This window comes from Homo sapiens, chromosome 15, assembly GCF_000001405.40.
Source record: "Homo sapiens chromosome 15, GRCh38.p14 Primary Assembly".
Classification (NCBI taxonomy): domain Eukaryota; kingdom Metazoa; phylum Chordata; class Mammalia; order Primates; family Hominidae; genus Homo; species Homo sapiens.
The window spans coordinates 64999203-65895085 of NC_000015.10; the positions used below are offsets into that span (position 1 = coordinate 64999203).

Consider the following 895883-nt stretch of genomic DNA (forward strand, 5'->3'; position numbering starts at 1 on the left):
TTTTGCTCCTGTTGCCCAGGCTGGAGTGCAATGGTGCGATCTTGGCTCACCACAACCTCCACCTCCCGATTCAAGTGATTCTCCTGCCTCAGCCTGTCAAGTAGCTGGGATTACAGGCATGCGCCACCACATCTGGCTAATTTTGTATTTTTAGTAGAGACGGGGTTTCTCCATGTTGGTCAGGCTGGTCTCGAACTCCCGACCTCAGGTGATCTGCCTGCCTTGGCCTCCTACAGTGCTGGGATTACAGACGTGAGCCACCATGCCTGGCCTAAAATCCCCATTTCTTTAAAGTGTTTCAAGTCTATTATTTGCAACCAAGAGCCTAACTTCACACACACAGATTACTGATTTCATCAATTGTGAAGGTTTAAGGGATCTCCTTTGCGATTCCTTCAACTATTCAAGATTCCCCTTGTCGAGGTTGTTACCCTGTTTGAGGGGATGGAAGGGGCAGAATATTGCTTAGGTGTTGCAAGAGGAATCCAACCTTTCCTGGGTCACAACTCTGACGGGAAGCTGTGCCCTCAGTAAGGTTTCCCCAGTCCTGGTGGCAGTGTCTGAGTGGGCACTTCCTTAGATCCCCTGCAGAAATCGTACTCATGAGCTCCTAGACGACACTGATTTCCGTTCTCTCCCAATTCCCTAACATGAGCAGAGTGCCTGGAGGGGATTAAGTGTTCAATACATACAATTGGAAAAACAAGGCACTTTCACAGTCTCTTGTTGATTCTCAAAATTATTTTGGTAGTGTTTTGTTTTCATCATCAGCCTAATTTCACACTTGAGGAAATAAAGTTCAGTGATACTGACTTGTCAGAGATCAAAGAGCTCATCAGTGGTGGAGCTAAAACTCTCCATAAGGATATAATACCCAATAACTCAAATTCCCTCACCCACAAAAATCTTTTCAGTCATCTCCCCTTTATCCTAACCACTGACGTAACTCAGATCTTCACATTCCTTTTCTCTTTTATCCTCAACTTTTAAATTCAGGGTACATGTGTAGGATGTGCAGGTTTTTTACACAGGTAAATGTGTGCCGTGGTGGTTTGCTGCACAGATCATCCCATTACCTAGGTACTAAGCCCAGCATCCCTTATTCTTCCTGATGCTCTCCCTCCCCCCATCCCCATCCCCACTCCCAAGATGCTCCTGTGTGTTGTTCCCCCGCCATGTGTCCATGTGTTCTCATTGTTCAGCACCCACTTATAAGTAAGAACATGCAGTGTTTGATTTTCTGTCCCTGGATTAGTTTGCTGAAGATAATGGCTTCCAGCTCCATCCATGTCCCTGAAGATCACATTTCTAACCTTCCAACGGATCTTCCTGCCCAGGTTTTACCCCCAACCTATCTTCCACACCACCACCAAAGTTAAATTTCCAAAATCTAACTCTGATCACGCCACTCTACTCACAGGCTACTGCATATGAGACAAAGGCCCTAACTCTCATGGTTTTCAAAGTCCTCCATGATCAGGCCTCAGCTTGCTTTTGCAGTCTCATTTCTATCACCAGATTCCACTCATCAATTCTTTTCATCAAAACGCTGGGCTTTCCCCCGGTATTCAACATGCCATTTGTTTCTCTTCCATAATCCATTGTTAGCTTTTTCCCAGCCAGCTCTATAACTAGCTCATACATACAAGGGAATGTATGACAAATTTATGGCTTAAAGAATAATAAAAGAACAATCATGCTCCCACCTAAACATTACCAAACACCCTATAGTGTTCTTTTAAGTCTCTGTGCCTCTGCACATGCTAGAATGTCCTTCCAGGCCTTAGTCTGCATAGTAAACTCATCCTTTGGAAGCTAATTCCATTGACTTCCTCTGGGAAGCCTCCATTGACACCCGTGAGGGACACAATGCTTCCCTTATGCCTCTACTATGGCATTTATAACTATTATATTCGCTTACACATTTGTCTCCCTGGTAGGTTGAAGATGTCAAATATTTGATCTCTGAATCTCTGGTAACCAGTTTGAAGTTCTAGTTACACAGTAAGTGCTCAATACATCAGATGACCACACAACCCAGTTTGCCTGGGAGAGTCCTGGTTTATGTCTGTTGCCCTGGAGTAATTATAAGTGCTTCTTTCACTCATAAAAGCATCCTAACTTAGATGACCAAATCACCCTATCCATAAATGTTGAATTAACAAATGACTTAAAGAATAGAGAAAGACTTTCACTGTCAGAATCTAGGCAGGAAAAGCCAATGTGTGGATTCTGCGGCCACTGTGCCTCCTTCTCCTCCTCCTTCTGACTCTCCTGGAGACAGAGAAGATGAGTTTGCACACACCAGATGCTCAATAACCTTTATTGCACAAGTAAGTTGAAAAATGTTAGCACGTTCCTACTTCAAGAAAACCTGGGCCGGGTGCAGTGGTTCATGCTTGTAATCCCAGCACTTTGAGAGGCCAAGGCAGGAGGATTGCTTGGGCCCAGGAGTTCAAGACCAGCCTAAGCAACATAGTGAGACCCCTATCTCTACAAAATTTTTTTTAAAAACTAAGAAAGAAAATTAGCCAGGCGTGGTGGCCCCACTTTGGGAGGCTGAGGCTGGAGGATCACTTAAGCCCAGGAGGTTGAAGATGCAGTAAGCAGTGTTTCACGCCACTGGACTCCAGACTGTGTGAGAGAGCAAGACCCCATCTCTAAAAAAATTAATAAAAAAAAATAAAATCTGGATGTAAAATGTTAATTTATAGTACAGATCAATGTGGCAGAGATTATTAAATATTACCTACGTTTACTACTTGGTTAAATCTAGCTGGTAGTGAAATGTAAAGAGCTGGATTTACTACTTATAGGAAATAAAAAATGCAGATTCAATACTCCTAAAATGTCAGTGGTGACACGATTTTTAAAAAATTAAATAGATGCACTGTTTTTAAAAAAACCTCTTCTCGGCCAGGCACGGTGGCTCACAGCTGTAATCCCAGCACTTTGGGAGGCCAAGGCGGGTGGATCACGAGGTCAGGAGATCAAGACCATCCTGGCTAACACAGTGAAACCCCATCTCTACTAAAAATACAAAAAAAAAAATTAGCCAGGCATGGTGGCGGACGCCTGTAGTCCCAGCTACTTGGGAGGCTGAGGCAGGAGAATGGTGTGAACCCGGGAGGTGGAGCTTGCAGTGAGCTGACATCACGCCACTGCACTCCAGCCTGGGCCACAGAACAAGACTCCGTCTCAAAAAAATAAAAATAAAAACAAAAAACCTCTTCTCAGTATGTATGTAGGTACATACATACACCAGTTAGGGTTGCCCTTGTTCTTAAGGAAAGATAATCTCCTTGAGTTTCGTATCATAAATACAAGTTTTATTTAAACTTTTTTGTAATTCAAGTAAAAAAAAAGCTGTTTTTTAACTACTGTTACATAAAAAGTGGAAAGTGAGGCAATCCATCTTTTCGGCAATAATCTTCTCTTCTTATAATAATGCCATCTTCTTTGAAAGTCCAGATAATTCCAGGCCAGGCACGGTGGCTCACGTCTGTAATCATAGCACTTTGGGAGGCTGAGGTGGGCAGATCACAAGGTCAGGAGTTCGAGACCAGCCTGACCAACATGGTGAAACCCCATCTCTACTAAAAATACAAAAATTAGCTGCGTGTGGTGGCGTGTGCCTGTAATCCCAGCTACTCAGGAGGCTGAGGCAGGAGAATTGCTTGAACCTGGGAGGCGGAGGTTGCAGTGAGCTGAGATAGTGCCACTGGATTCCAGCCTGGGTGACAGAGTGAGACTCTGTCTCAAAAAAAAAAAAAAAAAAAAAAGTCCAGATAATTCCTTGTAAATAAGGTTTTTAATAAATTACAAATATGTAATAGGTTTTTATCCATCTTCTTCCTAACTACTCAATGCATTGTTGCATAGCAACAGTTTTTTTCTGCTTCTTCTTTGTTGGAAGTCTGAGAGTCTGAAATCTGCATTGGCTTGGTTGAGCTTGGGAATTTTTCTGGTACCAGGGGTGCAAATATCCATTGTAGAAGTCAGTAGCTGTTAGTGATTTCTTGAGCATCACTGATCGAACACCAATCCAACCATCCTAAAGGGCAAAATACAAATAGTGAATAGGCAGGGGTGGCAAAACTAAAAAGCCAAGTAAATATTAGTTTATAAAATTTTTATCATGGAAACAAACAAACCAACAAATCTTTACTAAATGCCTAGCTGCAAACAGCACTACACTAAGTAACATGTAGAATTCCTTGACTCTATTAGGTTGGTGCAAAAGTCATTGCGGTTTTTGACACTGAAATTAAAAGCTTATTACCAAGGAGCGATAACAAATGTATAGATCTGTATAAATATTTAAATACAAAGGGAGCAGAATAAAAGGTATGTAACATGAAATACACATATAGGCCAGGCGTGGTGGCTCACGCCTGTAATCCCAGCACTTTGGGAGGCCGAGGCGGGTGGATCACCTGAGGTCAGGAATTCGTGACCAGCCTGACCAACATGGCGAAACCCCGTCCTTACAAAAATACAAAAATTAGCCAGGCGTGGTGGCGGGTGCCTGTAATCCCAGCTACTTGGAAGACGGAGGCAGGAGAATCGCTTGAACCCAGGAGGTGGAGGTTGCAGTGAGCTGAGATCACACCACTACACTCCAGCCTGGGCAACTCCATCTCAAAAAAAAAAAAAAAAAAAAAGGGAAATACATATATATAGACCCAGAAAAGGACAGCAAGACATATGCATCCAACACTGTTCCAGAATAAGCTGGCGAGAGACAAAGAGAGGTTGATGGAGTTTTGTATTCACAGTCTGTAGGTCAGATCAATCTATCACACATTTTAAACATTTTCTTTTTTTTTTTGAGATGGAGTTTCGCTCTTATTGCCCAGGCTGGAGTGTGATGGCACGATCTCGGCTCACCACAACCTCCGCTTCCCGGGCTCAAGCGATTCTCCTGCCTAAGCCTCCCAAGTAGCTGGGATTACAGGCGTCTGCCACCACGCTCGACTAATTTTTGTACTGTTAGTAAAGACGGGGTTTCTCTATGTTGGTCAGTCTGGTCTCGAATTCCCGACCTCAGGTGATCCACCCGCCTCAGCCTCCCAAAGTGCTGGGATAACATGTGTGAGCCACCTTGCCCGGCTAAACACTCTTAAGTATGAAATATCTCACATGAACACCATATGATGCAAAATACCTAGGAAATGGAAGGAATGTAGAACACTTCTCAGAACACACCATGATCTTATAAAACAATAATGATTCCAAAGTTATTTTAAAAAGTTCAGAAATCTCCTCTTTACTACTGTTAAGCAGTAAAAGCAAGTAGGATATGTGTGTCCTGTAGTAGTTCAGTCAGATATTTTGATATGACTATCTTTTATGTTACCAAGCACAAGAGCTGTTAATTAAATTGGGCTACTGAAAATACACGTGTTCTTTTAAGAAAGCACTCAAGTTACTGAATCTTCTTTCTTTGAGTAATAATAATGCCTTGGCAAAACTTCATCACTTTCAAAAAATTATGCTAGAGACTTCACTATTTCTTAAGAAAATTAAATGATCTCCTGACCCAATCTATGGACAGGCAGTTAAGTGAAGTTCCAACTAAAAATAATAAATGATACAGACTATAACATAGTAAAACAACTATGATAACTTGAAACTAATGAAAAACATACCTTGCAATAAACCAATAGTATTTGTGACTGTTTGTGGTATATTACTGATCCTGGAATAAGAGCCTGTCCCGTTAATTTTGGATCTGAAGAATGGAAAAAAGAAAAGATATACAAGAGAAAAAAGCAATTATGCAACTTCATAGTACTTCTTAAAAATCAAAAAACATCTTGGGAGGCAGTACTGATACCGGAGAGAACACATTTGCTGATGTTGACTTTGTAAACCAAAACTTACAAGGAAACCACAGTGCTCTCTGTACATCAGAAACCCAAAGGAAAGCTTCCCATGCACATACAAAGCTATAATTCCTTTACCCAGTGACCACCTAAAATGCTGAATCTACAAGTTTTGTGTTAGCGCTTTGGTGAAATAACTAGCCAACAGGGGGAAATACATAGGATGTTTAGGATTTAGGCTGGCCCTTTCATCCCTGCCCAAACAAATCCTAATTCCTAGGTTCCTGGGGAACTCCAACTACCTCTAAATTAAACCAGCTTCCTCTGTGGCTCACATTCCTTCTGTCCACCGTATTGGCAGGATGCTGATGGGCCTCAGAATGGACTTGTGGCATGAAGTATGAATACACTCTGGCCTAGATTTTCACTGATTTGCCCAGATATTTTCATTATAATATTCACCAGAATGAAACTAATCGAGTCATTCTGCACTCTCTGAAAACCTTAAGGCAGGAAATCACAGAGCTTAAAATGGGATAGGAACACTGCTTTGCCTACTCCCCAGGGTCCTGTAATGATTTTTTTTTTTTTTTTTTTGAAATGGAGTTTCACTCATTGCCCAGGCTGGAGTGCAGCGGCGCAATCTTGGCTCACTGAAACCTCTGCCTCCCAGGTTCAAGTGACTCTCCTGCCTCAGCCTCCCAAGTAGCTGGGATTACAGGCATGTGCCACCATGCCCAGCTAAATTTTTGTATTTAGTAGAGACGGGGCTTCACCATGTCAGTCAGGCTAGTCTCGAACTCCTGACCTCAGCTGATCCACCCACCTTGGCCTCCCAAAGTGCTGGAATTACAGGCGTGAGCCACCGCGCCTGGCCTGTTCTTGTAATGATTAAATGAGAAAATATATGAGAATGAGTGTTGCAAAGAATAAGACAATAAGTGAATGTAAAGTATTATAATTACTGAACTGAAACAAACTAAAAGTTATTTTTAGTAATTGTGACATATGATAAAACAGACGTATTTCCAGATACACTACAGTGAAAACAGCTTCCATGTTAGCTATTCAAAAGTTAGTACCAGCAAGGACTGAACTGTTAACTTCTACCAAATCCAGAAGTTTAATGGTATTCGCCATCCAGAGCGTCTGCAACGGAATCTGCAAGTAAAATTAAAGAAGGTATGATAAAGGAATACACTCAACTCCCAAACCCTTTTCAACTACTATTTTGTGTTAATCTGGACTTTTCTTTCAATTAGAGGAATTGGGAACTCAGTCACTAAGTTTGATGGAACAGACCGTAAACATGACTCTCTACATCAGTGTTTCCAGGATTTATAAGATCTTTTTTTTTTTTTTTTTGAGACGGAGTCTCGTTGTGTCACCAGGCTGGAGTGCAGTGGCGCGATCTTGGCTCACTGCAAGCTCCGCCTCCCGGGTTCACGCCATTCTCCTGCTTCAGCCTCCCGAGTAGCTGGGACTACAGGCGCCTGCAACCATGCCCGGCTAATTTTTTGTATTTTAAGTAGAGACGGGGTTTCACCATGTTAGCCACGATGGTCTCTATCTCCTGACCTCATGATCCGCCCGCCTTAGCCTCCCAAAGTGCTGGGATTACAGGCGTGAGCCACCGCGCCCGGCCGATTTATAAGATCTTAAATGTTACTTTAAAATCAATGTTTATATCTAATATACTAATATTTCCAATTAAAAATTTATTATCCTTATAAAAAATGCAAGCATTACATTATGTTAAAAAATTTTAGAAAGTGATATTCTGTATTTATTCCCATCCCTATAGGTAACGACTGTTAAGTTTGATGTGCATTTCCCTGTATTTTTTTCTACAAATATTATTATAAAAATCTAGAACACAGTGATAGAGACAGGAGACAGCCAAATGCCACCCAGGTCATTATGCACAGTGGGCTTGACTCAACATGTCCATGGTGAAAAGTTCTGTCCCTTAACACATGCACAGTAAAGGAAATAAATCAAGGTGGCGTGGCTCAGACTAAGGGCCCGCATGAGCACTGGAAGAATGGGGGTGGAGCCACCAGGAATTTCTGCCTTATGCAGGGGAAGAGCCTGGCCTCTTCAGCTCCTGTGTGGTGGCCTGGTATTCAATCTGTGAGGTGGGAGCCTGTTGGCAGGACCCCCTCTTTTTTTGCTGAGAGCTTTCTTTTAATAAATTCCACTCTCCTCACCTTTCAATGTGTCCACGTGCCTAATTTTTCCTGGTTGTGAGACAAGAACCCAGATTTTAGCTGAGTTAAGGAGCAAAAAGTCCTGCATCAATACTGTTTTACAAGGACTTTTGTTATGTGACCATAAAGCATTGATGTTTCATCAGTACATACTTATCAATTTCACTCTATCTGCTGCACAGTAACCCATTTTATGAATATGTAATTTATGCAACTACCTTTATGATAGATATTTGTTATTTTCAATTTATTGCTATTTATAACACTATAAACTAGGGTAATAACCTTGTCGATATATCTTTGAGGGCTTACACATTTCTGGATAATAGTTTTGGGGTTTTTTGTTTTTAAAGTGGAATGCGTGGGTTAAACAGCATCAACATTTTATTGCTAAACTGCCTGGATAAGTGAGAAAAAAATATGATAATCTCTTGCTGTTTATTATTAGCGAAGCTGAGAAGCTGTCCATATATTTATGTGCACTTTTAATTTATTTATCTGTAACCTGCCTATTTATGCCCTTTGGTTATATTTTTTAAAACTGGGATGGTTATCTCATTAATTTGCAAAAATATTTTCTATATTTAGGAAATTAGCCTTTTAACTCTTACATGTGTTGTGAATATTTTCCTCAGTTTGTTGACTTTTAATCTTGGGGACAGCCATTTTTTCCATGCATAAGTTTTTTATTTTCATAATTATATTTCTAAGTCTTTTCTCTCATTACTTTGGTGGTTCGTATCATACTTAAAAAGGCCTACCCCACACTTTAAGATTATTAAATATTGTCAAATTATTCAGTTGTGCTTTTTTATAGTCCTTGTGATTTTACTTTTTATATTTAAATCCTTGATCCATCTATATTTTGATTTTTTTATTATGGTAAAAAACACATAAGAAAAATGTGCTCAATTAACAAATTGTAAGTATACCATACAGTATTGTTAACTACATATGCATTGTTATAATATAGCACTTACTATGATTTTAAAAGATAGGATTTGAGGGCTTCCCCCACCAATGGTTGGCCAGTTATCCCAATACTATTTACTAGATAATCCATCTTACCCTTCCCTCCAGTATGAAATACCACCTTTATCATGTAACACATTTCCAACATACCTGAGATCCTACAGCCTGATTTAAATGTTAATAAAATTTAACACACACCAGGAAATAAGTTCTCTAAAATTTCTGAATTGAATGCATTTATTTCCAGACTGTAGTTCAATCCTCTATTTCATACATGAAGAGAGTGAGGCTCAGAGAAATGCAGCTATTTTCCCAAGGTTGGACCCAGCTAGTTAGTAGCAAAGCCAGGACTGGCTTCTGTTTTCTGATTCTCAGTGCAGTGCTCTTTTTATGACACCCCTTAAAGAGGGTATTTAACTTTCAGAAGAGTTAGGTTGTTGTAATAATTTGAACATTAAATCAAATAAGTAAATGAATTTGAAGAACAAGTTCATAACTGTATCTATGTCATAGCCTCTTCTATAACTTGCTAGCTCACTTTTCTTTTGCCCGCTTCAATAAAAGTTCTGAAACGATTTTCATATGTGCAATTTTTTTCTTTTAAATAACTCAAAATATTTTTGAAACATGCTTACTGACTAAAAAAGATTTCTATTTACTGAGAGTAATAAACATGCTAGGTACATACTCAGAATATAGTCTTGTTCTTCGGGAGGTAAAGCTCACCTTATCATCAGAGCATTGTAGAAAGGAAAGGGATGGTAAGAATATAATCATTTTGGTGTCTGCCATCATTACTGCCAAAATAGTATGTTTGCATGAATTTACATTCACCTAGTTCATTTCCTTTGATCTTGCCAGTTGTGTACATGGTCATTAATCCCACTTTAGAGGTAAAAAAAGCAGAAGCTCAAAGACAAGGGCCTTCCTCTCATTAGTAAAGGGCAACTCTAGGAACCAAACCCCACCTTCTGGCTCAGTCTTTTATAGCACAAAGCTTTTCTCCATGTACAGGGAAGATAAACCGCAGAGGGTAAGAATCATCATGTAGTAAGTTATAGGTGCCAAGAGATTTCAAGCTACTGGCCTAAATTGCATCTCAGGAAGTTGTCTACTTGATATCTCCATATGAACGTCTTCTAACTTAATATATGTCAAACTTAACATGGCCAAAACTATTGATTTCTCTTCCCAAATGTTCCTCCCCAGACATCCTCATCTCAATTAAATGGTTCCACTATTCACCCAGTTTCTCAAGCCAAAAATCTATGAATGATCCTAATTTATCTATCTCTAATTTCCCAGATTCCATCAGCAAATTCCGCTGACTCTATCTCCAAGCATAGTCTGGATGTCCACTTCTTTTTATCCACCATTATCATTGTTCCAAACTGCCATCATCTGTCATCTGGCTACAGTCGCAGCAGCTTCTTTTTATTTTTTTAATTTTTTTTTTTAAAGACCGGATCTTGCTCTGTCATCCAGGCTGGAAGTGCAGTGGTGGAATCACAGCTCACTGCAGCCTCAACCTCCCAGGGTCAAGTGATCCTCCTACCTCAGCCTCCCGAGTAGCTGGGACTACAGGTGCATCCCACAATACCTAGCTAATTTTTGTATATTTTGTAGAGACAGGGTTTCACCATGTTGCCCAGACTGGTCTGGAACTCCAGGGCTCAAGCGATTCACTCTTCTTGGCCTCCCAAAGTGCTGGTATTACAGGTGTGAGCCACCACACCCAACCAATTCCCTAACTGACCTCCACTCCACTCTCTAGCAGCAGCCAGGGCAACCTTTTAAGAATGTACATACCTAATCCCATTACTCCCCTGCCGTGGCCCTCTGATGTCAATCCTACTCAATCTTGCTTCTCCCCTCACCTTAGCTACTCTCCATCTTGCCAGCTATGCTCCAGCCACACCAGCCTCATTTCTGTCCCTCAAACATGTCCAACTCTTTTCCATCTTGGGTTGTTTTTTTGTTTTGTTTTGTTTTTTGACAGCTTTATTGAGATGTAATTCACATACCAGAAAATTCACCCTTTTGAAGCTTCCAAGTCAGTGGTTTTTAGTAGACTCAGGGTCATTCAACCAATGTCACTCGTTTTTTTCTTGCCTAATTTTTAGAACATTTTCATTACCTCTCTCTCCCAGAAAAAACGCCATCCATTATCAGAAAATTCCCATTATCCTCTCTCCTCCAGCCTATGGATTTGCCTATTTTGGACATTTCATATAAATGGAATAATAACATATGTAGTCTGTTGTGACAGGGTTTTTTCACTTAGCATATTTTTCAGGTTCATCCATGTCATAAGCATGTGATTATGGTTATGGCTGAGTATTAATAATATTCCACCGTATGGCTATATACCACATTTTTTTAACGCATCCCTCAGTTGGATATTTGGGTTGTTTTCACTTTTTGGCCATTCTGAATAATGCTGCTATGAAGATTCGGGTACACATTTTTGTGTGAGCACAATGTTTCCAATTCTCTTGAGTATAAACCTAGGAAAGGAAATGCTGGGTCATAAGATACTTCTGTGTTTCACTTTTTGAGGAACTGCCAAACTGTTTTCCACACAGGTTGCACCATTTTTAAGAGGTAAACATGGTACCATGAATGTATGAAGTTTCCAAATTTCTCCACATCCTTGCCAACACTAGTTTTTGTCTGTTTTTTGAATTATAGCCATCCTAATGGGTGTGAAGTGGTATCTCATTGTGGTTCTGATTTGCATATCCCTAAAGACAGATGAAGTTGCTGATCTTTTATATGCTTACTGGCCATTCATATTATGTATCTGCTTGAAACAAATGTCTACTCAGGGCCAGGGCAGTGGCTCATGCCTGTAATCCCAGCACTTAGGGAGGCTGAGGCAGGTGGATCACCTGAGGATAGGAGTTCGAGACCAGCCAGGTCAACATGGTGAAACCCCGTCTCTACTAAAAGTACAAAAATTAGCCGGGCGTGGTGGCGCTTGCCTATAATCCCAGCTACTAGGGAGGCTGAGGCAGGAGAATCGCTTGAATCCAGGAGGCAGAGGTTGCAATGAGCCAAGGTCGCACCATTGCACTCCAGCCTGGGCAACAAGAGCAAGACTCCATCTCAAAAACAAACAAAAAAGAAATGTTTACTCAGAATTTTTGGCCATTTTTAATTGGGTTATTTGTCGTTTTACTGCTGAGTCATTGTAAGAATTCTTTACTCTGGATATTAGGCCCTTATCAGTTATATGATTTGCAAATATTCCCTCCCATTCTGTAAGCTGTCTTTTTTTTTTTTTTTTTTTTTTTTTTTTGAGACAGGGTCTCACTTTGTCACCCAGGATGAAACACAGTAGTGCAATCACAGCTCACTGCAGCCTCGACCTCCCTGGCTCAAGTGCATCCTCCCATTCCAGCCTCCCAAGTAGCTAGGACCACAGGTGTGCACCATGATGCCCAGCTAATTTTTTACTTTTTGTAATGATGGGGACTCACTACATTGCCCAGTCTGGTCTCAAATTCTTGGGTTCAAGCAGTCCTCCTGTCTCAGCCTCCCAAAGTGCTGGGATTATAGGCATGAGCCACCATGCCTGGCCTACCTGTCTTTTTTACTTTGTTGATAGTGTCCTTTGAAGCACAACTATTTTTAATTTTGATGAAGTCCAATTTCTCTATTTTTAGTCTGATTGCTTATGCTTCATGGCATCATAGCTAAGAAACCACTGCCTAATTCAATGTCATGAATATTTACACCTATATTTTCTTCTAAGAGTTTTCTAGTTTTAGCTATTCATTTAGCTTCTTTAACTTTTACATATGATGTGACATAGGGTCCAAATTCATTCTTTTGATTGTGGACATCCAGTTATCCCAGCTCCATTTATTGAGAATACTATTCTTTCTCCATTGGATTGTCTTGGCACTCTTGTCAAAAAAAAAAAAAAAAAAAAAAAAAAAAAAGGTGGGTGGGAGGGGAGAGGGATAGCATTAGGAGATATACCTCATGTAAATGATGAGTTAATGGGTACAGCACACCAACATGGCACATGTATACATATGTAACAAACCTGCACATTGTGCACATGTACCCTAGAACTTAAAGTATAATAATAATAATAATAATAAAAAGAACTATCTTTTGGGAACTACCTTTAGAAAAAAAAATCAATTGACCATAAATGTATGGGTTTATTTCTAGACTTTTAAAAAAATTTGAGACAGAGTCTCACTCTGTCACCCAGGCTGGAGTGCAGTGGTGTGATCTCAGGTCACTGCAACCTCCACCTCCCAGGTTCAAGTGATTCTCGTGCCTTAGCCTCCTGAGTAGCTGGGACTACAAGCGTGCACCACCATATCTGGCTAATTTTTGTAAATATTTTTAGTAGAGATGAGGTTTCACCATGTTGGCCAGGCTGGTCTCAAACTCCTGACCTCAAGTGATCCACCTGCCTCAGCCTCCCAAAGTGCTGGGACTACAGGCATAAGCCATCATGCCTGGCTTATTTCTAGACCCTTAATTCGATTCTAATGAGCTATAGCCAGTACCACACTATCTTGGTTACTGTAGTTTTACAGCAAGTTTTGAAACTGAAAACTATGAGTCCTCCAATTTTGTTAGTTTTGGCTATTCTGGGCCCCTTGCAATTCTGTATACATTTTAGGAGCAGCTTGTCAATTTGTACAAAGAAGCCAATTGGGATTTTTTTTTTAGGAATTGTGTTGAATCTGTACATCAACTTGGGGAGTAGAGACATCTTAACAATACTAAGTTTATCCAATCAATGAATACTGGGGTCTTTCCATTTACTTGGGTCTTCTTTACTGTTTATTAGCTCTAATAGTTTTTTTTGGAACTTCTTCATGATTTTCTATATGCTAGATCATATCATCCACAAATAGAGACAGCTTTACTTCTTCCTTTCCAAACTTTTGTTTGGTTGCCTTTTGTTTCTTTTTTCTTGTCTAACTGCCCCAACAGAACAAAGTTGAATAGAAGACATTTAACTTTGAGAGCGCAGACATCTTTATCTTCTTTGTGATCTTAAGGGAAAGGCTTTGTCTTTCTTTTATTTTCTTTCTTTCTTCTTCTTTTTTTTTTAAGAGACAAAGTCTGGCTATATTGTCCAGGCTGGTCTCGAACTCCTGGCCTCAAGCAATCCTCCCGCTCAGCCTCCAAAATACCTGGGACTACAAGTGTCCACCACTGCACTTGGCTTCTTTCATTAAGTATGATGTTAGTTACAGGGTCTTCATAGATGTCCTTTATCAAGTTGAGGAAATGCTCTTCTATTTCTAGTTTATTGAGGTTTTTTTACATGTGTTGGATTTTGTCAAATGCTTTTTCTGCATCTATTGAGACAGTGATGTAGCTTTTGTCCTTTATTCTACTAATATGATATGTTACATTGACTGATTTTCATATGTTGAACCAACCTTGCATTCCTGGGATAAATCCCACTTGGGGCAGGGTGTGATGGCTCACACCTGTAATGCCAGCATGTTGGGAGGCTGAGGTGGGCGGATCACTCAAGTTCAGGAGTTTGAGATCAGCCTGGCCAACATGGTGAAACCCCATCTCTACTAAAAATACAAAAAAATGAGCTGAGCATGGTGCTGCATGCCTGTAATCCCAGCTACTCAGGAGGCTGAGGTAGAATTGCTAGAGCCCAGAAGGCGGAGGTTGCAGTGAGCTGAAACTGCACAGTTGCGCTCCAGCCTAGGCGACAGGGCGAGACACCATCTCAAAAAAAAAAAACAAAAAACAAAAAACAAAACCCAAAAAACAATCCCACTTAGTCATCATGTATAATCCTTTTTTATATGTTGCTGGATTCAGTTTGCTAACTCTGTGGAGGACTTGTGCATCTATATTCAGGGATATCAGTCTGGAGTTTCCTTTTCTTGTGATTCTTTGGGTTAGCCCACCTTGGGTTTTGTACTAGCTGTTCCTCTGCCTGGAATGCTCTTCTCTGTTCTAGGCATGGCTGGCTCCTTATTGTCTTTCAGATTTCAGCTTAAGTGTCAGAAAGAGGCTTTCCCCATCACCGATCTAAAATAACCTCCAGTTATTCTATCACATGATCCTATTTTTATTTTCATCAAGGAATTTATCACACTATTTGATTTTTTTTTTTTTTTTTTTGAGATGGAGTTTCGCTCTTGTTGCCCAGGCTGGTGTGCAATGTGCAATCTCGGCTCATCATAACCTCCACCTCCTGGGTTCAAGCAATTCTCCTGCCTCAGCCTCCCAAGTAGCTAGGATTACAGGCATGCGCCACTAGGTCTGGCTAATTTTTTTGTATTTTTAGTAGAGACGGGGTTTCTCCATGTTGGTCAGGCTGGTCTCGAACTCCTGACCTCAGGTGATCCGCCCGCCTCGGCCTCCCAAAGTGCTGAGATAACAGGCGTGAGCCACCATGCCCGGTCTTTTTTTTTTTTTTTCTTTTGAGACAGAGTCTTGCTCTGTCGCCCAGGCTGGAGTGCAGTGGTGTGATCTTGGCTCACTGCAACCTCTGTCTCCTAGGTTCAAGCAATTTTCTTGCCTCAGCCTTTCTAGTAGCTGGGATTACAGGCGCATGCCACCACGCCCAGCTAATTTTTTTGTGTGTTTTTAGTAGAGACAGGGTTTCACTATGTTGGCCAGGCTGGTCTCAAACTCCTGACCTCAGGTGATGCATCTGCCTCAGCCTCCCAAAGTGCTGGGATTACACGTGTGAGCCACCATGCCTGGCCTGATTTTTTTTTTTTTTTTTTGCTTACTTGTTGTCTGTCCTCCCACAACACCTGTTTCTATAGTACCTAGTACACTGCTTGACACATAATAGGCCTTCAATAAATATTTTGTTTAATGAATGAATGAATAATAGCAGCTATCATTTAATGAGTACCTATTCTGTGCCAGATACTGTACAAGATGCTGTAAATATATTATACCAGCCCTGATATTCCAAGGAACAAACTAAAGCTCGGAGGTTAAATAACTTTCCTGAGTCTACGACGTTAGGAAGTAGCAGAGTCAAGATGGAACCCAGCACTGTCTGGCCCTATGGTCCTTGTTTCCTGATGCCATTCTGTGGCAGCAGGAAAATAATAGGATTTGAAGTAAGATAGATCTCGTTCAAAACCTGACTCTGACTTTCATTAACTAGCAACACGACATCGAGTAACACTTAATAACAATTCATTATCTACTTTAAGCCTCAATTTCTTCAACTTTAAAGTGGGATGATAATAACTATAACATGAGTCTGTGATCCTCCTTACTGAAGAATTTAGCATGCTATAGATATCCAATGGTGGTTCCCCATTTTACCCAACATTAATAACAGAGATGGTCCATTAAAAACCACACACTTGGCCAGGCACAGTGGCTCGTGCCTGTAATCCCAGCACTTTGGGAGGCTGAGAAGAGCGGATCACTTGAGCTCAGCAGTTCAAGACCAGCCTGGGCAACATGGCAAAACCTCGTCTCTACAAAAAAATACAAAAATTAGCCAGGTGTGGTGGTGTGTGCCTGTGGTTGCAGCTACTCAGGGGCTGTCACAGGAGGCTCACTTGAGCCTGGGAGGCAGAGGTTGCAGTGAGCCAAGGTTTCTCCACTGTACTCCAGGCCTGGGTGACAGAGCTAGACCCCGTCTCAAAAAATAAAACAACACACACACACAAACACACATACGGTAAGCTCAGTGTTCAAATAACACAAGTAGCTATTGAAATGAAAGGAAAAAACCCCACAAATTTATCAATGAACTGAGAATTTAACTCAGACATTTTAACAAACTGTTATATTACTACACTTGGTGTACCATATGTAGAAATCAATGATTTAACAATTTGATTGTAAAAAATTGGCTAAAGGCAGAAAGACATACTGGAAGAAGCACAGGATTAGGAGTGAGAAGATTTAAGTTCATTATTTAGTGACTGGACATTCCTGTTAGTCATCTCATTTCTTTCCCCTCACCTATGAAGTAGGATAGTAAAACTTGGTTATGTGAAACTGCAATATACATATATTTAAAAGTGCTTTGTGAATTCTAAGGTCTCTATAAACACTTTAAACAGCTTAAAGAATTTTTAAGAATAAATTTCAGGTTTTCTAGGTTTTGTTCCTAAGATCAACCTTTTATTTGGGATATTTTTATTTGGGATTATTCCTAAATAAAAATATTTAGAAAGCAAATTACACACATAGAAAACCAACTAGGTAGAACTGCAACCTGACTTCCCAACTTACTATATTTCCAATGGCACGGTAAAGTCTGAATATTTGTTCTGAAGTTTGTTCCTCCCATTTTATACAACTGGTACCAGCAGAAATCTTAGGGGCTACAAGATAAAACCAAGAGCAAAAATGAACATCAGGGTCAGTGTCCATGAATTGACAGCTATTGATACTGAATAAGAGATACCAGAGAATTCATTCTAACCTCTCAACTTTTCTTTATGTTCAAAATTTTCCATATATCAAGTAAAAATAATAAATAAATAATCATATAAATATTAAAATAAAACATGGGTGAACTTCTTTACATCCTGGGAGTAGAAAATGCCCTTCTAACTATGAAATGAGACTATTCAAACTTTTTTTTTTTTTTTTGAGATAGGGTCTTGCCCTGTCACCCAGGCTGGAGTGCAGTGGCGTGATCTCAGCTCACTGCAACCTCCACCTCCCAGGCTCAAGAGATTCTTGTGCCTCAGCCTCCCGAGTAGCTGGGACTACAAGCGTGCACTACCATGCCTGGCTAATTTTTTGTATTTTTAGTAGAGACAGGGTTTTGCCATGTTTGCCAGGCTGGTCTCGAACTCCTAACCTTAAGTGATCCACCCGCCTCATCCTCCCAAAGTGCTAGGATTAGATGCATGAGCTACCATGCCTAGGCAAAATAAATTAAAAAAAAAAAAAAAGACAAAAAGAAATGCCATAAGTTAAATCAAAAAACAAATGACAAACTGAATTTGCAAGTTATCTCAGAGAGGACTAATTTCTCTATTATGAAATATAAGTACTCAAAAAACTGAGAAGAAAAAGACCAAAATGTTGATAGGAACATGGGCAAAAGATATACTACCACCCAGAAAAAAGAAATGCAAATAGTTCTTAAATATATGAAAAGATCTTCAACATTACTGACAGGAATAAGGTACATTAAAACTACTCCAAGTAGTTTTACTATACTATTCTGAATAACCATGTGCCTGTTATCTTCCTAATCTTACTATTATTTGAAATAGCAAAAGATTGGAAACAACCCAAATGCCCATCAATAAGACATCTGTTGGGTTAATTATGATATATTCACATAGCTGAGAACTATGCCACCATAAAAAACAAAAAGAAGGCCAGGCATGCCTTTGGGAGGCCAAGGCAGGAGGACGGCTTGAGTCTAGGAGTTCAAGACCAACCTGAGCAACATAGTTAGAACTTGTCTCTACAACAAATTAAAAAATTAGCCAGGCATGGTGGAATGTACCTGTAGTCCCAGCTACTTGGGAGGCTGAGGTGGGAGGACTGCTTGAGCCTGGGAGGTTGAGACTGCAGTAAGCCATGATCACACTATTGCACTTCAGCCTGGGTAACAGAGACCCTATCTTAAAAAAAAAAGAAAGAAGGAGGAAAATCTCTTCTTACTAATAGGAAGTAGTCTCCATGATACACTATTAAGTGAAAAAACAAAGGCACAGAAAAATATGTATTTTATGCCACCTTTTGTGAAGGAAAAATAAAAAATAACACTATGTAGGTGTTTGCTTATTTTGGCAAAAGGAAACACTGGAAGACTAAATCAGAAACTAATAAAAATGTTACCTATAGAGGGAGGAATACGGGTTAGATAAGATAGAGATGGAAGTAGGACTTCTATGAGTGTACCTTTTTAAGCTGTTTTAACTTTTGAACCATGTAAATATTTTATGCATTCAAAAAATAAAATTTAATCATAAAAGAAAATAAAGCAATCCCTAAAATAAAAAAAAAAACAACTGAAACTTAACTATGTATGAAACTAGGTAACAAAACCACATGGAAAAAATAATCATTACCAGGAAGTTTTGAAGGCAGTAATCTGACTGTATATCCTTAGGATATATTCTAAGGATCAAAAAGGAAAACTGTAAAGAAATCTTAAATCTTACTTAGTATTTTTACTCTTAGTAGTAATATTGGTATTGTAATGCTGAAATGATGTTATGAATAGCAAATAAATAGGTTAATATTTAAAAAAAGATAGTGTGAGAAAATATAAGGAAAACCCTTTAATGATAAATTTGAATCATAAACAATATGAGCTTGAATATTTTTTAAAAATATAACTTCTAGTTTAGTCCACTGATACCTTATCTTGCCATACATTGTTGTACCAGATGATCTCTAATTATCAACCCCACTAAAATGAACAAAAGCTCCCTGGAAATCACACTGGTTGATTTCAGTGTGAGCCAGAGGACACATAGGCGAGCCTGGGACATACTGTGGTGGAAGCAAGGAAGCACTCCAAACTAGTGGGAAGTGAAGAGTGTTAACAGAATGTAGGAGCCAAATTTAAGGGGCTCCCACTGGGCAAATATAAAGAATTATGACTGTAAAACACAATCAATGAAAATCTACGCGTCAAATGATACTAAAAAGAACGCATCTGACACCAAAATTGAAGGCAATTAATGGCATCAACTTCTTATTCTAATTAAAGAGAAAGAATTAAGCCCCTGTCCCCATTTTAGGATGAACTAAAATTCACCTCCAATTAATGAGGAAAAACTCTTCTTTCCAGAACAATACCAGCTATTAAATGTAAAAGGAATTAGAAAATTGCCATTTTGTAATCCATAGTGAAATAATTCATTTGGGCAAGGAATATCAATCTGTACTAAAACCATCATGTGAAAGGTTGTTAGGGAACAGGATATCTGCACAGTGCCAGAGTATTAATTACCCCACAGATTACCTGCTAATTGCAAAAGGGAAAACACATCTTAACACTGGAAAGATCTGGTGGTCACCATCTCAACCAAGTGATCAAACTTAGCTTCACTTGCTTTAGTACAGTCTGATATCTTGGCTTACTCAAGTGGTACCTTAAGACTGTAGGGGACAAAAGTGAGACTTCTCTAGGTATATTAACTTTTGAATCAGCTATATGTTTTACATATTCAAAAAATAACATTTAATCATAAAGAAAAATAAAAAGTAATCCCTAAAATTAAAAACAAACTGAAACAAATGTTTATACTCCTAACTCTACTAAAAAAAACAAAAAAGAAGAAAACAAATGTCACTGAAACACACTCTTTCCAAAAACTTTAAGCCTGAATCCAGCCAAACCTTTAGAACTAATTATAGGAAATATAAGAGATAGGGAACAAGTTAAACAACACTGGAAGAAAACAAATCAAACAACTGGCCTGGTCTCTTCAAAAAGTCAATGACATAGAGAGAGGAAAAAAAGAGGAATTTTTTTTAGAGACTAAAGAGACATAACAACTAATTACAATTAAATCCTAGTTTGAAAAATAAAACTATAAAATAAATTTTTAGACAATTAGGAACACTTAAATATGAACTGAACATTGGATGCTATCAGGAAATTGTTCATTTTTCTTAGGAAAGGCATACTAAACTACTTAGAGATGAAAGATCATGATTCATACTTCCAAATGAATAAGCAGAATTTAAAATACACGTAATAAATACATAAAGAGAAAGAAAATATGGACAAACATTAATAATTGTTGACTCTGGGGTAAACTGGTGTTTATTATACCAGTCTTTCTATTTAATATTTTCAAAATCAAGAAGTTGGAAAAAAATGCTCAATCCTTCATGAGGCTATATGCTAAGAGGGAGAAAGAATGCTTTCTACCATTCTTTGGAAAAGCACACAAAAGTGGGCACTCAATCAAAATTAAGGGAAAAGTACAGCTAAGAAGTCAGAATGTTCAGATGCTATCGTGACAAGCAGAACCTTTAGAAAGATGAGAGTCTCTGCAGCCTTCACTCACCGTAAGTCGCCCCCTCCATTGGCTGCTGCCTTCCATTGCTCAGACTTTCAGGCAAATTTTTCAAAACTGAAATGAGCTACAAAAAAAAAAAAAAGAGTGTGATATATTCAAAATGAAGGGAAGAACAAAAGCAGAAACACATTACAATTCAGCACCATGAAATAACCTATAACTTTTTTTCTTTTTCTTTTTTCAAATTAAAAAAAAAATCTTTACTATTGGCTCTTCAAGGCTGAACCTATAACTTTAAAAGATCTATGTGGCAGGGTAAGGTAGTACATTGGCTTAAGCTGTGAGGATAGGTGTCTACTTGGGGAAACCTCAGTAGAGATTCTGCTTTCTGTAGAGTACAGGTCATTGATTCACTTCTAGAGAATGCTGTGGAAGCTTTGGCATCAGGATAGCCCGGGCTTGGCTATACACACTCTCACCCCATGGGGGCCAAGGCAGTGAAACCTCACAGGACAATGTACTATGGAGTCACCCAGCTCTGGGTTCAAGTCCTAGTTCTACCACCTACCAGCTGTCTCATTGTGGAAAAGTTATTTAGCTTGTCTCTGGCCTTCAATGTCATCATCTGTGAAACAATCAACAGCAACAACTACCTCAAAGTTGAGAGGGTAAAAAGAAAAAGTCCATACAGTATCTAGAACAGTTGTAGAACACAAGCCAATGTTCAATAAACGGCAGTCACTATTATAAGATCATTTGTGAGGTAAGTGCCTAGAATAGGAAATACCATCTCTACAGGTGGGAAAAAAATATTCCTCTGTATAAAATTAACCCGTTCATATGGAAAACATAAGTTTAGTCATTAAACATTTACCCAGACTCTACTCATGCAGTTTCAATGAATTATATATACAAAGCCACAGAAAAAAGAAGGATCATCTATAGGTAGAATGGTCAGCAGAATTCTAGTGCAAATGACTGAAGCCAGGCAAAGAAATGGAAGGAAAGCTAAGAGTCGCTTAGAAAATTGCTGTTAGTTCATTCTGACAGGGATGCAAGGTATACATACCAGAGTGCGGAGAGTGAAATTGAGAAGAATAGTCTAAGACCTCACTATGGCATGTAGTAGGTCATGTAAGATCACCTGTTTCACTTGAAAGCCTTTATTCAGTACTTACTCTTTGTAAATTCTCAAAGATTTACATGAGATCACAAATGCCAGGCTAATTTTTAGGAAGCCAAAGATAGAAATTACTCTTTTTTGTTTTTAAGAAAATTAGAAGTCACAAAATTGTTCTTCTTTTTATAACCACTTAGGAAACCCACTAAATGAGTAAAAAGCAGTAGGATATTGGGGAATTATACCATGTTGGCACCCAGTCTTGACAACACTGCTTCCAATTCCTTTGCAGTGCTCTTGGGTGGCACAGGAACAGTTTCTTGTTTGAGAATTGGGCCTACATCAAACCTAGCAAAAAATCAAAAGCAAATAATGACAATGATTACCATTTCCTGAATCAATGTTTGTCTACACACAAAAAGATACAAGCTGGGTACAGTGGTCTGCATGCCTATAGTCCTAGTTGCTCAGGAGGCTGAGGCAGCAGGATTGCTTGATCCCTGGAGTTTGAGACCAGCCTGGGCAACACAGCTAGCCCCTATCTCTTAAAAAAAATAAATAAAGATAGTTTATCACTGGCTATTAATTTGGCTGTTAGACATTAGCAAGGAAGATATGTCAGTTTGAAAGACGGGAGAACAAAATATGGCCTGTGTTTAGAGTCTAAATTTATTTTTCCCTAAAGCAAAGAAACGATACAGTTGCATATCAGGAATTTAATTACAATTACAGAAAAATTATATCATTAGTAATAGCATGAAAAAATCTCTATTTGTATATGAAAAGCATAAGGCAAAGAATTTATTTTCCATGGAAGTACAGTTAGGAAGTTCATAATTATTTATTTCTATAGTCCCTTCCTCAAAGGATAAGAGTTTTGCCTAGATTATCACCATAGGTGATTATAAGTAGGGCCAGGCGTAGTGGCTCATGCCTGTAATCACAGCACTTTGGGAGGCCAAGGTGGGTGGATCACGAGGTCAAGAGATCCTGGCCAACATGGTGAAACCCTATCTCTACTAAAAATACAAAAAATTAGCCGGGCATGGTAGCGTGTGCCTGTAGTCCTAGCTATTCGGGAGGCTGCAGCAGGAGAATCGCTTGAACCTGGGAAGCAGAGGTTGCAGTGAGCTGAGATCACCCCACTACATTCCAGCCGGGGTGACAGAGTGAGACCCCGTCTCAAGAAAAAAAAAAAAAAGTAAATGCAAGTATATTTGCATTCCCACAAGTCTGACATTTTATATCAAGCTCTGTAAACACTGGTCATAGGTTTTCATGAGCAATATGCTTTATTTAATTTTTTTTTGCTTTTTGTTTTTGTTAATTCTATTTCTAACCTAGGAGCTTTAGTAAAATGTTTATTGTGAAAAATTGCAAACATTCACAAAAACGGAGTGAACAGTCTAATGAATCATCATATACACATCATTCAGATTTTTTTTTTTTTTTTTTTGAGACAGGTTCTTGCTCCGTCGCCCAGGCTGGAATGCAGTGGTGCGATCTTGCCTCACTGCCGCCTCAACCTCCTAGGCTGAAGAGATCCTCTCACCTCAGCCTCCTGAGTAGCTGGGACTACAGGTGTGTATCACCACACCTGGCTAATTTTTTTATTTTTTATATGTTGCCCAGGCTGGTCTTGAACTCCCAGACTCAAGTGATCCTCCCACCTCGGCCTCCCAAAGTTTAGGATTACAGGCGTGAGCCACCATGCCTGGCTCAGATTTTAGAACTACCAAAGTTTTGCCACTCTTGTCTCATCTACTCTCTCTCTTGTTTTCTGAAGTAAGTTAAAGCAAATCCCAGATACCACGTTGTTCTTGCGAACTTGTGAATTATTCTTTTCTAAGGGGAAATTAGGTGGTAACAGGCAGAGACTGAATAAACTCCTCAAGTAATTCTAAATAATTGTTTCTAAAAAATTGTTCTAAATTGTTTCTAAATTGTTCTAAACTATAGGTATGACAGGAAAAAATGAATGTTTTAGGACAATTATATTGCATATTGATATACAATATATTCTTATTTCAGGTTCCAAAAATTTTTTGGCCATAGTTTAGAAACCAAGGCCAGCAAAACCAAGATTCAAAACAATTAACATACAAAAATCCATCTCTCATTTATACAATGTATTTTATAGAAATCCGAGTATTAATAATATAACCTATTTCAATTAACAAATTAAAATTCACATATGGACTTTAAAGAGACCCCGCATAAATACCAAAAGACATATGGTTTATGTTAGAAACCAGGAGAAAACAGAAAGGATATAAAAGCAGAAGAAGCACTCTGGAGTCACAGAAATTAGTGAGCACCACCCATTCATCCACTGCCCCCCAAACAGGCTGACATCAACATTTAAAAATCACAAAAATCTCAAGAAAGGAAAATATGTGCTACCTTTTAGGTCTAATTTGCATAATTGTTACTCCAGTAACTGTGTCTCCGTGAAGCACTGTATGGATTACAGGGGCTGGGCCACGCCATCTCGGGAGGCAACTGGGATGAACATTCAATATGCCACTGAGTTAGAAAATGTAGAAATTAGTATGTCAGTGGGCTTTACCACTTCGTTACCACTACCTAAGCTATTATGCTACTTTTCATTAGGAAACTTTCCCAGAAATTTGGAAAAACTGACAGTTAAATCTAAGTCTCGTATCACCTGAAAGGAAAAAAGTTACATGTAAATTCACTCTCTTACCATAAGAAACCAATGACATTTAATTAAAAACAGAGCTAGGACAACTATTTGCTGTTCTAAAGATGTTCTGTCTGGGTGTGGTGGCTCATGCCTGTAATCCCAGCACTTTGAGAGGCCGAGGCGGGCGGATCACTTGAGATCGGGAGTTTGAGACCAGCCGGACCAACATGGAGAAACCCCATCTCTACTAAAAAGACAAAATTAGCCAGGTGTGGTGGCGCATGCCTGTAATCCCAGCTACTCGGAAGGCTGAGACAGGAGAATCGCTTGAACCTGGGAGGCAGAGGTGCAGTGAACCGAGATCACGCCATTGCACTCCAGCCTGGGCAACAAGAGCGAAACTCCGTCGCAAAATCTACAACAGCCCATGATGTCTGGGAGTTTTTAAATAAAATTTTAAAATGCATTTATGACTATAAGAGAACCACTCAAACCCTATTATGCATCTCATGAACAATTCTAATTTTATAGTTTAGTCACATAACTATCCTCACTTCACTTGGTTTACATACAGACTGCCTAAAATAAGCTTTTTCTTTTTTTTTTTAATTTTTTTTTGAGACAGGGTCTCGCTCTGTTGCCCAGGCTGGATGGCTCACTGCAGCCTCAACCTCCCAAGCTCAGGAGATCCTCAGCCCAATCCAACATTCACTGAGCGCACTCCATGTGCAGACACTGTTCTAAGTGTTAGGCATACAAGCAGCAGTGAACCAGACAGAAAAAAAAAATCCTGCCCTCAGAGAGTTTATGTACAAAAAGTGGGAGATAAGCAAGAAAAAACAAAATATGTACAAGGTTTGCCAGATGATGCTGAGGGCTATGGAGAAAATAAAGCAGAGAGGACTATGAGGGGGACATATTACAATTTTAGTAGTGATCAGAGAAAGCTTTACCAACAAGAAAACACTTGAACAAGAACATGAAGAAGGAAATAACTACGCATATATATGGGAGAAAAGCATTCCAGGCAGAGGGAACATTAAGTACAAAGATCTTGAAGAAGGTAAATGCTCGGCAAATTCAAGGCACAGCTGGGAGGCCAGTTAGGCCTGGCCTTTTATTGAGTAAGACAGAAAATTACCAGAGGATTTTGAGCAGAGTGACATGATCTGACTTGTTTTAAAAGGATCACTTTGAGGCAGGGTACAGTGGCTCATGCCTGTAATCCCAAAACTTTGGGAGGCCAAGGCAGGAAGATCACATGCAGCCAGGAGTTTGGGACCAGGTTGGGCCACATAGCGAGATCCCTGTCTCTAAAAAAAAAAAAAAAAAAAAAAGAGTTAGCTGGGTGTGTTGGCACATTCCTATAGTCTCAGCTACTCAGAAGGCTGAGGCAGGAAGATCCCTTGAGTCTGGGGCTGCAGTGAGTTATGATAGCAACACTGTACTCCAGCCTGGGTGACAGCAAGACTGTCTCTAAATTAAACAATAAAATAGAAATAAATAAATAAATAAATAAATACATTTTGGCTGCTGGATTGGTAAAAGACTGAGAGGGCCAAGGACAGAAGTAGGGACCAGTTAGGAGGCTTCTGTAGTAATGTAGGCGAGAGTGGCAGCAGCGGAAGTGATGAGATACAGACAGATTCTACACAGATTTTGAAGGCAGAGCCAATAGGATTTACTGATGGATTGGATATGGGACGTAAGAAATCAAGCATGACTCCAGGATTTTGGTGCAAGCAGCTAGAATGATGGAGTAGCCATTTATTGAGATAAAGATTTTAGGAGATGCTTTGGGTATCTTGAATGTAAAGTGGCTATCAGACATCCAGGAAGAGCTGTGGAGGCAGTAGGTATTAGGGGACTAGAGTTTGGGGACCGAGCTGAGCTAGAGGGACCAATTTGGGCGTTGTCAGCATATATATGGAATTTAAATGAAGGTGGATGAAAGCCTATAGAGGGTGATAAGGAGTTAAATACATTTTGACAACTCATGCCACAAATAAAATGTTCTTTAGTACTTGAAAAGAAAATATCAGGCCGAGTCATGTGTCAGCCAAATATGGCTGTGCCCAGGCGAGTTGAGCAAAGGCTTCAGTGAGCCCGGGCATGGCTGAAGACGACCTGGGGAGGCACCAACCAGCTGCTGGGAGAAGAGCATAAGGCTCAAGATGGAAAATCATAAATCTAATACTATCAAGGAAAACTTAACAATCTTTGATATCATAACCAGAAAAATTAACCAGCTTCCACAAGCAGAAAGGAATCTACCTGAAGAGGGATCAGCATATGTTGGATTTAATGCTCTCTGTGGCCTCATAGCAAATGGTCTTTTTCAATGCGTCTTGAACATGACACAGGCTCTTACAGCTGCTGGCTTACCAATGGCAGTGATCCCTTTTCTTACAACAAACACAGCTTACAAAAGTTTTGTAAATTTTCCTTCGAATACAGGTGATTTGAATTGTGAAACGTGTACCATAACACAGAGTGGATTGGTCTTGCTTTTGGTGGTCTATACCCTCTTTTCTTGTCTATACCTGTGACTGGAGGCCTAGCAGCCTGGTATGAATCAACTCTGTTACCAGAGAAAGGGAACATCTTAAGTTACTGGATTCAAATTTATAAGCCTGTCTTTAGAAAGATGTTATTTCCTATTGTGTTCCAGACTGTGTTTGCAGCATTCCTTGGGTTTAAACAATATAAACTACTTCTAAAGGCCCTTCAGTTACCTGAACCTGGCAGAGAAATTCATTGACTTTAAGCAAACATGTACAGAAAAATAAAATGGTAAAAATAAAAAAAGAAAATATTACAGAAAGCATAGAGTTCAAATTATCACATTTTATATACAAGGTCCATTTATAAAGACCAAGGTTTCTATACTGTATTTCCTTACAAATAAAACTTACTAGGGAAATTTAAGAATAAGAGCCTCATTCAAAAGTCGGCCAAACGAAGCCACTACTCCAACATCATATTCTCCAGATCCCACATCCGGCCACTCATATACGGGAAGCTGAGACTGCACAGCATATTGCTTCACTGGCAGTCCTTTTGGTGATGGGGAAGGCATTGTGACCACCTCCAGTTTGTCGATTAACTCTTCTTCTTTGTTTTCCCTAAATTAGATAGGAAGAAAAATGTGACAGTGTTAAGGCAATGACTCAAAGCTAAAACTACTTCACATATCGCTAAGTATGTTTATGATTAATCTCATGAAGCATTTAGGGCTAAATGATTAAAACTAGTGTGAGAGACTGAGTTTTCATTTTTTCTTTTTCTTTTTTTTTTTTTGAGCTGGAGTCTCACTCTGTCACCCAGGCTGGAGTGCAGTGGAGCGATCTCAGCTCACTGCAACCTCTGCCCCCTAGGTTCAAGCGATTATCCTGCCTCAGTCTCCCGAATAGCTGGGATTACAGGCATGCACCACCACACCCAGCTAATTTTTGTGTTTTTTAGTGGAGGCAGGGTTTCCCCATGTTGGCCAGGCTGGTCTCCAACTCCTGACCTCAAGTGATCCGTCCGCCTCCACCTCCCAAAGTGCTGGGATTACAGGCGTGAACACCGTGCCCAGCCTCAGTTTTCATTTTTTATTTAATTTTAATTATTTAAAATGTAAAGAGTGACACGTGGCTAGTGGCTACTGTTTGAACAGTATCATTCTAGGGATTTCCTGTGCATACAGAAACATATACAGTATGGATACTTTACACAACTGGGATATTACATACTGCTTTGCATTTTTTTTCCTTTTAACAATGCTATATATGCTATTATGTGTCTTTTTGAAAAATGGGTTAAATATACGTATATTTGTATATTCACTGAACATTTCTAGAAGGAACTGAAAACAGTGGCTGTCTCTGGATAAAGGAACTGGGAACTGCTAAACAGAGGTGGAAGGAAGTAACTTTTCACTGTATATCCTTTGAATCCATGGAACTTTTTTACCATAACCATGATGCCATTCAAACACTACTTTTTAAAAAACAAACAAAAATACATAACATGGCTATCATTCCATGGCAGTACCTGTAGCACTACCTCATCCTTTCTACCTGCTGCATAGCATTCTAGTACCCAGGGGGGTACATTTATTAAACAGGTATTGTATGTACACGTTGAGGAGTTATGAGGAGTATGTCCTGGGGCACTATAAAGAAAGCACAGGAGTAATGGAGCTGCCAAGTGAAGCATCATCAGAAGTATCAGGATAGGCCAGGAATGATGGCTCAGGCCTGTAATCTCAGCACTTTGGGAGGCCAAGGTGAGAGGATCACTTGATCCCAGGAGTTTGAGATAAGCCTGGGCAACATGGTGAAAACCCGCCTCTACAAAAAATTTAAAAATCAGGCGTGGTGGTGCACGCCCGTAGTCCTAGCTACTCTGGAAGCTGAGATGGGATGATTGCTTGATCTTTGAGGTCGAGGCTGCAGTGAGCTATGAGCCGGCCACTGCACTCCAGCCTGGGGGACAGCGCGAGACCTCGCCTCAGAAACAAACAAAAAAAGTGTTGGTATAAATGTATAAATGCAGTGAGAGACGCATGTGACAACAGCAGCCCATGAAGGGTGTGCAAAGGGAACATGGGGTTTCCTTCCGGGTGTGTGCACAGAGGGGTGTGTGGAGGAAGGAAAACCACACAGGGGATTGACGAAGGATTCAATACATGAGGGGCTGCTGTGAAGTATCTGTAGGGAAAAGGAGATGGAGATGACCAAAAAAAGTGGAAGGAGGACTGCGTCAGAAAAAAACAGAATGGGGAAATAAAAAACATTAATTGGGAAAAAGAGGCAGAGAAGTATATACGGTATTGCCACCACATACCATGGACTCTCAGGACTGGTTGGATTTCAAATAATTTTCTTTCCCAGTAAACAAAACTTGTTAAATATTATGAATACTAAATGTATACCTAACAGTTCTGATTTATAAATTTATTCTTTTGAAAACAGGTCGTTTTTGGACTATGTCCTTGTATACAAGGAGCACAGGGGGAGCAAAAGAGCGAGACACGGGTGTGCCGAAGGATGGGGGTCAGGAGGAACTGCAAAGCAGGGAACTTTGAAGTGGGACCTGGTTTTAGTCCGAACCACCTCGGCTGATGACCTTGGGCAATCGCATAACCTCTCTGAGCCACGGATTCCCCACACTCAAAACGGGCAGGGAGGCCGTGGGACTGGCCCGGGGGATGCAGGCAGAGCGCCCAGCCCCAGCTCGGCACAGCGTGGGTGGCAGGGCGCCTGGAGAACCCACAGAGGCGGCGGGGAGTGAGGGGCGCAGACCGCAGGTACTAGGCGCCCAAAGGCTGACCGGCGGGAATGGCGCACCTTCTGGGAGCCAGAAGACGCCGAGATCTGGGCCCACACCGCTCTGCCGCCCATGCTTTCCGCAACCAGAAGTCCAAAACCCTCGGGGCCGGCCGCCCGGGCGCGGCCTGGAGGCCTTCAGCGGCCGGGTCCCCGGATCCCTGGCCCGGGTACCTGGCGGCGTGCAGCGCCCGCAGCGCCTCGCGGGCGAACTGGTCCGTGCCGAAGAAGAGCACCCGCCAGGGAGGCTTCTCGCGGACTCTGGAGTCCCGGCAGTCCTCCCAGCCGAGTCGGGCCAGTGCTCGCCACTGGGGACTCGGCCTCCCACGCCTGGCGCCATGAGCCAGCGGAGGACCCCAACAGCGCCGCACCAACACCCTCATCGCCTCGGCCGCCGGCGGCCGGCCCTGCGCAGGCGCATCGGGGCGGGGACAAGGGTGCAGCCTGGGGAGGGCGGGGCTTGCCTGCTTGGAGGCGGGGTCTGGTTGGAGTTGGTGAACGAATTTGCCCGCTACAGCGGCCCTAGATTTTTGTTCTGTTTATTTGCACTATGTAGCCAATCCTCCAGAATAAGTCTTTCTTTTCTTTTTAAAATCGCTTTATTTATTTATTTATTTATTTATTTATTTATTTCAGAAAGGGTCTTGCTCTGTCGCGCAGGCTGGAGTGCTGTGGCGCGATCTCTGCTTACTGCAACCTCACTGCTCCTGGGCTCAAGGGATCCTCCCACCTCAGCCTCCGGAGTAGCTGGGGTACAGGCACACATCACCATGCTGGGCTGATTTTTTGTAGAGAGAGTATCTCACTATGTTGCCCAGGTCTCAAGCAATCCTCCTGCCTTGGCCTCCCCAAGTGCTGGGGTTACAGGCGTGAGCCACTGCGCCGGCCCAGGATAAGTCTTTTGGTAACAAATCGTGCATGTTTTCAGACAATGAAACCTCATGTATATAGTGCATGTCATTTCCTCAACCATTATAACCAATATTTGCTGAGTACTTCACTCCGTGCCACGTTTTTGCTAAGCATTTTATATTCATTATTCTGGTTAATCATCAGATCAACCTTAGGAGGTAGATACTATTACAAATATGTTACTGAAGAGAAACTGAAGCTCCGTGAAATTAAGGACTTACCAGTGTATAAGGTCCACACAGCTAGTAAAGGACAGAGCAGAGGTGGGACTCTTGTAATTCCAACGCTTGTAATCCTAGCCGTTGGGCCTTCTCAGCGATCCTATGTATTAGGCAAGTCAATTACCCACATTTTGCACCTGAGGAAACTGAGCCTTAGTTACTTGTCTGCAGTTACTTTCTTGAATCGAAGGCTCCATCTTTACTCCTCCCCTGTGGGTTCCTTTGCACACAGAAGGATACCATAGAGGTGATTCCTAGGGAAATGGACAGGGAACCTTATCCCCAGAAGACCTCCGAGGACCGTTAGTGCTTAGATTCTGTATCCCCAAAGCCTCCTTGAGTGGAGTCAGACATCCATGAAACAGGATCTGAGCAGAGACTGAAACCGAATTTTGTTCTAATCTTATTCTCACCACCATTTTTTTTTTTTTTTTTTTTTTTTTTGAGATGGAGTCTCGCTCTGTTTTTCAGGCTGGAGGGCAGTGGCGGGCGATCTTGGCTCACTGCAACCGCTGCTTCCCAGGTTCAGGCGATTCTCCTGCCTCAGCCTCCCAAGTAGCTGGGACATGCGCCACTACACCTAGCTAATTTTTGTATTTTTAGTAGAGATGGGATTCACTATGTTGACCAGGCTGGTCTTGAACTCCTGACCTCAGGTGATCTGCCTGCCTTGGCCCCCCAAAGTGCTAGGATTACAGGCATGAGCCACTGCGCCCTGCCGTCTCACCACCTTTTCCCATCACACAGTCTTAAACCCAGTGACCCTGGACCAGTCCTTTTTCCTAAATTATGAGCTCTGCACATCCCTGCTCCTGTGCCTTTGCTCATGCTCCCTTCCTAGACTGCCTTCCCACATCTCTTCATCTCTAAATGGTATCCATTCTTCAACACGAAGTTCAGACATTCGCCCTGAAGCTTCAAGCTCTTGCCTCCTTAGATTTCTTGTCTTTCTCCATGTGCCCCTGTTTTTTTTTGTTGTTGCTGTTGTTTTTGTTTTTGTTTTTGAGACAGAGTCTCACTCTGTCACCCAGGCTGGAGTGCAGTGGTGTGATCTTGGCTCACTGCACCCTCCACCTCCCCTGTGCAAGCGATTCTGCTGCCTCAGCCTCCTGAGTAGCTGTGATTACAGGCGCCTGCCACCACGTCTGGCTAATTTTTTGTATTTTTAGTAGAGATGGGGTTTTGCCGTGTTGGGCAGGCTGGTCTCGAACTCCTGACCTCAGGTGATCCACCTGCTTTGGCCTCCCAAAGTGCTGGGATTACAGGCATGAGCCACCGTGCTTAGCCCATGTGCCCCCTTAATACTCTGTAGGGACCCCCATTTCTCATGTAGTTTGGTATTACTGAGGAAGGTTGTCTAATGTATGCATAGACATTGAGAAATTCACATGTGTTTTGAACAGAAAAGAGAAGCAAAGAGGAAGATATTCCAGTAATTTTGCTTATCTGATCACATATGAGAAGGAGAGTGAGATGGGACCCCAAACCCTCTATTCCCTTGATCAAGTTCTGTTCCAGTATCCTCTCTTAGGGTGAGCAGAATGTGATTCTAATATTCGAAGACTGGTCTTTTCCCATACAACATGACCTAGAAATACAATGCAAATAGTCAACTGGTTTTCACCTTAGAATTTGGCTGCTGCCTAAAGTGTAAACCTTGGTACCTGTGTTTATGCCATTTCTTCCCTAGTGGGTTTTAAGCTCTTGAGTTAGAGAGCCTGCTTTATGCTACCTTTAATTTTCAGCAGCCCGAGTTCTCCCAGATAACCCTGCCCCCTAGGGTTGTTTTGCACCATTCCCAGAGTCCTTTGATGACTACAGAGCGACTGCTCAGGTTGAGGGGCTAATTCCAATCGTTTTCTTTCCTCCACAGATCCGCCTCCTATCACTGGCATCTAAATTTCTAGTTAACAAACACAAACTTCTTTTTAAAATTGATTTGCAGCAAACTTCTTTTTTTTTTTTTAAAGGAACATGGTGTTACTGTAATGGCTGAGGTTTTCCCAGGATGTAAAAATGAAAATATTTCTGAAACTCTTGGTAGTGAGTTAAGAGTATGTTGTAGAGGACGAGGGGTGTCTACTTTCAAGACCAGATAAATCCACCACTGGAACTATCATAAAGCACACAGAGAAGATGAGGACTCCAGCCCCGAATGGCAAGGAGTTTTACATAATAAATTAAGACACCCAGAAAGCACATACAAGGGGATTGGAACCCAGATAATGCTAATTCAGTTGGTGCTCCTGTTTTCAGAAATTTATCTTTCTTGATGAATAGAGTGTGTGCGGATGCTGAATCAATGAAATTACTCCAGGTTCTGAGTCTGGGTGACAAGACAATAGCAGTGTCATTGACGTAGGGAAATAACCCACTTGGTGGTCAACATGACATTTCACCCTTGAATGCTTTGAAACTGAAGTGATGAGACAAGCAAATGGAGACGTTTAGTAGAAAACTGGAATGCAGGAGTGGCCTCCATGACTAGGGGCTGGGAGAGCTGATCTGGGAATGGGAAGAGGCAACAAGCATTTCCACTTCCTGTTCCCGTCATCTCACCCCACTCCATGACTATATGGGTATTTCTGCAGGGTGAGGATAACTACCACAGAACAGAACTCCAGTTAGTAAGGTGGCCAACGCCTAAGTCCACAAGAACCCCTGCTTGTGGCCTAGGAGGCAATGCCACATTTGACCAGGGGAAGGACTGCCACACATAGGTGTCAGCCCAGTGCCAGGGGCAGGAACTGACCTCAGGGGCACAGTCCAGTGAAGCCTTTTGAGATGCAGTTCCTAGCGAGCCACTCCATGTACTGCCATCGCCTGCCTGTGGTTGTATCAGATGCCCGCAAGGAGGTGCTGCCCACCAGCCTGTCCCGTCACTGAGCGTGACGGATAGTCCGTTTGCTCCAGTACCTCTGACAGAATCTGCCCTCTGTGTTGTTACTGCCCTGTGTGGTCCAGTAGATGTCACTCCCTAACCTGTCCAGCCTCTCTGTAAATCAGGGCCGGGGATGAAAGGCCACACACAGCAGTGTGGGTCCACAGGACTCTCCTTGATAAGGAGAGAGACTGGAGAGGTTAAGGGACATCTAAGGGGTATCAGGAACCCCAGGAAGCGAAGCCAGATATACCACAGGTAGGAGAAGCAGCCTAACAATATGGACGTTTCCTCATTGCTGCTGAGGGGCATCCTAGAAAACCAAGAGAATATTTCAAAGTACACTTAAAGAGATCAAATATTAAAAACTTTAGTTCCCAGCCCTTTACCCCCAGCAAAAATGCTAGACAGTGTTAACAAAGCTGTATGTTGTTAACAGGAGGAAAGACTAGTTAGTAAAATAGCTACAGCTGTGGCCAGTTCTTGTTCTTGGACACCTATGTTTATATCGGAAAACACTTTTTGATGCTGTTCTCTGAAATCAGGCTCCACATATGGAGTGATAAAACAGAAATCCTTTTTTAAACAAAACCGCCTTTGCTACTTCCTAGACAGCCACTAGATAGCACCACAGCCTTGCTTCCTCACCCTTTACCCTCACGTGGGACTCAAAGAAGAGCGATTGCATGCAATTGATTAGCTCCATAGTTTCTAATCAGCTGCTCACTAGCATGCTTCCTTTATTTACCAGGTTCAGAATATGGGAAAGAGAGGCTGAAGCTACCCCAAGGAAGTTTTGTATAGATTGTTATTGTGAATATATATCATGTATCCTGTGTGGGGTGGTAGCATATTTCTGTTTGTATGTAAGGGCTATCAATAAATACACTTCTAAGAAAATTTTTCCTAGAAGTGTAATAATTTGGTTGGTTGGAGATGCTTGTGGTATCCTCTTTACATTTTACAATATAGATTATCATTCTCTGGAGATTTGCCAAAACCTTCAGGTCTATAATACATCCCTCTGTGGGGGATAATGATCATCTCAGTCCTTATGTAACAGTTATAGAAAGGCTCATTTGCTTATATCCTGCTCTCCTGTGGGAATCCTACTTGCCTCCAATCTGATGTAGCTGACTCTGTAATAAATTAAACCAGAGCTACCCAGTCTTATCATTAACAGGTGCTTTCTGCTTGCTCCTCACACTTGGCCTAAAGGCCCTTGTATATAAGTCAGAGATCTTGGCTTCTGGAAGAAATATCAAAATAAAATTTACAGCCTTGGGGGTAGGGGCTGAAGGGGCTGTACCAGGCACTTTTTTTTTTTTTTTTTTTTTTTTTGAGACAGAGTCTTGCTCTGTCACCCAGGGTAAAGTGCCGGGACGTGATCTCGGTTCACTGCAGCCTCGACCTCCCAGGCTCAGGTGATCCGCCCGCCTCAGCCTTCCAACTATAGGCACGCGCCACCATGCCCAGCTAATTTTTTTTTGTAGAGACAGGGTTTTGCCATGTTGCCGAGGCTGGTCTCGAGCTCCTGGGCTCAAGCAATCCTCCTGCTTTGGCCTCCCAAAATGCTGGGATTACAGGCTGCACCACTGCGCCCGGCCAAAATGCACATCCTCTTTACAGGGGAAATTCCCTACTGTAGATAGCTTTGCTTGAATGAGCTCAACTACAGTGCGAATGCTGGGGCTTATTGTGTTGACTGTACGGTCACCACGGTTGCCGCATCCCGAGGACATGGTCACTTCCTTGACTACCTATCTTGCCTCAAGTTGAACATTTGAATTGTTCCCACTTGTTGGCTATGATGAATAATGCTACCGTGAACATTCATGTGCAAGCTTTTGTGTGGAAATATGTTTCCACCCGCTGGGCACGGTGGCTCACACCTGTAATCCCAAAACTTTGGGAGGCCGAGGCGGGCGATCACTTGAGGTCAGGAGTTCAAGACCAGCCTGGCCTACATGGTGAAACCCCATCTCTACTAAAAACACAAAAATTAATCGGGAGTGGTGGTGCATGCCTGTAGTACCAGCTACTCAGGAGGCCGAGGCAGGAGAATTGCTTGCACCCGGGAGGCAGAGGTTGCAGTGAGCCAAGATCAAGCCACTGCACTTCAGCCTGGGCAACCAAGTAAGACTCTGTCTCAAAAAAAAAAAAGAAATATGTTTCCAATTCTCTTGGGTATATACCTAAAAGTAGAATTGCTGAGTCCCACTCTATGTTTTATTTTTTATTTATTTATTTTTTATTTTTTTGAGACTGAGTCTTGCTCTGTCACCCAGGCCAGACTGCAGTGGCGCGATCTTGGCTCACTGCAAGCTCCGCCTCCCGGGTTCATGCCATTCTCCTGCCTCAGCCTCCCGAGTAGCTGGGACTACAGGTGCCCGCCACCACACCCGGCTAATTTTTTTCTATTTTTAGTAGAGACGGGGTTTCACCATGTTAGCTAGGATGGTCTCGATCTCCTGACCTCGTGATCTGCCTGCCTTGGCCTCCCAAAGTGCTGGGATTACAGGCGTGAACCACTGCGCCCGGCCTCTATGTTTTAATTCTTAGAAGTGACAAGCTGTTTTCCAAAGTGGCTACACCGTTTTACATTCCCACCAGCAGTGAGTGACAGTGTACCATCATATAACTACTGATACTGCAGGGAGTAAACTCAGGAGTTCAGGCCTCTTTGTGTGAACTGATTTTGCCGCTGCACATGGATACCTGGCACATTGTACCAGAGCGCTTACATCTCAGGATTGCCGGGGTGCCTTTGTCTAGAAGCAGATAATTCTGCAAATGTGGACTGCTGACCCAGGATCCACCTATGGAGAATTCATTATGTAGAACTGAATGAAACCAATGATGAAACTCAGATTGTGTTTTGAAATGTTGTCGGTATTTTTTTTTATGTTCTATGTTCTGCTAGGCATATGAAAAACATCTCTTTAGTCCTTTATGTTCCATCTCTAACTCTCAATTTAGCGGGCTTTAAATGTTCAAACTGAAAGGCACTTTCACCACACATAGTTAAAGGAACTACCCTAAATCTCCCTGATTATTAGCTTTGTGAGTCTTACCTTGGTTGCTATATTATTTCAGAGGACCCCTCAAAATTCATGAAATGAATAATATTGTATACTTTAGATCATCCAGTTTTCAGAAATGAGAGACTAAATGCCTCAGAATACCTACCCACATTGCCAAACCCCCTTAGAATCCAAGATGTATTAAATGTTCTGTCTAGGAGGTCAAGACTGTAGAAAATCTTTTTTTTTTTTTTTTTTTTTTTTTTTTTTTTTTTTTTTTTTTGAGACGGAGTGTCTTAACTCTGTCGTCCAGGCTGGAGTGCAGTGGCACGATCTTGCCTCACCGCAACCTCCGCCTCCCGGGTTCAAGCAAGCAATTCTCCCACCTCAGCCTCCTGGGTAGCTAGGATTACAGGCACCCACCACCATGCCCGGCTAATTTTTGTATTTTTAGTAGAGACAGGGTTTCTCCATGTTGGCCAGGCTGGTCTCAAACTCCTGACCTCAGGTGATCCACCTGCCTTGGCTTCTCAAAGTGCTGGGATTATAGGCATAAGCCACCGCACCTGGCCAGAAAACCTTAAATGGAAAATTTAATCCAAATGGATAAATTAATATACAGGTAAATTTAAGGATGATGCCTCCAAAAAGTGCAATTTGTTGTAAAATGGGTTATGCTTAGCAAAACAAAAATTTCCTTAAATTTTTGTTTTCTTATTATAACTATAGTATGCCTGCAAATAATCAAGCCAGGCATGGTGGCTCACACCTATAATCCCAACACTTTGGGAGGTCAAGACAGAAGATAACTGGACGCCAGGAGTTTGACAGCAGCCTGGGCAAGACCCTATCTCTACAAAATTTTAAAAATTAGCCAAGTGTAGTGGTGCACGCCTATGGTCCTAGCTACTCGGGAGGCTGAGGTGGGAGAATCGCTTGAGCCCAGGAGATTGAGGCTGCCATGAGCCATGATCATGCCACTCCAACCTAGGCAACAGAGTCAGATCTTGTCTTAAAAAAAAAATTAAAAAAAAAAAAAAGAGTGCTTACTTGCCTGTGAATGGGAGGGACAAAACTGAGACAAATTAACACACAATTCTTACTTACCAAGTTGTTTGACATTCCTCAAACACATTGTTGAACAATATGTCTGTAAAATGAAACTGTTCATAGTGCTGTGTCTGAGAATGATTAAACTTTAAGCACCTCCTATAGATAGACTTTGATTTTATTCTACTCTTGGACTCTGGTTTAGTAGGGGACTGAAGAAAATTTTTGGTTATACTATAACCAGGAGCAAGAGGTCAAAGACATAGAAATAATTAAGGATTATGAATAAGGGTCAGCAACATAGATAGTCTCAAATGCTATCGATAAGATGAAAGGGATTAAGGTGGTGGCTGCAGAATATCTTTCCTTGGAGAAAGTACATATTGTACTTGTTTTTACTGTTTCACACCAGTTTTTGCCAAACTTCCTATACTTTGCAAATATTCTTGAAATGCTTCCAACAAAACATGTGTCTGATGAAAAAGACTTTGATCATGGACATCCTTTTACTTTGGTATAAAGATGACTTCCCTTTGAACACCTGTCACTCCTCTCAACCATCCTATTACAGATGAAGGCCTCAAGTCAGTGCTTCACTGGAAATAATTTTGGACTTACTTCCCCTACCTTTTGCAAAAATATCCCTCACTAATTCCACTATTTGTTTTTTTTTCCTCTTCTGGGTTTAACATAAAAATTAGCCCCTAGAAGAAATATGTGGTTCCGTTGGTACCATAATTTAACCACTCCTCTGATCCTCGATATTTGTATTTTTGTTTCAAAAAAAATTTGTATTTTTTTTTGTTGTTGTTGTTTTTCTGAGACAGAGTCTCACTCTGTCGCCCAGGCTGGAGTGCAATGGCACGATCTTGGCTCACTGCAACCTCTGCCTCTCAGGTTCAAGTGATTCTCCCGCCTCAGCCTCCTGAGTAGCTGGGATTATAGGCACCCACCATCATGCCCGGCTAATTTCTTTTGTATTTTCGTAGAGATGGGGTTTCACCATGTTGGCCAGGCTGGTCTTGAACTCCTGACCTCAGGTGATCTGCCCACCTCGGCTTCCCAAAGTGCTGGGATTACAGGCGTGAGCCTCTGTGCCCGACCAACAACAAGAATAAATTTTGAGACAGCATCTCACTCTGTCGCCCAGGCTGGAGTACAGTGGTGGATCATGCCTCATTGCAGCCTCAACCTCCTGGGCTCAAGCAATCCTCCTGTCTTAACCTCCCAAATAGCTGGGACCACAGATGCATGCCACCATGCCTGGCTAATATTTTTTTAGAGATGGGGTCTCACTTTGTTGCCCAGGTTGGTCTCGGACTCTGGGTTCAAGTGATCCTCCTGCCTCAGCCTCTAAAAGTGCTGGGATTACAGACAGAAGCCACCATGCCCACTCTTTTTTTTGCTATTTTAAATAATGTTGCAGTGAACATTCTTGAACATACATCTCTGCTCCCATGTGTCATCATTTCCTTACATCGCCACTTTCAGATTTCATTTTATTTTCCATGAAGTTTACTGAGAAGATAACGTGCTGTCATCAGGGACTTGGAAGAACTATTGTTCAAACTGAATTGTTAAACTGGCTTCCACATGTAAGTGATGCTTGTGAAAATGAGGGTGAGAACAAACAGCTAGCCAAGGGCCTGTCCACCCCTCCTGGCGCCAGCTGATGATAGATGGCCCACCCCAAGGAGCAGAACAGCCTGCCCTGGAAATGCAGATCAGTTTCCACCACTTTGAAACCTTTACTGGCTGTCAGCCTAGCAGGCGTCACATCTTCCGCATGGGGAGACAGCAGGCTGAGACGCAGGAGGATGCTTAGCCTTAGGCCCTGAAGGTCAGGGCAAGACTCTGCCTCCTGGAACTTAACCCTGAGCTGAGGTTAAAGCATCCTCTGCAATCCAGCTGAGGGGTCAGGTTTCTGGACAGCTCAGCCAGTATTCCCTACCCTCTAGCATCCATCACAATTTAGGGAAAAAGTTCTCCTTCATACTGGTGTTTTACCTTATTTAGCAGAAAAGCCAACTGGTTGACCCCAGGTGGAAATCTCCCATGTTTAAAGGGCCTGGACTTTGTCATTACACAATTGGCTCCTTCTGATAGTAGTTGCTAAAATCCTTTGCTTTTTCACTCCTTGTAGAACCTTAATGCGTTTTGATAAAAACTTGAGGTCCCAGTGACTAGCTCAAGATCACACAGCTGGTCAGTAGCAAAGATGGACAGGACTAGAAGTTAGTTCTGCTGCCATGTTATTTACTTATCCAATAAACCATTTTTAAACATGCAGAATGTATGTATTAGTTACAGTACAGAGTAAGTTTCTGTAACAGGGAGATCCCCAAACTTTTCCTGTACATAACACTTTCAGAAGCTGATAGGTGGTCCAGGGCAGGTAGGCTGCTCAGCTACCTGAGGTTAATCAGGAGCTCAAATTCCTTCTATCTTGTTGCCTGGGTTGTCTTTTTTTTTTTTGAGATGGGGTCTCATTCTATTGCCCAGGCTGGAGTACAGTGGTGTGATCTTGGCTCACCGCAACCTCCACCTCCCAGGTTCAAGTCATCCTCCTGCCTCAGCCTCCCAAGTAGCTGGGACTACAGGCATGCGCCAACAGCCTGGCTAATTTTGTATTTTTAGTAGAGACAGGGTTTCACCATGTTGCCCAGGGTGGTCTCGAACTCCTGAACTCAGGTGATCCACCTGCCTCAGCCTACTAAAGTGCTGGGATTACAGGCGTGAGTCACTGCACCCAGCTGGCACTTTTTTTGTTTGGTAAATGAGGACCAAATGGCAAATATTTTAGGCTTTGTGGGCCAATCGTCACAACTGCTCCATTCTGCTAATGTAATGCCAAAGCAACCCTAGACAATATGTAAACAAATGAGCATGGCGTGTCCCAGTAAGAATTATTATTATTATTATTATTTTTTTTTTTTTTTACAAAACCAGGCTGCAGGTCAGATTTGGCCCATAGGCCAGGTGCGGTGGCTCACGCCTGTAATCCCAGCATTTTGGGAGGCCAAGGCGGGCGGATCATGAGGTCAAGAGATTGAGAACATCCTGACCAACATGGTGAAACCCCATCTCTACTAAAAATACAAAAATTAGCTGGGCGTGGTGGTACGTGCCTGTAGTCCCAACCACTTGGGAGGCTGAGGAAGGAGACTCGATTGAACCCGGGAGGCAGAGATTGCAGTGAGCCAAGATCTCCCCACTGCACTCCAGCCTGGCAACAGAGCGACACTCCATCTCAAAAAAAGAGAAAGATCTGGCCCATAGGTTAACAACCCCTGTCCTGACATGTCCTTTCCACCATCATATCTGTGTTCCAGAAAGAGGAATGAGGAAGTGGAGGGGTTGAATTTTCTCACAAAAACATGATCCACAGGTAGAAATAGTGCAGCATAGTCACACAATAGAATACTACGCTACAACAAGAATGAATGAACCACAACTACACACAACGCGGATGAATCTCACAAGTATAATGTAGAGCAAAAGAAGCTGACACAAAAGATTGCATATTGATTGATTACATTTATATAAAGTATAAAAACAGACAAAATTAATCTATGGTATTAAAAGTCAGGTTGCCTTTGTAAGGGATAGTGACAAGAGAAGACTTCTGAGATCTGGAAATGTTCTATTTCTTTTTCTTTTTTTCTTTTAGAGACAGGGTCTTACTCTGTTGCTTAGGCTGGAGTACAGGATGCAATGGTGCAATTGTTTTATTTGTTGATCTGGATGGCATATGTTCCCATGCATGAGTGTGTCCACATGTGAAAATTCACTAAGCTTACCATTTGTGTACTTTCCTATATGTATACTCCAACAAAAAAAAGTTTGTATAAATTTCAAAAAAAAAAAAATAGTGATTCTGAAGTTGCAATCACTTCTCAGGTCTCTTTCGGCCAAAACTTAGAGGACCACTTATGACTGCAGGGAATCTGGGAAATGCAGGTTCATTAATTTTTTTAATTAATTAATTTATTTATTTATTTTAAGATGGAGTCTTGCTCTGTCACCCAGGCTGGAGTACAATGGCGTGATCTCAGCTCACGCCACCTCCCAGGTTCAAGCGATTCTCCTGCCTCAGCCTCCTGAGTAGCTGGGATTACAGGTGCACGCCACCATGCCTGGCTAATTTGTATTTTTAGGAGAGATGGGGTATCACCATGTTGGCCAGGCTGGTCTTGAACTCCTGACCTCGTGATCCGACCACCTCGGCCTCCCAAAGTGCTGGGATTATAGGCATGAACCACCACGCCTGGCCTGGGAACTGCAGTTTCCAGTTGGGTGGCCATATGCCTCTAAAATTTAGAGGATTCTCTTATTAAAAGGAAGAAGGGAAGAATGTAATCTAGGGGGAAATTAGCAGGCTGTGCTACAGTCCACACAGCAGCACAGGCCCATGACAGTTATCAAATCCTGCTGGGCATGAGCTGTGAAGACCTCCACCCTGGCAGTAGAGTAAGTTCTTTGGTTAGCCCACCTGGCTGCCCTTGCTACTGTTTTCTGGGAATAACTCCCTTGACCTTAGTTCTCTGTATTATCTGAGTTTACTCTCAGATAGGTTATTCGTTTACTATAGAGCATGGTCACACCTTTTTGTCCTTCTTCCCTTTTGCTTTTTTTTCTGCTTGGAACTTGGATATAATGGCAGGAGCTGCATCAGCCATCTAGGGGCCATGAGGGAGTCTTAGAAACCTCAGCCCTGATTTCCTTGGTCTTACGACATTAATAACTGGCTACTTCTGACATTCTTCTATGAGAAAATAAACTCTTATGGTTTAAACCACTGACATTGGGTCTTTGTTACCCAGAGCCAAACACAATTCTCAACTGATATGGAAGGCCTCCCTAAGAAGATGACATTTAAGCTGAGGCTTGAAGGGTTAGCAGGTGGCAGATACCAGAATAGCAGAGGAAAACCAAAAGCCCTTTCCACTCCACTACACTGCTGACTGTCTATCATCCTCTAGGTAGGGAGATAAGAGACTGGAGAAGTCAGGAGAGGAGATTTCAAGGTGGGATTGATTGGCCAGGAATGATAGTGATGCTGTGAGGAAAGGAGGGCTTGGTGATGTGCTCTCATCTCCATGTGTACGTTTCCTTCATGGCACTTGTCACACAGAAGTTGTGATGACATGATGAACACCCGTCTGTCTGTTCTGCTAGACTGGAGTCTCCATGAGGGCAGGGACAATCCTTTCGACTGTTTATCACTGGCATAATGCCTGGCACATGGCAACCATGGAACAAGTTATTGGATAGGCCGTAGTAGAAAGAGCTAGGGTAAGAGGAGGGAGAGAAAAGACACAGAAGCAGAAGAGTGGAAAACCTGGGATTGTGCAGGCTCCTTGTTAAGGGGACACCATCCCATTAGAGCACCACAACACTCCTCAGAGGCAGACAAGGGGGATTGAGGTCAAATGGTTCCTTCAGGCACCCACATGGCATGGGCTGTCCAGCTCACAGCCTGTCTCTCCTGGCTACCCAACAGGCATGATGAGCTCTGAGTTGGCTATCAGTGGTACCCCCCTCCCTAGCCATAACAATTGATCCAAGACATAGGTACATGACTCAGGCTGGACAATTAGAGTCCTTTCCAAGAATTTTTAAACAAGAGCTAAGAAAAGTAGCTACTTCCTCTGCAGCTATGAGAGCATGAGCCTGGGTTTCCTATCATCTGGTCAAGCTTCCCGGAGGTGGCCAGCCTGGGGTAATGAGCCTGGCACCCAGAGAAAAGCAGGGAAAGAGCCACAGAAACAAAGCACTACGGGTCGTCAAATCCCTGGTTCCCGTATGCCTCAGGTCAGCTCCACCCTGCCCTTCCTAGTTTATGAGCCAATAAATTCCTTTTGTGTTTAAGAGAGTTAGTGTTGAGCTTCTCTCTTGAAATCTATCAACTACCTTTCTCTCCAAAATGCACCCTGAATCTGACCACTTCTCATCATCTCCACTGCCACCAGCCTGGTCCAAACTACTAATATGTTTTGCCTGGATGAATATAACAGCCTCCCAATGGTCTCCCTGTTCCTCTCTTGCTCTCCTACAATCCATTTTCCACCCAGCAGGCCAAGTGATCTTAGACAAATGTCAATTAGATTATGTCACTTTCCTGCCTAAACCCTCCAGTGGCTTCTCATCACTTTTAGGGTAAAATACAAACTCCTTACCCTGTTTTACAAGGCCCACCATGAGGAGTGGATACTCCTGTCTGTCCTCTGACTTTATTCCATGCCACTTCCCCCTCATCACTATGATTCAGCTATATTGGCCACCTTTTTGTTCCAGACACATTAAGCTCATTATTTCTTCAGTGTCTTTGTACCTGCTTGCTTTCTTTTCTTTTCTTTTTTTTTCTGAGATGAAGTCTTGCTCTGTTGCCCAGGCTGGAGTGCAGTGGTGCGATCTCAGCTCACTGCAACCTCCGCCTCCCGGGTTCAAGCAGTTCTCCTGTCTCAGCCTCCTGAGTAGCTGGGACTACAGGCGCCTGCCACCACACCTGGCTAATTTTTTTATTTTTAGTAGAGACGGAGTTTCACCTTGTTGGTCAGGCTGGTCTCGAACTCCTGACCTCAGGTGATACACCTGCCTTGGCCTCCCAAAGTGCTGGGATTACAGGCATGAGCCACCACGCCTGGCCTTTGTACCTGCTTTTTCAGGTCTTTGCATGGTTAACCCCTCATCATTCAGTTTTTAGTGTAGTAATATAGTAATCATGTCTCCCCCACCTCATCCCTTTCTATCTTATTATGTTGTTTAAGATATTCACAGAAATGATCACTGCTATAATTATCTTTTAATTATGCTTTTGCTTACTTTTTTGTTGGCTATCTCCCCTGGAGTTTGAGCTCCAATGGAGCAGGGCCCTCACCTGTCTTATTTACCATGTATCTACACAGTAGATGCTCAAGTAACATTTATTCAATGAATAAATGAATGCATTACAAAATGAGGAGGAGCTGGAGTTCCAGGCAGCCCCTAGATTCCCTGTTGGGTCTTCTTTCCTCTGCCCCATGCACACACAGTACACACTGTTGACTAATGTTTAACTCATAGAGGAGTTTGGGCTTGACATGTGACCTCACTCAGCCTCTGTTTCATTTGTGAAGTAAGAAATAAGAGTGGGCGGCTGGGCGTGGTGGCTCATGCCTGTAATCCCAGCACTTTGGGAGTCTGAGGTGGGCAGATCACGAGGTCAGGAGATCAAGACTATCCTGGCTAACACGGTGAAACACCATCTCTACTAAAAATAGAAAAAATTAGCCGGGCATGATGGCACATACTTGTAGTCCCAGCTACTCAGGAGGCTGAGGCAGGAGAATTGCTTGAACCGGGGAGGTGGAGGTTGCAGTGAGCCAAGATTGTGCCACTGCTCTCCAGCCTGGGTGACACAGCGAGACTCCATCTCAAAAAAAAAAAAAAAAAAAAAAAAGGAGTGGGCTTATTTCACATAAGCCCACTCCTTGCTAAACCAACAATGATTGCCTAAGATGCACGGAGCCAGTTGGTGGAAAAGTCCATAGACTATCAGAGTTGAATGGTGCTGGTCAGGTGGGAGGAGCACCTCATTCCTGCTTCCCCATCAAGTTACTTGCCTTGGCCTGCTTCCTACTCTCTGGGTCACTGGTGCTCACACAGCCTTTCCCAACCCCCACCTCCAAAGGTCATATTTTACAGCTCCTTGTGAGGAATTCACATCATGCCATGACCTTCACTATGAGAAAGCACAGGCTGTAAAAGGCCAGCCTGGCTCCCTGCTCCGTGGTTAAATATTGATGATATTGGGCAATAGAGACCTGGAGTGGGCACACTACATATCCCCCTGCAGTGATGGAACCCACAGACCGCAGGTCCTCTGCAGTCCATTCTCCTGCCTGTCCAGAGGATCCGGATGTTTTCTCTTTACTTGAGGCCAACACATAACAATGAAAGCACTGGGCTACTGGTGCTTTCGGATTGTGAAAGTCAGGTGGAGCCTGTTTGCACTCTGAGTGCACTCATTCAAGAGGTCAGTCACCCTGGAGTGATACAGAAGGCTCCAGGCCTGGGCGTGTGCTAAGGCCAGAGCTACCAGATGGGTCCAGCTGCCGCAGGCTCTCCAGGCACTGTCCCCTAAGTGACAGCTGTTACTGCCTGGGAGAGCTCAAGTGCAAAGACTATCCTGTTCTCCCATAAAGAGGAGGAAAAGGAAGATACAGAAATCGGTGCTGCTCCCAACAGCAGATCAAGGCAGTCGTCAGGAACTCAGGATCCGGGGTGAGTGTCCTCATCTTGCCTTGGGGATGGGTGGCCCAGGTCTTTGGCAGAAGTCACAGTCCAATGGCACGATGGTTAAGCCCTGTTTAAAATGCAGAGATCTCCCAGAGGGGCTTAAGGAGACAAGACAACTAAATGCAGTATGACATCCTAAATGGGATCCTGGAACAAGAAAAGAACATTAAAGGCAAAACTAACAAAATGCAAATAAGGCATAAAGTTTAATTTAATCATGCAAATGACAATATGATGCTCACTTTAGAAGCAAACTGGATACGTGCTTTGATAGAAATATGTCTTTGGCCGGGCGCAGTGGCTCACGCCTGTAATTCCAGCACTTTTGGAGGCCGAGGCAGGCCGATCACCTGAGGTCAGGAGTTCGAGACCACCCCGGCTAACGTGGTGAAACCCCATCTCTACTAAAAATACAAAATTGGCCGGGTGCGGTGGCTCATGCCTGTAATCCCAGCACTTTGGGAGGCCGAGGCAGATGGATCACCTCAGGTCAGGAGTTCCGAGACCAGCCTGGCCAATGTGGTGAAATGCTGTCTCTACTAATAATACAAAAATTAGCTGGATGTGGTGGCGGGCACCTATAATCCCAGCTACTCAGGAAGCTGAGGCAGGAGGATCACTTGAACTCGGGAGGCGGAGGTTGCAGTGAGCTGAGATGGTGCCACTACACTCCAGCCTGGGCAACAAGAGTGAAACTCTGTCTCTAAATAAATAAATACAAAATTAGCTGGGCATGGTGGTGGATGCCTATAATCACAGCTACTTGGGAGGCTGAGGCAGGAGAATCACTTGAACCTGGGAGGTGGAGGTTGCAGTGAGCTGAGATCATGCCATTGCACTCCAGCCTGGGCAAAAAGAGTGAAACTCTGTCTCAAAAAAAAGAAAGAAATATGTCGCTTGTTTCTGTGGCATCTAACATAGCTGAGGAGGGCTGACTCTCGGTTCTGGATTTGTATCCAATTTGTCATTTTGGTTTTTTGTTGGTTGGTATGTGTTTACTGTAACAATATTAAACATATTTTAAACATATTTTGGCCAGGCGCGGTGGCTCATGCCTGTAATCCCAGCATTTTGGGAGGACAAGGTGGGCAGGTCGCTTGAACTCAGAAGTTCAAGGCTGGCCTGGGCAAGATGATGAAACCCCATCGCTACAAAAAATACAAAAATTAGCCGGGCGTGGTGGCACATGCCTGTTGTACCAGCTGCTCAGGAGGCTGAGGTGAGAGGATCGCCTGTGCCCGGGAGATGGAGGTTGCAGTGAGCCAAGATGGTGCCATTGCACTCCAGCCTGGGTGACAGAGCCAGACTCTGTCTCAAAAAACAAAAAACAAAAAAACACCACTCCACTGTGGACAATAGCTTACCTGCGTCTTTGTACACTGATCTGATTAGTTCCATTAATTAAATATCAAAAATTGGAATTGTTGTCTCAAAAGGTATAAGTACAATAATACCTACATTTAAAAATGCATACAAAGGCTGGGTGCAGTGGCTCACACCTGTAATCCCAGCACTTTGGGAGGCTGAGGTAGGCGGATCACCAACCTGGCAAACATGGTGAAATCCCATCTCTACTAAAAATACAAAAATTAGCCAGGTGTGGTGGCACATGCCTGTAGTCCCAGCTACTCAGGAGGCTGAGGCAAGAGAATTTCTTGAACCTGGGAGGCGGTGGTTGCAGTGAGCCGAGATCACACCATTGCACTCCAGCCTGGGCAGCAAAAACAAAACTCCATCTCAAAAAAAAAAAAACATACATACAAATAGACAAAATATACATAGAAATATATACACACATTAAAAATGGAATTACATGTATTGTTCTCATGAAAGCAGTGTATACGCATAAGAAACCACACAATACAGGAGTGGTCAACATGAATATCCCATGTGTCTAAATCTCATCCCACACCCTAGAAGAAGACTGTGTTTGGTTTCTCAACTTCAATACTTTTCTTTGTGAGTTCAGGGGTTTGCATATGGCACAGGGGCCTGTGGCTGATGTTACTAATCAATCCAGGCACTCTTACATCTGAGACTGGATGGAATGTCACAATCCTTCTTGGACAGTGCTCTGGACAGTCAGTTGGAGCTAGAACACAAGATCACATCTGTTGGCCATTCTTGTAACTTTGTCTTTCCATGATTTTAGATGGGTAGGTAGGCAGATAGATAGATAGACAGATAGATCGATAGATGATAGATAGATAGATAGATAGATAGATAGATAGATAGATAGAATCTCCCTCAAATGAGTAAGTAGGCAGTGTGCATGTGAGTCCTTGAAAGTCTAAGAAAGGGCCAGGCACGGTGGCTCAGGCCTGTATTCCTAGCATTTTGGGAGGCCGAGGCGAGTGGATTACCTGATGTCACGAGTTCAAGACCAGCCTGGGAAACATGAGGAAACCCCATCATTACTAAAAATACAAAAATTAGCCTGGCGTGGTGGCATGCCCTGTAGTCCCACTACTTGGGAGGCAGAGGCACAAACGAGAACCGCTTGGACCCAGGAGGCATAGGTTGCAGTGAGCTGAGATCACGTCACTGCACTCCAGCCTGGGCGACAGAGCAAGACTCCGTCTCAAAAGAAAAAAAAAGAAAAAAAAAAAAGTCTAAGAAAGGTCTTTTTTTCTCCCTGACTTCCATCTCCACCTTGGCATATGAATGATCATTCACATATGAAAAGCTTAAGTCAGTATTGTATTTGTGTCAAAATATTTTCCCTTGCAATTTGTAGATATGCCTTTTTAGTTTTCTCAGAGCATTTAGTGCTAGAGGAAACTCTGATGTAAAGCTAGTCCTTTTGTTGATACTCCAATTTTCTGTCTGGCTGTTTGCCATCTAGCTGTTTTTGAATGCCCCTGGCTAAGTGTCCAAAGGCTATTTGGGGCTGAGATTGTTGAGCACCTAAGGCAGTGACAGAGTGTGAGGGGACCTGAGAATGCTTCGATCCTCCCTGTACACTTTTTTTCTTGGTGCCCTATGGCATGTTTTATAATTGATCTGTTCAAAACACTTCTCTTGTTTTATTTTAGTTACGTTTATCTCCATTCCTACTCCCTTCCTCCTCCTCCCCAAGACACAGCTTAATGTGTTTAATGCGTGTCCTTTTAAAAAAATGTGTTATTGGGTCAGGCGCGGTGGCTCACTCCTGTAATCCCAGTACTTTGGGAGGCCAAGGCGGGTGGATCACCTGAGGTCAAGAGTTCGAGACCAGCCTGGCCAACATGGTGAAACCCCATCTCTACTAAAAATACAAAAATTAGTGGGGCGGTAGTGACATGCGCCTGTAATTCCAGCTACTTAGGAGGCTGAGACAGGAGAATCGCTTGAACCTGGGAGGCGGAGGTTGCAGTGAGCAGAGATCGTGCCACTGCACTCCAGCCTGGGCGACAGAGTGAGACTCCGTCTCAAAAAAAAAAAAAAAAAAGCGAAATAACTTAACAATTTTAATATTGGCCTGAATAATATATGTTGTCAAAATTAATTTTACCTATTTCTTTTTGTTTTGTAAAGTATGGATGCTAGAAAATTTTATATTAAGTAGTAATAATGCAGTTAGTACAAGAAGACGTCAAAATGTCTGACTGTTTTGAGATTGACTGAGGTTCAGTTTATTATTAATAGTTGGGATGGAAATAGGCCTACACGAAGTAAGGGATTTATCCAGAGAGCATGGATTCAAGTTCTTCCCTTGCAAATAACAGAAACCAATTCTGCTAACTTGTCCAAAAAAAAAAGAAAAAGAAAAAAAAAGCTCTCGGGGTCGGGGCAGGGGGTGCCCTCTCAGCATCAGGAGCCGGCAGCTGCCTTTCCCTCCGGCACTTTTCCCTTTTCTCCTCTCTGTGTCGTAGGCGTGCCAATCCCCAGGAGAGAGGCGTGATAGGCCCAGCCTTTGACATGTGGGGAAACACAGGCCTGTGATTGGCTACCGCATGACACCCAAGGGACAAGTTGCTATGGCAACGCGTGGGCGCGCTGTGGGCTCGTAGAAGCCAGGTGCGGACGCTGAACAGGCAGGCGAAGACCCGAGATGTCCTTTGCAAGGGTCCCAGAACTCGCCAGTGGCTCAGTCCTCCTCACTCCCAGAACAGTGCTCCTCCACACATGCGATGGCTTTTAATAAATATTTGAGTCACTCCCACTTCCAGTCTCTGCCCCTCCAGGCTCCACGTGCTCCTGGGTTCGTTCGGGTCGTTTTTGTCCCATAACTTTGGGCCAGAGGAGATCTGGATTTGGGCACAGAGGGAGATCAAACTCGGGTGGGATATCCAGTCATGCTGTCTGCTTTGTTTCCAGGGGTCTTCACGGCTTCTCTGCCCAGGGGCCAGAACCGAGGAGGCCAGGAGGGCTGCTGGGGCTAAGGGGTCTAAGGACCTCGTTGCACACGCTACCAGGAGCAGGGGCATGGAGCACAGTGAGGGGGCTCCCGGAGACCCAGCCGGTACTGTGGTACCCCAGGAGCTGCTGGAAGAGATGCTTTGGTTTTTTCGTGTGGAAGATGGTAAGTGGTGAGAGATTGACGGCAGGGGTGGGGGTGTGCCCCTCAACACAGAGCAGAGTTTGGCTGAAGGTCCTGACACTGTCGTCCCCTCCAGGTCAGGCGGTACATTTCCTCCAAGACAGGGAATCAGTCGGGGTGTCTCAGTACCCAGAGGGGTCTGGCTGGACCGCCCCTTCCTTTTCTCAGGGTGTGGTCGCTTATTTATGCAGCCCTCCAATCATCACATTTATTAAGCTCCTACTCTGTACCAGACACTGTTCTCAGCACTGGGGCGACAATAGTGAATAAAACACAAAAATCTCTGCCTTCATGGAATGTACATTCTAGTGGGGATTAAAAATAAACAACTAAAACGCATAGTGCGTTGGTGATGAGTAATAAAAAGAAAAATTAAACAGAGAAAGAGAATAGGAAGTATGCAGCAAGGGCAGTAATGTGGTCAAGGAAGGCCTCACTAAAAAGGTGACATTTTTATCATCAGGAAGGTGACTTGCAGGAAACTAAGGAAATAATTAGGTATGCAAATTATTTGGGGGAGGAACATTCCTGGAGGGAGGACAGCAAATGCAAGAGCTCTGAGGCTGGACCCTGCTTCATTTGGGTACAGCATGGACAAATCTTGAGTAGCCACATTCAGTTTAGTCACTTCATGTATTATCTGTGGGCAGTTGCCATTCCTTCCACCCTTCTCCCTGCCTTCTTTCTTTCCTTTTTTTTTCTTTCTTCTTCTTCTTCTTTTTTTTTTTTTTTTTGCCTTTTTTTTGAGGCAGGGTCACTCTGTTGCCCAGGCTGGAGTGCAGTGGTGCAATCTTGGCTCACTGCAAGCTCTGCCTCCTGGATTCAAGTGATTCTCATGCCTCAGTCTCCTGAGTAGCTGGGATTACAGTGTATGCCACCACACCCAGCTAATTTTTGTATTTTTAGTAGAGACAGCATTTCACCATGTTGGCCAGGCTGGTCTTGAACTCCCGACCTCAGGTGATCCACCTGACTCGGCTTCCCAAAGTGCTGGGATTATAGGCGTGAGCCACTGAGCCCAGCCTTCTTTCTTTTCCTTGTGCTCCGCAGGTCCAGCCCAGGCTGGCAAAACTGAAGATTGTGAAGTTTATCTTGGCCCACCTGTCTCCTGCCCTCCGTAGGCCTCTGCCCTTCACCCCTGTTGCCCCACTATTATTTAACTGCAGTACTGTCTCCTCCATTAGATTAGGGCTTCTCCAGAGTAGAGACTGTCTTCCACCCTCCCACCTGTTAGACTGGGAGTGCCCCAGGGCAAGGGGCCCATCTTTGATTAGGGTCTCCACGCAAAGGACAGTTGATGCTGTAAGCTGGGTCTGAGCCCAGGCCCCAGCTGTTAGCGGGCTTGAGAGGTGCCTGGCCATTCCTCAGGGCTCTGTCCTGTGTGTCCTTCCCCAGCATCTCCCTGGAATCATTCCATCCTTGCCCTGGCAGCTGTGGTGGTCATTATAAGCATGGTCCTCCTGGGAAGAAGCATCCAGGCAAGCAGGTGAGGAGCTGGTCCTGGGGGGATGGGGTGGTCTCTGTGGGGTAGAGGCCCTGCCTTCCCAGAGGGAAATCTAGAGAGGGGTCACTTAGGGGTCATTGCTGTCCACCCTTTGGGACAGCAAAATTCAGCCTTCAGTGTCCTTCGAGAACCCCAAGCTGTTAAAAACAAACAAACAAACAAACAAAAAACAGCAACAGTCCCTGATTACCACCCCCTGGCCCTGGACAGGAAGCAGGCATGACCTGGAGGAGTGTAGCCATTCAGAAGGCGAGCTTGCCCCTCTCACCCTATCAGCACACATGCACCTCAGCAAAGTCAACTCAGAGATGAGTGGCTGTCCATGGGTACAGCAGACCTGTTCCCCCTACGACCCAGTCAGAATCTCTAGGCAGACAGCTTACCACCGCTGGGTCCCTCCACTATGGCCAGGAAGTCTAGGGGTACCTTGAATAAAACCAATCTGGAGAGAGGACAGACACATGGGAGTTATTAAGGAAGTGGGCAGTGGGAGCCAATGAAGGTGGTTGGGGGAGGGGAGTGATGTGTACACGATGGGGTTTTAGAAACATGACTGGTGTTGTGCCTAGGCTGGTTTGGAGAAGGAAACACCTAGAGGCAGAGAGATTAGTTAGAAATTTCCTGCAGTAGTGTGAGGGATGAGGTGTGTGGTGACAAGGACCTACGCTAAGTAGGATGACAGTCCAAGGTCAGAGACAGTGTGGTTAGGTGAAAAGAACACAGGATTCAAGAGTCAGGAGGCTTAAGTGCACACACTAGCTATGTGCATCCTTGGCTTTTTTTTTTTTTTTTTTTTTTTGAGACAGTCTCTCTATTGCCCAGGATGGAGTGCAGTGGCACAATCTCGGCTCACTGCAACCTCTGCCTCCCAGGTTCAAGTGATTCTCCTGCTTCAGCCTCCCAAATAGCTGCAATTACAGGCACAACCACACCCAGCTAATTTTTGTATTTTTAGTAGAGATGGGGTTTTGCCATGTTGGCCAGACTGGTCTCAAACACCTGGCCTCAAGTGATCCACCCGCCTCAGCCTCCCAAAGTGCTGGGATTACAGGTGTGAGCCACTGCACCTGGTCTCCTTGAAGCACATTTCCTCACTTGGAAGGTGCGGGGGTGGCAATGATACTTGAGCTCACAGGTGACAGTAAGGATTCCTTGAGATGACACACACTCAAGGGTAAGCCATTTCTCTGTTGAAGGAATATCCAACCATTGCCGCTTCTCCTCTAGTAGCTCCCAAACTGCATAGAGAATTTTCCCCTTAGACTCTTTAAGCCATTTGGGCGACCCAGTCCTGCCCCAACCACTCAGCCCCCCTCATTAACACTGTTCCCTGTCCCCCCAGAAAAGAAAAGATGCAGCCACCAGAAAAAGAAACTCCAGAAGTCCTGCATTTGGATGAGGCCAAGGATCACAACAGCCTAAACAACCTAAGAGAAACTTTGCTCTCAGAAAAGCCAAACTTGGCCCAGGTGGAACTTGAGTTAAAAGAGAGAGATGTGCTGTCAGTTTTCCTTCCGGATGTACCAGAAACTGAGAGCTAGTGAGGGTTCAGAGAAGCCCCATCCTAAGCCAGACACATGATGTGGGCTCAGCTCAGTGGCCTGAAACCTCTCAGGTTTTAGAGTCTCTCCCAAGAAGCCGCTTTTTTCTTTTTCTTTCTTTCTTTTTTTTTTTCTTAGCAGATACAATGAATGAACTGCAAGCAAACTAAAATTCTGTTATTAAAAAAAATCTTTTATTAAAATGCTCCTGGAAGGGAGCAGGTGGTATTGCATAGTTTGTTCAGATGGCAGTGGTACACACACACATACACACACAAGTGGCCTGGAGCAAAAGTGCAAAATCCGTAGCTGGCCTGTGGGTCGGGAAGCCTGTAGGACTGCAAGCATGTGGTCTTGAGTAGTTCACAGCCCCCCTCTGACCTCAGCTCCTCCATTTACAGAATGAGTCCGAAGACTGGGTCAGAGATGCTGTTTGCAATCCAACAGTAGTCCTGAGACGGCTGAGAGGGGAAGGAGCAGGCTTCCAGGCCCAGAATCCCCTTCCCAATCCTTCCACCCACCAGGACCCTCTCTTTTCCCTGCTTGTCTGCTAAGAGTCTGTGCAAGACTTCCCTGGGACCTGGCGTGTGGTAAACAAAATCAGACAACTACCACACTGCCTGCCTTGGACAGCCTTTTCTTGCTAACAGTGGGATCTCAAAGGTGTGTCCTGATCCCATGTCTGAGCCATGGTGTCTTGGTATAAGCTGCGGTGACACCACCAAATAACATAAGCAAAATTTTGCTTTATTAACCCAAAATGCTTTAGGTTCTAAAGTGGGCTTTGAACACTCAGACTCATTGCTGAGGGTCCTGGGTCCTGCCAAACCAGATGACAAACGGGTATACTGTGTTTCTACCTGCAGGGGGGCAGGCCCTGTAGCCCCTGGATGGGTCTGATGCTGCTGTGGGCTCCCTGGAGCCCTGGGTAACTCACTGGAGTGACAACTTTCTTCTGCAGCCTGGATCATTAAGCTTGAGGGAGCTGATGCTGAGGTTCTTTGGACAGAGTCCTTAACAGTGGGAAAACACATGGAGAATCTGTCTGCTGGTGAAAGAACTCTGGGGCTCCTTATGCTGGACAACCTACAGTCCCTCCCTTTTATCCTCATTGAGACGCCAAGTGTTGGAAATACCCCTTCCTGGGGCTTCTGTCCATTGGATTATTTTAACTAGATTTTCCTTGGATAAACTGTGGGGTTTGTAGCCTGGGCCTTCTGTGAAGTCAGCAGATGACAGGAGGGCCAGGCTCTGGCCTCTGAAACTGCAGCCGCCCTGCCTTTCCCGTCCACCAGGTGGCACAAGGACCCCAGGCTGTCATTCCGCAGGCTGTTCTCGGGCCTGACATTGACAGAGCCATCCACCCAGACCATCCACTAAGGCCACAGCTGGCCCAACTGTAGCTGGAGCAGGAAGGGCTGATGGCAGCAGGATAGACACTGCAATTTCTTCCTACTTAAGGCTGACCCCAGGTCTCTGGGTTGTCACAGTGGCTGTTTCCCTCTACGGCCACAGACGCGGTGGTTACCATGAAGACCAAGGCCTGGAGGGAACAGAAGCAGCATCCCTGCCTGCCACTCCAGCTCACACAGTGAATTGAGTGTAGGGACACTGCTTGGTGCTGGAGGCGGGGTCTGCTGTCCATCAGACGGAAAGGCTGGTGGTGAGAAGCCAGTCCCTGTCCTGCTGCAGTCCTGTCCAGCCACCGAGCCTAGGCTTCCTGGGGAGGGGGCCTCAGAAGATCTTGAAGCCCTTCAGGAGAGTCAGGGTAGGCGCCTTGCGCTTGCTCTGGGCCCGGGATGACTTCACGGTGACCAGCTTGGCCTGGGCCACAGTGGGCATCTCCTTCAGGTTGATGGTGGAGAGCGTGTTGAAGGTGCAGCTGGCCAGCCCATGCCGCGCGGTGAGCGGGGCCTGGTGGGGCAGGGCCCTCTCCTCGGAGATGAAGAGGGGCCGGGTCAGGGGGCTCTTCTCCAGCTCCCGCCGTGCCTCTCGCACTGCCTCGTGGAAGACATGCTGCACGTGCTCAAAGTCCAGACAGGCAGAGACCTCGAAAAACAGGCACCCAAACCTGCCTGCCAAAGCCACACCCTCTGCCTTGGTGACTTGCCTGGTGAGGAAGCAGTGTGAGGCAGGGAGTTAGGAGCAGGCTGTGCCAAGTCAGGCAGACCAGCTCCTACACCCAGCGCCCCATGGACTAGCTGGGTGGCCTGGGGTCATCTTCACCTCTCTGAGTCTCAGCGTTCTTATCAGTACAGTGGGTTACTGCCCTCTGCCTCTCAGGGTTGTTAGGATTACGAAAGACAATTTGTTTCAAGTGCTTAGCACAGTACCTGGCACAGAGTCAGTGCTCAATAAATGGTAGCTGATGTCACCCAGGCCAGAATTTTGGGATGAGGGTAAGGGTAAGAAGCTACTCCAAATCCCCTATGCTAGACCCTGCCTGTGGCTGGAGGAAGCAGGCCATTCCCAGCCCCATCTCTTCTCTACCCCATCGTGGGTCCCTGGGGCAGGAAACAGGCCACCCACAGCTCTGGCTTGTGGGATCAGCTCTAGAGAGAAGCAGTCGTTTGGACTGAAGGGTTAGACCACAGAGGTGACTCCAGAAGCCTGTGGTTGGCAGAGTTCTCAGGGCTCCTGGGGTTTGTGTTTGTGAAAATTCATTATTCAAGCCCTCACAATGACAAAGTTGCAGATTCAAGCTCATCATAAAAGCAAATAATAAAACCAGGGCAGAGGCAGGAGAGGGCAGGGGGGACAACATTTCATGGTGAGGAGGGCAAAAGGAGAGAGGGGGCAACACCTATTCTGCCTTGGTCCTACACCACCTCCCGTGAAGGGAGGATAGAATATCCGGAACTTGGGAAGGTCCTGGAGGCTTCTGACCTGAAAGCCATGGGAATCGAGGCGGGAAGAAAAAGAAGACTGGCCTTGCATAGGTCGGATGTCTACAAGAGGGAAGAGATGGGGGGGTCCCTGAGATCTTGGGGCCAAGACTCCACTGGCTGGATCTTCCTGACCTACTGCTGAGCTGTCCCGCTGCCCATTCCCGAGGATAATGGCACAGCCACTAGATGAGAGGAGGCACTCGAGTGGGCCATGGTGGGAAAAGTTTCTGAGCCCAAGGCTGACCTGGCAGGAGCAGGGGCTGAGAGTGGGCTAGCTTCCCAGAGTGCCACTCCATGGTGAGGCACGCGGTCTCAGAGAGAGTGAGTAACTGGGACAAAAAAGAGTCAGAGGCATCGGATCTATTCCCCACCCAGGGCTGGGTGCCGTGGTGCCAGTAAGCTCACCGCTTCCTGAGGAACCCTTTTGGAAAGAACACTTGCTATTATTTGCTTTTATGATGAGCTTGAATCTGCAACTTTGTCATTGTGGGGGCTTGAATAATGAATTTTCACAAACACAAACCCCATGTGTGCGTGCATGTGTGTGAGTGGGTGACAGAGGCACAGAACATTGTCCTTTTTCTTATTTTGTTGCATCCTAGGGAAAATTTTATCAGTGGCTTGGGAAGCATCAACCTAACCGACATTTTACCCTTTTAACAGTGAGACAGTCGTGGGAGACAATGGCCAATGCTCAGCTAAAAGTTAGACTTCCTGTGCTTCCCAGAATCCTAATCTACTAAACTTGGGACTTGATCGAAGAATGAAATAGGAATACATTGTCCTGAGTTGTTTTTAGGGAACGGGTGGGATCAGCTTCATTTGAGCATGTATGCTTTGTTATTTGCTCCCAAACCATTTTAGACAATCCCTTTGGCAAAGATTGGGGTCAAAAGAGTGATCTGTGCTTTTTTCCCTGTACTGAAAACTGGCCTACTCACAATCCAGTCTTCTGACCCCTAAGAGGGTCTGCAATTCCTCAAAGACTACCTTCAGCAGCTTTCAGGTCACATGACTTCCCTCATTCTCTGAGACACAATTTGCCTAGGTCTGAGGGCTTGGCCACCTTTGAAGGCCTCTCACCATAGTCCCCTTTCACGGTCCCACACCTCTCTTTTTCCCACGGCCCATCTGACCCGTTCTAAACAAAGGGTCCCTTCCTTGCTAACACCAGTCAATGTGCCCTTGGGGCCTAGGGCAGCAGGACTGACCAACCGTGAACAGGGAGGGATGAGTGGCTGGTGGAAGGGGCTATCCCTTGCAGGTAGACTGGCCACAGAGGACAAAGGTCAGTGCTGGAGAAATCCAGTGGCATTACTCATCAAGTTCAGGCATCACAGTGTCAAATGCTTCAGGGCCAGGCGGGCAACTTGAATGTGTGGAAAGGGTGGAGGTAAACCACGGGGAGTGGTGAGGCCTGGGGTCGGCTGGAGAGAGCGTGCCCCACCTCAAAGCATTCCAATTCTAGGTCTTTTAAGACACTATGCCAGCCAAGCAAAATATGGCTGCAGTATTCTTCAGTAATGCATCCTCTGGCCCAGTCTCTGACCTCCGATTCGAGTCCAACCCTTTCTAAGAGAACCTGCCCTCAGCCCAGCCAACTGTGGGAGTGAGAGTGGGAGGCTGCGTCTGGGTGAGGTGAGAGCCGATTGGACCAGAGCAGACACCTGACCAAGGAGCCCATCAGAGCCTCTCTCCTTAGAATTGGAATTGGGCACTAGACCAGTCAGCTGCTGGGAGTGAGATCGGAAGGTCAGATAGATTCATGCAAGAAGGGTGAGTCCAAGAGAATCCACAGAGACCCAAGAGCGCGGAAGGAGTGGCCACTCTTCTGACTTTCAGGGTGCAGTTGCTGTGTGACCCAGAAGCGTTTCCCTTCAAGTCCTTGGCTGCCTGGAAGACCAACATCTACCATACCCTTACAACATAATCCCTGTGGTCGGGCACGGTGGCTCACGCCTGTAATCCCACACTTTGGGAGGCTGAGGCAGGCGGATCATGAGTTCAGGAGTTCAAGACCAGCCTGGCCAAAAAGGCGAAACCCCATCTCTACTAAAAACACAAAAATTAGCCTGGCATGGTGGCAGGAACCTGTAATCCCAGCTACTGGGGAGGCTGAGGCAGGAGAATCACTTGAACCCAGGAGGTGGAGGTTGCAGTGAGCCGAGATGGTGCCATTGCACTCCAGCCTGGGTGACACAGTGAGACTCTGTCTCAGAAAACAAACACACACACAAACAAACATATAATCCCTTCTACCACAATTCAAGGGGATGACTGTTCTTAGCAGCCCACTAATCCCTCAAGATGCCACCTGACCTTACAAGTGAAGAAAGCGAGCTCTGGAGATAACGGCCAAGCAGGCTGTGCTCACCTGTACTGAGCCATGTCCAGCTTGTTGCCCAGCAGCAGGGCAGGGATGCTGCGCTGTGTCTCCTTCGCGTGCAAGGCAAGCAGCTCCAGGTAGCTGCTGCTGCTATCAAAGCTCTGGCGGCTGTCGACGCTGTACACCACCAGGAAGGCATGGGCCCAGTTCAGGTAGCGCTCGCAGTTCCTGGGGGTGTCCTGGGGTGAAGGTGAGAAGCCCCGCCGGGGGGCAGAGGAGGTTGGGGTAAAGGCCTTCACCTGAGCCGCCCAATCCCACCTCCCCACTCCCCGGTCTTTGTATATTGTTTCTCAGCAGAGCCCTTTCAAAGGGGCACTTGAGTGTGGATTTGGCTTGGTGTGAAAGGAGACATTGTCTCATGAACCTCCCTCCCACCACCCAGCCAGAGACTTGGAGACCTTGGCCCCTTGGGCCCAGAGCCAAAGACTCTGGCATGGTCCCTACAGAGACCTGGCTGTCCCTGGGCACCACTGGTTTTGGGTTGAGTTCATGCTGCCCCTTTGGCTTCTGAGAGTAACTGGCATCCAGCCTTGGCAGGGGGTGGTGAGGACATGGGGGGAGACTTGTGTGTGGGAGAGACCTGGGCCGAGGGGCTCTCACCAGGAGCATCTGTGTAAACAGGTGTGCACCTGTCTCCTCGTGTGCACAGGCACAGAGCCCCACAGCACAGGATCTCAGAGCAGATGCCAGCAACCATCATGTCTCTCCAGGCCCTGTCCCATCCTTCTCATTTGGCAAAGGAAGGATTCAGACCCAGAGAGGTCAAGTGCCTCATTCAGGGTTACACAGCAAAGTTGAGCTTAAAAGGCATCTAAATGCCTATCTGAGGTCCCGCACTCTGGGCCAGGACTTCTCAGGAGGCTATACTGACTCACAGCAGTGCATAGGTAATGGAGGTAATGTTACCAGGTCTGCAGTGTCCATGACCCTCAGGTGGACAGGCTGGTGGTCCACAGTCTCCTCGGAGCTGTAGGTGTCCTCTACAACACAGATGGTTAGCCAGGTCAGACACAGTGCCTTGGGTGTAAGTTTGAGCTTCCCTCTGTGCTAGACCCCTGTGTGGCCTGGGGGGACCTTAGCAGCTGCTCTGGGGCTGGGACCACTGGAAAGTCCTTGGTTCTCACCCACATGGAGGCTACAGGCAGAACCTCCCACCAAGGAGATGCTGCTCCACCTGCAGGGCTCAGCATCAGTGGTCACTCACAGACCACACCTCGGGGGTGGGTCTGTGTTCTGGATCCACACACAAAACCAGCAGGATAGAGTCGAGTGTGTGGCCCCTAGACCCTGTTAGCAGCACAGGCTGGCTCAGGAGCAACACTGCTAGCCCCTCTATCCCAGAACCCCAGGCTTTCCCACTCTCTTCCCCCTCAACCAACCTCCTGTCCCCAGTGGGAGAAGAGACAAGGGAAAAGAGAAGTACACAATACAATGGAAGGAATGGCAGTCAGACCCCTTTTAGAAGTTCCGAGAAGGTTTTACAAATAATCCTTGTCAACATGACAGCAGGGGAGTCTAGTGTAGTCAGAAGTTTTCAGTTGGAGAATGTGGTATTAAACCCAATGTCAGCTGCTTTTTAGCTTTGTGACTTGGCCAAATCACTTCAGCTCTCTGAGGCTGTTTCCTCATTTTAAAATGGGAACACTGTGATAACATTGCTAACAGTTTCCAAGCCTTTCCTTTGTCCCAGGCGCTGTGCTAAGTGCTTGACATTAGCTCATTTAACGGTCCCATCTCCCAGGGCTCTGTAAGAACTGGATGGGCCCCCCAGGCATGGGGCCTGGCTCACCATACATGCCTGGTGAGGGCAGTGGGAATGATGGTGTTCCAAAGTTAATAGGGCAGGATCACATTCCCAGGTGATTTTTTTTTTAACTTTTGAAATAACTTTAGACTGACATAGAAGTTGTAAAATAGTAGAGTTCCTGTGTACTCTTCACCCAGCTTCCCCCAGTGTCATCACCTTACATAACCATAGCCCAATGAGCAAAAAGAAATTTACATTGATACCATACTATGAACCAAACTAGTGACCTTATTTGAATTTCTCGAGTTGTTACTTTTTTTATATATATGGTTCTCATGATCTCAAATCTGAGAAAGCAACAAGTGGCCAGGCATGCAGAGGACCTTGCGGCCATGTTGGCAGTCATTCTCTGCACCCCCAATCTGTGCCTGTGTCATTGGCCCACATGTGTGAGTGCACTTGGTTATCACCTTTCCCTAGGTGTCCCCTGCCCCTAGTGACCCTAAAGAAGTCACCTTTTGGCAGAACTGGGGTGGTCTCTGCCTTCCTGGCAGCATCCACTGTGAGAGGGCACGCCCCCAACCCTGGCTGAATTTATAGTCAAACACTTCTTTCTGAGGGCCACTGGCAGCCAAGCTGGCCTGGACACACTCCAGGTCCACTAGCATCCAGCATGAATCACAGACAGCTTCTTGTCCCCAGCCTGCTTTGGGGACTTGGATAAATAGCTGCTCTTATGCAAAGACAAAAAAAATCTAATGGAAACTATGTTCCAAATGTTTAACTATATTTGGTCCAAGAAGAGCTGCCCCTAGATGCTTACATCGCTTTCAGATCTGTCTTTATTTTCCAGTCAAAGATGTCAGATGCACCCCTTTTAGGAGTTCCCCTCAATGGGCGCAGTGTCCTGCCCAGCCCAGTGAAAGGCGCTAGCTCAACCTTGGTCTCCTGCCCACAGCATGACAGCCTTTCAAGGTTGCTGTTAGCTCCATTGTAGAGAGATGGCAAGGTGAGGCCCAGAGAAGGGATCTCACCCAAGGCCACACAGCACCTAATCAGCAGAAGGAACTTGAACTCAGGGCTTCCAGGCTGGGCTGTGTTCACAATGGGACCCCCTCACCCCGTGACTGCTCAGTGAATCAGCCCACCCTCCAGCTCTGTCTGGGCAGAGTACAAGGGAAGACCAGAATCGCCCAGTCTGGTGGGGATGTGGAACATGCCTGCATGAGCTGGAAGAAGCCTTGGAGCTCGTACTGTCCAGCCTCCCTTTATAGAAGAAGTGACAGGCCTCAGGGGCTGGGGCAGGAGTGAGGGGCTCCTTTCCCAGTCACAGTAATGTCCAGACTTCCTATCATCAAGTCCCTGCCTCAGAGTACTCTGGTGTCCTTAAATATATGGGTTTCCTAACACCTGGTTGTAATTAATATCCTGTGGACTTTTGGGTAGAGAGAAGAGTCATTTCCCAAAGTTTTGAATTTGCCGATGTTTTCCTCTCATTTATAGTAATAATTTTTAAATGGCACCACAGAAGCTCACGTCAGAGTGTATACAGGGTGCTGCCTCAGAAATGGTGCCTATGTTGGGCCGGGCGTGGTGGCTCACACCTGTAATCCCAGCACTTTGGGAGGCCAAGGTGGGCGGATCACAAGGTCAGGAGTTCTAGACCATCCTGCTGAACACGGTGAAACCCTGTCTCTACTAAAAATACAAAAAAATTAGCCGGGCATGGTGGCAGGCACCTGTAGTACCAGCTACTCGGGTGGCAGGCACCTGTAGTCCCAGCTACTCGGGAGGCTGAGGCAGGAGAATGGTGTGAACCCGGGAGGTGGAGCTTGCAGTGAGCCGAGATTGCGCCACTGCACTCCAGCCTGGGTGACCAAAAAAAAAAAAAAAAAGAAATGGTGCCTATGTCCTCGCTGGAGGAGGAGGAGAGCAAGAGGAGTGAGAAGCTGACATTCTTCCCTGGCTGAGCCAGATGAGGCACCCTCAGCCCTTCTGGGAGAGGAGAATATTCTCCTGGAGACGCCTGCCCACTCCTGCGGGTCTCAGCACAGGCAAAGCCCTTCCACAGACACTGAATCTCTCAGCTACTACCAGCTCTAACAGCCACACCCCAGAAAACGGTGCAACTCTTACACAGCCAGAGCACAGGCTATTGGTCCCATCTTCCAGATGGGGAAACCACAGCTCAGAGGGCCCCATGCCACACAGACCTCTGACTCCAGGCCCTCTATGACATGAGGCTGCTCCTAGCGGAGAGCAACTGGAGCCATGCCTCGTCTTCCTTTGTGCCTGAGGGTCTCCATAATCTTAAGGCAAATCACTGAGCCCTCTCTTCCTCCATTTCTCCACCTATAAAATGAGGATCGTGATAGGAGCTCTTCTTTAAAGGGTAATCCTAAAACCAAAATTTACCACCCCCCCAGTTAAACCCTCATCTACACTGAAGCTAGTACTGTGCTACCTGCTGGAAATGGGAATGAATCTCCACCCTCAAGGCTCACCAAATGAGCTCAGGCTCTCAGAAGACCTAGGAAGGGCTTAGAGAGTTGTTTTACCAGCATTGCTGATGGCTAGCTCCCCAATGGAATGTGGAGACCTTTATCCACAGAAGGAAAGGTTCTCATCTGTCTCTGCTGCTGCTGGAACCAACAATGGGACAGTGGCCGGAATGTTTAGGCCCCTCCTAGCAGAACCTTCGAGGAGTGGCACTGGCCTCCCAGAGAGTCTGAGGGGAGAATGTCTGGTTGGCTCTCTGACTCGTGGGCTGTCAGTGTAGTGTGAGAGACCACAGACCAAGGGGACTGACCATTGTGGGGCTGCCCACTTCCCAGACAGTCTGCCCACGCATTCCACTACCAGGTCAGAACTCCAAAATTATTCAATCAGGAGGCTCAAACCACCACCCTAATAGGCTCATCCGGTGGCACCCTGTGACAGTATCGATTGGAAGGCAGGGAGGAAGACAGACTGGAGGTGAGATGCCAGGAAAAATACAAGATGCCCAGTTAAATCTGAATCTCAAAAAAAAAAAAGGAATAATTTTTGGTATAAGCATGACCCATGCAATATTTGAATTAGGCCGAATATGTCTTTTGAGTCCCTGCCCTTGGGAATTCCCCTTGTCCTTTCCCAGACACTGTGTCTGCTTGTGTGCCTTTCCTTCCTGTCCTCCCACCTCACCTCTGTCCTCAGTTTCTCCACCCCATCTCTATTCCATGCTCTGGCCTCTTCCAACACCTCGCCGGCCAGTGCACCATTGCATCCTGTGTCCTCCTCTCTCTGGAGCTGACCTCTGCTAATCAAAGGGCCTCCTCTGGGTGACCTTGGCCCAGAGTCTTCAGCTCCTTGGGCCTGTTTCCTCCACTGTAGCACTGAAGGGCTGTGCCAAGGCACCGGGGGTCAAGCAGAGCTTCGAGGAACAAATCTCTTAGGGACTGTCACCATGTCACCTGCCCTGCATCCCTGACTTACCCATGGGAACCCCTTTGCTCTCTCTGTTTGACACCCTGGGGTTCTGTTTAAAATCTGGAAGAAGGGATTCTGCTACCTAAGGAAAAGCTTTTTTAAACAAGGGGACTAAATAGCCCTGATGTCTCTGCCTGCTGCAACACTGGTGCTGGACTCCAGCCTGAACTAAGGGGCTGGGCACCACTAGGGTAAGGAGCTCTCCCCTCCAGGTGCGGCAGGAGCGCTGGATCAGGGGCCTGCTGCAGGGAGCGCAGGGGGTTTCCACTGTGTCACAAAGCCTTGGGCTTCTTTGGAGGGCTCTCAGGGGTCCCATGAATGCTTTAATTGATTTTTATGAATGGGGAAAATAATCCAAGACTGCAACACCCATTTTCTAAAGGCTAAGATCATCCAGACACCTTATGGCTCTCAGTGAACAGTTTACAATAGACAAATGTTATACATGTGAGCTTTAAGCAACATTTATACTAATAAAATCCTGCTTTGATTTGTTTTAGAAGGGAATCTAAGCTATTGTGTATGGGAATCCATTTGAGGAGGAAGGAAAAGCAAAAATGCATTGAGTGCCTACTGTGGGTCAAGTACTAGGCTGGATCTTTTACATGTGCTATTTCTTTAATCCTCACAGCAATTCTCTAACTATTTTTTAATGCCCATTTTACAGATGAGGAAACAGTAGCTCAGAGAGGTTAGCTGACTGGCTCAAGGTTGCCAATAAGGAGCAGAGCCAGGTAGGATTCAAACCCAGCTCTGACTGACACCGAAACGTTCCTTTTTCCAATATACCATGATGCAGCGATGAAAACAACAGTTGTTTTCTCATACGGTTAAAAAACTGGTTCAGAAGCCAGCACCACTAGAGAATTTCTCGAATGTCCTGCCCAGGTTTTCTGGAAGAGAACACTGAGTGACCATCTTGAAGAATAATACCTATTTGTTTTTGAGTTTTTTTTTTTTTTAGACAGAGTTTCCCTCTGTCGCCCAGGCTGGAGTGCAGTGGCACGACCTTGGCTCACTGCAATCTCCGCCTCCCGGGTTCAAGCAGTTCTCCTGCCTCAGCCTCCCTAGAAGCTGGGATTACAGGCACACACCACTATGCCCAGCTAATTTTTGTATTTTTAGAGACGGAGTTTCACCATGTTGGCCAGGCTGGTCATTAACTCCTGACCTCAGGTGATCCACCCACCTCAGCCTCCCAAAGTGCTGAGATTACAGGCATTAGCCACCGCACCCGGCCCAAGAATAATACCTGTTTGGATGTGGATGTCTTGCTATGTTTATTTTTATTTTTTAAAGTTTTTTCACACCTCATATTTTAGGGTAAATCAGCCTCTCTTAGTTCTGTGAATTAGGCCAACCCCCCAGTTGTCTGGGGTGGGCTGTGGAAGGGGTATTTCTGACACTTAAAACATTTTCCCCCATGGGCTGGGTCATCCTGGCGGCTTCTCCCTTCTGTCCCCAGACATGCAGTCCTGGTCAGTGCCCACCCACGGGGTGGGTCCCAGGAGAGCACTCCAGATGGGGCACAGGCAGCAGAAGGTACGGGGAGTAGTTTCTTACCCAAGTTGGGGTCATATTCACTGATAAACCTCTTGGTCAGAAACTTCACGGTCAGGGCTGCAAGAAGCAGAAAGAGGTTGGCTCCATCTCCGCGGCCATGTCTAGCTGCTGGCCCCTCGTTTAAGGGAGGCCTTATCTAACCTCTGTGATCCCCGGCTGACACCAAGCTCAGCTCTCCCAGAGAATGAAGCTAGGGAACTGAGGAATTGGTTTGAAAGGCTCAGAAGGAAACCAGAACTACGGGGAGCCAAGTGCCTCTAATTGCACCGTGGGAATTTTTTTTAATGGCAAGGAAAGCAATGAGTGGCAAGCCTAAGGGGTGTTTGGAAGGTATGAACTCAGGGGTCAGGACCCATGCAACCATTACCCTAGAGTCAGCCTGGTGAAACCTCAACTGAAGGGAGGTGTCGCCCACCCCGGACAAGTCACAGAGATTCTGAAGTGTGGGGCTATTTACTCCAGGCTTTAGCTACAAGCCAAAAACACAGGAAGAGCAGAGTTGATTGCAGTGGTTGATCTTTGGGAAGGGTATAAATCCCCAAGTGCCTGGGCTTTCCAGGTAAGGTCCAGGTGAGGTCTGTGTCCCGAAGAAACACACTCTGGTCCTGGTCTCCCACATCGCAAGTCTTGGCTTTCTCTGGGGCCTCTACACTCATCATGGATATCTCAGCAGAATGTAAAACTCAAGAATTAAGCTCTCTTTGGTTCAGAGTGTAGCCATATAAAGCAAAGACCAGCCAACTACTATACTGGACCCTCAAAAAGTAATGTTCGCTACTGCTTGTTTGGAAAGAAAGAAAAGAAAAGAGAAGAGAAGAGAAGAGTAGAGAAGAGAAGAGAAGAGAAGAGTAGAGAAGAGAGAGAATAAAAGAAAGAGAAGGAAAGAGAAAGAAAGAAGAAAGAGAGAGAAAGAAGAAAGAAAAAAAAGAAAGAAGAAGAGAGGGATGAAGGGAAGGAGGGAGGGAGGGAAAAGAGAAAGAGAAAAAGGAAGGAAGAAAAGAGAAAGAAACAAAGACAGAAAGATAGAAAGAAAGAAAGAAAAAGAAAAAAGAAAGAAAGAAAAGTAATGGGATGCCTGTAATTCCAGTGCTTTGGGATTGAGACCAGCCTGGGCAATGCAGTGACACTGTTATCTCTAAAAAAATTGAAAAATTAACCAGGCATGGTGGTATGCCTGTAGTCCTAGCTACTCAGGAGGCTGAGAGGGAAGATCACTTGAGCTCAGGAGTTTGAGGCTATAGTGAGTCATGATCGCGCCATTGTACTCCAGCCTGAGTGACAGAGACACTGTCTTAAAAAAAAAAAAGTGACATTGTGAATAAAATCCTTAAAATTCTTTCCTAGGATTCCTAACGGTGTCAGTTTGCAAACTAATACCCAGGGAATACATATTTTAAAATTTAAATTCTTTCTTTTATGTAGTCACTGGCTAAACGGTACCGGTTACAGAGCTACGGATAACAATCTGATTTTCAAAGGGCAAATCTTTCAAAGGAAGAGGGTAATCCCTTCTGTAGGAAAACCAGATTCAGAGTCCCCTCTCTGGGGGTGGGGCTGGCTTCAAAATCAGAGAGTAGGCCCCCAGTGAGTCTTACAGAACACTCTGGGGAGGAAACCCACAGCCAGCTGAGCTTGGGTTGGCCATCACTAACGGCTAAAACTGGAAAAACAGCCAGTGGAGGACCCCTTCTGCCCTCCCTCCTTCAGCCAGCCAGGAGTGGCATAGTTCAGTGTTGACACAAATTATCTCAATGGAAGCCCAAGATCTTGGCTCATCAAGGACAATCCCATGCACCTGGAACCATAACCCAATGTGTTTCCAGAAAGTTGAGAGGGGTCTGGCTTGAAACGAACACATTTGATAAGAATGCACAACTTGTCCCAGAATCCCAGGGAATGGGGGTGGGAGTGGGGGAGTGGACCTTCCCTGAGAAATCTCAACAGCTAGTGACTTCACCAGCTCCCTTCTACGGGGAGGGGGTGTGGAGGGGGAGGGGTTGGACGGGAAGTCTTCCCCCAAGCCTAATCAGGGAGTAGCAAGGCTGCGACTAAGCTCAAAGAGGCGCCTTGGGTAGGGGGATCAGTGCCCAACAGGTCCCTTTGAAGCCAGTCGCCAGGACTGACTGCTGGCCCCAGGGTAGGTCATAGGGGTGGGGGTTGGAAGGTTGGTGGCAGGGGAGACCGACCAGTAAAGGACTCCGAGACACACAAGAGAGAGGGGAGAGACAGCAGGGGTCACTGATACGGAGGACAGAGACAGTGGGAAGACACAAAGGGAAGAGGCAGGCAGGGAACAGAAGACAGAGATGGTGGAGCTGAGCACAAAGCCGAGAGAAGAGAAAGCCCGGCAACAGGGAAACTGAGGCAAAGAAAATCACGGTGTCTTGTGCGACCCTCCTGGGTGAAGGAAGCTCCCCAAGCCAGTGGAAGAACCTGCCCCCAAGAGCACAGCCCACTGTCCCCCCACCCACGCCCAGCTCCGCACTTGGCGGCTCAGGCTCCCCGGCGCCACTCACCAGACTTGCCAGCCCCGCGGCGCCCCAGGATGGCCAGGTTGACCTCGAGGGGCGCGCTCTGAGGCCCGCTGCCCGCGCGGGGTTTTCCAAACACCGAGGACATGGCGACGCCCTGGACGGCCACGCAGGTCTGCGGCCGGTGGGCCCCGCGCAGTGCGCCCGCCCGTCGGGGCCCAGGGGAGCGGGATGCAGGCTTCCCTGGAGCGCGCGGCCCCGGACCCGTCGGCGTCCGCGCCCTCGGCCCCGCGTCCAGCGGGCTGCCACCCCGCGGGGAGGAGGGGCCGGTGGAGCCTGGCGGGCGGGGCCACCCCAAGCGCCACCAAATTCCTTGTAAGGGCTGCGGAGCCCCCCGCGGGGCGCGCTCAGCCGGCTCCTGGAGCAGGGAGGGAGCTCCTGCCGGCCGCGCCCCCACCGCCGGGCTGGGCCTCGAGGACCCTGCCGTCACCCTCCCGAGCGCCCCCAAACCCGGCCGGGAAGGAGCAGAGAAGGAGCCCCAGGGCTAGGGGGAGAGAGGGGAAGGATGTTTGCACTCTTCCCTGAACCTCCCACTCAATCTCTTTTCACCAGCAAGAAAATCCACCCCTCCCTTTGTTCTACCAAGCCAGCCCCGCCTCCTCCTCCAGGAAGCTTCCTGGGTTCAATTCCAAGCCTTGCCCTTTCTTTAGCTCAGCCTTGGCACTCTATATCCCCAATCACATTATTCTGCCCTTTGCTGTGGAGACTCTAGAGGCCTCACTGCAGAACCCATTCGGAACCCAGGCTTCTGGGAGAGGGGGCGGGGCGGAGAGAACCCCTCACTAAGATTTCAGGGCCAATATGGGTTCAGCTTCAAGAAACCTAATCCATTCTGAATTACTGTCTCTCCCTAATGGGAGCTAATGAGTTGCATGTGTTTGTGGCCTGTTGTGTAAATGGGGTGTTTGTTCTAAAACCTGGCACTGCCTCTTGCCTACAGCAATTCTGGGATTGGTGGTGAGCCTGGCAGGGGTCCCCTGGTCATTCCCCTTGGGACTCAGGGTAAATCTGGTCATACCAAAGACAGGGCAAAGGGCCCACACCACGAACCTGGACACTTAGGATCTAGTGCTAGCTCCTGCCCTAGAGTAATCTTGGGCAAGTCACCTTGCTTCTTTGGGCTTCGGTGTCCCCATATATAAATACTGAAGGAAGGGGAAAATGAAGCAAAATAGAGAGTGACAGAATCAGCCCTGGGCTCCAGGCCTGCGTACATTCTAGAACCCTGTGAGGCATCTCTTCTGGAGTACGCTCCAGGTTAGAGCAGGGAAAGGCATGGGAGCCTCAGAGACCTCTCACGGCAGCCCTTCTCCTTCCCCTTCCCGCAGATGGTTAACTCATCTACCCACCCACCCACAGAGGAACCATGGAAAACCAGGTGTGCAGGCAGGGCCCAGGGTCAGAGCTGGATGGTAATAACGACTCTTCAAAGAAGAACAATTATTTTCCTGGCCAGGACATGAATATTGACTCAGCCTAGTTGTGTTTTGGGGAAATCATGGTAAACCAGCTGTGTTATTAAGGTAGTGGGTGGAATTTGTTTAGATTACACTCTCAGGCCAGAATTAGTCACACAGCTAATGGCCAAGGGTTTTCCTTTGAGTTGTAGGAGTTGAGAAAGTGGGAGCCAAGTTCCAGTCACATCCCTGGGCTGGCCCCATTCTGTGAAGACAGACTGGTTCCAGATGGGGCCTTTGGGGATAGAACCAATCTCAATGGACAACTGCTGGAGGCAGGGCTAACTGTGGGCCTGCACGGGCCCAACTGCATGTAAACTTAAGCTCTGCTACTTCTCAGCTTGTGTGATGCTGGGATGTTACTTGACCTCTATGTGGTCTGTTTCCTCATCTTTAAAACTTGACCAACCAGGAGATGGGAGCTGCAAGATTCTAGCTCAGTCTGAGGGTGAACTCTGTAACCATCTGACTGTCCATAGTTAGAAGGGACTGTCTTTGGTGGAACTCAACCCCTCTCCCCTGACACTGGCAGCAACCAAGGGAGTGACCACGTCAAGGAAGTGTTAGAGAAGAGACGCCTTCATGACTCGAATGTTGCAGTAAGATGACCCTTAATTCTCTTCCAGTTCAGAGATTATTTGAGCTGGTGGCCACCTGGTTACTGGGGCCCTCAACTGTGACAGCTCATTGCTCAAAGTCTGCCCCTTCTCTGAGGCTTGGGAGGAAAACAGTGCCCACCTCATGGCTGCGACCTATCCTTTTCTCCATCCCCAGTTTCCTCACCCAGGGGCTGCTACTGTCAGACCCTGGAATAAACTACTTTGCCCTTCTGGGTCTCTGTTCCTCATCTTCAAAATAGGGACAAACCTGGGCAACATGGTGAAACCCTGTCTCTACAGACGCATATAAAAAAATTAGCTGGGTATGTTGGCATGCAACTATAGTCCCAGCTACATGGGAGGCCAAGGTGGGAAGATAGCTTCAGCCCAGGAGATGGAGGCTGCAATAAGCTGTATTTGTGCCACTGCACTCCTGCCTGGGTGACAGAGTGAGACCTTGTCTCAAAATAAAATAAAACAGGGACAATATCAATAAGTATATTAGATAACATGTGTCCTATCCAGAGCTTGGCCCATGGCCCAAGGAAGTGGAGGTTAGTTCTGTCTACTCCTCTGGATATAAATAGCACACATTTCTCATCCACCTACAAAGAAGTCATAACCGTTTAGTGACCAGAAGTTTGTACACTTCAGATCAAGAGAGAGGTTATTCTGCTAGGGCAGGTAACCCAACTCTCCTTACCCTCTACCCCCAACCCTCATCAAGGGTCTCATAGGAGGCCCCCAGGCACTCAAAATCTAGAGGATGTGGCACCAGGCCCAGCAGTGGGCATGCAGCAGGTGCTCAATAGATACCTCTGGAGTGAACGACTGGAGCAAATATAGGTCTAGACACGTAGGGCCTGTGAGGTTTTCCTGACGGCAGGACCTACCCTTGCCACCCAACCCCCAGGAGCCCTTTCATATAAAGCTAAGCTTTTGGTACCCTTTCGCGATGTGGTTGCCTCTTCTGGAGGCACAACATGACAACCACTTCTGTGGTTGTCGAATGATAAATTCACATGTCAAAGGGGAACAGAACCTTAGAAGGCAGATTCAAATTCCACTTTACAGATGAAGCACTGTAGCCTGAAGAGTTTGGGTAGCTTTTGTAAGTCAGTGGTGGCACCAGCATCAGAGCCCAGGCAGGAGTCCTGACTCCCAGTCCAGTGCTCTTCCTCCTCTAGGTCCAGGCAGTACAAGCCACTCACTACCCTATGTGCAGAAACATCTATGTGCATAAGTGGCAAGGGCCAGGGCGTTCCCATCAGACTTCAGAGAGTGGGGGTGTCTCCCAGGGGCAAGGGTTATATCTTCTCTATCAGACTGGAGACTCCCACAGGTTAGCGCCCCAGAGAGTCTACTTAACAGACGCCTACTGTATGCCCATCGTTGTGAATACAGGGATAAACAACACTGGGTCTGTGCTCTAGAAAGGCTCAGAGTCTGAGGCAGGCTCCTTTCTCCTTTCTTTGCCCCCATCCCCAACCTCACACAGTGTAGGGGATGCGGAGTAGAGAGGGAGGTTGGTGTGGGGTCGAGCAGGGCCTGGGAACTCTGTGGGCTGCCCACAGCCAGGATAGTTCCTTGTCCTCTCCAAATCCCAGAGGGACACTCAGTGTCCAGGAGGAGGAAACTCTCCCCAGCTGTAGGCAACACCCCACCGGGGCCTTGGGGGCGGGACCAAAGGGCTGATCCTCAGCCCAGCCTCAGGAAAACATGACCCCCCACCTTGGATGACCGTCTCCCCACTGTCTGGCTGCTGGAGGTAGAAACTGGGTGGGTGCCCGAGCCCCAGCCCACTCAAGGCAGGGCTGGACTTGGAAAAAATCAAGCCAAGAGCAAACTTCAGCCAGGAGGGGTTTGCACTCCCTCCTTCTCCTGCTCTCAGGAGAGGGCCTGGCAATGGTTCCATCTGGTTGTGTCTGCCAGTTACTAGGTGTCTGGAACAGGCCATTTGGGAGGGAACTGTAGTCCCGGGACTATGCAGCAGCCCTGGCCCCCTGGGAGTCAGCCCTTCTCCAGCCCTGCCCCCAGCAGAAGGCAACTGTTTCCCTGCCCTGAGACAAGGCTAGTGCAGGTGAGGAGTGGCAGCTAGGGTCAGTGGGCAGGGTTCGATTGAGCCTCACATCCCCATTCATAACCAAGGAAAAGCCCAAATCATTTCTAAGCCTTTGTTTCCTCGTCTGTGAAATGGGAATAGTCAGACACTCTTTCCCTACCACTAAGGCCACCAGCAAGGACACAGTCAAGACCCAGCACTGAGAGCCCACTGGTCCCCAAGATTGGGACTGTCATGCCTGCTGCCTGGACATCCCAGACCATTCAGCCAATATCTGGCCTTGGGGAAAGAAAGAAACTGGCAGAGGGCCTGGGATAGTATTCATGGGGACTTCTGCCCACCCATCCCCCCATCTCCTCCTCCTCTTCCTGTCTGGTCCCTGGGGCAGAGTCAGAGATATTTCTGGCTGCCTCCTCCAGGCCTCTGGCTTCCCAGGCTCACACAAGTGGTCCCCACATCCCATCACTGCTTTGATGGAGTGAACTGGATGGGAGTTCCCTAGCAGGGGAGGCACATTTGTGTTGGCTCTGCAGATTCATACGTGAGGATCTATGCATATGTATCCTAAGGGGGAGAGAAGTTCCCCTGCCTCTTCCCACCTTCTACTTGGTCATTGTGAGCCACTCATTCTCCCTAAGAAGGCCTGCAGGTAAGGATGGGGAGCTAAACATCTGAATGGCAGATACCATTTTACACGTCTGGGCCTCAGTTTCCTCACCTTAGAATAGGTGGCAAGAGGAGATAATTATTAAGCTCCATTCCATCCCAAGCTCCACTTTTGGACCCATAGTTTTAGCTGGTCACCTAGAAAAGTTCTGTGTAGTGGGAAAAGTGCCATGGAGTGGGCAGCAGGAGGCCTGAGGCTGTCTGCTTCAAGCTACAAGACCCTGAGCACTTCCCTCCACTGTGAGAGGATTGAACCATATGAGCCTGAGGTGCCTTTCAGCTATGCCCTCCTGACACAAGGTGACTGCCCAGCATTTGTAGCACAGAGAGGCATCGGAGCACAGTGGTATGGCCCAGCACTTTGGGAGGCCGAGGTGAGAGGATCACTTGAGGTCAAGAGTTCAAGACCAGCCTGGCCAACAAGGTGAAACCCCGTCTCTACTGAAAATACAAAAATTAACCAGGTGTGGGTTACTCTGTCACTCTGGGTGACAGAGTGAGACTCCGTCTCAAAAAAAGAAACAAACAAACAAAAAAACCCCAAACCAACGAACCAAACAAACAAACAAAAACCGACAACAAAAAACACAGTGGTATGGGCATGCCCTCTAGCAGTCCCCAACCTTTTTGGCACCAGGGATTGGTTTTGTAAAAGACAGTTTTTCCACAGACAGCGGAGGGGAGATGGTTTCGGAATTATTCAAGCGTATTACATTTATTGTGCATTTTATTTCTATTATTATTATAACATATAATGAAATACTTACACAACTTGCCATAATGTAGAATCCATGGGTGTCCTGAGCTTGTTCTCCTGCAACTAAACAGTCCCATCTGGAGGTGATGGGAGACAGTGACAGATCATCAGGCATTAGATTGTCATAAGGAGCAGGCAACCTAGATACCTCCCACATGCAGTTCACAATAGGGTTCGCCCTCCAATGAGAATCAAATGCTGCTGCCACTGATCTGACAGAAGGCAGCACTCAGGCAGTAATGAGGATGGGGAGCGGCTGTAAATATAGATGAAGCTTTGCTTGCTCACTGCTCACCTCTGGCTGCGCGGCCTGGTTCCTAAGGTCCATGGCCCCAGGGTTGGGGACCCCTGCTTTAGAATCAGGCTGGCTGCATTCCAGGCCTAGGTCTGCCACTCTCTGGCTATGTGACTAAACCTCTTGGTGCTTCAGTCTCTTCATATATGAAATAAGGCCATTAATAATTTCTAATTCATAGTGTTGCTATAAGCAATAAATGGATAATATCCATGGGGGGAGAAATAATAGTATCTACTCCTGGGATTGTTGTAAGGACTTAGTATAAAGTGCTTACAACAGTGCCTGACACATAATGCAATTAAAGTGTTAGCTATTATTATTTCAGGAAGCCCTTCTTCCCATCCACAAGCATATGATCCCCTAGGCAGCCCCAATTCCTTTTCCCAGGATCTGGAGCCTCGCAGCAAGTGTGGAATTCCCATCCCCATCCCAAGTCAGGGGCTTTATGGGATGCTCATCTGCAAAGCAGGGTTGCTACCTTTCCCATTTTTCAGGAAGAAAATTGAGACTCAAAAAGAGATTGGACTGGCTCAGAGTCAGAGTCAGAAGCCCAAGCCAAATTAAAACCCTGGTCCTGTACCCCAGCCTGGCCCAATGTACTTGCTCCATTTCTGCCTTGTTCTCCAACCTGCCTGTCCCACTCCTCTGAGCTGAAGGGGTGAGGTGGGTATTCATTCTGCCCCAGCTTCTTCCTAGCTGAATGACCCTGGACAAGTTACCTAAAGTCTTTCAGCCTCAACCGGGATATTTCGGATACTGTCCCATGACTGTGAAATAGGTGTTATTATTGGCCCCATTTTATTTTTTAATTAATTTTTTTTTTTTGAGACAGATCCTCACTCTGTTGCCTAGGCTGGAGTGCAATGGCACGAGCTCGGCTCACTGCAACTTCAGCCTCCCGAGTTCAAGCTGTTCTCGTGCCTCAGCCTCATAAAGTAGCTGGTATTACAGGCACGTGCCACCACGCCCGGCTAATTTTTTTGTATTTTTAATAGAGACGGGGTTTCCCCATGTCGGCCAGGCTGGTCTCAAACTCCTGACCTCAGGTGATCAACCATTCTCGGCCCCCAAAAGAGCTGGGATTACAGGAATGAGCCACCGTTCCTGGCCTACTGGTCCCATTTGGAACATGAGGAACGGTTAGGACATTCGCACGAGGGCACACAGCTGGAAAGATGCAGGTGAAATGGGTATCTCCCTAGCAGCCCTCAGTGCGCCCGCACGCTGCAGGTGCACGGTATATGGTCACTATTATTGAGAGGTGACAGCATGCTGGCAGTCCTCAGAGCCCTCGCTTGCTCTCGGCACCTCCTCTGCCTGGGCTCCCACTTTGGCGGCACTTGTGGAGCCCTTCAGCCCACCACTGCACTGTGGGAGCCCCTTTCTGGGCTGGCCAAGGCTGGAGCCCACTCCCTCAGCTTGCAGGGAGGTGTGGAGGGAGAGGCGCGAGCGGGAACCGGGGCTGCGTGTGGCGCTTGCGGGCCAGCTGGAGTTCCAGGTGGGCGTGGGCTTGGCGGGCCCCGCACTCGGAGCAGTCAGCCAGCCCTGCTGGCCCCGGGCAATGAGGGACTTTGCACCCGGGCCAGTGGCTGCGGAGGGTGTACTGGGTCCCCCAGCAATGCCAGCCCACCGGCGCTGTGCTTGATTTCTCACCGGGCCTTAGCTGCCTTCCCGCAGGGCAGGGCTCAGGACCTGCAGCCCGCCATGCCTGAGCCTCCCATCCACTCCATGGGCTCCTGTGCGGCCCGAGCCTCCCCGACGAGCACTACCCCCTGCTCCACGGTGCCCAGTCCCATCAACCACCCAAGGGCTGAGGAATGCGAGCGCATGGTGCAGGACTGGCAGGCAACTCCACCTGCAGCCCTGGTGCAGGATCCACTAGGTGAAGCCAGCTGGGCTCCTGAGTCTGGTGGGGACGTGGAGAGTCTTTATGTCTAGCTCAGGGATTGTGAATACACCAATCGGCACTCTGTATCTAGCTCAAGGTTTGTAAACACACTAATCAGCACCCTGTGTCTAGCTCAGGGTTTGTGAGTGCACCAATTGACACTCTGTATCTAGCTGCTCTGGTGGGGCCCTGGAGAACCTTTATGTCTAGCTCAGGGATTGTAAATACACCAATTGGCACTCTGTATCTAGCTCAAGGTTTGTAAACACACCAATCAGCACCCTGTGTCTAGCTCAGGGTTTGTGAGTGCACCAATCAACACTCTGTATCTAGCTGCTCTGGTGGGGCCTTGGAAAACCTTTATGTCTAGCTCAGGGATTGTAAATACACCAATCGGCACTCTGTATCTAGCTCAAGGTTTGTAAACACACCAATCAGCACCCTGAGTTTAGTTCAAGGTTTGTGAGTGCACCAGTCGACACTCTGTATCTAGCTGCTCTGGTGGGGCCTTGGAGAACCTGTATGTGGAAACTCTGTATCTAACTAATCTGATGGGGACGTGGAGAACTTTTGTATCTAGCTCAGGGATTGTAAACCCACCAATCAGCGCCCTGTCAAAACAGGCCACTTGGCTCTACCAATCAGCAGGATGTGAGTGGGGCCAGATAAGAGAATAAACGCAGGCTACCCGAGCCAGCAGTGGCAACCCGCTCATATCCCCTTCCACACTGTGGACGCTTTATTCTTTTCCTCTTTGCAATAAATCTTGCTGCTGCTCACTCTTTTGGGTCCACACTGCTTTTATGAGCTGTAACACTCACCGTGAAAGTCTGCAGCTTCACTCCTGAGGCCAGCGAGACCACAAGCCCACTGGGAGGAACGAACAACTCCAGACACGCTGCCTTAAGAGCTGTAACACTCACAGCGAAGGTCTGCAGCTTCACTCCTGAGCCAGCGAGACCATGAACCCACCAGAAGGAAGAAACTCCAAACACATCTGAACATCAGAAAGGACAGACTCCAGACACGCTACCTTAAGAGCTGTAACACTCACCTCGAGGGTCCGCGGCTTCATTCTTGAAGTCAGACCAAGAACCCACCAATTCTGGACCCATTATTACCATTTCTTCTAAGGATATGAGTGATCACACAGGTCTCCAGATGCCCTCCGGGCCTGCAGCCATACAGCCTGCGGGCCACCACATCACATGAGCCATACTATCTTTAGCCAGGGAGAGATATTTATAGCCCCCAGGGAAGTTTTTTGCTCCAGGGGAGCCCCAGAGTTGGTGGCTGGCTAACCCAAGGCCCCAGCGGCAGCCTCCGCCCGGCCAGCTCGCCATGGCACGGGGTCCACAGACCCTGGTGCAGGTGTGGGTGGGCGGCCAGCTCTTCCAAGCCGACCGCGCCCTGCTGGTGGAGCACTGTGGCTTCTTCCGAGGCCTCTTCCGCTCCGGCATGCGGGAGACCCGCGCAGCAGAGGTGCGCCTGGGCGTTCTGAGCGCGGGAGGTTTCCGCGCCACGCTGCAGGTGCTGCGCGGCGACCGGCCGGCGCTGGCGGCGGAGGACGAGCTGCTGCAGGCCGTGGAGTGCGCCGCCTTCCTCCAGGCGCCGGCGCTGGCTCGCTTTCTGGAGCACAACCTCACGTCGGACAACTGCGCATTGCTGTGCGACGCGGCCGCCGCCTTCGGCCTGCGCGACGTGTTCCACAGTGCCGCGCTCTTCATCTGCGACGGCGAGCGCGAGCTGGCGGCCGAACTGGCGCTGCCTGAGGCCCGCGCCTACGTGGCGGCCCTGCGGCCCAGCAGCTACGCGGCCGTGAGCACGCACACGCCCGCGCCCGGCTTCCTGGAGGACGCCTCGCGCACGCTGTGTTACCTGGACGAGGAAGAGGACGCGTGGCGCACGCTGGCTGCGCTGCCCCTGGAGGCCAGCACGTTGCTGGCCGGGGTGGCCACGCTGGGCAACAAGCTTTACATCGTGGGGGGCGTGCGCGGCGCCAGCAAGGAGGTGGTAGAGCTGGGCTTCTGCTACGACCCCGACGGCGGCACGTGGCACGAGTTCCCCAGCCCGCACCAGCCGCGCTATGACACAGCGCTGGCCGGCTTCGACGGCCGCCTCTACGCCATCGGCGGCGAATTCCAGAGGACGCCCATCAGCTCCGTGGAGCGCTACGACCCAGCCGCGGGCTGCTGGAGTTTCGTGGCCGACCTGCCGCAGCCGGCCGCCGGCGTGCCCTGCGCCCAGGCTTGTGGCCGTCTCTTCGTGTGCCTGTGGCGGCCGGCCGACACCACCGCCGTGGTGGAGTACGCAGTGCGGACCGACGCGTGGCTGCCAGTGGCCGAGCTGCGGCGTCCGCAGAGCTATGGCCACTGCATGGTGGCCCACCGCGACAGCCTCTATGTGGTGCGCAACGGACCTTCCGACGACTTCCTGCACTGCGCCATCGACTGTCTCAACCTGGCCACGGGCCAGTGGACGGCGCTGCCCGGCCAGTTCGTCAACAGCAAGGGAGCGCTCTTCACGGCCGTGGTGCGCGGTGACACCGTCTATACGGTCAACCGCATGTTCACGCTGCTCTACGCCATCGAGGGCGGCACCTGGCGGCTGCTCAGGGAGAAAGCCGGCTTCCCGCGGCCCGGCTCCTTGCAGACCTTTCTCCTAAGGCTGCCTCCTGGCGCTCCTGGGCCTGTGACTTCGACAACGGCAGAACTGTGACCTCTGGGCTGGCTTTAGGAGGGAGGAGACGCCGCGACTCCTCCCTGAGCTATGGCTGAGTGTGTGAGGCCGGCCTTAGAAGTAGCTGGCAACTTCCCTCTTTCTACTGAGACACCCAGGTTTGGTGCCTTCTGGTGGTGTGGACATGTTCAAGAAGCTCAGGGAGCAGTGATGATGCCCTCAAATTACTTGGGCTCTGCTGAGAGCTGGTGGGTCACAATGTCAGTGAACAGGGTAGGGGGAGTTGGGATTTGAATAATCCGGGCTTATATGTAATGGGCTAGTGATTGAGCATCGCTGGGAGCGACTTAAATGATGTTAATCAAACTGCAAGTAGTAGGCAAGAATTAGGCACCTACTGTATGCCCAATACAGTGTTATGCGTAATGAGAGCCGTAGTTGCCACACAGGGATCCAGGAAGCTTAAAGGATAACCCAGAAAACAATCTTAACAGTTACAGGACAACAAAAAGGTTTACACACAACTTGATCCACAGAGTTGAAGGCAACATGCAAAAAAATTTAAAACCGCATACAATATAATAAAATAAAGTGCTGAAGAAATCAGGGCAAAGGGAAAATAGGAAGAGAAAAAATATATAACTCCAGAAAAGAAGAGAGTGTGCAAACTCTATGGAGGAGATGAGCAGGATACCATTAGCTGCTGAAAGGGGAGGCTTAGACCATGGAGGCTGAGAGCTCAGAAGAGAAGCAGGGTTGGGGAAGGCTGGAGCAGATGGGGAGGGTCTCTGCAAGTCCAGCCATACCAGCAGAGCAGCAGTAGTTGGGGCATCTAGAGAGGGGATGAGACTGGGCCAGCTTGCAGCAGATAATGACTGAGCTGAGCCTGGAGTGAGACCTGTGGGGGCGAGAGGATTCTTCACGTTCCTTTTTGGAACCCTTAGGGGAGCACCCAGGTGTAAGCCCTTGCCCACCCTGTTTTTGCCATCACCACGGGGCAGTGGACTGTTAACCCACATGACTTCAGGTCAGTTGAGGTATGAGCCAAATCCTGCCTCATCTTCCTCAGTTGTAGCCCCTCCTCCACATTCTACAGGTTTGTTCTCTTCCTGTCCTATTCTGCCCTTTGCAATTCCCTGGGCTGGAATGCCTAGTCTCCTCCTCTCTCCCTGTCAGTGCTCTACCATCCTCTGTGCAGCATTGGCTCACCCAGCTCTTCGTTTTCCTGACCTGGGCTGCCTGCATTGCTCATTGGACCCCTGGCTGTAACATCATTGTGTGTGCACAACCACGTGTGTGGATTGTAAGGGCAGAGATCCTGTTAAGTGAGCTGGGGGACTTCCCTGTCCCAGATTAAAATGATGATGCCTTGAAAGAACCCAGGCTACAGAGGCCACTAGTTAGGAACCTAGTGCTGACCTCTGTTGTTGGATGAGGACTCTCGTTCCTTCATCAAAATCCCCAGCTCTGGCTTCTGGGCAGATGCCTGTCCCAGCCCTTTCCAGCCTCTCCATGGCCTTGGGAAGACTTCTCTGGGTGGTTCTCATTGGTCTCCATCCCCCAGGACCTGAGGCCCATGGGGAATCTTGGCCTCGTCAGAAGTGGAGAATGCAGTGTCAGCATGACACCTCCGGGGCATGGAGGCTCGCGCCAGGGCTGCACCTAGCTGCCTCTTCTCCTGGCCTATGTCCCAACCCTGGAGAATGCTGCCCTCAGAAGCCTGGGACCTTCCAGCCCTGGAGTAGCCTAGTCTGATAAGTCTCAACAATAAACCCTGACTTTTGCATCTTGTGAATTATGTGCAAGGTACTTTCACATCTGACTTCCCCCTCCCGACCTACCTTGGGCCTGGGAGTTGGGTACCCTCTTCTTGTGGCAGAAACTGACCCACTGGCCCAAAGCCACACAGCATAGCAACAAGAGTTCCTCACTTGTAGTTCTATCAAAGTGTAATTCATTCATTCTTTTTTTTTTTTCTTTTTGACACAGGGTCTTGCTTTGTCAGTCTGGAGTACAGTGGTAAAATCATGGCTTACTGCAGCCTTAACCTCCTGGGCTCAGGTGATCCTCCTACCTTAGCCTCCCCAGTAGCTGGGACTACAGGTGCACACCACCACACCTAGCTAATTTTTATAATTTTTTTTTTGAGACAGAGTTTTGCTGTAGTTGCCCAGGCTGGGGTGCAATGGTGTGATCTCAGCTCACCCCAACCTCCACCTCCCAGGTTCAAGTGATTCTCCTGCCTCAGCCTTCCCAAGTAGCTGGGATTATAGGCATGCGCCACCAAGCCTGGCTAATTTTGTATTTTTAGTAGAGATGGGGTTTCTCCATGTGGGTCAGGGTGGTCTTGAACTCCTGACCTCAGGTGATCCGCCCACCTCGGCCTCCCAAAGTGCTGGGATTACAGGTGTGAGCCACCACGCCCGGCCAATTTTTATACAATTTTTTTGTAGAGGTGGAGTCTCACTGTGTTGCCCAGGTTGGCCTTGAACTCCTGGGCTCAAGCAATCCTCCTGCTTGGCTTCCGAAAGTTCTGGGATTACAGGCATGAGCCACTGTACCTGGCCTCAAAGTGTAATTCATATCACACATCAAAGATTTATTTAACTCACCTGTAAGAGAACCAAAAAGAATGGCAAAGCTGATTGAAAAGAGCATTTGAGAGACAGATTTGTATATTTAGTTGGAAGAGACATACTAAAATAAGTTTGCTAAGTTAGAGACAAAACTGGCATATGCCTTACAGGACAAAAGCATAATTTTTTTGGTTCTCTACTGAACAAAAATCCTTTGCATCTTTACATACATGCATGTACATATTTGTGCATATGCCTACAAGTTAGCATGTAACTTCACAAAGTCTGGGCTCTAATCTATAGTAAATTGTAAGGCAAAGGTACATTCCCCTTGAAAATTAAATAACTCTTCTCTGTTCAAAGTGTCCCAAAGTGACATTGAAAGGAAATAATCCTTCTTTTGCCTTACTTCCAAGTTACAGATAACTTTCATAACAGTACAGAGCATTTTCCTCCTTCCTCCTGACCAGTGCTGAACACCTGAGACTTGCCACATGATAATCCATCAGCTCCTAGTCTCTCTTATCCCACAGCATTGTCTGCACTTGGGGCTGCTTAGCCCCAGCCTGCTGGCTCCTGGCATTTGGTTGTTCCTCCCTTCATCCAGGGCAGCCCTTTCTGAGATGCCTTTTGTGCGTAATAATAACACAGTGTTCACAGAGAGCTTTCCCACAGTTGACTTACTTGAGCTTTTGAGAATTTTAAGTGGCAGATAGTTTGGCAACACCCCTACTCCCGCAGCTTAATGGAGGGAAAAAAGCTCAACGGTCATGTGATTAGAAGAGGCTCGTTAGGTAGTGGCAGAACCTGGCTGTGAACCCAGGGCCACAGGCTTGTCTTCTGTGCTACATGCCTGCTTGGCCGACATCCTGAGATGGACAGGGTGTTTCCAATGGTCTCCTTAACACTCCCTCCGTTTTGCCTTTCTCTATGTATCCCCACCTCTTTTGGGGGTTCGTTTGTTCCCTTGGACTCAGCCCTTTCTCTTCCCTCTTCCATAGGAAAGTTAACTAGTTCTCTTCCCTTAGGATAGACCTGGGAGACCAGTAGCCCCGTTCAGCCCAGGTAATGACTGGTTTAGGCCCTGGGGGATATTTGCACGTTCACTGATACTTCCCTCGTCTCAGGAAGTGTGGGGAAGCTTTGTAACCCAGCCCACCTTCTCTGTCTAAGGGTTCTCACAGTTAAGGCTTTGTTCCACCCACAGTCAGCATGTGTCACCACTGCCCACCACCCTCAGCAGGGATGGTGACTGTGCCTGGGGTGCCTGTGAGGAAACCAGCAGAAAGCCAGAATGGCTGGCTCACCCAGAGTCACACAGGCAGTTAAGTGGAAGAGCAGGGACTTGAACTCAGGACTTGGGATTCTCAGCCTCTCATTCCCCGGCATCTCGGCTTGACTATTGCATGAAGGTGTGGGGGGCACAAACCAGGTGCAGCTGGGCAAATTACAGAAACACTTAGGAGTTACTGAGCTCAGAGGGCTGGATTTGAAATCTCTCTGTCCCAGCCCAGAGGTTTACTCTGAGAAGTCCGTCCTTTCTGAGAGGCCTACACTCACACAGCTTAAAGCTGCAGGGATCATTTTCCTGAACCTGGTGGCAGCCCTGCAGCCCAACTCTCTGGAGTTCTCTCCAGTCTTCCACAAACGTTCTCCTTGCCCCTGACTCCAGATGTCCTGCACCCCAAGCCTTCCTCTCCCTGAAATCATCCTATGTGGTTTATATAGCCCGCCTGGCAGAGGCAGAGAAGCTGCCCCACCCCTGTCCACCAAGGACCTGCTTCCTTGCTGGCTTCCCTTCAGTGTGCTCACAGGGCAGCCAGAGCCATCCTAGTTCAACAAAATGCCAGTCAGAGCCTGGTGCGCCCCCTCTGAAAGGCAAAGTCCTTTCAGACTCTCCCACCCTGTTTCCTCCCTGACTTCATCTCCTCCCACTCCTCTCTGGCCTCATTGCTCCTCAGACGCACCAGGCACACTCCGGGCTCAGGGTGTGTGGCTGGTGTCCCTCTGCCTGCGCACTGCCTCAGCCCCACCCCACTTCCTGCAGGTCTTGGCTCAGATGTCACTTCGATCCTACAGACTCTCCTAACCTCCCTACTTAAAATCTACCTCCCCCTTCTCTACATGTTCTCCTCCCTTTTCCTGTTTTATTTTTCTGCATAGCTTTTAGCATCATCTTCCATGCTATCTTTTCACTTGTTTGCTGTTGGTTTTCTCCTACTAAAATTTGAGCTCCACGAAGGCAGAGGGTTTTTTCTGTTTTGTTCACTGCTCTCTCATCAGGACCCAGAAAAATGACTAGAACGTAGTAGGCAGCTTAAGAGATGATTTATTTAGTAGGGACTTAAGAAATATTTGTTGAATGAATGAATGGCACTCAACGGATGTTTGTTGAAAGAATGCATTAATGAATTGATCAGTCAATCAAGGAAACTCCATAGGAAAGGTACAGAGAAAGGCTCTCAGATTTCAGAGGACAGGAGTATCATTTCTGGCAGGGCTGTGGCAGGTGGCCAGGGAAGACTTTTCTGTGGAGGTGACGAGCTGTCAAGTTTGCAGTCCACCTTGGGAAGAGTGGGATCTGAAAAGAGCAGCCGCTCACCGGTCACTTTTCTTTCAAGGGAAGGGAGGAAGCTGGGATTAGAAATGCTAATCATCCCTTGAAGAATGGCTCCTCTTGGCGGCGGAATACACACAGGGCTGCTCTGTTTATTTTCCTTTGGCCTCAAGGAGCTGGGGCCTCTTTTTCATCCTAATTGCTTTGCTTCAAGTTGCTGTCACATCCCAGGAACGGCAGCAAATTAACTGTGCTGGTGGGAGACACAGCTGTCAGAAGACAGGCTGGCCCCAGCAGGCCAGTAATAGGCATGGGATACAGGACCCCCCTAGAGGAGGTCTTGTCCCAGCAGCGTCCTCTGCAGCCCTCATGATTCTGCCCCAGCTGGACTGGGGAAGCATGAAAAGAGGGAGCCCTTCTCTCTGGCATTCGAGTAACTAACAAAGGGAAAATGGGCCTTTTGTTGGGCTGCAGGGTCTTGGAGCAGGGTATAAGCCTCTAGTTCCACCCCTCTCTTCACAGGGAAGGAAAGCCAGGTCGCAGGTTAGGGGAAAGCAACTTTCCTGGAGACAAAGCAATGCAAGTGGACCACCCAACCTAAAGCCTGCTTCTCTGGAATCCTCCTCCCATCCTAACATGTTATTTCCTGTGCTGCCTTCCAGGGCACTCATGAAAGAGCTTCCCCATGGTGACCCATCATCAGGCTGCCCTCCCTGATTCCAGGCTTCCATCCTTATTTTTTCTAGGAAAGTTCCTCTACACACACACCCCATTCAGCACGCAGATTCAGCAGATGGAGACAAAGGAGTTAGTCTCTAATGGTATTTGGGCACCTGGGCCCTTCAGATCACACACTCATGCGTACACACACACAATTTTGCCAACTCTATAGGAGGTCAGAAACCATTCGCCCAACATGCTTCTCTTTCCAGGTAACATATTTTCATTCTAACAGGAGTCTTACAAAAATACGCCTAACTGCAAAGTCCTGATTAGCAAAGGTAATTTCAGGTGCTCAGAGAGGGAGCTAGCACTGGGTTGCGGTGGAAACGAGGGACTGAGGACTTTGTAGGTGCCACTCTGCAGAGGGACAGTGCTGCCTGCCTGCCAGCTGATTTTGCAGTCAAATGCTGGCTCTGACAGGGACTTCTGTTTGACCATGGGTAAATTCCTTAAAGTTGCTGAAATGAATGAAGGTGTCTCAACTCTAACCGGAGATGATAATTCCAGGAGGGTTGTCCTGAGAGTGAAATAAGAGCTTCTAGACCAGCATACGCAATCCTCACCTTCCAAGTTCCTTGCCCTGGTTCCTCTTCACACTTTCCCCTCCACCCATTATTGACACCCTTACTGTTTGGAAGGCACAGTTTTGGTGAATGGACTGTGTTCCAGCAGTCTGTGCTTATCGCTCATGACACAGCAGGATGGCATCCAGGGGACCTGGGTCCATATTCCAGCTCCACTTGCCAGCTGTGTGATGTTGGGCAAATGGAGATGATGATGAGAGACTGTTATAGAGTCTCTGTGCAGATTATGTGAAGTGCCTGTAGTGGGGCCAGAGAAATAGGCTGGAGTCTGAGTGTGAAGAGCCTTGAATGCCAGGCTGGAGAACTTGGGCTTTATTCTGTAGGAAGTGGGGAACCACAGTAAGTTTTTGAGGCAGTAAGTGTGACCGACAGAGCTGCTTTTTGTATTCAGATAGCAAGCCCCTCATCCAGCCCTGGGCTGACGGCTCCTTGTCCCTGCAGATCAGCTTGTCCCTCCAGATCAGCTCCTTTCTCCTGCTCCGCACCCCGAGAGGTGGTCCTGTCTGGGTGATATCACTGGACTCCCTTGACTGGCTCCCAGTACAGAGCAGCAGCAAAAGGTGGGAAGTGGGGAGGCGTATGGAGTCAGGGAACTTAGTTCCTGGCTCCCTCCCTGTGGGGTGATCTTGCACTGACCTTTTTCCTTCACTGACTCAAGTCCCCGCCACTGTCAGCTGGTCTTTTCCTTACAGCCGTCTGTCTCCAGGCTGAGGTGGCTGCCCCCTTCCCTCCTGCGCAGACGCAGGAGTGGTGAAGCCCCAAGCTCACTAGCCTGGTGCTATCCCTTAGGGGCCCTCCACCCTTTGTGAACAGCCTCTTTCCTCAACCCTCCTCTAGTGACCTGATTTGAGTGTGCCATCTCTTTCCTGTCAAGACCCTGCTGGACATGTGCCCTGTCCCCTCTGACCCTCAGCTCTCTGGGCTGTGTTACCAAGTGGCTTGGCTGGGGCACAGTGTACTGGAAAATGCCCATCTCAGTGCCTCTGCCTGATCACACAGTTATGGGAACCAGAGGAATGTCTTACAGGCAGAGGTGGCGCCTCCGTGACCGGAAGCCAGGGCCTTGCCTCCCAAGGCACTTGAATTTGAGGGGGAAAAGATTGACCTTTAGAAGCTCTCCGAGGAGTGGCTGGGAATGGAAACAGAACCAGATGGCATGAGCTCCAGAGTGCACAGCTTCTGTCACCCCCTCCCAAGTGAGGGGCCAGGCAGGCCTGCAGCCCCGGCCTCCACCACCCTGGCTGGACCGGACCATTACAAGATTTATCCAAGGGGTCCTGCAAGGTACATAGAGGGAGCCCTGGGGATCCTTGCTTCAGGCCCAGCCCTGCCACCTGTTTGCTGGGTGACATGGGGCTGGTTGCATCACCTTTCTGAGCCCCAGTTTGTATCTGTGGTTGAGATGTGTCTGGTGCATACATTTGCTGTGGGGTCAGGTGGGGGAACGTGTGTGCCGGCTCACTGTGAAGGGAGCCAGTGTAGTGGCAGGGAGGCTCCAGCTGCGGCTCAGACTTCCTGGATTCTAATCCAGTTCTAATACTTTCTGACTGTGTGATCTTGAGCAGTTGCTTAACCTCTCTGAGCCTCAGGTGGGCATCTGTCAGGACAGCAGAACCTAAACTGAAAGGGCTGTTGGGAGAGTAAATGAGAGAGAGCGCAGACAGGGCGTAGAGCAGAGCCTGGCTGTCAGTGTCAGTGAACCAGAAACCTCCCTGCCCTCAGGCATGGGCAGTGGAGTATCTTGGCGATAGCAGTCAGTCTGACTTCAGATGGAGAAGGCAATTAATGACTGCCTGGTGTAGTTGGGAGCCCCAAAGAGTTTTGGCCTTGAAAGGATCTCTCATCATTCCTCCTGATTAGGGCATTGTCTGCAGAATATGACTCTAGGGACAAAGGCTGGTGCCCCCTCTGGTGGAGGGAGGACAGTGCTTTGCTGGACAGGCAAGTGTGTGAGTCCTCTCACCTGTGCAGGCAGCCTCCCCAGCCCTGGGTCTGACTGAAGATCCAGATGCTAAGAACTTGGCATCCCTGTGACCCATGGGCCCCAGCTCTGTAACTGAGGTCCCTGCACTCCTGGGGAGCTAAAGACGCTTCTCTTAGGTTCAGTCTCCTACCTTGAACCCCCAAAACAGCTCTGGACTGCCTCTAGGCGGTCTCATGGGCCACCTGCCCCCACCAGGCCTGGGGTTGATATGACAAATCAAAGCTCCTCATCACAGGCACGGGGTGGTGGCTTCCTTGCCCAGCAGCACCCACTGCTCTCCTCAGAGTTCAATCTGCTCCACTGCCGAGTGTGGCCACTGCTGCTGGCCTGCTCAAGGACAGCAACGCACACTTGTCTCTGCTTGCCTTGCTGCCATACAAAAGGTGCCATGTGGTTTCCAAAGGAGCACAGCACAGGGGGTGTGAACCAGCTGGAACCTCACTCCCTTCCATGGGCACCAGGGGGCCTGTGCAGATCAACACCAGGACCCTCCCAGCAACGACAGGGATCCCTTCTTCAGCCCCAGCCCTGCAGTCCTTCCAGGCTCTGAAGTCTGGGTGCTGAGGAACGGGGGTGGCTGCCTTGTTTCTCGGAAATCACCTCACTAGTAGTCATCCCAAGTACTAGACCTTCCTTGAATCCCTTCTGGCGGGTCTTTCAGCTGGAGTTCAGTGACAACCCTTTGGAAGGCAGCTCGCTTTCAGCATGGGCCACTCCTCAGGTGACTCTCCTGGGCCCCCCTCTCCCCCCACTCTTTTTCTTATTCTTCTTTCAGCAAACACTCTGTGCACATCCTCTAACCAGAAGCTGTGCCAGGCGCAGGGGCAGAGAGACAAGCCAGGTTCAGCCCCTGCCCCCAGGGCCTCACAGTAGAGCGAAGGAGGCAGCCAGCTCCTGCAGCAGTTAGGACCACAAGGTGAGCTCCCTGATGGAGATAGCGTCCCTCCTGGTGGCAGCCTCAGCCCAGGGTTCCCTCATCCAGCTTAACATAACTTCCTGTAAGTTCACAGGGAGACAGCACACACTCTCTGCCCCACTTGACTGCCACTGCCTTTACTTATGTTCTCTTGCACTCAGCAGGGTGCTTTGGTTGTCAGCCAGGGAAACCTTTGGCTAAGTTCAGGAGAACAGGATCTTACTGGAAGGACTTTGGGTAGCTCAGTGCTCCCTGGGAAGGCCAGCACACCTGGCTGGAAATGGACAGTCCACAGCATCGGGAGCTGCACACAGTCCCACTGAGGCTGCCCCAGAACGTGTATACTCAAGATTCCAGCGCTCCAGCCCGGTGTTGGACTGGCCTTGTGTGGGCACCATGCGCTCACCCCCTAGACAGAGGACCACAGGGCACTCTAACAACACAAGAAGATGGCCCACAGCTGGGGGAGGGTCACCTCCCCCAACTTCAGTGGGTGTCACTTAAGGGGAAATGGCCCGCACAGGGCCTGCTGGAGTTCTTAGAATCGTTCAGCTGCTGGAGTATTTGGGATATGTGGCTAAGTCACACCCTGGGGCTGTCAGTCCTGGGTCCCTGGCTCCCAAGCACCCTGGCATTCATCCTTCTGCCCTCATCTGGCACCCAGTTAATGTCTCTGCTCAACCTGGAAACATTTTCTTAACGACAAAAAAATAAAATCATAAGTTAAAAATCTCGAGCAGTAAAACAGCAGATGACGTTGTGTGGGCAGCTGCCCAGAGGACACAGAACGCACGTCTCCTGAGCGGGTGGCCTTATAAGGACAGGTTCAGGAGGAGAATGGGCAGGAGGGAGGGCCACCCACCAGGAGAGTAGGAGGCTGGGGTAGTGGTGGGTGCCCCACCACTGGGCTGAGTGTGGAGCCAGCAGGGTGCCTGGCCAGGACCTGACTCCACAGAGGGACTTGGCTGCGTGCAAGAGCCAGAGGCCCTTGTGGGCCAAAGCCTGCCCGTCCCTCCGCCTTCACTGTGTCACTGCCAGCACAGGCACTGACCTGCTCTCAGCCAGCTGCCACGCAAACCCACCTGGCAGCCTCACCCTGGGAACCCCCTCCCTCCAGGGCAGGGGCCATTTCCTATCCTTCATCCCACCTTCCCCCACTCCTGGGCCCAGCAGGCCTAGCACCAGCTGGCATGACGTGCAGTAAAGGTTTGTGGGGTGACAGAATTAGGAAATGAAGGGTTCTCTGGTAGAAGTTTTGGCTCATCACCTGGGCTATAGCACCTGGAACTCAGGGCAGCGTCTTCTCTCCTCAGACGGCCCAACGTGGGGCTGAGGAGGTGGGTAGGGCTGGGCAGTCAGTTTTTGCCCTGCCCAGGATCACCTTTGTCCCCATTGTGAAGACACACATACCATCAACGTCCTCCTGATAGGGTGGAAGAGTTTCACTCCCCCGAGGTCAAAGTGTGTGTGTGTGACAGAATATGTGTGTTTCTGGGAGAGTCCTGATTGTCTCTGCACTTTTCTGACCCCAGCATCACTAGGATTAAAGACCTGGCCCTTGGGATCTGAGGGTGAGCAGAGGAGCGCCCCAGGAGGTCCTATACTGAGGGAAGGACTCTGGAAGCCTCCCCAAACCCTCATTTGGAAAGATCCTTCCCTGAGCTTCCTAAAGCCCCACGTTCCTCTCGGGGTGAGTCCTGCATAGACACAGAATGGATGGTCATTTGAAGAGAGCTGAGAAGGTCACGCCTTCCCTTTGACAGCTTGCACTGTACCTAAAACCCCATCATTTATGAGCCATTATCCTTAAATAAGCATTGCCTTGTCCCATAAGTTCTCTCTTAAAAGGCAAAGAGTGTTCCCTGCAGAGGTCAACAAAGGAATTCTTTAATCTCCAGATAAGACAGGAGGACAGAGCAGCTAGAGGCAGCCTAGGCAGCCTGGGCAGCATGGGGGATGGAGAGTGGAAGGAAAGGGCTGAGAGGGCAGGAGGGTCCCAGAAGAGGGAAGTGGCTCCTTACCTCAGTTGATCCTTGGAGGCCAACAGTGACCTGAGAGTGTGTTCCCTCCCCCCAGAGTGGAAGGGTCAGGGCTGATAGGAGGTGCTGGCAGCCCCTCAGCTGGCGCTGCTCCCATGCCAGAAGAATGTCATCAGCTGCGGAAGGTTGACTTGAGATGAAGCAAGAGAGCAGAGGTGAGAGAGGATCGGCGGCAGCTGTGTGTGCTGGAGCCTGCCTGGAGGCCCAGCCTTGTATAATACAAATACAAGACACAAGGAAACCCCCTGATACAATTGTCTGAAATGCCACCATTACACATATATTATTTTGGGTTAAGCAGTGCCTCTCTGTGGTAGGCTGAATAATGGCCCCCCAAAGACATCCACGTCCTAATTCCTAGAACCTGTGAATCTGTTACTTGGACTTTGTAGGTGTGATTAAGGATTTTTTTTTTTTTTTTGAGGTGAAGTCTCACTCTGTCACCCAGGTTGGAGTGCAGTGCTACAATCTCAGCTCACTGCAACCTCCACAATTCTCCTGCCTCAGCCTCCCAAGTAGCTGGGATTACAGGCACGCGCCACGACGCCCAGCTAATCTTTGTATTTTTAGTAGAGACAGAGTTTCACCATGTTGGCCAGGCTGGTCTCGAACTCCTGACCTCAAGTGATCCACCTGCCTCGGCCTCCCAAAGTGCTGGGATTACAGGTGTGAGCCACTGCACCCGGCCGTGATTAAGGATCTTGAGGTGGGAGATTGTTCTGGATTATCTGGGTGGGCCCAGTGGAATCACGAGGGTCCTTCTAAGAAGGAGGCAGAAAGTCAACCAGATAGAGGGCACTGTGCACATTTCCCCAGAAAGGGAACACCTAAAGGCCTTGAGATCTCAGCCCGAATGGGTTAGGAGACATCCCTCCTGTCAGAGTCAAAAGGCTGCCTTCAGCCTGCTCCACTGGGCCTCTGCGGGAACATGGTGGGGACCCAGAAGAGGAGACAAAGCATAAGGGGACAGGAGGGAGAGCAAGAACCAGGGCAGAACTCGCTTCATTCTCCTTACATGGGCCAGGCCTTGGCTTGCTCCTGGAACCTGGACCCTGCCATCCTCCTGACCTCCTCTCTGAGGGTCCTCTTGTCCAGACCATGCTTGAGTGTGTCAACTGCTGCTGTTTCAAGGACGCACCAAGGCAGCCACCTGATCCTTAGTATTAACTGTAAAGATTGTCCTTCTCCCAGGTGGCACTCCCAGAATCCTCTGCTCCAGCCAGATACCTTCGTTAACCCTGCTGACCTGAGAGGCAGCGAGTGGTTCTCCCAGGGTTTCTGAGTTTGATGATAAATGCTGGAGGTTTGTTAACCATAAAAGTGATGAGGAGGATGATCATAGTAAAGGTAATGATGATGGAATGAGGCAGGGTATAAATATGTATAAATAAGTGGCTACTGGATACCATGGCACAATCTTCCTGCACACTATCCTGCTCAATCATCACAACTGGAAAGTTTCAGTATCTGTATTTTATGGATAAGACACTGAGGCACAGAGAGGCTATGTGATGTTCAAAAGGTCACACGGCTGGTTAGTGCTAAGGCTGTAGTTTCAGCCCACATCTGACTTCAGAGTTCGTGCCCCTAACTACCACACTATTGTACCTCCTAAAAAATATTTTAAATGAACAATTTGCCCACTGATGTCTCTCTTTTTTTTCTGGAGACAGACTCTCACTATGGAGTGCAGTGGCACTGTGGTAGCTCACTATATCCTCAAACTCAAGCAACCTTCCTGTCTCTAATGTCTGATTTTTTTTTTTTGAGACGGAGTCTTGTTCTGTCGCCAGGCTGGTGTGCAATGGCTCAATCTTGGCTCACTGCAACCTCCGCCTCCCGGGTTCAAGCGATTCTCCTGCCTCAGCCTCCCGAGTAGCTGGGATTACAGGCATGCACCACCACACCTGGCCAATCTTTGTATTTTTAGTAGAGACGGGGTTTTGCCATGTTGGCCAGGCTGGTCTCAAACTCCTGGTCTCAAATGATCCGCCCGCCTCGGCCTCCCAAAGTGCTGGGATTACATGGGTGAGTCACCACACCTGGCCAGATGTCACATTTTTAATCAAGCAACAGTTTGCTAGGGATGGGCAGATTTGAGGCATGTGGGAGAAAGATAGGAATTATGGATGGGCCTGTCAACTGGTCGCCTCTAATCAAGGGGACTTAGTAAAGTGGTGGACCAAGGCCAGGTTACCTTAATCAGAACATAAATAGCTTTGGACCTAACATTGCATCTTAGAAATTGAACTTTAATTTTACTGTCTCTTTCAAGTGTAGTTTTACTTTTGGCAACAGACAGACATATGTCCAACTTTACAACATCTTGCCCATTTTCTCTAATAGTTTTGTGCTGCCTGCAAGTTATTCAAGGCAAGTTTTAAGGCCAAAGAATATTTTTATTGTGATTTCAAGTTGGCAGGCATTGAGACTTAGTAGAAAGCACCGAGGGGCTATTGGGCCTCCGGAGACCTGGTTCTAGTTCCAAGCTTGTTGTGTGTAGGCCTGCAGAAGTCCCCATTACACATTCAGATGAGGTATCTGGGGTTGAAGCCCTGAGAAACGTGGAAGTTGTTCGTTTTTTTTACTGGCCTCATTTCCAGGTCCAGCCCTGTTTGCAGGGTGGAGGGGGCTGAGATGTTTTGATTCTGCGGTAATTGTTGCAGGTCTGCGCAGGGCTGGCTGGGGAGAGCAGAGGCACTAGAGTCTTGGCCCCTGGCCTCTGCTTGCTTGAGTTATGGGCTGGTCCCCTCAATCCTTGGGGACTTCTGAACGATAGGCCTTGGGTGACTGGAGACAACTCTGGTCACAACCTCCCCACCCCGCAAATGAGGAAAGACTGTCATACGATCACAGATAGAGCAGAAGGGGCCCCAGACTGGCTGAAAGTCACACACACTGGCCATAGGCCTGTTATGTAGTAAAGAATCCCCAGAGATCTTCTTACATAAAACAAAACAGATTCCTGGGGGCTGCCAAGCTGGGCTTTCTGAATCAGAATATACGAGGGTGGGGTCTGGGACTCTTGAATAAACACCCTGAGGATTCTTATGGATAGCCGCCAGGGCTGGAAGCTTTTGACCTGGTCAAATCTCTCTACGTTTCCTAGGGAAACTGAGGCCCAACAAGGCCTTGACCCAGACATCAGCAGACCTAAAATCAGAAATGAGGTCTTCTGACCTACAGTTTGATGTTCTTTCCACACCAAGACCAGGTGCCTGCAGGACTCAGAAGAACTGCCCATTATTTATTTGTTTTAATTTTCTTAAAATCAAGGTTACTAATGCACACAGTGTAAAGAGTCAAATCAGGTGGTTTCACAGGCATGCATGAAGAACATAGCTCCCCGTCCGGCTCTCCCATCTGCCCCTCTGCAGAGGCAACTATTTCAACTCTTTCAGCAGATTCTGCTGCTGTTAACTGTCACCCTTGGTATTATTTGTGTTTTTACAATAAGTATGCATCACTTTGTTACTCTTACTTGGTTTTAATAATACAGTTAGGATGGGTTGCCAGGTCTGGCATTGGGCCTAGATGCCCAGGCATCGTGGAGTGCCTCCGTGGTCACTGGGCACAGGCCACCAGCTCCTCCAGGGCTTGCTCTCGGCGGTTGCCATGGACCAGCAGCACCTCCTTGATCCGGTCCTGCTGGAAGCCCATGTCACTGAACTGCTCCCAGAGGCGCAGGAACTCCCCTGCCTGAGGAAGAGGAGACAGGGAGGGTGCTGGGGGCTCTGCTGGGCCTGGCCTCAGCCATGGGGAGCCCCAGCTCCAGTGCCTACTGCACCTAGTCCCAAAAAGCTGTGGCTACCCCCAGGCCACGTGAGCCTGATCCTGGGCCACACCTGCCACTTTTCTGTACCTGTAGGGTGATGTAGGTTCCGACCTCCCTTCCTCTGCCAAGGAAAGAAGGCCCCAGCCTGGCCATGGGCTCTGTCCTGACTCTCCTCCCACTCCTCCCACTCACTGTCAACTTTCTGCTGGGGCAGGAGGGGGGCAGACCGTACACCTGCACCTGGAGCACAAACAGCCCAAGGTCCCTGCCCGTGCCCTGAACACTGTGGAGGTATCACAGCGCAGCCTGCACTTTCCTTCCCCTCCGACCCCAGGGCTTGAAACTTCCCCACCTCTGCTCACTCTCTCCTTCTCGAGGCCTCACCCAACCCTCCGTCCCCTTCAGCCTCTGTGAAGAGCTGCTCTGCCATGGGGCACTTAGAAGTGACTACTGGGGCCGGGTGCGGTGGCTCACGCCTGTAATCCCAGCACTTTGGGAGGCCGAGGCGGGCGGATCACTTGAGATCAGGCATTCGAGACCAGCCTGGTCAACATGGTGAAACTCCGTCTCTACTGAAAATACAAAAAAAATTAGCAGGGTGTGGTGGCAGGCGCCTGTAATCCCAGCTACTTGGGAGACCGAGGCGGGAGAATTGCTTGAACCTCGGGGGCAGAGGTTGCAGTGAGCCAAGATCGTGCCATTGCACTCCAGCCTGGGCAATAGAGTGAGACTCAGTCTCAGAAAACAAGATGTGACTATTGGGCCTACAGCTGCATGCACTTGGGGTAGGCGGCACGCTCCCCAAGTAGAAAGGTCATGCATCTTTGTGCTGCCCATGGCTCCTATCTGAGTGTCCGACAAAGAGTGGCCATTCAGTCACAGAGGCTGTGTTGATTAAGTCTAATAAAGCAAAACCCCTGCTGCTCTCTGCCTCCTGTCCCCGTCCCACCTCTTCCTGATCTCCCTCTGTGCCTCTCACCTTTGTCCCTGCTGTAGCTCCCTGGGCCATCTCCTCCTCAGAGCTGAGGAGTCAGGCAATCTCCCGACAGACCCACAGGCTGGACCCACAGACTGGCTCTGAGGACTGGTGTGGCCCTGCACACCGGGCTCCTGGGTACACCCCCATCCCTTCCATCCCCTGGGGCCCTGGCAGGAAGCCCTGCTGACCTGGCTCTCGGAGAACTGGAACATCTCCATGGCCTCATCCACCAGGCCTTCCTCATATCCCTGACGTAACAGGCGGTCACAGGCACTGAGGTAGCTGAGAAACTGGGCCGGAAGCGGGCAGAGAGGGAGGGAGGGTAAGAGGAGCAGCCGGGGCAGCAGACAGGGCAGAGAGGCACTCCAAGGGCCTGAGCTGAGGGCCAGGCAACAGGGCAAGCCACCACCTGCAGCGTGGCCCCAGAGAGCCCGTGAACCCACAGAAGGGGGATAGAGGCTTTCTCTGAGTGCCTGGCGATAGGCAGACAATGGGTCTTCACCAACTATGCCAAGCTGGGGGCTGGACTCCAGGAAAAGGGCTGTCAGGGTGGGCTAGGGTGTTCATAGAACCTAGGTGGGGAGCAGGACAGGCTTCAAACACAGACATCCCACCTACCACCCAACGCAATTCAACATTCATGCACCACCCACCCCTGTCTGGGAGCACCCATTCGTGTGAAGGTGCCTCCTCATCCGTCCACACCTGTGCACCCCTACTGTGCCCCCAGATGCATCTCTCTCATCCAGGACTCCTGAGCCACTACTATGCAACTCCTGCACCAGTGCTGGAGAAGGGGTGTGGGGTAGGCAAAGAGGAGGATTCCACAGGCAGGAAAAACTGTTCAGGTCACCCCACGGTTACGTCATCAGGGGCCCAGGATAAAATGCTGGCTCCTTACCAGGCAGGGCTCAAAGGCCTGCTCCCTGTCTATGGCCTTGGCCCCTCCCTCACCCTCCAGGTCTCTGCAGATGCAGCTCCCTCAGCCAAGGCTGGCCTCCTTCCCTGTCCCTGGGAAGCTTCCTGCCCCCTCTATCTTCCTGGGTGCCGTCCCTTGTGCCCCCATAGCACCCTATGCTTCCCTGTTACAGCACATATAACTTTGTAATTGCTTCACTCAATCTTTCTCATCCACGAAGTTTTTGCTCCATGAGGGAGGGGCTGTGTCAGTCTCATTCACCACAGTGTCCCCATCATCCAGCATGGTGGCAGAAGGAGCTCAATAAATGTGTGCTGTGTTTATAAAATGAATGAAGACCTGCCTTCAAGGAACTCACAGCTTAGTGGGGGAGATAAACCAGATACAGGACCACATCAGTGCCAGGCAAATCAAAGCAGGATTTATGGGGTGTAGGTGCCAAATGAAGGCTCCAGACTACAGGAATTATGAGTATATGTGGAGAAGGGAGAGTGGGGTTTCCGTAGACCTTCAGAGCTGGGATGAAAGTGCACATCATCTAGACTAACAGTTGTCAAATTGTTTTTGGCTCCTGAAGTGTTTGTCTTAGCACAAGGAGGCTTCAGCAATAACAGGCTAAGATTAGAGCTGCTCTGGGAGAACCAGGGCCAGGGGCATGGGGGCCCGGAGTCCAGTGCTCCTGGCCGAGGTACTGCCCAGTACAGCTAGACCTGCTCTGAGCACGTTTTGAAAACCAGGCACCCATGCCCTCCTTCCACAGTTGAGGAAACTGAGGTTCAGGCAAGGCAGGTGCCTTGTCCGGGGTCCCAGGACTAGGTCCCCGATTATGTAACCTGTCATTTAATGCCTTGTCCATCAGAGGGATCAGCTGCTAGAGGACGGGCTTTTAGCTGTCTTGGTGGATGACAGGGTTTCCAAAGGTGAAAGCTTCACCTTCAGAAGGAGGGCGGGCAAGGATGGATGGTGGACGCTGCCTCCACCTTTTGGCTCATCCATAGCAATGGTTCTCAGTCTCAGTGCTTATTGCAACCACCTGAGGAACTTTAAACATTACTGCTGTCTGGGCCTCACCTTCAGAGGTTACGATATAATTGGTCTGGGGTGTAGCCTGAGCATTGGAATTTTTCCCTATAGCCCTCCAGGTGATTCTAATGTGCACCCAAGACTAAGAATCAGTGAATGGGGACAGCTGACCTTGATCTATACTATGCCACAGTGAATATCAGACCCATCTGCAAATTTTCTAAAATTAAAGGCCCCTGGGTCCACCCCAGATCCACTGACTGGGGCCCTGCAGGATAAGCCCTGAGAGTCTGCATTTGCAAAGGTTCTGCTGCTTGGTTAGCTTTTGGGCCTGCAGGACTGTAGAAGCTATCAGGCTTGCCTCAGGCCCCCAGGTGGGTGAGGATGTCACCTTAAGGCCACCGGAGGGGGCCCCCGGAAGTCACTGGTTCCAAACACGTATTCCTCCTCCACCCTGTGAACTGGGAAACTGAGGCTAAAAGAGGGGGCCTGGCCTGTGGACCCTCACACATGGCACCCATGCCTGTCCTGCAGGGAGGCAGTGTGGGCACATCAAGCCTTGTGGAAGGAAAGGAGTGCTGCACAATTTCTTTTGTATCTTCTTCTCTCCCTGACTCTTCTAGCTGCTCTGTCTCTATCACCTGATGCCCTTCCTCCTGGGCCATCTGTCATTTATCTTGGCCAAAAAGGATTTACTGCAATATGCGGCTTTCAGTGGGAGAAGGAATCTGAACCCAAAGGGCTTGTTCAGTTACCAGGACTTCACAGAACAGACAGAAATACTAACTTGGTGGGGGAGGATAGATGAAGTCATCCAAAGGCCCCTCAGACCCACCCCGTGGGGCCTGGCTCCTGACTGCCCACCAGGGAAGGCCACCCAGAGATCCAGGGGGCCAGGCAGGTGGCCAGTCTATATCTGGAAACACAATGTTCCCAATGCAGTGAAATCCTTCCTGCTCACCCACTGGGAGGCCAGGGCCCCAGGCTGGCTCTGACTCATCTTCAGACCCCCAGAGTGATGGCCTGAGACCTCAGCCTTACCACAGGGCCTGAAGGGACTGGGGAGGCATGTCAGAGCCCCACTGTGCACCTGGCCCCTCACAGCCCTCCTGACCAGCTTTTTGGCCAGGACTCTGGCTTTTCAGTATCATCCGAAGGTAGGCGTGACTTTAGATCTGCTCTTAAATCTCAGATCAGCCTGTGGTGCTGTCCTGGGAGGTTCTCACACAGAAAATGAGATAAAAGACATCGTGCGACCAAGATGCAGAGTCAGACCAGCTGGCCTCAACCCCAGTGCTGCCATTGACTGGCTGTATGAACTTCCCTGGCCTCAGTTTCCTCATCTGCAAAGTGGTCATAATGTAATAGCAACCTTGCAGAATTGAGACCTAACTGAATACCCTCAGAGAGAGAGATTCATGCAAGAAAATGTTCAATAAATGTTAGCACCCCTCCCTGCCATTTTAGCCACATGGGGGTCACTATGTTGGAAATTCTCCTCCAGGACAGGGCATGAACTGATGAACCCAGAGTAGAGTAGAAGCAGGAGTGGGTGGGCAAGGGGACCAGGTGCATTTGCCCAGCCCCACCCCGGCTCCTGTTTGAAAGTCACTTCCCTTCTGCCATTCCCTCTGGCAGAAGCAGGCAGCTCTGGACCGCAGGGACCCAACATTCAGTACTCATCAGTGATGATGGAGGTGTCCAAGCCTTCTGATGGTGGTGGGGCAGGAACGGGAGAAAAATGAAAAGTGCCAACTACCCTGGGGCCAGCCATCAAACCATGAAGAGTCCCGATGTTTAGAAAACCACGCAACGAAGGATGTTACTTTCAGGTGGGGACATGGGGGTGTAGGCAATGGCATTCAATGTTACCTCCTGACCCTACTTACAATCCTTCCGTGCCTCCTTTTGCCTATTGGGTCATTTATCAAATTCTCAGGCCAGCCTTCAAGACCCCTAAATCTACCCCCAATTCTCTTTTTCTCATCTCCTACCAGCCTGCCTCATGCACCCTCTCCTCAACAAGACTGGTCAGATCAGGGCCTCCCAAACACTTCCTTCCCACCTCCACTCCTTTATTCACACTGTCCTTCCCTCCTGGAATATCACCCCTTCTCCTTCCTTCAGCATCAGATCTTATCCATCCTTGAAGTCCTGCTCAATGCTTGGTATCTCCATGAAGCCTTTCTTGATCACTGGAACCTTCTTGTGGTAGACTGAGAATGATCATAAAATTTTTTGCACCCTCTCCCACCAAGAGGTGGAATCTGTTTTTCCCCTGTGTAAGCCTGGAGGGGTCAACAACATGCTTTGACCAATAGAATGAGGTGGAAGTGACTATGTACAATTTCAGCCAAGGCCTCAAGAGGCCTCAAGAGGCCTTACTCTTGGAACCAAGTAGGGTGGCTTGCTGGAGATATGTGGCCCAGCTGACAAGTATCACCACCCACTGTACAGTGAATGAGGCCATCTTAGATCATTCAGCCCCAAGTAAGTCACCAAACTGTAGCCACATGAGACTGCAGGTGAGATGAGCAGAAGAACCCCCTAGCTGAGTCCACCTTAAAACTGCCAATCCAGAGAATCATAAGCAAATAAATGGTTGTCTCATGCCACTAAGTTTCGGGGTAGTTTGTTACACAGAAAGAGATGACAGAAACACCCCTATAACACTCATACCACTTCTTCTCCCAGGTATCTTGCCACTAGCACCTCTTTTTGGGCACTTTGGGGGCCCTCACTCCTCTGCAGGTGCTCTTACATTCTTGGCTTGTATCAGGGGTCAAGACCTGCTTCCAAATAGTAGCGTGGCTCAGAGTGCTGTCCTTGGAGTGTCATCATGAGTCTCCGCCATACTTCCAATAGAGTGAACTCTATTAGAAGAATAGAATGTGGGTGAGTAGAACCTGCGTGTGGTAGACTCTGTGATGTTCCATCCACACACCCTTTCACTGCAGGACTTACTGCCCCAGATGCTGGGAGAGCTGGGAGACACTCTTCAGTTGTCTGCCCCTTCAGGGATTACCTTAACTGCAGAGATCCACTTACCTCAGGTCACCCCCTTCCCACATGCAATGACTGATTGAGGCAGGGGTATAAAGGCCTGACCATCTCAGCCCCACTTAGGACAACCCTGAGGGGCCATAGATGCTCCAGAGCTGTGGGGTTGGCTGATGCTGTTGTTGGGCCTATGTCACAGCTCAAAAGGTGAAAATCATGTGGCCACTCACCTGGCTCCAGCATCACAGCTCATCAGCTCTGGGTCCCCCAACTCACCTGGCTCAGGCTCTGCCTCCCTGTCTTCTGCAGAGCTATGATGGCCCTTCGCAGGGGATATCCCAGGGCGACCACTGGCCCAATGAGGTCTTGCTCCTCCTGGCTCAGGGCGGACAGCAGGTCAGCCGCAGTATCAGGGTGTGACTTGTGGGGGTTGAGAGGTTGGGGTGCCCCCCCAAGAGGTGGCAGACAGGTGTACGGGCTGAGGGACTGAAATACAGACAGACTGGACATGTCAGTTACTACAGGAAGTGACACTCAGTTGGGCTGGACATTTTTAAAAATGCCTTTATGTACCACCTTCTGTACAGAGTGTAGGGGCTAATATTATGGAGGGCTTAGAGTCCTGCAGACCCCAGCTCTCTAATGCTTACTCAGTATACTCATATGAAAAATGAGGGCAATCCCTAAGCTACTTCACGGGACTATCAGGAGACTTAAATAAGACAATGTGAGGGACTGGGCGCGGTGGCTCATGGCTGTAATCCCAACACTTTGGGAGGCCAAGGCAGGTGGATCACCTGAGGTAAGGAGTTCGAGACCAGCCCAACCAACGTGGTGAAACCCTGCCTCTATTAAAAAATACAAAATTAGCCGGACGTGGTGGCACATGCCTGTAATCCCAGCTATTTGGGAGGCTGAGGCAGGAGAATCGCTTGAACCCGGGAGGCAGAGGTTGCAGTGAGCAGAGATCGCACCATTGCACTCCAGCCTGGGCAATAACAGCCAAACTCTGTCTCAAAAAAAAAAACAAAACAAAAAACAATGTCAGGAAAGTGACTAGTGAAAGAAATATGAGGTCCATTCTACTATCCCATTTTACAGACATTGAAATCAAGGTTCAGAAACGTTAATGACCTGATTAAGCAACACACGCTTGGTACCTCAACCCTACTTAGGTTTTATGCCCCACACCTTGGTGACAGATGAGCAGGGGTAGGTCTTCCCAACCAGGCCCTCCTTCTTGAATTTGGTTGGGCTGGGGTTTGGCAGGGCATGGAGCAGGGGAGGAACTGGGCACACCAGTTGAAACACACCCTGGATTAAGGAGGGTGACTTGAAGGCATTTCCATTGGTTTGGCCGGCATCGCCCCGAACCTTCTCCCATGAGGAAGTACCTCTCTGCCAGCCCTGAACGTTTCATCCTGTCCCCTCCTCCCAAGGAAAACACAGCTGCCGCCTGGCTCTTGGGGTGGAGTGTATATGTAACACACATGAATCCCCACCCATACGCATCTTCTCAGGGCTCTCCCTGCCACGACCTCACCCTAGGGTCTACCCTTTATTACCTCCAGGGTGGAGAACATCAAAGTTTAGGAGCTGAGTCTACTCTTGTGTCCTTGAAAAAGATTCTTTGCCACTCTGTGCCTCATTTCCATCATCTACAGAATACTGTCCCACCCCCACAGGGTTGTTATGAGAGTTAAATTCATCTTGGCCAGGGAAGAGCCATCCTGGCATCAACATCTGGTCTTGGATGTGGGCATGGCACATCACGCTTACAGAGCCTCTTCTCTACTATGTATGCTCTAAACAACCGTGTGAAGGGTTGTTGGCTCACAGTGCAGGTAGAGAAGGGGTGGTTCAGTGACTTGCCTAAGGTCACAAGCCGGTGCATGTAAGAAACCAGACCTCAGGTCTCTGTCTTGCAGATTGAATTCTACCTTGGCCTTATTCTGCAGCATCTCCTGGCCTGACTGTGGGGCTGCTGGGGGGCAGAAAGCTGTGCCCCGCTGCCACCTTCTGCTGCCAATCCTGACCCACCCCATGTTTTGTGGAGTCTGATACTTACATAATTTGGAAGGCACCTCACAGAAAAAGAACACACAATTATGAATACAAAATTGGGCACAAGGCCTTGGAAGAGACAAAGGGAGGAGCCTGAGGCTTAAGCTTCTGTGGTTTCACTGTAGGGTCACTTCTCCCTGCTCTTCAGGGTTCACTTCCTCCGTCCTGAAGCCTTCTCAGCCTATTGCAGCCCTGACGCTCCCTCAACACCTGATCCCGCTGTACAGTTCAGGGCCTGGTCCCACAACCCTCTTGGCCAACTCTTCATGTCCTGTGGTTTTGACACTCCCAAACCCAGTGTCTGGCAGGAAGTAACTGTGCATTGAATATTCCTTGATTGAGCCTCCAGCTCCCCTAGCTTATAGCAAACCTCAGCCAGTGGGAAGCCCTAGATTTGCGTTGCGTTCATCAATTCAACAGACATCCACTGAGCGCCCCCTATGGGTCAAGTCGGCAGCTGGGTGCTCTGGAAACAAAAATCAGTGCGATCCAGTCCCTGCCCTAAAAGAGCTCAACCTCGTTTAGAAGAGACAGGTCCTGGATAATTAAAACCACTGTGACCTGCTCCCTAAAAAAAAGCAAGGCAGGCACAGTGGGAAACGCGGGGAATGGGGGCTTCTGAGCAGGGACTACTCTACTCTAGTCAAAGGGCCGCAGGAGGACAACACGGTACAGGCCCAGGTGGGAGCAGGTCAAGGGAGGATGCAGGAGCGCGTGGAGTAGGGGACCGAGGCTGCGGGCTGGGCTGGACACCCAGATTATGGGGCCTGGGCTGCTGATTGGCGGCCTTGGAGGGGCGGGCAGAATCCTTACCGCGACCGTAGGCTTGTGGCTCCGCAGCGGGGGGATGGCGCCTGCCGTGGAGGGCCGCGGGGGCGACGCGGGGGCGGCGGGGTGCTGGGGCGCGGGCCCCGGGGGTGATGCAGACCTGGGGGACTGCGCAGGGCTCGGGCACAGGCTCAGCGCGCGGTGGCCGCGGAGGCCATGCAGGAGGGCGCGGGGCCGGGAGACCAGCTTCCCCTCGGAGAGCCGCCGCCGCGCCCCTGCCAGCTCCAACCGCACGCCGCGTAGCACGTCCAGCGAGCACAGGCGACGGCCGGGGCCGGGGCTCGCCGGGGAGCCCGGTTGGAGGCTGCTGGGGGCCGGCTCTTCCTCGCTGCCAGAGGAGGCTTCTGCCTCGTCCTCACCCTCCTCCTCCGGCCTCTCCTGGTGTCCGGCCTCCGGGTCTCTGATTGTGGTGGGCGCAGGCGCCAGCCCATGTTCGGGGCTGACTAGCAAGAGCCAGGCTGGAGGGGCTGACGCTGTCCCCGGGTCACCGCACTGGTACGGGCTGGGTCCCTGGCCGGCGGCCTCCACCCAGAAGAGTGCCGTCCTCTCCAGGCTGAAGTCGTGCTGCGGAAAGAAGGCGACGTAAAGCCCAGGGCAAACCAGGACCCCGGGGGCACAACACTAACCCCTGGCCTGGGGGACCCTGTTCAGCCAGAGACTCTCTAAGCCTGGACAGCGTCAGATTCTGAGCCCCGGGCTTCCATCACAGCCCACTCTACCCTGGGTTTTAGCTAACACTGTGGTCGATGGATACCAATAACAGTTTAATGGCAAACTGGCATAAATGACAAAGTGATGAATTCGTCAGTCGAATGAAATGTAATGAAACCCAACATCTAAATCCCTTTGCCATTCAGTATGTAGTTGAGCAAAAACTACTTAAAAATTTTCTCCAATAAAGCTTATTCTTAGCAAAGAAGCTTTCACCTGAGCCCAGCAGTTTGCCAATGAGTAGTCTGCCTTGGAGGCCCGCCCAGGCAGACAAACCTCCCTATGGAGTGATTCCTGTCCCCAGCCCCTTTGCTGCCACCAAGGTTACTTTGGGGTCCTGGAAATGTCATAACCACTAATCTTTGTGGAACTCTACTTAGTATGGTCTAGTGTCATTCCTATTTCCATATTATGAAAATGGAGCTCAGAACATTGAGTTTGCTAGAAGTTAGATTGGCAGTGAGTGGCTGAGCTGGTTTTCCTGTCGGTGGACCTGATTGTAGTGCTTTCTCCACTTCGTATCAGACCACCTAAAAAAGCAATCTGGAGTCCACATAAATAATCTAACTCTAGAGTTTATAAAATGAGGCAAAAATGACATATTCCTGTTCCCTACCTTTAAAATTAAGAACAGCAAACATAAGACTCCATCAAAAATATGTAAAAGTTTTAAAGGCAATTTGTTCTACCATGGCCAGTTAAGGAAGAAAGAGGCTAGGGGTTGGGGAGTGAGGCAGAAAGACAGGCACAGACACTCAGACACTTAGATCACAGGCACAGCTCCCTCTCACCCATGACCCTACCTTGGGGAGAGGAGCATAAGTTAGCTGCTCCAGTGTGACTCCCTGAGTTCCTCTCTGTATCTTCAGGGCCCAGGGCAGGCCTGGCCCAGAGTGGACATTTGTAAGTATGTGCAGAATAAATGGTTAGAGAAAGAGATTGGAGCAAAATAGATGGGTTGTGAAGGACAGAGAAGGCAAAAAGACTTCAGAACTAATGAGGCATACTTGGAGAGAAAGAAGCTAAGAAATAGCCAGCAGCACTCAGAGGGATTAAAAAAATACCAAGACCCAATAAAATGCCAACACTTGATTTTGGAACTATGCAAGATGATTCTAAACTTCATATAAAAACAAATAAGGGCTGGGCTCGGTGGCTCATGCCTGCGATCCCAGCACTTTGGGAGGCTGAGGCAGGTGGATCACCTGAGGTCAGTTCAAGACCAGCCTGGCCAACATGGCGAAACCCCACCTCTACTAAAACTATAAAAATTAACTGGGCATGGTGGCACATGACTGTAATCCCAGCTACTTGGGAGGCTGAGGCAGGAGAATCGCTTGAACCTGGGAGGTGGAGGTTGCAATGTGCCAAGATTGCACCACTGCACACTCCAGCCTGGGCGACAAAGCGAGACTCTGTCGAAAGGAAGGGAAGGGGAAGGGAAAAAAGAAAAGAAAAGAGAGAGAGAGCGAGACAGAGAGAGAGAGAGAAAGAGAAGAGAAGAGAAGAAAAGAAAAGAAAAGAAAAAGAAAAAGAAAAGCCAGAAACTCTGGAGACAAAAACATAAATAAGGAGAACTGGCCCTACCATCTATTAAAATATAGAAGTTCAATAATTAAAACTATGGTACTGGCACAGACAGATTAAAGGTACATAATAGAAAATCCAGAAATAGGCCTTAATATATTATAGGGATTTAGTAACTAATACGGGTGGCATCTCAAGCAATAGGAGAACGATAAAGTTCTGGTCAATAAATAGTGTTAGGCTGGGCACAGTGGCTCATCTGTAATGCCAGCACTGGGAGGCCGAGGCCGGAGGATTGCTTGAGCCCAGGAATTCAAGTCCACCTGGGCAACATAGTGAGACTGTCTCTACAAAAAATTTTGAAAATGGCCAGGTGCGGTGGCTCACGCCTGTAATCCCAGCATTTTGGGAGGCTGAGGCGGGTGGATCACGAGGTCATGAGATCAAGACCATCCTGGCCAACATAGTGAAACCCCATCTCTACTAAAAATACAAAAAATTAGCTGGCTTTGGTGGTGCATGCCTGTAATCCCAGCTACTCGGGAGACCATGGCACGAGAATCACTTGAACCGAGGAGTCGGAGGTTGCAGTGAGCCGAGATTGCGCCACTGCACTCCAGCCTGGTGACAGAGCGAGACTCTGTCTCAAATGAAAAAAAAAAAAAAAAAAGAAAATTAGTCATGGTGGCACTTTTCTGCAGTCTGAGCTACTTGGGATGCTGAGGTGGGAGGGCTCCTTGAGCCCAGGAGGTTGAGGCTGCAGTGAGCCATGTTCATGCCGCTGCACTCCAGCCTGGGCGACAGAGTGAGGCCCTGTCTCAAAAAACAAAAGCAGGTCGAGCACAGTGGCTCATGCTTGTAATTGCAGCACTTAGGGTGGCCAAGGTGGGAGGATCACTAGAGCCCAGGAGTTCAAGACCAGCCCGGGCAACATGGTGTGAAATCTCATCTCTACAAAGAAATATAAAAAATTAGCCAAGCATAGTGGCATGTGCCTATAGTCCTAGCTACTTGGGAGGCTGAGGTGGGAGGATCGCTTGAGCCCTAGAAGAGGAGGTTGCAATGAGCTGACATTGTACCACTGCACTCCATCTAGTCTGGGTGACAGAGCGAGACTCTGTCTGAAAAAAACAAAAACAGCTCTTTCCCTAAGTGGCCTGAGGTAATCTGTGAAAATGGTTCACCATTCATTTGACCTGGAGAACCCCATAAAATCATGCAAATCAAGAGGTTCAAATTTTCGTGTTCACTTTAAGAACACTCGTGAAACTGTCCAGGCCATCAAGGGTATGCATATATGAAAAGCCATTAAGTATCTGAAAGATGTCACTTTACAGAAATAGTGTGTACCATTCTGACGTTACAATGGTGGAGTTGGTAGGTGTGCCCAGGTCAAGTAGTGGGGCTGGATAGAAGGTCGGTGGCCCAAAAAGAGTGCTGAATTTGTTTTTGAGACGAAGTCTCACTCTGTCGCCAGGCTGAAATGCAGTGGCACAATCTTGGTTCACTGCAACCTCCACCTCCTGGATTCAAACAATTCTCATGCCTCCACCTTCCGAGTAGCTGGGATTACAGGCACGCGTCACCACACCCAGCTAATTTTTTGTATTGTTAGTAGATACGGGGTTTCACCATGTTGGCCAGGGCTAGCTGTCCTTTAAATTCAAGGAACAAGGCCCCATGGACTCAGCCCCAGACCCACAGACCCAGAAGACAGAAACACAGAGACACACTTACCATAGAACCCAGCAGAACTTCCCCGCAGGCCGGGACGCTGAGTTCTGGCCCAGGGAGAGGCTCTGTGCCTATCACAAAGCCCTTGGGCAACTTGAAAGGAACACCATCGAGGGCATTCATTCTGTCAGGAGTGTGGAGATGGCTGGCAGGGCTGGGGCAGGCTGCTTGATGGCAGGGAGAGAGAGTCGAGTCCTGAGGACCAGGCTCAGGCCTCAAATGGCCTCACTGCTCTCCTGTGTGGTCACTTAGCTGAGCCCCAAACAGCTGGAAAGGAAAAGGTGAGGGGGCCAGTGCTGCATAAAGGAAGGAAATGAATAAAAACAAGAGCATTCACACGGACAGAAATTCACTATTTCATATTTCAGTCATGCTCTAGACCACTGTTTTCCAAAACATGGTCCACAAAACTAGTTCTCATGCATTTCATCAAAATAATTGTCACCCAAATGTTTAAGAAACAAACAGCATTAATTTACATAAACTCTTCCAGGGAAGAAGAAAATAAGAAATACTTTCTAACTCATTTTGATTTTAGCATAACCTTTTTTTTTTTTTTTTTTTCTGGGACGAAGTCTCGCTCTGTCACCCAGGCTGGAGTGCAGTAGCCTGATCTTGCCTCACTGCAACCTCCAGCTCCTGGGTTCAAGTGATTCTCCTACCTCAGCCTCCCAAGTAGCTGGAATTACAGGCTTGTGCCACCACACCCAGCTAATTTTTGTATTTTTAGTAGAGACGGGGTTTCACCACGTTGGCCAGGCTGGTCTCAAACTCCCGGCCTTAGGTGATCCGGCCACCTCAGCCTCCCAAAATGCTGGGATTACAGGCGTGAGCCACTGCACCCAGCTGATTTTTAGCATAACCTTGATACCAAACTTGATAAGAAAATTAGAAACCAATCTCTCATGAACACAGATGCAAAAAAAATCTTAAAAATAATTATGGGTAGAATAATATAACACTGTCAAGTTAAGTTTATTTCAGGAAAGACAGATTGACTTAACATCCCCAAATCAATAAATGGGAATAAAGATAAATATCAATAAAGATGAAAAATTATATAATTATATAGCTTCATAGATGCAGAAAAAAACATGACAAAATCAATACCCATACCCTTTCAGCAACTTAGGAAGAGAAGGGAATTTTCTTAACTAATAAAGAGTATCTCTAACACATCACACAGTGGCCGAGATCATGCTGCTGCACTCCAGCCTGACAACGGAGCAAGATGCTGTCTCAAAAAAAAAAAGAAGAAAGAAAAAGGAAAAAAAAAAGGAATTACATCTCTCTATATAAATAGTAAATCATGTAAATGGACTCTTCTAAAAATTTTATTAGAAATGGAACATTTTAGGCCAGGTGCAGTGGCTCACACCTGTAATCCCAAATCCCAGCACTTGGGGAAGTCGAGGTGGGAGGATTATCTTGAGGTCAGGAGTTGGAGACCAGTCTGGCCAACATGGTGAAACCCCGTCTCTACTAAAAATACAAAAATTAGCTGGGCATGGTGGTGGGTGCCTGAAATCCCAGCTACTTGGGAGACTGAGGCAGGAGAATCGCTTGAATCTGGGAGGCAGAGGTTGCAGTGAGCCAAGATCACACAATTGCACTCCAGCCTGGGCAACAAGAAGGAAACGCTGTCTCAAAAAAAAAAAAAAAAAAAAAGGAAAATTTAAAAAGTTACCATTTATATTAGTATAGTTCTCTAGGACTAAATCTAACACAAGATGTATGAGACCGCTACACGGAAAACTATAAAACATTTGGTTAAATGGAGGAACATACCACGTTCAAGGATTGTAAAACTGAATCTTGTAAAGATAGCAGTTCTCCTCCAATTAATTTATTCATCCCATGTATCAAAATTCCATCACTTTTTTTTTTGGTAGAAATTGGCAAGCTAATTCTAAAATTAAATGAAATGCAAAGGACCAGGAAAAGCCAAGAGACTCTTGGAGAAGCAACACAGTGGAAGACTTTCACTATCAGATAGCAAGACCTTCAAGTTATGAGAATGAAGAGAGTGACTTAAAGACTTACAAAGAGACCAACAGGACAAAAAAGAAAGTCCAGAAACATATCCACACATGAATCTTTGACTTATGACAAAATTGGCTCTGTAGAGTAGCTGGAAAGGGAAAGTCTTTTAAATAAATTGTTCTGGATTAATTTGATATCCATCTGGGGAAAAAAAAAAACAAAAACAATATTGACCTCTACCTCATGTCATACCTAAAAATCAATTCCAGGTGGACTGTAGATTTAAATGTAAAAGGTAAAATAATAAAACTCAAAGATAAAAATGAAAGACTATATTCATGGCCTTGTAATAGTCAAAACATTTCTTAAGTTACAAAAGGGCTAACGGGCCAGGCACGTTGGCTCATGCCTATAATCCCAGCACTTTGAGAGGCCCAGGCAGGAGGATCAGTTGAGGCCAGGAGATTGAGATGAGCATGGGCAACAAAGCAAGACCCCTATCTCTACAAAAAATACAAAACTAGCCAGGTATGGTGGCATACACCTACAGCCCCAGCTACTCGGGAGGCTGAAGTAGGAGGATTGCTTAAGCCTGGGAGGATGAGGCTGCAGTAAGATGAGTGAGCTGTGAGCCCAGGTTGCACTCCAGCCTGGGCAACAAAATGAGACACTGTCTCAAATAAATAAATAAATAAATAAATAAATTAAATTTAAAAAAACACAACAACAACAACTCCAAAAGAGACTAACCATGAAGGAAAATTCTGATAAACTGGATTACATTAAAGTTAAGAACTTCCGCCAGGTGCAGTGGCTCACACCTGTAATCCCAGCACTTTGGGAGGCTAAGGCAGGCAGATCGCTTGAGGTTGGGAGATCGAGACCATCCTGGCCAACATGGTGAAACCCTGTTTCTACTAAACATACAAAAATTAGCCAGGCGTGGTGGCACACATCTGTAATCTCAGCTACTAGGGAGGCTGAGGCAGGAGAATCGCTTGAACCTGGGAGACGGAGGTTGCAGTGAGCCAAGATCACACCACTCTACTCCAGCCTAGGTGACAGAGCGAGACTCTGTCTCAAAAAAAAAAAAAAAAGAAAGAAAAAAAAGTTAAGAACTTCCATTTGGCCGGGCGTGGTGGCTCACACCTGTAATCCCAGCACTTTGGAGGCCGAGGTGGGCGGATCACAAGGTCAGGAGATCGAGACCATTCTGGCTAACATGGTGAAACCCCGTCTCTACTAAAAATACAAAAAATTAGCTGGGCATAGTGGTGGGCGCCTGTAGTCCCAGCTACTCAGGAGGCTGAGGCAGGAGAATGGCATGAACCCAGGAGGCGGAGCTTGCAGTGAGCCGAGATCACGCCACTGCACTCCAGCCTGGGTGACAGAGCGAGAATCTGTCTCAAAAAAAAAAAAAAAAAAAAAAACTTCCATTCATCAGAATATACCATTAAGAGAGTTAAAACAAAAACAAAAACAAATCACAGAGTGGGAGAAGATATTTGCAACAAATCTATATGACAAAGGACTCATATCCAGTATATACAAAGAACTTCTATAAACAATAAGAAATGGGCAAGAGACTTTTAATATGCACTTTACAAAAGAGGATATCCAAATAGCCAATATGATAAGTTGTTTAACTTCATTAGTCATCAGGGGAATGCAAAATAAAACAATGAGATACCACTACACAAACATACAACCATTAATTTAAGGTTAAAATTAAAAAGCTTCACAATATCAAGCGATGATGAGGATGTGGAACATCTATAACTCTCATTCACTGTTGGTCAGAAAGTCACTTAGTCAACAGTATCTACTAAACCTGAAAGCCAAGAATTAAGAACTCATTCACACATCACTTCTTGGCTTTTTGGGTTAGATCAAGACTAGTATCTGTCCTTCGTTTAGCAATACAACAGCCAGGAATTTAATTTTTGATATATTTTAAACTACATTAAATATTGAGTCTGTTGCCTTTAAAAAAGAACAAAATCGGCCGGGCGCGGTGGCTCACGCCTGTAATCCCAGCACTTTGGGAGGCTGAGGCGGGCAGATCACAAGGTCAAGAGATTGAGACCATCCTGGCCAACATGGTGAAACCCCGTCCCTACTAAAAACACAAAAATTAGCTGGGCGTGGTGGTGCGTGCCTGTAGTCCCAGCTACTCAGGAAGCTGAGGCAGGAGAATCGCTTGAACCAGGGAGGCGGAGATTGCAGTGAGCTGAAATCGCGCGACTGCACTCCAGCCTGGTGACAGAGTGAGACTCTGTCTCCAAAAAACAAAACAAAACAAAACAAACAAAAAAAACTTGGCCGGGCGTGGTGGCTAATACCTCTAATCCCAGCACTCTGGGAGGCCGAGGTGGGTGGATCACCTGAGGTCAGGAGTTCAAGACCAGCCTGGCCAACATGGTGAAACCCCGTCTCAACTAAAAATACAAAAAAAAAAACATAGCTGGGCATGGTGGCACGCGCCTGTAGTCCCAGGTACGTGGGAGGCTGAGGCAGGAGAATTGCTTGAACCCAGGAGGCGGAGGTTGAGGTGAGCCGAGATGGCACCACTGCACTCCAGCCTGGGCGACAGAGTGAGACTCTGTCTCAAAAAAAAAAAAAAAAAAGAAAAGAAAAGAAAAAGAACAAACTCATTCACACAGAATTTAAGCTCACGACTGCCTATAATAATACACTTGAATCTAGACTTCTTGACCGCAGTCTGCCTTTTTGCAAACAATCAGGGATTATCAGGGAGTCTGCAGCAGGAAGTGCCTCTGGCTCAACACAATCTGTCATCCCTGCCAGGATGACGCAAAGCTCTGCCCTGCTAGGGGTCACTACAGTCATCCCCTTCCCATGAGAGCATCATGTGGAGAGGTAGGGTGGATAATCTGAGTGCAGAGAGGTCAAATGAAGGCAGGTAGGCAAATCCCTTAATTCCCTCATCTCCTGCCCCATTTGTCAACTCTTGTTAGTGTCTTGCTGTATATAAGACTCAAAAGGTTTCTCCACTCCATGCCTAGAGCTGGTCTCCCTGCACAGCAGGAGGTAGCTCTCTGTGCTACCTTCCATACAGAATCAGGAAGGTCCCACTGTAACCAGTAAATTATCTGCCCCATCAGCCAGTTCTTACAGGGGACCTTTGAGGTACAAGGGTGTTATAGGAGACACAGGAAAGTTCAGCAAGTTTTGGCATTCTCAGATTTATTATTCACATTTTCAGGTATCATCTGAATTTTGAGCTATCTCCAAGGAAGGGACACAGTTCTATTGAGACTATCTGTCCACTTAGCAGGTATAGGGCACCCTTCTCTCCATCTTCCGCCCAGCATCTGCATCCTAATAGGTATTTTCTACTCAGCCCTACACTTGCTTCTAGGATACTGAGGATTTGGGGAACATATCTATTTTTTTCTTTTTTGAGACGGACTCTCGCTCTGTCTCCCAGGCTGGAGTGCAGTAGTGCAATCTTCTAGGCTCACGGCAACGTCTGCCTCCCAGGTTCAAGCGATTCTCCTGTCTCAGCCTCCTGAGTAGCTGGGATTACAGGCACCCACCACCACGCCTGGCTAATTTTTGTATCTGTAGTAGAGGTGGGGTTTCGCCATACTGGTCAGGCTGGTCTCGAACTCCTGATCTCAGGTGATCCACCCGACTTGACTTCCCAAAGTGCTGAGATTGCAGGTGTGAGCCACCATGCCCAGCCTATATCTCTTTTTTTTTTCTTTTTTAGGCAGAGTCTTGCTCTGTCACCCAGGTTGGAGTGCAGTGGCGTGATCTGGGCTCACTGCAAGCTCCGTCCCCCGGGTTCAAGCGGTTCTCCTGCCTCAGCCTCCTGAGTAGCTGGGACTACAGGCGCCTGCCACCACGCCTGGCCCTATATCTCTTAAGAATGGCAAGGGCTACAGTAAAGATATCGATATTGCCTAGTTAGAAAGTATTCTAAAATGAGGGTCACCTCACTAGGTACAACATGAGAGGTACAGATCATTATGTAATAATATTCTCCAAAGGAAGGGGAGTGGTCTAGTCCTTATGGGCATTGGAGAAGCTTCAGGAAGTAGATGGGACTTGGCCTTGACCCTGGAAGGTGAAAGAACAGCCTGTGAGCAAGAGAGCAGAGGAATCTGCAGGGTGGAGAGAAGTGACAAGTTGCTGGACTTAAGCAGATGGTCTGTGCTGGGAAGCAGTACGAAGTAAAATTGAAAGGGTAGACTGGGGTAGAGCTGGGGAGAACTATGAACTTCAGGCTGAGTGCTGACTCCATTCAGCAGGTAGTGGGCAAAGTGTGGAAGAGGCCTGAGGTGGTGGAATGGAGTAGGGATGTGGGAATGTTAGGAAAGCCAGGCTGTGCATGCTTGGACAAACTGTAAGCCAGGACCTCTCAAACACTAGCCCATGAGGTGGTGCCCATGTGCTTGGATCTGGGCATGGGGATGGGGAGTGGGATGGGTGAAGGTGGCACTGATTGATTTAAGTGGGGCCCAGGCAATGACATTAGTATTGTTTCCAAAGGTCTTCACTATACTCTCTAAATGACTTTATTCTTGCCCAGAGCTTCAATTACCTGCCAATGATTCACAAATTAAATTCTCCAGTTCTCTTCTGAGATCAAACTCATAAACACAACTGCCTACACAGTGTCTCAAGACTTCTCAAACTCAACGTATCAAAGTGAACTGATTTTTCCCTTCCCCAAACTGCTCCTCGCCCCCAGGGTTCCTTGTCTCAAGGAATGGTAACATTGAGCCAGGTGCACGAGTACTCATCTCTGATACTTTCCTCTCCTTTACCACCACCATCTCAAATTTCCTGTGAATTTTTATCTCCTAAATCTCTGGAATCCAGCCATTTCAGGCTAACTCCACTGCTTCCATGGGAATCCAAGCCCCCATTATCTCTCACCTGGACCACTCATCTCCATGTATCCTCACATGCTTTATTATTATAATTCTGTTCCACACACTGAGGCAAGAATGACCATTTCAAAACCAAAACTAAGCCACTCCTGGCTGGGCACGGTGGCTCATGCCTGTAATCCCAACACTTTGGGAGGCAGAGGTGGGAGGATTGCTGGAGCCCGTGAGTTAAAGACCAGCCTGGGTAACATAGCAAGACCCCTTCTTTAGAAAACAAAACGAAACAAAACTAAGGCACTCTCCTACTTAAAACTCTTCAATGGTTCCTGGCTGTTTTCAAAATAAAAATTAAACTTCTGAAGGCTTGCAGTGTCTGGCCCGTTTCCTCTCCTCCCATCTTACTCCAGTCATGCTAGCCTTCAACTGCCATGGTCTCTCAGTCCCCACAGAACCTTTGCATATCCTGTTCTGGATACTTGCTAAGTTCTTCCCTGTTGCTTCCCCACAATTAATTAAAAGCTGCTCAAATGCCAGGCACAATGGCTCACATCTGTAATCCCAGCACTTTGGGAGGCCAAGGTGGGCAAATCACTTGAGGTCAGGAGTTCGAGACCTGCCTGGCCAACATGGCAAAACCCCCTCTTTACTAAAAATACAAAAATTAGCCTGGTGTAGTGGCACACGCCTGTACTCACAGCTACTCAGGAGACTGAGACGAGAGAACTGCTTGAACCTGGGAGGCGAAGGTTGCAGTGAACCAAGATCACGCCACTGCACTCCAGCCTGGGCGACAAAGCGAGAGTCTGTCTCAAGAATAAAAAGAAAAGAAAAGAAAAGAAAAAGCTGTTCATTCTTCAGAGCTCAGCTGAAACATCACTTCCTCAAAAAAGCTTGCCCTGACTCTCAAACTTGGTCAGGTCTACCTAGCACAGTGGCCTTTACAAAGTTTTTTATTTTTTACTTTTTTGAGATGAAGTCTTGCTCTGTTGCCCAGGCTAGAGTGCAGTGGCTCGATCTCAGCTCACTGCAATCTCTGCCTCCCAGGTTCAATAGATTCTCCTGCCTCAGCCTCCCGAGTAGCTGGGATTACAAGCACCTGCCACCACGCCCGCTAATTTTTGTATTTTTAATAGAGATAGGGTTTCACCATCTTGGCCAGGCTGGTCTTGAACTCGTGACCTTGTGATCCACCTGCCTTGGGCTCGCAAAGTGCTGGGATTACAGGCATGAGCCACCGCGCCCAGCCTTTTTTTTTTTTTTTTAACTATGACCCATAGTATACTTTTATTTCCTAGCATACACATATGTAAACTGAATAATGATTCTTACCCTTACTATATGATACATATTTCCTATTATTTCAACTAAATGTGTCACAGAACGCTTTTGAAGAAAAATCCTAATTCATAATCTCAGAACCATGTCTTTCTTTCAAAGCACTCAGCATATTTTTTATGATTATTGGGTTAATATCTACCTTCCTCATTGCCTGTATTCTGTATGAGGTTAGGGAGTATTTGGCATTTTGCTTAGCTTTAATAGGCACTTAAACATTTGGAATGAAATATATAAATTGGCTGATAAGTACTTTTCCTTGTAGCACTTATCACAATTGTCTCTAATGACTCTGTTATAATCATTAAGCTTCTTCACTCTAAACTCCAGGAGGTCAGGAATCCTGTCTGTTCACCCCTTCTTACATCCCTAGCACCTAACCACAGTACCTGGAAAATGGTAAATAAAAAATCATTTCCCATAGAACATAATTCAAATTCTGGTATCCAGACTGTGGCCAGCATGAATTAACAAAGCTGAGGAAAGTGTCCACTGTTCTACACAGTTATGCACTCTAACACCACTTGCCTCAGAGACCTTAATCTTTGCTTTGGAGGCTATGAAAAACCAAATTTATTCCAAAAGGCAAATGAACTCTGCAATGGAAACATACTCTTCATGTGTGGCCAGATACAGGAAGCCAGGAACTACTATGTGGATTCACAAAAAGGTAAAGAGCTCATCATATGGAAATAGCTTATAGGTTCTAAGCATTACAAAAAATCTGGGACAAACAGGTGGCAAAAAACAAATTTAGTTGATAATGTCTCATTTAATCACTATTCCATAAATCACTACTATTTCAGAATGTTCACATTCCTTTCATATATTGCATATTATACTTATTTAAATGGAATAAGATATACTTTGTACTTACCTTGTAATTACCAGGAGAACTTCCCTGCAGACAAAGCGTGTATAAATGAATAGCTACAACAGATGGCATAAGCCTAAGCTTCTTGTTACAAATGTCACATGGGCATAGGAGCATGAATGGTTTTATAGAGTGATTAAGTTGGTTGGCTTGTAGCAGCAAATTCTTTGACATCATAAACTCAGCCACTTGGGCTAAATACCCTTAGTATTTAAGAACTAATCTCTTTCTCTCATAGCTTTCTAATCTCTGTATTTACCGAATTTATTAAAAACAAATGCTTTTGTACAGTTTTTCTTTTTAAAAGTATTCCAGTTAATAATTGAAGAATGACAGAATTAAACTATCACTATTTTTGAGTCCCCTCCCCATCAATGAATGAATCTGGGTCTTATCAGTGGCCGCTAACATCACAAAAAAAGCCAAGACATCAGTGCCTCCTGACTGGAAGTACACATTATGTCTGTGAAGTATTCCTGCCAGAAAATTCCAATCTGAATGTGATCAAGCCTCTAGATCAGCACTATCCAATTGAAACGTGATCCACATATGTAATTGCACATCTCAACTCAAATAGATCACATTTCAAGTGCTCAACAGCTGAATGTGGCTACTATATTGGACAGTACAGCTCTGTTTAACTACTAAATTATAGGACATACGAGAACAGAGGGACATGGCATCACAAGGATGCAAACAACAGTGTATGGAGTCTATTCAGATCCTAATTTGAACAAAACGTAAAACATTTACGAGAGGGCAATTTGAACAATGATTGGATATTTGTGATATTCAGGAGTTGTTACTCCTTTATTTAGATGTGATAATGGCCCTGTAGTTAGATTTTTTTTTTAATCACTTAAAGCTACATAATGAAATATTTACAGATGAAGTAATTTGATGCCTGAGATTTGCTTCAAAATAATCCAGGGTGAGTGGAGGATGTATAGATGAAACAAGATTGGCCATAAGCTGATAATGATTTGAAGCTGGATGATGGGTACATGGAAAAAAATCATTGTACTATTCTCTTTACTTTTGAATGTATTTGAAATTTTCCCCAAGTTAAAAAAAGAAAAAAAAAGACTGTGGGATAACATTACAATAACACTGCTCATATTCTTGAAAGTACAATTCATTAAAGATACTACCATGAGTCTCTCTAAACCTGAAAGAACCAGTGGCTACTGCCACCACCACTACACACAGGTAATAAACCAGGAAAATCTTACAAATAAAAACCGAACAAGAGTAATGCTCATGTTTTGTTTTGTTTTTTAATTTTCTTTGTTTTGAGACAGAGTCTCGCTCTATTGCCCAGGCTGGAGTGCAATGGTGTGATCTCAGCTCACTGCAACCTCCGCCTCCTGGCTTCAAGTGATTCTCCTGCCTCAGCCTCCCAAGTAGCTGGGATTACAGGCGCCTGCCACCATGCCTGACTAATTTTTGTATTTTTAGTATAGATGGGGTTTCACCATGTTGGCCAGGCAGGTCTTGAACTCCTGACCTCAAGTGATCCATCTACCTTGGTCTCCCAAAGTGCTGGGATTACAGGCGTGAGCCACCACACCCAGCCTGATCACTTTATTAAAACCTTGCAAGGGCCAAAGGAAAAAGGGATTTTTTTTTTCTCCATCTGTGGCTAAATGCCACCTTCTTGGGTTCTGCTGTCCGAGTTTTCCTGAGTCCCTGCAGCACATTCCCTGCCCTCACAGCAGATATCTTAGTGGCAAGGCTGTCCAGACACCAAACACACATCGTACAATTCACCTTATTTCTACTCTTCCTGCATCTCATCAGAGAGCAAATGGTGGAGATATCTAACAAAAAGGCACACAGGATTGTGGAGCTCTATGAGGGTAATCATATCAGATTTTAAGATTTATAAGCGTAGACATACATTTTGGAGACATGTGGCCCTCATTCCCTATCTGTTGACTCTATATAATGTATAAATTAATGCAAATTAAACAACAGAAAAGGGACAAAGCCATTAGTATCTTGCACCCAAAAGCTTCCAACTACAGTACGTAACATTATTTCCAAAATTGATGGTATCCTTACCAATCCAGACTTGGATTTTGCAGATAAAGTTTAGCATTTAAGATTCAAATTCCTGTAACAAATGCCTGCTTAATAAATTTGAATTTTTGAATGAAAATATGTTTCATCAATGTGAAAGTGTGTGTTAAGTGATTTGGAAGGCAACAAATTGGCAGCAAAGGCACAAACTAAAAAATAAAAATGATTTTTATTTAGTTTTTTGGAAATATAACAAAATAATTGGCAAAAACCAAACCAAAACAGAACCAAAAAAATGACATGTTATATGAGTGATCATCTCCAAGCACAACAGCATTTATTAATGAATATAAAAAATAAATTTTACTTTTTTTTTTTTTGAGACGGAGTCTTGCTCTGTCTCCCAGGCTGGAGTGCCGTGGCGCGATCTCGGCTCACTGCAAGCTCTGCCTCCTGGGTTTTACACCATTCTCCTGCCTCAGCCTCCCCAGTAGCTGGGACTACAGGTGTGCACCACCTACGCCCAGCTAATATTTTTTTGTATTTTTAGTAGAGACAGGGTTTCACCGTGTTAGCCAGGATGGCCTTGATCTCCTGACCTCGTGATCGGCCCGCCTCGGCCTCCCAAAGTGTTGGGATTACAGGCGTGAGCCACTGTGCCCGGCCAAATTTTACTATTTTTATTTGCTTTTTCCCCTAGATTTGACTACATGGATAGTTTTAGAAGCTTGAGTTCCTAAGATAATTCCATAGCTACACTGGCTCCTACAATGTGACTGAGTGAGGTTAGGGAAATATCCTTGGGGATTCTGAACAACTAGACCCTTAGAAACTTAAAAATAACAGGTGCTTTCATTAGGATCCTTCTAACATGGAAAAAATACAGCCATTGTCCATTAAAATACAATCCAATTTGGGTACTCTTCAGGTTTTCTAAGTTCTCCATCTGAATAATAAGACTAGGCCACCATCTTTTCTGGCAACCCAGCCTACAGCCACTGCCATCTTCCTAACTAGCAGCCTCCTAAGCTGCACTAAAACTGGGATTAACACAACTGAAGATAACATTTTTGACCTTTCTTCCTAGAAGTCAAAGGGCTCTTCAGGTAGGAAAGGTCAGGAGGTTTTGCATCAAGCTTGCCTTCACACTCACTATTAGTAGAAGGGCTGTGAAATCTACCCATCACACACCTGTATTCAGTGTTTGAGTGTACTTACCCATCAACACACAAGGAAGTTAGAGTAAATTAACAAGTCACTCTGGACCAAGCCCCTCAAAACAGAGGCAAATTTGGTGAACCAAGGTCATTCACTGCCTGTGGTAAAAACCTCAGTTCACCTAAGTCCTTTCCTGAAAAACCACATTAATCTGATTCAAGAGGCACCTCTGGCCAGCACAGAGCACAGAAGGAAAGCATAACTTCAGGGTAGGGGAATGCCACATGGAATTTAGAAGTTGCAGTTTAGTCTACAGCAAAAGATGGCACCATCGCTAATATTTACAGCTGGAAAGAGCGCTGGCTGGACCACACTCCTGGAGCATCTTTACTAATGCAGCTTAACAGCAGTTGCCCAGATGTCGTTGCTGGGGAGCGGGGGAAGGACCCATCCTTGGGGAACGAAGTTGCCTTTGGGATGATCGGATGGCACCAGGTACTGATCCCAATCATGCCTTAATAAGAACATTATAGAACAACTATTTATTTCTGTTTTATTCCAAATAAGATGTTCAGCAACTACATATTCTAAGACTTAGCTTTCAAATGACTGATATACTAATCTATTACAGAACTTGATTTCTAGGAATCAAGAAAATGACTATATTTCTTAAATGTACATATAAAAAGAGGAAAAACTCTGAAGAACTTAAACCTTATGGATAACCAAATAACAAATAAAGTCAATCCTCATTATTTACAGATTCTGTATTTGCATATGTGCCTACTAACACAGGGCAAGTCACAACCTGAGTTTTTTTCTTCACCTATAAAAATAGGGACATCAACTTCTCAAGGACTAATGAGGACTAAACAAGATGTATGCAGCATCCTTGAAACATGGAAACATTATAAACCCATAGTTTTTTTTAAGTTCCTTATGGAACTTAAAAAAAAAAAGACAGTAATAGACCTAAACAATGTAAGCACTTCTTCAAGTGCTTCCTGCTACCTAAGAGAAAGACAACATGGAGAGCCAGCCCCTCTGACCTGATCTGGATGAGCGCTGGCAGGGAGTGCTCGGCTTGGAGATAATACTGTCGGAAAGGCTCCAAGAGGTGAGCAAGTGGGAACTCATCTGAAAGAGAAAAGCACAATACCACGTTATCATGCTTGATATCCACAGTGTATTTCTCAAGGCAAGGTGACTGAGCCTATGATTACGACAGAATGAGAAAATGTGTTCTATCTGTATCCATGAGTTCTATGACACAGAATTGCATCTGGAAGGTGTCATTTGTTGCCTACCACCTCTTAGCTTGAGATCACCCGTGATGAGAAGAGCGTCAATCTAGTATTTTCATTTTCTCCACTGGTTATAGAGCAACATACCTGGATCCCCAAACAACTTGGACTCAATTTCACGTTTCTGAAGTAAAATTTTCTCTTTTTCTTTTCTTTGTTTCTTTTCTAATTCTCTTTTCCTCTCTTCCTCTTGTTCTCCTTCTAGCATAACTCTGAGGGCTCTCTCTTCAGCTTCATACAGTTCAGAGCGCTTTTTAATGAGTTTTCTCAGTCGCTGAAGATGATGCGTAAAAGTCTCATCTGCTGAGGCTGGAGGACAGACCCCTGGGCAGACAGGACAAAATGGCATTTTATTTATTTTTTTTTTTGAGACAAGGCCTCGCTCTAACACCCAGGCTGGAGTACAGTGGTGTGATCATAGCTCACTGCAACTTCAAACTCCTGGGCTCAACCCATCCTCCCACCTTGGCTTCCCAAGTAGCTACAAGTACAAGTGTGCACCACCATGCCTGGCTTTTTTTTATTTTTTATTTTTTATTTTCAGATAGGGTCTCACTCTGTTGTGCAGGCTGGAGTGCGGCAGCATGACCACGACTCACTGCAGCCTCGACCTCCTGGGCCCGAGATCCTCCCACCTCAGCCTCCCAAGTAGCTGGGACCACAGGCACGTGCCACCACATCTAGCCAATTTTTTTTTTATTTTTGTAGAGACAGGGTATCCCTGTGTTTCTCAAGCTGGTCTTAAACTCCTGGTCAAGCAATCCCCCTGCCTTGGCCTCCCTAAGTGCTGGGATTACAGGCATGAGCCACTGTGCCTGGCCCTACCTACTAATTTGTAAATTTTTTGTATGAGGTCTCACGAGGTCAGGAGATTGAGAACATCCTGGCTAACACGGTGAAACCCCGTCTCTACTAAAAATACAAAAAATTAGCCAGGCATGGTGGCAGGTACCTGTAGTCCCAGCTACTCGGGAGGCTGAGACAGGAGAATGGCGTGAACCTGGGAGGTGGAGCTTGCAGTGAGCGGAGATCACACCACTGCACTCCAGCCTGGGCAACAGAGTGAGACTCCGTCTCCAAAAAAAAAGACCAAAACTTTTTTGTATGAGGTCTTGCTATGTTGCCCAGGCTAATCTCTAACTCCTGGCCTCAAGCAATCCTACCAGCTTGGCTTCCCAAAGTGAGCCACTGCATCCAGCCCAAATGGCCTTTTACACACGTTTTCTTATCCCAAAATTTGTGTTATAATGAGGAAGTTTAAAAGTCCTAGCTATAGTATGTATCGGTTAAAATTTAGAAATTTTACCCAATCTTTTAAGGCTCAATTTGATGTTTCTGAGTATTCAATTACTCTGACCCTACCCTGACTTTCTCAACTCCTCCCTCTGGATCATCCACACCACTTAACCTCTGACTTTCTTTCTTTTTTTTTTTTTTTTTTTGAGATGGAGTTTCATTCTTGTTGCCCAGGCTGGAGGGCAATGGTGCGATCTCAGCTCACTGCAAACTCCACGCATCCCGGGTTCAAGCGATTCTCCTGACTCAGCCTCCTGAGTAGCTGGGATTACAGGCATGCACCAACACACCCGGCTAATTTTTGTATTTTTAGTAGATGTTTCTCCATGTTGGTCAGGCTGGTCTCGAACTCCTGACCTCAGGTGATCCACCCACCTTGGCCTCCCAAAGTGCTGGGATTACAGGCGTGAACCACCATACCTGGCTTCGACTTTGTTTATTTCTAATGGTCTTGATCCTCCACTTGAAACAGTGAGCTCACTAAAGGGAGGAACTTGTCTTAACTTCATTGTTTGTGAAATTCCCTTAGCATCAACTCCCAGATCTAATTAATAAACAATTCTTCCTCTGACTGAGTGTGAATTTTGGGAGTGCACACTTGGATGGTGAGGAAGATACACTTAAAACAACCACACTGACCTTGCAGTCTGCTGCTGACAGTAGGCTGACCAACTGTTTTGGTTTGCCTGCATGTAGCACTGAAAGCCCCAAGTCCCAGTAAAACTGGGATGGTTATTATCCTGATTTAACTATGAGGTCAGCTAACAGTATAGCCAACATATCTAAAGCCACAGTGGAGAAAATAGTCAGGTTATTAGGTGATATCAAAGAATTACTGCTAATTTTTTTGGTGTGACAATGGTATCATAGTTGATGATGAGTGTTTATGTATTCTATTTTTGTGCATGTGTGAAATGTTTCATAAAGTTTCATAAGAAAAAAAGATTTTAACTTAATGAATATTTGAGTGGACTGCAATTGTGCACTCACTACCATAATGGCCCTGTAATACAAAAGCTTCCAGGTGAATCAATGTAGAGTGATGTGGATGTGATCTATCCTGTCAGTCCTTGAAGATTTTAAAGGAAAATATGTTACCCAAGCATTTTAGCAATACCAGATACAGGGCCAAGCGTGGTGGCTCACACCTGTAAACCTAGCACTTTGGGAGACTGAGGCAGGCAGGTTGCCTGAGCTCAGGAGTTCAAGACCAGCCTGGCCAACATGGTGAAACCCCATATCCACTAAAAATACAAAAAATTAGCCGAGCATGGTGGCGTGCGCCTGTAGTTCCAACTACTCAGGAGGCTAAGCCAGGAGAATCGCTTGAACCCAGGAGGTGGAGGCTGCAGTGAGCCAAGATCATGCCACTGCACTCTGGCTTGGGTGACAGAGCAAGACTCTTATCTCCAAAAAAATAAATTTAAAAAAAAAGAATACCAGATACAAGAAAGAAAAAAAAAATCCTAATCCCATTACCATAATCAACCATTTTATACTTTCTCACATTCTCTTCAGGTCTTTTTGTCCATGTATTAGCAACTTCATATAGTTCAACGTTACATGTATGTAATTTCCACTTCTCCCTGTTGATTCTGTACGTTCTTCTCCAATCTTCATAATTATTTAATGGCTGTATCCTATTTCATCAAATCAATACACTAGAATATACTTATCAAGTTCCCTACTCCTGGACACCTAAGCTATTCCAAATGTCCTGTTATTATATTGTGATACAATGAATATTCTTGGGCATGTTACTTTTTTCCTTCCTAGGGATTTCTATCAGAAAAATTCTTGGCCGGGCAGGGTGGCTCCTGTAATTCCAACACTTTGGGAGGCTGAGACGGGTGGATCACGAGGTCAGGAGTTTGAGACCAGCCTGGCCAACATGGTGAAACCCTGTCTCTACTAAAAATACAAAAATTAGCCGGGCGTGGTGGCAGGTGCCTGTAATCCCAGCTACTCAGGAGGCTGAGGCAGGAGAATCGCTTGAAACCAGAAAGCGGGGCTTACAGTGAGCCGAGATCGCACCACGGCACTCCAGCCTGGGCAACAAGAGTGAAACTCTGTCTCAAAAAAAAAAAAAGAAAGAAAAATTCTCAAAAATGGAAATGTTTGTGAATACTTTCAAGACTAACAAACTGTGTTCTAAACTGCTTCCTAAAAAAGCTATATATTTGCTCAGTTACCAAACACTTGACACAGAGAAGGTAATTAATAGATACTTCTTCAATGAATGAATGATTTTCAACAAGGTTTTTTTGTTTGTTTTGTTTTGAGACGGAGTCTCGCTCTGTCACCAGGCTGGAGTACAGTGGCGCGATCTCACCTCACTGTAACCTCTGATTCCTGGGTTCAAGCGATTCTCCTGCCTCAGCCTCCCGAGTAGCTGGGATTACAGGCATGTGCCACCATTCCCAGCTAATTTCTGTATTTTTAGTAGAGACAGTGTTTCACCATGTTGGCCAGGATAATCTTGATCTCCTGACCTCATGATCCTCCCACCTCGGCCTCCCAAAGTGCTGGGATTACAGGCATGAGCCACCATGCCCGGCCCTTCAACAGGGTTTTAACAATTTATGCTGCAACTTGTGTTATACAATAGTGCCAGCTTTGAGCACTAAATTTTCAGTTTGGGCTGATAAATGGCATAAATAATGGTTTCTCAAGGTTAGTAGTTCTGTTTCTTGTAAAGTTGTAATTTGGAGGTAGGATTCTTTCCTCCTTCAACCACTACAGCTAAGTGGTTGTGGAACTCACTCTCAAGGCTAACATTTCTCTAGATGATTTTCTCCTAACTGCTTTGCTTCTACAGGTTTCCATTCACTCATTCTCAACTACAGAAACACTACAACTCAAATTTATCTTCTACTAAGTTGCCAGGCCAGTGTTTTTCAAGTATACACAAAATTCTTATACACTGACAAATTTAAGCTGTCACTCTGTTTTATAATAATCTAACGGTTTTGTTTCATTTCTTTACCTTTACAGGTAAATATTTTAGATTTTGTAAGCCATACAGTCTCTGTTGCAACTACTAAAATCTGTCTATGGCGAAATACACAGATACTCCATCATCCTATGTTAGCCTAAAGACCCCATGAAGAGATGTAGGCTGCTGAGCCTGGGCCACCAACCCACATCTCTCTCGGCCCCTCACTGATCACTCCCTGGTCAATGTAACATATTCCCTCAGAAATGGCACTCCTGGGGCGGGAGTGGTGGCTCACACCTGTAATCCCAACACTTTGGGAGGCTGAGGCGGGTAGATTACCTGAGGTCAGGAGTTTGAGACCAGCCTGACCAACGTGGTGAAACCCCATCTCTACTAAAAAAAATACAAAAATTAGCTGGGTGTGGTGGTGCATGCCTGTAATCTCAGCTACTCTGGAGGCTGAGGCAGGAGAATCGCTTGAACCTGGGAGGTGGAGGTTGCAGTGAGCCGAGATTGCACCACTGCACTCCAACAGGGGCAACAAGAGTGAAACTCCGTCTCAAAAAAAAAAAAGAAAGAAAGAAAGAAAAAGAAAAAGAAACAGCACTTCTCACACAGTCTTCCTCCTGGCACCATCTAGGTTCCCTCCACTTCTACCACTCACTGTCCACCTAGTCCTGCAGCTCCTAGACACCAATGCCTTTGCCTCTATTCCCCTTTAGCCACATGCCTGCAGTCCTGTTCAGTCTGTGGACCTTGGCATTATCAGAAAAAACTTTCTGCCTCTTAAATCTTAAACTTGATTATTCTCTTATCCAACTACAACTTTCTCCCTTATAGTACTTTTACTTCCTTCTCCCCAGAGACCCATTTGGCAGCTTCATCAAAACCTCCGGACCTGATGTATCAGATTCTATCCTTCTGCTACTCCTTCGCCACAAAACTAATGGTCACCCCACAAAGCAAAACCCCAACAGCCCCGTGCTCTGTGCTCACCTGTCAGCTACAGTACTACTGGAAGAGGTCATTTGATTGTGTCATCCATTGCCAATATATGTCAGCTGGACCCATAGCACCCCCTGCAACCATCTTCCACAAGTCTCTGTTGGCTCTCACCCATTCTTCACAGCAATTAAATCAAACCTTCACTGCTCTCCTAAAGCCCCACTTGTCTACTGGCGCTCAGCAAACCATTTACCCTGTTTCCCAGAGAAAACAGGCCAGCAGACAGGAAATCCCTCAAATATCTGTCCCCATTTACACACTCATGTGCATCACTACCTATCTTCATCTCCTTCATTTTCATGCTTGTGTAAGATGGGTCCTTCTTCACTTAAGTTAATCCCTCCACCTGGGATCTGAATCATCCTACCTTCCATGGGACCTTGAGCCATCAACTATTCTTCCTGCTTCTCTTTGACCCTTCCCCTTCTACTCACTCCTCTCAGCAATTTTAACCATGCTTAAGTTTTCCCCATGACCCAAAGACACACAACACCCCTCACCATCACCACTACCACACACCTTGCCAGATACTGATGTTGCTCTTTCCTTTTCTTCACAGGCAATCTTTTAATAAGTTGAATTATCTGTTTGCTTTTCTTGTATCATATTCATTCTCTAACCAACTGTAGTCTGGCTTCTACCCCCACCACTCCACTGAAATGCCCCTAGCATAGGTCACTAATGACCGGTTGGATACTAATTCCCATGGATGTTCCTTATTTCTTGATAATAAAAAGAATAATAATATGAAACATGTATATAGCATTTACTATGTGCCAGGACTGTTTTAAGTACTTTACACATATTTATTAATTTAATCCTCACGACACCCCATGGGTAGGTACTATCATTACTCCCTTTTTGCAGATGAGGAAACAAAGGTTCAGAGAAGCTCAAGTAACCTGTCCAAGTGTATTAATCTATTCTCACGCTGCCAATAAAGATATACCTGAAATTGGGTAATTTATAAAAGAGGTTTAATTGACTCACAGTTCTACATGGCTGGGGAGGCTTCACAATCATGGCGGAAGGTGAAGGAGGAGCAAAGTTATATCTTACATGGTGACAGGTAAAGAGGGCGTGTGCAAGGAAACTCTCCTTTATAAATCCATCAGATCTCATGAGACTTATGATCACAAGAACAGCATGTGAAAGACCTGTCCCCATGATTCAATTACCTCCCACCAAGTCCCTCCGACGACATGTGGGAATTATGGGAGCTACAATTCAAGATGAGATTTGGGTGGGGACACAGCCAAACCATATCACCAAGACTACACAATCTCTCTCTAAGCACTTGCCACTTTCCAGAAGGAAGCAGGGAGTCTATCTTTTCCTCCCATCTCTCTGACCTCTCTTGGTCTCTTTTTTGCTCTCTTCATCTTCTACCTTGATTTTGACATTCCCTATGATTTTGTCTTTTTGGCCCTCATCTCATGCTGTACAATCTCCTTAAGGTCATTCTGACTCATGGCTACATGCTAATGAACTCTTATCCAGGATGTACCACACACACCTCAAACTCGACAGGTCCCCAACTGAACTTGTCAACCCTAAACCTGTTCCTCCTCCCTTGTTTTCCTTCTTAATTAGAATGGTATCGGCCAGGCACAGTGGCTCACACCCTTAATCCTAGAACTTTGGGAGGCCAAGATGGGAGAATCGCTTGAGCCCAGGAGTTCGAGACCAGCTTGGGCAACATGGCGAAACTCTATCTCTACAAAAAATTTAAAAATTAGCCAGGTGTGGTGGTGTGCACCTGTAGTCTCTACTACTCAGGAGGCTGAGGTGGGAGGATCGCTCCTGCCTGGGAGTATAAGGCTGCAGTGAATTATGATTGCACCACTGCACTTCGGCTTGGGCGACAGTGCAAGACCCTGTCTTTTAAAAAAAAAAAAAGCAAAAAAAAAAAGCTATCTTCACTTATTCAGTAGATGAGGCTAGAATCTGGAAGACATTTCATTGTTTTTCCCTTTAGTTCCTGTACTCTGAGTTCCTTAAATTATTTATTTATATGTACATGGGTATATACACATATACCTTTATTCATTATCTCTCAATTCTTTGACTTGAGAATTATTCACTAATAATTCTGAATTACTCAATTATTCACTATCACTTGAATTACTCATTACCTCTCAATTCTCCTACACACTGACGTCACTCAGCTTATGCTTCCATACTACCCGTGCCCAATAGCCTTACCCATCTCTCTGCCCTTCTCTCTCTCTCCTGGATGCTCCAAAACTTTCTCTGCTCTACTGGCACTGATCTTTGCCATCATTTCACTTAAAAACTTTCAGCGGGGCCAGGCGTGGTGGCTCACGCCTGTAATCCCAGCACTTTGGGAGGCCGAGGCAGGTGGATCATGAGGTCAGGAGATCGAGACCATCCTGGCTAACAAGGTGAAACCCCGTCTCTACTAAAAATACAAAAAATTAGCCGGGCGCGGTGGTGGGCGCCTGTAGTCCCAGCTACTCGGGAGGCTGAGGCAGGAGAATGGCGTGAACCCGGGAAGCGGAGCTTGCAGTGAGCCGAGATTGCGCCACTGCAGTCCGCAGTCCGGCCTGGGCGACAGAGCGAGACTCCGTCTCAAAAAAAAAAAAAAAAAAAAACTTTCAGCGGTTCCCCAAAGCTTTAAGTATAAGTGAGAACTCTAGCATAGCCCATAAGACAATTTGCAACGTGGTCCTGCTTAAACATCCAGCCTCATCATTCAGCACTTAGTTGGAGGTGCACACATCTTGAAGAGAGAAGTTAGCTGCTCATTTTAAATATGCATGCAACCAGCTGCTACTTACCAAATCATTTTACATTCAAGTCACTTAATGCCACAAAGTCTGTTTATTTCTATAGATAATGATTTTCCTAAAATTTCCTCCTCCTTTTGGACCAAAGTGAGGAAGATTAATATTGGGAAATGCTGGTAAATTCACTTGGCAGAAGTTTACTGAGCACTCACCTCATAGAGGATGTGAGGTGTGGGAATATTAAATAGCTCTCAGGTTTTGCCTTCTAGTGAAAAAGAGATGGGTAGACAAAGCAGATGCTAACTTCCCTCTGATTTACAAATGCCCTGAGAGTACCACAATGGAGGCATCTGTTTCTGAGGTCTGGATGTGAATTAGCCGCTCTGAAGGCTAGTATGCAAAAGCCAATCACTTAGCTAGCAAACGAGCCTGGGTGAATACAAAATGGTCATATTCCAACACAACTTTCTTAAGGGTCTAAAAGAATCCCAGTTTTCATTTACATTTTAAACAACACATGGGAAATCATTTGTTAGAGTGGCATTTGCTAATTTGTACACTCTCAAATATCTCTGGTGAATACCAAAGGCCTACAATCTACTAAATAAATCAGCATGTGGTCCAAAGCAGGTGCAAGTGAGAAGCAACAGGAGGTTACCTCAGCCCAGATCAGGGAAGGATGAAGGATGCTGCATGTGTATTTGGTTTTGAATAGTGAGATCTTAAAATGGCAAAGATGGGACTGAGGGCCCTCCAGATGAACAGAATGACAACAGCTAAGATCCAGACAGGCAAATGGAAAGCACAATTGGGTAACTTCTAGAAAGCCAGCATGGTTGAAACAAACTTCGGTGGAGAAGCTTGAACTGCCTGGCTATAGTGTCTGGTGCTTCCTCCAGAGGCAAGAAGAGACCAGTGACATGAAGGGAAGGTGGGGAAATCCACACAGTCTGCAATCCCTGCCCTGTCCAACCATTCATACCTCTTCAAATAGAAATAATTCAGGTTTGAAATGTATCTGAAGAAGCATGCCAAGTTTTCAACACTTTCTGGAGCAACAAGTAAGGGTGAAAAGCTTTCACTCTGGCACAAGGCAAAGGTGACTAGCCATGACAAGCCCACTCAGAAGAGTGTGGCCAGAAATGCCCAGGGTAGGAATGATAAGTCAAGGGGAAGACAGTGCAGTGGGTTCCCACACTTGCCTCTCTTTTCAATCTGGGCTACCACAGGCTAAACATCTTCTGAGGCTTCCTGCTTCAGAAGTTCTGACCTACTTGCTGACAAGCCCAGTTACCCGACAAGGTGAAAATCATGAAGTTTCAAGTATTTTTCCCTCAATAATATTTGGGGTGGGAGGAGCTAGAGTAAAGAAGGGGAAGGGAACAAGGAAAGAAATGCAAAGCCACAGTTACCTTTCCTCGCTGCAGCCTCTTTCCTCAGTTTCCTCAATTTCTCCAAAGCCCGTAGAATGTCCACCATTCTTTTGGTATCTGCTTGTTTTTTCCTCACTTCAGATAGTACGCCATCAGCGGCTGCTTTGAGTTCCTGCTCCTGGAAGAGAAACAAAGCCCATGAGACCTCGTATTAGGAACAAACTTACAGCAGAGAATAGCTGCCCAGTGGTTAGATTTTAAAGGATCAGACAGTCTCCAGGTTAAGAGAGACTCTATTGAATCTCCATCCCAATTTCTTAGGCCTTGCACAACTCCCCTCTAGCTAAGAGGTTATCCCCCTCCACTGATGGTACAACCTTCATCTTAAAGGAGAACCTCTCCTCTCTGTATCTTCCACATAGCACTGGTTTTGTTTCTTCCTCAGTGTTTCTCAAAGTGTAGTGCAGAGATCAGGTGTCCAACTTACCTTGTTAAGCTGAGACTTGTTAAAAATGCAGATTCCCTAGACCTGAAGATTCAGATTCCCAGGAAGGATAAGGAATGTGGCTGGAAAGGCTGAGACCTCTACAAAGGTCTCTTAGTGACAACCTATGTTTGTGTTCCACTGCTCTAAAGTCCCAAGGATCTCTTCCACATGACAGCCTTTCAAATACCAAAGATTGCTGTCCTACTCTTGACTTAGTTCACATATAGACTAAATAACCCCAGTTCCTCAAGCCACTCCTCATAAGACTCTGTCACCAATATCCTCACCATGGAAGCTGGGCATAATGGCATGTGTCCCTAGCTATTCCTACTCAGGAGGCTAAGGCGAGAGGATCACTTTAAGACCAGGAGTTCAAACCTACAGGCTATGACAAACCCGCTGCACTCCAGCCTGGGCAACAGAGTGAAACTTTGTATTTTTTTTTTTTTTTTTTTTTTTTTTGAGACAGGGTCTCATTCTGTTGCCCAGGCTGGAGTGTAGTGGTGTGATCACAGCATCACCATGCCCAGTTAATTGTGTTTTTTGTAGAGACGAGGTTTCTCCATGTTGCCCAGGCTGGTCTGGAACTCCTGGGCTCAAGTAATCTGCCTGCCTCAGCCTCCCAAAATGCTGGGATTACAGGAGTGAGCCACTTCGCACCCGCCCCCAACCCTCTTTTTTTTTTTTTTTTTTTTTTTGAGATGGAGTCTCGCTGTTGTCCAGGCTGGAGGGCAATGGCGCGATCTCGGCTTACTGCAACCTCCGCCTCCTGGGTTCAAGCGATTCCCTGCTTCAGCCTCCCAATTAGCTGGGTTTACAGGCTCCTGCCACCATGCCCAGCTAATTTTTTGTATTTTTAGTAGGGACAGGGTTTCACCACGTTGGCCAGGCTGGTCCCGAACTCCTGACCTCAGGTGATCCGCCCGCCTTGGCCTCTCAAAGTGTTGGGATTACAGGCATGACCACGGCGCCCAGCCCCAACCCTGTCTCCTTAAAACAATAAAATAAATAAAATAAAAAGTTCACCATGGGTGGTGGAGAGAATCCTCTTGCCTAAAGTGCTCTCCCCCATCTGTCAAATAAGTGCCTGTAATTCCACCACTACAGCTACAGCCAACACCAAGCTGTTTCACTTCTCCATTTGGATTACTCTGTTTCCCTGGAACTGCACCTATTACCTTCACCTGGGTGACTTTTCCTTTAAGACTCAGCTTATAGCCAGGAGTGGTGGTGTGCACCTGTAATCCCAGCTACTCTGGAGGCTAAGGCAGGAGAATCGCTTGAACCTGGGAGGCAGAGGTTGCAGCGAGCCAAGACGGCATCACTGCACTTCAGTCCGGGCAACAGTGCGAGACTCTGTCTCAGAAAAAAAAAAAAAGACTCAGCTTACGTGTCATTGTATCATTTGGGAAGCATTCCCTCAGTAAATCAGATGTTCCTTCTTTGGGCTTTTACAGCACCTATAGTTGAATTCCTAACACACACCACGCTATACTGACATGATCTCCCACAGATCTCTAAGCCAGGGGTCAACAAACCCCAGGCCACGGATGGTAACCAGTCCATGGCCTGTTAGGAACCAGATCACACAGCAAAAGATGAGGCAGGCGAGCAAGTGAAGCTTCATCTCCATTTACAGCCACTCCCCCATTGCTTGCATTACCACCTGAGCTCCGCCTCCTGTCAGATCAGCAACAGCAGCATTACATTCTCATAGGAGCACAAAGAAGTGAACTGCGCATGGAAGGGATCTAGGTTGTGGGCTCCTTATGAGAATCTAAAGCCTGATGATTTGTCACTGTCTCCTATCACCCCCAGATGGGACTGTCTAGTTGCAGGAAAACAATCTCAGGGCTCTCACTGTTTCCACATTATGGTGAGTTGTATAATTATTTCATTATGTATTATAATGTAATAATAATAGAAATAATGAGGAAGAGGAAAGGGAACCCCAGAGGCAATCAAAGGTAATGAAAATGCCTTAGACGGCCAGGTGCAGTGGCTCACGCCTGTAATCCCAGCACTTTGGCAGGCTGAGGCGGGTGGATCACCTGAGGTCAGGAGTTCGAGACCAGTCTGACCAACATGGAGAAACCCTGTCTCTACTAAAAATACAAAATTAGCTGGGGTGTAGTGGTGCATGCCTGTAATCCCTGCTACTCGGGAGGCTGAGGCAGGAGAATCGCTTGAACCCGGGAGGTGGAGGTTGTGGTGAACCAAGATCATGCCATTGCACTCCAGCCTGGGCAACAAGAGCGAAACTCCATCTCAAAAAAAGAAAGAAAGAAAATGCCTTAGAAAACCATCTGAACAATTTCCAGTTTTACCCTGGCCCTGCTTAAAGAGTCTGAGATCAATACGCTTTGGAATTAGACAACTTGGGATCAAATATGGGAAACTGCCACAAACTCGTTGTGTGACTGTTGGCAAGTTAACCTCTCTATGCAACTTCCTAACCTGTAAAATTAGCATAATACTTCCTACTTCTCAAGGCTGTTATAAAGATTCAAAATCTGGTATATGTAATGACCTTAGCACACCTCTCTCTATATATACACAGATACATACATATATATACACACATACACATACATACATATATATACACATACATATATGTATGTGTATATATATGTATGTATGTGTATATATATATATATATATAGTAAATGCTCCGAAACACCATTGCTGAACCTGGGGATACATGGTTTAAAACTTGTAAACAAAAGAATCCTAGGGAAATCACTATTGCCCCATCAGCTAATTAGAGTATATATATTCCTTGAGGTAGGGTCCCCAAGTTCTCTATTTTTTTTTTTTTTGAGACGGAGTCTTGCTCTGTCGCCCAGGCTGGAATGCAGTGGTGCGATCTCGGCTCACTGCAACCTCCGCCTCCAGAGTAGCTGGGATTACAGGCGCCCGCCACCACGCATGGCTAATTTTTGTATTTTTAGTAGAGACGGGGTTTCACCATCTTGGCCAGGCTGGTCTTGAACTCCTGACCTCGTGATCCACCCGCCTCCGCCTCCCAAAGTGCTGGGATTACAGGCGTGGGCCACCGCGCCCGGCCTGTATTTTGTATTCTTAAAACCACCTAGGGCAGTACAAGACACAAGGAACTAGACACTTACTGGTTTTGAGAGTAAGTGGACAATGTTGGAGCAGGATAGGGGAGACCTGTCATTCGTGCAGTGCCACCGTGTAATCCTATACTTTGTGTTTACAGGATTTTACAGTGCACCTGGAACTTTTGTGTACCACACATCATTAACACAAAATTAACATGGTGGTATGAGCTGGGAAGGTTAGCTATCGCTTCATTTTGCGCGTAAAACAGAGGCTTAGCCCTGGGAAATGGAAGTTTAAAGCCTCCTGCTGCTCCAGGTTCCAACCACCACCACTCCTACCCCCATGAGCGGCCGCTGCTCTCACCCGCTTCTTCTCCTCCACCTCCTGCACACACTTCACCCTCCAGCGGTCAATCTCCTGCTCGCGTTCCACTGCCCGCGCGGCCTCTGCCTCCCGCTCGGCCTCGCGTTCCCGGGCCCTCTCGCGAAGCCGCAGCCGGCGGCGCCGGACCCTCTCCAGCCTCCTCCGCGCCTCGCCCACATAGGCAGCCTGGGTCAACGGCTGTAGCCGCTCGGCCAGTTCCGCGCGCAGCGGCGCGGTCTGGGAGTACAGCAGGACCCAGGCCGCGCCGTCGGCTTCGGCCTCGCGCAGGGCCTGGCTCAGGCCGCGCAGCCGCCGCACCAGGCGCAGAGCCCGGAGCAATCGCGCGCGCACTTCGCCAAGGCTGGGCCCGGCATGCGTGCGCTGGGGCACCGGACAGCCTGCCCGCCGCGGGGTCCCGAACACCGCCTCCAGCCACTGCCGGTCGCGCAGGCGTTGGAGGGCCGCATCCCCGAGCACGTCGGCCGGCGGCGGCGGCGCCTCAGGCCACCGCGGGCTCCAGGGCGGCCCCGGGCCGGGAGGCGGTGGCCGCGGCCGCTCGCCGGCGTCGGTCCCCGGGAAGGGCCGACACTGGGGCGGCGGAGGAGGCAGCGGCGGTGGTGGCACCGGGTAGAAGGCGCCAGCGCCGCCTCCGCCGCGGGAGGCCTCCGCGGAGGCTCGGGGCTGCAGAGCCAGCGGAGGCTGAAGGAAGGGGGCGGAGGCCCCCGGAAAAGGGCCGGGCCGCTGGGGGAGAGGCGGCGGGAAAGCCGGGGAGGGCAGCGGCGGTGGCGGACAGCCGAAAGGAGCAGGAGGCGGCGGCTGCGGGGGCGGTGGGCCTGGGCGACCCTGGCCGAAGAATGGTGGCAGGGCCATGTTCACGACGGAGATGCTTTGAGAAGTGACAGGAATCTGAGTGGCTCCTCATGAGAACCTTCCGACGGAAGTGACGTCGTTACGACGCGCGACCCCTGTAGACTCGTCCCTCCGGAAGGCTCAGTGCATAAGTGGGCAGTCGTTCAACCTTCTGTCGTTCAGTTCATAAATACCGTTCTTATTGAGCATCCTAGGTGCAGAGCTACCCACTCCGCATACAGTGAGACTGAGAGATACAGAGCTTCTCTTCGTGGAACTATCTGCCTAGTATAACACACTAATCAATTAATCATGGTGAGTATCTTCGAGAAGTTGGAGAAGGTTATCCTAAGAAACTGCGGCTGCAGCTGAGATCTGGAAGATAAATAGTTAAATAGAAAAAGAGAGGGAAGCACAGTGCAGATGAGAACATGTGCAAAGGCCCTAGTAAATAGGAGTGTGACCAACTACCCATTTTCTTAGAAAAATGAATTATTTTTACTTTTCTCCTTTCACCCCACCTCCTATTTAGCTCTTTAGGAATGCAATTATAGGGTGGGTGCTGTGGCTCACGTCTGTAATCCCAGCACTTTGGGAGGCCGAGGCAGGCGAGATCGGCCTGTAGTCCCAGCCATTGGGGAGGCTGAGGTGGGAGGATCACCTGAGCCCTGGGAGGTAAAGACTGCAATGAGCCACGATAACGCCACTGCACTCCACCCTGGGCGACAGAATGACACCTGTCAAAAAAAAAAATCCAATTAACCTTTACCTTCTCTCCACCAGACACTCTCTACACTGTAAGCTTATCTAATTATGTGTTCGCTTATTAGTTCCAAGGACCGAAGCTTAAACCAGGGACCTCTGGAACTTTCCCATACCAGGGGATTGCCTGGGGACAACTGTCAATTTACAACCTAGCTCCCCGCTACCCCCCACCCCCCCTCCGCCTTCGCCCCAGCCTCCATGGCGCCAACCAGATCACTGATGGATACATAGGAGCAAGTCCCATAGACCCAGCACCTCCTTGGTCCCTCCCCACCCCTTGCATGCCATCCAGGTCAACCAAGTCCCGTGCACCCCCCACTTTTTTTGAGACAGAGTCCCTCTGTCACCCAGGCTGGAGTGCAATGACGCACTCTCCACTCACTGCAACCACTGCATCCCAGGTTCCAGTTATTCTTGGTGCCTCAGCCTCCCTAGTCAGTTGCTGGGATTATAGACCCCTGCTGCCACGCCTGGCTAATTTTTGTGTTTTTAGTAGAGAGGGGGTTTCACAATGCTGGCTAGGCTGGTCGTAAACTCCTTACATCAGGTGATCCGTCCACCTTGGCCTCCCAAAGTGCTGGGGTTACAGGTGTGAGCCACCACACCTGGCCACTTTCTTTCTTTTTTTTTTTTTATGAGACAGAGTCTCCCTGTGTCGCCCAGGCTGGAGTGCAGTGGCGTGATCTTGGCTCATTGTAAGCTCTGCCTCCTGGGTTCATGCCATTCTTCTGCCTCAGCCTCCCGAGTAGCTGGGATTACAGGTGCCCACCACCATGCCTGGCTAATTTTTTTGTATTTTTAGTGGAGATGGGGTTTCACCATGTTAGCCAGGATGGTCTCGATCTCCTGACCTCATGATCCGCCTGCCTTGGATCATGTTGGGATTACAGGCGTGAGCCACCGTGCCCGTGGCAGTCACTTTCTTTTTACCATTCTCTTACTTGTTATTTGAATTTGCAAGCTGCAGGGAACTGGACCTGCCTTAGGTTACAGGACTATGTCTAGTGGGAAGCCTGATAGAATGCCAGTTTTGGCCTGTAATCCCAGCACTTTGGGAGGCCGAGGCGGGTGGATTGCCTGAGCTCAGGAGTTCAAGGCCAGCCTGGGCAATATGGTGAATTCCTGTCTCTACTAAAACACAAAAATTAGCCAGGTGTGGTGGTGCGTGCCCGTAATCCCAGCTACTGGGGAGGCTGAGGCAGGAGAATTGCTTTAACCCAGGACGTGGAGGTTGCAGTGAGCCGAGATCACACCACTGAACTCCAGTCTGGGAGACAGAGCGAGACCTTGTCTCCAAAAAAAAAAAAGAATGCGAGTTATGGATGGAGCTCTGAGAGGAGTCTGGTGATCCTGGTGAAGTGAAGTCCTAATGTCTGGGGTCTCATATCTTATGAACAATGGGAAACTATTTTGTTGTTGTTGTTGTTGTTTTGAGACCAAGTCTCACTCTTGTTGCCCAGGCTGGAGTGCAATGGCGCGATCTCGGCTAACCACAACCGCCACCTCCCAGGTTCAAGCAATTCTCCTGCCTCAGACTCCTGAGTAGCTGGGATTACAGGCACACACCACCATGCCCGACTAATTTTGTATTTTTAATAGAGACGTGGTTTCTCCCTGTTGAGGTTGGTCTCGAACTCCTGATCTCAGGTGATCTGCCTGCCTCAGCCTCCCAAAGTGCTGGGATTACAGGCGTGAGCCACTGTGACCAGTGGGAAACTATTGGTTTTAAACAAGAGGTAAAGAGAAGCCTGTGCCACCTGATTAGATTTTTAAAATTAAACTATTTTGAGACAATTGTAGATTCATATGGAATATGAGAAGTAGTAATACAGGGAGATTCTGTGTACCCTTTACCCAGTTTCCCCTAAGGGTAACATCTTGTAAAACTGTAGTACAGTATTGTCAGAGGCATTTGAACCAGAGTGACTCCATCTTGAGTGAGGGCTAGGAAAAGTGAAGCTGGGACTTGCTTGGCTGCATTCCCAGGAAGTTAGGTATTCCTAGCCTCTAGATGTTTATGGTTAAGGGAACAGACTAATAACATTTACTAAACAGACCCGTACTTAGGAGTGTCCTGAGATCCCGATATTTTGAGAATAGAAGCATTCCTAATTTTGCTTTAAAGATAATAATGTTGATTCTTGTAAAATATAGTAATTTAAAAAATTAATCCTTTATCACAAACCCTTGTGGCAGAGCACATCTCCCCATGATCTTTTTTTATCCTATATATAAGCAAGCATTCTACCTAGGGTGGACACGTTTCTCCTCTTACTTTCAGGAACGCCCTACTGTCTATGGAGTAGATATTCTTTCACCACTTTACTTTCTTAATAAACTTGCTTTTGCTTTGCACTGTGGACTTGCCCTGAAATCTTTCTTGCACAAGATCCAAGGACCCTCTGTATTAGTCTGTTTTCATGCTGCTAATAAAGACATACCTGAGACTGGGTAATTTATACAGGAAAAAGGTTTAATGGATTTACAGTTCCACATGGCTAGGGAGGCCTCACAATCATTTGGAATGCTGGGATTACAGGCGTGAGCCAGTGCACCCGGCCCCAGACCTCAATTCTTGACTTTTGCGCACCCGCAGGCTCAACACCATGTGGAAGCTGTGAAGGCTTGGGGCTTGCACCCTCTGAAGCCACAGCCCAAGCTGTACCTTGGCCCCTTTTAGTCACGACTGGAGTGGCTGGGACACAGGGCACCAAGTCCCTAGACTGCACACAGCAGCGGGACCCTGGGCCTGGGTCATGAAACCATTTTTTCCTCCTAGGCCTCTGGGCCTGTGTTGGGAGGGGCTGCCGCAAAGATCTCTGACATGCCCTGGAGACATTTTCCCTATTGTCTTGGAGATTAACATTCAACTCCTCGTTACTTATGCAAATTTCTGCAGCTGGCTTGAATTTCTCCTCCGAAAATGGGATTTTCTTTTCTATGGCATTGTCAGGCTGCACATTTTTTGAACTTTTATGTTCTATTTCCCTTTTAAAACTTGATGCCTTTAACAGCACCCAAGTCACTTATTGAATGCTTTGCTGCTTAAAAATTTCTTCTGCCAGATACCCTAAGTCATCTCTCCTAAGTTCAAAGTTCCACAAATCTCTAAGGCAGAAGCAAAATGCTGCCAGTCTCTTTGCTAAAACATAACAAGAGTCCCCCTTGCACCAGTTCCTAATGAGTTTCTCATCTCCATCTGAGACCACCTCAGCCTGGATTTCATTGTCCATATCATTATCAGCATTTTGGTCAAAGCCGTTCAACAAGTCTCTAGGGAGTTCCAAACTTTCCCACATTTTCCTGTCTTCTGAGCCCTCTAAACTGTTAACCTCTGCCTGTTACCCAGTTTCAAAGTTGCTTCTACATTTTTGGGTATCTTTTAAACAGTGCCCCACTCTACGGGTACCAATTTACTGTATTAGTCTGTTTCCACGCTGCTGATAAAGACATATTCAAGACTGGGCAATTTACAAAAGAAAGTGGTTTAATGGACTTACAGTTCCACATGGCTGAGGAGGCCTCACAATCATGGCGGAAGGCAAGGAGGAGCAAGTCACATCTTACATGGATGGCAGCAGGCAGAAAGAGAGCTTGTGGAGGGAAACTCCTCTTTATAAAACTATCATATCTCATAAGACTTATTCACTACCATGAGAACAGTATGGGGGGAACCACCCCCATGATTCAGTTATTTCCCATTGGGTCCCTCCCACAACACATGGGAATTACGGGAGTACAATTCAAGATGAGATTTGGGTGGGGACACAGAGCCAAATCATATCACCCTCTCTTGGGATCTGGATTGGGACCCCTTTCCAGTAACAATATTGAAACTGTAAACCCCCCAAATTTGAGACAGGTCTCAGTTAATTTAGAAAGTTTATTTTGCTGGCCAGGTGTGGTGGCTGTAATCCCAGCACTTTGGGAGGCTGAAGCAGGTGGATCATGAGGTCAGGAGTTTGAGACCACCCTGGCCAACATGGTGAAACCTCATCTCTACTAAAAAAAAAAAAAAAAAAAAAATACAAAAATTAGCCGGCTGTGGTTGCATACACCTGCAATCCCAGCTACTCAGGAGGCTGAGGCAGGAAAATTGCTTGAACCCGGGAGGTGGATGTTGTAGTGAGCCAAGATCACACCACTGCACTCCAGCCTGGGCAACAGAGCAAGACTCCTCTCAGGGAGGGAAAAAAAAAAAAAAGGTTGAGGACGCACCTGTGACACAGCCTCAGGAAGTCCTGATGACGTGTCCAAGGCGGTCAGGGCACAGCTTGCTTTTATACATTTAGGGAGACATGAGACATCAGTTAGTATTTGTAAGTACATTGGTTCAGTCTGGAAAGGTGGGACAACTTGAAGCAAAGGCAGGAAGACTTGAAGCGGGGAGGGCGCTTCCAGGTCACAGGTGATACACAAATGGTTACATTCTGTTGAATTTCTGATTAGCCTTTCCAAAGGAGGCAAATCAGATGTGCATCTATCTCAGTGAGCAGATAATTGACTTTGAATAGAATGGAGGCAGGTTTGCCCTAAGCAGTTTCCAGCCTGAGTTTTCCTTAGTGATCTTAGGGGCCCAAGATATTTTCCTGTCATAAAACCATCCCTAAAAAAACTTTTTGTGGAGTTTAGGGAAAAGGAGTGGGGCTGGCAGGACTGAGGGAGAGCAAAAAGGAAAGGCAGATAAGCTACAAGTCTGCCTTTCTTCATGGTTCAGGACACATAGCCCTCCTGCGCTCATATCTCACAATCTTCCTGTGCCCAGCTATCACCAGACCCTTGGCTTATAGAAAAATGCAAGTTAGCTAACTGCAACCTTGGTTGCAGTAATCAGTACTGCACAAAGCCCTCTTCAGCACACAGCACAAGCACCATTCTATAAAATCCCCAGCAAGCCTTTGTCTCCTCACAGTTAGCTCCTCTCTTGCTAACCAGCCCCTTGCACTCTTGCAATGTATTTTCATACTTTCTTTCATAAATCTGCCTTTCTTTACCTACAACTGTCTTGGTAAATTCTTCTTACTGCCCACACTGATACTGGCCTCAGATAGTCACTGCTCACCTGCAACGGTTTATAAAATCAATAGGAGGCAAAATAAAATCTAAGTAGGCTTATAGCACAATCAACAACAATCATTAAGTCGGCTTGCCTTCTGTCCCAGTTCCTTGTAGTTGGTCACTACTCTTACTACCCAAGGATAACTAGCTCTTGTCCTCACAAAAGTCTTTTTTATTTTCCTGTTCTATAGATAAAATCTAAGACATTGTTAGATATATTTTTCCATTGAGCATCTCCTTTAGATTCTATATACCAACAAAATTACCATGCCAGCTAGTCCGAAGGACCCAGCAAAAAGCTGACTAATGAAAGAAAAATTTCCACATCCTGATTTTAACCCCTGTATTAGTTCATTTTCTTTTTTCTTTTTTTTTTTTTGAGATGGAATTTCACTCTCGTTGCCCAGGCTGGAGTGCAATGGTGTAGTCTTGGCTCACTGCAACTTCTGCCTCCCAGGTTCAAGCAATTCTCCTGCCTCAGCCTCCCAAGTAGCTGGGATTACATGCGCCCGCCAACCATGTGCGACTAATTTTTCTATTTTTAGTAAAGATGGGGTTTCACCATGTTGGCCAGGCTGGTTGCAAACTCCTGACCTCAGGTGATCACCCACCTCGGCCTCCCAAAGTGCTGGGATTACAGGCACGAACCACTGCCCCTGGCCTATTAGTTCATTTTCACACTGCTATAAAGAACTACTGGAGACTGGGTAACTTATAAAGAGGTTTAATTGACTCACAGTTCTGCATGACTGGGGAGGCCTCAGGAAACTTATAATCATGGCAGAAGGCAAAAGAGAAGCAAGCACCTTCTTCACAAGGTGGCAGGAGAGAGGGTGAGCAAGGAGGGGAACTGCCAAACACTTTTAAACCACCAAATCTCGTGAGAATTCACTCTCAGAACAGCATGCAGGAAACTGCCCCCATGATCCAATCACCTCTTACCAGGTTCCTCTCTTGACATGTGGGGTCTTATAATTCAAGATGAGATTTGGATGGAGACAGAGCAAAACCATATCATCCACTTTACCCAACCAATCGATGACCCCAAATTTTCTAGTCCCTCACCCTCCACAACCCCCTTAAAAATCCTTGCCCAGAACCCTATGAGGAAACAGATTTCAAGCTTGAGAATTCCTCCTGCTTCCTTGTTTGGCATCTTGAGATTATTAAACTCTTCACTACATGAGCAAAGTTGTGTGTTGCAAATTATTTTTAATTTTTAAAAAAGGAAAAAAATTAAACTCTCCAGTACAAACCCAGTTGTCAGTGTATGTCAGATGTCTATTGCTGTGTAGCTGGCATACAAACCTGGCAGTCCTATTACATTATCAAAGTCAGGATATTGACATTGATACAAAACATGTCCATCACTACCAGTATTCCTCATTTGCCCTTTTATAGCCACATTCAGTTCTCTTCCTTAACCCATCTTCTCCTTAGCCATGAATCTATCCTCTACTTTTATAATTTTTATTATTTTATTTTATTTTATTTTATTTTATTTTTGGAGACGGAGCCTTGCTTTGTCACCCAGGTTGGAGTACAGTGGTGTGATCTTGGCTCACTGCAAACTCTGCCTCCTGGGTTCATGCGATTCTCCTGTCTCAGCCTCCTGAGTAGCTGGGATTACAGGCATGCGCCACCACGCCAGGCTAATTTTGTATTTTTAGTAGAGATGGGGTTTTACCGTGTTGATCAGGCTGGTCTCCAAATACTGACCTCAGGTGATCCCCCTGCCTTGGCCTCACAAAATGCTGGGATTACAGGTGTGAGCCACTGCGCCCGGCCCCCGCCTTAGCTTCTAGGGTAGGTAGGACTGCAGGCAGACACCACCATACCCTGCTAATTTTTAAAAATTTTGGTAGAGATGGGGGTCTTGCCCAGGCTGATCTCAAACTCCTGGCCTCAAGCTATTCTCCCACCTTTCCCTCCCAAAGGCCAGGAATATAGGCATGAGCTACTGCACCTGGCCAGGGTTTTTCTTTTGGCATAGCAAAAGTTCTTAATTTTGATGAAGTCCAATTTATCAGTTTTCCCTTTCTGGATTGTGCTTTTGGTGTCAAGTCCAAGAACTCGATGCTTATCCTTAGATCCTGAAGATTTTCTCCTGTGTTTTTTTCTAAGTTTTGTAGGTCTACTTTTTTTTTCTTTTTTGAGACAGTCTTGCTGTGTCTCCCAGGCTGGAGTGCAGTGGTGCGATCTTGACTCACTGCAACCTTCACCTCCCAGGTTCAAGCGATTCTCCTGCCTCAGCCTCCTGAGTAGCTGGGACTTCAGGCACCTGCCACCACACCTGCCTAATTTTTTTTTTTTTTTTTTTTTTTTTTTGAGACAGAGTCTTGCTCTGTCTCCCAGGCTGGAGTGCAGTGGCACAATCTTGGCTCACTGCAACCTCCGCCTCCTGGGTTCAAGCAATTCTCCTGTCTCAGCCTCCTGAGTAGCTGGGACTACAGGCGCCCTCCACCACGCCCGGCTAATTTTTGTATTTTTAGTAGAGACGGGGTTTCACCATATCGGTCAGGCTGGTCTCGAACTCCTGACCACAGGTGATCCGCCCGCCTCGGCCTCCCAAAGTGCTGGGATTAGGCATGAGCCACCACGCCTGGCCTCTAATTTTTGTATTTTTAGTAGAGGTGGGGTTTCACCATGTTGGCCAGGCTGGTCTGCAACTCCTGACCTCAAATGACCCACCCACCTCGGCCTCCCAAAGTGCTGGGATTACACGTATGAGCCACCGCGCCCGGCCACTTTTGTTTTGAGACAGTTTCGCTCTTGTTGTCCAGGCTGGAGTGCAATGGAGCGATCTCTGCTCACTGCAACCTCTGCCTCCCGGGTTCAAGCGATTCTGTCTCAGCCTCCCGAGTAGCTGGGATTACAGGCACATGCCACCATGCCCGGCTAATTTTTGTATTTTTAGTAGAGATGGGGTTTCATCATATTGGTCAGGCTGGTCTCGAGCTCCCGACCTCAGGTGATCCGCCTGCCTCGGCCTCCCAAAGTGCTGGGATTACAGGCATGAACCACCATGCCCGGCCTTTTTAAGACTGGGTCTGGCTCTGTCGCCCAGGCGCCATCTTGGCTTACTGCAGCCTCTGCCTCCCTGACTCAAGAGATTCTCAGGCCTCAGCCTCCCGAGTAGAGTAACTGGGATTACAGGCGTGCACCATCACACCTGGCTAATTTTTGTATTTTTTAGTAGAGACGGGGTTTCACCATGTTGGTCAGGCAGGTCTCGAACTCCTGGCCTCAAGTGATCCACCTGCCTCGGCCTCCCAATGTGCTAGGATTACAGGCACATGCCACCGCACCAGGCCATTTGTAGGTTTACATTGAAGTCTGTCATCCTTTTTTTTTTTTTTTTTTTTTTTTTAAATAAGAGGCCAGGTCTCACTATGTTGCCCAGGCTGGACTTGAATTCCTGGGCTCAAGGGACCTTCTTGCTTCAGCCTCTGAAGCAGGCAGGACTACAGGCATTTGACACCATGCCTGGCTTACGATCCATCTTCAGTTAGGCTCTTTTTTCTTATGGATGTCTAATTGCTGCAACATCACACTTAGATCTTCACTTTTCTGAGCACTGTTACTCTGAGCAAAGTAATTAGATGATGGACATGCCCCATTTCATATTTTTGTCATTTATTAAGCACTTTCTATGACAAGGAGCTGAAGACGGCAAGGTGAGTTGTTTCCTTATCTTCAAGGAGGATGACCTCTTGGGTCATACCAAGAAGAACCAGAGAGCCTGGCCCCACTCCCCAAGGGACCGATCAAACTTCTCAGAAACTTACTGTGATTCTACGTAATATTTATTTATTTATTTATTTACTTATTTATTTTTTTGAGACAGAGTTTCACTCTTGTTGCCCAGGCTGGAATGCAATGGCACAATCTTGGCTTACCGCAGCCTCTGCCTCCTGGGTTCAAGCGATTCTCCTGCCTCAGCCTCCTGAGTAGCTGGGATTACAGGCATGCGCCACCATGCCTGGATAATTTTGTATTTTTAGTAGAGACGGGGTTTCTCCATGTTGGTCAGGCTGGTCTGGAATTCCCGACCTCAAGTGATGCGCCCACCTAGGCCTCCCAAAGTGCTGGGATTACAGGCGTGAGCCGCCACGCCTGGCTCTACATAATATTTAAAGGCTTTTTGTTTGTTTGTGTTTTGTTGAGACGGAGTCTCGCTCTGTTGCCCAGGCTGGAGTGTAATGGTGCGATCTCGGCTCACTGCAACCTCCGCCTCCCGGGTTCCAGCCATTCTTCTGCCTCCGCGCCGCCACGCCCGGCTAATTTTTTTTGTATTTTTAGTAGAGATGGGGTTTCACTATGTTGGCCAGGATGGTCTTGATCTCCTGACCTTGTGATCCACCCGCCTTGGCCTCCCAAAGTGCTGGGATTACAGGCGTGAGCCACCGTGCCCAGCCAAAGGCTTTAATTTTTATCTTAAAAAAATTTTTTTTTTAAGACAGAGTCTTGGCTTATCGCCCAGGCTGGAGTGCAGTGCTGTGATCTAGGCTCACTGCAACCTTCACCTCCCGGGTTCAAGCAATTCTCCTGCCTCAGGAGAATATATAGGGTCTCACTCTGTCACCCAGGCTGGAGTGCAGTGGCACGATCACGACCTCCCTGCGCTCAGGTGATTCTGTCACCTCAGCTTTCCGTGTAGCTGGGAATACAGGTGTGAGCGAGCCACCACACCTGGCTAATTTTTATTTTTTATAGAGATGGTGTTTTGCCATATTGCCCAGGCTGAACTGGAACTCGTGGGCTCAATCAATCCACCTGCCTCAGCCTCCCAAAGTGCTGGGGTTACAGGCATGAGCCACTGCACCTGGCCCATTCTTTTCTATTTGTCCATTGATGCACTGGTACAAACTTAAATTTTTAAAGCTCTAAAAATACACACACACGGCCGGACGCGATGGCTCATGCCTGTAATCCCAGCCCTTTGGGAGGCTGAGGCGGGTGGATCACCTGAGGTCAGGAGTTCGAAACCAGTCTGACCAACATGGAGAAACCCCGTCTCTACTAAAAAAAATTAGCTGAGTGTGCCCACGCCTGTAATCCCAGCTACTCGGAAGGCTGAGGCAGGAGAATCACTTGAACCCGGGAGGCGGAGGTTGCAGTGAGCTGAGATCGGGTCATTGCACTCCAGCCTGGGCAACAAGAGCGAAACTCCGTCTCAAACAACAACAACAACAACAACAAAAACAAAAACACACACACATTTTGAGACAGGGTCTAGCCCTGTTGCCCAAGCTGGAGTGCAGTGGTATGATCCAGCTCACTGTGGCCTTCTGGGCTCAAGGGGTCCTCCCACCTCAGCCTCCCAAGTAGCTGGGACTACAGGTGCATGCCACCATGCCCAGCTAATTTTTTAAATTTTTTGTAGAGACAGGATCTCACCATGTTGCCCAGGCTGGTCTCAAACTCTTGGGCTCAAGCAGTCCTCCTGCCTCGGCCTCCCAAATTGCTGGGATTACAGGCGCGAGTCACCACACCTAGTTATAAAGCTTTGTATTTTAAATATAGCTAGTAGAGGAGGCAACGAGAGGGATAGCATTAGGACAAATACCTAATGCATGCAGGGCTTAAAACCTAGATGATGGGTGCAGCAAACCACCATGGCACATGTATACCTATGTAACCTCCACGTTCTGCATATGTATCCCGGTATAAATAAAATAAAATAAAATAAATTTAAAAAAAAGGTAGTAGAGGCAGTCCCTCCTCTTTCTTGTTACATGTAGGATTCTGGAACCGGTCTACCTGGGGTTAAATCCTGGCTCTGTTACTTTGTGTGAGCTTGGGGAAGCTACTTAACCCCTCTGGGCTTCAGTTTCTTTATGAGAAGACTTGATTGTAGTATCCACCTCGGAGTTGTTACATTAAGCACTATGTAAGTGTACTTTTTCACTTTGCTTGTTCACCATTCTTCCATATGAACTTGAGAATCAGCTTGCCTGACTTCAATGTAAAATTTTGGCGTCTTATATATATTATTTATAAAATAATTTATAATTTTATTATTTGTAATTTATAAAAAGTATATATTACTTGCCGGGCATGGTGGCTCACGCCTGTAATCCCAACACTTTGGGAGGCCGAGGCGGGTGGATCACAAGGTCAGGAGATCGAGACCATCCTGGCTAACACGGTGAAACCCGGTCTCTACTAAAAATACAAAAAAAAAAAAAAAATTATACGGGCGTGGTGGCGGGCGTCTGTAGTCCCAGCTACTCAGGAGGCTGAGGCAGGAGAATGGCGTGAACCTGGGAGGTGGAGCTTGCAGTGAGCTGAGATCGCGCCACTGCACTCCAGCCTGGGCAACAGAGCAAGACTCCGTCTCAAAAAAAAAAAAAATATATAAATATATATATAAAATATATATATAAATATATATATAAATATATATATAAATATATATATAAATATATATATAAATATATATATAAATATATATATAAATATATATATAAATATATATATAAATATATATATAAATATATATATAAATATATATATAAATATATATATAAATATATATATAAAACATAAAATATTGGCATTTTATTGGACTATTAAATTTATAAATTTAAGGATAATAGACATTTTTATAATAACGAGTTTCCCCACTGAACACAGGATAACACTTTTAATCAGATTTGCAAAAATACCTACCCATTCACTTCTTCCACTTCCACTACTTTAGCCCAAGCCATCATCTTTTCCTTGTCCTCTTAGTCTGTTCTCTCACACTGTAACCAAGTATCACTTCTTTGTGCAAAACCTCCTGACAGCTTCTCATTTATGAGTCAAAGCCTGGAGCCAGGTACGGTGGCTCATGCCTGTAATCCCAACACTTTGGGAGGCCAATGTGGGAGGATGGCTTGAGCCCAGGAGTTCAAGGATGTTGTGATCCATGATAGTGCCAACTGCACTCCAGCCTGGGCGAGTGAGACCGCACCCTCCCCGCTCCCATCTCTTAAAAAGAAGAGTCAAATCTCAGAAGGGAATTGGAAAAATGCAAGACCAACTTTTAGTTGTGCTGCAGAAGAGAAGCAGCTGGGCAACAGGTGGAGAGGATTTGGGTTCAAGGAAGTTGTTTTGTTTGTATGCTGATGAGAACTAACCTCAAAAAGTGGAGGAAATTGTTGAACTAGGAGATAGAAGGGCAAGTGCTGAAGAAATGTTTTTAAGTAGGCCTCCAGTCACGTTTCCTTCCATTCATTTTCCTGAGCCTGCCCCCAACAATTTAAAAGGGACATCTGATCATGTTCAACTCCCCTGCTAAAACTTTCAATAACCCCCCACTACCTTCTGTAAAAACTTACAATTTAACCTGGCATACAAGACATTCCATTCTTTTTTGTTTTTTTGAAACAGAGTCTCGCTCTTGTCACCCAGGCTGGAGTGCAGTGGCGTGATCTCAACTCACTGCAACCTCCACCTCCCAGACTCAAGTGATCCTCTGTCCTCAGCCTCCTGAGTAGCTAGGATTACAGGTGCCCCCCACCATGCCCGGCTAATTTTTGTACTTTTAGTAGAGATGGGGTTTCATCACGTTTGGCCAGGCTGGTCTCGAACTCCTGACCTCAGGTGATCCACCCGCCTCATCCTCCCAAAGTGCTGGGATTACAGGCATGAGCCACCATGCCTGGCCATTCCATTATTTCTTTAAAAATGTATGGGGTACCAGATGTATGTAGCACTATGGTAGGTGCTGGTTATAGTTAACAAAACAGGCTGGGTCACCATCTTTGTGGAACTTATGGTGTAGTTGGAAAGATACGTAAATAAGCTTGGGAGATTTGCTATAGGACAGGAAATACTAAGCAGTGTTTGGATGCCACTGGGAATAATTCAGAAGGAAGGACACAGATACTATAGTAGAGACATGATCAAAAGAATTAAAGGCCTTGAGAAATGAGAGGGGATGATGAGACCCAGAGCATGTGGGGAGTGACTGAGTTTTGTAGGAGGGATACTTCAGTTGTAACTAGAGAGAAAGGTTGAGTGATGGAGTAGATAGATTTATAGATGGTGGGATGATGAATTCCATCAATGGTTTTTCAATGAAATGTGAAGCAAGATCCTTAGCTAGATGGAGAGGAGAATATTAAATGGTCATTTCAGAGTATTAACAAGAAGTTACAGTTGTTGCTTATTTCTTACCTCCTACAGCTTCCTAGTTGTTGTTTTACACTTCTGAGATTTTGATTTAGTTCTCATTATTCTTTTCTGGCAAATTTCTACTTGTTCTTCCAGACTTATCTAGGCCATCACTTTCTATGTCACCACACCTGGTACCTATCTCACTTCCACTATTAAAATACACTTTAGTTTGTATTTGTTTCCCCTACAAGACTAGTAAGATTCCTGAAAAACTTGGCCTGTGTCCCTAGTGTCAAGCGGGACATTTAAGTAAGGATTTTTGATAAATGTTTAACAGACATTGTCTGTGGAATCTACAGCTAGAATTTATCTGATATGGAAGTGCCAAGGATTAATCAATCCCTAGAATGAAGCAGCTCATATGACATCTGTGCCCTTTTAAAAATGGCACTGTTTGGCTGTGCTTGTTGTTGTCAATGCAGAGTGCTCCTGCACCATTGCTGTATGGACACACCACCACGTTGGCTTTCATTTAGTCTTTTTGTTTTATTCAAATGTCAAAATGTAAGTTCCAAGATACAAATTATGTTTGATTTAAAAACATCGACTATGCTTTGTTAACAACTTCCAAAGCCAAATGTAAGTTGTTGTGACTAAAATGCCTCCCCAGTACATTTCTGGAGGATTAACCTTAATATGTTTAGCAGCTAGTCTGATTTCCACTCTACAAAAAGGAAAATGATGCTATAAGGGAAAGATAATGAACAAAGTTATAATATGTAAGACTTCCTGGGAAGAACTTGAACCATTACTAGGGAGACCAAGGAGAGGTGTTTCTGTTCCATACTATAGCAACCAGCCTTAACACTCTGTAATACAAAGTGCATTTCTGGTCCTACCCAGCCATAAATACCATACATCCCTTTTATTAATTATATCAAAGAAAGCCCAACTCTTCATCAACAAGATTTAGAATTTCCTAATAGCTTTAGTTTTTCCCTAAAAAAAACTGTGTAAAAGGAAAGCTCGAGTCTATAAACCAAAAAAAAAAACCCACAAATATTTACATGTACTCTGATTTAAACAATTTCAAATGAGATTAAACTGAATGAATATAGAACTTGTACCACCATTATAGAAGGAAAGAAAAAAAGCTTAAAAGGTACCCAAATATTTTAATATTTATGGAATTAAATGATACAATTTTCATTAAGACCCCAAATATCCCACCACTTTTTAGCTTTGCTGTATAATGAAGGTTAGTAACTTATATGTTAGTGTGAACACATTTACTTTGGCTGATAGCAAAACATAGATTTTTTAAAATGTTCTAAGAAGCCAAAGAATTAGACCAAAATGTTCAGCACCAAAAAACAAAACAAAAAAACTAGCTCAATACTTCAGGTTAAATACACAATATCAAGAAATTTTATTTAGGTCAGCACATGGCTGTTACTATGACTGATACTGCATGCTATTTCTAGAATTAGATATGTATCTTTCTGGCTGGATGCGGTGGCTCATGCCCGTAATTCTAGCACTTTCAGAGGCCAAGGTGGCCGATTGCCTGAGCTCAGGAGAGACCAGCCTGGGCAACATGGCGAAACCCCGTCTCTACTAAAAATACAAAAAATTAGCCAGGTGTGGTGGTGCACGCCTGTAGTCCCAGCTACTCAGGAGGCTGAGGCATGAGTATCGCTTGAACCTGGGACTCAGAGGTTGCAGTGAGCCAAGATTGTGGCACTGTACTCCAGCCTGGGTGACACAGCGAGACTCTGTCTCAAAAAAATAAAATAAAATAGATATATAACTTTCTGAAGATTTAAGCCAGACTTCAATTCCATGTACTCACCCATAGTACTAAAATGGATTAAAGATGGTAAATAAGGCCGGGTGTGGTGGCTTACGCCTGCAATCCCAGCACTTTGGGAGGCTGAGGCCAGCAGATCACAAGGTCAGGAGTTACAGACTAGCCTGGCCAACAGGGTGAAACCCTGTCTCTACTAAAAATACAAAAATTAGCCAGGTGTGGTGGTGCGTGCCTATAATCCCAGCTACTTGGAAGGCTGAGGCAGGAAAATTGCTTGAACCTGGGAGGCGGAGGTTGCAGTGAGCCAAGATCGCACCACTGCACTTCAGCTTGGGACAGCGTGAGACTCCGCTCAATTAAAAAAAAAAAAAAAAAAAAGATGGTAAATAAATCAGACAACTTGGTAAGAAAATGGCCTTTTTTACAGAACCAATTGGGAAGTTAGTGTCATGCATTAGCAGATAAGACTAGGAATACAGCTAAACCAATTATCAAAATATAGTTCTTCAGGGTATTTTTCAATGAAATGTTTAACTACTTGAAAACTACCTGGTCCAATTTTTTGTTTTCGCCCTGAGACGGAGTCTCACTTTGTCGCCCAGGCTGGAGTGCAGTGGCACAACCTCAGCTCACTGTAAACTCTGCCCTCCGAGTTCAAGCGATTCTCCTGCCTCAGCCTCCCGAGTAGCTGGGATTACAGGCACCTGCCACGGCACCCAGCTAATTTTTCATATTTTTAGTAGAGATGGGGTTTCACCATCTTGGCCAGGCTGGTCTTGAACTCCTGACCTCGTGATCCACCCGCCTTGGCCTCCCAAAGTGCTGGGATTACAGGCGTGAGCCACCACGCCCGGCCTACCTGGTCCAATTTTTAAGATGAATAAAATTCCAATATTTTCAGAAACACATGTGGGTAAAAAAGGTAACACTAAAGAATGGTATCTCAATATTCAATTTTAAAGAATTTATTTTCCCATTTGTAGAGTAACATTATTGTAAAATCTACAGTTATCGCAATACCTGCATTGCTTAAAAGAATTCCTAAGAATTTTGTTAAAGCATATTTTTTTTAAAAAACTGAACCAAAATAATGTACATTTTATCTCTAAACATTGTGTCATTAAAGTCCATATAACATCTTCCGTAAAATCAATGTGATGTTACAATTATATACATGATCTGATTCTTCTCCTAAAGGCTTCTCTGACCATGTATGATATCCAAGATAGATCCAATGCCTTTAATATCAGACTGTAGAGACAATTATGATCCTAAACAAAAGAAGGAAAAGCTGTATATACAAGACAGCAATATGACAGTTTAGCTGTTTGCAGCATCTGCTTGGCGGGGCCATCCTTCTTCTTCAACTCCAGAGTCATACTCCTCTTCAGAGGATTCTTTTGTTGGAGCCCTACAATGAAAAGCCATGTTTGTTTTTTTAAAATAAAAAATGGAGGTAAACATGATCTTTAAAATCAAAACAGCAAAGTAACCTCTCCTAGCTAAGAAAGCCACGATAATAGAAAATATTAGGAGCACTTTTAATATTAAGACGGCTTAGGCCGGACACAGTGGCTCACATCTGTAATCCCAGCATTTTGGAAGGCCGAGGAGGGCTGATCACTTGAGGTCAGGAGTTCGAGACCTGCCTGGCCAACATGTTGAAACCCCATCTCTACTAAAAATACAAAAATTAGCCGGGTGTGGTGGCACACACCTGTAGTCCCAGCTACTCAGGAGGCTGAGGCAAGGGAATCGCTTGAACCCAGGAAGTGGAGGTTGCAGTAAGCCGAAATCATACCACTGCACTCCAGTCTGGGCGACAGAGCAAGACTGAGTCTCAAAAAAAAAAAAAAAAAAAAAAGATTGCTTAGTAATATGGGAAACAGACTATACAACCAAGAGTTGCAAATAAACTTCCCAGCATTTTCCCTGACAAATTTATTACTGGGAGAAAAAAAAAAAAAAAAAAAAAAAAGGACAATATGGCTTCAATTGTGAAGGCTTAAAAAATCCTCTTCTCCAAGAAAGTATCATCTGTTATTTCAACTCAAATGCTGGAACTTAGCATATGTATATGGTAAAGAAGCTATTTCTGATCACATCCGTCTTGTCTCGAACTAGTAAAAATGATAATTCAGGTCACCACAATTCCTTTAAAAGCCATACGTCAATGTCATTAAACAATAAAAATAAAAGATTATATCTCTCTGGATAACTAAGGTTGTTCAAAACACATCAACTGCCTCTAAAGTTATCTTGGAACACAAGCAAACATAAAACATAACATACCTTATGATTTGAGTTAAACAGAAACCTAGCTTTTGTGTAGGTAACATTAATGTCAAGCATTGCATAGTAAACATTTATTGAATAAATCAGGGGTTAGGAAACTGTAGCTTGCTAGCCAAATCCAGCCCCATTGCCTTTTTTTATATATTTTTTGAGACTGAGTCTCACTTTGTCGCCCAGGCTGGAGTGCAGTGGTGCGATCTTGGCTCATTGCAACCTCCGCCTCCTAGGTTCAAGTGATTCTCCTGCCTCAGCCTCCCGAGTAGCTGGGACTACAGACGCACACCACCACGCCCAGCTAATTTTTGTATTTTTAGTAGAGACAGAGTTTCACCATGTTGGCCAGGATGGTCTCTATCTCTTGACCTCGTGATCCGCCCACCTCGGCCTCCTGAAGTGCTGGGATTACAGGTGTGAGCCACCACACCCGGCCTGATGATCAACTTTCAAAGACTCACAAAATACTATTATTTTATAATACCCAAATTAGATTTTTCTACAGAAAACTTGAGATTATTGCTTCCCTTAGAAATATAATAATTTTTATGTAATTTTAAAATGACAAACCAATAAACATAGCAATGAGGAGCTCATCTTAAATTTTGTATCTGTTCTGGCTTGAAAATACACTTTACCGGATGTATCCTGGTTCCTTTTTTCCTTCTACTACTTCTTTGTCAACCTCCACACATACGATATCAGAATTAGGGACTTCAAACATTGGTTCTAGTAACAGCTTTTCCTAAAGAAATAAAAAGTAATGAATCACATTGAAAACAGATTACATACAAGTGCTTTTATTCTATAAATCACAAATTGGAATCCATTCACTCAAGGAAAAAGAAACAAACAAAACAAATATATATATATATATAAACATATATATGGGATTATATATATAAACATATATATATATATATTTGGGATTATAGCTGTGATTACAGGCGTAAGCCACCAAATCTGGCCAATTTTTTGTATTTTTAGTAGAGATGGGGTTTCGCCATGTTGTCCAGGCTGGTCTTGAACTCCTGAGCTCAGGCAATCCGCCTGCCTCAGCCTCCCAAAGTGCTAGGATTATGGGCATGAGCCACCATGCCCAGCCTCTTTTTTTTTGTTTGTTTGTTTGTTTGTTTGTTTTGAGAGATGAGGGTGTATGTTGCCCAGGCTGGTCTCAAACTCCTGGGCTCAAGCAATCCTCCTGCCTTGGCCTTCCAAAGTGTTGGGATTTATAGGTGTGAGTTACCAGGCCCGATCCCGATTTTCTGTGTCATTAATCATATTATGTCTATGTCCTTTGTTGCAAACACCTTGAAGTTCCTTTTTGAGAAAAAGCAAAATATAATCTACTGTGACTAAAAAAAAAAAAAAATTCAGGCCAGGCGTGGTGGCTCACGCCTGTAATCCCAGCACTTTGGGAGGCTGAGGCAGGCAGATCACCTGAGGTTAGGAGTTTGAGACCAGACTGGCCAACATGGTGAAACCCCATCTCCACTAAAAATACAAAAATTAGCCAGGTGTGGTGGTTCTTGCCTATAGTTCCAGCTACTTGGGAGGCTAAGGTGGGAAGACTGCTTGAGCCTCAGCCTGGGAGGTGGAGATTGCAGTGAGCCAAGATCGCACCACTGCACTCCTTTATTTGAGACTCTGTCTCAAAATATATATACATATTTTCCAAAAGAAAAACAGGGAAGCTTAATATACTCAAAACTCAGACCAAGAAATAATTGTTTTTATAGAATAATGCCAACTCACCATTATGGACCGAAGGCCTCGTGCACCTGTTTTTCGTTCTAGTGCCAATCTGGCTATAGCTTTCAAAGCATCCTCAGTAACATTCAGTTCACACTACAAATACATTAAAAATAAATTATAACTTTTATTGTTAATTTGTACCACCAGAAAATGTACCATTAAGTGAGGGCACAATTTCTCATGGTGTTTTGGAACCCTGCCTTCAAGAAGCACTTGTTTCTATCAATCCATGACAGTATCAGTATTATGAATTCCAAGTTTGTTCTGAAGCTTGAAGATGTTTTCTAGATTAACACGGACTCCCTAGGATTTTTTTCAACATTTACTAAACCTCTGTGTGTTACATACTAGGGATTTAATGATGAATAGACATCATCTTTGCCAAGCAACTTACAGTCTATTGTGTGATGACAGATGACAGATTAGCAAACTAGCATTTATAGTCCAGTGTATGTACATGGAGCTAAGGGAGCAGCAAAGGGGGAGACATCTAAATAAGACTAGGGAACCACCGGAGGATTTTAAGCAAGGGAGTAAAAACATTAGCCTTATCTTTAATCATTCAATAAATATTTAAGAACTTAATATCTATTTGTTGGGCACTGTTCTCAATGATCCATTCCAGAAGTAAAGAGGAAGATAATGATATTTTGGTGATAGTCACAGACAGACATGAGACAGGCAGACCAATTAAGAACTAAATGCATGGGTCAAGGTGAATAATATCAAAGGGGCTTGACTTGAGGCAGTGGCAACGGAGAAGAAGAGACTGATATTTAGAGACACAAAGTTCACAAAACCCAAACCATTTGTTATCCAATTGGGTATGTGGGCTAGGTGTTTGGCTACAGAGAAGTATATGTGGGATTAATAAAACTCTATTTTGGCAAAATAATATAAAAATATACACAGTATGTCACAACAAAAGCATTTAGAATACCAAGACTGAAAGGACAATCCTGTATGTCTGGCTTGGAGGTGTTGAGGTAAGCTAATGGCATTATTTTTCTTGGGCTTTAGGCTATAATGATGGTTTTAATTCAGAAAAAATAAAGACAACTCCTAAATTCTAACATAATACAATATGCCTTCCTTGATTCCTAGATCCATATTTAGTAAGGAATAGGCTGGTATTCTAGATGAGCAGAATTTGTTTTTGTTGTTAGGTTAATTTATGTAGAATTTCAATAGCAAGAAAATAAAAAATAACTAAGTACAAAAAATAAAAATCTAACCTTATCCATGCTGAATAAGGCCTGGTACTGAGGAATAACAGCATTTCGTGGCTCAGTTAATATTTGTACAAGTGTTTTCTCATCTAGGCTATGCAATGGAACCACCACAGGCAACCGTCCCACAAACTCAGGAATCATGCCAAACTCAATCAGATCTCTGGCTTCCACATGACGCAATAACCGATCTTTTTCTTCAATGTCTTGGTGAGTATTCGATTCCCCACTTCGATTAGCAAGGTCTGCAGCAGCTGCAGCCCTTCTGCCTTTTCCCAGATTAGATGGTGTTCCAAATCCAAGATACTGCCAAAGAAATGATGCATATTTATAATTAGTAGAATCAAATGATAGTGTATTAAGTACTTTTCCTACATATTTCATATGATCTTTGTAACAACTCTATGAAGAAGGTTTTATTATCATTTACATTTTACAAAGGAAAAAAACAGGCTTAGAGAGTTTAATATCTTGACCAAAATCTTATTGCTGTAAGTGGCAAAGCCAGAATTTGAACTCAGGTCTGTCTGCCTTAGAGTTCTTGGCTCACTGCAACCTCCGCCTCCTGGGTTCAAGGGATTCTCCTGCCTCAGCCTCCCGAGTAGCTGGGATTACAGGCACCCACCACTACTCCTGGCTAATTTTTTGTATTTTTAGTAGAGACAGGGTTTCATGTTGGCCAGGCTGGTCTTGAACTCCTGAGCTCAGGCAATCTGCCCACCTTGGCCTCCCAAAGAACTGGGATTATAGGCATTGAGTCACCGCACCCTTCCCTGTATATTTCTGATATGCTCTAAGAAAACCCAACTCTTATAATTAAAACTATGACTGGTAGCCCGCAGATATGAGAATGGAAACTGAGTGTACATCCTTTAAATGCTCTCTATCCTTCTAGTAACCCCTCAGAAAAACTTACCTTTTCATTTTTCCTCCTGCTGATGATTCTGTCTAAACCATTGAAAGCACCAGATGCCACAAACAGGATGTTTGTTGTATCAACTTGAACTGTTTCTCCACGGAGCTTTCGGGAATTCTTTTCTGGAACATTGACTATTGTGCCTTCTAGTAGTTTTAATAAGCCCTAAATAAAGAACAAATGATTTATAGCATCACCATATAAGCACATTATTTATTATACTTTAGACAATAGGATTAAATGGGGAAAACAATATGTGATTATAGTCAATGCACATACCTAATGAAACTCCCACATTCCTATAACTAACAAGAAAATCTAATGCATTTATCACATTAATAATTAATACATTTATTTGAAATGGTTACAGAACTTGATGCATTGTAATTCAGGAAAACAGTCAACCTGAGAGGTTGTTTTTGATAGTAAAGACATAATTCTGACATAAACACAGAATTATGACTGTATAAAATGGTGTTCAAGCACGGTGGGAACATTCAAAATTAGAAAATAGTTGAAGATATGTCTTTCACATAAATTAAAATTCTATTCCACTTACAGTATTAAACTTTGAGACTACCTATATTTGGAGATGCTTTTATAAAAAAAAATTTCCAGCACGTAAGTGTGATTATACCTATGTCTCTGTCAAAAAGTGAAACAATTTTCCTCACCCTTTAATAGTTTATGTCATAATTAGTTATCATTAAAAGGTCAAGTTGGCCAATAGATCATTGTGACTTCAATTATGGCTCTGCAAGGAATTAAACATTATTTTATACCTATCTTCTAAATAAGTGGAAGGAATAAGAAGCATGTACATAGTTCATTCATGTCTAGTTAGAATCATAACTTTCTTCAAAAGTCTTCTAGAAATGTTTAACTGGGCCTTTGAGGAATAAAAAAAAAAGATTAAATTTCATTTTTTCTGTTCTTCAAAATATTTTAAATTTCCTAACAAGGTAATTTGTTATTTCAAATTGTCAACAACTTTCTTTTAGGATCTAAACTACTTCAAAATGATATGTGGAGTTTGGGGGCGGAAGAAATAAAACAGAATCTAATTGAATGTGAAACCAAACGTACAATATTTGGGAGGTTGATGTATTCCCTTCCTTTTAGTGGGCTTGAACAAAATACTCAACTGCTTACTTGCTGAACGCCTTCTCCACCTACATCCCGTAATTGATGAATGCCTGGCACACTGCCAATCTTATCTACTTCATCCAGAAAGACAATTCCTATAATTTAAGGAGGATTCTATTTATAATACGAAAAAGATATACACAAGATAGCCTCAGCTTTAAAATACTTAGGTAGCTAGAGAACAAAGTTATTTGATCTTTCATACTTAACATATCCAATAGCTTGACATTATAAAAATGCACTTTTATTTCTTCCATCCATCATTTTGTACAACTGCTTTGTAATCTGCTCTACGGAGTAACATTTACGTATGGTAACAAAATCTCCTTGACAACAGTGATTTGCCCCACTAATGTATATGAATTCTTTATAGTATGGAAGCAGGAGGTATCTGCAGTGCTAGTATTAACAAAACTTTAGCTTACTCTTTCCCGCCTACATTCTTGTCTTAAAGAAATTTGAACAGGAAGCTGTCATGCTCTTCACGTGAACAAGAACAGATGATAAATGAAGGAGCAACGCAGCATCCATGACATCCTGTAGGTCAACAGGCTAAACTGTTTCTAGAGTCATCTGGTACCCTCCTCCCTTGCCCCTGCCCTGTCCTGTCTTAATCTAAGCATTAGAAGTCTTGAGGGGAGTTAAAACAAGAAAAGCAATGATAGTATTAAGGATCTAATAGGACAGTAATTTGGCTTGTTTTGAATCCTACCAGCCAGCTTAGTGACAATAAGGCAAAGCAAACTATGTGGCCCTTAATCAGTATGCTAGAAATTATGTAACAAAGGTACTTTTATATAATTACAGAATTTTAGTCCTTGACTCAAAACAAGAATTATATTGTCTCTTAATATTAGACTGATTCCCCAATATTCTAAATCTGGGGACAGACCATGCTGAAAACATACCTTGTTGTGCTTTTTCCACATTATAATTGGCATCTTGGAGTAGTTTTGCAATCACAGATTCAATATCTTCGCCTACATATCCAGCCTGAGTCAAAGTTGTACAGTCACAGATAGCAAAAGGGACATCAAGGCATTTAGCTAGGGTTTGTGCCAGCAGAGTTTTACCTACAAATAGAAACAGTCACTAAAAGTTTACTGAAAATATATTGGCACACAATTTTTCAATAAAAATGCAAAATAAATTTTAGTAGTATATAATAAAAAGTTGTCAATTGCTACATCCTTCCTCTGCTATTATTTTTTTTAGAGACAGGTTCTTGCTCTGTCACCCAGGCTGGAGTGCAGCCTGTGATCATGGCTCACTCCAGCCTCAATCTCCTGGGCTTAAGTGATCCTCCTGCCTCAGCCTCAGGACTACAGGCATGTGCTACCACGCCCAACTAATACTTTATTTTTTATAGAGATAGAGTCTTGCTCTGTTGCCTAGGCTGGTCTCAAACTCTTGGCCTCAAGTGATCCTCCCACCTTTGTCTCCCAAAATGCTGGGATTACAGGTGTGAGCCACTACATCCGATCTATTATTATTTAGATATAGCTGTTTTTTATTTTATTATTCCTGTGAAGATGTTAGGGATTGGCCTGAAGGGCAACACCAATGCCTCAAATCCAGTTTGTATTCTATGCAGGAATACTGATAGTGTATCTAGATGACTGGCCTTAGATTTTCTTCTCAAGAGCCGTAATACTTCAATCGCAAGATACAGGTTATAGAATCATTTATATTCTGATTTTTAAAATGAGTAGTAAATTTTCTCAGCAAGTTATTTACCTGACCCAGTTGGTCCAAGCAGCAAAATATTACTTTTTTCAAGTTTTATGTCATCATGAGAAGAATCCAATACTTCACCTCCTCGTTTTTCCTGAGGTATTTGTTGATTTACCTGTTGCTGCATTGATGCTCCTAAAGCATTACCATGTGGGCTAATTCCAGCAATCTGAAGCAATTCTGAAAAAAATGCCAAAGGAATTACTTGAGCTTCATTTGAATTTACTTGAAGAAAATGTCCCATAAAAACTTTTATCTAAAACTAAATATCGACATAGAAAAATTTAAGTATTTTGACATTCTGTCTTACCTACAAAGGAGAAAAATCTCAAATTATCTAGTGACAAACATATAGCACACAATGATTATATAAAGAACCTCAAGCAAAGGAAATTGATTTTTTTTACTGTCCTTATTTATATAAATATGTAAGAATACTCCTTTACCCAAGGGAAGGCAATACAACAGAAGAGCAGAGCCAGGAGTTAGAAAGCTTTAGCTCTGGACCTTCCTTTGTCTCTAAGTAGAAGCTACATGATCTAGGGCAAGTCATATAAACTTTATGTTCCTGTTTCCTAATCAATAAAATCTACTAGAGAAACCAAATATGATACACCTTACTATCTCTGGCCCTATCTAAATCTCTAATTTTATTGGACCTGTACTGGATCTTTCTATTTCCTTTATTAGAGACATAACACTTAACTAGATGTGACTGACATTGCTAATGACTAGATGGGACTGACATTGCTAGTGAGGTTATCAGTTTATCAGCCAGATTCCTACAAAAATAAATCTTTAGGCTAGGCATGGTGGCTCACCTGAGGTCAGGAGTTTGAGAACAGCCTGGCCAACACGGTGAAACCCCATCTCTACTAAAAATAAAAAATTAGCCAGATGTGATGGCACGCGCCTATAGTCCCAGCTACTTGGGAGGCCGAGGCAGGAGAATTGCTTGAACCCGGGAGGCGGGGGTTGCAGTGAGCCAAGATCACGCCACTGCACTCCAGCCTGGGCAACAGAGTAAGACTCTGTCTCAAAAAAATAAAATTAAAATAAAATAAAACAAAACAAAATAAAAATGAAATAAATAAATCTTTATTCTCACTTTCTCTTGGCTGAAGGAAAGATTATCCAGATTTGTAAATATTCAGATTGTTCTTGGTTCTTAGCATTTGAGTACCTGTTATCACAACATACTTGTTTATATTTCCTGAATTTATTTTTACATTTTCTTTTCTTTTTTTTTTTTTTATTTTGAGACAGAGTCTCTCTCTGTTGTCCAGGCTGGAGTGCAGTGGTGCAATCTCAGCTCACTGCAACCTCCGCCTCCTGGGTTCAAGTGATTCTCCTGCCTCAGCATCCCGAGTAGTTGGGATTACAGGCACACGCCACCACACCTGGCTAATTTTTGTATTATTAGTAGAGACGGGGTTTTGCCATGTTGCCCAGGCTGGTCTTGAACTGCTGACTTCAGGTGATCCACCCGCCTCAGCCTCCCCAAGTACTGGGATTACAGGCATGAGACACCGCGCCTGGCCTAAATTTTATTTTCTAAGAAATTGATTCAGAAAATCAGACTTTCCAATGATTATTTTAATTAAACTGATAGAATAATAGTTTGGCAGACATATCTATTATCATAGTCCTATTCCATCTGGCTGTCACTTTCAAACTATCTTCATACTTAAGGTAAAGGGTTATTCTATTCATCAAAAACAATAAGCATTCCATAAACATCTGGATTAAATTGTGCTACCTTTGAGGGTTAATAATTAGTGAATAATTCACAATGTTGTGCCTCATTATAATCCACATCAGCCAAGAAAACTCAGTCTGCTGTATGAGGATAGTTAAATTGTCACTAGCAAAGTACTTTTTAAAATTTCAGCAAAATCTGGTTAGGGATTGTGATAACATAGGAAGGGGCTTGGGTTAAGTTTAGCTCTGCCCAAAGGGAAAAAATGATTTAGATGTAGCTTCAGATCAGCAAGGCCAGCAGGTGCTTGTCATTCACTCATTCTCTCTCTCTCTCTCTCTCTCTCTCTCTCTCACACACACACACACACACACACACACACACACACGATTTAGATGAATAAATGAACAAAATTGCAAGGGGCATATTAATTACAGTGGAACCACATAATCTATGTATTTAACTTATTTAATGATTTAAGTTTAAAAAAGAAATAATTTAAATGATACAGATGATATCCATCATCCCATTTTATGAGTATATGCCTTAGAACAAACTTGAGACAACTCTCCGATTCTTTCAGTTAGTCCCTGTTTGTGCATCTCTCACTGTGTAAGCACAGCTCTCTAAAATGAGGACCATGAGCAAGCAGGCTAGTGTAGTAGTTAGCTGCACAGAGCTCACCAGCTGTGTGGCCACGGACAAATTACTTAAAATTTCTGTGTTTCAGTTTTCTTACTTCTAAAATGGAGATAAAAATAATAGTTTCTGTCTCATGGGTTTAGGGGAGATTAAATGAATATATGCAAAACACTTAGAACAATACCTGGCAGATAGTTTTATAAGTGTTACAGAAGAATCTGGTATTATTATTACCATTTCCCTAGTGTTTAATTATTCACACAACACAGCCCTTAAACGCAAACAAAGTATTTCATCTGGTGCTCAACTTAAAAAACAACATTATATTCCAAAGATGGAGAAAAAAAGCCAATTGTGTCAGTCCTCCTAAAAGCTGTATGTTGGTCTCTAAAATTTGACTTCCAAAGGGACTTATAAGAATTAATCTTATTGTACATGATTTTGGTCTAAAACCCTAGACCAGTGTTAGGGTCTAACACCCCCAGCCAGTGTTAGTTAACAACCTAACTTTAGAACTTAAAATCCCATGTAAAACACAACAAAACTGCACATGACAATAAATTTAAGCTTTTGAAATATTTGTTTCTAAGTCAATCTTTTACATAAGTTCTTAAATACTGTTACTTGTTAACATTTAAATAACATTAAATCACTACATATATTACATGACATGTCTTTCAAAATATGCACTACAGACTTTCTTTACTAATTTAGTATAGGTTAACTAGCTGTCAACACAATTTATGAGTATGGTATTGACTGCATATCTGAATATATTTTTTTATTATGAAATAAATTACATATATACCTAAAGGTTATTATTTAGATTTTACATTCTTATATACAATCTAATTCTATTGCACTTACTGTATTTCTTAATTTTACCACGCATGGTATAATCAGTATTTCTATAAATTTAAAAATAACTGGGGATAATGTAATTTTATTACATGTGATAAATGTCATGCCCAAGTTGGTACACAAGTTATATTCTCATGGCTCATCCTATATATAGTACACTTCAAATAGTGGATATATAATACTACTTGGTTCAAAGGCAAATGTAAAAACATCAAACTTAGCTAATTTTCTTTATTTCAATTACTAAAACAAAAGGCCATGTGAATCTTTCTATGACACCCCTGGAACCTCCACCCTCAATGCAGCAACTAACTATATCCACCTCCAAAGGAATAGGTGGAACACAACAGAAAGGCCACTCTCCTTGGTCTATCAAGTCCTTCCACACCCTCCATCGGACCATCTGATGCTTGTAGGGGCAATCTGGGGCTGGAAACAGTGAATTAAGACTTACTCATAATTTGTAAGACTGTAAGTTTCATAAATACAAAAAAAACCAAAAAACAGTGTGCTTTCTGGCAAAGAGTAGCTAGAAAATAATCTGCCTCCCCCAAATTCCTGTGACCCACAAGAAGCAGGCCAACTCTAATTGTAGTTTGATAGAAAAAATAAAAAATAACCCAACATATGGAAACGACACAAATTAGCTATGAAAAACTATTCCAAAGTTATATATACCATGTAGGATAAACACATTTAGATAATACGTATCTTTCTTGGTAATACACAAGCAAATACATACATGTCTATCACTGTTACTGCTGAAACACTTCACTGAAATAAATGTCAAAAGGAAGAATGATTACAGAGGAGGACCTGAAGTCACTTACTTGTAAATCTGTACTCATCCTCCCGTCTTCTTATTTCTAACTCTAAGAAAGAGGATGAAAATATTACATATTTGTTTACCTTGGGGGAACAAACAATGAGTATCCCACCTCCTGTCCTCTTTCAAATATATTTAAAGGATTTGTTCATTAACATTTTTCAGCTTTTCATATATGCTATATCTTTTCTATATTAAAACAAAACCATGCATAAAGACCGCTGTCCAGTTGCTAATATTCACATTTGTCAAATATATAATTGATATCTATTGTAAGGGTATAATAACATAAGTCTTTAATAAGAGTTTAAGCCCCTCATGCTATAAATATTATAACCATTTGCTCCTCCAGCACTTAGAATAGCTTAAATATCTATTTATTACCGAGGAAAACAAAAAAGTTTTGCTCCATAACTATCAGTGCTATTTGGACCTTATAAAAATGAAGATTTCAGGCCAGGCGCAAGAGTTCACGCCTATTAATCCCAGCACTTTGGGAGGCTGAGGCAGATGGATTGCTTGGGAGACTGAGGTGGGAGGATCACTGGAGCCTGGGAAGTTGAGGCTGCAGTGAGTCGCAATCCAGCCTGGGTGACAGAGAGAGACCTTGTCTTGAAAAAAAGAAAAAGGTTCCAAGTCATCCGTTAGTTATGACTTATACTTTCTAAAAATAACTGATACCATCACATACCTATTTTGCAGTTATGTGATGTAAGTTCAGCAAGTGAACAAGTGTCTTCATTGAAATAAATTATACATTTAGTTGCTACTAAAGGCAATCAAAGATAATGTAGACTTATAAATTTAAGTACTTAGCAGAACTCCTTCACACTGTACAGTGATAACTAAAAGAATCTAAAATGATGGAATATAGGCCTAAATCAGAAATTGGGGCTGTCTGGCCAACAAAACAAAAAATTAAATATTCATATTTACTCTATGCATAATTGTTTTTAATAAATCATTCTATTAATATACATTATTGTCCATAGTAAATTGAGATTATACAGTATACTGTATAATGACTACAGCCATGTGCCACCCCACCTGGCTAATTTTTGTATTTTTAGTAGAGACGGAGTTTCCCATGCTGGCCAGGCAGGTCTCGAACTCCTGACCTCAAGTGATCCCCCCGCCTCGGCCTCCAAACGTGCTGGGATTACCGGCATAAGCCACCATGCCAGGCCTAAGAAATAATATTTACCTTAACTGTAAGTTAATGTATTCTGTTATTTTCTATTCATATCTATCAAATTTTTAAAAAATGCTGTTGGCAAATGATTTCATAACACACTAATGGGGAATAACCTGCACTTTGAAAAATGCCACACTATATAAAAAACATTTTAAGAAGAAAGTGAGGAGTTACAAATAAAGATTACTTTTAAGCATAGCAATCTCTATTTAGGTCAATTATCAAAAACGCTACCTCTTGGTGTTAATGATGTCTGCTTCTCAACCTCTGCTTGCTGTCTCAGATTAGCTGGGATATTATTATATATTCTCTTATAATGATTGTACACAGCAACTGAAAGCACCTTCTTAGCAAATGACTGGCCAACAACATACTTGTCGAGGTAGTTATAAATCTGAAAAATGATTAGGTATGAATAATTTAATATGAGCTATTATAAGAGCACACACATTAAAAAGTTATTTACTAAGCATATTTGCTTACAGTTTTAAATCTGAACAAAGACTCTCATTAAAAACAAAATGACAATACATTATATAGCAATGATTCAGAGGCCCTGAACACTAAATGAACAAAAACACAATTCATTTGTTCTCTAGCTTAACAAAGTATCACTGTACTCTACTAGTGTTGTGCTAATTTCTATTCTATAAACAATGCTATCAATCTTTATTTTTTGATAACAAATTAAATTTAAAGTAACTTAGAATACATACACATGCCACCATGGTCTAAAAGTATCAACATTAATGTAAATCATTAAAATAAATCCATACCTGTCAATCAAATGAATAACATTCTTCACAAAGATAACATTATAAAACTACTCTTTTCAGAAACAGGCATTACATAATCAAAAGCCATTATACTATCAGTATCTATGTGTTTTAGTAAATTTAATTTTTTCTCAGACATTAACTTTAAAGCTACTCATTTATCTGAGACTCTAAAAACTGTATTCTTATTTTTTTTTATTTTCTAAAAATATATTTTTTTCTTTTTTTGATACAGGGTCTCACTGTGTCGCCAAGGCTGGTCTTGAACTCCTGGGGCTCAAGCAATCTTCCTGCCTTGGCTTCCCAAAGTGCTGGGATTACAGGCATGAGCCACCAAGCTCAGCCCTAAAAACTTTATTCTTAATAGTAGCTAAAGCTCTATTCTACAGTTGGTTATTGCCAACAGCTTGGAACCTGGGGTAAATTTTTTAAGTTTTTAGTGAATAGAAATGAAATGGTTGGTGAATTAATATTAACCAACTCCTGCCGGGCTTGGTGGCTCACGGCTGTAATCCCTGCACTTTGGGAGGCTGAGGCGGATGGATCACTTGAGCCCAGGAGGTGCAGACCAGCCTGGACAACATGGCAAAACCCTGTCTCTACAGAAATTAGCTGGGCATAGTGGTAGACACCTGCAGTCCCAGCTACTGTGGAGGCTGAAGTGGGAGGATCACTTGAGCCCAGGGAGGTTAAGGCTGCAGTGAACCATGAGTGTGCCACTGCACTCCAGCCTGGGCAACAGAGTGAAACCCTGATTAAAAAATAAATAATTCAAAAACTCCTGAAATTAGTTAAACTGCCTGGATTTTTTTTTTTTTTTTTTTTTTTTTTGAGACGGAGTCTCGCTCTTTCACCCAGGCTGGAGTGCAGTGGCGTGATCTTGGCTCACTGCAAGCTCCGCCTCCCGGGTTCACGCCATTCTCCTGCCTCAGCCTCCCGAGTAGCCAGGACTAAAGGCACCCGCCACCACGCCGGGCTAATTTTTTGTATTTTTTTAGTAGAGACGGGGTTTCACCATGTTAGCCAGGATGGTCTCGATCTCCTGACCTCATGATCCGCCCGCCTCGGCCTCCCAAAGTGCTGGGATTACAGGAGTGAACCAAACCACCGCACCCGGCCAAACTGCCTGGAATTTTAACTCACATGTCTAAAGTCTACACAAATTCGTATAGAATATAAAGCCCAATATATTTTCCATTTTTAATGACAAATTCTTTAGTTGTTGACCATATACATTTTATTATAGTTTTAAACATCTTTATTCCTTACAAATTATACCAATGACATTAAATCTGTCACAGCACATTTGGAAGTAGAGACAAATGCACTGATATCTAAACACAGTAGAAGAAAGATACACTGAGGCAGTGAGAAATAATCTAAGTGTGCAAACATCTGAGACACAGCCAGAACAGAAGGCACATAGCCAGGGTACAAGGGTTCCCAGTTCTCAAAAAGCACACACCAAATACCCAATGGAGCTGGTGGTACATTCTGTTACATCTCACAGGACCAAATCATACTCTGCCTGAGACTTCTAAAGAGTCCACACTACCAAAGCCACAGTGCTATACGGAGCAGCCCGGCACACTGGCTATGAAAAAACTACTTACTTACATTATTAGACTGAAGGCTGTTTTACCATAAAATAGACCAATTTAAGGGAGATAATTGCAGGCTTTTTTTTTTAAGGCTAGTCAAGTGGACCAGCCTAGGCTGGTGTTATTTAAGGGTCCATATGAACAAAAATAAATCAGAAGTTGCTTGCTCTATTGTAGATATTATTTCAGATTAACTTGGTATTAACAAGTTAACATTTTAATAATTATCTAGCTATATTTCACTGCCACTGAATACAGTAATCATAACATGGGAAAAAGCAACAGACCCCATATTTAAATTCCAAAAGGCAATAACAATTTAGCCACATATGGTCCATATTATGAACCTATAATACTTGTTTATATACTAGTATTAGGATTCAGTGTAAACTTGGGAGAGGGAAGCAATGGAATGTTTTCAAGATAAAATACTTGTAAGACTGAGCTTAAGACTTATACCTTCTTAGGGGGAGGTGGTGGTTTCTGTTGGAATGCCAATTTTACAGCTTCTGCTGCTGATTCAGGTTCTTTAATTATGCTTTTCTTTGAGTCTGCTTCAGATAGCACAACAAAAAAATGATGACACTTTTCACACTTGACAAAACGGGTGGATGCTGTAAAAGAAAACAGACATAAGTAGAGGGAAATAAAAAATAATTCCAATAGTGTTTAACCTTAAAGACTCCACTGTAAATGAAAGCTACGCACCTGACAAAAAGTAGACTTGCTGTTCAATCTACTTGCCACACAAACAGCCTCATTTATATAGCAAGTATACTACAAAGATAGATCAGTCAACTACCTTTTGCTCATTTCTATTAGGTCCTTTCATTTTGTGATATACTTCTTTAAAAGAAAAGATTGCGTGAAATTTTTCCAACTTTCCATTCACTAAAAAAGATTTTTTTTTTTCTTTGGGAGACGGAGTCTCGCTCTGTTGCCAGGCTGGAGTGCAGTGGTGTGATCTCGGCTCACTGCAACCTCTGCCTCCTGGGTTCAAGCAATTCTCCTGCCTCAGTCTCCTGAGTAGCTGGGATTACAGGGGTGCACCACCATGCCCAGCTAATTTTTGTATTTTTAGAAGAGACAGGATTTCACTATATTGGGCAGGATGGTCTTGATCTCTTCACCTTGTTATCTGCCCGTCTCCGCCTCCCAAAGTGCTGGGATTTACAGGCGTGAGCCACCGCACCCGGCCCACTAAAAAAGATTTAAAACCTCTTTGAGAATATGGAGTAATCATCTATTTTATTGAAATACTTGAATGAACAAACTAAAAAAGTAAAATACAAGATTCATATATTTTTCCAATATTATAAAAAATGTCAAACATATACAAAAGTTGAAAGAGATAAATCTATTTTAATTCCTAAAAATGTAAAAAATGTATATTCTTTACATTCTCTTAAACCCATGAGCATTTTTCGGGCGTGTTGGCTCATGCCTGTAATCCCAGCACTTTGGGAGACTGAGGCAGGTGGATCACCTGAGGTCAGGAGTTAGAAACCAGCCTGGCCAACATGATGAAACCCCGTCTCTACTAAAAAAAAAAAAAAAAATACAAAAATTAGCTGGGCGTGGTGGCAGACACCTGTAATCCCAGCTACTCGGGAGGCTGAGGCAGGAGAATCGCTTGAACCCAGGAGGTGGAGGTTGCAGTGAGCTGAGATTGCGCCATTGCACTCCAGCCTGGGAGATAGAGCAAGACTCCATCTCAGAAAAAAATATATATATAATTATTTCATATCTTTCTTATTTTATCTTTACTCCACTAGTTCCTATTTCTCTGATCAAAAAACCACTAAGAAACTAACAAAATACTGCTTTCTCAGTCATACTGATTGGATTTAAAGATAATCATGCAGACTTTGAAAGCAATACAAAGGTAGTTTAAAGTGAGGATAAAAAGAGTCTCTTTTTTCTTTTAAAAATTTTTGGCCAGGCATGGTGGCTCAGGCCTGTAATCCCAGCACTTTGGGAGGCCGAGGGGGACAGATCACGAGGTCAGGAGATCGAGACCTGGCTAACACGGTAAAACCCTGTCTCTACTAAAAATAGAAAAATTAGCTGGGTGTGGTGGTGGGCGCCTGTAGTCCCAGCTGCTCGGGAGGCTGAGGCAGGAGAATGGTATGAACCCGGGAGGTGGAGCTTGCAGTGAGATGAGATTGCACCACTGCACTCCAGCCTGGGCGACAAAGTGAGACTCTGTCTCAAAAAAAAAAAAAAAAAAAAAAAAAAATTTGTGGATACACAGTGATGAGTTCATGTCCTTTGTAGGGACATGGATGAAGCTAGAAACCATCATTCTGAGCAAACTATCGCAAGGACAGAAAACCAAACACCGCATGTTCTCACTCATAGATGGGAACTGAACAATGAGAACACTTGGACACAGGGTGGGGAACATCACACACCGGGGCCTGTCATGGGGTGGGGGGAGGGGGGAGGGATAGCATTAGGAGATATACCTAATGTAAATGATGAGTTAACGGGTGCAGCACACCAACATGGCACATGTATACCTATGTAACAAACCTGCACGTTGTACATGTGTACCCTAGAACTTAAAGTATAATTAAAAAAAAAACTTTGCGGATACACAGTGGATGAATACATTTATAAGGATTTCTCAATTCCAATGGATCAGCTACAGTATATCCTATGTTAAAGGTGATTTATTTTTCTTTTCTCTTTTTTTTTTTTGAGACAGGGTATCGCTCTGTTGCCCAGGCTGAAGTGCAGTGGCGTGATCACTACTCACTGCAGTCTTGACCTCCTAAGCTCAAGCAATCCTCCCACCTCAGCCTCCCTGAGTATCCAGGACTACAGGCACACGCCACCACGCCTGCCTACTTTTTTTTTTTTTTTTTGAGATGGAGTCTTGCTCTGTCGCCCAGGCTGGAGTGCAGTGGTACAATCTCGCCTCACTGCAAGCTCCACCTCCCAGGTTCACGCCATTCTCCTGCCTTAGCCTCCCGAGTAGCTGGGACTACAGGCGCCTCTCGATCTCCTGACCTCGTGATCTGCCCGCCTCGGCCTCCCAAAGTGCTGGGATTACAGGCATGAGCCACTGCGCCCGGCCGATGCCTGCCTACTTTTAAAAATCTTCTGTAGAGACAGGGTCTCATGATGTTGCCCAGGCGGGTCTCAAACTCCTGGACTCGAGTAACCCTCCCACCTTGGCCTCCGAAAGTGCTTGGGATTACAGGCGTGACCCACTGAGGCCAGCCTACTCTTTCTTTTCAAAACATGGTTATAGGATGTTGGCGGGGCACAGTGGCTCACACCTGTAAACCCAGCACTTTGGAAGGCCAAGACGGGTGGATCACTTGAGCTTAGGAGTTCAAGACCAGCCTGGCCAACATGGTGAAACCCTGTCTCTACTAAAAATACAAAAACTAGCCGGGCATGGTAACTACCTGTAAACCCAGCTACTCAGCAGGCTGAGGCAGGAGAACTGCTTGAACCTGGGAGGCAGAGGTTGCAGTGAGCCGAGATGGTGCCCATCGTGCCCTCTTATTATAAACAAAACAAATAAACATAAAACAACACATGGTTATAGGATGTAGATATATGGATATATTTACTTTTTTTTTTTTTTGAGACAGAGTTTCGCTCTTGTTGCCCAGACTAGTGTGCAATGGTGCAATCTCGGCTTACTGCAACCTTCGCCTCGCCTCCAGGGTTCAAGCAATTCTCTTGCCTCAGCCTCCGAAGTAGCTGGGATTACAGGCATGTGTCACCACGCCCGGCTAATTTTGTATTTTTTAGTAGAGATGGGGTTTGACCATGTTGGTCAGGCTGGTCTCAAATTCCTGACCTCAGGTGATCCGCCTGCCTCAGCCTCCCAAAGTGCTGGGATTACAGGCATGAGCCACCGCACCCAGCGACTTTTTTTTTAAGAGCTGCTGTCTTGCTATGTTGTCCAGGCTAGCCTCAAATTTCTGTTCTCAAGGGATCCTCCCACCTCCCAAGTAGCTGGGTTTGGACATACATGCTTAACTCAGCCTAACCCTACTAATGGTAACCGGGGACCTCAGAAAGCAATTTGGTAGAGAATCTCTTATAGGTACAGGTGGCAAATACAAAGCTAGTATGTCTAAGTAATACATTTTTGTGTAACCCAACTAGAAAGAGAGAACTGCAGAGAAAAAAAAAAATTCATGGAATTTTTTTTCCTTTGGGAAAATTTTAAATATAAATATCTATCCACAGATTATAGGGAACACTGCACTAGCAAGCACACCTACGTCTTTACAAACTAATCTAAATGAAAAAAGTAGACAATTCCATATTAAAAAAACAACTTTAGGCTGAGCGGGGTGGCTCAGGCCTGTAATCCCAGCACTTTGGGAGGCCGAGGCGGGTGGATCACCTGAGGTCAGGAGTTTGAGACCACCCTGGCCAACATGGCGAAACCCTGTCTTTACTAAAAATACAAAAATTAGCCAGGTGTGGTGGCGGGTGCCTGTAATCCCAGCTACCTGAGAGGCTGAGGCAGGAGAATCCCTTGATGGTTACCTGGGAGGCGGAGGTTGCAGTGAGCCAAGACCACGTCACTATACTCCAGCCTAGGCAACAGAACTCTGTCTCAAAAACAAACAAAACCACTTCATTATCAATTCAATCAATTCTTGTGTTTCTGTTCTTCTTTTTTTTTTTTTTTTTTGAGACGGAGTCTCATTCTGTCACCCAGACTGGAGTGCAGTGGCACGATCTGGGCTCACTGCAACCTCCGCCTCCTGGGTCCAAGCAATTCTCCTGCCTCAGCCTCTGGAGTAGCTGGGACTACAGGTGCATGCCACCACACCCAGCTCATTTTTGTACTTTTAGTAGAGATGGGGTTTCACCATGTTGGCCAGGATGGTCTCGATCTTCTGACCTCATGAAACACCCACCTCAGCCTCCCAAAGTGCTGGGATTACAGGCATGAGCCACTGCGCCCAGCCATGTTTCTGTTCTTAAACACAAGACTAATTAAAAACACATTCTGGGCCGGCCAAGGTGGCTAACGCCTGTAATCCTAGCACTCTGGGAGGCTGAGGCAGGTGGATCACTTAAGGTCAGGAGTTCAAGACCAGCCTAGCCAACATAGTGAAACCCTGTCATTACTAAAAATATACAAATTATCCGGGCGTGTTGTCTTGTGCCTGTAATCCTAGCAACTGGGGAGGCTGAGGCACGAGAATTGCTTGAACCTGGAAAGCAGAGGTTGTAGTGAGCTGGGATCACACCACTGCACTTCAGCCTGGGCAATAGAGCGAGACTCAGTCTCAAAAAAAAAAAAAACATTTCGGATAAATTCTATTAGCAAATTTTAAGGAATAAGCGGTTTCATCCATGTTTCCTATTTGCTGATCACGTATAAATGCTTAAAGAAAAAGATCAAGCTATTTGAAGCATCTGTGACTAACACAAGCCTAAGTAAATAATCACCACTTCCCATCAATGGGAAAGATAGTTACTGCCTTTATAATGATGAGGCACTAGTTTACAATTGTTACTGATGGTAAACAGGGCAAGGATTAAAGGGCAGAGAAGCCGCTGATCTAGTTCAGGCAGTGTGACAGGAAAATCTGGCCTGAGAGCACAAGTACAAAATATTTCTCTAAGGAAATTAGATCAAAAGGAAAATGATTAAACACCAACAAATCACATCCCTCTTTGCTTATTGTTGAAAGGTTGCTTAAATTTGACTTGAATATTTGCAACACAATTTTACACTGACATATTTTCAACATATCCCTAAATTCAAGGATTCAATGTTATTTATCAAAATGCTATTTTGGGAAAAAAAAATACAAGCATTGCAATGCACTTTTTTGTTTTGTTTTGTTTTTTGAGACAGAGTTTCACTCTTGTTGCCCAGGCTGGAGTGCAATGGCGCGATCTCAGCTCACCGCAACCTCCGCCTCCCGAGTAGCTGGGATTACAAGCATGCGCCACCACACCCAGCTAATTTTGTATTTTTAGTAGAGATGGGGTTTCTCCATGTTGGTCAGGCTGGTCTCAAACTCCCAACCTCAGGTGATCCACCCGCCTTGGCCTTCCAAACGGCTGGCATTACAGGCATGAACCACCATGCCTGGCCAATGCATTTTTACTCCAAAAACAAGGGGCAAAAATCTAATTTTGTTAAGTTACCAGGAGATAAATTCTTTCCTTTAAACAGCTACTACAAGTATCCTATATTTCTTTACATAAAATGTTGTTGGTTTGGGAGGCTGAGGTGGGCGGATCACAAGGTCAGGAGTTCAAGACCAGCTTGGCCAAGATGGTGAAACCCCCATCTCTACTAAAAATACAAAAAAATTAGCCGGGCATGTTGGCAGGCGCCTGTAATCCCAGCTACTCAGGAGCCTGAGGCTGAGAACTGCTTGAATCCGAGAGGTGGAGGTTGCAGTGAGCCTCGATCACACCACTGCACTCCAGTCTGGGCAATAAGAGCGAAACTCCGTCTGGGGGGAAAGAAAAAGAAAGACAAAGGATTTAAATTGACACTTCTCCAAAGAAGACAGACAAATGGCCAATAAACCTAAGAAAAGATTAACATCATTAGTCATTAGGGAAATGCAAATCAAAACCACAGTGAGTCCCAGGAGGTAGCACAAAAATCCCAGCACTTTGGGAAGCCAAGGCAGGAGGATCACTTGAGCCCAAGAGTTCGGGACCAGCCTGGGCAACATAAATGAGACCCTGTCTCTAGGGTGGCATTTGCCTGTAGTCTCAGCTATTCAGGATGCTGAGGTGGGAGGACAACTTGAACCCAGGAAGGTGAGGCTACTGTCAGCTATGATTGCGCCACTGCATCGTAGCCTGGGCGACAGAGCAAGACCCTGTTTCTAAAAACAAAATAAAACCAAAAGAAGCCCATGATGAGATACCACTTCATATCCACTATGAATAAAGAAAGACAGGCTGGGCGCAGTGGCTCATGCCTGTAATCCCAGCATTCTGGGAGCCCGAGGCAGGAGGATCACCTGAGGTCAGGAGTTCGAGATCAGCCTGACCAACATAGTGAAATCTTGTCTCTACTAAAAATACAAAAATCAGCTGGGTGTGGTGGTGGGCACCTATAATCCCAGCTACTTGGGAGGCTGAGACAGAATTGCTTGAATCTGGGAGGTGGAGGTTGCAGTGAGCCGAGATAGTGCCACCGCACTCCAACCTGGTGACAGAGTGAGACTCTGTCTCAAAAAAAAAAAAAAAAAAAAAAGAAGACAGACAGACAAGTGGTAAAAAGGATGTGGAGAAACTGGAACCCTCATATTGCTGGTCAGATTGTAAAATGGTACAGCTGCTATGGAAAACAGTTTAGCAATTCTGTAGAAACTAAACAGAGTTACCACATGACCCAGCAATTCCACTCCTAAACATATACCCAAGAGAGTTAGAAACATATGTCCACACAAAAACTTGTACACAGATGTTCACGGGAGCATTATTCAGAACAGCCAACAAGTAGAAACAATGTAAATGTCCACCACCTGATGAATGTCTAAACAATGAAATATTATTCAGCCATAAAAAGCAATGAAATACTGATATATGCTGCAAACTGGATAAACTTTAAAAACATGCTAAAGAAAATAAGGCTGGTATGAAATGCCACATATCGTATAATTCCATTGTATGAGATACCCAGAATAGACAAACCCATTGATAGAGAAAGTAGTTAATAGTTAACAGGGCTAGGAGGGGAGGAGGGTGGAGAGTGACTAAGGGCTATGGAGTTTCTTTCTGGGGTGATGAAAAATGTTCTGGAATTAGATAGTGGAGATGATCATTCAACTTGGTAAATATCTTTTTTTTCTTTTGAGATGAGACAAAGTCTCGCTCTGTCGCCCAGGCTGGAGTGCAGTGGTGCGATCTGGCTCACTGTAGCCTCTGCCTCCTGGGTTCAAGAGATTCTCCTGCTTCAGCCTCCTGAGTAGTTGGGACTACAGGCGTGCCCCACCACACAGGCGAATTTTTTGTATTTTTATTAGAGACGGGGTTTCACCGTGTTAGCCAGGATGGTCTCGATCTCCTGACCTCGTGATCCACCCACCTTGGCCTCCCAAAGTGCTGGGATTACAGGCGTGAGCCACCATGCCTGGCCTCTTTTTTTTGAGATGGAGTCTCGCTCTGTCACCCAGGCTGGAGTGCAGTGGTGTGATCTCGGCTCACTGCAACCTCCGCCTCCCGGGTTCAAGCAATTCTCCTGTCTCAGCCTCCCAAGTAGCTGGGATTACAGGTACGTGCCACCAAGCCTGGCTAATTTTTGTGTTTTTAGTAGAGATGGGGTTTCACCATGTTGGTCAGGCTGGTCTCAAACTCCTGACCTCATGATCTGCCCACCTCGGCCTCCCAAAGTGCTGGGATTACAGGCATAAGCCACCATGCCGGGCCACAACTTGGTAAATATTTTAAAACCACTGAAGATGAATTGCATGGTATATGAATGATGATATCTCAAATAAATTTTTAAAAGGAAAGGATTAGGCCCACATGTACAGCTGTCCCTTGGCACACATAGGAGACTAGTTCTAGGACCACCCACATATAACCAAATCCATGCATACTCAAGTCCTGCAGTCGGCCCTGTGGAGACCACACATATGAAAAGTTAGCTCCTCATATATGCTGGCCATTATGTGTTTGGTTGAATAAAAGCTAGGTATAAGTAGGCCTGAGCAATTCAAACCCACTGTTCGGGAGTCAACTGCATTAACATACACAGCTCTCAAAACGCTGCGTACTGAAAACAAGCAATTTGCAAAAATATGAATATGCTATTTATACTTTAAAAAAAATCACACGTTCAATGAAGATATGTTATAGAACTTTATAGCTTCATCTATCAGGGTCTATTCTTTTCTCATAAAGGAGGATCTACATATGCATTCTTCAAGTAATTAAAAATAATTAAAATTACAAAAAAGTAGACAATTACTTAAACAGGCCATTCACAAAAGAATTACAACTGACCAAAAAGCATATAAAAAGATGTTTACAAACTAGTATCCAAATAAATGCAGACTTAAAATGCAGGCCAGGCATGGTGGCTCACACCTGTAATGCCAGCACTTTGGGAGGCCAAGGCAGGTGAATCACCTGAGGTCAGGAATTCGAGACCAGCCTGGCCAACAAGGTGAAACCCCGTCTCTACTAAAAATACAAAAATTAGCCTGGCATGGTGGTGGGCACCTGTAATCCCAGCTACTTGGGAGGCTGCGGCTGAGGCACCTGAGGCTGGCACTTGAATCCAGGTGGCAGAAGTTGCAGTGAGCCAAGATCGCGCCACTGCACTCCAGCCTGGGTGAGAACAGTGAAACTCTGCCTCAGAAAAACAATAGAAACAAAAAACAAACAAAAAAACAGGCTGAGTTATCCCTTAACCAAAATGCACGGGACCAGAAGTGTTTCAGAGTTCAAATGTTTTCACGTTTTGGAATATTCACAGAAATACACTGGTTAAGCACCCCTACATGAAATCTGAAATCTGAAATGCTCCAATGGAGCATTTCCTTTAAGCGTCATGACGCACTCAAAAGGATTTCAGAGCATTTTGAATTCCAGATTTTCAGACTACGGATGCTCAACCTGTTAGTAACCTGAGATCAAATAAAACTCTCTTTAGGACTATGAAGACCCAACTTTTAATGATCAGACACAGAAGGATTCAAAAGGATGCATTCTGAAAAGACTTTTATTATGGGTACACAAAACTAAGGGAGGAGGGGCTCACTGCACTGCTAGGGCCTACAAATAGTTAGAGGACAGGGACAGTGTCATGATCATCTGCATATTTTCTGAGCCTAGTGATGTCTGAATCAACACATTTGCTATTAATTTTGCACATAAGTGTGTGCTCTTTTTTTCATTCTTTCCTTCTACATTTTCTACTCCCATATCACCACCCACAATTAGAATTCTCAAAGCAAACAGGCCTCAGCCTTGAATTGATTACACTAAAGTAGTGTTTCCACACTTGGTCTAACTAATAATATACATATACTACTAACATACAAATTCTAGGACTCCATCCCACATCTACAGAATCTTAATCTCTAGGGAAGGAGTTTGGGAATCTCTAAGTTTAACAGTCACCTTCAGTGACTAATACAACCTGGCAAGTTTTGGAAAGAATGCATAGAAGGAAAATAAATTTAATCCCAAGAGGAGCTAGTTTACTCCTAAAGTATCTCCAGATGGTAGAAATGTATGATATAGGAATTTCTGAATAGCAAATCTTCACTGCTATGTGACCTTGAATGAGTTACTTAAACTTGCTAAATCTCAGTTTATTTATAAAAAGGAGAATACTCTTTGTTCTGGCAAAATTAAGGGTGCAAGAATAAAACTATATATGTTGGCATTTATTAAATATTAGTTTCTTTCCTTTTCTACTCTAAGAAATTATTCTTTTTTCTTTTTTTTCTTTCTTTTTTTTTTTTTGGAGACGGAGTTTCACTCTTGTTTCCCAGGCTAGAGTGCAGTGGTGTGATCTCGGCTCACTGCAGCCTCCGCTTCCTAGGTTCAAGCAATTCTCCTGCCTCGGCTTCCTGAGTAGTTGGGATTACAGGTGCCCGCCACCACGCCCAGCTAATTTTGTATTTTTAGTAGAGACGGGGTTTCACCACGTTGGCCAGGCTGGTCTTGAACGCCTCACCTCTGGTGATCTGCCTACCTCAGCCTCCCATAGTGCTGGGATTACAGGTGTAAGCCACCGCGCCTGGCAACAAATTATTCTTTAGGTCTATAAAGGTTGAAATGTTTCTTTGAAGAAAAAAAAAGGAGGAAAATTTCTTGATTAAAATATAAGACACTGACCTTATAAATTGAACAATTTTCAGCCTCTGTATAATTTTATTATATCACATCAAATTTGTTTAGAAGGTTTTATCATCCAGTTCTACCTTTTTTTTTTGAGATGGAGTTTCACTCTGTCGCCCAGGCTGGAGAAGTGCAGTGGTGTGATTTTGGCTCACCATGACCTCCACCTCCCAGGTTCAAGAGATTCTCCTGTCTCAGCCTCCCGAACAGCTGGGACTTCAGATGCACGCCACCACGCCCGGCTAATTTTTGTATTTTTAGTAGAGATGGGGTTTCACCATATTGAGCAGGCTGGTCTCAAGCTCCTGACCTCAAGTGATCAGCCCGCCTCGGCCTCCCAAAGTCCTGTGATTACTGGTGTGAGCCACAGCGCCTGGCCCACTTTCATTTTATGTTGTGATCCAAATTAAATTTTGTTCAGAACCCCTAATATTCCAGCTATGGGATGGAGCTACTTTAAGTCTTTCCAGTACATAAAAACACACTACATCTAGTACCTTTTCATATGGTGGCCAATTATGGTTAATGGTAAGTGTGAAATTGTAACCAAAGTCTCAATATTAGGGTTAGGAGATAGAGAATACTCTCTAGCCAACCATCAGACACTGAAGTCTTACAATCTTGAAGCTTTCTTCAATTGGATTGTATAGGAAGGCTGACATGGTGGTACAATTCATTACCATTAACTCTAAATTATGTTAAGTAATGAGTTTTTTGATTATTTGATTCATTAATGAAAATATCTGTAGTAGAATCTTTGCATTTCAGAGAGTTACTGACACTAACAGCAAAAGTAGGATACATGATTTTTTTCCTTCTTTTTTTCTTTTTTTGAGACAGGTTCTTGCTTTGTCGCCGAGGCTGGAATTCAATGGCTGGCTCGCTGCTGCCTCACCTCCCAGGCTCAAGCGATCCTCCTACCTCAGCCCCTAAGTAGCTGGAACTATAGCCATGCACCACCATGCCTAGCTAATTTTATTTTTTTATACATATGGGGTTTTGCCATGTTGCTCAGGCTGGTTTTGAACTTCTGGGCTCAAGCACTCTGCCTACCTCAGCCTCTGAAAGTGCTGGGATTACAGGTGTGAGTCACTGTGCCCAGCCCTGATTTCTTCCTTCTCTGAGTGTCTGAATCATTAATAATTATCAGATGCTTCCCGGAATTGAGGGCTTACCTCCTTTGGTAAGTACTAAGGGAAATTACCTTAATATATGAATGACTGGCCTTCCCAGCCATGTGAGATATTCAATATGTATTTGAAGAAAGTAGTAATAAATACAGAATAAATAAGTCTTGGTTCTCCTATAGCCTAATGATCACATCCAGAAATTCACAAAATCTAATTTGAAATAAACACAAGTAAGCAAAATAAAGAAGCAAATGTTTTTCTTAAATTATCTCTTACACAACAGTGCAAAGTATTACCAGTCCTGAAGATTTTCTAGTATATAGTGAACATAAGAGAGAATCAGGTAAGCTCATACAATTTACATATAATTTATATAACATACAAAGTCACATACATTTATCTATTTCATATAATCCATATTTCTACACATTTAATACAATTTATATATATATATTTCTTTTTTTTGAGACAGGGTCTCTGTCACCCAGGATGGGGTACAGTGGCATGACCATGGCTCACTGCAGCCTCAACCTTCTTAAAAGAAGTAGCTAAGACCACAGGTATGCACCACCATACCTGGCTTTTTTTTTTTTTTTGGAAAGACAGGTGTCTCAACATGTTGCCCAGGCAGGTCTTGAACTCCTAGGCTCAAGGGATTCTCCCATCTCCTCCTTCCAAAGTGCTAGGATTATAGGCATAAGCCGTTTGCACCTGGCCTATATTTATACATTTTACATAATTTACATATTTTTATACACTTAGTAATTTACAGAAAATGTAGGGAAAAAAGAACAGTAGAAGATGTAATACTTACATACAAAGGTCTCTACATGTGTGCACAAGTCGCCACATTTAGGACAGCGCAGCTGGTTTCCACCTTTCCCAGAATTCCCAGAGCCTGATTTCTTACTACTTCCCTCACTTGCTGATTTCTAACGTTTATGAAGGAGAAAAAAGGAAGAGTGTCAATTATTAGTTTCAGGCAACCAACTTAAATGTAAACAATACTGTTTGTAATTAATTTTATAATCTTCTATATTTCTAGGATGAAATTATTAGTATATTTTATAATTCTATTACTGGTGTCAGAAGATCTATTTACTTCAAAAATCAAATCAGTTCTAGTAAATACATATATATCTGCAGTCCTCCTTTGTATAACATGTGCCAACATATATAATAAACAGCTTTCATTCAATGACTCAGGCACTAGAAAATTTACTAAGGGTAAAAAACTACATTTCAATGAAATTGAATCAGGAGTTATTATCATGGTAGGTAGTGACTCTGACTATTCTTAGATCTAACTTTTCTCATCTCTAAAATGGGAATAATTTTACTCACATCAGAGTCACTGTTAAGTATGGATATGTAAGTGTCTCACATTTTGTCTAACATATAAAATTAACTCAAGTGTTAGTCAAATTCACGTAATGAAAAAAACTGTTAAGTCACTGACTCAATACAACTACCAACATAAGTTATACTAGCTACAACATAAAGTTATACCAGAAATATGAAATTTTTAGGCTACCAGAGTAGCCCAACATTAAGTTATACCACAAATCTGAAATTTTTAGGTAGAGGATAAAGTGAGGTTTATACTGCCATGGGTTATAAGAGTTATATGAAAGCAGGAAATGATGGCTATTCCTAATTCAATCCTACTGACTGTCATTTAATGACACTTCTTTACTACTTTGGGGTGTAAGAAATTTTAATTACTGCTTACTATGTGCAATGCTTATAAAAGTATTTTAAGGTTCAAAATGAAACATCTAATTACATAAAATTATTCAGATCATTTTAGCTATCTCATATTTCCTACAGAAAACATATAAGCCAGTAAGAGACAGTACTGTTATATTTTTTTAAAGGAGGGAACTCACAATGTGTACAGATGCCAATAAGATAAAATAATTACCTTATTTCCATCTCCAGAACCATCTTTACTTATCCCATCTTTTGAGGCAAAGTATGCTGGTGTTTCTGTAAAGGATCTAAGAGGAGCTCTTTGCAGAATCTGAGTTTCAAATGTCCCAAGCCTTCCTAAAACTGACATATGAATGCGACCACCAGAAATACCTGAAAATAAAAGGAAATCTACATCAAATATAGACATGCCTCAATAAATCCCCTGGAAACAAAAATTCCTTGAGCATAAAGGAGGTTGAAAAAAAGCTATCATTTTCACAGTAGTATAAACTGAGAGAAAAAAAATGACACCAACGGAGGCAAAGTCCTTTCAAAAACAGGCCAGCAGGTCTGGGCCTCTGAAAGATTCTAAATAAATAAAGGTGTTTCTTTCTGTATGTGTCCTTTGGAAATAAGGCAAGATCACCCACGTCATAACTTTTTCAAAGTTTGAATGGACTTCAACATCTGCCTCACCTGTAAGATTTTGAAAAAGGCCATTTATGCCCTATATTCTTATTATTTCTACCAATGAGAATAAACATCTGACAGCAACTCATCTGTTATTATATAAGAATACTATCTGGGCCGGGTGTGGTGGCTCACCCCTGTAATCCTAGCATTTTGGGAGGCCTAGGCGGGTGGATCACTAGAGGTCAGGAGTTCAAAACCAGCCTGGCCAACATGGTGAAACCCCGTCTCTACTAAAAATAAAAAAAAATTGGCCACGCATGGTGGTGGGCGCCTTTAATCCCAGCTACTCGGGAGGCTGAGGCAGGAAAATCGCTTGAACCCGGGAGGCGAAGTTTGCAGCGAACTGAAGTCGTGCCACCGCACTCCAGCCTGGGTGACATAGCGAGACTCCATCTCAAAAAAAAAAAAAAAAATCTGTAACAATGGAAACAAACTTCAAATGTTCTTTAAGGTCAGGCGCGGTGGCTCATGCCTGTAATCCCAGGGTTCGAGACCAGCCTGGCCAACGTGGTGAAACCCTGTCTCTACTAAAAATACAAAAATTAGCTGGGTGTGCTAGCAGGCGTCTGTAATCCCAGCTACTCAGGAGGCTGAGGCAGGCGAATTGCTTGAACCCAGGAGGCAGAGGTTGCAGTGAGCCAAGATCATGCCACTGCACTCCAGCCTGGGCAACAGAGGGAGACTCTGTCTCAAAAAAAAAAAAAGTTCTTTAAAAAATTGTGTTATTCCACTTACACGTGGTACTTAGAAGGCAAAATCATAGAGTCAGTGAGTAGAATGGCGGTTCCTGGGGGTTGGGGAAAATGGAGAGTTATTGTTGTAATGGGTACAGAGCTTCAGTTTCACAAGATGATGGCAATGGTTGCACAGTATCAATGTACTTAATACTACCGAACTATACACTAAAAATAGTTAAGTCTTGTAAATTTTATATGTATCTTACCACAATAAAAAAATTGAAGGAGCCAGGTGTGATGGCTCACGCCTGTAATCCCAGCACTTTGGGAGGTTGAGGTGGGTGGATCACTTGAGGTTAGGAGTTTAAGACCAGCCTGGCCAACATGGTGAAACCCTGTCTCTACTAAAGATACAAAAAGTAGCCAGGCGTGGTGACAGGTGCCTGTAATCCCAGCTACTTGGGAAGCTGAGGCAGGGGAATCACTTGAACGAGGCAGAGGTTGCAGTGAGCCGAGATTGCGCCACTGTACTCCAGCCTGTGCAACGGAGCGAGGCTCTGTCGCAAAATAAATAAATAAATAAATAAATAAATAAATAAATAAATAAATAAAGATAGTATCAATCCCAAAAGTAGGCTTAGAAAAAGTAATTGAGGGGGCCAGGTGCAGTGACTCATGCCAGTAATCCCAGCACTTTGGGAGGCCCAGGGGGGCAGATCATAAGGTCAGGAGATCGAGACCATCCTGGCTAATACGGTGCAACCCCATCTCTACTAAAAATACAAAAAATTAGCTGGGCATGGTGACACGCGCCTGTAGTCTCAGCTACCCGGGATGCTGAGGCAGAAGAATCGCTTGAACCCAGGAAGCAGAGGTTGCAGTGAACCGAGATGGCACCACTGCACTCCAGCTTAAGCAACAGAGTCTCCGTCTCAAAAAAAAAAAAAAAGAAAGAAAGAAAGAAAAAGAAAAAGTAATTGAGGGAGAGTGACAGATGCAATCAATCAAAATGACCATTCACCAATCATAAAATCCTCATAAAAATGATAAAGCTCTGTAGCAAAGTAATTGGGATTTCTAACACTTTTTGTGCCATGAACCCCTTAAGCAGTCTGGTGAAGCCTCTGAATAGATCTTCTCAGAATAATATTTTTAAATGTATAAAATAAAATACATAACAAAGGAAACAAATTATAATGAAGTAGTTATCAAAAAATTTTTAAAATATGCCTCTTTATTAACAAGCAAAATTAAATAAGATCTAACAGCTTTTTAAATAATTACTATGATTTCAAAGTAGCAAAAAGTATGGACAATATTCTGAAATATCAGCAACTATAATGTGATATGAAAATATTTCTGATTTTGATTGATGACAAATCCACAGACACTTCTAAGACTACTGTGGATGTGTTGCCCACATTCATAGGCCAAGGAAACGTTGTGTTTCAGTTAGAGCTTAGTGAAAATAAAGTTCACAGAATCTCTGAATTCTATTCAAGGACCCTTTGGAGGCCTGTAAACCCCAGGTGAAGCTCTGAAAGCCAAAAAAGAGAAGTGTTTCTGTAAAGTATATTTCACCAGATTACCTGGCAGCAACCAGAAAAGACAATTTAAGTTTCACTATTTACAGAACTTTATCATACAGACAAAGCTTTCTAAATTTCAGAACAACTGTTTTTAAAAAGAAATACTAGTCCGGGTGCGGTGGCTCAAGCCTGTAATCCTAGCACTTTGGGAGGCCAAGGCGGGTGATCTCCTGGGGTCCAGGAGTTGGAGTCCAGCCTGACGAACATGGCAAAATCCCGTCTCTACTAAAAATATAAAAATTAGTGGGGCGTGGTGGCGCGCGCCTGTAACCCCAGCTTACTCAGGAGGCTGAGGCAGAAGAATTGCTTGAACCCAGGAGACGGAGGTTGCAGTGAGCCGAGATCGCGCTACTGCACTCCAGCCCGGGCAACTTAGCAGATTCCATCAAGACAGACACACAAAAAGAGGCCAGGCGCGGTGGCTCACGCCTGTAATCCCAGCACTTTGGGAGGCCGAGGCGGACGGATCACAAGATCAGGAGATCGAGACCATCCTGGCTAACACGGTGAAACCCCGTCTCTACTAAAAATACAAAAATTAGCCAGGCGTGGTGGCGGGCGCCTGCAGTCCCAGCTACTCGGGAGGCTGAGGCAGGAGAATGGCGTGAACCCAGGAGGCGGAGTTTGCAGTAAACTGAGATCTGGCCACTGCACTCCAGCCTGAGCGACAGAGCGAGACTCTGTCTCAAAAAAAAAAAAAAAAAAAAAAGAAAGAAAATAAGACAGACAGAAAGACAGATAGTAGATGGAAAGAAAGACAGAAAGGAAAGAAAGACAGGAAGGAAGGAAAGGAAGGAAGGAAGGAAGGAGAAAAGAAAAGAAAAAGAAAGAAAACAGTCGTTTTGAAAAGAAAAAAAAATAACTGCCTATCTCCTATGATTCAAAAATGTTCACGGACTCTTGGCTACAAGAGATCAGTAACACTTTCAAAGAAGCCGTCCCTGACCAAAGGGAACACACACATACTTCATCCACCCACTGGAAACTGTATTATTCTTTGTCTACTCCACTAGATTTAAACATGAGGGTGAGGACTTATTCACCACTCTACCTCCAGCACTAAAAGAAGGCCTGACACACAGTGGACCCTTGACAAATATTAATATATATCAGATAAATGGATTAAAATATGTCACTTTAAAGTGTTTGCAAATCGAATTCCTGGAATCGGGACATCTACTGGTTGAGGCTTAACATCGATTTAGGATTAAATTTACTCCCTTACATTTATATATCATTTTACAAAATGCTTCTGCCCACGTTACCTCATTCAATCCTTCCTTCTGTAGTAAAGAAACTGGAAGATATATTTAGTAAACAATAAGGATTTTATAATTGGCTTAGAAGTTAGATAAAAGGGGCCTTTTTAAAAATCCATCCAAGGGTCATAAACCGATAAGCCAAAATAAAACGAATTTGTCTAGAAGTCAGTCATTATAACAGGATCTAGCCTCGTGGTCTGACTTCCACAGATTTGAGGAAGAGAAAAAAAGTTTATTTTCCAGACTCTCTTGGCTGGGGCGCCATTCTTTCACAGCTTCAGATAAACAGAAAGAAAAGGTAAACAACATGCGCCACTCTTAGGAAACTACCTCCCGGTCAAGTTGGGAAAGCCAGCAAAGGACTGCTGAAACACCCAAGTACTTCCGAACCAACTCCTGCGGGACTTCTCCCCATCTCTCCCGCCGCTGTCCTGCGGGCCCCGGGGCTTGCCTGACGCCGGGAAGTATTGTGAACCTTGTTTATGTCCCAGTGTCAGGGCCGCACAGTGATAGTAACATCTCGGGTATCGCGCGGCTTGCGTCCGGGACGGCCAGCTGGGTGCCCCGAGTCCTGGGGGACCCTAGTAGGGACAGATCCTCAGCCGAGCCCCTCCTGGAGCCCCCAACGGGCCCGAGGGGGATCCCGGCCAGGCTGCGGAAGAAGAGCCGCAGCCATGGCAGGCGGCGGTCCCCGGCAGGGCTGAGTGGGATCTGGAGACATTTTTTAATAACAGGAGCATTTTGTGCCTTTCAGGGTTTCTACAAAGTGGCCGCATTCCGGCCCCAAAGTCAGCAGGCCTGAAAGCGTGCAGGCAGGCGCGTGGGAAGGAGTTTACTTCCAATTTGAGCAACGGCTGCTCCAGAGGTTGGCAGAGCCCCATTCCACGGGGAAAGTGGTGGGTGCCGGGCGAAGCGCCGCGCATTCCCTCACACTCCCCGGGTGCAGCAGGCCTCGTGCCCTCCCCGGGGCCCCCAACCATTGGCCAGTCCACCCCCCCCCCGACAGGCTGAGGGCTCAGGAGTGGCACTATTTCGTTACCTCTCTGCGCGGAGGCGAGTGAGGAGGTGATGAGCCGGACGGCCGCCGCGCCGCAAGTACAAGCACCGCAGCTGGGCATCTCCGCGAGGCCTAGGCCGGGGCTTCGCCCCCTGAGGACCTCCGGGTCACAGCGGCGTGAATCCTGCCCGCAAGGCGCGCTGACTCGGTTCCGAACCCTTTCGCGGGCCCTAGACCCCGTGGAGAGTTCACCTGCCCGGCAGCCAGGCCTTCACGCTTCTCTGCCCCACAGCCGTCTATTCACCAGAGTAGACACCCAACCCCCCCCTCCCTTCCCCTCCTTCTCCTTCTACCCCCACCCCCAGCCTACTGGGCCCGGGGAGCTTGCGCGCGCCTGCGCCCTAGGCCCGGGGAGGGGGCGGAGGGCGTGGGCACGCGCCGTGTTTGCGAGCTGGTGAAGCTACGTGAGGCGAAGGCGAGGGGGTGGTGCCCTGGGCGCCAATGAGTTCCCTACGGCAAGCGTCTAGCCCCAACTGGGGCGACTACAGGTCCCGACGCTCAAGGTTGCCAAAAGCCCTTTTATCCTAAAGTTGAAAGGTTTTGCGATAGACGCGGAGAGATGCATGCCGGGACTTGTAGTCCCGAGTCGTCATAGTCGAGCTCTTCCGGTCACTTTTAGTGGGCGGCAGGGAAGGTCAAGGTGAGGCTGGTGGCTTAACCCTCCAGGGGGAAGTCTCTAAAGTGCCTTGGTAGGCGCTGGATGCTTCAGATTCACTAAATTTCTTCCCCCGGAATTCCACATCCTGTGTTCCTTATCTTCTCATTCTCCTTAGTTTCATCACTTGTAACATGGAGTTGGTATTGTCAGTTAGTTCCCTGAGCAGCAATTGTTAGTTGGTAACAGCTCCGTCTCCTTGTTCTTTCAGGCCTCGTGGTGATAAAGCTTCTAGCTGTTGCTAGTCCGTGGGTGCTTTAAAGTCTTGAGGGTTTTCTTTTCTTTCTTTCTTTTTTTTAATTTAGTAAAGATGAGGTCTCCCTATGTTGCCCAGGCTGGTCTCAAACTCCTGGGCTCAAGTGATCCTCTCGCCTCGCCCTCCCAAAGTGCTGGGATTACAGGCGTGAGCCACCGCACCCGGCCGTGATTAAGGATGGCACTGCATAGATAACCTCTGGTCAGGTTCCTATCAGGCCATCCTCTCAAGTTATGAATTCAAAAGCACAGAGCCGGCTGGGCGTGGTGGCTCACACCTGTAATCCCAGCACTTTGGGAGGCCGAGGCAGGTGGATCACGAGGTCAGGAGTTTGCGACCAGCCTGACCCACATGGTGAAACCCCATCTCTACTAAAAATACAAAAATTAGGTAGGTGTGGTGGCGTACTCCTGTAATCCCAGCTACTCAGGAGGCTGAGGTGGGAGAATTGCTTGAACCCAGGAGGCGAAGGTTGCAGTGAGCCGATATCGTGCCATTGCACTCCAGCCTGGGCGACAGAGCGAGACTCCGTCTCAAAAAAAAAAAAAAAAAACCCAGAGCCATCTGAGATTATCCCTGTGAGAAAATGGATCCTTCACCAGGAAAGTGATGGCAAATACTTGTGGTCACATCAGCCCTTCCACATCACACCTACTTTCAGCTGTTTTCTGACAGATTAATGACGCTTTAAAAAGAAAGTCAAGTGCAGTTTTCCAGCTCAAATAGTTTACACTGGAGGAGTTAACTCCTTGAGTTATTTACTTTTTGCGAACTACATAGCTGAAGGCACATAACTTTTTTTTTGAGACAGAGTCTCCATCTGTCACCCAGGCTGAAGTGCAGTGGCACCATCTCAGCTCACTGCAACCTCTGCCTCCTGGGTTCAAGTGATTCTCCTGCCTCAGCCTCCTGAGTAGCTGGGATTACAGGCATGCGTCACCATGCCCGGTTAATTTTTGTATTTTTAGTAGAGGCAGAGTTTCACTATGTTGGCCGTGTTAGTTTCAAACCCCTGACCTCAAGTGATCCGCCTGCCTCAGCCTCCCAAAGTGCTGGGATTACAGGCATGAGCCATTGCACCCAGTCAGGCACATAACTTTTTATGTCTTCATTTTATGTAAAACTTTTTCTTTTGTCTTTTTTTTTTTTTTTTTTTTGAGATGGAGTCTCACTCTGTGGCCAGGCTGGAGCGCAGTGGTGCGATCCTGGCTCACTGTAACCTCTGGCTCCTCGGTTCAAGCGATTCTCCTACCTCAGCCTCCTGAGTAGCTGGGACTACAGGCGCACACCACCACGCCCAGCTAGTTTTTGTATTTTTAGTAGAGACGGGGTTTCACCATGTTGGCCAGGATGGTTTTGATCTATTGACCTCATGATCCGCCTGCCTTGGCCTCCCAAAGTGTTGGGATTACAGGTGTGAGCCACCATGCAGGCCCTCTTTTTCTTTTATACTTGATTTTACCTCCCAGCATTATGAGTTGCTATAAGAAATATTTTAATAAATTAGAGTCCATGAGTCTTAACTCACTCAATATTAACCCTGATTTTTTTAGATGAGGAAACAGGCCTATTGAAAAGGCAGATACTTGACCAGGGTCACATAACAAGTGAAAAACAGAGAATAGAGCTGGAGTCTTCTGGCTTTAAAACTGTATTTCTCAAGCTTTTCTTTTTTAACCCAAGACTCTTTTCGATAAACATAAAAATCTCACTTCTCGGCCAGGCGCAGTTTCTCACGCCTGTAATCCCAGCACTTTGGGAGGCCAAGGCAGGTGGATCACCTGAGGTCAGGAGTTCCAGACTGGCCTGGCCAACATGGTGAAACCCCGTCTCTACTAAAAATACAAAAATTAGCCGGGTGTGGTGGCGCACGCCTGTGATCCCAGCTACTCGGGAGGCTAAGGCAGGAGAATCGCTTGAACCTGGGAGGCAGAGGTTGCAGTGAGCTGAGATCGTGACAATGCACTCCAGCCTGGGTGACAAAGCAAGTCTCCATCTCAACAACAACAACAAAAAATCTCGCTTCTCCTCTCCTCCACCAGAAATTCTGGCACATCTTCTCAGAGAGTCATCATTCTTTTGGGAATCTTTGTATCCTCTGAATAAAGACTTTTTTTTTCATGGCCAAACCCTGCTCCTTCATATCAGCAGACATTGATTATCCCTGGAAGGATATAAATATAAATATTGAGGAACTCAGTATTTTAAAAGATAAGGACCTGCATCTGTAGGTGGTGCGAACTCAAGATAATATTAACACATCGTATTGAACTTTATAACTTACAAAGGGTTTTCACATCCACTTTCTCATTTGATTATTACAACAACCAAATGATATATTGTTATTATCAGCATTCCAGTTTTGAAGCTGAGAAAATCAAGACACAGAGAGTTTAAGTGACTTGCCCAAGGTCACAGCAGAACCCAGACTTAAATCCAAATCACCATATGGGTTTCCATTACTTCTCTATATCTTATTCCAAAAGCTGATGAGATTTTAGGGGTCTGCAGAATCTCTACCCCCTACCCAGGAACATCTCACATCAAGGAATAAAAATCTGCCCTCCTATTAAGGAAGTGACCCACCATCTTTCCTTTACTTAAGAATTACTTTGGTTGTAGCCGGGCGCGGTGGCTCAGGCCTGTAGTCCCAGCACTTTGGAGGCTGAGGCTGGCGGATCACGAGGTCAGGAGTTCAAGACCAGCCTGGCCAACCTGGTGAACCCCGTCTCTAAAAATACAAAAATTAGCTGGGCACAGTGATGTGTGCCTGTAGTCCCAGCTACTCAGGAAGCTGAGGCAGGAAAATCGCTTGAACCTGGGAAGCGGAGGTTGCAGTGAGCCGAGATCATGCCACTGCACTCCAGCCTGGGCAGCAAAGTGAGACTCTGGCTCAAAAAAAAAAAAAAAAAAAGAATTACTTTGGTTGTTTGTTAAAATACATTAGGCCCCTCTCCTAAAGATTTTGACAAAATAGTCTGGAGGAGGGCTCAGGAATCTGTTTTTATTGCTGGATGCTAGAATCAGGAGATGCTAAGATTTATTTGCAGAAATGATATGTTTCCACTGTGCTGATAGAAGTCTGGACCTTTTTTTCTCAAGGTCTCTTTTAGGCTCCTTCCAACTGCTACTACTTTCTTCCTCAGGGAGTCACTGCCCAACCTTGGTATTGTAGGGTGACCAAGAGGACTACAGCGAGGCGCTCATCATTTTCCTGGGCCTGCCCTTGGGGGCTGGAGGTAACCTTAGATAGCATGAGATCCCCCTTGTCCTCAATTAGACTGCCTCTTGTTCCTCATCCTGATGTTCAGGGAGATGGTCAGCAGATGGTGCTAACTTACCACCCTTCCCTCTGAATCCTTTGGGGGCATTCTTAAAATTAATCCAGTGGAACTTTCAGTGTATCAAATCTTGAAGACAGTGCTAGGGAATTCTTGTTTGTATTTACTAAAGGGCACAGACGTCAGGAGTAGAAGGACTGGTGTGTGAATCCCAGCTGAGTTCCTTAACAGCCATGTGACCTCTGGTAAGTAAGTTAATTCCATAAGCCTGTTTTCCACTATAAATTGGGGTGCTCTTGACCTCCTAGAATTAATGTGAGGAATAAATGATCCCTTGGCACTTGCTATAGTGAGTAGGTGCTTACTAAGTAATAAAGATATTTTCCTGTGCAATGTTGTGAATTATGGATTTCCCTTTATGCCTTTAAAAATTCCTTTAAATAAAAAAATCAAAAAATATAAACAATGAGTTGCATACAAAATAAATAAAAAAATAAAAATAAAAAATTACTTTTTCGGTCATGCTTCTTAGCCAGCTAGTTGAGGATCTTACCCTATTCACAGTACTTTAGCATTGTGAGGAACTTGCTTGATTTCAAATGAAACACTTAAAAAGAGATGAAAGAGAGAATATGAACTCTTGGCTTATAAGTCCTTTCCAATTTCCAATTTCCAATTCATGTGCATTAACCATAATATTAGATAATAAAAGTGATTAACAATTATAATCACCCACTGGCTAGGGCCGGGCACAGTGGCTCATGCCTGTAATCCCAGCATTTTGGGAGGCCGAGGCGGGTGGATCACAAGGTCAGGAGATCGAGACCATCCTGGCTAACACGGTGAAACCCGTCTCTACTAAAAATACAAAAAATTAGCCAGTCATGGTGTCGGGCGCCTGTAGTCCCAGCCACTCTGGAGGCTGAGGCAGGAGAATGGCATGAACCTGGGAGGCGGAGCTTGCAGTGAGCCGAGATTGTACCACTGCACTCCAGCCTGGGTGACAGAGCAAGACTCCGTCTCAAAAACAAACAACCAAACAAAAAAAAAAAACAACCAATTATAATCATGTATTACCTGTAAGCAATTGTTAAATATACAGAAGCATCCACTGGCTATGTATGTAAAGTAGTACTCATGGGTAAATTAATCAATAACAAGGTTATGAAGAGAAAAGGCTTCTGAGCCATCAAAGTAGATATTACAAAGTTGGCATATCAAAGTTCATGTACTTTACTCATACCTAGGCTTTCAGAATTTCATTCTGTAAGTCTCTTTGCTCATTTTAAATACTAATTTGGTCATATGGATCCCCATTGCATGAGTCAGTAAATTAGAAAGGGGGAATAGGTGCTAGAACCACAGCCAAAGTGTTGTCTAATAGCCTGACAAAAAAGGAAACACAAAAACAGATGTGTGAACTCAACAAGAAGGGTATATAGTCTGGCATCATTTGGGATTAGATAAAATTTTTTATATATCATATCAGCCCTGGTTGCTATTTTATTAGTATTATACTTCCACAATAATGGTATTCATAATACATCAAGAAAAGATTGAATTATGTTATTTCTGTTTTTATAAAAGTAGACTAAATACTTTTATATTTCTACCCCAAAACAATCAAAAGTTTAAAAGTTTTGGAGGCCTGGTGCAGTAGCTCATTTTTGTAATCCCAGCACTTTGAGAGGCCAGGGCAGAAGGATCGCTTGAATCCAGGAGTTTGAAAACAGCCTGGGCAAAACAGTGAGACTCAGTCTCTACAAAAAATAAAATTTAGCCTGGTGTGGTGGCTCATGCCTGTAGTCCTAGCTCCTTGGGAGGCCAAGGTGGGAGGATTGCTTGAACCTGGGAGATCAAGGCTGCAGTGAGCTGTGATAGTGCTATTGCACTCCAGCCTGGGGAACAAAAACGCTGTCTCAAAAAAAAAAAAAAGTCTTAAATAAAGAGGAAAAGTTTGAATTTTCTGGAAAACTGCTTCTGTAAAACAACTCAATTTCCTATTGTGCTACAGAAATGAAACATCACCTTGTTAAATCTACAAAATTTTCAATCTCTTCCATTTCTAGCAGTGTGGGATACAGCAAATTCTTTTTTTTTGATGAGGGGACAGGGTCTCACTCTGTTGCCCAGACTGGAATACAGTAGCATAATCACAGCTCACTGCAGCCTCTACCTCCCAGGCTCAAGCGCTCCTCCCATCTCAGCCTCCCGAGTAGCTGGGACTACAGGTGTGTGCCACCATGCCTGGCTAATTTTTGTATTTTTTAAGAGATAGGGTTTCACCATGTTGCCCAGGATGGTCTGGAACTCCTGGGCTCAAGTGATCTACCTGCCTCAGCCTCCTAAAGTGCTAGGATTACAGGCATGAACCGCCACACCCAGCCAGCAAAGCCTTTTTTTTTTTTTTTTTTTTGAGACGGAGTCTTGCTCTGTCGCCCAGGCTGGAGTGCAGTGGCACAATCTTGCCTCACTGCAACCTCCGCCTCCTGGGTTCACGCCATTCTCCTGTCTCAGCCTCCTGAGTAGCTGGGACTACAGGCGTCCGCCACCACGCCTGGCTAATTTTTTGTATTTTTAATAGAGACGGGGTTTCACCATGTTAGCCAGGATGGTCTCGATCTCCTGACCTGGTGATCCACCCTCCTCGGCCCCCCAAAGTGCTGGGATTACAGGCGTGAGCCACAGGCGCCTGGCCAATTTTTGTATTTTTAGCCATGTTGGCCAGGCTGGTCTTGAACTCCTGACCTCAGGTGATCTGCTAGCCTCCGCCTCCCAAAGTGCTGGAATTGTAGGTGAGAGCGACCGCCCAAGGCCTTAGGACTGCCCTTTATATGCCACACCCCCACCATGGACACAGTTGACTGGACTAGAGGCAAACTGCAGCTGGGCCAACCAGATTGTCTCTCCAGGGAATTTGATTGGATAGCAGGATTGCCCTGTATTTCCCACCCCTGCCATGGCCACGGTTGATTGGACTAGAGGTGGAGCCCCAATTCAAACTGGGCCAATCAAATTCGGTCTTCAAGACAGGGCTATTCATTGACTTGAGATATAAATAGGGTGGCCACCTTCTTCTGTGAGCCCAGAGGAACAGAGAAAGCATATCTGCAAGCAGAACCAAGGGTTCCTGCAGAGAGGAAAGACCACACAGTGAGAGGGAGAGACTGCAACAGAGACAGGGGCTAAGAAGAGAGAGAAATTGGCCGGGTGCGGTGGCTCACGCCTGTAATCCCAGCACTTTGGGAGGCCGAGGCGGACGGATCACGAGGTCAGGAGATAGAGACCATTCTGGCTAACACGGTGAAACCCTGTCTCTACTAAAAATACAAAAAATTAGCCAGGCGTGGTGGCACCCGCCTGTAATCCCAGCTACTCGGGAGGGTGAGGCAGGAGAATCGGTTGAACGTGGGAGGTGGAGGATGCAGTGAGCCGAGATCGCACGACTGCACTCCAGCCTGGGCAACAGAGAGAGACTCCGTATCAAAAAACAAAAAACAAAACAAAACAAAACAAAAATAGCCTGGCATGGTGGCGGGCGCCTTTAATCTCGGCTACTCAGGAGGCTGAGGCAGGAGAATTGCTTGAACCCGGGGGGCGGAGGTTGCAGTGAGCCGAGATCGCGCCATTGCACTCCAGTCTGGGCAACAAGAGCACAGCTCCGTCTCAAAAAACAAAAACAAACAAACAAAAAAAAATAGAAATAAAGTCAGAGAGACAGTCTGAAAAACAGAGCATTGTAGGCCAGACGCGGTGGCTTACGCCTGTAATCCCAGCACTTTGGGAGGCCGCGGCGGGTGGATCACGAGGTCAGGACATCGAGACCATCCTGGCTAACACGGTGAAACTCTGCCTCTACTAAAAATACACACAAAAAAAGTTAGCCGGGCGTGGTGGCGGGCGCCTGTAGTCCCAGCTACTCGGGAGGTTGAGGCAGGAGAATGGCGTGGACCCGGGAGGCGGAGCTTGCAGTGAGCCGAGATGGCGCCACTGCATTCCAGCCTGGACAACAAAGCGAGACTCTGTCTCAAAAAAAAAAAAAGAAAAAAGAAAAGAAAAGAAAAAGAAAAACAGAGCATGTAACCCAAGATTGAATTAGAAATTGAGAGAACCAAAGCCACCGAGCATGAGAGAAGACAAGTTAATTGAAACCAGAAAGAGTGATTACCTGGATTCTGATGGCTCTGCAATTCTTGGTTCCAGTCCTTCCTGAGGTTACCTGGCACCCCTGTTACTTGTAATCAAAAGACTGCCAGTGCACAGTCCCACCTCTATTCTTTGGCTCTAGCCAACACCTTTACCTGAAACCCCATCTACCTCTAATTTTGCTTAAGTCCTCTCAATCCTTCCAGACTCTGTTCTTGTCCCAACATCTTGGTGACATTTTTCTCTTATCACGTCAGCTGCTAGAACTCTTTGAACTTGAGAGAACATTGTTTGAAAACTCCCTTGTTTGTAAGCAGAAGCAACCTGATCTGCCCATCTACCTGCCTGTTCCCCTCCTCCATGCCATATGGTACCGACCTTCACAGAATTCGCACTCAGTAACTGGGTGATCAGAAGGCTGAGACTGAAACGCTAGGGCTTTCCTGAGATGAGCATTTTGTCCATCCAGTGTGCAGTCTCCACAGGGGAACAACCGACAAATCAGCAGTGGTTTAATGAACTGAAAGCATCCTGGGAATGGTGCTATTAGCCTCACTGAAAATCATGAAAAGGGCTTTAGAAATCCTTCATTTATAGGTGAGTAAATTGAGGTCCAGGGGAAAGTTATGCAGCTAGCAAGGAGCACATTTGATTTTGGAGGCAAGACTCTTAGGAATTAAGTATCATGAGTTCAACTCAAGAATGCTGGCTAGGCCTGGCGGCAGTTCACACCTGTAATCCCAGCGCTTTGGGAGGCTGAGGTGGGTGGATCACCTGAGGTCAGGGGTTCAAGACCAGCCTGGCCAACATGGTGAAACCCTGTCTCTACTAAAAATACAAAAATTAGCTGGGCATGGAGGTGCACACCTGTAATCCCAGCTACTCGGGAGGCTGAGGCAGGAGAATCGCTGGAACCCCGGGGGCAGAGGTTGCAGTGAGCCAAGATCGCACCACTGCACTCCAGCCTAGGCGAAAGAGCAAAACTGCGTCTCAAAAAAAAAAAAAAAAGTGTTTCCTTGTCTGAAAGAGAGGTATCTGCCTGCAAGCCCCACCCAGCCTGCAGTCCCTGGTTTTGCACATCTGTTTCTGCTTGTGCCTCTCGTTCCTGACAGCCATACCATTAGCAGGCCACCTCCTAGCTATCATTCAGACCTCAAATTAGATGTCACCTTTTCTAAGAAGACTTCTTTGACCACTACTTCCTCAAAGTCTGATGCCATGACATGTAGTATGTTTTGTACTATCTCATAAAAGCTTGTCTACTTGCATACATGGTTTGGCACTCAATAAATGTTTGGCGAGTGAAGGAAAAAGTCAGGCATCAGATGCTGTGTGCTGGAGTCCATTTATTCAGGCCCTCAATTGAGAACAGCAAGGAAAGTGCCCTAGAGTGGGGAACCAGTCAGCCCACCTTCCCCAGCAACCCACCCCCCCCCGACCCTCCCCCTCCCCCCGTGAGTTTGAAGTGAACTGGTGGTCAGGTTGAAGCAGCAGGCACTCTGGCTCCTGAAGTGGCTGGGGCGATGGTGCTGCAGATAGCTGTGCACTCACAACAGGGGCAGTCAAGCCTCCCCAAGCAGTCAGTGAGAGCTGCTTCCTGGGAGCAGTGGGACAGATGTGGAGTCTGGAAGTGGGTCAAGTTGCAATCACAAGACCACTAGTCCTCACTCCTGCAGATGCTTGCTTTTTCTATGGTTATTGTGATGTGCTCAGCTAGAGAAATTTCTAATTGCTTACAAACCAAATTCCCAGGAGCCGGGCAGATGGTGATCCAAGAGTACAAATCCAGCCCAGGCCAGAGATGGGTAAAGGAGCTGCACTAGGCTGGCCAGGGCATCAGGGAAAGCTTTTTGTCCTGATTGTAAACAGTGTCCTCTCTTCTCCCAAACCCTTTGGACTCTTGCCTGACAGATTCTGGAGGGGTTGGGATAGGGGCAGTGAGTGCATCCTATCCAACCCCACACCCCACTACCCTGACTGTAATGCCGCTGAGATCGCTCTGGCACCACCTATGGGCCTCTGATTTACTATTTTAAACCAAATACCTTTTCCAAAACCAAAACTCTGCCCGTTTGGACCAATTGTTTTGCTCCAGGGACAGGGTCTGTAACACACAACAGAGATCTGGTGTCTGGAAAAGTTGAACATCTTTAGAAGAGCATAAAGAAAAAAGTAAAAGCCCATTTCTGAGTGAGGCCGGCCAGCCCAGCTGGAGAAGGCAACAGGCTGTTGGGAGAGCCAAAGGACCACTTGGCCAGCTTGTCAGACCCTGGGCCAAGCCATTGTATAAGCTCCAAAGTATTGGAAAGAAGGAAAGAAAAAAATCGGGACGTGTTTTTAGTCTTGCTCAGGAGCCCAGAACATGCTCACAACTCCAGGAATCTGCTCTTTTCTGCAAACGGAAAATGTGATCCATGAGAACAAATTTGACTGCTGGAGTGTGTGCCTATGTTGCCCTGCCCTGTAACTTAGGGGGCGAGGACTTACACCACCTGTGACTGCTTTCCAGAGTCCCCTGTACTCCTCTGAGAAGCTGGCTCACTTTAATAGTTAAGACAGGACAGTGGCCTCAGAATCGAAATACAGAGTATGCATTTATTGACATCTGCCCTGGGCTACACTGGGTTTCTAGCAAGAACAGAAGCGAATGCAAAGGGAAATGTACAAATACAGTTAGCAACCTGGTGTAATTGTGGATACCAGGAGATGTTCTTTCCAGACTTGGTAGAGGAACTATGATCACCCTATATTTAATAGCTTAACTTTGAATGTGCACTAGAATTCCAAATTTAGCAAAGAAATAAATAAGTTATTTACATTTCAAGTAAAAGTATTGTGTTTTATTTCTTTATTTCACCACCATTTATATGTATGAACTATGATCAAGGCTTGCCTATGTCCTGTGGAGCAAGGCCAAGAAATATGCTTTATATTGGTTATTTGATCTTCAGCATCAGATTATCACTATTGCAGAGGTGGGCAAAACCATGCAAAAAGAAGAGGAAGTATATTTGCATTAATGGCATTAAATGAAGTACAGTTGAAGCTGCAGAGTTTTACCAGTGGCCAATTTCTTGTGTTTCATTTAAAGAACAGTTTCACAAAGGGGCTTTATTGTGCCATTGTGGGGGCCACGTGCCAATCAGTAGCATGGGACAAAGTAAGTAAAGGCATGAAGAAACAAACAAGCAAATTCACGAAAACAGAAGTGCTTAAATTAACCAAGTGACAGTTTGTGCATCAGTCTCACAATGGCTGTCACATGAAATGAGGGCAGAAGAGGGTGAAGTACCACAAAACTTAGTTGATCAGGGGCTGTTGAGCAACTCTAGGAAATCTCAGAGAGGCCACCACTCCACCCTGGCGCTGGCCACCCCTGCTCGCTCGCTGCTGCCTCCTCGAGGGCACTCTTCCTTGGACAGTGCCTGCAGCAGGGGACTGGGCTGGGGTGCTTTGGAGGTACTGGAAGGCACTCTGGCGGCCTACTTGCCTCTCTACACAGTTGAAGGTGAGGGCTACTCCCACATTGCTCTTCATGATTCTGGAGGAGCCATCGGATGTGCCATCAAAGCACCGGCCGAGCGCGATCTCCTTGGCCGTGCGAGGGTCCTGGTCAGTGACAGTGTAGATGCCATAGTTGTGGCCCAGTGGGTCCAAGGGTGCCAGCATGGTGTACTCACTGGTGTCGTTGTTGACTGCAAGTGGCAAGTGGTTGACCAGGTACTCATGCAGCATGGGGTTCACACTGGCTCGACGGCAGCTGCCCTGGGGGATGACCTTCACCAGGGTGCGGTCCACACGGTCCTGATCATAGAGCATCCCACTGCACTTGAACTCCAGACAGGCAGCTGAGACATTGGGCTGGTCCCTGTCCCGAGTGCTCCTCACATCTCGGATTCCATACAGCTTCCCCACTGTCTGCCGATGAGTGCCCCCCATGTTGCGGGATCGCACATTCACTTCCAGTGGCCCCACAATCTTCACCTTGATATAGCAGGCCCTGAATTCCATCGGCTTTGGCCACCATGCCAGATAGTCTTCAGTCCAGCTCATAGGGTCATCTTCGTTGAAGGGGACTGTGTTGTAGTCATATCGATCCCCCTCAATCTGGTAGAACCGGAAGTGGGCTGCACTGGGTGGTGCCTCTTCACATGCCCGGAGGTTCTCAAAGGCATAGATGGGCCCATTGCTCTCCTCAGCTGAGTTGGGCCTTGGCTTGGCCATGCTAATCTGGAAAGCTGTCTTTTTAACCCGTGGATCCTCATGGTCCGTCCGACGGTAGTTGAGCTTGTTGAGATAGGGCTGAGGGACGCCAATTGCATTTGGGTTGAATTTAGGAGAAGACTCCACTGCTTGCAGTTCCTCCCCAGCCAGGCTTGCCAAGACATAGGCAGAGTAGGCATCAGGGGACTGGTCATCACAGAAGGCAGGCACACAGGCCCCGTTGGGGCCTGTGATGACACTGTCAAAGCGGCCCCAGGCCCTAGGGTTGGACAAGAAGCCAGTTCTAGGCTCCAGGTTAATCACGGAGATCACAACCCCCTGGATCTGCTCACTAGGCAAGAACCTCTCACTCCGGTAGGCCCTCACCTTAACAAAGCACCGCCTGCTTTCAGGAACATCCAGGTTAAAGAGCCTCCTCTCACGAATCTCCAGGTTGCCCACCAGGAAGGTTCTGTCTTCTCTTTTGTTCCTCCTTTGATTTTCAAATTTGAAATCACCTTCCTCCTCCCACAGCCCTGTGTCTGGATTGAGTGACCAGAGTTTCACTGTGGATATGTGCTCTGGCATCTTGACCTGGGTCGAGTCAAGGTGGACCTTCACTTTGCCAGCATTAAGTGGCTCTGAGGTGACCTCATCTCTGAAGTCCACAGAGAACATGCCATACGTCCGAAGGGGGAAAGTGTCTCCTTCGTCATTGATGAAGTTCAGGTCAGTCTGGGCAGCTGTGGCTGTGGAAATATTCCGGGGATCCAGGAAGGTCACACTGGCCTTCACTTTTCCTATGTAGGGCTCCCCATTCTGCCTGTAGAAACTCCTGGATGGAATCTCCAGTTCAGCCATGGGGTCTTCACCAACCACTTCCCCCAGGGGGATGATGTTGGTCTCCATGGCTTCCAAAGTGATGGGCTTTTTCCGACGAAGCATCTTGATTTCATGGAACACGGCACTCCCCTTCTTGTTGAAAGGTAGCACTTTGGTGGTGTTGACAAACTTCTGCAGCCTGTCCACAAATGTGAGCACCAGCCTCTCAGTGTCCTGGGGGACATGGAGGGTGAAAGTGCCCTTGTAGCCAGTCATGCTTACACGGCTGTTCCCCATGTACACATGGCCAAAGCGCATGGGCTCCCCATTGTCAGCAGCACTGACACGGCCCCGCACGATGCTCCGAGTTTCCGTACACCGCTGGCAGCTGCACTCCTTGGCCACCTTGGTGGGTAGCGTGTAGCCACTGCACTGGATCTCCCTTTCCTCTGTCTTGGAGATGCCACAGCAGTTCTGCACAGCATCACGGCACCTGATCCCATTATCCTGCTGCCCTGCACAAGTCTTAACAGGGCAGCGTCCCACGTCATAGTAGAAGGAGTTGGTGGCATTCTGAAAGCAATCATGGGGCAGCCGGATAAGATAGCTCTCAGGAACTGGGTTGCAAGGAGTCTCATCAGATGCTGTGTAGGGAAATGGTGTGGAAATTAAGATGTAAGTTTACATCCTACACAAAGAGTACCTCAACCTCACCTCTCTACAGTATTCTATGGTTTTCAAAGGACTTGTATATCCATGATTCTCATTCTCACAGAACTCTCTGAGAGGATAGAACAGCTATTACTGATCCCATTTTATATACCGGGAAACAGAGTTGGTTGATGGGACCACTACAGTGGCGGTTTGTCTCAATGGAGGGGTCTTGAAAATTTATGAAGGTGTTTTGGGTTATCTCCAAAATTGGGGATGCTACTGGCATATTGTGGGTAGGGGCCATTGATGTTCTATGTCCTGCAATGCCTGGCACTGTTCTGCATAAAGAATCTCTGTGTTCTGAACAACTTTCACATATCCCACCACTCATTCATGTAGGTAGAAAACCTGTTTAAAGTGATCAGAGCTTTGGCCGGATGCAGTGGCTCACACCTGTTATCCCAACAATTTGGGAGGCCAAGGTGGGTGGGTTGCTTGAGCCTAGGAGTTCGAGACCAGCCAGGGCAACATGATGAAACCCTGTCTCTACAAAAAATACAAAAATCAGCTGGGCATGGTGGCACACGCCTGTAGTCCCAGCTACTCAGGAGGCTGAGGTGGGAGGATTGCTTGAGCCTGGAAAGTCAATGCTGCAGTTAGCCGTGAGTGTGCCACTACCCTCCAGCCTGGGCGACAGAGCAAGACCCTGTCTAAAACAAATTAAAAGATCAGAGCCTAGTATCTTTTACATGGCTTTAACCATATACTGAATTTTTCAAGAATGCAACTACCATATAAATTGAGCTAAGATTATACTTTGTTTAGCTCAGAACAATACCAAGAATTGTTCCTCGTCTCAGGAAAATCACGTTTCTACAACACCATTACCCAAGGACTGTGAATGCCAGAATGATACCTCTGTATCCATCAGCACTTGTAGCGGTCATGTTTATGGTGACCCTGGATTTAAATGCAAGTAGTTAACTTCTTGGTTTGTCTTCTCGTGTCAATGTGCCAAAGCATTTAGATATGGGAATACACACTATTTTGTATTAAAATTTAAAAAATTTATCCTTTGTTTTATAGTTAGGACCATGCACATATACATTTGGAAATTATAGGTAGTTATCTATAAATGTAACTTCAGAATAATAAAGTAGTATTAAAAATTCCTGTAGCAAAGAGGGAGCCTTGGTGTGATGGGTTGGGACCACTGCTGAGGGCTCCATATCTCTGCCAATGTCCAGAGTACTGTGTGTCTTGTCTGCCCTGAGGTCTGTTGCTCAACTTTTTAAGAGTCTAAAGTAGTCCAGGATCCTTCCAATACATTCTGTCCTTCTCTGCGTTTTGTTTTGTTTAGGCCAATTACCAAGCTATCTTCCTTCCTACTCATTTTCCAAAGACAGGCCCCTGATTGGTCTTTGGCCTCTAATCTCTCCCCATCCAGTTCTGTTCTTGAAGCCAGCTCTAGATCACCCTTTCTTGTAAAGCCCCCTCAGTTCCCACTTCTATATCTTTACCCATGCTGGCCCCTCAATCTGGAACACCCTCACCTCCACATACACAATCCCTGCCCATTCTTTAAGACCAGGGGTTCTAACCTTGGTTGCAAATTGGAATCACATGGGGAGGTTTTAAACTATGCATGCCCAGGCCACATCTCAGACCAATTAAGTCAGACTCTCTGGAGGTAAGACTGAGGCATCAGTATTTTTTCAAACCCAGTCAGGTCATACCAATGGGCAGCCAAAGCTGAGAACCATTACTTAAGCCCCAGCTGGAAAGCTGCTCCCTCAAGTAGCCATCCATGGTCACTCCCACCTGGGAGGTATCTACCATCTATTAGAGTCCACAGCCCCTTGTCTCCTATTTTAGCTGCATTTTTCTTTTCTTCTTCTTCTTTTTTTTTTGAGACAGAGTCTTGCTCTGTTTCCCAGGCTGGAGTGCAGTGGCGTGAACTCGGCTCACTGCAACCTCTGCCTCCTGAGTTCAAGCGATTCTACTACCTCAGCCTCCTGAGTAGCTGGGATTACAGGCGCACGCCACCATGCCTGGCTAATTTTTGTATTTTTAGTAGACACAGGGTTTCACCATGTTGTCCAGGCTGGTCTCGAACTCCAAACCTGAGGTGATCCATCCACCTTGGCCTCCCAAAGTGCTGGGATTACAGGTGTGAGCCGCCACACCTGGCCTTAGCTGCATTTTTCTATCTTGTTTGTCGCTTATTTACATGTCTTCACTCCTCCTCAAATGATGGCTCCATGGTGGTAGGATTCAGATCTGTACCATCGTTATGTCCTAGAGGTCCTGGCACTGTGCACAGTACAGAAAAGCCTGAGCTTGGCCAGGCACGGTGGTTCATGCATGTAATCCCAGCACTTTGGGAGGACGAAAGAGGTGGTGGGGGTCAGGAGTTCAAGACCAGCCTGGCCAACATGGCGAAACACCATCTCTACTAAAAATATAAAAATTAGCCAGATGTGGTGGTGCACGCCTGTAATCCCAGCTATTCAGGAGGCTGAGGCAGGAGAATCACTTGAACCTGGGAGGCAGAGGTTGAAGTGAGCTGAGATGGTGCCACTGCACTCCAGCCTGGGTGACACAGCGAGACTCCATCTCAAAAAAAAAAAAAAAAAAAAAAGAAAGAAAGAAAAGAAAAGAAAAAAGAAAAGCCTTAGCTATTACTGCATAGTTATGCCCACCTGGGTGCTCAGCCAACCCTGTTGCAGACCCAGGGGCCCCAGGGACCCAGACAGGCTTACCTATGACAATCAGCTGGGCAACCTTGGACTTCACAGCCCCAGCATCACTCTGGGCCTTGCAAAAGTACTCCCCAGCCTGGTGCTGCTGCAGTTTCCTCAGCACCAGCTTGCTCTCATGCTTGTAGAGGGAAGGATCCAGCAATGTGTCATTATGATACCTGCAAGGGATGGAGAGGTAGAACCTGAATGGGCAGTGGGAGGGCAGGTATTCCTAGAAAAGTGCCAGGAGCAGGCAGCCAAGGAGACAGATGATGAATGGGTTCCCACAAATGTCAATATCACCTTTGACTTGGCTCATCCAAGAGCACTAATTGGCCTGGGAAACAAGGAGCTTGGTTCTAAGTCCCAGCCCTACCACGTACCTGGCTGGGGATGCTTGGACAACCTCCCCCACCCCATCTCACCAATCTGTACTTCAGCTTTCTGGTCTATAAAATGTCAGCAATGACTTCTAGCTGACTTCACAGGACTGTTGGATGGGTCAAATAAGAAAGTGGCTATAAAATGTTTGTGAAGGATAAAGGACTCACAGCCATAAGGGATTCTGCCCTTGTTTGCATTTTTTTTTTTTCCTGAGATGGAGTCTTGCTCTGTCGCCTAGGCTAGAGTACAGTGGCATGATCTTGACTCACTGCAACCTCCGTCTCCCAGGTTCAAGCGATTCTCCTGCCTTAGCCTCTCGAGTAGCTGGGATTACAGGCATGCACCACCACGCCCAGCTAATTTTTGTATTTTTAGTAGATATGGGGTTTCACCATGTTGGCCAGACTGGTCTCGAACTCCTGACCTCAAGTGACCCACCCTCCTCGGCCTCCCAAAGTGCTGGAATTACAGGCATGAGACACCATGCCTGGCCCCTTGTTTGCTTTTATTGGGAAAAGCAGGACCTAGGAACTTTGTTCTGTGTCCTGATGATATACAAGTCTGGACCCCAAGACCAGAGATGCTCCAGGGGACCACAGCTTTTTTTTTTTTTTTTTTTGAGACAAGATCACACACTGTCACTCAGGCTGGAGTGCAGTGGTGTGATCACAGCTCACTGCAACCTCCGCCTCCTGGACTCAAGCGATCCTCCTACCTCATCCTGCCGAGTAGCTGGTACTAGAAACACAAGCCTGCAAACCTGGCTAATTTTTTGCATTTTTTATAGAGACAGGGCTTTACTATGTTGTCCAGGCTGGTCTCGAGCTCCTGGGCTCAAGCAATCCACCTGCCACAGCCTCCCGAAGTGCTGGGATTACAGGCGTGAGCTACTGTGCCCGGCCAAAGGGTTCCCCCAGCTTTGAGGGTACAATGAGAGAGCTTGCTGGTTGTCTGGCTCCCAACCCCATGGCTCCCATTTGTAAGTCCCAACATCCGGGCTCTGTACCACTGTCTTACTTGTAACTTTATTCTGTTGGTTATTGTTCTTATTAATAAGTCCAGACCCAATGCAAGAAGCTCTGGTTTCCAGGAGGAGAATTGGGCAGGGTAGCTAGCAGAATACGCACCAAAAATACTTGTCTGGCCTGGGCTTCCCTGTGGCCTTACAGCACAGAGACACGCTCTGCCCAGCTCTCCGTGCTTTTGTCTCAGGGTTCATCACCATGTATGGAGTCTCTGGGACAGAAAATGAGAAATAGCATTTTGGGTTTTTGTGTGTGTGTGTGACAGGTTCTACAGAGCCTAGCTCCCTCAGGGTCTTTGATGTTGTGAAAATTATAAGGCTTCACCCCTACCCCCAGCCCATCTCCATTGGTCCTAAGGGAATTGGTTCAGAGTGGAGTCTATCCTTCCACACCCCCAATCCTGGGACCTCTCCCATGGCCTGTCAAGCAGCATCTGGGTGGGTCAGTGGTGAAACAAGGGGACCTTGTGTCAGCCAAGATTCCAAGCACTACCTTTGGGACAGAACTGACTGTTTTAAATAGTGCAATATTCATGTTCTGCTGCCCCTGGCAGAATTTTCTGGCCATCCTGCACCATTTCTGAACTTCCCAAGCCTTTCTCTCTGTGACCTGCAAACCGCACACTATATTGTATTGACCGTTAGATAAGGTGGCCAGGGAAGACCTCATACATTTGAGGGAGCAAGCCACGCCAATATCTATGGGAAGAACATTCTAAACAGAATACATGCAGCAAGCACGAAGGCCCTGAGGCAGGAATGTGCCTGTGTGTTTGAGGAACAGATAGGAGCCCATTGCAGTTGGAGTAGAGTGATTTGGTGTAGAGCGAGTAACAGGAGAGGAGAGCAGAGAAGAAATGGAGGGCCAGATAATATAGTGCCATGTGGGCCATGGTAAGGATTCGGGGTTTTACTCCAAGTTAGCTGGGAAGCCAGCTTTTAGCACTATAATCCCTTTATTTAAAAATCTGGACCTTCTCACCAGCCCTACCCCAAAGAATTTAGTTACCTGCCCTCACAAACTCTGCCTTGATGGTGGCTGCCTTCAGGCTAGTCTTGGGCATTGTGAGTACAATGGGGGCAAACTTGACCTTTGTGATCTTCAGGATGCTTTTGCCATCAGGGCACAAGCCAGGGATTCGGAATCTCCCATCACTGTCTGTCTGGGTCAGCAGCTTCGGCGTCTTGGTCAGGAGGTAGATAGCAGCCCCTGAGGCTGGGGCACCTCCGGGAAGGGAGACAGCCCCATGAAGCATGAAGTCCTGGCACATGCAGGCATCACAGTCAGCATTCACCTGGCCCATTGGGCAGGTCAGGTCACAGGCTGTGGAACAAGGGGCCATATCAGCAGGGATTCTATGGATTCTGGCATTCCTTCAGCCACATCACAGATCACTTCCTCTCCTCCTTGGCCTTTGCTACCCTCCCTTATCAGCCTGCATGACTAACTCCCACTCATCCTTTAAAACTTATCCCAAGGCCAGGCGTGGTGGCTCACACCTGTAATCCCAGGACTTTGGGAGGCCAAGGTGGGTGTATCACCTGAGGTCAGGAGTTTGAGACCAGCCTGGCCAACATGGTGAAACCTTGTCTCTACAAAAAATACAAAAATTAGCTGGGCATGGTGACACGCACCTGTAATCCCAGCTACTAGGGAGGCTGAGATAGTAGAATCCCTTAAACCCAGGAGGCGGAGGCTGGAGTAAGCCAAGATTGCGCCATTGCACTCCAGCCTGGGCAATGGAGCAAGACTCTGTCTCAAAACAACAACAACAACAACAACTTAGCCCAAAACACCTCCTCTAGGAAGCTCTCCTGGATTCCCCCAGGCTATGATAATTGACCCTGCCCTGTGTTCCTATATTATCCTGTATATCTCTCATTAGGGCACATAGTAGATGCTCAGTTAATACGTGGTGAGTAAGTAAATGAAGGAATCCATCAGTCTCAAACTGACCCTCTAACTCCCTCCTCATTCTTCAGCCTCACCCACCACACCCTGCCCAGTGCCAGGAGGGAGGGTGGTACCTGTACAGTCCTGGCCCATGCAGTGCTGACCCTCTTCGCTGGCCTCACTGCACAGCGACACCATCTCTGCCAAGCAAATGCGTGTGCGAGTCTGGACCCCAGTCTGACCACAGGCAGCTGAGCACTTGCTCCAGGGAGACCATGGGCTCCAGATGCGCTCTGTGTCTCGGCGCAGGGATCCTGCAAAGTGAGATCAGCAGACGGTCTGATTTCCCTCTTGAGGGAACTCTGTCAGGAAATCTGACCCTGAGGCTGTTTCTTCTCTGGTAAAGACAAGGTTTCCATTTATGTCGTAGATGTCACTGATATTTATATTTACTGCAGTGATTTTTCCAACAGACAAAATTCTTGAGGAAGTGAGGTCTCTAATTTGCACAGAGGCACCATATGGGCTAGGGGTGGCCCTGAGCGGTGCTTGTTGGCCAAGCACTGGGACTTTGATATGCTGTCCTAGGATGTGCAGGGATAGCACTGTCTTTCTTCTTCACCAGTGTGGAAACGGCCACATGCTCCTATGGAAGGACTCCCTGGGAATCAGGGACCCCTGGGAAGTCGGGGCCTGCAACATGCAATGACTTGGACAAGAAGCCCATTTCTGCCCACCTTCCTCACCTCTGGCCTGAGGCCTGTGTACAAGAATGGGGTCTTCACACCTTGCTCAGATCAGCCTGAGCTCCCATCCCAGATGACCACCACTGGCGTCTGGGCCTGGGGGATCTTGTGGAACCCTAAGGGAGAAGATCCCCATCCAAGAAGGGAGCAGGCCTGCTCCCCATAACATCTGTATTATCCATGGTGGGAGGGGATATAAATGCATAGACTCTGCAAACACGGACATGGTTCAAACCCCAGCTCTGCCTTATCAGCTATGGAATCGTGAGAAGTTACCTAGCTTCTCTGAACCTCGTGTAACTTGTCAAGATGGAGATCTCTCAAAGGTCAGTTGTAAAGGTTGAATAAAGTGGATAACTAGCACAGTATCTGGCACATAGGAACAAGAATAGAAACTAACACTCAGTGAGCATTTACCTGGGTTAAGCCTCTGCATTCATATCATTTAATCCTCATTAAAAACCCCTATGAAGACTTACTATTACCCAGGTGTCACATATGAGAAACCTGAAACTAAGAGAATTTCAGAAAATTTGTCTAGGGGACACATCATATTGCGGGCTCAGAATTCAAACCCAAGCAGCCCCACTTCAGAGCCTGTGGTCTTCACCATGGTACCACTCAAACATAATAAAATAGGTTGAATAGAGAGTACCCATAAACACAAAACACTATTGGAAAAGTTCTGGCATTAATGACACTACTTGTTATTATTACAGAGTCCAAGCATATGCATGTGTGTCACTACTTGTTATTATTACAGAGTCCAAGCATACGCATGTGTGTGATGCTGAGAGTTCTGGTGGCCAGAGGCAGGTTCTCCCTCTCCCTGAGTAGAGGCCAGTGGGAAGTAGCGGGTGGGGGTGGGGGCGTTCTGGCTTACCTGGTGGGCAGAGGAAGCGTACGGTGTAATTAGAGCAGTTCTGGCCAGGCCGCTGCTCCCTGTTGAGGCACCAGAAACCCTCACGGGGACTACCATGGACCACCTGGCCAGTGCTGCCCGCAGGTGTCCAGTCAGTGGTCCGAGCCTCTAGCCGCAGGGGACGGGCACATACACGGTCCCCATAGTAGAAGCGAATGGCGTCCAGCCGCTCATAGTCGCCCTTCCCGCCTGGGTAGTCGATGTTGAACCATGTTGTCCACTCACCAGGGCCTGAGAGACATAGCCAAATTGCGGAGGAGCCGTGATCCTGGTGCGCTCCAGTTCTCCTTTCCCTCTCACCCACCCCCAGCTGGCCTCAGGCCCTATCACATTTGTCTCTCCAGTATCTCTCCAATCCCCTCTTACACCTGCCACTGCTGAGGCCTCCATTCAAGCTCTCATCAGCCTGACTGAACCATGTCAGTCACTTTCCACATCAAGGCTCCTCCTCAATGCCACTCACACCCATCCCTGACCCTGCAGTCAGGGTGAGCTTTCTTCATGTGGCTCGGGCCACATCACCTCCAGCTTTAAGATCGTCTAGCTAGGCATTCAGGGTGCTGGTGAGCTGTCCCCAGCCATCTCTCCATACTCATCTCCCCACTCCCTTCCCACCAGCCTGTGCTCTGGCCCCAGCAAGCTCCACAGCATTCCTGAAAGGTATCAGGCAGATTCCTGATTCTGAGCTGTCTTATATACTAAGTTCCTTGGCTGGACAGAGATGGAGGCCAAATGCTTGTAAAAGTGGGTTTCCATGGGACCCTGACATCATGCCCTGGCTTCAGAGATCCACTTCGGAAGCTCGTTAAAGGCTGCCCCTCCAGCCCCTCCCTGCTTCAGCCACAACTCACTCTCCAGGGTGTCGGCAGGCTTGGCAAAGATGCTGGGGTTCTTCTTCCCAGGCTGGACTCTTCTTACTGACTGGGTGAGCATCGTCTGTCTCCCTGAGGGCCAGAAGGAGAAGCTAAGTGAGAGGCCAGGACTGGAAGTTACAGCATTCCTCAAGATGCAGGGAAACAGTGTGAGGTGGTGAATGGAGCATGAGCACCAGGCATGGGTTCAAACCCCACTCTGCTACTTATTGCTGTGCAATCTCAGAAAAGCTTTACTCCTCTGAGCCTGTTTCCCCATAAAATAGGAATGCACTAATAATTGCTGCATCCTAGGGTCCTGGTGCATTATTCAGGTGATAATGAATGTAAAGAGACCTGGCTTGTAGTGCACACTCAGTGAATGGTATCTCCCTTTTCACTCTTGTTCTAGAAATGGATTATCAGATGCTCCTGAGCAGCCAGTGGCCTGGGACTCCTGCTTTGGTGTCTGCACCAAACCTTCTTGGCAAAATGGAGCTTTGTTTTCCTCATGTGTAAAATGGAGATATTTATTCCCATCTCGCAGGGTGATTCAGTTGGCATGAGGATTCCATGAGCTAGAACGTAAAAGCCTCTGAAGTATATGCAGATTGACAGTGTGGGCTCCTGAGACTCTGCCAGTTTCTAACTGTGTGACTTTGGGCAAGTTACTTAACCCAGCTGACCCCATGTTCTTTCATCATAAAATAAGGATAATGATAGTTCCTGCCTTAGAGTATTGTGGGGATTAAATAAGCTCATTCATAAAATCCACTTAGAACAACACCTAGCACATAACGCATACTGAATAAGTGCTAGCAACTTCTTTTAGCTCAACGCCAGAATAGATGGCCATTTACTTTCCCTTGGGAGTCCACTCTCCCATAAAGACTCCTATGGCCTAATTGGGGCAGCGGTCCTCAATTTTCCATACGAGGCTGGCAGGGACTGCCTGAGGATGGGTACAGGGTCCTCGGGCCACAAGCAGTTCCAGCTGTACCCTACCTGAGGCTGGGTTGGGGTCTCCAGAATGGGAAGGAGAATGCGGAGCAGAGGGCTGCAGAAGCTTTGACAGGCAATTAACGCTTACTCCAGGAGCCAAATCAGAATTCTCTATGCTGCTTAATTGGGGTGATAGGAGCTCTTTTAATCAACCTAATCTGATTTCCCCTCAGATGGTTGAATGTTAATCATCTTCACAAGCAGCAGCTGTCAGGGTGGAAAGAGCAAGGCAGGAGGCAGGCACATACAGGGGTTGGCTCCAGGCTGAGACAGCCTTTGTTCCTGCATTTGTAGCCACAAATCCTGCAAGGCATACAGCTTTAAAGGAGGGTTTTGAGCTTTTTTTTTTTTTTTTTTTTTTTTGCTTTTGCTTTACCTGAGTATGTGCTTAGAAATCAGGAGAGGAAGGGGAGGAGGTGGGAGAGAGTGTGCAGGGGAGGGCTGACGCTTAGATGCCTTGGGAAGTCTTCTGTTCCACCAGACAAATTCTTTCTACGAGTTCCTTCCAGAGCTCAGTATCACCAGAGGATGCAGTCAGAGGGCAAGGAGACCGGAAGGGGTTCTGGTGTGTCTGTGAAATTTGGCTGCAGGGTCTAAATGAAATTGAGCTTTGGGCCAAAAGAATCTTCATAAAACTAAAAACAGACCAAACCCCAAACCTGCTTCTGAGATCTCACTGATGCCCTGTGATTCCCTATTACTTTGGCTGCCAGGAAGCTCGGAGCTCAATTTGGTACTCAAGGGCTAAAAATAACCCTCTTATCTTTTTTTCCTCCCTCTGAATGACTGCTCATCCCTCTTCTCATATAAAGGTTCTGTTTTGTGAGTTTTAATAATGGGAACAATCTCAAGTTTTGGAGAAAAACAAACAGGGTATAAATTACGAATAAATCCATAAAGTGGCCTCAGGTCTTAAGGCCTTGCTGTGTCTTAAGGCAGATGCATAGTTCAGTCCCAGACCAGACACAACCTCACTGTGGCAAGTGGAAGATTTGGGAGCCAGCAGATACTTAGCCTATACCCAACACAGATGTGACTTCCAGGACCAGGAAGGAGAACACCCAGGCCTTGGTCCCCACCATCTTTCCCCCAAGCCCGTGGGAACGTGGCAAGAGGTAGATGTGGGTGCTTCACAGAGTCACTGACTCTGGAATGCGGTCCCCTGGGAAGTTTCTCAGATCCAGTGACCTGTAAAGAAACAAAGCTTGTCAGGTTTCATATTTCTGAATCACCGCTTATGGCTCAAGCAGAAATATTTCTTGACCTGTCAAGGAGGGAAAGGTGGACAGAATGATATGAAAGTGATATCTGCCTGAGTTGTGAAACCAGGTAGCTTGGGAGGTGCAGAGGCTCAGAATCTGAGTTCAAATGAGGCAGACTAGGTTCCATCCCTGGGGGTAGGCTCCAGGGCCCCACATGGAGATGAGGCACAAGGACAAGCAGGGGCGAGGAGGTTCCTTGCAATGAGGAGAGTCCAGGGCTCACCCCCAGCAGCCTCTTGGTGACTCGTCACTTCTAAAACCCAGGCCTGAGGGGCATTTGTTTTGCCATCCTTTGATGGAGTTCACACTCTCACACAGGCGGGTACATATTAAGGCCGTGAAGACTTGGCTCCGACTCCAGTGGCCTCTCATAAGGCAGGCTGGCTGGAGGGTGCAGATGCCTCGGACATACCACCTCCATGAACACATTCCCAGATGTGCACGGGCTGCAGCTGGAACACATTTCTGGCCTTTTTGTTTGGGGCCTGACTGGGAGTTACACAGCCAGGAGCCAGCTGACGGAAAGCAGAGGGGATGCATTGTGAGAGGCCAGGGCTCCCCAGTAACTGCTGAGCGTGGGTGAGGAACTGCAAGGGTCAGGAGAGGAAAGCAGGCCTGGGACAAGGGCAAGGAACTATGGGGCGTGCGTGGCCCAGGCCGCAGCTGAGCAGAACATTTTTATGTCTCCCCAGAGCTCCGGCCAACCCAGAATCTGACTCGTTTCTGGGGATTCAAAAGTGGTTCCCTTCAACATCCTAAGTCCAGGGTGTGGTAGGAAAGGGAAGAGTCCTCCTCTCTAAAAAATACACATATCTGAAAACACTGGGATATTCCAGGGGAAGAAAAAACCAGTCCCATGCTGCAGACCTTCTAGCTCTAAAACCACTGGCCCCACCACTACCTGTTTCTCGGATGAGGGAGCAGAGTCACCAGGACGTCCCAAAGGCCTCCACATTGTGTGTATCCCTCTGGGCTCCAAGCAGGGAGCTGAGCAGTCTGCTGGCCTGCACTGCATTCAGCCTGAGCCTGAGCCTGCTCCAGGGATGTCTGGAGGCTGAGGTGGCCTGAGACACCTTGTGGAAAAACCATTTCCCATCTGGCAGCCCACAGAGGTTTCTCAGCATCTCCGCCGTTTCCTCAGCATATGCCCTGATGGTTAGGCTTGCCATCCCACGCTCCTCAGAACACTTGGACAAAGCAGACTGGCTGACCGCAGGGAATAAAGCAGGGCACCCAGAGGTATGGAAACCCTAAGTGGGACCATCTGGGGGTTCCTGTCCTCAGGTGGGGGAGGGAGAGGACTTTGGGCCAATGGGGGAAAGCAGATTCCCAAAGCAGAAAGGGAGTCTTCTCTGTGGGAGATGAAGGATCAGGCAGCAAAAAGTGGGGGGAAGTGGGGAGAAGGGAATGGAGTAGTCAGGGGAGGGCAGGAGCAGTTGAGTCCAGCAGTGGGGTGCAGGGATGGGGTGAGGGGAATAGGAGTGGAGCTCACCGTGTCTTGAGCAGGACTCCTCAGCTGGGGGTCCAAGCCTTCGCCTCTCCAGCAGTCCAGTGCCGGCCTTATATAGCACAGCTGGTGGCTCAGCCTGTGGCAGCCAGCCAGAGGAAGCAGCAGCGAAACCAGATCTGAGCATGAGCCTCCCTCTCCCCTCCCCATGTCCCCTTGCAGTTCACAGAGGCCAGGATTTTATGTCCAGATCCTAAGGAGGAGATGCCGCAGGACCTGGTGATGGGCCAGGTGGGCAGTGGCCTGGGGCATCACAGTCCAGAGCAGAGAGAGGGGTCAGGAGGTGGGCTGGGCACTAGAAACAGCCCTGGGAAGGGGCCACGGGGAATTCTAGATCTGGGCAGCATTTCATGGCCCGGGGGATGGTGTGCTCTTGCCTAAGCCTAGCTTGCTGATGCCCCACATTCCCCTGGCCCTGGCTCGCCCACACAGAGAAAAGACTTTGCTGGTCTTAGCACATACTCCAAACACTCTTAGGCACACAGGCCACCTTGGCCTCTCAGCTGGGTGTGTCTGGTCTGAGTTGGGCAACTACTCAGCTTCTCTGGCTTCTGAGGGAACACTCAGGGAACCTCAGAAGGGATAAGGGACAAAAGAATTGTGGGGCATAGGTTGTCAGCTGGTGAGAACAGTTCTTCCTTTCTCCCCCCCACTTCCATCTGAGTGCCTGCTGGTACCCACTGAGACCCCAGAGCTCCAGCATGTGGACTCTTCTGAGACCCTGATGCTCATATATGTGCATGCGTGTGAGTACGTGTCTGCCTTCAGGTATAGGCATCCACCAGCATGTGAACAGCCAGTGTTACCCATAGGGGGCGTATGCAGCTGCATGTGCTCTGGGGCTTCACACCCCCACTCCCGGCCCCCTGGCCCCAGCATGAGGTTATCTGTTTGCACAGACACTGGTTCTCTAATTTTAGCATGTGTTAGAATCACCTGGAGGGCGGTTAAAGCAGATTTCTGGACCCCACACCCAGAGTTTCTGATTCAGTGGGGCCTGAGACTTTGCATTCTAACAAGTTCCCAGATGAGATTGATGCTGTTGGTTCATGGATCACATTTTGAGATTGACTGGTCACAGTGATAGAGCCCCAGTTGAAGGAAGAAGATGAAGAGCGAGTGTACTAAGGACCACAGTGGGAGCTTCCCAGGTCCTGCCCCATGTAGCAGGCTCATCTAGCCTGGGCTGGGCTTCCTGCCTCATGCCAGCAACTGGAGATGGAGGCCTGGTCCTGTGGCCATCCACGCCAGGGTCAGCTCACTCTCTCCACATACCTTTACCGAGCTCTTATTCCCAGGCTCTAGACTGGGCACTGGGAAGGCACAAGAAAAGAGATGTATCCTTGCACTCAGAGGAAAGAGCCTCACGTGGAAATGATCCCGTAGTACAACAGTGCATACCCACATGCCAGAGAGTTCTGTGTGTGTGTGTTTATGCCTTTTCCTGTGTGTATGTGTCTTTCTGTGTGTGTGTGTGTATGTGTGCGTAAGAGCTGTTTTTTCTGAGCATTGCCTTTGACAAGATATACTGGGAGGCTGGGTGGAGTGGCTCACGCCTGTAATCCCAACACTGTGGGAGACAGGGGCGGGTGGATCACTTGAGGTCAGGAGTTCAAGACCAGCCTGGTCAACATAGTGAAACCCATCTCTACTAAAAATAGAAAAACTAGCCAGGCATGGTGGAGTGTGCCTGTAATCCCAGCTACTTGGGAGACTGAGGCAGGAGAGTGGCTTGAACCCAGGAGGCAGAGGATGCAGTGAGTTGAGATCGTGCCACTGCACTCCAGCCTGGGTGACAGAGTGAGACTTGGTCTAAAAAAAAAAAAAAAAAAATCTGCTGGGGAAGAGAGTGGGGGTGGAGAAAGGATGTTGAGCAGCATGGTTCCCAAGTAGACCTGGGGCATAGATCTGATTTGCTTTATCTCCTGGAGCCCCGTCTCCCTCCTGGCCACCAGCCCTTGGTTCATAAGCCCTGTAGTTGGCCCTAGTCTGGTCCAACTTGTCAGAGCCAAGCCATGACTCAGTTTCAGCCATGGCTTTGACTGCAGACGTCTGAACTGAGTGAACCCCATGTGAAATCTGATGGCCTAAGGAATAGACAGACAGACAGGCTGAGCCACAATCCCCAGATCAAAGGACAGGAGAAAAATTGAAATTTGGAATTCAGAAGCCTAGTCCTGGCTGTTTCTGATTCTGATATGCGACCGTGAACTAGCAAGAACCCAAGTAACCCTGGGCCTCAGGTGTGCAACGGGAGATGGACTGAGTGAGTTTGCAGGCCCCTGCCAGCTCTGAGATTGCAAGGTTTGAGATATACAGATGCTCTTTGGCTTATAGTAATGTCCCAATAAACCCACTGTAAGTTGAAAATATCATAAGTAAAAAAAATACGCTTAATGCACCTAACCTACTGAACATCAGAACTTAGCCTAGCCTACCTTAAATATGTTCAGAACACTTACATTAGCCTACAGTAGCCTACAGTTGTACGAAACCATCTAACAAAAAGCCTATTTTACCATAAAGTATTGATTATCTCATGTGATACATTGAATACTGTACTGAAAGTGAAAAACACAATGGTTGTACAGGAAAGTACAGTTTCTACTGAATTTGTGTCACATTTGCACATCATAAAGTCGGAAAATTGTAACTTGAATCATCCTAAGTTGGGGACCATCTGTACTGACAGCAAACAGAGCTGGGAGGAGAGAGTGGAGGGAACGACTGCTCCTACGTGTCTGGCAGAAGTCAGAGGAGCCAGTGTGGAGTCAAGGTCAGGAGGAAGTCCAGAGAAGCAGATATGACCACCAAGGCTGGATAAGGACAGCAAGAGAGATACACAGGAAAGGAAGGTAGTGGGAGGTAAACCAGAGGGCAAGGTCAGGGTAATCAGCTGCTCTCCAAGGCCTTCATTCTGTGGAATGCCAGGGTGGGTAAGAGACGCCTCCCCAGCCTCCCAGTCACCTCCATCTCTTTCTGTAGTGGGAGGCAGGGTACCCTATGGGTGAGGATTGGGCAAAGTGGAGTGTTTTAGGCCAGGATTCCTGCCTGGGTCTCCTCATTCAGCCCAGCACTCACACTGAGGCCCTCACTTACCTAGCCCCAAGTGGCCAGTGCGTGTTAATATGGTAAGTACAGGGTTGAGGGCTGCGTTCCAATTCCACCATGCCATTTCCGTCCACCTGTCTCATATCTTGCCTCCTCCCATACTCCCATCAGAGTCCTTTCCTGTCTCCAAGTAGGAATGAGCTGTGTGAGCTGCACAGGGCTAGACTGGGGAAATCTGAGCCTGCCCTCACTCTCTCTTCCCAGGACTCCTTTGGGGGGGAAGCTATTGCTGTCCTCAACCAGGACCCCAGAATAGAGAGGGCTTTGGAGGTGGCCGTAGGTCTAGACTGTCCAAGGCCTGGCCTGGGTGGGTCAGCCTCAGCCACGAGTGGCCATCTGGGGCTTCTGCAAGCCAGGCTACTCTGCAGCCACTCCAAGCTTCTGCCTGGAACATGCTGGAAACCCATCAATCACCCCATCCCTGCCCAGGGGATGAAGGGACTTGGAACCCAGCTTAGCTAGGCCACCTGTAACCCAAGCCTATAGCCAGGGGTCCACACCCTGCACCCTGCAGTGGGGAAAGGAGCTTGGGAACACTGGGAGGGGTCTGACCTGATCCTGGTGGCTCAGGAGGAGGGTGCTCTATCTGACTCTCTGACCACCTGCCCACCACCTCTGTCGTCAACCCCTGTGGCTGGAGGAGGCCTTGGAGGCCTGTGGGGGGATAAGCAGCTGATAAACCTTGAAGAATGGAAGCCTTGGCTGTAGTTCTGAGTGACCATCAGTGGCTGCTGCCCCACTGCCTGGGAACACAGAAACCCAGAGTCCAGGGTGGTAGAGGGGGCTCACCCTCTGACCAAGTTGCTCTCCTCCCTCTCCTGGGTACCCTCTGTCATTGTTCTACCTCTGTGCCTTTATAATTTTATTCTCCAGCTTCCCATCTTGAAATACGGCCCTTCTCCCTCACCAGTGTGAATGTCCTTCTTCAAATCCCTGTCTCAGTGTCCTCCTTCCTGCCCTCTGCAACTACCCAGGCCCATCTTGAGTACTTCTTCCTCAGATCTCAGATAATAATACACAGTCACATGTAGATGACACTCTGTCATTTACAAGGCACATTAGTGGTGATCATCTCATCTTCAGTTTCACAGTCAATCTGTGAGGCAGGGATCAGCATGCCCATTTTACAGAGGATGAACTGAGGCTAAGAGGCATGAAGTCACTCAGCTATGGTAGGTCTTCAGCTCCAAGTTGCCCCTGTGAACCAGAGGTCTAATGTATACCTTGTCATAGGGTCCTCAGCTCAGAGGACCCACCATGGAAGTCACACCCCAACTGTAGGCTCCTCAGTGGGCACATGCCTAGAACAGTCTGTCCCACCTGCCTGGCATACACACCCTGCTTCCTGTATATATACTAATTCCAAAGATGTTCCCATCTAACATAATCCAGCTATCTACCACATTGTGGTGGATTAAATATGGCCACACATTCTTTGCAACTCTCCCATTATGAGGTGGAGCCTATTTATTCATTCCTTTGACCTGGACTGACTTTGTGACTTGCTTTGAATAAAGGAATAGAACAGAAGTGATGTTGCATAAGTTCTGGAGTTTAGGCCTCAAGAGAGCTTACAGTTTCCACCATCGCTCTCTTGGAACATTGTCTACCATCTAAGGAAGTCAGTCTATCCTACTGGAGGATGAGAGACCACATGGATAAGAACTGAGACCCTGAGCCAATGGCCAGACAGGTGAATGAGGCCATCTTGAACTTTCCACACATGCAGTTGCCTGAGAAAGTCCAGATGAGACCAACAGAGGAATGGTCTGGACCTTGATTCTGTACAGCCAACCCACAGAATCATGAGAAATAATAAATCATTGTTTTAAGCCACAGAGCTTTGGAGTGGTTTGTTATGCTGCAATAGATAACTGATACACTAAGAGTAAAAGCTCTTTCAGTTGCAAGTAATAAAGCACAACTCAAAATTTTTTTTTTTTTTTTTTTTTTTTTTTTGAGACAGAGTCTCACTCTGTTGCCCAGGCTGGAGTGCAGTAGCATGATCTTGGCTCACTGCAACCTCCACCTCCAGGGTTCAAGTGAGTTTCCTGCCTCAGCCTCCCAAGTAGCTGGGATTATAGGTGAGTGCCACCACGCCTGGCTAATTTTTGTATTTTTAGTAGAGACTCAGTTTCGCCATGTTGGCCAGGCTGGTCTCGAACTCCTGACCTCAGGTGATCCGTCTGCCTTGGCCTCCCAAAATGCTGGGATTACAGGCATGATTCACCACGCCCGGCCTCAAAATGGTTTAAGCAGAAAAAGAATCTGATGGTTCTGATGATGGAAATCTTGGTAAAAGTTGGATCTAGGTACTCAGACAACATCATTAGAACTTTTCTTTTTCCATATCTCAATTGCTTCCTCTGGATGGCTTTATTCTCAAGGAGGCTGTAGCAATCTGTATTTTCCAAAGATGGCTGCAATGGTATTTCCCCTTCCTTATGTTCTCATACAATGTAACTACACTAATCCACCATCAGGAGATAGAATCTAATTTTCCTCCCCTTGAATCTGAGCTGGCCTCATGACTTACTTGTAACCAATAAGATAAGGTCTACTTTTTTTTTTTTTTTTGAGATGGAGTTTCTCTCTTGTTGCCCAGGCCGGAGTGCAATGGCACAATCTCAGCTCATGACTACCTCTGCCTCCCGGGTTCAAACAATTCTCCTGCCTCAGTCTCCCGAGTAGCTGGGATTACAGGCATGCGCCACCACACCTGGCTAATTTTGTATTTTTAGTAGAGACGGGGTTTCTACATGTTGGTCAGGCTGGTCTGGAACTCCTGACCTCAGGTGATCTGCCCGCCTTGGCCTCCCAAAGTGCTGGGATTACAGGTGTGAGCCATTGCGCCCAGCCCTTTTTTTTTTTTTTTTTTTTTTTGAGACAGTCTTAATTAGCCAGTCGTGGTGGTGGGCACCTATAATCCCAGCTATTTGGGAGGCTGAAGCAGGAGAATCACTTGAACCCAGGAGGCGGAGGTTGCAGTGGGCTGAGATTGTGCCACTGCACTCCAGACTGGGTGACAGAGCCAGACTCCATCTCAAAAAAAAAAAAAAGGGTTAAGAGTCATGATATGAAAAAACCACTTTAATAGCTGTCAACCTCAGAGTTTACCCATCATTTGTTCCGTTCCAAACCCACCTATGTAACCCCTGCCATCTTGTAACCATAGCAACACACTCCAGAACAGTTGAGCAAAACCAAGCAACCATAATAACAACTCCAACTTAGGAAATAGGAGAAAAAGAAAGAAACCTTCAGCACTGCACATGCCACACTGGTTGCTGTGAATACTGCAGCGTACTGATCAGCACCTAGTCTTGTAAGCATGTGCTTACTCAGCGGCCATAGGTGGGAGAAGATTCCCAGAGAATGGGCTATGATCACAGCAGATACTCCAAAACGTGCTCAGTAGAGCTCTCCACCCTCTGCATAACACGCTCACTGTGGTCACCCCAGAATGCTTCTCAAGCTTAAAGCAGGGTCACCTCAGTGTTCCTATGATGGATTCAGCCCAGTCAGGGCCTTATGTTCACACACAGCATCTATAGCGTCCACCATGCTTATCACAGTGTGTTCACACACACCCTAGAGGCCCGTGTTTTCACCACTGACTACAGAATTCATGCAATGTCACCATGACATTCAACAAATTTACCATAGTATGTTCACAGTCCATAGCGTCTTCACCACACTTTCATAGTTTGCTCTCATTCAGTGACATTGTAGTGTTCACTGCATGAACCAGCTGAGTTCCTACTCTATATGTGCACGTCATAGTGTTCATACCACTGTATCCCCCTTGTATTTCCCATGAACATCCACATTCACAATTTTGTATAGGATTAGGGGGTGCACATTCACCCAGGTGTTATCTCAAGAGTGTTCACCCTCCCCTGGCTATTCACACTCACCATGGGTATGCCCTGGGTGTTCTAGGGCATAAGCTCACCCATGCACCCACCAGACTCTGCTGCTCTCCTTCCCATGACCCGAGGCCTCTTCATGACTCTCTTGAGAGGTCCCAGATGGCTCTGGGTGTGGTGTGGCTTCAGCTCTGGCCAAGATGCTGGCAGCCCAGAAAAGCCTGCAGCAGTGACAGGGGTGGCCTTGGTAGGGGATGAAGTGAGGTGGATGCTGGGTAGATGCCCTCTCTGGCTATATGTTCTCCGGACACGTGGGTATTTTATTGGTTAGAAAACACAGCTGTGAGAAGTTGAGTGGGAGGAGCCGCCCTCTTTCCAAGCAAAATCTTCGCCCATATAGCACCTGGGCCGTAAGGGTTTGGTCCCTGCCCAGGTCACCACCAGGACTCTAGCCCAGGGAAGGTGAAATGGAGGTTAGAAAGGCTGGGTCGCCCTTGGCAACTGGGCCTACACAGATGGCGTGGGACAGAGGGTGGGACAGAGACAGACACGTGGCCCTGCAGACCATTCTTAGTGGGTTTCCCTTTTTTCCTCAGAAGCAAGGCAGTCTTCAGTGTGGCCGAATCTGGGCAATGTTTTCTCTAGGAGAACAAGAGCTTCAAGGGCAGGATGTTGGGCAGTGACAAGGAAGACAAACAAAAGGGAGAAGGAATTTGAATCCCACCCCCAATTTTTAAAAGTTGAAATTTTTATATTGTAAAATTCAGTCTTTTGGATCTACACTTCTGTGATTTTTGACAAATATAATCATGTAACACCATCACAATTAAGATAAAAAATATTTCCAAAACCTCAGAAGTTTCCTTTGTAGTCAGCCCTTCTCCCCATCCCCAATTACTGACAACCACAAATCTTTCTTTCACTGTGGTTTTGCCTTTTTGAGAATGTCATATAAATGGAGGCATATGGTAGGAGCCTTTTGAATTTGGTTTCTTTCATTTAGTATAATCGTCCATGGTGTTGTGTGTATCAACCGTTCATTCCTTTTTACTGCTGAGTAGTATTCATTGCATGTACGTAGCACAATTTGTTTCTTCATTTCCCAGATGAAGGACATGTAGATTGTCTACAGTTCTTCAGCTTTTTGTTTTGTTTTGTTTAGTTTTTTGTTTTTTGTTTGTTTTTTTTGAGATGAGGTCTCGCTCTGTTGCCCAGGCTGGAGTGCAGTGGTGCGATCTCAGTTCACTGCCACCTCCGCCTCCGGGTTTAGGTGATTCTCCTCCCTCAGCTTCCCACGTAGCTGGGATTACAGGCTCCCACCACCACGCCTGGCTAATTTTTTTGTGTTTTTAGTAGAGACAGGGTTTCGCCATGTTGGCCAGGCTGGTCTCGAACTCCTCACCTCAGGTGATCCGTCTCCTTGGCTTCCCAAAGTGCTAGGATTACAGGTGTGAGCCACTGCATCTGGCCAGTTCTTCAGTTTTTTAAAAAAAATTTTATTCTTATTTTTTTGAGACGGAGTCTCGCTCTGTCACCTAGGTTGGAGTGCAGTGGCACAATCTTACTGCCCTGCAATCTCCCCCTCCTGGTTCAAGTGACTCTCCTGCCTCCACCTTCTGAGTAGCTGGAGACTACATGCACCACCACGCCTGGCTCATTTTTGTATTTTTTTTTTAAAGAGACAGAGTTTCACCATGTTGGCCAGGCTGGTCTTGAATTTCTGACCTCAGGTGATCCACCGGCCTTAGCCTCCCAAAGTGCTGGGATTACAAGTGTGAGCTACCGCGCCCGGCCCAGTTCTCTAGTTTTTAGCAAGTACATTTTAGCTATAATTTGTACACAGGCTTTTGTGTAAACATGTTTTTCATTTCTTTTGGGTAAATACCTACAAGTAGGCTCTATGGTAAGTGTATGTTCAACTTTATAAGAAACTGCTAAACTGTTTTCCAAAGTGATGGTACCTTTTACATTCCCACCAGCAATGTATGAGTTCTAGTTGCTCAGCATTCACATCAGCACCTGATATTGTCAAGGTTTTATGTTTGATTATTTGTTTGTTTTTAGCCATTCTAATAGGTGTACAGTGTGATCTCATTGTGATTTCAATTTGCATTTCCCTAGTGACCAATGATGTTAGGAATCTTAATTGCCATTCATATATCTTCTTTGATGAAGTATCTGTACAGATATTTTGCCCATTTTGTAATTGAGTCATTTCTTTTTTTTTTCTTTTTTGGAGACAGGGTCTCGCTCTTTTGCACAGGCTGGAGTGCAATGGCATCATGATGGCTCATTGCAACCTCCACCTCCCAGGCTCAAGAGATCTTCCTGCCTCAGCCTCCCAAGTAGCTAGGACTACAGGTGCATGCCACCACACCTTGCTAATTGGGTTTTATTTTTTGTAGAAATGGGATTTCATGTTGCCCAGGCTGGTTTCAAACTCCTGAGCTCAAGTTATCCTTCTGCTTCGGCCTTCCAAAGTGCCGTTTATTTTCTTATTATCGAGTTTAATGTGTACTTTATAGATTCTGGATACAATTCCTTTATCAGATATATGTTTTGAAAATATTTTTTCCCAGTCTATGGCTTATCTTTTCTAATTGATCAATTTTTTATTTTATGGATTGTGTTTTTGGTGTTGCATCTAAGAAATCCTTGCCAAATCCACAGTTGCAAAGGCTTTTTCTTCTATGTTTTTGTTTTTGCTTTTAGAGACAGGGTCTTGCTTTATTGTCCAGGCTGGAGTACAAGTGGTGCGATCATAGCTCACTGCTGTCTGAAATTCCTGGGCTCAAGCGATCTTCCCGCCTTGGGCTCCCAAAGTGCTAAGACTGCAGGCATGAGCCACCCCACTCAGCTCTCCTATGTTTTCTCTGGGACTTTTTTAGTTTTAGGTTCTACCTTCAGGTCTATGATTCATTTTGAACTAGTTTTCATATATGATGTGAAGTATGGGTCAAGGTCAGGTGCAATGGCTCACCCCTGTAATCCCGCTACTTTGGGAGGCCAAATTGGAAGAATCACTTGAGCTCAGGAGTTCAAGAACAGCCTGGGCAACATAGTGAGACCCCATCTTTACAAAAAATAAAAAAAATCAGCCGGGCTGGGACCACATGCCTATGATCCCAGCTACTCGGGAGGCTGAGGTGGGAAAATCGCTTGAGCCTGGGAAATCAAGGCTGCAGTAAGCCATGATCACACCAGTGTGCTCCTGCCTTGGTGACAGAGCAAGACCCTGTCTCAAAAACATAATAAATCAGTAAGTAAACAAAAATTTAGAAAGAAGTATGGGTGAGGGTTCATTTTTTTTACATGGGGGATGTCCAGTTGTTCCAGTACAATTTGTTGAAAAGACTATCCTTTCTCCTTTGACCAGCTCCTTTTTTTTTTTTTTTTTTTTTAACACTGGCTTCTCAAGGCATTGACCTCAGCACAGCACCCTATTGCTTTCTCAATGTACGAAGGTCAATAGTGAGGACAAATGCCTTTCTTACCTAACTTCAGAACAAGACTGCGTATGCTCAGATAAGACACAGACTGTTCAGTGGAACAGCTCTTTGGGCTCTTACTGACAGCCCCTCTACTCTCCCCAGGACTCATGTCTGACTCCTGAGAACAGCACCAGGAGACCATTATGATTGCCAAGGACATGTCTGGGTCTAAAAAACTGCCCCTCCCTCCAATGACTCTTCCATTTCCCAGAAGGCTCCTGAGCCAGATAGTTTTTTGTTGTTGTTTTTGTTTGTTTTGTTTTAGACGGAGTCTCGCTCTGTTGCCCAGGCTGCAGTGCAGTGGTGTGATCTCGGCCCACTGCAACCTCCACCTCCCGGGTTCAAGCGATTCCCCTGCCTCAGCCTCCTGAGTAGCTGGGACTACAGGCATGTGCCACCATGCCCAGCTAATTTTTGTATTTTTAATAGAGACAGGGTTTCGCCATGTTGGGGAGGCTGGTCTTGAACTCCTGGCCTCAAGTGATCTGCCCGCCTCAGCCTCCTAAAGTGCTGAGATTACAGGAGTGAGCCACCGTGCCAGGCCTGGGCCAGATAGGTTTTAAATCCTCTGCACTCAATTAACCAGCTTCCATCAAACAGAGGGAAAATGCCCCGAGAGTGCATCAGCTGCCTTCATCTTTCTGCTACTTCACCCATCAATGCTGTTGTTGAAACCAGGTGCAGTGGCTCACGCCTGTAATCCCAGCACTTTGGGAGGCCAAGATGAGAGGATCGTTTAAGCCCAGGAGTTTGAGACCAGCATGGGTGATATAGTGAGACCTCATCTCTATTTAAAACAAAACAAAAGCTGCTGTTGATTTTCATTTCAGCCTGAGCCTGATCATAATTAGTGGGGAAAGCACACAGTGCGAGGTATACCAGAATTCTACCAAGACCTGGGTCCTGGAGATGCTTAGGAATTTGAGTCAGCTCAAACCCAGGCCAGGTCTAATTTCCAGTCCTCTGATCTTCCTGTTTTATCACAGTGGCCTTTCATACAGGATGGTAGGGAGAGTTGGTTCCTCTCTGTATTTGGTGAACCTGGATCTTCCCTCCAGGGTGCCAGGCAGATGCAGAGGCTCCACACTCTGGGAACAAGGATGATGATTCACCCAGGCCATCCTGAGGAAAAGGGGTTTTGTTGTACAGAACTCTGAGTGTATGTATTTGTGAGTGGCTGCACGAGAACATGTAAGCCTGGTGGGGTGTGTCACAGCTCATATATGCCCACGCCCAGCTCTGATCCCCAAATGCAGTGTGACCTTAGGCATTTCACATTCCCTCTCTGGACTTCAGTTTCCTCCACAGTAAAATGAGGAGATTCGGTGGGCGGGAAAGCCCATGATAGAGTCTGCATAACATCAACTGGGAGCCTCTCTGCCCTTGAAATCCAGATGAAATTGCTTTGAACCCCACTGTCCCACGGCCAGTGGACACCAAAGCCCTCAAAGACTGTATCAATTCCAGGAAGCCTCCTCTGCTTCTCAGCCTCCTCCACTTCGGGCTTGGGCTTTCTTTTTTTTTTTTTTTTTTTTGAGACAGAGTCTCGCTCTGTTGCCCAGGCTGGAATGCAGTGGCGCGATCTCAGCTCCCTGCAAGCTCTGCCTCCCAGGTTCACGCCATTCTCTGGCCTCAACCTCCCGAGTAGCTGGGAATACAGGCGCCCTCCACCACGCTTGGCTAATTTTTTTGTATTTTTTAGTGGAGACGGGGTTTCACCATGTTAGCCAGGATGGTCTCGATCTCCTGACCTCATGATTCACCTGCCTTGGCCTCCCAAAGTGCTAGGATTACAGGAGTGAGCCAACACACCCGGCCTTTTTCCTTTTCTTGTTTTTTTTTTTTTTTTTTTTTGAGATGGACTCACTCTGTCACCCAGGTTGGAGTGCAGTGGCATGATCTTGGCTCACTGCAACCTCCGCCTCCTGGGTTCAAGCGATTCTCCTGCCTCAGCCTCCTGAGTGGCTGGGACCACAGGCCACCATGCCTGGTTATTTTTTTTGTATTTTTAGTAGAAGTGGGGTTTCACCATATTGGTCAGGCTGGTCTCGAACTCCCAACCTCAAGTGATTCACCCGCCTCAGCCTCCCAAAGTGCTGGGATTGCAGGTGTGAGCCACCTCGCCCGGCATAGGGGCTCAGGTTTCCTATCCCATTCCACAACTTCAGTATGAAGCTCACACCCTTTAGTTCCCACAACAAACAGTCATGCACAGTGAGCTTTTGTCAGTTGGTAGACTTGACCGAGGGACACTGGCTTCCTCCCTCCTTTTCCTCTCCGACCACTGCTCCTCGCACCTCTTTCCAGACCCTTCTTCCTCTTTTGAGCAGAGCAGCTTTGCCAGGCTCCAAAGCCCTGTTTCTGCAGATCCCCAACCACCAGGGGCCTCATCTTCAACCCCCAGTTCTTATTAAAGCATTTCGTTCACAAGAACAGCTCTTTCACTGAGAATTCTAGTACATTCTCCACTACTTTGCACATATGTGATATATGTATGTGTGTAATTGTTTATGACTACAGGTGTGCCTGTACCCTAGTGTGTGTGATGGGCAGTGGGAGAGGGGTAGATGGAAAATAATTCTGAGACATTATCCAATACCTTATGTTTGTACCTTACTGCATATGTGATGTGGGCAGTGGGAAAGGAAGCCCCCATGGGGGGAATTAGTCCATTTGTTTGTGTCTCCGTGTCTCTTTTTCCAAATACAGAGTTAACTCCCAAGAGCATGTACCCAATCACCAGCTTTGTGCAAATTCTAGAAATATCTATTCGTAGCAAGACTCAGCCCAGGTACCACCTACTCTGGTAACCCTTCCTCCTAGTCTTGGGCTGAACTAATTGTCCCTTTTCTGTCTTGCACAGTCCCTGTATACCCCTCCAGCAAAGCGTTTGTCACACTTTACTGACATTGTTCTTTTGCCTGCCCCATCTCTATGGTGAAGCTCCTAGAAGACAGGGACCATGGCTCACCTTCTCTCAGCATCCCAGCACCCAGAATGTTCAGAATCTGTGTATGGACTGGGCTGGCCTGGCTTCACACACTCCCAGTAAGATATTTCACTCTCAATGGCTACACACCCCTATGCCCACCACCCTCTCTGGAATGTGGGGTAAACCAACTTACACACCAAGGGGCTTTTCTCTTGGGGTCATCACCCAAGGACCTTCCTCTGGCCAGGAGAAGCTTGCTCTAACCCTGAAGATGGAGGCAGCCTGGGATACAGGGTGTGGGCAGCCCCCTGGCTGACCCCCACTGTACCCTCCACCGCAGGGACGTCCCTCCTCTTTTCCGTACTTTCTGGCCCTGGCGCGAACCTTGTTGGCGCCAATGGGCTTTTAATATTTTCCATTCCTGGCTGGGATACAACATTTCACCTCAAAAATGCTTCCTCCCCCTCACCAAAGGGCGTGTCTTTCCAGTGAGAGGAACCGGAAGCTGGATGTGGAGGTTCTGGACCCACCCGTATTCTGGGGCTTGGAGGAGCCACAGTCCAACCCTGGAGAAAGAGGTGGCAGAAATGTCTTCCCAGCCAATGAAGTGAGTTCCCAGGCCTGCCTGAGGCCTCCTGGACCCACAGGAAGCCTGGATCCTCAGTGACAAAGCAAGGGGCCACCTGCTTGCTTCCATCTGAGACTCAGCCCCTGCCCTCCACTTGCCCTCTGACCTTGGCCAAGTGGCTTCACCTCTCTGAGCCCCCATGGCCCATGTGAACAGTGGGGATAATGACAGTATCTAGCTTTCAAGGTCCTTGTGGAGTTCTAATGCTGCACATTCAGGTTATCTGAGGAGCATTAAAAAACACCCATGCCCCACTCAGAGATTCTGATTTAATTGCTCTGGGATAGGGCTTGGATGTTGGCATATTTCAAAAACCCTCCAGGTGATTTTCACTCACAGCCACAGTTGACAATTAGTCTTTGATGGGAAAGCACTTTTTTTTTTTTTTTTTTTTTTTTTTTGGAGATGGAGTCTCACTCTGTTGCCCAGGCTGGAGTACAGTGGCACAATCTTGGCTCCCTACAACTTCCACCTCCCAGGTTCAAGTGATTCTCCTGCCTCAGCCTCCCGAGTAGCTGGGTTTACAGGTATGCACCACCACGCCCAGCTAATTTTTGTATTTTTAGTAAAGACGGGGGTTTCACCATGTTGGCCCAGCTGGTCTCAAACTCCTGACCTCAGGTGATGTGCCCGCCTTGGCCTCCCAAAGAGCTGGGATTACAGGCATGAGCCACTGTGCCCGGCCTGGGAAAGCACTTTCTAAGGTGACCTGTACAGGTGCCAGCTGCTGCTTTGATGATCAAGGGTGTCACACCACTCATTTTCCCAAAAATATGACCCCAGGGATGCCTGAAATCCCACTGAAATGTGGTGGAGGGAAAGCACTTTGAAGGGAAGTAAGGGGTCCTCCAGATGAGTTCTGTGACTTCAGGATTCCCACCTGCACACAAGCAGGTGCCTTAGAGCCACCAGCCCTGTCCCAGGCCAGGACCCGACACACCTACCCTGCTGACCCCTTCTGCTGGGCAGGCTAGGTCCTCTCCAGAGAGCATCTGGGCTTGTAGCTGACCAACAGCCTGCTCTCCCCAACCACTCTCCCCAGATCCTGGAGAGTGGGTTGTGGGGTCATGTAGGGGTGGGTTGCCCCTCCACACCTGTGGGTGTTTCTCGTAAGGTGGAACGAGAGACTTAGGAAAGAAAAAGACACAGAGACAAAGTATAGAGAAAGAAATAAGGGGACCCGGGGAACCAGCGTTCAGCATATGGAGGATCCCGCCAGCCTCTGCGTTCCCTTAGTATTTATTGATCATTCGTGGGTGTTTCTCCGAGAGGGGGATGTGTCAGGGTCACAAGACAATAGTGGGGAGAGGGTCAGCAGACAAACACGTGAACAAAGGTCTTTGCATCATAGACAATGTAAAGGATTAAGTGCTGTGCTTTTAGATATGCATACACATAAACATCTCAATGCTTTACAAAGCAGTATTGCTGCCCGCAGGTCCCACCTCCAGCCCTAAGGCGGTTTTTCCCTATCTCAGTAGATGGAACATACAATTGGGTTTTATACCGAGACATTCCATTGCCCAGGGACGGGCAGGAGACAGATGCCTTCCTCTTGTCTCAACTGCAAGAGGCATTCCTTCCTCTTATACTAATCCTCCTCAGCACAGACCCTTTACGGGTGTCGGGCTGGGGGACGGCCAGGTCTTTCTCTTCCCACGAGGCCATATTTCAGACTATCACATGGGGAGAAACCTTGGACAATACCTGGCTTTCCTAGGCAGAGGTCCCTGCGGCCTTCCGCAGTTTTTGTGTCCCTGGGTACTTGAGATTAGGGAGTGGTGATGACTCTTAAGGAGCATGCTGCCTTCAAGCATCTGTTTAACAAAGCACATCTTGCACCGCCCTTAATCCATTCAACTCTGAGTTGACACAGCAAATGTTTCAGAGAGCACGGGGTTGGGGGTAAGGTTATAGATTAACAGAATCTCAAGGCAGAAGAATTTTTCTTAGTACAGAACAAAATGGAGTCTCCTATGTCTACTTCTTTCTACACAGACACAGTAACAATCTGATCTCTCTTGCTTTTCCCCACAGGGTCAAGGTCACCTTGTTCCCTTTTTATCTCCTTCACTGCACTTGGAGGTAAAGGGCAGCAGTTGCTAAAGAATTTAACATGGGCCGGGCGTGGTGGCTCATGCCTGTAATCCCAGCACTTTGGGAGGCCGAGGTGGGTGGATCACCTGAGATCAGGAGTTCGAGATCAGCCTGGCCAAAATGGTGAAACCCCATCTCTACTAAAAATACAAAAAATTAGCCAGGCATGGTGGTGGGCGCCTGCAATCCTAGCTACTTGGGAGGCTGAGGCAGGAGAATTGCTTGAACCGGGACCTGGGATGTGGAGGTTGCAGTGAGTCGAGATCGCACCACTGCACTCCAGCCTGGGCTACAGAGCGAGACTCCGTCTCAAAAAAAAAAAAAAAAAAAAGGAGTTAAATGTGGAGAGAACCAGTTGTCTGTGCTAGGGGAGGAGAGGGTGTTTGGGTGCTTCGTGGAGAGAGCCAACATCTCCTTTCCTCCTCTTGAGAAGAGAGGATCTGCAAACAATTCTACAGCCCAGAGGGAGGAAAACGGCTGAGAGCCAGGCGCCTTGGGAAAAGGCAGCAGAGAGCCCCACTGGCTGAAGATGCTCAGTCTCTCACCATGACCAGTGTGTCCACCTGCCCCGGTGCCATATCCCAGAGTTACCATGTTCTTACACAGAGGAAAGAACAGCCTCTGTCCAGGGGAGGCACAGCCCCTGTCTCGGGGAGCTTCACCCAAAGGCCAGGCCCCCAGGAGAGGGCCAGAACCCTTGGTGTCCCAGGCCCGAGGTTCTTCAATAAGGTTATTTAACAGATCTGGTGGCTAGAGACTCCCGTGGGAGACTTCAGCCCCATGAGGAAGCGCTGTTTTCCTCAGGCAAACTATGGTTGAGAAACAGGAGCTTTCTGGAGACATTATTCTTCAAAGGGTTTCTCACAGCCCTGTGTCCCAGGCTCCTGGCCAGAGGTGGAAAGGAGAGGGAGTGAGTGATGGGGAGCATGGTGTAGGGCACCACACAGAAGGCAGGAAGGAGAGGAGGGTCAGCAGTGCCACCAGACTGAGCCCCAAATGAGGGGGAGTCCAGGAGAGGAGGCTTGCACAACCCACCACCTTGGGGTAGTTACAGTGCCACCCAGGTTTATTTTTCCAACTGAGGGCACACTGAAAGGAGGGTACATTGAAAAGTATGGGCATAGGGGAACTCAAGTCCCCTGGGCTGGGCTGTGGCCTCTTTAGAAGCACCTACAGCCTCAGCAAGGCCGGGAACAGGGAACTACTGAGGCTGAAAAAAACTTCAGTCTCAATAAGTCTGCCCCCAGTCCCTGGTAACGCTCAGGCTTTGCAGCCAAATGCAGATTAAAGCTGCCTCTACCACATGTAAGCTGCATTCACTGATTCATTCTACAATTAAAAAAATCTTTTTGTTTTTGAGAAAGGGTCTGGCTCTGTCATCCAGGCGGAAGTGCAGTGGTGTGATCATGGTTCACTGCGGCCTCAACCTCCTGGGCCCAAGCAGTCCTCCCACCTTAGCCTCCAGAGTAGCTGGGACCACAAACACACCACCGTGCCTGGCTAATTTTTTATTATTATTATTTTTTGTAGAGACAGGGTCTTGCTACTTCACCTAAGCTGGTCTCAAACTCCTGGGCTCAAGCAATCCCTGGTCTCAGCCTTTCAAAGTGCTGGGATTACAAGCATGAGCCACTGCACCCAGCCCCCTACAAATTTGTTTTGTTTTGTTTTTCTTTTTCCATCATCTTCTTTGTGATAGTAAACAAATATTTTTAGCTTCTGCTATGTGCCAGGCCCTGAGCTAGGTGCTGGGGGTACAGAAAACAACAAAGTAGGCCGGGCGCGGTGGTTCATGCCTGTAATCCCAGCACTTTGGGAGGCCGAGGCGGGCGGATCACCTGAGATTGGGAGTTCAAGACCAACCTGACCAACATGGAGAAATCCCGTCTCTACTAAAAATAGAAAATTAGTCAGGTGTGGTGGTGCATGCCTGTAATCCCAGCTACTCGGGAGGCTGAGGCAGGAGAATCGCTTGAACCCGGGAGGCAGAGGCTGCGGTGAGCCGAGATCTTGCCATTGCACTCCAGCCTGGGCAACAAGAGGAAAACTCTGTCTCAAAAAAAATAAAAAATAAAAGAACAGAGTACCTTTGAGGAACTTACCCCATCGTCGGGGAGATGGAATGGTCACTATAGAACACTAAGGTAAATGTAGGTAGGGACAATAACATGCATGGGTTAGTGTGGAGCACCTGTTCTGGGCCCCCTCTGGAGCATCATTCTGAGGATGGCTCTCAGGGAAGCCTTCCTGGAAGAGGTATAATCATTTGAATTTAAAAAAACGAATGGCAGTGATCACTTCGGTAGCACATATACTAAAACTGGAATGATACAGAGAAGATTAGCATGGCCTCTGCACAAGGATGACATACAAATTTGTGAAGGATTCCATATTTTAATAAGAAAAACAGGCCAGGCATGGTGGCTCACGCCTGTAATCTCAGCACTTTGGGAGGCCAAGGCGGGCGGATCACCTGAGGTTGGGAGTTCTATACCAGCCTGGCCAACATGGCAAAAGCCCATCTCTACTAAAAATACACAAAATTAGCCGGGCATGGTGGCTCGTGCCTATAATCCCAGTTACTCAGGATGCTGAGGCAAGAGAATCACTTGAACTCAGGAGGCAGAAGTTGCAGTGAGCTGAGATCAAACCACTGCACTCCAGTCTGGGTGACAGAGTGAGACTCTGTATCAAAAAAAAAAAAAAAAAAAAAAAAGAAATGGTCCCGGGAGAAACCAGTAGGAAATAGGGGAAGCAGGATAGGGAAGAGGAACAGTACAAAGCAGCTAGATTTTGTTTTTTGGAGCGGAGTCTTGCTCTGTTGCCCAGGCTGGAGTGCAGTGGCATGACCCAGTTCACTGCAGCCTCAAAAATCCCAGGCTCAAGTGATCCTCCCACCTTAGACTCCCAAGTAGCTAATTTAAAAAATAATAAAATATATATATATATATATATCAGTAATTACTAAAAATTAGTAGTAATTATACTACTTTAATAGTGTGCTAACATCTTCCACTGTGTTGTGAATTTACCTATTTTTATTTTACTTTCCTTACCTTTTTTTTGCTTTATATATATTTAAGTTGTGTTATTAGGTGGGTATAAATGTAGGATTGTTCTTTCTGATGATTTGGACCTTTTGTCATTATGAAGTGACCCTTTTATCTCTCATAATGCTTTTGCCTTAAAGTCTATGTGGACTAAAATTAATACAGACATATCAACCTTCTTTGGTTAGTATTTGACAGATTCTTTTCATCCTCTTACTTTCAACCTTTCTGTATTCTTATGTTTTATTTAGATATGCCCTTTTTTTTTTTTTTTTTTTTTTTTTGATGGATGGAGTCTTGCTCTGTCACCTGGGCTGGAGTGCAGTGGTGCGATCTCAGCTCACTGCAACCTCCGCCTCCCAGGGTCAAGTGATTCTCCTGCCTCAGCCTCCGGAGTAACTGGAATTACAGGCACCTGCCATCATGCCTGGCTAGTTTTTACATTTTTGTAGAGATGGGGTTTCACCATGTTGGCCAGGCCAGTCTCGAACTCCTGACATCAGGTGATCTCCCTGCCTCAGCCTCCCAAACTGCTGGGATTACAGGCGTGAGCCACCATGCCCGGCCTAGATATGCCTCTTGTGAACAGCTTATAACTGGGTTCATTTGCTTTGTCTAGTCTAGCAATCTTTGTCTTTTAACTGAGGCATTGAGTCCATTTACATTTATTAATATACTGATATGTGCATGTGTGCGCACACACGTTATTTATTTACGTATATCCTATTGTTTGGTATTTTCCCCACCTTTTCTAAGGTTTCCTTTTCTATTCTTTTTGGCTTTCTTAATTATTCTTTATTTCATTTTTCTCCTTACATAGTTTGCAAATTATACCTTTTTTTTTTTTTTGAGAGTTTCGCTCTGAGTCACCCAGGCTAAAGTGCAGGGTCACGATCTTGGCTCACTGCAACTTCTGCCTCCCCAGTTCAAGAGATTCTTGTGCCTCGCCCTCCAGAGTAGCTGGGACTACAGGCGCACCACCACTCCCAGCTAATACTTGTATTTTTAGTAGAGACGGAGTTTCACCACGTTGGCCAGGCTGGTCTCAAACTCCTGACCTCAAGTGATCTGCCCATCTCGGCCTCCCAAAGTGCTGCAATTACGGGTGTGAGCCGCCATGCTTGGCCTGTGTTTTTAAGCCCATAAGACATTGTTATTAATGTTAATACAACATTTGTTTAGACTTACCCACACATGTACCATTTTCTTTGTTCCATATTCCTTCTTGTCTCTCATTTTTTCCATCTAGGATCACTTTTTATTTCTGCCTGCTGGTGGCAAATACAGTTTTTGTTTGTATCATGTCATTGTTTTTTCTTACTTTTAAGATATCTTTTCACTGATTTTATAATTCTTTTTAAAAATTTTTAGTGCCAATGAATTCTTGCTTATTGTTTGTACCTACAGTTGTGTCCTCCAGCTGCTGTGCCAGTTTAGACTACACCGTCACCTACCTCCTAAAGCACATAGCAAAAGAGGGCAAGGGGGATGGGCATGGTGGCTCAACACTGGTAATCCCAGCACTTTGGGAGTGGTATTTTTCTCTTAAGAATAGGGAAATTAAGATAGGCATTTTTCTTTTCAGTCTGTTGGGAGGTAGTGGTGTTTATATCTAGCTCACACATTCACTGAAGTCCCAATTTTAGGTTTTTTAGACTTCCCACCTTAAAGGAGCCCTGAGTTTCTCTCAGTAGTGTGTATTGGAGTTTGCTCCTATCAGCTCACAAGAACCAAATATTTTTCGTGTCAGTTCTTAGTACCACTGACGGCTTGAAATCTATGGTGGGAACATTTACCTAATGGAAATCAACAAAAACTGAAACACTAAAAAATGTGTGTACAACATTGTGCTTATAGTTAATACTGAACTGTACACAAAACAGTGCTTTGTTTTGTTGGAGAGCCAGTTACTAGCACACCACTGGTTCTCTCTAATCACTCACTCCCATGAGACCATGAAAATTCAAGTTCAAGTTTACTGAGTTAAAAATTACTCACCGGACCAGGCTCAGTGGCTCACACCTATAATCCCTACACTTAGGGAGGCAGAGGCAGAAGGTTAGCTTGAGCCCAAGAGTTCAAGAACTGCCTGGACAACATAGCAAGACCCCATTCTCCACAAAAAGAAAAAACAAATAAATAAATAAAAAATGGGCTGGGTGCAGTGGGTCACACCTGTAATTACAGCACTTTGGAAGGCTGAGGAGGGAGGATCGCGTGAGAACCACAAGTTCAAGACCACCCTAGCCAACATAGTGAGAGCCCCATCTCTACAAAAAACAAAACAAAACAAAACAAACAAAAAAAACAGTTGAGCATGGTGGTGCCACTGCACTCCAGCCTGGGCAACAGAGCAAAACCTTGTCTCAAAAAATAAAAAATTAAAAAGTTTAAAATTTTAAAAAATTAAAATGATGTCGTTTCAGTCACGCAAGATGAATAAGTTCTAGAGAGTTGCTGTACAGTATTGTGCTTATAGTTAATACTGAACTGTACACTTAAAAACCTGTTGACCAGGTGCGGTGGCTCACGCCTGTATTCCCAGCACTTTGGGAGGCCGAGGTGGGCGGATCACCAGGTCAGGAGATTGAGACCATCCTGGCTAACATGGTGAAACCCCGTCTCTACTAAAAATACAAAAAAATTAGCCGGGCGCCTGTAGTCCCAGCTGCTAGGGAGGCTGAGGCAGGAGAATGGTGTCAACCCAGGAGGCGGAGCTTGCAGTGAGCCAAGATCGCGCCACTGCTCTCCAGCCTGGGTGACAGATCGAGACTCCGTCTCAAAAAAAACAAAACCAAAACAAACAAACAAAAACAAAAAATAACTTGTTAAGAGAAGCCGGGCACGGTGGCTCATGCCTGTAATCCCAGTACTTTGGGAGGCCAGGGCAGGCAGATCACTTGAGGCCAGTTCGAGACCAACCTGGCCAACATGGAAAAAACCCATCTCTACTAAAAATACAAAAATTAGTGGGACAGGCTGGCATGCGCCTGTAGTCCCAGCTACTCAGGTGGCTGAGGCACGAGAATCCCTTGAGCCTTGGAGGTGGAGGTTGCAGTGAGCCGGGACTATGCCACTGCACTCCAGCCTGGGTGACAGAGCAAGACTATATCACAAAAATTAAAAAAAAAAAAAAAAATTTAAATTGCAAATAGGTTAGACAATAAAAAATAAAAATAAAATAAAAATGTCCAAAAGGCAAAAGTCAGTTTCGTTGCGCAACTTGCCTTTGAATTCGTGACTTTTTTGGCCTGAGTATTCCTTACTTTCTTGCCAACTCATCAGTGCAGTAAAAAAATTTTTTTTCTTTTATCCATAATTGTTTTCAGAAGTTTATTCAGGGTACTTAGTCCACTTTAGTACCATAAAATATCTTAGTATCTTAACGTAGATATTGAGATAGTTGGACTAGATCAGTAGTTCTTAACATTTTTTGGACACAGACTCGAGAATCTGATAACAGAGCTTGGATAACTTCTCCTCGGGAAAATGCACATACACACAGATAAAATGTATGTTTTTACTCCCCTGAAACTATCCATGGGCCCAAGAATAAGAATGTTGCCCAGGTTGGTCTTGAACTCCTGGCCTTAAGAGATCCTCCCATGTCTGCCTCCAAAGCACTGAGATTACCTGTAGGTGTGAGCCACTGCATCAGGCTCAGAGCTAACTTTTGACAGCCTCTCCATGTTTCCTGTCCTGAGCTGAGAGTTTCCGGGATTCTCTCCTTGGGTGAGCTTGAGTTTCTGAACTGGGGCTTCCAGAATCTCCAAGACCTCTTGGGGGAGAAGCTGAGAGTTGTCAGTTAAACCTTTCACAAAGCTGAAACACACGCAATGTTCATTCAACCAGACCTATCCACATTTATTCATTCGGTGTTTATTGGCTCCTGTTCCAGCTGTCTACTGCTGCATAACATATCATATGTAAACTTAGTGGCTTATATAGTAATAACAATCAATTACATAGTTCTCTCATGATTCTGGGAGTAACTGGGCTCAGCTAGGTAGCTCTTGCTCTGGGTCTCTCATGTGGTTGCAGTCATCCACAAGTGCTGGAATCATCTCAGCCTCTTCAGTACATGTTTGGCAGTTGATGCTGGTTGCAGGTTTGGTTTTCAGTGGGGCTTCTGGCTGTAAAACCTACATGTGGCCTCACTCTCTCTATGTGGCCTGGGTGTCCTCACAGCATGGCAGGTGGGTCCTGAAAGGGAGCATCCAAAAAGAGATTTAAAAAAATTTAAAAAGGGGCCGGGCACAGTGGCTCACGCCTGTAATCCCAGCACTTTGGGAGGCTGAGGCGGGTGGATCATGAGGTCAGGAGATCAAGACCATCCTGGCTAATATGGTGAAACCCCGTCTCTACTAAAAATACAAAAAAAAGGGGTGGGGGAGAGGGATAGCATTAAGAGATATACTTCATGTAAATGACCAGTTAATGGGTGCAGCACACCAACATGGCACATGTATACATATGTAACAAAACTGCACGTTGTGCAAACGTACCCTAGAACTTAAAGTATATTTAAAAAAAAAAATTAGCCGGGCGTAGTGGTGGGCGCCTGTAGTCCCAGCTACTTGGGAGGCTGAGGCAGGAGAATGGCATGAACCTGGGAGGCGGAGCTTGCAGTGAGCCGAGATCGCGCCACTGCACTTCAGCCTGGGCGACAGAAAGAGACTCCGTCCCCCCCAAAAAAAATTAATAAAAAATAAAATAAAATAAAAATTAAAAGAGAATGAGTCAGGAGGAAGCCACATTACCTTTTAGAACCTAGCCACGGATGTCACACAGCATTTCTGTCACATTCTGTTAATTAGATACAAGTCATTAGACCAGCCCATATTTAAAGGAAGGTCAATTAGATTCTACCTCTTGATGGAAAGGATGTCAAAAAATTTGCCGGCCAGGCATGGTGGCTCATATCTGTAATCCCAGCACTTTGGGAGGATGAGGTGGGCAGTTTGTTTGAGCCCAGGGTTCAACACCAGCCCAGGCAATATGGTAAAACCCTATCTCTACAAAAAAAAAAAAAAAAAAAATTAGCCGGGCATGGTGGTACATGCCTGTAGTCCCAGCTACTCAGGAGGCTGAGGTGGGAGGATCGCCTGAGCCTGGAGTCGAGGGGGCAGTGAGCTGTTTAATCGCTCAACTTACCTTTGATTCATAATGGCGTCACTATACTCCAGCCTGGGCGACAGAGTGAGACCCTGTCTTAAAAAAAAAAAAAAATTGCAGATATGGTTTTTTTTTTTTTTTTTTTGAGACTGAGTCTCTCTCTGTTGCCCAGGCTGGAGTGCAGTGGCACGATCTCACTGCAACCTCCGCCTCTCAGGTTCAAGCGATTCTTCTGCCTCAGCCTCCCAAGTAGCTGGGATTACAGGCATGTGCCACCATGCCCAGCTATTTTTTTGTATTTTTAGTAGAGACAGGGTTTCATCATGTTGGCCAAGCTGGTCTCAAACTCCTGACCTCAGGTGATTCACCCACCTCGGCCACCCAAAGTGCTGGGATTACAGGCGTGAGCCACTGTGCCCAGCCCTGCAGACATGTTTTAAACCCACCACATCTCCTTTCTGTTTGTCAAGCACTGGACAAGGCACTTAGAATAGAACGGTGAATACTACAAACCCTGTGGTGCTTACAGTCTAGTGGTAGAGCCAAACATTAATAAAATAACATTACAAATATGTACACAATTATGAACTTTGATGGTCCTATGGAAGATGATTCCAGGGAGCCATGAGAATTTATATGACACATTTTTATGACCTGGACCAGGGAACCAAGAGAGAATTCTCTGCAGAAGAGACATTTGGATTGAGATCTGGAACACCATTGGATGCTAACTCAATGAAGTGGGTTGAACAAGAGCCTTCCAGGCTGAGGGGATACCAGGCCAAGGCCCTAGAGTAGGAGAAACAGCAGCCTGAGAGGCAGCTAGTATGTCTTGAGACAGCTAGCAGGGACAGGAAGTATGAAACAAGACCGCAGTGGTGGGCTAGGGCCAGGCCCCTGGGCACTGTAGGCTGGGTAATGGTATTGGACTTCCGCATAAAAGTTGTGGGAAGCTGGCTGGGCACGGTGGCTTATGCCTGTAATCCCAGCACTCTGAGAGGCCGAGGTGGGCGGATCACGAGGTCAAGAGATCGAGACCATCCTGGCCAACATGGTGAAACCCCATCTCTACTAAAAATACAAAAAATTAGCTGGATGTGGTGGCGGGCACCTGTAGTCCCAGCTACTCGGGAGGCTGAGGCAGGAGAATCACTTGAACCCTGGAGGCAGAGGTTGCAGTGAGCCGAGATTGCACCACTGCACTCTAGCCTGGGCGACAGAGCAAGACTCTGTCTCAAAAAAAAAAAAAAAGAAAAAAAAAAGAAAAAAGGTGTGGAAAGCTGTTGAAGGGTCACATACTGGAGAGTGATATGAACACATTTACAACTTAAAGATCACTTTGGCTGCTGTGTAGATGGCCCCAGCCAGACGCTGAGTCAGGCCTGGGAGGGCTGGGAACCTCCTATCTGCAGTTCCTCCCCTCCCCATGAGACTCTCCCACACAGGCTGAAGCCAGCTGCAGCCTTGGCCCTATACCTCCTTGCCTGAGATTTCAGGCTGAGCACCCTACACTTAACCTACTCAGTCCCTCCTCCCAGACACAGGAAGTCCTGCCATTTTGCATCACTCGGTGAGTCACCCCTTATTTGTCAGTCAGTGGGTGTAATGGATTAAGAGGTGGTCCCAAAAGATGTGTCTACATCCTAATTCCCAGAACCTGTGAATGTAACCAAATTTGGAAAAAAGGGTCTTCATGGATGTAATTAATTAAGGATTTTGAGAAGAGGAGGACATCCTGGATTATCTGGGTGGACCCTAAATTCTATGTGTCCTTAGGGTCTTATAAGGAGTGAGGCACAGGGAGATTTGATTAGAACAGAAGAGGAGGAAGTAGTGTGACCACAGAGAGGGAGATTGGAGTGATGTGGCTATAAGTCAAGGAAGGCCAACAGCTGCCAGAGCTGGAAGAGTCAAAGAACAACATCTCCCCTAGAGCCTCCAGAGGGAGTACAGCCCTGCCAACACCTTGATTTTGGCCCAGTGGTCTGATCTTGAACTTCTGGCCTCCAGAACTGTAAGAGAATAAATCTCTGGTTGTTCTAAGCTGCCCAGTCTGTGGTAATTTGTTACAGCAGCCACAGGAAATTAATGCAGTTGGGTACTTCTCAAGCTGCTCCTTCCTGATGAGCTGTACAGGCTCCCTCTCCTTCAGGAGACCTCTAAATGTTGGGGTGCCCCGGGCTCAGTTCTCATACTACTTTTTTCTCTATTCTCTGTCCCTACATGATCTCATCCATTCACTTGGCTTTAAAATACCATTCATTTATTGGCTGGACGCAGTGGCTCACGCCTGTAATCCCAGCACTTTGGGAGGCCGAGGCAGGTGGATCACCTGAGGTCCGGAGTTTGAGACCAGCCTGGCCAACATGGTGAAACCCTGCCTCTACTAAAAATACAAAAAATTTATCAGGGCATGGTGGGGCCTGTAATCCCAGCTACTTGGGAGACTGAGGCAGGAGAATTGCTTGAACCCGGGAGGCAGAGTTTGCAGTGAGCTGAGATCATGCCACTGCGCTCTAGCCTGGGCAACAAGAGCAAAAACTCTGCCTCAAAAGAAAAAAAAACATTTATTTGCTAATATCCTCAAATTTTATCTCCATCCAGACCCTTCTCCTGGAGCCCAGGCATCCCCAGAGGTAGATGAAAAGAGAACTCTTGTTCCACGCTCACCACCACATCTGTCCCTGGCCCAGGCTGCCCCAGTCACTCCATGCTCCAGTTGGAAATGTGATAGCTATCCTGGATTTCTCCATTTCCCTCATGCAGTTTATCCAAACTGCTAGCAAGTCTTGTCTTGTTGTTTAGGTCTTATAATCTCTCTCAAATCTGTCCATTCCACTCCGCACTGCCATCACTGCAGCCGCAGCATCTCTCACTCAGGTGACTGTGCCAGCTGCCTGATGACTCCCATGTCGACTCTCATCCCCCTCCATCCCTTCTTACAGCAGCCAGGGTGATTTTTTAAGAAACAAATTAGATCAGGTTGCAGTTTTTTGAATACCTTTATTGAGGTATAGTTGACATGCAATTAATTGCACACTTCAAGCTTACAATTTGCTAAGTTTTGACATATACCCATGAAAGCATCAGTATAATAAAGATAACAACCATATCTATGTGCAGTGGCTCACACCTGTAATCCAAGCAACTCAGGAGGCAGAGGCAGGAGCACTGCTTAAGGCCATGAGTTTGAGACCAGCCTAGGCAACATAGTGAGACCCTATTTCTACAAAAAATAAAAACCAATTAGCCAGGTATGATGGCATGTGCCTGTAGTCCCAGCTACTTGGGAGGCTGAGGCAGGAGGATTCTCTGAGCCTGGGAGTTTGAGGCTGCAGTGAACTGTGATTGCACTACTGCACAGCAGCCTGGGTGACAGAGTGGGATCCCGACTCAAAGAAAAAAAGGAAGGCTGGGTGCGGTGGCTCATGCCTGTAATCCTAGCACTTTGGAAGGCTGAGGTGGGCGGATCACGAGGTCAAGAGATCGAGACCATCCTGGCCAACATGGTGAAACTGCGGTCTCTACTAAAAATACAAAAATTAGCCGGGTGTGGTGGTGTGCGCCTGTAGTCCCAGCTACTCAAGAGGCTGAGGCAGGAGATTCACTTGGACCTGGGAGGCAGAAGTTGCAGTGAGCTGAGATCCCACCACTGCACGCTAGCCTGGCAACAGAGCAAGACTTTGCCTAAAAAAAAAAAAAAAAAAAAAAAAAAAAAGAGAGAAAAGAAAAAAAAAAGAAAAGAAAGAAAAAATGAAAAAGAACTATACCTATGACCTCCAAAAGTTTTCTCGTGCTCCTTTGAAATCCAACTTCCCTTCCCCACCTCCCATTCCTAGGCAATGACTGATATGCTTTCTGCCATTACCAACTAGTTTACATCTTCTGAATTTTATGTGATAGAAAATAGTATGTAATTTTTTCTTTTTTTTTTTTTTTGAGGCAGAGTCTTGCTCTGTCGCCCAGGCTGGAGTGTAGTGGCGCGATCTCCCCTCACTGCAAGCTCCGCCTCCCAGGTTCACGCCATTCTCCTGCCTCAGCCTCCCGAGTAGCTGGGACTACAGGCACCTTCCACCACGCCTGGCTAATTTTTTGTATTTTTAGTAGAGACAGGGTTTCACTGCGTTAACTAGGATGGTCTCGATCTCCTGACTTCATGATCCGCTCACCTCGGCCTCCCAAAGTTTTCGGATTACAGGCGTGAGCCACCGCGTCTGACCTTTTTTTTTTTTTTTTTTTAAATACAGGGTCTCACTCCGTCACCCAGGCTGGCGTGCAATGGCGCGATCACGGCTCACTGCAACTGCAGCCTTGACCTCCTGGGCTCAAGCAATCCTCCCACATCTGCCTCCCAAGTAGCTGGGACTACAGGCATGAACCACGACATGCTCGGCTAATGTTTTTTTTCTTTTCTTTTTTTTGTTTTGAGACAGAGTCTCGCTCTGTCGCCCAGGCTGGAGAGCAGTGGCTCGGCTCACTGCAAGCTCCACCTCCCGGGTTCACGCCATTCTGCTGCCTCAGCCTCTCAAGTAGCTTGGCGCCCGCCACCACGCCTGGCTAGTGTGTGTGTGTGTGGTGGGGGGGGCTAGTGTGTGTGTGTGTGTGTGTGTGTGTGTGTGTGTGTGTGTTGGGATTACAGGCGTGAGCCACAACGCCCGGCCAATTTTTTTGTAGAATGGGGTTTCACCATGTTGCCCAGGCTGGTCTCAAACTCCTGAACTCAATCAATCGCCCACCTCAGCCTCTGAAAGTGCTGAAAGTACAGGCGCAAGCTGCTGTGCCTGGCCTATATACTCTTTTTTATATGGCTTAATAATTTTGAAATTCATCCATGTTCATTGTATCAGTATTTTTTTTATTGCTGAGTAATAAGTATTCCATTGTATGAATATACCACAATTTTTTACCCATTCACTTGATGATGAACATTTGGGCTGTCCAGTTTTTAGCTATTATATGCAAGGCTGCTGTAACCATTCATGTATAGGTCTTTGTATGAGCTTCTGCTGTCGTTTTTCTTGGGTAAATACCTAGGAGAGAAGTGACTGGATCATGTGGTAGGTGTATGTTTAACTTTTTGAGAAATTGCAAAACTGTTTCTATTTTTATTGTTTTGAGACAGAGTCTCACTCTGTTGCCTAGGCTGGAGTGCAGTGGTGCAATCTCGGCTCACTGCAACTTCCGCCTCCTGTGTTCAAGCAATTCTCGTGCCTCAGCCTCCCAAGTAGCTGGGACTGCAGGTGCACACCACCAAACCTGGATAATTTTTTGTATTTTTTTAGTAGAGGTGGGGTTTTGCCATGTTGGCCAGGCTGGTCTTGAACTCCTGACCTCAAGTGATCTGCCCCCCTCAGCCTCCCAAAGTATTGGGATTACAGGTATGAGCCATCATGCCTGTCCAAACTTTTTTTTTTTTTTTTGAGATGGAGTCTCACTCTGTTGCCTAGGCTGAAGTGCAGTGGTGGCATGATCTCAGCTCACTGCAACCTCTGCCTTCCAGGTTCAAGTGATTCTTCTGCCTCAGCCTCCCAAGTAGCTGGGGTTACAGGCGTGTGCCACCACACCCAGCTAATTTTTGTGTTTTTAGTAGAGACGGGGTTTCACCATGTTGGCCAGGCTGGTCTCGAACTCCTGACCTCAGGTGATCCGCCCACCTTGGCCTCCCAAAGTGCTGGGATTACAAGCATGAACCACCATGCCCGGCCAGTTTTCTAAAGTGCTTATACATTCCTACCGCTAGTGTGGAACTGGTTATAGTTGTTTCACATCCTTGCCAACACTTCATATGGTCAGTCTTTTAATTTTCGCTTTTTTAGTGGGTGTGCAGTGGTATTTCACTATGTTTTAGTTTACATTTCTTATAACCAAAGAGGATCCTTTCATGTGCTTATTTGCAATTTGTGTATCTTCTTCAGCAAAGTGTCCGTTGAAAATTTTTGTTCATTTTTTTACATTAGTTTTTTATATTGAGTGTATATATTTTTATGTATTCTAGATACAAATCATTTATTCTTCATATATTCTAAGTATATAAGGAAGTTTTTAAAAAATATATTCTAGATACAAGTCCTTTGTTGGATATATGTTTTGCAAATATTTTCTCCCACCGACAGTTGTCTTTTCGTTTTTCTAGTGGTATCATTAGAGAGCAAAAGTTTTAAATTTTAATGAAGTTTATAAACCTTTTCACTGATTATTAGTGTTTTGCCCAACCTAAGGTTATAAAGATTTTCCCCTACGTCTTCTTCTAGAAGTTGTATAGTTTTTGCTCTTGTAATTAGATTTGTGGCCCACTTGGATTAATTTTTGTGTATGGTGTGAAGTAAGGATAGAGGTTCATTTTGTTTGCCATGAGATATCCAGTTGTTCTAGCACCATTTGTTGAAAATACTATCTTTTCCCCAAAGGTACTTTGTCACCTTCATAAAAAATCAATTGATAATATGTGTATATCTCTATTTCTGGATGGCCTTTTCTTTTTCAGTGATCTATATGTTTATCTTTACATCAATACCACACTGTCTTGATTATTGTAGCTCTGTCTGTAGTCTTGAAATCAGGTAGGGCCAGTAATCTAATTGCATAATACTTTAAAAAATTGTTATGGCTATTCAAGGTCCTTTGCATTTCCACATACATTTAGAATCAGCTTGTTTACTACAAAAAAAAAAAGATTGCTGCAATTTTGACAGGAATTATTTTGAATCTATATGCCAATTTCAGAAAATTGTAATCTTGAAAACATCAGGTCTTCTGATCCATGAACACAGTATCTCTCACCACTTATTTATATCTTCTTTAATTGCTTGCACATCTTTTGTCAGATTTATCCCTGTTTTGGAGTTCTGATGGTATTATAGATTGTTTTTATAATGTCAATTTCCAAGTGTTTTTTGCTTATATAGAGAAACACAATTAGTTTTCATATATTAATCTTGTATCCTGCAACTTTGCTAACCTCAGTTATTCATTTTATTTATTTATTTATTTATTTTTTGAGATGGAGTCCTGCTCGGCTGGCCAGGCTGGAGTGCAGTGGCATGATCTTGGCTCACTGCAACCTCTGCCTCCCAGGTTCAAGCGATTCTCCTGCCTCAGCCTCCTGAGTAGCTGGGATTACAGGTGCCTGCCACCACTCCTGGCTAATTTTTGTATTTTTAGTAGAGACAGGGTTTCACCATGCTGGCCAGGCTGGTCTCGAACTCCTGACCTCAGGTGATCCGCCCACCTCAGCCTCCCAAAGTGCTGGAATTACAGGCGTGAGCCACTGCGCCTGGTCCCTCATTTACTCATTTTAGGTTTCCTAGATTACTTAAGATTTTCCATATATATGTCATTTATAAATAAAGACAGTTTTACTTTTTTCTTTCCAAACTATATGGTTTATATTTTTCTTCCTATATTGCATTGACTAGGACCCCCAGTATAATCTTGAATAGAAGTGGTAAGAACAGATATTTCTTGCCTCATTCTCAATCTTAGAGTGAAAGCATTCAATCTTTAACCATGAAGTATGATTTTGTTGTTGTTTTTAGAGAGTAGGTCTGGCTCTGTTGCCCAGGCTGGAGTGCAGTGGCGCAATCTCAGCTCTGCAACCTCCGCCTCCCCAGGCTCAAGTGGTCCTCCTGCCTCAGCCTCCCAAGTAGCTGGGACTACAGGTATGCACCACCATACCTGGCTAATTTTTGTCTTTTTTGTAGGGACAAGGTTTCACCATGTTGCCCAGGCTGGCCTTGAAATCCTGAGCTCAAGTGATCCACCCTCCTTGACCTCCCAAAGTGCTGGGATTACAGGCGTGAGTGGCCATGCCTTCTTGGAATATCTCTGTCTGGTTTTGGTATCAGGGTAAGGCTGGCCTCATAGAATAAGTTGGGAAGTATTCCCTCCTTTTCAATATTCTGGAAGATTTTATATCAAGTTGGTATTATTTCTTCCTTAAATGTTTAGTAGAGTTCACTAGTGAAGGCATCTGGGCCTGGAGGGTTTCATTTTATTTTTTTTTGTGGGAAGGTTTTTAACTATTATATAAATTCCATTACATATTTATTCTTGAATATGTGTCACACTTTTGTGTAAACCCTCAGGGCCTTCCCCTCACTCCTCCCTAAGTCCTTATTGTGACTCCCAAGGCCCTGTCTCCTGTCTGGTAGGCTCCTGCCCTCCTCTGCAGCCCTTCCACATGCTGCCTTCCCCTTAGGCAAGAACCCCCAAGAAGCTTCTTGCCCACCTCTCTGCTTAAGGGTCTTACTGCCTTCCCCTCACCATGTTCCAGTAATATGGGTCTTCTGGCTATCCCAAGAGTATGCCAAGCTCTTCCCCACCTCAAGCCCTTGGCATTGCCTTTCTCCATCTGGTAAGATCTTCCACAGGCTCTTTGCATGGTCGTTTCTCATTCTCAATCTCCAGGTCTCAGATAATGTGTCAGGAAGGTCTTCCCTGACTTTTGTTATATCCAGGGGATGGCCTGCTGGATACTATCTCCCACATAATCTCATTTACTTCCTTCATATAATATATAATATACAGATCACACTCCATCATTGTTTACTTACTATATTAGTCTGTTCTCATGCTGCTAATAAAGACATACCCAAGACTGGGTAATTTATAAAGGAAAGAGGTTTAATGGACTCACAGTTCCGCATGGCTTGGAGGCCTCACAATCATGGCGGAAGATGAAGGAAGAGCAAAGTCACATCTTACATGGCAGCAGGCAAGAGAGTGTGTGCAAGAGAACTCCCCTTTATAAAACCATCAGATCTCGTGAGACTTATTCACTGTCATGAGAGCAGCACGGGAAAGACCCGCCCCCATGACTCAATGATCTCCCACCGGGTCCCTCCCACAACACATGGGAATTATGGGAATTACAATTCAAGATGAGATTTAGGTGGGGACACAGCCAAGCCATATGGCTTACTTTCAGTGCCTTAAGAGCAAGGATCTTGTCTGTCTTGTTTATGGCTGTATCCCCTGCAGCCAGCACAAGATCTGGCACAAACTAAGTGTTCAATGACTATTTGTTGAATATGTAGACTAACAGGATGGCCTATTGGTTAATCAGGCTGTACATCACAGAAGTAGTGAGTCTCCTGTGAGCCTGTTGGTTGGTCTGAGGATTTGGTCAGCCTGGAGTAGGTCAGGCAGCTGTTGAGTGGGCCACTTACTCTGTGGGGTTGGTCTGTATGACTGACAAGCCAACTGCAAAGCCAGGCCAGGATGCTGGGGGGATACAAGAAGGAAAAGGCCCAGGCCTACCCCTAAGAAGATTCTTGCCCATCTCTATTTAGAGTCTTACTGCTCCCCATTCCCTGGCCAGGAGGTGACACAGGGATGGCCTGGGGGAGTGGGGAGGCTATAGAGCCTGTCCCAAACTGGCAGCTGCTCCTCAGTAATTCTGCTGCAGGGCTTTCAAATCCCATGAACCTCACCTCGTGGCTGCAAGGCTCAGGAAGAGCCTGTGGGGGAGGCACAGAGAGGGCTTTGTGGCTTCCTCGCCACCCCACCTCCTAACCTCCCCTGACCTGGGCTCTCTGCTCATGGAAAGTCCCCCTCTGGACCTGGCTGCCTAGCCCCAGGAGACAGGCGGTAGGACACGTTGCCACTATCTGCTCTCTGCAGGGGCAGAACATGAGCCTGTACCTCTAGGGGCCACTCCTTACAACTGAAGTTGTGCCCTTCATAGACCAGGGGAAGCCCAGCTCTCTGGCTGAGGGAAGAGGCTTTGGATAGAAGCTGGATATGGGACAGTTAATCCCAGATCTCGCCAGGAACACCGCTGCTGTGGGGTCATGGATGTGGCTAGAGTCCCATGGAGTATGTGTAGGAGGGTGTCAGAGCTGCTTGTATGGAAGCAGCTGTTTGCAATAACTAGGCCACAGCACCCAGGCCGCCAGCAATCACCGAGCTTCCATCCTGCTCACTGACAAACTCCATGACCAGGAGGCCCCACTCATGGTGACATCATCCCCTTGCACGCTGCTGAGGGAAATGAGCTCAGGACAGCCATCAGAGGCGGCCTGTTTACTTACAGGGACCCTGGCCGTCAGCAGCTATTTGACCAGACATTCCCTGTCCTGGCCAGCATGAAGCAGAAATTTCCTTAAACACATTACTTTGGCCACAACCCATTGCCTGCTCTCTTGCTTTCAATTTTTTTCAAGAGGAAAATTCCTAGTTCTGGCCCCAAGCAGAGCAGCCAGATATGGTGAGGGGCCGTCACAATGACTCCCAGAGGGCCTTTTGCAGTTTAAGTTACTCCCATCTCCAGGGTAACTCTTAGAGCTGAGAGAACATCAAACCAATTATCTGTGACCCATGTTGGGGATGGCCATTGGGGTGGCCAGCATGACCTCCAGGCAGACCCTCTCCCTGCTTCTCTCAGGGCCTCGGCCACCCTGAGCTCACTTCCAGAGAATTTCCCAACTCAGCAACCCTGGCTGCACCCTAAACCCCTCCCTCAGTCCCTCCAGGTCAGGGATATTTTGGGAGAGCATAAGAGCTGCCAGCTTTAACAGGCTCTAGGGGATTCCCGAGATAGTCACCCCCAGCAACCCTGGCTGAGAGGCACTATCTCCGGACCGCCCCCAACTCTCCTTGTACCTGCTGGAACTCAGCCATTCCAGAGGCCTTGAGGGCACAGGGGTCATGGAGGTCTCCTTGGTCTCTCAGGTGCTCTATGATTCTCAGCCACCTGAGCCAGGAGCAGAGCGATGCGCTCCCAGCAATATCAATCATGGGAGGCAGACGCCCTCCGCCTGTCTGGATGTGCCCATACTGGGGCTGGTCAGGCAGGCACAGACATGTCAGGGAGCTTGAAGACTTACCTGACCCAGCTCTGCCCTGTGGCCTGATCCTATTTAGCTCAACATCCTGCCTCACTGGGTAGGGGCTCAGGGGCAGAATCAGGTCAGAAGAGGGTGTTGAACCTGTCTTTCATAGTACTTATCTGTACACAAGACTGAGAAGATGTCAAGGATCCACATCAGAGAATGGGGTGAAGGGAGTGGCTCACACAGATCTCAGTTGGCAACTTCTTAGAAGGTACCGAAGAAAGGGCCAGATTTTCTCCCCCACTGTCCCCACCCCCAACCACCATAGGGCCAGAATTCCCTAAACATGTGGTTTACATGAATTCAATTTGTCAACGTGTCTACTGAACCCAACATTTGTAAGATATGAAAGCTGGAAAGTCTGTAGATAAGAACAGAAGCTAATATTTATTGAACATCTACTATGTGCCTGGCATCATGCTCAACAATTTTTTTTTTCCCAAGACAGGGTCTCGCTCTGTTGCCCAGGCTGGAGTGCAGTGGTGTGATCATAGCTCACTGCAGCCTCGACCTCCTGGGCTCAAGCAGTCTTCCAGCCTTAGCCTCCTGAGTAGCCAGGACTATCGGCACAGGTCATCAAGCTGGGCTAATTTTTTAAAAATTTGTTGTAGAGACAGGGGTCTGGCTATGTTGCCCAGGCTGGTCTCGAACTCCTGACCTCAAGTGATGCTCCTGACTTGGCCTCCCGAAATGCTGGGATTACAGGCATGAACCGCCACACCTGGCCCATGCTCAACACTTTACACACATTATTTTATTTAATCCTCACAACAATCCTGATGAGGTTAAATAACTCCAAAGGACACAAAATCCATATGGCAGAGCTGGGATTCAAACTGAGTTCTGTCTGAACCCAGAGCTTCTAAAATTAGGCATCTTCCAATTTGACCTCTAAAAAGTAATTAATTAACCCAGGAATCAATCACCCTCCTTCTGTAAACCACACAAGGCCTATACAATTAATGATGAGGTGATCTAACCCTTTCATTCTACAGATGAGAGGCCAGATCACAGTGAGTCTAAGCTGAGCACAGGACTAGTATCTTGGACTCTTAGGTCACTGCCCTCTCACCACCCCAGCCTGTCTACCCAGGCAAGGGAATGGATGGCTGGAGAGCTGTGAGTTCTACCCTCTAGGAAAAACACATATGAACATTCACACAGACAGACACACAGAGACATGTATACACAGGCGATAACACACACAGGCACTTAGACCAATGGATTGTTCTTTTTTTTTTTTTTTTTTTTTTTTGAGACGGAGTCTTGCTTTGTTGCCTAGGCTGGAGTGCAGTGGCGCAATCTCGGCTCACTGCAACCTCCACTTCCCGGGTTCATGCCATTTTCCTGTCTCAGCCTCCTGAGTAGCTGGGACTACAGGCGTCCGCCACCACGCCCGGCTAATTTTCTGTATTTTTAGTAGAGGTGGGGTTTCACCGTGTTAGCCAGGATGGTCTCGATCTCCTGACCTTGTGATCCGCCCGCCTCGGCCTCCCAAAGTGCTGGGATTACAGGCGTGAGCCACCGCTCCCGGCCGGATTGTTCTTACCTCTCTACTTTCCACAGTTCCTTTCCATGAGGCCCTTGTCCTGGGCCCACCCTTTAGATGGCCACACTCTGGCTTTACTCTGGCCACAGACACCTCTTCAGATTCCCAGTGCCTAGTGTGGGGACAATCACAGAACAAGTACTTTAAAAATGTCCAAGTAAATTAGTAAATCATAAATCAAGAATGAGTGAATGAATGCTTCTGCACAAATAGGCATATGTGCTTTCAGAGGCTCACTGACATATTATTTACACCAAAATAACCTCATGAGTACCCCCACAAACACACGTAGGCAGGTGGTAGACCAATTCAACTATGCAAGCAGTAGAGGCCCACACTTTCCCTCAAAGATACTCACATACATGGGCTTATACAGATGTGAATACTTACATACAGGGAAACACACAAGTACATACTTTCTACCGAGGAACAGCTGCAACCAGCAATGCAGCTGCCTACACACACAAACCCAGAAGTCACACAAACCCACCCTGATCTGCTCAGCTAGACAAAGGCAAAGCTGCAGGCCCAAAACAGACTGGGAGTGAGACATTTGTCCATAGACTCCTGGACTGCCCCTGGATCCCACACTGTCTGCCTCCTTCCCCCTCCTGTCTGCGGCCAGAGGGGGTTCCTAGAATTCCTTTTGCAGACTGGCTGAAAAAGCCGGCTCTTCCTCCTCCCCCACAGACCCAGGCCAGAGTCCTAGGTTAGGGAAGCAGATGTTATACGTTGTGGGGAGCTATGCCTTCCCAAGGACTCTGCCCTTGGTCCCCAGTTGCCTCCCAAAGCCTGACTAAGGCCAGGCTGGACGCTGGATGGTGGCAGAGCACACTCAGGTTCCACTGCCCCAGCTCTATTGCCAACTAGATGATTTAGGAGCATCTAGTGAATAGCGCTTTTCCAGAAGCCTTGCTTCCTTAGGAAACCGCTCAGCCACCAGCCTGATCTTCAAAACAGGCCTAGGGGACGAAAACACTCCTGCTTCTCTGCAAAAACATGGGCAGCTCCTCTTGCTCAGAGCCCCTAGCGTCATCCAAACCACAGCATCTCAAGGCTGTGGGAATTAAAGGCCAGTGTTCTAGTCCTGCTTCTGTCTCAACTCTGTGGACTGTGTCCACTTTTGTAAAATGAGCCATTTGAGTGTGACGACTTCAGATCTAGCTGGAATGGTGTGGGAATCTAATTCCCCAGGCAGCCCCTGGGCGGGGGTGAAGGGGCTCCCACCCCAGGGACAGTGGCCCAGTGGGGGCCTCCTCTTAAGTGACAGTCATATTACAAACACAGGACTTGTGCCTGGAGTGGCTTGAGGCTGAGGTGCCCAGTGCTGGGGCAAAATGGGGACTCAGGAGAAATGTCTCGTTCAACCTGGAGACAGACAGCTACCTTCCTTCTCCCTTGTACCCACTCACCAGATCCTCCAGGCCTCTGCTGGAGGTGGACGAAGGGCTGCAGCCCCACCCAGCCAGGCAGGACTGGAGACAGGAATGCTGCTGAGCCCAGCTGGCCAGAAAGGGGTGACTGTTTGTTCTCTGATGTGAGGAACATCTCAGGCAATCAGGGGGATTTGGCTGCCAGCAGCCCCTGGATGCAAGGTCTCAAAAATTTCAACTTAATCAGAGCAGGCTGATAGCTTGAGCAGGCAGTGGGGGTGGAAGGGAGGGGCCATCCCCTTCCTGCCCCACATTCAGTGCCATGTGTGCCTCTGGGCTCACCTCCTGGGTCTGCAATGATGGGGCTGGGAAGGTTACAGGAGATGAGCTCAGAGCTCTGATTGAGTGGGTGTTGGGGGACTTCCCATGGTTTCCACTTCTGACATTGCAGGTGCCTTCTGCTCATAAAACAGAGCAGAGCTCACAACCCCAGTCTGGAAAGGGAACTCGTTTTCTATTCACTGGGCCTGGTGTCGGCACTCTTGTCTTCCTATGCCACCAGCCTAGGTCTTCTTTGCTCAGACAGCCCCTCTAGCTGCAGCCTTGCACCTGCTTGCCTTTTTTTTTTTTTTTTTTTTTTTTTTTTGAGACAGAGTCTCTCTCTGTTATCCAGGCTGGAGTGCAATGGTGCGACCTCAGCTCACTGCAACCCCCGCCTCCCAGGTTCAAGCGATTCTCCTGTCTCAGCCTGCCCAGTAGCTGGGATTACAGGCGCGCGCCACCATGCCCAGCTGATTTTTGTGTTTTTAGTACAGACGGGGTTTCACCATGTTGGCCAGGCTGGTCTCGAACTCCTGACCTCAAGTGATCTGCCCACCTCAGCCTCCCAAAGTGCTGGGATTACAGGCGTGAGCCACTGTGCCTGGCCATGCCTGCCTTTCTTATTCCTTTAGAGTCAGCCCTGGTTCTGCCTCTTTCTGGCCTTTTAACCTTGCACAAGTCATCTCCAAACCTGTTTCTTCTGTAAAATAAACAGAATAGTATCTGCCTTGCAGGGATACTGTGAAGATTAAATGAGATAATTCTTTTAATATGCACATCATGCAGGAGGCACTTGATACACGGTAGCATCCTTTTCCTTCCTCCCTTCTCCTACTGCTGCAGACTGCATCTCTGGTCTTCCTGAGGGCCAGGCTCCTCCAGTGTAGTTTACAGCCACAGCCCTGGTCAGACCTACCCATTGCTGCTTCCGGACTTTGATGGGCCCTGAGGTTTCTGAGGCCAGAAGCCAGTCCAAGCTGACCGAAGGAGGCCCCTTGAGACTGAGGCTGCAGAAGGCCCCAAAACACAGTGGCGCGCGTGTGTGTGTTTTTCCCATCTCTTATTTATTTATTTAGAGACGGAGTCTCACTCTGCTGCCCAGGCTGGAGTGCAGTGGTGCGATCTTGGCTCACTCAACCTCCGCCTCGCTACAACCTTTGCCTCCCAGGTCCAAGCGATTCTCGTGCCTCAGCCTCCCGAGTAGCTGGGATTACAGGCGTGCACCACCATGCCCAGTTAATTTTTGTATTTTTAGTAGAGACGGGGTTTCACCATGTTGGCCAGGCTGGTCTCAAACTCCTGACTTCAAGTGATCTGCAGGCTTCAGCCTCCCAAAGTGCTGGGATTACAGGCATGAGTCACCATGCCCCTGCCTCCCATCTCTTATTTTGCACAGGTTTGAGTGCCTTGTGGGGATAGTCCAAGGGTCAGGACAGTCAAACTTCATCAATCCAGACTCACTAGTTTGGAATTCACACCTTTCTATAGTTAACAAAGGATTTACATTAAAAATAATGATGCTCCAGGATGGCAAAGGCTATCAGTTAAGATCTACCCACGTTTATTCCCCGTTAAGACCCAACTTACTCTGTTAAATAAAAAGGAATGTATTTATTGGTCACCTAAGTGAAAAGTCTGGCTTCAAGCACAACTGGATTCAGTACTCAAAACAACGTCATCAGGACAGCAGCTCTGCTTTCCACTGTGTTGGCATCAGTCTGAGACTTTGCATGGCAGCCAGATGGCAGCCTCTCACATTCAGGACCACTGAAAATGCAAGTCTCTTTCCCAGGATCCCCAGCAAAACTTATGGTTCATTTTGATGAGATACTATTATCTCATCAAAAGATATGAGATACTATTATTATATCAAAATGAGATACTATTATCTCAAAACTCGTGGCTCATTTTGATGAGATACTAGTTGGGTCACATGCCTAGGTTTTTTTTTTGTTCGTTTGTTTGCTTTTTTGAGATGGAATCTCGCTCTGTCGCCCAGGCTGGAGTGCAGTGGCATGATCTCAGCTCACTGCAAGCTCCACCTCCCGGATTCATGCCATTCTCCTGCCTCAGCCTCCCGAGTAGCTGGGACTACAGGCGCCCACCACCCCGCCCGGCTAATTTTTTGTATTTTTAGTAGAGACGGGGTTTCACCGTGTTAGCCAGGATGGTCTCGATCTCCTGACCTCGTGATCCACCCGCCTCGGCCTCCCAAAGTGCTGGGATTACAGGTGTAAGCCACTGCACCCGGCCCACATGCCTAGGTTTGAAGCAATCACTGAGGCTGGGAGAAGGCAACTCACTAATTGGCTTGGGCCTGAGTCAATGCTCTACTTGTAGAGTGTGTGAGTGGAGGGGGCAGTCAGTCAGCTTCCCAAGACCAATGAGAGTGGGAAAGGGAGTTGGTTCCCCAGAGAGGAAGTTGAGGTATGGTACCAGGAAGGTGAATGAACCCTGGGTGACAAGAACAACAGATGGACTTATCCAAAGGAAATCGATGGCCAAAGAACTAAGAGGACAAATACTTTTCTAGCCCTTTAAAAATATAATTGATGTGCTAGTTTTAAATCCCTACAGACCTCTGATAGGCAATATATTATGGGCTCATTTGGGATAGCCTGCACTTGCTCAAGAATAAAACTGCATCTTTAAAGCAGCCTGCGATCCATGCTTCCAATAAATTGAGACTGGCCTTTCTGACCCACCAGTGGACAGTTTGACTAAACTAACCAATGTCACCAGCAATGGCTAGAAAGCCTGGCAGCACCACATGCTGTTTTCACTGGGGTCCTCCTTTGGCCAAATGGGGTTAGAGCAAAGTTTGATTCCAGCGGCCCCACCCCTTGACATGGTCAAAGCTCCTCCTGCCCTTGAATCCCTAGTGATTTCTCTTTCGCCACCCTCTCCTAACTCATTACTAAAACCTGCTCTTAGGGAGGCTTTGTTATCAGTCATTTGCACATGTGTATGAATAAGCTTCAAGTCAACAGTTTAGCCTCTCTCAGGATCATCTGCACTTTAAATAAAATGCAAGGCGGCTGGGCGTGGTGGCTCACACCTGTAATCCCAGCACTTTGGGAGGTCAAGGTGGGCAGATCACCTGAGGTCAGGAGTTTGAGACCAGCCTGGCCAACATGGTGAAACCTGTCTCTACTACTAATACAAAAATATTAGCTGGACATGGTGGCACATGCCTGTAATCCCAGCTACTTGGGAGGCTGAGGTAGGAGAATCACTTGAACCTGGGAGGTGGATGTAGTAGCGGTGAGCCGAGATTGCACCACTGCACCTCAGCCTGGGAGACAAGAGTGAAACTCCGTCTCAAAAAAAAAAAAAACAAAACAAACAAAAAAAACAATGCAAGACACTGTCCTTTCCACCCCACTAACCTCAAAAGGTATTTCTGGTGACATCGCAAATGGGACTCCCTGAATTCAAGCAACAAATGTCCACAACCTTCTTTGAAACCCCCACTCATCCACAATGTCTTGTCAATGCATTTTTTTTCTCGTCTAATTTCATTCTCTTTTTTTTTTTTGAGACGGAGTCTCGCTCTGTCGCCCAGGCTGGAGTGCAGTGGCGGGATCTCGGCTCACTGCAAGCTCCGCCTCCCGGGTTCACGCCATTCTCCTGCCTCAGCCTCCCAAGTAGCTGGGACTACAGGCGCCCGCCACTACGCCCGGCTAATTTTTTGTATTTTTAGTAGAGACGGGGTTTCACTGTTTTAGCCGGGATGGTCTCGATCTCCTGACCTCGTGATCCGCCCGCCTCGGCCTCCCAAAGTGCTGGGATTACAGGCGTGAGCCACCGCGCCCGGCCTTCATTCTCTTTTTGCTAACATTCAATCATTACCCTCTACTGTGATAGGGAAGTTTCTTGTATCTTTGCACCCCTTTATTCACTCAATAAACTCTTCTCCAGCACCTACCATATCTTAGATACTTGGATATACAAAGACTGCCTAGTCCCTGTCCTCAAGGAGCTTGCAGTTGAATTTTAATGCAGGAAACCAGATTTGTTTTTTTTGAGATGGGGTCTCTCTCTGTCACCAGGCTGGAGTGCAGTGGCACGATCTCAGCTTACTGCAACCTCTGCCTCCCAGGTTCAACCGATTCTCCTGCCTCAGCCTCCTGAGTAGCTGGGACTACAGGCGCACACCACCACACCCGGCTAATTTTTGTATTTTTAGTAGAGAAGGGGTTTCACCATGTTGGCCAGGATGGTCTTGATCTCCTGACGTCAGGTGATCTGCCCGCCTCAGCCTTCCAAAAGTGCTGAGATTATAGCCGTGAACCACCGCGCCTGGCCTAATTTCCAGATTTTTAACACAAGCAAAGTCTAGCCCCGTGGCTGATATAAAGTATTCAATAAATGCTGCTTTCCCTTTTCAGGGCTGCAGTATATGGACACTACAGCAGAACGCTGGAAATTTTTGAAAAACCCTTTCCAGGTGGACAAGGGCACCAGCCAGAGTGGGTGGAGACGGTGGTTTCTATCTTTACTTGGGAATGTCATGATTTGTTTTGGATGCTCCAAATGTCAGGTTGGAGACGCATGCAAAGGAGAGGGGCTTATTCTAACCAGATCAGGCTAGAGGCAGCCCAGGACACTGTCTCCATGGTGCACAGCCCCAGACAGTTTGGAAACAAACAGAAACCCATCCAGAGGCAGGAGACTGACAAAGGCAAACACAAACAAAGGCCAAGAGATGGAAAACTCATGAGGTGGGGCACAGTAGAGAGGAGGGGAGCGGGGAGAGAGACAAGTGGGGGCTGTGGAGGGGGTTTAGAGAGGGGTGTGGTCCTGTTTTTGTGTGAGCTAAATCCAGCCCCAGGGCCTAAGAATCACCATGGCAACGGGATGAATGCTGCTGACTCCATGCCAACACAAGCCTCCTGGGCTTAGCAGAAATGGGCTCAGATGCGATGGGGCCATGTTCTCAAGAAAAATGTCTGAATTGGGCTGTTTAAATCACAAACTCTCCACCCCTCTCCTGGTTTTGTAGGCAATCAGTGTTTAATGAAATGAATTAAACAGAAATGACACAGAACAACTTCCCCTATTCTACCTCTCTCTCATACACTCGTGCACTTACTCCCATAGAGTAAAACTCTTTCCCTTTCTGGTAGAAACTGACAGCTCATGGGATGCTGTGCATTTTCAGAAGCAAGGACCTCACCTGTGAGAGGTCCCCCCTTACAATGGCATTAGTGACAGAGGACAGATGGGGTTGCTTTTCACAAGACCTTAGGCAGCTGGGGGCCCCTATGAGGTGGCTCCAACTAAACCACTTTCACTTTTCCCAGAGCTGCTTGGCCTATGGGATCTCCCTGAGATTTTGGGTCAGTGCTAAATAGAATGTTAAGTCTCGTGTAGGGCTTGTCTCCTTCCTGCCTCTCCATTCCCAGGTACCCAGAGGCCTCACACTATCCCCTAGTACACTAGTCCTGTGCTAACTCATCCATTAGACATAGTAGGCACCGTGCCTAAGGCCCACATTGCAAAAATGTTTTCTTTTAAAATTAGAAGAAAAAAACTTTTAAGAAAAATTAGAAGAAAAAATGGTTTAGTACATAAATATATTCATTTTTATATCAATGCAGTAATAAAATATAATTTTAAATACTTTTATGGAAGAAAGGGGGCCCAGAAAGGCAAAAGTGCCCAGGGCCCATGGAAGTCATAACGTGGCCCTGCCCTAGTCTTCCCTCCTGCCCACTCGAACCCTCTAGACTCCAGAGTTTTCCTTCCCCCATATCAAAACGTACCTGCTATCTCATGTCCCTCCACTAACCCTGGAGCTCCTGGAGGGCAAGACCATTCTTTATGTATCCTCTGTGCCCACAGTCATATCAGGTATTGCGTTACCATTTCTTCTTTTTGCAGGGAGGGGGGTTGGAGGTGGGATGTATGGGGTGGAGCAGAAAACTCAGAAAAAAAAAAAAAAAAAAGAAAAAAAAAAAAGACAGGGCTAGGTTTGAAACAAATGTTGCCGGAATGAGAGGCCCACTCCTCAGCCCTGCTCTGTAGCAGTGAGCTAATGTGACAGCAGAGTCAAGCCAAAGCAGGGGTTCTTCACTTGAGACATATAGCCAGGTCTCGGGGAACAGAATTCCTGGAAACTGCAAAAACTTCCCATCTATGCAGTCTGACTTTGTCCACATCTGCTATACTGAACTCCACTGAAACTGTTCCTGCTGAGTTTGCCAATATCTCCAATCCAGTAAATCCAACAGACACTTCTCAGGTATAACCGTGGTTTCTCAGCACCATTTGACACTGCTCATCTAGCCCTCCTCTTTGGCTTCCATGACACTTGGCTATCTCAGTCGCCTCCTATTTCTCTGGTCACTACTACTGTCTCCTTTGCAGGCTCTCTGCTCTGTTGGGCCCTTAAAAACAAGTAATAATAGTAGCAGCAACTGATACATATCAGTGATTTACTCTGCCCTGGGCACTACATAAGCATCAATCCTCTTAATCCTCAAAGTAATCCTAGATCCGCTCTCCAACCACCAGCTAGAGTGATTTTTCTAAAAACCGTATCTCATCATTTTCTTGCTTAGAACCTTCTAATGGCTTTCCTCTGCCCACGGCTTTTTTTTTTTTTTTTTTGAGATGGAGTCTCGCTCTGTCACCCAGGCTGGAGTGCAGTCGCACAATCTCGGTTCACTGCAAGCTCCGCCTCCTGGTTTCATGCCATTCTCCTGCCTGAGCCTCCCGAGTAGCTGGGACTACAGGCGCCCGCAACCACGCCCGGCTAATTTTTTGTATTTTTAGTAGAGACGGGGTTTCACCGTGTTAGCCAGGACGGTCTCAATCTCCTGACGTCGTGATCCTCCCGTCTCGGCCTCCCAAAGTGCTGGGATTACAGGCGTGAGCCACCGCGCCCGGCCGCCCACAGCTTTTAAAGTCTTTCAAGATCTGGTCCCTGTCTACCTCTCCAGCCTGATTTCTCATCACTGCCTCTTCCTTTATAACCTGCCTGCTTTTAGCTTCTCCAAGAACTTCAGGTCTTTGCATGTGCTGTTCCTACTGCCTGAAACACTTTTCCTCCACCTTTCAGCCTAGAACCAATTCCTCTGGGGGAAGGAGATTGGTTATGTGATTGACGCTGAAATCAGTCTGCCAGGTTCAACTCCCAGCTCTGCCACATCCTAGCAATAAAACCTTGGGCAAGCTATTAAACTCTCTGGCACTGGCTGGACATAGCGGCTCATGCCTGTAATTGGGAAGCTGAGGAAGGTGGATCACTTGCGGTCAGAATTTTGAGACCAGCCTGGCCAACATGGCAAAACCCTGTCTCTACTAAAAATACAAAAATGGCCGGGCATGGTGGCTCACACCTGTAATCCCAGTACTTTGGAAGGCCAAGGTGGGCAGATCACTTGAGGTCAGGAGTTCATGACCAGCCTGGCCAACATGGTAAAACCCCATCTCTACTAAAAACACAAAAATTAGCCAGGTGTGGTGGCATGCGCCTGTAATCCCAGCTACTCAGGAGGCTAAGACAGGAGAATTGCTTGTACCCGGGAGGCAGAGGTTGCAGTGAGCCAGAGGTTGCAATGAGCTGAGATTGCACCACTGCACTCTAGCCTAGGTGACAGAGCGAGACTCCAGCTCAAAAAAAAAATTTAAGAAAGAAATAAAATAAAAATAAAAATACAAAAATGAGCCAGGCATGGTGGTGTGTGCCTGTAATCCCAGCTACAGGGAGGCTAAGGCAGGAAAACTGCTTGAACCCGGGAGGCAGAGGCTGCAGTGAGCCGAGATTGCGTCACTGCACTCCAGCCTGAGTGACAGAGCAAGACTCTGTCTCAAAAAAAAAAAAAAAAAAAAAAAGTAGATAAGGCCTGTTGTGAAAATTAACCAGTATAGTAAGGTGCCTTGCAATGTTACATGTGTCACCTGAGTATTTTCTGACCCTAGACCATGTTAGGACTCCTTGCCAAGTATTTCCCTAAACTTTATAATACCATAAACTCCCAACCTCACTCTTGAAATGTTTGTCCATCTGCCCACCTTGCAGGCTGTCAGCTCTGTGAAAGCAGGGGCTTTCTGACTTTGATCCTGCTCGTATTCCTAGTGCCTGGCATACAGTAGGTACTCACGTTTGTTAAGTCATTAACTAGAAATCCAACACCTCCTAGATATCATATCCTGGTGATATATGCTCTCCAGCAAACAGCTAGTTTGAACAAGGAAGGATGGAAGATAAAGTTTTTAACAACAAGGCATATAGGGCAGACTCACACTAAGGCTAAAAGCACTCACAAAGGCAACTTAAATCATTAAGAAAATATCTTTATTTATTCTGAAATGTTCCAATAATCAATGTAAAAACTGTGGTAGTGGCTCTTTCACAACTTTACAAATTATAGAAAAATGATTTTTCCTCTTCTTTACAGAAATGTCACTCCCAAATCGTACCGGGCCCTATTATGGCTAAAACCCAGCAGGAAGAAGGGAGCAGAGAATACAGCAAGCAGGGCTCCGGCTCTCTGGGTGGCCAGAAGGCTTTTCCTACACATTAAAGCCCAGGCTGAGTCTCAAAGACCTGTGACCCCTCTGAAGGAGGCTCCATCCACATGGATCTGTGGCACACTGGGGCAGGCCTCTGTCTTGAAGGCCAGTAGGCCACAGAAGACCTGAAAGCATGGCACTCGTGGTTGCAGGCCACAGTCAAGGCAGCTTTGTGAGAATGAGAACAGGAGGCGAGCCTATAGCTCAAATCCCTTTCTCTAAAACACAGCCAGAAAAGAGGCTGTGGACACTGGCCAAACAGTGCACTAGGTTTAGAAATTTCCCCTTTTACTCAGCAAAGACTAATTTGTTAAACAGCTATTAAAAAAAAATCAGAAAACAAACATTTGGTTCCATTTCAGCTGTAATCAGCAGTTGGTAATTTTTGGAAAAAGAGCAGTTTTCTCATCTTGAGTTGCTCATTAAGTCTGTATTTTTTATCAGGCCCCTGACTCCTTTCTTTCTCATCCATGGTTTTTTGGGGAGGGGGGCAAGTACAGCTATAGGAGAAGGCTGTTTGTTGATTTGAGAAAACTGTTAAAATGTTTTGCACTCACATACAAAGGCTGATGGAATTCAAAAATGATCCCACTGATTTTTATGAGAAACATGACTGTTCCTCTTGGGTGTCTCAAGTCAAAACAAGGCAACCGCCTAGTGATTTATAGTTCCCACATTTTCCGCCTTCCAGAAGGCATTAGAGAAAGGGCCAACCTCTGCCAGGAGAGATTGTAAACACACCACTGACAGCTTGGACACTTTGTTTTTAAATGCAGCAGGGCTTTTTCCTTTGGCCCTGGCTGAAAAGCCAACTCCCTAGGACAGTTTAAGAAGGAGCAGATGGAAGGACTCCCCTAAAACCTAAGAGTGAGGGACTAGTAGTCCCCGTTGACTGGAGTATGGCTGGGAACATCATCAAAGGCAATGGATACATTTAGGCCATATGAAAATTGTCCTGTGGTCCCCCAACTGGCCCCTAGGCTCAACCTGGCTGGACATGAGGCATAGGAGGTACAGAACAAGTTACCATAAGGCACATAGTTGAGGTAGCCCCCACACCAGGCCCAGAAAGATTATCTTTTCGCACGATTCCAAAAGTGTTGGAAAGCAGAGGAGTTGATGACACTCACTATGAGCAGCAGCAGCAGATACAGGGATATCATGACGGTAAACCAATGGCTGGAAAACCAGGAGAGCTGGCTCGAAGCCCTGCTTAAGAGGGAAAAAAGAGTGGTGTTGGCAAAAAGAGAAAAACATTTTTTTTAAGTGTGTACAACAAGTCTGGCTCTAAGAAGACAAAATGATGAATTTCATCCTTTGCCTGAGCCATGAAATGAAGCTTCGTGCTTCCTTGCTCAAGAAACCTGGGGCTGTTTGCCCAGGCACTGACACGCCTTTCAACAGGATATTTTCTAAATGCGCAAAGACAGCTATGCAATGAGCTCATCCTGATCTTCCCTTTTGTAGCTCCTCTTTTACCATTTACAACCCATCTTGGTATCTATAACAATGACCTAGCTCAGGGTGTCTGCCCAGATGGTGGCAGGTGGCAGGTAATTTAGCTGAAGTCTTTTCACTTTTAGACACATGCAGATATAAATCCAAGCTGGGGAAATCCTCTTTGGCCCACTAGGAGATGATCTAAACCACCCAAGTGTGCACTAAAGAGATGCTCCAGGGAGAAGTGGGAAAGGAATGGAATTTTCAAGGATAAAAAGTTAGATGATTTTAAACCAAAGCATAATGTCACCTGGACCCAGGCACCCTATATACATTTCCCAAATTTGGACAGGGGTCGGGAGGAGACTTTACTGGTTTATGAAGTCTGGAAGCATGGAAACCACTGGTGTGTACAAGCAGGAGTGGGGATTATTTAAAGTGACCCCTTTTCCTGTCATATCTACTTACCTGCTGCTGGCCCCTGCAAGAAGCACCATCATGGATTCCAACAATGCAACAAAATCTCAAGAGTGGCCCCCAACGCTGGTGAGCCCCACACTTACTCCCACACTGCAGAGATGGAACTAGGCATCCACCAAAGCTGATAAGGTCTGAAGGCCCACATCTGCTATTGAGTTCAAGGCCCTCATTTTAGAGATAAAGATGAAGCATCTCAGGTCCAGAGAGGGGCAGTCAGTGGTTCAGCAGCCACTGTGGGAAGCTACTGAGCCAGCCTGTGCACAATCACAACCGGTGTCCAGTCACTGCCCTGCCTCTCAGCTTAACCTCATCGGTGGGTCTCAGACTGCAATCATGGGCCTAATGGCTAAGGGGCCACACTGTTTGCGGCAGCCAATTTGGACTCAGTCAGTCTCTCATGCTATTTGTGTTTACCAATCTTTCTCTCTTCTCACTGGAATACAGTCCTCTTAGGGTCGGGACCACATCTTCTCCAGATCCTATCTCTCACTTCTCACCGTGTCCAGCATGGTGCTTTACATACTTGACATCTAGCGGAGGTCTAAGGCTGGGGGAGGGGAGGCTGATACCTACAACAACTAAGAAAGCCAGCACTCTGAATACAGCCATTAGTTGTTCTCTTGGACCTTACCTCTTGGGTGGCTTCTGTGAATACACCAGGAGGTACTTCACTCGCAGCAGCTGGTTATTGGTGACCACGAAGTACTTGGGAGGGATGTCTCCCCCTTCACTATGTTTGATTCTCGCTCGTCTGCGATCTATCTCCTTGGAATCTGAATAAGGAGAGTAAAACACATCTTCACTGGGGGAAACAGAACTAAGGAAGCACATTATAAATAGAAATAAGTCAAGCCTCCTGGTGCTGAGGGGGAAGAAGGCCTGGCAGGCTGAGGAACAGACCTGTGTGTGCATGAAGCAGCACTGAAAAAAACGGAGAATCTGGCAGGCAAATGGGAGGAGGAAAAAAAGAGTAGGAAAATATAAGGGATACAAGGAAGAAAAAACAAAACTCAACTGAGTGGGGAGAACAGAAGGAAGAAGCAAATTGATGGCCATAGCAAAGAAATACGCTGGGACTGGAAGCTAGGAACAGGACTTGATCTGAAAACGCCTCTTAACAGGCATTTTATATATAAATTTTATATATATTTTATATATAAAATGCCTGTTAAGAGGCGTTTTATATATATACATGTTTTGTTTTTTTTTTGTTTTTTTTGAGATGGAGTCTTGCTTTTTTCGTCCAGGCTGGAGTGCAACAGCGCAGTTTTGGCTTACTACAACCTCTGCCTCCCGGGTTCAAGCAACTCTTGTGCCTCAGCCTCCCAAGTAGCTGGGATTACAGGTGCCTGCCACCATGCCCGGCTAATTTTTGTATTTTTAGTAGAAACGGGGTTTCACCATGTTGGCCAGGCTGATCTCAAACTCCGGACACCTCAGGTGATCAGCCTGCCTCAGCCTCCCAAAGTGCTGGGATTACAGGCATGAGCCACCACACCCGGCCTTAACAGGCATTTTAAATGAACCACTCTGGATTTGAGGTTCTTAGAACATTTATCTTCCACCCTTCGTACCAAGACTTGTTTTAAAACAAACAAACAAAAAACCCTTTTCTTTTAATAGCACAAAAAAGTTCTACAAAAAACTAGGAAGACGAAAGCTGCGTGACAGCAGAAGTTGGAAGGTTTTGTTTTGATGTTTAATGTCACGGTTTGCAAACTTCCTAAGAATTATAAATGCAAATATCCATGCTGTCCGGTTTGGGAGGGTGGTGTCAGACCTGGGCCTGCATCTCAGAATTCCAGTTGTTTTACATTAGAGGCCAGAACAGTCAGTTTTCTGAATTCTCTTGGAACCAACAAGCCAGATCTTTTTTCTTTCTTTTTTTTTTTTTTTTTGGATGGAGTCTCGCTCTGTTGCCCAGGCTAAAATGTAGTGGCATGATGTTGGATTACTGCAACCTCTGCCTCCTGGGATCAAGCGATTCTCATGACTCAGTCTCCCAAGTAGCTGGGACCACAGGCACACGCCACCACACCCGGCTCATTTTTTAATTTTAGTAGAGAAGAGGTTTCACCACGTTGGCCAGGTTGGTCACAAACTTCTGACCTCAGGTGATCCACCCGACTTGGCCTCCCAAAGTGCTGGGATTACAGGCGTGAGCCATACCGCACCTGGCCCCAACAAGCCAGCTCTGGAGACTGGAATGACAGTTCTATGACTGCTCTGCCTTTGAGGAGAGCCACACAATGGTGGGGGGAGACAAGGCAAATAGTCTCAGGGACACAGTAGGGGAGTGGGATGAGGTAGCCAGCTAGTCATCACTCTCTGGAGAGCTCAGGACTCCCCAGCACCTTGGCTGCCCTTCACATCCTGGAGGGATCTGGCACACGCCAGTGTAGATCGGAGGGTCTGGACCCAGCATCCTTTGCTTCATTTAGCAAATATTTATTGAATATCAAGTACATACCAAGGCTTTCTGCCGATACCCGGTGCCCAAGAATGAATGAGATCTCATTCCTACCTTCAAGGAGCCCACGCACTGGCTTCATCACTCACTTTTTAAAAAAATTCAAATCTCTCCTCCTCCCACAAAGCTTTCCCTGGCTGCTTGGACCCACCATGATTACTACTTCCTCTGAGCTGCCTCTGTGGGCCTCGTCAGCCTCCTTACCTGGCACCCCCTACCTACCCCCTTGTAGTGAATGGTCTCCATTGAGTGTTCAATCTCTAAGAAGACTGCTCGCTCCTTGGGCAGGACCCTGTCCGGCACTGCCCTGGATCCAGCCCAACCCTTGGGCATGCAATGGGTGCTCTACCCAACAGCTGGGCCAGCAAGAGCCTGTACACCCAACAGAGGCCTGTAGCCCAGGTCTGGACCAAGTGCTCACTCACCCTTCTTCTTGGTTTGGCACTTGACGTCCGGATGGTCAATGACCTCACACACGGCCACACAGCTAAGGATGGGGCCGAGGAGGCTGTGCTGCCACCCATGGCCATGGGGGCTGTATATGAGGGCCAGGCTCAAGTCACTGGTGAGGTAGGTCCCCTCTCCGAACAAGGATGTCTGCAACAGCAAGGCCAATGGAAAAGAAACACAGATGGTTGAATGTACAGTTGGCACGGCAAGACGACACAGGTCTCTCTTCAAGAGTTGTAAACACAAAATGTACAACCCCCGCTTTTTGCCCCAGCAAGACACAGGATCAAATAATCCTGTGATATCATCACAGGGTTATTACTAAACACATTCCTGCCTGACAACAGTTTAACTGATTGTGGATTTGGCCATCTGGCCTGGCAAACTAGCAGTTCCTTGTGGTCAAGGTTGAGTGAGAAAAACATAGGTATAAGCATCCAAACCAACCTCGGTTTGAATCCTCCAGCAAGTGGCAAGTTATATAAACTCTCTGTGTCTCAGTTTCTAGATCTACAAAATAATGTTACTAGTAGCTCCTTTACAAGGTTGCCAGTGAGGATTAAATGAGGCAATATACATACATAAAAGAGTGGGACATCTGGCACATCTAAATAAATGAGGGGCCAGTACTCCATTGCAGGCCTTTATGTTCTAGTATATAAAGTAATTCCTGTTACATGAATGCAGTAGGCATGGTTACTCTGATGGGCTTCAAATGCAAAGTCACACCCTTAGGTACAGGGAAGGGGTCCCACCTGAGAAGGGAGGTAATCTGAGTCATTACTTGGAAAAGAAATGAGTCTCTCACAAATAAATAAAAACATAAAAATTAAAAATAATAAATAAATTAGAAATTAGTCTCTTAGACCAGAAACTATAACAAAATGAGGGAGGCCGACATGCGGGGCAAGGTACGTTTTACTCTTTGTATTGGGGTTGACCAAGAAAACATCTAAAAATCTAGGCAGCATCTCCCTGGTGGTGCCCTCCATAAGGAAGCATGCCAGGTGAAGGACCTGTAAGTTGAGGCTACAGCAGGCATAGTGAACACATCTTTGCCCATGGTAGATGACCAATAACAAACCACAATTGCCAGCACAGTAATATCAAGCATGGCACTTATTCCTAATGATCCAGAATCCTCAACTTAACATTCCAGGTAGCTGCGACCAATGGATGGACATTGACGCTCAGGTTGAAATTCAACTGCTATCCCTGAGCCACACTATCAGTATCTCAAGATAAGTGGACTTGAATAGCTCACTGAAGAATATCTTATGCTCTGGAATTGAGAAATGTCCTTTTCAGTAGCACCAGGCTTCCAAAATCCTAAATCTGTTAAGTGAAGCTTAGGGGAAATGAAACAGACCTTTGCTTGGCCTTTGGGAAGCTCTTTGCCAAGTTAGGCAGGGTCTCCATCTCTCAAAAGCTGACACAGACCTTCTCCAATGACACTGGATGCCCTCTGATCTGACCCCACATCCATTCTCTGCTTATGCCATCATGTGTTCACCCTTCCTTAGACTTGAGAACCCCATGCAAGGCTGCCATGAGCAGTGGTGTACAAGAGTGGGAAGCTCAGTGTATCTCTGCCATGAAAACAGTATCAGTATCAACTGGCAGATGGACTCCCTCAAGCAAGCCCTTCACTGAAAACCCAGGCAGAGGGGCCATAGGAGGATTGATGTGCTTTACCAAAGGATTTTTGTAAGATGCCTCTAAGCAGCAAACTCCCTGGGGCACTAAAATGAAGGTTTAGTGTACAAGAGTATAATCTGCAGGCAACTTCTCCAGGCCAGCACCAGTGTAAAGGGGAAGCCCCCTGAATTCCAGTAGCCTGGACATAATGGTAAGCTGAGAGCCAGTGGTGGACTGAGAGCCAGTGTAAACAAGCCCGTCATCCTTAGCAAAACCCAACGACATTAACCAGATACACCAGGGAAATATCTCCAGTCTCAGGGCTGCAGCAGCCACAACTGAGCCCATGGCTCATGGAGCCAGCTCCTCACAGACAAGGCAGATACTGCCATGACTGGGGGAAAGGCCTGCAGCTCCTCCAACTACCCTAGATGCCCCTCCATCAGCATATAAAAGCAGCTACCTCTTCCTTGGTACTTAGTACACAAAGAGCCCTTTGCATACATGAACTGTTTTAATTCTCTGACATATAAGAAGGAGGGTAATGGTGTCCTTTTTTACAGATGAAGAACCTGAGGCTCAGAGAGTTTAATTTACTCAGGGCCATAGAGCTGCTAAGTAAGTCTCTGTAGCTCCAGGGTCTGTCTGTAATGCTCCTCCTATACCTGAGGGGTAAAATAAATGCCTGCAGAGAAGTGGATAGATGACTGTTTTGACTCATAAAAATGGGACAAAAGCAGCTCAAGAGGGGAGGGAAAGGACCTCTCCTCGGTGCATCTTGGCATATCCCTCAGTTTCTCCAAGGGCTGATTTCCTGGAGTGTGGTCCCCAAGGAAAGTGCTTCTCAAACTTCAATATGCATACAGATCACCTGGGGACCTTGTTAAAGTGTGGATTCCGATCAGGTGGTCTGCGCCTGAGATTCGCATTTCCAGCGAGCTACCAGGTGATGCAGACGCTGCTGGTCCAGGGAACGCACAGTGGAGCTAGGGTTGGCTACATAGTGGGATCACCTGGAGAGCTTTTAAAGCAACTGATGCCTGTGCTCCACTCGGAGATTCTCATTTAATTGGTCTGGGATGCAGCCAGGCATCTGGGATTTTTTATTATTTATTTATTTTATTTTTTAATTTTTGAGATGGAGTCTCACTCTGTCACCTAGGCTGGAGTGCAATGGCACGATCTCAGCTCACTGCCACCTCTGCCTCCCAGGTTCAAGCAATTCTCCTGCCTCAGCCTCCCGAGTAGCTGGGATTACAGGCACCCACCACCATGCCCGGCTAATTTTTGTATTTTTAGTATGGATGGGGTTTCACCACGTTGGCCAGGCTGGTCTGGAACTCCCTCAGCCTCCCAAAGTCCTGGGATTACAGGCGTGAGCCACTGCGCCAGGCCTGGCATCTGGGATTTTTAAAAGCTCCCCGAGTGATTCTAAATATGCAGCCAAGGTCGGGAACTATCTTTAAATCGACGCTTTTCAAACTATAACCAGTGCAGGAATCACCTAGAGATCTTGTTAAAATGCAGGTTCTGATTCAGAAGGTCTAGAGTGTGCCCAAGATTTTGCATTTTCTTAGGTCTCCAGGTGATGCTGCCACTGCTGGTGTGCAGACCACATTTTGAGTGAGAAGGCGTTAGTAAACCTACCCGACCCCACCTGCAAACTCCTAGGGTTCTGAATCTCCCCCTCCCCACTCTCCCACCTCCATCCCTGCTTCCCCACATCAGCAGGGTGTCCCTTAGGCCCCACCTTGTTCAGATGGCAGTGCAGGCCATTGTGGATAATGGAATGGAAGTTTTCTAGGCGGCTACCATGAAATGCATAGATTAGGTCTCGTTCTCCTTTGGTCTCATAAAATTTGGCGTTGGCTGGGTCAAAGTACTCAATTTCAAACAGGAAGTCCGGTGCAGGAACAGGCGTGTGAGGAGCCCCAGTCAGCTTTTGGATCTTTTCAAACTTGAAAACATGAAGAGCATCAAAATTTTATTTGGGGAGCTGGTAAATGTGCTGCAAAAATAGCCCCCTAAACTCTCAGGCTTAACTCCCATGGACTCTGCTCATGAGAACAACAGGTTTCATGAGGATAGAGACATAAGCAAACTCAGAGCGTATAGCACAAGACTGCTTTCTTTAATAACATTTTTCCCGGTCGGGTGTGGTGGCTCACACCTGTAATCCCAAAACTTTGGGAGGCCGAGGCAGGTGGATCATTTGAGGTCAGGAGTTCGAGACCAGCCTGACCAACATGGTGAAACCCCATCTCTACTAAAAATACAAAATTAGCCGGGTGTGGCAGTGCACACCTTTAGTCCCAGCTACTTAGGAGGCTGAGGCAGAAGAATCACTTGAACCTGGGAGGTGGAGGTTGCAGTGAGCAGAGATCACGTCACTGTACTCCAGACTGGGCAACAAGAGTGAAACTCCATTTAAAAAAATAATAATAATAAATAATAACATTTTTCCCTACAGTAGGCTGAGAAGCATGAATTGCTCCTTCTAAGTGGAGATCACAGGGCTGGGTGCGGTGGCTCACACCTGTAATCCCAGCACTTTGGGCGGCCGAGGCAGGCGGATCATGAGGTCAGGAGATCAAGACCATCCCAGCTAACACGGTGAAACCCCGTCTCTACTAAAAATACAAAAAATTAGCCGGGCGTGGTGGTGGGCGCCTGTAGTCCCAGCTACTCGGGAGGCTGAGGCAGGAGAATGGTGTGAACCCAGGAGGCAGAGCTTGCAGTGAGCCGAGATGGCGCCACTGCACTCCAGCCTGGGCGACAGAGCGAGACTCCGTCTCAAAAAATAAATAAATTAATTAATTAAATAATAATTAAAAAAATAAGTGGAGATCACTTCTAATTTTCCTAACTTTTTTTTTTTTTTTTTTTTTTTTTTTTGAGACAGTCTCGCTCTGTCGCCCAGGCTGGAGTGCAGTGACGCCATCTCAGCTCACTGCAACCTCTGCCCCTCCAGGTTTTTTAAGCAATTCTCTGCCTCAGCCTCCGGAGTAGCTGGGATTACAAGTGCGTGCCACCACCCCTGGCTAATTTTTTTTGTATTTTTAGTAGAGATGGGGTTTCACCATCTTGGCCAGGCTGGTCTTGAACTCCTGACCTCGTGATCCACCCGCCTCAGCCGCCCAAAGTGCTGGGATTACAGGCGTGAGCCACCACGCCCGGCCACTTCCTAACACTTTTACATCTATCTCCTGCATTCCATTTTTACAATCATCTCATGTTTATTGTAAAAATTCCCTCTCATCCTTGTCCATGCACCCCTCTGCAATGTGGTTTTGCAGGTGGGATTCTACCAAGATCCCATCAAAAGATGGAACCTACTTCTCCACCCTTAAGACTGTGCTTGGCCATGTGACCTGCTTTGGCCAACGGGACATTAACATATATATAGCAAACAGAGACTTGAGAAGGGCTTGTCTTTCCTTCTTTGCTGCTGAGAACCCCTCACCATTGTCCTGGCTTGTCTGCTATAGAGTATGAGCCTCACAGAGGAAGGCTTCCAGCATGGTGGCCATCCCAGCTGAAGCCCCAGAAATGTAAGTGAGGCCACCCTAGCTCATCCAGCCAAGCCCAGAACCACCCAACCAACCCACAAAATCATGAGAAGCAATTAGCATTTGTTGCTGTTGTTGTTTTTGAGACAGGATCTGGCTCTGTCGCCCAGGCTGGAGTGCAGTGGTGTGATCCTAGCTCATCGCAGCCTTGAACTCCTGGGTTCGAGCAATCCTCTATCCTCAGTTTCTTGAGTAGCTGGGACTATAGGTGCAACTACTATGTGCACCTAATTCTTAAATTTTTCATAGACAGAGGGTCTTGCTATGTTGCCCAGGCTGGTCTTGAACTCCAGCCTCAAGCAATCCTCCCACCTTGGCCTCCCAAAGTACTAGGATTACAGGCGCAAGCCACTGCCCCCTAGTCCATTTCAGTGGTTTTTTCTTTTTTTTTTGAGATGGAGTCTTAGTCTGTCTCTCAGCCTAGAGTGCAGTGGCACGATCTTGGCTCACTGCAGCCTCCACCTCCCAGGTTCAAGCGATTCTCCTACCTCAGCCTCCCGAGCAGCTGGGATTACAGGCATGTGCCACAATGCCTGGCTAATTTTTGTATTTTTATTAGAGACGAAGCTTCATCATTTTGGCCAGGCTGGTCTTGAACTCCTGGCCTCAAGTGATCCGCCTGCCTTGGCCTCCCAAAGTGCTGGAATTACAGGCGTGAGCTTGTAGAGTTTAGTATTATTTGGAATGGGGACTGTAGACCTGTGAATTTCCTCTCTATAGTGGTTACACCTATAGTCCCAGTTACCCAAGACAAGCCAGGACAATGGGTCACACCTGGCCCATTTTAGTCGGTTTTTTTCTTTCTTTCTTTCTTTCTTTCTTTCTTTTTTTTTTGAGATACAGTCTTGCACTGTTGCCCCGGCTGGAGTGCAGTGGCGGCATCTTGGCTCACTGCAACTTCCGCCTCCCGGCTTCAAGCGATTCTCCTGCCTCAGCCTCCCACGTAGCTGGGATTACAGGCTCCCGCCACCATGCCCAGCTAAGTTTTTGTATTTTTAGTAGAGACGGGGTTCCACTATGTTGGCCAGGCTGGTCTCAAACTCCTGACCTCATGATCCGCCCACCTTAGCCTTCCAAAGTGCTGGGATTACAGGCATGAGCTACCGCACCCAGCCAGTGGTTTTCAAATAGTAGGTCACAGACCAAAGCCAGTCTATGGCAAAGTTTTCTCTGGATTATGACTGAATGAGCAAAATAAGGGCTATATAACAGATATATTGATGTAAGGTTGCCATGTACCTTTCTTTGGAAGAACTGTTCTTCATTCTGAAGTCAAGGCCATCCTCCTTTCTTAGTACTATAATATCCTTTTATAAAATGATGATACATGGTAGGCTAACATACTTACTTGGGCAATACAAAAAGTTGACAATCCTGGGTCCCAATACCCCACAGTTTAAAAGAAATTTAACTGGTCCACAATCAAAAGTCTAGGAGCTATTTATTGCCTTATCTACTTTAGCACCCAACATCTAGTAGGTGCTTGATGCCCATATGAGGTAAGAATAAATGAATGAATAAATTTGAATTCAACACATAACAACAGTGAAACCCAGAGATTCACTAGGAATTAGCCACCCAGCCTGGAACTGAATACAGATCTCCTGACTCCCACCTCCAGGGCTCTTTATGGTATTTTAACATCTAACACAGAAGAATGTCCCTTAGATACCAGAATCCAAGGTACCAAATTCTACGCCACATAGGAAAGATGTGTGTCTTTGGCAGGAGCTTGTAAAATTGATTACTCTTAAATTGAAATGAATTAAGTGATGAACAGTATGGGTAAAGGAAGAGCACCAGAGCAGGAATCAAGTCCTACACCCTGGTCCTTGTTATCCAGCCTGTCCCTGGGAGACCCCAGCCAGGCAAGGTAAACCAAATTATGGAATGTCTGACTTGTGCCAGAAACTGTGCTGGGGGGGTGACACACATTTTATCAGTGCCCCACTTTGAGGTAACTATCAGCATCTCAATTTATAAATGGAAAAAAGGAGGCCCTTTTCGATAGAAATGGGATTTGAACCCAGAGCATGAGGTTTTCCACTCCTTTGAGTTCTGCCTCTCCATCTCCTGATAACTGAACTAGGTCAGAGTTTCTTAAGGTATGGTCAGGGTCACCCTAATCAGAATTACCAGCAGTGCTTGTTAAATAAAGTGAATCCCAACACATACTGAGCCCTTAGTATGTGCCCTTAGGCATTTTCAAAGTGTGAAAATTCATTCAATTCTCATAGTCAGTGCCTGATGGAAGTATACTATTATCATCCCCATTTTATAGATGAGGAAGCGGAGGGACTGAAATGCACCTGGTACCTACTCAAGGTCACACAGCTGAGATGAGACAGAATTCAGCTTTGTACAGCCAGTGGGAAAGCTCCTGGGCCTGACTCCAGACACAGAACTAGAAAGTCTAAAGGTGAGGACCAGGACTCTGCATTCTCAAGCTGCCCAGGTCACTGGTACACAGGGAAGTCTCAGAGCCACTGGATTCAGTGCTGTCCTAGAGCCCTTAGGCCCCTAAAATCTGTGATGCTACGGACCAAAGTCTCACCTCTGCCTTCCCTGCACTGTGGATTGTCAGGACCTTTGAGGATAAAATCCAGCTCACCAGGTCCCAGGCCCGTTTGTGGTTGTCTCCGGAGGACTGGAGAAGTTCTTTCAGGTTAGGTAACTTGCTGGCATCTGCAAGCTGAAGCGACGGAAGAACTTCCATTAGCAAGGATCCCGGACACAGTGATAATCAGGGGCCCTCTAGTGGGAAGGCAGGCAACGTTCACTTGTTGCACGTCTCAAGGGATCTCCTGAGAGGAAATTCACAGGTCTACAATCCCCTTTCCAAATAATACTAAACTTTACAAGCTCTAAAATCTGAAAGGTTTTTTTTTTGGTGGGTTTTTGTTTTGTTTTTGAGACAGGGTCTCACTCTGTCGCCCAGGCTGGAGAGCAGTGGCATGATCTTGGCTCACTGCAGCCTCTGCCTCCTAGGTTCAAGCAATTCTCCCACCTCAGCCTCCCGAGTAGCTGGGACTACAAGCGCACGCCACCACGCCTGGCTACTTTTCATATTTTTTGGTAGAGATGGGGTTTCACCATGTTGGCCAGCCTGGTCTCGAGCTCCTGACCTCAAGTGATCCCCCTGCCTCGGCCTTCCAAAGTGCTGGGATTACAGGCGTGAACCACCATGCCCAGCCTTGGTGGTTTGTTTTTTTTTAAACTCTTTGGGTACCAAACCTGACCTGAGCTGATGTGAGGTTTAATCTTTACCTATCCCCTTCCTGTTAGTATCAGTGCATTCTGCTGCAGGAATATTAACATGCCATGAGTATGGCATGCCACCCACTGGAGGTGTGACTGAATACATGATACATGCACATGTGGGTAAAGCGCTACATTACAAAGCCTTTTCCTTTCTGTGTGAGAATTAGTTAACTTCTGTTAAGTTGTTCCCCTGGAGACTGGATAAAGGTAGTATGACAACTACATACGTAATCAGGCAACACTGCTTAAGGTAAAAATGACCCAGCATGGTACACGGCATCTGGCCTGGGAGGAACTGTAAATGGGGAATGCATAACTTTGGGTTTCCCAGAGTGTGACAATGTTTTGTTGGAACACTGGAAGCTTTGTTGATGACATTCTCATGAGTGAGACCAGCCTCTGAGGAAAATGGAGCTTCACTTAGGCCAGAGCAGTTCCTGCACCCACCCCATGTGGATCTCATCTCTTTACTCCCAAGTTTTCACTTTTGGGGGCAAAGACTAGCTCTTGGACCTCTATGTGGACCACTGCAAGGACTTCCACAGAAACACAGTGCCTAATGCTGTGCTGCTGAAAGCTGTCATCAGTCCTAGAGCCTTTGGATTTAGGCTGATGTCCCGTGGGACCTGTGATAGGACTCAGCCTAGTTGTCATTGCAGCACATTATTTACCATTCTAAAATCAGGAAGAATCGGAATCCTGAAACATATTCAGTGCCAGGATTTCTGATAAGGGACTGGGGACTTGGACTAACAGATAGCAACAAAGTATCTGTAGCTTTTGCTCAGAAGTTATGACTGACTAGAGGTCAAACCTCTCCAGCATGGCATTTAAACACCTCTAGCCTAATCTCAACCCCTTACCATCCCCTCCCCATCACAGACTGGTTCTATTCAGGAGCATGTCTTGTTCCAAGAATACCCCTTCCCCCACCTCTACTACCCAGGCACTTCTGATCCAAGAGACCACTCTCTCCTCTAAGCCCCTAAAGCCCATTGCCCCAGTTCTCCCTTCCAAGTATGGCCAGACACCTGGAGGTCAAGAACTGTCTTGTGTTTTTCCAATTCTCCTCTTTCCTGGATGCAGAGAAACAGCATGAACTGTGGAATCAGATCTCAGTTGGAATCTCTGTTGAGCTTCTATCTCCTCTCCAACAAGGGCACCTCTCTACCTCGCCAAGGGGTTGTCAGGAAGTTTGAAGAAGGTCACAGAATCTCAGGGCTTGGTCTATATATGTCCATTTCTTTTCTTTCCATTTACATTTCTCCCCAGACAACACTGTCCTCCCAAACCCTGGCAACCTTTCCTTCTGCTTTGCAAGGGATGTAGTTGGCACTTCAAGAATACCTGTGTGGTGGCCCGGTGTGGTGGTTCACACCTGTAATCCCAGCACTTTGGGAGGCTGAGGGGGGCGGGTCACGAGGTCAAGAGATTGAGACCATCCTGACCAACATGGTGAAACCCCATCTCTACTGAAAATACAAAAATTAGTTGGGTGTGGTGGCATGTGCCTGTAGTCCCAGCTACTCGGGAGGCCAAGGTAAAAGAATCACTTGAACCCAGGAGGCGGAGGTTGCAGTGAGCCAAGATGGCGCCACTGCACTCTAGCCTGGTGACAGAGAGAGACTCTGTCTCAAAAAAAAAAAAAAAAAAGAATACCTGTGGTTCTTTTCCATTTTTCTAGAAAATTGACTATTACTGACTTTGGGAGTTTTTCTTAGCTCTGTAGTTGAAAATTAGAAACAGAGCCAGGTGTGGGGGCTCATGCCTATAATCCTAGCTACTCAGGAGGCTGGGGTGGATTTCTTAAGGCCAGGAGTTAGAGACCAGCTAGGGAAACACAGTGAGATGGCTCTAAAAATAAATAAATGAAATTAAAAACATCTTAGGGCCACTTTATTTCTATTTCCAGAGATTCAATCAATAGCCTCATATATTGTAATAAAACTATCTCAGGTTGGGTGCAGTGGCTCATGCCTGTAATCCCAGCACTTTGGGAGGCTGGGGTGGGCGGATCACCTGAGGTCGGGAGTTTGAACCAGCCTGACCAGCATGAGAAACCCCATCTCTACTAAAGATACAAAATTAGCCGGGCGTAGTGGCACATGCCTGTAATTCCAGCTACTCGGGAGGCTGAGGCAGGAAAGTCGCTTGAACCCAGGAGGTGGAGGTTGCAGTGAGCCAAGATCATGCCATTGCACTCCAGCCTGGGCAACAATAGCAAAACTCTGTTTCAAAAAAAAAAAAAACAAAAAACACCAACTATCTCTACAGGCCTCATGAGGTATCAGTGAAAATCTAATATTTATTAAAAGAAAAAATTTTTTTGGAGACAGGGTCACGCTCTGTTGCCCAGGCTGGAGTGCAGTGGCACAAACACAGCTCACTGCAGGATCCATCCCACCCCCACCCGAAGTGATTCTCCTGCATAGCTGGGACTATAGGCACATGCCGCCATGCCCAGCTAATTTTTTTTATTTTTAGTAGAGATGAGGTCTTGCTATGCTGCCCAGGCTGGTCTCAAACTCATGAACTCAAGTGATCCTCCTGCCTCAGCCTCCCAAAGTGCTGTGATTACAGGCATGAGCCACCAAGCCCAGCATACTTTTTTTTTTTTTTTTGAAAGTGGATGTGTGAGCCCGGGCATGGTGACTTATGCCTGTAATCCCAGCACTTTGGGAAGCTGAGGTGGGCGGAGCTCTTCAGTTCAGGTGCTCAACACCAGCAGGGGCAACATGGCGAAACCGCATCTCCACAAAACAAAACAAACAAACAACAAAAAAAAATTATCCAGGCGTGGTGGTGTACACCTGTAGTCCCGGCTACTTGGGCTGAGGTGGGAGGATCGCTAGAGCCTGGGAGGTAGAAGATGCAGTGAGCCATGATTGTTCTACTGCACTCCAGCCTGGGTGACAGAGTGAAACCCTGTCTCGAATAAAAAAAAAAAAAAGGATGTGTGGAGTGCAAATGCTCCATGAGTATTGGTGCTATTTCTATGCCTTGCTTACTGTTCCACGCCACCTGCTTCACCCCCAGGCTGCATGGCCTTGCATTATTCAGGGGGCATTTACTAAGCATCTACTTTGTGCCAGGCCCTGTGCTTATAGGAGGAGGCATTAGATTTAAAATGGGCCCCTTAATCAAGTGGGGAGGCAGAAAGGTAAATAATAATGACTTAAAAGTATTCATTGTCGCCAGGCGTGGTGGCTCACGCTTGTAATCCCAGCACTTTGGGAGGCCGAGGCAGGCGGATCACCTGAGCTCAGGAGTTCAAGATCAGCCTGGCCAACATGGCAAAACACCATCTCTACTAAAAATATAAAAGTTAGATGGGCGTGGTGGCAGGCACCTGAATCCCAGCTACTCTGGAGACTGAGGCAGGAGAATCCCTTGAACTCCAGAGGCAGAGGTTGCAGTGAGCCAGTGAGCCATCACTGCACTCCAGCCTGGGTGACACAGCGAGACCCTGTCTCAAAAAAAAAAAAGCAGCATTCACTGTCGTAACAAAGTTGGATACAAACTACTAAGAGGACAAGGTGGGACTCCTGTTGCGTAGGGGCTAAAGGAAAAGGGGGTGGGGTTGGGACCAGCTTCACAGAGGAGGTACTGTATGATCTGGGTTTGCTATATGAAACCACAGAAGTATAAAAGCGCAGCATGTAGCTGGGGAAGTGGGTGGTGGCATGGTTAATTGTGCAGTTCTCCCAGGCATCTGGGGCTCTATTCCTCTACTAGCTGTGTGACCTTTAGTGAGATGTTTGACTTCCTGTGTCTCAGCTTTCTCAAATACATAATTGGGATAATATCAGTAGCTACTTCATAGGGTCCCGGTGGAGATTAATCAAGTTAAACAAGTGCTCAAACCAACAGGAAAGTATTAAGTACTCTAATGTTAGTGTGACTGCCATGACTGTCATCATTAACAACAGGTAATTCTGTGTGGCTGGAACCTAGAGTGTGGGGAAGTGGCTGCCAAGAGGAAGAGTGGGAAGGTGACCTCAAGTGAGGTCATCTCAAATGATCCTGTGAAGGACCCTGTACTCCACTTGGGAACCCCAAGCTTTGTTCTGTAGGTTATACAGAGTCACTGAAGACATATCCCAAATGGTGTACCCTCAGGTAGCTTACCCATACAGGACTGCTGCCTGCACAGTCCAAAGGGCACTCATCCCCCTTCCTTCTTTTCTATTCCTTGTTATCTCAGAGCCAGAGCTGAGTCATCTTCTCTCCAAAGATTACTACTATTCCCATCACTCGTGTCCTCAAATCCCACCTGTGAGTCACAGCCCTTGTCAACAGTCCATATCTAGGCCCAGAGAGCCCCACAAAAGGACAGTCAGCTAGCCAGGTGCCTTTCAGGGACTCAGTCTGGACAAAGGGGAGAGATGCCTCCTAGCTCCAAGCTGGACCCAGGCCTCTTCCCGGCCCTCCTACTGCATCTGCCCAGACAGGGTCCCTGCTGCATCCTGCCCTCCTTGCTCCCCACCATCTGTCCACACTCTTTAATTCCTCAACTGACCTTCTTTATGTCCCATTTCACTTTGCGTGTTACTCTGAAAAATAAATCTGCTTCAACAATTTAATAGGATTCTTCCTCTTGTGACTAAAACCTGTCTGCATTTTAGCAGGGCCTTTTGGGAACCAGGCACACAAGTAGGGTTGCCATTTAAAATACGCTCTGCCCGGTTAAATTTGAATTTCAGATAAACAACAACAACAACAAAAGACCCATTTTGTTTTTTTTAAAGACGGGATGGGGTCTCACTCTGTCACCCAGGCTGGAGTGCAGTGGCAAGATCACAGCTCACAGCAGCCTTGACCTTCCAGGCTCAAGCAATCCTCCCACCTCAGCCTCCAGAGTAGCTGGGACTAAAGGTATGTGACATCATGCCCAGCTAATTTTTTGTACAGACAGGGTTCCACCATGTTGTCCAGGCTGGTCTCAAAACTCCCGGGCTCATGCAATCCACCAGCCTCAGCCTCACAAAGTGCTGGGATTACAGGCATGAGCCCCTGTGTTCAGCCAACAAATTTTTTTTAGTATAAATAACCCATGCAATATTTGGGACATATTCATACTTAAAATCCCAGCACTTTGGGAGGTTGAGGTGGGTGGATCACCTAAGGTTAGGACTTTGAGACCAGCCTGGTCAACATGGTGAAACCCTGTCTTTACTAAAAATACAAAAAATTAGCCAGGCATGGTGGCGGACACCTTTAGTCCCAGCTACTTGGGAGGCTGAGGCAGGAGAATCGCTTGAACCGGGGATGTGGATGTCGCAGTGAACCGAGATCACGCCACTGCACTCCAACCTGGGCAACAAGAGTCAAACTTCATCTAAAAAAAAAAAAAAAATTATTGGTTGCTCATCTTAAATTCAAATTTAACTAGGTGGCCTATATTTTTATTTGCTAAATCTAATAATCTTACCCTTAATAAGGCACTTAGGAATCCAGTCTGGCCTCTTTGCTTAACAGTACCTCCTGCCACTAACTCCCTCCCCACCCCCAATGCTATTCCTCATGTGACCTATGGTTTTCTTCCTCTGTGCTTCTGTGGCTGCCTACCATGACATCCCACTGAGTCTTCAAGGTCAGCAGTCACCTCCCACGTGAAGCCTTCCCTGACCACCTACAACCTCTGTACTCAATAATTGTATTCTATTGTGTTCAGCAATACAGCAGAGCCCCATGTTGGTACCTGACCCTCTGGGGCCAACTCATATCTGGTTGGGACAAACACTCCCTGAGGCCAACCACATCTTACTTACCCTGGATCCCCATGCCAGCCTGGAACCTGGCATGAAGTTAAGAACAAAAGAGTAATAGCTACTATTAATTTGAACCCTTACAGGTGCCAGCCACCAGAATAAATGCTTTGCATGAATTTATTGTTATCTCATGTTATTCTCATAACCTGTTTTGAAGATGAGGAAACTGAGGCTTGGAGATGCTCAGCACCTTGCCTAGGGGCACACAGCTATTCAGTGGCAGGGTGGGGATATGAAGCCAGGTGGCCCGACTCCAGAGTCTATTCTCCTGCCATACACTCCTACCAAATGAATGGAGAAATTTAGTGGTGGACTGAATATTTTAGCCCAAAGGAACAATTCTGGCAGAATTTTTAAGAGACTGCTTTGGGAAGCTAATCAGGTATGATATTGGAATTCCCCCCAATCCCAAAATAATACAACTGAGACAGCTACTGGCTGTGCCTAAGCCAAAGGTAGGGAGAAAGATGTATGTAATATGCAGTATAGGGGTATGTGGAAGAAATCACCATCTAGGCAAGCATTCTGAATCACACATCAGTACATGGCAGTGGAAGGCATTTGCCAACTGGATCCAGGAGAATAATTATCCAAGAGGAAGGCAGGTATTTCCAGGGATGGGGAGGGTTTCCCACTCCAGGTGGGAAAGAGCACGGCAGATGGGCAGAGAAGTGAGCAGAGTGTGTCCCAAAAAGTGCTCCTCCTGGGCTCAAATGTCCCCCAGGGCCCGAGAGGTAAAGAAAATGAGTAACGGGAGCCCGGGAAAGAGTTGTGAAGACTGTGTTGAACTGGTGACTCCGGCCTCCATTAGTCGTCTAAGGCCAACCAACCCTGAGCTCCAACTGCTTCCTGCCCTAGGGCAACCTCCACCAAAGGTGGTAAGGCCTCAGATTTTTGTTTCAAAAAGAAATCAACAAGCTGTCTTTTTAATTTCCCAGTTTCCGAAAAGCTAGAGGACAAACAAAACCCGTCAGCTCACAGGCAACACATCTGCAGCCTCTGCTGTGGGGACTAAGGAAGGATATAGCTGGAGAGATAGCTGGGGGAATCTGAATGGTGAGCAGAGCTGAGAGCCTCAGGGGTTTGGGAAGAGAAGCCTCTTAGGAAAGAGGTACTTTGGGTGAATAGGCCTCACAGAGGAAAGAGAGGACCAATGAGCTACAAGGAAGCAACTCAACCTCCTTGCTTGGAGCAGGAGCAATCACTTAGATCACAAGCTCCTGGGGAGGAGGTGGCCCAGGAATCTGTGATTACAGATGTGGGTACAAGTGATTCTTATCATCAGGAAAAGCTGGAGATACTCAGGTTTAGATCTTAGACAATGTTGTCCTAGAAAGGTGCGGCAGCAGGAAAGAACAAACATCTGAAAAACATACTTGTCTAGGAAAGTGTCAGAGGTCACAGTTACTAGATGTGGGTGGAGGTGCTGAGAAGGAAATGAACCAAAGGTCTGCCAAGGTCACCATTTTTGGGACCACAGTGACACCCAGAACAGTGGGGCAGGGGCGATGAGTGGAGCTAGAAGGCTGCTGAAATGAAGGCTGAAGAGGTGGACACCACAGGTACAATTTGCTTTGCACAAACCTACAGTATGAAAGGCCAGATTTGCCAAAACAGATTAGGGATCAGAGTCTACAAAAGAACTCTTCACAGGAGGAGCCAGCATGGGGACCCTAAAGGGTTCTCCTAGGAAGTAGGGGTTCTCCTAGGAACTTTTAAAAGTCCTAGTGCCTGGGAGCAAGAGTGGTGTGCCATCACCACGTCCAGTGATTAGCTGATGGTGATGAAGATAATACTAAAACCTACAACCCTGAGTTGTTAGGAGGATTAAATGAGCTACGTGTAGTAACAGCTCAAGACAGCGCCACACAAACAGTAAGTGCTATTAGTGTGGTACAGGTGTTGGTTGCTATATTATTATTATCAATCAAATACCCTCTCTCTGCTGCTCACCAATCTGCTGAGGAAAGGTCTGCATTTCTGGGATCGTTGGAAGGAAAGAGATGGCTGGTCCTGGAGGGATGGATCCCACCCCTTCACCCTCCATATCACCATCCCATTAGCTGATATCTTTCTAGACACATACCTACCCACTGACAGTCACATAATATTATATGTATCTATGTCTGTATCCATATATTTTCAGACCTGTGTACTTTTTCTCCTCCACTGTTCAGATGCCATCTTTGAGAGGAGCAGAGAAATAAAAAGGTAATCTGAGAGATCAAGAATCTTACCTTGAGATATCAAGTATAGACCTAATAGGCACTTTTATTATTAACAAATCTAATTGTTATCATTTCCTCACCATCCAGCAGGTATGGGTGCTCATGAAAATGATCAAATCAGTTACTAGAAAAATAGAAAAGCTACATATTATCTGTAAGGAAACAAACAAAAAATCTCAATGCCAAGGCTGCACTTTAAACCAATCAAATGAGAATCTCTGAGGATGGGGCTCAGACGTCAGGGTTTTTTTTTTTCCTTAGTTTCCCACGTGATTTCAATGACAACCAAGGTTGAGAGGCTTGTAAAGAATGATCTTTCCAAACCGGGCTCAATGACACAACTCCTGCTTGAGACCAGGAGTTTGTAGACCAGCTAGGCAACATAGCGAGACTCCTGCCTTTTTTCTTTTAATCCAATAATAATAATAATAACGATCTTCCCCAGTTAATGTCAATATTCAATTTCCAATATGGAAATAAGCATCGAAAGCCTTCCTTAGAAAGGTTAGCCATGAGCCAGGTGTGGTGGTTCACGCCTGTAATCCCAGCATTTTGGAAGGTTGAGACAGGCGGATTGCTTGACTCCAGGAGTTTGAGACCAGCCTGGGCAACATGGTGAAACCCCATCTCTACTAAAAATACAAAAATTAGCCAGGCTTAGTGGTATGTGCGTGGAGTCCCAGCTACACGGGAGGCTGACGTAGGAGGATCGCTTGAGCCCGGGAGGCAGAGGTTGCACTGAGCCAAGATCACGCCACTGCACTCCAAACTGGGCAACAGAGCAAGAACTCGTCTCAAAAAAAAAAAAAAAAAAAATTAGCCATGGACCAGCAATTTCACCTCTCAGAATGTATCCAAGAAGACAACAACAGATATAAACAATGATTAATGTAGAAGGATGTTTATCAAAGTATTATTTATAAAAGCAAAATTTTAAAATTATAAAGAAACCCAAAAGAAGGACTCCTAACTGCTAGGGAGTGGAGGCACAGAATAAGGTGGAAATTTCACGTGTATCTTAAAGGATGAGAGGGAGTTTGCTTCAACAAAGATGGAAATGGCATCAGGAGGGCTCAGGACAGAGAGGAGCTTATATGCGCTTTAACCCAGACACTGGGGAGTCATGGTGTCTAGACAGTGCAAGCCAGAAACCAGAAAGAGGGAGGAAAAAAAAGAGAAAGACTCCTTACTCCTCCAGGACCAGGAGGCCCAATTAGAGCAGTTTGGCACCCCAAATGAGAACAGGGTAAGCTTCATGCAGTGCTTTTCAGACTTCACTATGTGTACAAATTGCCCAGATTTGTTAAAATGCAGATCCTGACTGGATAGGTCTGAGGCAGGACCTGCTTTTCTAATGAGCACCCAGGTGAGGCTCATGTTGCTGGTCCTCAACCACACTAAGCAGCGAGGGCCTGGAGCTAACACAAAGAAGCCATTCCCACACACTTCCCACCCCCAGAAAGGGTCTACAGGCTAATGGAGAACCAGAACATGCTATTTCGGGAGGGAAAACAGAACAAAAAACTGTACAGCTGCGACTGTGTCAAGTGACAAACCTGAAGTTCGGAGGCCAATGGTTAAGGGGTACAGGGAATCCCAAGAATGTTACAGGTTCTCTCATCCAACCCTGGTCCCAAAAAGCAAGGTGAGAAATCCTGAGCCTGGGTATTCAGCACACGCACAATGTGATTCCTCAAACATTTGATAAGTACTTCCCAGGCCAGGCACTGGAAATACCAAGAGCTCCCAGTGTAAAATCAGAGAGCTGGCCAGGCACGGTGGCTCATGCCTGTAATCCCAGCAGTTTGGGAGGCCGAGGAGGGCGAATCACCTGAGGTCAGGAGTTCAAAACCAGCCTTGACCAACATGGTGAAACCCTATCTCTACTAAAAATACAAAAATTAGCTGGGCGTCATGGCATCTGCCTGTAATCCCAACTACTAGGGAGACTGAGGCAGGAGAATCGCTTGAACCCAGGAGGCAGAGGTTGCAGTGAGCCGAGACCGCGCCATTGCACTCCAGCCTGGGCAACAAGAGGGAAACTCCATCTCAAAAAAAAAAAAAAAATCAGAGAGCTTATCAGCACGAAAATGGTCTCAAAACAAGACACCTCAGGGATAATTTGGGACTTTGAGGACAGTGGTAAGATAAGGCTAGATCAGACCTAAAGCCAAGAGCTTGGTTCAGCAGTGGGGAGTTCTCAGGAAATCACCAATCAATAAAGTAATTTAAGGCACAGGTCTAATTTTTGGAAACTGCAACCCTTGTGTTATAGGTGTGTAATAACACCTCACAGTGTGGACAAAGATTTAAATGACTGAAAATGGTAAACTTTCACATTACTTCCTAGTGCTTTTAGCTGAACAAATGAAAGTGAGAGACTTTTTTTGAGACAGGGTCCCACTTTGTCACCCAGAATGGAGTGCAGTGGCACAATCACGGCCCACTACAGCCTTGACCTCCTGGTTCAGGTGAACCTCCGACCTCAGCCTCCCAAGTAGCTGGGACTACAGGCGTGCACCACCACACAGGCTAATTTTTTGTAATCTTTTTATAAAGACAGGGTTTCGCCATGTTGCCCAGGCTGCTTTCAAACTCCTGGACTCAAATGACCCGCCCCAGCCTCCCAGAGGGCTGGGATTACAGGTGTGAACCACCGTGCCCAGCCAAGAGACTTTTTAACAGCTCCATACTTTCCTTCTTCAGGTAACTACAAAATGATCTAGCCAGTCCATTCCAGACCTGATTCCCTTTTCTTTAAAAGTTAGACTTTGATTCAGATACAGATCCAGATGCCCAGTTCTCTGCATCATTTCAGTAACTCATGTGACGTGGCAAAACGAGGCCTAAAGTGTGTGTTTATCTAAGAATGTATGCATGTCCCCAGAAATGGTGCCAGGCCCCACCTGTGAGCAGTCTTGCTGCTGACGGCCATGCCTACAGACAGCCAAGAATCTATGTAGTCTGGGCTATTTTCCTCAACAATGGTGCCCTATAAGGAATATGGCAACAGAAATGGATGGTAAGAATGCGTGTTTCTCCAGTAGCCCTCAAGAGAAAGGGTAACTATCTGGGACTGGTACAATAAACCCCATGGGAGGGGCAGTCTGTCTCTATAGAGGAGGTGGCTTTTTGGGGCAACCTACGTTGCTGATGCTCTCTTAAGGGATTACAAGTGGGGCAAGGGAGAAGGGGGAGGATGGGCCCCAAACAGAGCAATTGATACCTTTGCAGAGGGGTGAGGGATAGAGTGAGATCTATCAGGGGCACTTTTACTTTACTGGTATCATTTGAATTTTTTATAATGAGAATATATTCAAACATTACCTGCATAATTAAAAATAAATTTTAAAAAGCATGATCAAAACAACTCCACAAGCCCCTTTGCATGTATCCCATATTCACCAAACAAACCTGATTGCATTCGCCAAGACCTTCCAGCAGAAAGAAAATAAGTTCCAGATTCTAGTCCACTTAGAGATATGTTTCTTGGTAAAAATTAAAGCTGCACTGTGGCCAAGTGCAGTGGCTCAAGCCTGTAATCCCAGCACTTTGGAAGGCTGAGGTGGGAGAATTGCTTGCGCCCAGGAGTTCAAGACCAGTCTGGACAACGTTGTGAGACCCCATCTCAATTTTTTTTTTTAAAAAAAGCTGCATTGTGAGTTTGATCCCTCTGACCCCAAACACTCCTCCCAAACAGGTCCCTCTCTCACCCTGCCACCACAGGTGTCTTTCTGGATCTCACCTCTATACCCTCCCCTGCCCAAGGATAAAAATCTCCACAACTTAGCAGGGCATGTGTAGCCTTGCATGCTCCATAGGCTGGCCTCATCTCTTCCTGTTCCCCACAACAGTCACACTAAATCACAGTCTTGTCCTTCTCTGTAAGCTCACACCTCCTGGCTGACCATCCTGCTACTCCTCCTGGAATACTCTTTCCCTCTTCTCTGCTCTTGAAGTTCTGCCTTGGGACTTGGCAAGGCATCAGCCTCCACCCCTAGATGGTGTTCCCTGAGCCTGGCCCAAAGCTGAGAGCTAGGGGGTGTCCTTGCTCTGGGCTTCCATGTTGTACGGCGCTTACCTAGTATGAGAGGTTAACACTGTTAACCTCTCCACGGGTTAATCCTGTATCCTTAGCACCTGTCCCATAGCAAACACTCCATAAGTATCTGTTGCCAAAACTGAATGAAGTTTCGTACCCAAGGTCCTGATACACCACACTCAGAAAATTGAGTATCTGAACCTGCAAGAACAAATCTCGAGGGAAGTCAGTCAATTTGCCTCTTTCTCCAACCTCCCACTTCCGGTACCCTGAAACGCCTGTGCACTGTGGTCACCACTTGAGATGCCCTCGACACATCATTAGGTGGGCTACCAGGACCAGGTTGGGCCAAGAGGCTCAGCCTTTGTCCCTCAACCTCCTAGGAATGATAGCAAAGGAGGAACCAAACACTGATGATTTCATCAGAGATAACGCTAAACACGTGTTGATTCTAAATACCTCCTTTAATCTATCAATGTGGTTCGTGCCATTAACTGATTGCCTAATATTGAACTAATTTTGCATTCCTGGGATGAACCCAACCTGGTCATAAGGAATTACCCTTTTTTATACATTGCTAGCTTTAAGATCCTAATACCTTGAAGATAATTTTTGCATTCATACTCATGACATTGGCCTATAATTTTCTTTCCTCTTTTTTTTTTTTTTTTTTTTTTTTTGAGACAGTCTTGCTCTGTTGCCCAGGCTGGAGTGCAGTGGGGCGATCTCGGCTCACTGCTACCTCTGCCTCCCAGGTCCCAGTTCAAGCAATTCTCCTGCCTCAGCCTCCTGAGTAGCTGGGATTACCAGCATGCACCACCATAATGGTGAGACAGGGTTTTACCATATTGTCCAGGCTGGTCTTGAACTCCTGACCTCGTGATCCACCCGCCTCAGCCTCCCAAAGTGCTGGGATTACAGGTGTGAGCCACCGCACTCGGCCTATAATTTTCTTTTTTTGTATCACCCTTATCAGATTTAGGGTCAAGGTTATGCTAGCCTCTTTTTTAATACTCTGTGTAAAACTGGGAATTACTTATTCCCTCAGTGATTGCTACAACTCACCAATGACACCAGCTACGTCCAGAGTTTTCTTTGAGGGAAAATCCTTGACTACTAATCCAACGTCTTTTTTTTTTTTTTTTTTTTTTTTGAGAGAGAGACTTGCTGTGTTGCCCAGGCTGGAGGGCAGTGGTGTGATTACAGCTCATTGCAGCCTCGACCTCTTGGACTCAAGCCATCCTCCCGCCTCAGCCTCCCAAGTAGCTGGGACTACAGGCGTGCATCACCACACTCAGCTAATTTAAAGAAATCTTTTTTGCCTAGGCTGGTCTCAAACGATCCTCTTGCCTTGCCTTCCCAAAGTCCTTGGGATTACAGGCATGAGCCACTCAGCCTTTTTCTTCTTTTTCTACAATAGTCTAGAAAAGTTCGCCCAATAACCTGGCACCCTCCAGGTTTTTTTTTTTTTTTTAATGGAGTTTCATTCTTGTTGCCCAGGCTGGACTGCAATGGCGCAATCTCGGCTCACCACAACGTCCGCCTCCCGGGTTCAAGCGATTCTCCTGTCTCAGCTTCCAGAGTAGCTGGGATTACAGGCATGCGCCACCACGCCCGGCTAACTTTTTGTATTTTTAATAGAGACGGGATTTCTCCATGTTGGTCAGGTTGGTCTTGAACTCCCAACCTCAGGTAATCTGCCCGCCTTGGCCTCCCAAAGTGCTGGGATTACAAGCATGAGCCACCGAGCCTGGCCCCTCCAAGTTTTTAACAGTGAAGAATGTTACTTGTGCAAGTCAGAATCTGATACCAATTAAATGGTGACAGCTTTGCTGGTAAACAAGAATATGCTCTTCCATGGCAAGGAAGGGAGACTGCCACACTTGACAGGTCCCAAAGATACATGGAGTTCAGTGTCTTTAATGAATATCAGCTATTGGCGATTTCAATTTTCTGCTTTTTATTGAATCGATTTTGGTAAGTTATATTTTTCTAGGCAATTCCAAACATTTGGATTATAAGGATAACTGATATCTTGAATGCTGACCCAGAGGTGAACTCTGCAAAAAAAGTGCCTGGTGAATCAGAGAAATAACAGCTTACATATGTACTGGATGTTACAGTTTATAAAAGTACTGCCCATAGATCACCTCATCTGAAGACCAATGTCTGGGCGGCTTTGGTGACTTTTTGGTGTCTAATTATTTGCAAAAGGATGGATAACTTTCTAGCTAAGCAAAACAGCTGATTCACATCAACCCTATTCCTGGCCAGGCTAGAAAATCTGTGGAGGACTATGCAACTATTCCTCACTTCAGTCCTCGGAGTCATTTGTCATTGACAGGAGAGAAGCAGCCACCAAGTGCCTTGGGAGTGAGCGTTGACATGAGGGTGTTAGCAGTGTTCTTAGCTCATGGAAACCTTCCCCAAGGCAAGGCAAGACCAAGCTGGGAATGGAAAGTCTGGCGGCTGTCATGTTTACTAATGCGGATGGAACTGCCTCTACCTGTGGTTCCACAGGGCACTTGGTCCAGGACGCAGTGGGCAGCGCCAGGACAAAGCACACTCACCAGGGCTTCAAAGTCCTTACAGTCGCCGCGGGCGTAGGACGCGGGGAAGGGCCGCAGCACCGAGTCGCGCTTGTAGCTCTGCAGGGCCGAGGCGAAGAGGCTGCACCGGAGGTCGGCGGCCAGCATGTCGCGGCCCGCCGCCTCCCTGGCGGCCGCCCAGCCTGAGGGCTGCATCCCAGGTCACTGCGCGTTGCCGGGGTAGACGCGCTGGTTAGGGGCAAGGGCGAGCGTGCGTTCAGCGCGGGGGCTGGGCCCGCGGACAATGGGCCGTCAGGGGCCGGGTTCCCAAGCCTGGGGTGGAGCTAGGCAGGGGGCTGAGATGACAGGGGTGAGAACGTGCCGACAAGTGTCCTCTGCCGGGGTCTGGGCCGCGGCTCGCCGCCGAAGAGAGAGACCGAGGCCTGGACCGCGGGTCGGCGGGGAGGTTGGGCCCAGGGATAAAGGAACTGGGGCTGGTGGGGGGGAGGGGTTCCCGGCCTAGGGGAAGGGCTATGACAATGGAATGACAACCGCGGGAACGTGCTGACACGTGTCCTCCGCGGAGGCCTGGGGCGGGAAGCAGCCCCCGGGGGACGGCGGGCAGAGCCCACTCTCCGCGACGGGCGAGGCTGCTGCGCCGCGCGCGCCTTCCTGCCCCGCCTCCCGCCGCGCCGCCGAAGTCCCGCCTCTCGCCAAGCTGCCCGCGGCGCCACCTGTCTTCCGCCTGCAGCTCACGTCCGCTTGCCTTGCCCGGCCTACCTCCCCTCCCGCCGCCGCGCTCCGCCCGGCCCAGCCGAGGGCCCGCCCCTTCGCGCCCCAGCCAGCTCCACCGTACGGGTTGTGCCCGCCCCTCCCAGACCCCGATCACCCGCAGCTACGAGAGTTGCCGCCGCCAGTGTGTGCCGGGCGACGTCGCCCACGCCCCTGCCAGCCATCCTCACAGCAGCAGCAGCCCTGGTAGAAATTGATGTGGGCACCCTCTCGACCCGCCCCTGTACTTGTCTTTGTCCCAGCTCTGCGGACTGAGCCTACCTCTCTTCCTTGGGGTATTAATGCTACCTATTGTCTCTCTTGAATCTTTTCCCTCCAAAACTGCACAGAAGGAGCCATTTAACACCCAGGGAAACTGAGGCTTAGAGTGCTGCAATGCTTGCCCAAGATCCCACAGCCAGATGGGTAAATCTAGGATTCACACCGAGATCTTTGGAAAACCAAAAGACTTTTCCTCTGCTTTTCAGCCTCCAGAATTCTCTGAATTGCTTAAGTCTCTGGCCTCAAATGCCCCAAGATCCTCCTTGGGAGACCTCTCTGACAGGGAGCTTGGGGGAGAGCAGAGGGGCATTGACTTAACTCTGCTGGAGGGTAAGGACTAGACTCCCATCCCCTCTCCCTACTCAGAACCTTCATTAGAGAAAACCCCAAAGTGTGACCTCATGGTCACATGCAAATCTAAACACAGACCATTGTGCTTAAACCAACACACCGCACACACTCCTACCCTGCAGGATCTTCTGAGGAAGAAACTTCTCCTTCTGCATCCAGGCTGTGCTGGGCCCTGGACTCAGAGGAGAGGTGGTCCCATGCCATTGGATTGCATCTATGACTTCGGGAGGTAGGGCGAAGACTGGTCCCCCAGACACCACAGAGCTTCCCATCTTCTTTTGCCAGGTAAAGGTTGGGGGCTGCTCCCAGGAGCCCACATCAAATCTGTTTGCTCTGAGGCCTAGAACCACAAGGCCCCTAGTGCTTCAAAAGCCATGGGGGTTCTCATAGGACCCAGGAACTCTAAGGTGGCTTCTGAAGCTCAGACCCCAGGAAGGGAGAGCTTGGAGTGGGTCAGGAGACCAGGGAACCATCTCTCATTCCACCTCTTCTTCATTGCAGGCCCTTAGACAAAAGCCACCCTCTGATACCTCCTTGGCCTCAAGAATTGTTTGTTGGGTGGATATATAAAATTTGCTTATCTGAAGATATTTGTCACATATGATATGAGAATCATAGTGATAATATTCACATCACAGGGTGGTGTGGAAGGGCCTCTGATGGCCAGCATTCTCATGACTTAGCTCATGCAGAATATTAGAATTCTTTTTAATTCTTGTCAATTCCATAGACACAAAGTTGAATTTCATTATAGTTTTAATTTGCATTTACTTGATAGTGAAACTGAATGTTCTTATGTTTACTTTATTCTTCTAGATTTTATCAGAATTTGCTAAGGTGGTCTCAGAACCACATTTCTTGTGGAGGGGTTTCAGCCCTGCTTATATAAATTTGATATAATCCACAGACCATACAATTCACCCATTTAAAGTGTACAATTTAATAGTTTTTAGTACATTCACAGATATGTGAAACTGTCACAATCAATTTTAGAATATTTTTATCACCTCAGAAAGGAACTCTCTACACCTAGTCTATCAATGCTCTACCCACCCTACCATGTCGCCCACTCCTAAGCAATCACCAACATGTTTGTTTTTTGTTTAAGAGACTGGGCCTCACTGTTACCTCGGCTAGAGCACAGTGGCTATTCACAAGCATGATCATAGCACATTGCAGCCTAGAACTTCTGGCCTCAAATGATCCTCCCGGCTCAGCCTCCAGAGTACCTCAGACTACAGGCTCACACCACCACACCTGGCTTAGAGAACACATTTTGTTTACTCCTGTCCTTTTAAATTCATTGAGGTTTGTCTATTGCCTAGCATATGGCCTATCCTGGAGAATGTTTCATGTGAATGTATATATTCTGCTGCTGTTAGGTCAAGTGTTCTATGGATGTCTGTTAGGTCTAGTTGATTTATATTGTTTTCAAATCTTAGATTTCCTTGTTGATCTTCTGTTTATTCTATTCATTATTGAAAGTGGGGACCAGGCACGTGGCTCACACCTGTAATCCCAGCACTTTGGGAGGCCGAAGTGGGCAAATCACCTGAGGTCAGGAGTTCGAGACCAGCCTGGCCACTATGGTTAAACCCTGTCTCTAATAAAGATACAAAAATTAGCCAGGCATAGTGGCACGTGCCTGTAGCCCCAGCTACTCGGGAGGTTGAAGCCCGAGAACTGTTTGAACCTGGGAGGCGGAGGTTGCAGTGAGTTGAGATCATGCCACTACACTCCAGCTTGGGTGACAGAGTAAGATTTCATCTCCCAAAAAAAAAAAAAAAAAAAAAAAAAAAATCACTGACAGGAAAGATATCCACCTGAACAGGTTTTTAATGCCGATGAACATGCCCTATTCTGAAAGAAGATGCCACAAAAGACACTTATTAGTAAGGAAGAAAATCGAGCACCAGGATTTAAGGCAGAAAGGGATAGGCTGACTATTGTTCTGTGCAAATTTGGTCAGGTTTATTATCAGAACTTCCCTTATCTGTAAAGCTGATAACCCCCAAGCCTTGAAGAGAAAAGATAAACACAAGCTGCCACTCTTGGTACAACAAGAAGGCCTGGACAAGAAGAACCCTTCCTCTGGATTGGTTGAATGCTTTGTCCTTGAAGTCAGGAAGTATTATATCTTGCCAGTAAGGAGCTGCCTTTTATTTATTGAGACGGAGTCTTGCTCTGTTGCCCAGGCTGGAGTGCAGTGGTGCGATCTTGATCTTGGCTCACTGTAACCTCCACCTCCCAGGTTCAAGCAATTATCCTGCCTCAGCCTCCCGAGTAGCTGGGATTACAGGTGTGTGCCGCCACGCTTCGCTAATTTTTATATTTTTAGTAGAGATGGGGTTTCATGATGTTGGCCAAGCTGGTCTCGAACTCCCAACCTCAAGTGATCCACCTGCCTCAACCTCCCAAAGTGTTGGGATTACAGGCGTGAGCCACCATGCCCGGCCAGCAGGAGCTTTTCAAGTTCTTTTGATATTGGACAATGTTCTTGGCCACCCGGAACCCCGAGTTCAACACTGAAGGTGCAAGTGGTCTACTTGCCTCTGAATAGGGACGATGTCTGTAATTCATCCTCTAGATCACGGGGTCATAAGAATCTTTAATGCTTATTACACCCAGTACTCTATGGAAGGGATCGTCAACACTATGGGAGAGGACCTCAACCAAGAGAACATCATGAACGTCTGGAAGGATTACACCATTGAAGATGTTGTAGAAAAACATGTGAAGGCCATCAAACCTGAAACAATAAATTCATGCTGGAGAAAAATTGTGTGCAGATGTTGTGCATGACTTCACGAGATTTATGACAGAGACTGTCAAGGAAATCAAGAAAGAGATTGTGGATATGCAAAAGAGATGTGTGTGGGGTGAAGGGTTCAAGATATGAATCTTGGAGAAATCCAAGGGCTACTAGATGTCACACTAGAGGAACGAATAGATGACTTGGTGGAGATGAGTGCCTTCGAACCAGTGCAAGACGATGAAGATGATGTAGAAGACGCAGTGCCGGAGAACAACTGACATTAGACAATCTGGCGGAAGTGTTCCTAGTATTCAAGACTGCTTTTACAACGTGGACCCTTCTATGACATGGGCACTGAAACTAAAGCGAGTATGCCTGCCTCCCTTCTACCTCCACCTCTTCCTCCTCTGCCACTCCTCAGACAGTAAAACCAACCTCTCCTCCCTGTCCTCAACATACCCAACGTGAAGACAATGAGGAAGACTTTTACGATGACCCACTTCCACTTAATGAATAGTAAATATATGTTCTTTTTGTTTATTTAGTGGGGTTTTTTAATAGTAAATATATATATATATATATATTTTGAGACAAGGTCTCACTCTGTCACCAGGCTGGAGTACAGTGGTGTGACCTCACTGCAACCTCTGCCTCCCAGGTTCAAGCAATTCTCGTGCCTCAGCCTCCTGAGTAGCTAGGACTATATAGATGCATGATGCCATCCCCAGCAATTTTTTTTTCTTTCTTCTTTTTCTTTTTCAGTAGAGACAAAATCTTGAACAGGCTGGTGTTGAACTCCTGGCCTCAAGTGGTCCTTCTGCCTTGGCCTCCCAAAGTGCTGGGTTTACAGGTGTTAGCCACCATGCCCAGCCTATTTTCTCTTCTTCTTTAATAACATTTTCCTTCCTCTACCTCATTGTAGTAAGAATACAGTATATAATACGTTTAACACACATAATATGTGTTAATCAACTGTTATCTGTAAGGCTGTCGGTCAACAGTAGACTATTTGTAGTTAAGTTTAGGGGGAGTCAAAAGTTATATGCATCAGCATGGTGGCACATGCCTGTAATCTCAGCACTTTCGGAGGCCGAGGCGGGCGGATCACTTGAGGCCAGGAGTTCTAGACCAGCCTGGCCAAAATGGCAAAACCCCGTCTTTACTAAAAATACAAGAATTAGCTGGGCGTGGTGGCACATGCCTGTAGTCCCAGCTACTCAGGAGGCTGAGGCAGGAGAATCGCTTGAGCCTAGGAGGCGGAGGTTGCAGTGAGCCGAGATCAAGCCATTGCACTCCAGCTTGGACCACGGTGAGACCCCATCTCCCCACCAAAAAAAAAAAAAAGTTACATGCAAATTTTCAACTGCGAGAGGGGTCGGCAACTCTAACCCCCCATGTTGTTCAAGGGTCAACTGTATATCTGTTGTTTTTTTCTTTTTTGAGATGGAGTCTCGCTCTGTCACCAGGCTGGAGAGTAGTGGCACGATCTTGGCTCACTGCGACCTCCGCCTCCTGGGTTCAAGCAATTCTGCCTCAGCCTCTCTAGTAGCTGGGACTACAGGTGTGTGCCACCACGCCCAGCTAATTTTTATATTAGTAGTAGAGATGCGGTTTCACTGTGTTGGTCAGGGTGGTCTCAATCTCCTGACCTCGTGATCCACACACCTCAGCCACCCAAAGTGCTGCTGGGGTTACAGGTGTGAGCCACTGCACCTGGCGCCTGCCTGCCTTTTTTTTTTTTTTTTTTGACAGAGTCTAGCTCTGTCACTCAGGCGGGAGTGCCGTGGTATGATCTCAGCTCACTGCAACCTCCACCTCCCGGGTTCAAGCGATTCTCCTGCCTCAGCTCCCGAGTAGCTGGGATTACAAGCACACACCACCATGCCCAGCTAATTTTTGTGTTTTTAGTACAGACCCGGTTTCACTGTGTTGGCCAGGCTGGTCTCAAACTCCTGACCTCGTGATCCGCCCGCCTCAGCCTCCCAAAGTACTGGGATTACAAGCGTTAGGCACTGTGCCCGGCCTTTTTTTTTTCTTTTTGAGACAGAGTCTCGCTCTGTCGCCCAGGCAGGATTGCAGTGGGGTGATCTTGGCTCACTGCAACCTCCATTTCCCAGGTTCAAGCAATTCTCATGCCTCGGCCTCCCCAGTTGCTGGGATTACTGGCGCCCTCTGCCACACCCGACTAATTTTTGTATTTTTAGTGGAGATGGGGTTTTGCCATGTTGGCCAGGCTGGTCTTGAACTCCTGACCTCAAGCAGTCTTCCCACCTTGGCCTCCCTAAGTGCTGAGATTTCAGGTGTGAGCCACCATGCCCGGCCAGTTGTTTTTCTTTATGTTTTATGCATGTCTTATATATTTTATGCTCCTTAAACAGGCACTTCACCAAAGAAGATACATGGATGACAATTAAGCACTTGGGAAGATGCTCAACATCATTAGTCATGAGGAAAATGCAAATTAAACCAGAGATACCACTACACACCCCACCCGTGGAAGTGGTTTAAATTTAAAAAATAAAACGAACAATTCTACATGTTGGAGAGGATATGGAGTAACTGAAACTCTTATACATTGATGGTGGGAATATAAACTGGTAACTACTCTGTAAAAACAGTTTTTATAAACATCCACCTACCATAAGACCTAGCAATACCCACTTCTAGGTGTTTAGAGAAGTGAAAACTCTTGCTCAGACAAAAATCTGTACAAAAATGTTTACAGCAGCTCTGTTAGCAATCACTAAAAACTGGACATGACAGGTGGATGGGTAAATAAATCATGGTACAGCCATACAGGAACAGAGAGGAATGCAACATGAGTGAATCTCAAGGCATCATGCTGAGCACAAGAAGCCAGTTCAAAGGGTATGTGCTGAATGTTTCATTTAAATGTCGGAAATGGCAAAAGTATTGTTGGAGGACAGGTCAGTGTTTGTAAAGGATTACAAGTAGAGGAAGGTGTGACCACAAAGAGCAGCATGAGGAAATTTTGGAGTGATGAAACTATTGTGTATCTTGATTGTGGTAGTGATTATGCAAATCTATGTACATGTTTAAAAAGTCATAGATGCACTCAGTATGCAATGAGGATAAAATAAAAAATAATAATTTAAAATCATAGATCTGGCCAGGTGTGGTGGATCACACCTGTAAAAAAAATACAAGTAGCAGCAGGACATGGTGGCTTGCACCTGGAATCTCAGCTACTTGGGAGGCTGAGACCTGGGCAACAGAGACCCTCTTATGGTGGCTCACGCCTGTAATCTCAGCACTTTGGAGGATGAGGTTGTGGGATTGCTTAAGACCAGGATTTCGAGACCAGCCTGGGCAACATAGGAAACCTGGTCTCTAAAAACAAAACAAGCAGTGGCTCAAGCCCGTAATCCTAGCACTTTGGAAGGCGGAGGTGGTCGGATGGCTTTGAGGCCAGGAGTTCTAGACCAGCCTGGGTAACATGGTGAAACCCTGTCTCTACTAAAAATACAAAAATTAGCCAGGCATGGTGGCCCCAACTGTAGCCCCAGCTACTCTGGAGGCTGAGGTGGGATCACTTGAGCCAAGGAGGTGGAGATTGCAGTAAGCTGAGATCGCACTTCTGCATTCCAGCCTGGGTGATAGAGTGAGATCCCCTCTCAAAAAAACAAAAAATTTTTTTAAGACAAAAAAAAAAAAAGAAATCGTAGATCTGTATACCAGAAAAATTCAATTTTACTGTTAACTTAAATATAAAAATAATTGCATGGAAGCATTATTTACAATAACCCAAGAGGTGTAAACAATACCTGTCCATCAACAAATGAATGGGTAAACAAAATGTGGTGTACCCATATAATGGCATATTATTCATCCTTAAAAAGGAATAAAATTCTGGGTGGGCGCGGTGGCTCACGCCTGTAATCCCAGCACTTTGGGAGGCCGAAGCTGGCAGATCACCTGAGGTCAGGAGTTCGAGACCAGCCTGACCAACATGGTGAAACCCCATCTCTACTAAAAATACAAAATTAGCCAGGTGTGGTGGCGCATGCCTGTAATCCCAGCTACTCAGGAGATTGAGGCAGAAGAATCACTTGAACCTGGAAGGTGGAGGTTGCAGTGAGCAGAAATCGCGCCATTGCACTCCAGCCTGGGCAACAAGAGCAAAACTGTCTCAAAAAAAAAAAAAAAAAAAAAAAAGGAATAAAATTCTGATGCATGCTACAACATGGATGAACCTTAAAGATATTATGCTAAATGAAATAAACCAGAGACAAATGAACAAATATTCCAGATTCCACTTATATGAGGCACCTAGAAAGGCAATATCATAGAGACAGAAAGTAAAATGGTGGTTGCCAGGGGCTCAGGTGAGAATGGGGAGTCATTATTTAATGGGTTTTGGGATGATGAAAAAATTCTGAAAATGGAAAGTAGTGATGGTTGCAGAACAGTGTGAATATATTTAATACCACTGAACTGTACACTTAAAAATGGTTAAAACGGTAAGTTTCATGTGTATTTTAGCACCATAACAAAACAAACTTTAAAAATTTAAATGAAGGCTAGAAAACATGTTAAAATACACTATATATAATATATAATGTATATATATGTAATATATAATTATAGATATATACTATGTAATTATATATAGTATATATTATTTATATAATATGTAATATATATATTATATATATGCAAAATCTCGTGAAGAAAGTGAAAGAAGAGCTGGCGGCTGTCTCACGCCTGTAATCCAGCAACTCCGGAAGCTGAGGCAGGAGGCTCGCTTGCGGCCAGAAGTTCGAGACCAGGCTGGGCAAGAAAGCCAGAACCCGTCTCTACGAAAAATACAAAAACTAGCCAGGTGTGGTGGCGCGTGCCTGTGGTCCCAGCTAGTTGAGAGGCTGAGGTGGGAGTATTGCTAGGAGGGAGTTTTCTAATAGTTGGGGCGGGGGGGGGGGGGGGGCATTTAAGTGCAAAGGAATGGTTAATACATATTCCAGATAGTGACTACCCATATAGCGAGTGAGGGGTATGATAGGGGAAATGGGCCAACGAAGGCTTCAAAGATGTTAACAATATACTTTTTGAACTGGATGGGAGACATCAGTGTTTTATTACTTTTGAATTATGTATGCACATAGACTATATACATTATTTACGAGATATACTTAAAAATCTTTAAGATGTTTCTATATTTTAGAGACAGGGCTTAAAAGTCCTGGGCAATTAGCTGGGCACAGTGTCGTGCGCCTGTAATCCCACCTAGTTGGGAGGCTGAGGCAGAAGAATCTCTTGAACCCGAGGTAGAGGTTGCAGTGAGCCGAGATCGCGCCACTGCACTCCAGCCTGGATGACAGAGTGAGACCCTGTCTCAAAAAAAAAAAAAAAAAAAGTCCTGGGCAGCAAGGCCTCCACTTCACCCCCTAAAGGTTGCCCCAAGAGCACCGTGTGACTGCTAAGGTATTTCCGGAGTCTAAAGACGATTATTCAGGTCTCATTTGCATACCCATAATACACTGCAAACAGTATTTTTTTCGGAAAAACATTTATATATTGCTTGACATTTTTAAGTATGAGAATTTTGCATGCAGAATTTTTTTGTATAAACTTTCTCAGGTAGTAACCCTTGGGATTAGTAGACACCATCAGTGTACTAGGAATTGCAGTTACCCGAAAATTGAGTTACAGAAGTAACTGGTATACTCTGGTTTCTCTTCAGATCGCATAAATCTTTCGCCTTTTACTAAAGATTTCCGTGGAGAGGAACAACTCTGAGTCTTAACCCAATTTTTTGAGGCCTTGCTTTGGCAAGGCTATATGTGGTAATCCAACAATAGAAATTATTTTTAAGTTTGTGTGTTCCTTTTTCTGTTCAATGGTGCTTTTGATATTGTTGTAAAGCAGTGACTAGCAGATTCTGTGTGGTAAAAGCACTGAACCCTGTTTAGTTCTTTTCTCCCTACCTTATTGGTAATTATTTCTGTGTATATATGTTCCAAAGAAATGCGGCTTGTATATTCATGCTTTTCAACTTTTTGTGATAGACAGTTGATACACAAGTAGTACCTCCTCCGGGATCTTCTTAGTCAAGACTGTTTGGTAGATGCATGTTTTTTGTTACTTGTAATGTACAGTATTCAGTTCATTTTCTTTTTGCAGCACTGTCCGGTTGAAACACAACGCGAGGATCGGGCGTGGTGGCTCACGCCTGTAATCCCAGCACTTTGGGAGGCCGAGGCAGGACAATCAAGACCAATCCTGGTCATCAAGGCAGGAGAATCAAGACCATCGAGGTCAGGAGATCAAGACCATCCTGGCTAACACAGTGAAACCCTGTCTCTACTAAAAATACAAAAAAAATTAGCCGGGCGTGGTGGCAGGCGCCTGTAGTCCCAGCTACTCGGGAGGCTGAGGCAGGAGAATGGTGTGAACCCGGGAGGGAGCTTACAGTGAGCCGAGATTGCACCACTGCACTCCAGCCTGGGCGACAGAGCAAGACACTGTCTCAAAAAAAAAAAAAAAAAACAATTCGAGGTATAGGTGGAATTTTTAATTTTAAAAGCCACATTAAACTACTTTTAAAGAATGGAAAAATCCAGTAATCCAAAATACTATCACTTGTATATGTAATAATTAGAGATGTTTTACATTATTTTTTGCCCATACTGTAGTCCTTGCTTTGGTAGATAGGGCTAATCTTATTTGAGATGGAGTTTTGCTTTTGTTGCCCAGGCTGGAGTGTAGTAGGGCGATCTCGGCTGACTGCAACTTCCGCCTCCCGGGTTCAAGCGATTCTCCTGCCTCAGCCTCCGGAGTAGCTGGAATTACAGGCGCCCACCACCATGCCCGGCAAACTTTTTGTATTTTTAGTAGAGATGGGGTTTCGCCATGTTGGCCAGGCTGGTCTCGAACTCCTGACCTCAGATGATCTACCCGCCTCGGCCTCCCAAAGTGCTGGGATTACAGCTGTGAGCCGCCGCTCCTGGCCTAATTTTTTTTTTTTTTGAGACAGTCTCGCTGAGTCGCCCAGGCTGGAGTGCAGTGGCGCGATCTCGGCTCACTGCAACCTCCGCCTCCCAGGTTCAAGCGATTCTCCTGCCTCAGCCTCCCGAGTAGCTGGGACTACAGGGGTGGTGCCACCACACCGGGCTAATTTTTATATTTTTAGTAGAGACGGGGTTTCACCATGTTGGCTAGCTAGGCTGGTCTTGAACTCCTGGCCCTCAAGTGATCCACCCGCCTCAGCCTCCCAAAGTGCTGGGATTACAGGCAGGAGCCACTGCACCCGGCCTAAATTTTTAGTGATGTAACAGTTTTTAGTGTTAATATTAAAATGCACAAGATACTCATCCTTTGCATCTCTTTAAACTTATATTGTAAGTTATCACAAGAAAGCTGTAGACATGATCTTTAAAATGTGCAAGAGGAGCATACATTTTCGAAATACTTTTCGGATTTAAGGGAAGAAGATATTTGACGCCACGACCATAACGGGTGGGCCTTGGAGTCAGAACTGAGCACTAAATGGAACTTGGGCCCTCTTGTGGCCATCGCGGAGGCTGCAGCAGAAATGAGCAAGGAGTTCGAAGAACGGAGGTAACGTAATAGGAGCTGAGACCTAGAGGCCCCCCACCAACTACCTTCCCTATAGGGAGAGTCTCTACAGAAAAATTTGTAATGATTGAATGTTGCTTCTACAAGAGAACCTGCTTCTTATAACTGGGCCCTGGCATCTGGTCACAACAAATAGAAACCAGAGAACAATCTACAAAAATGATTTAACGTTTATCTGTGTAGGCTGGCCACAAGTGGCTCACACCTGTAATACCAGCACTTTGGGAGGGCGAAGCGGGAAGATCAGTGGAGGCCAGGAGTTCAAGACCAGCCTGGCCAACACGGTGAAACCCCTTCTCTACTAAAAATACAAAAATTAGCCAGGTGTGGTGGGGCACGCCTGTCATCATCCCAGCTACTTGGGAGGCTGAGACAAGAGAATCACTTGAACCTGGGAGGCAGAGGCTGCAGTGAGCCGAGATTGTACCACTGCACTCCAGCCTGTGTGATAGTGAGCCTCCATCTAAACACACACACACACACACACACACACACACACACACACACAAAACCAAAAAAGAACCAGGAGAATCGCATGAACCCCGGAGGCGGAAGTTGTCGGCCCAGATCACGCCACTGCACTTCAGCAGTGACTGTCTCAAAAGAAAAAGAAAAAAAACAAAAGCCCCATCAATCTGTTAGTGTAGATTGATCAACACTATATGAGATTAAAGCAGAATCATTTGGTAATCCCATGAATGTACATTTATCAAATGTTTAAGTTTGACAAATTTAAACATCTATCCATTTTTATATATAGTATATACATAACTTAGTTTTATTTTACTTTTGATAGTCTCGCTCCGTTGCCCAGGCTGGAGTGCAGTGGTGCAATGTAGGTTTACTGCAACCTCGACCTCCCGGGCCCAAGTGATCCTCCCACCTCATCCTCCCAAGCGGTAGAGACTACAGACTCGCACCACCCCACCTGGCTAATTTTTGTGTTTTTTTGTAGGAACAGAGTTTCACCACGTTGGCCAGGCGCCAGCCTCGAACTCCTGGGCTCAAGCCTTCCCTACAGCCTCGGCCTCCCAAAGTGCTGGGATTACACGTATGAGCCACCAAGCCCAGCTATGTTTTTATCTTATTACAATAGAAATAGATGGGAATCTGCTTAAAGTAGAACCACCACCAAAAACATTCACACATAACAAAGTGTTGTGAACTTTCCCTTTAGAGTCTGGAAAAAGACAAAGATGACAGTATCACTGCTTCCATTCAATTTTTCACTAAGGGCCTTGCCAGGCAAGTGTAACAAGAAAAGTCAGGGGGAGGGAAAAGTATAAGGAGTGAAAAAAGAAAAAATTATTATTCTCAGTCCATATGATTATCTTCATAGAAGATCCAAAAGGATTTAGAAGTATACTGTTCAATATGGCAACCACTGGCCACATGTGGCTATTGAGCATTTGAAATGTGGCCAGTCTCAATTGAGATGTACTTAAGTATAAAATACACACTGGATTATTATATTTTTGAGACGAAAGTCTCTGCACCCAGGCTGGAGTGCAGTAGCACGATCTTCGCTCACTGCAACCTCTGCCTCCCGGGTTCAAGCGATTCTCCTGCTTCAGCCTCCAGAGTAGCTGGGACTACAGGCACATGCCACTGCGTCCCGCCAATTTTTGTATTTTTAGTAGAGAAAGGGTTTCACCATGTTGGCCAAGCTGGTCTTGAACTCCTGACCTCAGGTGATCCCCCCAACCTCAACCTCCCAAAGCGCTGGTATTACAACAGGCGTGACCCACCGCGCCCAGCCAGTTATTTCCTAAATTAAATTAGCACGAATTGTTGCTGGAAATTGAGGTGCAAGCCACATCATAAATAACGGATCAACGTGAGTCCAAGCTTCGGATTCACAAATTGTAGAAACTCCATGACCCTCTGTGGAGACTCACAGAGCTACAAACAAGTTAACTCTCCTTTCAGTTCTCTCAACAGTGAAAGCTATCCAGGACCCTTCCAGAGTGAAGCACAGTACAGGCCAACAAATAAATGTCTCCTAAAGCCCAGGAAAAGGGAAACACTCTCTCCCAAGGCTCAATACGGGGGGAGGTCAGTACTCAGAGAACCCACCCCTTAACCCCTTGCTAGGTCCTATGAGACGTAGCTATTATCATATGGTGAGAACTTTGCATCTCAATGGGTTTCTAACTTCCCCTTACATTGTGAACTACAGCAAGCATGCAAGACTATCAAAACAGACGTAACGCTGGCTGGCGCAGTGGCACACCTTTAATCCCAATGTGTCCAGAATTGGTGGGTTTTTGGTCTCACTAACTTCAAGAACGAAGCCGCAGACTCTCGTGGTGAATCTCAGGGTTCTTAAAGGCGGCGTATCCAGAGCTTGTTCCTTCTGACCTTCAGATGCATTCGGAGTTTCTTCCTTCTGGTGGGTTCGTGGTCTTGCTGGCTCAGGAATGAAACTACAGACCTTCACGGTGAGCATTACAACTCTTTAAAGCAGCACATCTGGAGTTGTTCCTTCTTCCCAGTTGGTTTCCGGCCTCACTGGCTTCAAGAGCGAAACTACACACTTTCAGGGTGAGTGTTACAGCTCATAGGCCAGACCCACGCACGGAGCAGTAGCAGCAGCAATAGCAAGTTACTGCAAACAGCAAAAGAAAAAAAGCCACCTCGGTATCAAAGAAAACACCCCACCTGCCTGCCGCAGCAGGAGCGGGCAGCCTGCTTTTATGCTCTTATCTGGCCCCACCCACATCCTGCTGATTGGTCCATTTTACAGAGAGCCGATTGGTCTGTTTTACAGAGAGCTGATTGGTCCGTTTTGACAGGGTGCTGATTGGTGTGTTTACAATCCCTGAGCTAGACACAAAAGTTTTCGTCCCCACTATATTAGCTAGATACAGAGTGTCCATTGGTGTATTTACAAACCCTGAGCTAGACACAGAGTGCTGATTGGTGCATTTACAAACCTTGAGCTAGATACAGAGTGCTGATTGGTGTATTTACAATCCCTTAGCTAGACATAAAGATTCTCCAAGTCCCCACCACACTCCGGAACCCAGCTGGCTTCGTCCAGTGGATCCTCCACTGGGGCCGCAGGTGGAGCTGCCTGCCAGTCCTGAGCCGTGTGCCGGCACTCCTCAGCCCTTGGGCGGTCCATGGGACTGGGCGCGGTGGAACAGGGGGCGGCACTTGTCCGTGGAGGCTCCGGCCGCGCAGAAGCCCATGGCGGGTGGGCAGGGTAGGCTCAGGCATTGCAGGCTGCAGGTCCCGAGCCCTGCCCTGCAGGGAGGCAGCTAAGGCCCGGCAAGAAATCCAGCACAGCGCCGGTGGGCCGGCACTGCTGGGGGACCTGGCGCATCCTCCGCAGCTGCTGGCCCAGGTGCTAAGCCCCTTACTGTCTGGGGTCGGCGGAGCCGGCCGGCCGGCCGCTCGGACTGCGGGCCGCCAAGGCCACGCCCACCCGGAACTCTAGCTGGCCCGCAAGCCCCGTGCGCAGCCCCGGTTCCTGCGGTGTCTCTCCCTCCACACCTCCCCGCAGGCTGAGGGAGCCGGCTCCGGCCTCGGCCATCCCAGGAAGGGGCTCCCACAGTGCAGCGGCGGGCTGAAGGGCTCCTCAAGCGCGGCCAGAGTGGGCGCTGAGGCCAAGGAGGCACCGAGAGCGAGCGAGGGCTACGAGGGCTGCCAGCGCGCTGTCACCTCTCACCAACACTTTCAGAGGCAGGGGTGGGAGAATCCCCTGAGCCCACGAATTCGAGACCAGCATGGGCAACATGTCTGTCAACATAGGGAGACCCCCATCTCTACAAAAAATTAAAAAATAAAATTAGCCCAATGTGGTGGCTTGCAGACTATAGTCCCAGATACTCGGGTGACTGAGGCAGGAGGTGCTTAATCCCAGCAGTTTGAGGCTGCAGTGAGCTATGATTGCAGCCCTGCACTCCAGCCTGGGTGACAGAACGTGTATCAAAACAAAAACAAATAGGAATGGCTACAGTAACCTTCCAGCAGTCAAGAAGATGACCTTCAGCCAGTACCCCTATAGCAACCTCTGCAAGGGCTTGGGGGCCTTGCTCTCAGAACAGGGCTTTCATCTTACGAACAAGTTCCTGACCTACTTCCCCGGGAGGAGCACTGAGGATGGCCGCAAGCGAGTATTTCTGCGAGATCGCCCCCCGCCCCCCCACTGACCCCTCGATGTTCCCCACGTGGCCCGTAAAGAGTGAGCAGCAGTGTGTGAAGTGGAGCACCAGCACGCCCCCACCCGACCCGCGCCCCGCCAGGGAGGCCTGGGCTACAGCCAGCTGGGTGACGACCACGTGAAGGAGACTGGCTTCCACTTCACCATCACGAACCAGGGCGCCTCGGTTGCGGGCCCGGCTTCAGCCTCAAGTTCTGGCAAGGTCAGAGCCGACTCCAAGTCATGGGGAGGATTCAGCCCGGACCACGGGGCAGCTGCTACGGCTGAGCTGCCTTGAGTCTCAGAACTCCTCATCTTTATTTTGTGTTCCACATTTTGTTTTTGTATTTTGGTTTGTAAATTTGTAGAATTAAATCACATTTTCCTTGTTGTGGGAAGGAAAAACCAAGCAAACAAACAAACAAAACCAGATGAATGTTTGCTCACCAATGAGCCACACCAAAAGAAGCCGGTACAAAAGGCCACATGTTGTATGCTTCCTTTTATATGAAATGTCTGGAATGGGCCTATCAGAGACAGAAAGTAGATTAGTAGTTGCCAGAGGCTGGGTGAATGAGCAGGTGGGAAGTAACTTCTAATGGGTACTGTTTCATTTTTCGGAGTGGCAAAAACATTCTAACTGGGCTCGGTGGCTCACCTGTAATCTCAGCACTTTGGGAGGCCAAGGCGGGGAGATCACTTGAGGTTAGGAGTTCAAGACCAGCCTGGCCAACATGGTGAATCCCTGTCTCTACTAAAAATACAAAAATTATCTGGGCATGGTGGCAGGCGCCTACAGTCCCAGCTACTTGGGAGGCTGAGGCGGGAGAATCTCTTGAACCTGGAAGACGGAGGTTGCAGTAAGCCGAGATTGCGCCACTGCACTCCAGCCTGGGGAGCAGAGCAAGACTCCGTCTCAAAAAAAAAGAAAAACAATAACAGACCCAAAACAAAAAATTCTAAAATTATATTGTGGGGATGATTCTACAACTGTGAATATACTAAAAACCATTGAATTGTATACTCTATTTATTTATTTTGAGACGGAGTCTCGCTCTGTCGCTCAGGCTGGAGTGCAGTCGCACAATCTCAGCTCACTGCAAGCTCCGCCTCCCGAGTTCACGCCATTCTCCTGCCTCAGCCTCCCAAGTAGCTGGGACTGCAGGCGCCCGCCACCACGCCCGGCTAATTGTTTTGTATTTTTAGTAGAGACGGGGTTTCACTGTGTTAGCCAGGATGGTCTCGATCTCCTGACCTGGTGATCCGCCCACCTCGGCCTCCCAAAGTGCTGGGATTACAGGAGTGAGCCACCGCGCCCGGCCGAATGGTATACTTTAAATGGATGGATCGCTTGGCTTTTAAATTATATCCAGTAAATCTATTTTTTAAATGTATTAGACAAATTTAAATTACATGCATGTCAAATATGATTGACTTGCTAGCAAAGGAGCAGCAAAGTGAAAAAAAGTGTTGGTTTAGAGAAGGTGTGAAAGTCGGGAAATGAAATGTTTACACCATCGGCTGTAAAAGTCTTAGTGCTGGCTGGGCGAGGTGGCTCAGGCCTGTAATCCCAATTCTTTGGGAGGCCGAGATGGGAGGATTGCTTGTGGCCCGTAATTCCAGACCAGCCTGCACTGCTTTCCTTTCACTGGTTGCCGAGTGAGCACATTCCTTAGAAAGGAATTCCCTGTAGGCTGGTGAGAGCCGACAGTGTAGCTCCGAGGGGGAGAGGGCAGCACTATGTTTTTAAATTATTATTTTTTGTAGAGATGGCAGGTCTGGAACTCTGGGCGTCAGGCGATCCTCCCGCCTAGAATAAGGAGACACGAGGTCTGAAACTGGAATAGCAAGATTGCATCCCCAACAGCAGATTCCGGTCGGGCAGGAAACCTGAAACAGAGCGCTCAAGTTCCAATTTTAAACAGGACATTGCCGGGAATTCTCAAATGGCATGCAAAATTCAGTATATCCCCGGAGTGCACGGTTAAAAATAACATCAGAACGCCCCTGCGCCCACCACACAGTTTAAGAAAACGGAAATTGTCAAACTTTTTAAACCCCTGTGCGCCCTTCCCCAAGTCACATCTCTCGCTCCTCACCGAAGGGAGGAACCACTATTCTGAATTCTGTGTTAATCATTGACTTGCCAATTTTTTCTCTTTCAATTTAATAGCAGTCTTTATTTAAAAGAAATCAAACTCAGACGTACAAATACACAAAACAGATAAAACCCGAGTCTCTGACCAGGAAAGCGTTATTTTCCAGCCAGCCAGTCTTCGGCTTCGCCCCCTAACGGTGACATAAGGCACTCTGTGAAATGCTCTGTTCCGGAATCAAAAGATTGATCCGATTATTTGCATACCCATAATGCACTGCTCACAGTACAAATTTAAAAAGGCAAAATCAAACATTTTTATTCTAAGCATATTCTGTGAAAGTTAGACTTTTGTTTAAACAATACTCTTAAAATTTTTTTCTAGGTATAGAACCTTGGCATTCACTAGTCACCATCACTATACTAGGAGTTTCTGTTACCCGAGAAACGAGTTATGAAATTAACAAGCATACTCTGGTTTCTCTTCAGATCGTATAAATCTTTCGCCTTTTACTAAAGATTTCCGTGGAGAGGAACAACTCTGAGTCTTAAGCTAATTTTTTGAGGCCTTGTTCCGACAAGGCTATATAAAGCTGTTAAAAAATCAGATTGACTTCATTTAGGGTGTTTCTTACAGATATCGTTTAAGTTTTCGGTTCTGCTTGTAAACGCTTCAATCGCTCATGCGTTTAAACTTTGTGTAAGTGCAAGCGTTCTTTTTCTAGTGAAGCTTCTTCCAACAAGTTAGAAGTATTTACTTCAGTGTCATTAATGTGAAAGATTCTTAAAAGTGTTCTGGCTGGGCGCGGTGGCTTATGCCGGTAATCCCACTGCATTGGGTAAACCAAGGTGAGCGGATCACTTGAGGTCAGGAGTTCGAGACCAGCCTGGGCCAACGTGGTGAAACCCACGTTGTACATTGTTTTCTTAGTCTTCTGAATCCTGTGTATATTTTGCATTTAGCGCATCTCAATTAGGACTAGCTGCATTTCAAGCGCTCAATCGGCACACATGGACAATGACTAATAATTGCCCTGTGCACCTCTGCTAGGTGTAAAACGTTTGAACAGAGCACAGTGTGTAGATCCGTTCTCCCTTCCTGTAGGTTTTGGGGTTTTGCCAGATTTTGGCCATTGGAACTCCTTGAACCTGTGCAAGGTTATATTTCCTTAAAGTGTGGAATGGAATGGCTGGCTGGGTCTTAGGGCAGGTAGGTACCTGCATAATAATTTTTTCCCAAATTATGTACTTATTTGCATTTTCACAAATGGCCTATTATATTCCCATTGCTTCTCACCCTTACTGGCCTTGAAATGCTCAGAAGTTGCCGGGCGTGATGGCTCACCCCTGTAATCCCAGCACTTTAGGAGGCCAAGGCAGGCGGATCACCTGAGGTCAGGAGTTCGAGACCAGCCTGCCCAAGATGGCAAAACCCCGTCTTTACTAAAAATATAAAAAATTAGCCGGGCGTGGTGGTGCCTATAATCCCAGCTACTCGGGAGGCTGAGGCAGAAGAATCGCTTGAACCTGGGAGGCAGAGGTTGCAATGAGCTGAGATCGTGCCACTGCACTCCAGCCCGGGCAACAAGAGTGAAGCTCCATCTCAAAAAAAAAAAAAAAAAGTAAAAAAAAAGAAATGCTCAGAAGTTAATCTTTGTCCATCTGGTAGTTATGAAATTGTAACTTTTAGTGGTTTTTAAATGTTACTTTAGTTTTTGAGACAGGGTCTGGCTTTATCACACAGGCTGGAGTGCAGCGGCATGATATCCTCTCACTGCAGCCTCAACTTCCTGATCCAAGTGATCCCACCTCAGTCTCCCAAGCAGCTGGGACTGCAGGCGTGCACCACCACACTGGCTGATTTTTAAAAATTTTTATTTTGTTTTTATGCTTTTTGTAGAGACAGGATTTCTCCATGTTGCCCAGGGTGAGCTGCTCTGGATCTTCTGAGCTCAAGTTATCCTCCCACCTCGACCTCCCAAAATGCTGGGATTGCAGGTGTGTGCCATTGTGCCTGGCTTTTTTTTTTTTTTTTTCCTTTACAAATGTCTAATCTTCCAGCATTATAGTAATTTTAATGTACATCTCCCTAATTACTAATGAGGTTGAACATCTTTTCAAAGATTTTTTGGCCATTCATAGTTTCTCCTGTAAAATGCCTGTTTGTGCCTTTTGCCCATTTTTTTCTTAGATGGCGAATCTTTTTCTTAGTGGGTATAGTAGTTTTTTGCACAGCTTCTAGACTTCAGAGACTTTAAATAGTAATTCTTTGTTGGTTATATGGTGCAATTACCTTCTCCCAGTTTACAGCTTCTCTTTTTGCTCTTATAGAGTCTCTTGGTGACTGGTTTTAATGTCAGATTGATTTGTTTTTTTTCTTCATTCTCATTTGTACTTTTGTGTGTTTTGTTTAATAAACAACTCACCACCTCAAATTATTAAATAAATTCTGTATCTTTTTAAGTGATGTCTTTCATATTAAGTCCTTGATTCCTCTGGAATTGAATTTTTATGTATAGTGTGAAGTGTGAATCTGGTGTTATTTTTCCCCTGGAAATGATTGGCAATTGTCCAGCACTGTGTATTGACTTGGTACCTCCTTTCCCTAGGGATATGCAGTGACATGTGTCCATGGGTCTGTTTGTCTAAACTTGAGCCAATATTGCACATCCTAATTACTATGAGTTTATAATAAGACTTAAAATCTGGTGGGTGTCATCTCTCTACTTTGTTTTCTTTTTAATAGTAACTTGGCTAAACTTTCTTCTTCCAAAAATGTTTAGAATTGTCTTGTCAATTTCCATGAAAATCCCTATTGCGTCTGAATTAAATCTATAGATTGATTAGGGAGAATTGAATCTTTATCTTATTAATGGACATGATTTGTCTCTCCATATGTTTAGGTCTTCATTTTTTTTTATTCTTTATTTTTTTGAGACAGTCTCACTCTGTCGCCCAGGCTGGAGTGCAGTGGTGCGATCTCGGTTCACTGCAACCTCTGCCTCCCAGGTTCAAGCGATTCTCCTGCCTCAACCTCCCAAGTAGCTGGGATTACAGGTGCCTGCCACCACGCCTAGCTAATTTTTGTATTTTTAGTAGAAACGCGGTTTCACCATGTTGGCCAGGATGGTATCGAACTCCTGACCTCGTGATTTGCCTGTCTCGGGCTCCCAAAATGCTGGGATTACAGGCGTGAGCCACCGTGCCCAGGTCTTCATTATCTTTCAGTAAAGTGTTATAATTTTTCTACTAAAAATCTCACACTTTTTATTAATTTCTAAAATAATATCTCCTAACTGTACACTGCGGTTTTATAGAAATTCAGTGAACCTGTATGGGATCTTACATCTGGCAACCTTACTTGATTTATTAACTTTAATCTATGTGTAGATTATTTTCAGTTTTCTACCTATATAATCTCATTATCTGGGGATTTTTTTCAATTTTTCCTTTCTAATATTTATAATTATTTTTATTTATTTATTTATTTTTGAGAAGGAGTCTTGCTCTGTCATCCAGGCTGCAGTGCAATGATGCAATCTTGGCTCACACAACCTCCGCCTCCCAGGTTCAAGTGATTCTCGTGCCTCAGCCTCTGGAGTAGCTGGGATTACAGGTGCACCCCATCATGACCAACTAATTTTTGTATTTAAGTAGAGCTGGGGTTTCACCATGTTGGCCAGGCTGGTCTCGAACTCCTGACCTCAAGTGATCTGCCCACTTCAGCCTCCCAAAGTGTTGGGATTACAGGCGTGAGCCACTGCGCACGGCCTCAATTCAGTTTTGGATGTAGGACTTTTCCTTTTTTTTCTTGAGACAGGGTCTCCCTCTATCAACCAGGCTGGAGTATAGTGGTATAATCATGGCTGACTGCAGCTTCTACCTATCAGGCTCAAGTGATCCTCCTACTTCAGCTTCCTGAGTAGCTGGGACTACGGGCATGCACCACCACGCCCAGCTATTTGAATTGTTTTGTAGAGACAGTCTCACCATGTTGCCCAGGTTAGTCTCAAACTCCTGGATTCAAGCGATCCCACTGACTCAGCCTCCCAAAGTGCTGGCATTACAGGCGTGAGCCATCGTGCCCCACCCGGACTTTTCTTTCACATGTGAAACTGAGCCAGGAGTGGTGGCTGTAAACCCAGCTACTTAGGGGACCAAATTGGGAGGATCACTTGAGGCTGGGAGTTCGAGACCAGCCTAGGTGAAATAGTGAGACCCTGTCTCTAAAAGAATAATTTTAAAAAATGGTAAAATTGGCCAGGTGCAATGGCTCATGCCTATAATCCCAATACTTTGGGAGGCCAAGGCACATGGATTGCTTGTGGTCAGGAGTTTGAGACCAGCCTAGCTAACATGGTGAAACCCTGTCTCTACTAAAATACAAAAATTAGCTGGGCATGATGGTGTGTGCCTGTAATCCCAGCTACTCAGGAGGCTGAGGTGGGAGAATTGCTTGAACCTGGGAGGTGGAAGTTGCAGTGAGCCAAGATTCTGCCACTCTACTCTAGCCTGAGTGACAGAGGGAGACTCTCTCTCAAAAAGAAAAAGAAAAAAGTAGTTCGAGACCAGCTTGACCAACATGGTAAAACCCCATCTCTACTAAAAATACAAAAATTAGCTGGGTGTGGTGGTGGGCGCCTGTAGTCCAAACTATTTGGGAGGCGGAGGCAGGACAATCGCTCGAACCCAGGATGCAGAGGTTGCAGTGAGCTGAGATCACACCACTGCACACCAACCTGGGTAACAGAGTGAGGCTCTGTCTCAAAAATAAGTAAGTAAGTAAATAAATAAATAAGGCCGGGCACAGTGGCTCACACCTGTAATCCCAGCGCTTTAGGAGGCCAAGGTGGGCGGATCACCTGAGGTCAGGAGTTCGAGACCAGCCTGACCAACATGGAGAAACCCCATCTCTACTAAAAATACAAAATTAGCTTGGTATGGTGGTGCATGCCTGTAATCCCAGCTATTCGGGAGGCTGAGGCAGGAGAATCGCTTGAACCTGGGAGGTGGAGGTTGCGGTGAGCAGAGATCGCGCCATTGCACTACAACCTGGGCAACAAGAGCAATACTCTGTTTCAAAAAACAAAAAAAGCCCAGGCGTGGTGGCTCATGCCTGTAATCCCAGAACTTTAGGAAGCCGAGGCGGGTGAATCATGAGGTCAGGAGATTGACACCAGCCTGGCCAACATGGTAAAACCCCATCTCTACTGAAAATACAAAAATTAGCTGGGTGTGGTGGCATATGCCTGTAGTCCCAGCTACTTGGGAAGCTGAGGCAGGAGAATTGCTTGAACCAGGGAGTCAGAGGTTGTAGTGAGCCGAGATCACGCCACTGCACTCCAGCCTGGCGACAGAGTAAGACTCTATCTGTAAATAAATAAATAAATAAAATGTAAAATTGACCACAAGGCAGACTGATTTCAGTTGAGTTACGATTTATTTGACAAATATTTATGGAGAAGCTTCTCTGCTGGGCCCTGGGCCTGGGCTTCTCTACTGGGCCTGGATATACAGGGGCAGTAAGAGCCTCACAGTGAACTCTAACAGATTGCAGCAAGCAGGAAAATGAGGCGAAGGGTTGCAGAAGGAGAGAGGAGGGAGCAACTGCTTCTGCCCAAGAGAATCATGAAGACTTCATGGAGGTGACAGGGCCCTTGACACACTGAGAAATGGTCCAGGGAGAGGCACTGGGAGAGTGCATCTCAGGCTGTGATGGACGGACTTCCTTCTGAGTTTTTGGTTGTCGTCTGTGGGGATCGAAGAGTCCCAGAGACCGTGCTCCTCCCGTGGCTAACACTAATTCACCGAGGAGCTATGCACATTCCTTCCCCTCTTCCCTCCATGCTGGGGGTGCCTCCAGGAGGCGAGAACACGCACCGGCCTTCCAGCTGAAAATCCAGGCCCCTCACCAAAATCAGGCCAGGCCAGCATCGGGAGCCTCCAGATGTAATGCACTGAAAAGGACACAGCTTGCCCTCTGAGCTGTTTACACCAAACATATCTGACTAAGTAGTCAGGAGGAAACATGAGACAAATCCACACTGTGGGTTACTCTGCAGGATAACTGGCCTTGTCCCTTTCAGAAGTGTCAGCACCATGGGAAACAAGAGCGGCTGGGGCTGCTCTGGAAAAGGGGGAGCAAAGAGATAGAGTCTCACTCTGTCACCCAGGCTGGAGTGCACTGGCGTGATCTTGGCTTACTGCAACCTCCGCCTCCTAGGTTCAAGTGATTCTCCTGTTTCAGCCTCCAGAGTAGCTGGGATCACAGGCATGTGCCACCATCCTCCCGTGGCTAACATTAATTCACCTAGGAGCTATGCACACTCCTTCCCTTCTTCCCTCCCTACTGGGGGTAATTTTTGTATTTTAGTAGAGACAGGGTTTCACCATGTTGGCCACGCTGGTTTCGAAATCCTGACCTCAAGTAATTCGCCTGCCTCGGCCTTCCAAAGTGCTGGGATTACAAGTGTGAGCCACTGCACCCAGCCTGAGGCCAACATGGTGTCACCCTGTCTCTTCTAAAAGTACAAAAATTAGCTGCGGGTGGTGGCAGGCACCTGTAACCCCAGCACTTTGGAAGGCAGATTGAGGCTGGAGGATCTCTTGAGTCCAGGAGTTCAAGACCCAGCTTGGGTAACCTGGTGAAACCAGTCTCTACAAAAAATTAGCCAGGCATGGTGGCAGGTACCTGTAATCCCAGTTACTCGGGAGGCTTAGGCTCGAGGATCGCTGGAGCCCCGGAGGTGGAGGTTGCAGTAAGCTGAGATAATGCCACTGCACTCCAGCCTAGGTGACAGAGGGAGAACTGTCTCAAAAAAAAAAAAAAAAGAAAGAAATCAGGCCAGTGCATGGCTCATGCCTATAATCCCAGCACTTTGGGAGGCTGAGGCAGGCAGATCATGAGGTCATGAGTTCAAGACCAGCCTGACCAACATGGTGAAACCCTGTCTCTACTAAAAATACAAAAATTAGCCAGGCGAGGTGGTGCCTGCCTGTAATCCCAGCTACTCAGGAGGGTGAGGCAGGAGAATCACTTGAACCCAGGAGGCGGAGGTTGCAATGAGCCGAGATCACGCCCCTGCACTCCAGCCTGGGCGACAGAGCGAGACTTCGTCTCAAAAAAAAAAAAAAAAAAAGAAAAAGAAAAAGAAAAGAAGTGGCTCACGCCTGTAATCTCAGCACTTTGGGAGCCCAAGGTGGGCAGATCACTGAGCCCAGGAGTTCGAGACTAGCCTACATGGCGAAATCCTGTCTCTACAAAAAAAAAAAAAAGTTGCCAGATGTGATGGTGCATCCCTATAGTCCCAGCTACTGAGGAGGCTGAGGTGGGAGATCACCTGAGCCCGGGGAGGTTGAGGCTGCAGTAAGCCATGATCGCACTACTGCACTCCAGCCTGGGTGATAGAGTGAGTCCCTGTCTCAAAAAAAATAAATAAATAAAAGAAGAAGAAGAAAAAAAAAAAGAAAAGAAAGTCTCGCTATGTTGCCCAGGCTGGTCTCAAACTTCTGGGCTCAAGTGATCCTTCCACCTCAGCCTCCCAAAGTGCTGGGAGGTATGAGCCACTGCATCCAACCATTTTTCTCAACAATGGAAAAAAAGTGTTTGCCATGTTGTTTCCCTAGGGTGGGAGGCTGTGGGAAAAGAAAAACCATGATTTTAAAAAGCAGAAAAAAAGCCACGGGACTTCCACCTCCTCCGTGTGACACCTGGAAGCAGTTCTGGTGCCACTCAGAGCCTATTTCATCATCAGGGAAAGCAGGGCTTGTGCTGGTGCCCATCTGGGTGGCTGTTGGGGACTGACTGAGAGAACATGCCTGGGAAGCCAGGGCCATTGGTTAACTGTCACCTCAGCAGGGAAGGAAGGCTTAGTGGGGACCTGGCTGTGGACTCTGGGGACTTCCCCTTCGTGGGAGATGCAGACCCAGGAGTCTGCACCCCTTTGTTGCCCCCTACCACCCTCACCCCATTTCCCAGTGGCTCCAGAGTAGATGCTCCCTGCAAGATTTTCCAGCCCAAGGGGGCAGCCTGGAAACATGGCTTAGATCACCTTTGTTGGTTTCCAGCAAATTAAAATTTATCTCTCAGAGAGGAAATGAGGGGCCGGGTTTTTTTTTTTTCTTCTTTTTTCCTTTCTCCTTCTTAATGGGCCCTGATGAAGGAAATGAATGCGGGGAAGGGATCAGAAATACGATCCACCACTCGCTGGCACAGAAAGGTCAGGGGGCTCCCTGCGCCCTTAGAGGGGCAGCTGGGCACAGTATGTTTTATTATATAATTAACCTTGACCCTTCTGGGTTCAAAGAGAGAGATTAGTTGGAAATAAATCAATAGTCTGGTCTGGTCACTTCAAAGGCCACAGAACACGCTGGAAAATTCCACACTGGCTCAGTGTGTAAATTGAAATAGGCTATGCAATGCTTCTTTAAAGGTGGGAGGGGGCTTTCGGTCTAAAATTGAAATTAATTGTGTATCCGCTTCCTTTAATCAGGCAATCAGGAGTCTTTATTGTGTATCTTGTGGGGGTTGCGGGGAGGCCTGGAGACAGCATTGTGACCTCCGAGTGACCGCTGGGCCAGGCTCCAGGACAACAGGCATCTCTTCAAGCCTAGGGAGCTCCTCCCTCTGGTAGCAGTGTGCAGTCATTTACTGGACATCTGGAATTCTCAGAATCACCCAACCATCACCATCGCAATACACGGCATTTATTGAGTGCTTACTTTACACCAGGCGCCAAGGATTTTCCAGTTATTTTTCTCATTTGATCCTCATAACAACCCAATTAGATAAGTACCATTATTATCTCTATTACCGATGAGGAAATTGAGCTTCAGTGTGGCTGAAGATACAGAGCCACTCTGAGGTTTTCTCTGTTTTTTGTTTTTTGTTTTTTTCTTTTTGAGACAGAGTCTCACTCTGTTGTCCAGGCTGGAGTGCAGTGGTGCCATCTTGGCTCACTGCAACCTCTGCTTCCTGGGTTCAAGTGATTCTCTTGCCTCAGTCTCCTGAGTAGCTGAGATCATAGGTGCCTGCCACCACGTCCAGCTAATTTTTGTATTTTTAGTAGAGACGGGGTTTCACCATGTTATGCAGGCTGGTCTCAAACTCCTGACCTCAAATGATCCACCCGCCTCGGTCTCCCAAAGTGCTGGGATTACAGGTGTGAGCCACCGTGCCCGGCCAACTCTGAGGTTTTCAAAGTCCATTTCAATACCGTGGCTCAAGGAAGAGCTGCACATTTCCAGAGGTCCCATCTTCATGTTCTTTTCCCTGAAGTTGTGAGAAGGTAAATGGAGCCAGGCTGGTGTCTCTTCAAGTCTCCCTTAGCTTTATTCACCTTTCATCTATTTCTGTCCTTTCCCTTCATCTTCTCTTTCTCCTTCCTTCTTTCACTCTTCCTCCTTTTTTTTTTTTTTTTTTTTAAAGACGGTTTCTTGCTCTGTGGCCAGGCTGGAGTGCAATGGTGCGATCTCAGCTTGCCACAACCTCCGCTTCCTGGTTTCAAGCAATTCTCCTGCCTCAGTCTCCCAAGTAGCTGGGACTACAGGCGCACGCCACCATGCCCAGCTAATTTTTGTATTTTTAGTAGAGAAGGGTTTCACCATATTGGCCAGGATGGTCTCGATCTCTTGACCTTGTGATCTGCCCGCCTCGGCCTCCCAAAGTGCTGGGATTACAGGTGTGAGCCACTGTGCCCGGCCTCCGTCTTCCTCTTTCCTGTCCTGATTTCGTGCTTTCTTTCCACAAATATTTGAGAATTTAGTGCTACTCCATGGCGGCACTTGTGGTTCATAAAGACATAAGAACACCACACCTGTCCTTAGAAAATGTAATCCAAGGCAGGGCTCAGAGGCTCACACCTGTAATCCCAGCACTTTGGGAGGCTGAGGCAGGAGGATCACTTGAGCTCAGGAGTTCCAGACCAGCCTGGGCAACATGGTGAAACCCTGTCTCTACAAAAAAATATAAAAATTACGGCGTGGTGGTGCACGTTAGTAATCTAGGCGACTTGGGAGACTGAGGCGGGAGGATTGTTTGAGCCCAGGAGGTTGAGGCTGTAGTGAACTGTGAACATACCACGGCACTCCAGCCTGGACAATAGAGTGAGACCCTGTCTCAAAAATAATAAGAAGAAAACGTAATCTTAGATTCTCAGAGCAGAGTGACAGTCATACATACTGGGCATAATGAGCTGCAGAAGGAAGTAGCTCTGTATGAGAGAAGTCCCACTGGAGTTGCCCAGGCTGGTTTCAAGCCATGCACCTGCCTCAGCCTCCCAAACCAAAGTGCTGGGATTACAGGTGTGAGCCAGTGCACCGGGCCAAGGATTACTTTTTTTTGAGATGGAGTCTCACTTTGTTGTCCAGCTGGAGTGCAGTGATGCGATCTCAGCTCACTGCAACCTCTGCCTCCTGGGTTCAAGCGATTTTCCTGCCTCAGCCTCCCGAGTAGCTGGGACTACAGGCGCGTGCCACCACTCCCAGCTAATTTTTGTATTTTTAGTAGAGATGGGGTTTCACCATGTTGGCCAGGATGGTCTCAATCTCTTGACCTTGTGATTCGCCCGCCTTGGACTCCCAAAGTGCTGGGATTACAGGCGTGAGCCACTGAGCCCAGCCGAGGATTACGTTTTCTTTTTCTCTTTTTTTTTTTGAGACCGAGTCTCGCTCTGTCGCCCAGGCTGGAGTGCAGTGCTGCGATTTCGGCTCACTGCAAGCTCTGCCTCCCAGGTTCATGCCATTCTGCTGCCTTAGCTTCCGGAGTAGCTGGGACTACAGGCGCCTGCCACCACGCCCGGCTAATTTTTTGTAATTTTTTTAGTAGAGACGGGGTTTCACTGTGTTAGCCAGGATGGTCTCGATCTCCTGACCTTGTGATCCACCTGCCTCGGCCTCCCAAAGTGCTGGGATTACAGGCGTGAGCCACTGCGCCCGGCCTCTTTTTTTTTTTTTTCGAGATGGAATTTCGCTCTTGTGCCCCAGGCTGGAGTGCAATGGAGCGATCTCGGATCACCGCAACCTCTGCCTCCCGGGTTCAAGTGATTCTCCTGCCTCAGTCTCCCAAGTAGCTGGGACTACAGGCATGCGCCACCACGCCCAACTAATTTTGTATTTTTAGTAGAGATGGGGGTTTCTCCATCTTGGTCAGGCTGGTCTTGAACTCCCGACCTCAGGTGATCCATGTGCCTGGGCCTCCTAAAGTGCTGGGATTACAGGTGTGAGCCACCGTGCCTGGCAAGGATTACGTTTTCTAAGGACAGGTGTGGTGTCTTTACCTCTTTATGACCCATCAGTGCCGCCGTGGAGTAGCACTAAGAGCCTGAAGTGGCTCTAGCTGGAGAGGAACAAGGAAGACATCAGGAGGAGCTGTGTTTGTCAGGATCTGGAGAGAAGGGGTAGTGGGAAGGAGTGGTTCCAGGCTGAAGTAACAGCCTGCAGAAAGGCCGGGAGGCAGCGCAGTGCATGGCGTATCTGGGAGAAGCCAGGAGCCGAGCTTGGAGGGTTGGACCTGATGATAGGAGCAAAAAATTACAGTCTGCTCTAATTAATAATAACAACAACAGCAAGCACAGGACTAAGTGCTTCATGCATCCTGACTCTCCTACTACTCACAACCTATGAGGTAGGTGCTCTCCTTATCCATAGTTTACAGAGGAGGAAACAGTGGCACCAGAGGACGCCCACTTGGTCACACAACTGAACCGTGGGGAGCAGGGATTGCAGTCCTGAGCCCACACTCTTTTTTGAGACAGAGTCTGGCTCTGTTGCCCAGGCTGGAGTGCAGAGGCGCAATCTTGGCTCACTGTGACCTCTCCCTCCTGGGTTCACGCCATTCTCCTGCCTCAGCCTCCCGAGTAGCTGGGACTACAGGTGCCTGCCACCACTCCTGGCTAATTTTTTGTATTTTTAGTAGAGATGGGGTTTCACCATGTTAGCCAGGATGGTTTCAATCTCCTGACCTCCTGATCCACCCAACTCGGCCTCCCAAAGTGCTGGGATTACAGGCGTGAGCCACCACGCCTGGCCGAGCCCATGCTTTTAACCACTGGGCTAGGCTGCCTCTTGTGAGGGGACCTTGATTGCCAGGCCAAAGGCACTGGACTCCTCTGGGAGCAGTGTGGAGCTGTGGTAGGTTACAGACCCAGCCTGCATTTTAGGATGTGCCCAACCTCCTCAACCGTCCCACTCAGGGAGGCAGGGGGGCCGACATTCCTGGGTCTCTTCTCACTCTTCAAAAAGAAAATCTCCCTTTTAGTTAATTTAGACCGCCACCCCTCCCGCCCCACCGCCCCCGACTGGGCTCCCCTGTCGTCTTTTCCTCCATACATAGATGTAAGTTAACAGCATGGGCTTCGAACAAGGAGTCTGAGGTTCAAGCCCCAGCTCCACCACCTCCCTTCTCGGAGCCTTGGTTTCCTCATCTCAGATGGGAGGATGACAGCAAGCCCAGCTCTACCCGCTGCACGGCTGTGAGAGACGCACATGAGGTGATACGGAGGTGTCTACAAAACACCCTAAGAAGCCGGGCGTGGTGGCTCACGCCTGTAATCCCAGAACATTGGGAGGCCGAGGTGGGGGTGGATCACCTGAGGTCAGGAGTTCGAGACCAGCCTGACCAATAAGGTGAAACTCTGTCTCTACTAAAAATACAAAAATTAGCTGGGCATGGTGGCATGCGCCTGTAGTCCCAGCTACCTGGGAGGCTGAGACAGGAGAATTGCTTGAACCCGGGAGGCAGAGGGTGCAGTGAGCCAAGATTGCACCATTGCACTCCAGCCTGGGCGACGGAGCAAGACTCCGTCTAAAAACAAACAAACAAACAAACAAATGCCATAAGATGTAATAACTAGCTGGGTGCCATAGCTCGTGCCTGTAATCCCAGCACTTTGGGAGGCCGAGGCAGCTGGATCACTTGAGCTCAGGGGTTGGAGACCAGCCTGGGCAACATGGTGAAACCCTGTCTCTACTAAAAGTACAAAAAAATATGGCCGGGCGTGGTGGTTCACGCCTGTAATCCCAGAACTTTGGGAGGCAGAGGCAGGCAGATCACTCGAGGCCAGTAGTTTGAGACCAGTCTGGCCAACACGGGGAAATCCCGTCTCTTCCAGAAAATACCAAAATTAGCCAGGTGTGGTGGTGGTGCACACCTGTAGTCTCAGCTACTCAGCAGGCTGAGGCAGAAGAATTACGTGAACCTGGGAGGTGGAGGTTGCAGTGAGCCGAGATTATACCACTGCACTCCAGCCTGGGTGACAGAGTGAGACCCCGTCTTAAAAAAAAAAAAAAAAATAGGACAGGCGTGGTGGCTTATGCCTGTAATCGCAGCACTTTGGGAGGCTGAGGTGGGTGGATCACCTGAGGTCAGGAGTTCGAGACCAGCCTGGCCAACATGGTGAACCCTCATCTCTACTAAAAATACAAAATTAGCCGGGTGTCTTGGCACATGCCTGTTGTTCTAGCTACTTGGGAGGCTGATACAGGAGAATCACTTGAACCCGGAAGGCAGAGGATGCAGTGAGCCGAGATCGCGCCTCTGCACTCCAGCCTGGGTGAGACAGAGCAAGACTCCATCTCATAAATAAATAAATAAATAAAAATACGATACAGGCCGGGTGCAGTGGCTCAGGCCTGTAATCCTAGCACTTTGGGAGGTCGAGGTGGGCAGATCACCTAAGGTCAGGTGTTTGAGACCAGTCTGGCCAACATGGTGAAACCCGTCTCTACTAAAAAAATACAAAAATTAGCCGAGTGTGGTGGTGGGCACCTGTAATCCCAGCTACTCGGGAGGATGAGACAGGAGTATTGCTTGAACCCACAAGGCAGAGGTTGCAGTGAGCTGAGATTGCACCACTGTACTCCAGCCTGGGTGACACAGTGAGACTCCGTCTCAAAACAAACAAAACAAAACAAAAAAACAGTACAATACAATAAAAAAAAATAGGCCGGTTGCAGTGGCTCACGTCTGTAATCCCAGCACTCTGAGACGTGGGCGAATCACTTGAGGTCAGGAGTTTGAAACCAGCCTGGCCAACATGGCGAAACCCTGTCTCTACTAAAAATACAAACATTAGCCAGGCGTGGTGGTGGGCACCTGTAATTCCAGCTACTTGGGAGGCTGAGGTAGGAGAATTGCTTGAGCCAGGGAGGCAGAGGTTTCAGTGAGCCAAGATCACGCCACTGCACTCCAGCCTGCATGACAGGATGCTACTTCTGTAATAACAGAAGTAGCATCATTATCATTGGGAGGACTCCATAGGGGCTCCTTCCCTTCCCCGAGGAAACTCTAGGCTATCTGACCCTCTCGATGACTTTCTGTCCACCTGGAAACCATGTAAGGCTTTCCTCAGACACATCGACCCCACAAAAAGCATATGCTCTAGAAATTTAGTGGTCATTCATATATTTATTGACCATCTGTTAGGTGGCAGGCCCCATGCAGCAAATGGAAGACTTGAGCCTGCTCAGTGAGTTCCCCATGCACTTGCACACCTCCCAAGCTTTGCTTATGCTGTGCCTGCAGCCTTGGATGCCCTTTCCCCTGTTTCCACTCCTTTTCAAAGCCTTCCTTAATCCAGCACTTCAGGATAATTTCCTTCCGTTTCTACAATGTGCTGCTGGTACTCACCCACATAAGTATTTGAATAGATAGCAGTTACTTGTATTCAAGCCTATAGATTGTCAGCTCACTGAGGGTCTGTCTCTCTCCTATGGGGCCCAGAGCATCTTAATTGCTGGGCTCAATTAGTCACCAGTAGGGATCAGGCCTCTGTTCCCGTGGCTGTAATCCTTGTTAATTCCACTGGGTGGCAGCAAAGTCCGCCAGTCACAGCCCTCCCAGGAGCGCAGCTTCCAGGCTGCCATGCTTGGAACCAGAGGCTCCCTGGGCTCCAGGGAGGCCAGGCCAGCTGCAGGAGGCCCTTCAAGCTCACTCTTCTATCTTTCTTCTTCTTTCTTCCTTTCTTCCTTCCTTCTTTCTTTTTCCTCTTCTTCTTCTTCTTCTTCCTCCTCCTCCTCCTCCTCCTTCTCTTCCTCCTCCTCCTTCTTTTTTTTTGAGACAGAGTTTTGCACTTGTCGCCCAGGGTGGAGTGCAGTGGCGCAATCTTGACTCACTGCAACTTCTGCCTCCTGGGTTCAAGCAATTCTCCTGCCTCAGCCTCCCAAGTAGCTGAGATTATAGGCTCCTGCCACTGCGCCCGGCTAATTTTTGTATTTTTAGTAGAGACGGGGTTTCACCATGTTCACCAGGCTGGTCTCAAACTCCTGACCTTGTGATCCACCCGCCTCAGCCTCCCAAAGTGCTGGGATTACAGGTGTGAGCCACCGCGCCTGGCTGCTTGCTTTCTTCTTTATCCTGCTCCCCTCTCCCCGGCATTCCTCTCCCCCCTCCCCCAACTTAGGGTTGCTTTGCCTTGCCTGCTCCAGTTTCTCTGCCTATTACAGTGGGATCATTTGAACACTTAAACTGTGCGCTTCACTTACATGAACTCAGTGAATCCTCTCAACCTCTTTTTTTTTTAATAACAGCTCTATCAAGGTATAATTCATGTTCCATGCAATTCGCCATTTAGGTGAACAATTCAATGGTTTTTAGTATATTCAGGACTGTGCAACTATCATTACAATTTTAGGATATTTTCATCACCCCAAAAAGAAACCCTGTATCCATTAGCTGTCATTCCCCATTTTCTCCCAACCCCTAGCCCCCATCAATCTGCTTTTGGTCCCTATAGACTTGCCAGTTCTGGACATATCCTATAAATGGAATTGTACAATATGTGGGACTTTGAGACTGGCTTCTTTCACTTAGTACCTGTGTAATGTTTTCCAGGTTCATCGATGTTGCAGCACGTACTCGTTTCATTTCAGTATTTTTTTAATCTGCTAAATAATATCTCATTGTGTGGATTGACCACACTTAGTTTCTGCATTCATCAGCTGATGGACAGTTGTTTCTGCCTTTTATCTACCGTGGCTAATGCTGCTGTGAACATCAATGTACAAATTTTTGTGCAAGCATATGTTTTCTTTTTTCTTTTTCTTTTTTTTTTTTTTTTTTGAGATGGAGTCACTCTATCACCCAGGCTGGACTGCAGTGGTGTGATCTTGGCTCACTGCAACCTCCGCCTCCCGGGTTCAAGCAATTCTCCTGCCTCAGCCTCCTGAGTAGCTGGGACTACAGGCACATACCACCACACCCGACTAATTTTTGTATTTTTAGTAGAGACGGGGTTTCACCATGTTGGCCAGGCTGGTCTTGAACTCCTGACCTCAAGTGATCTGCCCACCTCGGCCTCCCAAAGTGCTGGGATTACAGGCGTGAGCCACCATGCCCGGGCAAGCATATGTTTTCATTTCTCCTGAGTATACAGCTAGGAATGAAACTGCTGGGTCATACAGTAGCTACATATTTCGACTTTGTTGTTGTTGTTGTTGTTTTGTTGTTGTTTTAAGGTTTGTTTGTTGTTTTTTTGTTTTGTTCTGAGACAGGATCTCCCTCTGTCACCCAGGCTGGAGAGCAGTGGTGCCATCATAGCTCACTATAACCTCAAACTCCTGGGCTTAAGTAATCCTCTAGCTTCAGCCTCCTGAGTAGCTGGGACTACAAGCATGAGCCACCACACCCAGTCTGAGTTAGTTTTTTTTGTATGGTGTAAAGGGTCCAGATTCATTTCTTTGCATGTGAATATCCAGTTGTCCTAGCACCATTTTTTGAAAAGACTATTCTTTCTCTACTGAATTGTCTTGGCACCCTTGTCAAAAACCAATTGACTATAAATGTGAGAGTTTATTTCTGGATTGTTGGTGCTATTTTATTGAGATATATGTTTGCCCAGATGCCAGGAATACACTTTTTAATTATTGTAGCTTTGTAGTAAACCAAGAAAGTATGAGTCCTCCAACTTTGTTCTTTGTTTTCAAGATTGTTTTAGCTATTTGGGATCCCTTGCATTTCCGTATAAATTTTCGAATCAGCTCATCAATTTCTGCAAAGAACCCAGCTGGGTCGACAACCCTTTGAGGTAGGGGCATATTATCTCTATTTTACAGACAAGGAAACAGAGGTGTAAAGAAGTTAAATCGTTTGCTCACGGTTACACAACTAGGAAATAGCAGAGCCAGGGGTTCAAACCACATCAGTTGGACTCTAGTGTCCACAGCCTGGGCCATGGCCACCACCTTCTTAGCTCCAGAGGGTGCCATGCTTCTCACTAGAAGACAGGGAACAGTGACAGCTCGTTGCTCTCAATAGCAGGGCACTGGCTCTGAGCTCTGTACTAGCTCCCAGGTGGCAAAGGGCTGAAGGCATAGCCACCAGCTGAGTTGGAGAAGGTCCCCCATATAAGGTGACACCCCAGCTAGGCATGGAAGGAGACACCTCACTGTTCTCTGATCCTGCTGGGGCTCTGGTTCTCCTCACCCCAGCCTCAGCCCAATAACTGGGGACTTGCTGGCCACGGGAGAGATGACCTCAAGCTTCCAGGCACAAAACTCTCCAATTCTTGACCCAAGACACTACTATAGCAGCCGGGATTGAACCAAAGTATGCTTTCTTGGTAGCTTTGTGACAGTGTCCCCAGTACTCCCAGTTAGACACTCTGATTCCTTCAGTGGTTATGAAGAAAGTGCTGGCAGCACAAGTCCACATAATGGGGAGCCAGCTTTTGAGGCAATGAGACAAAATGCAGCATAGGGCATCCTGGGCCTCGGGGAAGGAAGCCCCTCCAGAGAGCGAGAGAGACATCTGCAGGAAGAGGCACCATGACGAGGAGAAGCTGTGGGGAGCAGAGCCTGGTCAGAGGGTGGCTATTCTGGAGTAATAGCCAGGGCCAACCCTGCCTTGTGGTGGTGGCACGTGGTGCACGGTGACCAAGGGGCCATCCACGTTTGTGGGAACTCAGTGTCCATCCCTCTTGAGTCCAAGGAGCCCTTCCCTTCTCTGCCAGCCAGGCTCCTCCTCGGCCTCCTCTCAGCCCCTTCTTCTCCCTGCTCCCTCTCCGTTCCAAGGTAGCTCCAGGGGGGCTCAGGGGAGCAACAAAGCCCTCAGATCAGTCCCCAAGTCCCCTCGTACCTTTTTTTTTAAGACAGGTTCTCCCTCTGTCACCCAAACTGGAGTGCAATGGCACGATCTTGGCTCACTATAGCCTCAACCTCCCAGGCTCAAGCGATCCTCACACCTCAGCCTCCTGAGTAGCTGGGATTACAGGCATGTGTCACCATGCCTGGCTAATTTTTAAATTTTGTGTGGAGACGATTTTGCCATGTCGTCCAGCTGGTCTCGAATTCCTGGCCTCAAGCTGTCTTCCTGCCTTGGCCTCCCAAAGTGCTGGGATTACACAGTGAGCCACTGTGCCCAGCCCTCTAATACCTCTTTGAGAGAGGACCATGGGTTTAGCTGTTCCCCTCCCTGACTCAAGCCTTAACCCAGAATTTAAGGCAGGCCCCCAGCCTTAGCTGCCCCCACTCACTCATTCCCTGTGTCCAGCCCCAGTGTCCCCATAGGAGTTCGGGGCACCCTCTGTCTCCTGCCGTCCCCAGCTGTGTCCCCACCAGCCTCATGCACAGTCCCAGGGCCATGGGGTAAAGCTTTCCTCCCCTCCCTGCCTCCTGGCTCATATTTGTTCCCCACCTGTCCCTCCGGAGTGGCCCTGTGGTCATTTTATTTATTTATTTATCTATTTATTTGAGATGGAGTCTCACTCTATAGTCCAAGCTGGAGTGCAGTGGCATGATCTCGGCTCACTGCTACTTTCACCTCCTGGGCTCAAGTAATTCTCCCCGGCGGGTGAGCCACTGCACCCGGCCCCTGTGGTCATTTTAAAACAGTCCATACATTCTTTGACTCTCCATTGAAAAGAAGACTTTAATTCCCCTTGAATTCCCTGAATGTGGCTTGCCTTAGCGACTTGTTCTAAAGAGCTGACTATAGCAGAAGTGATGCTGTGTCACTTGGGCCGGCGTAGAAATGATGTTGCAGTTTCCACCTGGCTCTCTCTCTCAGGACGCTTGTCTTTGGAACCCAGCCACTATGCTGTGAGGAAGCCCAGGCCACACGGAGAGGCCATGTGGAGGTGCTGGGCTCACAGCCAGCATCAGCCACCAGACGCGGGAGGGAGGGAGCCTTCAGGGGATCCCAGCCCCCAGGCTTCAAGCTGCCCACGCTGATGCAGAGTGGAGCAGAGACAGCTGCCCCTGAGCCCTGCCCAGACTGCATATTTGTAAGCCAAATAAATGTGATGTGAAACCACCAAGGTTTGACGGCACTCCAGCCTGGGCAACACAGTGAGACCCTGTCTCTTAAAAAAAAAAAAAAAAAAAAAAAAAAAAGGCCGGGCATGGTGGCTCATACCTGTAATCCCAGCACCTTGGGAGGCCGAGGCAGGTGGATCACGAGGTCAGGAGATCGAGACCATCCTGGCTAAAACAGTGAGACCCCGTCTCTACTAAAAATACAAAAAATTATCTGGGCATGGTGGTGCTTATAATCCCAGCTACTCAGAAGGCTGAGGCAGGAGAATCGCTTGAACCTGGGAGGGGGAGGTTGCAGTGAGTGGAGATCACGCCACTGCACTCCAACCTGGGTGACAGGGTGAGACTTGGTCTCAAAAAAAAAAAAAAAAAATTGCCAGGCGTGATGTCTTACGCCTGTAATCCCAGCATTTTGGAAGGCCGAGGCAGGCAGATTATCTGAGCTCAGAAGTTCCAGACCAGCCTGGGCAACATGGCAAAAGCGCATCTCTACTAAAAATACAAAAAATTAGCCTGGTGTGGTGGTGTGGGCCTGTAATCCCAGTTACTCGGGAGGCTGAGGCACAAGAATTGCTTGAACCCGGGAGGCAGAGGTTGCAATGAGCAGAAATCATGCCATTGCACTACAGCCTGGGTGACAGAGAAAGACTCCGTCTCAAAGAAAAAAAAAAGGTTTAGGGTTGTTTGTTACAGAGCCTTAGATGATTGGAACAGGTTGCAGCCTTGGTTGTGGCAGATTTCTGCCCAAAGATAGTTTGTGGGGGACAGTGAGGTTTGACGGGGTTCTTCAGCCTGAGGCCTCTGGGCTATTTGAGATCTCAGGACCTGGATTCCAGTCAGGCCACTCAGCTTTGACACCTATTTCTGCTAACCTTCCTCACTGGAACCCTGCTCTGTCATCTACCCAAGCCTGGCTGAGACTTGTGATGGTTAGGGCAGGCCCTGCCTACATTTGTTTGTGTTTTGTATACAATTTGCATATATCTGCATGATCATATTTTGGTGGATTTTTATTTTTTTTTTTGACAGAGTCTTGCTCTGTTGCCCAGGCTGAAGTGAAGTGTCGTGATCTCGGCTCACTGCAACCTCCACCTCCCAGGTTTAAGCAACTCTCCCACCTCAGCCTCCCGAGTAGCTGGGATTACAGGCAGGCACCACCATGCCTGGGTAATTTTTGTATTTTTTAATAGAGATGGGGTTTCCCCATGTTGGCCAGGCTGGTCTTGAACTCCTGACCTCAGGTGATCACCCGCCTCGGCCTCCCAAAATGCTGGGATTATACGCGTGAGCCACTGCACCCAGCCTTATTTTCGTGGGGTTTTTTGTTGTTGTTGTTTTGTTTTTTTTTGAGACAGAGTCTCGTTCTGTCACCCAGGCTGGAGTGCAGTGGCATGATCTCAGCTCACTGCAGCCTCTGCCTCCCCGATTCAAGCAGTTCTACTGCCTCAGCCTCCCGAGTAGCTGGGATTGCAGGCATGCACTACCACGCCTGGCTAATTTTTGTAGTTTTAGTAGAGACGGGGGTTTCTCCATGTTGGCCAGGCTGGTCTCGAATTCCTGACCTCAGGTGATCTGCCCACCTTGACCTCCCAAGGTGCTGGAATTATAGGCGTGAGCCACTGCGCCTGGCCCATTTTGTGGTTTCTAAACATTTCCAGACACCTCCCATCTGGGACTCTTAGAAGGGACAGGGGCACTGGATGTTACTTGTCTACTCCCCCAACCCCACAGGGTTGACTTGAACAATCACCTCCCCAGGCTGCCCTTGGATGGCTGAAGTTGTTAAAACATCTATGTGTGCAAAGTGCCGTGTAAAGAAAGAGTTTTATATCTATATTTGAGATAGTTCTTTCCTGGGATAATCAGGGAAAGTCAGCAACCTCCCTGGAGATTCAGGATAGGCGCCCTATAGGCCTCAGCGCTCTCTTGCCTGGTTCAGCATCCCTAGCACCGTCACTGGTCCTGACCTGACCTCGGGCCCAGCTATCCACAGGCCTCTTCTGGAAGTGCCTGGCCAGGTACCTTCAGATGTTCTTTTAGGATCACAATCCTGCTTTCAAGTGAAATTTCATCAAGAATCCAACATGGGCTCGGCACAGTGGCTCACGCCTGTAATCCCAGCACTTTGGGAGGCTGAGGGAGGTGGATCACCTGAGGTCAGGAGTTTGAGACCAGCCTGGCCAACAAGGCAAAACCCTGTCTCTACCAAAACTACAAAACATTAGCCAGGTATGGTGGTTGGTGCCTATAATCCCAGCTACTCGGGAGGCTGAGGCAGGAGAATTGCTTGAACTTGGGAGGCGGAGGTTGCAGTTAGCCGAGATCGCACTACTGCACTCCAGGCTGGGCGACAAAGTGAGACTCTGTCTCAAATTAAAAAAAAAAAAAAAAAAAAAAAAAGCCAACATGTAATAAGACAGAAAAAATATGGGAAAAAATATTGAGCTGGTCTGGGTGAGGGTGGGTAGGGAGAGTGAGGAGGCCCTCCAGAGAGCTCCCCCTCACCCCAGCCATAGCCAGGGAGCCCAATTTACCCACTGCTCTCCTGGTACGTTCCTCTCGAAAGGTGCCCCTGGGTTTAGAACCTGGCTTTCCAGGTCTGCTGAGCCTCCTGGGTGTGAACCCAGGCTTTCAAATTCAGCAGTAGCTGCATTATACTGCTGCCTCTTACTAAGCTTGAGGCCAGCTGAGACCTTCGGATCTTTGTCAGCATAACTGCCATTAAGCCCAGCCTCTCTCGAACCTAAGCCATAGCAGCTCCAGGCAACTGGCTTCAGGAGCCTGGACTGAGAGACAATGGCAGAACAGAGAGGCCTGGCCGGAGTCCTGGCTGAGTGCCCTGGAGGGAATCACTCAGTCACAGCCTGTTTCCTCAGCTTCAGAACCGGGAGGAAACCAGTCCTTCCTCATAGACAGTGCGTGAAAAGCACACAGCCCTGCCTGGCCAGCACCTGGAGAGCGCTTAACCTTGGCGGGCTGAGCGAGCAGCCGCCTCGCTGCTGGCCGAGGAGGGGTGGGGCGGTGGTCAGAATGCAGAGCCTGGAACCTGGCAGCCTGGCCTGGATACAGACTCGGATCCTGTGTGAGGATCAGACTGACCAACTGCCTGTGTGGGATTGTGGACATTTCCTTCACCTCTTTTTTCTTGGTTTCATCAACTATAAAATGGAGATGACCAGCCAGGCACGGTGGCTCATGCCTGTAATCTCACCGCTTTGGGAGGCTGAGATGAGCAGATTGCTTGAGATCGGAAGTTAGAGACCAGCCTGGCTAACATAGCGAAACCTTGTCTCTACCAAAAATACAAAAATTAGCTGGGTGTGGTGGCGCACTCCTGTAATCCCAGCTACTCAGGAGGCTGAGGCAGGAGAATTACTTGAACCCAGGAGGCAGAGGTTGTGGTTGAGCTGAGATTGTGCCATTGCACTCCAGCCTTGGCAACAGAGTAAAAAACTGTCTCAAAAAAATAAATAAAATGGAGATGACGGTCACTAGCATATCTTAGTCACAGGGAGGGGTGAGGACTCAGGAACTGCACCTCATGTGGCAGAGAGCTGTAGTGTATAGGGTCTGCTGTTACTATCCCAGGTTCTGGGCCTGTGAGGGCCCTGGCCCACCCAGCACCGCAGCCCCTCCCCCAGGACCTGACACAACCACCCAAAAACTCCAGGTTCACTTTGGCAACAGGACTTTTATTCAGTCAAAATGAGCAGAGTGTGACAAAACCCAAGTAAGGCCAGGTGGCCCCCCAGCCCCCTCCTGCCCCAGCCGCACCCTTCCCAAGGGAGAGGGAGGCTCCCGAGAGAAGCTGCTTTGGGAACAGAGGGGGCACTGCCTTGGAGCTTTGTGGAGCCCTGGGCATCCACACATCATTTGGGAGAAGGGAAGGGACTACCCTTCCCCAAGTCCACGCGGACACAGCTCTAGTTTTCTAGGAAAACACCACAAATTCTATCTTCTTCAGCTAATTAACTAAAGTTCAGGGTGGAGGTGTCCCTAGAGGATTGGGGGTCAGGGATATTTATGGTCTCATTCTTAAGGAATACACTTATCTTTTTTCTTTAAAAAAAGTTTTTCTTCTGCTATTTAAAAAAATGTTTCTGAGTATAACCAAAAATAGGTATTTGTTTCCTTGGTTTTCTTTTCTTCTTCTTTAACTAAGTAGTTCAAAGAACAACACAACAGAAAAGAGTAACAAAAAGTCACAAGAACATAACCCTTAACACACCTTGTATAAAAATAGCTTCCGGCCATGGCTGCTGACAGTGGATGCTCCCCTGTCGAGGGGTGGATCAGGCTGGCTGGGTGCCTGAGGCTGGGGCGCCTCTGCAGGGGACACCCACACCCCCTCACCCTCCCACACACCCATCCCACACATGGTACATTCCAGGGGCCGGGCCTGCAGGACAGGAGGCAGGCGGCCAGCTGATGCCACCCTCCCAAGCCCAGGTTCCTCATGGGCATCCCCATCAAGGATGGGCTGGCTCAAAATGGGAGTGGACAGACAAGACGGGGACAGGCGGTGTGCTGGGAGGTGGCTCGTTTGGACAATTTATACTTCAAGGAACAAATTTCCTCTCATTTTTGGCTGCTTTCACATTTTTTCTCTGCCCAATCCATTTCTATTTCTGTAGGCCACAAGAGTTCCCCTTGGTGGCCCAACCTCTGGCCTCTCCTCTGCAGGAGAGGTAGGTGGGCTGTGGGCAGGAGGGGCGGGGAGGCAGGTCCAGTGACAACACAGCCCACAGAGCCAGCGAGCCTTGAGGTAGACATTTTCTTTCACATCTGGAAATGGGGAAGTGCTTTTTTTTTTCTTTCACACCTGGAAACGGGGAAGTGCTTTTTTTTTTTTTTTTTTTTTTACTCTGGACAACAGTGTGGGAAGGGAGAGGGGGTCCCCAGCAAGGGGACTTGAGGTAGGAGTGCATTCGGGCTCTGTGGGGTAAGGGGGCTGAGGCCACCGCCCCACTGCCCCCCAGGACATTCATTCCGGCTGAGGTAGGTGCTGAGAGCCAAAACAGCAAAAATCCATCCTGAGAAAACAAAGTCGGTGGAGGGTGACAGTGTCAGGGCCCAGCTACAGCAGGGTCATCTTTTGGAGTCTAATTCACCTTCCTCTATCTCTCTCCTCTTTTTTTTTTTTTTTAAGTTTTGCTTTTTAAAGAAAAATGTTAGTTCAGTTCCAAGTCATGTGGGTACCAGGCAGAGGCAAGGGGGCGTCAGCCCAGGGAAGGAACAGGCTCCTGCAGGAACTGCTCCAACTCCTGATGGGTGTTAGGGCCGGGGGGTCCCTGTCAAGGCTGCCTTGGGTTTTGACAACCCAAGAGGCAGTCAGGATAGAAATGCTGGGGAGCCCCCAGGACCATCCAAATCCCACATGACAGTAGAAATCTTGCTTTTGACCTGAGAATGGGCCCCGCTCCGTCCACCCTCTGGAGCCTGCCAGACACTGGCTACTGTTCCGAGTGAGCTGGCTGGGTAACCCGGGCCGCTGCAGGCCTGGAAGCCTGGCCTTCACTGAGGAGGCCAGGGCCTCCATCTGGGGGTGGTGGGGCAGCCGCCAGGCCGGCGCAGGGAGCCGTGGCCTCTGTGGTCTTCGCCTCCGTCGTCTTCCCCTCCATCAGGCCGCACCCCTGAAGTGGCAGCACGGAGAGCTGGGTCTCCTCACACGGAGCGGGGGCTGCAGGATCCTGCTGGGGAAAGAGCCCGTCACACAGGCGTCAGCTTGAGGGCCAGGGCGCCAGGCTCCAACTCACCCCACTTGGGCCTTAGGGTCTCCAGGTCTCCCTGCCTGACTCAGGGACACAAAGAGAAGACCTGCAGTTTGACTAAGGCCAATGATCGAGGCCCGTGGCCAAGGTGAAGGGGGGCAGGATTGGAAGGTGGCAGTGTCAGAGCCTGAGGCGGGGGTTTGTTTAAGACATGGGCACTCACTGTGGGTCTGGGGTCCGGCTGCCCTGCTGCGCTGGCCGGGGGGAACAGCTGCTCCAGCTCCTTCATATCCACACGTTTCTCGTCTCGGCCCAGCTGGCCCCGCTGTCCCCGTCTCGCCCCATTTAGGGCTAGAATGCCAGGGTCCCTCTGGCTCCGGGGACCCTGTGGAGGGGACAGCTGGTTTTCCACATCTTTACACAGGAGGACCCTAAGGGTTAGCCAAGAGTTGGGGGGAGGGAGAGAGAAAAGAGACAGAGGCAGTGAGCCCACACTCACCTTCTCTAGGCCTAGTCCCCCACACACCAGCCCAGCCCCTCTCCCTGGCCCAGGACCCACCTGCCCCTTTGGCCGAACAGGAGGAAGAGGACACAGAAGATGATGCAAGTGACCCCGATGTGGATGCCGATGACGATGCCTGTGGTGGACGTCTGGTTGGCGGCCTCCTCCTTCCGGCAGTCACATGGTGGGCTCAAGGCTGGGGACAGGGACGGGTTGGAGGCTTTGGCTCTCCAGGTCTGAAGCACTCCCAAACACCCAGCCTCTGGGGACTCCTCTTCCTTCAGCTGCTCCCACTCCCAAGTGGGAGTGGGAACATCCTTTGACTTTGCCTACAGGACTCCAGACCAATCTTTTTGGTTCTTTTTACCAGATACTAGGAATAGCATGGACCATTTCATCCTTGCCACAGCTTTGTAAAGTAGGTACTATTATCCCTGTATTATAGAGAAAACTGGGATCAGAGAGGTTAAGTAACTTGACCAAGGTCACACAGCCAGCATGTGCATGGCCAAGCTTCAAACTGTGGTCTAAGCCTGTGTTTTCAAGCGTGGCACATGCTATCTCACCCCATTACTTTCCCGGCTTCCCACCCACTCAGCCCCGCACTCCATCCCCAGCCCTCACCTGTCCTCTCAGATGCTCCCCTCAAAGACACAAAGCGGACTGTGGCATTGCCATCTCCATGCTGGTTGTAGGCGAGCAGCTTCACCTCATACACTGCAGTGGGGTCTGGAGGAAGGCAGGGCGGATGAGCAACTGCCCCTGCCCAACCACGTGCCCTGTCCTAGCCAGGAAAGGGAGGTGACCCCTGTACGCCACCTCCTGGCCCTCAGCGCCGCACTCTGCCAAGCCCCCTAGGCTCTGGGCTGTGTCTGCCTCACCGAGCTGGCTGAGGTTGTAGGAGGAGACGGTTCCAGGCAGCAGGATGGGGCCGGTGAAGGAGGTCTTGCTTGCTGGGCGGTAAAACAGCTTGAAGCCGCCCTCGTGCTGGGCCAGCCGGGGCCAAGGCTCCCACAGCAGCTGCAAGGAGGAGCTGCCCAGGACTCGCACTGACAGTGGGGGTGGGGCAGGGGCTGCAGGTAGAGAAGGAGGCCACGATGTGAGGACCCAGTGGAAGCTCTATCTTTCTACCTTCCACCTGTGACCCCGACCCCCAAAAGCCTGACAGCCCTCTGGCCTCTGGCCAAGGGCATGTGCTTATGAAAGCAGCACCTTCCTAGGAATTAGAAAAAGAAGCCCTTTCCTCCAAGTAGACTCAGCCCTGACAGCCTCAGGGCCGGGCACCCTGCACAGCGCACAACCAGAACAAGTGTGCATGGTGGTTCTGCTCTGATACCCTGAGTGAGTGCCTGTGGTTTTGTGCTCCACACCCAGGCCTCACCTTCACCCAGGGTGCTAGCTAGGGTGGGCACAGAGGCTGAGCTGGCCCCCCTTGGTGTGTAGGCCTTGATGTAGAAACTGTAGGCTGTGGAGGGCTCCAGGTCGCTGACCAGGTGCTGAAAGGTGCTCTTGCTGACTGCCTCCTGATACTCCAGCTCCGGTGGGTCTGGAGAGGCACAGGGTGGGCAGGGGAGTGTGAAGGACTGGGGGAGTCCTGCCAGCATTGGTGAAATGAGGGCAGCCAGGGTGCCCGGGGGGACAGCGGGGAGAAGGAAAGGGAGGCATCGGGTCACGACGTGCAGGATTGGAAGGAATAAGAAATAGTGAATTAGAGGAAGGGGCAACAGAGCTGGCCACGCGCACCAGCAGCCTTCCTGATGTGCAGGACGTAGCCGATGATCTCCTTGGTGTTGGCCAGCGGCTCACTCCAGGACACACGCACCTCAGTGGAAGACACAGAGACTGCCCGCACATTGCGGGGAGGCCCGGGGAGCCCCTCAGCCCACAGTACGGTCAGCCTGGCACTGGCCTGTGATGAGCCCGCACTGTTCTCGGCCACACACTGATAAATGGCTTCATCCTCAGGACCGATTCCAGAAATGGTCAGTGTGCTGCAGGGGAGAGAGACAGCCTCAGGTTCCCTCCTCCCTGGAGGTTGACCAAATCTCCCCATTTGAAAGATGGAGAAACTGAGTCTTTCCAGGAGACAAACGACTTGTGTGAGGTCTCCCAGCAAGTTGGTGGTGGAACTGGGACTCCACCTCAATCTCCAGACTCCCAATTCTGTGCTCTTCCCTGGCAGGAGGTGTACAGCCTACTCAGGCCACTCACTCCAGGCCCCGCTTTCCCTGCTCTCCCCTGGTCCTCACCCCAGCACACACCACACACATACCTGTTGTTATTCTTGAGCCTGACGTGGCCTCCTGGCCCCAGCACCTGTCCATTTTTCAGCCACGTGACATGAGGCGGTGGCTCACCCTGGGCTTGGCAGGTGAACATGGCTGTGGTCCCAGCTGGCCTGGAGATGGACTGGGGATGCTGCACAAACTCAGCTGGGGCTGCGAGTAGAGTCAGGAGGGTGGGGGCGCAGACAGACACAGCTGTGAGTGACGGCATGAGGAAGGGAACAGGGGATGGGACTGGAGATACACAGGGTGAGAGGTGGGCTCCAAACACACATCTGCCCCCTGGAGACTCCTCCAGGTGGGGCCCAGCCTCTACTCCTGCCCAGCTCAGGAGATGGCCCACCTCCCTCTTCCCTCCTCCCCAGGCAGACCTGAGAGGACTCCTTTTTAATGACTATTTAAAAGACTGACATTTGTATCCGAAAGCAATCAAGCTGAACTCCCTGTTCAGGAAATTGTTAAATAAATAAATGTGCTAATAGGTTTGGCTGCACCTCCAGAAAGCGGTAATGATGGGGAGATGGATGAGCCTCAGTACCGGGGGCCCCCTCGCCCCCACATTCAATTCCGCTCTCCTCCAATCCCAGGCCTCAAGCCTCTATTAAAACCGGGAAATGAAATGCTCCATCACTTTCATTTGGACAGGTTAACGGCACATGGAATGCTAAACAAATGGGCATTTAAGTTCCTAATTCTCCCACTTCCCACCCTTTCCCCCGGTCTCCGGTAGGGAACAACCACAGGAAAACCCTAAAAATGTTCATCCAAGCCCAGTGCATGGGGACAGTTAAACCCCACAGCCAGAGGCCGATGGAAGGACCAGGTTAGCGGCAGGGCCCCGCCCCACGGGAGGGGAGGCAGCTCTGCCTGCGCAGTGAGGCTGCCGGCGACAGAGTGAAAATGACAAGCAGGCCCGGAGTGCACAGGCAGGCAGGTGTGAGCGTGGAGATGCCACACGTGTGAATGAAAACAGCACGTGGGAAGACACGTGTGAGCGACACAGGTGGGGACACCAGCTGAGATGAGAAAGTGGAAATGACTCCCTGGGTGGAGGGGTATTGACGGACCCGGAGGGCACGCAGAGGCCGGGGAGCATGACCAAGACCATCCACCCATTCCCAACGCAAGCATTCCTCGGGAAGAACGCACCGCCTTTGGCCTGGCCTGGGGGCCGGTGAGGGGCGAGGGGCAGGGCGAGTCCAGGAGACTGGGGTGGGACAGGGCCCTGGGGTTGGGCCTGGGCTGGGAGGAAGGGACTGTGCGGAGATCCCTGCCCTCCTCCTCAGGGTTGGCTGATCCATACCTTGCACCACCAGCCGGCCCTGTGCCGTTCTCCTCACCCGGGTGCCAGGTCTGTTGGCTGCACAGACGTAGACGCCAGAGTGCTGGACCGTCACGTCTGAGATGATGAGGTTTCCTGTGCCCAGCACCTGGATGCCCTCCACCCCGATAGGGCGACCATCTGCAGAGGAAGGGGAGGGGGGATGGGTGAGGGTCAGATAGAGATATGGAAGAAGGAAAGTAAAGGAAACTTCCAGATGGCTTGCCCTTCCTCCTGTCTTCTAGGGAGCCCCAGTCTTTGACTCTGCCCCTTCCCTCCTAGGCACCTTAACATGGAAGAGGCAGCAGAGAGCAGCACAGAACCCTCGCGCCTAGCAGCGGAGACCCTGTCCTGACCCTAGCATCACCACTGACTCACGGGCCACCTGCAAGGCCCTCCCCTTCTGTTTCACAATCTGTAAAGGAGTCTGTCTTAGATTGACGTTTCCCAGCCTGGTTTGTCTCTCTGGATCCATGGTCAAATATCCATTCTATGCCTGGATGGTAAGTCACATCACAGTGCCCCTGTGACCTGGTTGGGGGGGGAACCCGGTTAACTTTGTTTCCCAAACTTGTTAGACCAGCAGGCCATTCCTTCCGGCTTGACAGATCATGCTTTGGGAAATGTTGGACCAGATGGTCCCTGGAGTGCCTAGAGGTTCCTCCTGATGGTGCGGCCACTCTTTCCAGCCTCTCCCAGGGACCCGAGCCCTTCCCCCACCCCCACCAGGATCAGATTAGCACAGTCAGAATACAAGGAGACAGCTCCCCATTCAGGCCCTGAAGTGGTGAAATCTACTCCATTATCCTGCCTGCTGCCCCCTCCCTCCCCATCACTCAGCTGCTACAATGTGGCACAGTCTCCCTGTGAATGCGGTGCCCCACCCCACCCCCTCCAGAGTTTCCTTCCCGAGTGACCTTTCTGCTCAGACAATGTGGGCCCATCTGCACCCTTTCATTTCTCTCTTTCAGCTGCCTGGGGATTTAGGCTGGGGGACTTAGGGGGCCAGGCTAGAGATTGGGGGGGCCCAGAGTGAGGGTCTGACAACTGGCTGGGATTTTTAGGGACTTGGGACTGCACAGCTGAGGAACACGGCCAGAGTATAGAGGGCAGGAGTTAGCAGGAGGGGACAGATTCTGGGGTGCTGAGGGCTGCTGAAGGGTGCTGGGGTCCCCGAGGCCAGGGTGAGGGGAGGACTGCAGGGACTGGACAAGGTAACCCAAGGAGCTAAGCCATCCCTGCAGGGATGAGAATGGGGTGGGCAGGCGGGCCTCCCTGGTCCTTCCAGGAGAGGGAAACTTACCCTCTTCCCAGGTCACAGGGATAGAATGGACCCCCACAGAGAACAAACAGGATTCCACATTCCCCTGGAGCTGGGTGAGGAGTCTGAGACCGGCCCTCCCAGGGGGTGGGACAGGCTGGGAGGGGCAGGGGCTGTGGGGATGAGGCTCACCCAGGCGGCTCCAGGACACAATGGGGCGCGGGTTGCCCGTGGCGACACACTCAAGCACCGCGGTCTGGTGCACTGTCAGGGTGAGGTTCTCAGGCCCCACGAGGATGGCTGGCTCCTTGTAGGCCCCAGAGCCCGAGCCTGGGAGGAAGACGCCACATATCCTCACTTCAGCTGGGGACTTTCCCGCTTCCTCACCCCACCCACAGCCCAGGACACAGCGGGTGGGAAACAAACACCAGCCCAGAAACCAGGTCCTGTGGGCAGAGAGATACCAGGAGACCAGGACGTTCCAGACATCCGTCCCTCTGCTGCGGGCTCTGCAGGGCTGCCAGCAATGGGGAAGTCCTGGAGATCAGCATAGGATGGGATTCCCAGGGGGAAATGAGCCAGAGATCCAGCCTTAGATTCCTGTGCACCCTCACGCCAGGCAGCACAGAGCCCGGCACTCTGCACGCACGTGGCTGAGAAGGCTGCAGAGGCCAGCTGAAGGGGGTTGATCTAAGGGTAGGGAGGAGGAGGAGGCCAGGTGGGGAGGTTGGGGGAAAGTGCTGAAGGACCCTCACCTGACACAGTGAGCCTGGCCCCGTGGCTGATCCGGATACTGGCGATGTTTGAGGCCACACAGTGGAAGATGCCACCGTCCTCAGCTCGAAGTCCTGTGATCTGCAGGACCCCCTTGGGCAGCAATGTGTACCTGTTGAGGGGAGGGACATAGTTGGCCACCAGCACAGCCATTGACATAATCAGCCACAAAGACTCTGGGCATCCAAGATACAGCCCAGGACCTAAGCACTGCACCATCCCAACATCAGCAGACACACACTGGGACTTTCAAAGGTGGACACACCCTCAATTCCAGCCTTGACAACGATCGCACACATCCTCAGACACATCCATGAGCCTACAATCTGGGCCCAGCCAGTCATGTGGATACCCAGTCTAAACTGTGGTTGCAGAAACACCACTATCTCAGGCACCTGTGGGCACCAACTGCAGCTCCCAGAGCCGCGGGCCATCCTTCTCTACGGCCAGAGTCACTGGCCACCTCTTTGTCCTCCCTCTGTCTTTCCCACACGTGGCTCACCTCTCATTGTCCGTGTCAATTGGGACTCTGTTCTTCTCCCAAGTGATCAGGGGTTTGGGAAGCCCATGGATTTGGCACTGGAAGCGGGCCACACCACCCTCCTCACCCACGGTGGCCTGGGGATGCACGTGGAAGTCCGACATGGCTGGGGGAAGAGAAGTGTATGAGTGCAGTGCGCTGCTGAGGGCAGAAGGTAGGAGAGAATGGGCTGCAGTGGCGTCACAGGCACGGAGACCTGGAGCCCACTCCATCCAGGGGCAGGAGTTTTCCTGCAAGGGCAATAGCTTGGGGGACCCATCAGCACTTACCCCAGCCTCCAATAGCTAGGAAACATCTCCCCTGAGAGGTGGTATAGGCTGGGCTGGGATACTTTGTAAAAAGTCTGGACAAACTTCTGGATAACAAACCTCTAATAAGGAAATCCTGCACTGTTGGGACTTCTCTTGGAGGCCTTGGTCCCCAAAACTGACCCATGAAGGCCAATCAGACAAAGCCCTGCTCCCGAGCCCCACACCCCACTTTTTCAGCAGCTTTCAGATTCGTTTTTGTAAATTCTCCCTAAGGCAGGCAAGGGCTCAGATCCTCAGTGCTTCACATTTTATAGAATTGGAAGCTGAGGCTCAGAGAAGGGAAGCAATTAGTCCTTTGTTGCCCAGCAGGGACACTGGTCATCAGGCCCTGGTTACCAGGGCCCGGGAGCTTTTTTTTGGTCCCTCCTTCTCCTACTCCTCCCACCCCCAGTTCATCTGCAGTCTCTCGATGCACCCCAAGAGGGTGTTGCATCCATCCAAGGTGACAAGCCTCTCAGAAGACTGTCAGACCTACCAATCTACATTTCAATGTGTCATAAATATTCAGGGACCCCTCCCCACCTTTTGGGGATCTGAACTAACTGCTTGAACTCTGGTCTGCAGAGATCATCAGTGCAGAGGGGCTGTGGTGCACCCTCCCCTCCCAGTTACAGGCTGGTTAAGTGTTTCTGCCCACCCCCGTTTCCACCCATGCCCAAACCCCACCCTGTAATGCCTGGGGAAGGAGCCCCTCCCACTCGGGTTCCCAGCTTCAGCACCAGGGCTGCGATTTCATTAAAATCCACTTTGCTTCAAGTGCAGGAAGGCGGTACACCATCTGTCCAGGCAGGCAGCCCCTCGTCTCAGGCACTCCATCAACTGGGACAGTCGCTCCCCTCCCAGAGGAAGCCCTCCCCCACAGCAGCAGGGACACTGGAGCTCGTCCTGGCTCCTGCTCCTGGCTCCCTGGTGTGGGCAGGCCACCCTCCCCGTGGCCCCCATCCCCCATCTCAGGCCCCCTCAATCCACCAGCCTGATCTGGCCTCCAGGGCAGCCCAAAAGGCGAGCCTTTGTGCCCTTCCACCCAGAGTCTCTGGGGGCTGGCTCCTTTGTGGCGTGTTCTCCATCTCATTTGCATGTGGTTCATTAAATATAAACATGCATAAAAATCACCGCCCTGCCTCCTCGTCTTTGAGGGCCTCCTGGGAGTGTGTCTGATGGGTGTGTGCGCCTCTTTGTACATGTGTGCGGGGCTGTGTCTCCGTGTATGTGGTCTGAGTGTCTGTGTCTGGACGGGAATCCGTCCACTGCTGCGGCGGGTGTGTACCTCTGGTTCTGTGCAGGTAATCAATCACACACATCCCCACGTAGGTACAGCCCTTATAAACAGTACCTTGGGGCCCTGGGGGTGGGAGGTGGGGGCAAGTGTCCCAGCTGGTGTTCCCATCAGGCTTGGTGAGAGGATCCCCAGGGAGCACTGGGAGGTGGGCCTTCCCGGCCTCAGGCCAAAGGCTGTGTTTGGCCAAGGGAGGTAAGTAAGCCCAGGGACTTGGGGGAGGGGGCCGAGGTGCTGCTGGAGCCCCTCTACTGCCTCTAGCCCTCCACCTCCAGGAAGGCAACTGGATGCCATGAGCCCAGGGAGTGGAGAGGGCACCCAGGCTCCCGGGTCAGCTGTCTACATCCCCCAGGCCCTGCTCCTTCGAAGATGGGGAGCTGCCAGCCTCCTCTTCACTCCAGCTGGATAGGAGTTCCCAGTCCCCCAGGGACCTGGGGTGGGGACTAATGGCTCTGCTGACTACAGATGCCTCCTCATTAAGGAACAAATCCTTTTGTGCTTCTAGCCCCATCCTGGGCTCCCTGGAGGCACCCAGTGCTAGGAGCTGGCCTGAGGAAATATACAAGGGAAAGGGCTGCCTCTTATCAGGGCGCTGGGGATGGAGAAAGTCTGGCTTCCACTGCCTGACTCCCTCCTCCTCCCCTCAGCACTAAGCAGCCACAGCACAGTTGGACATGGTGCTAGAGCTGGAAGGGTCACAGGTATGGAGCCAGTCTGATATCCGTCACTGTGCATAGTGCGACTGACTCCTAAGGGTCCCCTGGATGCACTTAAGCCCACCTCCTGCTCACATTTCCCTTCCGTCAGAGCAGCACCTTGCTGTACCTCTCGATCAGCTTGACTTGGTTACAGTTCTGCTAAACATTTAATTTGAAGGGTAGCTTTGCCTTTAAGAGTAATTGAAAACCATGAATCTGAAGCTAATCTCTTTATTTTAGGAAAGGGAAACTGAGGCCAGGCTCTCTGCTGGGATGTCCCTTAGTTTTCCAGCAAGTTTCTCACTCTCCAAGGCCAGGTAACTGCAGAGTGGACTGCATGCTGGACTAGCTTCTTCTCACGGTGTGGAGGAAAGGTAATGAGCTCTAGGGAAGGCTCTTCACCCCCACCCCTGGGAGCCCAGCTGGCTGCACAGGTGTGGTCCAGGAAGGGCAGGTGCAAGAGGGAGGGTGTGGTCCTCTTCATCTGAGGCTCCTCCTTCCCTCCCTTCCTTATACCCTCTCTCAACTCTTTGGTCAGTCCTGCATATTCCTTAGGCGTCCTAGGATTTCTGTGAGACCCTGGGCAGGCAGCATCCTCTCAGCCACAAATGAAGGGAGTGGATGAGTCGCTCTTCAGGGCCCCTCCAGCCCTGCCTCCTCATCTGTCTTCATGAACAGGATCCACAATCTCTGGGCCAGCAAACTCAGCTTAGCTGGAGTCTCCTAAAATCTTCCACACACATCTGGTTCATAAGCAATAGTATTTTTTCTTTTTTTTTTCTTTTGAGACAGGATCTCACACTGTCACCCAAGCTGATGTGCAGTGGTATGATCCTAGCTCACTGCAGCCTTGACCTCTCAGGCTCAGGTGATCCTCCCGCCTCAGCCTCCTGAGGAGCTGGGACCACAAGCGCGCACCACCACGCCCAGCTAATTTTTTAATTTCTTTTTTCTTTTTCTTTTTGAGACGGAATCTTGCTCTGTCACCCAGGCTGGAGTGCAATGGCATGATCTCAGCTCACCGCAAGCTCCGCCTCCCAGGCTTAAGCAACTCTCCTGCCTCAGCCTCCCGAGTAGCTGGTACTACAGATGCACGCCACCATGCCCAGCTAATTTTTGTATTTTTAGTAGAGATGGGCTTTCACCATGTTAGTCAGGCTGGTCTCAAACTCCTGACCTCGTGATCCGCCCGCCTTGGCTTCCCAAAGTGCTGGGATTCCAGGCGTGAGCTACTGTGCCTGGCCAATTTTTGTATTTCTTATAGAGACAGGGTCTCCCTACGTTGCCCGGACTGGCACAGCATTTTTTTCTTTAGGAAGTTTGAGGAAAAGGGATGTTGAGGCCATTTCGGCCCCCTCTAGTTTCTCAGGGTGGAACATGTTTGATTCACAAGTGTGTTTATGCCCTGGCTTGTGCCAGCAGGCCACAGAGCCGGGTGGACTGTCCCTCATTATGTCTCTCTAGGGAGAGGGTCCCTGAGCAAACATGAGGAAGTGGGGCTGAGGGCCGGACTTCAGGGCACCCTGAGATCTGAACAAGTCACCCTGCAGGCCACTGTGTTGCTGATGACAGTACAGACCAGCTAGTGTATTAGCATTGAGTATTTATGTCTGGTGTTGGTGGTATTGTGTCTGTGGCTGGTGCACGTGACAGTGGTGCTGTGACTTTGGCTCTTGATGCTTTACACTCCTGCGGATATCTGTTGGTCTGGTAGGGACAGTTTTGGGTCCCTCACTTCAAGTTGGGTGATGGGAAGGGGGTGATGGGCAATGGTCTTCCAGGTGTGAGGGCCAGAGAAAGCGACAGGGAGGACAAAGTCCTGCTTGGCAGTAGGTGGGGAGAAAGGAAGAAGGCACCTTTGTCCACAGCGATCTGGGAAGGAATCTCCCAGCACCGCCCTGCCCCCACCAGAGGTGCGACCAGGCTGAGGGGAGAGACAGAGGGCAGAGAGTGAGCTTAGCAATTCACAGGGCTGGAAGGGAAAAGAAACAGGAAGGAAACAGTTCCTGGACACCTCTATAAATCACCCAAGGGGAGGGGCCTCCTGAGAGCCAGATCTAGGGCCGCTCAGGGAGGGGAGGGGAACTCTCTTCCTGGTCCAGGACCTCTGGCGAGGTCAGGCCTGGATCTGATTAGACAGGCTCCAGGGGGAGGTGGGGGGCAGCAAAGGGTCGAGGTAGAGTGCTGGGAAGGAAGCTCAGGCCCCCCACCCTTTGGCCATAGCCAGACTCCTATCCGGTCTGTGATGGTAAAAAGATCTGGGGGCATGTTTGGATGGAGAGTTCAAAACATAACCTTTGCAAAAGCGAGGGGCCCTGGGGCTCTGAGGTGCCGGCTGTCCCCACCTCATACAGCCATTCAAGAGGGGCAGCTGTGAACCACAGACTCTTCTGAAGGCCACCGAGGCCCATTCCCTCCTTGTATCTATCCCTGCCAAAGACCAGGGACACGCAGCCTTTTGGATGTCCAGCCCCTCCTCAGGCAGCTGGGATGATTATCATGTTTTTGCTTACTCCAGACACATACCTGAATCCCATACACTTCTACTCACTGTACCCAACTTTTCCCTTTAGAACCACATTTTCTTTTTCTTTCTTTTTTCTTTTGTTTTTTGAGAGAGACTCACTCTATCACCTAGGCTGCAGTGCAGTGGTGAGATCTCAGCTCACTGCAACCTCTGCCTCCTGGGTTCAAGCAATTCTCCTGCCTCAGCCTCCCAAGTAGCTGGGACTACAGGCACGCACCACCATGCCCAGCTAATTTTTGTAATTTTAGTAGAGACAGCGTTTTGCCATGTTGGCCAGGCTGGTCTCAAACTCCTGACCTCAAGTGATCCACCTGCCTCAGCCTCCCAAAGTGCCGGGATTACAGGCGTGAGCCACCATGCCCGGCCCACATTTTCCAATATAGTGGCCAGCTATTAAGCACCTGAAATGTGGCCAGTCCAAATTGAGATGGGCTGTAAGTATCAAATACACATTGGATTGTGAAGACCTAGTATTAAAAAAAGAGAGAGAGAAAAGACCCTAATCTTAGGGAAATGCGAATCAAAACTACAATGGGATGTGTACTATCAAAAATACAGAAAATAGCAACTGTTGTTGAGGATGTGGAGAAATCAAAACCCTTGTGCAATGTTGGTGGGGATGTAAAACGGTGCCGCTGCTGTGGAACACGGTATGATAACTCCTCAAAAAATTAAAAATAGAATTAGCATGTGATCCAGCAATCCCACTTCTGGGTATATACCCAAAAGAACTGAAAGCAGGGTCTCAAACAGATATTTGATAATGTCTATAGCAGCATTATTCACAATAGCTAAAAGGTGAAAGAAACTTGTGTCTATTGACAGATGAATAAACAAGATATGCTATATCCATTGAGTGGAATATTATTCGGCCTTAAAAAGGAGGAAATCCTGACACATGCTACAACAGGGATGAACCTTGAGGACACTATGCTACGTGAGATAAGCCAGTCACAAAAAGACACTGTAGAATTCTACATATATGAGGTACCTAGAGAAGTCAAATTCCTAGCCCACAGGGCCTTACATCATCAGAAGACTTTGAGTAAGTTTCAATCATCAACCATCCCATGTCTGTGCTGTCTAATGTGGTAGCTACAAGCCACATGTGGCCATTTATTTATTTTTTGAGACAGGGTCTTGCTCTGTCACCCAGGCTGGAGTGTAGTGGCATGATCTCAGCTCACCGCAACCTCCACCTCCCAGGTTCAAGCGATTCTCATGCCTCAGCCTCCCAAGTAGCTGGGGTTACAGGCACCTGCCACCACGCTTGGATAATTTTTTGTATTTTTAGTAGAGACGGAGTTTTGCCCTGTTGGCCAGGCTGGTCTTGAACTCCTGGCCTCAAGTGATCCTCCCAGCTGGGCCTCCCAAAGTGTTGGGATTAACAGGCATGAGCCACCATGCCCAGCCTCACATGTGGCCCTTTAAATTAGAATTACAGCCAGGCGCGGTGGCTCATGCCTGTAATCCCAGCATTTTGGGAGGCCGAGGCGGGTGGATCACATGAGGTCGGGAGTTCAAGACCAGCCTGACCAACATGGAGAAACCTCGTCTCTATTGAAAATACAAAATTAGCCGGGCGTGGTGGCACATGCCTGTAATCCCAGCTACTCGGGAAGCTAAGGCAGGAGAATCGCTTGAACCCGGGAGGTGGAGGTTGGGGTGAGCCGAGATCACGCCATTGCACTCCAGCCTGGGCAACAAGAGTGAAACTCCGTCTCAAAAAAAAAAAAAAATTAGAATTACATACAATTAACAAATTTAGTTCCTTTCTCTTACTAGCTTCATTTCAAGTGCTCAGCAGCCACAAGTGGTTACTGACTACACTATGGGTCAGCACCAATAGAAGAACTTCAGTCATCACAGAGAAGTCTATCGGATAGTGCTGGTCCAGACCCGAAGCAAGGTCGTGGACTCCCCTTCCTCCTCTGCTGCCTTCTCTACTGCTCATGGTCTCTCTGGCCGTCCCTCCAGAGAGCATCCCTCCTCTCCATCCTCATCACTGGCCAGCCTTGCCCTTGCCTGCACTCCCCCCTCTTGGCCACGTGGACTCAGAGACTGATGACGAGGCCCACATCAGATCCCACGCTAGGGCTGTCACGCTGCAGGGCAGGGAAGGCCTCACATGGAAAGATTTCTGTTCCCAGTGGGGAAATACTTGCTAAAACTTTGTTTGCTTTTGTGTTTGTTTGTTTTTTTTTGTTTGTTTTTGAGACAGGGTCTCGCTCTGTTGCCCGGGTTCACCTCGACCTCTTGGGCTCAGAACTGTTTGAGGTAGTGGTATAGGGAGGAGATTAATGGTAAAGGTTCTGGAATCATACAGAACTGAGTTCAAATCTCAGCACCACCATTATGGGCTGTGGGATCTTGGGCAAGTGATAGAATCTCTGGAAATCTCTATTGTCTCACTTATGAACAGGGATGATCACAGCTCAAGTCACTAGAGCCACTGCAATAGGGGGATTCAATGAGCTATGTTCGTAAACTGCTTAGCGCAGGCCTTGGCAGAGAGCAAATACTTGCTATCTGTTCTTGAGGGAAGATGGTATAATCTTGAGTTAAAAGGGAACTGAGAGATTGTGGAAGAGCAGGGCGGGGGGTCAGGAAGAAATGGTCGTGTCTCTTCTCCAAGGGGCAGCCTCTTTCCTCAGAGGGGATGAGGCTCAGGGAGTGCATGGTGGAGCTCAAGCTGTCTGGAGAAGGGAGTAAAAACTGAATTTGCAAGGCCTGAATGGTGTGGGGGGAGGACATGTGTTGCGGGGGCGAGCAGCAGGGTATAAACCAGAGCCTCTTCTACCTTACTTCTGCCTGGGGGCTTCACGGGGTCCCAATAGACAAGCTGTCAGTTGGAAGAGGCCACTGGGTAATTGAGGCCTTGATTTCTCTAGTAAAATGTTTATGAAGCCTATAAACCCAGCCCTTTATTGGCCAGGCTCATTCCGGGGGTTGGATGTGGCTCTCCGAGGTATAGTTAAAACACCTGCTGAACTCAGGCGCCCGATGGCTACTCTGGCCTCCACGCAGACCCACCGGAGCCACCAGGAAGAGTGCTAGTGGGGCACAGCTGGGGCAAGATGGCCCCTGGAGGGCAAGGAGGCCAGCCATGTCAAATGCTCTTTAAACTCCTCAAGGCACCTGCAAATGTCCCATCTCTAAAAGTCTATGAGGAGAAAGGTGGTGGAGAGAACCCTGAATCCGGGAGAGGCTGGCCACTTGCTCAGGGTCCCTGGTGGGGTAGTGGTCTTGTCATCAGGGTTCTCTGGCCCAGGCTCACCCTTCCCAACCCTCTGTCCCAGGTACCCATCATCTGGATCCCCACTTAGCCCCTGACTTTGGCTCTGCTAGGGAAGAAACCCCACACTGACTGGCTGTGATCATCTGGGGTGGGGGAAGCATGACTTACTTCCCTGGGCTTCCAAAGGAGCATCTGAGAGTTGAATGAAGGCTCTGAACCCAAAGAGTATGTTTTGAGAAGCGGGGAGGCTGTGTGGCATCTGGGTGTTGGAGTGGGTGGGAGTGAGTATGGGAAGATGGGTGTCTGGCATTTACAAATAGCCTCAGGGGACTGTGGTGGCTTCACTGGGGGTGACTGACCCATCTGGGACTTTGCCTAGTGACCCTGCTCTGAGAAGCCTCTGGATGCCTCCGTCTGCCTTCTTGGCCTCCTCAAGTCCTTCGCCGCCTGCCTTGGGCCCCTGAACCCCAGCCCCTCCCTACTCTCTCCCTCACTACCACCAGCTCACCACTCCCCCGCACCCAATTCTGACACAAAAGGCAACTTTGTCTTTCAAGTCAGCAGCCATAAATCCACATCTCTCCCCTCTCACAGCCACCTCTGACAAACAGGGGCCTGGATGGGGGAGAGGTGGGGGGCAGTGGGAGGTTGGATTCCGCTTGGGAATGTCTCAGCATCTAGCTGTTGGTCCCCTGGCTGGTGGACTGGGTGAAATGGACTGCAAGGCCAAAGGCGTGGCTGCAGGGGAGGCAAACAGGGCTCTCAGCAGCCTCTAGGCTGGACTTTTACAACCCAAGGGGAATAAAACCGCTTAAAGCCCTGCTTTTAATTACTCAGCCCCATAATTTGGAGGCTCCAGTTCTTCCTCCAGATCAAGCCATGAGCAACTCCTCCCTCAGTGGAGGGTGTGAAGTGTGCCTGGGGCTGTGTGCTGTGGGATGCAGGAAGGGCGCCTGCCTTAGACAGCACAGGGACTGGGGGGTGCCCTGCCCTGCATTTAGTGGTAGCCTCTTACATTCAGGGAGGAGGGAAAGGGAGAAAAGCATCTCCTGCTCCATGTGACCACCCCACCAACCCCACAGCCAGGTTTTCAAAAGCAGTCCCAGTTTCGAGTATTTGGCCCTGTTTTCATCCTACACATCAGGCAATGAGTCAGGACATGTCCTGGTTTTTGGTTTGGGAAATATAGTCATCTGTCCTATTTACACAGCAGACCCACTGAGTCAACTGTAAGCATTCATTCAACAGATACTTACTGAATGCTAATGTCTCAGACAGGACATTCTGACACCCCAGGAGCAAACTCCCTCCATCCCACAAATCCGTCCTTAGATGTGCACACCCAACCTCCTAAGAAATAGAAGGATGATGGCCAGGTGCAGTGATTCATGCCTGTAATCCCCAGAACTTTGGGAGGCTGAGGTGGGCAGATCGCTTGAGCCCAGGAGTTTGAGACCAGCTTGGGCAACATGGTGAAATCCCGTCTCTACAAAAAATACACAAATTAGCCGGGTATGGTGGCGTGTGCCTGTAGTCCCAGCTACTCAGGAGGCCAAGGCAGAAGAATCGCTTGAGTCCAATAGGTTGAGGCTGCAGTGAGCTGTGACTGTGCCACTACACTCTAGCCCAGGTAACAGAGTGAGACCCTGTCTCACACGCACACACACACACACACACACGCACACACACGCATGCACACACAGACACGCACAAAAATAAATAAGAAAAGAAAGAAAGCAAAGCAAAGAAAAAAGAAACATCAGAAGGATGAAAGCACCAGAGCCAGGATCTTAGGTCACTGTCACAGTAATATGGTTCTGAAAAACAAAGACCTGCAAAGGCCATCAAGGGGCAAAGGTTAGATGTTACTTCCATCTGTATAACTCTGAGAGGTAGGGATTACTAGCCCTTCTAAGGCTCAGACAGGCTAGGTAACTTGCCCATGGTCACACAGCCAGTCCGTGGTGTTAAGGCAAACATTTGGACTTACAATGGTCTGACTCAAAATCCAAGTCTCTTTACCTTCATCACAAAGCTGTCCTCAGCGGGGAAATACATATTCAAATGACCCTTAAACATGACTGATGGGGCCTAGACTCACCCAGAAAAACAGAGAGGCACACAACATGCTAGACCCTTACTGCCACCCTTCCTACTCACACTCAGAGTCACCCATGACACAGCAGGCTTCACTTCGACTCCCCCAGGGTTTGGTGGTAGGTTTTATAGGGAGTAATTAATGCAAATAAGCACCATGATAAGGTGGTGTTATCACCCCCACTAATGGGCACTGTGCCCCCACATGGCTCCTAATTTCTATTAATACAGGCAAATAAACAACCAAGATGGCTCTTCCTTGAGTACTTCCAACTCTGCCCTCCAGCAGATCTGAGCTGTGAAGCCTTGAGAGGGTGGGCCTGCAGGTCTATGCCTGTAGTCTAGCCCACTGGGTTGTATAAAATAGAGGATTGATTTATTTTCCTGTTGTGGGGGGATTGGGAGGAAGCACTGTGAAATGCTAGTGGCGTCCATGGAGTAAAAGGGTGGCCACGAGACTCAGCTCTTTTTTTTTTTGAGACGGAGTCTCGCTCTGTCGCTCAGGCTGGAGTGCAATGGCGCGATCTCGGCTCACTGCAGCCTCCACCTCCCAGGATCAAGCGATTCTCCTACCTCAGCCTCCCGAGTAGCTGGGATTACAGGTGCCCGCCATCATGCCCGGCTAATTTTTTTGTATTTTTAGTAGAGACAGGGTCTCACCATGTTGGCCAGGCTGGTCTTGAACTCCTGACCTCAGGTGATCCGCCTGCCTCGGCCTCCCAAAGTGCTGGGATTATAGGCGTGAGTCATCATGCCCGGCCGAGACTCAGCTCTTTTAACAGCTGGATATGTGATCTTGGTAAGGGCAAAGCCCCTCTTTGAGCCTCTTTTCCCTCCTCTGTAAAATAGGGAAATGCGAGTTGGACAACTCAGTGACTGGGTCTCATCCAGCTGCAACCTTTGAGGCACATCTGCTTCCAAATACCAGCCAATGGTGCAGGGTCAGGGGCTGGGAGATGACTTGGAATTCCTCTCTGCCTTGGACTTGAAAATGTCCAGACCCAGCAGAGCCCCTCTCCACAGACTGTGTGTCTCTGCCAGTGTCAGGGTCACCAATCTTCCTTATGTAAACCTGCCCAGTCCCACAATATCCCTAACTTCCGTCGTTCTGGTCAGGACACCGGATCTCCCTCACCTCCCGGAAGGGTGTCTGGTTAGGGGGGCCCAGGCTGCAGCTATTAAGTAAATTGCTTTCACATGACCACAAGGACAACTCAACAAAAACAGATACTTCCCCCGAATTTCCAGAGCCATATATTAGGATTTGTAGGAACTAATATAGTTGGGATTTAGGTAACAGAGAGGCAGGCTGAGATCAGCTCCTGGCTCTGTCACAGATTCCCTCTGGGACCTTTTGGTTCCAACCTTGGTTTTCTCATCTGTAAAATGGGAGTGGGGCAGGATAGACAAATAATCTCTAAGGTCCATACTAACATTAAGATTCTAGGATAACACTGGGTAAAGTGACCCCTCTCCATCTGTCAGTGGCCTGTGAACCAGAGAAACTCCATCTTAAACACGAGTTGGGTGAAATGAGGCTGAAATCTACTGGGCTGCATTCCCAGATGGGTAAGGCATTCTAAGTCAAAGGATGAGATTTTGTCAGCACAAAATACAGGTCATAAACACCTTGCTGATAAAACAGGTGGCAGGCCGGGAGTGGTGGCTCACGCCTGTAATCCCAGCACTTTGGGAGGCCAAGACGGGTGGATCACCTGAGGTCAGGAGTTCGAGACCAGCCTGACCAACATGGCGAAACCCTGTCCTTACTAAAAATATAAAAATTAGCCGGGCATGGTGGCGTGTGCCTGTAATCCCAGCCACTTGGGAGGCTGAGGCAAGGCAGGAGAATTGCTTGAACCTGGGAGGCAAAGGTTGCAGTGAGCCGAGGTCACGCCATTGCACTCCAGCCTGGGCAACAAGAGCGAAATTTCATCTCAAACAACAACAACAACAACAACAACAACAAAACAAACAAACAAACAAAAAACAGGTTGCAGTAAAGGAGCCGGCCCAAGCCCACTAAAACCAAAATGGACACGAGAGTGACCTCTGGTCATCCTCACTGCTACACTCCCATCAGCGCCATGACAGTTTACAAATGCCATGGCACTGTCAGGAAGTTACTCTACATGGTCTAAAAAGGGGAGGCATGCATAATCCACCCCTTGTTTAGCATATCATCAAGAAATAACCATAAAAATGAGCAACCACCAGCCCTTGGGGCCGCTCTGTCTATGCAGTAGCCATTCTTTTATTCCTTTACTTTTTTAATAAACTTGCTTTCACTTTGCACTGCAGACTCGCCCTGAATTCTTTCTTGCGTGAGATCCAAGAACCCTCTCTTGGGGTCTGAATTGGGACCTCTGTCCTGTAACATATTTCTGGCAATCACAGAAGGATTATAGTGCAGAATCGCTGACCCAACAGCTACCTTTGGGTAAGTGTTGGGGTCCTGTAACATATTTCTGGCAAACAATGGAAGGGACGATACCGAGGAGACACCCCAACCCAAAGGGAATAGACTGCAGTGCTGACTGGAAGACTTTGGGTAAGTGATGCGGTACCCAGGTAAAGAATGGGATGGGGTTAGTGGCCCAACTTCGGGGAGTTAGAGTCTCTCCAAGACAGAGTGGGTTAAAGGCCCCTCTTAATAAAAGGCAAGGATGCTTGACCGACCCCGGGTTAGAGGCCCGACTTAGGAGGGTTAGAGTCCCTTCTAAGATTTTAGGGGGTTAGAGACCCCTCTCAGTAAAGTCCCTCTTGGCTAAGAACAGGTTTGGCACTATGGAATGTTAACTGCTATCTCTTTGGATTAAGCTGCTTTGCACTCTTTGCTGATGGCTGTGGGTGACAGGATTAGGCATGTACAGGATCTTGGGACATGGGGAGCTTTTTCCTCCCTAAAACGGGAAACTCAAGAGCTGATAGGGTTGCTGGAAAAGATCCCTGCTCAACTGACAGCAGCCACCTGAACTTTTCAGTGTCACTGCAATGGGTGGGTCTTTCTCTGGCCTCCCTGATCATTTCACTTTCCCCACCCTGCCACAGGCGATGCTTTTCTTTCTCTTTCTTATCTTTTCTATTACTCAGGGCGACCATCTTGTGCTGAAACTCCTAGTTAGAGGTTGGATTAAAGATGACAGGCCCATCTGGGGGCAAATTTAAGTCTTGACAGTTTGATATTGGGTGCTAAGCAGAGTAGCTAATGTCTATGTTTTGTTATCACAAGTATTTTGCTCTGGCCAGAATGAAAAAAAAATAATTTTCCTTTATGATGTGGCTTGGCCCCTGGGGCGATGGTGGCATAAGCCGAATCAGTAGGGCCACTCAGGGAAAGGGAACCCAGAAGGCTGACATGCCGGCAAAAGGGAAATAATTCCTTACCAGTCAGATTTTGGGTTTCTCTCTCTCTGTGCAAACGGTTGAATGAATGGAAAAAAAAATCTGTATCTCCTTTGTAAAGTTTTGATTAATGCGAAAAAGAATTCTAAGGCTAGTCTTAAGCTGGTGTATTTTGTGCTATGAATTCGTTTTTCTGTGTCGAGGGGGTACTTCAGGATAAAACATGGGCTTAGAACACCTGTATGTCCGCTTTTCAAGATGACTCAGCAAGCTGGTCGGTCACAAACTTGGTTGCAGGTCCCTGAAACAAACAAAAAACTGGATGAAGTCTCCACCTTGCTTTATGTTCTTGGGAGCTTCACCTTTTAACCACGTGGCAGTACTTTCTTTTGGTCTCTGGCTTCAGGGAACAGGAATTTTAGGGTTCATGTCATAGTAACTCAAAAAATCATATTAAATAGTTAAAAGCTTTTGCAAGCTCAAAATTAACTACTCTAGATTTCTTCTGAGAAAGAAAATAGAGATGGGCCCATCCTGTAGCTCAGTAGCTAAGGTTTTTGCACTTTCACAGTGGTGGTCTGGGTTCAGTTCCCCATCTAGGAAGTAAGTCGTTTATGGTTTAAATATCTGCGTGACCTTGTCTATTCTCTTCTCTGTGGACTGTTTTAAATTTTCCTTTCTCTAAGCACATAGGAGGTTACTTTTGGTAAAGATCAGAAGCTAGAAATATTGGCCACTTGGCATGGCTAAAGTTGGGTAATAAGAGATCTGAAAGGATTATTTATTTATTTATTTAAATATTTTTTTGAGATGGAGTCTCACTCTGTTGTCCAGTCGGGAGTGCAGTGGCTTGATCTTGGCTCACTGCAACCTCCACCTCCCAGGTTCAGCTATTCTCCTGCTTCAGCCTCCTGAGTAGCTGGGACTACAGGCGCCTGCCACCATGCCTGGCTAATTTTTGTATTTGTAGTAGAGACGGGGTTTCACCATATTGGCCAGGCTGGTCTCTGAACTCCTGACCTCAGCCCGCCTCAGCCTCCCAAGAAATCCACCTGCCTCAACCTCCCAAAGTGCTGGGATTACAGGCATAAGCCACCACGTCCAGCCTGAGACTTAGCTTTTTTTTTTTTTTTTCTTGAGACAGAGTCTTGCTCTGTTGCCCAGGCTGGAGTGCAATGGCATGATCTCGGCTCACTGCAACCTCCGCCTCCCAAGTTCAAGCAATTCTCCTGCCTCAGCCTCCCGAGTAGCTGGGATTACAGGTGCGTGCCACCAGGCCCGGCTAAGTTTTGTATTTTTAGTAGAGATAGGGTTTAACTGTGTTTCCCAGGCTGGTCTCGAACTCCTGACCTCAGGTGATCTGCCCACCTCAGCCTCCCAAAATGCTGGGATTACAGGCATGAGCCATGGTACCCGACCAAGAGTCAGCTCTTATCTGCACTTCTGCCTGGTGTGTCCTGGGCGAGGCTCTATACCTAGAGCATAATCAAAATCTCGAATTTACCAAGGTTTTCACCAAAAATAAAAGTTGCTAAGAGTTAACATTATAACATGTAATTGAAACTACTAAAGAAACAATTTCACATGCAAGGTGTGCAAAGAAAGTAAAATGTGTTTTGGTGAAAGATTATAAGAAGTCATGAGAATGTGTATTTTTTTTCTGCCTAAAGTGTTAAAGGATTGTTTTAAGTAAGAAAAAAATCTAAAGTTTAAACAAGGTGTAGAAGGTTCATAAAAATTAATTGTAAGATATTCTGTGTGTGAACATATTGGCTAAAGTTAAAGTCGTATTATTCAGTTTTTCCATAAATTAAACATTGGAATAGAAGCACAACAGGTTTTTCTTAGAGCACTAATCTGCTCTTTCACAAAAAAATGTAAAGGGTTATAAAAGGTTTATAAGAATCTTACCGGCTGGGCGCAGTGGCTCACGCCTGTAATCCCAACACTTTGGGAGGCCAAGGTGGGCAGATCACAAGGTCAGGAGATCGACCATCCTGGCTAACACGGTGAAACTCCATCTCTACTAAAAATACAAAAAATTAGCTGGGTATGGTGGCGGGTGCCTGTAGTCCCAGCTACTTGGGAGGCTGAGGCAGGAGAATGGTGTGAACCCGGGAGGCAGAGCTTGCAATGAGCCGAGATTGCACCACTGCATTCCAGCCTGGGCGACAGAGTGAGACTCCGTCTCAAAAAAAAAAAAAAAAGAATCTTACCTTACGGTTAAACATTAACATTGGGTAAATATGTCTATAAAATTTTATTTAAAATTGGGTTTAACATTTATAGTACATTAATGTAAAGGTGAAATTTGGCTTATTTGGTATAAAAATCATACAGGAAGCATTGTCAAATGTGAAATGGTGTTTTGCTTTCTTTGGACTATATTTGCATAAATGTGTTATTGGTATATGGTCCAAAGTTATGGGAAACTCCTATAATTTTAATATAACTTAGTGTATGTTATTAATAATTATAATTGTTATGTAACATTTTGTGTGCCACAGAAGTGACCAAATTTCCTTATCAATTGTGGCTTTAACAGTGGCTGTCCTAAAACTTTTTATCATCCAGACAATTGTTGTCTTGTTTTAATCCTCTTTAAAAGGTGGTTTATAATCAACTATAAAACTCTAGCAGGTGTTCTTAAATGCAGATTTCTAATAACTTTGGAAATTGTAACATTAGAATAGAGGAAACAACTTGCAGAACTCTCATGAAGAGCTGGAAACTTCATGAATATCAGATAGGAGTCAACTGAATTAACTGAACCAATAGAAAACTGAAGTAATCTTTTTAATTTTGCTTAAAACGTTGCTGATCCTTTGTTTTTCAGAGTCAAGGAAATTTTTTTGAGCTATTTGCAGCTTGTAGCAATTGAGTAAAGTATACTGCTGTGAACAAAATTTGGAACATATTTGTTTCTTTCTACCTGATTTCTCCAGAATTTGGAAACTAGTTGTGAGTATTCTTAACTTATGGCAATATAATTATTTGCATATAAGAGTCTGTTTTCTTTTGTAACAGGACTCAGTTGGAGAAACTGATTATTTTACCAAGGCTTTGACTGGAATGATGTGCTTTCCTTTAAGGAATCAAACTTGACTTGTAGAGCTAATAAAAGCCCTTTGGGGAACTCATCTCGTACCTTGCCTACACGGTCCCTGTACAGGGTTTCTGACCTATAACAAGTAAAGAATGTCACTTTCTCACAGGTCCAGGAGCCCCAAGTTATCTTGGGACCTCAAAAAGAGAGGAATTTACCCAATTCATAGGTATTTGAGGGTACAAGCCCATGGCAGGGCTCAGCTTTAAAAAAGTCTCATCTAAGGTTCCTTCTATGGAAGAGAGTTCCATCAAAGCCAATTTTAAAAGATCCTATGTGAAAAATAATTATTATTGCTGCACTTTATACAAATAATCAGGCCAAGTATAATAAAGCAAATCAGTCTTACCATGATTTGTCTTTAGTAAAAATGGGAAACTGGACAGAGAAATATGTTTCAAGAACTATGGTACACTTATTGTTAAAGTCTAGTCTCATTAGTTGTTTTTAAGTTTGTTTCTGCAATTTAGGCTAACTCTGCTTATTCCTGTGAACCAACCAGTAATCTCTGTCTGCTATTCATGAGAAACAAGAGGGATGGGTAATGTAAAACTCTGGATCAGTATTCCAATTTTGGGCACATTACAATCAGCTAACAACCCCATATCAGCTTGGTTCCAATAGTTGCCCAGTTAATGGAAACCCTTCTAATTTAGTTTACTTGGAACAACTTTACTTATTTTGCTTTACTCTTGTGGAATATATTGTGGAGTATCTTTGTAGGAATACAGGACAAGCGTACTTTTTTTTTTTTTCCTTCCTTCCTTCCTTCCTTCCCCTCCCTCCCTCCCTCCTTCCTTCCTTCCTTCCGTTGTTTTTTTTATAAAGAGTCTTGCTCTGTCCCCAAGCTGGAGTGCAGTGGCACAATCTTAGCTCACTGCAACCTCTGCCTCCCGGGTTCAAGCAATTCTCCTGCCTCAGGCTCCAGTGTAGCTGGGACTACAGGCGCCTGCCATCATGCCTGGCTAATTTTTTGTATTTTTAGTAGAGACGGGGTTTCACCGTGTTAGCCAGGATGGTCTCGATCTCCTGACCTGGTGATCTGCCCGCCTCGGCCTCCCAAAGTGCTGGGATTACAGGCGTGAGCCACCGTGCCCGGCCTCAGATGGGTAAGGCATTCTAAATCACAGGATAAGATCAGATAAAAAGGTCAGCACAAAATACAGGTCATAAAGACCTTGCTAATAAAACAGGTTGCAGTAAAGGAGCCAGCCCAAACCCACCAAAACCAAAATGGCCACAGAGTGACCTCTGGTCATCCTCACTACTACACTCCCACCAGCACCATGACAGTTTACAAAGGCCATGGCAACATCAGGAAGTTACCCTATATAGCCTAAAGAGGGGAGACATGCATAATCCACCCCTTGTTTAGCATATCATCAAGAAATAACCATAAAAATGGGCAACCAGTAGCCCTCAGGGCCGCTCTATGGAGTAGCCATTCTTTTATTCCTTCACTTCTTTTTTATTTGAGACAGAGTTTCACTCTCATCACCCAGGCTGGAGTGCAGTGGCGCGATCTCAGTTCACTGCAACCTCCACCTCCCTGCTTCAAGTGATTCTCCTGTCTCAGCCTCCCAAGTAGCTGGGATTACAGGCGCATGCCACCACACCTGGCAAATTTTTGTATTTTGAGTAGAGATGGGGTTTCACCACGTTGGCCAGGCTGGTCTCGAACTCCTGACTTCAGGTGATCTGCCCACCTCGCCCTCCCAAAGTGCTGGGATTATAGCCGTGAGCCACTGTACCTGATCTTATTCCTTTATTTTCTTAATAAACTTTGCACTGCGGACTCGCCCTGAATTTTTTCTTGAGTGAGATCAAAGAACCCTCTCTTGGGGTCTGGATCAGGATCCCTGTCTTGTAACACATCCGTAAAAGGACACTCTCCTCTCATGCTATGTCACCTTGCAGACATTCACCCTTGTATTCTTTGCTTCCACTGCCCCCTCTGCCTACAACTCTGTTGCCCCTTTTTCTACCACCGCCTCCGTCTTCCATATCCGCCAAAGGAAGCAGAATTCATTCCTAACTCTAACATGTTGCCTGCACGTCTCCTACCCCTTTTCAGACTGTATTAGAGTTGGCTGTTGATGCGTCTATCTGCCTACCCATCGAAGACCTATGAGTCCCTTAAGGGCAGGGAACAGACACATTTATCTCTCTACCTCCAGCACCTAGAACAAATACTAGGTAAACACTAAGTCCTCATAAACTGTTCCCTGAATGCTGACTTAAACGGTCATATGTTCTTGGGGATCACTCCTCATCTTGTCTTCCACATAAGTCCCCAGCCTGCCACAATTCAATGGCTCTCCTCCAACAAGTTATTATAATTCCTCTACTTGAGTCTCAGCTTCTTCAGTGAAAAGGAAGAAGGTGAATTAGGCTAGGCCCCTGGCTCTCAAACTCGGCTGCAGATCATAATAACCTAGGGTGCTGCCTAACCATGCAGATTTCCGGACCCTGCTGCCAGAGCTTCGGATTCATTGGTCTGGTGTAGTGCTCAGGAATCGGTGTGTCTACTAAAGCTCTGGAAGTGACCCTAGGACTGGGACACCCTGGCCTGGCAAGTTCTTGGGAATCCGGACCAGGGCAGAAACTCAGCCAAGCCCCCCAACCCTTGCTCCCAGCCGGCTGCTCCGGGCAGCCTGACTCCAACGCCAGGAGGTGAGGGCAGAGTGGGCAGCGGAGTGGGGCGGGTGGGGGAGCCTGGGGAAGCCCGGCCCCCGCGGGGCCCCACTGCAGGCATTCAGCTGGCGGGCGGGGTCAGGCCCGAGCCTGGGGCCCCGAGAGCCGCAGTGGCTAGGCGGCAGGAGTAAGTGGGACCATCTGCTCCACTCCTCGGAGGTCAGCGCTTTGTGTCAGACTCCCATCCCCCCCGCTCTTCTCCCTCCTTCCCCGCTCTGCCCTTTGACTCCGGGCCTCAAAGGAGAAAAGCACTGGAGGTCCTGATGAAAGTGGGAGCGTGATGGGGAGCGACAACAGCCACCGGAGCCCCGGTCCAAGCGGCCCCAGGCTCCCCGGCCCAGGGCGCGGCAGGGGCGGCGGGCGAGGGCGCGAGCCCGGAGGACGCGGCGGGCCCCTTCCCGGCGGCCGGGCCCGAGGCGGGGGCCGGTTCCCACAGCCGACCGGGCCGCGCGCCGCCTTTGAAGTGGCCGCAGCTGCGCCCCGGCCCGCGGCTAATCCCCGCCGACGCGGGCGTCCCGCCCCCCCGCCCCTCCCGCATAGCAATAGTGTCCGCGCTGAATGGCGCTGGCTAATTACCTCGCTCGCACCACCGCGGGTGAATGAGAGAATCCGGCATTGTGCGCGGCGAATGGAGAAAATAAGACAGCCATTGTCCTCGCACGCCAAACGAGGGTTTGATGTCGCTGGGGCGAGCGAGGCACCATTTCCCGCCACCCCCTCCCCCAGAGCCTCGGATTCCCCAGCTGGGCCCGGCCCCGGCGCACTCGCGGCGGCGGAGGGAAACTGAGGAAGCGGTGCCTGTCTCCCCGAGGAAATAGGCCCTTCACCTTCCGTGGAAGCTGGGCGGACACGCGCGGCCCCCGGACTCGCCCTCGTCCCTCCCTCCGGGCCCCTCCCCGAGCCTTCTCCACCTGCAGATTCTCAGGGGCGCTCTAACTGAGCGCGCAGTTGTCCTTAATTCAGGAAAAACGGGCACGGCTCTGCATTCAAAGACCTAATCCCATTTCGCCGATACACACCAAACACTTGGAGAAAGAGTGGGGAATTTACATACCTTAGTGCCCAGCTGTGTGCCACCAACCTGAAAGGACTGCCGAGGTTTAGGCAATGGCTGGGAGAGATGCGGGTAGAGAAGGCAGGAGAGAAAGACTGGGAAAAGAAGAGGGAAGATGGGGCACTGTGGGGAGCCTGGACTGATGAAGGGACTAGAGGAGTCGGGAAGAGGGAAATGGTCAGAAAGGGGAGGTCTGCAAAGCAAGGCCTCAGAATTTGGATTTAATGTCCCAAGCACGGAGGCCACTGTTTTGACCGAGATGCTCCTGGAAGCCAAGGCACCATGAGAAGCCCGGTAAGGCTGAGGCACTTCTTTTTTCACAGGTGAGGACACGAGGTGGCTCAACTTAGAAATCAATCAGAACTAAAGGAAACCACGGTGCAGATGGACAAGCCGATGGTCACACTATGTATGCATTCAAGAGATACTTTGTGCTACGTCAGGCTGCTTTTTCACCATCACCACCAAACAAAGTGGGTTTTTTTTTAAAGGCGAGGGTTGGGGGGGTGGGTGGGGAGATTACACCCTTCAAGATCAGGAAGTGTCTTATCTTTCTGTGCTATCCTTCACAGAGTACTTGGCACAGAGGCAGATAGGTGCAGGATAGATACTCTTAGAGATTTGCTGATGTGAGATTTGAGAATGGACCTGCTTTTTTTTTTTTTTTTTTTGAGATGGAGTCTTGCTCTGTCTTCCAGGCTGCAGTGCAGTGGCCTGATCTCGGCTCACTGCAACTTCTGCCTCCTGGATTCAAGCGATTCCCTTGCCTCCGCCTCCGAAGTAGCTGGGATTACAGGCAGGCACCACTATGCCCAGCTAATTTTTTTGTGTTTTTAGTAGAGATGGGGTTTCACCATGTTGGCCAGGCTGGTCTCGAACTCCTGACCTTAGGCAATCCGCCCACCTCAGCCTCCCAAAGTGCTGGGATTACGGGTGTGAGCCACCACACCCGGCCTGGACCTGCTTTAATACCCCTCAATTCTGCATATTCTTTTTCTGGAAACATGGACTTCCTAATCTCTTCTGATGGGCTCTTTGACTAATTCCACCTAAAGGAAGAATGATATGCTTATGTTCCAGTGTTCTATCAGATTTATTAAATGATTAATCAATTCTTTATCTGTTAAATAATTAGTGTTGCCCAGATCAACAGAAGGCTGTTGGCTAAACCAATAGCCCTTGGTTAGCACCATTTATTTGACACATATCACAGAGCCCTTTCTGAGGCTGCAGCATTTTCTAATGTCCATGTCACCATAATTCGATTATAAGCATTTTCTAGACTGCCCATAGCCAAACCCTTGCATAGAAGTATCCATCTATCCATCCATTTATTTGAGAATAAAATAAAAGAATGGGCAACACTTATTGAGGGACCAAACGAGCAGGAGCCAAGTTGTTCCTTGCTCTGACCAACTAACTGTATTTAACACTACCAAGCACTAGTAGTGACAGTGATACATGAAAAGCTTTCCAAAATTTAAGTATAACTCATTGTTTTCCTGAATCAAGGCTTAATCTAACCTTGGTCATAACCACAGATGTGATAAAAATGTTTTTCTTTATAACTCTCCTAAATGTTCATCTTAGAGTTATACTTCTTCTACCTAAGACTCTAGGCCCTTAAGCCCTCTTGGCATCACAGCACCTGCAGCTGCCGAACTACTCCCTGTTAGACCTATCTGCCTAGTTAGTCAGTTTAGAGAACTCCAAAACAAAACAAAACAAAAAGATAAAAGCTAAGCTGCCATTGATGGGGTAGATGTAGGATGCCTGGAACCCCACTTTGACCTCCCTTTTCCCCTCCACCTTCAGGATTCTAGGGAGAGGCTTAAAGCCCCCATTTCTAGAGAGAAAAAAGATCCAAGAAAACAACAGCTAGTTAGTTAGTAGCAGATCCAAGACATATTTTTTTTTTTTTTTTTCTGAGACAGGGTCTCACTTTGTCACCCAGGCTGGAGTACGGTGGCGTGATTTCAGCTCACTGCAGCCTCAACCTCTCAGGCTCAAGCGATCCTCCCACCTCAGCTCCCTAAGTACCTGGGACTACAGGCACCCACCACCATGCCTGGCTAATTTTTTGTATTTCGGTAGAGATGGAGTTTTGCCATGTTGCCCAGGCTGGTCTCTAACTCCTGGGTTCAAGTGATCTGCCTGCCTTAGCCTTCCAAAGTGCTGGGATTAGAGACATGAGACACTGCACGGAGCCCCAAAACCATTTTAATGCTATACAGGCCACTAGCTTCATTTTGCAAGACTAAAATGGCTGTTCAAACTGTAACTACAAATACATTTGTCACTATTTATCTCTATACATATGCCTTTGTGGGTTGCCTAGATTTCAACAAGGGTGCCTGAATGGCCAATCCTCAGATAAATTATATTTTGAGAAATGGCACATTCAAAAAGCAAGAGGAGCCTCCGGGCCTAAATTAGAGACTCAATACTTTTAACTGAAAAAGTGTCTTTATGTTTTATTTTATTTTAATTTTTGAGACATGGTCTCTCTCTGTCACCCAGGCTGGAGTGCACTGGTTCACTGCAGCCTCGAACTCCTGGGCTCAACCGATCCTCCCACCTCAGCCTTTTAAGTAACTGAAAAAGTGCTTTGATTTAGTTTATCTAATTAATTAGTTTATTTTTCTTTTAGATGAAGTCTCGCTCTGTCACCCAGGCTGGAGTGGAGTGGCGCGATCTTGGCTCAGTGCAACCTCCACCTCCCTGGTTCAAACAATTCTTGTGCCTCAGCCTCCCGAGTAGCTTGTATTACAGGTGTGTACCACCATGTCTGGCTAATTTTTGTATTTTTAGTAGAGACAGGGTTTCACCATGTTGGCCAGGCTGGTCTCGAAGTCCTAACTTCAAGTGATGCACCTGCCCCAAGTGCTGGGACTACAGGTGTGAGCCACTGCACCTGGCCTGAGAAAATGCTTTTAAATGATCTCTTCCTTTCCCAAACCCAAGACCATGAGTAACTTTAAAAATAATGCTCCATGGGTGAGTATTCTGATAGGAACATAATGAGTATAATAATGAGAGTATGTGTCCTTTTTTTCCCCCATTTCCACAGCAACTTGGGTTCACAGAATGCTTTGTTGTCATTATGGTTATAACAGGAAGGCAGGCATGTCTGTGCAGGGATAGGCCTTCCATGGGGGATGCACAGGACACTGCAGGGAAGAGGCATGCTTCTTAGCATGGAGCCTGGCCTGTGAGCTCTTCTGAGGGTAAGGCTGGTGGTCTGGAATCCTACAAGTTTCTCCAGCTTTCCTGGGAGGGTGTCCCATCCTGAGATGACTGAGTACCACTAGCCACCTCTCCTGGGATGGAAGACTGAGATTTGAACTCACCAGGCCAAGCCCTTCCCACTCAGTACTTAGTAGTGGCACCTGTGACTTAGCCTTTTCTCCATCCTCTCCCAAGTGGCCAATGGTCAGACCTTGGAAGAAGGGTGTTTCAGGGAAGAGAATAGAATAGGGATATGCGGGTGCCCTTTCATACCAGAAGAGACTGAAATAGGGGATTTAGGGTATAGTTAGATGCAGAGAAATGGATGAGACCTTTTCATCTTTGAGCCAAGAGCAGTCAGACATGGTCACTCTCAGCTCCTGACAGCAGGGACTCAGAAGCCTGCTGAGAAAGGCTTAGGTAAAATGCTCCTATAGGCCTTTCAGGAGTAATATCTGATTCAGCTTCATCTGCCCTCCCCCAATCCCAGCTGCTGAGTTATTGGGGGCGAGTGACCCACAGCAGGTAGGAGGTGTTCCTATCCTCCCATATAATACCCACAGCTCCCCATTCTCTCACCCTCATCAGATACCAACTCTAGGCCAAGCCCTGAGGGTGCAGAGGAGCTAGCCTTTCCCCACAATGTTTGCAGACAAGTGGGAGGGATAAGAGATATACTTGCTATTCCAGCATGAACCCTGTCTTCTGATTCCCTCCACCCCGCAAAAAGCAAAGCTGGACATACAGCCCAATGGATCCTTTTCAAACTGATGTGATAAAAGCAATATCACTTTATTTCAGGAAAGCCTTGATCTTATTAACATCATACCAGCCTGCCTGTAATGATCCTGATTTTGTTATGGTTTGATGGGAAAATGACAGACTTGAGAAGCAAAAATCAGAAACAGAGGAGGGCACGAATATCAAACAGCCTCAAGGCTGAGGATCTTTCTATGTAATATCATTATGGATGATCTGAGATAATGGAGTCAAGAATATTCTAATCTAATCTGCAACTGGGACTAAATTAGACAGGCCTTCTCTAAGGTACAGGAGAATTGGAATACAATTTTAAGAGACCTCAGAAAATTAGGATGAAGGGAATTGTTGCAGAAAGAGGAGGACACTCCATATAAGCTGGGATATAAGAGGCAAAACAAAAATAACCCAAGTTGGGGGAGGGAAAAAGAAACCAAATCTGAAGATAGCAGAAAAAGATCTGAGAAGTGTTTGTTGCAAGCCAAATACTGGGTTTCAATTCTCTAAGGTCCTATTCAGCTCTGGCTCTGAAGCTAGAGCCCAAATCCCATTTGACCAATCAGCATGCTGGAAAGAGCATCTGGGCCCTTTCTTTCTTTTCTTTTTTTCTGAGACAGAGTCTTGCTCTGTCACCCAGGCTGGAGTACAGTGGTGCAATCTCAGCTCACTGCAACCTCTGCCTCCAAGGCTCAAGTGATTCTCCTGTCTCAGCCTCCCGAGTAGCTGGGATTACAGGCACACACCACCATGCCTGGCTAATTTTGTGTATTTTTAGTAGAAATGGGGTTTCACTATGTTGGCCAGGCTGGTCTTGAACTCCTGACTCAAATGATACACCTGCCTCAGTCTCCCAAAGTGCTGAGATTACAGGCCATGAGCCACAGTGCCTAGCCGACCTGGCCCATTTCAAGATTTGCCCATAAACTTTTGTCTAGCTCTAGCTCCTTGTCAGAAATCTCTGGCCTACCGGCACAGTGGCTCAAGCCTGTAATCCCAGTACTTTGTTTGGCCGAGTCGGGGGATTACCTGAGCCCAGGAGTTCAAGACCAGCCTGGGCAACATAGTAGGGTCTAGTTTCTACTAAAAATAATAATAATAATAAAAAAACATTAGCTGGGTGTGGTGGTGCAGGCCTGTAGTCCCAGGTACTTGGGAGGCTGAGGTGGGAGGATTGTTTGGGCCCCAGAGGTTGAGGCTGCAACAAGCCGCGATCGTGCTGCTGCACTCCAACCAGGATCAACCAGGATGACAGAGCAAGACCCTGTCGAAAAAAAAAAAAGAAAAGAAATGGAAAAGAAAAGAAATCCCTGGCCTACCCCTCAAGCCCCCCAACTCCAGCTCTCCATTGTTCCCCCTCTCAGACCCATTCCAGGCTCCCAGTTGATAGGGGCGAGTTCCCCAGTTTCCAGATGAAAATATCCCCTCCCACGCTGACCACAGCAGCCTAGAAGAGTAGTGAAAGGCCCCGCGTCCTGGATGCTGGGAGCCCGGGAAGCGAGGACACACGCACACTCGCACACTCATTCACATCCACAGACACACTCGGGCACACAGTTCGATGACTTGACAGCCGAGCAACCATGCAGCGCGGCGCTAATTGCACAGGATCCCACCGCCGTGCTGGGGTAGGGGCGCCGCTCCTCCTGCCTCGAGGACGAGGCATCATTTTCGGAGCCTGCTGCAGGGCTGCTTCCGCGGCCGCCGCACTCTGCCCATCGCGCCCCGCCCAGGGCAGAGCCAGACGTTCTGCGACCAGGGATCTGCGACCGCATCCTGAAACTTCGCAGCCTGGGCTGCTTTGGACACGTGCGCGGGCAGGAGCCAGGAGGGCGGTGACAGAGTGAGGTTAGCAAAAGGGGGAGAATGACAAGAGCGCTATTCTCAAAACTTTCATCCTGACATTAAAAAAAAAAAAGAAGTGGTACAGAGGGAGCTGGGGGGCCTGGAGGGAGGCAGAGGAGGAATTGGAGAGCCGTGTTCAGGATGAAAATGGGGTAGTGTCCGAGAACTTTACAATTGGGAAGGGATTTTAGGAATGTTTTAATCTGGTCTCCCCACACCACATTCCACCTAGGAGGAAACTAGAGGCCCACCCAGTAGGGTAAGCAGATGGGCCCAAAGTCACACAAAGGTGAGTTGAAATTTTACATATTAAAAGCAGCTTCTCCTGGAAGTGGGAGCCAGGGAGGGTGCACAGGTAGGCATCATGGTGTCAGGGTCAAGTCCAAGCTCCTCCTATGACTTTCAGTCTATAATGGTGGGGCCAGAGGAGGTATCCCCTCCAAGCCAGGCACCTCCTGTCTCCAGGACTCCCCTGGCTTCTCTGACCTGCTCACACGAAGCCTGAACAAAAGGTGCCCCCACTGGCAAGGGGTGAGGGTGGGTGGGGGGGTGCACAGAACTCCACACTCCAGAAATGCCTGGGCCTTACTCATCCTCTCCCCTTCAGAATGACTGATGACAGGGCCGTGCCCCCTCCCATTTTCCACAAAGACAAACTGAGGCTCAGCAGTGTTCAGGGAGGGAGCTTGAACCCAGAGCCGGTCGTCAGTGCAAGACTGTCTGCATCTTGCACTGGGTCCAGCAACATGAGGTGTCAGACCCACCAACGGTCCTGTCGGGGTGAGAATACATGGGGTTTTATTACCAGCGAGGTTTGGGGATTTTTTTTTTTTTTTTTTTTTTTTTTTAGACAGAGTCTCGCTCTGTCACCCAGGCTGGAGTGCAGTGGCCCCATCTCAGCTCACTGCAGCCTCCGCCTCCCGGGTTCCAGCGATTCTCCTGTCTCAGCCTCCCGAGTAGCTGGGATTACAGGTGCTTGCCAAGCCACCACACCCGGCTAATTTTTGTATTTTTAGTAGAGATGGGGTTTCACCATGTTGGCTGGTCTGGTCTGGAACTCCTGACCTCAGGTGATCTGCCCGCCTCAGCCTCCCAAAGTGCTGGGATTACAGGCGTGAGCCACCACCCCCAGCTGGTTTGGGGGTAAATTCTAGGTTGTCTTTGATTTCGCCCCACAAAAGCCCACAGGTGGAAAGGGGTTAGGTTGGGAGGGAAACATAAAAGGATGCTCATGGCAGACAGGGTCACAAACCTGGGCTCATATTCCGGGAATGATGAGCCCCCAAAACCAAGGGCCTTCAGGATGGGGATGGGAACCAGAACCCTCACCAGAAGTCAGGCTGGGGAGCGAGTGTGTAGCACTGAGCATCCAGGGCCGCCTGCTGGACCCCCAAGAGGGTGTGGTTTGGTGCTCCCTGGAAGCAGTGGTCCCCTATTCTTGGCTGTCACTCCAGAGACCCAATGCTTGCCCAGCCCCAGAGTCGGCCCCGTGGGCGTGTAATTCCACAAGGCTGTAGGCCACCTTCCCTGGGGGCTGTGGCTATTGCCCAGGCAAGGGGACAGGACAAGGACAATCAGCTGTCTCAGCTCCTCCAGGATGATTATGGCTTCTCCCTGCTGCCCACCCCCGCCACCCGCCTCCTGCCAGGACCCCTGGGGAGAAGGAGCCTTCTCAAGCCATTCCAGTTCCTCTCCTGTGATTTGTTCTGAATTTTCAAACAAAGAGTAATTATGACAGATGTGGAGCAATCAGCATCATTATGCGGAAACAAGAAAGGGAAAGGGAGCAAAGAGGAGGGGGGAATTTGTCTTTCCTCCTCAGGAAGAAGCAACTCCCACCTCTACCTCCAGCAGCCCCAGCCACCTCCCAGCTTCCTCTTCACTCAGGAACCCATTCCCAGCCAGCTCTTGCCCGCCTCACAGGTAGAGCAAGACTTGTCTACACAGAGCCTCCTGTAACTGGGATGTCCCAGCAGCAGCTGGGTCATGGAGTATGTAATCCTGCCTGGCCCACCCAGAAGTGGCTCCCACCTTGGCCAGGGTTCTAAGCTGTCCTCTGTTCTCTACACTCCCCTACTCTCACATTACATGCCTCCAGGTATCTGCTTTTATTTCTGAGGCATAAATACTGATAGGTTCTCCAGGGGTGTGAGCCCCTGCTAGAGACATTCAGGCCAGTGAATTTTTTGGGTCAGGCAGAACTGGGTTGAAATCCCAGCTTCCCCACTTACTGTGTACCCTCGGCCAATTTAATTAATCATTCTGGGATTTCGTTTACTCATCTGTAAAACAGGGCTAGTAATTCCTATTAATGGAATTGTGGGAATTAAATAAATTAGCACACAAAGGGCCTAGAACAGTGCAGCCCCATATTACTCTGACCACATTTACTGTTACTAACTAGTTCTCTACAAGAACCAGCACATAGGTAGCCCTCACACCTGCTGAGCTCAGCCTCCAGGGTGCTTTGGAAACTCAGAGACCCTCTGCAATCTGCCATGGAGGTCAGGAGCCCACATCCAAGGCTTAACAAGCCCACACCCACAGATAAACCAGAGCAGCACGAAAGAAAAACAGAGGGGCCGGGGCAGTGGCTCACACCTGTAATCCCAGCACTTTGGGAGGGTGAGGTGGGAGGATTGCTTGAGGAGTTTGAGGCCAGCCTGAAAAACGTGGTGGAACCTAATCTCTACCAAAATACAAAAATTAGCCCGGCGTGGTATTGTGTGCTTGTAGTCCCAGCTTTTTGGGAGGCTGAGATGGGAAGACTGCTTGAGCCCAGGAAGTTGAGGCTGCCCTGAGCCAAGATCGCACCACTGAACTCCAGCCTGGGTGACAGAGTGAGACCCTGTCTCAAAAAAGAAAAGAAAAAGAAAAATAGAACATGCACGCCAGTGTTTCCTAGGGGAGGACCATATAAGACTCCTCCTTTCTGAACCAGAGGGCAGTGAAGAGTGAGGCACTGGGGAAGGCCAGGGTTCAGAAGCCTGATAAACCAGAGACTCCCTTACCTGCCCAGACTGGAGGACCAGCCATGTCCTTGGGCAGGTCACTCACCTGGGGCTTCGGTTTCCAAGTCTGTAAAATGAGAAAGCTGGGCTAGATGAGCACCAAGGTTTTTCCCGAAGCTCTAATCCTACCAGGAGACCGGGAAGACCCCTAAGGACCTAAGGGGGTTGGGAATTTCAGGATTCTATTGCTGCAGCCTGCGACTCAATGAAAGGGCTAGAACTTGTGTCTCTCTCACGGTGGTCTGTCCCCTCCTCCATTCAGGTGGTCTGGTCTCCATCTTCCCACCCCAGGACCCTGTGGCCTCTTGATAGTACCCCCACCCTCACATTCCAATGGCCTTGGGGGCAGCAGCCAGACCAGAAAGTCCAGTTCCTGCCCATTATCACTGCCTGCATCTGCACTGCAACCTAACACCAGCATTCCAGAGAGCAGCCCAGGGCTGCCCCCACCACCCACTGTGGTCAGTGTCAGTGTCAGTGTCCAGGCTCAGAGACAGGCCCCAACCAGGGTTGGGCCCAGGGTTCTCAGATTCCTTTCAGGAAAGGTCTGCCCCCAGAGAGCCCCTGACTTGCTGGGGGGCTATGGACCCCATCCTTTGTTGCCCTCTTTGAACCTTATCTTCCCAGTCTCTCTCCTTAGTCTCTGCAGAGGCCCGAGCTCACCTACTTCTGCTTCTGAAACAGAAATCCCACTCTAGACAAGGCAGAAGATGGTAAACACAGGAACTCTCACAAAACTGAAGAAAGAGGCAGGCCGGGCACAGTGGTTCACACCTGTAATCCCAGCACTTTGGGAGGCCAAGGTGGGAGGATGGCTTGAGGCCAGGAATTTGGACCAGCCTTGGCAACATAGTGAGACCCTCATCTCTACAAAAAATTTTAAAAATTTGGCCGGGTGCAGTGGCTCATGCCTGTAATCCCAGCACTTTGGGAGGCTGAGACGGGTGGACCACTTGAGGTCAGGAGTTCGAGACCAGCCTGACCAACATGGTGAAACCCAGTATCCACTAAAAATACAAAAATTGGCTGGGCGTGGTGGCAGGCGCCTGTAGTCCCAGCTACTCGGGAGGCTGAGGCAGGAGACTCATTTGAACCCGGGAGGTGGAGGTTGCAGTGAGCCGAGATTGAGCCACTGCACTCCAGCCTGGGCAAAAGAGACAGACATTGTCTCAAAAAAAAAAAAAAAAAAAAAACTAGCTGGATGAGGTGACACATGCCTGTAGTCCCAGCTACTCAGGAGGCTGAGGTTGGAGGATCTCTTGAGCCCAGGATTTCAAGGCCAAGATCACTCCACTGCACTCCAGCCTGGGCAGCAGAGTGAGATCCTATCTCTAAAGAAAAAGAAAGAGGCAGGAAGAAGGATAGAACAATAAAGAAAGAGAAGGAGGGAGGAGGAGCTGGAGAAAGGAAGAAGCTTGGGAGGACAAGGCAGGAGAAACTAGGACTGAGGGATATGAAAGACCAATATATGAAATGTGGCCTCACAGGAAGGCAGAGGGGGCAGCAGGGGGTGGGGAGTGTCAAAGACCAAGGAGCATGGACATCAAGACCCAGAGAAGAGAGAGAGAAGGGCGGGTGGAGCCCCTAGGGCACCAGCCCTTTGCATCACATTTCCTTCCTGCCTGAGTCAGGTGAGCCAGTCCTGGCCCCCCACCGGCTTGCCTGCATTAAGCCCACCCCGGCCCCTGCATCTCCCTGCAGTCTGGGGGTCTGCCAGCAGCTCCCCCGGCTTGCCACTCTTCAGGCCTCTCTGCTCAGCCCCCAGCTTCCCACCTTCACTGGGTCTCAACATCTATCGTGAGTCCAGGTGCCCACAGAAAGCCCTCTCTTCTGCTCTCCTTACATCTGAGGGCAGCCACAGAGGCATTTCTTAAAAGAGGGTGAACAAAGTTGGGGGCAGGGAGAGCAAGCTCAGAAATCAGGGAGAGGTTCTTTTGTGGGGATGGTGCAGTGCAGGCCAGCAGGCTTGCCAGAGTGCAGCTAGATTTTGGGCAGCCACCCATTGAATAAGAAAACTATGGCCCAGGCCGGGTGCGGTGGCTCACGCCTGTAATCCCAGCACTTTGGGAGGCCGAGGTAGGTGGATCGCTTGAGGATAGACGTTTCAGATCAGCCTGGCCAACATGGTGAAACCCCGTCTCTACTAAAAATACAAAAAAATTAGCCAGGTGTGGTGGTGCATGCCTGTAATCTCAGCTATTAGAGAGGCTGAGGCAGGAGAATCACTTGAACCCCAGGAGGCGGAGGTTGCAGTGAGCCAAGATCACCCCACTGCACTCCAGCCTGGGAGACAGAGTGAGACTTTGTCTCAAAAAAAAAAAAAAAAAAAAGAAAAGAAAAAGGAATGGGGAGAGGGGGGAGGGATAGCTTTAGGAGATATACCTAATGCTAAATGACGAGTTAATGGGTGCAGCACACCAGCATGACACATGTATACATATGTAACTAACCTGCACATTGTGCACATGTACCCTAAAACTTAAAAGTATAATAATAATAAAATAAAATAAAATAAAAAGGAAAACTATGGCCCAGACTCCTGGAGGGGCTACGGCCACACCCAAACACCCCAAATGTAAGGCCTCCCGCCACCCGCTGGCCACTCTCCACCCAGTGTCCCAGGGCTTGCCCCACTCCTCTCTCACTTCAGCTTGGTTGGGTAAGGGTCAGTCCCTTACAGGACCTAATAAAATTATCTATCACCTCCTCTTGCCCTAGGCTGGGTCTGTCCGCTCCAGCTTTCTAGCCTGGCTACTGCTCAAGGGAAGAGGGATTCCACAGGAGAGCCCTTTGAGGAGAGATGGACCCCAACGCTAGGCCCCTCGACATCCTTCAGGCACACACCTGTATGCTCAGACCCACCTGGCAACACACACACACTCACTCACTACTGGTCTCTACATTCCTTGTTTGCAACCAGGCTATGGCCAGAGAAAATAAAGGTGTCATAGGTTAGTTACACAAGGCAGACATTTTTGGTGGAATCACTCAGTCCAGTTTAAACAAAGACAGCAGTGAGCTGTTTGGTTTTTCATCCTGGGTACTCTTCTGTTGCATTCTACGTTTATTGAAAGCTATGGAGAACAGCCTTCAAGCTACTGTGGAAAACTCTCTCTCTTTCACTCACACACACACACACACACACACACACACACACACACACCAGCCTGCAGGCACTCTGGAGAGAAGAGGGGAGAGGGAAAGGCAATACAAGAAGGCCAGGAGTGAAAAAGTCCTTTCTCCCTGGGGGTGGGGAGGGGACAGAGGGTTAAGGGGGGCTGGGGGCCTGTTTCATTTGCAGGCTGCAAATGCCTCTCCTATTCACCGGCCCACATTCCCAGCCAAGGCGCCTGGCCGCTGACAATGCCAGGAACAGGAACAGAGAAGATTTGCACATTGTGTTTAAGGGGCCAGCTGGCTGCCTGTGACAGTGGAGCCAAGGTGTGGGAACCAGAAGCGTTCGACTTCCACACTCAAGTTCTGCGGGTGGGGGTGAGTGGAGGCCCTGCACACAGAGTAAGGGGGCCCTCCCCCTACAGTTGGGGGCCAATGAGCCTGGGGACATAGGCCTTGTCTAGCTAGAGAGTAAAGCCCAAGGCAGGAGACCCAAGACCCCTGCATGGAGGGGGTACCAGGCAATTTAGTCTCTGATTCACACCCCATCTGGTGAGGAAGAGAGAATCTCAGTTCCTCTAGAGATAAACACGCGGCAGCAGCACCCCAGGATCCTGCCCCGCGTGCATTATATTCCCCTGCCCATCCTCCCCGTTCACAAGCTTCTGTTCCTTTGAGCTGTGCTATCAATTACAAGGGGGGTGGGGTGGGGAGCAAAAGAGAAGCAGAGAGAGAAACAGAGGAGAGACAGAGAGACAGCTTTGTCCCAGAAGGCCACATGTTCATTTAGTTTTTACCAGGCTCCACAGGCAGGGGACATGAGAAATACAAAAGAAAGAAGCCCTTTAGGAGCTTAAAATCTAGTTGAGGAGACAGATGGAATATCCAGCCACAAAACAGTTACTTAACAATGCAAGCAGCCATCACCAAGAGGGTTTAGCGTGAATGCCACAGACCACAAATGCTCCCTGCCTTAGGAAGGGGAGGAAGATATGACTGTAAGCAGGATGGTCTTTGGGGAGGGATCAGGTATGGGAAGAACCAGGCAGAAATAGACTTGGAGGAGGCCCAGGGGAGGCAGGCACGTCTTGAAGATGGATGGAAGGAAGCCTTCGTACCCCAGAGCAGAGGTGAGCCTCAGTCCAACCCCCTCACCTTATAATCAGAAAAGCAAGGCCCAGAGAGGGTGGGCAACTTGTCCACAGCCACACAGGATCCCTGGTGTCCAGACAAGGGCTTTTCTACCACACAACTTCTCAGCGGTGTCAGAAAGGGTCAGTTTGTGCAGTGCTGACTGGCAGGTTAAAGTGTCTGAACCCCATCCATTTGCACCTACCTATGAGCTGAGGCTGGGTACAGGTGAGGCCCTGACATGAGGGTAGGCCTAGGTATGGGCACTCACTCATCGCTGGGGACAGCAGCTTCCTGTCCTAATGGACAGGCAGATGTGTGTGTTTGAGGAGCTGCGGGGGAGACTTCCTCAGGCCTCCCTCAGTTAAGCGGGAGAAGAACTTCATTCCTTCAAGAAGGAGAGAAGAACTTGCATTCCACACACCAGGCCTGAGCAACTAACCTCCAGGTGATAGAGGCCTCCAGGGTTACCAGCCACTGTGCCAGGAACTACCTCCCTCCATGACCCACCTCCCTACACAGGGCACCCTAAATACCAGGCTGTACTCCCCAGCAGCTCCTGCCCGCAGTTCTCCTAACCCCCACTCCAACCTGGTTCCACAGACCTCCACCCAGACCCTGCCCCCAGAGCCACACACCATGAGCCTTTTTGCTGAAAAGGGACTCTAGAATAGCTGGTGAAACTGCCTTCCCTCTGACAAGTTAAAATGATTCAGACTTCAGAAGTAGGAACTGAGGGCCTGAGAGGCTAGGTGACTTATTGAGGCGGAGAGAGCAGGGGACTAGAACTGGACTTTCTCTCCTCTCCCCATGTCCCACTGCCTCTTTCTAGGAGTCTGGAGTCACCAGGGACCTTTCCGGGAATGATACCACAACTAAAGGAGCTCATAATTTAACATGTTTTCACCTCTGTTAGCTCCTCAAAATGATAATAGTTAATATTATTAGTACCTGGCTGGACACGGTGGCTCACACCTGTAATCCCAGCACTTTCGGAGGAAGTGTGTGGATCACTTGAGGTCAGGAGTTAGAGACCAGCCTGGCCAACATGATGAAACCCTGTCTCTACTAAAAATATAAAAATTAGCCTGGCATGGTGGCAGGAACCTGTAATCCCAGCTACTCAGGAGGTTGAAGAAGGAGAATTGCTTGAACCCGGGAGGCAGATGTTGCAGTGAGCTGAGATTGCACCACTGCACTGGGTGATAGAGCGAGACTTGGTCTCAAAAAAAAAATATATATATATATATATATATTTATATATATATGTGTGTGTGTATATATATATGTATGTATATATATGTATGTATATATATGTATGTGTATATATATGTATGTGTATATATATATATATATATATATATATAAAATTAGTACCTTAATAATAGTTAAGGAATGCTGCCTTTGTGCCCTGTGCTAAGCTCTTCCTGCACATTATCATAGGTAATCTTCACAATATTTCTCCTTGGTATTTTTTATTATTTTATATTATTCCTCCCCCATGTTATTTATTTATTTATTTAGTAGAGACAGGGTCTTGCTCTGTTGCCCAGGTTGCTCTCAAACTCCTGACTTCAAGCGATCCTCCTGCCTCAGCCTCTCAAAGTGCTGGGATTTACAGGCATGAGCCATCACATTCCCCCATTTTAAAGATGAAGAAGCCAAGGCTCAGAGAGGTGAAGTGACTTGGCCAAGATCTCACAGCTAGCAGGTGGTGGGGCCAAGGCCCAAGCCCACCAAGCCCAGGTCTGTTTGCCACCACAACCCACATTTAAACCACTGTTGGGCCTGCCCAGGCAAGATGGCCCCAGGCTGGGAGTGAGGGCAATCCTGGCTCTTGGAGAACCCAGCCAGGATTGAGACACCTGGGACCTCATCCTAAATTAGTGGGCAATACTGAGCACCAACAATAATACTTAGCATTTCCTACATGCCAAGCCCTGTGCCAGGTGCTTTAGACCCATCACCTCATTTACTCCTCCAATAGCCCTGACAGATGGATGGAATGGTGCACATTTTTTCAGATGAGGGTACAGACTCTCAAGAGGGCTAAGTAACTCCTGCCAAGGGCACTGATCATTGAGTGGCAGAGCTGGGGTTCAGACCCATGGAAGTCTGGCCCTGAAGCCCTTGTTCCAAAGGCTTCACTATGCTGCCTGAAAATCCCCACAGCGGAGGTTATGACATGGGTGTGGTCTCTGCTAGCCCCTTGCTACTCAGAGTACAGCCTGTGGACCAGCTGTATTGGCATTACCTGGGCTCTTGTCAGTCCTTGGCCTAGAATTATGAATTCAAAATCTCAATGTTATCAAGATTCCCAGGTGATTCACAGGCTCAGTAAGGTTTGGGAAGTCCTGCACTACATCATAGAGCTGATCACCCCAGTTCCCCAAGAGACCTGAGATCAAGAATTAAGGCTAGGAAAGAGGGGCAGGGATTGAGGGTGGCAGGGACTCGGGGTAGGTCCCCCATCCTCCTCCCTGTAGCTAGTCCATCCTTTTTGGAGTCATTCAGGCACACAGGCCTCAGGTATGAGTCAATGCACACATTCCCCTGGGTCAGCCCCTTTAGAGGGATAGCGGAGGGTCTCACAGGCCAGGCCAGCTTCAGTCCACACCCTGAGGCTTGGGAGAACCCTCAGTCCTCCCAGGAAGGGGTTAAAACAAAACAAGATGCACTCTGGCTCCAATAATTCCACTCCCTGATAGCTTTCCCTGGAGAACTCCCTAAATGAATCCCAGCGAGGGAGAAAGCAGGGGCCGGGAGCAGAATCAGGCAGTTTGCTTTTGCTGGAGATTAACCTCCATGGGCAGCCAAGATTACATTTAAAGGCCATGTCAGTGAAACCACCTTTCAATGAGGAGTGCGGTGCCGGCTCCCGTTACTCAGTGCTTCCTGCGTGCCAGGCAAAGTGTGGGGTGTGCTGGTCCTCACAGCCGCCCTACCAGGCAGGATCACATGCACGTTTCACAGGCAAGGAAACTGGGATGAGGGAGCATTAACTTGTCCAGGGTCTCGTCCTTAACAAGTCTCAATTTTCAGCCCCCAAACTACAAGCACGTGGAGCTGCAATGCAGAGTCTAGGGCTCCTGAGCATGAATACTCTTAGGAGCCTGAGCTATTCCATTCTAAAAGGGAAACGCTTGAAACTGAAGCCCCAAGGAATCAGCCCGCGGTGTAGCCACCTTGGTCAGGCTGTCTTTTGAGGACAGCATCTGAACCCCCTGATGGAAGGGCGTGCATTTCCAACCATCCGCCTCTGGCCCGGAGCTCAGATGCCCAGCAGACCCACCGACATAGACCTGAACACCCATCTGCCTCCCTGGGTTAGTCTGCTGGGTGAACTGTGAGTCTGCGAGGGGTGCTTAGCATGCCCCCTCCCCACGGGCCCCTGAGGAGCAGGCAGAAGAAGCAGGGGCCTCCAGAGGCCTCCTCACACCTTTTCAGAAAGGCACCCTCCTGTGTCACACAACATCTGCAGTGCCGGCAGGCACACGGGCAGGGAGTTATTACGAAGGAGGAAACCCAGGCAGCTAATCAGCTTTGGAGGTTTCTAGGGACATCAGCCTGTGAAGTGAGAAAAGCGGATCCAGCCGCACCGTTGCTTGGCATCTGAGCATTCTCCCATGGGACCACAGCCTTGCAGGGGAGAGAGGGCCATGTCAGACTGCCAGAGCTTGGAGGCAAACCCCCCAGCTGTCTCCAGGACCCCAAAGGATTAACCAAGCTGACCCCACCCACAGCTTAATTTCTTGTACTATATTGTTAGGAGTTTAAGGAAACCAAACATCTTGAAGGTATTACCATTTATAAAAAAAAGCACATTTACAATTAGCTATATATATATAAGCCCCTGGGGATTTATCTCCCAGGATTCTAGGCTGGTGATGCAAAGGCCTCAGCAGGGGCCATCTATATCTCAGCATTGACACAGGCCAGGGAGGGTATGGGGAGCATCTCCCTGAGGAGTCTCATCTCTCTGATCTGCAAATCTTACCGGGGTCCCCACCCTCTGTCCACGCTTCCCTTCCTCACACCCAGCCATCTGCTCAGAGGCTGCACCAGCCTTCCCCTGCACTGCCGGGAGGGCCGAGAGATGAGGGTGGCTGAGCCAGAAGTGATTTGGTCTCAAAGTCCAGGGCTGCCTCCCAGCGAACTCCATATGGGGGCCTGGATCTGCCTTCCTCAGAACAAAGGGGCATCTTAAACCCAGCGAGAGGGCTCCTGCCTCAAACTGATTCATCACTCACCAGCCGTTCAGAGCAACTGTGCAAATGCCCTCAGAGCCAGGAAGAAACTTGTCAGCGATCAGACAGGAAAGAGGCGGCGTGCCACGGGAGCTAAGTGGGAGGGTGTGGGTTCAGGCTGCCCAGATGACAGTCCTGGCTCTTCTGCTACCAGAATGCCATTGAGTCCCCCTAAGGCTCAGTTTTCTCTTCTGTAAAAGGGGGATGATAATGACCTATCTTCCATTCTCCCAGGGCTGTTGTGATGACAAAATGAAGTAATTCATGTAAAGCACTTGGACAGGGTGCCCAGCATGCAGCAAGTACTTAAAAAGTGTTAGCTAGACCTGGGTGCAGGAGCTCACGCCTGTAATCCCAGCACTTTGGGAGGCTGAGGCGGGAGGATCACTTGAGGCCAAGAGTTCGAGACCAGCCCGGCAAACATGGTGAAACCCCATCTTTACCAAAAAATTCAAAAATTAGCCGGGCGTAATTGTGCGCACCTGTAATCCCAGCTACTGGGGAAGCTGAGGCACAAGAATTGCTTGAACCCGGGAGATAGAAGTTGCAGTCAGTCGAGATCGTGCCACTGCACTCCAGCCTGGGTGACAGAACAAGACTCTGTCTCAAAAAAAGAAAAAAAATGTTAGCTAGAATTGTTACCAACAATAGTCAAAGCAGCCTCTTTAAAGGGACACCCCCCCTTCCAGAGGTCCAGAGATATGAGATGGAGAACAATTTCCACTTGCCAAAACTTCTGCCCTTTTTCAGCCATGACCCCACTGCCCACAGCTCGCCACCTCCCTGGGATACATGGAGAATTTTGGTTTATGCAACACACTCCCAGTGTGCACAGATTCAACAATAACATAATTTTTGCAGGACAGGGCAGTTAAACCACAGTCATCATTTCATCACCACAATTGACGATCAAGCAGCACAAGCAAAGCACAATTCTAGAGCTGAAACATCTTGCCTCGCCTTTTCTCTCCCATTCAAAAACACACATTAGCATGAAGGTGAGTAGGAGTGATGTCATCATTGAGATAATTCTGAAATTATCCTACCATATTTTTTTAATGCAAACTATTAACAAGCTCCAGAATTTCATTACTGGTATATAGAGGTCTTATCCTACCCAAAGGTTTACATTAGTTTAAGCACATAATTAAAAATTGCATGTAGCCGAAATTACCCTTCAAGAATTTCTTTAATCACCCTTAAAGTATGGGAATGATTTATCTTTATACACAAGAATCAAACTCAGTGCACCGGGATGCTCAAAGTATGAAAGGCATATGGAAACTAAGACATGCTGACCCAAGAACTGGGTAAAGCTTTCTCCCCGACTCCCCTATGGGTGTTTGGCTACATTCTTGTCAATTCACATTCCAGTCAGTTAAACAAGCATCTGATATAATTCCACCGCCACGAATCACTGCCAGGCACCTCAAAACCGACCCATGCTGAGAAATTAGTCCTCCAGAAGGCTGCATAAGATGGGACTGCTCCCGCTGCCCTCATGCCCTAGGCTGACCCTGGATCACCAGCTGGCTTACACAAAGGGAAAACAAGGGATATCCACTTACTTGCAGCTTGGATGCGAGCCTTCCGGCTGACCACCAGCCCAAAGCGGTTCTGGGCCACACACTCATAGTCACCTTCATCCGAAGGGCTGCCTCCCGGCTCCAGCCTGAAGTGACGGATCATCAAGGACCCATTGGCCAGCAAGGTGGAGTGGGTACTCTCTGGCAGCTCTACCCCATTCTTCCTCCAGGTGATTCGCACTGGAGGGGTCCCCTCCACCCTGCAGTCCAGCACTATAGGCTGCCCGGGGACGGCAACATCATCACTTGGCTCCACAGCAAATGCCAGTTCAGCAGAGTGGCCAAGACCTGCATTGGGGAAGGGGAGATGGAAGGAAATAGGGGTGTTAGTATGAAATGAACATCCAGGAAGAACTCCACCCACATGGTTCCAAGTTCCTTGGGTCTATGCACCCCATCCCCATGTTTCTGTAATGTTAATAGGAATTCCTATTATATATAGAACTTTATGCATTACAAAGTGCCATCCAAGGCGGTACTTTACTTAATCATCAGACCATCTCAGAGATAGATATTATTTGTACTATTTCCTCTTTCACAGGTAAGAAAACTGAAGCCCAGAGATGTCAAGTGACTTGCCCAGGGTCTCACAGTCAGTAGTTGCAAAACTGAGACCCAAAAGCAAGACTGACTCCAATACAGATGCTGCTACTTCGATGGTCACCCTGGATAAGCACTGAAGCCTCACAGACCTTCAGGGTGTGACCTTAGGTAAAGTATTCAACATGTCCTGGATTCCCATTTCTCATCTGTTTAGATCAAAGAAGAACAATGGAGCTTGGGTCATAGGGTTGTATGACATGATTAACAGACTCAAAGGCACTATGAAAAATTTAAAGTTCTAAAGAAATACAGAGGGAGATAGTAATAAATCATGCTTCTTTTTGCTGGCCAAAACCCATCAGATGCCTGGTCCAATGCCTGGCAGGGAGCAGGGTGTGTGGTCCCAGTACCCGGGGTACAGACTAGGTTGTGGCCCCATTGCCCCTCTCCTCTGGCACTCTGGGTGTTGGTCCTTTTGCCTTTGTCATAGGGAGAGATGAAGAGTAGCAAACACCAACTATGGTTTCCCAAAACCAAGGAAGAGGGTGCTCCTAGAACCTTTACTTCCAGCCAACCTCTCTGCTCCTGCAGAAGAGAAATGAGCAGGAAAAGAAGGAGGCCAAAGAATAGATGGGGTTAAGGCCAATCAGAGAATCAGAAGCCCGGCTGGAGGGACAAGCACTCCAATCCCAGGCATGATGCCAAGTCACCAACTTCTCCAGCAAACAACTTACCAGACCAGTTACAACTCCACTCGAGGAGGAATGAACCCACCTGGTCTGAAATGGCAGTCACAGACCCCTCCTCACATTTCCAGATAACTAGCGATCCTGGAGCTGGCCCCTCCCCAGCAGACTAGGGCCCTCCCTGGCTGAGGGAGATGGGGAAATGGGTGGGGAGAAAGGAGGGGCGTTGGGGTTATAGGCATTCCCCGCCCAGCGCCCCCCGCGCCCCCCTCCCCCCGTCCCCGGCCCAGGAAGATGTAATGTTTTAAGACTTTTTAGGATCGCACTTATTCAAACCCCTGCGCATCCTCCCCATGTCGTGAGTTCACCCGTCTTAGCCCCGAATCCAACCCTGGTATAGCTGTCGGGAATAAAGTTTTTCCTTGATGCGGACGCGAGCTTCTACTTCTTGGGAGAGGAGTGGAGAGAGAATAGCCCAGATGAGTGTCTGTGGGGAACTTGAGGTGGGAGGGTTAAGGGACTAGATTTGCACTCTCCTCCCGGGAGATGGGACCATTGCAGCCACTAAAGGGAACAGAGTGGTGGTGACCGAGCTCCAGGCAGCAGAGCCGAGCTCCAGGCAGCAGAACCGGCGGACCGCGAGAGCCAGGGCAAGGTCTCCGCGTGTGCACACTTCGGGGAAGGGCAGGGGCACGTGAGCATCCCCGCGGCTCGCTCGCTCTCGCTTTCGGTGGCTTCTCCTCTCCTTCTTGGCTCACGGGCTCTGTCCCGGGTCGCTCCCTAGCCACGCGCCGCCCTCCAGGAATCTCCCTCGTCTTCTCCTGTCTCTCCCGCGCACTCCTCAGCCCAGTACCAGCTCCAAATGCAGGTCGTGCCATCTCCGCCCAGTGCAGCCGTCAGAGTCCCGGTCTCCGCTCCCCAGGCTGCTGTCCCCTGTCTTGGCTGCCTCGGGCTATGTCCACGGCCGGGCACCCAGCACCCCAGCTCGTCCGCCTCGGTCAGCGCTTAGCCTTGCGGTCTCCCCTGGCTCGTTTCCCTCGGTCTCCACGCCAGCCCGCCCCGCTTGCTCCCGCTTCGCTGCACTCCTTGCTCCTCAGTCTGGGCTCCGGGTCCTGCCCCAGTCTTCCTCCGGGGGGTTCCGTCCTCAACACGCCCCTAGGGCCCCCAGCAGTCCGGCCTTGGTACCCTCTCCCCGTCCGGATCCGCAGGGTCCCCCCCGCGCGGGGTCCGCCCTCAGGTCCGCGCCGCTCTCCCCGGGTCCGCCCCTCGCGCCCGCTCCCTCCCTGCTCGCCCTTCCCCTGGCTCCGTCCGCAACCGCCCGGTCCGGGGCGCTTTCACTCACCCTCGCTCGGCGCGGGCAGCAGCAGCAACAGCAGCGGCAGCAGGAGCCGGGGCCAGAGCGGGGCGGGCGGGCGGCGCGGAGACGCGGCGCGCTGCACAGCCATGGGGCTCTCGGTCAGCTCGGCTCGGCGACGCGCGGCTCCCGGGCCTCTCGCGGCTCACAGCGTCCCGCGGGGCCGGCGCCGGGGCCGGGGCTGGGGCTCCGGCCGGGGCCGAGCCCAGGCGGTGGGGGACTGGGGCCGCATGCCTGCTCAGCAGCGCGGGGGGCGCAGGGGGAGCGCCGCTTGCGCCATCTTGCACCCACCCGGGCGATCTGTCAGCCTCGCCCGGGGTGCGCGCTCCACACTCGCACCGCTCGCGGCCGCCCCGCCCTCCTCCCCAGCCCGCCGCCCCCCTCCTCTCTGCTCCCGGTCCCCTCCCCCAGCCCCCTCTCCCCGGAGGCCCGGTCTGGGGAACAAAAGAGCCGGCGAGCGCTTTAAGCGGCCGGACATTCCCGGCTGCGCGGCGGACGCGCCCCCTGCGCTTTGAACTGTGGCTGGAGCGGCCGGCGCCGTCCCGGGCTGCAGCCGGGTATCCCCTCCCCGCGGGCCAGCCGGGGACCTGGGGGGCTGAGGAAGTGGACACCAGCGGACTGGGGAGTGGGTCCGGGCTGCGGAAAGACACACAGCTGCGGGATTTGCTCTGACCCACTCTTTCTGCTGCGCCCTCCTCCAAGTCCATATTTTAGAGATAATTCTCTAAAAAGCTGCGTAAAGTTGTCAAAGATTCAGTTTTCCATGGATTTCTGGTCCTTCCACTCAAAGGATAGATCCTGTAGCTGCAAGCTTGGCTTCTCTGGACCGAGGAGTCCTGGCGCTCCGCTGGGGAGGATTGCCTGGAGAGAGCAGACCCAGCAGCAGGACAATGAGAGCTCTAAAGGGGCCTGGCTTCCGACCTGGGTTCTGCCTGCTGCCTAGCCCAGTCACTCTCACTGAGCTCATCTGAAAGATGAAAATAATCTTATCTCTCCTGTTCATCCCTAGAGACCTTTAAACCGCAGAGGTCCTGACAAATGACCTGGTAACTGGAAAAGCACATAGAAAGTTAAAATTCCCAGTAACGTTTCTGTGCCACAAAGAAGGCCCTCAATCGTTCATGTCAGAGAACATATAAGGAGACAACAGAGGTCCCACGTGAGAATGTTACAGAAGATAAGCATGTCTTTTAGCAGAGACATACCCATACTAGCCCTCAGAGATCTTGAATCTCAGCCACTCTCTATTAAATGGTCTTCTGTTGAGTCCAGCATGATGGACTAGTCCATCAAAATTATTGAGCAGCTACTAAGTTCTAGGAGCTAGAGAATTAAAGCTGGCAGGCTAGGCTTAGTGGCTCACACCTGTAATCCCAGCACTTTGGGAGGCCGAGGTGGGCAGATCACTTGAACCCAGGAGTTCAAAACCAGCCTGGGCAACATGGTGAAAACCTGTCTCTACAAAAAATACAAACATTAGCCAAGCATGGCGGTGCATGCCTGGAGTCCCACTGTATTCCAGCCTGGGCAACACAGACCCTGTCTCAATAAATAAATAAATAATAAAAGTTGGCCTAATGTAGCTATTTGCTCCTTTGGCACTGGACTGGGATGGCAGAGGAAAAACTAAGTCTTTCTTTTGATACCAACTCTGGAACTTTGGGACCATGTACGAAACTAACGGTGGCTCACGCCTGTAATCCCAGCACTTTGGGAAGCTGAGGCGGGTGGATTACCTGATGTCAGGAGTTCGAGACCAGCCTGACCAATGTGATGAAACACCATCTCTACTAAAAATACAAAAAAATTAGCCGGGCGTGGTGGCAGGCGCCTGTAATCCCAGCTACTCGGGAGGCTGAGGCAGGAAAATAGCTTGAACCCGGGAGGCAAACGTTGCAGTGAGCTGAGATTGCACCATTGCACTCCAGCCTGGGCGACAGAGCAAGACTCCGTCTCGAAACAAACAAACAAACAAAAAACTAACTTTGATACGGATAAGTAAGGAAGTACAGGCCTCCAGAAATCAGAGTGCCTGTAGATGGACAGGTTTACTAATGATGAGGTTGGCATAGCTCAGGACTGTTCACTCTAGGGCAGCTACTGGAAGATGAGCCTGAGAAGCAGGACATGAGGCATGTGAACAGCGGGAAGCAATGGAAAAATTCTAGGTGGAGGACTCCAATGTGCCAAAGCCCTATTGGATTTCATTGTGAGAAAGGGTGGGAGTGGTGGTCTACTGGCCTTAGGAAAGGGAGGGGAAGGGCCCTCCCTGGGCCTAAAATCCTGGAACTCCCTCCTGCAGGGCTTGAATTCTCAACAACCCCTTCTTGGCTTGTCCTGGACTCTGAAGAGGTCAAATTGGTCTCTTGAATTGCTGTCATTTTAAATTCATTTTGACAAGTGTTTAATTCTTCTTTATCACAACCCTTGGTCTGAGAGTGATATGCAAATAATGGCTATTCTGCCGAGTGCAAAATGTGCAGTATCTCTCTGTCTGATCTGTCAATTAACTCTGGGTCTGGCCCACCACTTTGGGGGTGGTCCTGAGCAAAGCAGCCTCTAGCTCTTGATTCCCTCCAATAGAAAGCATGTTCCGGGCTCTGTAAAGATCTTAGCAGACAGCAGCTGCCAACTGTGATGCCAAGATGTGTGTGGGGTGTGAGTGTGGAGTTTTGTGTGTGAGACTGTGTGCACATTTGCATTAACGGACAGACACAAGGGTGTTTGTGAAGGCAAAGTATGCATGTGCGGGTCTCTGAGCTTGTACACACAGTGCACGTGTGTGTGATTGTGTGGCCATGAGTAATTTTGGTGACCAGAGTTATACAGGAGAATAGTTGTGGAGCCCAAATCTCTGGAGTTGTTCCCTCTTTCCTGCACCCAAAAAAGTTCAGAGAAATGTGTGCCCAGATGGAAAGAGATCCCCAGAGAGTCTAAGGAAGTGCCATCAAAGGACACATCTTTCCTAAGTTTACGTCTTTTTCCTAAGTGCCTGTTGAGGGAGGAAGATGGTTTAGTTCTTTCCCATGACCACCTGCTTTTTACCCTCAAAAACCACCATTTTGAGCCGGGCGCAGGGGCTTATGCCTGTAATTCCAGCACTTTGGGAGGCCAAGGCGGGCAGATTACCTGAGGTCAGGAGTTTGAGACCAGCCTGGCTAACATGGTGAAACCCCGTCTCTACTAAAAATACAAAAATTAGCCGGGTGTGGTGGTGCATGCCTGTAATCCCAGCTATTCGGGGGGCTGAGGCAGGAGAATCACTTGAACCCGGGAGGCAGAGGTTGCAGTGAGCCGAGATCATGCCACTGCACTCCAGCCTAGGCGACAAAGTGAGATTAGTCTGAAAAAACAAACAAACAAACAAACAAACAAACAAAACACTATTTTGGGCCAAGAGGCAGTGGCTCATGCTTGTAATCGAGCACTTTTCGAAGCTGGGGCAGGAGGATGGTTTTAGCCCAGGAGTTCGAGACCAGTCTGGGTAAGATAACGAGACCACATCTCTATAACAAAAATTTTTTTTAATATTAGCCAGGCATGGTGGCATGTGCCTGTAGTCCCAGCTACTAGGGAGGCTACAGTGACAAGACTGCTTGAACCCAGGAAGTTGAGTCTGCAGTGAGCTGTGATTGTGCCACTGCACTCCAGCCTGGGCGACAGAGAGATCCCATCTCAAAAACAACAACAACATCATTTCCCATCACAGTAAGAAATAAAATCCCTAGGGCACAAAGGCTGAGGAAATTCTAGTCATGGTCAATGGTTCCAAAAGAGAATTCCACATTTCTGGAAAATAGTTTATTAATTCATTATAAGGACAGATACATGAATCAATGCCTTAGCTTAACACTAAAGAGTATCATATTTGTAAGGAGAAAAAAAAAACGCTGGAAGGATAATTAAATAGTACAGCATAAACTAAATACAGACAAATAAATGAGCAAGTACTGATTACACTTGTCATGCATCAAGAAAAGGAAGATTTTTAATTGAGACTCAGAAAACTTAAGGCATCAATGGTAGGTGACAAAGGGATTAATACCCTGTAAAAGGCCAATAGATTCTTTTCTAATAAAAATACTGCTACAAAGACACAAACCTAACACTTCCAAATTACCCAGAGCCCAAATCATATATAGTGCTAGTGAGAAATGGCCACTTTCTTATCAACTGTGAGTTATAGGCAGATACCAGATTTATTACTTATTTGCTTTTGAGAAACAATTTTCCACCCAACCTAATGGGTTATAAATTGTCTCATTTGCAGCTATTTAATTTAAACCAGAACCTCAGTGCCTGTTAAACAAGAACATGAAAAATGACTATGTGGTATAATGCTAAGAGCCTACTGTTAAAACAGCCATTTAATTCAGGGCAGTTTTTTTTTCTTCTTTAAAAAAAAAAAATCAAACCAGCAAAATAAAATGAGGCTTTTGACCTTCAGAGCAATGATGAAACATACACAGTGGTGTTAGCCACAGCAGCGCTGAATGCTACAGAAATACTACAAGTGACAATTCTGTCTTTAACGAGATACAAAACCAACATTAATAATCTTTAGTGTTATCATAGGCTGGCTGAAGGAGGGGGAGGAGGTGGAAACGTAGGTGCAGACATCAACAGTGAGTGACACCCGAGTATAATAAACACAGATGCTTTCAGGGTTTGAGGAAGCCGCAACTGTGCTGAGAGACATTCCACCATTTAAAAAAAAAAAAAAAAAAAAGGAAAAATGGACTGGTTATTTCGAATTTGGCCCAGAAGGCAGAGTTAACTCTTGATGTGCCAATCAGACATCATTAGGGAGTAAAGACCCTAACATTCTATGCTCCTATGAGAGGGCTGAGGTGAAAAACCAAATAAATGACATTGTTTTCACTACACAGAAAATAGAAGTCAAGCTTGTCCCTGTGCGGCAGGTGAACAGAAAATGACTTGAGGATTCAATTTAAAGAAAAAACAAACTGAAATGAGCTACCCCTTTTCCTGTGCAAAGACCTCCTTGCCAGCACCCCAGAGGGTGAGATTCCTGTCATCCCCAATCCAGATCAAGTCAAGCCTCACAGGGTGGGAAGGGCCTCCCTGAACTCTCACTCCCCTTCTCTTCCTTTAGCTTCTTCTGGAAGAGAGGCCCAAATCATCTCCATCCAGTAAACTTGCCCCCCTGCATAGAAGGGAGGGCATCTTTTTATTCTGAGCCTCTGGATCACAGCCCCCTTCCCTGTCTCAAACATTCCCCTCTATGACTTGGATCCATCCATGGAGAACCCTTGGATCCCAATCCCAAAGGCAAGATGCAGGGAAGCCAGAAGATCTTCTCCACACCCGCACTGGGCGTGGGTGGGCTGCCTGGGGCAGGGCAAGCAGAAGCACTGAGTGAAGAGGAGGCAGGAGGATGGCAGGCGAGTGCGCGGCAGCCGCGGATACAGGAAGGGCACGGGGGCCTTGAAGCAGACATGAGGTAGTCACGTTGTTAGAGAAGGATGCAGAGTTTGAACCCAGGCAGGAGAACAAGATGACATAGTCTGGGAGAGGTGTGAGAGATAGCAGAGGAAGGAAAACAGGAGAGAGGAAAGGAAAGAGTATCTGGGAGCAGGAGAAGGGCACTGGTGCTGGGAGAGCGAGGTGACTGGGAGACAGAACACTAGAGCAGCCAGGGGCAAGGAAGGAGGGGAAGAGTGAGAGAAAGCGGATTTTCAAAACCAGGCACTTCCCAGATTACAAAATTAAATGCAGAGTTGCTCGGAGGGGAGCCAGGGCCACCCTCTCTATTTGGGCAATAAGGAGCTGGGAGGTGATGCAGCTGAAATGCCAGGCATTCAGAGCCTGCTTGCACCCAACCCAGCCAGACAGGAGAATGGGCTGGGACTGTCTTTGTCAGACAGGCATTGGAGACACTCTCAGAGTGTGTAATAAAAGGCTGGGCGATGGAGGTGGGGGCCCACAGGGCTGGGGACTGACCACTGTGGGGCACCGTTCTGACCTGGAGGACCAATCAGGCTGTAGTGACCACTGCCTGGGCCACGGTTTCCCAGCTCAACAACCAGTACGCATACATGCACTTCACACATGTGCACATCACATGTAGCTATGTCTCGTATGTCTTTCACATGTCACATGTGTATCACAAAGAGTATGGGGGGAGTGAATAATCCATGTTTTCCTCTCCCCTCAGCCAAAGCAACTTAGGAAGCTCCAAAGGGCTTGATGATGTATCTACAGGCACACATGTGGACATACACGGCCACAGGTATCGCATCCTATGTGATCCATACCTGCCTGCCCCAAACCACATCCTCTGGGAAGAGCTAGGCAGAGGAGGAGACCGGGGATCTGGGCAGGCCTGGGCTGGCTCCTAGAGGGCAGGGGGATTTGAGCTGGCAGCTATCTCCAGGGGTCTCCTCTAGCACCTCGCCTGGCTGGAGGTCCGGGTAGGAGCAGGAAGCACTGGCTGCCTCTGGCAAGCAGGTAAGTCTGTCTGGCCCGGGGGCTGCCAGCTCACACCCTCCCAACTCCCTGTCCAGCCAGGCTGCCCCCTGCCCTGGATCCCCAACACCCGAGATGAGATCAGGAGCCTCTGGAGGCAGGGGGTCCTCAGGCTCCAGGTCTTGGAGATGGAGGTCAGGGTTCCCGTTAGATGCACTAAAGTCAGAGTGGACAATGACTTCAGCCTCCACCTGGTTCCTGCAGGCTGGGGGTGACTTCTTCCTCCCATTGCCCTGATCAGAGCAGAGAACACAAAGACAAAGTGACCATTACTGAGAGTAATCATCAGAATGACCAGCGTACGTGGGGCAGAAAGTCTGACCCTCCATCAGAGTAAGTATCACATGGGAGTCGGTGAAGGATACACAGGAACTGTTCGAACCTATACAAAGGCAGGGAATGATGGAATACTTCCCATTTGCCCTCATCCAGGAGTTTCAGGAGTACCAGACTCAGTCAGGGCCTCTGGGGACAGGAGGAAGGGCTGAGCGTACTCAGGCCAGCCACACCCTCAGATCCACGGAACTGCTGTGGCCCACTTAGGTCTGGGTAGAGGAGGGGCTGTTTTCAACCCAGGTTGAAACAGGTTCCTGCAAACTGGCCTGCCCTCCACCTACTCAACCTTTGGAGGCTCCAGGGGTCTCCTGGCTAGACTTCTATCCCCAGGAAAGTTACCACCCAGGGGTCTCCAGAGAACTCATTACTTCCTCTTCACAAGCACAGAGACCCTTTCCTCCTTTCCTGCCCCTTCCTTCCAGGACGCTGACCTTTATGGCGTCGTACACCAGAGCCTGCAGCAACAGCGTCTGCCCAGTTCCAGCAGGGGGCAGCAGGGCCCGGGTCAGAGCCGGCCGGGGGCCTGCCTGGGGCAGCTCACAGCCTGCCCAGGAACCAGCCCAGCTCAGCCCGCTTGGTTGAGCCCAGGAGATCTGCACGGGGGAAAGAAGGGGACAGTAAGGGGCACGACCAGGATTGGCTGGGAGAGGGAAGCCCGGGGGAGGGAATTGGGATGGGCCGCGGGGGAGCAGGGTCCAGACTGTCACCCGCTGCTCTCTCCCTCTCCAAGGCTCTGGGGAGGAGCATCGAAAGGGCTCAGAGTCAGCGGGGTAATCTGAGGATGAGTCCTCCTGCAGAGGAGCGGAACACCAGACGCTCTGCAAAGCCCGCGGTGTCCGAGCCAGGCGGGGAGAGGGTGAGGGAGGACGGGTCGGAGTTGGGTGGGATGTGCCGCCCCTGCCAGCATGAAAGGGACCAGCCCAGCGAAGGCCTCACCTTATCCTGGTCCCAGTCCCACTTGGCCACAGCCAAGCCGACTGGCCTCTTCTCCCCACACGGGGATGTCTGGGTCTCAGAGGTCTCCCCAGCTCCAGGGATGAGGAGGGAGCTGGGTGTTCTGGCTACCCTGGGTCACCTGCTGGGAGGCCCTTTCCTTCGTGAGAACCAAGCTGACCTATTCCGCCGGGATATGGAGGCCCATGTGCTTCCCTGACAGCCAACCATTCCGTGGAGGAGGGAGAGAGGCCCTAGCGTCCGCAGCCGGCTCCGAAGAGGAGGTAGAGCCATGCTCGCATAGCCACGCGTTGTGCTCTGTCGCCCCCTGGTGTCCTATTTAGAAAAGAGCCGCAATGTGGGGCTCTGACTTACCTTTCTTTTGGAGTGACTCCGGCCTTCAGAAACACCGCCACCCATAAGGCTGTGCACTTCAGCCCTGTCCTCCACGTCTGAGGGTGGCGGGGACCAGTCCTGGGGATGGGGGTGCACAAGGGACTCCAATTCATGGGCAGCTGGGGGGCTGGGGGGGCCAAGCCGAGCTCTGGAGTACAGCGCGGGATTCCCGGGGGTGGCGGTGGAGGACAGGCCTGGGAGGGATTCCCTGGAAGGGAAGACGGAAAACAAGGCATAGCGGTCAGAGTAAGGGGTCAGGCGGGGCTGGGATCTGGTCCAGCCTATGTCTCTGGGGAGGTTCCTGCCCATCTCTGGGATTTGCTTTCCTGGTCTGTGCAATGAGTAAGAAAAACTGCTATTGTTCAAAACAGCCTGATGCTGTAAACAGGGCTCTTCTTCCCTTGGCTGCAGGCATCTGGAGATTTGGGGCCCCTCTTTCCAAGATGCTGGCAGCTACAGAGGAAGTGGGAGTGAGGCAGTTCTGTTGGCCTTGCTGAGGAGGGTAGGCTGGGGCTCCCCTAAGTCCACTCCCCATTCTCAGGAGGACATCATCCCTGATTCCTTCATCCCAGAGTCCTGACTTTAACGGGGCTCCTGGGAGTGCCAAGGGCAAGTCATGGCCACTTTCCCTGATGGCCCATTCTGCAGCCCTTCCTGGAAGTCTCCCTTCCCTGAAGTCAGACTGGCTCCCCTGCTCACCTGTGGGGGCTGCGGCGCAGGCCAGCACACATGCAGGCCAGGAGGCAGAGGAGGCCCAGGCAGACACCCACGATGATGCCCGTGACTGAGTGCATGTCCAGCGAGTCTGGTGGGGGAGAGAGAGGCACAGAGCAGGTCAGGACAGAGGAAGGGCACAGGGCATAGATCAGGACTATCCATGGCTTTCTCAGGAGACACCAGCTGGACCCTCACCCTTCAGATGCTCACAATCTTCTGATACAAGGACAGGAGGGCCCTGAGCCTCACAGAAACTACTACTACCTCTCCCTCTGACTGTCCTCCCTAAAACACACCCAGAAGTTATGGTCTCTCTGCCTCAAACTGGCCTTTGGTGAAGCACGTGTTGCCTGCTCCCAGGGCTGTTGCATGGGTGTGCAACATGTGCAGGTGCGCAGACCCCATGCTTGGATGGACCCCACGCTTGAGTTCATGCTCTGCTGTCACCACCTTAAAATTCTAATTTTTTTTCTTTTGAGACAGGGTCTTGCTCTGTCACCCAGGCCGGAGTGCAGTGGCATGAACACGGCTCGCTGTAGCATCAACCTCCTGGGCTCAAGTGATCCTCCCACCTCAGCCTCCCAAGCAGCTGTGACCACAGGCATGAGCTACCACACCCAGATAATTTTTAAATTTTTTGTGGAGACAGGGTCTCACCATGTTGTCCAGGCTGGTCTCCAACTCCTGGCCTCAAGTGATCCTCTCACCTCAGCCTTCCAAAGTGCATAAGCACTTTGGATTACAAGCACAAGCCACCATGCCCGACCTCTAGCTTTTTTTGTTTTTGTTTTTGTTTTTGAGACGGAGTCTCGCTCTGTTGCCCAGGCTGGAGTGCAGTGGCATGATCTCGGCTCACTGCAAGCTCCTCCTCCCGGGTTCACGCCATTCTCCTGCCTCAGCCTCCTGAGTAGTTGGGACTACAGGCATCCACCACCACGCCCAGCTAATTTTTTTTTGTATTTTTAGTAGAGACAGAGTTTCACCGTGTTAGCCAGGATGGTCTCGATCTCCTGACATCATGATCCGCCCGCACCTTGGCCTCCCAAAGTGCTGGGATTACAGGCATAAGCCACCGCGCCTGGCCGTCCGACCTCTAATTTTTAAAATAAGGGATAGCACCTTTTCATTCTGCACTGGGCCCTGGAAATTACGTAGCCAGTCCTGCTGTCCACCTCCACACCATAAAGCTCATCACCTCACCAAGTTAATCCTCCAATCAAAGCAATTTCCCAAAGAAACTGGTCTCTAAAGCCAGTCCCAGCTGGATGCAGTGGCTCACACCTGTAATCCCAGCACTTTGGGAGGACGAGGTGGGTGGATCACCTGAGGTAAGGAGTTTGAGACCAGCCTGGCCAATGTGGTGAAAACCCGTCTTTACTAAAAAATACAATAATTGGCTGGGCATGGTGGCTCACGCCTGTAATCCCAGCACTTTAGGGGGCCAAGGTAGGCAGATCACGAGGTCAGGAGTTTGAGACCAGCCTGGCCAACATGGTGAAATCCTGTCTCTACTAAAAATACAAAAATTAGCCGGGCATGGTGGTGTGTGCCTGTAATCCCAGCTATTTGGGAGGCTGAGGCAGCAGAATCGCTTGAACCTGGGAGGCGGAGGTTGCAGTGAGCCGAGATTGCGCCATTGCACTCTAGCCTGGGCAACAAGAGTGAAACTCCATCTCAGAAAAAAAAAAAAAAAGCCAGTCCCCCACGAACCTGGCCTCTGAATCAAGTTATCACTGAACCACACCTATTTCCCCTTCACATTTGCTCTGCCCCCACCAAACCTGGAGGACAGCTGTGCAAAACAATGAAATTGTAGTTGTGTCCACAGGCAGGGGCTTGGAAGTCAATCCAGGGAAACCTGGGCTGCCCTGTGCTCATACCTGACAGCTTCTCCTGGAGCGTGATCACATCCTGCAGGCGGGAGAAAGGCCCAGGTCCCACCTCTGTGCGCGCCCCCATCTTGAAGAAGTACCGAGTGTCGCTCTCCAGGCCATGGACCTCAGCACTGAAGATGTTTCCTGGGGGTGAGGGAGGCAGGGAGAGCAGGGATGGTGGATGGGGTGGGTGGATGCAGAGGTGGGCAGGGAGGGGACTGGGAGAGTCTGCTCTCCACTTAGGCAGCAGCTTCTGCTTGCTTCTCCCAGTAGCCCCTGGAACAAACCCCAGCACTGTTCTCACTGCTGGAAGCGGGAGAGGCTGGGAAGCTCTTGAGCAGATGCCCTGGGGCAGGAGCCCTCACCCTGCGTGGTGAGCAAGGTCCACTGGTGCTCAGGCTGCGTGTGGTTGCTGCTGTACAGGATCAGATACTCCACGATCTCCCCGTTGGGCTCTGTGGGGGGGCACCAGTGCAGCCGAACCGTGGACGGTGTCAGGGGGCTCAGTCGCAGGTCGGATGGGGGTGTGGAGGGCCCTGGGGTGCGGGAGAGGAGATGGGGAGAGATGTCAGAGCTGGGGGACAGAGCATGATGATATGACCTCCCTTCTTCCTCCTTCATGGAACAAGCCACAAAGCAAAGATGAGGTCTGGTTTCTAGTTGGGGAATTCTAGAAAACAGTATGTGTGGTTGGAGGGACTTAACATTCCTCCCCTCCCAGAAACTCTTCTGCCCCCAGCTCTGCCCAAACCTTGGGGTTCTGAAGTATGTTTCTTGCTGCTGGGGCAAGAAGGAGTTGGGCAAAAGATGGGTTGGTGGCAAGGGGCTGGGAGCCACTCACGGTCAGGCAGGGTGGAGCGCTCCACCACAGAGCCGAAAGGCCCATCCATGTCCACGCCGTGAGACTGCACTGCAAACTCGTATTTGGTGAATGGCTTCAAGCCGCCAATGAGGATGTCTTCTCCAGAACTGCTAAGGCAAGAAACGTGACTAGTGCTCTCAGGCACACTCTCCCAGCAGGGCAGACTCCTCCAAATCTACTCCCCTGCAGTCAGCCCCAGCCCCAGGCTCTACCCTGGGAAGGGAAGCTGCTCCCTGGCCTGGAGGCGACTACCACCACCCAGGGACCTACAGAGAAGTCTGGATGTATGCTGCTCCAAGTCCAATCTCGAAACCAGACCCCTTCCTCCAGGAAACCTTCCTGGATTAATCCAAGTTATTCTCCACCTATGGAATCATCTCCGATGCATCTTTTCTTTGGCTTAATTTTGCCTTCATGGCAGTTGTATATATCGGTTGCTTTTTATGCGACTTTCCTCCGCCAAACCTCAGGCTCCTCAGGCTCTGTCTCCCCATCTAACAGGGTAGAGGGAGCAGCTCTGAGGACAGGGGTGGGGTTCTCTTCACCATCAGACTGGGAGCCCTCTGAGGTTGGAGAAACAGGTCTGTCCTGTGTCACATTCTCCGGAGTTTGAGAACAAGGCTCTGTTGTGAGGGGACGGGATTGGATGGCCTCCTTGCTACCATCTGGTCAGCAGGCAAGGACGTGGACCCTGTGCAGCCCCTCTGTGTGGCCTCAGCGTAACAGGTGAGCCATGACATGTTCCTGAATCCCAGGGGCCCTTCCCTGATCACCACCTGCTGCCTTCCCACCACCACCCCCCACCTATTCTTCCTCCCTTCTTTACATTAGTAAAGGCATTAGTCCCCACCTGGTGTAATAGGTGACCAGGGAGGCATTCCTGAGCCCCCAGGGGCTGAAGCGCACAGTGTAGTTGACAATCTTGACTGTGGTGAAATCTGGCTTTTTCCACCGAAGCCAGATGGATGTGGAGCTGTTTGATTCCGCATGGACGTGGGCTGGAGGCAGGGGTGGTCCCCTCTGGATAGGCATGTCTGAAAGGTGAAAACTAGAGTGTGAGGAAGGGAGGGAGGATACTCATCCTTAAATATGTATAGTGGTTTACAGTTCCCAAGGCTGTTTCTTTGACCCACTCCTTTGATCCTGTGAGTTGAGTGGCATCATTCCTACTTCACAGATAAGGCAATTGAGGCTTCCAAGAATTTGATTTTTGACTGTGGAACACTAGTCTGTAAGAACGTAATAAAGAGAGAGGCAGCAAATCACAGCAATGAATAACCATGGAACCAGACTCTGGAACCAGGCTGCCTTGGTTCAAATTCCAGCTCTGACACTTACTAGCTGTGTGACCTTGGAGAAATTACTTACCTTCTCTGTGTCTCCATTCACTATTCTAATGATAGTACCTACCTCATGGGGTTGTTATGAGGATTAAATTATTTAATATTTTAAAAATAGATAGGAAATTGAAATATAATAAACACTATATTTATAAGTGTTTATTTTAGAAACATAAAATAAACCCCAAGAGAGCAAGAACCTTATTTGTGTTGTCCACCACTAAATTCCCAAAGCAGCTGGCACTTAGTAGACACTCAGCGAAATATTTGCTGAATGAAGAAATGAACAAACTGGAATTAGAACTCAGCTGGGTGTGGTGGCTCACACCTGTAATCCCAGCACGTTGGGAGGCCAAGATGGGTGGATCACCTGAGGTCGGGAGTTCAAGGCCAGCCTGGCCAACATGGTGAAACCCCGTCTCTACTAAAAATACAAAAATTAGCCAGGTATGGTGCACACCTGTAATCCCAGCTGCTCAAGAGGCCGAGGCACAAGAATTGCTTGAACCCAGGAGGCAGAGGTTGCAGTGAGCTGAGATCATACCATTGCACTCCAGCCTGGGCAACAGAGTGAGACTCTGTCTCAAAAGAAAAAAAAAGAACCCAAGCTTCATGGCTTCTGGTTGATTACTCCCTCTGCTAAACCATGTGGCTGGGAAGTTAGGGGTGAGGGAGTATCATGATGGGCAACTGAGGTGTCCAATGCAGGGCCACAAGGCAGTGTAGTGCAGTGGAAAGAGTTTTGCCTGGAAACCAGGAGTCCCAGTTGTAGCCTAGGCTCTGTGTGACCTTGGACAAGTTCCTTTTCCTCTCTGAGCCTCAGTTTCCCGTTAGGTCACACAGGGATACTCACTCTTCTTAGACTTGAGAGATAGTCTGATAGTGTGATGTAGACAAATGTGTTTTTAAAAAAACTTGTTTTACAGTCAAACTTGGGGTCGGGAGTTACTGATCAACCATAGGGTTTCCCTCTGTTCAAACTTTGGAAATCAGCACTATTCATGGGTAATGCAAATAAGGTGGCAGGCCTAAGACAGTGAACAAACAAGCTTCTCTCCATGACAGAGGCTCTCTGGAGCTAAAAGAGGACCCCTGATCCTAGGAGAATGGGTTTGGGCATGAGCTGAGGCTACTAAAGTACCTGCTCACCAGGCTGGCCCAAAGGAAAAGAAGAGGAAGCGGCTAGCAGAGCCCTCACCTGAGCCCTCCCCGCCTTCTTCCCCCACCGCCCTCACCTGGTGCCGGCGCCTTCTCCGTCTTGCCCTTCCACACTGCTGCATAGCCATCCTCATGTTTGTTGAAAGCCACGAGCTTCACCTCGTACAGCCGGCCAGGGACTGGGGAAGGTTACAGGGCTTAATGGCTAGGGGGACATCTGGGGTCACTCTCCCGTCCACAGAGAGCATCCCATCTCTAACTTCTTCACACAACTTGCCCAGTCCCCACTGAAGCTACATCCCTCCCTCCCCCTCCCCCCAGCCCTCCTCACCTAGCTGGGTCAGCTCATACTGCTTCACTTTCTTCTTGAGCCGGACAGGCCCCACATCCCAAGCCTGGTCTCCACGGCCCCCTGGCAGGCGATCGCCATTGGCCTCCTCCTCAGCCCCCACCTCCCGCCAATATAGTTTGTAGCCAGAGATCTGGGTGGGGTGAGGGGGTGGCTGCCATGACACGACCAGGGACTCCATCTTTGCCTGCACCTTCAACTCTGCAGGGGCAAAAGGGACTGGGGGGCAGAGGAGCAGGATGGGAAAATTAAGGAACAGAATGCAGAATGAGGAGAAGGAGGCCAGGGATAGGAGACAGGGAAGAGGCATGAGGAAGAGACAGGAAGATGGCATTCAGTGAGAGCCTTTTGCCAGCATTCTCCCAACACATCACCACTCAGCCACCACTCTAAGTGCCAGTCCTGGGCTTGGTCTAGAGGTGAACTCACTGTTCTACAAGCACAGAGTGCAGGGAATGCAGGGGTGTCCGCTGGGCATTTGCAAAGGGGTCAGCAAGGAGCACCTCTGGAGTAGGCTGATAGCACCTGGCACAGAATCGGCCTCTGTGAAGTCTTCTGAAGGATCAAACACTGGGGGCAGTGGGGGTGGTGGTTGCTGAGGCCAGGAAGGAGGGATGCCACCATTACAGTAGGGAGACCCACTTGAGAGTGAGGAGCTTACAATGTGTCAAACACTGTCCTATGCACTTTGTGTAGTTATTATAACTTTATCCTTGCAACCCTCTAAAATAGTGAAAATACTACAACCTTCGCTTTACAGATAAGAAAACTGAAGCTCAGAGAGTTAAGTAATTTACCTAGTGTCGCATAGAGAGCATGTAGACCGGTTTGGTCAGCATTTAATCACTCTTCTATTGGGCCTCTCAACAAAAACAATCATCATCACCATCATCCTCGAAGCAGCTACAATTCAATGAGTTTTTATGTACTAAGCACTTTAGTTACAATACATTATTCAACCTCATGCCATTCCTGGGCAGTAAATGAAGCCTCAGAATGGTTTGTCCAAGGTCACACAGCAAATCGAAGGGACACCAGATCCCAGCCCTTCACCTCTGCACCTAAGCCTCACTCACCCATCAAGCGGAGGGAGCCATGGAAGGTCTCTGATGGAGGGCGGGGCCAGGGGGTGGGGCGCTGGGTCCCAAGGACACACGCACACCCACACAGTCACACACACACTGTCCTGTCTCTCCTCTAACCCCGTACCATGGCTCTGGTTGTGCATACTGGGCGTCCTGTGATGCATCCACTGGGAGGGGGCCCCGAAGCCGGCTGCTGTACCAGCCGAAATCCGTACTCGATACACCTTGTTTGGCTGAAGCGAGTTCAGCATAAGCTGTGTCTCATTTCCTCGCACCTCAGTAGAGAAAATCTGATCTGCAGGGACAGAAAAGGTGGGCTGCTGGGTAGCCACCTGAGGAACAGGATCCTAAACCCCCCTACATGGCTCTTCCGCCTCACATCCCGGTTCCTCCGTGCCCGTGGGAGCCTGAGGCGTTCTCAGCACTGACCCCTCAGTGCCTGGGCAGATTCTATGGCTCCAGGGTTGACGCTTGAGCCTCCAACTCTGGCTGATGCAGGCCATCAGCCTGGGCTCAGCTGCAGGGAGAATGATGGCAGGCTTTCCCCACTTCCCCAGGAGCTGTCAATGACCATCCCCTGCCAACACACACACACACGGGATGCAGACACAAGAGGCTGACCATGAAGGCCAGCAAGAACGCCTGGCTTCCAGAGCCCTGAGGGCCACCATGGCCACTTCCTCACCCTTCCCTCCTTCCTCACCTTTCCCTCCTTCCTCACCCTTCCCCTGGTCCCTCAGCTACCTTCCTCCTCCTAACTTTTTATCCTTTTATTTTTTTCTGAGACAGAGTTTTGCTCTGTTACCCAGATGGGAGTACAATGGCACGATCACAGTTCCCTGCAGCCTTGAATTCCTGGGGTCAAGTGATCCTCCCACCTCAGCCCCCCATTTCCCAGATAAGGAAACTGAGGCAGGGACTCAGTAGAAGTACACACTGCAGCTGTAGAGGGGTTGGGGTGAGAGCCCAGGCCTCCCTCTGCCTTAAGCTAGGCCCCTCTGTCTTCCCTTTTCATTCCTGCCCAGACCCCTGTTTTTCAGGTTCACCCTTCCCCAACCCCTACTCTGCTTCCTTTCCTCCGACTCCCGTACCCTGCTCAGGTCTCCAGCAGCCCTGACAGCTCTTCACGTTGATCATTCCCATACATGCCTGCAGCCCACCCACCCCCACTCACCTTCCTTTCCCAAACCGTATTCTATCTTGTACTTCACCACCTGCCCATTGCTCAGGCTGGGGGGCAGGGGCAGCCACGCCACCCTGATGTCCGAAGGGTTGGGGCTGGACAGGGAGAGCTGGGGTGCTGCACTGGGGACTGAGACAGAAGAACATCAGCATGAGCTCTGCTCCACCGACGTGGAAGGTGAGGCTCGGGAGCGGTCAGAGACTTGCCTGGGTCACACAGCAAGTCAGAAGTAGGCCAGGACCAGGATCTGAGGGAGGAAAGGGAGCTTCTCAGGGGAGCCCCAAGCTGAAGGATGAGGGGACATCTTTCCCACCCTGAAGCTGGAAAAAGTCTTGGAGCACAATCTTCCACGTCTAATGGGTTAATGTCACTGGCCCCTACCCCAGCTGGATGGCACATAGGTGTCAGGGAGAACTGCATGACACAGGGAATCATCACAGACCTGGGCTTAAGTCCCAGCTGAACTACTGACCTGGGCAAATCATTCTCATTTTCTGGGCCTCAGTTTCCCCAACTGTGAACTGAGGAGAAGAACCCCGCCCACTCTCTTACGGGGCACAAAAGATGATATGAGCAGGTAAAAATGCCTTTACATTAGTAAAGAGAGGGTGAGCTCCCCTCCCCAGGGAATTCTCTTTACCCCAAGCTGCCCACTGCGAGTTCAGAGGCCCTACCATCATCCAGTGTGTGCACCAGTGCTGGGGTGGAGGTGCGGCTGGCTCCCAGCTGGGAGTAGGCCACCACGTAGAACTCATAATCTGTGTTGGGTTCCAGGTCCCGAACCTGTAGTTCTGTGGTGTCGTTGTTCACTGCAAACTGGTATTCCACATTGTCCATGCCTGGTGACACGGGGGACAAGGGGACTGTCATAGTGCCACCCCCCCGTGCTGGCTAGCTGGAGTCTGTATAGGAATCCTTCATATTGTCCTGGTGTCTATTTATAGCTAAATCATCCCAGATAATCTGAGCTGGAGTGTATAAACTCCCTCAGCTTCCTGTCTCAGTGTATTAATTCCTCCACTGGTTAGGGAGTGCTTTCTGGAAATGACCCCCCTCTCCAGTTAGTTAACTGGGATGGGAGGTGGCTCCAGGAACGTCCTCTCCCTCCTCTCTCAACAAACATGACTGAGGGAAGCAGTGGCCCTTCCAGCGCCAGTTGCCTAATCCATACCTACCATACTTATGCGGGTCTCTCCTATGGGCTCCTACCCCAGTCCATCCTTGCCGCAGAGGTACCCATCAGGCAACCCTTCAGTCATCCGACCTGAACCCCTTCTGGCTGCGCCCCGCCCGGGCCTGCGCTGGTGCATCCCGCCCCAGGCCGACGTACCCCGTGCCTTCTGGTAGTGGAGAGAGAAGCCGATGATCTGCTCGCTGTGCATCTCGGGCCGCTCCCAGGCCACCAACACAGCGGAGCTGCTCAGTGGCGTAGCAGTGACCCGCGTGGGGGCGCTGGGCAGCCCCTCGCGCACCACCACGGCCAGCGACGCGGCAGCGCACGCCATTCCCGCGCTGTTCTCAGCCACGCACTGGTAGTAGCCGGCGTCCTGCAGGCCGATCTGTGTGATGACCAGGCTGCCACCGCCGCCCTGGACCTTGACGCGCCCGTTGGGCCGCAGCGGCGCCCCGTTGTGCAGCCAGCGCAGCGCTGGCCGCGGCTCCCCCGACGCGCGGCACACGAAGCGCGCTGTGCTCGCCCGCGTCCGCGACAGCGCCTCGGGCGCCTGAGTGATGGCGGGAGCCGCTAGGGGCGCGAGGGGCGACGCTGAGCGCGGGATCCCGCAACTAAGGTCTCTGCCCCCCCCCCAGTACCCCAAGCCTGCCCCCCACCGCCCTCCCTCGCTCCCCTTCCAATCACTTTAACCTCTCCCTGATTCACCCTTTCCAAACTACTCCGGCTCAGCGCAGACCTACCCTTTCTTCTCCCCATTTACCCCAGCCCCACAACGACCATTCTCTTTCTCTCCCAAAACTGTCCCCAGGCCTCCTCAGCCTCCCCTAAATATTGCTCCTCCCGGATCTAACCCCACCCCTAAATTTACCCATCTCCTTCCTCCCTGCCCTCCCATATGTCCCACACCTACCAGATCTACCCTGCCCCCCAGTTTTCTTAGTACCACTCAGATCACTCCACTATCCCCACAATAACCCCAGTCACAACTCCCCGCTAATCACCCGCTCCAGGCCTTAATCACCCCTCTCGCTCCATCCCAGACTCAACGCCCCGCACTCCGTCCTCCAGTTACCAAGTCCCCATCCCTCGTCCCACCTCCGCCTTACTAGGGACTCCTCCCTGAGTTCGTCCTCCAGGAGAGCGCCTGAGTGCCCCCAGCACACCCACCCGTCCACCTCCCCCTGCTCTATTCACCCCAGCCCCAGCTAACCCGCTCCCTCCGCCCTTCGGCCCGCCTCACCCAGCACACGGAGCTCAGCGGCTGCAGTGGCGAAGTCGCGCGTGCGGGGCTTGTTGGCGCGGCAGACATAGACGCCGGAGTGCCAGGGCTGCGCGTTGGCAATTAGTAGGTTGGTGCGGCCCAGGACGATGACATCTGTGGAGATGGGCTTCCCGTCTGGGGAAGGAGAGGGAGACGCGCTGGAGGGGACGCTAGGGACTGCCCTTCCCTTCAGTCTCCGAACCTCAGGAACACTCTGCACCCGGATAAAGCAAACACAACCGTCCCTGGTCCGAATCTCATTTCCTCCTCTTGCTGGGACTCTCTGAGCCCGGCTGTCTCCATCTGTAAGGGGGAATTAGCCCTTAACTGGCAGGGTTTCCATGAGGATTGAAAGAATGTCAGAACCCCTGGCACAGTGCAGGCATATATTAATCATAGGTGCTCAGCACACTCGTCAGTTTTCATTACTGAATTCATTTCTCTCAAGAAGGACATGCTCCTTCCCTGGGGTCCCAGCCCAGTACTATGATGAAGCTAGGGCTGGTAAGGTCGGACCAAGCCAACGATTCGAATGCGCACAAAGTTTTACCTCAATGTGAAATGAAAACCATTTAAAAAGCCCTTGCCTTGTAGACATGAACAGAAAATCTAGAGAAGCAATGCAAATAGCCAAGAAACACAAAAATGTTCAACTTCATGTCATCAAAGAAAGGCACTTCAAAACAGATGTTAGGCTGGGCACGGTGGCTCATGCCTGTGCTCTTGGCACTTTGGGAGGCTGAGGTGGAAGGATCACTTGAGACCAGGAGTTCAAGACCAGCCTGGGCAACATAGTGAGACTCCGTCTCTATAAAAAAAAAAAAAAAAAGATATTAAAACACAGATGTTAATTTTCACCCATCAACTTGAGAACATTTTTAAAAATAGTAAATTGCAATGCTGGAGAAAGGGCCATAAAGGAGCTTCACCTAGGCCTTGAAGCCAAGGATTCCATTTATGTGTACCTGTCCTAGGAAGATGATCAGAAGTACAGGCAAGTATTTGTGAACAGAGCAGATCACTGCAGTGTTAACTGTAACAGCGGATAACTGGAAAGGACTTAAAAATCCAACAGCAGGAACTGGTGAATTACATTATAGCTATATTTAAAGTATGGAATATTAGTCATTACAATTTTTTGAAAAAGTTTTAAAGATAGAGAAATGCTTATGGTATACTGTTGAATGAAAATAGGACTTGGAACTATAAATGCGGCACATGTTCTCAATTTCAGGGAGAAAACTGTACATAGGCATAGAAAAACCTGAAAGAAGATATACTGGTACATAAACAATTTTTATCTCTGAGTAGTGGAGTGTTTGAGTGTTTTCTGCATCTATTTTTTTCCTAGTTTTCTACGGTGAACATGTACAACATTTGCAGTCAGAAAACAAAACAGCCGGACACAGTGGCTCACACCTGTAATCCCAGCACTTTGGGAGGCCAAGGCGGGTGGATCACTTGAGGTCAGGAGTTCGAAACCAGACTGGCTAACATGGCAAAACCCCATCTCTACTAAAAACACAAAAATTAGCCGAGTGTGGTGGTGCATGCCTGTAATCCCAGCTACTCGGGAAGCTGAGACAGGAGAATCACTTGAACCCAGGAGGCGAAGGTTGCAGTAAGCCAAGATCACACCACTGCACTCCAGCCTGGGAAACAGAGCAAAACTCCATCTCAAAAAAAAAAAAAAAAAAAAAAAGAAAGAAAAGAAAAGAGAGAGAGAGAAAGAAAACAAAACAGGCCGGGAGCGGTGGCTCCTGTCTGTAATCCCAGCACTTTGGGAGGCCAAGGTGGGCGGATCACGAGGTTGGATCACGAGGTCAGGAGATGGAGACCATCCTGGCTGACACGGTGAAACCCAGTCTCTACTAAAAATACAAACCATTAGCCAGGCGTGGTGGCGGGTGCCTGTAGTCCCAGCTACTTGGGAAGCTGAGGCAGGAGAATCGCTTGAACCGGGAGGCGGAAGTTGCAGTGAGCAGAGATCGCGCCACTGCACTCCAGCCCGGGCGACAGAGCGAGACTCTGTCTCAAAAAAACAAAACAAAACAAAATCAAAAACAAACAACCCATGCCCCTTCCCTGACTTAGTGGAGTAAGTTCCTGGAAAGAAAGCAGTACTTGGGGTCAGGAATGAAGCTCCTTTCCAGCCCTTCTCTTCCTAGGTGTCAGGATCCTCCGGGACAGCAATTCTCAAATCCGTACTGTGCACACGAATCACAGATTAGCAGGGGACCTTGTTAAGATGTAGAGGACTGAGGCAGGGCCCCAGATTCTGCATTTCTAACTAGTCATAGGTAGTAGAGCTGAAGAGCACACTTTCAGTTGGAGCACCGGGCGCAGTGACTCATGGCTGTAATCCCAGCACCTTGGGAGGCCAAAATGGGTGGGTTGTTTAAGCCCAGGAGTTTGAGACCTGCCTGCGCAACATCTAGAAACCCTGTCTCTACAAAAAAATACAGGCATAGCGGCACATGCCTGTAGTCCCAGCTACTCAGAAGGCTGAGGTAGGAGATCACCTGAGCCGGCAAAAGTTGGAGGCTGCAGTAAGCTGTGATTACACCATTGCACTCCAGCCTGGGTGACAGGCAAAAAAAAAAAAAAAAAAAAAAAAGATTCCTGGAACACGACTCTCCGGGGTGAAGAAAGGAGTCTGCAGTTTTAATAAGTCCCCTGGGTAACCCTGATGCATAATCAGGAATTAAGAAATATTGACATTAGAACTTCTAGGTGATACCACAAGTTTATCCCAGTAGTACAAGGGTCCTGCTGGCCCCCTAAGTAGGCAAGTGTCACAGGTCCAATGAGGCAGTGCAGGTCAGATAGGTGCGAAAATGCCAGCACTGTTCTATTTTATCAGCTCATTGGTGGGTACATATTAATAGTTGTTCAATTTATTTTCTTTAAACTATATATATTCGTGATATACACTTTTGAGTATGAGATATAAACTTATATTTTTAAAGATGTATAGAGTAATAGAATGAGTTGGGGAAAGGGGTAAAAAGAACTGGATTTAAAACTTACTTCTGCCATCAACTTGGGACAAGTCACTTTTTAACAACAAATGGAAATAAAAATAACCCTTGCTTTCTTTTTACAGGACTGTAGGAACTGGCATACCAAAAAGAGAACAGACTTGAAAGCTTGGGTCCCAGCTCTTCCACTGCCTCTCTGAGCCTCAGTTTCTTCATCTGCCCACTGGGAATAATAGTTCTGGCCCCTCCTCTCCCCAGAGGGCTCTTGGAGGCTGACAGGAGAACAGGTGTGAAAGTGCTTAGGAGACTGCACAGTGAAATTTGGCCCAGCACTGGCGTTACCCTGATGGCATCTCCAGTCACTCAGTGGCACTTCTCACTTGTAGCCTGATACTGTCAGACCTCTCTTCATAGATGTGTGTTTTCTCTCCCTCACTAGACGATGAGTTCAGAGGGCAGGGTCCCTGCCTCTCTGTGTTTTGTTCACTGTGCCCAGTATGATACCAGTCACACAAAGACAGCAGTATGCTGGGGTGGACCCAGAGCTTGCCTTATAGTTGCACGGACCAACAGAGGGGTCTGGTTCCACCTAACTCACTGGCTGTGTGGCACCTTCCCAGCTCTCAAGTACTCACTTGTAACACCGTTGTGAGGAACAGAAATATGTAATTATGGTGGAGAACCTAGCTCAGCACCTGGCCTCAGGAGGGCTGCAATAACCGTTCTGTAAGTGGCAGCTTGGAAGTGCTTTTGTAAAGCACATGCTACACAGAGTGACAAGGAAGTCTGTCCAGTTCCCCACGCAGCTCCGACCTTGACCACCACACCCAGCCCTGGGAAAGGAGTTCGTGCCACACCAGAAGGTTCGTGACCACTGGGTCGTCACCCATACATCCCCCTGACTTAGGGGCATGTGAGATGCCACATCCCTCCCTTCCCATGCCCTCCTTCTCCCACCCCCTCCACTCACCTTGTCGGACCCAGGACACAAAAGGGGTGGGGTCAGCTGAGGCCACACATTCCATCACCACACTCTGGCCAGACACCACTGTGGTGTTCTCTGGGGCTGCCACAATGACCACGTCCTGCCCCCTGGTGGACGCCAGGGACCCTGGCGAGAAGACAGACCAGCAGGCAGCCTTACCATTAGGCATTTGCCATGCGATACCTCACCTGAGTCTCACAGTAACCTGGTGAGGTGGTACCGGGGACAGCAGCAATGATTCCATCTGTCAGATGGGGGACGTAGCCATAAAATTCAGCAGGGCTGGGACTGGACCTCTGAGCTGTTTCTTTTAGAGCCAGAAGAATTGCCTAGGCTTCAACTCAGCACCAGAGAAATGATTAGACAGACCCACACCTACCTCCATTCTTCCCTCCCAAATGCAACCCACCATCTAGGCAGAGGACTGTCAGGGTCATGGGCAAAGCACCAGACTTGGAGTCAACAGTTATAGTTTCTAGTTCCAGCACTGCCATTAACGCACTGGGTGACCTTTGGCAAATCCCTTCTCCAAAAGGCCTTGGATTTCCCAGTGGAAAAGGCAGACAGTGGGCTTGAGTTTCTGCCTGTGCGGCAGTTCCCTAAACCCTGATTTCCTGCCAAGTTCTTTGTGTGACCCTGGCCCCCTGGGTGGAGTGGTGAATATCTGGATTGTCCAGCAGGTGGAGGCAGATACCCCTTGAACAGAAGAAAGACGACACCAGACTGGGAGCAGCCTACCAGCTAAGCCCAGAAGGAACAGGATGGGGACGGGGTGGGAGTGCAGAGAGTGGGTGGGAGGTGGGAGGGATGCATGGCAAAGGGAAGCAAGGGAGGTGCCCCTGGGGGAGGCTTGAAGTGAGATCTGTTGAGCACCTGCCAGGTGCCAGGCACTTTCCATTCTTATCTCAAGGACTCTTCGAGCCTCTCTGAGCTGGGCATTTGATAAGGAGCCCAGGGTCATGCAGATGGTGAGCAGAGAAGGCAGGATTCAAACCAGGTCTTTCCAACCCCAAAGACTGTGCCCTTCCTAATCCATCACACTGGGGCAAGAGCTTTTCAAAGAAACGAGTAAAGGATAAGAGCACTAGGCCACAGGTAGCCAGATTTGCAAGGCACAGAAAGCAGAGAGGGACGAACCCCCAGTGCCTGGACCCCTCAGTGACTATAGAAGGGCAGGAGAGAAAGGGGCAGGGAGCAGGGCTTCCGGGCACTGACACCGCCTCAGATGCCTCGCATCCCCACCTCTGTCCCCAGCCTTCGACACTGCATCCAACCAGAGGGCACACAGGCTCTGCATGAAGAGAGGAGCCCTGCCCTTGGAGTCTGGGGTCTTGTGTTCCAGCCCAGTTCTTTCTTCTCTGGTTTGCTGGGTGGCAGTACCCTCTCTGGGCTTCATCGCCTCACCAGTCAATGGGACTAACATTTATCACCTACTTGAAGGCAAGGCCTGGACCCCTTGAGGTCCCTCCCAGCTCTGAGGTGGCTGGTTCCAGAAACCCCCAGGTTTCCCCACCCAGCCAGCCCCCTTACCTCTGTGGGCCACACTGAGTAGGGCCTCCTGGCTGAAGTGCTGGCGAGCTGAGTTGGTGGCCACGCAGCGGTAGGGGCCTGCATCACTCTCCTGAACATCCAGGATCTGAAGGACGCCGTTGGGAAGCACGATGAGCCTTGGGAAGAGGGGAGCAGGCAACTGTGAGGTGGGCAGGGGGGCCACAGGGAGGGTGGCTCATGGTAAGATAAATGCAAATTAAAACTCTAAGATACCAGGCTGGGCGCAGTGGCTCACGCCTATAATCCCAGCACTTTGGGAGGCGAGGCGGGCGAATCACATGAGGTCGGGAGTTCGAGACCAGCCTGACCAACATGGAGAAACCCCGTCTCTACTAAAAATACAAAATTAGCCGGGCGTAGTGGTGCATGCCTGTAATCCCAGCTACTCCGGAGGCTGAGGCAGGAGAATCGCTTGAACCCGGGAGGCGGAGGTTGCGGTGAGCCAAGATTGCACCATTGCACTCCAGCCTGGGCGACAACAGCAAAACTCCATCTCAAACAAACAAACAAAAACTCTAAGACACCATTTTCACCTATTAGATTGGTGAAAATCAGAAGGCTTAATAACACTCCGTGTGGATGAGGGAATGGAGGAAGGCACTCCTGCCTCGATGGTGGCCCTGCCCATACACCATCTGTCCAGGGCAAGTTGGTGATATCTCAACATCAAAACTTCTAGGGCTCTATCCCACAGATACTCTCAGATGTGTGCACAAGAGCATGTGTTAAACGATATTCACTCCAGCACTGTCTGTGATAGCAAAAGGCTGGAAACAACCCAAGTGTTCATCTGCAGGGTGGGAACTGGCTAAATTTGTTTGGGTACATTCGCACAATGGAATGTTAGGCAGCTGCTAAAAAGGAGGCAGCTCTGTGTGTGCTGATAGAGGGCCATCTCCAAATGTGTTCTGGTACAAAACAATATGTTTGGGGACATGTAGGCTTCTGTGCTTGCGTATACATTCAATGTTCCTGGTAACAGTGGTTGTCTCTGGGGAGGGGACCTGGGATCCAGGGGACTGAGGGTGGGAGGGACTGACTTTTTATTATATATCCTTGTATACAGTTGGAATTTTATTTACCCCTTGCCCATACTACCTTCTCCCTCCCTTAATAAAATACTCTTTATTCACACTATCTCATGTGACCCTTAAAACAAGCCCAAGACATAGAGGAGGTCACAACCTCCATTTTACTGGTGAAAAATAGGAGGGTATTTTCCCAGGATCTCACAGGTGGAGCAGAGTGAAAACTCGAACCCAAGTCTTCTGGTGCCAAATGTCATATTTGTCCTACCTGCCTGTCTCGGCAGCCATTGGATGGCTGAGAATGCCCTTGGAGAGGACGTGGTCTCCAAGCAGACCCAGCCAACACGTATGTTACTTAGAAGGGGCATGATGGATGAGGGTGTTCCCTGCCCTCTGGGCTAAAGAAATAGAAAGGTCCAGAGACCTTACTTGAGAAACGATGTAATCTGGGATAGGGAGGTCTCCATGGGGGTTGGGGTGGTGGAGACCAGAGTGGGCTCCGACCTAAGGAGGGGGTGAATGGGTCCCTCGGAATCCTCCAACTGGGATCCCTACAGGGTCAGCTCCAGGTTGAGAATCCTAGTTTCTCAACAGAGCAAATGGTGCTGGCCTCTGGGATGTAGGCTGGGCCAAGGTCAGAGAGGGAAGGGGGCAGTTGTGCGCTTGGTGGAGATCCCTTAGCTCCTGGGGAAGTGGGGTCTAAAAAAATCTAAACATGGAACAGGAGAAGTAGTTCAAAGGCTGGGGAGGAAGAATGTTCTAAACAGGGGCCCTACAAACCTGCTGTGGCCCAAAGACTTAAAGGACTTAGAGAAAAAAAGCATAAATATGCCCTGCTCTTTCCTGCATCACACAGGCAAACCCACCTCTGCCCCCAGCCTCTCACCCTCAGCTCCAACAGCTGCCTACATAAGTGCTGGGGCAGAGCGAGAGAAAGGGACAGGGAGACAAGTGTGGCTGGAGCAAAATCCTGGGCCAGGACCCAGTCTGCTGCCAGAGAAGAACTGACAGGAAAGGACGAATTGGGGAAGGACAAGTAGGACCCACCTAGAAAACAGGCCCCACCCCCATCCATCTAACGTGCTCTTCCTCCAAGACCTTTCTTTCTCCTCTTTTCCTCCCTCGAACTAGCGAGCTGACTATGCTGCTGGGAACTGCCTACATTTCCTAACCCCAGTGTTTCTAGGTCTTTCCAGGGAATATTGTGCTCCAAGTACTCAAGAGGTAGTCTCTCCTTTGAAAAAATAACATTCCCTTAATGATGTGATTGAGTGAATGAATGAATGAATGAACAAATTAATGAATGAATGAATTCCTTTCCCCAGATATGGTGCTATTGCTGCAGCCAATAGAGGCAAGATGGAACCACTTTTAGGGTTCATCTAAAATCTTTTCTGGCCGGGCTTTTTGGGAGGCAGAGGCAGGAGGATTGCTTGAGGCCAGGAGTTGGAGACCAGCCTGGGCAACATGGCAAAACCCAGTCTCTACAAAAAATACAAAAATTAGCCAAGGCATGGTGGTGCACATCTGTAGTTCCAGCTATTCAGGAGGCTGAAGTGGGGAGATTGCTTGAGACCGGGAGGTAGAGGCTGCAGTGAGCAGTGATTGTGCCACCGCACTCCAACCTGGGTGGCAGAGTGAGTCCCTGACTCAAAAAAATCTTTTGCTTTGCTAAAATGTGTTTTTAGAAGCTCTGTCCTTGGAAAAGTGTTCAAAATATATTAGTTAGTGGGGGGGGGGGAGTAAAAAAACAGTGTTTATGAAGAAATTCTACTTTTAGAAAATAGAGAAAAGTTATATTAGGATATACATAGAAAAAGCCACAGGTGGCAAAGCTCGTGTGGTTTATGGGGGTTTTCTGTAGGAGTGAGATTACGGGGGATTCTTATTTATTGTGCCTGTTAAGTGGGTTTTTTTTTTTTGCAATTAATATGTATCAGTTAGGAAATATAAAAATTTTTAAATGTAAATTGCTAATAATCTGTGCCCTTGTACACTTTGGTTTGTAACTTGGGCTCTAACACAGAAGCACTGTGACATGCTGGAGAGAACTGGTTTCAATGTATGTGATTTTAGCAAGTGACATTCTGTATCTGGGCCACAGTTTTCTCATTTGAAAAATGGGTTAAATAATTCCTGTCCTGCCTTCTTCACAACCCTGACCCTCTTATTGTGTTTTGAGCTCACATTAGATAACGGACATAAACATATTTATGAATTGCAAGCTCTGAACACATGTTTACAATGGTGTAACCCATATACGTATTTCAAAAGACTGCAAGGAGACGCTCAAATTGGTAAAAGCTGTGTTCAGTCAGTAGGTGACTTTTTTCCCCTTTCTGTAAAGTTGGTATACTCTACCATTTTAAGAGAAATTCAAATTTCAAATAAAATAAAAGCTACTTATAAAATGAAAAACAATCTCAACTCGAAAGGAAGGGATGATTCTTTTTCCAGCCTCAAACCTGAGTCTGCTGCTCCTACCCACAAAAGGCCACTTGGGCCCCGAGGATTAAAGAACACAGAAGAAATGACGCAGCTGCTCTGAATTTCCCAAGGGCCAAGGAGCCCCCACCCTAAGCCCTTGAGATCCACCCAGGGCAAGGGGATACTGGCTGGAAGTCACATGAGATTGACAGAAATGGTAACCACTGGGAGAGGGTAGGGCCGGAGCCCATGTTATTTAAGTCCCTTAGTTCCATGTTTCTTAAAATGTGAGTGAATGGCGATAACAAAATGATTTCAAGTGGATCCAGATACATGGCTTTTTATCCTAGAAGTTACATTATTTATTTTTATGGCTATCTTCTATTTATGGCAAGTGTTGCTGGTTTTCCATTTTATTGCAGTGAGATAATGTTCCCTTTTAAAATGTGTTCAAGTTACGAAAGAGCGAGTTGATGTAAAGAAAATTATGAAGTGGTTGTGTAAATGGTATAAGTATGGTCACAATTATGAAGGTGGTTTTTGAATACCTGGGATTTGGGAAACATTGCTCTCATTGATTACTAGTTCCCATGAAAGAAAAATTATCCCCTAGATTATCCCCTATTATTAGAAAATAGTATGAGTACCGGGGATTTGCCTTGGGGTCTAGTCTTTACCATCAGTTCCAAACGAAGCACATACACCCTGACGCAGTGTGTTTATTAACTGCACATGTGCCACGTTACACCAAGGCATACGGTCTCCTTCAAACCACTGGGCTGAGTTTATGAATAGCATATTTGTGCATGCACTATATCTGGGCATGTGTAAAAATACATACCTTGGGCATAATCAAGTTGCTGTTTTAGACATTTCTTTATTCCCCCCACACAATGTGCCGGGACATGCGAGCCTAGCTTATTTATAGATGAGGATCACTTTTCAGAGGACTTGGGGGCAAACACTCCCAGAGTCCAAAAACTGGCAGCTCTGGCCTCCTGGGTTAGGTTTGTGGCTTCACGGGATGACGCCTGAGCTAGACGTTGGGGGTGGTGGGGAGGTCTGAAACCCACTGGTGTGCTGAGAAGCTTTGGGGAAGTAACTTCTCTGCTCCCAGCCACAGTTGGACTACAGATTTCTAAATCCACCATTAATTTTTTAAAAAATTAAAGTTGTAATGTGATACAAACTTCTTCAGACCTCACAGGTTCCGCACCCAGCCACCAAATGACACCTACCAGAGGCCTGTGTATCCTCCACGCAGGTCGCTGGAGTCTGACACTCTGAGTACTAAGCTGTGTGACCTGGGGCAAGTTATTTCTGCCTCTGATCCTCCAATCCCTCATTTAACAATCCAGATAAAAATACCTACCATATCCATATGTACAGACCTGGAAGGATGTTTATCAAGTGGTAAGTGAAAAAAAAATTAAAATTGCAACATAATCCCATTTTTGTTTTTGAAAAAAAAAAAAGATGATTCAACAAAAAACCTAGTATGTACAATATAATTTATTATTATTATTATTATTCTGAGACGGAGTCTTCCTCTGTCACCCAGGCTGGAGTGCAATGGTGTGATCTTGGCTTACTGCAACCTCTACCTTCTGGGTTCAAGCGATTCTCCTGCCTCAGCCTCCTGAGTAGCTGGGTTTATAGGCGCCTGCCACCATGTCCAGCTAATTTTTGTAATTTTGGTACAGACGGGGTTTCACCATGTTGGCCAGGCTGGTCTTGAACTCCTGACCTCAGATGATCCACCTACCTCAGCCCCCCAAAGTGCTGGGATTACAGGCGTGAGCCACTGCACCTGGCCTAAGTTTTGTATTTTCATTCCAGCCTGGGTGACAGGTGAAGTGGCTCAATTTTGGCTCACTGCAAGCTCCACCTCCCGGGTTCAAGTGATTCTCCTGCCTCAGCCTCCTGAGTAGCTGGGATTACAGGCATGCGTCACCACGCCTGGATAATTTTTGTATTTTTTTTTTTTTTAGTAGAGATAGGGTTTCACCATGTTGGTCAGGCTGGTCTCGAACTCCTGACCTTGTGATCCGCCCGCCTCAGCCTCCCAAAGTGCTGGGATTACAGGCGTGAGCCACCGCGCCCGGCCTAAGTTTTGTATTTTTTGAGAGATGACATTTCACCATATTGCCCAGGTTGGTCTCTAACTCCTGAGCTCAAGCGATCCGCCCGCCTTGGCTCCCAAAGTGTTGGGAGTACAGGCGTGAGTCACCGCGCCCAGCCATATTGATATGAATTTTAAAAATGCATCTGCTGGAATATCAATTAAAAGTAAATAGAGGAAAATGTGAAAATAAGAAATACCTACATTAAAGGATGATTGGAAGGGTTAAGTGAGAAAACATGTAAAAGGCTCAGCACGTGCCTGGCCCAAGGTACACTCCCATTAAGTGGTTCATGTTGTGACTTTCAACATGGGGAGATTTTGCTGCCTTCTGCTACCCTCTCTGGGGGGCATCAGGAGTAGGCTCTCGCGTGGTTCTCTCCTGCCTAGCTCATCTGTTCTGGGTTCATGGAACTCCCAGGAGGCACCCATCATCACACAGTGGTGACAGGCTCCACATTTAGAAAGGCACAGAACTTCAAATGTCAGTGTTAGAAAGGCTGGGTCAGCATTTCCCAGGGTTCACCCTCTAGAATGCTCATTCATGGGATGTTAAGGGGCTCCTGGGCAAACGAGCCTAGGAAGTGCTTCGTTAAACAAGGTCAACAGGATTCTCGATACAGCACTTCTCAGGGCCTTGCCAACTCCAGGAGGGAGATTTACAGGCAGTTTCCTGTTCTTATTTGATCATAGAATACTTCATTCAAGAAGCATTTAAAGGGACTAACATTCTATAAAGGCCACGCTTTGGGAAACCACAATCTAAATCAATTTTCATTTGTTTCCCCCTTTCATTTTATAGGTGGGAAGGAGAATAGACTGGGTGAGAAGTGACTCTCTGAGGACCAGTGGGGCTAACCCATCACCAAAGTCAACAGGATGTCTCTCTCTTTTTTTTTTTTTTTTTTTGAGACAGGGTCTCGGTGTGTCACCCAGGCTGGCTGGAATGCAGTGGCATTATTCCAGCTCACTGTAGCCTGAACCTCCAAGTGATCTCGCTCAGCCTTCCAAGTAGCGGGGACCACAGGCACCACACTGCCACACTGGGCTAATTTTTGTATTGTTTTATAGAAACTGGGTTTTGATATTTTGCATAGGCTGGTCTTGAACTCCTGGGCTCAAGTGATCCTCCTGCTTCGTCCTCCCAAAAGGTTGGGATTACAGGCATGAGTCACCACACCCAGCCAGGATCTCTTATGTATGGACCTCTCACCCTCTTCCTCCCTCACAACTGTCCTGTGGCTTTTCTACCCCGAAGTTTCTCCTACAACCCCCATCCTTACCTACACATGGGCAAAAGTCAGAGGAGCTGGGACAATGCAACACAGGCAACAGAAGGTTGGATCCAGGGGAGAAAGGGCAGTGTTTCAGAGCCCAAGGAGCCCCACCTCCACCAGGACGGGAGAAGGATCTAGCTGGTAACTACAGCTACCGAGATATAGGGAGAGGACTGCAGGGTGGCTGGGAAAGGCCTTGGAGCCACATTTCCAAAGATACGTAAGAATCCAGGGGGTGATGACTGAGTCATGAGACCAACTCAGAGACCACAGATGCAAATGAGCCTTGTGGTTTCTGGTACGCTGCATACACATCTGGACCTACCCAGGAAGCCACAAGAGGGACCAAGTCCAAGGTCTAGCCTCTGCTTCCCTTCCGCCTTGGAAACTCTTCCCTGGGATTGCTCTACCCATCCATTGCCTTTACAGGGAAAGAGGAGAGTGAAAGAGGAAAGACCTCTACAATTCACTTCTCAGAGGGCTACGCCCCACTGGATGGAATTGAGAGAGGAAGAGAAGTTATGCATCTAGAGTGGAAACTCCGGAGGAACCCTGAAAAGAGAAAACCTTCCCAGCAGCCTCGGGGAGCCCTCAACAGACAACCAACATTCTGCCAATGGCTCATGGTACGGCTTGGGATAAGCCACAGCTCCTCTCTGGCCTTCAGTCTCCACAATAAAGCAAGTGGTTGGACTAGATGTGCTGGGAAGGACTCTACTACTACACCTACCCAGGCTCCACAGCTCAATGGGTGGCTTCCTCCCAGGGAGCAAAAACTTCTTGTCCAACTTCTCTTTGGGACTAGACATGAGCCAGGAGTCAGGCGGTGGTTAACACTCAAGTCAGCTTAGGTAAATGCAGCTACCTCGACTCTAAGAATCTCAGTTCTGAGCACACCCCAGAGCCCTCTCTGCCCTGCCTACCAGGACCCGCTCCCCTACAGGGCACTCACCGAGGCTCCTCAGGCAATGTCACCTGGTCCTTCTCCCAAGTAATGATGGGAGCTGGCAGCCCTTCAATGTGGCACTCAAAGCGAGCTGTCCCGTTCTCCTCCACCGTCTGAGACTCCGGGTGCAGAGAGAAGTCTGCGAGTGCTGGGGACAGTGAGACACAGGCAGGGACGGGAAAAGAATAGGAGAGAGAAGCCACAGCAAGCACAAACAGTGAAACACATCCGCATGGAGACACAGAAACACACAGTCACAGAAACACACAGCAGAGCCAATTCAGACCGAGGGAGACACAACAAGAAGTGGTGATTAGCGGTCAGATACTGCCAGCAGAATGAATTCCAAAGCCCCCCTGCCCAACATCATCATGATGGTCAAACTATACAGTAAGATGCACACTTCTTCTGGCCTGAAAGTTACTTCATGGTGATCTGTGCCTCCTGAGAGCCCCCTAAGGGGTAAGGCTGGAGCGTGGGGTTTGGCTCCACATGTTCCACCTGCCGTGCAGGCAGGAGCTCCCTTAGGAGGCAGCTTTGTGCCTCTGACACAAAGGGGGCACTCTGGCAGGCTCCCTGGAGGACAGCACAAGCCCAGACTCTAGGACTCAAAGGGAAAGAAAAGCAGAAGGAACAGGGGAGTGGAGAAGAAGCGGGAAGATTATGGAATACCCAAGAATGAGGATAGACAATACCAGGAAGAGACCTATTGAGCAGGATGGGAGGCAGGGAAAGGGGGAGTGGGATCAAGAGAGAGGCATTTGTGCAAGTAACTAACTGCAGATCCCACTTCGCACACCCCAAGTCTGGGTTTCAGCCTCAGACCCCCGCCCGATGCAAGCACTTACTGGCAAGCTTGACGACAGCAGTCTGGCTGGCCAGCACTCCGAGGGGGCCGTGGGCTAGGCACGAATAGTTGCCTTCAATGACCCCCACAGCCTCAGGGACTGACTCGTCACTGCCATTGGGTGCTAGTGGCTGGGACAGCCACAGGGAACCATTGGGCAGCAGGTGTAAGTGGTCGTGCTCCAGCAGGGTGTCCCCATCCTTGCTCCAGGTCACCCTGGTGGGGGGTCCAGCGGCAGCAGCCCCCAGGCTACAGTTTAGCACTGCAGCCTGCTCTGGGCCCAGGATCACTTGCAGTGGCCCCACTCCACAGCTCAGCTCCACAGTCGTCTCCTGGGGCAACAGCAGCTCCCCTGCATAGAGGAGGAGCACGGGGCCATCAGTGTATGTCCCCCCACCTCCCACAGCCTCTGCTCCTGAGTCACCCATGCAGGGGCTGGGGCAAATCAAGGAGAAACACCTGCATCTGGATCCTGGCTCTCCCCTTACTAACTGTGACCTTGGACAAACTGCTGCATTCCTCTGTGCCTGTCTTCCCCTGCTGCTCAATTTCCTCATAGCAGCATTATTCATAATAGCCAATGAGTGGAAACAACCCAAAAGCCCATCACCTGATGAATGGATAGATTACTCAGCCATCAAAAAGAATGAAGGACTGATGCATGCTACAAGGTAGCAAGAAAACTTGACGCTAAGTGAAGGAAGCCAATCATAAGATGCCACATTTTGCATGATCTCATTTCTACGAAATGCCCAGAGGAGGCAAATCCATAAAGACAGAAAGTGGATTAATGATTGTCAGTGACTGGGAGGAGGAAGGACAGAGAGTGACTGCTAATGAGTACAGGGTTTCTTTTGGGGGTGATGAAAATGTTCTAGAATTAGATAGTGGCTGTGGTTGCACAACGTTGTGAATATGAATATACTAAAAACCACTGAGTTGAACACTGTAAAGGGTGAATTTTGTAGTACGTGAATTGTCTCTCAATTAAAAAAGCATACCAGCCTGGGTAACACAGAGAGACTCCGTCTCTACAGATAATTTAAAAAGTTAGCTGTACATGGTGGCACAGGCCTGTGGTCCCAGCTACTCAGGAGGCTGAAGCAAGGAGGATCGCCTGAGCCTAGAAGTTCCAGGCTACAGTGAGCCACGATCACGACACTGCACTCCAGCCTGGCTGGCAGAACGAGACTCTGTGAGAAAAGAATATAGTGGCTGGGTGCAGTGGCTCACACCTGTAATCCCAGCACTTTGGGAGGCCGAGGCAGGTGGATCATGATGTCAGGAGTTCAAGACCAGCCTGACCAACATGGTGAAACCCCGTCTCTACTAAAAATACAAAAATTAGCCAGGCGTGGTGGCACGCACCTGTAATCTCAGCTACTCAGGAGGCTGAGGCAGGAGAATCTCTTGAACACAGGAGGTGGAGATTGCAGTGAGCCGAGATCGCCCCATTGCACTCCAGCCTGGGTGACAGAATGAGATTCCATCTCAAAAAAAAAAAAAAAAAAAAAAAAAAAGCACAGTGCCTGACACAGAATGGGAGCTCAGTAATGTCATTCCCTACCCTGGAACCTAACAGATCATATTGATCATTATTACCCAATCAAAAATATGCCACTGGAGGCCAGGCATGGCAGCTCACTCCTGTAATCCCAACACTTTGTGAGGTTGAGGGCCAAGACAGCAGGATTGCTTAAGCCCAGGAGTTTGAAACCAGCCTGGGTAACACAGGGAGACCTCATCATTATAAAAAAAAATTTTTTTAATTAGCCAGCTGTGGTGGGAGGATCCCTTGAGCCCAGAAGGTCGAGGCTGAAGTGAGCTGTGATTGCACCACTGCACTCTAGCCTGGGTAACAGAGTGAGATCCTGTCTAAAATACATACATATACATATATAGATCTCTCTCTCTCTCTCTCTCTGTACACACACACACACACACACACAGGCTAGAAAAATACCATATCCAAGAAACATTTAAAATGTATTATAAGTGTGAGAAAATGTGTGTGTGTGTGTGTGTGTGTGTGTGTGTGTGTGAATACTATATATTTTGAATGAACAAAACAAAAATAAGTCCCAGCTGTTTGGGGGAGCCACCTGGATGAAGGAAAGTCAGACATTCCCCCTTCCCCAACAATGAACTAAGTGAGCAGATCCTGCTGGGAATTGTTAAGTGCCCCAGGTAGGGACTAGACTCAAGCTGGATTCAGACCCAGCATGAGAGGAGGCTCACATGGCTCATTCCAGGCCCTGGCAGCCCACAGCCTGGTCTGTACTGGTGACTGGAGAAGCTCAACACTCCCTGCAGCTAATTTCCCCAAGGCCATGCAGGAGGCCAGAGCCAGGACTCAGGTCTCCTGACTCAATCCAGGGTTCTTTTTTCTCCCAAGGCCCCAGAGGAACCTACAGACCCCAACACTGCCCTTGCCACAAAGGGAAGAGTAGGGAAACAGTAGAGGAAGGGAATGCCATCCCAGGGTCAAGGCAAAAACACACAAAAGCCAATGTTTATTATTGGAACCAATGTTCTGCAGGGCCCAGCCACCATTATTCATAGACAAATGGTTGGTTCTCCCTGTTGTGTCTTCCAGAAGGTTGACCTGCTGCCTCCTTGTCTTATAAAAGCTCAATGGCCCAAGGTCCCTTCTTAGGCTCTGGTCTGACTCCTTACTTTAAGGCAGAATGGCATGTCTGAGAGGAACCAGGGCCAGAGGTCAGGACAATGGCCCATACTCATCACAAGGCAGGTCTGGGCTGACAGAGCCACGTGGGGACGTGCACAAAACAATGGCGAGGGAATCAGGAGACCCTCGGTTCTAGATCCAGCTCCATCACAGTCTAGCCATGTGGTTTTGGCCCAGTCATTTCCCCTTCTGGGCCCCAGCTCACTGGAATGTAGCAGGTGACCTCTGAGATGCTATGATTCTATGATTATTCACGACATGGACACACCTATTCCTGAACAAACATAAAACACCATTGAGACCACACACAAATTGGTAAACATAGCTCTGCACTCCTAAACACATGCGCCTCAGTCTCTGCCACACTCATCAACACTTGGACACACAGGTCAACATTTAGAAGCCCTGTGAGTCTCCAGACTCCCTTCCCACCAGCTCCAAAGAGGAACAAGAGTGAGGGGAGAAGAGCAGTGATGGCTGCGTGAAATAAGGAGGCCAGGGCCTGGGATTGCAGTGTGAAGGGCGGACGGAGAGACAGGACCTGACCTGGGCTGCTGCCTTTCTTAATTCATCAGATGGTTTCTGCTGGACACCTCTGGCTTCACAACTAGTCTCAGCAGTACTCGCGGGCTCAGCAGGGAGAAGCAGCCCCTGCCCTCACCAAGTTTGCATTCTAGTTGGGGAAACCAATCTGGCATTCACACTACTGCGGGCCACGTGCTGTGGTGGAAACAGCTTTTGACCTTGGGGAAGAAGATCAAGGTTTCAGTCTTGCTGCTCCACCTACCAGCTCTGTGACAAGCCACTTAACTTTTCTGGGACTCAGTTTCCACATGAAGATGATACCACTAAGCGTGAAGGAATTAAACAAGACAATGTATGTCAGGGCTACAGCCCAGAGCCTAATAGACATCACTCAAGGAATGGGAGCTTATTCTTTGTTTGTTTGTTCTTGCGACAGTTGTGCTCTGTTGCCCAGGCTGGAGTACAGTGACATGATCTCAGCTCACTGCAACCTCCACCTCCTGGGTTCATATGATTCTCCAGCCTCAGCCTCCTATGTAGCTGGGATTACAGGCATGCGCCATCACACCTGACTAATTTTTGTATTCTTAGTAGAGACAGGGTTTCACCATTTTGGCCAGGCTGGTCTTGAACTGCTGACCTCAAGTGATCTGCCTGCCTTGGCTCTGGAAGATCACGCCTTGGCTCTGGAAGATCCAGTGCTCTGGAAGAGCACATCCAAAGTGCTGGAATTACAGGCATGAGCTACCATGCCCGGCGGGGAGCTTATTCTTTAAAGGCACTTTGTAACTATAAAGGGCTGTACAAGTGCTATTTGCTGTTCTTATCATCCAGTCCCTTCTATCTCTAAGGCCCTAGATGCCATGATTCAAGTACAGGGTAGGAGGAAGGCAAGCCCGGCTCTCAGTCCAGTGGCTTCCAAATGCCCATTCCAGCCACTAAGCAGTAGGTTTGGGTTTCAGGGGAGAAAACCCCCAAAGGACACAAATCCCTGAGCCCTCCGGCAGCCTCCCTGCCCCCTAAAGCATGTCCCAGGCTTGGAAAATCCCCTGCTGCGTTGAACAAACAATGTGAACAGTTGGGGCCCGAGCAGCTGCTGGGTATGTCAGCAGCCTGGGCTCTGGCAGGCAGGACGGCCGCCAGAGGGGCTGGCGGCTGGCTGGGGAGCCCAGAGGAGGCTCCGATTCCCTTCCTGAATATTCATGGATCAGCAGATGTCTGGCTTCCCCACCTCTGAGGAGCTCAGCAAGGCAGGAACAGGGAAAGCAACAGGAACGTAGACACAGAGAGAAGACGGGGTCCCCCTCAGAGAGCAGCAGTGCTGTGCCAGGAGCCCAAGACAGCCCATTTTAGTGGAAACGTCTGTGAAGCCTGAGAATCCTCATTCCACAGATGGGGAAACTGAGGCCTGGGGAGGGGTCTCATCTCTGTGGAAGACAGTCTGGGAAAACTGCCCTTCTTTGACTTTTTGGGGATGAACCAGCATTGAGGAGACAACTGCTCCTGAATAAGAGGGTTCTCTCTGCCTCTGTGCTCAACCTGATTTCTGTGCCCAGGAAGCGCATCCTTAGGGACTCACGTGCCAGCCCTTCTGTGAGGCTGCTCCTACCTTCCCCAGGTAAAGTTTTTCCTAAGTCTCACACTGAAAACCACTTGCAGGTCCCTTACTCTTGCCTAGACAGACAAGGGGGTGTGGTGGGACAAGCCTGGCCTCAGAGTCCTGGGTTCTAAGTCCAGTCATTCATTGCATGACCTTGTGTGAGCTACTTTTGTCCTTTCAGCCTCAGTTTCCCCAATTTTAAAATGAGAAGTCTCCAAACTTCTCAAACGTTTTCACCCAAATTCTCTCAACAGCAGAGGAACACATATTTACGAGGCTCGCTGACTGCCTAAAATGTTTTGACTTTTTTTTTTTTTTTTTTTTTTTTTGAGACTCGCTCTGTCACCCAGGCTGGAGTGTAGTGGCGCAATCTCGGCTCACTGCAAGCTCCGCCTCCCGGGTTCGAGACATTCTCCTGCCTCAGCCTCCCGAGTAGCTGGGACTGCAGGCGCCCGCCACCATACCCAGCTAATTTTTTGTATTTTTAGTAGAGACGGGGTTTCACCGTGTTAGCCAGGATGGTCTCAATCTCCTGACTTCGTGATCCGCCCGCCTCGGCCTTCCAAAGTGCTGGGATTACAGGCATGAGCCACCGCGCCCGGCCAAACCTCTAGCACATTTTGCATTCTGCTCCATAACACAGCAATATTTGTTTTAATATAAGTGTGGCTCCCATACCACCAAATCTTTTCATAAAAGCGATGCTCTGGGGAGGGGACCTTATTTGTCCAGGAGCTTCATGGCCAGCGCTTACTTGCCACCCCCAGCCCACTGTCATGGCTGACCCCCAACATTTTTAGCCCTCCCTCTCAGTGCCGGGGTGGACACATTGCAGGTGCCCAGTGGACACTTGCTGCCCGCTGGCTTTCTGTCTTGAGGGGGCCACCCCTCCCATAATCCCTTCTCCTCAATCTCCTCAGTGAGACCCTGTCAGAGACACAGAGCTGCTGCATTTGGGAACCCTAGGGCCACCTCTCAATCTCCTTTTTCTGACAGATTATTTTACCCACTTACAGGATAAACTGGATTTTATGAGGCCAATTAGAACCCAGACAGAAAGGAGATTCGCTGCTGAGCTCCAGGGCCAGCTCAATGCTGTTTCGTGGGATTAGTGGAGGCCTGGCGTGAGTTCCATTTTTCAGTGAATTCTTAGGGAAGGGGCGTGTAGCTGGGGGAGGGGAACAACGAGGCCAAGATGGCTCCTTTATTAAGCCAGGAACTTGCCACAAACATCACATCAGTGCCTCCTCACTTCTGAATTTCAGGGCCCAACAGATTTACTACTTGTTTGCAGCCCAGGAGAAATTCTCCACGACACCATCACCATTCTCCTTTCCCAGAGAACACAAGTCGGTTCCTTCCAGAAACCTTCCTTCCTGCCCCCAACCTTGGCCACCTCCCTTACCACATGCTGAGCCCCTCCCCCCAACAGCTGGAAGGAGAGTTGGGACAGTTGCCTGGGACACAAGGAAGGCCTCAGCTCTCCCTTCATCTGCAATCCTGAGGGGAGAGTCTCAGCCTCAGCCTATCCAACAGCAAAGCCAGGCTCAGCTTGACCTGCCTATCTCCCGCTCCCCTGAGACCCTCTACCCCTCCACACACAGCAAACCATGGCCAATTCTCTGAAAACACATCTTGTTCCACGCATTGCTGGTGCTGCTCTCACTCCCTAGAACAGCTGTGATGTCCCTGGTTGATTTAGACACCTCTCCTTTTTCTGCCCCGTAGAACGCTGGCACCCCCATCATCGCAGTTATCACTCCAGATTTTTTTTGCGGGGGGAGACGGAGTCTCACTCTGTCACCCAGGTTGGAGTGCAGTGGCATGATCTCGGCTCACTGCAACCTCTGCCACCCAGGTTCAAGTGATTCTCCTGCTTCAGCCTCTTAAGTAGCTGGGACTACAGGTGTGCGCCACCATGCCTGGCTAGTTTTTGTATTTTTTGGTAGGACGGGATTTCACCATGTTGGTCAGGGTGGTCTCGAACTCCTGACCTCAAGTGATCCGCCCACCTTGGCCTCCCAAAGTGCTGGGATTACAGGAGTGAGCCACCATGCCCAGCCTTCACTCTAGGTTTTTGACTTGCCTTTCTCCTCAACTAGGCACCAAAGTCTTGGGGTTATGTCTTAGCTTTCTAAATCCTCGGTACCTGGAACAGTGCCTAACACACAGTAGGTGCTCAATAAACATTTCTTGAATGGATGAGTGAACCCATGAAGACATCCTCAAAAAGATAAGGCATAGAGCCCCCTATGCTTTTCCAAGCATCAGTTTCCTTATCTGTAAAAACAACAGTAACTCCCTTCAGGGCAAGAAAGGATGTCAGGAAGACATGTGGAAACTGCCTAGCACACTGCGTGGCACCCAGTAGACATGACATGCTTGAAAAGCAGAGATAGAACAGCTGAAGTCCACACTGAAAGAAACCCTGTACTTAAACATGACCAGGCTGGGGAGATCACTACCTTGCCTGTTCTCTTGCTGTATGGCTCATATGGTTAAAAAATTTATTTCTCTTGTGCCCACCTGTCTCTCCCAGTACTTTCTGCTCACTGGCCAGAGCTTTGTCCTGCAAACTATCTAACAAGGTCATAAGTCCCTTATAGAACCATCCAGGAGTCTTGGGTCTGCACCTGAAGGACAGCTTATTGGTCCTTGCTTCCCTGATCCCAAGGACCCCATGGGCCCCCAAATCCAAAGGATACCTCACTCAGCCTCAGCAGTGAGGCAGTAGTAGCTGGCAGCCCAGTTGGCACAGGTAACAGGGTTTGATTTCTCTGCATGTCAGGCTCCAAAACATACTCTCTGGTTTTCCTTCCCTGGCCCCCTAGCTCCTGTCACCCACCTCTGACCAGGCTGGGGTCCTCTCCCTCAGAGCCATGCTTACTCCTCCCCCTGCCCCCAAGCCTGCCTGGTAATGACATCTGCTCTGCATCTGGAATTCCGTATCAAGTCTGGTTGCTGTACCATGGGAGAGAATAGAAAGAGGTGGGGGGGGTTAAGTGGAGGAGGGTGGATTCCAGAGCCCAGATAGACCCACTTGAGAGGGAGAGCATGAAGCTGATAACGTCTCAGAAGGTATAGAGGAGTGCAAAGAGAGTGAACTTGGGTATCCCTAGAAAGGGTGGCCCCATTTCAGTCCCTAATCATGTAACTTTGGGAAGTCACTCAGTTTTCTCATCTGTAAAAACAGGTTCATGCTAAAATTGTTTCTTCTTTTCTTTCTCTTTCTTCTTTTGAGACAGAGTCTCACTCTGTTGCCCAGGGTGGAGAACAGTGGTGCGAGCCATCATAGCTTACCACAGTCTTGAACTCCTGGGCTCAAGCAATCCTCCCACTTCGGCCTCCTGAGCAGCAAGGACAACAGGGAACACCACCATGACCGCCATGCTTTTTTTTTTTTTTTTTTTAATTTTTCGTAGAAATGAGGTCTCAATATGTTGCCCAGTCTGGTCTCAAACTCAGCTCAAGCGATCCTCCTGCCTCAGCCACACAAAGTGCTGGGATTACAGGTATGAGCCTGGCCTGAAATTATTTCTAAGTTCCTCTCAGTGCTGACATTCAATGATGCGCTAATTGTGAAATTGCTTCACTTGAAAGAGATATGTTTAGGAGAAAAGAAATGCTAATTAACATGTAAATGTGTGTTTAATTGAGTCATGAAAGCACATAGAGGATCAATGAAGGTTTAGGTATCTTCTGGATAAGATTCATTATTAAAAGAAACTCCAACTGTTTGACCTGATTCCTAACTTCCAAGATGGGGAAAGAGGCCCACCCCAAATGACTGAGATTGGCCTCTGAGCCTCTGGGCTGAGAAAGGGATGGGGGAGGTGAGGAGTTCCCAGGTGAGGAGAAAGCTCTCAAGTTCTTAGAGGCCTCCCATTACTGACCTCTAGGTTCCCTACCCTCCAAATTCTGACTTGGGAAGAAGGGAGAGCCGAGAGCCCCACCTTTGTGCGTGTGATAAGAACAGAGCTCGGCTTCTCGCCACCTGTTCACAAAGGGGTCCCAGTCCCTGACTCAAGAACAGTGTTGGGAGGAGATGGGCAGGCACAGGCATTATCCTAACCCCAATACCAGCCCTTCATTCTGCCTCATGTTTTTTTGTTGTTGTTGTGTTTGTTTTTTTGAGACAGAGTCTCACTTTGTCGCCCAGGCTGGAGTGCAGTGGCGTGATCTCAGCTCACTGCAACCTTCACCTCCCAGGTTCAAACGATTCTCGAGTCTCAGACTCCCGAGTAGCTGGGATTACAGGCATGCACCACCACACCTGGCCAACTTTTGTATTTTTAGTAGAGATGGGGTTTCACCATGTTGGCCAGGCTGGTGTTGAACTCCTGACTTCACGTGATCCGCCCGCCTTGGCCTCCCAAAGTGCTGGGATTACAGGCGTGAGCCACCGCACCCGGCCTATTTCTTACTTTCCTCTCTCTCGCCCCCTACAAATTCAATCTATCCTCAAGTTCTACTGATTCTATTTCCTGAAAATCTCTGGAATGCAGCCACTCCAGCCCAACCCCAACTGCCACTATGCTAGCTGCCACCATCCTCTCTTCTGGATTGCTACAACAGCCTCGAAGGAGCTGGAGCTTCCTGCCTCCAGCCCCACCCAATCCATCCTCCACACTGGCTGGAATGAGATGATGCAAAGCTGATTTTAAATCCTGTCAAGGGCTCATGGGGACTCTCAGGCCAGAAACCTTGGTGGGCCCTGTAAAGCCCTTTGTGAGCTGGATCTAGCTCCCCTCTTCAGCCTCCTGTCTTGATACTCCCTGACCCCTTTCCATGCTTCCCTCACCTGCCCCCCATCCACCCCTTGTCCCTAAACTCCAGCTAGATTTAGTTTAATCCAATGATCTCAACTAAATCACCTCTGAACTTTGCACATGCTGTTCTCTGGAAAACTGTCCCCATCATCATTCTCCTTCTACAGGGCTAACTCCATGTCGAGCTCTACTACTCATCACTTTCTTCAGGAAGCTTTTGCTGACCTTCCCAGATCGGTGTAGGAGCCCCTCCTTCCTGCGTCTTCCCCAGCACTTCAGGGGACTTGTCAGTTTCCCCCTCCACCAGACTGAAAGCTTTGCACCAGGGATCAGGTCTGCCTCCTTATTTACTATATTCTAGGCACTAGGCACAAGCTAGCCTATAAAAGGTGCTCCATAAATATTTGTTGAACGAATGAATGACCTCAGTACAGATCAGGGTGGCTAGTCATGACTCGACTGGAGTGTCCCCCGGCCTGCTGAGATTTGGAGGACCAGGGCAAGCTGTTGTAGCCACTCACACTGCAACCAAGAGACGCCGCAACTCGGTCCCTCGCCTGCTTTGTGCGTTCGGGAGCAGGGAGAGGCCAGGGAAGCTGGGTCCCTCGCGGCAGGTCCTAAAGGTATTGAATAATGCGCCGGTGCGGTTCCCAGCCCTGATGCCGTTTAGCTGGGTGACCCTGAGCTCGTTCCAGGAGCCCTAGGAATAGCGGAAGGTGGGGCAGGGGAACTATTCCTTAATCCCCTGAGCTCTGGGAAGACAGACCTCTCTCTGACACTTCCCCGCCCCTTTCACCTGACAAGCCAGGGCCTCCAGCTCCTCTGGCCCAGCAGCCGAGACCCAGCCTCGCGGCGGCCTCCAGCTTAATCCGCTGTTGGGGCTGGAAAGGGGCGTGTCTTTGTAGGGACAGAAGGGGTCCGAGGAGTTCCCGGCACTTTCCCACCCGCTGTTTGGTTTTCCTGGAGATGGGCCTGGGGCTGGCCAGGCGGAGGCTCCTTCCCCCCGCCTCCCTCCCACGTGGCCTGGCTGAGTCTCTCTGGAAAGCCGCAGCAGCTGGAGAGAAATCCCCCTCCCCACCCCCACCTCCAAGTCCCTCCCCGACTCTCCCCGGACACATCCTCAGCTCCCCCCTCCGCGGGGAAGGCAAGAACTAGGCGAACAAAGCGGCCAGCCCATCCCCCTCCCAGCCCTGCCACCTACACTCCCCATGAGCCGCCCCCAAACGCACACCGGACAGGAAGCGACAGAGCTGTGGGTGGAAGCCGCAGCCCTAGACACACACCCTTGGGGACTTCGCTATCCCCTCCCCAGCCCTTTCTCCAGCTTGGACAACTCTGACTTACCCCGTACCCACTCCGCACTGGGCTGCGGACTGGATGAGGCCCTGCTGACCTCGTCCACGCTTCCCTGGTCGGTCCCTGGGGGGTGGGGCCGGGGTGACACGCGTCCCATCGTGAGAACAAGCGCTGGACATGTCCACGAAAGCAAATGGTTTCCTGCCCCCTCCCCCAGTCCACTGCTGGCCACAGGTTTTGGGGAGCAACACCTCCCTCTACCCCTCTCTAACCGGCCCCAGGGACCACACCCACTGGGCAAAGTTGAGTGTTGTTTTATCACCACCACCCCCAGTCAAACGGGATCCATCGCTCTGTCCCCCACTATGGGCAAGGACACTTCCCAAATGCCAAGGCCAAATATTAGCTCAGCCCCATAAACACAATTGCACACGCACCCGACCCAAATGGAGGTGCAGACACAACCCCAGTTCCCTCCTCTTTTACACACACTCTCAACCCAAGACACGCGCAGGCAAGGCAGAGCCCGCCCCGCGAAAGCCACCGACACCGCAGCTACCCGCCCCGCCGATGCCACGCCGCGACCATGGCACGCACTGCGGACACGACAGGAGCACTCCCAACACACACACACACACACACACACACACACACACACACGACTCCAGACTCTGCGAACCAAAGGCACACACCCACTGCGGACAAGCACGCCCCACAAACGCCCCCCGGCCGCAGCTCGCAGACCCCCGCGCAGGCATCGCGGGCACCTGGACGCGCAGCCCCCGCACTTGCTCGGGACTCCGGCTTGAGCCAGCCCCGCAGCCCGATGCAGACCAGGGCGCGGGCGCACCAGCACTCCGCAGTCGCTCCTGCCTCTCCGGGCGCCCGCCCTTACCGCGCGCGGCCAACAGGCAGAAGGTCAACGCGAGGAGCCCGCGGCCGCGGCCGGCGTCCCCCCGCGCCATGGGGCTGGGCTCGGGCCGCCGCCGCCGCCGCCGCCTCCCCGTGCTTCGGCCGCCGCCGCGGGGGGAGAGCGCGCCGGGCGTCAGTGGCCCGGGGAGGCGCGGCGCCGCGGGCGGGGGCGCGGCCTCGGGGGCCCGGGCCCGAGCTGGGGCCGGCGCGGGGGCCAGGGCCGCTGCCGCCTCACCCGCCCCTCCATCGCCATCTTGGGCGAGCGGCCCGGGAGGGGGCGCCCGGCGAGTGTGGCCACCCTGGCCCCGCCGGGGACCCTGCGCCCGCGCGCCACGGCCCTGCGCCTCGCGGGGGCTCCTCTCGGCCCGGGTCTGTGTCCCGGTGCCTCGCCCTCTCCGGGTCGCCGCGGGCCCCCGTGAGGCCGCCTGTTGCTGGGTCTGTCTCTTAGTCTCCCCGTCTCTGAGTCTTCTGGTCTCTCTGCCTCAGCGTCTCTATTTCTTCTCCCTGTTGCTGCCTCGGGGTCTCCACCTCCGTTCCAGGCTCAGGGGAGGCAGATTCAGGGCCACGGTCTTTGTCCAGATGGCCCCCTTGCCACCCGAGCCCAGTCCATTCCAGCCCAGGTCCTGGCCTGAATGCTGGTTCGCTTCTCCACACGTTGCGCCAGCCCACCTGCGGAGATCTTGATAGTCCTATCTGCCATCCCAAACCAAGGGCTTCTCTTGGCCTCCTTCCCTTGCTCTGGCAGTAACTAACACAGGCAGGACACTTTTACACTACCTTCAAGCACTACCATATTCAGATGTCGCCGCATGGGGAAACTGAGGCTGGAGAAGGTGAAGTGACTTGCCCAAGGACAGGAGGCTAGGGAGCAGCAGATACAGGACCTGAACCTTGGTTTTCTGACTTCGGAAGGTCATCTCCACTCCCTCACCCTGCCTCTGCTGTCCAGCATTTACTGAAGTACCCTTTTTCTCATTCTTCAACGGTACTTTCTCTAACCTACCTAGCCAGACTGTTTGCCTCAGTATCCCGCAAATATTTCTTGTTCTACAGCCAAGGGTTCAATTGTCAGGCTAGGGTGGGGAAAAGAGTACAGATTCAATGACCTAGTTAAGGTCCTTTCCAACTCCAAGATGCCATAGTTCTTCCCTTCCCTGTGTCTCTAAGTGTTCCTGTGACTTAGAGCCATCTTGTCTCTACACCTGTCTGTTGTCAGTTAACCCTCAATAATCACTGGCGCTTTGCATATCTAACAGGCCTGGCGTTTATTCATTCATTGCCACGCCCCATCTTCACTTGCCCTATCAGCAGCATTTGACTTAGTGAATCACTCCCTCTTCCTTGAAACACTTGCTTCCCTTAGTGATCTCATCTGGTCCTCAAGGCTTTAAAGAGCATCTTTATGCTAATGATGCCCAAATGTATACTTTCAGCCTAGACCATCTTTCCTGAACCCTGGACTTCTGTATCCAGCCATCCAGGCCCCAGTTCCTTTAGCTGTCTAGTAGACAAACTCATCCTGATCTTTTCTATCAATCTTTCTCCTCCCACAGTCTTCCTCATCTCAGTTCCTTTCCTGTTGCCCAGGTCAAAAATGTAGAGGCCAGGCTTGGTGGCTTACGCCTGTAATCCCAGCACTTTGGGAGGCCGAGGTGGGAGGATCGCTTGAGGCCAGGAGTTCAAGACCAACCTGGCCAGCATAGCGAGACCCCCATTTCTATTAAAAAAAAATGTAGAGTCATCTCCTACTCTTCATGTTCAGATGCTTCACCCTCCACTTTCTCACTGTGGCCTTGGTCCAAGACCCGTCGCCTCTCACCTGGATTGTCACAGCAAACTCCTCACTGATCTTTTTCTGTCCTTGTCCTCCTTGAGTGTTTTCTCAATACAGCAGCCAGAGTGCTCCTGTTAAAATGAGATCATGCCACTTCTCTGCTAGAAACCCACCAGCGGCTCCTATGTCAGAGCAAAAGCCAAAGTCCTTATTGTGACCCACAAGGCCTATCTGATCTGTAGGCTTGCTCTACCTCTCTGACCTCCCCTTCGACACCACCCCCTGTGCTCACCACCTCTCCAGCCACACCATCCTCCTTGCTGTAACTTGATCGCGGGCAGCCTCCTCCCCTCCAGCCTCAAGACCTTTGTCCGGCCAGTGCAAGTCTAGAGATCTGTTCCCTCATACTGGATACCATAAAGGCTTTCTCACAGCCTCACCCCCTACTCTTCCTATCCTCCTTCCCTGCTGTCTATTCTTGTCTTTAACTGTCACTTTCTTTTTTATTTTATTTTCTTTCTTTTTCTCTTCTTTTTTTTTTTTTTTTGAGACAGAGTCTTACTCTGTCCCCCAGGCTGGAGGGCAGTGGCTCACTGCAACCTCCGCCTCCTGGGTTCAAGTGATTCTTGGGTCTCAGCCTCTCAAGTAGCTAGGACTACATGCCCAGCTAACTTTTTGTACTTTTAATAGAGACGGGGTTTCATCATTTGGTCAGGCTGGTCTCGAACTCCTGACCTCAAGTGATCCACCTGCCTTGGATCCCAAAGTGTTGGGATTACAGGCGTGAGCCAGCACGCCTGGCCAACACTTGTCACTTTCTTTTTTTCTTTCTTTTTTTTTTTGAGATAGAGTCTTGCTCTGTCGCCCAGGCTGGAGTGCAGTGACACGATCTCAGCGCAGTGCAACCTCCGCCTCCTGGTTTCAAGAGATTCTCCTGCCTCAGCCTCCCGAGTAGCTGTGACTACAGGTGCCTGCCACCATGCCCGACTAATTTTTTGTATTTTTAGTAGAGACGGGGTTTCACCATGTTGGCCAAGCTAGTCTTGAACTCCTGACCTCAGGTGATCCACCTGCCTCGGCCTTCCAAAGTGCTGGGATTACAGGCATGAGCCACTGCGCCCGGCCAACACTTGTAACTTACTAATATGCTCTACATTTTACTTATTTTCGATCTGTTCCCCCACCCCTCACAATCACAATGTGTGCTTCATGAGGACAGGGATTTTTGTTTGCTAGGTTCACTGCTGAATGCTAAGCACCTAAATCAGTATCTCACACTGTGTAGGTGCCAGGGGACCTGGATAAAAAATACAAGTCCCTGCCCACAAGGATAGTAGTGTCCTAAGTGGCATGGGGTGGCAGGGAGGATGGAACAAAAGGAGGAGGGATTTACCGTGTGTGGGGTGGGGGGACATGGAGGTTGAGAAGGAAGGCTTCACAGAACTATTGATTGGACAAGTGTGATACGGTCTGTGATGGGGTACAGGGAGGAGGAGCACTCGGGCCAGACCTGTGGATGTTTGACATGGGTCTGGACAATTTAAAAGGCTAGAACTGACAGGGTGGTCAAGAAACTCCCTCTGCAGAGGCCCTGGGCTGTGAGAGCACAGGGAAGTGTGCTCTTCCTGCCTGGAAATGGCATATCCAATCATTGATTCAAGGGGTACCTGTTATGGGTCAGGCCCTGCTCTGGGCACTGGGAGCAGACTGGCGAACAAGAGGAATCTTGCCTGAATGGTGCTTAGGCTACTGAGGGAGATGGACAAGTGTGATACAGTCTGTGATGGGGTACAGGGAAGAGGGGCACTCGGGCCAGACCTGGGGGAAGCAGAGAAGTCTTACAGGAAAGACAATGTAAGCAGAGTGCAGGAGGTGTGGACTGGGCAGGGGAGCAGGGGCAGGACATGAAGCCAAACAGGGAGGCCAGGGCCAGATGGACTGGCCTCATATGTTATCTAGAAAGCAATTGATTTGTCAATTGAATGAATGAACAAGGTGTTGCCATATAGAGAGACTAATTCTACCAGCCACATACAAAAATCTAATTAATTTATCTATATTCATATCTCACTACATGGGCTCTGGGTAGGGAGTAAATGTGAGAGGAGGAGGGATAGAGTTACAGGTTCAGGCCAGCCAAGCCCAGCAGGAGTAAGAACCATAGTTCTTGTCCTGCCTTGGTTACAGACTTGCTGCATGACCTTGGGCAACTTCCATCCTCTCTCTGGGCCTCAGTTTCATCACTGAGACAAAAGGGTTGGGGTATGATGCACATTTCTAACCAGTTCCAAAGAGTTCACAACATTAAAAGTGGATATAGCACCTGTTTTAATGTGTTTTTAAAAATCAATCAGGCTGGGCATGGTGGCTGGCACATGCCTGTAATCCCAGCACTTTGGAAGGCTGAGGCGAGCGGATCACCTGAGGTCAGGAGTTCGACACCAGCCTGACCAATATGATGAAACCCCGTCTCTACTAAAAATACAAAAATTAGCCAGGCGTGGTGGCACATGCCTGTAATCCCAGCTACTCGGGAGGCTGAGACAGGAGAATCGCTTGAACCCGGGAGGCAGAGGTTGCAGTGAGCCAAGATGGCACTATTGCACTCCAGCCTGGGTAACAAGAGCTAAACTCTGTCTCAAAAAAAAAAAATCAATAATAAAATATTCTATTATTTTCCTCTTTCAGCTGGTAACATGGAAAGCTTCCAAGGGTGTATGGGGTGTTCCAGGGTGGTGGTTAGTGGAGGGTCGAGGAACATGCTCAGATAAACATGGTTCACTGTCATGGTTTTTATCATTAAACAGCTTTAACTTATTTTCATACTTGGTCATTTATACACTGTTTAATTTATAGCCATGTGGGACCATAAAAAATATATGACAGGCCGGGTATGGTGGCTCACGCCTGTAATCCCAGCCCTTTGGGAGGCCAAGGCAGGCAGATCTCTTGAAATCAGGAGTTCAAGACCAGCTTGGGCAAAATGGTGAAACCCCGTCTCTACAAAAATACAAAAAAATTAGCTGGGTGTGGTGGTGTGTGCCTGTAGTCCCAGCTACTTGGGAGGCTGAGGTGGGAGGATTGCTTGAGCCTGGGAGGCAGAGGTTGCAATGAGTCAAGATTTCACTACTGCACTCCAGCCTGGGTAACAGAATGAGACCCTGTCTCAGAAAAAATAAACAAACAAATAAAACAAAACTCAGTCACTGACAGGTCAAAAACCAAATTTATTTTTCGTTAGTTTGTTTGAGACAGGGTCTTGCTCTGTTTCCCAGACTGAAGTGTAGTGGCATGATCACAGCTCACCGCAGCCTCAACCTCCTGGGCTCCAGCAATCCTCCCACCTCAGCAGCCCCCAAGCAGTGGTAGGTGCTACCACACCTGGCTAATTTTGATATTTTTTTGTAGAGGTGGGGTTTCGTCAGATTGTCCAGGCTGGTCCCAAACTCCTGAGCTCAGCAGCAGTCTGCCTGCCTCAGCCTCCCAAAGTGCTAGGATTACAGGAGTGTGCCACTGTACCTGGCCTAAAAAACGATGTTTAAAAAAAAACAAAATCTAAGGACAACTGAATCTAATTTGGCTTGTTGTTTACTGGAAAGACAAATCATCCATATCCACAATATATTTTTTTTGTGGGGAATACTTCCCAATAAATCCTAAAATCTTTTATTTCACATCTCAGAAATAAAACTCAGAAAATTTAAAATATTTAGCACAAAAGGCAACCATATTATAAAAGCAATTTTTGTCTGTTTTTGATCCTATAACACACTATTATTAATTTGTTTTTCTTTTTCTTTTCCTTTTTTTTTTTTTTTTTTTTTTGAGATGGAGTCTTGCTCTGTTGCCCAGGCTGGAGTGCACTGGAGTGATCTGGGCTCACCACAACCTCCGCCTCCCAGGTTCAAGTGATTCTCTTGCCTCAGCCTCCCAAGTAGCTTGGACTACAGGTGCATGCCATCACGCCCGGCTAATTTTTGTATTTTTAGTAGAGATGGGGTTTCACTACATTGGCCAGGCTGGTCTCGAACTCCTGACCTTGTGATTCGCCCACCTCAGCCTCCCAAAGTGCTGGGATTACAGGCGAGAGCCATGGCACCTGGCCCACACTATTATATTTCGTTGTATATTTGGTCCTCAAACCACAAATATATATATAAATTATATATATATTTATTTGTTTTTTGACAAATGATGCTTTCTTTTTCTTTTTCTTTTTCTTTTTCTTCTCTTCCTTTCTTTTTTGAGACAGGGTCTTGCTCTGTTGCCCAGGCTGGAGTGCAATGGCGCGATCTTGGTTCACTGCAGCCTCAACCTCCCAGGCTTAGGTGATCCTCCCGTCTCAGCCTCCCTAGTAGCTGGAACCACAGGCATGCACCCAGCTAACTTTTGAATTTTTTGTAGAGGCAGGGTCTCACTATGTTGCCTAAGCTTGTCTTGAACTCCTGGGCTCAAAGCGATCTGCCCGCTTTGGCCTCCCAAAGTGCTGGGATTACAGGCATGAACCACTGTGCGTGGCCCCTAATTACTTTAAAATAGGCATGCATCATTTATTAAATGAGGAACAGGGTTTTTAAAATAATCAATTTAATTTAAATATATTAAAATTACCTTGAATTAACATGTTGTTTTTTTTTTGTTTTGTTTTGTTTTTTTTTTTTTTTTTGAGACGGAGTCTCGCTCTGTCGCCCAGGCCGGACTGCGGACTGCAGTGGCGCAATCTCGGCTCACTGCAAGCTCCGCTTCCCGGGTTCACGCCATTCTCCTGCCTCAGCCTCCCGAGTAGCTGGGATTACAGGCGCCCGCCACCGCGCCCGGCTAATTTTTTGTATTTTTAGTAGAGACGGGGTTTCACCTTGTTAGCCAGGATGGTCTCGATCTCCTGACCTCATGATCCACCCGCCTCGGCCTCCCAAAGTGCTGGGATTACAGGCGTGAGCCACCGCGCCCGGCCTAACATGTTGTTTTAAAGTTATTTTTTTTCTTAACTTCCCTGAGACAGTTCTAGGACAGAAGTGACATCTTGGGAACAGGTCAATGTAGTGGTTAAGAGAATGGGACAGGGCTAGAATTCTTGTAGGTTTGACTAGGTGGATGGGATACTACTAAATGAAGGGAACATGGGGGAGGAGCAGAACCGAGGAGAGAGAAGTGAATTGGCCTTTTAAACAAGTTGAGTGTGAGGGCCCTGTATGGCATCAAGTGACAGCATTAAAGTGCTAGAAATGCTGTTTCTTTTTTGTTTTTCTCGTTTCATTTCGTTTCTTTTTTTTTTTTTTTTTTTTTTTTTTTTGAGACGGAGTCTCGTTCTGTCGCCCAGGCGGGAGTGCTGTGGCTCGATCTCCGCTCACTGCAAGCTCCGCCTTCCGGGTTCAAGCCATTCTCCTGCCTCAGCCTCCCAAGTAGCAGGGACTACAGGCGCCCGCCACTGCGCCTGGCTAATTTTTTGTATTTTTAGTAGAGACGGGGTTTCACCGTGGTCTCGATCTCGTGACCTCGTGATCCGCCCGCCTCGGCCTCCCAAAGTGCTGGGATTACAGGCGTGAGCCACCGCGCCCGGCCCGTTTATTTTCTTTTTGTTTTTTGTCTCTCTTTTTTTTTTGAGACAGAGTCTTGCTCTGTCACGCAGGCTGGAGTGCAGTGGCTCACTGCAACCTCTGCCTCCCGGGTTCAAGCGATTCTCGCTCGTGTTTCAGCCTCCCAAGTAGCTGGGACTACAAGCGCCTGCCACCATGCCTGATTAATTTTTGTATTCACCAGGCTGGAGTGCAGTGGCGCGATCTCAGCTCACTGCAACCTCTGCTTCCCGGGTTCAAGCGATTCTCCTGCCTCACCCTCACAAGTAGCTGGGAGGCTACCATACCTGGCTAATTTTTGTATTTTTAGTAGAGACGAGGTTTTACCATGTTGGCCAAGCTGGTCTCAAACTCCTGACCTCAAGTGATCCACCCCCCTCGGCCTCCCAAAGTGCTGGGATTACAGGCATGAGCCACCGTGCCTGGCCAATTTTTGTATTCTTTAGTAGAGATGGGGTTCTGCCATGTTGGCCAGGGAACTCCTGACCTCAAGGTGATCTGCCTGCCTAGGCTTTCCAAAGTGGCTGGGATTACAGGTGTGAGCCAAAGGCATGAGCCACAGCGCCTGGCCTGGAAATGCCGTTTCAATCTAAGCAGAGAGATCAGAACCAGACAAAGTATTCTGTGAGCTGGTACTTCTCCTATCAGAGCACTGAGGACACTTTATTATCATCCTTTGTTAAATTGTCTGGCTCCACTGCTAGACAGTAAGCTCATTGTGGTGGGAACCATGTGTCCTCCCATCTCCCTGGCATCTAGCACAGTGCACAGAAGATAGTAAAATCCCAGTGAATGTTTTCTGAATGAATGGTTTTTAAAAGTTAATTCTTTATTATAAACCATGCAAAAATGATGAAAATTTCATTTATTTTATTATTTGACTTTTTTGGAGAGACAGTCTCCCTTTGCTGCCCAAGCTGGGTTTAAACTCCTGGCTCCAAGTGATCTTCCCACCTCGAACGTCCCAAAATGCTAGGATTACAGGCTTGAGATGCCTGGGCCAAAAATGATGAAAGTTCTAAATCTCTAAGCAGGGGACAAGATAGCACATTATTGTGAATGGAGTTTGAGCATCAAAAAAACATTGGGAAGCACTTACCTGAGTAATCTCTAAAATGTCTGTTGGCTCTCTGACTCTAGATCAAGAATTTATGGATGACCTGCTCTGTAGACCAGCAGTGGGGGTCCATGGTACTCACATCATTCTAGACTAGATAACCGAAGCCACCACCGTGGTGGTTTTAGAGTATGTCTACAAGTTATTTGACATTCTTCCCTTTAAGAAGTAGAGGCCAGGCGTGGTGGCTGTCACCTGTAATCCCAACACTTTGGGAGGCCAAGGTGGGTGGATCACCCGAGGTCAGGAGTTTGAGACCAGCTTGGCCAACATGGTGAAACTCCATCTCTACTAAAAATACAAAAATTGGCCGGGTGTGGTGGTGTGTGCCTGTGATCCCAACTACTCAGGAGGCTGGGGCCGGAGAATTGCTTCAACCCAGGCTTCAGTGAGCCAAGATCACACTACTGCACTCCAGCCCAGACAACACAGTAAGACTCGATCTCAAAAAAAAAAACAAAAACACCAGAATGTGGCAGAGGTGATACTGCCTGGTTTCTGAGGTCTGTCACAGAAGGGGATACTACTCCTGCACTGCTTTCTCTTAGGGAACATGCACCTTTGGAGCCCAGGGCCACCATGTAAGAAGTCTAGCCACTTTGAAGCCCTCCATCATGGAGACCCCATGGAGGCAGAGGGGCTGGAGGGGCCCCAGCTGTTCTGGCCCCCAGCTGTTTGACTCCTTCCAGCCCAGTAACCACATGTGTAAGTGAGGAAGCCTTCCCAACTGCTCTAGCCCAGCCATTGACTGCAACCACATAGGAGACCCTGAGCCCAGCCAACCCCCAGGACTGTGAGAGATAGTAATACAAATGACTGTTGTTGTTTTAGAGCACTCAGCTTGGGGTGGTTTGATATATGGTAACAAACCTGATAACCAGTAGAGCTGCTGGAATCTTTACTGGGTTGAGTTCACTATTAGAACCACTCATTGCCTCCCCCATTTATCCCCTTTTAAGGAAGATACAAAAGACAGGTATGTTTCTAATATCTTCACCCTTCATATTCAAAATTATCACCCTCATTGCTCCCCTGCTTAAACCCTCTGAGTCAGCAGGATGGGTCTCATTTCACCCTGAGTTGCCTTTCCACACCTTTCTCATCAAGTCTCTAATCAATTTGTGGAATTACGGGATATTTTTATTTTCTTCTTTGTGCTTTTCTATGTTCTTTGCAAACTATCCACATTGAACACTTATTTTTGTAAGGAGAAAGAGTAAATGTAACATAGAGAGGAAAAAAATACCTATAATCTTCAGTTTGGGATGATGAAAATATTCTGGAGGTAAATAATAGTGATGGCCACACAATGATGTGAATGTACTTAATGTCACGGAACTGTACACTTAAAAATGGCTAAAATGGGCCGGGCACAAGGGCTTACACCTATAATCCCAGCATGTTGGGAGGCCAAGGAAGGCAGATCTCTTGAGCTCAGGAGTTCAAGACTAGCCTCTGTGACATGGCGGAAACTCATCTCTACAAAAAAATACAAAAGTTAGCCAGGCTTGGTGGCGCGTGCCTGTAGTCCCATCTACTTGGGAGGCTGAGTTGGGAGGATCTCTTGAGCCTGGGAAATGGAGGTTGCGGTGAGCCGAGGTCTTACCACTGCACTCCAGCCTGGGTGACAGAGCGAGACCCTGTCTTAAACAAACAAAAAAAGTAGATAAAATGGTAAATTTTATGTTATGTATATTTTATCATAATAAAAAACATAGACTCCCTTAAAACTCAACTCGAGTCCACACTGACCTGTCTGTCCCACTCAACAGGTACTAACTAGATTATTTCTCATATGGTGACTTCTTTATGTTTATATTTCTCAGATGACACTGGAAGTTACTTGAGGACAGAAACTAGCACTGTGCAGGTGGCCATGCCTACAGTACATTCACACACCAATTGCCTGGAAATCCAAACACATTTCTCTAAAGAATCAGCACAGCAAATGATAGCTTCATCTCAGACTAGCAAATCAAAACCAATTTAACTCATTAAATATTTGAAATGTTGTATATATTGCAGGGAAACACTGGAAATACTAGCAATTAAGCAAAATAGATAAATCAATGGAAAGTTTGAGGAGTTTGGGGTCTAATTAGTAATAAATATATAAGCTAAAAAATAATTATTAACTAGGTAAAACAAAAAGCTGTTCATGACTGAAAACAAATTCAAAGTTTAGCAGTGGCTCATGCCTGTAATCCCAGCACTTTGGGAGGCCGAGGCAGGTGGATCACTTGAGGTCAGGAGTTCAAGACCAGCCTGGGCAACATGGTGAAAACTCATCTCTACTAAAAATACAAAAAAGTAGCCTAGCATGTTGGCGTGCACCTGTGGTCCCAGCTACTCTGGAGGTAGAGGTGAGAGGATTGTTTGAGCCCCAGAGGTGGAGGTTGCAGTGAGCCAAGATCGTGCCAGTGCACTCCAGCCTGGGTGACAGAGTGAGACCCTGTCTCAAAAAAAGAAAATATTTGAAGTTTATTGTGTGGATTCATCTTTGAATACATTTACATAGTCTTAACGATGTAAAAACTGAATATAATCTAGTAAAATTACAATAAAACTATATTGAAGGGATGAGGGAGATAGGAACTGTGGGTATTTGGTGGAAATGGAAGGGAAAACAGCTAAATTCTAATCATTCACAATGGGACGCCACTAGATAGTACATAAAAATTGAAAAAAAATAATAATAATACAAACATATTACTTGAGACTTATTATAGAACTTGACTCCAAGCTATGTGCCTGTGTAACCCTGATACACTTAAAACTTTTAAAAATTTGTTAAAAGGTGGTGCAGGTAGACACCCTCCTGCCCTCCTGCTCTCCCTCCTCAGCTCTCTAGGCAGACACTTTTCCACCTGTCCATCCCATCAACGGCTACTTCCCACTTGGAACCACTGCTCCCAGATGCTCACCTCTGCAAGGCCACCTGCCCCAGCAAGACTGGGGTTCAGATTCAGTCTCTCGGTCCCCTTTTATAAGGCCCCTGCACATCTGGCACAATGGGCTGAGACCTGCTCTCTCCTGGGGTCTCTCTGGACGCTCTGCCTGCAGCTGGACACACTGATCGTGGCAGGATGGGAGCACTGTCTTCCGCAGAACGGAAAGGCCTGCGACACTGTCATATTGTCCATCCCTCTTTGGAAGCTCACCACCTCGGGCTGGAGACTGTGTCTTCCCACAGCTTCTAGGGGCTGGAATCCTCACCCTGAGCCTGTTCTACCCAACAGTCCTTTGCTCCGACACTTTCCCCATCAAAGCACGACTATCCCATGACCTGTCCCGTCATTTGTCTCCAGATAAGCTAGGCCGGCTGAGGTGAAGCGAGCAGCAGAGCTGGGGGCAGATGCACAATCTCCTTAGCTTCCGTCATGCATGGCCCTTCGCACTTCTTCCCTGGCACCCCCAGCTTTTTCTACCATTCTCCCCACAATCAGCGCTCCCAGTATGCCAGCCCCCACACCCCTTATCCCTTCATCCCTATTCTCCCTGCCTGGAATGACTTCCTCCCACCTGGGGAAGCTTGTTCTTTAGTGCCCAATCCAAATGCCACCTCCTTTGTGCAGCCTTCCCTGACCACCCTCTTTTCCACTGCCCAGAGAACTAATAGCTCGTGTCTGAGTGCTACATGCCAGGCACTAGGAGCTTTGCATGTGTTTTCTCATATCAAAGCCCACAGCAACTCCGTGAAGTAGAATAATCATTAGCTCCATGTAGCTGCTCAATTCATGTTGCTCGCCGATTAGCTGGTGAAACCAGGATCAGCATTCCACTTCTGCACTGTGACCTTGGGCAAGGCATATACCTCTCTGAGTTTTCATTTCTTTCTCTGACCAAAAAAAAAAAAAAAAAAGTAGGGGAATAATAATATGCCTGACATCCCAGTTTTATTGTGAGGATCAAATTGAATATAATGATGTCATAAGGAAGTACTCTAAGTGGTGGGACACTAACCATACAAACGTTAGCAGTTGGTATTCAGAGGAAAATGTGTCACCTGGCTCACAGGTAAAACATTTTATCCCTAACAAGGGCCTTACAGTTAATGATGCCTTCATTTAAAGCAATATGCAGGTCGGGCACAGTGGCTCACGTCTGTAATTCCAGTGCTTTGGGAGGCTGAGGTGGGCAGATCACTTGAGGTCAGGAGTTCAAGACTAGCATGGCCAACATGGTGAAACCCTGTCTCTACTAAAAATAAAAAAATTAGCTGGGTGTGGTGGTGCACACCTGTAATCCCAGCTACTCAAGAGGTTGAGGCAGGAGAATCGCTTGAACCCGGGAGGCAGAGGTTGCAGTGAGCCAAGATCACGCCACTGCACTCCAGGCTGGGCGACAGAGTGAGTGAGGCTCCGTCTCAAAAGAAAGAAATAAAGGAATGTGCAATACCAGAAGATCATCAGCCTTTGGGTCAGGTAAGTGGGAAGTATCTGAGGCCAGGGCAGAGTTCAGTCACCCCCACAGGAGGCTTTTGTACCCACCCTTGTTCATGGCCCAGAAGCTGCTGTCCTCCCAAGATCCCTGGGGCTGAGTCATATTCCTTTCCCCTTCCAGCATCTATCTTCTCCCCAGGGTTTGGGCCTCACAGCTCATGTCCTGGAGAGCACAGTGCGCCCTCTGGCAGGCTTGGATGGGTGGGGTTGGATCAACAGCAGGAGGGCCAACTTCACTGTCATGAATCACTTCCAAACCCCCATCCCATGCTAGTCTGTACTTGACAATTTGGCCTCACAGCAACTCTGTGATGTATTAAAACTCCACTTTAGGGTCCAGGAAACCAAGGGTAGAGAAGCAGAGGTGTTGCTCAAAATCACAACTGCTGGGTCTGAACCCAACTCTATCAGATCCCAAATTCCCTTCTCTTTTTCATGCTCTCTCTCCTTTCTCTGGGCAAGTTCAGGGAGATTCACATCCAAGATCCACCCAGCACACACTTCTTGAGCTCAGCATCAGCTCAGTCCCTGAAGGATCTCAGACTTCAGGCAAGTATCATATTTCCTTGATTCTAGGATCATTCTTCTGTGTGTGTGTGTGTGTGTGTGTGTGTGTGTGTGTGTGTGTGTGTGTGTGGGTGGGTATTTGGTTTGGTTTTTTGTTTTTTGAGACAGGGCCTGGCTCTGTCACTTAGGCTGGAGTGCAGTGGTGCAATCACAGCTCACTGCAGCCTCAACCTCCTGGGCTCAAGTGATCCTCCTGCCTCAGCCTCCCAAGAAGCTAGGACAATAGGCATGTACCACCATCCCTGGCTTTCATTTTTTTTTGAGACAGAGTCTTGCTTAGTCGCCCAGGCTGGAGTGCAGTGGCGCCATCTCAGCTCACTGCAAGCTCCGCCTCCCGGGTTCACGCCATTCTCCTGCCTCAGCCTCCTTAGTAGCTGGGACTACAGGCACCTGCCACCACGCCCGGCTAATTTTTTGTATTTTTAGTAGAGATGGGGTTTCACCATGTTAGCCAGGATGGTCTCCATCTCCTGACCTCATGATCCACCCGCCTTGGCCTCCCAAAGTGCTAGGATTACAGGCGTGAGCCATTGCGCCCGGTCCTGGCTTTCATATTTTTTGTAGAGATGGGGTCTTGCTATGCTGCCCAGGCTGGTCTTGAACTCCTGGGCTCAAGCAATCCTCCCACCTCAGCCTCCTAAATTGCTGGCATTACAGGCGTGAGCCACTGCACCTGACTCTCAGGATACAGTCTTAATTCACGTTTTGATGTTTCTAATATTAGGGTCTTACAAATGGTGACATCTTAGATTTTAGGAAATTTAGTAGGAGTTCTAGATTGAGAGCCTTAGATACTGTATTCAGGTGTCCACGTTCAGCTACCGACTAGTTTGTGCCTTTGGGGAAGTCGCTTTACCTCCTTGTACCTCAGGGAGTTAGTTGGTCTGAGTTTTGGTTCCGATTCTGCCACTGAACAGCTGTATGGCTTTGTAGTCCTCTGGGCCTCAGTTTCCTCATCTGAAAGTGAGGGGAGGGGTCACTGGTTTTCTAACTGTTCTTTTAAGCTGCGGAACGTGTTTTCCCTGATTATACATGAGTAAACAGCTAAGTTGCTGTGGGTGAAACAAGGGGTGGGGACCTCCTCTACTCCCTGTGCCTCTGCTGAGACTACCCTGGCAACAGCCTTGGCACCCTCATTTTGGCGAATTTCTCTGCTTGGGTCTGGCTTGGGAGAACATTGTTCTGGGAGGTGGAGACACAGCTAGAAGCCTTGAGCTTCAGTATGGACTCTAGGCAGCTGGTTTGGCTGCGGAGTAATCACTTCCTGGCTTCACATCAGCTTCTCGTCTGTTAAGTAAAGTGGTAAATTAGATGATTTCTAAAAATACGTTCGGCTCTAACGTTCTGTGAGTAAAATCTTCCATTGCTCTACCTCAGGGACTCTGTCACCCAGGCTGGAGTGCATTGGCACGATCTCGGCTCACTGCAACCTCCGCCTCCCAGGTTCAAGCGATTCTCCTGTCTCAGTCCCCCAAGTAGCTGGGATTACAGGTGTGTGCCATCACAGCTGGCTACTTTTTGTATTTTTAGTAGAGGTGGGGTTTAACCATGTTGACCATGCTGGTCTCGAACTCCTGACCTCAGGTGATCTGCCGTCCTCAGCCTCCCAAAGTGCTGGGAATACAGGCGTGAGTCACCAAGCCTGGCCAGAGACTCTACTCTGGTTAAACATTAGGATCACCTAGAGAACTTATTTTTAACAAATTAAAAGATGGCAGGACCTCCCCTCCCCATTTTGATGTAATGGATCCTGGGAGGGACTTATATATGAATGTTTTTAAAAGCTGCCCAGACAACTATAATAGCAACTAGGGTTGAGAAGGACAATATCTCCTGACCTGAAGCCTCAGTGGGGGATAAAGAATACAAACTACAAGGACATTTTGAAAAAGGAGTTCTAAAAGCTTAAATTTGGGAATGATTTGGTTTCTTTTGCACTTACAAACAAATTGGTAGATGGGTACTTAGGAACCTATAAGCTATCAATCAGACAACCCTAAATGGGGGACGTCAGATATTTTTATTTGAAAATTGTTTTGGTATTCAAGTATCTCATATATCTGACCCTGCAGTAGGTATTATGGGTGAGAATTAAGCAAGTGTAAAGGTACCACTTTGAGAGTCTGTGATCCAACTGGAGAAACAAAACCGGTAGCAAACAGTATGGTATGAAATTAAATGCTAGGCCGGGTGAGGTGGCTCATGCCTGTAATCCCACCACTTTGGGGGACCGAGGTGGGCGGATCACTTGAGGTCAGGTGTCGAGACCAGCCTGGCCAACATGGTAAAACACCATCTCTACTAAAAATACAAAAATTAGCCAGGCACGGTGGCGCGTGCCTGTAATCCCAGCACTTGGGGACGCTGACGCAGGAGGACTGCTTGAGCCCAGGAGTTCAAGACCAGCCTGTTTGAACAAAGTGCGACCACATCTGTACAAAAAATGAAAAAATTAGCTGGGAGTGGTGGTGCGTGCCTGAAGTCCCAGCTATTTGGGAAGGTGAGGTGGGAGGATCACCTGAGCCTGGGAGGTTGGGGCTGCAGTGGGTGTGTTCATGCCACTGCATTCCCACCTGGGCAGCAGAGGGAGACCCTGTCTCAAAGAAAAAAAAAAAAAAAAAGCTTCCTTTAAAGGAAGTGGCTTCTGGGTGGAAAGTGAAGTGGGTCCCGAGAGCCTACTGAGGGCAAGGACTGTATCCTCTTCAGTTCTGTTTTCTGATGGCCTAGTACAGACCTGGCACATGATTGTTCCTAAATATTTGCTAAATGAAAGTTGAGAAATGCTTATTTGAAGTCACTTGGAATTCTATTCTTCACCCCGAACTCAGGGTGGATAGAGAGCTGCTGTATTTACCCGGCATTGAGATCGTGAGACCTAGACTGGGGAAGGAGCAACAATGGGAAAGAGGAATGGACGGTTGAGACAGCTTAAAGCAATTAACTGGCAGGGCAACACAACAAGTACCCAACTGAACTGCAGACAGTGGTATACACATGCATGCTTAGGGATGCAACTATGACCAGGTATGCGCTCAGTAATTAAGCCAGCACAGAGAGTTCATTTTACAGAGGAGCTGTGTGGTTTCCAGAACCATCCTGGCCAGAAGACTGACCTTTCTGCAAGTAACTGTCACCTGTGAGTAGAATGTTAAGCTATGCCACATCTACAGGGTGTTTTTCCAATAAAGATGGGGGAATCCTGGAGCCGGCTAAGGACAACTATCCTGGCTAATTGCTTCCGCAAACTTCTATTTTAAGAACACAGGTTTGGAGGCCAATTTACAGAGAGCATCTTTTAGTAAGGAGTAAGGAACAAACAGCAAACTGAACAATCTGTGTCTCAGAGCTGAAATTACAATGGGAGCTCAACCTCTTCCAGGGTGATAGAGCCAGCAGATGAATCCTTAAATCCTGGTAAATCCCCAAACTACACCGAACCCCAAATAAAATTATACTCTGGTTATGAGATTCTCATACTGTGACTGTTTCACTCTGCTCCCCACAAAAGCACCAAGGGATCAATATCTGCCTCTTCATATACACTGGGTGGGGTGGGTGAGGTTAAAAGGGCCAAAGGGAAGTCAAAAGGCTTCAAGGCTGCTCCGACTCTGGGGCACTGGAGTTCTACAGCTGGAAGTCTACACCTCCATCACAGTATGCAGACAGGGTCTTGTTGCCCAGGCTGGACTGCAGTAGTATAATCATAGCACACTGCAGTGTGCTCAAGTAATCCTTTGCCTCAGTCTCCTGAGTAGCTGGGACTACAGGCGTGCACTACCATGCTCAGTTAATTTTAAAATTTTTAGTAGAGACAAGATCTTGCTATGTTGCCCAGGCTGGTCTCAAACTCCTGAGCTCATGCAGTCCTCCCGCCTTGGCCTCTCAAAGTGCTGGGATTACAGGTGTGATTCACCTCGTCTGGCCTGAGAGCTAATTAAAAAAAAAAAATTTATTTTGAGACAAGGTCTGGTTCTGTCGCCCAGGCTGGAGTGTAGTGGTGTGATCTCAGCTGACTGCAGCCCCTGCCTCCAAGCTTCAAGCGATCCTCTCACCTCAGCCTCCCGAGTAGCTGGAACTACAGGCATGCATCACCACACCCAGGCAGTTTTTGTATTTTTGTAGAGATGGGGTTTCACCATGTTGCCCAGGCTGGCCTTGAACTTGTGAGCTCAAGCAATCTGCCCACCTCAGCCTCCCAAAGTGCTAGGACTGCAGGCATGAGCCACTGTGTCAGGTGAAAGCTGGTTTTTGATTTTTGATAGGCCAAGGTAATCTATAAAATTTCCCAACCATAGTGCCATAAGTAGATCATATGTATAATGAGATACTGATTTCTTTAGAGCTGAGGTGGGCCTGGACAGTCACTTCTGGCTACAAGCAGCCTTAACAGCTTACCCCAGTGTGCCTGTTTATCCCTGTGTCATACAAGTGTCTCTTTTTGTTACAAGATGAAAAGGTTAGGAAGCACTCATCTACAGCAGTCCATTACTTTTTATTTTTTTGAGATGGAGTCTCACACTGTTGCCCAGGCTAGAGAGCAGTGGCGTGATCTTGGCTCACTGCAACCTCTGCCTCCCAAGCTCAACCGATTCTCCTGCCTCAGCCTCCCGAGTAGCTGGGATTACAGCCATGTGCCACCATGCCCTGCTAATTTTTGTATTTTTAGTATGCAAAAATTCATTCACCATGTTGGCTAGCTGGTCTTAAACTCCTGACTTCAAGTGATCTACCCGTCTCAGCCTCCCAAAGTGCCAGGATTACAGGCGTGAGCCACTGCACCCGGCCTAGCAGTCCCTTATTTTAAAATCATCTTTATTCCTAATAATTTTTGTATACAAAATAAAAGTTTAAGACCCTAATACAGCTGTGGTTCTTAACTTTTTTGGGGTCATTATCCCTTTGAGTATTTGATAAAGCCAAAGAGCCTGTCTCCAGAATAATACACTACTACTTTTCATGCAATACTTCACATACAACTTGAGGGTTACAGAATCCAGATTAAGCCTCTGTTCTGGAAGGATTATCACAGAAACCCACATTTACTTATTTCAGAGGGGTTCATCTGCTTCCCCTCTGCCCTTTCTCTAATAAAACTTCAAAAAAACAGAATATTGTCAGGCCGGACGCGGTGGCTCATGCCTGTAATCCCAGCACTTTGGGAGGCCGAGGCAGGCACATCACCTGAGGTCATTACGGACTTCGAGACCAGCCTGGCCAACATGGTGAAACCCCATCTCTACATTAGCCGGGTGTGGTGGCAGGCGCCTGTAATCCCAGCTACTTGGGAGGCTGGGGCAGGAGAATCACTTGAACCTGGGCAGGGGAGGTTGCAGTATGCCAAGATTGCACTACTACACTCCAGCCTGGGTGACAGAACAAGACTCCACCTAAAAAACAAACAAAACAACAACAACAAAAAAAAAACAACAGAAACCTCTGAAAAACATAGTACATTAAACTCCCTCAAAGTTTCCTGGGCAGTAGGGGCCGGGCGTGGTGGCTCGCGCCTGTAATCCCAGCACTTTGGGAGGCCAAGGCGGGTGGATCACGAGGTCAGAGGTCAGGAGATCGAGACCATCCTGGCTAACACGGTGCAATCCCATCTCTACTAAAACTACAAAAAATTAGCCAGGCGTTGTGGCGGGTGCCTATAGTCCCAGCTACTTGGAAGGCTGACGCAGGAGAATGGCGTGAACCCAGGAGGCGGAGCTTGCAGTGAGCCAAGATTGCGCCACTGCACTCCAGCCTGGGCGACAGTGTGAGACTGTCTCAAAAAAATTAAAAAAAAAAAAAAAATTTCCTGGGCAGCATGCAGAAGCCACTATCAACCCTAGGTGGTATTCCCACAAACCCCCAGCTGCTCGGGGGTGGAGCTTGGGGCAGGGGGATATGCTCCTCACTGGCTCTAACACCATTTACCCTTGTAGTATCAACCACTGGATGTTGGTAACCACTTGCAGATAGAAAGCAGTTCTCTGCACACCTCCCATTGGGCTTGGATGCATTTTGGTTAGTGTTTATACTAAAACACCCATGTAATCCTTCATACTACAGTTTCTCTTCTCCACTGCAAGCACATGACCTTGTTCATGTGTATTAGTCCCTCCACAGTTGTCACTAATCAAGGCAAGGTTGTACATTTCCCATGGGGAAATGGAAGAAAAAGGAACACTTAAATCAATTAATTTCAGCAGCATCTTTATTGCAACAAAGAACCTGTAATAAAATGCAAGAAAACTAATGTTTCACTTTACATGATTAAAAGCCATATACCTAAAAATGAGAAAACCCATAAGCTTACTGGAGACATGCAATTCTTTTTATACAAGTCAATGCTTAAAACAGCAGGCACTTCATGTTCTAAAATTAAACACCTGAATTCCAATTTTGCTGAATACAATATAAATTTGTTTTGGGGTTACTTAAAAACAAACATACAAACACTACTTTTTCTTTATCTGTAAAGGACTTATGAAATGATCACCTAGAGCCCAGGACCTTGCACTAACATCTCTATATTTGAGGCTGGAAGATGGCTAGGTGAGGCTGGGAAGGTGGGAATCAAAAAAGTTTCCTTTTTCCTTTATATCTGCTGGGAATAGACACACTCACCTTATATAGTTTAGAAATGGCCATGTCTCTTTTCTTACATCAAATAGCTATAAAGATGGGCTCCCAGGCTTAAGCAAGCACTCTACTCTATATTCCAATCCTCAAATCCTCCACTATACCAAGGAAGACACATTTAGTGCAATGAGTTTAATTAACTTCAGAATGTCATATACTAATCAGAAGTACTGCTTCATTAATAAACATGCTTAGCATTTACTTTGGAATGGAAAAATTAACCATTTTTATGTGGTTACCTTTAAAATGTTTTATAGGAATATATTAATAAATATTTCTTTAAAAATTTACCTTTTCTATATATCATTTAACTACCATGAGGCAGGACACCTGGCTGGAGTCCAGCACCAACTGGATACTAACTGGCTGTGTGGTCGTGGGTATATTTCCTCCTCTCTCTCTAGCATGTAGGTTGTTCTTCTAACAAATGAGAATATCAGCTTAGATTAAATCAAATATTGATTCCATCTTGAAAAATGCATGATTTAATAATGAGAAATCTTATAGGAATCATTCCACCTAAAGAGAACTATGCTATAGAAAGGCGGGCTATACTTTCTGGAAGGAATAAAACAAGTAGTAAAAAAAAAAAAGTAAGCATCGGTATCAATATCGCATTCTTTTAAAAGGTAATGCATGCATTGTGACCTAATCCTCTTGTATGAGGCTTTGGAAAAGAACCAGGAATGGCATAGAGAGAAAAACTTTCATTCCAAAATTAATCTCCAGACAAAGGGGATAGAAACAAAGTAAACAACATCTCCTGCTGCTTTCAGAGTGAGACGGGGCCAAATAGTTACCACAGATGAGCAGCTTCATGGACTACTGTTTAGGTTCTTGTGAATCAGTCCAGTGTAAAAAATCACCTATTATTAATCCAACTCCATTCTCTATAGAAGAGTTTCTTAAAGTAGTCCACAGATGACTTACTATAGGATCGCCTGGAAAGCTTGTTAGAAATGCACATTCCTGGTGTCTACCCAAATCAATGGAATACAAATTTTTATTTATTTATTTATTTTGAGGCAGAATCTCACTCTGTCGCCCAGACTGGACTACAGTGGCGCCATCTCGGCTCACTGCAACTTCCGCCTCCCAGGTTCAAGCGATTCTCCTGCCTCAGCCTCCCGAGTAGGTGGGATTATAGGCACACGCCATCATGCCCAGCTAATTTTTTTGTACTTTTAGTAGAGACGGGGTTTCACCATGTCGACCAAGCTGGTCTTGATCTCCTGACTTCAAGTGATTCACCCGCCTTGGCCTCCCAAAGTGCTAGGATTACAGGCGTGAGCCACCATGCCTAGCCTGGGAATACACATTTTTAAGAGTGAGATTCAAAACTCTACATTTCTTTTAGAAGTATCCCAGATGAATCTTAGATTTTGAGTTCCACTACTCTGTAATGCTCAAGTAACTATCCCTCTGGATGGTTGTTCAAGTGTACACATTTATCAAGTCTTTAAAAACGTAGTATGATATTTAACCTAGTGCTTTTTGGCTCCCACTAAACTGTTGCTACTTTTATATATTCTTGCCGTTTAAGCTGTTACCCATACTCAGGGGGTACAAACTTTTAGTGAGATTTCTACTGATTGCCTCAATTGACTATGATATTTTCCACACTGATTGTAAAAAGCAAATTCAGTCAAACTGTCTTTCTGTAAGAGAATTCATTCAGGTATTTTTTCCTGCTAAAGAAGCAGAATGGCATTTAAGTGACTGGGAGTGATAATAGAAGCATTCTTTGTGATAGGAGGAAAGGAGAAGGCAACATGCAAAAGGAAAACACCTGTGAACTCCAGAGTACATGAAGTTTTCTAAGTTTGTTTCGGTAAAATAAGAGATGCCACTTTGAAGAAACAGCCTTAATGGGTGAGAGGTTTCAATGGAGTAGCTGCTTAAAAGCTACTGTATACCATTTCTACTTTGCATATATTATAAGGATAGATCCTTCGAGGCCAGTTAGTCCAAACAAAACAAAACAAAACAAAACAAAACACCCTCCACAGTCAGATATATACTTAAGGGGGAAAATACTTTCTTGGGGAAGAAAGTTACCCAAATCAATTTAATTTAACATTGAAAATATATATAAACAAATCTTGGCATGGGAAAATATCAAACATGAAAAGCAATACATATACAGATAATAAGAAAAAGCGTGGTATCTATTATACAGTATAAATACAAACAGCAAAACCCAATACCTTTCCCAACGACAGAACCACCATATCATCCTGCCATTTCTGGGCTTTCCCTACCTCCCACTTGGTGTCAATGAAGTCCACCTCTTACCAATAGTCACCAACCTTACTAATGGAGGCTGTGCTCTCTATGGGGAAATCTACTCTCTCTGTAGTGATGAGAAAGAAATATAGCAAATTTTCTTGGAGTGTTGTTTAAAAGTATTGGTAATAACTTTCTAAACACTGAAGTGTGTGATAAAAAGCATCAAACTCATAGATGCCTTCCCTGCCACTGGTGTCAATGTGACCAATCTAGCACCCCAAGACTCTAACAGGGCAGATCTCAATTAGCACCTGAAAGCCTATGAGCTCTCTTCATAGCTAAATCCTAGTGCTAAACCAAGAAAAGTTCATGATCATTCAGAAAAACTGTTTACAGGCTTTAAACACCAAAAAAAAAAAGAGAGCCATGGCTTGCCAGGGATTAGTTTATGGTAAAGAGGTTATCTATAAACATTTGTATTTTAAGCTTACAATATCTAAATTATGTTCAAATAATTTTAAAAGGATAAAGTTTAAATTTGTAAGATTTCTAAACCTAAGAGGAAAAAAAAAAAGAATTATAAAAGTAACTCTAAGGAACTTTTCCTCCCCTGAATCATGTTACTCTGTAGCTGTGCTGGCAAGACAGTGATTTATTGATTCTGGTTTCCTTAATATTACAGTTGTTTAAATTTCAGTTTCCAAACATTTTCATGAGTATTTTTGTTAAAACTACTTCTGCTTAGTTTTTAATCAGGCCCTCACCACCTCTTCTCTCTGTCATTCCCCAAACCCAGGTCTCCCCACCCCACTGTGATTCCCTTCAATCTCCTTAAAATTCTAGAATATTTTAATAAGGAAATACCAAATGGAAACTGGCACCACTAAATTTTCTGAAGAATTCTAGTGAATGTGTACTTTTTCCTTTTCTTAAAGGAAAAAAAAAAACTTGCCTGCAAATATTTAAGCTCTAATCATTTGATTAAAAATTTTCTGCCTGTAATTATCAATATCATGACTAATTAAATCCATGCTACATATACAGTTACTAGCCTTTATGCAAAAGGAAAAGCCCACTCTGTTAATATCATCAAAGAAAAATGAGAATTATTTATACTAGATACAGATTAAATTGGCTAAAAACTGGTCAGTGCCAAAACAAGTGTCTTTAGGAGGCCACTAAGTTATCCTTGAAAAATTATTAATGAATGACTGGTTAAGTCAAGTTTAATAGTTATTAGTTCATAACATGCTGGATATGCCCAAGCAATGAAGCATAAGCTATTCAATTACATTTAAGTGCTATCAAATCTGTAACTAGTCAAAGATTCTGGAACTGAACCAAACCAATCACTAATATCATCATATTTTAACAAACTCAAAAGTATACTGTAAAAATACACTAATTAAGTTCATGAAGTTTATAATACTATTAAAAGTGAAAATAGGGTAGTATGAATACATGGTGCTAATGTCTTTTTTTTTTTTTTTTTTTTAGTAATTCTTATGGTATTGCTGGGTCTCTCAGGAATATGTATCATTTGATTTTGAGCATGTGGGGTTAAGGTATTAGATTACTACCACAAACCGTAGACCCCTGCATGGCACCACATTTATTTTCAGGAGTAGATGTTACATGGCAGGTATCAAAATGTGATGATCAATTCTGTGTTTTCTGTTGATTAAACCTCCTCATTTGGTTAAATAGCCAGTGTATACCAGAGAGTTCTACACAGGTCAAAATTATATCACTTTTAGAGCAGCAATACGTGATCCAAGGTTTTCTTGAAGGTAGTGCAAAAGATGCAGTTCATAATGTTCTCCCGATTCAGGAACTCTTATGCTGTGTCTCTCCTGAGGATAGATCTTACCAACAACAAAAAATAAAGATACAAAAAAAAAAAAGAATTTAGTAATACATCTTCTTCCAAAGCTTTCCAGAGATTTTTAACAGGATTAATAATACGAAGCACAGCCTCTATGCAATATTGTAGAATAAATCCTATCTAAACGCTCCTCTCTTCATCTTATGATTTCCTTATTTAACATTAGGCTTAATGATGGATTTATCTGTAGACCAATGGTTTGTTCTCTAAGTGTGGTCTGCAGACTTTCAGAGGTCTCTGAAACCTTTTCAAGGGATAGACACGGTCAAAACTACTTTTAGAACAACACAAAGACATTATTTGCCTTTACTTGTTGTGCCAGCATTTACAGTGATGATACAAAAGCAAAGGTCAGTAAAACTGCTGGTTAGCATGAATCAAGGCACTATCATTAAACTGCACTAGAAGTCACAGTATTCCTCACCACCACACACTTCCAATAAAAAAGAAAAATGGCAGTTTCAATTAAGTAGCAGTAAAAATTAGAATTTATTAAGTTACAACCTTTGAGTAGAAGTCTTTTTAATATTCTGTGTTTATGAAATGGGAATGCATAAAGCACCAGTGCTATAGGATGTCTCAAAGAAAAGTACTAGTGTGAATGAGTCACAAGCTGAACTGCTGCTTTTTAAATGGAACTCCATTTTTAACTTCAAAGAATGACTGACAACTATGGTTATTTAGGGTATCCAGTAAATATTTTCTCAAAAGTGAATGAAGTGAGCTGGTCACTTCAAGGACAACACTGACAGTATTTGTTGCCAATGATAAAATCTGGGCTTTTGAGTTAGAATTTTGGAAAACTTGCATCTACTACTATTAACTAATGAGCTTCCCAATACTTAGACACTTTTCCGATGAGCTCAGTAGTAATATTATTATATGTGATTTTAAAAATATTGTACAATAAAAGGAGTCAATATTTGAAAGACTGGCATAACACAGTGAGCCAGTATTTTCCAGAAGGCCAATGCATGGTAAAAGATCCATCTGAAGTATAAGATCCACACTTTACTGTGACAGAGTATGAAGTTTATATATATCACTTCAGATTCCACACTAAAACCTAGCTTTAAGCCAGATGCAGTAGCCCATTCCCTGTAGTCTCAGCTACTTGGGAGGCTGAGGTGGGAGGATTACTTGACCCCAGGAGTTTGAAACGAGCCCAGGAATCATAGTAAGACTCTATTTAAAAAAAATAAATAAAAAACAACAAAAAATTCCTTGGCTGAGCATGGTAGCTCACCCTGCAATCTTAGCACTTTGGGAGGCTCAGGTGGGAGGATCGCTTGAGTTCAGGAGTTTGAGATCAGCCTGGGCAACTTAGTGACACCCATCTCTATTTATTTTTAAAAATATATTTAGGCTGGGCACGGTGGCTCATGCCTGTAACCCCAGCACTTTGGGAGGCTGACACGTACAGATAACGAGGTCAGAAGATCGAGACCATCCTGGCTAACACAGTGAAACCCCGTCTGTACTAAAAATACAAAAAATTAGCCAGGCGTGGTGGCGGGCACCGGTAGTCCCAGCTACTCGGGAGGCTGGGGCAGTAGAATGGCGTGAACCCGGGAGGCGGAGCTTGCAGTAAGCCAAGATCGTGCCACCGCACTCCAGCCTGGGTGACAGAGCGAAACTCCATCTCAAAAAAAAAAAAAAAAAAAATATATATATATATAAAATGTACATATATATATAAAATATACATATATATCTAAAATATACATATATATCTGAAATATACATATATATCTAAAATATACATATATAATATATAAAATATACATATATATCTAAAGTATACATATATAATATATAAAATATACATATATATCTAAAATATATATATATATATATATATATATATATATATATATATATATATATATATATATATTTAGCCTGGGTGTAGTGGCTCACGCCTGTAATCCCAACACTTTTGGAGGCCAAGGCCTCAAATCACCTGAGGTCAGCAGTTGGAGACCAGCCTAGCCAACATGGTGAAACCCTGTCTCTACTAAAAGTACAAAAAAATTAGCTGGGCATAGTGGTATGAGCCTGTAGTCCCAGCTACTCGGGAGGCTGAGGCATGAGAACTGCTTGAACCCGGGAGGCAGAGGTTGCAGTTAGCCAAGATCACACCACTGTGCTCCAGCCTGGGTGACAGAGCAAGTCTCCATCTCAAAAAGAAAAAAAATAAAAATAAATATATATATATATATAATTTAAAAATATATATATAATAAAAAGTATATATAATATATATATTTAAAACAACAAAAACAAACAAAATCCCACAACCTTTAAGAAACTACCACTTGTCCAGTTTTGGTACAGTATCAAAGAATAGTATTTACAATTATCTGAAAAAGCTAAAATACTCCTCCCATTTCCTTTTTTTTAAGACAGAGTCCACTCTGTCACCCAGGCTGGAGTTCAGTGGCACGATCTCGGCTCACTGCAACCTCTGCCTCCCGGGTTCAAGCAATTCTCATGCCTCAGCTTCCTGAGTAGTTGGGATTACAGGCATGCACCACCACACCTAGCTAATTTTTGTATTTTTCGTAGAGATGGGGTTTTACCATGTTTGCCAGGCTGGTTGTGAACTCTTGACCTCAGGTAATCCGCCTGCCTCGGCCTCCCAAAGTGTTGGGATTACAGGCGTGAGCCACTGCGACCGGCCCCATTTCATAACTACATACTCTGTGAGGCCAAACTTTTCTTCACATACTTTAGTCGAAACAACATATCACAACAGACTGAGTACAGAAAGAGACATAAGAATGCAAGTGTCTTCTTTACTACTATGTCAGACATTAAAGGAATTTAGAAAAATGTAAAATATTGCTGTTTTTCTCAGTAAATTATTTTTTGTTTTGGAATATAGTTTCTCTCTATGAAAAACGTGATTTGTGTTAACATGTAATAGTTTATTATTATTATTATTATTTTTTTTTTGAGACGGAGTTTCACTCTTGTTGCCCAGGCTGGAGTGCAATAGCGCGATCTCAGCTGATCGCAACCTCTGCCTCCCCAGTTCAAGCAGTTCTCCTGCCTCAGCCTCCCAAGTAGCTGGGATTACAGGCATGAGCCACCATGCCTGACTAATTTTTGTATTTTTAGTAGAGACAGGGTTTCTCCATGTTGGTCAGGCTGGTCTCGAACTCCTGACCTCAAGTGATCCACCTGCCTTGGCCTCCTAAAGTGCTGGGATTACAGGTATGAGCCACTGTGCCGGGCTGATAGTTTATTATTTTAAAATATTTAAAAATTTTCTCAGTTTTCATATCTTACATGAGAAATATTGATTGATATAATTGACATAAACAAAGTTCTTTGGTAGGTAAAGGTGTCCTGAAACCAAAAAGCTTAAAAACTACTGCTATAAATATCTCATAGTTTAAACATAAATATCAACTGAAATGTTAAAAAGGAAAAAGTAATTTTTTCATTTTTTGTGTGCACATAATCTGTTTAAGGAGTAAAACACAGTTTTAAGAAAAACTGGAATAAGGAGCAATGAATAATGGAGCAATGGAGGAGAGTAACTTGCTGGTTTTTCCTCCAATGTCAATGTAAAATAAAAGAAAATCAAAAGACCATATAATCAGGCCCTAAAAATCCTTTTACAACCATGAAATCAAAATAGCACATCCTCACCCTTCAAAGTGGAAAAAGAAAAGCAAAGGATAACAGTGAATGGACTTCCTGTCATCTTTTCCATGCTTCCAAACTGAAAGCAGATACAGACACACAGTCATGTAATCTGATAGGCAGGTATGTCAGCCTGACTGCAACAGAATCTTAATTTTTATCCAACTACAGGCACTACTAAATATGCCTCTTACTTTAGTTCTCTTAAGCAGAGGGTGGACACTCTAAAAATCTGGACTTACCCCACAGCTAATAGATTTCAAAGTAATCAATCACTAATCATGACTGCATTTAACTAGAAAATGTAGAGTAACTCACCTGTAAATCATATGGCTTTCCAGCCCTCACTAAAAAACTCAGTAATATACTGGTATGTGCAAAATGGACATTCTCATCCAGGAAACCATGTAAGAGCAGTAAACGATTTGGTCTGGAGAAATGGAAATATTAGAGGATTAGGCAAAATAGTAGAGTATTTGGGAAAACCATTTCACTTATTTAATCATACTTAACCATATTAACTTCCTTATACTGTAATGTTAGAATAAGAATTCAGTATTTTCAATATTAAATTTGTAACATATTAACCAGATGCCACATGCAATGAAGGATTAAAAAAAGATCTTGTGTTCAATTTTTTATAATTAAAATATTAGAACACATCTATAATTATAGCATGTCCCTAGAAGAACTATTTGTAAAATATATTCAGGCAGACATAAAATTTTTTCCACCTTGAAAGTCGTGTACTTAACTTTTTTCAGCAAAAACAACTGCTTCAAATATAACTTGTAAAGAAACATTATATGAATTGGCCTGTAATTCAGTTTTAAGAAACAGCCATGCTATTCTAGTATAACATTTGTCTTGGTTTTTCAGTATTTGAATTTTTCATTAGGATTAAAGACAATTTTTTAAAATACAATTGAAAATTTATAATCTTCATTTTAAAGCTTGAATTAGGCTGTGCCCGGTGGCTCATGCCTGTAATCCCAGCACTTTGGGAGTCTGAGGTGGGCAGATAACTTGAGTTCAGGAGTTTGAGACCACCCTAGGCAACATGATAAAACCCTGACTCTACTAAAAATACAAAAAATTAGGCGGGCATGGTGGCACGTGCCTGTAAACCCAGCTACTCGGGGGCTGAGGTGGGAGGATCCTCTGAGCCCAGGAGTTTGACGCTGCAGGGAGCCCTGATCATGCCACTACACTCCAGCCTAAGTGACAGAGTGAGACCCTGTCTCAATTTAAAAAAAAAAAAAAAAAAGCTTGCACTTACTCAGAGGGGAACTTTTCTGCTTGCATGGCCACAGATCCTAAGTAATAGCCCTGTTCATTCTGGTCAGGGTGACCCATATAACGTTCCGTGTATCCTGTATCATAGAAGATCCACAGAGTGACTGGGGCCCCAGCAATAGCAACCTGCATAAGATGACATTGACAGTCAAGTGTGGTCTGGAAAAAGAGAGTGGCTAGCAGTGAGATCTTACAACTGCAAATTTACAGTCTAAAATTATCCTTAAGCTTTAGCCTTACTACTGGCGCATACATGTCTTAGGCAACTCAGAATACGAAGTGAAGCGCTAAGGTCAAGAATTTGATACTCTGTGAGTCAGTTTCATGTTCCATGGGCATTCTACATACCAAACCTTTAACCTGGGCTAGCTGAAATATGAAAGCCAGGCCCGTTATTAAAAGACAACTGAACTATATCCTGCTACTGAGGAAAAAACGTGTGAGAACTGTCAGTTTTATGTAAAAAAGGAGCCACCTTTTTTTTTTAAGCCTCTGTTGGCAGTATAGAATTTAAAACAATAAATGAAATATACTAAAAATTTGCCTGTCCTATACGTAGTTTTATATTTAAATACTCTATTTTCTTGACAGCTACAAACCTGGGAAAATTATGGAAGTGGTCAGAATTTATTTATGGTTATTATAAAGATTATCTAGATATATGTGCAAGAATAAAAACCTTATTGTTTTTGTTCTTAAAAATAAAAATTAATGGTCAGGTGCAATGGCTCACACCTGTAATCCCAGCACTTTGGGAGGCTGAGGCGGGCGGATCACCCAAGGTCAGGAGTCTGAGACCAGCCTGGCAAACATGGTGAAATCTCGTCTCTACTAAAAATACAAAAATTAGCTGGGAATAGTGGTGGGCGCCTTTAATCCCAGTTACTTGGGAGGCTGAAGCACGAGAATCGCTTGAACCTGAGAGGCGGAGGTTGCAGTGAGCCGAGATCGCACACTGCATTCCAGCCTGGGTGACAGCAAGACTCTGTCTCAAAAAAATAAAATAAAATAAAATTTTAAAAAATTACTTTTCACTGTAAAGTAACATCATGTTATTGAAATATTAAAAAAGAAACACTACTCATAATTCCTATTCTCAACAATTGTTATCATCCTTATGTAATTTCTTCTAGTATATTTTTCCAAGAGTTTGTTTACAGAATTGTAAGCATTTATACATTTAATAATTAATTCATTCAACACATTTATTGAGGGCCTACTATATGCCCAGCATTGTGCTTGACTGCTGAAGATACAATGGTGTACAGGGCAAACAGGTCCCTGCCCTCATAGCTTGCAGTCCAACAATTAAGTAATTACGATCCATCAGGTATGTTGTATGTGTTTTACTAATCATAACCATCTCCTACACTCTTTGGCATGTATCTATAAACAGCCAGTAACTGGTTATCCAGTTGACAGATTTAAACATTATACATGTTTAAAAGAAAAATATACACACACACACACACACATACATATATATATATCTACACACATAAAACTTGAAGGCTGGGCGCAGTGGTTCATGCCTGTAATCCCAGCACTTTGGGAGGCCAAGGCAGAGGGATCACTTCAGGTCAGGAGTTCAAGACCAGCCTAGCCAACATGGTGAAACTCCATCTCTACTAAAAGTACAAAAATTAGCTGGAAATCACTTGAACCCAGGAGGTGGAGGCTGCAGTGAGCCAAGATTGCGTCACTGCACTCCAGCCTGGGTGAAGAGCGAGACTCCGTCTCAAAACAAAACAAAACAGAACAACAACAAAAAACAAACTTGAGATATATATACATTTCACATGGCTTTTAAACATACAAACCCTAACATTCTACAATATTGCCAACTCTGGGCCAGGCGCAGTGGCTCATGCCTGTAATCCTAGCACTTTGGGAGGCCAACGCAGGTGGATCTCTTGAGGTCAGGAGTTTGAGACCAGCCTAGCCAATATGGTGAAATCCCATCTCTACTTTAAAAAAAATAAAAATAAAAATTAGCCAGGTGTGGTGGTGGGCACTTGTAATCCCAGCTACTCAGGAGGCTGAGATATGAGAACAGGAGGCTGAGACATGAGAATCACTTGAACCCAGGGGCAGAGATTGCAGTGAGCTGAGATTGCGCCACTGCACTCCAGCCCGGGTTACAGAGCAAGACTTCGTCTCAAAAAAAAAAAAAAAAAAAAATTGCCAACTCTGTAAACCTTCAGAAAATAGACATTTTCATATATCCTCCATTTACAGAAAAATCTACCCTTATTGCAAAAATGAGTATAATAGGAAGTCACATACCCTGAAGATATCTGACCTCTGCATTAATGCCATCAGGGAGAGGTATCCTCCATAGGACCAGCCGTGGATGCCCACACGATCTAAGTCAATGAAATCATATCGAGAAGCTAGATATTGGAGTCCTTCCACCTGATCGTCAATTTCTATTTGACCCTGTCAAAAAAGGGAGAACATTTCACTGATTCTGATGAATAAAAGTCTCGTAAGAGTGCTTTCAAAGATGATAAATGTTTTTACTAAAAATACCTGTAGGTGTTTTAATTTTTATTTTATTTATTTTTTGAGATGGAGTCTCACTCTGTCACCCAGGCTGGAGTGCAATGACGCAGTCTCGGCTCACTGCAACCTCCGCCTGGTGGATTCAAGTGATTCTCCTGCCTCAGCCTCCCAAGTAGCTGGGATCACAGGCATGCGCCACCATGCCCAGCTAATTTTTGTATTTTTTAGTAGAGACGGAGTTTCACTATGGCCAGGCTAGTCTCGAACTCCTGACCTCAAGTGATTCACCCGCCTCGGCCTCCCAAATTGCTGGGATTACAGGCGTGAGCCACCACACCCGGCCCCGTAGGTTTTTTTAGATTAGAGTTTATTACCAACTGAGATTCTGTTGCCCCCTCTCCCTCAAATTTTTTAAAAATCTATTTGGAGATAGGGGCCTATATCTTCTGTTGCTAGCCTGTCCTAGAGTTTAGTTACCACTTAGTCATAAAGCTCCCTCCTACTGCTACTCAAACTGTCCCTTGCTATTTGGGTATTTCCCATTTCCATTTGTTCTGTTGTCTGCTAAGAGGTCAGCATCTTCCTTGTAACAAGCCTTCCTATACCCAAAGACAAAAAATTAGCCCCTTAAGTAATTAATTTTACTTTTCCTTTTTATCTATTTTTTTGGAGACATGGTCTCACTCTGCTGTCCAGGTTGGAGTGCAGTAGTGTGACCAGGGATCACTGTAGCTCAACCTCCCGGGCTCAAGTTATCCTCCCACCTCAAGCCTCCCAAGTAGCTGGGACCACAGGCATGCGCCACCATGCCCAGCTAATTTTTTAACTCATTTGTAGAGGTGGGGTCTCATTATGTTGCCCAGGTTGGTCTTGAACTCCTGGGCTCAAGTGATCCTCCTGCCTTGGCCTCCCAAAGTGCTGGGATTACACGCGTGAGCCACTGCACCTGGCCTACTTCTCCTTTTTAATTTTTAGTGCAGTAAAGCAGAAGGAATTGCTCTTGAGGCCCTGTCTTCTTATTTCCCTATTATACTACCTCTAGGAACTGAACATACTACTTCTTTAAAGTCCTAATTCCTACCACCACCACCTTGTCTATATTACTAGGCCTGCCAGTGCACGCAATCTCACTTCACTGAGCCAAAAACAAAAATAAAAACAAAAAAACTTACATGAGAATACAACATAAGGTCAAAGAACTGGCTGTGGGAGAAAATCCCCATGTCTTACTCAGCATGTCCAATAACACTGGCAAACACAGTAACTGCCTTACTGTGCAAAAGGAACATCGGATTCTCATCATTTCCCAAAGCAGCAGAAAGGACATGGGGCATCTCTAAAAGGTAGCATTTAAAGCTTCCTGTAGAGAGAAAGAGGCTTGTCACAAGGAAGGCACTAACCAGTTGGATTCCCTCTTCACAGAGGACAGAACAAATCTCAATTATTCCTCAACTGTGTACAGGATGCTGAAAGCTAAATGGTGCTAAATTCTACCCAAGTGGACATACAAAACAGAGAGGATATTTCTATGTACAAGTGGCTCTATCTCAGTTCCCCAAAGTTACGTATAAGTAGGGTGTACATCAAGTTGCATCTTCTCTCCCACCCCCAAACTCTAACACATACACTCTCACTCACTCATTCATAGCCCCTTCCCCCAACTCTCTTTCAAGGGTTTCACACCAAACAATGGACCAGAAAATGTAAATGTCTGTAAAAGAAAAGTGTTTTATGCTCACACACCATTTTATATTTAAAGGCGCCTTCAAATTTAAGCCCTCGGTGACAGGATCCCCTGTTGTCTATCACTACAACCACATAACCTAGAGAGGCTAGGGTATTCAAGCGGAAATACTTGACTCCTTTAAACCGATTATTCACCAACTGCACCTGAGGAAGAAACACAACTTCAGTTTATCATATGGAAGCATATAAAAACCCAAGAGCGGCTGGGCATTGCAAGAAATAGAAAGCTTAATTTCACTATTATTTTACCTTTAAAATGTAATTTTTTAAGTCATTTCTTTTTAAATTAACAAGTCTGTTTATTTGCTTCTTGCTTAACTTCACACTCAAGTTCAGGGCAATTACTGAACAACCATAGGCTTTAAAATTCTAACTTAAATATTAATTACATATAAGTGAATCAACCCACCCCATATAAAAAGTTACTAAATTGATTACTTCTACCCTGAAGAACTGTGCTATTCGAATGACAGTTACAAGGACAAATAAGAAAAACTTTCCTCCCCATCAGACATCAGATATGACTGCTGCTTGGCTTCCTCCACTGCCTACCATTACCCTTCAGAATAAGTCTACATGGCCCTTGAGATCTTTGGCTACCTCTGACCTCATCTCATACCATTTCCCTCCAAGTGCACTGTACTCTAACCTTATTGTCAACACTATCAAGTTGGTTCTAGCCCCAGGAACTTGACATTTACCGTTTTCTGTGTCTGGAATGCTTTTCTCTCACATCTTTTGCATGGCTCATTCCTTCTCAATGTTTGTAACCTCAGGAGAGGTCTTGCCATCCCCTTTCCCAGCAAATCTTCATAGAACTTCCATTATAAAAAGTCATACTTTTGGGCTGAGCGTGGTGGTTCACACCTGTAATCCCAGCACTTTGGGAGGCTGAAGCGGGTGGATCACCTGAGGTCAGGAGTTCGAGACCAGCCTGGCCAACATGGCGAAACCCCGTCTCTACCAAAAACAAAAAATTAGCTGGGCATGGTGGGGAGTGCCTGTGATCCCAGTCACTCGGGAGGCAGAGGCATGAGAATTGCTTGAACCCAGAAGGCAGAGAGGTTGCAGTGAGCAAAGATCACACCACTGCACTGCAGCCTGGGCAACACAGTGAGACTCTGTCTCAAAAAACAAACAAAAAAAGTCATACTTTTTTTTTTTAAGAGATGGGGTCTCCAGGCTGGAGTGCAGTGGTACAATCATAGCTCAGTGCTGCCTCAAATTCCTGGGCTCAAGTGATCCTCCTGCCTCAGCCTTCAAGTAGCTGGGACTACAGGTGTGCACCACCATGCCTGGCTAATTTTTAAATTTTTTTGTAGAGATGGGGTCTCACCATCATATCTTTTTATGTTTGCTTATTATTTTCCCTTTATGGTCCATGAAGTGGAATATTAGTCTGACATGTTCACTGGGTATCCTCACTGCCTAGAACAGTACCTAGCACATCACAGGAACTTAATACCTGTTTGCTAAATGAATGAATGAAAAAGAGAAACAGGAGAATAATGTTTTTTTCCCATTTCTACCTTGGGAAGAGGGCGTTTGGTGAGTAAAGGCACTTGTATTTATTTATTTACTTAAGAGATGGTGTCTCACTCTGTACCCCAGGCTGGAGTGTGGTGGTACAATCATAGTTCACTACAGCCTCGAACTCCTGGGCTCAAGTAATCCTCCCACCTCAGCCTCTGAATAGCTGGGATTACATGTGTGTGCCACAGCACCTGGCTAAAGATATTTGTCTTTAAAGGGAGAGTGCTGAAAGAAGAAATACTAGGCAGAGAAGTACACGAATATGAACATTTAAAGAAAATCACCTCACTTCTTTGTCTGCTACCATGTATAGAAGATGGTCTCAATTGCTTGATATGAACACTTAAATATAATGCCTTTTGGCACTGGGAATCCAAAAGTCTCCTTCAGTATCAATTCTTCAAAACCTGTGTCCTGTTATCATCTAGCCTGATCTCTTTGGATTTTTATTTGCAGAACAGTGTCTGGCACATTCTAGGAAACATAAGTATTTGTTACACAAACTTTTTTTGTTTTTTGAAATGTAGTCTTGCTCTGTCACCCAGGCAGGAGTGCAATGGCGTGATCTCGGCCCACTGCAACTTCCGCCTCCCAGGTTCAAGCAATTCTCGTGCCTCAGCCTCCCGAGTAGCTGGGATTATAGGTGTGCACCACAATGCCTGGCTAATTTTTGTAATTTTAATAAGGTCGGGGTTTCACCATGTTAGCCAGGCTGGTCTCAAACTCCTGACCTCAAGTCATCCGCCCACCTCAGCCTCCCAAAGTGCTGGGGTTACAGACATGAGCCACCTTACCCAGCCTTGTTAAATAAATGTTTAGAAACACAGCTGTTAATAATGGAAAGTTTAAGGAACTGATCCTTGATAACTTTAGTGGGAAATATCTGCTGCTTTTCTTGTATTTCACTCTTTCCTGACCTACAGAAATTGCTGCCTTTAGTGACAAAGTAATTCGCTTCATGTTATGAATTGTGACACTGTTGCTGTTTCAACATATTTCCACTTAGACGTGAATACACACCAAGAAAGAACAGTTTTGACCACATGAACATCATACTCTTAAAAGATTTAAACAAATTTTACAATGTTATTATGTGCTATTAAAAGACCTAGTCCTACATTAGAGAGTCACTTCATAATTAACCCAAATGAAGTCATCAAGCAAGAAGATGAATGATCTTCCAAGAGGCTGAAGGGACAGGGGCACTATATCATGTGAAATCTCATGGGAAAATCTCCCTGCAAACTGAACACCAGATTCTTTATTTTTTTTTTAACCTTAAAAAAAAAAAAGGCGGGGGGGGTCTTGCTGTGTTGCCCAGGCTGGTCTCAAACTCCTGGGCTCAACTAATCCTCCCACCTCGGCCTCCCAAAGCGCTGAGATTACAAGCGTGAGCCACCACACCTGGCCAGATTCTTCTGTTTCTTCTCTTTTGACACATGGTCTCACTCTCTTGTCCAGGCTGGAGTGCAATGGCATGATCACAGCTCACTGCAACTTCAAACTCCCTGGCTCAAGCAATCCTCCTATCTCAGCCTCCCAAGTAGCTGGGACCAGAGGTGTTTGCCACCATGCCCAACTAATTTTTTTATTTTTTGTAGAGATGGGGGTCTCCCTATCTGGTCTCGAACTCCTGGGCTAAAGCGATCCTCTTGTTTAAGCCTCCCAAAGTGCTGGGATTACAGGCATGAGCCACCACACCCAGCCCAGATTCTTCTCTGGCCTCACCAAATTTGAATTTTTCCAAAGAATATTCTGAGAAAGAAATCAATAAATCATCCTAAGTCACCTATAGTTTTTCAAAAACCACATGGTGAAATTCACTCATAGCCTTTCAAATATGACTGTTCGGTAAGTGCAAAAAAGCATAGCTGTACTGCATAAAGTATTCTAAACAATTAATTTTTGTTTTGGCCAGGTGCAGTGGCTCACGCCTGTAATCCCAGCACTTTGGGAGGCCGAGGTGGGTAGATCACCTGAGGTCAGGAGTTCGAGACCATCTTGGCCAACATGGTGAAACCCCATCTCTACTAAAAATATAAAAATTAGCCAGGTATGGTGCTGCGCACCTGTAGTCCCAACTACTCAAGAGGCTGAGGCAAAAGAATTGCTTGAACCTGGGAGGTGGAGGTTGCAGTGAGCCGAGATCGTGCCACTGCGCCCCAGCCTAGGCAACACAGCGAGACTCCATCTCAAAAAAAAAAAAATTGTTTTAATTGAATTGGCTAACATTTTTTAAATTATGGTAAAATATATATAAAATTTACCATTTCAACCATTTTAAGCATACAATTCAATGACATTAAATATATTCATGCTGCTGTGTAACCATCACCACTATCCATTTCCAGAACTTTTTCATCACCCAAACAGAAATTCTGTACCCATTAATAACTTCCAGACAGGCATGGTGGGTTACGTCTGTAATACCAGCACTATGGGAGGCTGACGCGGGTGGATCATTTGAGGTCAGGAGTTCGAGACCAGCCTGGCTAACATGGTGAAACCCTGTCTCTACTAAAAATACAAAAAATTAGCCAGGCATGGTGGTGCACGCCTGTAATCCCAGCTACTAGGGACGCTGAAGCAGGAGAATCGCTTGAACCCAGGAGGTGGAGGAGGCAGTGAGCTGAGATCATGCCTCTGCATTATAGCCTGGAAGACAGAGCGAGACTGTCTCAAAAACAAAGAATCAAACAAACAAAGCACTCAAACACTCCCCATCCTCCTTCCATCCAGTCCCTGACAACTTCTATTCTACTTTCTATCCCTATGAATTTGCCTATTATAGGTACCTCATACAGGTGGAATAATATTTGTCCTTTTGTGTCTGGCAATAATTATTTCACTTAGCATAATGCCCTCTAGGTTCATCAGTGTTATACTATATGTCAGAACATCCTCCTTTTTAAGGCTGAATAAAATAATATTCCGTTGTATGTATAGACCACATTTTGTTTATCCATTCATCTGTTGATGGACACGTGCACTGCCTTTTGGCTATTGTGCATAATGCTGCTATGGCTATGGCTGTATAAGTATCTGTTCCTGTCCATATTTTCAATTCTTCTGGGTATATACCAAGAAGTGGAATTTCTGGCTCATATAGTAATTCTATGTTTGACATTTTGAGGAAATGCCATACTGTTTTCCACAGCAGCTATAACATTTTATATTCTCACCAGCAATGAACCAGGCAGGGTTCCAATTCCTCTACATCTTGTACAGCACTTAATATTTTCCTCTTTTTGATAACAGCCAATCCAATGGGTGTGAACTGGTATCTCACAGTGGCTTTGATTTGCATTTCCCTAATGACTAGTCATATTGAGCATCTTTTCATGTGGCTAAGCCTCTTTAAACTTAATTACTCATATAAGGAATCCTTTAAATCTTTTTCTTGAGACAGGATCTTGCTCTGTCACCCAGGCTGGAGTATAGCGGCATGATTATGACTCACTGCAACCTCGAACTCCTGGGCTCAGGGGATCCTCCTGCCTCAGCCTCTTGAGTAGATGGGACTGCAGGCATGAGCCACCACGCCTAGCTAACTTTATTTTTCTGTAGAGACGGGGTCTCACTTTGTTGCTCAGGCTTGTCTCCCAACTCCTAGGCTCAAGTGATCCTCCCTCCCAAATTGCTGAGATTACAGTTATGAGCCACTACACCCAGCCTAATCTTTAAAATCTAGTTTTTAGAATGTCTTTTAACAATCCTATATACTGTATCATTTCTTCACTGGGAGGGGAAAATCTTCTTATTTAGTCTTACCATCAAAATAATTTAACAAATGTATAAAGCTTGAGAGTGTCCTATGATTTTTCTCTTGAGTTGCTTTCTATTAAGCCTTTTTTTTTTTTGAGACAGAGTCTCGCTGTGTTGTCCAGGCCGGAGTGCAGTGGTACGATCTTGGCTCACTGCAACCCTCCAGCACCTGGGTTCAAACGATTCTCCTGCCTTAGCCTCCCAAGTAGCTGGGACTATAGGCACTTGCCACCACTGGCTAATGTTTGTATTTTTAGTAGACACAGGGTTCCACTATGTTGGCCAGGCTGGTCTTGAACCTCTGACCTCATGATCCGCCTGCCTTGGCCTCCCAAAGTGCTGGGATTACAGGCTTGAGCCATCGCGCACAGCCGACCGTTTTTTTTTTTTTAAAGTTTACAAATATTTGACTTCAAGCTTTAACCAGAAGTCTAAAATTTAACTTCCTTTCTTTCTTTTTTGAGACAGGGTCTTACTCTGTTGCCTGGGCTGCAGTGTAGTGGCACAATCTCAGCTCACTGCAACCTCCACCTCCCAGGTTCGAGCAATTCTCCTGCCTCAGTCTCCCTAGTAGCTGGGATTACAGGTGTCTGCCACTGCGCCCGACTAATTTTTGTATTTTTAGTAGAGACAAGGTTTCGCCATGTTGGCCAGGCTGGTCTTGAACTCCTGACCTCAGGTGATCCTGCTGCCTCAGCCTCCCAAAGTGCTGGGATTACAGGCTTGAGCCACAGCGCCCGGCTAACTCTTTCATGACTTGTGTAGATGAAAATACAAATGTCAATCATATTTTGTTTGTAAACACACTTGATGGCAAAGTGATTTAGAGATTTTATGGTTTATGTAGTTATTTTACTTTTTTTGTGTACAATTTGGTATGTAGATACATTTCCAGATACTAAATAACTGGGTATAATTATTAAAGGGTATTACTGAATCTAAGGATTGCATTATGAAAAGACTGTAATTATATTTTAATTTCTTCCAAGGCTCAGTGTAGGATATATAATCAAGAATAAACAATTTTAAAATTTAGCAATTAACCAATACACCCATCCAAAATATATATATTTTGGACAGAGTCTCGCTCTGTCACCAGGCTGGAGTACAGTGGCACTATCTCGGCTCACCGCAACCTCTGACTCCCTGGTTCAAGCGATTCTCCTGCCTCAGCCTCCCAAGTAGCTGGGATTTTAGGCACGCACTACCACGCCCAGCTAATTTTTATATTTTTAGTAGCGATAGGGTTTCATCATTGTTGGCCAGGATGGTCTCGATCTCCTGACCTTGTGATCTGCCCACCTCGGCCTCCCAAAGTGCTGGGATTACAGGCGTGAGCCACTGCGCCTGGCCAAAATATTTCACTCCAATAGTCAAAGCATTTACTTAACAGTCATTGGCTAATACTTAATCCAGAATAAGGAAAATCAAGGTATAAACTTCTTACAGTGCTAAATAGTAGTATAGCAGTTGCCTTAACTAGCTGATAAAAATATTTTAATTTGCTTGAGAGACACAGCTTTAGAATGAAGAGGGAGAATTCACTAGGCTACCAAAGCTTTCTAAAAATATCTGTTAAGACTCTTTTGATTTACCAAGACATTTAATTATTTCATTTTATTTCCCAAACAAGTTTCTCTACATAGAAAGCAACATATTTACCTACTGACATGAACACCGCACTCCTCACAGAACTATAGTCCACACTGCAAATTAAGGAACTGCCTTAGTGGCAGGGCACGGTGGCTCACGCCTGTAATCCCAACACTTTGGGAGCCTGAGGCGGGTGGGTCACTTGAGGTCAGGAGTTGGAGACCAGCCTGACCAACATGGTGAAATCCCATGTCTACTAAAAATATTTTAAAAATTAGCTGGGCATGGTGATGTATGCCTGTAATCCCAGCTACTTGGGAGGCTGAGGCAGAAGAATCACTTGAACCTGGGAGGCGGAGGTTGCAGTGAGCCGACATTGCGCCATTGTACTTCAGCCTGGGCAACAAGAGCAAAACTCCATCTCAAAAAAAAAAAAAAGACTCAGTGATTTACAAATTAAACCTCCAACAAAAACCAGTTTCCTGACCCCCTAAACTGAATAATTGGAATATAAGACGGAGTCATTAAAAGCAAATGCCCAACAATGCTCAAAATCTTAAACTGACTAGACATTTAAAAAACAAAAGATCTAAAATACATATGCATATGGGTGTATGTATATATGTATATAAATATGCCCACCTGAGGACCACCATATATGAACAGCACAGTAGGATATTTCTTTCCAGGCTGTAGATCATGAGGCTTGTAGAGCATCCCATACAATGTAAATCCAGTAGTACTTTCAAAAGAGAAAATTTCTGGAGGAGTATAGTCAGGAAGAGGACCTGTGAATAGGTAACATAACAGAGTCTACAAAAGAGTTCTTATGGGAGTGCTACAATCTGGGAACAAGAAACAAGATATTAAAAGTCAGCCCCGCCAACACAAACTGACCACCCCTCTTTCAGATGATAAGCTAGAATTTAAGCAAGAGTATATTCATCTTTAAAAACAAAACTAGGCCGGGCGCAGTGGCTCATGCCTGTAATCCCAGCACTTTGGGAGGCCGAGGCAGGTGGATCACAAGGTCAGGAGTTTGAGACCATCCTGGCTAACACGGTGAAACCCCGCCTCTACTAAAAATACAAAAAATTAGCTGGGCATGGTGGCAGGCGCCTGTAGCCCCAGCTACTCGGGAGGCTGAGGCAGGAGAAGGGTGTGAACCCGGGAGGTGGAGCTTGCAGTGAGCTGAGATCACGCCACTGCACTCCAGCCTGGGTGACAGAGCGAGACTCCATCTCAAAAAAATAAATAAATAATTTAAAAAAAACAAAACTAGGCCAGGCACGGTGGCTCACACCTACAATCCTAGCATTTTGGGAGGCTGAGGTGGGTGGATTGCTTGAGCCCAAGAGTTTGTGACCAGCCTGGGTGGCATGGCAAAACCCTGTCTCTACAAAAAAATACAAAAATTACCCAGGCATGGAGGTGTGCTCCTGTAGTCCCAGCTACTCAGGAGGCTGAGGCAGGAAGATTGACTGAGCCCAGGAGGTTGAGGCTACATTGAGCTGTGCCCTGTGACTGCGCCACTGCACTCCAGCCTGAGCGACAGAACAAGACACTGTCTCGACAACAACAAAAACCCACCAAATAAAGAACAACAACAAAACAAACATATCAAATTATTTCAGAAGCAGACACAGAGTGTTACCAATAATCCTTGGAGCCTAGGAAATGTCTATGTGCAGAACTATACAGATACTTTATGCTCAATATAACTTATTGTTGATTAAACCATATATCTGGTTAGAAACAGATAAAGCTGGGTGGGGGGGTGAGGTAAATTATTAGTCAATTTAATTTTTCAGGGTAGGTGACCAAAAACATTTGCTTCTGATCATTAGAAAATAAGCCTAACCAGAACTCAGAAAAAAGTCATCATTAGCTTTTGGTTCACCAAAGCTATACAGACCTCTCCTAAGTGTTTGTGTACAGCAGATAATTTACAGTCTAAGCAGAGATCATCACCATATTACAAGTTCTGATTCTGCTTGTGGACATTAAAACACACTTATATTTTTTGGTTCTGTACTAATTTGTTTTTTCTTTTTTTTTTTTTTTTTTGAGACAGAGTTTCACTCTGTTGCCCAGGCTGGAGTGCAGTGGTGTGATCTTGGCTTACTGCAACCTCCATCTCCCAGGTTCAAGTGATTCTCCTGCCTCAGCCTCCTGAGTAGCTGGGAGTACAGGTGCCCACCACCACGTCTGGCTAGTTTTTGTATTTTTAGTAGATGTGGGGTTTCACCATGTTGGCCAGGCTGCTCTTGAACTCCTGATCTCAAATGATCCAACCACCTCAGCCTCCCAAAGTGCTGGGATTACAGGCATGAGCCACTACGCCTGGCCTAATTTCTTAACCCCTTAGCAGAAATAGCTAGTTAGTGAAAATACTAGAAAAAAAGATTGGAGATTAAAGTGAATTAGATGATACATAAAACCAGTCCATTCTTTTTTTTTTTTTTTTGACTCCGTCGCCCAGGCTGGAGAGCAGTGGCACAATCTTGGCTCACTGCAACCTCCGCCTCCTGGGTTCAAGCGATTCTCCTGCCTCAGCCTCCTGAGTAGCTGGGACTACAGGCGTGTACCACCACACCCGGCTAATTTTTTGTATTTTTTAATAGAGACAGGGTTTCACCGTGTTAGCCAGGATGGTCTCGATCTCCTGACCTTGTCATCCACCTACCTCGGCCTCCCAAAGTGCTGGGATTACACGTGTGAGCCACCACGCCCAGCCCAGTCCATTATTTATGTTTAAGAAATCAAATATTTTAAACAAATAATTCAGTTTTTCTCTCATTCCAGAGAGAGCAAGTGTTCTTTTATTAAAATAGCTATTACAAGTGCTTCAAAAGTTTAAGAAAGCTATCAGCTGGTTATTCTCCAAAGTTGCAGCTTCCTTGCTCAAAGAGTCTTACTAGTTCAGAATACTATTCTCCTCAAGTTCATTTGTTTACCTGAGAAATCATCAAAATTTGTGAATAAATTGTTTCCTAGCTGACACCTTGACTATTTTAATCTTATTTTCTTTATTTGTTGAGACAAGGTCTTGCTTTGTCACCCAGGCTGCAGTTCAGTGGTGTGATCTTAGTTCATTGCAACCTCCGCCTCCCAGCTTCAAGTGATTCTCATGCCTCAGCCTCCTGAGTAGCTGGGACAACAGGCACACAGCACCACGCCCAGCTAATATTTGTATTTTTAGTGGAGACGGGGTTTTACTAATTGGCCAGGCTGGTCCCGAACTCCTGACCTCAAGTGATCCACCCGCCTTGGTCTCCCAAAGTGTAGGGATTACAGGTGTGAGCCACTGCACCTGGCCTTAACCTTATTTTCAAAAAGGCCTTCCAGACTTGCTGCTGCTTGGAGTGAGAAGTAACCCATCTTATTCAGTAGCTAACAGAATAGGAGAAGAGGGATCTATCAGGAGCTCAGCAGCTCAGGGACAGGCAGTGGTGAGAGATGGAAAGACTTGTCCAGGAAATGTGAAAATATGACACACGTTTAGTGTACTAATATATTAATCCTACTTAACGTCAGGATCAGGGGGAAAAAAGAATACCTGCTGAATCCAAAATGGTGGCCCAAAATTCCTTTGTTTTGCAAGTTGGGTCATCTTCAGGACTTGATAGCTTGTAAAGGGACACACAGTGTGGATTCTTCTGGTTACTATACTTACTTATAAAGAAGTCACAGTGCTAGAGAAAGGAGAAACAATTATATTTTTCGTCAGGAAGGTAGAAAAGGTTATCTGCTGTTACATCTGCACTAATGATATAGCAAGAGTATTATAAGAGACTATTTATGTACATATACAATGTTGAAATTAAGCTTTTTAAAGCTTTTCCTTAGAGAATTAGGCTTTTGCAGGCCAATTTCACATCATTCAAAAGGAGTATTACATAAGCAGAGAGTTTTAATATGACACAAAACCCTTTTTAAACAAACTTAATACCTGACTGATGCAGCAAGAATGTGAGTAGCCACGGTCAGTCAGCCTTGTCACCTCTCCAGGATTTACGTAACTGACTACGTACAGGTGATGCTCTAAAGGGGAGTCTTTGGTGCCTTCAAAATATACCAGCCTTCTGACTTCATCAACTTGGATCTGACAAGATAACAACAATAACAAAATCAGGGCTAACATGACCTTGGCAAAGCTAACCCCCAATTTTATTTACAATCACTTGAGCCACTCCTTGACTTATGCCTTCTTTTTTCTTTTTTTTGCTGCCACTATTAATAAACCTGAGTTAATTTTGCTTATTTATTTATTTTTTAAAGAGTTGAGGTCTCACCTCTGCTACCCAAGCTGTAATGCAATGATGCGATCATGGCTCACTGCAGCTTCAAAATCCAAGGCTGAAGCTATACTCTCACCCCAGCCTCCTGAGTAGCTACAAGCATACACCACCATGCCCAGCTAAGTTTCTAAATGTTTTTAAGGAGATGAGGCCTCACTATGTTGCCCAAGCTGGTCTTAAACCCATAGCTTCAAGCAATCCTCCTGCCTCAGCCTCCCGAAGTATTGGGATTACAAACATGAGCCACCATGCCTGGCTGTTTATGACTTATAGCTAAGAACAGGTCCTGCCCTGAAGGAAAAAGGACACCTGAGTTACACACTGTATAGTTTCCCATCTGGTCAGAATGTGTGTTTTTCTTAAAATACAAGAATTATTTCCTTAAAATAACAACTCTTTACAGGGGAAAAAATACTCTGCTATATTGCAGCTTAGGGCAATCATTCATACATACTTGAAAGTCTAATTTTACTATCTTGTATATTTATTAGTTAGTGTTATATTATCTTAGGCAGTACTTTTTTGGTCTTTTGTACAAATTTGCAAACGTGTTTTATCTATTGGGTTGTGGAATAACGGAACTAAATCAGTTTCAATACTGGTATAGTTTACAAATAAACATGGATAAGATCTTTTAAGTCTTCATTCAGAACTCAAAAAAACCGCAAGTAAATTCAATAGCTGAATTCACTTAATATTCTTCTCAAATTACAGCACGATTTCAAATAAATGGCTTTCTTTTATTGTTCCTATAAATCTTCTACCAGCCAACTCAAACAATGTTTAAGAAAATGGCCAGATGTAGTGACTCACATCTGTAATCCCAGTGTTTTGGGAGGCCGAAGTGAGAGGATCGTTTGAGCTTAGGAGTTTGAGACCAGTCTGGGCAAAATAGGGAGACCCCATTTCTACAAAAAATGAAAAAATTAGCTGGGCATGGTGATGCATCCCTGTAGTCCCAGCTACTTGGAAGGCTGAAGTAGAAGGATCACTTGAGCCCAGAATTTGAAGCTGCAGTGAGCCATGATCATGCCAATGCATTCCAGCCTGGGCAACAGAGCAAGACCCTTATCTCAAAAAAAAAAAAAAATTCAAATTTTTTACACAGCAATGAAAACACATATAAATTTCTAAAAGCAAGTTATTTTTAAATGCCTTTTTTCCCCCCAGGAAGCTGCCTCTTCATCACTAAACATTTTTTTAGCATGCATAAATAGAAATCAACACAGTTGGGATTAAGTAGGCCCACATGACACATACAGAAAGCATACAAATGATAGGAAACAAATATTCATGAAACTTTACAAGTACGTGTTAATCTTTGCAAAAGATCAGGACTCATTCCGTTTTGACCTAGCGGATGGGAGTCAGGCCTTTCAAGACTAAAAAAATAACCAGTCAATTCCTCACCACCATCTACAATGGTTTTCTTCTTTCCTGTAACTACTTAACATCCAAGGAAGTATCATAATTGTGTGGGGGGCTTGTTAAACAGATTACTAAGCCCCACCACCAGAGTTTGATTCAGGATGTCAGAGGTGGGCCTAAGAATGTGCATTTCTTTTTGCTTTTTGAGACCGAGTTTCGCTCTCGTTGCCCAGGCTGGAGTGCAGTGGCGCGATCTCGGCTCACTGCAACCTCCGTCTCCCAGGTTCAAGCGATTCTCCTGCCTCAGCCTCCTGAGTAGCTGGGATTACAGGCATGTACCACCACGCCTGGCTAATTTTGTATTTTGAGTAGAGACGGGGTTTCACCATGTTGGCCAGGCTGGTCTCGAACTCCTGACCTCAGATGATCCGCCTGCCTCGGCCTCCCAAAGTGCTGGGATTACAGGCATGAGCCACTGCGCCCAGCCAAGAATGTACACTTCTAACAAGTTCCCAGGTGATGCTGACACTTTGCTGTTGGTCCAGCACTTTGAGAACCACCCTTAACAATAAAAAGCTCATAGGCAGCTGGGCGCAGTGGTCCAGGCCTGTAATCCCAAAACTTTGGGAGGTGGAGGCGGCAGGTCACTTGAGGTCAAGAGTTTGAGACCAGCCTGGTCTCACGGTGAAACCCCATCTCTACTAAAAACACAAAAATTAGCTGGGCATGGTGGCATGCACCTGTAATCCCAGCTACTCAGGAGGCTGAGACAGGAGAATCGCTTGAACCTGGGAGGCAGAAGTTGCAGTGAGCCAAGATCATGCCATTGCACTCTAGCCTGGGCAACAAAAGCAAAACTCCGTCTCAAAAAAAAAAAAAAAAAAAAAAAATTACAAAAATTAGCCAAGTGTGGTAGTGGATGCCCATAATCCCAGCTACTCGGGAGGCTGAGGCATAAGAATCCCTTGAACTCAGGAGGCAGAGGTTGCAGTGGGCCGAGATCGTACCACTGCACTCCAGCCTGGGTGACAGAGCGAGACTCCATCTCAAAAAAGAAAAAGAAGCTCATAGGCTTAAAAGTCTTAAAGCTTTACCCAATTACTGCCATTAGAAATCTTTGGGTAGATGGCCAGGTGTGGTGGCTCACACCTGTAATCCCAGCACTTTGGGAGGCCAAAGCAAGAGGATTGCCTGACGTCAGGAGTTCGAGACCAGCTTGGCCAACATGGCAAAACCCCATCTCTGTTAAAAACACAAAAATTAGCTGGGCATGGTGATGGGCACCTGTAATACCAGCGACTCGAGACTTAAGCAGGAGAATCACTTGAACCTAGGAGGCGGAGGTTGCAATGAGCTGAGATCGCACTACTGCACTCCAGCCTGTGCAACAGAGTGAGACTCTTGTCTCAAAAAAAAAAAAAAAAAAAAAAAAAGAAAGAAAAAAGAAAACAACTTTGGGTGGGAACAGTCACTTGTAAAAGTAGAGAAGGAAAAAGGTAACTTAAGTCAAAAAACAAATCAAGAATAGAGGGAAAGGGCTGGGCATGGTGGCTCACGCCTGTAATCCCAGTACTTTGGGAGGCTGAGGTGGGCAGATCACGTGAGGTCAGGAGTTCTAGACCAGCCTGGCCAACATGGTGAAACCCCGTCTCTACTAAAAATACAAAAATTAGCCAGGCTTGGTGGCAGGTGCCTGTAATCCCAGCTAGTCAGGGGGCTGAGGCAGGAGAATTGCTTGAACCTGGGAGGCAGAGGTTACAGTGAGCCAACATCGCACCATTGCATTCTAGCCTAGGGGACAAGAATGAGACTTGTCTCAAAAAAAAAAAAAAAAAAGAATAGAGGAAAAGGCCAGGTGTGGTGGCTCACGCCTGAAATCCTAGCACTCTGGGAGGCCAAAGTGGGCAGATCACCTGAGGTCACGGGTTCAAGACCCTCCTGGCCAACATGGCAAAACCCTGTCTCTACTAAAAATACAAAAATTAGCTGGGCATGGTGGTGTATGCCTGTAATCCCAGCTACTTGGGAGGCTGAAACAGGAGAACTGCTTGAACCCAGGAGGCGGAAGTTGCAGTAAGCTGAGATCATGCCACTGTACTCCAACCTGGGTGACAGAGTGAGACTCTTATCTCAAAAAAAAAAAAAAAGAGGGAAAATAGAGAAGAGGGAAAGACAGACTAACGTATCACAAGTAAACATGACATGAAAGAAAACTGATAAACGTAGTGGCAAGTAGTAGATGTTTAGGTGACTCAAATAAGGATCAGATGTATGCAATTACAATTATTGGGGTTCCCTCAGCATTATGTAATGACTCATCCTTCAATCATCACATAGCACGAAATTTACATCAGTGTAGTTTTCTGTTTTCAGAACCTAGAATTCCACAATAAGATTTTTTTCTCAGGTGACAGTAATATCCAAGGTACTTCAACAGAAAAAAATATTTGGAAACAAAAATAAAACAGAAAAAAATTATTTGGATATATAACAAGAAGGCCACTTGAGGATCTCAGTGGAAATGAGACCTTAAAGGTCAGTCTTGATACCCTGAAGTTTTTGTTGTTGCTGTTGTTTTGAGGCGGGTATCATTCTGACACCCAGGCTATAGCATAGCATTGTGATCACAGCTCAATGCAGCCTCAACCTCCCGGGCTAAAGCGATCCTCCCACCTCAGCCTCCTTAGTTACTGGGACTATAGGCATGCACCACCATAACCAGCCTATTTTTTTTTTTTTTTTTTGGTAGAGATGGAGTCTCCCTATGTTACCCAGGCTGACCTCAAACTCCTGGGCTAAAGCAATCCTCTTGTCTTGGCCTCCCAAAGTGCTGCAATTACAGGTATGCCCCACCACACCTGCCTAATTTAAAATTTTTTTTGCAGAGACGGAGTCTCACTATGTTGTCCAGGCTGGTATCTAATTCCTGGGCACAAGTGATCCCTCGACACTGGCCTCCCAAAGTGTTGGGACTACAAGTTTGAGCTACCATGCCCAGCAGATACTCTAAAGTTTTTACTAACAAAAACAAACCTGGGATCTGGATCTTCATTATGTCTCCTTAATCACTTTAGAGACTACAAGTGATTTTTACAGTAGCCAGTAAACATAATCCTTCAATAAATCTTCCTGTCAATTTGAGGAAACCACATTTAGTTAGGCCTTCACTAAATCCTGGCAGCATACCTCAACTATATGTGTCACACACATACAGGATGGAGTTCCTAGAGATCTCATGAATGTGATCATCCAAGTGACAGCTGAAACAAATGCAAGGTACTTCAAAAACGCAATTTTTTTTTCTTTAAAGAATTCACTGAATTGGTACTGAGAATAAAACACAGGGTAGACTTCCTTCCTTTTCCCTATCAATCTAAGCTCTGTATAAATGCCCATCACTCTTTGCAGGTGGTGGATTAAAGTTTAAATTTGTGGGGCAAGATAAACACATGAATGAAAGACAAGTACTACTTCAGAAGAAGTAAATGCAATTTATTTATTTATTTATTTATTGGTTTTTTTTGAGCCAGAGTATCACTGTTTCAGCCAGGCTGTAGTGCAGTGATGTGATCATAATTCATTTGCAGCCTAGACTTCCTGCACTCAAGCGATTCTCCTGCCTCAGCCTTCCAACTAGCTGGGACTACAGGTGCGCATCACCATGCCCAGCTAATTTTTTTATTTTTTATTTTTGGCAGAGACAGGGTCTTATATGTTGCCCAAACTGTTACTGAACTCTTGGCCTCAAGCGATTCTCCAGCCTTCATCTCCCAAAGGGCTGGATTACAGATGTGAGCCACTGTGCCCAGCCAGTAAACGCAATTTATAATGTAGACACAAGTAGTCTATAATAGATTTTTAAGTTACTTTTCAAACCATATGCTAACTTACAACTTTTGCTAGGCTCTAAAACTATGAATATGCCCCTTTCTCATCAAGGAGCAATAATACATTTTAAAATGGTGGGCTTGGCCAGGCGTGGTGGTTCACACCTGTAACCTCAGCACTTCAGGAGGCCGAGACAGGTGGATTGCTTTAGCTCAGGAGTTTGAGACCAGCCTGGGCAACATGGCGGAATCCCGTCTACAAAAAATACAAAAATTAGCTGGGTGTGGTGGTGTGTGCCTGTAGTCTCAGCTACCTGGGAGGCTGAGGTGGGAGGAAGGCTTGAGCCCAGGAGGCAGAGGTTGTAGTGAGCCAAGATTGTGCCACTGCAATCCAGCCTAGGCGACAAAGTCAGACCCTGTCTCAAAAAAGAAAAGCAAATGGTGAGCAGGACGCAGTGGCTCACACCTGGGAGGTGGCAAGGTGGGAGGATCCTTCAAGCCTAGGAATTCAAGACCAGCATGGCCAACATGACGAAACCCTCTCTCCTAAAAATACAAAAATTAGCCGGGCATGGTGGTGTGTGCCTGTAATCCCAGCTACTCGGGAGGCTGAAGCAGGAGAATTGCTTGAACCCAGGAGGTGGAAGTTTCAGTAAGCCAAGATCATGCCACTGCACTCCAACCTGGGCGACAGAGTGAGACTCCATCTCCAAAAAAAAAAAAAAAGAAGAATAGAGGGAAAATAGAGAAGACAGACAGACTAACCTATCACAAGTAAACATGACATGAAAGAAAACTGATAAATGTAGGGGCAAGTAGTAGATAGTTAGGTGTAGTAGGTGTTTAGGTTTGAGACCAGCCCAGACAATATATATGAGACCCTGTCTCTACCAAAAATTTAAAAATTAGCTTGTCGTGGTGGCGTACACCTGTAGTCCCAGCTACTCCAGAGGCTGAAGTGGGAGGATCGTCTGAGCCTGGGAGGTTGAGACTGCAGTGAGCCATGACTGTGCCCTGCACTACAGCCAGGGTGACAGAGCAAGACATTGTCTCACAAAAAAGAAAAGAAAATAACCTTTGGTAATCAGAACACATCTATAAAAGGGCTATAAAATAAATGAGATTTATCATTTAAACTAAGATTATTTCTTTCCAACAACTTGAGTAATTTTAGGCCGTAACTTAATATTTTAAAAATACTGGGGTCGGCTGGGCGCAGTGGCTCACGCCTGTAATCCCAACACTTTGGGAGGCTGAGGAGGGCGAATCACAAGGTCAGGAGTTTGAGACCAGCCTGGCCAACATGGTGAAACCCCGTGTCTACTAAAGATACAAAAAAATTAGCCGGGCGTGGTGGCACATGCCTGTAATCCCAGCTACTTGGGAGGCAGAGGCAGGAGAACTGCTTGAACCCGGGAGGTGGAAGTTGTAGTGAGCCGAGATCACCCCATTGCACTCCAGCCCTAGGCGACAGAGCAAGACTCTGTCTCGGAAAAAAAAATACCGGGGTCATATTAAATTACATTACTCATTTTTAGCACTGCATTCACACAGTAATACTGACCAAACATATCAGTAGAATAAAATAACATACATTAGATCCATGCCGGCCAAGAACTTCCCATTCACCACTGGTAATTGCTATCTCCTCTTTGATAGGACACTTGAAATCACCTGAAGATAAATATAATTATAATTCAGTACATTATACCAGACTATAAGCAAATGAAACAATTAAGAACAGTACTCTAAGCTCTTTTTTCCAAAAAGTTATGTTTGGGGTAATAAAAATGTTTTGGAACTAGACAGAGATGATGGTTGCACAGCATTGTGAATGTACTAAATGCCACTGCATTGTTTGTTTATTTTTATTTTTCATTTTTTTGTAGACAGTCTCGCTCTGTTGCTGAGGCTGGAGTGCAGCGGCATGATCACAGCTCACTGCAGCCTTGACCACTTAGGCTCAAGCTTTCCTCCCACCTCAGCCTCCTGAGTAGCTAGAACTAGACACCACTAAACCCAGCAAATTATTATTTTGGTAGCAATGAGGTCTCACTATATTGCCCACGCTGGTCTTGAACTGCTGGCCTAAAGCCCCCTGGCCTTGGCCTCTCAAAGTGCTGGGATTACAGGCATGGGCCTGAATTGTTTATTTTTAAATGGTTAACTTAACGTTTTATGAATTTCACTTCAATAAAAAAAGTCTACAGTTAAAAAAAATCCAAGTTATGAGTCTTTACAATACTCTGGAATAATAATGGAATGATCTATTTAGGTAATGCAAAAACAGCAAAAGAGATTTTTTGGCAAAGCCAGAGGAAAACTCAAAAGCACCTGCATTCTTGAACCTTTGGTTAGACAAAGAAGTCTAATGGATTGACAAAGCATTTCTTTTCGTTGTTTTTTTTTCATAACTTGTTTCTGTTGATTTCTCTTTTTCTTTTTGTAAAACTTTCCCAAGACATTTTCAGATTTAAAAATAAATAAAGTCAGTGTTAAAGGTGTTGGTCAGCCTTCTTACTTGTACCCTTCTACCTCTGACACTGGGGTAAAGGAGGAAGTCCAGGGCAATGCAGTGATATTTCTGCCAGGATACTCCCCCTCCCCTAAACTCAGTAGTTAGTTGAGAGTATGACATTTACAGAGAGAGGCTAGAGAGACCCAAATACCTCTATTCCACCCCAGTGGTAGGTGGAAGTTGGGTCAGCTGCTGCCCCGAGCCAGCTTTATCTTCTGAGTGTGGGCTTTGGAGGAACAGGAGAACTGGCTCTTGGCCACTGTGAGGGGTACAGCTTTGCCACTCAAATATACCTTATTATGGCATTCAGGGAGCCAGGGTCCAGAGCTGCAGGGCTGGGGTCCCTGTCTCACTCCCACATAGGCCATCACATGACCTGCCATAAAGGCATTAAAACCAGCCCGGTGCAATCCATCCCCAGGCACTGAATTAGGACTGGCTTGACTCCCTGGCACTTCTGAGGTAGCCATATCAGCTATTTCAACAAGGCATTTCTTCTAGAAATGCAACAAACTACTTTAAAACTCACAAAAGAAAATGTTTAATACAATTGTTCTTCATTTGCCAAAAAATAACCCAGGTAAGTGTTTACCATAGCAAATGTCAACATGCCCCATTTGTTTTGTTTTTGTTTTTTTCCTGTTCTGCTCTGTCGCCCAGGCTACAGTGCAGCGGCACCATCACAGCTCACTGCAGCCTTTACCTCCCCAGACTCAGGTGATCCTCCCACCTCAGCCTCCCAAGTAGCTGGGACTACAGGCTCATGCCACCACACTTGGTTAATTTTTTTTTGTCTTTTTTGTAGAGATGGGGTTTTGCCATGTTGCCTAGGCTAGTCTCAACTCCTGGACTCAAACAATCTGCCTGCCTCAGCCTCCCAAAGTGTTGGGATTACAGGCGTGGGCCACCTCACCCAGCACCCATTTGTTTTTATGAGCTTCTGTCTTGATGAGGCTCTCTCAGCGGCCTAAGGAACAGCTTAAAAAGTGAAAATCATTTCTCTTTTCCTCACTGCTTATATCTATTGCTGTGGGGAGTGACAGCTGATGACAGGCCTAGGTGGTGAGGCTGTATTAGTGTCTTTCCTAGGGTTCCACGTAAGTTTAAAAAAATATTTTAAACTCGAAGAGCACAAAAAAATTAAAAAATCAATTTAGTACTTTAAATACTATAGACAGAAATTAAAATAAAATTTAATTTTTTTAAAACATAAAATTATATGTTAACATATAGATAACAAATACTAACTGTTTTACATTACAGCTCTTAAGAAAGCAAAGAGGAGGGAGAAGGAAATGAAGTAGATATGAAGGTAAAGGAGGATGACTTGGAGCAAGAAAGACTAAGAGGGCTATTATTAAAAAAGCAGAATATAACAACTATCATCCGAACGTAGACAAATTAAAACCCTGTGCACTGTTAGTGGGAATGTAAAATGGGGTAGCAGTAGCCACTACCGTTGGTGTTCCAATGGTGTAGCTCCTATGGAAAACAGTATGGTAGCCCCTCAAAAAACTGAAAATAGAATTACCATATGATCCAGAAATTCCACTTTTGAGTACATACCCAAAAGAATTGAAAGCAGGGACAGGAACAGATACTTGTACACCCACGTCCACAGCAGCATTATTCACAATAGCCAAAAGGTGGAACCAATCCCAGTGCCCATCAACAGATGAACAGATAAACAAAATGTGGTATATACATACAACGAAACCTTACTCAGCCCTAAAAAGGAAAGGAATCCTGACATGCACTACAAAATGGATGAAACTTGAGGACATTATGCTACGTAAACAAGCCAGTCAAAAAAGGACAAAAACTGTATGACTCCACTAAATAAGACATCTAGAGTAGTTACATTCACAGAGACAAAGTGGCTGCCAGAGATTGGGGGAAGGGGGTAATAGAAAGTGACTATTTAATGGATAGTTTCAGTTTTGGAAGATGAAAAAAATTCTGGAGACAGATGGTGGTGATGATTGCACAACAACATGAACATAATCAGCCGGGTGAGATGGCTCACGCTTGTAATCCCAGCATTTTGGGAGGCCAAGGCTGGTGAATCACATGAGGTCAGGAGTTCGAGACCAGCCCGGCCAAAATACAAAAATTAGCTGGGTATGGTGGTGCATGCCTATAATTCCAGCTACTCAGGAGGCTGAGGTAGGAGAATTGCTTGAACCCGGGAGGCGGAGGTTGCAGTGAGCCGAGATAGCACCACTGCATTCCAGCCTGGGTGACAAGAGCGAGACTCCGTCTCAAAAAAATAAATGAATTAATTAATTTAAAAAATGTATATATATATAAAAACATACTCAATGTCACTAAACTATACCCTTAAAAGTGGAAAAAATGGTCACAATGTTAAATCTTGTTATGTATACTTTTCCACAATTTTTTTTTTTTTTTTTTGAGACAGAGTCTCCTGCTGTTGCCCACACTGGAGTGCAGTGGCGCGATCTCGGCTCACTGCAAGCTCTGCCTCCCGGGTTCACGCCACTCTCCTGCCTCAGACTCCTGAGTAGCTGGGACTACAGGCGCCCACCACCACGCCCGGCTAATTTTTTTTTGTATTTTTAGTAGAGAGGGGGTTTCACTGTGTTAGCCAGGATGGTCTCAATCTCATGACCTTATGATCCGCCTGCCTCGGCCTCCCAAAGTGCTGGGATTACAGGCGTGAGCCACCGTGCCGGGCCTTTTTCCACAATTATTAAAAAGGACCATGCCAAATCTGTTAAGTTACAAATGGCAGTTAAGCATACAACATAACTTATCATAAAGTGCTTCCTATTCTAAAACAAACTATATTATTAAAGTTGAGAACTGTAACTCGGTTTTAGGAAAACCCAGGAAAAGTGTTCTATGTACCCATTTACTTTTCCTAGGCTTATGCATCCATTCCGTATTATATTTTCCAGAAGGAAAACCACCACTTAAGGAAAACCACTTTTTAAAGAAAAATTAACTTCAGCTGATATAACATTTAATTTTACTTTGGGCAACATAATTATATCAATCCAAAGACCTATAACTATAAATTAACTCCAGTGTAGATGCAGATAGTATAAGAAACATCTAGTGTGTAAAAATATCTAATAATTACATAACATTTAAAAAAAATAGTGTTGTCTTTTTTTCTGTTGAGACAGAGTTTTGCTCTGTTGCCAGACTGGAGTGTGGTGGCGTGATCTTGGCTCACTGCAATCTCCGCCTCCTGGGTTCAAGTGATTTTCCTGCCTCAGCTTCCCGAGTAAGCTAAGACTACAGGTGCACACCACCACGCCCGGATCATTTTTGTATTTTTAGTAGAGATGGTGTTTCACCATGTTGGCCAGGCTGGTCTCAAACTCCTGACCTCAGGTGATCCGCCTGCCTTGGCCTCCCAAAGTGCTGGGATTATAGGTGTGAGCCACTGCACCCAGCCAAAAATAGTTTTTTTTAAATGGGCTCACTTTAAACAAATTAAAAATTGCAGTCAAGGCAAAAGTAAAAAGTAAAAATCAGTAATCCTGTTATTTAAGAGATTATTCACTATTAATACTTTATAATACGTGTCAATCCATTAAGAACATTGTCCTGTGTTTTTTACACATACATGTATTTATGTTTTAGTTTAACTTACATATTAAGTTTAACAAAGCAAGTATTGATGCTTATAAAGCATGCAAAAGATACATTCCCCTGTCCCTCCCACCTTCTGCTTCCAACATTTTTTCTTTTTTTAAAATAAAATGGATTTCTTACTTGGAGCAGGCAGCCCACCACTGGATCGTTTATATTTGCTTTCCTTTAAAATAGATGTAATTTTGTATAAATGACGGAAACCTGTTTTGCATTCAGAGGCAAAAATAAACTCAATTTCCTCTTCGTGACTTTGGGGAAAAACATGAAAGATGTCATGGATCTGTAAAATGAATAGCTAAATTTACTATACATATTATGAAAATACTACATAATTCAATTAGGCTACAGGAAAAATTTCTTGATAAATATACTTTGAAATATAAATAACCATCAATGCCAAAGGAATGCTATATTTACAGTAATAAATTTTGCTTGGGGCTTTCAGATTTATTTTACTTTAGTCAAAGACTTTTTCCACTGAGAAGTAAATGTTTTCAAATGGAGTAAAAAAGAAAAATATGACCAAAAGTTTTTTCTTACTCAACATCTCTATAATCCTTGAAACATGGCACAAGGTTTGTTTAATAATATAAATCTTGTTACAGAAAGATGAGGTAATTTTTTTTATTTTTGTTTTCCAAAAAGAATTTTTCTAATAGTTCAGGGGAAAACAGGTGTTCATAGGTGAATCATATGAAGCTTATATTCAGCTAGGAAGTGAGATGGCTTTATTTATTTTGTATCTTATTTAAATTTGTCTGCTAAATTGGAAAATTCAAAATTCAATTAAGAATTGGTATATTGGCCGGGTGCGGTGGCTCACGCCTGTAATCCCAGCACTTTGGGAGGCCGAGGCGGGTGGATCATGAGGTCAGGAGATCGAGACCATCCTGGCTAACAAGGTGAAACCCCGTCTCTACTAAAAATACAAAAAATTAGCCGGGCGCGGTGGCGGGCGCCTGTAGTCCCAGCTACTCGGGAGGCTGAGGCAGGAGAATGGCGTGAACCCGGGAAGCGGAGCTTGCAGTGAGCCGAGATTGCACCACTGCAGTCCACAGTCTGGCCTGGGCGACAGAGCGAGACTCCGTCTCAAAAAAAAAAAAAAAAAAAAAAAAAGAATTGGTATATTTTGGTACAGTTTACCAACATAAAAGAGAAAGTCTTTTCTAGACCAGACTCATGAAGTCCTCTCAGGAGCACTGATGAGGCTGTATATTTAATATCTATTATCTCCAGGAACAAATCTGAAGCCAAGGAGATGTCATTTCAATGGCATCTACTTTCTATCAATACAAACCATTCCATTCTGGAACCATCACTCCAATTGGAAATGCTCATACTAAAGAAATAACATGGTCCCTTTAAACTTAAAAAAAAATGCATTTTGATAGTTTGCTATATAACTTCATTTGCTTTAGCATTCTGAGAAAATATTTAAACAAATACAGGAAAAAATGCATACATTTATCCAGATGTCTGTTGTTTCTTCATAGATAATTAGTGGCGTCACAGAATCAGGCACTGACTCAATGAGTCTCTGCCTTTCCATAACATCATCTTCTACTGGGATAAATAATTCAGGTGAGATCAACACTATCTGTAGGCGAGTCTGGGAGCGATCTAGTAGGATGGACCAAGCACTATTTAAATAAATAAAAGAGAAGAACCAGAAATAAAGCAAGCTATCAGAAAAAGATTTCCCTATTATCTCCTTTGGCACCTATCAATTATATCTGTAATCACCATGAAAGAACTGCTTTAGTGTATATTAAATTATCACTTACAAATAGTTAATTAAAAATACACTTTAAGCTTGAACAGAATTTATAAAAAGTGGCTTTCTTGAAATTTCCAAAACCATAGTTGGCCTGTGAAAGTGTTTTATCCCGGTAGGCTGGCATGATGGCTCATGCCTATAATCCCAGCACTTTGGGAGGTCAAGGTGAGAGGGCTGCTTGAGGCCAGGATTTCGAGCTTACAGTAAGCTACGATCATGCCACTGCACTACAGTCTGGGTGACACAGAGAGAGACCCTGTCTATATAAACAAAAGTTCTGCCAAGTGCAGTGGTTCACACCTGTAATCTCAGCACGTTGGGAGGCCGAGACAAGAGGATCATTTGAGCCCAGGAGTTTGAGACCAACCTGACAACACAGTGAGACCTTGTCTCTACAAAAAATAAAAAAAATTAGCTGGACATGGTGGCATGTCCCCGTAGTCCCAGCTACTCAGGAGGATAGCTTTAGCCAGGGAGGTTGAGGCTGCAGTGAGCCATGATTGCACCACTGCACTCCAGCCTAGGTGACAAAGCGAGACCATGACTCAAAAAAAAAAAAGTTTTCTCCCTTTAGTATCAATGTCAACAAATGCCAGTCTTGTGAAACTCCTGTTGTCTACATTAGACACAGAAACTATTTATTTGTAATCATCCTCATATAAAGCTCTATAATTATACAATTTAAAAAATACACATTTATGTCTGAGCCTTAAAGCCATATGATTTAATCACAAATAACACTGTGAACCATAACTGGCTGAGTATAAAGACAGAATTCAACTGCAGTGCACCTATGCCTATAGGATTACAAATGCACAAATCCACTTAATTCAAGAAAAATGCCTTGTGTAGTAATAACTGTACTGCAAATTTACATGTGAAGGCAGCTCCAACTACAAGGCAAACCTAATAGCACAAATATTCCAAAGCTCTGGATCCTAAATTAGTTATAAAGAAGTAACAATTTAACATACGCACTATTTTCCCTCAGGAGTCCATCCAGCTCTGGCAATATATTCAACTCCTTCAAATAGAATCTCAAAAGGTTGAATTAGTTCCTTATCTATGACATCTATGATCTATTAAAAAAGAAAAAAAAAGAATCTAGTTATAGAAGATTTAGATAAATAATTAGCTTGCTAGTCTACTTTAACAATTTATCCAAAAAGCAGAAAATTTTTCCAGAGTTAGGTATTAAAAAGGAACAAAGGATATAGCAAATCTAGAAGTAAATTCTGGGTTACCTATACTGGTACTTAATTTCTGTGCCTAAAAAAGTTATAAGCACTTTTAACACAGCCTAAAAATCTATTTCTTTGAGTTGATACTAACAGAACACTTGATAATAACTAGTAAAATCAAGTTTTAATCACCTTAGACTCCAGTATCCAGAAAAATAATAGTCCCTAGTTCCCCATATTTCACCTAGAAATATATATATATATATACACACACTAATTATATTTTATTTATACATATATATGTGTGTGTGTGTGTATATATATATATTTTTTGAGACAAGGTCTCATTCTGTTGTCCCAGCTGGAATGCAGTGGCTTGATCACAGCTTACTGCCTTCACAATTTCTCAGGCTCAAGTGATCCTCCTGCCTCAGCCTCCTGAGTAGCTGAGACTACAGGTAAGGTGTGTGCTTGTAATGAAATTAAATAAAATATTAATTTTTAAATTTTTTGTAGAGATGGAGTCTCCCTATGTTGCCCAGTCTAGTCTCAAACTCCTGGGCTCAAGTGATCCTTGAGACACTGGAGAGTCTTCACTCTGTCACCCAGGCTGTAGTGCAGTGGCGCCATCTCGACTAACTGCAACCTCTGCCTCCCGGGTTTAAGTGATTCTCCTGCCTCAGCCTCCCGAGTAGCTGGGATTATGGGTATATACCACCACGCCCAGCTAATTTTTGTATTTTTAGTAGAGACAGGGTTTCACCATGTTGGCCAGGCTGGTCTCGAATTCCTGACCTGAAGTGATCTGCCTGTCTGCCAAATAGTTGGGATTACAGGTGTAAGCCACCGTGCTTGGCCCATTTGTGTAATATACTAAAGAAATAGTCCTGGATAAGCAAAGTTTTTTCTTTTAAAAGTCTAGTAAACACAATTTAAAAAATAAATAATTTTTAAAAACTGCAAAGGATCTGAATAGACAGTCCTCCAAAGAAAATATATACATGGCTAATAAACACAGAAAATGATTCCCAACATCGTTAGCCATCAGAAAAATGTAAATCAAAACCACAATGAGATACCACTTAAAACACAATAGGGGCCGGGTGTGGTGGCTCACACCTGTAATCCCAGCACTTTGAGAGGCCGAGGCGGGCAAATCACAAGGTCAGGAGATCGAGACCATCCTGGCTAACACGGTGAAACCCTGTCTCTACTAAAAATATAAAAAAATTAGCCGGGCATCTTGGCGGGCACCTGTAGTACCAGCCACTCTGGAGGCCGAGGCAGGAGAATGGCGTGAACCCGGGAGGCGGAGCTTGCAGTGAGACGAGATCGCACCACTGCACTCCAGCCTGGGGGACACAGCAAGACTCCATCTCAAAAAAATAAATAAATAAAATAAAAAAACAAAAAAACACAATAGGATGGCTATAGTAAATATAATGGACAAGAAGAAGTATTGGTGATAATGTGGAGAAACTGGAAATCTAATCCACTGCTGGTGGGAATATAATAAAATAGTACATGCTGAGTGTGGTGGCTCACACCTGTAATCCCAGCACTTTGGGAGGCTGAAGTGAGAGGATCACTTGGGCCCAGGAGTGCAAGACCAGCCTGGGCAACATAGGGAAATCCTGTCGCTACGAAAAATAAAATTAGCGGGGCATGGTGGTGTGTGCCTGTGGTCCCAGCTACTTAGAAGGCGGAGGCAGGAGGATCACTTGAGCCTGAGAGGCTGAGGCTGGGTTGAGCTGTAATTGTGTCACCATACTCCAGGCTGGGTGACAAAGTGAGACCTTTCTCTTTTTTGTATTTTTAGTAGAGATGGGGTTTTACCATATTAGGCAGGCTGGAGACTTTTCTTCAAACAATAAAATAAAATAAAATAAAATAAAATAAAATAAAATAAAATAAAATAAAATAGTGCAGCCACTTTGGAAAAACACTTTAGCAGTTCCACAAAAGGTTAAAAAAATAGTCATCCAATAACTCAACAATTCTACTCCTAGGTATATACTCCAGAGAAATGAAAACATAAGCCCACACAAAAACTTGTACACACATACTCATGGCAGCATTATTCATAATAGCCATAAAATGGAAACAATCAAAATGTTCATCACCTGATAAATACAATATGGTATATCCATATAAAGGTATTATTCATCAATTAAAAATAAATGAAGTATTGACACATGGTACAACATGGATGGACCTTGAAAACAATCTAAGTCAAGGAGACCAAACTACATATTGTATGATTCCACTTATATGAAATGTCCAGAATAGGCAAATTTATAGAGATAGAAAGTAGATTAATGGTTGTCTAGGCTGGGCACGGTGGCTCATGCCTGTAATCCCAGCACTTTGGAAGGCCGAGGTGGGCAGATCATGAGGTCAGGAGCTTGAGACCAGTCTGGTCAACATAGTGAAACCCCGTCTCTACTAAAAATACAAAAAATTGGCTGGGTGTGGTGGTGCGCCTGTAATTCCAACTACTCGGGAGGCTGAGGCAGGAGAATCATGTGAACCCAGAAGGCAGAGGCTGAAGTGAGCCAAGATCACGCCACTGCACTCCAGCCCGGGTGACAGTGCAAGACTCTGTCTCAAAAAAAAAAAAAAGGTTGCCTAGTGCTGGGGGATATGAGGAGGTTGGGGGATGACGGCTCAGGAGTATAGGGTATCTTTTTGAGGTAATAACAATGTTCTAAAACTGCCTGTGGTGATGGTTGCAAAACTCTGTGAATATACCAACAGCCACTGAATTTTAAAGTTTAAATAAATAAATCGTATTACATGTGAGTTATATATCTCAGTAAAGCTGTTTTTAAAAAAGTCTAGAAGAGGAAGACTGACTCGGGAGCCTCTCTCTCTCTGCAGGAGAGAAAGCTATTCTCTTTTCTCTTTCTTTCGCCTGTTAAACCTTGGCTCTTAACTCAAAAAAAAAAAAAAAAAAGTCTAGAAGAGCAAGACTTTTTTACCTAGTCTTGTGTGCATGCAGCTTATAAGCACTTGGCTGTCGAAATGGAAAGCAGAAGTACAAATTAACTGTGGGATATTTAATGCACCACAGATATCTACCCAACACAGAAGGTAACCAGTCAATAACTACCTTTTTTTCTTTTAACATTAATCTGGAGAATAAAGGCGAACAGAAAAACTATTGGAAAGGAGTGGTTAATATGCATATCCCCATATTCCCATCTTATGAACCAGCAGGATGATTTGCAAGTAAAAAATTAGGTCAATCTAAAATCATGATCCACCGATATCTCAGCAAGTTCAGCAAGTCCAAAAATAAAAAAGTGTATCAAAGAACCCTACTGGGCTGAATAGATTAGTCAAATGACGCAGAAGGTCAACTCAGCATTTTATACTTACCCTTCCTTCAGCATCAATCATTATTTCTGACATCTTAAAAGTGACTTTAGGATTTGCTGTACCTTTAGAAAGAGACATAAATGATAGTAATGTTTATCCAAAATTACTCAAATTAATTTTGCCAGATCAATCCTCTTTACACTTTAGTTAAGAATAACGTATAGGTCGGGTGCAGTGGCTCACGCCTGTAATCCCAGCACTTTGGCAGGTTGAGGCAGGTGGATCACCTGAGGTCAGGAGTTTGAGACCACCCTGGCCAACATGGTGAAACTCCATCTCTACTAAAAATACAAAAATTAGCTGGGCGTGGTGGTGTGCGCCTGTAATCCCAGCTACTTGGGAGGCTGAGGCAGGAGAATCACTTGAACCTGGGAGGTGGAGAATGCAGTGAGCTGACATCGTGCCACTGCCCTCCAGCCTCGGTAACAAGAGCGAGACTCCATCTCAAAAAAAAAAAAAAAAAAAAGAAAAGAAAGAAAGAGACATAAATGAATAGTAATGCTTACCCAAAATTACTCAAATTAATTTTGCCAGATCAATTCTCTTTACACTTTAGTTAAGTCAAGAGTAACGTATATGCCAGGCATGCTGTCTCACGCCTGTAATCCCAGCACTTTGAGAGGCCAAGGCAGGCAGATCACTTGAGCTCAGGAATTCAAGACCAGCTTGGTCAACATGGTAAAACCCCATATCTACAAAAAATACAAAAATTAGGCAGGGTGCAGTGGCTCACGCCTGTAATCCCAGCACTTTGGGAGGCCGAGGCAGGTGGATCACCTGAGGTCAGGAGTTTGAGACCAGCCTGACCAACATGGTGAAACCCCATCTCTACTAAAAATACAAAAATTAGCCAGGTGTGGTGGCACACGCCTGTAATCCCAGCTACTCAGGGGGCTGAGGCAGGAGAATTGCTTGAACTCGGGAGGCAGAGGTTGAAGTGAGCTGAGATCGTGCCACTGCATTCCAGCCTGGGCGACACAGCGAGACTCTGTCTCAAAAAAAAAAAAACAACACAAAAAAAACGGCCGGGCGCAGTGGCTCAGGCCTGTAACCCCAGCACTTTGGGAGGCTGAGGCAGGTAGATCACGAGGTCAGGAGTTCGAGACCAGCCTGGCCAACATGGTGAAACCCTGTTTCTACTAAAAATACAAAAATTAGCCAGGTGTGGCGGCGGGCGCCTGTAATCCCAGCTACTCGGGAGGCTGAGGCAGGAGAATCACTTGAACCTGGGAGGCGGAGGTTGTAGTGAGCTGAGATTGTGCCATTGCACTCCAGCCTGGGTGACAGAGCAAAAAAAAAAACAAAAACAAAAAACAAAAATTAGCCGCACCAGGCTGGTCGAGCTACTCAGGAGGCTGAGGTGGGAAAATGGCCTGAGCCCAGGAGGTGGAGGTATAGTGAGCCAAGATCACACCACTGCATTCCAGCCTGAATGACACAGCAAGACACTGTCTTAAAAAAGTAAAATAAAAATGAGGTGCTTGCCCATCAACCAACAAGTGGATTAAAAAAATGTAGTATATATACAACATGGAATTCAACAACTATTCAACCATAAAAAGGAACAAAATAATGGCATTCACAGCAACCTAGATGGAGCTGGAGACCATTATTCTAAGTGAAGTAACTCAAGAATGGAAAACCAAGTATCATGTTCTCACTGATAAGTGGGAGCTAAGCTATGAGGACACAAAGGCATAAGAATGATATAATGGACTTTGGGGACTCCAGAGGAAGGGTGGTGGGTGTGAGGAATAAAAGACTACACATTGGGTACAGTGTACACTGCTCGGGTGACGGGTGCACCAAAATCTCAGAAATCACCACTAGAGAACTTATCCATGTAACCGAAAACCACCTGTTCCTCAAAAACTACTGAAATAAAATTTAAAATAAAAAAAAGGGGGGCTGAAAAGAGCAAGAATGAAATAAAGTGAAAAGTGAAATTATGTATTATTTTTACAATTGAAATGCTGTAAGAAGCAAAATGGAAAAAAATCACTTATTATGAAAAATATCACTTAAAAATCTGTATTTGCTAGCAAAGACACCTTCTTTTTTTTTTTCTGAGATAGAGTTTCACTCTTGTTGCCTAGGCTGGAGTGCAATGGCATGATCTCAACTCACTACAACCTCTGCCTCTTGGGTTCAAGCAATTATCCTGCGTCAGCCTCCCAAGTAGCTGGGATTACAGGCATGCACCACCATGCCTGGCTAATTTTGTATTTTTAGTAAAGATGGGGTTTCACCATGTTGGTCAGGCTGGTCTCAAACTCCTGACCTCAAGTGATCCACCCACCTCAGCTTCCCAAAGTGCTGAGATTACAGACGTGAGCTACCACGCCCGGCGCAAAGATACCTTCTAATTCATTCCTTGAGGAAACCAATTGTGTAGACATCCCTACCTTTGAAAAGAATCAAAAAGATCACCCTTTAATTCAAAATCTATTTTTGTGGTACTTAGTGAACAACCCGTCGTAAATAAGGCTGGAAATGACCAATGTTGTTGGCTACACCTTTGGATGACTACAGAAAGAATCTTATTTGGAAAGAGGAAATGAGTGAATATAAATGCCAATGGAGTACAGTACCTGTTTTAGGATAACGGAATGAATCTGCCCTCCTTGTTTCCAACATAGGGGATGTAACATGAATAATTTCCACCTCAGATTCATCATTTTCTTCATATAGAATTCTAAGAATTTTACCACCACTGGGAGCTTAAAAGAAATTTAAATATTGAAAATTTAGAAGAATTATTCCAGAGAGTAGTCATAACCAACCGTTCCTTCTAGTATCAGATTTCTTATAGTGAAGAATAACTTATGTATAAAATATGCTGCCTTTTTTGTAGGAAAATATCACTAGTCTTTGCAGTAGCAAGGTGAGTTATTGTTAAGCCACTTCTTTTGGAGGGAAAACAACTGGAGATGATATGTATACATATTTTTAAAACAGGGAAAAACATTTTTGTAGGACTTTGTTCTTGCATACCATAAAATGCATTCTTTGTTGAAAAATGAAATATTTAATTACATGTATAATATTTCCTATTAAAAAAATAAATACTACTTAAATACAGTTCAGTTGTTTTGAATAGTTTCTGTATTTATGTAAAAATCATCTTCTAACAAATACAACAAAACATTTCACATCTTAAAATAAAATGTCCAAATCCAAGACATGGCTTAAAAGTATTTTTCAGGGTCTCTTAGAGAAGCGTTCAGACTGCTAGCTCCAAACCATGAGTAGGTCATGAAATCTGTTAACGGGTCATAATCAGTATTTTTTAAAATACAACACACAAACCACACCCTGGGCAACACGGCAATACCCCATCTCTAAAAAAAAATACAAAAATTAGCTGGGTGTAGTGGCTTGTGCCTGTAGTCCCAGGTACTTGAGAGGCTGAGGTGAGAGGATTGCTTGAGCCCGGGAGGCAGACTTTGCAGTGAGCTGAGATTGCACCACTGCACTCCAGCCTGCACAACAGAGACCCTGCCTCAAAAAAAAAAAAAAAAAAAAAAAAACCCAAAAACAAAAACAAAACAGCATAACAGTATCAGGGAGCATTACACATAAGAATAAGTATTGCTTCTTGAAATTCGTTTTCAGTTTTATCTATACAGTATATGTATTAGGCCACAATATAAGTACACTTCTAACTGGATCATGGTCAAAAAGTTTGAAGGCCATGCTTTAGTGAGCTTCTTCTCAGAGAGTGAGATACTTGTGAATTTGCCACAAGAAGGGGAGGAATTTTTTCCCTTTTATCCTATCCATTCATATACTGATTTGGTCATCTGTTTAACAGACTCTCTAGTCAATCACACATTTTTATAGCAACACATTAAGGTGTGGTTTTTTGTTTGTTTGTTTTCGAGACGGAGTCTCGCTCTGTTGCCAGGCTGGAGCAGAGTGGCGCAATCTCAGCTCACTGCAATCTCCACCTCCCGGGTTCAATTGATTCTTCTGCCTCAGCCTCCCGAGTAGCTGGGACTACAGGTGCATACCACCACACCCAGCTAATTTTTTGTATTTTAGTAGAGATGGGGTTTCACCATGTTGGCCAGGATAGTCTCGATCTCCTGACCTCATGATCCGCCCGCCTTGGCCTCCCAAAGTGCTGAGATTACATGCGTGAGTCACTGCGCCCAGCCAAGGTGTGGTATTTTTTATTTTGCCACCAATGCTGCCAGCATTACCAAGACCAGCCTCTAGGAGAAAAACTGGCAAAGAGAATTGAGGGGCCAGAGGCATTAAACCACAATACAATGGTTTTTACTAGACTTCATTATGATGAAATATAATCTACTTTTTTTTTTTTTTTTTTGAGACAGAGTCTCGCTGTGTCGCCCAGGCTGGAGTGCAGTGGCGTGATCTTGGCTCATTGCAAGCTCCACCTCCCAGGTTCACGTCATTCTCCTGCCTCGGCCTCCTGAGTAGCTGGGACTACAGGCGTCCCCCACCATGCCCAGCTAATTTTTTTTTTTTTTTTTTGAGTAGAGGCAGGGTTTCACGGTGTTAGCCAGGATGGTCTCGATCTCCTGACCTCGTGATCCACCTGCCTCAGCCTTCCAAAGTGCTGGGATTACAGGCGTAAGCCACCACGCCCGGCCATAATGTACATATTTTTGAGACAAAGTTTTGCTCTCATTGCCCAAGCTGGAGTGCAATAGTGTGATCTTGGCTCACTGTAACCTCTGTCTCCTGGGTTCAGGCGATTCTCCTGCTTCAGCCTCCCGCGTAGCTGGGATTACAGGCGCGTGCTACCATGCCCGGCTAATTTTTTGTATTTTTATTAGAAACGGGGTTTCATCATGTTAGCCAGGCTGGTCTCGAACTCCTGACCTCGGGTGATCCGCCTGCCTCGGCCTCCCAAAGTGCTGGGATTACAGGTGTTAGCCACTGTGCCCAGCCTAATCTACATATTTTAAATAACTATGGGCATGAATCAATCATCATCACTTTGGAATCTATTATCCGCTTTCAAATCTATTATCCAAGATTTAGAACTGTGCACTTAAATGACAGTTGAATCTTAACAATACTTTAATTGACCCATAATATATTATTTTGAACCCCCTTACTTGTTTCAGCTTTTGGACACCACCAATAGCCAGAATATCTATCAAATTCTTCTTGGAGAACAAAGGTAGCGACTCCAGCTGATCTGGCATCTTCTTCCATGTTGGCTAGCTCTAGACAAATATAAAAGGCAAAATTATCACAGAAAGCTATCTTTTCATAGGTACAAAGCAAAATGATTCAGTTTATTTGGAAAGGTGGCTGGAATACAGTGGTAAACTCTGGAGCTGAACGGACTGAGTTCAAATCTGGGGTCCATAATGTCTGACTTTGGGCAAATCATCCAATCTCATTCCACTGCAGTATCCCATTTGTAAATGAGAAAAGGCTACCTTGTGAGGTTGATATGAAGATTAAATTAATTAATTCACATAAAGCACTTAGAACAAAGCCTGGACCACAGTACATGCTCCAAATAAATGTTATTATTTTCCCAATTAGCAGGATCATGGAAAAAAGATTACAAGAAAAGGAGCACAGTATAGGGGACATATAACTCTCTTACACAGAGAAGTATATTTTAGACCTAGAGTGAATCTTATAGGTCATATAATTCGACCATTCTTCTTTCATCTCATTCAGTTGGAGCAGCTCAGCTTTCATCTGTTTTACACTTAGGTTTCCAGCAAATAGTTTGAAGGGGACTCGTTTTAAAAGAAAACCACAAAGCCATAATTATGTAAGATTTTGAGGCCAGGCGTGGTGGCTCATGCCTGTAATCCCAGCACTTTGGGAGGCCGAGGAGGACAGATCACAAGGTCAGGAGTTTGAAACCAGCCTGGCCAATATGGTGAAACTCTGTCTCTACTAAAAATACAAAAATTAGCCAGGCATGGTGCCAGGAGCCTGTACTCTCAGCTACTCAGGAGTCTGAGGCAGGAGAATCGCTTGAACCCGGGAGGTGGAGGTTGCACTGAGCCAAGATCACAACACCACTCCCCTCCAGCCTGGGTGACAGAACAAGACTCCGTCTCAAAAAAAAAAAAAAAAAAAAAAGATTTTGTGTCATGAGGAAATGTTTACAATATACTTGAATAAAATAAATCAGATTATTGAATAGCATTTATACTGTGATTCCATTTATAAAAATGCATTTTTAAAAAGTGCTGATATAAACTGAAATATGGTTATCTCCAAGCAGTGAGATTTTGAGTAGGATTTAAAAATTGCTTTATAATTTACAAATTCTTAAATGTACTGTTTATTTTTGAAAAATACATATACTTGTATGACCACATCCCTATCGCCACTTACACTTCCAGTACTCATGCTCCTTCCCAGTCAAGGCCCAGTCCCAACACAGAAACAATCACTGATCTGATTTCTATCACCAGAGGTCAGGTTTGCATATTCTAGAAGTTCATGTAAATGAAATCATACAGTATGTATATATTTGTTTGGCTTCTTTTGAGTTTCAATATTGTTACATGTGTCAGTAGTTAGTTGCTGTTTACTGCTGAGTTGTATTCCATTGCATACCATAGTTCTTTTATCTGTTAATGGATATCTTGTCTGTTTCCAGTTTCTGGCTATTATGACTAAAGATGCTATGAACATTTTTTTTGAGACGGAGTCTCGCTCTGTTGCCCAAACTGGAGTGCAGTGGCGTGATCTCGGCTCACTGCAAGCTCCACCTCCCGGGTTCACGCCATTCTCCTGCCTCAGCCTCCCAAGTAGCTGGGACTACAGGTGCCCGCCACGATGCCCGGCTAATTTTTTCTATTTTTAGTAGAGACGGGGTTTCACTGTGTTAGCCAGAATGGTCTTGATCTCCTGACCTCGTGATCCACCCACCTCGGCCTCCCAAAGTGCTGGGATTACAGGCGTGAGCCACCACGCCCGGCCACATTATTACTGTGTAAGAATTTTTGTGGGCCAGGCGCAGTGGCTCACGCCTGTAATCCCAACACTTTGGGAGGCTGAGGAGGGCAGACTGCTTGAGCTCAGGAGTTTGAGACCAGCCTTGGCAACATAGTGAAACCCCGCCTCTACAAAAAATACAAAATTTAGCCAGGTGTGATGGCAGGTGCCTATGGTCCCAGTTACTCGGGAGGCTGAGGTAGGAGAATCACTTGAGTCTGGGAGAAGGAGGATGCAGTGAGCCGAGATCATGCCACTGCACTCCAGCCTGGGTGACAGAGTGAGACCATGTCTCAAAAAAGAAAAAAAAGGGAATTTTTGAGAACATGTGTTTTTATTTCTAAGTAAATACCTACGAGTAATATGGCTGGTTAGTGTGGTAAGTGTGTGTTTAACTTCATAAGAAAGTGCCAAACAGTTATCCAAAGTATTTCTATTATTTTATATTATTACTATCAAAGTATGAAAGTTCTTCTCCAACATTTGGTGTTCTCAATATTTCTCACTGTAGCCAGTCTAGTAGGCATTACATATCTCATAGTGACTTTAATTTTTTATTTTATTTTTGAGACAGGGTCTTGCTCTGTCACCAAGGGTAGAGCGCAGGGGTGAGATCTCGGGTCACTGCAGCCTTCATCTCCTGGGCTCAAGCAATCCTCCTGTCTCAGCCTCCCAAGTAGCTGGGACACAGGCATATGTCACTAAGCCCAGCTAATTTTTTAAAAAATTTTTGTAGAGATGAGGTCTCATTATGTTTCCCAGGCTGGTCTCAAACCCCTGAGCTCAAGTAATCCTCTCACCTTGGCCCCCCAAAGTGCTAGGATTACAGGTGTGAGCCACTGCACCTGGCCTGATTTTAATTTTACCAGCAAGTTTTATTATTTTTGCTTATTTATATTTTCTATATAGTCTGACATAATGTACAGTGCAAACCAATGATTTTTTTATCCAAAAAGTTTGAATCCAAAAAGAAATATTTGGAATTCAGAATTTGGGAGAGCTCTTTTCTTTCTTTTCTTTCCTTTTCTGTTTTCTTTCTTTCTCTCTTTTTTTTTAGACGGAGTTTTGCTCTTGTTGCCCAGGCTGGGGTGCAATAGCTCCATCTCAGCTCACCGCAACCTCCACTTCCTGGGTTCAAGCGATTCTCCTGCCTAAGCCTCCTGAGTAGCTGGGATTACAGGCGTGTGCCACCACCCCGGCTAATTTTGTATTTTTAGTAGAGACAGGGTTTCTCCATGTTGGTCAGGCTGGTCTTGAACTCCCGACCTCAGGTGATCTGCCTGCCTCGGCCTCCCAAAGTGCTGGGATTACAGGGGTGAGCCACCGTGCCCGGCCAAGATTTTTCATATATTGTACATCTACCATAATACATTATGTAATATCTCCAGCAGGGTAACCAAATACCTTGCAATCATATACACCAATATTCCTGCAGTAAACTTATGAATAGGCACACTACACAGATAAGCATATTAAGTTTATCAATATCCTCAGGTCACTTCAGGTCAGGTGTTACTGCCAAATGAATTTTAGTAACAACCTAATGAAAACTAAGCTCAGTTTTCAAAGTGTTTTGAATTCTGGAATTAATTACAGAGCCAAGACTATGAAGATAAGTAACCCCCATTTGTATCTTCCTACTGTTTATTATAGACTTCCATTATTATTTATTAAATGAATAAATAGTATCATCTCATTGTCTCAGTAAGTCATTTGAGAGCAGAAGCTAGGATTTTATTACTTTTAAATTCCTCTATCACCAGGCAAAGAATAAACACATGTACATACTGATAGACCAAATCCATCTCAAGTGGACTTTCACTTAGAAACCTATTGTGAGTAAGTGGAATAAGCTGATGACATTAACTCCCTACCTACTTTCTATCTAAGCACATACTTACACAACAGTTACTATGTTTCAGGCACTATCCTGAATACTTCATAGATATTAACTCATTAAAGCCTCCTAACAACCCTATGTTGATGTGCTATTAATTAATATCTGTTTTTACAGATGTGGAAACTAAGAGATGGTTAAATAACCTGCTCAAGGCCACACAGTTAATAAATGGTAGACTTGAAATTCAAACCGGTTCTATATCCTTTTTTTTTTTTTTAGAGACAGGGTCTCTCTCTTTCATCTGCCACCAAGGCGGGAGTGCAGTGGTGCAATTATAGCTCACTCCAAGTCTGGAGTGCAGTGGTGCAAATACAGTCACTCCAAGGCTGGAGTGCAGTGGTGCAACAGAGCCTGACTATCCATGCTCAAGTGATCCTCCTACCTCGGCTCCCAGAGTAACTGAGAAACGGGTGCATGACACCATGTCTGGGTAATTTTTATTATTTTTTATTTTTTTGTAGAGACAGGGTCTCCCTACATTGCCCAGGCTGGTCTTGAACTCCTGGGCTCAAGAGCTCTTCCCACCTTGGCCTCCCAAAGTGCTGGGAGACCTCATCTCTACAAAAAAAATTAAAAATTAGGTAGGCGTGGTGGCACACACCTGTTGTCTCAGCTATTCAGGGGTGCTGAGGTGGGAGGATTGCTGCAGCCCCGTGAAGACTGCAGTGAGCCAATAGGAGACCCTGTCTCAAAAAAATTGAAAAAAAAAAAAAAAAGGGCATGAAAAAATCGCTAGGATTTCCAAAACAGATTTACTAACTACCAACCTAATCTTTCTACTGCCATTGGTAGTAGAACAGCTGTTCTGATTTCCTGACTTCAAAGGGAGACCCATTAAACACCAAAATCTATACTTTTAACTTAAGATTTTCCTTACTCCATCCCCTTTTCTCTATCCTATGCTCTAGATTTAGGCCATATAACTTGGATAACTGCAACAGTCAAGCTTTGGTGTTCCTGTCTCTACCCATGCTTCTCAAATTTAACCTCCACAAAGTATCCAGAACAACTTATCGACAATATGATTATGATGATCACACCACTCAACTGTTAAAAACCTTTCCATGGACCCTCATATCATGATAAAGTCCATGTTCTTTTACAGAAGATATGGTCTACCCTTGTCCTGGCCCTTATCTGCCAATCTTTTGCTACTTCTTGACTCAGAACTTATGCTTCAGAACCTTCACACTGCTTCTAACTCCTCACAAACACCATGATGTCTTTTGCATCAAGACCTTTCTCACGTAGTCCCCTTGTCAGGAGTGTACTGGATAATATATAGACATTACTTAGGATCAGTTTAGGTGTCATCTTTTCTGGAAAGCCTTCCCTGACCACTGTCTCACATTGGTGCTCTTATAAAACCCTATGTCTGGCCAGGTGCTGTGGCTCTCGCCTGTTCTCAGCACTTTGGGAGGCAGAGGTGGACGGATCACTTGAGGTCAGGAGTTCAACACCAGCCTGGTCAACATGGTGAAACCCCGTCCCTACTAAAAATACAAAAATTAACCAGGTGTGGTGGTGTGCACCTGTAATCCCAGCTACTCAGGAGGCTGAGGGATGAGAATCACTTGAACGCAGGAGGCAGAGGTTACAGTGAGCTGAGATAGCCCACTGCACTCCAGCCTGGGCAATAGAGCGAGACTTTGTTACAAAAAACAAACAAACAGGCTGAGCACGGTGGCTCGTGCCTGTAATCCCAGCACTTTGGGAGGCCGAGGTGGGTGTATCACGAGGTCAGAAGATTGAGAACACCCTGGCCAACATGGTGAAACCCCGTCTCTACTAAAAATACAAAAAAATTAGCCGGTAATCCCAGCTACTCGGGAGGCTGAGGCAGGGGAATCACCTGAACCCGAGAGGCGAAGGTTGCAGTGAGCAGAGATCACACCACTGCACTCCAGCCTGGGTGACACAGTAAGACTCTGTCTCAAAAACAAACAACAACAAAAAAGAACAAAAAAACAAACTTGAGAGAATATGTATCATTTTGTTTTCCAACCTGTAACATATCTGTTAACAATGATTTTCTTTCTTTTTTCTTTTTTTTTTTAGACGGAGTGTCCCTCTGTCGCCCAGGCTGGAATGCAGTGGTGTGATCTCAGCTCACTGGAAGCTCCGCCTCCTGGGTTCACATCATTCTCCTGCCTTGGCCTCCTTAGTAGCTGGGACTACAGGCACCCGCCACCACGCCCGGCTAATTTTTTGTAGTTTTCGTAGAGACAGGGTTTCACTGTGTTAGCCAGGATGGTCTCGATCTCTTGACCTCGTGATCTGCCCGCCTCGGCCTTCCAAAGTGCTAGGATTACAGGCATGAACCGTGGCGGCTGGCCTGTAATTAATTTTAACTAATGATTGATGATGATGAGGGGATAATGATTAAGAAAGATGACAGTAAATCAGCTTTGTGAACATAAGATTAAGCAAAAGTTAGACAAAAGAATTTTCAGTCATCATCTTCATTATGGTACTTAAACTCTGGTTCACGTGTTCAAAGAAAAAGCAATACACTATTTCCCATCTTTCATTTGTATGAAACCTTTAGAGGAAACCATTCACATCTCTCTGTGCTTTGAATAGTGCTTAGTATTATCATAGCCACTTCAATAAAACTTAATTAAATATTCCCACAATATACATAGTTCTACAAAGTTCTATTTTTTCTATTATGACAATAACTAAGTAGGCTCTCCAAAACTGAAAGATAATTTTTTTTTTTGAGACAGGGTCTCACTCTGTCACCCAGGGTGCAGTGCAGTGGCGCAATCACGTTTCACTTTAGCCTCGACCTCCTAGGCTTGAGTGATCCTCCTCCCTCAGTCTCCTAAGTAGCTGGGACTACTGGCACGTGCCACCACATCCAGCTATTTTTTTTTTTTTTGGTAGAGACAATGTCTTACCATGTTGTCCAGGCTCAAGTGATCTACCCGCCTCAGTCTCAAGTAGTTTTATTTTTTTGAGACAGGGTCTTGCTCTCTTGCCCAGGCTGGAGTGCAGTGGCGCAGTCTCAGCTAACTGCAACCTCCACCTCCCAGGTTCAAGCAATTCTCCCGCCTCAACCTCCCTAGTAGCTGGGAATTACAGGTGTGCACCACCATTCCGGCTAATTTTTGTATTTTTAGTAGAGACAGGGTTTCATCACGTTGGCCAGACTAGTCTAGAACTCCTGACCTCAGGTGATCCACCTGCCTTGGCCTCCCAAAGTGCTTGGGACTACAGGCATGAGCCACCACGCCCGGCCTCAAGTAGTTTCTTAGAGTGTGTAATTGGTTTTTCTATCTGTTTCTCAAAAACAAAACTAATTTTTAAAAATGTATTTATTTATTTATTTAATTTTGAAACAGAGTCTCACTTTGTCACCCAGGTTGGAGCGCAATGGCTCACCATAGCCTTGACCTCCTGGATCAGGTGATCCTCCTACCTCAATCTCCCAGGTAGTTGGGACTACACATGCCACTACGCTCAGCTAATTTTTTGTATTTTTTTGTCAAACGAGGTGTCACCATGTTGCCCATCCTGATCTTGAACTTCTGGGCTCAAACAATCTGCCTGCCTCAGCCTCCCAGAGTGCTAGGATTACAGGCATGAGCCACCATGCCTAGCCTAAAATTTTATTTTAATAAGAACAGTTTTGGGAAAATTCTGGCAGTCTTAGCAAGCTAAAAGAACAATCATGTCAGAGGTTCTTTTGTTTCACTGTTTGAAAATGAACATTAAAACATTAAAATGAATATTATACATGTGGTACATACAAGTTATCCTCTGTACTTTTCTCCATTTTTTAAAAATTTTAAAGACTTGAATTTCAAATATAAAGATCACCCAACGTGGTAATCTAATTTCAAAATGCAAGCAGCAAATTATACTTCAAAAAATACTGTTCAGAAAAGTAAATCTGAAGAACTACGCCTTACCATTGTGCACATAAGTGAGTCTCCTTTCTTCTCTGGTTACGATGTTAGATATCCAAATATCGTTGCTATGTATAAAAGCAATCCAGTCTGGATCAGCAGGGCATAATTTTGGATCCATCCGTATGTTGGGACAACTAGTTTCCACTAGATTGGGCCTTAAAGGTTGTTGCTAGAAAAGTAAACAACATTTTAAGGTAAGTATTAGGCTGACACATACATGTTCCAGCACCCTTCCTATAAGATGAACAATATTTCTAGGTAAAATGTCAACAATGAGGCCGGGCGTGGTGACTTACGCCTGTAATCCCAGCACTTCGGGAGGCCAAGGCAGGCAGATCACCTGAAGTCAGGAGTTCGAGACCAGCCTGACCAACATAGTGAAACCCCATCTCTACCAAAAATACAAAAATTAGCTGGGCATAGTGGTGGGCACCTGTAGTCCCAACTACTTGGGAGGCTGAGGCAGGAGAATTGCTTGAACCTGGGAGGTGGATGTTGCAGTGAGCCAAGATCGTGCCACTGCACTCCAACCTGGGTGACAAAGTGAGACTCAGTATCAGGAAAAAAAAAAAAAGTCAACAATGATAATTGCTTCCCAGAAAAATATACTTTCTATTGCCTTAACTTACCAGAAAGGAATTTTTTTTAACTTCAAATGAAAAAGCTAAGGGTAACAGGAGAGGACATAAAGGACATAAAGACAATAAAACACTACTTCATAAATTTTGTTGCCCAACCTGTTTAAGAGAGTAATTACTGTTCATTAAACATTGTTATTAAACACTTATTCACTCAATATTTTATTAAATATTTTAAAATTATTTTTACCAATATAAAATAGTTTGCTCATAAAAATGTAATAGAAGCCAGGATCATCACAATTCTCAAAAGAAGAGTTCCTAAAGCTCATAATCAATTGCCTAGGATAAAACCAAACATAAGCCACTTGAGAGGCTAAGGCAAGAGGATCACTTGAGCCTAAAGTCCAAGACAAGCTGGGGCAATCTAGTGGGACCCTCACCTCTAAAAAAAATTTTTTAAATTAGTAATTGGGTGTGGTGGCACATATCTGTAGTCCCAGCTACTCAGGAGGCTGAGGTGGGAGGATTGCTTGAGCCCAGGAGTTTGAGGCTGCAGTGAGCCATGATCTTGCCACTGCACTCCAGCCTGGATGACAGCAAGACTTTGTCTCCCCCCCAAAAAAAAAGTGTGTGTGTGTGTGTGTGTGTGTGTGTGTGTGTGTATATATAAATTTATTAAGATGAATTAGCTTTCAAGGGAAACAAAAAATTGTCTTTTGATAATGATCTTCCAAAACCTCCCTCAGTGCTTACACAGGAAGTGGGAATTGATGCCCGTTACCTTTCCTTTTTTTTTTTCTCTCTCTCTTAGTCTCACTCTGTCGCCCAGGGTGGAGGACAGTAGAGCGATCTCAGCTCACTGCAACCTCCATCCAACTCCCAGATTCAAGCAATTCTCGTGCTTCAGCCTCCCGAGTAGCTAGGACTACAGGTGCGCCTGCCTAATTTTTGTGTTTTTAGTAGAGACAGGGTTTCACCATGTTGGCCAGACTGATCTCAAACTCCTGATCTCAAGTGATCTGCCCGCCTCAGCCTCCCAAAGTGCTGGGATTACAGGTGTGAGCCACCATGCATGGCCTACTCTATCTTTCTATACAGCAAGTATTTTTACCACTTTAAAATTTGTATGTTTTTTTTTAAGACAGGGACTTGCTCTGTCATCCACGCTAAAGTGCAGCAGCACAATCTCGGTGCACTACAACCTCCGCCTCCCAGGCTCAAATGATCCTCCCACCTCAGCTTCCTGAGTAGCTGGGACTACAGGCGCATGCTACCTTGCCTGGCTAATTTTTGCATTTTTTGTAGAGATGGGGTTTCGCCATGTTTCCCCACGCTGGTCTGGAACTCCTAGGCTCAAATGATCTGCCCACATGGGCCTCCCAAAGTGCTGGAATTATGGGTGTGAGCCACCACGTCTGACCTAAAAATGGTATCTTAATGTAACTAGAAAGATTATTAACTCTTTTGTTTTGAGATAAGGTTTTGGTCTGTCATCTAGGCTGGACTGCAGTGGCACAATCACAGTTCACTGCAGCTTGACCTCCAGGTTCAAGTGATCCTCCCACCTCAGACTCCTGAGTATCTGGGATTAAAGGTGTGCACCACCATGCCCAGCTAAGTTTTTTTAAATTTTTTTTTGTAGAGACAGGGTCTCTCTCTGTTGCCTGAGCTGGTAAAAAAATTATCTCCTAAGGCTGGGCGCGGTGGCTCATGTCTGTAATCCTAGCACTTTGGGAGGCCGAGATGGGCAGATAACCTGAGGTCAGGAGTTCAAGACCAGCCTGACCAACATGGAGATACCCCATCGCTACTAAAAATACAAAATTAGCCAGGGGTGGTGGCGCATGCCTGTAGTCCCAGCTACTTGGGAGGCTGAGGCAGGAGAATCACTTGAACCCAGGAGGCAGAGGTTGCGGTGAGCCAAGACGGCACCATTGCACTCCAGCCTGGGCAACAACAGTGAAATTCTGTCTCAAAAAAAAAAAAAATCGCTCTTAAAATTGGAAACCAATCTCCATGTTTCTTGTTTTCATTGCTATTAAATTTCTTTGTTGGTGGGTAAACTGAAGTTGCTGGTTTGTTTATTAATTACCTTTCTGCTTTGGGTACAAATAACCTTTTGGACCCAAACCAGATTTAATCACTAGCAACTCCAACTTACCGTAAATCCTTGTGGCCCTCCATCTTTTACGTGATAAATTCCACTACCGGCTTGAAACAGAAATGTTCCACTTCCTTGGTGATAATCGTAAGAAGCAATTCCGACTGTTCCAATGCGTTTTCTTTCTCTTAATAGTTCTTCTTCTCGAGAATACATTCCATAGTCCAGTGTTGCCTAATGTGAAAGGAAAGTCACCTATTCCAGTCTTCTGAAAAACCATCTTTTGCTTTTAGCACTGAAATCCTAGAATCTCCAACATTATTGACTCTTTTTTTTTTTTTTTTTTTTTTGAGACAGAGTTTCACTCTGTCACCCAGGCTGGAGTGCAGTGGAGCGATCTTGGCTCACTGCAAGCTCTGCCTCCCGGGTTCACACCATTCTCCTGCCTCAGCCTTCCTAGTAGCTGGGACTACAGGCGCCCGCAACCACGCCCAGCTAATTTTTTGTGTTTTTAGTAGAGACGGGGTTTCACCGTGTTAGCCAGGATGGTCTCCATCTCCTGACCTCGTGATCCGCCTGCCTCGGCCTCCCAAAGTGCTGGGATTACAGGCGTGAGACACCGCGCCTGGCGACTCTACATTTTTTTTTTCAGCCTTCTAATTCACTGAGCACAGTCTGCAGGTTAAGTGACCCCAAAATTTGCTGGCAACTTTAAGCAGATTAATTTTAGGAAGTCTGCTGAAAGATTTCCTAGTAAAGAGTCTTTAGATGATTACTGTATACATTAGAGAACAAGAATAAAGTCCAATCATGTTAGCATTCAAGACTTTCTACAACTTAACTATAATTTAGTAGCCAGCATGCAATTAAGAGCACAGACTTCTAAGTCAAGTGGTTTGAATCCAAGCTTTGACCCTTCACTAGAAGTCTAACCTTGAGAAAGTAGCTTAATTTATTCAAAAGTAATTTTCTTCATTTTCAAAATAGTAATAAATCATCTATATCAGCTTTGTGAAGATTAATTTAGATAAAATATGTACAATGTTTAGCACAATGACTGACACAGAGTAAGCTCTCAAATTTGTCAGCTGTTATTAAAACCTTTCCACTACACTAGCAATACTCCTCTTAATAAAACCTTAGAGGTCAAGCTGGTCACATCACTGATCTGAATAAAACTCAATGAGTGGTTTTCTGTCTCCTGGTCTTTGTCTGTTCTACCCCTCTTCCCTGGACTCTTGGAAGAATGTTTTTCTTTCTACCTATCCCAGTTTACTTATACCCCAAAACCTTGCTTGAATTCTCAGCTAGCAAAGTTTTCCAATTCACTATTTCACAGTGATTTCTTTCTTTCTTTCTTTGAGACAAAACTCTCACTCTGTTGCCCAGGCTGGAGTGCCGTGGCGTGATCTCAGCTCACTACAACCTCTGCCTCCTGGATTCAGGTGATTCTCATGCCTCAGCCTCCTGAGTAGGTGGGATTACACACTTGTGCCACCACGCCCAGCTAATATTTTGCATTTTTAGTAGAAATGGAGTTTCGCCATGTTGGCCAGGCTGGTCTCAAACTCCTGGCCTCAAGTGATCTGCCCACCTCCGCCTCCCAGCATTGGGATTACAGGTGTGAGCCACCAAGCCTGGCCCTCATGAAAGAAGTGATTTCTTTCATTTATGTCCTAAATTATTTATAGGAGTTACTGTCTGTTACTTATTTAACTATGGTATTGTTTTTCACTTTTTCAGGATATTTGCTAAATGGAAAAAAAAAAAAAACTTCAGAGCAGAATCTCTGTGATTTTCTTTTCCTACTTAAAACATATTTGTTATAATGTCTCTCAAAGAAAGTTTGTGGCTGGGCGTGGTGGCTCATGCCTGTAATCCCAGTACTTTAGGAGGTCAAGGCAGGTGGATCACCCGTGGTCAGGAGTTCAAATCCAGCCTGGCCAACACAGTGAAACCTCGCCTCTACTAAAAATACAAAAATTAGCCGAGCATGCTGGTGCGCATCTGTAGTCCCGGCTACTCAGAAGGCTGAGGCAGGAGAATCACTTGAACCTGGGAGGCGGAGGTTGCAGTGAGCCAAGATCACGCCACTGCATTCCAGCCTGGGCAACAGAGCAAGAAAGTGTCTCAAAAAAAAAAAATAATAAGATAAAATAAAATAAAATTCTACTTAAAATGTTATTTAAAAAATAGGCTGACCCAATAGTAGTGGGTTATCGGAACTTATTAACATTAGTGTCACTAAAGTTGGTATACAACCCCTAACTGCTACATTTGACTGACATTAAAATAAAAAAAGAAAACAAAAATACTTAGTAGTAAATTTAACCAAAGAAGAGCAAGACGTGTATATGGGAAACTGTAAAACACTGTTCAAAGAAAGTAAAGATCTAAATAAATAGAAAGACATCACGTATGCATGGATTGGAAGACAGAGTAAATGCGTATCAAAATTCCAAATGCCTTTTTTCCAGATATAGACAAGCTGACCCTAGTAATATTCATACAGAATTGCAAGAGACACAGAATACCCAAAACAATCTTGAAACACCATTAATTATTATTATTATTTTTTTTGAGATGGAGCCTTGCTCTGCTGCCCAGGCTGTAGTGCAATGGCGCGATCTCGGCTCACCGCAACCTCTGCCTCCCGGGTTCAAGAGATTCTCCTGTCTCAGCCTCCAAGTATCTGGGATTATATGCATGCACAACCATGCTCGGCTAATTTTGTATTTTTAGTAGAGACGGGGTTTCTCCATGTTGATGAGGCTGGTCTCAAACTCCTGATCTCAGGTGATCCACCAGCCTCAGCCTCCCAAAGTGCTGGGATTACAGGCGTGAGCCACCATGCCCAGCCTGAAGTATTTCTTTATTGTTGATTACTTTTTTCTTTCTTTTCTTTTTTTTTTTGAGACAGAGTCTCCCTTGGTCACCCTAGCTGGAGTGCAGAGGTGCCATCTCAGCTCACTGCAACCTCTGCCTCCCTGGCTCATGCGATTCTCCTGCCTCAGCCTCACAAGTAGCTGGGATTACAGGCGCTGCACCCCCACCGCCCTACCTGACTAATTTTTATTTATTTATTATTATTTTTTGAGATGAAGTCTTGCTCTGTCACTCAGGGTAGAGTGCAGTGGCACGATTTAAGCTCACTGCAACCTCTGCCTCCCGGGTTCAATCGATTCTCCCACCTCAGCCTCCCGAGTAGCTAGGATTACAGGCACCTGCCATCATGCCTGGCTTATTTTTTTATATTTTTAGTAGAGATGGGGTTTCACCATGTTGGCCAGAGTGGTCTTGAACTCCTGACTTCAAGTGATCCACCCGCCTCAGCCTCCCAAAGTGCTGAGATTACAGGCATAAGCGACCGCACCTGGCCTTTTCTGTATTTTTTTTAGTAGAGATGAGGTTTCACCATGTTGGTCAGGCTGGTCTCGAACTCCTGGCCTCAAGTGATCCACCCTCCTTGGCTTCCCAAAGTGCTGTGATTACAGGCATCAGCTACTGTGCCTGGCCCTTTTTAAAAAAAATTGCGGGCCGGGTGCAGTGGCTCACGCCTGTAATCCCAGCACTCAGGGAGGCTGAGGTGGGAGGATCACCTGAGGTCGGAAGTTCAAGACCAGCCTGACCAACATGGAGAAACCCCTTCTCTAATAAAAAATACAAAATCATCCGGGTGTGGTGGCGCATGCCTGTAATTCCAGCTACTTGGGAGGCTGAGGCAGGAGAATCCCTTGAACCCAGGAGGCAGAGGTTGCGGTGAGCTGAGATCGTGCCATTGCACTCCAGCCTGGGCAACAAGAGTGAAACTCCATCTCAAAAAAAAAAAAAAAAATTGTGGTAGGGCCGGGTGCAGCGGCTCACGCTTGTAATTCCAGCACATTGGGAGGCTGAGGTAGGCAGATTACAAGGTCAAGAGATTGAGACCATCCTGGCCAACATGGTGAAACCCTGTCTCTACTAAAAATACAAAAATTAGCTAGGCCTGGTGGCGCACGCTATAGTCCCAGCTACTTGGGAGGCTGAGGCAGGAGAATCGCTTGAACCTGGGAGGCGGAGGTTGCAGTGAGCTGAGAACGCGCCACTGCACTCCAGCCTGGCGACAGAGCAAGATTCCGTCTCAAAAAAAAAAAAAAAAAAACTGTGGTAGAACATGCTGGGTGGGGTGGCTCACACCTATTATCCTAGCACTTTGGAAGGTCAAGGTGGGAGGATCGCTTGAGCTCAGGAGTTTGAGACCACCCTGGGCAGCACAGTGAGACCCTGTCTCTACAAAACATTTAAAAGATTAGCTGGCAATGGTGCCATATGCCTGTAGTCCCAGCTACTCAGGAGGCTGAGGCAGGATTGCCTGAGCTCAGGAAGTTAAAGCTGCAGTGAGCTGTGATCACACACCACTGTATTCCAACTTGGGTGACAGAGTGAGATGCTGTCTCAATTAAAAAAAGAATTTGTATACTTTAGAGATACATACTGATATATTTCAGGAATGACATATCTGGTATCTTCTTTAAAACTGTCTGAGCAGGGCCGGGCGCGGTGGCTCACACCTGTAATCCCAGCACTTTGGGAGGCCGAGGCAGGCGGATCACGAGGTCAGGAGATTGAGACTATCCTGCCTAACACAGTGAAACCCCGTCCGTACTAAAAATGCAAAAAATTAGCTGGGCATGGTGGTGGGAGCCTGTAGTCCCAGCTACTAGGTAGGCTGAGGCAGGAGAATGGTGTGAACCCGGGAGGAGGAGCTTGCAGTGAGCTGAGATGGCACCACTACACTCCAGCCTGGGCGATAGAGTGAGACTCTGTCTCAAAAAAAAAAAAAATAGTCTGAGCAGTAGGCTGTGGGGGGTTGTGAGGGGAAGTTAGTAGGGCTACAATCAACACTGATGCCTAAGATTTAATCCTTGTTGAAAATATTTCACGTTATTCCACTTTTGTATGCTTTAAAAATTTCCATTATAAAAGTTTAAAACAGTTTTGCCAATTTTTCTGAGAAAATTATCGTTATTTCAGTTAAAGACACTGGTCTCAGAATAAGAAATTTTTTGTTTTAAAGAAAAGTCACATGCCTATGTAAAGGGCAATGTTCATGACAAATAGTTGGAGTGAAAATGATTAGTTGTGGCCAGGTGCAGTGGCTCACACCTGTAATCCCAGCACGTTGGGAAGCTGAGGCGGTGGATCACTTGAGGCCAAGAGTTCGAGACCAGCCTGGGTGACATGATGAAACCCCGTCTCTACTGAAAATACAAAAATTAGCCAGGCATGGTGGTGTGCACCTGTAATCCCAGCTACTTGGGAGGCTGAGGCAGGAGAATCGCTTGAATCTGGGAGGCAGAAGTTACAGTGAGCCAAGATTGCGCCACTGCGCTCCAGCCTGGGTTGCAGAGCAAGACTGTGTCTCAAAAAAAAAAAAAAAAGATTAGTTGTTATAAAAGTTTTTTTTTTTTAATTTCTATGAGAAACAGCACATTCATGTTATTCAATTAAGAAATACTCGGCCAAGGCCGGTGCGGTGGCTCACACCTGTAATCCCAGCACTTTGGGAGGCCGAGGCAGGCAGATCACGAGGTCAGGAGATCGAGACCATCCTAGCTAACACGGTGAAACTGTGGCTCTACTAAAAATACAAAATTAGCTGGGCGTGGTGGCGCATGCCTGTAATCCCAGCTACTTGGGAGTCTGAGGTAGGAGAATCGCTTGAACCCGGGAGGCGGAGGTTGTAGTGAGCCAAGACTGCGCCATTGAACTCCAGCCTGGGCAAGAAGTGCAAAACTCCGTCTCAAAAAAAAATGATAATAATAAATAAATAAATACTCACTGTAAAAATAATAATGAGAACCAAAGAAGCAAACGATTGTACCGAAACATTATCTTTGGGATATTTTCAACAATTTACTTTCTTATCTAAAGATAAAATCGGCCAGGTGAGGTGGCTCACGCCTGTAATCTCAGCACTGTGGGAAGCCGAGGCAGGCAGATTGCTTGAACCCAGAAGTTTGAGAGTTTGAGACCAACCCGGACAACATAGCAAGACCCCATCTTATTAAACATATATATATGTAAACATATATACATATAAACATATACATAACATATATAAAATATATAAACATATAAACATATGTGCACTGAAATCCTGGAATCTGTTTATATATTATACATATATAAACATATATATGTTTAAAAACTATTATATATATATGTTAAATAGTTTTTAATAAGAAAAAATAAAGATAAAATATTGGGGGAAATAAAACCCCAACCTTTGATTTTACATAAATGGAATTATACTATTCAGAAGGTAAAACTGAACTTTGTACCTTTATTTTAGTGCTGTTACTGAGCTTTAGAAATACAAAATCAATTAAAATATATAAATAAGCCTTTCTGGAAATATTTATCAGTTCTTTTCTGTGAACAACTCCTTTAAAAAATGTGAGAACTACGTAAGTACAAAGTTTATGAAGGGAAATGCAGTTAAACAGGGAGAAAGCAGTTTAAAAAATTGAATTTTATTATCTCAGTTTCAGATATCAAGAATTAAATGGAATTTCAGGGTCATACATGCAAAAACATAAAAACATCTTAATTTTTTTTATTTACATCTACTTCAAATATAAAATCCCAACCTCTAAATAAATGCAGTATCTGAATACATACACCAAATCATAGGAATAACAACATTTAATCCTACCTGAAAAAGATCCAAAAGAGGCTTCCAAGAGAGCATTAAGACTGCTGCTCTATTGATAGTTTTGGGAATTTCAGAATAAAACAGTGTATTTTCTCTGTTCTCACCAGACATGGCTATAGGAGAAAGCAATCATTTATTATTATTTTTTCGAATAGCATTCTTACTACAGTCACAGTTGCAAGTACATAATGCCTTCTATACACTGCAATATTTTGCACTCTATGGGATATATAATGAATGTTAACAAGTAGAATGTGCTTATGCCATATGCCATAAAAATTTTCAATAAAACCAAGGCTAGCCTGGCACAGTACACATGCCTATAATCCCAGCTACTTGGGAGGCTACAGTGGGAGGATCACTTGAACCTAGGAATTCAAGACCAGCCTGGGTAACATAGCAAGATCCCAACTTAAAAAAAAAAAAAAAAAAAAGAAATCTGAGGCTTTAAAGAAAAATGCTCAGGTTTCATTTTGGTATTCAGATCTTAGTCCCTCTCAAAATAAATATAAAAGTATGTAAGTTGCTGTGTAGAGAAAAGTACCATTTTCAGAATTTTTTGAAAATTGTGAGTCCTTTACAAGTTGGCAACAGGCTCATGAGATTCCAATATAACAACTTCAGATTACTGTTTCTGAAACATTTAAAGTGCTTAATTGGAAACACATAGATCTAACTGAATTCTAGTTTTTATTCATTATAAAAGTTCTGTAGGCTGGGCGTGGTGGCTCATGCTTGTAGTCCCAGCACTTTGGGAGCCCGAGGCAGGCAGATCATTTGAGATCAGGAGTTTGATACCAGCCTGGCCAACATGATGAAACCTTGTCTGTACTAAAAATACAAAAAAATTAGCTGGGCGTGGTGGCACGTGCCTGTAATCCCAGCTATTTGGGTGGCTGAGGCAGGAGAATTGCTTGAACCCAGGAGACGGAGATTGCAGTGAGCCGAGATCACACCACTGCACTCTGGCCTGGGCAACAGAGCAAGACTCCGTCTCAAAAAAAAAAAAGTTCTGTAACTATAATCATTAATAAGACCTTTAGGGTTTCCAATAAAACTATACTAATATTAAAACAATACAGAATCTGGCAACTGATCTGCTGAAAATCTCTTTGTCCTTTATTGGGGAAGGGCAAAGGAAAAAGGTCTAAATTAAGTAGAAGCCAAATCTCTTCTGCAAAATCATGTGATAACTGGATGGGAAGGTCACAGCAGTGTAGAGTGAGTTACATATAAAAGATTGACAGAAACACACTATGGTTATGAAGATATGAACCAAAGAAAACATAAGGTAAAACAAAGCCTTTCTATTCTAAAAAGGTATTACTGGCCGGCCGAGGTGGCTCACACCTGTAATCCCAGCACTTTGGGAGGCTGAGGTGGGCGGATTACCTGAGGTCAGGAGCTCGAGACCAGCCTGACCAACATGGAGAAACCCTGCCTCTACTAAAAATACAAAATTAGCCAGGCGTGGTGGCACATGCCTGTAATCCCAGCTACTCGGGAGGCTGAGGCAGGAGAATCACTTGAACCCGGGAGGCAGAGGTTGCAATAAACCGAGATCACGCCACTGCACTCCAGCCTGGGCAACAGGGGCAAAACTCCATCTCAAAAAAAAAAAGGGGTATTGCTTCCAAAAAGCTGGAGGAGTGAAGGAAGGAAAACATAAATCACACAAAAATAACAAGAAATCTCCTGGGTGAAAGAGATCCTCAACCTATGTTTCTGAATTATTAATGCCAGCAGAAGGTAGCCTCGGGAAAGGTATTTATGATAACTCCCATGCTAACCCTTGCAAATGTTGAGGATAAGCCCCCAAATAACCATATCTTTTTTTATCCTCTTATTTTTCTAATTAGTTTATGTTGCCTTTGGAGTAAAAAGTTATATATCAGCTGACATTTACTTCAGCACTCAATTTTGTGTAAAATCTACTTTGTAGATTCCCAAGTTGCTTTGCTATAGAATTCTTAAGACTGTGGTCACCTATCAATACCATTCACAATTTTACAAAATGTGATCCTTCTAAGAGCCTTCAGTCTTCAAATATTAAAACAAAAAGACAAAACTGGTTTTCTTCTCTCCTCAGTAACAGCCATTCCCCCACAATCATTTCAGTTGCCCCTCCCTATATGCTCCTAGTTCCATAATGTCTGCCTTGGCTTTATCCATGACCAGTAAAAATTTCCCCAGCACATTCTATGTTCTGACATAAGCACAAATGGGCTTTTCTCATTCTTTCCTAATGGTATTTATTGGTCTTTAGAGCTACAGCAGTCATTTTGGGCCCATGTCTTCAGGCAACAGTATCAATGAGTCTTGTTTCTCTTTAGGATAGCATGACAAAGAACAAGAGGCAAAATTAAGCATGTGATGAAGTAAAATGCTAATGTAACGAAATGCTTGTTACTAAATAATAGAGCTTCTTCTAAGCATACCACGTTTGGAATAAGGGCTCTCAAAAATGTATGATTTCTTATAAAAGAAAAGATTTCTGGCCAGGTGTAGTGGCTCACATCTGCAATTCCAGCACTCTGGGAGGCTGAGGTGGGTAGACAGCTTGAGCTCAGGAGTTTGAGATGAGCCTGAGCAACATGGTGAAACCCAATCTCTACCAAAAATACAAAAATTAGCTGGGCATAGTGGTATGTGCCTATAGTCCCAGCTACTTGGGAGGCTGAGATGGGAGGATGGCTTAAGCCTGGGAGGTGGAGGTTGCAGTTAGCCAGGATCACACCACTGCACTCCAGCCTGGGCAACAGAGTGAGACCGCCATCTCAAAAAAAACAAAAAACAAAAAAGGCCAGGTGCAGTGGCTCACGCCTGTAATCCTAGCTGAGGCAGGCAGATTGCTGGAGCTCAGGAGTTCCAGATCAGCCTGGACAACATGGCGAAACCCGTCTCTACAAAAAAAAATACACAAATTAGCTGGGCATGGTGGCACACGCCTGTAGGCCCAGCCACTTGGGGGATTGAGGCGGGAGGATCACTTCAGCCTGGGAGGTCAAGGATGCAGTGAACCAAGATCATGCCACTGTACTCCAGCCTAGAAGACTGAGACCCCGTCTCAAAAAATAATAATAATTAATAATTAATTTAAAAAATAAGCAAACTTGGGACAATCCCACAAAGGATTAATTCACTTACTATATAAAAGGCTTCAAATCATTAAGAAAAAGAAACCCTCTTCAGGGGTTGGGTGGAAAAAGAACTTTAAAAAATAAAAAAGAAACCCAAACCAATTAAAAAACCAAAGATTATAGACTGTGAATGTACAGAAGAGAAATACAAATGGCTTTTTTTTTTCTTTACTTGAGACGAAGTCTCGCTCTGTCATCCAGGCTGGAGTGCAGTGGCACCATCTCAGCTCACTGCAACCTCCACCTCCCAGGATCAAGCAATTCTCCTGCCTCAGCCTCCCAAGTAGCTGGGATTACAAGTGTGTACTACCACGCCTGACTAATTTTTGCATTTTTAGTAGAGACGCGGTTTCACCATGTTGGTGAGGCTGGTCTCAAACTCCTGACCTCAAGTGATCCGCCAGCCATAGCCTCCCAAAGTGCTGGGAATACAGGTGTGTGCCACTGCGCCCAGCCACAAACGGCTTTTTAAGCATGTGAAATGATGCTCAACCTCACTCATAAGAGAAATAAAATAAAAACAATGAGAAACTGCTGTTCGCTAATCTGACTGGGAAAGATCAAAAAGTTTAATTACTCACTACTGGTGTATGCATGGAGAAATAGATAATCGGAGATAATGTCATGGTAGTATACACTCTATAACCTCTTTGAAAGGGGAGTTCAGTAATATCAATCAAAATTCAAAATATATATACCCTTTTTCCCAGTACTTCCACTCTTAGGAATTAGTTCTACAGATATATTCATACATGTGCAAAATGATCTAATACAGTGATATTCACTTCCTCATCTTTTGTAACAACAGATTAGAAAAACCTAAATGCCATTACTGGAGGTCTGGTTAAGTAAAATATGGCACAATTATATAATGGAATATTCTGAGTTGTTAAAAAAGAAAGAATCCTAGCCTGAGCAACATGGCAAAACTCCATCTCTACAAAAAAATTCAAAACATTAGCTGGTTGTGGCAGCGTGTGACCATTATTAGAGGTCTGGTTAAGTAAAATATGGCACAATTATATAATGGAATGTTACGAAGTTTTTAAAAAAAAAATGAATCGCAGCTTGAGCAACATGGCAAAACTCCATCTCTATTAAAAAAAAAACAAAACAACAAAACATTAGCTGGCTGTGGTGGCGTGCACCTGTAGTCCCAGCTTGGGAGGACTGTTTGAGCCTGGGAGGTCAAGGCTGCAGTGAGCCATTAGTGTGCCACTGCACTCCAACCTGGGTGACAGAGTGAGACCCTGTCTCAAAAAAAAAAAAAAAAAAACTATAATTATGACATGAACTCATGCAGACATCTTTAATATCTCCATACACACATACATACACACACCACACACACACACAAATAAATAAACACATATACACACACATTCACATAAACGAATAAAATTTATATTGGAAATATTTTGGAGGAGGGGAAGGAACCTACCTTTAAAAATTTAACAAACAAGAAAGTAAATCAGTAGATTAACATATTTAACATAGGCAGACATTAAATCTGGAGTGAATGGATTCAGGAAGAAGAGACCAAAAACAGCCTTGGATTAAAAAAACAAAAGCAGCAGCTGTTGAGTGGGAACAAACTAATGGTTTTATTGTTTGTTTTCCTAATCAGACCATCTAAAGAAAGGCATTTCAAGCTAGCTTTAGGAAGAAGCAATTTCTGGCATCTTCGATTTTGAAAAACGATCATGATCAATTAATGACTTGTTACCTACAAGTAAAAATAAAGTTAATGCGATACAACAAAATCGAATTCTTCAAATTATAGGCTTTTCTTTAATGAAACCAAAAGTCACTGATTAATTTATTCATCAAACTTTTGAGTGTCAATTATACCTAGACTTTAAGTTTGACTTAAGAGATCATTTTCTCTCAGAAACTACAACTTCGTACTCACCAAGGTAATAGATTCTGTCTGAATGAGGTCCATCTGGATCATTCCTCTTCACAAACATGAAATCATGTGGTGCCTTAGCCATCATGTAGCCATGATATTTTCTGGTATCGGCAAGCAGCTTTTTAAGCTGACTCCAGGAATACCGCTCAACATAAAAAGGCTCCAATTTAGGCCGATCCTGTGATTCAATATTCTCCTCACAGTCCGCAGTTTCAAATATCTCAACACCCAGCTGTTCTGTTTCCATTGCTGCTGCCATGTTGCATTTTCCTAGAAAAACAAGGCACATGAAGCTGTTCACGGGTCTATCTTCTATTATCAGAATGATTCTCTGAGAGGGTCAAAAAAAAAGCGGGGGAGTGGGGAGGGCAAGAAAAAAATGCTTTTTAGCACAGCTGCAATGAAACTTAGTAAGAAAAGCAACAGCTCTCCCTTCTCTGTGTTCAGTTTAAAAATGAAATTAAAAAAAAATTGAGGTCAGGTCTACTTCACAGTGCCTATAAATCCCTTTGGTAGCTTTTATAAAAGGCTCTCCTTAGGTATTTCTTGCCAAAACTCCCTTTTCTTTCCCACACTGGAAGGAAACAGGCCATTTGCCAGTTGGCTGCTATGCTCCACCCAAGAGCACGTCAATAGTGAAGCTAACTCTGCCAAGGAAGCTAAGTGTTTTGCATTTTAAAAAGTAACACATTTGGTAAGTGTGGATTTTTTTCAGCTAACAGAAATAACCACAACAAATGAGAACGGTAATAAAATTGTCAAAAATAACGTGCATGTAATAACCTTCCTAGGGTACTTACCCAAGATAATATATTGTTTCCTTTTAAATGGAAAGCCAAACAAAACACTTAACTGGCTGATGCATTTCTGAGTCTTCTGCTCTTGCTAGACATCACTATCATGATCATTTGTGGTGACTCTACATTTTTTTTTTTTTGAGACGGAGTCTCGCTCTGTTACCCAGACTGGAGTGCGGTGGCAAAATCTTGGCTCTTTGCAAGCTCCGCCTCCCAGGTTCACGCCATTCTCTGCCTTAGCCTCCCCAGTAGCTGGGATTACAGGCATGCACCACAACGCCCGGCTAATTTTTTGTATTTTTAGTAGAGATGGGGTTTCACTGTGTTAGCCAGGATGGTCTTGATCTCCTGACCTTGTGATCCACCCGCCTCGGCCTCCCAAAGTGCTGGGATTACAGGCATGAGCCACCGCGCCCAGCGTGGTGACTCTGTATTTTAAGGAAATTTACATGACTATTCTTACCAATCATACAACATATACTGATTAAATGGCAGGAAAAAAAGATACTATCTTAAAGTGGCTTTAATTAGCTGAAGTAGTTGATACAGAAAGCATTTAATATTTGTACCAACAGTATTTAGATAAAAAGTATAAACTGGGGTTTACCGGTTCAACCCCTAAATAGTGTTTGTTAATATCTCATCTGCTAATGTTTATTCTCATTTCACAAATCCAGAAGTTGCATTTCTCCTTTATCTTTTCCAACATTTAACATGAGCGAAGTACCAAATAACAAAAAGTGTTATCACAAACCAGTGTGTATTCCAACATATATTATTCATGACACTGCCAAAAAGAAGGAACATAAAAATTCTGGGCAATCTACTCTTTTTGAACTAATAAATGTCAAAGACATGTGGACTTGGGAGATAAACTAAATTGCATTTAATTATTAACTACTTCTATAATAATAAATACAAGGCTGTACATTTAATATATCTTTTTTAAAGCCCAAATTTGAAGGCTAACATAAATTCATAGTAACTATCACAGACTAAAAGTTATTAGCAGGTATGGATTGTGAATTAGTCCATTAAGCACACGTTACTGGCATGCCAAAGAACTGAATGAAGTGTGTGTGCAGCTTATTTTGTCTTTTTTCATGCTACAGTTACCTATGTTACCATTTTCAATATAACAGTAACAAAGTGGCCAGAAAACCTATTAGACAGTTACCAGGTATGCTTGTATCATTGTAACAAATGAGCATTCACTTTCAATGACTAAAATCCAAAACAGCTTGGCAGGGAATTAAGTCATTTAGTTCAAGGAGTATCCAGCACACTGATATTTACTGACAGTATAAGACTGTGGTGGTTATATACTATCATATGTTGTTTACTTGCCCTAATAAAAGCTAGCTAGTGGAGGCCTACTTTCTACCAAATGTCAACGGAACCAGTTTTGTTGTTGTTGCTGTTTTTGTTTTGTTTTGAGGCAGAGTCTTGCTCTGTCACCCAGGGTAGAGTGCAGTGGCGCGAGATCTCGGCTCACTGCAAACTCTGCCTCCCAGGTTCAAGCAATTCTCCTGCCTCAGCTTCCCGAGTAGTTGGGATTACAGGCACCCGCCATCGTGCCCAGTTAATTTTTGTATTTTTTAGTAGAGACGGGGTTTCACCATCTTGGCCAGGCTGGTCTTGAACTCCTGACCTCATGATCCACCCGCCTTGGCCTCCCAAAGTGCTGGGATTACAGGTGGGAGCCACCGTGCCCGGCCAACGGACCCAGTTTTATATCTAACAGACTGAGGGACAAATGAGAAAAGAACCTATACAAACTGGGCTCATTTTTCTCAACTTCTCTTGTGTTACGTTTGGAAGTTCACCTGCAAACCAGTGCTTGCAAGAATAGGGCTGGGGAACAGAATAGGGAAGCTCAACAGAAAGACCTCCTCCCAAGCCTTACTGTCCAGTTTATTTTTTTTAGACAAGTCTCACTGTTGCCCAAGCTGCAGTGCAGTGGTACAGCCTTGAACTCCTGGAATCAGAGGATCCTTATGCCTCAGCCTCCTGAGCAGCTAAGACCACAGGAATGCATCACCATGCCTGGCTAATTTTTTAAAACTTTTTTGTAGAGATGGGGGTCTCACTATGTTGTACAGGCTGGGATTATAGGTGTGAGTCACCGCGCCTGGCCATGCCCAGCTTCTTATTATTCACGTCACATCTTTCTTATGCAAAATGTACATTAGCTTACATTTAAATTATCTGGTATTCCTGAATCGTACTAAGCCCTGGACACTCTATGCATACACATGCATACTTGCGTGTACATGTACAAACATTGTACAGTCCAAATGATGGTCTCCTATTCTGTAAGTTCACAGCAAATGTCCATCCTGCATTTCTAAAATATACCTGATATTATATAATATTGGTAATCTGTGCAGATGTTTGGTAAATGACTTAATTCCTGATTATATACAAACACATTCTCAAAATAGGTGACCTGAATTTTCTAATGTCAAAAATAGGAAAATAGGGTCAGTGTACCTTCTCAGCACAGTGCATATATTTCACTGCCCCACCTACCTCGTCACTTAAGTAGTTTCCCTGGTGCCTACCTGATTTTATTTTCATCTGCTCAGATCTCTTCCACATTCAAAGAGATCTTTTTCAAGTGACTCGACTTCAAGCATAGAATCCCTCTGCTCATCCTGCTCTTCTCACAGGAATCTTTCCTTTCCTCACCATCAAAGCCTGCTCACCAGGATAATGAAATAAGATAAGACTTTGATCATTAAGATGGACCATATGTGGCCAAAAAGAGAAGCCCCAAAATAGTAGTTAAAACTGATACCAAAATATCACTTTTTGGGGCAATATATAATGCCTACATTATTTTGTATCTGCGTTTTATGTTATCAGAATTCAAGAATTATTTTATTTCAGAGATGTGTAGCCCAATATAGTCAAAAGAATATCCTAACATAGCAAACTTTGGTGTCCAGACAAAGGAAAACCATGGAAAGGCTTTAAAAAGTTACAAAAGGCATACAGATGTGAAGTTACTCAGTGACTATTGCAAATCATCAAAAACGGCATATGATTAATAAAATTTATTTTTATGTGCCTATTCCTGTTCCTCTTTTACATAATAATGTCATATCAAGCTGGATGGAGATAGAATTAACTCAGGAGGATAGCCAGTAAGAGTTACAGGCCATTTTTGCAGAAAGGGAATTAACTTGAATTTAATAACTTAAGACTTTTCACGAGATAAACAATTTTCTATTCATCTTAAGTGCATTCCATTTTCTTGCTGCATTACTCTGAGAATAATTTAAATAGGTAACTTTTCTGGAAAAAGAAGCATTAAACTTGTTGAAATTCTGGCTTAGGAAAAAAAAAAAAAGGAAGGTCTGCTATTACATCTGTTACTCTATAAGTTTTAATTTTGGGCTCCCATAGCCCAAGTAGGTGATGAAGGGATGGGGTGGGAAAAGCTAAGTGGCAAGTGCAGGAAAAACAGCGAGGTTATGCCAGCACAGCAACAATGGACTAAGATGTCAAGACACCTCATAGCACTAAGCCCCTCACTCAGAAATAGAGCATGTTGACTCAGAAAATAGCTTTAGGACTCTTGAGTTTGGATCCACTCAAGTGAAATTCCTTAATTTTTAACTCAAGGGCCAAACAGCCGTCCACTTAAACACCTAAAGCCTCACTGAAGCCTAGCTATCTCATTCTTTAGGGTCCACACCTAGTTGAGAGATTCAATAGCACAGAGGGGGCAAAGACCTTGAAAAACTATGAATGAGGAACAAGAGGAGAGGCATAGCAGAGAATATTGAGAAGAGAGATGGGAGGAATGCCAAGTCTTAGAAGAAAAGTGTGTGAGAAGACAGGTGTGGCAGGAAAGGAAAGTGTCCTGCTGCGAGTGGGTGGAACAGAATGGGAGAGGGCAGTGAGCAGGGAGGGAATCGACCTAGCATGAGGCAGGAGAGAAAAAAGACCACCAGCTGAAAAACCAGAAAATCTGAGGCCGAAGCCCATCTGCCAAGTCGGACTTAAGGAAAATCCCTTCGCCTCTGTGGGCTTCCGTTTCCTCATCTGTAAGCGCTGACAATACCCGGCCTCCCAACCCCAGCGAGACTCAATTAAGATAACGGACGTGGAAGCCAGGAGGCCAGCGCCCAGAGCTCAAGGGGCGCCCAGTGAACGGTGGTTGACTCGGAATCTCAGAGCCTCGGCTTCCTCTTCCGGCAAGTGGGGGGGAGGGGGGAAGGGCACCACCGGCTCTGCACTGGGCAGGGCGGCGCGCCGGGTAAACCGCAAAGCGCGCTGACCCTGAGAACGCGCCGAGCAGTCCCTCCGTGAGGCGGAAAGGGCCTGGTGAGCCGTGGCCCAGGCCTCGCCGGCGCAGGAGAAGGAGAAGGGGGCGGATACTGCACCTTCCCCCCGGCCCCGCCCGGACCGTCCCGACGTGCGCTATGGAGCGGGCCTGCGCCGCTTCATGCTGCGCCGCCTCCACTCCGGTCCTGGTTGCAGTGGCTTCCTCGGCGGCGGCGCCGGTGACAACCCAGGCGGCGAACGCGGCACTAAGAAGCAGCGGCGGCAGTAGCAGCGGCCTTGGCCTCGGAGGCTTTAGCACTTCCGGTTCGTTGCGATCCGCTTTCCGACTGGCGAAGGCGCAGCCGGGCCAAGAAGGGCGCCGCTGTCTGCTGGGTGGGGTCCAACACCACAGCGCAGTCTAGTGGCCGGAGGAGCCAAGGAGGCGCGGGGTGGAGACTGGGCCGAGCAGGGGATAGAGATGAACTCCAGAAAGGAACAGCGACTTGCTGAAAGTCACAGGGCAAAATGTGGCGCGTCTGTAGTCAATAAATAATATATATTGAGTGCCTGCTCAAAATAGACAAAATTCCTGTCCATGTGCCAGGCAGAGAGAGCCTTAGACGCTGGGAGCAAACCAGGGTAAATCCCTCCCCTTTCAACGAGATGATATTGAGGAAAGAGACTAGGGCCTTGGAGATCTAAGCGTCTCCTTGTGGTGGAAAGAAATCTGAACCTGGAGTCCGAAACTTGGCTCTAATATTAACTAGCGATCTTTCAGCAGGTCACTCAATCTATTTGAGCCATAATTTCTTTACCTCTAAAAGGGATATAATACATTTCACTTAATTGCAATTAAAGAAAACCAGCTGGGCGTGGAGGCTCACGCCTGTAATACCACACTTTGGGAGGCCGAGGCAGGCGGATCACTTGAGGTCAGGAGTTCGAGACCAGCCTGGCCAACATGGCGAAACCCCATCTCTACAAAAAATTCAAAGCTTAGCTTGGCATGGTGGCGGGCGCCTGCAATCCCAGCTACTACTCAGGAGGCTGAGGAAAGGAGAATCGCTTGAACCCGGAGGCAGAAGTTGCAGTGAGCTGAGATCACGCCACTGCACTCCAGCCTGGGTGACAGAGTGAGACTCTGTCTCAAAAAAAAAAAAAAAAAAGGTATGCACTTTAACACATAAAATGAAGAAACTGGGGCCTAGGGGAAAGAAGTGAATGACTTGTTATAATCAGAGCCAGAGGCAGGTCCCTTGACCTGCAATTTCTTTCCTGGTCTACACTGTATATTGGCTGAGAAAAAGGGAACTCAGGAAGATATCCAGGAAAGTAGCAGGTGTACAACAAAACTGTGCAAAAGCGGGGCCTCCCCTATTTTCTATTATTACAAAGAACAATGTGTCAGAGTCGTGTGTCATTAGGATTTATTATAATAGCACTAATAAAAAATCCATTTGGGTACTATGCTCCACTCCACAGTATATAATTATTCACTCTGAGGTTAAATGAGCCTTCCCTCAGGCTTTTTAAAGTTGAGCTCCCTTAAAAAAAAAAAAAAAAAAAAAGGCAAAGTCATTTTCCTTGGGTCTCTTCTATTAATTTTCTCCAAATGACCTGAGAGCAGATTTTAAAGGCTTTAAATGCACACACAAACACACACACACACAAAATACAGAGAAATATCTTGCACTTCATTAATTCAACAAGTGTTTGCTGAATCTCTGCCTTGTACCTGTCACTGTTTTAAGCAGCGGGGCCACAATAGTGAACAAAGTAGATAAAGCCCCTGTTTTCATGCAGTTTATAGCCTAATAAGAAGAGATAGAGCCCCCTCCCCGCAAAAGCAAACAATTAAAAATATATAATTTCATGCATTTAAAAAAAGAGCCATGGACAGATAAAATACTTGCTTATATCACATAGCTAATTATATATTTGACTAGATTGGAATCTAGATTTCTTTTTTTTAATTTTTATTTATTTTTTTTTGAGATGGAGTCTCAATGTGTCGCCCAGGCTGAAGTGCAGTGGCACCATCTCGACTCACTGCAAGCTCCGCCTCCCAGGTTCACGCCATGCTCCTGCCTCAGCCTCCTCAGTAGCTGGGACTACAGGCACTCACCACCACGCCCGGCTAATTTTTTGTATTTTTTTTAGTAGAAACGGGGTTTTACCACGTTAGCCAGGATGGTCTTGATCTCCTGACTTCGTGATCTGCCCGCCTCGGCCTCCCAAAGTGCTGGGATTACAGGCGTGAGCCACCGCGCCCGGCCAGAGTTCTTGATTTTTATTCTTATTTTCAAACCCTGAGAAAGCTGTAGAGGAACATCTCCACCGTGGAACGCTGGCCACCTTGCATGCATCATAGGCGTAGGCTTGAATCCAGGGATCTCTGACTCTTAGCAGAATGCTGTGTGATGTTCCTAGAATAGAAGAAAACAGGAGGCTGATAGGGACCTGGAGGCAACCTCCTCGGGGAGGCAGTCAGGAGACAGCTTCTCCTCTCCTCACAGTTTCTGATGAGGTGTGGGGCTTTCTCCCCACTCCCTCAGAATAGCACTGCTGAATACAAAATCATCTGGCCGCAGTCTAGAATTGGCTCCCGTTCAACAGGGTATCTCGCAACTCACGTTGCAGTCATCTGGCCCCTTTTGTTTCAGTACAGTTGTCCCTTGGTATCTGCAGGGGATTGGTTTCAGGATTCCTGGCAGATATTAAAATCAGCGGTACTCAAGTCCCTGATATCAAATGGCATAGTATTTGCATGTAACCTATGCACATCCTCCTCTCATATATTACTTTTTTTTTCTTTGGTGACAGTCTCACTGTGTCACCCAGGCTCTGGAGTGCAGTGGTGTGATCTTAGTTCAGCTCACTGCAACCACCTCAGTCTCCCAAGTAGCTGGAATTACAGGCGTGTGCCACCACGCCCAGCTAATTTTTGTATTTTTAGTAGAGACGGGGTTTCACCACATTGGCCAGGCTGGTCTCAAACTCCTGACCTCAAGCGATCTACCCACCTCACTTCCCAAAATGCTGGGATTATAGCTGTGAGTCACTGCGCCTGGCTGACTTTTTTTTTTTTTAATTGAGACAAAGTCTCGCTGTGTCGCCCAGGCTGGAGTGCAGTGGTGCAACCTTGGCTCACTGCAACTCCTGCCTCCTGGGTTCAAGCAATTCTCCTGCCTCAGCCTCCTGAGAAGCTGGAATTACAGGCACCCACCACCATGCCTGGCTAATTTTTTGTATTGTTTGTTTCCTTTGAGACAGAGTCTCGCTCTGTTGCCAGGCTGGAGTTCAGTGGCGCGATCTCGGCCCACTGCCACGTCCACCTCCGGGTTCAAGCAATTCTCCTGCCTCAGCCTCCTGAGTAGCTGGGATTACAGGCATCTGCCACCACACCTGGCTAATTTTTGTATTTTTAGTAGAGATGGGGTTTCACCATGTTGGCCAGGCTGGTCTTGAACTCCTGACCTCATGTGATCCACCTGCCTCGGCCTCCCAAAGTGCTGGGATTACAGGTGAGAGCCACCGTGTCCAGCCTATTATTTTTTTATATCAGTTTTTTTCTAAATACTTTTGACCCGAGGTAGGTTGAATCCCAGATGTAGAACCCACAGATACAGAGTCAACTGTATTGTCGTTTTTGATGTATGAGACAAGGATCACAAGCATCTATCACCATTGTGCATTTTTCCTTTTGCACTGTATGTAAGTAATAAACTACCTGAATCTAAAAGTGGCTTGGCCGGGCACAGTGGCTCACGCCTGTAATCCCAGCACTTTGGGAGGCCGAGGCGGGCAGATCACGAGATCAGGAGATCTAGACCATCTTGGCTAACACGGTGAAACCCCATCTCTACCAAAAATACAAAAAATTAGCCGGGCGTGGTGGCGGGCACCTGTAGTCCCAGCTACTTGGGAGGCTGAGGCAGGAGAATGGCGTGAACCCGCGAGGCGGAGCTTGCAGTGAGCCGAGATAGCGCCACTGCAGTCTGGCCTGGGCGAAAGAGTGAGACTCCATCTCAAAAAAATAAAAAATAAAAGTGGCTCAATGTATCTTTACTGGCTGAATCGGTCAGGCCGTGGCCTTGCCAAGTCTTGTTTGTGTGGTTGACAAACCCTAGCTGGCTTTCTTTGCCCTGCACTCTAGGGACCCATCAGGAAAAGACAAGTTATCTAGCACATGAGGTGTGATGAGATAGCACGGCCGGGGTGATGCAAAACCATCTGTATCTAGCAGTGGGTATTATCATCAACAAATATGTTTTAAACATCTACTTTCTGAAGCACATTGTGTTAGATACTACAGGATACCAAAAGGAGGTAATCTGTGCTCTATTGAGGTTTATAATCTCGGTGAGAAAAAAGATCATAAGCATGTAGTACATACACTAACAGCCATTGATTATAGGATATGGTGGGTCTACAGTTTCTTTTTCCACTTCCCCCCATACTTTCCCCCTTTTCAGGGTGTAGTTCAAACCAAACTGTAATAAGAAAAAAAGAAGGCGGGCACAGTGGCTCATGCCTGCGGTTCCAGCCCTTTGGGAGACTGAGGCAGAAGGATGGCTTGAGCCCAGGAGTTCGAAACCAGCCTGGGAAAAGTAGTGAGACTCACCGGGCATGGTGGCTCACGCCTGTAATCCCAGCACTTTGGGAGGCCAAGGCAGGCGGATCACCTGAGGTTGGGAGTTCGAGACCAGCCTGACCAAAATGATGAAACCCTGTCTCTACTGAAAATACAAAAATCAGCCAGGGGTGGTGGCACATGCCTGTAATTCCAGCTACTTGGGAGGCTGAGACAGGAGAATCGCTTGAACCCCGGAGGCGGAGGTTGTGGTGAGCCGAGATCGCACCATTGCACTCCAGCCTGGGCAACAAGAGCGAAACTCCGTCTAAAAAAAAAAAAGAAAAGTAGTGAGACCCTGTCTCTACAAAAAGCACAAAAATTGGCTGGGCACAGTGGCTCAGGCCTGTAATCCCAGCACTCTGGGAGGCTGAGGCGGGTAGATCACCTGAGGTCAAGAGTTTGAGACCAGCCTGACCAACATGGTGAAACCCCATTTCTACTAAATACAAAAAAATTAGCCAGGTATGGTGGCCCATGCCTGTAATCTCAGCTACTTGGGAGTCTGAGGCAAGAGAATTGCTTGAACCCGGGAGGCAGAGGTCACAGTGAGCTGAGATTGCACTATTGGAATCCAGCCTGGGAAATGAGAGCGAAACTCCGTCTCAAAAAAAAAAAAGAAAAGAAAGAAAAGCACAGAAATTAGCCTGGCGTGGTGGCGGCATCTGTAGTCCCAGCTCCTCGGAAGGATCACTTGAGCCCTGGAGGTCATGGCTGCAGTGAGCTGTGATCACACCACTAATCTGGGTGACAGAGCAAGACTCTGTCTCAAAAAAAAAAAAAAAAAAAGAAAAGGAAAGAAAGAAAAGAAAAGAAAAAAAGTCTTTCCCTCTGATTTTCTTTTTCATATTTAAGTTTTTATTTATGTACTTAATTTATTTTGAAACAAAGTCTTGCACCATTGCCCAGGCTAGAGTACAGTGGTATGATCATAGCTCACTACAGCCTTGAACTGGGCTCAAGTAATCCTCTGGCCGGAACCTCCTGAGTAGCTGGAACTACAGGCATGCACCAACACACCTGGCTAATTTTTAAATTTTTGTAGAGATGGGAGTTGTATTAGTCCATTTTCATGTTGCTGATAAAGACATAGCTGAAACTGGGCAATTTACAAATGAAAGAGGTTTAATTGGACTTACAGTTCCACATGGCTGGGGAGGCCTCACAATCATGGCAGAAGGCAAGGAAGAGCAAGTCACATCTTACGTGGATTGTGGCAGACCGAAAAAAAAAAAAAAAGCTTCTGCAGAGAAACTCCTGTGTGTGTGGTTTTTTTTTTTTGTTTTTTTTTTTTGTTTTGCTTTGTTTTTTGAGACGGAGTCTCGCTTTGTCACCCAAGCTGGAGTGCAGTGGTGCAATCTCAGCTCACTGCAAGCTCTGGTTCCTGGGTTCACGCCATTCTCCTGCCTCAGCCTCCTGAGTAGCTGGGACTACAGGCGCCCGCCACCATGCCTGGCTAATTTTTTGTATTTTTAGTAGAGACGGGGTTTCACCGTGTTAGCCAGGATGGTCTCAATCTCCTGACCTCGTGATCCACCTGCCTCGGCCTCCCAAAGTGCTGGAATTACAGGCATGAGCCACCGTGCCCATCTAAACTCCTGTTTTTTAAAACCATCAAGCCAGGTGCAGTGACTCACACTTCTAATCCCAGCACTTTGGAAGGCTGAGGCAGGCAGATTACTAGAAGTCAGGAGTTTGAGACCAGCCTGGCCAACATGGTGAAACTCTGTCTCTACTAAAAATAGAAAAAAATTAAGGCCGGGCACGGTGGCTGTAGTCCCAGCCTTTGGGAGGCTGAAGCAGTTGGATCACCTGAGGTCAGGAGTTCGAGACCAGCCTGGCCAACACGGTGAAACCCCATCTCTACTAAAAATACAAAAAATTGGGCTGGGCACAGTGGCTCACGCCTGTAATCCCAGCACTTTGGGGGGCCGAGGCGGGTGGATCACGAAGTCAAGAGATGGAGACCATCCTGGCCAATGTGGTGAAACCCCGTCTCTACTAAAAATACAAAAATTAGCTGGGCGCAGTGGCTCATGCCTGTAATCCCAGCACTTTGGGAGGCCAAAATGGGCGGATCACGAGGTCAGGAGATTGAGACCATCCTGGCCAACATGGTGAAACCCAGTCTCTACTGAAAATACAAAAATTAGCTGGGTGTGGTGGCATGTGCCTGTAATCCCAGCTACTTGGGAGGCTGAGGCACGAGAATCGCTTGAACCCAGGAGGCGGAGGTTGCAGTGAGCCGATATTGTGCCACTGCACTCCAGCCTGGTGACAAAGCAAGACTCAGTCTCAAAAAACATAAAACAAAACCAAAAATTCGCTGGGCATGGTGGCACGCACCTGTAATCCAGCTACTCCTGAAGGCTGAGGCAGAAGAATCACTTGAACCTGGGAGGCGGAGGTTGCAGTGAGCCGAGATTGCGCCATTGCACTCCAGCCTGAGTGTTGAGCAACGAGAGTGAAATTCTGTCAAAAAAAAAAAAAAAGAAAAAAAAGAAAAGAAAATGAGACTTTATTTTCTATAAAGGGTTACAGCTTGTAAGGTGACCGTGCTGATAGGCTGGGAAGTGTAGCCTCTCGTAAAGACCAGAGTCAGGTACTTTGAAGGATGAAGGGGTGGGACAGGAGCTTTATGCTGAATAGATTGGCTAAACATACATATGCAACAGGTTATAGGAGGAGGTATGAATATTCATGAAGGTGGTCCTGAAGCACGAATATTGAAGAAACATGTATGTTACATATGACCCATGTTCACCTTGCAGTGGAGACTTAACACTTAAATGTATTACAATTTGACCTATATGTCAAAAGGTCTTTTCAGGACACAAAGGCACTCAAATGTACAGCCTCTGTAAACTAGACAGAACTCGTCCGTGGTTGATAGTCTTCTTATCAGCAGAAGGTTACTGAAATAAGTCTCTTGTCCAATCAAAGCTATAGTTATGGCTTGTGGAACAAGGGGTCAGTTGGCCAGTGTCTGGTGAGGGGTAAGCTAGAAATTTTAATATTGATTATCTTAAGGCTAGTGCTTGTTTAGCTGCTAGAGAAAGAAAAACCTTGTGGCAGTTAAACATGGTTTATTCTTTAAGTGTAGGGGTGTGTGACTTAACTCTTGCCTAGCATGGCTTTAGGTCTTATTTATAATTTGGTATCATATTGCCACAAAGAGTCCGTTCCATCAGTCTTTAAACACATTATTTTTTATTATTTTTTGTTGTTGTTCCATCAGTCTTATGCTCTCTATTTTCACATTAATGCTGGTCAGTTGTTGTGTCTCAACCGCAAAAGGGAGGGGGTATAAGGAGGCATATGTGACCTCCCATCCCGTCATGACCTGGAACTCAGTTTTTAAGGTTTTTCTGGTGTCCCCTTGGCCAAGAAGGGGTCTGCTCAGTCAATTGTGAGGCTTAGGATTTCATTTTTAGTTCACACTTCTGAACTGTGGATTGACAGGTAGAGGGGAAGGTTTTCCCAGTAAAGATGGCCTACAATACCCATTCTCCAGGCAGAGTTGGGAGGCTACATGTGTATGATCTGGCTGTGGAGGATTCCCCATTAGATACCTGCACTGATCCAGTCAGTCTCCCTCTCCACACTTAGCTTTGTACCATCTAGAGAAACCTGACTTTGCTCAGGGATAACTGGCTGGGTGACCCTGGGTGGTTTGAATCCAGCCAAATTCTACAGCTCATTTTCTAAAACCTCTTCCAGAATAGAAGATTTTATACATAGATAACAACAAGGATGTGTATGACCCCTTGCCAAAGGCAGGAAATCAGCCTTCAGCCCTGGGAATGAGCTTAATCCATGGCAAGTACTCAGCAAATGCTTCCTGTAGTTAGTGGTGACTATTCTCTGAGAAGGGAGAGCTGGCCCTTGGCCAAATGAGGCTGGGAAGGCTGCATCTAGAAGGTAGGACAAAAAGACAAGGCTAAATTTGCATTTTCATTTGACCGATAGTATCATAAAACTCTTAGCCCTACCTATTTCAGCTTGGCACTGCCACTTGGCTCTGCCTTTTAATCTCCCCTGCCACCTTCCAGCGTATTTTGGTTTGCTTTTTTTTTTTTGAGACAAGGTTTTGCTCTGTTGTCCAGGCTGGAGTGCATCGGTGCCATCACAGTTCACTGCATCTCTGACCTTCCAAGCTTAAGAGATCCTCCCAGCCTCCTTAGTAGCTAGGACTACAGGCACATGCCACCGTACCTGGCTAATTTTTAAAATTTTTTATAGAGATGGGGTCTCACTGTTTTGCCCAGGCTGGTCTCGAACTCTTAAACTCAAGCGATCCTCCCACCTCAGCCTCCCAAAGCATTGGGATTACAGCATAAGCCACCATGTCCAGCCCCACCCTGGAGTTTTATAGTTCACCAGAATGATACTCTTTCTTCTCTCCATTTCTATTTTTTTTCTTGTTAGATTTCTCTTGCAGAGAGGGGTCCATAATAGTGGGGTCTCTTTGCAGAAAAATTTAGAAACAGCTGATAAGAGCATTAGAGGGAACCAAATCCAACTCATCAAATTTACCTAATTTGATGAATGTGGAAACTCAGGCCTAAAGAAGTCATTTTGCAGTATGTTACTAGTGGTCAAACCAGGCTGGATAGGCCCACTTCCACTGGACCTTTCTTATGAAGCATCTGAGGCAAAATGCCAACATTCAGTCTTCTTCTATATCAATAGCTTTCACCTTGGTAGAAGTCAGCTGATAAGCCTCAGGTTTCAAATACGCTGAATTAAAATTATTCTATTTTTTATTACCCACCTACCAGGATGGCTAAAATTAAAAACATTGGCTGGGGGTGGGGGTGGTGCTGGAAAAAAAAAATTAGGCTGGGTGCTGTGGCTCACGCCTGGGAGGCTGCAGCAGGAGGATCACTTGAGCCCAGGAGTTTGAGACCATTTGAGCCTAGAAGTTTGAGACCAGCATGGCCAACATGGTGAAACCCCATCTCTACTAAAAATAAAAAAATTAGCCAGGTGTGGTGGTGCACACCTATAATCCCAGCTACTTGGGAGGCTGAGGTAGGAGAATCATTTGAACTGCGGAGGTAGAAGTTGCAGTGAGCTGAGATCGCGCCAATGCACTCCAGCCTGGGCAACAGAGCAAGACTCTTTCTCAAAAAATAAAATAAAATAAAATAAAATAAAATTAAATTAAAAAGTCTGAAAATACTAGGGATATAGAGCAACTAGAACTTTCAAACATTGCCGTGGAATGTAAATTGACCAAAACACTTTGTAAAACTGCTTAGCACACCTACTAAAGCTAATCATACACCTGTGTAACCTAGCAATTCCCTTCATAGGTATTTATTCCAAGATAATTAAGAGCATTTATCCCCAAAAGACAGGTACACAAATATTCAGAGCAGCTTTATTTGTAATAGCTAAAAACTAGAAACAACACAAATATCCATCGATAGGAGAATGGATAAATAATTTGTGGTATACTCATATAGTCAACTACTACAGAGCAAAACCAAAAACTAAAAGAATGAATTACTGATTCACTCAGCAACATGGATAAATCTCATACACATTATGTTGATGAAAGAAACCAAGGCCCGGTGCGGTGGCTCACATCTGTAATCCCAGCACTTTGGGAGGCTGAAGCGGGTGGATCATGAGGTCAGGAGTTCAAGACTAGCCTGGCCAAGATGGTGAAACCCCGTATCTACTAAAATACAAAAATTAGGGGCCAGGCACGGTGGCTCATGCCTGTAATCCCAGCACTTTGGGAGGCTGAGGCAGGCAGATCACGAGGTCAGGAGTTAGAGACCATCCTGACCAACATGGTGAAACCCCGTCTCTACTAAAAATACAAAAATTAGCTGGGCGTGATGGCGGACAGCTGTAATCCCAGCTACTTGGGAGGCTGAGGCAGGAGAATCGCTTGAATTGGGAGGCCGAGGTTGCAGTGAGCCGAGACTGCACCACTGCACTCCATCCTGGGTGACAGAGCAAGACTCTGTCTCAAAAAAAAAAAAAAGAAAAAAGAAAAAGAAACCAGACACTGTAGGTTCCATTTATATAAAATTCAAGAACAGAACAGACAAAAAAGACTCTATGGTGATATATCAGGATAGTAATTACTGAGAGGCAAAGATATTTTAACATGAAATAACCTCTGGGATACTGGAAATATTCCAGATCTTGATCTAGGTGATAATTACATGGATATATACATATAGAAAAATTCAGCTTAAACTGAATATTTAAGATTTACCCATGTTCTATATGTAAACTACATCTCAATGTTTTTAAAAAGTGCCCCATATTGCATCTGCATTGTAGTAAACACAATACAATAAAATACCTTTATCATAAAAAATATTTTATCGTTAAAATTCAAGACTGTCAACGTCACTGCTTTCATCAACTCATTCTTGGCAGATTGCATTGGTCTCCCATTGCTTTGCCTACTACCAATTCCTCCTCCTCTCTGACAGGTCTTTCTTGCTGAGCACATTTGATTTTACTAATCTCCAGGTTAACAAACTTCCTTGGCTCCCATGTGTCTGTGGGATACAGTATAGGCACCTCAGTGAAGCAAACAAAGACTTTCCTAATGCACCCTCTGCCTTTCCAGATTCAGGGCGACCTCTCTCCTCTATGCCTTTAATCCCTAGCAGCAGAACCTCCTTCCACAACCCTCTCTCTTTTTTAAATTTTAAGACAGGGCCTCACACTGTCACCCAAGCTGGAGTGCAGTGGCGCGATCTCGCCTCCTGGGCTTAAGCAATTCTCCCACCCTAGCCTCCCGAGTAGCTCGGACCCCAGGGGCGCGCCAACCACGCCCTGCTAACTGTTGTATTTTTTGTAGAGACAGTGTATTGCCATTTTTCCCAGGCTGGTCTCAAACTCCTGGGCTCCAGCGATCCTCCCGCCTCGTCCTCCCAAAGTGCTGGGATTACACGCGTGAGACGCTGCACCTGGTCCACATCTTTTCACCTGTGAACGAAGCAAGCGCCCTGTGCTTCCACGGCCTACCTGGTTCTTACTCAGTCAAATTCCTACTCGCATTTCACCATCCCGTTCTCAAGGGTTGGCTCTCAAATGTCTGACAATGGTTCCCACGGCCCTCAGTTCCTATCATCATAAACTCTTTGTGAGCTCAGCACATTCATTATATGAAAACTCTCTATATTTTATTCTGTCCACTCTTGAGCTAAATGTTTCCAGAGAGCTAGCAGAATTTGTTTTCAGCGTTAGATCCCTCTGCTAAACAAACGGGTGCTAATAGAATCACTTTGCTAAATAAATGGGAGCTAACAGGATTGAATATGAGTTCCATTTTTGTCCCAGAGTTCTAGTTTTCATATAAATATTTCTTCCCATTAAATTCTTCTCTGCAGAAGAACTTGGGGATGAAACCCGATACAGACAAGACAGCTTAAGTAAGACATAAATGAGTGTTGTCTCTAGTTTGAGTTTCCTATTTTTTTGAGACAGTCTCCTGCACTGTCCAATAGAATAGCCACCAAAAATATGGATATTTAAGTTTAAATTAGAAGTGAATAAAGTTGGCCGGGCGCGGTGTCTCACGCCTATAATCTCAGCACTTTGGGAGGCCAAGGCGGGCGGATCACCTGAGGTCGGGAGTTCGAGACCAGCCTGACCAACATGGAGAAACCTCGTCTCTACTAAAAATACAAAATTAGCCGGTGGCGCATGCCTGTAATCCCAGCTACTCGGGAGGCTGAGGCAGGAGAATCACTTGAACCCGGGAGACAGAGGTTGCGGTGAGCCGAGATCGCGCCATTGCACTCCAGCCTGGGCAACAAGAGAGAAACTCCGTCTCAAAACAAAACAACAACAACAACAAAAAAAAAACAGAAGTGAGTAAAATTGAAAATTCGGTTATTCAGTTCAAGTACTCAAAAGCCTCATGTGGCTAGTGGCTACCGTATTAAAGAGCGCAATGTGCAATATTTCCATCATCACCTACAGTTTTATTGGGCAGCGCTGCCCTGGTCTTTATTTTCCCTTGTTGGAACGCTCTTCCACGCTGCTCCCACACCATGTCCCCTATCACCATTATTATCCTCATTTCATCTGTAATTACTTGCATCTTTTAATAGGCTGGGAGTTCTAAGACAGAAGGGACTGTGTCTCACTTCTGTTGTTCCAGTGTTTAGCTTTGAAACCCAGGCACACAGTAGGTACTCAGTAAACAGAATGCGAAGGACCGTCCAGAGACACCAGTCCCAAACCCTTTTCCAGGCTGATCGGTCCCCCATAAGTCTCCAGCCTTTTTTATTTTAAAGCTTATTTTAAAGCATGTCCCTGAAGACGAGTGGGGAGAGCAGACCACCCGCTGATTCCAATTCCCTAGGCGGCCGCGGCGAGCTGCGGCGTCTCTGTGCCCCGGCCTGCCCCTATCCCGCCTGCGCCCCGCCCCCGCCCGGCTCGCGCCAAGGCCCGCTGCTGGCGCCGCCGCCATCCCGGCGCGTCACTGCGCAGGCGCGGCCCGCGAGCGTGGGGTATCTCGAGGTGCCGGGTTGCAGGCGCTCAGGAGCGCTAGGGTTTGAGGCCTGCTTTCTGCTCGCGCCAGCAGAGCACTACCTGAGGCAGCGAGGCGCAGCGAGCCTAGCCTCCCCGCGCCCTGGGCAGTGTGGCCATGGAGAATCAGGTGTTGACGCCGCATGTCTACTGGGCTCAGCGACACCGCGAGCTATATCTGCGCGTGGAGCTGAGTGACGTACAGGTAAAGGCCGGGTCGGGCGGCGGGAAGCGCGCGGGATCGCGGCTCCGGGTACCCGCCAGGACCCCTGCCCCCTTTGTCCGCGTGCGCGCCGGAGAGCCTGCAGTGCGCCAACAAGGTCGGCGACGCGGTGCGCTTACGGCGTGCTGGCGCTTTTCGAGGCTCATCTGCAGATCTCGGGCCGGGGGCACAACCCCCCGAGGGCTGCAGGAACCTTCGGGTCCCCAGAGAGCTCGGCCTGGGCCTCTCAGGCTACCCCGGGCCTCTTCTTTGTTCGCAGTCGGCGGCCTTCATGGAGCCCAGGCCCGGCCCTGGCTGCCTGGCCGTCGGGGTTCGAGTTGGCTGGGGCCCTTCGAGATGTGGGATGAGCTTGTTGGGTCAGGGGTGCGGTTGTGACAGCGGCTTGCTGGGCCGTAGCTGAATGCCTGCCGCTGGCCTGAGAGGTCCAGCCAGGCCCCTCGGACGTTACTGAGGCTGGGCGCTGCCGGAGGTGGGGGAGGGGGAGGGGTGGGGGGCCACACCCACCTCGCAACCGTTCAGTGATGGAAATCATTCTCATTACTTTTAATTTTAAAATTCACAAGAGCTGGAGGAAGTGATTTCCCCCTCTGTTCTGAAGGTTGTGAGCTCAGGTTTGCTGAGTTGCACAGAGAACTTAAAAAGTTCTTAAGTTACATTAAGCATTTCTGTTTGAGCTCCTTGGCCCTTAATGTAAGCAAGCTGAAGGCACGTAGTAGTGGAGACTCCAGGACCTGTGTATCCTCATGTCTCTGTCCAAACTAAAGATTCTGGGCTTTGAGAAACTGGAATTTTCATTCTGGAAGGTTCTTTCTTTCTTTCTTTCTTTTTTTTTCTTTTCTTTTTTTTGAGACGGTGTTTCGCTCTTGTCGCCCAGGCTGGAGTGCAATGGCGCGATCTCGGCTCACCGCAACCTCTGCCTCCCGGGTTCAAGGGATTCTCCTGCCTCAGCCTCCCGAGTAGCTGGGATTATAGACGCGTGCCACCATGCCCGGCTAATTTTTGTATTTTTAGTAGCGACAGGGTTTCACCATGTTGGCCAGGCTGGTCTCGAACTTCTGACCTCAGGTGATCCACCCGTCTCGGCCTCCCAAAGTGCTGGGATTACAGGCATGAGCCACCGCGCCCAGCCTCTGGAAGGTTCTTTCTACAGTCATTCTTATTGGAAACTTCTCCTTAACATCTATGGCACTTTGTCATCTCTTTCACTCCATTTAACTCTCTCTGCCTCTGAACAGGCATCTGCTTGGATCACCCGTGGATCCGGTAAAATGTAGGTGCTTTCTGAGTGTCGACTTGAATTTATTGAATTTAATATAATCTTTGCTTCTGGAATATAAACAGTTTTCCTGTTGAAAGATGAAGACAGTAGTGGCCAGAATGCCTTTAAATAGGCTATGACATTGCATGGTGTGTCGTTTAATGTGTTCATCCAGACTGAGGCTATACTTTTGGGTCAGAGTATGAGTAAATGTTCTGTGCTGTCTCCCTCTACTGCTCCACGGTGGTTTAATAGAATAGGAAAAAACAAACAAAATCTTTTGTAGATGGGGATCAAAGTCCCCGTCTAGAGAGGGTTCTTCCAGCAGTCAATAAAAAAGTACGGAACAGGCCAGGTGCTGTGGCTCACGCCTGTAATGCCAACACTTTGGGAGGCCGAGGCGGGAGGATCACCTGAGGTCAGGAGTTCGACACCAGCCTGACCAACATGGAGAAACCCCATCTCTACTAAAAATACAAAATTAGCCGGGCATGGTGGTGCATGCGTGTAATTCACTATGTTGGCTACTCGGGAGGCTGAGGCAGGAGAATTGCTTGAACCCGGGAGGCGGAGGTTGCGGTGAGCTGAGATGGTGCCATTGCACTCCAGCCTGGGCAACAAGAGTGAAACTCTGTCTCAAAAAAAAAAAAAAAAAAGTAACCATCTAAAAATTTTTGGGGAAAAATAAATCATTTTTCCCCCTTATTGAGTTTTTGTTTTCTCTGGGGTTTCACATCTGTAGTTTTGAGGCACCCATATTTCAACTACCATTAGTTTAAAAGCATGATGTTACCCTCATAAAAGAGTGTTTACATGTGTTAGCAATCCTCTAACACATGTAAGGTAGTACAGATTTACAAAGGTGAGTCAGACCCAGCTTTTCAAGGGCATGCTATCTAGAAGGAGGCGTATCATATACAAACAAAAAGTTTTGTGTAGGAGTATGTTTATTGGTAGAATTGGAGTTGGATGTTGAACCAGGTATCTGGTGTTAAAGGAATTTGTTACCTTTCTTTCATTTAGTTAGTGATGACTTCCAGAAATGAGAATTATTTTTGTCAAACTAAGACTGGGAGAATGTTCCAGAAAGAGAAAGGCATAGACTTTTAGACACTTGTAATCTCTGACTTAAGCCGTGTCAATGCCCAAAGGCCACCAATAACACACCCGTAGTTAAACAAGTTGGGTTTATTACTCATTGCATTGAGAGAGCATACTCCATGGGGAACCCTGGGGTGTTTCATTAGGAGGGTGTTAGAACTGATTATAGGATTTGGGTGTTGGTGATTAGGGGAGGGGAGGGTTAAGGAGGTTGGGTTTCACTTCAGATAAGATCCTGTAAGAAAATATGGGAGTTTCGTGGTTGGGTATCTGAATAAATCTTACCTGTAGGGCAGGGAGACTAGTATAAGAACAAAACTGTAATTGCTACAGGAGTAGCAGTCACTCAATTTGGCCAAAGGGTGTTTGGTATTTCGTGAGTGGCATAGCCACTATGTATTTGTCTGTGCTTATAACAAAATTGTGAAATGGCCTTTGTCTCATTTTATGAGGATTTCAGAGTAACCTTGTCTGAGGTTGGTATTCTGTGAGATTGTTTATGTCCCATAGGAGAATAACATGGCCTGGCTGTGAGTGCTATGCCTGCTTCTGGAGTGTCACGGGTTGCCTTTTTTTTTTCTTTCTCAACTGATTGCTCTATGCAGGGCCTGTTGAAACCAGTGGTTTTACATGTGCAGATTTGTTATTTAAAAAAAAAAAAAAGAAAGAAAAGCAGCCGGGTGTGGTGGCTCATGCCTGTAATCCCAGCACTATGGGAGGCCGAGACGGGCGGATCATGAGGTCAGGAGATCGAGACCATCCTGGCTAACACGGTGAAACCTCGTCTCTACTAAAAATACAAAAAAATTAGCCAGGCGTGGTGGCGGGCGCCTATAGTCCCAGCTACCAGGAGGCTGAGGCAGGAGAATGGCGTGAACCCGGGAGGTGGAGCTTGCAGTGAGCCGAGACTGCGCCACTGCACTCCAGCCTGGGGGACAGAGCGAGACTCCGTCTCAAAAAAAAAAAAAAAGAAAAGAAACCAGTGGTTCTGGCTCTGGATGAAGCACTTCATTTATTTGTTCAGTAAAAATCGTTTATGGAGTACCTACTCTTGTCTATCATTAAGCTAGGTGTGGGGTTCTTGGACAGCACTTTAACACTCTCTGCTTTCTATAGCATGACCCACAGCTTATGTGTAAGTGTGAGTTTTAAAGTGTTAAGTTCCAGTTTGGAGGCATTGGCTCTGTCTCCCTCCATCCTGACACAGGGAACTGTCCAGTCATCACATCTCTATTCTGTCTTGGATGCTGCAGGGCTAGTGACTATGAGAGAACACGGCTGATGTGAGGAGAAATGGTGGACAATAAAGACTTCAGCAGTGGCATCGTCTGTGCTTGAGGTGAACGGTAGCAAAGAGGCCAGCTAAAGCAGGGTTACTTTCAAGATTGAATTTACTTTCACGATGAACATAATGAACGTGTTTGTCCCGAGAAACATAGTTGTTAAAGCATTGGTTTATTTACAAGGTGCTTGTTTGTTTTGGGTGTTGTGAGCAGAGAACAGAGCGTAGCTGTGTTTGAGAGCTGTTTGAAAGATATTGTTCCTGTCCTTACCTAACAGAGTCTGGTGGAAAGAGTGCTAACTGAACACATGAGATTGGGTCCTTGTTCTTATTACACTTATGCTCTAGTGACCATGATTCACTTAACCTTTATGAACCTGACGCTCTTCATCCAGACAGATATGAACAGTAGTGCCTAACTCATAGGACCATTTTGAGATTTGAATTGGAAAATGGATTTGAAAGTGCTTTGCAAATTCTAGTGTGCAGTTCAAGTGAGTGATTATGATGATTGCGATATTAAACCTTAGATGAGAGGGATGGTCACAGAGCAATGGAAGAATAGAGCCTATTAGCAGACCTATTCATATATGAAAAGTTAAGGTATGACAAGAGGCGCTCTTACAAATTAATGAGGAGAGAATGACCCATTCAGGAAATTGTACTGGGACAATTGGTAATCCAAATGGCAAAAAGAAAATAAGATCCTGCCTTATGCCATACACAAAAATCAGTTTCAGGTGCATTAATGACCTAAACGCATAAAGAAAAACTACTAAAAAGAAATATAGGAGACTATCTTTATAATATTGGAAAGGGGGAGAATGTGTTAAGCAAGATGCACAAAACACAAACCCTAAAGACAAAGATTGGCACATTTAAGACAAACTTGAAGAAGACATTTGCAGTGCATATCATTGAGAGATGACTAATATCACGACTATTTAAAGAACACCTACAGACCAATAGGCAAAAGACGTATTACCTAATAGAAAAAGGGGCAGATAATATAAACATTTCAGAGTAAAAGGAAACAAGAATGACCAATAAGTCTGAAAAGATGCTTGACTGCAATTATGACCAGGCACATGTACAGGCATACCTTGTTTTATTGTGCTTTGCTTTATTGTGCTTTGCAGATAATGCGGTTTTGACAAATTGAAGGTTGTGGCAACAAAGTCTGTTGGCGTCATTTTTCCAACAGCATGTGTTCATTTAGTGTCTCTGTGTTGTATTTTGTTAATTCTTGGAATAGTTCAGATTTTTTCATTATTATTATATCTGTTCTGGTGATCTGTGATCAGTGATCTTTGATGTTAACTTTTTTTTTTTTTTTGAGGCAGGGTCTCACTCTGTTGCCCAGGTTGGAGTGCAGCAGTGTGATCATAGCTCACCGTAGCCTTGAACTCCTGGGTTTGAGCAGTCCTCCTGGCTCAGCCTACCAAGTAGGACTACAGGTACCTGCCTAGCTAATTTTCAATTTTTTAATTTTTTTAGAGGTGGGGTCTCATTATGTTGGCCAGGCTGGTCTTGAACTCCTGGACTTAAGCAATCCTCTTGCCTTGGCCTCCCAGATCCCTGAGGTTACAGGCTTGAACCACTGTGCCTAGCCTTGATGTTACTATTGTGATTGTTTATTATTTATTTATTTATTTTTGAGACAGGGTCTCACTCTGTCACCCAGGCTGGAGTGCAGTGGTGTGATCTTGGCCCACCGCAACCTCCGCCTCCCAGCCTCAAGTGATCCTTCCACCTCTGCTTCCCAAGTAGCTGGGACTGCAGGCATGTGCCACTGTGCCCAGCTAGTTTTTGTATTTTTTGTAGAGACGAGGTTGGTCTCGAACTCCTAAGCTCAAGTGGCCTGCCCACCTCGGCCTCCCAAAGTGCTGGGATTACAGGTTTGAGCCACTGTGCCCAGCCACCATTGTGATTGTTTTATGGCAAAATGAAATGCACCTATATAAGATGGTGAACTTAATCGATAAATGTATGTGTTCTGACTGCTCTCACTGGCCATTCCTCCATCTCTCTCCCTCTCCTTGGGCCTCTCCTCTGAGACACAACAATATTGAAATTAAGCCAGTTAATAACCCTACAATGGGGTCGGGTGTGATGGCTCATGCCTGTAATCCCAGCACTTTGGGAGGCTGTGGTGGGTGTGTCACTTGAGGTCAGGAGACCAGCCTGGCCAACATGGTGAAACCCCGTCTCTACTAAAAATATACAAAAATTAGCTAGGTGTGGTGGCGGGTGCCTGTAATCCTAACTACTCAGGAGGCTGAGGCAGGAGAATCACTTCAACCTGGGAGGCTGAAGTTGGGTGAGCTGAGATCACGCCACCGCACTCCAGTGGCAGAGTGAGACTCTGTCTCAAAAACAAAACAAACAAACAAGCCCTACAGTGGCTTCTAAGTGTTAAAGTGAAGAGTTGCACATGTCTCACTTTAAATCAAAAGCTAGAAATCATTAAGCTTAGTGAGGAAGGCATGTCAAAACTGAGACAGGCTGAAAGCTAGGCCTCTTGCACCAAGCAGCCAAGTTGTGAATGCAAAGAAACAATTTTTGAAGGAAATTAAAAGTGCTATTCCAGTGAACACCCAAATGATAAGAAAGCAAAATATCCATATTGCTGATATGAAGAAAGTTTGAGTGGTCTGGATAGAATATAAATCAGCCACGACATTCTCTTAAGCCAAAGCCTAATCCAGAACAAGGCCCCAACTCTTTCAATTCTATGAAGGCTGAGAGGTGAGGAAGCTGCAGAAGAGAAATTTGAAGCTAGCAGAAGTTGATTCATGAGGCTTAAGGAAAGGCTCCATAACATAAAAGTGCAAGGTGAAGCTACAAGTGCTGATTGTAGAAGCTGCAGCAAGTTATCCAGAAGATCTAACTAAGATCCTTGATGAAGGTGGCTGCACTGAACAACAGATTTTCAATGTAACAGCCTTCTACTGGAAGAAGATGCCGTGGAGGACTTTTATAGTTAGAGAGAAGTCAATGCCTGGCCTCAAAGCTTCAAAGGACAGTCTGACTCTTTTGTTAGGGGCTAATGCAGCTGGTGGCTTGAAGTTGAAGCCAGTGCCCCTTTACCATTCTGAAAATCCTAGGGCCCTTAAGAATTATGTTAAATCGGCCGGGCATGGTGGCTCATGTCTGTAATCCCGGCACTTTGGGAGGCCGAGGCAGGTGGATCACCTGAGGTCAGGAGTTCAAGATCAGGCTGACCAACATGGCGAAACCCCGTCTCTACTAAAAAATAAAAAAAATTAGCTGGGCATGGTGGCGGGCGCCTTTAATCCCAGCTACTTGGGAGGCTGAGGCAGGAGAATCGCTTGGATCTGGGAGGCAGAGGTTGCAGTGAGCTGAGATCGCACCACTGCACTCCAGCCTGGGCAATAGAGAGAGACTCTGTCTCAAAAAAAAAAAAAAAAAGAATTATGCTAAATCTACTCTGCCTATGCTCTGTAAGTGGAACAACGACTCCTGGATGATAGCACATTTGTTTACAGAATGGTTTACTGAATATTTTAAGCCCACTGTTGAGGCCAACTTCTCAGAAAAAAAAAAAAAAAAAAAAAAAAATATATATATATATATATATATATATATATATATATATATATGTATATTCCTTTCAAAATATTACTGCTCATTGACAGTGCACCTAGTCCCACCCAAGAGTGCTGATGGAAATGTCAAGGAGATTAATGTTGTTTTCATGCCCGCTAACATAACATTCCTTTTGCAGCCCATGGATCAAGGAATAATTTTGACTTTCAGGTCTTATTTAGAAAATACTTTCCGTAAGGTTAAAACTGTCGTAGGTAGTGATTCTGTGATGGATCTGGGCAAAGTCAATTGAAAACTTTCTGGAAAGGATTCACCATTCTAGATACCATTAAGATCATTTGTGATTCATAGGAAGAGGTCAAAATATAAAAATGAACAGGAGTTTCGAAGAAGTGGAATTCAACCCTCATGGATGATTTTGAGGGGTTCAAGACTTCAGTGGAGGTAGTAACTGCAGGTGTGGTAGAAATAGCAAGAGAACTAGACTTAGAAGTGGAGCCTGAAGGTGTGACTGAATGCAGCAATCTCATGATAAAACTTGAAGGGATGAGGAGTTGCTTCTTATGGATGAGCAAAGAAAGTGATTTATTGAGATGGAATCTATTTCTGATGAAGATGCTCTGAACATTGTTGAAATGACAATGAAGGGTTTATACTGTTTCATAAACTTAGTTAATAAAGCAGTGGCAGGGGTTGAGAGTATACTCTGATTTTAAAAGAAATTATTCTCTGGGTAAAACAGTATCAAACAGCATTGCATGCTGCAAAGAAATCTTTAGTGAAGGAAAGACTCAATCAATGAGACAAACTTCATTGTTGTCCTCCTTTAAGAAATTGCCACAGCCACTCCAGCCTTCAGCAGTCACCACCTGGATCAGTCCACAGCCATCAACATTGAGGCAGGACCCGCCACCAGCAAAAAGATTACAACTCCCTGAAAGCTCACATGATCATTAGCATTTTTTAGCAATGAAATATTTTAAAGTTAAGGTATGTACACTGTTTTTTAGAATAATACTGCATACTTAATAGACTATAGTATAATATAAACATAACATTTATATATACTGGGAAACCAGAAACTTTGTGTGACTCACTTTATTGTGATATTAGCTTTATTGTGGTGGTCTGGAACAGAACCTACAATAGCTCCAAGGTATGCCTGTAAATTAAAATGATAGGATACTGTTTCTCACATTAGAGTAGGAAAATTGAAAAAGCCTGACATGACCAAGTGTTTCTGAGAATGTTCAGTGACAGGACTTTTTTTTTTTTTTTTTTTTTTTTTTTGAGATGGAGTCTCACCGTGTCACCCCAGGCTGGATTGCAATGGCTCAATCTTGGCTCACTGCAATCTCCGCCTCCTGGGCTCAAGTGATTCTCCCGCCTCAGCCTCCCGAGTAGCTGGGACTACGGGCGCCCGCCATCATGCCCTGCTAATTTATGTATTTTTAGTAGAGATGGGGTTTCACCATGTTGGCCATGCTGGTCTCGAACTCCTGACCTCAAGTAATCTGCCTGCCTTGGCCTCCCAAAGCGCTAGGATTACAGACGTGAGCCACCGTGCCCAGCCGGACTTTTTTTATACAGTTGGTGGAAGTACTAATTGGTACAATTGATTTGGAGAACAGTTTTACACTATCTTGTCAAGCTGAAGTTGTATGTCTTTATGAGTTGGAAGTTTTGCTTTTTAGAGAAGCTCTTACACATGCAGGTGGAGGTAGAATGTTCATTGCAGCAAAAAATTGAAAACAGCCTCAATTTTTGTCAGCTGGAAGAATGGATAAATTGTGGTATATTTATACAATGGCACACTGTACAACAGCTACAATGAATGAAACAGAACCATCTTTATAGAATTAAAGCTTAGAAATATAATATCAAATAAAAAGCAAGTTGAAGAATGATATAGGCAGTATGAAATTATTTTTGTGACATGTCAAATCATACTGTATATTGTGAATGCCCAACGTGTTTTAATGAATAAATAAATACAGTGGAAACGACCAACTCCAATCCTGGAGTAGTGGTTACCTGCGAAGTTGGGGCATGTTTGAGGGAGAGGGCATTGGGATTGAGAAATTGTATAATGTATCTGTTTCTGTTTTATTTCTTTTTTTAAAAATTGAGGCAAATAAAGCAAAATGCTAATGGATGTTAGATATAGTGGTGTTTGCTATATTTTTCTGTTTGATTTTGCTTGAAATATTTAATAATAGAAATCAATAAGTCTAAGCTGTTTATTACCACAGTACAAAAACTACTTATAAAGCAGTAAGTTAAATAATCTGGTAACTGTTGACCACTCACAATGGTCCAGGCACAGTGCTAAGTACTAGATATTCAGTAATGAGCAACACATATAAAGGCACTACCTTCAGATTGAGGGAGACAGACAATAGATATGTTAATAAATAATTACCTAGATAAAGTGCTATGAGGGAAATAAAGAGGGTGATGAAATAGAGAATAATTGGTAGAGGCTATTTTAAATAGAGTGGTCAGGGAAGGCTTCCTTGAAGAGGTGATATTCTAGCCGGGTGAAACTTGAAAGTTAAAACAAATGGTGCAGAAAGCTGGGGCAAGAACATTCCAACAAGTCCACAGACTTAGAGGCAGGCAAAGGCTTAGTGGGGTTCCAGGAGCAGAAAGGATATTAGTATGTTTGGAGTGTAGTGAGGAATAAGTTAGAGGGAGATGAGGATAGAAGGGTTTGCAAGATGTAGGTCATGTAGAGCCTTGTTGCCATGGTAAGGAGCTTGGGTTTTATTGTAAGAGCAATGGGAAACTATTAAAGAGTTTTAAGCAGAGAAGTGACTTTGTAGGATTTGTGTTTCAAAAAAGATTATTCTGGCTGCTATGTGGATTATAAAGGGGCAAAAGTGAACTCTAGAAAACCATTTAGGGAGGCTGTTATAGTAGTATGGGTAAGAGATGAGGTGGCTCAGTTTAGGGTTGTGGAGGTGGAAAGCCATGGACACATTTGAGATATATCTGAAGAGAACCTTGAGGCCTTGATGGACTCGTTGGAGAGGAAGGGAAAAGAATTAATGACTAGTCTTAAGATTTTGACTTAAGCACAGAGTAGATGACAACTGAAATGATTAAGACTGGAGAAGAGATTTAGGGGCCAAAATCAAGAGTCCCCTTTTGGACATACTAGTTTGAGAGTCTTGTTATAAACAATTTCCATGTGAAAATGTGAACTAGTGATATAACTATACAAATACAGAGTTCAGGGCAGTAGTCTGGGTGAAAATAGAATTTTATAGTATCTTAGACTTAATTGATTGTAAAATGCACCACTATTTTATTTTTTTCCCTCATGATGAGGGGAAAAATGCTGCTGATTATACTGTGATACAAGCTTTCTTATTACTTTGAGTATTTTTAATTTATTGAAAGAGCTCTCTGAGAGTTTATTTAAACTGTTAATGCTGTTCAGCCAAAGATCACCAAAACACACCTTGTAGTTAAATAAGTTGGGTTTATTGCTTGTTCCAGTGAGGGAAAACACACATCGTAGGGAAACATGTGGTATCTCAGTAAGATGGTGTTAAAAAAGACCTTGTTATATAGGATTTGGGCTTTGATTATGTGATGGCGGGGGTGTCTAAGGAAGTGGGGTCCGCTATAGATTGGATGTTGACAGAAAGCAGGGACAGTTCTATGATTTGGTATTTTGTGGTTGGCATAGTGACCTGTCATTAGACAAATTTATGCAATGGTCTTGTTTTGTTTAATTTTACCATGGTCTCATAGTAACCTCAAGTTGGTTGGTATTCTTTGAAATTGTCTGTGTCCCCAAAAGGGGGAATTAGAAGATGATACAAACTTTTACATACACCCAATTGAGTATTATACAGCTATAACAAGAAAGAGTAAGGTCTTTATGAGCTGATAAGGATTTATTTAGGTGAAAAAAAAAGCAAGATGTATAAGAATGTATATTGTATGCTAATTTTTGTATAGAAAGAAGGGAAAATAAGAATATCTGTTTTGGCCGGGTGCGGTGGCTCACGCCTGTAATCCCAGCACTTTGGGAGGCCGAGGTGGGCAGACCACGAGGTCAATAGATCGAGACCATCCTGGCCAACATGGTGAAACGGTGTCTCTACTAAAAATACAAAAATTAGCTGGGCGTGGTGGCATGTTCCTGTAGTCCCAGCTACTTGGGAGGCTGAGGCAGGAGAATCGCTTGAACCTGGGAGGCAGAGGTTGCAGTGAGCTGAGATCATGCCACTGCACTCCAGCCTGGCGACAGAGTGAGACTCCATCTCAAAAAAAAAAAAAAAAAAAGAAAAGAAAAGAATATCTGTTTTGTATGTTTGTTTGAGACAGGGTCTCACTCTGTCACCCAGGCTGGAGTGCAGTGGTGTGATCCTGGCTCACTGCAGTCTCCACCTCTCAGGCCCAAGTGAACCTCCTACCTCAGTCTCCCAAGTAGCTAGGACTACAGGCACATGCCATCACGCCAGGCTAATTTTTGTATTTTTTGTAGAGACAGGGTTTCACCATGTTGCCCAGGCTGGTTTTGAACTCCTGAGCTCAAGCGATCTACCCACCTTGGTCTCCCAAAGTGCTGGGATTACAGGCATCAGTCACTGTGCCTGGATGAAAATAAGAATATCTAAATATATTTGCAAATTTTTGCAAAACACGCATATACAGAGAATAGATAAACCAGAAATGAATGAAATGGTTACCGGTATGTGGGGAATAGGAATGTGGTAAAGGAGGATGGGTTTGGGAGCAAGACTTCTGAGGAAATCATTTTATAAAGTTTGAATTTTGAACAATGGGAATGTTTTACATATTCAAAGATAAAATTGTCTTAAAAAAAACAGGCCGGGCTTGGTGGCTCATGCCTGTAATCTCAGCACTTTGGGAGGCTGAGGCGGGCAGATGACGAGGTCAAGAGATAGAGACCATCCTGGCCAACATGGGGAAACCCTGTCTCTACTAAAAATACAGAAATTAGCTGGGTGCGATGGCATGTGCCTGTAATCCCAGCTACTCAGGAGGCTGAGGCAGGAGAATCGCTTGAACCCAGGAGGCAGAGGTTGCAGTAAACCGAGATCGTGCCACTGCACTCCAGCCTGGCGACAGTGGGACTCTGTCTCTCTAAAAAAAAAAAAAAAAGAAAGAAAAGAAAAAAGCAAATTAAATAAACAGAACCAAAAGGACCTAACTGTGTATCAAATTGATGACAAAATCTTACAGATAAATTAATCAATACACATAATATTTGAACACAGTACTCTGGTACTTTAGTAGATCATGTCCTTTTTAAAAATCAACCTTCCCCCCTTTTAGTGGAATATATTCTAAGGACAAAAAGAACTGCAATTAAATGTTACACTTACAAGGGTTATTTCTCCCTTTTCTTTTTTTTTAAATTGAATACAAATTTTCTTTTTTCTTATTTTCCACAGGGAAACTTCTGCAAGTAATTAGTAGGTTTATTGTTGGTAAAAAATATTGATATTCTAATTCTGAAACTTTTTTGGGATAAAACAAATATATAAATGTACTAATGTTATTAGGAAGCTTTTCACTGTAAAAGATATAAATCTTAAATAACAAGGTAGGGAGAAGCCTTGTAAGAGCTTGAATTGGAAACTTCACTATGACATCGTTTTTTAAATTCCTAGCTAGCCCACTGAAAGATGAACATTGACTATACCTCAGTGTACTTAGATCATGGCTTCTACATTACCATTTCCAACCAAAGAAACTATGCCTCCTTGAAAAAATGGCCAATTATTCCAAATCTGTGCCAGAAAAAGAACAGTATCCTCAAAAGCTACACGGTCATGTCAGAATCATACAGGACTTGATTTGAAGGGATTTCTACTGGCCAAGTTTGTGACAATTTGAACATCAACAAGAGTAATAATGGTAATGGAATTTGGCTGAGTGGATCACAAAAGAAAATCTGTGAGTCGGCGGGGCGTGGTGGATCACACCTGTAATCTCAGCACTTTGGGAGGCCGAGGTGGGCAGATCACAAGGTCAGGAGATCAAGACCATCCTGGCTAACATGGTGAAACCTCGTCTCTACTAAAAATACAAAAAAATTACCCGGGCCTGGTGGTGGGCGCCTGTAGTCCCAGCTACTCGGGAGGCCGAGGCAGGAGAATGGCGTGAACCCGGGAGGCGGAGCTTGCAGTGAGCCGAGATTACGCCACTGCACTCCAGCCTGGGTGACAGAGCGGGACTCCATCTCAAAAAAAAGAAAAAAATAAAAAGAAAATCCGTGAGCCCATAGTGAAAGTAAAAAAGAAATATAGACCAGAGAGGGTACAGGCTGGTGGTGTTTGCGAAGGCATCATGAGGGATCTAGAGCTGTTCAGTCTCTTTACTGTGACAGTTGGTAGATGAACCTATACAGGTGATCAAATTGGATAGAACTTAACACACAGACGCACATGCACATACCTGCAAGCGAATGCAAGTAAAACTGGGAAATCTGAATAACATAGGTGGGTTGTGTCAATGGCAGTATCCTGATTTTGATTTTATACTATAGTTTTGTAGAATGCTACCATTGGGGGAAACTAGGAAAAGTGTACAAGGGATCTCTCAGTACTATTTCTTTTTTAAAAATTTTTATTTTTGTGGGTACACAGTAGGTGTGTATATTTATTTCTTAGAGCTTCATGTGAATCCATATCTCAATAAAAATTTCAATTAAAAAAAGGGAGAGGAGAAAAAGGGAAAACTCCTTTTTACAGAAGAATGCCAACTAGAAAATGAAAAAGGAATGATTGAATTAGAAAATTATAATGTTGCCGGGTGCGGTGGCTCACGCCTGTAATCCCAGCACTTTGGGAGTCCGAGGCCAGCAGATCACCAGAGGTCGGGAGTTTGAGACCAACCTGACTAACATGGAGAAACCCTGTCTCTACTAAAAATACAAAATTAGCCGGGCGTGGTTGCACGTGTCTGTAATCCCAGCTGCTCGGGAGGCTGAGGCAGGAGAATTGCTTGAACCCGGGAGGCGGAGGTTGCGGTGAGCCGAGATGGCACCATTGCACTCCAGCCTGGGCAACAAGGGAAATTCTGTCTAAAAAAAAAAAAAAAGAAAGAAAGAAAATTATAATTTTGTGACCTCCAGTGTAAAATTGCATCAGGTAAGGATTAACAATGGTTGACCGTACCATTGGATGAAAGAGTGTTGTGAGGGAATGGCAGATTACATTATTAGGTAACTTGCTAATTACAAAAGGAAACACTACAGTGGAAAGTTCTGGCAGTCACCTTCTCAATTTAATGATCAAATTTATTGTCACCCTCTTAACATAAGGATGCCATAAGTAACCATATCACCTATGAAATATTTTTGTTAAAAATGGTTAATATGAAGGAATGGCCAGACAAATCCAGAATATGATACATTTTACAAGACAATTGGCATGGGCTAATAAATAAAAGTGTAAGTCTGTATTAAATAAAAATAGGCATGGCAATCAAGAGGAATGCATGAACCTGGATTGGATCCTGGATTTTTTTTTTTTTTTTTGAGACGGAGTCTCGCTCTGTCGCCCAGGCTGGAGTGTCTCAGCTCATTGGAAGCTCCGCCTCCCGGGTTCACGCCATTCTCCTGCCTCAGCCTCCTGAGTAGCTGGGACTACAGGCGCCTGCCACCAGGCCCGGCTAATTTTTTTTTTTTTTTTTGTATTTTTAGTAGAGACAGGGTTTCACCGTGTTAGCCAGGATGGCCTCTATCTCCTGACCTTGTGATCCGCCCGCCTCGGCCTCCCAAAGTGCTGGGATTACAGGCGTGAGCCACCCGTGGCCGATTCTGGATTTTTTTAAAGTGTAAATGTAGTGGCTTCAGGATAACTGCATCAAGAGTGCCATCAAAATTCGCAATTTATTTCTTCTTTCCCTGAATCTGGGCAGGCCCTCTGGCAGCTTAGTGAATAGAATGCTGGAGAATGATGCTGTGACCAGTTCCAGGCTTACTCTTTGTAAGAGAACTGCCAGCTTCCGCTTCTTCTCTCTTAGACCACTTGCTCTTGAGACATTCCCTCTCGGAACTGAGCAGTCCTGTTGCGGGAGACCCAAGCCACATGGAGTGGCCAAATATAGTTATTCTGGTCTTAGCTGAACTACCAAATGACAACCAGCAACAATTATGAGCTAAGTGAGCGACCCGTCTTGAATGTTCCAGCCCAATATACTATAGCCCCAGCCAACATCACATGGAATAGAACTATATAGCTGAGCCCCAGTCAACCTGTAGAATCATGTAGGATAATAAAATAGTTGTTTTAAGTTAAGTTTTAGAGTGGTTGCGTGCATTACAGTAAATAACAAAAACAATTGAACATCTTTGAGACAATTGTTCATGTAGATTTTTTATTAGATAATATGGAATTATTGTTCTTAGGTATTAGAAAGCTTTGGTAATTATACAAGATAATATAATTTCTTAGGAGAGGAAATATGTGGAGGTTAAGTATGATGTCTGCAGCTCATTTTGAAATAATTCAGCAAAAAACTATGCATATAAAAGGCAAATATTGGGAGCTTTCATTATATTTTGTAGAATGGAGGCTACCCCCACCCTAAAAAAACCAAATATGACATTTAGCAATCAATTGGTAGAAGGTATATGAGTTTTCATTATATTATACTATTTTTTCTTTTTTTACTTGAGACAGGGTCTTGCTCTGTCACCCAGGCTGGAGTCCAGGCTGGTCCCAAACTACTGGCATCAAGTGATCTGCCTGCTTTGGCCTTCCAAAGTGCTGGGATTGCAGGTGTGAGCCACCATGCCTGGCCTAGTTTTTCAATTTTTTTGTAGATTTAAATGTTTTCAAAATAAAACATTGGGGTGAAAAGGATCACATTAAAAATACACAGAGTTTTGGGGTTCCCCGGCAGCCACCAGTGTGCTCAGTGATTTGCTCGAAGGATTCATGGGACTTAGTATATAATTGTACTCATGACTAAGGTTTGTTACAGCTGGAGAATACAGGACAGGATCAGTAAAGGAAAAAAAGCACAAGTGGAGTCTGGAGAAATCCACGTATAAGCCTCTTTATCATTCTTCCTCCTGTGAGGGGGTATATTTGAGCACACTCCACCAGCGACGAAAAATGCAATGACTTATGTATAACTTTTCTGCCCAGGGAAGCCCGTTAGTGATTGAGTTCCCAGGATTTTTTTTTTTTTTGAGACGGAGTCTCACTCTGTCACCGAGGCTGGAGTGCAGTGGCCTGATCTCGGCTCACTGCAACCTCCGCCTCCTGGGTTCAAGCAATTCTCCTGCCTCAGCCTCTTGAGTAGCTGGGATTACAGGCGCACGCCATCATGCCTGGCTAATTTTTGTATTTTTAGTAGAGACAGGGTTTCACCATATTGGTCAGGCTGGTCTCGAACTCCTGACCTCATGATCCACCCACCTTGGCCTCCCAAAGTGCTGGGATTACAGGCATGAGCCACCGCGCCCGGCCAAGTACCCATGATTTTTATTGGGGCTTGTTACTTAGGTAACCTCTGCCTAACATGTACCAAAATTTCAGGCTCCTAGAAGGAAAGTTGATATTCACCATAAATCACATTGTTTGTAGGCACAGTTTAGGAACATTGGACCACCCTTATTAGTTAGGTGATGGAGGAAAGCCGAGTTTCTAGATAGATGCCAGCCAAAGGCTGATCTTGGAAGCAGGCCCTTTTAAAGACTGCAGCCTCAGGCTTGCTATATTAACTCTTCTGCACACATACTAATCACATAAATTTGAAGATAAATACTAATGATTTGAATGAGAAAGGAAACTCTTGTCTAAAGGGTTAGATAGCAGGTAGTTTATTGTGAACTCTTTGTAGTTCTGCCAGAGATTCTGAAAATGGGATGAATTGATTTCAGTTCACTTAACAGTTATTGAGGCATTAGGTATATGGAAATGAATAAGACACAGTCCCTGCCATCAAAGAAGTCAGGTCAAGAGGGGCAGTTAAATGATCAACAATGATTGTGGAACAGTGTGATAAGTATTATAGTAAAGGTGAATACAAAGTAGGAAGGAAACTGTTGATTCTGATGTTAGGGTGAGGAGGAGAGAACAGGAATTAACATTTGACCTGAACTTTGAAAGAGAAGTAGTGTTCAACAGGCATGGAAACTTAGATGGGCACTTTAGTCAGAGGAAAAAAAGCAACTGGAATGTGAATTCTTACTAGTTGCCAGGGTCTGTGTGTGCTATTATAACTTAATCCTTACAGCAGACCTGTGATGTAAGTGATTTTATTGTTATTTTTAAAATTATGGCTGGGCATGGTGGCTCATGCCTGTAATCCCAGCAGTTTGGTAGGCTGAGGTGGAGGATTACTTGAGCCCAGGAGTTCGGGACCAGCCTGGGCAACATAGTGAGACTTGTCTCTGCAAAAAATTTAAAAAAGATATTAGCCAGGCATGGTGATGTGGACCTGTAGTCCCAGATACTTGAGAGGCTAAGGTGGGAGGATCCTTGAGCCTGGGAGATGGAGGCTGCAGTGAGCCGAGATTGCACCACTTCACTCCAGCCCTGGGTGACAGAGGGAGATTCTGTCTCAAAAAAAAAAAAAAAAAAAGATGATTAAGATGATTTGAAAATTTTCGTATTCCCTTTTCCCTCTTCACTCCTTTTTTTGAGACAGGGTCTTAGTCTGTCATCCAGGCTGGAATGCAGTGGTGCAATAAAAGCTCACTGCAGCTTCGACCTCCTGGGCTCAAGTTGTCCTCCCAGCTTAGCCTCCCAAGTAGCTGGGACCGCAGGCATGTGCCACCACACTTGGCTAATTTTTTTATTTTTGTAGAGACGGTCTATGTTGTTCAGGCTGGTCTTGAACTCCTGGGCTCAAGTGATCTTCCTGCGTAGGCCTCCCGAAGTGTTGGGATTATAGGCATGAGCTACCTTGCCCAGCCACTCTCTTTCTCTTTTTATTTTTTAAAAGAATTAGAGACAGGGTCTGACTACTTGCTATGTATGTTCCCCTAGCTGCATTTGAACCCCTGGGTTCAAGTGATCCTCCCACTTCAGCCTCCCCGGTAGCTGGGACTATAGGTGCATGGCACCGGGCCTGGCTGTTCACTCCTCCTTTCATAAGCAAAGGCACAGTTTCTTTTCTTGTAAGAGATGGGCTAGGTTGTGTAGATTGAGCTTTCTAATAAAAACAACTAAAAGTGTTGAATAAAAATGTCTTAAAAACATCGAAAAGTTAACACGGTAGAAATGAAATTGGGAACTCAGATAAGCTGAACGTGGAAACTGCTTTTGCCTTGCGAACATTTGCTCAACTAAGTGAACTTGAACTTTGGTTTTGACAGCCCAACAGGGCGCAGGCAATAGAAGTAAGGTCAAACCCAGCCTGGTGCGGTGGCTCACAGCTGTAGTCCCAGCACTTTGGGAGGCCGAGGTGGGCGGATCACAATGTCAGGAGTTTGAGACCAGCCTGACCAATATGGTGTAATCCCATCTCTGCTGGGAAAAAAAAAAAAAAAAAAAAAAAATTAGCTGGGTGTGGTGGCGCACACCTGTAATCCCAGCTGCTCGGGAGGCTGAAGCAGAAGAATCGCTTGAGCCTGGGAGGTGGAGGTTGCAGTGAATTGAGATGGCGCCACTGTACTCCAGCCTGGGTGACAAAGCGAGATTCCATCTCAAAAAAAAAAAAAAAAAAAAAGATCAAAGCCCAAGACCCACCAAAGGTGTAACATGTAATAGGAAATCTTCTCCATAAACCGTATTTCAGAGAGGACTATACACTTAGGGTTAGGATGAACTAGAAATAAGCCCATTCCATCTGCCTGTCTCCAGTTGCCTTAACACTTAGCTAAGTATTAATAGAAGAAAAGGTCCTTGAGAAGTTAAAACTGTAAGTTGGCTCTCAAAGGTTATGTAGCCCAAATTCACACAATTTAGGAGAACCAAAACTCTAAACTTGAGAACCCTCAAGCCATGCATTTAGTTTAAAGTGGCCTCAACTGGTAGGACCCCTAGGTCCCTGGCAGAAGCAAATGCAGATCGATCCTCTGTAGTAGCTATGCTGATATCACACAAAATAGACTTTTAGGCACAAGTGTATTTTTAGAGATAGAAAGGGCAGTTCATAATGATAAGGTTTCAGTTTACCAGGAAGATACAACAATATTAAGTTATATGCATCTAGGCTGGACACAGTAGCTCATGCCTGTAATCCCAGCACTTTGGGAGGCCGAGGCAGGCAGATCACCTGAGGTCAGGAGTTCAAGACTAGCCTGGCCAACATGGTGAAACCTCGTCTCTGCAAAAATACAAAAATTAGCCGGGCATGATGGCAGTCGCCTGTAATACCAGCTACTCAGGAGGCTGAGGCAGGAGAATCGCCTGAACCTGGGAGGCAGAGGTTACAGTGAGCCGAGACTGAGCCATTGCACTCCAGCCTGGGTGAATTTTTCAAAAAAAAGAAAGAAAATATTAAACAAGTTCATATCAGATAAAATGGATAAATTCCAAGAAATAAAGACAGTTTCTATAAAAGAGATAGAAAACCTGGATAGCCCAATAACCATTAAATACATGGATTCAGTAGTCAAAAATCTTCCCACAGGGAAACTTGCAGGTCTAAATGGCTTCACCTGGAAGTTCTACCAAGCATTTAAATAAATAATTGCAGTTAATAATTATTTGTTAATCTGTTGCTACATAACAAATCACCCAATATGTAGTGGCTTAAAGCAACAATAGTCGTTTATTGTCTCTCACAGTTTCTGTGGGTTAGGACTTCAGGAGGGGCTCTGTTGGGTTGTTCTGGCTTGGAATCTCATGAGGTTGTGGTCAGATGACAGCTGTAGTTGGGGAACACAGAAAGCTAAGCCCACAGAAGAAAAACAAACACCGTGACACTGGGAAGGAGCTGCCTCTTGCTTGTTAACCTTGAGCTGGAAGTAGGAGTTGGGTTGTTTCTCATCCACTGGAAAAAGTGTTAAGTAGTTTCACTTTACATTATGATGCTAAATTGAAGGTATGTAGCAACTTCTGGGAATCAATGAGCAGTCTGGAGAATTTTGACCTCTCCCGAGTCTTGTTTCCTTTGGGGGTTAAGAGAGTCTGGAGCCTCTAAGTTAGAGACACAGGCACAGCGTGTTTCATTTTCATTCACCACCTGCAATCCTCTGCCCTTCCCTCTACCTGTTGGAATTAATTTATCATTCAGGTTGCAGTACAGGTCTCACCTTTGGTGAAGCTTTTCCCCACCACTCTATTCCTGTTGTGCTCTCTCTCTCTCCTAACTCTGCTAACACTTACTGCCTTTTACCACCCTTTTCGTCTTGACCATATGTTTCTTAATAACTATTTGATATCTTCTCACAGAAAGTGCCTCATCTGTCCCACTGGATCCTCTGTTCTACAGCTCAGGGGTTGAGTCCTGGAGATCTCTGTATTCCCGTGTCATATCTCACATAGCACCTTGCATGACTGGCCATTTTCAGAATGGACTAATTCAGTACTTGATTGTTTGCACAGTTAGAGCAGGTTAGGGTCCTTCTTGCAGGAGTCTGCAGTCTTAGATAGGTACAGACAGACATAGAGAAAGCCTACAGAGATGTGAATAAATGACTAAATATATTTCTGGGGGAGGCACAGAGTAGGAGTTTGAGTCCTTATGGGAGAGGGATGAGGGGAAGAAGCCCCTTGTTTAATCTCATTTTTTCTCTTCATTAAAATGCCTTCTTGCATCCTTGGTCTCTTTTCACAGAACCCTGCCATCAGCATCACTGAAAACGTGCTGCATTTCAAAGGTCAGTATCCCAGCAAATGCTCCCATCTCTATACACAGTTAAGGAGGTGTGGTGGTGGTTTCCCTTTTTTAAAAAAATGTATTTGTCTTACTTGTTTTTTGCTGATGTTCACGCCTCTGATCCTCATGAGGTAAGCTAAATTGTTTTGAAATATATGATTAGAAAAGTCAAAGAATTGGTTTAAAATCCTGTTTCCCCCATGGAGAGGCAGTAGATACAGTGAAGGAAAAAAAAAAAAAGAATCCTGGGTTAGAAATCAGGAGACGTGTCTTCTAGCTCTAATTCTGCCGCTATCTTGGACAAGTTATTGACTTCTCTGGACCTGTACAATGAAGATGCTGGGTTTTAATCTGTGTTTCTCAAACTCGAGGACCCGTGGACACCAAATAATGTTTCCACAGGACTCTCAAGGGCTCATGGACCCGAGATTGAGAAACGTGAAGAATTAAATATGGTCACTTTAAGTGATATTTGGCTCCACTGCAGCTGTGAATACAGACACACATACAGCTACTGATTGCATGGCAGTACTTGATTATGAAGTGGCCATCTAGATGATCCAGAATATGCTGCTTTTTTTAAAAAAAAATTATTATGGAAACATAAAATAGAAAATTTATTTATTTATTTATTTTGAGATTGAGTCTTGCTCTGTCACCCAGGCTGGAATGCAGTGGCATGATTTCGGCTCACTGCAACCTCCGCCTCCTGGGTTCAAGTGATTCTCGTGCCTCAGTCTCCCGAGTAGCTGGGATTACAGGCATCCGCCACCACGTCCAGCTAATTTTTGTATTTTTAGTAGAGACAGGGTTTCACTATGTTGTCCAGGCTGGTCTTGAACTCCTGACCTCAAGTGATCTGCCCACCTCGGCCTCTCGAAGTGCTGGGATTATAGGCGTGAGCCACCGTGCCTGTTTTTTGTTTTTTGTTTTTGTTTTTGTTTTTTTTAAATATTTTTCTTTTTTTTTTAAATTTATTATTTTTTTATTATACTTTAAGTTTTAGGGTACATGTGCCCGTTGTGCAGGTTAGTTACATATGTATACATGTGCCATGCTGGTGCGCTGCACCCACTAACTCGTCATCTAGCATTAGGTATATCTCCCGATGCTATCCCTCCCCACTCCCCCCACCCCACAACAGTCCCCAGAGTGTGATATTCCCCTTCCTGTGTCCATGTGATCTCATTGTTCAATTCCCACCTATGAGTGAGAATATGCGGTGTTTGGTTTTTTGTTCTTGCGATAGTTTACTGAGAATGATGATTTCCAATTTCATCCATGTCCCTACAAAGGACATGAACTCATCATTTTTTATGGCTGCATAGTATTCCATGGTGTATATGTGCCACATTTTCTTAATAAAAATATGGAACGCTTCACGAATTTGCGTGTCATCCTTGCACAGGGGCCATACTAATCTTCTCTGTATCATTCCAATTTTAGTATATGTGCTGCCGAAGTGAGCACATATTTTTCTTTTTAAACATTTAAAAAAATAATAATTATTTATTACATCCCTTCTCACTATTCCTAAGAAATTTTCTTGATGAGACTTTGTGGCTCCCTGATACTAGATTAGCAGACCAGTTTGAGAAACACTACACTCTAGATGATGTCTCAGGCCTTTTCAGCTCTGACAGTCTCTGATTCTGTGAATCTGCCTCTATCTGCCTTCTCCTCAGTCCCTCAGCAGATTTACTGCTCTACTGGAGAGGGTGGGATTTCCATTCACTGTCACCCAGTGGGGTAGGATTCTCTCTGCTCTCTGTTCCAGTTCCTGGGATTATTGGAGCATAAAGAGTTTCTGCTTTATGTGAAATTCCATCTACTGTAATATACTTGCATGAAAGTACAGCCTGGCTTTTGTATCTGCTTTTCAAGATGAGAGTAGTCACCACTCAGCTCAGGTTTTTTGGGAATTATATACATTTACATGAAAATTAAAGTGATAAAAGCATATCTTGCCACTTAGACCTTATATACTGTCCTACCTTAAGGAATTTATCGTCACAGAGAATAATTGCTACCTGTAGCGAATATTAGGCAGGTTATTAGTCTACATATGATCAGATAAGGAAAGAGAGTCCCAGAAGGGAACCAAATGGTAAATGAATCAGAGAGGAGAGTGGAAGGGTGGTTCAGCAGCAGCTGCTGGGTCCAGCAGTCACTGGCATCTAGGCATGGTGCCAGCTAGAATTGGGGAAAGGAGCCATGTCAAGGCATAGGGATGGGGCATTGGCCAACTCAGGTACTTCCCTCCTAGTTCCACCTGTCCTTCATAAGCTGCGAAAGATTGTATTTCTTTTTCCTTGTTCCATTTGGGATGTGCTAAAGGAGGAGTCAGCTTCTGCCTTCATTCTCTCTCCCTGGTTGGGAGGTTTTAGATTCAGAGCTGTCCAAGACAACCCAGCATTTCCATGTACCCTGCAGTCAAGATGATACACCCACCAATTTTTGTCTGCTCTAGATTTAGAGCCAAAGTAATTGTGAAAGTTAAATTTATATCCGTGTGGCTCCTTTGGCATTGCTTTCTCTATTCTTTTTCCTGCCTGTTATTTGTGTGGGGTATCATCAGGGTCACAGTGGAAGATTGGGTAAATACGCCAAAACTGACATCAGAGGACATATGGAGATAAACTTGTGTCAAAGATTTGGCCTATCTAGCTGTTGAGGAGCTCTGCGCACAAGCCCCCACACATTTTAACAGGACCCATTAAGATTTGTGGACTACGATGCTTCTTGGCCTTTTGGCTACAATCAAGTATGATATTCGTGCCAGGTACAGTGGCTCATGTCTGTAATCCCAGCACTTTGGGAGGCTGAGGCGGGTGGATCACAAGGTCAGGAGATCGAGACCATCCTGGTTAACACGGTGAAACCCCGTCTCTACTAAAAATAAAAAAAATTATCTGGGCATGGTGGCGGGAGCCTGTAGTCCCAGCTACTCGGGAGGCTGAGGCAGGAGAATGGCATGAACCCGGGAGGCGGAGCTTGCAGTGAGCCGAGATCATGCCACTGCACTCCAGCCTGGGCAACAGAGCAAGACTCTGTCTCAAAAAAAAAAAAGTGTAATATTCGCATACTTGGGAAAGAACTGCACCAAGCTGGCTTTTGGATGGCCTTGCTCTGCTCAAGTTTGCAGTAACCCACATTTCTTTCTTTATAGCTCAAGGACATGGTGCCAAAGGAGACAATGTCTATGAATTTCACCTGGAGTTCTTAGACCTTGTGAAACCAGAGGTATGTTCTTTCCTTTCTCACTTCCCTTCCCATTTTAGGAAATGAATACCAGTAGTTTAGTGAAATGGGGAGCAGGGTTTGTGGAGAGAAGAAGATAAAAACCAAAGGGGAATAATAGAGTTCTTTTATTTGGAACAGAGCCCAGGTTTTAGCTGCAGAGGAATGGGAAAGTCAGAGACCCCAAGTTGAGTCAGGGCCCTGCCATTTATTAGCAGTGTGATCTTGAACAAGTCTCTTAACTTCTTCGAGTTCTGGTGTTCTCATGTGTTAAATGAAGGTCTGGACTAAGTGATCCTTCCAGCTCTGATATTCTCTGGTTTTAGTGATGGCAGAGGAATATGGCACCCATTGAGAACAGAGTTACATAGAGTGGTTGAAGCCCCCACCAGGGGTTACTTTCATGTGACTTTGCCACAGTTGCAGGTGAGAAAAATAGAAATCAGAAAGGGTGAAGGCAGCTGGCCTTCAGAAAGAATGCTGCAGATATCATCAAAACTTCCCTTCCCTTAGAGCCTGAGGAAGCTTCTCTCATAAGCAGGGAGAGAATCCAATAGATGGGGTATTTTGGCTTCTGGAATTACACTTAGCTCTGGTGGCTTGAGCTTCTTGATTTCCGTGCGCAGGTGCTCAGTTGTTTTGAGAAAGCATGAATAATAACCAGTGGTACAGTGGGCAGAGAACCTGTCATGGAGCTTCCTTTGGAGAAAAGGGACAGGACATGTAGACAAACAATGAGCTGGAATGGCCTATAAGAATTTGAGTTTAGTTGGGAAGACTCCCCAAATTGACCCCTGTGAAAAAATCTGTAACTGATCCAATACAGTTCTGATCTTGATGCAGGTGTTTCTAAAACCGGGGTCTGCTGAGCCAGGACAGTCATTTTCATGGGAGGAAAATTTATAAGCTGAGGGTAATTGGATGCAGTACCCTTGAGAGGGTGATTGGACATAGTACCTTGCATGATGTGGCTGTGGCAGGAGGTTCATGCTAGTTCCCTCCAGCCTAACCAGGAACTATTTGCCTTTCTTATCCTGATATCCTCCTGTATCATTCACTGGGGGAATCAGAGAAGGACATTATGTCCTTACCAGTTCTCCATGCCAGCCGTTGGTCTAGATCAACCTTTTTGGCACCAGGGACCAATTTTGTGGAAGGCACTTTTTCCACAGATGGTGGAATGGGGATGGTTTCAGGGTGATTCAAATGCATTACATTTGTTGTGCACTTTATTTCTGTTATTATTACATTGTAATATATAATGAATACAACTCACCATAATGTAGAATCAGTGAGAGCCCTGAGCTTGTTTTCTTGCAACTAGACAGTCCCATCTGGGGGTGATGGGAGACAGTGACAGATCATCAGGCATTATAGTCTCATAAAGAGTGAGCAACCTAGATTCCTTGCATGCACAATTCACAATAGAGTTCACGCTCCTATGTGAATCTTGTGCCAATGCTGATCTGACAGGAGGCAGGGCTTAGGCAGTAATGCAAGTGATGGAGAGCGAGTCTAAATATAGGTGAAGTTTCACTCACTTGCCCACCACTCAGCTCCTCCTGTGTGGCCCGATTCCCAACAGGCCATGGACCAGTATCAGTCCATGGCCCAGGAGTTGGAGACCCCTGGTCTAGATGTTCCCTTTGCATCAGGACTTGCAGGACCAGAGAAAGAAGGAGAATAAATATATCCTGCAGCTTCTATGTACGGCGCCCCTGGCATGGTGCTGCTTCAGGGAACAGAAGAGGGCATTCTCACATTTTCACTTTCTCTCCTAGCCTGTTTACAAACTGACCCAGAGGCAGGTAAACATTACAGTACAGAAGAAAGTGAGTCAGTGGTGGGAGAGACTCACAAAGCAGGAAAAGCGACCACTGTTTTTGGCTCCTGACTTTGATCGTTGGCTGGATGAATCTGATGCGGAAATGGAGCTCAGAGCTAAGGTTAGTAAGGATCCTAGGATCTAGCCATTGAGGACAAATCATGGGGAACCCACGTTATTCAGGCCACTTCAGATACCTCTCGGTCTGAAAGAATAGCTACAAAGTTACAAATTCATTTAAAGACCTGGTGATGTGATTTTCAAGAAGTATTGGCTATGTATTTTATAGACTTTCCTTCGGTTGAAATCTGTCTGATGTTTCTCTTACAACTAGACTAAGGTGATAGATGTTGAGGAGAAGACCACTGAAGTAAAGTGCAATTCTTATCACATCATATCAAGAGTACATACGGCCGGGCACGGTGGCTCACGCCTGTAATCCCAGCACTTTGGGAGGCCAAGGTGCGTGGATCACGAGGTCAGGAGATAGAGACCATCCTGGCTAGCACAGTGAAACCCTGTCTCTACTAAAAATACAAAAAATTAGCCGGGCGTGGTGGTGCATGCCTGTAGTCGGAGCTGCTCAGGAGGCTGAGGCAGGAGAATGGCGTGAACTCGGGAGGCGGGGCTTGCCGTGAGCCGAGATCACGCCACTGCACTCCAGCCTGGGCAACAGAGCGAGAGTCTCAAAAAAAAAAAAAAAAAGTACATACTGTCAACGTGACACATCACTGTTGATATTAACCATGGGTTAGCTGGCTTGAGGTGACGCTTATCAGGTTTCTCTACCATAAGGTTATTTTCCTCTTGGCTCTCCTTGGAAGGAAGTCACTATGTGTAGCCTACATTTAAGGAGCAGGGAGTTATGCTTCCTGTCCTTTAGATGGAGGGAGTATCTACATAATTTATTTGGAATTCTTCTGCATAGGAGAATAATTATGCATGTCTATTGTCTCCCATTTATTTATTCAATCATTTATATCATGTGAGTACATGGGTATTTATTTTATACTTTGAGTTATAATCTAATATTATTTATTTTGTTGCTCAAATTCTTCCAGCTTTGGCACTAACTGGCCTTTGGTTATGTCCTCATCCTGCCCATCTTTCATTTGGCTTTTGTATCTTTTTGAGAAAGCGCCATCATTATGGGACTGTTTTTTTTTTTTTTTTTGAGCACTTCCTTACTTTCTGGCAGTATAAGCTGCTCCAGGCTTATCTTGCATGTATGTTTCCTGCTCCAGCCCTGGAACAGCCATTTCTTCAAGCATCTCTGTTCTTATTGTGGAATAGCATTGGAAACCAAGATCTGGGTGCCGGGTATGCTCATTGCTACCAGGTTGCCATTGCCTTTAAGTTCTCTTCACTGACAGAACAAGAAAATATATGTTTGGATAGTAACCCATGCATACACATACACCTGTAAATATTTCTGTATGGATCCATCTGTATCTCTGTTAAGCTAAACGTGAGTTCATAGTGATGTTGGAAACATGATCTTAGCTTCTGGAAAAATTATACTAAAATTCTAGAAGTCTTGAAAAATAAAATAGCAGTCTACCTCCTGCCTTAAACTTCTGTTTTATTTCTCTGACTGCGACAGATCTTCTGGATGTCCTTTCCAGCTTTAAGATTCCAAGGTCACTTGTCAGTTTGGAAGCCAGCTCACTGGGTTAATTTTGTGAACAATGGATGGGCACCTGTGATGCTAATGCTGCTTAGTAAGCAGGAGTCAGGCGTTTGGCCCTATGACCTAGAATATTCTCCCAATGATGCACTGACCCCAACTGGAGGAGTTGGCTTTGAGGGAGTCAGATTACTCAGCCAGCATATGGACTTTTGCAAGCATCTGGGAATTCTAACTTGTGTTCTTGGAAAACTTTTGTCTAAATTCTAGGAAGAAGAGCGCCTAAATAAACTCCGACTGGAAAGCGAAGGCTCTCCTGAAAGTAAGTTGTGCTGCTGCCATGGTAGTTACCAGTTAACTTGTGCTAGTGTTGGAAGTATGGATAATTGTGATGTGGCAGGAGAGCTAATGATTTCATCCCGGTGAGCTGTGTGGGTGAGTTTATGAAAAAGCTTTTAGGTCCAGTGCTTAAGGTCTGCACTACCCACGTCAGAATCCTTACCTTTAATGTGTCCTTTGTGTTTTGGTTGTTATTTCATGAGTACACCAAGGCTAGTGTAGCAGAATGAAAGAACTCCTGGACTGGCCTCATGGCAGATGGCAACCAAATCCTGCAGAGACTTGTGGAAATGATTGCATGGATCCAAGGCTACACTCCTTCAGCCTGGTGTTTTTCTCCCAGCTGAAATCTCAAAGGCTGTATGATACATAAGTGTGGTTGTCAGCCTGAAAGATGGAGAGTATTCTGTGTAGTCCTGCTATTCATTAACCTTTAACAAATCAATTTCTGTTTCCGTCTAACCACTTTAAGCAGGAAGCTCTGTAAGTGTATTATCTTCTGGGTGATGTAGTTAGATTAAATTCAGCAGCTATCTGTTAAAGTCATGCTGTGTGGCAAGCATTGTGCTGGGCCCTTGACTAAGAGCCAGAGGGATCCATCGTAGCGCCTATACTCAAAAGGGCTTACATTCTTAGTGAGGGAACTGCAGGTGTATGTAAAACTACCTCTGAAAAGCAGAATGAAATAAGTCCTTCTTACTTGTTCTAAGTTGAAATTTTTCAAATTTTAGTGGTACTTATCTAGCATGCCATAAATAAGGGAGGGGAAAGTTTTGGAGCAGTAGTTTTCAAACTGTGTTCCATGGTGCCCCAGGGGGTTCCCAGAGATGCTTTGGAGGAGTAGATCACACAAACAGGTCTACCTCAGTCAGAGCAGCTCTCTTTTGAGTGTTATGTGTTGGCATTCCGAATAAGGTTTCTTTTGAGAAGGAATTTTAAAAAATATTTGAATAGCGACTACCTTAGGGGAATATTCTTTCAGGAAAGCCGAGGAGGGGAGAGGTTCAGTGGAGGCAAAGAATAACAACATAAAAAAGCCACTTTGAGATTTAAATTAATGTTTTGGTGTCTTAAAGGGATAAACTTCAAAAATAGATAAAAATTCTAATATATGGATTTTTTGGGTGTTAGGTAAAGCTTTAACTGTTTTACCTAAATTCATAAAGTTTTCTGAACAAGGAAGTTCTTTATGGTGGGGAAGTGTAATAGATTTTTGTAGTTTTGAAGAAATAACTTTTAATTAGCTAAATGTTGCTAGAAGTCTGACATTTTTTGGAGTCTTAGGATAAGGCTGTGTTGTTTTTTTTTTTTTGAGATGGGGTCTTGCTATGCTGTCCAGGCTGATCTTAAGATACTGGGCTCAAGTGATCCTTCTACCTCAGCCTCCCAAGTAGCTGGGATTACAGGCATATGCCACTGTGCCTGGCTTAGGCTGCTTTTGATTGACCACATTATTAAATGTGATTATTTGAGGACCAACCAGATGTCTTTGCAGAATATCTGTAGCCTAGGAATAAATATGTAGCAGCAAAATCTGAACACCATAGATCTCCTCTTAAGAACTGTCCTTTTCTTTACCCTACTCCTTTGACTCAACAATGACTCTGTCAAAGCCTCTTGTTTCTTCCTTTACTCTGTAATTGGCTGTATCTTCATGAATCTTAGGCTGCAGATAAAATTAATGTCCCTTATTTTCCTGCATGTTGGTTTGAAATTGTCCTGCTTTGGTTATGTCCTCAGTCTGCCCATCTTTCAAAGCCCAGATCAGGCCAAGTATGATGGCTCATGCCTCTAATCCCAGCACTTTGGGAGACTGAGGCGGGAGGATCTTTTAGGCCAGGAGTTCGAGATCAGACTGGGCAACGTAGCAAGACTGTGTTTCTACAAAACATAATGGAATATAAAATTAGCAAGGTGTGGTGGCACAGACCTGTAGAACTAACTACTTGGGCGGTGAGGTGGGAGGATGGGTTGACTCCAGGAGGTCAGGGCTGCAGAGAGCTATGGTCCCACCACTGCATTCTAACCTGGGAACAGAGTGAGACCCTATCTCAAAAAAAAAAAAAAAAAAGCCCGGATTAGATACCAGCTTTATCCATGTAGACTAGCTTGATGCCTACTTCTCCAGCCTAATGTCGTTTTTTCACCTTGAAAGTTTCACAAGACATTACTTGTTACTCCCCACCTGGTATTACAGTTTTTAGATTGTAAGCTCTGAGGGCAGCCTTGAACTACCTTTGTATCCCAGTAGTTCTTCTCACAGTACCTTGCACATTGTAGGTATTCAGTTAATGCTTGGTTGAGTGAATATATAACCAAATATCAGGGTTGTTTTTTTCATTTACTGTATCTGTCTCTTTGAGCTAGTTTGACCTCAGTGACCTTAAAGAAATTCCAGAAAAGAAGAAACTATGGATTATATTAAGATGACTGGAGGGCCAGGCACGGTGGCTCATGCCTGTAATCCCAGCACTTTGGGAGGCCAAGGTGGGCAGATCACCTGAGGTTAGGAGTTTAAGACCACCCTGGCCAACATGATGAAACCCTGTCTCTGCTAAAATACAAAAATTAGCCGGGCGTGGTGGCGGAAGCCTGTAATCTCAGCTACTCGGGAGGCTGAGGCAGGAGAATTGCTTGAACCTGGGAGGTGGAGCGTGCAGTGAGCCGAGATTGTGCCACTGCACTCCAGCCTGGGTGACAGAGCAAGACTCTGTCTCAAAAAAAAAAGAAAAAAAAAATTGAGCCGGAGCTGAGGAAATCTTTATTTCCTTTTTGTAATGCCTCTTCAGATGGCCACTCATTTTTTTGCCAGGTGTTATGGAAAAAATACAACACTACAACACTCAACTGCTTTTTCCTATTTTCTTACTCAACAACAATCAACACAGAAGACTTCTGTGACCAAGTGGGTGGGTTTTTTCCCCCACATACCAAGCAAGCAATGAGTTCTGCAGCAGACACCAGCTGGGTGCCCTCTGGTTCAATTCTGACACTGTTTACCTAGAGATAGCATCAGGTTCCCACAGATGGAGGGCTCAGTCCCCAAGACACACCCCTGCCCCCAGCCTGTCCCGAGTCTGAACCTCCAGAACTTGTGACCAATAGGCTGTAAATTACGGTTCCCACAACCCGCTCCTGTGGTTTGATTGATTTGCTAGCGTGGCTCCACAGAACTCAGGGAAACACATTTGTTCATTTATTATAAGGGATATTATGAAGGATACAGATGAAGAGATTAGGAGGAAGTATGGAGGAAGTGGCGCGGAGCTTCCATGCCCTCCCCAGGTGTGCCACCCTCCAGGAACCTCCGTGTGTTCAGCTGTCTGGAAGCTGACTAAACCCTGTCCCCTTGGGCCTTTTATGGAGACTTCATCGGATAGGCATGACTGAAGCGTGTTGAACTGTGTTGAAATGTGATTGGACAAAAAGGGTCTGACCTAAACCCAGCAAGGCCTGTCTGTCCAGATTCTTCTCAGCCTCTCTGTGCAGTGTTCCCTCCTCCAGAGTATGAGGCAAGACCCTCTCTGGAATGAGGGTCTTAGGACCCACAATCAGATTAGAGTCGTGCCTTGGGCAGCTGAAAGGAAGGCAGGGAAGGTCATAGAGGGAGATTCTGTTGTCTGAGGCCTAAAGTGTCCCAACATTATAACAAAAAACTGTAACAAGGGCTGTGGGAGTTATAAGCCAGAAACCGTTGCCGAAAACCTATATATACATATACACATATCATAATATCACACCAGGGGTAATATTTTTTTCTTGGGTTTGTTATGTCTGTATACCTATTCTTCAAGGCTGGGAAAGGAAGTCCTGCTGAAAATACATGCTGGAGAGCAATGTTCCTTGTATGTTTCTCTGTGGGAGTAGGAGCCCAGGCTGGTGAGGACCTGGACCAGGTATTTGTGTGGGAGCTTAGGAGCATTCAGGAAGGAAAAAGGGTTGAAGTCATCCAGATATGCCTCATACACCTGTCTCCTGCTGGGACTATTGCTTTTAATAGCTTACTGCTTTGCTTTGCTTTACAGCTCTTACAAACTTAAGGAAAGGATACCTGTTTATGTATAATCTTGTGCAATTCTTGGGATTCTCCTGGATCTTTGTCAACCTGACTGTGCGATTCTGTATCTTGGGAAAAGGCAAGTAAGACATTTTTGGATTAATTTTCCCTTTCTCAGTAGTTTGGCCCAGTATTCACCAAAGGGAGCACTCTCTGCCTTTGATGTTAATAATAACCCCTGCATTTGTGCAGCACCCTCTACTTTTCGTTGTGCTTTCATAGCTCTTATTTCCCATGGCCTTGTGAAATAAGCTGACTGGTATTCTTTCCATATAACAGGTAATAAAATATAGGCCTAGAGATGGTCAAAAATGGTTCACATCCATAGCTAGCCAGAGCCACATCTTGGGCTAGAATCCTTTTGTAAAAATGTTCACTAACAACTAAATAAATTGATGTGATACTTCCAGTGCCAAAGTTATGCAAGGCCAAAAGGGTTCTCACCCTTTTGGAGCCTAAATACGTTCTAAAATGAACTATTCTAAAACAGAATAAAAAGAGCATCATAAAGATATTAGTTCTTCTTAAATTAATTTATGTGTTTAGCAGGATTCTGGCTTTGACCAGTGGCATTCCATTGGTAAATGCCAATGGGAAATTTTTGAGAATTTGATCTAAAGTATTCTGAAACTTTATTTGATGAATAAATAGGTAATAAAATTTAGGAGAAGAAAGATTAATGGGAGAGGATTTTTCTACCTGATAATGAAAGTATGGACCAGGTGTAGTAGCTCATACCTGTAATCCCAGCACTTTAACAGGCTGAAGTGGAAGGATCTCTTGCGCCCAGGAGGTTGAAGCTGCAGTAAGCCGTGATCATGACACTGTACTCTAGACTGGGTGATGGAGCAAGACCTTGACTCTTAAAAAAATTTAGAAAGGTGGCTGTGCGTGGTGGCTCACGCCTGTAATCCCAGTACTTTGGGAGGTCTAGGTGGGCAGATCACGAGGTCAAGAGATCGAGACCATCCTGGTCAACATGGTGAAACCCCCATCTCTACTAAAATTACAAAAATTAGCTGGGCATGGTGGTGCGTGCCTGTAGTCCCAGCTACTCGGGAGGCTGAGGCAGGAGAATCACTTGAACCCAGGAGGCGGGGGTTGCAGTGAGCCAAGATCGTGCCACTGCACTGCAGCCTGGTGACAGAGTAAGACTCCATCTCAAAAAAAAAAAAGAGAAAGGCATATAAGGTGTACGTGTTAACTTTCTGGTAACTGGTAGAGCTTACTATTCATGACCCCATTGGCCTGCACCCTTCCTGCTTAGTTAAGTAAGAAACTTGAATCTGACTGGATGTTTGTTATTCCTTTCTTACAGTTATTTTCACGAAAGGAGTAATCTAGTTTGAGAAATAGTTCTGTTGGAATTTACCAACTGATTCACCCTTAATGTATATTTTTGCCTATAGAGTCCTTTTATGACACATTCCATACTGTGGCTGACATGATGTATTTCTGCCAGATGCTGGCAGTTGTGGAAACTATCAATGCAGCAATTGGAGTCACTACGTCACCGGTGCTGCCTTCTCTGATCCAGGTATTGAATAGTTAAGCTGAAGGGTGGGTAATGGAAGGTCCCATTATTTGTCTAGTGGGTATGTGTATTAGTCCATTTTCATGCTGCTCATAAAGACATACCTGAGACTGGGCAGTTTACAAAAGAAAGAGGTTTAATTGGACTTACAGTTCCATGTGGCTGGGAAGGTCTCACGATCATGGTGGAGGGCGAAAGGCACTTCTTACGTGGTGGCGGCAAGAGAGAATGAGGAAGAAGCAAAAGCAGAAACTCCTGATAAACCCATCAGATCTCGTGAGACTTATTCACTATCCTGAGAATAGCATGGGAAAGACCGGCCGCACTGATTCATTTACCTCCCCCTAGGTCCCTGCCACAACACGTGGGAATCCTGGGAGATACAATTAAAGTTGAAATTTGAATGGGGACACAGCCAAACCATATCATTCTAGCCGTGGCCCCTCCAAATCTCATACCCTCACATTTCAAAACCAATCATGCCTTCTCAACAGTCCCCCAAAGTCTTATTTCAGCATTAACCCCAAAGTCCACAGTCCAAAGTCTCATCTGAGACAAGGCAAGTCCCTTCTGCCTTTGAGCCTGTAAAATCAAAGCACACTAGTTACTTCCTAGATACAAGGGGAGTACTGGCATTGGGTAAATACAGCCGTTCCAAATGGGAGAAATTGGCCAAAATAAAGGGGTTACAGTGCCCATGCAAGTCTGAAATCCAGTGGGGCGGTCAAACTTTAAAGCTCCAAAATGATCTCCTTTGACTCCAGGTCTCACATCCAGGTCACGCTGATGCAAAAGGTGGGTTCCCATGGTCTTAGGCAGCTCCACTCCTGTGACTTTGCAGGGAGCAGCCTCCCTCCCGGCTGCTTTCACCGGCTGGCATTGAGTGTCTGCAGCTTTTCCAGGTGCATGGTGCAAGCTGTCAGTGGATCTACCACTTTGGGGTCTGGAGGATGGCGGCCTCTTCTCACAGCTCCACTAGGCAGTGCCCCAGTAGGGATTCTGTGTGGGGGCTCCAACCCCATGTTTCCCTTCCTCACTGCCCTAGCAGAGGTTCTCCATGAGGGCCCCATCCCTGCAGCAAACTTTTGCCTGGGCATCCAGGCATTTCCATACATCTTCTGAAATCTGGGCGGAGGTTTCCAAACCTCAATTCTTGACTTCTCTGCACCCACAGGCTCACCACCACGTGGAAGCTGCCAAGGCTTGGGGCTTGCACCCTCTGAAGCCACAGCCTGAGCTGTACATTGGCCCCTCTCAGCCAAGGCTGGAGCAGCTGGGACACAGGGCACCAAATCCCTAGGTTGCACACAGCACAGGGACCCTGGGCCTCCGCGCCTGTGATGGGAGGGACTGCCATGAAGGCCTCTGACATGGTCTGGTTACATTTTCCCCATGGTCTTGGGGATTACATTGGGGATTACGTTAGGCTCCTTGCTACTTGTGCAAATTTCTGCAGCCAGCTTGAGGTTCTCCTCAAAAAATGGGTTTTTCTTTTCTACTGAATCATCAGGCTGCAAATTTTCCAAACTTTTATGCTGTTTCTCTTTTAAAACGGAATGCTTTTAACAGCACCCAAGTCACCTCTTGAATGCTTTTCTGCTTAGAAATTTCTCCTGCCAGATACCCTAAATCATCTCTCTCAAGTTCAGAGTTCTACAGATCTCTAGGGCAGGGGCAAAATGCTGCCAGTCTCTTTGCTAAAATATAACAAGAGTCACCTTTGCTCCAGTTCACCTTTGCTTCCAAGAGGTTCTTCATCTCCATCTGAGACTACCTCAGCCTGGACTTTATTGTTCATATCACTATCAGCATTTTTGTCGAAGCCATTCAACAAATCTCTACGAGGTTCCAAACTTACCTACATTTTCCTATCTTCTTCTGAGCCCTCCAAACTGTTCCAACCTCTGTCTGTTACCCAGTTCCAAGGTCACTTCCACATTTTCGGGTATCTTTTCAGCAACATCCAACTTTACTGGTACCAATTTACTGTATTAGTCCGTTTTCCCACTGCTGATAAAGACATACCTGAAACCAGGCCGTTTACAAAAGAAAGAGGTTTAATTGGATTTACAGTTCCATGTGGCGGGGGAAGGTCTCACAATTGTGGTGCAGGGCAAAAGGCACTTCTTACATGGCGGTGGCAAGAGAGAATGAGGAAGAAACAAAAGCGGAAACCCCTGATAAGCCCGCCAGATCTTGTGAGACTTATTTACTAACATGGGAATAGCACGGGAAGACCAGCCCCCATGATTCAGTTACCTCCCCCTGGGTCCCTTCCACAACATGTGGGAATTCTAGGAGATACAATTCAAGCTGACATTTGAATGGGGACACAGCCAAACCATATCTGTATGTTACATTTTGCTAAGAAGTCTCAATTAGTAAAAACACCTATTTGTACAGGAATAGCATTATTTTACCTGAACAAGAAAGAACATTTAAAACCCCAGGGTTATTTACCAAAGTAGACTTTTACTATTTCAGGTCTTTTTCATTTTTTATAATATCCTTATGAAATCACAAAGTTATAAAGAGCTTTAAGACTAGGGAAATTTGACTCTTAGGCAGGAGCTGAAAAACCTACCTTCAGTCTCCTTAGTTAGAAATGTATGTGGTCTCCTCCCACCTTGTGTAGATGAAGGCAGTACTTCTTAAAAACTTGTATTAATGAAAAGTACAATAATCAAACTTTAAAATTTACAGCCAGGCATGGTGGCTCATTCCTGTAATCCCCATACTTTGGGAAGCTGAGGTAGGAGGATTGCTTGAGGCCAGCAGTTGGAGACCACCCTTGGCAGCATAGTGAGACCCCATTTCTAAAAAAATAAAAATTTGCCAGGCATGGTGATGTGCACCTATATTCCCACTACTTGGGAGGCTGAGACGGAAGGATTCCTTGAGTGCAGGAGTTCGATGTTGCAGTGAGCTGGGATTGTGCCACTGCCCTCCAACCTGGGCAGCAGAGCGAGACCCCTGTCTCTAAAAAAAATAAAAAATAAAAATTTAATGGATAGTTTGTGTTGTAGATTAGACATAGCTGAAGAGAAAATTAGTGAACTGTTTTGAGATACAGGAAGGAATAGAGAGCACAAAAAGTAAATATACAGACGTAATTTTCTTGAATTATAAGACTCAATATTATAATATTGTTAGTTCTCATATTTCCCTGTAGATTCAATACATTTCCAATCACAATCTAAAAAATTTTGGAATGTGAGGAGAAAATTCTGAAGCTTTTTGAAAAAACAGAGGGCCATCCAGGATAGTAGCATCATTTTCGATAACTAAAATGTGCAAGCAACCCAAGTGTTCATCTACAGATGAATGGATAAGAATGACTGTTACATACATACAATGGGATATTATGTAGCCTTAAAAATGAAAGAAATTCTCTCGTATGCTACAATGTGGATGAACCTTAAGGAAACTATGCTAAGTGAAATAAGCCAGTCACAGAAAGTCAAATACTAGATGATTCTGCTTACATGGGGTACTTAAAATAGTCAAAACCATAGAGACAGAAAGTAGGATGGTGTTTGCCAGGGGCTGGCTGAATGGGGAGTTATTGTTTAATGGGTCATAGTTTCTTTCTTTTTTTTTTTTTTGAGAGTCTCGCCCTGTCGCCCAAGCTGGAGTGCAGTGGCACAATCTAGGCTCACTGCAGCCCCTGCCTCCTGGGTTCACGCAATTCTCCTACCTCAGCCTCCCGAGTAGCTAGGAATACAGGTGCCCATCACCACGCCCAGCTAATTTTTGTAGTTTTAGTAGAGATGGGGTTTCCCATGTTGGCCAGGCTGGTCTCGAACTCCTGACCCCAGGTGATCTACCCGCCTCGGCCTTCCAAAGTGCTGGGATTACAGACGTGAGCCACCGTGCCCGGCAATGGGTCATAGTTTCTATTTTACAAGATGAAAAGAGTTGTGGAGATGGATGGTGATTATGGTTGCACAACATAATGAAGGTATTTGATACCACTCAACTAAACACTTAAAAAATGATTAAGATGGTAAAGTTTATGTTATGTGTATTTTTTTTTTTTCAGATGGTGTTTCACTGTCACCCAGGCTGGAGTGCAGTGGTGTGACCTTGGCTCACTGCAACCTCGGCCTCCCACGTTCAAGCGATTCTCCTACCTCAGCCTCCCGAGTAGCTGGGACTACAGGCATCTGCCACCACGCCTGGCTAATTTTTGTATTTTTAATAGAGATGGGGTTTCACCATGTTGTCCAGTCTGGTCTTGAACTCCTGACCTCAAATGATCTGCCAGCCTCGGCCTCCCAAAGTGCTGGGATTACAGGCATGAGCCACCGCACCCAGCCATTATGTGTATTTTACCACAATTTTTAAAATGGGAAAAAGAAAAAAGCAAAAGGTCGAGAATATTCTTTAAAGACGAGCTCAAATTGGGGACTTACCCTATAAAAAATCAAGACAGTATAAAGATTTAGTAGCTAATACCACGTTGTATGGTACAAAGATAGTCACACAGACCACGGGAACAGAATAAAACCCAGAAACAGACAACCCAGATATCTATGAAGAATAGAATGTCTATCATATATTGGAATGTCTTGCCACGTGAAAATGAGTGGACTATAGCCACATGCATCAACATAGATGAGTCTTGGCCGGGCGCGGTGGCTCATGCCTGTAATCCCAGCACTTTGGGAGGCCGAGGCGGGTGGATCACAAGGTCAGGAGATCGAGACCATCCTGGCTAACATGGTGAAACCCCGTCTCTACTAAAAAATAGAAAAAATTAGCTGAGCGTGGTGGCGGGCGCCTGTAGTCCCAGCTACTCGGGAGGCTGAGGCAGGAGAATGGCATGAACCCGGGAGGCGGAGCTTGCAGTGAGCCAAGATCGTGCCACTGCACTCCAGCCTGGACGACAGAGCGAGACTCTGTCTCAAAAAAAAAAAAAACAAGACCAAAAAACATAGATGAGTCTCTGGCCCGTAACTCTGAGTAAGAAGTAGTCACAGAATGATACATATAGAATGATTTCAGAAAGTTTTAAAACAGGCAAAATGAAACAATATACTGTTCAGGAATACATACACAAGCAGTAATTCATAAAGAAAAGCCATGGGCCAGGCACAGTGGCTCATGCCTATAATCCCAGCACTCTGGGAGGCTGACGCAAGAGGATCACTTGAGCCCAAGAGTTTGAGCAAGCTTGGCCAACACAGTGAGACCCCGTCTCTACAAAAAAATAAAATTAGCCAGTGTGGTAGTACACACACCTGTGATCCCAGCTACTTGAGAGGCTGAAGTGGGAGGATTGCTTGAGCCCAGAAGTTCAAGGCTGCAGTGAGCCATGATTGCACCACTGCACTCCAGCCCGGGTGACGGAGCGAGACCCCGTCTCGATAAAAAAGAAAAGCCATGGAATTATTAACACATGATAGTAGTTATTTATAGGGGTCCCACGTTTGTAGTGCTCTATTTCTTAACTTGGGTTATATAAACTCAAATGTTTATTTGGCAGTATTCTTTAGACTGCGTTTGAACATGTGTCTGTATTTTAAAGAAATGATTTATGATATAGTTACACAAAATACTGTACCTGTCTAGTCACAAAGACTGGTTTGGGCACTTTACTTGTTCCAGAACTGGAGCAGGATTAAACTGGTCGAGGTCAATCTTTTCTATTTGCCTTGCATTTAGTGGGGTTAGATTTCAGATAACACATTTCTATAACTTTACATATATTTTATTAACTTTTTTCTCTCTTTTGGGTCTTTCTAATAGCTTCTTGGAAGAAATTTTATTTTGTTTATCATCTTTGGCACCATGGAAGAAATGCAGAACAAAGCTGTGGTTTTCTTTGTGTTTTATTTGTGGAGTGCAATTGAAATTTTCAGGTGGGTAGAAATGCCAGGATGGTGTTTGAATGCTGCTCCCTGTTTGCAGCAGCTCTGTTCTTGAGGGAGTTGTTATCTTAGCCAGAGTCTCATTTGGTTTGGGACTAAGATTACATATGTGGAGAATTCTGGTTGCACCTATGTGCTCTGCAAAGTTGAGACAGATTTTTTTAAAGCCGTCATTGGATCATAATACCAGACTGGATACTAGGGAGCAGAAGAGGAGAACCAGAGAAAGGGAAGACTCATCTTACCATGACTTCAGGATCTTGCAGTCTTGGAAAGAGAGGACCCATCCACATGGAAAAATTCTTGAAAGGGCTGAAGAAACAGGAGGTTGAAGGAGCAATCCAGGTTGGATAGAACTAATTTAAGACTAAATTTCTACAAGGGATGATAGAAATGAATCTTATACCACAAGATTATTGAAGTTTGAAATGGCCTCTAACCCAATTTTCCCGTTCTCGGTTGTTAGTAGCATAAATATCTTTTAAGAAATGGATCTAGTTAAAGTAGATGTATTCTTCTTTACCAGACCATACACACTCCATATGTCTTCCCTTTCAGTCAGCTGGAGCAAGGATTTTGCAAATGAACTTCTCAGCTCCAGGTTTGGTGGTATTTTGACAAAGTTGCTAGTTGAGAGAGAGAACAGGCCATAGCAGCCTTAAATTGTGTCTTAACCATGGTCTGTGTCCCATGGCACCCAGTGTACCCTCTAATAGCCTTAATACAAAGGTAAAACAGATTATAGGTCCTATGTTTTTCAAATCAGACACGTAATGTGCTGATGTAACAAGGTTTGAGGGAAGCACATCTCACACAGGAGAGTGAAAATCCAGTTATCACACTTATGAGCTATAAAAGGATCAGATTATGGGTCCTTAATGCAATGTTTACTGTTTGAGAAGGAACATTTATTTTCTCAAGGGATGTCTTTTAAAATAGCATATGTCTGATTCTAGATTAGAGGTCTTCTGTATACTTTAATTTTGGTAACAACTCACTTATCCAGAAATAAAGTATCTAATATCCTTACCCACCGGGAATGTATATCAGCACTAGGAATAAAGCCAAAAAACATCTGAGTATCCAGTCCGTTTACCGAATAAAGAGGGTTCCTTTGAGACCTAAACTTAGTCTGCCATTAAAGAGCGTTCAGATCCTTTGAAAATTTAGGGCGCAGTGTGGCAGGAGTTTATGGGTTGATAGCCAGCGTTATAATTCTGTTCTGAAGAAGCCATGTGTGGCTGAGAAATAGAATTCTTCTATTTAAATGATATTCTAAGGTTGCATTCGGAACCTGAAGTGGCTTTTCACATTGGAATCATTTATTTTCAATAGGTACTCTTTCTACATGCTGACGTGCATTGACATGGATTGGAAGGTGCTCACATGGCTTCGTTACACTCTGTGGATTCCCTTATATCCACTGGGATGTTTGGCGGAAGGTACTCTCAGGGACTCTTAGCTTTCATAGCTTAGCTCCAGGGGGTACCCAGAGGCTGAGAGACCAGTCCTTTCTTCCCCGGCCTTAGTCCGATAAATGGAAATGTTGGATTTTTCAGGGATTTCTTTCCATGGGCTTCCTTCCATAATACTCCTGGTACCCAGACTGTTCGAGAAAAGTAGCTCATTTTGTAACATTGGAAAGCCAGGTGGTTATGTCCTGCATGCTTCCCATTTGTATGATGCTTTTAGTATTCCAAAGGGGGTTCTTACTGATGACTTTATTTTATTCTGACAAACATCTCATACATAAGTCAGCTAGGGATTTTCCTCTCCATTTTATAGAATAGAAGAAGCCCACTACCATGACTTCCTCATCTGTCTCTCTGTTGACAGGTTGGAGGCTGATCTCTTAGAAAAGTAGGGGAAAAAAAGGAGAGGCATGAGCTTTCTGTACAAAGGGAGGAGAAAGCCTTTCCAGCACACCCAGAACTGAAACTTTAGAGTACTAGGACTGGAAGTTCCTGTCATTAAATGTGACTGTTTCATTTGCTTCTAACAAGTTCTTGTTTCTGTTTTCAGCTGTCTCAGTGATTCAGTCCATTCCAATATTCAATGAGACCGGACGATTCAGTTTCACATTGCCATATCCAGTGAAAATCAAAGTTAGATTTTCCTTTTTTCTTCAGATTTATCTTATAATGATATTTTTAGGTAAGTATTGATTCTTTAATACAGACTTTTTCTTGTCACTTCTTAGACAGTAGAATTAAATCATTCAGAAATGTAAAAGTCCATATGAGAATTCTTTTGGGACAGAATTAGAGAATGATTACTTTGCAAAAACAGACCCACTAGGGGAATATGCTATGGTAAGGAAATATTTCTTTTCTAAATCTCCAGCAGTTAAATTATGTTCTTTAAGTGCTCTTGGTGATTGGGAATATACCATAAGATATTTCTTGTTTAAAACAATGTAAGGGGACAGGCATGGTGGCTCACGCTTGTAATCCCAGCACTTTGGGAGGCTGAGGTGGGCACATCACAAGGTCAGGAGTTCGAGACCAGCCTGATCAACGTGGTGAAACCCTGTCTCTACTAAAAATACAAAAATTAGTTGGGTGTGGTGGCGGGTGCCTGTAATCTCAGCTACTCAGGAGGCTGAGGCAGGAGAATCGCTTGAACCCGGGAGGCAGAGGTTGCAGTGACCTGAGATTGCAGCATTGCACTCCACCCTGGGCGACAGAGCGGGACTTTGTCTCAAAAAAAAAAAAAAAATAAATAAATAAATAAAAATTAAAAAAAAAAAAGTAAGGAGCCTTTTAAAATAGACTAAGAAGCTCCCACTTTTACTAATTTCAGTAGCATATTCCTCATCCAGAGTTTATAGAGGTGATAAGACAACCAGCAGCAAGGAAGGAAGAAGGGAATAAAGGCCTCTGAGCAGCCAAGGGTTGTCATAAAGCCTTCCACCTCACAATAGGAAAGTCCCCTGCTCCTCATGGAAAACCTGCTGACCTATTAATTTATATAAAATCATAAATTCCTGCCTTTATAAACTAACAGAAGGGAAAAAGAAAGAAACCTAAATTATTACAAATATGACAAATTTAAAAGGCTTCCTAACTATAAGGATTTTTTTTTGTTGTTGTTGTTGTTAAATTCTTATTAGAGGCCAGGTATGGTGGTTCATGCCTGTAATCCCAGCACTTTGGGAGGCTGAGGTGGGTAGATCACTTGAGGACAGAAGTTTGAGACCAACCTGGCCAACATGGCAAAACCCTGTCTCTACTAAAAGTACAAAAATTGGCTGGGCTTGGTGGCGCATGCCTGTAATTCCAGCTACTTGGGAGGCTGAGGCAGGAGAATCGCTTGAACCCAGGAGGCAGAGGTTACAATGAACCGAGATTGTGCCACTGCACTCCAGCCTGTGTGACAGAGCAAGACTCTGTCTCAAAAAAAAAAAAAATTTATTAGTAATCAGTATTTGGTAATTTCTAAATGCAACTATACATGATTCTACCCATATTATCTATACTATACTCTATACATAGATGTGAAAATACATACATTCTTATGTGTAGGTTAAATACAATTTGAGAAAAATAATTTTTTCCTTTTAAGAGCAAACTAATACGTATCGATTTTAGTATGACAACTAAGAACATAAAAACAGAATGAAAGGAATTTTGTCATTAAATATATTTGAGAGGAGAAAACACTGATTATCATACATAGAACTTTACATGTTTAAGGATAAGACAAGCTCCTAACTATAAGGACTCTTTAAAGTTCTGATACATTTTAGTGGTAATTTATATATTTCTCCTTGCTTTATTTCACAAAAGACTTAAGGTGGCCCTAAATAAATATAACTGTCCAGTCTCCTAGCCACAGAAGGATGCAACAATAGTATATTAGTTCTCTATTGCTGTGTAACAAATGACCCCCAAAACTTAGCAGCTGAAAACAATAAATAGTTATTATCTCACATAGTTCCTGAAGGTCAGGAAGCAGCCTGGCTGGGTGGTACTGGCTCAGGGTCTCATGAGGTTTCAGTTAGGCTGTCAGCTGGGGCTGCAGTTTCTGTAGACTTGACTGGGGCTGGAGGATCTGCTCCAAGCTCACTCTTGTGGCTGTTGACAGGAAGCTTCAGTTTCTTGCCATAGCCCGTCTCCATATGGCTACTCATGGCATGGCTTCCCCCAAAGCAATTGGTTAGAGAGAGAGAGCCCGAAGCCACAGTGCCTAATCTCAGAAGTGACAAATCATCACACAGACCAACCCAGTATAACATGGGAGGGGACTACACAAAGGTATGAAATAACAGGAGATAGAGGTTGTTGGGATCATTGTCACGGCTTGCTACCCCAGACAGTGAGAGGAAGACCACGCAAGGTAAGCCCAGGAAGCCAGAAAGCCCAGTGGTCTTGGTCATTTAGTGTTGCGGGAGGAGAGACTTATACCATAGTATTAGGAGCCCCTTAGTGTGCCAGTGCCTGGCAGATGTACAGTTAAATAGTATACATTGTAGGCCCACGTCATTTGCAAAAGGTTAAAATTTCTTTCTTTTTTTCTGTTTCAGCAAAGGGTATAATCCATTTCAGAAATATTGCCAACCAAAAATATTAAAATGTTTTGCCCTTGAAGAGAGGAACCCTCAGTTCAGAAAATGTACTAATTAAAGACAGCTTTTTACCTTTATTACTGTATAAATTCAGTATAACTAGGCCCCATGAAATGGGCATAAGATAAAGAGGAATAAATATTGGAAAGACATTTAAAATATTTTAGTGAACAGGGTAGAGGGGTAGAAATATTTTAAAGTGCATTGACTTAGTATCTTTTTTTGTGTTGTTTATATTGTACACTCTAATTTGCAAGATTTTATGTTCATATCTACTTTGCTTATAGTGAATATGTAGTTGCTCTTTTCTTATTCTTTAGAATGAAATAAATCCTAATTTCACATTTATAATTTTGAAGCAGTGTAAACAGCCAGTTAACATTTGTATATAGGTCAAAGGACTTTTTAGTTTTTTTTTTTTTTTTTGAGACAGAGTCTTGCTCTGTCACCCAGGCTGGAGTGCAGTGGCACGATCTTGGCTCACTGCAACCTCCACCTCCTGGGTTGAAGCAATTCTCTTGCCTCAGCCTCCGGAGTAGCTGGGATTACAGGCACCTGCCACCATGCCTGGCTGATTTTTGTATTTTCAGTAGAGATGGGGCGTCACAATGTTGGCCAGGCTGGTCTCAAACTCCTGACCTCAGGTGATCCACCCATCTTGGCCTCCCGAAGTGCTGAGATTACGGTCGTGAGCCACCACGCCTGGCCATGTTCTTGAGTAGGCTTGAATTAAAAATTAGGTTGTTTCTGCACTTTAGATTTGTGCATTTCATTGTAAATTTTACTGTAAAAGAAAGAAAGAATATTGAACTATACCTACCTGAAGAATTAGGGGGGTGAGGTGTATTGATATCTGCAACTTAACACTGAAGTGCATAAAAAATGAGATGGCTGGAGGGATAGATGAATAGGGATGTGATATAGCCAATATAGTAAAAAGCAGTAAATCTAGATGTTCCCTGTATAATGATTTAATCTTTTGCGTGTTTGAAAATTTTATAAGAGAAAAAAATGTTTTAAACTCACTGGGAGGCTGGGTGTGGTGGCTTACGCCTGTAATCCCAGTACTTTGGGAGGCCAAGCTGGGCAGATCATTTGAGGTCAGGAGTTTGAGACTAGCCTGACCAACATGGTGAAACCCCACCTCTACTAAAAATACAAAAAATTAGCCAGGCATGGTGGTGGACGCCTGTAATCCCAGCTACTCAGGAGGCTGAGGCAGGAGGATTGCTTGAACCCAGGAGGCGGAGGTTGCAGTGAGCTGAGATTGTGCCACTGCACTCCAGCCTGGGTGACAGAATGAGACCCTGTCGCAATAAATAAATAAATAAACCCACTGGGGAAAAATTGCTTTGTGTCTATTGTATTGTTAATTTGTTCTAAATTGTACTCCTTCCTGAGCCGCTGCAATAAGCTTTTTGCTGTGGAATATGACGACAGCTAGATACTGTCCCTGCCACAAGAGCTTCTGGTTATAAATAGACAAAGACTCTAATTTCTAATTGACCTCTTTTCTTTTTCAGGTTTATACATAAATTTTCGTCACCTTTATAAACAGCGCAGACGGCGCTATGGACAAAAAAAGAAAAAGATCCACTAAAAAGAAAGATTTAGATGGCTTCTTGCCAGTTTGAGCCTAATCTGATTCTTACAGTTTTACCTTCTTGAACCAATGTAAAAGTTTTTTTAATGTTAAATGATTAAATTCTCAGTGAGGCTATCTTCCTTTTCCCCAGTAACATTCCTGAATTTACTGTTATCTTATTGTAGTACTTGCATGACATGGATTCCTGATATCTGATGAGAGGTTCATTCTTGTGTATTCAGTTAATGACACCAAAAGGCTCAGCCCACCCCAACCCTATCTCATGTTCAGTCTGTCTAATACATGCCAGAGATTTTTTTTTCAAAAAGTGCTTTATCCCTACAATGTACTGACAGTTCTTACAGTTGAGATTTGTTCTTTTCAGCTATTGCTTGTGAAAAAAAGCAAGACTATGTCACTCTATAGAAGGCTGTTAAAGTGACTCAGGCAGGAATTAATTATTCTGTACCTAAGGGGTTACTTGTTTAATGGGATGGCATTGACTTTTTGAAAATCAAGTGGACTGAGTCATTGATAAAACATTTCTAAGAGTGGGGCTAGAGAACATACTTTACATCTGACATCCTTTGGCCTAACAACATCTATTATTATAGTGCTCAGCAGTGTGGGCATTGAAGAGGCGCAGAATGCTTTGAAAGAAACTAATCAGAATCTTGGAACATCATGATCATGCCATTCTTAAGTAAATCAACTATTTTCAACACTGAAGAAAAATGAAACATTATTTAGAAAACAATGAGATTACAAGTTCCAAACTCAGCCAGGAATGTGGCTCACACCTGTAATCCCAGCACTTTGGGACACCTAGGTGGGAGCATCGCTTGAAGCCAGGAGTTCAAGACCAGCTTGGGCAACGTAGTGAGACCCCTATCTCTACAAAAAATAAAAAAATTAGCTGGGTGTGATGGCACACACCTGTTGTCCCAGCTACTCAAGAAGCTGAGATGGGAGGATCCTGAGCTCAGGAGGTCAAGGCTGCAGTGAGCCGAGATTGTGCCACTGCACTGCAGCTGGGGTGACAGTGCAAGACCCTGTCTCAAACCAAACCAAACCACACACACACAAACACACATACACACACACACACACGAGGTCCAAATGGTAGCAGGGATCCAAAGGGAACACAGTATGTAGGTCAAACTGGCAGTAACAGTGTACAGCCTTTGACAAACTAGAAATATTAGAGTAGGCCAAACACACCTCCAAACTGTAAGGCTGTGCACAAACATAAAAAATGGCAGCCTTCCATCTCCTGCACTGGCTGAGTCCATTTACTTGTGTACTTGTTCTAGTGAGTGGTGGGACTGTACATTTTTGAATAGACCTCAAAAATACTTCATTCTGCTGCTGTTCAGTTGGCTTTTTAAACCTGTCTGCAGTAGGACACTGAAAACAGCAAGAACTTCGGGGTGAACACCCGCTGATCCTTTAACAAGGATTTCTGGCAGGAAACTCACAAAAAGGAGAACTGAAAATTTAGACATACAGTTGGCCATTGTAAAAAACATCAGTTTCCTCTCATACATTCCAAGTAAACCAAGTAAAATAAGTGTTGGAGTAACACTTGCATAAAAGAATTTAAGGAGTGATAGCTCTTTCTGTTCTGCCATTCCCAACATTCCTGGGGGAAAGGAGACTCAATGAGTTAATACTATTTCACTGAGCCCAAGATGGAAACTTGGTTTGACCTAAAACATCTGATTAATATAGGCTAGCTGATTTCTTAAAAATTCGTTGCATTGAAGGATATTTTGCATGTCTGTAACACCTGTCAATACTTGTTTGTATTGATTTCTGATATTCTTGCAGCTGACTACGTGTAATTGGGCAGATCAGCTTTGCAGTAGATTATGCTGCATCCTCGTGGCAAAATTCTGTATTCTTAGTGATTGTTACAAACCCCTTTATTGCTGTCTGAGAAAGTGAAAGATTGTGTATTTCTATTAAAACATTTACAATCAAAATTCTAATGACTGTGCTTAAAGATAATTTAGTCTAATGGTTCTCTGTTAGTGATAAAGACCTTTGTTCAGGCAAAATATTATGTAGCAGTTCAGCATGTTAAACCAAAAACAGTTGCTCTGGTTGAAGCCTGAGAGTTACATGGAAGGTGGTGCAAATGAAAAACACTGATGATGCAGACAAAGCCTTGAGAAGTTGCCCAAAGTCATAAAGCTAGCTGATAAATTGGAACCATAATTAACTTTGGAATCGGATCGGTGATCTGTCAGGATTACCTAGCCAGAACCTTGCTTAGGCAATGAGGCCTAATCAGTGTCAGAAATAAGGAAACCTCATGATTTATGAATCTATGCCACTTAGAAAGTTGAAATTATATTAAAGTGATAAGACAGACCAAAAGCAAACGACCTTTAGTTTCATAGTGAAACCATTTTCTAGAAAATCAAATATTTTATTTTCATTAAAAAAAAACCTTGAATAATAGGAATCATTTTACACATTAATGGTTGCTCTTTAAAAGTTAGAATCTCAAGAGATACCAAAAGCACTTAAGAGTTACCACCACATTTTGCCCAAGTTCTAAGGAAAGTTCTGAAACTTAGTGGTGGTGTGTTTGTACTCAGCAAGCTCCAGACAGTCTGAGTTGCTCATTCCATGAACAGAAGCTTGAAAATGCCCTTACAGTTGAGATATAAACGAGGGAAGAGGTGAAGCTTTCAGGAAGCCAGAGAGCCCCTGCCGGTCAGGTTTCCTGAGGAAGGCAGGGGTGCTCTATGCTCATCAGTCATTCAAGCTTCTCAGGAAATGTGCCCATCATGGGAACAGCAGCTATCTTCCAAGCTTAAAAATTATGAATCCCAGGAAGTTAAAGCCCAACCAGCCAACCACCTTCACATCCTTCTCATACTAGTAGAGTCATTCAAAACAGCAAGTGGTGCTTCTGAGGCAGCCTCAGGAAGGTCTTTGGGTGGCTATTCTAGAGGTGAACATACTGGAAAGGTTTTTACCTAAAGCATTTTCAGTTGAAATGAAAAAAGAAGGAAAGCTCCAAAAGTCAGTTTCAAATTCTTTCAGTGCTGCTCCCAGAGAAGTCCGTGTGCAAAGGTGTGATGTTCTGGTCATAAGCGGCATACTCAGAGGTGCCGGTACTGGCCAGCTTGAGCTGCTGGGCAGCATGGGTCAGCTGGAATGCAGCATCAGGGTGGGCTGTCTCAGGCAGCAGTGTGCATTCCCTTTCCAGCATGTCAGCCACCCCTTTCAGCAGGTCCAGGAAACCAAAGGCTAGAGCGGCCTTTCGCAAACGGTTCAGCTCCTGAAACAAGACAGAAAATCACCAATGCTCCTGAAATGTGTTCCTAACACATACTTTCTAAGTGCTCAGCTTAGCATAAGTTCTCCTTGACTGAACTTTAGGGAGCAATTTTATATGAGAACAAATGTTTATTTAGGGATGCCAGTAACAAGAATGTGATGGTTTTACTGGGAAGTGGTTCCTCTGCAGGTGACCAGAAGCAGGCTAAGGAAGACAGCTGAATGAAACAACGTCATCATCACAGTTAATGAGCATTTATGCCACATGTGGTAGTCAGCACTTTGCATCCATCATTTCGTTACTCCTAACTTTAAGGAGGAGTACTTTTCCCCTGTTATTTAGGTATGGAAAAGACTTGCCCTCAATCTGAAAACGCTCTTAACCCTCTGATGCCACTGTGGTGGGGCCTCAGGCTAAGACAATAAACAGGCTCAAGAGGAGGCCCTGGAGGAGTCAGAGTGGAAAGACCAACAAAAAGAAAGGCTGGTTACTGATAGAAGCAGAGAAATATGAAGTGCCCCAACAACCCCTTAGTGGAGTGGTCTGGGCAAGTTATATAGCCTCTCTGGGTCTCAAAGGCCTCATTTATAAAATGAGGAGAATAACCCCTTCCTTACCCACTGCAGAGGCTGAAGCACTTTCCCTAGGCCCTTTTGAGCTCTAATATGTAGCATTATATAAAACCAGAAAAGAGAAATGGGCTCTCTGACCATCTTTCTACTATCATCTGTTAAAAAAGTGGAAAGTTAAGAAGAAGGCCAAACAAGTGTGTCATCATGAGTAAATAGCTGATGACTGTAGGAAGCTCTGCAGGGAGGATGGACTGTGTGGATTATGGGCTTCAGTTTAGGGAGGGGCCTGGCTGGCTAAGAAGCTCTCCAGTTGAACTCTTGATTAAAGCTGTTTTATTTCACCAGCTTACTACATAATTAAGTTTGAAGACAACAGTGACATAAAGGTAATGAGATAACACCCAGACAAAGTAGCATGTATCTTCTCTGGTTAAGATGCTAGCCTAAGGCTGGCTGTGTGTGCCACATTTTAGAATTAGAAAGCTAAGACACAAATGACATACTTTATGCTGCACTTAATTTAATTCCAGCCAAACACCAGAACAATAGGGGAGAATCAAGGAGCAAACCTAAATGTTCCCCACTCTACCCCACCCCCTGTAACTTAACAGTCTCTTCACCAATCGTTCTGGATTAGCTGCATATGATTCTGCAGGGCTATCTCCTCTGCAATTCATAAATGTGTAATGTTAGATATCATTCCTAGAAGCAGAGTCTCTGGTGCAATAAAAATGTTCTGGGGTGGCCAGGTGGGGTGGCTCACGCTTGTAATCCCAGCACTTTGGGTGGATCACCTGAGGTCAGGAGTTCGGGACCAGCCTGGCCAACACAGCGAAACCCCATCTCTACTGAAAATACAAAAATTAGGCCGGGAACGGTGGCTCACGCCTGTAATCCCAGCACTTTGGGAGGCCGAGGCGAGCGGATTACCTGTGGTCAGGAGTTCAAGACCAGCCTGGCCAACATGGTGAAACCCCGTCTCTACTAAAAATACAAAAATTAGCCGGGCATGGTGGCACACACCTGTAATCCCAGCTACTTGGGAGGCTGAGGCAGGAGAATTGTTTGAGCCCGCGAGGCGGAGGTTGCAGTGAGCTGAGATCGTGCTACTGCACTCCAGCCTGGCCGACAGAGTGAGACTCTGTCTCAAAAACAAAAAAACAAAAATTAGCTGGGCGTGGTGGCACGTGCCTGTAGTACTAGCTACTCAGGAGGCTGAGGCAGGAGAATCACTTGAACCTGTGAGGCAGAGGTTGCAGTGACCCAAGATTGCACCACGACACTCCAGCCTGGGCAACAGAGTGTGACTCCATCTCAAAAAAAAAAAAAAAAAAAAAAAAAAAAAAGAATGTTCTGGGCAATTCCCCATCCAGGAAGCCACATACATTGGTTGCCTGGGGTTGGCCTGGATACCCATATAGGAGTGATGAGGAGAGTTCAGGGCTATGACCCACAGGTCCTCTAAGCTGCTTCCATCAGTCATTCATTCACAGCAGCCCCAACACAGAAAAACCTTCTGCCTGTACAGAATTAGGCCATTTAAATTCTTCCAATTCTTGGATTTTAGGGAAGGAACAGACCTATCACTTTTACTGAGTTTATTTGAAAAAACTGAGGCACAAGTCATACATCTCTAACCCCTGCCCATATTCACACTGCCATCTCACAGTTTTACTGTCGTGAACCATATATTTTGGGCACATCCTCTTCTGTCTGTCTCACCTTATAGAATGTCTGTGTTTTTTCAGGTAGTTTCCTTGCATTTCTTAAAATCTTCTGTACATCTGTCTATTAAGGGTAAAAAAAAAAATCCAACATTAGAATTCTGTGGTAAAAAAGGGAAATAATATAAAAGAATGGATCTAAATGTTTAAAGAGATGAAAATGAGAACACAGCTACAATGTCAAGATGAGGATCCCTTCTGAGTTAATGTCAGTTCAACATTAGTAAAGCACTCCCTCCTTCAAAAGGCTTGACAGTAAAATAAATCCCCTGACAGAAACGAACTTGCCTCATAAAAATGTACCCAGTAAACCCATACATCTATTGCCAGGGACTTTTTTGCAAAGACGATTCAATGGGGAAAAAATAGTCTCTTCAACATTTGGTGCTGAGACAACTGGATATCCACAAGCAAAAGAATAAAGTTGGACCCTTACATCATACCATATACAAAAAACTAACTCAAAATGGATCAGAGACCTACATGTAAAAGCTAAAACTATAAAACTCTTAGAAAAAAACGGGCCAGGTGCAGTGGTGTGCCCCTGTAATCCTAGCTACTCAGGAGGATTGCTTGAGGCCAGAAGTTTGAGACCAGCCTGGGCAACGTAGTGAGATGTGTTTCTCAAGAGAAAAAGAGAAGAAGAAAAAGAAAACACAGCGGGTAAATCTTTATGACTTTGGATTTGGCAATGATCTCTTAGTTAAGACAGCACAAAGCACAAACAACAAAAGCAAGAGACAAAATTTGACTTCTTCAAAACCAAAAACTTTGTGTATCAAAGGACACTATAAAGAGAGTGAAAAGATAACTCACAAAATGGGAGAAGATATTTGCAAATCATGTATCTGCTAAGGATCATAATATCCAGAATATATAAAAAACCCAACAACAAAAAGACAAACCCAATTAAAAAATGGACAAAGAACTTGAGTATATACTTCTCCAAATAATATACACAAATGGCCAATAAGCACAGGAAAAGATGCACATTATTGGTCATCAAGGAAATGCAAAAACAAAGACATACCACTTCACACCTACTATGATAGCTATATGATAATAATAATAAAAGGAAAACAATGAGTATTGGTAGGAACGTGGAGAAACTAGAACACTTATACACTGCTAGCAGAAATGTAAAATGGTGTGGCTGCTGTGAGAGAGTGTGGCAATTCCTCAGTAAGTTAAAGAGAATTGCTGTCTGACCCAGCAATCCCATTCCCATTAAAATATATACCCAAGAGTATTGAAAACAAATGTTCAGACCAAAACTTATACATGAATGTTTGTAACAGCATTATCCACAATAGCCAAAAGGTAACCCTAATGTCCGTCAACTGAGGGATAATCAAAATGTGACATATACATATAGACATATGGAATATTAGCCATAAAAAGGAATGAAGTACTGATACATACTACAACATGAATAAACCTTGAAAACATCATGCTAAGTACAAGAAGTCAAACACAAAAGGCCACAAATTGTATGATTCTGTTTACATGAAATATCTAGAATAGGTAAGTCCATAGAGACAGAAAGAAAATCAATGGTTGCCAGGGCCCGGAAGAAGGAATGTGGAGTGACTTTCCTAATGGGCACAGGGTTTCCTTTTGGAGTGATTAAAATGTTCTGGAACTAGAGAGTGGTGATGGTACATTGTGAATGTACTAAATGGGACTGAATTGTGTACTTTAAAATGGTTGAAGGTACATTTTATGTATATTTTACCAGAATAAGAAAAATAAACCCAAGATAGTAGTGAAGATTCAAACAAAAAAAATTAAAAAAAATAATTTAAGAAAAGCTCAGCTATAACTGGTGGTGAAAGTGGTTCTAATATCCCTCTGACAAGGAAGCACTGGGGTCAGGGATATCAGGAAAATAGAAGACCCTGATTTTCCAACAAAGAGGCCCCTGACACTTTAGCCTTGGCAGGATGTGGTTCAGTCTCCATGGAAACGGGGCTCAGAGACTGTGCAGTCAACAGAAACTACTTTTGTTGTCCAAGTGGCCTGTCTCTTCTCATTTGGTTTAGGTTGAACTTACTGGAAGAACAAATGTAAATAAAGGTGCTCAAAGGAGAAAAAAGTTTCAATAAGTGATTTTTAAAAACAGGTATAAATGACTTTTTGCTGATGAAAGGAGAAATGTTCCTGAATACCATGCCTGAAAGCATCATTCCTTGATAATCATATTATCATATGTTCCTGAATACCATGCCTGAAAGCATCATTCCTTGATAATCATATTATCATAACTTCCTATGGAAGTGTTTTTGTGAAATGTAATGCTATGGCTTGAGTTCTACTGAAGGGATGGAAGAAATATAGTTATGAAGACTTTTACATCTTTTCCAAAACTGTTGTTAAAGCCAATACCCATTATGTTAGTCAATGCCTCACCATATAAAAAATTTCACACTAAAATTCAATGCCAGGAAAATATGTCTCTCTAGACAAACTGACAAATTTCCTTTCTTTAGACAAGAACAACTGACCTTGGTAACAGGAAGCTCAGAGCCAAAACACTCACATAAAGTTATTATTTTGCCTTGGGTTCCTGGCACAATTGTCTTCCTTCTTCCTCCTTCCTCTAGGATTCTTATTGCTCTAAATTTTGTAAAAAATGATTTTGCTATATACATGTTTTACTGTAGGGCATCTCAAATCCCTTTTGGAAATAATGACAAACATTAGAAGTAAATGAATTACTAAGTATCAAAGGAAAAGAAAATCAAATAAAATGCCTGCCTGCCTACCCAAATGTCTCCTGTCCCCAGTGGAAAGCAACATAAATGGTAATGTTACCTGCAGGCCGCTGGGTTTGATCCAGACAGTCACATTCTGGGCATAACTGCGTTTGTTTTTGGGCTGCAGGGGGAATGGACTCTTATTGTCATCCTCGCCATAAGGGTTTTCTTTAGCATCTTAAAAGAAAAGACATTCTTGAAATGACATCTGGTAAAACACAATCAGTTACATTTCCATTTAGACTAGAAGCTCTTTGAATCACTCAATCTTTGATATCCTATCACTTTGTTAATTAAGAAAATCCATTAACTTCAGTCAGGTTGGAGAACCTGTTCTCAATAGAAAGCCACTGATGTAGGAGGCCCATTTAAGTGAAAAACAGCTTAATGTTTTTAAAGAAACAAGCTTCACTTATCTGATTTATAAATTAAGGTCAAAGGATAAAACAAATACATATTTAAAAAATATATATATATATACATACACATAGACACACATATATATACTGCAATTCTATATAGTCTAACCCAGTGCTCTCCAACTGAACTTTCTGTATGATGGAAATGTTCTATATCTGTGCTGTCTAATGTGGTAGCTACTAACTACTAAGCACTTGCCCTGTGGCTAGTGTGACTGAGAAACTGAATTTCAAATTGTACTTAATTTTAATTAAATTTAATGTGGCTAGTAGCTACTGGATTAGACAGCATAGGTCTAGGCATTAAAATAATTAAAAAGGAAAACTATATATATAGCCAAATTAAGGCAAAGGGCAAGACAAGAAATACTTTTATTGGTGAAGCATACCCCAATATGGCTTATTAGTTTATTGCTTCCAAAAATGTAAAGCCACATTGGTTTTATAGCTACATGAACAAACAGGGTTTGTCTCTGTACCTGCTTCCTGAGTCTATGAAACTGCCACAAACTTATAAAGCACACATACTTCTAATGGTGTATTTGATCTTTATTATTATTACCACCTTCTCGTGTAGACAGAGCAGGAGTCATTTTCCTACAAGTTCAGAGAACTTAAATCTCTTGCCCAAAAGTTTGTGTTGAAAAATGTAATTAGACCAGTCTGTCTAATTGAGCCAGACATTCTCTATCCCTGATTTGGTCATTAATTGAAACACCTTGATATTGGACCAACACTTCCTTTGTCAACCCTCTTCAGCCCTGACTCCTCCATAAAATACTGGCCCAACTCTCCAGACGTATTTCCATTAATATTTGTCAATATATAAACCTTCTGAGTCAGGCTAAGGTCCTGCAAGTCCTTTCCCACACAACAGTTCATTTCCAACTTTCCTGCTATTTCTATTACTCCTCACTGCCTAGAATGCTCTCCCTTCTTATTCACTCATTTACTCATTCACTTATTCATTCATTATCTATAGTAAGACCCCACTACGTAGCAAGCACTGTGCCAGGAATTGTGCCTAGAGAAGATACTTTTCAGCCTCAAGGAACTTACAGAATAAAGAATATTTATTAAGTTCCAACTATGTGCAAGATACTTTACATATTCAACTTCTCTCTTTATAGCAACTCTAGAGCGAAGATGTTATTAGTCCCATTAAAGATGAGGAAACTAAGGCACAGAGAGGTTGGACTTATACAAGGTTTCACAGTGACTCAGTTGGGCCTGCTTCAAAAGCCAACACTTTTTCCACCATTCAACACTGCTGTTCCTTACTTATCCAAACTTACCTACCTATATTCCAAGTCCAGATCCTATCTTACCCCTTCCATGAAATTGTTTCAAGTTTTTCTGGCAGATAGTGGTTTTTGTAGACCCTTTTATCCCCTAGCACTTAGTATCAGTACCAAACATTTCAACATCTAATCAGAGCCTATTTTGTACTGTCATTAGTTGTCTGGAGCCTATATGTGGTAACTAACTGGCTTAGGAGACAGGAAATATTACATTTATGAAAGAAGAAATTTTAAAAAGATAGTATAAACAAAAAATAAAAGTTATAAGATAAATTTGAAGATACAGAAGACAGAACAAAAATTTTAAAAATGGGAAAATGGGCAGAAAGAGATAGAAAATTACAAACACAAATCACAAATATATGTTCCAGAAAAGGAGAACAGAGAATACAGAAAGAGGAAATCAAAGAAATAATTGATCTTCCCAGTACTGAAGATCATGAATTGCCAGATGGAAAGGGTCCACTGAGTGCCTAGCAAAATCAATGAAGAGACCAACATTCTGAAATTCAGAATACCAGGGATACAAAGAAGATCACCAAGGAATATGGAGAAAATACAGTTCAGGGTCAAAGGTCTTTGAGTCACCATGGCACTAACTTTCCGTAGCAACACTGGACTCCAGAAGAGACAACAGAGTAATGCTTCAAAACTCTGAGGGAAAATGACTTCCAACTTAGAACTCAATTCCCAACCAAACTATCATTAAATATAAAGAATGAAATAAACATATATATATTTTCAAAATATACAAGATTTCAAAATATTTACTTCCCATGTACCCTTTTTTTCAGGAGGAGTTATGAACAGGAGATCCATAGGAGAGATGTAAAGGGGAGACTCAGGACAACACCTATGCAACAGGTCTGGGGAATAACCATACCATTTATGAAGCAGGAGGATGGGAGATGACGCTAAGAAAAAAAAAGGAAACTGAGAAAATACCTGAAGAATGTATTTTACTTAGGGAGGAATTAGTTATATAGAAAACAAGCAAAGAAAAAAAATAACTGGGACTGAGCTAGGGGACAAAAAGTTGCAAAACAAAGGAAATACAAATTGGTATAGCTTAGTTGTAAATAACATTTACATCATGTAACAAGGACTGAATACTGATTTAACCAAAAAGAACATTATAACTATATTGGGAGGATAGTAGGAGGGGAAATGTGCGTCTTGTGTAGGTGGGTGGGAGATGGTGGTGTTAATAGAGCTAAATATTCATCCTTTAAAAAGTCAAAAAATGGCATCTAAAATGGGGGAAAAGGGCTGAGTGTGGTGGCTCACGCCTGTAATCCCAACAATTTGGGAGGCTAAGGTGGAGGATTGCTTTAGCCCAGGAGTTTGAGACCAGCCTTGGCAACATAGTGAGATCTTGTCTCTATAAAAAAATCAAAAAAATTAGCCAGGCATGGTGGCATGCACCCGTGGTCCCAGCCACATGAGAGGTTGAGGTGGGAGGATCACCCGAGAGGTCAAGGCTGCAGTGAGCCAAGACTGTGCCACTGCACTTCAGCCTGGGTGACAGAGTGAGACCCTGTCTCAAAAAATAAATAAAAAATAATAAGACGGGAGGCCGGGCACAGTGGCTCGTGCCTGTAATTCCAGCACTTTGGGAGGTCAAGGCGGGAGGATCACTTGAGGTCAGGAGTTTTGAGACCAGCCTGGCCAACATGGTGAAACCCCGTACCTACTAAAAATACAAAAATCAGCCAAGCGTGGTGGTGGACACCTGCAGTTCCAGCTACTGGGGAGGCTGAGGCACGAGAATTGCTTGAATACAGGAGGCAGAGGTTGTAGTGAGCTGAGATCACGCCACTACAGTCCAGCCTGGGCAACAGAGCAAGACTCCATCTCAAAATAAATAAATAAAATAATAATAATAATAATAAAATGGGGGAACCCCTGACAGAAATAGGGACATACCTATATTATTTAGAAATGTAAATAAGGCTGGGCAGAGTGGCTCACGCCTGTAATCCCAGCACTTTGGGAGGCCGAGGCAGGAGGATTACTTGAGGTCAGGAGTTTGAGACCAGCCTGACCAACAACATGATGAAACCCTATCTCTACTAAAAATACAACAATTAGCCGGGCATGGTGGCTTGTGCCTGTAGTCACAGCTATTAGGGAGGCAGAGGCAGAAGAATTGCTTGAACCTGGGAGGTGAAGGTTGCAGTGAACCAAGACTGCTCCACTGCACTCCAGCCTGGGCGATGGAGTGAGACTCTGTCTCAATTAAAAAAAAAAAAAGAAATATAAATAAATACCAAAAGAAACAAATAAGTTTTAAAAAGTAGTTGTCTCTAGGAACAGAATTGGGAGTAGGAGGGATTGGTACAAACAATAGTGCTATTTTGCATGTTTTGCTCAACAACCCTCTGAGGTAAGTTTTATTATTAATTGTTATTTGTTATCATAATTCCAATTCCAAGACTGCTGTGAGAGTTAAATGAGATGGTATGCTCATTATGTCCAGCACAGTGCCTGGCACAAAGTTAAGTTCATTATAATATTAGCTATTATTATCCACACTGAAAAGCAGAACAGATCCAGGAGGAAAAAACAACATGAACACAGGGCAGAGTGAACAGCAGTTCAACTGGAATGAAGAACAATTGTAACAAGCCAAGTGTTGCTATGTTGGAAGCCAGATCAGAAAGGAGTCTGAATGCTACTACTATCTTAGATTATAGATAGGCATCTTTGGTGAAAACCATCACAATAGTCTAGTCAGAGGTTGGCAAACTTTTTCTGTGAGGGCCAGACAGGTTGGAGTGCAGCGATGCAATCAGGGCTCACTGCAGCCTCTGCTTCCTGGGCTCAAGCGATCCTTCCACCTCCGCCCCCTGAGTAACTGGGACCACAGGTGCACACCACCATGCCCAGCAAATTTTTGTATTTTTGGTAGAGATAGGGTTTCGCTATGTTGGCCAGGCTGGTCTCAAACTCCTGGACTCAAGTGATCCACCTGCCCTGGCCTCCCAAAGTACTGGGATTACAGGCATGAGCCACCACACCTGGCTGAATATTTATCATTTCTTTGTGTTGTGAATATTCAAAATCCTCTCTTCTAGCTGTTTGAAAATATACACTAAATTATTGTGAGCAATATTCAGGCTACCATGCTACAGAGCACTGAACTTTTTCCTCCCTAACAGCTGTAACTTTGTATCTGTTACCTCTGCCTATTCTCCTCTCCTCACTACCCTTCCCAACCTCTAATGACCATGATTCTAGATTCTACTCTGTACTTCTATGAGCTCATTTTTTTTCAGCTTCCATATATGGGTGAGAACATGTGGTATTTATTCCAAGTTTATTTTTGTACACAAAAACTCAAAATTTGTGAACCACTGCCCTGAGCAATCTCCCTCATTCTCACCATTTTAACTATTTATGATAGGCTTACAACCTAAAATTTTATCTCCAACTCTGCCCTCTCTCCTAAACTTCAGACTTCTACAGAATTGTCTCTAGGTACCTCCACCTGTATCTCACAGGCACGAACTCAACATAAACAAAATATGTTCTTCCCAAATTTACTCTTCTCTCTGTATTATCTATTTCAACTAATAGTACTATCTTTCACCCTGCAGCCCAGGTCAGAAACCTGGGATCAATTTTAACACTTCTCTCTCCATAATTTTCATATCCAAACATTATTGATCCTACCTCCTAAATATCTTTTACCCCCAGCTATTGCCACGGTCTGGCTCTCATCTTCACATTTCCAGGATTAACACAGTAACTTTCAGCCACAGGTCCTTGCCTTTTCAGATCCACACTCCACAGAGATATCTTTCTAAATACAAATTTCTTATCTCTCACTTGGATTATGGCCATACTGTACAACTGCAGGGGGCACCAGCCCCTAAAATATAGTTTCCTAACTGGTATCCCCCTGTTCTCACTGTAGCCAGAAGGATCTGATCACATTACTCCTCTTCAGTGGTTTCCCAGTATCTGCAAGATAAATTCCTGGTTCTTCACATTTCAGACAAGGCCTGCTCCACTCTAGCTACTACCAATCTCCAATCTACCATCTGCCCCTCCCACACCCACTCTCACATTTTGTGCCACACTTCCTTTTCTTTCTGTAGGTGTTCTGTTTGCCCAGGATGCCCTTTCTTCCCTTCATTAGCTCAGCAAGTTCCTCCTTTTCTTCAAAACTCAACTAGGGTATTTCTCCTCTGTGAAGATTCTCCTGAGTCCTCTAGGCAGAGCTCATCATCATCTCCTCCAGGCTAACTCTGATTTGTGCCAGTCTGTGATCATTCCACTTTCCACTAGACTTTGAACAACTCCAGCTAACTCTTTATCCCTTAGGCCTGGCACAGAATAGGTTGCTTGGTAGATGTTCCTGAAATTGAAATGGGCCCAAATGAGTCAAAGATGACTACAGTTGGAACCTGAGTAGCTAGTGGCACAAATGACTTAATCAAAAGGAGGAGGAAAATCAGAAGGAGGAATAGTTTGAGGAGAAAGGGGTGCGGGACAATAGGTCTGTAACAAACAGCTGAGCTTGAGACTGTGACAGAATATCCAGGTGTAGAGATCCAACTAGGAACTGGAAATATGATATGCAAATTCCAGGGAGAGATCAGGTAAGACTAGAGTTATAGATTTGGGAAATGTGAAGTTATTACAGCTGATAAAATAACCAAGGGAGAAGAATAACCAAAGAGAAGAAGGCAAAGAACATGTTGGAAACCATGAGGCAAGGAGAAGAAAAGACAAAACGAAGAGAGAAAGAAAAGTCCGCCAAAGAAAAAGTCAAATCGGTACCAGAAGCAATGTCAGGAAAGCTACAGAAAAAAAGTTTCAAGAAGGAGGAAAGATTACATTATCTAGGAATGACAGGAAATTACTTGAACTATAGTACACCAAGAAAAAAAATTATGGAGATTAGTTTTTCACTCTAAGCCGCTGAAGAATTTGCATTTACTTAAAGCAATCTAAATGTTGATTTCTCCTGAGCTGTAAAATTTAGGAGTTCAAACATCAAACTCTCTTCAAGTTTTCACCGTACACATCCAGCATCATCCGAGACCATGGCATACCAGTAAGGGAGATCAATCAGTTCTCTGACTGCACAGTCAGAGACATTGAGAACAGCAGAATGAAAACAAAGTCAGGATAAGTAAAATCTGATCTGGATTATACCTGAAATAGGACCCAACTGTGCCATTTTCCCTAGCCATGGGAGAGGTTCTGGGCCAGGCTCAAAGAGAGACATCATGAGGTTTGATTTCTTCTTGCTGTCAGCTTGGGAGTAGAGCATTCCATGCCATTCAGGACTAGATGGAGAGAAGACGGAAGATCAGAAGAACATCAAGCCTGAGACTGTCAAGTTAAATAAGTCTAGCCTGTATTTTTCTCTTGAGAGACACAGGCTTCAGCTTTGAAATCAGGCACACTACTTTTACCAAAGCCAAACCCTAAACCTGAAAATGCATACTGCTGTCCCCTAATATTTCCATTCTTCTGAGACATTTATTATTATTCAGGTAAAATTATGTGGATATGGAAATCAAAAGCAATCTTGAAAGAGAAAAAACAAATCACAAAGGGCAGCAAGTAGCTGGAGAGGTGATGAGGAGGGGTAAAGGCTGTGACCTATAGGTCCTGTCACCTGCCTCACTGAGTCACTCACAGCAGCACCAAGAGAAGCCCTTCTACCACAGGGCTCAAGGCCATCATCCTGTTATGTAAAAGAGACTCTGTCCCCAGTTTCTCAAAGGGTCCCAGATGATTCTCATATTCAGACCAGTACAAGTAGCTTGGGTGCCAAGAAATATAGCAGACTAATATCTAGTAAGATCTGCATTCCTCTTTTTGGACCAGCTAATTTTAACTGTAGCAGAAATGGAGCCATGCTTCCTTTAATTAATCCTAACTCTTGATCTATACCAGCCAACCCCAGGTAGTGGCCAGAAAATGATCAGTGACCTCCTTTTTTCTAAAAATATGTATTATAGAAAGGGAAATAGATGGTTTTGCAGATTTTGAGACTTCAGAAAATGTAAAAGCTAACGGGGTTTCCTCACAGGGAAGGAACACAGCAGAATGATTATGAGTAGGCTCTGGAGTCAGAATGCATGGGTAAGAATCATGGTTCTTTCATTACTAGCTGTGTGACCTTGGGCAAGTTCCACAACCTCTCTTAAGCCTGTCTCCTCATCTATAGATAGGGATAATGCTGATACCTCCCATATAGTGTTGTTATGAGGGATTAAATGTGCTAACATATGTAAAATACCTAGAGGAGTGCCTGGCACATAATAAAATGCTCAATGTTATTAGCATCTTTTTTTTTGTTTCGTTCTATCCCCTCATTTTATAGATGAGAAGTCTGTGAATCCTGCCTAAGATCCTAAAGCAAGTTAGTAGCATTGCTATAACCAGAACCCAGGTATTCTAGATAGGATTAGAAAGAGGAAAATTGAGAAAGGATATAAAATAAAGGCAACGTAATTAAAAGGCTCACTCCACACTTATTCTAGGGGATGATTAAAAGAGTAGTTTAGAAGGTAATAGCAGCTAGGTACTGTGGCTCAATGCCCGTAATCCCAGCATTTTGGGAGGCCAAGGTGGGAGGATCCTTGAGCCCAGGAGTTCAAGACCAGTGTGGGCAACACAGTGAGACCCCACTTCTATAAATTAAAAAAAAAAAAAAAAAATTAGCCAGGCATGGTGGTGCACACCTGGGTCATGGCTACTTGGAAGGCTGAGATGGGAGGATTGCTTGAGCCTGGGAGGCTGAAGCTGCAGTGAGCCGTGATCATGCCACTGTACCCCTGGGGGACAGAGCAAGACCTCGTCTCAAAAAAAACAAAAAAAAAGGACTGTAGTAGCAGGTGGGAAAAGTGTGTGGCAGGAAAAGGAAAAAGGTGACAAGGACCTTTCTATTTCCTTCAGAAAAGTCTGCAAAATACTTCACTTTGTAAAATGATTTTCCCTTTCATTCAACCAAATGTAAACAAAGTTTCCTACCCTAATTGAACAATCGCTACCATTCCTTCCACTTTTAGGCTACCATGGAGCAGGACACAAAAGTTGGGTATTTTGCCTGCAATCTGATTGGCTGAATTTTCATCTTCATTGTCATCAGTGATGCCAGTACCCACCTCATCACCTTCTGTGAAAAAAAGAGAAAACAGGTCAGACTGAAATTACCTACAAAAACCCCAAACCCCAATTTATACTCTTGGATGTTTCTAGCCTTTAAGGGATAGTGTAGAGTTCTAAGGGAATATTATAACAAGCAGGAAAAACTCATTCCAGTTTTCCAATATCTACATAAAAGTCAGTTTCCACACATTATATGAATTCCATTTATATAAAACATCCAGAATAGGCAAATCTATATATACAGAAAGGATATTAGTGGTTATTTGGGGTAGGGGAAATGGGGGGAGGGGTCTGGGAGTTGATAGTTAAAGGGTACAGGGTTTCTTTTTGGGGTTATAAAAAAGTTCTCAAATTGATTGTGGTGATGGTTGCACAACTCTGCAAATATACTAAAAACCACTTTAAATGGGTGAAGTATATGGTATGTGAATTATATCTCAGTAAAGCTTACACACAAAAATCCATTCTCCACAGTTCCACTAGGATGTTTAGTTAGATGCTATCTGGAAGCTTCAGGCACCCATTTAAACAGAATTAGATACAGAGATGTCAAGTGCATTCATAACCAACAGGCTTAGGGCAGCACATGCATGTGAGTCCCCAAAGGTAAACAATGATTATAAGCTTTTTGACTGGATTCTCCAGTTTCTCTCACACTCTGCTGACAGATGAATCTTCCTACAATTAACTTCCCTCTAAAAATATCTGTCTGCTCTGCTTTGTTCAAAGACTTTCTAATTCAACAGGAAGAATTAGCCCAGTTTAGCTAGAAAATTCAACAGCCCTTACAAAATGGCCCTACTCTGCTTTCCCATATTTTTCTTTTTCTTTCTTTTTTTTTTTTTGAGATGGAGTCTTGCTCTGTTGCTCAGGCTGGAGTGCAGTGGCGCGATCTCGGCTCACTGCAAACTCCGCCTCCCAGGTTCACCCCATTCTCCTGCCTCAGCCTCCCGAGTAGCTGGGACTACAGGCGCCTGCCACTACGCCCAGGTTTTTTTTTTTTTTTTTTTGTATTTTTAGTGGAGATGGGGTTTTACCATGTTAGTCAGGATGGTCTCAATCTCCTGACCTTGTGATCCACCCGCCTTGGCCTCCCAAAGTGCTGGGATTACAGGTGTGAGCTACCGCGCCCGGCCACCTTCCCGTATTTTTCTTTTCACTATTCCCCTATATAAATGGTTTATTTTGCTTAATTTCTTTCTTGGTAAGTATACTGGCATGCAGAATTCCCCAGGGCCTTAGAACTAAGGGAAATCTGGCTGTTCTCTGAGAATAATAATTACCAACACAGTGATTATAAAGCTGTCTGTGGGTATATATTCAAGATTCTGTCTGTGAACATGTGATTGGTTATAGAATATCCAATACTCCAACTGAGATAACCTGGGCATAAATGGGATGTGGTCATTACTCAGTATGTGAAAACCTGACTGACTACATACAGTTCTTAGAGAAAGCTGATAAATATAAAGTGGATGGTCAGCTTAAAACAGAGGAAAAGATAATTTTAAGGGTAGAACTAGGATTTGAACCTGTAGCCAGTCAGGGACAAAAGCTCCTGCTCTATACCCACCACAGCACAGTGCCACCCCTGAAAAAGATAATTTTAAAGAGTTAGAGTCTAGCATTCTCCAGAGAGATGCTGAATTTGAGGAGATGACTTTATAGTTCCTAGAGATATATGCTGCAGTAAGGAGGACCCACAAGGGCCTGGATTCACCCATTCATTCAACAATATTTACTGAGTTATCTACTATGTGCTGGGCACCAGTAGAACAAAGAACAGATGTGATTCTTCCGTGTATAAAGCTGTATTTGACTTGCACATTTATCAAGTAACCATCTGATAACTACTTAAGCTTTCTCAGCATGTTAGTACTAGGAAAGGCAGAGCCCTGGATGAGGGACTAAGCATTCTCATCTCTAAAGAGGACCTCCACTGTCAATTCACAAACCAACACACAGTAAATATGTGTCAAAATGTTTCTACCATGTAAAGCAGAATTACTTTTTTGATATATTAGGCAATATTCCATTTTCTAAAATCCAATTCTGTAACTATTCCTTTCCCCTAAATTCTGCAAAATGGGCTATCCTACTATCTAAGATTTAAGAACAACTTTAGTTAATAAGACGCTTCAGACGTATCAGTGGAATAGGAACTCACCTTTGTTAAGTGCTATAGGTAAGACCAGATGTCTGGACAGAACTGGGGGACTTGAAATATCAGCTATATCAATAAATCCCACTATTTCCAAATCTGAAATGAAGGAATCAACACAGAATTAATTCATTCTATGGAAAAGTACATTATTTTCCATGTATTACATTTCACAAATGCACTGTTTAGGTTGGGGTTTCAAATATGATGACTGGGAAAGTTATTAGATTTGTATATGGAGTCGTCTAATAATTTGCATTTTAAGCTGCTCAGGAAATAATGATAACTGTCATTGATTTAATGAGTCTAAGTTATATGACAAAATCAGCTAAATTTTATTTTTATAAGGTTAGGACCCCAGCCAAGGCAAAAACTGAAAGGTCTAATCCCTCTGTGTAGTCAGGGATGTTCAGGTCACCAGGGGGCATCATAGTCAAACACTTCCGCAGCAACTACACTCAGCCTTTGAAGAATAAAGCTATTGTATTAAAAACATCTCTCTGAGAAAGAACTGTATTCTCTACAAAACTAGGGTAAGCAGTCTAAATATGACAATGACTTCTCTGCTTTATAGACGCTGTAGTAAAGACCAAAAGTATTTGTTGAAAACCTAAAATAAATAAAAATGAATGTTGTAACCAAAAGAACTTAAACATTTCGATTATATAATATAAAAACTTAAAAACAATAAAAATTATAAAGAAGAAAAAGTCACTCATTATTCATAATCAAAGGAAATCTCTATTAATATTTTATTGATGTGCTTTTCAGTCTTTCTTCTAGATTAATACCCATATTTTCAAAAGAATTTTTAAAAATCAGAATCATGGTGAACACCTTATATTTCTTTTTTCTTTTTTTGAGATGGAGTTTCGCTCTTGTTGCCCAGGCTGGAGTGCAATGGCGCAATCTCAGCTAACTGCAACCTCCTCCTCCTGAGTTCAAGTGATTCTCCTGCCTCAGCCTCCCAAGCAGCTGGGATTATAGACATGTGCCACCACGCCTGGCTAATTTTGTATTTTTAGTAGAAACGGGGTTTCTCCATGTTGGTCAGGCTGGTCTCCCGACCTCAGGTGATCCGCCCGCCTTGGCCTCCCAAACTGCTGGGACTACAGGTGTGAGCCACCGTGCCCGACCCTATTTCTAAAATATTAGGAAGTGTGCTTCTCTGGAGATTTGCTGTCCATACCTCCCTTAGCTGAGTAATAAATGCATTAGTATAAGCAGCTAGATATTTTTCATTTGAGTAGAAAAAGGTCTACTTTATTTTAAAGCAGTTTAGCTGCAAGAAAGATCTTCCACTAAGAGTTTATATGGGAAAGAAAAGACCTATTCAAATTTACTCATCGAAAAAGGATGGGAAGGAAGTGGAATCTAACTGTTATGAAGGCAACAAGACTTTTGGTACAACTTAATGTACTACTGTCTAGTCACAGTAGAAGAGATGGATGCCTTGCTTCCAGAAGCTAAAGGCACAAAAAGTAAAAAGACTGTTCACAGCCCCTCACTCCAACACTCCTTAAAAATCTGTATACCACAAACAATGAGCATTCACTGAACATTTAATTCTAATCATTTATTGACTGAACAATTACCTATTGGGCACCTACTAAGTGTCAGGCACTATGCTGGACATCAAGGCTGTAATGGTGACTGAAACACTGATAATATCCAGCCCTAAAAGATTTAACATGCACCTAAGATTCAAGGAGTCCACCCACCAATAGGAAGCAAGTCTCCTCTCCACTGCTCCTTGCTATTTTTGACTCTTCACTTTGCCAGTCTCAGTTAAGCATAGTATTGGCAACACGAACCAGGTAAAAGCTGTGGTACATCACTTTCTTTCAGTCATAATATAAGCAGCAGTGCTAGAAGAGTACACTATATCAGATCCAAGAACTCCAAGACCATCTGGTTGATTCTCCCTGCCTAGCCAATAAGAACTAGAGGAAGACTTCCCAGGGTCACATATCAAGAGTCATACTGCAAAGTATAGAAGCTAGCCCTTCTTATATGACCTTAATTATGATACTAATTAAGTTCAGTATGTCTATTAAGAATCATCTCAAAGATTTCAATGCTAGTGAATACGGCTATGATTTCCAACTCTAATAATTCGTGGTTATAATTATCTAGGATTGGAGATCAACTGATGACCTTACCATAAAAGACCAATATTCTGCCACCCCTTAGGTAATGAATCTTCCAATCCAAAGTGCTGATGACAACAGCACCCTAGTACAGGTTGAGTATCCCCTATCTGAAAATCTGAAATCCGAAATGCTCAACAATCCACAACTATTACACATGCACGAAGCTGACACGAAGCTCAAAGGAAATGCTCACTGGAGCACTTTGGATTTTCAGATTAAGGATGCTCAATCACTAAGTAAAATGCAAATATCCCAAACCCCAAAAAATCTGAAATCTAAAGCACCTCTGTTCCCAAGCATTTTGGGTAAGGAATACTCAACCTGTACCACAATATATATTTCTTTTCAACCTTCCTAGACAGAGAAGAGAGTAAAAGTCACAAGTCAGAAGAAAGTAAGGATAACAGAGAAACTAAGAAATAAGTTTTTTTAAAAAGTTACCTGTGTTAATGACTTTAGGGATAGGATCAATTTCTTCATCTACAACAAAAGGTTCTGGCCTGGGGAAGACTTGTACATCAGCAGTTAGGTGGCCACACTTGAGAACAGCATGGAAAGGCGTATATGCCAAATCTATCAGTTTTCTAGAATATGATAATTAATAGTTATAGGAAGAGTAATACGATACATATGAAGTTAATTTTTCAGGACGCAAGGGTTGTTTTCCTTTCAAGTTGGTTCCAAAACTAAGATCTGACCATCTGTAAAACAGAACAAAATCTGACATTTTTGGTGAGGAAATTTCAATTCTGAAAAGCCCAAGAGCAAGTTAATTTGAAATTTTGCTGAGTCATTATAAGGAAGTCAGTATCTACAGACAGTATAGATTTACTTTAAAAAACCATTACTACCCATCACTTTATCTGAAAAATGTACAACTTGGGGAAAATGAAATGACACAATTAGGAACAGTAAAACAGATAGTCTTCCTGGATGTCAAATTATAATACTGGATTGTAAAGAAGGCAAAAGAGCTCTAAGCATATACTCACCCAAACATAGACTGTACATTCTTCAAGCACAGGGGGCCATCAATAGTAAAAATCTGCCCTTCACCATTGTTTAAATCTATGAGACGTTCAAGGCATTCCAAGGAATCGGTGCTCTGGAGCTATAAAGCAAAACAGATGACCCTTAAAGTGGCTGGCACAAAATGCCAGATTATTCTCAGCTCACCAAGGTCAAAGCCATTACGATAACATAGGCAATAAATAACAGATGATTTTTTTAATAGCCAATGTGAGAAGAAAATAACAACAACAATTTTGACTCAAGGTTACCAAAGAGGAATGTTACGTAAAATAACACAGGTAGAGCTATTTCATTCAGGAGTAGTTTTGCAAAGATTCTCAGAGGTGACCACAGTATTTACACAGCATCTTCCCTCCAAAGTGTTTCTAACGTCTTTTGGTGAGAACCATCATTATCTACATTTTACAGAGAGAAAAACTGAGGGGAAAAAAGGTTAAATCACCTTCCCAAATGAATGGGAAAACCAAGAATTTAAGTGTTTAATAAAACGTGTATCAGAATAATGTTACTTTACTCTTCTGTCAAAGTCAAAGCACACTCTTGTCAACATTTCTGGTGGAATGGACATAAGAATTCTATATAAGGGAAATGAACAACACCAAAAAGAACACCTTGACCCTTTATGCACCCATCAGCAGGATGGATAACAACTCCAGCTATGTTCCCCAGATGAGGCAACACTCTGAAATTTCAAAGAACATTTGAGACCCAGAATCTTTTCAAATAAAATACCAGCCTCAGCTGAAACCAATGGAGTTCAATGCTACAGTATATACAATATAGCACTAGTGGTATATACTGAAAAATAAACTAAGCTGTAAAATATGCCTAATCAAACTAAAAACTTAGCAAAAGGTATTACCTCCTCCAAATTCGCCATGCACATGATATATAACTTAGATGGGAAAGGAAAAGGTAGTGGAAACCTGTTGCTCTCACTTCGTTGATTTTGAGTGGCTAGGGAATGTCGCAGTGACCCTCTACCAATGCCAAGACAGCCGTCTGTCACCAGGACAACCTGTTTGTAAAAAGAGAGAGAGGAGGTTGTACATTAAATTACATATTTAACGCAGTCCCATTTAGCAGTGTTTTCACTGCTAGAAAGGGGCACCAGGGCTGGCTATGGTGGCTCAAGCCTGTAATCCCAGTGCTTTGGGAGGCCAAGGCAGGACTGCTTAAGCCTAGGAGTTTGAGACCAGCCTGGGCAACATAAGGAGACCCCATCTCTAAAAAAACTTAGAAAAAAAAAATTAGCCAGGAGTGGTGGCATGCACCTGTGGTCCCAGCACGTTGGGAGGCTGAGGTGGGAGGATCACTTGAGCCTGGGAGGTCAAGGCTGCAGTGAGCCATGGTCACATCACTGTACTCCAGCCTAGGCAACAGAGAGACTCTGTCTTTTTAAAACAAAACAAAACAAAACAAAACAAAAAAAACAGGCCTGACATGGTGGCTCACACCTGTAATCCCAGCACTTTGGGAGGCCAAGGCAGGCAGATCACTAGAGGCCAGGGGTTCAAGACCAGCCTAGGCAACATGGTGAAACCCTGCCTCTACAAAAAATACAAGAATTAACTGGGCATGGTGGTGCGTGCCTGCAGGCCCAGCTACTTGGGAGGCTGAGGTGGGAGGATCACTTGAGCCTGGGAAGTCGAGGCTACAGTGAGTATGCCACTGCAGTCCAGCCTGGGTAACAAAGTGAGACCCTGTTTGGAAAAACAAAATAAACCCTCAACCTGGCCCCGCAAAAAAAAAAAACAACAAAAAAAGGCACGAGAAAATTTTGTGAGGTGCTAGAACCCCACTCCACATTATAGGATAAAGAATACTATATCTTAATTGTAGTAGTGGTTATATAGGTGTATACATTTGTCAAAACTCAGTGAACTGTATACTTAAGATCAATGTGTTTTACTCTATTTCATCTAATAAAATATTTTTTAAAAGCTTGCCTCTGAACACTTAAAAAAGGACAAAAACATTCACAACCAATTCTTACTTAATTGTATTAAAACTAGAACCCCAACTCTTAGATAAGGAGTTGGTACCTAACATAACAATGTCAAATATGGAATGAAGATTCATTTCACATGTGCTCCTAGGAAGTACCAGCACAGTAGTCTGAACTTTGCCACTTTATTTTCAAAGATGACAAACTCTACGCCTGGTCAACTAAAATGACACCTAGTTAGAATATGTATTTATAAAGGCTATTTAACCAGAAATATATAAGATCTTTAAAACGCATTCTTAACCTGTAATTTGAAAAAACCAACAAAATATACCAACAATGGATAGTAATTGCAAAATCATTTTCCTTTTCTTCATTGCTTCAGAATGATCCTGTGGTGGACAGACTTCCCATGCATCCCAGGAGAGGATTATTTTTGCTCTCCCTAGCCTAGTCCAGTAACTTGATAACAATAGGCCATTAAGGCAGTATTTTTTTTTTGACAAGGAGACTCACTCTGTCACCCAGGCTGGAGTGCGGTGGCGTGATCTCAGCTCACTGCAACCTCCGCCTCCCAGGTTAAAGTGATTCTCCTGCCTCAGCCTCCCGAGCAGCTGGAACTACAGGTGTGTGCCATAAAGCCCACCTAATTTTTGTATTTTTAGTAGAGACGGGGTTTCACCATATTGGCCAGGATGGTCTCGAACTCCTGACCTTGTGAACCGTCAGCCTCGGCCTCCCAAAGTGCTGGGATTACAGGCGTGAGCCACCGCGCCCGGCCCTTAAGGCAGTATTAAGTGGTGGCACTGTGTGAAATATCAAGATTGGCACTTACTGATAAAGCCCAAGAATGCTTAATAGAGGTCCCCTGGAAGGATGTCATCTTTTGGCATGACAGTCAATTGACTACAAGGCAATTTCCTTTTCTAGGTACCAAGAATTGCTATACAATGATTTACCTCCATCGGCTTTTTCAGATGCTATGGGATAATGAAATATTTCACGTAATGTCAAAATGAAACAGACTTTACTAAATAATAAAGACACAGTACAGCTGTCTAAAACCTTGGTTAAGGCTGGGTGTGGTGGCTGACAGCTGTAATCCCAGCACTTTGGGAGGTTGAGGCCAGAGGATCACTTGAGGCAAGGAGTTCAAGACCAGCCTGGCAAACATGGCAAAACCTTGTCTACTAAAAATACAAAAATTAGCTGGGTGTGGTAGTGCACTTCTGTAGGGCGTGATGGCACACTCCTGCAGTCCCAGCTACTCATCAGGTGGCTGAGTCATGAGAATCATTTGAGCCCGGAGGCAGAGGCTGCAGTGAGCTGAGATCATGCCACTGCACTCAAGCCTGGGCGACAGAGCAAGACTCTGTTTCAAAAAAATAATAATAAATAAAAAACAAAATCTTGGCTAAAAATTCCACTTTTTTTTTTTTTTTTTAAGACAGAGTCTCGCTCTGTTGCCCAGACTGGAGTGCAGTGGCACGTTCTCGGCTCACTACAAAATCCACCTCCCAGGTCAAGTGATTCCCCTACCTCAGCCTCCCAGGTAGCTAGGATTACAGATGAACGACACCACACTTAGCTAATTTTTGTATTTTTAGTAGAGACAGGGTTTCACCATGTTGGCCAGGCTTGTGTTTAACTCCTGACCTCAGGTGATCTGCCCACCTCAGCCTCCCAAAGTGTTGGGATTACAGGCGTGAGCCGTCGCGCCTGGCCAAAAATTCCACATTTAAGCAAGTTTGTTTTATAGTAACTGATTATAAAAACAATAACCAGTAAACACCACCTCTACTACAATGTTTTTTTTTTTTTTGAGACGGAGTTTCTCTCTTGTTGCCCAGGGTGGAGTGCGATGGCACAATCTTGGCTGACCAGTGCAACCTCTGCCTCCCCGGTTCAAGCGATTCTCCTGCCGCAGCCTCCTGAGTGGCTGGGATTACAGGTATGCGCCACCACGTCTGGCTAATTTTTTTATTTTTAGTAGAGACAGATTCAGGCTTGGCCCCTTGCCCTCACGTTGTCTCAAATTCAGATTCTTCCTTTTTTTCAAAAGAAGAAAATCATAAAAGTCAGAAGTCTGCATGATGCACAAGGTCTGGTTCTTAAAATCTGAATTTCTCCTCTAAAACCAAAGAAGAAATAGCAAATGAAACTGTGCTACTTGCTAGCTTTCAGTTCAGAAGATACTGACAACAAAACTTCATTTATTCACTATAATGTTAGGAAATAAGACATCCTATATGCATGGATTTACCAAAATAAGTAATGCCTATAAGCTGAGATGCCATAAAAAGCTTTTTTATTTCAGAAAAGAAATTGATCAAAAGGCATCTATTGATTTCTTCAGCAAGTATCCACTATATTCTATAAAACAGGGAGGTTTTCACAAGAAAAAATGTTTTTGTTGTTTTCTAAAGGTGAGTTTATTGAGATATAACTTACATGCAGTAAAATCACCCTTTTTAGTATACAGTTCTATGAGTTTTGACAGTTGTATTCAGTCGTGTAACCACCCCCACAAACAAGATAAAGAATAGTCCCAACACGTCCCAGATTCCCTCCTGCTTCTTTTGAGTCAATTCATACCTTTCCCTGACTCCCAGGCAACTACAATCTTATTTTTTTTAAGACAGGGCCTCACTATGTGGTCCAGGCTGGTCTTGAACTCCTGGGCTCAAGTTATCCTCCCACCTTGGCCTCACAAAGTGCTAGGATTATAGGTGTGAGCCACCATGCCTAGCTACAATCTTTTTTTTTTTTTATTAATAAATAAATACTAGTGATGCTACTGACATTACTGAGGAATCCTTTGTTTGACCCCATAATGAAAAGTCACACACCAGGGTCCAGCCAACCATGGCCCACAGGCTAAATTTGGCCCACTGTCTGTTTTTGTAAATAAAGTTTTATTTAAACACAGCCCTACCCATTCATTTACTTATTATCTATGGCTGCTTTCATGCTATAACAGCAGAGCTGAGTAGTTGCCACAGACACCTACAAAGCCTAAAATACAAAAAAACTTGCGGACTCCTGTTGTAGACTATTATGATTTTTCTTTTAGCAATGTTTCTGCTTTTTCCTTCAAAATATGCTACTACTTTTCAAAAGTATCTGTATAGAACAAATTTCCAGTTATCTTTTTCTGCTACTACTCTGCTCTGATTTGATACTAATGTGGCCTACTGTGGAGTCTAAGTAAAGAGCAACAGACTTTATGTTTGTTTGTTTTTGCCACACAGTCTCGCTCTGTCGCTAGGCTGGAGTGCAGTGGCGCAATCTCGGCTGACTGCAACCTCTGCCTCCCACGTTCAAGTGATTCTCCCGCCTCAGCCTCCAGAGTAGCTGGGACTACAGGTGCACACCACCACACCCAGCTAATTTTTGTATTTTTAGTAGAGATGGGGGTTTCACCATGTTGGCCAGGATGGTCTCGATCTCTTGACCTGGTGATCCGTCCACCTCAGCCTCCCAAACTGCTGGGATTATAGGCATGAGCCACCGCGCCTGGCTAGATTTTATGTTTTATACTCCTCACTTTTTAGACAACTCAGTTGAGATGGTTAAGTTTGCTGAATAAAGCTGGGCACAGTGGCTCACCCCTGTAATCCCAACACTTTGGGAGACGAGGTGGGCGGATCGCCTGAGCCAGGAGTTTGAGACCAACCTGGGCAATATGGCAAAACCTGGTCTCTACAAAAAATGTAAAAAATTAGCCAGGTATGGTGGCATTTGCCTGTAGTCTCAGCTACTCAGGAGGACGAAGTGGGAGAATCACCTGAGCCTCGGTGGTTGAAGCTACAGTGAGCCATAATAGCTCCACTGCACTCCAGCCTGGGCAACAAAGTGAGACCCTGTCTCCAAAAAAAAAAAAAAAAAAAAGTCTGCTGAATAATTGCATTGAGATAATGAAGACAGGCTATATTATACTGATGTTTACAATTTTATCACTCAAAATTATAATGACCCCTTCCAGGGATTGTAGTTCAAAAATTCCACTGTGAGCCCTTTGTGTTTTATATAACAGTACTAGTTTGCAATAAGTCAATTTACTAGGAGGATGCTTTCCTTAAGGCATAACTTTGCTGCTTTCTGAACACATTAGTGTTGATTTAGTACCTTCACTTAAGAAGATACCAATAGTGTAAAATGTAGTTTGTAGAAATTACAATGCATGCTGTGTCAGAGCCTGAAGAAAATCGAAGCACCTCAGTGGTTAATGTTGTTAACTTAGGGCAATGAAAAAGAATTGATCATTACCTGGCAAGGAATTGCACCACCCCATTCTTGCTGAACGATATTGCAAACACCAACTAATGCAGACTCCAAGCAGGTTTTGTCATAATCATCCATATTACTTAGTGCTTCCTTATTGAATAAAAGATAAAATTGCTAGTTACTCTTTAGTTTTAATTAGGTATTAGAAAACAACATAAATTGTTCAAAGTATGAATGTTACACAGGGGACACTGATGTATCTGAGAGCACCAAAGCATAGCTTCTTAAAGAAAAATGCTAGAACAGACTTCTTCAACTATTAAAGATAGTTAAAAGAATTCCATTTATTCTATCCTCTTATCAGGTAAGAGTGAACAGTCCACCAAGTTTACATTTTTGTTAAGTGGACTTTGAAGGAAAAAATTAAAAGGAACTTTTAAACACATCACAAAAATAATAACAAAATCTATTGAATATTAACTATGTTCTAAACACCATCCTAGGCACTTTTATGCATTTAGCTATCACAATAAAACTATAAGGTATAGATTATTAACCCTATCTTTAAATGAAGTAATTAAGGTATAGAAAGATTAAATAACTTTCCCAGGTCTCATGACTAAGGTGGCAGAACCTGGATTTGTAAGTATGCAGTCTGACTTCAGGGCTCCTGGTCTAAAACATTACGTCTCACTCCTTATATAGCAATTCTCTAAATTTCAGAACTGCAGAACATCAGAAATCCTTAGTTTATTCACCTGTAAGAAAGTCAGCATATATACCAAAAGTTTAATATCCTTTTACAGGAAAAGAAATTTAAAAAAAATTTTTTAAGTCACTAATTTTTTTAAAAAAAGCTTTTAAGTCACTTAAAAAATCTGAGATAAGGCCGGGCGCGGTGGCTCACGCCTGTAATCCCAGCACTTTGGGACGCCGAGGCGGGCGGATCATGAGGTCAGGAGATCGAGACCATCCTGGCTAACACGGTGAAACCCCGTCTCTACTAAAAATACAAAAAATTAGCCGGGCGAGGTGGCGGGCGCCTGTACTCCCAGCTATTCGGAAGGCTGAGGCAGGAGAATGGCGTGAACCCGGGGGGCGGAGCCTGCAGTGAGCCGAGATCGCGCCACTGCACTCCAGCCTGGGCGACAGCGAGACTCCGTCTCAAAAAAAAAAAAAAAAAAAATCTGAGATAATAAAAGGAATTATTTAACAAAATTTTGTTACTTACATTAAAAAATTCAAACTCTATTGATCTTGTATTTCTAAACCACCTAACAATTGTTAAAACTGTTCAGTTTAATTCCACAAATGCTTCTTCTTTTTTTTTTTCCTTCTTTTTATTAAAAATAGAGACGGGATCTTGCCATGTTGTCCAGGCTGGTCTCAAACTCCTGGGCTCAAGTGATCCTCTCGCCTTGGCTTCCCAAAGTGCTGGGATTACAGGCGTGAGCCACCACACCTGGCCCACAAACACTTCTTGACTGCTCACTATGGGTAAGACACTGTGTTAGGCACTGCTGGAAATATTATGAATATTATGATTTAGAGATGTTGTCAGAAAGTAAATTCTAACATAACACAGAAAACACCTTTGAAAGATAATATCTACCAACTGAGATTTAAAAATTATAATTTATTGGTATCAAAATCAAAGCTATTTGTTGGAAAGGAAATATCATTTTGAATTACTCTAGAATAAGAAAGGGCTATTTTTTCATTTCCTCAAGTTTTATGGGAGAGTAGAAAAAAATTAAGTGTTGAGCCTAAAGATCCTAAATTTTAGGGAATGGAACACTACATCCTGAGATGCTCACTTTTCCACAGAGAATTCCAGAAAACCAAGAGAGGAAAATAAGGGAACAACTCACAGCTGTAACTCATAGCTGTACCGAAGAAACAGTAGGCATAAGACCTACTGGTTGTGAATTCTTGCTGTTTAGTTACACATATTAAGTACTCATAGACTTATTAAATAATGCCAAAGTTCTAAATATTCAACGCATTATAACACTGTTTTCCTCCCAATAAATTTAGGCCCTGTACATACAATAACTTACTACATTTTGTACCTGTAGGGTATTATAATCTCTCGTGAAGGGGACCATCAACTCCCAAAGTGATGAAAAAACCACAAGTGCTGTAAATTCAAGCTTGTAATTTGTGGCCATGTGCTCAAACAGCATCGTTAAACCATGGGCTGCTAGGTGCTTACGCTGGTATTCCTCGGACCCCTCAATAGACACAGGTCGGGTCATGGAAAGGGATACATCCATTACCACCACTGTCGGCATGATGAAAATGATCCCAGTGTTCCCAATCAGAATGCAAACAGACAGCTATAAACGAAGAAATGCTGCAGAAAATAAATACGTTCTTACATGTCATGGAGAGAAAATAATATTTTTCACCATAACTTTAACTAACTTCTCAGAAATTAGCAGAGGCAAACACCATTTAAGTTGAGGTGAGGAATAATCTGTAGAGAACTCAGTGAGAGGGAAGTGAGCAGCTTAGTTCATTGTAAGGACCACTCTTAGAATCACCCATTAAGTGACCATAAATCAAGGACCATCTAAATATATCTACTGGAAAAAAAAAAGCCCTGCTAAATTCAGGTAGCCCTTAACTTTCACACATTCGACTTTTATGCAACTTAATAAACTCCCACATCTCCTAACACTTAATTTACTGAAGAACATTTCTAGTTGTCATATGTTGGTGCTATTTGACAAACAACCATTGTTTTTTGGCACTGTCACAACCTTTTTGCAGTATTACTGCATGTGTTTAATTATTTTGTTGGTTGGTGCTCTTGTTTTAGTAAAATGAATGCCAAATATAAAAATGAAAGGACTAGTAAAGTCATAAACCAAATTAGACAAATTGGAAATCATTACACATAACAAAAGTAATAAACTGTCAGCCTCAGTAGTATTCATTGTACATAAACTGGCCAATGGTGCTTCAACTGTGAAGGAAAAGAACAAAATTAAAGAATATGTAAGGTCGGGCACAGTGGCTCATGCCTGTAATCCCAACACTTTGAGAGGCCCAGGTGGGCGGATCTCTTGAGGTCAGGAGTTCGAGACCAGCCTGGCCAATATGGTGAAACCCTGTCTCTACTAAAAATACAAAAATCAGCCAGGCATGGTGGCTACTTGGGAGGCTGAGGCACGAAGATCCCTTGAACACAGGAGGTGGAAGTTGTAGTGAGCCGAGATCGTGCCACTGCACTCCAGCCTTCCAGCCTGGGTGACAGACGAAGGCTCCATCTCAAAAAAAAAAAAAAAAAAAAAAAAATTTATACAGCTGGAATTATCTCATGAAATTGGGTAGAAAAGTCAAAATGTACAAATGGAGTTATTCAAAATTATGGATTGAGAATTAGCATAAAGAAAACATTTTGGTGCTCAAAAATAAAAAAGTTTACAGATACACAGACCTGCTCATGGGTATATAGCCTGCTGCTACTCTATTATTAAGCAAACTGTAGGCTACTGACATGATGAAATATCATAAAACTATAAATAAATGACATATGTACTACAGATATCAGAAATACTTATAGAAAGCATTAGTAACTGAGAAAAGCAGGCCCCAGAACTGTATTATACACTGCTTACAACTTCATAAAAATCATAATGCAAATATACAATTAGAGAGATTAGGTGGATATAAACAGGTTAGAAATTTAATGTTCACAACTTTCTTTTTTGGGATTAACTTCAAAACATTTAACAGTAGCCAGATTACTTGTTTAAGGATGGTGCCCAGCTGCAAATGTGTCATATTCTAAAATTCCATTTGTTCTTTTTTGTTTTTGAGACGGAGTCTTGCGACATCTGTCGCCCAGGCTGGAGTGCAGTGGCGCGATCTCCGCTCACTGCAAGCACCGCCTCCCGGGTTCACGCCATTCTCCTGCCTCAGCCTCCCGAGTAGCCGGGACTACAGGCGCGAGTAGCCAGGACTACAGGCGCGTGTCACCACACTCGGCTAATTTTTGTATTTTTAGTAGAGATGGGGTTTCACCACATTGGCCAGGCTGGTCTCGAACTTCTGACCTCGACATTGGCCAGGCTGGTCTCGAACTTCTGACCTCGTGATCCACCTGCCTCTGCCTCCCAAAGTGCTGGGATTACAGGCGTGAGCCACCGCGCCCAGCCAAAATTCCATTTGTAAGTAGGCTGTTTCGAACTCAGAATACACTGGTTCATGGAAACAATGTTTACAACTCAGGTTGTAAGCATAGGCGTAAAAGAAGAAACTGAAAGTTCCTGAAGGATGGTTCACTCAAGCAGTATAGGCCCGACTGAAAAAAAAAAAGTGAGGTCCTGCACAATATTGGTTCAACTACACTATATTAGACCATAACATACGCTCACTAAGGGCAGGGACCATGCCACATTTTGCCCATGATGTCTCCTCAAAACTTATCACAGTAACTGGCACATAGTAGGTGCCCAACAATTTGATAACAACTGATGAACTACCCCTAAATCACCAGATATACCATATATTATTTAGCAAAATACATTATAAATGTTAACTCTGGACACCAGAAACACATTTCCTCTTCTCCTCATTCAAGCAGACATATGGGGGACTCCCTCACGTCTGCCCAGCTCCTGTGGTAGTCCCATTCATGCAGGGAGGCCTTTTTACAAGTTGAGGATCATGAGGAGTACTGCCCTCACCTCTTAGGAGAATGGGAGGAAACAGTTTACACAGACTTAGATCAAATACAAAAAAGCACTTTCAGCCCGTGAAATCTGCTGTTGACAGTGATGACAGCTGGCAGTCTTGCCTTCTCTGAAGACACCTCTGGAGCTGGCTCTTTCTCCCAAGTGATGCATTTGTGTCGACTCCCAAATGCACCTCATTAACAGTTACAAAGTCGTGGGAGATCAATTTAGTACTCAGGTTGGAGTAAAGGAGGGAACTGAAAGTTCCTGAAGGATAGTTCACTCAAGCAGTATAGGCCTGATTAAAAAAAAAAAAGGCCAGGCACGCCTTTAATCCCAGCACTTTGGGAGGCTGAGGCGGGCAGATCACCCGAGGTCAGGAGTTCGAGACCAGTCTGACCAACATGGTGAAACCCCATCTCTACTAAAAATACAAAAATTAGCCAGATGTGGTGGCGTGCGCCTGTGGTTCTAGTACTTGGGAGGCTGAAATAGGAGAATTGCTTGAACCCAGGAGGCAGAGGTTGCAGTGAGCCGAGATCGCGCCACTGCTCTTCAGCCTGGGCGACAGAGCGAGACTCCGTCTTGGGTGGGGGGGAATCCCTGCCCACCACAGTCTACCAATTTTGTGAGCACAACACTATGTATTCCTCACTTGGGTGGATTCTGAGCCCCCAAGTCTCCCACCCCCACCCCCTTCCCACGTGTACTGTTCAAACAACTAGGGCTCTTCTTTCTCAGGAACAGTCTGAGAAATAGGCCCTAGCCACCTATTTGGCCTTGAATACCAAGTGTCCATCAGCTAGACGTTTGTAATTCTTCCCTGAAGGTGATAATTAGCTCATTCATAAAGAACTGATTCTCAGCAGTCTCGCTCTCAAAGCAGGATTCTACCTGAATTTCTAGTGCCTCACCTGCTCTTTGGCTTTCCCGTCAGCCTCCGGGAGTCCCTCCCCAGTTCTCAGATATAATTTCATCTCTAAAAGTCCAGACTGAAAATCACATCTGGGAGATGTATTTTTACCTTAAAAATCAGTCAAGAAAATGTGGGATCTGGAAGTCTCTCTTGGAAAGAGGGGGCAGAGGGGAGCTGAGCAGAGGGCGAAATCGTGCAGTTTACGCGGAGCTGGGGACCCCGAGCCTCAGAGCGAGGGGAGGCCGGGAGCAGCGCCCCGGAACTGGCGCCTCACAGACAGCGCGGGGCGGCCGCCACGGTGGCGGGAAGGCCAAGCGCTGGCCCTGGGTTGTTCTTCACCCATAACCCCTTCACCTGTAACCCCAACAAGCAGCGAAAGGCAGTCCCGGGCCCTCGGCCTCCCCACTCACCCCGTGCCCATCGCCGGACACAGTCCGTCGGCATAAACTTTCCGTCGGCATAAACTTTCCGTCCGCGCGCCACAGCCGGAACTATAAGGCCGCGCGACAGAAGGGAATCCGGCGCCTGCACTCCGCGCTGGGCGGGGCGGTCCTTGGAGAGCTTCAGGGTCGCCCGGGCAGGGTTCTGGCTCATCCCGGAGGGACGCTAGGGGGCGCGGCCTCTCTTCGCGATGGCCAATCCGCGGCCACCCCTCTCCTCCCACAAATCCCCAACTTCTCTCGAGCCTTGGCTGGGTTTCCTGCCGTGTCTCTCTGCATTGCCCTGAATCTCTCCCCATTCTCGGGCTCTTTCCTTCCCCTTCTGCCCCACTGACCCATGGGCCTCACCTGGCCCGGTGACTCTGTGTCCGCTTCACACTTTTGTCCCCTCACTCCCCTGGGCCCCGTCGGTGCACGAGCCCAACCCTTCCTGCTATTTTCCTCGTCACTCTTTAGCCCCCTCTCTCGTATCCTCTGAACCGGTTGACAGAATCCTCTTCCTGTTCTTTTTAAACTGCAATTCCTGAACTACAAATCCTGGCCGGGCGTGGTGGTTCAGGCCTGTAATCCCAGCACTTTGGGAGGCCAAGGTGGGCGGATCGCTTCAGGTCAGGAGTTTGAGACCAGCCTGGGAAACATGGTGAAACCCCGCTCTCTACTAAAATACAAAAATTAGCCGGGCATGGTAACGAGTGCCTGTAATCCCAGCTACTTGGGAGGCTAACGCACGAGAATCTTGGGGGGAAAAACCCCAAAACTGTAATTCCTGGCTGAGGTATGCTTTGTATATCCTTCTTAGCTGACCTGAGCCCAATTTACCTCAAGACTTGGCCTCTTGGTCTCCTCAGCCCAAATGCTCACTTTATTTCCCCTATCCCCTCTTTGAGGGAAGCAGAGGGCCCTCGTTCCTCTCACCCTGGACAAGGCATGCGTGCTCAGATTTCCCTGTAAGGCAACATGGGCTCTTGCCTGCCACTCTGGCCACCTGGTGTCTCCATTGTAGTCTGTGCCTCAGTGAGGTCCTTAAGAGGGCAAGAGGTGACTTTCTTTCTAACCATGTAGGGAGCCAGGGAATCCCAGCTAGAGATAGGCTTAGATGGATGCCAGCAGGCCCCTGGGTAGTTACGGTTCAAAGAACAATGTGGAACCACATAGGTTACAAAGTGAGTACAGAAAGGCCTCTAGAAGGCCTCAGGCATTTGCCTTTTTCTTTTAGCTGATAGGATGGGGCGAGATTAGGAGATGGGACGAGGAAGGAGGATGCTTTGAACTGAACAGACAAATCTGTCTGACTTCTCACAGCTTGTTATGTGGGAGATTGTGGGGCCAGTTGCTTGTAGTTTTTTCCTGTCCCTGGGAATATCCCTGCCAGCACTGGGGCCAGGGCCCTGCAGACTGCCCTATTTGCTTCAAAACTTCTTTCCCCAACCTGGCTGATCTCACCATGTCAAGACCTAGTTATGCTTGAGCAGGCATTGGGCTCCAGGTAAGTAAGGCTGCAGCCTGATAACTTAGTCATGATTTCTAATCTTGCCCTATTGGGAGGGATGTGGCCAAGAATGTGTGGGTAAGCAAGTGTCTAGTTACCCCTAATGTGACAACGACTTAGCCATAGGGTTACTGTCCTCGTGGTAATTCTGGCTCAGTTGCAGGGTCTGATTCATTACCTTACCCAACCCTAAAGCTTAAGTTAGTTCACTGATGGATGATCAAATCTTGTGACCTAGTTCTTCTGAATAACAGGCTTTGGGAGACTTGGAAAGCAAAAAATCAATATATTAAATTGATGATAAAAGGCACAGCTACCAGGAGGACTGTGTTACTTAGGGCAACTAGTTTGTTTGTTTGTTTTTCCTCCTTAGTGGAATCCCATTACAAATCAGAAGGTTGTTCAGTGACTATAACATCAGAGAACATCAGCACAAAGGTTAGAAGGTTTTAAAGGGGGTGTCTTTCAAGCCATCACTGGCTGATGAATTTCTTTTCCCCACTCAAACGACCCTCAGCATTTGCGTGTTTCCACACACACATTAAAGGAAATCAATAAATAGTTTCCTTTGCATAATCTCTCATTCCCTTTATTTTTTCCTGCCTTGAAACAGTGGACTGCTGTCCCAAAGGCTTTGAAAGGCAGTGTTTGATCCCCAGTCTGACAGAGGAAAGGTTTATGACAGAAAAACCATGGCTCTCACAGGGGCTAGGTACTGGGGAGCTCAAAGGGAAGTCTAGATATCTCAATCTCCCAGAGCACGTGTTGAAAATGCAGATTCCCAGACCTTGCCAAGTGAAATGGAAATGAAATTTCATGACTTCGTGCTTGAGAATCTTTGCTGTTAAGTTCCCAGGGTGATTTTGTGTGTGTGTGTGTGTGTGTGTGGTGACAGGGTCTTTGTCACCCAGGCTGGAGTGCAGTGGCATGGTCATGGCTTCTTGCAGCCTTGACTTCCTGAATTTAAGCAATCCCCCCCAACCTCAACCTCCCACGTAGCTGGGACTACAGGCATGTGCCACCATGCCTGGCTAATTTTTAAATTTTTTGTAGAGATGGGGGTCTCACTATGTTGCCCAGAGTGGTCTTGAACTCCTGATTTCAAGCGATCCTCCCTCCTTGGCCTCCCAAAGTGCCAGGATTACAGGCATGAGCCACTACATTTGGCCCCAAGATGATTTTTCATCTACAGAGATAAGGGATAGGGAATGAGTAAGTGAAGAAAAGGCTGAGGGGTGGGGGAAGAGCAGTGGGCCTACTTCTCTTTTGCATTCTTCCCGCTCTTCTCATACTCCCATGATGTCCTTTGCCCTGCATTTCCCTTTCTGCCCCTGTAGTCTGGAGACTGTTCACTCCCAAATCATACTTCCAAGCTCCAGCCCCTTCCTCTCATCATTACCTCCTCCCTATTTCACTATTTTCACCAAAGCAGAAGTCAATCATAAATATGACCCTTCTGTCTTCTGAAAAAAAATTTTATTATGGAAATTTTCAAACATAGACAAAGATAGGGAGATTAGGATAATAAATCCCTGTGTGCCCTTCACCCAGTTTCTGCTGTCAATGCAATCCTCATCTCGTTTCATGTACACCCCTACCGACTTCTCCCCACATATTATTTTGATGGAGATCCCTGATAGCATAACATTTTATCCAGGAATATTTCCTTATGTATCTTTAAAAGAGAACTTAAAAATATATAATTACAATACCATTATCAAATTTAACATAATTAACAATAAATCCCTAATATCATCAAATATCGAATCAGCTTTCAAATATTCAGTTGTGTCATAAATATCATAAATTTTACTTTTTTACACTTTGGTTATTTGAATCAGGATCCAAGTAAGATCCAGATATTGAAATCCGTTGCTATATCTCAGAAGTCTCTTTTAATCCACAGGTTTCCCCCTCTTTTCCTTCGAAATGTATTTGGAAAACTGTGCTCCCCCTCCTTTTAAAATTGCTCTCAATCCTCTTTCAGTTTTTTCCAGAGCATTTGAGAAAACCGCAAAGCTGCTCTCTATTTTAAATAATGAAAAGACTCACTGAACAAAGAAAAGCTTTACACATTTCCAATTCCAACTAACTTTGCCTCTGCTCTGAAAATAGGGTGAGCTTTATCCATCACTGGATCCCCCAGGGTCTGGCATGTGATGGTGGATATGCATTTGTGGAAAGAAGATAGGAGGGGAGTAAGAGAGGTTATTGGAAAAAAAAGTCAAAGAGGAAAGCAGAGAAAACTTGGTAGATACTACATTTCTCTAAGAAAGTAGAAAGGAACTTCTTTCTTCCATACACTCTTTCCTTTGAAAAGTGCTATAAAGGCCTAGAGTGGTGGCTCTCAGCTCTTCGGGAGGCGGAGGCAGGAGAATCGCTTGAGCCCAGCTGTTCGAGACTAGCCTGGGCAACATAGAAAGACCTTGTCTCTACAAAAATTAAAATTAACCAGGTGTGGTGGTGTGCACCTGTAATCCTAGCTACTCAGGAGGCTGAGGCAGGAGGATTGTTTGAGCCCAACAGTTCAAGGCTGCAGTGAGCTGTGATTGTGTCACTGCACTCCAGCCAGGACAAGATCTTATCTCTAAAAACAAACAAACAAACAAACAAACAAAATGCTATGAAGTCTAAATTTTTAAAGGCCCCTCATGATCTGGGCCCTGACCCAGGCTCACCACTCACTCTCTTAAAACCTTAGTGGCATCTTTCAATGAAAAAGAAGATAAAGCCAAATAAAACTAGTTTTTAAAAACTTATAAAAAGTAATTTGTGAGGCTGGGAGGCCGGGCACGGTGGCTCACGCCTGTAATTCCAGCACTTTGGGAGGCCGAGGTGGGTAGATCACTTGAGGTCAGGTGTTCGAGGCAAGCCTGACCAACATAGTGTAACCCTGTCTCTACTAAAAATACAAAAATTAGCCGGCTGTCATGGCGGGCACCTGTAGTCAGCTGCTTGGAAGGCTGAGGCATGAGAATCGCCTGAATCCGGGAGGTGGAGGTTGCAGTGAACCAACATCATGCCACTGCACTCCAGCCTGGGCAACACAGCAAGACCCTGTCTCAAAAAAAATAATAATTTGTGTCTATGGATAAAAATTCAAAGTTAATTTTAATTTTTTTTTAGTCATACTTTAAGTTCTAGGGTACATATGCACAACATGCAGGTTTGATACATACGTATGTATGTGCCATGTTGGTTTGCTGCACCCATTGACTCATCATTTACATTAGTTATTTCTCCTAATGCTATCCCTCCCCCACCCCCCCACCCCCCAACAGGCCCCAGTGTGTGATGTTCCCTGCCCTGTGTCCAAGTAATCTCATTGTTCAATTCCCACCTATCGGTGAGAACATGCAGTGTTTGGTTTTCTGTCCTTGAGATAGTTTGCTGAGAATCATGGTTTCCAGCTTCATCCATGTCCCTGCAAAGGACATAAACTCATCCTTTTTTATGGCTGCATAGTATTCCATGGTGTATATGTGCCACATTTTCTTAATCCAGTCTATCATTGATGGACATTTGGGTTGGTTCCAAGTCTTTGCTATTGTGAATAGTGCCACAATAAACATATGTGCACATGTGTCTTTATAGTAGCATGATTTATAATCCTTTGGGTATATATCCAGTAATGGAATTACTGGGTCAAATGGTATTTCTACTTCTAGATCCTTGAGGAATCACCACACTGTCTTCCACAATGGTTGAACTAATTTGCACTCCCACCAACAGTGTAAAAGCATTCCTATTTCTCCACATCCTCTCTAGCATCTGTTGTTTCCTGACTTTTTAATGATCGCCATTCTAACTGGCATGAGATGGTATCTCATTGTGGTTTTGATTTGCATTTCTCTGATGACCAGTGATGATGAGCATTTTTTCATGTGCCTCTTGGCTGCATAGATGTCTTCTTTTGAGAAGTGTCTATTCATATCCTTTGCCCAGTTTTTGTTGGGGTTGTTTTTTTCTTGTGAATTTGTTTGAGTTCTTTGTAGATTCTGGATATTAGCCCTTTGTCAGATGGGTAGATTGCAAAAATTTTCTCCCATTCTATAGGTTGCCTTTTCACTCTGATGGTAGTTTCTTTTGCTGTGCAGAAGCTCTTTAGTTTAATTAGATCCCATTTGTCTATTTTGGCTTTTGTTGCCATTGCTCTTGGTGTTTTAGTCATGAAGTCCTTGGCCATGCCTATGTCCTGAATGGTATTGCCTAGGTTTTCTTCTAGGGTTTTTATGGTTTTAGGTCTAACATTTAAGTCTTTAATCCATCTTGAATTAATTTTTGTATAAGGTGTAAGGAAGGGATCCAGTTTCAGCTTTCTACGTGTGGCTAGCCAGTTTCTGCAGCACCATTTATTAAATAGGGAATCCTTTCCCCATTTCTTGTTTTTCAGGTTTGTCAAAGATCAGATGGTTGTAGATGTGTGGTGTTATTTCTGAGGCCTCTGTTCTGTTCCGTTGGTCTATATATCTGTTTTGGTACCAGTACCATGCTGTTTTGGTTACTGTAGCCTTGTAGTATAGTTTGAAGTCAGGTGGCGTGATGCCTCCAGCTTTGTTCTTTTTGCTTAGGATTGATTGTCTTGGCAACGTGGGCTCTTTTTTGGTTCCATATGAACTTTAAAGTAGTTTTTTCCAATTCTGTGAAGAAAGTCATTGGTAGCTTGACGGGGATGGCATTGAATCTATAAATTACTTTGGGCAGTATGGCCATTTTCACGATATTGATTCTTCCTATCCGTGAGCATGGAATATTTTTCCATTTGTTTGTATCCTCTTTTATTTCGTTGAGCAGTGGTTTGTAGTTCTCCTTGAGGAGGTCCTTCACATCCCTTGTAAGTTGTATTCCTAGGTATTTTATTCTCTTTGTAGCAATTGTGAACGGGAGTTCACTCATGATTTGGCTCTGTTTGTCTGTTAATGGTGAATAGGAATGCTTGTGATTTTTGTACATTGATTTTGTATCCTGAGACTTTGCTGAAGTTGCTTATCAGCTTAAGGAGATTTTGGGCTGAGACAATGGGGTTTTCTAAATATACAATCATGTCATCTGCAAACAGGGACAATTTGACTTCCTCATTTCCTAATTGAATACCCTTTATTTCTTTGTCTTGCCTGATTGCAAGTGTTGGCCAGAACTTCCAACACTATGTTGAATAGGTGTGGTGAGAGAGGGCATCCTTGTGTTGTGCTGGTTTTCAAAGGGAATGCTTCCAGTTTTTGCCCATTCATTATGATATTGGCTGTGGGTTTGTTATAAATACTTCTTTTACTAGAGACAGGGTCTTGCTATGTTGCCCAGGATGGTCTTGAACTCCTAGTCTCAAGCAATCCTCCCTTCTCAGCCTCCCAAAGTGCTGGGATTACAGGAGTGCACCACTGCATCAGGCAAAATTCAAAGTTTCAAAATAGATGAAGTGAAAAATAAGCATTTGCTTTCCTAGAAGCAACCATACATATCTCCCTGCCTCAAGTATGATTCTAGCCACTGGGTTGGAGAAGTGAAATATCAGCATTGTTGTTTGTTTTTGTTTATTCTATATCTATTGGTGACAGAAGTATAGACATTCTTACATATGCTTTGCAAAATTGTCTCTACGTATGTATGTATATATGTGTATGTATATACATATTATATAGACTATATGATATAACATATATAATACTTTCTACCTAAATGCAATAATGTTATATATACTGTTCTGCATCTTGCTTTTATTGTTATTGATTTATTAATATATCTTGGTCATCACCTTCATTCCTTTTAACTGCTGTATATAATTGACTATTGTAAAGATGTGCCATTATCATTTATGTAATCAGTTTCCTATTGACATTTAGATTTCAGTTTTTGCTACTACAACCAAAGCTGGAAAGGGCCTGGTAGACTAATATAGGGGCTTTTTCTCCAATTGAGATGGGAAGCCACTGGAAATTCTGGCATATAGGAGGGACATTATCTGATTTACAGTTTAACAAGGTCACTTGGGCTGCTATACCCGATTTACACATCTTCACCGGTATCTTCGATGGCACTGGGTGTTATTTAAATTTCTTACTCTTTGTCAGCTTACAGGGAAAAAAAAGGTATCTTGCTGTGCCTCAATCATCATGCCTTTGTAAAGTCAGATTTGACTTGGGAGTTTTACTTGGTGGGCTGTTTCTCTTACTTTGACGGGTGTTGTGAATAGTGCTGGGACTGTGTGGTTTCCTGCTTGGCCACACTGAAGTCCTCTGAAATCACCTCTCTGACCTTTTCTGTAGGCCTCTGGCCGCTCCAGAAGGGCACTTGACTGTAAGGATGAAATCCTGTCTCTGAGCTGCACTCAGTGTGAAGTGCCACCACCTGCATCCCCCTGTCTCAGGTATGGTTCTAGCCACTGGCTTGGAAAGATGTGTCATAGGATGTTTGGGGACTTATTTTGTTGTTTTCCACCAGTGACAACTGTACAGCCATTTTTAATCCTATAAACAATATAATATGCACAAATAAAACAATATAAACAAAAGGTCTTAGGCCGTGACATTGTACAGGTTGGACAGATCAAAGTGCTTTTCCACAGATTCTCTCACTGTTACTCTAACAGCAGTTCCATAAGGAAGCTTGTCTTTCCTGGTTTCATAAATGAGGAGCCTGAGAATGAGAGACCTTAGGCTTGCTCCTCATCAGACTTGTTACTTTATTAGAGGTTGCAAAGCAGTACCTGTAGGTTAAATTCAGCCCTCAGACTCATTTGTTTGCTTCCTAATATTTTTAAATTGTTTGACATTGGAATACTTATTGGTGGGTCATTTATTCTCTGTCCAGACATAGCCCCCAGCATGCTCCAGTTACTTAGAAAATGATTGATGTAACTTAATTTTATCTACCCGGGACCTAAAGGCATTAAAATTTGCAACCCATCAATGCTTGCTGTCTGCCAGATTAAAAAAAAAAAAAGAAATAAAATTTGCGACGCTTTCAAATCTTGTCTACTTTCTACTGTACAACTGTAGAGTCAGCTGCAACTCCTGATGTAGACCCAGAAATAAACCAGCCTTAGCCACAAACCCTCCACATCAGATGAAAAGTCTCGTTCCCTCTTCTTTCTGTTTTAATAAAAGTTAGGAAAGGCCTAGAGCTTTGGAGGGCAAGGAAAGGCCTCCTTGCCGTCCTGCCAAAGCTCTAAGATCTGCCTTCCTCACCCCCTTATCTTATCGTGAGGGTCAGAGCCAGATCTACCCCATCTGTTCTTCCATCCTGTTCCAGGGGAGGGTATAAAATGAGGCAATTTTGTAGAGCAAATTAGATCAGCTTCCTCTTCTCAGTGGTGCTGGCCATTCTCCATCCATTTGCTCTCAAAAGATCATGAGCTTTTTGAGTGGGCATTCTCCTCTCCATCCATGTGTAGCTCAGGGCCCCCATCTCTGAGCATCTTCCTCACTGGGTTATGCTTTTTATATTTAATATATATAAAATGTATTTAATAAATAACTTTATTTATAATATTAATAAATAAATAAACTCATTTATTTATTAAATACATTCATTGCTTGCCAAGCACTGTTCTGGGCTCTGGGGATTCAGTGGTGAATAAGACAGGCAAGTTCCCTGTCTTCTTGGAGTTCACCCGCTAGTAAGAGTTGCACACATTAATCAGGTGATTGCACAAATAAATACACGGTAGAGTGTTGTAACAATGAAATGCATGGAAACCTGCTGACCCCTCTAACACAATCTGATTGTGATACCTAAAAGCAGAAAAACAACAATAGTACCCGGCACTATTAATATGTTTTACAAATTAATTAATCCCCACAACAACCCTATCAAACAGGTAATGTCATTATCATCCTCATTTTACAGGATGAGAGGTTTATAACCACTGAGAAGTTAAATAACTTGTCCAAACTCACATGGCTAGTACAGAGGATGCTTCCATTCTTGGTTGAGCAGCCAAATTTCCTGCTGAATTTCAAAATGTGCCAGAATCCCATGATAATAAGACAGAAGAAACTGGGTTTACCCCCAGCGGGTAGGATTTAGGTTAGACACCAGGAAGAACTCCTTGGCAACATTTATGAACATATGAGAGAAAGGAATCACTTTTCTGAGGATTTCCTTCTCCCCTGAATTTTTTATATTGAATAAACAACATTGTAAAAATAGAGGAGTTATTTCAGAAAAAAGATCACTCATTTTACTTTGTGAATTATATTCCTTTTTTCATCTTTCTGGGCCAGATTGAGACTGTGTTACATAGTGGCATGAAAAGGGAAAGAACTAGATTTTGTTCTGCCCACAGCAGCATAAAGGCAAGGACATGTAACTAGCAGACCTCAGGTCCTGATCCCAGGCTTCCAACATCCAGAGTGACCCCAGCATACTCAGAGATGAAGCCAGCTCTTCCACAGTGGGTGGGCCCTTCTGTGGGCTTCAGCAGAGGGAGCTCGTGACCTTCTTACTGTTCCAGGCCACTCAAGGTGAAGCAGGGTAGAGGTGAGGCTGTGAGGATTAACTGCTATTTCAGATGAAAGTAACCCAAAGCATCATGCACCCAGGTACTCTGGAGGAAACAGGAAAGGGAGAAAGGGGCAGTCAGTAAATGTCAGGCCGAGTTAGCTGAATGATTGAAAGGGCTTCCAGATCAATGGTTAGGATCACAAGATCCCCACTACCTTACCCTACTCCCACTTTGATCAGCTCCAAGTCATGGGCTGGAGGCGCGGGGGGCTCAGGGCACCAACTCCTCAGGTATCTTGGGATGTCCCAGCCTGCTCTGGGGAGATCCATTAGTGCCCTCTACACCAAGGATTTCCTTTAGGCCTAATAAAATAGATTTCAGGTATGAATTGCTTTGAAGTTTGCTTGGTGTTTTCTCTATAATCTTTGTTTTTTATTTTGATTCTCACATTCACCTTACAAATAGGAAGGACAGGTATTATTATCCCCACATTTACTTTTAGATTACATTAGAATCACACAGTAGCAAGTCGAGCCTAATGCTAACTGAGGTCTTCTGATCTCTTAAGCCCCAGTCACTTTCCCTTCGTTTTCTCAGAGCGCCTTCTGAATCTTTTCAAAACTTTCCACCATCTAAGCATGGAAACCCTAGACCACCTCTCATTCTCATAGCTTAGAAACAAGTTTGAGAAATCTCCCCAGTTCCTCCATTGACTTTGTGGGCCCACAGTGAGCCCCTCTGTGTCCCTGGTGGAAGGCCCACTCTCTCAGGCTTGGTCAGGTGTACCGGGACCCAGAACTTGTACAATGCCCTGATAAGCTTCTTAGAGGAGGTGGGTATTAGCCACGATCGGATATTCTTCCCCTGAGCTGCCCTTCACACCCGACCCTGCCTTGAATTAGGATTCCATAGGAGAGCTGGGGGCAGGAGAATGGGGTGTTCCCTGCTGTCCAGCTTCAGACCCACTCTTTGAGATATTGGATTCTGACAAGTTTCCAGAGCTGAGAAGACAGCCAGATGTCAAGGTCTGAAGGTAAATGATGTAATTAGGTAGGAGGGATCAGCTGGGGTGCCAGTTCAGCTCTGTTACATAACACAGGAACATTAGAAAGAGAGAGACCCTCTGAAATTTCTGCTGGGGATACGAGTGGGCTTGCTGCAAAGTGTTGAGTTCATGGCAAGGATCGGGGGGCTGCAGGGAGATAGTGGAAAGAAAATTATAGAAATCAGGGACAAAGAAGGAAGTTCACTTATTCCTACTTTTCCTTTTGCTTGTCCCTCTCTTGCTTTTTAAGACAAGTACCTTTGCATCTCTGATTAGTGTGGCATGCAAGAAAGAAAGGGGAGTTAGGAGGCTCATCTGCTTGGCTACTCACTAGCTGTGTGATGTTAAGCAAGTCACATCTCCTCTCTGGACCTCTGTGTTTTCATATCTCAGATGAGGAGTTGTACCAGACAGATTCCATGGGTTACTCAGCTCACTTCTAATATATCATATGCAAAACTAATCATTTCCAGTTATTGTTTTGTAGTAGTTTGTGGACATTAATTAGAGATTTAATAAATAGTTACTTGGGCTGGGCCTCAATGCCCTTCTTTATAAAATGAGGATTCTTTGAGGGCCTTTCATGTTCTTCCCTCCTTCATTCTTGTATAAAACTAACCTTTCTGTTCAGTGCTTTTCTTTTTTTTTTTTCTTTGAGACAGAGTCTTGCTCTGTTGCTCAGGCTGGAGTGCAATGGTATGATCTCAACTCACTGCAACCTCTGCCTGCCAGGTTCAAGCAATTCTCCTGTCTCAGCCTCCTGTGTACCTGGGATTACAGGCATGCACCACCACGCCTGGCTAACTTTTGTATTTTTAGTAGAGATGGGGTTTCACCATGTTGGCCAGGCTGGTTTTGAACTCCTGACCTCAAGTGATCCGCCCACCTCAGCCTCCCAAAGTGCAGGGATTCCAAGCATGAGCCACCGTGCTCAGCCTGTTCAATGCTTTTCATATGTTTTTACTCGCTCAACATTCCTGTGACACTGTTATTATTCATATTCTAATTTAATTTAAATTAAAAATATTATAACATGCACATGATAAAAAGGTCAAACTAACAGAATATACAGTGAAAATAAGTCACCTTCTGACCTTTGATCCTCAGTTTCCCTTCCCCAGATGTCCTTCTAGAGATTATCTTTGCATAAACAATATATATGTTATCATGCCCATTTCACAGATGAGGCACCAAGGCTCAGCCTGTCCAGGATGACACAGCTGGTAAGCAGCAGAACAGGGAGTCTAGGCTTTCAACTCCATTCCCCATGATCCTCCCACCATGCCATATTCTCTGGGAAGCTCTATAACATTAACTTTTAAGCTTTGCCCACTCTGGATGGTGGAATTGTTTTAAGTCAGTTCAAAAAAATACATGGAGCCTTAATGTCCCTGGCAATGCCCTCCACTGCTGCCTCTTTTTGTCTATAGCTTAAAGCCATATCTCCCTACCTCCTTCCTGCCTTTGATAAGGTGAGACCTGTGGCCTGACACCAGCTATGGATGACTGAGCTCCCAGGATCTTAGGCTTGGACCTGAAGAGTACTGGCAGATCTTTTGCTGAGAGCCCAGGGAGGACTTGGTGGACTCCATAGTGCACTCAGGCTCCAGCTCAGGAACCTGGGGGGCTGGCATGCCTACATAGTACAGAGGACCCCTAGGCACTCTTTCTCTTAAGAGTAGGCATTTTCCTCTGGAGCAGGGGGCAGGAGTAGTTTACTCTTGCAAAGACCCCATGCATGATACTTTTGTGTTCCTGGGGCTTCTATTATCACTTTTTTCTATATGAGGGTGTTATGGATCCCAGATCTCCTCTTAGTGGTAAATAATCTCTTTTTTTTACCCACCTAGGGTTGTGGATACCCCCTGGCTGGGCTTCATGGAGAAATCTTCTCTGATCACCAACCTGAATCCCAGAGTAGCCTCCATCTTAGGACAGAATGAGAGGCCTTCTGTAACCAGATATAACTGGCCAGCATGGGGAAATTGATCAGGATGGGGCCGCAAGAGAGGTGGTTACTCCGGACAAAGCGGCTTCATTGGAGTCGCCTCCTCTTCTTACTGGGAATGTTGATCATCGGTTCTACTTATCAGCACCTTAGGAGACCCCGGGGCCTTTCCTCATTGTGGGCAGCAGTCTCTTCTCATCAGCCTATAAAACTGGCCAGTCGGGACCTCTCCAGTGAAGAGATGATGATGATGAGCAGCAGCCCTTCAAAACCTAGCTCCGAAATGGGGGGTAAGATGCTGGTACCCCAAGCCTCAGTGGGCAGTGATGAAGCAACACTGAGCATGACAGTGGAGAATATCCCCAGTATGCCTAAAAGAACAGCCAAGATGATCCCAACAACAACCAAGAATAATTACAGCCCAACAGCAGCAGGTACAGAAAGAAGGAAGGAAGACACCCCAACATCCAGTAGAACACTGACTTACTACACCTCAACTTCAAGCAGACAAATAGTAAAAAAGTATACCCCAACACCCAGGGGAGAAATGAAGAGCTACAGCCCAACTCAAGTGAGGGAAAAGGTGAAGTATACTCCTTCCCCACGTGGTAGAAGAGTAGGCACTTACGTGCCGTCCACATTCATGACAATGGAAACAAGCCATGCGATCACCCCCAGGACAACAGTGAAAGACAGTGACATTACAGCAACCTATAAAATACTCGAAACCAACTCTCTTAAGAGAATAATGGAGGAAACCACCCCAACCACTCTCAAGGGAATGTTTGATAGCACCCCAACTTTTCTGACACATGAGGTAGAAGCAAACGTCTTGACTTCTCCAAGGAGCGTCATGGAAAAAAACAACCTGTTTCCCCCCAGAAGAGTGGAAAGTAACAGCTCAGCCCATCCCTGGGGGTTAGTGGGAAAGAGCAACCCGAAGACTCCCCAGGGAACAGTCCTGTTGCATACCCCAGCCACCTCTGAGGGGCAGGTGACAATAAGCACCATGACAGGCAGCAGCCCAGCAGAAACCAAAGCCTTCACTGCTGCCTGGAGTCTTAGGAATCCTTCACCCAGGACCAGTGTATCAGCCATCAAAACAGCCCCAGCCATAGTCTGGAGGCTGGCAAAGAAACCTTCCACAGCACCCAGCACCTCAACAACCCCTACGGTCAGGGCAAAGCTGACCATGCAGGTCCATCACTGTGTGGTTGTGAAGCCAACCCCAGCCATGCTCACCACTCCCTCCCCAAGCCTCACAACAGCCCTGCTCCCAGAGGAGCTCAGTCCTAGTCCCTCAGTGCTGCCTCCCAGCTTGCCAGACCTCCACCCCAAGGGAGAGTACCCCCCAGATCTGTTCAGTGTGGAGGAGCGGCGGCAGGGCTGGGTGGTCCTGCACGTTTTTGGCATGATGTATGTGTTTGTGGCCTTGGCCATTGTTTGCGACGAGTACTTCGTTCCAGCCCTGGGTGTCATCACAGACAAGCTGCAGATCTCCGAGGATGTGGCAGGCGCCACATTCATGGCTGCTGGAGGCTCTGCTCCTGAGCTCTTCACCTCCCTCATCGGTGTCTTCATTTCCCACAGCAACGTGGGCATTGGTACCATTGTGGGCTCTGCTGTGTTCAACATTCTCTTTGTCATTGGCACTTGTTCCCTCTTCTCCCGAGAGATCCTCAACCTCACCTGGTGGCCCTTATTCCGTGATGTCTCCTTCTACATCCTTGACCTGATAATGCTCATCCTCTTCTTCCTGGACAGCCTCATTGCCTGGTGGGAGAGCCTGCTGCTGCTGCTGGCCTATGCCTTCTATGTGTTCACCATGAAGTGGAACAAGCATATCGAGGTCTGGGTGAAGGAGCAGCTCAGCAGGAGGCCAGTGGCCAAGGTCATGGCCTTAGAAGACCTCAGCAAGGTAAGGACAAATTGGCTCAGGTTTCTCTAGCCCCTTTGAGATGAAAGGATGTGGCGAAGCCAGGACCTGAAGAGAAGGTGCTGGATCAGACCTCAAGAGATGAATGCTCTGGTTCCCTTACTATTTATTCAACATTTATAGAGTACCTGTTCTCTGCCAGGCACTGTGCTGGGGCCTTTGTAAGCATGACATTGGCTCAACCCCTAATCACCCTATAAACTGGTTATATTATGATCCCCATTTGCAGGAGAGAAAACCGAAGCCCAAAGAAGTTAAACCACATGTTCAAGGTCACACAGCAAATAGGCAGTGGAGCCAAGATTTGAACTTGGGTTGGTGCGACCAGGTGTTTGGAAATGACATTTGAGTTGGGCTTTGGAGAATGTCCAAGAAGATGCCAGGCGAGGAAAAATGATCATCTCTTCCATGTGCATGGCGTTCAGGGTTTAGCTAGCACCCTCATTTTCATTTAATCCCATTAGTTCACATTCCAGACTTGGAGGGGCTGATGGCTTGGATGGCGTCTGAGAAGGGGGAGGGTTTTATATTTTTGTTTTGTTCTGAAAATATTAGAGAAGATGGGAGCTCTACTCACCCACTGACAAGCTAGCCCTGGGGACAGAGCCCTTCTCTCTGTGCCCGCTGGAGACCAGACACCAGGAGCACTAATCCTGGGCTTTCTCCTGACCCATAAGTTCCTTTCCAAGAACTTCTCTGCCCGCTTGAGGGACCTTCCTGTTAAATTCATTGGATGATTCAATAACCTGAAAGATTATTAATTGCAGAAGTGATCTCTGAAAATTCATTCCAAAATTTTTTGGGTTTTTTGGGTTGGGAGTAACTGGGACTACAGGCACATACCACCACACCCGGATCATTCCAAGTTTTTTGTTCCTTGAGACTCTAAAGTGAGGGTACCTTAGGGAACACGGACCCCACTTCTCTCCTGCTCCTAAAGGGTGAGTTTGGGTAAGGGTTGGCTCACAGCCTGCCTATTCCAGGTCTCAGAGAAGCCGCTGGTGTGAGCAGAATTTTGCATGCAGAGTGGAAGGACTTAGCTACTTAATCCAGAGCAGTTTTGATGAGTGAGCAGAATGGAGACCAAACTCAGCAACGTGTCTGTGAGATATTTGAGGCAAGGGAGATTAAATGCACTTCCTTTAGACTTTTTAGATAACATGTTGTTCTGGCCAAAGCACGGAATAGAGAGCCAGGAAACCTGAGTTCTAATCTGATTCTGCCTCTAATGAATTGTGTGACCATAGACAGGTCCTTTGCCCTCTCTAGGAGAAATGACAGAGTCCAACTAATCACTGAAAGGTCCTGTCTAACTCTAACATTCTATGATAATGTCTGTGTCCAAGTGAGTTCAGTTCTGTCAGGACCCAATGCAATGGTTATTTGTCTGATCTGGTCAACTGAGCTTCTATTGTGTCATTTGCAGATGATCCAAAAAAGGAAATATCCTGCCCAGGGTCATATAGCCAGCAGGTATCAGAACTGGAACAGGAACCCAGTCTCCTAACTCCCCATTCAGTGCTATTTCCCACCAGACTGTCCTCCATGAAGCCAAAGGCTTCAAAAAGAAAGAGAGGCTTAGAGCATTACAGAATTTAATACAAGGAAACAGGAACCTCCCTCCTAATGCAGGTCTTAGGGCAGGCCTTGCTAAGTTCTCAGGGGTGGCCATGAAGTCCTGGTATTCTCCTCTGAAGAAAATGCCTAATGCTTTGGTGTACAACAGGCCAGCAGTTTCCAAAGTGCCTCTGACTTGCTTCCTAGTCCCTCATAGTAATTCTGCTTTTATTTAGACTCTACAAACTCTGACCATCAAAGCAAAGCTTGCAGGACAAATGAAGCATAATCATCATTTCAAAAGAGAATACATAACCTACTGAAGGGACTCTTCAAGGGCTTTAGTAGCAACTCCTTGCCAACTAGTAAGCACAGTGATGATTACATCTCTGTTCTTATTTGTTGAAATAGATCCAGTATGAATTTTTTTAAAGAGACAGGGTCTTGTTCTGTTGCCCAGGCTGGAGTGCACTGGTGCACTCATAGCTCACTGCAGCCTAGAACTCCTGGGCTCAAGCAATCCCCACCTCAGCCTCCCTAGTAGCTGGGACTGTAGGCATGTGCTACCATGCCCAGCTAATTTTTAATATTTTGTAGAGATGGGGACCTCACCATGTTGCCCAGGCTGGTCTCAAACTCCTGGTCTTAAGTGATCCTCCCGCCTCAGCTTCCCAAACTGCTGAAGTTACAGTCATGAACCACCACACCTGGCCCCTTTAGCATTTTTTAAATGTCATCACCCCTTCAAGGATGCTTATTTCCCTTTAACCAGATCATAAGTCTGGTCACATCAGGCTTATCACTGCCACTAAATGGGGAAATAATTTTTGTGCCTCCTAAAGGGCCAAGCCCAGTGTCTTGTTCTTAGAAGAAGTTCCATAAGTATTTAGTTCAGTTTCCTCAGGTAATCCTAAAAGTTCCAGAACTCTAGTTTAGTGAGACAAAGGAGTCAGGGGTTGAGAATCCATGCTTACGGAGAGCCTATTCCATACATACATTGTCTTAACATTTCTCATAAAACCATACAAGGAATGGATTACCTTCATCTTGCAGGTGAGGAAACTGAAGCTCAGAGAGGATAATTACTCAGCCAAAGTTACACAGCTACTTGGTGATCCTTACCATTGATCATGAATCACGATATCTGGGTTTTAAGCCAGGTTCCATTGCTGACTATTCCTGTTTCCCTGGGCAAGTCAATGCAATACAACAAACCATTATTATTAAGTTAAATGAAAGCCACTGTGGGAAATAAAAAGATTGTATCCAGTAGAAGGGACAAGCCTAGAGAAAATTAACTGCAATGAAGTGAACCCTGTGCAAAGTGCTACAAAGCCACTTTGCTTTTCAAACAGGACTTAGGTTGCTCGTCTGTAAAGTGAATGGATGAGCTATGTAGAAGTTGGCAAACTTTTTCGGTAAAGGGCCAGACAGTAAATATTTTAGGATTTGCAAACCATATAGTCTCTGTCAAAGCTACTGAACTCTGTCCTTGTAGTGTGAAAGCAGCTACAGATAATAAATAAACTAATTGGAATGGCCACGTGGTATTTTAGTAAGAGCAACATACTTGCAGGTATTCTTCTTCCTGAGCAACTTGGAAACATACAATCAGCGGAGAACAATCCATTTTATTACTGGATATTCACCCACCTGATAGCTGTTGAGTTTCTGAGCTGGAGCATCTTTCACTTTACCGTTTATTCTGCCCTGAGTATCTAGAATCAGGATAATGGTGTTTTAGGAGTGATTCTAATCAGAATTTACTTAAGAATATTTCCAGAAAAAAATAAAGGACTTAGTATTTGACATAGACATATAGTAAGTATTTTAGAGTCTCACTTTTGATACTGGCTGAAAAAAATTCAAAGCTAAAAATATTTTGGACAACATCGTCAGATTGACATATATTGGTTTGAGGATGCCTTTTATGACCCCAGTAAGGAAATGGTAAATGTTTGCATAGTTATCAACACAGTCTAACTCTGAACACAGGCTGTCTCTCTGAAACTTAGTTTTCAAGTATACTTGGTTTTGAAGCTCTCAGTGTATTTGTTCTGGCCAAAAATGATAAATCTCTGACCTGCCTTGACCATGCATAGTCACAGAAAGCCAACAGACAGCAAAGCAGAGGCGCTAGGCTGGCTGAAAAGCATTATTGGTATTTGAAGGACAGCAGGGGCCCTTCTTTATACTTGACTAGATTAGCCAGGAAGCACCAGCCATCTACATGAGGTGTATGATTAGCAAGACAGTCCTGTGGAAAGCCAATGGCAAAAAGGGATGCAAAGCAGAGAAAAGAGCCTAGTTGGGGCTCCTTTGGAAGCTCCGTACCCACACTCTTCCCTCGAGAATACTCCTGGGGAAAAGTCTGCTATTCTCTCCTAAATGCACTGGGGGCTATTTTCATCCTGGAAGGACTTTTTTATTTATTTTTGAGATGAGGTATTGCCCTGTCACCCAGGCTGGAGTGCAGTGGCTCAAGCACGACTCACTACAGCCTTGACCTCCCAGACTCAGGCAGTCTCCCTCCTCAGCCTCCTGAGTAGTTGGGACTACATGTGCATGCCACCACACCCAGCTAATTTAAAAAACTTTTTGTAGAGAAGGTGGGGAGGGGGAGGATATGGAGGTGTGTCTCACTATGTTACTCAGGCTGGTCTCAAACTCCTGGCTTCAAGCAATCCTCTCACCTTGACCTCCCAAAGTGCTGGGATTACAGGTGTGAGCCACCACCACGCCTGGTCCCTGGCAGGATTTTAAAAATTAAACCAATCAACAAGACCTCAAGCAGACAAACCTGCTGCCTGTTTAGGGGCTGGTCCTCCCTTTTCTTATCAGGGTTGGCATTTATCCTAAGGGCTTCTATCAGTGACCTATAGAGCCAGCTACCTGCTTTGGAGGCAAGGGGCTGTGTGCAGGAAGCAGCCGCCGAGAACCCCCCCTGCCTCTGTGGGTCCTGCCTACACTAGACTCCAGGGAACTCACTGTGCTGCCAAAGGGCCCACTGTAGCCTGGGCTGAGGGGTTCCCTTCTTCGACTCTTTGAATAATAATCAGTTTCCCTCTAATTGTCAGGAAAAGATGGTAAGAGTTGAATGCTCAATTTTAGGGTTTCTCTTCATAAAATTTTCTTAATCTTTTGGCCAGGTGCGGTGGCTCACGCCTGTAATCCCAGCACTTTGGGAGGCCGAGGTGGGTGGATCACTTGAGGTCAGGAGTTCAAGATCAGCCTGGCCAACATGGTGAATCCTCATCTCTACTAAAAATACAAAAATTTGCCAGGCGTGGTGGCACGCATCTGTAATTGCAGTTTCTCGGGAGGCTGAGGCAGGAGAATTGCTGGAACCCAGCAGGCGGAGGTTGCAGTGAGCTGACATCATGCCACTGCACTCCGGCCTGGGCAACAGAGCAAGACTCTGTCTCAAAACAAAACTAAAACCTAACCACAATATTAAAAAAAAAAAGCTTTCAATGTTCACCTGCTAGTGGGTGCCAGCAGATGACAAAATGAATGCATGAGAAATAAACAAATATTAACAGAAAAACTCAAACATCTGATCACATCTAGTTTAACAGTTTGTTGTTTTCATGGATATGTGTAAGCTTGTAGTTGAGATTTTACATGCATTCATACAACCCAGTAATATTTTCTCCTAGTGCATATGATGGGATTCAATATGAAATTAGATATTCATGGTGTTCTACAAAGAACAGCATAATTTCTAGATGCTCTGCCACCTGAATTAATTGGAAATATGCAACCAACAGAATTTTTTTTAGTGTGGGGGAGTGGACATATGGATGAAAAACAAGTAAAATAAACTAAGATGTTAATTTCAGCATATGACAAGTACTATAAAGGAAATAAACAGGGCATGTGATAGAGAGTGATTGTAAATAATAGTGGGCCCCCTTTAGTGAGGGAGAGTGTAGGAGGTCTCTTGGAGGAGAATTTCAAGTAGAGATCTGCAGAATGAGAAGGGAAACCACCCCATAGCCAGTGACAAGAATTCCTGGAAGAGGGAACAGCATTTGCAAAAGCTCAGAGCTGGAAAAGAGAGCTTGGCACATTAGAGGAAAGAATAAAGGCCAGTGTGGTTAGTGAGTAATAGGGAGAGGGGTACAGAATACCACTGGAGAAGAGGGTGGGAGCTATTAGTTTGGTGCAAAAGTAATTGTGGTTTTTGTCATTAGTTTCGCTTTTAATGGCAAAAACCGCGATTACTTTTGTACCAGCCTAATACTCCATGCAGGGCCCTGTGCATCAGATACAGAGTTTGGATTTTATTTTATTTTTATTTTTGAGACAGAGTCTCGCTCTGTTGCTAGGCTGGAGTGCAGTGGCGCGATCTCAGCTCACTGCAACCTCCGCGTCCCAGGTTCAAGTGATTCTCCTGCCTCAGCCTCTCAAGTACCTGGGACTACAGGCACACGCCACCACACCCAGCTAATTTTTGTATTTTTAGTAGAGATGGGGTTTCACCATGTTGTCCAGGATGGTCTCGATCTCTTGACCTTGTGATCTGCCTGCCTCGGCCTCCCAAAGTTCTGGGATTACAGGTGTAAGCCATCGTGCCCAGCCTGGATTTTATTTCAAGCTCAACAAGGGAATGAAGTAATGAGAGTCCTCCCTAGCTGCTGAGTAGAGAATGAATTGTAGGTGTGCAAGAGTGGAAGCAGGGAGTCCAGTTAGGAGGCTGTTGTGGGCTGTTTATATGTATATGTATTTGTGAATGTTTTAAGACAGAATCATCTGGACTTGGTGTGAAGTGGATATGGAGGGTGAGAGAATCAGGAAAATCAAGGATGATGCTGATCTTTTTGGCTTGAGCAGCAGGGTGGATGGTAGTGGCATCCACTGAGAAAGAAGAATAAGTTTAGGGAGACACTTTGGAATAGTGAGTTTGGGTGCTTAGGTCACTTCCAAGTGGGTGTATCTGGGAGGCAGTGGCACAAATGAGTCTGAAGCCCAGGAACAAAGTCTGGGCTGGAAACAGAAAATTGTGAATCACCAACAAATGTATGGTAATTAAAATCAAGAACTGGCTGATGCTACTCTGAAAGACAGATAGTCTGGGAGTAATCCCTCAAGAACCCCAACATTCATTGAGCAAACATTCATTGAACATCTTTGTATGAGGCCTGTGGTAGGTCTGGCATATGGTGATAAATAAAGCACAGTTCCAGCTCTCAAGGAGCTTAGTCTAATGGAAGAGGTGGAGTTAATCTAGGTTTTGTGGGGCCTGATACTCACTAAGAAAAAGAATATAAAACTGTTGCCACAAAATTAGGTGCAAGCCTTGGAAGGGATTTGTGTAGGAGAGTGACAAGCCCTGAAGCTTAAGCTTCATCATCTCCATGGTAAATCCTTCTCAGTGGGAAAGACAGATAAGTAAAGCAGTAGTTTACACTATCACGTGTAATGGTATAGGTAAGTGCTGAGGGATTTAGTACTGCAGAGAGCCGACATCTCAACACACCAGAGGGTCAGGGAAGGCTTCCTAGGGGAGGGGATACTTAGCTGAATCTTGAAGGACAAGCAGGAATTCACTGACTATACAAGGGCTAGGGAGTCTCGTAGCCATGTGCAAAAACCAGAGAAATGAGAGGGCAATAAGAGACTGTAGCCACCAGCTGCATACAGCTGTTGAGCCCTGGAAAGGCGGCTAGTCTGATTCATGATGTGCTGAGTTTAATATATACACTGGGTTTCAAAGGCTTAGTCTGAAAAAATGGATGTAAAACACCCCAATATTTGTAATATTAATTACATGTTGAAATTATATTTCAGGCATATCAGGTTAGAGTGTATTATTAAAATTAATTTCACAGCAGGGCACAGTGCCTCATGCCTGTAATTCCAGCACTTTGGGAGGCTGAGGTGGGTGGATCATCTGAGGTCAGGAGTTTGAGAGAAGCCTGGTCAACATGGTGAAACCTCGTCTGTACTAAAAATACAAAAATTAGCCGGATGTGGTGGCAGGCACCTGTAATCCCAGCTACTCAGGAGGCTGAGGCAGGAGAATCGCTTAAACCCAGGAGGCAGAGGTTGTGGTGAGCCAAGATCTTGCCACTGCACTCCAGCCTGGGTGACAGAGTGAGACTCCATCTCAAAAAATAAAAAAATTAACTTCACTTGTTTCTTTCACTTTTAAAAAATGTGGCTACTAAAAAATTAAAATTACATATATGGCTTGCATTATATTTCTATTGGACAATACTGGACTGCAAGTAAGCAGGAGGCTGTGCTAAGTTAAGAAGTTTAGACTCTTACTGGGTGACAGTGGGGCCCCCAGTGTGTTGGGAGGGACATGATGTGCTTTGCTCAGAAACCCACTCTGGCTGAGGGGTGGCGAATGTGCTGGAAGAGAAACAGATCAGAAGTCAGGAGGCTGTGCAGGACTATAGGCAGGAGAGTGCAGAGACAAGGCGAAATGTGAGAACTCTCAGGAAAGAGGTCTGACAGCTAATTGGGTGTGGGCTGTGAGGGAGAGGGAGGAATTTGGGTAGACTTCTGGGTTTCCAGGATAGACAAATGGAGTGGATTGGGATGCAATACTGTATTCAGTGAAGGGCTAAAGTGAAGTGTGCTCTACCTGAGAGAAGCTGAGTGAAGGCAGGGCTCGGACAAGGGATTCAATAAATATTTGTTGAATGAACGTTAAAAAAAAAATTTAAGACTAACGTGTGGTTCAGGAAATGTGTTATGGATGGTTGAGAAGAGGAATTGCTGTATCAGTGGGAAATAGCAAATGGAGGTCAGGAGGACAAGCCCACTAGGGGCTACCATGGTTTGCCACCTGAAGTTCCTATAAACAGCTGCAAAGGATCCCATTGCTCATCCTCAGCAAGAGGCATGAAGACATCCTCTTCTGTTACCTCAGCCTCTTGCTAACTGTTGTAAGGAGAAGAAGGTGGGGGTAACTGGGCTGAAGAAAGAGCAGGGAGAATGTTGTGATGTGAGAGGTGAATGTGTTTGTGAAAAGGGCATGTTCAGAAAGCACCTACTTTCCAGTGCTGTTACTCATAAATGGACTCATCAGCCACACCCAAATGTTGACAAACATTCATGTCCATTTGCCTGAAATGTCGAAATATGAAATAGAGCCACTAGGGAATATAGATTTGACCTCATTTCCTTATTTATGCTTGGGAAAATAAATGGGATTTAGTAAAACCAAATCAAAAGCACCAAAAAAAAAAAAAAAAAAGAAAAAGAAAAAGAAAAACTGAATGAAGATAAGATCAGGGTGCTAAACAAAAAGAAAAAAAAGAAAAAAAGAGAAGAAGACAGGGTTCTGTCACCATCTTTGTGAGTGTGGGTAAGTGATGGAATCATTCTGCATCTCAGTTTTCTAATCTAGCAAAATAGCTACAATAATATGAGTGTTGTCTATTTCACAGAGTTGGTCGTATCAAATAAGAAAATGGATATGAAAGGCTTCAGAAAGTTAGAAGTGCATGCTGAAATTAGCCATGAACAATGAATCCTTAGAAAGGTATTTTGGCTTGAATAAATCTGAATGGCAGAGAAACCATTAGGGGTGTGCACCATGGGGCAAAGATCAGTCTCTCCTACCCCTCGGTGTACAGAACCATCCACCCTAGAGTGTAGACGGGACCCTCACAGTTCTTTGCCTCTAAAGAGAACTCTTGGCCAGGCGCAGTGGCTCACGCCTGGCCAAGCACTCTGGGAGGCCGAGGCGGGTGGATCACAAGGTCAGGAGATCAAGATCATCCCGGCCAATATGGTGAAACCCAGTCTCTACTAAAAACACAAAAATTAGCTGGGCCTGGTGGTGCACACCTGTAGTCCCAGCTACTCGGGAGGCTGAGGCAGGAGAATCGCTTGAACCCGGGAGGCACTCCAGCCTGGCAACAGAGTGAGACTCCGTCTCCAAAAAAAAAAAAAAAAAAAAAAAAGAAAAAAAAAGAAAGAACTCTTTGGGTGAGGGTTGGATGTGAGAAATAGTGAGATGGCTGGGCCAATGGGTTCAGTGCTGTAGCCTCTTAAATCCCAGTAAACTTATAGGTGTGTCACAAAAGAGTTGGGGGGATTTCTTAAAATGCACAGTGCCCCCTTCATATGCAGATTGGTTATTTATACTCTGTTTCATTCATTTTTATGTTCATTCATTCATTTAGCAATGTGTATCCAAGCATTCAAACCTCTCCCAATCCTTCAAAGCTTACTCAAATTCTACCTATTTCAGAAAGCTTCCTTGCCCATCACAGCATAGCACCTATCTGTGCCTTTTATTTCAGGAACCACATTCTTCTTTGTCATGCATCTGTATTATCATTGGCCTCAATTTCTTTCTGGACACAGAATCCATGTCCTAAGCATCTTTGTATCCCTAAAGCCACCAGAATAGCACCATGTAAATAGTATAGCAGGTTCTCAGTAAATAAGAACTGCATGAATGAATAAGTTGGAGGGATGGCTGAGTGGCCCTAGATCAAGCACTATTTTCTATATTTTCTGAGCTGAACAAAGAAGGGAGTGTAGCAAGTTCAATTCTGGTTTAGCCATGGAGGTTGGTGGGGTGAGGGAAGCAATGAGAAGGTAAAGACGATTGCTGAGGGCAGCTATTTGTGATCCTGCTGCTTAAAGATAACACTAAAGGCTGGATGTGCTGGCTCACACCTGTGATCCCATCACTTTGTGGAGGTGAAGCAGGAGGACTGCTTGACCCCAGTAGTTCGAGACCAGGTTGGACAACATAAACAGACCCAGTATCTACAAAAAACAAAAAAACGTAGCCAGTCACTCACACCTGTAATACCAGCATTTTGGAAGGCAGAGGTGGGTGAGTCACTTGGGCACAGTTTGAGACCAGCTTGGGCAACATGGTGAAATCCCATCTCTACAAAAAATACAAAAACTAGCCGGGTGTCGTAGTACGCACCTGTAGTCCCAGCTACTTGGGAGGCTGAGGTGGGAAGATGGCTTGAGCCCAGGAGGTCGAGGCCACAATGAGCCATGATTGTGCTACTCCACTCCAGCCTGGGCAACAGAGCAAAACTCTGTCTAAAAAAATAATAAGGCTGAGCGCAGTGGCTCATGCCTGTAATCCCAGCAGTTTGGGAGGCTGAGGTGGGTGGATCAACTGAGGTCAGGAGTTCGAGACCAGCCTGGCCAACATGGTGAAACCCCATCTCTACTAAAAATACAAAATTTAGCCGGATATGGTGGCAAACACCTGTAATCCCAGCTACTTGGGAGGCTGAGGCAGGAGAATCGCTTGAACCCAGGAGGGGGAGGTTGCAGTGAGGCGATATTGCACCACTGCACTCCAGCGCTCTGTCTCAAAATAATAATAATAATAATAATAATAATAATAATAGTAATCCCAAAAGCACTGAAGGTCACTCACTTGGGAGTGTCTACTCATTCAGCTCACCTTTACTGAGCACCTCCTGTTCTCAGTAAGACACTGCCACAAGGAAGGGAAACAGATAACTGTAAGTTCATTGCGTGGCAAAAAAAGAAAAAAAAAGGTAGAGTCTACATGTAGCTGGTAGACAATTCATGCAGTGAAAAGTTAAACAGTGCTTTTTTTAAAAAAAAAGTTCAAATGATATTACAAGACTGTGAGTGTAAAGTGGCAAGCTAGTGGTTCAGACAGTAAATACACAGGCTTAATGCTTCTTCATCTTGGATTGTCTAGGGCTGTCCCACTTCCCAGCTGGCTGCCCCATAGCTTTCCCAAAACACTAGCACTTACCTGAGCACACAGCTGATTTTAGTATCACAGAATGTGTTCACTGTTATACAGCTTTCCAGGAGAGAGGTATTGTAATGAGCTGAAGGGAGGGTGGGAGGGGGCATGGAAGGGGCATTTGGGAAAGCTTCATACAAGAATTCACCCTGAATTTTATAAAAAATGGATAAGATTTGAGTAGGCAGAAAGGAATGGAGATGGCATTTTAGGCAGGAGAAAAAGGCATGAACAAGGGAACAAGACTTAGAATAGATTAAGTGTATTTAGAGGACAGTTGATTTTCATTTATTCATTCATTTAATAAATATTGAGCTCTTGCTAAGTGCTGGGCAGTGTTCTCATGCTGGCCACACAGTGGTGAATAAAACAGTCTACCTTCAAGATGCTAGTGGGGCAGTCAACTTATTTCCACAAATAAATTGGGGAAAGTGCAGTGAAGGAAAAGAACAGGGGTCTATAAAAGAATTATACATGGCTTCCCAGAGGAAGGTGACACTTAAGTGGAGACCAGAAGCCTGAGGAGGGAAAGAGCATTACGGACAGGGGGCGAGGGGCCCTGTGATGAGGGTTTTGAGGTGGGTGAAGAGGATGGCACATTTCAGAAACCCAAAGACAGTTGGTGCCACTGGACTATGGTGAGTGGACAGATTCGACTGGGGGTACTGCATTGCAGGCTGAAGCCAGATTATAGAAGGTCAGACTGGAGGGATGGAACATGTTGAAACATTTTCTGAGACCAGGTTATCTCGGAGTGTGTTTCTGTATTTCAACCTGAGGACTTCCGTGGAGAAAGGGATGTAGGGAGAAAGTGAGGGTCTCGCCACAACATCTCGTGACTCCTCTCCCTGTTTGCAGCCGGGCGATGGGGCCATTGCGGTGGATGAGCTACAGGATAACAAGAAGCTGAAGGTGGGTGCCGTATGGAGTCTGCCCAGTGGGGACACTGCAGGGTCTCAGTGGATGATCACAGGCCCAGGGTATTGTGGCCCTGTGCTGGGGACCCTGGCTGTGCTCAGGCCTAGGAAACTCCTGGGAGCGCTGCCAGGGTGAGGCAAGGGAGGAGAGGGCTCTTTTTCTGAGAACTCTCACCTCTAGATGGCCTTTGAGGAGGTGCTAGTTTGGGAGCTAAGTCTGGAATGTTACAGTCCTCTCTGCCATTAGCTTGCTGTGTGACCTTGAGCTTCAGATTCTGCATCTGTAAAATGACTGTTTGAACTAGATGAATTCAAGTCCTAATGTACAGCCCAACATTGTATGATTGATATAAAAGCCAGATTACCTATGGCTTTGGAATGCCCCAGAACTAAGAGAAAGATAGCAGGGGAACTGGAGAGGACAGGAGTCTGAGGTTTCTGAAAAACTGTGTCTTAGCTGTTTATAGTCTATGAAGTATCTGGAAAGAATTATGGGGAACTTTGAAAGGAGTTCCGAACTTGAACCTAAAGAACCTCCCCCATCCAAAGAAAATCTCTGACTTGTGGTGAAGTAGTGTCACCACAACCACTAGATGGCAGAAGAGTTCAGATCAGAGGGATGAGGGGGAAGAAAGGAGGGAGGAAGAAGAGAAGGGAGGGAGGACTCCGCAAGTGTGGAAGCGTTGTCTTTGGATGTTCCATTGTAAATCAGATGATATTTCTATATGTGTCACTATGAATAAGTGTCACATCTGTGTCTGTACAGTATAGATGTGTGTGTATGTGTGTACCTGTGAGGGTCTCTGAGCACATGGGCAGAAAAAAAACCAAAACAAAACTGAAAACTGGGAATCAGAAGACCACAGAAGACCTGGGTACCAGTCTGACTCTTTCATTTACTTCCTGCATGACCTTGGCTTAGGCACCTAGCTTCTTTGAGTTTTCCTTTCCCTTTCCATAGATGGGGATCATAGCTTTGCTTGTCTCTGGGAGTGGGGCAATGATAAAACGTGATAATGCTCTTTGTGGACTGTAAAGGGCTGTAGCCATGTGCAGTGGGTCTGTCTGTGTGGTGTGTGGGTGAGGGAGTGTTTCTGAGGGTGTACTTGCAGGGATGTGCAAACCCTTCATAACGTGATATTCCTAATACACCAGGTTGCTCCCTGTGGAGACGTTGGGAAATTATTCAGTACCTAAAACAAAATAGTCCTGGAAGAGCTGAGGGGAGGCTGAGAAAGAAAGTAGTGTAACTCTTCTGGTTGGAGGTGGAGGAAGAGGGGAGGTCAGGATAAGGCATCTGTGCTTTCTCCCTGATCTTTATGGGAAAGAGGCAAGGTTAGTGATGCCCTCGTGTGGTTCCTCCCCTGGCTTGGACAGGGGCCCACTGTGCGGCTCTCCTCTTGCTCAGCTCCCGTCCTTGCTGACCCGAGGGAGCAGCTCGACCTCTCTGCACAACAGCACCATCCGCAGCACCATCTACCAGCTCATGCTCCACAGCCTGGACCCCCTGAGGGAAGGTAAGCAAGGCCTCTCCAGACCTTTGTGGTTTGCCCCATCCACTCCTTCCCTCCTGCAGCTGGAGAAGAACTGGGACCTGAAAATCCTAGAGGCAGTGAGGAGGGAGTGGGAAGAGATAATAAGCAGAGGAAAGTAGTAAAAGTCAGACAGTCTGGGAAAGAGGGTAGAGACCAAGACAGGGGACTCACCAAGAGAGGGCAACAAAGAACATGGAGGCTAAGGTCCTTGGGTATCCACATCCCACTTCCCTGCCTCTGTCCCTCCCTGTAAAATGAAGGCATTAACCTGCAGTTAGGCTGTGAGTACCATGTGCTCTGCACAGATTTGGGATGGGGCTGCCCTGCAAAGCCCACTGCCCAGGAGTCAGCCCCAGTGTTCCATGGAGAGTGTCTAGCCAAGCAGCTCAGCCCAGGCTGACTGGCCTGGGCTGCTTCTGGGGACGCCTCTTGTAGGGTCCCAAAGCCCAGAAGTTCTTAGTGGCACTTCCTTTTGCTTTATATTCAACTCTGGAGTCCTAGGAAACCTGCCAACTCCTCCCCAAGTCTGGAATCCCAAAGGACACCCTGGAAACTGCCAGGACCCTTTTAAGGGTGACGAGGGTAAGAGCAGGGTCCAAAGTATAGTGGGGGCTGTTGTCCAATTTGACAAATGGTGGCAGCGGCTGAGATTCTCACTGTCCACCTTACCACATCCTGCCTTCTGCTTCTCTTCCCCAGAGAGCTGCCCCCAACATGCATCTCAGACCCCTAAAGGGCACTTCTCAGCTACTCTCCTGCTCTCCTGGAGCCTCCCCATCTCTGGGGCTCTGGTGCAGAACCGGAACCCAGCCAGGAGGCCCATCAAGGAAATGCTAGCCTTTGTGCAAAAGCCAAGGGCTTGGACTGCAGTTGGGCAGGAGGGCTGAGGGCTGAGCTGAATATGACACCACAGAATGATCCATTGAGTCCCAGGGAGCACTCTGACTGACCTTTCTGGCTCAAGGACAAATTTTCGGGGCTCAGAATTTTCTTTAGGCTCTGAAGTCCTTTTCAGAGACAATATTGGGTTGTCAGTTGTTTTAAAAAAAAATACCAGCCAGGCATGGTGGCTCACGCCTGTAATCCTAGCATCTTGGGAGGCCGAGGCAGGTGGATTGCCTGAGCTCAGGAGTCCAAGACCAGCCTGGGCAACACGGTGAAACCCCATCTCTACTAAAATACAAAAAAAATTAGCCAGGCGTGGTGGCAGGCGCCTGTAATCCCAGCTACTTGGGAGGCTGAGACGGGAGAGTCACTTGAACCCGGGAGGTGGAGGTTGTAGTGAGCCGAGATTGCACCGCTGCACTCCAGCCTAGGCTGCAGAGTGAGACTCCACCTCAAATAAATAAATAAATAAATAATTTTTAAAAAGGCTGGACACAGTGGCTCACGCCTGTAATCCCAGTACTTTGGGAGGCCAAGGTGGGCGGATCACGAGGTCAAGAAATCGAGAGCATCCTGGGCAACATGGTGAAACCCTGTCTCTACTAAAAACACAAAAATTGGCACACACCTGTAGTCCCAGCTACTTGGGAGGCTGAGGCAGGAGAATCGCTTGAACCTGGGAGGCAGAGATTGCAGTAAGCCAAGATCGTGCCACTGCACTCCAGCCTGGTGACAGAGCGAGACCATCTCTAAATAAACAAACAAACAAACAAACAAATAAATAAATAAACCATACTGTGAAAAGCTGCATCAAAGACAAGTGATGAAACCTTCCTTAGGAATTCCTCAAGGTAAGAACAGAGAGAGAGAGAAAGGGAGAAAAAAATTAATCTAAGCTGCTGATGGAGCTGTTAGGAAAAAAAGAGAGAGAAAAGAAAAAATAAAAAGCAATTCCTCAAGGTAAACCTCAGCAGACATGTGAGAGAGGCCATCCCCAAATGTCAGCTCTAGAAAAATAGTACCTCTGGGGTTTGCAGAATGGAAGCTGCAGCCCCTGACAGCCTCTGGTGATGAGTGCCGGGGTGCTCTGGCCAGGGCCCCATGAGGAAAGCTGTATCTCTGGGTCATCAGTGGCTACTCCCAGAGGAATCACTGACTCTAGCAAAGTCCTGATGATAAAGACCTCTTGGGTGGGACTGGAGGGCCCCCAGCTGGGCATCTCCATGACCAACAGCCTCCAGCTGGCCTACTTGTCCTAACAGGATTATGTGATGTTCAGGCCAGGCTGAGGTCAGAGGAGATTGATGCTAAAGCCATGATCCGGCCCTGCTGAGAGGGGAGAGGCATGTGAGGAAACGAGTGCCCAGGAGCCAGCAGCAATCATCCCAGGGAGGACAAGCATGCTGGTACATTGTCTCTGGGTGTCTTTGGGGCATGGAATGGCTCTCGTGACTGCAGATGTCCTCTGGGATTCAGTCGTGCTCAAGAGCCCAGCCTGATTCTACACCCTGAGATGACATATGGGAGGGGTGGGGACCATGCAGGGCTGTGATGAGGGCCTTTGTTCCCCAGGCTCTCTAGATGCACATTTGTGTTTTTGTATGCTGTTTCCAGATGGCCGTCCAGATGTTTCCACTCTTTACAGGTGTTCCAGCTCTTTCCACAGAGCTGATCCGTGGAAAAGATGTTTCCTGGGGTCTGAACTCTCACCTTCCCTGTGAAGGGGCTTATCCTCTCCAGGGTCCCATGGCTTTTCTGGTGATTTCACTTGGATGTGTGTGAGACAGGGTGGGGGAGACCCTGCAGCTGACCTGTTTTCCTCAGTAACATGGGAAGTGAGAGTCTAGGCTGTGATGAGGATGAGAAGGAAAGGGGGAAGCTTGTGTTTATGGCTAGCCCTTCCAGCAACAGCCAGCAGATAATCTCAGTGCCAAGACCAGAACCAAGGGAGCCCTCCTGTGACAGCAGCTACACATTGCTCAACAGAAGACTTCAGGGTTTGATTAGTGCCAAGGGGGCACTGGGTTTGTCTGGACGAAGGTGTGTTGGCCCCCCACCTCTCAGTTCTGATGAGGACCCAGGCCCACCAGGCCACTTCGAGGGACCACACATGTCATAGTGGCTCTACCCATGGAGCTTATTGCCAGAGCCAGCTGCAGCTGAACTAACTGAGAGTTTAGGAGACAGGTAGAGAGGAGGAAATTCCAGACCCATTTATCTGTTTCCTGCTTGTCCTGGAGCCAGGCAGAGCCTTTGATCCACCCAGCTTCCCAGATTGCACTTTCCAGCTTCTCCGTTTCCTCTCAGTCCGTCTGTATTATGGACTAGATGATCTCCAGGGTTCCTTCTAACTCGGACCCTCTGGGATGCCGGGCATCATCACTGTGGGGTGCTTCCCAGGTAGGACAGCTGCTCTCAACTACTCTTGTCAATTTGTTTTCATCATTGTTGTTGTTGTTGTTACAGCTAAAAGTTATAGAGTGCTTTCTAGGTGCCAGACACTGTTTTGACCATATTCATGTATAAATTCATTTACTTTGTCACCAACTCTGGAAGATTTTACAGATGAAGAATCTGAAGTACAGAGAGCTTAAGGAATCACCCAGTTAGGTCCACAGCTATAGCGCAAGTGGCAGAACTAGGATTCAAACCCAGGTCATCAGGCTTCAGAATTGTGCTAAAGGAACAATATGAGTGAGGCCAGCATTTGCAGCAGTAAAAGTGTTTTTATTTATTTTGTCTCATGGATCCTCATCACATCAGTCCCCTGAGGATATGACGGTATTGCCTTTTTAGAGAGGATGCTGAGGCTTAGTGCCGGCACACAGGCTTCCCAAAGTCACCCGGTGCTCATGGGGCAGAGCCAGCCTAAATTCAGAATAGAGCCCGTAGATCCCATGACACCACTTTGTTCTTCACTTGCACCACTGCCTTCGCCCTCCCAGGCCACACAGCTGTGGACTCCTTCACCTCAGCCTTGTTCCTTCTTCCCTTCTCACCTTGAAATTATACACGTAAAGTGCTTTGCATGTTTCCTGGCACGTAGTCCCAGTTAAAGAGAGTTGCCTGTCCCGTGTTTCTCACCTGGAAATCAGGGCAGCACAATTCTGTGCATGCTGCCCTGTGGGCCTCCAGCAAAGCATGTGCATAGGGATCTGAAGGAGGCCCTTCTCGGGCTCTTGTTGTGCCTGGGGTCAAAAAGGGTGTATCCGAGAGCTTGTTGGTGAACCATTTCCCCTTTTCCACTGGAGAGGGAAGGCTTATGAACATGGCCATCAGCCGTCCCCCTGGAGCTATAACAAAGCCTCTAGTAGATTCATAGAAAGTAAGCTACAAAGATAATATAGTCCAAGGATGGCAAAAACATCTCCCTGCAATTATTTCTCCATTCCATGTCTATCACAGACATTACCAATCAATCATGGTACTTTTCTACAAAGTTTGGGTCAGAGTCCTTCTCAATTCAGTACCCAAGCAGGCCATCACTTGAGCTTGTAAAGGAAATAAATCCTATTTCTTGGTCCTGAGTCCAACCATGTCATTTTACCAGAGAGGAAATAGGCCTTGAGAAGGGAAATGACTTACCCTAAGGTCACAGCCAGTCAGTGACAATGCAGAGAATGTAAGACAGAACTTTGGGAATTAGGCACCACAACTAGGCCTCGTAGGATCAGAATCCAGATGTCACAACCCCCATGGCAGCCTTTTCCCACACTCTGCAGCTGCCCTCTGGCTGCTCAGCTGACTGTCCTAACTGAAAGGGCGTGGCAGGGATGATCCTACAATTCCAGGTAAGATGTATGTCCTGTCTCATTTGCAGTTCGCCTTGCCAAGGAGAAGGAGGAGGAGAGCTTGAATCAAGGGGCCAGAGCCCAACCCCAGGCCAAAGCAGAAAGCAAACCAGAAGGTGAGAGGATGGCCAGACCAGTGGGTTTTCTCCTGCCCCCCTCTCCCTGCTGTCAGTAGTGAGCTTGGCCTGGAGGCAGCAGCCAGCCAGGCCAGGGGCTGAGGCACATCTTTGGCCTCTGTGAGCCAGTCAGTTAGAGTGATGGTAGGGTGTTGCCCTGATCGCCGCTCCACTCCAGACTCTTCCTTCCCAGGTGCTGTCTTTCTGACATGGCCGCTGGTCTGAGAGTGGCCCCATACAGCTTCCTCTCCGTTTTCCACAGCTGGGGTAGGCGAGGGAAGGCTAGGGGTTGTTGAACTCCCACTTCTTTTTGCTAAATCTCATCCCAAATGAGACTGTGGGACTTTATTTCTTCTTCCTGTCTCTTCTGTACAAGGACAGTGTTGCTAGTTATTGGTCTGAAATCAGCAACCCCAGTGAGGGAAGGCTACCAGGGGTCTGGTGTCACAGAAGTCTAGTATCTGTGTGGCAGCTAGGACTGAGAAAGTGGGACAGCCACTGCCATGTGGGCTCTGCACAGCACACCAGGACTGCCTGATCCACCCAGCAACCCCTGGATGGAGGTGGAACAGCAGTCATTCTTCCCATCCTATAGACAAGAGTCTCAGAGAGGTCAAGTGACTTCCCAAAGCCACACAGCCAAGAAGTGAGAGAACCTGTACCTAAACCTAGCTCTCCAGACTTTCCAAGTTTCCCTTCCCGTCAGTCCTGTTCCAAGGCTTCAAAAGCTGCTGCCTTTGGAATCAGCAGGATCCTTCCCAAAGGGTCATTCTCTGAGTGCTGGGAGCTTTGCCCTCTCTCTGTTCTGACTGCCCAGCTGTTGACAGTGTCTTTGGCCACAATGGCCAGGATGGATATGTCTGTGAATTATAGGGGAGCACGGATGGTCACTTGCCAACTGTCTTCTCATCTGCAGATAGGTCAGGGCAATAACAATTCACATCATCTTACTTTTCCTACCAACAAGAAATTCCCCCAAATAAACCTTCAGAAACCCTGAAGTCCAATAGCCCTGTAGCCACTTATGCCAGTGTCTCTGCCAGCTTCCTTCAGAACCTTGTCCACTCTTCTGATGTAACCCATGTTTATCCTTTAAAGAGGAGGAGCCAGCCAAGCTCCCTGCGGTCACGGTCACACCAGCCCCTGTTCCAGACATCAAGGGAGATCAGAAGGAGAATCCAGGCGGTCAGGTAGGCACCCAGCCTTGGCACAGACAAAATTGGAGAGGTCTAGGGAAGGAACTCTTGACCAAAAATACATCCTCCCTGAAGGTCTGAAATCCTATTTGAGGTTCATTCCTCTGGGGGTAAATATTACCCTTTCTCTGAAGATCACTTGAAAAATACAAGTATCTCATGGGGCCAATTAACTCACTGGAACATCTTACATGAGTGAGCTAACATATTGACAATGTATTGTGAACTGTCACATGCTATAAGAACATAAGGAATAATTGTTAGTGGGTCTGTCAGCAACTAGGTGACAGTGAGACCAGGTAGCTCCTGAGCACTGGGAAGCTTGAAATGCAGGTGGGAGGGATGCTGGGTGAAGGCTTTCCAACCTTCTGAGGCTCCTCATTGCCTACTGCACCTGGTCAGGCATCTCAGCCTTGTCTGCAGAGCTTTCCAAGTCCTGATACTGCCCCGTCTTTACAGCCTCATGGTCTCTTCTTCTACCATGCTCCAGCCAAACTGGATTTCTTGTCTCCATGTTTTTCTTTTTTTTATTTTTATTTTTGTATTTTTAGTAGAGACGGGGTTTCAACATGTTGGCCAGGATGGTCTTGATCTCCTGACCTTGTGATCCACCCACCTTGGCCTCCCAAAGTGCTGGGATTATAGGCATGAGCCACCACGCCCGGCCGTCTCCATGTTTTTCTACCTCCCAGCCTTGGCTCACATGGTTTTCTCTCCCTAGAATGCCTTTTCTCCTCCATTTTCATATATCCTCATCTTACCATGCACCCCACCCCCCTCCCCAGCCCCTGGCCAGTATAAACACCTTTGTCATGTAGCTGCCTTGAACCACTCCAAATCTGAATGCCCCTGGTGCTCTGCACCTATCCCAGGGCTTTTACCAACTGTCTTCCTTGGATTCTGAGCCTGCTAGGTGGTGAGGTTCCTGAAGGCAAGATCGAAGTCTGAGTCATCCCTGTCTCCCCTACAGAGGGAAGCAGAATGCCTGGTGCACAGCTGGCTCAATATATGTTGAGTGACTGACAGTAAAAAACATTCCATTTGCAAGTTCCATCTCTTTTTTTCTCTCCATTCAATACCCAGAAAACGCTTGATTATATCTCATCCTTAAGCCAGCAACTTTGGGTTCAGCGTCTAAGACAGCTTCATGGTAACATGAGTAGGTCTATTACCGCTAGCTCAAGTAAAAAGGATTAAGAGGATACAGAGGTATTCCCTGGAATCCCAGGGCAGGAAGTGAAGCTTGATCTCATGAAGAGCTGGGCCTAGGCCTGAGAAGGCATCTGTGACCCTGGTGGCTTCTCATTCCATGTCCTGCTCTCCCTCACATTCCTTCTCTGAGTACAGGCTCTATCATGGGCCTCTCTTGGCAGGCTGGCTTCATTTGTTCCCTTATGAGCACACATATAACCCCAAGCTACAATCCCAATCCTGCATCCACAGGAGAATCAGTGACTGGTTTCCAGTCTTAAAAGAGAGAGAATCGGGCCGGGTGTTGTGGCTCACACCTGTAATCCCTGCACTTTGGGAGGCCGAGGCAGGAGGATCACTTGAGGTCAGGAGTTTGAGACCAGCCTGGCCAACATGGTGAAACCCCATCTCTACTAAAAATACAAAAATTAGCCGGGTGTGGTGGTGCGTGCCTGTAATCCCAGCTACTTGGGAGGCTGAGGCAGGAGAATCACTTGAACTGTGGAGGCGGAGACTGCAGTGAGCAGAAGTCGCACCACTACACTCCAGCCTGGGTGACAGAGAGAGACTGTCTCAAAAAAAAAAAAAAAAAAAAAAAAGAGAGAGACAGAGAGAGAAAGAATCGGTTCAACCCAGCTCCTTGGTCAAGAATCCAGCTTGCATCCAACTGGTTGTGGCTGGCTGACTTGACTCCAACACAGGAAGTGGAAGCTACTTGCTCAGCTGGGGCTATTAGGAGTGACAGTCTTCAGAGTAGAGGGTGCAGAACAGACAGACGCTCCCATATTTATGGGTTTAAATGACTTGTCATCTCCTCTGGGAAGCATTCTCTACCTGATGGGGGTAGACAGGAGAGGGCAGGAATGATTTCAGACGAAAATCTTCTCAATCCTCATTCTCAGTTCAAACTGCAGGCCTCATCAGTAGTATTTGTTGTCTTCATTGGGGGTTCTCAACCCTGGTTGCATATTAGAATAATTTGGGGAAGTAAAAAAAATGACCAGGCCCCACCCTCAACCAATGAAGTCAGAATATCTGGGGTGGGTCCTTGGGCATCAATGGTTTAAAAAGCCTTCAGGGCCGGGTGCGGTGGCTCACGCCTGTAATCCCAGCACTTTGGGAGGCCGAGGCGGGCGGATCACGAGCTCAGGAGATCGAGACCATCCTGGCTAACACGGTGAAACCCCGTCTCTACTAAAACTACAAAAAATTAGCCAGGTGTGGTGGCACATGCCTGTAATCCCAGCTACTCGGGATGCTGAGGTGAGAGAATGGCGTGAACCCGGGAGGCGGAGCTTGCAGTGAGCCCAGATGGTGCCACTGCACTCCAGCCTGGGCGACAGAGCAAGACTCCGCCTCAAAACAAAAAAAAAAGCCTTCAGGTGATTTTAATGTGCAGCACAATTGAGACTCACTCAACATCCTTTGGGGGTTGCCAATATCATGACATTTGTTACAGACAACATATTTACTCCATGAACACACAGCCCAGGGCTCTTGCTCAAGGGATGGACCAGCATATTGCTACAGGTTAGCTGGTTGCCTAATCTGAGGACACTCTGAATCAATGGCTTTTAATTTTATCTCTTTTTTTTTTTTGAGACTGAGTCTTGCTCTGTCGCCTAGGCTGGAGTGCAGTGACACGATCTCAGCTCACTGCAACCTCTGCCTCCCGGGTTCAAGCAATTCTCCAGCCTCAGCCTCCTGATGAGCTGGAATTACAGGCACTTACAGGCATGCACCACCACGCCTGGCTAATTTTTATTTATTTATTTTTTTTAAGTAGATATGGGGTTTCACCACTTTAGTCAGGCTGGTCTCAAACTCCTGACCTCATGATCCGCCCGACTCAGCCTCCCAAAGTGCTGAGATTACAGGTGTGAGCCACCGTGCCCAGCCTATCTCTTAAATTTTTTACAGGGGTATGGGGTCTCACTATATTGCCCAGGCTGGCCTGGAACTCCTGGGCTCTAGCGATCCTACTGCCTCAGCTGCCTGAGTAGTTGAAACATAGGCATCTATGTCTGAGACCACACCCAGCTATCAATGGCTTTTAGGGTGTGTGGAGATAGTCAGTGGTTCCCAAACACTGGTCTAAAGGTGGATGTTTTAGGAACAGCTGTGAGTATGTTAAAATACAGATTCCTGGCTTCCAATTCTAAAGATTCTAATTCAGTTGGTCCAGGTGGGGTCAGAAAATCTGTATTTCTTTTTTCTCTTTGAGACAGAGTCTTGCTCTGTCACCCAGGCTGGAGTGCGTGACACAATCTCAGCTCACTGCAACTTCTACCACCCAGGTTCAAACAATTCTGCCTCAGCCTCCTGAGTAGCTAGGATTACAGGCGCCTGCCACCGCGCCCAGCTAATTTTTGTATTTTTAGTAGAGACAGGGTTTCACCATGTTGGCCAGGCTGGTCTCAAACTCCTGACCTTGTGATCCGCCCACCTCAGCCTCCCAAAGTGCTAGGATTACAGGCATGAGCCACCGTGCCCAGCCTAAAAATCTGAATTTCTAATAAGCTCCTCAGGCTACCAAGTTTGGGAGCCAGACATCTCATTTGGCCCTTTACCTGGTATTGATTGGTAAAGCAGGATAGCTTGGTGGACCACCCATATTCAAATCCCAACTTCATCACTTATAAACCACGTGGACCATGGGCAAGTTACTTAGTTCCTTTTACTCTAGTTTCTCCATCTGTAAGATGGGCATAGTTTTATCCATATCATGAATTAATTGATTCATAAAACACCGTAAGTGCTAGCTATTATTATTAAACTACTTCCCATGGTGCCTGGCACATAAAAACCCTCAATAAATAGGCATTATCATCCTTATTTTGTAGATATAAGGTAATAAAACAATTTAGGAGTTTTAGTAGACTCAGCAATGCATTGTGACCACCAAAGGATGTCATGCCATATTAAGCAACATTAATGGAAACATTGTATCTAAGACAAGGGAGGTGATAGTCCTGTTCCACTCCATGCAATATTCTGTATTCAGTTTTGGATGCCCTCCTCCTGGGATATAAGCTAATTAAAATGAGTTCACCAGGATAGGGAGGAGGCTCTAGGCCATAGCATGTAGAAATGATATAAGGACCTGGGAATCTTTAACCCAGGGAAGAGAGCTGTCTCATGGAAGACTGATGTTTTGTAAGGCATCAAAGAGTAAACCTATACATGGGGGTAGAACTTTGATATAAATATGGACTTCAGATGAATCAGAGGTGCCAAAGATGACAGAAGCTGCTTCAGGTGGTGAGCTTTCCACCCCTGGAAATGATCAAATAAAAGCTGGACAGCCACTAGGTAGGAGTGTGGTCATGGGAATTCTGCTGAATTATCGCACTAGTTTTCTCCTCATACTTAAGTTTTCAGATACCTTCTGAGAAGCACGCCAACAAAAAAATGGGGGAGTAACATAAGGAAAACAAGCAGAGCAGTTACCACACATTAATCTGTTGGTTTTGGATTGCAGGAAGATGTGGCTGAGGCCGAGAGCACAGGTGAAATGCCAGGCGAAGAGGGCGAAACTGCTGGTGAAGGTGAAACTGAAGAGAAAAGTGGAGGTGAAACTCAACCAGAAGGTGAAGGTGAAACTGAAACACAAGGAAAAGGAGAAGAATGTGAAGATGAAAATGAAGCAGAAGGAAAAGGAGACAATGAAGGTGAAGATGAGGGTGAAATCCACGCAGAAGATGGTGAAATGAAAGGTAATGAAGGTGAAACTGAAAGCCAGGAACTCAGTGCTGAAAATCACGGTGAAGCCAAAAATGATGAGAAAGGTGTAGAAGATGGAGGGGGAAGTGATGGAGGGGATAGCGAAGAGGAGGAAGAGGAGGAGGAAGAGCAGGAGGAAGAGGAGGAGGAGGAAGAGCAGGAGGAAGAGGAGGAGGAGGAGGAGGAAGAGGAGGAGAAGGGAAATGAAGAGCCTCTGTCCCTGGACTGGCCTGAAACCAGGCAGAAGCAGGCCATTTACCTCTTCCTTCTGCCCATCGTGTTCCCACTGTGGCTGACAGTCCCCGACGTCCGAAGGCAGGTGAGTGTGCCCATCTGTATCTCAGACTCTTTATCCCCAGCAGGGCTGTGGGGTCTCTCGGCATGCGGGGCTCACACTCAAGAGGAGGAAGAGGCCAGGGACAACCAGCTTATCAGGGCTCCACCATTGAGATCTGGGAAGGGACTGAAGCCTTGGAGGGGGACTATGTGCTTAGGGGACATACCACTGGGACTGGGAGGCCCTAGATCTCATGCGCTTTATTCCCACTGCTATAAGCAGCATACACTAGTCCCTCTTTGACTCCTATCTCAGTTTCTTGATTTTAATTTGAGAATGATACCACTAAACCTCCTGCATATTTCACAGGAGTATTCCCAAAACCCAGGGAAATCACTAGTATTTATACCCAACATTCTTATTTGCAAGGAAAGGTCTGACCAGAAAGGAATGGTACAAGGAGGTTGCAAAAGCCAAACCAGATACCTAGATTGGCCTGGTTCTAGGGCAAGCAAACAGCTTTCTTCCATCTGGTGACTGCTGTCCACCCTACTGGCTGGACTCCCCTACAGGTGTACCCCCAACCTCCATCCTTTTCCATCCATCTCAAGGTCCTCCCTGGAGAGAGAGCTCTCAGGTCAAATGTCTCCATTTTGCCTCCATCACTCTTCCATTAGACCTTGTCACTGATTGTTGGGCTTGCTCAGAAGGGCCAAAGACCTTTTAACCTCTACAGCTTACTTCTTGTCCTTTTCAAACTTTCAAACAGGAGTCTAGGAAGTTTTTTGTTTTCACCTTCCTGGGATCTATCATGTGGATAGCCATGTTCTCATACCTCATGGTGTGGTGGGCTCACCAGGTGAGTGAACAGCAGGAACGAAATCCTCTACCAGCAGGTCCCAACGACACTTTCCTTCAGGATCAATCTCCGGTACTCAGGGAATCTCGAGGATCAAGTGAATTCGTGCAGTTTCTATGTTGTTTGTAAAGGCTTAAAAGTAGACTTTTTATTCCAGTGAACGCAGTGCTTCTCAAGTGTGGCTTTTCTGTCATATCCTGTAGCATGGCATAGAAGGCCTTGGAATCCTGCCTGATTCCAGCTGAACTTGGCTTATTAGCCTTATTTCCTGCTTTCTCTGCCATGTACCCATCCCTCTCACCTGGTGAAATCCTACGCATTCTGAGAGCCAGCTTTTTTCGCCTGCTCTCTGGCATTCAATTAGTCTTCCTCTGAGTACCTATAGTGTTTCTGTTCTGCCTGGAATACTGAACTGTAATAATTGTTTACTAGCTTTCCTCTCTAAAAGGCCGAGATTAGGGTCTATGTCATCCTGCTCATACTTCACCTCCAGCCTCTTAGTTCCTGGCACACAGCAAGTGTCCACATTCCTGGAAATAGAAATGCTGACATGAACAGCTCTTTGGAAGGGCAGTTCTTGTGGGGAGGTAGGGGTGTTAAGAGTTGGAATGACAGTGAGCAGCAGATCTGGTGTAGGTAACTTTTAGTCCAATTGTGAAAAGAAGAGCAACATGGTCCCTGTGGCCAGGAGCAGGAGTCTTGCTTGCTCTTCCTCTCTGTGGCCATCTCAGCTGTCGGTCCCCCTATCACCCTTCCTCACTCAGGCTGAGGGGGTGTGGCTGAGCTCCTTAGAAGGCAGTCTGTTTGCACAAAGTAGGATGTGGATAGTGCTTGGATGTGCCTCAGGTTTTTCACCTACTGTTGACCGTTGCCGTTTACCAGGTTGGTGAAACAATAGGGATTTCTGAAGAGATCATGGGCCTGACAATCCTTGCAGCAGGCACATCAATTCCTGACCTCATCACCAGTGTGATTGTCGCTCGAAAAGGCCTGGGAGACATGGCTGTGTCAAGCTCTGTGGGCAGTAACATATTTGATATCACTGTGGGGTGAGTGGCAATGTAACTTTCTAAGGGGTGTTAAGTATGACTGGAAAACACTGCATTGGCTCTGTTCACTGGTTTTCTGCTTTATTCATTATACATAGAATAAAAGGGCATTTATATTGTTAGTTTCTGCAAAGCAACAAAATATCTTCCCTTCATTCATCATAGCCAGATGGGATAATAGACCTAAAATGCTGCCTGAAATGTAACTGACTGGAATTTACAGATAAATTGAAAACCAAAGTCCATTTCATTCCATTACCAAATACCGTCAAATGCTCTGCTCACTGACTTTCAAGGCGGTGGAGGTAGGATTGGAAGGAGCAATGACTCAACTTCACTTCTTGGTACTACTCTTGCTCCTTTGTATGTGAACTCCTGCTAGCTCAGAGACTCTAAACAGCATTTTGTATAACACGCAAATGCCTTATCCTCCTGTACCCATCCTCTTACTCCATTCTCCCAACCTTGTCAGAAACAGGGGCTATTTTCATTTCCCCAATCATGTTCTGAATTTGGGTGGTAGATTTGTTTCCTTAAATTTGAATTTGTGTATGTGTATTTGGGGTGAGGGGCAGCTAAAAAGGCAGCCCTCATCACTAAAGAATTAAAAGAAATGTAGGCCTTATCAAAATGTAGAGATTTAAGAGTACATATCACATTGGGGCTGGGTGTGGTGAAGTGTGCCTGTAATTCCAGCATTTAAAAAAAAAAAAAAAGGCACACATCAACTGATCTGAGTCATATAGAAGTCATGAAGTATGCAGAAAATAAAAACAAAGCTCAGACTCAGAATACTTCAGTTTTAACCTAAGCTCTTCTAGTTATTAATGAGTCCTTGGGCAAGTAATTTAATTTCCCTGAAACTTAATTTCCTTGTCTGTGAAATGGGGCTAATAATTTCTGTTCACTTCATAGATATTTTATTGGTGGAAAAATACTTTGTAAAGTATAAACTACTATTTAAGTGTATGGGATTATTATAAACATTAAGGATATTCACATCGTTTCTTCAATCTTGCAGCTTGCCTGTTCCTTGGTTGCTTTTCTCTCTTATCAATGGATTACAGCCAGTTCCAGTCAGCAGCAATGGCTTGTTTTGTGCAATTGTTTTGCTTTTTCTCATGCTTCTGTTTGTGATCTCTTCAATTGCGTCATGTAAATGGAGAATGAACAAGATCCTGGGCTTCACAATGTTCCTCCTTTACTTTGTATTCCTGATAATCAGTGTGATGTTAGAAGATCGAATCATATCCTGTCCTGTATCTGTCTGAATCAGTCACTCTTGCTCACAATGGGCATGGATCAGAAGACCATGCAGAAGTTACTGTATCTCTTGTGACCCTAATGAAAGAATGTATATGATCCTGGAAAGTGAACTGGGTGACCTAGGACCTCTGATATGAATGTGATCTGAGACTAAAGTTTGTCCTTGGAAACACCTGCAGCTCATTGTGGATTAAGAACCTCACCCCTGGAGGGGTGGAGTTTCTACCCCTGACTCATGCAGACATCTATTACATGGAGGCAGTAGAAGGACCCCTGGAGCCAGAGGGTTTTCTAAATGAGATAACTGGGGGCAAAGGTTGGGATAGGCGCAGCAGCTATAAGACAAGCTCCTACGCTCACTGTTCCCTGATCATTCCAAAGGCTGCTGGCCCAAAAGATGCAGATGTGGTCTACATCTCAGCCTTCCTGACCTCTGCCCCAAACACACGCTGCAATTTTGTCTCCTCCTTTTCTGTTCAAATTGTGAGGTTCTATCAGGTTTGTAATCACTGTAGCTTCAGTTATTGGTGAGTCTAAGGATCCAAGGCTACAGAAAAAAAAGAAATATAACAGGAATTAATGATCATTCCACGTTTTGTAGCCCACTGCATCTGGATATATACCAGTATTTTCTTTTTTTTTTTTTTTGAGACAGAGTTTGGCTCTTGTTGCCCAGGCTGGTGTGCAATGGCGTGATCTCGGCACACCACAACCTTCACCTCCCCGGTTCAAGCAATTCTCCTGCCTCAGCCTGAAGTCGTGATCTGCCCGCCTCGGCCTCCCAAAGTGCTGGGATTACAGGCGTCAGCCACCGCGCCTGGCCTATACCAGTATTTTCTAGTTTAAAGGAGGACTACATTAACTCTTATTGTTGTGTTTCTGAAAAGTGAAATTTAAAAAGCAGCCTGAAAAATAAAAATTTATAATTTGCCCTTGAATTGGAAGGAATGGAGATTAGGGAAGGAAAACTACTCTAGAGGCCATTTAAAAGTATGTATTTATTAGAACATGCAAATTCATGTTGTCTCCATCAGTGGTCACCTTGAGGGATTAGACATTCTAATGGAATGTCCTGGCTCCACCCTCCAGCATGTTCTCACCCAACAATGACAGTTGAGTGGAGTGGGAAGGGAAGTCATTCTAAAGAGTCCAAAGTCAGTAGCGCCACATCTGGTTTATAAAGTAAGAGATCCAGTGGGACAATGCTATTTTTGTATGCCAACCTAGATAGGATTATAAAGCAAGACTGATTTCTTCTGTGGTTTATGAATGGATCTTAAGGTAATTACAAAAGGGAAATTCCAAGAATGCATAACACAATGACAACATGGTGAGAAAAGTGCAGTACTACTTCCAAGGTAGCTAGTGTAAAGGACACTTGAGTTTTTAAAACTGTGGTTAAATGTTTTATGTGGAATTTGATGAGTTTGTATATTAAATACCACTGCTTGCTGCTTTTACTAGAATCAAGTTAAGGGACACGTTAGAAATAGAACAGCTTAATATCACTGGCTTCAGAGCAAAATGAGCTCGGGTGACTGCAGATTATGATGGTAAATATGGCTTTAATTACAAACATGAGGAATGATTCACTGAAGATGAAAAGATAGGACGGATGTGATATGAAAAAAACCCAAACATTTTGGCATTGAATGATGGCTAAGGTGTTCCAAGTATTCCATCTTTTAAGATGAATTGCTTAATTAATTGCCTCGCTACCCCAGGATTCTCATTCTTTGGAAATAATTTTTATTAAATTTCAATAAACTGTGAATCCCAATGGTATTTTACTTTACAACATGGATGGGCTCATCCTTATCTTTAGGTCATTTGGTCAGAATCCTCCCGAGAAGACTGATGAAGAGTATGGAATCATGTTCCAATTCTATATTCTTAATTATCCTTATTCCTGATGCTACTGCATTGCTGGGTTTCCATAGCCAAGGCCTAAGAACAGGAGGAGAAGGCAATGCTTGTGGGAGGGAGGTCCCAATACCAAAATTCTGGGCACTAACCTGGTGTCTGCAGCCCGTTCCCGTTAGCCTCGGGGATGTCACCTCACCCACAGCCTGGGATCTGACGTTCTTCCTCAGACTGGAGTAAGGAGTGATGGACCGTAAAATGCTGTGTAATGATAAAAGGCTGAAATATCCACTGAATGATTAAAACCAACTCTAATAATCTGACATCCTTTTCCCAGTTTGCTGAATTTCTGGCATACCCCTTTGCCTAGAAAGGAAGTTCTGATCACTTTACAGTGTTACAGAAAAGGACAAGTACAAAAAATGAAAGCTGAGTCTTGATGAATGAGTAGGAATTCACTGGGGGAGAGAGTGAGATTACTTTGGTGAGATGGAAAACTTGTGTAACTTTTAAAAGACTAATTGGTTATACCTGGAAATTAAATTTTTTGGTCACACATTTACAAACGTACTATAATATTAAAATCATGCTGTTTTAGAGGTAAAGTACCATTTAAAAATGTCGAGATAATATTGAGATGGTCCTCTCACTTTATAGGCAGAATATTCTGTATATAGTTACTTGTGACAAATTCTAGGTCATTCATTCAGCCTGGAAAGTCTGAACTGTCCCAAATGGGTATTTGAATTGGAAGTCAGTGGCTACATGGATGACTTCTACCCCCTTAGGCTGCACTTCCTTGAAGGCCCTGATAATAGGTTTGAGCCAGATTTCTGAATTCTTCCTCATTTAATGGGTTAAGAGTCTATATAGTACCAGAAAAAAGAGATGTATTCCAAATTTTTCAAACTATGTGTTTAAATGTTTTTTTGTTTTGTTTTGTTTTAAAAAGAGACGGGGCCTTGCCCTGTCACCCAGGCTAGAGTGCAGTGACATGAACATGGCTCACTGTAGCCTCACCTTGTGGGCTCAAGCGATCCTCCCGCCTCAGCCCCCCAAGTAGCTGGGACTACAGAAGTGCACCACCACACCCAGCTGATTTTTGTATTTTTTTGTAGAGATAGGGTTTTGCCATGTTGCCCAGGCTGATCTCGAACTCCTGAGCTCAGGCAATCTGCCCGCCTCGGCCTCCCAAAGTGCTGAGATTACAGGCATGAGCCACTGTACCCAGCCAAAATGGTTACTATATATTTTGAACATTATATTGCACTGTCATCAATAGATTCGAAAATAGTTTTACCAAATTACAGGCTTAGTCTTTTATAGCTGTCTATATCAATATTATTTAAAGATTGAGTACCAAAGGGGGCAGGAATTGGAATGTATTATCTAGAGCACAGAATAGTAAATAATCAGGAAAAGGGCCGGGCGCGGTGGCTCATGCCTATAATCCCAGCACTTTGGGAGGCCAAGGTGGGCGGATCACGAGGTCAGTAGATCGAGACCATCCTGGCTAACACGGTGAAACCCCGTCTCTACTAAAAAAATACCAAAAATTAGCCGGGCGAGGTGGCAGGCGCCTATAGTCCCAGCTACTCGGGAGGCTGAGGCAGGAGAATGGCGTGAACCCCGGGGGGCGGAGCCTGCAGTGAGCCGAGATCGTGCCACTGCACTCCAGCCTGGGCAACAGCGAGACTCCGTCTCAAAAAAAAAGAAAAAATAAATAATCAGGAAGAATTGGTTGGCCTTATGTGCCAATGAATACTCTTGGTTCTGACCCTTTTTTGGTGGGAGGGTCCTCCAGCAGGTGCAGCTTGCAATGTGTACGGGGACTGGATGCTATGAAAGATGTAATGAGAGGGCTCATGAGCAGAGCTGCCTATCCCTGGGGGTTCACTAACGCCTACAGGACATCCTGGCCCAAGTCTGCCTGCACAACTAAAGGCACACTTCTGGTCTTTAGGTCCTTCGCTGTATGAGCAAGCAAAACCTGGAGAATTTCACTTGCAGAAAATCCACCAGTTGCTGCAATAGTTTTATCATAGTACTACATTTGAAAAAAAAATATTTAAATAGTAAAGGAGGGAGCCATCCAAATGAACAGGAACTGTGGAAAGGCAGCAATAACTTTATCAGAAGAATCTATTACCATCTCAGAGTACAAGCACATGCGCAGACTTTTGTAATCAAAGATGAAAATTCTTCAATTTGTGTACTGCTAATTTTGTTAAGAAATATAAGCCAGCCAATATGCTTACTTTGAGGCCAAAGGAGCAAGGTAGTATGAGGATGTTAAGACACCAAGTACTAAGGATATTAAGGTAAACTGGTATGCAGCTGCTAGAGGGTTCAGTTTTGAAATAAAGCTTAGTCTTATATCCAGACAGGAAGAGGCAGCACATGCTAACTTTAGCACGAAGGACAAGGGTCTTCTCAAAGAGACAGCCTGCTCTTTCTCTTCTTGCTCTGAGATAAAGTGCCAAATAGCAGCTTTCAAGTTCTAGTGAGAGAAATAAAAATAAAGCTGGGCTACTGCACATCACCAAACAAATAGGTATTTTCATATCGCATATTACAAAGTAGAGGTTGAGTATCCCTTATCAGAAATGTTTCGGACCAGAAGTGTTTTGGATTTCAGATGTTTTTGAAATTTGGAATATTTGAAAAATACAAACTGGTTGAACATCCCAAATATGAAATCCAAAATGCTCAAATGAGCATTTCCTTTGAGCATCATGTCGGTATTCAAAAAGTTTTGGATTTTGGAGCACTTGATTCCAGGAGCTCAGCCTGTATTTAGAAATTAAGCATAACTTCTAAATAGAGCTAGCTAATACTTGCTGGTTGCACTTAAGTATCATAGTAATTATCAGCATAAAGTAAAAATAAGTATTTACTGCCTAAAATGTTGAACCAATGTTTTCTGGGACCATTTCTCTAAATACACAAATGGGGAGACATACTAGAAAACCTTACAATTAAATATGCTGGTAGTGTTAGGGTTTTAGAGCAAAACAGAAATCCAACCCCCAAGAAAGTCAGGGAAAAGAAGACAAAAATCAGAAGATGAACAGCTGCATATTTCTCCACCTAACACTAGGAGGAAAAAGTAGAATATTTGAAATACGATATGGAATACAAATCTGTGCCATTTAGAACATAATGGTAGGACGTAGTAAACAAGCTACATCAGCACAGGACATGGTTTATTGTCAACCATTTAAACATATAAACAAAACTAAGAGTAAGAAAATAAAAGACAGATGCTGTAGCAAAAGGGCATTTCTCTCCAACATGATTGGCCATTATTCTCCAAAATGTATGGTTAACAGAAAATTGAAGAAAAGTTTGTATAGAGTTATTTTAAATGATTGATATTTTCTGGTTTTTTTTTTTTTTTTTTTTTTTTTTTTTGAGACAGGGTCTTGCTCTGTAATCCAGGCTAGAGTGCAATGGCATGATCACAGCTCATTGCAGCCCCAAACCCCCAGGCTCAAAGTGATCCTCCTGCTTCAGCCTCCCGAGTAGCTGGGATTACCAAGCATGAGCCACCATACCGAGCAAATTTAAAAAATTTTTTTGTAGAGACAGGGTCTCTCTATGTTGCTCAGGCTGGTTTTGAACTCCTGGACTCAAGCAATCCTCCCTGCTTCAGCCTCCCAAAGTGCTGGGATTACAGGCCTCCATGAGCAACCACGCCCAGCTCAAGAATGATTCACATTTTAATTTTCTTTTGAACAGGTTTACCACTTTGTATTTGTGTTTTAGGTTTTAAGACTAAATCTGTGCAATAATATTCCCTAGGGATTAAAAGTAGGGGAAATACAACCCTCTCCAAAAGCAGAAACAAAACTTGGGGTGGAAAGAGGAGGTAAAAATTACATTCGCTTTTCCAAATGAGTCTGAATCGTAAAACCATAAAGAATGGTTTTACTCATTCTTTGTCAGCCATTTGAAATCAATAAACTATGATTCCTACATTTTGTTTGTATTACACAAAAAGTAAACAACAATGAAAGCTGTTTTTAAAAGAATAAAAACCACCAACCACAAATAGAAGAGAACCCCAGACGGTTCTCTTGGAGGGATGTTTATCACCAGTGCCAAAAGCCTCCCCCCTCTGAAATGTTTCTCTCAGTTGACAACTTTCAAATGATTTAAAGAACATGAAGAACAAGTAGAACATGAAGCTTGGATCTGAATAGTAAAGAATAATATTGGAGTGGTATTTACAAAGGAGAGGCAGATATATGTGCCTAGCACCAGATTTTTCAAGTAAGCAAGTTCAGCCCCAAACTAACTGAAGTTTTACATTTTTAAACTCTCTCCATTATTTCCCAGAGTTGGAAGCTGTGAAATGTTTCAGCATGGTGCTATTCACTAATGGTGTGAACTCAAAAGGTGGGTTTTCTGCAGCTGAACTGATTCTAAGTCTCAGGACTCCAAGATACCTCCAGTCCAAGTGTCGTGGACTCTACTGGCTTTATACACCTAATTTGGGACTATCCATTTTTTCCTTCTTTAAAGCTGGCTAGGGAATTCCTTCACTAATGATAATGTGTGCAAACACACACACATATTGAAAATCTATAACTAATTCTAGCAGCCAAAAGATGTTTTTCCTTACCAGAAATTACCCAAAGAAAGTTACATTAGAAATAATATGACTAAAAATATATTTTTAAAGCTATTTAATACTCATGATGTCTAAACTTTCAATTTATTGTCTGATTTCTGGATATTTCTGTATTTTAGATTCTACAGACTTCAGATTCTGAAGCTTGTTGAAAAAGCTAAGTTCCTCAATATGGATGAAAATCTATCTGGCTGTACTTTTAGAGGGGAATTTTTCTACTTTTGAAAAAAATTCTGAATATTTATATATAGTATTAACAGAATACCCCAGTAAGTCATATTTCAGATAAATATTCTATAGTATAATTTGCATCATACCCAATATTTTAGATATTAAAATAAGGGTAAAATTTGGAATATAATCACTTGTCTGCATATTTCCCAATGTAAGTTTTCATGTAGAATATTAAAATTTAAATTGATATTTGGATTTATAAGCTGTTTTCCCTGTATACTATACGTATCTATTAGCAATAGAGACAATTTTGGAGTCATGGTATAGTGAACCTCTCTGGCTCTCCTTGCACAAGGCTCCATGAGTCAGTCTGGGCAGTGCACGCTACCCTTGCATAACTCACTCCCCACACTCAGGCTTAGGGGTACTAACATGCAATCCTAGGACAACACTTGACACTAGCACTGACATTTTAAAATTCATTCTCCCAAGTAATAAAAAATATATATATAGATAGATATACACAGAGAGATCTGCAGCTGTACTAATTACTTCAAATAGCAGCAGACAAGGAAAATACACGCTTGCTTGCTTAAGTTTAAATTCATTTTAAGTTTGCTATATTAAATTTAAAAATTAAAAAAATATCAACTTACTATAAACAATTTAAAATATGTATAATACAACTTCATGGTCAAAACATTTGAATAGTCTATGAAAACAGGAAATACGTTCATCTGACATTTCTGTTTAGATTCCATTCATGATTTTTCAATCTGTCTCTTCCAAAAGAAACCATAAAGCAGTTGTCATATTTTATGGCAACTAATTTTGTTTAGGGATTTCCTCATCACAAAAATACTTTATTTCCTATTACAGGGGAGTTAAAGAAGAAGAAAAAAGAAATGAGAAACAAAGTGGCTTTCTCCCCACTTGTCACTATTCTCTTCTTCAAACATTCTGTACATAAGCTGTCTGAGTCTTTTGAACCATTTACAAATTGTATTTTCAAAAATTGAAGAAAAAATATTTAGAGTCTAAAAGTGTTATTTTATACACTGACTATACAATATACATTGAATGTTTACACATACAAATACATCTTAAAGATAAGGTTCTCCAAAGGTTTTTCGACATTCCATCACCCCTGTACTTGGTGGTCTATCACAGTTGTGTGTACTCTTGACTTGACTAGGTGTGAGACGATCGTATGCCATCTTGTACTCTTTATCAAAAGCATCTGCAGAAATTGATAAAGAAATAAAAGAATAAAGAAATTTAGGTCTGATGTTGAAAACTATCAAGTTTCTATAATACTACAGAAACACAACATTAGAGGCCAAGAAGGAATTGCTAGGACATTTCTTTATCCAAAGGACCACAGCTGGATTGCACAGACCAGTGAAACTTAAAGGTTTGAAAATGCCAATTTTTAATTTTACCAGGTACAGATGTTAAAAACCACCAAATACCACACACACTTTTTTGGTACTTTGCTTTGCATACTCAATAAAAACAGTAAAAATAAATAATAGCCTTTTCCCACCAGGATTGACAAAAAGTTTTTTTGCCCATATTTTCTTTACACTAGTCCTTTTATGGTTTCATTTTTTAAATTTAAATTTTGCTTCAACAGAAATTTTTTTTGGTTTGTGTGTCCTAACTTCCTATATTATGGGCTACCTCTGGGAAAATAATCCAAATATCTGAAATCACCATGTAATGATTTTTTTTTCCCTTTTCCACATGGCAACAGATGGAGCTAACAGACTGTTACTTTTATTTTTAAGGACGTTATACCAAGGTCTGTGTGCCTTTTCCCCAGAAGATAGTCCACATGTGACAAAAAGGGACAACAGAGGTTTACAAGCTTCTGCTAAAAGTTTCTCTCAGTCTAGAAATCATGCTAACTTATTGCTTATTTTAAACACATACTGGATAAAAATTTGCCCCTCAGAGAGCCAAATGGGGTATGAATTATAACAATGTCACTAAGATCCTATTTTTCTGCTTTGGGGAGGTGACGGACCTAAGAACATCTTTCCTCTCTGAAACAGTACCACAGTGGTACCCATGAAGGCTTGTTGGAGTTGAGTCAAGTGCATGAGCAAGTGAGCTTCTCTAGCTTGGAGGTCCGGAATTTTTTAGACATTCAAGGAAATCCCACCTTTGGCAGAGGGCTAGAGTAATATCTGACTACAGTCTGGGCTTGTATTAGGTAGGGAATAAAGGGATGGTAACAAGGATCTGAATAATCCTTTTTGGTATCCTCTGTTTCACCATAGTTAAAAGGCCTAGCTCAAATAACACTATTCATGATTTTGGTTAAGTTCTGGCATCTTTCTCAAGTGGCTAGAATGACTATCCCAATGCCATTTAATAGTCTACCTTTCCTAACATTTTATTTTTTATATATATGTGTGTGTGTGTATATATATATATATATATATATTTTTTTTTTTTTATTTTTTTTTTTGGTTAGACGGAGTTTCACTCTTGTTGCGCAGGCTGGAGTGCAGTGGCACAATCTCGGCTCACTGCTGCCTCCGCCTCCTGGGTTCAAGTGATTCTCCTGCCTCAGGCGCCTGAGTAGCTGGGACTACAGGCATGCGCCACCACGCCTGGCTAATTTTGTATTTTTAGTAGAGATGGGGTTTCACCATATTGGCCAGGCTTGCCTCGAACTCCTGACCTCAGATGATCTGCCCGCCTTGGCCTCCTACAGTGTTGGGATTACAGGCGTGAACCACTGCACCTGGCTGATTTTATTATATATTATATTCCCATAGATATTTATGTTTATTTCTAGACTCCCTATTCTGTACCATTGATTTTTCCAGCTCTGCCCCTGGTAGCATTACCCTGATGTAATTACAGTAGCTTCTAGAAAAGAATCACCTTCTGTTGATTCTTTTTTTATCAGATAAGGTCTTGCTCTACAGCCCAAGCTGGCATGCAGCTGCACCGTCATGGCTCACTGCAGCCTCGACTGCCCAGGCTCACATGATACTTTCACCTCAGCCTCCCAAGTAGCTGGGACTACAGCCATGTGCCACCACATCTGGCTAACTTTTTTTTTTTTTTGGTAGAAATGGGGTTTCACCATGTTGCCCAGGCTGGTCTCAAACTCCTGGCCTCAAGCGATCCACCCACCTTGGCCTCCCAAAGTGCTGGGATTACAGACATGAGCTACCGCACCCGGCTCCTTTCAATTAAATAATTTTTCCTGACTAGTCCTTTTCTTGTCAGATTAACTTTTAAAAATTGAAATATAATCCATATACCATACAATTCACTAACTTAAAGTGTACAATTTAGTGTTTTTTTGGTATATTCACAAGATTGTACAACTATCACCACTGCCTAATTCCAGAACATTTTCATCTCACCAAAAAGAAACCTTATACCAGTTAGCAGTCACTCCCTATTCACCCCACCTCTTGGTCCTTAGCAACAACTAATCTACCTTTATATAATTACAGATTTAATATTACTAATAAAGTATAACTACTAATATAAAAATACTTTGAAAACTATTCCATGATATATAAATATTACATATTAGATATAAAGCTAAATTACCTATATCAATGTTTTCTCTTCCCAGTGCCACAAGTGAGAGAAATAGTATTTCTCTGTATAAACTCCTAGGGAGAAAAAGTCATGGAGAAAATATTAGTATCCATATAGTCCATATGTTCCCTATAAAAAATTTAATGCTATCATAAGCATGAGATATTCTAACAAATTACTAAGCAAACAATATGAATCTGCCTAGGAGAACAATATATTCGTCTAAGAGAAGGACTTACCTCTGTCTTTTAAAATGTGGACACTTATTCAGTGTCTCTAAAATCTGACTCATTGGTCCATAGACATCATTCATTTTAATGCTTTTTACCATACTTTTCAACAGTTCCTGGTTAAATGAGTTATCACTTTTTTGCAATAAATGGACCATTGGATATTTTTGGGCTGTAAACGAACAAAAGAACAGATGAAGGAAAATGTTCTGTGTAGAAAGGAGAAAGAAATTAAGCAGCAACTGACAGATATTAAGTTACAAAGCACTAAAAATAAATTAAGGGCAATAGATAAAGAAATAGGAATCCAAGAATGAAGAAAGCAAAAAATAAGACAAATAATGACAAAAAAAGGTCTAAAGCTTTCTGTGGTCTTAAATAGACAATAACTAAGAATATTGTTTCCCTTAATACAGCCTCTGATGAAAATTCTAAATCAGCAGCCTGGGATGGAAACAAATAAAAAATAAGTAAAAAGAAGAAATTGGGATGAGCAATGTGCTGAAAGCTGAATTCTGCAAAACACAACCAACCCCTCCAGCACATACACAGCACCCCTCAAAAAACCAAACCAAAACAAAAAACAAAAAACAAAAAAAAACCCTTAGACCTCCATAGAAGGTAGCACTAAAAAAATCAAACACTCACTCTCAAACAAAAGAGTACGACTTTGACCTGTAAGACAAAAAGTAGTACAGTAAAATAAAAGTCAGTTATACATTGGTTTATGCTATTTAAAGCTAGTAGAGATTACTCTCATATGAACAAAGTCAGCATTCTATGATGGCACTTACTGTGTGCATTCCAGAGAATGTACAAGGGCTGTCCCGGATCCTGATGTAACTTCATATTGTCCCATAACATTTGTATTAAAACATATTTGCTATCTTCAGACATACAGTGGCGGGGAATCTGTGTTATACAATAAACATTCATTAATGATCCTTACATGATAATTTTTCATAAGTATTTTATAAAATTCTTATAAATATTTTTTAGGATGTATATGTGCGAGACAGAAAAGAGAACAGAAAAAGACTGATTTATCTACATTTGATATCTACTACAGGAAGATGGGCTGTGTGGAAAAGCTAATGATCTCTAAAGATCAGATATAACAAAGTACTTGAGATCCGTGAGAAAGGGTACCAAGAAGAACTCATCTTGCTCCTCTTGCTCATGATTGAAAGTCACAGAAAGATAAATCCAGGAGTCCCATCCTATATCATCCAACACCCTGGCCCAGATAACGCTGAGTTCACATCTTTGTCACTCATGTATGATGTACTGAAAATCCGAAGCACATGCACAATCATAGGCATGCAGCACAAGAAGAGAGAAGGCAAGGTTCCTGAACTTAGAGACCACCATTTAGTGGCAGTGGCAGTATATGAAAAAGTAAAGACACTTTTATAAAACAACATACCGAAAATACAAATGAACATATAACAAACAAATGGCCTAAATGTTAAACAAAAATCCAGGGTAAAGGAATGACGAGAGTGGTAGCACATGATTGCAATATGAATTTCAATAGTCCCCCTTTATCCTCAGCAGCTATATTCCAAGACCTCCAATGGATACCTATAACTGCAGATAGTACCGAACCCTATATATACTGTATTTTCCTATACATACATACTTGTGATATTTAATTTATAAATGAGGCACAAAAAGAAATTAACAATAACTAATAATAAAATAGAACAATTAAAACAATATGCCAGCATCACTGCTTTGTGCCATTAAGTAAAACAGGAGTTACATGAACACAAGCACTGTGATACCATCACAGTGGGTCTGATAACAGAGATGGCTACTCAATGATTAACAAGCAGGTGGCATACACAGCGTGGATACACCGAACAAAGGGATGATTCACATCCCAGATGGGACAGCACGAAATTTCATCATGCTACTCAGAACAGCATGCAATTTAAAACTTATGAAGTGTTTCTTTCTGGAAGTTTCCACTTAATATTTTGAGACCACAGTTACCATGGGTAACTGAAACCTCAGAAAGGAAAACCATGAATAAGGAGGGACTGCTGTATAGATATCCTTAAAAAGTGTTAGGCTTGGGCTGGACACAGTGGCTCCTGCCTATAACCCCAGCACTTTGGGAGGCTGAGACAGGAGGGTCACTTGAGCCCAGGGGTTAGAGGTCACAGTGAGCCATGACCACACCACTGCACTCCAGTCTGGGTGACAGGGCGAGACCTTGTGTCAAAAAAAAAAAAAAAAAAAAATTAGGCTTGTTTTGAAAGAAGTACAAGATGTAAGTGGGCCTAACTCACAAATCTGCTTCCTAAGAGTCATTTCCAGTTTATTCTTGAAGCAATAGCAAAAATTCAAGTACGTTTAATGTAAATTTTAGGAGAAGGCAAAAAAAAAAGACTCTTATTGCTAGCCTGTAAGAAGAAAATATTATTTGTAAATACAACTAAAACAATTCTATTTATCTAATGACCCAGAGGGCTATTAAAAATATTTAGCATAGGCTGGGCACGGTGGCTCACGCCTGTAATCCCAACACTTTGGGAGGCTGAGGCAGGTGGATCATAAGGTCAAGAAATCAAGACCATCCTGGCCAACATGGTGAAACCCCGTCTCTACTAAAAATACAAAAATTAGCTGAGCGTGGTGGTGTGTGCCTGCAATCCCAGCTACTTGGGAGGCTGAGGCAGGAGAATTGCTTGAACCCTGTAGCTGGAGGCTGCAGTGAGCCGAGATAGTGCCACTGCACTCCAGCCTGGCGAAAGAGTGAGACTACGTCTCAAAAAATAAAATAAAATAAATTTAGCATAAAAACAGACCTTACTTTTTAATCATTAGGAATATGCAAACATTACAATGGTAACAGAAGCATTCATTGCCTTTTAATTTTTAGTCTCATACCTTTGAATACTTGTTACAGTGCTCAGAAGAAAGAATCAATCCAGGTAAGTTACTGGGCAAGTCAAGACGTCTGAAATACCATACCAGGTTCCAAAAAACAATTGGATGATGGTCCACAAAGTCTGCTACTGTTATTGCATGATCACCTTCATTTTCCAATAAGCTTTCAAGTTCTTTCCATACCACTAAAGGACTAAGATACGGAACAGTGACAGGATCGGGACTTGGAAGGTGCCATTCTAAACCTAAAGAATCCTGTTGAATAAATAAAAACCATAAATGGCAAATGCAAAATAATACTAAGCCATTAAAAAATTCAATGATTCCCATATGAGTAGAAAAGTAATATAATTGTATCATGGGATAAGAGACTCTTCTTGGCAATAATAAAGCTAATAAGACTACTTAAGACAAGGGGAACAAAATCATACGTAAGTGATCAATTTCCAAATAAAAAAATACACCAAAATACATACTGTAGCTCCTTGTAAAGTAGCTGGCAGGCTGCCTGTAGAAATGAGCTTCTGTCTTCCAGTATCTTCCTTATCCAAGGGGCCAGAAGTACTAATACTCCTGGCCATTGGAAATATTGGACATTTAGACATAGCTGTTTTTGATCTATTAGCAGGGATCTGAATACTTCGGGTGCAAAAATTTTCCTGCAGTTTAGATTTGCTTGGGAATTGAAAAAAGAAGAAAGTGTATCAGTGTCTAGATTTACTTTACTTCATCAACAAGGATCATGTTCTCTCTCTCTCTCTCTTTTTTTTTTTTTTTTAAGACAGAGTCTTGCTCTGTCACCCAGGCTGGACTGCAGTGGTGTGATCTCAGCTCACTGCAACTTCTGTCACCTAGGCTCAAGCGATCCTCCCACCTCAGCCTCCCGAGTGGCTGGGACTACGGGCACACGCCACCATGCCTGCCTAATTTTTGTATTTTTAGTAGAGATGGGGTTTTGCCATGTTGTCCAGGCTGGTCTCGAACTCCCAGGCTCAAGCCATCTGCCCACCTCGGCCTCCCAAAGTGCTGGGATTACAAGTGTGGGCCACCACTACCGGCCATGTTCTTCTCTTTAGAATCCGAGCTAGATGGTCGGGCGAGGTGGCTCACACCTGTAATGCCAGCACTTTGGGAGGCTGAGGTGGGTGGATTGCCTGAGGTCAGGAGTTCGAGAGCAGCTTGGCCAACATGGTGAAACCCTGTCTCTACTAAAAATAGAAAAATTAGCCAGGTGTGATGGCAGGCGCCTGTAATCCCAGCTACTTGGGAGGCTGAGGCAGGAGCATTGTTTGAACCTGGGAGGCAAAGATTGCAGTGAGCCAAGATTGCACCACTGTACTCCAGTATGGGCAACAGAGTGAGACTCTGTCTCAAAAAAAAAAAAAGAATCAGAGCTAGACATGGCAACATGAATGAAAGGAAATGCTACTCAGGCTTCAGCTGGGAAACAGGATATATTTTTAAGTAGTATAGTCATGATAAATTTCCTTTTTTATCAAATCAACTGTAAATATTCAAAATTCATTCATTTATTCAAAACATTTAGTAGACTTCTATATAGCAGAAAGCACACTAGACCATGGGGATAGAAAGCAGAGAAAAAAGGCACATATTCCTTCAGGAGTCACAACCCAGGAGACAAAGATAAGGGCTACAATAGACCGGTGATGAAAGAAGGTGCACAAACAGATTTTTGGTTTTATTAAGTAATCAAGATCACACAGGTCACGTTAGCCTGCCAACACTATACAGGCATTTTTTGGCACATGCAGCTACCAATATGGCTTCATCTGTCCAGCTATATATGGCTTATTTGGCACTTCCGCACAATGGAATTGATTTCTGCATCAGTTTTAAGTGTAGATTTACTTATATTAGGCTTACTATATAAATTTTAGTTTAATTTCGCAGTTCCTATATCAGCTCCAAATGTTTTCTTAGATTATTAAATATTCCCTAGGTAGAAAATTAAATATTAAAAAGTAGTAGTATTGACTTAATTCCTGAAGAGATAGAGACAAGAAAAAAGATAGTCATTATAAACCTCAAGTGTTCTACATTTTTTTTACCTTTAAAATACTAGTAAACATTATCATATATACATACAGCTTAAACTCTGGGGATTAATAAAGCATAACATATAACTACATATTTAAAGATTTATGTGATTAGAGAATTTTAACACTGTTTTAAGAGTAAGAATTTAAGATTATGAATCTGTTATTCATAGACATTTAAACCTGGAAATGGTCAACTAATTTTTCTGTCATACTTCTAAAATATGTGTAAATATATGTTGTTAAAATATAGTTCCACATAATCATAATTACCTATTTAGATCAAAATTCCCTTGAACAGAGAGAGCAGATGTGTCAAGACCAGAGGCTGATGTTGAAATGCAAGACTGCCTCGTCTGACTTGAAATGGAGGATGGAAAGTGCATATTTTCTGTTGATGGGCTTGACTTTAGAAAGTATCTGTAATGTGAATCGAAGGAACTTTTTGAGAAAAGAGATATTATAGGGAACATGATCCTTAAACATGAAGGAAAAAAATATCATTACCTTCCAGGTCGTCTTAAATCTCTTATTTCTATATTCAGAAAGGGTAAGAAGATATTGCCACAGAATGGGCATGTAGTATTGAGATTTGAATCATCTGCTGTCCAGCCAGCCATGATTTCCTCATCATGGACAAGACAATCACAAGTTCTACACCGAGAGCAACTTGAGATGAGAACCTGTGGGAGAAGATAGCACTTTATAAAGAAAGCTGGTTAATTCAGATTATGAATTAAAAACCATTTCAATTCATAAATTCATTGGATAATTAAAACCCAGAAGGATTCAGATGCTATACACAAACACTGGATTACATCAGTGTATTATATACTATAATCGTCTTCAGCTAAATCCATTCCAGAATTTTTGCCTGAAAGGGAAACTTGCTTTTAAGTGAGGATTTTTTTCATTATAAATCAGAGTAAAATGTGCTGTGGTTTTATTAATGGAAAAGTAAACTCAATCACTAATTTGTTAATACCCCAAACAGGCATTTGTAATTACATATTACAAATCAGTGTGGTTGCCAGACCAGTACTGGTCTACAAACACTTACTGGATTGTGATGAGATAAATAAGAAATTGAGAGGAGGATTTATAAACTTTTTAAAGTACTGTGATATTGCAGTAACATCTAAGTGTGTAATCAATGTATTTTCTAAGAATATTAGCTATGACAGATTAGAAATTAAACAAACAAAATGAAAACAACCCTGGTCTTTTACAAAAGACAGTTTAATAAGCATTGCTATAGATAACTATAAATGCTATCATTATGTTAAGAAAATATAGAAATTCTTGAAGCCTCCAGAAACTTTGTAAAGTTAGTGTTCATCATCTATGTTTTGGCTGTATGCAAATTTATTTTCCAGATTTATGCAAATTAACATAAAATAGCAACCATACTCACAAATGTATTTGGAAGCAATTTTTACAGAAAAATTAGGAAAAAGTTTTAAAGTGAAAAAGTATAACTTTTTCATTTTAAGTATGTGGGATACAAACGCTTACCCAGCAGAGACCTACGTCAAACTGACACAAAGAATGAAAAACATGGTGGAAGAAACTGACAACATAATGCCAAAACTACTCCCTGTACATTCACCAAAAAAGTATGCTTGCATAGCAAAACTGATTGTGTTTATTATGTGAAATAAACACTCAAAGAGAACATTCATGAAACAAACCCAAATACTAACAAAGAAAATTAAAATGCTTTTGTAGGTTGATAAACCTTAAAGTAAGCATAGATCTGTCCTAATAGAAATAAGTTAGTATGACTTCAATAATCTGAAATACTGGATATCCAAAAGCTAAATTTTAACTTTACTCAGATGCAATTCACATTCTGAAATTTCAGGTGCTATGTATTTAACTTATTATTTTTTCTCTTTTTTTGAGATGGAGTCTTGCTCTGTCGCCCAGGCTAGAGTGCAGTGGCGTGATCTCGGCTCACTGCAATCTCTGCCTCCCAGGTTTAAGTAATTCTCCTGCCTCAGCCTCCCTAGTGGCTGCGATTACAGGTGCCTGCCACCATGCCTGGGTAATTTTTGTATTTTTAGTAGAGACGTGGTTTCACCATATTGGCCAGGCTGGCCTCGAACCCCTGACCTCAGGTGATCCACCCATGTTGGCCTCCCAAAGTGCTGGGATTACAGGCGTGAGCCACCGCGCCCAGCCTATGTATTTAACTTCTATTACTCTACCTGGGACCACTAATACTTAAGAAATGTGCATTTTATAAAGCAGTATATGAAGATTCTCTTTTGCACAAAAGTGTACCTCCATTGCATAGTTCTGGAAGATATTTGTATTACTCGCGTTGAAGGAAGATGTCACTTCTGATTTCCCAGGTAAGGCAAACTTCGACAGAGATCCTGTTCATTAGTGAAAAACAAAGAACAGAAACCATTAAAATTAATGAGAAAGGATATAAGAATCTTTTACTTCCATAAGTTCTCAGATAAAATGTTAACCTATTCCAGTCAAAATATTAAAACTAATTAGGAAAAACAAATAAATAATGAACAAGATTTTTTCAAGGCATGAAGTTTTGAGCACAAACCTAAGGAAATGTGCTCTAATTCTGCTCATCCCCACATCTTAGGTGTGTCCACTCATTACTGACTTACTAAAGCACTTTATGTGAACAGACTAGAAAACATTCTAGTCATTAGTAATTATTGTGCTGTTTCTATTTTTTCATGTTTAAAATACAGGAAAGTATTTAGTTCCAAGGTCTAAAAAGTATAAAATAGCCCATTTTTATTTCAAATCATGAAAAAGATTTAGTGGCAATTCTCTCCTTATAAGGGTCTTTTAAGAACTAGAATAGCTGGGCATGGTGGCTCATGCCTGTAATCCTAGCATGTTGAGAGGCTGAAGTGGGAGGATTGCTTCAGGCCAGGAATTCGAGACCAGCCTTGGCAACATAGTGAGACCTTGTCTCTACAAAAAAATAAAAATAAAGAATTAGCTGGACGTGGTGGTGTGTGCTTATAGTCACAGCTACTTGGGAGACTGGGGTAGGAGTCCAAATTTCTTGAGTCCAGAAATTTGAGGTTACAATGAGAGCGTGGGCAGCAGAATGAGATCCTGACTCCAAAAAAAAAAAAAAGATGGTTAATCTTGCTGTTTGCTCTTAAATACTTGAGAAGAATTCCCAATTATATTATTAAGAACAATAGGATATTAGTAAATATTAAAACAATAACAACGAAAAAGTAAGGGAAGTTTTGTGGTCAAATCAGTTGTCGACAGTGATTGTATCTTGTCAGTAAAACTGGAGGTGATCTATGTTATACCTTCTCAACACATGTTTTTCTCTGTCATTACTACATTTTATGAATGAGTACTGGTATTTTTTTTTTTTTGAGACAGATCTCACTGTTGCCAGGCTGGAGTGCAGTAGCCTGATCTCGGCTAACTGCAACCTCCGCCTCCTGGGTTCAAGCAATTCTCCTGCCTCAGCCTCCCGAGTAGCTGGGACTACATGCGCATGCCACCACACCCAGCTAATTTTTTGTAGTTTTAGTACAGATGGGGTTTCACCATGTTGGCCAGGATGGTCTCGATCTCTTGACCCTCATTATCTGTCCACCTCAGCCTCCCAAAGTGCTGGGATTACAGGCGTGAGCCACCGTGCCCAGCCGAGGACTGGTATTTTTATAAAGATAAAGATCAAAAGGCCAGGCATGGTGGCCCACGCCTGTAATCCCAGCACTTTGGGAGGCTGAGGCAGGTGGATCAGGAGTTTGAGACCAGCCTGGGCAAAATGGTGAAAACCCTGTTTCTACAAAAAATACAAAAAAAGTAGCCAGGCATGTTACTGTGTGCCTGTAGTCCCAGCTACCTGGGAAGCTGAGGTGGGATGATCACCTGAACCCAGGAGGAGGAAGCTGCAGTGAGCTATGACTCTGCCACTGCACTCCAGCCTGAGTGATAGAGTGAGACTGTCTCAAAATAAATGATAAACAAAGGTTAAAAAAAAAAAATGGTGTAAACTACCAGTCCATGAGAAATAAGAGGGGATGGGAAAACATGTTAAACACCACCACCGGGATACAATCAGCATGATCCAGACTAAAGACTTGATTGCTTAGCAAATAAATAACAAGGAGGAAAAAAAAAAAAAAAAAGGTCCAGAACTATCACTGGTCCTACTCCCTACCATGTAGAGACACCCTAGAGAGGCAGAAAACGAGCTGAAATCTCACTGTCCTTTAAGATGCTTAGCACTGGTGGTAAATGCAGTTCTTCCCTTGATGCTTCTTCCCAAAAACCTTCTGTAATCCCTCTGCTACAGCTAGTTCAAAATTGCTTCCCCAAACTTTCTATTAGCCTTGAGTATCATTTATTTGAGCAGCCTACCTTTTGTATCTAACTAATCTACAGTATAGAATATTCATTTTAATAAATATGAATCAGGCTGTAAGTTTAGTGTTATTTGCTTAGACAATGAACTGTTCTTGTATGTTAAAAAAGAAAAGAAGGGAGTGGGGCTAATCACCTAATTTCTTCATAAATATACAGCAAGGGGGAAAAAAAGAGGGAGAGGAAGGGGAATAAAGACAAAAAAGAGTTAATAGACATATCAGCCAAATGCAAATGCTGGCCCTGTATGGACCCCAATGTGAAAAAACCATCTATAAAATGAGTTTTATAACCATGAAAATTTGAAACTAAATATTTGATATATATGATAAATATCACTTAAAAGTATGATGGTATTATGATTTATGTTTTCAAAAAAACACTTCATAAAAGATACATACTATTTGAGCCCATAAAGTGTTCAAAAATAGCCGAGTTAATCTATGGTGTTAGAAGTTAATGTTTACCTGTAAAGAAAGAAGTGACTAGACATGGGCACGAGAGAGGGTTCTAGATGCTATGAATGTTGTTTCTTGAGCTGAGTGCTGATTACTCAGGTGTGCTGAATTTGTGAACGTATTGACATTCATAAAAGTATAGCTGAGTGTGGTGGCTCAAGCCTGTAATCCCAGCACTTTGGGAAGCCAATGCTGGAGGATCACTTGAGCCCAGGAGTTTGAGACCAGCCTGTGAGATCCCATCTCTACAAAAAAATAGCCGGGTGTGCTGGTGCACGCCTGTAGTCCCAGCTACTTGGGATGCTGAGGCTTGAGCATGGGAGATCATGGTTGCAGTGAGCCATGACTGTGCCACTGTACTCCAGCCTGAGCAACAGAGTGAGACCCTATCTTAAAAAAAAAAAAAAAAGACACATTATATGTTACACTTAAATAGTTTAAAATAGATAACATAAAAGTCTCTTACTTTAGAGATACATATTGAAGTTTATGAATAAAATTATACATTGTCTGAGATTTGCTTGAAATAACTCATTGAGGAAGGAGAAAACGTTGGCAGCAAAGGAGAAAGGAACAGATAAAGTAAGATTGGTTATTGGTTGATAATTATTGAAGTTGGTGATGGATACATGGGGGTTCATAATGCTATTCCTTATACTTTTGCATGTTTGAAAATTTCCATAATAAAAGCTTTTTAAAAGAGCAAAGATAAAGTGAAAAACAAATCTTCTATTACATCCATTCTTCATACCATTAACCAGGATAACTTTCTATGGATCAAATATCTAAATCAGAGGTAAAATCCATATTTGTATGGCCCTGAGCTAAGAGTGTCTTTTACATTTAAAAAAGCTGTTAAAGAAACAAACAAAAAAGAATATGTGACAGAGGTGTATGTGGCCTGCAAAACCTAAAATATTTACTACATAATGCTTTACACAAAAAGTCTGCTGGCCCCAGAAAATATTAAGAAGGAAACCAGATAAGTATCAGAAGAAAACACTGGTGGATTCTTTTACATCTTAAGGAAAGAAAAACCTTTTCTAGCAACTCACAATCCAGAAGCAATAAGGGGAAAGACTGATACATTTGATGATATAGAATTTAAAACTTACATATGGCAAAAAAAACACCCCCAAAAAACAAACTTAGATAAACTACTTGCAACTTATATAAGCAACAAAGGATTAACTCCCCAATATAAAAAAAGCTACTAAAAACATTAAAAAAAAAAAGGACCAACAATTAAACTGTAGGCAAAGGACAGTCCACAGAAGAAGAAATGCAAATGGTCCTTAAACAGATTCTCAACTTCATTTATAAGAGAAATAGAAATGAAAACTGACTGAAATACATTCCTCACCTATCAGATGGTAAAAATCCAAGTGTGCCAACATAGTTTGTTGACAAGGCTGTGGGGAAATAGGTATTCTCATATACTGGCAGTGGGAATGCAAAATAACCTGAGGAAGGGAACTTGGCAATAGCACTTCAAGGAAGAATTCTGAAGTATCTTCCAAAGACACACTGGTAAAAATATAACATATATGCATTATAGCATTAGAAAAACTGGAAACTTGACATCCATTAATAGGGAAGTCGCTAAAATAAATTATAATACATCCACACATGATGTATAACTATAATTTTGTACTATATAGCTGAAAAAATGAATGGGGAACATTGCTATGGGATGATATAGAATGATCTTCAGAGTATATTAAGTGAAAAAATCAAGGGGTAGGAAACTATTGACAGTATGTTACCTTTGAGTAAGAAGACAGGGAAGTAATAAGGAAAAATATATATATATATATATATATATACCTATACCTATATTTTTAAAAAAGCAACGATGGAAGGATAAACCAAAAATGAATAAAAATGGTTGCTTCTAGGGATAGGGAGAAAACAGGATGAGGGAGTGGGGATGAAAGTTATACTTTTGTGAAAGTGCCTTGGTTTTATTGTTTTGACTTTGGAACTATACAAATTGTTTACAAAATTAAAAAACAACATTAAATCATAAAGAAAAAAGTGAAAGTGTCACAATTCAAATGAAACTACAAATCAAATGCAGTATGACAGAACTGTTTGGACAAACCTTCCAAGGATGCAGAACTTTCCAGGCTTATTCGGCTGAGATCAATTCTCTTAGTCCCTGAAGTAGCACTGGTCTCTTGAGAGGAGATAGGTCCTTCCAACTCATGGCAGACATCTTCATCTGTTAAAGAGGTAGATTCAGAATCCTGGGCTCCCACTGAAGAAAGACTGGTACGATCAGAACTTTGATCCTAAGGACATAATTATAAGCTTAATTTCTTGTACATTTAAAGGTAATTAATTAAAAAGTCACTTCTAAGGCAGAAAAAACACTTATCACCTAACTACCCAGATGATCAGCTGAACTAATATTACAACATCTAGAGAAAAAAACAAGCAATTTTACAAAGGCATGCTAATTTGGACAAATGTGCTGCAGTTCAATTTTTAGGAAATCATTTTTTAGTTACAGCAAAGTATATACTAGTTAGTAAGGTAACCTCGTTGACTTTTAATTTCCATTTATTGATAATTTTCCTCTCTGACAAGGTATCACCCAAACATGAAACCACTAGAATTACGTTTTATTCTTTTCCACAATATCCAAGGTTTCAAAGACATATATATTTCTACTTTTCATTTTTGAGAACACTGAAGTTAAATCTTTTTCTGATTATATTAAAAATACATGAGAAAATCTGGTAGCTGTAGATTTTTACACGAAAAAAATTTAATACCTGTAATTCCACCTTGGAACCCATAAAGGATGAAAATATTTTACTACATAAAAATGTTATGTGTGTGCATATTGTTATTTTTAATCATATAGGGCAAAAATTTTTTTTTGAGACAGGGTCCACTCTGCTTTCCAGGCTGGAGTACAGTGGGCAATCTCAGCTCACTGCAGCCTCTGCCTCCCAGGCTCAAGCAATCCTCCTTTCTCAGCCTCCCGAGTGGCTGGGATTACAGGTGTGCACCACCGTGCCTGGCTAATTTTTGTATTGTTGGTAGAGACAGGGTTTCGCTATGCTGGCCAGGCTAGTCTTTACTCCTGACCTCAAGTGATCCACCTGCCTTGGCCTCCCAAAGTGCTGGAATTACACGCCTGAGCCACCGTGCCTGGCCGGGCTTTAACATTTTTACATAGTAAAATATTTTCATCCTTTATGGGTTCCAAGGTCTGTATCTTGCTAATGAAGTAATTCTCCACTCCTAAATGAGAAAAAAATTTTTTAAATGTGCACTTAAATATCTAATCCATCTAGGATTATTATTTTTTTTGTTCAGTGAAGGGCAGGAATCTTTTCCTCAAGTGGATACCTAAGTGTACCAACACATTTATTTAATATTCTCATTTCCCACTGATGTTAAATGCTATTTTTTCATATCCCAAACTTCTATGTACATATACAGTTTTATTTCTGGACTTTTCTCCATTCCACTGGTCCATTTATCTGTTTTGCATTGATTAGCAAACTGTTTTAATTATAGTTTTAGCATTAGTTTTGTTAGTTTTGGTATTTTAGAGTGCAGCCTCTTATCTCTTTTTTTTTTTTTTTTTTTTCAAAGAATTTTGGTCTGAAGCCCAGGCTGGAGTGCAGTGGCATGATCTTGGCTCAGTGCAACCTCTGCCTCCTGGGTTCAAGTGATTCTCATGCCTCAGCCTCCCGAATAGCTGGGATTACAGGCGCCCGCCACCATGCCCGGCTAATTTTTGTATTTGTAGTAGAGACGGGGTTTCACCATGTTGGCCAGGCTGGTTTTGAATTCCTGACCTTAAGTGATCTGCCCGCCTCGGCCTCCCGAAGTGTTGGGATTACAGGCGTGAGCCACAGCACCTGGCCTCATACTTTTCTTTTTCAAAATTTTCTTGATTATTCTCATGTATCTTCTCTATCAATTTTAAAGCAGCTAATTATGATTTGTATTATTTAGTCACCAGGTATTTGGTTTGCCTTTTTTTTCTTGTATTTTAATTAGACTACCCTGACTAATTTGGTTAGAACTGATACCTTTACAAGACTGAATCCATCAGTAAATTATGTCCTTCAGTAAAGTATTATAGTTTTATTCATGTAGGTATTATACACTGAAGTTTACTTCTAGACATTTCATGTTTGTGTTCTAGTGAATTAGCTCATATTTTTCCATTACTTTTCTAACTGGCTATTGTCATATCCAGGAAAGCTGTTTTACAAATGTTTGTTGTTTCTAGCCACCTTACCAGTTCAAACAGTTTTTCAGTGGTAGTAGATAACCTCATTTATGAGAATATCAAGTTTTATTAAATTCTTTTACAACATTTTTATCTATCATTTTTTGTTTTGAGACAGTTTCACTGTGTCACCCAGGCTGGAGTGCAGTGATGTGATCACAGCTCATAGCAGCCTCGACTCCTCAGGCTCAGGTGATCCTCCCACTTCAGCCTTCCAAGTAGCTGGGACTACAGGTGCACACCACCATGACTGGCTAATTTTTTGTATTTTTAGTAGAGACAGGGTTTCACCATGTTGCCCAGGCTGGTCTTGAACTCCTAGACTCAAGTGATATGCCTGCCTTGGCCTCCCAAAGTGCTGGGATTACAAGATGAGCCACCATGCCTGGGCTTTATCTCTTACTTCTTTTCCTTGCCTTCTGGTATTGTTAGAATCCAGAATGCTGTTGGGTGGCACAGGTGTTCAGCATGCTTCCTTCCCTTGATCCTGACTTTATGATTTTATTATTATTTTGAGACAGAGTCTAGCTCTGTCACCCGGGCTGGAGTGCAGTGGCCCCATCTCAGCTCACTGCAACCTCCGCCCTCCACTTCCCAGGTTCAAGTGATTCTCCTGCCTCAGCCTCCCGGGTAGCTGGGACTACAGGTGCATGCCACCACGCCCAGCTAATTTTTTGTATTTTTAGTAGAGATGAGGTTTCACCATATTAGCCAGGATGGTCTCCATCTCCTGACCTTGTGATCCGCCCGCCTCGGCCTCCCAAAGTGCTGGGATTACAGGTGTGAGCCACCACACCTGGCCCGATCCTCACTTTAAAAGAAATAATTATAATATTTCAGTTAGGAATGGTGTTTGCTATAGTTTTTTGATACTCTATCAAGTTAACTAAATGTTCTTCTATTTCATCTTTTTTTCATTTTATTTTTTATGATATTAAAAACATTTTTTTGAGGTAGGGTTTTGCTCTGTCATCCAGGCTGGAGGACAGTGGCACAATCACGGCTCACTGCAACCTCCACCTCCAGAGCTCAAGCAATCTTCCCACCTCAGCCTCCCAAGCAGCTGGGACCACAGGCATGCACCACCACACCTGGCTAATTTTTTTTTTTTCTAGAGATGGGGTTTTGCCATGTTACCCAGGCTAGTCTTGAACTCAGACCTTCCCTTGAATGACAGAGCTCAATGTTAGCATGTCTGTAAGCAGGCCACCCTTTAGAGTGCCTGGATGGGTAATTGGAAGAGAATGTACAGGGCGACCAAACAAAGGAAGGTTTTACTTTGGTTGGTGGGTACTTCAGTATATTTTAAGTAGAGTGGGGCTTCCTTAAAAAAACTCTGGGCTAATAATGAAATTTTGGAATTACTTTTAACCCTACTTTCTTTCTCATCTCAATGCCTGTCCTTGGTATCTCTCCTTCACTCTTAGTACTTACAGATTTCATACCTTTGTGAGCTGGAGTATTTCATTTTCACAACTACTCCTGCAAGAGGAAAAACAACGCCTAGCCTAACTATTCCTTAAGTAGTCTTTTAATTTAATTACCTGGCTGTGTAATTTTATACTTCTGCCTGCTCACCTGGGCTTCATTCACAAGAACAGTTCTCATCTTGGTAGCTGATCTCTCTTATGACTACTTTGGAGGCTATACTTTCTGTATTCAGGCATTTTCATCAATCCAGTTTCATTTGCTTTCTCATTTTCAGAAAGGTATGAAAATTTCTCATCTCCTGATGGCATACTTTTCTTCTTTCATTGCTTTGATGGATTTATTATATTCTCCTATTTTTCTGTCACTTTAATGGGATTTTGAGGAGGAGGGAATACAGATATGTATTTTAACATCCTGAACCAGAAGTCTTGTTGCTGTTTATGCATACAAGAATTACTTAGTATAAAAAATAAGACGAATAGTTGAATTTTTCTAATTAAAATACAGATTATGCATGTTTGAGTAGATTATAAAAAAGAATGATTTTACATTGAGAGACATTAAATTCTTTATACATAAAAAAATTAATGAGACTAAATTTCACTGAGTATAGCAACAATAACCATTTATTTAGTGCCTTCAATGAAGGCACTGTACAGACCTACCTTGGAGGTATGGCAGGTTCAGTTCCAGACCACCTCAACAAAACAAATGTCGCAATAAAGCAAACCACAAATTTATTTCCCAGTGCATATAAAAGTTGTTCACATTACACTGAAGTCTACTGTACAACAGCATTATGTCTAAAAAATGCACATAAATTTTAAAATACCTTATTACTAAAAATTGCTAACAATTATGTGAACCTTCAGCAAGTGGTAATCTTTTTGCTGGTTGAGGGTTTTGCCTGGATATTGATGGCTGGTGACTGAACAGAGTGGTGGCTGCTGAAGGTTGAGTGGCTGTGGTAAAAAAGAGGATAATAATGAAGTTTGCTCCATTGACTCTTCCTTTCAAGAAAGATTTCTCTGTAGCATGTGATGCTGTCTGACAACTTTCTTTGCTCATCCATTAGAAGCAACTCCTCATCCCTTCAAGTTTTATTATTTGATTGCAGCAATTAAGTCACATCCTCAAGGCTCCACTTCTAATTCTAGGGGTTTTTGCTATTTTCACCATATCTGCATAATTCCTCCACTGAAGTCCTGAACCCCTCAAAATCATCCTTGAGAACTGGAATCTATTTCTTCCAAACTCCAGTTAATGTTGCCATTTTGATCTCCTCCTGTGAATTATGAATGCCATTAATTGCATCTAGAAGAGAATCCTTTCCAGAAGGTTTTCAATTTATTTTGCCCAGATCCATCACAGGAATCACCACCTATTATGGCTATAACTTTATGAAATGTATTTCTTAAATACTAAGTTAAAAGTAAAAGCGACTCCTTGATCCATGGGCTGCAGAATGAATACTAGCATGAAAACAATAAATCTCCTTGACATTTCTTTTTTCATCATTCAACTTGACTCCTTGACATTTCATTTTTTTGTTTTTTTTTTTTTTGAGATGGGGGTATAATTCTGTCAGCCAGGCTGGAGTACAGACAGTCATCTCAGCCCAATGCAACCTCCGCTTCCCAGATTCAAGCGATTCTCCCACCTCCGCTTCCTGAGTAGCTGGGACCACAGGCATGTGCCACCACACCCAGCTAATTTTTTGTAGAGACAGGGTTTTGCCATGTTGCCCAGACTGGTCTCAAATTTCTGAGCTCAAGGGATCCGCCTGCCTCAGCCTTCCAAAGCGTTGGGATTACACGCGTGAGCCACTGCACCTGGCAACTGCTTTTCTATTGGAGCTCTTGCATGACTAGGTGCATTGTCAATGAGCAGTAATATTTTGAAATAAATATATTTTTTCTGAGCAGTAGGTCTCAACAATGGGTTTAAACATTCAGTAAACCATGTTGTAAACAGATGTGCTGTCATCCAGGTTTTTTGTTCCATTTACAGAGCACAGGCAGAGAGTAGCTTTAGCAAATTCTAGGATTTTCAGAATGGTAGATGAGCATTGGCTTAATTTAACATCACCAGCTACACTACCCCCTAACAAGAGAGTCAGCCTGTCCTTTGAAGCCTGGACGCCGGACACTGACTTTTCCTCTCTCTCCATCAAAGTCCTAGATGGGCATCTTCTTCCAATACAGGGCTGTTTGATCTGCATTGAAAATCTGTTGTTTAGTATAGCCACCTTCATCAGTGACCTTACATAGGTCTCGGGGATAATTAGCTACATCTTCTATATTAGCACTTGCTGCTTCATCCTGCACTTTTATGTTATAGAGACAGCTTCTTTCTTTAAACCTCATGAGCCAACCTCTGCTGGCTTCAAACTTTTCTTCTGCAGCTTCCTCAGCTTTCTCAGCCTTCATAAAACTGAAGAGAGTTAGTTAGGGCCTTGCTCTGGATTAGGCTTTAGCTTAAGGGAATATTGTGGCTGATGTGATCTATCCAGACCACTCAAACTTTCTCCTTTTTGGCAATAACACTGTTTTGCTGTCTTATCACTCATGTCACTTTTAATTTCCTTCAAGAACTTTCCCTTTGCATTCACAACTTGGCTGTTTGGTGCAGGAGACCTCACTTTCGGCCTTTCTTGGCTTTTGACATACCTTCCTCATTAAGCTTAATCATTTCTAGCTTTTGATTTAAAGTGAAAAATGTGTGACTCGTCCTTTCATGTGAACACTTTAGAAGCCACTGTAGGGTTATTAATTGGCCTAATTTCAATATTGTTGTGTCTCAAGGAATAAGAAGGCCTGAGGAGAGGGAGAGAGTCAGGAGAATGGCCATTTGGTGGACAGTCAGAAATTACACAACATTTATCGATGAAGTTTACCATCTTATATGGGAACAGTTCATGGTGTCTCAAAACTATTACAATAATAACATCAAGGATCATGGATCACAAGTCACCATAACAGATATAATAACAAAAAAGTTTGAAATATTGCAAGAATTACCAAAATGTGACACAGAGACATGAAGTAAGCACACGCTGTTGGAAAATGATACCAATTGACTTGCTCAACACAGGTTTGCCACAAACTTTCAATTTGTAAAAAGCATGACATTTGTGTAGAGCAGTAAAGCAAGTGCAATAAAATGAGACCTGCCTACGCTAGGCTTTAAAAATATTATTTATTTTAATCTTTAGGTGGGATCTTTCTGATATTAGTGATTGTGTTCTCTTTTTCTAGATCAGTCTAGCCAGCAGTGTGTCAATTTTGTTCTTTTTAAAGAATCAGCTTTTGGTTTTATTGATATTCTTATGCTTTCCATCTTTTCAGTTTTACTGATTTTTGCTCCATGTTTATTACTTCCTTCTTCCTACTTTGAGCTTACTTTGTTCTTTTTTTCTAGTTTCTTAAGGCAGAACCATAAATCATTAATTTTAAATCACTTCTAACTACAGCACTTAAAGCTATGAGTTAACCTCTAAGCACCTCTTAGTTGTATCCCACAAATTTTGATATATTTTTGTTCATTCCACTCAAACATTATTCTAATTTCCTTTATGATTTTATCTTTGATTCAAATTATTTGAAAGTGTGTTCAGGTTTTTCTTGATCTCTTACTTATTCTTAGTGATTTGTAATTGAATTCTATTGTGGTCAGAAAATATGCTTGATTTAAAAGAAACCTTATTGGGGCTTAATTTTCATGTCATAACATTCACTCATATTAAGTCTACAATTCAATAATCTTTGTAGTAAATTTACCAACTTTTAGAACGTTTCTAATTTTAGAAAATCTTTACCACCCCAGTAAGATACCTCATGCCCATTTACAGTTAATCTCCATTGCCTTCCTAACACCAGGCAACCACTAATATACTGTGTCTACAGATTTGCCTTTTCTGGACATTTCATATCAATGGATTCATACAATATTTGGTCTTTTAAAATCTGGCTTAATCCACTTAAAATAAACATGTATTTGAGGTTCACCAATTTTTAAGGCATGTATCAGTATTTCGTTCTTTTGTATTGCTCAATTATATTCCACTGTATAACACATTTTACCTATTTTCCAGTTGACGGAAATTTGGGTTGTTTCCACTTTTTGGCTTTTATGAACAATGTTATGATTATTCACATAAAATCTTTGTGTAGTCTATGTTTTCATTTCTCTTGGGTAGATTATTTAGAGTGGAACTGCTGGGTCATATGTTAAATTAATGCTTAGCTTTTAAAGAAGCTGCCAAATTGTTTTCCAAAGTGGCTGTACCATTTTACATTCCCAACCAAAAAAGTATGAGGGTTCCCATTTCTCCACATCCCCTCCACTTGTCATCATCTTTTGGATTATAGCCATTCCTCTAGTGAGTGTGAAATGGGATTTCACTGTGGCTCCAAATGCAATTAATGCCTAATAACTAATTATGTTGAACATGTTTCATGTGCTTTTCGTCCATTAATATCTCTTCTTTGGTGAAATATCTATTTAGATCTATTTTTAACTTGGGTTGTTTATCTTATCATTGAGCTGTGTGAGTTGTTTGTATATTATGGATTCAAGTCCTTTACTAAATACAGAATTTGCGTATCTTTTCCCCAGTCTGTGGCTTTTCATTTTCTTACATTTTCATTTTTGGATCACAAAAGTCTTCAATTTTGATAATGCCTAACTTATCAATTTTTCCTTTTATAGACTGTTTCTGGTATCATACCTAAGAATTCTTGGCTTAATTCAAGGTCTTAAAAGATTTTCTTCCTATATTTTCTTCCAATTTTTTTTTTTTTTTTTTTTTTTGAGACGGAGTTTTGCTCTTGTTGCTGAAGCTGGCGTGCAATGGCGCGATCTTGGCTCACCGCAATCTCCGCCTCCGGGCTTCAAGCGATTCTCCTACCTCAGCCTCCCAAGTAGCTGGGATTACAGGCATGCACCACCATGCCTGGCTAATCTTTCGTATTTTTAGTAGAAACGGGGGTTTCACCATGTTAGCCAGGCTAGTCTTAAACTCCTGACCTCAGGGGATCTGCCCGCCTCAGCCTCCCAAAGTTCTCAGATTACAGGCATGAGCCACCACGCCCCGCCCACAATTTTTTTTTTTTTGAGACCGTGTCTCACTCTGTCGCCTAGGCCAGAGTGCAGTGGCGCAATCTCAGCTCACCGCAAGCTCCGCCTCCCGGGGTCACGCCATTTCCCTGCCTCAGCCTCCCGAGTAGCTGGGACTACAGGCGCCTGGCACCGTGCCCGGCTAATTTTTTGTATTTTTAGTAGACACGGGGTTTCACTGTGTTAGCCAGGATGGTCTAGATCTCCTGACCTCGTGATTCGCCTGCCTTGGCCTCCCAAAGTGTTGGGATTACAGGCGTGAGCCACCGCCAGCCCACAATTTTTATAGTGTTAGCTCTTACATTTAGACATCTTATCCTTTTTGTGTTAATGCTTGTATATAAGTTGAGTGTCTACATTCACCTACAGTCATCCCTCAGTATCCACAGGGGGTTGGTATTTGCACATAACCTATGCACATCCTCCTGTACAAGTTAAATCATCTCTAGGTTACTTATAATACCTAATACAATGTAAATGCTATGTAAATAGTTCTTATACTGTATTATTTGTATTTATGTAATATTTTCAATCTGTGGTTGGTTGAATCCATGGAAGCAGAACTTGCAGATACAGAAGTCTGACTGTATTTGCATGCAGATATCCAATTATCTCAGCACCATTTTTTGACAAAAACTATCATTTCCCCATTGAATTGCCTTGGCATCTTTATTGAAATTTAAATAACCATAAACATAAGAGTTTATTTCTGGAGTCTAAATTTTATTCTCTCATCTATTCATCTCTGTTTATGCTAGCAGCACAGTCTTGATAGCTGTAGCTTTGTAGTAAATTTTGAAATTGGGAAGTGTGAGTCCTCCAACTTTTTCTTTTTCCAAATTGTTTTGGCTATGCTGGGTCCTTCTATTTTCTATATTAATTTTAGGATCAGCTTGTCAAATTCTACAAAATCCTGCTAGAATTTTGATAGGTGCAATTTTGATATACATTTAGATGCCAATGTAGGGAGGGTTGCAGCTTAACAATACCGAGTCTTCAATTCCATGAACATGGCATGTCTCTCCATTTATTTAAATCTCTTTTAAAATCCCTCAGTAATGTTCTGTAACTCTTTACAATGTACTTTGATTTGGATCCTTTTCAATTGACTGAGGTTTTTTAAATAGCCAAACATAGTTTATCTTGATGACTGTACTGTATACACTTGAAAATAGTGTATTCTGTAGTTGTTGAGTGTATATTCTATAAATGTCAATTATATAAAAGTAGCTGATTGTGTTGCTGAGATTTGTCTTGACCAATTTTTGTTACCTCTTCTATCAACTGAGCGTTTTTAAATTTCCTACTCAGATTTAGAACTCCCCTTAATTCTACCAATTGTGTCATTGTTTTGAGGCTCTGTGATTTAGTGAATATACATGGATAATTATTGTGTCTTCCTGATGAACTGTTTCTTATAATCAATATTTTTCAGAGACAAAGTCTTGCTATGCTGCCCTGGTTGGCCTAGAACTCCTGGACTCAAGCAATCCAGACCTCCCACCTCAACCTCCTGAGTAGCTGGAACTACAGGAACACACCATAACATCCAACTCCTCATTATTATGAGATCAGTCTGTTGCTCAGGTTGGAGTGCAGTGGCACAATCATAGCTCACTACAGCCTTGAACTTCTGGGTTCAAGCAACACACCTGCCTTAGCCTCCTGAGTAGCTAGGACTACATAGGTATGTGCCACCATGGCCAGCTAGTTAAAATTAAAAAAAAAAAAAAATTGTACAGACAGGGTCTTGCTATGTTGCCCACGCTGGTTTCAAACTCCTGGCTTCAAGCAATCCTCCTGGCTTGGCCTTCCAGAGAGCTGGGATTACAAGCATGAGCCACCATGCCTAGCCAAAGTCTGCCTTTTAATTGAGGTGTTTAGATTGTTATCATTTAATTATTCATATGGTTAGATCTAGTCTATTTCTCTGTTCCCCCTTTCTTGGCCTCTTTAAGATTTCCTGTTCTCTGTAAGACTATTTGAATATTTTTATTGGCTTTTTGGCTACATCTCACTGTATTTTTTAACTCAGTGCTCCAGGGATTACAATATACATATCTAATCATTTAAAGTCTACTTGGAGTTAGTTTTATATCATTTCATATTTAATAATATAACTATAATGAAGGTCTGTGGGGTAAGTTCCTTTACTACTGATGTTCACTACTGTCAAACATCTATGCATATTTAAAATTCCATGAGATAATGTTACTATTTTTGTTTTGGACAATTATAGGTTTTTCTTTTCTTTTTTTTTCAGTTTAGGAGGCAAAAAAGTAATCTTTTCTAATAACCAGCTATTTACCATTTATTTTGCATTTATTTTATTCCTGAAGATGCAGGTTTCTCTTTGGTATCATTTTTCTTCAGTTTAAATAACTTCCTTCAGCATATCTCATAGAGCAATCCCATTGCTCATGAATTATTTTATCTGAAAATGTCTTTATTTCACCTTCACCCATGAAGAATATTTTCACTGGATATAAAATTCTGAGTTGACAGGTCTTTTCTTCCAATGCGTTAAAGGCACCATTCCACTAAATTCTTCCAAGGATTGTGATGAAAAGTGCATGGGTACATTCAAATCTTTATGGCTCCGTAGGTAATGAATAATTTTTTAACAGCTTTCAGTGTATTTTAATTTTTTTTTAGCAGCCGTTTTCTTGTTAGCAGGTGAATATCTCTGATTTTTAGTTTACTTTTGATGTGTGCAAGTGTGGTTTTGAGTTTAATTCTGTCTGTAATTTGCTGAGTCTCTTGTATCTATAAATCTGTATCTTTTACCAATTTTGGAGGTTTCAGCCATTATTTTTTCAAATCTTCAAATATCTTTTCTAACAGAATCTCTCTTCAGTTCTTCTGGAACTCCAGTTATCCATATTTCATTTGTTCCTTTTGATATTGTCACACAAGTCCCTGAGGCTGTTTATTTTTATAAAAATCTTTTCTCTCTTCTTCTAATTTCTATTACTGTATCTTTAAGTTTACTTTTCATTGTCATCTCCATTCTGTTATTTAACCCATTTGATCAGTTTACATTGGATTATATTTCAGTTATAAAATTTGTTTTAATACATTCTATTTCTTGCTAGAATTTATTTTAATTTATTTCAAATGTGTTTTCCTTTACCTAAAGGAACCAGTTATGGAAGCTGCTTTAAAGTTTTTCCCTGATACTTCCAACATCTGAGTCATTCTGGAGTTGTCTTTTCCTTGAGAACTGGTCACATTTTCCTGGTCCTTTATACCAAGTAATTTTGGATTTTATCTTGGACACTGAATATTATGTTATGTAGCCTGGGTACTGTTATAATACTTCCGAGATTGTTGATGCTCTTGTTTCAGCAGGCAAACACTTGAGTTATATTCAGACTGTAATTTGTGTTTTACTTTTTGTAGGCAGTGAACTTGCAGTTCAGTTACTTAAGCCTTTTCTATTCCAGTTTGCATCTGTCCCATAACTGTGCAGGTCAAGGGGTAGGGTGAAACTTGTATGGGATTCCCCTCAAACTTTCTGCACAAAGAGGCCTCTTTCTCAGGCTTCTCTGTTCAGGAAATATGGGGTTTCTCTTGAAGTTTATCTGCCAGAGGTGCCATGCCATGATGTGACTGCCCTTGGGGCAAAGATGCATGAGGAAAGGAAATGATAAACTCATTTCTGTGTTGGTCTCTCCCCAGAAACTGCCTGCTTTTATTTATTTTTCAGAGTCCTTAGTTGTTTTTTATATTTTGTCTGGTTTTTAAGTTGTAATCAGTGGGAAGGATGGGCTGTGGTGGCCTTACGTTACCACAGTGGAACCAGTATTCTCACCCCAATTCCTAAAGAATATTTTTGTTGAGTACAGAAAAATAGGTTGACAGTTATTTTCTTTCAGCACTTTAAAGATATCTTTCCAGTGTCTTCTGACATCATAGTTTCTCTTCAGAAGACCACTGCTCCTTTGCAGGTAATGCATCTCTTCTCTCTGGCTCAAGATTTTTGCTTTTTATTTCATTTTCAGTTCTAAAATTTAGGTTTGATTATTTTTAATACATTCCAATTATCTAGTGAAATCTTCCATCTTTACAGTTATTTTTTAAACCTTTTCCTTTATATTCTTGAACATATTATAATTATTTCAAAGTCCCTTGTTAATTCAAACATCTGGATCACTTGAGGGTCTCTTTCCGTTATCTGCTTTCTTCATTTTTTAGCTATGTTCCTGTCTCTTGGCATAGCTATTTTTAATTGAGTGATAGACATTGTATATTAAAAACTGTAAGGATTCTAACTGATGTTTTATTTCTCCAGAAAAGGTACAATCTTTTCTCTGTTGATAGAGTAAAAGCTGATTATTTTAACCAAATCACAGATAACCTGAGTCAAGTCTAGGTTGCAATTTTGGTCAGGCTTAGTCTACCTCTGGTTTGCCAATGGTCCTAAGGCATACCTCTGTAAGTATTCCAACTGAGGCCCTCCTCCCTCTGGCAGCTCCTGAATCGAGCTATTATGATTCCAGTACCATGAAACTTCTGAGAACTTGATTTCTCACAGACGTTCTACTTACCCTTCTCATGCAGTATCAAGTATTTGGAAAATGTCTTGAAGGAAGAAAATCTTCAGTGTATTTGAGGCCCTTAAAGTCTTCAATTTTGTCTCTCTAACCCACAAGTTCCCAAAACTTCTGATAAGGGAAAGCCTAGATTTACAACCTAGTGCTTCATGCCCATAATGAGCAAATCCCCTCAGGGAGAAAGTGGCTCTAGAACTTCAGCTCACCTCTCTAGAATCCTGCCTCTCTGCTTTCTAGTTACTTCAGCAGTTCTCTGATGACTTTAAACAGATACTTTCTCTATTTCATCTAGCTTTTAGCTCTTAGGGGAAGGTATGTAAGTCTATCGTAAGTTACTCCATCCTAACCAGAAGGGCAAATCATATGCCTGACTGGTAATTTTTGAGGGCATATTGGACACATTATCTGGAAAAAAAATCTGCATCTTGAAGGAAATACTGAAATTCAGTAAGTACTTTCACGTGACACTAATTCTTACTCCAGCTACAAATCACTCTTTCAAAACTGAACTACAAATATAACCTTAGTAAGTTTTCTTTTCTTTGAAGTTATTATTTCAGTTCCAATTCTGATACTTACAAAACTTACATACCCAATGAGTCCTTTTTATAAAGCTATGTTTAGAAGAATAGTTAAAACGAGTAAGGGGCTTTTGGTGGTGATGGATATGTGTGTGTGACAGTAAAAGTAGCAAATACTAACCAAACTTACCTTAGATGATGTGGTGTACATGGTGAATCTTGAATACCATTTGCTTGCTTTCTCTGCAACTCCTTTTCCAGCAGTGAACATACTGTTTCTTAGAACATCTAGTTTAGGTACTAGTAGTGTATCTAAGTTAAATGAAGGTGATGAGTGGGTTAATGTATCCTGAGATTCTTCCCTAAATGGGCAAGTAGGTGAGAAGGCTGGAGAAGACCAAAGTCTATCCCTTGGTTTCTCCTCACTTTTTGTGTAACTTTTAGATTTGGTAAGTCTCACTGGCTTAGGAGAATTAGGAGGCAGACTAGATCTTCTGCATGCCTTGACCAATGGTGGACTTTTCTTATTTAATTTATCATCACATGCCCGTTGTAAATCAATGCTTGGTGTACGACTTGTCAAAGGACTGCTCATGTTATTCATATACATCACAATTTCTTCAGCTAAATCACGCCTAGCAGATGGTGTTGAAATGCTTTTGCTATCATCTTCATCCTCCTCCTCTTCTTCTTTTTGCTGCTGTTCAGTCTCAGCAACCAAAAGAGAGAGGGGATCAAATCCTGTTGCGACATCAGTTTTTTCAAAAGGTTTTACTGAAAAGCTGCTGTTCATACGTTGAATCCTCTTGGGATTTTGTGTAGCAACACATCCTGCTTTTGATACATCTGTTTCACTGTCTAAGTCTTCTAAGTCAAAAATAACAGGAGAATCCACTTTATCTGCCAAATAGTTAGAACCATCAAAAGGTGTATCATCATCACTAGATTCCTTTTCTAGACTGTCTCTTTTTGATCTTAAAGGTGGCTTCCCAATATCAAGAGTATTTGGTCTCGTGCTTTTTGAGATAACATTTGAAAGAATTTTTGCATCAGCTCCCAATTTTTCAACTATATCTCCAGGGGTTGCTTCCTGGTTAATTCTATTGAGCATAAATCCCATCAGTACCCCTCCACTAAGATTACGGTTTCTATTTCCCCAGACCACTTGCTGCTGCAAATTAGTTTCATTGTCACTTTTATGTCTTTTCCTGAAGCATCTACTTTGAATGTTTCGTGTTTCATTTGTATCTTCAAGAGATGATATTAAGAGCAGCTCAGGTGTGCTTTCTGAAAAACAAGTAAAGTGCTTTTAGCCATGAAAATATAATAGCAAATATAAGTCATCTTAAATATTTAAAATTCTAGTGATGAAAATGATAATAGCAAGCACTCACTGAGTGTCTGCTATTTGACAGATACTATACTAAACACTTTACTTATATTTCCTACTGTAAACATTCCAACATCCTTATGGGTTGAGAAAAAAGGAACACTCAGAGAGATTAATTATCTAGCTCAGAGTTACCCAGTCCTTAAGAGACAGAACTGGGATTCAAATTCAGATTTGTCCAATTATAAAGGGTATGCTCCTAGACATCAGGATGTACTGCTTTTTAAAAATGTTATCAATTAAGATTTATATTTAATAATGAATTTATATTAATTCCACTAAATAAATTACAATGGTTTTACAATTGTGGTTATACTAGATGACCTTGAGATTCTGAGTCTTCCTTTTTTTTTTTTTTTTTTTAATTTGCTAGACACAGGATCTCACTATGTTGCCCAAGTTGGTCTTGAACTCTTGGGCTCAAGAAATTCTTCTGCTTTGGCTTCCCAAAGTGCTAGGATTATAGGCTTGAGCCACCATGCCCAGCCAAAATTGTGAATCTTCTGCTTATTAAAATGAAAAAAGAAAAAACATCCAAAACATGAAACAAAATAGAAGTATGTTAACTTTATCCATAAATAAAGGTTATTTTTTAAAACTCCAAGTCCTTATAACTATAAATGGGGCCAAATAATTTTACCCTTGCTTAACATATTGATTGCACATTTATACCAGTCAAATGTTAATGGCCACTTCACATTATTTGGAAATACTGTTCACTGTTTTCTACCAAATTACTTAGATGACAATACTAAAAGCAGAAATCTAGATCTCTGATCACTTTAATTGTTCTTACTATATGTGGGAGTCCTCTAAAGCATTAGTCTAGGTATAGTATCATCAACTATTCTTCTTACATGCTTTATGCACAGAATTAGCTCTCTATAGCCAGACAAGTATTGAAAATGTGCCTTTTCTTGTCATGTGATGCATGCAAATGGCAGGGCAAGAGATAAGAGTGGATACTAGAGGTCATAAAAGCCTACATCTAATATTACTTAATAAGGATATACCGTTAACAAGAAAAATGACATATCAGAGAGGCAAAGTTTATTCTTTTTTTCACCAGCTTACGATTGAGGACATAGGAAATCAAGAACACACTTTCTTCTGATATTCTGGGAAATTTTCTGCTTGACAGGTTAAATATTACTAAAGACCTGGAGGAATCTTGTAACCAAAAGATAATACTCTGGAATTGCATTTAAATAGATGTGCAAGGGTTCCTTTGCAAAGTCAGTGATATGCTATGACCTGAAGACCAAGTTGGTTATCAGACTTTACCAGAGGTTTGCAAACTATACCAATGAGCCAAATCTAGCCTGAGGCCTGTTTTTGTAGAGTCTCAAATGGTTTCTACATTTGCAAAGGGTTGTAAAAATCATGCACCCAGAAGAACAGGTAACAGAGATTCTATGTGCCCTGCAAGGCCTGAAATACTTACTATTCGGCCTTTTACAAAAAAGTTTGCCTGATCCTAAGTTTACACACATGCTAAATTACACATGCTAGGCTGGATGCTGCATGCCTCTAACACAAAGACTGCAAACTATTTAACTTCCTTGGGCTAGGTGGCTCTATGACATAATTCCGGCCAGTGATATTAAGGTATAGTTTTTGAGGGTTTTTGGAAAAATTATTTCCTGAAAAAAGAAATAGATATGGCTGGTGTTTCTCTTCCCATTCTTTTTGGCTTGATCGAATAGGTGATATGGGGAGTTACCAGTGGCTATACTGTAATCATGGTTAGGTCAAAAGAACTGATGGCAAAGCCCCTGAGCCAACATTTAGAGCAAGTGCTTACCTCTGAATTTCCTGTTTGAGAAAAATAAACTGCAACTTCTTTAAGCACTGTTAATCACATATTCGAGACTTAAAGCTGAAAGTATGCCCAGCTGATATACTAGCCTTTTCTCAGATCTTTGAACACGCTGTGGGATTCCTTTCTACCAAACAGCCTTTTTATACATGCTTCCTTCTGCTTGGAATGCACCCTCTCAATTCCTCCTTTCTGACTCCTACCCTCATTTATTTTCCACTCATATTTGAAATTTAAGCTCAAAAATGATATGCTGAAGGAAGTCTTCCCTAACAACCCCAAACCCAAGACATATCTATTATATGTTCTTATAGCAACTTACTGTCCTTTTTCATAGTATTTAATCTAAGAATACTTTCACATTTACTTGATTAATGTCTTCCCATCCCTTCTACCTGCTTTCTCCATGAAGGCAGGATCCGTGTTTATTTTTTGTTTCTTATTATAATATACCCCCAGTAGCACCTGACATATAGTAGAATCTAAAAGATATTTACTGAATGAATACTGTCTATTAGGCAGTAACTGCAGCCAACAAACCAACCTGGAATATAATACATTACATTATAATATTAAAATATTATATTATGGGTAGCTAAGGATAAAAAGTAAAGGCACACTAAAACCAGAATTAGGCTTAGAGAAACATCTCAGAATTAAACTTCTCTGTGGTTGAACACTCAGTAATTCAATATGTATTTATCAAAACATTAAATTCTCAAGATAATAATGAGGGCTGGAGCAGAGGCTCACGCCTGTAATCCCAACACTTTGGAAGGCCAAGGCAGGTAGATTGCCTGAGGTTGGGAATTTGAGACCAGCTTGGCCAACATGGTGAAACTCCGTCTCTACTAAAAATACAAAAATTAGCCAGGCGTGGTGGCGTGTGCCTGTAATCCCATCTACTAGGGAGGCTGAGACATGAGAATTGCTTGAACCCAGGAAGCAGAGGTTGCAGTGAGCCAAGATCGTGCCACTGCACTCCAGCCTGGGCACCAGAGTGAGACTCTGTCTCCAAAAAAAAAAAAAATTCAAGATAGGGTGATGATTTTATTTCAATATCCAATCAAACATTAAAACATATCTTTGTTTATTCTACTCCCATATATGTATACATTTACACACAAACACACACAAACACACAAGGGTGTTCAATGATATAAATAAAATATTCATATATTGTACTGCAAAATATAAATAAACCCGAAAAATGCTTTAAATCCTAGTATGTACAAGTATATAATAAGTATTTCTATATATCCCATGTATGGTCTTTGGCAGCAGTAATAAACCCATAGTACTTAACAGATGAGAGTTTTCAAGCCAAAAGCATCAAGGATAAACCAATAACTTTACTTCACACCAAAGAAATCTACTCTACACTTTTATAAAATTCACTTGTTCAGCATATAGGGTAACTGAAAGCCAGATGATTAACCAGATGCTTATTATTCTGACAAAATGTCAAGATCAAAGGATGGTGTACAATCATATTTAAATAAAAAAATTAAACACAGATCTTAAGAGGAGGGCAAGCATGAACAGACAGCAATGAAAGAACAATAAAATAAAGATCAAAGGCAAGTTATCAAGAGTTATAATTAGAAAATTAGTTACAAAGGACTAAATGGTTGTGAAACAACTCTATGACATTGAGGAAAAATTTTTTAATGTTTCTGTTACAACAATTATCTAACAAAGAAATGCAAAATAAGAGTTATAGGTGATCTAACTTTCTTTTGTCTGTTTGATAGAGTAGGTTCCGCAAACTTTTTCTATCAAGGGCTAAAGAGTAAATATTGTAGTCTTTGCAGGCCATGTGGTCTCTGTCACAGCTACTCAACTCTGCTGTTGCAATGCAAAAACAGCCAGAGATAATACGTAAATGAATGAGCATGTCTGTGTTCCCAGAACTTTATGAAAACTGATGTTTGAATTTCATAAAATTTTCATGTGTCCCACAATATTAGTCTCTTTTGATTATTTTCTGACAATTTAAAACTATAAAAACCATCATAGCTTGGTTAGCTTGCAGGCTAGTATAATAATAGGCTTCAGGGCAAATTTGGTCCTTGGGCCTTAGTTTGCCTTTCCCTGAACTACAGGCATATCTAACTGTGTTGCAAAAAAACCAGACACCATTGCAGCAAAAAACAGAGATATTTCAGCCTTGACAGCACATGTTCTTCAATATTTTTTATATTACAACATCATGCAAAAGTAAGCTAATACAAAAAAATTTATTAGGTAATCACACTATTAACACTAAAAACTCCAAATCTTATGTCTATTTAATCCCCTAAAAATGGTCTGGTAAAACACTTTGAGGCCAAATATTATTCTACTTCTAATCTGACTTTTCTATTAACTATTGATAATTTATGTGACCTGCCAATCACTGAAGTATGCTTTAGTTTTCTCATCTTTAAAACAGTGCTAATATCTCCTTTGATACAAGCATTTCTATGTTAATATTATATAAAATAATATATAAGAAGACCGTGAAAAGAAAAATTATTGGGTATTGTTACTTAAACTATCTGAAGGACTATCCTTTTGCCTCTGGAAAAACAGGAATAATATGAAAACTAATAAGCCATATACTTCATTTGAAACTTAACTAGGTGTATGGTACCCTCAGACTCATCACCTCTCCTGATGTCACTTTCCCCTTCCAAAAAGTCCCAACAGTCTAAACTCAAAAGATAGTATACAAGCTGGAGGTTTACCCCTATGCCTTGCTATAATACAAGCTTGAACACAGCATGTTATAAAATATAGAACTCAAGTTACTAAGCTATGCCATGAGAGGCTGCACAAAATATTTTTTAAAATCACCTTGGAGAATTAAGACTATTAAAAAAATAAGTATTCACTAGTCATACAGATACAATTTATTCCGCACATAACACAAGCGTACTATTCAACTTACCCATGCTTTCTCCTGATATTTTACCAGCACTGTTGTTACTTGTACCAGTGAGGCGAACGATACTGGAAGAATTTTGATAACTGAGCTTAGGAAGGCAATCAGCACTTCCTTTTGTACTCTCACTCTCTGACACTGTAAAGATGAAAATGAAAATGTTAATAAAATGAAATCTATATACACTGTAGGAGGTATCAAGAGAAGTTTTCAGTTCTACATATTTTTACTTGAAAATAGGTGACAAGAAAATATTGAACACCTCTATATCTGTTTGTCAACCACAAATAAGTGATTTCACTTATTTGAGGCCTCAAAGTGTAGATCAAACTACTGAATACTGATCATGCATGAGGTCCATGCACAAATTTTATATTTCCTCACTGATTGTAAAGGAGTGCTTTTGGTGGAGTGGGGAAGGGGGTAAATATAATCACAATCCATTAAACAAACTTTTTTTTTTTCTTTTTTCAGGTCAGATGGGTAATGTGCTGATGTCGTAACAAGGTTCAAGGGTGGCACATCTCACAAACATGGATGAATACCCAATCATCATGCTCATAAACTACAAAAGGATCACAAGCTTTAAAATATTGTTAAGTCTCAAAAAAGAAATAGTTTCAAGAAATGTATATACAGTTCTACTAAATACATGTATTTTTGGAATTACGTAGCATTCATTCTAATGGTATTTGATTTGGGAAGTGTTTTGCCACTGAGGCTATATACTTCATACATAAAGCATTTGTATGAGAGTATGTGGTGGCTGAGAGGGCACGTAATGGTAGAAAAGAAAGAGTTATAATGGAAAAATGGAAAGTAAAACCAGCACTTTTATAAAATCACCTGCATTTTCTATGAATATAAGTTCTCAATTTTATACAATATCAACTTAAACAATACCTACAGGAACTACAATCACTCCCTTTTTTATCTTTTTCTTCTTGAATGTCTTCAGTAGATGTATCCCCTCTTCTAACTTCATCTTTAGATAATGAATTATATCCAAGATCAGACTGGCCACCTGGTAAAAACAAAAATAAACAAAACTCTATTAGAAACTTCTTTAGTGAGTGCAACTGGAATTAGGAGCAACATACTAGTGTTTGGATTTCCTTATAAATTTTTTTCTGGACAACTTCCAACTTAAAGCATTATTTTGTTAGCTACCCTTAAAGCATTAGTTTGTTAACTATCCCTTCCATCATCTCTATTAATATAAGAAAGAGATGATCTTGAAATAATTTACTCTTGGTTCCACACTGTAGTCAAAAGTAACTACATACATTCACACTACTATATGAGCTCCAAGACACAGACAAACCAGACATTCTTTATACAAGTCCATGACCTTTCTAGTTGAAAGTTTGAGTTTCAACTAAGCAATGGAGAAATCTGTAAAGAATTTATAACAGAACATTCATACATAGGTCACTAGAGCTAAATGTCTAAATGATTTTACAAAAAAATTGGATTTCTTCAAATTTATTGATGGGTAATTAATTTTTAAAAAAATTTAGCTGAATAATCATTGAACTGTATGTGAGTACAAATACATGGGAATGAGATAAAAATCTAGTGTTGAAGATATTGTTAAGAAAAGCAAAAGGGGCTGGGAGCAGTGATTCATGCCTATAATCCCAGCATTTTGGAAGGCTGAGGCAGGCAGATCACTTGAGCCCAGGAGTTTGAGACCAGCCTGGGCAACACAGTGAGACCTCATCTCTACTAAAAATAAAAAATAAAAAAAATTAGCCAGGAATGGTGGCATGCACCTATAGACACTTCTTGGGAGGCTTCTTGGGAGGCTGAGGTGGGAAGATCACTTGAGCTCAGGAGTTCAAGGCTGCAGTGAACTATGATTGCACCCCTGCACTCCAGTCTGGGCGACAGAGTGAAACCCTGTCTCAAAGAATGGAAAAAGGTCTATCAATATAAAAAAATTTTCTAATACACTGTGTTGCTAAAGAGGCTCTGCATCATTTTTAGAAAATCGTTTTCACCAGATTAGTCACAAAAGATAAAGTTTTGAATCCTAGTTCTCTATCTTAGGAGACATATGATTTTAAGTAACAATGTAATCTTTTTGTTTGGATTTGAAGTTCCCAAATTTGTAAAACGTAAGGTTGTTATTACTATATGAGACTATATATGAAAAATGTTTATAAACTTGTAAAGCACTCTCTAAAGAAATTATATTATGTATCACTAGATATTCACTTTAATATCGTTGTTATAATTTTCAGTTTTTATTTTTTCTAATCAAACTTCAGGTCCATTTTTAAAGGAATTATAAATAGAAAAATCTGAGAATAATCTTGATGAAATTCATGCTTTTATTAGGTTTTACACTATTTTAAGATAGCCTTTTTTTTTTTTTTTTTTTTTTTTTTTTGAGACAGAGTCTCAACTATGTTGCCCAGGCTGGAGTGCAGTGGCGTGATCTTGGCTCACTGCAACCTCCACCTCCTGGGTTCAAGCAATTCTCGTGCCTACGCCTCCCAAGTAGCTGGGATTACAGGAATGTGCCACCATGCCTAGCTAATTTTTGCATTTTTAGTAGAGATGGTGTTTCGCCATGTTGGCCAGGCTGGTCTTGAACTCCTGGCCTCAAGTGACCTGCCTGCCTTGGCCTCCCAAAATGCTAGAATTACAGGTGTGAGCCACTGCACCAGGCCTAAGATAGCCTTTTTAAAAGCCACAGTTAAAAGATAAGATTTCTTCATTTGTAAGAGATAATGCCAAAGGATAACTATTGTAACTGATGAAAATCACACTGCATAATCAAGGAATAAAATCAATCAAGGAAGAATAACTATGAATATTACATTTCAACAAAATGAGCTTACATTTATTAAACTTTAGGTATAAAGTAAGACAGACCAAAATAATATTGACATTTGCAGAGATAGGGGCCTTCATATTTTATTAGTAATGCTTCAATTTTTAAAGTTTCTGTCCTTTAAGAGTTTGCTCTTATCTGTAGTCAAAAGTCATGTGTAATTTTTGAAATGTAATAATAAAAAGAACAGAATTATGTAAATAATTTATTTTTAAGTGTGTCAATTGTAATAATAGTTAAGAAAAGCTGATATACGAACTTATACTTCTATGAAATTAATGCCATCTTCGGCACTATAATTCTAGCACTGAAGTATACAATTCTATATACACATATATAAACATACACATAAGATATATAATTCTATATACACATATATAAATACATATACATATGTGTATATGTATTATACACACATGTTATACATATACTACTACACATACATATATAATATTATACATATATTATTTTATATATATATATAAATTTTTTTTTTGAGACAGGGTCTCGCTCTGTCACCCAAGCTGGAGTGCAGTGGCTTGATCATGGCTCACTGCAGCCTCAACCTCCTGGGTTCAAGCAATTCTCCTACCTCAGCCTCCCTAGTATCTGGGAGCACAGGCATGGGACACCAAGCCCAGCTAATTTTTGTATTTTTGTAGAGACAGGGTTTTGTTATGTTGCCCAGACAGTCTCAAACTCCTGGGCTCAAGTGAACCACCCACCTTAGCTTCCCAAGGTGCTGGGATTACAGGCATGAGCTATCACACCCAGCCTTAAAATGCTATATTTTTATATATTTAAAATTTTTTATTATGACTTTTAAAATCACTTAAGATTTAGAAGTTGCAAAAACATTACAGTACAGAGAGTTCCTTGGTACAATTCACCTAGCTTCCCCCCATGATAATACCTTACATAACCATAGTACATTGTCAAAACCAGGAAACTGATGTTGGTACAATACTATTAACTTAGACACAGAGCTATGCTTCTTTTTTTAAAAAACTCTAATATCATTTTCATAATTTCAAAGAATTTATTATAAGAAAATGATAGGGTAAACAGATCTATGTCTACGCAGAGTTAACTGGATTATCATATACTAAATACTTGAATAAAGTGATTTATAACCTCTCTTAAAACTTTTATTTCTATTCAAATAAAGAATGAATAAAATTTCATATAGTTATTAAATCTAATATCAAATAAAATACATAATATATAAAATTAAAAAGTGACAGTTAAACATCACTGAAAATGAAAATGTAAAAAAACATAGGCTAGCAAATCTAGTTTTAAAAATGTACTATAATAAATGTATACATAAGCATACACAAACCTGTACTAGATCTATCATCAGTAGCATATACTTTGATTAAACCCGTATTAAAAGGTGCCTGCTCCACAGTGTGTGTCCCATGACCACTATCCATGCTGCCATGACTAACAGCATCCAGGTCACTGCCATCTGCTTAAGAACACAATTTGACAGCATTTTACTACTCGAAGAGGTAAATACACATTAATTTGTTGCTCAAGCTAATAATCCACCAATGTAATACTGAACATGAAAAGTGCCACATACTTAGCAAAATACAACTATAACAAAGAAACCTATTGTGAGTTATTAATGAACACTAAAACACACACAAAGGTCGTCAGAAGTTGAAACATTTAAACAGAAGTGAAATCTGGTGGTTTTTAAATGGGAAGAGTAATATAATTTGCTTAATAAAACTAAAAACTAAAACATTCAATATTTTAAAACTATTTAAAATTTCTAAAAATGTAAACTGTAGCTAATCAATTAATTTTGAAGAACAAGTAAAACACATACATCCCTTACCTGAGAGAGTTGTTTGTGATAAGTGTGCATGCTTCTTTAAAGCTCTTTTGAACTGTGTTACTCCTAAAACAACATTTCTTACTTTTGTCCAAAGAAAATAGCCACTACGACTTCTTGAAGGCCAGGTACTTTCCAAAACAGCCTATTCATTCAACAAAATAAAATAATTAGTAAAATAATTTTTATAAGTGAACATATATTGGTTTCAGAATTAAGCTAAAGAATATCAAAGTAGGCCAGGAGTGGTGGCTCATGCCTGTAATCCCAGCAATTTGGGAGGCTGAGGCAGGTGGATCACTTGAGCCCAGGAATTCAAGACCAGCCTGGGCAACAAGGTGAAACCCCACCTCTCCAAAAAATATGAAAATTAGCCAGGCATGGTGGCACATGCCTGTAGTCCCAGCTACTCAGGAGGCTCAGGTGGGAAGATCAATTGAGCCTGGGAGGTCAAGGCTACAGTGAACCATGATTGTGCCACTGCACTCTAGCCTGGCGCTAGAGTCTCACAGAGTGAGACCCTGTTTCAAAGAAAGAAAAAATCAAAGTAGATTGTATAACATAAAAGAGAACTAAAGTCTTCCTTGATTGACAAAATGTATTTTATATACTCTAAAATAAATGCCAAATAACCCCCTGCATAAATTATTTCTGCCATTAATGTTGCATAATGACAAAAGTAATACTCTTTATCCATTAAACCAAGGTATTTACCTTATTATAATAACCATAAGTAATGGCATTGGGGTCAATACCAGCTTTCTGCATTTCAAAAAGCACTCGAACTGCAAGCACTGGCTGATCATATTGTCCACAGAGTTGCATAAGAATGCGGTAGCATACCTGAAATACAAGTTCAAAATTGTACCGAAACACAGATGTCACCATGTACATAAATCTAGAATAAAATAATGCATTTTAAACAATAATTGTGGCAGGGCACAGTGGCTCATGCCTGTAATTCCAACATTTTGGGAGGGCAAGGCAGGTGAAGCTCTGGAGCCCAGGAGCTTCTGACTAACCTAGACCACATAGTGAGACTCTGTCTCTACAAAAAAATTAAAAAATTAGCCAGGCGTGGTGGCACATGACTGTAGTCACAGCTATCTGGGAGGCTAAAATGGGAGGATTGCATCTCTTGAGCTCAAGAGGTTAAGACTGCAGTGAGCCATGACTGCATCACTGCACTCCAGCCTGGGTGACAGAGTGAGACCCCATCTCAAAAAAATAAAATAACAACAATAAAATAATTGTTACCTCATCAGGTGGATCCATCTTCTTTGACTGCATTTTTTTAAGCACATCATATGCTGTTTTCAGAGCCCTGACTTTTGAATGACAGACTTTCACATAAGCTGGGAGACAAATAAACCACAGTCCATAACAGTGGCGCAGTAGACACCTAGACCACATCTGAGGGATGGAAGAGTACCTCTTTGCAATTTTATGGGCTGATTTAATTTCCTGGAAAAAATATAAAGATCTTACTAATAAATTTATGCACTTAGGCATCTTTATTTAACTGAGTGCTAAACAAGTACAAGTCACATGCTTTTATAATGTTTCCATAACAAAATATGTCTGTAATTAATGCGTTTTCAAGTTTCTTTTTGAATCTGTATTAAACAGCATATAAAATAAAGTTCTAGGACAAGAGAACTAGTTAATTTCTTGAAGTCAGATTGCTCCATCTTCACAGTGCTTTGGTGAACATAATAATCTAGTAATAGTTATATATGAAGTGATAAAGCATATTACGGGAGGATAAATATCCAATTTATTTCTTGTTCTAAAATTTGATTACATGAAGAATGTGATAAAGTACCTGTTTTGTTCTTCTGAACATGGGCAAAGGGCTATTAGGACTACTTGATTTTGAAGGCAATTTGTTCTTCTTTGCTTGTAGAAATCCTTCAGGTCTTTCAAATAAATTGTTCCTAAGAACTGGAAATCCATTATAGCTGTTTTAGAAAAAACAAAACAAAACAAAAAAGAGTTCTCAAGCACACATAGATGATCATAGTGGTTACAGGTTAATATAATTACGACCAATAACTTCTTCACATAGAATTTAACTATCTTTCTTTGTCAGGCTGTGATATACACTCAACAAATATTCATGCTAATGTTGCTCTTCTTACTATAATTAGAAATGTAATAGCCAAATTCAGACTCAAGTTAGTTTTTGAGGAAAAGGGAAAAACATAAATGAACATGACATCCAACTCCAAGGTAACTTTAGCAAACTTTTAAAAGTTAGTACTCTTGTTAATACATAGCAAACATATTAGATAATATGACAGTTGGTAAAAGGCCTACCAAATTAAGACTCTTTCAAAAAGGGCAATCATTAATGTCATTGCTTTGGATTAACATATTTACTGTTGAACCTCCCTTCTTAGAAAGATGCAAATAACAACCTTAGGTTTAGCATATTAGCACACCAGGCCTTGCTCTCACATTCTCATGAATTGGTTTGTCAGGTTAGCTAGTGGGTTCAGGGCATCATTTATGAGAAAGAAAATTGAGAAGGCTAAATAAGAGGAAGAAAAGGTTAGAATAGGTGCTCTATTAGGAGGTAAACCTAATAAGGGTGCGAGACCAAGATGCTCTGGACATTTCAAAGCTAGCAGCTAGGCTGGGTGCAGTTAGTGCATGCCTATAATCCCAGTTACTCAGGAAACTAAGGCAGGAGGACTGCCTGAGCCCAGGAATTCAAGGCTGTAGTGCACTACGGTTCTGCCAGTGAACAGCCACTGCACTCTAGCCTGGACAACATAGTGAAACTTCATTAATAAATAAGTAAATAAGTGAAAGGCAGCAGTTAGGAAAAAGATATGCTGAAAGAAACCAAAGCAGCCCCCTGAGCAATACACTTAACCTGTTTAAGAATACTATGTAATATTTTCTTAAAAGCACATAGTTTTAATTAAGAAGAAACCTAACTATAATAAAAGAGGGTAGACAATATTTTTTACACATTACTATAGTCAAATTCCATAGAATAAGAAAATATTAGTAATGATTCAATGTTGAGTAGGAAACAGCAAAGAAATCCAGGAAAACCATGCCCCTTAAAAAATTCATTGTATGTATATGATGAGATAATAAGACCATTTTGTGTGTCTTATTTCAAATGCCTCATTATTTTACAAAGACAATGTAAGTTTATGAGTAATCTCTTATGAGGCAGACTCTGTGCTCATTAAGGACATTTACGGTGTTTTCCCAATTATGGTAATGATTATACCAAAATTATATTGGTAGTCTGAAGAAAAAAACCGACAGATTCTTAAAAAACAGAAACGTCTTCAGATAAGTAATTTTCTTATTATTTTATTTTTTGATTTATGTCTGTTCCATCGCCCAAGCTGGAGTGCAGTAGCTCAATGATGGCTCACTGCAGTCTCAACCTCCCAGGCTCAAGTGATCCTTCCACCTCAGCCTCCTGAGTAGCTGGGACCACAGGTGTGCAGCACCACGCCCAGCTATTTTTAAAAAATTATTTATAGAGATAAGGTCTTGCTATGTTGCACAGGCTGAAATAATGTGGTTTTTTTGGAGATAGAGTCTCGTTCTGTCACGCAGGCTGGAGTGCAGTGGCACGATCTCGGCTCACTGCAACCTCCACCTCCCCGGTTCAAGAAATTGTCCTGCCTCGGCCTCCCAAGCAGCTGGGATTACAGGCACCTGCAACCATGCCTAGCTAATTTTTGTATTTTTAGCAGAGACAGGGTTTTCACCATGTTGGCCAGGTTGGTCTCGAACTCCTGACCTCAAGTGATCCGCCCACCTCAGCCTCCCAAAGTGCTGGGATTACAGGCATAAGCCACCGCGTCTGGCCAAATTTTCTTAGAGTTAAAGGACTAAATCTAAAAATAAAATTTAAATTAAAAAGTTAAAACCAAACCACAGAAACACAAAACTCGAAGTGACACATACCAAAAGACAAATAAGCATAAAGTACAAAAGAGATTAAAAAATGAGAACTTGTTTAGAAAGACAAAGAGAGGAAGAGAGAAATTAAGAGAAATATTTTAAATATCTTTGACAGAAGACATTTAAAAAGTGATACAAACATCATCATCACTGGATGAAAAGAGTAGAAATCAAGTGGTCTCTGATTAATCAACATTCATAAACATCTATCACACCACTTTTTCATCTGTAAAAGGAAGAATTTAATCCAAGTCATAAACAAAGATGTCATTGAAAAATCCTTTTTCAATGAAAATAACAAACCATGATTCAATGGGTGATAGATGTGAAATGGTTTTTAGAATCTTTAAACAAAGTAAGAAAATATTATTGGAGAATTAAGAAATCTTTTAAACTCTAAAAGAAACTACAATTTTAAGTAAAAATAAATGCATATTGGGAACTAAATAATGCATTCACCTCTATCATAGCCCTTATTTTACTGTGCTCAGGACTTTTCTCTCTTCTTCACTAGACTTGAAGGCAGGGACAATATATCGTTTAAGTCTGTATACTTAGCACAGTGTCTAACCAAATTCCCTAAATTAACAATGATCAATTCTAATAATTCTGAATTTCCATGACTTAAAACTCATGAAAAAAATTAGTAACTTAAAAAATTATATCGTACAAATCAAGGCCACGAAGATTGGCTCTAAATTAGATTTAATCTTTTTGTAAACCAAGGCTATATTAATCAATCTGTGTATGAGATGAAAAGAGGAATTGAAAGTGAGGAAACCAGCTTTAACGAAAAAAAAATCAAAATTCTAGTGCTGCATTTGGTGTGGGGAGTCTAACTGAATGTAATCAACATTTACAAGGAGAGATACTTATGCAGACATCATTAGAGAGCTTCCCAAGTCTATATTATGCAAAATTATATATGTTTTCTTTTTATACCTCAAAGCTTAATAATGGATGTGGGATAAGCTTGCTTACCACCTAAAAATTAGGGATCTGTAAAGTTTGGATTTTTGAAAATACCACAGTCCTTAGAAAGCTACGTCACAGATGATGGATTGCTTCTCTCTTTCAATCTCAAACATTCTGCCTCTTGAATACCTGTACTGTAAAGGGGGTTCTTCACCATTGGGTAGGTGGGGGATCTCAGGTGGTGTTACAAAAACAGTGTGTTCACTTTTGAAAGATTCATCCAGTTCTATAAGTCGTACTTCACCGCTCTTGTCCATATCCACCTAAAGGAGTTTTAAAAACATATATTAAAAAAGCCACATTGGTTAGCCAAGTGTTCATATAAAGGGAAGTGGTTAAATAAACCATCTGCACAATGGATACTAAACAGCTATTAAAAAAGAAGAGTGAGCAAGTTCTCTATGAGTGCCAAAATAATTAAGTGAAAATAGCAAAGTGCAAACTGTAAATAGTATATTACCTTTTGAATAAGAAAAGGGGAAAATAACACACACACACACACACACACACACACACACACACACACACACACACATATATATATATATTTTTTTTTGAGACAGTCTTGCTCTATCGCCAGGATGGAGTGCAGTGGCACGATCTCAGCTCACTGCAACCTCTGCCTCCCGGTTCAAGTGATTCTCCTGCCTCAGCCTCCCAAGTAGCTGGGACTACAGGCGTGTGCCACCATGCCCAGCTAATTTTTGTATTTTTAGTAGAGACGGGGTTTCACCATGTTGGCCAGGACGGTCTCGATCTCTTGACCTTGTGATCTGCCCGCCTTGGCCTCCCAAAGTGCTGGGATTACAGGCGTGAGCCACAGCGCCCGGCCTTTCATTTTTGCTTATATTTACATAAAGAAATACTAGAAGGATACTAAGAAAAGTACCTATATGAGGAAGAGGAAAGGAATAGGGTAGACAAGGATGGAATAGGACCCAGATGAATACATACCTTTTTATATTTGAATATACCTTTTTATATGCAAATGTTTTGCATTTGAATCATGAGACTGTAATCAAGAAATAATATTTTTTAAATCCACGTACATGTGTGTCTGTGTGATAAGAATAGTGAATTCTATATATTTTTAAAATTTATACTAAATATAACAAATTTCCCTAAGCTCTTTCAGCATATGTAGACGTATATTTGAGTTAAACTCTAGTCACATCAATATCGAAAGCACTTTGGTAGTACTATTTCCACTAGATACTCGATAGCAAGGTAATATCCAGAAAAAATGAAAACTTCATAGAACCTAAACTGCCCCACAAGAGCTCATAAACTAAAAAGAATAATATTGATATTAATAAAAAAGGATGTTATACATATGACAAAACACATTTCACAGAACTTTATTAGGTTAGAAATATCACATACCATGTGGATTAAGTGGAAGAGCAAGAATTATTAAGTAGTTAAACCTTTAAGATAAGGACTTAGGGCAGAGTATACCAAAAAAGAACAGAGATGAGTTTTAAAAATTTTCTAACACTTAAAGGAACCAATACATTCAAAAATCTTCTTATATAAATTATTGATTATAATTTCACAGCATTATATGCTATACTCTCTTGGATTAAATAATGTTTTTAATGGTATATCCATACAGTGAACTAGACAAAAATTAGGACACGATTCAGAATTATAATAATGAGAAAAACATTTACAAAATAACAATAAATGAGAAAAGAATCAGACTACTAAATCGTATACATATTATGATTTTTTTTTTTTTTTGAGACAGAGTCTTGCTCTGTCACCTAGGCTGGAGTGCATGGTGCAATTTTGGCTCACCAGCACCACCGCCTCCCAGGTTCAAGCAATTCTCATGCCAAAGCCTCCCAAGTAGCTGGGACTACAAGTGCGTGCCACCACACCCAGCTAATTTTTATATTTTTAGTAGTGACAGGGTTTTACCATGTTGGCCAGGCTGGTCAGGAGCTCCTGACCTTAGGTGATCCGCCTGCCTTGGCCTCCCAAAGTGCTGGGATTACAGGCATGAGCCACAGTACCCAGCCTATATATTATGATTCTTAATGTTTTTTTTGAGACAGGGTCTTGCTCTGTTGCCCAGGCTAAAATGCCATGATGCAATCACAGCTTGCTGCAACCTCAAACTCCTAGGCTCAAGTGATCCTCCTGCCTTAGTCTCTCAAGTAGCTGGGACTACAGGCACATGCCACCACACCCAGCTAATTTTTCTTTCTTTCTTTTTTTTTGGTAGAGATGGGGTCTTGCTATGTTGCCCAGACTGGTCTGGAACTCCTGGCCTCAAAGCAATCCTTCTGCCTCAGCCTCCCAAAAATGTTGAGATTACAGGAATGAGCCACCATGCTCAGCAAATGTTTATTTATTTAATAGTTCTCACTCTTTTTTTTAGCAGCTTCTCCCTCTCCATATTGGTGCCTACTTTCCATTCTCTAGCCATATTGTTCTCATAGAAAAGTGTGGGGTCCAGGACAACTGCTCTAGTTTTCGGTAAAGTCTATACAAATATTAAAATTTTGCACTGTAGACTCAATAGCTTGGTAAAAGATACTTCCTTCTACTTATATACCAATAAAATCTCATTTTAACATTATAAAAATAGCCGTGCAATAAATCCTACATTTATCAGTTGGACATCTCTGTCTTTTGGAAAGCATGGTGACATCTGTCTCTATCGAGAGAAAAAGAAATCCAACACCCACAGCAGGATAAAATTAAAATAATTTTCATATTCTCTTCATATTTTCCCACAAGACATTAATATGCTCAGAAAACACTGGAAAGGGATTCTTGGGAAACCAAGAAAAAATCTTACCAGACTATTTGTTACACAAAACTGCCTTTAGTTAAGCACCATCCCACAGGAACAGATTGTAAGGATTTAAAATATAATCATATGAAGAACAAGAACACATGGTTCTTAAATTAGTCATAAATGAAACTCACATAATTCTCATATATTGTTTTTCTTATTTCTATTCAGTATTACCCGCTCCAGCTTTTTAAAGTCGGTCAAGTGTTTTGTTTGGATATGCTAAGATCAAAAGAGTTAATATACCATGTGAGAATAAGTGAATAACAGTATCACACGTCTAATTTTTGTTCAATAGTAGTCATGAACCATATGAGACAGTTAACGTATATTTAATGTTATTTATTTTCTATAGCTAAACTGCCAGAGGTAAGAGGATTTGTTCACTTAAAAACTTAAGCTCAAAGTTACTCAACTAAGGAATAACCCTCACAAAAATTATTCTTTTTAAAGTGTTACTGATATTCAGAAAACATATGCAGATGAATAGTAAGCACTGATTTTTTGTGAGTCACTTACTATGGTATCAAAACATGAAAGGTAGTAACAGCATTGTATAATTATTTACATTTCAGAGAGTTCTGGCTAATAACACCACCAGGGATACAATTAACCTCTGCTCTAACTACATATGAACTTTATTAAGATACATTTTGAGCCGGGCACGGCGGCTCATGCCTGTAATCCCAGCACTTTGGGAGGTCGAGATGGGCGGATCACCTGAGGTCGGGAGTTTGAGACCAACCTGACCAACATGGAGAAACTAAAAACACAAAATTAGCCAGGTGTGGTGGCACACGCCTGTAATCCCAGCTACTCGGGAAGCTAAGGCAGGAGAACTGCTTGAACCCAGGAGACGGAGGTTGCGGTGAGCCAAGATCATGCCATTGCACTCCAGCCTGGGCAACAAGAGCAAAAACTCCATCTCAAAAAAAAAAAAAAAAAAAAAAAAATATATATATATATATATATATAATCTCGTGACACTTTATTTTCTCTAATAAGTCTCTTGAATTATAACAAAGCAAATACAAGTAATTATGTTTTAATGCATTAATTTTCAGTTTTGATTTTCTGAGTAGTCATTAAAATCTTTAAGTATAATGTTAATTCATATATATAAGTGATCTTTTGTTGGATCTAGATTTTGAATAGATAAATAACATTTTAGGAAAATAGTCTACCTAGAAACAATGATTATACATTTAATAGAATTTTCTTTTTCGAGACTTCTCAGAATTCATAATCTTTAAGCAATGATTCCAGTCACCTTCTGCATGGACTACCATCACATAAACAACAGGTGGCCTACAGAAAATCCTAGACAACATAATGTATTAACCATGAGTACTAAGATATGCTCCTTAGGACGTAATACCCTAGTTAGCAAAATTACAAATCTTGTATATCTTAGATATTAATATTTCTTTAAATCATGTGACTTAGCTAGGAATCCTGAGTTCTTAGCTAAAACAGAAACTTGTGAATGGGATACATAAAATAGGCCAAAAATAAAAGGGAACAATATAAGACTTCTCTCTTCTCACTGTTATTTGGATTCTGACAACCAATTCAGTGTTCTCATGTGGATTAATAAATTTATTGGCTAAAGCATGCTATTGGCAAAACCTTGGTTACCAATTTGGTCCCTTATGATTCAGTAAGGTTTGCACAAGGAACAATAGTTACACAAATGTATGCCACTGTTCGTAAGGGAAGCTCAGTGAGAACATATATACAACCAATGGAAGCCCAGCACCTGTGAGAAAATCATTCAAAGTTGGTAATGCCAGACAGAAACATCATCTTTATATACAAAAAAAAACCCACAATTGTTCCTATAAAAAAGAATGTAGAGGAATTATTTTTTAAAGCACACCTTTCTATTTATTGCCAATATTTAATTTTATAAGCACTGATATGGTTTGGATATGTGTCTATTCCAAATCTTATGTTGAAATGTAATCCCCAATGTTGGAGGTGGGGCCTGGTGGGAGGTGTTTGGGTCATGGGACAAATCCCTCATAGCTTGGTTCTGTCTTTGTGGTAGCAAGTGAGTTCTCTCGAGATCTGTTTTATTTAAGCATATGGCAGTTTCTACCACTCTCTCTTGTTCCAGCTCTGGCCATGTGACATGTTGGCTCCCTAGTGGCTCCCCGTGGCTTTCTGCCATAACTGTAGGTTTCTTGAGGTCTCACCAGAAGCAGATGCCAGCACCTCGCTTTCTATAAAGCCAGTAGAACTAGGGGCAAATTAAACCTCTTTTTTTTATTAGTTCTCCAGATGCAGGTATTTCTTTACGGCAACACAAGAAGGGCCTAACAGAAGTGCCAAATAAGGCAAACACAAAACTTTGCTTAAAATATTGAAAAACAAGTTCTTGGTATAATACTCAAATGAAGACAAAACTGTCAAAGAGCTATGACATTATCTCTTCAAAATAAACAGGTTTTCACCACGAGCAGGGGCCACTCCTATAAACCCAGCACTTCGGAAGACTACTACAAGAGGATCACTTAAGTCCAGGAGTTCAAGACCAACCTGGGCAACACAAGGAAACCCTGTCTCAACAAAAAATTAGCCAGGCATGATGGCATATGCCTGTGGTCCCAGCTACTCAGGAGACTGAGGTGAGAAATCACTTGGGCCCAGGAGGTCGAGTCTGCAGTAAGCTGAGATCGTGCCACAGCACTCCAGCCTGGGTGACAGAGAGAGGCCCTGCCTCAAAAATAAAAAATAATAAAGAAAAAAAACCAGGTTTTCAAAGCTTTATAGACCAGAACTCAACATACAAAATGCAGGGTTCCACAAGTCTGTTTGTAAGTAGGTTATTCAAAATGTAGAAAATAAATCTTCCCCCAAAACAATCTACTTTCTGGGGTGATGAAAATATTTGGAACTCATGGTTACATGGAAATACATATTTGTCAAAACTCATTAAACTTTGTACATCAATGGTGTATCTACTGTTTGTATATCTCAATAAATTTGATTTTTAAAAATGTCTTAAAAAGTGGTTAGCATATTATTCCACACACACACAAAATTAATACTTCGTTGTTGTTGGTTTTTGTTTAGAGACAGGGTCTCACTACGTTGCCCAGGCTAGACTCCAACTCCTGGGCTCCCCGCTCAGACTCTTGAGTAGCTGGTAGTAATTGCTCTAGGGATTAAAGGTGCACACCACCATGCCCAACTTATAAAAATTTAACACGTATTTATAGCAAAACACTGCTACCATTTGAAGTATGGCTAATCACCATTTATAACAGTGTTTCTATGGGAAAATGAATTGAGAATTTTAAGCAGGTAATGGCATGTATCCATCTTTTCCCTATTCCAAAGCATTTTCAAGAAAGAACTAGGGATGATATTTCTGGATACTTTGATTTGTTAATTCCCTAACAGCACCAGAAAGAGTATTTCTCTGTATCAATCATCCCTCAAGTGTTCTAAATTGAAGGAAAAGGTAGATGTCTACAAGGCTCTGAATGTGTTCCTGTTCATATGTACAAATCATTCAAAAATTGAACATTTCTGTTATGAAATGATAAACCAAATGAACCATTAATCTATAAACGTGAATAAAACCCAGTTAAAGGCAAAAACAGTCATAATATTTTCTTTTTAGTTTATACAACACTACTCTGAACGCTATGATAGGCAGCTATAATTATTTCTCCTCAAAACATTTTAAAAACATACATAAGAAAACAACATATAAAGACTAAATGACTAAAGTCACAAGTATAATAGTCAAGATTAAAGTACTTCTGATTCCCAATGTAGTATGTTTTTCCTAGTACACTATTTTCCTATTCATAGTGAGAATCACTTCTCATTTTTATATGACACATTTGGTACATATTTAACAATCAGTAAGGCCAATTTTATGTTAAACTAAGAACTGAACCAATTTATGAATATCAAGGGATGAGTTGTATTTTGGCTGTTGTGTTAAAAAAAAAACTCACTGATTTTCTTTCACAGTCACATAAATTTGAAAGTGATGGACTTCTTTAAATAATCTTAACGTTACAAATTGTTGTGATCATATATAATAAAGCTTTTATTTCTTCCTTTTTTCTATTATCATGGCCATAACATCATGGATACTATATACCTATTTAAATACAAATTTACAGGAAAATTTAAGCACAGTATAAGTAACTTCTTCCCTTAATCTTTGAGAGTAAGCTGCTGAGCTGATGACCCATCATCACCCCTGAATACTTTTATACTTCCTACAAAGACATTCTCCTACAGAAATACAATCATCTGGGAATTAACATTGATACATTATTACTGGAAATCAACACACTAATACATTACTACTACATACTCCTCAAACCACATTCAAGTTTTGTCGATTAACCTAATAATGTTATGCCAAAAGGATCTAGTTCTTAACTAAGCACTGCATTTGGTTGTCAAGTCTTCTTACTTCACTTTAGACAAGTTTCTTCTCCATTTTTACTTTATTTTCTTAACCTTAATACTTTCTAGATTACAGAATAAGTATTTTGTAGAATATCATTTAATATGTGTTTGGTATTTCCTTGAGATTATATAGGTCATACATTTTTGCAGGAATATTACAGAATTGATGTTGCATTCTCATTGTAACCTATTAGAGGAACACAATGTTGACTTGTCCCGTTACAGATGATGTTCATTTTGATAACTTGATTAAAACGGCATTTGCCAGGCTTTTCCACTATAAAGTTACTCTTTTCCCTTTTGTCATTAATATGCATTTTGTGGGAAGGTCCTTAATAACTATGTAAGATCCTGCTTCTCAGATGACTTTCAGTTGATTGATATCTGTGTACACTCATGGTTTCTTATTTTACTCAATGGGCTAATCTGTTACTAACATTTGATGCTCAAATTGTCCTAGATTTGCCTGTGGAAATCCCTTCAAATTGACTTCTGTGTGTGTATTTTGTTGTAACATGTCTCATCATTCTTAGAGCAATTCTTGGTTTTCTAGCACAAGATACTTTTGGGCTTATCGCCTAATAATGTCCTTGCCCTAAACCTGGGGCTGGCCATTTCTCTGAGTCCTGATTCTTTTAGTGGAGAATGGTATTTAGAAGTCAAAATCTATACATTAGGTGTGCTCATTGCTTTTGGGGTGTGGCTGCATCCAGGTCCTCTCAATGTACAGAGGTAGGGAATATATGTATATATACACACAGACACATATACTTACATCTACATTTATTTCTGTATCTATCATTGAAAACCAATGATATACAGCAAATCTCCAATTCTATTCCAACACTATGGGGTTCATTTTAGTTTTCTTCACTTCTGTATTTGTAAATCTCTTCTCTCAATAAGAAACTTTATTATCTTTGGCCGGGTGCAGTGGCTTATGTCTGTAATCCCAGCACTTTGGGAGGCCGAGGCGGGCAGATCACGAGGTCAGGAGATCAAGACCATCCTGGCTAACACAGTGAAACCCCATCTCTACTAAAAAAATACAAAAAAATAGCCGGGCATGGTGGCGGGTGCCTGTAGTCCCAGCTACTCGGGAGGCTGAGGCAGGAGAATGGTGTGAACCTGGGAGGCGGAGCTTGCAGTGAGCCAGGATCGCGCCACTGCACTCCAGCCTGGGTGACAGAGCGAGACTCCGTCTCAAAAAAAAAAACAAAAAAAAAACCCAAAAACTTTATTATCTTTAATATACTTATTTGATCAATCTCCCCCATATGTAACATTCTCCCATCTTCACCACCACCCCTCTCCCACACAGATGACTTCTTCACCTTAATGTGGTTTTGACAACCCCCTCCAGACCAAATCCTGCCCCACCATGCTGGCACCTCTCTCATCTATATGAAATTCTGACATCTCATTTGCTTCCCTTGCTATCCCCATGAGGACACTCTCCTCACCCTGCTCAGACTCTGACACTGCATGTTGTGCTCACCTTTGTATGAATGCTCTTCTCATCCTGTTTAGGTTCTGACACCCTGTAGCAGTCTGCCCCTGAACATGGATACCCTCTTTAAACTGCCTGTCCTCTGATTCTCCATGTTAGACCATGCCTCTCCAGGAATACTCTCCTTACCTGGCTTGGGCTCTGACATTCCAGCTAGGCTGTTCCTCTCTCTCCACCCTATTTAGGTTTTGAAACCCCTCTCTGGACTACCATCCTACTACCTCCTCTCTCTCCAGCATGAATACCTGCCTTGCTCTGTCCTACCTAATGATATTAGGACTGAAGGGAAAGGTTTCATACATAAATTTAAAATTACAGAACTAATTAATTTAAGCTACGAACTCATTCGCAATTGTAGAAATATTCAGGTAAAACATTTATTATACTTTCACACCTACTTTCAGCATGTGATAACCCATATCAGACAAAAAGGAGAGGTGAAAATCACAGACGTTCAAGTTGGAGGTGCACAGGCTGGCAAAAAATTCCTGGTTTTGTAAGTGGACAGGGAGGGTTAGGACTTGATTGCTACAATAAAACTTATGATTACAATTACCTTGTAGTAAAATTCTACAAGGTAATTGTAAGAGGTGCATTCTATAATTTCTAGCAGGCTACCAAAACTTTCATTTAAGTGGTCAACGATGAAAATGAAATTAATTTCAATTTCATTAAAAGCTGTACATAGAAACTATAACTCATAACATTTATAACAGTCACACAAAATAAGTTAGGGCATTGTAGATGTACTGTTACTTACTTTATCTACACAATCATCAAAAAATGCCAGGCTTGCATCTTTGTCACTAACAAAAGAACATTCTTCAATGAAGCGAATAAACATTTGTGTTTTGGTCATCATGTTATAGAATTTTTGATGTGACCGGTCCCGGCTTCTTAAGAAAGCTGTTCAACAAAAATATATAATGTCAGAATACATAATATCATTCATAGATTCACAGAATATTTGCACTAGAAAGAATCTGAACAACCATGTCATCTATACCTCCCACACCACTACCATTTCGCAAGTGCTGAGAGGGAAAATGACCTGACAAAGAAATAGGAGAATAGTAATAAAGGAACATAAACCCAGATCTCTCAAATCTTCATCCAGAACTGTCTCCACTGTTCTCTCACCATCTTAAAGATTATAAACTAGTATATTTGAAAATTGCTCTCTTTTCCCCTAAAAGCTTTGCATATTATGTGCACATACTTGCTCTCACACTCTCTCCATATAAATATATATATCATATATATATAAATGGCTTTCTCAAAGCAGCAGTAACATTCCCTCGTATTCATTCATGTTTGTGTCTTACTTATTGAAAACAGAGAAAAGGTTTATTTCCTGATTCACCTTACTAATTATGCTCAGTTACACTGCACTTGGGCCTTCTTTCAGGCCCAGGAATTCAAGCTCTTTCCAGTCTCAGGGACTGTGTAAACTGTTCTCTCTGCGTAAAACACTCTCCTACTTTACCTTTGTCTGGCTAATTTCTTTCTTTTTTTTTTCTTTTATTTTTCTTTTATTATTATTATACTTTAAGTTTTAGGGTACATGTGCACAATGTGCAGGTTTGTTACATATGTATACATGTGCCATGTTGGTGTGCTGCACCCATTAACTCATCATTTAACATTAGGTATATCTCCTAATGCTATCCCTCCCCCCTCCCCCCACCCCACAACAGTCCCCAGAGTGTGATGTTCCCCTTCCTGTGTCCATGTGTTCTCATTGTTCAATTCCCACCTATGAGTGAGAACATGCGGTGTTTGGTTTTTTGTCCTTGCAACAGTTTACTGAGAATGATGATTTGCAATTTCATCCATGTCCCTACAAAGGACATGAACTCATCATTTTTTATGGCTGCATGGTACTCCATGGTATATACGTGCCACATTTTCTTAATCCAGTCTATCATTGTTGGACATTTGGGTTGGTTCCAAGTCTTTGTTATTGTGAATAGTGCCGCAATAAACATACGTGTGCATGTGTCTTTATAGCAGCATGATTTATAGTCCTTTGGGTATATACCCAGTAATGGGATGGCTGGGTCAAATGGTATTTCCAGTTCTAGATCCCTGAGGAATCGCCACACTGACTTCCACAATGGTTGAACTAGTTTACAGTCCCACCAACAGTGTAAAAGTGTTCCTATTTCTCCACATCCTCTCCAGCACCTGTTGTTTCCTGACTTTTTAATGATTGCCATTCTAACTGGCGTGAGATGGTATCTCATTGTGGTTTCGATTTGCATTGTCTGGCTAATTTCTACTCATCTTTCAGATCATGGATCAGATGTTACTTCTTCAGAAAAGCCTTCCGTGATATGAGGTTGTGAACTGAAGTTGTTCACTCTTTATTTCCAATTGCCTATCCTCTTGATTATAAGCTCTCTGAGAGAAATAACCATGTCTCTCATCTTTTACTTTTTTTTTTGGCCATGTCTCTTTTGCATACCACTATATATCCAATGCCTAGCATTCGGAGGTACTCAATATATACTTATTAAATGGATTTCTCTTTCAAATGTTAAATACTACAAAAGAAAGTAAATATGTATTATAAAACCGGTTGCACTCCAGAACTTCCCAACTTTTTTTACTTCATGGCACAGATAGGAAATATTTGTAAATATTTGTAAAGTACATAATATTTGAAAATATTTGTAAAGTATACTGAAATAAAACAAATGAGGTTATTCAAGCCTGGAGGTGACCATCTCAGGGGTTCCTCTTATCCCCAACACTGCCTGCTGCTCTGAAAGCTGAAAGTATCAGTATCTCAACACACATGTGACACAAAAGTGTAGTCGGTATATGGTTGGGAGGCTCTATACTTTTCTTCTGCATATCTGCTAATGGGATTATATCTAATATGCCTGAAAAATAACTAGTCCTATGGAAATGGGTAACCAACAAAGCTAGTATTCAGATTCTCCTCAAAATAGGTATGTATTCTCATAAATATGAGCTATTAATACAGACAGCAAATGAATCATCACAAAGTTAAGCTCAATAACCTGAAAGCTTTAAAACTATGCAGTCACTCACCTTGTAGGGCAAAGAGAGAGGCTGCATCTGTGGCTGTCTCAGATGGGGCTTGTGTTATTGGCCTTAAGTATGATCTGTAACCTTTTAAAATAGAGGCCATGAAAAACAAAAATGCCTCTTGGATTTCCAAATCTATCATGTGCAACCTCTTTCCAGAATTAAAATCATAGTCATTTATTGCTAAATCCATGAGTCCATCATCTCTCGGTCTCTGCTGCACTGTGAAGACATACAGTGTTAGTGTTTTCTCCAAACTCACAAAACACTCATGATGGTACCAATATAATTTTGTTGTATTTTCAAAAGGACCCAAGCTACCTCAACTCTTTGTTTACATAACTTAATCATACGTAAACCTTAGCAAAGCTTGCCATAGCATTTTGTAGTCTCCGTTGAGTAAATTTTATCCAAATTAAACACAAAGCTACCCGTTTATCTCACTACCACCAGGAAAAAAAAAGCTCAGGTCGGTCATGGTAGCTCATGCGTGCAATCCTAGACCAAGGCAGGAGGATCACTTGAGGCTAGGAGTTCAAGACTAGCCTGGGCAACATAAGAGAGATTCTGTCTTTACAAAATTTTTTTTAAGTTCATGTTCTAAAATAACTATATATAAGTTAATAATGATTGTAACCGAGAAGGCAATAGAATATAAGAAAGCTGTTCAACATAAATATATATCACTCATAGGCTCACCAAGTATTGGCATTGTTCAGAAAGAATCTGAACAACCATGTCATCTATACCTCCCACACCACTACTATTTTGCACATGCCCTGAGAGGGGAAATGACCTGACATACGAATAAGGAGAATAATAAAAAAGGAACATAAACCCAGATCTCTCAAATCTTCATACAGAATTGTCTCCATTGTTCTCTCACCATCAAGTGATTATGGTGAGATTATACATAAACTAGTACATTTGAAAATATTTCAAAAACTGCCCCCCTTTCCCTCAAAAGTTTTGCATGTTTTTTTTCCTTTTTTTTTTTTTTTTTTTTTTTTTTTTTGGTTTTTTGAGACAGAGTCTTGGTCTGTCACCCAGGCTGGAGTACAGTGGCACGATCTCAGCTTACTGCAGCCCCTACCTCCCGGGCTCCAGAGATTCTCCTGCCTCAGCCTCCTTGGTAGCTGGGATTACAGGTGCCCATCACCACGCCCAGCTAATTTTTGTATTTTTAGTAGAGACGGGGTTTCACCGTGTTGGCGAGGCTAGTCTCGAACTCCTGACCTCAGGTGATCCGCCTACCTTGGCCTCCCAAAGTGCTGGGATTATAGGCATGAGGCACCATGCCCAGCCACTTTGCATGTTATGTGCACATACTTGCTCTCACACTCTTTCCATATGAATATATATAAAACATACATATTTTATATAATACATATATATGTCTTTTTCAAAGTGGCAGTGACATTCCCTCTTGTATTCATTCATGTTTTTGTCTTACATATTGAAAACAGACTTTTAAAAAAAGGGAAAGAAGAACTATTGCATTTACCCTGTGCAAACTGAGTGCAGGGCAAATGCAACAGTTCTTCTTTCCCTTTTTTTTTTTTTTAATATAAGTACCTGCAGGAAGAACACACAAGGATTAAAATATAAAAAACAATTCTTCTTCCTGGACAATTCAATGCTAAAGCCATTAGATAGTAAACATGTAATTTTATAGTAGAGAAGTCTAGTAGACACCACCTTAATCAAGTGATCGAAGTGAATATCTTCATCAATAATGGGACAAAGCAAAATAGTGTGCGATCTGATATAAGGACGCAATGAGAGAGACACAGCATCACTTCTGTGATATTCCTGTCAAAGATGTGTGACCTGGGCCGGGTGCAGTGGCTCACATCTGTAATCCTAGCACTTTAGGAGGCTGCAGTGGGAGGATCACTTGAGCCCAGAAGTTCAAGACCAGCATGGCAATATAGTGAGATCCCATCTCTACAGAATTTTTTTTTTTTTTAATTAGCTGGGTGTGATAGCTTGTGTCTGTAGTCCCAGCTTCTCAGGAGGCTGAGATGGGAGGATCACTTGAGCCTGGGAGCTTGTGGCTGCCATAAACCGTGATCGCGCCACTGCACTCCAGCCTGGGTGACACAGTGAGACACCCTGTCTCAAAAAAAAGAAAATAGATGGGTGGCCTGTATTTATTATGAGAATGCTCAGACAAACCCACACCATGGACAATTCTACAATGGTAAGTATAATCTTCAAAGATGGCAGAGAATCTGAGGAACTGTTCAGAAGGAAAGGCAAATAAAGAGACTTGAAACTACATACAACACCTGATTTGGAACTGGATCCTTTTGTTATAAAGAACATTAAGATGATAACTGGCAAAACCTGAATGTGGTCTGAGGATTAGGACAGCAGTAATTCTCAATGTTAATTTTCTGATTTTTATGGTTACATTGTAGTGATGTCAAAGAATGTACTGGGTAGGAAATACATTCTATTCAAATGTCATGAAGCATCTAATGTCAAAGGGTCAGGAAAAAAGTTTGTTATTACTTCAAAATTTTAAAATATAAGGAACAATTAATCGTCTTCGAGAGTTTTTGGAGGAGTTCTTATTGTCTAAAAAAGTGAAAATACTGGAAGAACGTAAGGCATTGGAACCAGAAAGCCTAGGATTTTTTTTTTTTTTTTGAGATGGAGTCTCACTCTGTCTCCCAGGCTGGAGTGCAGTGGCACAATCTTGGTTCACTGCAACCTTTGCCTCCCAGGTTCAAGCTATTCTCCAGCCTCAGCCTCCCAAGTAGCTGGGACAACAAGCGTGCACCACCACATCCGGGTAATTTTTGTATTTTTAGTAGAGACGGGGTTTTACTATGTCGGCCAGGCTGGTCTCGAACTCCTGACCTCAGGTGATCCACCTGCCTCGGCCTCCCAAAGTGCTGGGATTACAGGTATGAGCCACTACGCCCAGTCAAGAAAGCCTAGGTTTTAATCCCAGCTTCATCCTTGTTAACTGTATGATCTGTGAGAAGCTACTATACGCCTCCTTCAATCTCATTCTCATAGCTGTAACGTAAAAGAATGTATGTGAATGTGCTCTGAAGCTATAAAGCGTTAGAGTCCTTAATTATCAGTATTATTTAAATGTTTGTAGTTTTAACCTTTGAGATTCTGCCTTTCACAAAAGTTGAATGGGCTGTTTCATTGATTATATATATATATATATATATATATATATATATATTTGTACTTTTTGCAGAGACAAGGTTTCAGCATGTTGCCCAGGATGGTCTCAAACTGCTGGACTCAAGCGATCTCCCTGCCTCAGCCTCCCAAAGTGCTGGGATTACAGGCCTGAGCCACCCTGCCCAGCCAATGTTAATAATATTTGAATATTGCTACAATAGCTGTTGGGCTTCTTAGCTATTCAAAAGAAGTGCAAACACTTTTAGAAAGCAATTAACTAGGTAACAAATGATATTACATGCATGATTTATTTGTTCCATAAGGCAAAATTTTGTTACGTTTTATGTAATTTGTTTAATATCCCAATACTTATGAGCTACTTTGGAATCATCTACTTGTTATGAAGTGTACTTTGTAAATACTGTTTTTATCCATGTCTATTTCCAACTACACTATACACTATGATGAATCCTCAAGGGTGTAGGCTACCTCCTATGCTTATGTTGTACCTAAACATAAATGTGTATTACATAAATGGGTCATCTGCTATAATACCAAGAAGATCAGATAAAGAAATGAAGGTTTAATTTTCCTTAACAGTAGAAAAGAGCATGGTGATAAAGCATTGCGAGGCATTTGGACTTAAAGATAGCTTTAATGACTCCACTTAAAAAAAAAAAAAAAAAAGAAAGAGAAAGACGACGTCTCACTCTGTCACCAAGGATGGAGTGCAGTGGCATGATCACGGCTCACTGCAGTCTTAACTCCCAGGCTCAAGTGGTCCTCCCGCGTGGTCCTCCTGCCTCAGCCTCCCAAGCAGTTGAGACTACAGCTACATCTTAAGGAGTCAAATACTGCTATACCACTATTGACTGTACTTTATATAATAAGTATTAAGTTATGGATTCTGAATGGGTCATCTGCTATAATACCAACAAGATTAGATAAAGAAATGAAGGTTTAATTTTCCTTATCAGTAATTCTGGACAAGTCAAGATATATTCTCATATAAGCTTTTTAAATAGAAATATTCCATATCCTAATCAATTTTCATTTTGATTAATTTCTTAATGCTATTGGCAAACTTCGATTTTCAAACTTTAAGATAGGCACACAGAAAAATAAAAAACATTTTTAAAAGATAAGCACAGCATTAAGATCCACTGAAGGTGAAAAGCTCTTACCCCACTGATACCATCAGCATTTTCTAATGTAGTTTACATCATTTGTCTTCGATTTTCAAAACTAACTTTCTATTCTGTGTATGAAAAAAATAGGCCAGGCATGGTGGCTCATGCCCGTAATCCCAGCACTTTGAGAAGTCGAAGAGGGAGAACTGCTTGAGCCCAGGACAACATGGTAAGACCCTGTCTCTGTAACAAATTAAAAAATTAGCCAGGCGTAGTGCCTCATTGTGTCTGTAGTCCCAGCTACTCAAGAGGCTGAAGTGGGAAGACTACTTGAGCCCAGGAGGTCAAGGCTGTAGTGGGCCATGTTTGTGCCACACACTATAACCTGGGTGACAAAGCAAGACCGTGTCTCAAAAGAGAAAAAAAAAACAATATAAAGGTGGAACCCCACATTTTTTCCATGGTATTTCAGTAACGGTAAAATAAACCACCTTAACATCCTTTTGAATTTTATTATTTTAAGATGGTTCTATAAAAATTTGGTAGATATAATATACATATTTTGCATTCCAGCCTGGCAACAGAGCGAGACTCCGTCTCGAAAAAAAAAAAAATACACATTTTATAAATCTCTCATTCATCTTCTAACAAATTTTGCTTTAATGATCATCTGCCTTTAAAATGGTAAAACCGCTTTCTGCTAGATAAACATTATTCTTTTATAAGTAAGGCAAAGTAATTGGAGTCCCTTTTTCAGATTAAATTACCTCCTTTAATTAAGTTATCCACTTACATTTTGCCAATTGCTGATGCAAATTATTCAGTGTGTTCATCAGATTTTTACATGGCTTCTTTGGAAGTATCTTCCAGGCTACATTTTTCTTGTCACCAATTCTAAGATTAAATAACAACAGGAATATATTTGTTACATGGTCTTTTGGAGGGGAAAGGTATATATCTGTTATATATAAAAACGGGAAAAGATTAAACACCTTGAATGAAAAATGAAAAACAAAATATTTGCATTAACAAGAGAAAAATCCTACAGGGGTAAATTGGCATGTTGAATATACAAAAATTAATTTGTATGAGGGTAGAACCTTGTATTAAATATAGTTCACAAGTTTATATTTATACTGAGTAAATTCCAGTTGCTTTGGAATCTTGCTAATCACCATAAAGCTTAATGTGGTGATCTTTACTCTTAATCTCCATTTAAGTGTGCTTAGACACCTAAATAATAGAAAAATCCTACCATAAGTTTTTTTCTTAAATACTGTAAGAAAAAGCACTACAAAAACTTTCAGTAAATTCATGATCCACAGAGCTTATCAAAATACTTCGGTATATTTAAATACTTAGTTTCTTAGTTTCCTAAGAGTATAAGTAAGGATCATTTTTGTTTCTTTCAAAAAAGAAATAACCTATTATACTAAATTACTTGAATAAAGCATAATATTGTGAAATACTTATATAACTATAAAAGAGGATATCCGTTAAAAATGATAAAGCAGTTTCCCCCTTATCTGTAGAGGATACATTCCGAGACCCCCAGTGGATGCCTGAAATCACAGACAGTTCAGAACCCCATATTTACTATGTTTTTTCCCAAGCATATATACCTATGATAAAGTTCAATTTATAAATTAGGCACAGTAAGGGATCGATAACAATAATTTATAATAAAATAGAATTATAACAATATACTTTAATAAACGTTATGTGAACGTGGGCTCTCTCTCTCAAAATAACTTATTGTACTGTACTCATGTACTTTCAGACTATAGTTGGCCACAGATAACTGAAACCATGGAAAACCAGACTGTGGGTAAAGGAGGAACTATTGTATCTTTGTTTCTGGGACAGGCTCCTATAATCTCCTTTATTATAGCAATTACAACACAGTTGGTCTCTAAACCATACATGGGGTAGGAGTAGAAAAGAGCATGGTGATAAAGCATTGCAAAGCATTTGGACTTAAAGATAGCTTTAATGACTCCACTTTAAAAAAAAAAACCAGAGAGACAACGTCTCACTCTGTCACCAAGGGTGGAGTGCAGTGGCATGATCACGGCTCACTGCAGTCTTAACTCCCAGGCTCAAGTGGTCCTCCCAAGCAGGCCTCAGCCTCCCAAGCAGCTGAGACTACAGGCGCGCACCCCTACAGCCTGCTAATTTTTATTTTGTAGAGATGAGGTCTTGCTTCGTTGCCCAGGCTGGTCTTGAACTCCACATCTTAAGGAATCCTCCTGGCCTCTGCCTCTCAAAGTGTTAGGATTACAGGCAAAAGGCACTGTGACCAGCTGACTCTACTTTTTTTTGAATCGTTTTTTTTTTTTTTTATTTCAAAAGCAATGAATATTCATTTTAGAAAACTTGAAAAATGTATAGAAAAAGAAAAGAAAAGTAAAACACTCATATTTTAACCACCACAGAACAACATAGCACAGGTGTGTAGTGGAACTTGCTGAACCTTTTTATATTCCCTAAACTTCCTACAGAACAAAAAAGGGCAAATATCACTTTGAAAAGTAAACAAAGAAAAAAGAGTGGGATAAGAAAGCTTAAGCTGAACAAAAATGACTGTCTTGGAATTTGTCCCCTCTATCTTTCCACAAATGAGAATAAAAATAAAGATAGGGCAAAGTCAAACTGCAGATGTCCTGCTGTGAAGGTGTGATTACATTTACAATGTGACCAACAGGATCCTGTGTTATAGTAAGAACGCAACATAGAAACACTTTTTAAAATTATTTTCTTGATGAAACTCAGTAACACAGCTTTCCCACTGTGTCTTACCATTCACTGCATAGTGCCTGTCTTGCTAGACTTAATTATGAGTGTCTTAAGAGAAAGAAGAATATGTGGTTTGCTATTTTATTCCCAGTGCCTAGCAAAAAAAGGGCACTCGGGATATGTTTGTGGCGTAAATGAATGAACAACATCTTGGTATCATCTGATCACATCTAATTACTGTTACTTACTGCTATAATTTCTGCCTCTTTCCTTTGATATCTTCCCTCTAAAACTTGGCTGGGTAAGGGAATTTTTTGAAGTACTTGAGTTTGGTCTATGATCATCTTCTTATAAAAAAGATCATCTTATGAGTAAATGTATATTTACTCATGATGACTTCCACTTACAAGATTACTACATTATTTTATGACATACACATATTATATAGTTACCCAATAATTAGTGGTAGAAGCATTAGTTTTGGAGTCAAACAGTAATGGCTTTAAAATGCAGTTCTGACAACATAAGCTATATGCCCTTTGATAAATCGCTTAAAAATCTAAGCTTTGGTTTCCTTGTCAGAAGGGTTAATAAGAACTACCTCGGCTGGGCGCGGTGGCTCACGCCTGTAATCCCAGCACTTTGGGAGGCCGAGGCGGGCAGATCATGAGGTCAGGAGATGGAGACCATCCTGGCTAATGCGGTGAAACCCCGTCTCTACTAAAAAATTCAAAAAATTAGCCAGGTATGGTGGCGGGCACCTGTGGTCCCAGCTACTCGGGAGGCTGAGGCAGGAGAATGGCAAGAACCTGGGAGGTGGAGCTTGCAGTGAGCTGAGATCACGCCACCACACTCCAGCCTGGGCAACAGAGTGAGACTCTGTCTCAAAAAATAAAAATAAAAAAAATAAAAAAAAGAACCACCTCACAAAGTATGGAGAATAACATGAGATAACTTAGGCTACACATGTAGCTTTACACTTGGTACATACATATTAATTTCTTTCCCTTTCTTCAGAAATTTCTTCATATTTAAAAATAGTCTGTATCATATATACTTAAGACAGGGAAGGGGAAAAGAAACCAAAAATTCCATACTTGGGATTTGTTTTTCTTTCAAACTTCAGGCTGGGGCTTCAGAAATTCTAATTGAAGGAAAGTAGAAAGCTGTCAGTTCGCTAGTCTAGTCCTCCACCGGTTTGGGAGGGTGGTAATGGCAAGAATTCATGAGCACAAACAACTTATCTTTCTTTGATTCTTTAACTCATTAGTGATCAAAGCAGAAAGAAAAGAGCTCAGACCTCAGCAACTTCAAGAAAGAAAGAAAAAATAGTAAGTAGGAAGACAAAATTCTTTTTCTAATTTTTAAATTTTTTGTATAAATGGGGTCTCTTCTGGCCTCAAGTGATCCTCCTGCCTCAGCCTCCCAAAGTGTGGAGATTACAGGTATGAGTCAAGACACCTAGCTGAGAAAATTCTTTTAACAAATTAAGAGACATTGTAAGGTGGAAAATACAATTTATTACCATAATAAACACAGTATACACTCTTACCACTGTTAATTTCAATTAAAAAATATTACATCACGTAACATTAACCTGGCAAGGAAAAGTTGTATTACTTTAATGTTTAAAAGTATTAAACAGTTCTGGTAAAGAATGAAATGTTGATGGTAAAGAATCATTGAATCTATTGATGCCGTATGTAAAATGGCTTTTATGCATAAAATATATTTCATATTTTCTTGGTTAGGCTTTCCATGAATAAAAATTTTGACAGTATGCATGCTTTATAACAGAATACTCATTTTCTGCTAAACTTTTCTAATGGTTTAGGCACTTGAGGTTGTGACATGTGACAAGACTGAGAACTAATCTAAGGTTTCATAATTAAATCGAAAAGCTTTAGGCTGTCTCAGCCCTTTGGGAGGCCGAGGCAGGCAGATCACCTGAGGCCAGGAGTTCGAGACCAGCCTGGCCAACACGGTGAAAACCCCTCTCTACTAAAAATACAAAAATTATCCAGGTGTGGTGGCACACACCTGTAGTCCCAGCTACTTGGGAGGCTGAGGCAGGAGAATTGCTTGAACCTGGAAGGAAGAGGTTGCAGTGAGCTGAGATTACACCACTGCGCACTCCAGCCTGGGCAACAGAACGAGACATTGTCTCAAAAGAATAAAAAGTAAAAAATTTTTTTCAAAAAAAGCTTTAAGATAAAAAGCTCTTACTTAAAAATGGAGAAAAACTGGGTGTGGTGGCTCATGCCTGTAATCCCAATGCTTTGAGATGCCAAGGGGGGAGGATCACATGAGGTCAGGAGTTCCAAACCAGCCGGGACAACACTGCAAGACCCCTTCTCATTTTAAAAAATTAGCCAGGCATGACCGGGCGCGGTGGCTCACACCTATAATCTCAGCACTTTGGGAGGCTGAGGCAGGCGGATCACGAGGTCAGGAGATCAAGACCATCCTGGCTAACATGGTGAAACCCCGTCTCTACTAAAAATACAAAAAAATTAACCAGGCATGGTGGCGGGTACCTGTAGTCCCAGCTACTTGGGAGGCTGAGGCAGGAGAATGGTGTGAACCCAGGAGGCGGAGCTTACATTGAGCTGAGATCGCATCACTGCACTCCAGCCTGGGTGACAAAGCGAGACTCCGTCTCAAAAAAAAAAAAAAAAAAAAAAAATTTAGCCAGGCATGGTGGTACACACCTGTAGTCCTAGCTACCTGGGAGGCTGAGGCAGGAGGATTGCTTGATCCCAGAAATTTGGCAGTGAGCTATGATCATGCTACTGCACTCCAGCCTGAGTGACAGAGTAAGACCCTGTCTCTTTTTAAAAAAGGAGAAAAACCTACTTCACATTTACATATTTAAGTGTAAAAGCTGTACCAGCTTTTGGGCTTTATTAGACTAAATCATAGTTATTATAAACATGTCCTGTGGGTGCAATGTGGACAGTGCATCAATTTCCTCTTCCCTGAATAGATTAAGTATGATTAAATTTAAAATAAGGGACACAAAACAATACAGAATTATAAAAAGGCTTTAAAAATAGTTCCGATAGCTATAACTTACATATAAATTCAGTGCAAAGAAATGAAAACATAAAACCCTTGCATCCCTAGGGTGTAAAGATAATGAAATTATGTATAATTTAAAACTTATTTTAAAATTTTAAAGCATTATTTTACTATGATGAGTTTTTTTTGTTTGTTTTTTTTTGTTTTTTTCTTTTGAGACAGAGTCTCCCTCCGTTACCCAGGCTGGAAAGCAGTGGTGCAATCTCGGCTCACTGCAGCCTCCGCCTCCCGGGTTCAAGCGATTCTCCTGCCTCAGTCTCTGGAGTAGCTGGGATTACCTGCCACCACGTCCAGCTAATTTTTGAATTTTTAGTAGAGACAGGGTTTTACCATGTTGGCCAGGCTGGTCTCGAACTCCTGACCTCAAGTGATCCGTCCACCTTGGCTTCCCAAAGTGCTGGGATTATAGGCGTCAGCCACCACGCCCAGTCTATATTTAAGTATTCTAATAGTATTATAAAAGACTAGAAATAGGATTGAAATATTAATCAAAGAATGGTGTTTTAATTCAATTTGTGATTTCACCTATACTCATATCATTAAAGGGAAATAAACTTTTTCTATTTCTAACCTCAATTTCCCTTTGGCTAAATTTCTTTTTCTTTTTTTCTTTTTCTTTTTTTTTTTTTGAGACAGAGTTTCACTGTTGTTGCCCAGGCTGGAGTGCAGTGGCGCGATCTCAGCTCACCACAACCTCCACCTCCCGGGTTGAAGCAATTCTCCTGCTTCAGCCTCCCGAGTAGCTGGGATTCCAGGCATGCGCCACCACGCTCAGCTAATTTTGTATTTTTATTTTTAGTAGAGATGGAGTTTCTCCTTGTTGGTCAGGCTGGTCTCAAACTCCTGACCTCAGGTGATCCGACCACCTTGGCCTCCCAAAGTGCTAGGATTACAGGCATGAGCCACCGCGCCCGGCCCCCTTTGGCTAAATTTCTAAGCAAGCCTAACATTAAAATGTTTCTTAAATATTGAAAGCCTGAGGATGAAAGGTATAGTCCTTCCAACAAAACCTTCTTTAATACTCTAAATCTACTCCATTGACGCATAATAAGGTCTGATTCAAAGACGGTGATTACCCCACATAACAAGGAAAACAATATATCTTAAAAGAATCCTACTTAACAATCATAAAATATACAGTTACATACATATGCTACAAAGTTGTAAAATATACATGTAGAATCACTAAAATGTACTTACTGAGAAATAGTGTTGGTATCTACATCAACACAACTGACATCTGGTGGAGGATCATAGAGATCAAAGTATCTTGAATCAATCCCTACTATGAATGGACATGGTGCACTCAAGACATCTGCTAAAGCCAGTGGGCAGAGAGGAACATACGGGCATGGCCAGTGGAAAGGGAAAATCATCTTGGATAAACAAAAGATAGGAGAGAATTTAGCTTTTTAACACTGAAGCATAATTTATCAGCACACACAAAAAACTGTCTTTTAAGTATTATCTAAAGCCTAATGCCTGATAATGAATGAAATAATTATAACTAGAGTTAATGGTCAGGAAATCAAAACTGCTTTCAAAAAACACAAATTCATTACTCTCTGAATTTTAGTTAAGTTATATTAAAATGGCTTTAAGTTATATAAATAAACTAAGTTTAAACTAAATTGACTGCCAATAAGAAACTGTGATACTCACAGACACTAATGCTTCTGTCACACTAGTAAGCACGGATGGCCGTAGGGAATGGATAAGAATTTTATGTTCTGTTACTGCAAACACCAGTAGTGTCACAGCATTTTCAGGGCCTAAATTCTGCAGTAGTGTTGAAAACTTGCCACCACTGTCAATCCAAACAAAAATATATAATTAAAAAATAATGATCCAAACACCTCATTATCTAAAACAATGGGCAAAAGTAGTTGATTAGAGTAGGATTTGTATTATATATGTTGATTAGGGTACAATTTGTATTATATATTCACCGTTAAACATGATTGCTGCTATGATGCAGGGAAAACACTGCATCACAAACACACTATGAAAACAATGCAGTTTTAGGAGATTCCAAAATCATTCTTTTGTACTGTATTCAATATGGAAAATGAAAAGTCATCTGCTTCATTTCATATAAAAACATCTGTCATATAATGTCCAAATAAAGAATGCAATTTATAAAAGGGATGCTTTGATTGAAAGCAAATCCTTAAATGGAAGTTTTTGAACATGGCCTATCTTCCACTGTAATTATCAGAAAAACCATATGACTTACAGGCCCACTTCCCTTAAGGTAAATACACATTAAAACTTAATTTTGTGAATAATCTTTACTACTGTAATGATAATAGTAATAGGAAATCAAGAGGTACAAGATGATAAGATACACATACAAAGCAAGTTAATAATGAAAACAATAAACTTAGGCCTTCTATATAGTAACAAAATACTGAACTGACAAAGTAAATAAATAGTTCAGTAAGCCAGCAAGTATTTTGTTTATATAATGCTAAACAACTAGTTTCACTGGAATAATCTTTTAAATAAAGCAAAACTAATAACAAAAGCCTCTTGGTGAAATGAAAACATATGTCCACAAAAAAATCGGGGTAAGTTCATAGTAGCCAAAATGTGGAACTATCCCAAATGTCTATCAACTGATAAACAGATACATAAAACGTATATCCATACAATGAAATATTATTTGGCAATAAAAAGAAGTACTGATACATGAGGCAACATAGATAGACCTTGAAAACATTAATCTAAGTCAAAGAAGCCAGACTACATATTGTATGATTCCATTTATATGAAATGTACAGTATAGACAGATCTATAGAGACAGAATGTAGATTAGTGGTTGACTAGGGCTGCAGAGGGGTATGAGTATGTTAGAGATGGGAGGAATTAAGGAGGTTAACTGCCGAAGGGTAAAGAGTTTCTTTTTAGGGTGACGAAAATGTTCTAAAATTTATTACAGTGATAGCTGCAGAACTCTGTGAATATAATTATTGAATCATACACTTTAATTGGGTGAATTACATGATATGTGAATTATATCTCAATAAAGCTGTTACCTAAAAAAGTCCTTTATGTAATTTAGAGTGACATACATAGTCTCACTCATTGTTTCTAGTTTATTTTCAGCTCAAACAAAGGTTAAGAAAACATTTGTCACTCTGGGCTGAGAGCTAGTGATGAAATAATCTGCAATTCTTACAAAATTAATGTCAAAGATGGCAGCTAGTCTCCCTTAGGTATCTCCTATATAACTTAATCAGACTGTAACCATTTCTCTGATGAAAAAATTACACAGCTAATCAAATTTCAAGAAAGGATACTGTAGAGAAAACATACTTAATGATTTCTCTGAACTTCTAAGGTAAGAAAATACATTGTCCTATTCTACAATTTAATAATTAGAACTATTTTTTTTCTTTTGGGTAAAATTTAAAATTAATTGCATTTTAAAAAGAAAAAATTAATTGCATTTGAATGTTCTTCAGAGGTTAATTAAAGCTAAAAATAACTGTTCTCATCATCTACATACATAAATACACACACACACACACTTACACAATAGTAGGTATTTGATGATAATAGATACACAAAATACAAAACACTATTAGAAAAGTTTCCTTTTTTCATTAATAACTGCAACCCAAACATTAAGTAAAAGGAATTTAGAGAAGTAGTAGTTAAATGAGAAGTATTTCCATCAATATTTGAAATTTTAGCTAGGAAAAATAAAATATTTGAATGTTATGCTAGATTGAGAGAAAAATAAATAGAAATGAGGTTTTACTTGCCTTAGTGGAAGAGGTGAAGACACAGGCTGACTGAGAATCAGATTATCATGTGGTGATAACTGGAAGAAGATTTAAAATAAAGAATTTGAAACATAAAGATGAACTTTAAAACACCACTTTCTGTTAAAAATATATAAAATAATGATTATGCCCATGAAGTTTCAGTATATCCATTTACCAGTATCAGAACACTTTGTATCACTCACTAAGATCTTGAAAAACATGTCCTGACCCCTTTCAACTACTAATTCTTCTTACTGTGAATCCTCTTTTCTTCTGTCCTCAATGGTTTCCCCTGATGCCATTTTAACAAATTCACACTGAAAGACTAAATTATTCATTTAATACCATAATACCAGGGTCAAAAAACCTATGGCCTACATGGCAAATCCATAGATTGCCTGTTTTTGTAAATAAGGTTTTACTGAAATATAGGCATGCTCATTATTTACATATTACCCAGCTGCTCTTGTGCTGTAACAGAAGAGCTGAATAGTTGTGACAGAGATCAGATGACAAGTAAAGACTAAAATATTTAGTGTATGACCAATAACCAAAAAAGTTTGTTAACTTCCATCATAAAACAATCTTTTGTGTGTATTTAAACTGAATGTGTTATGTATATTCTTACACTACATTCCAGGAAACAAGACAGAAATCACATGTGGATATTCAGACTGAATATAAAGCTCAAAATATTATTTTTCTAGATATTTTATCTGTATCAATATAATAATGTAATTACTCTTATCTATGTTTTGAAATTTATGCACACACAACTTTCCCTTAACTTATTAAATAACTGCCAAAGGCACAAACTTTCAAATACCTACAACAAATTTAGGGGAAAAAAGTTCCTTTCTGTGTATTCAAAATGTCTACTTCAACCTACTTCTTTAATTCTTGAACCCGTTCTCTAAGAAAAGCAGGAGATGTCTGGGAGGAGTTAATAAAACATTAAGGGCCCAAACTACAACAGGTAATAGTATCTGGTTCTCTCTAAATCTCATTAGGTTTTTTTCCTCATTCAGAATTGTTATTCTTATGTTACATTTTGACAGAGCCAATAACAACTCATAGGTCCCCCAATCAAAAACAAAAAAACCTTACCTGAACTAAAATCCGTGGTCTCTGAGGAGATGGAAAAGGAACTTTATGCATAAAATGAGAAATATGCCTTGAAAACAAACAAAAGTGTAAGTGATTCCAAAGTGAACGTCATATGCTATAAAGCTCAACATGTCATCACAAGTCCAAGTTGAGTCAAAGCCCTGTGTCCCTATTATTTTGAAATCCCTAATACTATGAAAACAAGTGAACAACCAAAAATCATTCATCCCATTAAAGTTGCTTCTGCCTAAACCCAGTGACTTTTCACATTAATAGGCATTCACATTCAACAATATTTGTTATCACTGTCTTAAAAGTCTGTTTAACTTTTACCTAGATAGTATGCAATATATCAGTGATGTGGAAATTACCCAAAAAGTAAATTCTTACATTTACAATATGCTTTTTAGTCAATTGCTTGTCTTATGTACAACAAACACTTAAGGTGCTCCAGAAAAAATGAAACAGTTTAATACTTCTAAAAACTGAACAGTATTCTTTCTATTAATAATACGTTAAAAATTATATTACTGATTTTGTAGGTTTTTTCCCCAGAATAAGATGGATAAAAAGCTAGATCTATGGATTTTGTTTTTAACACTATGGAACAGAAAAAAAGCAACCATAGTGAAAAATCTTTCCTAGGGGGGAATAAGCTATTTTATTTCTGAATTTTTTTAAAAATTTTTGTTCCAGTCTGAATATGTTTGTATTATTTTTTAAAAAACATTATTTCAAAATCATCTTGGTTTCAGAATGGAGAAAATTTCAACTAGATAGACAATATTAGAAATTTATTAATTTACAAATATGTTTTGACTGTTTACTATATAAAAACACACCAACAGACATGACAGGATATGTAAAAAAGTCATAAAAAGCCACCAATGTCTACCATTAATGTGGGGAAAAGCAAGAGAGATCAGATTGTTACTGTGTCTGTGTAGAAAGAAGTAGACATAGGAGACTCCATTTTGTTCTGTACTAAGAAAAATTCTTCTGCCTTGAGATTCTGTTAATCTATGACCTTACCCCCAACGCCGTGCTCTCTGAAACATGTGCTGTGTCAAACTCAGGGTTAAATAGATTAAGGGTTGTGCAAGATGTGCTTTGTTAAACAGATGCTTGAAGGCAGCATGCTCCTTAACAGTCATCACCACTCCCTAATCTCAAGTACCCAGGGACACAAATACTGCGGAAGGCCGCAGGGACCTCTGCCTAGGAAAGCCAGGTATTGTCCAAGGTTTCTCCCCATGTGATAGTCTGAAATATGGCCTCGTGGGAAGAGAAAGACCTGACCGTCCCCTAGCCCGACACCTGTAAAGGGTCTGTGCTGAGGAGGATTAGTATAAGAGGAAGGCATGCCTCTTGCAGTTGAGACAAGAGGAAGGCATCTGTCTCCTGCCCGTCCCTGGGCAATGGAATGTCTCGGTATAAAACCCGATTGTACGTTCCATCTACTGAGATAGGGAAAAACCGCCTTAAGGCTGGAGGTGGGACATGCGGGCAGCAATACTGCTTTGTAAAGCATTGAGATGTTTATGTGTATGCATATCTAAAAGCACAGCACTTGATTATTTACCTTGTCTGTGATGCAAAGACCTTTGTTCACGTGTTTGTCTGCTGACCCTCTCCCCACTATTGTCTTGTGACCCTGACACATCCCCCTCTCGGAGAAACACCCAAGAATGATCAATAAATACTAAGGGAACTCAGAGGCTGGCGGGATCCTCCATATGCTGAACGCTGGTTCCCCGGGTCCCCTTATTTCTTTCTCTATACTTTGTCTCTGTGTTTTTTTCTTTTCCAAGTCTCTTGTTCCACCTAACGAGAAACACCCACAGGTGTGGAGGGGCAACCCACCCCTTCAATTAAAGTACTCATAATCTAAACAAACGTCAAGCAGGGGATGAATACCACAGCACATACATCTGCTTGAACTATGAAGTAGTTAGAACAGAAGAAAACAAAGTGTGATCCAAAAACCCCTAAAGATATTCAAGATCCATTCAGGGAAGATCTGCAAGGTCACAGCTATTTTTATAATAATAGTATGATGTTGGCCAGGCGCGGTAATCCCAGCACTTTGGGAGGCTGAGGCGAGTGAATTGATTGAGCCTAGGAGTTCAAGACCAGCCTAGGCAACATGGTGAAATCCTGTCTCTACAAAAAATACAAAAATTAGCCAGGCATGGTGGCATGTGCCTGCAGTCCCAGCTACTTGGAGGGGCTGAGGTGGGAGGATGGCTTGAGCCCAGGAGGTCCAGGCTGCAGTTAGCCATGATCATGCCACTGCACTCCAGCCTGGGCAACAGAGTGAGACACTGATTCAAAAACAAAAACAGGCAAGGCGCGGCGGCTCACACCTGTAATCTCAGCACTTCGGGAGGCCAAGGTGGGCGGATCACTTGATGTCAGGAGTTTGAGACCAGCCTGGCCAACAGGGTAAAACCCTGTCTCTACCAAAAATACAAAAATCAGCCAGGTGTGGTGGCACACACCTGTAATTCCAGCTACTCAGGAGGCTGAGGCATGAGAATCACTTAAGCCCAGGAGGCAGAGGTTGCAGTGAGCCAAGATCACGCCACTATACTCCAGCCTGGGCGACAGAACCAGACTCTGTGTCAAAAAACGAAAACAAAAAGAAAAAAACAAGCAAACAAAAAATTATATGATGTCATTTGCTTTCTGCACAATGTTGACATTTGCACTGACAGTGCAAGAGCATTGTGGGTAAAACTGCTGGTGACTTACTATGAATCAAGGCAGTGGCACCAAAGTGTACTAGTAGTTGCTATATTCTTTACTACTATATAATTGCAGTAAAAGAGTGTCAATATTGGCAGTAAATATTACTAATTTTATTAAGTTTTGGCTGTAGTGTACATTTTTAAAATTCTGTATGATGAAAGGGAAACTATACATAAATAACTTCTGCTGTATACAGAAGCACAATGGTTGTCTTGATTTTGGAAATACACTTGTGCAACTGAGTTGTGAGTGAACTTGCTGGTTTTCTCCCACAGAGTGCAATTTTTGTTTGAAAGATGACTGACAGGCCAGGTGTGGTGGCTCACACCTGTAATCCCCAGCACTCTAGGAGGCCGAGGCAGGTGTTTCACCTGAGGTCAGGAGTTCGAGACCAGCCTCACCAACATGGCAAAACCCAATCTCTACCAAAAATACAAAATTAGACAAGCATGGTGGCACACGCCTGTAATCCCAGCTACTGGCAATATTTGCCAATAATTAAATACAAACTTTCAAGTGGAAATTACAATTTCGCCACCATGAGCTTGAAAGCTTCCTAATGCTCAAAAACTTTTCTAAGATGGGGGTGATATTAACAAATGTGATTTTTTAATATTAATAATAAAATGTGTCTACATTTGGAAGATGGGATTAACTTGGCAAATCAGTATTTAACAAATGACCAATGCACAATGCTACAAAATAATGCATAAGTGAAAGTTCCACCCAAAAAGTCAAACAGAACAATAGATTTTTTTATTTTTTATTTTTTTGGAGATGGAGTCTCGCTCTGTCGCCCATACTGGAGTGCAGTGGCATGATCTTGGCTCACTGCAACCTCCGCCTCCCAGGTTTAAGCAATTCTCCCTGCCTCAGCCTCCAGAGTAGATGAGATTACAGGTGCCCACAACCACAGCTGGCTTTTGTATTTTTTTTTTTTTTTAGTAGAGACAGGGTTTCACCATGTTGGCCAAGCTGGTTTTGAACTCCTGACCTCAGGTGATTCACCTGCCTCAGCCTCCCAAAGTGTCGGGATTACAGGTGTGAGCCACCACACCTGCCCAGACCAATAGATTTTAATGTAACTGACAAAGTTCACTACTACAGTTTTAGATTGCAAATAACCTGTAAGAAACCAGCATTTGTCAAGCTTGGTGCAGTGTCAAAAAAAAGAATATCCCAAACTTTCTGAAAATATGATCCAAAATCCCTCCCTTTTCTACCTACATATCTGTGGGAGGCCAGGCTTTCTTTGTATATTTCAACCAAAACAACTACTGCAACAGATTGAATGCAGACCATATATGGAAGCCCAGCTATGTTTAATTAAGCTAGACATTAGAGATCTGCAAAAATGTAAAACAATGCCATTCTGCTCACTAAAGTTTTTTTAGTTTTGGAAAAGTTATTTTTCAAAAAAGACATTTATATTAACATGCAATGGGTGTGTTATCTTTAAAATAAATTGATCTGGCGATTCCATTACTGCATATATTGCCAAAGGAAAAAAAATGCATTCATCTAATTTCTCCTTTACATTCATTATATGTAAATACGGTAAGGAAATTTTTTTTTTTTGAGGCAGGGTCTCCCTCTGTCACCCAGGCTGGAGTGTAGTGGCATGATCGTGGCTTACTGCAACCTCTGCTTCCCGGGTTCAAGTGACTCTTGTGCCTTGGCCTCCTGAGCAGCTAGGACTACAGGCATGGGCCATGTCCAACTAATTTCTGTAGTTTTGTAGAGATGGGGTTTCACTATGTTGCTCAGGCTGGTCTCAAACTCCTGGACTCAAGAGATCTGCCTGCCTTGGCTTCCCAAAGTGCTGAGATTATGGGCGTGAACTATTGCACTCAGCCCCAGTAAGAAATATTTGTAAAGGTTCATAATAAATTTAAATTATATGTAAAATAAGAATTTAAAAATTAGTAAAAAATTTTCAGCATCTGTCCAGATTAGGATCTCTAAACTTCCCAAGAGCATTAAACAAATGAAACATTAATTTCATCTCACTGGAGATAAAATTATTTTAAATAACAAGACTACAAACATACAATGGAGAAATACTACCTGACTGAAATAAACCATTTTTTTCAAATAACTCTTGAGAAATCTAGTATCCATATAAAATTTACCCAGTTGCCGACACAAATTTGCCACATAATGGAAAGATCTGTCAAATGTTGAACCAAGAACACTTAACTTACTTCTCAATTGGAAGGACATGAGGCCCAGAGATGGAATAACGATACAGAAAAGTCAGAAACTTCCTGAATGCATCAAAAAAAGGCCAGTGAGAAAGAAGACAGATGCATTTGTTAGTATGAATTGTTTTGGAACTATCAGACTTCCCATCTGCTGATGTTAAACCCAAAAGAAGTCTCTGCTTTTCTGTGAGATTCTCCTCAGAGTATGGTTCATAAAACTGAATAGCAGCACCATAAACCTGCAAAACAAGTAATATATCCAGTAAATATACTTTGTATCATATATCCAAATCACATCATCAGTTAAATATTTAATAAATGCTTGCTATGAGCCAGGTGAGAGGCCAGGTATTAAGAACACAGTGATGAAGAGACACCCCTCCTGCTTTCTTGATGTATCTAAGAACTATATAGTGCTATTCTCATGTTACCTTACTACTGAAAGAAAAGGTGTTTTGATTAAATTTATTTGTTTTATAAAGAGTGGAAGCAATTTTATCAATATTCTCTATAAGAAAATGATTGAAAATAATTACTTGGTAGAAAGTGAGATGAAACTTTAGATAACGAAATACAAATTCCAACTTTGGGCAATTCATTGAATTTCTCGGGACATCAATTTCCCTATCCATAAAATGAGGACATTAGACTTGATAATGTCCAAGGTCCCTTCCAACTATCATGTCTATAATTCTAAATTGCATTATATATTTAATAATGTTACTTTCAAAGCTTCTTTATCACAGAAAATGAATAAATGAAGGATCATCATTTGATGATGAAAAAATCTTTCACCATAATCACAAAAAAGCATTTAGGTGGATGGGACAGAATAAAAATTCTCTTTTCCTATGTCCCTGGATACAGTTATTTTAATCAACTGGAAAAGTATGCATAATCATTCAATTTAATCAGTTTTTCCCCTACTATTCCTTGCATTATAGAAAACTTGAAAATGTACAAGAAATTTGTAGATACAATTTGTCAAACACATAATACCTTTTCAGCTGAGGCTCCAGTTAAAACAAAAGTAGAAAATACAGGCAGAGGGTATTTGCTATTTGATGGCCAACATTCAATGGTTGCACCCATTGGTAAACAAAATAGAGGAACAGATTCCGGTAGTGAGAATGACTCATAATCTTCTTGAGGATATCTACAAATTAGGCCTATAAAAACAACAATAAATATTAGGTCATCATCTCTTGAATTTAGGTACTTATTATTTCAATGATGATAAAATGCTTTGTTATTTCACACATTTGGAATGCCAAAGCATTATATATATGTTCATCAAATAACACTGAATACTTTGGTAGGATTCATAGAGATTTTAATCCTTGAACATTACAACTATTAACTAACTGCTTAATATTTATCAAGCTTCATCTATAAAGGCTATGTTAAAGCTAACAAGAAAAAGATATCCTATAGAAATGCACAAACATACTCCTAAAAATTCAGCTTGTGGTCACACTACCTTAGAAAGAATACTAAGTTTTTGAAATTTTCAATATGGTTTATTTTCATCTATCTACTTCATCAGCTCTCAATAACTTTTACACATTAAAATTCATATCCCATAGGAGTATATGTTAATTTCTAGCACAAATACAGGAAAATTTTTCATAAAAATAGAAGAGTCACATATTTACAATGTCTTAGGAATAGTATCAACTCAAGCTCAGCTTCTAAATAACACCAGGTTATATGAAGATAGAGTTTTAAGTTGCCTATGATTTCACATTAGGTAAACTAATGTTTACATTAGGAAAACGGTCCAGGCATCTTCCACTGAATACACTCCAGGAAGAACCTTGTACCTCATTTTGTGGAACTAGAAACAGAAAATAGGTTCCCTGGCCATAAAGCCCTTAAAGTCAAGTAGAAACTATCACTAGACAGCCACAAAGACAAAAAGATAAACTGGGGGAATATAAGTGGTTGTTGGTTCTGCCACTAATATATCTGTGGCTTTGGACAAATGACATACTACAGGAGTATGGTTTTCTCATCTATAAAATCAGATGAAGTAGATAAACTAAGGTCCAAGGCAGTTCTAAAATTATTTAATTACATGCTAGCCAGCAAGTAGGTCCCATGAGGATCTATAGTTAACTCTGTACTACTCTCTCAGGTCATGAGGTAATTAATAAAGTCATAAAGTAAGTATAGAAATAGTGATGAAGGCCGGCTGGGCGTGGTGGCTCATGCCTGTAATCCTAGCACTTTGGGAGGCCGAGGCGGACAGATTGCCTGAACTCAGGAGTTCAAGACCAGCCTGGACAACACGGTGAAACCCCATCTCTACTAAAATACAAGAAATTAGCCAGGTGTGGCTGTGTGTGCCTGTAGTCCCAGCTACTCGGGAGGCTGAGGCAGGAGAATTGCTTGAACTCGGGAGGCGGAGGTTGCAGTGAGCCAAGATCGTGCCACTGCACTCCAGCCTTTCAATGGTTGCACCCATTGGTAAACAAAATAGAGGAACGGATTCTGGTAGTGAGAATGACTCATAATCTTCTTGAGGATATCCACAAATTAGGCCTAGGGCAACACAGTGAGATTCCATCTCCCAAAAAAAAAAAAAGAAAGAAAAAAAAAGAAATATTGATGAGAGCCAGTAGCCAGCACAGCAGCTCACGCCTGTAATCTCAGCACTTTGGGAGGCTGAAGTGGAAGGATCACTTGAGCGAAGGAGTTCAAGAGCAACCTGGGCAATACAGCAAGACTCCATCTCTACTAAAAAAAAAAAAAAAAAAATTAGCCAGGCACGGTGGCACATGCCACCATGTACTCTCGGTAGTCTCAGCTACTTGGGAGGCTGATGTGGGAGGACTGCTTGAGCCCAGGAGTTCAAGGTTGCAGTGAACTATGATCCCACGACTGCACTCTAGACTAGGCAACAGAGCAAAACCTTGTCTTTAAAAGAAAAAAAAAAAAAGGTGATAAATTGTAGATCTAAAAATATCAAAGGCCGGGTATGGTGGCCCTCACCTGTAATCCCATCACTTTAGGAGGCTGAGGCAAGAGGAGCGCTTGAGCCCAAGAGTTTAAGACCAACCTGGGCAACCTAAGAAAGACCCTGTCTCTACAAAAATTTAAAAAATTAGCCAGGCATGCTGGGACACTCCTATAGTCCAAGGTACTAGGGAGACTGAGGCAAGAGGATACCTTGAGCACAAGAGTCTGAGGTTGCAGTGAGCTACAATCATACCACTGTACTCCAGCCTGAGCAACCGAATGAGACCCCGTACCCCCCCCAAAAAAAATCAAATGTAAAAGAGAAACTTGAGTCTAGAACTCTAAACACACACGTATATAAATGTATATGTATATATGTATATATTTTTAAAGATGGGGTCTATGTTGCCCAGGCTGGTATATATGTATATATTTTTAAAGATGGGGTCTATGTTGCCCAGGCTGGTCTTGAACTCCTGGGCTCAAGCAATCCTCCTGCCTCAGCCTCCGAAAAAACTGGAACCACAGGCACATGCCACCATGCCCTGCATAAAAGCAATTTTTAAAAGGCTGAATCTGTTCTCTTGTAAATAAGGTCACTATGTTTGGTATTTTGAGGTCTCTGAAAATTGGACATTTTGACTATGGATTATAAAACTCCAAATTGGTTTATAATATTTTCCATTATTATGAAACATGATTTCATGTGAACTACAGCTCTTACTAAATTTAAGTATTAAAGAAATATTAATTTAAAATGAAAATACATTTTACCATATTTCTGCTGATTTAAAAACTTAAAGATAATTGAGATCTTATTATTTATTTAAACCCAAGGCTTAAAATAAAAACTCACCTTATTTTAAAATTAATCTTCCATCAAGCATCCAATAAACATATAAGTGAAGACAAAAATGAGAATCAGAAGATACGGATTGTAGTCCCAGTCCTGATACTAACACAGACTAGGCAGGTTTCTTTACTTTAACCTTTCCGGGCCCTATAATACATTTATATATGAAGTATTGCATGAAAAATTACACTTACCAGCTTTGTAAGATACAGTGTTCGTCTTTGCCACCGATTTTTTATAACACAAGTATACTGCTGATCCCCACTGGATTTAAAAAAATAGAAATATCATTTAATTTTTAAAAGGTAGGAACTTGATAAAATGGAATCTCTTTGAGCTCTCTAGTATGTATTATCTAATATGTAGTAACAAATTTCCCTCTGCTAGCTATTTTCAGTTGGCTGTTTTGTCAATATTTTATTGGAATCACTGTCCACTTTTCTTTCAGAAGTAAATTACTACTTTTTTCCCCTTGCAACAGCAATAACATGAGGAAAACTTGACTCTTTTAAACAAAGCTAAGTCACAACCATTTAGATTTTATTCTGAGTCCAAACTGTGGGTATAAATGATAAACTATAAAGTATCTACTCAAGTGCATACCTTTGACTCCACAATCTGTTTCAGATATTGCCAGGTTTTTCTGCAATCCTTTATGCCTCAAGAGTTGTAATTTGTTAAGTCCACTTCCTTATTTCCTACTTTCTCCCAAATTCATTTCCAATCAGGCTTTAATTACCACTCCTTAAAAGAATAACTTAACTTTCAAATCTTTTTTTTTTAAATGGAGTCTCGCTCTGTCACCCAGGCTGGAGTGCAGTGGTGCGATCTTGGCTCACTGCAATCTCTGCCTCCTGGGTTCAAGTGATTCTCATGCCTCAGTCTCCCAAGTAGCTGGGATTACAGGCACGTGCCACCATGACTGGCTGATTTTTTTTTTTTTTTTTGAGATAGAGTCGCAATGGTGCAATCTCAGCTCACTGCAACCTCCGCCTCCCAGGTTCAAGTGATTCTCCTGCCTCAGCCTCCTGGAGTAGCTGGGATTACAGGAACATGCCACCATGCCCGGCCAATTTTTGTATTTTTAGTAGAGATGGGGTTTCACCATGTTGGCCATGGTGTTGGCCAGGCTGGTCTCGAACTCCTGACCTCAGGTGATCTGTCCGCCTCGGCCTCCCAAAGTGTTGGGATTACAGGCGTGAGCCACTGTGCCCAGCCTCTTTTTATTCTTAAGATTATTTATCATTACATGCTATATTTGTTTGTTTATTGTCTTTCTGACTTGAATATATGCTCAATGAGGGTAGGGATTTTGTTTTCTTCACCACTGTACTCCCAGAGGCTCACACATAGTAGTTAAATAAGTTTTACTAAATAAATATATACATAATTTATTTAAAAGTTTTGAAATAAGGGTAAAATAGTTTTATGAAACACATTCCTTACACAATCCATGCACATGAAGAAGTGTAATGTCATTGATAATTAAAAGGAGTATATAATAAGTTTTTATTATTACAATTTAACGTGATTTGTACAACTCCACCCCTAGTACCCTGGATTGCAATAATCTCCCAAACGGTCTTCCTCCTTCCACCTTTGCTTCCCGCCACAGTCTATCACTACATAAACGAGTGATCCTTTTAAATCAAATGTCAGAGCATGTCACTATTCTGTTCAAAATCTCAGTCTCTCTCAGAATAAAAGCTAAAGTCCTTACAATCACCTAAAGGCCCTAATCATCTACCCCCAATTCCAATCTCTTTATTCTCCCCATAATTTATTCTGCTTTAAGACACACCATTTTCCTTATTGTTCCTAAAACATGCCAGGAATGGTCCCTCCTTGAGGCCTTTTGCACAGACTGTTCCCTATATTTCAAACATTCTTTGCCTGTGATATCTGAATGATTAACTTCCTTACTGCCTTCAAATATTACTTTCAAATAAGGGCTTCCCTGACCACTCAATTTAAAATTGCAACCCATTCCCCTCTACTCCCAATCCCCTTTTATGATACTTTTAGGTTTTCTTTTTTACTACAGCACTTAACACTTTCTAACATACTATACTTTAAAAGTTATTTGTTTAAAATTTATTATCATCTATTTTCCTCCACTCTGATAAGTTCTACATTCTGTTATCATTAATACCTAAAACAGTGCCTGGTGCATTACAGGTACTCCATAAAGTATTTGCTGAATGAATTAATCTTGGAGCAGAGGTTTCTAGGTAGAAGGAATGTCAAGAGGAAAGGCCCTGATACAAAAGTATGCCCGTCATGACCTAAGAGCTAAAGAGGCAATGACAGCAGAGAAGAGTAAATGAAATACTGATGGGAGATAAGGAAGCCAGATCATGTGGGTCCTTTTAGGCTGTTTTAAGGATTTTGGCTTCTATTACTCTTGGAGATAGTGAAAGCCACTGGAGGGTTTTGAGCAGAAGAGAGGCATTATCTGACATACAGTTAAAAGGTCACTCTGAGTACTATGTTGAGAAGTGGGGGTGGGAGACAAGGAAGAAAGCAAGTACTCATAATTATTTTGTATCAGTAATCCAGGCAAAAATTATGAGAGTTTGAATAAGGGTAGCAACAGTGGGAATGATGAAAAGAGGTCAGATTCTGGGTATATTCTGAAAATACAGACAAAAAAAAATCCTATCTGATTATATGAAGTACAGTATAAGAGTCAAAGATGATGCCAATGCCTGAGTAACAGGAAGGAAGAAACTCAATTGAGATGGAGAAGACTGTGGATAAAGCAGGTTTGGGGTGAAGATAAGGGGTTCAGTTTTAGACATGTTAAGTTTGAAACATCTATTAGACATCCAAGTGAAGAACTAAATAGAGCTAAGGTAAGCGGTCTGAAATGGACACACAAACTTGAGAGAGGTCACCATTTGATGTATAGGTGATGAGAGAAATTTACATGGCACACTTCCTCACCTCCATGGGGTATCAACTCAAACATCATCTTATCAGAGAGTCTTCCTTTCACCATTTTACATATAATAACAAGGCTCCCTCCACCCTGCCCAGTCCTCCCCATCACCCCTCTCTTGCATTTTTTTTCCTCCTTAGCATGTATCACCATTTGGTGTATTATATATTTTCTTAACTATTATCTGAATACAAAAAAGTTTACTTACATAAGACTAAGTAAACATTAGTGGGTAGCTCTGAGAGACTCATAAAGTATAAGCTTTTAGTGTCTGAACTTTGTATCTATTTTGAATGTACAGAAGCCTTTTTGTTGGCTTGTTTCTCATGTAATCCTTTCAAGAATTAAATAAGAATTGTACTTGAGTCATTTCTGAATAAAAAATGCATTATATACCTGTCAAAAGCCAGGTGACAAGAGGTGACAAGTAGTTACTTAAAGGTAACGACTAAAACTTTGGAAAAATATCAGTATTACAGAAAATACAGACAAGTTACATAAGTATTTTCATGTAAGAAGCCAAGTGTCTGAATATAAATTATTTTCCAACTTTGGTTTCTCTGATATTTAGTTCACACTCACTTAATCAAGTTCTCATTTAGATGTACTTAAAAATCTGATGAATAACAATGAGAAGATATCATAAATAGCACTATATGATCATTTAATAATATTTTATCAAGAAATGACAATCTCCTGAGTATTCAAAAACATAAATCTTTGCTTTTCAACTTTAAGTATCTGTCAGCCTTCCAAATACTGAATAGCTAACAGCATAATGTGGTCAAACTAAAGTGAAAGAGAATAATATTCAAATATCTCTCTTATTTAAAACACACAATACACATAAAATAATATGTCTGGCTATCTGCAAATATCTTACTAAAAAATAAAAACCCTTAACCTTTTATTTTAATATAGTTTAATGAATTATGTTGAGATTGTAGCCTTGGGAAATTTTCTCTTGATGGAAAAATATTAAAGCATTTATAAAAATAAAATCCCAACACAGCAATGAACATAAGCAACATTTAACACACTAATCTACTGGAAAAATATTTTTTAAGTCACATGAATATGTAAAAGTCAAGCAGATATTATGAATATAGGCAAACAAATTTTGGTTTATCAAATGGATAAAAAAAATTTTATAAAAATGGGCTCTCTATTGGAAAGTCCCAACTCTACTTCCCAATAAATCCAATTTGTAAAGATAGCAAGAAAACTTCAATAATAACTTTGGTGACAATAAAAAAAGAACTATATGACCATTTGGATATAGTAGAAACCAAAAGGAATATTCTATAATGAAAAACAAGGAGTTAGAAATGCAGTATAAGTTACGGGGCTCTGTAGGAAAGAGAACCATGGATATTAAAATTAAGAGCGGGGCCAGGCATGGTGGCTCATGCCTGTAATCCCAGCACTTTGGAAGGCCGAGGTGGGCGGATCACCTGAGGCCAGGAGTTTGAGACCGGCCTGGCCAACATGGTGAAACCCCGTCTCTACCAAAAAAAAAAAATACAAAAATTAGCAGGATGTGGTGGCGGGCACCCTTAATCCCAGCTACGCAGGAGGCTGAGGCAGGAGAATCCCTTGAACCCAGGAGGCGGAGGTTGCGGTGTGCAGAGATCATACCATCGCACTCCAGCCTGGGCGACAAGAGTGAAACTCCGTCTCAAAAAAAAAAAAAAGGAATTAAAAGCATTTTCCAAATTTTTTTACACACAAGGTTCAAGGTGAAAAAAGAAGGAGGCATTGTTCTAAAACTACTTTAAACTCTCTACCAATAAGTATCCACATTGTGGTTTGCCACAGCAAAAACGTACTTTCAAATTCTTCCTCTTTCCCCCAGAATTAGGTACATGATTTAATTACTTCCCTTGTTAACAATTCTACTTTTTTCTCTTTTTTTTTTTTTTTTTTTTTTTTTTTTTTTTTTTGAGACGGAGTCTCGTTCTGTCACGCAGACTGTAGTGCAGTGGCATGATCTCGGCTCACTGCAACCTCTGCCTCCCAGGTTAAAGCAATTCTCCTGCCTCAGCCTCCCGAGTAGCTGGGATTACAGGTGTGCACTACCAGGCCTGGCTAATTTTTGTATTTTAGTAGAGACAGGGTTTCAGCATGTTGGCCAGGCTGGTCACGAACTCCTGACCTCAAGTGATCCAACTGCCTCAGCCTCCCAAAGTGTTGGGATTACAGGTCACAGCACCCGGCTCAATTCTACTTTTCTAAGTAAACTCGCTAAATCAAATGCTGACATTCTTGGACAGTTGTAAAACAAGAGCCATGTGGAAAGAGTATTTAAAAAATACCCTTAAGGAGACTCAGCCAGGTGCAGTGGCTCACATCTGTAATCCCAGCACTTTGGGAGGCCGAGGCAGGCGGATCACTTGAGATCAGAAGACCAGCCTGGCCAATATGGTAAAACCCTGTTCTCTACTAAAAAAATGGTAAAACCCTGTCTCTACTAAAAAAAAAAAAAAATACAAAAAATGGCCGGGCGTGGTGGCGCATGCCTGTAATCCCAGCTACTCGGGAGGTTGGGATAGGACAATCACTTGAACCCAGGAGGTGGAGGTTGCAGGGAGCCGAGATCGCACCACTACACTCCATCCTGGGTGACAAAGTGAGACTCTGTTTAAAAAAAAAAAAAAATACTCTTAACGAGAGTCAAAAACTAAGGAGATAGTCTCAAATTTGCCAAAAATTAGCTGTGTGTTTTAAAGCAAGTCAAGCAAGCTACCTGGACTAAATATTCTTCTTCACAAATTTTTGCAATTTTAGATTGTATGACCACTCTAAGTTCTCATCCAGCTCTAAAATACTGTAATTATGTTCTAATATCAAATCAAAGTCCAAATCATTTAAGGCTATGGTCCAAGGTTTAAAACAAAGTAATTTTTGAAAACTCTTTCTATAAGCTTAATATGGATTAAACTAGATGCTATTATCATCCTCATTTTACAATCATGTAACAGGCACAGAGAGGTTAAGCTACTTGTCCCAGGTCACACAGCCAGTAATGGTCAGAGATAGGGTACAGACCCAGACACTCTAGAACCAGAGTTTGTGCTCTGAACACACTAATCTATACTGATTTTAATCACTATGAAATACAGATATCCTGTGCTATCTTATTGAGAGGGTTAAAACCAAATTCAGGGTCCCAAAATTTGTACTGTATCCAGCCACATATCAATACACCCCAGTTTTTCGTCTTTTTGCTTCATCTTAACCCTCAGTATCTCATGTTGCTATATTAAGAAAGTAAAAATAGTTTTAAAAATCTGCTTCCTGGCCAGGCACAGTGGCTCATACCTGCAATCCCAGCACTTTGGGAGGCTCAGGTGGGCGGATCACAAGGTCAGGAGTTCAAGATCAGCCTGACCAACGTGGTGAAACCCCATCTCTACTAAATATACAAAAATAGTCAGGCGTGGTGGCGCGCGCCTGTAATCCCAGCTACTCAGGAGGCTGAGGCAGGAGAATCACTTGAACCCGGGAGGTGGAGGTTGCAGTGAGCTGAGATGGCACCACTGCACTCCAGCCTGGGCGACAGAGCGATACTCCGTCTCAAAAAAAAAAAAAAAAAAAAAAAAGGAAAAAAAAAAAGTCTGCTTCCCTACACTTCAGAAAAAGGAACATGAATTTTTAAAAAGTCAACTTCCATAAAAACTTAACACATGTTGAAATGCGTATAAAATCTTTAGATCTTAGCAAAGTGTTAATTTACATAATGATAATAGGACACTGTAAATATCTGCTCTAACATCAAGAAATTAGCTTTTGAGGAAAAATTTAAAAATTAAACAAAATCCACGCAAGATAGGGTGAGAAAAAATAAAATAAAATAAAAAGAAATTAAATTTACAGCTAAGCAAAGTCACTCATGCCTGCAATCCTAGTGCTTTGGGAGGCCAAGGAGGGAGGATTGCTTGAGGCCAGGAGCTCAAGACCAGCCTGGGCAATAAAATAAGACCCAATATCTACAAAAAATTTTGAAAATTAGTCGAGCATGGTGGTGCATGCCTGTAGTCTCAGTTATTTGGGAGGCTGAAGCAGGAGAATCACGTTAGCCCAGGAGTTTGAGGCTACAAAGAGCTATGATCATGCTACTGATGTACTCCAGCCTGGGTGACAGAACAAGATCCTGTCTCTAAAAAAAAAAAAACAAACAAAAAAAACAAAGAAAAAGAAAGAAAGAAATTAAATTTAAAATTTTGTGATTAAAAACCCAATTGTTGGCCAGGCACAGGGGCTCATGTCTGTAATCCCAGCACTTTGGGGGACTGAAGAGGAATGCTGGAGCTCAGGAGTTCAAGACGAGCCGGGGGTATGTAGGGAAACCTCAATTCTACAAAAAAGTTAAAAATTAGCCAGATGTGGTGGTGCACACCTGTGGTCAATCCACTGAGCTGCTCGAGAGGCCAAAGTGGGAGGATCACTTGAGCCCAAGAGGTCGAGGCTACAATGAGCCATGAGCAGTCCACTATACTCCAGCCTGGGCAACAGAACAAGACCCTGTCTCTAAAAAAAAAAAAACAAAAAGAAAAACCCAATTGTTTCTTCAGAGTAGCTGCAGTAGAAAAAAAGAAAAAAGAGACCCAATTGTTGACAAAATTATGAAAAAAAAACCAATATTCTCGTACTTTATTGGTAGGAATTTTAATTGGTTAAACCCTTCTGGATAAAATCTTAATAGTAAATATGCGCTTTGATCCAGAAATTCCAGGACGAACCATAAGGAAATAATTAATGCAGTACAGTGCTCAGGAGTTTGGTTCTGGAGTTCTGCAACCTGAATTGGATCTTGCTTTAACTACTAATTGAAGGTATGATCATGGGAAAGTAACCACCTCTTTAACTCTCAAATTTTCTTCTTTGTAAAATGGGGAGAAAATACCTATTCAGGGTGGTTGTGCAGAACTGAGTTATTGAATGTGAAATACTTAGAACGGTGTATAGCACAGAAGAGCTAAATAAATGTAACTTGTTTTATAGAAGATTTAGTTATAAGTATGTTCGTAACAGCTTGCTTGCAACATTTTTAAAAACCAGAATCTAAAGGTCTTTACAAAAGAGGATAATAAATAAATTGTGGCACATCCATTTAATACAATAATATTTAGCCATTCAATAATATATTTAATACACTGATATTAAGTATATTTAATATTTAATAAATATATTACAATATTATCAACCTCCACAATAAGCAAAGAAATGCAAATTAAAATTAGAACAATTTTGTATTATATAGTCAATAATTAAAAAGTCAATAATTGGTAACAACCAATGTTGGTGAGGTGTGGGAATGTAGGAAATAGCATTCTCATAAACTATGCCTGCTGGGAGTAAAAACTGCCACAGCGTTTTCAGAACAATTATTTCAACACTTTCAAAATGGTCAGCATACTCATGGACCCATCAGTTCCACTTACAATTACTTATTCTTCCAGAGACACTCAAATATCTACAGAAAATGCACAGCATTAATCAAAGTAGCATTACTAGGAATGGAAAAAACTGAAAATAACTTGTATTCATCATTCTGCATTTGTACTTTCTGGAATACTATGCAGTTGTTAAAATAATTAAGTAGAAAGTTAAATAAACTGATAACGATAGAAAAAAGGCTTATATCAGAAATATAAAGAAATTTCCATTTTTTTAATACTATACAATCATAAAAAAAGAATGAAATCATGTCTTGTGCAGCAACGTGGATGCAGCTGGAGGTCATCATCCTAAGCAAACTAATGCAGAAACAGAAAACTAAATACTGCATTTTCTCGCTTATAAGTGAGAGCTAAATATTGGGTATACCTGGACATAAAGATAGGAACAAAAGACGCTGGGGACTACTAGAGGGGGAAGACAGGGAGGAAAGCAACGGCTGATAAACCACCCATTGGGTTCTATGCTCACTATCTGGGTGATGGGTTCAATCACACCCTAAACCTCAGCATCATGCAATATATACCTTTGTAACAAACCTGCAAATGTACTCCGATTTTAAAATAAAAAGTGAAAAAAGAAAAAGGAAATACAAAAAAATTCAAATTAAAAAAAAGGATTAATTTATTATATATACCCCACATATGTGAACACAAAAGGGTCTGGAAGGACACAAGTCAAATTGCTCATTGTTAGCCCTGACAAAACATGGAAGTAGGAACAAGAACCTTCATTTTCTCACTTTCTACTCCATAGATCTACAATTTGTATACTCCTCGCCCTCCAATTTTCTTTGAGTATACATTCCTTTTTTTTTTTAATTTAAAACAGTAATAAAAGAACAAAGACAAGACAGTTAAGGATCATGCATGGGAGGACTTTGGCTTTTACTAAGAGTGAGATGAGAAGCCATTAAGGGTTTTAAGCAGAGTAGTGATAGGATCTGATTTATGTTTTTAAAGGATCACTCTTGTCTATGCAAAGAATATGATAGAGAGAGCAGAAGTGGAAGAACTGATCAGTTAGATAAAAAACTATGGCCTGCATTTGGCCCAAGGTCTGTTCTTGTATATCTAAACTAAGAATAGTTTTTGCTTTTATAAAGGGTTAAAAAAAAGAGATGACTATGAGACAGAGATTGTATGACCTGTAAAACTTAATTTATCACCTAGCTCTTTAAAGAAAAAATTTGCCTGACCCCTGGATTAGGACACTACTGCAATAATCCCATTAAGAGACAATTATGGCTTAGACTAGGGTTATGGCAATAGAGGCGTTGTGAAGTGGCCATGTTCGAGATACATTTTGAAATTATAGCTAACAGAGTTTACAGAAGAACTGAATGAGGAGAAGATAAAGGTTAAGTTTACTCCAAGGTTTTTCAGTGTGAGTTACTAGAAGAATGGAATTTCCATTTGCTAGATAAGGAAGACTATAAGCAGGTTTGGAGAGAAACATCAGGAGTTCAGTTTTGGACATATTAAATTTGAGATGCTTCATTAGATGAGATATTCAAGAAGGGATGATGAATTAGAGAAGTCCAGATTAGACAAATTTAGAAGTCATCCACACGTGGCCTATATTTAAATGATTAGATCACCAAAGGAGTATGTTTAGGTGGTGAAGATAAATGCTTTGAGGACTGAACCATGAGGCACTCCATTGTGTAGGGATGGGGAGATGAAAAGGAATCAGCAAAGGCAGAAAGGGAATGACTGGTGAGGTAAAAGGAAAAAGCAAGAGAGTACCTAAGAAGAGAGTATATTTCTTCTTCATTGCACTGTTTCAAGAAGGAAGAAGTAACCGTTTATGTAGAAACCTGCTGAAAAATTAAAACAAAGTATTGATCTCTGGATATGACAACAAGAGAAATCTTGATGGAGTGATGGAGACAAAAGGCTGACTGGAAAGAGTAAAGTGAGGAATGGGACAGAATATACTCAACTCTTTTTAGAACTTTTACTGTAAAGGATAATGAAATGAGGCAATGAAAGCAGAGGAATATGAGATCAAGAAGTTTTGCAAAGATAAGAAATATTTGCATGTTGGAGGAAATAGGGAGGGAAAAACCAATGATTTACAAAAAAGTAGGGAGGACTGCTAAAGCCATGTCTTCAAATGGGTAAATTGAGATGTGGGATCTAGTCCCGTTGAGGTGTGGGATCTAGTCACAAGTGGAAGGATACTCATTGCTTTTGTAGTGGGCGGGGGGGGTGGGGGATATTATTTTTTTAATTTAAAAAAAAGTACTTTGCATAGTTTCTTTTGAAAGTACAACCAAAGTACTTTCCGAAAAGTAAAATATCTAATATCTTTAAAAACACATTTTTCAATTCTGTAATTAAACTATGCTGTTTTCCAAAAAAAAAAAAAAAAAAAAAAAAAAAAAAAAGATGTATTTAAAATTATGCTCTTTTCATCAGTGGTTAATGTTACCAGTGCAAGTAAGTCACTTACCATACTGTTATTGAGATTCTTGTCGACTTTGCAGAACGTGTGTGGTGGGCTTTCTCCTTTACTGGGTATAATAATACATATGTCAGTGACAGCCAACGTATTCTGAGTCATGTTTTCAGAGGCTCTTCGGTAAGTGATATAAATTCTTTGTGATGAGGTACTCCCACTAATATTTGCGGGGCGCCCATAGGGAGTACTCTGAATAATTTCACAACCCTGTTTCAATCTTTCTTTCCAGTCATATAAAACCCTAAAAATAAATTTTTAAAAATAAATACACAAAGCACTTTAAATATGAAAAGTAATATTCTCAGGCATCATCAACTGATCCTTAAATGTAGTAGCATGGTAAAAATATTCCAATCTTACTGCAATTTTAAAATGCACGGTCTTGTATGAATTAAAGAATAACTCTTTTCCCCACCAAAAACTTTGTTTTAAGGAAAAATTCTGACAAACCATTGTGTTTGTTAATATAAACCAGAGAAAGGTACAATTAAATGTGAAGGTACCTATTTTGGCACATCATTTAATATAGTTATTAATTTATTTTTTGTCTCTAAAACAAGCACCTTCTTTAGAAAAAGCAACTGGGCATTTTGGCCAAAGTTAAAATTTTACAAAAGGTTACTTGCCCAACTGTGTAGAGTCTGCTTGCACGCTTTTATCTCCAATACTTTCCTTAGCTTTAAGAGACAGTTTTAGGCTAAGAGAATGTAACTTCAAATCCATCCTTAATCAAAAGTCTGGGTGAGGCACTAGGCTTTTATTTTCTCTTTATTGGGGTAAAATCATAGGCTTTTAGTACAGGGTGGACCTGGCATCCATTCATTAAGTTTTCTATACTTAAGCACTAAGGAACACTAAAAAAAATAGTGCTTAAATAACATTAGTTTATTCCCTCATTAAATTCATTGATTTGTACTTTAATGCCAAGTCCTTGGCACTAGTAAAAAAATAAAAATAAAATAAGCTATATATGGTTTTTTTGAGACAGAGTCTCGGAGTCTCACTCTGTCACCCAGGCTGGAGTGCAGTGTTGTGATCTCAGCTCACTGCAACCTCTGCCTCCAATGTTCAAGCGATTCTCCAGCCTCAGCCTCCCGAGTAGCTGGGATTACAGGCGTGTGGCACCACACCTGACTAATTTTTGTATTTTTAGTAGAGACAAAGTTTCACCATGTTGGCCAGGCTGATCTCGAACTCCTGACCTCAAGTGATCTGTCTGCCTCGGCCTCCCAAAGTGTTGGGATTACACGTGTAAGCCACTGTGCCTAGCTACAAATTAAATATGTTTCTGCATTTGCTATAAAGCTATAAATTAAATGTGTTTTTGCATTTGCTATAAAACTTGTAACAAGCAATGTCTTCATCATCAATCAATATTTCTCATATAAAATCCACTATACAAATAAAATATAATGCCAAAAACTGGTCAAATTATTTCTTTCTTTCTTTTTTTTTTTTTTTTTTGAGATGAAGTTTCGCTTTTGTTGCCCAGGCTGAAGTGCAATGGCATGATCTTCGCTCACTGCAACCTCCGCCTCCTGGATTCAAGCAAGTATCCTGCCTCAGCCTCCCAAGTAGCTGAAATTACAGGCACGCACCACTACACCACACTAAGTTTGTGTTTTTAGTAGAGACAGGGTTTCGCCATGTTGGTCAAGCTGATCTCGAACGCCTGACCTCAGTTGATCTACCCACCTAGGCCTTCCAAAGTGCCGGGATTACAGGCATGAGCCACTGTGCCTGGCCAAATTATTTCTAATATAAGTTTTAATTTCACTTTTTCTTCTGGCCATCAACAAATTAAAAAAAAATCTTCTCAATATTTTGAAAATTTACAGTTAAATTTGATGCTTAATCATAGCAACTGCATGAATCCTAATGTTAGCTTAAGTGCTTATTCTTCCTTCTTTTGATCTTGTTTTGCTTTTTCTTAACTTAAAAAAGGCACCTACACACAGAGAAGTTAGACAATCTAAATTCAAATTCCCACCACCTGTTACTAGCTGCAGTTCTGTAAGCAGTTACTTAACCTCTCTGAGCCTTATAGTCAGCTATAAAATCTAAACATTTTGGCTTCAAAGGATTCCATAAAGAAAAGTAAAAAGAACCTACAGAAAATATTTGTAAATCATTTAACTGATAAGCGGCTTTATCTAGAATATATTAAGAACTCTTATAGCTCAACAAACAAAAAGACAACCAAATTAAAAATGGGGAAAGGATCTGAATAGACATTTCTCCGAAGATATACAAACTTGTCAGTAAGCACATAAAAAGATGCTCAACATCATTAGCCATCAAGTGAATGCAAATCAAGACCATATGAGATACCATCTCACACCTGCTGGGACAGCAATAATCAAAATAATATGAAATGCTGACTAGGACATGGAGAAATTGGAACCCTCATGTACCGCAAGTGGGAATGCAATATGGTACAGTTTGCTTAGCAGTCTGGCAGTTCCTTAAAAGATTGAACATGGAATTACCATTACGATCCAGCAATGTCACTCCTAGGTATATACAAATAAAAAATGAAAATACATGTCCACATAAAAACTTGCACATGAATATTCATGGCAATATTATTTATAATAGCCAAGAAGTGGAAAAGTCTCAAACATCCATCAACAGATGAATAAACTGTGGTATACCCATATGATGGAATATTATTCAGTCATAAAATGGAATAAAGTACCGACACATACTATAACATGGATGAACCTTGAAAACATTATGCTAAGAAGTCAGTCAAAAAAGATCATATACATAGTATGATTCTATTTATATGAAATGTGCAAAATAGGCAAATCCATAAAGACAGAAAGTAGCCAAAGGCTAAGTGAGTTAGGAAATTGGGTAGCAACTAAGGAGTACAGGGTTTCTTTTTGGCATGATAAAAATGTCATAGAATTTATTGTGGTGATGGTTGCAAAACTCTGAAAATACTAAAAACTATTGAATTGTACACTTTAAATAAATGAGTGGCTGTATGGTATACGAATTGTATCTCAATAATAAAGCACCCTAAGTAAAGCTCTAATTTACCCCAATATCCTTCTTTGATACACACAGTTAACAATCCATCTATAATGGGGCTGGGTGTGGTGGCTCACATCTGTAATCCCAGTACTTTGGGAGGCCAAGGCAGGAAAATCACTTGAGGCCAGGAGTTTGAGACTAGCCTGGGCAACATAGCAAGACCCTGTCTCTACAAAAAAATTAAAAACTAGCCAGATGTGACAGCGTGTATCTATAGTCCCAGCTACTCAAGAGGCTGGGGCAGGAGGATTACTTGAGGCCAGGAGTTTGAGGCTGTAGTGAGCTATGATCATGCCATTGCACTCCAGCTGGGTGATAGAGATTAACCCTGTCCCTTTAAAAAGAAAAAAATCCATCTATACTGATCATTATAACATGCTTAAAAGCCTTTTTTCGTACTTTAAAAATAATCAAAAATTTTCCAATCAGGATAACACTTTAATTTTCTAGTACTTTCCTGCAAATGTTTTTCAAATTCTCTCCCCTGCCTCTAACTGAAAGAAACCCAGGCAAGGTAAGACTGCTGGGAACTTCAGGATAAAGAGAGACAAAAGGAAACAGGGAGAGAATACAGGTTTCTGAATACAAACTTGTGTATTTTTCTAAATCTGCCATACATCTATTAATGACCAGAATGAACAGTTAATCTCCAAATCTACAAGGCATATTATTTGGATCAATAACAGTAAGTCGTTTAAAAAAATACTTACCCCAGATCTGTAAGTGGAGGCTTATCTCTTCCTCTTCTATAGCAAAGGTAAATCTGTGGCCCCACAAGACTTCCATTATTAAGATCAGCTGACAATCCAGTTGGGGTAACATCAATACAGATATAATCCTGTGGGACTTCCTCCCCAAGAGATTTGATAATAACTGAAACATCTGTAATAGGTTCTTTTGGTTTAGCTACTTTATGACAAGCATCATTGAAGTGAATTTCTTCTTCTAGAGGCTTTGAAACATCAGTTAATCCTGCTACAACAAAGTAGTCAGCAACACGAGGCCCCTTGTCTTCAATCATCTTCCATTACAGAAGGTTACATCTAAAAGGAAAGTAAAAGACTAGTACTCCCCTATAATAAGCAAAATAAATACAAGTGGTTTGTGTGCAAATAAGAACAAAAAACTACAAAAAGAGCACTAGTTCCTTGATAAACACAGTAGCATTGTATATTTAACTTACATGTAAAAAGAATTTAACAATAAAAACATCTTTAGCAATCTTTTATTATAAAAGTAATGGATGAATTCCCAATTTTGGCAATAGTGAAACCTACATTACCTAAGTAGACAACAAAAAGAGATCTTTTTAAATGCACAGTCTGGCCAGGTGCAGTGGCTCACGCCTGTAATCCCAGCACTTTGGGAGGCCAAGGCAGGTGGATCACCTGAGGTCAGGAGTTTGAGACCAGCCTGGCCAACATGGTGAAACCTTGTCTCTACTAAAAATACCAAAAATTAGCTGGGCGTGGTGGCAGGTGCCTGTAATCCCAGCTACTCAGGAGGCTGAGGCAGGAGAATCTCCTGAATCCGGGAAGCTGAGGTTGCAGTGAGCCGAGATCGGACCACTGCACTCCAGCCTGGGTAAAAAGAGTGAAACTCCATCTCAAATAAATAAATAAATAAATAAATGCACAGTCGTTCAGTAAACGCTTTTAAATATAAATCTTACACAGACTTGTAAGAATGTAAGGGAAATTCCTAGGTCCCCAAAACACTGAAGAAACCAAAAGTCAGAATGCAGTCTGTAAACTACCACTGAGTGGGGAAATTTACTGATCTCCTCAATAATCAAGAGGCTTGTGTGTTTATTTTGTTTTATTCTTCTGAGATGGGGGGGGGGGGGTCTCACTATGTTGCCCAGGCTGGTCTTGAACTCCTGGGGTCAAGTGATCCTCCCATCTCAGTCTACCAAAGTGCTGGGATTACAGGCATAAGCCACTGCACCTGATCCGGCTTGTGTTTTAGAAGGCATTAAAAGCATGGGAGATAAGCACTTCAGACCACATAGATAGAGAATTGGAACTGAGCCACCTATATAAAGCTGAGAGTTTCAAAGGACTATACTCCCAGCCAAAGAGTGGTTTTAAAAGACCTATCCACTGACACAGGGAGATAATAAAGTTGTAGGGAGGGTAGCGGGGGAGTCTCCTCTGAGAATTCCTAACAATAGGCCTATTCACACTTGGGTTTGGGGTTTGTACTTAAACCATATGGATGGTCCCAGGAAACTACAAACTAAGAAATTAATAATAAAAGCGCTCTCAGGTTGGCCGAGCGCGGTGGCTCACGCCTGTAATCCCAGCATTTTGGGAGGCCGAGGAGGGCAGATTACCTGAGGTCGGGAGTTCAAGACTAGCCTGACCAACATGGAGAGAACCCATCTCTACTAAAAATACAAAATTAGCCAGGCGTGGTGACACATGCCTGTAATTCCGCTACTTGGGAGGCTGAGGCAGGAGAATCGCTTGAACCCAGGAGGAAGAGGTTGTGGTGAGCTGAGATCGCACCATTGCACTCCAGCCTGGGCAACAAGAGCGAAACTCTATCTCAAAAAGAAAAAAAAAAGTGTTCCCAAGCTAGTGATTCCCCTTGAAAAGTAAAACAGTTCTTGAGGGTACAGCCTCAACCCAGGTTTTCCACAGACAAAGCCCAGTGGAAGACAAGTTCCTGTTCCAAAACTACAAAAATGCATACACAAAAGTCTACCAGAAGTTAAGTCTCAGCAGATATATCAAACAGAAGAATTTCAAATAATAAAAGTAGGTAAGAGAGTGTAACAGTAATGCATGCTTACAACAGATTCAAAGAAAAAATACACAAAATAGAATCTATCACATATTTGCAGTCTCCTTTGGTTGTCCGGTATCACTTAATTTTATTTATGTATTTATTTATTTTTGAGACAGGGTCTCGCTCTGTCGCCCAGGCTGAAATGGAGTAGTGCAAACATGGCTCACTGCAGCCTTGACCACCTGGGCTCAAGCAATCCTCCTGCCTCAGCCTCCCATGCAGCTGGGACCACAGGTGTGCACCACCACGCCTGGCTGGTTTGTTTTTGTTGTAGAGATAGAGTCTCATTTTGTTGCCCAGGCTGGTCTCAAATTCCTGGGCTCAAGAGATTCTCCCGCCTCAGCCTCCCAAAGTGTTGGGATTACAGGTGTGAGCCACCATACCCAACCTATTTGTTTCTTTAACTAGGAGAATACATTCCACAGTACCATCATTATTTATATACCACTATTATAGGAAAAAAGTTTAATCTAAAACAATTTCCCAGAGTTTGTTTCATGTTAGACACAGTTCCAATAAGTGCAAAGAAAAGATTCCATGGACAAATAAATTAGGTATACACACTATAGGTCTCTTTGGATACTTACTATATATATAAAAATACTAAATCCTCAGCAGTCTTTTGATAAAGGCAGCCGATAAACTTTGCTTAACTCAGGATTTCCCAAGCCTATTTGAAAAATGAACCACATTTTCCCACTTAACAACTAGAAACAACCCTAAGAAAATGCTAGTTTACAGTAAACAATCTTCCCTTGTAGACCATAAAATCTCAGGGCAAAGACATTCTTACGTAGTATATACTTGTTTACAATATAATTATTAACATTTTCATCAAAATCCCAAAACTCATTTAATTTTCTATATTGCTAATGTCATCAGTTTTCAGAATTCATGACACATTTCTTGGAATCTGTATTCATCACTCAAATATACTCTAAGTATTCCCACTATTTTCTTTAAAAATGAGACTAGGCCAGGCAAGGTGGCTCACGCCTGTAATCCCAGCACTTTGGGAGGCCGAGGCGGGTGGATCACAAGGTCAGGAGTTCAAGACCAGCCTGGCCAATATGGTGAAACCCCATTTCTACTAAAAATAACAAAAATTAGTCAGGTGTGGTGGCATGTGCCTGTAGTCCCAGCTACTCGGGAGGCTGAGGCAGGAGAATTGCTTGAACCCAGGAGGCGGAGGTTGCAGTGAGACAAGATCGCGCCACTGCACTCCAGCCTGGGCGACCGAGCGAGACTCCATCTGGAAAAAAAAAGGAAAAAAAATGGGACTAAAGAAGATTAAATGTTTCTACTTGTTTTATTTACATACTAATGGCGCCTATGCAGCAATTTCCTTACATATAGGATTTCTACATATAATAAAGGGCTTAACCTTTTCAGAAATGCCTCCTAGATGGACACTTAAAAAGAAAGTGCTAACAATCTGTTCTGAGAAGACTGTTAAATGCTGACTTATCACCCTCAGCTCGTTGCATATAACAAGTGCTCCAAAAAAAGAGCAGTTTTACCCAATTGACCATCTATTTATTTAAGAAAGTTGCAGAATAACAAAAGGACTTTTGTGTTTAACTTTTTTTCTCCAGTTCATTAGTCTTTGAAAACAATTTTTAAAGGGCTGCATAGTATTTTATTTTATGGATATACCATTTTTGACCTATGTGCTTACTGTAGATCATTTATTACTTCTACTTATTTTGCTAATTTTTTTTAAAGGGTACAATGAATAATCTTGATAAACCTCTGGACACAACTCTAGTATTTCTTCAGGATACATTTGTTGAAATAGAATTATTAGGTCAAAGGTTATATCAGCCTTTATTTATGTGCTTTCGTGTGTACATGAATTTTATATTATAAGCTCTAAATACACATAACCTTAAAAATTACTCTGGTAAAGTATTTTCATTCCATCATAATGAAGAAACTAAAACATCCTCCTTTTTCCTAGATGCTAACTTTATGTTATTTAAACTAAAGCATGGCCAGGCGTGGTGGCTCATGCCTGTAATCCCAGCACTTTGGAAGGCCAAGGCGGGCAGATCACTTGAGGTTAGGAGTTCGAGACCAGGCTGGCTAACACGGTGAAACCCCGTCTCTACTTAAAATACAAAAAATTAGCGGGGCATGGTGGCGCACGCCTGTAATCCCAGCTACTCAGGAGGCTGAGGCAGGGGAATTGCTTGAACCTGGGAGGCGGAGGTTGCAGTGAGCTGAGATCATGCCACTGCACTCCAGCCTGGGCAAGAGTGAGACTCTGTCACAAAATAATAAATAAATAAATAAATAAACAAACTAAAGCAGGCAAACTAAAGCAGATAGTCACTATTGCATAAAATAGTTTTATGTCTTGCTACGTAGAAAGAAGGGTAAGAGGCCGGGCAGAGTGGCTCATGCCTATAATCCCAGCACTTTTGGAGGCCGAGATGGGCAGATCACTTGAGGTCAGGAGTTCAAGACCAGCCTGGCCAACATGGTGAAACCTCGTTTCTACCAAAAATACAAAAATTAGCCAGGCATGATGGTGCATGCCTATGATCCCAGCTACTTGAGAGGCTGAGGAACAAGAATCACCTGAACGCTGTAGGCAGAGGTTGCAATGGGCCAAGATCAACGCCACTGCACTCCAGCCTGGGCAACAGAGGGAGGCTCTGTCTCAAAAAAAAAGCGGAAACAGAAGAGATATAGTACTATCATGAAAACATATATTTAATAAGTTTTTTTGAGAACTACCACCTTATCCTTGGAAATAACTAGCTATTATAAGTAAATATTTGAGATAAATTTATTCATAAAATTCCTTTTCATTAGTTCTTTTGGGTATTTTTCACAAAATTTAATAATTTGAACTCATTCACAATAGAACGCAGGAAATAACTACTAAAAGGGAACCGTATACTTCACATTGAAGATTTTGTCTCTAATAAATGGTGTTGAATTAATTGTGATCCAAGGCACATCCTGAGACATCTTTCAATGAATTATTTTGTATCATTTGTTACCCATAATTATTACATGGAGAATATATTCCAAATTATTAAGACTTCTGGAAAACTAAGGTTTCACTGTGTTTAACACAGGAAATAGCTAACTGAAACAAATCAAAATGAAAGCCAAAAACTACTTACACATTACCGAAAGTTTCTCTCTGAAAAAGATGACAGATTTCAATGTGTGAACTCCGCAGCCTCAGAGTTTGAGAAATAACTGTATTGAAAACAGTAAGAATTGGACTTAAATTCATTCCAATCAAATATTTCCCCCAATATGCCTGTGGATACTTAAAGTTCTGTTAACAGTGATAATTACTAAACTGATTGCATTTATTGTTTTCTTGTGGTTAAGAGCCAATAAGCAATTTTTAAAAACAAGATTTCAGTAAAGAATAAATACATACTTTAAAAACAAAACATGCTGAAGAGAGGCAATGAGAAAAAAAAAGAAAAAACTAGCAGATAAGGGGGAAAAAAAGAAAGCAAGAAGAATAAATAAGGGTACAAAAGAGGAAATGTGTACAGGGCAAAGAGTGTGAGAAAGAACAACATGACTATTTCTGGGGCACTGTACAGAGCCTCATTCACAGGGGAAAAATGTATACATTTAACATAATTCAAATATAGACTCAAGTAACTTCCATATAAAAAAAAGTTTCAAAGAAGTCAATACCCAAAAGTACTTTCCCTTTATTACAAATTTCAAAGATACTACAGTCAGCCTTCTGTATCCATGAGTTCCACATCCATACCATGGATTGAAAAGATGTTTTTTGTTGTTGTTATTGTTGTTGTTTTTGAGACAAGAGTTTCGCTCTTGTTGCCCAGGCTGGAGTGCAGTGGCTCGATCTCGGCTCACCGCAACCTCCACCTCCTGGGTTCAAGAGATTCTCCTGCCTCAGCCTCCCGAGTAGCCGGGATTACAGGCATGTGCCACCATGCCCAGCTAATTTTGTATTTTCAGTAGAGACCAGGTTTCTCCATATTGGTCAGCCTGGTCTCGAACTCCCAACCTCAGGTGAGCTGCCTGCCTCGGCCTCCCAAAGTGCTGGGATTACAGGCGTGAGCCACCGCACATGGCCTGAAAAGATGTTTTTCAAAAACAATAAAAATAACAGACTGGGCTCAGTGGCTCACGTCTGTAATCCCAGCACTTTGAGAGGCCAAGGCAGGAGGATTGCTTAAGCCCAAGAGTTCAAAGCCAGCCTGGGCAATATAGTGAGGCCCCCATCTCTAAAAAAAAAAGAAGAAAGTTAGTGCCAGGCAGGGTGGCACGTGCCTGTAGTCTCAGCTACTCAGGAGACTGAGGCACGAGAATCACTTGAGCCCAGGAAGCTGAGGCTGCAGTGAGCCCTGATCACACCACTGTGCTCCAGCCTGGGTAACAGAGTAAAGCTCTATCTCCAATGAATGAATGAATGAATGATACAACAAAAAATGTAATACAAATTTAACAAAATAATTCGGTATAACTTTATATAGCATTTAATTGAATTAGGTATTATAGATAATCTAGAGGTGATTTAAAGTATACAGGAGGATGTGTGTAGATTATGTGCAAATACCACACCATTTTACGTAAGGGGCTTAAGTATATGTGGATTTTGGTATCCATCGGGTGGAGGTTGGGGGTATCCTGGAACTAATCCATGGAGGATACCAAGGGGCAAATGTACTTACATAGAATCATTTATATCAAATCTCACCAAGGAACCAAATTCTTCTGAACAAGAGAATAAGCAATGTCATATTACAGAATTCAATATGCCAGTATCTTATTTTTTTAAATTAAGTAATTTAGTAACTTGTAATTATGAGTCATTTTAAACACTAGATGGAAAGATGATGCCACCGACAAAGTCTTAAGAGTAGAGCCAGACCAACTGTATTGTACCAAGCACTATAGGTTAGCTTTAACACTGGACACATGCACACACAAAATGAAGTTCAGTAAGAGTCAATAGCTTCTGCGGGGAAACAAGCACAGAAATCATAAGCACCTCAAGAGGAAGAAACCACAGCTTTAACCAACATGGAATATCTACTAACAACCAGGAAACAGGAGCAGCTACACCCAGACACAAGATTCATCTAACTTGGTTAGGTCCTTGACATGTGTGTGTCTGTGAGAAGTGGAAGAGAAGGGGGTAAGGGCATAAACTGAGTCAAGAATTTAATAAACACCAGGTACAGTGGCTCATGTCTATAATCCCAGCACTTTGGGAGGTTGAGGCGTGTGGATCACTTGAGCTCAGGAGTTTGAGACATGGCAAAATCCTGTCTCTACAAAAAATACCAAAGTAGCCAGGTGTTGGTGGTGCAGTCCTGTAGTCCTAGCTCCTTGGTGGGGCTGAGATGGGAGGATTGCTTGAGCCCAGGAGGTCGAGGCTGCAGTGAGCCTTGTTCACACCACTGCACTCCAGCCAGCCTGAGTGACCAAGCAAGACCTTGTCTCAAAAAAAAAAAAAAAAAAAAAAAATTCGATAGTGTCTTGAAATAGAGGGTGAAAAGAATGAAAGCAAAATAATATATTCATAATCTTATTACCTTTTGAACTGCTAAATATTGTCAGGATAGATATATGTATTTTTAAAATGAGGATGCCAAAAGTTCCCTGAAAAAATTTCAGGGAGTAAATATGCAGTGGTAAATGTACTTTTCAAATATCTCTAAAATGTTATTGCTGACAATTGGCAATGAAACAATGTAAATACTGACTTGCTGAAACATTTTTTAAAATTCAACATCAGTTGTCACAAAAATTTCTAGTAAAAATACTGTATGTATATAGAAATACTTGTAAATTTTGAAAATTATTTATTTTATTGGTAGAATATCAGACTTATTTAGATGTAATTATGAATTATGGATGTGCTACAACCAATTTCAAATACATTTTCTGCTACATTGTTTCTTAATATAGTAAGAACACTGTTTTGACCATAACTCTGCCCCATTAAACTTAATATTTGTATCATTATTCTAAAAACAGGCCAGGTGTGATGGGTCATATCTATAATCCTAACACTTTGGGAGGTCAAGGCAGAAAAATCACTTGAGGCCAGGAGTTCAAGACCAGCCTGGGCAACACAGCAAGACCTCATCTGGACAAAAAAATAAAATTGGCTGGGCATGGTAGCTCACGCCTATAACCCCAGCACTCTGGGAGGCAGAGGTGGGAGGATCACTTGAGATCAGGGGTTTGAGACCAGCCTAGCCAACAGGGCGAAACCCCATCTCTACTAAAAATACAAAAATTAGCTGGGCGTGGAGGCATGTGCCTGTAATTCCAGCTACTCGGGAGGCTGAGACATGAGAATTGCTTGAACCCTGGAGGCGGAGGTTGCAGTGAGCAGAGATCGTGCCACTGCACTCCAACCTGGGCAATACAGCAAGACTCTGTCTCAAAAAAACCCAATAATTAATTAAATTTAATTTTTAAAAGAAATTAAAAAAAAATAACAAGTGGCCAGGCACAGTGGCTCATGCCTGTAATCCCAGCACTCTGGGAGACCGAGGCAGAAGGATCACTTGAGTCAGGAGTTTGAGACTAGCCTGGGCAACATAGTGAGACCCCATCTGTACAAAAAATTTAAAAATTTGCTGGGTGTGGTAGTGTGCACTATAGTCCCAGCTACTTGGAAGGCTAAGGTCGGAGGATTGCTTGAGCCCAGGAGGTTGAGGCTGCAGTGAGCTATGATGGCACCACTGCACTCCAGCCTGGGTGACAGAGCGAGACCCTGTCTCCAAAAAAAAAAAAAAAAAAAGTAACATTTTCTTTGATGTTGAATTCACATTAGCATTCACAATAATATCAAATATTTCCATTCTGATGAATGAACTTCCAAAAACTTTAATTTTATTCCATGAATTGTACGAAAAAAAGAACTATTATTAGAATTAACTGATTTTCTATTTGACACAGAAGATGAGGCTGACACAAAACTGGCATCACTTAAGTGTTTGCAAAGTTCTTCTTCTGCTAATGAAGATAACACATCACAGCTATTGCCTTACTTTCTATACATGCACAAGAAAACCCGGAATAGAAAATTTATAAAATCTATTTAGCAGAGCATCCTTTGATTGTAAATGAAAGTCATGCTCCACAAAGTGATATATGAATGTGCTTCCTGCAGCTACATGTGCTAAGCCATTATCTTTTAACACAGACTTCTTTAAATTGTTATTTTTAATTGAAACTTTTAGTTTGAGATAATTGTAGATTCATATTCAGTTGAAAGAAATAATAGAGAGCTGGTATACCTTTCACCCCGTTTTCTTCAAATGGTAACATCTTGCAAAACTATAGCACAGCTGTATTACTGACATTGATACAATTCACCTGTCTCATCCTGATTTCCCCAGTTTTATTTGTATTCATCTGTGTGTGTGTTTAGTTCTATGCAGTTTTATCACATGTGCATAATACAACATATCCATCACCAAAATCAAGATACAGTACAGTTCCATTACAAGGATCCCTAGTATTGCCCTGTATAAGCACAGTTTTGTCACATGTGCATAAAACCATGTATCCATTACCAAAGACAAGATGCAGCGCACTTCCATCACAAGGGTCCCTAGTGTTGCCCTTTTATAAGCACACACACTGCCCTCCCTGATTCACCCCATTATCCCTAATCCCTGTGGAGTGGTATATTTTTATCACAAAGTACATACGGCCAATGAAATGCAGAGATATATTTCCAAAAACAATACTTTCTTACAAAATAGATGCAGAAGCCGGGCGCGGTGGCTCACGCCTGTAATCCCAACACTTTGGGAGGCCAAGGCAGGTGGATCACGAGGTCAGGAGCTCAAGACCAGCCTGGCCAACATAGTGAAACCCTGTCTCTACTAAAAAATTACAAAAATTAGCCGGATATGGTGGTGCACGCCTGTAGTCCCAGCTACTCAGGAGGCTGAGGCAGGAGAATCACTTGAACCTGGGAAGCAGAGGTTGTGGTGAGCTGAGATCAGGCCACCGCACTCCAGCCTGGGCAACGGAGTGAGACTCCACCTCAAAAAAAAAAAAAAAAAATAGATGCAGAAACAAACCAAAGCACAAAGTATAAGCTTATTTGGCGTGTTGAATGCCTTGTTGGTCACATTCACTCAGGCATCCAGAACATTATACTTGAACATAATTAAACAAACATATAAATACAGTTGACTCTTGAACAACACTGATTTGAACTGTGCAGTTCCACTTACACATGGTTTTCTTTTTTTTGCAATAAATATGTCAGCCCTCAGTATGGGCAATTTTGCATCTGCAACCAACTTGGATCAAAAATATGGTATTGTGGGACACGAAAGCTGCAAAAATAGGCCAGCTTTTTGTATCCACAAGTTCTCAACAGGCAACTGTGGGGCTTGAGTGGATTTTGGAATCCACAGGTGGTCCTGGAACTGGTCCCCAGCAGACAGTGAGGGATACTACACACAGACATATATAGGCACACAAAAGATAAGGAGGGCAGAGAGTGATCATCCATTAAATCCCAATGAAAACCAATCTACTAAATTCTGAGATAAATTTTCCTATCCTGGCTAAGTTCCAGACCGAAAATAAGTGGACAACATAAAATAATGCTACAGAACTACAGTGAGGATTCCTACATATATAAGAACATTAAAAAAAAGGAGTATTATACTGTGTTCAGGGGCAACCCTGTCCCTCACCCAGAAATTAGGTTGCAGCTGAAGTAGCTGCTATTCCCTTGAGAATATGGATCTGTTCTGGACAGAATAAGAACACACTGGAAATAACAGTGTTAATATACAGATACCTCTTGTTTCCAGACCGACTATAAACAATTCAAAGGCAGAAACTTTGTGCTCTACTTTTTGATTCTCTCACATGCATAGCAGTTATAAACACATGGTAGGTGTGTAAATATTTACTCAATGGATGAGGTCAGCACAGTAGAAAAAAATGAGAAAGTTAAAACACCACAGAATCATGGGATTTTAGAGCTAGGAAGGTCCTTAGAGATATTGTTTCAAGTACCTTTAGTATAATTGAACAAACTGAGGCATAAAAATTAACCAGCTTGCCTGTCTAACATACCATATGTCTTATTTATTCTCTCTCTTTCCACAAGATTGTAAGTTCCATGAGGGTACAGATTTTTCTGTTTTATTCACTGCTGCATAACCAGCACCTAGAACAGTACCTGGCAAATAGTATATGGTGAATATCTGTTAAATGAATGATTATTTATTTATTTGGCACAAAGACTCATTCTGTCACCCAGGCTGGAGTGCAGTGGTGTAATTATAGCTCATTGCAGCCTCAAACTCCTGGGCCAAGCAATTCTCCTACCTTGCCTCCCATAAAATGCTGGGATTACAGGCATGAACCACCTGTAATCCAACCAGGAATAATTTTTAAAATGCAACTGATACCATTATCGAGTACCATGGGATGGTCAGAAGTAAAAGAACAGATGTAAACATAGAAACACAAACACATTATTTAAATTTAGTGTTGAATGAAATCAGTAAGAAGCAGAAAGGAATCTACAGCAAAATAGCATTTATATAAACTTAAAACATATATATTAAAGTTAGCATGATAGTTTTCAAAGACATTCAGGATGATATATTAGACATATTCAAATGGACAACTGTGAGGGAAAGGGAATTGGATGAAGACGAGAGATAAAGGAGAATAAAATAAAGCAGGGCTTCATACAAGTTAGTCACAAAAGTATACCATGAAATGAAAAATATGATGAAATCAGTTCTCCGTATCTCAGGTGCTCTTACCCCACTTCCTTCCAGAGAGAAATATGTAACCACTGGTTTCAGCAAACCTCAAATCAGTGTGGAGTGTAGTGGCACGATCATGGCTCACCTCAAGTGATCCTCCCACCTCAGCCTCCTAAGTAGCTTGGGACTATAGGCGCACACCACCACGTCTGGCTAATTTATCTTTTTCTTTTTTTTGGGTAGAGATGCGGTTTTGCCATGTTGCCCAGGCTGGTCTCGAACTCCTGGTCTTGAACTCCTGGGCTCAAGTGATCTGCCCGTGCCGGCATCCCAAAGTGTTGGAATAACAAGCATGAGCTACTGCACCTAGCCTGTTTTTTTCGTTTTGTTTTGTTCTTTTACTTTTTAAAATATAACACACATATAGAAAATGTACAACTCCAGGAATTATCACAAAATAAACACATCATCCATCACAAACACCTCACAGGTCGAGAAATAGTACATTAACAGTAACAGGAAGCCCCCTCCAACCTTCCCAAAGAGAACCACTATCTTGAATGCTAACAGTAGATTAGTTTTTTTCTATTTCTGAACTTTTACATAAATGGAACATGGAAGGACATATAAAGTGTACATTATTTTGGTCCAGCTTTTTTCATTCTACAATGTTTTTTGAGATTTGGCCATACTCATATATAGCAGTTTGTTCATTTTCATTTCTGTATAGTTTTTCATTTTAAGAATACACAATTTTGCCAGGCGCGGTGGCTCATGCCTGTAATCCCAGCACTTTGGGAGGCCGAGGCAGGTAGATTACCTGAGGTTAGGAGTTCAGGACCAGCCTGGCCAACATGGTGAAACCCCGTCTCTACTAAAAAATACAAAAAAAAGAAAAAAATAGCCGGACGTGGTGGCGGGTGCCTGTAATCCCAGGTACTCGGGTGGCTGAGACAGGAGAATTGCTTCAACCCTGGAGGCAGAGGTTGCAGTGAGCTGAGATCACACCACTGCACTCTAGCCTGGGCGACAAGAGCAAAACTCTGTCTCAAAAAAAACCAAAAAACAAAAAAAAAAACCCCCACAATTTTATGTATCCATTCTATTGTTAATTGACATTTGGCTGGTTTCCAATGTGAGGCTGTTATAAATGATTACAAAGTCGGATATAAACTATTATGAGTTTTCATGCATATAAAAACGCATAGATTTTTTAAAAATAGCTAAGAATGAAATTCCTAGCATATAAGGTATACACACACACACACACACACACACACACACACACACTCAACTGTGGTAGGTAATGCCAAACTGTTTTCCTAAGTTTTATAGTAAGACCTTATATTTGGTGAGTAAGATGGCTTAGAAATAAATAAAAACCTTTTTTCCTCCACAAACATAAACATTCCTCTGAGCTCTCTAAAATACTGATTTGTTGTTCCTGTTTTAATTCATTGCTGAATACAACTATATGAAAACTATAAAATGTAGTAAGGTTTAGCAGCTACATGCTCTGAAATCACTTCAGCCAAATTAAAATCCTGGTTCTATCCAGCATTAGATTATCAGATACGCAAATAAGCTCATGGCTTGGGTATTTTAAAATAAGGGACCAAAAAAAGTATAAATTCAATTCAAATAATTTGATGTAAATCACTTAATGAGGTACTCGTCATTTTAAAAAACCAGAAATATGCTGAGTTTGCTTATCTTTTGTTTATTTTATGGTTTGGTATTGATTTTCTTTTCTTTTTTTTCATTTTAGCAGTTTTATTCAACAGATGCCATAAATTAACTACATTCAGAAAAAAATTTAAAGAACAAAGCCACCCTATCCAGCATTCTTTCACTCACAAAGAAGTACCAAAGATATGTTTATGTTCCATTAACCGAGTATGCAGCAAATTCATTAAAATATTACAACTGCTAAACACAGAAGACCAGAAATCAAATAGTTTTATCTCCAGTATACAGGCACCAAAAACTTCAATTTCCAGCTGTTTTTTTTTTCTAATTCATAATATGGAATTACTTACAAGGAGCTTATTCCTATAGGATTAATTCAATTACTCAATGGTGAATAGATTTTAGCTCAGTATTTTTAAAGGAGGACTTGCTTTAAGTTACTATTCTACCTGCTGCTCTATTTCTGCTCACACTTGCATGTGGCCAAACAGATCATGCTCTGATCAGATAAGTATACTATAATCTACTTACATGTTTAGGAGTTGGCATAAGGTTAAAAGGCACAAAGCTGTATTTTAGTATTCATTTTTCTTATTACTTATTTGTAGAAGAACTTCTTTGGATCCTGCTTAAATGATCACCAAGAAACTGCAAATTTCTATGGGGGAAAATGTGAGTCCTCTTCATAAATTTTGGCAGCCCTTCAAGGACATACACATCAAAATTTGGTGGCCTTTAAAGTATTGGAATTGTAAATGACATAACTGCACTTTACTGTTGAAGACCCTTTTAGTTTACTATTTATAGCCATTTCCTCATATTTTCTTTAAAATCTATCAGTATAGCATTTCATTTCTATGCATGTATATGTATAGTAATTCATAAAACTAAATAGCAAAATGATATTCTACATCAGTTCATTTATCTCAATATATATTTTGGAATATAACGGCAATATTAAAAATATCAATTCCCTCTAAGCTGATAATACTATAAGATTTTACACAAAGTTAAAGTTTTTGTTTTTTCTTTTTGAAAAAGTTTCATTGTTTAAAGTCCACATATTTGACACCTTGATAAGGAAAACGTAAATGTGTCATATAACATTTATTCCATCAATTTAAACTGAAGTGTCTCACGGAGCAAAACACTAAAAGAATTTAAATAAAAAAGCAGTAACCTGTATGTACACAAAGTGATCATTCCATAAATCTTTACATGACAAGGGAAAAAATGGAGAATCACTAAAACTGGAAATTGCTACAGGTGTGATAATCCTTTCTCAAGACATTTTAGTTAGGAATCATGCAAGCTTTTAAAATGAAAATAATTGTAGAAGCGTAACTAAAATATTCCATTTTAGTTTTCAGTTACTATTTAAAGGAGCCAGTAGGTCATAAACAGTCCAAGATTTCAGGAACCAACTATTCAGTTTAATTTTCAGTATCAGATCTTTCCCTTCATCTCTCATGATGAAACTAAACTTACTTACAGAAAAAATAAAGAGTACGCTAAAAGGTATAAATAAAAATTCCAGTTCATCCTCCTTTATAAAGACCGGTAAGCCGCTCTAATTCTTTACAGTTGTCCATGCTCAAGGCATCTGACTTCCTTCGGAGTCGATCACCACGGTATACTTTTGCTGCATACTGCATATCTGTTTTTTGTTGTCTTTCTTTCCAGCAGTTATTTCGAATATTAGTCACATAATCTTCCTCCACACTCTTTTCTGCCTTTTGTAATAACATTCCTTTATATTCATTTTTAAAGTCCTTGCTGACATAATAAACACCACCCAAGTTTTCTGTCTGCGTTTTAATAGTTTGCCCTGTTCCAGATCTGGGATAGAAGGAATAAGGAGGATTACAGACCATCAACTGGCTTAATAATGACACGAGGATCAATACAATTATGGGCATCAGCTGGATAAACACAGAAAAACCTCCATCTCCTCTTTCCTCTTCTCTTTCATGTCCACTATGTCAATGCTGATGTTGTTGGCTATAACCAGCTCTTCCATTTGAAAAAGAATGTATACTACCTGAAGGAAATCCACCCCCAAAAAATATATTAAACAAGTCTTCTGGAGTTATATCAACTTCACAAAACCTCTATGGAAATTAAATCTGCCATTGTTTTGGTGGTTACATGCTTGTTCTTCATTGCCCGTGAGGTCATACTGTTTTCGCTTTTCTGGATTACTTAAAACAGCATAAGCATTCCCAACCTTTTTAAAAGCATCTGTTGCTCCAGGTGCATGGTTTTTGTCTGGATGAAACTTCAAAGCAAGCTTTCTATAAGCTTTTTTCAAATCTTCATCACCACTATCTTTCGTAACTCCAAGTACTTCATAGTAATTTTTATATTTGTTTATGCGCAGGCCAAGGGCAGTGGGTAGAGCTTCTCGGCCTTCTGCAGGAAACGCTGGGCCTTCTCGCGGTTGCCAGCATTCAGAGCCTCCTGGACGATGTCGACACATTTCTCAGCTTCATCCCTGTTCCCCTCCATAGCTTGCTCCTTCGATTTTATTTTCAATTACATTAGCAACACCATTATCACTTCAATGTTTGGTGACTTAAAGGTCTAGAGACAGGAAATCATGACTCTGATTCTCTCATTCACTCATCTGACAAATATTTATTGAATACTGAAATGGACATGTATCAGTTTTATTTTTGACCATGTAGCATGTGAACTCCCTTTCTATGTTTAGAAAATCTGCCACTGTATGTATCTTATAAAAAAGGCTGGATGTCCGAACCAATCATGAAAGCAGAAAAAGACCAGATATTTGGCCAGGCACGGTGGCTCACACCTGTAATCCCAGCACTTTGGGAGGCCAAGGCAGGCAGACCATGACGTCAGGAGTTTGAGACCAGCCTGACCAATATGGTGAAACCCTGTCTCTACTAAAAATACAAAAATTAGCTGGGCATGGTGGCACCCGCCTGTAATCCCAGCTACTCAGGAGGCTGAGGCAGGAGAATCGCTTGAACCTGGGAGGCGGAGGTTGCAGTGGGCCGAGATCGAGCCACTGCACTCCAGCCTGGGCAACAAAATGAGACTCCGTCTCAAAAAAAAAAAAAAAAAAAAAAAAAAAAAAGACCTGATATTTGCTCTCCCTATTTAGGGACCAAGCACACAGATTGGTCAATTATATGCACTCATGCAGAATTTGAATCTAGAGCTAAAGTAGCAAAAACAGTTTAAGATTCATTCTCAGGGCTGTTTCCACCATGTGAGGATACACGAAGTCAGCAGTCTGCCACCCAAAAGTGGACCCTCACCAGAACCTGACCTTGCTGGCACCCTGATCTCGGACCTCCAACCTTGAGAACCATGGGAAATCAATTTCTATTGTTTCTAAGCAAAAAAAAAAAAAAAAAAAAAAAAAATCATTCTTAGAGCAGTGATATACAGCACCCAGTGGCAATGCTCCAGCAATGGCATCCAGTGGCATCAACGGTGTGTTCAACAGGAAAAGGATATGGCATAACTTTGGCTATGGTCTAGCCCTGAGGTTTGTTTCATATTTGTTCTCTGAGTCTGGTTCTCTAGTCTTCTAGTCATTTCTGTAAGCCAACCAATATGCTTCCAATAAATTCCTTTTCTTTTGGTTCAGCTAACCAGAATTAATTTCTGTAATTTGCAACCAAGAATCCTAAAATGGTACCTCTACCATGTGGTCTGAAGAACCAGGCACTAAAACACAAAGACAAATGAGACATGACCCTGCCTTACAGCGGTTTAATAGAGAAGGCAGACAAGAAAACAAGCAATATAATACATGATAAGTCTATAACAGGAGTAATCACAGGAAGCACAAGAAGGACACACAGCTTAGGCTTGAGGAGTCAAAAAAGAACGACACCATCTAAATTCTGAAATATCAGTAGGTGATAGAGGAGAGATGGAAGGGGATTCCACATGAAAGGAGGAACAAGCACAATGGATATCACCTTTTCTTTACTCATCATTTCCTTCCTGGACAGTATCAAAAGTATATTTGAATATACCTCAATAAAGTTAGAGGGAAACATATTTGAAAGATAACAGTGACAAAAGGAAGACTGGTCACTTTTGTCGCTTTTATCACAAACCTCATGCTTCAAACATACACACACCACTGCTGCCGCCTCCACAAATCTGGCCAAAACTACTTTCCTTCTCTCCTTCTCATCTCAGTCACTTCACAGAACAGTCAACCTGGGCTTTTTAGGGGTTTTTTTGTTTGTTTGTTTTTGGTTGGTTGATTATTTTTAATGGGGTGGAGGAGGAATCATGAATGAGTGGATAAAGGAATTGAAAAGAGAAGTAAAGGTGTTAATCAACTGTCATCAGGGTAGTGAAGCACAAGGCATTCTGCCAACTGCCTACACTGGTTTTGCTTAACAGTAGGTACAATTTTATGAAGAAAAATACTGATATAAAATGTTTTATTGGCTGGGTGTGGTGGCTCATGCCTGTAATCCCAGCACTTTGGAGGCCGAGGTTGGTGGATCACTTGAGGTCACGAGTTCGAGACCAGCTTGGCCAACATGGTGAAACCCTGTCTCTACTAAAAATAAAAAAATTGGCCAGGCACGGTGGCTCACGCCTGTAATCCCAGCACTTTGGGAGGCCAAGGAGGGTGGCTCACCTGAGGTGGGGAGTTTGAGACCAGCCTGACCAACATGGAGAAACCCAGTCTCTACTAAAAATACAAAATTAGCCAGGTGTGGTGGCGCATGCCTGTAATCTCAGCTACTCAGAAGGCTGAGGCAGGAGAATAGCTTGAACCCAGGAGGTGGAGGTTGCGGTGAGCCCAGATTGAGCCACTGCACTCCAGCCTGGGCAACAAGAGTGAAACTCCATCTCAAAAAAATTAAAATAAAAAATAAAAAAGTTAGCCAGGCATGGTGGTGTGCACCTGTAATCCCAGCTACTTGGGAGGCTGAGGCAGGAGAATCGTTTGAACCTGGGAGGCAGAGGTTGCTGAGTGAGCTGAGATCGTGCCACTGCACTCCAGCCTGGGCAACAAAGTGAGACCCTGTCTCAAAAAAATAAAATAAAAATAAAAATAAGATGTTTTATAAAATAACATATATATGCTATTTTCTCTAAAATTATAAAATTTCAGAATGACATTGATTTTAGAGATTATGTTTTAAAATTACATAGGCTTATACAATGTATTATTTTTGCTTTTTTTAAAAAAAAATTTTGTGGATACTTAACAGTTTTACAAATGTTTACTTTTTTTTTTTTTTTTTTTGAGAGACAAGGTTTCACTCTGTTACCCAGGCTGGAATGCAGTGGCACAATTATAGCTCACCTTAACTTCGAACTCCTTGGCTCAAGCAATCCTCCTGCCTCAGCCTCCCAAGTAGCCACCACACACAGCCCATATGTTTACTTTAATAAAAAATATGCACTTCATAAGCTTTATAAGCTCTACCATTTTCAGTCATCCACTGCATGAAGGTCCAGGCTTATACAGGAAAAACTACCATAAAAGTAAACTAACAAACCAACCACTATTAGAAAAATTTGAGACCCCATCTCTACAAAAAAATTTTTTTAATTAGCTGGGCATGATTGCTCATGCCTGTGGTCCCAGCTACTCAGGAGGCTGAGGTGGGAGGTTTGCTTGAGCCCAGGAGGTCAAGGCTATAGTGAGCTATGATCACACCACTGCACTCCAGCCTGGGGGACAGAGCCACACCCTGCCTCAAAAAGAAAAGAAAAGAAGTCACGGTGGCTCACGTCTGTAATCCCAGCACTTTGGGAGGCTGAGGCAGGCAGATCACCTGAGGTTAGGAGTTCAAGACCAGCCTGGCCAACATAGGGAAACCCTGCCTCTACTAAAAATACAAAAATTAGCCGGGTGTGGTGATGCATGCCTGTAATCCCAGCTACTTGGGAGGCTAAGACAGGAGAATCACTCGAACCTGGGAGGTGAAGGTTGCAGTGAGCCAAGATCATGCCACTGCACTCCAGCCTGGGTGACAGTGCAAGACTCCTCAAAAAAAAAAAAAAAAAAAAAAAAAAGCAATAAAGGAATCTGAAAGCAAATGATCAGTGACATCTCATTCCCAATTCCCAAAATGACATCAAAATTATATAACAAAAAGTGATTTGAGTATTCTACAATGTACAACTGCCTCTTGAAAAAGGCAATCATTACTACCATGTGAAGGACAGGTATGAAAAAAAGTTTTAGTTTAAGTTTCATTAAGTTAAATGGGGTAAAAATTCACTTCAGTCATACTGAACCATTTACAGTTTCCCCCTTTACACAACTCCATGCCACCTTTGCAAATTCAGTTCCTCCTATCAGAATATCTCTATTCCAATGGTCAACTGCTATGTAATATTGGAGACCTGCTCTTCGAAGCCTTCCTTACTGTTTTCTCCATGAGACCGTCATTCTCTTTTTGTATGCTTCTAGAGTATCTTGTACATATCTCTACTATGATTATCCCATTAATATTCCAATTATTTCTTTGAACATCTATTCTTCTCAACTAGATTATGCACTAAGAGTAAGCAATGTTACACCCCCATTTCTGTAAATATCTGTTTTAGCATACTCCCTGGCAGAGAGAAGTCAGTCAATAAATGTTTGCTAAATAAAGAATGATGTGATGTATTAATGGTATTAATATTAAAGAAGGTATATATCATCATACACATATGCTCATAAAATAATGACTCAAACTTCCAATTCTGTATGCAGAAGCTAATCACCTCCATTGTTTTTTACTTAAAAAAGGGAGACATTTTTAGTCTTCACAATAATCATGTATAGATTGGGGATGAAATAATTTAAGTTTCCTACTATATATAAAGCCACTGAGCAGTAACTTTTTTATTTCATAAAAATCATAATTTTTTTAATCATTAAGTATCCCTTTGTATCCACCACCTTTTAGAAAGTCTATTTACCTACACACCTATCCTCTGAGAATTGTATGTCCTGTATCATTCCCCTTCCATAAAAATTGGGCCTGAAAGCCATGTTTTATGAACCTTTGGCTTCATCGGCCACAGTTGATTAGACCAGAAAGAGATACCTGCCTCAGACTCAATTTTCTCCCAGAGGTTCAGAATGAAATCACAGAACCATGAGCGAATATATGAATTTAAGAGTTAGAAGACATGTCCATCCACGTGCAGTGGTGAAAGACAACATGCAAAGTAAGAAAAATGAAGTGGAAAAGCAGGAAGACTCAGAGAAATCATGCTACCCCAGGGTAGTAAGAAAATAGCTGCATGGGGCTGGGCACGGTGGCCTGTAATCCCAGCAAGTTGGAAGGACGAGGCAGGAGGATCACTTGAGGCCAGGAGTTCGAGGCCAGCCTGGACAACACGGTGAAACCCCATCTCTACTAAAAATACAAAAATGAGCCAGCCATGGTGGCATGTGCCTGTAATCCCAGCTACTCAGGAGGCTGAGGCAGGAGAATCACTTGAACCCGGGAAGCGGAGGATGCAGTGAGCTGAGATAGCACCACTGCACTCCAGCCTGGGCGACAGAGTAAGACGCTGTCTCAAAATAAAGAAAGAAAAAAAGAAAATAGCTGCCTGGGTTATAAATTTCCAGTTCCTGGTTTCCCTTCCCCTTCATGAGTCTTGGCTGTACTTCTATCATCGGGTACTGTGAAAACTCCAGCATCTTTGCCTAATGGGAACTAATTTCCCTTTTTGGGTAAGCCAGCTTACATTTTTTAAATTACAAACAATTTTTTTTTTTTTAAGACAGAGTCTTACTCTGTTGACCAGGCTGGGGTGCAGTGCCACGATCTCAGCTCACTGCAACCTCCACCTCCCAGGTTCAAGCGATTCTCCAGCCTCAGCCTCCCAAGTAGCTGGGATCACAAGCACGCACCACCACGCCTGGCTAATTTTTGTATTTTTAGTACAGATGGGGTTTCGTCATGTTAGCCAGGCTGGCCTCGAACTGCTGATCTCAAGTGACCTGCCTGCCTTGGCCTCCCAAAGTACTAGCATTATGGGTGTGAGCCACTGCACCGGGCCACAAACAAAAAAATTGATTAAACAAACCTCAAAAAAGAAAAGCAAAATATCAGTTAATCAAGGAAGCCAAAAAAAAGTTTTGTTTAAAAAAATGGCTGTTAGGCTGGGCACAGTGGCTCACACCTGTAATCCCAACACTGTGGGAGGCCAAAGTGGGCAGATCACAAGGTCAGGAGTTCGAGACCAGTCTGGCCAATACGGTGAAACCCTGTCTCAAATAAAAATATAAAAAGGTAGCTGGGCATGGTGGGATGCACCTGTAGTCCCAGCTACTGGAAGGCTGAGGCAGAAGAATCGCTTGAACCCGGAGGCAGAGGTCGCAGTGAGCTGAGATCAGGCCAATGCACTCCAGCCTGGGCGACAGAGGGAGACTCCGTATCAAAAAAAAAAGGCTGTTAAGCTGGTATCTTCAGATATTCCTCAGCACAATAAAATGAAAAATATTCACCAAACAGCAGTTTCAAACAATATTCTATAAATCCAACTTCAGTGTAGTTATGAGTAAGTATGAATAAAATTCTATTACAAAGTTCTGGTGTCCAGAAAAAATGAGAGATTAATAGGGAATTTCTTAGACTTTATCTGAACAAATTATTTTTTAAAGAAAAATAATATCAGTTACTACAATTTTGACCAAAAAGGGGGTGAGGTTTTTCTTCTCTGGTGATAACAGCCAGTCTTATCTAACAAGCCAAAGTAACACTGTATAGTTTCCCCCACCCATCTACACCCATTTATCTTAAAAACATGACATTTCAGAGTCCTCAACTAAAATACTCAGTGGTAAAATACAGTGACCTAAAAAAAAAAAAAAAAAAGCGTTCCCCAGTACCACAGTCATTACAGCTATACCTCAGAAATACTACAGGTTAGGTTCCACATCACTACGATAAAACCAATATCACAATAAAGGAAGTCACATGAATTTTTTGGTTTCCTAGTGCATATAAAAAGTTATGTTGCAGGCCAGATGCAGTGGCTCATGCCTGTAATCCCAGCACTTTGAGAGGATGAGGCGGGCGGATCACGAGGTCAGGAGATCGAGACCATCCTAGCTAACAGTGAAACTCCGTCTCTACTAAAAATACAAAATTATCTGGGCATGGTGGCACGTGCCTGTAATCCCAGCTACTCAGGAGGCTGAGGCAGGAGAATCGCTTGAACCCAGGAAGCAGAGGTTGCAGTGAGCTGAGATCACGCCACTGCACTCCAGCCCGGGTGACACAACGAGACTCCGCATCAAAAAAAAAAAAAAAAAGGCTATGTTGCTTTCAGCTCAGAGGAGGCCAACATGCAATTAAATACTGACTGCTATAAAAAGGATTTTAGGGCCCCATAAGGTGGTGCATGCCTACAGTTTCAGCCACTCAGAAGGCAGAGACAGTAAGACGGCTTGAGCCCAGGAATTTGAGGCCAACCTGGGAAATATGGCGAGACCACATGTCTAGAATAAATAAATAAAAATTAGAAGGAAAAAAAACCTTTGTTAATCTCAAGATACAAATTCAAGAGAAGGAAAAAGGCCAGGCGCAGTGGCTCACACCTGTAATCCCAGCACTTTGGGAGGCCGAGGCGCGTGGATCGTCTGGGATCAGGAGTTCAAGACCATCTTGGCCAACATGGTGAAACCCCGTCTCTACTAAAAATAGAAAAATTAGCCAGGCATGGTGGTGCACACCTATAATCCCAGCTACTCGGGAGGCTGAGGCAGGAGAATCGCTTGAACCTGGGAGGCAGAGGTTGCAGTGAGCCGAGATTGCACCCCAGCCTGGGAGATAGAGTGAGACTCTGTCTCAAAAAAAAAAAAAAAAGAGAAGGAAAAAAAAGCTGTTTTTTAGTTTGTTTGTTTGTTTTGTTTTTAAAGACAAGAAACTGTTGCTGAGGCTGGGGTGTGTGGCACAATCATAGCTCACTGCTGCCTCAAACTCCTGGGCTCAAGTGATCCTCCCACCTCAGCCTCTACAGGGGAACACTACCATGCCTGGCTAGCTAGGTGGTGTTTTTCGTTTGTTTTCGAGAAAGAGTCTCACTCTGTCACCCAGGCTAGAGTGCAGTAGTGCGATCTCAGCTCACTGCAACCTCTGCCTCCTAGGTTCAAGCAATTCTTGTGCCTCAGTCTGCCAAGTAGCTGGGATTACAGGCATATACCACCATGCCCAGCTAATTTTTGTATTTTTAGTAGAGATGGGGTTTTGCCATGTTGGCCAGGCTGGGATTACAGGCGTGAGCCACAGTGTCTGGACTTTATTTATTTATTTATTTATTTTTGGAGAAATGGGGTCTAGCTATGTTGCCCAGGCCAGTCTCAAACTCCTGGGCTCAAGTGATCCTCCTGCTTGGCCTCCCAAAGCACTGGGATTACAGGCATGAGCCACCACACCTAGCAGGGAAAAAAAAAATTTAAGTAAAGATTTATTGTAACTGTTTACAATAATGGAAGAAGGCAGAGGTATCAATAATTTTTAATGACATATTGCGGGCTCGAGAGATCCGTACGCCTTGGCCTCCCAAAGCGTTGGGATTACAGGTGTGCACCACCCCGCTAGGCCCATTCTGTGCTCTTGTTCAACCTTTCTCTGTAACATGCTTTCATTTATGCCCGAATAAAAAAATATAGTCTTAGTACAGCTACCTCCCTCACACCTTAATCCAAAAGAGAAAAGGCTAGTTAAATGCTACAGTACAGATTAAATGAAGATTAAAAGTAAGTAAAGGGCATTCCTAGAGTTTAAACAGTGCTATTAATAAGAAAAGTATGCTGAATTTTAAATAAGCAACTAATTAAGTGGTACAATTAAGAAATACTAATCATCATCAACACCAATTTCAAATTTGTGACAGGACACCAAATGTTGGACCTCCTAGAAAGACTAATGGTCAACTTTCCATGACATTTTCAAAAGCTAGGGTTGTGTCTTTGATTTTAAAACCCAGGATTAGTTGGTTTGTTCTTTCATTCACTAATTCATAGCCTGGTGGAGAAGATACATAAATTAAAATATTTAAGGGCAACGATAGTTATAATAGCTTACTTACTGAATATTTATTAGTCATAGGCATTGTTCTAAGTACTTTACTTGCACTAGCAAACTTAAGCTTCACAAACACCTTATGAAGGCATCAATAACCCCATTTACAGGGAAGAAAATGAGGTACACAGAGTTAACACAGTCAAACAGCAAAGTCACGTTTCAATCCCAGACAGTCTGGGTCTGGAACCAACTACTTTATCCTGCTTCTCCAATACTATAGTTCATTCCATAAATTCTTACTGAGTGCCATGTCTGGTCTGGGTGCTTGAGCTATAACATAGTTACCAATAGATTATTCTGGGAGGGACCCAATTATCCAGGCAAGAGTATGGATCTGAGAAGGCGTTCTAGAGAAAGTAATGCCCAGCTGAGTCCTAAAAGTTGTAAAGGAGTTAGGTAGGCAAAAAGAAAAAGGAAGGAGGAAACAAAGGCATTCCAGGCAGAAGGACTACATAAGCAATGGTCAACAATCCAGAAATAGTACGTATATTCAGCAAATCTTCAAAAAGTAGCTCTGCAGAGTTGGAGTGGAAAGTAGAAAGCAGAAATTACTAGAGTTAAGATTAGAGAACCAGGTAGAAGCCAAGTCATGGAGAGTTTTAATGACATACTAAAACCTTATCATGTTGACAATGGGGAGTCAGTAAAGAATTTTCAGGTTTATGTTTCAAACATACCATTCTGGCAATTCTGAGAAGGTGAATCTCAAGGAGATAAAACCGAAGACAGGAAAACTACGAAAAAGTAAGGAAATAGTTCCTAATAACGCAGAAGTTGGAACAAGGATGCTGGGGAAGTGACTGATTCAAAAAATATTTAGGAGATAAATCCAGCAGAATTCAGTAAATAAATGGATGTAAGGAATGAGAGAGAGAGAGGGAGATGGAAGAAATCATGAATGATTCCAAAGTTTCTTCCTTGGTTGATGAAGTCAACAGTAGTCCATGATGTCTTTGAAAGAAAAACTATAGATAGGTAAATAAAGTCCAGTTTGGACAAGAAGAGATGAAGTGAAGGCGATAAATAAAATAATCTAATCTGATGCTTTGGAAAGATACTGATGCTGGAAAAAATGGCCTGGGGAGTAATGGGTAGATACATGGTAACTGAAACTATAGGGATAACTGTAACTTAGAACAATGTGAAGGCTGAGAAGAGCAACTGGCCAACTCAGAAACACCACTGTTTATGGGACAGGCAGAGAATACACAAAAGGGGATGGCATAGTGGAAGTAATGGGACAGAGTTTCTTGAGAAAGTATTATTGTCACTGGTTACTTTACAAGAGCAAGTTTAGTGATATGAAAAAGTAGAAATTAAACTACAGTGGGATAAAGAGTAAATAAGAGAAAAAGGATTTTAGGGCCCCACAAGGGCCCTTGTCATTGATACAGACAACTCTATTTTCTCATCTGCAAAACTGAGATAGTAGGTGACTGTGAATACTAAACAATGTACTACACGGGACCTCACATATAGTAAGTGTTACAGGCCCTCATAGACTGTTTTCACCCTTGTTCACTACACCTAGCCACATCAGGTGCCTTTCTGCTCTCAAACATCCCAGGACCCTTTGCATTGCAAGGCTTTGCACTTGATATTCCTCTTTCCTCACTCAGCTCTTCACATTTCTGGCTCCTTCTTGCTTGTCCAGCGTCAATCTCCCAAGAGACGGCTTCCCCAAGAAGTACTCTAAGGACCCTCTTTCGTTCATTCTCTCAGATCACCCTGTTTTACTTCCTTCATTACCCTTACTACTCTTCGAACTTTTCTTATTTATTTAAAGATAATATGCCAAAGTGATTAAGAGTGCAGGCTCCACAATCAGACTGGTTGCAAACTGCAGCTTTGTCATTTACTAGCAATGTGACCTCGGACAAGTTGTTTAACATCTCTGTGTCTTAACTTCTTCAACTTTAAAATGGGCAAAATAACACACACACATACACACATACACATACCCTGAAAACAAAAAAATAAAATAAAAATAAATGGGCAAAATAATTATTTACCTCATAGACTTCTTGGGGGAGTTAAATTAGCTAAAACATACAAAGTTACCACAAGAATACAGGTACATTTTAAGCTTTCAAATATTATTACATATTTGTTTAGTTGCAGTAATCTTAATGCTCTATCAAAGAGCATTTATCAATATGTACCACTAAAAATATCTGAAGCAATAATAATTCTTAGTCCAAATGTAAAGATGTCAACTAACAACCAAATGAAGCAGTGCTATTCTGACTAAACCTCAGGAAATACTACTGATGGAAGGGATCTTTTTTTTTTTTTTGGTCACAAAAGTCAGGAGGAAAAAAAAACACATCTAAAGCTAAAGATCTTTAGTTGGGCAAGGGAAATTTTTTATAAGCTTTATATATAATTACCATGTAATTTAGATCAATTTATTAAAAATAAAATTAAAATACAGATGTCAGGGGAAAAGGTTTGATTTAAGTAACTTTGGGAAACTTGAAACTGGAAACTCTAACAACAAAAAGAACTGTATATAAGCACTGTTCTTTTTTGGTAAAGGCATTTCTCATGGAGATACAGGTTAACAATTCTAAAAGTGCTGTACATGGACGATGGGACTGAACAAATAAGTTAATAGATGTCAGATGGCGTGAGCCAGATTTCTCACTTTTGGAGAGGGAGGTAATAGATAGCAGAGTAAAGCCAGAATGAACTATATAGTACTGATAGTCAAAGTCATCAGTATGAACTCATGTTTACCTCAATATAGATACAGATAATAGTTATATATGTGTATACATACATATATTTTCCAGGTCTATACACTGAAAAGGCCTAGAAGTCATGATATTCCAACAGCAATGAGCACACTGAGTAACCAGATCTTGGTTTCTAACATGATTCACCAAAAAATAGAACCAGGGATCCTTGGAAAAATGGCTGATTCTAGGGCTGGGGCAGGAAATATACAAGATGAGTCTGGAACTTCTTCTAGTGCCAGAAAGTAAGGAAGTACTCAAAAAACAAAACAATGGAGTATGTCCTGTTGGTAGAAAAATTTGAGCAACAAAATAAATAAAGTAGTATAGGATTATGACCCCAAGTATAAAATAACCATCTATGAGTCCATACATATATAAATAAATGATTGAATAAATATATAAACGGAGAAGAAAAAAAGACTATCCATAGCAGAAGAATTCCAAATAATTTTATAGACAGCTCCCCTTTAAGAAAACAGACCTACTGAGTGTGGTCTACAATTAATGACTTGTTTCCAAAAAGACGAGTACGGGAAAACAATACAGTAAAGAAACCTGGCAAACACTAGCTCAGCCTGGTGACCGAGGTTAACAATATCAGTGATAAGCCGTACTGATAGTATTTCCCCTTGATATGATGCAATGAGAGCGGCACTTTATCTCTGTGACTCTCCTCCCCCAAACCCATAATCCCAGTCTAACCATGAAGAAAACATCAGACAAACCCAAACTGAGGGACATTCTACAAAATCCCTGACCAATACTCCTCAAAACCATCAAAGTCATCAAAAACAAGGAAAGTCTGAAATGCCATCACAGCCCAGATAGGCTAAGGGAAGATGTCAACTAAATGTATTGTCGTATTCTGGATAGGATCCTGGAACCAAAAAAGAACCTTAGGTAAAAACTAACAAAATCCAAATAAATGAATTTTAGTTAGTAGTAATGTACCAACATTGGTTCCTTAACGGTGACAAATTTAACATTGAAATGTCAGACACTGGCAACATGACGAGACCCCCATTTCTTACAAAAAAAAAAAAATAGGGGAAACTGGGTGCAAGGTATACCTTAACTCCCTGTAACTTTTCTGTAAATCTAAACATATTTTATAAGAAAACATTTATTCAAATTAAATAAAAATATGGGGAAGTTGTTGCCTTAACCAATCTGATTTTAGTCCTTTAAGGCATGTATAGTGGGTTGGACAAAAACAGAAATACAGGTAGTATTGTGCAAAATAATCTCAACATTGATGAACCATTTATAATACTGTATGTGTAAGTGCCTATAAGTCATTTTTTTATGTGCACATTTTGATTCCTTAATTGGTAAGAACTACAGGAGCAGAAAGCCCTCCTCCAAGCAGGAGGAGGCCACTCAAATTTGGGACTAAAGCAAAACTGTGGTACTAATTATATTAATAAAAATTCCACCTGGGCCGGGCAATGGTGTCTCATGCCTGTAATCCCAGCACTTTGGGAGCCTGAGGCGGGCAGATCACTTTAGGTCAGGAGTTTAAGACCAGCCTGACCAAGATGGTGAAACCCCACCTCTAACAAAAAATACAAAAATTAGCAAGGCATGGTGGTGTATGCCTGTAGTCCCAGCTACTTGGGAATTGCTTGAACCTGGGAGGCGGAGGTTGCAGTGAGCCACCACTGCACTCCAGCCTGGGTGACAGAACGAGACTCTGTCTCAAAAAAAAAAAAATCCACATGGCTTTTGTAGTGGTAAATATTTTTTTTGTTTCTAAATGAAAGCCGAAATACAAAGATCAGAAATTTATAAAGGCTGGGCATGGTGGCTCACGATTATAATTCCAGCACTTTGGGGGGCCAAGGCAGGCACATAGTTTGAGACCAGCCTGGGCAACATGGCAAAACCTAGTCTCTACAAGAAAAAAAAAAAAAAATTAGCCAGGAATGGTGACATGTGCCTGTAGTACCAGCTACTCGGGAGGCTGTGGTAGGAGGATCATTTGAGCCCAAGGGGTTGAGGTTGCAGTGAGCCATGATCACATCACCGCGCTCCAACCTGGGTGACAGAGCAACATCCTGTCTCTAAAAAAAAAAAAAAAAAAAATTATTAAATTCTTTTTGTTGTTATATTGTTTTGTACGAGACATTTTTATTTTTGAAAAGTTTTAAAAATAAAATTACCGAAAAATGTAGTATACACTCACATACTCATATATAAAGCATTAACATTTTTCATTTTTGCTTCAGATATATATTTAATAAAAAATAACTACGTATATAATAGTTATCACATTGAATTCTGAAACACTGAAACACTTCCTCATGGTCTCAGAAAAGGAGCATAACTAAACATACTTGGAGAAAGTACATTGGAAAGCTCACTATCAACAATATATACTATAGGACAAAATTACAGTAACTTGGGTCCATATTGGTCACTGTTCAAGAAATCTGGAAACTTCAAAAGCCAAATAAAAATAAGTTTTCCTAACATTTGTAACTATCCTGAAAATACCTAAAAACAAACAAAAAAACTTACAAATCAGTAAGAAATCAAAGAATTTGATAACCCTAACTGCTGGCAAGGATATGAAAAAACAGAAATTGTTTGCAATATCCTATAAATATCTTATAAAGGGAAAAATATTTATATCCTAGGACCCAGCAATTTGACAGTCAGGTATATGACCTGGAGAAACTATGGCATGTTGCTTCAGGAGCTACAAGAATATTCATGAGGCAATGTTTATAATAGATAAAAAATGAAAACAATTTAAATGCTCATCAATAGAAGAAATGATAAATTGTATATATTCATTCACTGGAACACTATACAGCTGTGTAAATAAATGAACTACACCTACAGTATCAACAAGGATTGAGGGCAGAAAAAAATAAAATGAAAAAAGCAAGCTTTAAAATCCATTATACCATGACACAATCATATTAACAGCTGCTTAAACTTACTAGAACATACATGTTTTGTTTTTTTTCTAGTGCCAGGCTCAGTTTTTACCACCTTATATAAATTAGCTCATTTAGGCCAGGCACAGTTGCTCATGCCTATAATCCCAGCACTTTGGGAGGCCAAGGCGGTAGGATTGCTTGAGCCCAGGTGTTTGAGACCAGCCTAGGCAACATGATGAAACCCAGTCTCTAAAAAGAAAAAAAAATTAATAAAAATAAGTAAAACAAATAAATAAGCTCATTTAATTTTTACAACAATTCTATGAAGTGGACACCTCTATCATCCCTATGTGATAGATGAGGACACTGAGGCATGTAAAGAATTAAATAACTTACCTAAGGTCACAAAATTAAGTAGCAGAGTCAAGATTCACACCAAGGGAGTATGATTTGAAATGTACTACAATGTGCATGTTCTACAAAAGCACCCAAAGCAATGCCATGTCATTGCTCATATATATAGTTTATTAAAAGATAAACTAGAAGGATACAAATCAAATTCATTACAACAATTTCCTCTGGGAGGGGAGATGAAGGTGAGGAGGATAAAACTGGGGAGAACAAAAGGGACTTTAACATGATCTGTAATATTCAAGAAAAGTATAAAGTTCTACATTGCTCTTTTAGAATTCAATGTGATAACTATGATATAAATAGTTATTTTAAATTAAATATATATCTGAAGCAAAAATGAAATATGTTAACATTTTATATGTGGGTATGTGGGTGTATACATTTTTGCTATTTATTTTTAAAACTTTTCAAAAATAAAAATCTCTCATCTACAAAACAATATTACAATAAAATTAAGAAATTTAATAAAGTTCTGATCTTCATATTTCAGCTTTCATTTGAAAACAAAAACAGCTAAACTGTGTGAACTTATGTATGTATATACACTTTAACATACATATGGAAAACACATTTTTACACAGATCAAGAGAGACAGGTTTTAACAAAGTATATCAGAAACAGTATCTCTCTTACTATACATTTTAATGACTCACTATTCTCAGTGAAAATAAAGTATAACACTAGCAGGAAAATTCCCTTGATATCTTTCTACCTCTTTCTTTTTTGTCTCTTCTCTCTCTTGCTTTCTACTTGTGATTTTTAACAGAAGGAAGCACAAAGTAGGAACTAAGAAAGTGTCACACATTTTAAAAATAATAACGGCCATAGATGAATATATACCCAGCCCTTCTAAATATAGCATTCCCGAACCTACAATCAAGTAATGTTTCAAAAATTTATTTGTAAATTTTTTGTCTAGAACTCACAGCATACCTTCCCATGAAGAAAGTTACAAAAGGATATGAGCACCAGGAAAAAGATACTGCCTAAGGTGCCAGGCTACTGGCAGAGAAACAGGAAAAGCAGAGTACACAATATGTACTGATGGTCCAGAAAGCAAAAAAAGCATTGTGACCCAGGGTCTGAGGGCAGAAATCACTATTCATTTATTTACCTTTGTAATCTCAGTAACTAGCAAATTATCTGGCATCTCATAATCAAAGACCATTGCCTACTGACTGATGAAGTAATGGGGAAATGACTAAGCAGAGGAATCCATCAATACGTGGCACTGTCAACACAGAACAGCTTTGGTGGAGGAAAGAAAAAGCTTGGAGAGAAGCAATGTTTAATGACACAAAAATCCACATATGTAAAACTATTACAAGGTTAGTGCTGGTTATTTATTTATTTATTTTTTTTTTTTTGAGACAGAGTCTCGTTCTGCCACCCAGGCTGGGGTGCAGTGGCGCTATCTCTGCTCACTGCAAGCTCCGCCTCCCAGGTTCACGCCATTCTCCTGCCTCAGCCTCCCGAGTAGCTGGGACTACAGGCGCCTGCCACCACGCCCGGCTAATTTTTTGTATTTTAGTAGAGACAGGGTTTCACCGTGTTAGCCAGGATGGTCTCGATCTCCTGACCTTGCGATCCGCCCACCTCGGCCTCCCAAAGTGCTGGGATTACAGGCGTGAGCCACTGCGCCTGGCCAGCGCTGGTTAAGAGAACACCTTCATCTAAATTACAAGCTGTGTCTATTATTGTGTAATGCAAATAAGCATGATATTTTGGGTTAGTTTTGCTAACAATGAATCTTAAGATAGTTTTCCTACTGTAGCAATAGTTATTTGGGATTTTCAGTATTTTCTCCTATGACCCTTGAAAATATTTCAATGTCTTCTTTGTAATTATAAGAGTAATAACCGGCCAGGTGCAGTAATCACAGCACTTTGGGAGGCCAACGCGGGCAGACTACTTGGGCTCACGAGTTCAAGACCAGGCTGGGCAACATGGCAAAACCCCATCTAAAAAAATACAAACATTAGCCAAGCACAGTGGTGCACACCTGTAGTCCCAGCTACTTAAGAGGCCAAGGTGGGAGGATGGCTTGAGCCCAGGAGGTGGAGGTTGCAGTGAGCTAAGATCACGCCACTGCACCCCAGCCTGGGTGACAGAGCCAGGACTTGTCTTAAAAAAAAAAAAAAAAAAAAAAAGTAATAATTATTCAGAATAGAGAAAAGCACAAAAACTAAAATAAAAATTACCCATAATCCGATCACCCAGGGATAACATCTCTTACTATTTTATATGTCTCCTGCAAATCTTTTTGCCATTTACATGTATATGTTTCTTTATATTCTAATTTTTCTCTTAATATTATATTATACTTATGTCAGTACATTTTTAAAATGATTTTTAGAAGTTGTATCCACCATATAGATTATCATTAATTTCACCATTCCCATACTATAATGCATTTGACTATTAAAATTGTTCCACTCTTATAAAATGCTAAGTTTTAAAAAAAACTTTTGTTTTTTGAGACAGGGTCTTACTCTGTTGCCCAGGTTGGAGTGCAGTGGCACAATCATAACTCACTGCAGTCTCAAACTCCTGGGCTCACGGGATCCTCCTGCCTTGGCCTCCCAAAGGGCTGTAATAACAGGCGTGAGCCACCTCATAGGGCCTAATCACTTCTTAAAAGTACATTTCTACATTGGTCTTGTAGAATTCAAAGTGATAACTATGATATACAATAATAAAGTGTGGTGTGCTTGACTCCCTCCACGCCCAGCATCCTCCCACAAATTCTACTGAATAAACAATCAATATAGGGTATTAGATTAAAAAAAAAAAAAAGGAAGAAAAATGTATCAGCTATTCTCAGTCACTCTTCTTCTACCTGTGGTAGGAAAAAGGAAAAATCCCACAAAGATAAGTCTCTGACATCAGAGAAGGCAAGAATAACAAGTCAATTTTCCTGCTAGAGCAACTTTTGTTTTCCACCTAGAACAACGCACCATCAATTTAAGTAGGAATAGCACAAGGTTTATTATATACCAAACAACTCTATCTGCATCAGTGCTTTAACTAGGTTTTTGTAGGACATAGAATGCTTTGAAAAATTCTGCAAACAACAAAATATAATGTAACTAATATCACTCAGTGGAAAACCAAGTTTTATAATAGCAGTTATAAGAGTAATAACTGGCCGGGTGCGGTAGCTCACGCCTGTAATCTCAGCACTTTGGGAGGCCAAGGCGGGCAGATTGCTTGGGCTCACGAGTTCAAAACCAGTCTGGGCAACATGGCGAAACCCCGTCTCAAAAAATACAAAAATTAGCCAAGCACGGTGGTGCACGCCTGTAGTCCCAGCTACTTTTATTTTACAATTCTATTAATCCCAGCTAATTTTATTTTACAATTCTGCCATAATTTTTTTAATGAATTAATAAATGTCATGTAGTCTCTTCTTCTAGCCTCCCAATTATACTAAATACTATTCAAGTTACCAGAAATAGGACAACAGTTCCAGGAACTTGAGAATCAATAACTCTTTAAACCAGTGGTAATTCATGTGGAAAAGTTCAGAACAAATCAGCATCAACTTCCTGGCTCTCTTGCACAGACAAAAAATTCATATTGCTTCACCAATTTTCAAAAATGTAAATTTGTGTATATAAGTTTAAAACTTGGACCAAAAGTTATCTACATTTATTCCCAATTTGCGACTGGTATCAAGATCAATTAACTTTCTCAGCAAGTACACTGTTATAAAATTCCACAGTGATCCCAGAATGGAAGGGGCTTAAAAAATAATATAAAACAAAAATTAAACTCCACAGTGAAGTAGGTCTATGTTTAATCATTCAGAAAAAGAAAATTATGTAACATATTATATATAATGATGATGATAACATATGCTGTTCTGGACTCCTACTGAGAGCTGTGGTTCAAAGGGAAATCGTGAAAATAAAGTAAAAATTGCCGAAAATGTTTAATTCTGCCCAAAACAGTTTCCAAAAAAGAAGCCAAATATAATATTTTATTTTAAGTTCAAACAGGGTTCAAACAGCTCAGAAATTTTGTATACTTAAGTTTTCAGAAGTCGAATCCCAGAACCGCTATCAACATAAACTGAATAACTTGCTCAAGAGTCCTTACTTATTACCCAATCTTAGGTCCCCCAGAATACTTCTTAAAATAATCCCAAATGTACTACAATAGATTAGCGTAACCGGGGCTACGCTGTTTACAGGTGTCTCCACCTCCTCCCCCAAGGAGAGAAGAGGTATACTAGGGTAAACAGAAAATAGAAGGAGACTATATACACACCAAATAACAGCTTGTAATCTTCTAAGACTTCTTTTACATTCGGGCTATTCTTTTCATTAACGTATAATACATTTTAAAGAATAACATATTCACAGAGTAATACAATTTCTGCCCTCACGGGTCTCTAGCTGGCTGACACGCGTTTTCTCCTCAAATAAATACATGCCTGTTGACTGATGCCTGTCCTGCTGTTGCAAACAAGAAATAACTGTCCTATAAGACAAAAACCTCTCTCTACGGTTCTAGGCGTAACCATACGTTTGAATTAAAAGCACATTGGAACAACAACAACAATCTTCCAGCACATCTGTCATTTAAAAGCACGATAATGAAAAGCTGTCGCTGCGACCCAATTTTAGGTCACAAGCTTTTTACTGTTTTTCCTGCCCCCCACCTCCAGAAAACAATAAACTTCAAAGGGAATGGTGGTAACCAGGAACAGTTCCCTTCCCCCACCACACACCCCCCCAAAAAGACTAGAAAAAAAACTGGTCAACTTGGACGCTGGCCGCGCTCACGCAGAACCCGTGCCCGCGGGCCGGGGAAGGCTGAACAGACCCTGGGAGGAAAAGTGGGCCTGCAGGCACCCCGGGCTCCCCCCGCCGCCTGTCTCAGATACCGAGCAGGTGGGATTCCGGGAAGCCACCTCCGACTTACGTAACGGGCTTGTCAAAATCCCAGATCCAGGACCTCCCCCTCCCCGCCCCCACTCCCAAATAACAACAGCCCCAGGCCAGCCTGGAATAGAAAATCTGGAATGAAAACACAGGAGCCCCCCACGCGTCCGACGCAGAGGCGCGGGTGCTACTCTCAGCACCGCCGCGCCATCCCGGGGCGGACCGAGCCGCGGAGCACCTCCCGGATCTCAGGAGCTCTCGGGCGGAGATCTCGGCCATCCGTGCCTCCTCCCCGAACCCACCCGCCCCGCTCCCGCGCCCCCGGCTGTCACCTCTCCGGGCCGTGACAGCTCCACCTGCCACCGCTGCCCGGGTCGCCGCCCCCGCACTCACCACCCAGCTGGCTCCCGTGCGAGCAGCGGATCGAGCTCGGAGAGCGGCGCCGGAATCCCGCACGCGCGGTAGCGGAACACGAGGGGCTGAATGCCGCGGCGCTCTGAGCCCGCTTAGCTCATCCCCAGCCCGGCGCTCCGCCCTTCGCGGCACCCCCGCCCGCCCGCCCAGGCCTGCCGTCTCAGTCAGACGGGACTCCCCCTCCCCTCGCGGCCGCCACTGCCTCCGCCTCTTTCTCCGACTCTAGCCTCCGCGGCCACCGCGACCGGCGCCATCTTGGCAATGACGGAAGGGGCGGGGGCGGGAATCACGCCCGCGAGCACCAATCGAAGGCCGGATCTGGCCCGAGTGGGAGGAGAGGGCCGAGTTGAGGGTCGTGGGGTCCTAGCGCCAAACTGATAATGGGGCGGTGAAGGTGGGCGGGACTAAGTCGCCTTAGTCCGTGACGTGCGGTGTAGTTGGGGAAACGCACCGTGGTTCCCCGTCGGGTCAGGAGATCCCGAGCCCCAGGCTGGCGTGGGCGAAGCGTACAATCCCTTCACCTTTCGTCACCCAGAGGCACAAGAATCCAGTTCGCGCCAACTGACCTGTTTCTTCCTTCCTCCCCGGCACTCTGGGAGTCCTGAGATTGCCTTGCTCGGTTCGTCTCAGACTTGCTAGATCTGAGCAGCTGCTGCTCCTCCACCAAGGGTGCTCACATTCTCCAGGAAACTCCCTTAAGGGTTAGCAACCGCCGAGTAGGTTTCGGTCCCAAGATAGAAAGGTAAAGCGGGGAATTCAGGGGGTTTCTCCGAAAAGTACGTTGATGAAACAGCTATTGTTGACTGACGGGGTGTCGATTACTTTGGATTAATTGGATACGGCCTACTTAAACCTGACTGTGGCTCTCCACCATTGATGGCTGTTGACAGATGAGGTTAATAAAGCTTGATTACCCCCATGGGGTTGCTCGGGAGTTAAATTCTATAGTACCTGTGAAGTACTTAGTATAGTGCTTGAAAGTACTCAATAAATGTTAGACATTATTCCATGGACAAATGAAAGAAGAAACAGGACCCCCAAAATCCCTCTGCTTTAAAGTCAACTTTTCCTAAATTGCATAGCCTTTTACTAACCAAGTTTACAACTTTATTTCCTACCTCCAGTTCTTTCATTGTATTCATTCATTCAGTCAACAAACATCCATACAGAGGGTGCACAGTGGTGAGGGAAACAGAAAACCTTTGCCTTCAGGAAACTGCAGTTTAGTGGGAGAAGAGGGACAATAAAAAAGTACTTAAGCACATTTTAAGGGGAAACATGCTATAAAGGTTAGAAAAATAACTGAGGCCAGGCGCCTTTGCTCATGCCTGTAATCCCAACGCTTAGGGAGGCCGAGGCAAGAGGGTCAGCTTGAGCTCAGAAGTTCAAGACTAGCCTGGCAAAATGGCGAGAACCCTGTCTCCACCAAAAATACAAAAAATTAGCCGGGCGTGGTGGCGTGCGCCTGTGGTCCCAGCTACTTGAGAGGCTGAGGTGGGAGGATCGCTTGAGCCCCAGAGCCGGAGGCTGCAGTGAGCCGAGATTGTGCCACTGCACTCCAGCCTGGGTGACAGAGCAAGATTTTGCTTTAAAACAAAACAAAACAATCGAGTTGCATACTTTAAATATATGTAGTCCTCTGTATGTCAGTTAAAGCTGTAAAAAAAGACTTGTTTTTGACACAGAGTCTTGCTATGTTGCCCAGGCTGGAGTGCAGTGGCCTGATCACGGCTTACTACAGCCTCCCTCCCAGGCTCAATTGATCCTCCCACCTCAGCCTCTGGAGTAGCTGGGACTGCAGGTGCCCACCACCACACCCAGCAAATTTTTCTGTTTTTTGTAGAGACTATGTCTCACTATGTTGCCTAAGGCCGGTCTTGAATTCCTGGGGTCAAGTGATCCACCCACCTCAGCCTCCCATAGTGCTGGGTTTACAGGCATGAGCCATTGTGCCCTACCTTAAAAAGCTTTTTTTAAAGTCCAGTTGGGAACCCTCCCAATTCTTTACCCATTGGACACAGATTTAGCCTTTCATTAGTTTTAAGTGTTGCTAGACGTATCAGGTCAATTCCTCTTTAAGGAGTAGCTTGGCATATCAAAATATTCCACTAGCAGCAAAAGCACTCTTTTAGTTGGTTATACATGTATATGTGCATATATATATATATATACACACAAATATTTTCATCTACAGAGTACCAATTAAAATGTTATATAGTTGCATGTAGCATACACAATGAGATTCTAAAACCTTTCAAAAGTTTAAAAGGCGTGAAGGTTTTTTTAATCAGAGAAAATAGCTTCTTAAAGAACAATATTGATAAACAGTAGAAAACCAATACGCAGCATTTGACTGTGTACCCAGGAAGTATCGTACCTCAGAGCCCCCCTTAACAGTCATATCAGGAGTCCTCTCAACACTCCAGGCATATGTGACTATAGTCACAGTTAAACCTAAACCCTAGATGTGATTTGGGCAAGGGATTCTAACAATGTAGACATGAGCCAAATAGAATTTTTTGGATAATAAATTTTGGCCCCATGCCATTTCTGAAATTGTCATATTTTATATGTTGAACTGTATCCGGCTATTTCTTAGAAGTTATTTTAAAATGCTGTGATTTGAATGATGCATGAAGGAAAACTATGAAACCAATAACCATTTAAAGCAATGGAAGCGCAAGCTGTTGTACAGCCTAATCCTCTCCACCTGTTGAATCTATGCACCTTAATTGCTATACCAGAAGTTTCTCACATCTTTAAATGAAAACCTGGAGCCTCTAGAGAGCAATCCTTTTTTTTTAAGACAGAGTCTTGCTCTGTCGCCCAGGCTGGAGTGCAGTGGCGTGATCTTGGCGCACTGCAACCTCTACCTTCTGGGTTCAAGCGATTCTCCTGCTTCCCGGGTAGCTGGGATTATAGGCGCCCTCCACTACGCCTGGCTAATTTTTGTATTTTTAGCAGAGATGGGGGTTTCACCATGTTGGCCAGGCTGGTCTCGAACTCCTGACCTCAGGTGATCCGCTCTCCTCAGTCTCTCAAAGTGTTGGGGTTACAGCCATGAGCCACCACACCCGGCCCATAAAGCAGTCCTTGATAGCTATGCTACAGGGCTTCCTTATGGGTGAGAAAAACTACCAGGGATCTATGGCCTATTAGAAACTATTTAGATGTGTCACAAAGCAGAATCCATATTGACAAATTGTATTCACTGTGAAACAGTGTTTGAGTGACATTCCAATGTATTTAATCCAAAAACTAAAATTTATTAGCAATGTGGTCAAATTATCCATTTGTTTCTTAAAAACACAAACCTGATGAAATTATTTTTGAAAGAAATTATCTGCCAGCCTGGGCAACATAGCAAAACCCCATCTCTACCAAAATACAAAAATTAGCCCATGATGGTGGTGCATGCATGCCTGTAGTCCCAGCTACTTGGGAGGCTGAGGTGGGAGGATCACTTGAGCCCAGGAGGCAGAGGTTGCAAAAAAAAAAAAAAAGAAAAAAGAAATTATCTGAACAATTTTCAAGAATAATAGTAAGAAAAGTCATGTTAGAAGTGACAAATTCTGAAATTCTGGCTGGGCATGGTGGCTCATGCCTGCAATACCAGCACTTTGAGATGCCGAGGTGGGAGAATCACTTGAGCCCAGGAGTTTGAAACCAGCCTGGGCAACATATCAAGACCTCATCTCTACAAAAAAAAAACAAAAACAAACAAACAAAAAACAGACATGGTGGCACATGCCTGTAGTCCCAGCTACTTGGGAGGCTGAGTTGGGAAGACTGCTTGAACCCAGGAGTTCAAAGCTGCGATGAGCTAAGATCCCACCCCAGTATTCTGGCCTGGGTGACAGAGCAAGATCCTATCTCAAAAAAAAAAAAAAAAAGAAATATAAATTCTAAACCTGGTGCTTGAGAAGAGTGGCCAAGGACAGGAGAGCTGTAGCAGTCTGAGCCATTGCTGTCTCTGCCGTTTTGGTAGCCATCTGAGGAGTCATATCTTTGACTCAGCACTTTTTCAAATTTCTGAAAATGATCACTTCTCAACATTTTCCTCAAATTAACAATTTTACCTCTTTCAGCAATTCCTTATAAGTTGAATTTTTACTTCTTAAATTATCTGCAGGGGAGTTGTTTTAAAAATATGTATTTTAACTGTCATTGACCACGAAGTATACTCCTCTGACTTTCTTGAAGTGGTAGACAATATTTTCATAACTTTTAACAAATTCACTTCAGAAAACATTTGTATACAAAACACTGCACTAGGCACAGAAGGAAAGCAATGACAGATAAGCACACATTAGAGGCAAAAAGTATTTCCTAGGCATATAACTTTAGTAAAAGTCAAACTATGACAAATTCTATGCTAGATGGATAAACTCGTTGCTATGGGAGCCCAAGCGAGTGGAGTGATTAATTCTCATTGTGAGAATTGAAGGTGACAAAATAGACAAAATAGATGGCATTTGGACCAACCCTGAGAGAAACTGGACTTTCTCTGAAGGATAAGGACATCGTTGTTTGGGGAACGGGGCTGAGGGTGGTACAAGGAAGGAAAGGTGTGTTTGTTTGTTTGTTTTTACTTTGCATCTTTATAATAGAGCTAACAAAAGAAAGAGATGCTCATAAATTGTTGCAATACTTTGATTGTCTTTGGGAGTGGCCAGAGGTTCAAATTCTTTGGAAGGATGGATATCTGTGCTGACTTGCAGGAAATATGAGTCAGCTTTTCTCATGAACTCAGCACTGTTGTTATAGCTAGGCTATTTGGGAAACCTGAAGCAGAACAAATCAGACACCACAAGTCTTTTCTTTTTATTGATTGGCCCAGACATGCATCCTACAAGGGTGGACAACAAGAATGCCCTTTTTATTGTCAAGACTTAAAGGAACTCTGCCAGCAAGGGGAAACACCTGCAATTGAGAATAAACTAAAAAAAAAATTTAAAAAAAGCCCTCCTCTTTTCTGTCTATATAATCACTCAGAATAGGAGACACACACGTCTTTAGTCCATACCTCTCTCCTGCACTTCAGGATTGTGTATTCAACTGCCTCCAGATAGCTCAGTCCCAAGTATACCTGAAATTCAGCATTTAAAGGTGAAGTCATTATCTTTACCCCAAACCTGTTACTCCTATAATTTCTCATTTCCTGAATAATTTATAGTTGAACTCACCATGCACCTAAAAGCTAAAGCCGCCTGTGGAGACTGAATTTTTTTTTTTTTAGGAGTTCGAGACCAGCCTGTCCAACATGGTGAAACCCTGTCTCTACCGAAAATACAAAAATTAGCTGGGCATGCACCTGTAGTCCCAGCTACTCTGGAGGCTGAGTCAGGAGAATCACTAGAACCCAGGTGGCGGAGGTTACAGTGAGCCAAGATCATGCCACTGCACTCCAGCCTGGGAGACAGACTCCATCTCAAAAAAAAAAAAAAAAAAAAAAAAAAAAAAGTCAAAACCTGAGTCATCAACTCCTCTTTTTCCCTCATTCATTGACACCTAATTAATCTTGAAAAAGAATTGTTGTCATCTCCTTAACATCAGTAGTATCCTCCCTCACTTCATCCCCATTCCCACTGACCTAGTTCAAACCCACACCTTTTGGTTTGTTTTTTAGCCTGAAATTTTGCAGTAGTCATCTAATTGGATTTCCTATCTCTCTCTCTCTCTTTTTTTTTTGAGATAGAGTCTCTTTCTGTTGCCCAGGCTGGAGTGCAGTGGCGCAGTCTTGGCTCACTGCAACCTCCACCTCCCAGGTAACTGGGATTACACCTCCTGAGTAACTGGGATTACAGGTGCATGCCACCATGCTCAGCTAATTTTTGCATTTTTAGTAGAGAGGGGACTTCACCATGTTGGCCAGGCAACGAGCTCATCTCAAACTCCTGACCTCAAGTGATCCACCAGCCTCGGCCTCCCAAAGTGCTGGGATTACAGGCGTGAGCCACCACGCCCAGCTGGATTTTCTATCTCTTCTCTTTCCTTCTTCATCCATCCCTGTGTTGGCAGGCTGATTTTTCTAAGGAAACATGATCAGTTGTTCCAGACATCACTGGAGATTCCTAGCTTCCTCCTCTCCTTTCTATTCCTGGTGGAAAGTTCATCAATGTCCAGTCCTGATGTTACCTAAGAAGAGCAGGGGACTAGGGCCTATGCTTCTCTCTCCCCTACCCCTCTCTAGTGTGGTGGAGATAGTCTCTCATTTGGAACACTTTCAGACTGTCAACACAAGGCTCTTAATTGAGAGAAAGCATTTAAGCTGCTGCCGCCCCTAAAAGCATCTTGTTCTTTCCTACGTATGTGCCTGCAGACAAAGAAATTGATCAGTTAGTTATATCAGGTGCGCCAAATCAAGGGCAAAGTTAGTCCAGAAGGGAGAAACTCTTAACTATTAGCTTATTCAAGATTTGGAGAACAATAGACTTTTAATAATAAACATTTAAATTTAAAACAAAAAAGATTTCTAAAGCCTCTTGTAAGGTGGTTACCTTGTTAATTAAATAATCCCCCAAAGCTATTTTGGGCTCTCTAGTGTCAGCATCACTTTATTATCTCCTAGAAATGGAAAGCCTTCCTCTACATTTCCCATTCATAACCCTGCAAGTATTCATATCTGGTTGTAATTATCTTAACGGCAGATTTAATTTTAATAAACATTGATGTATTAGATTTATGTCATAATAACTTACATAGTTTAAAATTATGCTAAAAGAGAAACAGAAGGAAGTCGAATTGAGATGAGGCTTTTACTTGACTATATTAGATCTGAAATGGAAGAAAGGCTTTTATTTTATTTTCTTTAAAATTTTTTTACTTTGTTGAGATGGCATTTTGCTATTGTTGCCCCAGCTGGAGTGCAATGGCACGATCTTGGCTCACTGCAACATCTGCCTCTGGGGTTCAAACGATTCTCTTGCCTCAGCCTCCCAAGTAGCTGGGATTACAGGCATGCGCCACCACGCCCAGCTAATTTTTGTATTTTTAGTGGAGACGAGGTTTCACCATGCTGGTCAGGCTGGCCTCAAACTCCTGACCTTAGATGATTCACTCACCTCGGTCTCCCAAAGTGCTAGGATTACAGTTGTGAGCCACCACACCTGGCCGAAAGAAAGGCTTTTGAAGATGGCACAATCAGGGGGTGCAAACTGCTCCCTACCTGTGCAGTTCTCTCTGGAAGGTAATGGATGGTACAGTTGAAGAAAAGAGATCCACAGAACCCTTGATGTCAGGCTAAAGAGAGGATATAATTATACAGCTCATTTTTTTTGTTTTTTGGGTTTTTTTTTTTTTTTTGGTTTTTATTTGTTGGTTTTGAGACAAGGTCTCACTATGTTGCACAGGCTGGTCTCAAACTCCTGGGCTCAAGTGATCCTCCTGCCTCAGTCTCCCTAATAATACAATTCATTTTTAACTAGCTGTATGCTAAAAGGGAATGGGGAATTAGTGGCATTATGAAAAGAGACAAGAAACATATTCTTCCATTTCAAATTCTGATGATCACATAAAGTAAGGCCCTGTTTGCTGCAAGGGTAGGGCCAGGAGTTGAAATACTAAGGGTAATAAAAATGGTCATCAGTTGCAAAGGAAGATCTCAAGGTTAGAGTTTAGGTAACATGTAGGACAATTGGACAAGGGTAGGGCTAAATGGATTGGGCTATAAAAAAGTTAATGTGAGGCAGGCAATTTTTAAAAAATGGATTTACAGTTTATCATCTGACCTACATCATAATGTCTTCATGAGAATGACACTCATAAATTGATTTCATGTTTCTCTGATCCAGAACATAGGATTATTTTTAGCAGGAATGAATCTCAGAGATCATCTAGTGAACATTTCATTTTCAAAAAGTGACCATTTCCCTCTGCGGCTTGTCCAAAGTCATATACAGTACACCCAAAAGCATGAGAAGAGCTAGGACTAGAATCCAGATTCCTAGATTCCTAGTTTTTTAGTTTGTCTTTTACATAAATATCAATCGGTTCTTGGAATTCAGCATTCCAAACTCCCCATGAAATACACTGGATACATAGGAAAATCCTATTTTGGAGATGAAGAAACTAAAGCTCAGAAAGGCGTAATGAGTTTTCCCAAATCACATGGCTAGACGCCTTACAATCCCTGGGCCAATAGGCTTCTACCAAACCACACTGCCTTGTGGATTTTTAAAAAGTAAAATCTTAAATGCCATGTGCCTAGGCATAGAATTCATTCCCTCAATCTTTGTACTGTTATATACAATGCACTCTGCTAGTTGTCAGGAAAGATTACAAGACTATTTATTTTGTAAGACTAGATTTCTATTTTGCACGACTGAATATTGAACATTACCTAATTATTAGGGAAATGCATGTTTTTTGGTGGTTGATAGCTAGCAAGAAGTAAGTCTTGGTATACTACAACATTAGGAATATTTGTAAACTTTCACCTAAGGATGGGCTTCATTCAGATTCTTTACTGTTAATATATTACCCCATCCAGCTGGGTGCGGTGGCTCACATCTGTAATCCCAACACTGTGGGAGGCCAAGGCGCGTGGATCATGAGGTCAGGAGATCAAGACCATCCTGGCCAACATGGTGAAACCTTGTGCCTACTAAAAATACAAAAATTAGCCGGCGTGGTGGTGTGCCCCTATAATCCCAGCTACTCAGGAGGCTGAGGCAGGAGAATCGCTTGAACCTGGGAAGCGGAGGTTGCAGTGAGCCAAGATCGTGCCACTGCACTCCAGCCTGGGCGACAGAGTAAGACTCCATCTAAAAAACGGAAAAGAAAAAAAGAAAGAAAGAAAAAAAGAGTTCAGTGAAACTGGCCAAGTTGCATTAGAAGGAGAAAGTCAGTAGAGGTTAGTGTTGCAATCTGTAAATATACGTAAGGAATAGATCTAAGGAAGAAACTAAAAAAAGTAAGCAGAATGAAAGTATGGCCAGTAGTGAAACTATAATTTAGGGTAAGAAGTGGTTGCAGCTTTAGGAGAGTTTGCTGCTGGATTGTTTAGTTGACCCTTTATTTTACTTACTTAGGTTTGGTTTTATTTTTCTACAAAACGTATGCAAAGTCTAACACATTGCCTATGTAAATTTACTATGAACTACAAAATCTAATATAGAAGCTTTATTAGTACTTCAACTAAGGCACATATTTAAGAAAAAGCAGAATTTTAGAATGTTAGTAAGTCCTATGTCTAAAAACAATCAATGTAAAACAAATATTCATACCTAGAGAACACAGTGAAACTGTTTATAAGGAACTACCAAATGCAAAATAGACTCTAACTGATGTTATATAGAGTTTTCCAAAGCAACAGGGAAGTGGAAACCAGCACATTTGGGGATTAGAGTCTATTGGAAATAGTTACAGATGAAAGTTTTGGGAAAAATCGATAATGCCCACCCCAGTTCTCAGAACTGAGGAATTCAAAGAATTTGAATAACTGAAGCAGAAGTTCACATGGGTAAACAAGAATGCCATCTAGACTGGATGTAACTAAGCTGCTAACTAGAGTGGCTCTGAAAATATCTTCCAAAAAACTTTGCTCTTGTCACTACTGTCACTTTGAATTAAGAGAGAAAGATGTATGGCTTAAATGAGTGCACTGCCTGTGAGACAAGGTTTTGTTCCATATGTTAACCAGCTGTCGAGTAAAATTTGTCATTTTCCAGGACTGAAACAAGAAAGACACTAGTGATATATGTTTTGTTTGGAAGAGACTATGCAAAGCTTTGTACCATGATTATTAGCCTATCATTCCTAGGAAGCTTCATACCTGGGACCTAAGAAACCTCACTCAATATTTTTCTTTTTGGCCTAAATTTTTTGAAATAGGGAGTTACAATGCTAATTTTTTTCAAAAACTGTGCAGATACCTCTGGGAAACTTTTGTAAGGTCCTTTTAAAATATATATATATATTATATATATATAATATATATATATTATATATAATATATATAATATATATAAATATATATATAATATATATAATATATATAATATATTAAATATATATATAATATATATAATATATATATATAAATATATATATAATATATTATATATAATATATAATATATAATATATAATATATATAATATATATTATATATATAAATATATAAATATATAATATATATTTATAATATATATATAAAATATATTTATGTTATAAATATATAAAATATATTTATGTTATAAATATATAAAATATATTTATGTTATAAATATATAAAATATATTATATATATAAAAATATATAAATATATAAAATATATTTTATATATTTAAAATATATAAAATATATAAAAATATATAAAATATATATTATGTATATTTTATATATTTAAAATATATAAAAATATATATAAAATATATATATATATAACTTTAGCTGGGCATGGTGGTATATGCCAGTAGTCCTACCTACTGGGAAGGCTGAGGCAGGAGGATCACTTGAGCCCAGGAGTTCAAGGATGAAGAAAGCCATGATCGCACCACTGCACTCCAGTCTGGGTGACAGAGTGGGACCCTGTCTCTATTAAAAAACAAACAAACAAAAATCTATAACTTCAGAGGGAGTAGGAAAAGGAATTTTATTTTTAGCCAGCTGGGCATGGTGGGAGGCTCCTGTAGTCACAGCTACTTAGGAGGCTGAGGTGTGCCTGAGCCCAGGAGTTTGAGACCAGCCTGAGCAACATAGTGAAACCCCATCTCTAAATCAAGGAAAGAGAATTTTTGCATAGGATGAGGACTTGAGTAGAAGGCCTGGACATGAGGTAACTCATGGAAGGACTGTTTTTTTGTTGTTGTTTTATTTTTTTGTTTTGCTTTGTTTTTTGTTTTATTCACAACTGAGAAATTGTTAAGATATTAACAAATCCTAGTCCAGATTCAGGGATACTGGGGAGAAAACCCTGACTATTTTTTGTTTGTTTGCTTTTTAACTAACTACCTTCCTTCCACTCCAAAAACAAACCCAACTATATATTAATCATTCCCCGCTTTTGAGTATTTTATAATCAAGCCTATAATTGTTTGAAGGACAAATCAGCTCTTTTATTACACTACGTGTCACTCATTTTGTGAACAGTTGTCCCAGTTCTTAAGTACATAGTTTATAACAACCTATGTGTTTGTATAGGATGATTGTTAATTATCATCATCAAAAACATTCACATGTCTATATATATCCACACAAGTAGGCATTTACAAAGGAAATTCCAAAGACATATTCCCTTTCCTCAATCAGCCAATAATAACATTGACCCAAGACAATTAGTTTATGTGATAGATTTCTTGTTTCTCATTTTTATTCCTAAACCCCATCTCAAACCATGAAACCTCAAAAGGAATTGTGTAGGATCATATACCTTATTGGTACTCGATAAATGATGATCAACTGTTGTTATTCCATTCGTCTTCATAATTTTCTCATATTATAAAAAAGACAGTCATTTATTTATATGAGTACTTGCCTTTAATCCTGTTTTATCCTAAGCTGTAGAGTCTCTGCAGGAACCAACCACCTTAATCTTTATTAAAAACAGGGCTCATTCAGGGTAGAAGCTCAGAGAACTTATAATTTTTTTGTTTTACAGGCTCAGTGGCTCACACCTGTAATCTTTTTTTTTTTTAGATGAAGTTTCCCTCTTGTTGTCCAGGCTAGAATGCAGTGGCACGATATCGGCTCACTGCAACCTCCACCTCCCAGGTTCAAGTGATTCTCCTGCCTCAGCCTCCCAAGTAGCTGGGATTATAGGCCCGTGCCACCATGCCCAACTAATACTTTTATATTTTTAGTAGAGACGGGGGTTTCACCATGTTGGCCAGGCTGGTCTCGAACTCCTGACCTCAGGCGATCCACCCACCTCGGCCTCCCAAGTTGCTGAGAACCACCATGCCTAGCCACACCTGCAATCTCAACACTTTGGGAGGCTGAGGCAGGTGGATCACTTGAGCCTAGGAGTTCGAGACCAACCTGAGCAACATGGCAAAACTCTGTCTCTACAAAAAAATTTTTAAAAAAATTATCCAGGTGTGGTGGTCCACGCCTGTGATCTCAGCTACTTGGGAGGCTGAGGTGGGAGGATCACCTGAGCCCCAGGAGGTGGAGGCTACAGTGAGCCATGATTGTGCCACTGTACTCTAGCCTGGGCAAGAGAGTGAGACTTGTCTCAAAACAACAACAACAACCAAAAAAACTGGTTATTTACTAAAAGACCTTCATGTGAAAGTTACATAGAATACTTTTTCTCCTGGGCCAGGTGTGGTGACTCACACCTGTAATCCCAGAACTTTGAGAGGCTCAGGTGAGAGGACTGCTTGAGTTAAGGAGTTCAAGACCAGCCTGGGCAACATAGTGAAACCCCCATCTCTACTAAAAATGAAAAAGTTAGCTGGGCATAATAGTGTATGCCTATAGTCCCAGCTACACATGAGGCTGAAGATGGGAGTATTGCTTGAACCCAGGAGGTTGAGGCTGCAATGAGCTATGATAGCACCACTGCACTCCAGCCTGGGCAACAGAATGAGACCCTGTCTCAAAAATAAATAAATATATAAAGAATCCTTTTTTCTCCTAATCTCTCTCTCTCTCTCTCTCTGTGTGCTGTCTTCTCGGTTTGCAACAGTCACAGCAGCTATGTTACAACCACAGAACAAGGTTTTGCAACAGTATGGCCTTGAAATAGAATACTGCCCAGTTGAAAACTTAAGCAATCAAAATGGAATATATGAAACAATGCCTGCTAGACTTCATGTGTTGCTTCTTATTAAGGAAAGCTATTGCCTTTTTCAGGAGAATGTTACTCTTTAAGTGGCAGTTTACCCTCTTTATATCAGAGTTCTCAATTGCTGTACTATTCAGACATAGCAGTGCAACTAAGACATAATCCTGTTGTCTAAAGTGTTACTTTAGTCACTAAAATGCAGCTTCAGAAAATGTATGTGTGCAACTACTTGGTAAAAGTCATTGGTAAAAACTTACTGTAAATGTCTACGTACCTGAACTCCATCAGCATGTGAATTTAACAGCTGCAATAGTGCTCTGAAGCCAAAGCCTGTTTGTCAAAAATGTGTTAATCTCTTTCTCTCTCATTTTTTTTTTCAAGAGGCCTCATTACTCAGGCCCCAGATGACTTGCTTGGGTTTCAAAGTGTTTTCTTTTTCCTCAGTTTTGATTCTGATATGAAATTGAAATGATAAATAGCAGCATGTGGGCCACCCTGATACACTGAAAATTCTCCTTAGGCTACACATGGTTCATGATAACTGTGTAATATGCTGCCATTAGTACTGCTTATCTGGCCATCTCAAAATATTGTGTAAACACAGCATATCCACTCAAGGCCAGCCTAATGGGAGTAACTCTTCCACATTTTCTCCATTCCTACATGCATAAGGTTATTTTTAATGTGGAAACTTGAAGAATTTTTTTAAAGTTTTTTTTTCAGCAATTGTGGGTAGATTGCCCACCTTCTTATAAATGTCACACGCCGGTGGCCAACAGTTCAGTAATAGGGCTTTCCTAACCACACACAGTGCATCCAGCCAATCATCAGTCTCATGCTCTATCAAATAGTTTTAATCGTGTGACTGGGGGCACTATTTTAGGACAATTAGGTGAAACTGAACCCTCAGAATAAGCACGATTCTGGGGCAATATAGAATACCAGTTTCCTTTGCTCTTTTTTTTTTTTTTTCTATACAAGATTTTTGGTTTCTTGACTGGTTGGAATAACTTACTTTAGGTGATCTTGGCATTGGTTGAATTTTTCTATAAATTAAGATTTGTGTTAAGTAGTTTAATGGAAAGTCATGTACCGAATAAGCTGTTATAAGCACTCTTAAATCCTTCCTTATATAGCACTTGAAGCTGTGAGGAGTTACATAAAATTGTCTTCACTTAATCTATTTTGATTCATAGTTAATGAAAAGTGATTGTTCACTTGTTACATATAACAGGACCAAAGGATGGTGAAAATTTGACCTGAAAAGTGAAGAATCTCTTGCATTTGTGACAGTGTCTATATAATACAAAGAAAAGTGAAGATTTGATGTGTACTCAGTTCTAGTTATTTTGAGAAATGGGGAAAATTAGTCTGGACTTTGTGGTCTAAATTATTTCATTTGGATTGGTCTCTTTGGGTTTGACTCTTTACATTAAAAAAAATACTATTGCTTAAAAAAAATACTATTGCTCAAAAAAATGGCAGTGTGTCCATGTTGCTGATTCTCATCAGAAAAAGAAAGCAAATGAAAGCAACTATTGAAGTCTCCAGCAAGAATAAACAACCATGTATATTCCTCTTACATGCATTACAGAGCAAACGTAGTCATTCAACTTGCAGGAAAGAATCACACATTATGATTTTCATTTTGTTTTTCCCAGATTGAGGGAAAACTTTGTTTGGAAGTTTACCTGCATTTTAAAGCCCATTAATAAAAAGGATCTGGAGTTCAACTCTTATGAAGCTCACTATGATTCTTTAGCTAAAAGTTTCTTGGCTTAGCCTTAGACTTATGATTCAGATTATTCTCGGTCTGCTGGCTTAGTTCAGAAACCAAGCACCCTGTACAACTCTGAATTAGAAGTCACAAAAAAACCCACTACTTTTCTTAACTACATGTATTTTATAAGAAGATTACGCCTTCTAAAATTAGCTCTATGATGGCAAAACAGCTGGATGAAAAGGGAAAAATTCAGAGACTTGTTTTGCTGTTTTAGACATAAAATTCAACCGCCTCTTTGATTCTTAATCTCCATATGTTTTACAGTTTTATAAGACACACAGAACTGTGGTACATATGTATTTGAGTGTGATATGTATGGATTTTTTATTTGCTGCTACATATTAGCAATCTAAAAATAGAAATACTTTTCATTTTTAAATAATGGGGTTTCGTGCATAATCTTGTAAGAATGAGAATTGAACTTTTTTTTTTTTAGCAAGTTTGCCTTTTGCCAAAAGATACTGTCAGAGACCCTGACATTGTATTTTTACCCAGTCTGAAAATCTTTGTCTTTTTTTTTTTTTTTTTTTTTTTTGAGACAGAGTCTTACTCTGTTGTCACCCAGATTAGAGTGCACTGGCATGATCTCGGCTCACTGCAACCTCTGCCTCCCGGGTTCAATTGATTCTCCCTGCCTCAGCCTCCCGAGTAGCTGGGACTACTGGCTCGCACCACCATGCCTGGCTAATTTTTTTTTTTTTTTTTTTTTGGTATTTTTAGTAGAGACGGGATTTCACCATGTTGGCCAGCCTTGTCTTGAACTCCTGACCTCAGGTCATCCATACACCTTGGCCTCCCAAAGTACTGGGATTACAGCCTGGCCAACATGGTGAAAGAAACCCTGCCTCTACTAAAAATACAAAAAAGAAAAAATTAGCTGGGCGTGGTGGCGCACGCCTGTAGTCCCAGCTACTCGGGATGCTGAGGCAGGAGAATTGCTTGAACCTGGAAGGCAGAGGTTGCAGTGAGCCAAGATTGCACCACTGCACTCCAGCCTGGGCAACAAGAGCGAAACTCTTTCTCAAAAAAAAAAAAATTTAATTTTTTTTTTTTGCAAATGCAGAGAGTATTGAAACCACTGCCACAATCAAGACATGAACACACTCCATGAAAATTCTCTTGTGCTACCTACCCCTTTGTGATTGAACCCCCACCCCACCCCCAAGCCCAGGCAATCACTTATCTGTTCTCTGCTCCTATAGTTTTACCTTTTCCAGAATGTCATATAAATGGAATAGTACAATATGTAGTCTTTTGAATCTGGCTTCTTTCACTTAGCAGAAGTTTTTGTTTTTGTTTTTGAGACAGAGTCTTGTTCGGTCGCCCAGGCTGGAGTGCAGTGGTATGAACACTGCTCACTGCAGTCTTGACTTCCTGGGCTCAAGTGATCCTCCCACCTCAGCTTCCTGTGTAGCTGGGACCACAGGCATATGCCACTGTGCTCACCTAATATTTTTATTTTATTTTTTGTAGAGATGGAGTCTCGCCATATTGCCCAGGTTGGTCTCAAACTCTTGGGCTCAAGCAGTCCTCCCACCTCAGCCTCCCAAAGTGCTGGGATTACAGGCATTAGCCACTGTGCCCTGCCTGCAAAATGCTTTGCAGATTCATTCATATTCTTGTGTGTTTCAAGAGTGCATTCCTTTTTAAAATATATATAATATATATACATATTATATATATGTATACATATATTATATATATTATATGTATTATAATATATATTATATATTATATGTATATACATATTATATATATAATATGTATATACATATTATATATATAATATGTATATACATATTATATGTATACATATTATATATATAATATGTATATACATATAATATGTATACATATTATATATATATTATATGTATATTTTTTTTTCTTGAGACAGTCTCACTCTGTCCCCTGGGCTGGAGTGCAATGGTGTGGTCTCGGCTCACTGCAACCTCCACCTCCCGGGTTCAAGCAATTCTCCTGCCTCAGCCTCCTGAGTAGCTGGGACTACAGGCGTGTGCCACCACACTCAGCTAATTTTTGCATTTTTAGTAAAGACAGGGTTTCACTATGTTGGCCAGGCTTTTGAACTCCTGACGTTGTGATCCCCCCATCTCAGCCTCCCAAAGTACTGGGTTTACAGGTGTGAGCCACTGTGCCTGGCCTAAAAATATATTTTTTAAAGGTTCTGCAAAAAAGATAATAGCTGGATACTGTGGCTCATGCCTGTAATCCCAGCACTTTGGGAGGCTGAGGCGGGCGGATTGCCTGAGGTCAGGTGTTTGAGACCAACCTGGGCAACATGGTGAAACCCCATCTCTACAAAAAATACAAAAATTAGTTGGCATAGTGGCACACACCTGTGGTCCCAGCTACTTGAGAGGCTGAGGTGGGAGGATTGCTTGAGCCCGAGAGGTAGAGGCTGCAGTGAGCCAAGATCATGCCACTGCCCTCCAGCCTAGGCAACAGAGTGAGACCCTTGTCGCAAAAAATAAAAAAAAAATAGTAATTTATATTTAAAAAGAGGTGGTATCTTACTATGTTGCCCTGGCTGGAGTGCAGTGGTTTTTCACAGGCAGGACCTGACTGCTGAAGAACTCATTCCTTATTTATTTTATCTTATTTTTTTGAGACAGAGCTTCACTCTGTTGCCCAGGCTGGAGTGCAGTGACACGTTCTTGGCTCATTGCCACCTCTGCCTCCCAGGCTCAAGCAATTCTCCTGCCTCAGCCTCCCGAGTAGCTGGGCTTACAGGCGTGCTCCACCATGCCCAGCTAATTTTTGTATTTTTAGTAGAGACGGGCTTTCACTATGTTGGCCAGGCTGGTCTCAAACTCCTGACCTCAAGTGACGCGTCCGCCTTGGCCTCCCAAAGTATTGAGATCCAGGTGTGAGCCACTGCTCCTGGCCTCATTCCTTTTTTATTACTCTTGGCATTTCATCATATGGATGTGCTACAGTTTATCCATTCACCAGTTGAGGGACATCTGGGCTATTTCCAGGTTTTGGTTATGACAAACAAAGCTACCACAAACATTTGTGTTCAGATTTTCAGTGAACAATTTTAACTTCACTATGGTAAATACCTAGGAGTGAGAGTGCTGGGCCTCGGGTAATTCTGTGTTTAATTGTATTTTTAAAACTGCCAGCCAAGCACGGTGGCTCACGCCTGTAATCCCAGCACTTTGGGAGGCTGAGGTGGGTGGATCATTTGAGGTCAGCAGTTCGAGACCAGCCTGGCCAACATGGTAAAACCCCATCTCTACTTAAAAATACCAAAATTAGGTGGGTGTGGTGGCAGGCACCTATAGTCCCAGCTACACCTTAGGCTGAGACAGGAGAATCGCTTGAACCCGGGAGGTGCAATTGAATTCAACTCAATTGCAGTGAGTTGAGATTGTGCCATTGTGCTCCAGCCTGGGTGACAGAGCGAGACTTCATGTCAAAAAAAAAAAAAAAAAAAAAAAAAAGACACTCTTAAGAGAATGAAAAGACAATTCATACAGAGAGAGAAAATATTTCTCCTTCTCTGTCTTCTCTGTCTTGCAGATATGCAAATCACATAACTGACATTTGACTTGTGTCCAGAATACATAAAGAACTCCCAAAACTTGACAATAAGAAAACAAACAGCCCAGTAAAATAATGGGCAAAAGACTTGAGTAGACATTTAACCAAAGAAGAGGCATGGCTGAAAAACAGACACATGAAAAGTTGTTTAACAACATTAGTCATTAGAGAAATGCAAATTAAAACCACAAAAAATACTACTACACAACTGTTAGAATAAAATAAACAAATAAAGCAACCCACAAACATTTGTGTTCAGATTTTCAGGTGAACAATTTTAACTTCACTATGGTAAATACCTAGAAGTGAGAGTGCTAGGCCTCAGGTAATTCTATGTTTAACTGTATTTTTTTTTTTTTTGAGACGGAGTCTCGCTCTGTTGCCCAGGCTGGTGGGCAGTGGCACTCTGTCGCCCAGGCTGGTGGGCAGTGGCGCGATCTCGGCTCACTGCAAGCTCCGCCTCCCAGGTTCACACCATTCTCCTACCTCAGCCTCCCGAGTAGCTGGCACTACAGGCTCCCGCCACCACGCCTGGCTAATTCTTTTTGTCTTTTTAGTAGAGACGGGGTTTCACCATGTTAGCCAGGATGGTCTCGATCTCCTGACCTCGTGATCCACCTGCCTCAGCCTCCCAAAGTGCTGGGATTACCGGCGTGAGCCACTGCGCCCGGCCATTTAACTTTATTTTTAAAACTGCCGGCCAGGCACAGTGGCTCATGCCTGTAATCCCAGCACTTTGGGAGGCCGAGGTTGGTGGATCATTTGAGGTCAGCAGTTCAAGACTAGTCTGGCCAAGATGGTAAAAACCCACCTCTACTAAAAATACAAAAATTAGCTGGGTGTGGTGGCAAGTGCCTGTAGTCCCAGCTACTTGGGAGGCTGAGACAGGAGAATCACTTGAACCGGGAGGTGGAGGTTGCAGTGAGCTGAGATCACGCCACTGTATTCCAGCCTGGGTGACAGAGCAAGACTGTTTCAAAAAGAAAAAAGAAAAAACAAAACAAAAAACTGCCCAACTGTTTTCTAGAGTGTCTGTATCACTATCCATTGCTATTATCAATGTATGAGAGAAACCAGTAGCTCCCTATTTTCACAAGTGCTTGGAATTGTCAGATTGTTTATTTTAGTTATTCTGACAGTTGTGTAGTAGTATTTTTTGTGGTTTTAATTTGCATTTCTCTAATGACTAATGTTGTTAAACAACTTTTCATGTGTCTGTTTTTCAGCCATGCCTCTTCTTTGGTTAAATGTCTACTCAAGTCTTTTGTCCATTATTTTACTGGGCTGTTTGTTTTCTTATTGTCAAGTTTTGGGAGTTCTTTATATATTCTGGACACAAGTCAAATGTCAGTTATGTGATTTGCATATCTGCAAGACAGAGAAGACAGAGAAGGAGAAATATTTTCTCTCTCTGTATGAGTTGTCTTTTCATTCTCTTAAGAGTGTCTTTTTTTTTTTTTTTTTTTTTTTTTTGAGATGAAGTCTCGCTCTGTCACCCAAGCTGGAGCACAATGGCTCAATCTTGGCTCACTGTAACCTCTGCCTCCCAGATTCAACCCATTCTCCCGCCTCAGCCTCCCAAGTATCTGGGACTACAGGCATGTGCCACCATGCCCAGCTAATTTTTGTATTTTTAGTAGAAACGGGATTTCACCATGTTGACTAAGCTGGTCTTGAACTCCTGACCTCAATGATCCACCTGCCTCGGCCTCCCAAAGTGCTGGGATTACAGGCATAATACAAAATTTTTGTTTTGATGAAATCCAAATTGTCAGCTTTGCTTCTATGGATCATGTTTTTGATATTCTATCTAATAACTCTTTGCCTAACCCAAAGTTGCATATATATTTTTCCTATATTTTATTCTAAAAGTTTTATTTGAGTCTATGATGCATTTTGAGTTTATTTTTTGTATCAGTCTTTGTCTTTTAATTGGATAATTTAATTCTTTTATATTTAATGTAATTGCTGATATATTTGAATTTGTAACTATCATCCTATTTTTTTTTTTTTTTTTTTTTTGGACAGATGCTTGTTCTGTCGCCCAGGCCAGAGTGCAGTGGCGCTATCTCGGCTCACTGCAAGTTCTGCCTCCCAGATTCAGGCCATTCTCCTGCCTCAGCCTCCCAAGTAGCTGGGACTACAGGCGCCAGCCACCTCGCCCGGCTAATTTTTTGTATTTTTAGTAGAGATGGGGTTTCACCGTGTTAGCCAGGATGGTCTCGATCTCCTGACCTCGTGATCTGCCCGCCTCGGCCTCCCAAAGTGCTGGGATTACAGGCATGAGCCATCGCGCCCAGCTACCATCATCCTATTTTGTGCTTTCTGCATGTTCCTTCTGTTCTAGTTTACTTTCCTTCTTTGCTTTCTTTTGAATTATTTTCTTTTTCATTTCAACTTTTCCTCCTCTACTAGTTTGCAATTTATACTCAGTTTTTGCTTTCTTTTCATGGCTCATCAACAGTGCTATTTAAAGTGTGGTTTTAGGCCCGGGACGGTGGCTCACACCTATAATCTCAACACTTTGTGGGGCTGAGGTGGGAGGATCCTTTGAGCACAAGAGTTCAATACCAGCCTGGGCAACACAGTGAGACCTCATCTCTACAAAAAATAAAACAAAAAATTAACCCAGCATGATGGCACATGCCTGTAGTCCCAGCTACTTGGAAGGCTGAGGCAGGAGAATCACTTGAGCCTGGGAGTTCAAGGCTGCAGTGAGCTGTGATCATACCATTGCACTCCAGTCGGGGCGATAGAGTGAGACCCTGTCTAAAAAAAAAAAAAAAAAAAAAAAGAAAAATGAAAAGAAAAAGCATGGTCTTAAATAATTAGTATCAAGCTGGGAGCTTGTTATAAATATAAATTGTTAGGCCTTCCCCCAGACCTTTTAAATCCTGCTTGTTTTTTTTTTGAAATAAAGGTCTCACTCTCTTGCCCAGGCTGGAGTACAGTGGTGTCATCAGGACTCACTGCAGCCTCAAACTCCGTGAGTCAAGGGAGTCACTACACCCAGCCAGGATCAGTTTCTTAAGTACATTCTTTAGAACTTCCTTTTATGAATATTGTGGAAGCAAAATCTCTCACTTAATTTGCCTTAAATGCCTGTTTTTCATCTTCCTTTTTGAACTTTTTATTTATTTATTTATTTATTCTTTTTTTGAGATGGATTCTTGCTCTGTGGGCTAGGCTGGAGTGCAGTGGCTCAATCTTGGCTCACTGCAGCCTCCGCCTCCCGGGTTCAAGCAATTCTCGCACCTCAAACTCCCGAGTAGCTGGGATTATAGGTGCACGCCACCACACCTGGCTAATTTTTGTATTTTTAGTAGAGGCAGAGTTTCACCATGTTGGCCAGTTTGGTCTTAAACTCCTGACCTCAAGTGATTCACCCACCTCGGCCTCCCAAAGTGCTAGGATTACAGGCATGAGCCACTGTGCCTGGCCAAAAGCTATTTTTTGAGGGGTAAAATTCTAAGTTCGCACTTATTTTTTTCTCTTGTGAAGTCAGCAGTCAATCAGCTTCTGAGATCATTTGTCTCTGGTATGCTGTTGTTTCACTATGTTGTGTTTAACTGAAAATACTTTTTTTTTCAATCCTGGTTGAAATTCAGTGGACTTCTTAAATCTGTGTTTTTAAACAGATTGGTCCTAAAAATTTCTTAGCTACTGTCTCTTCAAATATTACCCTTTTGGCCAGGCATGGTGGCTCACACCTATAATCCCAACAGTTTGGGAGGCCAAGGCAGTAGAATGACTTGAGCCCAGGAGCTCAAGAGGAACCTGGGTAACATAGTGAGGCCCCGTCTCTACAGAAAATAAATGTTTTAATTAGCTAGGCATGTTGGCACATGCCTGTGGTCCCAGCTACTCGGGAGGCTGAGGTGGGAGGATCGCTTGAGCCCAGGAGTTCAAGGCTGCAGTGAGCCATGGTTGTGCCACTGCACTCCAGCCTGAGCAGCAGAGCAAGAACTTAACTTAAAAAAAAAAAAAATTACTTCTTTACCATTTTCTCTCTCCTTGCCCTCCAGAACTCCAAATTTATCAATACATGTTAGATTGTCTTAATTTATCCTCCATATCTATTTACTGCTCTTTCATGTTTCCCTTCTTCTTGTCTTTCTTTACTGAAGGCTGGATAATTTTCTATTGTCATATCATTCAGTTCGTTTATTTTTCTGTTCACTTGTATGTAATCTGAGGTTAAACTTGTCCATTATTTTATTCATTTCATTTCTAGAAGTTCTATTTTTTAAAACTATTAGGCTATTTTCTATAGTTTCCTGTTTTAAATAGGTATTTTCTGTTCCTTTTTTTTTTTTTTTTTTTTTTGAGACAGGTTCTCACTCTGTCACCCAGACTGGAGTGCACCCTCGACCTCCTTGGGCTCAAGCGTTCCTCCCACCTCAGCACCCCAAGTAGCTGGGACTACAGGCGTGTGCCACCACACCTGGCTAATTTTTGTATTTTTGGTAGAGATGGGGTTTCACCATGTTGCCCAGGATGGTCTGGAACTCCTGGGCTCAAGCAATCCTCTTGCCTTGGCCTCCCATAGTACTGTGATTAAAGGAGTGAGCCACCATGTCAGCCTTAAATAGGTATTTTCTTTCTTCTTTTTTTTTTTGTCAAGAGAATTAAATCGTTTATTGATTACACATGATAATGGATGACACACAAACTTCATTCCCATCTATAATTTTATCTGGTACCATTATTCAATTTAGATACATTGCATAGGATGTGCCAACAATCTTTTTTTTTTTTTTTTGAGACGGAGTCTCACTCTGTCACGTAGGCTGGAGAGCGGTGGAGCGATATCAGCTCACTGCACCCTCCACCTCCTGGGTTCAAGGGATTCTCCTGCCTCAGCCTCTGGAGTAGCTGGGAGTACAGGCACAGGCCACCATGCTCAGCTAATTTTTTTTTTTTTTTGTATTTTTAGTAGAGACATGGTTTCACCTTGTTGCCCAGGATGGTCTGGATCTCCTGACCTCCTGATCCGCCTGCCTCGGCCTCCCAAAGTACTGGGATTAGAGGCGTGAGCCACCACACCCTGCCAACAATCATTTCTATAACCAATAATTCCATGATTTTGCTTGAGTAATCCCTTTTAATGATGAACTTCAGGTCACAACAGTAACTATCAGTTCAACTATACCAAGGTTTGTGAAGACAACGGCTTTTCCACCCAAGCAGGTTGCATATAAATTCCAAATAGAACCTGGCGTCAGGCCAGGCACGGTGGCTCACGCCTGTAATCCCAGCACTTTGGGAGGCCAAGGCGGGTGGATCACCTGAGGTCAGGAGTTCAAGACCAGCCTGACCAACATGGAGAAACCCCGTCTCTACTAAAAATACCAAAAAAATTAGCTGGGCGTGGTGACGGGCGCCTGTAGTCCCAGCTACTTGGGAGGCTGAGGCAGGAGAATGGCGTGAACTCGGGAGGCGGAGCTTTCAGTGAGCCGAGATCGCACCATTGCACTCCAGCCTGGGCAACAGAGCGAGACTCCACCTCAAAAAAAAAAAAAATACAAAATTTAGCTGGGCATGGTGCCGCATGCCTGTAATCCCAGCTACTCAGGAGGCTGAGGCAGGAGAATCGCTTGAACCCTGGAGGCGGAGGTTGCGTTGAGCCGAGATCGTGTCATTGCACTCCAGCCTAGGCAACAAGAGGGAAACTCCGTCTCAAAAAAAAAAAAAAAAAAAAGAACCTGGCGTCACCTGAAGGAATTCTAACTTCATACTGTTGGGGAAATTTACCAAGATGGCTTCAGAGTAGACTAACTTTACACAGCACTTTAAAAAAAAAAAAAGACACATTTATTGAGTGTCATGATCAGACTATTACATTTAGCAATGAACAGCATGGGTGCAAAAAAAAAAAAAAATCTACATTAAAACCCTTTGTTGGAATGCTTTATACTTTCCACAGAAGAGAAACTAAAATAAGCTGTTATGCATAATTAGTCACAAATACAGTCCTTGAGTTTTTTGCCCATCCACATGAGTATTTGTCTAAAATATGTCTTCTTTGTAGCAGCTGGGCCCTGCCACCACGGTACTTGGCTGAGTTGATGAATCTATTGTAAGCTGTAGCTCCACTGGGTCACTTCTCTGGCTCTCCTCTCCTGCTAAGCTTTGTTTCCTAATTAAAATCTTCTGCCACTGCCATAGCTACTGCTGCTACTGGAACCGCCACGGCCACCTTGGTTTCGTGGTTGGGCAAAGTATTGGCCTCCACCACCATAGGGGCCAGAGCTTCTGCCTCCAAAGTTTCTTCCCTTCATGGGTCTGAAATTTGAAGACCGATTGTTGTAATTGCCAAAATCATCGTAGCTTCCACCACCCCCAAAATTGCTTCCATCATTACTAAATCCATTATACCCATCCCCACTGCCACCATATCCACCACCACCAGAGCTGTCATTAAAGCCACCAAGACCACTTAAGTTTCCTCCATGACCAAAATTGTCATTCCCACCGAAACTACCTCCATGACTACCACCAAAGTTTCCAGAGCCACTTTGACCTCTGTGGCTGGCTGAAGCACCAGCCATCTCTTGCTTTAACAGGGCTTTCCTAACTTCACAGTATGGTTATTTCTGAATGACAGTCTTATCCACAGAGTCATGGTAGTCAAAGGTTATAAAGGCAAAGCCCCTTTTCTTGCCACTGACTCGGTCAGTCATGATTTCAATCACTTCAATTTTTCCATACTGTTCAAAATAATCTCTTAGGTGCTGTTCTTCAGTGTCTTTTTTTTTTTTTTTTTTTGAGACGGAGTTTCACTCTGTCGCCCAGGCTGGAGTGCAATGGTGCAATCTCGGCTCACCACAACCTCCGCTTCCCAGGTTCAAGCGATTCTCCTGCCTCAGCCTCCCGGAGTAGCTGGGATTACAGGCATGCGCCACCACACCCGGCTAATTTTGTATTTTTAGTAGAGACTGGGTTTCTCCATGTTGGTCAGACTGGTCTTGAACTCCCGACCTCAGGTGATCCGCCCACCTTAGCCTCCCAAAGTGCTGGGATTATAGGCGTGAGCCACTGGGCCAGGCCCTGTGTCTTCTTTAATGCCACCAACAAATATCTTTTTCACAGTTAAGTGGGCACTGGGTCTTTGAGAATCTTCTCTTGAGACAGCTCTCTGTTTCCACAGCTCTTTCATCCACCTTGCGTGGCCTTGCATTCACGGCTGCATCCACTGCCTCCACAGGGGCATATGTGACAAACCCTAAGCCCCTGGAGCGCTTGGTGCTTGGATCTCTCATTACCACACAGTCTGTGAGCGTTCCCCATTGCTCAAAATGGCTCCTCAGGCTCTCATTCCAAGCTCAACCCTCCAGTGAAGAGCTTCCTCTGCTGTTCTGGTTCTTTAGGAAACTCCGCCTTAGACATGATGGCAGGGGGAAGAGAGACTTTAACGATGCTCCCTCCGTGGGGTTCATGAGCCTAATAAATAGGTATTTTCTACTTTGTATTTTTTTTTTTCTTAAATAAGTAAAATGGTGACCAGGCACGGTGGCTCATGCCTGTAATCCCAGCATTTTGGGAGGCTGAGGAGTGTGGATCACCTGAGGTCGGGAGTTCGAGGCCAGCCTGACCAAAGTGGAGGAACCCCATCTCTACTAAAAATACAAAAGTAGCCAGGCGTGGTGGTGCATGACTACTCCCAGCTACTCCAGAGGCTGAGGCAGGAGAATCGCTTGAACCCAGGAGGTGGAGGTTGCTGTGAGCCAAGATCGCGCCATTGCACCCAGCCTGGGCAACAAGAGCAAAACTCTGTCTCAAAAAAAAAAAAAAAGAAGTAAAATGTTTTTTTCACCTTGTATGTGTGATAATTTAAATTTCTCAAATATTTGTAGATGTTTTCCATTTAATTCTATTGTATGTGATTTCTTCTTTCTTCTGGTTTTCATTTATATAGTAGCATTTCTTTGAGTGCTTAATGTTTGTTACTGTGAGCTGCTCAATTTTCTTAGAAAATAATTTGTGAGTTATTGAGGTACCTTCCTCCAGAGAAGATTTGTATTTGTTTCTTCCACGCACCTGGGGCCTGCCTACTCAACTTAGAGTAATAGCTTGAGGCTTTTATGAACCTGTTTTGGCTGTAGATCATCACAAGTCAGTCTTTCAGTGACAGTATTTTTTAGTACTTAGTTCTACTTAGTTCCACAGGAACTTTTTGTGCAGTACCCTGAGGATGAATGGATATGCTGGTTTTCATCTCCACCTAAAGGGTCCAAGCTTTATTGGGAGAATGGTCTCCAATGGGATTCTCCAAGCCCTCGGCTTTACCTTGTCTCTGGAACCATTGTGAAGCCCAAGCTGCAGTTCACCAGGTTGAGCAAATGCCCTTAGGGCAAAGTGATCTCAGGGCCATAGCATCAAACAACCCCAAGAGCATCATTTAGGTGAATAGAATCCAAATGGTGCCTCCTGGTGTTGTACACCTGGACAGTGTTGTCCACTTACCTGTCTGGATTCCTTCTTCACTTCTCTTTGACCTAATAATTTCTTTCTTTCTTGCCCATGCTCAATGCTTCTAAGAGGTTTAAGATTTTTTTTAATTCAGCCTTTTTAATTGTTTCCAGTGGGAGGTGCAGTGTGAATTCCTAGCCTGCCATATACCTGGAAACAGAGCTCTCAAAACTCAACTTGATATACCCTACGATTTATAAAAATATCTGATAGCCCAATTTGTTCAATTCATAATTACCTTTTTTTTTCTGGCACCAAAGCTTTAATTAGGAATAGTTTGATGGAATCAGAAAGAATCCATAATCCGTGGTACTTAACTCTTCCCTCAATGAATATTGCTAACAAATGTATGGATTTACATTGAAATACCAAAGTAGCTCAAAGATCTCATAGTGACCACAATTTTTAAAATAGTGACCACATTTTAAAATGTTTCTCAGAAAATGAGTATGTTAAACCAAAATCATGTGTGTCACTTGCATGGAAAGTGCTGTGTCTCCATAGTTACACTAAAACATAACAAGTACAAAGGGGAAATGTCTCTTGGTGGTTGATAAGCTAAACGGAAGTGAGTCTTGTTCTACTATAATACTAGAAATGTTTTTAAACTTTCGCTCAAGGATGGAGGGTTTCATATCCTTCTGTATTACCCCTTGCTAAAACATAAGTAAGCATAGTTATGGAAAAAACACATGGGCAGTCATTGCTAAGACTCAGTGTATTGATGTCGTGTAGAAAAACATGATACAGAGATCTGTTTTTGTGGTTTATTTAATTGTCTTTGTTGTTTATAGTATTTGCTCTGAAGTATAACTCTATAAAATTTTAACAAAGACAAAGACAATCTGTCTTAGCCCAATATTAGCCCTATTCCCCACTTGGGAAAAAGTATTTTATAACACATATCAAATCAGCCTTGGAGACCATAGCATCCAATTATGCCTAGAGTGTACTAGATATTCGATAAGTGTTTGTTGAGTCAATTACTTAATGGACAATATATAATGGGTTGTTGTAAATAAAGCAGAGCAGTGACTAAAATGTTGACTTGGTCATATTGTGGGAGCATTAAAGAAGGAAAACGCCTGGGATTCAATGCCCATTCTAGGGCTGTCTGGTGCTATGGCTCTGGGTAATCCATAACCACCCGGGGCCCCAGTTTCTTCATTACTTGCCCTGTTCTTTGGTCAGACTGCACAGTCACTCCCTGTACATGCAGCATAATTTCCCAGTTCAGGGTCCTTGTCCTTATGGTTATCTAAAATGCCCTTGCCCCATCCGCTGTATGACTAAACCTATCTAGTCATGATATCCTACTTCTTTTAATCCTTCTAGTATAAATACTCTCCCACCAAGCTTCCTTGACACCACCCTGACTAGAAGCTAACTTTTCCTCTGAGCTTTTTGAATAGCATCTTTTTTCTTTTAACTCAAATGGTGTCATTTTTAATACTTTATAGCTTATATTATGATCTTTTATGTAGATATCCATACTATACTGCTTCTTTGCTAGACTGAATGTTCATAAGGGTAGAACCCATGCTTGCTATATTTTTGTAGTTCTCCATAACACCTAGCAAAATACATTAAAGATTATATGTGCTCAGTAAATATCTGTTGAATCTGAATATAGAGCATAATAATGCTTTTAATGCTTTCCTTTCTCTCTTTTCTTTCTTTCTCTTTCTTTTCTTTAATCTTTCTTTTATTTTCTCTTTCTTTCTCTTCCTTTCTTTTCCTTTCCTTTTCTTTCCTTTCCTTTCTTTTCTTTTCTTTCTTTTTGATAGGCTCTCATTCTGTCGCCCAGGCTGGGGTGCAGTGGCGCGATCTTGGCTCACTGCAACCTCCACCTCCTGGGTTCAAGTGATTCTCCTGCCTCAGCCTCCCCAGTAGCTGGGATTACAGGTGCCTGCCACAACACCCAGCTGTTTTTTGTATTTTTAGTAGAGACAGGGTTTCACCATGTTGGCAGGCTGGTCTCAAACTTCTAGTCTCAAGTGATCTGCTTGCCTTGGCCTCCCAAAGTGCTGGGATTACAGGCATGAGTCACTGCACCCCGTCCAATAATAATGCTTTTGTTTTCTTTTCTTTCTTTTTTTTTTTTTTTTTTGAGGCAGAGTTTTGCTCTGTCCCCCAGCTGGAGTGCGGTGGTGGGATCTCGGCTCACTGCAACCTCTGCCTCCCGGGTTCAAGTGATTCCCCTGCCTCAGCCTCCTGGGTAGCTGGGACTACAGGCATGCGCCACATGCCCGGCTAATTTTTTCTTCTTATTTTAGTAGAGACGGGGTTTCACCACGTTGGCCAGAATGGCCTCTATCTCCTGACCTCCTCGTGATCCACCTGCCTCAGCCTCCCAAAGTGCTGGGATTACAGGCATGAGCCACTGCACCTGGCCCCAGTAATGCTTTTCTTGCTGATGATAGAGGGCTGCATCAAATTATAGCTTGAGGCCATTTATACCTTGTAGACCAATGATTGTGGAGCATTAATGGGGAATGCTGGATATAAATAAGGAAAATTGCATAAGCTATTTATCCATTAGTGGGAGAAGAAAAGAAAATACTTGGGTGGATCAGATCCCATTTCAAAGCAGAGATGAAAGTGAAATTGAAGCAAGAGTAGAAAGCAACAAGAGCAGCATAGGTTGGTTATTCTATTTTGGTCATTTAAGAAAGTTCTTTTCTCAACTGCCTGTTTTTAGACTATGCATACCTGTGTATAGCTAACATAGTATGTACATAGTTTTGACAGATTCCCTGAGGACTTGAGCCAGAAGATGAATTGCATCTTTAGAATATGGTCAATAATTTCACAGACATAGTGTTGAGTGAAAGAAAACAAATACAATACATGCTGTCTGATTCTATTAATATGAAGTTCAAAAACAGGCAAAACTAAATTGTGGTGATAAAAGTCAAAACAGTGGTTATCCCTAGAGGGTGCTGACTAGTATAGGGCACAGAGATTCTTCAGAGGTGCTAGTAACAATCTATATGTTGAACTGAGTGGTGTTACATGATACATACACATGTAAAAATATTTTGAGTTGTCCACTTAGAAGTTATGCACTTTGGCCAGGCTCGGTGGCTCGCGCCTGTAATCCCAGCACTTTGGGAGGCCGAGGCAGGCGCATCACCTGAGGTCAGGAGTTCGAGACTAGCCTGGCCAACATGGTGAAACCCCATCTCTACTAAAAATACAAAAATCACCCGGGCGTGGGGGTGGGCGCCTATAATCCCAGTTACTCAGGAGGCTGAGGCAGGAGAATTGTTTGAACCTGGGAGGCAGAGGTTGCAGTGAGCTTCCGAGATTGTGCCAATGCACTCCAACCTGGGCAACAAGAGCAAGACTCCATCTTAAAATAAAATAAAAAAAAAAGGCCAGGCACGGTGGCTCATGCCTATAATCCCAGCACTTTGGGAGGCCGAGGAGGGCAGATTACATGAGGTCAGGAGTTTGAGACCAGCCTGGCCAACATGGTGAAACACAGTCTCTACTAAAAATACAAAAATTAGCCAGGCGTGGTGGCAGGCGCCTGTAATCCCAGCTACTCGGGAGGCTGAGGCAGGAGAATTTCTTGAGCCTGGGAGGCGGAGGTTGCAGTGAGCCGAGACTGTGTCACTGCACTCCAGCCTGGCTAACAGAGCGAGACTCTGTCTAAAAAAAAAAAAAAAAAAAAGTTGTGCACTTTACTGTAGGTAAGTTATATCTCAATTTAAAAAAAGAATCCAAATTGCCTTCTGTATCCCTGATGAACACGTAAAGGATAGATTGGAGCTATGCAGTGTGTTTCCTGGAAAAATAAAGCAGACTTTTTAAAATTCCAGAGTTTTCTCCAGGAACCTGTGACCAGATGGCTCTTATAAATAATACATCAAAATATGGTTAGGACTAGAAGAATTCAGGATGTGTGATAAAAAGAAAACAACTAATGATCATATAGTTTACTCTTTTTGGCTTTCATTGCAATTTTCTGGAAGAGTCAGGATTGCTAATAAATGGTCGTGCAGCAAGAATGGAATAAGTCCTGCAGCATGAGGGTAATTGCTGGCTGTGAAACCTTCAATAACTTTCAGGCTTTCTGGGCACTGGATGCTTCCTCTGCTAAATGGAAAAATATTTTACCCGCTCGAAGACAGGGGAAAGGATCAAGTGATCTCTTAAGGCTCTTTCCAGCTTGTAAAATCTTTGGCTTGGCCGGGTGCAGTGGCTCATGCCTGTAATCCCAGCTCTTTGGGAGGCCAAGGTGGGCGGATCACGAGGTCAGGAGTTCGAGACCAGCCTGGCCAATATAGTGAAACCCTGTCTCTACTAAAAATACAAAAATTAGCTGGGCATGGTGGCATGAGCCTATAGTCCCAGCTACTTGGGAGGCTGAGGCAGGAGAATTGCTTGAACCCAGGAGGCAGAGGTTGCAGTGAGCTGAGATTGCACCTCTGTACTCCAGCCTGGGCAACAGAGGGAGACTCTGTCTTAAAAACAAAACAAAACAAAACAAAGACTCTTTGGCTTATGGAAATTGAAACTATAAAGAAACAACTGTGAGCCGAGTGCAGTGGCTCATGCCTGTAATACCACCGTTTTGAGAGGCTGAGGCGGGCGGATCACCCGAGGTCAGGGGTTTGAGACCAGCCTGGCCAACATGGTGAAACCCCATCTCTACTAAAAATACAAAAATTAGCCAAGCATGGTGGCGGGCACCTGTAATCCCAGCTACTCAGGAGGCTGAGATAGGAGAATCGCTTGAACCCGGGAGGCAGAGGCTGCAGTGAGCTGAGGTCGTGCCACTGCACTCCAGCCTGGGCAACAGAGCGAGACCCTGTCTCAAAAAAAAAACCTGTAATAATAAAATCTGTAAAAATATGTAATAGGCAACAAACAATGTAGGTGGCCACACCAAATAGAGATCCAGGCAGAAAACACCTTTTCAGATACAGTGAGCTACCTGAAACCATTTGCTGTTGTTCTCTTGGGATTTCCTTATCTTTCAGCAAGTTTACCTAATAATACTTAAAAAAAAAAGAAAAAGTAAAAGAAAAAAAAAGGTAAGGGAACAGTTTTAGACCCCAATCAAGGAAAGCATTAATTATATGGTGAGTTTGTCTGTTATGAGTTCACATTTGCAGAGACTAAATCCATTGCAGAAAGTGGTATTTTGTAAAATATATGAGCAGAGAAGGAGCACTAGTCTAAGTTTGGCTCAAAATCTCACAGCTAGGTGGCTAGGCGCGGTGGCTCACTCCTGTAATCCTAGCACTTTGGGAGGCTCAGGCAGGTGGATCACTTGAGCCCAGGAGTTTGAGACCAGTCTGGCTAGCATGGTGAAACCCCATCTCTTCTAAAAATATAAAAATTAGCCAAGTGTAGTGTGGCCCACTCCTGTAGTCCGAGCTACTTGAGGGCTGAGGTGGGAGGATCACTTGAACCCTGGAGGCAGAGGTTGGAGCCGAGATCGCACCATGATACTCTAGCCTGGGCGACAGAATGTGACTGTCTCAAAAACAAAAAACAAAAAAAAACCCTCACAGCTAGAAGAAACTGCATGGCATCATCTCTGCTTTCAACACCAGTAAGCAAGCGTCATCTCTTCATCTCTATTTTCCTAAAGAGGCCAGTGAGGCTCCATGAGGCTAAATGACTTGCCTATGGTCACACAACTGGGAGAAGCACAGAGTGAAGAAAAAAACAGTTCTCAGGCTTCCAGCTAGCTGTATCCTCCACTGCACCATTCTGCCCCTTGTGGTTCCTTTCGGATTGACTTGAACTCCATGGAAGAGCCAGGGAGGCCTTCCACTGTGCTTCGTTTGAAAAGCAATTGAGAAAGTGGGAAGCTGGTGGAACTGGGAGTCAGAGGACCTGAGCCCCTCCAGTTATTAGTGACTGTGACCTTGGAAAATCATTTAACTTCTCTGAGATTCAATTTCCTCATCTGAAAATAGCACCTCCCCCTGTCACTGAAGCAGAGATCAATGAAAGTATTTGATGAGAAAGTGCTGTGTAAATGGTAAACTAAACTATAGCTATTAAAATGGAGACATCTGGCCAGGGGCAGTTGCTCCTGCCTGTAATCCCAGCACTTTGGAAGGCTGAGGCGGGAGGATGAGCCCAGGAGTTTGAGACCAGCCTGGGCAGCATACTAAGACCCTGTCTTTTTTATTAAAAAAATAGATAATAGAAGATAAAATAGAGAAATTCGTGTCTACTTAGTGAATTAATGAATTAGTGATTAGAAAATAATGATACAAGAAATAGAAAATACAAAAGAAAAAAGAAAAGAATATAATGATACAAGATAAAAATGCTCAATGGATACATGTTAACAGCAGGGCTATTAGCACACATAAAATAACGAATGAACCTGTAACAGAAGCGTCCTTTGTTTATTTATCACAACAATCTAGCATAATATAATCACTTTTAATCTCTCTCAGGAACACTCCCTAATGTGTAGATTCTCGTTGTTAAAAGAACTTTTATGTGAGGACAAATGTCTCTATCTCCCTCCATACTTTGCATTATCAACCTTTTTACATTTGTGAACCCAAATGGGAAAAAAAATATTGTCCTATTGTTATTTTAATTTGCATTTTCCTGATTATAAGTGAGGTTTAGCATCTTTTCAACTTTTTATTGGAAATGTAAATTGATAAAGCTTTATGTAAGGCTAACAGACAGTACCAAGTAAAAAAAAAATTTTTTGGGGGGGTCACCCAGGCTGGAGTGCAGTTGCACAATCTTGGCTCCACTACAGCTGACAGCTCACTGCACGACTTCCCAGGTTGAAGCAATTCTCGTGCCTTAGGCTCCTGAGTAGCTGGAATTACAAGCACACACCACCATGCAGAGCTAATTTGCTATGTTGGCCAGGCTGGTCTCAAACTTCTGGACTCAAACAATCCACCTGCCTTGTCCTCCGAAGTGCTGGGATTACAGGTGTGAACCACCATGCCTGATGCTACAGTTGTGGGAAAAAAAATTTTTTTTTTAATTTTTCAGAGTTGCAAGATGAGTGAGTCCAGTTAAAGCTGAATTGATCTCATACCTGTCACTATGAGAGAAGAGAGACAGACCCTCTCATATTGTTTTATATTGTTTTATACTCAGAAAAGGATAGAGAAGCAAAACTAAAGGCAGGTAGCCTGGCACCTAGGAACCAGACCCAAAACCTAGGAACCAGACCCGAAACCAGGCCTGGGCCTGCCTGACCTAAGCCTAAAATTCGACCCCTGACCTAGCAACTGATGTTATCTATAGATTATAGAAAGACATTGTAAAACTTCCCGGTCTGTTCTGTTTCACTCTGACCACTGGTGCATGCAGCCCCTGTCACGTACCCCCTGCTTGCTCAATTGATCACAACCCTCTCACGCGGACCCCCTTAGAGTTGTGAGCTCTTAAAAGGGACAGGAATTGCTCACTCAGGGAGTTCGGCTCTTGAGACAGGAGTCCTGCCGATGCTCCTGGCCGAATAAACCTCTTCCTTCTTTAACTCGGTGTCTGAGGAGTTTTGTCTGTGGCTTGTCCTGCTACAACGAAAGTGAAGAGGGAAAAATATAGTAAAGAATCAAAATCATCTAAAATATCTATGTGTGTGTATATATGTATCTATTTGTGTGTGTGTGTGTGTGTGCGTGTGTGTGTATATATATATATATATATATATATATGTATATATGTTTTTTTTTTAAGACAGGGTCTCACTCTCTTGCCCAGGCTGGAGTGCAGTGGCTCAATCTTGGCTCACTACAGCCTCAACCTCCCCAGGCTCAGGTGATCCTCCCACCTCAGTCTCCCTGGTAGCTGGGACAACAGGCATGTGCCATCACGCCAGGTTAATTTTTTTTACTTTTTGTAGAGACGGAGTTTTGCCATGTCACCCAGGCTAAAAATATCTGGATATTTAATATCATGTAGAAATTGACTGATTTTTCTTTCACTTTTTGTCCAGATATCAAATGGAGACAGATTGAAGTTCACCTCTCATGTCACTGATTTTAATACACTTAAATAATTGTGTCCTTTGTTAATATTTTCTATTGAGCAGAGTCCATTTCAATAAGAAAGGCTCTCCTTTTTGGCACTGGCTTTTTTCCTTGATCACAAAACTATTATATGCTTAATATGAAAAAAAGGAAAAACATTGAAAGCTACTAAGAAAAAAAAGTAATCCTATCATCAAAAGTAAATACTGCTCACATTTTTTAGATGTTTTTCCTTTTGCATATAGGTGTTCAAGGAACTGGGTTAATACTGTGCATACAGTTTTGTGTCTTTGTTTTTTTCAATTAACATTTTATTGTAAGCATTTCTACATATCATCACAGATTCCTTAAAAATGTTTATTGTGTCATGACAATATTCCAAAGTATGGATATACTATAATTTATCCTTCTATTATAGGAAATTTAGCTTATTTTCTTTCTTTTTTTTTTACTATTATACTTAACCCTGTGAAGAACATTCTTATATATAATTCTTTGCTTCCATCTTTGATTATGCCCCTAGGATATATTCTAAGGAGTGGAACTACAGGACTGTGTAGGTTATTTTTCACTCCTGCCCCCACCCCTACCGCAATCTCTGTCTTTCTTCATTCCAAAGAATTGCATCTCCAGCATTCCTTGCCCCTTGGCTTCCTTGGGATTTATTCAGGGGTGGCACCAGCCGGAGATCACGTATGCTAGAAGAGAGAGAAGTCAGGGTATTTCCTCCTTACTCTCTTCCTGCTTTGAGCCAGCTAGCTGCTTACCCCTCCCCACCCCCAACCTAGTCTCCTTTCTTGGGGTTGGATCCCTCCTCCACCATTCCCTGCTCTTACTGGATTCTGTAAGATTATTTCCTCCCTCTGTTCCTTTATCCCTAGGATAAGGAAATGTTGCTTCCCACTGTTGCTTTTCTCTTGGTGCCTTAACATCCCTGTTTACCCCTTAGCCCAGCCTACCTGTCTGTAAGTAGTTCTTTTATTAAAGTCTCTTCATTGCCAGGCACAATGCTCACACCTGTAATCCCAGCACTTTGGGAGACCAAGACAGGCGGATCACTTGAGGTCAGGAGTTTGAGACCAGCCTGGCCAACATGGTGAAACCCCCTTTCTGCTAAAAATACAAAAATTATCCTGGGGGTGGTGGTGGGTGCCTGTAAACCCAGCTACTCAGGAAGCTGAGGCAGGAGAATCGCTTGAACCCGGGAGGCAGAAGTTGCAGTGAGCCTAGGTTGTGCCACTGCACTCCAGCCTGGGTAATGGAGTGAGAGCCTGTCCCCCAACAAAAAAAAAAAAAAAAAGAGTCTCTTCATTTGAACCATCCTGACTCAAATCGTTTTCCTTTTTCTTTTTTTTTTTTCTTTTGACAGGCTCACTGCAACCTCTGTGTCCTGGGTTTAAGTGATCCTTCCACCTCAGCCTCCCGAGTAGCTGAGACTACAGGTGTGTGCCACCATGCCTGGCTAATTTTTGTATTTTTAGTAGAGATGGGTTTTTACCATGTGATATAGTTAGGCTTTGTGTCCCTACCCAAATCTCATCTTGAATTGTAATCCCCATAATCCCCATGTGTCAAGGGAGAGACCAGGTGGAGGTTAATTGAATCATGGGGGCAGTTTCCCACCTGCTATTCTCGTGATAGTGAGTTCTCACGAGATCTGATGGTTTTATAAGGGGCTCTTCCCCCGTCACTCAGCACTTCTCCTTCTGCCGCCACATGAAGAAGGTGCCTTGCTTATCCTTTGCCTTATGCCATGATTGTAAGTTTCCTGAGGCCTCCCCAGCCATGCTGAACTGTGAGTCAATTAAACCTCTTTCCTTTATAAATTACCCAGTCTTGGGCAGTTCTTTATAGCAGTATGAAAACAGACTAATACACCATGTTGCTCAGGCTGGTCCTGAACTCCTGGGCTCAAGCAATTCACTCATCTTGGCCTCCCAGAGTGCTGGGATTGTAGGCATGAGCCACTGCTCCTGGCTGAAATCCTTTTTCTTTTGGGATCCTGACAGACACAGCATTAAAGAGTACTTTTGAAATACATTTTAAAATACATTCTTGATAGATACTGTCAAATTGTATTGCAGAAAGGTCATATCAGTTTACACTCCCATTAGTAGAGTATGAAAGCCTGATGAGATGGGCTCTTGAGGTTGCAATAAACTTTTGAAGGCACTCAGTTTCCTGTTTGTTATCTAGTGCCTTCCGCTCTGATGTCACTCATATACAGAAGGTTCGGCATGGGCCATCTAAAGAAAAGTCATTCATGACACAGGTGAAAATATTGAGATAAGCAGTATTATATTATTTACAAACCTGAAATTCTAAGTGCAAGAAGAGACCCTGGATTGTGTTGTGAAAACAAGTCTTTTTGATTGATGTATAGGGAAGAACACATTCTGGCTGGGCATACAAATAGTGTGGTGTGGCTAGGGAATGTCAGCTCACATGCAGGTTACAGCATAAACATTAACCTAGGAAACCAATGGGGATGCAGTGCTGTTACCCTTAAGGTCTTAGTACTCATGTTGTGGAAGAATTCCTACTTCATCTTCCTAGTCCTGACTTTAAGAGAACAGTTTTTAGGTACATGGATTATGAGAAGCAGAAAGAATCCACAAAGACATCTTTGTGGACATTCCCTGCTTCTACTCAAATGAGAGGTAACCACTGGCATTTTAATCAATGATTGCTAGGACGGGGCTGAGATTTTAGCTAAGTGATTCCCATGTTTATCCTATAGCTGACTGGTAACACAGGTAGAAACATTGTGCTTTTCCATTTTCTTACAAAATAACGAGACACCTAGTGGGCACAACATGAAAATACCGTCATGGGAGTTGGTGAATTCAGTCAATACCCAGGTGAATGATATTTAGTAACTGCTCCAATGTTTAATTCTACAAAAGTAGTTTGGGCCAGGCATGGAGGCTCATGCCTGTAATTCCAGCACTTTAGGAGGCTTAGGCTGGTGGATTGCCTGAGCTCAGGAATTCAAGGCCAGCCTAGGCAACATGACGAAACCCTGTCTCTATAAAAAATGCAAAAATGTGTTGGGCGTGGTGACTTGCGCCTGTAGTCCCAACTACCTGGGAGGCTGAGGTGGGAGGATCACCTGAGCCTGGGGAAGTTGAGGCTGCAGTGAGCCTAGATCACACCACTGCACTCCAGTCTGGGTGACAAAGCGAGACCTAGTCCTCTTAGAGAAATACCCAGGTCCAGAAATCAGACCAACCATTGACTCATACTGGATAATTAAAATATACTTATTGTCATATATTTTAAAGCACTCATAGTTTTCAAAGTTCTTTCAACACAAAGTTTCTTTCCATAACACTAAGAACATACAATAGTCTCCCCCACTGGGCTGTGGGCTCCCTTAGAAAAGGGGCCACACCAGTTTCCTCCCAGCACAAGCCTAGTGTGTAGTACATAAAGAATACATAAAGAATAGGGGCTTTGGTAGCCCCTATTTGGTAGTTTGATGACTGAACTACCCTAGCAAGTGGGATAATTTCTGTTTTTTTTCTAGGTGAGAAAACAAAAAATCAGGCCGGGCACAGTGGCTCATGCCTGTAATCTCAGCACTTTGGGAATCTGAGGTCGATGGATCACTTGAGGCCGGAAGTTCGAGACCAGCCTGGCCAAGAGAGCGAAACCTCGTCTCTACTAAAAATATAAAAATTAGCCAGGCATGGTGATGCATGCCTGTAATGCTAGCTACTCAAGAGGCTGAGACATGAGAATCACTTGAACCTGGGAGGCAGAGGTTGCAGTGAGCCAAGATTGCGCCACTGCACTCCAGCCTGGGCCACAGAGCGAGACTCTGTCTCAAAAAACAAAACCAAAAAACAAAGAGTAGAGAGAGTTGTCCTCCAGTTAAATAAGTATAAAAGCCAACCATGAACCACACCCTATATACCTTGACCTTTGCCCATGCCCAAACAGACCTTTTGGGAAAGCCTCCTTGCTGACATAAATGCCTACTGGCCTTCCCCTCTGTTTTGAGTTACCAGCATCCATCTTTATTCCATCACCAGGGACCCTTTTGGAAGGTCATAGTATCTAAGTCAGGAGTGATCAATCCACGAACCAAGTGAGGCCCCAGTGGGAGGCCTTCCTCAGAGGATCTTCCATGTTAGATCACCTGATATCATACTCTACTTTCATCTCATGATGGGGTTAATGCATTTCTATCCTCATAGATCACATGCTCAATTAAGTATCTGGAGAGTAGATGGAGTAATAACATACTTATGTTACCAAGGTTCAGCCAAGGGACTTATAAATCCCAAGGCATCCCTGGCCAGACTTTGTCTTTGGAAAGTACATTATAAAGAGTTTTCATCACATAGCATGTAAAAGGGTCACAAATCCTGGGAGGTTACCTGGGCCAATGTTTCTCAAATTGGGGTTCAGGGACCCTTGAGAGTTCTACTGATGAGTTCTTAGGGCCTTGACATTATCTACAAGTATATTTTAGATTTCCCTCAATGATTATCTACAATTAACCTACACTTCTGGACCACCTGGCTAGCCACCACATAAGTGAATCTTGACACAAGGTTTCATTGTTCTGCACAAACTATTTAACATATTCTAATACCCAGTAATCAACTAAAATAATATGTAACTTTTAAAATTAAAATAATATGTAACTTTTAAAAGTTAGATATGGACTGAGGGTACAGTGGCTCACAGCTGTAATCCCAGCACTCTGGGAGGCTGAGGCGGGCGGATTACTTGAATCCAGGAGTTCGAGATCAGCCTGGGCAACATGGTGAAACCCCATCTCTACTAAAAAAAAAAAAAAATACAAAAAATTAGCCAGGCATTGTGTCATGCTCCTGTAGTCCCAGCTACTTGGGAGGCTGAGGTGGGAGAATCACCTGAGCCCAAAAAGTTGAGGCTGCAGTGAGCCAAGATGGCACCACTGCACTCCAGCCTGGGCAACCAGAGTGAGACTCTGTCTCAATCAATCAATCAAATCAAATAAAATGTAGATGTAATTCATATGCCATAAATGCATCCTTTTAAAGTATACAATTTAGTGTTTTTTGGTATACTCATAAGGTTGTGCAACCATCACTGCTACATAATTTCAGAGCATTTTCATCACCCCCCACACCTCAAAAAACCCCAAACCCATTAGCAGTCCATTTCCCTCTCTCCCCAACCCCTGGCAACCACTAATCTACTCTCTGTCTCTTTGGATTTGCCTATTCTGGACATTTTATATAACTGGAATCATATGACATGTGGTCTTTGTGTCTGGCTTCTTTCATTTAGCATGTTTTCGATATTCATCCATGTTGTAGCACGTACCAGCACTTCATTCCTTTTCGTTGCCATTGTATCCCATTGTTTATCCACCAATCAGTCAATGGACATTTGGGTTGTTTTCACTTTCTGGCCATTGTGAATAATACTGGTATGAAAAACTTGTAATTCCGGGCTGGGCACGGTGGCTCACGCCTGTAATCCCAGCACTTTGGGAGGCTGAGGCGGGCGGATTACAAGGTCAGGAGATTGAGACCATCCTGGTTAACATGGTGAAACCCTGTCTCTACTAAAAATACAAAAAATTAGCCGGGCGTGGTGGCGGGTGCCTGTAGTCCCAGCTACTCGGGAGACTGAGGCAGGAGAATGGCGTGAACATGGGAGGCGGAGCTTGCAGTGAGCTGAGATCATGCCACTGCACTCCAGCCTGGGCAACAGAGCAAGACTCTGTCTCAAAAAAAAAAAAAAAAAAAAGAAAAGAAAAACTTGTAATTCCGACTTAAAAAACTGGGGTCTACAGGTCTTCAGATATGTTCTTGGGGCTCTGTGACTTCTCAAATTTGAGAAATACTGAATCAGACTACATCGCTTAATAAAGAAAAAAATTGATCAGGTCCCACTCACAGTTAATGGAAGCTTCTATGACTAGATTTGTAGCACAAGCTGCTGTCTTTCTTATCTATAAGGAGTGGACATCTTGTTTTAGGGCCTTCCCAAATCATCTGTTCAATTCTTTCCAGGAGAGGGCTGCAATTAGCAGTATGGTTAACATTTAACTAATAATACTGACGTATGTTGGTTTAGCCCAGATGCTGGCAGCTTTTAATTCTCCAAACTCCTGGCCTGAATACTGATCATGTTTCCTCAGGCTAAAAGCCAGCAAAAAGAATCACCTGGCCAAACATCCCCTTTCAGTCTGCTTTCCTTAGAATGGCCTCCCAGGGGAGCTCTCTGGGCAAACAAAGCTGTTGACCTAGTTTGAAGGCCTGGAAAATTATCATGTGAGTCACTGGGACAACAGAGCAAAGTGCCAGGCCCCTGAGAAACTGTAAGCACAGGTTTCCGATGTCATCTATGTCCTCATAGGCTGAGAGAGGAGTCCCATAGCGGCCTGCCACTTTTCACCCAGCTGCTCCTTCAAGTGGTTTCCAAGCTCCTTGGCCCTGTGCATGGTGCCGCAGGGGCCCATTCCTGTTTTCCTCCCAGCGGGCTCTGAAAACAGCAACTCAGAGAGTGACAGCTCAGTTGTAGGAAACCAAAACAAAACCGGATACTTAGCGGAAGTCCTGTGGTGTTGTTTGGAGCAAGGCCACAAGCCCTCTCTGGGAAGGAAGTGCTGAAGCAGCTACAAAAATTTCAAACTGAAGACCAGGAATCCAGAGGCAGTATTTTAAAATAATACTCACATGAGCGAGGCAGGGCCTTGCAAAAGAGCACCTACACATTACTTAAGGAGTGTTTTATAATGTTTTGAAGATGCTACTTCCTAAATTACACAAAGAGCTAGAGAAGTTAGCCAGAAAAGCAATGTGGGTAAAACTGTTGTTACATTTAGATGGGTTGGACAGTTTGTAGCCTAGATGTCAGAAAGAGTGCTGAAACCTCCATGGGTCCTCATATAACTTCCCTGGGCATAAAGGACCCCTTAAGAAGGGTGAGTATCAAAGCAGAGGCTTCTAAATATTCAGGATAGCATGAAGACAGAAGGAGGACATATTGACAGGACTAGGTGAGGAGACAGTTCATTCATGGCTTTTTTTTTTTTTTTTTTTTTTGGTAACACTTGATTTTTTCAACACTTATACTAGGGTCTTCTTCATCAGGAGGATGTGGATGTTTAACATATCATTAGGCCCGGGATCATTTAAATCCATGTTTGGTGAGTGCTTTAAGAGAGTGAGTGATTATTAAATTCCTTCCATTGTAGGAATGGCAAATGAAATCTCCTTAATGGTTTTAGAGAATAAGCTTTTGTGCCTGGAAGAACTAGAAGACAATTCGATCACCAAGTTTTGGTGTCTTTAGCCCCACTCCTCTCGTTCTCCTCACTTAACTTCTTTCCTTTTTCCTTTCTGCCTCTGTCTACTTCTGACAGAGCAGGTGAACAAACAGCAAATGTGCAGAAAGAGGGTGTTCACTTCCCACCCTGGTGCTGTTGCTGCAGACTGCTTTAGAGCTGCTGTCTCCTGGGCTCAGGCAAAGTGCCAGCATCAATCTTTGTCATCAAAATCCCCGTGTCTGCCCTGTGTGCTGGGTGCCCTTCAGAGCCAGCAGGCCAGTTCCAGGCATGCATTTAGGTAGAAGACTGAAGGAGGGACTAGAGAAAACATTCAGAATTAGACAATAAGGATGAAAGAGGGGCAGAATCAGGTAAAAGTAAATATTTCACCAGTCTGTGTCTTACTGATGCATACAGTAGTGTGCCAGTAACACTGTTCATTTCAACTTTTTGCAATGATGGAAATGTTGTATATCCATGCTGTCTGATATAGTAGCTACACATGGGTACTGAATACTTGCAATGTGGAAAGCGAGGATGTTTTTATCCAGTTTAATTTTTGTTTATTTATTTTTTTTGAGACAGAGTCTCACTCTGTCGCCCAGGCTAGAGTGCAGTGGCGTGACCTCGACTCATTGCAACCTTTGCTTCCCAGGTTCAAGCAATTCTCGTGCCTCAGCCTCCCTAATAGCTGGAATGACATGTGCATGCCACCATACCTGGCTAATTTTTGCATTTTCAGTAGAGATGGGGTTTCACCATATTGGCCAGGCTGGTCTTGAACTCCTGACTTCAAGTGATCCACTCACTTCAGCCTCCCAAAGTGCTAGGATTATAGGCATGAGCCACCACACCCGGCCCAGTTTAATTTTAATTAATTTAAATGCAAATAGTCATTTGTGGCTGGTGACTACTGTATTAGAGACACTAATGTTTCATTGTTTGTTTTTTTTTGAAATAAGATCTCTCTGTGTTGCCCAGGATAGAGTACAGTGGTGCGATCATGGCTCACTGCAACCTCCGTCATCTCCTGGGCTCAAGCTATCCTCCCACTTCAGCCTGCTGAGTAGCTAAGACTACAGGTGAATGCCACCATGTCCGGCTAATTTTTGTATTTTTAGTACAGATGGGGTTTCACCATGTTGCTCAAGCTGGTCTCGAACTCCTGGGCTCAGGCAATGTGCCCGCCTCGGCCTCCCAAAGTGCTGGGATTATAGGTGTGAGCAACCTCACCCGGCCAAGACACTGGTGTTTTAAAAGATAACAGAGAAACATAGGAGACCAGAGATTAGTGTTGGAGTTCTGGGGTCAGATCCCAGCTCTTCTATATATATTTGTTATTAGCTTGTAAAGAAGACACTTAAGCTCTCTGTACTACTTTTCATACAACTGTAACTGGGGCTTAATAATGTTTACCTTATGGTATTGTTATGATAGGTATGGTGGATGGAAGCTTGGATGGGAGGAAAGAGTCATTGACAAGTGTACTCTATCAACAAAACTGGCCGTAAGTATCTGGAAGAGGCAGAGGCCCAGGAGATGTGTACCTTTTCACAAACCCGGCAACCCTGGATTACCAATTGTGTTGCCAAATTGTTGCAGTTGCATTAAGATGTCACATTCATAGCTCTTTTTACTTTTTCAATGTTTTCATTGGAATCTTTCACTTTTATTCTGAGAAACAGATGTTAAAAGAAAAACTGTAGCCAAATTAAATTTAAAAGAGTTTAATTGAGCAAAGAACAATTTGTGAATCGGGCAGCCTCCTGAGCCAGAGTATGCTCAGAGACTCCAGCGCAGCCACATGGTGGAAGATTTATGGCCAGAAAAAGGAAAATGACAAACAGAAAAAAGAAGTGAGGAGGAGAAACAGCTGGATGGGTTACAGTTCGGTGTTTGCCTTATTTGAACACGTTTGAACAGTTGGCCATCCTTGACTGGCCAAAACTCAATGATTGACACAAAAGTAGACTACAGCCTGTATACAGCTCCATTTAGGTTATAGTTCATGATGTACAGAGAAACCTTTAGGCTGAACTTAAGATATGTAAGGAGGCAGCTTTATGCTAAACGTGATTTAACACTGGTAAGGCAAAGGCTATCAGTTGGATTTTCCAGATGAGAACACAGGCCAGGCACAGTGGTTTACGCCTGTAATCCCAGCACTTTGGGAAGCCAAGGTGGGAGAATCACTTCAGGCCAGGAGTTTGAGACCAGCCTGGGGAGCATGGTAAAACCCTGTCTCTACTAAAAATACAAAAATTAGCCAGGCATGGTGGCACACACCTGTAATCTCAGCTACTCGGGAGGCTCAGGCAGGAGAATAACTGGAACTCGGGAGGTGGAGGTTGCAGTGAGCCAAGGTCATGCCGCTGCACTCCAGCCTGGGCGACAGAGTAAGACTCCATCTCAGAAAAAAAAAAAAATTGCATAACAAAACCTTCTCTCTGGAAGACAGCAACTGCAGTCTTTACCACCAGAGAATCTCATGTATGGCTTCCACATGGCTGTGAATAAATGATTTTGTCCTGCAATCTCCTCCTTTGTCTGGCTGAGTTTATAAAGTGCTTGCTACTCAGGCATCAAGAGTATTTCAGCAGACATCTGCACATCCATTTGCTTATACTTTCATCCTATAATTATTTAATTACCTTCTTTTAGTGCCTATAAATAAGAGCTCTGTCATCTGAGAAAAGCCCAGGAAAAATAGAAGGACCATAGAATTTATTTTATTTTATTTAATTTATTTTTTTTTTTTGAGACTGAGTTTTGCTCTTGTCGCCCAGGCTGGAGTGCAATGGCACGATCTCGATTCACTGCAAACTCTGCCACTGGGGTTCCAGCAATTCTCCTGCCTCAGCCTCCAGAGTAGCTGGGACTATAGGCATGCACCACTACATCTGGTTAATTTTGTATTTTGAGTTAACTTCAGGTGATTTCGCCTGCCTCGGCCTCCCAAAGTACTGGGATTACAGGTGTGAGCCACTGCACCTGGCCAGAAGGGCCGTAGAATTGAAATTCAGGTGGGAAAACCACTTTCCCATCTTGGCATGCACAACAATGCCCCCTGTTGACTGAGGCATGCCAGCTTAAAAACAACAACAAAAACAAAGAGTAAGAAAAAAACCAAAATAAAACAAAACAGTCCTCCCCGCAATAACAACCAGCTTTATTGAGGTATAATTGTTATACAATAAATTGTCCTACTTAAAGGGTACAATTTGATGAGTTTTAACATGAGCATATGCTGGTGAAACCACTGCAGTCAAGATAATGAACGTTTCTATCCCAGACAGCTTTTCCATTTCAGGGCAAACAGGGTGAGCACCTAGTTCAATACTATGTGGTAAAAGCTATACCCTCCTTTTAAAAATAATAGCACCGGCCCCTGCAGGGCCTTATTTATTTATTTATTTATTTTGTAGAGATAAGGTCTCCCTATGTTGCCCAGGCTGGTCTCAAAACTCCTAGGCTCAAGTGATCTTCCTGCCTTGGCCTCCCAAAGTGCTGGGATTACTGGTGTGAGCCACCACACCCGGCTAAGGGCCCTCTTTATTTCAGTGTCTGTTCTCATTGGAAAGAGAGCCCTCCATTTGATCTGTATGTGGCCTTTCCTCCTCTCGTCCAGTTACAAGGCTTGTCATTCTGTTGAAGGCTAACTTCTGTGGTGCTTTGGTTCTTATCCTCTTCCAGCTTTCTAGAGATTCCTTTTTAGGGAGCAGTCTCTCTCTCTGCTGAATCATTCACTTATCTACTAGCTCCTTTTCAATAGTAAAAACAAATACAAACAAAGCAAACAAACAAAATTAGTACCTCTTTCTGCCTCCCCCTTCCTCCCTTTAGGCACCCCTTGCTGTACCTCATGCCTTCTTTTCTCGGCCAGACTTCCAGAAATAATTGTCCAAACTCACTCTCTCTCTCTCCACTTCCTCACTTCCCTCACTCTCTTAAAGCCACCCCCACCACCACCACCACACAGATACTATTCTTGACTAGGTCACTCACTACTTCCCTGTTGCTCAGTCCACTGGACCCAACTCAGTCCTTATCATACTCAGACACTGTTGACCATTCTGTCCTTTAAAAAATAGCTTTGTTTTTACAAAAGCAATTGATGCTTTACAAAAAAAAAAAAAGGCAAACAATAAATGAAAGAATTAGGAGGCTCCTCCATGGTTCACTTGGTCTCACTGCTGCAAACAGGGCCAGTACTGCAAGAACTCTCAGCAGCCAGCCAGCCACCCAGTGCAGCTGCCCAATTCACAGAGCAGCCCCAGAAAGTCCCAGAAATTAGTCACTGTAGCCTTCTAATTTGGGGAAATTTTCTTTTTTTTCCTCTTTTTTTTTTTTTTTTTTTGAGACTAAGTCTCACTCTGTTGCCCAAGCTGGAGTGCAGTGGTGCGATCTCAGCTCACTGCAACCTCCACCTCCCGGGTTTAAGCGATTCTCCTGCCTCAGCCTCCCAAGTAGCTGGGACTACAGGCACATGCCACCACGCCCAGCTAATTTTTTTGTATTTTTAGTAGAGACGGGGTTTCACTGTGTTGGCCAGGCTGGTTTTGAACTCCTGACCTTGTGATCAGCCTGCCTCAGTCTCCCAAAGTGTTGGGATTACAGGCGTGAGCCACCGCACCCAGCTGGGAAATTTTCATACTTGCTCTTTCATAGACATTATGGAAGCTTTGCAAATTTTTTTTTTTTTTTTTTTGAGATGGAGTCTCGCTCTGTGGCCTAGGCTGGAGTGCAGTGCCACGATCTCGGCTCACTGCAACCTCCGCCTCCTGGGTTCAAGCAATTCTCCTGTCTCAGCCTCCTGAGTAGCTGGGATTACAGGCACGCACCACCAAGCCTGGGTAATTTTTGTTTTTGTTTTTTGTTTTTGAGACAGAGTTTTGCTCTTGTTGCCCAGGCTGGAGTGCAGTGGTGCAACTTCGGCTCACTGCAACCTCCGCCTCCCAGTTTCAAGCGATTCTCCTGCCTTAGCCTCCCTAGTAGCTGGGATTACAGGCATGCGCCACCAGGCCTAGCTAATTCTGTATTTTTAGTAGAGACAGGGTTACTCCACGTTGGTCAGGGTGGTCTCGAACTCTCAACCTCAGGTGATCCTCCCGCCTCAGCCTCCCAAAGTGCTAGGATTACAGAGGTGAGCCACATGCTTGGCCTTGTATTTTTAGTAGAGATGGGGTTTCACCATGTTGGTCAGGCTGGTCTCGAACTCCTGACCTCATGATCTGCCCACCTCAGGCTCCCAAAGTGCTGGGATTACAGGCATGAGCCACCGCACCCAGCTGGACAAATTTTATATAAATAAGTACATACATACATGATCGGATGCGGTGGCTCACACCTGTAATCCCAGCACTTTGGGAGGCCAACGCAGGTGGATCACCTGAGGTTGGGAGTTCGAGACTAGTCCGACCAATATGGTGAAACCCCATCTCCACTAAAAATACAAAAATTAGCCGGATGTGGTGGTGCGTGCCTGTAATCCCAACTACTTGGGAGGCTGAGACAGGAGAACTGCTTGAACCGGGAGGCAGAGGTTGCAGTGAGCTGAGATTGCGCCACTGCACTCCAGCCTGGACCACAGAGCAAGATTTCATCTCAAAAAAAAAAAAAAGGAAGGAATGCCATCATCCCAAACCAGGTGTTCTGGGAATGGGGTTGGCAGATTAACAAACAAACAAACAAACAAACAAACGTACATACATATATAAACAGAGAAGGGCCTATATTCAGTAACTCTTCAATTCTGGTCCTAAAAGTGGCTTTCAATCCTGCCCTAGAGATGACACAATCCTGGATCTACGTAACTAGCCCATGTTGGTCACTTTGAGCAGGAAGCCAGTCAGGGCATGGCTTTCCTGATAGCTACCAGTCATGTTCCCCTCCTTAAAGCTTATCTTTAAGAGAATGACAGGAACGAAGCACACAGACATATGGGATCTTGGGAGGCTGACCAAGTCATTTTAAAGGCTTATGCATTTTTAGACACATACAGAAAAATGGGTTTCTCATGACCAGTGATTTTACCCAACATAAGAAGGAAATAAAAGTCACCGCCAAAATCCCACCGCCCATAGCATCCATACCAATTTTGGTGAATATCCTTTAGACATCTTTATGCAGTATATATACCTAGAGGTATATGAATATAGTTTCACATATGTGAGATGATAATTTATATATTATTCTGTAATTGCTACATTTACTGAGAATATGCAATGGGTAGATTTCCAAGTCAATAACCGTAGACTAACACCACGATTGTTAATGATCAACAGCTATTTGTAATATTTACAAACCATGATTTATGCAACCTTTCTCCTGTTGTTGGCCATTTCGGTTGTTTGCATTGTTTAATATTGTAAACTACACGTGAAAAACATCCTGTGTTCTGCTTTTGTGCAATTTTCTCCTCAGGGTAATTTCTAGAAGTGGACAAGTTCAATACAATGGTGTGTCCATTTTATGATACAGTTACCTGACTGTCTTCTGGAAATTTTACTCCTACCAACACTGGATTTAAGGACATGTTTGCCCCACTGTCAACAACATTGAGTTTTATCGATTTCTGATTTTAGATATGGGTCTTGTAGTCTGATTCTGTTTTTGGACTAATTTAAATATATTTCTTTCAATAACAGTTTATTTCATTCACATAATTTTAATTATTAGATGTGACTCTCATTCTGTCTTTCTGTTTTGTTTTCTATTGTTATGCTTGCTTGGCATATATTGTTTTCTGTCTTTCAGTAAAGTATATGTTCTTCAGATTTTTTTTTCTTCCGGTAATTTTGAGAGGATTTTATCTGCTTTAAAAAAGTTCTAGGCCAGGCGTGGTGGCTGTCGCCTGTAATCCCAGCACTTCGGGAGGCCAAGCTGGGTAGATCACTTTGAGGTCAGGAGTTCGAGACCAGCCTGGCCAACATGGTGAAACCCCGTCTCTACTAAAAATACAAAAAATTAGCCGGGCATGGTGGCATGTGCCTGTAATCCCAGCTACTTGAGAGGCTGAGGCATAAGAATTGCTTGAACCCTGGGAGGCGGAGGTTGCAGTGAGCCAAGATCATGCCACTGTACTCCAGCCTGGGTGACAGAGTGAGACTGTGTCTCAAAACATAAAAAAAAAGATTTTTTAAAGTTCTGTAAGTGGACATTTGTGCCTTTCATATATACTTAGTTTTGTTTTTCTCAAACAATGCAATATTTGCTCCATTCTAATAATAACAATAGCTAACATTAACTGTATGTTTACTGTGTCCTCGTAACAACCCTATGAGGTGGATGAAAATATGTTTTCCTTCCTTCCTACAACTTGCTCATATCTCTAGGCTTGGGTCATCTAATCTGAGTGCTTCGTGTACTTCTCAACTTCCTTTGGCTGAGCGCAAGAAGATGAGGTGGGAGGATCCTGGAGCCCAGGAGTTTGAGTCCAGCCTGGGCATCAGAGTGAGACCTTGTCTCTAAAAAAAATAAAGAAAAATTCCTTTCTGCAGGGCATGATGGCTCATGCTTGTAATCCCAGCAGTCTGGGAGGCAGCACTCAGGAGGCAGCCATGAGAATCGCTTGAATCTGGGAAGCAGACGTTGCAATGAGCCGAGATTGTGCCACTGCAGTCCAGCCTGGGCGACAGACCGAGACTCCTTCTCAAAAAAAAAATGCAAAAAATTAGCTGGCACGTTGATGTGTGCCTGTGGTTCCAGCTACTTGAGAGGCTGAGGTGGGCGGATCATTGGAGCCCAGGAAGTTGAGGCTACATTGAGCCGAGATTGCGCCACTGTACTCCAGCCTGGGTGACAAAGTAAAACCCTGCCTCAAAAAAAGACAAAAAGAAAAAGAAAGGAAAATCCCTTTGGAAAGAAAAATCATACCCTGCTGGGGTCTGAGCTCAAGTAGCTCTCCCTTGCACTACTGAGCAGCCATGATTATTTCTGTTTAGAATTATTCAATGTCCCTCCCTCACTTCCACCCCCATAATCAGTGACATCCCAAATACACTGTTTTTTAAATCAATCCAGGCTACTGTGCTACAGACTGCACTTTCACATGGATAATTCCATTCAGTCCTCATGGCAATCCTGTTAAAATGTCTCTAATCCCCCACATTAGTGACAAGAAAACTGAGTAAAAGAGCTTGTGTGATTTGTCTTTGTGCTCAATACTTGGTGGGTGTTCTTAGCTACTGTCCTTTGACTGATTGCCACATTTTATTTACTTGTTTGTTTGTTTGTCTGTTTGTTTGTTTGTTTTTGAGACGGAGTCTTGCTCTGTCACCCTGGCTGGAGTGCAGTGTCATGATCTCGGCTGACTGCAACCTCTGCCTCCTTGGTTCAAGCGATTCTCCTGCCTCAGCCTCCCAAGTAGCTGGGACTACAGGTGCATGCCACCACACCCGACTAATTTTTGTATTTTTTAGTAGAGGTGGGGTTTCACCATGTTGACCAGGCTGGTCTTGACTCCTGACCTCAGGTGATCCACCTGGCTTGGCCTCCCAGAGTGCTGAGATTACAGGCGTGAGCCACCGCACTCAGCCTACTTGTTTATTTAGTTATTTATTTGAGACAGGGTCTCACTCTGTTGCCCAGGCTGGAGTGCAATGGTACAGTCACAGTTCATTGCAGCCTCAACCTCCCAGGCACAAGTGATCCTCCCACATCACCCTCTTAAATAGCTGGGACTACAGGGATGCACTACCACACCTGGCTAATTTTTTAATTTTCTGTAGAGCTCAGGTCTCCCTATGTTTCCCAGGCTGGTCTCAAACTCCTGGCCTCAAAGGATCCTCTTGCCTCATCCTCCCAAAGTGCTGGGATTACAGGCATGACCAACTGCATCTGGCCCACATTAAAAAAAGCAGGATAAAGCAATAAAAACCAGGACAATCTAAAACATCAAATAACATTCTTCAGGCTTTTGCCAAAGAATATACTTTTTTTTTCTTTTTTTTTTTTTTTTTGAGGTGGAGTGTTGCCCTGTTGCCCAAGCTGGAGTGCAGTGGCACGATCTTGGCTCACTGCAACCTCTGCCTCCCTGGTTCAAGTGATTCTTCTGCCTCAGCCTCCGGAGCAGCTGGGATTACAGGTTCGTATCACCACACCCAGCTAATTTTTGTATTTTTAGTAGGGACGGGGTTTCACCATGTTGGCCGGGCTAGTCTCGAACTCCTGACCTCAGGTGATCTGCCCACCTCAGCCTCCCAAAGTGCTGGAATTACAGGCATGAGCCACCACGCCTGGCCCAGAATACACTTTTAATTGGATGCTATTTAGCACTTGTCTCCTTGTTGAAAGAATTTATATTTATGAAATATTGCTTAAAGTAACTTTTTGCATCATAGGATGATTTTACAACTGTGTGCATCTGTCAGGATATTTTCTTCTCTTTTTTTTAATTTTAATTCCTAAGATATCATCAGCTAGTGATACTTTCTTTAAGCTATTAGCAGATTTGCCAATATGTTTACTAGCTCCTTTGCTCACAGTTGCACTCGGCTCCCACTTTTTTCTTCAGAGTTCAATTTCTTTCTTTCTGAACATATCCTTGAATAGCTCTTTCAGCAAGAATCTGTAAAAAGCAAACTCGGGCTAACTTTGGCAGCACATATACTAAAATTAGAACAATACAAAAGATTAGCGTAGAACAATACAAAAGATTAGCGTGGTCCCTGTGCAAGGATGACACACAAATTCATGATGCAAAAAATTCCCTTTTAAAAAATAAAATAGGCCGGGCGCGGTGGCTCACGCCTGTAATCCCAGCACTTTGGGAGGCCGAGGCGGGTGGATCATGAGGTCAGGAGATCGAGACCATCCTGGCTAACAAGGTGAAACCCCGTCTCTACTAAAAATACAAAAAATTAGCCGGGCGCGGTGGCGGGTGCCTGTAGTCCCAGCTACTCGGGAGGCTGAGGCAGGAGAATGGCGTGAACCCGGGAAGCGGAGCTTGCAGTGAGCCGAGATTGCGCCACTGCAGTCCGCAGTCCAGCCTGGGCGACAGAGCGAGACTCCGTCTCAAAAAAAAAAAATAAATAAAAATAAAAAATAAATAAATAAATAAATATATAAATAAATAAACTCAATTTTTTTTTTTTTTTTTTTTTTCAGATAGGGTCTCACTTTGTCACACAGGGCACAGACTGGAGTGCAGTGTTGTGAGCACAGCTCACTGCAGCCTCCACCTTTTGGGCTTAAGCCATCCTCCTGCCTCAGCTCCCAAGTAGGTGAGATTACAAAAGCATGCTACCATGCCTGGCTGATTTTTTGTATTTTTTTGTAGAGACAGGGTTTTGCCACATTGCCCAGGCTGGTCTCAAACTCCTGAGCTCAAATGACCCACCCACCTTGGCCTCCCAAAGTGCTTAATCTTTGTTATGTCTGGAAATGTCTTGAGTGAGAGTGTAAAAGTGTTTGATTCTGTTACTGTTCCTCAGCACTTGGGAGGTGATAGTCCATAGTCTGGCATCTACTGTTGCTCATGAGAAGTCTGCTATAAGTCTAATAATAGTCACGCCTTTGTAAGATAAGCTTTATCATCTCTGGTAATTTTAAGATTTTTCTCTTTGACTTTGATGTTCTATAATTCTACTTCAATGTGTTTAGGTGAGATGTATTGTTATTTTCGTTGGCTAGGAGACTTCAGTTTGAAAAATCAAATATTTAACATTTCACTCATTATTTCTCCAAATATTTCCTCTTCTTTATTTTCTTTATTTGTAACTTCTATTGGATATATGTGGGGTCTTCTCATTTTATTCTCTACATCTCTGTTTTTTTAAAAGTTTCCTTATCTTGTTACCTGTTTTGCTGCATTTTGGATGATTTTTTAAAATCCAGTTTCCAATTCATTAATTTCGCTTTAGCAATGTCTAATATACTATGTAATTTGTCTGTTAAGTGCTTTTCACAATGATGATAATGATGATGATGATGATGATGATGATTTTTGAGACGGAATCGTGCTCTGTTGCCCAGGCTGGAGTGCCGTGGCACAATCTCAGCTCACTGTGACCTCCGCCTCCCAGTTTTAAGTGATTCTCGTGCCTCAGCCTCCCAAGTAGCTAGGATTACAGGTGCCTGCCACCACACCTGGCTAATTTTTGTATTTTTAGTAGAGACAGAGTTTCGCCATGTTGGCCAGGCTGGTCTGGAACTCCTGACCTCAAGTGATCCGCCCACCTTGGCCTCCCAAAGGCCTGGCATTACAAGTGTGAGCCACTGTGCCTGGCCCACAATTATTATATTTTTTTACTTCTGAAATTGCTAATTGGTTCTTTGACCACATTGGTACTTTTAAATATAGTGCCCTGTTTATGCCCTAAGGTATCCATTCCTTAAACACTTTAGAGAAACTTCTTTAAAAATCTCTGTAGATTGTTCTATTATTTTTAGTTTTCAGGGTATATATTTTCTTGTCTGTTGTTTCTGCCTCTCCCTCTTATAGTCTCTCGGTGACATCTCCTTTTGTGATTTGTAATTTTTCACTTTGAGCATCTATGCAGCAGGATTGTTTCCGAATGAGTTATGTGTGCCATTTGAAGATGTTTCTAATAGGTCAGTTTCACAATTTGCTATTTCCAAGGCCCTGCAGATGTCCCTAACTATGGAAGAATTTTGTTTTGTTTTGTTCTTATTGTTGTTGTTGTTGTTTTTGAGATAGATCGAGTGGCATGATCTCAGCTCACTGCAACCTCCTTCTCCCGGGGTCAAGTGATTCTCCTGCCTCAACCTCCTAACCCCGGTGGCTGGGATTACAGGTGTGTGCCACCACGCCCGGCTATATGGAAGAGTTTTGGGTTTTTTTTGTTTTTTTTTTAAGAGGAAGTTTCGCTCTTGTTGCCCAAGCTGGAGTGCAGTGGCGCGATCTCGGCTTACCGCAACCTCTACCTCCCGGGTTCAAGCGATTCTCCTGCCTCAGCATCCTGAGTAGCTGGGATTACAGGCATGCACCACCATGCCTGGCTGATTTTGTATTTTTAGTTGAGACGGGGTTTCTCCATGTTGATCAGGCTGGTCTCAAACTGCCGACCTCGGTGATCCGCCTGCCTTGGCCTCCCAAAGTGCTGGGATTACAGGCATAAGCCACAACGCCTAGCTGGAAGAATTTTTATGTGAAATTTTGAGCTCAAGATTTCTGCATCAGATGCAGAAAATTTTCGGGTGTGTGTGTGTGCATGCATGTGCATGTGTGAGTGTGCAGTGCCTGCCTAAGGACATGAATAAATTAGTTCTTTATTTCCTTTGGCATTACGTAGGCACAGAATTAGTAGAATGGTGTTCACGGTTTTAAAATCTGTCTCATTTTTCTCAAAGCTCTTTCAGCTCAGTTTTTCAATTTTGTTTCAAAGTAGTAAAAATTGAGCTCCTACTTTCATTCCTTTATGTCGTAAAAAGCAGGATTTGTTGTTTTAAATGAAATCAACAGTTCAATACTTGAGTACTTTTTCATGCTTTCTCTGTTAGCTGTTTCTGTTTTCTCCTCTGGGATGAAAGGCAGTGAGGCTTGAAGAATAGACTTGTTGTCTATAATTTAGACTTGATTGGAATGCACTGTGAATTATCCTTATGAAAACATAATGATTCACTGCTTGTTGGGGAATTGGAAACTATTGATCTATGTTCTGCCTCAGGAGATACTGCTTCTCTTTGCAAAGGGTGCATTATAGGGTTTAGTTTGGGTTTGCATTCTCTGTCAACAGGCAGACTATTGCCTACTTTTAAATCTAGGATGCAAAGAAGTCTTCGTTAGCTCTGGCAGGTGAAGTTTTGATATAGAACTATATATATTCCCACATCTTTCCCTCAAATGTTAGCCCATTAGACCAAACTTTCCAGAAAATGACAGATTTATTTGTTCAAGACATGCACTGTCCAATAAGGACGTCACTAACCACATTTCACCTTGTTCACATGTCACCCTTGTGGTCACTTGGAATTGAGATGCACTGTAAGTGCAAAATACACACTGAATATAAAAAAGATGTAAAATATGTCCTTAATAATTGTTATACGGATTACATGTTGATTTTATATATATATATATATATATATTTTTTTTTTTTTTTTTTTTTTTTTTGAGATGGAGTCTTGCTCTGTCACCAAGGCTGGAGTATAGTGGTGCAATCTCAGCTCACTGCAACCTCCGCCTCCTGGGTTCCAGGAATTCTGCCTCAGCCTCCCGAGTAGCTGGGATTACAGGCATGCGCCACCACGCCCAGCAAATTTTTTTGTATTTTTAGTAGAGACAGGGTTTCACCATATTGGCCCGGCTGGTCTCAAACTCCTGACCTTGTGATCCACCTGCCTTAACCTTCCAAAGTGCTGGGATTACAGGTATGAGCCACTGCACCTGGCCTGATAATATTTTTAATATATGGCCAGGAACGGTGGCTTTTGGAGGCTGAGGCAGGTGGATCACCTGATGTCAGGAGTTCGAGACCAGCCTGAGCAACATGGTGAAACCCCATCTCTACTTCAAATACAAAAAAATTAGCCGGGCTTGGTGGCACATGCCTGTAATCCCAGCTACTTGGGAGGCTGAGGCAGGAGAATCGTTTGAACCTGGGAGGCGGAGGTTGCAGTGAACCGAGATCGCGCCATTGCACTCCAGCCTGGGCAACAAGAGTGAAACTCTGTCTCAAAAAAAAAAAATTTAGATATATATTAAGTTGAATTAACTATATTGTTTGTCTCACCTGTTTTTTTTCTTTTTTTGAGACAGAGTTTTGCTCTATCGCCCAGGCTGGAATGCAGTGGTGCGATCTCAGCTCACTGCAACCTCTGCCTCCAGGTTTAAGAGATTTGCTTGCCTCGGCTACCTGAGTAGCTGGGATTACAGGGATGCACTACCACGCCCAGCTAATTTTTGTATTTTTAGTAGAGACGGGGTTTTGCCATGTTGGCCTCTGCATGCTGGTCTTGAAATCCTGGCCTCAAGTGATCTGCCTGCTTCAGCCTCCCAAAGTGCTGGGATTACAGGTGTGAGGCACTGCACCTGGCCAATTTCACCTGTTTCTTTTTCCTTTAAAAAATAATGTGGCTTTAACTGGCAGCTCTGGTGTAATTAAAACAACAACAACAACAACAACAAAAACAGCAGCTACAAGAAAATTTAAAATTACTTATGTGGCCTATATTATGTTTCTGTTGGACAGTGCTGCTATAGAGTGTCCTACAAACAAGGAAACCCATAAATTCTCTAATAAGAACTTCTTTCTGTCTGTCATTCTTTTCCTGTACTCCCACTCACCATTTTTTTTTTTTTTACAATGTCATGATTTTTGGTATAAGTTAATGCTCTACTACTGCAATCCAGGCAAATGTACAGGGGATAGTATCTCACCTGAGTGAAGTCCAAAGGTCAGCATATAGATGAACATTGAATATAATAAAAATTGCCTTTGGAAATCTTTTAGGAAGGCCTCAAGCTGTCCCAATCTTTTAACTCTCACCCAGTTTTTCCCCTAGCATTAGGACAGATCATTGTTTTTTCAGGTACTATTAATAGTTGGAGAAGTACTTGTTTGTGTTTGGTACAGTATTATAGCAAAATACAAATCTAAGTTCAGAATCCCCCTCAGCCTGGAGAGATGCCCGACTATGAGAAGCAGAAGGTTCCTGTGGGTGCCTGAGGTTTACACTTCTTGTTCACTTGGGGTGTACATTCACTGAGTGCCAGAGAGGAGGGCCTTGCCTGCTCTGTTTATTTCTCTCTCTTACCTCCAATCAATTTTTCTCTATTTCCCTAATTTTGTGTTTGGTAAGTTCCTGTAGTTGTATTTACATACCTTAGTATGTAAAGATCTCTCTCTTCCCCAGATTCTGTAGATATATGATTTGAAAGGTATAACTAAAGGCCAAAAATGAAATTGCAAAGCTAATGTGAATGTACTTAATGCCACTGAACTGTACACTTAAACATGGTTAAAATGGTAAAGTTATGTTATATACATACTGCTGGGCATGGTGGTTCATGCCTATAATCCCAGCACTTTGGGAGGCTAAGTCAGGTGGATGGCTTGAGCCCAGGAGTTTGAGACCAACCTGGGCAACATGGCAAAACCTCGTCTTTACAAAAAATATATATATATAAAAAATTAGCTGGGTGTAGTGGTGTGCACCTGTAGTCCCAGCTACTCAGGAGGCTGAGATGGTAGGATGGCTTGAGCCTGAGAGGTCAAGGCTGCAGTGAGCCGTGATTGTGCCCCTGCACTCCAGCCCACACAACAGAGTGAGATCCTGTCTCAAAACAAACAACCAAACCCAAAAGTTATGTTGTATATTTTTTACCACAATTTTTAAAAGCCATAATGAAGCATACTTACATCTTGTGGGGAGAGAATGTGGGACTCTGACATGAGACAGAATTGGTGACTGGAAATGTCACAGATTGAGTTCACTCTTTCCAGACTGTGGATGGGGTCATCCCTGCAGCCCTTCTTCTAGCATGTCTCCTTCAGCTTCCTATTCATTCTGGGGGCTGCTCAATATCCCTCTGACTAAGGCCCCCTTTTTGGGCTGAACTTAGCCAGTTCTTTTTGTTTGCAACCAAAATAGCCCTAACTGATGCGCTAGGGTTCAGATCCTGGCTCTACCACATTTAAGCGTTTGCTCTTGTGTACATCTTTCTGAATCTTGGTTTTCTCATCTGCAAATTTGTCATCATAATATCTTCCTTACAGGGTAGAGCCAGGGTAAAAGATAGTATACGTGCCTAGAATTGTAACTCATAGTCCAATGGGGTTAGAAAACTAACAAGGGCAGTCTCTGGTCCCCTAGTTTACACTGGTGAGTTATTCCACCAGAATGTCAAATGCCTTATGTGGGAAATATGGGAATAATGAGGATTTCGTGTTTGTCAAATTTCTATTTGCTGCTGCACTTCAACACTGTCTCCTCTATACCGATCTTCCCTCAGGGGTTGAGGGGTAACACCATTCATGACACTACAGCATGAAATAATGGGATGAGGGAAGGAGACAAGAATCTATCTCTCTGAAAATGTCTGATCAATGAATAATCAGATGGAAAATGTAAAAAATAAAATTTGTCCAACGGGGTTTATAGTGAAGTCTTTTAAAATAGCTGACGTTGGCCAGGTGTGGTGGCTCACGCCTGTCATCCCAGCACTTTGGGAGGCCGAGATGGGTGGATCATGAAGTCAAGGGTTCGAGAGTAACCTGGCCTGCATGATGAAACCCTGTCTCTACTAAAAATACAAAAATTAGCTGGGCGTAGAGGCACACTCCTGTAATCCTAGCTACTCAGGAAGCTGAGGCAGGAGGATTGGTTGCAGTGAGCTGAGATCATGCCACTGTAACTCCAGCCTGGGGGGACAGAGCGAGACTCCATCTCAGAAAAAAAAAATTAATTAATTAATTAAATTAAATTAAATAGCTGACACTGGAGAGAATGGCTAATAACTGCTTTAGGATTTAGTTCTATTAAATAATTTTTGTTTTTTTTTTTTTTGAGACAGAGACTTACTCTGCTGCCCAGGCCCAGGCTGGAGTGCAATGGCACGATCTCAGCTCACTGCAACCTCCGTCTCCCGGGTTCAAGCGATTCTTTGTGCCTCAGCCTCCCAAGTGGCTGGGATTACAGGCATGTGCCACCACATTTGGCTAATTCTTGTATTTTTGGTAGAGACAGGGTTTCACCATGTTGGCCAAGCTGGTCTCGAACCCCTGACCTCAAGTGATCTGTCCACCTCAGCCTCCCAAAGTGCTGGGATTACAGGCGTGAGCCACTGCGCCTGGCCTTAAATTTGTTTTGATGATTACTTCAGTCCATGTTACATTGTTGTGTATATGATAACGCATGGAATTGTAATGGGATTCTACTGCACTTTACCACACAAAGCAGGATGGGGATAAAAATGAAAAGACTCAGTAACAAAGCTCTCCAGATGTTGTAGCTTTTATACACTCTTCCTTTGCCCCCCAAATCAACCCTTACTGCCAATATCAGAATACTTAAAAGTGTTTTCATTGAATTATTTATGTCTTTGTCTTCCTTAGGCTACAAGTGCAAAAAGCTGAATGAAAAATGGAAAGGTTACTGCTGAAATATTTACAGATGGAAGGATATGATGTCTAGAATTTGTTTCAAACAGTAAGTATGTGGGTGGGGCAAGTAGCTGGTGATGTAGATGGAATAAGACTGGTCACAGGTTAATGTTTTAAGGTGCTAGGTACTAGTAGATGGGGTTCATTATTTTATTCTGTCTATTTTGCATATGTTTAAAATTTGTCACAATACTTTTTAAAATTGGATAATTACACTACTTAAAATATGCATGTGTGAAGCAAAGACTGAAAGAGAACAAGAAAAATAAAGTTATGTTGGGTTTAGAGTAGCTGAATTATAGGTGAATTACTTTTTAAAACTTTAATATTATTCTAATTTTATCTTTCAATAAATAAAAATCCGAAGGAAAAACACACACAAAAACTCTTTGAATGTAAGGACCAGTGGCATGCTGGAGGTGGCTTGTTATCAGCTTGAGAGAACTGATTGTTAAATTTTCAGGAATTTTGCATCCTGGCTAATGTTATGTGGGCAGCTTGAAATTGACCATGGTAGGAGTATTTATACCTGAAAATTAGCAAACACTACAAATCAGTATTCCCAAAAGCCAGTTGTTAAACATTTGCCATTTGTGGGCTGTATTGTAAAGACTGCATTGTATACTTTTCTACCCCAAATTATCTAAAGGTCCTGAAGTCAATGGGCAGGTACTTACTAATTTATTTTACACATATTTAATGAGGTTCTACCATGGGCAAGAAATCGTGCTAGGCACTTTGGGGAATACAAAGAATTATCTAAGAAAGGAGGAGAGGATATCCTAAAGTTCGTGTGAGAACATACATGTAAAAAATTATGCAGGCTGGGCACGGTGGCTCACGCCTGTAATCCCAGCACTTTGGGAGGCTGAAGTGGGTGGATCACCTGAGGTCAGGAGTTTGAGACCAGCCTGGCCAACATGGCGAAACCCCAACTCTACCAAAAATACAAAAATTAGCCAGGAGTGGTGGTGGACGCCTGTAATCCCAGCTACTCGGGAGGCTGAGGTAGGAGAATTGCTTGAACCCGGGAGGTGGAGGTTGCAGTGAGCCAAGATCATGCCACTGCACTCTAGCCTGGGCAACAGAGCAAGACTCTGTCTAAAAAAAAAAAAAATTACAATACAAATATGGCAATATAGGGGTGCTGAGGCAGGAGGACTGCTTGAGGCCAGGAGTTCCAGACCAGCCTGGGCAACATAGTGAGACTCCCTGACTCTATTTTTTTTTTCTTTGAGACAGGGTCTTCCTGAGTCACCCAGGCTGGAGTACAGTGGCGCAATCTTGGGTCACTGCAGCCTTGACCTCCCGGGCTCAAGCAATCCTCCCACATCATCCTCCCAAGTAGCTGGGACTACAAGTGTGCCATCACGCCTGGCTCATTTTTGTATGCTTTGTAGAGATGGGGTTTCACCATGTTGCCCAGGCTGGAATCGAACTCTTAGATTCGAACCATCTGCCCACCTCAGCCTCCCAAAATGTTGGCATTACAGGTGTGAGCCACCTCACCCAGCCTGCCCTGACTCTATTAAGAAAAAAGAAAACTTGCCATTCAGCTACAAGGAATGTAGCTGGTTGACAGCCTCCAGCTGCTAGTGACTTTAGGATCCACCTCAGCTTTCTAAAAAACACTGAATTGTCATGCCAGGTGTGTTGGTATATGCCTGTAATCCCAGCTACTCAGGAGGCTAAGGTGGGAGGATTTTTTAGTAAGTGAATTGTATCTCAATAAAACTGTTATTAACAAAAGGAAGGAGGTTGGGCATGGTGGCTCACGCCTGTAATCCCAGCACTTTGGGAGGCCGAGGCAGGCAGATCAGTTGAGGCCAGGAGTTCGAGACCAGCTTAGGCAACATAGGGAGACCCCCATCTCTACAAAACATTTAAAAATTAGCCAGGTGTGGTGGTACACACCTGTAGTCCCAGCTGCTTGGGAGACTGAGGCAGGAGGATTGTTTGAGCCCAGGATGTGGAGGTTGCAGTGAGCGGAAATCGTGCCATTGCACTCCAGCCTGGCTGACAGAGGGAGACACTGTCTCAAGAAAAAAAAAAAAAAGAAGAAGGAAACAGGACAAAGATGAAAGATGTCAAGATGTCAGCCACTAGTTCTATTTTTAAATTTTAAAAAATGTTTTTCTGGAAGGCCTAGCTAATGCAATAGGACAATAAAAATAACTTTTGAAAGAGAGTTAAAAACATCATTATTTGGAGGCTATTTGATCTACTGAGAAAATATCAAGAAAGAAAATAATATTAGTTCAGGAGAGTGGCTAAGTGGGTATATACTATACATATGTGTGTGTATGTCTTAGTCTTTTTGTGCTGCTATAACAAAATATTGCGAACTGGGTGATTTATAAATAATAGAAATTTCTGTCTCACAGTTCTGAAGGCTGGGAAGTTCAAGATCAAGGGGCAGGTTTGATGTCTGGTGAGGGCTGCTTTCTCTCCTTTTAAGATGGCGCCTTGTTGCTGTGTCCTCCAGAGGGGACAAATGCTTTATCCTCACATGGTAGAAGATGAGAGGGCAGAAAAGCAGCAAACTCTCTCTGAATGAAGCCTCTTTTATAAGGACATTAATCCATTCATGAGGAGCCCTTATGACTTAATCACCTCCACAGAAGCTTCACCTTTCCGTTCCACCACAATGGGGATTAAGTTTCCACATGAATTTTGGAAACACACGTTCAAACCACAGCAATATGTTTATAAACAGACACACACACACACACACACACACACACACACCCCACCCCTCCACATGCCAGTTAGAAAAATACTTGATTCACAGTAATAGCAACAGCTGTGAAATACCTCCGATAAAACTTAATCTAAAATGTGTAAGACCTTTACAGAAAAAACAAAAATTCTGCTAAAATAAATAAAATAAAACTTGAATAATAGACATATATATTTATGGAAGGGAAAACTCAATATATAAATCAACTCAAAAATAAATCACTTCTTCACATATTAATCTAAGATTGCAATGGAATTCAAAACAAAATCCCAATAGATATTTTAAAATTTGTTAAATTGTTTCTAAAGTTCATCTGAAAACACAGATGTGAGATAAGCCTAGAAAAATTTGAAAGAAAGAAAAGAATTATGAGAAGCACTGGCATGCGGGTAGAAAAAAATTAATGGAACAAAATGGAAAGTCCAAAAGCTAATCCATGTACTATGGAGTTTTAGAGTGGGAAATGAAGATATAAAAATGGCATTTCAAAACAATGGGATGGGCCAGGCATGGTGGCTCATGCCTGTAATCCCAGCACTTTGAGAGGCCAAGGCGGGCGGATCACCTGAGGTCAGGAATTCAAGACCATCTTGGCCAACATGGTGAAACCCTGTCTCTACTAAAATTACAAAAATCAGCTGAATGTGGGGGTGCACACCTGTAATCCCAGCTACTCGGGAGGTTGAGGCAGGAGAATAGCTTGAACCCGGGCAGCAGAGGCTGCAGTGAGCTGAGATCACACTGCTGCACTCCAGCCTGGGTGATGGAGGGAGACTCGGTCTCAAAAACAAAACAAAACAAAAAACAATGGGATGGTTTATTAAATAAATGATGTTGGGGCAATTGGATATTCATATAAGAAAAACTAATGCTAAAATAAATAAAACTTATATATGGAAAAGATTCCATTTAAAAAGTTAAAATACAGCCAGTCACTGTAGCTCACACCTGCAATCCCAGCATTTTGGGAGGCCAAGGCAGGTGAATCACCTCAGGTCAGGAGTCTGAGGCCAGCCTAACCAACATGGAGAAACCCAGTCTCTACTAAAAATACAAAATTAGCCAGGCATGGTGGCGCATGCCTGTAATCCCAGCTACTCGGGAAGCTGAGGCAGGAGAATTGCTTGAACCTGGGAGGCTGAGGTTGTGGTGAGCCGAGATCGTGCCATTGAACTCCAGCCTGGGCAACAAAAGTGAAACTCCGTCTCTAAAAAAAAAAAAAAAAAAAAAAAAAAAAAGTTAAAATACAAAGAATGAACTGAAGAAAATATTTGCAACATGTATGATTGACTAGGATTTAATATCCTTAGTTCTATAAAGAGCTTTTATGACTCAATAGGCAAACAATAAATATCCTGATAGACAAACAAAGGATTGAACAGGCAATTCACACACACACAAAGGAAATGGCCATTAAACATTTAAAACTTCTCAACTTCACTTGCAAAAGAATACTGCTAATTATAATAAAAGATGTAATTTTTATACATTAGCAAAGGTGAAATTGATGGACAGGATAATATTCCATATTTTAAAGAATATAGAGAATCAGTGGCCGGGTGCCATGGCTCACACCTATAATCCTAGCACTTTGGGAGGCTGAGGCAGGTGGCTCACTGGAGGTCAGGAGTTAGAGACCAGCCTGGCCAACATGGTGAAACCTTGTCTCTGCTAACAATACAAAAATTAGCTGGGCGTGATGACACGTACCTGTAATCCCAGTTACTCAGGAGGCTGAGACAGGAGGTTGCAGTGAGCCAAGATCGAGCCACTGCATTCCACTCCCACCCCCGCCAAAAAAAAAAGATAATCAGGAACTCTCAAGCATTACTAGGAATAAAAATTGGTACCACCATCAGGAAGGCATTTCTTCTAGAAATGTATTCAAAGGAAATGTTTAGAAGGATGCTCACTACAACATCTTTATAGTATCAAAACATTGAGAAGATCCTAAATGTTTATCAATAATAGGTTGGTTAAATAAACTTTGGTTCATCCATATAACAGAGGTATATAAGAGTTTAAACTAGATCTGTATTTCTTACTATTGAAAGATTCAGAGAAAAAATGAGATTGCTCAACAGTGTATATTTCACTTATGTAAGAATTAAATACACATCTTCATATATTGTATATTAAAGATTCTGCAGGTTGAAGAGTCTGAAAGACTATATGCCAAAATGTTAATGCTACTTGAGGAAAGAAGGGGAAGGTATCACTTGTATTTTCAGTTGCAAGCAATAGAAAATTAGAGTCAAATGGACTAAAATAATAAGGGGAATATATTGGCCAAGTAGTCAAATGCCTAAAGGCAGAGTGGGCTTTGGTGATGGGTTGACATAGGTGTTCAACGTGTGGTTCAGCTTTTTTTCCATCTTGCCCTTTGCCTTCAAGGTAAAAGCCTCTTTTTTTTTTTTTTTTTTTTTTTTTTTTTTTTTTGAGACGGAGTTTCCCTCTTGTTGCCCAGGCTGGTGTGCAATGGTGCGATCTTGGCTCACCGCAACCTCCGCCTCCTGAGTTCAAACAATTCTGCCTCAGCCTCCTGAGTAGCTGGGATTACAGGCATGTGCCACCACGCTCAGCTAATTTTGTATTTTTAGTAGAGATGGGGTTTCTCCGTGTTGGTCAGGCTGGTCTCGAACTCCTGCGTCAGGTGATCCATCCACCTCGGCCTCCCAAAGTTGCTGGGATTACAGGAGTGAGCCACCATGCCTGGCGGTAAAAGCCTCTTAAAGACATTATATTGAGTGAAATAAGTTAGACATAAAAGTGTAAATACCCTATGATTCCCCTTAGATGAGATACCTAGGGTAATCAAACTCATAGAGACAGAAAGTAGAATGGTGGCTGCCAGGGCATTGCATAATGGGTATAGAGTTTCAGTTTTGCAAGATGAAGAGAGTTCTGGGGCCGAGCGAGGTGGCTTATGCCTGTAATCACAGCACTTTGGGAGGCTGAGGCAGGAGGATCACTTGAGGTCAGTAGTTCGAGACCAGTCTAGGCAACATGGTGAAACCCCATCTCTACTAAAAATACAAAAATTAGCTGGGGGTGGTGGCGGGTGCCTGTAGTCCCAGCTACTCGGGGGGCTGAGGCAGGAGAATCGCTGGAACCGGGGAGGTGAAGTTTGCAGTGAGCCAAGATCGTGCCACTGCACTCCAGCCTGGGCAAGAAAGCAAGACTCAGTCTCAAACAAAAAAAAAAAAAAAGAAAGAAAGAAAATAGTTCTGGGTATATTTGTTGCATAACAATGTGAATGTACACTGTACAACGTAAAAATGGTTGAGATGGTACGTTTTATGTGTATTTTATCACATTTTTAAAGAAAATTACATTGCCTAAAAAGGTATAATAAAAGCCTCATCCTAAGGCTAGCTCCCCCTGGTGGTGGGAGAGTTGCAGCACATTGAGGCGAGGCTACAGGTGTCACTAAGGTGCTGGGTGTCTCCCTTCACCCATCATGCAGCCCACCCAGGCTTCTCTCTGGTTGGACCATAATAGTATGTTTCTGGATCATGCACTCTGCTGGCATCACATTCTAGGGCTCTCTTTGGAAATTTGGGAAGAAACTTTTTTTTTTTTTTTTGAGACAGAGTTTCACTCTTGTCACCCATGCTGGAGTGCAGTGGCGCCATCTTGGCTCAATGCAACCTCTGCCTCGTCCCCCGAGTAGCTGGGATGACAGGCACGCAACACCATGCCTAGCTAGTTTTTGTATTTTTAGTGGAGACGGGGTTTCACCATGTTGGCCAGGCTAGTCTCGAACTCCTGACCTCCAGTGATCCGCCCGCCTCGGCCTCCCAAAGTGCTGGAATTGTAGGCGTGAGCACTGCACCTAGCCTTGGGGAGAAATTTTGGCTGTCACAATAATTGGTCATTTACAGAATGTGGGCCAGGGGCATTAGATTTCTGATAATGTATGGGTAAATACATTACAGAATTTTCCCACATTCCGCACAACTTTTAATGCCCTGCTCGACATTAATGTAGATTTTTAAAAACTTGTGTGTAATAATTTGAGCCTAGCCTCTCATTCCATTTTATATATAAATATAAACTATTTTTGCATGGTTTTAATATAAACAGAATATCCAGATATGAGGCTAATGAGTAAATTGACAGAAAATAGTATTTAGCTACATTTGGAACTTTACCAAAAGTTGTTCACTGTTTCAGAAAATCATGTCTTCAACAACCAACACTTGTGGTATTTGAGTCACTGATTTAGCCCTGCATATTGCAATTCACACTGCATAATGCAATTCACACTGCATATTTTAACATCTCTGAAATCAGGATGTATCCTACAATCAATGACGTCTACAAAATACACTAGTGAATATTAGTCTGCATTTGAAGCTGTTGCATTGATTTCTTGCTTGGATTCTTATAACAACCTCCCAACTGGTCTCCCTGCTTCCATCCTTCTCCTCCTACAATGTTTTCAACAGAGCAGCCAGATTTTTCCTTTTAAAATGTAGGTCAGATCATGTCACTCCTCTGCTCAAAACCTTCTCATGTTTCACCAGTTTACTCAGAGTACAAGCCTTACAGTGGCCCATGAGGCCCTTCAAGATCTGGCTTCTTTACTTCTCTGACCCATCTCCTACTTCTGCTTTTATTTATAGTACCTGCTCTAATCCACCTCCCTGGTCCGTTTACAGACCACGCACTTGCTAGACAAGCTTCTGCCTTAGGGTCTTCACATTAGCTATTCCACCTGCCTGCGTATTTTTCCCCTAGATAATCGGTGTGATTCATTCCCTCACCTCCTTTAAATCTTTGCTCAAATGTACCTTCTAGTGAGGCTGCCTTGACTACTCTATTTTGAACTGCAAGTCACTACCCACCTCTCTACTGCTCTGAACTCTTATTTCCTTTTACCCTGTTCTACTTTAAAAAAGTCATAACAGGGCCGGGCGTGGTGGCTCAGGCCTGTAATCCCAGCACTTTGGGAGGCTGAGGTGGGCGGATCACCTGAGGTCAGGAGTTCAAGACCAGCCTGGCCAACAAGGTGAAACCCCATCTCTACAAAAACACAAAAATTAGCCGGGCATGGTGGCACGCACCTGTAATCCCAGCTACACGGGAGGCTGAGGCGGGAGAATCACTTGAACTGGGGAGGTGGAGGTTCCAGTGAGCCGAGATAGCACCATTGTACACTGTACTCCAGCCTGGGTGACAGAGCAAGACTCCACCTCAAAAAAAAAAAAAAAAAAAGATCAGAACAGTTGTCATCTTCTAATGTAATACATAACTTACTTATGTATTATGTTGATTGTGGTCTATAACCACACCACCCTGCTAGAATGTTTGCTCCATGAGGCAAGGATTTCTTTTTCTTTCTTTTCTTCCTTCCTTAATTTCCTTCCTTCCTTCCTTCCTTCCTTCTTTTCTCTCTCTCTTCTCTCCCTCTTTCTCTCTCTTCTCTCCCTCTTTCTCTTTCTTTCTCTTTCTTTCTTTCTCTCTCTAACCCTCCCCCCCGCTTTCTTTTTTTGTTTTTTTTTTTGACATGGTCTCACTCTGTGGCGCAGCTGGAGTGCAGTGGTGTGAACTTGCTCATTGCAACCTTTGCCCCCAAGGCTCAAGCGATCCTCCTACCTCAGCCACCCGAGTAGCTGGGGCCACAGGGATGCACCACGATGCCCGGCTATTTTTTTGTATTTTTAGCAGGGCCAGAGTCTCGCCATGTTGCCCAGGCTGGTCTCGAACTCCTGAGCTCAAGCGATCCACCCACCTTGGCCTCTCAAAGTGCTGAGATTACAGGCATGAGCCACTGTGCCCAGTCTAAGGCAAGGATTTCTGTCTGTATCCCTAGTAAACAGTGCCCAGCACATAGTAGGTACTCAATAAACATTGTTACATAAATGGTGATTCTGTTAGGTGCAAGTATCTAATTACTTCATTATGTCTTCTATTACACTTGTGCTCAAGCATTTACTTTTTTTTTTTTTTTTTTTTTTGTAGAGACGAGGTCTTACTACCATAGCCCAGGCTGGGCTCAACTGATCCTCCTGCCTCAGCCTCCCAAAGTGCTGGGATTACAGGTGTGAGCCACCACGCCCGCCATCAAGCATTTACTTATTGAAACACATATCTTTTTATAATGCATTATTTTCTTATTTATCCTTTATACTTATAGCATTATATTGATTTTTAAAGTGTGTGCACTCACCTATGCAGCACTCAAAAGGTTCTCTAAAATGATGGTTGACATCTTTCTTCAACTCTGGTGTTTTCCTATGTAACTTTTTCTAAGTGTAATATGTACTCAACAACTAAAATAGGATGTATGATATGTACATGCCTGCATGGGCATACAAAGACACACATACACATATATAAAATAAAGAAAACACTAAAATATCAGCAAGCTTGACTCCCAACTTAAAATTATGTGTGCAGGAAGGTATATCATAAGATAAGATCTATTGATGTCAGGATGGTAAAGACAGTGTTATGAAACGTTTGTTACAATATCAGGGTTTGGATGTTAGGATTGAGAACCTCAGGGTTAGATAATTCCAGAAGCCACTCCTGGAGCTGTGGGTAGGGATAATCCCACCCAAACTGCCTGGCTGTTTTCTGGATGGAAGGGGTGGGGTGGTGCTGGGGAGGAAACCACAATGTTGGCAGCCAGGAGGAAACAAACTTCACTTTCCAAGTTTACTGTACTTCTATATTGTTTGTGTTATTTGACTATTTTACAATGACTGTTCATTCCTTTTGTAACAAGCAAGACCAGTAAAGCTTTTTTTATTTTAAAATCTCCTATAAAATATAGAAAACAGATAAACAAAATAATAAAAATCACCTGTAATCCTATTCTGCAGAAATAACCACTGCTAACATTTTATTTTTATAACCTTTTGTTTTCAGGCATGTGTGGACTTACATAGATATTTCAATGATGGCTCTGAATAATAGGAATCATGCAGTTGGAGGTGTCATTTGTTAAGATTATTCTGGCAGCCACCAGCATGTTGGATTGAAGTGGGAGAAAACTGAGGGTAGGGTTAGGTTGTAACCAAACAGTGGAGAAGGAAATCACACCAGAGTGGTGGCTATGGGAATGGAAAGAAACATACCAAGAGATATTGTAAAGAAAGGAACCATGGGCTGGGCACAGTGGCTCATGCCTGTAATCCCAGCACTTTGGGAGGCCAAGGCAGGTGGATCACAAGGTCAGGAGATCGAGACCATCCTGGCTAACACAGTGAAACCCCGTCTTTACTAAAAATACAAAAAATTAGCTGGGCGGTGTGGCACGTGCCTGTAATCCCAGCAACTCGGGAGGCTGAGGCAGGAGAATTACTTGAACCCGGGTGGCGGAGGTTGCTGTGAGCCGAGATCGTGCCACTGCACTCCAGCCTGGGTGACAGAACAAGACTCCATCTCAAAAAAAAAAAAAAAAAAAAAAAAAAGGAAAGGAACCATGTAGGTGACTTAGTGGTTAGTGTGTATGAGAGTAGTGATAATGATTTTTGGCATCTGAGTATTCCAATCTTGCATTCAAGAATATCAAAGATGAGGGAGGACTTTCTGTTTTTGTGCTCTCCTTTTTCTTTCTTGATCTTGCTCTCTCTTTCCAGAAAACAATACAGAGCACCTGTTTAAAATGTGAAATTTGATGAGTTTTGAGATATGTATACACCTGTGAAACCATTAGCACAATAAAGATAATGAACATATCCATTATCCCTGCAAGTGTCAGCTGGGCTCAGTGGCTCACACCTGTAATCCCAGCACTTTGGGAGGCTGAGGCGGGCAGATCGCTTGAGCCCAGGAGTTTGAGACAAGGCTGAGCAATAGAGGGAGACCCCTGTCTCTACAAACATTACAAAAAAATTATCTGGGTGGGGTGGCATGTGCCTGTAGTCCCAGATACTTAGGAGGCTGGTGTGGGGAGGATCACTTGAGACTGGGAGGTCAAGGCTGCATTGAATCGTGATCTTGCCGCTGACTCCAGCCTGGGCAACAAACCCAGACCCTGTCTCCAAAAAGTCTTCATACCTTGTAATCCTTCCTGTCTTTCTCTACTCTGTCCCCAGACAACTACCAATCTGCTTTCTGCTTTCTGTCACCATAAGTCAGTTTGCATTCTGTAGACTTTATATAAATGAAATAATACAATATGTACTCTTTTTTCCCCCTCTGGCTTCTTTCACTCAGCATGATTATTTTCAGATTCATTCACATTGTTATGTTTATCAGTAGTTGATTCTTTTTTGTTAATGAATAATAGTCTATTGTGTGGATTTACCAAAATTTGCTTCCCCATTCACCTGTTTATGGACATTTGGGCTTTCAGTTTTTTCTATTGCAAATAAGACTGCTATCCGAGAATCGCTTGAACACAGGAGGCAGAGGCTTCGGTGAGCTGAGATTGTACCACTGCACTCCAGCCTGGGTGACAGAATGATACTCTGTCTCAAAAAAAAATTTTTTTAAAAAAGTCTGCTATGAACATTTGCATACAGCTTTTTGTGTGGGTATATACTTTCATTTCTTTTGGGTAAATACCTAGGGGTGGATCGATGAAGTTGCACAGTAATTATTCCCCTGTTCTAAGCCTTGGCTCCACATCTAGAAGTGTCATCTTTGTATCTTTATCTTTTTTATTTCTTTTTTTTTTTTGAGAAGGAGTCTCACTCTGTTGCCCAGGCTGGAGTGCCCTGGCGCAATCTTGGCTCACTGCAACCTCCGCTGCTCGGGTTCAAGTGATTCTCCTGCCTCAGCCTCCCGAGTACCTAGGATTACAGGTGCCCACCACCATGCCTGCTAATTGTTGTATTTTTAGTAGAGACGGGGTTTACCCATGTTGACCAGGCTGGTCTTGAACTCCTGACCTCAGGTGATCCTCCCACCTTGGCCTCCCAAAGTGTTGGGATTACAGGTGTGAGCCACCACACCTAGCCTAAGAAGTATCAGCTTTATCTTCTTTTTGCTCACCTGACAATTTAATATTGTGGTATTTTTGTTTTTACATTACCAAAAGGTCTAGTATTTTCTAAATAAATGATTGAGAAACAAAAATGAGACTCTACTAGTTTTTTTCTCCTCCTTTGAGTGAGCATAGTTCTTATCCACATGGGAGAATGCAGGAACATGATGGAGTCCCACAGAGCCAAGGCCAGTTCACTCCTCTAGGAGGCAGTAGTAAACACACAGCCATATACAGAGGCACATGGTGGGGGTGTGGGGAAAGGGGAGGAGCTGGCAATCAGTACGTAGCTAAAGAAATGACTCTGTGGTGGGATTTCAGAGGCCAATGGAGGTGTCTTTTCTGGGCTGGGTGTGGTCAAGGGTGAACAAGCTGATTTTGGTCTTGAAAGCCAGCCAGTCCACAGGAATTCTGGGAGACTGTCAGGAAAGAGGCAAACAGCCCCCAGAGAGACAGGGATCTTGTGAAGACTAAGGACCTCACAGGAGCCTGTCCCAGTCTTGCACCACTATCAGCCCCTTCATCCTAACCTTCTGTTTTTTGTCTTTATTATGATAAAATCTGAGATTTAAGTTCCTTTTAGTTTTCTTTGTGGTAAAATACACATAACAAAATTTACCATTTTAGCCATTTAAGTGTATAATTCAGTGACATTAGGTACATTTGCAATGCTGTGCAACCATCACCACTACCTCTTTTCTTTTCTTTTGAGATGGTCTCGCTCTGTCACCCAGGCTAGAGTGCAGTGGTGCGATCTTGGCTGACTGCAACCTCTGCCTCCTGTGTTCAAGCAATTCTCGTGCCTCAGCCACCTGAGTAGCTGGGATCACAGGCATGCGCCATCACATCAGCTAATTTTTGTATTTTTAGTAGTGATGGGGTTTTGCCGTGTTGGCCAGGGGTCTCGAACTCCAGACCTCAAGCAATCCTCCTGCTTTGGCCTCCCAATGTGCTGGGATCGCAGGCTTAAGCCACCACACCTGGCCTAGTACATTTATTTGTAAATATGTATATTTTATCACTTTTTTCTTTAAGACTAGCTGATACTTTAGTTACTACAAACAAATAATCAGGCCAGGTGTGGTGGCTCATGCCTGTAATCCCAGCACTTTGGGAGGGTGAGACAGGTGGATCACCAGAGGTCAAGAGGTCGAGACCAGCCTGGTCAACATGGCGAAACCCTGTCTCTACTAAAAATACAAAAATTAGCTGGGCGTGGTAGCATGTGCCTGTAATTCCAGCTACTCGGGAGGCTGAGGCAGGAGAATCGCTTGAACCTGAGAGGCAGAGGTTGCAGTGAGCCAAGATCACTCCACTGCACTCCAGCCTGGGGTGACAGAGCAAGACTGTCTCAAACAAACAAACAAAAACCCAGCCAATCAAAGCTGAGAATTTTCCTGATCATGTACACAATTTGTCACCTCATAATATACTATATATAATATGGTATTATATAGATTCTAATATATATAATATGGTATTATATAGATTCTGATATATATAATATGGTATTATATAGATTCTTATATAATATGGTGTTATATAGATTCTGATATATATAATATGGTGTTATATAGATTCTGATATATATAATATGGTGTTATATAGATTCTGATATATATAATATGGTGTTATATAGATTCTGATATATATAATATGGTGTTATATAGATTCTGATATATATAATATGGTGTTATATAGATTCTGATATATATAATATGGTGTTATATAGATTCTGATATATATAATATGGTGTTATATAGATTCTGATATATATAATATGGTGTTATATAGATTCTGATATATATAATATGGTGTTATATAGATTCTAATATATAATATGGTGTTATATAGATTCTAATATATATAATATGGTGTTATATAGATTCTAATATATATAATATGGTATATATAGATTCTAATATATATAATATGGTATATATAGATTCTAATATATATAATATGGTATATATAGATTCTAATATATATAATATGGTATTATATAGATTCTAATATATATAATATGGTATTATAGATTCTAATATATATTCTATATAATATAAAAGATAAAAAAGACAAAAGACAAATTTCACCTCTTTTTAAATTTTTTACTTATTTTTATTTTATTGGAGACAGGGTCTCGCTCTGTTGCCCAGGCTGGAGTGCAGTCATGCAATCACAGCTCACTGCAGCCTTGACTTCCCTGGGCTCAGGCTATTCTCCTACCTCAGCCTCCCAAGCAGCTGAGACTACAGGTGAACGCAACCATACTTGGCTATTTTTTCTTATTTTTAGTAGAGATGGGATTTTGCCATGTTGCCCAGGCAGGTCTCAAACTCCTGAGCTTAGGCAATCTGCCTGCCTTGGCCTCCCAAATTGCTGGGATTACAGACAGGAGCCACCATGCTGGGCCAAATTTCACTTCATAAGGTTTGTCAACTTTTCTCTCTCAAAAACATTTTTGTTTTTTTTTTGGAGACAGAGTCTTGCTCTGTTGCCCAGGTTGCAGTGTGGTGGTATGATCATGGCTCATTGTAACCTTGAACTCCTCGGCTCAAGTGATCCTCCCACCTCAGCCTCCTGAGTAGCTGGGACTATAGGTACATAGGTGCCATCATGTCTGGCTAATTTCTCCATTTTTTGTAGAGATAGGGGGGGTCTCGCTAGGTTGCCTAGGCTGGTCTTGAACTCCTGGCATCAAGTGATACTCCTACCTTGGCCTCCCAGGCACAAGCCACCATGCCCCATCTAAAAATTGTATTGTGAAATAAACCTAATACTATTACAAAAGTGCATAAAACTGGTATGTAGAGTTTAACACACAGTTATAAAGGGAACAACCCTGTAAAAATCCTTTGAGTTAAGAAATAGAACACTGAGGCCGGGCGCGGTGGCTCACACCTGTAATCTCAGCACTTTGGGAGGCCGAGGTGGGTGGATCACTTGAGGTCAGGAGTTTGAGATCAGCCTGGCCAACATGGTGAAACCCTGTCTCTACAAAAATACAAAAATTAGCCCGGTGTGGTGGTGCATGCCTGTAATGCCAGCTACTCAGAAGGCTGAGGCAGGATAATCACTTGAACCTGGCAGGCAGAGGTTGCAGTGAGCCGAGTTAGTACCACTGCACTCCAGCCTGGGCGATAAAGAGAGACTCCATCTTGAAAAAAATAAGAAAAAAGAAAGAAATAGAAGAGTGATAGGTTTATTTAACAAATGGAAGCCACTATGGAAGCTTTCTGTGTCAGGCCGGTGGCCCCCAGGCTCTGCTTTATGGGATACTGACGGGAGGAACGTCTGTCCCTGGGCATTCTTCCTGAGACCTAGGGAGTGAGTTCGCTTTCTTCAAATGAGCTAGGACAGGGAGGTGAGGATCATGGCACCCTGCCCCTTTCCCATCATAGGCTCTGGCCTCGCATCTGGCTAATTCTTAAAATAATAACTCATGGTTCTCAACTTTGGTAACTATTAACATTTTGGGCCAGATAATTCTTTTTGATGGGAGTGCTATCCTGTGTGTTGTAGAACGTTTAGCAGTATCCCTGGTCTCTACTAGATACCAGTAGCACTCCCAAGTAGTGACACTAAAAATGTCTCCAGATATTATCAAATGTCTCTGGGGACCAAATTGACCCGTTGAAAATCATTGCATTTGGCCAGGTGCAGTGGCTTATTCCTGTAATCTCAGCACTTTTGGAGGCTGAGGTGGGAGGATCGCTTGAGCTCAGGAGTTCAAGAACAGCCTGGGCAAAGATGGCAAAACCCCATCTCTACAAATAATACAAAAATTAGCCAGGTGCGATGGCGCACACCTGTAGTCCCAGCTGCTTGGGAGGTGGAGGTGGAGGTGGGAGAATTGCTTGAGCCCAGCATATGGAGGTTGCCGTGAGCTGACATCGCACTACTGCACTCCAGCCTGGGTGACGCAGCAAGACCCTGACTCAAAAAAAAAGAGAAAAGAAAATCAATGCATTCATAAATATTTATTATATGCCATGCATGATATTAACAGCTATACATTGTTACTTAATTCCTTCTTCCTGTTTGTCCCCATTTTGCAGGTAAGAAACTGGGATTCAGCAGGATTAAATTATTGAAATTGACACAGCTTTAGTGAATGGCTGAGCTGAAGTATAAACACAGACTTATCAGTCCTCACTTTGTTTTTAACAAACATGTAAAGTTACCTCCCCAGATGTGGAGGGTGAGATATATTTCAGGTCTTGCTTCTCCCCCATAGTCTAAGGCTAGGCATTTCTAAATTTATAATTCCAGGCTTTTTACTAGAGAGTTCCTTTTGATTTTCTTACCAACTGTACTAGTCAGGGTTCTCTAGAGGAACAGAACTAATAGGATAGACACATATATAAAGGGCAATTTATTAAGTAGTATTAAGTCACATGATCACAAGGTCCTACAATAGGCCTTCTGCAAGCTGAGAGGCAAGGAAGCCAGTGCGAGTCTCAAAGCTGAAGAACTTGCAGTCCAATGTTCGAGGGCAGGAAACATCCAGCACGGGAGAAAGATGTAGGCTGGGAGGCTAAGCCAGTTTAGCCTTTTCATATTTTTCTGCCTGCTTTATATTCGCTGGCAGCTGATTAGATGGTGCCCACCCGGATTAAGGGTGGGTCTGCCTTTCCCAGCCCATTGACTCAACTGTTTCTGCTTTGGGAACACCCTCACAGACACAACCAGGATCAATACTTTGGATCCTTCAATTCAATCAAGCTGACACTCAGTATTAACCAACACACCATTTTTATTAGTCATGCTTGAGACTAAATTAAACATTAGTGTTCTTTTTTTTTTTTTTGAGGAGTCTTACTCTGTCACCAGGCTGGAGTGCAGTGGCGCAATCTCGGCTCTCTGCAACCTCCATCTCCTTGGTTCAAGCAATTCTCCTGCCTCAGCCTCCTGAGTAGCTGGGATTACAGGACCTTAGATAAACTTACTATCACTTTATAGCAGTAGAGAAAGCACGGAAATTGGCACTGTATTTGTTTTCTATTGCTTCTATAACAAATTACCACAAACTTGGTGACATAAAACAACACAAATTTATTGCTTAAAGTTCTGTAGGTCACAGGTCTGACAAGTGTCTCATTGGGCTAAAATCAAGTTGTCAGCAGGGCTGTGTTCCTTCTGGGGGCCTTATGGAAGAATCTGTTTCCATGCCTTTCCCAGCTTCTAGAAGCCTCCAGATTCCTAGGCTCCTGGGCCCTTTCCTCCATCTTCAAAGCCAGCAAGGGCAGATTGAGGTCTTTTCAAGTCACATCACTCTGACCTCTTCTGCCTCCATTTTCCACTTTTTTTTTTTTTTTTTTGAGAACGAGTCTCTCTCTGTTGCCCAGGCTGGAGTGCAGTGGCGTGGTATCAGCTCACTGCAACCTCCGCTTCCCGGGTTCCAGCAATTCTCATGCCTAAGCCTCCAGAGTAGCTGGGACTACAGGCACCCACCACCACGCCAGACTAATTTTTTGTATTTTAGTAGCGACAGGGTTTCACCTTGTTGGCCAGGCTGGTCTTGAACTCTTGACCTCAGGTGATCCACCCACCTTGGCCTCCCAAAGTGCTGGAATTAAGGCCTGAGCCACCGTGCCCAGCCCATTTTCTACTTTTAAGGACCTTATGACAACACTGGGCCCACCCAACTAATCCAGGATAATATCCCTAATTTAATGTCAGCTGATAAGCAACCTTAATTTCATCTGTAACCTCAATTCCCCTTTGCCATGTAACCTAACCTATTCAGTCTCCAGGAATTGGGAAGTGGACATCATTGGCAGGGGGCATTATTCTGCTTGTTATAGGCATACTTGCCCACAAGTCTAAATCGAGAGTTTGCATATAGGAGGTAGGAGGTGTGACAATAATTGGATAAAGGCTTTTCTGGAATGACAAAATTCTCTTCAAATACAGGGAGGCCCTGCGACATGATATCTGGCAAATCACTTGAGTCTTAGTATCCAAACTTCCGCTAAAATGGAAATTACCATCCTTTGCTTGGCATGTTAAATGAAATACTTATGTAAACGGACTTAGATTAGAGGCCTACAAATAGGACTCAAGTTCTTGATGAATCTTGATGAGGAGGGTGGGCGAAGTACTCTAAATGAAAATGAGATAGATTGCGAGATTTCCGGAGAGGAGTGAGTGACAAGCGCCTACCCGTGCATGAAGCTGGAGGTAGAAAATTCCAGCAAAAGGAATTTTCAAGTTTCACTGAAGCTTTTGAATCAAGGCTTGAAAGCCCAGGGTTAAAAAAAAGGCAGTGAAGAAGCTCATTAAGACAACCCCCCGCCAGGTAGCAGATAGCACCTGAAATGCAGTGGGAAATTTGTGAGGTCTTCATAGGCAAGGATTAAATTTTACATCTCCATCTTAAGATGTGTCATAGTTGTTCAATTACTTAGTGACCAAAAAAGTGAATTAAAGATGTTGTCAAGATTAAAAAAACAAAAACCAATGCAGGTTCCACCGAGATTTGAACTCGGATCGCTGGATTCAGAGTCCAGAGTGCTAACCATTACACCATGGAACCGCCACGCATGTGTAGCTGCCTTCGGCTGTCTAATCCTCAGAGAACCCCGCCCCCATCCACAAACCCACCACTCACAGGCGGTCCCGCCTGGTTCCAGCGAGCCGCTTCCGGCACGGTAGCTCGAGAAATGAGCAAGCGGCCACTAAGACTATGGTAGCTAGGAGTTCCAGGACTCAGTTTCCCCTTTGAGCCTCCTTTAGCGACTAAAGCTTGAAGCCCCACGCATCTCGACTCTCGCGCACACCGCCCTTGTTGGGCTCAGGGGCGGGGCGCCGCCCCCGGAAGTACTTCCCCTTAAAGGCTGGGGCCTGCCGGAAATGGCGCAGCGGCAGGGAGGGGCTCTTCACCCAGTCCGGCAGTTGAAGCTCGGCGCTCGGGTTACCCCTGCAGCGACGCCCCCTGGTCCCACAGATACCACTGCTGCTCCCGCCCTTTCGCTCCTCGGCCGCGCAATGGGCACCCGCGACGACGAGTACGACTACCTCTTTAAAGGTGAGGCCATGGGCTCTCGCACTCTACACAGTCCTCGTTCGGGGACCCGGGCCACTCCCGGTGGACCCTCGTGCCGGCCACCCCTGCACTGATATAGGCCTCCCTCAGCCCTTCCTTTTTGTGCGGTTCCGTCTCCTACCCAGCTCAGCCTCTTCTCCCCCGCTCAGACAGGGGTCCCCATCACATGCCGCTCTCTGAGCGACCTCTCCATAGGCCTTCGCTGGCCTCAGAGCCCCTCCCTGCGTGTCCTTCCCCTGGCGGACTGCCTTCTCCCACATCGTCGAATTCCTTTCCCCGGGTTCTACGGCCCCGCCGCTCCTCCCACCATCTCTCTTTTCGGGTGTAGCGCCCCCTCCCCCTCGGCGTACACCCTTCCCAGCTCGCGTCCTCTCCCGAAGCCCCTCTGACGGGTTCTTCGCTTCCCTCTTGGCCTTGCCTTCGGTGCAGACTCCCATTACAGGTCTTTTTCTTATCTGCCCTCTTTCCCCCCTCGAGCGAGCGTCTCTTCTGTATCTCCCCTCCACTTGGACGGCCGCCCCTCTAAGCTTCTCCCATCCCGGGTCCAGGACCCCGTAAAATCTGAGCGGGCCAAGGGCCTCCGCCCCCACCCTCCGCCCCGCGGTTCTCGCGGTCCTTAACCTTCTCTGACCGCTCCCTCTCCCACTCCCCATTTGGCAACTCTCTCTACCTTCCCTCCCCAAATCGTGTTTAGAGCTCCCTTGTCTCCGTTGCGACCTGGGTGGTGGGAGGGAGGGTAAGAGGGATCGCCCATCACCCACTCGCGCACTTGTCGCAGTGACCCGGCAGGCTGACATTACTTCCCACCTAGCCTTTTCTTTTCTTGCCCTCCCTACTCAGTGGCACCCAACCCGGGATAACTCTTTACTCGGTTCGCGAGATGAGGTTGCGGATGGGTGGTGGCTGTTATCCTTGCCAGACCTGAAGGCCTGGTTCCTGAGCAGGAAAGGTTGTGCGCTGCACAAATACTAGCTTGCTTTATCTCTATGAACTGGTTGCTTCCTGCTGCAACGCTGGGAGGATCCAACAGGAAGGGAAGAGCCCTAGTTAGCCACATACCTTTCCCAAAAGGTTGGGGGTGGGAGGAAGTTGTGTGCTCTTTTGGTTACATTAAATATTTATTATAAGATACGGAAACATGTAGTGCCCTTGGACAGAACATATTGGAGGGTCAGGGTTGGTTAGAAAGAATTGCTTATTGGTTGAGTCCGGAAGGAATCCGGTTTTTTTTTTTAATCAACGAAGATAAAGGGTACATTTTTCAATGAGAAGAGAGTACAGTAGATGCTTTTTTTGTTCAGTGAATGCACTCTCACTCTGATGCTCTTTCTCTGCTCCTGAATTGGGAAGGTAGCCATCAGTAGTGTGCCGAACAAAGATCATTACCACTGAGGAAGAAGCCATTGCTATTAAAGCTTTACTGTGGAGGGTGGAGTTTCAAGAGTGTTAAGCATGGTGACTGTTTCTGTCTTTGCCATTGGGTGCTAAGAATGATTGACTAAACCAAGCAGGAAAGATTTCTTTGCTTTCCCAATACTTTGCAAATCTTGTTATACTAACTAGTCTGCTGTTATACTCTTATCATCTCTTACTCCTCTGACTCAGAATATTCTACTGTATAGGGTGAATACTTTTGGTATCCACCCTCCCCCTCCATACTGGAAAGTACTTTCAGGGTACTTAGTTCATTTTACAAATACAAAACTGAGGCCTGGATTACAAAAAGTATATGACAGCATACCTTTTGCCGAAGGTATCTGAGATGATGTGAAACTATTTGAATCTCTTGAGACTTTGGGGTTAAAGGTTAGGTTTGTGTTTTGAAATATGGTATAATGGTAGTGTGCTTTTATAAAGGTTGTCTTTGAAGTAATTAATTCAGAACAAGATAGACCGTCAGGGTATTTCTCCTGTTTGGTTTGAACTTGAATGTTGGTTATACAAGGTCCTTTTATTTTTTAACAAAGAATATTAAATATTCTGAATTGGCCTAAAGTATTTTAACTTTTTGATTAGACCATCCTTCTAGCAACAATTGAGAGCACTGAGCTTTGGAATCACGTAGACCTCGGTTTAGATCCTGACTCAGGTCTTATATTTACTTTATGACCTTGGAAAAGTTAACTTTTCTGAGTCTCAGTTCTCTACTTTATAAAAAGGAAAATACCTGCCTCTTAAGATTGTGAGAATTAAATAATGAGACTGTTCGTAAAATTTTAACCATGAGGACTCAATAAATGGTAATAATGTGAAAGAAGTTACTGTGGTTTTGTCAGTTTTTTTTTTTTTTTTTTTTTTTTTTTTTGGAGACAGGGTCTCGCTCTGTCCCCCAGGCTGGAGTGCAGTGGCACAATCAAGGCTCACTGCAGTCTCGGCCTCCTCAGGCTCAGGTGACCCCCCGACCTCAGCCTCCCTAGCTACTCTCTAGCTCCTAGGAGTAGCTGAGACTACAGGAGCGCGCCACCACGCCCGGCTAGTTTTTTGTTTTTTTGTAAAGACAGGGTTTTGCCATGTTGCCCAGGCTGGTCTCGCACTCCTGGACTTAAGCAATCCACCTTCCTCAGCCTCCCCAAGTGCTGGGATTATAGGCGTGAGCCACTGTGCCTGGCCTTTGTCAGTTTTTTGAACCTTAAATGTAGGTTCAACTACAAGAGCATTTAAATATTATTAAAGAAAATAAAACTAGGAACTTCGAATGCATTTTATGTTTCCATGGGTTATGGTTTCATTTTGTTGTGCATTTTGCTGTTTAAGATAGGGTGTTAAAAATTCTGCTAAGGAGGATTTCTACTTTTTTTTTTTTTTTTTGAGATGGTATTTCGCTCTTGTTTCCCAGGTTGGAGTGCAATGACGCGATCTCGGCTCATTGCAACCTCTGCTTCCTGGGTTCAAGCGATTTTCCTGCCTCAGTCTCCCGAGTAGCTGGGATTACAGGCATGGACCACCACACCCGGCTAATTTTGTATTTCTAGTAGAGACGGGGTTTCTCCATGTTGGTCAGGCTGGTCTCGAACTCCTGACCTCAGGTGATCCGCCCGCCTGGGCCTCCCAAAGTGCTGGGATTACTGGTGTGAGCCACCGTGCCTGGCCAGATTTCTACTTTTTTAAAGCTCTTACAGGATATGAGTCACTTTTTCTTTTTCTTTTTTAACTTCAATGCTGATTATTTAGCCAATTTCTTATTTATACAAGTATCCTACTTTAAAGTGAAGCAAGAATGATTTTATTTCAAAATGGCTTTATTGTACAGAGATTTATTCACTGAGATGGACTGCAGCTGTTTCTACTTAGAAGGTTTACCTAGCAAATGCAATAGTTGAGGGAATTGGAGTTAGTTTGTAACTAACCAGTTCAAAATAAAGGGATATTTTGATTAATAGGGGATGGAGTGGTCTAAATAGGAATGTAATGTGGGGCGAGCAGGACAATTATTCTAAATTATGTGTTTGTTCTTGAACAGTAACCTTTATTTAAGCCCAATAGTGAGACTTTTGGTGGGAGGGAATTAGTTTTATTTTATTTAAAGTTGACTTTTTATTTTTAAAACTTTAATTCCTTAAGTATTTACGAACAATGTGGTTAAGGCCCTGTGGGACATAAGTAAGCATCAATCATGATTTCTGTTTACAAATATTGTGTGGTAGACACCAATCCACAGTTAGATTTTCTGAAAATATCTGGATACATAGTCTATTGCTTAAGACATTTTCTTTTCAATCACATTGGAGGTCAGTAGTAATTAACCATCAGCTGATTGTCAGTAGAAATTATCATAGGAACTTTGCTGTCTTGCATCTTGGTAGTAGTTTTTCTTTCACAAGTTTTGGTTGAGCAACTCAGATTCTGCTGAATCTGGAAAAACTTGTCTAGACTTGAGCCTTATTGTATGCATTATATCTATATCTATATCTATATATATATATTTTTTGAGGCAGGGTCTCCCTCTGTTGCCCAGTCTGGAGTGCCATGGCACAGTCATAGCCCACTGCAGCCTCAAATTCCTGTGCTCAAGAAATCCTCCTGCCTCAGCCTCCCAAGTAGCTGCAACTACAAATGTGCTCCACCATGCCTGGCTATTTTTTTTTTTTTAAGACTATCCCACTTACAGAAATAAAATTTTCTTTTTTGTAGAGATAGGGTCTCCCTACGTTGCCCAGGCTGGTCTCAAACTCCTGGGCTCAAGGGATCCTCCCACCTTGGCCTCTCAGAGTGCTGAGATTACAGGCATGAGCCACTGTGTCCTGCCTTGAACGCATTGTATATTAAAAACTTTTGAGGAGGTTGGACTATGAATATAGTTGAAAGAATAGAAATGTCTCCAAATTTATGAAAACTAGAATGAAAATTACCAGTTATTCTCTCACGTGGTAACTTTTAGGGTTGAGGTACTGTCTTTGATGAATTATATTTTAGTCCAGTAAATTAGTTTGCAAGAGAAAGTATAAAACTAAATGTGGTTGAAGAGGCAGAAATTTTCAATGGATAATTAATATGTATATTCTGCTTTTATGCATTTAGCAGCTTGATATTCAGTATTAGGTATTTGCGATGATACTCAAATACAGCAGATGTCTAGTTGATAACTTTTTTTTTTTTTTTTGAGATGGAGTTTCACTCTTGTTGCCCAGGCTGGAGTGCAATGGCGCGATTTCAGCTTACTGCGATTTCAGCTTACTGCAACCTCCGCCTCCCGCTTCAAGCAATTCTCCTGCTTCGGCCTCCTGAGTAGCTGGGACTACGGGCATGCGCCACCACACCTGGCTAATTTTGTGTTTTTAGTAGAGATGAGGTTTCTCCATGTTGGTCAGGCTGGTCTCAAACTCCCGACCTCAGGTGATCCACCCTCCTTGGCCTTCCAAAGTGCTGGGATTACAGGTGTGAGCCACCACGCCCGGCCTAGTTGAGATAACTTTTTAAAACATTCATGAATTTTGAGTTATTTTCAGATTAGAGTGCTTTTTTTTTGTAGTGTTAACATTAATTGGTTACATTAAGAGAAAAGTTCCCTTGCTATCTTTATGATGGTATAAGGAGTTGAGATTGGTGAGATAATGAACATAATCATTAGTTAAAAGTGGAGGTCAAAAGGGAGGAAACCAAAACTTGAAAGTGCTGGAGTTGGCCGGGCATGGTGGCTCATACCTGTAATCCCAGTACTTTGGGAGGCCAAAGCGAGTGGATCTTTTGAGCCCTGGAGTTTGAGACCCAGCCTGGGCAACATGGCAAAACCCCATCTCTACAGAAAATACAAAAAATTAGCTGAGCGTGTTGGCATGTGCCTGTAGTTCCAGCTACTAGGGAGGCTGAGGTGGGAGGATCCTCTGAGCCTGGGAGGTCTAGGCTGCAGTGGGCTCTGCTTGTGCCGTGGCACTCCAGCCTGGGCGACAGTGAGACCCTGTCTCAAAAAAAGAAAGAAAGAAAGAAAGTGCTGGAAGTTTTTTTTTTGAGACAAGTTCTGGCTCTACTCCCCCGGCTAGAGTACAGTGGTGCACAGTCCAGGCTCACCACAACCTCTGCCTCCCAGGCTCAAGCCATTTGCCCACCTCAGCCTCCTGAGTAGTTGGGACTACAGGCATGCACCACCGTGCCTGTCTAATTTTTTTGTTTGTATTTATTCATGTATTTTTTGTGTATTTTTTTGTATTTAAATTTTTTTTTTTGTATAAGTGATTCAAAGGCCATTTCCTTAGCAAACATCCAGCCTTTTGTACTAAGAGGCAACAGTGAATGTATCCTATTAATAATAGACTATTAACTGAAACTGAGATTTGACTTCATATCCAGAATGGTGGACCTTGGAAACTAGTATATCAACTAACCATCCTATAAAATTGAAAGTGCATTGCTTTTGTACATCACTTTAATAACTTTGACATTTTCTTCTGATATCAAATAAAAGCATGTATGTGTTTGCCACAGCATCTTTGACACCCTCTAGTTGACTCTCTAGTTAGAAATAACCATTCTTTGTGCTGCATTGGATTCACTGCCTCCTGAATGATTTCTTGCTGAATCAGCTGACTGAGAAAGCCAGAAAGATATGCATTTGATAATGTACTCTGTCCAAGACTGTCCAGAGGCTAGCTTATATCCACTCCTGTGGCAAGGAGGGAATGTATAATGGACTCTCTTTGCCCTCTGACCAGAATGCAGTGAGCTCTCAGTTTTTACCATTCTTTCCACTCGTACCACCATCCCAGTCTCTTTAGTAAGGAATGGTCTTACTCCTTGGCCTTATTTTTGTATGTTTGATTTTCTAGTCCTGATGTCTAAATCAATTAGCTAGTTTAGATAAGAAGAAGTCTTAGTAGTCAAAAGTAGGAACGAATGTAATGTTTCCTGAAATGCTGATACCAATTTTTACAAAGGAAAAAATATCTAGCTCAGATTCTATAAACGTGTGAACTCATTTTGAACTTTAAATTCAGATAGAAAATGTTTTAAAACAACTTAACTGCCTGTTTCTCCATTGTTTTTGAAATTCTTAAGCGTAATACCACTTTGAGTGAAAAAGAATCTCCATGTATCTAGTTAGTAAATAAACTGCTGCCTATAGAAATCACAGGAAGCAAATTCATCTAATCAAGACCTATTTTCAAAAAAATCATGGAGTCATAAGTGAAAGTATATGCCCTCCTTGCTTTGTTGTATTTTATTTTATTTATTTTTTTAAGACAGAGTCTCAGTGTGTCGCCCAGGCTGGAGTGCAGTGACACAATCTCGGCCCACTGCAACCTCTGCTTCCCGGGTTCAAGCTATTCTCATGCCTCAGGCCCACAAGTAGTTGGGATTACATGCGCCCACCACCACACCTGGCTAATTTTTGTATTTTTATAGAGATGGGGTTTTCACCATGTTGGCCAGGCTAGTCTCGAACTCTTGGCGTCAAGCAATCCGCCCACCTTGGCCTTCCAAAATGCTGGGATTACAGGTGTGAGCCACCACACCCGGCACTTGCTTTGGTTTTGACTCACAGTATGTCAGAATTATTAGTTTCCTAATACCCCCTGTTTATCTGTAGTGGCTTGGGTTTTTTTGGCAGAGGGGTCTCTAACTTTGAACCAATCTGATAAATGCAACTATTAAAGGTCATTTTAGTTTCTGTGATCTGTATGGTGATGTTTATAAACCCTATGCCTCATATGTTAAATGTTTTTCATTTTGCCTAGGTCTCAGTCCTGAGGTCACACCCAGTCTTTGATGAAACGAAGTATATTCATTTTGTCCTTCCCTACCCACTAACAGCCTTTGTTGTTTTCATTTCTGATACATTACATTTTAATATCATAAATTATTCATTTAGTTTAGGATTTATCTTTGAAGTTGTTATCTTCTAAAGTAGTAAGATTGGCATAGCATTGACGGTAATTAATGCCTGTCATCAATGCCAAGGGCATCTGTGATTAAAACTGCATGTTTAAGACAGGGTACCGTATCTGTGCTAAGCAGATGATATGTGGAAGTCATGCAGGTAGAAACAGGTTGAAAAGAATAAATCGGTTTTATTGATTGGTAACTGGTCAAGAACATGCTGTTCAACCCCCTACCCCCATTCCTTTTTAAAAGTCATATACCTTATTTTTCTTGCTTTATTTACTCTGAAGCCAAACTTCATTCTGTTGAAAGCATAGTGGTGTTCTGAATATGTTTGCCTCATTCATCTGACATTGAATTCTTTGTCTTTCCAGTTGTCCTTATTGGAGATTCTGGTGTTGGAAAGAGTAATCTCCTGTCTCGATTTACTCGAAATGAGTTTAATCTGGAAAGCAAGAGCACCATTGGAGTAGAGTTTGCAACAAGAAGCATCCAGGTTGATGGAAAAACAATAAAGGCACAGATATGGGACACAGCAGGGCAAGAGCGATATCGAGCTATAACATCAGCGTAAGTCTCATGGTTTTTAAGTTCTGTGAAATGGGTTGCCATCGAGTGAATTAGCTGACTTTTGGTATTGGAAAAAGAACTGTTGTTTTTTTCTTTTAAGAATTCTAGTATTAGGAATCCTTAGAAATTTATTTATAAGTATGTTTTTAAAACTCATGATCCATATTTTGAGTTCTTCCTGGTGTTTGCTTCCATCTTGTGGTTTTCTGATACTAAATATGTTTCTGTTTTCAGATATTATCGTGGAGCTGTAGGTGCCTTATTGGTTTATGACATTGCTAAACATCTCACATATGAAAATGTAGAGCGATGGCTGAAAGAACTGAGAGATCATGCTGATAGTAACATTGTTATCATGCTTGTGGGCAATAAGAGTGATCTACGTCATCTCAGGGCAGTTCCTACAGATGAAGCAAGAGCTTTTGCAGGTTAGTGATAGGAATTCCATGATATTTCTTACCATTGTGTCTTGTGGTTTTGATACCTTCCAATGAGAGTAATAGGTTATAATAGTTTCAGAGAGGTAAACATGAATGCTTAGCAAGAATTGTTTTGAAAGTTTGTGATGACTGTATAGCTTTTTTGCTTTGAGTCATTAAAACACTAATATTTTGCTGCCAAAAAATGAATATAAACATTGTATATTCTGTCTCTTTTTCTGTTATGTTTCTGTGTTTACAAAGGCTGCTGTACGTGAGCTCTATGTGAGTGAAAGGCAGAGGCTCAGGGAGTGTCAGGGACCAACAGGGATGCAGCTGCTTAGGAGCTGTAACTTTTTGGCTTCATAAAGAATTCACGTGTCTCTTGCCCCTGTTCTGGTAGGGACAGCATGCCAGAAGACAACATTGTGCATTGTGGCTAGTGAAAGTCTTGCGGCCGGGCGTGGTGGCTCATGCCTGTAATCCCAGCACTTTGGGAGGCTGAGGTGAGTGGATCATGAGGTCAGGAGATTGAGACCATCTTGGCTAACATGGTGAAACCCCGTCTCTACTAAAAATACAAAAAACCGGGCGCGGTGGCGGGCGCCTGTAGTCCCAGCTACTCGGGAGGCTGAGGCAGGAGAATGGCGTGAACCCGGGAGCAGAGCTTGCAGTGAGCCGAGATAGCGCCACTGCAGTCCGGCCTGGGCGAAAGAGCGAGACTCCGTCCCAAAAAAACAAAACAAAACAAACAAAAAAAGAGAGAAAGTCTTGCCTTTGCACTAATGCTTATGCTATGAATAACTTTCTGTAACAGTTTTTTAAATTTCCCATGCAAGAATAGCTTTATTGTAAATAATATGGCTACAACATACGGAATACTATAGCCAATGTAGTTGATGGAGAGGATAGCAAGAGATGGAAATAACTGGGCACTTGATACATTTTTACCACATTTTAAGTGGTGTCATTCGTCACTAGTGAGTAGTACTTAGATATAACAAGTATTTATTTTAATTAAGGAGCCAATTGACAATTTCTCACTTTTTTTTTTTTTTTTTTTGGGAGCCAGGATCTCACTCTGTGACCCATTCTGGAGTGGAGTGGCACAGTCAAGGCTCACTGCAGCCTCGACCTCCTGGGCTCTAGTGATCTTCCACCTCAGCCTCCTAAGTAGCTGAGACTGCTGGTGTGTGTCACCACGCTCAGCTAATTTTTAGTATTCTTTATATAGAGAGAGCAAAACCTCTCTCCAGTGTTTTGCCATGTTGCCCAGGCTGGTCTTGAACTCCTGGGCTCAAGCAATCCGCCTGCCTTGGCCTGCCAAAGTCCTGGGATTACAGGAGTGAGCCACCATGCCCAGCTCTCTTGCTATTATTTTTAATCTATTAAAGTGTAAATATTAAAGTGTAAGTAGGGTCGGGCATGGTGGCTCATGCCTGTAATCTCAGCATTTTGGGAGATGGAGGCAGGAGAAACTCTTGAGGCCAGGAGTTCAAGACCAGGCTGGGCAACCTAGTGAGACCTGCATCTCTACTTATATAAAGAAGTAAATAAAGTAAGTAAATAAATAAAGTGTAAACAGAATGGTGCCCTTACTGTCCCAGAAGTTGAGGAGGTCTTAAGTTTTAAAAAGTTCTGTTATTTTTCCTTTTGAGGGCTTGAGTATATCCTATTCCTTGTTTTAAAACTTAACAAGACTGAACTTTTGTGTCTCCCCTCAGAAAAGAATGGTTTGTCATTCATTGAAACTTCGGCCCTAGACTCTACAAATGTAGAAGCTGCTTTTCAGACAATTTTAACAGGTAAGACTTGTATTTTCAGATTACACCAGTAGGACTAGAAGTTTTAGGAAGGTAATTTAAACAAACTAATCAGTAACTAAACTATATATCAGCCGAGAGTGACTATCATTTGAGAGCTACTCTAGCAAAAGCTGTTTAGAGTGCAAAATTAACTACAACCCTTGCTCACTGAGCTTCAGTTGTCCTAATTCATCTGATTTATAGTGGGAAAAATACTTTGAAAATAATTCATTCACTTCCATTATTACTTCAGTCCAGGTATTCCATTCTTCATGGTCACAAAGTAATGTTTAAATGTACTTTTATGAGGTAAATATTGAGATCCCAGCTATAGAAAGATATAAATGCCCTTTTTTAAATTTAGTAAAGGCAAAGCTAGGGAAAAAACATTTTTAAAAATTATAGCGACAAAATAAAATTCTCCCATGATACAGAAGAAGGGTATCCCTTGCGTATTCTATATTGTATCATGGGAGATAATTGGTAGATAAAATCAGCCAATGATTGCATATAGAAAAGTTTTAAAAAGTAGTTGGAAAGAGATGGAGTTCATGCTGTTTTGGAATGTGAATGACCAGGTCAGCCTCTGAGATAAGAAGTGTTCACTCATATTTATCCTGAAACTATTAGAATAACCAGATTTATTAGTAAGATTAGTCTTAATCTTCTAATTAGTACTTTGATGGGTTGTTTTTAAATACTTTTAAATTGTATGTTACTTTTAAGAACTCATGATTTAAAATGTGGTCTTAATATATAGTATAGTTTTACGTGGCATTGTTCTAAAAAGTCTATACAGAGATATGATTGAGTTTCCAATTATAATGTAACAAGTTTTGATTTATTGTTTGTATGCAGCCCCTGTATTAGAGATTAACAGATTTTAACTTTAACATGTTATCTTCTTTTACTGTAAAAATGTAAGCGTAAAGTCAAGGAGTTAAGATTTGGAAGCCTGACTTGGGTTCTAGTCCTGGCTCCTCCACTTACTGTTAGTTGTACAATCTTAGGCAAGTTACCTAACCCTTTTAGGCCTTAATTTCTCCATCTATAAAATTCATATATATTTTGAGGAGTTTTGTTATTTCTTTTTTGAGAGAAGGCTTATATTTATAAAATCTTGTGATAGGATTTGACTTGACTTTTGTGACCTAAAGGTTTTTTGTCTCAGTAACCCTTAGCAAAGAATGGTCTGTCACTGCCCTAGACTTCAAAAATGAGTACCTGTAAAGTACCCATTTTGAATACTGTAAATTACTTATCTATCCCTGGTATATAGAGAACAGTTGGCAAATTAGTAGCTGAACGGCAATTAAGGCATGAGAAAATTGGAGATTTATGTACCTATTTTATTATAATTCTTTTCTGTTATCAGAAGAATAGTGCTGGGGTTGGATAAGCAGTCTTTGGAACACAGTAGCTTTCCTTTAGAATGTTCTCTGTCAAAGTTTCACTGCAGATTGTTTTAAGCAAGCAAGATTTGATTAAATATGTAGTATGTCTGCAAGTCCTTGTTTTCTTTATAGCCATTTGTGTACATTTTATTAAGTCAACATGTAGAGTACTAGATTGAGACCCAGGAGTTCTAGGGCATTACATTTTTATCACTTTGCTTCTACTCCCCGTTTAACTAAAGTCACTGAACCTCCCTGCTCCTCAGAGTCATAGTCTTAAAACATGTGAATTAAATTACCTTAAAGATGTGTGAGCATTTTAAGGCCTCAGAAAGTCTCATCTGAAAAAACTTTTTAGACAGTCCTCATTGTTGGAATATTTTTTATGTTCCATCAAATCTCCTCTGCTGTAATTCTGGCCCATTTATTCTGATATTAAGTGAAGATGAGCCCAAGTCTTCCATCTGCAGTTAACTATTTTATGCATCATTTTGTAACATTGAGCTTCTGATCCACTCAAACATGAACTAGTCGGTACTTAAAATTGAGCCCTTTAAGAGCTGGGCATGTTGATGCACGCCTGTAATCCCAGCATTTTGGGAGGCTGAGGCAGGCGGATCGCTTGAGCTCAAACATCCTAACACCTGTAGAACAACACAGATGTCTGCTGCCACATGCAGTGATCTCAAAAGTTCAAGACCAGCCTGGGCAACATGGTAAAACCCTGTCTCTAAAAAAAAAAAAAAAAAAAAAAAACACAAAAAAATTAGCCAGGCATGGTAGTGTGTGCGCCTGTAGTCCCAGCTGAGGTGGGAGGATTGCTTGAGCCTGGGAGGTTTAGGCTGCAATGAGCCGAGATCATGCCACTGCACTCCAGCCTTGTGGGCAGAGTGAGATCCTGTCTCAAAAAGAAAAAAAAAGATGAACATATAGTTGCTTTTCTTAAAATTCACTCTAGATTGAACTTTTGTTACAGCTTAATTGTTGCTTGAAAGCAAAGAAGACTTTAGTTTCACTTGCTACCACTTTTCCTTTCTATATTCACTGTTTCCTCAGCTTCCTGCATAAATCTCACTGTTGGTCTGTAGGATCAGAGATCACTGCATGTGGCAGCAGACATCTGTGTTGTTCTGCAGGTGTTAGGATGTTTGTTCTAAACTTTCTTCCTCCTGTATGCCAGTGGAAGTGTGAATGCATAGAGAAAACAGTGAAGAGGACAGACTCTTTATTGCACTTGATTCTACCTTAAATGTTAACAGTCTTAAGGGAGTATTTACGTTGTGTTTTGATATTGCTGAAAGAAAAAATAGCTTTAAAATTTCTAAAAATTGAGATGGAGCCCAGTCTGGTCTTGAATTCCTGAGCTCAAGCCATCTGCTTGCCTTGGCCTCCCAAAGTGCTGGGATTATAGGCATGAGCCACCATGCCTGGCCAAAAATTTTAAGTTGTAAAATTATATATCAGAAAATTTACATTGTTACTTCAGAGTTAATTGTGTTGTTGGTTTCAGAATAGACCCATGGCATTCTTGACACCCATGAATTTGAAAGTGACTCCATGAGATGATTTTGCTGATGGTATTTTTTTAGAGGTAGTTTACTAGTATGAGAGTGAGACTGGTAGATTGCTCCGCCTCTGAATTTCAGTACAGCTTTGTCTTTTCTCAGGTTCACTAAAGGATGTTTTTAATACATACCTTTTACTTTTTTATTTTAACTTTGCATTTTGACAATTTCAAATTTAAAGAGGTTGAAATAATAGTAAAAAGAATTTGCAAATATCCTTCACCCATATTCCTCAGATGTTAATATTTTACCACATCTGCTTTGTCCTTTTCTTTCTCTTCGCTCTAAATATATACATATTTTTTCGGCACCATGTGAGATTAAGTGGCAGACATGATGACCCTCATCCTTGAGTACTTTTCAGTGTATATTTTGTAAAAACAAGGATATTCTCTTTTATAGCCACAGTATAATTATCAAAATCAGAGAGTTAGATAATAGTGCCACATCAGTGTTTAATTACAGACCTTATTCAGATTTTGCCAGTTGTTCCAATAATACCCTTATTAGCCAAAGAAAGTCCAAGATCAGGTCATGCGTTTCATTCAGCAGTCATATCTCTTTAGTCTCCTCTAATCTCGAACAGTTCCTCAATCTTTTGTTTATTGACCTTGACATTTTTGAAGGGTACAGTCCAGTTATTTTGTTGTGTACCTCATTTTGGGCTTTTCTGATTTCTTTCCTCATGATTAAACTCAAGTTATACACTTTTGGCAGGAACACCACAGAAGTGTTCTCAGTGCATCATATCAGCAGGTTTGTGATAATTGGATGTCCTATTAATTACTAGTGATGTTAACTTTGACCACTTGGTTAAGGTGATGTCTGCTAGGTTTCTCCATGTAATTAATATGTCCAGGATATCTTTTTAGCATGAACACTAAATTCTTTTTTTTTTCCCCTGAGTCTTGTTCTGCCAGGCAAGACTCTGCCTCCTAGGTTCAAGCAATTCTCGTGTCTCAGCCTCCCGGGTAGCTGGGATCATAGGCCTGAGCCACCATGCTCTCTAATTTTGTATTTTAAGTAGAGACCGGTTTTACCATGTTGGCCAGGCTGGTCTCTAACTCCTGGCCTCACGTGATTCGCCTGGCCTCCTAAAGTGCTGAGATTACAGGTGTGAGCCACCGCCCCTGGCCTTATTCTGCTTTTGGTATGTCAGAAAATTTCCATAAAAAAAAAGTTAGAGATGTATTAACTGAATTACTACATTTTCCAAAATTAAGAACTAATTTCTCAGAAGTTGAAAAACAGTAAGCTGTAGTCAACTGAATATGTAAACTAACAAAAACAGACAGCAAGTGTATCTTTTCTTAGATTCTTTTGTGGGGGAAGGGGAGTGGCTAAAATTTATGTCTGAGAAGGTTGACAGTGGTTCAAATGTGAAGAGGCATTAAGGAAAGACAACTAGGATTCAATAAAGACAGGCTACTAAAATTAAAATTAAAAAAAAAAAGGATATGGAATCTTTATTTAGATTTTGTTTCAATGAAAAAGGATGGGATGGGAGGGTGCCAAGGCTAAAGAAAAGGATTTACCTTTCAGTCATTCAATCAGATGAGTGGCTAAGGAATAAAGATAATTAACTTGCATCTTTAAGCTTTCCCTCTAGTCTCAAACTGGGAGGCTCTTCTTTTTCAAGTGTAAATTATGTGTGTAAATTAAGATGAAATATGTAACCCACTGTAAGTTTTAACTTCCTTATAAATTGTTTTGAAGATTAAATTAGGGGAACCAAAACAAAGAAAAGTTCTTACATAAAAAACAAATATATGTAAAACTGGAAGAGAGGGAAAGGCAGACTTCTCAAAGAACATAGAGAAGTAAATAATTAAAGAGATCTCATTACAAAGCAAGAAATTTGAGCAGTGTTGGTGTGTTACAAGTACAGCATACTGTTTTTTAGAAATAGATTACTGCTGCACTTACTCCAGTTACCAAAAAGGATGTCTGCTAATAAAAATGCCACCAAAGCAATAAAGAGTGATTGGCTTTAAGAGGTTCCACAAGTAATTTACATACTTAAGTCTCTTGTGGCTGGGTGTGTCATTAAAAAAAAAAAAAAACCAAACCAAAAACCTGATAAGAAAGTAGGAAGCAGGTAACTTCTAGCTGTCTGATTAGAGAAGGTTATTTCATTGGGAGTTTTGTGGGGGTGGGGGGGTATGCTAAACTAGATCTATTTCCTTCTTTCAAAGGCATGTTCTCCTTTAGAACCAAATGAATATACCAATTCCTATGCAGTCGCCCCCACCGTTTTTTTTTTTTTTTGGAGACAGGGTCTCACACTGTCCCCAGGCTGGAGTGCAGTGGTGCAGTCTCAACCTCACTGCTCACTGAGTGAGACTCTGTCTCAAAAAAAAAGGCATTCTCCTACATAATCACAATACCATATGTCGTATCCAAGAAATTTAACATTTATACAGTTTTTTTTTTTTTTTTTTGAGACAGTGTGCTCTGTTGCCCAGGCTGGAGTGCAGTGGTGCTATCTCACTACAACCTCCCCTCCGGGACAAGCGATTCTCCTGCCTCAGCTTCCCAAGTAGCTGAGACTACAGGCGGGTGCCACCCCACCTGGCTAATTTTTTTTTTGTATTTTTAGTAGAGACGGGGTTTCACCATGTTTGCCAAGATGGTCTTGATCTCCTGACCTCGTGATCCGCCCGCCTTGGACTCCTAAAGTGCTGGGATTACAGGCGTGAGCCACCTCGCTTGGCCCATTTATACAGTTTTTAATGTGCAATCCATATTCATATTTCTTCAGTATACTAATAATGTCCTTTGTAGATTTGTTTTTTAATTAAAAAATTCAAGATCCATTTAAAGATCACATGTATAGGAGCCAAGGGAAGTGTCCCTATTGCCCTCTGAAGGTTTGCTGAAAGCTATCTGATACAGCTTTGGACCTTTCACGAGGTCCAAACGATAGGTAGAGGTTAGGAAGAAAAAGAATCCTGCTTTATCATTTTTATATCATTTAGATTTCTCTTGTAGGAGATCTAAATAGAAACCTCTGAAAGTTTGCTGGAAAATCAACTCACAAAAGGCATTTTAATTGGAGAAAAGGCATACGAAATTTATTAACATGTACACTGTACACTGGTTTTCTCTGGGGAGAACCAGAGAGATGACCCACCTCCCAATGGCATTCAGAGGCTTATGCCATTCTGGCAAAACAGGTTATGGGAAGGAGGAGAAAAGGAATTCTGTTGAGGGGATTACTGGGGAGGATGAACGGATCAGTGGACAGAAATTAATTGGTACATTATCTCGTGAAAGAGTCTGTTTAAGTGTGGTTACATTCTTGATCTTACAGGGAGGGGAAGAAAAAACAATTGTCCCTTTTAGTGGGTCTGGATCTCAGGCAGATGAAGGAACTTCAGCTTCATCCTGTGCCAGGGAGAGAGGATGAGGGGGAGAAGGTCAGAGAGACCTTGAGGCTTCTTTAGTTCAGCATATCAAAACGCCATTTTGGAGTATGGGTTTCTGAGCCTTAACAGATGGAATTGTTTTGTATCTGGGATGTTGAATAAAGTAGCCACAGGTTACTATTGAGCACTTGAAATGTGGCTAGTTAGATGAGGAATTGGATTTTAAATTTTATTTAATTAAAATAGATGGCTACTCTCTTGGATAGCACAAATTTAGAACATTTATCCCCATCTCAGTCTGGATTTATCTCATTATTTCCTCATGATTAAATTAGTTTTAAATATTTTTGTCAGGAATACATGGTGTCCTTTATAGGAATACATTGTGTCTTTCCTAGTACATCGTATTAGGAGGCTAATTGTGTTAATTTGACACATTTTTAGAATTATCTTGCTTTTTGAGAGTAGTGTTTTTGGAGGGACAACTGGGAGAGTAAACAAAAATAAGGTACATTCTCTGTTCTTAAGGACTTTATAATCTAGTCACAGGGAACAACTTTTAGGCAGTGCAGTATAAGACCAAACGTGTTACATACAGATACTTATTGTGGAGGAATTTAGTGACATTCATGCGGTTATTTATTTATCACAACACATGTTATATGTTGCAGTACAGCAGTAAGACAGACACAGTTTTGATCCTTACAGAGTTTAACACTTAGTAAAAGAGGCAGACACTAAATTATTTTTGATAAGTGTCATGAAATAAAAATAGAGTTTACATATAACATCTTAAGTTGCCTATTTTGTATCATTCTTTAATTACAATTTAAGTTTTGTTCAGGAGGTCACTGATAAACACATTATCTTTTTTTCCCTTCCAAGAATCGTTTGGGATTTTAGCATGTTTGTTAAGATGTACTCTGCCGAATGCGTCTGATAGTGCAAATTTATTTATTTTTTGTGTGGTACAATGTCATTGTGTGTAGGCAATTTTTGTTTGTTTGTTTGTTTTTTGGGGTAAAGGTAGACTGAAAATACTCTTATGGTTTACTTTGAATCTAAGTCCATAAACAATGTAATGCTATTGGCTTACCTCTTTTTTTTTTTTTTGAGACCGAGTCTTGCTCTGTTGTCTAGGCTGGAGTGCAGTGGCACGATCTCATCTCACGACAACCTCCGCCTCCCGGGTTCAAGTGATTCTCCTGCCTCAGCCTCCCGAGTAGCTGGGATTACAGGCACCCACCATCATGCTTGGCTAATTTTTGTATTTTTGTAGAGACAGGGTTTCACCATGTTGGTCAGGCTGGTCTTGAACTCCTGACCTCAGGTGATCTGCCTGGCCTGGTTTACCTCTTTAAACAAAGATTTATTTGACTGGTGAACCTTTCCCTCTGACATGGAAAAACCTTTGTTTCTTTTCTTACCCAAAGGGCAATTGTTAAAATAAAGGGTTGAATCTAATCAGTGGCTGTTTGAAAATAAAACTTTAAATTTATGTATTCTCTGTTCAGTTTCCTTAGGGACTTTGATGCAAATATATCTCCTACCTTTATGTATCTTTTATCCTAACTATGATAGGTTTATTCACACTAAGTATTGTGGTTTCTTTTTTCCTTCAGAGATTTACCGCATTGTTTCTCAGAAGCAAATGTCAGACAGACGCGAAAATGACATGTCTCCAAGCAACAATGTGGTTCCTATTCATGTTCCACCAACCACTGAAAACAAGCCAAAGGTGCAGTGCTGTCAGAACATCTAAGGCATTTCTCTTCTCCCCTAGAAGGCTGTGTATAGTCCATTTCCCAGGTCTGAGATTTAAATATATTTGTAATTCTTGTGTCACTTTTGTGTTTTATTACTTCATACTTATGAATTTTTCCATGTCCTAAGTCTTTTGATTTTAGCTTTATAAAATCATCCACTTGTCCCGAATGACTGCAGCTTTTTTTCATGCTATGGCTTCACTAGCCTTAGTTTAATAAACTGAATGTTTGGATTCCTCAGTTATTGTTTACTTTTCATCATGGAAGCCTGTCACTGTATGTAGGACATAATAGAACTTGATCACTTGAAGCTCAGACCTATTGGTCTTGATCAAATCAAACTAAGAAGACCTTAGAAATAAGCTACCATTTTGCCACAGAGCAGCTTATAGGTAATACACTCTTCTCTCAGTGCAGTGTACATTTCCACAAATCTAAGAATTGCCCTATAAACATAGCAGGATTTTGAGAGCTTGAAAATTTTCCATTATTCTGGACATGAATTTCTAAAATGCCTTAATAGGTTTATGTAGTTGAGTAAATTTTGTTTTTTAATTTTTGTAAGCATCAAAGTTGATTAGAGAGGGGGGCACTTTTTCTGGAGAATTCTCTTAGTAAACACAAAAGATTGTTACGGTTTCATTAGTAGTATGGTTGTGGGGCCATAAGTTAAACAGTGCTGCCTGGTAGGCTGGGAACTGAAGAGACTTGTGGTATTCCATCTCGGGTGCCTCTGTTGGCAATGATCAGGCAGCCCAAAAGATTTAAATGATCTATAATAATTTCCAAGCGGTAGATTATGTGGCATTTTATTGCTCAGGCAATAATTGGTTTAATGCTGGTAGTGTCAAATTTTGAAGTGTTAATTTTGTCTTAGAACCTTCCAGTAAGTGAAATACAACCTAGTTTTATCACCATATCCACCAGCAGGCATGGATAATTATTTTAACAATGCTAATATTTGAGTTTTGCAGTATATTATAGAATATAGTCCAGTTAAATCTTTGGTTTCAGTATGTCTGAAGAGTACAGTGAGAGGTTAATTTCTGCTCAAGTGGTACCACTTAAAGGCATGTATTCTTTTAGTATGTAAAATGAAATAGTACCTTGAGTTTAAATAGAATGCATTTAGGCATTGTAGAGATCTGAAATAGTTTTCTTCCACTACATTGTTGAAATCAATGAAGCAATTAGTTTCTCATTCAGAAATGTGCACACTAATATTTAGTTTTGCTTTCTCGTGGATAATATTAAGCACTTACTCTGCAGTTTCCTGGAAGTTGTGTCAACTGCAGTGATACTATTCAGGATGGTGGGAAATCCCCAAAAATATGTATGTGTGGGCTTGCTTAGATTACTATATTTCATAGTTAATCTTTTGTCTCTTGCGGTGCTCATGATGTGTGGGGCACACGGAAGGCATTGCTGTAGTCAGTCATTTTGGTTTTCTTCTATAGCCATTTTATTATTTTAGTGTATTAGTTATGAAGATAATATTATCTATTTGTAAATTGCTACTTTGTATTTTATGCATGCTCTGTAATTTGATTTTTTTTTAGTTATTGATTTGGATTATATTCACATTCTAATAAACAGTTATAGGGGGATTATTTCTTATGCTGTCAGATTACATTTTTCCTTTGAGTGCTTTGGGTGCAGCCGTGGAATCCTGATGTAAAAGCATAGGTTCTTGCATTACTGAGTAAACATTGAATTGGGAGCATCAGTGTGTGAATTCAGCTTTGATTTTAGAACTGCAGTTCAATTATGCTTTCCTTGGAAAAAGTATGTCCAAAAACATTAGGAAAGTAGTGTGTATTTTCATATATAACAGTGTCACCAGACCCAGGAAAAGAAACCATCTCTATTTTATTGAAAGTTGGTGGTAGATTTTTTACAAAGTAAGGAGAAAAGAGAAAAACTAAATAGTGAATTGAAAATGAATAAAGTAAACTTAGAATTTTTACCCAAGTGTAGACTTAAATGTTGCTTTGAGTATGGCTGGATCTTGGGAGAATTCCAGGAAATATTAGGTATTAGAAAATGACTTTGATTGCATTTCAGCAGGTGTCTTTATTCTGAGTAGTATCTTAGGAGACAAACTGTCTCAAGCAAGAAACAATAAATTTTTAAATATTATGACAGTTCAGGGCTTAAGGCAGTTTAGAAGTATTTTGCTACTTGACCTTGATTTTCAGTTATTTTAACTTTGAATTTTTTTTTTTTTTTTTGAGACGGAGTCTTGCTCTGTTGCCCAGGCTGGAGTACAATGGCACCATCTCAGCTCACTGCAAGCTCCACCTCCAGGGTTCATGCCATTCTCCTGCCTCAGCCTCCCGAGTAGCTGGGATTATAGGCGCCAGCCACCACGACTGGCTAATTTTTTGTATTTTTAGTAGAGACGGGGTTTCACCATGTTAGCCAGGGTGGTCTCGATCTCCTGACCTGGTGATACACCCACCTCGGCCTCCCAAAGTGCTGGGATTAAAGGCGTGAGCCACCGTGCCTGGCCTTGAATTTTTTTTTAACCTGTTATATAGTCTCCTGAATAGTTAGCCATGGTGCCTTGATTTAATCTTATGTCATTGTTCTCAAATGCCATGATTTCTCTTTAATAGTAGTTGTCATTATGTAAGGGTAAGTTATTGCCCATTTAATTGTAATTATAAGAAGAGGTGCCAGCTAGTGACCTTACATCAGTGATCTTTTAAGTTCTGAAGGGTTCTGCAGAAAAGTTACACTTCTTGAGTTTGGGTTGCCCATCAGAGCTGGTCACATTTCTTTGATCATTGAAAAAATGAATATCTTAATTTTTGTCTTTGCTGACTGGTATTTATAAAATACAAATGCTTTTAGTGGGTTGAGCTGTTGTGATAATCTCTTCCATCTACCTTAGAGAAGAAGCTGTACTATTTAGACAGTTTTGGCCAACACTAGAAGCAAAAGAATTCAAAGGCTGGGTGGATATTTAAGAACTTATTCTAACCTGTCAGGTTTCAATTTGTGGGGCTTGGTTTAACAGAGGAAAAAAATATAAATTGATTTTCTGATGTCTCACAAATATCACATACCTGGAAAAAAATTAAAACAAAAAATGAATTTTGTAAAAGGTTATGTATGACTTCCATTTGCTCTGTAAAAAAATGAACAAAGATTGTGAAAGGATCCTCTTCCACCACATCATTTAATGGGTTAGCGGAACAGATAGGGAGCTATGACACTAGCACCAAAGAGAGATTTTTCTTCTGGTTGGGTGGTGCTGGTGCCACGCCCCTTTCTGGGATTTGACAAGTCTTTCCCACTCACCTATACAATATGCCAAATCAACTGGAGTTGTCATTCTAATGTTTTAAAGAATGATTGGGTTCCCCCAAACTGTAGGAGGTCGATGGTAACAATAAAGTGATACAAAATGCTTATGTCATTATAATTTATGTAAGGGAGACCATTAGGCTGAGAATCAATATGATTGAGGTTATCTATTCTCCTGAAAAGTGAATTGGAGAATAAAGAAAGAATATTTGAAAGGATGTTGTGTACTAGGCAATATACTAGCATGTATTAGAAAATACGGTAAACTGTGGGTTAGAAGAGTGAAAGTAGCTGGTATGATAGAGCACTGGACTGAGTAACGAAGAGATTCTAGTCATGGCTCTTGTGGTCATTTCATTTTTGAGCCTCACATTCTTCCAATTAATGAGGGTACCAGATTAAATAAACTCTGGGGATTCATCCCAATTCGAACTCTGTAATTCTCTGAATGAACTCTCTCTTCAATTAAAGCCAAATTATTAACATTTTAACTCAAGTTTAAATTTAATAGAGAAGTCAAAATGAGGTATGCACTTTGTGGAATGTTTTTGGTCTTATCACAATAACCTGATTAAAATGGTGCCTTTATTTCCATGTTTACTCCTTTAAATAAGATGAAAGCTTTCAGAACATTTATTTGCAAAATGACTGTCAATATCAACAATATGCATCAAAGTACCATATATGCTAAGGGAGAGGAGCACTTGATGGGCTGCTATGTTAACTGTAAATTGAGAACTGCTTGTTTTATGGCTTTTGCTGTTAAAAAAAAACTGCTGGCTTTTAATATGTACTTTAAAATATACTCATGTCTGGGAGAGAACTTTTAAAAACATTTTGTGTTTAATTTTTAAAAAATTATTTCTTTAATAGGAATCTACAAGAAGGTAGATCAGTCCACAGGCTAGCTATCCAGTAGAACCAGTGATTAAATCCAAGTGTACAGGTTTATGTGTGCATGTACATGATACACATGGTATTTTGGGGTTGTTGATCTAGTGATCTAATTATTAATAGTCAAAACATTATTTAAATTCAATTCTTTGACATTTATTAATTATAGGATAGTTCCTGACACGGGTGTGAGCACAAAATGTTATGTATATTGGCTAACTATGTTACCAGTACCAGTGATGGTAGTGAGAATTAGCAGCCAACAGGATTCCTTTACTATGTTTGAGTCAGTGGAACTTAACCTTGCTCCAAACCACAAAATCTCAGACCTTTTTAACTCTCATCCCAATGAATAATGTACTGTTTTTAGCACCTGTCCCCCTGTTGACAACCTCTAATCTCTCAGCATACCATTTTCTCAGGTATTTCTAGGGAAGTGGTACCGTTCCTTGTCATATCTTTTAAGAGGTTGCTGACCATTGTACTAGCCTCTATGCCAGTCTTTCATCATATGGGCCGAAGAATACTGTAGAAGAAGATCATGCCTGAGAAGGGACAGTCTGGGAAGCCCCAAGAAGCAACACTTTCCATAGGCTATCTTTGATGTGAAACCAATTCTGGAGGAGGCAGTTGGGGTCCTCAGTTACTAGTTTTGGTTTACATTAGAGTGGATGCCTAAATAACAGGACTGTACTTTGTACAGTCCCCATGCTTTCTCTTACCCAAGGATCTGGAGGGCCATCTGCTAGGCTGGACAGTGGCTTGGGAAGCAGAAGGTGGAATGAGGCGGGAATCTGACAACTGAAGCTAAAGACCAGAGCTTCCACTTTCTGTGGGTTTGGATTAGAGCATTGTTTAGTCTTTCTAGCTTTGCAAGCCCAGGGAAGAAAATACATAATCAGCACCCCACTAATCACCAGGGCTCTCCGTTTATCTCTCCCCTTTGGTAATCACTACATTGTAAGATCCACAAGGGCAGGGAACATGCTTTTTTCATACAGGTTGAGCATCCCTAATCCAAAAATTCAAAAATGCTCTAAAATTGGAAACGTGAGCACTAACATGATGTCACAAATGGAAAATTTCACACCTGACCTCAGGTGACAGGTCACAGTCAAAACGCAGGCACGCCACACAGTTTATTCAGTGTTCCCGCAGAGGTGTACAGTAACCTTTCAATCAAAACAGCATCGTAGGTGGAGACTGAAAGCCAGCTGTTGGTGGTGGTTAACTGCTGGTACAGATACTCTGGTGATGCTACTGTGCTGCTTAGTTACCCTGAACACATTCTTTTTCACTGTATTAATGATACATCATATTTTTTAAATACTAGTGTGAATGTGTGAATAAGTGTAAGAAAATGAATTGCTTATTGGTAGCATAGAAATTCACAGTCATGAATGATGGTGTTGCAAACCACCACAGATTGTCCACATGGGTGGCTGAGACAGTGACACCTTTGCTTTCTGATGGTTCCATACACACAAACTTTATTTCATGCACAAAATTATTAAAAATATTGTATAAAATTACCTTTAGGCTATGTGTACAAGGTATATATGAAATGTAAAATGAATTGCATGTTTAAACTTGGGTCCCATCCCAAAGATAGCTCATTATGTATATGCAGATATTCCAAAATTTGAAAAAATCCCGAATTTGAAATACTTCTGGTCCCAAGCATTTTGGATACTCAATCTGTATTTACATTCATAGTATCTATCTCCCCCTCCCCTTGACAGTTCCATGTCAGGACAATTAGGGAGGGCCATCTAAAAAGAGTGAGAGGGCTAGTCTTAGGGTTCATTCTGGTGTAGCCTGGGGAGCTATGAGAATTACTATTTAAATTTTAAAGTTTTTTATTAAAAATTATACAGAATTATATATTACAATTATATAAATATATACTTATATATAATTATTATACAAAAGTATAAAAGTACAATGAACCCCCCTATGTATCCATCTCTTCATAGAAAGAGTTTCCATCTCCTGTTGCTGCATATTGATTAAATGGGCCTCTTCTTTCTTCCCTCTGGTTAAATGAATGGCTAATGTGTCATTCTTGAGTGCACAACTTGCAGCAATTGGCCATTAGTTATCATTCATAGTATTGAGTAATATTCTGAGACTTGTAATGCATAATCTTACACTACTGTCAGTAAATATCTTTTTTAGTCTTAAAACTCTTTGATTATGTTTTGTCTTTAACTGAGATGTCAACTCATAGCTCTTGAGAATTACCTATTAGTAATTTCTTCTGAATGGGTCTTCAGAATGTGAGGGTTATGTACATATGAGGATTATATACAAACCTTTGGAACTATGAAGGAGGAATTTTAAACTTATTTGAATGAACTCAGTAAGCCATATTTTAGCATCTGTATTTTATTACAAAATTAATCCTGTTGCTTCTTTACCAGTTTGATCACAAGTTTATGTCTTTAAAGTTTATAAAATAGATATACCCATAGTAACTATACTGGATGATAACTTCTACTAGTGGAAAGCTATTCATTGCATTATAGAAATGAAGTGGACCTTACACTGGCCCTTATTCATTCCATTTAAATACCTTTGTGCCTCTGGAGCTGAGCACAAACTGTAATAGTTGTCTTTGAGTCCAAATGTTTGTGAAAGCTGAGAAACCCTCTTAATTTTAGTATACTGAATGTATATGAGATTTTTTTTTTTTTTTTTTTTTTTTGAGACGGAGTCTCGCTCTGTCACCCAGGCTGGAGTGCAGTGGTGCGATCTCGGCTCACTGCAAGCTCCACCTCCCAGGTTCACGCCATTCTCCTGCCTCAGGCTCCTGAGTAGCTGGGACTACAGGTGCCCGCCACCAGGCCCGGCTAATTTTTTGTTTGTTTTTTTAGTAGAGACGGGGTTTCACTATGTTAGCCAGGATGGTCTCGATCTCCTGATCTCGTGATCTGCCCGCCTCGGCCTCCCAAAGTGCTGGGATTACAGGTGTGAGCCACCGCACCTGGCCCCGAGATTTTTAAATAAGTTTTGAACATGAATAAAAATATGGT

General features: G+C 44.1%; 17 protein-coding genes, 4 long non-coding RNA genes, 7 other non-coding genes and 6 pseudogenes across 175 annotated transcripts, besides 75 other annotated features; 13 read left to right on the forward strand and 21 right to left on the reverse strand.

Moving 5' to 3' along the window:
- On the reverse strand, positions 2310–30437 carry MTFMT (mitochondrial methionyl-tRNA formyltransferase). Of its 4 annotated transcripts, none has more exons than NM_139242.4 (9): positions 30203–30437; positions 27629–27838; positions 24470–24592; positions 22312–22414; positions 20995–21070; positions 17234–17325; positions 6911–6989; positions 5652–5734; positions 2310–4054 (listed from the first exon to the last, which is right to left on the reverse strand). In NM_139242.4, the coding sequence occupies exons 1-9, from the start codon at positions 30409–30411 to the stop codon at positions 3860–3862; spliced, it is 1170 nt and encodes a 389-aa protein (NP_640335.2). In that variant the 5' UTR covers positions 30412–30437; the 3' UTR covers positions 2310–3859. The 4 variants fall into 4 exon arrangements, 2 of the variants coding, with proteins under 2 accessions (NP_640335.2, XP_005254215.2); XM_005254158.6 differs by having other exon boundaries at positions 30050–30437; XR_001751081.2 differs by lacking the exons at positions 2310–4054; positions 5652–5734; positions 6911–6989; positions 22312–22414 and having other exon boundaries at positions 30050–30437.
- Positions 26756–27513, forward strand: LOC100130437 (transmembrane protein 126A pseudogene; annotated as a pseudogene).
- Positions 29850–30149: a silencer, noted in NCBI's record as "silent region_6549". NCBI's record gives its function as "represses an Ori minimal core promoter by ATAC-STARR-seq in GM12878 lymphoblastoid cells {active_cell/tissue: GM12878}" and the evidence as "EXISTENCE:reporter gene assay evidence [ECO:0000049][PMID:35858748]".
- Positions 30400–30589: a silencer, noted in NCBI's record as "silent region_6550". NCBI's record gives its function as "represses an Ori minimal core promoter by ATAC-STARR-seq in GM12878 lymphoblastoid cells {active_cell/tissue: GM12878}" and the evidence as "EXISTENCE:reporter gene assay evidence [ECO:0000049][PMID:35858748]".
- Positions 34124–34203: an enhancer, noted in NCBI's record as "active region_9591". NCBI's record gives its function as "activates an Ori minimal core promoter by ATAC-STARR-seq in GM12878 lymphoblastoid cells {active_cell/tissue: GM12878}" and the evidence as "EXISTENCE:reporter gene assay evidence [ECO:0000049][PMID:35858748]".
- On the forward strand, positions 46185–54195 carry SLC51B (SLC51 subunit beta). Of its 2 annotated transcripts, none has more exons than NM_178859.4 (4): positions 46185–46380; positions 50695–50899; positions 52313–52403; positions 53764–54195. In NM_178859.4, the coding sequence occupies exons 2-4, from the start codon at positions 50803–50805 to the stop codon at positions 53960–53962; spliced, it is 387 nt and encodes a 128-aa protein (NP_849190.2). In that variant the 5' UTR covers positions 46185–46380; positions 50695–50802; the 3' UTR covers positions 53963–54195. The 2 variants fall into 2 exon arrangements, with proteins under 2 accessions (NP_849190.2, XP_005254216.1); XM_005254159.6 differs by lacking the exon at positions 46185–46380 and adding an exon at positions 50384–50578.
- On the reverse strand, positions 46378–77465 carry RASL12 (RAS like family 12). 6 transcript variants are annotated; one of them, XM_011521660.4, is made up of 6 exons: positions 77327–77453; positions 74097–74163; positions 66015–66071; positions 60143–60216; positions 59225–59415; positions 54135–56072 (listed from the first exon to the last, which is right to left on the reverse strand). In XM_011521660.4, the coding sequence occupies exons 1-6, from the start codon at positions 77345–77347 to the stop codon at positions 55697–55699; spliced, it is 786 nt and encodes a 261-aa protein (XP_011519962.1). In that variant the 5' UTR covers positions 77348–77453; the 3' UTR covers positions 54135–55696. The 6 variants fall into 6 exon arrangements, with proteins under 6 accessions (XP_005254491.1, XP_016877785.1, XP_011519962.1 ...); XM_005254434.5 differs by lacking the exons at positions 54135–56072; positions 74097–74163; positions 77327–77453 and adding exons at positions 46378–46542; positions 68531–68789; XM_017022296.2 differs by lacking the exons at positions 54135–56072; positions 74097–74163; positions 77327–77453 and adding exons at positions 49986–52863; positions 68531–68789.
- Positions 55230–55730: an enhancer, noted in NCBI's record as "H3K4me1 hESC enhancer chr15:65346770-65347270 (GRCh37/hg19 assembly coordinates)". NCBI's record gives its function as "activates a minimal SCP1, AML or CMV promoter by ChIP-STARR-seq in primed H9 embryonic stem cells {active_cell/tissue: H9 hESC(primed)}" and the evidence as "EXISTENCE:reporter gene assay evidence [ECO:0000049][PMID:30033119]".
- Positions 55731–56231: an enhancer, noted in NCBI's record as "H3K4me1 hESC enhancer chr15:65347271-65347771 (GRCh37/hg19 assembly coordinates)". NCBI's record gives its function as "activates a minimal SCP1, AML or CMV promoter by ChIP-STARR-seq in primed H9 embryonic stem cells {active_cell/tissue: H9 hESC(primed)}" and the evidence as "EXISTENCE:reporter gene assay evidence [ECO:0000049][PMID:30033119]".
- Positions 72455–72954: an enhancer, noted in NCBI's record as "H3K4me1 hESC enhancer chr15:65363995-65364494 (GRCh37/hg19 assembly coordinates)". NCBI's record gives its function as "activates a minimal SCP1, AML or CMV promoter by ChIP-STARR-seq in primed H9 embryonic stem cells {active_cell/tissue: H9 hESC(primed)}" and the evidence as "EXISTENCE:reporter gene assay evidence [ECO:0000049][PMID:30033119]".
- KBTBD13 (kelch repeat and BTB domain containing 13) lies at positions 77544–80746 on the forward strand. The gene has a single exon (NM_001101362.3). The coding sequence runs from the start codon at positions 77614–77616 to the stop codon at positions 78988–78990; it is 1377 nt and encodes a 458-aa protein (NP_001094832.1). The 5' UTR covers positions 77544–77613; the 3' UTR covers positions 78991–80746.
- Positions 85615–86140: an enhancer, noted in NCBI's record as "H3K27ac-H3K4me1 hESC enhancer chr15:65377155-65377680 (GRCh37/hg19 assembly coordinates)". NCBI's record gives its function as "activates a minimal SCP1, AML or CMV promoter by ChIP-STARR-seq in primed H9 embryonic stem cells {active_cell/tissue: H9 hESC(primed)}" and the evidence as "EXISTENCE:reporter gene assay evidence [ECO:0000049][PMID:30033119]".
- Positions 86669–87194: an enhancer, noted in NCBI's record as "H3K4me1 hESC enhancer chr15:65378209-65378734 (GRCh37/hg19 assembly coordinates)". NCBI's record gives its function as "activates a minimal SCP1, AML or CMV promoter by ChIP-STARR-seq in primed H9 embryonic stem cells {active_cell/tissue: H9 hESC(primed)}" and the evidence as "EXISTENCE:reporter gene assay evidence [ECO:0000049][PMID:30033119]".
- Positions 87380–87619: an enhancer, noted in NCBI's record as "active region_9592". NCBI's record gives its function as "activates an Ori minimal core promoter by ATAC-STARR-seq in GM12878 lymphoblastoid cells {active_cell/tissue: GM12878}" and the evidence as "EXISTENCE:reporter gene assay evidence [ECO:0000049][PMID:35858748]".
- Positions 87860–88501: an enhancer, noted in NCBI's record as "H3K4me1 hESC enhancer chr15:65379400-65380041 (GRCh37/hg19 assembly coordinates)". NCBI's record gives its function as "activates a minimal SCP1, AML or CMV promoter by ChIP-STARR-seq in naive H9 embryonic stem cells {active_cell/tissue: H9 hESC(naive)}" and the evidence as "EXISTENCE:reporter gene assay evidence [ECO:0000049][PMID:30033119]".
- UBAP1L (ubiquitin associated protein 1 like) lies at positions 93558–115998 on the reverse strand. 3 transcript variants are annotated; one of them, NM_001163692.2, is made up of 6 exons: positions 115948–115998; positions 106894–107186; positions 102904–103482; positions 100303–100512; positions 95273–95374; positions 93558–94029 (listed from the first exon to the last, which is right to left on the reverse strand). In NM_001163692.2, the coding sequence occupies exons 2-6, from the start codon at positions 107011–107013 to the stop codon at positions 93895–93897; spliced, it is 1146 nt and encodes a 381-aa protein (NP_001157164.1). In that variant the 5' UTR covers positions 107014–107186; positions 115948–115998; the 3' UTR covers positions 93558–93894. The 3 variants fall into 3 exon arrangements, with proteins under 3 accessions (NP_001157164.1, XP_011519849.1, XP_016877661.1); XM_011521547.4 differs by lacking the exon at positions 115948–115998 and having other exon boundaries at positions 95085–95374; XM_017022172.3 differs by lacking the exon at positions 115948–115998 and having other exon boundaries at positions 93558–99899.
- Positions 93722–94222: an enhancer, noted in NCBI's record as "H3K4me1 hESC enhancer chr15:65385262-65385762 (GRCh37/hg19 assembly coordinates)". NCBI's record gives its function as "activates a minimal SCP1, AML or CMV promoter by ChIP-STARR-seq in naive H9 embryonic stem cells {active_cell/tissue: H9 hESC(naive)}" and the evidence as "EXISTENCE:reporter gene assay evidence [ECO:0000049][PMID:30033119]".
- Positions 94839–95340: an enhancer, noted in NCBI's record as "H3K4me1 hESC enhancer chr15:65386379-65386880 (GRCh37/hg19 assembly coordinates)". NCBI's record gives its function as "activates a minimal SCP1, AML or CMV promoter by ChIP-STARR-seq in naive H9 embryonic stem cells {active_cell/tissue: H9 hESC(naive)}" and the evidence as "EXISTENCE:reporter gene assay evidence [ECO:0000049][PMID:30033119]".
- Positions 115999–118176: 2178 nt separating the features above from the next.
- Positions 118177–134606, reverse strand: PDCD7 (programmed cell death 7). Its single transcript, NM_005707.2, has 5 exons — positions 133710–134606; positions 129830–129968; positions 120516–120752; positions 120174–120261; positions 118177–119638 (listed from the first exon to the last, which is right to left on the reverse strand). The coding sequence occupies exons 1-5, from the start codon at positions 134577–134579 to the stop codon at positions 119515–119517; spliced, it is 1458 nt and encodes a 485-aa protein (NP_005698.1). The 5' UTR covers positions 134580–134606; the 3' UTR covers positions 118177–119514.
- Positions 133832–134231: a silencer, noted in NCBI's record as "silent region_6551". NCBI's record gives its function as "represses an Ori minimal core promoter by ATAC-STARR-seq in GM12878 lymphoblastoid cells {active_cell/tissue: GM12878}" and the evidence as "EXISTENCE:reporter gene assay evidence [ECO:0000049][PMID:35858748]".
- Positions 134292–134501: a silencer, noted in NCBI's record as "silent region_6552". NCBI's record gives its function as "represses an Ori minimal core promoter by ATAC-STARR-seq in GM12878 lymphoblastoid cells {active_cell/tissue: GM12878}" and the evidence as "EXISTENCE:reporter gene assay evidence [ECO:0000049][PMID:35858748]".
- Positions 134792–134891: an enhancer, noted in NCBI's record as "active region_9593". NCBI's record gives its function as "activates an Ori minimal core promoter by ATAC-STARR-seq in GM12878 lymphoblastoid cells {active_cell/tissue: GM12878}" and the evidence as "EXISTENCE:reporter gene assay evidence [ECO:0000049][PMID:35858748]".
- Positions 149017–186140, reverse strand: CLPX (caseinolytic mitochondrial matrix peptidase chaperone subunit X). 4 transcript variants are annotated; one of them, NR_133680.2, is made up of 14 exons: positions 185873–186140; positions 180842–181002; positions 179732–179849; positions 167429–167583; positions 164827–164986; positions 163402–163443; positions 159485–159549; positions 158544–158708; positions 157576–157730; positions 156490–156654; positions 155580–155879; positions 154345–154437; positions 153228–153334; positions 149017–151711 (listed from the first exon to the last, which is right to left on the reverse strand). NR_133680.2 is itself a non-coding variant. In NM_006660.5 (14 exons), exons 1-14 carry the CDS (start codon positions 185949–185951, stop codon positions 151621–151623), a joined length of 1902 nt encoding a protein of 633 aa, NP_006651.2. In that variant the 5' UTR covers positions 185952–186140; the 3' UTR covers positions 149017–151620. The 4 variants fall into 4 exon arrangements, 2 of the variants coding, with proteins under 2 accessions (NP_006651.2, XP_011519466.1); NM_006660.5 differs by having other exon boundaries at positions 157642–157730; positions 159373–159549; XM_011521164.4 differs by lacking the exon at positions 163402–163443 and having other exon boundaries at positions 157642–157730; positions 159373–159549.
- Positions 185773–186657: an enhancer, noted in NCBI's record as "NANOG-H3K27ac hESC enhancer chr15:65477313-65478197 (GRCh37/hg19 assembly coordinates)". NCBI's record gives its function as "activates a minimal SCP1, AML or CMV promoter by ChIP-STARR-seq in primed H9 embryonic stem cells {active_cell/tissue: H9 hESC(primed)}" and the evidence as "EXISTENCE:reporter gene assay evidence [ECO:0000049][PMID:30033119]".
- Positions 186079–186388: a silencer, noted in NCBI's record as "silent region_6553". NCBI's record gives its function as "represses an Ori minimal core promoter by ATAC-STARR-seq in GM12878 lymphoblastoid cells {active_cell/tissue: GM12878}" and the evidence as "EXISTENCE:reporter gene assay evidence [ECO:0000049][PMID:35858748]".
- On the forward strand, positions 189793–190545 carry LOC124903509 (uncharacterized). The gene is made up of 2 exons (XR_007064683.1): positions 189793–190040; positions 190255–190545. It is a non-coding gene; the product is annotated as an uncharacterized LOC124903509 (long non-coding RNA).
- Positions 192869–193163: an enhancer, noted in NCBI's record as "tiled region #15221; K562 Activating non-DNase unmatched - State 10:DNaseD". NCBI's record gives its function as "activates a minimal TATA promoter and a strong SV40 promoter by Sharpr-MPRA in K562 cells {active_cell/tissue: K562}" and the evidence as "EXISTENCE:reporter gene assay evidence [ECO:0000049][PMID:27701403]".
- On the reverse strand, positions 195558–212271 carry CILP (cartilage intermediate layer protein). 2 transcript variants are annotated; one of them, NM_003613.4, is made up of 9 exons: positions 212226–212271; positions 210493–210659; positions 208470–208562; positions 207580–207849; positions 206085–206264; positions 205066–205380; positions 204160–204268; positions 202670–202827; positions 195558–199897 (listed from the first exon to the last, which is right to left on the reverse strand). In NM_003613.4, the coding sequence occupies exons 2-9, from the start codon at positions 210551–210553 to the stop codon at positions 197529–197531; spliced, it is 3555 nt and encodes a 1184-aa protein (NP_003604.4). In that variant the 5' UTR covers positions 210554–210659; positions 212226–212271; the 3' UTR covers positions 195558–197528. The 2 variants fall into 2 exon arrangements, with proteins under 2 accessions (NP_003604.4, XP_016878168.1); XM_017022679.2 differs by lacking the exons at positions 210493–210659; positions 212226–212271 and adding an exon at positions 209848–210086.
- Positions 212900–213801: an enhancer, noted in NCBI's record as "H3K27ac-H3K4me1 hESC enhancer chr15:65504440-65505341 (GRCh37/hg19 assembly coordinates)". NCBI's record gives its function as "activates a minimal SCP1, AML or CMV promoter by ChIP-STARR-seq in primed H9 embryonic stem cells {active_cell/tissue: H9 hESC(primed)}" and the evidence as "EXISTENCE:reporter gene assay evidence [ECO:0000049][PMID:30033119]".
- RNU6-686P (RNA, U6 small nuclear 686, pseudogene) lies at positions 230659–230765 on the forward strand (annotated as a pseudogene).
- On the reverse strand, positions 231715–287681 carry PARP16 (poly(ADP-ribose) polymerase family member 16). Of its 22 annotated transcripts, none has more exons than XR_007064469.1 (8): positions 287051–287681; positions 271733–271870; positions 267360–267566; positions 263947–264118; positions 261683–261824; positions 260262–260340; positions 248915–249026; positions 231715–232689 (listed from the first exon to the last, which is right to left on the reverse strand). XR_007064469.1 is itself a non-coding variant. In XM_047432777.1 (7 exons), the coding sequence occupies exons 1-7, from the start codon at positions 287222–287224 to the stop codon at positions 235601–235603; spliced, it is 876 nt and encodes a 291-aa protein (XP_047288733.1). In that variant the 5' UTR covers positions 287225–287681; the 3' UTR covers positions 235262–235600. The 22 variants fall into 22 exon arrangements, 17 of the variants coding, with proteins under 17 accessions (XP_047288733.1, XP_006720653.1, XP_006720652.1 ...); XR_001751341.3 differs by lacking the exon at positions 248915–249026 and adding an exon at positions 235384–235621 and having other exon boundaries at positions 232493–232686; positions 260262–260343; XR_001751342.3 differs by having other exon boundaries at positions 232497–232689; positions 260262–260343.
- Positions 240566–241066: an enhancer, noted in NCBI's record as "H3K4me1 hESC enhancer chr15:65532106-65532606 (GRCh37/hg19 assembly coordinates)". NCBI's record gives its function as "activates a minimal SCP1, AML or CMV promoter by ChIP-STARR-seq in primed H9 embryonic stem cells {active_cell/tissue: H9 hESC(primed)}" and the evidence as "EXISTENCE:reporter gene assay evidence [ECO:0000049][PMID:30033119]".
- Positions 241067–241567: an enhancer, noted in NCBI's record as "H3K4me1 hESC enhancer chr15:65532607-65533107 (GRCh37/hg19 assembly coordinates)". NCBI's record gives its function as "activates a minimal SCP1, AML or CMV promoter by ChIP-STARR-seq in primed H9 embryonic stem cells {active_cell/tissue: H9 hESC(primed)}" and the evidence as "EXISTENCE:reporter gene assay evidence [ECO:0000049][PMID:30033119]".
- Positions 254258–254758: an enhancer, noted in NCBI's record as "H3K27ac hESC enhancer chr15:65545798-65546298 (GRCh37/hg19 assembly coordinates)". NCBI's record gives its function as "activates a minimal SCP1, AML or CMV promoter by ChIP-STARR-seq in naive H9 embryonic stem cells {active_cell/tissue: H9 hESC(naive)}" and the evidence as "EXISTENCE:reporter gene assay evidence [ECO:0000049][PMID:30033119]".
- SNORA24B (small nucleolar RNA, H/ACA box 24B) lies at positions 286259–286389 on the reverse strand. The gene has a single exon (NR_145768.1). It is a non-coding gene; the product is annotated as a small nucleolar RNA, H/ACA box 24B (small nucleolar RNA).
- Positions 287366–287925: a silencer, noted in NCBI's record as "silent region_6554". NCBI's record gives its function as "represses an Ori minimal core promoter by ATAC-STARR-seq in GM12878 lymphoblastoid cells {active_cell/tissue: GM12878}" and the evidence as "EXISTENCE:reporter gene assay evidence [ECO:0000049][PMID:35858748]".
- Positions 288076–288125: an enhancer, noted in NCBI's record as "active region_9594". NCBI's record gives its function as "activates an Ori minimal core promoter by ATAC-STARR-seq in GM12878 lymphoblastoid cells {active_cell/tissue: GM12878}" and the evidence as "EXISTENCE:reporter gene assay evidence [ECO:0000049][PMID:35858748]".
- On the forward strand, positions 296849–296965 carry RNU5A-1 (RNA, U5A small nuclear 1). The gene has a single exon (NR_002756.2). It is a non-coding gene; the product is annotated as an RNA, U5A small nuclear 1 (small nuclear RNA).
- Positions 296976–297887: an enhancer, noted in NCBI's record as "NANOG-H3K27ac hESC enhancer chr15:65588516-65589427 (GRCh37/hg19 assembly coordinates)". NCBI's record gives its function as "activates a minimal SCP1, AML or CMV promoter by ChIP-STARR-seq in naive and primed H9 embryonic stem cells {active_cell/tissue: H9 hESC(naive and primed)}" and the evidence as "EXISTENCE:reporter gene assay evidence [ECO:0000049][PMID:30033119]".
- Positions 301989–302504: an enhancer, noted in NCBI's record as "H3K4me1 hESC enhancer chr15:65593529-65594044 (GRCh37/hg19 assembly coordinates)". NCBI's record gives its function as "activates a minimal SCP1, AML or CMV promoter by ChIP-STARR-seq in primed H9 embryonic stem cells {active_cell/tissue: H9 hESC(primed)}" and the evidence as "EXISTENCE:reporter gene assay evidence [ECO:0000049][PMID:30033119]".
- Positions 305433–305592: a silencer, noted in NCBI's record as "silent region_6555". NCBI's record gives its function as "represses an Ori minimal core promoter by ATAC-STARR-seq in GM12878 lymphoblastoid cells {active_cell/tissue: GM12878}" and the evidence as "EXISTENCE:reporter gene assay evidence [ECO:0000049][PMID:35858748]".
- Positions 305475–305591, forward strand: RNU5B-1 (RNA, U5B small nuclear 1). The gene has a single exon (NR_002757.3). It is a non-coding gene; the product is annotated as an RNA, U5B small nuclear 1 (small nuclear RNA).
- Positions 319661–319710: an enhancer, noted in NCBI's record as "active region_9595". NCBI's record gives its function as "activates an Ori minimal core promoter by ATAC-STARR-seq in GM12878 lymphoblastoid cells {active_cell/tissue: GM12878}" and the evidence as "EXISTENCE:reporter gene assay evidence [ECO:0000049][PMID:35858748]".
- Positions 326633–327176: an enhancer, noted in NCBI's record as "H3K4me1 hESC enhancer chr15:65618173-65618716 (GRCh37/hg19 assembly coordinates)". NCBI's record gives its function as "activates a minimal SCP1, AML or CMV promoter by ChIP-STARR-seq in naive H9 embryonic stem cells {active_cell/tissue: H9 hESC(naive)}" and the evidence as "EXISTENCE:reporter gene assay evidence [ECO:0000049][PMID:30033119]".
- Positions 327925–378800, reverse strand: IGDCC3 (immunoglobulin superfamily DCC subclass member 3). 5 transcript variants are annotated; one of them, XM_011522241.3, is made up of 14 exons: positions 378484–378800; positions 375895–376200; positions 336610–336754; positions 336089–336219; positions 335526–335663; positions 334055–334213; positions 332739–332904; positions 332210–332457; positions 331848–332012; positions 331348–331539; positions 331091–331195; positions 330524–330662; positions 330188–330395; positions 327925–329943 (listed from the first exon to the last, which is right to left on the reverse strand). In XM_011522241.3, exons 1-14 carry the CDS (start codon positions 378584–378586, stop codon positions 329707–329709), a joined length of 2442 nt encoding a protein of 813 aa, XP_011520543.3. In that variant the 5' UTR covers positions 378587–378800; the 3' UTR covers positions 327925–329706. The 5 variants fall into 5 exon arrangements, with proteins under 5 accessions (XP_011520543.3, NP_004875.2, XP_011520546.1 ...); NM_004884.4 differs by having other exon boundaries at positions 327925–329946; XM_011522244.2 differs by lacking the exons at positions 375895–376200; positions 378484–378800 and adding an exon at positions 356995–357465 and having other exon boundaries at positions 327925–329946.
- Positions 333196–333868: an enhancer, noted in NCBI's record as "H3K4me1 hESC enhancer chr15:65624736-65625408 (GRCh37/hg19 assembly coordinates)". NCBI's record gives its function as "activates a minimal SCP1, AML or CMV promoter by ChIP-STARR-seq in primed H9 embryonic stem cells {active_cell/tissue: H9 hESC(primed)}" and the evidence as "EXISTENCE:reporter gene assay evidence [ECO:0000049][PMID:30033119]".
- Positions 334898–335476: an enhancer, noted in NCBI's record as "H3K4me1 hESC enhancer chr15:65626438-65627016 (GRCh37/hg19 assembly coordinates)". NCBI's record gives its function as "activates a minimal SCP1, AML or CMV promoter by ChIP-STARR-seq in naive H9 embryonic stem cells {active_cell/tissue: H9 hESC(naive)}" and the evidence as "EXISTENCE:reporter gene assay evidence [ECO:0000049][PMID:30033119]".
- Positions 335477–336055: an enhancer, noted in NCBI's record as "H3K4me1 hESC enhancer chr15:65627017-65627595 (GRCh37/hg19 assembly coordinates)". NCBI's record gives its function as "activates a minimal SCP1, AML or CMV promoter by ChIP-STARR-seq in naive H9 embryonic stem cells {active_cell/tissue: H9 hESC(naive)}" and the evidence as "EXISTENCE:reporter gene assay evidence [ECO:0000049][PMID:30033119]".
- Positions 336635–337212: an enhancer, noted in NCBI's record as "H3K4me1 hESC enhancer chr15:65628175-65628752 (GRCh37/hg19 assembly coordinates)". NCBI's record gives its function as "activates a minimal SCP1, AML or CMV promoter by ChIP-STARR-seq in primed H9 embryonic stem cells {active_cell/tissue: H9 hESC(primed)}" and the evidence as "EXISTENCE:reporter gene assay evidence [ECO:0000049][PMID:30033119]".
- Positions 355825–356327: an enhancer, noted in NCBI's record as "H3K4me1 hESC enhancer chr15:65647365-65647867 (GRCh37/hg19 assembly coordinates)". NCBI's record gives its function as "activates a minimal SCP1, AML or CMV promoter by ChIP-STARR-seq in naive H9 embryonic stem cells {active_cell/tissue: H9 hESC(naive)}" and the evidence as "EXISTENCE:reporter gene assay evidence [ECO:0000049][PMID:30033119]".
- Positions 356328–356830: an enhancer, noted in NCBI's record as "H3K4me1 hESC enhancer chr15:65647868-65648370 (GRCh37/hg19 assembly coordinates)". NCBI's record gives its function as "activates a minimal SCP1, AML or CMV promoter by ChIP-STARR-seq in primed H9 embryonic stem cells {active_cell/tissue: H9 hESC(primed)}" and the evidence as "EXISTENCE:reporter gene assay evidence [ECO:0000049][PMID:30033119]".
- Positions 356831–357333: an enhancer, noted in NCBI's record as "H3K4me1 hESC enhancer chr15:65648371-65648873 (GRCh37/hg19 assembly coordinates)". NCBI's record gives its function as "activates a minimal SCP1, AML or CMV promoter by ChIP-STARR-seq in primed H9 embryonic stem cells {active_cell/tissue: H9 hESC(primed)}" and the evidence as "EXISTENCE:reporter gene assay evidence [ECO:0000049][PMID:30033119]".
- Positions 363855–364720: an enhancer, noted in NCBI's record as "H3K27ac-H3K4me1 hESC enhancer chr15:65655395-65656260 (GRCh37/hg19 assembly coordinates)". NCBI's record gives its function as "activates a minimal SCP1, AML or CMV promoter by ChIP-STARR-seq in naive H9 embryonic stem cells {active_cell/tissue: H9 hESC(naive)}" and the evidence as "EXISTENCE:reporter gene assay evidence [ECO:0000049][PMID:30033119]".
- Positions 368177–369040: an enhancer, noted in NCBI's record as "H3K27ac-H3K4me1 hESC enhancer chr15:65659717-65660580 (GRCh37/hg19 assembly coordinates)". NCBI's record gives its function as "activates a minimal SCP1, AML or CMV promoter by ChIP-STARR-seq in primed H9 embryonic stem cells {active_cell/tissue: H9 hESC(primed)}" and the evidence as "EXISTENCE:reporter gene assay evidence [ECO:0000049][PMID:30033119]".
- Positions 369041–369904: an enhancer, noted in NCBI's record as "H3K27ac-H3K4me1 hESC enhancer chr15:65660581-65661444 (GRCh37/hg19 assembly coordinates)". NCBI's record gives its function as "activates a minimal SCP1, AML or CMV promoter by ChIP-STARR-seq in primed H9 embryonic stem cells {active_cell/tissue: H9 hESC(primed)}" and the evidence as "EXISTENCE:reporter gene assay evidence [ECO:0000049][PMID:30033119]".
- A 3481-nt stretch (positions 378801–382281) lies between the features above and the next one.
- IGDCC4 (immunoglobulin superfamily DCC subclass member 4) lies at positions 382282–423745 on the reverse strand. Of its 7 annotated transcripts, none has more exons than NM_020962.3 (20): positions 423591–423745; positions 411818–412168; positions 410976–411117; positions 403149–403285; positions 401604–401744; positions 397632–397787; positions 396548–396961; positions 395892–396056; positions 395209–395346; positions 394159–394329; positions 392932–393168; positions 392678–392779; positions 390953–391136; positions 390082–390209; positions 389606–389776; positions 389247–389384; positions 387349–387454; positions 386629–386857; positions 385752–385913; positions 382282–385217 (listed from the first exon to the last, which is right to left on the reverse strand). In NM_020962.3, the coding sequence occupies exons 1-20, from the start codon at positions 423658–423660 to the stop codon at positions 384807–384809; spliced, it is 3753 nt and encodes a 1250-aa protein (NP_066013.1). In that variant the 5' UTR covers positions 423661–423745; the 3' UTR covers positions 382282–384806. The 7 variants fall into 7 exon arrangements, with proteins under 7 accessions (NP_066013.1, XP_011520148.1, XP_047288864.1 ...); XM_011521846.4 differs by having other exon boundaries at positions 390082–390212; XM_047432908.1 differs by having other exon boundaries at positions 397632–397955.
- Positions 385566–386177: an enhancer, noted in NCBI's record as "H3K4me1 hESC enhancer chr15:65677106-65677717 (GRCh37/hg19 assembly coordinates)". NCBI's record gives its function as "activates a minimal SCP1, AML or CMV promoter by ChIP-STARR-seq in naive and primed H9 embryonic stem cells {active_cell/tissue: H9 hESC(naive and primed)}" and the evidence as "EXISTENCE:reporter gene assay evidence [ECO:0000049][PMID:30033119]".
- Positions 386052–386101: an enhancer, noted in NCBI's record as "active region_9596". NCBI's record gives its function as "activates an Ori minimal core promoter by ATAC-STARR-seq in GM12878 lymphoblastoid cells {active_cell/tissue: GM12878}" and the evidence as "EXISTENCE:reporter gene assay evidence [ECO:0000049][PMID:35858748]".
- Positions 386112–386161: an enhancer, noted in NCBI's record as "active region_9597". NCBI's record gives its function as "activates an Ori minimal core promoter by ATAC-STARR-seq in GM12878 lymphoblastoid cells {active_cell/tissue: GM12878}" and the evidence as "EXISTENCE:reporter gene assay evidence [ECO:0000049][PMID:35858748]".
- Positions 386182–386301: an enhancer, noted in NCBI's record as "active region_9598". NCBI's record gives its function as "activates an Ori minimal core promoter by ATAC-STARR-seq in GM12878 lymphoblastoid cells {active_cell/tissue: GM12878}" and the evidence as "EXISTENCE:reporter gene assay evidence [ECO:0000049][PMID:35858748]".
- Positions 411397–412054: an enhancer, noted in NCBI's record as "H3K27ac-H3K4me1 hESC enhancer chr15:65702937-65703594 (GRCh37/hg19 assembly coordinates)". NCBI's record gives its function as "activates a minimal SCP1, AML or CMV promoter by ChIP-STARR-seq in primed H9 embryonic stem cells {active_cell/tissue: H9 hESC(primed)}" and the evidence as "EXISTENCE:reporter gene assay evidence [ECO:0000049][PMID:30033119]".
- Positions 415522–416389: an enhancer, noted in NCBI's record as "OCT4-NANOG-H3K27ac-H3K4me1 hESC enhancer chr15:65707062-65707929 (GRCh37/hg19 assembly coordinates)". NCBI's record gives its function as "activates a minimal SCP1, AML or CMV promoter by ChIP-STARR-seq in naive H9 embryonic stem cells {active_cell/tissue: H9 hESC(naive)}" and the evidence as "EXISTENCE:reporter gene assay evidence [ECO:0000049][PMID:30033119]".
- On the forward strand, positions 416126–420367 carry LOC124903510 (uncharacterized). Its single transcript, XR_007064684.1, has 2 exons — positions 416126–416648; positions 417647–420367. It is a non-coding gene; the product is annotated as an uncharacterized LOC124903510 (long non-coding RNA).
- Positions 418596–418806: a silencer, noted in NCBI's record as "fragment chr15:65710136-65710346 (GRCh37/hg19 assembly coordinates)". NCBI's record gives its function as "represses an EF-1alpha promoter that drives an FKBP-Casp9 reporter gene in an ReSE screen in K562 erythroleukemia cells {active_cell/tissue: K562}" and the evidence as "EXISTENCE:reporter gene assay evidence [ECO:0000049][PMID:32094911]".
- Positions 422648–422757: an enhancer, noted in NCBI's record as "active region_9599". NCBI's record gives its function as "activates an Ori minimal core promoter by ATAC-STARR-seq in GM12878 lymphoblastoid cells {active_cell/tissue: GM12878}" and the evidence as "EXISTENCE:reporter gene assay evidence [ECO:0000049][PMID:35858748]".
- Positions 422778–423047: an enhancer, noted in NCBI's record as "active region_9600". NCBI's record gives its function as "activates an Ori minimal core promoter by ATAC-STARR-seq in GM12878 lymphoblastoid cells {active_cell/tissue: GM12878}" and the evidence as "EXISTENCE:reporter gene assay evidence [ECO:0000049][PMID:35858748]".
- Positions 424023–424557: an enhancer, noted in NCBI's record as "OCT4-NANOG hESC enhancer chr15:65715563-65716097 (GRCh37/hg19 assembly coordinates)". NCBI's record gives its function as "activates a minimal SCP1, AML or CMV promoter by ChIP-STARR-seq in naive H9 embryonic stem cells {active_cell/tissue: H9 hESC(naive)}" and the evidence as "EXISTENCE:reporter gene assay evidence [ECO:0000049][PMID:30033119]".
- On the reverse strand, positions 443265–518487 carry DPP8 (dipeptidyl peptidase 8). 33 transcript variants are annotated; one of them, NR_135486.2, is made up of 22 exons: positions 518004–518072; positions 516454–516589; positions 513093–513362; positions 508041–508153; positions 501404–501577; positions 498662–498830; positions 490987–491097; positions 488488–488616; positions 485897–485958; positions 482313–482413; positions 481020–481197; positions 479678–479837; positions 475007–475086; positions 467869–468021; positions 467476–467611; positions 464559–464704; positions 457023–457169; positions 456510–456639; positions 455061–455213; positions 452758–452900; positions 451797–451908; positions 443265–447804 (listed from the first exon to the last, which is right to left on the reverse strand). NR_135486.2 is itself a non-coding variant. In NM_001320875.2 (21 exons), the coding sequence occupies exons 2-21, from the start codon at positions 516488–516490 to the stop codon at positions 447682–447684; spliced, it is 2697 nt and encodes an 898-aa protein (NP_001307804.1). In that variant the 5' UTR covers positions 516491–516589; positions 518284–518487; the 3' UTR covers positions 443265–447681. The 33 variants fall into 33 exon arrangements, 28 of the variants coding, with proteins under 28 accessions (NP_001307804.1, NP_932064.1, XP_047288713.1 ...); NR_135485.2 differs by lacking the exons at positions 516454–516589; positions 518004–518072 and adding an exon at positions 518284–518487 and having other exon boundaries at positions 456452–456639; NM_001320875.2 differs by lacking the exons at positions 456510–456639; positions 518004–518072 and adding an exon at positions 518284–518487.
- Positions 517734–518287: an enhancer, noted in NCBI's record as "NANOG-H3K27ac-H3K4me1 hESC enhancer chr15:65809274-65809827 (GRCh37/hg19 assembly coordinates)". NCBI's record gives its function as "activates a minimal SCP1, AML or CMV promoter by ChIP-STARR-seq in naive H9 embryonic stem cells {active_cell/tissue: H9 hESC(naive)}" and the evidence as "EXISTENCE:reporter gene assay evidence [ECO:0000049][PMID:30033119]".
- Positions 518432–518511: an enhancer, noted in NCBI's record as "active region_9601". NCBI's record gives its function as "activates an Ori minimal core promoter by ATAC-STARR-seq in GM12878 lymphoblastoid cells {active_cell/tissue: GM12878}" and the evidence as "EXISTENCE:reporter gene assay evidence [ECO:0000049][PMID:35858748]".
- Positions 529585–530085: an enhancer, noted in NCBI's record as "H3K4me1 hESC enhancer chr15:65821125-65821625 (GRCh37/hg19 assembly coordinates)". NCBI's record gives its function as "activates a minimal SCP1, AML or CMV promoter by ChIP-STARR-seq in primed H9 embryonic stem cells {active_cell/tissue: H9 hESC(primed)}" and the evidence as "EXISTENCE:reporter gene assay evidence [ECO:0000049][PMID:30033119]".
- Positions 531124–531343: a silencer, noted in NCBI's record as "silent region_6556". NCBI's record gives its function as "represses an Ori minimal core promoter by ATAC-STARR-seq in GM12878 lymphoblastoid cells {active_cell/tissue: GM12878}" and the evidence as "EXISTENCE:reporter gene assay evidence [ECO:0000049][PMID:35858748]".
- On the forward strand, positions 531261–579147 carry HACD3 (3-hydroxyacyl-CoA dehydratase 3). Of its 2 annotated transcripts, none has more exons than NM_016395.4 (11): positions 531261–531516; positions 552474–552516; positions 555685–555758; positions 557537–557701; positions 559478–559529; positions 563572–563682; positions 565013–565140; positions 570889–571001; positions 572346–572452; positions 573033–573164; positions 577101–579147. In NM_016395.4, exons 1-11 carry the CDS (start codon positions 531430–531432, stop codon positions 577175–577177), a joined length of 1089 nt encoding a protein of 362 aa, NP_057479.2. In that variant the 5' UTR covers positions 531261–531429; the 3' UTR covers positions 577178–579147. The 2 variants fall into 2 exon arrangements, with proteins under 2 accessions (NP_057479.2, NP_001398065.1); NM_001411136.1 differs by lacking the exon at positions 531261–531516 and adding an exon at positions 531592–531631.
- Positions 541335–541535: a silencer, noted in NCBI's record as "peak2372 fragment used in MPRA reporter construct". NCBI's record gives its function as "represses an SCP1 promoter by STARR-seq MPRAs in K562 erythroleukemia cells {active_cell/tissue: K562}" and the evidence as "EXISTENCE:reporter gene assay evidence [ECO:0000049][PMID:32103011]".
- On the reverse strand, positions 553880–553985 carry RNU6-19P (RNA, U6 small nuclear 19, pseudogene; annotated as a pseudogene).
- On the reverse strand, positions 571771–571871 carry LOC124903602 (small nucleolar RNA U13). The gene has a single exon (XR_007064829.1). It is a non-coding gene; the product is annotated as a small nucleolar RNA U13 (small nucleolar RNA).
- Positions 579148–579554: 407 nt separating the features above from the next.
- Positions 579555–611929, reverse strand: INTS14 (integrator complex subunit 14). Of its 10 annotated transcripts, none has more exons than NM_001207058.4 (12): positions 611896–611929; positions 608100–608223; positions 605927–606030; positions 600572–600727; positions 599670–599788; positions 599119–599261; positions 596531–596623; positions 594226–594367; positions 592396–592529; positions 585568–585686; positions 582752–582817; positions 579555–580457 (listed from the first exon to the last, which is right to left on the reverse strand). In NM_001207058.4, exons 2-12 carry the CDS (start codon positions 608176–608178, stop codon positions 580206–580208), a joined length of 1407 nt encoding a protein of 468 aa, NP_001193987.2. In that variant the 5' UTR covers positions 608179–608223; positions 611896–611929; the 3' UTR covers positions 579555–580205. The 10 variants fall into 10 exon arrangements, with proteins under 10 accessions (NP_001193987.2, NP_001353289.1, NP_001129515.1 ...); NM_001366360.3 differs by having other exon boundaries at positions 594226–594370; positions 605927–606034; positions 607957–608223; NM_001136043.4 differs by having other exon boundaries at positions 594226–594370; positions 605927–606034; positions 608100–608240.
- Positions 579672–580250: an enhancer, noted in NCBI's record as "NANOG hESC enhancer chr15:65871212-65871790 (GRCh37/hg19 assembly coordinates)". NCBI's record gives its function as "activates a minimal SCP1, AML or CMV promoter by ChIP-STARR-seq in primed H9 embryonic stem cells {active_cell/tissue: H9 hESC(primed)}" and the evidence as "EXISTENCE:reporter gene assay evidence [ECO:0000049][PMID:30033119]".
- Positions 579809–580103: a silencer, noted in NCBI's record as "tiled region #9623; K562 Repressive non-DNase unmatched - State 17:Gen3'". NCBI's record gives its function as "represses a minimal TATA promoter and a strong SV40 promoter by Sharpr-MPRA in K562 cells {active_cell/tissue: K562}" and the evidence as "EXISTENCE:reporter gene assay evidence [ECO:0000049][PMID:27701403]".
- Positions 611847–612006: an enhancer, noted in NCBI's record as "active region_9602". NCBI's record gives its function as "activates an Ori minimal core promoter by ATAC-STARR-seq in GM12878 lymphoblastoid cells {active_cell/tissue: GM12878}" and the evidence as "EXISTENCE:reporter gene assay evidence [ECO:0000049][PMID:35858748]".
- Positions 612148–661800, forward strand: SLC24A1 (solute carrier family 24 member 1). 30 transcript variants are annotated; one of them, NM_001301033.2, is made up of 12 exons: positions 612148–612565; positions 613378–613411; positions 619678–619778; positions 624753–626768; positions 640393–640501; positions 645225–645311; positions 646410–646501; positions 651180–651740; positions 652468–652557; positions 653440–653606; positions 661077–661136; positions 661491–661800. In NM_001301033.2, exons 4-11 carry the CDS (start codon positions 624879–624881, stop codon positions 661117–661119), a joined length of 3039 nt encoding a protein of 1012 aa, NP_001287962.1. In that variant the 5' UTR covers positions 612148–612565; positions 613378–613411; positions 619678–619778; positions 624753–624878; the 3' UTR covers positions 661120–661136; positions 661491–661800. The 30 variants fall into 30 exon arrangements, 29 of the variants coding, with proteins under 29 accessions (NP_001287962.1, XP_024305871.1, XP_024305873.1 ...); XM_024450103.2 differs by lacking the exons at positions 661077–661136; positions 661491–661800 and adding exons at positions 638926–638979; positions 654628–657058 and having other exon boundaries at positions 612148–612700; positions 613228–613411; XM_024450105.2 differs by lacking the exons at positions 661077–661136; positions 661491–661800 and adding exons at positions 638926–638979; positions 654628–657058 and having other exon boundaries at positions 612148–612533; positions 613228–613411.
- Positions 619227–619812: an enhancer, noted in NCBI's record as "OCT4-NANOG hESC enhancer chr15:65910767-65911352 (GRCh37/hg19 assembly coordinates)". NCBI's record gives its function as "activates a minimal SCP1, AML or CMV promoter by ChIP-STARR-seq in naive H9 embryonic stem cells {active_cell/tissue: H9 hESC(naive)}" and the evidence as "EXISTENCE:reporter gene assay evidence [ECO:0000049][PMID:30033119]".
- Positions 621592–624757, reverse strand: LOC102723464 (uncharacterized). Its single transcript, XR_932375.3, has 2 exons — positions 622077–624757; positions 621592–621959 (listed from the first exon to the last, which is right to left on the reverse strand). It is a non-coding gene; the product is annotated as an uncharacterized LOC102723464 (long non-coding RNA).
- Positions 632438–632567: a silencer, noted in NCBI's record as "silent region_6557". NCBI's record gives its function as "represses an Ori minimal core promoter by ATAC-STARR-seq in GM12878 lymphoblastoid cells {active_cell/tissue: GM12878}" and the evidence as "EXISTENCE:reporter gene assay evidence [ECO:0000049][PMID:35858748]".
- Positions 651698–651883: a silencer, noted in NCBI's record as "fragment chr15:65943238-65943423 (GRCh37/hg19 assembly coordinates)". NCBI's record gives its function as "represses an EF-1alpha promoter that drives an FKBP-Casp9 reporter gene in an ReSE screen in HepG2 liver carcinoma cells {active_cell/tissue: HepG2}" and the evidence as "EXISTENCE:reporter gene assay evidence [ECO:0000049][PMID:32094911]".
- Positions 659921–793091, reverse strand: DENND4A (DENN domain containing 4A). Of its 28 annotated transcripts, none has more exons than XM_047432093.1 (35): positions 792808–793091; positions 762158–762236; positions 759608–759690; positions 756938–757270; positions 753177–753426; positions 742513–742582; positions 739504–739673; positions 738505–738743; positions 733550–733616; positions 732440–732498; positions 730332–730476; positions 729870–730045; positions 723646–723746; positions 718576–718794; positions 716276–716421; positions 706889–707022; positions 703671–703806; positions 703103–703309; positions 702560–702688; positions 701849–701990; positions 701342–701470; positions 698065–698181; positions 697164–697295; positions 691213–692309; positions 677243–677432; positions 672590–672684; positions 670811–670986; positions 670577–670723; positions 668723–668921; positions 668247–668501; positions 666143–666260; positions 665997–666023; positions 665358–665520; positions 665128–665192; positions 659921–662785 (listed from the first exon to the last, which is right to left on the reverse strand). In XM_047432093.1, exons 4-35 carry the CDS (start codon positions 757246–757248, stop codon positions 662649–662651), a joined length of 5748 nt encoding a protein of 1915 aa, XP_047288049.1. In that variant the 5' UTR covers positions 757249–757270; positions 759608–759690; positions 762158–762236; positions 792808–793091; the 3' UTR covers positions 659921–662648. The 28 variants fall into 28 exon arrangements, with proteins under 28 accessions (XP_047288049.1, XP_047288045.1, XP_047288046.1 ...); XM_047432089.1 differs by having other exon boundaries at positions 701342–701473; XM_047432090.1 differs by lacking the exon at positions 759608–759690.
- Positions 697631–697734, reverse strand: SNORD13E (small nucleolar RNA, C/D box 13E). The gene has a single exon (NR_145750.1). It is a non-coding gene; the product is annotated as a small nucleolar RNA, C/D box 13E (small nucleolar RNA).
- MIR4511 (microRNA 4511) lies at positions 720044–720130 on the reverse strand. Its single transcript, NR_039736.1, has one exon. It is a non-coding gene; the product is annotated as a microRNA 4511 (primary transcript).
- On the reverse strand, positions 771048–772952 carry LOC646358 (DnaJ heat shock protein family (Hsp40) member B14 pseudogene; annotated as a pseudogene).
- Positions 774788–774937: an enhancer, noted in NCBI's record as "active region_9603". NCBI's record gives its function as "activates an Ori minimal core promoter by ATAC-STARR-seq in GM12878 lymphoblastoid cells {active_cell/tissue: GM12878}" and the evidence as "EXISTENCE:reporter gene assay evidence [ECO:0000049][PMID:35858748]".
- Positions 778104–778153: an enhancer, noted in NCBI's record as "active region_9604". NCBI's record gives its function as "activates an Ori minimal core promoter by ATAC-STARR-seq in GM12878 lymphoblastoid cells {active_cell/tissue: GM12878}" and the evidence as "EXISTENCE:reporter gene assay evidence [ECO:0000049][PMID:35858748]".
- Positions 780402–780461: a silencer, noted in NCBI's record as "silent region_6558". NCBI's record gives its function as "represses an Ori minimal core promoter by ATAC-STARR-seq in GM12878 lymphoblastoid cells {active_cell/tissue: GM12878}" and the evidence as "EXISTENCE:reporter gene assay evidence [ECO:0000049][PMID:35858748]".
- Positions 792648–792977: a silencer, noted in NCBI's record as "silent region_6559". NCBI's record gives its function as "represses an Ori minimal core promoter by ATAC-STARR-seq in GM12878 lymphoblastoid cells {active_cell/tissue: GM12878}" and the evidence as "EXISTENCE:reporter gene assay evidence [ECO:0000049][PMID:35858748]".
- Positions 792979–793944: an enhancer, noted in NCBI's record as "NANOG-H3K27ac hESC enhancer chr15:66084519-66085484 (GRCh37/hg19 assembly coordinates)". NCBI's record gives its function as "activates a minimal SCP1, AML or CMV promoter by ChIP-STARR-seq in primed H9 embryonic stem cells {active_cell/tissue: H9 hESC(primed)}" and the evidence as "EXISTENCE:reporter gene assay evidence [ECO:0000049][PMID:30033119]".
- Positions 793168–793787: an enhancer, noted in NCBI's record as "active region_9605". NCBI's record gives its function as "activates an Ori minimal core promoter by ATAC-STARR-seq in GM12878 lymphoblastoid cells {active_cell/tissue: GM12878}" and the evidence as "EXISTENCE:reporter gene assay evidence [ECO:0000049][PMID:35858748]".
- On the forward strand, positions 793271–861281 carry LOC105370866 (uncharacterized). Of its 3 annotated transcripts, none has more exons than XR_932373.2 (4): positions 793271–793570; positions 836081–836150; positions 851662–851755; positions 860417–860455. It is a non-coding gene; the product is annotated as an uncharacterized LOC105370866 (long non-coding RNA). The 3 variants fall into 3 exon arrangements; XR_932371.2 differs by lacking the exon at positions 793271–793570 and adding an exon at positions 834184–834298; XR_932372.2 differs by lacking the exon at positions 836081–836150 and having other exon boundaries at positions 860417–861281.
- Positions 810627–810791: a silencer, noted in NCBI's record as "fragment chr15:66102167-66102331 (GRCh37/hg19 assembly coordinates)". NCBI's record gives its function as "represses an EF-1alpha promoter that drives an FKBP-Casp9 reporter gene in an ReSE screen in HepG2 liver carcinoma cells {active_cell/tissue: HepG2}" and the evidence as "EXISTENCE:reporter gene assay evidence [ECO:0000049][PMID:32094911]".
- HNRNPA1P44 (heterogeneous nuclear ribonucleoprotein A1 pseudogene 44) lies at positions 816660–818356 on the reverse strand (annotated as a pseudogene).
- Positions 822109–822228: an enhancer, noted in NCBI's record as "active region_9606". NCBI's record gives its function as "activates an Ori minimal core promoter by ATAC-STARR-seq in GM12878 lymphoblastoid cells {active_cell/tissue: GM12878}" and the evidence as "EXISTENCE:reporter gene assay evidence [ECO:0000049][PMID:35858748]".
- Positions 833144–833874: an enhancer, noted in NCBI's record as "NANOG-H3K27ac hESC enhancer chr15:66124684-66125414 (GRCh37/hg19 assembly coordinates)". NCBI's record gives its function as "activates a minimal SCP1, AML or CMV promoter by ChIP-STARR-seq in naive and primed H9 embryonic stem cells {active_cell/tissue: H9 hESC(naive and primed)}" and the evidence as "EXISTENCE:reporter gene assay evidence [ECO:0000049][PMID:30033119]".
- Positions 834607–835337: an enhancer, noted in NCBI's record as "H3K27ac hESC enhancer chr15:66126147-66126877 (GRCh37/hg19 assembly coordinates)". NCBI's record gives its function as "activates a minimal SCP1, AML or CMV promoter by ChIP-STARR-seq in primed H9 embryonic stem cells {active_cell/tissue: H9 hESC(primed)}" and the evidence as "EXISTENCE:reporter gene assay evidence [ECO:0000049][PMID:30033119]".
- LOC124903586 (uncharacterized) lies at positions 844229–844356 on the forward strand (annotated as a pseudogene).
- Positions 857825–857914: a silencer, noted in NCBI's record as "silent region_6560". NCBI's record gives its function as "represses an Ori minimal core promoter by ATAC-STARR-seq in GM12878 lymphoblastoid cells {active_cell/tissue: GM12878}" and the evidence as "EXISTENCE:reporter gene assay evidence [ECO:0000049][PMID:35858748]".
- Positions 858796–858885: an enhancer, noted in NCBI's record as "active region_9607". NCBI's record gives its function as "activates an Ori minimal core promoter by ATAC-STARR-seq in GM12878 lymphoblastoid cells {active_cell/tissue: GM12878}" and the evidence as "EXISTENCE:reporter gene assay evidence [ECO:0000049][PMID:35858748]".
- Positions 858946–859025: an enhancer, noted in NCBI's record as "active region_9608". NCBI's record gives its function as "activates an Ori minimal core promoter by ATAC-STARR-seq in GM12878 lymphoblastoid cells {active_cell/tissue: GM12878}" and the evidence as "EXISTENCE:reporter gene assay evidence [ECO:0000049][PMID:35858748]".
- Positions 864088–864137: a silencer, noted in NCBI's record as "silent region_6561". NCBI's record gives its function as "represses an Ori minimal core promoter by ATAC-STARR-seq in GM12878 lymphoblastoid cells {active_cell/tissue: GM12878}" and the evidence as "EXISTENCE:reporter gene assay evidence [ECO:0000049][PMID:35858748]".
- On the reverse strand, positions 869860–869931 carry TRQ-CTG1-4 (tRNA-Gln (anticodon CTG) 1-4). The gene has a single exon. It is a non-coding gene; the product is annotated as a tRNA-Gln (tRNA).
- Positions 870103–870162: an enhancer, noted in NCBI's record as "active region_9609". NCBI's record gives its function as "activates an Ori minimal core promoter by ATAC-STARR-seq in GM12878 lymphoblastoid cells {active_cell/tissue: GM12878}" and the evidence as "EXISTENCE:reporter gene assay evidence [ECO:0000049][PMID:35858748]".
- On the forward strand, positions 870289–892787 carry RAB11A (RAB11A, member RAS oncogene family). 2 transcript variants are annotated; one of them, NM_004663.5, is made up of 5 exons: positions 870289–870423; positions 878130–878325; positions 878560–878753; positions 880469–880549; positions 888499–892787. In NM_004663.5, the coding sequence occupies exons 1-5, from the start codon at positions 870384–870386 to the stop codon at positions 888636–888638; spliced, it is 651 nt and encodes a 216-aa protein (NP_004654.1). In that variant the 5' UTR covers positions 870289–870383; the 3' UTR covers positions 888639–892787. The 2 variants fall into 2 exon arrangements, with proteins under 2 accessions (NP_004654.1, NP_001193765.1); NM_001206836.2 differs by having other exon boundaries at positions 880469–880477; positions 888522–892787.
- The last annotated feature ends 3096 nt before the right edge of the window (positions 892788–895883 follow it).

Excerpts from the sequence above, each read along its gene's own strand:
- MTFMT (XM_005254158.6), bottom strand. The coding sequence starts at position 30,411 with ATGAGGGTGTTGGTGCGGCGCTGTTGGGGTCCTCCGCTGGCTCATGGC. Across the intron at positions 24,593-27,628 it reads CTTATTCTTAAATTTCCCTA|TGGCATATTGAATGTTCATC; the intron begins GTAAGTTTTATT and ends TTTCTAACTCAG. Across the intron at positions 5,735-6,910 it reads TAACAGTTCAGTCCTTGCTG|ATCCAAAATTAACGGGACAG; the intron begins GTACTAACTTTT and ends TCCATTCTTCAG.
- SLC51B (NM_178859.4), top strand. The coding sequence starts at position 50,803 with ATGGAGCACAGTGAGGGGGCTCCCGGAGACCCAGCCGGTACTGTGGTA. Across the intron at positions 50,900-52,312 it reads GTTTTTTCGTGTGGAAGATG|CATCTCCCTGGAATCATTCC; the intron begins GTAAGTGGTGAG and ends GTCCTTCCCCAG. Across the intron at positions 52,404-53,763 it reads AGAAGCATCCAGGCAAGCAG|AAAAGAAAAGATGCAGCCAC; the intron begins GTGAGGAGCTGG and ends CTGTCCCCCCAG.
- RASL12 (NM_016563.4), bottom strand. The coding sequence starts at position 68,633 with ATGTCCTCGGTGTTTGGAAAACCCCGCGCGGGCAGCGGGCCTCAGAGC. Across the intron at positions 59,416-60,142 it reads TCATGGACACTGCAGACCTG|GACACCCCCAGGAACTGCGA; the intron begins GTAACATTACCT and ends CCTTCACCCCAG. Across the intron at positions 56,073-59,224 it reads CTGGACATGGCTCAGTACAG|GCAAGTCACCAAGGCAGAGG; the intron begins GTGAGCACAGCC and ends CTTCCTCACCAG.
- KBTBD13 (NM_001101362.3), top strand. The coding sequence starts at position 77,614 with ATGGCACGGGGTCCACAGACCCTGGTGCAGGTGTGGGTGGGCGGCCAG.
- UBAP1L (XM_011521547.4), bottom strand. The coding sequence starts at position 107,013 with ATGAATGCCCTCGATGGTGTTCCTTTCAAGTTGCCCAAGGGCTTTGTG. Across the intron at positions 103,483-106,893 it reads AAGTTCTGCTGGGTTCTATG|CACGACTTCAGCCTGGAGAG; the intron begins GTAAGTGTGTCT and ends TTCTTTCCGCAG. Across the intron at positions 95,375-100,302 it reads GGAGGCAGAGCCTGAGCCAG|TTTCTCAGCTACCTCAGTGC; the intron begins GTGAGTTGGGGG and ends CTTCCGGCCCAG.
- PDCD7 (NM_005707.2), bottom strand. The coding sequence starts at position 134,579 with ATGGCCCTGCCACCATTCTTCGGCCAGGGTCGCCCAGGCCCACCGCCC. Across the intron at positions 120,753-129,829 it reads AGAGGCTGCAGCGAGGAAAG|GGGTCTGTCCTCCAGCCTCA; the intron begins GTAACTGTGGCT and ends CTGTCTGCCCAG. Across the intron at positions 119,639-120,173 it reads CCAGCGCTCATCCAGATCAG|GCATGATTGGGATCAGTACC; the intron begins GTCAGAGGGGCT and ends GTTCTTATTAAG.
- CLPX (NM_006660.5), bottom strand. The coding sequence starts at position 185,951 with ATGCCCAGCTGCGGTGCTTGTACTTGCGGCGCGGCGGCCGTCCGGCTC. Across the intron at positions 167,584-179,731 it reads ACATGTAGAGACCTTTGTAT|CATCCACCCGTTTTGTCAAG; the intron begins GTAAGTATTACA and ends TTTCTTTTACAG. Across the intron at positions 154,438-155,579 it reads CCTTATTCAGCATGGATAAG|TGTGAACTGAATGTTACTGA; the intron begins GTTAGATTTTTA and ends ATGTATTTGTAG.
- CILP (NM_003613.4), bottom strand. The coding sequence starts at position 210,553 with ATGGTGGGGACCAAGGCCTGGGTGTTCTCCTTCCTGGTCCTGGAAGTC. Across the intron at positions 208,563-210,492 it reads GGAAGTCACATCTGTGTTGG|GGAGACAGACGATGCTCACC; the intron begins GTATAGGCTAAG and ends TCTGGCCCTCAG. Across the intron at positions 207,850-208,469 it reads GCCTGCCGACACCCTGGAGA|GCCCTGGTGAGTGGACAACA; the intron begins GTGAGTTGTGGC and ends TATGTCTCTCAG.
- PARP16 (NM_017851.6), bottom strand. The coding sequence starts at position 287,224 with ATGCAGCCCTCAGGCTGGGCGGCCGCCAGGGAGGCGGCGGGCCGCGAC. Across the intron at positions 267,567-271,732 it reads ACAGTGCAGGGAAGGCAGAG|TTTGAAAAGATCCAAAAGCT; the intron begins GTGAGACTTTGG and ends CATGTTTTCAAG. Across the intron at positions 260,344-261,682 it reads TCACAGAAGCCACCCAAGAG|CAGGGCTTCGAGCCAGCTCT; the intron begins GTAAGGTCCAAG and ends TTCCCTCTTAAG.
- IGDCC3 (NM_004884.4), bottom strand. The coding sequence starts at position 378,586 with ATGGCTGTGCAGCGCGCCGCGTCTCCGCGCCGCCCGCCCGCCCCGCTC. Across the intron at positions 332,013-332,209 it reads GCACATCAGGAAGGCTGCTG|ACCCACCGGAGCTGGAGTAT; the intron begins GTGCGCGTGGCC and ends GTGCCTCTCCAG. Across the intron at positions 331,540-331,847 it reads AGCTAGCACCCTGGGTGAAG|CCCCTGCCCCACCCCCACTG; the intron begins GTGAGGCCTGGG and ends CTCTACCTGCAG.
- IGDCC4 (XM_047432907.1), bottom strand. The coding sequence starts at position 422,852 with ATGGGACGCGTGTCACCCCGGCCCCACCCCCCAGGGACCGACCAGGGA. Across the intron at positions 386,858-387,348 it reads CTGCGCCGCAGCCCCCACAG|GGAATCCCTCCCAGGCCTGT; the intron begins GTGAGCAGGGGA and ends CTTCCCTTCCAG. Across the intron at positions 385,218-385,751 it reads TGGTGTACGACGCCATAAAG|GGCAATGGGAGGAAGAAGTC; the intron begins GTCAGCGTCCTG and ends TGCTCTGATCAG.
- DPP8 (NM_001320875.2), bottom strand. The coding sequence starts at position 516,490 with ATGTGGAAGAGATCTGAGCAGATGAAAATAAAATCAG. Across the intron at positions 467,612-467,868 it reads ATTCTTGCTGCATCAGTCAG|CACTGTGACTTCTTTATAAG; the intron begins GTATTAAGTTTG and ends TCCTTTCTCTAG. Across the intron at positions 451,909-452,757 it reads GCAGAAAAGTTCCCCTCTGA|ACCAAATCGTTTACTGCTCT; the intron begins GTAAGTGCAAGC and ends CCATTTCTCCAG.
- HACD3 (NM_016395.4), top strand. The coding sequence starts at position 531,430 with ATGGAGAATCAGGTGTTGACGCCGCATGTCTACTGGGCTCAGCGACAC. Across the intron at positions 531,517-552,473 it reads TGGAGCTGAGTGACGTACAG|AACCCTGCCATCAGCATCAC; the intron begins GTAAAGGCCGGG and ends CTCTTTTCACAG. Across the intron at positions 557,702-559,477 it reads AAATGGAGCTCAGAGCTAAG|GAAGAAGAGCGCCTAAATAA; the intron begins GTTAGTAAGGAT and ends TCTAAATTCTAG.
- INTS14 (NM_001394795.1), bottom strand. The coding sequence starts at position 611,546 with ATGAAATTATATCTGAGAACTGGGGAGGGACTCCCGGAGGCTGACGGG. Across the intron at positions 599,789-600,571 it reads GCATGGCGAATTTGGAGGAG|CTCCAGAGCACCGATTCCTT; the intron begins GTAATACCTTTT and ends TTTGCTTTATAG. Across the intron at positions 592,530-594,225 it reads GTAGCGATTGTTCAATTAGG|TCCTGAATGGCATGGAATGC; the intron begins GTAGGAAACTTT and ends CTCTCCATCTAG.
- SLC24A1 (XM_024450103.2), top strand. The coding sequence starts at position 624,879 with ATGGGGAAATTGATCAGGATGGGGCCGCAAGAGAGGTGGTTACTCCGG. Across the intron at positions 646,502-651,179 it reads AGGAGAATCCAGGCGGTCAG|GAAGATGTGGCTGAGGCCGA; the intron begins GTAGGCACCCAG and ends TTTGGATTGCAG. Across the intron at positions 653,607-654,627 it reads ATATTTGATATCACTGTGGG|CTTGCCTGTTCCTTGGTTGC; the intron begins GTGAGTGGCAAT and ends TCAATCTTGCAG.
- DENND4A (XM_047432087.1), bottom strand. The coding sequence starts at position 757,248 with ATGATTGAAGACAAGGGGCCTCGTGTTGCTGACTACTTTGTTGTAGCA. Across the intron at positions 702,689-703,102 it reads AGATGGATCCACCTGATGAG|GTATGCTACCGCATTCTTAT; the intron begins GTAACAATTATT and ends CTTGTATTTCAG. Across the intron at positions 670,724-670,810 it reads GATTTAAGACGACCTGGAAG|ATACTTTCTAAAGTCAAGCC; the intron begins GTAATGATATTT and ends TTCACATTACAG.
- RAB11A (NM_004663.5), top strand. The coding sequence starts at position 870,384 with ATGGGCACCCGCGACGACGAGTACGACTACCTCTTTAAAG. Across the intron at positions 878,326-878,559 it reads TATCGAGCTATAACATCAGC|ATATTATCGTGGAGCTGTAG; the intron begins GTAAGTCTCATG and ends TTCTGTTTTCAG. Across the intron at positions 878,754-880,468 it reads TGAAGCAAGAGCTTTTGCAG|AAAAGAATGGTTTGTCATTC; the intron begins GTTAGTGATAGG and ends GTCTCCCCTCAG.